The sequence below is a fragment of the Ambystoma mexicanum genome, chromosome 10 (genome assembly GCF_040938575.1).
Source record: "Ambystoma mexicanum isolate Mex_15411 chromosome 10, UKY_AmexF1_1, whole genome shotgun sequence".
NCBI classification, from domain to species: domain Eukaryota; kingdom Metazoa; phylum Chordata; class Amphibia; order Caudata; family Ambystomatidae; genus Ambystoma; species Ambystoma mexicanum.
Window position 1 is genome coordinate 923114054 of NC_090932.1, and position 821534 is coordinate 923935587.

An 821534-nucleotide genomic window follows, 5' to 3' on the forward strand; every position below is an offset into this window, starting at 1 on the left:
GCAGGATGCGGGTTTCAACAGGCAAGCCTTAATGGTAGCAAGCCAAGCTGAATCAGTATTAAATTCCCTTAAGTTTTGGGATGGTTGAATTTGGGTCTAGCTAGAAAGAGTTCAGCAATGCTAAAGTCTGGATTCTGCAAGAAGTCTGGAGTCAGCTGCAAGATGAAGAGTTCTGGACAAGATGAAGAAGTCAGGAACAAGACACTGCGCGGAAATCTGGATGTGTTCTGGAAGCAGTGTGTCCGATGTGTGCTGAAGTTCCTATATTTATCTTATCAAGTGACATCACAATTTTTATGGTGTGGGCAGAACTTCAAAACACACCCCCACGGTGGTGAGTGGCCACAGACCCTTGCCTTTTCAGAACAGAGCGGTCATCTTTACGATGGGATTTAGGAACTCTTTTGCACAAATGTACATTTCTAAAATTATGTCTCCTAATAAAATTGGACATATACATTGCATATTTGATAGGTTATATTTACATTCAACCCTCATCTTTGTGCGAGCTGTCTTTCTAATTCTATAGAATTTTTATCAATTTTAATTAAAACAGTTTGGATTAATAATTTCTAATTCGGTACATCTCTGGGCGCTTATCACTGGATCATGTATTTACAATCTTAGGCTTGCAAGATTAACAGTTCTGCTACAATTGTGGTTTTTCTGGAACTTTGGCGGTTCCTTAAGTGATACAGAGTTCATCAATGTCTTCAAAGCAAAAGCCTGACCTTAGGTTAACATCTACCAATTTTCAGATGTATCCTCCTTTAGGTGGCACAGTTAAAGAATTTCAAACTTAACCACAAATAAAGATTTAAACATCAAAGTTTCTTTGAGCAGAGTTTTTTTTCTCTCCTTTCAACAAACAACAGCTGTCAGATCCCTTTGATCAGGGTGGGGTGTAGAGGGAAGCATCCTGCCCATCCCCAGCAGAGTCCATGCTCAGCCTGTCCTTTGTTCTTGGCTCAGCCAAAAGACAAATGTCTAATTAAGTCTATTGTGCTCCTTGTCAATATGCGGAAACAATTAAGGCTTCCTTTATCAAGGGCATGTCAACTGAAGGGTCAAGCTTTCCCAGGCTAGGCACTGTCCAATCAGACTTAAGCAGTTACTTAACTCCAATACTGGGTTGCTTAAATTCACAATAAAGTCTTTTCTTTAACACATATAAAAATAAGCACAGTTTATAAAAGATTTGGACATTTAAAAGAATTAAGCCCTTCACAAACATGCTTTAAATAGGCAAATTTTGCAATTTCTTCAGGAAAAAGAAACACATTTTAACCGGGTTTGACATCTAGTTTTCTTATTTTTTTTTTTTTTTTTGTAAATTATAGTTTATTACAAACTTTTGTTACAAGACATTCACTTTGATTATGACCTTTACTTCAGCTAATCCCATTTTCACTTTCCCATCTCTATTTGTTTGTATTCCGGTGATCACGCCGGTCTTCACTAGCGTCGACATCACTGTCTTTTCATAGACAATGTATCACTGAATCCATAAAGTTTACGACTGCACATGTCAAGTGGACCGATCTTCCACTTAAGAAGTGGAACCACCACTCATCCATGTTCATGTTCAAGGGCGCAAACTTCGCTAGATGGAGTGTTCGTAGATCTTTAAGAGTTACACATTCTGCTATTAAATGTCTAGAGGATTCTACTGCAGTTCCACAATATCTACAGATATTATCCATAGAGGACTGATCATGTCTCATGAATAACATTTCCTTTACTTTGATGATATTTAATCGCAGACGGAGAAATTTATCTCGATGGTAACGTGATGGAAATTGCACCAAATAGTTTGGCATTACGTTCCGTTGGTTCTTGATAGGTCCAAGTTTTAGTGCAGATGCTAGTTTATCTAGTTTTTCTAAGTTTAACATCCAGGCCCATTCATATATCTTGCGTTTTCTTATGCAGCTAGCTGTCAGGCAGTGAGGCCTGGATTCCTCTGACTGCACTGGATGATTTGTGATTTCAGCCCCCTTTTGATTTCAATGGCTCACTGGGAAAATGACTGAAATTAGCACCAAAACAGCACTTTGAAGGTTGCAATGGATTAGGAAAACTAGATTTTAAAAGCATTTTCGGATTTTAGCCTTTCTGTGGCCTTGCTTCATGTGACAGGTGTCAGGTGACAGCACCCACTGACATTTAGTGATTCCTGTTTTTACACCAACTTTGACTGTGTGTGTGGCAGGGTGATTTAGCCTTTTTGTGATTTATGAACCATGCGCAGTCTTGCAGATTTGGTGCGCACAGGGCTTAGCACATCAATTTTTGGCAGTTTCTTTTCCCCCATTGGCAAAGGGTTGTAGTGTGGCGCATTGGCATGGGTACAAATATTCCACACGTCCCTCCCACCGCCCCTGACTTCAGCGTGACGTCCAGTCGTGGGGGAGTCAGGCACGTGGGATATTTTTTTTTCTTTTCGGTCCATGTGAAGAAATCCAGTTGCTTCTCCCGTCAGCGATTGATGCGACACGCTCTCCTAGCTGGTTCTGGTTGGAAGTGTGGAACGACACTCCTGATCTGTGTTTTTATTTTTAACCCGGTCCTGAGGCAGTCCTCCTTGGTGATTAGGTGGATTTAGTTCCAGTACTAGAAAACAGAATATAGCACGGTTATGGAAATTTCCCCACTACTGTTCCCCGGAGGGTGTAGTGGGGCAGATGCATGCATTTAATAACAACTGACAATATTCCCTGCATATTCAATGATAGTCTTAACACTTTCCTTGCACGTAATCAATGAACATTTAATAATTCTTTTAGATCTACGGATTTTTCCCCTCTGGGTTTCCCGTAGGCTTTTCTATTTGCTGCAAAGCATGCCTGGGATGGCAACTCTTTAGCTGGTTTATGTGGACCCACTTGTCTTCCCCTTCTGTCAAATTTCCCTTGGGGATGCGGATTCTGTAGGCGACTGGGGAGATTCTGTCCACAATTTCAAAAGGACCCCGAAACTTGGGAGGAATTTGCACTCCTTGGCTTGGTTCCTTTGGAAATTGTACAAGTAGACCCTGTCTCCTACTTGATATTCCTTTTTAGTTGTCTTAAGGTCATAGTGGGTCTTCATACTGTCTGCAGATCTTTCTAGATTCCGCTGAGCATATGCAAATGCATGTTTGAAGGTGTTTTCTCAGATTCTCAACATACTCATGAGTTGTGGAAGCATTTATCAAGGTCTGCTCTTGGGTTCTGTAGAGCAGATGCTGGGGTAGCACCATACTTCATCCAGTCATCAGCTCAAACGGAGACATTTTTGTTGCAGAAGAAGGGGTAGATCTGATGGCCATTAGGACAAGGGGTAATCGAATATCCCCAACTTGCCCCAGAATCTGCGCCAACCTTTTTTAAAATGCTCACAATACTTTTATTGTACCTCTCAACTCCACCACTAGAGGACCGGCGGTATGGAATGTGTCATTTCCTTTTTACCCGAAGTATCTCCCACATCTTTCTCATCACTTCACTGGTGAAGTGACTACCTCGGTCTGACTCAATCCTTTGGGGTAGTCAAAAACACGAGACGATGTAATTGATCAGCAGGGCAGCTGCTGTTTCTGCCTTGAAATTTGGGGCCGGGAGACATTCCACCCATTTAGTAAACATGCATGTTACAGTTAACATGTACTTGTTCCCGCTAGAGGAGCAAATCACGGGCCCGATGAAATCGACTTGCAAATCTGAGCAGGGCAGTGGCATCCCCCTTTTTTGGAGGGGAGCATGGTGTGTGAGTGATGTTGGCTGAAATTGTGCACACACAAGACACCCCTTCAAGTATTGGTCGAGGTCCTGCCCTATGTGTGGCCAGTATGCAACCTCTCGCAAGATTTCTAATGTTGTATGAAACCCCTGATGACCGGCTGAAGCCGCATCATGGGCGTGACTTAGCATCAGGCTTCGGAATGAGGTAGGTACCACCCACTGATCACAGCCAGATATGGATCTCCTTACCAACAAGCCGTCTTAGATTCGGAAAATATTTGGACATTTCATCAACAGTCTAAGATCCTCTTCCCCAATGCAATCGGTATCCATCAGGGGAAAGTTCTCAGGGTCCTCAATGTGTTGATAAAACGTACCAATTATTGGATCCCCTTTTTGAGCCGTAATCAAATCAGCATCTGGGTCTCCTAACTCCACTGGGCAGTTAAGAGTTCATTGTGAGCATTTGTCTGGGACCTAGTGATAGCAGTGACCTGGATTTCCCCCCAACAGGGACTCGATCTCAAGTAGATCCCCTTGGATGGCTCTGGTTTTGGTCAGCTGATCAGCTAAGACATTTCCAGTTTTGGCTGGTCCCTCTACTTTAGAATGACCCTTGATTTTTTTCCAATAGATGGTCATCCAACTAGAGATGACCAGATCATCAATATTTTGTATAAGTTTTCCATGTTTTAGTGGTTTATTGTTAGCACATAGCATGCCTCTGGTTTTCCAATTAACCAGGTGCTCCACGAACCCGTTCCGGACATAATCTGAATCAGCGATTATGATCAGTATGTGGAGTTGGTGTTGGACAGCAGTGAGGATGGCTTGATGCACAGCGATCAGCTCTGCCACTTGACTACTACGGGGACCAATTTTGTCAACATGGTAGGAACACCCATCCACATAGACAGTGTGCATTCCCTCACACTTTTCTTCATAGACTTTGTGTGGGCAATTGAGGTACGCCTCCAGGTTGTCCTTGATTTTAAGACTTTCGTTCTCTGGCACAATCATGCAAGTCAGCCAGACCTTGCGCGGGGGGATTCTTCTTGTTTTGGCCATATCTGACCTCCACAGGAAAGCCTTGCATTGACAGAATCCAGGAAGTAATTTGGGAATTACATTTCCGGTGTGGAGTCTCCACTATGATATGTTCCCCCTGGATGAACGGGCGGTAATTCTTCAATGCCCACATCGTTGCCAGGAGTGCCTTCTCACAATCGTTGAATTTTTCCTCCACCAAGGATAAAGTCTTACTGGCATAGGAGATGACTTTATTGAACCTTGTCATGCTTTTGATATAATACTGCATTCAAGCATGTATTTGAGAACCCTGTCTCCACGAGTAACTCCTTGTTTTTGACAGGGTAAGGTAGGCAAGGCGCTTGTGAGAGGCTTCTTTTGAGTGGTCTTACTGCCTCGGCTTGTTCTGCACCCCACTCCCACTTGACCCCCCCTTCAACAGATGGATCAGGGGTCTTGTGATCTCTGCGTAATCCTCAATGAACTTTCTACTATAATTAGTCAGTCCAAGGAGGCTCCTTACCTCTTGCAGAGTTGTGGGGTGTTTAAGTTTCGGGAGTGCTTTTACTTTCTTTTCCTGGGGACAGAGACCCTCGGGAGTTATCTCATGCCCCAAGAGGGTTGACACAGGTCCTGCACCACTGTGCCTTTTGGAAAGATAGTTTTGCTCCTGCAGCCCTCAACTGTGTCAGAACAAAATGGATCTCTGCTGTGTGTTCCTCCACAGTTGAGCTTTTGATTAGGACATCATCTACATAGGTCAGATTACCCCTTTTACCCAAGTCGGGCATGGCCTTATGCAAGAAGATATTAAATTAATTGCCGGAGTTGATGTATCCAAAGGGAGTCCGGGTCCATGTGTACTGCTGTCCCCCGAAGGTAAAGGCCATCTTGTATTGGTCCTCCCTACTGACAAGTACGGTCCAGTACCCATTGGTCAGGTCAATGGAAGTGTATAACTTTGACCCCTGGATCTGGGCTGTAAGTGATTTTAATCCGACACACAACCAAGTCAAAAGTTCTTTATTCTGAACGAAATACCACTCATATCACACCCCTCTCCTGGAACCCCCTGGTCACACTGAACCAGGAATCAGGCTGGTTTGCAAAGTTAAAATATTTATTTATGTATTTACAATTTAATCACACTATGTTTTTATGGGTACACAATAATCACCAATGGGGTGATGTGATAGTGAATAATCTCTTTAATAAACAAGGAGTAATAATGAGCAAAACAATTCAACACAGAAATAATACTTTTGTGTGTGTGCAGATCAGATAGCACTGTGGTTAAAGGTTCCCCCTGCACATCCCTCCACCCCCCAATAGGCAATGTAAAGAGATAGGAGGAGAGAGCAGGTATTCAGGAATGGGAGAATTCAAACAAAATAATCCCACTTTCCCCCAGCAAACACAAGAGAAAACAGAATTGACTGTCAAGCTGCCTGAATGGCTCTTAAAGTTATCTTGAGAATGGATTGGGCAAAAACACTAATATGGTCAAAATTGCTGTAATTGCTATCAATTCTTATGGGAGCCGCTTTGGATGGTTGCACACAAATACAAACAATGACTCAATACCCAGAAACAATTTGAAATCCTAAAATTCAAGTTGGGACCAATCAAAAGCTGTTTTATACATGTCAGATTTTCCCAAAAATGAAATTCGCAGCAAACTTTTCACTGTGTGATAATCGCGATAACGGGGAAACTTTATGGATTTGGGATGCGGTTGTAAATGCAATTTAAAGCTGTGGGTGTTAGCTACAAGCAGAAGTTGAAATTATGTTTCTAGCACAAAAACGGAGGAAGTTATGGACGTTTTAGTGAAGGTCGCTTTTTCGAGATAGGTGCAAGAAGGGGAAACAGGAATGCGCTTTTAAATTGACAAATGGGATTTCTAACACTAGAGGATGACTATGAACAAAATGAATCCCCACAAGAAAACAGCCACTTGATCAGAATGACTGCCTGCCCGGGACTCAACTTCGTCAGATGAGAAAAGATCAGCGCAAAGATAGTTTTAGCAATACTAGTTTAGGAGGGATAGGATAGAGAGTTTAGACAATTCAAAAATACTCCTAACAATACATGTTCTGAATACAGAATAGGATGGGTTTAAGATAGGAATTAACTAGACAAGGTACATATGCTAGTGACACAGTTCTATCTATAGATACTCACTAGATATGTTTTTAAATGGAACCATCAGGATTCTGGTCTGTCAAAATTCTGGTCAGGGAATTGGATCTGGTTCTAAGGTACAGCTTGGCACATCGGATTGGATCTGCAATCAGCAAGGTTCTCTGGTCACAGCACAGCACAGGACTGGACCTGCCCTTCTTGGTTGTGATGATAATTATTTCAGCAGGCAAGCAGTACAGCGCAGCCCGGCTGTATTTTGATGCTCCCCTTAGGTCTGCGGGGTTCTGGTTCTGGAATTTGAGGCCTAGCTGAAAATGGTCCAGATATGCAATGGGTTTCTGCTTTGCCAAGTTCTGGAGTCTGGAGCAAGGAAGATGGAGAGTTCTGCAACAGGGTGCTCCACCAGCGTCGGGATAGTGGATGAATCGGTCTGTCTTTTTGAGTGGTGAGCTGTCTCTATTTATGCTATGATAAAGGGGGGTGTGGGCTGGTTTATCCTAAGCTCGCCCCTTTGACAGCCGATTGGGTCAGAGTCTCCTCTCAGCCTTGATAGGAGGAGAGAAACAGTGTGTCATTTTTATAGTGTGATTTTATGAGGCTGAGGATACACCCCTAGCCCCTTGAACACAAAATCTACTTTTGGCACCATACATATTTACACGTGTGTAACCTCTATAAGAATCACATATACTGATGACATATTTGATATAGCAGCTATCCCTCCAAACCCCGTAGCCATGGGATCTTGCCTCTGATTTTCACAGAATTTTGCCCTTTTCATCAGGAACACAATGTCCAATTTATGAGCAGATTTCTACAAGTGTGCGAGTTTACCATGGCCATAAGTGTATAAAGTATCATACTTCTAGCAGCAATACATTTTGTGTAAAATCACATTTTCTGCCGTTTCTTTCCAGAACATGTCACCCGATTTTGCCGCCTCTTGAAACATGCAGCCAAAAATTACATTAACAATGCTGTTATTTCTATATTTTGCACAATTTTACATAGTAAGTTATCAGTCTTTTTAAAATGTGTCCTTTGTCCTTGTTAAGCAACAAATGGTTGTTTAGCTCCACCCCTTTAGTCTCTCCCTGGGAGCCCAGGAGCCATCCTCTTTCTTTTCTCCTGGCAGAGGCCATTTACAACTGTCTTCGCACTTTCTTAGTAGCAGCTGTTCATTGTTCCCTTTTGCCTCTGTGGCCCAGGTTCTTTTCAAACCCTATAATTACCGCTTAGGTGTGATTTCCTGCTGGAGAGGAACAGGCCTCTGTGAGGAAACCTGTTATTCCAGTTTGGTAGCTTTAGCCAGGCTTAAATTTAAATGTTAATTCTGTTGCATTTTTCCTTAGCTTAAAACAAACTTGTGATTTCAAAACAGCAGCTAGAATTTTTATTCTAGATTTTAAACCATGGGATCAAACAATTACAACATAGGTTACTCTCAGTAACAGGCCTCTTAGATTGCAAACATTTGATTTCAGTTTATATACATGTTTAAAGTTTAATCGGGCAAGCTTCCTGACAGCTGTCATCCCTGCAGCCCTCTGCTGCGCAGAGATTTTGACATCCGCAGACAAACCACTTTTGCTGTGTAAATCCCTTTATGCTTTCCGCTTTTCAGGACCTTGCAAGTTCACAATGATTTCTTAAACTGATTGAATTGTAGCACCCAGCAAACATTTTGGATGTTTGAGGGTGTTTTGTACCGGCATTCAGCAGTTTCAGCCACAAAGAAACAGGGTTCAAAGCAAGATTTTGGGGTTTCAGTTAGCAAAGCACTGCTTTTTCCTTCTGTACTGCATTTTCACATGTTGCGGAGCCCAGCAACATATTTCAGGAGTGAGATCTCAATTCCACCACGGTCAACCTCTGTGGCAGATTGGGCAGATATCTTTTTGGGCGTTGCAAAGCACGATTTCCAGACGTATTGGTGCGTACAAGGGTTTTGCAACTATTTTGATGTTTCTGGCGGTGTCCAGTCAACTCGTCGAAAAAAAACTGGTCGACTGCAATTTGGTCGACGCAATTTGGTCGAAAACCATTTCGTCGAAAAATTTTTTTTATTTATATATTTATTTTTGGGTTTTCGTTTTGTTAAAAAATGGGTTTTTAGAGAAAAAAAGGGGGTTGGGGGGGGACCCCCCCCAAAAAAAAAAAAAAAGGGTTAAAATAGAAAAAAAAAAAATTTCGACGAAATGGTTTTCGACCAATTTGATTCGACCATTTGTCTGGTCGACCAATTTTTTTCGACGAATTCACTGGCAACCGTTTCTGGCACCATCATAACACAGTGCTGCCGCATGGCAGAGTAAAAAGTGGGTTAAAACATCACACAGGGCCAGCAACTTGGTCAATGTAGGGAAGAGGCCATCGGGAAGTGTGGACCCGTTTGTTCAGCTCCCTTAGGTCAGCACACAGTCTCCACTGGCCGTTTGGTTTCAAAATCCCCAGCACCGGATTATTGAATGTGCTGTGGACTGGACGAATTATCCCACGGGACTCAAGGCTTTTTATCATTTCTGTGAGGTACTCCAAGGATGCGAGAGGCAAGCGGTATTGCTTCACAAACACTGGAGTCATACCAGGGTCCATGGGAATAGTGGTTGCATGGATTTCGGTGCGACCACAGTCATATGAGTCTACCGCAAAGAGATCCTAAAATTCTAAGAAAACTTGTTTCAATTTTTGCTTTTGCTCCAGAGTCTCACAGGCATCAGCTAGGTTGACTGACTCTTCAACCATCTGCCTGAAGCCCGGAAAGACTTCTTGTTTGGCTATCTCAGCGGCACCCTCCAGCTGGGTGGAGAAGTCCTTGGTTAAAGTACTAACTTTGACTGATGGCTTCAGGTGGTGAAGGCAGTCCTGGTGGACTTTGAAAGATCACCTCATCCCTCCTGAAGTCCCAGGTCACCTCTTCCTTACCATAAGGGCAGGAAGAGTACACCAGTAATTTCCCCCCATGCCGGGTGAAGATCCTGTCTGGTGTTGTGGCATTGTCGCTATCACTGTCAAAACAGTCATTGGGGATTGGCCCTACCAGTTCATTACCTAAATCTATGGAAAAATGTTGGTCATCAACCGCCATTCCAATAATGGTGACTGTGCCCAGAGTGATACTCCCAAGGTCGCTGTTATCCATCACTATTGGAATGGTGTCGTGTTCTGTATTGACTAGTGGTGTTGGGTTTAACCCCAACCCTTGCTGTTGGAGATGGGCATTGAGGTCAACGTATGCGTCAGGATTTTGCAGTTTCTGTCCTCTTAATTTTTACCTTAAGTGGGAATAGTCGGGTCCGTTCTGGGATGGTGAATTCCTTTCCAATCTGAACTTCAACTGCATGTGGCAGCAGTTGAGCTGACCGAAATGCTTTCTCTGGATCATCAAAGTCCATGGGATTACCCGCTAATCGGGACCAGACTTTGAAGTTGATTAGGTCCAAACTAACGGCAACGCGATTGAGAATGTCACTGCCTAAATAAAATGCAGCAGGGACATCTCACACAACCCAACAATTATGGACTATGCTCTTTTTGCCTAGGGACATTTTGAGCATACACCTACTAGGCAGGAGATGTTTGGAATTGGGTGTTTCCAGGTCCATTTCCCATTTGTCTATCAATTTAAAGGTGGGAATGGCTGGATCTTTTGGGAGTTTTCGGAACATGGCTTTGCTGATGAAGCTCTTACTGTTGTTCACGCACACTCGGACGAGAACAGAGTCCTTCCCCTCATTTAACTGAATAGGGATGAAGAACTGTTCTCTAATCTTCTGAAGGTCAGCCAAGCTTTGAGCTGGTTTCTCATCATTTTGGACTATGGAGGTGAGATTATTCTTATTGTGAATTGGTATAGAATTTCAGAGTATTTCCTTCCAGTGTGGAATGCCACATGAGACTGGAAGGAAGGTTGATTTTCAGAAATATAGAGGACTTCCCATCACCAGTTTGTTGTCCTACTGCAATGACTGTCACGTCATGGATTTTGTTGTTGTGAAAATGGAATTCAATGTGATCCTGTTTTTGTTCAACCATGTAGCATGTGCCATTTAGATTAACATGGTTCACGCTATGTTTTAATTTTATTGGTCGGTTAGCCTGGCTCCAGAGGACCTTGTTTACACAATCTATTAGGGGAGACAATCTACGCAGGATGTCCTTCCCCAGTAAACATGGTGTGCCCTCCGGAGTCACAACTATAACCGGGTGTTTCACCTTGTGTCGCCCAATTTTAATTTCTAAATCCGCAGTCCCTTCGACAGGAATTTCATTCCCATCGAAGTTCTGAGGTTGTCCAGGAAGAGGGGTGAGAGGGATCTGGTATCTCTTCCCCCTTCCTGAATTCAGCTGATCAAAGGCCCTGTGACCGAAGGGTGGCTTGGGATCCAGTGTCCACCAGTGCCAAAAATGTACATTGCCCTTGTATTTGGACCAGGGCATAGAATCTTCCCTCCTTTTCCTCACGGGGGCAAAGATAATGTGCATTTTGGGCCAGTTGGTGGGTTAATTTCTTGACTCTTGATTCTGACACAGGGGTAGTTTGGGCAGGATTCGGTGTGGGAGCTTGGGAATCTGCAAGAAAAATATGGCAGTTGGATATTGGGGGAGGTTTGGGCTCTCCTGGTTCTGATTCTGGGCCCTACCCTCCCCTTTTTGGAGGCAGTCCCCAGAATGTTTGGGCAAGGTGGCGTTCCAAGCAATCATTCTGGGGTTCAATGATGGGCGGTTTTAACACAGTCCCCACATTTACCCAGTCTTGATTAGGATCTCTCGGGACTCATTTTTTTTTTTGGGAGGAGTTCCCCCATCCCTGAAGGAGAATATCCTTTTCCCAGAGTCCTCTGAGGACCCCTCTCCTTCAAATTGGAAGGCTAACCTCCTCCAGAAAATGGGTCTTTTTAGGCCCTTTATTTCTCCTACCCGCCCCCTGTTCCTTAGGTTGGAGACTTTCGGGGGCAGGAGATTTTGGTACCGGTTCCTGGGTTTCTAGGGGTTTTTCACAAGTGGGGAAGGAAGCTTCCTCTAAGGCTTTACACCACCCTTCCTCCCGTGCCTCCTCCCTTGGAACCGGTGGGTTGTCGGGGTTCTCTCCCAGTCATTGCTCTGGAGTACCAGACCCTTGATTTGTGGAGTTCTGAGCCGGCATGCTCATCTGAGGGTTACGCTGAGCCCTAAACATGCGACCCAGATCCTGTGACAAGTTCTGGATCTGGCACTCCAGTTGGGACACCCACTCTGACTGGTACGGGGGTCTCTGGTCCATCCTAGGTGGATCACGGGAAGGGTAACTGTCCCTTCTCCCATAATACCCTTGGTTGGGATAGTTCTGGTAACCCTCCGCCCTTGGCTTCCCCTCTCCCGGATTGGGCTGTCTGGGCTCAGGAAAGTGGGGAAAGAAAGGAGGGTTGTTTTGTGGGTTGAAGTTTGGTGGGTACCGGGGAAAGAAGCTCAACCCGGCATTTAGGGAATTACTGCCCTCCTGGAGAAAGTTAGGAGCGAAGTTTCCTGGGTTGGTAGCTACCGGGTTGGAACCCCCCCTTGGACTGGGGGAGTCCACACATACCCCAGGATGGTTCTGTTGCCTTTGTAACGGGGGCTGATATAATCAGGGGAGTTAGGGGTCCCATTTGTGGGATTACCTCCCAGACTACTTGTTTGGGATTGGCCCGAGGGCCTTCTGGCCCTTTGGTTAGAAGATGGATTCTGAACAGGAATATTTTTAGGCCCCCCCATCTCCAGATCTAATATGGGGCACCCTTCACCTCCGCCACCTTAGCAGCAGCAGGGGTGTTGGCTGGTTTGGGGTTTTTATTTGTACTTTTATTCTCTACCGGTTTCTGCACTTCATAAATACGAGTCGCCTGTTCAATGACCCAGTCTAGTGATCTCTTCTCTTGAAAGTCCCTCACCAGCTGGGTCATGATGTATTTAGGGAGTGCATGAAAGAAGGTATTAATGAACTCCCTACTGTCTGTGCGCACCCTCCTGGTGGTCTGCGCAAAGGCATGTTTTAGTTATTGCACACATTCTTGTGGGGCCTGGTCTTCCCTACACTGCAGACTGTAGGCTGCCTTGCGGGCCTCTTGGGGGTTCCCATGTACAGAAAAATGTTTTAAGATGGCTGCCCTATAGGTGGACCATCTTGAGTGGTTCTGATCCTCCAGCTCCGCAAAGAAGCGAAAGTATTCAGGGGAAAATGTCCACTTGACATATTGGATGCAATTCTGGCTATCTTTCAGATGGAAAGTATCTATCATTTGCTCGTATAACTCAAGGTGCACCCAAACTGAATACTTGGCATTTTTGTGATAGGGAGTTATGACGCTCCTAATGGCCTTGATCTATTTCAGGGGATCTTTTAGTAGAGCCCTCTTAATTTTGTTGGCCTTTTTACTCTTAGTCACCCGTGTCCAGTCATCCTCTGACTCAGAGGCACTGCTACAGGAGGTGGCTATCTGATCCTCTAGGCTCTCGCGGATTCTGCGTGCTAGAGAATGGCTTGCAGAATATGGGGACCTAGTTTCTGGATGCCTGCGATGCTCAGAAGAGTCTTCTGACTCTCCCCTGCTCCCAGGATTGGCTGAGTACCCCCCGCCCCCACTGCCCTAGCTGGGAAGAGGTCTTTAAGATACTCTTTGTGGGCCTAGTTTCATGGAGTTCCCCACCAAATTTGACAGACTGATCCTTCGGTAGCCAGTATTTTTGGGGATCCAGTTCCCTGATTATCCCCTCACTGGAGTCTTCCTGATCAGAGAGGCTAGCCCTCACATTTGGGAATCTGTACAGAGACGCCCGCCCATCCATTTCTGGGAGGTGCTGATCTGCCAGTCCCATGTTGCTAATTCTACTGAAGTCTACCATCCCCGTGGCCCTGGGTTCATATGAGCCAGTGGGCATGAAGGCAGCAGAGTTCATGGTACTAAAGGGGTTAGAGTCCCTGATTACAGGGTTCCCGATGTTATGTTCAAGTGTTTCTCTGTCCCTCCCTACCTCTTCTCTCTCAGCCCCTATTCCCTGGTGACATGCCAAAATCTGACTCTGTTGCTCCTCTATTAAGGCCTTACTGTTCTCAATGATTTGCTCTTGCATGGCTATCTGTTTGAAGAGCCTATCATTCTTTTCACAGAAAGCCTCATTGTATCTCTGTGCTTCCTGCCTGGTTTGGAAATACTGGGCCAATTTCTGCTGCAGGAGACTCACCTCCTGAGTTTTGTCATTATTGGTCTGAGTGTTCTTTTCAATAGCATCCTCCACCCGCCTGGTGTGCTCTAGTAGCTTCTCATATTCGTTTTTTACCTCACTGAGCTCCTGGAGGGCCAGCTTTCTTTCCTCTAGCTTGGATTTAATTGGCTGAGTTCCTGACCAAAGGCGTCCCTCTCCTGACTTAGAGTGCCCCTCTGTTCAGCCAGGTCATCCCTCTGTTTTCTAAATGCACTAGATTTCTGGCGCTCCTCATCAAATTCTGCTTGAGATTCTAGGTCTTTAATAATTCATTTATTGTTTTCCTCTTTTAATTGGTCTATCTGGTCTTGAAGGACGACTATTAAAAGTTAATTGTTGCGCCAGCTTTTGTTGACTCTGTTGTAAAGAGTCAACCCTTTCCTGACACTCGTTTTACAGTGTCTGTACTTGGGTATCTTGCTCTGCCTTCTCTTGCTGTAAGAGAGCCAGATCTTCCTTTAGTTTTAACAAATACTGCCTAGCTTGTGTCTGATTCTTGGCTCTTCTGGAGCCTTTTCTCTGCAGAGTCCAGATTAGTTTGGATTTTCTGTAGTGTTTCCACTTGCTGCTTTGCCCGAACTATGTCTTCTGCATGATTTTCCTGTATTACCCCTATGTGGAGGTACAGGTAGGCCGCTATTTTGGCAATTATACACTGCTCTTTTTATTTTTGGGGCCATGTACAGTTCACTGAGCGCCTGGTATAATGGGCCCTTGTCCTGCCATATATCCAGGTCTATGGCAATGACCTGTTCTTTGATTTCTTGTAGCCAGATCTGCTCATTCTGTTCTGGCCACTCACCCCTGATACAGTTTGTGCAGGAGGTGTTCCCTAGCAATATTAATTTCTACTGGGATCGCCATTTCAGAAATGTCAATTTCCTTCTGACTTATTTCAGGGTTAAGTTACTTTTGCAAACAGGCCCGATTTGAGTATTTATTTTGAGAGGCGCTTGTACAGTGTAGCACAGTATACCTACCCAGCAAAGTGTCTGTACCCTGAAGACTAGTATGCTGTGTTAGGCTGTCACGGGTGGTATTTCGAATTCAGAATCATGGCCCAAGCCCCCAAAATCTGTTAAGGATTTCAATCAGGCACACACCCAGGTCTCGCCTAGCATGTAGTGCGCAATGAAACACTTATTTGTTTGTGTCTATAAGTTCAATATTCTGAATGATATACCACTCATATCACACCCTTCTCAAAATACCCCCCATGCCACAGTTTACCAGGAATCAGGCTAGTTTGTAAAGGTAAAGATTTATTTAATATTCAAATCACGCATACATTTTAATATATAGATAGATATGGGGCAGCAATCACCAAGCGGTGACTATACAATTCAGAAAATAAGTAAAGCAATTGAATTCACTTATATTACTGCAGAATACAAAACATAGGAAAAATAAGTTTATTTTTTAAACAGATAGCGTTTAGGTTAATATTTCCCCCTGCAAAGTACTGAAGGTACAAATGAGCAATCCTACACAGATGACAGTAATCGGCAGGTATTCAGGAATGAAGCATAATGTCTAAAGTTTAAATGTAATCTTCCCTCTCCAAACAAGAGAGAGAACCGTTTTTGGAGATTGACACTTTTAAATGACATGTGAAAATGGCTTAGTAAAACAATGCAAAGTGGGCAAAAATGCATAAATGGAGAAAAATTCTTAGGAAAGCAACACTAAACGGGTCCTAACACACATGAGCTACCAGCTAAACAACAGTACACAGTTTAGATCAGGATGGGATGGAAGAAGCACTTTGAAATGGGAAAACTACACGTGTAAACCTTTGCTAAAATGTAAAATTGTGGCCAAATTGCACTATGCGATTGTGGATGTAGCTATGGGTCTTCGGTATCAGTGAGAGTTGAAATTTCGTTTCTATCTATAAAATTGAAGAAGTTCTGGAGGTTTTAGTGAGAAGTGTGTTTGAAAAATAGGCACAGAGAAAAGCAGAAATTTGGTTTTAAAAATGACAGATAGTCATTAGTATAGTATAATAAAACCTATGAAAAAGAGGATGGGGGCGCGGCTTGGTGGCCATGTAGGAAGACGTGGGTCTGCCGTGTCTCCTGCAAATCCAACAATGATCCGGATAATAATGCGACTAAATGCAGCCACAGAAGACTACAACTCGAATACATGTGCTCATGAAGCTAGCAGGCACAGGCAGACGTTATTGAAACCGGCTCTGAGCTGTGATCCAGTGAGTTATCTGAAGAAAGATTACATAAAGGATCGGGCGATCTCAAAATGGTGTTGACCAGATCAAAGATCAGCCGCTGCGGAAAACAGTGGGTCGTGGACTGTGCCCAGCTGATTACACTGCAATAGCTGGCAGAGCTCACAAAATGGTGCTGCATCCTTGGATGGAGAGAGTTTATGCTGGGATACCGCACCCCATACACGCTGGTGTGTATGCCGTGGGACAAGGGCTACACCATGTATAACTGACAACTGCAACGCAGCCTGTAGGGCAGGAACTGCGCTCGCATCAGATTGCCAGATACTCGGCAAGCTGGCCCTGCGGCTCTGTGCTGCACAACAAGAGGACGCTGACTCCCCTCCGACACCAGCCGCGGCGTAGCTACAATGTAGCAAAGCCACCGCTACATTGTGAAACTGATGCGGAATCTGCCTCGACGGCTTGCCCAAGACGAAGTTTCGTTCCCTAAGGAACGTTGATGTCAGACAGTGGCAGGACAGGAGCATTGAGACACGGTGCAATATCCATGTATACTAAGGTATACTAACGAAGCCAACAGAATAAACAGACCGGCCCACACAAGGAGACAGCATGCGGGTGCTGAGCGCGAATGGAGGTACAACAGAAACCATTAAGATCACAAGCCCCATAAGGCACGGGGACGTGCATAATCAAAGTGACTCTGCGAGCTGTGGGGCCAGGCCACGGCAAACTGTCGCACTGAGGTGCACCCGGCAACGGATTCGTGCAGCACAACCTTCCAGGGTGGAAGACTCCGATACTGCGCCTATGGGTGGGACGCCTTCTTCCAAAATTGGCCTCGCATTGCCTGCAATCTTGTAAGATGGTACCTCAGGAGGATGTGAGATGACGTGGTGGAACAGACGACCATAGTAGAACACAAGCTGGCATAAACTATTGGCAGTGGCAGTGTGAGGCATTGCAGCATTGGTTTGTACACCCCGCTCTACATAAGCCTAAGAAAACACAAAGCACTTCAAAACTCCCCGTGCGGCTCCAATGTCAAGTTAATTGTCTAAGCACAAATCCTCATGAAACATTACTAACTATATAACAGATTTGAAGTATTGCAGGCTAGACCCACGCCACCTGGAACTGAAGCACACAACAACACAGAGATGACGTCTAAGCAGGTGAAGACAAAAGGGAAGCAACCCACACTGGAAGAATTCGCAAAGACAACGCAGCCAACGGAGGGAGCCAGAAGTAAGGAAAAGACCCCACAAATGGTTGAATACCTGAAATGAACGTGGGAAACCAAACTGGAGTCTGCCATGGTCGAACTCAAGGCAGCACTGGAACTCAAAGTTGGCGCAGTCCAGGAGGAAGTGAATCTGCTTAGGCAAGACGTAAGAGCAATAGCAAAATGCACGGGCGAAAAGGAGAAAGAAATGACCCCGAACACAGATGCATGTGCGTCTCACGCATCAGAGATTCACATACTGAAGCAACACATATGCAACCTGGAAAATAGAGCGGAGGAAGCTGAAGGACGCACTCAGAGAAACATACGCATCGTTGGGCTTCCGGAAGGTGAAGAGGGACTTAACCCAACGGATTACGTTGAGACGATGTTGCTGCAAGAAATAGGGGGAGGGGTGCTCACCCAGGGGTTCGCAGTGGAGAGGGCACACAGAGCCCTGACAAGGAAGCCACCGCCAGGAGCCCCTCAAAGACCAGTAATTGCCAAAATCCTGAACTACCGAGACAGGGAGAAAATACTGGAACACTTCTGGAAAGGTGGCACAATACAAAGGGCGTCCGCGGCCATTACAGCATATCCAGAATACACACTTCTGGTGCAGAGAAAGCAATTGAATTATGGAACGGTGAAGAAAAGATTGCGGGAGGTGGGCTACAAATACATGCTGATGTACCTGGCGAAACAAAGTGTTTCACAAGAACATAGCCCTGTTCTTCGACACCCCTGAAGGTGCAACAGAGTGGTTGGATGCCCAGAACTGCCCGATGGGAATGGACAACCAGAAAGAGGATGGAACGGATAAGTGAGACAGTGATCGCTGCATCTGAGGTGCTGTATAAAGTGTGACACTGGGACTTGAATATAAGATGGGGCAATGCTGGCTAGAACAGATAAGCTATGTGTCGAACAAATAGATATAAACTAGCATGGTGGAATAGTGTGAAGGCGGGAGGCGCAATGGACTCACGCTTATACCCCTATAGATAGTTTAGTTAGGTTTCCGGTAGTGTAGCAACCTCCTGCTGTGTTCCTAGCATCAGCACGGCCGAGGGAGGACTAAATACGGGATAGCCTGAGATCCAGGGATGGAGCTGGGCAACAGTTGGGAACGGGAAGGGAGGGGACGGATGTGGGAAGGGCATTGGAGGGTGTGCAGTGATTTTAGTTAGGAAACGAGCCTATGTCCACGTGCCATGGCGCAAGATACAGAAGACAAAGGAGGACAGTGGTGGGTCTGGGTATGGATGAATGATGGGATACCTCAAGATAGCTACCTGGAATGTCAGGGGGCTAAATAGTTACCTGAAGAGAAATAAGATCATGATGTACCTGAGAAGGCAGAAAGTGGACAAAGTACTATTACAGGAAACCCATCTCACCAAAGAAAAACTAGAAGTGATAAAGAAGAAATGGAAGGGAACCACTGTGGGGGCAACATACTCGGTTTATGCCAGAGGGGTAATTACCTGGTTAGCACTGCATGTCCCCTTTCAGCTATTACAAACCACGGTAGAGCCGGATGGGAGACTAGTTACGATACAGGGCCTGATAGAAAACAGAGAAGTATGCATCATTAATGCATATGCCCCAAACCAAGACACTGTGTACTACTTTAAGACCTTATATTGCAAAATAAGCCCATTCCTGGGAGGTGTGGTCATATGGGGAGACGATTTTAATTGCACGTTGGACCCCAAGATAGATAGGTTGGATGGGAAAATAGATAAACCCACCACGGCAGCCAAAATCTTGCAGACCTTGTTGAGCGACCTTAAACTAGAGGACATATGGAGACTACAACACCCATATGATAGACATTACTGGCAGTATTCAGCCCCACATAATTTGTACACACGGTTGGACTATCTGTTTGCCTCCCCGGAGGTAATAGGGGAAGTAGTGCGGACGGAATATAAAGCGAGAGTCCTTTCACACCACTCACTGCTAATCTTAACATGACAGCACCAGCCCCCAAGAGCTAAAATTCCAACGTGGTGGCTGCGAGCCGAAGCACTAAAAGATACAGTGTTTAGAGAGGACCTGAGGGAAGATATAGTAGAATATTTCAAAATTAACACTGGGAGTGTAAACTCGGCTGGTACCTTAAGGGAGGCGTTTAAAGTGATGGTAAGGGGATCAGCAATAGCAACATCCAAAGGGCTGCAAGGAGGCATACTGCAAAGGTTGCAGGAGGCAGAGGTGGAACTTGAGGCTGTTATGCGCAGAGGGGATAACACACTGGAAGGGGCTGACACCATAAATAAACTACGACAGGTATGTGAAGAGCACTGGGAGGGGCTATGTAATTTAAATTACAGAAAATTCGTGGAGAGACGACATGCTGGCAGGGACAAACCGGGAAGGCTGCTAGCATGGCTATATAAAAGCGAGAATGTACACAAGGGCGCGGGGTCCTCTGACGGGCCCATAGGTCAGAGCTCGCCCTCAAATACCTTAAGACAAAGTAGCTGCACCTCGAGGAAGTTGGGGTGCAGGATTCAAATACTTCAACACCATTCAATAAGGATCACTCAATGGATCAGCACAAATACTGTTAAGTTCATAAGGGTTTATTTCATCATAGCTGACACAGCGAAGCCCTATCTGCTGTGGTCAAGTTCCCTGTCTCAAAAGAAACCCCCCCCCACTCAGCATTACCCAGAGCTCATTTTTATAGCCAATTATGAGGAGGCAATCTGCCCCCACCGCTCCTGCTCAGTTTTAGACAACCTCATTGTTAGCATTAGCTCATTGGGCAATTAATTTCAATTGGACTAAAACCTTCAAAATGAAATACGCTCTAGCATGCATTCCTGACTCTTCTTTCAGTGCACTGTTTAATTATAATTTGTACAGCTGGATTCTTTCAAATAAGGGTTTCGACCAGGCCCAATTTAATGTCTGGTTTCTGTCCATTAGTCAAGTTTCTGAAAGCATGGTGTCCTTGAACGTCTCAACTTTAAAATGATCTCATCATTACACACTTTGAGTACTACTCAGTTTCTTCTTATTTTAGCCACATTTTGGTTACATGTATTTCCATTAAAGGCAGTTTAGCCAGAATGATTTTCTGTCTGTGTATAGAATATCTTATTGTCCATTCTGTGCCTCGCCACCATATTACTTCACGGTAATGCCATTTTTGACTTTATAAACACAATGCCTTTGAATACTAGTATGTTGTAACAGCATACAAAACCAGTTTCGCATAATTGCAACACCACATAAGTCCCTTTGAATTTCTCTGGTTAGGTTTAAGTGGGGGGGGGGGGCTCCACTTCATTCAACTGTTGACTCAATATATATATATATATATAGGTCGGGACCCTCATTACACTCCCCGTCTTGAAAGTTCAGTTGTTTGTAAAACAACAACTTTAAACCATGTTCGATGTCCATTCTCCTTAATATTTATCTAACACATCTTAACACGATCTTATAATTTAGCACATTGTCATTCTTAAAACAAACGTGTGCCATCTCCTTCCATGTAAGCCCTACTTCCTGTAATTGTGTGCCTTTAATCTAACTGTATGCCTTGGTTGATTCACAGCCATTGTGAGACTCAAGAGGTTTGGGTCAAGCTTTGAGGTTATCCATTAGCCCATTGTCTCTTCGCATGTCACACCTTGTCCGCAACTCCCACCCCAAAACAGTGCAATCTCTCCTTGAGCATCTTCTCCGGCCCATGAATATCATTTCACTTTGTCCTTCCCTCTTGTCCACACCCTTTCCTTTTCTGTATCTTCCGTTGTAGTTGTCATGAGTTTGGGGTTAGTGGACCGTCTGCGTCCTGTCGCCTTTTCCTTTCCATTGTGCTGTTGTCACAGTCGGTCTCCCAGGTTCCTTTGATGCTTAGACCAGAAGTCCATTGTTTTTTCCTTTTCACAAGAAATTCACCTTTTTTTCCAGAATGTTTCTTTTTCAAAAGGGTTAATTGTTCAATAGGGCCATAAGAGGGGACAGTTCAGCATGGGGATGCAGGGTTGGGGGAGTCTCTTTGCAGACATAATTCAGCGTCGGGCTTTCACTGGGTTCCTCAACGACCTTCCTCTCTCCTCACGCAGTTCAACGTCAATTTCCCAAGGCATACAGGTCCCTCGACCTGTAATATGAAACAGAGTGAGTTTCTTTTTTTAAATGAACAGATCTCTGCTATTTAACACATTCCCTACCAACTCTACCAACCCATTTCCTTAAAACCTCTTCTCGCATTGATACCTTATGCCTTATTCCTTAGAAATTGAGTAATTCCCTCTTATTTGACACCCCTGCCTACTATACAAGCTACAAACATTTTCTTTTAAACATTTCCCTTTTGTGGGTCATTTTTACATCATAACTAAAATAGCCCCCATTCCTAGCTTTGTGTCAGCAGGCTTAAACAATGATTTTTGTTTTCAATAACACTCTTCATGGGACACATTTTCCCCTTCCGGGTGCCACATGCAACCTTAAGGAGACGAAACAAATAAAGAAAGAGGTTGTCATCTTTCCCGGCCTTCTAGGCACGTCTGTAGTAGATGACATACGTCCTTGGGGATCCCCGTTGTCTGTAGAAAGTTAAGATAAAGGCAAAAGTCATTCGGACATTTGCAAGGGGTTAGGTTTTCTTCCCGACTTTAACCCCCTTCCTCCCTTTCTGCTATCAGAAATACTCTCTGGGTCACTCTCCCCTATTCTTTGGTGCACATAAACAACTAATTCCCAACCACCCCGCGGGGATACTTAGTTTCGGCTGAGTTCTTTTCTCAGCTTAGCTGTATTCTTCCAGGTTAGCAGTAAACTCTTCCTGGTTAGCTGCACATACTTCTTCAGCTTAGCAGCAAATTCTTCCTATTTTTTCTTCGTTGGTTGGACCATGGTCTCGGTTTGTGCTTTGTGTTCATCCTAAGGAGATAAAAACAGAGGCGTTTCGCTGCACACCGTCCCCGTCTAACTTGATCTAGCCTACCCCGGTCTTCTAAGACTATGGCACCAATTCTTACTACGTGCCTCCATCTTTATTGTTCCCATTAATGTTTTGCCTATTCTAATGCTTGCATACCTCTATCATAACAATCCTTTTGACATTATGAACATAAAAATAATTACTCACCTTCAATTTTACTTCTGTATTCTCTGGTTGTCTGGAATGGCCATGCTGTTTTTCTATTTCTCTACTCTTTCCCTACCTGATTATACCTATCTTGGGAAAAACGGCTAACTTGTGAAGACCTTGTGTCTCTTGCTACCTTTTCCTGTTACTCACCTAGATCCTCTTACCTTTAGTGTTGATCAATTGCGTGTTCACACCCTTTTGGCGTGAACTAGTACTTACCTTTTTCTCTTTTCTCTCTAATTTAAGGCCATGCAGACAATTTCTTGTGCTTTCACGCAAGAGGTCCAAAGCTTGTCTGTAAAATAAATCAAAAGTGTTACTGGCATTCACAAGTTGTTTTGCTTACCTCACCATATTTACTTTAAAATGGTTTGTGCGAGTTTTCCTTCATTTAATTGACCCAATTTTATCAACTATACTCCTTTTCTTGGTCTTTATGGTCTCCTGATGTTTTTTATTGCCCAATGCTCCTTTTTTCTGTTAGCCAGGAAACCACATAAGTGCTATTTGTTTTCCACTTTTTGCTCTTTTTTCCTCTTTATGCTTTTGAGTGTATCTTTTATACTTTTATTCTTTTTTTTATTCAAGATAACCACTCACTTTCAGTATTTCCTGATTTATTACTTTATTTATTTCTGTGACCAATCCTTTTGCGCTTCCTCGCCTCTTCTCTGGCCCCATCATCTTCCTTTTTTCTTATCTCTATATTCATTTTTCCTTTGAATTTCCTCATCCCTTCCTTCACGTACCTTTGCTGTTTCTGTCTGTCACGTTCATAGGCTGCTCTCTGGTTTGCGATCAAGCTGCTTTTCTTGCTCTTCGCGATAAAGCTGTTCTTGCCTTAGCCTAACTTTCCTTCTTATCCTTCCGTCCCTTAACTCCTCTTTAGCCCTCCCATCCTCACTTTCTTTCCCATCGAGTTTCAATGAGATTTGTCCTCCCATTAATTTGTCCTTTGTAAATGCCATCTCATCAGTTTTGTCTTCACTTTCTTTCCTCTTCTTTCCCTCTCTTTCCTTGTTGAGAGATGCCCTTGTCTGTGCCCGATCCCCTCCTTCATTAACGCATCATGTCTCCCCTTGTCCCTTGGCTAGGGATGTGAGATTCTTGTCCTTAACCTTCCCTTGATTTTTGCTACTACTGTATGAAGGTGACTCATAAGCGGGGTTACTATACCCTGTGGCTGCTTTTAGCTCTCTTTAATGGGCAAAGTCCCTTAGGCTTACTTCCCTTGGTTCCTGTTTCAGGCGGGGCAGGCGTTGCTGCAGGTGTTTCACCCCCCTTCCCCTCAATGCATATTTTTTAGCATCGAGGCTGCTAGAGGCTCTTCCTCCTGTCCTTGTTCTTATATTTTCTTATACATGTTGAGAACAGCATATCGTTTTCTAACTTTTTGCTTGTATATGCGGCATGCAAGCAAGGTGTTATGCGTTGTAAGATGGCTTTAGATGAAGACTTAATTTGTGGCCGCGGCATAAACATCTTGTGGGCGGTACCTTAAACCCACTCCTCTAATTGGAGAAATGTTTTCCGGGCTTAACTCCGTTTCTATTGATATCCTTATGCAAGTCCAAAACTCCCATTGCAATGAGCGAGCATCAACTGCAGGAAGCTCCAATCCAGACCATTCCCGCCAAATTATTTATACCGTCAATTTACTCAAGAACATCAATCTATGTGCGATTCCTCCTCAACTGTAGAATCACATTAAACTGTTACTTGATTTCAACCAACAAGGAGACACAATTCCTTACATTTGACCTGCAACAGGACATGTATAACAGACACTTGACAGACTAGACAAACACCAGCTGGTCATACATATACCTGCCTTCTAATTAATACCCAGTCATGGGATGTGAACAAACCCCCTTAATAACGTCTTTAAACGTTATCGTAGCCTAATTGTCCCCCTACTGTGGGCTCTGACCACACTTTAAAGCGCAGGAACAAGGCGAAGAACAAGTTCCTCTCTTACCTGGTAACGTTCTTTCGATGGGATGGTCCGACGATGTATTCCATATCTATGACAGTAATCACCACAGCTGTGCCGCTTCGGAAAATCTTTCGGCGTCTGCGTCCTGCATTGACATTGATACGCCGCCCTCGAGGACCTCCGACGTCACTGGATGTTATAAGTAGGACGCACGACGCCTGTAGCCTCAGTTGTAGTTTTTTCCCAGAACATGTGGCACCAGTCTTCTGCCAGTCTGACCACACAAAGCCTTGCGGAAACGTAAGCAGCAATCGCATAAGAAATTCTGTAGCGGGGAAGGCAGGGAGGGAGCGATATGGAATACGTCGTCGGACCATCCCATCCAAAGAACTTTACCAGGTAAGAGTAATTTGTTCTTTGAGGGGATTGGGTCCTCTGACGTATTCCATATCTATGACAGACTCCCAAAGCAGTACCAATGCAAGGAGGTTGGAAAAGAATTTAGAATACAGAAATTTAGAATGCCCAATCAAATTGCAGCGCAAAGGACCGCCTTGCCAAAGGCCAGACCCTGCCCACAGATGGAATCGAGGGAGTAGAGACGTACAAAAGTATGGACTGAAGCCCAGGTGGCTGCATCACACGTTACGAATAGGAACACCCCGTAGGGCAGTAGAGGCAGCCATACCCCCTGGTAGAATGGGCCCGCAAGCCGACCGATGGGTCCTTACCCGCCAAGCGGTAACATTCAGAAATTGCCAGAATAATCCAGCGAGACAAAGTCTGCTTAGTCCCAGCTTGTCCCAAACGCTTTCCAGCGTAACCAATGAAGAGTTGATCGTCCACTCTGACCCGGGACATGCGTAAAATATAAAAGCTTAAAGCTCTCCTAGGATCGAGCCTATGGAGCCTCTCCTCTTCCTTACCAGGATGCGGAGGAGGATAAAATGCCGGAAGAATAACCTTCTGGCCTAAATGAAATTCCGACACCACCTTCGGAAGAAAGGAAGGACGAACTCTAAGGACAACCCTGTCCTTATGAAATACAGTGAAGGGTGGCTTAACTGAAAGTGCCTGTAACTCACTCACTCTGCGAGCGGAAGTGACTGCAACCAAAAATACAGTTTTAAGAGCTAACAGTCTCAAAGGGCACGAATGCAAAGGCTCAAACGGAGCACCCATCAGAAACTTGAGGACAAGGTTCAAATCCCAACCGGGCACCTGGAAAGGTGACGGAGGGAACACATTAGTGAGCCCTTTTAGAAACTGAGAAATGAAAGGGATTTTAAAATAAGAACACTCTTCAGACGAGCGCTTAAATATGGACAGCGCCGCCAGGTAACCTTTAACGGTACCCACTTGCAAGCCCCTGTGGGCTAAAGAAAGCAAAAAAGACAGAACCACAGGAATGTCACATGAAAACGGATCCACATTCTTAACCCTGCACCAGTCACAGAACTTTCTCCAACGGCACAAGGGCTTTGTTGCGGGCCTTCTGGCTGAAAGCAACACCTCCATCACGTCTTTAGGGAGGTCCCAATCCTTATACCTCATCCTTCCAGAAACTAAGCGTGAAGGTTGAGGGATCTGACCTCTGGATGGAGGACCTGACCCCCAGCCGTGAGAGCAGATCGTCTCGGTAGGGAAGATGACGTGGAGGGCAGATGGACAAGTCGAGAAGGTCCAGGTACCACGTCCTCCGGGCCCATGCCGGAGCAATGAGGATCATCCGGGAAGCGAAACTTCGTAACCTCCGCAGCACTTGCAGGATGACGGGGACTGGAGGAAACACGTACAGCAGTGGGAATGACCACTCCACCACGAACGTGTCTCCTAAGGCTCCTCTTGGAGGAAATTCCCGCAAGCAGAAACTTTTTCACTTCCGGTTGACACTGGAGGCGAAGAGATCCACTTGAGGGGGTCCCCCAAAGGGCGAAGATCTCCAGGAGAATCTCCTGAGCCAACTCCCACTCGTGAGAGATCGCGCTCTGCCTGCTCAGAGCATCCACTGTCTCGTTTTCATCTCCGGCCAGATGAACTGCCGAGATCGAAACTTCCTGGATTGCCCAGAACTTCCTGGATTGCCCAGAACCAGAGCTGCATCGCCTCCCTGCACAGAGGAAGTGACCCTGCCCCCCCTTTTTTGTTGAGGTAGTGCATGGCCACTGTGCTGTCAGTCAGGATCAGGACATTCTTTCCTTGCACAGTTGGCAGAAAAGTCTTCAGGGCAAGCCTGACGGCCCTCAGCTCCAACAGATTGATCTGGAGTCTGGACTCCGACGGAGACCAACGACCGCTGACTGTCAACTCGTTGGCATGAGCTCCCCATTCCGTGAGGGATGCGTCCATCACGATAGTCACCTCTGGCCAGGGTAGCCAAAATAGAGCCCCCTTCATCAGATTGCCTTCAACGGCCCACCACAGAAGGTCCTGGGTGACCGAGGACGGCACCTGAACAGGGTCCAACGTCCTGCCGGAGGACTGAGACCACTGGAGCTTGAGTGCTCATTGCAAAGTTCTCATCTGCAACCTGGCCTCTGGCACCAGAAGAATGCAGGATGCCATGAGGCTGAGCAATCTCAAGAACTCGAACGCTGGGAGACTCTGGACACTCTGAAACTTGTGCACCATCTGCTGAATGTGATGAGCCCTCACCGGGGGAGGAAAACCCTGCCCCAGGGACGTGTCGAGCACTGCTCCGATGTACTGGAGCCTTTGAGTTGGTGTCAAGTGGGACTTCTTTAAGTTGAGGGAGAAGCCCAGCTTGTGAAGGGAGTGGCAGGTGACGGACAGATGATCCAGGACTTGCTCTGGAGAGCGCGCCCTGATCAACCAATCATCCAGGTAGGGGTAGACGTGAATCTCCCCTTTCCTGAGATGCGCTGCCACCATTACCATGAGCTTGGTGAAGACCCTCGGGGCGGAGATCAATCTGAACGGCAGGACCCGAAACTGAAAGTGCGAGTCGCCAACCGCGAACCTCAGGTACTTCTTGTGCTTTGGATGGATCGGCACATGAAAATAAGCGTCCTTGAGGTCGAAAGACACCAACCAGGCCTGAAGTTGAAGCGCCTGGAGGACTTGAGAAAGAGTAACCATCTTGAACTTGTCCTTCCTGAGGAATTTTTTCAACCTGTGCAAGTCCATGATGGGTCTCAATCCCCCGTCTTTCTTAGAAATCAAAAAATAAGGATAATACCATCCCTTGTTCCTCTCCGCTACAGGCACCAGTTCTATGGCGCCTTTTATCCAGCAGGGCTTGAACCTCCTGCACAAGGAGCAGATCCGGACTCTGAAACGAGAGATTCCCCGGTGGATTGTCGTGAGGTCTCTGCCGAAAGGGAAGACAGTAGCCGTGGGTTATGATCTCCAGAACCCACACATCTGAAGTAATGGCACGCCATTTGACAAGATGCTGCGCCAGCCTTCCCCCAACCGGCGAACCATGGGACATGGCCTCATGACTGAGCTGAATCGGCTGTGGCGTTGCTTGAGGGCAAAGAGGCAACTGCCCGAGCAGCCTTGGCACCTCGAGTACCCTACTTCCACCTCTGGCACTCCTAGGGTGGCCCTTTTGATTGGCAGCACCTCTTGCTTTACCAAAGGATGAGTAATAATGAAAGGAACCTCCCCTCCAATGCTGTCCCCTAGGACGAAAAAGGCGGAGGTTGGCGAACTGCAGCACCCAACGACTTTGCTGCAGCTTTGGAGGTCTGCAACCTCTCAAGGCTCTCGTCAGCCTTGTTGCCAAAAAGAGGTTCACCGTCAAAGGGCATGTTGAGGAGCCGGGCCTGCACATCAGGAGCCAACGCCGACTTCCGCAACCACGCAAACCTGCGTATTACGGTGTTCGCCGCGTTGGAACGTTTGACGCAATCTGCCATGTCCAAACCCGACTGAACGGCCTCACACATGGCATCCTTGCCATCCTGGTCCATAGCAAGAAAACCATCCCGTTCGTCCCCTTCGGGAATATGTTCAGCCGCTAAGGAAACAGTTCCACAGAGTGTGCGTGAAACGTGACAAGGCACATACGGAGTTGGCCGCCTGAAGAGCCAAACCCCCTGAAGAAAACACTTTCTTCGCCCAACCATCAAAACGCTTGTCGTCCCTATCAGGAGGGATGGTAGGATACAACGCCTGCTTTGCTGGGGCCGTAGCCGCCTGCACCACCAAACGCTCCGGAGTGGGGTGCTTGGTCAAGTAGCAGGGGTCGCGACTGGCTGGGCGATATTTTCGCGGCAAAGACTTGCCCACTGCCGGGAGACTCTCCGGAACAGTCCAATCCCCCACCACCCTCCTCTGTAGAGCCATATGGAACGGCAGTACCGGGTCAGTTGGTGGACCTTGGTCGAGGATATCCGTGAGGTCATCCTGATGAAAATCCCCTGGGGGAGCAGACCACTCCAAGTACTCGGTGACCCTAGACATAAGGCGCCGATACGAAGAGTTGGCATGGGTACAGGCTCAGGCCTACAAAACTCCACCTCCGGAGAGGTGTCCAGACCACTGGCGTCGTGCAGGGACTGACGCAGGTCCTCAATCTGGCTATGGCCCGAGAGAATCTCATCGAGCACCATATCAGGAACCATGCCATCATCAGAGCCCTCATCCAACTCTGAAATGTACTCAAGATGGCGGAAAGTGGGCACAGAATGGGGAACAAAGCCATGCTTGACCTTGGCCAGAGCCTTTCCAGGGGGTTCCACTGTGCCCCAGGGTACCCCTGTCAAAACAGCCTCGAAAGGCATCAAGTGCAACGGCATCTACGCGGAACGCAGCACCGACAGCATCGACGGAGTCGACACAGGCCTCGAGGGCGGAGCCTCGAGCGTGTCCCTCAACATCCTGGGCGCCGATGGCGTCGACGACTTCCTCGGAGGCGAAGCCTCGAGAAAGTCCCTCGACGACCTCGGCGCCACAGGGGTCGACGTCTTCCTCAAAGACATCACAGGCTCACACGGTCTCGAGCATGTCGATGACCGGGACCTGGAATGGGCGTGACTAGAACGATTCCCCTTGTCCGAGCGGGACTGCTCCCGCGAATCGTGCCGACCACCCGAGCCCGAAGGCGTACGAGCGATGTCTCTAGTACGATCGCGGCCGACCCCACTCAGACCAGTGCCCTGCGATTCGAGAATCGCTAGCATTTTCTTACCGAAGGAAGCCCATTCCTCCGGCGTTGCATGCTTGGTGGGATAAGCGACCCGCCGACGGGCGGAGTCCTCGGATGAGGACGGGGAAGGCAACCGATGACTGCGCTTCCGGGAGTGCCTCGAAGAGGCAGAGGAGTGGCGGGACCCACTCCGGGACCGAGACCCACTGGACTTCCGACGACGATGCAGAGAGTCGCCCCTCAAATCGCCTGTCGAAAGCCCCGCGGACCTAGACTTCCGGGGCTTGGACACCTTACCGACCGACAGTTTCTTCTTGTGCTCCCGCAAGGCTTTGGATGTAAGCGACTGGCAGTCGACACAATCATCCGTGTCATGGGCCTCCCCGAGGCACCAGAGGCAGACGTTGTGCGAGTCTGTCACCGACATCTTGGACCCGCTGTCCCTGCACTTCTTGAAGCCCGGACGCAGGGTGGAAGAAGAGGTAGACATCACGAAGGACTAAACAAACAGGTTCGAAGAACCGAAAGAACAAACTCCAAAGAGTCGAGGCGCGCCAAGATCTCCGAAGCGAACACGTACGTGGAAAAAACTGATCCAAGGCTACAGGCGTCGTGCGTCCCACTTATAACATCCAGTGACGTCGGCTGTCGGAGGAGGTCCCCGAGGGCGGCGTATCGACGCAGGACGCAGATGCCGAAAGATTTTCTAAAGCAGCACAGCTGTGGTGATTACTGTCAGATATGGAATACGTCGGAGGACCCAATCCCCTTGAATCCTCTTTACTTTTTCTCTCGGGTCTTTCGGGTGTCCCCCCGGAATTCTTACTTGAACCACTACTGTCCTTCATGATTCTTATTTCATTTTGCTTGCTGTTTTATCAACTGCCATATTTCCCTATTGAATGGCTGCCTTCATTTTTCTGGAGGTCATCCGTTTCACCTCGTGTTTGCAAATGTTTATAATTCGCAGCCTGCGCCTGAATTCCTAAAATCCTTCATCTCCCTTTTTTTTTTCGTTATTTCTTCACCAGGTTATACAGCTGGCTACATTCATCACACTGCACACATACTAAAATCTTTTACTTCTCACTCACCCAATCTCATTTGCCTTCCGCCGCTTTCATGCCTTCAAAATTGCTTGTGTTTAACTAGGGTATGCCCTAAATAATAATGCATTTCCTTGGTAACCTCAACACCGTCATCATGCTTTCACGCTTTGTCATTGAAGTCTTTCTTCGTTCATCTAATTCCTACAATACCAGAATCTCAACTGCCCGTCTCAAACTGAAAGTTCTTCCCCATTTAATAAAAATGTTCTCCACTCCGGTTGACAAGGCCTCAAAATTGTAACCTACCACCCCTGGTATGACTCCATGCAGACTGTCCTACCAGTCATGGTGGAGCTCCTAGAAAAAGCCTTTAGGAGCACCCATAAACCCCCTTCACTACATGTGTGCTATCCCCAAAATTCCCCAAAAGCAGGTCACAGATGATCCAGTAACCTCCTTTAATTTCAGGGGGCATTCTAAGTCAAAAGTGACAGAACGCACGAATGGCAACGGACCATTCAGCTACATGGCAGTGCCTGCCCCTGTCTGCACGTTGATATAAAACCCCATGTAAAATCACTTGCCCCTCATCTCATGAAGTTTATCACTACCTCTTTTAATTCTAACACTACTTTTGTAGCTATAAAATAACCCTTCCTCATACCATGCCAGGTTACATGCTACACTTTACCGTTACAGTGCCATTGCAGGGACGTCATTTGGGGGTCGCCAGGGGTTGTGGCAGCACCCCCAGAGGTATCCCGTGTTGCCCCACGGTCCCCTTTGCTACCCTAGAAATTGAAAAAATGTTTAAACCTTTTCCTATAGTGGTATCATCAGAGGTCAAGGGTCATGAGATGTCACTTCCGCTACCTCTATCATTTTGGTGGCGTGACGTCCCTGTGTCATTACTTCCCGTTCACTATCTCATTTGCTAATGCCTCCGGCCCTTTCCTTTCCCTGCCATACTTACACCACCTGCTCATTAATTTCTCCTGTCCTTATCAGTGTTAAATTGTATTACTACACCGCCATCCTTGCAGGCATCTTACAAAATCCTCACAGGCTCTACAAGTGCGCAGTGCCGCAGTATGCAACTCTCAGTATTCTTTGAAAGAATACACATGACTTCGCGCCAGATGAGCTGCTCGTTGGCTATCCATGGAGGAAAGGCTACTCTTTTAAAGTCACAAATGTAATCTTACACAGCGCTGGTACATTTAACTGATGCTCCTGCTAGGGTCAATTCAGCCCAGTGGCGGCTGGTGACTTGGAAGTTGGTGGGGTGTAATAATAAATAATAATACACATCTTGGTGGGAATTTGGGAGCGAGCTATGCCACCTCACACCAACCAGTGTGTCGGTGGCTTCTCTCTCTGCAAGGCATTTTGGAAACATGGCTGCCAAGAGGTGCAATTTACTGTCCATGCACACAGGTATATGACATCACAAATCCTGGCCTAATTATGAGTCTAAACAGCTTGGAATCCACTGAACTGTCGGCAATGGTTTTTTCCCAGCTCACGGACATCTGGACTGGACTAATGTGAATGCATTAACAAATAAAGCATACAAATACAATTTTCTAAAATAAAGCACCTATCAACACCCCCAAAGGCAGTTCACAAAAACTGGGAACACTGGGCCTCTGCCATACAACGCACACACACAAACTTAACTAAAGGTCCACATATCAGAAATACAAAGCAATATCTGAGCCAAGGTGTCTGCAACCAAAGGGTATGAAAGCCACGTGTCCAGACAGCACCGCATTGAGTGACATGTATGAGGCTGGTGGCATTCACAGATATGCACAGACACAGACTCTGCCCTTTAAAAGGATCTCTGCTAGCCCAGAAAGGGGTTGAGAGCGAGGAGACAGCTAAATTAGACTATGACCTCCATTCTCTAGCTCCTTCAGAGCCACACATGCTATAGAAAGCAACACTCATACACTGGCTGCCATATTCCATTTGCCTAAGTTTCTGGCAGTCCTCTATGTATGTGCCACTGGGACTGCTGGTGCAATGACCCAGCCAATATTTTCTGTGATGCAGGGCCAGGTTGCCTACCTGCCCCAGGCTGCTTGCCACCCCACAATATAAAGGAATAGAAATGGAGCTAAGACCCGTTTCATTGGCATCACTGGTTCCCCCATTGGGTGCGCAGGATGGTCATACAGTTTTGAATTCCCCCTTCCCATGCAAGGATTAAAATCCCCATTTAACAATTCAGTTATGCGCGCTCACCCTGCAGCCTTAGTGTTAAAAATCACCACTACTGCTAGTATTCTGTTTCCATACAACACTTAACAATAAATAACACATACACACACTTTGCTGCAGGGCCTACCTAGGTGAGAAGCTTTTCCGACATGTAATACAAGCAGCAAGCATTTCTTAAATCCTGCGCTACTCCCCAGTGCTCTTGCTCATGGACTCCTTGTTACCCACTGCTGTCCCCATTTACCAAAAGGGGCTAATGCCACAGGGCTAAGGTCCCCCCCCGTCTTGTCCCCAAATCATGGAATGCTTTTCTAATGAACTTGGCGCAGAACCATCCCTTCTTATTTCTCGCAAAATTCTCAACCCTGCTTTGGTTACCTACCTCTATCAGTTCTCCCAGTGGTGTCTGTATTTATTCCCCTTTTGCTAAATTAACCACTATGCTGCGTGTTACATAATATACTATATCCAGTGTGAGCTTAACATGCAGCTCATTCATAGTAACTACAATATATATCCATTTGTCCTATAACCACAGGCGATGCTTCATCACACAGCCCCTAGTGTATGCCTTTTACTGTAATCTGCAAGACCCTTAATTTTAATAGCACCACAATGCCTACAAGCTTCTGCATGCTCCATGCTACTAGGAATCGCTCATTCCTTGCCACATGACAGACCCCAGAGACGTTTTTATTTGAGGGCTCATGGGGTGGCTGCCCAGGGCCCCCACAATGCTGCCTGGTCTAAAGCAAGAATCCAGTTTATATCAGGCTAAAATAGCACATGCCAGGAAAATTTGATTGCATGCTGCTGAGGGTTCAAAACCATTGCCTGTCAGTTTTGACAAGTACATTCTGCCTTGATCAATTAAAAACGTGCCCTGCCTTTCATTTTCATTGTGGAATACATAGTTTGGGTAACACGATCTCTGTAGCGTTACTTTCCCCCTGTGGGAATGTTGATGATCGTGTGCACTAGCCAAAGTTGAAATCCATATTCATCCACGGGGGTTCAGAAGTTGTCTCAGTGTGTTAAGCACTTATTGTAGGGATATGTGTTCATGTGAAGGATCAGAAGGACACATCCCAGTGAGGCTGGCTGAACCATTTTTAAATCTGAAGTTCACAAATATACCTGCACAATTACTTGGGTTTGCAGCACAAGCGGCGTGATTAGCAGCACTGTTCCTGCACCAGATAGAGGTTAAAATCAGTTTGCCCAGCTGAGCATTCTTAAAACCAAAGCAATCCCTTAAAAGATATGCATAGAATATCTGTTCAAGCGGCAAACAAATATGAAAATTCGAGACTATGCAGCAAAAGTGTTCATGCTTGTATCCGGGCTATGCCAGCAGACGGCACAGTGATCCATCCTGGTCAAAACATATAGGATCCCTTGTATTACCGTGCTGTTTTCTGCGAGGTGTTACCTATTTGCATTGCTGGAACCCCCCTTGATAATCGAGAACTGACGCCAAAATCATTCCCATGTTGTTTAGCCCCCGTCTAATATTTTGGGTTTTAGAATTGTCAGGTTTGGAAATACGGGTTGCGTACTCTTGCAAGTCAGTTTTATAACATTAGATTGTTTTAGTTCATGTTGAGAGCTGGACGAGAAAGTGCTCAACTGCTTGGAATTGCAATATTGGCACAAATCCCAGCTCCACCCCTTAAACGCTGTGTGATCCTGGGCATCTCACTTAATCTTTTATACATTTTAAATGCTTGTCTTAAGTGCTGCATGGCCGCATAGTCACAGGCTATCAGAAAACGAATGCATTTCTTTGCCAAAACTTATTGGCACTACGCAAAAAATGTCTTTTCGTCCACGCTCATTCATCCTTATCGGAATGAATCACTCTCGTTAGTTCCTCAGACCCTCCAGGTCACCCCAATAATGTATGCCTATTCTTGAAACTCCACAATGGTGTCATGATGCCTGCCTCCAAGGAGCCAAACCAGGCCCGGCACCCTCAGAGACAGACACCATGCATTCAAGGGAAGTCCCAGCAGCCCCAGATGGGGGCCCTTTGGACTCAGTCCTGGCGCCATTGGCGTCAGGCTCATAGGGGACATCAGTCCTGGCGCCATCGGCGCCAGGCTCATACAGAAGTAGGTTGGGAGTAGTGCTTGTTTCGTAAACTTACCTGTGCAGACCATGCTGCAACTTCCAAGACTGGAAGGAACTATTTTTCTAGGGACTACTTGATCTCTAGGGTGTGACCGGTGGAGGAATACATATTTCCGGGGGAAGAATACATACCTGGAACTACTTGAAAGGCTATTTAAGCCACACCCAAGCAGCAGACCACGCTTTGCGTTGTTCTGCACTTAGCAGCTGGACGCTCACCGTGCCTGCTCCTGCCTTTGTCCTCCATCACGCCTGCCAGCATCCTGGAAACACCTAAAGAAGAAAGGGGAAGAGAACAGGTGAAAACAAGAACCTTACCAGATACATCTGCACTCCGGATTCTGCACGCAGACATTCCTGCAAAGAAGGCAAACATTTTAAACTCGCATCGCGTCGTGCGCAGCAAGCTGCATTTCACTCACCGGCACGTGGCATTTTCGAGTCCTGCGACGTCCATCCAGAGCTTCCACCGCCATCAAGCACCTATTGGAAGGAAGGAGAAAGAGAGGTGAGAAGGGAAACACAAATCTAAGTAGAACTTACCTGTGGTTCAATTCCCTCTCCGCCTTCGGGTTTGTGCCATACCTTTGGCATCTCAGCACCCCGGCCCCTAAGGGGAAAACAAACAGACATTGTATTAGTGAGAGCATGCGAGAACATTAGCAATACGCTCACTCAATACTTACCCATTTGCAAGAGAGACACAGCAGCTCTTTTCGGGTCGGAGCCTTACCTCCGGCATTGTCGTACCCCGGCCCCTATGGGGGAAAAGACATTGGACATTAAAGGAGATACTTAAAACTGCAAAGGAATCTCTCATCGGAATTCTTACCAGAATTTGGCTTCACCCAAATCGCCTGCAGCCCGGAATCTTCTCCAGCACCTGCGAAAAAAAAGAACAGATGAATGAATATAAACCCAAACTTGCCATAAACATTTGCGGTACGACGGGAATGGACAAACTAGTTTAAACTCATCAATCCAGTGAAGTAACTGGAATCACAACGCGCCCCTGCATCAGAAGCAGGATGGAGAGCTCGTCATTTTGGTCCCTAAGGTGAGTCTTCGCAGGGAATCCCAAAAGGGTTTCACAGAGGGAGAGAAGGGAAGTGGGAGGTCGGAACATCACCCGCAGACTATTAACCCTTCCTTTTCACACACAGTGGGATATTCCTCCGAGCCAGAAAAGCGAGGTTGGGGAATCCAGTCCAGTCCATCTTCCGGGTCTTACGCATCTCTGCAGAAGAGGTCACAGCAGTCCCAGCCACGCCGGCGCCTCCGTGGGAGCCAGGTGAGCGTTACAAATGGGGCCTAGCTTTTAGTGATCCGGCTTCTAAGAGCTCGGATGACCGCTCACCAGTACTAAAATGAAAGTCTTGCAGTGCTTTCCACAACAGGCCGGACGCATTAATATGCAATGAAGCCCTTTTCCTACAATTGCTGGGGCTGCTCTGCCGTGAAACACATTCATTCTGCACGCAATGCACTCCGTTTTAGAAATAAATTGCAATATCTAACACACATGCACTCAAACATTCTATTGATCAATAAAATAACCTCACAATTACATCGGCTGTTAGCATGCCCACCACAAGTCAAAAATAACAATGTGATGACCCAGCCAGATCTGAGCCCTGCGTTTACCAGCCATCCCACAGAAATATTTAGCTGTTTTCATTAATAAATATCCCCTTAGCGCTTGGTTAATACATGTAACTGCAGTAGTGCATTTCCCTTATCTTTAAATGTGGCCTTTTATTCCATAATTCACAACATTGCTCAGAATGATCCTTTGCATTTTGCAATCTACATTTCATACCTTGTTTCCACGAGACCTACAGCCTGTCTTTTTATAATATTCTGTGTGATTTAGGCAATCTTGCAAAGCGTGCCTGGAGAGCGTCAAGGGCTCCTTATTTGCACATTCCTTTCTTGTTTGATCACCGCGCTCTCGTGGGCTCTTAGTGTGGGGCCTGTTTTATTTCTCTTGTCAACCCCCCTTTACACATTCGTTCTCAACTGTGTTTTTCCAAACTGCTGCTCTGATGTTAAAACAACCAAAAAAATATACCATCTTTAATCACTACTTGCAACCTCACACAGACATTCTAACAAAATACAGACATTCTAACAAAACCAGAGCTCTGTTTTTTGCTTTAAGAATTTTTCAATCATTTCTTATATTTGTACACACTCCAGGCTCGCAGTTCCAGGTTCTTACCCGGACCTCCCCTGCACCTCAGTTAAAACATTGCCACATGTTACATTCCTTTTCACGCAGTGCGCTTAATGCACAAGAACAGTACTTCCATAAATCAAATATAACTCAGCCATTTTAATGCGAAAATGTATCATTCTTAGCACAATCTATCAGTTATCTTTGCCTGCTACAAGGAAATACGACTTTAACTCCATAGCTGCTGGTTTGAAACACAATGTGTTCGCTTAAAGTGTACCAGCATTTTTGCACTTTTGATAGGTTGTCTAACTCTTTTTGGGCTGCAATCACCACGAATTTGTGTGTTTTAAACTATAATATCTGACCACTTATTTTGATGCAATTTTTTGCAATTTCAAAACATTGGCTTGATGCCAATTTTTGATTCAGCTTAAAATATAATTTTTATACTAGTTCCAATGTTTTAACTGCGCACGCAGACAGTTATGACTCGAAGCGAGCCACATGAACAGCCACAACATACAAATGTAGACACATACATAGCGTGACATGTAACAAAGTCAAACACAAACCCCGACCACCTGCATGCATGTCCCTCATTAATATTTTACTCTTGTTATTGATTTTTAAGTGCAGTTAATGTTTTTGGTTTATTCCCAAATCTTGACTGCCATTATTCTTTTTCCCCGTGTCCCTGTCTCTTTCTATCGGCTACGGCAGCTTTCACTCGCCTTCTGTTCTCCCGCCGCTGTCCCTTTGCAATCACTGCCTTCTTCAGGTTTTTCGTCTGGTCCACTGGGTTGTGCCGGGTCCCTTCAGGCCCTGCCTGCAGTCATTGTCTACGGGAAGCTTCACAGTCTACGCAGCACGAAATGGTGAAGGACTTGTGATATTGCCGAAGCCCTAGAATTACTTTGTGTCAACGGCCATTAGGTGTCTTATTTTAATTAATAGTTGATGGTGAAGAACCATCCTCTGCTACCAAATGTGCACGGGGTCCTCTGACGGGCCCATAGGTCAGAGCTCGTCCTCGAATACCTTAAGACAATGTAGCTGCACCTCGAGGAGGTTGGGGTGCAGGATTCAAATACTTCAACACCATTCAATAAGGACCACTCAATGGATCAGCACAAAGACTGTTAAGTTCATAAGGGTTTATTTCATCATAGCTGACACAGCGCAGCCCTATCTGCTGTGGTCAAGTTCCCCGTCTCAAAAGAACCCCCCCTCAGCATTACCCAGAGCTCATTTTTATAGCCAATTATGGAGGAGGCAATCTGCCCCCAACGCTCCTGCTCAGTCTTCGACATCCTCATTGTCAGCATTAGCTCATTGGGCAATTCATTTTAATTGGACTAAAACCTTCAAAATGAAATACGCTCTAGCATGCATTCCTGACTCTTCTTTCGGTGCACTGTTCAATTATAATTTGTACAGCTGGATTCTTTCAGATAGGGTTTCGACCAGGCCCGATTTAATGTCTGGTTTCTGTCCATTAGTGAAGTTTCTGAAAGCATGGTGTCCTTGAAAGTCTCAACTTTAAAATGATCTCATCATTACACACTTTGAGCATTACTCAGTTTCTTCTTATTTTAGCCACATTTTGGTTACATGTATTTCCATTAAAGGCATTTTAGCCAGAACGATTTTCTGTCTGTGTATAGAATATCTTATTGTCCATTCTGTGCCTTGCCACCATATTACATAACGGTAATGTCATTTTCAACTTTATAAACACAATGCCTTTGAATACTAGTATGTTGTAACAGTATAAAAAACCAGTTTCGCATAATTGCAAAACCACATAAGTCCCTTTGAATTTCTCTGGTTAGGTTTAAGTTGGGGGGGCGGCTCCCTCCACTTCATTCAGCTGTTGACAAAAAAAAGAAAAAAAATATATATTATATATTATATATGTTGGGACCCTCATTACACTACCAAGACCGACGATTAGAGTAGTACATGGGGAGAAAGGACGGATACTCGATATCCAAGAGGGAGTGAATGAAGGGTTCCTTGAGTTTTATAAACAATTGTATGGAGATACGGAGGAGAGCGATTGGGATAAGACAGTGGAAACACTAGGGGGATATTGGCCTGCCCAAACTAAGCGCTGAGGAGAGAGAGAACTTAGACGCCCCAGTCAATTTGGAAGAACTAAAAGCAGTGATTGAGGCGCTTCCCACCTGCAAAGCTCCGGGAGCAGACGGACTCCCTAGTGAGTTTTATAAAAAATAAGACGGAAGTGCTGCCCCCGTTGTTGGCTATGCTAAACAAAGCCCTTGAAATTGGAAGGCAGCCAGAATCCCTATAGGAGGCAATAATTGTCCCGATCCCCAAACCAAATAAGCAGAGCATGGACCGTGGATCGTATAGACCACTGTCCATGCTGAACCAGGATAGCAAGATTCTTACAACTGTGTTAGCGGGGAGATTGAGACAGGTTATAAGCAAACTTATTCATCCCGATCAGACTGGATATGTCCCGCATAGAAGCATATCCAATAACCTTAGGAGACTTCACCGGGTCATGAAACAGAGAGGGAGGAGGGAAGAAGTCGCAATTGTTTCTTTAGATGCAGTGAAGGCCTTCGACTCTGTTATATGGCCGTGGCTTATTGCAGCCTTACAGGAATATGGGATAGGGCCCGAATATCTGAAATGGGTTAAACTACTGTACAGCTCACCATTGACCAGAGTTAAGACAGGAGCGGTAATCTCAGAAAGATGGCAACTTGGTAGAGGCACCAGACAGGGATGCCCCTGGTCCCCGATGCTATATATTCTCGCACTAGAACCCCTAGCTATATACCTAAGACAACAGTACGGAGAGGTGGGAATTTTCACTAAAGGAGGGCCACATCTTATATCATTGTATGCAGACGATATGTTGCTGCATTTGAGATACCCGGAGGAAAACCTGCAATACATCCTAGAAGTAATGGAACGATTCGCGTCGCTCTCTGGCATTGCAGTTAACCCTAAAAAGTCATGCATATTCTCCCTAGGGAGATAGAAAGGGATTTCGCGCAAGCACATACCCATTTTACAAATACCCTGGGAGACCAATACCTTAATATACTTGGGAATAGATATCTACCATGCTGTTGAGAATGAACACAAATATAACACAGAAAAGGCAGTAGCAAACATTGAGAACATCATGAGATTCTGGGCTAAACTCCCATTGGCTATGGTAGGAAGGGTGGCGTTGTTGAAAATGGTGGTATTGCTTTTGGAAACATACCATACTTGATACCTAAGCGGTTCTTTGTCAAACTGCAGAGCATACGCAGAGGTTTCATCTGGCACAACACTAGAAAGAGAATAGCCCTGTGGAAACTACAGAACACATACAATAAAGATGGCATAAAACTTCCTAACTTCGAGATCTACCACTGGGGCAGTCAGCTGCAATACGTGGCCAGGTGGCTATTGGAAGACTCAACAGCTGAGTCCAGACTGCTGCGGTGAGACTGTGCTCCATTTTTTCTGAAAGAATGGATATGGCTGCCCAAAGCTGAACTAAAGAGGTGCCTGAGAATGCTGGAACTGGGATGGCAAATGTGGCGGAAGGCTTGTCAGGCTATGGCAAGCCTGACCCTGTGCTCCCCGTAGGTGCCGCTAGTAGCACTGACCAATGGGGATGCACAACTGAGGCAGATGATACGCAGATATTGGGAACCGATGGGTATTGGAACACTGGGAGATATATGGCAAGACGGGAACATACTGGAATTGAATGCACTGGTAGAAGATACGGGCCTACATCTGGGGCAACATATCACATATACTAGACTGGTACATCAGGTTAGGAAAACATGGTACAAGATAGTGCTAGAAGATCAACCAGATCCAGTGATGGATACAATATCACATTGCAGAGGGGGGGCATGAGGTCTCCCGGATCTATGACTTGCTGATGACTAAAGTGGGGAAAGAGGTGTTCCAGCAGAGACGGGATTGGGAAGAGGAAGTGGGAGAAAGTATGAATGATGGGCAGTGGGAGAGGGCTCAAAAGGTACCATAAAAAGGTGTCCAGAAATGCAAGGCTGCAACAAATCCAGCTATATGTGACTCGCAAGCGTACATGGCCCCCCCAAAGGATAGCCCAATTTAAGAACGCAGGAATACAAATATGCCCCAAGTGTGGAGAAGTGAATGCCGGCATGACATGTTCTGGGCGTGCCCAGAAATTGGGGAGTTCTGGAAAGAAGTGGCCTGCTGCCTGGTGGAGAAAGGCATTACGCTAGTGGTGGAATCTGTGTGGGCATGTGTGTTTGGGGGTTCCCTAGACCGCACAAGCTAAAGCATGTGAGTAAACTCAAAGACCTGGCTTATATACTGGCCAAACACAGAATTGCCATGGGCTGGAAAACATGCAACAGACCCAAGATAGAGGTCTGGTGGAATGACCTTAAGAAGTGGGCAGAAACTGAAACGGCAGTTTGAACCGAGTCAGTTAATAGAGGATGAAAGGAAGAGGCAGATACATTGGACAGCCTGGAGGCACTTAGTGGCCACATTGTCGGGGACTACCCAGGAAAGTCCAAGTGGAAATGATACCTCCCGAGACACGGAAGAGGGTACATCCCTAGACGATGTGTCAGACGGCGAAGAGGAATAGGCTTATGTTGTTGGGCGGGGAGGGTAAAGGGGTTTTTGGCGGCTATGGTTTTAACATGACACAAGCTATGTAAAATGTATAACATATACCGGTAAGTGTGGTGTTATGTGAATAATTGATTGTTGTATAAAAGTTAATTTTTTTTTTAAATAAAAAAATAAAATAAAAAAAAGGATGCCACACATGAATCTTCACAGTTACGTGGCCAGTGTAACCATTCACGTGGTGGATACTCTATTTCTTTCTGGGATTTACTTTAGTTACTCAAAATCACTAATGACTTATGGTTTTGTAAAACAAATGAGAAAATCAGCACAAGAAAGGTTCTGACAATACTAGGGTTCTGAATTTTAAGATGGGATGGGTTGAGATCAGACAATGCAAATATACTATGGGTCACAGTTCTTCCTATTAATAGCGACAGTCCCTTGTGATTAAAATTGGACCGTCAGGTTCTGGTCAAAGGATCGGGTCAGGTCTACCAGCAGCAGGGCACTTCTGGAGGGATTGGATCAGCGGCACGGTTCTGGTAAATTTTGGACTGCACCTCAGACTGGATTTGGATGGGCCCTTCTGGTCACTGGACACAGCAGATTAGAAGGATGCGAGTTTCAACAGGCAAGCCTTAGTGGTAGCAAGCCAAGCTGAATCAGTATTAAATCCCCTTAAGTTTTGGGATGGTTGAATTTGGGTTTAGCTAGAAAGAGTTCAGCAATGCTAAAGTTTGGATTCTGCAAGAAGTCTGGAGTCAGGTGCAAGATGAGTTCTGAACAAGATGAAGTCGGGAACAAGACGCTGTGCGGAAATCTGGCTGTGTTCTGGAAGGAGTGTGTCCTATGTGTGCTGAAGTTCCTACATTTATCTTATCAGGTGACCATCACAAATTTTATGGCATGGGCAGAACTTCAACACACCCCCACGGCTGAGAGTGGCCACAGGCACTTGCCTTTTTTTGGTTGGCAGTCAGAACAGAGCTGTCATCTTTACAAAGGGATTTAGGAACTCCCACATTGATTTTGACCAAAACTTAACTTTTGCACAAATGTACATTTCTAAAATTATGTTTCATAATAAAATCGGACATATACATTGCTTATTTGATAGGTTATATTTACATTCAATCCCCATCTCTGTGCGAGCAGTCTCTCATTCTATAGAATTTTATCAATTTTAATCACAACAGTTTGGATTAATAATTTCTAATTCAGTACATCTCTGGGCGCCTATTACTGGATCATGCTTATACACATTTTAGGCTTGCAACATTAATAGTTCTGCTACAATGATGGTTTTTACGTAACTTTGGTTCCTTAAGTGATACAGGGTTAATCAATGTCTTCAAAGCAAAATCCTGAACTTAGGTTAACATCTACCAATTTTCAGATTTATCCTCCTTTAGGTGGCACAGTTAGAGTTTCAAACCTAACTACAAATAAAGATTTAAACAAAGTTTCTTTGAACAGAGTTTTTTTTCTCTCCTTTCAACAAACAGCTGTCAGATCCCTTTAATCAGGGTGGGATGTAGAGGGAAGCATCCTGCCCATCCCCATCAGAGGTCCATGCTCAGCCTGTCCTCTGTTCTTGGCGCAGCCAAAAGACGAATGTCTAATTAAGTCTATTGTGCTCCTTGTTGTCAATATGCAGGAACCATTAAGGCTTCCTGTATCAAGGGGATGTCAACTGAAGGGACAAGCTTTCCCAGGCTAGGCACTGTCCAATCAGAATTAAGCAGTTACTTAACTCCAATACTGGGCTGCTTAAATTCACAATAAAGTATTTTCTTTAACACATAAAAATAAGCACAGTTTATAAAAGATTTGCACATTTAAAATAATTAAGCCCTTCACATACAAGCTTTAAATAGGCGAATTTTGCAATTTCTTCAGGAAAAAGAAACATTTTAACCGGGTTTGACATCTAGTTTTCTTATGCAGCTGTCGGGCAGTGAGGCCTGGATTCCTCGGACTGCACTGGATGATTTGTGATTTCAGCCTCCTTTTCATTTCAATAGCTCACTGGGAAAATGACTGAAATTAGCGCCAAAACAGCAATTCGAAGGCTGCAATGGATTAAGAAAACTGGATTTTAAAAGCATTTTCGGATTTTAGCCCTTCTGTGGCCTTGCTTCATGTGACAGGTGACAGCACCCACTGTGGCAGGGTGATGTAGCCTTTGTGATTTATGAACCATGCACAGTCTTGCAGATTTGGCTCGCACAGGGTTTAGCACATCCATTTTTGGCAGTTTCCCCCCCCCCCCCAATTGGCAAAGGGGTGTAGTGTTGCACATTGGCCTGGGTAAAAATATTCCACAACGTGAGGAATGACGGGGACTAGAGGGAACGCGTACAGGAGTGGAAATTAACAGTCCACTACGAACGTGTTTCCTAGAGCTAGTCTTGGAGGAAATTTCATGGAGCAGAACCGCTTGCACTACCGGTTAACATTGGTCGCGAACAGATCCAGTTGAGGGTTTCCCCAAAGGGTGAAGATGTGTTGAAGGACTTCCTGAGATAGTTCCCTGTTCAGAGCATCCGCTGCCGTGCTTTAATCTCTGGCTAGGTGAAATGCTGACAGGGAGATTCCTTCTTGAATTGCCCAGTACCAGAGCTGCATTGCCTCTCTGCACAGTGGTAGTGACCCAACACCGCCTCTCTCGTTGAAGTATGACATGGCCACTGTGTTGTCTGTCATTATCAGGACATTCTTTCCCATACAGAGGACAGAAAGACATTCAGCGCTAGTCTGATTGCCCTCAGCTCTAAAAAGGTTGATGTGTAGTTTGGACTCCGATGGAGACCAACCAACCGCTGATTGTCAGATCGTTGGCATGGGCTTGCCACCCTGTGAGTGAGGCATCCGTCACTACTGTTATCTCCGGCCATGGCTGCCAAAAAGGTTCTCCTTTCAGAATTCTGTCCTTGCAGGCCCACCACACAAGGTCCTGTGCAACTCTGCTCAGAAGCTCAAGGAGGTCCAACATCCTGCCTGAGAATTGGGACAATCGAGTTCTGAGGCCCATTGAAGGGATCTCATTCTCAGGCGGGCCCCTAGCACCAGAAAAATGCAGGATGCCATGAGGCTGAGCAACCTCAAAAAGTCAAAGGCGATAAGACGTTGGCACTCAAACTTGCTGACCATCTGCATAATGTGTTGAGCCCTTACCTTGGGTGGGGAGGCTTTTCCCAAGGATGCATCCAGGACCACTCCAATGAATTGGAGTCTCCGAGCTGGTATCATGTGGGACTTCTTGTAATTGAGGGAGAAGCCCAGTCTGTGGAGGCAGTGGCAGGTGATGCAGAGATGTTCCTGGGCCTGTTCGGGTGAACGTGCCCTGATCAGCCAATCGTCCAGGTAGGGGTAGACATGAATTCGCCCCCCCCCCTCCCGAGACTTGCTGCCACCACTGCCATCAACTTGGTGAAAACCCTCAGGGCGGAGGTCGGCCCGAATGGGAAAACTCAAAACTGATAATGAGAACCGCCAATGGTGAATCTCAGGTACTTCCTGTGCTTGTGATGGATAAGCACATGAAAGTAAGCAGCTTGAAGGTCCAACATACCATCCAATCCTGGAGCTGGAGGGCCTGAAGGATCTGAGAAAGTGTGACCATCTTGAACCTATCCTTCCTGAGGAACTTGTTCAAGTATCTCAAGTCCAAGATAGGTTTCAGTCCTCCGTCCTTCTAGAGGATTAGGAAATTGGGAGAATACCATCCTCTGTTCCTCTCCATCATAGGTACTGCTTCTATAGCACCTTTCTCTAGCAGGGTCAAAACTTCCTGCAACAGGAATGGATCTGGAACATTTAGCGAATGGCTGCTCGGTGGATGATCCAGAGGTCTGTATAAAAGGGGAGGCAGCGACCCTGCCCTACTGTTTCCAGTGCCCATGCATCCGAAGTAATTCCTCGCCATTCTTTCAGATACTGTGACAGTCTGCCTCCCACCAGGATGTTGTGAGCCAAGGCCAAAAGGTGGTTTTGAGGTGGCTGACACAGCAGCTGATGGTAAAGATGCTGGTGCTTGGGCAGGTTTTGCACCTCTCCCTCGTCCACCACGAGGGAATCTTCTTTGGCCTCTTTGACCAGCTGGTCCTCTCGCTCCTCCAACTGAGTAGTAGCGAAAGGATCTACCCCTCTAAGATCCGCTGGGGTGGATAGGCTGTGGCTGCCTGATGGTGGCACCTAAGGACTTGGCCACCACATTTGATGTCTGCAGGTATTCAAGGCTTTCGTCAGCCTTTTTATCAAATAAATGGGGGCCATCAAAGGGCATGTTAAGGAGTGTGGATTGTAAATCAGATGCAAACTGACTTCCTCAACCACGCAACTCTGCGTATGAAAGTGCTTGCCACCATGGCCTTGCTGATGCGGTCAGCAGTATCCAGACCTGATTGCAGAGACTCACACATGGCCTCCTTGCCATGCCTTATCAGGTTCATGAAGCCCTTTCTTTCCTCACCTTCAGGGATGTGATCAGTCGCCATCACTATGCAGTCCAACAGGGTGAACATGAACTTTGCAAGGGCACATGTAGAATTAGCAGACCTTAAAGCCATGCCACTAGCAGAAAAGATTTTCCTTGGCAATGAGTCAACACATTTGTCAACCCCATCAGGAGGTATGGTTGGGTACGCAGCTTGCTTGGAGGCAAATGTAGCTGCTAGTACTACTGGACTTTCTGGAGTCAGATGTTCTGACAGGTAAGCCAGGGTCGCTACTGGATGGGCTGTATTTTTTTTTATCCGATTTTTGTTTACTGCAGGGCTGGACTCTGGAGCCTCCCAGTTTATTGCAACCCTTTTTTTGGGGTGCCACAGGAAATGGTAGAATAAGGAAATATTGAGAACCTTTGTCTAATATGTCAGTGAGGTTGTCTTGTTCAAATGCAGGAGTTGGTCTACTCCATCCTAGGAATCCTACGACTCTGGACATCAGGCTTCTGTATGATGTATCCGCATGATCACCCAGGTCTGGTTTCCCAGAATCTAGCTCTGGAGAGGGTTCTACTCCACTAGCTGTCTGTAGGGTGTCATGTAGCCCCCCCCCCCGACCCTTGTCTCCTCTGAAATGAAGCATTCACGGATATTAGTATCTTTACACATAACAGGGGTATCCAGCTGAAGACCACCTGGTGGTGTGTCATCGGTTTCATTGCCCTCATAAATTGAGGTTAAGGATCTGAAAGAATCAGTTTAAAAAATGTTTTCCTAACTTTGAGGCAAAGGTGTCAAAGAATATACAGTCAGCAGCGATTGTTTTTTCTTTTTCTAATCGGCATCGATGGTGTTGACAGCTTGACCTTGGTCTTGTGCTTCAAGGGACTTGTTCCTCGACTCGACTGTTTCTGCAAAGATTTCTCATCGAGTACTCGAAGACTCTCGTAGTCTTGGGCTTATGACCCGGGCGCACCGGGTTTCGCCTTGGCCTCATGCTAGTAATATACCGTAGCATGGCCACTTTTCTTATGTTTCAAGGAGGACGGGGCCTGATCCTTGAAGATTTTGCACATTTTCTTTGTAAAGAGTTCCCACTCATCTTTGGAGGAGGATTTAGTCAGGCAGACCGCTCCTTTCATCAGAGGAAGGCAAAGAAGAAGGAGAGTGTGATCTATGCATTCTCTTTGATTTTTTTGGATGGCGAAGAGGAGTGCTCGAGTGGGATCGTTTTTTTGACTTTTTTTAATGAGGAGATAAATCTCGACTCGTGGGATTAGCCAAATTTCGAAGGAGTGGACAGGGATTTGGGGACAATCCTACCCACTGACAGCTTGGCTTTATGATCTTTTAAGGCCTTATCAGTCATCGACTGACAGGATCGACAGTCTTAGGCTCGACGGCCAGGCACCAGATGCATATTTTATGCGGGTCTGGGATGGACATTTTGGCACTGCAAACTAGGCACTTTTTGAAGCCTGTCTTCGGAGCAGTCCGAGTCGAAGACGAGGCCATCTAGAAACTGTTTTCGCAGAAAACTGAAACACGCCATAATTCTGAAAGCAATCGTATTCACGGAAAAACAAAACTGAAGCCAACGGGCACTGTGCCCGGTATATGTACTCGACTATGAAGTCAGTCGAGATGGAAGCCCTCGAGGGACATCGAGTTGACCGTCTCGACGCACAGCCCCATCTGCCGAGAGAAAAAAATGTCCAAAGCAGATGAGGCTGGAAACAAAGATATCACAAGATGAGGAATACATGGAAGGACACAATCCACAAGTTTTATGAAGCCCTTAGTGGGACTTTAGAAAAACTGCCCGAAAACTGCTTTGTCTGAGGTCTAAGAAGGATTCATCAGCATTATAGGTAATCTCTTGCCACTCAAACATCTCTTAATGCCTGAACGAAAACTGCTTAAGTCGCGACAAGTGGACTTGTTCAAATCACTGAAGACGTGGCCAGGACCGGGCATTCCCAGTCAAATTAGACACCATAAATCCAATCTATGCTTTGTCTGGGGCAAAGGCTGTGTCCCGGAACATAAATTGAACCATACAAGCATCTGAGAATTCTTGCAATTGCTTAGGCTAGACTTCCTGTGGGTAGATCCATAGCCTGAACATCCCTGTTTTTTTTATTCGTTTATTGGTGAGTTTGTGAATACAGTACACATTGGTGATTTTCATGTGTGCCAACCAATACATTAAAAACGAATAATACAAAACAAAAAAACCCAATATTTTGTTAGATTAAAATGGGTTTGCTGCCAGTCTCTGGTCAATGTCATGGCGTATCTCGTTTGGGCCAAATAAGCGGTGCACTGTTAGTCTTCCAGCAGGAGGGTGTAGTTCAGTATATACAATCCAAATGAGAAGAAAGATAGCAAGTGGGAGTCCAACAATATCTGTGGAAAGAGTTCATGGTGGCCTGTCATCAGAGGGGTAAAAAACAGAATTGTCAAGTGTTTTCCATGCTTCAAAATTGAGCGCAACCCCAACCCGTGTTTCTCTATTGGCTTACATTCTTGTAACCATGCATCAAACTGTGGGCCTTTGTGTGATTTCCAGTTCATAGTTCTACATCTCTTGGCCAGTACACAAGCTAGATCCATAAACGTACAGGTGTGTTTATGCTTACTAATCTGGGCTATGCTCCTAGTATACATTCAAGCGTGTTCCATTTGAATCTTTTGATCCCCACTCTTTCACAGGTCTGTTTGATTCAGGACCAAAAACACTATCACCCCCGCACTCCTAGAACATATGCATTAGGTAAGCATTATCTTGACCACACCGGTGACAATTCTATGGTGCGTCTTGTTTAAATTTGGCAAATCATGAAGGGGTAATGTACGTGCAGTGAAGCACGTTCACCTGTATGAGCCCAAATCTAGTATTGCGCAATACATTTTTTGACAAAGCCCAGAGCCAGTGCCTACTGCCCGTCAGCGATTTCTAGCCCCAAGTCTGCCTTCAATTTGGTGACACAACTATTCAACTAAAAGACACATATACAACCTGGACACAGACTTCCAGCCATCTTCTAAGTCATACATTAATGTCAAAAGGGCATTCGGTTGTGGCTCAGCAGGCCAATTACGCGGGCCTAGCTATTCTCATATATCTTAGAAACTGCCCGCCTGGGAGTCCTTCCATTTGCATAAGATCAGCCAATTCTCTGAAAGTTCCATTCTCATACATGTCTCCCCAAGTGGCTATGCCAGACCGTTCCCAGCATTGCACAACCTTCAGTTCCTCTAAGTCACTGCATGTGCTCGTCAAGATGGGGGCATTGGGAGAGTAGGGGTGTTGGAGTCGAAGTGACTTAAGTGTTCTTAACCAGACCTGTTTGCCCACACGTAATGCTAATGATTGAGTTTCATGCCTGCTTCCCGGGTTCCATAAGGCTTCTTTTTAGCAACACTGGGCTTATCAGTGTGCTAAGTAGCTCGTGCGCTGATGTGGATTCATCTGACCGCCATTTCGTGATGAAGCTAAGCTGGGCAGCAAGATAATAGTATTCCAGCCGCAGAGGTCGGTCACCTCCCCCATCATAGGATATGGATAAGGTAGTGATGGCCAGTCTGTGCCTTTTTGGTCCCCATAGAAGTTCTCAAAGTATACTTTCCAGATCTTGAAAGAAAGGAGCTTCTATGTAAAAGAGAACGTTAGTAAAGCTGTATAGGAGCCTAGGGAGGACTATCATTTTAGCGATAGCTACCCTGCCCATAAGGCAGAGGGGCAGTCAGGACCAGAACGCCATTGATTTTTTTAAAGCCTTCCACTCGATGTGTGTACGTGCTGTCTTAGTAAAATAGTAAAACTTTGACAATTTCTCCCATACAGTTCAGCACTGAGATCGAATCTCCCCAAGGTCTCTCTCAGAGGATGGCATGCCAGGATGCAATCTCTCTAGTTCCTTCATTCTAACTTCAACGGTCTAGAGTTCCCCTCTCAGCTTCTTTCGGATACCTCCAGCACCGGCAATGATCTTGCCCCCTGGTCACAACCTTTAAGGTTTCCCAAATGATTCCCCAGTAATTTACACTGCCGACATTATCCTCCAGGAAGGAGCTCAGCATAGTGCAAAGTTGTTCTCTAAAGGCAAGATCTGATAACGCGTCAGTGGGCATGCGCCACGCCAGGACGGGGGTACTGGGCGTCCAAGGGACCAATAAGACTATCAGTGGGGAAGTGGTCAGATATGGTGCGGCCCATGTATTCAGCACCCACAAATTCAGGTAGTTGGCTAGAATCAACAAAGACTAACACTATCCTGGTATACAATTTATGTGGGGATGAGTAAAAGGAATATTCCCGGATCCCAGGATGAAGCTCCCTCCAGACATCTAAGTCTAGATCAGTGATTGCAGTGTGGAGTGCAGTCATAGCCGGAAATTCCCAATTCTAGATGGTGTGGACCAGTCATGTACCGTGTCTTGTACACAGTTGAAGTCCCCTCACCCCATATGAAAAAGGCATCCCTATATGGGGTAATTTGTATGCCTAGGGTCTGTATCTGTGCAGGTATCGCATGGTTCCGGAAGTAGGAATTCAGTATGGATAGTTCTTTATTTCCAAGATAACCCTGGAGAATCATATATCTGCCTCCCGCATCATTGTCAAGGTTCAGTAACCGAAATGGTAGCGAGTCAGCAACCATACGAGTACCCCTCTGGCGTACTTTGAGTATGAAGACCAGTGCACCATACCATCCCAGCATTTTGCCACTACTTCCTGCTCTTCAGCCGTCAATTAAGTTTCCTGTAGAAGAGCTATTGAGATTTTCTTACGCTGGAGATAGGATTTAACTCTGTTTCTGCAAATGTATGTGCCGAGACCCCTCACATTCCATGTCAAAATTTTGATCTGCATCATGGCCTGTTAGTGTTGTCATTTTGTGGCCATAGTTTATGGTACTGCAAGATGTGTGTGTGGTGGAGTGTGCATGACCATTTCAATTCTATGTTTAGTGCATGTAGTGGCACTGAGTTTATTGTGCAGTAGGAGATTTCGTTTGACACATATCTCAGTGTGAGTTGCGAGATGAAAGACAGGCATCTTAGTACAATTTGGGTATATTGAACAAAATGTGAACAATAAGCCCCTGAACATGGGGTACAAACAATGCCCAACAGGTCTATCCCGTTGGGCAACCCAGTGTCCGTTGGCGGTTGTGTCATTCGTTGGCACTGGTTCAATAGGTCGACAACAATGTTGTGCCGAGGATCCGTATGGATCTGGGTGGTTCAGTCACGCAGTGGACTTCATCGAAGCGGACGACTAAGTAGCGACAATTTCCAGTGTGTGTAGCAAAAACCGTCTCTGCTCCGCTCTCGAACTGCTGATCCATCTTCTGATTGTTATCTCATTCAGGCATCATTGTAAGCACGTCATAATAGAGTGGATCCGCTCTTAATTTCTTCCAGCAAACATTATGGCAGAGTGGTTCAATGTTGGTTGGCATCCATTTTCGGGAGGGCGCAGGCCCCTCCGTCCTGATACGGAGTGTCGTCTTGGGTATCAATGTTGTTGTGTTTCATCCACATGGATCCCTTTCTGTCATAGTCTCACGTTGAGGGACTGAAATCTGTTCCCCTGCAGCTGTACTGGGGGGGTGGTGGTATAATCCAGATAAATGGATATGTTTGAATTATCTCTTTGCATCGTTCCTCCCCACCCCTTTTCTGGAGAATTGTAGGAGCACCTCCCGCTCTCTGAAGTTCAGGATTTTGGGAATTATTGGGAGAGGATGTGATCCGGGTGGGGGGGTCTCTTGCAGGGATCTGTGGGCCCACTCAACAGGGCCAACTTCTTGTAGAAACAGGTTCTCTATGTAGGTCGGGTCTCTGGCCTCAGTGCCTTCAGGAATTCCTAGGACCCTAACGTTATTTCTGCAGGAGAGGCCCTCCGCATCTTTGCCTCTTTGTTCCAGTATGCAGTTTCTGAATTCCAGGGATTTCATTCGAGTGACAGTTTCTAAAGAGTGTTTCCATGGTCGTCACCCGTTCCGCAACAAATCGTATGTCTTGGCGGAGTAATTGCAATCTAACTTTAGCTCCTCAATTCTGTGTTCCAGGGAGGACCGTAAGGCAGCAATGGCTGCGAGCACTTTGTCCTCTTGTGGATCTGGTTGGGGCACATATGCTTCCGCCTGCACCACCCCCACTGTTGGGTCCGGCATCAATTATTTTCTGAGGCCTGGAAAAGAGTCCATGATGGTGCCTTTGTGCTTGTTTTTAGTTGGAGACATGGCTCACAATACTGACCAAGGGTGGTTGTATAGTCGGTTAGGGTTGATGAGGTGCCCAGTCAAGACTGCCCCAGCCGTTATCAAATCATGTACCTATTGCAAGACCCGCACCTGTGAGGCTCTGCTTGGCTACCAGCATCTAAGAGTGAGCTTCAATTCAGACCTATCTCTGCCAGTACGTCCCGGCGCCAGACCAAGACTTGGGTCGCAGCCTCTAACTAATGTTCTGTTTTGAATAGTGTGTTAGTGGTTCGGTGGGCCGCTTGTAGAAAGCCCAGGGTTGCTCAACTGGTTTGCTACTCTGTACAGGACTTGTCAGGGGCTTTATTATCCAGTGCAGAGTACAATGTATTAAACCTTTTGGCCGGTACTCTGGTAGCAGGGGAGCAGTCCCATGCAACTAACTTATTGTGGTTGTCTCCAACAACGTTGCAGCATCTGCTCGCCCTCATCACTTCATGTGTCTCGCAACGGCGTGATTGGGGTGGGGGTCCAGACTTCCATCTAGTGCCCAAGTATGGGTGGTAGACTGGTGGCATAGTATTCCACTGATACAGCAGCTAATTGCTGCTCACACCCTGTGGCCTTAGCATCTGGGACCAACCCAGAGTCTGCTCACAGGGAGAGCACACGTGTTGTTGGAGGCAGTGTTTGGAGGTTAGGAGTCAATGTGTGCACTCTGGCATTAGGGGGGCTGCCGTTTTGCGGTCTAGCCCAGTAACTGTGGGCAGCAGTTCAGTCCCACTGCTGCGGGTGTCCTTTGTAGTTTTTCGGGCTACAGTAAGCGCAAAGAGGAGCCAGTTTTTAGTGTTGCACTCTTCCTGTGTGTCTCGTGTCACGGTGTCATGCACCGCCAATCTGCAAGTGACTGGGTATCCAGTCCCTAGCTTTCTCAACCAATAGGTCCCTCACAGCCCGCTTACTGTGTCAGCGCTGTGTGTCACCGTGGGACAGGCGCATGCAAGGTCGTGTAGTCTCTGCTGCAGTAAGTCTTTGTGAGGGCAGCATCTTATTCCCCACAAGACAAGCAGTCCCCAGTCTGGGTGCTCTGCTAATAACCAAGTGGCTTTAATCACTGCTGCACTGTACGCCGCCTCTACCCAGCTCTCTGGTTCCCCCGGATCCGTTGGAGTTGGCTGGCCACCATTTTGGTGACTCTGCCCATGTTATGACAAGTTATTTTCCACTGCTTTCTATGTTCATTTTTCTCCCAGAAATATCGAGCTAGCTACGTGACGTTACCGTGGTGCAGGCGAAGTTTGATGGATGCGTGCTGGAATAAGCAAAATAAAAAAACACTGTTCTGCGATCGGAGCTCAAACTAAACGCAGCCTCACTGCATGAGCACCAGGCCACAACCCCTCGAACATCCCCGTTACCAACCATGTGTTTCAAAGTGGCATTTTAAGCCTTCACATTTTTGACTTCTGTAGAAAGACTTTGTACGGCTTTCACTAATTCTTGTAACTGGCACACCTCAGAAGATTTCTGTGGGAGTTGCAATCGCTCACCTTTTATACTCGTTTCTGCATCTTTGGTTGTCATACGTCAGGATGCCTCTGTCAGCTTGGTCCTATCTCAAAGTCGCTTGGAGTAGAGATAAGGTCTATCCTGACCCGCCGCCACTATGTCCCCATGAGGTGACAGGGAACAACAATGAGGCAGACAGGGGGGGAATAACATCCCTATGTGAGGGGCATGGGTGGGGCCTAAAAGGCAGAAAACACCCCAGCTGCCGAGATGAAGTGCCTGCAACAGCTGATGGCCAGTGAGTATTAATAACAGCAAGTAGGTTGCTAGGTATGAAGACTCCAATAGTAGAAGGAAAGCAACAGAGCAGCAAAGGCACAAGAACGAAAGGAACAAGGTTCAAGAAGCTGCAAGAGGTGAAAAGGAAAAAATGAGCGTCTCACCCAAATTCACTTGGCTCCTATATTGGGAGCGAGTGAATGACTTCCTAGACACACCTGTTATCCTGAGGTTATCGGCAGAGGGGCCCAATTTTGCCTATGCTTCGCTTTTCCGGTGCCAGAGAGCCAACAACAGGGATTGAGGGCAGGAGTGAACAACCTTCCCTTCTTGATGGTGAATAAGATTCAGGTGCAGGGGAGAGGAAGATAGATCTGCTATGAGCAGCTGATAGTGGAAGTAACTGAGGCAATGTCTCCTTTGGGTAAGATAGCAGCAGCTGCCCCCATGGGTTGTGCCCCAATGTTTCCCAGCAGGCAGTGCAGGCGGCCTCTTTGGAGACATAGACCGAGGTAGAATGGGTGGTGCCGGAAGTTCCAGAAGCTGCGTTGTGGTACCCAACACCTCCGTCATGAGGGACTTCAAAATTCTGCCTCATAGGTCCTGAATGCATAGGTTCCTGAAATTCGATAAAGAACCAGTCTTCTGATAATGGACCTGGAGTGAAGGGACCCAGCGAGGCTCTATGGGCCCATTTGCTTATAAGCATCGAGATTGGTGATGCCGAGTAGCCTCTAACACTTGGTGACCATTCGACTTGTGGTGAAAAAGGTGGGAGCCCAAAAGAGCCCGGCAGCAATGGAGGCAGAAATCTATCTGCTTCACCCAGCGTGTGCGGACGTGACCGGGTATGCATCATCAGGTGTCTGGCATGAGTCTGACCCAGCAAAACTGCAACAGAAGATCTGCGTTGAGCCATGGCCTGCCGAAGATAAGGTATGGCCTGGGGTCAGCACACAGGCTGCATTGCCTCCTGAGGAGATATGCGGGGCGGGCCCTACCAGAACTGCAGGCCTTTTGCTGGTTCTCAGGCCATTGCCAGGTACTTGGCGAAGATGAGGCATCGGAATAGATTCCGTTTCGAAGCAAAACGCTCTCTGAGAAAAGGACCCTGTAGCAGCCTTCCAGGAGGGTGGCCTTGGAGCCATGTCCGGTAGAGAGCAAGTCACCCTTGGGAACGGTGTCCCTGGTACAAGCCTTTTCAGAAACAGAGGATCCCTCAGGCCTGGTTCCAGACGCTGGCATCACCTGGGCAATGGAGCTGGTAGGAGTCTCCATAGAGACCTTGGTGGGACCCATGGAAACGCAGTGGCTAGCTGCAAGAGGCCCTGGATGGGTCCTCCCGCTTCAGGCAGCACCCAAGAAGGAGTCGGCTGGGCGATGTGCCAAAGAAAATAAAGACTTACTCGCCTCTCTTGGACTTGAAGCAGGACTTCAGGTGCTCCAGTGCCTTCCTCCAGAAGATGTACTCCCACTGTGTCAGTCTACTCCTGAGGGACTTGAAGTGCATCACAGAGCGCACAGGTGTCCGAGCGAGCGGGCCCAAACAAGACTAAGTGTGAGCATTTGCCACCAAGAACAACTTGTGACAGCCAGTGCACACAGAGCCACCTATTTTACCCGACATTAGAAAGGATGGAAGCGGGGTAAGAAGCAAAAATAGTTGAACCTGTCACAGGGAAGCAGCTTAATAAAAATAGAAAAAGCTGCAATAGGTGTCTAACCCTTCAGACGTAGACAAACAGACTTTGGGGAAGAAGTAGCGTGATAGGCAGGGCTGTGGGCGGGGTTGCACTACACACACGCGTTACACCCCGTGCTGCCTACATTTTTAAGGGGAAGCATGCTGGAGAGTTCGATCCTGCCCACGCTCCGCAGGAACTCACAGAAGTATGGAAGAAAGGGTAAGGGATGTAGGAGCATGAAAGTACCAGATTGAGGTCCCATGGAATAGACAACAAATGAGTTGGAGGGAACAATTTCACTAGGACCTTCAGGAAATGATCAACCAAATGAAATTAAAAAGGAAAGAACATTGCTCTGGAGACCTCTTAAAAACAGGAGCTGCCAGGTAAACATTTACCATGCCCGTCTTCAACCCTTGCCTAGCCAATGACAAGAATTCCTGAACCACTGGTGGGGCACGACATAGGGTTGGCACTCCGCACCATTCCCCATCTGGACACAGATGCCCTTTGCAGAGAGCTTGCACGCAGCAAGCAGTGCCTCCAAGATTTCATCAATAAGTTGCCAGCCATCATACCTCATCTACTCACCATCCACTCATGAAGACTAGAGATACTCCAGATTCAGTGAAGCAACCGATCCTCAGACTGGGGCATCAAGTCAGCCCTCAGAGAAAGGCGTTGAGGTGGACAAATGGCCGTCTCAAAAAGATTCAGGTACCATCTTCTCCTCGCCCAGTGCTGATGATCTGAACAATGGGAATCAGCGGGAAACATAATTGAGGTCAAAGGTCCACTCTACTAGGAAAATGTTCCCAGGGAGAAGGGTGGGGGCATTCCCTCAAGCCGAAATGTTTGCACTTATGAGTTGTTCCCCTCATTTCAAACAGGATTCCCAAAGGTTGAAGATCTCTGCAATAACCATGCACCGAATTCAAGGTAATGCATAGCCATTGTATAGTCTGTCGTAATCCAGGTAGTCCCCCTTCTCCCCAAGGGAGGGAAAGAAAGCCATCAGTGGCAATGTAATCGCTTGTAGCATCAATAATTTGATGTGCGAGAAGTCCTGCAATAAAGCCTGCTCACTTTCTGATCTCAAAGATGAGCACCTTAGTCTTTCAGGGAGTCGCAGATCATGACTTGAATGCCCACAATGGGATCCAGAATGACTTCACTGCCAGCATGTTCTCCCAACCCTACCACGACAGCTCTTCAGCAATATTCGTGGCCCGAAGAATGTTAGACATCCCAATGGAGAACTGAGACCATTGACTGCAGAGAAAACATTGGAGAGAATTGATTCTCAAATGGGCATTCGACTCCAGAAAAATGCAGAATGCTATAAGACTCAGAAGGCAGAGCACCGCCAAAGTTTGTAGCATGTGTGCGCTCTGGGAAAAATGTAGCATCTGTTGAATGAAGGTGACTTTCCTTGGGTGGAAAATCATTCCATGACACTGTCCAGAACTGCTCCAATGGACTGGAGCCGCTGAAATGGTGCAATCTGGAAATTTGGAAAAATTAGAAAGAAGCCCAAATCGTGCAGTAGCTGGCAGGTATATTGGAGATGACCAAACACTCCAGCAAGCGGCCTTGAAGGAGCCAGTCACCCAGCTGGGAAAGACATAGATCTTGTTCCTCCCCCCAGACCAACCATCACTGCCATCATCAACTAGGTGAGGAACTGAAAATGTTAACTCCTAATCATGAACCTAAGAAACGTCCTGTGCTTCGGGTAAATTGGCACATGGATGTAGGCATCCTGAAGTTCCAGCAACACCAACCAGTCTTGGCTCCCCCTCAAAATCAGCATCCTGAACTTGTCCAAGCCTCTGAGGTCCAGGATAGGACGTCTCCCTTCACCCTTTCCCTTTCTAGGTAAGAAAAATAATGGAAAACCAACCCATTGCTATCTCGCTTTGGCCAACAGGGGGGCCAGCTCCTCCACGAGTACAGGCGCCAGTTCCAAGCTCAGAAACAAAAGAGGTCTGTATGGAAACTTTGAGGAACGGAAGGAAATACCATGTCTGGATCAGCTGCAGAACCCACGAGGTAGTCTGCCACTATTTTTCTACAAATGCAGACATGACCCCTTGGCACACCCCCTACGGGAGAAGTTGGGGAGACCTCGGAGGTTTTGAGGTGGAAGATACAGAGGGCACTGAGACAGTGGACAACTAAGCGCCCCTACAGGGGCAAGATTATCTTCTCTGCGTCACCTTAGCCTGGAGAAATTACATCTTCCTGGGTACAAATGATGTGATGCAGTGAAATCCCCTTCCTCTGGAGCCATATGGAAAGGAAGGTGTCTCGGCAGGATGCTGGGCTGCCAAGCAAAGGACTTGGCTGTAAATTTCAAGTCCTTAAACCTTTCCAATGACTGGTTGGAAATATTTGCCATTGAAAGCATAGACTACAATTTTGCTTTGACCTCAGGGAAAATACCTATGTCCTCTGCTATGAAGCCCTGCACATGACAGCCTATATTCCCATAAAACACCAATACAATCAGCCACCTCGTGGCTGGCCAGGAATGCCATCATCTTACCGCCATTAACCATTTTGAGGAGCCCATCACAGATATCCTCTTCCAGTGCATGGATCTAGGGTTTCAAAATTACTGTTAGAGTACTTGGCTAAAGCATATGGGGCATTCACTGCCTTCAGAGCAATGCACTCTGATTAAAAACCCCTTTTTGGCTAAAGCGTCCATCTTCTGGGTATATGTGTGAAGACAACGCCAATGGCTTCATATTAACTTTGGCCACCTGCTCCACAAGGAATTCTAGCAAAGGATGTGTTGACAAGTATGTGATCCCCTTCCGCTGACTTCCATATCTATTTAAGGACATTATGGACTGACTGTGTTGAATGGGTTCTGCCACTGGGCCAAGTCTAATTCGGCAATAGCTGTGCTGAAGGGGAGGGCAGTCTCGGACTGCAGACCTCTGTCTAAAATATCTGAGCTGGTATGGCGACAGAGGTTTAGCTGGTGCTCTCAGGCCTACAGCAGACACCACCTTTCTCCACCATGTTCCTAAACTGCACATTTGGATGCAGCTAAGGGGAAACGTGCTACAATTCCAAATCTCAAGAGGTGCTGATGCTACTTGAGTCTTGGAGCCCCTAAACCCAAGTCCATTAACTTCACCTGGTTAAGCAGGAAATCCAGGAGAGGCTCCTGCACATCTCTCAACAAGGGCTCGAGCCCAAATGGAACAGGGTGCTCTCCTCCTCCTCCTCCTCATTGAAGATGGGACTGTATGGACTGAAAATTGAGCACTTGATTCCAGGGTGTAGCCACTAGGTAGCTTGGCGGCCAGGGCTTGTGGAAGCGGCAGCCAAAGACGGGACTGCGCTGATCATAACCAATGTCAGAGGTGCCGAGAGCATGCAACTCATGAGAGCTCCTAACTGGCAGACAGACGTGGTGGGCTGGGGTAATGGTCAAGATTGAGGCTGAAGCCATACCAGTTGCAGCCTTTGAAAAACTACATGAAACTCCTCCCCAACTCGTTAGAAGGTTGCTTGGAAGGAAACCACGCCTTAGCATGTTTATAGGAATCCAAAGCATCCTCACTCTCATCCCCTCCGAGATCTGGGCCATCTCTTCTTGCGGGAAAAGGCACAGGAGCACATATCTTCTTAATCTCCTACCTGACCTCGTACTCTCTACCCTTCTCCAGAATCTCTTCCTCGGTCTTGACATCCGAGGATTAAGGGAGAGAACTGACGGGCAACTTTGAAGGGAGTTGGCGTAGCGTCAACTTAGAAGTCTCAATGTCTTAGAGTTCATGGACTGACTTGAGCAGCATTGCTCCACAAAATGGTCCCAGAACGCAGTTTGAAGCTGCAATCTCAGCAGCTCTTAAAACCAGATGGGTTCAGACCAGGCATGGTGGTGCTAACAGAACATTCTGCCAGGTGTTCCTAAAAATCAGCAGCTCAGTGTGTGAAAAAAAAGGAACCAAGGTAAATGGCTTTAGTCTGTTCTATATATGCAGGGACAAAGTCTTGTTTGGAGTCGATAAAAGGATGGAGGTAGAGCTACACTAGCACCCTGGCACAGTTTTCCAAGAAGAGCCTGCGCTGAGGAATATCTATCCAGATGAATCTGTGCGAGTGTGCAATCCACTGACATAACATTTTTTAAAAAAAGACAATTAGCCGCCTTTGAAATACACAACGTATGGAAGAGAGGGGGCTTGCCTAAATGATGGAAAGCTTTTAGAAACGTAGTCATGTACATGCATTTAAAAGTAAACAGTATTATCTCAAATAAAAGACTTGCAGAAGTGGTCTAAGAAATAATCCAGTATGTTCAATATTAGATTAAATCATTGAAGAAACAAGCAAAGTTATTATTTGGTACAGGGTGGAGATACACATCCAGTACTAAATGAAGAGTACAGGCATATTTCACCCATGTACACACAAGAATTGAAAGCTGCAACGGGTAAGAGACCCGCCTGCCAAGAGGGGTTGCAGACACTGCTCAACCTGGAGCAGAAAGCCTACTAATGTCTTTACCAGGATCAGTCCTATTAAACAGGTGTCATTTTTACCTGTGCTTGGCTATATGAATCAAGTACAATCTTTTCATGCACAATACCAGTTCTGCACAATGCTGCTCAGTTTCTTTCCATGCGTCTCATAGGGCTACACCACCCAGGTGGTCAAGGCGGGAATGAGCAACCCAACCGGGAGAGAGCGCCAGGTAGGAACTACAGGACTGCAGAGTAATCTGCACCTCCAACTGGCACTCCAGTCACTCTAAAAAACTAACTGCAACCTTGATCGTACCTTCATGGGAAACACAGAAAGGTCTGCATATAAAACTGGCAATCCTGATGCTACACGTGACAGACTGCAAATGTAATTTAAGCAAGACTGTGAAAAGGTCTGCGCATGAAAATGACAATCTGGACACACTGGTTAATATGGACAAGAAGACTAAAACTGACATGATTAATGGGCTGCCGTTTCCAAATGCCGGCATTCCCATGCCAAACTTAATGTCTCTCTTCTCCCAGAGACATGGGCGTGTTCTAGTATTAGACTGGTCTTTCTCGATCATGCATTCCAACCCATGCATGACATGCATTTTCAGATTCTGCATTTTTTGGGTGATTTAGGGCACACTCGGAGTGGTTGCTCCCATGCAGCATCCCTATAACTGATACAAAGTGTAAACGCATGGAACTGTCACAACCAGCGCTGTATCTGATGTGTACAGATGCCCACTTCTCTACTCAGGCAAAACATCCCCTTAATCGGCACCTTTCATGCAAACCCTTACTGTTCAAAGAGCTAGGCGTAAACTTCATAGACTTCTCCACCACAGGAAATACCTTGGTCCTCCTATAATTATTAAACCACTCTATGAAACATTTGGACATTCATGCCCCTAAAAACTAGCCATGCCAAGACCAAAGCAGCTGCCCCTTAGCACATCACCAAAAAATGCCTAACAGAGCCCTATGGTAACAGTGGCGCAAAAACCGTAACCCTGGGGGTCTCATCAACATCAAATCTCTCTGCGCCTACCATAGGATTTAGATTACAGAGGTCAAAGCAGCTTACTACTCCATAACCATCACAGCAGCTTCCAACAGGAGCAAGGCCCTCATCAAAGTAGTTAAGTATGGTACGAAACCCTCACCCGACCCAAAGGTGCCTGCAACTCAGGAAAAACGTGACAGAATGAACACATTTTTTATTTGAAAAAAAGACAAAATACAACAGATCATTGAATTAACCCCCCCAAAGCATCAGCCCTCTTGTACCCGGCATGCACACTGCCCCGATGGATTGAATTCTCTAAACTCTTAGCCAAACCTCCCAAAAAAATGCTCCTTCAAACCTACCACCAACTCCAATGACAGTATCCCAGCCTGCATCATTAAACAACTGATGGGCCTAGCGGTCAACCCACAACATCATTAATGCCTGCCCTCATTCCCAGACACCCTCAAGACTTGTCTCAGAAAACCTCCTTTAAATTTCTTTTTTTCCTTTTTAAAACACAACCCTATACCAGGCGACCTGGCCAACTGCTCATTACTAACCTCCCATTATCAGCAGAATCTTGGAAAAAGTAGTCCCTAAACAACTACTCGCCAAAATTGACTAACAGTCAGGGTTCCGCCCAAAGTGTAGCAGCCAAACAGCCACCATCCAGGTAGTGGATGATTCCCTCTAAATCGTGGAGAAGGGCAGCTCATGCCCCCTTAATCTGTTGGCTGCATTGGACACAGTTGACCATTGCATCCTCCTCTTCCTCCTTGCCGACAGGATGAGATTCTCTGGCACGGTCATGAATTGGTTAATCTCCTACATTATCGGGAAAGACACCAGGCTGTCAAGATTAATACATTGCATACTAACCGACTCCCAGTATCCTGCGGAATCCAAGGCTCCATCCTCTAACCAATCCTTTTGAACCTTCCCATGGATCCTCTGGGCTTTCAAATATCCTGATAAAGCTATTCACCAAAACACGGATGATACTCAGTTGTACATGGTAGTAAAAAGCTTAAAGGACATCACTCTCTGTAATTACCTAGCCCTCATCTAGCCCTCTAGGTCAACTGCCTACCTCAGAAACCTCAAAGACCAAATTCATCCTCATTGGTCCTCCCGTTAAACAATGGCTCAATATGCGCCAAGAAGGATTTGATCTGCAACTCTGATGTAGCAAATTCCTTGGGCTTCACTACTGACAGCAGCCTGTCCTCCCAGAAAAACATTGCCATGAAGGCCCAAGCTGCCTAGATCCAAACCTCCACTCATCGCAAAATAAAATACTTCATCCTGCCACAGGACATCCAGACCATAGTGCAGGCCCTTGTGGGGTCTCACATCGATGGGGCAAATACTCTACTGATGGGGCTTCCAAACTGCTCACTTGGTTTCCCTAAAAGCAGACCACTACCCTGCAGCATGTCTTATTATTCATACTCTGAAATTTGAGTATATCACCCTGTCGTACCTCGCCATGCCAGGATTACTGTTCTAGGCTGCATCATTTATAAAGCAGTTATAAGTAGCATACAAGGGTACCTGGCAACTAAGCTCCACCTATCTGGTGGCACACGCTCCCAGCGCAGCAAATCGACCAACCAGAACTAATCACAACTCATTCGCAGAGAGAGGACCTGCAAATCATCCTCTTGCCACGCACTCACCCACTGGAACTCTAACCCAGTATTGGCTCGGAATGACCCTTAACTCCCCAATTTAGCAAACTACTAAAAACATGGCTTTTTCAACAACACCCAACCAATGACTAATCTCAATGGACGCACAGACCACAACTCTCCGTTCTATGCTACCATTAAGACACCAGTCCAAACGCTGGCTACGCAAACCCTCTTGAGCTAGGCCCACATTTTAACAATAAATGGGAGAAGATGTGGATGGAGGTGTAGTGGAGTAGTAGTAGTGTGAAGCAGGGAGTCAGAGTTAGAAAGAGAACATCACTGGGACAGAAGGAAAGAGGGAGAGACAAAGGGGCGTGGAAGAGGCAAAGGAGGAGAATAGAAAGTGTGCAAAGAAAGGACAAAGGGAGAGTGAGACATGGGTGTTTAGAAGGCACCTCTACTTGTACTATATTATTGTTGGACCTAGGTTAGGAGTCACCTAGATTGTTCCCACAGGGTGGAGAGAGAAAGGGTGCTTGCCCTTGGGCCATCACAAACAGCCAGTCCATTGTTTGACAGTAGGGATTAGCAACCTCTAGAGACCACCCTAGGGTATAGTGACTCCTGGACTAGGAAGGGAAAAACCCACGGGAGAAAAAAGAGGGACCGTCCTCAGCGAACACCTTCTCAATTTTATCAATAAAAAAGCTTTAACTGTCTTTGAGAGTTGGTGTGTTTCTTAAGGCCATCTGCGACAAAACGTATTAAAAACAAAGAAAATCAGCATAGGTTATGCTGGAAGGAAAGATATACGAAGTTTAACGAATATGATAATGCCACAGTGGAAACCGCAGGTTTGTACGACATCTATTATCAAGGTAAAAAATGTGACTGTAAGATGAGCATTACACAATGCAAGTACAAATAATTTAGATTCCAGTAACATTTTGAGAGGATGTGGCTCTGTAATTCTACAGATGTAGTTCAGACATCTCCTTGACACGTGGGCCCTAATCGTGAAACACGATTTTAGCCTACACGCAAAACTGATTTAAAGACAATACCATCAAACGTAACCAATTATCATAAAGACAATTGTTTGCCAAGCAAGCAATCCTGCCTGCATCATAATGTAGGTACATCTTTCAAGGTGTAATCAGAAAAATTCTGGCACTTCCTGAAATTAAACGCTTTCAGAAAAGTACAAAATGTTCGGAAGTAGAGAAAATGTTTATGGGTAAACCATATCAACATACTAATGAACAGATGAAAAAACAAAAAGAAGTACTGCATTTCAATTAATACAATAACGCAGCTGATAACTACGAAGTGAATTCTGGAGTATCAAGTCCTGTAAAAATGCATTTCTTTTTTTTACAAACAATGCAAGCAAATGTAAACATTTACCCCAAGAATAAGAGCGAAATTTGCACTGTTAACAGAAAATGTAGGCAGTGAAAATAACCTGCTATAAGAAATAGTCCTATGTAGAGAGGATACTGCTTTGGTGCTCAATTATAATGACAAAGTGAAAATGGATATCAACACAAAGTACAAAAAAGTGTGTGTATTATTTATTGCTTGGAAAAGGATGTTTACGGCTTACATCCATTTCAGTTTCATTACAAAATAATGTTTGTATTAATTTTAAAATGGAACTTGAAATCTGCAAAAAATAAAGTTTTCTACAAAAAAGTTCATTCTGTTCCTGAGTGTGCTAAAACTATAAGAACGTCTCAAAACCAATGCGCTTGGAGAAGGCAGTAGTTATTTCCAGTTTCAAGGGCATTTTCTCTCCACACATTGCTTTCCCCCCTCTTCATATTCTTGTTTCGAAATCCACATCTGTTGAAAAGTACCCTGGAAACAAAACGTACTTCAAGTTAATATTTTTACACAGGTTACAAACAACATGATCATCAGTACTCCAATCATAAAGGCAGCATTTTTCCACGTAGCAGACTTTCCACATCACAGGAGCCCAAGATCATATCTCTAAAACTGTAATTTCAATATAAAAAATTAAATATGTGCTAAACGGTAGAGCTAAAAAAGTTATTTTCCACGATAGATCATATCATTAAGGTTACTCGGTTTTACCGCTTGACTGCTGATCCTGAGTGCTTAGACAAGGTCCTCCACTAACTGCCAAAATAAATTGTGATTTTGGGGTAGGAGAATAATAAAACTATGAAAACCAACAGAGGTCATATTGAAAACAGATTGATAGCTAAATAAATGGGTACTATAAACATCAAAACCGGGTCCCAGGAAACATGGTTGAAATATAATGACATTCTTTATGTTCATGCGATCATCATCTACTCCAATCCACCCGCTCATTCCCAAAAATCTTAAAATAATTGAAAAGCAACTTTAAATAGTTAGTTTAAAGGTACACTGGACATCATCTTTAAAATAAGTCCAGAAAACGAAACAAAGTTGTCTGCATATTTCAGAAAAGAATTTGACAGAAAAGCAGCAATGTTTCCATCGCTACTAGATCTAAAAATGTATACGATCACATGGAGAGAATAGGTCATCAAGGGTCCTTTAAACACCAAGGAAGAGCTAGTTTTGCAGCCATGTGTCTAATGTTACCTTATGCCAAGTGGGAAGGTGCAACAACGCCATGTTCTCCTACTGCTTCTTGAAGAGATGTAATTGGGAACTCTGAGCTTGGATTGAGTAACTGCTATGAAAGGCGAGTTTTTTTTTTAGCCCTAGGCGCTATGTGAAAAGCAATTTCTGGTATTTGCCAGAGTTGGTGTAACATTTCATCCCAATGATAACTGGGAATTGGGATCTCGGATAAAACCGGTACAATTTATGAGAATGGACCAAAGTTTAGATAAAGGCTGAGGGCGCCCTACCTTGGAATCTTTTCCAGACAGTAAATGCTGCTAACCAAATCAAAAGTGGAAGCCAATCACTCTGAGGTAGCAAGCTGCTGCATCCCTATTGGGGACGTTATCCTTTTGCTTGAGCTAAAGGTGATTTATACTATGCCTCTGGCCTATACTAAAAATCAATGCCCATATTTGACGGCATGGTTAGGTTGCTCAAACAATGAAAGGAAATATGAGTGTTATTTAGGCCTGACCTCTCAGTTTGAAGTCCACAACCAAACACTTGGGAAAGAAAAAGGTATTCGATCACCATACCAGTTAAATTATAGGTACTGCTGAAGTAACATAAGATACTATGAATAAGAGTAGGAAGAGTTTGACCCATGGCTCTTTACTGTGTTGTGTCCCAAGCAGGGTGTTTCCAACCCTATTTTTCTGTTTCCCAATGGGTTTGTAATTGCTTGGCGTATTCACAGACCTACCACGGCACACATCTCCAATCTCATTCGAGGCCTCTTGGCACACCAGTGAGACTCTAAAGTTCTCTTGTCCCCTCATGAAATATAAGTAAAGGGGGAAGGGTTTTGGGGTCTCTTACTTGGGACAGTTTAGTGGTGTTGATATGATGACCCCCTGCTAAGCAGCAGTGACTATGCAAGAGTCAACAGGGGATCCTTCCCATTCTTCCCCCGGGTACATTATCCACTGGCTCGAGGAGTTGGCCAGCCTCCTGAGCGTCCCCCCTTCCCCCAGCTCCCACCCTCCCCCAGTGGACCCCTGAGCCAGGTAGGGGACTTCGATACAAGTCTGCTCTGCTTTTGCTACCCATAGTGTGATTTTGGTCTAGGTTTTGAGTGTTGCAGTGGCTAACCATCAAAAGCTATTGTTTCACTGTTAGAGAGATGTATCATTTGTATGCTTCATCCTCTCTCCTAGTGAGACCCCCAGCACTTTTTGCTGGACTTCAATACCTTATTCTTACTATCCTGAATGAGGGAAGCCTTTTCCCCCCTCTCATTCATTCTCATTTGCTCTGACTTTTGGAACTCTGTTCTCTGGGGTTTAACTTTCTTATGGAGTCTGCTTTCCTCTATATCGCTTTAAATGCATCTGTTTCATTTTTCCAGCACCCTGCACCTTAAGTGCAATGTTGCTGGGAACCCTTTGGGTTCTCCTTTGAGATTCTTTCACTATTCTTAACTATTGTTCTTAAAACTGTATACTATGAGTGATTAGCACACACCACCTTATGTGGAGGGCTAAGGGGATACCTAGTATCACCCTATCTGCTCCCACAGACAACCCTATAGTTATGGCTGGTGGCAGTGGGCGAGTTCTACCAACTATTGTGTTATTTTCTTACCGCAGACTGTATTCGCAGTCTCGGTTGTGCACAAAAGGGTCACCTATGTTCCAACATGGTGGCTCCTTTCTTTTTTTGCCATTTCTATCGTGGTTATTCTTTATTAGGCCTTCATCTACCATTCTGGGAGGAGAAGGTATGTGTTTGTGTTTTGCCTTTACCTTGGGTGTCCCTACTTAGGCTCCAGTGTGTCTGGGAAGGCAGAAAGTCGGAGGAGTTATTCACTCCCCTGCCCTTTGTCTGCCAGAGTGCCTGAATGGAAACCGTTTGCTAATTGGACAGTTGCCTGCCCCTTTCTGTAATATTCTGAGAGTTTGCAGGAGTGTGTGGGAAAAATGTATACTGATTGACCTTTTTACAATTGATTGTGAAATGAAGGTCAATTAGGACATACATGAGGGGGAACCCGCCGCAACCCCTGACCCAATCCCATTATATTATTTATTACCCCAAACCCACCCCACACATATACATAAAAGTAAAATCATGGTAAAGGGCAATTGTGCAGAAGGTCAATTCGGACCACTTATTAGGTCAATTAGGACAAAAAGTCAATTGTAAAAGGTCAATTTGGGTAATACCGGAAAGATGAATAAAAGGTGAGGTTCCTGAGGTGAAAGGCAGGTCGACCACTGAAACAGAAGAAACAAAGCGAAAACGACCAGAGATGCCTGCAGACCCTTCCAATCACAGTGAAGCAACCACTGCTGTCCTGACAGAGGAGCTCCGAAGAGGACTCCTTCCCATTGGCTGGTGGGATCAACCAGCTCTGAGGCGAACTACAAAGTGAGCCATCTCCCAAGGTGCTGTGCCTCTCCAGAGCTGCAGCCCGCAAATACTAGGAGACCTCCGACCCATTCGCAGTGCAACGTCTTTTTGAGGCCTAATTGGTCCTGAACTTTACTGAGCTCCAGTTGGACCGCCAGAGGCACAATCCAACTCATCTAAGCCCCCTCACCAGAGTGCAGGACTTCACAAGTGAAGATCGACCAGGCGAATACAGTCTTTTGTTGGTGCTGAGAAAAAGGCACCAAAACCAGACAGACCAAGGATCTATGCCATGGGTGCACAACATACGGCCCGCGGGCCAGTTGCGGTCCGCCATGCCATTTTGACCGGCCCGCGAGGCACAAAGACTTTCCTAATGGAGGGCGGCCCGCGGCCGCCCTCCATTAGGAAAGTCTTTGTTGTCTTCCGGGCCGGTGAAAACACTGGCCCTCATTGGCTCAGCACACACACGCATCACGTCGCTCCTACGAGCCACGTAATGCGTGTGTGCTGCACCAATGGAGGGCCGGCACTACGGCTGGCGTGGTCCATAAGGCTTGATGCTGGAAGGCATTTCAGCCTTGGACCACGCCAGTCGTAGTGCGATTCCAGCGTTCCAGCTTACCTGCCGCTTACCTGCTTGCCTTCCAGCACATCTCCGGTAAGTGGTCTGTTTGTGTTTGTGTGTCGGGTTTGTATTGCTTTATGTTTGTGTGTGTATGTTGGGGGGGGGGGGTCGGATGTGTATGAATGTTTGTGTTTGAATGTATTTTGTGTGTATGTTGAGATGCGGGGGTGAGGGGTGTGTCGGATGTGTATGAATGTTTGTGTTTGAATGTATTTTGGGTGTATGTTGAGATGCTGGGGTGGGGTTCGGGTCTGTATGGGTGCATGTTTGTGTGTGTGCTGATTTGGGAGGGTGGGGGTTCAGGTCTGTATGGGTGCATGTTTGTGTGTGTGCTGAGTTGGGGGGGTGGGGGGTTCGGGTCTGTATGGGTGCATGCTTGAGTGTGTGTGCTGAGTTGGGGGTGGGGGTTTGGAGTTGGGGGGTTCGGGTCTGTATGGGTGCATGTTTGTGTGTGTGCTGATTTGGGGGGTGGGGGGTTCGGGTCTGTATGGGTGCATGTTTGTGTGTGTGCTGAGTTGGGGGTGGGGGGTTTGGGTCTGTATGGGTGCATGTTTGTGTGTGCTGAGTTGGCGGGTGGGGGGTTCGGGTCTGTATGGGTGCATGTTTGTGTGTGCTGAGTTGGGGGGTTTGGGTCTGTATGGGTGCATGTTTGTGTGTGCGCTGAGTTGGGGGTGGGGGGTTCGGGTCTGTATTGGTGCATATTTGTGTGTGTGCTGAGTTGGAGGGTTTGGTTGGGGGTGAGGGGGCCATGGGGCATAGTGTTTGGTTGGGGGTGAGGAGGCCATGGGGCATAGTGTTTGGTTGGGGGTAAGCGGGCCATGGGGCATAGTGTTTGGTTGGGGGTGAGGGGGCCATGGGGCATAGTGTTTGGTTGGGGGTGAGGGGGCCATGGGGCATAGTGTTTGGTTGGGGGTGAGGAGGCCATGGGGCATAGTGTTTGGTTGGGGGTGAGGAGGCCATGGGGCATAGTGTTTGGTTGGGGGTGAGGGGGACATGGGGCATAGTGTTTGGTTGGGGGTGAGGGACATGGGGCATAGTGTTTGGTTGGGGGTCAGGGGGACATGGGGCATAGTGTATCTAGGGTCAATAAAATATATGCAAGTTAATTAAACAGGCGAGATACAATAACTAAATAGAAATAAATTATAACAATGGAAAATGTGTAGTACAAAATGTAAGTTTGAAATGCAAATAAAAAATCGTTACCCCTCAAAAACATTCTTTTTCCATGTGTTTAGTACAAATTGGGGGTTTAAAAAGCCTCCTGCCACGCCCCGCCTACCGCCCCGCCCACATTTACTTTTCAGCCCACTATAGCCCTCATGTAAGGTACTTTCGGCCCTCTGTCAAAATCAGTTGTGCACCCCTGATCTATGCCATGGGTCATCTCTCCCGAGACTGCTGCAGAGACATCCCATTCAGAGTCCTTCCTTTTGTGACCAGACCGAGGAATCAGGAGACCGGGTCCGTCGCTGCTGCACAGAGGAGAATCCAGCTATGAGCATTTCTTCTAAACTAAGGTACTGTGGGGGTGAAAGGTATAAATCAACTTGAACCAAAAAGTCACTCCAGAGTGACTGGAGTGTGTAAAGAGGTGTCCAGGGTGTCCACCCGACCTCTGACCCAAGCCTGCCAGCTTATGTCCCTTTAGGGAGTACTTTTGTGTGTCCCCCACATTGTGTTATAGTGCTAAGTAACTTATCCTAAAGACTGAAAGTATCCCGAGGAACCTTTGCTATTCTACTACTTTGTAAGACTTTGGATCCACTCCTACACTGACTTAGTCGTATAGTTAGGGCTTAGACTTTAATAGATTTAGTCTGAAAAGTGTCTCTAAAACGTTAAGCTCTGCTGCTGTGTAATTAACCAACCTTGTTCCTTCCTAAAATACTTTATCCTATGTGGTTTTGCTAACTAAATACAATTACCATATACCTGAAGTAAACACAAGTGTGCGGTAGTACCGATAATATGGTAGAACTGTCAGTGTCAAACTAACAATTGTAACTGCAAGCAACTACCATTGAAGCAATGGCTGTTGAAAAGTATTAAGAATTCCTGTGTGTGTTGGTTAGTGAATTAAGTATTTATCTACCTTACATGTGTAAATAATAAATGTATGTGTAACATAAGTGTTTCTTTGGACTATTGTATTTACTGGGTTCAGTGTACTTACCTACAGCTCATATCTTCCTCCAATGATAAGCCTGGCTGCTCTGCCATTCTACCAAGATCCTTTGGGTAGTACAGACTTCTACTAAGAGTTGGGGACGTGTATGCCAAGGGATAGTTTTATGAAGTCTTACCTCAAGTGGACTTTAGGAAAACTCCCCTAACATTTACATCCCTTAACAGAGGGCTGTGGAATAATCATGTTCAGTAAGATTTTCATATTTCTAATAAAGCTTCCTGACCTGTGTCAAACCGAGAACTTTTTTCATGGAGAGGATTTTTCCTTGTCCCTAGGTGGTGAGTGGGACTCTTTTTCCCCTTGCACGCAGTCTTTTACTCTTTTTATGGATTACCTCTTTTTGTCTCTCCATAGTGTGTGATTGGAGTTAAAAATTCCTAACACTTTTGGGATGACAGTAATGTACTATGACAGCACACAGCATTTAAATGCAGTGGTGCTAGGTTGCCTTTGTGCTTTCTTTTTTAATTTCCCTTTAATGTACTTGGGTGAACTACTGTTCCCAAGGTGTAAAGTGGGATTTCCACCCCCTTTACATTTTATATAGTGAGCCAGCACACCCAACCTTATGTCAAGTGCTGGGGAGATGCATAGTATTCCCTTTCTTAATCACCTGGTAACATTTCTGTTGCTGTTAGGCAAAATTGTGTGCAGTACCCTTTGGGAGACTACAGCAACTTTGGCCTCCTGGCAATAGGAACCCAACCTTTGGTATAAGTCTGTACTACACAGATTGCTAGTGTGGCTGAGCAGCCAGGCTCATATCAAGAGGGGTCAATGTGAGCAGTAGGGTGGTTACACAGAGATTCACAGTGACAAGCATTCAAATAAACTCTTACACTCAAGGTTTCTTGATTAAACAATTAATTGATTTGTCAGTTTGAATAAGCATTCTTCAGAAGGGGCAATATATAAGTAACACAAATACACTCCAAAATACACACTCTTAGTTTCTCTAAATCAGCAAGTACCCATTTGGGATGGTACACAGACACTTCCTACACCCTCAGGTGACTTAAATAGCTAGGACACTCTGCACATTAATATATCACTGGTACATTTAGAGCAATACTGGGTTTGGTGTCAAAGAATAGAGTTATAGAATAAAGCAAGAGATCACACATATTCTGAAGCACAATAGTACTTTTGAACCCCCAATGCAAAGTAAGTTAACCCCTTTCTGAAAGGAAAGGTAAAGCACAATGTCAGAGGTAAGAAGAGTCTTCCAGGAAGCCAGGGCAGCCAATGTTAAGTTAGCAAGAGTCTAGGTGAGCTGAAGCACTTCTTGTAGGTAAGTAAAAGTCTTGCACAAAGTTTTAGAAGTATTTGTAGAAAAAGTAGAATCAATGTTGGGCCACAAGCTGGGAGGCTTGTGAGGGGTAAAGCTGCAAGTAACTACAAAAGCACCACCAACCCAAGGGGAGAAGTCGTCCTTGCAGGGCTTCTCTAGTCGGGGCGAATTCGGAGCTTCAGCACAGCAGCAGGGCTTCACCAGGCAAATCAACGGTCCAGGAGTTGCAGGAGGCGTCTCTTCCAAGTTCTTCTTCGGATTCCTTTGTCCATTGGGTCGACTGCCTTCCAAGCCAAAAAGTCTCGTCTTTTATGCAGGTTTCACCTATTCATTCCAGCCTAGCTGTCAATCACACAGCAAGGTGGCTGTCCGCCAATCACCTTTGGGTGCATTCCTGTAACCAAGGGGATTAAGCACAGGGAGTTTCGGCACCTCTCTCACTTCCTGCCCCTGCCAGTCACCCAGGAGCAAGAGGTGGGCTTCACTCGTGAATCCCACCTAAGACAAACGGAACAAAGAGACCCAACCTGGTCTGGCGTGCAGAGTAAATCTCAAGAAGGACCTTTCCAGCAAGAAATGGCGAAAAATGAAGACCGGAGCAATTTTGACAAAATGGGCACCCATGGGTGCCTTACTGCAGCTGCAAACGCAGCCGGCGGTAAAAACACACAACGGTAATTAAAATTAAACCACTGCCACCAGCCATTAAGTGTAGAAAGGGTAACATAATATTGTTCCATGAGAAACTAGACAAAGGGGATACTAAGTAACCCCTCCAGCACCCTATTGTAAGATGGTGTGCTGGGTCTAGAAAGTTACAAATGTAAGTAAAGTTAATTTCACATCACTGCTCTTGGAAACAGTAGTTTATCCAAGAGAAGGTATTTAAACCATGGGGAAATCTGAAAGACTTCCCTGTGCCACTGCACCGAAGATGCTGTGTGCCACAATGTAAAACGATGAAGCCTATGGAGTTTGTCAGACTCTAAAACCAAAAGAAACACAGACTTCAAATTATAGAAACATGCATGAGAGAGTGAGAAAAAGGTCTCACTTTCTCCAGGTTAAAAATGAAAAGTCCTAAAGTCCAGCAAACGAGCTGGAGGTCTCTGAGGTAGAGGGGATGCACATTTCAGAGAATTCTCCCCAACAGTGCAGATACTTAATATTGGTGGAACTGAGTGCTTCCAGTCCAAATCTTGGACTCATCATTGCAGCAAAGACCTCTACGAAAGAAATACAATACAACCGCCGACGACAAGAGGACTAACTCTTACAGCTGACCAGCAACCATTCCAGTGACGTCTCGGTGGAGCCCAGCTCCTCTATCTGATCAAGACCGCTGTCATGGCAACTTGCCCAGGATCACAGGAGCAGCACCATCAAGTGGAGGGAGCAGGGGGCATCATGGTTCACACACATCCCTGTGGGACGTTTATACATGGGGGGCCTGGTTGGACGGCGGCCTGGTTGGACGCAGTCCTGGCACCTTTGGCGCCAGGCTCATGGAAGAACTTAAACAAGACATCTTCAATATGGGCAGAAGTGCTTGGAATGGAACTGAACTCTTATTATGGGCAGGAATACTTTCAAGAACTTCTCACTTGTGTGTAACTAGTCCGGGTGTGGTCTCCATCTGCATCTGCACGTGCAACTTCTAGGAGTGGCAAGCAGGACTGAGTTAGGGGGGCGTGGCCTTAAGAGCTCAGCTATAAAAGCCAGCCCAACCCCAAGGCACACACTTCGCGTTATTCTGCACCTCCGTGCAGCGCAACGCTCACCGTCGCCTGGGATTCAACTTACCTGGAGAGATCCTGCTATCTACATCCATACTTACCATTTGGAGTACCCTGCTCTCACCTGTATGCTTCTTCCAGGCACCGCGGCTCACCTACAAACATCTTGAAGCGCATACATCTTCCTGGCAACGCGGCTCACTTGCAAACATCTCAGAACGCAGATAGCATCATCTGGGCACCGCGGCACGACGCACTCCATCCGAACTCGCAGCACCTGCAAAAGAAAGGCAAGAGACAAAGTTAGACCCTTAACAGACATTATGTTAAGCACGCGCTGCCATTTAACCTCGCGCCTTCCCTAAAACCATCACTCACCTGCTGCTGGACATCGCGGTCACATCCATTTTCCGCTCAGCCGCATTCTGCGCCTCCACAGCCGTTGTTGAGCGGCATTTCCATCTATTTGGGAGAAAACAGAGAGGAACGTTATTCAGTGAAAAACAACAATAAGAGCAATAACATCAAGACATTGAGAGAAAGCAGAAAGAGGGGAAAAGACAAGAGACATTGAGAGAGAGCAGAAAGAGGCACTTAGTCGCAGCTGGACTATTACTCAGGAATCAGTGAAGGAACTCTAGTCCATCAACAAGCGCCCCTGCCAGAAGTAGCAGGACGGAGATCTCATCATTCACACCTACCAGGTGAGCCTTATAGGCTGGTATATGCCCACAGAAATTGCACCTTGGGTTAAAGGGCTTGGGAGATACCAGTCACCTATCAGCGCACTCCCGTTTTCCCATATCCACGCAGGAGCAGTGCCACTGATTATTGCCTCCCACAGCTGACCCGCAGGGGACGAAACCAGAAGGGGGTGACCTAACTCCAGGGAGGGCTACAACCGTGCCCCAACGCCGCCACAGAGACCAGGTGGGCGTAACAACCACCTTGGTTGGTGCTCCGACCATTGGACCGGTGGTAACAACCGGTCTCTATCACTGCGTGAGGATCCGTGATGACAGCCTTCAGAAGTGTCCCTGGACCGAGACCAGCTCACTCCTGGGCTACCTCACTGCAGCTGTCGCCGCTCCGAGTGCATCCATGGAACTTGGAGGATCTTCAGCTTGTATGTCTAGATGCCTGCCCCTGCATTTTCAGCCTTTTTTCCATCAATAAAATCGTGCAGGACCTGCTCCTTTGTTAGTCCACTGAAGATCACTAGTCACTGCCTGACTGTGGTGACTCCCACTGCAATCAGTCTTTGCTCCCTGGAGGTGTCCCAAGGTCACCTGCTCCACAGAAGTGTTCCTCTTTCCATTGCATGGGTGTTCAGCTGGAAGGTGCCTGGGACCGAGCTCCAAGCACTGCGAGACTGGTCAAAAGTAAATCCCACACCGGAAAGTGACCTCTGCACCTGTTAGTTGAGTTTTACTAAAGTCTACCTGAGGTAACACTTTGTAAAACTATCCGTTGGTATACAGGCCCCAACTTCTAGTAGAAGTTGCAACTTCCATAAGTGGAAGCGTTTCTTTGTGTGGTGCTGGGCTCAGAATATTACCCCTCTGTGTCACAGCCCCAGATCCTACCATACCTGCTTTCCTTGGCCAAAGCTGGACTGGCTCACACCGCTATCAAAGTGCACCTGGCCGCCATATACAGTTACACCAGGTAGGCCTTCCCTGTGGTCGCATAGACTCATCAAGGAGTACCTCAAAGGCTTCTTCAGGACTTTTCCGCCGGTGAAGACTCCTGTCCCAGAACTCCGGGTGGTCTTGACTTAAGTCATGGGGGCACCCTTTGAGCTGATTCATCAAGCCCCGCTCAAGTTTCTCTCGTGAAAAACTTGTAATGATCACCTCAGCCAGGCGGGTCGGGGAGATCCAGGCCCTGTCTTGCAAGCAGTTGTACTTGTCCTCCCACACTTCAAGGGTGGTACTGCTTACGCACCCCACCTTTATGCTGAAGGTGCCGTCTGAGTTCCACCTCAACTAGCCTTTGGTGTTGCCCGTCTTCTTCCCAAATCCGTCGTCGCCTGCGGAGAGGGCCTTGCATTTGCAGGACTACGCTAGTGCCTTGAAGTTTTACATAGCACGCACTAAGGGGGTTTCTGAAGACGTCAACGGTTTGTCAATTTTGGACCTATGAATCATGGTAAGGCCTTATCCAATGCTTCCAGATGGCTCTCCCGCTGCATCATGCACTGTCATCGCCTGGCAAACAGACCGCTTCCAAGCAGGCCGAGAGCCCATTCCACCAGAGCCATTGCAGCAACGACAGCGTTTCTCTCTGGTAAGCCCCTGCTCAACATCTGCAGGGCTACTACTTTGAGATCCAAACACACCTTCATGAGGTTCTACTGCATCGACAGGGATTCCAGGGAGGAGTCCTGGGTCGGCCAAGCAGCCACTTGAGGTGAGTGTTTCAGGGGGTGAGTGTTTTTATTTCTGTTGAGCCTTGCCACCTCCTGTGGTTGTGTATATTACTGCTGCGTAATCTTTATTCATGAGCATGTGAATCCATGCCAGACCCCATGCTGGAGAAGGCAGAAGTTACTTACTTGTGACTCCTGTTCTCCAGCATGGGTCTGGCATGGATTCACATGCAAAACCTCCTGCCTTCCCCTTTGTGACTCTTCTTAGTTCATACTGCCACTTTACATACTACCAAATCTAAAGATGGCCTCCAGGGGTGTAGCTTAGGTAGAGGACTGTCATTGGACCGGGGCAGTATGACCCAAAGGACAGTGATTGGTTTGGAGGAGAACAAGTTACTTATCCCTGGCAGCGTTCTTTCGACTGGATGTTCCTCCCACGTATTCCTCATCTTTGATATCTACATTTCCAGCTTTAGCTTCTTTGGAAAAAAAAATGTTCTCTTGTCGGAAGAGGGCGCTGTGTGTTTAGACGGCCGGCTCAATGTTCCTCGAGGGCTTCCATCTCGGCTGATATTGTCTAGTGTATATATACTACGTGCAGCACCTGTTGGCTTCAGTTCTGTTTTTTCGCCACCATGTACAGAATTAACGGCCTTGAAAAGTGCCTTTTAAATTATCATACTTTAAAACAGTGCAAGGTCCAAAGCTCTCAAATTCTACAGTGGGGTAGCTTGGGAGGGCAATGTGGAATACATGGGAGGCACATCCAGTCGAAAGAAAGTTACCAGGGGTAAGTAAATTGTTCTTCGAATGGATTGTGTCCTCCCACGTATTCCTCATTTTTGATAGCCTCCCAATGCAGTATTAAGTTGTTTTGGAGGATGGAGTAAGAATTGAGAGTTCTCATTTTTCCAGAATTGGGAATAGTACAGCCTTTCCAAATCTTCCTTCATTGTTAGAAGTGTCTCAACAGTAATGTTTTGTGAACATGTGGAAGGTGAACCATGTAGCTGCCTCGCAGATGTCCTTTATTGGGACTCGCCTCTGAAGGGCAGAGGAAGGTGCCATGCCCCGAGTGAAATGAGCCCTCAAACCCTCCGGAGGATCTTTCCCAGCTAACCTGTAGCATTCCAAAATAGACCGTATAATCCATCTGGATCGAGTCTGTTTAGTGACTAGCATACCAAGCTTGTGACCTGTATAGCCAATGAAAAGTTAAATATGTTGTCTCAACTTTGCCATCCTAGAGATATAAATGCTTAGGGCTCTCCTTGGGTCGAGTCTATGGAATCTTTTCTCTTCCTTGCCAGGATGAGGTGGAGGATAGAAAGCCGGAAGCAAAATGGGTAAAAATTATTGTTTTACTTTGTAAAATGTGGTAAAAGGAGGTTTTACATTATATTGCTTGCAACTCACTCACTGTGCAGGCTGATGGTATTGCCACTAAGAAAATGGTTTTGTAAGTAAGCAATATTAGGGGTATTGGGTAATATCGCTATACATATATGGTTGTGGGGTAAGGCCTTAGGCGATATTATTGGTGGGGATGATTAATGGGGTAAATGGGACTGGGTATATCCCCAAGATCTGCCAAATGTAGAAAAGATAACACTGTAGGCGTATCGCATTGAAAAGGGTCTACATCCTTTTCCCTACACCAGCTGCAGAACTTGTTCCAACGGCAGCCGTATAGGATATTTGTTGCTGGACTTCTGGCCGAAAGCACAATCTCCATTAAGTCATCCGGGAGGTCCCATCCTTGTATCTCAGCCTCTCAGAAACCATGTGTGAAGGCAGTGTCTTGACCTCTGGAAGGATAACCCAACCCTTTTCTCGAGAGAGAAGGTCCTCTTTTATTGGAAGATGTATTGGAGGACAGACGGACATGTCCAGAAGGTCCGGGTACCACGTCCTCCTGGCCCAATCCGAGGCAATTGGGATCATGGATTTCCAGAACCATCTCAACCTCCTGATGACGTGAGGCATGACAGGGACTGGAGGAAACGCGTACAGGAGTGGAAATACCCAGTCCACTCTGAACGCGTCCCCTAGAGCTCCTCTTGGAGGAAATTCCCTAGAGCAAAACAGTTCGCATTCCAGTTGACACTGGTCGCAAACAGATCCACTTGAGGGGTTTCCCAAAGGGTGAAGATCCCTTGAAGGACTTTGAGCTAGTTCCCACTCGTGGGAGACTGCTCTACCTGCTCAGAGTGTCCGCCGCCGTGTTCTCCTCTACAGCTAGATGAATTGCTGATGGGGAAGATTCCTTCTTGAATTACCCAGAACCAGAGCTACAGTGCTTCTCTGCACAGTGCTAGTGACCCTACGCCACCTCTTGTTGAGGTAGTACATGGCCACTGTGTTGTCGGTCATTATCAGGACATTCTTTCCCTGTACAGAGAGCAGAAAGGCCTTCAGCGCTAGTTTACTTGCCCTCAGCTCCAAAGGGTTGAAATGTAGTTTGGACTCCGATAGAGCCCAACAACCGCTGATTGTCAAATCGTGGGTATGGCCTCCTCCACCCTGTGAGTGAGGCATCGGTTGCTACCTTTATCACCAGCCATGGTTGCCAAAAAGGTTCTCCCTTCAGAAGGTTGTCCTTGCATGCCCACCACAGGAGATCCTGTGCGACCGTTCTTGGAACCTGAAGGAGATCCGTCATCCTGCCTGAGACCATTGAGTCCTGAGAGCCCACTGTAGAGATCTCATTTTCAGGCAAGCCTCTGGCACCAGGAAAATGCATGATGCCATGTGGCAGAGAAACCTCAGAAAGTAGAAGGATGGGAGACACTGGGCACTCTGAAATTTGGAGACCATCTGCATGTCTTCAGCCCTCCCCTCTGGTGGCGAGGCTTTTCCCAGGGATGCATCCAGGACTGCTCCAATAAACTGGAGTCTTTGGGATGGTATCATGTTGGACCTCTTGTAATTGAGCGAGAAGCCCAGTCTGTGGAGAGAGTGGCAGGTTATGCTGAGATGTTCCAGGGTTTGTTCGGGTGAACGTGCACTTATCAGTCAATCGTCCAGGTAGGGGTAGACGTGAATCCCCCCTCTCCTGAGACTCGCTGCCACCACCGCCATCAGCTTGGTGAAAAACCTTGGGCAGAGGTTAGCCCAAATGCAGAACTCGAAACTGATAATGAGAACCGCCAACGGCAAACCTCAGCTACTTCCCGTGCTTGTGATGGACTGGCACATGAAAGTAATTATCCTGAAGGTCCAATGACGCCATCCAATCCTGGAGGTGGAGGGCCTGAAGGATCTGAAAGTGTGACCATCTTGAACTTGCCCTTCCTCAGGAACTTGTGCAAATATCTCAAGTGCAAGATAGGTCTCAGTCCTCCGTCCTTTTTGGGTATTGGGAAATGGGGAAGAGTACAATTCTTTGTTCCTCTCTCATTACAGGTACTGGTTCTATAGCGCCTTTCTCTAGCAGGGTTAACATTTCCTGCAACAGGAATGGATCCAGAACATTTAGTGAATGGTTTCCCATTGGATGATTCCAAGGTCTCTGTATAAAGGGGAGGCAGTAACCTTGGACTACTGTTTCCAGTGCCCATTCATCTGAAGTACTAGCCTACCATTCTTTCAAATGCTGTGATAGTCTGCCTCCCAACGGTGAGACAAGACCTCAGAGTGGTTTAGAGGCAGCTGAAGCCGCAGCTGATGGTAAAACAGCTGCTGCTTGGGCGCGTTTAGCACCTCTCCCTCGTCCATCATGAGGGAATCTTCTCTGCCCTCTTTGACTCGCCTGTCCTCTCGCTCTTCCAACTGAGGAATAGTAGCAAAAAGACCCACCCCTCCAAGATGATCTGCTGAGGTGAAAGGGCTGTGGCTACCAAACTGCAGCACTTGAAGATTAGGCGCCACCTTTGAGGTCTGCAGCTTTTCAAAGCGCTCATCAAGTTTATTTCCAAATAGATGGGAGCCGTCAAAGGGCATGCTGAGGAGTCTGGATTGCACATCCGGTGCAAAACCGGACTTCAACCACGCAAATCTGTGTATGACAGTGCTTGCAGCCATGGTCCTGCTGATGCAGTCATCAGTATCCAGACCCGATTGCAGACACTTGCATGCAGCCTCTTTGGTATCACTTAGGTTCAATAAGCCATCCCTTTCCTCACCCTCGGGGATGTGATCAGCTGCCATCGCTACGCAGTCCCACAGGGTGTGTGTAAACTTTGCCACGGCACAAGTGGAATTAGCAGACTTTAAAATCATGCTATCATCTGAAAAATACTCTTTGACCAAGAATCAATCCTTTTGTCATCCCCATTAGGTGGTATGGTTGGATACGCTGTTTGCCTGGACGTAGAACTAGGCTTTCCGGGGTTGGATGACTTGAAAGGTAGCTAGGATTTTTTGTTACATTGTTATTTATTGCAAGACTGGATTGTGGAGCTTCGCAGTTTGTAGCAACACTATTCTGCAGTGCCACATGCAAGGCTACGATAGGGTCCTTCTGTGGCCCCTTGTCCAGTATGTCTGTCAGGTCGTCCTGTTCAAATACAGGAGCTGGTCTACTCCATCCAAGGAAATCTACTACCCCGGACATTAGTGATCTGTAAGATGCATCTGCATGTTCAGCAGGATCTGTTTTTTTAAAATCTAATTCTGGGGAGGTGTCAACTCCACTGGCTGTTTGTAATGAGTCATAAAGGTGTTTGACTAGTTTCTTCTGAAATAAAACATTCAGGTGTAGCAGAATCTTTCTGGACATTAATGGGATCCAATTGAAGACCACCTGGAGGTGTCTCACCGTAGATTCATATCCCTTCTACAAAGAAGTCAGTGATTTGAAAAAATCCTTTTTGGGTAAAGGGTTAAAAACCTTCTCTACTTTTACCGGAAGGTTGAACAGACTGCATCAATGCTTTATTGATGGCATCTATGGTTTACGTATCAAGACATCGAAGGCGTCAATGGTGTTGACTATTTATTTTTACATTTACACTTTGAAGAATTTTGCCCTCAACTTGACAATTTCTTCGACGATGTCTCATCGAGTGCTTGAAGACTCTCGAGTAGTCTTAGGCTTACCCAGGCACAAGGGTGCATGGTTTTACCCTTGGCGTCATGCTTGTCAGTGACCGTAGCATGGCCAATCTTCTTGTGCTTTGAAGGTATTGGAGCCTGATCTTCGAATATCTTATTTAAATTTTTTCCTAAAGAGTTCCCATTCTTTAGAAGATTTGGTCGGGCAGACTACCTTTTCTGACGAGGATGAGGAAGAAGACAGTGATCAGTGTCTTCTCTGATTTTTTTTAGAGGGCGAAGAAGAATGTCTGCTCCTCGAAGGAGATTGTTTTTTCAGTTTTCTTTTGTGAGGAGTGGAGTCTCTCGACTTATGGGATGATGTCAATTTAGAAGGAGAGGATGGGGATTTGAAGACAATCCTACCGACTGCTCATTTAGCCTTGTGCTCTTTTAAGGCCTTACCAGTCATCGACTGACAGGATCGACAGTCGCTGGTTACTTGTTCGATGCCCAGGCACCAGAGGCAAACTTTATGCAGGTCTGTGATGGAAATCTTGGCGCTGCATCGCATACACTTCTTGAAGCCCGTCTTCAGAGTACTCAGAGCTGAAGACGAGGCCATATCGACAGGATTTCGAAGCAGGAGAACACAATCTATTCGAAATACAGTTTTCAAGATAAAGTGAAACTGTTTTTTCTTTTACCAAGGATTCCCAGCCTGACGACGGGAAATATTCATGAGCATGTGAATCCATGTCAGACCCCATTGCTGGAGAAGAACAAGTTACTTAACCCTGGTAACATTCTTTCGACTGGATGTTCCTCCCACGTATTCTTCATCTTTGATAATCGATATTCAGCTTCAGCTGCTTCTGAACTTTTTCTTTGGCAGAGGGCGCTGTGCGTCGATGCAGTCGACTCAATGTCCCTCGAGGGCCTCCGTCTCGAGGATGAGGTCATCAAAGGTATATGACAATGCATTACTTACCGTAAAAGCATTTCTGATGGTTGTATCTGCTTAGATTCACATGATGTGCATAGGTCCGACATCCAGTGGTCACTGCGGAGTATTGTATTTTGTTTTTCGTAGTCGAAAAGGGGACGTCGACAAGGTGTGTCTGTAACACTATCCCTATAGTGACGTGCGTTGTACCCACAATCCCTCACGCGTCGAGGTCCCTCTGTTTGTATTTTTCTGCCCTGAGGGAGCCTTCTAGACGTGAGTGAGTACAGAAAAGAGAGAAATATAGTAGAGGATGTCTATGTTCCTTCCATCCGAGCGGGGAGGAAGGGCGGGCGCATGTGAATCTAAGCAGATACAACCATCAGAAATGCTTTTACGGTAAGTAATGCATTGTCTTCTGATGTTTGTTAATCTGCTTAGAATCACATGCTGTGCATAGACTAGCGAGCAGTACCCGGAGTTGGCGGTGGGTTATGAGAAGGAACAGTAGAGAAAAGATGTCTTAATACTGCCTGTCCCACCTGGGAGTCAGATCTAGAGTGTGCATCTAGACAGTAGTGTTTTGTAAAGGTGTGCACAGAACTCCAGGTAGCCGATTTGCAGATGGACTCAAGGGGAACATTTGCAATGAACGCTATGGAAGCCCCAGTGCCTCGAGTGGAATGTGCTCTTGGCTTGAAGGGTAGTTCTCTCTTAGCAAGTGTGCAACAGAGAGTGATGCATTGTACAATCCATCTAGATATAGTGGACTTAGAGACTGCATCTCCTTCTCTTCGTGCTGCCACCGAGACAACTGATTAGTCTTTCTCAGTGATCTGGTTCTTTCCATGTAGAACATGACAGCTTTGCGTACATCTAGTGTATGCAGACTTTTTTCTCCCAAGCTGGAAGGGTTTTGAAAGAACGTTGGTAGTTCTATAGATTGGTTTACATGAAATTTCGAGATGAATTTTGGTGCAAACCTCGGGTGTGTGCCAAGAACCACCTTATCCTTGTGAACTGATACGAAGGGGTCTAGTACAGAAAGAGCCTGTAGTTCACTGACTCTCCTAATGGAGGTGATAGCTATTAGGAAAGCAGTCTTAAGAGTGAGGTATTTAAGAGTTGCCTTGTGCGTGGGTTCGAAAGGAGTGCCCATGAGTCTAGAAAGTACCACGTTTAAGTCCCATCCGGGAGCTGGGTTAGCTATCGGGGGGTGTATTCTCTTTACCCCTTCCATAAAGGCCTTGATAACTGGTATCTTCCACCACGACACTTTAAGTTGGGAAGTGGTGTATGCAGAAAGTGCCGCTAGGTGGACTTTAATGGAATTAAACACTAGACCTGAATCCAGTAAATGGGTCAAGTACAGAATAATGTTAGTGGCAGAGCAGTCAACCGGGTTGATGTGCTTACTTCTACACCAGATGACAAATCTTTTCCACTTGCTAGAATAGCAGTGGCGAGTATTAGGTTTTCTGGCTTCCCTGAGGATGTCCATACATCTCTGAGGGAGATGTAAATGTCCAAATTCTATGATCTCAGGAGCCAGGCTGCTAAGTTCATGGTCTGAGGGCATGGATGCAGTGTCCTGCCCTTGTCCTGTGACAGCATGTTGTACGGGCAGGGAAGTTTCATTGGGGGAGATAGGGACATCTCCATCAAGTGAGCGAACCATGGCTGCCGGGCCCACATTGGGGCTACTAGTATCATGGTAACCTGCTCTTGGTGCATCTTGTGCACCACTTTGTTGAGGAGGGGAGTGGGGGGAAAGGCGTAAACAAATTTCCCTGACCATTGAATCAACAGACCGTTCCCCTTGGACTGGTTCTGGGGGTACCTGGAGGCGTAACTTAAGCATTGTGAGTTCTCCAGGGTTGCGAACAGGTCTATTTCCGGGCAACCCCATTGCGTGAAGACGTCTAAGACGATGTCTTCGTGTAATTGCCATTCGTACTCTTTGGGTAGGGCGAAATCTCTGCTGAGTTTGTCTGCTAGCAGACTGAGTTCCCCTGGTACATGTTGTGATAGTAGGAACATGTTGTGTTTGAGAGCCCACTTCCATATATTCTGGGACAGCTTGGACAGTCCTGGAGAGTGAGTGCCCCCTTCCTTGTTGAGATAGTGCATGGCTATGGTGCTGTCTGTGAGGACCATCACTGTCTTTCCTTGTAAGTGTTCCTGAAAGGCTTTCAGTGCTTTGAACACTGCTAATAGTTCCAGCAGGTTTATATGCTTGGATGCTAAGCTCGGAGTCCACACTCCGTGAGCAGTCTGATGGGATAGGTGAGCCCCCCATCCTGTAAGGGATGCGTCTGTGGTTAGAGTGGCTTCCACTGCGGGTGTGGCAAAAGTTTTCCCTAATAACAGGTTTTCCTTTGTCCACCACCGTAGCGAGAGAACCAAGGCCTGCGAGACCACCACCAGATCGTCCCATTGTCCGCTGGCCTGACACCACTGGCTGTAGAGCCAATCTTGCATTGGGCGCAGGCGCGCGTGAGGTACCAAATAAATACATGACGCCATCATCCCTAGCAAGCGCATTGCTTTGCGTACCGTCACCTCTCGCCCTGCCACATATTGGGGGATCTGAAACAGCATGTTTTGGACCCTCTCATTGGAGGGGAAGACGAGGCCGTCCTTTGTTCGAATTAGAGCCCCTAGGAATTGTTTGATTTGGCTGGGGTCTAAGCTGGACTTCTTTTCGTTGATGGAGAAGCCCAGTTGGGACAAAAGGTCTACTGTCCTTTGGGTATTGGAGAAGCATGTTTCGTAAGAATCCCCTGTTATGAGCCAGTCGTCGAGGTACGGGTAAACCGGGATGGATAATCTGCGCAGGTGGGCCGCTGCCACTGCCAGTACTTTCGTAAATACCCTTGGTGCAGATGCTATCCCGAAGGGTAGTACTCTGAACTGATAGTGTTTGTTCTCTATCTTGAACCTGAGGTATTTTCTGTGCGCTGGCAACATTAAAATATGAAAGTATGCATTTTTCATGTCTAGTGGTGTCATGTAATCCCCCTGTGATAACAGTGGGATTACTTCCTGCAAAGTCACCATACGAAACTTTTGGAGTTTGACAAAGTTGTTCGCTGGGCGCAGATCTAATACAGGGCGCATGGTTAAGTCCTTTTTGGGTACAAGGAAGTACACTGAATAAATACCTTCTGTTACCTGAGATAGGGGGACAGCCTCTATAGCTTCTTTTTTCAGTAGCTCTTCTACTTCTTGAAGAAGAATAGTGAGGTGTTCCGGTGTCATGTGTCGGTTCCGTGGGGGTCTGTATTTCGGGGAACCGTTGAATTCGATGCAGTATCCGTGGGCGATGGTGGATATTACCCAGCGTTCTGACGTTATTCCCTCCCATGCTGAAAGGAACGATGTTAGCCGGCCCCCGACCGGTGATGCATGGGAGGGGACCCGAATCTTTGGACCATTTGTTGGTATTGGGCGTGGGGCCTTTTGGACTGGAGCCGCGCCCTCTTCCCTTGCCACGACGTTGGCCTCTTTGACTGAACTGGGTGCTTTGGTTTTGGTTGGAGGGCCAGTTGGTAGCAGAGTAAAATTGTTGTTGGCTTTGCTGCTGGCGTTGGCCACGAAAGGAGCGTCTATTGCCATAGCTGCGTCTGTTAGGTGGCCTAGAAATTTGGTCAAGAGTCTTGATGGTATCAAACTCCTCCTTCGCATGTTCTAGGGCCTCATCAACTGCTTTCCCAAACAGATGTGTTTGCTCTATGGGCTTATTTATTAGGGAAGCCTGAGTTTCTGGCTTAAATCCCGAATTGCGCAGCCAGACATGGCGTTTGAGAAGTATTCCCTGAACCAGGGAGCGGCCAGCTGTCTCTGCGGCATCTAAGGAGTTCTTTACGATGCCCTGGTTTACAAGAGTTCCCTCTGATATAGTAGCCAACAGGCGTGAACGCAGGGGTTCTGGTGCGTCCTCTGCTTCGCTGCACAGCTTGCTCCACTGTGCATCTGCGTAGCTAGCTAGTAGGGAATTGTTATTCGCGATCCTGGTTGAGAAGGCGGCGGAGGTCGTGATTCTCTTTCCAAGTGCATAGAGCTTCTTGCCCTCTTTGTCAGGTGGTGCCTCACTAGTAGATAGTGGTACCCCCGCTCTCTTTCTTGTGTTAGTCACTACCAGAGAGTCCGGAATAGAATGTCCCCTGATGTACAAAGGGTCAGAAGACGAAGGGCTGAAGAGCTTTTCTATCCGAGGGTTGACCCATCTGACTAAGGCCGGATTGGAAAGGGAAGGAGTTATTCTTCTCTTTATAGAAGCCAGGAGCGGAATGGACTGGCTGACCGGGGCTTTTTCTTTAATAACTTTTTCTACAAAGTCTATGTCCGGAAGAGTCTCCCCTGTGTCTATTTCAAACTGCGCTGCTGCCTTGCGCAATAGTGCATTAAGTGAAGGCTGGTCATCTATGGGGGAGGTGTTCCCAATAGGTGAGTCCTTGGGAGGAGAAGGATGAAAGACATCAGGGTCTGAGTGCACTGATGGGGATTGCCAAGGCTGCACTGATGGGGAGTGCCAGGGCTGTGAGGTATCTGTATCTTCTTCAAAAGCTCCTGCGCTAGTGTAAGGGTCTTCCTCAAACCTCTCCTCCTCAAGTTCTTCCTCTCCACCTAAACACTCCTCATCTTCCTGGAGGTATTGCTCCTCTTCAGTGAGGTCATATGCATCTGTAGAAGGGGGAAACAGCCTAGGAATCTTGACCCTAGGGTCATCCTGGGTCCATTCTCTTGGTCTTTTGGGTGTGGGTGGGTTTTGGCTACCCAAAAACCTCTCCATCTTTTCCATACAAGAATGGAGTCTTTCCAGGGTCTCATGGGGAACCCCTGAATAGTCTAGAGGGGGGAAATCAGTGTTTTCACCTTCAAAACGCTTCGAACGCTCCCACAACGTCGACGAAAGGTTTCCATCGCCCTCAGAAAAGCCCTCCGGTAGTTCAGAAGTGCCTTTAGATGGATGGGGCAGTTCCTGGCTACTCTTGTGCTTTTTCGGCGTTTCTATTTCCTTGGGTGCGGTATTCGACTTCTGTTTCGTCGTCCGCTTACGTTTGTCCTCGGAAACAATTCTCGCCAGACTCTCGACGACAAGTTCGTCAGTCGAGGGTTCTGGAGTCGGCGTTGCCTGCGTTGCGCGTTGTTTTTCGACGACCGCTCTATGGAGCGTTACGTCGGATGTTTTTGAGGTAGCGCCCGTATTAGATGAAAGCCCAATCGCTGGTCGCGGCTGGGGCTTGAGACCCTTGCGGTCTGAGGTCGACGCCGGAGTGCCCTGCGTCCCCTTCGGCGCTGGTGGATCCTTCGTCCTGGACGAAGAAGAGCCGTGGGTTGTGTGCTTAGGCCTATGGGGTCTGTGTGCGTCCTTGTCGCCAGGTGTTCATCCCCACAAGCAGGGCGTGAGCCGAGCCCGTCGAGGCCGGGGACGGACGTCGAGGAGCGCGAGCGCTCCTTCTGGGGGTTAATGACTTCCGTAACGGACGTCGAGTTATCACCCTCCTCGTCACTTTCTGTAACAGCGGCGGCGGGTGAGGAAACTGACTTCGACATAGCGTAGTCCACCCACCTCTTAACTTTCCGTTCTTTAAGAGTTCTTGGTTTCAAGAGCTTACAGGCCGCGCAGCTGTCCTCTTTATGATCGAGGGGCAAGCAACGATTACAGAGCTTGTGTTTGTCCTTCCAAGTGTATTTGCCCCAACAGCGTGGGCAAAACATAAAAGGTGTCCTCTCCATAGCTGAGGCAATAAAAACTGGTGATAACAACCCCAAGGGAAAGATAGGGGAGAAAGAAAGACATTCTCGACGAGAAGGTAAAAGTTCGAAACCCCCACTCTCCCTACTGTATGTTGGCCGGCGAGGCCTGGCCACGTGTTCGGCAGCGCCGAAGGATCTCCTCCGTCTCTTCTCCTCCGTCGAAAAAAACCTGCTCGGCGGAGAAACAGCTTCACAGCTAACGTCGAGGGGAGGGATCTTTAACAATAAGTATATATTAAGGACCGAGGTCCGTAGTAATTGTTTAGCAATGTCTCTCTAGGAGCTCCGCGTAAGGCGACCATAAACTGGGTGGAAAAAAACAATCTGAGGGACCTCGACGCGTGAGGGATTGTGGGTACAACGCACGTCACTATAGGGATAGTGTTACAGACACGCCTTGTCGACGTCCCCTTTTCGACTACGAAAAACAAAATGCAATACTCCGCAGTGACCACTGGATGTCGGACCTATGCACAGCATGTGATTCTAAGCAGATTAACAAACATCAGAAATATATATATATATATATATATATATATATATATATATATATATATATATATATATATATATATATATATATATATATATATATATATATATATATATATCACACACGCAGTGAGGCAGTAAGGCTTTGGAAACGTGTGTATCGTAGACCACGTAGCTGCCTCACAAATGTTTTTTATTGGGACACCCCTTTGCAGAGCCGTAGCGGTAGCCATGCCCCCGGTGGAATGGGCCCTTAAGCCTTATGGAGGATCCTTGCCCGCCAGCATATAGCATTCTGAAATTGCCAGAATGATCCTTTTGGATAAGTTTTGTTTAGTCACAGCCTGACCCAGTTTGTGACCTGTATACCCTATAAAAAGCTGATCACCAATATGAAGGTTGGATAGTCTAGATATGTAGAAGCTTAGAGCTCCACATGGATCCATTCTGTGCAATCTCTCCTCCTCTTTGCAAGGATGAGGTGGAGGATAGAAAGTGGACAATACAATGTTTTGTCCTACATGGAAATATGAAATGATTTGAGGTCAAAATGAAGGCTTAACCCTCAGGACCACCTTATCCTTGTTAAAAAAATACTGAAGGGTGGCTTGGATGATCGCGCCTGCAATTCAATCTCTACGGGTTGAAGTTAAAGGGAAAGTTCACGCCAAAATGTTATTGGCCCAAAATCAAAAATATATCAAAATTATTTTTAAACAAATTCCTATGTAAAGTTTTGAGCAAATGAGGCTCAAACTCAAAAATGTCAAGCACTAGGAGGCATCAATTTTGGGAAATGAATGAGCCTCCTATGCTTGTGTTAAGCTCTGCCCTCGCAGCAATAATGACGCCAAAGCCAGTGAGCTGTAATAAACAAAAGCATTATTACCAGAGAGCCGAGAATGCAGTCAGGATCCTGTCTGCTGGTAAGTGCTTTAGATTTTTTCATTTAGATGGCCACTGCAATTATAAATACAACTGCGTTATATTTATGAATGCCGTGGTTTTCTTTCTAAGTTTCCCGGGCTCCCCCAGCTCGAGGGAGCTTGGGAAACTCAAAAAGAACACCACGGCAATCATAAATACAATTGTGTAAAACCACGCAATCATAAATACAAACGATCACAGGAAACTAGAAAAGAAAGTCGCAGCAATTATGAAAACACTGCCAGCAGCCAGCGAAGTTTTTATAATTGCGCTGCCTTTCATTTTATGTTTTCTGTGCTCCCCTGGGCTTGGGGAGCACAAATCGCGTAAAATGAAAGTGAAGGCAGCCTCCTCTCAATGTTGAGCTTTGCTCTGGCAGGAGTTAAGCAAATTCTCCCAGTAAGATGCTTTTGCTGCTTGATTATTGCCACCAGAGCAGAGCTTAACATGCACAGAGGAGTCTGCTTCAAATCACCAAAATGGATACCACCATGTAAACACTTTGAGCCTCATTTGCTCAAAGGTTTACATAGAAACTTTCTTTAAAAACATGCTTTATATTTTTGATTATTGCCCATCTTTTGGGAAAATAAAATGTTTGAGCACACTATCCCTTTAATGCTACCAAGAGGATGGCCTTAAATGTAAGCAACCTTAACGGACATGAATGTAGAGGTTCAAAGGGTGCACACATAAGAAATGTTAATACCAGATTAAGGTCCCAAACTGGAACCTGGAAAGTATATGGGGAAAGGGGGGGTTTAGGGGAGGGAGGTGGAATGAGTCCTTTTAGAAATTGTGTCACCAGTGGGATCTTGAAATATGAAGATTCCTATGAATAGCCTTAATTGTTTCAACCTGGAGCCCCAGATTGGCTGGTTAGGTATAGTAGAAAAGATAATACTTCAGTTGTTTTGCATAGTAAAGGGTCTACATTCTTGCCCTTGCACCAGCTGCAGAATTTGTTCCAACGGCAACGTTACAAAGACTTAGTTGCAGGCCTTCTGGCCGAAAGCAAAATCTTCATTACATCATCCGGGAGGTCCCAAAGCTTGTATCTCAGCCTCTCAGAAATCATGGGTGAAGGGTAATTGTCTTGTTATACAGCAAAAGGGTATCCTACCACAGGATCAGTTTCTGACCATACATTATTCATAGTATGCCAATTCTATTCTTAGAGAATCAAAAGTAGCTTTCTAGTGGGTAGACTCAATCTGTGAAATGACTATCAAGCAAATGTTTATTTCTAACGCAGCTTTATTAAGTTTGCTGGTAACTCGTCTATTTTTTGAAACCATTTACATTAGAATTGTGAATCCCTACTACAGCAAGGCTGTAACTTGATACTTGACCTCTGGGATCTCTGGATAGAGAAACCGACCCTCCTCTCGCGAGAGAAAGTCCTCTCTTAGTGGAAGACGTTTTGGAGGGCAGATGGACATGTCCAGAAGGTCCAGGTACCACGTCCTCATGGCCCAATACGGGGCAATTAGGATCATGTGTATCCCAAAATGTATCAACCCCCTGATCACATGAGGAATGATGGGGACAGGAGGAAACGCGTACAGGAGTGGAAATTCCCAGTCCACCACAAACGTGTCTCCTAGAGCTCCTCTTGGGGGGGAATTCCCTGGAGCAGTACAGTTTGCACTTCCAGTTGACATTGGTTGCTAACAGATCCACTTGAGGGGTTTCCCAAAGGGTGAAGATCTCTTGAAGGACTTCCTAAGCCAGTTCCCACTCAAAGGAGACTGTGCTCTGCCTACTGAGAGCATCATCTGTTGGGTTCTCCTGTAGGCTAGGTAAATTGCCGACAGAGCGATTCCTTCTAGAATTGCCCAGTACCAGAGCTGCATTGCCTCTATATACAATGGTAGTGAGCCTACACGTCCTCTCTTGTTGAGGTAGTACATGGCCACTGTGTTGTCCGTCATTATCAGGACCTTCTTGTCCTGTACAGAGGGCAGAAAGGCCTTCAGCACTAGTATGATTGCCCTCAACTCCAAAAAGGTTGATGTGTAGTTTGGACTCTGATGGAGACCAACGACTGCTGATGGTCAGATCGTTTGCGTGGGCTTCCCACACCGTGAGTGAGGCGTCCGTCACTACTGTTATCTCAGGCCATGGTTGTCAAAAAGGTTCTCCTTCAGAATATTGTCCTTGCAGGCCCACCACAGAAGATCATGTGCAACCCTGCTTGGAACCTGAAGTAGGTCCAACAAGTTGCCCGAGAACTGAGACCATTGAGTCCAAACTTAGAGACCATCTGCAGAAGGTCTAAAGCCCTCACCTTGGGTGGCGAGCTCTTTCCCAAGGATGTGTCCAGAACAGCCACAATGAATGGAATCTTTTGAGAAGGTGTCATATGGGACGTCTTGTAATTGAGGGAGAAGCCCAATCTGTGAAGAAAGTGGCAGGTGACGTCAAGATGATCCAGTGCTTGTGCGGGAGAACGTGCCCTGAACAGCCAATCGTCCAGGTAGGGGCAGACGTGAATTCCCCCCTCTCCTGAGACTCACAGCCATTACCGCCATCAGCTTGGTGAAAACCCTTGGGGCAGAGGTCAGCCCGAAAAGCAGAACTCGAAACTGATAGAGAACCACCAACGGCGAACTTGAGGTACTTTCTGTGCTTGAGATATATTGGCACATGAAAGTAAGCAACCTGAAGGTCCAATGACACCATCCAATCCTGGAGGTGGAGGGCCTGAAGGATCTGGGAAAGTGTGACCATCTTGAATTTGTCCTTCCTGAGGAACTTGTTCAAGGATCTCAAGACCCTCAAGTCCAAGATTGGTCTCAGTCCTCTGTCCTCCTTTGGTATTAGGAAATATGGAGAGTACCATCCCTTGTTCCTCTCCGCTACAGGCACTGGCTCCATAGCGCCTTTCCCTAGCAGGGTCAAAGTTGGAACTCTCAAAGAGTGGCTCCCCAGTGAATGGTTCAGAGGCCTTTGAATGAAGAGAAGGCAGTAACCTTGGGCTATGGTTTCCAATGCCCAATCATCCGAAGTAATGTCTGGCCATTCCAGATGCTGAGACAGCCTGCCTCCGACTGGTGTTTCGTGGCTCAAGACCTCACAGCTGTTTTGAGGCAGCTGTTGCAGTGGCTGTTTGTTAGAGAGAATTCTCAAAAATGTGCTCATTCCTCTCCAACTTAGAGACCCACAGCACTTTGGCTGGACTCTAGGACTTCATTTTTAACCTGGAGAGAGCAAGACCTTTTTCCCCACTCTCTCATGTATTGTATTTTTCTGTGATTTGAAAACTGTTTCTTTTGGATGTGGAGTCTGACAAACTCCATGGGCATCTTTTTACATTGTGGCACGCAGCACCTTCAGTGCAGTGGCACAGGGAAGTCTTTCAGAGTTCCCAATAGGTTTAAATACCTTTCTCTTGGACAACTACTGTTGCCAAGAGCAGTGAAGTGAAATTACTTTACTTACATTTGTAACTTTGTCTGTAACTTTGTCTAGTTTCTCATGTAACATTTGTAGGTTACCCTTTCTACAATTAATGGCTGGTGGCAGTGGTTTACTTTTAACTACCATTGTGTGTTTTTACCGTGGGCTGTGTTCGCAGCTGCAGTAAGGCACCATGTGTGCCCACTTTGTCAAAATGGCCCTGGTCTTTTTTCGCCATTTCTTGCTAGAAAGTTCCTTCTTGAGATTTACACTGCGCGCCAGAGCAGGTTTGGTCCCATTGTTCGTTTTGTCTTTGGCGGGATTCATGAGTGAAGCGAGTGAAGAGTGTCTGGCAGAGGCAGGAAGTGAGGGAGGTGTCCAAAAGTCCCTGTGCTTAATCCCCTTGGTTACAGGAATGCACCCAAAGGTGACTGGCCGGCTGTGTGATTGACAGCTGGGCTGGAATGAATGTGAGATACCTGCATAAAAGGCAAGGCTTTTTGGCTTGGAAGGCAGAGTCTACCACTGGAGGAAGGAATTTGAAGAAGAACTTGGAAGAGACACCTGCTGCAACTCCTGGACCGTTGGTTTGCTCGGTGAAGCCCTGTTGCTGTGCTGAAGCTCTGATTCGCCTCGACTAGAGAAGCCCTGCAAGGACGACTTCTCCCCTTGAGTTGGTGGGACCAATCAACTCCAAAGTGAACTCGTTTGGACATCCTCTCGAAGATGGCTGTACTTCCGCTGCTGCTGGAACCGAAGTGCCAGGGAGAGGAACACCAAATTGGGGGCATAATTTTAAGTTGGTCCTACCTCCAGGAAGATCCACTGGACTCCAAGGAAGGAGGACTGCCCAAGCCTGAGCCACATCAACAAAGTGCTGGACCCCAGATGCGAGGAAAGTCCGAAGTGGTAGCCGAGAACCGCAGTGGTGCCATTTGCTGAAACGCAAGGAAGTGCCGCTTAATTGAAGTTTGTCCTTTGCTGCTGGTGACCGTCCCATTGCATTGCAGGAGTCCCCAGACGTCCCCCCTCTGGTCCCCACGACTGAGGCCCAGGAACAACAGGATCTGCAGAGCTGCACAGGAACAGAAGCCAGCTGGAACATTTACAAACTTATACCAAAGGTTGGGCTCCTATTGCCAGGAGGCCACGGTTGTGTAGTGCACCCAAAGGATACTGCACCAAATACTGCCTAACACTGTTGGTAAGGATGGCCCTGCTTGAGCAGGCTTAGCACCTCTGCCTCGTCCACCATGAGGAAATCTTCTTTGGCCTCTTTGACCAGCCATTCCTCTCGCTCTTCCAACTGAGGAGCGAGAGCAAAATGATCTACCTCGCCAAGGCTGTCCACTGGGGCAAAAGGGCTGAGGCTGCCTAATAGCGGCACCTAAGGATTTGACTGCCGCCTCTGAGGTCTGCAAGTTCTCAAGGCTCTCATCAGCCTTGTTGCCAAAAAGTTGAGACTTGTCAAAAGGCATGTTAATGAGTCTGGACTGCACATCCGGTGCAAATCCTGACTTGCTCAACCACGCAAACCTGCGTATTACGGTGCTAGTTGCCATGGCTCTACTGATACCGTCAGCAGAATCCAGACCCAACTGGAGAGACTTGCACATGGCTTCTTTGCCGACTCTTAATAGCCAAGAATCAGTCTCTTTCCTCCCCTTCGGGAATGTGCTCCGCTGCCATGGAAATACAGTCCCATAGAGAGTGTGAGAATTTTGCTAAGGTACATGGGGAGTTGGCAGATTTAAGAGCCATGCTCGCTGCAGAAAATACTTTCCTTGCGCATGCATCTACTCTTGTCATCCCTATCTGGAGGGATGGTAGGATATGCAGCCTGCTTTGAAGTTGCCATAGCTGCCTCCACCACCAGACTTTCTGGAATGGGGTGTTTCAATAGGTAGTGGTCACTACTAGATGGGCGGTACTTTCTAGTCAGGGTTTTTTTTACTGCCGGATTAGTCTCTGGCGTTTCCCAATTTGCTGCCACCCTTTTTTGGAGAGCAATGTGAAAAGGTAAAATGGGATCTACTTGTGGACCCTTATCAAGGATGTCTGTCAGATCATCCTGCTTGAAGGGGAGAGTAGGCCTACTTCACCCACAGTAGTTTACAACCTTAGACATTAACTGTCTTTATGAAGCATCTGCATGCTCACCAGCATCAGGTCGACCAAACTCATGCTCTGGTGAAGTGTCCACCCCATCGGCTGTTTGCAGGTTGTCAGAGATCATTTTATCTTGACTCTTCTGAGATAAAGCTCTCAGGCTCATTAGGTGTACCATATTGAAGAACAAAAGGCGCATCAGTATCCGATGGCTCATTTTCCACATAAATTGAGGCTAGAGATTTGAAATAATCCTTCCTTGGCAAAGGAATGTATGTCTTATCAGGAATATGCATAGGTTTCAGAAATGTAGAACTCGACTCTCAAGGAGTCTGAGATTTTTACTGAAGTCGACTTCAACGGCTTCAATGGTGTCAAAATGTGCCATAGGTCTAGAAGGCACAGCTGATGTCGATGGTGCAGCTGGCGCCAATGGTGCCGGTGTTGAGTGCGCAGCTGGCATCAAAGGCGTTAACGACTTTGATGAGGATCTGACCTTCGTCCCGGGATCTAGGGAACACAGGATTCGGATGCTTCCCACTCAGCTGGTGTGGCAGCCTTTGTGGGACAAGATACCCTCTCAGGGGAAGTGTCTGACGATGTTGAAGAAGGCAAACAAAGACATGTGGTGCCCTCTTTTTCGATTTCCTCGATGAGGAGTGATGGGAGCCACACCTAGATCTTGATCTTTTAACCTGCTTCCTTCGAGGAGAGTCTCCTCTTGGCTCATCCGAAGAACTTTTTTTTGACTGGTTAGTCGATGGGGATATTTGGGGATTTTTACCTACCGCCAACTTCCCCTTTTGCTCCTTCAGAGCCTTTACGGTCATAGTCTGGCATTTGGAGCAGGCTGAGGTCCTGTGTTCCACACCTAGACACCACAGACATACTGAATGTGGGTCGGTTAACACTTCTTGAACCCGGTCGTCGGGGTAGTAGGTGTCCACGAAGAAGAAATTTTAGCGATAATAGAACAAAATATGCGCATGGTAGTTTCTCGAAGTGTAAGTGTACACAGAAGAATTGAACTGAAGCCAAAAAGCACTGCGCGTGCTATATATACCTTAGATTACATCATCCTCGAGGCAGAGGCCCACAAGGGACAATGAGTCTACTGGATCGATACACAGCACCCGCTGGCCGAAAAAAAAAAATCTAAGCAGCTGAAGCTGGACATCGAATATCAAAGATGAGGAATACATGGGAGGACACAATCCATTCGAATAGATGAATAAGTTACTTACCAAAATGGTAACGTTCTTTCAATGGGATGTTCCTCCGACGTATTCCTTATCTTTGATCTAATCCATTCCAGCTTTTTTCCAGTAGACGGTGCTGCGCGTCGACGTCCCTCGAGTCGGTGTCCCTCGACAGCCTCCGTATCGGCGCCAATGGAAAACCTAATTTGTGCCCTGCACATCCCACAAACAATTGGTCTGCTTGTCTGATTCTTCCAAGTCTGCTAATGTAAAAGCTTAAGGCACACCTTGGATCCAGCCTGTATAATCTCTCTTCCTCTTTCCCTGGATGGGGAGGAGGATAGAATGAGGGTAAAGTTATTTTCTGAGTAATGTGGAATTCAGAGACCACCTTTGGGAGAACATTGGGCTTCACTTGTAAAACAACCTTATCTTTATGAAAGATTGTATGAGGAGGTTTGCAAGATGGAGCTTGTAATTCGCTCACTCTTCTGGCAGAGGTTAGAGCCACTAGAAAAACGGTTTTAAGATTGAGAAACCTTAATGAACAGGAATTAAGTGGTTCAAAAGGAGTACCCATCAGAAACTTTAAGACTAGGTTTAGGTCCCACAATGGAACTTGAAAAGGTTTTGGGGGATAAACATTAGTTAATACTTTCAGAAATTGAATTACTAAGGGCAATTTGAAATATGAAGGCTAATCAGCAGTATGCTTAAAAGATTGACAGCACTGCGAGGTAGTCCTTGATCGTACCAACTTGGAGACCTGAATTTGCTAAGTAAAGCAAGAAAGATAACACCATTGGTGTATTACATGAAAAGGGTTCAATATTCTTTTCTCTACACCAGCTGCAAAATGTGTTCCAACGGCAGCAGTATAAAGTCTTTGTTGCTGGCCTTCTGGCTGAAAGCAACACCTCCATGACGTCATCCGGAAGATCCAATCCTTATATCTCAACCTTTCAGAAACCAGGCCTGAAGGTTGAGGGTTCGGCTATGCGGATGGAGAACCTGACCTCCCTTCTGAGAGAGAAGATCCTCTCTTTGCGGAAGACGAATAAGAGGGCAGATGGACATGTCTAGAAGATCTGGGTACCACGTTCTCCTGGCCCAATCTGGGGCAATTAGGATCATAGGTTTTCGGAATCTTCTCAACCTCCTGATCATTTGAGGAATGACGGGGAGTGGAGTAAATGCATACAGAAGTGGATATTCCCAGTCCACTACGAACGAGTCCCCTAGAGCTCCTCTCGGGGGAAATTCCCTTGAGCAATACTGATCGCACTTCCTGTTGATGCTGGTGGCGAACAGTTCCACTGGAGGGGCTCCCCAAAGGGCGAAGATTTCTTGAAGGACTTCCTGAGCTAGTTCCCACTCGTGGGAGACTGCTCTGCCTGCTCAGAGCATCCGCCGTCGAGTTCTTCTCTCCGGCTAGGTGAACTGCTGATAGAGAGATTCCTTCTTGAATTGCCCAAAACCAGAGCTGCATTGCCTCTCTGCACAGTGGCAGTGACCCTACGCCTCAACTTTTGTTGAGGTAGTGCAGGACCTCTGTGTTGCCCGTCATTATCAGGAAATGTTTTCCCTGTACTGAAGGCAGAAAAGCTTTCAGCGCTAGTCTGATCGCTCTCATCTCCAATAGGTTGATGTGTAGTCTGGACTCCGATGGAGACCAATGACCGCTGATGGTCAAGTCGTTGGCATGGGCTCCCCACCCTGTGAGTTAAGCATCCGTGACTACTGCCATCTCTGGCCATGGTTGCCAAAACTGTTCTCCCTTTAAGATGTTCTCCCGACAGGCCCACCAATGAAGGTCTCGAGCTACTCTGTCCGTAATTAGTAGGAGATCTGACATTCTCCCTGAGAATTGTGACCACTGGGTCCTTAGTGCCCACTGGAGGGATCTCATTCTCAGGCGAGCCAGGACTGCTCCAATGAACTGGAGTCTCTGTGATGGTATCATCTGTGACTTCTTTAAGTTGAGGGAGAAGCCCAGCTTGTGAAGGAAGTGGCAAACAATCTAGATGGATCTGAGCTTGTTCAGGGGATACTACTCTGATCAACAAGTCGCCCAGGTAGGGGTAGACGTGAATCTCTTCCCTCTTTGGACTTGCATCCACAACCGCCATAAGCTTGGTAAAGACCCTCGGGTGGAGGTCAGCCCAAATGGCAGAACTCGAAATTGATAATGAGAGTTGCCAATTGCGTACCTCAGGTATTTCGTGTGTTTGAGATGGATTGGCATCTGAAGGTCTAGAGATACCAACCAGTCCTGAAGCTGGAGGGCCTAAAGGATCTGAGAAAGGGTTACCATCTTGAATTTGTCTTTCCTGAGGAGTTTGTTCAATTCTCGCAAGTCCAAGATTGGTCTCAATCCTCCGTCCTTCTTTGGTACTAGAAAGTAGGGGGAATACCAACCCTTGTTCCTCTCTGCTACAGGTACTGGTTCTATGGCACCTTTCTCTAGCAGGTCTGAAATCTCCTGCATAAGGAGTGGTTCTGGAAACTTCACAGAGTTGTTCCCTGGTGGGTGACTCTGAGGGGTTTGTAGTAAAGGCAGGCAGTAACTGTGGAAAAGATGGAGGCAACCAGGTAAGTGAAGTTCAGCTTTATTGCCTTCTTTCAAACAGCATACTATGAGACCCCCAACACATCAACATCCAGGGTCCAACTGACATAAGTTAACCAACAACAGTATCATGCAATAACATTCTAACAGCTATGACAAATATTAATCCAATATAGAACATCACAGTGTCATTGCAAGCACTGACATAAGCTGCAGATGTTGCTACAGCAACAAGTAAACATTAATATACATAACCTATATACAACACACCCCCACCCCTAAAAAAAAACCTCTTTGTTATCAGCTGCATACACATGAGAAAGTACAAGCCTATTTTCTTACTTTTGCAATTCTAGATAAAATCCAGACTTGACCAACCTCCACAAAAACAGCATTATTAAAAATTCGTACAACCCTGACAAGTTCTGAGTATAATGGCTCTCCCTTCCTGGAGATAACCGCCCTCCTTATTCTGACCCAATCTCCAATTCCAACAACTGTTCTCCTTTTTGGATGTCTCTCATTAACTCTCTCCACCCACTTACTTTTACGAGCATCCATCTTCCTTTTTACAACATCCACTACTACATCTGTCGCTCTTGCCCTGCCTAACCAGGCTGGTGTCATATGTATTTGCCTTCCGCCCTCATCAGTTCAAAAGCACTGATTACTGTCTCCTTTCGTGGGGCCATCCTTAGAGCATACAATCTACCTCTCACGGCCACCCTCCTATCACAGTTAGTCACATTGGCTCCACGTATAGCTTCCATAATGCTTCTGTTCACTCTTTCAACCATACCATTGGCTTGGGGATAGTACAAGGGCGTCTTTTTGTGTTTGATACCACATTTTCCAAGATATTCCAAAAACATTTTCCCAACAAATTGCGGGCCATTATCCGTGAGAATGCTACTGGGTAATCCTTCCCTCTCAAAAACATCTTCCAGGAATCCTATTATGCTTTGACACGTAACTTCCCTCAAGATCTTAAACTCCGTCCACCTCGAAAAAGTATCAACCAAAACCAGAAGGAACCTACCTCTACCTGCACCCATATCCAACGGACCCAAAATGTCCATTGATAAATCTTGCCACACTCCCACTGGGGTACTAGTTCTCCCCATTGGTTGGGACATGGCAATGAGATTTTTCCCGGACAACACACACTCGGGACATGCAGCTACAGCTTTCTCAATCTCCCGATCAATCCCTGGCCACCAGTAATCAGCTTTAACGACCTCTTTGGTTTTACACATACCAATATGACCTTGGTGGGCGCGACTTATTAATTTCCCTCACAAACCCCCCGGAACAACCAATCTGTCCCACCGGTACAACAACTCTCCTCTCAATGACAGCTCATTCCTCACCTCCCACATTGACCTTTCCTCCCCTGATGATCTTTTCTCCGGCCATCCACTTTCAACAAAAGATATGATTCGTTTCCACATCTCATTTGACTTAAATACTCGAATCCACTCTTTCTGTATGATACCTTCAACAGTGGCAAACACCATCTCATTTTCAGCAAACATACTTTTATCGCTGCCACTGACATCTTCAAGTTTCACCCTTGAGGCATGATCAGCTTGAACATTCTCTTTGCCAGCAACTACTTCAATAACAAATTTGTGGCATTGTAATCTGGTCACCCAACCTGCTACTCTACTCGAAACTTTATCTAGACCTTTATTTTCAAAGATTGACTTCAGTGGCCTATGATCGGTTCTTAGAATAAATTCTTGGTCCCAAACAAAATTTTTCATTTTTTCTATGCCCCAATGGCACGCCAACGCTTCTTTCTCCAAAACTGAATAGTTTAACTCTGCACCCCTCAGCATGCGTGATGCATGCATCACTAACATCTCTGTGCCATCGACATCTGGCTGCAACATCACTACCCCTAAACCCGTGTCACTTGCATCCACAGACCAGATTGTTTTCTTTCTCGTATCAAACATTGATAGAGGTTTTGCCATGTCAATCTTTTTTTTCATTTCCTGAAATTTCTTCTCACATTCATTTGTCCAAATAAATTCAACACCTTTCCTTAATAGTGCCCTTAAACTGGTTATCTGGTCTGTATAATTCTCGACAAAGCGATGATAAAATTCAATGGTACCCAAAAAAGATCTTAATTCTGCCTTGTTCTTTGGTGAATGCGTTTTCAAAATAGATTCTACAAAGTTCCTTTTTGGTCTGAGACCTTGTTCAGAAATTTCATGACCTAGGTACTCCACTGTCTGAGTCATGAAAACACATTTGTCACCCCTTAAAGTTATTCCTCTTGACTTAAATATATCCAAAACCATCTCAAGTCTAGACCTTAACTCCTTCTCATTCTCATTCTTCCCACAAATCAGGACATCGTCCTGAAAGCACCACACTCCATCCACTTCCTTCACCAATTTGTCCATGACCTTCTGAAAAACAGGAAGCAGACACCAAACCAAAAGGCATGCGCTTAAATTGATATATGCCTTCATAGGTGATAAAAGCAGTCAATTTACGCGACTCAACATCCAAACCTATCTGATGATACGCACTCGCCATGTCAAGCTTAGCAAAATATTTTGCGCTTCCAATCCTACTTAGTAGCTCACCCATATTAGGAAGGGGATGGCGATCTGCCACTACACACCTGTTTAGTTCTCTTAGATCAATGCATACCCTCAAATCACCATTTCCCTTTTTTACCACAACTACAGGAGATATCCACTCCACTGCTTTGGCTGGTTCAATGATTACTTGCTTCTCCAATTTACCAATTCATCCCGCACAGCCTTCCGCATTGACAACGGCAATGGCCTGAGTTTCGATGCAACAGGATTTCTCCCTTCCTTTATTACAATCTTGTGAACCATTCCCTTGAGACAACCAACTTCATCGAAAAACACTTCAGGATACTTTGTCACAAATTCACACTTGGTTGTGTTCCCACCAGGTTCTGGATAATGAATCACATTCAGTACTTGTTCTTCACTATTGGGGTCCAACTTAATTTTCAGTCCCCTCTGTTCCCTCCAACCCAACAATGTTTCACCTCTTTTGGTGACAAATTCTTCCACACGTCATCCTCCCTTTAAATTTTGCATCACAACATCCCAGAATTTCTATCTTGTCTCCATTATATCCCCCTGGTATTTTATCAGATGGAAGCAAACCTTTAATATCACCTCCAACCACATTTTCCTAAACCATTTTTGACATCAATGTAATTTTTGAACATGAGTCAGCGAGCATTTTAACAAGATGGCCATTTACTTCTACCATGCTGCAGGATGTTCACACTCATCAGATCCTACACATTTTACCATGTGCACAGTTACTATTTCGTTCTCTGAACCATCTATTTCTTCAGATGAGGGATCATCATATTCCTCTATGAGAAGAGTTCCTTTACCCCCTGCACCTATTCGATAGTTTTTACAGCAGTTCTCAAAGTGACCCCATTTTTTGCATATATTACAATTAGCTCGCCTCCCAGGACATATGGGAGATGTAGACAAATGTCGTGCACTTCCACAACGAAAGCATAACCTATCCTCCCTTTTTACGTTGTATTGTGAATTATCTTTTTGGCTGCGTTTATTACCTTGTTCAGATCCCCTCCCTTAAATTGGGCACTTTCGCATCGCCTATTTGGTCTACTTTTCTGTTTCTTCTTTTCCTTGGGGTAAGCACCCTTATCACCCACCCTTAACACCTCGGTTCCTGCTACTGATTTACTCTCCTTTACAGACAATTTTGCTACTCATTGCAGTGTATGTTCAATCCTCTTAGCAATGCTAATGACCTCCTCCAAACTAGGATCGTCTTTTAACCAAACCTCCTCACGTATCTTGTCATTCGAACAATGGATCATGAACTGATCCCTTATATGTTGTTCTAACCCATTTCCAAATTTGCAATGTAGGGATAAATGTCTCAAAGCAGTTATATAGTCTTCGACAGATTCTCCTTCATGTTGGCATCTCATGCCAAAGTGATATCTCTTCAGTACTGTGCTGGTTTTAGCTTCAAAATGTTTATCAAGTTTCATCAAAGCAATGTCAAAATCATTGGCTCCTTCTTCAATGTTCAATTCACTAACATCTGGTAATGTGTCATAAATTCTCTGACCTTCATAGCCCAAACAATGCATTAGCATGGCAACCTTGCACTCAACAGACATGCCAGTACCACACGTAGCCTTAACATAATGTAGAAAACCTTTTTTCCAGGGTGCCCACTTTATTCTCGGTGGGCCTGGTGAAGACATGAACACTTGAGGACCTGGAACTCCAGATAAGGCCATTTTCCTTGGTTCTAAGGGTGGACTGAGCAAAAATAATAGCTTTGGCTGAAATATAACGTTTTGCACCAGTATTTAGCAACTCACACAAACCAGAGATTTGAGCCTTCTAAGAAAATGCAGTTTGTGGCTACTTTTGATGAATGGAGTATGCAGCCAAACTACAGCACCCAATTATCAGTGATAATTTGCCAGGGAACCGTCCATCCAATATTACAGTGCACTAAGGAAGTCGAGAGCTCCCAATTCCTCACCTGGGAGTTCACTGGTCACACCTGACGAATTGCCTTCCCACAGGGGGCCCTAGGCAAGATCTGGCAGCATTTCACGGGCAAACCACTTAAATGCTAACATCCGATTTCCAGCGCCACAGCCGCATTCATTTAATCTGGAATTACATGTCCTACAACAGGAAGAGGGAAGAGCCCGTTGTGCTTCGCGTTGAGGAATTATGCTGAATGAGGGGGACTCGCTCCACTCCTCACACTGGCGCCTGGGATCGCCACTGCCTCCGGCAGCTCCCCCACGCTGGCGCTTTACATGATCGGCCCCTCCCACTGACACTGCTCCGGGCACACGGTTCACGGCCGCGACGGAGCGGCTGCAGATTCTAACGTGTCCGCTGGCCTGGTGGCTCCTGATTGGAGCAGTTCCGGAGGCCAATGCTCGACCGCCGGGGCTGATTCCAGCAGCGGGAGCTTCGGGTGCCGGCTCCGCGCACCCTGCACGCAGCAGACCACAAGTAACTGCCGGGGCCGATCCCAGCAGCGGGAGCTTCGGGTGCCGGCTCTGTGCACCCTACACACAGCAGACTGCAATGGTTCCGGGCTGTGCAGTGCGCGGCAATGGAGCCGCCACCAGGCCGCGTTGCACTCTTCGCCTTCTGGATGTCGGCGGCGGGGAAACAAAACCCGCTGGGAACACTCTTCGCCCCCCTGCAGGGCGATGATTGCTTCAACTGCGAAGCGGCGGTTGGGGGTCTCAAACCTCACTGCTGGATCGCCATCGGAGGGGTTCCTTATCTCCATCCCATCCTCGTCGCCATTGTGGAAAAGATGGAGGCAACCAGGTAAGTGAAGTTCAGCTTTATTGCCTTCTTTCAAACAGCATACTATGAAACCCCCCCCCCCCCAACACAACATTCAGGGTCCAACTGACATAAGTTAACCAGCAACAGTATCATGCAATAACATTCTAACAGCCATGACATAAATAGGAATCCAATATAGAACATCACAGTGTCATTGCAAGCACTGACATAAGCTGCAGATGTTGCTACAGCAACAAGTAAACTTTAATATACATAACCTATATACAACAGTAACCTTGGGCAACTGTCTCCAATGCCCAAGCATCAGACGTAATAACCTGCCATTCTGCCAGATGTTGAGTTAACCTGCCCCCTACTGGTGTCTTGTGAGGGGAGACCTCAGAGGGGTTTAGAAGCGGCTGATGCAGATTTTGTACCTTTTCCCTGTCCACCATGGGTGAAACGTCTCTGGCCCCTTTGAGCTGGCTGTCCCCTGCCTTTTCCGAATGCAGAGTAAAAGCGAAAGGACTTACCCCTCCAGTAAGTACCTGTGGGGCGATTTGAGTTTGCCTGATTGCAGCCCCAAGGGATTTCGATGCTGCTTTGGATGTTTGCAATTTCTCCAGAATGCCATCAGCCTTCTTTCCAAATGGAGAAGTGCCGTCAAAGGGCATATTCAGAAGTCTGGCTTGCACATCTGCAGCAAACCCAGACTTCCGCAACCATGCAAATGTGCGGATTGTGGTACTCGCTGCCATGGCCCTGCTGATGCTGTCAGCAGAGTCAATGCCTGTTTGAAGGGACTCACACATTGCATCCTTAACATCCCTGATGTTTAAGAATGCTTCCCGTTCTTCCTCTTCTGGGAGACAGTCAGCCGCAGATGAAGCACACTCCCAAAGTGTGTGGCTGAATCTTGCTAGCGTGCAAGTGGCGTTGATAAATTTCAGTGCCATGCTACATGCTGAAAAGACTTTTTGACATGGCGTCAAATCTTTTATCATCTCTGTCTTGTGGAATAGTGGGGTATGCCGACTTACTGTTTGATGAAGTCGCTGCCTGCACAACTAAACTTTCTGGAGTTGGATGTTTACTTAGATATTCTGGATCTGAAGCGGATACTCTGTATTTAGCAGAGAGTTTCTTATTTACTGTAGGCATAACTTCAGGAGTCTCCCAATTTGCAGAGATTTTCCTTTGCAGAGCAGCATGAAAAGGAACACCAGGATCCTCTTTGGGTCCTTTATCCAATATACCCGTAAGGTCATCTTGCCGAAAAGAAGGTGCAGGTATAGTCCACCCCATAAATTCAATTATTCTGGCCATTAGAGCCCTATAAGGTATCTCTGCATGTTCTCCAGGATCTGGTCTAGCAAACTCTACTTCTGGAGATGTATCTATATAACTTGCCTCATGTAGAGACTCTTGTAAGTCTTTTAACCTATTTTCTTCAGATATTAATTCCTCTGGAATGGGTACTGTAGTCCATTGTAGACCAAAAGGTCTCATTGTCAGAGTCCTCCCCTTCTTCATATATGGAAGACAAGGCTCTAAAATAATCAGACCTAGGATATGGAGTAAAAACCCATTTCTAGAGAAGGAGCCAAAGTTGTTGTTACTGCCTGAGAAAACAAAGTCGTCGACGTGGACGTTGTAGGCATTGACAATCCTGTAAAAGGCATCAAAAACATCGGAAAAGGCCTCAATGAACTCGAAAGGATCGGAATCCTACTCGGCATCGTCGAGATTGTCGATGGCAATCTCAACGTCATGGTCGGGGCTCTCGAAACCTCGGGTGCCTGTGATGTAGAGGCAGTCCTAGACTTATCCTTCATCAGAGTCGACGACGGTGTCAATGAGGCAGATTTATGTGTCGAAGGTCCCTTCGACAATGGCGATGACACAGATTTGTGTGTCGAAGGAATCTTCGACGACGGCGATGACGCAGTCTTATTGCCCTTACTCGAAAATACTCTAGAGCATCATGAACCCTCATTTGCTGGGTTCAACGACTCGCAGCGTTTTGATTTTTCGGGTATTTCACCCAGGGTATCACCTTTAGACGTCTCCGAAGGGGTCGAGGATGCTTTCTCGAAAACGCTAAGCATTTTTTTTACAGAATTCCTACCACTTAGCCGGAGAGCTGCGTTTCATGGGTCAGGTGACCCTTTCCGGGGAACTAGAGGAAGAAGATCTATGGTGCCTCTTCTTAGAATGCCTCGATCTTGAAGAATGATGGGAACCGCCTCGAGATCTTGATCGAGAATGTTTCTTTTGACGAGGAAAACAAATGCCTCGACTCAGCTGAATAAACTTTTGAAGGGGTAGAAGTTTTAAAAGCCTTACCTTTTTCTAGCTTCCCCTTACGCTCCTCCAAGGCTTTCACCGTCATGGACATACAGTCCTCACACTCCGAACAATGGTGCTCCGATCCCAGGCACCACAAACAGATCCTGTGAGGATCCGTTAAAGACATTTTCTTCCCACACTCGCAACATTTTTTTAAATTGGACCGGGAGTTTATGGTTCGGATGAAGATGCCATTGTGTAAATTTAATATTTTCAAAGAATAAGATTTTTATGAAGAAAGGAACCAAGCGTTACGTTTCAGAGGCTCACGAAGCGCGGAAAAATGGAACTGAGCAACGGACACTGCGCAAGTCTATTTGTACTCATGATTATGTCGGCGCCGATATGGAGGCTGTCGAGGGACACAGACTCGAGGGACGTCGACGCGCAGCGCCCTCTACTGGAAAAAATTTCCAAGGCCAGCAAGCTTTAATGGATTATATCAAAGATAAGGAATACGTCGGAGGAACATCCCATAGAAATTTATTTTATATATACAAGGTAAAGTTATATTCAGGTAAGTACTATTTGAACTAATCAACACATTAGAAAACATATGTACTACTTCAGGTGAGTAAACCAATGGTAACAAATTACATAGATCATGAACACTGTTCAAATGATAAGTAAAATCACTTGTTATAGCAACTCAGAAAATGTTCTGTTGTAGTAATAAAAAGGTTATTCAACACCAAAAAATAGCAGTTCAATACTTCAAGATTTGACATACTTTTCAGAGGGTTTAAGGCTTTATCAGTCCATCCTTATCTAGGTACGAGTTCTTCAAAATCAGATTGGAGGTAAAGCAGGTACGGCACAGAAGCAGAAAAGGCAAAGTCCCAGAGGATGATTCTATTACAGGTCAGTAGAATGCTTTTGTGGGTCAAAAAGGTTTCAAAGGCCTTGGAAAAGGCTCCCTATGGGCGCACAAGCGTTAGACCTGGGCGAACGGTATGGGCGAACACCCAAACATGGGAATCAATTACTTGAGGTATGTAATACCACAAGTCCAACAGTATCTGTGGCATTGTGAAGTAGATGCAGCTGGATTCTTTCAAGCTGCAGTAGCAGTGGACCCGGTCTCCTGTTCCTTGGTCATGGTGACGAATGGGGGGACTCTGGAAGGGATGTTGCAGCAGCAGTCAAGAGAAATGACTTGCAGCAAAGGATTCTTCGTGCTCCAAAGTCGGTCTGCAGTTTTGGCAACTTTTTATGGACACCAAGACTTTGAACGTTAAACGCCTTGATTCTTCGGCCCTGCACTCTGGTGAGGAGACGGAGGAGGGGGGATCTCATTTCTGGAGGTCCAACAACAGTCCAAAAAAGTTTTTTTAAAAAAAATTTGTATTATTTTATAAACAATTTAAACATTACAAACCAATAGGACGTTAATGATTAAGCATCAAACATTATGCTGCAGAAAACTCACTTAGGTCCTCCCCCCACCAATCCCCCTAACTCGAGCCATTATACCCATGTCATCAACCTATACATCCTCGGGTGTGTCCACCATAACTATCTCTTCCATGCTAAAATCACTGTGGTTGGCCTGGGAGAGGCCTGCCATTGAGGCCACCAATTGTCTCCAAGCTATTAGAGGGGCCACCTCTCCTCCCAACCCCCCCAGTGACAGCTTCATACCAAGCGGCCCGTTAGGCAGAATCCTGTGCAGTTCCCTTGGGGACCACTGCAAAAAGATTAAGACTGCAAGAGTAAGCAGTAAACCCATTTGGTAGCAGTCTGTACCACCCAGATTTACCTGGTAGCTGTGGCTGAGCAGTCAGACCTCTCTCAAGAAGAGTAGGGCAGTATATAGAGTATACACAATAGGGCCAAAAACACAGTAGAGCAAACAAACACTGACCAGAGCTGTACAAAAAGTATATAATTATTTATTTAAAACCCACTTTAGGCAATATACTAGCACTCTAAATCAAAAGCAAGTCAGGTAAAGTATACACACCTTGCTTGATAACTATTAGACAAGTCAGAGTTAAAACACCACGATTTGTTAAAACAGATGTGAGTGCGTAACCTCATGGCACTCCAATAGTTTAGTTAAAGGGAGAGAAAAAGGCAGAGCATAGAAATAAAACAAGCCCCAACACTTTTAGGAGTTCTCAGCAAGGGAATAAAGGCAGTAGACACTGTAGAGCCAAAGTTCATAGGCCAGGCCCACTTTAAATGGAGCAAAGTGAAATGTGCCCAGGGTCACACAGTTTAAACTGCACTAAAAAGTCTTTGCAGAATGTTCAAAAGAGGTTGGGGCGATTCAAGAAGGTACAGTTAGAAGGTCTGGGGCCAACCCAGTGGGAAAGCCAAGGATTTAAGGGTCACCTTGGGCAAACCGAAGAAAGGGAGGCCAGGCGGGACACAGTACCTTAAAGAGAGAGGAAGCTCCAGCGGTGGCAGTTGTTCCTGGAAGTGGTTGCAGTTTGTTGTTCCGACCAGGGGAAGAAGATCTCGCCGAGGAGGAAACGTGGAGTCGATACACTGCACAGGGATGAAACCAGCCGCGGAGTTAGTCGGTAAAAGATGCATTCCTTTTATTCGCAGTCAAAGTGGTGAAGCTCGGCTATCCGGCCACCGGGGTTCTTGGCACGGGCGATTCAACCAAGAGACGTCTTTGGAAGACAAAAGGGGCAAACTGGTTGGTCCCACCAGCTCAGAGGAAGACGACTCGTCCAGCAGAATATCTTCTCTTGTCGTTGGGAAAGTGGCGAGTTCGTTGCAGCAGGGCTCCACCGGTGGTGTCGTCGTTGCAGATGGCCTAGCTTCTTCCCTCTTAAGATTCTTAGGTCCTGTGGCGACTTCTGAAGTTCCAGTCCCAAAAGCCCTGCTTTTATGCAGAAAACCCCCCATTCAACAGCCTAGCTGTCACTCAAACATGCTAAGTGGTGAGCCGGGCGGCTCACCACTGGGCCAATCAGAATAGAGTGCGACTTGGGTTGCTAAGGCAACGCAGTCCAGGGTGCCAATTCCCCTCCCCACACATCATGTGGAACCCAGACAGAGTGGCACCATTTGGAGGGCTTCTGTGGAGAAGCCCGCCAAAAAGTGGAACAAAGGCTCCGACCTTGGTTGGAGTTACAGAGACAGACACGAACGCCATTTTAGAAAAGAGTTCTGGCGAAAAGACCCAACCGTTGATTTAATATTAAATAAATAAACCGGCGGTATCTTTAACATTGCACCAAAAAGTGGTGGTTTTAAAATCAATGGGAAAATCCCATAGGAAATATTCTGGTGGAATATTTTGCATGGTAACCACTGCCACCAGCCACAAACTCGACAGGGGCGGACTGGACAGTGCCACCTTGGAAATAGACCCAGGGGTAATATAATTCCAGTACTTCCACAATATGATGGTTTGTACTGGTTCTGTTCACAATTTAGGACTAGTAAAGTCAATGGTGACTTTACATGCCCTGGGAGACAGTAGTCAGTCCCAGGGTATGGAGTCTGTCAGGGTATGGAGTCTGACACCCCTGTGTTACTGCACTGAGGGTGCTGTGTAACACACATGAAAAACAGATGATACCCTATGGAGTAAAAGACCCCATAGCCCATAAGTACATACTAAGTCAAAGACATACCTCAAATCATGCTTAAGAGTGGGAGGAAGAGAGTCTCACTCTTAGCAGGAGAAAAAAAACCCCTAAAAATCCAGCAAAGCTGCCGGGGGAATCACTAGGTTTGGGAAATTAGCCCTATAAGCGAATTCTCCCTAACACAGCCGTTTCAGCTTCTGCCCACTTTAGGAGGTCCGCCCACCACATCTCAATTCTGGGCCGATGGGCCGCTTTCCAACACATTGCGATTCTCTGTTTGGCTAAGATGTAGGCCAGGTCCTTCATCTTGCTAATGTGTCTCAGGTTGCCCGGTCTGGTGAAACCCCCGAGCATGCAAGCCCATGCCGATGCCACGTCCAGCGTGACCCCTTTATCTGCTAGATGCGTTTTCAGTTCTGTCCAGAACATACCCACCTCCGGGCAAGCCCAGAACATATGCAGAAACCCAGCCTCTACCTACCTACACCTAGGGCATTTCTGTGTCTCCGGGCCACCAAACCTGGCTATATTGCTGGGGGGGTCCGGTATGCCCTGTGAGTGACATAGTTGGATTTGCTGAAGTCTCCCGTTTCTGGACACCTTCTTATGGTACCTTTGTGCTCTTTTCCATTGTCCATCTGTCATGGGTGCCCCCACCTCCTCCTCCTACCAATCCCGCCTTAGTTGGAGCAACTCCCTCCCTGCCCTGGTGCTCAGTAGCTCGTATATACGGGATATTTTGTGCCCACCCTGCGAGACATCGTGCATCGTCTCTATTGTGGCATCAGGTTGTTCCACAAGCACTGACCCAGGCCAACGTTCTCTCCCAAATTGAATGATTCTAGAATAAGTTATGTGTTGGCCTCCATGTACCCCGGTGTCCTCCACTAAACACTGAAAATCCACTAGCTCCCCCTCTTGCCATATATCACCAAGGGTGGCTAGACCCACAGGTTCCCAGTATCTACGGACCCCTTTCATCAGTTGAGAGTCTTCCCCGCACAATGCCACTAACGGCACCTGCAGGGAAATCGGGGCCGGGTCTCCCCTATTCAGCCATGCCCTACTCCATACCTCCCACCCAAGTACCAACAACCCCGCCATTCTTGATACCTTTGATTTCGGCAGCCACACTGTCTCTGAGGAAGTAGGGAGCTGGATCCCTACCCAACAGCATAGCATCAGCCGATTCCTCTTCGGACAGCCATCTTGCCACGTATTGCAACTAGCCTGCCATGTAATACAACTCTAAGTTCGTCAGATTGAACCCCCCCCCCCCCGTCATACGGGTTTTGTAATTTCCAGAGGGCCACCCTATTTCTAGAATTGTGCCAGATGAAACCCCTGCACAGGCTGTGAAGTTCATAACAAAAAAACGTTTAGGGATCACATAAGGGATGTTTACAAAGAAGTGTAGCAATCTGGGCAGGACTACCATTTTTAGCAAAGCGGCCCTGCCCATCATGGCCAAGGGCAATCTGGACCAAAATCCCATGCTAATTTCAATACCATCAACCACTTTCTCTGTATTGTATTTGCTTTCTGCCACCGTCGAGTGAAACAGTCCACCAAAGTTCTGGGAGGATTCATTCATAGACGATGGACTGCAATATGGTCAGACAGATTATTGGCAGTTTGCAGCCCACGAAGGTCACAGCACGTTGTAGGATGGCTCGTCTTGCAGGTCGTCTTATGGCAGCTTGGTCCCACCAGCCAAAAGGGAAAGAGTCCACTTCGGAGCTCCTTTGTCGATTAGAAAATGGTGTTGGGACAGCAGTGGTCTCTTCGTGGTTGCTGGAAGGGGCTTGCAGGCAACTCTGGTAGTCTTCTTCGGTTCTTCTGTTCCAGTGATTGACTTGTCTTCTGCCTCCGGACCCTCGCCTTTCATCAGGAATTCACACTCGTCCTCTGCCAACTCTCCCTGCAGTTTACAGAAAGGGGTGAGTGGCTGTCCAATGAGGACAGCCAGCCCCCCCCCCCTCTAACTCCCAAATGGGAACTGGCTTCTCTCAGGCAGACCAGAAGACAAAGGATAGCAGAGCTTTGGGATGCTCCCATGCTTCATGTCCTCACAGACACAGTCCTTGGCGGACTACACAAAGGGTACCAGACGAAGACAAAACTCAAACCAGGACCTCCTCCACTCCAAATGGTAGAAGGACCAAGAAAGTATAAGCACAAAAGAAATGGTGATAATATAAAGAAGCTACCATTATGCATCAATGGTGACCCTTCTCTACATAACCGCAGCTGTGGAGCCAGCCTGTGAAAAATTGCACAAAATTCAGTAGAACACGTCCTCTGCCACCAGCGTATGCCAGAGTATGCATGTCATTGTAACATAAATGTTACAGGAGCAGTGGGAAACGGGATCCAAAAGGAATCCCTCAGCACTCCACATATGGTGTTGTGCGCTGATGTCACAAAATGAAAAGCTAAGGATAAGAAGTATCCCTCTAATCTTGGGATGGGAAATTGGGAGGGAAGAGTGGGAAAGGCTCTGGAGACGAAATTACTCAAAATAGCAAGGAATTCACAATTGCAAGAGACATGGTACAAAATTTTGTATGGCTGGCACTATACCCCGCCCGCTTACACAGCATATATCCAGATGTATCCAAGGAATGTTGGTGGGGCTGTGGAGCAGAGGGGACGCAGCACATCTATTGTGGAATGCCTCAAGATTAGGCCTTTCTGGAGGGAGGTGCGGCAGCTCAAGCATTCGGAGAAGAGTCTGGCAGCGGTCCCAAGCTGGCTTTGTTGGGTATAAAAGCACAGTGGGCCTCTTATTTACATTGCTGCTTTGAGCTTAAAAAAATTGCCCCCCTCTTGGACATCTGCCTTAGTTATCCCCTTACACAAAAAAGGAGACACAGCTGATTCTGCCAACTTTAGACCTATTGCTCTGATCGATATCTCGGCAAAAGTGTATGCTGCATTAATCCTAAAAGAACTAAATTCCTTTATATCTGTTTCTCAGACCTTTTCTCGTTATCAAGTTGGTTTCAAAAAAGGGCTAGGGCCACAATTAAATGCAACTATTCTTGCACAATTAAAGAGCGTAAGGCAGGATCAAAAAGGTCCAATATATATGGCATTTGTCGATTTATCATCTGCATTCGACTGCGTCATTAGAGAAATCTTATGGGTGAAGATGAAATTGTTTCAGATTCCGGATCACATAATAGCAATGATTGTTATTCTTCACTCTAACACCAGCTATAGGGTGAGAATCGATTGTTTTGGTCGTTTGACTGAGCCGATACGAACCTTCATTGGGGTCAAACAAGCGTGTAATCTAGCGGCAACCCTCTTTAATTTATACCTTGCTGGCATAGATGAGCTCTGGAGTCAGATGGTTTCCTTTCCAGCGAAATTGGGTGATCTATGCATAAATTGTATGGCATTTGCCGATGATATAATTCTTCTAGATCGCACCCCCTTTGGTTTACAACATAAACTACAACGGTTTTTTAACTTCTGTGAAACCCAGAATTTGTCAGTAAATCCAAGCAAATCAAAGATACTTATCTTTAGTAACAAAAGAAAGGCGGTATCATTTAAATGGTCCATAAACAGTAATGAGATTCCACTGGTTCCAGGACTCATTTATCTGGGATATAATCTGTCAAACGCCGACTCAATATCTAAATGGCAGGCGGCAATCTCAATAAAATCTATGCCATTGGTCAGATGAAGATTATTCACAGTAAGTTATGCGAATTTTCGCTTATTCCACTTATTGAGTTTTATCTACTTAAAGTTGAATCAATCATCTTATATGGGTTAGACCTATGCTTACTTTCAATTGGGCCGATACCAAATGCGCTGCAGGGGTTGATCTGGAAGAAGGTTCTACATTTGCCCCTTTCTATGCCTAATTCGATCATCATTCATGAGCTAGGACTCAATTCTCTAGCATCTAAACTCTTGTGGCGGAGACTTGCTAATTTTGGAAAAATGTTAGATCCTGTTAAAAACTCACTATATGAAGATCTAGAATCCATGGTGATGAAAGGTATTCCTATATCCTTGCAGAAGGCAAATGCCGAATTACTTAATGCCCTGTCTATGATTGCACAGAACCTATATCAGATTTGGTCCGATATCCTCAGATTGTAAAAAAAAAAGAACTTTACATGTGTGATTGGGCTAACACCACTGATAAGATTGGACAATACAGCAATCATAAGGAATATGCGAAATTCCGCCACAAACAGCAACCTCTTATTTTATATCTTACACAAGTACCCAGTAAATGGGTGGAATTTCTTTTATGCGATTTAGATATAACCTTGTATTGACTAAAGATCGCATGAAAAATTTGAAGAAAAACATTGAACAAATAGACATGAATTGCAGATTATGCATGACAGGTGCTCAGGAAACCCTGAAACATCTTGTGTTATATTGTACAGCCTTGGAATCAGAGAGGGTGAAACTTCTTGGCAAATATATATTTTCAGCTACTGGCGTTGCCTATGAATCCTTGTGGGTTCAATGTATGTGGGGATTTAGGGTGCCGGTTGTACTTGCTCTGGTACGTCTGCTTCAAATTATAGAAAAAAGATTAGGCATGCTAAATGCGGACTGAAAAAGAAGAAATGAAAATATGGTTGTAAAGATATCTAGTTATAGCCTCTAGTTTGAAAAGGGAATATAATGTTCCTGTTAATCACTATTGTAATTTTTAATATGAAAGCGTGATAACAATTTATTTGGAAGCCTAAACTTGAATTGTGAAAATTAAATTTTCTATTATATTGGACATGTCTGTCTGATTCTTTTATTGATTTTTATATCACATATGTGTTGTTTTAGTATTGTTTCGTTTGAAAAATATGTTTTGTAAAGCTTGAAGTGTTTTGATTTACTGTATTGTTTAAATTATATGTTATAAAGTTGTTCCATCAAACACAACAATAAAAAAAAGAAAAAAAAAAGAAAGCAGCAGTGGAAGAGTGTAGGGGGGTAGGGAGAAGGCAAGGGCGGTCCGGACATTGGCAGCAATGACCCATATCGCCCAAAAATGGAAGGGGCCAAACATCCAAACGATGCATTAGTGGCTATGTAAAGTATGGGAGCTAGTGGCGCTAGAATGGGCCATGTATGCAATGAACAATACTCTGCAAAAATTTGCAACTGATTGGGGCGAGACTTTGGCTTTCTTGAAGCAGGATTTTCAGGTACAATGGTGCTCCCCCCCCCCCCCCCCCCCAACGGCTCAAGCTATTGGAACTGACCTAAGGGAACCATAACGGCAAAGCCAGCCCAACAAGAGAGACTGCCGAACCTTCATGGGGGGTGGGGGGGGGTGGATGGGGGATTTTGGGGGGGGGGGGGGTTGAATATGCTGTAGAATCAATAAATAGATTTTTTTTTAAAAAGTACCCCCTAACCGTGATTACATTCGTTCCTAAGGAAAATAAATGTATCTAAAACAGAGCCCAAAGGGCTCCCAGCAACACTGTCCCTAGGGAGCCGTGAGCTGCAAAAGTGATACACAGATGCCTTTAAAACATATGGAGGAAAGCATGACCCAGTAAAATAAAGTAAAAACACAATAAACAGGGCTCCTTCTCATAGTCAGAGCAAAAAGAATGAATGAGGGGGAAAAAGACTCCCCTCATTCAGCAGGACAAGAAAAAGGTCCAATGGTCCAGCAAAAAGTGCTGGGGGTCTCCCAGGCAGAGGGGATTTATCGTAACAATGAAAAATCTCCCAAACAGCACTAGCAAACCGCTAGCCTCCCTCGACTGGACCAAGCACAGAAGATTGTGTCTTCATCCGGAACCCAGCACCTCAGCCGTGTCCTCTGGAGAATCGAAGTCAGGAGGGCTGTTAGGAAGAATTCTCAAAGTGGGAATTCCCTTCACCTTAGATACCCCCAGCAACTTTGCTGGATTTTGAGGACTTTCTTTTTTTACCTGGAGTGTGACCCTTTTTTCCCCCACTCATGTATTTTGATGTATGTTTTACTCTTGTTCTCTTTGATTATGGAGTTTTAGATAACTCCATTGGCATCATCTTTTCATTTGTGTCAAGACAGAGTGCTTACCTCTTGCGGCGACAGTGCTCGAGACTTTTGCAACTCGCAGGCCTGATCAGCTTGTGACCCAACATGTGATTCTTCTTTTTGCAAACTGCTTCTGAGATCTTGTGCTGATACTTTACCGTTTGCTTGCCAGAACCGCTTTATCCTATCCAGGACTTTAGCCAGGCCTGTTGAATTGAATTGACTCTTCTGGTGAGCTCCAAGTGTTTGCACTGTCTAAGAGTAATTGTAACCTTTCATGGTCTAATAATCTTTGCCTTTTGCTCCTCTTGAAAAGTATCCTGAAATAGTATTGACGTATATTTGTTTGTTATATAATTGCCTCCTTCTTATGAATGTTTTGTAGCCGACAGATAGATGGATTAATAGGTGTTTATGGGAGAGAACTTGAGTGTAAGAGTTTGAGCGCCTGTGATTGTGGACCTGTGTAGCATCATTGCTGCTCACTTTCCCCCCTTGGGATAGGCCTGGCTGCTCGGCTACGCTGCCGGGGCTAAGTGGTGCAGACTTGTGCCAGGGGTTGGTTTGCTTTTGCTTACACCTGTGGTCATGGTTGTGTGTAGTGGTCCCAGAGGATGCTGCATGGCAACTCTGCCTAACAATGGCGACTTACCCCCTCAGATGAAAAGATTCATTTAACTAACTTTGCAAACCACTATAGAAAAGCAATAATTTATACCAAAAAAGAACTCTCTAACGAAAGAATCGCTAATGCCAACTGCAATACTAAGGAACTATTCGTGATACTACGAGAATCCCCTATTCTGCCCCCAGATAACGTGCCCAAGGACAAACCCTAGTGCACAAGCATACAGAATGCCCTAGGCAACAAGATAACATCGCTCCAAAATAAGATTGCTGACTAGAGGGGATGGAACAGGTAGAGTGGATGGAATGCCTGATCTCAAACGCTTAACTGATAACCGCCATATCACAGCACCATACCTACTCTCTCCTACACACAAACACTCATCTAGAACACAGCAATACGATGACACATAGCTGTTCTCATACTAACACCCGCCGCATACTCCACATCATCCGGATTAAACATCAGCTGAGCACACCGCTAGCTTAAGCGTCTCCTCAGGCCTAACGCAGCCACAAATAAGTCTGGGAGTCATCCCCCCAGAATGAACACATATGCCTGACCTCCCAACCGATACACCTACCGCTAAGAAGCAGCTAACACGCAACTACCACATCGGCTGCACACTTAGCCGGTGCACACACGCACCTTATGACCCTTTCCCTCTCTACTGACTTCCGAAGGCGTTCAACCTACCAGTGCTTTGAGATCATACCAATGATGCATAAGGTGCTATATAAACGCCAAGTAACATAACAAAATAACATGAAATACATGAGCGAGTGGAGGAAAAAGGGTCTTGCTCTCTCCAGGTAAAAATGAAAACGTCCAGCAACAGAGCTGCGGGTCTCTAAGGTAGAGAGGAATTAGCACCTTTCTGAGAATTCTCCCGAACACTCATCCACTCCAGACTAAGGAACAGGAGGATTTAATCCACCCCTGGATGAATCTCCTTACTCCAGTCGGTCAAACTTTCTGGAGAGACCATCAGAATTTTGGTGATTACATCCTGACCTGTGTTCTATGGTGAAATCAAACTCCTAGAGGCTGATTGACCATTTTAACAATTTAGGGTTTTCCCCCCTTCATCTGAATTAACCATCTCAAGGGTTGGTGGTCTGTTTGAATTACAAAAGTAGATTCATACAAGTATGGTCTAAACTTCTTCAAAGCCACACAATGGCAAAACATTCACGTTCAATGGTTGCCCACATTGTCTCAGGGTCCTTCAGTTTCATACTGATGAAGCAGATTGGGTGTTCCCTGCCTTTCTCATCCAGCCGACTCAGAACTGCACCTATACCTGTATTGGAAGCATCAGTTTGTACAATAAAGGATTGATTGTAGTCAGGAGCTCTCAAGAGTGGAGCTTGACAAAGGGCTCTCTTAAGTCCTTCAAATGCCTTTGTGCACTCTTCATTCCACCTGACCTTCCTGGGGAATTTGGGTGAGGAGACCACATTCAAGGGAGAAGCTATGGTCCCATAGTTCTCAATGAAGTTCCTATAGTAACTTGTGAGACCTAGAAAGGCTCTCACTTGGGTTTGAGTAGTAGGGGTGGCCCAGTCTTGTACAGATTGTACTTTGCTACACAATGGTCTTATTTCACCTCCTCCTACCTCATGTCTGAGGTAGACCACTTTACTCTGACCAATTTGACATTTGCTTGCCTTTATGGCCAGATTGGCCTACTCAAGAGCCTGCAAAACATATCCGAAGTGGCCAATATGTTCTTTCCAAGTAGGGCTGAACACTGCAATGTCATCCAAGTATACCATGCAGAAGTCCTCCATCCCATTCAGAAATTATAAGTTACTCACTGTAGTGACTTTAGTCCTTAGTCCCCTTTCCTCCATACTGCATGGGCGATTACTACTGAATGCAGCCCCAGGTTGGAGAGGAGAACCTCCTTAAGCAAATAGGTTCCTGAGAACCACCGGTCCAAAAGCCGCATCAGATCTAGAGCCGGCATCCAAACAGTAATGTTTGCAGAAAGCAGAGGGAGTGGCCCATGTGGCCACTTATGACTTGCCAAGGAACATGGCGCTGGAATGCGTTGGCCGTTGCCTTGGCCCTGACTGCGTGGGTGTGCATGTTCGCCGGAAGAGGCTTGTGCTGGCCCTCGTATGCTTCTTGGATGGCCGAGACCATCCAGCAGGATATGGAGGTCTTGGAGGCCTGATAGCCTGGTCTTGCTCCCACCAAATGTGACAAATCGGGCATGTGGCTTGCGGAAGCCCTTGGTCCTGTCCAGGTAGAATTTCAGGGCACGCCGGACATCCAGGCAGTGAAAACTCTGTGCCTCGTCCTTAGGATCGGCAAAAAACGTAGGAAGGACTATTTCCTTTTTTAAATGGAAAGCAGATGGCACCTTGGGCTGAAATGCTGGGTGTGTCCGCAGGACTACTTTGTCCCTGTGAAAGGTAGTATATGGTTCGGAGGCGACCAGCGCCTGGATTTTGCTGACTCTGCGAGCCGAGGTCGACCAGTTAGGCCGTCTTGATGGTGACCAGCCTGATGTCCACAGACGCCATTGTGACAAACCGTTTGCGCGCCAGGGCGCCCAAGAGTATGTTCAGGTCCCACACGGGGTGTGGCCTCTTGATGGGCAGGCAAAGTCTTGCGAGTCCCGTCAAATGTTTGACAATCGGATTGGAGGAGCAGAGTTCCTGTAAGCCCCGATGGCTGCGAGATAAGTGCGGCAGGTGTCCACCTGCCTGCCTGAGTGGGCGAGGTGCACCGAGAAGGAGAGCACGTCGTCCAAGGTACATGTCAGGGGGTTGATTTCCTTGGAGTCTGCCCAGTGGGAGAACCTGGTCCATTTACTTTTATACTGGGCTCTGGTAGCCTTGCTCCCTGCGCCCTGTACGATCTCCAGATTAGCCTGGGAGAGGCGGAGGTGCCTTAGCGTTACCTGCTCCAGAACCACGCTGTGAGGGATAGTTTCTGTGGTACGGGGTGAATGACCCTGCCCGCCTGCTGCGCCAGCAGATGTGATGGGCCTGTCACTAGGTGAATCGGTGGCATCTCAGAGGATGAGCAGTTGCGAGAACCATGGCCTAGCTGGCCACCATGGAGCCATTAGGATGATGTTGAGCTGGTCAGACTCCTTGAGCTTGCAAAGCACTGTCAATCAGCAGAGTGGGCGGGAAGGCGTATGCTGTCATGCCGTTCCACTGGATCCGAAATGCATCGCCCATGGAGCTGGGGCCCTGTCCCTGCCAGGAGGCGAACTGTTGCCACTTCTTGTTGTGCCAGGTGGCAAAGAGATCCACCTGGGGGTGTCCCAATCTGCTGAAGATCTCCTGAATAACAAGGTTTTTTAGCTGCCACTCATAATTGTCTGCTCCCAGCCTGCTGAGCCCGTCCACCTCCAGGTTGGATTCCCCCGGAAGGTGGACTGCTGTGAGGAAGATGCCGTTTTCCATAGCCCACTCCCACATGCTGATTGCCAGTCTGCACAGTGGAGGGGACCTGGGGCCTCCCTGCTTGTTGCCATAGTAAATGCTGGTCGAGTTGTCGGTCTGGATGAGGACAACCTTGCCCTAGATAAGTGGAAGGAATGCACAGTGCTAGCCAGATGGCGTTCAGCTCCAGCCAATTGATGTGGTACTCCTGCTGCTGTCGGGTCCACGTGCCAGGAGTCCGAGGGGGTGGGTGAGACGGGGTGGCTGCCGGAAGGGCGTGCCCGTCCGTAGGTTGCAGTCCATGGACCACCATGTGAGGTCCGGATGGAGAATGGAGGAACGTTGATCATCTCGGATTAAGAGCCCCACTCCTGGTTCCATGATGCCGCGAAGTGCAGCTGTATTCTCCTCCTGAGTCTTGTGTGGGGGACAGCTAAGAGGACCGCTGCCAAGAGAGCCAGGAGGTGCTGGTACCAGCAGGCAGAGGCCACTTCTCGGCCGAGGAAGTGAGTAGTGGCCTTCTTGATGGCTGTGATCTTGTCCTCAGATGGAAAAACCTTCTCAGAGCATGTGTCCCATATAAGACCCACGAAGGTCAGAGTCTGCGTGGGATGCAGCTGCGACTTCTTGAGATTGAGCGAAAAGCCCAGATTGTGAAGTGTGTTTATAAGAGCATGGGAAGTGTGGTGCCCTGTTTCCGGAGCTGTAGCCACGACGAGCCAGTCGTCGAGGTATAGGTAGATGTGGAGGCCCTGAGCCCTAAGAAGGGCAACCACTGTATTCATGAGTCTGGTGAAGACCCTGGGGGCCGAGTTGAGGCCAAAAGGAAGCACCTTGTATTGGAAATGGAAGCCCATGATCCTGAATTGTAGAAAGGAACGATGGGGCTGCCAAATCGGGACACGTATATACGCGTCCTTCAGATCCAGGGAGCACATCTAGTCTCCCATGCACAATGTCTCCGCTATAAAAGCTGGTGTAACCATCTTGAATTTTTGTAGAGGTAGGGAGAGGTTGAGGGTGGAAAGGTACAGCACAACTGCCAGACCCGCCTGGTTCTTTTTCTGAATGGCGAAAATCCTAGAGTAAAAGCTCAAGCCTCGCTGGGAGGCTGGGACTTCGTCCACTGCCTGGTTCTCGACGAGCGACCGGATCTCCGCCAAAAGAGTTGCTGTCCCAACTTGCGGGAGTGGAGGGGAGGAGAGGTTTGGATGGGTAGGTTGGTTTGTTTGTTATTTGTAATGCGCCGGAATACCCTAGGGTAACATGGCGCAGCAGATACAGAAATTTGTGAAACAGTTGCAGACAATAAAATATATACATGGCATATACACAGTAATAATGAAGGGAAGCAAGGAATATATACATACATACAGTTAACAATTGTGTGTCCGGTATGTCCAAGTGACAAGAGGGAGAGGCAGACCGAGAGTAGGCGGTACCCCATGGATGCTACGGAGAGGATCCAGGGGTCTGTGAAATCCTGATGCCAGAAATGTGAATGAGAGCAAGCCTGCCCCCCACTGGAGACACGTGGACCCGTAGGGGCGTGTCATGCCTTCTTTCCCTCTGAGGCTGCTTCGGAGGAGGGGGGACTGGAAAAAGCCCTTATCCCCCTCCCCCTTTTTGTTGCTTGAGCCGATGTTGAGTCGGTGAGCGGTCCGGCTGTCTAGACCTCCGTTCTTGGAAGCCGCAGAACCCTCCACATGTACGCCTCTTGTCAGAGCGCTGCTGTGACTGAGTGTACGATTTGGGGGTGGTCATTGCCAGGATGGATAAAGACTTGGCCATTTGTGAGCGGTTTTTCTTTTTGTACAGCTCCTTGTACCTCCCCTCGAACGGCAGGTCTAATATGTGTTCCTGGACATCCGGGTTGAATTTAGTTGCAGAGCCAGACTGCTCTTATGTCCGTGGCAATGCAGATGGCCCGGCCACAGGTGTCAATGTGGGCCACGGTGGACTCCATGATGTCCCACGCCACCAGCTTGTCCTCAGCCAGTCCTGCCTTGAAACACGATTGGCTCTGCGTAAGAATTTCTGGGAAATCCGCAATTTCCTGCCATAACCTCTGGTTAGCGGCCGCCAGCACGGCATTGGCCTGACAAAGATGAAAGGACGCGTTGGACTACAGCTTCTTCCCGTATGCCTCCAAGATCTTCTCCTTGCCTAGCACCGCTGCAGAGAAGGAGGATGAGGACGACTGAGGCTTGGAGTATAGTGATGCTGCAGCGATCTCTGAGGAGTGTGGCGGAGGATGGGCCGATAGCCCTCAATCTGCCTGTACTTGGCGTCCAGGCGTCGATTGACTGGCTGGACAGAGTGGGCTTGAGCCAACCCCTTTTGGCCAGGGCGACTACATCAGTCTGCATCGGGATTCCTGTTTTAGCAGAGGGGCGTCGCATGAGGGCTTCTAGGAGGACCGCCTCTGCTAGTTGCTCTACCTCGGGTTGAGGAAGGCCCAGGTACTCAGCCAGCCCTGCAAGACGTTTGTGGAAGGCCTTGGCTGATGTTGGCGTGTCGGGGTCCTCCTCATCGTCCGTGTCTGCCTGGGATTCAGGAGGATCCTGCACCGGTGGAGGAGTGGTGCGAGTCGGAGGCTGAGGTACAGGGACCGGAGTTGAGGCTGTGGCAGAGGCTAGTACGGAACCGCCTGAGCAATCAGTTGGGGGGCCAGAGCAGGTGGCAAAGGCTGCATTGGGTCCGGGGACGCCGGCGGAGGAGCCTGAGGAGCCGGAAGCATTGGAGGGAGTACATCCCTGATGGCATCCCCGAGGATAACCCCCATCGGAGGGGACTTCATGAGCCCGAGGAACCTCCCAAAGAACCTGTCTTCACAGGCTGGAAGTGTGGTAAGGGATATAGGAGTAACGAAGCCTGCTGGAACCGCTGCATACCCTGCCCATATGGACGCAGCAGGAACCTGCTGTGCACAAATGAAGGATAGACTGTAGGCCATGTACCTGGTTGACGCCAGTCCCATCTTCACACTTGTTCGCTGAATTCCCGTTCCTGGTGCGGCGGCGGACGGGTACTGAGGTGTGGCACGGCGGCCATCTTGTCAAACTGACTTCCACGTGCCTGTGTCATGTTGCAAGGCTCGCTGGGCCCAGCCTCGTCCAGGACTCTTTAGTGTGGATCATGAGGCTCAGCCTGCTCCTCGGGCTGAGGCCTGGTAGGCGTAACACCCTTGACCACGAGGCCGGTAGAGCTGCGTTTAGGCACCCCTCAGACATATTGCCAGTACTAGGGCGTGGCCCCTCGGGTGAAGACCGGGTACAAAAACCTTCCGGTCCCTCACCACAGTCACCGGGAGAATCCCTCGGCCCATAGATCGGTAGCTTCGGTGCATGTGCTGTTAATAGAACCTGAGTGGTCCCTCCCACGGGGGCGATTGCTTGGGAAAGAGTCTCCCTTGCGTAGTTCGATGGAGAATAGAGGCCCTACCCTAGGCCTGGATCGATGTTTGACGAAGTCCTTCAGGTCCTCTGGAGGCGATTTCTGGAAGAGCTCCCTCCACCTGGCTAGTCTGTTCTTCAGAGACCTTGAGGACAGGGCGTTGCACGCTGTACAAGCTTGCCAACCATGGTCTGGACCAAGGCAACGTAGGCTGAGGGTGTGGGGATCGGAAGTTGGAAAGAGCCCGTCGCAGGATGGACACCTGCTGAACCCTGGGGAAGTCGACATGCGCCGGGGAGGACCCTGACGCCCGAGTATCAAGTACCTGTATGATTAAAAAAAGACAGAAGTATCCATGCGTGGAATTACATGGCCGAAAACACACACAGGAGCGCTGGTGAATTTGGCCCGTTCGTCGACGCGGAAAAGGGAACGGAAGTGTGGGGCCGGTGGGTGGAGTCAGGGTAGCGCATGCTCCCAGGGCCGCACCCCCGCACACCTCTAAATTTAAAGGGGAAGAAGGTTTTTTCTAGTGAAAAAAGGTTCAGTCTCACGTACCTTGGAAGGGACGCCCATGCAACATGGAGGAAAGGGGAGGGGACGTAAGGGTACATGATTTACCATGCTTTGGAATGTAGCAGGAGCATTCTTTAGTCCAAAAGGCATAACCTTAAACTGGTAGAGTCCTCCTGGGGTGGAGAATGCAGTTTTCTCTTTGGCATGGTCTGTCCAAGGTATTTGCCAATAGCCTGAGGTTAGATCAACTGTACTGAGGCACTTGGCTAAACCAAGTTTATCCACCAGCTGATCCGTCCTAGGTAAAGGATGACCATCAGTCGTGGCGACTGCATCAAGAGCTCTATAGTCCACACGGAATCTCAACTCCTTGGATCCAGCCTTTGGTACTAGTACAACTGGACTAGCCCATGGACTTGTAGAGGGCTCCATTACCCCAAGATCAAGCATCTTCTTGACCTCTTACTTTCTGTGGGTCCTTACATGGTCTGACATCCTGTAACCCCTGCTCTTAACAGGGAGACAGTCGCCCGTGAGTATATCATGCTGGTCCCAAGGGGTCAAGCCTGGTGATAGTGAAAACAGAGGGGCAAACTGATTGAACAGAATTTTGCACTCCTCCTGTTGTTCCAGAGTCAGATCAGAAGAGAGATTAACTCCCATCCTTCATCTAAAGTTGTCCCCCGAGGAGGTCAGGTAGAGGTTCACTCTCCTCCTGAGCAGAGGCTAGTAGCAAAGTCCCCAGTTCTGGTCTAGAGACATAGGCCTTTAGGTGGTTGGTGTAAAAGACCCTGGGGGCCTCCATGGGATTCCCAAGTCCACCAAATAATTGACCTCTCCAAGTTTGCCCAAAACCTTCAAGGGTCCAATCCATTTGTCCTGTATGGCCCTCTGCCTTGTAGGTACCATAATAGAACTAGCTGGTCTTCAGTAAACTCAACCATGTTGGCCTTCTGGTCCTGCCAATGCTTCACCAGAGCCTGACCTGCTTTCAAGTTATCAGAAGCTTCTGTCATCGCATGTGTCATTCTTCTTCGGAGACCTAACGCATAGTCAGTGACTCTCACTGGCTTGAGGGAAGGATCACTCAACAACCTGTACTACTTACTATGTACTATTTCTGCTTAACATGTGTAACTTCCTGTAACCTAAGCTTTGCATATCCTTGTAACTCTTGCGCCCTGATACCTTCAGGTCTGGCGCGCACTACAAATGAATAAACAACCCTTCCTTGATTAGGGCCAATGGACCTCTAACCGGATGACCACAGAGAATCTCGAAGGGGCTGATACCAATCCCTTCCTGAGGGACTTCTCTATAAGCAAAGAGAAGGCATGGCAATAGAATGTCCCACTTTCTTCTAAGGGGTTCCTCTAAAGCACCCATCATGCTCTTTGTCGTTCTGTTAAACCTCTCTACTAACCCGTTGGTCTGGGGATGGTAGGCTATTGAGAACCTTTAAGTCACTCAACAGTTTTTCCACATGGCCTGCTGGTAGTGGGGTATAAAATTAGTTCCCCTGTCTTGAGATTTCCTCCTTAGGAAACCCAACCCTGGTAAAAATACCAAGGGGGGGGCCTGTGCAGTAACAGTCCTCATAGGTATGGCTTTAGGGTATCTGGGAGCATGGTCTATAAATCGGTTGCCCTAAAATGTGGGAGAGTCTAAAAGGACCAAAGATTTGTAACAACCCAACCCTCTCAAAAGGGACTCCCACCAATAGGAGAGGCACCAGGGGTGCCACATTCTTGGCTTCACTCTTGCCAGATGTCTGATAAGTTTGAAAGCTTCTACAGTACTACTTATCTACATCAGACCCCATCTTGGGCCAGTAGAAATACAGAGAAATCCTTTCCTTGGTCTTCTTAAAACTTAAGTGACCAGCCAAAGGAATCTCATTGGCTATCTGTAGAAACTGGGGTCACACCTCCTGAGGCACTACATGTCTTATGTAGTCCCCTGGGGTAGATTCTATAGGCTCACTGTAAAGGAGACGACCATCCTCCCAGTACAGCCTTTGCTTTCCTGGCTCTTGCGCTTGCAGCAGGATTGGAAGCTGCCTGTTGGTGAAGTCCTTCAAGAGTAGGACACTCTTTGACCTCTGCTGAAGTCTGCCCTAGAGGGGCCACCTTCTGTAAGCAAAGTCTGCAGCTCAGGGTGGTCTTTAGGATCCAGATCTCCAACAGGGGGGGGGGGGGGAAGGGCTTCTTCCAGCTCTGAGTCAACAGTAGCTGATTCACCATCCTCTGGTTGAATCTCACTCAGCCTCAGCTGGTGTAGGGGTCACAGGTGTGACCTTGGACTGTCCTCTCTGGGATGTCCTGGTTTTGTGAGGGCTACTTTTCTTCTGTCCTGAGACCTTGGGTTTCCCCTTTGTCTCCTTTTTCCTGAACTCAGAAGGTTGTTCTTCCTGTGGACTGGGGGTTATAGGTTGCTCTGTAACTTCCCATTGAGAGTCATTCAAAGTGAGCTCTCTGGACAGTCTAGTCTGCTCCTGCTTGCTTTTTACTGGGAGGCCTGGGGGTGCTCGATACAACTCCAAGAGCTTTTAAGTCATTCCCCAGCAGGACTCTCCTAGGCACCTCATTTTGTACACCGACAGGTATTCTTACAGTCCTATGGTTGCATTTGATGAGAACTGGTAGTATTGGAAACATCTGGACAGGGCCTCCAGCAAGCTTAGTGGTGCCTTTGGGTGCTTTAGCAACATCCTCAGTTTTGAAAAATGTTCCATCCACCACTGTAATACTGGCACCAGTGTCTCTAATGGCAGAGGTTTCCTCGCCATTCACAAGTACACTGTCCTTTGTAATATTCTTTGGTATTATCTGAAATAGAGTTATACACATCTACATTCTGCTGTTCCCACAGACGCAGGGATGCTAAAGAAACACTAGCAGCAACTCCAATGGGGTCTTCAGCCAGTAGATGAAAGTTTCCACTTGCCATATGTACTTCTCCCTCAGGGATGAAGGCTAAGGAGGCCGAGTGGAGCCCTAAGGTTTAACCTTGCATCTGGAATCCCCATTCACATGGTCAGTTGACCCACAAGCATAACATTTTCAAAAAGTTTTGACAATTGGGGGCTTATGCTGACCTCCCTCAGGTTGACCACCAGAGGGCTCACTAGACTGACCTGGTTTCCGATATGGCTTAGCCTTCTTAGATTTGTGGCCCTCTTTTGGGTGGGAGGTTTTAGAATTCTCTGTCATCTTTCTTGTACTGCTTCCCCTCATCCTTCTTGTGAGTGGCCCCAGAATCCTTGTGAGTGGCCCTGTTGGCAACCCACAAGTCAGCAGCTTTTGCTAACTTTTTGGGATCAATCTCTTTAGAGTCAGCCAAGTGATGTCTCAGCTCAGGAGAGCAGGCATCAAAAATAGATCCAAAAAAAAAAAAATTCTCATTGTTCATAGACGTTCACTCTGTAACCCTTAATCCAACCATCTACATTTTTCAAACATTCACACACCCAGGTAGCCCAACTGGTACCATCTGTCTTTTTGAGGGTCCTAAAACTCTTAAGGTACTGGGAAGGAGTTATCGGAAATCTAGCTAGCACATTCCCATACTGCAATTTTTCAAGTTCCCCCACCTCCATTACAGCATCGGTTGCAAACTGGGGAGCCGAGACAAAAGCTAAGGAATAAACTGATTCCCTGTGAGACCCTGAATCCCATGGTTATATTCAAAAGCACCCAACCAATCCAAAATATCAAGTTTCACATCATACATACTCGCTGCTTCTTTGGGCAGGCGAGGCCTCTTTGGACTGGAAGACCATTTCAAGAGCATGCTGCATTTCTAGCTCCCCGAGTTTGATGTCCTGATGTTTGGTTTCAGCTTGGATTTGCATCTTTTGAACTCTTACTCAAGTCTCATGTTTTCAAGAGACACATTCTGGACTCAATGATGAACCATGTGGGGTTCCAGTGTAAATAAGCCGAGGCAAAAGGGGAGCTTGGGATCTTGAGGGGCTCTCTTCCTGAGACTCCTCTCCCTCCTATGACTCTTCTATGACATTAAAGTTAGACTCTGAATCAACATCCTCATTATTATTTTCCACATTTCCTGGGTTATAGGTGTTACAGGCCTACTACGCACATTTTGACTTTCCAACAATCTTGTGATCAATTCATTTTTCTTTTCTTTAACAGGGAGATTCCTGACCTTACACATTTCTTTGTTGTTCTACTGTTAAAATAATCAGGGCTTCCTGACGGAAGTTATCCATATTTGGCATGTTACAATTGCTGTTTTAGTGGATTTCGCCTTGTGAAGGTTTTAGTTGAACAAAAGCAAAGCAAATACTCAATGTAACAACTCTACAATAGATCCCACTGCTGCCACCATATCAGGTAAAGATTTGGGGTAGTACCCTTTGGGTGCACTACAACCATAGCCTCCTGGTAATAGGAACCCAACCTTTGGTATACGTCTGTACTACACATGTTGTTAGTTGAGCAGCCAGGCTTAACTCAAGAGGGGTCAACGTGAGCTGTAGGGTGGTTACACAAAGATTCACAGGGACAAGTGTTCAAACAAACTCTTATACTCAAGATTTCTTGATTAAACAATTATTAATTTATGGTCATTTGAATAAGCCTTCCTATACACAGCAACACACAAATACCTTCAAAATACACACTCTTAGTTTCTAAATCAGCAAATACCCATTGGGGATGACACACAGACTTCCTACACCCCCAGGTGACTTAAATAGCTAGGACACTGGACATGAATGTATTACTGTTGGTATTCAGAATGTACTGAGATGAGTGTCAAAGAAAATGGTTATTAGAACAAACAAGAGATCAAATATTCTTAAGCAGGCAAATACTTTTGGACCCCCCAATGCAGAGTAAGTTAATCCCATCCTGGAAGGATAGGTGCAACACAATGTCGGAGGCGAGAAGAGTCATTCAGTGAACCAGGTAAGGCCATTGTCAATGGGCACAAGTCTATGGGGCTGAAGCACTTCTGCAGGTAAGTAAAGTCTTTGCACAATGTTTCAGAAGTCTTTGAAGAAAAAGAAGAATCAATGTAGGGCCACAACCTGTTAGACTTGTGAGTAGTAAAAGATGCAAGTACCTCTACAACAAGAGGTAAGTTCTCTTAGATGGTACAGTTAGTACCTTTAGTTAAAAAAAAAAAATACAGCAGATTACTTCTGTTCCAGTGCACCTCTGCATATCCTGGTGTTCCTGGGCCTCAGTTGTGGGGACAAGAGGGCGGACTCCGGTCACTGACAGCAACCGGCAATCTTCAAACAAATGGCACTTCAGTGTTTCAGCTTTGCGCGTCTACCACAAATGGCACCAAAGTGATTTCTGGCTGTTTAGATGGGCTTTCCTTGCATCTGCGGTCCAGCATTCTGTTGAGGTGGCTCAGGCTCGGTCAGTCCTGCCTTCCTGGGAGTCCAGAGTATCTTCCTGGAGCTCTTGACCAACTTAAAAGCAACGCACACAAACTGGTGTTCCTCTCCCAGTCTTTTCGTTCCAGCAGCAACTGCAATGGAAATACACCTAGCTTTGAGAGGATGTCCAGGTGGCTTACTTTGGAGTGTAATGGTCTCACAAACTCAAGGGGAGAAGTCGTCCTTGCAGGGCGTCCCTAGTCTAGGCGAATTCGGAGCTTCAGCACAGCAGCAGGGCTTCACCGTGCAAACCAACGGTCCAGGAGTTGCCCCAGGTGTCTCTTCCAAGTTCTTCTTCGGATTCCTTCGTCCAGCAGTCAACACTCCCTTCCAAGCCAAAAAGCCTTGCCTTTTATGCAGGTTTCTCCCATTCATTCCAGCCTGGCTGCCAGTCAAACAGCAGGGTGGCTGTCCTTGCCGGAGAGTTGCTTTGGAGTGCACAGAGGTGTCCAGGGCAACCTCCTCTTACCTCTGACCAAAGCGGCTGCTTGTACCCCTTTAGCGAGTCCTTTATCAAGGTCTCCAATGTTGGTTCTAGCTGCATGTTGCTTAGAGACTAGAAAATATCCACCAGAGTTTTCTTTAATCTGCTACTTGTCAAGATTGAGACCTCTCCGAACTGCCTTTAGCTAGGATTGCGTTTTGGACTTAAAAGGCCTGGCTGTGCAAAGAAACTGCCTCTAGAACCTTAAGATCTGCTAATGTTACACTAACCAACTGTTTTCCTTCCTGAAAATCATTATCTTATGTGGTTGTGCAAACTAAATACAATTACCGTTTTACTTTGTGTGTGCAGGAGTGCACGTTCTCACTGATAATACGGTAGAACTGTCAAATGCTGTAAATTGTAACCGCAAGCAACTACCAGCTAAGCAGTGGCCTTTGAAAAGTATTCTAAAGTGTTTTGGTTTAATGTGGCAAGTGATTCCTGTGCATATATAATAAATCTATATTTTAATATACAATTATTGAGTAAGTGTTTCCCTGAGTTGTATTACTAGCTAGCTTCAGTATACTTAAATACAGCTCACATCTTCCTCTTATGATAAGCCTGACTGCTCTGCCCCTCTACCGAGGTTCCATGAGTAGTACAGACAGATGCTAAGAATTAGGGATCTACAAACCAGTGGGATAGTTTTGTAAAGTCTACTTCACAGTGAACTTTGGGAAAACTCCCCCAACAACAGGCTCCAGAAATTAAATCAGCTTTGAAGAAGTAATAATCACTCCCTCAATTATAGCAACTTGATGCATCAATAACATATTTCTAAAACATGGTTTCTAAAAGTCTTCACGGATCTTTCAAAGCAGATTACTAACCAGAGAAGCCAGAATTGAACCACCAATCCAGGAACTGAACCGCCGCTCCACTGTAGTGTTGTTTGCTATCAACTTTAAACGCATGCTCTGTATGGGAGAAAAAGACCATTGTAAATCCTAATGAAAACATTGCCCATTTCAGATCATTTCAGGCTTCATACATGTGCAATAAACAAGAAGTCAAGCATATCAAAAGCCGGTCAAGGAAATCCAACATAGAACACTTGCTGGTTTGGTGACATGGTAACTTTGCTGCACACAAGCATGGATCTGGATCGACAGTCCAGGGACAGATGCAAAACGAAGTTCTATCCACAAGTTGAACTCTGAATAGTTTGCAGCACCACATTTAAAACATGTGCTTTATAAGTATTCAGAACACAAGCAACTGCACCACTGAAAGTGTTCAGATTGTGGAGATCGATTTCATCATCTTTTCTTGATGCTAGTCCCCGAAAGCTAAAACATATATCCAAGGCCAAGGTTGGAACAGATATCTCAGTTGAAAGCCTCGACCAAAAAGTGCATGAATGGGATGGTATGTTAGCCACATTGAAAGGAAGGATTTGGAGCGTCAAAGCAAAACCAGCATCGCACAAAGTCTTCACCTTTTCATCACTCACTCTACATCAAAGCATGCTTAGATACTTGGGAGTGGTTTTCCGATGACACCGCTGGTAAGAATTTGGGATTTATTCTGAAAGGGACTATTTGGAAATGCTCCACAGAGCCTTATGCCATGTGATGGTTGCATCAGGGCCTTCAGTAAGCAACTAGGAATCGTGTCAGCGGAATACAACAATGTTCAATCAACTAGGACATTACCCACGAAAGATAAGGACGACCCCCGGTCAACACTGCAGATCAACCCTACATAAGACAACAATTCATTTATAAAAAACTGTATTTATTAAATTTTTATCAATGTTAAAATACATATTCAACTGTCATGAGCTCATTAAATATAAACTTAGTATAATAAGATTAAAGTGCATAGTCAAAGTGCTTGTTTAGAAAAAAAAGAAAAAGCAAAGCTGGAACACCATCAGATTGATCCAAGTTGCTAATTCACGGGTACAATGGCGAAAACCCCAAGTGAGTGAAGGAGATCACTCGGCATCCCATGGTTAGCTTTGGTGTGTTTTTGATTTTTGATTTGTGTGTGATTGGTTTATTTTTGCCTCTACGAAATACTTCACGGGTAACTGTTGGTTCACTCTTTTTGTGCACTGCAAGCAGCCAGACACCATGAAGCACAGCCTACTCCCATATCTGGATGGACAGGTCCACGAGGGAGAGGGGGGGAATGGGGGCGGAGGACTTTGTTCCCCCTTGCTTGTTGATGTAATACATTGACACCACGTTGTTTGTGCGTATGCGGACTATCTTGTTGACAATGAGCGGTCTGAACGCCCTGAGCGCTAGGAAGATTGCCAGGAGCTCCAAGTGATTTATGTGCAGGAGCTTGTCCTGAGGCGACCAGAGGTCCGAGACCTGAAGAAGATCTAACGTCGCACCCCACCCCAGAAGGGAGGAGTCCGTCGTGATAGTCACCATGGGGGCTGGGTCCTGAAAACCCGCGCCCCCCGACAGGTTGCTGAGAGATGACCACCAATCCAGATCCACTCTCATGGAATCCGGAATCATTATCCACTTGGGATCCGGGTCCACAGCCTGACGCCAGGAACTCCGAAGAGCCATCTGGGTCCGTCTCATCTTGAGACGAGCAAGAGGAAGAGCCAGTACACACGAGGCCATGAGGCCCAGAAGCCTCTAGAACCACCAGGCCGACATGCTCTCCGACTGCGCAAACATCTGACACGTGGCTAACAGATCCGCCATTCTGTCCCCAGTCAGATACACTGTGCAGCCGATAGTGTTCCAATGAAAACCCAGGAAAATCAGGTCCTGTGAGACCGTCAGAGGATTTCCGCCAGGTCACCGACAGCCCAAGATGGAACAGGAGCTGAAGGGGAGACTGAAGGTTGCCCGCTGCTGCCAGCGGACCAGGGCCTCGTAAGAGCCAGTCGTCCAAATAAGGATACACATTGATACCCTGTAGACGAAGACAGGCCGCAATCACCAACATCATCTTCGTGAAGACACGCGGCGCCAATCTGAGGCCAAAAGGAAGCACCCGAAACTGGAAGTGCTGCTCTCCCAAAGAGAGCCGAGATATTTCCTGTGTGGATTCCAAATCAGGATATGCATATACGCATCCTGAAGGTCCACAACGCTGAGCCAATCGCCCATCTGTAAGGAGGAGCGTATCTGGCTGGGCGTGATCATCTTAAATTTCTCTTGGGGTAGGAAAAGATAGAACTGGGAAAGGTCTAGGATGGTGCGCAGGCCAGCCTGGTTGGGTTTGGGCACCATAAACAGCCAGGAGTAAAAGCCCTCCCCTCGCTCTCCAAGGGGGAACGGGTTCCACAGCTCTGAGGTCCAGAAGTTTCTGAACTTCGGCCTTGAAGGAGGGTTGAGGGGTTGGGTAGGGGGTAAAGGTAAGCGGAAGACCGCTCGAGCGACTGACCAGACCCATCTGTCTTCTGTGATGGTCTGCCACGCCTCCCAATGAGACGCAATCCGTCCTCCCACCGGGGTCTTGTGCGAGTGCGGAAAACCCTCATTTGGTAGGCTCATCGGTGGCGGTGCCACCTGAACCTGATGAGGAGGCTGAGGAGCGAGAGAAAAACCGTGTGCGCTGTTGTCTACGAAGGTTATTCCCCGCTGGAGTATCCACTCTGCGGGATTTTCAGTCAAGGAAGCCCCTAAAACCAGAGGAGGGTCGACTTTGTGACAACGGTCTCTGGGATTTGAAAGGAGCTTTGACCAGAACAGACAATGATTTAGCCGTCTGAGTGCTATCCTTGGTCTTGGTGAGCGCTACATCAGTAGAAGAATGAAAAAGCTCCTTACCATCAAATGGAAGATCCAACACCTTGTCTTGCACTTCCTTAGAAAATTTAGTGGCATGCAGCCATGCCTGTCGTGAGTTATCAGCCCCCAGCATAAGGCCCCGAGCCGAGGTGTCTATGCGATGAGCCGCAGCCTCCAGGAGATCCTGGGCCAAGACCCTGGCATCGGAAAGGCCACCTTTGAAGTCCTCCAGCTTCTGGACCGGGATGTGCTCCTCAAACTCTGACAGACCTTTCCACATCCGCATGTTAGCTCCCGCTAATATCAACTCAGCGTTGGCCTGCCTGAGCTGCAAGGCCGAGTTGGAAAAACATTTTCTCCCTAGGGAGTCAAGGAGCTTGTCCTCCTTTCCCAAGACCTGAGTGGCCGTCGTGGAAGAGGATGCTACAGTTCTGGATTGCAAAGTGGCCGCAGCCACCACTGTGGAGGAGGGAGGCGGACAAGACAGGGCCACCTCTTCCGAGGGATGTAGTCTGTACCTCGCGTCAATCTTCTTATTGAAAAAAAGTCTGAGTGTGGCTTTTCCCAGACTCTTCGGACCTCGGCCAGAACGTCCTTCTGCAGGAACAGGCCGGCACGCTCCAAGGGAGACAGGGTGAACGCCCCAGAAAGCACACCCTCCTGCGGAGCGGGTGCCTTGGGCACCGGAACATCTAAGAAACTCATCATGTCCAGTACCCGGTCATGAAAGGCTCTGATAGAGCGGGGAAGGTCCTTGTTGTCCTGATCGCCTTGAGGATCATCTGACAGGTCAGGATCCTGCTGAGCCGTGTCAGGCACTGCCTTCTCCACTGGGGACAATGGAGGCACAGGCGGAAGAGCCGGGGGAGGCACCATGGGCAAGGGAGGCGCCGGCGGAACCACCGGAGGAATGGGTGGAGCCGGAGACGCAGGTGGACATATCTCCTTGAAAAGGCCTTTGAAATATTCCCTCATGGGGTCGGAGCGCATAAGCGCTTGAAATTTACCGAAAAAGGCGTCCTCAGGAGATTGTTTAGGAACCTGAGGAGGCCTCTAATGAGGTGGACAAATCCAGGGACGTAACGGGGAAGGGTGCCACACTGGCCCCTCCACCGACGTATCCACATAAATCAAAGGTGCCACACCCGCGGGCAACAAAACATTGTGCGGAAGAGGCATCCGGGCGTTCCAATCATAAACCGGCCTGTAAGGATGCGCACAAGGGACCTTAGGTTCACCAAAGGGACCGAGCCCTACACAAGAGGCCGATGGCATAGTTGTAGGGGTAGCACCTAAAATGGCCGCCGTGGTCGTGGCAGGAAGGGGCGCCATTTTGTCCTCATCTGGAACTGCGGCACATGAGAAGTGAGGCAGGGGTCCCCGTCGATGGACCAGGGGTCTTAATCTTAGCCTTAACATAAGGAACCTCGGCAGAGCCGGTACTATGAGGCCTGGAATGTTTTTGAGACATACAAACCACCAAATTAGCCTTCGAAGGAAGGAACTCGGCACTGCTGGTAAAAGAAGAACTTTGCTTCTTTGCCCCCTCAACAGATCTGGTGTCACCACAAGAGCGGGAACGGTGAGCATCCGCTTTCACCGACTAAGACCTTGTCCGGCCTCTCAGAACGGTTGGTAGCTTTAGCCTCTGAACGAGGGACCTCGGATCCAGGCCCGGTAACAGCCTTCTGCACGGGCCTCTAACATCCGTTCGGTAACAACAAACCCAGCCAAGGCCTTGTGGTGCACCCCAGTCTTGTTTTTGAAGGAAGCCGACAGAGGCCTCAGAGCGAGCGCCGGTAACCCACGATTCAGTAGAACTGGGTCTACAAACAGCCCCCACAGGAGGGGCCCCGGGGCGTATTCCAGTGTTCACAGGCCCCTTACAGAGACCCTCGGAGAAAACTCTGGTAGAATTATTAGGCCCAACGGGCACCTCAGGGCGAACCCCGGTGACAGAGTGATTAACGCCCCTCCCGGACCAAGAGGAACCCGGAAAGGTATCCCCCGGCCGGGGTGCTCTGAAAAGTAAAGAATTTACCGGCGTTTTTTCTGCTCGTCGTTGAACGCCTCAAAATGCGAAGGAGGAGTTTGTTGGAAAACCTCCTCCCACCGCTCCAACTAACGTTGAAGTGCCCGGACCGAAAGGGAGTCACAGTAAAAACAGGAGTCCCAACGGTGTTCCGGATCCAAACACTCTAAACAAAGAGGATGGGAATCCGCCCTCACGAAGCGACGGTGACACAATGAACAATCTGGAAAGTCTAACTTGAAAGACATAGAGTAATAAACGAACGCTAGCGAGAGCCAGAGAGGAAAAAAAGGGTAGAGAATCTTCCGAGGATGCAAGTGCTTCCGGCCCCGATCGAGCGGAGAAAAGGACTGATGGGCGATGCGCGGGGCGGAGCCAAGGTGGGCAGGGTTATGGCCGTGTGCCGGGCCCCGCGCAAGAAAGAGAGGAAGGACACATTCTTGGAAAAATTTGTATGCTTTTTACAAAGTGCTCCGGTTCGGTCCCACTGGACGGAGAGATGTCCCATAAGTATGGAGGAAAGGGGACGGGACGTAGGAGTAATGTATTTTAACATTTTTTTTTTTTAATTACAAATTTTTATTACTTTTTGTGCAATAAACAACAAATTACAAACAAAACCATAAGTCTTTACATACAGTTGGCAGAGCAGGACGGATGGGTGTACTTATAATATATGCAATCGCAACGAAACACGTGATGTGAAGTATATGAGTAGTTAAGGCAGCAGGCAGTTTATGGATGATTATGATGTACGAGCATCCCAAAGAATGATGTTAGCAGATATAGTCTCTGTAGGACTGTGTGCCAATACATTCTGCCAATATTGCAACAAATTTATAATGTCTGTTCCCATCTTCCCCAAATCTTATCTGCTTTGCCCGGGCAGCCTCTAGCTTGGTAGACTCGGCGTTCCATTAAGATGACTGCATCCACATCCGATGTCCACTGATCGTATTTCGGGGTGTTTTCTGAACCCCACAGTTGTGCAATGTTCCTTTTCGCAATTCCCGAGGAGGTTGAAACAAGTAGCTTCTCGAATCGTGACAGTTCAAGAGTGTCTGCAATGCCCAGGAGCAGGAGTTTGGGATCCGTCGGAACTGGTCGGCTAATGACCCTAGAAAGCCTCGCGCTACATTTATGCCAAAAGCGTTGTATGCGTGAACACTGCCAAAGGATGTGGTAGAAGGATCCTTCTTCTTGTTTGCAGCGTAGGCATTTGGGGTCGGTTGATTTGCCCCAATTGTACAGGGTTATTCGGGGATAGTATATCCTATGTAGTATCTTAAATTGCACCAGCCGGATTCGTGCCGAGATTGCACATTCTCTAGGATACATCAGGATTTCAATCCAGTCTTCGGGTAATATGGGGCCAATATCATTCTCCCATTTCGTCTTCAGGGTCAGCAGCTCTTTCGTGCCAAATGAGGAGATGGCATTGTACATGGTAGATGTGACCTTGTTGTTTACCTTATCGATTACTATGTTCCTTTCTATAGGTGAGCATTCTGGCATGTCCACGAGTTGGGCTCTGTGTACGCTAAGTGCATGCTGTAGCTGTCCGTGGTGGTACTGTTCAGTCTCCGACAAGCCATGTGTTGCAACGAGCTCAGGGAACTGTATCAGCTGGTCGTTCACTACTATCTGCTGAATCGTCTGTATGTTAGCTGCAGCCCAGGTTGGCCATTTCGGGAGGTTGGCAAGATTCGGGAGGTGAGCATTGTACCATATGGGTTGGACTGGGGTGATTTTGTTATCCCAACCTAAGTGTTTATGTATTTCTTTCCACACCAAGGCGGTGTGTGCTGCTATCGTGCGTTCAGGTGGGCGGGTCTGTTTACAGTAGAGGCTTTCAAGTGGGGACATACCGTGTCTTGCCGCTAGTTCGGCTCTTATGTGAGGGATGGTCGGGTCTCCATGTAGGATATCATTGACTGTTGCCATCTGAGCTGCCCAATAATAGATCTGGATGTTCGGGAGTCCTATTCCCCCCTCCCAGACTGAGCGTTGGAGAGTTTGGAGGGCAATTCTCGGGCGTTTCCCACCCCATAGGAGTGTACGTGTTGTGCTATTTATACTGTGGAATTCCACAGCTGGGATATGGAGGGGGGCATTCTGGAGAATGTATAGAAAACGGGGCAAGGTCAGCATCTTAAAGAGTGCTGCTCTGCCTAACAGTGTCAGTGGCAGTACTTGCCAGTGGGCTACGTCCTGCTCATATCTTTTGATAAGTGGGTATAGATTTTGTTTTACGTAGCTATTAAGCTCGTTGGTAATTTGGATACCTAGGTATCGGAACTGATTGGTTTCAACTCTGTATGGGGAACCCGACGTTGGGATGCAGTCTATCCCTTTAACTGGGAACAGCACGGATTTGGGCCAGTTTACTTTGAGTCCGCTAAAGGATCCATACTCAATTAGGATTTGCGTGACCACAGGGCATGAAGATGCTGGGTCACCCAGGTACACTAGGAGATCGTCCGCATAGAGGGATACTCTATCTTCGCAGTTCGGGCCCCATCTAAAGCCAGTCCATGTGGTAGTATCCCTCAGGAGGACTGCCAGTGGCTCTATTACCAGCGCAAACACCATTGCCGAGAGTGGGCAACCTTGCCGGGTTCCCTTCCCTAATCGGATGGTACGTGACGGCCACCCATTTACTTTAACCTCGGCTACCGGGTTATTGTATAGTAGTTGTACCCATTTTATGAACGGTTCTCCGAAGTGCATCCTGCGCATTATGGCCCATAGCGCCTCCCAGTGAACAGAGTCAAATGCTTTCTCGAAGTCTATGGCCAACAGAGCCAGTGATTGCTGCAGGGCCGGGGCTCTCTCTAGTGCCAGATGCAGTCTGCGAATATTCATTCTGGTCGACCTCTGGGGCATAAAGCCACATTGGTCCGGGTGGATCAGGGACGTGATGACTAGTTGTAGTCTATTAGCAAGAACCTTGGCCAGTATCTTGGCTTCGCTGTTAATGAGGGATATAGGTCGATAGGATGTGCATTCTTCAGGGGGTTTACCTTTTTTGGGAATTACTATAATGGTGGCTTTGCGGAGATCAGGTGGGAGCTCCCCTTGATTTAGGGAGTGCTCAAACACGTTGAGCAAGTGTACGGGTATGTCCAGGTGGTGTAGTTTTTTCCAGAAGTCTATTGGGAACCCGTTCGGGCCTGGGGTTTTACCGGCCTGGAGTTGCCCAATGGCAGTTGATATCTCAGTGGTAGTAATTTTGCTGTCTAGAGCGGTGATCTGGTCTGTGGTGAGTGTTGGGAGGACAATATCTGTTAGTATGGTACTGTCTATAGTATTGGTGGGGGGTTTGTAGAGGTTCTCATAGAACTCAGCAAAGCGGTCAGCGATGTCTGCATCGACGTGGGCTAGGTTTGCGTTTAGGGTTCTGATGCATTTCACCTTCAATTGTCCCTCGTCTCGTTTTTCCAGCCACGCAAGCAGTTTACCTGCTTTGTCTCCCGTTTCATATACACGTGCCTTCATTGCAGCGTGTGCTTTCTTGGCACAGTCTAAGGATAGGTTATGCAGCTTCTTCTGTGCTATTAGTAAGGCTCTATTCGACTCCGGGGTGTCACTGGCAATGTGTTCCAGTTCCTTGGACATGACTTCAGTTTCAGCTTCCATGATTTTTTCGCGATGCATTCTCTTCTTATGGGACGTCCATGATATGATTACTCCGCGCAGAACTGGCTTGTACGCCTCCCACAGTGTATTGGGGTTATCAGTCGAATTTGTATTAAGGTCAAAATAATCGGAGGTAGCGGTCTCCATCATCTCCTGAAATTCAGGGAATCCTAAGTAGTAGGAATTAAAACGCCATAAGGGGGGCGGTCGTGGTCTAGCTGTTTCCAGTTCTAGTAGCAGTGGAGAATGGTCAGAGATTCCTCGGGGAAGGAAGGATGCATTGCTTATTTGGTGACTACTTTGGTGTGGGAGGAAGAAATAATCTATCCTAGACATCGAGGCGTGGGCCCCCGAGTGGAAGGAGTATTGTCGAGTCTGAGCATGAAGAACTCTCCACGCGTCGCAGAGGCCCATTGCCGACACAAAGGAGGCCAGTTTAGTCGTAGTGGCGGGGTTTCTGGCTCTCAGGTGCGTGCGATCAAGCGTATAGTCCATGACCTCATTAAAGTCGCCTCCTATCACCATTGTGTCTACATTCCTCGTTGCTAGTATGGGGGTAATTTCATTTAGCAGATCGTTGAGGAGGGCTGGTGGGGAGTACACTGCCATGAGTGCCAGTGTTTGGTTCCATAGTGTTGCTTGAATGTATGCATATCGGCCTCCTCTGTCCTGAAGAACGTTCGTGATCACCAGCGGAAGTCTCTTGTGGATTAGTATGAGGACTCCTCTCGCTCCCATAGAGAAGCCTGCGTGTACCGCAGTGCGGTAATTTGATCTTTGGAAGAATTTGCATATGTTTCCGGCTAGATGTGTTTCGGTCAGCATGACTATATCCGGGGAATGTCTATTTAGATGTTGCAGGACTAGCCGCCTTTTGATGCCGGCACCCAGTCCGTTCACATTCCATGCCAGGAGTTTAAGCTTGCTTTGGGTCGAAGTATACTCAGCTGCCATTATCAGTGCTGGATCTGCTTACACAATTGTATTTTCTTGGATGCACATATAGCAATACTAGGATATCTGGTCCGTATATCGTACTCGTCATGCCTCTGTATGATGAACATTGAATAAATGTAACACCCCCAACTCCCCCCTCCCTATACTCCACCCACAACTGAAGCATCTGTCGACCCAGTGTTAACAGTTAAATCGTTCAGAAGTTATCTACATCCGCCTGCCCCCGAGACAATCCGTTTTCGGAGTGCGGCTGTGCTAGATGTTGCGTCTCAGGGGGGAACACAAGGCGGGGTGGTGGAACTCCGCTATACGGTGTTCCGATTTCACTTAGTGTCCGGGGGCGGAGCGGGGGGGCGCTGTTTGGGCGGCCGCCAGCCGGAATTGCCGTCAACGTCGCGTTTGCGGTGTGCAGTACAGCACCATTGCAGTGTGTTTGTAGTGGTCTGGATATCCGAGATATTGGAAATGCCTGCTAGTCTTCCGCATGTTGTAGGATTGCGTTTTGTTGTTGTTGCTGCGGTTCCTGCTCAGGTGGTCGGTCAGGGCGAGGTCTATTCCGTTCTCCTCTTCGCCTTCCGTCAGCGCTCCAGTCGCCCTCTATGTGCCTTTCAGCCCAGCTCCACGCCTCCTCAGGATCTGTGAAGTGGACTGTTGTGTTCTTGTAAAATATTTTAAGCTGGGCGGGGAATATTAGCCCATATTTAACTCCCATTGATTGCAGGCGTTTTTTAAGGGGATCAAATGATTGGCGCGCTTTCTGTACTTCTCTGGTGAAGTCAGGGAAAAACGCAATTCTTGACCCATTGTACGTAATGGTTCCTTTAGATCTCGCCAGTTGCAGAACTGTGTCTCTATCTCTATAGTTTAGGAACCTTGCAATGACTGTACGTGGAGGTGCCCCTGGCACGATCTTGCCGGAGGGAACACGGTGGGCTCGCTCAATAGAGAAGAATTTGGAGAAGGACTGTACGTCATATATATCCGCGAGCCACCCCTCAAGGAATAGTTCCATGCAATCTCCTTCAGCTTTTTCTGGAAGACCCAGTATGCGGACGTTATTCCGTCTTGATCTGCCCTCACTTTCATCTGCTCTTGCTTCCAGGAGCTTTATGCGTGCCGCCATGCCAGACATCCGTTGGTTTACACCGCGAAGGTTGTCCTCAGTTTCGGAGATCCGCATCTCCGCTTCCCCGGTACGTGAGGTCAGCTTCTGGAGATCATGTCTCAACAAGGATACGTCCGCACCTATGCTGTCCATCTTTTTCTCCATGGAAGTTCTAGAACTGGCAATAGCACCCATGATGTCTCTGAGGGAGATATTATCTTCCATGCAGTCCGGATCTTGTTGTGTTGGCCTTTCCGGCGAGCGAGAGAGCGGCGTGGTTGCATATTGCTCAATCCTACTTTGTGTAGAGGTCTTCCTGGGCTTATCTTTCCCCATCGCAGGGATGTTGGTGAGGTGGCGGTAGGGGTTCGTCTGGGAGAAGGGGCCCTTTGGAGGACAGGGAGGCGAGTGTTGTTATTGGGGGAAAGAGAGATTCGAGTATGGCCGCTCCTTATAACACTTGGGAGGAGGAGTATCTGCAGTTTGTATCTAAGTGCGTGTTGGAGGAGGCTCCACAGGTGGTCCAGCTGTGGGACTGAAGTTCTATGCACCGCGGCCGTGTGAGTGTCTCGCAGAGTAACGCTCGTGATGGTGTATGGGCGCGCTTCAGATGCGCAGAGGGAGGGTGGTGCCGGCTGGTTCCAGGGTGAGCTTGGCGGGCGGATGAGAGCGGTTCTGGTCAAGCCCAGGGGCACAAGGATAGTGGGCGTACGTAGCCCGGCAGGCGTAGCGTGGTCCGTTCAGCGTCTTTTTATGTGTATAGCCAGGGGGGGGGCTTAAGGTCCCTCTCCGTATTGTGTCGATCCACCGGGGTTGGGAACTTCGCTTAGGCACCTATGTCACCCAGCGTGGTATACATATATGGCCAGGGAGTGTCCCACAGGATGTCAGGGTCCAAACCCCTGTCTCCCCCTCTCCTTACCGCTGTCCCGGGCCGCCAGCGAGCGACCGGGGAGACGATCTGGAGCCGCTGTCGGAGCACTCGCGGCGACGTGTCCGTATTATGTTCCACTCGTGGTGCGGGCGGTCTTCTTCGTGGATTGGTAGGGCCGCGCGTGTGTTTCGGGCCGGGTGGTGAGGATCGTCGTTCACCTCCCTTCTTCCTCTCCCGGTGTTGCAGATGGGGGGAGCACCTTCGTGTAGTGGGGGTCGCCGGCGGGGGGGGGGGGGGGCAGGGTGAGTCCTCTTCAAGTGAGGTGGCGGCGTGGTTCTCCACAGGCTCCCTCCTGCGCTCTGGGCAGCGTATCACGCCGACAGCCGTCCGGATCCCGAGCGCAGCAGCCGGGTCCCCCCGCAGAGTGCGCGCGCGGGAGCACCGGTCGCCGCGTCTTTCAGTCGGTGAGGCCCTGCAGTCGGTAGTCCCGGGCGGACGCTTCGTTCCTCGCAGCCAGCGGGTGGGCAGCCGCGCGCACTTCGCGGTTTCCTCGAGACGGCTGCAGTTACAGGGATTCACAGCCTGTGTCTCCCTTGTCCTCAGGCGGCCATCTTGGATTGCTGGTCGCAGTCACACGGCTGAGTGTGTGCCGGGGGCTGTATCTCATGAAGCCCGCTCCGATTCGGGTCCGCGATGCTCCGACTCGAAGCGGCAGTAGTTCCGACGTCGGAATCAAGTTTCAAGGCTTTTAATTTCTAGTTTTAGCGACAGGATGACTGTAGGATTGGGCTGGCGGCCGGGAGCAGCGAGGGATCACGTCTGCATCCTACGCCTGCTGGCCACGCCCCCTATGTATTTTAACATTGATAAAAATGTAATAAAGTTCGAGGAGATTGGGTCCTCCGACGTATTCCATATCTATGACAGTAATCACCACAGCTGTGCTGCTTCAGAAAATCTTTCGGTGACTGCGTCGATGACGTCGATACGCCGTCCTCGAGAACCTCCTCCGACGGCCGACGTCACCAGATGTTTTAAGTAGGATGCACGACGCCCGTAGCCTCAGTTCTGTTTTTTCCGCGAACCTGTTTGCTTCGGAGATCTCGGCACGCTTCGACTCTTTGGAGTTTCTGTTCTTTCGGTTCTTCGAACCTGTTAATTTGTGAAGTATTGTCGGGATGTCTTCCTCTTCTTCCACCCCGCGTCCGGGCTTCAAGAAGTGTGGGGACTGCGGGTCCAAGATGTCGGTGACGGACTCGCACAACGCCTGCCTCTGGTGCCTCGGGGAGGCCCACGACACAGATGATTGTGTCAACTGCCAGTCGCTTATGTCAAAGGCCTTGGGGGAACGTAAGAAGAAGCTGTCGGTCGGTAAGGTGTCCAAGCCCCGGAAGGCGAGGTCCACTGGTCTTTCGACGGACGATTCGAGGGGTGACTCTCTGCATTGTAGTTGTAAGTCTAGGGGGTCTCGGTCCCGGAGTGGGTCCCGCCAGTACTCTGCCTCTTCGAGGCACTCCCGGAAGCGCTGTCATCGGTCGCCTTCCCCTTCCTCGTTCTGAGGACTCTACCCGTCGGCGGGTTTCTTATCCTACCAAGCGTTCCTCTTCGGAGGAATGGGCTTCCTTCGGGAAGAAAATGTTGGCGATTCTTGAATCGCAGGGCTCCGGTCCGTCCGCGCCTCCGAGAGGGGTCGGTCATGACCGTACTGGAGACACCGCTCGTACGCCTTCGGGCCAGGGTGGTCGGCACGATTCGCGGGAGAGGACCAGCTCGGACAAGGGGAATCGTTCCAGTCAGGTCCCGGTCCTCGACGCACTCGAGCCTGTGTGCACCTGTGAAGTCTTCGAAGACGACGTCAACGCCAGTGGTGCCGAGGTAGTCGACGGACTCTCTCGAGGCTCCGCCTCCGAGGAAGTCATCGACGCCATTGGCGTTCAGGCTGTCGAAGGACACGCTCAGGGCTCCACCCTTGAGGCCTGTGTCGAAGCCATCGATGTTGATGCCGCGCTCGACGTCGATGCCGTTTCACCCAACGCCCTCAATGCCTTTCGAGGCTGTGGTGTCGGAGGTACCCCGTGGCACGGGGGAACCCCCCTAGAAAGGCTCTGGCCAAGGCAATACATGCCTTTCTCCCGTATTCTTTGCCCACTTTCCAGCCTATGGAGTATATTTCCGAGGTGGAAGAGGGTTCTGAAGATAGATTGGTTCCAGACACGGTACCAGATGAGATTCTTTCTGGTCATAGCCAGATTGAGGACTTGCGTCAGTCACTGCATGACGCCAGTGGTCTGGACACCTCTCCGGAGGTGGAGTTCTGTAGGCCTGAGCCTGGCACCCATGCCGAGTCATCGTACCGGCGCCTTATGTCGAGGGTCACGGACTACTTGGGGTGGTCGGCGCCCCCAGTTGATTTTGTGCAGGATGACCTGACTGATATCCTTGACCAAGGTCCACCGACTGACCCGGTACTGCCATTCCATATGGCTCTGCAAAGAAGGGTGGCAGCGGCTTGGACTGCTCCGGAGAGTCTCCCGGCAGTGGGCAAGTATTTGCCGCGAAAATACCGCACAGCCAGTAGTGACCCCTGCTACTTGACCACGCACCCCACTCCGGAGAGTTTGGTGGTGCAGGCAGCTACGGACCCAGCAAAGCAGGTGTCATATCCTACCATCCCTCCTGATGGGGACGACAAGCGTTTTGATGGCTGGGCGAAGAAAGTTTTCTTCAGGGGGTATGGCTCTTCAGGCGGCCAACTCTGTATGTGCCTTGTCACGTTTTACGCACACTCTGTGGAACTGTATTTCATTAGCGGCTGAACATATTCCCGAAGGGGACGAACGGGATGGTTTTCTTGCTATTATTCAGGATGGCAAGGATGCCATGTGCGAGTCTATTCAGTCGGGTTTGGACATGGCAGACTGTCAGCCGGTCCATGGTGGCGAGCACCGTGATAAGCAGGTTTGCGTGGTTGAGGAAGTCGGGGTTTGCTCCTGATGTGCAAGCTAGGCTCCTCAACATGCCCTTTGACGGTGAACATCTTTTTTGGCAGCAAGGCTGATGAGAGCCTTGAGAGGTTGCAGACCTGCAAAGCTGCAGCGAAGTCGTTGGGCGCTGCAGTCCGCCAACCTCTGCCTTTTTGTCCTAGGGGACAGCAGTGGTGGGGAGGTTCCTTTTGTTATTACTCATCCTTTAGTAAAGCGAGGGAAGCTGCAAGTTAAAGGAGCAACCGTAGGAGTGCCAGAGGTGGAAAACAAGGTACTCGAGGTGCCAAGGCCACGCAAGTAGTTGCCTCTTTGCCCTCAGGCAATGCCGCAGCCGCTTCTGCTCAGTCATGAGGCCATGTCCCATGGTTCACCGGTTGGGGGAAGGCTGGCGCAGCATCTTGTAGAATGGCGTGCCATTACTTCAGATGTGTGGGTTCTGGAGATCATAGCCCACGGCTACTGTCTTCCCTTCGGCAGAGGCCTCACGATAATCCACCAGGGAATCTCTCGTTGCAGAGTCCGGATCCGCTCCTTGTGCAGGAGGTTCAAGCCCTGCTGGAGAAAGGCACCATAGAACTGGTGCCTGTAGCGGAGAGGAACAAGGGATGGTATTCCCCTTATTTTTTGATTTCCAAGAAAGATGGGGGATTGAGACCCATCATGGACTTGCGCGATTTGAACAAACTCCTCAGGAAGGACAAGTTCAAGATGGTTACTCTTTCTCGAGTCCTCCAGGCCCTTCAACTTACGGACTGGTTGGTGTCTCTCGACCTCAAGGACGCTTATTTTCATGTGCCGATCCATCCCAAGCACAAGAAGCACCTGAAGTTCCCGGTTGGCGACTCGCACTTTCAGTTTCGGGTCCTGCTGTTCGGATTGACCTCCGCCCCAAGGGTTTTCACGAAGCTCATGGTGGTGGTGGCAGCGTATCTCAGGCAAGGGGGGGTTCACGTCTACCCCTACCTGGACGATTGGTTGATCAGGGCGCACTCTCCCGAGCAAGTCCTGGATCATCTGTCCGTCACCTGCCACTCCCTCCACAAGCTGGGCTTCTCCCTCAACTTAAAGAAGTCCCACTTGACGCAAACTCAGCGGCTCCAGTACATCGGAGCGTTTTCCTCCCCAGGTGAGGGCTCTTCACATTCAGCAGATGGTGCACAAGTTTCAGCATGCCCAGACTCTCCCAGCGTTCGAGTCTGCTCGGCCTCATGGCATCTTGCATTCTTCTGGTGCCAGAGGCCAGGTTGCGGATGAGATCTTTGCAAGGGGCACTCAAGCTCCAGTGGTCTCAGTCCTCTGGCAGGATGTCGGACCCTGCTCAGGTGCCGTCCTCAGTCGCCCAGGACGTTCTGTGGTGGGCCGTCGAAGGCAATCTGTTGAAGGGGGCTCCATTTTGGCTACCCTGGCCAGAGGTGACGATTGTGACGGACGCATCCCTCACGGGATGGGGAGCTCATGCCAACGAGTTGACAGTCAGCGGTCGTTGGTCTCCGTCGGAGTCCAGACTCCATATTAATCTGTTGGAGCTGAGGGCCGTCGGGCTTGCCCTGAAGGCTTTTCTGCCGAGTGTGCGAGGAAAGAATGTCCTGATCCTGACGGACAACACAGTGGCCACGCACTACCTCAACAAAAAGGGGGGGGGCAGGATCACTTCCTCTGTGCAGGGAGGCTATGCAGCTGTGGTTCTGGGCAATCCAGCAGGAAGTTTCGATCTCGGCAGTTCATCTGGCCGGAGACTAAAACGAGACAGCGGACGCTCTGAGCAAGCAGAGCACGATCTCTCACGAGTGAGAGTTGGCTCAGGAGATTCTCCTGGAGATCTTCGCCCTTTGGGGGACCCCTTAAGTGGATCTCTTCGCCTCCAGTGTCAACCGGAAGTGCGAAAGGTTCTGCTCGCGGGAATTTCCTCCAAATGGAGCCTTAGGGGACGAGTTTGTGGTGGAGTGGTCCTTCACACTGCTGTACGCATTTCCTCCAGTCCCCCTCATTCCGCAAGTGCTGCGGAGGTTACAGAGGTTCGGTTCCCGGAAGATTCTCATTGCTCCGGCATGGACCCGGAGGACGTGGTACCCGGACCTTCTGGACTTGTCCAGCTGCCCTTCATGTCGTCTTCCCTACCGAGACGATCTGCTCTCACGGGAGGGGGTCAGGTTCTCCATCCAGAGGTCAGATCCCTCAACCTTCACACTTGGCTTCGGAAAGGTTGAGGTATAAGGATTGGGACCTCCCTGAAGACGTGATGGAGGTGTTGCTTTCGGCCAGACGGCCGGCAACCAAGTCCCTGTACCGTTGCCATTGGAAGAAGTTCTGCGACTGGTGCAGGGTTCAGAATGTGGATCCTTTTTCATGTGACATTCCTGTCGTTCTGTCTTTTTTGCTTTCTTTGGCCCACAAGGGCCTGCAAGTGGGTACCATTAAAGGTTACCTGGCGGCGCTGTCTATATTTAAGCGCTCGTCTGAGGAGTGTTCTTATTTTACAATCCCTTTGATTTCTCAGTTTCTGAAAGGGCTCACTAATGTGTTCCCTCCGTGTTACGCTCACCTGGATTCCACAGGGGCGTCGAACGAAGCTGGACTGCTGCAGTCTCCACCAGTGTTACTCGTAGCAAAGTGATGATCGACTGCACTTGCCCACTCAGTTTCGTCTGCCTGGCCCGCAAGAATATTTTCCTAAAAGCAGTAAAGTGGATTAGCCACCCGTGGTAGAGCGGTTACACTAACACTATTTTCCCTGAAAACTTCCAATATTCCCCTTCATAAAGTCTCACCTTATTGTTTGGAAGGATGAACTCTCCATCCTGCGTGGAGTGCAGGGGCACGTAGAAGTTCAGTTACTTCACTGATCCGAAGGTATTTGGCAGAGTTCCAGACAACAATGACTCCGAGGTAAGTAGTGTGTAAACCGAATGACAAAGCATTACTTACCGTAAAAGCATTTCTGATGGTTGTATCTGCTTAGATTCACATGCTGTGCCTAGGTCCGACATCCAGTGGTCACTGCGGAGTATTGCATTTTGTTTTTCGTAGTCGAAAAGGGGACGTCGACAAGGCGTGTCTGTAACACTATCCCTATAGTGACGTGCGTTGTAACCACAATCCCTCACGCGTCGAGGTCCCTCTGTTTGTATTTTTCTGCCCTGAGGGAGCCTTCTAGACGTGAGTGAGTACAGAAAAGAGAGAAATATAGTAGAGGATGTCTATGTTCCTTCCATCCGAGCGGGGAGGAAGGGCGGGCGCATGTGAATCTAAGCAGATACAACCATTAGAAATGCTTTTACGGTAAGTAATGCATTGTCTTCTGATGTTTGTTAATCTGCTTAGAATCACATGCTGTGCATAGACTAGCGAGCAGTACCCGGAGTTGGTGGTGGGTTATGAGAAGGAACAGTAGAGAAAAGATGTCTTAATACTGCCTGTCCCACCTGGGAGTCAGATCTGGAGTGCATCTAGACAGTAGTGTTTTGTAAAGGTGTGCACAGAACTCCAGGTAGCCGCTTTGCAGATGGACTCAAGGGGAACATTTGCAATGAATGCTATGGAAGCCCCATTGCCTCGAGTGGAATGTGCTCTTGGCTTGTAGGGTAGTTCTCTCTTAGCAAGAGTGTAACAGAGAGTGATGCATTGTACAATCCATCTAGATATAGTGGACTTAGAGACTGCATCTCCTTCTCTTCCTGCTGCCACCGAGACAAAGAACCGATTAGTCTTTCTCAGTGATCTGGTTCTTTCCATGTAGAACATGACAGCTCTGCGTACATCTAGTGTATGCAGACTTTTTTCTCCCAAGCTGGAAGGGTTTTGAAAGAACGTTGGTAGTTCTATAGATTGGTTTACATGAAATTTTGAGATGAATTTTGGTGCAAACCTTGGGTGTGTGCGAAGAACCACCTTATCCTTGTGAACTGATACGAAGGGGTCTAGTACAGAAAGAGCCTGTAGTTCACTTACTCTCCTAATGGAGGTGATGGCTATTAGGAAAGCAGTCTTAAGAGTGAGGTATTAAGAGTTGCCTTGTGCATGGGTTTGAAATGAGTGCCCATGAGTCTAGAAAGTACCACGTTTAAGTGCCATCCGGGAGCTGGGTTAGCTATCGGGGGGTGTATTCTTTTTACCCCTTCCATAAAGGCCTTGATAACTGGTATCTTCCACCACGACACTAAGTTGGGAAGTGGTGTATGCAGAAAGTGCCGCTAGGTGGACTTTAATGGAATTAAACACTAGTCCTGAATCCAGTAAATGGGTCAAGTACAGAATAATGTTAGTGGCAGAGCAGTCAACCGGGTTGATGTTTTTACTTCTACACCAGATGACAAATCTTTTCCACTTGCTAGAATAGCAGTGGCGAGTATTAGGTTTTCTGGCTTCCCTGAGGATGTCCAGACATCTCTGAGGGAGATGTAAATGTCCAAATTCTATGATCTCAGGAGCCAGGCTGCTAAGTTCATGGTCTGAGGGCATGGATGCAGTGTCCTGCCCTTGTCTTGTGACAGCATGTTGTACGGGCAGGGAAGTTTCATTGGGGGAGATAGGGACATCTCCATCAAGTGAGCGAACCATGGCTGCCGGGCCCACATTGGGGCTACTAGTATCATGGTAACCTGCTCTTGGTGCATCTTGTGCACCACTTTGTTGAGGAGGGGAGTCGGGGGGGAAAGGCGTAAACAAATTTCCCTGACCATTGAATCAACAGATCGTTCCCCTTGGACTGGTTCTGGGGGTACCTGGAGGCGTAACTTTGGCATTGTGAGTTCTCCAGGGTTGTGAACAGGTCTATTTCCGGGAAACTCCATTGCGTGAAGACGTCTAAGACGATGTTTTCGTGTAATTGCCATTCGTACTCTTTGGGTAGGGGGAAGTCTCTGCTGAGTTTGTCTGCTAGCATATTGAGTTCCCCTGGTACATGTTGTGATAGTAGGAACATGTTGTGTTTGAGAGCCCACTTTCATATATTCTGGGACAGCTTGGACAGTCCTGGAGAGTGAGTGCCCCCTTGCTTGTTGAGATAGTGCATGGCTGTGGTGCTGTCTGTGAGGACCATCACTGTCTTTCCTTTTAAGTGTTCCTGAAAGGCTTTCAGTGCTTTGAACACTGCTAAAAGTTCCAGCAGGTTTATATGCTTGGATGCTAAGCTCGGAGTCCACACTCCGTGAGCAGTCTGATGGGATAGGTGAGCCCCCCATCCTGTAAGGGATGCGTCTGTGGTTAGAGTGGCTTCCACTGCGGGTGTGGCAAAAGTTTTCCCTAATAACAGGTTTTCCTTTGTCCACCACCGTAGCGAGAGAACCAAGGCCTGCGAGACTACCACCAGATCGTCCCATTGTCCGCTGGCCTGACACCACTGGCTGTAGAGCCACTCCTGCATTGGGCGCATGCGCAGGCGCGCGTGAGGTACCAAATAAATACATGACGCCATCATCCCTAGCAAGCGCATTGCTTTGCGTACCGTCACCTCTCGACCTGCCACATATTGGGGGGATCTGAAACAGCATGTTTTGGACCCTCTCGTTGGAGGGGAAGACGAGGCTGTCCTTTGTTCGGATTAGAGCCCCTAGGAATTGTTTGATTTGGCTGGGGTCTAAGCTGGACTTCTTTTCGTTGATGGAGAAGCCCAGTTGGGACAAAAGGTCTACGGTCCTTTGGGTATTGGAGAAGCATGTTTCGTAAGAATCCCCTGTTATGAGCCAGTCGTCGAGGTACGGGTAAAACGGGATGGATAATCTGCGCAGGTGGGCCGCTGCCACTGCCAGTACTTTCGTAAATACCCTTGGTGCCGATGCTATCCCGAAGGGTAGTACTCTGAACTGATATTGTTTGCTCTCTATCTTGAACCTGAGGTATTTTCTGTGCGCTTGCAACATTAAAATATGAAAGTATGCATCATTCATGTCTAGTGTTGTCATGTAATCCCCCTGTGGTAACAGTGGGATTACTTCCTGCAAGGTCACCATACGAAACTTTTGGGGTTTGACAAAGTTGTTCGCTGGGCGCAGATCTAATACAGGGCACATGGTTAAGTCATTTTTGGGTACAAGGAAGTACACTGAATAAATACCTTCTGTTACCTGAGATAGGGGGACAGCCTCTATAGCTTCTTTTTTCAGTAGCTCTTCTACTTCTTGAAGAAGAATAGTGAGGTGTTCCGGTGTCATGTGTCGGTTCCGTGGGGGTCTGTATTTCGGGGAACCGTTGAATTCGATGCAGTATCCGTGGGCGATGGTGGATAATACCCAGCGGTCTGACGTTATTCCCTCCCATGCTGAAAGGAACGATGTTAGCCGGCCCCCACCGGTGATGCATGGGAGGGGACCCGAATCTTTGGGTCATTTGTTGGTATTGGGCGTGGGGCCTTTTTGACTGGAGCCGCGCCCTCTTCCTTTGCCACGACGTTGGCCTCTTTGACTGAACTGGGTGTTTTGGTTAGAGGGCCAGTTGGTAGCAGAGTAAAATTGTTGTTGGCTTTGCTGCTGACGTTGGCCACGAAAGGAGCGTCTATTGCCATAGCTGCGTCTGTTAGGTGTCCTAGAAATTTGGTCAAGAGTCTTGATGGTATCAAACTCCTTCTTCGCATGTTCTAGGGCCTCATCAACTGCTTTCCCAAACAGATGTGTTTGCTCTATGGGCTTATTTATTAGGGAAGCCTGGGTTTCTGGCTTAAATCCCGAATTGCGCAGCCAGACATGGCGTTTGAGAAGTATTCCCTGAACCAGGGAGCGGCCAGCTGTCTCTGCGGCATCTAAGGAGTTCTTTACGATGCCCTGGTTTACAAGAGTTCCCTCTGATATAGTAGCTAACAGGCATGAGCGCAGGGGTTCTGGTGCGTCCTCTGCTTCGCTGCGCAGCTTGCTCCACTGTGCATCTGCGTAGCTAGCTAGTAGGGAATTGTTATTCGCGATCCTGGTTGAGAAGGCGGCGGATGTCGTGATTCTCTTCCCAAGTGCATAGAGCTTCTTGCCCTCTTTGTCAGGTGGTGCCTCACTAGTAGATAGTGGTACCCCCGCTCTCTTTCTTGTGTTAGTCACTACCAGAGAGTCCGGGATAGAATGTCCCCTGATGTACAAAGGGTCAGAAGACGAAGGGCTGAAGAGCTTTTCTATCCGAGGGTTGACCCCTCTGACTAAGGCCGGATTGGAAAGGGAAGGAGTTATTCTTCTCTTTATAGAAGCCAGGAGCGGAATGGACTGGCTGACCGGGGCTTTTTCTTTAATAACTTTTTCTACAAAGTCTATGTCCGGAAGGGTCTCCCCTGTGTCTATTTCGAAATGCGCTGCTGCCTTGCGCAATAGTGCATTAAGTGAAGGCTGGTCATCTATGGGGGAGGTGTTCCCAATAGGTGAGTCCTTGGGAGGAGAAGGATGAAAGACATCAGGGTCTGAGTGCACTGATGGGGATTGCCAAGGCTGCGCTGATGGGGAGTGCCAGGGCTGTGAGGTAGCTGTATCTTCTTCAAAAGCTCCTGCGCTAGTGTAAGGGTCTTCCTCAAATCTCTCCTCCTCAAGTTCTTCCTCTCCACCTAAACACTCCTCATCTTCCTGGAGGTATTGCTCCTCTTCAGTGAGGTCATATGCATCTGTAGAAGGGGCAAATAGCCTAGGAATCTTGACCCTAGGGTCATCCTGGGTCCATTCTCTTGGTCTTTTGGGTGTGGGTGGGTTTTGGCTACCCAAAAACCTCTCCATCTTTTCCATACAAGAATGTAGTCTTTCCAGGGTCTCATGGGGAACCCCTGAATAGTCTAGAGGGGGGAAATCAGTGTTTTCGGCTTCAAAACGCTTCGACACAACGTCGACGAAAGGTTTCCGTCGCCCTCAGAAAAGCCCTCCGGTAGTTCAGAAGTGCCTTTAGATGGATGGGGCAGTTCCTGGCTACTCTTGTGCTTTTTCGGCGTTTCTATATCCTTGGGTGCGGTATTCGACGTCTGTTTCGTCGTCCGCTTACGTTTGTCCTCGGAAACAATTCTCGCCAGACTCTCGACGACGAGTTCGTCAGTCGAGGGTTCTGGAGTCGGCGTTGCGCGTTGTTTTTCGACGGCCGCTCTATGGAGCGTTACGTCGGATGTTTTTGGGGTAGCGCCCGTCTTAGATAAAAGCCCAATCGCTGGTCGCGGCTGCGTTTGCGGGTGGGGCTTGAGACCCTTGCGGTCTGAGGTCGACGCCGGAGTGCCCTGCGTCCCCTTCGGCGCTGGTGGATCCTTCGTCCTGGACGAAGAAGAGCCGTGGGTTGTGTGCTTAGGCCTATGGGGTCTGTGTGCGTCCTTGTCGCCGGGGTGTTCATCCCCATAAGCAGGGCGTGAGCCGAGCCCGTCGGGGCCGGGGACGGACGTCGAGGAGCGCGAGCGCTCCTTCTGGGGGTTAATGACTTCCGTAACGGACGTCGAGTTATCACCCTCCTCGTCACTTTCTGTAACAGCGGCGGCGGGTGAGGAAACTGACTTCGACATCGTGTAGTCCGCCCACCTCTTAACTTTCCGTTCTTTAAGAGTTCTTGGTTTCAAGAGCTTACAGGCCGCGCAGCTGTCCTCTTTATGATCGAGGGGCAAGCAACGATTACAGAGCTTGTGTTTGTCCTTCCAAGTGTATTTGCCCCTACAGCGTGGGCAAAACTTAAAAGGTGTCCTCTCCATAGCTGAGGCAATAAAAACTGGTGATAACAACCCCGAGGGAAAGATAGGGGAGAAAGAAAGACATTCTCGACGAGAAGGTAAAAGTTCGAAACCCCCACTCTCCCTACTGTATGTTGGCCGGTGAGGCCTGGCCACGTGTTCGGCAGCGCCGAAGGATCTCCTCCGTCTCTTCTCCTCCGTCGAAAACTTGCTCGGCGGAGAAACAGCTTCACAGCTAACGTCGAGGGGAGGGATCTTTAACAATAAGTATATATTAAGGACCGAGGTCCGTAGTAATGGTTTAGCAATGTCTCTCTAGGAGCTCCTCGTAAGGCGACCATAAGCTGGGCGGAAAAAAACAATCTGAGGGACCTCGACGCGTGAGGGATTGTGGGTACAACGCACGTCACTATAGGGATAGTGTTACAGACACGCCTTGTCGACGTCCCCTTTTCGACTACAAAAAACAAAATGCAATACTCCGCAGTGACCACTGGATGTCGGACCTATGCACAGCATGTGATTCTAAGCAGATTAACAAACATCAGAAGTATAGTTCTTTTAGAGTTCAAATGTCTGTTAATTCACTCTTGCTCCTTTCATACCTTTTCCCTTGCAGCGTGATCCAAGGAGTGAGTTTGCCTCGATGGATGAAGGTAGCGCTTAGGTAAGAGTCTGTTTGTACCAAGCACTGTCTAGCAAGTAATATTGTTCCAAATGTCTTTAACCAATAGTTCTCTATCTTCTTTGCAGGTGCGGCGCCTTGCCGAAAAATGTCTAACGTAGTATGGTGACCAGCGCTGCCTCGAGCGGTAAAATGCAGAGTAAGTATCTTGCGGTAAGTAAAAGAATGTTTTTGGCGGAACCCCGCTCACCTTTTGTTTGTTCTTGTCTTTTCAGATGCTGATGTTTCGGGCGGCGATTCAACGGGTGCTGCGCCGGGTCGCTGAGATGCTCCGAAGACAGGTGAGAATGGCACAGCGCTGCAGCTGGCAATGCAACGCGGTTTATTTTAATGTCTTTTTCCTTTATCCACAGGTGCGGCTGCTCCAGGAAAAGGTGATGACCAAATGGAAATCTCCTTGTTTAAAGCTTCTCTTCTTCTTTCCTTTTCTCTAGGATCGGCTCCGGACACAAGACGGGTGTGGCTGTAGACTGGATGCTGGACTGCAGACACAGTGAGCGTTACGCTGCTAAGATGCAGAATAACACTAAGCGGTTGCTGCTCTTCGGGCGTGGTTTAAATAGCATCAAAAAAGTAGTTCCCAGGTAAGAAGTTCCAGTACCACACCCAAGCAGCAAAATAGTTCCTAAAGGAAAGTAGTCCCTTCATGGCCTCATGATGGCCTGTACATGAGTTCTTTGCAGGATGACCTGCATAGTTTAAAGTTGGCAATATGAGCCTGGCGCCTACAGTGCCAGGACTGAACCCATATAGCCCCTATGGAGGGTTTTGGGAATTCCTTGTCTTCTTGGGTGCCTGTTCCCTGGACAGATGGACCTGTTCCGGATGTCTGGGGGCAGGCATCGTGACACTCTGTCACCTTTCCAGGTGCCCGGTTGGGATCTGAACCTTGTTCTAAAGTTTCTAATGGGTGCTCCCTTTGAGCCTTTGCATTCTTGTCCTTTGAGACTTAAGAATTAAAACTGTGTTTTTAGTTGCGGTCACTTCCGCTCACAGAGTGAGTGAGTTATAGGCACTTTCAGTTAAGCCACCCTTCACATTGTGTTTCATTAGGACAGGGTTGTCCTTAGAGTTCGTCCTTCCTTTCTTCCGAAGGTGGTGTCGGAATTTCATTTAAGCCAGAAGGTTATTCTTCCAGCATTTTATCCTCCTCCACATCCTGGTAGGGAAGAGGAGAGGCTCCATAGGCTGGATCCTAGGAGAGCTTTAAGCTTCTACATTTCACGCATGTCCCGGGTCAGAGTGGACAATCAACTCTTTATTGGTTACACTGGAAGGCGTTTGGGACAAGCTGTTACTAAGCAGACTTTGTCACAATGGATCATCTTGGCAATTTCCAAATGTTACCGCCTGGCTGGTAAGGACCCTCCGGTAGGCTTACGGGCCCATTCTACCAGGGGTATGGCTGCCTCTACTGCCCCCGCAGAAGGGTGTTCCTATTCGTAACTTCTGTGATGCAGCCACCTGGGCTTCGGTCCATACTTTTGTACATCACTACTCCCTCGATTCTATCCTGGAGCAGGATCTGGCCTTTGGCAAGGTGGTCCTTTACTCTGCAATTTGATTGGGCATTCTAAATTTGTATATTCTAAATTCTTTTCCCACCTCCTTACGTTGGTACTGCTTTGGGAGTCTGTCATAGATATGGAATACGTCAGAGGACCCAATCCCCTCGAAGAACAAGTTACTCCCTTACCTGGTAACGTTCTTTCAATGGGATGGTCCGACTATGTATTCCATATCGCTCCCTCCCTGCCTACCCCATTACAGAATTTCTTATGCGATTGCAGCTTACGTTTCCGCAAGGCTTTCTGTGGTCATACTGGCAGAAGATTGGTGCCACATGTTCTGGGAAAAAACTACAACTGAGGCTACGGGCGTCGTGCGTCCTACTTATAACATCTGGTGACGTCAGCTGTCTGAGGAGGTCCTCGAGGACGGCGTATCGATGTCATCAACGCAGGACATGTCATAGATATGGAATACGTCGTTGGACCATCCCATCGAAAGAACGTTAAGGTAAGAGAGTAACTTGTTCTTTTTTATAAATGAATTGTCGTCTTATGTAGGGTTGATCTGCAGTGCTGACCGGGGCGGTCCTTCTTATCTTTCGTGGGTAATGTCCTAGTTGATTGAGCATTGTTGTATTCCGCTGACACAATTCCTAGTTGCTTACTGTTCGTTTCCCCTCTGTCAGTGAGGAAGGGGTAACCCATCCATTGTGTTATTCCATCAGGGCCTTCACTGTGTGAAATTCTACTCCATCAAATATTGCAATATTCTTTTGTGCAAACTGGGATTTTCTACGTTTTGAGAAACTCAACTGCACCAGGATAAGGACTGTTATTCCATTCAACGCCCATAGGTTAATCACCTCCAACAAAGATATTTAAGCCTATGTCACCATCATAGTTTAGGAAATCTAAATACATGCGGCGACCTCCGCACAGGAGGTGGGCCACTACTGATTCTAGGCATTTCCTGAAAATCCAGGACGAGATTTCAGGATAAAAGCCAACACCTTGAACTGGTAGTGACTTGCATATAAAGAAATGTGCAGACTAAGGAGTGGTGAGTGGCACAAAGTTCCTAACCATCAATTTAAATCCTCATTTCTGTATGACCTTGAGTGGATCCAAACGCTGGAGTCAAGATTGAAGTCAAAGATTTATGGTAATAATTTCAAGGACACTAGAGTACAGGGTTCACTTCCTCCAAACATCACTGAGGTTAGCCTTGCTGAACTTTGTGAATGAACCTTTCGAACTGATTGCGAAGTAGACCAAAGAAGGGCCTTAGTTTAAACTGGAAGGGTCAATAAATTGAATACTGACGTTTTAATGGCTAAAACTGCTGAGGCCGCGTAATTAGTTTTAGGAATGTGGTCCTCTAAAAAATACAAATTTGGTCTACATAAATTGTGCACAGAAATCTTGAATAAGGGTGACACGCATCATTCTGAATTGTTTTTAATTTCTCTTTTTTCTTCTGTTGGGTTAATATTTCTTTTAACGTAGTTAAGGTTTAAGTTGAAACCAAATGCTAATTTAAAAAAAAGATACAAATGTCTTAAGAGCTGCAAGGATACCCATGGACCAACATTATCTGCTAGTGTCCATTACTTTAAGCACAATTACATCTGTACCTCTGGATTTCACCTTTGTGCTTGTATGTGAACAACTAATCCATTTTTTACAATCTAGAATGTATTTAATGTTCAACCTTCAGACTGTAGGCTTCCCTTACAAAATTAAATGTATTGTAAACTTTAACATATTGATCTTATAATATTCACTGAAATTCGAATATTAGAAAGTTGTTCTCTTTATAAGGACCACATACGCTCACTTCTGAAATGACCCATTATTAACTCAGTCCTCTCACAATAACGTACATTGATATCAATTCAAATTGTTACAATATTACAAAAAATGTGGCCAATATGTTTCGCAACATGGGCGTTTTATTTAATTATTTCAATATATAACAAGCTTCTTCAGGGCCTTCAAACAGTTTATGATAATATATAAGTACTCAAAAAGCCATCATAAAAAAGCTACGAGGATATCAAGAACCCTAACTGCACTGTTAATTGATGTGTGCAATTGTAACAAGGTTTAAGTTACTTACCTGTAGCTATTGTTCTCCAGCATGGGTCTGGAATGGATGCACATGCTCATGAATATTCCCCGTCAGGCTAGGAATCCTCGGTAAAAGAAAATACAGCTTCACTTTAAAACTGTTTTTCTCCTCTAAACCAATCATTGTCCTCTGGGTCATCCTGCCCCCATCCAATGATAGTCCTCTCCCTAAGCCCCGCCTCTGGCAGCCATATTCAGATTTGGTAAGCACGTAATGTGGCAGTATGACCAAGAAGAGCCGCAGAGGGGCCCCGAGGGAGGGTGTGCATGTGAATCCCTGCCAGACCCATGCTGAAGAATAGTTACAGGTAAGTAACCCAAACCTTCTCCAGCATGGGGTCTGGCATAGATTCACATGCTCATGAATAACGAATACACAGCATTACACAAGCATGGGAGGTTCAGCAGAAGCAGTCAACACTTACCCCTGGAACAGACTCACCTCAAGCAAATAGGTTACGTAGCACTGCTTGGCCGACTCTGGACTCTCCCTGTACTCCCTGTTAACACAGTAGAACTTTGTGAAGGTATGCAGGCTCCTCCATGTTGCAGTCCTGTAGATATCGAGCAGAGACAACCCAGAATGGAACACGTTGTCGCAGCAATCGCTCTGGTGGAGTGGGCTCTCAGACGACCCGGCAGCGTCCGGATCGCCAGCCGATGACAGTGCATGATGCAGCCGGCGAGCCAACTTGAGAAGACAGCCTTGGACAAGAACTTCCCATGGTTCATGGGACCAAAGTTCACAAACAATTGGGAAGTCTTCCGAAAACGCTTTGTGCGTGCCACGTAGAACTTCAGAGCACGAGCAACGTCCAGCAAATGCAGCACCCGCTCTGCCGACGACCAAGGTTTCGATAAGATCACAGGCAAAACTAAAGGCTTGTTGAGGTGGAATTCCGACTGAATCTTCGGCATTAAAAAGGGGTGTGTACATAGTACGACACTCGATTTGTGGAAAGTCAGATACGGTTGCTTGCAGGATCGGGCCTGAATCTCACCTACACACCTGGCAGAGGGGATGGCCACAATGAAATCAGTCTTCCATGAGAGAAACGAGAGAGGCCTGATGCATAGGCTCAAAGGGCCCTCCCCTTCCCATGAGACTCGTCAGAACCACGTTGAGTTCCTACGGCGGGACAAGAGCGTTCACCAGCGGGAAAGATCAGAAAAGTCCTTTGAGAAACTCCTTGATGAGTCTGTGGTACCACAGAGAGGATCTCCCAGGGGATCTGGGGTATCGGGAGATGGCCACCAGATGAACCTTGATGCATGTGTGAGCCAACCCAGCTTTTGCCAACGACAGCAAGTATGGAAGAATCTGTGGAGCTGTGACCCTCAGGAGGAGTCATCTTCTGTGACCGGCACCACATAGCAAAACGCTTCCACTTTTGGCCGTAGCACTTTACGACAACGCCCTGGATATGGCGAGGACCTCTTTGCAGTCTGCTATTAACTCATAACCTCCAAACTAAGGCTATAGGAGCCAAGCCTTCAGGTTCAGCGATCCTGGGTCGTGGTGGTGGATTGTGCCTCCCTCTCTAGTGAGCAGATCCGGAAACACCAGCAACTTGACTGGAGGCGACACTGACGGGCTGAGAAGATCCAGATACCAAATCTGCCTCGGCCACGCCAGGGCGATGAGTATCATAGAAACTGTGCGTGTGTTGATGACACGTAGTAGGAGAAGGAACAGGGGTGGGGGGGAATGCATACAGAAATAGCCCTTCCCACAGGAAGGAGAACGCTCCCCCCCAAGCTCCTAGGCTGGTGGAATCTGCTGGCAAACCTCTGGCATTTGGAACTTGCCACAGTGAGACACAGATCGATCTGGGGTCTGCCCCATTCGAAGAACAGGCGGTCCACCTGATCCTGACAGTTCACACTTGTGGAAGGAGCGCAGTTCCCTGCTGAGGGAGTCTGCAATGGTGTACTGGACTCCCGCCAGCTGGAAATGGACGGGGAACATCCCCTGTCCGATGGCCCAGTGCCACAAGTCCTGTGCTTCCTTGGAGAGCGCTGGGGATCGGATGCCCACCTGCTTTCTAATGTAGAACATGGTGGTGGTGTAGTCCATGAAGTTCCTCACCACCTTGCCTTTCAGAGATGGTAGGAACAACTTGAGGGCCCAGAATACTGCCCGTAGCCGGAGGAGGTTGATGTGCAGACCCTTCTCCTCTGGTAGCCACAAGCCTCTGGCGTGTAGACATCCTGTGTGCACGTTCCAGCAAGGGATCCGTGGTGAGGTCTCCTTTATGGGGGTTCTGAAATCCTGTGCATTGGGCGATGTGGGAGCAGACCCCCCAGCACTATCGCCCACCACAACTCCTCATTGAGAGGGATCTTGTCCATGAAACTTCCAGACACCTGAATCCAATGGCCATCCAAGAATTCCTGTAGGGGTTTGTTAGGGAGAATTCTCATAAATGTGCTTATTCCCTTCACCTTAGAGACCCCCAGCAACTTTGCTGGATTTAGAGGACTTGATTTTTTTTACCTGGAGAGAGAGTGAGCCTCTTTTCCCCACTCTCTCGTGTATTTTGATGTGCGTTTTACTCTTGTGTTCTTTGATTATGGAGGTTTAGATAACTCCATAGGCATCATCTTTTCATTGTTGTGTCACATAGCACCTTTAGTGCAGTGGCCCAGGGATGTCCTTTGGACTTCCAAGGTTTAAATACCTTCAAGGAATTTAAAGTTAAATTGACTTTACTAGTCTCTTTAAATTCCTAGACCCAGCACAAACCATCTTCCTATAGAGTGCTGGAGGGGTTTACTTAGTATCCCCTGTGTCTAAAGACTCGTGTAGCTGTCAAAAGCTACCCTTTCCTATTGAAATGGCTGGTGGCAGTGGTTTTATAACGAACTACCATGCTTTTTCCTCACCGCGAACACTGGTAGCTAAAAATCGGGGGCGTCATGTTTTTCAATATGGCGTCCAAGACCCCTCTAAAAATTCTGGTCTATTTTTTTTGCCGTTTCTTTGTGGAAAGGTCCTTCTGGTGTTTAACTCTGCACGCCAAAACAGGTTTGGTCTCTTTGTTTGTGAGCCTTTGGCAGGCTTCAGGACTGAAGTCCGCCCTTGGCGGCTGAGTGTCACCTGGCTCCTTTTTCAGGGGAGCTCAAACTGTCTCTACAACTTAGAGTTTGTTACTGTAGTGTATTGGTGTTTAATATTGAGTTGATTACTAGTGAATGTTTTCTAAATGACTGTGTAAGTAAAGGTATAAGTATTTTTTTTTACCAATAAACCTTGAGTGCAAATGTCTACTTAAACCACTGCGATTGTGATACTTCTGTGCAACTTCATCTACTGCTCGCATACCCTCTTGAGATAAGCCTGGCTGCTCTGCTCGCTACCAAAAAGTGAGTGGTACAGACTGATACCAAAGGTTGGTTTTTGCTTACACCTGTAGTCCTAATTGCGTGTGGTGTTCCCAGAGGGTACTGCATGCAATTCTGCCTAACAGGGTTGCATTTGCAACCTGCATTAACGGACGAGGTAGATGCAGGACGACATAATGCCCAGCAACGACTTGATGGCCCGCACTGTAGCAGTCTTCACTGACAACAGCCACTGCACCTTCCCTTAAATGGCTGCTAGCCCCTCTTCCGAGGGTGACGCCAGGCAAGCCACCGTAGAGTCTGGTGCTGAGGAACAGCACATTCTGCAGGACTTTGGATAGTTGACGGCGAATCCCAGATCCGTCAATAATCGGACGGACGTCTGTGCGTGCATCAGCCAGCTCATGCGAGGGGGGGCGTATTAGCCGGTCGTCCATACATCTATGCCCTGCAGACGTAGATGGGACAGTACTAGGCATTTTGTGAACTGGTAGTGCTGGCCCTGCACCATAAAATGTAGACATTTTTAATGTTTCTTGCGAATGGGGACATGGAAATTGGGGTACTCCATGTCGAATATCGTCAAGAAACCCTCCCCTTCCAGTTTGCAGAGCACGCGTTGCAACGTGACCATCCTGAATTTTTGGGATTTCAAGTATCTGTTCAGACAGCGTAGGTCCAGGATGGGCCTCCAGCACCATGTCTTCTTTCTGACCAGAAACTATCTGGAATAGACTCTGGAGTCCCGGAGTCATTGGGGAACAAGCTCCATCGCCTTTTTTTAACATGGCCATATCTCTTCCAGGAGCTGAGGGATGTGCTGCTCCTGCCAGGGAACCAACGGAATAAGAGGACACTTGCATTGAAATTCCAAGGTGTGCCTCTGGGCAAGAGCATCCAGCAACCATCCATCAGTGGGTATCTCCCTCCACTTGCTGACGTACTTCGTCAGCCGCCCTCCGACCAGGATGCTCGAGTGGGGCCCAACATCTTGGCCGGTTCAGGCCTGCTTCTGCGTCAGCGTCCTGACCTGCGGGCGACGCTGTCCTCCGCTGCCGTAGGTCTGGGAGCGGCCCATGTAGGCTTCTTGCGTTGAGGAGCGGGGAGGCTGTCTGTAAGATGTGGAGAAACCTTTTGATGACATGCTTGATTTTCCCCTGAAGAAAAAAAAAAAAAAAGATGAGCGATGCTGCTGAAGAGTTCCAAGAGAACGCACAGTCTCTGTATCCGTTTTGATGGCCTGGAGGGACTCGTCGACCGCCTTTGCAAACAAATTCTCACTGTTGAAGGGCATGTCCAGCACCTTCGCTTGGACCTCCTGATGAAAATTAGCGGCCTTCATCCATCCCTGCCAACGAAGGCAGACACCATTCCCCATTAGCCAGAAACCTCAGCGACGTCCACTGCCACCGTGATGGCATGGTCCGACGCCACGCCCGACGTGGTGGAGGAGGTTGTTACTGGGGTGTCAGATGACGCTTCCTCTTTTTAGGCAGATCAGGAGCCTTAGGTTCCCTGGGGGCATCCTCAGCTGGATATGTGCCACCAAGGTGTGCAGAGTTGATAAAATGTCCAAGGAAATGTCCCTTGGCTGAGAGGTTAAGGAAGGAAAACCAGACCTTGCGCCGCTATTATCGTTATCCGTGGAGACATGCATAGGTTGAACAGCGACCTGGGAGGACTGTTTCAGGGCCTGCTTGCCCCCCTCCCCAATCCCTTTATTTCGTACCCGAGGGTTCTGAACCAGGACCTGGGCCAGCATCTTTACTCCTTCTGGAGCGTCTGCAGCCTTTGTCAAGGCCTCTGCGGTGCTGTCACGTCGTGGGGCAAGGGACACTTTCTGCGCTGCAGGAGCCACCCTCGTAGGATCAGCACCCCTAGCAACCGTAGTAGTAGTAGATGTTGACGAAGTCGCTGACCCAGGACTTTGTCTGTGCAGATTGAGCCTGCTTGGGCTGCGTGGCCGCCTACTCCACCTCTACTGCCTCTGGCTTATCAGATTTCTCCTGTAGCTTAGCCGGGGTGGATGACTTCCTCTTTGAAGAACTCTATGGTAGGCGGACTATGGAGGCAGAAGGCGATGCTGATCGCACCCTATCCAACTTGGGACCCGCATAAGCGATGAACCTGGTGGCCTCAGACTTGCAGATCCTGGCCTTATCTTGGACCCCCACGGATGGGGTGACCTCAAAGGACTTAGAAGACAGCTCCTCGGACCGCCGGTTCTGTCCCAGCTCGGAGCACAGGGCAGAGACCTTGTTTGAGTTAAGCCACGCCGCTAGCCTACTATGCCTGTCTTTTATCGTTTTCTTTGAGAAACCGAGGCATATTTTGCACTCTACCTCCTTATGGTCCGGGTGTAGGCAGAGGCATTGTAGGTGCTGGTCTTCCACAAACACACTCCGAAGCTCGTAGTTGGTGCAGGCTCCGAGGAGGGACCTTCACTCCTTCTCAGTCATGGTCAGTGGGCGCGATGTAGGCCCAAGGTGGCCTTCTGGAAACTTTGATGAAGGGTGTCTCATAGAAATCTATGGGAGAAAAGCAGCAAAAAGAAAATATTTCCTAAAACTCACACTCCGCAGTTTAGGGACAGGGGAAGGTCATCTAATCCACTAGATGGGAGTCCTGTTCTAGTCAGTTATACATCCTGGCCAACCCATTAGCATTGCTATGTTGAAGACCTGGCCTACACTCATAGTGAAGTTAAAGCTTTGATGACCTATGGATCACCTGAGCAATTATGGATTCTCCCCCTTCATGTTCAGACATTGTAACGGCTTATGGTCAGTTTGTATGGTGAATTGAGTCCCGAAGAGATAGAGTCTCAATTTCCTTAGAGCCCACACACCGGCAAAACACTTTCCGCTGTGGCCCACCTCAACTCGATGGCTGATTTAACATACAGGGTGTCCCCTGCCTTTGTCATTCCACAAGGAACTGCTCCTATTCCAATGTCTGTATAACAAGGGTCTCCGACAGTCCGGTACCCATAGAATAGAGTCTGGCAAAGGGAATACTTTAAGTCCTGTATTAAGGAGTTTTACTAACGTCCACCTGTGGTAAAACTTCAGAAGAGTCCCTCTTAGATGTACAGGGCTCCAACTCTTCGGTTTGGCCTGAACTACCCAAAAGGTTTGGTAGCTATAGTCGAGCACCTAGGCTTAGTTTAGGCGGGAGAAGGGCTGTAGTTGAATACAAAGACCTCTGAGTACACATAGTCAAACAAACACTATACACTGTAGTTATATAAAAATATGATTATATACACTAAGGCAATGTTAAACTCAAAATGCAATTCGGGTAAGGAAAGTTTCACACATACATACAGTAGAACATTTGCTGTAGCAATACTCAGTTAAATAGAAGACCTTTAGATGAGAAACTGGTAAGAACAATACAAGCCAACATTAACTAAATGGCAACGCTGGTAACTGTGTGTAGGCCTAAACTTTAGAAGTCCAACCCTACATGTGGAATGAGAGTATCAAAAGTCAGATGAGGCACAGGACCAGTGACCCATGGGCAGCAGAACAAAGGAGTGCAGATGCTGTCAAAGTTGCAAATTCACAGATGACACTTTTCGTAGCAAGTAACGAAATTGGATTCAAAGGGTATAGTGGGGGATAGGGAGGCCACCTGAATGACTTCAGCCTAAAGGACGGATGTCCTAAGGTCTGGGAGAACACGGTTGGATCATGCACCCCAATGTGACTCAAGGAGCACAGGAGGAGCGAACAGCAACACCCCAACTACCCAGGAGTGAGATTAATTAAGAACAACGATGTCAACGGCGCATCAGCAAGGTAAAATGACAGCAGCTCCAGTTCTGGTCTCTGGCCTTGGCGGCTGGAGGAGGACCTTTTGGCAGTCACACTCAGTGACAGGGATGTCCAGCATACTATATTAGAAGCACTTGGTGTTAGGACAGTTTTTCTGAAGTCCAACTGAGGCAGTACAAGACTCCACTCTCAGTATAAGGCTGTACCACCTGTGTTCACGGTAGCGTAGACAGAGCAGCCAGGCTGATCTTAGGAGGGAGAGAGGGCTGTACAATCAGAAAACACAAAACTGTAATACAAATGGTTCAAAGAAACACTGAAACACTATGTATTGTAAACATTAAATGGTTTATTTAAATACAAGTGAGCCCAGATAAATCTTGGGGGAAATAAGCACTATCACATTATAGGTAATCATAATTATAAAAACACAACACCATGCTTGAAGGTACACAGACCAAAGCATACAACTTATTTGGAACACCCAACAGTAGTTCTAGGGAAGTCAAACCTTTTCATACACATTCAGTATAGGTCACACCTATTCTTGGGGAGTAAAACCAATGGTTACTTTCAGATTACATTCAGTAATTCAAAGGTAGTAGACCCTACCAGTTGTACTGTGAGGCTCAGCAACACATCACATAATCAGTCAACTGGACAGTATGCATTTTGTGAATAGTGGAACACTTATTCTAGGTACAGTAAAAACATGTAACTACTTTTGTGAAAACAGTGTTATACTAGGTGAGTAAAACCTAAGGATGTAGTATTCAACTACAGGTGCTTTTGAGATCAGTGTAATACAGATTGAGATAGGCAGTAACTCGCATAACTTATTTTTGGATGGCACACCGCTAACGCAAGGTAATTAAAACCCATATACTTTTTCACGGAGCCATCAGCAACTTGGGGCAGGTAGAAACCTAGGACTCTTTTTGTATCTGTCTAAAACAGACCAGGGAAAGCAAAACCAAATGTTAATCTTTATAAACGACTCAAGGTTATTTTAGGTAGGTAAAATCTAATGCACACTTATTCTGGACAGGCTAACAGCAAGTCAGGGGAAGCAAGACCCAGTTGGGGGCAATCATACAATTATCCTAACAGGAATAATAATGTGAAACCTACAGCATTACTTTTGGGAAAAGGCACAACCAAATAACAGGTGAGTAATTTACCCTTCCATCTACTCTGTTAGAATGGCGAAACAGTTTCTAAGGAAAGAAAGATGTTACATATACTTTTCAAAATATTTGAATTAATTAAATCAACAATTTTTTCCAAAGTAAACATTTAACATCACTATGTCCGCTTCGCCCGGTCAAAAAAAGAGGAAGACAGGAAAAGAAAAAAAAGTAGAGGATAGGCTAGAGAATACGTCTGTCAAAAAAATCTCCTACATGTCCAACTTTTAAACAAAGTTTAAGATAATAGCCTTCATCATAGAGACCAAGGCAATGGTCATTTTGGTTCGCTCTCCACATAAGTGTCCTCTAACGATCCTCCAAGTCCAGTGTTGCATAATTGTTCAGTATTGGGGTCAGGTGTAACACTCTGTGACTCATCTCGTACAGGTCATCAACAAATGATTGATTCAGTCTCTTCGTTTGGTGCACAGAACCGACACGTTTTTGAGGTAGATCTTCCTTGAATATAGTTATTTTCGTTGGTATTTAACAAGTTTAATCTCATTCTAAGGAAGATGTCGCTAAACGATTTATCCGAAAATCATTCAGATAACCTCTCCGATGGTTCAGTTTTGTTGGAATTACAGGTAAGTTCTCTGCCAAACTGCTTTTACTTGCTTTCTCAGCTGTTTTGATCCAGTCAAGTTCGAAGAGTTTCTTTTTGATTCTCAAAGGGTTTGTTGCCAGGTCCGTTTCTGAGCACCGAGTTCTTCTAGTGTGTTTTGACGGTTAATGACCCAAGTATTCAGAAACCTATTTGTGGTTTTAGAAATTTCATCAGGGATCAATTTGAATATTGATGCACAGAAAGGACGACGTTTTTTTCGATATAAGTTTAGTGCCTTCCATTCCACGAATGCTTCAAGTGAAGTTAAACCAAGCTCATTTCTGATTCCAACAGTACCAGCTGAATTTGGTAAATTTAGGACCGATCGCCAGAATCTGCCTTCCAGGGTTGACCAGATTTCGGTCGGCATATCAATCAGACCTACGGCTCCATATGTTATGGTCGGGACCACCTTGTTCCAGTAAAAGTTGATTAAACCGATGGAGAATCTTCCAAATCTTTTATCCATCAAGCGACCCTGTGTTATCAAGACTGTGACCTTGTTCTTTAGAAAAGATTGTGCCGGTGCCTCTGTATGACTGTTGAAAATGACTCCAAGGTATCTAATGGAGTCCACTTCCTCGATCTTTTTATCACTCAAAAACCAACTTGGTTTGATCTTTCTCCGTTTTGCCTTTTGAAGGCAAATGATTTTGGTTTTACTTTCATTTATCTCCAAGTTGTTTTCGAGCAGATAACGGTGGAGGCGGTCTAGTTGTCTTTGGAGGCCTACTACGGTTTGATCGATCATGATCAGATCATCTGCGTAGAGAAGTCATGTTAGTTTCGTTTTGATGTATATTCTGGAGTTCATCTCATGGCTCTGAGCTTTTAGGATGTTTAGTAACACAATATTTGCTGCTGTGCCAATGTTCTGTGTAAAGCCGGTTTCAAAGGGGTCAAACCAGCCGTTGATGGTGGTCCAGCTGGTTAATTTGGCAAGTATGATGGATCCAAAATGTTTGCCTATGACGTCCAGTAACGCAATTGGCCGGTAGTTTTGAGGTTAGTCTTTTTCCCCCATTTTGAATATAGGTACAATCGTGACAGTCTTCCACGAGCTGGGGATTTGATGTGTTCTACAGATTTTGTCAAAGACAACATTTATGAAGGTCGCCCATTCCTCCAGATTTTCTTTTAACATTGCGTTACTTAGGCAGACAGGCCGAGGTGCTCTAGATCTTGTGAGCTTTTTGATTTTCAGTTGAATCTCTTCCAAAGTTATACCCAAGTCCCAATATTCAGGACTAAACTACAGCACAGGAGTTAGAGGTGTTCCTCCGTCTAGAAATAAAGTTAGAAAGTGTTGTTCCCACTGTGATTCGCTGACATAATTCTGTTGGGTGTCATGGATGGTTGATTGATCTTTTATTAGCTGCCAGAAGACTCTTGAATTTTTTTTGGACAGAGCTTTAACCATTTAACTGCCATGGGTATTTCCCCCCAGTGCCAAGGCCTTTTTTGGTGATTTCGGTATGTGGCCATTCAATGCCTTGTAACGTTTTTGTTACATGAGATATCTCGGCCAAGTTTAGCTCCTTTGTTTCCCACATGGAATCCTAGGTTGCTGTAGGGGGGTGAGAAAATAAGCAAAAAGGGCGAAAATGTAGGGTTTTTTCAAAAAATGCCAATAAAATGATGTAGAAAGAAGCCTGTGTTTTTTTCCTTGTAAGAGCTAGGAAGGAACGAATGGTTTGCTGTGCTGAATTCCCCAATTTCCTGGCTTTCAAGAACAGGTTGAGTGGAAACGAAAAAAATATATTTTGATGTGGTTATAAACTTTTTCGTGAGAGGTAGGCGATTTTGGCCATTTTTGCCAACTGGACATGCATGGACGGAATGGAAAAAAAAGGGTATGAAAGCCGAATTGGAGGACAGAAAGGCATATATTTCTGAAAAGTAGACGACATTCCAAGTTTAAGAAGGGGTGATTTGCGTAGGTCAGGCAACAACTAGGAAGGGGAAAATGCCATAAATTGGGGGAAAAGCAGGAAAATGACTGAAAAAAAAGGTATGTGTTGGACATGGTTGGCTTGGTACGGCAATGGCTTCTATGAATTTTGAGAAAAGCAACGCACCGCTACATTCCCCCCGACTCTTGCAGTTAGGAAAGCACACATTTTTTGTAGTGTTTTACAAAACAAGCAATACCACAAGCCAAACACAGCCATGGTACACAGGAGTTTTATGCTCACGGCCTGAACAGACGCACTTAGCATGTGTAAATCGGGAAAACCAATGTGGTGAGGAATGGCAAGCATCAATTTCTTGAAAGAGCACAGGCAGACCGTTTCAAGGGTAGGCGACTTGTGCAGTTTACAAAAGTGTATGGTGCCTAAAACAGCGACTAAATGTAGGTCACATCTGGGAAATGAAAGGGTTGTGACACAAAGGGCACCAGCAAATGGGTCAAAACGTTATGAAAACTACACAAACACAACAAATGTCATACCTTCCTAGGTTCCCACAGGTGTCCCGATGAAAACGGTACCTCACGTGTGGGTGCACCTACCTGGGCGCCAAAGGGAAAGCCTAAAACACAGGTAACCCCAAGTCTGTTTCGATACCTGAATTTGACACTTTCTCCAGACAAGCAGAAGAACAAGTTACTTTCTTACCTGGTAACGTTCTTTCGATGGGATGGTCCGACGACGTATTCCATATCTATGACATGTAATCACCACAGCTGTGCTGCTTCGGAAACTTTTTTTCGGCGTCTGTGTCCTGCGTCGATGACGTCGATGCGCCGTCGTCGAGGACCTCCTCCGACGTCATCCGATGTGATAAGTAGGACGCACGACGCCCGTAGCCTCAGTTGTAGTTTTTTCCCCCAGAACGTGTGACATTAGTCAACTGCCAGTCAGACACAAAGCCTTGCGGAACGTAAGCTGCAAATCGCAAAAGAAATTCTGCAGCAGGAAAGGCAGGGCGGGAGCAATATGGAATAAGTCTTCGGACCATCCCATCGAAAGAACGTTACCAGGTAAGAAAGTAACTTGTTCTTCGAGGAGATTGGGTCCTCCGACGTATTCCATATCTATGACAGACTCCCAAAGCAGTACCAGAGCAAGGAGGAGGGAAAGAATTTAAAATCAAAATTTAGAATAGCCTATCAAATAGCAGAGCAAAGGACCGCCTTGCCAAAGGCCAGATCCTGTCCTCGGATGGAATCGAGGGAATAGTGACGTACAAATGTATGTACTGAAACCCAGATGGCTGCATCACAGATGTTGCGAATAGGAGCACCCCTCTGCAGGGCAGTAGATGCAGCCATACCCCTGGTAGAATGGGCCCGCAAGCCAGCCAGTGGGTCCTTACCCGCCAAGCGGTAACACTCCGAGATGGCCAAAATAATCCAGCGAGACAAAGTCCGTTTCGTCACAGCTTGCCCCAAACGCTTTCCAGCGTAACCAATAAAGAGTTGATCGTCCACTCTGACCCGGGACATGCGTGAAACATAAAAGCTTAAAGCTCTCCTAGGATCAAGCCTATGGAGCCTCTCCTCTTCCTTACCAGGATGCGGAGGAGGATAGAATGCCGGAAGAACAACCTTCTGGGCCAAATGAAATTCCGTCACTACCTTCGGAAGAAAAGAAGGACGAACCCTAAGGACAACCCTGTCATTGTGAAACACAGTGAAGGGTGGCTTAACTGAAAGTGCCTGTAACTCACTCACTCTGCGAGCGGAAGTAACCACAACTAAAAACACAGTTTTCAGAGTTAACAGCCTCAAAGGGCAAGAATGTAAAGGCTCAAACGGAGCACCCATAAGAAACGTAAGAACAAGGTTTAAATCCCAGCCGGGCACCAGGAAAGGTGACGGAGGGAACACATTAGTGAGCCCTTTCAGAAACTGTGAAATTAAAGGGATTTTAAAGTAAGAACACTCTTCAGACGAGCGCTTAAAGATGGACAGCGCCGCCAGGTAACCTTTAATGGTACCCACTTGCAAGCCTCTGTGGGCCAAAGAAAGTAAAAAGGACAGAACCATGGGGATGTCACATGCAAAAGGATCCACATTCTGAACTCTGCACCAGTCGCAGAACTTACGCCAACGGTACAGAGACTTTGTTGCTGGCCTTCGGGCCGAAAGCAACACCTCCATCACGTCTTCAGGGAGGTCCCAATCCTTATACCTCAACCTTTCAGAAGCCAAGCGTGAAGGTTGAGGGATCTGACCTCTGGATGGAGAACCTGACCCCCCCCCTCCCGTGAGCGCAGATCGTCTCGGTAGGGAAGACGACGTGGAAGGCAGATGGACAAGTCGAGAAGGTCCGGGTACCACGTCCTCCGAGCCCATGCCGGGGCAATGAGGATCATCCGGGAACCGAACTTCCGTAACCTCCGCAGCACTTGCGGGATGACGGGGACTGGAGGAAACGCGTACAGCAGCGGGAATGACCACTCCACCACAAATGCGTCTCCTAAGGCTCCTTTTGGAGGAAATTCCCGTGAGCAAAACCTTTCGCACTTCCGGTTGACACTGGTGGCGAAGAGATCCACTTGAGGGGTCCCCCAAAGGGCGAAGATCTCCAGGAGAATCTCCTGAGCCAACTCCCACTCGTGAGAGATCGCGCTCTGCCTGCTCAGAGCGTCCGCCGTCACGTTTTCGTCTCGGGCCAGATGAACTGCCGAGATCGAAACTTCCTGCTGGATGGCCCAGAACATCGCCTCCCTGCACAGAGGAAGTGACCCTGCCCCCCCCTTTTTGTTGAGGTAGTGCATGGCCACTGTGTTGTCCGTCAGGATCAGGACACTCTTTCCTCGAACAGTCGGCAGAAAAGCCTTCAGGGCTAGCCTGACGGCCCTCAGCTCCAACAGATTGATATGGAGTCTGGACTCCGACGGAGACCAACGACCGCTGACTGTCAGCCCGTTGGCATGAGCTCCCCATCCCGTGAGGGATGCATCCGTCACGATCGTCACCTCCGGCCAGGGAAGCCAAAATGGAGCCCCCTTCATCAAGTTGCCTACGACGGCCCACCACAGAAGGTCCCGGGCGACCGAGGGCAGCACCTGAACCGGGTCCGACATCCTGCCGGAGGACTGCGACCATTGCGCCTTGAGTGCCCACTGCAAAGATCTCATCCGCAGGCGAGCCTCTGGCACCAGAAGAATGCAGGACGCCATGAGGCCGAGCAACCTCAAGAACTCGAACGCTGGGAGCGTCTGGGCATGCTGAAACTTGTGCACCATCTGATGAATGTGAAGAGCCCTCACCTGGGGAGGAAAACACTGCCCCAGGGAAGTGTCTAGCACTGCTCCGATGTACTGGAGCCGCTGTGTTGGCGTCAAATGGGACTTCTTTAAATTGAAGGAGAAGCCCAGCCTGTGAAGGGAGTGGCAGGTGACGGACAGATGATCCAGGACTTGCTCGGGAGAGCTCCCCCTGATCAACCAATCATCCAGGTAGGGGTAGACTTGAATCCCCCCTTGCCTGAGATGCGCTGCCACCACCACCATGAGCTTGGTGAAAACCCTCGGGGCGGAGGTCAATCCGAACGGCAGGATCCGAAACTGAAAGTGCGTGTCGCCAACCGCGAACCTCAGGTACTTCTTGTGCTTGGGATGGATCAGCACATGGAAGTAAGCATCCTTGAGGTCGAGTGACACCAACCAGTCCTGAAGCTGAAGGGCCTGGAGGACTTGAGAGAGAGCAACCATCTTGAACTTGTCCTGAGGAGTTTGTTCAAACCGTGCAAGTCCATGATGGGTCTCAATCCCCCGTCTTTCTTCGAAATAAAAAAATAAGGGGAAAACCATCCCCTGTTCCTCTCTGCTACAGGCACCAGTTCTATGGCGCCTTTCTCCAGTAGGGCTTGAATTTCCTGCGCAAGGAGCAGATCCGGACTCTGCAAAGAGGTTCCCCGGTGGATTGTCGCGAGGCCTGTGCCGAAAGGGAAGACAGTAGCCGTAGGCCAGGATCTCCAGAACCCACACATCTGAAGTATTGGCTTGCCACTCTACAAGATGCTGCGCCAGCCTTCCCCCAACCGGCGAACCATGGGACATGGCCTCATGACTGAGTGGGAGCGGCTGCGGCGTTACCTGAGGGCAAAGAGGCAACTGCCTGAGCGGCCTTGGCACCACGGGTACCCTGTCGTCCACCTCTGGTACCCCTGCGTTGGCCTCTTTGACTGCCAGCTCCTCTCGCTTTACTGAAGGACGAGTAATAGCGAAAGGAACCACCCCTCCACTGCTGTCCCCTAGGACGAAAAGGCGGAGGTTGGCGAACTGCACCGCCCAACGACTTCGCTGCAGCTTTTGAGGTCTGCAACCTCTCAAGGCTCTCGTCAGCCTTGCTGCCAAAAAGGTGTTCACCGCCAAAGGGCATGTTGAAGAGCCGGGACTGCACATCAGGAGCAAACCCCGACTTCCGCAACCACGCAAACCTGCGTATCACGGTGCTCGCCGCCATGGACCTACTGACGCATTCAGCTAAGTCCAAACCCGACTGAACGGACTCACATGGCATCCTTACCATCCTGGACCATAGCAAGGAAACCATCCCATTCGTCCCCTTCCGGAATATGTTCAGCCGCTAACGCAACACAGTTCCACAGAGGGTGTGTGAAACGAGACAAGGCACAAATGGAGTTGGCCGCCTGAAGCGCCGTACCACCAGAAGAAAACACTTTCTTCGCCCAGCCATCAAAACGTTTGTCGTCCCTATCAGGAGAGATGGTAGGGTACGACGCCTGCTTTGCCGGGGCCGCCTGCACCACCAAACTCTCCGGAATGGGGTGCCTGGTCAAGTAGCAGGGGTCGCTACTGGCTGGACGGTATTTTCGCGACAAGGATCTGCCCACCGCCGGGAGACTCTCCGGAGCAGTCCAAGCCGCCGCCACCCTTCTCTGTAAAGCCATATAGAACGGCAGTACCGGGTCAGTTGGGGGACCAACATCAAGGATGTCCGTTAGATCATCCTGCACAAACTCCCCTGGGGGAGCAGACCATCCCAAGTACTCAGAAACACTAGCCATAAGGTGCCGGTACGAGGAATCGGCATGAGAGCCAGGCTCAGGCCTACAAAACTCCACCTCCGGAGAGGTGTCCAGTCCACTGGCATAATGCAGTGACTGCCTAAAATCGTCAAACTGACTATGGCCCGAGACAATTTCATCTGGAACCCGACTAGGAACCAGGCCATCAGAATCCTCATCCGCCTCTGAAATTTATTCCAGGTGGCGAAAAGAAGGCACCCGAGAGTGCTTGCTCTTAACCAGAGCCTTCCTAGGGTGTTCCCCCCTGCCACGGGGTACCTCCGACATGAAAGGCGTCAATGGCATCGAGCGAATCGGCGCCGGCGTCGAGAGAACAGGCATCGGCGCCGAGAGGATCGGCGTCGGATGCAACGCCGCCAGCATCGGCGGCGTCGACACAGCCCTCGAAGCCGGAGCCCCGAGCGTGTCCTTCGACGACCTGAGCGTCGACGACTTCCTCGGAGCCGCAGCCTCAAGAAAGCCTATCGACACCCTCGACGCCTCAGACGTCGATGTCTTCCTCGAAGACCTCACAGGTGCACACGGTCTCGAACGCGTTGAGGACCGGGACCTGGAACGGGTATGTCGAGAACGAGTCTCCTTGTCCGAACGGGACCTCTCCCGTGACTCGTGCCGACCACTCTTGCGAGCAGTGTCTCTCAACCTCTCACGACCAACCCCACTCGGGGGCGCGGACGGCTTAGTACCCTGCGACTCAAGAATCCCCAGCATTTTCTTCCCAAAGGAAGCCCATTCCTCCGGCGTCGCACGGCTGGTGGGGTAAGCGACGTGCCGGGCAGAGTCCTCCGAAGAGGACCTGGAAGACGACCGGTGTCGGCGCTTCCGAGAATGCCTCGAAGAGGCTGAGGAGTGGCGAGACCGACTCCTAGAAGGAGATCCACGAGACTTCCGACGACGACGCGGAGAGTCACCCCTCGAAACATCCGTCGAAAGCCCCGCAGACTTCGACTTCCGGGGCTTGGACACCCGACCTACCGACAACTTCTTACGTTCGCGTAAGGCTTTGGACGTGAGCGACTGGCAGTCGATACAGTCATCCGTGTCGTGGGCCTCCCCGAGGCACCAGAGGCAGGTGTCGTGAGAGTCTGTCACCGACATCTTGGACCCACACTCCCCGCACTTCTTGAAGCCCGGACGCGGGGTCGAAGACGAAGTAGAAGACATCTTCACACAAAGGATTTTCACAAAAACTAACAGGTTCGAAGAACAGAACTCCAAAGAGTCGAGGCGTTAACCGAGATTCACGAAGCAACACGTTCGCGGAAAAAACAGAACTGAGGCTACGGGCGTCGTGCGTCCTACTTATCACATCGGATGACGTCGGAGGAGGTCCTCGACGACGGCGCATCAACGTCAGACGCAGGACAAAAAAAAGTTTCCGAAGCAGCACAGATGTGGTGATTACATGTCATAGATATGGAATACGTCGGAGGACCCAATCCCCTCGAACATACAGATATGGGCCTCGGGTGTCCAAGCCACCAAGGAAAACAGGGAACCCCATGCATTTCCGAAAAGTGAACACCCGTGGGAATCCGCAGAGGTATGATTTGCGCAAATCGGCCCAGAATTTATTACCTAGACACCCCTGCAAAGTCTGAAATGTGGGGAAAAAATGCATTTTCCGCACAATTCACTCTGCGCACCCATCAAAACACGCCAACACCACATTGCCTACCGTCCCGCATTCCCACAGGTGTCCCGATGAAAACGGTACCTCACTTGTGGAAGCGATTTAACGCTACCGGAGCTATCGAAAGTTTGCGGTCGGGAAAAATCATGGTAGTGCGCTGTAAAACTACTGCCACCAGCCATTCTGAGAGGAAAGGTTAGCATTTGACTGCTACATGAGTATCTAGACACAGAGGATACTAAGTAACCCCTCCAGCACTCTACTGTAACATAGGGTGTGCTGGGTCTAGGAATTTAAAATGACTAGTAAAGTCAATTTCACTTTACTTACTCTGGGAAACAGTAGTTTATCCCAGAGAAGGTATTTAAACCTTGGGAGAGCGTGCACAGGCTTCCCTGTGCCACTGCACGGAGGGTGCTGTGTGACACAAATGAAAGGATGATGCCTATGGAGTTGTTTAGGCTCCATAACTAAAGAAAACACAAGAGAAAAACACATTTCAAAACACGAGTGGGAAAAAGGGTCACACTCTCCAGGTAAAAAATCAAGTCCTCAAAATCCAGCAAAGTTGTTGGGGGTCTCTAAGGTGAAGGGAATTAGCACATTTTTGAGAATTCTCCCTAAAAGGGAGTTTGCAGCAGGGATCACCAGAGCAGGCTCTAGGTAAGGTTTTCCTCGAGGCTTGATGCAGCATCTGTGGATTTGGCGCCTTTTTCAGAAGCACATAAGAAAATATATCGCTGGTCGGATTCTCGTCATTACAAAGGCCCAACACTCTGGTGAGGAGAATTTTCAGACTTGATTTGTGTCTCTGGAGATACACCAGGATGCCCATGAAGTTTCAGTGAGATTCGGAAGACCGTGCACCGCACAATGGCTCCAGGTCACATGGTATTGCAGCCCCGCAAGGTCGAAGCATGGCTTGGGATGGCTCAAAATGCAGGTCTTCTTGAGTTTAGTAGGCCTCACAAGGCTCTAGTCGGGGTTGTCATTTTCAGCGACCCCTGGTCGATTTGGAGGAAGAGCTACAGCAGGCTCCGGGTTACACAGCAGGCTCTCCGGTCGCTGGGATTCATCTCAGCCGCTTTTCCTTCATCTTCCTCTTCGGTTTCAGTTCCAGTGGTTGACTTGTCTTCAGCTTCCAGGTTGTGAGTATTTAACAGGAGCTACAGCACAAACTCTGCATTCTCTCCCTGCATTTTACAACAAGGGGCGGTCTGGTTGTCCAATCAGGACAGCCAGCCCCCCCCACTGGGATTTGTCCCCATTCATGCAAGGAGGAAGACAAAGTGCTGCAGAGTTTGGGAATCCTCCCTCGCTTCCTGTCTTCACAGAAAGACTGGAGCCTGAGCAGAGAGTCTAGGGGACTCGTGCTGAAGATAAAAAGCACACAAAGGAATTTCCCGCCCTGGATGTCAGGGGGAAGGAAGGAAGGACACGAAACACTAAAATGGCGAAAAAAGAAGACAGTGCGCATCTTTTTACAATGAGCACCCTTGGGTGCCTTTACTGTAGCTGTGAACACAGCCCAGGTAAAGGTGCACCAAATTAATAAAAGGTATCACTGCCACCAGCCATTGAAGTTAAGCTTGTCCCTGTAACAGAATTGTTACAGTTTTCGTGTGATAGGGGATACACTGCATCTCCCCAGCACTCCACATAAGGTGGGGTGTGCTGGTTTCACCAAATAAAATATAAAAAGGAATCCAAAGATTCTTTCTACCCTTGGGAACTGTAGTTCTCTCAAGGTTAGCCAGCGAAAGTTAAATGGGGCGGCCCTAGGGCAACCCAGCAACAACAGGCACTTATTGCCAAAAAGTTGTTAAAGAGGATAACTTTAAAAGAACACTATGGAGAGTCTAAAAAATGACACCCATAAAAAGAGTAAAAGATTCTGTGAGTGTGGAAAAAGGTTCCCACTCACAGAGGTATAATGACAAATAACTCACCAGTAAGGCAAAAAGTTCTGGGGTTGACACAGGTCAGGAAGATTTACAATTTCTATGAAAATCTTACCTAACACTTGGCTGCGGAGGCTCGTCAAAGGCTTTCTAGCAGCAACATTGTCACCCAGCAGACTTTTCCTTTTCTAGGTCCACGACTCAGCCGAGAGGGCTTCTACGATCGGGATGGAGTCGTTGTAGGCCAAGACAGATGCCCACCAGTTTGCAGCCAGAGCCGCGCTTGACGAGATGATGCACTGCAGCAGTGACAGAGGTTCCAGGGTATTCAGATAATGTAGGCATGGAAGGTCACAGCTTGTTGTAGCATGGCTCAAACTGTAACTGGTCTCGAGACTGGCTAGGCCTACCAGACCAGGGGAGGAAGTTGCCTGGTTTGGATCGTCCCTGATGCACAAAAGAAAGGGCTGGCGCAGCAGCAGTGACTCAGTCAGCTTTGGTGGTCGCTGGAGGTGGCTGCAGGCATCCTCCTTTCTTCTTCAGAAAGAATCTTCCAGTGGTCGACTGGCTTCAGCATCAAGACCCTCGCCTTTTATGCAGAAACCCAGCCAATCATCATGCATGCTATGTTCAAACTTTGGGTGGTGGCTGTTCGAAGGGGACAGCCAGGTACCCAGTCAAAACTGAATCCAAGCAGACCCATGGAGTACAAAGATATGAGTTTTGGTGACCTCACAGTTTCCTGTCCTCCTAGACACACTGGCGTCTTTGGGCAGGCTTCCCAATGGGAGCCTGGCGAAGACAAAGGAATGAGCAAAACTTCCCCCAGTCAGGTCGGCAGAAGAAGGCTGAAGAAACGCTGTGATTTGGAAAAAGAAGTCCGGCACCATTTTCAAATAAGGGTGGTCCATTTGTCCCTTACCACACCTGCAAAAAGAACCTGTGATATAAGTTTTACAAAATTGTTAGAAAATCATCCACTGCCACCAGCCAATATGACTTGTCTCTAACTAGAAGGTTACAGAAGAAGTGAGAAAAGGGATACAATGTGTCTCAGCACTCTACATAAGGCAGTGTGTGCTGATCTCACAAAAGAAAAGCATAGGTAGGATAACACATATTCCCCTATCCTGGTAACCTTAATTTAGCACAGGAAAATAAAGGAAAACCGAAGAGGGAGGCTCAATGAGCTTCCAGCAACACTGCACAGAAGGTGCTGTGTGATGCAATAGGAAAATAAAGATGTCAAAAAAGATGATGGAAGGCAGACTCCAAGAGAAACCAAAAAGGATTCTCAGAGTCAGAGAAAAGAATGAATGAGGAAAAAGGATTCCCTCACTCAGGCGAGTTAGACCAAAATCCAAGGTCCATAAAAAGCCTGACAGATAAGGGGTGTATCGGCCACTTTTACTCCCTAAAAATTGGCAAACACTCCCCAAAAATAAAAATATGGAGTACAAATACTCCCAACAAAAAATTGGAAACAGGTTCCTTGGGCTCCTGTTTTCATCCACACAGCTCCATGGATATGCTTGGACCAGTGGTGCACATAGTACCACAAGACGAAACTGCTATTATTACTGTTTGATTGGATGAAGTAAACATGTATCTTAACGTGCATGAATAACTAGGTGCAAAGGAATAATTATTACAAAAGCATTTTTACCTGCTTATAAAATACTCACATTGGGAATTGGACTTACATTTTTACTCCTTAAAAAAACATTTTACTCCCAACTTTAAAAAATAGGGAGTAAAATACTCCCACTTCAAAACATTATCGGGAGCACTGGGGGCACTCACTAAATGGGGAGAATTACACACAATACGAAAATTCTACCGAACACCCCGAATGGCCATTGCACACTCCACTGACCAAGTACCCTTTTTGGGTTTCTTTAGAGTTGTGAGTGCAGTCAAAAGGGCAGCTATGATTCGATAATCTGCCATGAAATTCCTGCTATTCCCAGTCAGTAAGGCCTAGAAAAGCGCTTACCTGGGTTTGGGTTGTGGCAGTTGCAGAGTCTTGTACAGCATGTACGTTTCTGGGTAGAGGCTCAATTTGCCCCCACCCATCCTCATGATCAAGGTAGGCATTTGGTTGCCTTAATGGTCAAGTAGTCCCACTGAAGAACCTGCAACACAATCCCTAGGTGTTTCACATATTCTTCCCAAGTAGGGCTGAAAACTGCAATATCGGCCAGACATGCCATGGAGAAATCGCCTAACCCATTCAGGACATGGTTAACTAACCTTTGGAAAGTGGCAGGTGCATTCTTTAAGATAAAGGGCATTGCCCTGAACTGGTAAAGTCCCCCATGTTAGGAAATATTTATCTTTTTGCAATTTTCCCTCCATAGTTTGTTTCTTTTTGCTCTGTTTTTGAACCCGTTATGACGTTTTGAGCGGAAGCAAAACATTCAGCTTCACTTACCTTTTGTTATGGGGAAACCGATCAGTCCTTTTCAGACTATCAGTACTGGGAAACTAGGTCTCCCTTTTGCAACTTTTTATCATTGCATACAGCATCATACAGTGCAGTGAAATTCGGAGACCTTTGTATCACCCAAGCTTTTTACACATGAGATTTGTGTTTACTTTTATATGTGCCTTAAAACAAGCTGGTGGCAGCAGATACATTTTTACAATTTTTGCTTTCTTTTTAGTGTGCACCTTCGCATTTACTGCATATGTCTAGTAAACGTGGCTAGTGTCCTAAAATGGCTGTGCCACTATATTGTTCTGTGGCCATGTTGCTGTTCAGCCTTCTTCCAGTCAGGAAATCTCTTGTCTGGGAAAACTGCAGCTTTCACAGGTTAGTGGCGTGGGCAGATGTATAGGTGTGGGGAATTGTGTGTCGCCCAGGAAGGTGGTGGGACGGTCCCATTCCACATCTGTGGTGCAAGAGTCTAGGTGTGGGGCATGAGTGAAACCAGCAGTTGTCCCTGATTTGACAATGTTTGGGAGTTTTACACAAGTTGCTGTATGTGACAGAACTTGGAAAAGCCCACTTTGGGTGACAGGGTTGTAACCCGTTAGGTTTAGCATCAACTACCCAAATGTTTGGTAGCAATGGCTGAGCAGCCAGGCTTAGTTTGGGGGGGGGGGGGGGGTAAGGGCCGTAGTGAGGCACACAGTACTTAACATAACATTGGTTCAAGGAAACACCGACACATTAGCAGTTATATAAAAAATTGTTATTTATTTTATATACAGTAAGGCTTTAGAAAAGTCATAGGTATTATCAACACAGTAAAATCAGAGAAGAATAAAGTAAAGCAACACAAAAGTTAGTGAAAACTACTAATAAGCGATCTTAAATTAACTCTTGCAACTTTAACCACTCTTCAAAAGTTCAACTCTATACTAAATGAGTCAGAGTCAAGGGGAGACATGAGGTTCCAGTGGTCAAGGGCTGAGGAGGAAAGAGGTAGGTAAGCAGCACACAGAATAAAGTCTATGAGGAGGTCTTCAGGTTTGCAGGTAAGTAAAAGTTAGTTTTAGCAAGTTAGAGCCCAATGGGTTGTTCAGCCCATGGAGACACGGGGTGCCCTGGAGGGGGGTGCAAGCCCTCCAAGAACACCGGAGCAACGCAACAAGACCAAGTTAAGTACCTAGGCTTGGCATCGTACCTTATGAAGAACTTGGTGCAGCAGGTTGGTCATAAAGGGGAGGCGACAGTTGTCCCGGTTTGAGTTTCTTGGCCTTGATGGCTGAAGAAGGAACTTTGGAGGTAATAGACGGATACACTGAAGCAGTGGGACGCCTAGCAGTGGATCTTGGCGGCACTTGTGCGTTGGAGCCTTTCACAGGCTTCAGTTCGGCAACGGTTGTCATCCTGAAGACTTTCCTTCAGTCCTCAGCCCTCGACTCAGCTGAAGGGATTTCAAGGAGTGGAAAAGTGTCACTGTAGGCCCAGATGGATGCTCACAAGCTTTTAGTCAGATCCGTGCTTCACACAAGGTTGCGGTTGCGCTGCAAAATGGTTCCAGGATATTGGGAGTTTGCAGCCCAGGATGGTCACAGCTCTTCGTGGCATAGCGCAAAATGCAGGTGGTCTTCAGACTGGTTTTACCTGCTTATAAAATACTCACATTTTTACAAATAACAACTTACTGGTTGTTCCCACCAGTCTATGGGATGTAGTCCTCTTCAAGAAATCTTCCCTGTTGCTAAGAATTCGGGATTAGGTCTTCAGTGGTCACTTGCCAGCTCTGGCGGTCGCTTGTAAGTTGTTGGGACGTCGTGCTTCAAATTCCTCTTCGGATCCTCAGTGCAGTGGTCGATTATGAGGTTCAGCTAAAAAAAACTGCAAGAAAACGTGGAGGACTTTCAAGATGGCCGCTGACTGGTGAACAACGTGACGCCCGAGCTCCCCGAACCGCTCTGGGCCTGACGGTGCCAGCAGAGACAGCAACAGTAAGCAGCCCCCCCCGGTTGATCTCGCCCCCTTCCTTCGTCCTCTGGCTGAGCGGAGGGCCGGTGGGACTGAAACAAGCCTGTAACGGAGGGCGCCTCGGAGCATCTACGGCAGTGAACATCCTGGTGACAGTGGGGAACCCCCGGCAGCGCCGAGCATTGGAGGCGCTGGGCCGTGCTCAACAGGAACGTCTTCAGCGGGGAGGCTGGCTCTGCAGGTGATCCAGCCGCTGAGCGGGGTAGTGCCTGTGGCGCGCCTGGGAGAGAGCGAGGAGGCGGGGGTGCTGCGGGCCGCCTGGGAACTGTGTCCGCGAGCTGCAGTGAAGGAGCGGTGCCGGTGGCTCAGCCCGGTAAGCGGTCCGTGGCCTGCGTGGTGCAGCCCCCATGGAGACTGACAGCTGGAGGTAGCAGCAGCGGGCGGACAGGAGATAGACCCCCGGACCGGGGGGGTGGGGCAGGGGGAGAGGCAAAAGGCGCTCAGACAGGGGGTCCTGCCTCAGCCCTCCGTGCGATCTCTCACCAGCAAGCAGGCCCACCACCAAGTAAGGAGAGAGGGAAGGGAGCCCCCCTGGAGAACTGCCCGTGGATGCGGGCCGAGCCAGGTCATACCAGCGGGGGAGTTAGCTTCAACCAGAGCTCCCGGGTCGGCTGTGAGGTGGTTGGCCAGTTGTGATTTTTCCCCGGGCGGGCTGGCTGTCACCGGGCGGGTCCCGCTCAGCACGGTCTGTATGTAAACCTTGGAGGAGACGGAGAGACCGCCCGAATCTAGTAGACTCCTGAAAGGCACACATCACGACCAAATTGCCCAGCTGGGGGGCACAGACCAGGCCGGGTCCCTAGAAACGCTCGGGCCCCCTGGGGCCTTACCAAAGCCTACAGAAGAGGGAGCTAGCTAAAGGGCTCGGATACGGAAGCTCCCAAACCTGCGGTAAGTGTGCACCAAGCATATTGGGTTGTCTACCACCCCAGGCCAATAGCCTCTCTACTCCACAAATGCCAGCGGGCTCACTGAAGGGCCCGAGGGCTGATGCCAAAAGCCAGGATAGGCCTCACTGACGGAGGGTGACAGGAGGCCCCAGTGAGGCCCGAGTAACGCTCTACTTTTGCCCCAGAGACCTGCATAGCGGGGGGTGCCGCATCAAAAATTAGTATCCCTCACAATGTCCAGGAACAGAACCAAAGATCCGTCCTCAGCTATGAAGAACAAGACCCAAGATGGGACACTTACCAGAATCTGATCCTGGGAGACCGAGGCGGAAGAGGGTTCGTTCGGAGAAGGAGCGGGGGATACTACACCCAGGACTCTATTCAGGCCCCTCAAAATGATTTGGTTACGCACGGAATGCTTGAATAATTCTTGGTAGAGATGGTAGATAAGATCACTGCAGCAGGCCAAAGACAGAGGGATACCCTGAGGGAGGATTTGGCAGAAGGACTCAGGGAAATATAGCGAGACATTAATAAAGTGGAGGAGAGAGTTGACATTAATGAACGGGCCATACAAGAGATGACAGAAGACACACGGAAGACAAAAAATCTGCTGGAGACCCTAGCCATGACCACTCAGAATCTGGAGCTGCAGACAGAGGAGTTGGAGAATCGCTCCAGAGGAAACATCTGGGTTAAAGCCCTCCTGGTGGCCATTCAGACCCAAGATCTCACGCAAACTCTAACAACCATATTCATGGACCTCCTGGAGGAAGAGTCGGCCGTGGATCTCCAATTTGATAGAATCCACAGAGTGGGGATTCCCCGGGCCGAATCCGGTGCTAGGCCAAGAGATGTCCTAGTGGCGTTTCACAGCTGAGAAGATTCTGGAAAAGGCTAGAAAGGCGGGTAGCATCACCTATAATGGATCAGAGATCTTTCTGAGTGAGGGCATGGCGCAGGTGACTCTGGCTAAAAGGAGATGAATTAGTCCAGTTCTGAAGCAACGGAGGGCACAACAAGTATAGATGGTCTCACCCGTTTGGCTCGACTTTCACCTGGCAGGGCAGGCAGCACAAGATTACGACATGCGAGCAAGGCTTAGATCTACTGGGAATAGAGGAGCAGCAATAGCAAGGCGCCACCGAGGCAACACCCCGCCGCAAAACGCTCAAATCATGGGAATGGACCACAGTAAGCTATAAGCGCCCATCGAAACATGACCATCCACCAGCTCGACACAACGTGCAAAAAACATCTAACTCTGGTGCTCAAATTGTCCAGCTTGAGAGCCCCATCGGGTCCGCCCTTAAGGGCACCGCTACAGGCAAGCATCAGCTTCACAATGAGGCTTTGGTGGGGAAAGGGGGGGGTGGGAGGGGGAGGGAAGAGTATCTTGGAATGGGATGGGGAGGTCCCGCGTTGTTCAGGACTGGGAAAATGCTAGAGTTCAGCTCTCGTAGATATGACACGAGGGGGGCAGTTAGCCAGTTGAGCTCGCCCAGGGGGGAAACGGAGGGGAGGTGGGGGAAATGGGGGTGAGGGAGGGTATAACACCGATCCAGGAGGCCGATATCCTCGAGAGGCACATTAAATCTTACAATGAGCTCCCGACAACAGCAATCACCTGAGACCAGGTTGCGGGACATGGTGGGCGTACTCCCAATATCCCACTAACGCCTAGAATGGGGCAATTAACAATACTGTCCTTAAGCACCATTGGGTTAAACTCCCTGCTCATAAGACAGCAAGTGGAGAGGTTTATATGTAAAGAAAAGCCCCATGTGGTTACGCTACAGGAAACCCATATTCAAATCCAAGACTCCCATAGCATCAGACTGTGGGGGTACACTAGGCTGTTGCAGGCAACTCAGCCTACTAAAAAAGGGTGAGGGTGGTCATTGCTCGATTGATATTTTATTTCTATCGCGCTCGTACACAAGTGTTTCAGAGCGCGACAAGGCAAGGGAGGGGAACAGGGGAGAACAAAACAGCGATCTTACTAGGCCCAGTGACATTTAACACGCAAATGCATGGGAGAGGGGGAGGGGAAAAGGGCATGGAAGGAGGGAGAAGTGGAAAGTGCGAAGCAGAGGAGAAACAGATAAATAACAAATAATAAAGGCAACAAACAGTGGTAATGCAGCCAGCAATTTGCAAGTGCTAGGTTTAAGGCAGCAGGCAGGGTAGGTTCGATAAGTGCAGGAAGAAAAGGGGGGGGGGGCTGTATGGGTACAGATACAGACCTCAGTGCAAGGGGTGCCCCGTAGGCAGTGCGGGAAGGTGGCAGGGTGAGCAGATACCTGGGCCCGAAGGACAGAGGGTGGCCAGGTGCACAGTGCCAAGAGAGAACAGATCAGCAGGGAAGAGGGGGAGTGAAGGCAGAAGAAAAGAGGAAGGTCTTGAGGTGCTTCCGGAACCGGAGATGGTTCTCCTAAAGTTTTAGAGTGGCAGGGAGGCTATTCAAGAGGGAGGCCCCAGCCGAAGACAGATCTACCCCCAGCTTGTTTCTTTGAAAAACGACTGACCCTGAGGGAGTTGGAGGTGAGGAGCAAAGAGCTCGAGAGGGGAGGTATTTGCAGAGTTAAGGTATTTTGGACCCATGCCCCAGAAAGCCTTCTGGACACTGCAGAGGGTTTTGAATGTAATGCTTGCATCCACTGGGACACAATGGAGAGATTTCAGAGCTGGAGAGATACGATCCCAGGGCTTGAGGCCAAGGACAAGTCTCGCAGTCCTGTTCAGGATTAGTTGCAGAGGGTGGAGAGTAGAGGCAGGTAGCTTTAGAAAGAGGCTGTTACAATAGTCCAAGCTAGAGAAAACCAGAGCTTGGGATACCATGAGCTTCTGGGGGAAGGAGAGGAAAGGCAGAGTACCTCTGAGGAGGTGCAGTCGGAAATGTGACTTTTAAGAGACCTCAGAGATGTGGGCGGAGAAGAAAAGGGTGGAGTCAAAGATGACCCCGAGGTTCTTAGCCTCGCAGGTGGGGGTAGGAGGAGGGCCAAGGGAGGCCAGCCAGAGAGTGAGGGGAAAGGATGGTGAAGGTGTGCCGATTAGGAGGATCTCCGTCTTGCTGGCATTCAGACAAAGATCATTGGCAGAACACCAATCTTGAATGGCAGTTAGGCAATCAGAGATGAGAGAGGGAGAGGAGGTAGCAGAGGGCAGCCTGAAAATGAGTTGCGTCGTCAGCGTAGCACTGGAAATTTGAGCAGAAAGTGGCAATACAGTGGGCGAGAGTTGCCAGGTATTGGTTGAAAGCCAGGGCGAAAGGTTAGACCCCTTGGGTACACCACAGGTAGAGAGGAAGATAGATGAAAGGAAGGACCCAAGTTGGACCTGGGAGGGTCGATTGAGAGGCAAGAGGTGAGCCAGGCCAGAGCCTGATCAGTGATAGCCAGGTTTTCACAGAGACGGTTGAGCAGGATGGTATGGTTGACCGTGTCGAAGGCAGAAGAGAGATCAAGGAGGATGAGGACAGATGGAATGTTAGAGTCAAGGTTGGAGAGCAGATCTTCACGGATGTTCAGGGGAGCAGTTTCCGTGCTTCTGGCAGCTCTGAAGCCTGACTGGTGGTCATGGAGACAGCCAACAGAATTGGAATGAAGGTTAAGCTGAGAGAAGGCCAACTTTTCCAGGAGTTTGCCAAGAAAGGGAGCAATGGAAATTGGGCGATAGTTTGCTGGACAAGAAGGATCAGCTGTGGGTTTCTTGAGAAGAGGATGCACAAAGGAGTGCTTCAGAGGGGAGGGGAAGGATCCTGAGGCAAAGGAGTGGTTGCAAAAATCAGCACGGGCCGGAGCGAGGGTGTCAATGTGGTCCTTGATGGTTTTAGAGGAACAGGGATGAACCTGTTTTGGTTTTGCTACAATTGCTATGTGAGATGGAGTGGACCTGGCAGTTAAGGCCTTGCAGCGGGATTCCCAGGGTAGGTATCTGGCAGTGATGCTAAGGGCAGAAGAGAGGTCTACACAGTTGCAACAATCTATGCACCCAACACTGGCCAGGATCCATTCATGATAAAGCTCTCGCCAGATTGGGCAATTTTGCCGCAGGCCGCATCATAGTAACTGGGGATTTTAATATGGCCTGGGAGCCCCACAGGGATAGGAGCAAGATGCTATGCGGCTCACAGGGCGGGCCCTCGGGGGACCTAAAAGCAAAAATGAGAGACCAGGCACTAGTGGATGCGAGGAGGGAAACCCAGGGGGACGCTGCTGGATATACATTCTACTCACAAGCACATAAAATCCACTCACGGATCGACTACGCCTGGGTCTCTAGTTCTCTCCTAGGAAATGTAATAGACATCACACTAGGTCCTATCGCGGTCTCTGACCACGCTGCCATCCTATTGGCAATCACCAGGCCGTGAGGGGCTCTGGGTCTGTGGAAATGGAGGTATCCTACGACACTCTTTAAAGACGCTATCCTGGTTAAGGAAGTTGAGCAGGAGCTAGAAGAATTTGTAACACAATAGCTGGGAGGACACCTTGCCACAGACATGGTGGGACGCCCTCAAAGCCACGATATTGGGTAAAATTATAGCGATCAAAGTGAGACGGGAAAGGGAGATGAGAATGGAGGAGGAGCGGCTGGGTAATAGGCTCAAGGATGCAATGACACAGATGGCTGAGAAACAAACAAGGGCAATTGAAAGAAAGGTCCACACACTTAGAGCCCAGCTGAATCTCATCCACTTTAGAGAATATTACGCTAAGGCGAACAGCTCAGACCGCCTACTGGCCAGGATGCTTCGTAGGGAGGAGAGGGACACAGCGATTTTGAAAATCAGAGGGGGGAGGAGGCCCAGACATATACCTCCAACAGTGAGATAGAGAGGGAGTTCTGCAACTTCTACACAAACCTCTATTCTTCAAGCAACCCGGACCATAGAGCACAGGAGAGGTACCTGGAAAGAGTGAATCTCAGGTCTATAACGGAAGGAGACAGGGAACGGTTGGAAGGGGAAAGAACTATAGATGAGGTTAGAAAGGCGGTGTCTACCCTGGCAACCAACAAAGCCCTAAATTGGGGCCCGGTGGCTTCTAGGCAGATCATAAATTGACCCTCCGGCCTCATCACTAGGGCCGGTACCCTCACAAGAGGGCTCTCTGATGGATGTCGGCCTGGAATGCTCCTAGTGGTGGGACCCAGACCGTGATCCAGCCGGCTCCCCCACTCAGAGCCGCAGAGGACGAGGCGATCTCCCAGTCCCTCCACTGCTCCTCCTACTTTTCGCTGCTTTTGCCGGCGCCTGGGGCTGGGCACGGCTCATCCAGGATACGCCTGGATGCCTGCAGCGATGTCTGGGTCCCTTTCAGGCCACCTACTTCGTTCTTTCCATGGAACCACTCCTTCTCCTTTGCTGCCACTCCAGGGGAGAGCTCTGCTCACCCCCCAGTTGTGAGGGTTCCCGTCTCTTCTAGCTCCGCTCACTGCTAATGCTCTGGTGGGGGTGATGCTTCCGACAGGCCTGCCAGTCTCCTCGAGGCTCCCTCCAATGCACAACGGCTCCTCCCCATATGGCCAGCCCTATGGCTTCAATTTCCGAGATGTCTCGATTCTTTTGCCGGTGGGCAGTGGACCGCTTTGTTCTGTTTCAATTTCAGTACCTGGGTAGGATTTTATTCAGCTGCTTCTGCAATATAGACCCCGGGGGACAGCAGATACCAGTTTCACGCAGCTCTCCTCCTGGCAGCCATCTTGGAATCCAGAGTGACCTTTTTATGTCTCTATAATTTATGGTTGAAGTTATAGTTTCCTACAACTTTTGGGGTTAGGCTGGGTTGCCCCTTTGGGCTTCTCTTTCCTATACTTGGGTGAACTACAGTTCCCAAGTAGTAAAGAGGGATTTTCATCCCTTTTACATTTTGTATAAGTGAGCCAGCACACCCCACATTATGGTGCTGGGGGATACAATCTATCCCCTTTCTTACTTGCCCGGTAACATTGTTGTTACAATTACAAGTTTACTTGAATGACTCGTGGCAGTGGTTTTACCTTTATGGCTTTAATCTTCATTACTCGCAATCTGTTAATTCAGCCTCAATAATGCACAGAAGGGCCACCTTTGCTAAAATAGTGGGCTGCTTTTTCACCATTTGTGTGCTTGCTGTTGGAGGTCTTCCCCTGCCATTCTAGGCGGAATTGACCTTAGTGGCAGTTTTGTCTTCAGAGGGAATCCTTTGGATTCCCCGTCCAGGCTCCAGTGTGAAAAGGCAGGAAGCGAGGGAGGAGTCCAAAACTCGGCAAACCTTCATCTTTCACCTTGCAGGAAAGGAACCAGCTCCCAGTGGTGGGCTGGATGTCCTGATTGGACAGACTGTCCCTTGCTGTAAAATGCAGGGAGAGAATGAAGAAGCTGTGCTGTAGTAGTTGTTAAATACTCCAAACCTGGAAGTTGCTGACAAGTCAACAACTGGAGCCGAAACTGCAGAGGAAGATGAAGAAAAGCCGACTTTAGCCATTTCCAGTGACCAGAGAGCCTGCTGTGTAACTAGAGTCTGCGGTAACCCTTCCTTCCAATCGACCTTTGGTCCCGAACGCGACGACTCCTACCCAAAGGCTGGTGGGATCCAATAGTCTCAAGAGGACCTGCATTTTGATCCATCCTACAACATGCTGCAATACCATGGGACCTCGAGCCATTGTGCCCTGCATGGTCTTCCGAAGTTCGAATCCGTCCGATACTTTGATGTCCTCCTCCTGGCTTCTCCAGAGGAACGATTTGAGACCCTGAAGTCCCCTCACCGGAGTGCAGGACCGAGAGAGTGACGAGAATCCGAATGGCGATATTCGCTCTTCATTTGCCTGCTGAAAAGGGGCACCAAAACCATAGAACCGCATTCAGCCACGAAGGAGCCCTTGCCTGGAGTCTTCTCAGTTGATCTCTGCTGCAAATTTCCTTCCAGTGTCCAGTCTTCACAACAAAGAATTAATTGACCTGGTTTTTGGCTGCAGATCCTGAAGACGACCTGCTGCAAACTCTTCTTCTGTGCGGAGGTACTGTGTTGGCTGGGGTATTACTCACCTTAAGCGATTCCTGTGTAGCTTTGGGGTGTTACATGTGATGCATGTCCTCTAATCACCCAGGCCCACTGCTGGACTCCTCATAGGATGTCCTCTTTGAAGTCCCTGGACCCTAAATAACTTTAAAGTGAACTACTTATTTTGAAGAGACTTCCTCAGGAACTCTGACTTTCTGCAACTTTCTTTCTCACCCTGCCTACAGGTGGCACCTAGACCACTAGCGTCCCTCTTCTGCGTCAGAGAACGTATGTAATAGACTAGGGAAGGACTGGTTAAGAAAAGGATTCTGGCTTGAAAAATATAACAAGTGTTTAAAAGTTACTTATAAAAGAGTTGGTGTGGGAACTGCCCCTCTGAAAAATGAGCAGTTAAAAAAGTTCTTACTTTGAATGTTTGTTGCCTTCTGTAAAGTATATATACAGTTATTTTACTCACCTGTGAATTGGTTCCCCCACTTCCCAAAAGTAATGCTGTTGGCTTCCCCAATCCATTTCTTTCTGAAAGAAAGTGTATACGTTCACCAACTGAGTCTAAGTATACATTGGATTTAGCTACCTGGAATAACTATGCATCATTCTTAAAGTGTAACATTGGGTTTTGCTTTCCCTGCGCCTGCTTTATACAGATTCTAAAACAGTCTTGGGTTTATACATACCTTTAAGTTGCTGGTAGCTCCTTTAACATGTATATAGATTTTACTCCCCTGGATTAGATGCTGCTCATCTAAACTTGTAACCCTGGGTTTTGCCTCCCCTGAAACTGCCTAAAGCATTTTCAGAATAGCCATAGGGTCCATTAATTATATTGAATAGCTGTGTGCAATTCTTTATAAGTATACTGTGGGCTTTACTTAACTTGTTCTGCCTTGTGTCATCCTAAAATAAGTTAGATAGTTATTGCTTATCTCAATCTGTGATCCACTGATCTAAAAAGCAAAAGTAATACTTTATTACACTATTAGGTCTTACTCACCTGGTATAACTGCGGGGTATCCTGAATGTAGTTATATGTTCACACTGTTCCATGAATTTGTGTTCCACTATTCAGAAAAGTATCCTGGTAATAGAGTTGGTTCACTAAGTGATTCATTAACAAATTGTGTCACTGCATGACTGACAGGGTCTACTACCCTTGAATTACTTACTGTATTAAAAAAGTATATGTAACCTGGTTTTAGTCCCCAGGAATAGCTTACTGTCATTCTAAATGTGTTTCAGTATATGTTACCTGGTTTTAATCCCCAAGAATAGCTTGCTGCCATTCTAAATGTGTTTCATGTTTGACTCGCCTTAACTGCTGATTGTAATCTAAATAAGGTTATACCTTGGTTTGTATACCATAAGTATTGAGTTGGTATTTATAACTGCGTTATATGATATGTTATAGTACTTGCTTCCCCAAGAACCGTTTGTTATTTTATCCATTTCCCCTTTCCCTTGGGGTTGTTCCGGGCTTAGCAGTGTTAAACTAGGTTGAGGGCACAACACCTTAGACTGGAGTTCAGCAGCTCTTGGACATCTTGTAAATACGCAGACCTGACAGAATGAAAGGTCAAACACTAAGTCCTACGGAGCTGTCATGAACCCTACTGAGCTCACTATGGATGCCCTGGGGGACATGAATAAGGATTTGAAAGAGGAGTTGAGAGTGGCTCATAGTGAGAAGGTAGATTTCTGATGGAAGAAAGAGGATTCAAGTAAAAAGGTGGCTCAAATTCATGTTTCAAGCTCCAGGTCTTTTGAAGAAGGGTTTAGGGAGATAAAAAAAGCTGTTTTGGAGAGGGAAGATCAAGGAAGAAATGTGGCAGAAAATGAGGGGGCGGTTGGTGGCTTAAGGATATTCCTTATTCCTGAACCTCTGACCCCCATATGAACATTGTGGAGGGGATCCAGATAGGTTTAGAACCTTTTCAACTCAATGTGAATTGCATTTTTGAGTAGGCCAGAAGTGTTGATGTCTGAAGCAGCTAAGGTTACTTTTGTCCCGTCTTACTTGTCTGGTGAGGCGGCCACATGGGCAGGATTAGTCAGCCAGATTATTGCAGCTTTAAGGGATTAAAGGCTTTTTCAAGTAGAGTTTAGTAAAATGTTTACAGCGGTGGATGGGGAACTCTTGTAGCTTAATCAGGGAAGTCTAGATTTGGTCAGCTACATTACACACTTTAAATCTTTAGCTCTAGAGAGTGGATGGCCAGAAGAGAAAAGGGCATCTCTGTTTTGCTGCAGCTTGCAGGAGGAATAGAAGGTTGCCCTGTCTGCCGCTGTAAATTGACCAACTTCTGACGAGGCACTGATGGATCTCGTCATTCGGTTGTATTGTCATTTAGGTGAAATGAGGGTAGAGCCGTTAGGGAGAATGTTAATTTTCTGTGTCAATTCCACTCAACCTAAGAGATCCCTAGCACTTTTGCTGGACTCTGCAATTTTTTTGATCTTTTCTGAGTGAGTGGAACTTTTTCCCACTCGCTCGTTCTTTTTACTCTACAAAAGCATTGAAACTGGGTTTCCATGTCAATGTATTTTTACTTTAATGGGAGTCATGCTTTCATCCATGTATTTGATTGCCGGCATCTGTAATTGATGTTTGCGCACACTATGTGCAGTGTTGCTGGAAAGTCCCTTGGGCTCCCTTTTTTTAAAACATGTTATTCAATTTTCCCATAAGGACTATTGTTCCCAAGGGTACTAGGATACTTTTCATCTTATTTGCCTTTCTTTAGTGGGATAAGCACATACCAACTTATGTGGGGTGCTGAGGGATTACACAGTAAATCCTTTCCCACTGCTCCTATAACTTTCTAGTTACAATAACACGCCAACTTAAATGGCTGGTGGCAGTGGATACATTTTTCTACCATTTAGGTGCAACTCACAGGCTGTTTCCACACCTACAGTGAAGCAGGCATGGGTGACAGTTTTCCCCGAATGCCGCCCAAACTCCCCGACTACAAGGACAGCCACCCTCTGGTGACTGACAAATCCACAGGACTGAATGAATGGGTCACTGCATAAAAGACAAGGCTTTTGGGCTAAGAAGAAGGCTAAGTCGACCACTGGAACTGAAGCTCCGAAGAAGCCTACGTCCAGAGACTCCTGCAGCACCTCCTGCACCTGCTGAAGCAACATTGCTGTCCTGACCCTGTTTTCGTATCGACAGGTAAGCTCTGGCAAGGAGGACTTCCACCTTTGGGCTGGTGGGCACAACCAGCCTCAAGACAACCTTCAATTTCAGCCATGCCCAGACCTTGCTGGGCTGCAGAATTCCAATACCAATGTTATCTCTAACATTGTTGAGTACATCATCTGGCCGCAATGAAATCTTTCTGGAACTTCGGTGACATCCGTGTGGACCTCCAGAAGCAAGAATCCTCTCCACAGATTAATGCTCACCTGGTATCTACGGGGACGTCACTCAGCCTATTCTGACCTCTTACGACCTCGAACCCTTCCCTGGAGTCTACTCGACTGGAGACTGGGCCTTGTTTTCTTGGAAAGCACGCTCTCTGTCCTGCTTTCAGCGCAGGTGCGCGTTGATTGATGCAGGCTCTTTGCTGCCTAGTTACTTCACTGGCAAGAGACCGACAGGTAAGTATAATGAGTCTTTTGAACAGTTCTAGAACTTCATTCCTTTCCTTCCTTAGATGATGGCCGTTGTCCGGGGATGGCGACGTGCTGCTGAGATGAGTAGCGCTGAAGGTGAGTGAGAGCGCGATGCGACCCTTTCGTATTTGTATTGAACCAAGTTCTTTTTCTGTGTCTTTTAGGTGCCGCGACGTTTTCAGCGTGGATGCCGGTTATGAAGAAGAAATGTGGTGAGTAAGCGCGGTATGCGGCGCCTCTAGATGTTTCCATGCTACCCTGGAGTGTCTTTTCCCTCTTGCAGATGGATGAGAAGTTCCGGAGACAGAGTTCCCCCAGAGCGGCTGGGATTCAGGTAAGCGTTTGAAGCTCGTACAGTCTTTAAAAATAAGCGAAGATTTGCTGAATACTTACTAATGCCTTTTTTCTGTTCTTTTCCCTTAGGAAGCGGCATGCTGGGATGGGAATGACACAGCCAAAGATGACCGCAGAACAGAAGGAGCAATGAATGATGGGCAGAAGCGCAGCAAGGTAAGGCTGTTCCTAACAGTGTTCTTGTAGGAGCTGAGCGCAGAAATAGATGCAGGCCTACTGGAGACCGATCCAAACACGGCGAGTGTCACGCTGCAGGTGCAGAACACACAACACACAAAGCATGTTTCTCAGCCTGGGCGTGGCTTAAATAGTCTCTGGGTATCCCAGGTGTCTCTGGGCTGAACCACACCCAAAAGACTAGAATGCACATGCAGTTCTGGGAACTGAAATATGTGGGGGCATCCATCTTGTCCCCATCAATGCACTACAAGTCCAATCCCCAATGTTATCCTATGGGAGTGAGTGAGTCTGGTGCCACAAGCGCCAAGTCTGACTCCAAGTGGGTCTTTGGAGGGATGGAGAAGCCCTTGAGTGCCGTGTAGGTGATTGTGGCCTGGCTCCAGCCTGACATCTTGGAGGGCTGGGGACATGAGGGGAGGGAATCATGACAGTCCCCTCACCAGAGTACAGGACCGAGTAAACAAGAAGAATCCAACCGGCAGTGACTGATAAAAGGCACAAAACCAGCAGATCGGCACGGGTGTAAGAAGAATCAGTTGCTGGCGAGTACCTCCTCTTGACTACTGCTGCAGGGTCCCATACAGAGGCCCTCCTTTCGTCCCCTCGACCAAGGAACAGAAAAGCGGGTCTTCATCCGTGCATCGCGAAGGTGACCAGCTGTTTCATCTTCATCACTCTCCAGATACCGTGGGGCTCTTGGTAAACTTACCTTGAGCCATAAGTGTGGCTCCTTTCTTCTTTGAGTGCTGTTTGGGTGTTCACCCAAATTCAATCGCGCAGGACTTCTAGCTTGAGCACCTACAAGGAGGCCTCTCCGAAGACCCTCTGCCCTTTTTTAATCCAACTAACTTGTTACTTAGCTGTACAGAGAAGATTTTCATCAGAACTGCTGCATACCCATGGACTTTGGCATTGTTCGGCAACCGAAAAACGCCCATTCATATTGACATTGGCATTACTTGTTTTCCTCCAAAACCTGAACTGAAGAACTCTTTTCTAGTTCGGGAAAGGCTGCTTAAGCCTTACAAGTCTCCGATGAGAAATGGCACAGCGTTACTTTTTTGTATTCTTGAACTACCTACAACAAAGTGCTGCTGAGTTATTCCAAGGAGTGCTTTTTGCTTACCTATTGAAGTCATTCATGATTGGTTGCAAGAGTATATTGTGATAAACTCACCTGCTTTACTCCTATTAGCCTGGTGTGTGTTTAATGTTATTAGTTGATTTCTATTGCCTTGTGTATATATACAAATAAATAACCATTTTTGATACAACTTAAAGTGTTTCTTTGGCTCTGTGTATGCTATGTTTTCCTTGTACTGAGTTACAGCTCACATTCCTCCTCCTAAAATAAGCCTAGCTGCTCTGCCATTCCACCAACCTTGGGTAGTTTTAGGCAAAGTTTGTATGCAGTACCCTTTGGGACCACTACACACAACTAGGACTACAGGTGTAAGTCAAACCAACCTTTGGCATAAGTCTGTACCACACAGTTTTTGGTAGCGAGCTGAGCAGCCAGGCTTATCTCAGGAGGGAATGTGAGCTTGTAAGGATGTTACACAGAGGGCCACAATGACAAGTATTCAGATACACACGTATACTCAAGGTTTCTTGGTAAAAAAAACACTTCTTAATTTATTAGTCAGTTAGAAAACATTCACTAAAAGGAGGCAATCAATATCACACAAAAGAACAGGTTACTTAGCAACTGGTAACATTCTTTCGATTGGATGTTCCTCCAACTTATTCCTCATCTTTGATGTATTGCTTTGGAAAAACATTTCGGCAGAGGGCGCCGTGCGTGGATGTCGTCGAGTCTATGGTCCCTCAAAGGCCTCCGTCGAGGGTGACGTCATCGGGTGTATAAGTAGCACACGCGGCACCCGTTGGCCTCAGTTCCGTTTTTCCCCCTTTCATTATCGATTAGACTGTGCCGGTAGACAGGTATTTGCCTTGCGAGAGTTGGAGTGGCAACAGCCCGGGAAAAAATCTACAGAGGCGTAGGTTGGGAGGGCGATGAGGAATACGTTGGAAGAACATCCAATTGAAAGAACGTTACCAGTTGGTAAGTAACTTGGTTCTTCGAGTGGATTGTGTCCTCCAAGGTATTCCTCATCTTTGATAGACTCCCAAAGCAGTAAGGATAATTTTTATGGAGGAGGGATTAGATTTTTTCAATATCTTTAGATGGCTGAGTATAGGACTGCTCTACCAAAATGTAGCTCTTTAGATTGGGAAAAATCTAGGCTGTAGAATTTTGAAAAAGTATGCAGCAATGACCAAGTCGCTGCTTCACAAATGGACCTTATAGGAACACCTCTTTGCAGGGCTGTAGACGAAGCGATGCCCCTGGTGGAATGAGCCCTTAGACCTTCTGGTGGGTCTTTTCCCGCCAGTCTGTAGCATTCTGAAATGCAAAGCACAATCCAACGTGATATTGTCTGTTTTGTTACTAATTGACCCAATCTTTTTCCTGTGTAGCCAATAAACAGTTGGCTGTCCACTCTAAGCCTAGAGATACAAAAGCTTAAAGCTCTTTTTGGATCCAATCTGTAATTTTTCCTCCTCCTTACTAGGATGAGGTGGAGGATAGAATGCGTGTAACACGATTTAAATGAAACTCAGATACCACTTTTGGTAAACATGAGGGTTTAACCTTCAAAACAACTCTGTCCTTATGGAACACAGTATAGGGTGGCCCAGAAGACAGTGCCTGCAATTCGCTCACTCTTCTTGCAGATGTTAAAGCAACTAGGAAAGCAGTTTTCCATGTCAGAAATCTTAATGGACACATGTGCAAAGGCTCAAAAGGAGCACACATTAAGAATTTTAGGACCAAATTGAGATCCCAAATTGGCACTTAAAATGGGTGAGGAGGAAACACATAAGTGAGTCCTTTTAAGAATTGTACTATCAAAGGAATTTTGAAGTAGGAGCATTCTTCCAACGAGCGCTTGAAGATGGAAAGCGCAGCAAGACAACCTTTAATGGTTACAACATTCAGACCTCTATGGGCTAGGGTCAGAAGAAAGGACAGTACTTCCGGAATATAACATAGAAAAGGATCGACATACTTTTCTCTGCACCAGTTGCACAACTTTTTCCAACAGCAATGGTATAGAGACTTTGTTGCTGGCCTTCTTGCCAAAAGCAACACTTCCATAACGTCATCTGGAAGGTTCCAATCCTTGTATCTCAGCCTTTCAGATACCAAGCGTGAAGGTTGAGCGTTTTGACCTCTGGATGGAGAACCTGACCCTCCATTTGAGAGAGAAGGTTCTCTCTCTGACGAAGACATACTGGAGGACAGATGGACATGTCTAGAAGATCCGGGTACCACGTTCTCCTGGCCCAATCCGGGGCAATTAGGATCATGCGGCTCCCGAAGCGTCTAAGTCTCCTGATGACCTGAGGAATGACGGGAATCGGAGGGAACGCATACAAAAGTGTGAAATTCCACTCCACCACGAACGTGTCCCCCAGGGCTCCTCTCAGGGGAAAATTCCCTTGAGTAATACCTTTCGCACTTCCGGTTGGTCGATTCCGGTCGCAAATAGGTCCACCTGAGGGGTTCCCCAAAGGGCAAAGATCTCTTGAATGACTTCCTGAGCCAGTTCCCATTTGTGGGACACCGTGCTCTGCCTGCTCAGAGAATCTGCCATCATATTCTCTTCCCCGGATAGGTGAACTGCCGTTAAAGAGATTCCTTCTTGAATTGCCCAATACCAGAGTTGCATTGCCTCTCAGCACAGAGGTAGTGACCCTAGACCTCCTCTTTTGTTTAGATAATGCATGGCCACTGTGTTGTCTGTCATTATCAGGACATTCTTCCCTCTGACAGATGGCAGGAAAGCCTTCAGCGCTAGTCCGATTGCTCTCAGCTCCAGAAGGTTGATGTGTAGTTTGGACTCTGATGGAGACCAACGACCGCTGAGTGTCAAATCGTTGGCATGAGCCCCCCACCCCTTGAGTGAGGCGTCCGTCACTACTGTGATCTCCGGCCATGGTTGCCAAAAAGCTTCTCCTTTCAGGATATTCTCTGAACAAGTGCACCATAGAAGATCTTGACAAACCTTGTTCGGAATATGGAGAAGATCAGTCATTCGACCTGAGAACTGGGACCATTGAGTCTGTAGGGCCCATTGAAGGGGTCTCATTCTCAGACGTGTCTCTGGTACCAGAAAGATGCAGGATGCCATGAGGCCGAGCAACCTTAAAAAGTCGTAGGCCTGTAGATTTGGGCGTTTTGGAATTTGGAAACCATCTGAGGAATGTCTTGAGCCCTCGAACTGGGAGGCGAGCTCTTTCCCAGGGATGTGTCTAACAGCTCCCATATATTGGAGCCGTTGAGAAGGTGTCATTTGTGACTTCTTGAAATTGAAGAAGCCCAGACTGTGGAGGAAATGGCAGGTGACTTTCAGGTGATCCAGTGCCTGTTCGGCACATCGTGCTCTGATCAACGAATCGTCCAGACAGGGGTAGACATGAATCCCCCTTCTCCTGAGGTGTGCTGCCACTACTACCATCAATTTGGTGAAGACCCTCGGGGCGGAGGTCAATCCGAATGGTAGGACTCGAAACTGATAATGTGAGTCGCCAACCACGAACCTCAGGTATTTTCTGTGTTTGAGATGAATCGGCACATGAAGGAACAAGTTACTTACCTGTAACTGTTGTTCTCCAGCATGGGTCTGGCATGGATTCACATGCTCATGAATATTCCCCGTCGTCAGGCTGGGAATCCTCGGTAAAGAAAAAATCAGTATCAGTTTCGTTTCTGATCTGTCTTTCGTAGTAGTAAACAATCACTGATCACTGCGTCATACTGACCACAGCCAATGACTGCCCTCTCCCTAAGCCCCGCCGCTGGCAGCCATCCTCAGATCTGGTAGCACGTGAAGTGGCAGTATGACCAAGTGAAGAGCCGCAGAGGGGTAGGCGGGAGGGTTCGCATGTGAATCCATGCCAGACCCATGCTGGAGAACAACAGTTACAGGTAAGTAACTTGTTCCTTCTCCAGCATGGGGTATGGCATGGATTCACATGCTCATGAATAAAAGAATACATAGCAGTACACACATGCACAACCACGGGAGGTGGCAACAGGCTCAACATTAAGCAATAAAACAACTCAACATTAAGCATCTCTTACCTCCTCACCAGGCTCACCTTAAGCGAACAGGTTGAGCAGCACTGCCTGGCCGACCCTGGACTCCTCCCTGGAATCCCGGTCGACGCAGTAGAATTTTGTGAAGGTGTGCGTCGACCTCCATGTAACAGCCCTGCAGATATCCAGCAGGGGCACACCAGATAGGAACGCCGTGGTAGCTGCGATCGCTCTGGTGGAATGGGCTCTCGGACGGCCGGGCAGCGGTCGGTTTGCCAACCGATGACAGTACATGATACAGCCGGAGAGCCATCTGGAAATGGAAGCCTTTGAGAGAGCCTTCCCCTGATTGACAGGTCCAAAGTTCACAAAAAGTTGTGACGTCTTCCAAAAACTCTTTGTGCGGTTCACTTAGAAATTCAGCGCTCTAGCCACATCCAGCGAGTGCAAAGTCCTTTCAGCCGGCGACGAAGGCGACGGGAAGAAAACAGGCAACACCAAGGGTTCGTTGAGGTGGAAGTCCGACGGCACCTTGGGCATGAAGGAGGGGTGCGTCCTGAGCACTACCCTCGTGTCGTGAAAAGTCAAGTACGGGGGCTTGCAGGAAAGGGCCTGGATCTCTCCCACCTGTCGTGCGGAGGTGATGGCCACAAGAAACGCCGTTTTCCACGACAAGAACTTCAACGGAGCCGAGTGCAGAGGCTCGAACGGAGGTCCCATGAGCTTGGTCAGCACCACGTTGAGCTCCCACGCCGGGGCCGGGGCCTTCACCGGCGGGAACGATCTGAACAGTCCCTTCATGAATTCTTTCACCAGACGATGAGACCACAAAGACGTCCGTCCCGTGGTTCTGGTGTATCGGGAGATCGCAGCAAGATGAATCTTGATGGAAGCGTGCGCCAGTCCAGCCTTGGCCAGCGTCAGTAGGTACGGCAGTACTTGAGGAGCCGTAATCCGTAGAGGGTTAATCTTCTGTGCGTGGCACCAGACAGAGAACCTCTTCCATTTGTGTCCGTAGCATTTAAGAGTTGAGGACGCCCTGGCCTTTGCAAGAACCTCTCTGCAATCAGCCGGTATGTCGTAACCTCCAAACTCTAGCGCTGCAGGAGCCAGGCCTGCAAGTTCAGCGACTTGGGGTCGTGATGGAGGATGGCGCCTCCTTCCCTGGAGAGAAGATCCGCGTCCACTGGCAGCTTGATTGACGGGGACGCTGACAAGTCCAGAAGGTCCTGGAACCATATCTGCCTCGGCCACGCAGGTGCGACGAGGATCATCCTGCACCGTGACCTCTTGAGCTGGTTGATGAGCAGGATCAGCAACGGCGATGGAGGGAACGTGTATAGAAACAGGCCCTCCCAGGGGAACGAGAAAGCATCGCCCATGCTCCTCGGCTGGGGAAACCTGCTGGCGAACCTCCGGCACTTGGAGTTTGTCGCCGTCGCAAACAGATCGATCTGGGGTGTGCCCCACCGTCGGAAGAGGTGGTCCACTAGATCCGGTCGTAGTTCCCACTCGTGGCACGAGCGCAGCTCTGTGCTGAGCGAGTCGGCGATGGTGTTTTTTATTCCTGCCAGATGAAACGGCACCAGAAATATCCCTTGGGCGACGGCCCAATGCCACAGATCCTGCGCCTCCTTGGACAGGGCTGGGGATCTGGTACCGCCCTGCTTCCTGATGTAGAACATGGTGGTGGTGTTGTCCACGGTGGTGGACGTTGATATGGAGGGACTTCTCTGTCGGAAGCCAAAGGCCTCTCGCATGCAGATTTTCGGTGTGCGCTCCCCACCCTTCCAGGGAGGCATCCGTGTTCACTGTCTTCTGGTGGCCCGGGGTCTGGAAGTCCATGCCCGCCATCAGATGCGCGCGGGTGCCCCACCACCGGATCGCTCGTCGGAAACTCTCGTCGAGTGTGATCCTGTCCTCGAAGCGGCCCGTCTGGATCCAGCGAGCGTCCAGGAACTCCTGTAATGGGCGCATCCGAAGCCTGCACAGGCGGATGAGATAAATGCAAGAAGACATCATTCCGAGGAGGGATTTGACGGACCTCACCCTGGCCGCGTCCGCAACCAGCATCCGCTGCACCATGCCCAAGATGGCCCTCGTCCTTTCCTCCGACGGCGAGGCCAGAAGCGCCACTGTGTCGAGTTTCGCTCCCAGAAACAGTGCGTCTTGCGCGGGCACCAGGTGGGACTTGGCGTAGTTTATGGAGAATCCCAGGTCCGTGAGTAGTTGGACGGTCCTCGCCGTGTGCTCCGCGGCGAGCTCCCTTGTCTTTGCTCGGATGAGCCAGTCGTCCAGGTAGGGGTAGACGTGGATCCCCTCCAGGCGCAGCCACGCCGCCACCGGTGCGAGGCACTTGAACACCCTGGATGCCGACCTCAATCCGAAGGGAAGGGCTCTGAACTGGTAGTGATGCCCTTGGACCACGAATCTGAGAAACTTTCGGTGTCCCTTTAGGATGGGGATATGGAAGTAAGCATCCTCCAAATCCAACGACGACAGGAAATCGCCCTCCACCAGCCGACCCAGGACGTGCTGGAGGGTGACCATCCGGAACTTCTGTGCCTTGATGAATTTGTTCAGTCGTCGTAGGTCCAGGATGGGACGCCATCCTCCCGACTTCCTTCTTCACGAGGAAGTATCTTGAGTAAACTCCGGAGCCCCGAAGCCTCTTTGGGACGAGCTTGATGGCGCCCTTCTTGAGCATCGCCTTTACCTCCAAGAGAAGTTGAGGGACGTGATGTTCCTTCCTGGCCACGGGGGGGACGACGCACGGGCATTTCTTTAGAAACTCGAGCGCGTGACCCTGGGCCAGGGTGTCCAGCACCCAACGGTCAGTGGAGATGGACTCCCACACGCTGACGAAGTTCACCAGCTGGCCTCCCACCGGGGTGCTTCGGTGGGGGCCCGACCCCACGGCCGGTTCAGTCCTGCTTCGACGAGGCTTTGCCGCCTTGTCCTCCCTGGCGACGACGGCGGGGTCTGCCCAACTTGCCTCCTCCCCTGTAGGCTTCCTGTGACGACGAACGGGCCGCTTGACGGTAGGTGGAATATCCGCCGCCGAAACCTTTGGAGGCACCCTGCTTGCCTCCGGTGCTCCGAAAGGGCGGCCGTCGTTGCTGGAGAACACCAAGAGCCCCGGCCATCTCTGTGTCCGTCTCGATGGCTTGCAGGGAATCGTCCACTGTTTTCCCAAACAGGTTGCTCCCGTCGAACGGCATGTCCAAAACTCTGGTCTCCACATCCTGCCGATGTCCGTTGCCTTGAGCCATCCACGCCGTCTAAGGCACACGCCATTGCCCAACTGGCGAAACCCAGTGTCAGCGATGTCCGTCGCTATCGTAATGGCGTGGTCCGACGCCACTTCTCCTTCCTGCAAGATCTCTAGGGCCTCCGCCCTCTTGTCCGGTAGGAAGTCCAGCAGGGGGGCGATGTTGTACCACAACTCCCTGTCGTAGCGGGCTACGATAGCCAAGGCGTTGGCAGCCTTAATCGTCGTCGCTGCCAATGAGATGACTCTGCGTCCCATCGTGTCCAACTTCTTTCCCTCGCCGTCCGGGGGGGAGGTTGACGTAGAGGCCGATGCCCCCCCCCTGCTTTCTTCCTGGCCGCCGTGGAGACGACCGAGTCCGGGGTTGGCTGTGCCCGAAGGCACAAGGGGGCCGCGTCCGGGACCCGGTACTTCTTCTCGTACCGATCCCTTCTCGCAGGTGTTGTGGATGGGTTCTTGAGGAGGGCGAGGCCCTCATCCCAGATATCGTCCAGTAGAGGTCCAGCGAGGACCGTCTTCCTATTGGTCTCGCGCCGTTGATAAAGGAAACCTTCCTTCTTTTCTTCCGGGCAGAGCTGGAAAAGCTTGGATGCCCTGGCGATCATGGCATGAAACGATCCAATCTCGACGAGCGGGGAAGCCCGGGGAGGAGGTGACGACGGAAGATCCTCGTCGTAAACTTCGTCGTCCGTACCCGTATCATCCCCACGGGTCGTGGACGGGGAGGAGGGCTGAGCAGGCCGCGATGGTTGAAAAGGAGGTGGAGGATGAATCCTTCTCTTAGGAGGAGGGCTCCCAGAAGGGCCTGGCTCCGGGCCCCCCGTCGGGAGCGGTTCCTCCGTTGGTGGTAACGGCAATCTCGTCCTTATCTCGGAGCATAAGGACTGTATTGCCAACAAAATGGCCGCCGAGTTGTCTTGCGGCACTGGTTGAGGGGATTCCGACGGGCGGACAGGAACCTCGTCGGCACCCTCTACGTTCTCGAAGTCTCCTTCGTCGGGGTCCCTCCCGACGGGCTGGTCTTCTTCCACGCCAATGCCGTGGCTTAAGACTTCGATCAGCTCCTCTTCAGCGGTTGAGGCCGAATCCACGATGGCCTCCTGCCCCCCCTTTTTCTTCTCCGTCTGAGGTTTCACGGGGGTCCTGTCGATGGGCTTGAAAGAGGACTCCCTCTGCGGTGGCAGGGAGACTCTGGGCCCCGAGGTCGCCTCCACAGGCTGAGCCAGGGCCGCCGCGACTGTCTCGATAGGGGCCTTGGCAGGGTGGATCAAGGCTTTCACCACCTTAGGTGCGCTCACCGCCTTCTCCTTGGGGGGGGGGGGGGGAGGGTCACCGCCTCGCTCCCCCTCCGATGGGGCCTTCGAGCTCGACTGGGGCCTCCAGAAGCTTCGCCGGGTGCTCGGGCTTCCTCTTACCCGAGCCAGAGCGTTGGCTCGTGGTTGATGGCGCCGGGGAGGTTGCGCCCTGCCTGGCAACCGAAGAGCCCGACCGTTCGGCGCTCCCGGTGCCAGCGGACTCACGGTGCTTGGCCTTCTGTTGGGCCCCTGTCGCCAGGGGGGCCCTCAAGGTCTTAGAAGACCGCTGGGACGACTTCTTTCTCGCCTGACGGGCTCTTCCCTTCCGACCAGTTGGCGAGACGCAGATGGCAGTCCTTCATGGTCCGCTCCGACATGTTCCCGCAAAACGCACAGTCCTTCACGTGCGTCTTGTCCTCATGCAGGCAGTAGAGGCAAAGGGAGTGTTCGTCCTCCTTGAAGACATTCTGAAGCTGGCATCCAGGGCAGACCCTTTACAGCTTTCCGGGCGTCGAGCTTCCCTTCTCCTGGGCCATGTCCGAGATGGCTCGACGAAATCTTCACCCTTGAGGGGCGTAGAAGAATCCGACACGGGTCCCCGTTGATCGGATAAAGAAACAGTGGAGCTTGAGTCTCTTTTGACCGAAAAAAGAGAATTTTCCTATGAAAAAGCGCGAAAACGCACTAAAGCTCGGGAGCAATAGCACGAGGATCCCAACACTTGAACGTGCGGTAAAAATCTGAGGATGGCTGCCAGAGGCGGGGCTTAGGGAGAGGGCAGTCATTGGCTGTGGTCAGTATGACGCAGAGATCAGTGATTGGTTACTACTACGAAAGACAGATCAGAAACGAAACTGATATTTCTTTACCGAGGATTCCCAGCCTGACAACGGGGAATATTCATGAGCATGTCAATCCATGCCAGACCCCATGCTGGAGAAATTAAGCATCCTGGAGGTCCAATGACACCAACCAGTCCTGAAGGTGAAGGGCCTGAAGGATCTGAGAAAGGGTAACCATCTTGAACTTGTCCTTCTTGAGGAACTTGTTCAAGCTTCTTAAGTCCAGGATGGGTCTCAGTCCTCCGTCCTTTATGGGGATCAAAAGATACGGGGAGTACCATCCCACGTTCCACTCCGCTGCAGGTACCGGTTCTATAGCACCTTTCTCCAGCAGGGTTAGAACTTCCTGCTGTAGGAGCAGGTCCGAAAACCTCAAAGGGTGTCTCCCTGGTGGATTGCTTTGAGGTTGCGTTAGAAAAGGAAGGCAGTAACCTTGGGCTATTATTTCTAGAGCCCAAACATCTGAAGTAATGGCTTGTCATTCTTGCAGATGCTGTGACAGCCTGCCTCCTACAGGCATTTTGTGATGCAAGTCCTCAAAGTGGTTTTGTGGCGGTTGCTGCAGCCGCAGATGGCAAAGAGCTGTAGCTGGAGCTGGCTTTTGCACGTTTTGCTCGTCCACCGCGAGTGGCCTTTCTTTGGCCCCTTTGACTGGCCATTTCTCTCGTTCTTCCATATGAGGAGTAGTAACGATAGGATTGTCCCCTCGCATGAAAGGGCTGAGGTTGCCTGATAGCAGCTCCCAACAACTTGGCAGCTGCCTTTGAGGTCTGCAACCTCTCAAGGCTCTCGTCAGCCTTGCTGCTAAAAAGGTGAGACCCATCAAAGGACATGTTCAGAAGACGGTTCTGTACGTCTGGTGCAAAACCCGACTTCTGTAACCATGCAAATCTACGCTTTAGTGTGCTAGTGGCCATGGACCTGCTCACACTATTAACAGTGTCCAAACCAGATTCAATGGATTCCTGCATAGCTTCCTTTCCATCTCTAACAATGGCTAGGAATCTTTCAATTTCTTCCCCTTCTGGTATATGCTCCGCCGCCATTGCAATGCACTCCCACAGAGTGTACGAAAACTTTGCCAAGGCACAAGTGGAGTTGGCTGATTTTAATGCCATGCTCCCAGCTGAAAATACCTTCCGTGCCCAGCCATCCACACGCTTATCGTCCCTGTCTGGAGGGATAGACGCGTACGCAAGTTTGTTAGAAGCTGTGGCTGCCTGTATGACCAAACTTTCGGGAGTGGGATGTTTAGACTGATAGCCGGGGTCGATACTGGCAGGGCGGTATTTTGAAGCAAGGGATTTATTCACTGGAGGAATAGAATCCGGCATCTCCCAATTTTTGGCCACCCTATATTGTAAGGCCACATGGAAAGGTAGAATTGGGTCTTCAGTAGGACCATGGTCCAGTATGTCTAAGATCATCTTGGACAAATTGGGCTGTAGGTCTGGCCCAGCCCAAATAATCTAGTACCTTAGTCATTAACTGACGGTATGATGGATTGGCATGTTCACCTGGCTCTGGTCTACCAAATTCATTTTCTGGGGACGTATCAATACCACTTGCATTGTGCAATGATTCAACCAGATCCTTCATCCTGCTTTCCTCTGAAATCAGGCATTCAGGAACATTTGGAGTACCAAATTCAAGCCCAAAAGGTACATTCTCCTCATCAGATTTTTCTTGTTCCTCAAAAATTGAGTTCAATGATTTTAAAAACTCCTTTCTAGGTAGAGGTTTGAAAACCTTCTCTGGAGGAGGTAGAGGAGGAGTGGTAATGGGTCCTGAATGCAACATAGGTGTTTTAGCCTTTTCTTTCTCTCTTCCTAGCTGATCTTGTCGAGCTGGAAGTTTCGGTGTCGAGGGCTTCGGCGTCAAAGGCGTCTATAATGTCGACGTATTACCCGACTTCGACGGCATCAGCTTCGAGGGCATGGAGGCACTCTTCGGAGACTTGCCCTTCGAGGTATTTTCGGTCTCGGAGGGCGTTGGTGACCTCTTTTTCGCTCAGCGTCCTAGAAGGTTCTCTATCCTTCCTCCTTCGATCAGCCGGGCTCGAGGGCACGCGAGTGTTGCAGCGATAACGCTCCTGGCTGGCTTACGAGGAGGGCACGGACCGAGGCTTCGCTTTCTCGAACACCTCCATCATTTTTACTCTAATTGCTTCCCACTCTTCGGATGATGAATGTTTTGTGGGACATTTCATCCTTTTTGGGGATTCGTCCGAAGACGAAGTGGAGGGGGACCGGTGTTGTCGTTTCTTCGATTTTTTCGTCGAAGACCAAAAGCGATGGGAATCGCTTCAGGACCTGGACCGATGCCTTTCGCGTCAAGGAGATTTCTCCTCACGGGACTTTGACTCGACGCTAGAAGCTTTTTCGGTCAGACTTCCGACCTACCTGCAGTTTTCTCCTCCTCTCTCGTAAGGCTTTCCCCGTCATCGCCTGACACTTCATACAGGCATCCAAGTCCTGGCCTGCTCCAAGGCACCATAAGCACTCTCGGTGCGGATCGATGATCGACATTTTTCAGCCGCACGACTTGCATTTCTTGAAATCCGATATCGGGGTCGTGGTCGGCGTCGATGACGAAGACATATTCGTTATTTATTCTTTCTTCACAGAACTCGAGGCGCGCCGAATCTCCGAAGCAACGTACACTGCGGAAAAATGGAACTGAGGCCAACGGGCGCCGCGTGTGCTACTTATAAACACGATGACATCACCCTCAAGGGAGGCCTTCGAGGGACCATCGACGCACGGCGCCCTCTGCCGTAATTTTTTTCCGAAGCAGCTGAAGCTGGATGGAATACATCAAAGATGAGGAATATGTTGGAGGACACAATCCACTCCAAATATACAATACTTTACACTAACCGGTTCTGAAACATTTAAGCTACTTTGAAGTAGGAGCGAAATGGCATTCAGAGCGTTTGAAGTAGGAGCAAAAAGGCATAAATTAATAAAATGAATATTACAGTTACTTTAAAACAGTGGAAATAGTTTTAGTTCACCAGAGGAGTTGATTCAATGCAATAGGTAGGCCAAAGTCAATGGTCTAGAGTATTGCATAGGTAAAAACGGTTCGGGTATTTAAACGGAAAAGTCTTTGCCACGGTTCTCAGAAGAAAGGTTCATATGTCGGGTCACAAGCTGACTAGGCCTGCAAGTTGCCAAAGTTCCACAAACTTTCGCAGTGAGAGTTAAGTTCTCTCGGTCAGGTTTTCACATTACCTTATTTTGAAGAAAAAGATGCAGCTGAAGACTTGTGTTCCTGGCAGTTCCTGCAGAACTCGCTGTTCCTGAGCCTCAGTCGTGGGGACAAGAGGGAGGCTGTTGGGGACTCCTGCATTGCATAGGAACTGGTCGCAAAGCTGGGCAACTGGCAATTCTTCGATTCCGGTAGCTGTCTTCAAGCACACAAACTGGTGTCCTTCTCCTTGGTTAATCCTAAACCAGCTCTGAGAATGGTGTCCAGGTGGCTTACGAGTTGATTGGTCCTACCAACTCAAAGGAAGAAGTCGTCCTTTAAGGGACTTTCTCTGTCTAGATGAACGTGGCGTTTCGGACCTGCAGTAGGGCTCCACCAGGCAAACCAATGGTCCTGTAGTTACAGCAGCCGTCCTCTTCCAGCTCTTCTTTGGTTCTTTCGTTCCAGTGGTCGACTGCCTTCCAAGCCAAGAGTCGCCTTTTATTCAGTTCTCTCCCTTTCATTCCAGCCTAGCTGTTACGTTCACCTGATTCCCACGGGGGAGTCAATCTGGACTGGCCCGCTGTTGCTTCCACCAGAGTAACACGTAGAGCCGAGATGACAGACTGGACAGACCCACTTAGCTTCGTTTGTTGGACTCGTACGAATATCTTTCTGCAATGGAGAAAGGGAATTAACCTCCCGTAATCTGAGCGTTAACCAGCCTTCGCACTCCCCTTGTCTGCCCACAGAACACTCCTGAAGTCCCCTCTTAATCTCACCTGAAGATTTGGAAAGATGAGCTCTCCATCCTGCGTCGAGCGCAGGGGCGCGTAGACGACCAGTTACTTCACTGGCGTGGAGGAATTGGTGAGTTCCAGTATTGACTCTAAGTCCAATTGTTCGTAAGAGTTCAAAAGTCTGATCTTCACTCTGTCAGATTCCTTGCAGGTTGCGGATTTAAACCACCAGAAGAGTTCCAAGTGGCAATTGGTAAGATCCTGGTAAGTCTATTGTGGTTCTCCCCTTTGGGGCCGGGGTACAGCGATGATGCAGAATTAACTGCGCTGACCCGAAATGAGGCGAGTACCCCCCCGTGGTAAATCAGGTAAGTCTTTGGGGTTAGGTTGTATTGTCCTTGTTTTTTCCCCTTAGGGGCCTGGGTGCGGCGGTGGTGCAGAATTGACTGCGCCGACCCGAGATGAGGGGAGTACCCCCTGTGCTAATCAGGTAAGTCTTTGGGGGTGGTTTGTATTGCCCTTGCTCACCTATCTGTTCTTGTCTCCCCCAGGTGTTGAAGAATGGCCTGGAGATGCTGGGTTCGCGATGGAGTAAAGGAATGCAGCCCCGGTTGGTGAGTTCAGCGCAGCGCTGCGAGGTGCGTGGCAATGCAAATGAAAAGGCTTCTTTCTTCCAGATCGACGATGTGCTGGATCAAGGATTCAGGTAAGGGTTTTGTTCTGACCTCTTCTCCTTTTCTTGTTCCAGGTGTTCCAGGGCTGAAGCGGGCGTGGCTGAAGACTGGAGCTGCTGAAGACACGGTGAGCGTTACGCTGCAGCAAACAGAATAACGCGAAGCACATGTGGCTGTCCGGGTGTGGCTTAAATAGCCTTGGAAGAAGTCCCAGGTAAGTATTCTTCCACAGCCCCACCCGAGAGGAAAGGAGTCCCTGAGGTAAAGTAGTCCCTTTAAGCCTCATTTGGCTTGTGGCTTCGTGCAGCATGGTCTGCATCAGGTAGGTATGCAGCATGGTCTGCAACAGGTAAGATTTCTGTAATGAGCCTGGCGCCATAGGCGCCAGGACTGTAGCCAAAGAGCCCCTAACTGGGGTTTTTGGGCATGCTTCAAGTGGCATGATGCCTGCTTCCGGGGTTGCTGGGCCTGGTCTGGCTTTCCGGGGGCAGGCATCGTGACACTAGCTGCCACTCACCCTGCAGGGTGGCTGTCCTTGCCAGTCAGCCAGCCAGCCAATCACGCCAGAGTGCATTTGGGTCTCCTAGGATAAAAAGCACAGGGAGTTTCGGGCACCTCCCTCACTTCCTGCCTACCCCAGACACTCAAGCGCCAGAGGCGGTCTTCAGTCCTGAAGCCCGCCAAAGGCATAGAAACAAAGGGACCGAACCTAGTTTGCTTTGCAGATAGGTGAGCAAGGGCAATACAAACCTTTCCAAAAAGAAATGGTGAAAAAAGAAGACCGGAACCCGTTTAAACAAAGGAGGCTTAGGCGCCATCTTGAAAAACAAGGCTCCCACGATTTTTAGCTACTCTGTAACACTATCCCTATAGTGACGTGCGTTGTACCCACAAACCCTCACGCGTCGAGGTCCCTCTGTTTGTATTTTTCTGCCCTGAGGGAGCCTTTTAGCCGTGAGTGAGTACAGAAAAGAGAGAAATATATATAAAAGGATGTCTATGTTCCTTCCATCCGAGCGGGGAGGAAGGGTGGGCGCATGTGAATCTAAGCAGATACAACCATCAGAAATGCTTTTACGGTAAGTAATGCATTGTCTTCTGATGTTTGTTAATCTGCTTAGAATCACATGCTGTGCATAGACTAGCGAGCAGTACCCGGAGTTGGCGGTGGGTTATGAGAAGGAACAGTAGAGAAAAGATGTCTTAATACTGCCTGCCCAACCTGGGAATCAGATCTAGAGTGTGCATCTAGACAGTAGTGTTTTGTAAAGGTGTGCACAGAACTCCAGGTTGCCGCTTTGCAGATGGACTCAAGGGGAACATTTGCAATGAATGCTATGGAAGCCCCCGTGCCTCGAGTGGAATGTGCTCTTGGCTTGAAGGGTAGTTCTCTCTTAGCAAGAGTGTAACAGAGAGTGATGCATTGAACAATCCATCTAGATATAGTGGATTTTGAGACCGCATCTCCTTCTCTTCCTGCTGCCACCGAGACAAAGAACTGATTAGTCTTTCTCAGTGGTCTGGTTCTTTCCATGTAGAACATGACAGCTCTGCGTACATCTAGTGTATGCAGACTTTTTTCTCCCGAGCTGGAAGGGTTTTGAAAGAACGTTGGTAGTTCTATAGTTTGGTTTACATGAAATTTCGAGATGAATTTAGGTGCAAACCTTGGGTGTGTGCGTAGAACCACCTTATCTTTGTGAACTGTTACGAAGGGGTCTAGTACAGAAAGAGCCTGTAGTTCACTTACTCTCCTAATGGAGGTGATAGCTATTAGGAAAGCAGTCTTAAGGGTGATATCTTTAAGAGTTGCCTTGTGCATGGGTTCGAAGGGAGGGCCCATGAGTCTGGAAAGTACCACATTTAAGTCCCATCCGGGAGCTGGGTTAGCTATCGGAGGGTGTATCCTCTTTACCCCCTCCATGAAGGCTTTGATAACTGGTATCTTCCACCACGACACTTTAAGTTGGGAAGTGGTGTATGCAGAAAGTGCCGCTAGGTGGACTTTAATGGAATTGAACACTAAACCTGAATCCAGTAAATGGGTCAAGTATAGAATAATGTCAGTAGGAGAGCAGTCAACTGGGTTGATGCTAGTACCTCTACACCAGATAACGAATCTTTTCCATTTGCTAGAATAGCAGTGTCGAGTATTAGGTTTTCTGGCTTCCCTGAGGATGTCCATACATCTCTGTGGGAGTTGTAAATGTCCAAATTCTATGATCTCAGGAGCCAGGCTGCTAAGTTCATGGTCTGAGGGCATGGATGCAGTGTTCTGCCCTTGTCTTGTGACAGCATGTTGTACGGGCAGGGAAGTTTCACTGGGGGAGATAGGGACATCTCCATCAAGTGAGCGAACCATGGCTGCCGGGCCCACATTGGGGCCACTAGAATCATTGTAACCTGCTCCTGATGCATCTTGTGCACCACTTTGTTGAGAAGGGGAGTCGGGGGGAAAGGCGTAAACAAATTTCCCTGACCATAGAATCGACAGACCGTTCCCCTTGGACTGGTTCTGGGGGTACCTGGAGGCGTAACTTTGGCATTGTGAGTTTTCCAGAGTTGCGAACAGGTCTATTTCCGGGAATCCCCATTGAGTGAAGACGTCTAAGACGATGTCTTTGTGTAATTGCCATTCGTACTCTCCGGGCAGGGGGAAGTCTCTGCTGAGTTTGTCTGCTAGAAGATTGAGTTCCCCTGGTACATGTTGTGATAGTAGGAACATGTTGTGTCTGAGAGTCCACTTCCATATATTCTGGGACAGTTTGGACAGTCCTGGAGAGTGAGTGCCTCCTTGCTTGTTGAGGTAGTACATGGCTGTGGTGCTGTCTGTGAGGACCATCACTGTCTTTCCTTGTAGCTGTTTCTGAAAGGCTTTCAGTCTTTGAACACCGCTAGTAGTTCCAGCAGGTTTATATGCTTGGATGCTAAGCTCGGAGTCCAAACTCTGTGGGCCGTCTGATGGGATAGGTGAGCCCCCCATCCTGTAAGGGATGCGTCTGTGGTTAGAGTGGCTTCCACTGCGGGTGTGGCAAAAGTTTTCCCTAATAACAGGTTTTCTTTTGTCCACCACCGTAGCGAGAGAACCAAGGCCTGCGAGACCACCACCAGATCGTCCCATTGTCCGCTGGCCTGACACCACTGGCTGTAGAGCCACTCTTGCATTGGGCGCATGCGCAGGCGCGCGTGAGGTACCAAATAAATACATGACGCCATCATCCCTAGCAAGCGCATTGCTTTGCGTACCGTCACCTCTCGGCCTGCACATAATGGGGAATCTGAAACAGCATGTTTTGGACCCTCTCGTTAAGAATCCCCTGTTATGAGCCAGTCGTCGAGGTAAGGGTATACCGGGATGGATAATCTGCGCAGGTGGGCCGCTGCCACTGCCAGTACTTTCGTGAATACCCTTGGTGCAGATGCTATCCCGAAGGGTAGTACTCTGAACTGGTAGTGTTTGTCCTCTATCTTGAACCTGAGGTATTTTCTGTGCGATGTCAACATTAAAATATGAAAGTATGCATCTTTCATGTCCAGTGTTGTCATGTAATCCCCTTGTGATAACAGTGGGATTACCTCCTGTAAGGTCACCATACGAAACTTTTGGGGTTTGACAAATATGTTCGCTGGGCGCAGATCTAATACAGGGCGCATGGTTAAGTCCTTTTTGGGTACAAGGAAGTACACTGAATAAATACCTTCTGTTACCTGTGATAGGGGGACGGGCTCTATAGCTTCTTTCTTCAGTAGTTCTTCCACTTCTTGAAGAAGAATGGAGAGGTGTTGCGGTGTCATGCGTCGGTTCCGTGGGGGTTTGTACTTCAGGGAACCGTTGAACTCGATGCAGTATCCGTGGGCTATGGTGGATAATACCCAACGGTCTGACGTGATTCCCTCCCATGCTGAAAGGAACGATGTTAGCCGGCCCCCGACCGGTGATGCATGGGAGGGGACCCGAATTTTCGGGTCATTTGCTGGTATTGGGCGTGGAACCTCTGGGGCTGGAGCCATGACCTCTTCCTCTGCCACGGCGTTGGCCTCTTTGACTGAACTGGGTGTTACCCTGGTTAGTGGGCCAGTTGGAGCCAGAGTAATATTGTTGTTGTTGGTTCTGCTGCTGTCTTTGGCCACGAAAGGAGCGTTTATTACCATAGCCTCGCCTGTTAGGGGGCCTAGAAATTTGATCAAGAGTCTTGATGGTATCAAACTCTTTTTTAGCATGTTCTAGGGCCTCATCTACTGCTTTCCCAAACAGATGCGTCTGTTCAATGGGTTTATTTATGAGGGAGGCTTGGGTTTCGGGCTTAAAACCTGAATTGCGTAGCCAAACGTGGCGTTTGAGAAGTATTCCCTGCACTAGGGAGCGGCCAGCCGTCTCAGCGGCATCTAGGGAGTTCTTAACGATGCCCTGGTTTACCAGTGTGCCCTCTGATATTATAGCTAGCAGGCGAGAACGCAGAGGTTCAGGTGCTTCCTCTGCTTCGCTGCGCAGCTTGTTCCACTGTGCATCTGCGTAGCTAGCTAAAAGTGAGTTGTTATTAGCAATTCTAGTAGAGAAGGCGGCGGAGGTCGTGATTCTCTTCCCCAGTGCGTAGAGTTTTTTGCCTTCTTTGTCTGGAGGTGCTTCACTAGTGGATAGTGGCACCCCTGCTCTTTTTCTTGTGTTGGTAACCACAAGGGAGTCCGGAATAGAGTGTCCTCTGATGTATAAAGGGTCAGAGGATGAAGGGCTGAAGAGCTTTTCTATTCTAGGGTTGACCCCTCTTACTAAAGCTGGGTTAGTAAGGGAAGGAGAAATTCTTCTTTTAATAGAAGCCAGGAGTGGAATAGATTGGCTAACAGGGGCTTTTTCTTTGATGACTTTTTCTACAAAGTCGATGTCTGGAAGAGTTTCCCCTGTATCAATTTCAAAATGCGCTGCTGCCTTGCGCAATAGTGCATTGAGGGAAGGTTGGTCATCTATGGGAGAGGAGTTCCCATGTGAATCCTTGAGAGGAGAAGGGAGAAAGGCATCAGGGTCTGAATGTACTGATGGGGATTGCCAAGGCTGCACTGACGGTGAATGCCAGGGCTGCGAGGTAGCTGTATCCTCTTCAAAACCTGTAGCAGTGGTGTAAGGATCTTCTTCAAACCCCTCTTCCACAAGTTCTACCTCTTCTTCTCCACCCAAACACTCCTCTTCTTGGAGGTATTGCTCCTCCTCAGTGAGGTCAACCAGTCTAGGAATCTTGACTCTAGGGTCATCCTGTGGCCATTCTCTTTGTCTTTTGTGAGTGGGTGGGTCTTGGTTTCCTAGAAACCTTTCCATTTTCTCCATGCAAGAATGGAGTCTTTCAAGGGTCTCATGGGGTACCCCTGAATAGTCTAGAGGGGGGAAATTAGTGTTTTCGCCTTCGAATCGTTTCGAACGCTCCCACAACGTTGACGAGAGGTTCCCGTCTCCTTCTGAAAAGCCTTCAGGTAGTTCGGAAGCGTCCTTTGGAGAAAGGGGCAGTTCCTGGCTACTTTTATGTTTTTTCAACGCGGTATTCGACGTTTGTTTCGTCGTCCGCGTACGTTTGTCTTCGGCGACAATTCTCGCTAGGCTCTCGACCACGATTTTGTCCGTCGAGGGCTCTGGTGTCGACGTTGTGTGCGTTGCGCGTTGTACCTCGACGGTCGCTCTATGGAGCGTTGCGTCGGATGTTTTTGGGGTAGCGCCCGTGTTAGATGGAAGCCCAATCGCTGGTCGCGGCTGCGTTTGCGGGTGGGGCTTGTGACCTTTACGGTCTGCGGTAGACGCCGGAGTGCCCTGCGTCCCCTTCGGCGCTGATGGATCCTTCGTTCTCGACGAAGAAGAGCCGTGGGTAGTGTGTTTAGCCTTATGGGGTTTGTGTGCGTCCTTGTCGCCGGGGTGTTCATCCCCATAAGCAGGGCGTGAGCCGAGCCCGTCGGGGCCGGGGACGGATGAGGAGCGCTCCTTCTGGGGGTTCATGACTTCCGTAACGGACGTCGAGTTATCGCACTCCTCGTCACTTTCAGTAACAGCGGCAGCGGGTGAGGAAACTGACTTCGACATCGCGTAGTCCGCCCACCTCTTAACCCTACGTTCTTTAAGAGTCCTGGGTTTTAAGAGCTTGCAGGCTGCGCAGCTGTTCTCTATGTGATCGAGGGGTAAGCAACGATTACAGAGCTTGTGCTTATCTTTCCAAGTATATTTGCCCCTGCAGCGTGGGCAAAACTTAAATGGTGTCGTCTCCATAGCTGAGGCAATAATAGCTGGCGATAACAACCCCAAGGGAAAGAAAGGGGAGAAAGAAAGACATTCTCAAAGAGAAGAGACAAAGTTCTAACCCCCACTCTCCCTACTGTAAGTTGGCCGTCGAGGCCAGGCCACGTGTTCGGCAGCGCCGAAGGATCTCCTCCGCTCTTCCTCTCCGTCGAAAATCAGTTCGGCGGAGAAACAGCTTCACAGCTAACGTCGAGGGGGAGGGATCGTTATCAGTATATTAAGTTATGACAAAAGGACCGAGGTCCGTGGCAAGTATAGCAATGTCTCTCTAGGAGCTCCGCGAAAGGCGACCAGAAACTGGGCGGAAAAAAACAATCTGAGGGACCTCGACGCATGAGGGATTGTGGGTACAACGCACGTCACTATAGGGATAGTGTTACAGACACGCCTTGTCGACGTCCCCTTTTCGACTACGAAAAACAAAATGCAATACTCCGCAGTGACCACTGGATGTCGGACCTATGCACAGCATGTGATTCTAAGCAGATTAACAAACATCAGAAGTATCTTTATTTTATGATGCAACTTTGAAGGGGAGTGGTCATGTGGTGATTGATTCAGGAGCTACGGGACACTTTATGGACCGGGGGTGGCGAGATCTTTAGGTATTCCTTTGGTCCAGAAGAACAAGTTACTTACCAAACTGGTAACATTCTTTCGACTGGATATTCCTCCAATGTATTGCTCATCTTTTGATATTTCCTTTCCAGCTTCAGCAAAAATGTTTTTTGACAGAGGGTGCCGTGCGCTGGTCACGCCGAATCAATGTTCCTCGAGGGCTTCCATCCAACGTCATCACCAGTATATGTAGCATGTGCAGAGCCTGTTGGCTTCAGTTCTGCCTCCCCCCGCCACCCTATTTTTTTTTTAGAGGAATTACTAGCAACCTCCTTAGACCATATTGACTCTAAAAGAGCGTAAAGTGTACAAATATGTAAATTACAGTGGGGCAGGATTGGGCGGTGATGAGAAATATGTGGGAGGAACATTCAATCGAAAGAATGTTACCATGGTTAAGTAACTTGTTCTTCGAATGAATTGTGTCCTCCAACGTATTCCTCATCTTTTGATAGACTCCCAAAGCAGTATTAGTCTTGGTAGCGGCAGTCAGAATTTAGAACTGTCCTTAAAGGTTATCATGGACCGAAAGGACAGCCTTTCTAAATCCTACTTCCTGAGTGGAAGCTGCGTCCAGAGAGTAACATTTTGCGAAAGTATGGATGGTGGACAGATGTCTGCCGCACAGATGTCCTTAATTGGCAACCCTCTCTGTAGAGCACAAGATCTTGCCATGCCCAATGTAGAATGGGCCCTCAGACTCCCCGGAGGATCTTTACCAGCTATTCTAGAACATTCCCCAATAGCCAGAATAATCCATCTGGATAGGGTCTGTTTTGTTACAACCAAACCTAATTTATGACCTGTATAACCAATAATTGATAATCTTGGCGAATTTTAAACATTTGTGAAATATAAAAACTGAGGCCCTTCTTGGGTCCAGTGTATGCAACCTCTCCTGCTCCTTTCCAGTATGAGGAGGCGGGTAAAAAGCTGGCTGAAAGATTTTTGAGACAAATGTAAGTCGGAGACCATCTTTGGCAGAAAAGAAGGTTTCACTTTAACCACTTTGTTCTTATACAATACAATATGGAGGTTTACAAGAAAGTGCCTGCAACTCACTCACCCTGCAGACTGATGTTATTGCTACTAGCAAAATGTTTTTTAATGTAACAGTCTTCATGGACATGAACGCAGAGTAGGTGGGAACACATTAGTAAGTCCCTTAATAAATTTTATGATCAAATGGGATTTTAAATAGGACGTTTCCTCCGAATAGCGTTTGCAGATTGAAAGCACCACCTTTATGGTTCCAATCTGTAGCCCCAGATTCACTAAGTTTAACATAAAAGTTAACACCATAGGTGTATCGCATTGAAAAAGGTCCACACCCTTTTCCCTGCCCCAGCTGCTGAATTTGTCACAACGGCAGCGATACAAGGATTTTGTTGCTGGCCTTGTGGCCGAAAAGCTAAATCTCCATTACGTCATCCAGGAGGTCCCAATCCTTAGATCTCAACCTCTCAGAAACCATGCATAAAGGTTGAGTGTCTTGACCTCTGGATGGAGAACACGACACTGCTCTTGCGAGAGAAGGTCCTCTCTTTGTGGAAGACACGCTGGAGGGCAGATGGGCATGTCCAGAAGGTCTGGGTACCACTTCCTCCTGGCCCAATCAGGTGAAATGAGGATCATGGATTTCACAAACTTTCTCAGCCTCCTGATCATGTGAGGAATGACGTGGACTGGAGGAAACGCATACAGGAGTGGAAACTTCCAGTCCACTACGAATGCGCCTCCTAGAGCTCATCTTGGGGAAAATTCCCTAAAGAAGAACAGTTAACACTTCCGGTTGACACTGGCTGCGAAAGATCCACTTCAGGAGTTCCCCCAAATGGTGAAGATCTCTCGAAGAACTTCCTGAGCTAGTTCCCACTCGTGGGAGAAAGTGCTCTGCCTGCTCAGAGCGTCCGCTGCAGTGTTCTCTGCTCTGGCTAGGTGAACTGCCAATAGGGAGATTCCTTCTTTAATTGCCCAGAACCATAGCTGCATTGCCTTTCTGCACAGTGGTAGTGTCCCTAGACATCCTCTCTTGTTGAGCTAGTACATGGCCACTGTGTTGTCTGTCATTATTAGGACATTCTTTCCTCATACAGAGGGCAGAAAGGCCTTCAGCGCTAGTCTGATTGCCCTCAGCTCCAAAAGATTGATATGTAGTTTGGACTTCGATGGAGACCAACAACGCGGATTGTCAGATTGTTGGCATGTGCTCCCGACCCCATGAGTGAGGCGACCGTAACTATGGTTATCTCCAGCCATGGTTGCCAAAAGGGTTCGCCCTTCAGAATGTTGTCCTCGTAGGTCCACCTCAGAAGATCCTGTGCAACTCTGCTCGGAACCTGAAGAAGATCCGACATCATGCCTGAAAATTGGGACCGTTGAATCCTGAGAGCCCATTGGAGAGATCTCATTTTCAGATGAGCCTCTGGCACCATGAAAATGCAGGATGCCATGAGGCCGAGCAAACTCACAAAGTCGATGGGCGTTAGACACTGGGCACTCTGGAATTTTGCGACCATCTGCAGAATGTGTTGAACCCTCACCTTGGGTGGCAAGGCTTTTCCAGAGGATGCATCCAGGACCTCTGAAGAATTAGAGTCTTTGAGATGGCATCATTTAGGACTTATTGTCAATAATAGGTCCACAGTGTCTGTGGAGAGAGTGGCAGGATATGCACAGATGTTCCAGGGTCTGTTTGGGAGAACAAGCCCTGGTCAGCCATTCATCCAAGTAGGGGTAGACGTGAACCCCTCTCCTGAGACACGCTGCCACAACTGCCATGAACTTAGTGAAAACCCTCATCGGGCAGAGGTCAGCCTGAATGGCAGAATTGGAGATTGAAAATGAGAATCGCCAACCGCGAACCTTAGGTACTTTCTGTGCTTGTGATGGCCAAGCACAATAAAGTAAGCATCCAGAAGGTCCAATGACACCATACAGTCTTGGAGCTGGAGCGCCTGAAGGATCTGAGAAATGATAACCATCTTGAACTTGTTCTTCCTGAGGAATTTGTTCAGGTTTTCTTAAGTCCAAGATGGGTCTCAATTCTTCGTCCTTCTTGGGGATTAGAAAATCAGGGGAATGCCAACCCTTGTTCCTCTCCACTACAGGTATCGGTACCGGTTCTATAGCATCTTTTTCTAGCAGGGTCAAAATTTCCTGCACAAGCAGCGGATCTGGAATTGTGAATGAGTTGTTCCCTGGTGGATGATTCTCATGCCTTTCTTGAAAGGGAAGACAGTAACCCTGGGCTACAGTTTGCAATGCCCATGCACTTTAAGTAATGCCCCTCCATTCTTTCAGTTGCTGTGAGTCTGCCTCTAACCGGTGTCTTGTGGGCCAAGGCCTCAGAGGTTTTGAGGCAGCTGAAGCACTGGCTGAGGGCAAAGTCGCTGTTGCTTGGGCGGACTTAGTACCTCTCTCATATCCACCACGAGGGAATCTTCTCTGGCCTCTGACTAGCCTGTCCCCTCACTCTTTCAACGGAGTAGAAACTAAAGGACTTACTCCTCAAAGATGATGTACTACGGTTAGAATGTTTAGGCTGTCTGATTGCTGAGCAGAGAGACTTTGCTGCTGCTTTAGAGGTATGCTGCTTCTCCAGGCTTTCGTCAGCTTTGCTGCCAAGCAGCCGAGAGCTGTCAAAGGGCATGCTGCGAAGGCTGGATTGCACATCCGGTGCAAACACAGACTTTCTGATCCACGCAAATCTGCGTAGCATGGTACTTGTCGCCAAGGACCTGCTAATGCTATCTGCAGTATCCAGACCTAACTGTAGGCATTCACACATCGTCTCTTTTCCATCATTAATGATCGCCAGAAAGTCGTCTCTTTCCTAATGTGGTACGCCACCATTGCTACGCAATCCCACATGAATTTTGGCAAGGCACAAGAGGCATTTGCAGACTTCAATGCCATGCTCCCCTGCTGTAAAGATCTTTCTCGGCCAAGCGTCTACATGCTTGTCGTCCCACTCTGGCAGAATAGTGGGGCATGCTGACTGTTTAGTGGACGTAGCCGCTTGTACTACTAAACTTTCCAGCGTAAGAGGTTTAGTCAAGAAATCAGGATCACTGCTGGACGGTCTATACTTCTTGGAGAAGTTTTTGTTAACTGCAGAAATAGTTTCTGGAGTTTCCCAATTTGTGTTGATCCTTATTTGGAGAGCAATATGAAAAGGCAAGATGGGATCTTTCTGTGGACCTTGGTCCAGTATATCAGTTAAATCATCTTGCTCAAAAGGAGAAGTAGACCTGCTCCATACTGAAAACTCAACATGCTGATGCCTCAAAGGCAATTAATGAGCAAAGTAGTTAAGAAGGGTCCGATTTCCCACTCAGGTGTTGTATCCACACCACTGGCCGTCTGAAATTTTTTCATATAAATCTTTAATTCTAGACCCCGCTGATATTAATTCATCTGGTACATTAGTAGGAGTACCATATTGTAGGCCAAAAGGCAGAGTAGTGTCATCAGAAGGCTCATCGTCTTTATAAATTCCGAAGGAGTCTATGTAATTGATCCTGTTATTGTCGAAGTTTTTGACTTTCTTCAATGAAACCTTTGAAGGGCTGGATTCCGACTTGTCGAAGTCCTCAACGATTTCTCATTGGTCCGAGGCCTTGATGGCTCCCAATGAATCTTTCTTTGTCCTGGACCCGGAGGGTTTCATTTGTCATCTTTATACAGAGCGACAGGGGCATGGCTTTTCTTTCAAGGGGGGTGGGGTCTTCTTCGCAAAAATATTTATCACCTCTCTCCAAAACGCATCCCACTTAGCCGGGGAGTCGGATTTAGACGTGCATGTAATTCTCTCAGGTGATTAATCACTTTTCACATCGAGTCGACGAGGCCAGCTCACAGCTCCCTCTGTCGAGGAATTATTTTTTCCGAAGAAGCTGAAGCTGGAAAGGAGATCTCAAAAGACACAATCCATTTGAAAGCCTTGGTGGGGCAGGTAAGGGCAGTGGATGACAGCACTTACTTCAGGACCCATTACTCATGAAACCACTCTTAACTGTGGTCATGAAGCAAAATCATGCAGAGACGTTGTCATTTAAAGTTAATCGATATGCCACAGTTGAAGATTATTTTGGGAATGCCCTGACTTACCTTTCACAATCCTCAAATTGACTGGAGTAGACTGGTCGTTGGCTTGCAATCTGAATATTGGGGAGAAGTGTCCACAAGGCTTCTGTGGTTAGAAGATTGACTGAGTGAGATGCCCTGTCACATTCTATAGGCGTTGTGGTGGGAGAGTTGCCCAAGGGTTATCAGGATTTTTTGATGTGTTTCATGGAGGGAAGGCAGGAGAATTACCACCTCAGACCCTGTGATTGTAAAATAAGACTTTGAAACCTGGAGCTATGCCCTCATCAAAAAAGGAGTTTAACTAAAAGAATATCTTGCAGAGAATTTGGCCAAGGGATTTATCAATCTTCGTCAGCCACTCCTTTGTTTTTTGCGCCCAAATAGGAGGGAACTCTTAGAACCTGTATTGACTACCAGGCAGTGAATAAGGTCACAATCAAGAATAAGTACCCACTCCCACTTATCTTGGAAATGTTAGAACAAATTCAGGGAGCAGCAATTTTTTCTACTCTGGACCTGCAAGGTGCGTATCATTTAATCAAAGTCTGAGAAGGCGACGAGTGTAAGATGGCTTTCGAGACCAGATTCGGGCAATTTGTGTACCAGGTTATGCCCTTTGGCATCAGCATTGCCTCTGCAGCTTTTCAATATTAAATTAATGAGGTTCTGAGAGAGTTCCTAAATATTTTTGTGGTGGTCTGTACAGACGACATTCTGAACTTCTCTCAGAGTCTGAAACAACATCAGGGTCATGCCAGACTAATTCTTCAGAAGCTCAGGGAAAACCATGTACGCCAAATTGGAGAAGTCAATTCCATACAGAGTTTGTAGAGTTTCTGGAACTTCTGATTTCACCAAAGGGTTTGGAGATGGAACAAAGAAAGGTACAAGCTGTCAAAGATTGTCCGTCTCAGACCAAGCTGAAAGAGACGCAAAGTTTTCGTGGCTTTGCACATTTTTACCATAGATTTATCAAGGGGGGTTTTCCCGCATTATAACTCGGATCACAATGCCCCTTAAAAAGGGAGTTCATTTCACCTGGAGTTCAGTAGCTGAGGAAGCATTTCGGTTGATAAAAGATCGATTTACGCCAGGGCCAGTTCTGCTGCATCCAGATTCTTCCAAACCATTCTCTGTGGAGGGCTACGCAGTTTTGTCCCAGAGTGTTAGGGAGATTTCTCATTTGTGTGCTTCATGCCCTCTCCTAGTGAGACCCCCAGCTATTTTTGCTGGACTTCTGGACCTTTTTCTTTCAATCTTGAATTAGTGGAGCCTTTTTCCACTCATTCGTTTTTGTGGGTTATGTCTTTTGGAACTCTGTTCTTTGTATTCTACCTGCACTATGGAGTCTGTCTGAGCCATAGCTCTTAAAAGGCATCTGTGTTTTACTACTGCAGCACACCGCTCCTTCTGGGAAGTTTTGCTGGGGACCCTTAGGGCCCTCCTTTAAGATTCTTTTTTAATATCCACCCAAGTAACTACAGTTCTCAGGGATAGAGAGATGCTTAGTATCTCTTCCAAAACTTTTAGAGAGATTGGCACACACCACCATGGTGGAGTGCCAAAGGCATACCTAGTATCCCCCTTCTCTCCGCTCCTGTACCTTTTTAGTCACAATCACCTAGTTATAGCTGGTAGCAGTGGATGTGTTCTACCAACTACCCATAGCCTCGGTAGTGCACCATAAGGGCACCCAAGTACCAACTTGGGACCCTCCTTTTTTCGCCATTACTAGTGTGGTTGTTCGTCAGCCCTTCTGCCATTCTGGAAGGTGGAGGCCTGTGTGTGTGTGTGTGTGTGTGTGTGTGTGTTTTGCCTTTGGGGGGAACCCTTGGGCATCCCCGCCTAGAGCGTCTGGGCAGGCAGGAAGTGGGGGAGGAGTTTTCCACCCACCTGTCCTTTCTGTCAGAATTCCTGAATAGGTCCAGCTCCCACATGGGGTCTGGCTGTCCTGATTGGACAGCCAAATGCCCTTTTCTGTAAAGATTGCAGAGGAATGTGTGCTGGAACTGTATATAAGGTGAGGCTTCTTGAGTGAAAAGCAAGTTGACCACTGGAAGCTGAAGTAACCATAGAAGACGAACAACAATGCCTGCAGACCCTTTGCAACACTGAAGCGACCACTGATGTCCTGACCCCGTTTTCTGTGCGACAGAGGAGCTCCAAAGAGGACTCCTTCCCTTTGGCTGGTGGGAACAAGACAAACTTTGAAACAAGCCATTTCCAGAGGTCCCAGGAGTTTCCAGAACTACGGTACCCAAATACCAGGAGACCTGCTGCCTATTTTGATTGCATTGTTGTGTAAAGGGCAACTCGGTCCAAATCTTTGCTGAAACCGTAAGGACACTCCAGAGATCCGATCCAACTTGCCCAGAACCCCTCATCAGAGCGTGGGACTGGAGGAAGCGAAGAAGACTGACCAGACAATCCTTGTCCTTTGTTGGTGCAGCACAAAAGTCACCAAAACTGCAGAGTGAACCCAGAGGTTGCTGAAAGCCATGCTACAGGTCCTCCCTCGAGACTGCTGCTAAGAGATCCCGTCCATTGTCCTGCCTTCAGTCACCAGACCAAGGAATCCGTAGTTCGGGTCCAGAGCTGCAACATCACGGGTCATCCAGCACAAATATTTTCTTCTAACCTAAGGTACTGCAGGGAAAAACGTATTGCTTACCTGATTCCAAATAGTTGCTCGAGAGCGTTGGAGTGCACGCAGAGGTGTCCAGGGCAACCCCCTCTTACCTCAGACCCAAACCACTGCTTGTATCCCTTTCTCAAGTCCGTTTTAAGGTCTCCCTTGTAAGTTGTTAATTTGCTGCTTCAATAACACTAGCGACTGGAAGAAATCCACAGGAACTCTTCATTATTCGCTGCTAGCCAAAACTTCAAGCCCTCTCCGAACCGCCTTTAGCTAGGGCTGCATTTTATGACTTCAAGGACTTACTATACAGAGATACTGTCTCTAGAACCTTGAACAAAGTTCATGTTACACTAACCATTTTCCTCCCTTTAAGTGACTTTACTATATGTGTTTGCAGAGTGAATGCATTACAGCATAAACAGTTGAAAATCACATGAGTGTGCAATAACATATGAAAAAATGGTCTTTTCCATTTTTTTAAACTTTATTTTAACTTGATGACATACATTGTGTACAGAACAGCATGTGAGTAGTACAAACAATCGCAATCAAATAATTGGCAGTTTTTAAAAGGAGATATTAGAGTTCTTCAGTATATTGTTGAGTTGACTCAGTTGTATCGGATGTCCCTTTCTCTGTTCTGAAGTGACTAGGTATCGTCTGAGCGGAGCCCAGATGTCTTTTGGTCGGCACATTGATGTTATGGTTCTTGTGTATGTCTCCTCGCCCTCTTGGACGTCAATCAAGTCCCGAAACCATGCATGTATCGTTGGGGCTGCCTTCGACTTCCAGTGCCTGAGAATGTTGCGCTTGGCTACTGCTGTGGCCACTGCAAACAGCCTTCTAGTCTTGATGTTTACTTTCCTGATATCCCCTAGTAGGTATTTTTGGGGGGTGGCTTGTAGCCGGATGTCTAGGCTGGTGCTAAGGTTTGCGGCAACTTCACCCCAAAACTGCCTTGTTGGGGGGCATTTCCAGTACATGTGGAAGGAGTTGGCCTCTGGGAGACTGCATTTGGGGCATACAGGCTGGTTAGAACGGTCAAACGTGGCTAGCTTCCCTGGGGTTATATGTAGATGGTTTAGGATTTTGCACTGTACGAATCTGAAGTTGGCGTTTAGTGATATCGCCTTCGTGTATTGGCAGTATCTGGACCATTGTGTATCGTCAATTGTTGTTTCTAGGTCCCTCCCACTTGGCCCTGGACGTATTCTGGGAGAGGGTGTGGTCCTGTACTGTGCTGTATAACTTGGGAGATGCTTCCTGTGAACCCGCAATGGTCCAATATGGCTGATAAGAACGGGTGTAGTGGTGGCTATGCAGGAAATGATGGCCATATGTGCCTAAGGGCCACCTTCATCCTATGATATTGGAGCATTACCACGAGTCCCTGACCAAATCGGTTGTGAGCCTCTTCAGGTTTTATGAAGTACCCATGAGGAAATAGGTTGCCTAGTGATAGTTGTTTATCTGGGTCCCATCTTCGTTGGGTTATTGTATCACCATAGGGAGTAATGTGTGGGTGGTGCCATAGCGGGGTGGATGGCCAATAGGGGTGTGTGCAGCCTGTCCTGAGGAAGAGCGCTGCCCAGGATCGTGTTGTGCATGAAACGGGGGAAACGGGGTCCACCCCATTGATGTCACTGTGTTTGCTGGAGAATATCATGGATCGTATGTCTAAGGGGGCTGCGGCATGTTTATCGGCTTGGATATGCGCATACGCCTTGTCGTCTTGGAACCAGTGCGTGGAATAGTGGGCCTGTGCTGCATGCTAATATAGGGTAAAGTACGGGGCAGAGATCCCACCTGTATCAAATTTTTCACTGATCTTGGCCCAGTTCTGTCTATCCGATCCCCCACCCCACACGAAGTTGGCTGTCATTTTTTTGCAGCTTGATGAACAGTGCTTTGCCCGGCCAAATGGGGATATTGCTAAAGAAGTAGAGCAATTTGGGGACTATCATTTTAAGGAGGGCTATGCGTCCATACATGGACATTGGGAGTTTATTCCATAAGGCTAGTTTGATTTCCAATGCCGATATATATGGACTGTAGTTTGCCTAATACAGAGCGTTCCTATCTGTGGCAATGACAATTCCCAGGTAGCGGGCTGTGTTTGGTGCCCAATGGAATTGGGACATGGCAGCGGTTCTTGTGACCCTTGTTGTCAGGGGGATAATTTCTGATTTGGTTTGGTTTATTTTATAACCAGATAATTTGGCAAATAAAGTAACATCTTACATTATCGGGTCTATGTTGGTCTCTGGGTCCTGCAGGAACGGTAAAGTATTGTCTGTATATAGGGAGATGAGCTTGGGGGCGGGGATCAGCGGATATGTATTTCCCCTGGTGTGTGTGTTTATGGCACAGGTATGCAGCCATTCCCTCTATGGTGAGGGCGAAAATTAGGGGAGATAAGGGGCAGCCCTGTCGTGTCCCTCTCTTCAGGGTGAAGGCCGGAGACATGGTCTGGTTAGTGCGCACTGTGGCTTTTGGGTCAGTATATAGCAGCCAAATGTAGCTTCAAAACAATGGGCCAACCCCCAAGCACCTCAGAATGGCCTACATATATCTCCAGGACAACCCCGCTAAAACTGTGCAAAGGCAAACCTAGAGCACACTTGAACTCTTGGTTCACCCCTGAATTTAAACTATTACGTACAGAAAAAAGAAAACGAGACACTTTGGAAAACAACCCCTTCCACAGTGAACAAAATTAACCTAACCAATATCACTGCGACATATAAAAGAGAGATACTCCGCACCCAAAAAGAAACCTTCAACGCCAGAATAAATCGGGCAGGCTCCAGTACTAAGGAATTATTCAACATTTTAAGAGAATTGGAAAATCCTAATCCACCGGAAGATACCTGCACCAAGGACACACCTTGGTGCACTAGCATCCAAAATGCTCTCTCCAACAAAATCACAGGGCTCCAAGTCAAAATTGCTGATAAACGTCACCAACTCACCTCTAACAATCCTACCGGCCTAATCCAGCCCTTTGACACATACCTCAACTCTGGATTCAAATTCAACAATGTATCTGTCCCGAGGTACAAAAAATGATAGCATCGCTAAAACCTAACTGCAAAGGTGACAGTTGCGCAGCCCAAATCATAAAAGATGCAGCCAGAGATTTATCTCCATTTATTACCAAACTAATAAATGCCTCATTCGCTAGCAACTCCGTCCCAAGCAACCTGAAAATCGTGGGTTCTACCCTTACTCAAGAAACAGACATTAGATCCATCCATACCCACTAACTACAGACCAATCACCACTGTCCCTTTCTTATTGAAAATCCTAGATAGAGTTGCATACTTGCAAATCCAAGACTATCTAGAGGACAATCAATTATTAGGAACTTGTCAATCTGGGTTTAGACCCCTACACGGAACAGAAACGGCCCTTGTGGACCTCAAAAGCCGTATCGATGAAAAAAAAGAAAGGTAGAGTTGCCATCCTACTCCTCTTAGACTTATCGGCTACCTTTGATCTGGTGGACCATAAAATCTTAAGCGACCACCTGTCAGTGGCAGCACACTTCTCCAACTCCGCCGTTCCATGGATTCAATCTTTCCTCGAGAACAGAACTATGCGGGTCTTCTCACCCACAGCTGCAGCCGATTCGATCCCCATCACCTGTGGTCAAATTTCCCTCTAAGCTGTGCGCATGTGCGCTTGCCCAGCTTCCTTCTGGGTGCTGCTCAGAAGATTTTTAGCAGTGCACACAGACAATTCTCACCTATTCAAAAAGATTTTATAAAAGGCACAAGCCACAGCAATTACCTGAAATTGTCTTTCTTTTAAATTAAGCAACTACTCTTGACATTCTGCTCATTTGCATTACACTACTATGCACGGGTGATCGTAAACACCTAAAATCCCTAACATTAACATAGGCACACAAGAGGTTCAAAACGAATATGAAAAACTGGCTTCATGAACAGAAGAATCTAACCAAGTTATGCCTCCACACATTAACCAAATAATGTTCACTCCCCACCCATGACTCCTAAACCGGACTACCACACTTTCACCTTATGACTCTAACTTCGGCCCCAGAACACATTAAGATCACACCGGACAACCTGGACTCTTTCTCTCTTGGCTCTGCGAAAGTTTTGCAGACTTGTCCCTACATCCACTTGTTTTATGTTTGTTGTAACATGAATAACGTTCATGTGCCAACATTTCTGTTACTCCTTGCACCTTACCAAAAACGTCACCCAAACTATATAATCGAACTACCAGCTCAAATATCAGATACTGACTGTACGTAAGCAAGCTATTTGGACGTGTAACCTTATCCCATGCTTCCTCTTCTTTTTACATATGTCACGCGAGTACTTTGAAGCAGTTCCCTTGCAAGTTAACGCATTATAAAACTCAAATATTAATTTGCCCTCTAAAGATTTTGAGAAGACAAATGTGATACTCAGCACCTCCTATTTAAGCATTAATAACATTACCCTATAAGTGGAGAGCAACATTGCAATATAATTTCCTTAGCCTACAAGAGATAAGGGGCATGCACTATGCCTCCGATTACTCTTCCATAGTATCAGGACACCAGATATTCAGACAGGAGATTGCTTTCACACAATCTGCGTCATTTCCAAGCGTTCAGAGTTCCTTTGCACATAGGCCTTCACACATTATATGGTAACTCGCTTCTATACAAAAACCATTTCACTGAGCACTTGTGTAATCCTACACAATGATGAGGGTGGGGTATGTTGCAAACAATTTAGTATACACTGCAGAAGAATTGTGTACACGCAGAGTCATGACATACTTAAAATGCACATATGTTGCGGCATTAAATATGCCTTGCCTGCAAAATATTGTGGGTCTGCAAATATCCCAGTGAATGTTTACTACTACAATCCCTTACTTTTTACAGTGCTCCATCAACTAGTATTGGAGACTAGCACAGGAACCGGGGAAGGCTATGGGTGGAAGCGTACAGGTAATCACTCCTTGCGGGTGATGAACAAAGTAGCACATTTAAAAAAACAATGCAGATGTTTCAGCAGTACACTGAAGGAAATGTGTTGCTTGTTTGCTAAAAAATAGGGAATTCTAGTACCCGTCTAGACCACAACACCTTTTTCTTTCTATGCTCAGCTGCTGAGGGCTTTTCAATATAATCATGTGTTCTGTGTGTATCGTCTCTAGCAACTCCCTGCATCTTATTTAACTGATCACAAAGCATTACATAAGAGGGATCCATAGTTACAGATGAAGGCACTCAATCAGTTGTATCTGTGATAAATTGATCGTATTAACTTAAAAGGCATACATATGTGATTTTCTTCAGCCAGGCTCCTGTTTAATTGCATCTAGGCTGTGGTGTGGAAGGATGGGCAAAACTACATTTTATTATGTGCCCTGTCATTTCACTTCATATGTAGGGTTACAAGCAGGGCTCTAATCAGATTCTGCTCCCGAGTTGAAGTCAAATGATTTTTCAGGGAGTGTAAAAGTAATTAGCGTTGCCAATAAGGATACTTTCTGCTTATTAAAAGCGGTTCTTTCCCCTTAAAATTCCTCTTGAGATCGGACATTAATATTATTAGTCTCTTCCTCATATTGTGAGGGGCAGTTATTCTGATGCAATTATCATCCTTAAACAAATGATTAAAAGCATGTTCTCCTGGCCCTTGAATTACTTCATTAAAGTGGCACTTGATGTATTGTGTCTGAATTACTTGACAGCCACATCAGTTATGCCAAGAGATTTTTGTGTTTTGTAATACCCACAAGTGATTTTCCAGTGGCATAAAACATACATTTTTCTCTGCGCTGAAGTATGTTTGCAAGGTACTGTGGCAGATGTTGAAGACTTGGGGCCTCATTACGAGTTTGGAGGTAGCCATGGTGCTATTAGCGCCATGGCTGCCTCCAAAATCGTGTCCCGGTTCCTTGAATGAGGAATTACCGGGTCATTCCAACCTAGGAGGACCCGGTAAATCCTCATTCAAAAAACCCACCACCATTACCATAGTCCCCATAGGGCTCAAGGGGGGGTGGAGCTAATAACGGGCCTGCTATTAACGGGCCCGTTATTAGCTCCCTGGTCCCCTTGTGGGACCCGTAAAGGACGTCTGGTCAGACCAGACGTTCTGAGCGGGTCCCGCAAGGGAACCTCGTAATAGTGCGGAATGGGTTTACCGGCACCATTACCAGTGCTGGTAAACCCATTCCGCCCACCTCGTAATGAGGCCCTTGGACTGGTTGATGGGTTTTCTCTATAATCACGTATGACATTTTATTTTAGCCTATTTGTTTGGAAATTCTTTTGGAAGATTTGTGAAGAATTGCAGTAGGCCGGAAGAGGAAATTAATTTCTAAACTCTCTTCTGCAAAGGTAGCTCACAAAGGGGCTTACCGCATTAGTCAGTTGCACACATGGAAAATAATGTGTGCACAACAGCCATCCTGTTCCGCACATAAAGAAAAATAAGAGGGAACATTGCCTGTGGTGTCCCACAAGGCTCTTGTGTCTCGCCTACTTTGTATAATATCTTTACAAAGCCCCTATTCGACACATTGGGCCGTCTGGGTGTCACCTACACTAACTATGCAGATGACACCGAGATACTCCTAATACTGTCAGGCACCTATGACGCTGAGGTCTGTCGGATCAACGAAGTCTACACCGCCATTCAGGCATGGATGGCCACACATGGCCTATGCCTGAATGATGAGAAGACTGAGTTGGTCCTGGTTGGCTCACCCAATAACCTACAGAAACTGAGTCCCAACTACAATAGCATCCTCATCGATGGAAACAACGTACCCATTGCCAAACATGTACAAACCCTGGGCTTCTGCCTTGATGCCAACCTCAATCTCACTAAACAGGTTAATATGACTGCCTCAGCCACCGCATACACAGGCAAACACAGGCAAACTAATCAGGACTTGCAGACCACTGCTGTCCACCACCAGTTGCATCATACTGGTCAGAGCTCTTATACAGTCCAAACTGGACTACTGCAATGGCCTATACCTAGGTGCTAACAAATCTATAATGAACAAGTTGCAGGTTCTGCAAAATAACACGCTTAGAGCTGTACGCAACATACCTAGAAGAGAGCACATTTCAGCAATCAGAAAGTCCCACAAATGGCTCTCTATACAAGAAAGAATTGACTTAAAAACCATCTGCCTTACCTTCAAAGCTCTGAAACACCAAGCCCCACCTTATCTCTGACAAATTCACTATGAAACTACCGACCTGTATCACAAGTTCTACCAACACATCCTGCCTGGTATTGCCCAGGTGCAACCATAAAAGAGCAGGCGGCACTAGTTTCCCGGTTCTAGCCGCCCAATTATGAAACACTCTACCACAGGACATCAAAACCATTCAAACATTTGATAAATTCAGAAGCCAAGTCATCATATGGTTACTGAACTAACTACTATTTTATACCCAACACCATTCTGTATTCCCCAATCTACTTAGACAGCTCACCCCATCTCGTATCTCTTCATTTGTACTTATATTACTGTACTCATTATCTGTACTCTGCCTTCTATAACTGTATCAGGTAACCATTGTATAATTTGTACCTTGCTTGTAACCACATCCCTGCCTAAAGCGCCCAGAAACCTCTGGGTCAGGCGCGCTATACAAATAAATAAAACAAACACTGAGTCGAATGCTTTTTCTGCGTAGAGCGATATGGCTACCGCATTAGAGTTTGGGTCTAGTTGTGACATTATCGCGAAGAGTCTCCTCAGGTTTAGTGATGTGGATCTGGTTGGTATAAAACCTAATTGGTCGAGGTGTATTAATTTTCTCATATGTGGAAGGAGCCTGTTTGCGATGACTTTTGCGTATACTTTGGTGTCGATGTGGATTAGGGATAGGGGACGGTATGACTTAAGGTCTTGTGGGGGTTTATGTGGCTTTAAAAGGACAGTTATTACAGCCTCTCTCATGGAGTCTGGAAGAAGCTTTGATGTTGTGGCCTCCTCCCATACTTCTAGTAGCTTGGGGCACAGATCAGCTGAGTATGTTTTGTAAAGATCTGCAGGGAGGTCATCCGGTCCTGGGGCTTTTCCCGCCGTTAGATCTTTAATTGCCTGAGCAATTTCCTCCAACGAGAATGGGGTATCTAGCTTCTCTCTGTCTGCGGTTCCAATTGAGGGAGTGGTATTGAGGCCATGTATTGGTCCAGAGCTTGTGGTGATTCTGTGTCCATGTTTTGGTATAGAGCATAGTAGACTTCCATAAAGACCTTGTTGATCTTGTCTGCTTGTGTGAACTGCCCCACCTGTACCCATTATGGACGCGATGGGGTTGGTACTCTGTTCCAATTTTATCAGGTTAGCCAACATCCTTCCGGCTTTGTTGCCCTCACCGTATCTCCTGGCTTTAGTTGGTAGCGCCATGTATTTTATTTTGCAGTCCGCCAGGGACCTAAATCTTTCAAGTTGTTCCTGCAGTGGCCGCAGTGTTTCTTTGCATTGAACATCTGCGTGTGCTTTTTCTAGGGAGCGCAGGGTCTTCTGAGATTGATCTAGGTCACGCCTATTGGATTTGAGTGTGTCCAGCGACTTGGATATGATCTGCCCTTTTAACCAGACTTTAAATGTTTCCCAGTCCGTTGCCGGGGAGGATACCGTGCCAATGTTGCGCTAAAAAAAGTCAATTTCTGCTCTTAAAGGTTCTATGATCGTTTTGTCGCACAGGAGGGCCGGCGGCATTCGCCACATGCAATGCAGCACTTCCATTGCTACCATGTTTAGTTCCATAATCACCAGCAAGTGGTCCGATAATGTGCGTGGGAGGATGGAGCAATTACTCACCTTTTGGATCCCCACAGGGGAGAGAAGCCATAAGTCTATCCGTGAGCTTGAGGAGCGCACAGTGGAATGAAACGTGTATTCTTCTGTTGTCGGGAGCAATTCCCTCCAAACATCTGCCAGTGGTATCTCGGACATGCCGACATGCCCTGTCTAATAGTCAAGGCGGCTTTGGAGTGGGGTCTAGGGGTCCTTGACGATCTGTCCTTCTGTGGGTCAAGGATGGTATTGAAATCACCTCCCCAAATTACCCTGGCGTCCCCGGTGGGTGCTATTTGTGCCATGACCTGTAGGTAGAACTCAGGAGTGTCGATATTTGGGGCATATGTGTGTACTAATATTACTTCCGTAAACATCTGGGGTGTTCGCTTAACGCGACCATTCTGGCCCACTTGTATACGCAAACTAAAAGTTTGCATACTGGCCCTATCTATATGGCTGCCCTAGACTTGACATCTGCGTTTGACACCATCATCCGATCTGTGCTCTGGGAGAAGATGATAGCTCTGGGCTTTCCGACTTATTTAGTGGCCATGATAGCTCTTCTCCATCAAAATACCACCTATATAATTATACTGACCAAGCAGGGGGCCATGACCGATGCAATAAAAACTGAAATTGGTCTCAAACAGGGATGCAATCTGGCAGCCATTCTTTTTAATTTCTATTTAGCAGATTTGGAGTCAGCATGGTCGGATGTTATATACCTGGTTAAGCTGGGCCAGTTGGCTATGAACTGGCTTGCCTTTGCCGATCTCTTGTTCATCGACCGTAACCCTTTTGGCCTTCAGGCCAAATTATCGTCATTTCAGTCCTATGCCTTTAAAAATAACCTTCAAGTGAACCCAGTGAAGTCCATCATCATATTTGCAGATGGTAAGAAAAAACCCTCTAAAGTCAACTCTTAATGAGGCGGTAATACCTAAAGTTCATTCTATAAGGTATCTTGGCTATCAGCTTTCAGCTACTTACTCTATGGCCATGTGGAAAGAGGTCATTAACTTAAAACAAACAACTGACCTCCCAAATGAAAAGTGTATTCTATCGACATAGCAAATTTTCATTGCTGCCGACTATTCAGTTCTACCTGTTAAAGGTGGAACCTATACTTTTGTATAGATTAGACATCTGCACATGCGAGATGGAAGAATTTGTGGATTGTGTTCAGGGAAGACTATGGAAATAGGTTCTTGGACTGCCGTTGTCTATCCCAAATATTCTGATCTGTCATGAAATCGGTATTCTTCCACTGTCGGTTAAATGGCATTGTTGACTGATGAACGGTTATGTCAAAATGCTTGTGCCACCAAAACAGTCCCTATATGAAGATCTTGCTGAACTGATAAAAGATGGTCGGTCGCCTTCCATACTAAGAGTTAAAAACAAAATGGACAAAATTTTAGATGCTACCCCGATTGCAAAAGACGATCTAGTGTTAGACATTCCAGCATACAAAAAAAAATTTCAATCTTATTATTTATTGATGTATTCGGGTTGACCAAATAGGTAAAAGTAAAATGTACTATGAATATGCTAAATTTACGAGAAAACTTGGTGATCGTGCACGGTATGTAGGAATCTTTCCGTGCAACATTGCAAGAAAGGTTTACCTACGTTTTAAATTGAATCAACTCATGACCAATGAAAAGCTACAATATTGGGAGCACAAAGTTGATAAGTCGGGTGGTAGATGTCGCTTCTGCAGTCAGGGTAATGAGTTGGAAACCCTGAAGCATCTAACCATATTCTGTCCATTCTTTGAACAACAAAGGACAGTGATATTTGGCTCATTTTGGTACACTCCTTCCATCACATGGAAAGAGTCATTGTGGGAACGATTTATGTGGGGCCTCTAGGTTAGGTGGAGTTGACATGATAACTTCTTATTCTTGGTGCGGTGTGTAGGCATGTGCTTGAAAATCTGAAACCTTCATCGTAGTAGTCGTGGATTAACCGTTATTCAGGACAGCAGGGATGTGTTCGACATATGCCATAACCTCTTCCGGTGTTTCAAAAAAATGGGCTCTGCCCGTGTGCTGGAGGCGTAATTTAACTGGGAACAACATGGCGTAGATTATCTTCCTTTCTCTCTGCGTTTTTTTCATGTAGTCAAATGAGCGTCTGGATGCTTGTACTCCGCTAGAAAAGTTTGGGTATATATATGTATCCGTTTGGAGTCATAGGATAGCAAGCCCTTTTCTCGTGTTAGGCTTAGGAGGTCGCGGTCCCAGTAGTTTAGCAGGTGGGCTATAATCGTGCGGGGGGGGGTGGAGGGGCAGGTTTGGGAGGAGGGACGATTGGTCTATGTGCCCTTTCCACCATGAATTGTTTAGAGAATTGGGATTCTGGGAACAGTGAGTGAAGGATATCTTCAAGGAACTGTTCCATGGGTATGTTTATAGTGCCCTCCGCCACCCCAACCACTAATATTGTTGCATCGTGATCTGGATTCGAGATACTCGCATTTGTCTCGGAGTGACTTGATATTTTTTTTGGATCTCCTCAAATGCTTTACCTTGCGTGTTGGATGAGTCCTCCAGGGTGCCCACCCTATCTTCCACCTCAGAGACCCTGGTGTTTACTTTTTTAAAGTCAGCTCAAATAGAGGCGATGTTACAACCATTGTCGTCGAGTTTGTCATTGATGGCCGCTAAGCCTTTCTCCATTGCCGCCATGTATGGGTCGATTGCTCTGCTCAGGCTGTGGTGGCATGTGTCCTGGGGGGGGGGGGGGATTGAGCAGAGGCTTGGGCTGACTCCATGCCGGATGCACTTGTGAATGTGTCCATCTGACCCTTCTTTCTACCCCTCGCGCCCCTTGTCATACCCAATCTGTGCGGGCTGGATATTCTGTGGTGTGCTGGGTCGTGCCGCCTTTGCCGTGGTGACCAGTGCCAGCGGGTAGGGTTTGTATGCCTGGCTATGGCACTTAGGGGCCCAGCCGGCTATAAAGCTCTGGGACTGCAAACCGGGGAGCTGCAGTGTTCTATCGCTGTGTGCTGGCCATCCAAGGGTGGCCTTGTCCCAGTTTCAGTTGCATGCTTCCCCCTGTTGCCTGCTAACCTGTGTTATTTGCCCCTTTGCACCGCCGTTCAAATGCAGCTGATTTTGAGCCTTCTTGAGGTGCCCCAGCGTTTGTCTGCACTTAAGCCTGGGATTTTAGGTTAGCGTGGTTCCCCAAGGGGTGTCTCAGGTTTACATGACTGTTGAATGAGGGTGGGACCACAGTTGCCTCCGTTACCACATATAAGGGCTTCCTTGATGGGTTGTTGTGCCCCCAGGCAGCACTTGGTATGTCCTCTGGGTTCCTGCCGCCTCAGAGTGTGGTCCTGTAGCGGAGACTGTTCTGGGTCCTGCAGCGAGGGACCTCTACCGGGCTGGTGGAGCTGCAGATGCCCTAGCAGGGTCCGTGGGGGACATACCGCAGTGGGCCCAGTCACGGATCGGGAGCAGAGTGCTTTGTTAGGGGATTAGAGCATAGGTGCCCTGGGGCGGTTGGCTCTGCTTTTGGGCTAGGTTTCTTTTCCCCGGGCGGGGGCGCACGTACCTTCCATTTGTAAGATCCCTGCCAATCCGTGAGTCCGCCAGCGAATCAGCCTGCATGGCCGGCAGCTCAGCACGGCCAGGATTCCCGGATCCTCCTCGCCTGCAGAGCCTCGTGTCAGTTGCTGGGGAGCGGGCGGGTGCGGGCGCAGCTGGTGCACCCCTTCTTCTCTGTTGCCCGCTGCGACCCAGTTCCGCTGCTTGTATCAGTGTCCTGCAGCTGTCCGATGTCATTCGGTGTCTGTGTCCCATGAGGAGGTGCCCACTCTGGCTCAGAGCGGATCCACTCACATTGGGTATGCAGGGTTTGGGTGGGACATGTGGCGTATGGATTCTGGGTGCCGGGTCGCCGTCAGTCGTCGCCTTCGCCTCGGTTGACAGGGCCGATGCAGTTTCTCTTTGGCCCGGCACAGTGAGTGTTAAAAAAAATAAACCAACAGTGTCCTATCTGTAGATTTATGGGTGCCTTTGGCGGATGAAAGGACAGTTTTGGCGCATAGAGCGCAGACCGTTATTCTGGGCGTACAGTATGAACAGGATTCTCACAGGGGAACAGAGGTGTGGTTTTGCCCCAGATTTGCTCTGGTAGTACCCAATTCAGTCCCGACTCAGCTGGTAGGTTTGTATCTGCCGGTGCAAGCGCCACTCTGCTGGATTTTTGATGCAGGGTATTGTGAGCTATGGAGCTCACAGCTCAGGTGGCCATCTTTGTCGGGCACAACAGCGCCCCCCGTCTTTTCCCTTTCTAACATTGCTACAAATGTAACTGCAAACAAACACAAAAGTGAAAGTGCCCTTTGAACTGTATTATCAAGTATTCCTAAGTTTTCTTGTATAAAAACGTCTAAAGTATTTAAAGTGAATCTGGTGCAAATTTAATAAATATATACTTTTATATAACTTATAAGGGTAAATGCTTCTTTGCTGTGCCTGTCTAACTAGATTCAGTGTGCTTACCTACAGCTCACATCTTCCTCTTTAGATAAGCCAGACTGCTCTGCCACTCTACCAAGGTCCCTAGTCAGTACAGACTGATACTAAGATTGGGGGTTGGGGGAGGGTATCAACAAACCACTGGGATAGCTTACTAAAGTCTTACTACCAGTAGGACTTTAGGAAAACTCCCGTAACACAGAGAAATGTAAAAACATTGCAGCTTCATTCGGTCGACTTTTTCTCAAAGAAATGATCTCTGGCAGAAAGAAATTATACCATTATAGAGCGTCAACTTCTGGTTATTAAGGCGGCTTTCGAGGAATGGCAACATCACTTAAGCAAGACATACGATTACTGTTTTGACGGATCATCGCAATCTCCTCTTCTTAAAATCTGCTAAAAACACACTCTGAGACGGTTCAGGTGCTCCATTTTCTTCACAGATTAGGACTTTGCAATAATGTACAAGCCTGGAAGTCTGAACTGCAAGCCAGATGCTACATCTCGTCAGTTCCTTAAATGGGCAGGAAGCAAAAACCCAGAATTCTCCCAAATGCTTAGTTTTGGCTGGAACTTCACACGTGGAAGGTTTGCGAAAGAAATTCAGGAATGCATGAGTAGGTGGACGATTGGGTATGTTTGGATCCAGCCCGAGAGATCGAGATCAGCTGGCACCACTTCCCATCCCTCCACATCCCTGGCATACAGTAACCTTGGATCTTGATGTCCCGAAGGAGCAAGGTTGTTCTACTGTGTTGGTAGTGGTGGATGTCCTCACTAAGAAGGGGCATTTCATTCCACTTAAAGCGGTAATGGCACAAAGAAGTGTGCACAGTTTTCTTCAGAGGCATGGTGCGTTTGCATGGATTACCTAGTCAGGTTATTTCAGACAGGGGAGCGCAATTTCTTTCTTGGTTTTGGAGGAAGTTTTGTAAAGAGTTGGGAGTGGAAGTAAAACGGACCTCAGATTATTATCCCAAAACTAATGGGCATGTGGAACTGGTTAATCAGGAATTAGAAAAATAGTTAAGGTATTACCTGCAGGCCGGAGACAGTTGGGTGGATTTGATTTGGTTGGCCGGATTTGCATACAACAATTCTGCTAAGGATTCAACTATGTCCCAATTCTTTTCTAGTCAGGGGTTTCATCCACATTTTCTGAGGGAGGAGATTAGGAAAGAGTCTGGGAGTCCAACTGTGGAGGAGAGATTACAGACTATGAGAACGAATCTGGAGAGAGCAGTTGAAAGTTTACAAAAGAGTAAGGTCGATTACAAGCAGTATGCCGATAGGAAGCACAAGATCTGTCCCGAATGCAAGATTGGCAATGGGGCCTGATCATCATCCAAAGATTTGAAAATCAAAGGAAAGAAACCATGTAGTCCCCCTTTTGTTGGGCCTTTGAGGTAGAGAGGGTGATAAATCCTGCTGCAATTAGGCTGAAGTTGCCTCTTAGTCTGAAGGTGCATCCTACGTTTCATGCGAGTTTGTTAAAGACACTTCAAAAAGGAACACAGCTGCTGCCCACTCCTCCCCAAGTTCAGGTTGAGGATTCCTCTGAGGATTTTGAGATGAGAGCTATTCTAGAATCTAGGAAAGTGAGAGGGAAGCTTCAATATTTAATTGACTGGAAGGGTTTTAGTCCTGAGGAGCGTTCTTGGGAGTCTACAGCTGACATACATGCTCCGCAAATGGTGGTTAGATTTCACAGGAGATTTCCATGTAATATAGAGCTGTGGAGAGGGGGTACTGTGAGGGGCATACAGGTTTGACTTTCCCGTGGGCTGAGGTTTCTCTTTGGGCCACTAAACCTTGAAAAACTATTTCTTGTGTCACTTTGGTTTAGGCCTTAGCTCATGTGCTCAGAGTAGAGAAACTATCCCCAGCCAAGATGGAGGAAGTGACTCTGCACACAGATTGGCTTCATTAAGAATAAAGGCAGTTAGTCTGACATTCCAAACTGCCTTTCATTAGTCGTTGTCAAAGAAGTAGGCCATGTTTAAGAAATCTTAAGTTTGGCCCATGAACCACAACAGCAAGATTTGGCCATTTTGAAATTCAGGAAAAAGCAAACAGGAACGCGAGTCCGGAGAGAAGAGCGATTGAGAGGAGGATCTTTTCCAGCCAATTTATAGCACTCTGAGATTGCTAGAATTATCCATCTGGATAGAGTTTGTTTAGACACGCCAAGGCCCAATTTGTGTCCACTATACCCAACAAATAGTTGGTCACATTGTCAAAGATTTGCCAATCTGGAAATGTAGAAAATGAGAGCCCTTTTTGGGTCTAGTCTGTGCAATCTTTCCTCTTCCTTACTAGGGTAAAAAGAAGGTAAGGTGATTTTCTGCGACAGAATAACTTTGTCCCTATAGAAAACGGTGTGGGGAGGCTTACAAGAAAACGCCTGCAACTCACTTAACCTGCGGGCTGATGTTATAGCCACTAACAAAATTGTTTTTAGAGTGAGAAGTCTTAATGGGCAAGAATGTAAAGGTTCGAAAGGGGCACACGAGAAATTTTAAGACTAAATTCAAATCCCAGATGGGCAACTGAAAAGGTGTCGGAGGGTACACATTAGTCAGCCCTTTCAAGAATTGAATGACTAAGGGCATTTTAAAATAGGACACCTCTTCCGAGGAACGCTTAAAGATAGATAGCGCTGCTAGATATCCTTTTATAGTGCCAACTTGGAGCCCCAAATTGGCCAAGTATAAGAAGAAAGAAAGTACTGTAGGAGTATTACATAAAAATGGACCCACATTCTTATCCCTGCACCAGTTACTCAACTCGTTCCAACAACACTGATACAAGGTTTTTGTTGCCGGCCGCCTGGCCGAAAGCAAGATCTCCATTACGTCATCCGGGAGGTCCTAATCCTTATATCTCAGCATCTCAGAAGCCATGCGTGAAGGCAGAGTGTCTTGACCTCTGGATGGAGAACCCGACCTTCCTCTTGCGAGAGCAGATCCTCTCTTTGTGGAAGACGTAGGTATGTCCAGAAGGTCTGGGTACCACGTCCTCCTGGGCCAATCGGAGGCAATTAGAATCCTGGTTTTCCTGCACTTTCTCAACCTCCTGATTACATGAGGAATCACAGGGACTGGAGGAAACGCGTATAGAAGTGGAAAAACCCAGTCCGCCACGAACATGTCCCCTAGAGCTCCTCTTGGGGGAAATTCCCTTGAGCAGTACAGTGGCACCAGTAGCGAACAGATCCACCTGAGGGGTTCCCCAAGGGGCGAAGATCTCCTGAAGGACTTCCTGAGCTACTTCCCACCGGTAGGAGACTGTGCTCTGCCTGCTCAGAGCGTCCACTGCCGTGTTCAGCTCTCCGGCATTGCCCAGAACCAGAGCTGCATTGCCTCTCTGCACAGTGGGAGTGATCCTACAACTCCTCTTTTGTTGAGGTAGTACATGGCCACTGTGTTGTCCATCATTATCAGGATATTCTTTCGCTGTACAGAGGGTAGAAAAGCCTTGATGTGTAGTTTGGACACCGATGGAGACCAACTACCGCTGATCGTCAGATCGTTGGTGTGGGCTCCCCACCTCGTGAGTGAGGCGTCCGTCACTACCATTATCTCCGGCCATGGTTGCCAAAAATGTTCTCCCTTGAGGACATTTTCCTTGCAAGTTCACCATACAGGATCTTGAGCCACTCTGACCGGGACTTGCAGAAGATATAACATCTCCCCCGAAAATTGGGACCATTGAGTCCTTAGGGCCCATTGAAGGAATCTCATCCTCAATCTGGCCTCTGGCACCAGAAAAATGCAGGATGCCATGAGGCCTAGCAACCTTAGAAAATCGAATGCCGGCAGATGTTGGGCATTTTGAATCTTTGTTACCATCTGCAGAAGGTGGCGAGCTCTCTGTTCGGGAGGCGAGGCTTTCCCTGAGGAAGAATCCAGGACTGATCCGATGAATTGGAGTCTCTGGCTTGGAATCATTTGTGACTTCTTGTAATTGAGGGAGAAGCCCAGTCTGTGTAGGAAGTGGCAGGTCATGGCCAAATATTCCTGGGCTCGTTCGGGTGAACTTGCCCTAATTAGCCAATCATCCAGATAAGGGTAGACGTGAATCCCCCTTCTCCTGACACTCGCTGCCACTACCGCCATCAGCTTGGTGAAAACCCTTGGGGCGGAGGTCAGCCCAAATGGTAGAACCCCGAAACTGATAATGAGAACCGCCAAATGCGAAGCTCAGGTACTTTCTGTGCTTGAGATGGATTGGCACATCGAAGTAAGCATCCTGAAGGTCCAATGAAACCAGTCAGTCCTGAAGCTGAAGAGCCTGAAGGATCTGAGAAAGGGTCACCATCTTGAACTTGTCCTTCCTGAGGAATTTGTTCAAATTTCTTAAGTTCAAGATGGGTCTCAATCCTCCGTCCTTTTTGGGGATGAGAAAATAAGGGGAGTACCAACCCTTGTTCCTTTCCGCTACAGGTACATGTTCTATTGCACCTTTCTCAGGGTTGAAATCTCCTGCACAAGGAGCTGGTCTGTAATTATGACAGAGTTGGCTCCCGGTGGATGATTTTGGAGGTCTCTGATGAAAAGGAAGGCAGTAACCGTGGGTCACCATCTCTAGTGCCCAGGCATCTGATGTAATGCCCCACCATTTGTTCAGATACCGAGTGATTATGCCTTCTGCCTCCCACCAGGGTCTTGTGGGTGAAGACCTCAAAGTGGATTTGCAGAGGCTGCAGCAGTGGCTGAGGGGGTAGTAGCCGCTGCTGGGGCTGATCTAGCACCTCTCCCTTTTCCACCATGAAAGGGTTTTCTCCGTTGACCTCTTTGACTGGCCTCCCCCCCTCCCTCTTCCAAAAGAGGAGAAGAAACAAAAGGGGCGACTCCTCCAGGAAGATGAGCCTGCGTCGGAGTGTTGTTGAGGCGGTCTTATAGCGGCGCTGAGTGATTTCGCTGCCACTTTCGAGGTCTGCAGCTTCTCCAAGCTCTCGTCTGCCTTGCTGCCAAACAGCCTCAAGCCGTCAAAGAGCATATTGAGTAATCCAGACTGCACGTCAGGTGCCAAGCCATATTTCCTCAGCCATGCAAATCTGCGTAGGACCGGCTAGATGCCATTGACCTGCTTACACTATCAGCAGTGTCCAGTCCTGACTGAAGGCATTCCTCCATAGCCTCTTTCCCATCTTTTACTATCGCAAGGAAACCATCCCGTTCCTCACCTTCCAGGATGTGTTCAGCCGCTGATGCATACAGTCCCACAGGGTGTATGTAAATCTTGCTAAAGTGCAAGTTACATTAGTCGATTTAAGGGCCATGCTTCCTGAAGAATAAACCTTACGAGGGCGAAGCATCAACATTTTTAGCATCCCTGTCTGGTGGTATTGAGGGTTAAGCTGATTGCCTAATGGAGGTTGCAGCTTGTACCACTAGACTTTCAGGGGAAGGATGTTTAGATAGGTATTCCAGATCTGATAAAGATGGCCTGTATTTTGCTACAAATGTTTTATTTACTCCTTAAACCGAATCAGGAATATTCCAATTTAGTATCATCCTTATTTGTAGTGTCTTATGGAAAGGAAGGACAGGATCTTTTAGATGACCTTCACTCAGGATGTCCGTCATATCATCCTGGTAAAAATTTGGGGGAGCTGCTTTCCAACCCATGAAATCAATGACCCTTCCCATGAGATTTCTTTAACTAGGATCTGCATGATCTGTAGGGTCTGGTCTCTCAAATTCTACTTCAGGGGAAGTGTCTATGCCACTGGCAATTTGGATACAGTCAGATCTGTTATCTTGGTATTCGGGTCCACTAGCTCTTCAGGGACCTCTCTGGCTCCAAACCTAACTCCAGCTGAAGTAACATCTTCTTTAGAGGATTGTTCTTCAAAGATGGATGACATGGATCTGAAAAATTCCTGTCTGGGTTGAGGATGGAAAACTTTTACAGGTAAAGGGGGTGGTATCAACTTTGGTATCGGGATTAAAGAATGCCTCGATAAAGGTGTTCAAGGCGTCAAAGACAACTCTGGCTTCAATGTTTTCAAAGGAGGCTTCAATACTGTCGAAGGCGGCTTCGATACAGTCAAGGGTGTCGACGCCACTTTCGTCGGTGGTTTCGATGCTATAGAGTTTCGACTTCGACGCGATGTCGATTCCGCTACCACTGATTTACGCACCAGAGGTTTTGCCTTAGCACGGGGTGTCGGAGAACCTTCCCCTGATGACACTCTTGACTTTTTCGGTTCTTGCATGTTTAGTCTTTGATCTCCCTCTGTCACTTTTAGAGTGAGTAGGGGCATGATCTCCACGCGGTATTTTCGAGGGGGTCTGGGCCGCTTTCTCGAATATTTTAAGCATCGAAGCCCTAAAGGCCTCCCATTTTTCAGGGGAATCGTGCTTGAATGGATAAGTCACCCTCCTCTTAGGAGGAAGAAGACCTGACCCGTCGCTTTTTTGACTTCTTTGACGAAGACTAGGAGGATTTCCTCGAGCGACTCTTCGATGCACCGTTTTGTGACACAAAGCAGTTGCTCGGACAAATGGAACTGAGGTAACGGGCACGGCTCGAGCCCTTTATACAGCGAATTATGTTGACGGCAGCCCTCGCAGGACTACGACTCCGCAGCCTCGAACACACCGCCCTCTGGTGAATTTCTTTTTTCCGAAGCAGCAAAGCTGGGAGACAAGATATCTAAGATGAGGAATACGTGGGAGGACACAATCCATTCGAAATAGTTTTCCTTTGCCTTTATGGTTTTGACGTGGTTGGCGAGGGAAGTTATGCGAGACTGGTCACACTCGAAGGGATCAGCTATTGACCTAATTAAAAGAGGTAAAGTCAGAGATCCTTAAAACCTTGAAAGGATACATCAGAAGTTGCTGAAGCATTGTCTATGCAGAAGTGCTATTGTTCATTAAAGACTTAAACCTAAAATTCACACTTCAGCTTGTTCGGCAAGATTGTGCGCAGTACCCTTTGGGAGACTACAGCAACCTTGACCTCCTAGCAATAGGAACCCAACCTTTGGTATATGTTTGTACTACACAAGTTGGTAGTGTGGCTGAGCAGCCAGGCTCATCTCAAGAGGGGTCAATGTGAGCAGTAGGTTTTTTACACAGTGACAAGTTTTCAAATAAACACGTAAACTCAAGGTTTATTGATTAAACAGTTATTTTATTCAACAGTCAGTTTGAATAAGCCGCCTTCAGAAGGGGCAAAATGGAATACATTACTCACTGTAATCGTATTTCTGGTGCATGTATCTGCTTAGATTCACATGCTATGCATAGGCCGACAGCTAGTGGAAGCTGCGGAATATTACAGTTTTTCGAAACTCAAAAATGGGCGTCGAAATAGGGCATGCCAGTAATATTATCCCTATTGTGACAGCCCTGTACCCATGATCGCTCACGCCTGTAGGTCCCTCAGATTGTATTTTTTCTGACCTGAGGTAGCATGAGGAGTAGTGCAAGTACAGAGTTCCCAAACAGATACATAAATATATGGAAAGCTCAAGTAAGCATCTATGCACCTTCTCTCAGGGGAGGAAGGGTGGGCGCATGCGAATCTAAGCAGATACAAGCACCAGAAATACGATTACGGTGAGTAATGTATTCCTTCTGGTGCTTTTGTAATCTGCTTAGATCACATGCTATGCATAGATTAGCGAGCAGTGTTATGGGTTGTGAAAAGGAGTAGAAGCAAATCGATGTTTTAGAACTGCTTGTCCCACCTGTGTATACGTTTTGGAATGTGTGTCAATGCATTAGTGCTGAGTGAAGGTGTGAACTGAGCTCCATGTAGTGCTCTGCAAATGTTGTCTAATGGTACGTTTGCAAGAAAGGCTAACGTAGCCCCAGTGCCCCATGTGGAGTGGGCATTAGGTGTAGAAGGCAGTGTTTTGTCTGATAATGAATAGCATATCCATTTGGAGATTGCTCTCTTTGAAACGCGCTCTCCTTGTCTGCCTGTAGCCATGGAGAAAAACTGTTGATCAGACTAAGTGGTTTGGTCTTATCTACGCAGTAGAGAACCGCTCTCCTCATATCTAATGTGTGGAGTTTGACATCAGCTGAGCCAGTTGGCTTTTGAAAGAAGGCCGGAAGCTCAATAGGCTGGTTTACGTGAAACTTGGAAATACATTTAGGTGAAAACCTAGGGTGAGTCCCGTAAAACCAATTCGTCTTTATGGATGACAAAGAAGGGGTCCTGCACTGACAATGCTTGGATCTCGCTGACTCTTCATATGGAAGTGATAGCCACTAAGAAGGAAGTTTTGTAGGTAATGTCTCCAAGAGTAGCCTGTTTCAAAGGCTCGAATGGGGGTCCTATGAGTTTTGCTAGTACTACGTTTAGATCCCAACCAGGCAGGGGGGTTAGAGACTGGAGGATGTATTCTTTTCAAACTCCATAAAAGCTTTGATGACTTGCACTTTCCACCATGAGATCTTACTTTGAGAGGTGGTGTATGCTGATAAAGCTGCCAGGTGGACTTTAAGAGAATTAAAGACCAACCCTGAATCCAACAGGTGGAGCATGCACATTCAGTAAGAATGTGTGATAGCAAACACTCTACGGGCTTGATCTTTTTAGATTTGCACCAAATGACGAATCTTCCACTTGTGGAAATAGCAGTGTCTGGTGTTTGGTTTCCTTGCTTCTTTTAGGATGTCCATACACTGTTGTGGAAGATTAAGGTGTCCAAACTCTTCAGGAGCCATGCTGCCAAGTTCAAAGAGTGAGGTTGTGGGTGTATCGTTGTCCCCCTGTGTTGAGTCAACAGGTTGGCCTGGTACGGGAGCTTGATGGGATCGCACATCGCCAGCTTGCGTAGATGTGGAAACCATGGTTGTCTCGCCCACATAGGAGCAACCAGGATGAGTGTCATCTGTTCCCTGTGTATTTTGTTCACTATCCTGCTGATCAATGGAGTCGGGAGAGAAGCGTAAGCAAATATCCCTGACCATTTCATCCATAGGGATTTCCCTTGGAGTGTGGCTGGGGGAACCTGGACGCGAAGTCTGGCCATTGCTTGTTTTATCTTGTAGCGAACAAGTCTAGAAAGGGTTATCTCCAAAGAGAGAAGATGTGATCTAGGACGTCTTATGTGTAGTTTCCCCTCGTGCTCTTCTGGTAGAGGGTCTCTGCTGAGTCTGCTAGTGTGTTCAGTATGCCTGGAACATGTTGGGAGGACGTGGTCATCCCTCGTCTGAGTGCCCACTTCCATATTTTCTGTGCCAGCTTGGACATATTTGGAGAGTGTGTACCTCCTTGCTTGTTAACATAGACCATTGCTTTGGTGCTGTCTGTTAGGACTTGTACCGACAGGTTCGTCAGCAGTTGTCCGAAGGCTTGTAGGGCCTTGAGGACTGCCAATAACTCCAGAACGTTTGTGTGTGTCTGTGCAATCACTTGTGACCACAGGCTGTGTGGTGAAGGTAGTGGGCACCCCACCCGGAAAGGGACGCGTCTGTTGTGACGACCGCTTGTGCTTCCGGTTCGTGGAAGGGTTTCCCCTTGAGTAGATTTTCCCTTGACCACCAGCGTAAGTTCTGAACCAGTGTTGGTGAAACAACCACTAGATCGTCCCACTGACCACTTGCCTGAGACCAATGTTTCTGTCACAAACCCATTAGGGTGGCGGTAGTTACCGTTGACACGACTTTGCTGCCATTAAGCAGTTCCACCACGTATGCTCTACGTCTCCCTTCAACGGTCTAGTGTTTCCTTTTCCCCACGCATTCCTAGCGCTCCTTGTGTTGCAACCTTCTAGCTTCGTTTTACACAGTGAGATGCTCCAGTTCTCTCTCCGTTTGTTCCATACTTGCCCTTTGCTTCCTTTCCCCCTTTTTCGCCGCTGTTTTTGTTTCAGCGGCAGCCTTGGCTCTCTTTGGTTTTGTCTCTTCTCCCTCTCTCTCTCTCGCCACCTCCGCATGTTTTCTTTTTCCACCCATCCTGCGTTCTCCTTTTCCCCCTGGTCTTTCCCAGGGTTTCTTACCTTTGTTTCGGCTTCGGAGTTTCTCCTTGCTTCTGGCAGTCCTGGACATCATTGCTACTGTTTATTTCTACTGCTACAGCCATTACGCATCGACCAGCATACTAGGATCCTTTGCAGGTTTTTTTTCTGCCTCTGGGCTTTTTCCCCTAGCACCGCCTGCACCCGGGACTGGAGCCGAGGTGTGATCCGGTTCGGGGATTCACCACGGCTTCACCGCGTGTCAGAGCACTAACTTCAAGGATCAAGAAGTACTATCTGGCTCATAGACAAGGGATTGAAAAGATGGATTCGGAGGAATCGGGTGAGGCGAGTGGGGAAGCTGTGAGATCGGTGAGAACACCCACAGTGAACACAGAAGCTTACCTGATCACTGACAGTTTCACCAACCATTCCTGCATTGGTCACATGCGCAGGCGCGCGCACACACGGGGACTAGGTAAATGCATGATGTCATCATACCTAGCAGGTGCATTGCTTTGCGTATGCTTATCCGGAGACCAACTTGATACTGGGGCATTTGCCGAAGCATATTTTGCACTCTTTCCATGGATGGGTAGGCTAAGCCTGTCTTTGTATCTAATACAGCTCCTAGGAACTGTTTTGATGTGTTTGGTATCAGACTTGACTTTTTCTCGTTTATTGAGAAGCCCAATTGGAAGAGAAGGTCTATTGTCCTTTGCGCGTTTACTTTGCAAAGATGGTCATTTTCTCCCGTGATCAGCCAGTTGTCCAGGTAGGGGTACACTGGGATTGACTCTGCGTAGGTGCGCTGCCACCACTGCCAGTACTTTGGTGAACATCCTTGGAGCCGAGGCTATTCCAAAGGGCAGCACCTTGAAATGATAGTGTTGGTCTGCTACTTTGAAATGCAAGAATCTTCTGTGCGCTGGGAACATTGAGATATGAAAATAGGTATCTTTCATGTCCAATGTTGCCATGTAATCCCCTTTTTTAACAGAGGGATTACTTCTTGTAGCGTTGTCATGCAACATTTTTGTGGCTTTACAAATTTGTTTGCAGGGCGCAGCTCTAGTACCGGGCGCATGGTCAGATCTTTTTTGGGTGACAAGGAAGTACGTTGACTAAATACCCTAGTTTACCTCTTTGTGTGGCTCGATCTCGATGTCCTTGAGAAGTAGAGCTTTCACCTCTTCTAGCAGGATAAGATGTTCCTCCTGCGATGGTTTCTTTTGGCGCGGGGGGAGGTTTGACAGTCTTCCTTGAAGCTCTAAACAATAACCCCCTTGTCACCATTGACAACACCCATTTGTCCGATGTTATACCCTCCCATGCGTGGGTGTAAAAGGATATTCGTCCCCCGACTGGGGAAGCATGGGAGGGGACCCGTAGCGGGGCGTCATTGCTTAGAGGGTGTCCCTCCACCTCTGGTGGGGGAGCCTCTCCCTCGTCCGTGGGCCCTGCGCTGGCACCTAGGGTAACCATGGGTGGCTTCTTGATTGGTATTCCAAGAGGAACTTTGATTTTGGTTGTATCCGGTTCCTCTCTGCGCGTTTTGCCCCCAAAAGCGAAGAAAAGGACTACCTGTAACGCTCACCTGACACCCACAGAGGCGCTGGCCTGGTTCGCGCTGCTGTGACCTCTTCTAAGGTGAGGGGGGGGGACGTCTGGGGACTTCTGCACTGCAATGGAACGGTCAGCAGCAGCAAAGGGCAAACTTCAATTCAGCTGCACTTGGCGGTTTCAGGTCTCGTATCTCAGCAAACAGCACCACCGCGGTTCTCGGCCACCCCTTTGGACTTTCCTCACAACTGGGGTCCAACACTCTCTTGAGGTGGCTCAGGCTTGATCAGTCCTGCTTCTGGGAGTCCAGAGGATCTTTCTGGAGCTCAGGTCTGACTTAAAAGCGATGCACTCAGGTGTTCCTCTCCCTGGCACTTTGGTTCCAGCAGCAGCAGTGCAAGTTCGGCCAGCTCCGAGGGGATGCCCAGACGAGTTCACTTTGGCGTTGATTGGTCCCACCAACCCAAGGGGAGAAGTCATCCTTGCAGGGCTCCTCTAGTGGACGCAAAAATTCGGAGCTTCAGCATAGCAGCAGGGCTTCACTGGGCAAACCAACAGTCCAGTAGTTGCAGCAGGTATCTCTTCCAAGTTCTTCTTCGGATTCCTTCCTCAAGTGGTCGACTCTGCCTTCCAAACCAAAAAGCCTTGCCTTTTATGCAGGTTTCTCCCATTCATTCCAGCTTAGCTGTCTGTCAGACAGCAGGGTAAGGGGATTAAGCACAGGGAGTTACGGGCACCTCCCTCACTTCCTGCCCCTGCCTGACACTCTGGAGCCAGAGGAGGGCTTCACTCGGGAATCCTGCCAAAGACAAAACGAACAAAGGGACCGACCAAACCTGGATTGGCACGCAGAGTAATTCTCAAGAAGGACATTTCCAGCAAGAAATCGCAAAAAAAGACGACCTGGGCCATTTTGACAAATTGAGCACCCATAGGTGCTGTACTGCATCTGCGAACGCAGCCCGTGGTAAAAACAATGGTAGTTAAAGGTAAACCACTGCCACTAGCCATTAATTGAAGAATGGGTAACAAAAATGCTACATGAGAAACTAGACAAAGGGGATACCAAGTAACCCCTTCACCCTATTGTAGGATAGTGTGTGCTGGGCCTAGAAAGTTACAAATGTAAGTAAAGTCAATTTCACCTCACTGCTCTTGGAAACAGTAGTTTAGCCAAGAGAAGGTATTTAAACCACGGGGAAATCTGAGATACTTCCCTGTGCCACTGCACTGAAGGAGCTGTGTGCCACACTGTAAAGCGATGATGCCTATGGAGTTTGTCAGACTCCAAAACCAAAAGAAACAGCGTTCAAAAATGTCTCACTCTCTCCAGGTAAAAAATGAAAAGTCCTAAAATCAGCAAAAGAGCTGGGGGTCTCCAAGGTAGAGAGGAATTAGCACATTTCTGAGAAGTCTCCCTAACAGCTCAAAGTTCATATTGCGGAAGCCTTCACTTAGTTTAAAGTGTCTCCCTGAAGACCTTGGATATGAAGATAGTCTAAGAAGTCTTTTCTTGCTAAATCCATATGAACAGTTGCAGAAGGAATTCAGGTACAGTGTGTAATATCTAGGGGAAGAAGAGAGGTGGCTAGATAAATTAAGAATGTATAAGCTAACGTGTTATTCTTTCTTGTCCGCATGCAGATATCCTACAGAGTCAAGGCCAGGAATCTGAACCGTTTGTTATTTTATCCATTTCCCCTTTCCCTTGGGAGTGTTCCATGCTCAGACATATTAAACTAGGTTGAGGGTGCAACACCTTACAAGGGACTGTGGGGTTTAGCAGCTCCTGAGGATATCTTGTGAATACGAAGACATGGAAACCGGGAAAGCTGCTGCGTTTGCGGGCTAATGACCCTTTATTTGAGGGAACTGAGACTGTCTGGTCCCAGCCCACATCCCCTGGTGCCAGAAAGTCTGGTGCCGTGTAGATGTACATGTTGTCTAGGATTGGACAACCACTGGCTGTTTGAATGTGGCAGATCCTTACCATTGGTGGGCTTGGACTTGCTTCCAGCCCCAAATCTGGATACAATGACTACACCCATTCATCAGATTCACATTTGAACCAAGATTCCCACGACAAAGAGCAGTCCGCCGACAGCCAGAGGACTGTTACTGCAGCTGACCAGTATCCACTCCAGTGAGGCCCTGCTCCTCTGCCTGATCTCAGAATACCCTTGTCAGGACTTTGACCCTTGGTCTAGTGGGACCAACTTATCGTGACCCCCGTTAGAGGATCTCTGCCCAGATAGCCTTCGGAAGTGTCCCTGGACATCCCGCGGCACTGACCAACTCCCTTCCTGGGCTAACTAGCAGCAGACCGTGCCATTCTGAGATGAACCTTGGAACGTGGTGGATCCTCAGCTTGTGCCATAAATCGCCTGCTGATAAAATGTCCACTTTCCATCTTCAAGGGAGGCTGCACTGGAGACACTTATGTTTGTCGTGGAAGGATCGATCATCATGAAACCGTCTGCATCGGTCCTGTGAGGTGTTCCGAAGGGGGTCACTTCCTGCAAAGGTCTTCATTTGCCTTCATTTTGACCTCTACTTGGAAGCTGTCCCAACGGAAGTAAACCTCGCACCCATGACCCCTCAGCCTCTCACCCGAACAAAGGACAGCAGATTGCATCCCCAGCAAATTCTGGACGACCCACAGTGTCACCTGGAAGAATCTGAGTCAGGGGTAAGTAAACACAGCTGTTTCTGTCCCACCCAGTCCTCTATAGGGTAACATTGGGTACAAATCCCCTTGTCCCCCAACTGCCTCTGGCCCCACCTTTGGTCGTTGAACCTGGGTTACCCTAGGGATAATTCTGGGTCTAGGATAGAAAAGAGTACTTGCCAGAATTTAGGAAAATACTTCTTTCGCCAATATATTTTGGAAACTTTATGAACTCTTGAATCGCCACCACAGCCCACTGCAGATTTCTTAAAATCCCCCCCTGTAACTGAAAACTGACATTTGGGCACTAGGCCCCATACATCTTATGGCTGGACTTCTTAAGAAATAGAAACTGTGGTTGGGATGATTCCACCTATTTTTCTAGCATTGTATTACTTACCTGATGACTATTAAGTGGTATCTCTAAAAGAGTGTGTGTGCGCGTGTCTGCATGCATTACTTAACGTAAAAGCATTTCTGATGACTATCTCCTTAGATTCACATACTGTGCATATAGTCCGACATCCAGTGGTACCCACAGAGTATTGCATCTTGTCTTTCGAGAATCGAAAGGGGACCTTGACATGGGCGTGCCTGTAACACTATCCCCTAACGTGACGAGTAGTGTACCCAAAATCGCTCCGATTGTATTTTTTCTGCCGTGAGGAAGCCTTATGAATATCGCGAGTACAGAAAAGAGAGAAAGTAGTAAGAGGTCCATGTTCCTTCCATCCGGGCAGGGAGGAAGGGTGGATGCATGTGAATCCAAGCAGATACAATCATCAGAAATGCTTTTACGGTAAGTAATGCATGCCTTCTGATACTTGGTATTTTTTTTTAATAACTATTATTTCAGAGTAAAACATACAAAAACAGTAACAGCAACATATCCATAACATTGTGGATTTGCACCCAGATTGCAAATTATTAAATCTGCCAAGTAATCTAGCTTTACAGTCTAGAAATTCATAAAAGTAAAACCTTAATAAGCTACTACAAATCTCTATTTCACAACCAACATTTTAAACATCAAACCATAACAGACAATACAAAATCAACAGAAACAACAGACTACACCGTACAATGATTACATCAATCCCCCAACTAATGTATGCCGAAAATAATACATGTGGTTAATGAGCTTCTGAAACACTTTTCCTTGATTTCCAAACTAAGTATTTGCTTAGCCGCCATTACCAGAACTTTATTAATCCAGTCTGTTCTCACCCTGGCCTTATCCCCTGTCTCTGTTTGATAACCATATCGCTGAACAGGACGAGCGTGGGAGTGACTCCCCAGTACAATGTCTAATCTATGTAGGACTTCATTCCAAAATGCAGATACCCTTGAGCATGTCCAAAGCATATGTATTAAGGTGCCCCCATCCAGACCACAACCCCAACAGGTATCAGCAGCCAATAGTCCTAACCTGGCCATTCTAGAAGGGGTCCAGTACAATCTACAAAGAATTCTTTGTCTAACATACCTGAGCCCTAGATCCATTTTTGACTGTACCCCTATACGAAGCAGGGACTCCCATTCCTTACTAGGAATATCTATGCCGATATTCTCCACCCAAGCCTGACAACGTTTTTCCCATGCTTCGAATGCAAGCTTTCCATCGGCATTAGTTTCATGTATGTTGACACTGCACAAGGGAGAGAACGAATAATCTCACAAACCGATGGTCTCTCTCTCTCTCTCTCATGGTATCACCTAAAGTTACCTGCCTTTCTGTCAAAAGAGTTTAGGTCCCTATAACGCACACGTTCCCTAGCCCCAATCCCAAAGTATTCTCTTAAACGATCAAAGGAAATCATGTGACCAATCTCCCAGATGTCGCATATTTTAAATATGCCCTTTCTGATCCAACTCTGCCAGCATAAAGTCTTATTCACTATTTGCAGCCCTACATTATGCCATAGAGATGCATCGTAGTGTACCCAGATGTTTTCCCCTCTATTTGTCATAATATTTTGCAACGCCTCTCTGGTTATACACATTGTAGAATTTGGCATCTTAGACATCGAATACATATCACCCAAAGCATAAGGCGAGAATTGTTCATTCTAGATAACCTGCCAGTAAGGGACATAATTATTAACTTCGAAAAGATAGAACGTTGACTTCTTAAGAACAAACCCAGTGCAATAATTCATTAGATTGGGGTACCCAAACCCCCCCTTCTTTCACAGAGCGTACCAGGATGTCAATGGGAGCGATAAAATATTTAGGAGTTTATATGGTCCGTGACCTGAAAAAGATGGCAGAATACAATGTTTCAAAAAGTATTGGTGAAAATTCAAAGGGATGTTTTAAAATGGGGTCGCTTAAAGCTGGGGTTGTGGGCGAAAGTTAATGCCATTAAAATGGTTCTTTTACCGAAAGTGCTCTACATCTTCCAATCTATCCCCCTGTAATTCACAAAGAACGTCATCCGTAGTATTGATAAGGCTTTTCAGGAGTTCCTTTGGGGAGATGGTAGCAGACCTAAGATTCTTCTGATGCTTGTTAATCTGCTTAGAATCACATGCTGTGCCTAGACTAGCGAGCAGTACCCGGAGTTGGAGGTGGGTTGTGAGAAGGAACAGTAGTGAAAAGATGTCTTAGTACTGCTTGTCCCAACTGAGAATCAGACATAGAATGACTGTCTAGGCAATAGTGTTTTGTAAAGGTGTGTACAGAACTCCAGGTTGCCGCCTTACAAATGGACTCTATGGAAGCCCCAGTGCCTCAAGTATAATGTGCTCTAGGCTTGAAGGGCAATTCTCTATTACAATAGTGTAAGAGTGTGATGCATTTGACAATCCACCTAGAGATGGCCGATTTAGAGACAGGATCCCCTTCTCTACCAGCTGCCAGTGAAACGAAAAATTGGTTTGTCTTTCTCAGTGGTTTAGTTCGGTCTAGGTAAAACATGACTGCCCTGTGCACATCCAATGTGTGTAGGTTTCTTTTGGCTACGTTAGTAGGGTTCTGGAAGAAAGTAGGTAGTTCTATTAATTGGTTCACATGGAATGTGGAAATAAATTTAGCCGCAAATTGTGGGTGAGTTGAGTGCGCAGAAGCACCTTATCTCTGAACTGTAACAAAAGGGTCTAAAACTGAAAGGGCCTGTAGTTCACTAACCCTTCTAATAGAAGTGATAGCCACTAGGAAGGCCGTCTTATAGGTAAGATCTTTGGACTTGCCTTATGCATAGGTTCAAATGGAGACCCCTTAAGTCTGGTTAATACCACATTCAGATCCCATCCAAGAGCTGGATTTGAAATGGGGGGGATGAATTCTCTTGACCCCTTCTATCAAAGCCTTAATAACTGGTATCTTCCACTACAACACCTTCTGTTGTGACGTAGTGTAGGTTGACAGAGCAGCTAAGTGAACCTTAAGGGAATTAAAAATCAGCACATAGTCCAGTAGGTGAGTCAGGTACAATACAATGTGAGTAGGAGAGCAGTCAATGGGATCGACACCCTTGGCATTGCACCAGATAATGAAGCGTTTCCATTTACTGGAATAGCAATATCCGGTGTTCGGTTTTCTCGCTTCCCTATGTATGACCATGCATCTCTGAGGAAGTTGGAGGTGCCTGAACTCTATGACCTCAGGAGCCAGGTCACAAAGTTCAATGTTTGCGAGCATGGGTGAAGTGTCTCTGAAGTACCTTTGTCCTGAGACAACATGTTGAACGGGCAAGGAAGTTTCACTGGGGGAGATGGAGACATCTCCATCAGTTGAGCAAACCAGGGTTGGCGGGCCCACATGGGGTTCATGGTGCATCTTGTGCACTATCTTGTTGAGTAGGAGAGTCAGGGGGAGGGATGGGGGGGAAGCATAAACAAATTTCCCTGACCATGTGATCCAGAGTCCGTTCTCCATGGAGTGATTCTGGGGGTACCTGGAGGCATAGTCTTGGCATTGAGCGTTCCCCAGAGTTGCGAACAAGTCCATCTCTGGGAAGCCCCATTGTGCGAAAAGGCTGGAGACGACATCTTTGTGTAATCGCCATTCGTACTCCATGGGTAGTGGGAAATCTCTGCTGAGTACGTCTGCCAGAAGACGGAGTTCTCCTGGAACATGTTGTGGCAACAGGAACAAGTGTCTGAGAGCCCACTTCCAAATGTTCTGGGACAGTTTGGACAGCCCTGGAGAGTGGGTGCCCCCCAGTTTGTTCAGATAGAACATGGCTGTGGCGCTGTCTGTGAGGATCAGGACCGTCTTCCCCTGCAGTTGTGTCTGAAAGGCTTTCAGTGCTTTCAATACTGCTAACAGTTCCAACAGGTTTACGTGTTTGGATGCTACGTCTGACGACCAAACTCTGTGCGCTGTCGAAGCAGGTGGGTGTCATGACCCTTGCCCCTGGCCCACACTGGCAAGTCAGCCTGCCAGTTAGGGCCAGGTCAAAGGCCTTAAAACCTCATCCAAGTCTCTCTTAGAGACAGTCCTGGCACCTTTGGCGCCAGGCTCAACCATCATGAAGACCAACATTAGAATGGGACTATTTGTTTGGGACTATTTAACTTGGGGGAGTTCAGCCAACATGGAGGCACACACATAGCTCAGTTACAAGGAACTGAGCTATGCGGTCTAGTCTTTTGGGTGTGGCATGCCTGGGACTACTTTACCTGGACTACTTTGGGTGTGGCAGGCCTGGGACTATTTTACCTGGACTACTTTACCTGAGGCTATTTAAACCGCACCCAAAAAGCAGAACATGCTTTGCGTTATTCTGGTTGGGCAGCGTAACGCTCACTGTGTCCAGTTCTTTGATGCCAGCTTACCTGAAAACAAGGACCTCCAGAGAGAGAAAGAACACTACCAAACTTACCTGGAACAGTATCCTGTCTTCAATCCATCGCCGACTTCATTTCCACTCACCTGAAGGTACGAACTCCATCATCAGACATTGCATGCATCCTGGAAAACCATAACCTGGAAAGAGGAGAAAGACAGCATTAGTAAGCTTTTACTCACGTTTCCTCCTGAATGAAGAAAGCCACACAATTCTTACCTTGGTAGTCATCTCCTGGTCAGTATCATTGCTGGAACATAACGGCGCTCGGCGAGGAACATCGCAACCTGCAAGGAGAGAAAAGACACAGGTTAGCAATATAAAAGGTGAAACAGCACTGCGCATTACTCACCGGACAGCATCGCACACACCGCGCTTTCGCCCACCGGCCCATGCTTATCTCCAAACTGCATGACAACACCAAAATACCTTTCCATACCTAAAAGGAAAGAAGCAAGACATTATTCGAACTAAGAGGAACATGAGAACTGCATATAAAGACTGTAAAGCAGCAAACCTACAGAGTTGCAGCAGGCCTGGATTCCCACAGGGGGGCTTGCACCAGTGAAGTGACTTGGTTGCTGCTCGCCACCCACATCTATGCGCCCCTGCTACGAGGAGCAGGATGGAGAATCCACCTTTTACAAAATTAAGGTGAGGAGGGCCCAAGGGGGAGGAAGGAGTTGAGGCCAAGGGAGGTGGGAAACAATCTGGTATTGAATCCAGCTCTCCTATATTGCAGACCCATCTTTAACCAGAGGCCTTACCAAGGGACCGGGAGAGGGTTTGAGTGTGCAAATCATCCAACCAGGTCTGGGCGGCGTCCCCGTAGATACCATGTGAGCGTTAACAGTGGGCTCCCCACCCTATGAGAAATGCATCTGTAGTGAGAGTGGCCTCCACTGCGGGGCTGGTGAAGGATTTCCCCTTCAAGAGGTTCTCCCTCGACCACCACCGCAACGAGAGAAGCAACCACTAAATCGTCCCCACTGTCCACTGGCCTGACACCACTGGCTGTTGAGCCACTCCTGCATTAGACGCAAGCGTGCGTGAGGAACCAAATAAATGCATGATGTCATCATTCCTAACAGTCGCATAGCCTTGTGTGCCGTCACCTCTCGACGGCTACATATTGAGGGATCGGAAACATGCTTTGGACCCTCTCGTTGGAGGGGAAGACAAGGCCGTCCCTTGTTCGAATTAGAGCCCCTAGGAACTGCTTGACTTGACTGGGGTCTAAGCTGGACTTCTTCTCGTTGATGTAGAATCCCAGGCTGAATAAGAGGTCTATCGTCTTTTGGGTATTTGACAGGCATGTTTCGTAGGAATCCCCTGTTATGAGCCAGTCGTCGGGGTAAGGATAAACCGGAATGGACAACCTGCGCAGGAGTGCTGCTGCCACTACCTTTGTGAATACCCTTGGCGCCGAGGCTATGACGAAGGGTAGAACCTTGAACTGATAGTGCTTGTCCTGTATCATGAATCGGAGGCATTTTCTGTGCGCCGGCAACGTTAAAATATGAAAGTATGCATCTTTCATGTCCGATGTTGCCATGTAATCCCCCTGTGTGAACAGGGGAAATACTTCCTGCAGAGTGACCATAAGAAACGTTTGAGGCTTTACAAATTTGTTAGCTGGGCGCAAATCTAGTAGAGGGCGCATGTTGAGATCCTTTTTGGGTACAAGGAAGTACACTGAATAAATACCCTTGTTTACCAGTAGAAGAGGTACAACCTCTATGGTGCCCTTTTCCTGCAGAGTCTCTTGTAGCAGGATGAAAAATTGTTTATCAAATATAATTTTGATATATTGGCTATCTGATCACCTATTTAGACATTACCAAAACTATCTGGATGAAGGGTGAGTCAAGCAAAATATTAAATAATACTTGTTTAGACTTAAAAGGTATTGAATAAGAGTATGGTGTGGAAGAAAAAAAACTCAATGGAATCCCTTTAAGTTTTTTCTTTTAGAAAACAATTCCTCTCCTGATGAACCATTGCCAACTTCAATGGGGAAACGCGTGTCGAGAGAGTCATAAAAACATAGAAAGAAATATAAAGACATACAATTCAAACTACCAAGGATCAGCGCATATTATTTGATGTGAAGATAAGGTGTGGAGTAAAACACCATACATTAATTTGTATAAAGGATCTGTGCAAGGTTTTTTTTTGTGGAAACTATAAGGTGTGCAGTTAACAGCAGACAGTAAAACTATTACTTTTGTTGTTTGTCCACTTCTAAACATATAATAAAAATAAAAGAAAAACTACATCATCAATATTGAATTGGATATTCTTATTTTCTTATTGAAGCACAAACTGGAATTTGCTTGATCAGAATTTGTATGACACACCTTTGAACATTTTATAAATAAGGTTGGTGCATAGGAGTTCATTTTTTCCAACATTTTTACCAATTTATAGTGCATCTGTGTAGCAGCCACACAGTCTTGCGAAAACACTCATGCTGACAACACAACGTTCTCATTTCAAATCGTTTAACATTTGTGTTTTTTTTCAAAATATATAAGCCAAGGGAGTGCCTCTTTTTTGGCCGCAACTTTTTATCTTTTCCAGGATGCGCAGGTGGTCTGGCGTCAGGAACGTGGAGGTCTGAATTGTGAGCACCGGAAGAATTCTATGCAGTACCCGTGGGTGACGGTCTCGAGTACCCACTGGTCTGTAGTTATCCCCTCCCAAGCTCGAAGAAATGAGGTTAGCCGGACCCCGACCAGGGAGGCATGGGAGGGGACACAGATCTGTGGGTCATTTTGAACCGGAGGCCGGGGAGAGGACCCATTATTTCCCGAGCCGTATTGGTTCAGAGGGGAGCATTGGCCATGAAAGGAAGGCCTGGACCCGCTCCCCCACCTTGGGGAAGGTCTCTGTGTGATTGGATCCAGGGTTTTGAGGGTGTTATGCTCTTTCTTCCCAGTTTCGAGCGCTTCATCAACTGCCTTTCCAAATCAATTGTTCTCCTCCCCCGGCTTATTTATCAGCAAAGCATGAGTTTCTGGTTTGAAACCAGAGTTTTGTAACCATGCATGCCTCTTCAGGAGCATACCCTGAGCTAAGGACCTGGCCGCTGTCTCAGCTGCATCCAAAGTATTTTTGAGGATACTTTGATTAACCTGTCTGCCCTTGGTTACCGTGGAGAGCAGGCAAACCCGTAGCGGTTCAAGAACCTCTTTAAGGCCCTCCTGTAGCGTGGCCCATTGTGCGTCAGCATAACTAGCTAAAAAAGTTTTGTTAGCAATAAGAGTAGAAAAAGATGCTGCAGCCGTGAAACCTTTTCCCTAGGGCGTATAGCCTCTTGCACTCCTTGTCAGGGGGTGCCTCCCCAGTTGACAGGGGAACCCCCGCCCTCTTCCTAGTCGCAGTCAACACCAGTGAGTCTGGACTAGCATGGCCCTCTGATATAAAGGGGTCCAGAGGGGGTAGGTCGAAACAATTTTTCTACCCTAGAATTTACTGCTCTGGTCAAGGCAGGTGTCCATGAAGGAACCAACCGCTTCTTGATTTAATTCAATAGAGGAATAGCCTGGCTGGCCGGTGGTTTCTCTTAAGATGTCCTCGACAAAATCTGCCTCAGGGACAGCTTCCTGGGTAGCAATCTGGAAATGTTCCGCTGCCTTTCGCAATATGGCACCATTTGGTCATCCAACAGGGAGGCCTGTCGAGTGGGTGTGGTCGGGGGGAATCCAAGCACAAGGCATCAGGTTCCGGTGTTGGATTAAGTGATTGCCAAGGCTGAGGATCGCCCAAGTCTGGGTTGTCCCCCCCCATCCCTCTATGGGGTCATGAACATCCTCAGGGTCAGCAAAAGGATCTTCATCCTGAGTGCATGGGTCCACAGGGACCCCATCCTCAGTGAGGTCATAAGTGTATTCATCTTCTTCCTCAGAGGGATCAAAGACCCTTTGAAACTATGCCACAGGGGGCAAAAGACTCTTCTTGTTGTCTTTTGGGTGTGGACTTCTCTGAGAGTTCTACAAACCTCTCTAACCTATCCATACAACCCTCAAACTTCTCCCTGGTCCAAACAGATGAACCAGAGGTATCTAGGGGTGGAAAGGGCTCCTGTAATGGAACTTTAGGTGCAGAACGTCGAGATTTCCCCTTTAACGTCAAAGAAATCCCTCCTGTGGCATCCGAAAAGTCTTCTTGGGGGACAGACGGTGGATGTGTGTCCTTGTGTTTCCCCCTTTGCCTCTCAGTGGGTTCCGGTAAATCCTTCGGCCTAGCTCTGGATTTTGACAAATCCTTAAGTTTATCCTTAGGCATCAGCGAATCCTTGGAGCATTGCATTTGACTATCCACCGAAATAATCCCATTGATGCTTTCGGTTATATCCTCAGAGGCGGGAAGCTGCTTAGTCCGGGCTTGCGGTTGCTCTGTTTTCAGCAGAACCGGGGCCTTCTCGACCATGGACGCCTTCTTCTGGTGCTTCTCGACAGTTTCCTGGATATTGTGGGCAGCGCCCTTCGATTTAGAGTGCCCGGTCGCAAGGCGCATCTGAGGTTGTGGGGAGGGCTGCCCATCAGCGGTCACGGCCGAAACCTCTGGCGTGCCCATTAGCGCAATGGGCCGCTTCAACTGCTTTGTCGAAGTTAGGCCGGGGGTTGTGTGTTTAGTGTGTAAAGAGTGTGCGTCTGTCGCCGGGGTGTACAGTCCCCATAGCAAGGCCTGAGCCTTGCCTGGCGGGGCCAGGGACAGACGACACGGAACGGGAACGCTCCGCCGAAAGGTCAATGACCTCCGAATCGGAGGCCTGTTCGTCACTAAGCCCCTCGTCACAATCGCAGTTGTGGCAGCAGGAGAACTAGACTCGGCCTGCAACATCCGTAGGCCGCCCACCGGTTAACACAGCGCTCCTTTAGTGCCTTCGGATGTAGGAGCTTGCAAGCCGCACATGCCGTCTCGTTGTGATTAAGGGGCAGGCACCGATTACACTATAGGTGCGTACCTCTCCAAGGAAATCTGGCCTTACAAGAAGGGCAAAACCTAAACAGAGTCCTCTCCATAGTTGAGGAAAAATAAAGTGACGAAATGACAGAGGAAACAGAGGAAAGGGAAAGGCAATCTCAGAAAAGGAAAAGTCCACCCCGACCCCACTCTCCCTACTGTGTAGGTCAGCCAGAAGGCCTGGCCACGTGGTCGGCAGTGCCGACCGGATCACTGTCCGAACGTCTGTGGAACCGGCTTTGGCGTAGATCAGGAACAGCTATCGATAGGAAAGGACGGTAGGGTAATATTGAATAATATAATAATTGACCAAGGGTCGAGGAATAACAATGTCTCTGGACGAGCTGCATATAAGGCGACCAGTATGCTGGGTGGAAAAAAACTATGAGGGACCTCGACGCGTGAGGGATTTTGGGTACACTACACGTCACGTTAGGGATAGTGTTACAGGCACGCCCATGTCAACATCCCCTTTCGATTCTCGAAATTCAAGATGCAATACTGTGCGGTTACCACTGGATGTCAGACTATATGCACAGCATGGGATTCTAAGCAGATTAACAAGCATCAGAAATATATATACTTATTTGGTCCTTGGTTGCAATACTTACCTGTGATTTTCATTGCCTAGTGATTTCTTATATGCCTACTAAATTACTGTATTATTGTACATCAACTGTCCAACCTGAAATATTCAGTGTTGCCCTGTGTGGACTCTGTAGCCCTAAGAGTTTCCTCACACTTTTCCTGAGATGAATAAGCCTCGACTGCTCATGCACGTACCTTAATTGGGTGTTGGCTAACCTCAGATTCCTCCCTGTTCACTATAACTAAGGTGGCCTCCTAAAGGACCCACCCTCCCCAGGGCTGACTTTACAAATCCATCTTAAAACCGAGCAAAGGACATCCCAACTCATTGGCTAAAAGCCGCATTACCCAAAAATCGGTGCATCGGCTGCACATAGAGTTGCATTTTTCTTTCCACTGATATTTTTAAAGCTAGAAAGTGGGATCGCAGTATGATGGACGAGAATATTCAGAGAATGTAAATTCATGAAAGATACAACGCGGGACAAACTTAATTACAATAGCACCTTTTAATGTTTGCCCAAAAAGGCAGAGAAAATCAGTGCTTTTGACTATTCATGAAGCTCCCATGGAGGAAAGAAGTATATTGCAAGCTCATTGATGTTGAGCTAAGATCACAAAAATACAAGGACAAGGATCCCAGGTGTGGCATCAGCAAAAATGTCAAACACTGGATATAGTTTTATGCAAGCCGGAGGTATCCCCTCAGAAGCAAAAGGATGAACATAATGTACTAAAGATTCAACTGTAGCACATGAACTCAATAACAGATTGCACACATAGTTGCACAACTAAGGACACTGAAGATGCCAAAAAGGTAGCACGTTTGTCAATAGAAAAAGTGAACAAAGCAAGATCCACAAATACTGAATTGTAAAATCAAGTTAAGATGTAATTCTTACTGGAGGTGTTTTCTGTGAGAGTTCTCTAGTCAGTCGATCTGTGAAACTTTGTATTAGGGTGTTTCCTCCTGCTACTATCACACTTCCATACAGACCCTGCAAGCATAAAGAAACAAGCATCAAGTTTCAATTGTTAAAACACATCACAGCAATAGTGAAACAGTATGAAAGACATTTTAATGTGTAATATTGATAAGAGACCTACATAAAACTGTCATTGCTCTAAGAGCACTATAGTAATCTCTGCTAAAAATAAACGTGGAATGTTAAAGTTACCCTTCGCATGCCTACAGCGGAGGACAGCATCCTTTATCAAATAAAACAGTCAGCCAATATGTTTTACAAAACATTTTAATAACCGATCTCCACGCGAGGAAAGGTTCAAGCAGTTAATCATTTTATCATTTTGTTCATCTGCGATTTGTTTAAAACAACAAAATATTAATTCCATGGCAAGACTGGAGGCTTCCTATTCGAAAACACTGAGTGGCGGAAATGCTGTGGAAATCTGTTTAACAAGAAGGAAGCCCTATGACCCAATCTATACCTGGGGTAACATCTATACATCCCTATCTATATCAATCCCGCAGCTTCTGGCTAGGAAGTACCTCCCATTCGCCTTAGGATAACGGTAAACAAAATTGGCTGGTAACACCCCATAGGCTTCCTGCTTTCTTATCAGTAGAATCCCCAAGCCGAATTATCAGTAACGGCTCCAAAAGGATTTATCCATCTAACATGCCCTGGGTGTGTCTGCCCAAGGCCCAAATGTCACGAGGTCCTCCTTAGCACCAAAGCAAGTTGCTGTATATTTTGCCGAATAGAAAATGGAGTGGTCTGGTTCCACTGCCTACTCATAACTATACGTTTGCATGAATGTACTGGACCGCTCAATCCAACTACACCAGATACATAAGCATGCATGCATATATGACATGGTCAAGCTGCTTAGTGCCTTGCTATGCTGACTGGTTACCTAAATGAATGCAAATTCAAAAACACTCTTCTCTGTGTCTGAGACATTACTACTAAAATTCCATTGCTACATAGTGTCTTTTCACTAGAAAGCTAATACAGGCCTCTAGCAATTTTAGTATACTGTTGCAGCGCTAAGCACGATAGTTGCTGGTTTAAATATTGCAGTTTGTACTGCCCTCACACATGTATTACATTACTGTCTTTGCTACCTATAATTAAATATAATACAATATATCCTCGCAGGATATAATGTAGGAATCCATGTGCTTATTTCATTCAAATTACTATATTCTACCTGGCCTTTTAAAGATAATGCTAAAAGAGCAGCAGAAGCCTAAGGGGCAACCCCCTGCCAACAAAACTAACCTCTCCACTACAAATAACTACTATATTGAGGTCCAATGCTGCCACCTATAATGACCGAATTCCCAATTCCTCCTCCAACTCACAGGAACTTTCCACCATTCTCAGAGAATTGGAAACTCCCATCTACCCACCATCGACAATCCTAAAAGACACTGCTTGGTGTTACATAATCCAAGACACCGTCACAGGCAAAATGACTCCATAACAAATTAAAATAAAAAAAGGTACAAGTCTCGATTCCACCTGCTTACCCATCACCACCACCCGCTCTAAAGGACTTCCCTCCCTTCACATTCCAGCACATCAGCACCTCCTCCCTTGACACCATCATCGCTGGAATCAAGCCCTCCTACTGCAAGTGGGATATATGCCCACCTGCCCTGCTCAAAGAATGTGCTGGCCCTCTACTCCCTCTCATTGCAACTATCATAAATGCCCTCTTTGTTGCCTGCACTGCCCAACACCCTGAAAGAATCTTGGAGCGCCCCACTGTTGAAAAAATCCACACTCGACCCAGCCCCAACAACTATCGGCCCATCACGACAGGACCATTCCTCCTGAAAATCATGGCCAGAGTGGCCTAAGTCCAAATCCAGTCCTTCCTAGAACGACATCACATCGTGGGTGTCAGTCAATCTGGCTTTCGGGCCAAAGATGGGCTTCAAACAGCCCTCCTAAACCTGAAAAAACTGCTTGAGCATGCAAACGACCAGGGCGCACACTCCCTGCTCCTTGAACTCTCTGCAGCGTTCAACCTCGTTGACCACAAGATCCTCTCTGTCTTGCCCTCACATCCTCGGCTAACTTTTTCACAGAAGCCGACAGCTGGATCACCTCATTCCTAGCTGACAGATCCTCACAACTCTTTGCTGGAGAAGCTGCGGCCACACCAACACCCACAGCCGGCGGGGTACATGTGTCTCACGCACCATCTACAATGTTTACACAAAACCCTATGTATACTTGTAAATATGTATATTTGTAAACTGTTTACCACTGCATCTGTCGCAACTGCTTTAACCTATGTACACGCTAATTATTGTACAGCACTGTAACCAAGCTGGGAATAACCTTGCTGCTCCTGCGCCCTTATACCTTTGGGTCTAGCGCGCAATACAAATGAATAAACTTAAACAAAGCCCCTGTTCGACCACCTCAACGCCCTGGGGATCTCATACACTAACTATGCAGACACCCAAATTCTCATCCCCCTCACTGGTGACCACCCCAAAGACACGATCAAAGTTAACTCCATCTACTAAACTATCCAAACCTGGGTTGCCACACAGTCTTTGACTCAACACTGAGCTTCTCCTCATCTGCCCCCCCCCCCCCACCGTCTGGCAAAACTACCTCGAGACTTCACCTCCTTCACCATTGACAGCCACATCATCACTTTTGCCTCCTCAGTCAAAACTCTGGGTGTCTACCTCGACTCATCTCTGACCATGTCCCCCCAGGTCAACCAAATTACATCAGCATCTGCCTACGTAACCAAGCTCATCAACACCAGCAAACCCTATCTTAGCACCTCAAAACGACTCGAAGTTGCCAGGGCCCTTATCAGTTCAAAACTAGACTATTGTAACTCCATTCTCCACGGGACCTCCGTAAAGCACATACACAAACTCCAAACAATTCAAAACAATGTGCTCAGGGCAGTACTACACATGAGCAAACGGGACAATATCTCTGAGGCCAGGAAAACTGCCCATTGGCTAACAGTCAAGGATAGAATCAACTTCACAATTCTGTCCCTCACTCACTGTTGCCCATCTAATGATGCCCCACGCCACCTAGCAGAGAAAATGACCAAAACCTCATCTGCAAGTTTCACCAGATCCTACTATAACTATTGCCTTACCAACCTAGATTCAAACGGTCTAGAGTAGGTGGAGCCAGCTTCCCGGTCCACGCTCCGTCACTCTGGAACAAGCTACCCACACCTACCTTCGAAACGAACCAGCCTACAACGCATTCAGAAAACATTGACACTCCCCCTCTCCCCCCCTCGCACTCCCTCTTCCCGTATCACTCTGGTTCTTGCCCCTAGATGCCCGCTGGCTTTGTGCGTTGCTACAAATGTATAAATAAAATAGTTCTACTGTTACAGGGTGACATTCTGAAATTAGATGGCGTCTTATCTATTCCTTTTACCCCCGCACAGGGCAAAATGGGCATATCCCCACGACACCCCCCCCCTAGACACCATGAGTTGAAGAATGGAGTGAATAATTTCTTTTTGTGATCTTTTCCTACTACTTCCCCCTAAAACACCTAATTGCTAGGAATCCAAATCTAAATATTTTGGGGTATATAATAGTACTCTCATTAGACACCACTTCACTGGTTCACTCTTTTGAATTCTAATACGTACACATTGATTTCTAACATTCACAAACATCACGCGTCTGCCTGGCATATATGCTCTAGACATGTTTTCATGCAGAGTTTCACATTACCTACACTAGAATGTATAAAGACGGTTATATGTTAGTTTGCCGGCAGGTTTCTTTTTTCCTGATGGATTTATTTCCAACAAAATTCAATAGAAAAACAAATTGATTTAATTTTTTATATATGGGGTGGGGGTTCCTCTTCAAACCCCTCTTCCCTCTATTTTATAACCTACCCCAACTCCCTTCCAAGCCCCCTTCATTCACTTACCCTCCACCCCCTAAGCCCCACTTTATAGGGCGATTATTTTTTCGATGCGATTTCGGCATAAACAATTCCATCTAAAAAAGTCTGCAAAACAGTGGTGTACGATACTACTAAAGTCACTAAATAAATAGGATAAATCTGCTATGACATATTAGCTTTGCCGTGTATTTTGCTTTGATCAAATCTTGGATCATCCAGCTTGAATACTTCTTAAAAAAAAAAAACAATGGTCTGGATCCCACTGGATAAAAGTTTCATTGTCATTGCCAGTGGCACCCTCGTTTTCAATTTCTGAAATGGAGCCTTCTCTCTTTGACTCAAGGAGATTCCATCAATACTACTTGAGATAACATTTTGTATTATGGTAACTTCATCAACATTTTGATAAACTTCATTGGCATTAGTGTCACATGTACCAGGCACACATGCATCAATACAGGCTTGAAAGGACATATCACTTTGAAGTGGTAAAGGTTTTTTTTCCACACTTAAATCTAAATTTGAATGTAAGCCTCCTGCATACATATCTGACTCATTTGATCCCAATTCACTATTGCAACCCTGATCAATAGAGGGTTTTTTGTATGTCCATTTCACCAACTGCTGCATCTGGTATCTCCTTGATACCAACGATTTCATGCTCAACCTAACTATCAAAGATGGGCAAATATTATTACAGTATTTATTGAGTGCAGACCTAGCTTCAGGAAGTAACGGTTAGGAAGCAGAGAATCAAGGCAGTAGGGTTCTAAATAGGAGAGGGTGGGCAATAGTGAGCAATGGATAATATAATGTATATGATATGATCTACAAGTAACTAGGGGAGGCAACCAGGGGGGAATCAGATTGCCCCAATCTCAGGTTAGGTGAAGAGTGGACGTTGTATGGACCTAGGTGTTAGGAAGGAGCTATTCCCTGAAGAGTAGAGTCTTGAGCTCCATCCTAAACGGTATAAGTGAGAGGGTGAGTTAAATGTTGATGGGGAGGAGGTTCCAGAGTCTTTCGATGTAGACACAAAAGGCCAGCCTTTTGTTCCTTCCTGCACTGGCGGAGTGCAAGTCTGCACATGTCCTTACTTCTGGTGGATTTTATAGGCCTCTTATGTTCCACCATGTTTCCCTTCTCCATGCCCAATACCTTTGTTGCACTTTAGGGCAAGCTGGAAGGCCGGTTAACACAATCTCCCTATGGGGGCACATATTGCAGAGAGCAACTTCCAGAAGTTTCCTTTAATTTTTTCCCCATTGTAAAAACCTGGTATACTGGTTTCCAATCCCACAGAGAAGGTCCCAGCCCAATTCGGATAGGCATGGGCAGTGTTGCTGGGAACCCTTTGGGTTCTCCTGTGAGATTCTTGCTTTATCCTTACTAACTACAGTTCCTAAGGATAGGGGGGATACTTTGTGTCCCTTCTAAAACGTTATACTATGAGAGATTAGCACACACCAAGTTATGTGGAATGCTAAGGATGCCTATTATCCCCCTTCTCTCTGCTCCTGTGACTTTTTAGTCACAGACAACCCTCTAATTATGGTTGGCGGCAGTGGACGTGTTCTACCAACTATTGCGCTATTTTACTGCAGACTGTATTCACAATCTTGGTTGTGGTTACCTATGTTTTAACATGGTGGCTCCTTTCTTTTTTCACCATTTCTATCATGGTTATTCTTTGTTAGCTCTTCTGGCATTCTGGGAGGGGGGAGGTCTGTGTGTGTGTATGTTATTCCTTTAGCGGGAACCCTTGGGTGCCCTGCCTAGGCTCCAGTGTGTCTGGGCAGGCAGGAAGTGGGGAGGAGTTTTTCACTCCCCTACCCTTTGTTTGCCTGAGTGCCTGAATGGAACCAGTTCCCACTGGGGGCTCGCTGTCCTGATTGGACAGCCACCCGCCCCTTTCTGCAAATTGCTGAGAGAGATTGCAGAGGAGTGTGTGCTGAAACTGAACAAAAGGCGAGTTCCTGAGGTGAAAGGCAAGTAAAACACTGGAAACTGAAGTAACCGAAGAAGACTGCCAGAGACACCTGCAATACCTTTGCAGCACTCAGAAGAAACCACTGCTGTCGTGAGCCCGTTTTCCACTCGACAGTGGAGCTCCAAAGAGGACGCCTTTCCTTTGGCTGGTAGGACCAAACAACCCTCAGACGAACTGTAGTTGGAGCCATCTTCCGAGTTGCTGTGCCTTTCCAGAGCTGCAGGCCGCAAATACCAGAAGGCCTCCAACCCATTTGCAGTGCACAGTCTTTGCGGGGCTGAATACGTCCATGTTTCTGCTGAGCTCCAGGTGAACCTCCAGAGACATGATCCGACTCATACAAGTCCCCGCACCAGGCTGCAGGACTCCGGAATCGAAGATCAACCAGGCAAATACAGTCCTTTGTTGGTGCTGAGAAAAAGGCACCAAACCTGCAGACTGACCAAGGATACCGAAGAAATCCGTGCCAAGAGTCCTCTCTCGAGACTGCTCCTGAAACATCCCATTCAAAGTCCTTCCATTTGTCACCATACCGAGGAATCAGGAGATCGGGCCCGTTGCTGCTGCATAGAGGAGAATCCAGCTACAAGCATTTCTTCTAACCTAAGGTACTGTGGGATGAAAAGGTATTACTTATCTTGAACCAGGAAGTGGCTCCAGAGTGACTGGAGTGCGTGAAGAGGTGTCCAGAGTGTCCACTCTACCTCTGACCCAAGCTGCCAGCTTGTGTCCCTTTAGTGAGTCCTTTTGCAGGGTCTCCATCGTTGTGTTAATTCTGCAAGTATCTTTTCCTAAAGACAAAGTATCCTGAAGAACTTTTGCTCTTCTGCTGCTTCTTAAGACTTTGAATGCACTCCGAACTGACTTTCGTATAGTTTGTTAGTTTGCCAAGAAAGTGTCTCTAGAACATTAAGCTGTTACTGTATGACTAACCAACATTTTCCCTTTTTCCTTCCTAAAAGACTATCTTATGTGGTTTTGCTAACTAAATACAACTACCGTATGTCTGTCTTAACAAGAGTGCGCTGTAGTACCGATAATACGGTACAACTGTCAGTGTCAAACTTGAACAAGTGCACCGCAAGCAACTACCACTGAAGCATTGACCTTTGAAAAGTGTATTTAAGTATTCCCAAGTGTGTTGGTTAATTGAACCAAGTATTTTCCTACCGTTCTTGTGTAAATATAATACATTATATATTTTAAGTGAGTTTCTTTTGACTACTGTACTTCTAGGTTCAGTGTACTTCGCTACAGCTCACATCTTCCTCCCATGATAAGCCTGACTGCTCTGCCACTCTACCAAGGTTCCATGAGTAGTACAGACTTATACTAAGAGTTGGGGACTTGCATGCCAGAGGATAGTTTTATGAAGTCTCACCTCAAGTAGACTTTAGTAAATCTCCCCTAACAGTTAAGCTTTACAGAACAATGTTTTTAGTGCCTGTACAGTCTCCAGCTTTTACTATTCTACCAACGCACAGAGGAGATCCCAGCCACACGCCAGTAGGATCAGCCACATATTAAAGCCATCTTGCATTTAGATAGAGTGGTGCACTCATAGCACACACATGCCATCTGTCTGCCCAGGCCCTCCTCTTCCCCCTCCCCACCCTCTGCAAGCTGGTTTGGCTCACAGGAGGGACACGTGACCGGAACACAAATACTTACCCACGTCACTTAGGGAAGCTTTGCCCGGGCAGCCTGCTAAGGGCATCGGCAAAGGGTGACTTAGAGCACCTCCCATCCCCGTTAGCCTGTTTGCCATGGCGTCCTAACCCTGCCAGGTACTGCTTTTGCAGTCTTAAGCGACACCAAGGTAGGAGACAGTCATTGAAGTAGTGGTATATTTTCAAATCTCGGCAGGGTTTGTTTTGCAAATTTGAAACTTGCTAGTGTTGTGTTCCACCATATTGCATTTTCTTCCCACAGTACTTCCCAATTGAATTTTACTGCCGTTTTCCACTGCCATACTTGCATTTCCTTCCCTTAGGGTCCAGGTTGTGGGTTTCCCAACCAGATTTAGCTACAGTTTTGCATTGCCACACTTCACTTTCCCATAAGGATGTTTTTTCCCCCCTGATGTGAATAGTGCTTCAGTTTGGCATAACCACATCTGCACTTTTCATACCATTGGATCCAGGGGTTAAATCTCCCACTTGATCCTTCCTAGCATTTTGCATTTCCTCACTTGCACCTCTCTACCATTAAGGTCCAGGGTGCCTGCTTGGTTTTCTTCTCTGGTTATTCCAGGTGGGGGCGTGTTTAGTCTTGCCACTGCAACTCTGTGCCTGTTTCAGCTAGGTCTATCAGCTCCTAAATCAGAGGTGCATAGGGGTGCACCAGAAACACCTCTCCCCTGGTCAGACCTCATCCCTACATCTCACCAACACCCACACAACCAAGCACCAATATAAGGACTCATCCTACCCCCTTTCCAGTAGAGACTCCCCCTACCCTGCCACAACACCCAACCTATCATCCTTCCTCGCTCACCCAGGAAGCATTCAAAGCACCCCCCTCCACTCTTTAGACCTATTGACCCCATTGTGTCCCCCAACACCATATTCGCACCACACCAAACCACGCTTTGCATTTCTAAACACTCTACGTGCAATCCTTGCCGCCACCCCTGTTCAGCCATCCCTTCACCCCTTTCCCACACGCCCCCCAGCTCCACTGAAACACCTAAATAACAGCTGCGGTGCCATATTTACTGAACACTGTTGTGGCAAAATATCTATATGTCTTCATAGGCCTTTGTAAGGCCCATTCTGTGTAATCCATGTACAATCATCTTTACACGCTGCACACACTTGAGTCCTGGAAGATTCTTCGACTGCCCAGCAACCCAACTTCACACTTCAGTGCTGTGTTTCACTCTTTGTCTATTACCTTATTTGGTATACAGTTGCTGTTCTGTTTGTCTATAGAAATGATAGCCATGCTAGCTGACCCTAGGTTACAAAAGGGTATATGAAAACTCAAGGCTTACTGACGCCTGGACTCCAGCCGTCACAAGGAGCTGTTACTGTTAAGCAAGCCTGTCTGGTAGTCCCCACCTGGATTTGGGCCAATGTGTTTTCATATTAGTGACTTCTCTATAACCTGCAACTTCTCTATAATGAGCAGAAATTATTCTGACAACTCTGACTTGTTATGAATACTCTCCAAATCTCAGCGGTCATTTGTGTCTAATAATTGTCAGACTGGCTCAGCGTGTTTTCTTGTCCCACATGAGATACATTTATTCTTTACAGACACCACAGATGGTGCTGTGATTTCTTGGACATTACACTTGCTCCTCAACACCCTCAGCCTCCATCGCAGAGTCACAGTGGCGCCTCAGAAGCTACCAAGTTTCTCACTCAAAGGTAATAGCTGTTAAAAGCCTTGTATACCTTTTTCACAGAAGCTGCCAAACTTGTACCATGAACGTGATGCAGGGCTGTGGGTGCTTCCTGCCTGCAGTGCTGATGTGGACCAAGCTACATAGCTCTATGACAGAAAAGGCTGATGGTTAAACAATCCACTATTTTCTATATAAAATGTTGGTATTGTTAAGAATGCTTAGCTCCACTCTCTCAAAGCATGCCGATACTCCAGCAGTCACTTTTCGGCTTGACCACAATTTCCTTCCTCTAATTTTCTAGGAAAGCACCATTTTTTCCTTAAACATGTAGGATCGCTCCTATATACATTTCTAGAAGCAGTCACGGCAAAATTGTAAACCTATGTCAAAAGCACGTGGAATACTCATGCCACTTTCAAAGGTCATAACCTGTTCTTACACACAGGCCTGAAATAGAGTTTCCCAACTCGCCATTTTTTCCAGTTTTGATATAGATAAGCTTATCATTTTGCACAGCGCTCTTGTTAAATTGAAACCAAGGGTTTTTGCAATGTCAATGGGAAGCATATCTTTCGTGGTATGACGAGGTATAGAACGCCTCAGCGTATCAGATTAGATCTTTTAAAAACATGCATGCAATATTAGGAAAAAATCAACTGGCACAACGTCAACGTGCATCCGATGCCGACCAGCTCGAGACACTAAAACCACCAAATTATACCCTAGGACAGACGTTGCTCTAAGCGCACCACCGGCAGATATTCCTCGGAGTGCACCGCCTAAAGATCCCATAGACTACTTCCCTCCATACCTGCCCGTAACGTAGGGGACCAGAGGACACTCTGGGTCTCCTTGCCAACCCTGCCTTCAACAGCAAATTGCTGGCCCTCCACAGGGGCAATAACCTTTCCTCGCAACAATGTTTTACTCAAAGCAAATGCAAACTGGACAGGCTTTTGTAGGTATTGCGAACAGACTGGCCACCTTATTCAAGAAGGTCAAATAAGACCTGCAAGAACACAATGCCAGAACAGTGATGTGCCTCACTAACAGCACTTCGCCCAAACTGTGAACTCTAGTTTTCCTCCCCATCACCCACTTGTGATCAAAATATCTGCATTTCTTATATAGGATTGCGATATCAGTTGCTTTGCTCCCTCTACTGTGATATCAGCTGCTTTTTCTGTAAAATGTTGGGTTGACACTGGAGCTAGACGCTCCACTTTGCAAATTTCTGAATTCTCACGTTACTATTTCCAATAAGAGTGTTAATGCTGTAGGAATATCTGGTACTACCGAATATCTGGTACTACCATTCCTCACCCTGTTTCCAATTAACTCTGTTTTTCCATTGGTCCCAATTCAGACCAACATGCTTTTCGGTTGAGCCCCTGGCTTCCCTGCAAACTTCCTGGGTATCTACATCATATGCAAAATGAATTGTGCAGTTTATTGCTCTGATGGCATTTATTTGGATGTGCCATACAGGCTCCATGTTGATTTTATGTTTCTTATAGTAACCTCCCTCTGCACCTGTGGTTTCTGACAATCTGCTCATGCCCACTCAGGCTGCACTGGTCACAGCCCTTTTGCAATCTATCCATGCGTTGCTCTGATGTTGGTCATATACTTTCTGCTGAACCTGTACGAATTACACCTAACCCTCAGTGCAGGCTTTCACAAAAGGTTGCGGAAAGTATAAAATCTATCAACTCCCTCATGCAACAGGGCATTCTATATTACACCACCAGCCCTTGTAACACTCCACACTATGCTCAGCCACTATTTGCACGGATATCTGCTTAGCTTTTGACATTTCACATAACTATGGCACCCTGGAAGCAAAGGGGCTATTTCACTGCCCAGCACACACCAATCCTAAATGCACCATATGTTGAAGCACTGCTGAATGCAATTTTGTTGCCTTCTAAGCTAGCCATTGAAAAAAGCAAAGCTTGCACACGTTTTTCTGATGATCTGTTAGGGGAGTTTTCCTAAAGTCCTATTTGGAGGTAAGACTTTATTAAGTTATCTTAGTGGTTTGTAGATCCCCCAACTCTTAGTATCAGTCTGTACTACTCAGAGACCTTGGTAGAGTGGCAGAAACATCAGACTCATCTGAAGAGGAATATGTGAGCTTACACTGAACCTGGCTAGTAATGCACATCAAAGAAACACTTACACATACATTTACATTAAAATATAGATTTGTCATATTTACACAAGTCACTGTTAACTTAGCACAATAAACCAACACACATAGCTATACTTTACAATGCTTTCAAAAGGCCACTTAGTTGGTCGTTGCTGAACGCGCACAATTGATACAGGATTTTGACAGGTCCACCCTACTATCGGTAATAATGCGGACCCACAAAGTAATACAGTAATTGCATTTAGTCAGCATACACAAGTGATTTTTGGGAAGAAAAACAGCTGATTAGTATTATCCTAGTAGAGCTTCAGGTTCTAGAGGCAGGTTCCCTGCACAGCAAGTCTTTTGAAGTCCAAAACGCAACCCTAGCTAAAAGGCAGTTCGGAGAGGCTTAAAGTCTTGAAAAGCAGCAGAAGTCAAAAGTTCCTGTGGATACTTTCTAGTCTCTGGGAAGATAGATACATGAAGACTTAATCAATGTTGAAGACCCTGCAAAAAGGACTTGCTAAAGAGACAAGCCGCGCCTCGAGTCAGAGATAAGAGGGGCTTGCCCTAGACACCTCTATGTGCACCCCAACACTCTGAAGCAACTTTCTGGAATAAGGTAAGCAATACCTTTTTCTCCATTGTACCTTAGGTTTGAAGAAAACACCTCTGTGCTGGATGCTCTGCAATGGTGCAGCTCTGGACCCGCCCTCTGGATTCCTTGGTCTGATGATGAAAGGCAGGATCTCTCAGCAGCAGTCTCGAGGGTGGACCACTGTCACGGCTTTTATCAACTTCTCTGCTCACTGTGCGGTTTTGGCACCTTTTCTGCAGCATCAACAAAGGACGCGATTCGCCCGGTCAATCTTCTTCAGTCCCACACTCTGCTGGGGGGGGGGGGGGGGTCTGGTCGAGTTGGATTGGGTCTCTGGAGCGTCCCTGAGGGCTCAGCAAAGACATGGACTGATTAGGCCTCTCCACGACAATGCACTCTAAATGGGCAGCAGGTCTCCTGGTATTGGGGTTCTGCAACTCTGTAAACTCACAGGACTTCGGGAGATGGCTCAAATTAAAAGTTAGTCTTAGGACTGGTTGTTCCCACCAGTTAAAAGGGAAGGAGTCATCCTCTTCAGATTTCCTCTGGCGCACAGAAAACAGGGTCAGGACAGCAGTGGTCGCTTCACGGTGTTGCAAAGGGTCTGCAGGCGTCTCTGGTCGTCATCTTCTTCGATTACTTCAGCTTCCAGTGGTCGACTTGCTTTTTACTCCAGGAGCCTCAACTTTTATACATTTCCAGCACTTACTCCTCTGCAATCTCCCTCAGCAGTTTACAGAAGAACAAGTTACTTACCCATGGTAACATTCTTTTGACTGGATGTTCCACCCATGTATTCCTCATCTTTGATATTCAATTCTGCTTGCAGCTTGCTTTTTTTTCTCTTAGGGTCAAGCTTCGTGCAGCATCAAGTCTTGGTACTCGATGGCCTCTGTAGTGTCCCTCGTGACGTCGATGCTGGTATATGAAGCACACACGCTGACCGTTACCTCATTTCTTCGTTTTTTGCCTCCTTAAATTTGCATGATGTGTCATAGGAGGAGAGAGTCTCTTGACGTTGCGAGAAAGGAACATTAAGACACTGAAATTCTAGGCAATCGAGAGAGGATGGATTGGAGGGCGTTGAGGAACATCCAGTCGAAAGAACGTTACCTCTGCTAAGTAACTTGTTTTTCAAATGGATCGTGTCCTCCCATATATATATACACCTCATCTTTGATAGACTCCCAAAACAGTTTGACTTAGGTGGTGGGTGCCAAGAATGTACCCATTTGTTTATATTATGAAGAGCTTTGGCAAATTTGTCTCCCTCTCCCGATAAATAATCAGCACAATAAAATGTACTGAAAGTATGAAGCGACGACCACGCTGCCGCTCCGCAAATGTCTTGCACCAGCACACCTCTTTCCAGAGCTGTGGAAGCAGCCAACCCTCTAGTGGAATGCGCCCTCAAACCTTCAGGCGAATCTTTGCCTGGCAAACGATAACATTCTGTTATGCACAGGACAATCCATCTAGAGATTGTTTTTTGACAGCCAAGCCTAATCTTTGACCAGTGTAACCAATGAAGAGCTGATCATCTTACCAAATACCTGCTGCTCTTGTAATGTAGTAGCCTAGCACCCTTTTGTGGTCCAGCTGATGTAGTCTCTCCTCTTCCTTTGATGAATGAGGTGGTGGATAAAAAGATACTAACAATACGTTGTGTGAGGTGAAACTGACAACTTTCGGAAGATGACCTAACTCTTAGAATTACCTTGTCCTTGGAAAAGGATGTGAAAGGTGGTTTGGAAGACAGGGCCTGTAGCTCACCCTACGGGCAGATGTGATAGCTATTAAAAATGTCATTTTCATGGTGAGCATTCTTAAAGGGCACGAATGCAAGGGACCAAATGGAGCTCCGATAAGACACCTTAGTACTAGATTTAAATCCCATGATGGCACGATGAAGGGAACAGGCAGAAAGAGACTTGTTAAGCCTTTAAGAAGTTGTACCACTATCAACATTTTTTAATCCGAAGATCTCAAAGATTGACAGTGCCGCTTAGTAGCCCTTCACAGTGGCCACTTGCAACCCTGAATGAGTTGGATGGAGCAAGAAAGAAAGAACACTGGGAATTGTACATGTCAAAAGGATCAAGTCTCTTTTCCATGCACCAGCTGCGGAACCAATTTCAAAGTGCAGCGGTACAGGGATTTCGTTGCTGGTCTCCTAGGTGAAAGCAACTCTTCCATTACATCTTCCAGAAGGTTCCAATCCTTATATCTCACCCTTTCAGACCTCAGGCGTGAAGATAAAGAGTCCTGATCTCTGGGTGAAGAATGCAACCTCCCTCTTGCGAGAGAAGGTCCTCTATGTGGGGAAGACTAATTGGAGGGCAGATGGCCATTTCCAGAGGGTCCGGGTACCACATTCTCCTGGCCCAATCTGGAGCAATGAGGGATCATGGTTTGCCCAAGGAATGATGGGGAGGCGCGTCCAGAAGTGGAAACTCCCAGTCCACCACGAACGCGTCCCCTAGAGCTCCTCTTTGGGGAAATCTCCTGGAGCAGAACAGCTCGCACTTCCGGTTGACACTGGTCACAAGCAGATCCACTTAAGGGGTTCCCCAAAGAGCAAAAATCTCCAGAAGGACTTGCTGAGCTAATTCCAGTCATGGGAGATTGTCCTCTGCCTGCTCAGAGCGTCTGCTGCTGTGTTCTTTTCTCCAGCAAGATTGACTGCGAGAAGCGCGATTCCTTCTCTCAGTGCCCAGAGCTGCATTGCCTCGATGCACAGGGATAGTGACCCCACGCACCTTCCCTTATTGATGCAGTCCATGGCCATTGTGTTGTCTGTCATTATCAGGACACACTTCCCCGTATGGAGGGCAGGAAGACCATCAGCGCTAGTCTGATTGCCCTCAGGTCAGGTGGATATGGAGTGTGGACTCTGAGACCAGTGTCCGCTCATTGAAAGATCTCTCATGTGCACTCGCCATCCCGTGAGGAAGGTGTCTGTCACAACTGTTGTCTCCAGCCATTGTTGTCAAAAGGGTTCTCAACACATTCTCTTGGCTGGCCCACCACAGATTATCCTGGGCGACCTTTGTCGTGACCTGGAGAAAGTCCGTCATTCTTCCGGAGAATTGAGACCACTGGGATCTCATTCTCAGATGGGCTTCTGGCACCCGAAAAATGCAGGATGCTGTGATGCCATGCAACATTTGGACGTCATAGGCCAGACTACGTTGGACACACTGGAATTTTTGGACCATCTGCAAAAGAAGTTGAGCCCTTAACTCAGGTGGCAAAGCTTTTCCCGAGGCTAAATCCAGGATTGCTCTAATGAATTGAAGCTTCTGTGAAGTGGGACTTGTTCAGGGAGAAGCCCAGCTCGTGGAGGAAGTGACAGGTGTGACTCAGATGAGACTGTTCCGGAGAAATAGCCTTGATCAACCAGTGGTTCAGGTAGAGGTAGATGTGAATCCCTCCCTCAGACTTGCTGGCCCCCTCCACTGCCATAAGCTTGGTGAAAACCCTGAGGGCTGTGGTGAGCCCGAATGGCAGAACCCAAAATTGATACCTCAAGCAGTATATGTGCTTCTGATGTATGGGCAGATGAAAGTAAGCGTCCTGAAGGTCCAATGACACCAACCAATCCTGGTGTCGAAGGACCTGCAGGATCTGAGAAAGACTTAGCATCTTGAATTTGTAGCTCCTGAGGAACTTGTTCAAGAATCTCAAGCCCAAGATGGGTCGCACTCTTCCGTCCTTATTGGGTATTAGTAAGTAGGGAGAATACCAACCCAGGTTTCTATCCGCTGAAAGTACCAGTTCTATTGCACCTTTCTCCAACAGGATGAGTATCTCCTGTTGGAGTAGCAGGTCTGGAACCAAGGCCGATCCGGCTTTTGGGGGGCAATTGGAAGGTCTCTTTTTAGCATGGGAGACAGTAACCATCCGCTACGGTTTGTAGCACGCATGGGTCCGGAGTTAAACTTCGCAAACTCTGGCGACGATATGACAGTCTGCCTCCTACCACAGACTGGTGGGTGTGGGAGTCATTTTGTAGCTGCAGCTGAGGGCAACTCTGCAGGTGTTGCACAGGGAGTTCTACCTCCTCTTCCTCTGTGAGGCGTTCTCCTCTGACCCCTTTGCGAGAATCGTTGTCTTCCTCTATAGAGGGAGGAATACAATTTTTTTTTAAAGGATGTCTTCTCCACCCCTGACCTGAAGGTTGAGGTTGCCCGATTGCCACCCCTGATGATTTTGCTGCAGCTCTAGAAGCCTGCAATTTCTCCAGGCTATTTGAAGCCTTTTCTATGAACATAAATGTTCCGTCAATAGGTATTTCAAATGAACGTGTCTGGACGTCTGCAGAAAACCCTCACTCCCTTAGCCAAGACATGCACCTAAGCACAGTACTGGCAGCCATGGACCCACTTACTGAATGCACTGTATCCAGGCTGGACTGTAGAGACAGCTGCATAGCATCCTTTCCATCTTGTACTAGCCTTAAATAGTCTTCCCTTTCCTCTACCTCTGGAAAGGGCAACACACCATAAATCAATGAAGTCCATAAAAGTCCAATCCAACATTGGCCACAAGACGGTGATGGTAAAACCAGAATGTATCAGGACAGACTCCTGCAGAAGTAGGCTGAAGGGGAGCAGGGTAGAAGAATCAAGCAAAAAAGGCAACACCTGTGTGCGAGAAGGGTGGAGGGCACAAGGGAACATCACAGGGTGACTAGAGGGGGTTGGGATGGCCTGTGGGGCCAGTGGGACAAAACACATGTTAGTGCATGCTGACCTGCTGTCGTAGCATGGGGTCGGGCCCTGGGTCAGAACAGGTCCAAACAGGAATTGACCTTTTCTTCGTCTGCCCTTTGCTTCGGAAGCCCGGGCGAGAGACGCCCCTGATCTAAGAGTTAAGAGCAGCAAGGAAGAGGCAGGGCTAAGAAAGTGGATGGTGCTTAGGCCAGGTGACCGAGATCCACTTGTGATGGAGGACATTTCTGGAGACAAATGTGTAATCCAGGATGGAAGAGGTTAAGCCTCATCCTCAAGTGCGTCTTCCAGGAATGTCTGCTTACTTGGATGTTTAACATGTAACAGTTTCTTCGACTCATTTATCACAACCATGTGGCTGCTCTCTCTTCTACAGAATTGGTCATGGACTGTTAGGTAAAAATTTGGGGTAGCACACCTATGGTGTACTACAACAACCATAGCAACAGGACCCAACCTTTGGTGTAAGTCTGAACTACACAGGTTGGCAGTGTGGTAGAGCAGCCAGGCTGATCTCAAGAGGGGTCACTGTGAGCAGTAGATCAGTTACACATAGATTCACAATGACAATTATTTAAACAAACACTTAAACTCAAGGTTCCTTGGTAAAACTATTAATTTACTGGTCATTTCAAGTAAACCTTCTTAAAAGGGAGCAATATAATAGCAACACACAACTACCTCCAGAAAACACTTAGTTTCTAAATCAGCAAGCATTTGGGATGCCACCCAGACGACTCCTACACCCTCAGGTGACATCAATTGTTTAGGACACTGTGGACATTGATATGTTACTGTTTGGCATTTAGAATAATCAGAGTTGGTTAAAGCAAAGGTTATTAGAATAAACAAGAGATCACAATTCTTAAGTAGGCAAATACTTTTCAACCCTCCCCAATGTCAGAGGAGAGAAGAGTCTTTCAGTGGAAATAGGTTAGGCCAAAGTCAATAGGCAAAAGTCTATGTAGCTGAAGCACTTCTTGCAGGCAAGTAGAAAAGTCTTTGCACAATGTCTTTAGAAGTCTTTAGTGAAATCGAAGAAGCAATGTAGCGCCACAAGCAGTTAGGCTTGTGAATAGTAGAAACAAATCTACAACCAGAAGTTCTTAGACTTTACAGTACCTTTAGTTAGAAAAAAAGCAGCAGATGACTTCTGTTCCGGTGCAGCTCTGCAGATCCTGGTGTTCCTGGGCCTCAGTCGTGGGGACAAGAGGGAGGACTTCCGGGGACTCCTGCTCTGCAATGAGGCGGTTACCGACAGCAACCAGCTATCTTCAAACAAGTAGCAATTCTGCGTTTCATCTCCTTGCTCTACCGCAATCAGCAACACTGCGGTTCTTGGCTGTCAAGGTGGGGTTTCCTTGCATCTGGCGTCCCGCACTCTGTTGAGGTGGCTCAGGCTCGGTTAATCCTGCTTCCGCGGAGTCCGGAGGATCTTCCTGCTGGCCAGCTTAAAAGCAATGCACACAATTTGGTGTTCCTCTCCCTGGTTATTCAGTTTCAGCACCAACTCTTTGGAATTTCGACCAGCTTCGAGACAGATGTCCAGATGGCTTACTTTGGAGTTGATTGGTCCCACCAACTCAAAAGGAAGAAGTCGTCTTTGCAGAGGCTTCTCTGTCTTATTCAGTTCTCTCTCATTTCATTCCAGCCTAGCTGTCACTCAACAAGCAGGGTGACTGTCCTTGCCGGACAGTCAGCCAGCCACTCACCAAAGAGTGCATTTGGGTCTCATAGGAGACAAAGCACAGGGAGTTTTGGGCACCTCCCTCACTTCCTGCCCACCCCAGACACTGGTGCCAGGGGCTGTCTTCACTCCTGAAGCCCGCCAAAGGCGAATGAACCTGGTTTGGCGCACAGAGAAAAACTCTAGCCGGACCTTTCCTAAAAAATGGTGAAAAAAAGAAGACCGGGACCGGTTTTAACAAAAGGGGCTCAGGCACCATCTTGAAAAACATGGCTCCCGCGATTTAACGTTACCAGAGCTACGAATAGTTCGCGGTCGGGAAAAATCATGGTAGTTCGTTGTAAAACCACTGCCACCAGCCATTCTGAGAGGAAAGGGTAGCATTTGACTGCTACATGAGTATCTAGACACAGGTGATACTAAGTAACCCCTCCAGCACTCTATTGTAAGATAGGGTGTGCTGGGTCTAGGAATTTAAAAGACTAGTAAAGTCAATTTCACTTTACTTACTCTGGGAAACAGTAGTCTATCCCAGAGAAAGTATTTAAACCTTGGGAAAGCCTGAAAAGCTTCCCTGTGTCACTGCACTGAGGGTGCCGTGTGACACAAAGGAAAAAGAGGAGTTAGTTAGACTCCATAACCAAAAGAAAAAAACACAGAAAACACATTGAATTGAAAAGTTCAAAGTCCCAAAGTTTAGCAAAAGAGCTGGCGAGCTCTAAGGTGGTAGGAATTGGCACATTTATGAGAATTCTCCCTAACAGCAGGCTTCAGGGAAAAGTGGGGCACTGCAGCAGCGCACCTGCAAAGATCGTCACCATGGCTGGGCGACACAGTAACCACGTGTACTCCAGGTCGGGCTTGCTCTCTTTACTCCAGACCTGGGAATGTCAAGTGTACGAAATTCGGTGCGAGTGCCGTGAACACAGAGTTTACGGGATACCAAGTTTCGAGGGCCTCCACGAAACGGCGGTGGAGACAGAGCAAAGGTCCTGCGCAAGCTGGTCAGCCCACTGGTTGGCCTAGGGACACTTCCAAGAAGAATTACTTTGCAGGGTTTGATGAAGGTGCCGAGAATAGTTTTACAATGGGTCGAAGCGTCTTTGCAGACCTAGTTCAATCAGATGCAGAGGGGTCCAGCGGGACAACAGCGGGCCTAGGGGGGGCAAACCTTCCAGCGGGTCACCAGCTGTTCCTTGCCTCTGCTTCTTGGTTTCCGGATACTTGGATCCTATCCTTCGTTCAGTGAGAACTCCAGAGATCGACATGGTATGGCTGTTTGGAGCCCTCTCTTATCCAAAGTCTCTTTGCGCCAAAACGAAGGGGACACAATGGGAGATATGCTCACATACAAGCACACCATATGTGGACCAATCACGGACCACAGTGGTCCCAGGCATTCTCAGCACACCAGAGTCTCTGGCACCCAGGATGTGTATTGGAACCAGACAGTCCAGCCCACATACAAGGCATGCCAAAGCCCGCGAAAGCTTGCGGTTTCGCGGGAGAGTGCATGCCCAAATAAGGACCGACCCGGGTCGACTCGACCTGGGGAAGGTGAAGGGACAAGATGGCCAAAGGACAGGACAAAGAACCTCGTGGCATGGCCATTTTGGAGCCAGGTCACCTTTCTGTGCCAAACTCAGTCAACGCGGTTTGCATTCCAAGAAAGGGTTTAAAATACTTGAAGATAAGCTGCCACCAGCCCTGTCGAAGGCACATCCACACTTATCCTAAAAAATCCTTCGAGAGTATCTAGGGCCTCTAGAAATGACTAAGAGTCACCAGCCCTGTCGAAGGCACATCCACACTTATCCTAAAAAATCCTTCGAGAGTATCTAGGGCCTCTAGAAATGACTAAGAGACCCAAGTGCACTGTCCTGCAAGGTACATTGTGCACTTGCACTAAATGTTAATGTTACAGAAAAGTTGCAACACTGACAAAGCCTAAGGGAAACAAAGTCTCCCAGTACTGACTGTCTTTTAGGGCATGTCAGTTTCCCCATAACAAAGTGAGCTAAAAGCCCAGAGGAGTGCAGCAGAAGGTTTGGCTCCACTGGTAAAGTCAGAGTATGGTGTTCAAACAAAGCAAAATGTTGGGGTTTCACAACTGGAGGGAACATTACATATGAAATGGAAATCTTTCCTAACACTAAACACTCTCTTTCCCAAAGGGTCAACTTTTCTATCCTCTATCTGCAGGAGCAGAAGGATAAACTGTGGCCTTAGAAGTATCTGTTGCCGCTTGAACAACCAGGCTCTCCCAGAAAAGTAGGGTCCACTGAATCAGTTCTGTATTTTATGGCTAAAACCTTGTTAACAGGTGAAACGGAATCTGGCTTGAGCCGATTTTCCATAACCCTTACTCTTAAGGCAGCATGAAATGGTAACACAGCCTCCTTAATTGGACCACTATCTACGATATTAGTGAGATCATCAGTCTCTATAGCAGCTGCGGGATTAGACCACCCCAAATAGTCAGCCACTTTACAAATCACAGATCTGTATGAAGGATCAGCATAACCAGTCACCTCTGGGTTACCAAAATGAGCCTTTGGTGAGGTTTGCCAGCTGCTGGTGTCTAAGAGTTTCTACCAGATTTTGCATCTTACACTCTTGAGAAATGAGTTTTTCTGGAACATTTGGTGTTCCATACTCGTAACCAAAAGGGGCTTGATTCTCCTCTGCAACTTCCTTGAAGATTGATCCCATTTGCCTGAATAAATCAGGTCGAGGCATGGGTTTGAACGACTTGGTCGGTTCAGCAATTGGTTTTGCAGTCCTCTGTAGCAATGGATGCTCCGATGTTGAATGTGTCAAGGGCTTCGACGGCTTACTCAAAGAGGTCTGTTAGGCAGAATCACCTGTAGCACCCTTTGGGAACACTACAGGCAATTAAGACTACAAGTGTCAGCACAATGTCACCTTTGGTACAAGCCTGTACTACACAGTAAAGTGGTAGCGATGGCTAACGAGCCAGACTTATCTCAAGAGTTTAAGTGAGCAGTAGAACAAGTTACACAAAGGACCAACCAATACAGTGATTCAAATATACACTTACTCAAGGTTTCTTGATAAAAGAATATACATTTATTTACTCAGTCAGGCAGAAAACATTACACTAGCATAAGCAGCTCAATATCACACACTAATAAACCACAACAATACAACCGGTAAGTAAATGAACAAGTTTAGCTCCAATGAAGTGGGAGCAAAATGGCACTTCAGATACTTATTAAAGGAGTAAAAAGACAAGGTTATAAAAATACACAGCCCAAATACATCCATAGGCAGGGCAAAGGGTTTCGGTTATCTACAACCAGCACTTCTTCTCCTAGGCCTGGGCCAAAGTCAATGGTTCAGAGTCTTTGTATAGGATAGCCCAGCTCTGGTAGCAACGGTTAAGTCTTTGCCACAGAGTTTAGAAGAATTTGGCTAGGCGAAAGGTTTGACGACTGTTTAGGGAAGGCCAAGCCTTCAAAGTTGAGGAAAGTTTCACGCACTTTCTCGATGGCCGAAAAGATTTCCGGACCGCATTTGCACAGTACCTTGTTAATGAAGAAAGCTATAGCTGAGGCAGTTGTTCCAGACAGTCGAGCAGATCTCGCTGTTCCCGAGCTTCAGTCGTGGGGACAAGGACGACGTCAGGAGGTTCCTGCACTGCCCAAGGAAGAGGCCAAAAGCTGTAGCAAGATGTCGGTTTAAGGTGCGAGTGCCTTAAAGTCCACGGGCTGGTTTCCTTCCCTCTGGCTATACGGTTGTCATCAGCACTCTGATGAACATTCTACCAGATGGGGACGGTGTCCAGGTGGCTTGTGAGTTGGTTTTTCCCACCAAACTCAAGGAAAGAAGTTAACCTTGAAGGGCTTCTCTGTCGATGGAGTTTTAGGCAATTCGGACCTGCAGCAGGGCTTCACCGGTCGTCCAGGAGTTGCAGCAGTCCTCTTCCTTCAGTTCTTTCATTTCAGTGGTGGACTCTGCTTTCCAAGTCCCAGAGACCTGCTTTCAAACAGTTTTCCCCCCATTCATTCCAGCCTGGCTGTCACTCTCACAGCAGAGTGGCTCTCCTTGCCGGACAGCCAGCTGGCCAATCACGCCAGAGTGCATTCAGGTCTCCTAAGAGAATAAGCACAGGGAGTTTCGGGCACCTCCCTCACATCCTGTCCAGCCCAGACACTCAGGCGCCAAAGGAGGGCTTCAGCACTGAAACCCACCAAAGGCCAACGAACAAAGGGACCAAACCTGGTTTGGGGCGCAGAGACAAACAAGGACTTTTCCTAAAAGAAATGGCAAAAACAAGATGACCAGAGTCTGTTTTTACAGATAGGTCTGGGGCGCCATATTGAAAAATATGGCTGACCCAGTTTTTAGCTACCATTGTTAGCGGTTGGGAAAAATCACGGTAGTTGATCTAAACCACTGCCACCAGCCATTTAAAGTAGGAAAAGTTAACATTTTACTGTTAGAGGAGTCCTTTGACTCAGGGGAAGCTAAGCAACTCCTCCAGCACTCAATACTAAGATAGTGTGTGCTGGGTCAGTACATTTAAAGAGACTAGTAAAGTCAACTTAACTTTACATGCATTGGGAGACAGTAGTCATTCCCAGAGAAGGTATTTAAGCCCTGGGAAGTCTGAAAGACACCCCTGTGCCACTGCACTGAAGGTGCTGTGACACACAGAAAAAGATGATGCCACTGGAGTTGTTTTAAAACTCCATAACCAAAGAACACACATAAGTAAAAAACACAAAAAATACATGTAAGAGTGGGGAAAAAAAGGCTCACTCTTGGCAGTTAAAAAATCAAATCCCAGAAATCCAGCAAAGTTGCTGGGGGTCTCAAAAGGTAAGGGAAATTAGCACATTATGAGAATTCTCCCTAACAAGGTCGATGAATGAGTCAGTTTAACATGTTTCAAGGACTTCAAATGGATGACATGTCTCGAAGGCTCAGGAGATGAAAGGGGCACTCGGAGGAGCTTGCCTATTGAAAACATCCAGCATTTTTAAGCAGAGGTTTTCCCATTCCGCAGGAGTACAGGTTTTCTTTGCGAGCTAAACTTTTTCAGGAGAGGAAGACAAAATGATAATGCGGTTTCCTACTCTTCTTGTGAGAAAAGTACTAGCGTTGTGAAGCGGACCTCGACCGTCTCCGATATTTCAGACGTTTTCTCTCAGGGGAAACATACCTCCATTTGGAGCACAATTTTCTTTTGGATGGGGTACAAGCTGGGGATTTAGAAGAGGGCTTACCTGCATCTAGTTTCCCCTTCCTTTCCCGCAAGGCCCCGACCATCAGAATGACAGTCGGCCACCTTGTGGAGTGACCCCAAACACAACAGACGCAGTGGGGGATCTGTGCTGGACATTGTTGCCCCACGGTCTGTACACCATTTGAAACCAGTCTTAGGTGTCGAGGACATATTTGAAGAACATCGAACTCACTTGAAGAATAAACGCAATCAAAGTTTTGCTGAGGCAAGTAACTCTGAAGCACACAGCAATGCAGAAAAACTGGAACTGAAGTAACGGTCAGCGCGCATGCTTCATATACAAGTGTAAACGTCAAGAGAGGGATTCTACAGAGGCAATCGAGGACCAAGACTCGCCTCTCGACCCTATGAAAAAAAAAATCTGAAGCAAGATGCAAGCAGAATTGAATATCAAAGATGAGGATTACATGGGAGGACACAATCCATTCAAATGGGGCGTTTGAATGTCCAATCAGGACAGCCAGACCCTCCCCCCACCCTCCCCAGTGGGAGCTGGTCCCATTCAGGCACTGTCAGACAAAGGAAAGGGGGGACAACGCCTCCCCTACTTCTGCCTGCAGCCATAACTAGCAGATTGTCTATGTGACTGAAAAGTCACAGGGGCAGAGAGGAGGGGGGCTACTAGGTATCCCCTGTGGCACTCCACTGAAGGTGGTGTGTGCCAATCTCTCAGACTATAACGTTTTTGGAGAGATACGAAATATAAGAACTGTAGTTACTCTAGGATACAGAAAAAGAATCTCAAGGGAGGACTCCAGGGGTCCTCGGCAACACTGCCCATAAGGATCTGTGTGCTGCAATAGTAAAATACAGATGCCTTTAAGAGTTTAGGGAGAAAAATAGGCTGCATAGGATAGGTACAATACAAAGAACAGGGCTCCAAAACACAAGAGCCCATAAGAATAAATGAGTGGAAAAAGGCTGCACTCATTCAGGGTTTCAGAAAAAGGTCAGAAGTCCAGCAAAAAGTGCTGGGGGTCTCACCAGGAGAGGGGATGAAGTATAAACATGACAAATCTCCCTAACAATCTCACAAAAGGTAATTCACTGGCAGATTGCCATGCCAAGAATTTAGCCCTTCAGCTTCTGATTATGTACCTCTCTTTCTCCTCTCTCCAGAGCACCCCTTAGAATCCCTTTCGTCTTGGTGGACCTCCAAAGCAAGGGCTCCCCATGATGTGATACGAAGCTAGGAAGATCAAGGTTGTGTTTTGTGTTCTGACTGCCTATGGCGTGATGAATCTGGCCATTTAGTGGCCCCAACATCTTTGCTATCCTATGTAGCTCATGTCATTTGGTAGACTGGATTTCTACACTCTGGCCTGGTGGACAGATGTGTAGGAGGCCTACCTAGTTAGTAAACAGGGAAAACAGAGCTGTAGCCAAGCCAATCAAGGTAGCATAGAGAGTGGTCAAGGCCAAGTCTCAAGGGTGAGTCTGGTAAAGGGTCCACAATGAGTCCGGTTAAGGATTGATGTTGGTTTGGGGAGTGACCTAAAAGTTCTCAACGGCCTACCACCCCCAGACCAATGGGTTGGTGGAGAGGTTTAACACAACTATGAAGAGCACGATAGGTGCTTTAGAAGAACCCCTTTGAAGAAAGTGGGACCTTCTACTGCCATGCCTTCTCTTTGCTTATAGGGAAGTCCCTCAGAAAGGGGTTGGGTTTAGCACCTTTGAGCTTCTCTAAGGTCATCCGGTTAGAGTTCCATTGGCCCTAATCAAGGAGGGGTTGGAGAGTGCTCCTTCCCACAAGCCATTGAGAGTCAGTGACTATGTGTTGGGTCTCCGAAGGAGAATGACACACGATGACAGAAGCGTCAGATAACTTGAAAGCAAGTCAGGCTCTGGTGAAGCATTGGCATGACCAGAAGGCCAACATGGTTGAGTTTACTCAAGACCAGCAAGTTCTAGTTATGGTAAGGCCTATGTCTCTAGACCAGAACTGGGAGCTTTGCTTCTAGCATCTGCTCAGAAGGAGGAGGAGGAGAGTTAGCCTCTACCTGACCTCCTCACGGGACAACGTATAGATGGAAAGATAGGAGTTAATCTCTCTTCTGATCTGACTCTGGAACAGGAGGAGTGCAAGATTCTGTTAAATAAGATTGCCCCTCTGTTTTCACAGACAACAGGCTTGACCCCTTGGGGCCAGCATGATATTCTCACTGGTGACAGTCTCCATGTCAAAAGCAGGGATAACAGGATATCAGACCATGTAAGAACCCACATAAAGGAAGAGGTCAAGAAGAAGTTTGATCTTGGTGTCATTGAGCCATCTTCCAGTCCATAGGCTAGTCCAGTTGTACTAGTACCATAGGCAGGATCCATGGAACTGAGATTTTGTGTGGACTATAGAACTCAATGCAGTCACCACGACTGATGCCCATCCTTTACCTAGGACAGATGAGCTGGTCGATAAACTTGGGTAAGCCAAGTTTCTCAGTACATTTGACCTAACTTTAGGCTACAGGCAAATAGCTCCGACAGACCATGCCAAGGTGAAAACTGCATTCTCAAACCGTGGAGGCCACTACCAGTTTAAGGTTATGCCTTTTGGACTAAAGAATGCACCTGCTAAATTCCAAAGGATGGTAAATCATGTTCTGAATGGGATGAGGACTTCTGCATGGCATACTTGGATGACATTGTACTGTTCAGCCCTACTTGGAAAGAACATATTGACCAATGAGGATACTTTTGCAGGCTCTTAAGCATGCCAATCTGACCATAAAGGCAAGTAAATGTCAAATTGGCCACAGTAAAGTGGTCTACCTTGGACATGAGGTATGAGGAGTTGCAATCAGGCCATTACCTAGCAAAGTACAAGCTGTACAAGACTGGGTCACCCCTACTACTGAAACCCAAGTGAGAGCCTTTTTAGGTCTCACAGGTTAATATAAGAACTTCATTGAGAACTATGGGACAATAGCTTCTCTCTTAAATGTGATCTCCTCACCCAATTTCCCCAAGAAGGTCAGGTGGAATGAGGAGTGCACTAAGGCAAAGTGTTAGGGAGAATTCTCAGAAATGTGCTAATTCCTCTCTACTTTAGAGACCCCGAGCACTTTTGCTGGACTCTAGGACTTTTTAAATTTTGACCCTCAAGAGTGCGAGACCTTTTTCCCACTCGCTCGTGTATTTTTCTGATTATTAACTCCGTTTCCTTGTGTTTTTGGAGTCTGACAAACTCCATAGGGATCTTTTTGCATTGTGTCACACAGCACCTTTAGTGCAGTGACACAGGGAAGTCTTTCAGATTTTCTAAGGTTTGAATACCTTACTTTTGGATTAACTACAAGAGCTGTAAAGTGAAATTGACTTTACTCACATAGTACATTTCTAGACCCAGCAAACACTATCTTACCATAGAGTGGTGGAGGGATTACTTGGTAACCCCTTTGTCTAGCTTCTCATGTAAGATTTTCTATGTTACCTTTAACACAATTAACGGCTGGTGGCAGTGGTTACTTTTTACTACTGTGTCGTGTCTTTACTGCGGGCTGCGTTCGCAGCTACAGTAAAGCACCCATGGGTGCCATTTTTGTCAAAATGGGCCCCAGTCTTTTTTCGCCATTTCTTGTTGTTTTGGTCCTTCTTGAGATTTACTCTGCGCGCCAAACCAGGTTTGGTCCCTTTGTTAATTTTGTCTTTGGCGGGCTTCACGAGTGAAACCCGCCTCCGGCTCCAGAGAGTCTGGTGGGGGCAGGAAGTGAGGGAGGTGCCCGAAAACTCCCTGTGCTTAGTCTCTTAGGAGACATGAATGCACTCCTTGGTGATTGGCCGGCTGACTGTCCGGCAAGGAAAGCGACCCGGCTGGGTGATTGGCAGCTAGGCTGGAATGAATGGAAGAAACCTTCATAAAAGGCAAGGCTTTTTGGCTGGAAGCCAGTCGACCACTGGACGAAGGAATCCGAAGAAAAGATCTGGAAGACGACGCCTGCTGCAACTCCTGGACCAATTGTTTGTCCAGTGAAGCCCTGCTGCTGTGCCGAAGCTCCAAGTTTGCCTCGACAGAGAAGCCCTGCAAAGACAACTTCTCCCCTTGAGTTGGTGGGACCAATCAACTCACAAGTAGGCCACCTGGACATCTGTCTCTGAGCTGGTTGAATTGCCACAGAGTTATTCTGGAAACCGTATAGCCAGGGAGAGGAACACCAGTTTGTGTGCGTTGCTTTAGGTTGACCTAGAGACTGCAGGAAGATCCTCCTGACTTCCAGGAAGCAGGACTGACCAAGCCTAAGCCCCCTCAACAGAGTGGAGGACCCCAGATGCAAGGAAGGTTCATTGCAATAGCCCGAAACCACGGTGGTGCTGTTTGCGGTAGACGTGAGTAGCTGAAACACCAAAGAGCCACTGATTTGAAGTTTGCCGGTTGCGGTCGGTGACCATCCCATTGTGGTGCAGTAGTCCCCAGGAGTCCTCCCAATTGTCCCCACGACTGAGGGCGAGGAACAAGCAGGACCTGCAGAGCTGCACATGAACCAGGATCACCAGCTGCATCTTTTCTTCAAACCAAAAGGTACTGTAAAGTCTGAGAGAACTTACCTCTCACTGTAGATTTGCTTGTAGCTTCTACTTCACAAGTCTCCCGGCTTGTGGCCCTATATTTGATTCTGCTTTCCTCTTCAAATAACTTTTAAAACATTGTGCAAAGACTTTTACCCACCTTCAAGTAGTGCTCCAGTTACCAAGACGTTTGCCCATTGCCATTGGCTTAGCCTAGTTCCCCGAAGAGTCCTTCTCTCCTCTGTTGTGTTACACCTATCCTTCCAGGAAGGGGTTAAACTATTCGGCATTGGGGTTTAAAAGTAACTGCCTTGTGTGCTAAGTGCAGTTGAGAACTCTTGTTTATTCTGTTGAATATTTCTTTTTTACTTTCTCTCAGACTACTCTAGATGTAACAGTAATATATTAATGCCAACAGCATCCTAGTTATTGAAGTCACCGGAGGGGGTAGGAAGTGTCTGTATGCCATCCCCAATGGGAATTACTGAATCTAAAGAAACCCAAGAGTGTGGATTTTGAAGTGTATTTAATTGTTGCTTTTATATTGCTCCCTTCTGAAGAAGGCTTGTTTAAATGACTGGTAAAATTAATAATTGTTTTATCAAGAAACCTTGAGAATCAGTGTTTATTTGAATACTTGTCACTGAATTTCTGTGTAACTCCACTACTGCTCACATTGACCCCTCTAGAGATAAGTCTGGCTGCTAGGCCACACTACCAACCTGTGTAGTTCAAACTTATACCAAACGTTGGGTCCCTATTGCCAGGAGGCTGAGGTTGTTGTAGAGCACCCTAAGGTTACTACCCCAAATCTTGATCCAACAACTACCTTGTTCATGAGAGGACTGGGTGGAAAAGTGTAAGCAAACATCCCTGACCAGTTCATCCATAGGGCATTCCCCCCTGGAGCCTGGTTGTGGGAACCTGGACGCAAAGTCTGGGCATTGCTCGTTTTCACTTGTAGCAAACAAGTCTAGCGTGGGGTAACCCCACAGAGAGAAGAGATAGTCTACGACCTCTGTCTAGTTGCCATTCATGTTCCTCTGGTAGGGGATCTCTGCTTACTTAGTCTGCTAATGTATTTAGTTCCCCTGGAACGTGGTGAGGATAGGAATATTTTCCGTTTGAGTGCCCATTTCCAAATCTGTTGAGCTAGTTTGGACATATTTGGAGAATGTGTGCCCCCGTTTCTTGATGTAGAACATTTCTGTCGTGCAGTCGGTGAAGACTAGTACAGACTGATTTGTTTGCTGTATTTCGAATGCCGGAAGGGCCTTGAATATTGCCAGCAGTTCTAAGAGGGTGATGTGGTTCTGTGCCGTGGCAGGAGTCCACAGTCCCTGAGCCGTGTGATGAAGGTGATGAGCCCCTCCCCTACCTGCAAGCGAGGTGTCTGTCGCGACTATTGCTTGCACCTCTGGATCGTGGAAGGGTTTGCCCCTTAACAGATTCTCCCTTTTCCACCAGCGAAGGTTCTGTACTAGTGTTGGCGAAACGACCACTAGATCATCCCACTGACCGATTGCCTGAGACCACTGTTTCGTCAAACACTCCAGCATGGGGCGCATGCGCAGGCATGTGTGCGGCACCAGGTAAATCCAAGATGCCATCATGCCTAGCAATCACAGCTTTGCATACGCTTATCTGGCGACCGGCCTGATATTGTGGTATTTGCATTAACATATTTTGGACTCTTTCCTCTGAAGGGAAGACTAAAGCCGCCCTTGTGTTTATTACAGCTACTAGGAACGGTTTGGTTGTGCTTGGCATTAGGCTTCATTTTTTCTCGTTTATTGAGAAGCCCAATTGAAACAGAAAATGTATCATTCTTTGAATGTTTGTCCTGCAAATTTGGGGGGGTTCCCCTGTAATCAGCCAGTCATCCAGGTAAGGGTGCACAGGGATTGACTCCCTCTGCAGGTGCACTGCCACCACCGCCAGTACCTTTGTGAATACCCTCAGAGCAGAGGCTATGCCGAAGGCTAGCACCTTGAATTGGTAGTGCTGGTTTGTCATCTTGAACCGAAAGAATTTTCTGTGCGCTGGTAACATTGAAATATGAAAATAAGCATCTTTCATATCCAATGTTGCCATTTAGTCACCCGCTTTAGCAGAGGCATTACTTCATTTAGCGTAGTCATGCAGAATTTTTGTGGCTTGATATTTGTTTGCAGGGCGTAGGTCTAATACTGGGTGCATTGTTAGATCTTTCTTTGGCACAAGTTAGTGTCACGATGCCTGCCCCCAGACATCAGGAGCAGACCAGTCTGCCCAGAGTACTAGCACCTATGGGGACTTGTAAGGCCCCAAAGGATTGCTTAAGGGCTTCCTGGACTCAGTCCTGGCGCGGATGGAGCCAGGCTCATATTGCCTTTTCAGGCAAGTCAAGTTATCAACTGGTGAAGCCATGTACAGCCCACCTTGAGGCTGTTTGAAGGAACTACTTTATTGGGTGCGATACTGGGACTACTTTACCTGGGAACTACTTCTGGGAGGCTATTTAAACCACGCCCGTAACACTCACCGTGCCTGCAGCTCCAGTCCAGTCTTCAGCCACATCCGTCCTGTTCTTCACGATCCGAACCTGCAAAGGAAGAAGAGGGAACAGAAGAGCCTTACCAGATCCTCCATCGCAATTATCCGGGAGTCTCCGCACCTGTTGGAAAAGGAACCAGTTACCTGCGCTATACAAGAAAGCATCTTAAGAACAATTAGCATAGCACCGCGTGATACTCACTGATGCTCCGTTCGTCCATGCGATCCAGCGAGGCACTAACGTGATCGCCGCCCGTAGCGGCCGCATCTGCCAAAACAAGAAGTCAACAGGTGAGCTGCGTCTCGCTAAAAGACATTCAACCTTGCGTCGCAAGATACTTATCCAAAGCAGTATTCACTTGCGGTTTCGCTAATCACCATCACGATCTTGCTCAGGGGAATTGCCGCACCTGCAGAATAAAGAGGACAACTGATTAATCGCGCAAATGAACAATATCTCATGCAAAGACATTTTTTCTTCGCTTCGTGCAAATACTGAAACTTACCTTGGCATTTACTTTGTTTCTCTTGGAGAAGGGACCTGGCTTCGGCAATTCTGCAAAGGAAAAAACTATAAAGAAATGGTACAGAAGTGGAATATAAGACAACCAGAACTCTAAAGCAATGCATGCTACTTAGGATTGGCTTAAGACTTACCTCTGAGTCACTTTTGTCTGGAACTCTGCCATAAGATTACGGGATCAGTGAAGTTAACTGGATACCCAAGTCTCAACGCACCCCTGCATACAGACGGAGGATGGAGAGCCCATCCTTTTTAACAATAAGGTGAGACACAGCAAAGAGAACACTAGGTGGTCACGGAAGTAGAAGCAGAAGTAAAGCTTCCTCCTATCGGTTAGCTAACTTGCCATTTTTACCACTCTAGGAAAATCTTCCTACGTGCCAGACAGACGAAACTAAGTGGGCAGGTGCAGTCGCTCATCACTTCACTACGAGTCACGCTGGTGGAGACTGTTGCAGACCAGCTTCGTTCGGCACCCCTGTGGAATCCAGGTGAGCGTAACAGTTAGTGGGTTGAATAAATACCCTTGTTTACCTGGTTCGCCGGGACAACTTCTATGGCATCCTTTTGGAGCAGCGCTGCGATTTCCTCGAGAAGGATGCGTTCTTCCTTCGAGTGGGTCTTTTGGCACAGGGGATGGTTCCGGGGGTCGCTGGATTAGTTCCACACAGTAACCGCCATGGTGGATATCACCCATTTGTCCAAGATGATCCCCTCCCATGCTTGGGTGAAGTTTGAAATGCGCCCTCGTACTGGAGAGGCATGGGAGGGCACCTAAAGCTGGTAGTCACTGTTTTGGAGGTGTTCCACCACTTCTAGAAGTGGAGGACTTCCCCTGGCCGCAAGATCGGCGCTGTCCCCGCTGGTAACCTTGCAAGGCTTGGCTTTGATTGTTACCCCAGGATGACCCTTGGTTTCGACTATACCCTGTACCTCTCTGGGAATTTCGTCCTCTGAAGTGACGGAAATTACTATTCCCTCTTTGGCCTGAGGGTTTATCAGTCAGTTGTCCCAAGGACTTAAGAGTGTCGTACTCATCTTTTGCAGACTTCAGTACGTCCTCGACTGCCTTTCCAAAGAGGACGCTGTGCTCAACAGGCAAATTTAGCAGTGTTGCTTGAGTCTCCTCTTTAAATCCTGTTTGGTGAAGCCAAGCATGACGCTTCAGCGTCTAAATTATTTTTTAGGATGCTGCTAGAGACTGCTCTGCCCTCAGCTACTACCTGGGCCAATTCTGTCTTTAGTGGTTATGGGGCTGATAGTAGTGGGGACACCTCGTCCCATATATAACAATTGTAGCTAGCTAAGAGAAGTATTGTTAGCTATCCTAGCCTGAAAGGAAGCAGAAGAGGCGTAAAGGCGTTGGCTTTCCTCGTCAGGTGGAGCATCAGAGGAAGCTAATGGAGTACCAGCTCTCTTTCATGTGGTTGTCATCACCAGAGAGTCTGGTTTAAGCTGTCCCCTGATATAGACTGTGTCCGTGGGTGCTGGGCCAAAGTTTTTCGATGCAAGGGTTAACCACACGAGTTTGGTGTTTCCAGAGAAGGCAGGATCCTTCTCTGCATGGGCGTAGGACATTGGGGGTGGGGGGGGGGCAGATGAGACAAATCCCCCCACAATTTTAAGTGGGGGGCATGTAATGTCATTTATCCCCCCCAGAATATGTGTTTGGTGCGTCGTGCAGGGATCTGTTTTTGAAGTGGGTGGAGGGGCTGCTTACTATGTAAGCTGCCCTCTCCCCCTGTCCCCCAAAGCATGGGGGCAATACCATGGGGGCAGATGGGTGATCATCTGCCCCCAGGGAAGGGGTGCAAACAGAAAAAAAGATACTTTAAAAAAAAGAAATGTAGTTTTGGGTGGGGTGTGGAACCACTAGCCACCAGGGATTTTTGCAAGGGGGGTGGCCCTCTCCCCCCACCCTAAGTGGATGGCGGTCACCTTATGTAGCCCTCCCTGGGGGAAGATTTCTGCCCCTAGGAAGGGGTACATGAGATGCCCTCCATCCATTTGGGGTGAGGGGGGAGATGCCACTGCAAATATTGGCACAGCCACCCCTAACAAGCCTGGGGCAGTACGTTTTGACCCCCCCCCCCCGTGGGCAGATGGCCACACACACATGTGCCCATCTGCCCCTAGGGAAGGGCAAAACAAAAATATATATATTAACTTGTTTTGGGTGGGGGCTGGAGGGGGGGGCCGTAGACCACCATGATTTTTTGTGTTTGAAAGGGGGACAGCTCTCCCCCCCACCCTAAGTGGATGAGGGGGCACCTTATGTAGCCCTCCCTGGCGGCAGATTTCTGCCCCTAGGAACGGGTACATGAGATGCCCCATCCATTTGGGGTGAGGGGAGAGGCCACTGCAAATATTGGCAGAGCCACCCACCAAGCCTGGGGCAGTATGTTTTGCCCCCCCCCTGGGAAAGGGGCAAATAAAAAAAACTACTCATTTTGGGTGGGTGTGGGGGTCACTAAACCACCATGGATGTTTTTAGTGGAAAGGGGGGTGCCCACTGTGTCTTCTTTTTCGGAAATGCATGGGGTTCTCTGTTTTCCTTGGTGGCTTCGACACCCTAGGCCCAAATCTGTAGGTTGTCCACATGAGCAAAATCTGCTTTGCCAAAAGGCTTGGGTTTATCAGTGGGTTAGCCTTTTCCCCTGGCTGTGTGTTTTGGTGGGTGACCATAGTGAAAAGTGCGGAAATTGTGTTTTTCTTCTGTCATTTTCCCAATTTCCCCCCCAAACTATGGAATCTTTCTCTACATAGTTACCTGACCTGTGCAAATCACCCCTTCCTAAACTTGGAATATTGTCTACTTTCCAGAAATGTATGCCTTTCTGGCTTCCCATTTAGCGCTCCTACCCTTTTCTTCTATTCCGTCCACGCATGCCATATTGGACAAAAAAACGCCAAAATCGCCTACATCTCACAAAACGGCTGATTAGCATATCAAAATATGCTATTTTGGTTTCCACTCTGTTCTTGAAAGCCTGGAAAATGGCGAATCCAGCACAGCAAACCATTTGTTCTGAAAAAAACACCAAAAGTTCTCCTTTTTGGTTATTTTCTCTCACCCCCTTACAGCAAACTAGGATTCCTGGGTGGCGTTACGACCGCCTACATGTGGAAAAAAAAGGGGCCAACTTTGGCCGAGATATCTCATGTAACAAAGAAGTTACAAAGGATTGAATCGCGACATACTGAAATCACCAAAAAAGGCCAATGGCAGTTAAGGGGTTAAAACGGTAAAGCCCCGGAGGAGTTATCATTTGTAAGGTAGCTCAGTTACTTAATTCTCCAAATGCAGATTGTGCACAGGAATATGTAACACCTGTGTTCAGCAACTGGCTTAATCTTCCGGTGGGATAATAGGCAGAATGAATGCATTCAGCTTCCGATGCAACACAGCATTTTCCAGGTCAATTGGTTCAGAAAAAGTGGTGGAAAAACACTTACTGTTGCTTTTTCAAATTGGCCAGATTTTCGTGCATTTTCTGGGTGGAGTTCGGGAGCCGAGTGGACACACCAGGACCCCCTGTATTTCCCGCTCCACCAGACAAATGCAGCCTTACTGCCAAGCATGGATTCTCATGTTGGAAATAAGGAAAGGGATTCCTCTGGGATCTCCTTGGAAATGAAACCTGGTAAAAGCGGGCGGAGTCCAGAGGAAGCCATTGTCAATTCCGCCAACAATCGCTAATTGCGCGAGGTATTTACACTCTTCCAAAGTGGAAAAGCAATGTGATTTCACCTGCCTTTTACGCTAAAATCTTCCATTTTGTGGCAGAAAAGTAAAAACGTGCGCCAATGGAAGTGGTCCACTCCATGCAATTTACTTTGCGCCTTGATGCTTGCGGGTTTTGCGTGATGCTACACATTTAATAAATAAATACATTTAACATGACCCCAGATAAATGCCAATTCGTGACCAGAATGAATGAGCATGGCATGTCGCTGGTAAGAGGGTGTCCTGTGCTTCTTGAGTGCATTGGCAAATGCCCTTAATTGCCATCTCGCGTTAATCAGGTGCCGAAACCCATCAGTGTGGATTGCGCAATAATAAGTCGACAGAGGTATTTCAAATGGCCAATTTCGCTCTTTGGGTGACATTGTCAAAGTGGGAGAATGTTCCCCAATATGTGCCACTTTCTCTGCGGAGTGAATTGTGCCAACCCTGAGGAAGAAGTGTGAAAAACCCACAAGGGTACTGTGCCCTGCTCTGTGTGTGTCTTCCCCACAGGGCAACAGATGCCAGTAGGCAATGTCTGCCCACCGTCAAAGGGTACGTACAACCAAAAGTAATAGGCCCCTCCCCCATCATGGCTGTAGGGGCAAGGCTCCAAAACAGGGCAAGAATGCCCTCCAATCATCCATGCCCACAAGCAGGGTACCCCTCGTGCTCCAGGAACCCTGTAGAGCAACCTCTGTGCTTTCCAGGTGATACTAACGTTATTTAAAGCTAGAAGTCTAAAAGGTAATCACTTAATTGCATCTCGAAATTAGCTCCTGGCGTGATCAAAATGTCTTAACCAAGTGTGACATCATCCCCTTCATTTATAAGCAATATGTGTGCTCTCGTGTTTCTTCATCCACTGAATTACTGTTAGACACAAAGGCAAGAGTTGTAGCTCTTGTGTAGGCATTAGGAAGGCAGTTGCCAGCCTCTGGCATAATATGCCCATGTTCTTCCAATATTGGCTAGCTGTTGCCCTCTTGTGGCCAGGTAGAACCATCATGGCAGTGACTGCCAAATGCCTTTCCCCTGCAGACAGAAAAGCGGAAATAAGAGGCCAATTCAAGACACGGAACAAATAGAAGTTAAGACAGACTGCAGCTGCCTTTGCTGTGTTGGGGAGAATATGTTGAGGGTTCAAGCAAGGCGGTATGTATTAAGCAAGCAAGCAGTGAGACAAGAGAGAGGCAAAGAAAGGCCAGAGGGGCTCTTTGAATAATGTAACAGGGCATAGGACCTATGCTCTGCCGTCCTAGTAACATATGAGAGAATCAAATAGATCAGGCTTTGCAGCAAATATTAAACGAGAAAGGAACAGAGTCCAGCTCTGCATTCAGAATAACAAAGGCAAAGAAAGGCTAGGCTCTGAAACCAGCACGAGATGGACTAAGAGGGACAAGACTCATCGTGAGAGGCTGGCCCGGCCCTCGCAGGGGCGCTAGAGGGGCAGCCCACATAGCGGGCTGCCCCTCTGGCCACCCCCCTGGGTCCACATACACCCCACCTACTAGGCATCCCCCGAGTCCGACACATCCGGCAAGCGGATCTGGGCAGTGCTTATAAGGGGGTGGGCTTACGATCGCTCATCCTCCTGGTTTGCTGTCCAGCCAGCACCCCCCACCCTCCGCCGACAGTCAAAGCAGCATCATCACACATCTGGTCCCTCTACTCCCATAACAGGGCTTACTCAGGAGGTACAAACAAGAGTTCCTCTTTATTTGAAACCCCCACTTTTCCATTCCAAGAGAGACACGTCTTCTTGCCCCCCCACACAAAAAGTAGCAACTTGCGGTTGGTAGAAAAGGCTTCAACTCCTTTATTTGGCAGGAGTCCACTTACAGGTGATCTGCCTCTTAACGAGCTGGCGTCCTAGCTGTGGTCCACTGGAAGTAATTGTTATTTCCTCTCTCTTACCATGAGCTCATAGTCAGATGAAAAATCCAGAAAAGCAACATAAAAAGACATGTTCTTTGCTGCTGCATGCTTCAATTTTCTTCTGGTTTCTTTTCTTCTTTTCTATTTTTTTAATACAGTGATGTTTGTAATTTAATACGCACTGCTATTTTAATTCTAATTTTGTGAAAAGTCGAGTTCTTGGACTAAAACACAATACATAAATAAAGCAAAACCCCCAAGATGTCCCTTGTCCTCCCCAGATTTTATGTGTCCTACGCCCATGCTTCTCTGTACGGATTGCAGGATTGGAATAAACTGTGTCACTGCCTTCTTATCCCCCAGGATATGCTCAACAAAGTCTTTATCGTGCTGAGTCTCTTGTGTCTTAATTTGAAAGTGTTCAGCCACCTAAATGAGCATGTCATTCAGAAGGGGCTGGTTGTCAATAGGCGAATCAGCCACAGGAGGGTATTGGGTGATGGGAGAGGCTATATTGTACATATCGGTTTCTTCATCGTCGTCACCATAGTTCTCTTATGTGCCCTCTTGAGCTGTACAAATATCTACAGCATCATCCTCAGTCTGAGTCAGATCAACGTAGGAGGATCAACCTGGATGGAACATCCAGGGTATCTGGACAAGACCTCTTAGGGGGGGGGGTTGAGTAGTAGGGGCATTTAAGGGGCTTGAGAGCCAGAGGCCGCTGTAGTAGGGAGGAGGGTTTTGGATGCTTTGGAAAGCTTCTGGGTTATTCTCCCAAACATTTCCAATAAAGGTCATCCTCCTCATGACCCTTATCCATGTCTTCACATGTCCATTGTGCTGAGCTCGGAATGGACATAGGGCCTAGTGTGGAAGCCTGAGGAATTCCAGTGCCTACTAAGGGGTCCTCGTCATGGCGAATACCTGGGCCTGGAAAGGAATATTCTTCATCAGGAAGCGATTCCTTGTGAGGTTAAGAAACCTTGTGAGGCTGGGAACCCCTTTCCTTAGATGTGGAAGGTGACCTATCCTTATGAGGCATCTTGGAAGAGTGCTTCTTAGACTCCTTCCCCTTCATAAGGCCCTTCGGGATGTGTTTGTTTACTAAGTGGGCTAGTCCCAACTGCACTGAGGTCTTAACCAATTTCAACGAAGAATGTTGAACCTCGGCTGTGGAGTGGCCCGACGCCTCGTCAGCCGACATGTGATGTTTGGGTGTAGATTTAGTCACAACGTTTGTGCTGTCTTTCAACAATCGGGGTCCATCATGTGGTGATCGGGACCTTGAGTGCCCAGAAGACCGAGAACTTGCAGACCTCTCCCTAGACGTTGTGTGGCCTTTAGTCGACAACAGTGTCTAGTCTCGGCCCTTGGGTGTGTGTTTGGTGGAAGTAGGGGTAGTGTGAGCGCCAGTGCCACGGGGGTTGGTCCCATAACAGGGCCGGTGGCCTGTCTGTTGGGGTCTTGCACTTGGGAAACTAATGTTTACCCTTCACGGTCCGAAATGGCGGCATCAATGCCATCATTGAAGGTCCCCTCCATGTCCATGGTGGCTTCGGCCTGCATGGCGCGGTGGGCCCAGCGTTTTGTCTTTCGGTCCTTCAATGTTCTCGGTTTGAAGAGCCTGCAGACTCGGCAGTTCTCAACGTGATCTCGTGGGAGGCAGAGGTTGCACACCAGGTGCTTGTCGACCCATGGGAATTTTTTCTTGCAACTCGAGCAGAACTTAAAAGGGGTTCTATCAAGGATATGTAATGACAGCTAGGCGAATGTAATGTAGGAAAAGGGGCAAATACATTCTCAATGTCCTCCCCCTCTCTCCCTACTGTGTGGGCAGAAGCCAGGTACGGCCCTCCCGGGCCATACGGATTCATCGTAAGGGCCTTCTTCGACGGTCGTCTTCCTTCGCCGTTGTCGAATTAATGTCGAAAATCGTTGATCGAATATAAAGGATAGGAATGGTGACTATCAGTAATTATAATAATCAATGGCGTCAGCCGAAAAGAGAACTCCGCTATTTTCCGTCCGTCTATGATAGTGGAAAAAAACAATATGAGGGACCTCGACACGTGCAGGACCATGGGTACAGTGGATGTCACATAGTATTGTACTTTCTCCCGTTCTGCACACAATAATGGGGCCGATCCCATCAGCTGTGCCCTTCGCCGGGGTTGACCACCTCAAAAGAACAAGTTACTCTCTTACCTGGTAACGTTCTTCGATGGGATGGTCCGACGACGTATTCCAGATCTATGACCGTAATCACCACAGCTGTGCTGCTTCGGAAAATCTTCGGCGTCCTGCGTCGATGTCGATACGCCACCCTCGAGGACCTCCTCTGACGGCCGACGTCACTGGATGTTATAAGTAGGACGAACGACGCCCGTAGCCTCAGTTGTCGTTTTTTCCCCAGAACGTGTGCCACCAGTCTTCTGCCAGTCTGACACACAAAGCCTTGCGGAAACGTAAGCTGCAATCGCATAAGAAATTCTGTAGCGGGGAAGGTAGGGCGGGAACGATATGGAATACGTCGGACCATCCCATCGCAAGAACGTTACCAGGTAAGAGAGTAACTTGTTCTTCGAGGGGCTTGGGTCCTCCGACGTATTCCATATCTATGACAGACTCCCAAAGCAGTACCAATGCAAGGAGGTGGGAAACGAATTTAGAAAACCGAAATTTAGCATGCCCAATCAAATTGCGGAGTAAAGGAACGCCTTGCCAAAGGCCAGATCCTGCCGCCGGATTGAATCGAGGGAGTAGTGACGTACAAAAGTATGAACCGAAGCCCAGGTGGCTGCATCACAGATGTTACAAATAGGAACACCCCTCTGCAGGGCACTAGAGGCAGCCATACCCCTGGTAGAATGGGCCCATAAGCCGACCGTTGGGTCCTTACCCGCCAAGCAGTAACACTCGGATAGCCAAAATAATCCAACGAGACAAAATCTGTTTCGTCACAGCCTGTCCCAAACGCTTTCCAGCGTTACCAATGAAGAGCTGATCGTCCACTCTGACCCGGGACATGCGCGAAATATAAAAGCTTAACGCTCTCCTAGGATCAAGCCTATGGAGCCTCTCCTCTTCCTTACCAGGATGTGGAGGAGGATAAAATGCCGGAAGAACAACCTTCTGGCCTAAATGAAATTCCACCACCACCTTCGGAAGTAAAGAAGGACGAACTCTAAGGACAACCCTGTCCTTATGAAACACAGTGAAGGGTGGCTTAACTGAAAGTGCCTGTAACTCACTCACTCACTCTGCGAGCGGAAGTGACCGCAACCAAAAATACAGTTTTAAGAGTTAACAGTCTCAAAGGGCATGAATGCAAAGGCTCAAACGGAGCAGCCATCAGAAACTTCAGAACAAGGTTCAAATCCCAACCGGGCACCTGGAAAGGTGACGGAGGGAACACATTAGTGAGCCCTTTCAGAAACAGAGAAATTAAAGGAATTTTAAAACAGGAACATTCTTCAGACGAGCGCTTAAATATGGACAGCGCCGCCAGGTAACCTTTAATGGTACCCACTTGAAGGCCTCTGTGGGCCAAAGAAAGCAAAAAAGACAGAACCATGGGAATTTCACATGCAAAAGGATCCACATTCTTAACCCTGCACCAGTCGCAGAACTTTCTCCAATGGCACAGAGACTGTTGCGGGCCTTCTGGCTGAAAGCAACACCCCCCCCATCACGTCTTCAGGGAGGTCCCAATCCTTATACCTCAACCTTTCAGAAACCAAGCGTGAAGGTTGAGGGACCCGACCTCTGGATGGAGAACCTGACCCCCCCTCCCGTGAGAGCAGATCGTCTCGGTAGGGAAGACGACGTGGAGGGCAGATGGACAAGTCGAGAAGGTCCGGGTACCACGTCCTCCGGGCCCACGCCGGAGCAATGAGGATCATCCGGGAACCGGACCTCCGTAACCTCCGCAGTACTTGCGGGATGACGGGGACTGGAGGAAACGTGTACAGCAGTGGGAAGGACCACTCCACCATGAACGTGTCTCCTAAAGCTCTGTTTGGAGGAAATTCCCGTGAGTAGAACCTCTCGCACTTCCGGTTGACACTGGAGGCGAAGAGATCCACTTGTGGGGTCCCCCAAAGGGCAAAGATACCAAAAATACATTAAACTCTATGGAGTAAAAGACCCCATAGCCCATAAAACACATTACAAAGTCAAAGGATATCTCAAATCATGTCTAAGAGTGGGGGCTAAAAAGAGTCTCATACTTAGCAGGAGAAACAAATAAACCCCAAAAATCCAGCAAAGCTGCTGAGGGACTCACTAGGTTTGGGAAATTAGCCTTAAAAGAGAATTCTCCCTAACAGTCTCTAGCGTGTCGAGGACCGGGACCTGGACCGGGCATGCCGAGAACGATTTCCCTTGTCCGAGCGGGACCTTTCCTGCGAATCGTGACGACCACCCCGAGCCCGAAGGCGTGCAAGTGGTGTCTCTCGGCTGATCATGACCGTCCCCCACTCGGAGGCGCGGACCGACCAGTCCCCTGCGATTCGAGAATCGCCAACATTTTCTTCCCGAAGGAAGCCCATTCCACCGGTGTCGCATGCTTGGTGGGGTAAGCGACCCGCCGACGGCGCTTCTGGGAGTGCCTCGAAGAGGCAGAGGAGTGGCGAGACCGACTCCGGGACCGAGACCCACTGGACTTCCGACGACGACGCAGAGTGTTGCCCCTTGAGTCGTCCGTCGAAAGCCCCGTAGACCTCGACTTCCGGGGCTTGGACACCTTACCTACCGATAACTTCTTGCGCTCCCGCAAGGCTTTCGACGTGAGCGACTGGCAGTCGACACAGTCATCCGTGTCAAGGGCCTCCCCGAGGCACCAGAGGCAGGCGTTGTGCGAGTCTGTGACCGACATCTTGGACCCACAGTCCCCGCACTTCTTAAAGCCCGGACGCGGTGTGGAAGACGAGGTAGACATATTCACAAAGAAATCTTTCGCAAACACCAAACAGGTTCGAAGAACTGAGAAAACAGACTCCAAAGAGTCGCGGCACGCCGAGATTCCCGAAGCGAACACGTTTGTGGAAAAAACAGAACTGAGGCTACGGGCGTCATGCGCCCGAGGAGGTCCTCGAGGGCGGTGTATCGACGTCATCGACGCAGACGCCAAAGATTTTCCGAAGCAGCACAGCTGTGGTGATTACGGTCATAGATATGGAATATGTCGGAGGACCCAATCCCCTCGAAATGTTCTTTCAGACAATGCCTCCAACTTGCCACTACCTTGCTACACCCAGTGCTAAATTCTGCGTTGAACCACATCTATCCTCTTTGCATTACCGACCAGCATATCCTTGTTTCAAGCTACCCCACTGTGCTAAACCTCGCTTAGCTATATAACATACATCGAGCCCTTTTAACGTTCACTTCTGCCGAATGCTTTTTACCAAATGGTCAGTCCCCCAGAGTGTCATCCATCTTCCCATTTTTGTACTGCAAATTGTATCTTAACCACTGGATTATCAGTAGGTTTGTGCTAACCGTCAACACACACCAAGCTGTTTGCTCCGACTATCTTGCAAGTCCATGATTATGCCGCCCAGTGTCGCACATTAAACTGCCCTTTGTGTTTCACATTGCTGAATATCCAAATGTATTCTGGATGCCTTTTGCTACATATTAAATAGTCTCCTGCCTTTTGACTTCGCCATCTGAACTATGCTGCCCAGTGCTGCATAATAATGTGTATTTAGCCCTTTTGCACATAGACAATAACTAGTGTACTGCCCATTGTTGACGTGTATTCTGCTCAACAAACACATAATTGTGTCCAGTCTCTTCACCTGCTTACATGCACCACTAATGCTACTCTCGCCCTCATGATTCACGAGTCCGATTTATCGTGCTATGCCAGCGCATCACTACAACACTGAACGAAATAATGTCAGTCTGATTTCATTAACATGGGAGTATTACATCCGTTTAACGAACTTGAATTAAGCTGCAATTTCGTTATCATACACGCTAATATGGAATGCAGTGTGCCAAACTAACCTGGCAGTGTGCTAAATTAACCTTACCCTCAAGTTGATTGTGTTGTGCCAACTTTCATTCTACACATCTACATGGAATGCACTATGCCAGCTTGATTGCATTATTAAGATGTACTGTTTCCTTCAGTGAATGTGTAATGCGCTGTGACTCCATTATCCTATTCACTGATATGGAATGCATGGTGTTTGATTAATTTCAATTCTTATTCTCATCAAAGTGTAATGAACCCCTCAAATAGGGGCCCGCTTGACGTGTGTGCTGTAGCATTGATACATCCCCATTCCCACCGAGTAAACAGCCCTGCTAGGTTTCCTACTCGCCACTATGTTTCCATTCTGCTTTATAAAAGACTGCCTACCCTCTACAGGAAGCTCCTTTATCACCCATGGAAACGGCCTTTCCAGAATTGGCTGCCACCGGCATCATCTTAGCCCTTGTCTCACCCCATTTCTAACCCCCACCCCACCTTTCTCGCCCATCCAGGACTACATTAATACTCTAAGCACTACAAGAAGTATTATGATTTTAGAGCCCATCACACCTAAGACGGTTCTAGAACATGCGTCTAATATTATGGATACCTCTGCCTCCTATCCTATTCAGGGTAATATTAGACTATATAGCCTAAGATCAGGTACCAAACAGTACCTTCAAAATCATAATTCGCCTCTAGCTTTGCAAAAACAGCCTACGCCCAACCCTCTCCCAAGCATAAGACATTTTATAGTCACTGCCAAACAATCCCTTAGCACCGTAGATTAGCACGTACCGACTACCACCACTTAACCTCATCAATGCCTGCTCACTAGGAGCCAGTGCTATTGAGATCATGACCTCATCATTGATCAACAATTGGACCTCCTAGAGGTTACATAAACTTGGCTGCACCAAGCATCTGGACCTTTACTAGCTCTACCCATCTCAGCAGGTTACAACATTATCAGGACTGATAGATCTAATGCACAGGGAGGTGGCATGGCCATAATAGCAAAAACTAATGTGCAAATTAGATCCTGCCCCCTTGAAGAAATAGAAGGCTAAACACTTCTCCTAGTCAAACTCTCATACAACCAGAAAACAACTATTAATATCCTGGTCATTTACAGAACACATAATAGTAACACCCATCCAGATTTAGATATCGCTTTTCTATTAGCTCCCTACATCAAAACTAATACTAAATGTATCATACTTGGTGACATCAACTTAGGCTTCAATGATAAGCAGGAGCATAAAGCAGACCCCTTCTATGCTGCACTCAAAGACGAACTTTACACAACGAGTGAATGCTCCCACCCACATTAAGGGCCGGACACTTGATTGGCTACTCATGCTCAACTCCGAAGTATCTATCGAGTCGATTGCACCCCTTGACTGGACTGATCACCAGAGTGTCAACATAACTCTTATTAGTAATGAGGTATGCTTCCGTAAGACAAAGACAATGGACACTTATGAAACAAGGAACATTCAGAAGCTAACAGCCGATAACCTAACCTATCCCCCCTCCTAAGCGAAGCCTCGTCATCCAACATTGTTATAAGTGACAACCCATGCCACCTTGCAGACATACCACAAGTGCCTCACTACCATTATTGACTCAGTAGCACCCATAATAACCAAAACACGACGTGCTGACAAACGAGTTTATGGTTCAATGATGAATTAGTCTCTCTAAGGCGAACTAAAAGATCTCTTGAACACATCCAGAAAAAATCTCTCACAACAGACTCTGCCAATGCATTCCTAGCTGCCAATAAAATATCAAAAGCAGCAATCATAACCCATAAAGCAAATGCATACAACATTCGTATTAGCAACGCCACTTCGAACTCTAAGGAGCTCTTCTCCATACTCAGAGAATTGGAAAATCCAACCCCAGTCACCACTGCAGCAAAGAATGGCGTACCACTATACAAAACGCGTTAACCTCCAAAATGGAATTACTACAAAAGAAAATGCTCACAAAGAAAAATCTTAGCTGACAAAATCGCTCCCAATACTACTCTCAATAAAACCAATGACAATGCAAACTTATTATTCCATTTTACTCCAGTGACCCAAGATCGAGTGATGGACACTATTTCTAAATTAAAAGCCTCCAACTGTAAAGGGGATAATTTCCCAGCCCATTTAGTTAAACTATGTGCCCCCACTCTTACTCCTATCATCACTAACTTTGTGAATGCCTCATTCAATACGAATACTGTCCCGGCCACCATAAAAGAAGCTTGGGTGACCCCACTTCTGAAAAAACCATCCCTTGACTCAACAGTCCCTACGAACTACAGACCGACCAATAACTACAGTCTCGTTCTTGCTCAAGATCATAGATAACATAACATACACCCAAATTCAAGCCCATCTTGAACAAAACCAGCTCATTAGAGCTAGACAATCTGGATTTAGGCCTAACCATAGTACTGAAACAGGACTCCTTGATTTGAAAATCCAGATGGACACCATTAGGGACGCAGGTAAACTCTGCATACTACTGTTGCTAGATTTATCTGCAGCATTCGTTCTAGTGGATCACAATAAACTATGTGCTACACTAGCAAATGATTTTAGTTTCTCCAAAGATGACACCCTCTGGGTGAAATCTTTTCTAGGTGAACGCACGTCTAGAGTTTCCATCGGTAAAGAGACTGCAGATCCCATACCAGTGCCCATTGGGGTACCCGAAGGGTCAGGTCTCTCGCCTACCCTACACAATGCGTAAACTAAACTTCTCTTCTCAGCATTGGATGCCATGTGTGTCATCTATACCTACTTCGCAGATAACACCTAGATCCTCATACCGATCACAGGGAACTATGACCATGACACATTGACCATTAACAGAATATACGCAATAATACAAAACTGGATGGCTCTGAACAGCCTTTCCCTCAACGATGAGAAAGCCGAGATTCTCATTGTGGGCTCCCAAACTAAAATGAATGCCCTGCACTCGTATTATACATCAAACAACATTGATGGTACTCCGATTCCAGAATCGAAAATAGGTAAAAACCCTAGGAGTTTACTAAGATGCTAAACTAAATATGACGAAACATGTAAGCACTTTATCTTCATCTACCTCCTACACGTCCAAATTAATTGCCCTAAATCGTCAGTACCTCACGCCCATAAACTGCATTACTCTAGCCAGGGCTCTGATGTTATCCAAATTAAATTACTGCAACATACTTCTAATACCAACCTAGGCAAACTACAACTAATGCAAAACAAAGCGTTACGAGCAGCCCTAGGATTAAAAAAGTCTGACCTAATCTCTAACATCAGGAGGGAGATCCATTGGCTACCCATCAAGGCTAGAATGATCTTCAAATCTCTGCATTACCCATAAATGTCTCGCTAAGAAAGCACCCATCTATATCAACAACTCAATAAGCAAAAAAGAATCCAACAGAACGCTCAGATCTAATAAAAACTTGCTCCTTGTGGTCCTGCGCTACAAAAGCTCCAGAGCAGGGGGAAGCAGCTTCCCAGTTATGGCCCCTAAACACTGGAACGCCCTCCCATTAAACATAAAAAATGAAGATTCCTTCCGGTGCTCCAAAAAACGACTAAAAATGTGGTTATCAAATCAATTTTAGCCAGCTGATATAGTTAACAACAAATCAGCCACCCTAGCTCTAGATAGATGCCTACTCAACGCAGACTACTACTAGAACATGTAAATAAGTAATCCTGACCCATGCAATGTATTAACCAATGTATTTTTAATATGTAATCTCTCATATAATTGTCTTATATGTATGTACTTTGAATGCTGTCGAATTAATATTAAAATGTTTGTAACTATGCCGTGATACCTCAGGGTGTGGGCGTTTAACAAATGCAATAAATAAAATAATATTACTGGTACGCCCTGTCGACGTCCCTTTTCGGATTTCGAAAAGAACAACTGTAATACTCTGCAGCTTCCACTAGATGTCGGCCTATGCACAGAACGTGATTTAAGCAGATTCCACAAGCCTCAGAGATAGATATATATAGATATATACAAAGCGCTTTACATTATAACAAGAATACAACAACAGTAGAAGCAATTGCAAAATATGAGTCAAACCAGTAATACAGCAAGTAATACAGCAATTAGAACAATTTGCCAGTGAAGATAAATGAGGGAAGAAGGGGTGGAGAGGGGACGGGAATGGGGAACAGAAAGTGGGATAAGCTGAATGCGAGAGGAGGAGGAGAGGGGACTTAAGAGGAAACGAGGCAGGGGGAGAGAGGTAAGATGAGGAGGATAAAAAAGGGGGGCAGGGGACGGTGGAGGAGGATCAGAGTATCAGGGAGGGGAGTGGAGAAGAAGAGATTTTAAGGAGACACGAAAGGAGGACTAGGTGGGGATGGAACGGATAGAGAGAGGAAGGGAGTTCCAGTGGAGGGGGGGGCAAGGAGCTGAAAGGAGTGAAAACGAGAGGAGGCACATGGGGACATATATATATACACATTGCATAGGCCGACATCTAGTGGTAGCCACAGAGTAGAACAAGTTACTCTTACCTGGTAACATTCTTTCGATGGGATGGTCCGACGACATGTTCCATATCTATGACAGTACCACAGCTGTGCTGCTTTGGAACATTTTCGGCGTCTGCGTCCTGCGTCGATGACGTTGATACGCTGTCCTTGAGGGCCTCCGTCGAGCCGACGTCACTGGATGTTATAAGTAGGACGCACGATGCCCGTAGCCTCAGTTGTAGTTTTTTCCCCAGAACGTGTGGCACCAAACTACTGCCAGTATGACCACAGAAAGCCTTGCGGAAACGTAAGCTGCAATCGCCTAAGAAATTCTGTAGTGGGGCAGGTAGGGAGGGAGTGATATGGAATACGTCGTCAGACCATCCCATCGAAAGAACGTTACCAGGTAAAAGAGTAACTTGTTCTTCGAGGGGATTGGGTCCTCCGACATATTCCATATCTATGACAGACTCCCAAAGCAGTACCAACATATGGAGGAGGGAAAAAGAATTTAGAATATAGACATTTAGAATGCCCAATCAAATTGCAGAGTAAAGGACTGCCTTGCCAAAGGCCAGATCCTGCTTATGGATAGAATCTAGGGAGTAGTGTAGTACAAAAGTATGGAACGAAGCCCATGTGGCTGCTTCACAGATGTTACGAATAGGAACACCCCTCTGCAGGGCAGTAGAGGCAGCCATACCCCTGGTAGAAGGGGCCCGTAAGCCTACCGGAGGGTCCTTACCCGCCAAGCGGTAACATTCAGAAATTGCCAAGATAATCCATCTAGACAAAGTCTACTAAGTAACTAACAGCTTGTCCCAAACGCCTTCCAGTGTAACCAATAAAGAGCTGATCGGCCACTCTGACCCAGGACACGCATGAAATGTAGAAGCTTAAAGCTCTCCTAGGATCCAGCCTATGGAGCCTCTCCTCTTCCTTACCAGGATGCGGAGGAGGATAAAATGCCAGAAGAATAACCTTCCGGCTTAAATGAAATTCCGACACCACTTTCGGAAGAAAGGAAGGACGAACTCCAAGGACAACCCTGTCCTTATGAAACACAGTGAAGGGTGGCTTAACTGAAAGTGCCTGCAACTCACTCATTCTGCAAGCGGAAGTGACCGCAACTAAAAACACAATTTTAAGGGTTAACAGTCTCAAAGGACAAGAATGTAAAGGCTCAAATGGAGCACCCATTAGGAATTTTAGAACAAGGTTCAAATCCCAACCAGGCACCTGGAAAGGTGACAGCGGAAACACATTAGTGAGCCCTTTGAGAAATTAAAGGACTTTTGAAACAAGAACACTCCTCAGACAAGCGCTTAAATATGGACAGCGCCGCCAGGTAACCTTTAATGGTAAACACGTGCAGGCTCTTGAGGGCTAACGAAAGCAAAAAAGACAGAACCACAGGAATGTCACATGAAAAAGGATCCGCATTCTTAACCCTGCACCAGTCGCAGAACTTTCGCACTTCCGGTTGACACTGGAGGGGGAAGAGATCCACTTGAGGGGTCCCCCAAAGGGCAAAAATCTCCAGGAGAATCTCCTGAGCCAGCTCCCGCTTCTGAGAAATCGCGCTTTGCCTGCTCAGAGCGTCTGCCGTCCCGTTTTCGTATCCGGCCAGATGTACAGCCGAGATCGAAACTTCCTGCTGGATGGCCCAGAACCAGAGCTGCATCGCCTCCGTGCACAGAGGAAGTGACCCTGCCCCCCCCCCTTTTTGTTGAGGTAGTGCATGGCCACTGTGTTCTCCGTCAGAATCGGGAAATTCTTCCCTCGCACAGTCGGCAGAAAAGCCTTCAGGGCAAGCCTGACAGCCCTCAGCTCCAACAGATTGATATGGAGTCTGGACTCCGACGGAGACCAACGACCTCTGACTGTCAACTCGTTGGCATGAGCTCCCATCCCGTGAGGGATGCGTCCGTCACTACCATCACCTCCGGCCAGGGCAGCCAAAATGGAGCCCCCCTCATCAGATTGCCTTTGACGGCCCACCACAGAAGGTCCTGGGCAACCGAGGGCGGCACCTGAACGGGGTCCGACATCCTGCCGGAGGACTGTGACCACTGCATCTTGAGAGCCCATTGCAGAGATCTCATCCGCAACCTGGCTTCTGGCACCAGAAGAATGCAGGATGCCATGAGGCCGAGCAACCTCAAGAACTCGAATGCTGGGAGACTCGGGACATGTTGAAACTTGTGCACCATCTGCTGAATGTGATGAGCCCTCACCTGGGGAGGGAAACACTGCCCCAGGGATGTGTCGAGCACTGCTCCGATATACTGGAGCCGCTGGGTAGGTGTCAAGTGGGACTTCAAGTTGAGGGAGAAGCCCAGCTTGTGAAGGGAGTGGCAGGTGCAGACAGATGATCCAGGACTTGCTTGGGAGAGCCCTCCCTGATCAACCAATCGTCCAGGTAGGGGTAGGCGTGAATCCTCCCTTTCCTGAGATACGCTGCCACCACCACCATGAGCTTGGTGAAGATCCTCAGACGGAGGTCAATCCGAACGGCAGGACCCGAAAATGAAAGAGCGAGTCGCCAACCGCGAACCTCAGGTACTTCCTGTGCTTGGGATGGATCGGCACATGAAAGTAAGCGTCCTTGAGGTTGAGACACCAACCAGTCCTGAAGTTGAAGGGCCTGGAGGACTTGAGAAAGATAACAATCTTGAACGTGTCCTTCCCTGAGGAGCTTGTTTAAACCGCGCAAGTCCATGATGTGTCGCAATCCCCCGTCTTTCTTCGAAATCAAAAAATAAGGTGAATACCATCCCTTGTTCCTCTCCGCTACAGGCACCAGTTCTATGGTGCCTTTCTCCAGCAGGGACTATTTCCTGCGTAAGGAGCGGATCCGGACTCTTCAAAGAGATTCCCTGGTGGATTGTCGTGAGGCCTCTGCCGGAAAGGAAGACAGTAGCCATGGGCTATGATCTCCAGAAGCCACACATCTGAAGTAATGGCACGACATTCTACAAACTGCTGCGCCAGCCTTCCCCCAAACGGCGAACGATAGGACACGGCCTCATGACTAAGCTGAAGCGGTTGCGGCAGTGCCCGAGGGCAAAGAGGCAACTGCCCGAGTGGCCTTGGCACCTCGAGTACCCTGTTTTCCACCTCTGGTACTCCGACGGTGGCCCCTTTGACTTCCGATTTACTAAAGGATGAGTAATATCCAAAGGAACCTCCCCTCCATTGCTGTCCCCTAGGACGAAAACGCAGAGGTTGTCGAACTGCAGCGCTCAACAACTTTGCTGCAGCTTTGGAGGTCTGCAACCTCTCAAGGCTCTCGTCAGCCTTGCTGCCAAAAAGATGTTCACCATCAAAGGGCATGTTGAGGAGCCGGGCTTGCACATCAGGAGCAAACCCAGTCTTCCGTAACCACGCAAACCTGCTTATTACGGTGCTCGCCGCCATGGACCGGCTGACACAATCTGCCATGTCCAGACCCGACTGAACGGACTCACATGGAATCCTTGCCATCCTGCACAATAGCAAGAAAACCATCCCGTTCCTCCCCTTAGGGAATATGTTCAGCCGCTAACGAAATACAGTTCCACAGAGCATGCGTGAAACGTGACAAGGCACACACGGAGTTGGCTGCCTGTAAAGCCATACCCCCTGAAGAAAACACTTTCTTCGCCCAGCCATCAAAACGCTTGTCGTCCCCATCAGGAGAGATGGTAGGGTACGATGCCTGCTTTGCTGGGGCCGTAGCCGCCTGCACCACCAAACTCTCCGGAGTGGGGTGCGTGGTCAAGTAGCAGGGGTTGCTATGGCTGGGCGGTATTTTTGCGGCAAAGACTTGCTCACTGCCGGGAGACTCTCCGGGGCACCCCAAGCCGCTGCCACCCTTCTTTGCAAAGCCATATCGAATGGCAGTACCGGGTCAGTTGGTGGACCTTGGTCGAGGATATCCGTCAGGTCATCCTGCAGAAAATCCACTGGTGGTGCAGACCACCCCAAGTATTCCGTTACCCTCGACATAAGGCACTGGTACGAGGACTTGGCATGGGTGCCAGGCTCAGGCCTACAGAACTCCACCTCCAGAGAGGTGTCCAGACCACTGGCGTAGTGCAACGACTTACGCAGGTTTTCGATCTGGCTATGACTAGACAAAATCTCGTCAGGTACCTCATCAGGAACCATACCTTCCTCAGACCCTTCATCCAGCTCAGAAATATAATCCAGAGGCTGGAATGAGGGCACAGAAATAGGGGCAAAGACATTTTTAGCCGTGGCCAGAACCTTTCGAGGGGGATCCACCGTGCCACCGGGTACCTCCGACAAAGCAGCCTTGAAAGGTGTTGATGGAATCAGCATTGAGCGTGGCGCCTACGGCTTTGACAGTCCTCGAGGGCGGAGCCCCGAGCGTGTCCTTCGACATCCTGGGCGCTGATGGATTCCTCGGAGGTGGAGCCTCGAGAGAGTCCCTCGACGACCTTGGCGCCGAAGGCGTCAATGTCTTCATCCAAGACCTCACAGGCTCTGACGGTCTTGAGGGCGTCGAGGACCGGGACCAGGAACGGGCATGTCTAGAGCAACCATCCTTGTCAGACTGGGACCTCAAGGCTCCAGGCGGTCGCAACGACCGCTCGAGCCCGAAGGGGTGCAAGTGGTATCTCGGGACGGAGCCCTGCGACTGAAAAATCGCCATCATCTCCTGCTAAAATGAATCCCATTTGGCAGGAGTGGAATGCTTGTTGGGACAAGCAACCCGCCGACGGGCAGAGTCCTCGCACGAGGACGGGGAAGGCGACCGATGACGGCGCTTCCGTGAGTGCCTCGAAGAGGCAGAGGATTGGCACGATAGACTCCTGGACAGAGACCCCCTCTGGACTTACACCGACAATGCAGAGAGTCGCCCCTCGAATTGTCAGTCGAAAGCCCTGTGGATCTCAACTTCCGGGGCTTGGCCACCTTACCTAGAGAAAGCCGCTTCTTACGCTCCTGCAAGGTCTACGATGTAAGCGACTGGCAGTCTACAGTCAACCTTGTCGTGGTCCTCACCCAGGCACCAGAGGCAGGCGTTGAGAGTCCGTCAACATCTTGGACCTGCCGCGGGGTGGAAGAAGACGAACACCACATGGTAAATCTTCACAACAAACAGGTTCGAAGAACCGAGGCACGCCGAGATCTCCGAAGCGAACACGTTTGCGGAAAAAACAGAACTGAGGCTACGGGCGTCGTGCGTCCTACTTATAACATCCGGTGATGTCAGCTTGACGGAGGTCCTCGAGGACAGCGTATCGACGCCGAACATTTTCCGAAGCAGCACAGCTGTGGTGATTACTGTCAGATATGTAATACGTCGGAAGACCAAATCCCCTCGAATTACATTTTTCATTTTTTTGAAACTCAAAAAGGGACGTCGACAGGGCGTGCCAGTAATACTATCCTTAGTGTGACGTCTGTAAGGACTGATTTTCTTTACTCTGGCCTGGTGGACAGATTTATAGAAGGGCAACCTATATTGTGACAGGGACACCTCTGGGGAGCTGTAGCCACCAGTTCAGGAAGCAGTGACAGGTGGTCTAGGCTAAGTTCTTCAGAGGTGGCAAGATTGAAAAGGATCCACAAGGAGTTCACACAATCAATATCACAGATTACACTTAGACAGGATGTATAAAAATACAATTATTATTTATTGGCCAAATCACACTATAGAAAAAGGACTACTGGCAAGTAGAGTTCTCACACAACACTAGCAAAATAGATAAATAGATATACACATTAAATTATCAGAGGGCATAATACACATCACTAACTCCTGCAAAGGTAAGGTTATTATTATGCACTCAAGGTCCACAGAGAATGATACTCAACTTAACTGTCCAACCCCAAGTTGTCTGGGGCCTTTTGCCAAATAATTCAGGTAAAGTCCCACAGAATCTTTGAAGCAGGAAAAATGCAGGTAGGTTCTCTGGGGTCCAGTGAAGGGTTCTAATTGTCAGAGCACAAGTTAAACTAGCTAAAAGAGGTAGCCCCAACTTTCAGATGTCTTGTGCAAGCAAAGCCAATTTTGTTATAACAAAGTTTATTTTAAGCCCACAGACTTATAATGGGAGTTTAAGGGTAGTTAAGCATCACTGTAACTTACCCCCGTACTCTGATTCATCCCCAGACTTGGCAGGACAAAGAAAGAGGGTCTGAGGTTGCTTTTCCTGCCAAAAGTCGCTGTCTCTGATGCACAGGGGTTGCAGTTCTAGCTGATCTCCGGTTGGTGTCTTTTACTGTTACAAGGACTCTCAAATGAAAATGCAGCAAAACTTGATGCAGGACCCCTCTGAGGACTGGACTCGGGTTGGGTCAGCAATTTCAGACGGCGGTCACTGCAGCACGGCGATGCAAAGGGACTCAAATGCCGCAGTTAGACTTTTACATACTATCGAGGGTCCCCTTGAAGCTAGGAGGCCGAAATCTTGCAGAGGTGAGTTTTTGTAGGGTAGTATTGTAGGGCTAGCTGTGGATCCCCAAGGTCCAGGACAAAACTCGGAACGGTGACGCCAGCAGAACGGTAGCCCAAACTCAGAGCTGGTCAGCCACAGGAAGGTCCCGGGACACTTCCGAAGGCTCTCCTTTGCAGGGCACCGTGCAGATGTCAGGAATGGATGTTCCCTCCACTCCCAGGGTAGCAGCTCCTTCGCAGGACTGCTAAATATCTTCAGCAAGACAGGGCTCCTCCAGGATAGATATATGATATGGCATTTATAACACGTCTATACACAAGTGTTTCAAGGCGCGATGAGGCAAGGGAGGGGGGAAACGGGGGAAGACCGACAACGATCCTACTAGCCCAGGTGTCGAGAAGAGAAACGTTTTGAGGTGCTTGCAGAACCGAAGATGATTCACCTCAAGTTTCAGGGAGGCTGTTTCAGACGGAGGCCCCAGCCGAAAAGAGAGATCTACCACCAGCTTGTTGCTTGGTGAAACGACTGACCCTGAAGGAATTGGAGGCAGATGAGCGAAGAGCTTGAGAAGGAAGATATTTAGGAAGAGATAGTTGAAGGTATTGAGGCCCCAGGCCATAGAAGGCCTTACGGCCTTGTGGACGATGCAGAGGGTTTTGAACTTAATCCTCGCAGCCACTGGGAGCCAGTGCAGAAATTTCAGTCTTGGAGAGATACGATCCCTGGGCTTGAGGCCAAGGACAAGTCTCGCAGTTCTGTTTTGGATAAGTTGCAAAGGGCGGAGAGTAGAAGCGGGCAGATTTAGAAAGAGGCTGTTACAATAGTCCAGCACGGAGAGAACCAGAGCTCTGGAGACAGTGAGCTTCTGGGGGAAGGAGAGGAAAGGAAGAATACTTCTGAGGAGGTGTAACTTGTAGTGTGACTTCTTAGAAACGTCAGAGATATGAGGAGAGAAGGAGAGTGTGGAGTCGAAGAGGACCCTGAGATTTTTAGCCTTGCAGGTGGGAGCAGGAAGGGGCCAAGAGAGGCTGGCAAGAGAGATACAGGAAAGGAGGGAGTAGGTGTGCCGATTTGGAGAATCTCAGTCTTACTGCATTAAGGCAGAGGTTATTGGCAGCGCACCACTCCTGGATAGCAGACAGACAGTTGGAGATGAGGGAAGTAGAGGAGGCCGCCGAGGGTAGCCTGAAAATGGGCTGAGTGTCATCCACGTAGCACTGAAAGTTAGGGCAGGGAGCAGCTATGCGATGGGCCAGGAGTACCAGGTATTGGTTGAAAAGCCAGGGAGAGAGGTTAGACCCCTGGGGGACACCACAAGTAGAGAAAAAGATAGCAGAGGGGAAGCCCCAAGTTGAACCTGGGAGGGTCGGTCGGAGAGGAAAGAGGTCAGCACCGCCAGAGCCTGACCGGTGATACCCAGGTTAAAACAGACGGTTGAGCAGGATGGCATGGTTGACAGTGTCAAATGCAGAAGAGAGATCAAGCAAGATGAGGACACAGGGGGTGTCGGAGTCAAGGTCCGAGAGCAGGTCTTCACACATGTTCAGAAGCGCAGTTTCCATGCTTCTAGCTGCTCTGAAGCCAGACCGATGTTCATGAAGACAGACAAAAGATTCAGTGTGGAGATTTAGCTGGGAGATGGCCAGTTTCTCCAGGAGCTTGCCCAGGAAGGGAGTGGTGGAGATGGGGCGATAGTTAGCCGGGCAGGAGGGGTCAGCAGAGGGTTTCTTAAGAAGGGGGTGCACAAGGGAGTACTTCAGGGCGGATGGGAAGACTCCAGTGGCAAAGGAGAGATTGCAGAAATCAGCAACGGCAGGAGCCAGGGAGTCAATGTGGTCCTTTATGGTTTTGGAGGAACAGGGTTGAACCTGTTTTGACGAGACTTTCATGGATCGGACTTGTCTAGAAACCTCATCAGTGGAAAACAGGGGACAGGCAGAGGAGGAGGCTGCAGAAAGGTCGGAGGAAGAGCAGGGGAGAGGGGGAGGGAAGGGAAAGGAGGAGAGTGATGACAGGATGACCTGTGTTTTTTAAATGAAGTGAGAAGCCAGTGCCGTGCAGAAGGCCTGGGAAGGGACAGGAGAGGTAGAGACTGCAGCAGGATTGGCCAGTTCCTTGCAGATTTTAAAGAGTTCAGCCGTGTGGTTTGATGCCAAAGAGACGCGGGCTTGGATATGAGCTCTCTTCTTGGTTTGGACAGAGCCGGTATTGCCTCTGGAGAAGGCAGCAGGCCAGTTTGTCAGAGGATGTACATGAAGCACGCCATTTCCTCTCGGCCACCCTGCACTTGCGTTTTAGGGTGACGAGGTCAGAGTCATACCAGGAGTTGCACTTGGCTTTGGGCTTCAGGCGGATTCTCATGACAGGGGCAAGGGTATCAAGAGTATCAGATATAGCAGAGTGGAACGTGGAGAGGGCTGTGTCAGGGTGAGAGTCAGCCAAAGGGGGAGGTGGGGGTGAGAAGGGGCGACGAAAGCCTCAGCCGACACGCACTTCATGGGTCGGATGACCGAGAAGGTGGGTGGCAGTGATGGAGATGGCTTGGCCTGGGGGGTAGGGAGGGTGAGGTTGGAGGAGAGGAGACAGTGATCACTCCAGGAGAGAGGAACAGAGAGGGGAAGATCTGAGGAGATCAGAACATCCAGCGTGTGCCCTGCGGAGTGAGTTGGGCCAGAGGGGAGAGGGGTGGGAGAGAGAGGGGGGGGGAGAGAGAGAGAGAGAGAGAGAGAGAGACAGAGACAGAGAGAGAGACTCGCAGAGGTCACGAAAGTGTACAGAGGGAGGACAGGAGGCATCCAGGTGGATGTTGACGTCCCCAAGAAGGAGGAGTTGAGAGGTTGAGGCCAGGAGTGAGGAGGAGAGGTCCGCCCACTCAGAAAGGAAGGAGGAGATCTGACCAGGTGGCCGATAGATAGTAGCCATAGTAAGGGAATGGCTAGGGGAGAGAGAGCCTGCAGACGAGGCATTCAAAAGAGGAGTAACCCTGCGTAGGAATGACAGAGGCAGGAATCCACTCGGGGAAGATCAGGGCTACACCCCCACCAGAGCGGTTGGACCTGGGTGCGGAGAGGATCTTGTAGCCGTCAGGTAGTAGTGTGTCAAAGCTAGTGATAGAGCTGGCCGTGAACCATGTCAGTGAGACCGAGGACATCAAGGTCAAGTTCTTCAAGAAGGCGGCAGATATCAGAGGAGTGATTGACAGCAGAGCAAGAGTTAAGAGTGGCAATATTGAGAAGGTTGCCATCCTTGAAGGACTTCCGGGGAGGGGTGCAGGTCCGAGGTGCACCTTTAGGAGGTGTAGAAGGATGTAACGCTCACCTGATTCCCGTAGAGGCGCCGGTCTTGACTGGGCGTATACCGTATCTTCAAAGGTGATGTGTAACACACGGCTGGCTCTTTGGGCTGGACCTCTGTGCACTGTATGTCTGGCTCGAAGGGTAAGATGTCTGCAGATAGAAAATGTGGGATTAATGAACTGGGTTATTGAATGTCTCTCTCTTCTTCCCGTTCTCTTCTCCTGTAGAACCCCAAAGGTTAACGCTCTCACTTTAGGTAAGTGAACGCCGTGCTCTCCATCTGCCTCGAGGCAGGGTGCTGTAACCAGTTTCTTCACTGGATAAGGGGAGCAGGCCTCTTGACTTCAGAGGACTGCTGTCTGTCGTTTACTGCACGAACGGTAAGTTTCGAGTAATTCTAATGTCTTTAAAGTCTTTAGTAAAGATGTCTCTTGTTTTGCAGGGTTCCGGCGATGGCGGATGGCGGGCTGAAGTGAGTTGAAGATGGAGCCCGTGTGATGAATAGAAGCGCCTGGAAGCACGTAAGTAAGCGCTTGTTGCCTGCTTCACGATGCGCACTGTCTTTTTATCTTGCAGGTACAAGTTCGGGGCGGCTGCAGGGTGCCGGAATACCCACTGGGTTAGATGTGGAAAGGAGTAATGGCACGTGAGTATTAAAGTTCCCCAATGTCTTTAAACGCACCTTGTTTTGTCTTTCAGATGCGGGATGCAGCGGGAAGGCCTCCGGAGCGTGCGAAGAGTTGGTAAGCTTTTGTCTTTCAGATGCCGGAATGCAGTGTGAAGACCTCCGGAGCGCACGAAGAGTAGGTAAGCCTTTGTCTTTCAGATGCCGGAATGCAGCGCGAGGCGTTGGTGACAGCCGATGGACCAGGCAAGTGAAGAGCTGTCACTGAAGACCGTAATGCTAACCTGTTCTTTCTTGTCTTTATAGGTGTTGCTGAAGACTGGATTCAGAATGGTAAGCCTTTTTCCTTAGGCCCAGGATCAGATGCAGAAGACACAATGAGCGTTCTGCTGCTGAGGAAGCAGAATAACGCAAAGCAAGATTCATCCATCGGGTGTGGTTTAAATAGCCTCCTGTAGTGCTTAGGTGTCTCCTTCCACAGCCACGCCTAGGTAAGAAAAGAGTTCCTGCTTTCCAGAAGAGTTCCAGTGTTCTGAATCTAGGGAGTGGCTCCTGCCCCACCCAACAGGAAAAGTAGTTCCAAACAGAAGAGGATCAGAGACTCAACTGGCAGGCAAGTAAGCAGCATGGTCTGCTGCAGGTAAGTCCACCCAAGCATTATGAGCCAGGCGCTTCCAGCGCTGGGACTGGGCATATTTATGAGCCATGAAACATTCATGAATACCACTCAGACACCCAAACCAGTTTGTGGACTGAGACCAGACAATCCCAGCCCACATCCTGCCAGGAAACCCACACAGCCCTCCAAAAGCTCCTGCTTTCCCAGGCACTGGAAGTCCTTGTAAGGATTTTCCAGGCCTCACAGGCCAGGAAGAAGGCTAAAGAACAAGATGGCAAAAGGACAAGCGAAAAATCTTGTGTGACCCGGCCATGTTTGACCAGTATCCACAGTTAGTAGCCACACATGGTAAACGTGGTAAAGCGAAAAGGAAAAGCCCCGAAGAAATTTGGAAAACTGCACTGCTGCCACCAGCTTACCCTTTCAACACACCTAGGAGTAATCAAAAATCTTCTAAGTGTTAGTTAGGGGCAAAACAAAAAAGTACTCCATTGTACTACAGTGTAAGCTACATTGCACAAAGACAAAGTTACCACAAGTGATATAAAAGTAACCAAAAGTAGTAACACTAACACGACTAAGGAAAACAATGTTTCCCAGTACCAACAGCCTGTCGGACATGTCAGGTTCCCTATATCATATGAGCAAAAGCCAGTGTAGTGAAGCTTAAGGCATCACTGCACTGAAAAAAAGCAGGTCATTATCAAAAACAAAAAGAAAAACGTTTGGCAGTTCCATATAGATGGAAGGAAAGTTGCAGTAAAGAGAAATCTTTCCTAACAATGTCTCATGTACCCATGGTCCTTCACGCGTCAAGGTCCCACATATTGTTTTGTTTCCGCCAGGAGGTAGCATGAAGTGTAGCGTGAGTACAGATTTAATAAAGCTGGGAAACATCTATGCTCCTTCTACTTCATAGGGGAGGAAGGATGGGTGCATATGAATCTAAGCAGATACAAGCCTCAGAAGAACAAGTTACTTACCAACTGGAAAGTTCTTTCGACTGGATGCTCCTCCCACGTATTTCTCATCTTTGATATCCAGCTTGCTGCTCCAGAAACTTCCCTGCAGTAAAACTTCCCTCGTAGTTGGTCTGCGCTCCATCAAGGGTAGTAACCATCTCATCCTGCACAATATCTAACTCTTCAAAACGGAACTGAGCAACGGACACTGCACGTCTATTTATACCAGTGATGACGTCGAGACAGAGGCCTTCGAGGGACATCCAATCGACAGAGAGACGCGCAGCGCCCTCTACTGAAGAAAGTTTCTGGAGCAGTAAGCTGGATATGAAGGGGTGGAACGAGACGGTTTCTTGAATATTATCAAGGACGGGAAGGATGTGATGTGAGAATTCCCTCCAGAGAGGTCTCGTCTCTGTTGACAGCATCAGCAGAGCCATGGCGGCTTGTACCACAATCTGTAGGTTTGCGTGGTTGCGGAAATCTGGATTTGCTCCTGATGTGCAATCCAGACTTCTATGCCCTTTGACGGCACCCATCGATTTGGTAAAAAAGCTGATGAGTTTTGAGAAGTTGCAAACTTCCAAAGCAGCAGCTAAATCCCTTGGAGCTGCAATAGGACTAACTCCAAACCGCCCCTCAGGTACGCCCTGGAGGGGCAGGTCCTTTCACTATTACTCCACATTCGGAAAAGGCAGAGGACCACCAGCTCAAAGGGGCCAGAAACGATTCACCCGTGGAGGACTGGGCAAGGGTAGTAAGTCTGCATCTGCAAATGCTGCTTTACCTGTGCATTCTGCTTCAGCTGCCCCAAAGCCCCTCTGAGGTCTTACAACACAAAACATCAGTAGGAGGCAGGTTAACGCAACATCTGATAGAATGGCAGGCTATTACTTCAGATGCTTGGGCACTGCAAACAGTTGCCGAAGGTTACTGCCTGCCTTTCCTACAAACACCTCAGAGTCATCCACCGGAGAACAATCCTTTGATGCTTCCAGACAAGCTCCTTATGCAGGAGATATTGGACCTGCTAGAGAAAGGTGCTATAGCAACTGGTACCTGTAGGGATGAGGAACAAGGGTTGGTACTCTCCATATTTTCTAATTCTGAAAGGACGGAGGAATGAGACCCATCTTAGACTTGTGGGAATTGAACAAATTACACATTAAAGATACGTGGGAGGACACAATCCATTCGAAATATGATTACGGGGAGTAATGTATCCCTTATGATGCTTGTGGCTCTGCATAGATTCGCAAGCAGTGTCTGGAGAAGGTGGTGTGTTGTGAGAAGATACAGCAGCAAATAGATGTTTTAGCACTGCTTGTCCCACCTGTGAATCTGTTTTAGAATATGTGTCAATGCACAGTAAAAGTATGTATTGAACTCTATGTGGCTGCTTTGGAGATGGCTTCCAGCGGGAGGTTTGCAATAAATGCCAAAGTAGCTCCTGTACCCCTGGTAGAGTGAGCTCTTGATGTGAAATGCAGAGTTTAGTTTGATAGGCAGTAGCAGAGCTGTATGCATTTCACTATCCATCTCGGGAGGATAGCTCAGGGGCAACAATCTCGCCTTGAAAGCAAGACGACACAGAGCAACACAGGTTCGATCTCCGGGTCCGCGCTTAGAAACCTCTGGGTATAAAGCGCATTATAAGTAACCCATATCATATCATCTGGAGATGGCATTCTTTGAAACGCGATCACCTTCCCTGCCAGGCGCTATGGAGACAAACAGTTGGTCTGTTTTTCTTATCAGTTTTGTTTACATAGTAAAGAATCACCTTCCTTACCTCTGGTGTATGGTGGTTTTTCTAAGCCGAGTTTGGAGGATTTTCAAAGAATGTGGGCAGTTTAATGGATTGGTTAACATGGAACTTAGGTGAAAACCTACGGTGTGTTCTTAATATCAACTTGTCTTTGTGGATAACAAAGAAAGGGTTTTGCACTGACAAAATTGAGGTGATGGCCACCAGAAAAGCCGTTTTGCATGTTGGGTGTTTAAGGCTGAATTTGTTCAAAGGCTCAAAGGGAGGACCCATTAGCTTTGCTAGTACCACATTGAGATCCCACCCTGGAGGCGGAATGGAAATGGGGGATAGGGGGAGGCAAAGTCGTCTCTTTATTCTTGCCATGAAAGCCTTAACAAGTACTTTACACCAGGACACCTTGTTTTGTGAAGTGGTGTACACGGATAGAGCTGCTAAGTGAACCTTGGAGTTAACTACTAGGGCAGAGTAAGTGGAGCATATAGTGAAGAATGTGTGATGGACTAAACTCAATAGGATTTACATCTTTTGACTGGCACCATATTACAAATTGTTTCCATTTGTTAAATTAACAGTGTCTGGTGTTTGGTTTACGCGCCTCTGAGCGATTCCATACACCTTTGAGGCCGTTTTAAATTACCAAAATCTGACTTCAGGAGCCAAGTTCATAGATTGAGGATGTGTTGAGGATGTGGGTGTAACGTTGTCCCCCTGTGTTGGGGCGAGCACGGAAGCTTGATTGGGCAACCATGCGTGTGGAACCAGGTAAATGCATGAAGCCATCATCCCGAGCAAACGCATTGCTTTGCATACGGTTATTTGGCGACCGGCTAGATCCTGAGGAATTTGCAGCAGTATATTTTGTACACTTTCGTTTGAAGCGAAGACTAGCCCCTCTTCCGTCTTTAAGTTAGCTCCTAGGAACTGTTTGGTTTTGCTTGGAACAAGACTTGAATTTTCTCGTCGATTGCAAATCCCAGTTGGAACAGAAAATTGATTGGCCTTCGGATATTTTGCTTGCAAATTTGAGGGGATTCCCCCGTTATCAGGCAGTCATCTAGATAAGGGCACACTGGTATTCTCTGCGTAGGTGTGCCGCTAGTACCTTGGTGAATACCCTTGGAGCGGAGGCTATACCGAAGGGTAGCACCTTGAATTGGTAGTGTTGATTCGCTATCTTGAAGCGCATACATTTTCTGTGCGCTGGAAACATTGAAATATGAAAGTAAGCATCTTTCATGTCCATGGTTGCCATGTAGTCCCCCTGTATCAGCAGTGGTATTACTTCTTGTAGCGTTGTCATGCAACATTTCTGAGGCTTGAAGTGTTCGCAGGGCGCAGGTCTACTACAAGGCGCATTGTTAGGTCTTTCTTTGGCACAAGGAAGTACATTTAATAGATACCCTTGTTTACCTGGTTTGCTGGGACGATTTCTATGGCGTCCTTTAGCAGCAGTGCTTTGACCTCTTCCAGTAGAATGTGCGGTTCCTCCTGCGTGGTCTTTGTATTGGCGGGTGCTTGGGTGGTGTTTGTACGAGTTCTATGCAATAGTATCCTGTCACGGTAAAGGACCCACTTGTCTGACGTGATGCCCCCTCCCATGTGTGAGTAAACTGAAAAATGTAACCTCCTACTGGGGAGGCATGGGAGGTGACCTGAAGTGGGTTGTCATTGCTTTGGTGTGGTGGAGCCTCCTCTGGAAGATCTTCCTCTACTTCTAGACCTTCTATGCCCACTTTGAACATTTTTTTGGGAGGACTGCTCCTGCGAGGTACCCAAGATGAATTTTGCCTGCCTTGGTTGTAGTTCTCCTCTAAAACGGAATGTATTAAACCCGCCTCTCTGCACCAAGGGTTTGTTTGAGAATTGTCCCAGGGACTTGAGGGTGTCATACTCCTCCTTAGCACTTTTCAGTGCATCCTCGACCGCTTTACCAAATAAGGCGTTCAGCACAGTTGGCATATTTAAGAGAGTGGCTTGGGTTTCCAGCTTGAAACCTAATTGACGCAGCCTTGCATGGCATTTGATGAGGGTACCTTCAGCTACAATCTGGCCTGAATTGTCTGCTGTGTCCAGATAGTTTTTTAGGATGCAGCTTGCCACCGGTTTACCTTCAGCTACGATTTGTAAAAGCCATCTCTTTAGGGGCTCTGGGACCGAGTCTATCTGTTGTGAGATGTCCACTTGTGGCAGTGACTCGCCAGTAGCGTAGTTGGCCATCCTCACTTGGTAAGCAGCTGATGAAGTTACTTTCCTGCTTAGGGTGAACATCTTTGTGCTCTCCTTGTCAGGAGGGGCCTCGGCACAGGCTAAAGGTGTGCCTGCTCTTTTTCCTTGTGGTGGTCACTACAAGAGTCAGGCTTTAGCTGCCCCCTGAAGTACAATGGTTCTGAAGGGGCTGGTCTAAACATCTTCTCAATGTAAGGGTTGACTGCCCTGGTCAGATTGGGGGTAAGTAGAGAAGGCTGAATGCGCCTTTGGACAGACTGGAGCCGTGGAATGAACTGTGCTGCAGATCTCTTATGCTCAAGGATGTCCTCTACCAAGTCTTTATCGACTTGTGCCACCTGGGTATCTATTTTTAAGTGTTGTGCTGCTTTTAAAAGACGCTAATTATACTGCAGCTGGTTATCCGCAGGGGAATCAGCCACCGGTTAGCCAATATGGTCTGGGGATTGAATGCTGTATACATTGCCATAGTATTGGTCTGTAGCCTCCATGTCTCCTTGGTCTGCAAATGAGCCAGGGTTTTGCGAACCTGTAGTGTCATAATAGTATAGGTAATCAGACACGTCTTGATAGTCAGAGGTACTAGGTTGCGTCATGCCCAGGAGGCCCTTTTGGCGTCGGGCCGCTTGTTAGCTGCTTCGTCTTCAGGGGGCCCCTGGAGGTTGGAAAGTTGAATTGGGCATTTATCAAAAAGTTAACAAAACTAGACATTTTCCTCATACTTCTGTCAATTAAGCTCTCTAACTGTAAGGGGGACGCCCGCCCAGCTCACCACATCAGATATTGTGCTCCAGCTACCGCCACCTTCGTTACTGCTTTTATCAACTCCTCCTTCCAATCATCCACTGTACCCAGCTCCCTTAAAAAAAGCCTGGGTCTGACCATTGTTTAAAAAAAAACCTCTCTTGACCCTCTGATACCTGCCAACTACAGACCCATTACTACGGTCCCTTTCCTCAAAGATTTTGGACAAAGCAGTTTACCTGCAAGTTCAAAAATTCATTGAGGACAACCACCTCCTTGGTCTTCGCCAATCCGGCTTTCGTCCTCATCATGGCATTGAAACAGCGCTACTTGATCTAAAAAAACAAATAGATGACCTCAGAGACGCAGGCAAACCTGCGCTCCTTCTGCTCCTAGACCTCTTGGCCGCCTTTGACTTGGTAGAGCACAAAACCCTATGCTTCCATCTCACAACCACTGCAAACTTCTCCCCAAAGGTTTGTGCTTGGATCAACTTGTTCCGTCAGGAGAGAGTAATGAAGGTTCTCGGAATCCTCGAATGCCACACCGAGTCTGATCAAATGTTGAGTCCCTCAGGGCTCATGCATTGCCCCTACCCTATATAACCTCTACACCAGACCTCTGTTCCGTATTCTGGACTCACTGGGCATCTCATAACAACTATGCAGATGACACCCAGGTGCTCACACCTCTTTCGGGGGACTACCGTACTGATACGGACACCCTCAACCTCGTCTACTCCACCATTCAATCCTGGATGGCAGACAACTGGCTCTGTCTGAACAGTGGAAACAAAAAAACTCTTGCTGATTGGGTCCCCCTTCAGTCTGAGCAAACTCGACAAAGAGTATCTTGCCTTCAATATAGACAACACCTCAATCATAATATCACAAACCATTAAGACCTTGGGCATATACCTAGAGCCAAGCCTGACCATGGACAGGCAGGTCAATGCCATAGCTTCCTCTGCAGCACACTATTCCAAATTGATTAATGCTGCCAGGCCTTTCCTGACCCAACAGAACTGCATTACCATAACCAGAGCCATTATTGGCTTCAGACTCGACTATTGCAATACCCTCTTCATCTGAACCTCTCAAAGAAACTTGGCTAAGCTCCAGATTGCCCAGAACAATGCCTTAAGGGCCGCAACAGGCATTTCGCGCAGGGAACACATCTCACTGGTTAGGAGGCAGGCACACTGGCTACCTATCAAGCAAAGTGTTGTCTTCAAAACACTTGCCTTAACACACAAATGTCTTCACGGACTCGCACCCACACATCTCGAACAAAGGATCTCCAAACAAACACCGACCAGACCCTCCAGGGCCGCCTATGCCAACAGCATCTTGGTTCCTCACACATGCAGAGTACGCGCTGGGGGCTCGAGCTTCCGCTCAATGGCTGCCCTCTCTCTGGAACAACCTCCTGAAGGAGATCAGATCAATCGTATCTTATGCTGCCTTCCCCCGACGTGTTGCGATTTTCCTGGGCTGCAGAAAGCCAATGCCAGGGGGCCTTTGACCTCTTTGCGGTGCATCATCTTTCCACAATCTAAGCTTGCTGAAACTTTGGTGGCACCCTCGTGGACCTCCAGAAGCAGGAATCCACCATCCAATCCTCAGTGTCCCCTCACCAGAGTGCAGGACCATGCTAGCGAGAGGAATCCGACCGGTGGTGACCGTTTGCCCTTGGTGTCCTGGAAAAGGTGCTAAAATCCACAGAGCCGTGAGAAGCAAAGAAGAATCCTCATCTGTGAGCCTTTCCTCCCGACTGCTGCTGAGAAATCCCTTACAGTGTCCCTTTGTCAGTCTCCAGACTGAAAATTCTGCAACAGGGTATTGTAGGTGCTCTGCTGCGAAGGCATCTGCCAGCTTCATCTTCTACTCCTGAGGTACTCTGTGGCCCTTTGTAATACTTACTTTGGGTCGTTGTTTCGCTCCTGTGCTGGTGGAGTGTACATTCTAAAGGTTGGGCATTCGCACAGTCCTAAGGCGTTTGAGCCTACAGGGAGTGTGTCGGCTTCCCTGGTCCTTTTCCTGCACCAGGCTCAATTGTTTGCTGCTGAAGATTTCCACAGGAACTCCCTACTTTTCCCAGATTGTGTCTGCTGTTTGACCTTCATTCTGACTCTGCAAGTGACTAAGAACAGGATAAGGAAGGACTGCTCAAGCCAAGGCTCTGTGAAAGGTTTGCTACAGTAACATACCTTGTGTTGGTGTTGTTTCTATCACAAGGATCTGACAAAGTGTTAGAAGGTTATTACTTACCTTAGAGTGCATAAGGTCCTCCTGAAAAGTATACAAAAGTTATTACTTAAAGGGAAAGTGCACTCAAAAATTGTTTTGTCCGAAAAGATGGGCAATAATCAAAAATATATATAAAACATTTTTACAGAAAGTTCCTATGTAAAATTTTGAGCAAATGAGGCTCAAAGTGTTTGCATGGGGCATCCATTTTGTGATTTGAGCCTCCTCTGTGCATGTTAAGCTCTGCGCTGGTGGAAATAATCAAGCAGCAAAAGCCCCCTACTGTGCGCTTTTGCTTACTGCACCCAGAGCAGAGCTTAACATGGAAAGGAGGCCGCCTTAATTTTCATTTTACGTTTTCTGTGCTCCCCAAGCCCAGCGAAGCACAGAAAACGTAAAATGAAACGCAGAGCAATCATAAATACTTTGCTGGCAGAGTTTTCATAATTGCTGTGACTTTCTTTTCTAGTTTCCCCATGCTCGGAAACTAGAAAAGAAAGTTGCAGCAATTATGAAAACTTTGCCAGATGCCAGAGAAGTATTCATAATTGCCAGGATTTGCCTACAAGAAAAGGTACAGCAACTATAAATACAAAGTTGTTGTATTCATGATTGCCGTGGTTAGAAAACCACGGAAATCATAAACACAACAACATTGTATCTTTAAATACCAGTACTTTTTTTTTTGAGTTTCCCATGCTCTGGGAGACTCAAAGCGAAAGCCGCTGCAGTCAAATACAAAACAGCCCGGGAAACTTAGAAAACCACGCAATCATAAATACAATTATAATTGCCGTGGATTTCGTTTTAAGTTTCCCGAGCTCCCCCGAGTCGGGGGAGCCAGGGAAACTTAGAAAGAAAACAGTAATCAAATACCACACGGTGGTATTTATAAATGCTGTGGTTTTCATAATAAATACAACAACGTATTTATAAATGCTGGTATTTTCGCTTTGAGTCTCCCGGGCCCCGGGAGACAAAGTGAAAGCCACTGCAATCATTAATACAACAACGTTGTATTTATAATTACAGTTATTATATCTAAATGAAATCATCTAAAGCACTTACCAGCAGACAGTATTCTGACTGTATTCTCTGCTCTCCGGCAAGAATGAAGCAAAAGCCACCTACTGGTAGCTTTTGTTTATTACAGCTGGCTGGCTTTTGCTTCATTAGTGTCGCAAGGGAAGAGCTTAACACAAGCACAGGAGGTTCATCCATTTCAGAAAATGGATGCCTCCTAGTGCTTGACATTTTTGAGTCTGAGCCTCATTTGCTTAAAACTTTACATAGGAACTTTGTTTAAAAATATTTTTATATATATTTTTGATTATGGGCCATCTTTTGAGCCAATAATATTTTTGAGTGAACTTCCCCTTTAACTTTGAATTGTTTCACTATTCTAGAAAGTAACTGAAAAGTTATTATTGACCTTACAATTATTTCCAATGTCCTGAAAAGTAATTCTAAGCTGTGAAGTGTGCTTACCTGCTTATGTGGGAGCTGTAACTAAAGTTATCTTACTTGCTTTGAATGGCACCAGGCCATTCTGAAAAGTAATTTATGAGTTCTTACTAACCTATGAATTGCTGATACCATTCTAAAAAGTAACCATAAGCTCTGAAATGGGTTTACCTGCTCATGCAGGACTGCAACTTCATTTTATTCCTGAAACAGAATATCTAGAGTTATTCTAAATGTGGTGTTTTTCTTATCCTTAAATTGTATTCATCCCATACGCCTTTTTACACTGGGATATGTTCATGTGAATTGGTTTCCTATTGTGTTTGCTGCTTATTATAGTAACTACCTTATCTGAAGATTTATGTACCTTCCTACAACCCTTGCTGCCTCCAAAGATAAGCCTGGCTGCTCTGCCACCTACCAGTACATTGAGTGGTACAGAAGGCCTATGCTAGGAGTTGAGGCTCTGTATTGCCCAAGGGATAGTCTTATAACATCTTAACACAGATGGACTTTAGAAAAACTGCCCTAACAAGAACATATCAAATTTAAAGTCCTTTTTACGCTCACCATCTATTCTCCCCTTCCTATATATACAAAATTGTTTTTTTTACATTCTTTTAAATGAAAGGAGATTTTGTTTAAAGTATGCATTTAAAGTTTTCTTAGAAACTAATTGATGCAATAAAAATAAAAAAAAAAAAAAAAAAAAAAAAGTCCTTTCAATCACTCACCGCTGCCTTGCGAACAAAGCCCCTGCCTACCTTGTCCCAAGACTCAACAGAAGCGTTGCTATCAGGACTCTACACCCAAATTCAACAGTCACAAAGTTGGTGGGTCCAGGTTCCCAGTATCGGCTGCCAAACTATGGAACACTATGCCCCTCTCCTACATGCAAAACCCTCAAACCCTTCATTCAGGAAGAAACTAAAAACTTAGCTCTTCAATTAACTCAAAACAGACTTGAGTGACCAGAATGACCCTTCTTGACTCTACTGCTTTGAAATGTCTAAGGCTTAAAAATGTCTTATGTCCAACTAGCGCCCAGTTGCCCACAGCCTTTGTTTGCTGCTATAAAAGCATAAATAAAAAAAGTACAAAAATTAAGATGGTGTACAACCTGAGCATTCACTAGTTACATCTATAGAACAAATGGAACCACCCCAAAACTGCCAAGAGGTTTTGTCCCTCCTCAGATTAGTGGAATTATACGCTAAATATGTTCCAATATATTCCATACTCTGCAGGCAGGAAAAAAAAGTTAAGAGCAGGGGTAAAAAAAAAAAGAAAAAAAATGAAAAACTAAAAGAAATTAAAAGCCCATGGAATTCATTTAGGGTTAGTTGTGTGAACAGGAATGTTGGTATGTCAAGGATGCTATTGTGAAGGCCCTGCGATGGGATAAAAAAAATAGGGTTTTGCTTAAATGTGAAATCCAAACAAGAGAAAATGAAGGAAAGGTATGATTGAGCCAAGAGTGCCACGGGGTACACATTTATTCTGGGACAGATTATCAAGATAAAGAAGCCCAAGCCATTGAGAAAAGGAGGGCCAAGGTTTTGGAGTCTCCAACAGGTTGCGAGTGATGCAGGGGGCAATAGGGACACAGGATGGACAGTTCTTGAATAAGTGAAGAGTGGGTCCGGCGTTGCACTGTCCACCCCTGGTAAACCTGTAATCTTGTGATAGTCCAATTTAAATGTCACGAAGAGGGACAGGTGTTATATGGGTAAATGCATTCTTCTTGTCCAGACTTCCTTGGATGGCTCCATTCAGCTGAATGATACTATGCTTGGAACCACTGGATGTCATCTATTTCACCTTCTGACAAAAGGTGGGGGGTTTTAGCGAAGGACAGTTCGAGAGTCATGAAGAGGGAAGTCTGTAATCCTGTTGAACCGTATACCATGTGTGCAGACGCACTGATGTGAATTAAGGGGATACTGGGATACCAGAAATGCACCAATGTTGTTGGAATGCAACTACCACCTTGCCAAGGAAGCCAAGACTAAGGAACAGCTGTCAGCAGCCTACCCCTCACAAACCATGTAGGGCTTAGAAAGCAGCCCCGTGACAGCAGCATTCTGAGCAAACATGGGAACCTATACTGCAAATGAGTCGAGAAAGGTTGCAGTGGCAGGTGGCATCAGTAGAAGTCCCAAAAATAGGTCAGAATCTAAACATTGTAGGGGAAAGGGGAAAAAGCAAAAAGGCAAGGGGCCCCTAAGAAAGGACCAAAAAAAAGTATAAAAAATTAATTAAAATCTTTAACATCTTGCAAAGTAGTCAAAGTTATACTGCACTAAATGTACTTTTCCTCAACAAGTTAAATAAAACATGCGTTGGGTCCTTTCTGGTCCCTTTGCTCGTTTAAAATACTTTTGTTCTAATCCTAATGCACTTCTCTTCAGTAGATCTTTCTCATGTGCGCGTAAGTGTCTAGCTGTACCTTCTACCAGTCCCCTCCCTTCCTAAGAGTGAAGCCAGACTGCTCCATCACATTACCATTGTGAAAGTTTCTTAGTAACATGTTAGAAACCCATTTCAGTTATACATGTTGGTCTTTTTGACCTGAAGACTACGAACATATTAACTCACAGGGGGCATGGTAGGAAGGCACATCCCCAGGCATGATACCCATGCATCTGATATTTGTTACACTGCATAATGAGTGCAGCAGTCCCTTCACCTACCAAAACAGAGTAAGATTTCAAGGCGAGGATTGCACTTGCAGCCTACACAGAGTAACGACTAAACAAACAAAATAGAAGCTCTGCTGTTCCGCTGCATCTCTTATGAAATATGTACTTACAGCCCATAAATTAGGATTATACATTATGAGTTTCATTACGAACGAAGGAGCCAGCAAGGGGGCGCTGTTGCACCGAAGCAAGATGGCTGCCTGAGTGCTGAGCTCCGGACTGGGAGAGCACATATTGTTCGATATATCCTCACAGATACAGCTGACCCATTTCTTATTGCTGTGGCCGCTGTAGGAACCTGCATACTACATCTACGCCGACTCTCGAGCCGGAGGACCCCCTGGGTGCTTGGTTGCATCCGCCCGAAAAATCAGGGCTGCGGATGCCTGGCTCGCCCCGTGCCACGGTTCCAGCGACCGCGGCTCTCTGTTGTCCAACACCCCGGCGTGAACAGCCTTCATGGGGAGGGGCATCTGTACCCAGAAGACGCGCCAAGCAGACGGGATCCGAGCGGGATCACTGCTTTCCCCTCTGCTTTGCCCTACCAGCGCACCCAAGCCTTCTGGACACCTTCGCCCGAGGACCACTGCGGGCTCCCCCGACCTAGGGCTGGATCCTGTTGCGCCTGGTACCCCCGCACTCTGATTTGGACGTTGCGGGTGGACGACGCTGCTGCTCCCGACTCCACACCATTGTGCTGCTCGCCTGCCCTCCTCCTGATTTCCCCCCCCCCCTTGGGGGCGCACTCTGATCAGCTTGCGACAAGGTAGGTGGCTCCGGGGGGGTGAGAGCGGGCTGCTCCTGCGGCGCCGGCTCCGGCGGCCGTGGGCTTGCTCTGGTCCCCCTCCCCCCGCCTGCGGGGAGCTACTGTTGGCGGCCTCCAAATTTTATACCCACATCGCCGGGGGACGCCATAGGCCGGGGCGCCCTGCGAGGGGTGGCTCTCTCGGCCCGGACACTGAGGCTGCCTGGACTCTGGGGAGTCTCCCCCCCCACGGCTGCATCGATTCCTATTGCGGTCCTCCTTGAGTGGCGCCGCGCGAGCCCCTCCATCACATGCTGCCCATCCCTCCAGGAGTTCGGGTCTTTGGGGGGGGGGGGGGGTGCCCTGAACTTTGAGCTGGCCTGTGGCACCTCCTCTGTGCACCTCCATCACCCTGGATGCCGCCATTGGCGAATTACTGTGAACTGCGTTTCCCCTCGAATGGCCCCCCCGCTGCTACCAATCCGGCAGAAGTTGATGTAGTAGTGAATAGGAGCCAGGGGCTTGCCCGTGGCCATACTAAGCCGGGGGTTGATCTTTGCTGAGTCAGCCTTACAAACCTTAATCAACGCAGAACTCTGATCACTCCACGTACTCTGGCCGCGGACATAGCCCAGCCCTGATCACCAGGACCTGCCCTGCACAGGGGGAGCCTGCGCCGTCAGCAGCCGTACTCTCACCAGCTTTAGCTTAAGGGATCCCCCGCCGCTGCTGACGCAGTCGCAGGTCTACTCCACTGGCGACGCCTCCACCTGCACAGATATCACAGAAGGCCAGAACTGAAAGGCTACTGCTGCAACACACACCTATAGGCTTAAAAAGTAGCTTGAGAGCATAACTTAACCAGGAGCAATATATAGACTCAGCAACCCGAAGGTCCACACAACTACCTACCTTGATACCCCTATTCCAACAATCGCTACCAAGGACCTCCAATACCTCTGATCACTCACACTCTCTCTGGTTCCTAGAACCCTTCCCCGGTCCTCGCCATGACCAAAGGAGCCGGTGCCGGGAAAAAGCAAAGTTTGCTGAACATGTTTACTAAAACACTGTCCAGGCCGGCGTCCGATGCCCTTGAGGAGGCGCCCACCACCCCGGCCCCTTCAGCCCCAGATGACTCGCAGAAGATGCTGGCGTATATTCGTGAGGGATTCACTACACACTAAACTTGACGATATGAATGGCACCATCTCCTCTATAAAAGCCCATATCGAAAAGACAGACGGACGGATTGCCGAAATTGAAACAAGGGTCGGGCCGCCGAGGATGAATTGGGCTCCCTCCGCGCTGCCGTTTCCACACTCACCAGTCGGGTATCGGCAGTTGAAAAGAAAAATTACACCCTCGAATCCCGCTCGAGACGGAATAACCTGCGCATTGTCGGAATACCTGAAGACAATATCAAGGAACCCACGGAGGACTATGTGGAACGCATTCTTCTAACACTCCTGGATACACCGAAACTCTCGCTGCACTTCCCAGTTGAAAGGGCCCACCGCTCCCTAACCACAAAACCCAGACCGGGCGCACCTCCAAGTCCCATTATAGCTAGAATCTTAAATTTCCGGGACTGTGGTGCCCTCCTGCGGGCAGGCAGGATTAAGGGAGAGCTGCTTCTTGGGTAGGCTAGGATCCATCTTTACCCGGATTATTCGGTTGCTGTGCAGCAGGAACGCAAAACCTTTATGGCTGTGAAAAAGAGACTCCGAGACCTAAGGGTTAAATACTCCATGCTATTCCCCGCAAAGTTAAGGGTCGAACATTCTAACCAAACATTCTTCTTCACGATTCTGGAAGAGGCTTCAAAATGTATTGATGAACATTTCCCTGGCTGATCCCCCATAACTGCAGTGATCTCTACGTTGATTTGGTGCCACCAAGTGAGCCTATACCATTAATAGCCCCACAAACTGCTGTGCTTTTGGTGGCGACTGCACCTCGCCGCAAGAGTCATTAGGCGTTAGCTTTGTTCCTTCTTGTCCTATTGAACCTCTATTATGTGGCCCCCGTTTGCCACACAGACTCATTGTGTTTAGAAATAACCGATATCCTAATAGCTCCCCAGTTACGAATTGGCAATCCTTGACCGATCCACAGCCCCCCAATTGTAGATGCTGTGGATCTGATTATGTTCAGTTATACTGGGTTGGTGCTCCCCCCTCTTCTTTTGTGAATCTCTGATCCTCCGCACATGCGGCCTACACTAAGCACACTGTTCAATGCTACTGTATTGAAAGTCTCCTCACACTCTCCCTAGTCCGATGCGCCATCACCAGGCCAGCTAACAGGCCCCCAGGCGCTGATGCCGAGAAGTTTGCTGTTATGGCTTTGTTGGGGTATCATTGGGGGAGGGATGTGGGTGGGGGATGGGAAGTTCTGTTGAAAAAGTCTTGACAACCACCAGAGATGTGTCACATACCACAGTAGTACATCACAAGCACACAAATAGGGTGACACATTCCCCTTGGCATTGGGTGCTGTTAACCCATAGACAAAAACTCAAACAACACCCCTACAGGAATGGCGGATAGCAGCTTAACCTTCATGAGCTGGAATGTTAGGGGTCTGGGTAATCATAGGAAGATGCGCCAGATACAACTTTATGCTGAACGCCACAGGGTTAAAATATTATGCTTACAAGAGACCCATGCCCGCTCTGAACAATGCGAAAGATTTGCTAAACAATGGGGATCACAGAGGTATTACACTAATTATTCCACCCAAAGCCGAGGTGCGCTTACTCTAATACACAGGAATCTTAAGTTCTCACATTCCCACTCACAAATAGACCCGCTTGGGAGATATGTATTAATCTTTGGCAAACTGCAGGACCAAGAGGTGGCCTCTTGAATATATATGGCCCGAACATTGATGACCCTGACTTTTACCTACACTGGGCCTCTGTCCTGGAGAGTTACCCCCTGGTCCCGATCATATGGGGTGGAGATTGCAATACGATACTGGACATCAACCTAGACAGATCGGGCTCTAGACCTCGCCAGCTCTCCAGAGCAGCCTACACTATTCTTACAACTCACTCGACTAGCGGTGGTGGATGCCTGGCGGCTTATGTACCCTGACTCCCGCACATACTCCTACTATTCCTCAGTTCACGACTCACATTCTAGGATAGACAGATGGCTCATACCAGACATATTGGTCAGGTGCTTGTCCCATCTGGCGATCCTCCCCAGAACATTTTCATATTATTCACCAGTAGTCATCTCATTGAACTGGGGCCAAGACTACAATAAAACTAGACAGTGGAGAATGAGGCCCCATTCCCTCCTCTGGCACTCAACAAATTTGAAGACCTGTTCAAATAGCTAACCGGTCCACAGTCCTGTAAATGACTACATCCCTGTATATGCTTTAAATAGAACAATATCCTGACTCCTTTTTTGCCCAACAGGATTTGTTCAACTTACTCTCTTTACTGTGTAGATGATTATTACTTCAGTTTGACTATCTTTTCTTACCACTTGCAATTTTGTTTTGATCCAAGAATCTAATTATGTAAATATGTATGTATTCTTTGTTTGCACATATCTAACTTTTTTGTATGTTTTTTGAACTTTTTATCACGTCTTTGGTTGTTACATTGATGTTTTCAATACTTTTTTCTTAATTTAAATATACTAGAACTGCAAAGCTACCAGAGTGCACCTGTATTTTGTTTTCTTCTCTAGTGACCTATATGGCACTGATTCAAATCCTTCTCCATAAGTTTATTACTTTCTCTGTGAATTTATGACAATGAAATGAATATTGGTTTCTATGTGGATTTCCCTCCTTTTTGTTAACAGTACATTACCCCCGGTTCATAGTGATAACATCGAAAACAAAACATTTCGAGGAAAAAAAGGTTGAAAAATAAAAAAAAGTCGAATTTCTTTAATACATTTTTTATTCAAAATGGGGGGTTCTCCCCCAAACCCCTTTTTTTATATACTAGAGCCAAAAAATAAACAAATTAAAAAAAAAAAATAATTCAACTTTTTATTTTTCGAAGTTTTGTTTGACATTGTCTTTCGACATTTTGTTTGATATTTTGACTGACCACCCTTACCCGCCTATCCACATTAGCATCAGGGGTATCCCTATTTTTGTACTCCCATTCCCTCCTCGATCAGGCCTTCGCCTCCGAACTCGAATCTTCCATCGAAGAATTCTTTGAGATGAACACGAACTCTATGACAACACAAGCCATTCTCTGGGAATCTTTTAAAGCATACAGGAGGGGCATCGCCATTTCCAAGGGGAGCGGCATTCTGAAAGAAATCTGTGCTGATATCTCTGCTAGCGAATCGACCCTAGCTAACCTCAAGACTCAATATGCTCATTATCACTCCCCCGCCACTCTAGCATCACTAGGATCGGAGCTAGAAAGGTTGCGCGGACTAGCAGAACGAGAAGTCAAATTCCTGGACAGCCCCCAATCTGTAAGAAAGTATGGTGAGAGAGCAGCCAGGCCGCAAGCTAGCCAGGGTAATACGGCGAGAATTTGGAGCCCCCAACATACCGGCAATAGACAGGCCCGACGGTACACTAGCTACCTCACCACAAGACATTAACTCAGAATTTTTATCATTTTATACCTCCCTGTATTCGAAAGTTGAAGGCCCCCATATATCAGAAATTGACTCCTATTTAGAAAACCTCCCTCTTTCGGTCCTGTCCACTGATGTCAGCATTTCCCTGGAGAGACCTTTTACTCCTGAAGAACTCACGGAAGCCATCGAGTCGTTGGCGTCAGGAAAAGCCCCAGTTCCGCATGGCCTCCCCATGGACTTTGATAAACAATACAAATCCCACCTGGTTCCACATTTATTTGCCCTATGGGAGGAGGCGTGCGAAAAGGGCATACTCCCTCTGAGAGGCAATGATAACAGTCCTCCTCAAACCTGGCAAGCCTCGCACCCAATGCGGCTCATACCGCCCCCTTTCGCTAATTAATTGCGACGTCAAAATACACGCCAAACTACTGGCCAATCGACTAGCCCCATATATGCCCCACATCATTCACCCCGACCAGGCGGGATTTGTCCCAGGGAGATCCACATCCCTGAATTTAAGGCGGCTCTTCAATGTGATCAGCAGGATCAACCCGAATTGACAGGTGGTGGCAGCCACCGTGGATATGCAGAAGGCATTCGACTCAGTGTCATGGGAATATCTGTGGCGAGTTCTAGAGAAATGCAAGTTTGGCCCCAATTTCCATACCTGGGTTAAGCTTCTCTACACCAACCCTTCAGCCAGAGATCGCACTGAGGACAGGTGCTCCACCCCCTTCCAGATAGCCAGAGGGACACGACAGGGATGCCCGTTATCCCCGCTAATACTCGCCATAGCCATGGAACCCTTTGCAGACATGATGCGCCAGTCACACTCTCATAGGGGCCTGCATACAGCGGGCCAATCCGATATTGTCTCCTTTTACGCTAACACCCTCCTGTACATTTGTTCCCCAGAAGCCAATCTCGCCTCGATTCTGAGGGATGTAGCCCGATTTGGACACATATCTGGGTTGAAAGTAAATTGTTCTAAATCTGTCCTATTTCCACTTACAGACTCCACGCAGCCCCCTTCTGATCTTAAGGGATTCACTTGGTCTCAATCCAACATTACTTACCTGGGGGTGGCAGTTTCCAGGCACACAACGAAGTTGCGCGAGGACAACTACTGGAATTACCACACAAACCTGGCCACTAAAACTACTAGCTGGACTAGACTCCCCATTTCCCTAGCAGGTAGGACTGGAATACTTAAAATGGTAGTGTTACCTCAACTCCTCTACCGATTTACCAATCTCCCTTTATGGCCAGGCGATGAATTCTTCAAGTCGCTACGCCATATAACCAACACCTTTCTTTGGCATTGCGGTGCAGTCCGCCTCAAACTAACAACACTGACCACCCCCAAGGAATTGGGCGGATTTGGCGCCCCCGACTTCATTAGATACTGGGTGGTAGCCCAATCTCAACGTGCTTCCCATTGGTTCAACACCATAGACCTCTCCCCCGCCCCCCCATGTCCGGTTGGAGAAACTAACGGTGATTGGTTCCCTTATCCTTAAACCCGTCCCCACTGACCCCGAATCAGCAGACCCTGTGGTTAGCACATCCTTAGCACTCGCCAAGTACTGGACAATGGTCGACATACCTCACCCATTCCATGGGGACCTCCCACTCTGGAATTTCTTCCCTGATGTTCCATACATTCCACAATCCATTGCATCTCGCTGGGCTGATGCAGGCTTCTTGACACTCCGCGATGACCATAAACAGGGAAACTTCCTGGAATGGACAGACCGCCCTCTCTCTCTATCCCTCCCTCAAACGGAAGCCTTCAGCATGGCTACAATACTCCTCTCTCCGGAAGAATCTCAAAGCCAGATACCCTAACTTCCCCACGCTACCACCTGACAAACCCATAATTACAGAGCTCTGTTCCGTCGACTCCTTCAGAGGGAAGGTGTCAAGGCTTTATACTCTATTACAGACTAGAGCTGCTCCCTCCTTCACCAAACTGAGACTCAGGTGGGAAGAGGATCACAGAGTTGAGATTACCGATGAACGATGGTCCTGAATGTGTGCTCGCACCCATGATGTCTCCTATAACTCTAGATTCAAATTAATACAGTTTAAGGTACTGCACAGATATCACCACACGCCAAGTAGACTGCATCATATGTTTCACGAATTTCCTCCCAGTTGCCCCAGATGTGGCGCCGACCAAGCACCCTACATACATATGATCTGGTATTGCCCACATCGGACTCAATTTTGGACCGAAATATGCTCCACATTGTCGGAAATGCTAGATCACATTATTGACCCCTCACCCATGCGCCGTCTATTCCATGACTTTCCCCAGTTGGGAAGTGATTCGAAGAGGCTTGCTGGACTCTGCATGATACTGGATGTACGCTGCATACTAATGTGTTGGCTCCGCCCCAGAGCGCCCACATTGGCTCAGGACAGTCACTTGGGCACATGATACCGAGGAGGCCTGGGGTGTGCTGCAACATCCACGCTTGAGACCAAGGGATATTTGGCGACAGTTCCGTAATTACATGTCTGCCCTGACCTCAACCTCAGATTCTGAATCCTTTCTCCTCCCCCCCTGGTTCCCCAGATGGTCCCCCCTTGTGAACGGTGTCTCCCTTAATCCCGAATCCTGTACATTGCCTAGAACCCAACCCTTCTGTTCTGGTATGGAATCCTGAAACTGTACTGTAAAATATGCATCCTGTAAAGTGTATTTTGATGTCACTCTGTGACCATCTCTGGTTGCCTGTGTGTTAAGTCAAATAAATAAAGGTTTAAATAAAAAGAGAAAAAATAATGAAGGAGCCAGCAGGTAGCCATGCATTTCTCATCAATACTTTACTTATAAAAACTTTAAACTTTTAGTGGTAGGACTATGAATTAGGGCAGTCATTTCCTCCTGTCAAATGTAATCAAACAAATACCATCACATGACGTTATAGCAGCAAAGGAATAGCAGCAAGTTCTATTAATTCAATTTTTTAAGGATTCATGTCCAAGGTTCTGACACTTACTGGCCGGATATCTATGTCACACATCCCAACGCTTGTAGTAACAACATGGCTAACTCCCAGCATTGTGTTTCCTGACAAGCCCTAAAAACATTTAAAAAAAAGTGTAAATGTAAAAAAGAACACAGTAAATTAAACTTCCAAACAACTGTTGAGTTTCAATTTAAATACAAATTGGCTTTTTATAACATGCAATGCAGTCTTGTATATTTACTCCAAAATTTACAAAGAGTATTCCGATCTGGCTATGCTAAGTTCTTAGAGTATTTTAATATACTGGAATTCATATACACATTACTTCAGATTGCAAACTCACTAAAACAAGCTCCAAATGCTGTGCATTTTAATTCTTTATCTAGCTTTTAGTTTGTCCACATTCTTTACATCCAAGCACGGACTGTGGGTCTCATTTCCATTATCGGAGCCATGTACTGTGCTGGCTTGCTCGAAACAAACTTGTAAAATGGTACATCTTATAACTTCTGCAGCAGCATCTCAGACACAGGAAGCTTAATTGTAGAATCACAGGAGTAATGGGGAAGGAAGATGAAATGTCTGGCAAATTCCTTATCAAATACTGAAGCAGCACTACAGATACACAATGGATATCCAAATCTACTTTGTGACATTTTTGGTAAATACGAAATACATTTGAAAACTGGAAAGGCTGGCATGTCTAACTAGTGCTACAAGTACTTTGATGAATCAATTTGACAACAAGGATGACCATCCTTAATTACTGAACTTTTTTTGTACAGTGCTAGGCAAGATTATGAGAGTTATTCTCACCAAGAGGATGTGCAGGTTTACATTTAGTGGAACGAATCAACATGCAGAGAATAAATGCATTTGATAACCAGGATATGAAGCACTAACCAAGACTATAGAAGCAGTTTGTGCAGAATAGCTCATTTTTCATGGCCTCTGTACATCCAACCTCCTCTACTAGCTGCTCTGGCCACGTCCTAGCTCTCATCCGCAACCCTGGCCTAGCTAGGGCTATGGCTTTGTTAGGACAGTTTTTCGGCAGTCCAACTAAGGGCTTAGTAAAACCATTCAGCTGAGGCAGGACAAGACTCCACTCTTAATATAAGGCTGTACCACATCAGTTCAGGGTAGCGTAGACGGAGCAGCCAGGCTCATCTTAGGAGGGAGGGCTGTAGAATCCGTACAAAGAAATTGTAATACAAATGGTCCAAAGTAACACTCAAACACTATGGGCCTCATTACGAGTATGGAGGCAGCCATGCCCTTAATAAGGGCATGGCTGCCTCCATACTGGGTTCCAGCTCCGGGTTCCTTCAACGAGGAATTACCGGGCCATTCCAACCTTGGAGGACCTGGTAATTCCTCATTGAAAAAAACTCATCCCCATTTGAGCCCCCATAGGGCTCAATGGGAATGGGGAGGGAGCTAATAACGGGCCAGTTAGTAACTGGCCCGTTATTAGCTCCCTGGTCCCCTTGCGGGACCCACTAAGGACGCCTGGTCTGGCCAGACGTTCTGTGTGGGTCCCACAAGGGAACCTCGTAATGGGGCATCCCGTAATGAACGGTGCCGGTCCCGTACCGGCACCGTTCATTATGGGACCACCAGGGTCATTAATGAGGCCCCTATGTATTGTAAAAATAAATGGTTTATTTAAATACAATTAGGCCCAGATAAATCTTGGGGGAAATAAGTACAATCGCAGATCATATAAACACATTATAGAAAAACAACACTATACTTGAAGGTACACAGACTAAAGCATATAACCTTATTTGGAACACCTAACAGGAGTTCTAGGTAAGTCAAAACCAATAGTTACTTTTAGATTACTTCAAGTAATAACAGGGTAGTAGACCCCATCAGTTGTACTGTGACTGTCAGCAAGAAATTGCATAGTAGTATCAACTGGAAAATAGATGTTTCTGATCTAGTAAAAACAGATTCTAGGAAGAGTATAAACCTATAACTCTAATTCAGGATAACACGCAGTTATTCTAAGGGAGTTGGACCTGGGGGGGCGGGGAATGCAATATTCAATTACAGTTGCTTTTCAGTTGCCGGACTAAGGGAAGCAATAACTAGCTTATTTTAGGATAACAGTTATGCTCAAGGTAAGTAAAACCAATACACGTTTTTTACAGAAGCTATCAGCAACTTAGAAGGCAGGTATAAACCTCAAGAGTATTTTTGTGTCCCTCTAAAACAGACCAGGGAAGGCAAAACCCAGTGTTACACTTTATGAATGACTCAAAGATCTTCTATGTAGGTAAAACACAGTGCAGACTTATTCTGGACCGGCTAACAACAAGTCAGGGGAAGCAAGACCCAGTTGTGGGCACTCGTACATTTATCCTAATCGGGAATAGTGAAGTGAAACCAACAGCATTACTTTTGAGAAGAGGCACAACCAAATAATAGGTCAATAATATAACCTTACACCTACTCTGTTAGAATGGCGAAACACTTTCTAATGAAATAAAGATGTTACATATACCCAGAGATCTGGAAACAGGGGGACAAACTAGTTGCAGGGCACGACTCTCGTGGGATATTGCAGGCATATGGAGAGTATGCAATCAAGCGGCGAGGCAGTACGTACACCTGTCGCTCGAGTCCTCATAACTCGTCATAGAGATTACACTTTTTTCTGATCTCGTACTCAGTAATGAAACAGGTAGTGGGAGTGGGGATATACACCCATACGCTTTCCGATCCTGCCCCCGTGATACTAGAAATGAGACTGACGGGAAGGGTGAAGGGAAAGCTCCCCTGACGGTTTAAAAGTGAGGGTCTCACCGATAGTCTTTCGGGAGAGCATAACATCAGCCCTAGATACCTTCTTCGAAGAGAATGTGGGATCTGTGCAATCAGCGGGGACATTATGGGAAAGTTTGAAATGTCTGTTACAGGGAGAATGTATTTCTAAAGAAACAGGGATTCTCAGACAGATTAGACGAGAACTAGAGCTTAAGGAAAACAGTATACAAGCGATGCAGGCAGCATCCCCGAACCCTACGGATCGTGAACAAGCTGAGATTCTGACCAGACTACAAGAATTTCACAAATTGGCTGTTTGGGAAGTGAAGTAGATCAGTAGTCAGACTAACGTGCGCCAATATGGGGAAGGGCATAAACGTGGTCAGATATTGGCCAAAGCAACCAAAATGGATGGGCTGGGAGGCAGGATTCAGGCTATTGTAGATGAGCAGGGGAGGGACAAATTTGAGGACACTGAAATAGTACGGCAGTTCTTCAGTTTTTATAGTCATGTATACTTATCCCAGATACACGCTTCTCAGACAGACATTGAGGAGTACCTGGAACAGGTAGCCCTATACTGGTGCTCCGAGGATCAGAGAGAACTAAGCCGTCCTCTAGCACTGTCGGAAGTACTGAACACTATTAAGTCTTTGCCGAATGGGAAGTCGCCGGGGCCCGACGGGTTCACGGCAGAATTCTATAAATACTATGCAGAAAGACTGGGGCCCGCAGCTAGGAATGTACTAACAGTTTAGAGAATGGGTCCCTGCCGGAAACACTGAGGGAGGCGGTGGTCGTGGTGCTGTTAAATCCAGATAAACCCAGTAACGATTGTTCCTCTTAAGGCCCAATCTCGCAAAATAACAGATAAAATCTTAGCAAAGATCCTAGCCTCACGGCTTTCGCCATTGATGCCGTCGATAGTACAGGCGGACCAGGCGGGTTTCATCCAAGGGTGATCTACCTCGTATGGTCTCTGGAGGATGTTCGGGATGATTGCGGCAGTATCACCTGAGGACTCGATAGTGGCGGGCTTACTGGACGCCACTAAGGCGTTCGACTCGGTCGAATGGCCGTTCCTGTTTGCAGTATTACAACGGATGGGATTAGGTGAAAATGATAGATATGGTCAAGCTGCTATATATACAGCCGGTGGCCAGGGTCAGGGGGAACGGTCAGATGACACCGCTAATGGCCTTGGAGAGGGGAACACGACAGGGGTACACACTCTCGCCGCTGCTTTTCGCCTTAGTGATTGAGCCATTTGCCAAACGGATAAGAGAACTACATGTGCACCGTGGGGTAAGGTTACACACCAATAGGATAGGGATTTCACTATACGCGGATGACATGGTGCTGTCTGTCAAAGACCCTAGAGTCAACCTAGATCCAATAATGAGGGATTGTCCAGAGCTTCAGGGTAATATCAGGGCTAAAGGTGAACGCCTCCAAGTCTGTACTCTTCCCACTGACGGAAACAGCCGAACAATACCATGATGGCTGGGGATTCCAGTGACATAACTCGGACTCACTATTTGGAATCTGTGTTGCCAGGGATAAAACCGTGGTCTACCATAACAATTACCTGCGAGTCCTAGATCAAGCTCGAGCGCCAATGATGCAATGGAAAAATCTCCCTCTTAATCTGTATCCCTAGTTAAAATGATACTACTCCCTAGATTGCTCTATGTATTTCTGAACACTCCAATAGGGATATCGGGGGGAAAATACTTTCGTAATGTGAAGTCGGCGATCTTGCAGTTTTTGTGGGTTGGAAAACTTGCTAAAGTATCGTGGGATAAGTTGGTGGCACCTATTCCTGAAGGGGGACTGGCATTGCCAGACTTGGAAACATACTATAATGTGGCACAGGCGGAATATCTTAAGCACTGGTATGAGGTACAGGGAGATAGGAGGCACGTGGACGTGGAAAGAGCAGTGGCAACACCAGGCCTCCTAAAATCAGTTATTCTTATAGCACACCAGGCAAAGTACACTCAACATGAAACTTAGAGGTAAGCTGCAGAGCATGGACGTGCCTTGAGCATAAAAGGAAGGGGGAGGTTCTATACTCACCCAGACTTCCCGTTGTGTATGTACCAGGGACCCCAATTACTGTGAAATCAGGTTTTGTAGCTCTGGTGAAAAGGCTGGGGGTCTCTAACTTCGGAGAACTCTTTTCAGAAGGGAAGTTTAGAACACTGGAGGAGCTAAAAGGGAAAGGGGCAATGTCGGCTTTGGACATATTCATGTAGTACCGCTTAAGGGTGAGCCTGCACCAGGTGTTCGCCACACTCTCGGACCAACCCCAGATCTCCCCCCATTCTGGGCAAACTACTACAAGCTATAATAGGAAGCAAAGTGACGTCTGAATTATACACTATGTACATGCACACCAGAACCGAATCTCGCAAAAGGCAAAGTGGGGAAAAAACCTTGGGAAGGGAAATCCCGGAAGATATGTCGACATTTTTGTGCCGGGATCAAAAAAGGGGCAAGATTTAAACTAATCCACTTCAAATGCATACACTAGTTTTATTATGTCCCGGCTAAACTAAAAGAATACTTCCCAGATGCAATGGGGAGATGCAATAGGTGCAACATCGAACAGGCAGACTTTCTTCATGTATCTTGGAACTGCCCAATCATAAAACGATACTGGGAAGAGGTATTCGACACGGTTAGCGGCGTCACAGGCCAACCGATACGTCCAGAACCAATGATAGGACCGCTGGTTTATACCAAAGAGGTCTCCAAACACCAGGAAACTGATTAGTCTACTGCTCATACTGGCCAAACGGTGGGTGGCAATACGGTGGTGGGGGAAAGGGGGTCGATGAGGGGGAAAGGGAGGCGAGCCCTAAGCATTCACAATGGAAGTCAGATATAATGTATTGCATTGATATGGAAAACGGTTGGGGGTCTTTGAACCAAAGTCGTTGCAATGTTGGTAATATTTGGGATGCTTATACACACTACTTGATACAACAATCTGAAGACGTGGATGAAGTGTCATCTACATCGGAAGCAGTGTGTTAAATGAAGTGATTAATGCATAAAAGGGTAGCAGCGGGATCTTATATGTGGTAGAGGAGCCGCTCTGCTGTCATCATCCGAGAATACATGACTTGTACAACTCATTGCATGAAACATATGTGCATCAAGATACATGGACTAGAGATTGTAGGGGTGTAAGAGGGTTGGGAGGGGGCTATAGAGGATTGCAAGCACACAGTGCTGATCGATTCTTTTCTCTGTTAGATACCAATAAATAAAATAATTTAAAAAAATAAAATATGTTACATATACTTTTCAGAATGGCAGAACATTTCTAAGGCAAGTAATAAGCTTACATATATTTTTAAGGTAAGTAACAACTTTTGCAACTGTTCACTGTCAGAGTTAGTTACCAAACAATTTATTTTGCAAGTAAGTAACTTAGTCTCTTTTCTAGGAAAAAGGCCCAATTCTTAGAAGTCTATCCCTTATTCTTGGAGCATGGTTGTTCTCAGTATCAGAAGGGGAAGGGGAAGGGGGGGGAGGTTCCTAGGGTCTAGTTTCCAAGAGGCAGGTCAGGATAGGTTCTTAAGTAGCAAAAGTGAGTTTTTAAAGAAGACTGTTAGAAAAAGTAAGTACTTTACTCTAGAGTTAGTGGGAGGTCGAGGGGCTTCACAGAAGACACCGTAGGAGGATCCCAGCAGGGGTGTTAAGCAAGATTGTATCCAGTACCCTGTGGGAGTCTGCACCAGCCTTGTCCTCTTGGCAATAGTTAACCCAATCTTTGGTATAAGCATGTACTACACAAGTTGGTAGAGTGACTGAGCAGCAAGGCTTATCTCAAGAGGAGTCAATGTGAGTCGTAGGGTTATTACAGATTCACAGTAACAAGTATTCAAATAAACACTTACGCTTAAGGTTTCTTGATTAAACAATTATTTATTAGTCAGTTGAATAAGCCTTCTTTAGAAGGGAGCATATATATATATATAACACAAAAATATACTTCAAAATACACACTCTCAGTAAATCAGTAGATACGCATAGGGGATGGCACACAGACACTTCCTACACCCTGAGGTGACTTAAATAACTAGTACACTGTGGACATTGATATATCACTTGTACATTTAGAGCAATACTGAGTTTGGTGTCAAAGAAAAGGTTTTAGGGAATAAAACAAAGTTAACAAATATTCTTAAGCAGGTAAGTACCTTTGAACCCTCCAATGCAAAGTAAATTAACCCTTTCCTTGGGTTAAGGTAAAGCACAAAGTCAGAGGTAAGAAGTGTCTTTCAGGGAGCCAAAACAGCGAATGTTAATTTAAGCAAAAGTCTAGGTGAGCGGAGGTACTTCTTGCAGGTAAGTAAAAGTCTTGCACAATGTTTTAGAAGTCTTTGTAAGGAAAAAAATAGAATCACTGTAGGGTCACAAGCTGGGAGGCTTTTCAGGGGTAAAGCTGAAAGCAACTCTGCAAAAGCAACCAAGACAAGTCTCAAGTGAGAACTAGTAAGGCTACCCAACAAGAGGCAAGTCCCCTTCGTTTTACAGTAACTTTGGTTTGAAGAAATTGGTTCCAGCTGGCTTCTGTTCCTGTCTAGGTCTGCAGATCCTGTTGTTCCTGGGCCTCAGTCATGGGGACAAGAGGGAGGACGTCTGAGGACTCCTGCACTACGAATGGAAGGTCGGCGGCAGCAACGGGTTCTCGGATACCTTGATGGACTTTCCTCGCATCTGGGGTCCAGCACTCTGTTGCGGTGGCTCATGCTTGGTCAGTCTTGCTTCCTGGGAGTCCAGATGATCTTCCTCGAGCTCGGATTCGACTTGGAGACACCCACTCGATTCTGGTGTTCCTCTCCCTGGCAATCGGTTCCTGCAGCAGCAATGGAAATGCAACCAGTTCCGAGAGGATTTCCAGATGAGTTTGTCATGGGGTTGATTGGTCCCACCAAACCAAGGGGAGAAGTCCTTTGCAGGGCTTCTCTAGTCGAGGCAAATTCAGAGCTTCAACACTGCAGCAGGGCTTCACCGGGCAAACCAACTGTCCAGGAGGTGTAGCAGGCGTCTCTTCCAAGTTCTTCTTCAGATTCCTTATTCCAGTGGTCGACTCTGCCTTCCAAGCAAAAAGCCTTGCCTTTTATGCCGGTTTGTCCCATTCATTCGCAGCCTAGCTGTCACTCCACACAGCAGGGTGGCTGTCCTCCAAGGACAGCCAGCCAGCCAATCACCTTTGGAAGCATTCCTGTAACCAAGGGGATTAAGCACAGGGAGCTTTGGGCACCTGCCTCACTTCCTGCCCCTGCCAGACATGCTGGAGCCAGAGGCGGGCTTCACCAGTGAAACCCGCCAAAGACAAAACAAACAAAGGGACCAAACCTGGTTTGGCGCGCAGAGTAAATCTCAAGAAAGAACTTTCCAACAAGAAATGGCGAAAAAAGAAGACCTAGCCACTTTGACAAAATGGGCACCCATGGGTTCTTTACTGCAGCTGCAATTGCAGCCCGCAGTAGAAACACACAATGGTAGGAAAAAGTAAACCACTGTCGCCAGCCATTAGTTGTACAAAGGGTAACATAAAAATGTTACACATGAGAAACTAGACAAAGGGGATACTAAGTAACACCTCCAGCACCCTATTGTAAGATAGTGTGTGCTGGGTCTAGAAAGTTACAAAATGTAAGTAAAGTCAATTTCACTTCACAGCTCTTGGAAACTGTTTCACCAAGAGAAGGTATTTAAACCTTTGGGAAATCTAAGCATGTCACTGCACTGAAAGTGCGGTGGGTCACAAGGTAAAGATGATGCCTATGGAGTTTCTCAGACTCCAAAGTCAAAAGAAACAGAGTCCAAATCACAGAAAAATACATGAGAGAGTGGGGAAAAAAGGTCTCGCTCTCTCCAGGTTACAAATCAAAAGTCCTAAAGTCCAGCAAAAAGTGTTTGGGGTCTCAACATAAGAGGGAATTGGCACATTTCTGAGAATTCTCCCTAAAAAGAAGCCTGGGTGTACTGGACGAGAGGCCTCCCAATCACAATAAAAAAAACACTGCAAAGCTATACAGAAATCACAAGAAACCTAAGGTAAGTAAATACCCAAGCCAGCACAGTACCGCAGCACAGAAGATTTTGCAGCAGGACCACCTAAGGATCTGCAGCCAAAAACCTGGTAGTTGAATTCCTTCATTAAGAAGACAGAAGAGTGGACACTGGAAGGACTTTTGCAGCAAGGATCACGGTGAAGGCTCTAGGCAAGATTTTCCTCGCAGCTGGATGCTGTTCTGTGGATTTCGAGCCTTTTTCATGAGCACAGAAGACAGAATATCACTGGTCGGATTCTCGTCGTTTTCAAGGATGTTTTTGAAGGGACTTTGACTGGAATCGTGCCTCTGGAGATCCAGCAGAATGCCCGCAAAGTTTCAACGAGATTCGGAAGACCATGCACTGCACAATGGCCCTAGGTCCCAGGGTATTGGGGTATTGCAGCCCTGCAAGGTTGCAGCATGGCATGGGATGGCTGAATATGCGGGTCTTCTTCAGGGACGTCATTTCATCAAAATGCCAGGGGTTGTTGAAGTGACATCACATGCCCATTGACCTCTGATGACATCACAGGAAGTGATGACATTTGACCGCTCCACCATTAAGTGACAGCACGAGAAGCGATGTAACACGACCGTTTACCCCTTGACAAAACAGGAAGTGGCATCCCATAGCATTGTTTCTAAGTACACTATGAAAAGAACAAGTTACTTACCAGCTGGTAACGTTCTTTCGACTGGATGTTCTTCCAACATATTCCACATCTGCCACCTCCCTCCAGAACTCAGTCACCACCAGGCAGCTCCAATACATGTGGAACGAGCCCGCATACTCTGTTTTGCATTTGGGGCATTGACTCGGGGCATCAGGAGCGAACTTGGCTATTTTGGTAGGGGTGTAGTGCAACCTGTTAAGGATTTTAAACTGGATCACTCTTAGTCCGGCGTTTAGGGAAACCTTCTTGGTGAGAGAGCAGTACCTGTCCCAAGTTTTATCATCCTGAGGGATCTGGAGACCTCTCTCCCATTTGTCTCTGCTCAGATTAGCTGTTGGTGAGTGTCTCTGTACTATGGCATATAAGCTGGACACCTTCAAGCGGTCCCCGGCCGTGATCATCTGAACGCAGGGGTGTGTAGGGGGTTCATCAGTGAAGGTTGCCCAGTGTTTTTGGAAAGCCAATCTCATACAGTAGTACTGCAGTACCCTTAGTGGGCCTCTGGCGAGCGCACCAGTTATCGGCTGAAGGGTTGCGAATTTCCCCTCAATGAACATATCTCCCAGGCGCATCTCGTCCCCCGGGTCCCAGGCTGATCGCAGACAAACATCATGTGTCGGAGGGATACCAGGGTAGTTCCAGAGAGAGACCTCCGGGTTATACAGGGTCGACAATCCCAGTTTCCCAAATATTGCCCTCCAGGCCTTAACAGTACAACTAACCAGGTTGAAATCACACGTGTCCTTATAGTGGGCATCAAAGATTACGGATTGTATATTCGTGGGAGCGGTGGTGAGTTCCTCTACATCAACATGCGGCGGGCCGCCATCCCTGGAATACCAATACTTCGAGAACTGGGCCTGGGACACATAATATAATTCAAAGTCCGGGGCCGCCAGGCCGCCCGACGAGTCTGGTTTAGTTATTTTTCCACACTCAATTCTGGGGGTCTCCCCATGCCAGAGGAAGGCTGTAGCCATTGACTTAAGTTTAGTGAAGAGTCTTCCCGGCCAGATCGGTATGTTTACAAACAGGTATAGCAGTTTAGGTAGGACTACCATGTTAAGAACCGCTACCCTGCCATGTAATGATATCGGAAGGCGGTCCCATAATAGAAGCTTGGTCTTTAGGGCCTGTAATGTGGCGTCGTGGTTATCAGCGTATAACCTATCCTTACCATGTGACAAGTATTCCCAAGTATCTGATGGATTCACTAGACCATTTCAGCCCACCCAATGAGCTAGGGCAGCCGGTTGCCGGTGTGAGAGGGAAGACCTCCGATTTATCCTTATTTATGGAGTAGCCAGAGTATGAAGTGAACTCTTGAATTTCCGCCATCACAGGCTCTAAGTTGTTATTCGGTTCACGGATATACAGTAGTGTGTCGTCCGCGTACAGAGAGATCAGCTGGGTCGCCCCTTTAGGTTAATGCCCCTGTTGGAATGTCGGAGCCTGACCGCTATTGCCATTGGTTCTATTGTTAGGGCAAATAGTATAGGTGAAAACGGGCAGCCCTGCCTAGTGCCCCGTCCCAGAAGAAACATATCTGAAACTGCCTTGTTGGTTAGGACCCGGGCCCCGGGCTTTGTGTAAAGCAACTTCACGTACCTGATGAAGTTCAGGCCTATCCCAAATGCCTCAAGTACTGCTAGTAAGTCGGCCCAGGACACAGAATCGAAGGCCTTTTCAGCATCCAATGAGACGGCCACAGCGTTTCTTCCCGGGTCAATCTGGGCCATTATGCCAAATAGTCTATGCAGGTTAAGCGCAGTAGATCTAGCGGGGACAAACCCATTCTGATCTGGGTGAACGAGTGTCGGAACTGCCGGAAAAAGCCTGTTGGCCAGCACCTTGGCGAATATTTTGGCATCCGTATTAATAAGAGATAGCGGTCTATAGGACGACATATCCTGTGAAGGGCGGCGAGGTTTAGGGAGAACAGATATCAACGCCTCTCTCATGGATGTAGGCAAAAGATATACATTCAAGGGATTCTTCCCAGACCCGCAGCAACAATGTAACAAGCTCAGCGCTGTATTCCTTGTAGAATTCTGCACCCAGGCCGTCCAACACTGGAGCTTTATTAATCGCCTCAGAGATCTCATCTGCAGTGATAGGTTGGTCCAGTGTCAGGTGGGTCTCCTCTTGGAGTTTCGGCATCGACAATGCCACAAGGTATGCCCCTATCTCAGTAGCCGACTTAGTGTCTCTATTTTTGTACAATTGTTCGTAGAACCCAGCAAACTCAGCATTAATTTTGTTCTCGTTAACCAAAACCGCACCGTTGGGTTTCTGTATGCTGGTAATTTGATTAGTGTGCCTGTCCTGTTTGAGTAGATTAGAGAGTGTCCCACCCGCCTTGTTGCCCTCGCCATATCTGCGGGCTCGGATTGATGCGGCAATGTACTGCACTTCCCTGGAGGCTAGTTTGTTAAATTCTTGGAGATGTTGTATGTCAGCTAACAAGGCTTTGTCATGGGTGCGAGCATAAGTGTCCTCCAGAACTTTCAGTTTGCCTTCAGTCAGGGCTAGTTCAGCCCGCACTCCCTTATGAAGACCCACAGATTTGGAAAGTAGCGTACCCCTGACCCAAACCTTGAAGGATTCCCACACAGTGGAGCATTTATCGACTGAGTCGATGTTAATCTCGAGGAACTCAGAAATCTCTGTGTGCAGTGCCTCCACCACCCCGGGGTCCCTAAGCAAGCCCCCGGGCATCCTCCATCTCCTGGAGGGTCTAGGGCAGTTATAAGTGAACTCCAGTGTTATAGGGGCATGGTCAGACATCGTGCGAGCCAGTATTTCACATGCCTGTGTTCCTGCGATCAAGGAGGGGGAGACAAACCAGTAGTCGATTCTGGACTCAGAATCATGAACCGATGAATAGTACGTGTATCCCCTCGTAGTCGGGTGGAGGACACGCCAGGCATCCTCTAGGGAGAACTGCGAAAGGATACTTTGCATAGTGAGGGCAGCCCTGGTTGGCGCTCTAATAATCGTGCTGGATCTATCCAGTCCCGGGTTCATAGCAATATTAAAATCCCCTCCCCAGATTATATTAGGAATATCTATTGGTATACATCCGTATAAAAAGGCAGGGTCATCAATGTTCGGCCCATATGTGTTGACCAGCGATCATGCCCCAGACCAGAACATGCCTACCCTGAAGGTCCAGTTTATGGCCTTTGAGTCGGAGCCCAAGATTCGGGTGTATGAGCGTAGTGACCCCCCCCTGGACTGGGATGAGTAGTTGGTACAGAGCCTGGACTTGACCCAGCCAGGCAACAGTAAATCATTATCAGAACCAACAGTATGGGTTTCCTGCAGCATAATAATCTGAGCCCCATGCCTGACAATGTAGTTTCCCACCTTCTTGGCCTTCAAACGATTATTTAGACCCCTCACATTCCATGAAACAAGTTTAACCCTCAAAGCGTGAGCAGAACCTTGCAAAACGATTGCGAGGATAATAACCCAAGACCCACAGACTTCAAGTCAGGCATAATGGACCATGCTAGTGCTCTCCAGACCACTTGTTTCAACCGTAACATAAACATTTTCCAACAAAACTTTCCAGAAGCAAAGACCCAGGCAGCTGGGTAACCATCCAACCACAAACCATGGGGTTCGAAGAAAACAGTCCCCAACTTTCCCCATTCCACCCCACCCACCACCCTCACCATCTACCCCAACTCGACAGTGACCAATCGCAAACTTGTGGAATACTCCCGGGGTAGCCATGTTGCCTCACATGACCGCCATCCCCTGCCACCAGCGCCATCGCACACAGGAGATGGCTGACTTATCTCCCATCACAAGGGCCAAAAAGCCACTGAATGCCAAATCATGAAAATATGTGATTCCTAGTCCGCCGGCCGGGGTCTATTGTTCGGGGCAGGTCGCTCCTCCCTCGGAGGGCGGGGTATAGAAGATTCGATGTAGGATAGTGCTTCAGATGGGTTCTCAAAAAAGTGCGACCTTCCAGCATGTTGGATTCTCATTTTGGCCGGGAACATCAAGGCGTACTTGATCTGCCATTCTCTAAGGCGTCTCTTTACCGGTTCATATGACCGCCTGCTAGCCTGGACAGAGGCGGAAAATTCAGGATAGATATGTATACGGTTTCCCTCGTAATGCAATGTGCCGGCCTCTCTAGCCAAACGGAGGATTGTGTCCCTGTCTCTGTAGTTCAGCAGACGAGCAATTATGGTTCGTGGTGGTGCCCCCGGCTTGGGCGCCGGGGCAAGGGTACGGTACGCCCTCTCAACAAGGAAGTGTTCAGACAGTGCCTCAGGCCCAAATAAGGATTTAAACAGTTCTTCCATGTGTTTCTCCATCTGGCCCTTGCCGAAGGATTCGGCCACACCTACAACGCGGACATTGTTTCTTCTGGACCTGGATTCGAGGTCCTCACACTTGCTCTGGAGCTTGCTCATCGTGTCTTTAATATAAGATCTATCACGGCTGTGCTGCCCAATAGTATCCTCATTAGCACTTATCCTGCCTTCAGCCTCGGTGACCCGAGCACTCTCCTTATCGATCCTGGGCTTCAGTGAGCCTATGGTAGCTACTATCTCATCCAGTTTAGTATTCACAGCCAAAAATCTGTTCTGAACTAGCGTGGCCAGTTTATCCTCCCTGTCCAACACATCCCTTTCGATCTGTTCTTCCTCATCTGGCTGCGTGCAAGTTGCCACAGTTTGGATAGCCGTATTGGTAAATGTGTCCATGGGGCCCTTCTTCTTGCCCTCAGGGGTCTTGGTGGCTCTGTTTGACTTACCAGACTCCCCCATTGTTGTGTCTTCACTTACGTGTATTGGACCTGGAAACGGATCTCAGTAGCGTCGCGGCCCACCCCACAGAGAGCAGACTCAGTGTCCCAAATGAAAAGAGCGTGGGCCCAGCGGTCCGCTTATGTCGTGTAGCCGGCACCCAGCCGCGCAGACAAGCAGAGGGGCTCGGAGTGGCAGGTGGTGCAGCAGGGGGGGCCCACGTCCGAAGGGGGGATTAAGAGCCCAGGGGGTTACGGACCCAGCGGCGCCGGCGGGGCTCCGCACCCGGCAACAGCTTACTTCGCTGGATTGGCAGCGTCAGGATCAAGCACCAGCGAGAGTCGGATAATACCAGAATCAGGAGAGGTGGTTGAGCAGATAGCGTCGGGTCAAAGCCAGGACCGGGGAAGGGTAGGCCATCCAGCGCCGCGGCGAGTCTCCAGAGCGTCCTCACAGAAGGATACGGAATCCGGCGCGAAGGAGAAAGCCCCGCCCAGCAGCGGCCCGCAGAGCCCTGCAGCCTTGACTGTCGATTAAGTTCACCTGGAACCAGGATTCGGCTCGGAAGCGCCGCTCGCGCCGGCGGAACTCCGCGGGGGCAGAGCTCGTAAATGCAGCGCCGCTGGGGGCTCAAATTTTCACAAATGACGCCCGAGCCCGGCCGCAACCGGTACACCAATCTACAGCGATTCAGCCAGCCCAAGGACGGATTTATCAGCGCAGGATGTGAAGGCGGCGCGGGAGCTTCAGGTCTAAGCGGCCATCTTCTCAGTGCGCAACAGCGCCCCCCCGAACAGAATCAGCATTCTAAGATCAACGTAGAACCATGGGATGTTCGCTAGCTATAACCTCTATTGGGAAAAGTCACTGATGTTTTCGTAGCCCCAATTAACTCTTTTCAGCGTTAGGTAAAAATTAAAAGTCCTTGTTACGCTCCCGACTATTGCTGTTTTCTTCAAAATAAACTTTATAACGTTGGTGATGACAGGGTACGTTTGGCTACGCTGACCACCAACATCATTAAAACAGGTGGAGTTCATGGTGAGCGTCTAGTGAGGTCAGATTGAGGGACAGGTGATCTGAATTAGTGCTGCAAGGGCACTTGAACTTAGGGCCATGCATCAATGGATAAGATTAACACAAGAGAGCAGTACCCCGACCCGTCATTTATGCACATGTTAAAGTGAGAAAAACCCTGCTAAGTTGCATTAGACATTTTAAAAAAAAAAAATTAACGATCGATGTATGCGCTTAAATACATGCCTGATCTATTGGGCCGATAACATTTCTGACCGAACTACCCCTTTAAGAACAGCAGTTCTTATGGGAAAATGAAAGAATATGAAAGGAGAAACCAAAGGTTCCCCACCAACACTGCACATAGGGTGCCGTGTACTGCAAACGTGTAATACAGATGCCTTTAAGCAATATGGAGGAAAGCAAGAATCCACAAGATATGGAAAAACAAAGAACAAAGTTGCCCTGGTTACAGCAAGTAAGAATGAATGAGGGGGGGGAAAAAGGCTACCCTCATTCAGGAGAACAAAAAGTTCCAGAAGTCCAGCAAAAAGTGCTTGGGGGTTTCACTAGGAGAGGGGATTAAACCTTAAACGGATAAATCTCCCCAACACTTACCATTTGTCAAAATTGCCATTGTTCTGCACAAGAGGAAAGGGAAACAAAGGTTTGGATTGTACAGAAAACAGGGTTCTGAGAGGTGGGTGAGCAAGAGGGATCAAACAAGACAAGAGTTTGTGGAAAGGAGAGAATTACAAACACATTTGACCTGTGAGCGATAAAGACAGAACACAAGGCATGAAGGGAATGTGGTCAGTGAACATGGATTTGGGAAAAGGGAGGTTAAGGTCATTTTGATGCAACTGTGTCCCCATCAGAGCAGGTCCTTGTGCCTCATTTTAAAACGCACCAAAGGACCCTTTAAACGACATCCCACACACAGCACAAACACTTTTAGTTGGCCACTTGAGCCATAGCAAAATCAGCCTAAATCTGATTAATATTCATAGAGCACTCCTATCAAATTCAATCTGCACCCGACGTGATGTGAAGAAGCTTCAGGATTATTGGGATATTGCTCAATCTGCTTTCAAGATTAAGGACTGAAGAACCAGTTAAAAAATGGATTGCAGTATTTTGCCTAATGTCAGGGTAGACCTTGGGATTGGGAGAGTAGGGGGTAAGGCGGCTAACATGGATTTGTATGAATCTGAATGCATGCTACAAGTGCTTAATTAAGTTGACAGGTAGGATGGAAACAATCTATTAACCACAGTCCACTTTAGACACAAACTTGTACAAAAGGAAACAGCAACTTAAGCGCGATTTAAAGACTAATTCTGCTCAGTTACCTTTACATTTGAAGGATCAAATAATCCCTCAGGAATCTTTAACCGCTCTGCTCCAAAATCACAGTTATAACCGTTAGGAAATTCGTAGTGGACTGTTGGCATCTGTGCAGCCACTCTGTTAGGGGGGTGGAAGGTTACTTTGTTATAGAGATTGTAAAACAGATACATTGCACTGCAGGTTACCTTTAAAGCAATTCACTGATATGACAATCCAATATTAAGAACTGCAATTGTTATTTTAAAGATGGTTTACATACATTATAATATTTTGCAAAAGTTACTCCTCAAGAGTCGATGAGGCCCTCACTACCATTTCTTGCATGTGGGCGAAAAGTCGACTGGCAACATCCGCATGCATGGCTGTGCCTTGCCAATATCTCGGAGACTGCCTATAATTGAGCAATGCAAACTTGAAAAGAAACGTAGCAACATTAAATACACCAAATTACTTGGAAATCTTGGATTTGTCCCATGAACAAACGTCAATTATATGCAAAATGTTATTAAAATAAGCACAACACTGAAAAGACAATTTACCATGCTTATGGTGATGAAAAACACTTATTTTTTTTGTGAAAAAAATAGAAAGATGTCTCTCAGAACTTATAGTAAATGATTCCAGCAATTGTGTAGCAGGGTACACAATCCATTTTTAACAGGACTGGTATACAGATCTGAGTAACACGCATGTGGGAGCAAAGACTGATGAGACAGGCTTAATGTCTAGGAGAAGAGCAGTCATTATGTGCTATGTTACGAAGTACAACACGTGAGCCAGAGACCACTGCTCAATCGCAGATGCAGCTCCAAAAGGCATACTGTGGATGTTCAGATTTAGCAGCCTATCTTGTGTAAGGTTTCTTGTCAATCCCCCCCACCTCCTGCCAACCCCTCCCCCCGTCCCAAGACCCTCACCGGACAACGGGACCAGAATTAAGAAAAACGAATTTAGCAAATGTTAGAGCTTCATCCTGCCAATGGACCTGCAAGGTTATGTGGATCATATGATGCAGATAGGGAGGATAGTCAGAACATCAGAAAGATTCATGGGTTTGTTGGCGCGCTCACGAGTGCTGTCCTGAAAACCTGTCTGCGCTTCAGACAGCATACGCTTTTTCGGTCGGATTTGGTTCCACAACTGACAGCAAACTGGGGTACAGGGATTGTGGAGGCCAGCAAACAGTACCAAAATGGCTGTCGGCCGTGAACTATTCTCAGTATGCAGAATCGCAGGGTAGCCCTCGTCACAACCAAGCTCACTGAGGAAGTTTGCATTCCGGCAGAGCCTGTGCCAACCAATTTCCCCACTCACAGTCAGTACGGAGCTACAGAGCCATTCACACATGATGCACCAATTCACAACCCGGAAACAATACAAAGGGAGAGTAAATCAGGCAGAAGGAATAGGGATTAAGAATGCAGAGTAAAACATGGAATAGCAGCATGGGGTCGGGGTGCTGGAGCACAGCAAGGGAAATAACAGGGGTTCGAAGGGGGAATAAAAGGGAATAGTTTCTTACCTGTAACTCCATTTCTCCAGCATTGGTATCTTTCATGGATTCACATGCTTAGAATATTCCCCGTCGTCAGGCTGGGAATCCCCGGTACATTATATAGACCCTTTCCCGTAGGAAAACTTTTTCGACGCTTATGCGTCCTATCCACCTCGTTTTGTATCATGCGTGCCCGCGCCGTCAGGGCGTCATGATATAAATACAGGCCCCGCCCCCGCGCTCCCTCAGATTTCGGCCCCCAAAGTAGTGGGGGAACCGGTTTGCATGTTCAGGGGAGGCAGGTGGGCGCATGTGAATCCATGAAAGATACCAATGCTGGAGAAATGGAGTTACAGGTAAGAAACTATTCCCTTCTCCAGCATTGGATCTTTCATGGATTCACATGCTTAGAATAGATTACACAGCAGTACCACCACCCAAGAGGAGGCGTGTATGCAAACCCATATACTTTGTTCGCAAAGCCCGTTCCCTATGATCATGTATACATCAGTAATAGTTAACACAGGAAAACGAACCACATACAGATTTCATAAGATGCAACCCCTCAGCCGGGGCTTACCTTACTGGAATAGGTGTTGAAGCACCGCCTGTCCCATCCGGGTATCTTCGGCATGTTGCTGCGACAGGCAGCAATGGCGGGTAAAGGTGTGTGTAGCCGCCCAGGTAGCCGCCATGCAAATGTCCCCCAGAGGGACTCCGGCCCACAGTGCCGTCGACGATGCCGCTGCTCTAGTTGAGTGAGCTCTTGGCCGTCGTAGAAGAGGCTTCCCTGCCCTAGAATGGCAGTACGAAATGGTAGATGACACCCATCTTGACAGTCCTTGCTTCGAAATGGCTTTTCCTTTAGCACCCAAACCATAGGCCACAAACAGCTGTCTCGTTTCTCTGAACGGTTGCGTACGATGGAGATAAAACTTAAGAGCCCTTTTTACATCCAATGTGTGTAGCATGAGCTCCGCTCCCGAGCATGGCTCCGGAAAAAACGTAGGCAACACAATAGAGGAGTGTTTATGGAACACCGAAGGAGCTTTTGGTATAAACTGCGGGTTAGTGGCTAGGACTACCTTGTTCTTGAAAAATCGTAAGTATGGTGGGTCTACCATTAGAGCTTGAACTTCTGAAATACGTCGTGCTGAAGTGATGGCCACTAGGAAGGCCAATTTCCACGACAGAAACTTTAGAGACGATGATGACATTGGCTCAAAAGGAGGCTTCATAAGAGATGTCAAGACCAGATTGAGGCTCCACTCCGGCGGAAATTTCTTCTCTGGAGGGAAAATCCGAAAGAGGCCTTTAAGGAAGTGTTTAATCAGGCGGTCGCTGAACAAAGGTGCCGAGTGCCGTCGACGAGTAAACCTGGAAATGGCTGCTAGGTGTACTTTTATTGAAGATACCGACAGGCCCTTTTGAGCTAAGAGCAGCAAGTATGGAAGGAGCTGTTCTGGCTTAATCGATTGCGGGGCCAAGCCTGGTTGATCCTCACACCATTGACAGAAACTTTTCCATTTGTACGCGTATGAGGCGTTTGTGGAAGGTGCTCTTGCCGCTTGTAGGATACGCCGACAGTCCTCCGGAATCGTTAGCCGACCAAATTCGGCGAAGTCAGGAGCCAGGCCGTCAACTGGAGGTTGTCCGGGTCGTGATGCCAAACAACACCGTCCTGTCGAGACAGAAGGTCGGGGGTCTTCTTGAATCTCATCGGTTCCGCCGCCGCTAAGTGTAGCAGGTCTGAAAACCACACCGGTCTGGGCCAGTATGGGGCCACCAGAATTACCCGACATGGGTACCTGAGGATCCATTGTAATGTCCTCCGGACCAGGGGAAATGGAGGGAATGCGTACATGAATTTGTTCGTCCATGGGAAGGAGAACGCATCCCCCAGAGAGCCCTTCTGAGGCCATCTGCTTGCGTACTGATGGCATTTTTTTTGTTCTTCGTTGCAAACAGGTCTATGGACGGGTGTCCCCATTTCTTGAATACTTGTTGTAGTTGCTGGTCGTTCAGTACCCACTCGTGAACTTCGTTCATTTCTCTGCTGAGGGCATCTGCTTCCACGTTTCTCACGCCTGGTAGGCGGAACGCTAAGATTTTCATGTTGTGTTGTAGGGCCCAATGCCAGATTTTCTGTGCCTCCGTCGATAGGGATCTGGAACGTGTCCCTCCTTGTTTTCTCAAGTAGAACATCGTAGTGGTGTTGTCCGTCATGACACGCACCACCGAGTCCCTCAGTTGCGGAAGAAAAGATTTTAGAGCCCATCGCACTGCTCTCAGTTCTAGCAGGTTGATATGAAGGGAGGACTCCTGCAAGGACCAACGGCCTTGTACCTGTAACATATCCAGATGAGCTCCCCATCCGCTCAGCGATGCATCCGTCACCACCGTCTTTTGAAACTCTGGTTCCAGTAGAGGCATCCCTTTCGTTAGAGGAGTAGACACTCTCCACCAGCCGAGTGCTTGAATTAGTTGTTCGTCGACGACCAGTCTGTCGGACCAGCGACCTCGGCTCTGCGCCCAACGGTCCGCTAGAAATTCCTGGCAAGGCCTCATAAACAGACGGCAGTTGTTTATTAGCGGAATGCAGGACGACATGGTCCCTAGCAGGGACATGTACTTGCGCACCGAGACCTTGGTACCGTCTCTCCATTCCGACGCCTTGTTTTGAAGTTTCTGAATTCTTTCGCTGGATGGTCTCACCAGGCTTGTGTGTGTATGAAACTCCGCTCCTAGGAAGACCAAGGTCCTCGAAGGCTCTACGGAGGACTTGTTGAAGTTTATTGCGAAGCCCAGTTCCTGCAAGAGGGACATTGTGGCTCGTAGACTGTCTCGTGTTTGTTTCTTGGATGAACCTCTGACCAGCCAGTCGTCTAGATATGGATAGACATGATGACCGTCCTTCCTTAAATGGGCCGCTATAGGGGCCAAGCACTTGGTGAACGTCCTGGGGGAGGACTTGAGCCCGAAAGGGAGGACCTTGAACTGAAAATGCTTTCTCCCGACGACAAATCTTAAATATCTCCTGTGTCGTGGGCGTATTGGAATGTGAAAATAAGCATCTTGAAGGTCTAGTGATGATAGATAATCCATGGGTTGCACCGACCCGATAACCTCTTGGAGCTTTAGCATTTTGAATTTTAGGCTCTTTAGCCACTTGTTGAGTACCCTCAGGTCGAGAATGGGCCTCCATTTGCCGTTTGGCTTTTTTACAACAAAGAACCTGGAATAAACTCCTTGTCCTTCCTGTGCTACAGGAACTCTCTCTACCGCCCCTTTTTGCAACATAAGCGCCGCCTCTTGTCGTAGGACTCGGAGGTGGGGCTGTGTTGAGAATAAAGGAGGAAGACGCGGAGGCTTGTCTTTGAATTGCAGCGCATGACCCATGCGAATCGTTGTCTAGGACCCATCGATCTGTGGTGATGCATTTCCATCGGTCGAAGTGATGAGAGACTCGACCCCCCCAGGACGTTCCGAAGGCCGTCATTGGTTGCTGGTTTGCTTGGTCTTCGTTGACTAAGGGCCTGAGCCTCGCCGTCTGGAGGCTTGATAATCCCTGCTTCTACGTGCCGACTGGGACGCTCGCCTGAACCCTTGTGAAGAGTAAGTGTAACGCTCACCTGATTCTCGCAGAGGCGCCGGTCTTGACTGGGCGACTACTGTATCTTCAAAGGTGATGTGTAGCACCCGGTTGGCTCTTTGGGCTGGACCTCTGTGCACTGTATGCCTGACGTGTAGAGTAAGATGTCTGCAGATAGAAAATATGGGGTTAATGAACTGGGGTTATTGGGGTGTCCCTATCTCTTTCCTCTTCTCCTCTCCTGTAGACCCCCAAAGGTTAACGCTCTCACCTTAGGTAAGTGAATGCCGAGCTCTCCATCTGCCTCGGGGCAGGGTGCTGTAACCAGTTTCTTCACTGGATAGGTAGCGCAGGCCTCTTGACTTCAGAGGACTGCTGTCCATCGTTTACTGCACGAACGGTAAGTTTCGAGTCATTCAAATGTCTTTAAAGTCTTTAGTAATGATGTCTCTTGTTTTGCAGGGTTCCGGCGATGGCGGATGACGGGCTGAAGTGAGTTGAAGATGGAGCCCGTGTGATGAATAGAAGCGCCTGGAAGCACGTAAGTAAGCGCTTGTTGCCTGCTTCACTATGCGCTCTAACTGTCTTTTTATTTTGCAGGTACGAGTTCGGAGCGGCTGCAGGGTGCCGGAATACCCACTGGATTAGATGTGGAAAGGAGTAATGGCACGTGAGTATTAAAGTTCCCCAATGTCTTTAAACGCACCTTGTTTTGTCTTTCAGATGCGGGATGCAGCGCCGAAGGCCTCCGGAGCGTGCAAAGAGTTGGTAAACTTTTGTCTTTCAGATGCCGGAATGCTAACCTGTTCTTTCTTGTCTTTATAGGTGTTGCTGAAGACTGGATTCAGGATGGTAAGCCTTTGCCTTTCAGATGCCGGAATGCTAACCTGTTCTTTCTTGTCTTTATAGGTGTTGCTGAAGACTGGATTCAGGATGGTAAGCCTTTTTCCTTAGGCCCAGGACCGGATGCAGAAGACACGATGAGCGTTCTGCTGCAGAGGTTGCAGAATAACGCAAAGCAAGATTCATCCACCGGGTGTGGTTTAAATAGCCTCCTGTAGTGCTTAGGTATCTCCTTCCACAGCCACGCCTAAGTAAGAAAAGAGTTCCTGGTAAGAAAAGAGTTCCTGCCTTCCAGAAGAGTTCCAGTGTTCTGAATCTAGGGAGTGGCTCCAGCCCCACCCAACAGGAAAAGTAGTTCCAAACAGAAGAGGATCAGAGGCTCAACTGGCAGGCAAGTAAGCAGCATGGTCTGCTGAAGGCAAGTCCACCCAAGCATTATGAGCCCGGCGCTTCCAGCGCTGGGACTGGGCATATTTATGAGCCTGGTGCCACTGGCGCCAGGACTGGGTCCAAAAGGTCCCAATTGAGACTGGTTGGCACTCGGAACCTGGGTTATGGATCTGCTTCCAAGGGAGTTGGGAAAACCCTGACCTTTTGGAAGCAGAGATCATGACAGTAAGAGGGCCTGTTGAATCCACGGTCCCTCGAGGCTCCGAAGCGGGAGTTTCCAGAAGCACCCCTGAAGGGGCGAAAAGAACGAAAATTTCTACCCGTTTGAAGGGCGCCGAGGGACCTAGCAGTATCCGTGTCTTCTTTCATCCCTTTCAGCGCTTCATCAACCTTTTCGCCAAACAGGTGTTCCCCTTCGCATGGCATGTCAAGGACTTTGTACTGTACTTCAGGACGGAAAGTAGTACATTTGAGCCACGCTTGCCGACGAAGTACTACTCCATGGTTGATTTGTTTGAACCCAGATTCTGCTAGGTCAACTGCGATATTGATAGCGTGGTTCGAGGCCTCTTCGCCATCCCGCACCAGTAGCATAGCTGCTTTCCGGTGTTCGTCTGGCAGGTGTTCTAGGATAGGGGCTAATTTGTGCCACATTTCCCTATCATATCGTGACACGATCGCTAAGGAATTGGCTGCTCTTACGGTCGTCGCTCCGACCGAGAGCACCTTCTTTCCAAAGGCGTCCTGTCTCCTAGCCTCACTTTCAGGTGGCGTTGAACATTTTTGCTGGACCCTGGCCTTCCTAGCCGCTGCCGCCGACACCACCGAGTCAGACAGAGGCTGTGATGTTAGACATTTTGGAGTGGACTCCGGAGCTTTAAACTTTTTCTCGATCTGTCCCTTTATGGCGGGCTCCGAGAACGGATGGCGCATCGTTTTGAGACCTTCTTGCCACACGTGGTCCAGGATTGGGATGGCAAAAACCGATTTTCTCCTTTGACCCATATGGTCAAAAAGGAAACAGTCTTTCTTATGCTCCTCCGGAATCAAGCCGAATTCGGAACAAGCTTTTCCCATCATAGCATGGAAGGCTCCCACATCATCCGGGGGAGATGGCTGTGACTGGCTCCTCGTAGACTCCACCTCTACATCCGAATTCCATGTTGGGTCCCTCGAAGGTGACAGGGAGATGTCGGACCCTGAGTCACCCCGTACAGAATCGGACTCCGACAACTCACCCTCCTCCTGTGCTCGAGGACGATCTTTTACTGCCTGGGGAGCCGATGGGTGCTTCGTCGTCGATCGAGCTGTACAAGTTTGCTCGTCGACGGAAGGTACAGACAAAAGTGACGATGATGTCCCGGGCTGAGGGAACTGTGTATCCAGCCTCTGCAGGAGCTTCTGAAGAGTATTCAGCACATCCAGAGACAAAACTGTCTGGGGGGTCAATAACGTGGACGATATCGGTACCACACCCCCGTTTGCACTCGTCGTAGTCGACGTGGAAGGCCGTAAGCCTAAATCCGATGGCTGCAGAACCAGATCACCTTCTCCTTCCGCCGAGCCGGCCGTGTCTGGCTGCAGTAAGACCTCCGGGGGGATCGGGTCATAGACCTCGGGCAGCCAAGCCATGGACTGAGTCTCCGTCGACGAGGGAATCCCCACCGCTGCTGCTTGAACGGTAATAGGCATCGTCAATGACACCGAGGTCGACGAGCCAGTCGTCGTCGTCGTCGAGCCCTTAGACTTCGTCGTCAATTTGGATGCCGACTTCCCGGCTGAGGCTTCCCGACTCATGGAAGACCTGGGACGCTGCCCTGAGGAGGATTTCGACAGCGCTAGCCTCTCCGTCTTAGATGATGAGGAGGAGGAGGAGGACTTTTTATGTGATGAGGAGGATCCATCCTGTTTCCTCTTATGCTTGTCCTCAGAGCGCATTTCAGCTGGCCGTACCTTCTTAGATGGAGGTTCCGACTTACCCCTGGAGGCCGAGGAGCCAACTTCCGAAGCCGGGTAGGCCCCTGCTCCGTCATTAAGCCAGTCGACCAGCCTTCTTTTTCGGTCCTTAAGGGTTTTTTGGGAGAAACCCTGACAAATTTCACATGTATCCGCCAAGTGGTGCGGGTGGAGACAGTAGATACAGTCCATGTGGCCATCCCCTTCATAAACCTTTTTGAGGCCACAGGTTGCACACGGGCGAAATAACGCTTTTCCAGACATAATTCTCCAGAACTTGAACTTCGCCGAAGCGAAACAGACAAAAACAACCTAGTTTTCACTAGTAGTAAAACACGAGGATCCCACTACTTTGAAAGACGGTTGAAATCTGAGGGAGCGCGGGGGCGGGGCCTGTATTTATATCATGACGTCCTGACGGCGCGGGCACGCATGATACAAAACGAGGTGGATAGGACGCATAAGCGTCAAAAAGGTTTTCCTACGGGAAAGGGTCTATATAATGTACCGGGGATTCCCAGCCTGACGACGGGGAATATTCTAAGCATGTGAATCCATGAAAGATCCAATGCTGGAGAAGTAAGTAAACTAACATGGGGAGTGAGGGTACAGAGGAGAGGCAGAGGAAAATATCAATGAGCGGAGGAAGGAGAGAGGATAAGAAGGAGCCAGCAAGCCAATGTTTAACACCTGGCCCAGCAGATATTCTTGCAGTAGTGGAGGATACGCCTGGATAATGACAGATAAGAATCAGAGGCCCTATCCCAAGGACAATTTGAGGTTTACTTGCTGCACCCAGTGAGGAATGGAAGTTGAAAGTACCCTAGGATCCGAACAATGCTGATCCCAGACCCCTATCTGAAGAACCAAGGGTACCAGATTGGGGTAAAAATGGCAGGAGAAACCATGAGGACCAATGTGTGACCCAGATTACTTTGGTAAAATCCAAGAGACTTGGACAAGAAAACAATATTTGGGATACAATGAACCCCAAAGACTGAGTGACTTTAACCAACCAGCGAGGTGGGTCTGTTCTAAACAAGAGTAAGAGACTCAGGACCACAGTCTCAAGAGAGCCAAAGAGCCTGGGAAAGATTTAGAATGTCTGGATTGCACACTGCAGTCCGCGGGGCTCAATGAAGCCCAATTCCTTGGTTGTGTGACCACAATAAAACTAATAATGAACCTTAATTGATCTCTAGTGTTCAGTAAATTCTTCGGCAGAGAGCACTATCAAGGTTTACATATAAAATCTCAGTTCCCAATTGTTAAAAAGGCCTCTCCCTTCCTAGTGCTCACGATGTGGGGTACACCTTCCTAAACTTAGACAAACCATATGCTTTATTTTCAAAGCAGTACAAGTGGTTGGACAATCAAGGGCAAATGAAGGGAGGAATGGTGTGGGGGAAGACACGAATACAGGGTCACAATATTACACTGTGTTAAGATGAATTTCCAAAATCAGCCCTGGGTGGAAAATGTTTGAAGGCCACCCTATTATGGTGAACTAGAAAGACATGGAGGTAAGCTAATCCCAATCAGGTTAATGGTAGCACAGAACTGCAAGGCTTAGTCCCAGGCAGTATGAGAGTGGTCTAGGGCTACAATGAGTTCACACAGTGCAACACAAACAATGTTAGTTAGGGAAGTATAAAAATACAATAGTTTATTAGGCCTTTAAAATAAACAGTAAGGAAATAAAACCTTTAGTAAAATATTGTCACACAAAAACCTTTATAAAACAAATATGTACCTTAACTATTTGGAGAAGTAGAAGAGCATACCATTTAATGACCAATGCAACACTGGTTTAGAAATAGAAAGAACACTTGAAGAAAATAACATAACAGCTTCACTAGCTCTTAAGAAGTCCAACCCCAAGGTGGTTTGGGGCCTTGTGCTAAAAGGTCACCAGTTCCAAAGTAGGTACTTTTCAGGTAGGTTTATAAAGAGATTGGCAGTGCCAGTGTTTGATTAATAAGAGTCAAAAGGTTTAGTAAAGTACAATCACTCAATCCCAGTCCCTACGATAGTTCTAGGAAGGGAGCCTTGACCAGCCCTTTTCCAAAGTCAGGAAAGAGTGATTTAGGGTCAGGAATTTATACCCATTTAACCCCATTGAGAATAGGGTGGCGGGAAAGGGGGGAGGGGTGTAACCGGTCTGAAAACCTAGCCACCAGACTTGGATTCTTCCAGGGACCACTGCTGGTGTCCAGGAATCCATTGGGGACACACTCCTGCGTTCAGTTCTGTTGAGGAAGGAACAGAGGTTGTGGGTGCAGATGTCACTTTCAGAGTCAGGATTTACTTCAGTCATGGTACACAGGGAATCTATTCCAGACAGCTTAGAGTACACCCAAAGGAGGAACAAGAAGACTTCTTTGAGACACCACCTCAGGGAAACGCGGGATTGACAAAAGTGTGGCAACATGAGTAACCGCTGTCAGGCGGCGTACGTCAATCTTCAGAGGATGAACACAGGCGCAGGACCAGCACAACATGAAGGCTGAAAATGCATGAGAAAGATATCTAGAGTATTTCTAAGCCATTGAACAGGAACCCACTATGCGGACCAACCTTAGGGTTCCATCATGCTAGATCTTCAGAGTTCTTCGTCTTCGAACACCAGATCCTGACGACTTGCAAAAATTATAGCCAGCTCCACCGAGATGCGGTTCATAGCCAGCTCTGTCACAATTATTCACTCTCCTTCCCGACGGCTACAAGATCCTCTCCAAACCAAGAGCCAATCGACCCGGAGGTGTAGTAGCTCTGATCTTTGTGGAGTGGGTCCCTGCTTCTGTCAATCCTACACAGGTCTACACCTCCTATGAATGCCTAGTCTGCAGGTTCTCTATCTCTCCTGGCCCCTCTCTGACTGTGGCCACCATCTACAGGCCACCTGGTCAGGTTGTCCTCTCAGAGTGGGCGGACTACTCCTTGGAGACCTCCACATCCACTTGGATGCTTCCAATCCCTCCTCTGGGCTCTTCTGCGACACTCTCTCGCTCCCTCTTCATTCTACCCTTTGGTCCGACAGACTGCCAGAGACACTTTGGATGTTGTCATCTCCTCAGACATCCCCCTCTCTAACACTCTCACCACTCACCTCTTTTGGAACGACCACTTTTTACTTTCCTCTCACCTGAAACTCTGTCCCCCGGGCAAAGCCCACCCCAGCAATGCCACCTACCTTCTTGGTCTTTAGGACCATGAAGCATGTGTCAGTGTATGCCTTTGCCTCTACTTTCTCTGCTCTTACTCCTGTGGCTGACTCACACCCAGACACAGCCCTCTCTAACCTGCATCTTTCTATCTCCAACACTCTGAACATCCTTGCCCCCGTCATGAAAATCCATCTAAAGCCTACCTCGAAGTGCAAGATTTGGTACGACTCAATCTCGTCGCCCTGAAACACAGTGCAGGGTGGCCGAGCGGAAGTGGGGGGGCCTCGAGTGCATCCTCCGACAAACTGGCCTGCCACCTGCTCCAAAGGCAATACAGACTCTGTCCTGTCCAGGAAGAGGGCCCACATCCAAGCCTGCGTCTCTAGTCTCTGCGGCCTCTAGCAACACGGTTGAAATCTTTAAAATATGCAAGGAGCTGGCCAATCCTTCTGCAGTCTCCACCGCTCCTGTTCCCTCCCAGGCCCTATGTACGGCTCTGGCTTCTCACTTCACCACTAAAACTCAGGACATCCTGTCCTCGCTCTCCTCTCCCTCTCCCTCTCCCTCTAGCGGTCTCCCTCCGGCCGCCTCTCCCTCGCCCTCTCCTCCCTTCTCCCATTTCTCTCCGACAGCACCTGACAAGGTTTCTAGACAAGTCTGCTCTATGAAAGTGTCGGCCAAACAGGTGCTCCCCTGCTCCTCCAGAACCATCAAGGACCACATTGACACCCTCGCTCCAGCCTTGCAAATTTCTGCAATCACTCATTCCCCACTGGATTTTTCTACTTCTCTCCAGCACTCCCTTGTGCACCTCCTCTTCAAAAGCCCTTCTGTCTATCCTACCTGTCCGGAAAACTACTGCCCGATCGTCAAACCTTTCCTGGGCAAACTCCTGGAAAAGCTGGCCATCTCCCAGCTTAGTCTCCACACTGAATCGGTTGGTTGTCTCCATGACGACCAGTCTGGCTTCAGAACACCCAGAGGCACGGAAACTGCACTCTAATCAGGACTCCATGATTCCTTCTGTCCTCATCCTCCTTGACCTTTGCTTTTGACACGGTCAACCGATCCATCATGATCAATCGACTCCGTGATAACCTGGGCATCGCGGATCAGGCTCTGGAGTGGCCGACCTTGCTCTGGGACCGACCCTCCCAGGTCCAACTTGGGTCCTTTCTCTCCACCAGCTCTCTCTCCACATGTGGTGTTCCCCAGGGCTCTAACCTCTCACCCTGGCTCTTCAAGGTCTACTTGGCCCACCTGATCTCTACCTTTTCCTATAACTTCAGTGTTAAGCGGATGACACTCCGCTCTCCTTCCGGCTCCCCTCACACTCCTCTCTAGCTCATTCCTAACTGTATCCGCAATTCAGTATTGGTGCGCCTTCAACAACCTCTGCCTTAACGCCAGCAAGACTGAGATCCTTCTCATTGGGACCCCTGCTCCCGCTTTACCTCTCACTCCGGCCGCCCTCCTTGGGCTCTCTTACTTCGCATTCCTGGGAGCCAAAAAACCTTTGTGTTAACTTCGACCCCCCCTCTCCTCCTCTCTGCACATCACAGACCTTGCCAAGAAGGCCCACTACCAGCTGCACCCCCTCACAGGTATTCTTCCTTTTCTCACGTTCCCCCAGAAGCTCACTGTCTCTAGAGCCCTGGTTCTCTCGAGGCTTGACTAGAGCAAAAGCCTCTTTCTCAACCTTCATTCCTCTACTCTCTGTCCTCTGCAACTAATCCAGAACAGGACCGCAAGACTTATCCTTTGCCTCAAGCCCAGGGATCATATCTCGCCAGCCCTGAAATCTCTCCACTGGCTCCAGGTGGCTGCAAGCATCAAGTTCAAGACCCTCTGCGTCATCCACAAGGCTTTCTGGGGCTTGGGCCCGCACTACATCCAACCATCTCTTCCGTAATACCTTCCTTCTCAAGCCCTTCGCTCAGCTAACTCGAACTCTGAGGGTCAGAGGGTTCTCCAGGCAGAGAGTGGGGGATAGATCTCTCTCCTCTTCAGGTGCCTGCCTCTGGAATGGCCTCCCTGCCCCTCTCAAACTTAAGCCGGAACACCTGAGGTTCCAGAAGCAACTCAAGACCTTCCTTTTCGCCTCTGCTTTCTCTCTCCCCTCCCCAGCTGACCACCTGTCTGTGGCGCTGACTGGCTGTTTGGTTACCCTCAGTCTCACTGGGTACCAGGCTCCTGCATAATCAGTCTCCCCTGCACTGCCTCTGGGCCTACCACGCACGTAAGGGATGTAACTAACCTCTACAGACCCTGCCTCCTTGTACTTACCCTGAGCCGCGCTGCACTTACGCAGAGCAATGTTGTCCTGATTGCACTTCCTCCTGCCCTCTCCCCGACACTTCTCCCTTTCCCTTCCCCCTGCACTTGGCGTTGTCGAACTGTCACGATCTGAATGACACAAGGACTAGTAAGATAGTCTGTCCTCCCTCTGTCTTCCCTCCCTTGTCTTGTCGTGTCTACAAACACTGGTGTACAGGCGTGTGATAAATGACATAACATATATCCTAATCTCAGAGGAAGAGAGGTCTGGTGGGCCTATCAAATAATCAGTCACTGCTTATAAAAACAAGACCAAGGTGGAGCAACTGTGTTGCAAGACTGCAACCAATATATGCAGGAATGCTATACACAGTTAGCGGGACAATTACTTTTCCTGCATTGACATAGATCACACTATGTCCATCTTTGATAGGAGAAAGGAAAGGGTATACATTGAATTATAGAAAGGCAGATTGTTGGAGAATGAGGCTATCATACCCAAGCACCAACATGCACAGCTGTGTTTTACAAAGTCTCTAAAATAGATAAATGTGCCACAACCCCGCACCCCCTCCTTCCCGGGAAGACAGATAGTCTCAGGTATAGGCTCAGTATTGGAACCACTGTCACGATTTGCCGATTTATTCCTTAAACATATTGCTCAAATGCCCTCCTTTGTGAGGGATACTACTCACGTTATCAATCTTATCAAAGGCAAAAGCTTTGATAGATAGAAACAATTGTTGATAACATGCGATATAAAATCTTTGTACACATCAATTCCCCCAAGATTAGTCAGTTTGCTGGCTAAAAGACATCTTCAGCAATTTCATCCCAGAATGAGCCCACAATCTATAGATTGCATCTCCTGGTGTGCAGAAATGTGTCTCACTGAAAGCTTTCCGATGGAACACTCTACAAACTAAAAGAGGAACTGCAATGGGTTCTACTGTAGCTCTGAGTATTGCCAATCTTTACGTCGAGGAACTTTCACATCTTCCAAGACAGCAATCCTTATTGACAAAATCTGGACCTACGGAAGAGGTATATAGACAATGGGCCCATCATATGGAATGGTACCTCAGAAACAGGACAGACATTTGTCAGCTTGCTGAATACACTCAACCGTGCATTACATTTTACCAGTGATATTAATGTTGACTCAGTGGACTTTCTTGGATTTAAAAATATATACAGAGGGAGGACTTGTGAGGATCGTGCCATATACAAAACCTATGGCTAAAACTGCACTACTGCATTGCCATAGCTTTCATCCCAGTCCATTGAAAGAATCCATCTTATGGGCAGTTTCTGAGATTGCATCGTAATAGTTCTGATAGGAGTACCTTCCAGACACATGCTAACATACTAACAAATAAATTGTAACAATGTCAGTGTTAAGACATTTTGCTGAAGTCCGACTAAGGGCTTAGTAAAACCATACAACTTAAGACAGTACAAAACTCCACTTTTACTATAAGGCTGTACCACCTGAGTATTTGGTAGCATAGACAGAGCAGACAGGTTTATCTTAGGATGGAGAGAGGGATGTAGGAAAGTACAAAGAACCTGTAGCATACAAATGGTTCAACAGAAACACATACACCCAGAAGCATTATAAAAATATAAAAGGTGCATTATAAATACAAGCAGGCTGAGGTAAATCTTGGGGGAAAAGTGCTTTGTCATAGAATCATAAAAACAGTATAAAAACACAAAGCTTAAAAAGGTAGACAGCTTTATATTCTATTGGGAATAAACCGGAGATTAGTACTTTATTGGAAGGTCCGGAATATGGGGTACATACTTATATGCAATTTATGCCTATTGATGAGAAGCTCCGGGGGGCATGGTCTAGATTCAGAAATATTTGGTCGGATGATGTATATTTGGTCGGATAATGTTCTGGATGAAATTTCTGAGTTAGATTGGAAATACATTCTGAAGGTTAACTTGACTTTGGGTCCTGATATGGGTTTACGTTTAATTCGACAAAACATTATTGGAAAGTTATATTGGACGCCTGTTAGAATGTTTAAATTGGGGCTCCGGCCAGATGATTTGTGTTGGGGTTGTAATAATGACAAGGGTACATTATTGCATTTACTGTGGGACTGCCCGAGAGTGCTGGAGTTTTGGACGGCAGTGATTGATAGAATTGAATTGATTTTTGATGTGGTTTGGCGGAGGTCGGCAGTGAATATACTACTCTCCTGTAAGGATAAGGGTGGTCGGATTGCGAGGCAATCTTATTGCATTGATAGGACCATAATGGTGGCTATCAAGTTAATACTCAGGGTTTGGAAATCGAGGAAGAAACGTAATGTTGATGAATGGCTGACGGAATTACATGTTTTGGCACAGTATGATAAGGTTTCATTTCATAATAAAGATAAGGATGAGGATTATTTGAAATTATGGGGTCCATTTATGGCTCTATATGATTGATGGGAAGGTGGACTTGTTTTGACGGTTATGGTAGTAGTAGTGAAAAGGGTGGGGTTCCTCTTTTTTTTGTTGTTTGTGCTGTCTTGTGTGGTTGTGGTTATTTTGTTGGTTATGTTTCACTGCGGTTGGTTTTCTGTTTGATCTGAATTATTTATGATGCTCTTGTCTTGTAAATTTCGTTCTTTATGCTGATTGTGAAACATTGTTACTTTTACTATTGTTGTTTATATGGAAAATAATAAAGTGTTAAAAAAAAAAAAAGGTAGACAGCTAAAAGAATAGACCTTGTTCAGAATAACATCGTATTTCTAGGCAAGTCATACCTAATCATACACATTTAGAATATAACACGCCTATTCAGTGGGAGTAAAGCCACAAGCTACTTTTAGATTACTTACAGTAATTCAAGGGTAGTAAACCCAGTCAGTTATGCAGTGACTCAGTTAAGGAATCCCATAGTAAACAAACCCTGTTACCAGGATGCTTTTCTGAATAGTGGGACACAATTTCATGGAACAGTATGGACCTATAACCACATTCAAGATAGCACACAGTTATACTAGAGGAGTAATACCTAATGTTCTAATAAACTATCACAGTTGCTTTTAAGATCAGTGGAACACAGACAAGGTAAGCAATAACTATTTACACTAATTTAGGATGGCACGAGGCAGGCCAAGGTTAGTAAAACCCGCAGTACACTTATTAAGAATGCCACACAGCTATTCAGGTAGGTAAAACCCGAGGCAGACGTAGTCTATTCAGCAGGTCAGGGGAATCAAGACCCATTTGGTAAACGTACAGACTTATTTTCTGAAATAAATAGTTAGGTGAAGCCATCAGCATTACTTTTGGGAAGGGGGGAAACCAATTCACAGGTGAGTAAAATAACCTTTTTTAAATACTTTTAAGAAGGGCAAAACACAAACTAAGAACATTTGTAACTGCTCATATTTCAGAGGGACGGTTACCAACCAACTCTGTCACAAGCAAGTAACCTTTAAACACTTGTTACATTTCTTAGGCAAAAGGCCCAAACCTTATAGGTCTTTCCCTATCCTTGGAACATGAGTGTTCACAGTGGCAGGAGGGGGCCACTAGTGCTCTAGTGGCCAACAGACAGGACAGAATATGTACAGATGTAGGACAAGTCAGTTTCTGAGGAAAGCTTTTTAAAAAAAAGTACTTTACTTCAGAATTGCAAAAGGGTTGCAGGGACCGCAAAGAAACCAGTCTTGCCCTTCCATCCTGTGGTGGGGGGACTTCAAGGATTCGAATCTAGTCTCTGGAGGTCCAGCAGGATGCCCCCAAAGTTCTGCAAGATTTGCAAGACACTGCACTTATTTGAAACGAAACAAGGTGATGATGTATCTGAAAAGGATGAGGATTGATATAGCGTTATTACAGGAGACCCACCTCACTAAGGAGAAATTAGAGGTGATCAACAAGAAATCGAAGGGATGCATGGGGGGGTGCCACATATTCAGCATACGCTAGAGGGGTTATCACTTGGGTGGCACCGCACATACCATTTCAGCTGTACCAGGTTGTGGCGGACCCGGACGGCAGTCTGCTCGTCATTAAAGGGATGCTAGAAAACCAGGAAGTGTGTATTGTGAACCTGTTTCCCCCCAACCAGGATACAGCGGCCTATTACAGGACGCTGTATAGCAAAATTGTCCCCCTGCTGGGTGGCGGGATCCTATGGGGTGGAGACTTCAATTGTGTACTCAACCCCAGGGGGGACAGATCGGATGGCAAAATAGATAAACCTACCCCGGTAGCGTGGGTGCTGCAGGCCCTCCTAAGAGACTTTGGTTTAACGGACGTCTGGAGGCTGCTGCACCCTGTAGACAGGCAATACTCGCACTATATGGCACAGCATGATCTTCACACTAGGCTGGACTATGTGTTCACCTCTACAGGGCTGGCAGAAGAGATTGAAGACGCGGAATACAAGGCCAGGGTGCTCTCAGACCATTCTCCCCTCATCCTGGAGTGGCGACACCAGTCCCTAAGGGTGCAGATCCCCACCTGGAGACTCGGGGCCAAGATACTGCAGGACCCGGGATTCCGGGAAGACTTAAGGGAGGCGATCACCAAATATTTTGAGATCAATACTGGCAGCGTTAGCTCTATGGGAACCGTGTGGGAGGCGTTTAAGGTGGTCATGTGGGGGTAGCCATATCGAAATCCAAGGGACTTCAGGGGAGCTTAGAGCAGGAATTGAGGAGCATAGAAGAGATGGAGGAGAGGGCACGTAGTGGGGGCACCTCTAACTAGAACAGAGACAAGATGAAGCAGCTGCAACACGCTAGCCGGGAATGCTGGGACAGGCTGTGTAATATAAGCTACAAGAAATACGTGGAAAGACAGCACGCAGGAGGAGATAAGCCGGGCAGGCTGCTGGCCTGGCTATACAAGAGCGAGAAGCCGCGATCGGTGATCAGGGAAATCGAAGGGGATTGGGGGCCAGACTCTGAACACCCAGGAGGAGGTGAACGTAGAGTTCTTGAAATATTACAAACACCTCTATGAGGACCCAGGTGGCCCGAGTGATCATGCAATCAAGGAGACGCTGGAGGACATGGACCTCCCCACCCTAGATGATGCACAACGCTCCGACCTAGACGCCCCTATCACAACAGAGGAACTCGAGCTGGTAGTCCAGCACTTGCCAACCTGCAAAGCCCCTGGGTCGGACGGGTTACCGAGCGAACTCTATAAAGCTTACAAACAGGAGTTGCTCCCCCCGCTGCTGGCCATGCTGAATGAGTCATACGAGCAGAGCAGATTACCCGAATCCCTGCGGGAGGCGGTGATCATTCCGCTTCTGAAGCCGGGTAAGCCTAGCACGAATTGTGGGTCGTACAGACCCCTTTCAATGCTTAACCAGGACAGTAAAATTTTTACTGCCGTGCTAGCGAACAGGCTAAAGGTCGTTATTGGTAAACTGATACACACAGATCAAACAGGCTATGTCCCGGGCAGGAACATAACTGATAAGCTCAGAAGGTTGCACCACATTATTGACCAAACAAAAGAAGACCCAGGGGAAATAGCCGTGGCCTCGTTAGACGCGGTTAAGGCCTTCGACTCAGTTAGATGGCCTTGGCTGATCGCGTCCTTAGAGGGCTACGGCATGGTTCCGGGATACCGCAGATGGGTGGAAATGTTATATAGTTCTACGATTGCCAGAGTCAAAACAGGAGCCATCATTTCTGACAAATGGCAGCTAAGTAGGGGGACAGGACAGGGTTGCCCGTGGTCACCAATGTTATATATACTGGCACTAGAGCCGCTGGCCATATGTCTGAGACAACAATACGAGGAGATAGGCATCCGTACAGTGGGAGGTGGGGGGGGGGGGGGAGCACCTTGTCGCTTTATATTCTGATGTATTGTTTTATCTGCGCTACCCGGAGGAGAACATGCAGTACATACTGGATGTGATGGAGCAGTTCGCTGCCCTCTATGGCATAGCGGTGAACCCCAAAAAGTCCAGCGTGTTTCCCCTGGGGAGGTATAAGCATGTCCGGCCCGTGAACTTGCCAACGCTGCCAATACCCTGGTGCATTAAGTTGTTCCGATATCTCGGAATAGACATATACCATACAGCGGGAGAAGAACATGTGCACAACACGGTAAAAGCAGTGGCAGGAATCAAAAACAGCATGGGGTTTTGGTCCAGGCTACCCCTGGCTATGGTAGGGAGGGCCGCTTTACTCAAAATGGTAGTCTTGCCTCGACTGTTGCATTTTTTCGTAAACATTCCGCACGTAATCCCGAGGCACTTCTTTGCTAGTCTCCACAGCATGTGCCGGGGCTTTATTTGGAACAACTCCAGGAACAGGGTGGCCCTATGGAAATTGCCAAACTCGTGTGACAGAGGGGGGATAAACCTGCCGAACTTTGAACTGTATTACCTAGCAGGGCAGTTGCAGTATGTAGTAAGGTGGCTGTCTGATGACGAGACGGCGGAATCTAGACTGCTGGGCGGGGAACCGGCCCCCTTTTTCCTGAGAGGAGTGGTGTGGCTGCCCAAACCCAGGGTCCGGGAGATGGCGGGACTTCTAGTATTGGGCTGGGAGCTGTGGCATAGAGCGTGGCAGATGTCGGGACATTTCGGTCCCATACTCTGCGCAGGTACCGCTGGTGGCACTATGCACAGGAGACTCCCAGCTGATGCAGGGGGTCCGCAGGTACTGGGAACCAGTGGGCTTGGCTACCCTGGGAGACATATGGCAGGAGGGGGAGGCAGAGTTCCTGAGCCTGACGGAGGAGGTGGGGGTGCATGAGGGGCAGTACTTAACCTATATTAGAATGTTGAAAAGGGTGCGAGCAAGGTGGTCACCGGCAGTGCTCACAGCGCAACCGGATGCCACTATGGAGATGATATATGATGTCTCAGAGGGCGGACATGAGGTTTCTCGTATATATGAACTGCTGGGGACTAAGGTGGGGAGGGAACGGACTCATTTAAGACAAATGTGGGAAGAAGAGGTGGGGGAGCCCATGTCGGATGGGCTCTGGGAAAGGGCCCAGAGGTATCATAAAAAAGTGTCCTGGAACGCTAGGCTCCAACAAATCCAACTATGTCACGCATAAGCATACCTCACCCACAACAAGATCGCCAGGTTTGGTGGTCAGGTGGCCCAGAAATGCCCTAGGTGCAGGGAAGTGGAAGCCGGGCTGCTACACATGTTCTGGGCTTGCCCGGAAGTGGGAAAGTTTTGGTTGGAAATAAAGGCACGCCTCGCAGGATGTGGCATTGCTATGGAGGTGGAGTCGGCCCGAGCATGCATTTGGGGGGGGTTTACTAGGCCACGTAATTTAAAGCACATAAGCAAAATGAAAGAGCTAGCATACATCCTGGCCAAACGAAGGATAGCAATGGGTTGGAAAGCGGCCCGGAGACCAAGGATAGAGCTGTGGTGGGCTGACCACCTGAAATGGGCCGAGGCAAAAATGACAGTCTGGTTTGAAATGGCATGTAGAGGAGGGGAGGAGGAGGAGGTAGGACCCCTACTCGAATGGAGACAGCTAGTGGCCACCATGAAGGGCCCACCTCGGCCCGATTGCAGTGATGCCGATACAGACAATGAGACGGCAAACCCGCCCGAAGAACCACAGGCTGGTGATAGAGACAAATTGGCTGAAGTTGGGAGGGAGGGAGTGGGACTTAAGAACTTAGCATGTGACTTGACGATGTTGAACTGTATGCGGATGTCCCAAGTTTTGTATGTTTGGTGTTTTATAAAACAATAAAAATGGTTTAAAAAAAAAAAAAACTATAGCATTAACTACGGTAGCACATCTTTGTGCTCATATTCAGAGAGCTCTTACCTGCTTGCGGTCGCTCGCAGAGCCGATCGCGTTCGCTCTGAAAGCGAATCGCGCGCGAACTCCGATGCTAGTTTAAATCACCATGGGAAAGTGGGCGGGCCGTCGCGCAGCAGCGTTTATGCTGCTGCGCGTACGCCTCCGATCCCAACGCCCTGCATGAATGCAGGGGGGTGGGACTGTTACCATGGCGAACAACGCAGAAGCGTGTTATGAATTAGCTGGGCAACTATTCAGATACATGTGTCTATTCAGGGTATGTTTTACTCGAGTAAGAACTCGAATAGCGTACTATGCGATTTACATTCTGTTAACTGCAATACAAACTAAAATACAAACGACAGTGCCAATAAGTAATCAGAAAACTGATTGCGAGGAAAACATTACACAAATAAATGTCCAGATCTAACATGTTGTACGATCTGTGTATATAAACAGATTATTCAAAATAAGTAAAGAATCGATTGCTTATACTAAGCATGTCCCCATTAGTATTATGATATTGTTCACAGAGCATTATGATGCTGGGGTCTCACTACTGATAAAACTCCTTGTAGCACCACAAATGATTATGGCTATGTTAGAGGAAGCATCACAAAGCATAAACTATGCAAGAGTCCCACTGAAGGTGAAACACATCTCAGCACAACATAGTATTTTCGCTGTTCTTAGAGGAAACACATAATTAATCTATTTATTGATTCCCTTGCGAGTCAGTGAACTAAGTCTGTCTATCCAAAATGTTTCACGTTGATCCATTCTTTTTTGTAGATTCCCGTGTTTCTCCCTTCTCTGGACTTTTTCAAGAGTTACAAACTTAATTTGGGCCAAGCTATGTTATTTATTCTGCCAGTGTCTTGCCACCGCCGAGCTTGCAGTCTTGTTCCTGATGCAAGATCTATGCTCATTCCACCTTATCTTTGCTGTGCGTTGTGTTTGGCCGACATAATACAAACCACATGGACATTTGATCCCATATATGATTCCAGCTGTGTCACATGTAGCATAACTTTTAAGCTTAATCTTTTCTCCAGTGTGGGGATGATTTATTGTTTGTCCTTTCATAATGTAACCGCAGTTGCTGCAGTTCAAGCACGGAAATGTGCCTATACGTTCAGTTCTTTTCTTCTTCTGTGGGGGTCTAGTATGAATTAATCTGTCTTTCAGATTGGAGCTTCTTTGGTAAGCAAATGTAGGAGTTTCCTTGAACAATTGTTCTACCCTTTTGTCACATGTTACAGTGTTCCAATTTTTCTTTAGGATTGCTTTGATCCGATTGCTTTGGCTGGAGTACTTTGATACAAAGACTAATGGAGGTGAGGTATCCTGTTTAGTTGCTCTTGGTCTAAGTAATTCTTCTCTGTCTTGTGTAGCTGTACTTGTCTCTGCCAATGTGATTTCTTCTTCTGAATAGCCTTGTGCAAGAAATTTCTTGCCCATTTCTTTTACTGCTGCTTCATATTCACTCTGGGTGCTGACGATCCTTTTTACTCTGAGCATTTGCCTGTAGGGTACATTTTTAAATCAGACTCGGTTGGTGGAAGCTCAACCTTTGTAAAACTATTTCTATCTGTGCTCTTCCAATAAACTGTAGTATCCTGTTTCGGTTACATTAATCTCCACATCTAAAAAATGGATGGACTTGCAAGAATATTCGTATGTGAACTGTATCCGAGGATCTATGCTGTTGATGTAGCCAAAGAATTCTAGAAGATGAGATTCTGAACTTTTCCAAATGCCAAAAATATCATCTATGTATCGTATCCAAATGATGAGGTCTTGGTTCCACAGATTGTTCATAAGGATATGTTCCGTTTCGAATTTGTGCATAAATGAATTTGCATATGATGGGGCCATGGTTGCCCCCATCGCAGTGCCAGCAACTTGTAAATAATATGAGTCCTTAAACTGGAAGTACAAGTTGTTGCTAATAAATTCCAAAAGTCCCATAATTAATTATTTTTGTGCTGCTATTTCTCCTTCCTTCAGAAGCATCCACTCCTCCGCTTCTCTGCCTAGATCGTGAGGAATGGATGTGTATAGGCTTTTAACATCTACCGTGAAGCAGATATTATTGTTGAAGGGAATGGTTCTGAGATGTTGCAAAAAATGTGTGGAGTCCTTGATGTAAGTACTTGTCTTTTGAATCAATGGCTGTAAAAAATAAAATCTATGTATTTGCCAAGTGGTTCAAGGATACTATTGATTCCTGCTAATATAGGTCTTCCCGGAAGCTTTTGCATGTCCTTATGTATCTTCGGGAGAGTGTAAAAATGAGGTATCTTCGGATATGTATTGGTTAGAAATTTCTTTGTGTTCCGATTAATCCATTCGAATTCCTCTGCCCTTTTTATAGGTTTTTCCAGATTGCATCAAATTTCTTCTGTGGGATCCAATTCAAGTATTGCATAGGTGTTAAATGTCGCTGAGCTGTCTCATACATTCTTCTTCTTAATAACTTGTGTTAAGTAGAACCAAACCTCTTCCTTTATCTGCAGCCCTAGTGGTTATAGTGTCATCTCCATATAGGTTTCTTATGAGTTTAATCTCATGTGGTTCCATGTTGGAATTCCTAGGCTGTTTGAATTTGATCTTCTCTAGGTCTTTTGTGACCTGTTTTTGGAAGGTCTACGGAAGGAACCGAAATCGGAGGAATAAAGTTGCTCTTACCTCTGAATTCTTTAAGGTCAGTGTCCTCTACCTCTCTCTGGTTTTCTTCTTCTAGTTCACTGAAGAACACCTTCAATTTCATTTTCCGAACCAGTTTGTATAGTTCGATTTTAGAGTCAAATAAGGTGCTGTTGTATGTCGGGCCAAAACTTAGCCCTTTCTGCAAAGTTGTAATTTCACCTGGGGTCAGAGTTCTGGAAGACAGATTGATCACTATGTTTTCTTCTGCTGTAGTCTCGTATTTGGTCTTCCCTTTTGTTTATCCCCCTTCGTGTTCTCTTCTTCATGCTCCTAAAAAAGGTACTCTTCCTCTGTTGGTTGTTTCTGCTGTGTCTGTGTTTTGTATTGATACTGCACAGTTGATTTAAGATTCACTTAAGTACGGCCCTGAAGATGGTCAAGGACTGAAATGCATTGGCATATGTACTTTTGTGAAAAAAACAACCTAGATCTTTGAGTTGCCTCATGATACAATAACTAATCAATCAAGGGACATGGGTCCTAGAAATGTGAATTAAACATTTCTTTTTGAAAATTAAGTACTGTCTTTTTCATCATTTGTTTTATAATATGATCACTTTTTTTGAAAAGATTGGATCGAACTGTGCAACCCTGTTTAGGGTCAACTGAGAGCACCAGTCTTAAGTGGGGCATACACAACTTACTTTTTCTTCATTTCTGTAAAGTGATTTTCTGTGACAGATGGAAATCCGAAACTATTTTAGGTAGGAAAAAGGGCTTGACCTTTAAAACAACTTTATTCTTGTGGAAAACCGTGTGAGGAGGCTTGCAAGAGAGCACCTGCAAACTCACTCACCCTGCGAGCTGAAGTTAGAAACACTAGTATAACCGTTTAAGTTAGGAGCCTTAGAGGACAAGAATGTAAAGGCTCAAAAGGGGCACACGTAAAAAACTTTTAATACTAAATTTAAATCCCAAATGGGAATTTGGAATGGTGTAGGAGGGAACATATTTGTTAACCCTTTAAGAAATTGGATAACTAAAAGGCATTTTGAAATATGAAACTTCTGGAGGAGCGCTTGAAGATAGATAGCGCCGCCAAATATCCTTTAATAGTTCAAACTTGGAGCCCAGAGTCAGCTAAATGTAATAGAAAGGAAAGCACCATGGGAGTGGTACATTGAAAAGATCCACATTTTTATCCCTGCACCAGTCAATGAATTTCTTCCAATGACACCGGTATAAGGATTTTGTTGCTGGCCTTCTGGCCGAAAGCAAAATCTCCATAACGTCATCCAGGAGGTCCCAATCCTTATAGCTCAACCTCTCAGAAGCCGGGCGGGAAGGTTGAGTGTCTTGACCTCTGGATGGAGAACCCACCTTGCTCTTGCGAGAGAAGATCCTCTCTTTGTGGAAGACGTATTGGAGGGCAGATGGACATGTCCAGAAGGTCTGGGTACCAGGTCCTCCTGGCCCAGTCCGGGGCAATTAGGATCATGGTACTCCTGAACTTTCTCAACCTCCTGATTACATGAGGAATCACAGGGACTGGAGGAAACGCGTAAAGGAATGGATATACCCAGTCCACTACGAACGCGTCCCCTAGAGCTCCTCTAGGGGGAAATTCCCTTGAGCAATACAGATCGCACTTCCGGTTGGCCCCTGTCGTGAACAGATCCACTTGAGGGGTTCCCCAAAGGGCACAGATCTCTTGAAGGACTTCCTGAGCTAGCTCCCCACTCGTGGGAGACTGTGCTCTGCCTGTTCAGAGCGTACGCCGCCCCGTTCAGCTCTCCGGCTACGTGAACCGCCAACAGATTCCTTCTTGCATTGCCCAGAACCAGAGCTGCATTGCCACTCTGCACAGTGGGAGCCGATTGTAGGCAATCATAAAGGTCTGACATTTTTGAATTAGGATCTACCAGTTCCTCAGGGACTTCTCTTGTCCCAAATCAAACACCAGCTGATTTAATTTCCTCATCAGAGGTTTGTTCCTCATAAATAGCAGACAGATTTAAAAAATTCTTGCCTGGGCTGAGGGTGGAAATGTTTTTCTGGTAAAGGTGGAACAGACCTAGCCTTAGCCATAGTTGTCGTCTTGGGAACCGGTATGAAAGATTTCCCAAACAAAGGCCGGTGTCGATTCCGTCGACGCCGGCATCATCACACTCAAAGGAATCCCCAAGGTTATCGAGGAGGACTTCGATGCCGAGGCCAAAAGGTATCAACGCCATTTTTGGCTTTGACAGCGTCGAAGGACGCATTGAGTCAATCGCTGACCTTGCCGATGAGGATGCCATTTTGTCCTCGGGCAACCTCGATTTGTGCACCGAAGGTTTCTGTATAGTTTCACGAGGCGGTGGAGAATCATCGTCCGAAGACACACTTGACTTTTTGTCGGATTTAGCGTGAGATGTTTTGGATTTCCCTCTGTCATCTTCAGAGTGGACAGGGACATGCTCTTCATGCAACTTTGAGGGGGTCGGGCCGCCTTCTCAAAAAGGTTTAGCATTGAAGCCCTAAAGGCCTCCTATTTCTTTGGGGAATCATGTTTTGAAGGACAAGAAATTAACCTTAGGTCGAGCGAGGAAGAAGAGGATGAAGAGCCATGCCGTCGCTTTTTGATTTTTTCAATGACGAGGAAGAGGACTTCCTCGAGCGACTTTTCGACCTCAATCACCACGGCTCCTGACGAGATTTAGTTTGATTCTCTCGAGTCTTTTAGCCTTTTTGCAGACCTGAAATACTCCTCCCCTACTGCTAGCTTACCTTGGCGTTCCTTAAGAGCCTTGTTCGACATCGCCTGACGCAACCCGCGCTCGTCGACTCGGTGATCAGGACTAAGGCACCAAAGACAGTTGCGGTGAGGATCCGTAATGGACATCTTTCTTCCGCATTTCAGACACTTTTTAAAAACCGCTTTGGGTGTTGTCAGAGTTGAGGAAGAAGACATTTCTCGATGAGAAAAACTGACGCGCAGTTTAGATACACGAAGCAGAAGCTCAGAAAAACGGAACTGAACCAATGGGCGCGGCTCAAGCCCTTTATACGACTGATGACGTCGACGCTGGCCTTCGAGAGACCAAGCTACGCGGCCTTGAGCACATCACCCTTTGGCAAAAAAAAATTCCGAAAGCAGCAGCAAGCTGGTGAATATATCTAAGATGAGGAATACGTGGGAGGACACAATCTATTCGAAAGTCAAATTACAGTTACAGTTGGTTGATGAAGGCATATGGCAAGTTACAAGTTTACATTAAGAGCACAAATGTTTCCATAGGCAGAGATACATGAAGGACAGGATAGCAGAATATAAGTTACATCATGTGCATCTGGTATCCAACGGCAGAGATACACGAAGGACAAGAAAACAGATTATAGGTTACCTCAAGTGAGGGGTGCAGAGAGAGTTAAGTGGAATCAGATTCTTCGTTAGTTCTTACTGATTAGCCAGGAAATGGATTTTCTCCTAAAGTTAGTGAAAAGCTGGGTCGTCTTAAGGGCAGGTGGGAGTGAGTTCCACAATTGGGCGCCATGACAGGGAAACTGCTCCCCCAGATTGTTTTTGTTTGTATCTCGGGACAACCAGACAAGATGTGTTAGCTGATCAGGTGACCTGTGTGGACGATCAGATGGTGAATTTATCCCTAAGGTAAGGTGGAGCTGTATGGCTCGAGGATTTAAAAGTAAAATCAAGGTTTTCAGCTCAATCTTTTCCCTTATGGCGAGCCATTTGTATAGTCTTGTTGCAGAGATGTGTTCTCTCCTTGGGCTATTTAATGCGGCATCCAGTTATAATATCGAGAAAAAAAAATTTGAATGCAAAAATGTCTAAAACAAAATGTCAAAAAATAAATTCAAATTTGTTTTTTTAATTTGTATGTTGTTTTTGGGTTTAGCTAGTAAAAATAAAGGGGGGGTTGGGGCAACCCCCCCATTAAAAAAAATGTACAAAAAAAATACTTTTTTTTCCTACATTTTTTGACATTGATGCAGTCGACATTTTCACTATAAACCATTTAACGCAACACAGAGCGTTATTTTGCAGTATTTGAAGTTTGTTGAGCACAAACGTACTAGCCACCAGATAAAGTCCTTTACAATAGTCCAGTTTGGACAATATGGGTGTCTGGCTAGAGTGATGCACCTTTCTGTGGAAAACAATGGTTTACAAGCCCTTATTAGTTTACCCGTATAGGCAGTAGCTGAAGCGGTCATGTTAACTTGTTTGTGTAATTTTGAAGTAGAGTCCAGGTAAAAACCCAGTGTTTTTACCGCTTTGGCCACTGGGATGTTCCCATCTATATTGAATGAGGCGTAATTAGGGTTAAGCTTGTTCAAGTTGGCTGAAGAACCTGCAAGCAGGAGTTCGGTTTTATCATTCAGGCAGAGGCCATGGGTGGCCATCCATGCAGGAATGATTAGATACATTTTGTCACAAGCCGTCCATCAGAGTAATAGACACCTGTTAAAGGGAGGAGGCTCTGGGTGTATCCGCATAGGTGACACCCAGACGGTCCAGATCATCAAATAGCGGCTTTGTGAAGATATTATACAGAGTTGGCGACACACACAAACCCTGAGGCACTCCACATGTGATAGGTATGGGGTCAGCCGCTGCAGACAGTGAGAAGACTTGCATGGTCCTGTTTAGGAAGGATTCGATCCATGTGATAGCATTCTGGGAAAAATGGGCTGCTGTGGCGAGGTGATTACAGATAACTCTGGTCGAACAGGTCAAAAGCGGCAGATAGGTACAAGAGGAGTAGAATTGCAATTTTTCCTTTATCTTCGAGTACGTCAAACAGATTGTTGGATCCCCAAGAGCTGATTGGCCTCCAAGTAGTCTTCGATTTCCAAATATGCAACCCTATCCAAGATCTTAAGCAGAAATGGGACAGTCGTGATTGGCCTGTAGTTAGTAGGAATGGTGGGGTCCAAAGATTGATTTTTGAATAGTGGAAGTACCCAAGATTCCTTTAAGTTACTCGGTACAATACCCAAGGCGAAAGACATTGATTCACTTGGTTATGAAAGGGGCCAGGTCTCTAGCATGGTTTCAGGGAGGCAATTATTTTTTTTCTACCTCTGGTACAGAAACTTCGAGAATTTGAAATCTTGTGATGGTTTGGTGGAAGGCTCGAGACAAGTGAGTCGGAGCTAGGTTATTTAGGTTACGCCGTTTGTCTGTAATTTTCATTTGCAAGGTAGCGATTTTGTTGGCGACAGCATTCTGAATGTTCGTACACCAGAGTTTGTCTTTTGGACATGAGTCAATAGGAAGGTTGGGCGTCTCCATTTCTCTCAAGATGATGAAGAGCTCTTTAGTACTGGCGCTAGCTGGGTTAAATCTGTTATTAAACGTATCGCGTTTGGTACATATAATCTCTTCTTTGTATTTGGCAGAAAAGATGGCAAAGTTAAGTTTTGTTCTCAATGGATGGGGTGCGTTTCCATAAGGATTAGAGTTTTCTTTTTTCAGACCGTAAAGTTTTTAACTCTGGTGTGAACCAGGAGTTCAGATGAGCTCTTGGTTTGCCTTTGCGCATTTTGAGGGGGGCGACCGTGTCTAAGGCTCTGGTCATTGTTGAGTTATAGGCGTCTGCTAGTGAGTTGGGGGTCTGTAGTGTTCTGTAGGGAATTTATGATAGGGAATACAAGTGGCATAATGGCATCTGCAGTGATGTTGTTTGTTTCTGGTCAGGCACCGCAGTGCTGAAGTGTTGGATTTGATTAATGGGTTATTTGTTGCAAACTCAAATGAAAGAAGGTGGTCATCCGTCCAAGGTTGCGGTGAAATATCGGTGATTGTAATGTTGCAGTTCAGATGTGCTACCCAGACTAGGGCCCTCCCTATCTAATGGGAAGGCTGGTTAACTTTTTGGTTGAAGCCATGTTCATTAAAGGTGTCAGCTAGAGAGAACGCTTGGTGGTCATTAGGATTGGTAAATCCTAAATTAAAAATCACCTAGTATTAGAATTTGTGATAATGTTTTAATGTTGTCAGATAGTGTCATCATGTCTTCCACAAATCAGCCGATGGGGCCTGGAGGTCCGTAGATTAAGTGAATTGTGATGGTACTTGTGTGCGATACCGGTAGTTTGGCTGTGAGCAGTTCACAGGAAGAGTGTGAAGGCGCAGTAGCTAATCTCAAGTAGAAGTTGGGTTTGTTGGGGGCGTGGCTACAGGGCCATGTAGGAAGACGCAGTTCCATATGATGCTGCATTGATCCGATATAAAAGTGCATACACAGCAGCCCACAGCAGACGAAAATACAGCGACAGGCATGTGAATGTATGGAGCCCCTTCCAAGAACATCGGGAACCCATGGAATGAACCTGGCCTGCAGTCCTGAACATAATTTGGATCGCGGTGGCCTCGATGTCCGGACCCAAAATGGCGGCCGTGTAAAGAGAACAAAGGAGCCCAGCGTGCAGAAACATTTCCGTGCCTGTGATGCGTAGAAACTGAGCTGGGAGAGAGACAGAGGAGAGAAAACATAGCTGCGGCTTTAACAAGCAGCGTGGGCTCGCTGCTATGTCATCATTGGAAAACAGTGTGCAGCATTAAGTGGGGTAGTGAAAGCGCGCTGATGCGTCTTGCGATTCGTTCACTTGCCTGACCTCACAATCAAACACAAGCACATACGGATGCGGGCTGCGGCAGACAGTATCGTACCCTAGCGGGCTGCTAATAGACCAGCAGACCGGGTGCGTGGCACCTGCAGACCGCGTTTGGAAGCCGTCGGACGAGCCACAGCGGGACTGCTAACATCTAAAGAATGAGGGGAGCGCATCAAATGACATTCAGGAGCAGGAGATGTTGCTGAGGCCGAGCGCAACATAGTAACAGCGCTGCCTGAGCCACAGAGGTAAAGGACGGCGGGCCCTGCATTTTATAACATCTCTGGCTGCTCCAGAAAGGAAGCATTATGGAAAATGAGTGAACGGCGAAAATAAACGAAGATACACAATGGCCACGTTGGGGTAACAACAGCCAGCCCACCCCGGCAGCGGCTGCAAGCTGATCACAAGGGCGACCCACAGAAACAATTATAGAAAGAGCCATAAATGAAACTGTGCCGGCCAGCCTGACAGAATAAGATCCACAACGCCCCAAGCGGATGCCATCTGAAAGCACTGGAACCCAGGAAGCCACACCGTCAAATAACACTGCGAGGCTGACAGAGGGGGTAAGAGCATGCCACTAGCTCTAGCCCAGGGGCGCAATGCTCCACGACGAGACACACAAGGGCACACACCCGAAGGCTGGCACCCATATCTACCAGCGAAATGGGCCTGGACGTGTCAACCACGTCGGATAGCACAGCAAATACGCCTAATAGCGTAGGCAAACAACGTAAACGTGACAATCATGGCCTCACCTTAAGAAAAGCAGCCGAGGACATACTGCTGCTCCGCACACTGGAAGTGGGCGGCAGGCTGGGCGAGCACACGAGAGGGGCAGCTGCAGGAGCAACGTGTAATGTTTCGGAGACAAGGTGCACTGAAGGATAACCGAAGGGGCATTGCAGGCCACAAAAGCGTAAACCCACACTGCATTCTACACGAAAATTCACCATAGCATCAAAACAGGCCCGCAGGCCCTCGGGTCGCAGATAGCGGCAAGACCCAACAAGAGCCGGGATACAAAGACAAAGAAATAGCAATGGCCACGGATGTAGTAGGACAGAACCCATTCGTGGAACAGTGTCAATAGAATACGAACACTTCCATCACAGCGCCCCTGAAGCACCAGAGCCGGGGACGGACTAGTCCTGAACCGCAGAGTACCACACCCCTGAGGGCCTGACGAGAGGCATACGGCAACACCGAAATGGTGAACAAACAGGCCAAGGCAAAGGGCAAAGGGCAAATAACCCACGCTGGAAGAACATGCGAGAACACCGCAGAGGGGAGAAGGGGCTAGGAGCAAGGAGGAGAAGACTCCCACCCCAGATACCGTCACAGCAAGCAAAGATTAGCAGATCCTGGAAGCGATTGCGAAACTGAAATTAGCATGGGAAACCAAATTGGAATCGGCCCTGGTCGAACTGAAAGTAGCACTGGAACTTAAAGTTGGCGCAGTACAGAAAGAGGTGAATCTTCTCAGGCAAGACGTAACACTAGCAGAACGTACTGGCGAACTGGAAAAGGAAATGGCACCTAATACAGCTACATGCGAGTCTCACAAATCGGAGATCCATATTCTGGAACAACGTGTGAGCAATTTGGAAAACAGGGCAAAAGAGGCGGAGGGACACGCCTGGAGAAACAACGTACGCATCGTGGGACTCCCGGAAAGAGCGCAGGGATTGCATCCCACGGATTATATTGAAACGATGCTGCTGCAAGAAATAACAAGAGGGGTGCTAACCCAAGGGTTTGCAGTGGAACGGGCGCATAGGGCCTTGACAAGGAGGCCACCTCCAGGCACCCCTCCCACCCCCCTGGACAAATAATTGCCAAAATCCTGAACTATCGCAACAGAGAAAAAAATACTAGAATACTTCCGGAAAGGAGGCACGATACAAAGGGCATCGGCGAACATCATGGCATATCCGGACTACACACTTTTGGTACAAAGATGTCGCATGAACTACGGAGCAGTGAAAAGAAGATTGCGGGAAGCAGGCTACAAGTACATGCCAATATACCCAGCCAAACTGAAGGTGTACCACAGATATAGAGCACTGTTTTTCGACACTCCAGAGGATGCGTCTGAGTGGCTGGACACGCAGAACTGTCAACCGGAAACTGGTATCCAGAAGGAAGACGGCGCAGATAAGTAAAATGGAGGCTGTGGCACCTTTGGTGCGGCAGACTCAAACACTGGGACTAGAATATAAGACAGGGCAGAGACAATTGGGAGATACGCAACACGGGCTGCATAGATAAGAATGCTCAAGCACGATGATATAGGGCAACACGGTAGGAGCCTCGCGGAACAAGCTCTCTCACCCCCAAAAACTGATTAGTTATGTTACCGTTAGACCAGTAACACCCTGCTGGGCTCCTGATTTCGCCATTCCGAGATAGGGGCATATGCAGGAGAGCCTGAGATCCAGGGATGGAGCTGGGCATCAGTTCGGGATGGGCAGGGAGGAGGAAGGGGCAGAATGTGTGCAGTGAATATAGCTGGGGAAGATGGGGGGGTTAGTTGGGGAGTTATTGTTGATAAGGGAAGGGGAACAAGCCCATACTTATGCCAAACAAGACCGGAGGGAGGTACAAAAAGGAAGGGAGGAGGGACGAAACACAATGACAATGGGAGGTCTCAGAATAATAACGTGGAATGTGAGAGTCCTCAACAGTTACCAGAAAAGGAACAAAGTAATGATGCATTTAAGAAGGCAAAGAGTAGACATAGCACTACTGCAGGAAACCCACCTCACCAAAGAGAAAATAGAGATGGTCAAGAAAAAGCGGAGGGGGACCACCTTGGGAGTGACATATTCAGCTTATGCTAGGGGGGTGATTACCTGGGTGGCACCCCATGTGATTCAGGCCACGGTGGAGCCAGATGGGAGGATGATAACGATACAAGGGTTGCTGGAGAACAGAGAACTGAATATCAAATATGTATGCCCCCAACCATGAAACAGCAGCTTACTTCAGGACACTATACAGCAAAATCAGCCCCCACATAGGAAGCGCGACCATATGGGGAGGAGACCAACTGTACGCTATGTCCTAAAATGGATAGGTCAGATACGAAACTAGACAAACCCACCCCCGCCGCAAGAGCACTACAGGCCCTGCAGAGACACTTTGGCTACAGGATATATGGAGACAGCAACACCCGAATGGCAGGCACTATTTACACTACGCCGCCCCACACAACCTGTATACAAGACTAGATTATCTGTTTGTCACCTCAGATCTCATAGGAGAAATGACGGGCTCAGAATACAAGGCCAGAACATTAACGGATCACTCCCACCTGGTCCTGGATTGGAGACATCAACCCCCCAGAGCAAGAGTTCTGACATGGAGGCTTAGAGCGGAGGCCCTGCAGGCCTTGGCATTCTGAGAGGACCTAAGGGAGGAGATCAGTGTGTATTGTGATTCTAACACAGGGAGTGTGAAGTCAGAGGAAACCCTATGGGAGGCATTTAAGGTGGTAGTGGGAGGGGCGGCCATATCCAAATCCAGAGGGCTAGTAGGAAGCCTAGAGCGAGAGCTACAAGAGACAGAAGAAACTAGAGGAAATGATGCATAGGGGAGGCACCTCACAGGGAGATGCCGAACAAGCAAGCTAATTGCAACAAGCTAGCGTGGAGCTCTGGGAAAGACTAAGCAAATTGAACTATAAAAAATATATCGAAAGGCAACACGCGGGTGGGGATAAACCGGGGAGGCTGCTTGCATGGTTATATAAAAACGAGACACCAAGACCAGTAGTCAGGGAGATAACGGGAGAAGGCGGCCAGATTTGAACACCCAAGAGGGGGTAAACAAGGGGTTCCTTAGGTTCTGCAAACGCCTCTATGAAGACACAGGGGAGGTAGTAGAACGGGAAATTCAAGAGACGCTGGAAGACATAGGATTACCCAAATTAAACGAGGAAGAAATAGGATGACCTGGAGGCCCCAATCACGATAGAGGAACTAGAGACAGTAGTACTGCACCTACCCACCTGTAAAGCCCCGGGATCCGATGGGCTCCCCAGTGAATTCTACAAAAACATATAGACAAGTGCTCCCCCCACTGCTGGCCATGCTAAACGGGGTGTTTGAGAGGGGTAGATTGCTGGAATCCCTAAAGGAGGTGGTGATCATTCCGCTACTCAAACCCGGTAAGCCGAGCACAGACTGCGGGTCATACCGACCGCTATCTATGTTAAATCAAGATAGCAAAATTCTTACAGCGCTGCTGGCAAACCGACTCAAAAGAGTAATTAACTCATACACCCCGACCAAACTGGCTATGTCCCGGGCAGGAATATAACGGACAACCACAGGAGACTCCACCACATCATAGAACAGACGGAGGGTGACCTTAGCGAAATGGCGCCTGCGCTTCCCAGAGGAAAACTTGTGATATATTCTGAAGTGATGGAGTAATATGCGACCCTTTCGGGCATAGCAGTAAACCCCAAAAAGTCATGCATGTTCCCCCTGAGGAGATACAGAGGGGTCCCACAGGGGAACGTACCTATCCTGCAGATATCCTGGCAGACTAGGACAATTAGATACTTGGGGATTAACATATATCACACAATTGCGGACGAAAATAAATACAACACGGAGAGGGCGGTGGAAGGAATCAAGAACAGTATGGGGTTCTGGGTGAAGCTCCCCCTGGCCATGGTGGGTAGGGCGGCATTGCTCAAGATGGTGGTCCTGCCCAGGCTGTTGCACTTCATGAATATCCCATATATGCTCCCCAAACGCTTTTTCACGAAACTCCAGAGTCTATGCAGGGACTTCATATGGCACAACACCAGAACCCGTATGACAAAGGGAGCATAAACCTGCCTAATTTTCGAGATGTACCATTTAGCAGGACAGCTCCAGCATGTGCCCAGATGATTGTCAGAAGTAGAAAAGGCAGAAGCCAGATTGCCAAGTAGGGACTGTGCCCCATTCTTTTTGAGAGAACTGATATGGCTACCCAAACCAAAGATGCACGGACGAGCGAGACTGCTGGAACTAGGTTGGAATACTTGGTGCAATCTCACCCACCCTCCTGGAGGAGGTGATGGCCACCAGGAAAGCAGTTTTCCAAGAGATGAACACGATGAAATGGCTCAAAGGCCCCCCCGCTCCTCCATGAGCCTCGCCAGCACCACGTTGAGTTCGCACGCCGGGGCATGAGCCTTCACCGACGGGAAAGAACGAAAAAGTTGTTAAGGAATTCTTTGACGAGTCAATGAGAGCAAAGTGAAGACCTTCCCGGAGACCTGGTGTAGCGGGAAATAGCTGCCAGATGTACCTTGATTGAGGTGTGCGCCAATCCTGCCTTGGTCAAGGATAGCAAATATGGAAGAATCTGATGGGCCGTGACCCTCAGAGGGGTAATATTCTGCAAACGGCAGCACACAGCAAAACGCTTCCACTTGTGACAGTAGCACTTCAAAGTCGACGCCGCCCTGGCCTTGGCGAGGACCTCCCTGCAATGCGCAAGCAACTCATATCCTCCAAACTCTATGGCTGCAGGAGCCAAGCCCGCAGGTTGGGCGATCCTGGGTCGTGATGCAAGATTCGCCTCCTTCTCTGGTGAGAAGGTCTAGGACCACCGGTAGTTTGATCAGAGGCGACACAGACAGGGTGAGAAGGTCCGGGTACCAAATCTGCCTCAGCCACATCGGGGCGATGGGAATCATCCTGCACTGACACAGAGTGCATTGATGACTCGTAACAGGAGAGGCAACGGAGGAAACGCGTCCAGAAACATCCATTCACACAGAAAAGGAGAACGTGCCCCCCAGGCTCCTCGGCTGTTGGAATCTGCTGGCAAACCTCTGGCACTTGGAATTTGCCGCAGTCGCAAACAGATCGATCTGGGGCCTTCCCCACTTGGCAAAGATGTGGTCCACCTGGTCCTGCCGAAGTTCCCACTAATGAGGAGTACAGGGTCACCTCTAGGGAGGAAGCAGAGGGAGTTCTTTGTAGTTTACAAGCAGGGTCTAGCTCAACTGAAGGGGAAGAGGCCCCTTCATCCTCGGAACATGCAGGAGCTCCCTCAGGGCCCAGCGGCAAAAAAGCAAGTCCAGAGGGGGCAAGAAGTATCAAAGGTTAAACATCCCCAGATGGTATCGAGATGGGCAGACCACGCAATTTAGATTTAGCTCTATATGATTGATAGGTAGAGTAGATGAAAAAAAGTTTTTTTTTTTTTTTTGGGTCCTGTCTTGTGTGGTTGGGTTGTGGTTATCTTGCTGGTTATGCTTCACTAAGGTTGATTGCTTGTTTGAGCTGTATTGTCTATGATGCTCTAGTCCTTTTGTAAATTTCACTTTTTCTGCTGATTGTGAAGCATTGTTACTTTTGCTATTAATGTTTATATGAAAAACAATAAAGTGTTGTTGAGAAAAAAAAAGATTTAGCTCATTTGGAAGCCGGGCTGGGCATTATTGATAGTTGGTGAGGAGCAACCACTTAAGACTTGTCTATCATGTTGTACCGTGCTTCGTTGGGGCTCCAGATAACATGTCTGCGCAGAGATCCAAACGGTGCATTTCTTATCTTTCAAGGGTCCATTGGCTCCACAGCGGTCACGCCATTTTCAGTGTATGCCCCTAATGCTCAGCAGCTACCGTTTTGCAAATATTTCCTGATGAACCTAGAGAGAGAAGGGGGAGGCCCTGTCATTTGCGGTGGCGATTTCAACCAGGTCATGAACCCGAATCTAGACTGGCGGTCTTACCGCGTGGGCGCGTCACCCCAAGGACACTAGAGCCTTTCAGCAGCTAGTCGCAGCACACCACCTTGTAGATGCATGGAGAATCACACAGCTGCAAATAAAGGCCCACACATTTTATTCACCACCCCACCAAACTTTCACCCGCATTGATTATATATTCTTGGAAGGGTGCTTAGAACATTTGATCACAGATGCAACCATTGAAGTGGTGGGCTGGTCGGACCATGACATGGTCGCGGTTGGCATAGACTTGGGTCGAAGCACACTGGGGGACCAAAGATGGGTATGTAGTGACACTCTGTTTAAAGATAAACTCTTCCGCGAGACCCTAGATGTAGAAATACATAGCTTCTTATAGAGGAATAACACGGGTGCAACCTCCATTCATACTGTTTAGGAGGCAGCAAAGGCTATAATAAGGGGCACAGGGCTCCTTGCTGCGGCGGAAGGAGACATGGCCGAGATGAGGGGTGAGATTAGAGCCCTTAGGCAGGAATTAAAAAAGATTTGGGAGAGTAAGGCGTTGTCTAGCCTGAGGTTTATCAAGCAAAAATATTTTGAGAAAGGGGATAAAGCACATACACTCTTAGCGGCCAGGCTCAAAAGAGAGAAAGCAGACAGAGCAGTCTTTAAGGTCAAGACTGACTCGGGTGCGATACTCGCGAACCCGGTTGACATCACAGGAAGGTTCACCCAATTTTACGAGCAGCTTTATACATCTGACACAGCTCCCACCCCTGAAAGTAGTGAGGAATACCTGTCCAAAGTAATGTTCCCCGCTCTGACTAGGACTGGGCCGGGTTAAAATGATCCAATTACCACAGATGAGGTTGAGCATGCCATCTCTGCCCTTAAGGTGGGTTTGGCGCTGGGATCACAAAGATTCACCCCAGCCTATTATAAGAGATTAAGGGCGCTCTGACACTTTTTTTGCCCTGCTCTTAAATAGTATATTGGAGTCTGGTTTGCCCCCCCCCCTTCCTTCACAGAGGCCAGAATTGTTGTGATACCCAAGGAGGGGAAAGCTGGGATGGACTGTAGCTCTTAAAGACCTATTTCGTTGTTAAATGTGGACACAAAGGTCTACGCTACCATCCTGGCTAAAAGGTTGGGCGCTATTCTCCCCCGACTGGTACATAATGACCAAGCTGGCTACGTCACAGTAGGCATGGGTCTGACAATGTCCGCAAAACTCTAGATCTCATGGCTTGCATCCCAGGCATGGGTCTGACAATGTCCGCAAAACTCTAGATCTCATGGCTTGCATCCCAGACACAGAAGGACGACCTACAGTGATATCGGTCGACGACGAAAAGGACTTCGACCGAGTGGAGTGGAGGCTCATGTCGGAGGTCCTATGCAGAGCAGGTCTGGGTCTAAATTGGGTTAGGGGAGCACAGGCTCTATATCGAAATACCCAAGCCAAGGTAGTGGTCAACGGAATCGCCTCAAAACAGTTCACACTAACCAGGGGTATTAGGCAGGGGTGCCCCCTTTCCCCACTTGCATACATTCTAATCATGGAGCCCCTAGCCCAAAGCATTAGATGTGTAACCCGAAAGTCAGAGGGCGTCTCCGATATGGGGTAGAATATAAATTGGCGTTGTTTGCGGATGACGTGCTGGCCTACATCTCCCATCCCGAGCAATCAATTCCTGCTCTCCTACAGGAAGGAGGATTATGGGGTGCAATCGGGGTTCTGCATAAATCAGAACAAAACAATGATTCTCCCTCTTGGGGACCTTGACCCATCAGGTGCGCAGCCTCACAGACGTGGGGCCTCCGAGTCGTGCAAAGCAGCATCAGGTACCTAGGGGTGGTAATCACGAGGGACCCCCAAGAGTTATATCAGTCCAATTACAAGGCTCTGCGGTTAGTGATTCAACAAGACCTGGATAGATGGGGAAAACAAAACCTTTCCTGGGCGGGTAAATATACTGCGATTAAAATGAACATCTTGCCAGGACTCCTTTTCCTGTTCCAATCTCTTCCCATAGTACTCCCAAGACCTTCCTGAGCACAGTTAAAAAAACTCTGCTGGCTTTTCTTTGGGATAACAAACGACCGCGTATTGCGTATAACACTCTGGTTTTAGCCAAGGAAAGGGTGGGGTCTCGCATACCCGGACATCCACACACTATGTAGCCGCTCAGTTATGCGTACTTGTAGATCATATTTGCGAGTCTAAGAGTAAACAGTGGGTCTCTCTGGAGAATTGTCTATTTGCCCCGGTCATTCTTGGGGAATGGCTATGGGCTCCTCGAGATGCCATTCCGCGCAGGGCAAGGGAGCATCCCATCTTACAGGCACTCTGGGCACTATGGGATAAGAAAAACCCGGGAATGGAGGGGGTGACGACGTGGTCATCACCGCTTAGCTGTATTTGGGCCCCATCAATTGGGGATGCTATTCAGTACCCTCTCTGTTTTCAAGCCCAATATGAACAGGGACTGGTCAGGGCAGGGCAAATGTGAAGGGAAGGCAGGTTCCTGTCTAAGAGAGCTCGAAGAGGCGCAACATGGCCTTAGTATCAACCCCTTGCCATATCTGCAAATGAAAGGAGTTCTCACAGACCGTAAGTGGAAGGGTTTGTTGCAGCGCCCCCTTACACCATTTGAAAACATATTGAACATACACTCTGGCTCCAAGGGGGTCGTAGCCTCTATGTATAGGCCGCTTATGGACAGGGGTCACCTCTCCCCTCCAAACACTAAAGCCAAATGGGATCAGGACTTGGGCTGGACAGAGAATCAGGCTGACTGGGATGCGATATACAAGGCAGTCTAGAAGTCCTCGATCTCGATGCAATATAAGATGCACAATTGCAGAATTTTGACCCAATGGCACCTAACTCCGCACCACTTAGCAAAAATGTACGAGGGCATCTCCCCTTACTGCCGGAGAAGGTGTACTCAGGTGTGCACATACTGGCATCAGTGGTGGGGTTGTCCACAGATTCATCTGTTCTGGAAGGAAATATTGGGGTGGATCTATGAGATTGAAGGAATTCGGAGAACGTGGACTCCTCTCTTGGTCCTCTTCGGAATTGAAAAGATTGAGGACAGATATTTGCTTCGCCCACAGATGCCAAGAAACCTGCTCCTAGCTGCCCGTGTTTGTGTTACGATAAGGTGGAAAGTATCCTCCCTTCCGATGAAATCAAACTGGCTGAATAAAGTGAAAGAAATATGACATGGAAAGCCTAACTGCCCTCATGATGGAGTCTCACACACATATAGACCAACAATGGCTCCCGTTTCTGGAGTATCTCTGAGGGTCAAGCAGCCCAGATTTAAGATGGCGCTTCTGTTAGGGGACTGGCGGGGATAAACTTTTCGTCCACGCACCTAAAGCTCTCCTGGAGGTCAGCACAGGCTTGTCACCAGGGACCAGGCCACCTTGGCGGAACCTCATTTATCCTGTAACCTATCTATTGAACTTGGACTTTGTTACAAAGCTAGCCGTTAGACCCCAGCGGGCAGTATGTGCTCTTCAGACTCACTGGACATTAGTCGGCTATAGCAGTTAAGGGGGGGAGGGGGAGAGTTTGGGGAGGGGGGGCAGTGTGGGCTGATTTCTGTTCTGTCCTTTCTTTCATATTACAAAATCATAAATTTGTTTTTCAGATTGTTAAACTTGTTGGCTTTTCAAGCTGTTTTGGCGGATGTTCCTTTTGTTTGTGATCACAATAAAGATATACTTGAAAAGAAAAAAAATATGTATAGAACACCACAGCTTTCCTTCAGCATTGGAATACTCCATGGTTTAAATAAAAAAAAAAAAAGAAAAAAAAAAGAAAAGAGGGGGAAGTGATTGCACAAAGAAAGAACATGTTCAATACTTTGTTGAACAAGACCAACCAGTGGGAAACGTCGCTCAAACAGACAGAAGCAGCACTAGGCCAAAGCTCAGACTATGCAACATGCATATAGCGCAAAAACATGTCCCTATGAGAATTCATTTAATATATGGGAGTTCTATTTTTAAATACACCAACAGGTACAAGTTGTAGAGAGTCTGATGAGAACTGTGGCCTTCTATACGTTTTAGGTGAGAAGCTGTTATTTAATATGAAGGTATTCAAAATTCTATTCCATAAGGATGACAACATGACAAATCCCACAGCATGCAGCGTTGAATTACACAATCAAAAAGTAACTTCCTTATTATGCAAGCTTGTATAATAAGGCCAGAAAACATACATACTGTTCATCATAGGTCGAATCTGAAACCTGAAGTGCTGATGCTTGGAAGTCTTGAATAACGCACTAAAGAGAAGAATATGAAGGCGGCCATTAAAATAAAACATTCAGATGCACAGCCCAGATGCTGCTTTTAGAGCTTCAACTGAAACACAACCAAATTCAACATTTGGCAACAATGATATTTGGCCAGATAGACTCATGATGGAGCAATACTGATGTGGGTAAGACTGAACAAAAATGAACCTTTTCACATATGCCAACAAAAATGTACACCTTTAAAAAAAACTCTACACACGTGTATCACATTAATGTAGTCCGACAATCATGTCGGAAAGACTGACCATTGATGTGAAGTTTCCCAAAAAAATAGGCTCTCGATTTGGATTTGAAACTATGCATCAGGAGCCTGACAAAGCCCTTAATTAAAGTGAACACACACTTAAAAGAAATCTTATTCAACCATCACAATCGAATTTACTGTATCCATTTTAGAGTTCAAACAAGGTTTTACATTTTGACAGACGGTCAACTAGTATTGAAAGTCAGTAGTTGGGATTTTTGTCAAAAGGATAGGTTACCTTGCATTTGTATAGATCCTACTGCCATAAGTTATGGCGTTGGAGCGTTGGAGCGTTTCGCTTGTCAGCGAGACAAAGGAGGAGTCGGATACAACTTTCAGTAGTGATAGGGAAGACCAAAGTTGGCCGGGTGGAAGATAAATAAGATGCTCAGGAAGTCACTGAGAAGGAAAGGGTGGAGAAGCCATGTGTGCAATTGGACAAAATGTATTTTGGGACGCCACTGTATTCTATGGGGTGCAGCGCCGAAAGGAGCGATGGCTGGAGAGAGATGTTCATTGCACCAAGGCATAAGTCGGAATTTACTCACTGCATGGCGAGCATGGGCATGTTGAAGCCATGCCCAAGAAAACAGACAGCAAAGCCCTTCTACATGCTTCCTCAAGCCCCCACTAACATCTGAGAGGGGCTGTATGTCAGAAGTCCGAATTGACCAAGTTTGCAAAATCTCCCTGAAAAGGGAGGAAAAACACCTCCGATTTAATTTTTTGATTTGATTTATATCACGGTTACAAGGATTTTTTTTAAATAAATATACCCTAGGCTTGTACACTCTGCTGTTACCAGTACTTTTATGCTAACACAACTGCCTTTCCACTGTTCCTACTACTCCCATTACCACTACTACCCTCACTAAACTGCTGCTATCACTTTGACTACTGTCGCTATCACTCACCAACCACCCCCTACCAACCACCACCTACCCATCACTACCTTCTAACAGCACTACCTTCTAACAGCACTATTCCACACACTCCTTACTCTGACACACAAACACTCCACAGACCCCCCTCTCCAATATCCTCTGCACTCCTTCAATCTCGCCTGGGGTGTGGCAATGGAGTGACTGGGGCTTCTAAAGGGGTTGTAAGCCCTACCCCCTTCACCCTGCAGCCTGACTACAGTTTCGGCATGGAAGGCCCATCGCCTTATGGGGAATTGCTGCCCCCTTGTTAATAGGCCATCTTGTTGGCCATTTAATATTAAAGCCTGCTGGTGGTTCAAGGCCTTTTTGGAGGGATTTTTTTTATTAATTTAAATGTCCATGGTGGCTTATGATAGGGAGAATTCTCATAAATGTGCCAATTCCCTTCACCTTAGAGACCCTCAGCATCTTTGCTGGATTTTGAGGACTTGATTTTCTTACCTGGAAAGAGTGTGAGCCTTTTTCCCCACTCTCTCATGTATTTTGATGTGTGTTTTACTTGTGTTCTTGGATTATGGAGTTTTAGACAACTCTATAGGCATCATCTGTTCATGTGTGTTAGACAGCACCTTCAGTGCAGTGACACAGGGATGTATTTTAGACTCCCCAAAGGTTTAAATACCTTCTCTGGGATTAACTACTGTTTCCCGGAGAATGTAAGGTTAAATTGACTTTACGAGTCTTTTTAAATTCCTAGACCTAGCACACACCATCTTCCTATAGAGTGCTGGAGGGGTTACTTAGTATCCCCTAAAACACATGAGAGAGTGCGACAAATGACTCACTCAGGCGGAAAGAAATCCCAAGCCCCAAGTACAGCAAATGAGCTGGGGGCCTCTAAGGTTGAAGGGAATTATAACAGAAATGAAAACTTTCCCTAACACTAGGATAAAAAGTTACGAAGTGTACAAAGTCAAAAGGGAAACAACTTCACAGTACATAGTCTGAAGGACTGATCAGTTTCTCAATAACAAAATGAGCAAAATGTCAGGGGAGTTTAGCTGAAGTCTAAGGGGGGGAGGGAGAGTGGGGAGTTGCCTAAACAGAATTATTTCCTAACAAACAATAAGTTAATAATCCTTCCTCAAATGTACGCATTCATCTAGTCTAAATAAATGGTACTTACATTGCACATATAATTATGCCAAGATCGTGTGACTTGGGGCAGCTTTTCTTTCCTCTTCCAATTAGCTGGTGACCCCTCACGAACTGCCTCCTTAAAAAGTATAAAACATGTCAGCTAAAAACCACAAACATTTACTTAAAGGTTACAGTAACATTGCTGTAAACCCATACCTTTGATGCAATCATGTAGGGAGGTATTAACTCTACGTTCATTTCTTGGAAAAGCTCTCTGCACTGCATAGTTATAAAATCACCTGCGAGTGGAGATTTGACGATACCTGCCAAGAGAAACCACATCAGAGGGGAAAAAAATAGCATAGCACAAATTGAGAAATCATAAAATCAACTATATTTAGTAAATTCAGCACATTTAAAAAACAGAAAAATAGCACCACACAGATTATTTTACAGAGCTGCTATCACAATTAACTACTGTCCCCTCTTTCGCAGGTTTTCAAATAATTAGTATATTAGGTCTGGTCCTCTAAAAAATATATTTTTTTTTTGATACCGCATTGAAGTGCAGATTTCTTTCTTGTGTAAAATCTCCATTCTCTGCGAGTCCCCCAGCACCGTTTGCTGGATACCTGGATTTAATGCTAGTTCTCATGAGTGGGAACCGTTTTCCCTCACTCACACACACACTCCTTTTTACTCTGGTATATTGAACCTTTTTGACCAATTTTGGGAATTCTGTTCGGAGTCATGCTTGCCTCCAACTTTCTGGCATTTTAGTAAAGCAGCACACCACAAAATCTGCAGTGGTATGGAAAGCTGCCACACCCCCATTGTTTCTTTTCCTGTTAGACAGTAAACTCCCTGTGACAGAACTTGGGAAAGCCCACCTTACAGGACAGGGTTGTACCCTCTAAGGCTTAGTCTGAACAACCCAAAGGTTTAGTAGCAAAGGCTGAGCAGCCAGGCTTAGCCTAGGAGGGAAAAGAGTTGTAGTTATCCACATAGTACTTGGAGCATACAATCAGTTCAAGGACACTTGATGTTATATAAAAATAGTGATTTATTTTATATACATAGATTTTAGAAGTAAATCAGTTAAGTACTATTCACACAGTAATATCACAGTACAATGAAATGGTAGCACACATTAAATCAATGTAAAGCAACACAACAGTGAGAGAAACTACTCAAACAATTAAGAAACTTTAGATCAACTCTAGCAACTTCAATTAACCCCTCCTTAACCAATCTTTAAAAGTCCAACCGTATCCTAGGCGAGTCTGTTAGGGAAAATTCTCAGAAATGTGCTAATTCCGCTCTATCTTAGAGACCCCCAGCACTTTTGCTGGACCCTAGAACTTTAATTGTTTTACCCTGGAGAGAGCGAGACCTTTTTCCCCGCTCTCTCATGTATTTTTCTGTGGTTTGAACTCTGTTTCTTTTGGTTTTGGAGTCTGACAAACTTCATAGGCATCATCTTTCTACATTGTGGCACACAGCAAGTCTTTCCGTTTCCCAAAGGTTTAATCTTGGATAAACTACTGTACATTTGTAACTTTCTAGACCCAGCACAAACTATCTTACTATAGGGTGCTGGAGGGGTTACTTAGTATCCCTTTTGTCTAGTTTCTCATGTAACATTTTTATGTTACCCTTTCTACAATTAATGGCTGGTGGCAGTGGTTTACTTTTAACTACCGTTGTGTGTTTTCTACCGCGGGCTGCATTCGCAGCTGCAGTGAAGCACCCATGTTGCCCATTTTGTCAAAATGGCCCTGGGCTTCTTTTTTCACCATTTCTTGTTGTAAAGGTACTTCTTGAGATTTCCTCTGCGTGCCAAACCAAGTTTGGTCCCTTTGTTCATTTTGTCTTTGGCAGGATTCACGAGTAAAGCCCGCCTCTGGCTCCAGAGTGTCTGGCAGGGGCATGAAGTGAGGGAGGTGCCTGAAACTCCCGGTGCTTAATCCCCTTGGTTACAGGAATGCACACAAAGCTGACTGGCCGGCTAGCTGTCCAGCAACGACAACCACCCTGCCGGGTGATTGACAGGCTGGAATGAATGGGAGAAACCTGCATAAAAGGCAAGGCTTTTTGGCTCAGAAGGCAGAGTCGATCACTGGACGAAGGAATCCGAAGAACAACTTGGAAGGCATGCCTCCTGCAACTCCTGGACCATTGGTTTGCCCGGTGAAGCCCTGCTGCTGTGCTGAAGCTCTGAATTCGCCTCGACTAGAGAAGCCCTGCAAGGACGACTTCTACCCTTGAGTTGGTGGGACCAATCAACTCCAAAGTAAGCCCGTCTGCTGGACATCCTCTCAAAGCTGGCTTTACTTCCACTGTTTCCTAAAGGGTACTGCACACAATCTTGCCTAACAGATGCGCATGCCAAAACCGGCAAGTTTACCATTCTATCGTTACCCCGGAGCGCTCCGTAACTGCCCGTTTCTTGAATCCACTTGTCCTTTTGAACACCGAACTGATCTAGAACCAGATAATTGTGAAGCATACCAAGCAGGTAGAAGCCAAAGTAGTTGGCATAAAAAGACCAACAACATTCCATCTGAAGGAGGTCTTTGTTCCATAGTGGTTTATCCTAAAAGCCAACCACACAAAGGGACAATATCTTCACAAGTGAACTTGAACCTTCATTGCCAAAACCAAAAGGGGCTCACATGCAAGCAATTGATAAACGGGTTTGCCCATGCCAAAAGAAAATAACAGCCTAATAGTATGTGCAAAGAATATTGCACAGGTGTAGGTAGAGAATGTTTCAAACCCACATTGCTAAAGCAAAATAACTGAAGGAGAGAAAGCGGCATCAGCTTTTGGTTAATACTACAAAGCGGAACAAGATTAGCAGGAGGGCTGTCCTGATACAAGAGGTTCAGGAGGAAGGAAGCATTGCCTCTTTTGCATGGGGATAACACTTTGGTGTAATAAATAGCACCAGTGTAATTCTTGTTCTCCTTGAAGACATTATCAAATCTAAAAGGAGAAGACATGGTTAGAACCTTTGAATTTGACCCTTAACACAGAAGTACTTAGAGGTAGTAGTTTGGCCTGGCAAGGGAATATACCAGGTCCTAGAAGCTTTTAACCAATTGGTTCAGTTCGGAGCTGGCGTATACCTGCACAGGAAGGAGAGTATGCAAGAGCACGTGTATCCATTGTTTCTGTTTTGTTAAGAATACACCAGAGCACAGTGTTTTAGAAGTGGTGGACCTATCATGAGAGTAAACCAAGTGGAAACTCAAAGTACTGTGGTGGAGTAAAGCTGAAGTGTTGCCAAAATACCCTGACAAATACATTTGTTTTGAAGTTAATGAAGTTCTGAAGTGTTCATTGTCGATGACGAGAAGCCGTCTCAAGACCTTGACTACAAGTGGAAAGAGGAAAGCTTTGTTAAACAATTGTGAACCATCACTAGAATACAAGTTGGAACTTGTGTTGTCCAGTTGGATTATCAAGAGAACTAAAGTGGAACTTCTTGGTTATGATGCAGGATGTCCTTATCTTTTTTAAAAAAAAATTGAAAGAAATGCCTGCTTGAATAAGGGGAGGGGGGAGTTTGCCCAGGTTATCGGAAGAAGCAACTATTGTAATGTGACTTATACCGTTATATTTGTTGTTGTTGTTAAATGCCATATATTCCCTTATCGATTGTGTATATAAGTGTGAGGGACAGAAACCTTGGTTAGAGTGTTTTCCTTTAGTTTATGTAAACCAGTAAATCCTCGTCACGGTAGGGATAGTGAGGCGTTTATCCAACCTTTTGAGTTCATAAAAATGTAATCTTTTGAAAGAAACTAAAATTTGCACAATCCCTGGAAGAGCTACTACCCCCGCAACTTGCAAACTTCGAACATACAGGGTCCTGTGATGCTCCTTTTTGCATTGTCTCCAGGAGTGCAGTTTCACCTTCAACTTCAAGGCCATCCTCCTAGATCGGCATACTAACTGAATCCCGAAAGGCCCCTCACCAGAGTCAAGGACCAAGAACCAAAGCAGAGTTGGCCACGACTACCATCACTCAACCGAGCCTGGAAAAGGTGCCAACAAGCCAGAACTGTGAAGACCCTTTGCTGGCCGTCTGTCTGAACGAAAGCAGTTGCCAGATCCCCCGAAGTCCCTTTCTACTGTCGCCAAGACCGAAAAACCTGTGACCGGGCCTGCTGTCGCTGGAACCGTCCTGCTGCAATTGCTTTGTCACTTGAAGGTACTGTCCCACTCCTTGTATAACTTAACTGGAGTCTGCTTGCTTGATCCTGTGACTCTGGGGGCTGTATCTTGCATCCTACCAAGTGCCCATAAAGTTACATTGGGGTGGACAACCAATTGTGCTCTTATGGTAAAACGTGCCTGCCCTAGGACACTGGTTCTTGGGGCAATCCTTGAGCTTTGCTTTATCCAGCATGTGTACTTACCTGCAACAGTAGTGAATCCTGCTGGATACTACTACCTCTTTGAATACTGCACTTTGCCTTCCCGTCTTTTCCCTGCCTAGCAACTGGTCACTGGTGGTCCAGTGACCCATCTGAACTTTGAGTGACTCAGTAGATAGGGTTGGATTCTTAAATAAGCTGGGCTCAAAGTTACCAAACGTCATAAAGAGTTTGCCTATTTGTTTCAAGTTAAGTGATTTCTTACCCTAAAAACTATCCCAAGAGTATTCTAAGTGTTCTAATACTATTGCAAATGTTTTCTAGTACTTGCCTGACCTTTAGATTATAACAGTGTGCCTTAGTATAAATAATAAATATGGATTTTTTTTATATACCTCGTCAGTGTTTTCTTGACACAAGGTGTGCTTATTACAGCCCTCCTTAGACTAAGCCTGGCTGCGTGTCCAATGCTACCATAACCTTTGGGGTAGCTCGGGCCAAACCTAAGAGGTGTAACCCTGTTCACCCAAGGTGGGCTTTGCTAGGTTCTGTCACAGACAGAAACCTTTTGTAAAAAAAAACCCCTAACACCGACCAAGTGCTAATTTTTATTCAATCTGCTGAAATAATATTGCGCTGCACTATGTTAAAATGGAACACACTACTAAATGTACACAAGTTATGTTCCGTTACCACACTGTGCCGAATCACAACCAAAGTAGTTTCAAAGGGCCAAATCGGAGGCATACTGAGCAGAACTTAGTCTAGCATGAGAATGGAGCATGGATGAAGTTAAGAGGAGGGAAAGCGGGAAAAGAGATTGTAGACATATGCAGCGCTAAAGTCTTGTATTAGTACGGATGCATGCTTGTCCATTATATATGGACTATCTTCCACTGAGGTGGCAGAACAGAGAATGTGTTGAGCCAATATACATACTAGAACTATAAGGCAGTTTTTTAGATAGAAGATATTTACAAAAATGTGGGCGAATAGGCTTATGGTTAATATGGGTGATCTGATGGATGAGTCTCAAGTGGGTTTTATCCCGGGCAGATATGGATATGATAATATCAGGACTGTTTTAGATGTCATTGGAATATATCATCATAAAAAAATCGAAAGGGAAAATTGGGTTTTTTTGATGCGGAGAAAGCGTTTGATCGAGTTAATTGGAGGTTTTTGGAATGCACTTTATTAAAAATGGGATTTGGACCAACCTTTATGAAAATGATTAAGTGTATTCATTATGAGGTTAAAGCAAGAGTGACTATAAAAGGTTTAATATCAGAGTCTTTTTCTTTGTCCAAGGGCATGAGGCATGGGTGCCCTTTATCGCCTTTTTTGTTTAATTTAACACTTGAACCTTTGGCGGCTTATATTAGACAATGTAAAGAAATTAAAGGTTTATGTGTTGGAGGTGTGGAAGTTAAGGTGTTGTCTTATGCGGATGATCTGTTGGTCCTACTGTCTAATCCTGAACAATATGGATTGGTTCTGAAACGGATGTTTGAAGAAGTCGGTGAGATTTCGGGTCATAAGATAAACTGGGATAAGACTGAGATATTCCCGTTGTCTAATGAGTGTAGTAAGGATATTTTGAAGGTATGGAAATGCAAATGGTGCCCTGAGTATGTTAAATATCTTGGTATATATATCATTGGTGATTTCAGATAAATTATGCAATATAATATTGATAAACTTGTGGATAAAATTATATATCCAATAAGACGATGGGAAAGACTTCATTTATCATTATGGATAAAGATAAATGCGATGAAGATGATTTTATGACCAAAAGCGTTATATATAATTCAGTCTATTCCGGTATTGATTTCCAAAAAACAGATTTTGCAAATTGAAAAGATTTTTCAATATTTCTTGTGGGGGTTGGGTAAGAAGCAGCGGATCCCTAGATTTATGTTGATGCAAAGTGTGGAGGAAGGTGGTTTTGGATATCCTGACTTAAGTACTGTAAGGCGTTCCTGCTCAAGAAGTGTACTTCTTACTATCCGAATGATGACTTTGAAGGTGCTATATGGCTACGCATGGAGAGAGGGGTTTGCAATCCATATCGTTTAAATAGCCTTTATAACATGGGCAATATGTCGGCTAATAGATTAAAGTTGAAGTCTATAGTGGCAACCAGGCAAACCTCGCAGGGGTGGTTTGGAGAGAATAGCCAGTCATATGGTTTTAGCGAAGATGCTTCTCTTTGGCACAACAAGGTTTTACAATTAAACGATAGATGTTTGATTTGGCAAAATTGGGTTCGGAAGGGAGTTTTGACAATAGGTGATATATTGGATGGTGATGATCTTTTGACATTTGGGGACATACAGAGGAAATATGGGTTGCATGAAAGAGAAAGACGAAAATATGACGACCTGAGCTCCCTGATTCATCTTCGGAAAAGGATCATTGGTAATTCATTGGGAATGAAACCCGCACTGTGTCAATTGCTTACAGGACAGGAATATTCTGCGAGTACATATATGACCTTTATGCAATTGGAAGATAAACATGTTGCAGCGTGGGATAAATTGAGAATGATGTGGTCGGATGATCTAAATATGTATTTTTACGGACAGGGAATGGAAGGGTATTCTTAGGGTAAGTGCCAATGTGGGTACGGATTTGAACTTGCGTCTGATTAGACAGAAGGTGGTGGGTAAGGTTTACTGGACACCAGTTAAAAAGTATAACTGGGGTTACAAACTGATAATCTATGTTGTGGATGTGGAAATGATGTTGGTACCCTTATGCGCCTTCTATGGGATTGCTCTAGAGTTCGGACTTTCTGGACTGATGTGATTGATAGGATTGATTTAATTTTGGATGTAGTTTTACAGAGATCGGGTGGGAACATTATTTTATTTCTACATCGAGGTAGGTGTAGGCGTTCTTTGAAATATAGTGGTTGGATAAACAAGGCTTTATTGGTGGCCATGAGACTGATCCTTCGACTTTGGAAAACTAGGAAGAAGCCTACAGTTGAAGATTGGTTAGTTGATTTGCGCACCTTATCGAATTTTGAAAAGTTCTCATTTAGAGTGAAAAACAAGGAAGAGGTGTACAATCTGTTTTGGGGTCCATTCAATGCCTTGTATGATTGACTGTATAAGCTGTGGATTAGTATGAGAAGTGGGTAGAAATGATGAAGTGGGAAAAGGAAAAGCGATGGGGAAGGGGAAAAGAGGAATTAATTATTTTTTTTCTCACCATTATACTTTTTGGGGGATTTGGTTTGGTGTCTGTGTGTTGTTGATGTTAAGAAGTATGCAGTGTCTGTTAGGACAGTTTTTCTAAAGTCCAACTAAGGGCTTCATAAAATCTTAACTGAGGCAGTACAAAGCTCCACGCTTATTATAAGGCTGTACCACCTGAGAACAATTGATAGCGTAGAAAGAGAAGCCAGGCTTATCTTTGGAAGGAGAGAAGGCTGTAACTTGGTACAAATTGTAGCATACATATTGTCCAAAGAAATACTGAAACACTACGTATAGTAAAAATAAATGATTTAAATACAAGCAAGCCAAGCAAATCTTGTAAAAGTACTATAACATAGAATCAGATAGTGTGCACTGCACACCATTATTTTTGGTCTGTGGACTGAATGTTAATGATGGGATATATTTGATTTGCATCGCACTCATACACAAGTGTGTCAGAGTGCGAGATGAAATGTACTGGTCCTTCAGGTGAAAGGCTAAAGGTTTTAAGGTGCAGGGGAGAACAGAACGGTCCGGGCACATGGATCATGGAAATATGCAAAGCAAAAAGATAAAGTTCCCACAATGGAGTAACTCGCGTCCCCTGCACACTCAATGGCTTGAGACAGCCAAGTACTGAAGAAAAGGGTTGGAAGTTCCCCATTGTGGAACCCACTATAACATATAATATAAACACAATTATAAAAAACCAACTCAATACCTATTGTATGCAAACTACGGTATGACTTTAATTAGAGGAGCATGAAGCAAGTCAAGGTGAGTCAAACCTAAGGTTATACATTCAGGATAGCGATATATACTATTCTTGGGAAATAAGACTGTTAGGCAAGATTGTATGCAGTAGTATTGTGTGGGAGGCTGCACCAGCCTTGTCCTCTTGGCAATAGTTAACCCAACCTTTTCTATAAGCATGTAATACACAAGTTGGTAGAGTGAAAGTTGGAAGAGTGCCTGAGCAGCCAGGTTTATCTCAAGAGGGGTCAATGTGAGTTGTAGGGTTATTACACAGAGATTAACATTGATAAGTATCCAGATAAACTCCTTCAAGGTTTCTAGATTAAACAATTATTTATCAGTCAGTTGAATAAGCCTTCTTTAGAAAAGAGCAAATGTGTAACACAAAATATACTTCAAAATACACACTCAATTTCTTTCAATCCGCAGATACCCATTTGGGATGGCACACAGACAATTTCTAGAATCAGAGGTGACTTAAATAACTAGGACACTGATATATCACTGGTACATTCAGAGCAATACGGAGTTAGATGTCAAAAGGAAATGATGATGGAATAAAACGGTGGTTAACAAATATTCTTAAGCATGCAAGTACTTTCGAACCCCCGATGCAAAGCAGACAAGTTATAGAATGTGTGCCTATTGTTGAGGGATAGTTAAAGCACAAAGTCGGAGGATAGAAGTCTCTTTCAGGGATCCAGGACAGCCAATGTTAATTGAGCAAATGTTTAGGGGAGCTGAAGCACTTCTTAAAGGTACGTAAAAAGTCTTGCACAACGTTTTAGAAGACTTAAGAAAATGAAATCACTATAGGGCCACAAGCTGGGAGGCTTGTGAGAGGCAAAGCTGCAATCAACTCTGCAAAAGCAACCAAGACAAGTCTCAAGTGAGAGCTAGCAAGGCTACACAACAAGAGGTAAGCAACCCCTTAGTTTACAGTACATTTGGTCTGAAGAATTTGGTTCCAGTTGGCTTCTGTTCCAGTTGTAGGTCTGCGGAGCCTGTTGTTCCTGGGCCTCAGTCATTGTGACAAGAGGGAGGACGTCTGGGGACTCCTGCACTACGAATTGAAGGTCGGCGGCAGCAATGGGCAAACTTCAGATCTGAGGCACTTTGCGGTTTCAGTTTCTCGCAAATAGCACCACCGCGGTTCTCAGATACCTTATGGGCTTTCATCGCATCTGGGGTCCAGCGCTCTTGAGGTGGCTCAGGCTTGGTCAGTCCTGCTTCATGGGACTCCGGATGATCTTCCTGGAGCTCGGGTCCGACTTAAATACGACACAATCGATTCTGGTTTTCCTCTCCCTGGCAAGAAGTTCCTGCAGCAGCAATGAAAGTACAGCCAGCTCCGAGAGGATTTCAAGATGAGTTAGTCTTGGGGTCGATTGGTCCCACCAAACCCAAAAGGGAGAAGTCGTCCTTTGCAGGGCTTCTCTAGTCGAGGCAAATTCAGAGCTTTAGCACTGCAGCAGGGCTTCACCGGGCAAACCAATGGTCCAGGAGTTGCAGCAGGCGTCTCTTCCAAGTTCTTCTTCGGATTCCTTCGTCCAGTGGTCGGCGCTGCCTTCCAAGCCAAAGACCTCACCTTTTATGCAGGTTTCTCCCATTCAGTCGCAGTCTAGCTGTCAATCACAGCAGGGTCAGCCAATCACATTTGGGTGCATTCCTGCAACCAAGGGGATTAGGCACAGGGAGTTTAGGGCACCTCCCTCACACCCTGGAATCAGAGGTGGGCTTCACTCGTGAATCCCGCCAAATACAAAACGAACAAAGGGACCAAACCTGGTTTGGCGCGCTGAGTAATTCTTAAGAAGGAGCTTTCCAACAAGAAAGGGCGAAAAAAGAAGACCGGGCCATTTTGACAAAATGGGCACCCATGGGTGCTTTACTGCAGCTGCAATTGCAGCCTGCGTTAGCAACACTTAATGGTAGTAAAACGTAAACCACTGCTACCAGCCATTAATTGTAGAAAGGGTAACAAAGATGTTACATGAGAAACTAGGCAAAGGGGATACACAGTAACCCCTCCAGCACCCTATTGTAAGATAGTGTGGGCTGGGTCTATGAAAGTTACAAATGTAAGTAAAGTTAATTTCACTTCACTGCTCTTGGAAACAGTAGTTTCACCAAGAGAAGACATTTAAACCTTTGGGAGATCTGAGAGGCTTCCCTGTGCCACTGCACTGAAGTTGCTGTGTGGCACAATTTAAAAAGATGATGCCTATGGAGTTAGACTCCAAAGTCACAAGAAACAGAGTTCAAATTAAACAGAAATGCAGGAGAGAGTGGGGAAAAAAGGTCTCACTCTCCCAGGATAAAAATTAAAAGTCCTAAAGTCCAGCAAAAAGAGCTGGGGGTCTCTAGGGTAGAAGGGAATTAGCACATTCCTGAGAGTTCTCCCTAACAAAGACCAGGTTAGTTAATTTTAGCTTACAATAAGTAGGCCAAGGGTTGCCGACTCCATTGGTCAGATCTTACAGTGTTATTCAATTACATAATCACATAATATACCAACCCTGTTATAAGTATACGCTTTGCAATCTATGTAGCTTTCTTTCAAGAATGGTTACAAGTACATACCAATGTTAGTTTTTAGAATACAATTCGGAGGGAGCAACTTAACTTGTATATTAACTAGAGGCCTACAGCTACTCAAGAGTAAGTATACACACATTGAAACTATTTTAGAAATGCCCAGGATCAATTCAGGGAAAGCACAACCAAAAAGGGGAGTACTTTTCCATGTACTCTTCTAACAACACACAGTGAAACTTCAGTCAGGTAAGTAACGGCACTTATTTGAATTATCTCAGCAATGTTACAGTTTCAGAAGAGCTTCAAAGTCAATAGGTAACTTACTATACTTTTCAGAGGAGCTTCAAGCAACCCTAAACAAGTATTAACTCCAAGGCTATTTTAGCTCTGTATAAAGCAGATCAGGGAAAGCAAAACCCAATAGTACACATTAAGAATGATAATCTGTTATTATAGGTAGGTAAAACCTATTGGTAAGCTTTTACACTCATTCGCTTTAGAAATGATAAAAACGTACCTACACGTATTACTTTTTAGAAGGGGGAGAACACCATTCAAAGCAAGTAAAATAAAACACTTTTTAGAGGGGCAGTATGCAACTCAAAGGCAAGTATAAACCTAAGGACACTTTGTAACTGAGATACAGTTTCCGCACGAACTTCATTAGCAATTAGTACCTTTTCACTTTTTATAATTTTCCAGACAAGCCCCATCTTTTAAAGTCCTTCCGTAGTTTATAGTATGAGCTTTCTCCGAGGCAGAAGAGACCCTAGTGTCTAGGAGACAGCTTTAGGCATATCATTCTAGGGTTCAGTTGCAGGAAAGTCAAAGTTCCAGAGGATATCTTCTTCAACAAGTATTCGCTTTAGAGTTAGTTGAACGTTAACAGTCACTTTATAGAATGCTTCCGCAATGCGTTCCAGTATTAGGCCTGGGCAAGTGGTATGGGAAACTCCCAACCACACAAATCACCCACTAAGCCTCACAGGATGCACACAAGACTTAAGGTACTGTGCTGACTTGGGTAATACTTACCTTAAGAGAAAAGAAGAGTTCCTGGGCGGATGCCTTCAGGATGCAGCAGCACCGGACCCTGTGCCTGGATTCTTGGTCTGCAGACTAAAGAAATGGGCACTGGATGGGAACTTGCAGCAGCAGTCATCAGATGAGGCTTACAACAAAGGATTCTTCATAGTTTCTCACTGCACCTTTTTTACAGTAACCTGATGGACGAATATCGCTGGTCGAATTCTCTTCACTCTGCTCGGTCCTGCACTCTGGTAAGGGGACGTCAGGGATTAGAATTGTGTCTCTGGTGGTCCAGCAGGAGTCCAAAGTTTCAGACTTTGGAAGACCATGCACCGCACAGTGGCAGGGTTCCAAATTGAGGGGAGCTGAGAGCTATTTAGCTCCTGCTTCTAGCATAGTAGAGCCTGCTTAGCTTGAAACCAACAGCTACCAGAAACTACTTTTGGCTCCTGGGGCCAACTGGTGTCTTTCAAACATGGAAATGTGACATTAACTTTGAGTATTTGAGAATGTTAATAAAAGAAGAATTGGGGCACATCTAATATACATTTTAACACAATGGTTCATACAAAAAGGACAAAAAAAATTAAAGGAGCATCTCCAGTAGCTCCTGGCAGTGGCAGAGCCAGGGGGAGCAGGGTGTGGTGCCCCCTATGCCCCCACCCGTCGGTGCTCAGTGCACCCCCCGAGCTTCTTGCTGGTGCTCCATTAGCGGCCCTCCTGGCAACAAAAGCTGCCTGCGCTACTGGCTCCTGTTTCTCCTGCGGTAGCTCCTGCATACAGGGCGATGACAGACACCCAGGAGCTGGTTTTAGCTTCTGCTCATCGAATCTCAATTTCGAACCCTGCACTGGCTTGAAGTCCCTGGATATAGGCGGTTTGCCGCCTAGCAAGGTCGCTGCTCGTCGAGGGATGGCTCAAAATGCAGGTTTTCTTGAGACTAGTGGGTCTCACAAGCCTCTGGGTAGATTGGAGTCGTATTCAGGACCTCCAGGTTGTTTGCAAGGAAGGGTTACATCATTCTCCGGTCGCTGGAAATGGTTATAGCCGCTGCTACTTCAGGTTTGGATTTTGTTTGTGGTCGGCTGGTCAGCAGATTCCAGGATCAGAGCATTTATCAGGAACTACAGCACAACTTCTGCAAACTGTCCCTGCAGTTTACAAACCGGGGCTGTCTGGCTGTCCAATCAGTACAGCCACCCCCTCTTCAAGAACTGGCTCCTTTCAGGCAAGGTGAAAGACAAAGCTGCAGAGTTTTGAACTCCCCTCACTTCCTGCCTTCTCAGACACTCTGGAGCCTCGGTGGGTAATACAAAGGAATCCTGCCGAAGACAAAACGTCAACCAAGGTCATATCCGCCTAGAATGGCAGAAGACCTCAGAAACAAGCAAACAAGAAACGGTGAGGCTGATTTGACAGCCTGCGAGTAATAATGACTAAAAGTCATAAAGGTAAAACCACTGCCAAGGTAAGTAAGAAAGGGGATACATTGTGTCCCCTTAGCACTCCACATAAAGTGGGGTGTGCTGGCTCACTGTTATCAACGTAAAAGGGATATGAATCACTTTACTTCTTGGGAACAGTAGTTCACCCAAGAAAAAAGAATTAAAAGGAAGCCAGTGCATTTAAAATGCTTTGTGCTGCCATAGTACACTACATTCAGTCCAAAGTTATAGGAAACTAACTCCAATCACACACCAAGGAGAGATACAAAAAGGTCACCCAGAAAAAGAGTAAAAGACTAAGTGAGGGGACGGTGGTCGAGGGAGACTCCCCTTCTCCTAGGGACAAGGAATAATAATTACCAAGTCCAAGCAAAACTTTCTGAAGTTGACACAGGTCAGGAAGCTATCATAATTAGTGTCCATTTATGGTACCAAGCCAACTCAGAAGGCAGACAAATTCAAGTGTAGGTGATTTGAGCGTTGAATGTTTGTAACAAAAACACAGATTCATGAATGCAGAAATCAAATTGTTAAACACCAAATTGAATGAATCCACTTTGTCAGGATTTTAAAAAATTGTTACAATACATATGTTCATTTGTAATTGTGCTACTGGATGCAATGATGGATTTCTAAAATCTGGCCTGGTGGACCGATTTCAGGAAGCCACCCTAGTTTTAGTGAAGAGGTTAGCCAAACCCAATCAAGGTATGGTGGAGAATGGTCAAAGATTAGTCTCAGGAGTGAGTGAGCGTGGCCGGGAGGCCACATTGAGTCCAAACAGTGAACCACACAATAATTCTGCGTAGACGCACAAGTACAACAATACTCAATTCATTACAGGCTTAAAACACAGTAGAACAAGCCGATAATACGATCGCACAACACTCAGTTATCAAAGATATATAACAGTCAACTTAGGTTTGTAGAATTGCATAAAATTCACTTAAAAACCTGAAAGGAAGGTAAGTAATGATGTAGTAGTAAGGAAAACCAGTTAAGAATACCCCACCCCCCAAACTTTATTAGTCCAAGCCCTATGTTGAATGGGGCTTTGTGCCCAAAAGTCACAAAAGCAGCTTTTCCAGAGAGGGGACAAAGGTAGGAAAGGTTCTCGTGGTGGTGAGAAATGTTCCAGAGGACTCCTCAACAATGTTACAAGTAAAACCATTTTCCAATACTTGATCACAGCTTTTAGAACAAACGTTTAAAAAGCGGTAGAATAGAATAAACTACAGTTTATTCTAAGGTTTATTAAAGGGGAGGCGGGGCAGATGTAAGAATTGCGAGCACTCCCACCCCCCTTCCAACACCCCCTCTGCCCCCAACTCTGATTTTCCCACGTGACTAGGCAGATCGACTGGGAAATCGGTGGAGATAGGTTTTCCCGCCACTGGATTCAGTAGATGAAGCCCAGGAGCTGCAGTTGCAAGGCGGAATACGGTCGAGTCCAGGAGCTGAGTGCAACCCTTTCTGATGAAGAAAGGCAGCAGTCACCAATGCAGGACTTTTCAGCAGAACACTCTACAAGACTGAGGACAGCTGGTTCCGGCAACAGTGACCGAACATGGGCAACAGCAGGCGTCTCTGAAGTTGTAGTCAAAGACGACCTTCCAGGACAGGACCCCTTGATGCTGGGAAGCTGAAATTTGGAAGGTAGGCCACTTGTAGCAGGAGCTGGCAACCACCTGAGATCTGGACGGAAACGCACAACAGTGGCACTTCTGGCGTGGTTGCCCAATTAAGAGCTAATCGGGTCGCAGGGTGGTCAGGACGATTCCGAGAGCTCAGGACTGCAGGAGCTTGAGAAGACGTCAAGACTGGTTTGTGCCAGCAGTCGAAGGGTCGAAACACTGCAGAGGGCCTTCTCAGATCAGGTAGTCCAGCAGGGCTTCACTGGGGCAATTGAATATCTGTGGACAACTCAGACCTACCCTGCTGTCAGATGAACGGCTAAACAGGATACTTGGCCCCAACGCTGATCTTGGAATGGCTGAAGGAGTCCTCTACTTATAACGAATCCAGAGTAATGGCAAAATTCAGCCCTGCAATGGTAAGGATCTGCCCAACCAGCAGTTGTCCAATCAGGCACCACTATGGGTTTCACGCATGCATGCACACCAGGTCTTCTGGCACTATTGTTGTGGAATGGGACCAGACAGTCCCACCCACTTCCTTGGTCCACGCACAAATGGCATGCACTAGCCCAGGAAGACAGCAGCTTTCCCCAGCAAATGCATGCCCAAATTAGGGATTTCCTGACCTGAGAAGCCAGGAAGAAGGCCAATAAATAACATGGCGAGAGCAAGCCAACAATCCTGTGGCACGGCCATTTTAGAGCATTAGCCATGTTTAGTAGCCAGGCGCAGTAAAGGCAAAAATGCACACTAAAAGTACTGCAAAAATGGTAAAAACGAATTGCTGACACCAGCTTGTCTTTAGGCACATATAAAAGTAACCAAAAATCCCCAGTGTAAAAGACGAGGGTGGTACAAAGTATCCCCATGCACTACATGGTAAAATGCTGTGTGCACCGTTACAATAGTTACCAAAACGGGTAAAAAGTAAAAGATAAAAGGGAAACGTGGTTTCCCAGTACTGATCGTCTGAAGGACGGATTAGTTTCCCCATGATAAATGAGCAAAAGGCCAACCAAGTGAGGCTGAAGGCTTCAGGTCTGTTAAATCAGGACAGCTTCAAAAATAAAAGCAAAACATTTGGGGGTCCATATAATGTTTGGAGGTCAATAGAATATGGAGGAAAAGTTGCCTAAAAGAGAAATCTTTCCCAACACTGGATACTTCAACAAATAAAAGACTCAAGATGTAGTATTAGAGATAGGGTAAGTGAAGCCAAAGATGGAAATGTATTCAGTAGAACAAGAAACATGATATTTCAAGCCGTCACAGAAACAGAACCTAAAAATACGAAGCAGAAAATTTTGAATAAAAACAATGCACAGACTAATAAATCACAAAAGTACCACTGATCTAGAAATTTTTTCAGTTTTAGAAAATAAATTTTACCTTGCTGAAGTACATATCCATCGTGCACCGGAATGGCAGTGGTGTGTGTGGATCCACTATCCAAAATTAGCCCCGTGGATCGGCCGTTAGCAAAACTAGTTTAGATAGGTTGAGGAAAACTGAAACTTCAAAGAACAATGATGACAGAAAAACAAACTAAAAATGATGAGGCACAGGCAATTTGTTTTTTTAAAGGATTAAAAGTAACAAAGTCTAGGAGGAAGAAGGGCTGTAGTAAAGTACAAAGACCTTTGAGCTCATTTGGAGTCAAGGAAACACTTGCACACTACAGTTATATAAAAACATGCTCAATTATTACATATACTAGGCAATGTTCAATTCAAATACAAATCAGGTAAGTAGGGAAAGACACACACACACACAGTTACACATTTAGATTGTAAAACCGGTAAGTATCAAGAGTAGCTTGGAGTTTGCAAACCATTTATCAACCACAATTACTAAATAGCATTAGCAATACTGGCAGTTTAGATAACTTTAAGTAGGCCTAAACTTTAGAAGTCTGACCATATCTGGGAAATTAGTCTAAAAAAGTCAGATTGGAACCAACGACCCTGGGCGGTAGACGCTGTCAAAGTTTGGAAGATGCTTTTAAGTGACAGGTAGGTAACAAATACAGATTCAAAGGGTTCAGGGGGTCTCCATAGGCCACCTGAAGGATTTCAGCCTTGGGATCAAGTGTCCTTCGGCCTGGGAGAACAGAGTTAGGGTTATCCATCCCAACATGATACAGTAAGTTCAAGAGGAGCGAACAACATAAAAACTGCCTAGGTTAAGTGGCCAGGAGTTCGACAGTACTGTTTATGATGAAGAGTGATGTCACCAGTGGGTTCCGCAAGTAAGACAACAGCAGCTCTGGTTTGGGTATCTGGGCTTGGTGTCTGGGTAAAAAACTTTTGGCGGCAACAGACGGTCAGACTATCGCACATATGCCAAGCAGATCTTTGCAGCACTTGGATGTGGAAGCTCAACACAGGGTTTGTAGCAGCAACGGTGGTCACCCGGCAGAATGTCTTCCTTATCTTGGTATTTGACTCTTCTGAGGGGACTTCTATGGTCAGGATGGAGTCTCTATAGATCCAGACAGATGTCCACAAGTTTGCAGCCGGAACCGCGCTTGACAAGACTATGCACCGCAGCAGTGCCCGAGTTCCCAGGGTATTCGGGTATTGCAGGCCTGGCAGGTCACAGCACTTTGTGGGATGGCTCAAACCGAAGCTGGTCTCGAGAGTTGGGCTGGTGGCCGACCTAAGGAGGAAGTCGTCCTGTCTGGATCTTCCACGTCGCACAGAAGAAAGGGCTGGAGCTGCGGTGGTCACTCATTCGGCTTGGCAGTCGCTGCAGACGTCCTTTTCATGTTTCTTCCAGTAATCGACTCTTCAGCATCAAAACACTCACCTTTCATGCAGGAAGCCAGCCAGTCAGAAAGCATGCAACAAGCAAACTTTAGGTGGTGGCTGTACCTTTGGGACAGCCAGGCACCCAGTTAGAACTGGATCGAAGCAGACACTAGAGGACAAAGACATGAGGAGTTTGTGTCCTCCCAGCTTTCTGTCGTCCCAGATACACGGGCACCTTTGGAGGGCTTCTAATAGGGAGCCTGTCGAAGACAAAGGAATGGGCAGGACCTCCCCCACCCAGGTTAGCAAAGGAAGGCTCAAGAAAGGACAAGTCATTGTGATTTTGGCAAAATAAGAAGACTGGCTGCATTTCTGGTCAATGGTGATCCATGTGGCCTTTACCACAGCTGCGACAGCAACCTGCATGTGAACATTACGAAAATGTTGGTAGAAAATATCCACTGCCACCAGCCACTCAACTAGACTTGCCACAAACTATACATTTACAGGAGATGTGAAGAAGAGACTATATATCCCCCTCAGCCCTCCACATAAGGTGGGGTGGGCTGATCTCACAAAAGAAAAGCATAGGTAGGATAAAGTATCCCGCTATCCGGGTAACATTTAAGTTAACCCAGGAAAATAAAGTAAAACCAAAGAGGGAAGCTCAAAGAGCTCCCATCAACACTGCACAAAAGGTGCTGTGTGCTGCAATAGTATAATATTGATGCCATTTGAAGAAGATGGAGGAAAGCACACTCCAAGAAAAAACAAAAAGGGTTCTCAGAGCCACAGAAAAAGAATGAGCGAGCGAGGGAAAAGGTTCCCACTCACTAAGGAGACTCAGATTTAAAACAATAGTCCAGCAAAAATTGTTGGGGGACTCCTTAATTGGGAAGAACTACACTCAAGATGGAAAGTCTACTAAACGGGGCACGAAAACATTAGCCCCCCCCCTCCCCAGGTTTTACTAGACCTCACATCTACGAAGTCCCCCTGCCAAAGCAACCATTTTTCCTATGTTAGGAAAGATTTCTCCTCTGAAACCTTGCTCTCCATAGTTTCTATAGATCACCTGTTGTGACTGAGGGGACGTAAAGTCTCCCGCTTCACTTCCTCTGCCTTTTATTTTTATTGTTGCATTTGTGGTTTACAGAAAACCTTAAACATAGTAGAAGCAAAAAAGGAACAAAGATCGTATATTATAAAAGAAATAGTAACATTCAAACTTTCACGTAGAATAAAATAAGAGAAAACTAAAACCCATCACATTAAAGATGCAACAAAATCACACATTACTTATTCCATTCTTTATATCCAACTCTTTTGATATAACATTTTGAAAATTGTTCAAGCACAAATTAAGAAATACGTTTGTGCTCCCACGAGTATACACCAAAACATGTTCCAGAACGCCTCTGTGGATCCACCACCTGGCTCTTTAAAGCATATCAAAATCATAAACTGGTTTTCAAAATGTGGACATGCAGTCACCAAATACTTCAAAGTTTCAGATGTTTCATTCCCACCACATAATCTGCAGATTATTCCCTAGATGTATAATGAACAAGTAACTTACCTGTACCTGTTGTACTCTAGCATGGGTCTGGCATGGATTCACATGCTCCTGAATATTCCCAGTCGTCATACTGGGAATCCTTGGTAAAAGAAAACAGTTTCAGTTTCGTTTCTGAACTGCCTTTCTCCTATAAACCAATCACTGAGCGCTGGGGCATACTGCCCCAGCCAACGACTGCCCTCTACCTAAGCCCCTCCCCAGGCAGCCATCTTCAGATTTTTACATCATGTTCAAGTGTTAGGAGTATTTGCGTTTCGCTCTTCGAGCTTTTCTATTGTTTTTCACTTTTTATATGAAAACACTATTTTTCGGTCAATCGAGCCTGTGTGCTCCATCGATTATCCATCCGATTAACGGGGACCCATTTTTCGGCTCTTTTCATGCTCCTCAAGGGCTGAATTCGTCAAGTGTTCTTCTTGGAAGCTTCCAGAAGTTTGTAAGGCCTACACCGCGTGGATCATGTCAGATGAGAAGGACTGCGCTTCCCTCTTCAAGCTTTGCTCCGGCTTCTGTTTGCAGAATGTGTTCATGGAGGACAAGCATTCCCAGTGCCTGTACTGGCTCCACCCGACGCATAAAGAAGATTGTGAGTTTTGCCATGGCTTCACTAAGCGCATGATGAAGGATCGACACCAGCAGTTGGAGACGTGGCTTCAGGCCAGGGCCTCTTCCCTTGGTTGTTCCCAGAGGCATGCCTCTTCCGGATCCAGCCAACCTGAGCGGGCATCTAAGTCTTTTGAAAGCGCTCCACTCGTGGCAGCCCAACACAAGGCCAAGCACCGCAAGTCTGCTTCCATCAGGGTCGCCGCTGCTGCGGGTCCCGCGCTGGTCAGGGCACGTTCATCGTCTCCTTCTCTCATCGATTACCAGCCACCACTCCAGCTCTTCATCCAAAAGGAAGTCAGCTACCCCATGGAAGTTGCTGTCCATGAAGGAGAAGGCCAAGCAGGACAAGGGAACCAGTCTTCCCGTGAAGGCCCAGGTGCACCAGGCCAAGTCGTCGTCCTCCCATCAAGTTGGTGCTTGCATTACTCTCGAAGGTCACAGGGGCTGACTCGGGCCAGGGTACCCCAGCGACAGCCAGAGTTTCCCTTCCTCCCAGAAGGGAGGCTTCCACCAAGCTGGTTGAGAAGACTCGGAGAAGAGGATGCCGGACCTCAACCCGAGACCAACTGCTCAGGACCTGAAGAAAGTCGGGGGTAGGGGCAGAGAAGAACTCCAGGGAACGGACATTTCTGTTCAGGGTGAGGACGACTAGAAAAATGTCAACACCGTCAATGGGGACGACGACATAGCTGCTGGGCCCAGCAATCCCTCGCCCCGACCCCATAAGTACCTCCCAAGACCTTTCACTGGACAGCCTTTCGACCCTCGACACGCTGGTGTCAGAGATAAAGAGGAGGATGCCCACCTCTATTAACAACTTAAACACATAGCTGCCATAGTAAACTGCACTAATCAAGTTGACTAACTTCTGCAATAACTTTTAAAGGATACGCGGTTAGAACTGCAGTTTTACACAGAAAGAACGCTGGGATATTGTAATGCTCGAACATTAACTCTGTCAATTTCTCTCTCTTTGCTCGAGTATTCCACTGTGAAAAGAAAGGCAAGCAAGCTTTAAAATAACTGGTTTTCAAAATGAAATGTTTAGAAAACAAAAAGCATACTACATTTTGATAATTAAACTGAAGTAGCCATAAAAACAGAGCAATTCATGAATACAATGGTTTTAAGCATACTTTATACAAGTTATTACAACAGCACAAAACACCTTGCGAACACAAGTTCAAGATAATTATTTCATGTAGCACAGAAAATATTTTTCATAACAATTTTATGTCCGGTAAACTATGCGAGGTAACAAAAAACAGGCAACAGCTCATAGTACATGTAACCTCCACATCATGCCAGCAAAATAGAAAGCAAAGCTTGACCAAGGGGGAAAATAGTGAAATAAAACCACTGCACTATAGTTACAGGTACACAATGAGTTCCATAAGAAATCAAACTAATCGCCAATAACTTTTGACTCCTCTGACGAATTTGGTTGTCATTTTGACAAAAATGGTGCTACCACCCCCTCCACAATCCCCCAACTGTGCATTTTGGGAAAGATGCGTTAAAAACTAAAAAAAAGTTAAGCAACCACTGGCTGAACTGAACCAGGTCAAACAGCTTGGGCACGAAGCGTTGACTCACAAACCATTTGCTATTTGGGGTTATTGCGTCCAGTACTTTTAATATTTGACGGAGAATGGGATGGCCACTTCTCCAAGAAAAATAGCTATATCTCCCATGGTGCATTGCAGGATGAGGCTTTTCAGAAATGGATAAGCCACCATTTGTACTTTTTTAATGCGAGCAATATCTAAGAAAAGGCTGAAAAGTGCCATTTGTATGGCAAAAACAGCAAATGCCATTAGGTAAGAGGTTGGGGGGGCAAGAGGACAAAGTTACATTTGGGAGTTGGAGGTGGGCTAGGGACAGAGTTGGCAACATAAATATTTCCCCATACACTCGGTTATTGAAGAAATAACCACAGCTACCCGACTTCACAGATTAAACTGCGTCAAACAAGGGTTGGGGAAAGTGGGGTGGCACTTAGTGCCTTGAAGGGCAAAAAAGCATTTTTGTTGGCTGTTTTTCCCCCCTACAACCGCAGGTATGACGACTACAAATCACCAGAGGTATGTAGTTCTTTGCAATTATAGCCAAGGTTATATAAAAAAAAGAAACCTTTTAGAAATACTTTTACAGCTACAGTTATGTCGGGGTGCAATAAGTCAGTGACGCGATCGTGTTACAGAGTAGGCATGGCCAAGTGAGCTTCATAGTGGCCCTTCTGTTTTTAGTCAGTCATTCAATTTTGAATTTGGTATTAAACACAAAAAGAAAATTGCATTTATTACAGTTTCCAGCAAGGATAAAGGTTTACAAGGATACAAGTTTAAACAGGCAAGTCAGAAGCATTAATAAACTTGACATTTCATAAAGTAAATAATGAAATAGATAAAAATTCTATTCAGCATTTCATGAAAAGTAGGTAAAAAGACAACACATGTATAATAAACACCCAAAAATATGCGACGATAATGATTTTGCAGCCTCGCACAGGACATAGAAAAGAGGGGTACTTCTCAATTTCATGGTCACGGCATATATCAAAAGAAGCGAATCACGGTTTCCCTTTCAATCCCACACAAGGGGCATTCACCTTTGCCCATAGTACTCCGAGGTCTAGTAAAGGAAGCTAGAGGCAAAGTCCCCCTTCCAAATGGTGGTACAATTGCGAGCTATGTTTCAAATCCAGACCTCTTTTTCTAACCAAGGTATGCTGGGCCTAGTTTCAATCTACTTACCTTCCCTACCAGCAATTAATCCGATAATGGCCTTTTAATGTCACCACCCTCCAACTCATGCAGATTGAAAAATGCATTACTGCCGTGCGTGTCCTCAAGGCCTTGGCTCTTGAATGCATGGCCTATGGCCTTCGGCCAAGCATCCAATAGCCTAGGCCTTGGCCACACTTAGGGCAACGTAATGCCACCATGCATGTCTCCATATCAGCAAGTGCAGCAATCCACATAAACACCACTGCCAGCAACACTCCAACCCAACCCAACTTTTACACCGGTGTGGCGCTACGCAGCAACAAATGGCAACAGTTAACTTAATGGCCATGTGGCCAGCTACCATTATGGACCAACGTACCACATGTAGGTGGCAGCACTCCAGCCCAACTCCCCTACACCATAAATCACCCAATCATCAACACAGATCGCACTCATCAGAATGCACAAACGTACCACATCCTCCATCACCTGTACCCATAGCCATTCACAACGTCTTGTGTCAGTAACTGCAATATTGTCAAAACATTCGACCTACCTCAACAAATCTGCACACAGCATAGCCCTTAAACAAACCTCCAGCAACGTAATGGCACCATGCATTTCACCATCTACGACCATCAACATACACACCACTGCCACCAGCAGTCCTACCCAACCTGCGCACCACCATGTAGGTATGCAGTAACAACTTTCACCAGTTAACACAATCTGGAAAGAAAACACACTCTCCTGCACCCCTATACACCATACTATAGGCGTTCCCACTCCCATTCAGAACTAGTGCGTCACTGCCAACCTACCCACATTCAGTTTGCAGCACTAACGCTACTACAGCCAATCTGCACTATGCAAGCACCACCCTGTACCGGATGCACACTCAAACATGAACACTATTCATGCGGTATGTATGTTGTTGCCATCTGCTCCTCAGTGCATGCCCTACAGCCTACGGGTTTCGCCCATGCAGCCAATAGTGTAATCCTTCCACAGACTGACCGCACCGGCATTCACCCATGCATGCCTCCATGTGCCCAACTACGGCATTCCATCCGCTGCGCGCAGCCACCCGCGCCGACCCCCCCAACCTATGTCGTGTGCAATTCACTCCACATTTACACATAACCTGGCACCACTCAACACAAAAACAGTTTGATGCAAACAGGGCACGGCAGAAGATAAGGGGCTGGTAGGACAGCTGCCTCCAATCACCACAGAAACTACTACCCTACATATGTCACACAGACCACTTCGCACTCCCCCAAACTTTCCCTCCCTTATTGCCGCCAAGACAGCGAATACGGTACATTTCCCAGACCCTTCCGCCGCCGCACTGTCCTCAGATACACAATGGTGGCTTTCAAAAAAATGTTTCAGGCACAGCACGCTTTCCTCCAGCCAACCACCACCTGCGTCCAAAGTTCTCCAACATCACGCCATACCGCCATCCAATGACACTTCTATCCGTGGAGCGAACAGGGAAATGGGTCTGCTCAGATATCACTAATTTTTTGGGGCGTACATTTTAGCGTTTTTCAAAAAAATGTACTGGTCCGTTTGCCACCGAACACACTAAAGCATGCTTTTTGGCCCAAGCCCCCACTCCTGATGCAAAGCAAATTTGGTGAAAATCCGTCCAGCCGTTCGACCTGCAGCCGTGTGCAAAGTTGTTTCCCATTCAGACTATGGGAAAAAAAGTTATAATTTGGGAACCACCCCTGCACAAAACCTCGCCCAACTTGGCGAGAAAATTCAGAGCCGCCCATATACTTTTTCTGCAAAATTTGGTGAGGATTCATCCAAGGGAAGCGAAGTTATAAGCCGACGAACAAGAATATATATAATACATTATTCACCGTAATCGTATTTCTGATGCTTGTATCTGCTTAGATTCACATGCTGTGCATAGGCCAACATCTAGTGGAAGCTGCGGAGTATTACAGTTTGTTTTTCGAAATGGGCGTCGACACAGGGCGAGCCAGTAATACTATCCCTAGTGTGACGTCCACTGTACCCAAGATCCCTCACGCGTCTAGGATCCTCAGATTGTATTTTTTCTGACATGAGGTAGCATGAGGAGTAGCGCGAGTACAGATAATCCAAGCAGATAAATAGAAAGATAAGACTACAAGCATCCATGCGCCTTCTCTCAGAGGGGAGGAAAGGCGGGCGGATGTGAATCTAAGCAGATAAAAGCATCAGAAATACGATTACGGTGAGTAATGTATCCCTTCTGAGGCTTGTGTATCAGCTTAGATCACATGCTGTGCATAGATTAGCGAGCAGTGTTGGAAGAAGGAGGTGGGATGTGAGAAGGGTCATGAGCAAATAAATGTCTTAGAACCGTTTGTCCCACTTGTGTATCTGTCTTGGAATGAGTGTCAATGCAGTGGTGCTGAGTAAAAGTGTGAATAGAGCTCCATGTAGCTGCTTTGCAAATGGTGTCAAGGGGTACATTTGCAATGAAAGCCAGAGTGGCCCCAATGCCTCTTGTAGAGTGGGCCCTTGGCGTAAAAGGCAGAGTCTTTTCAGAAAGGGAGTAACATGGCTGGATACAATTGACTATCCACTTGGAGATGGCACCTTTAGAGACGCGATCTTCTCTGCCTGTAGCTACGGAGACAAATAGTTGGTCTGTTTTTCCTAGCGGCCTGGTCTTGTCTACATAGTAGATGACTGCTCTTCGCACATCTAGAGTATGTAGTTTCACCTCAGCAGAACTTTTGGGTTCTTGGAAGAAGGCCGGAAATTCAATGGATAGGTTAACGTGGAATTTAGAAATGAATTTAGGCGAGAACCTAGGGTGTGTTCGTAGAACCAGTTTATCCTTATGAACAGTCAAGAAAGGATCCTGCACTGACAAACTGAATTTCACTGACCCTTCTTATGGATGTAATGGCTACTAAGAAGGCAGTTTTATAGGTCAGGTGTTTGAAACTGGCTTTATGCATGGGTTCAAAGGGTGGGCACATGAGCTTAGCAAGCACCACATTAAGGTCCCATTCGGGTGGTGGGTTTGAAATTGGAGGGTGGAGTCTCTTTACCCCTTCCATGAAGGCTTTAACCACTGGTACCTCCCACCACAAAACCTTGTTGTGGGAGGTGGTGTAGGCTGACAGCGCTGCCAGATGTACCTTGAGTGAGTTAAATACCAACCCTGCATCCAGCAGGTGGAGCATGTATGTGACAATATTGGAAGGAGTGCAATCAACCGGGTTCATTGGCTTATTCTGGCACCAGATAACGAATCGTTTCCATATATCAAAGTAACAATGCCTCGTGTTAGGTTTCCTAGACTCTTTTAAGATGTCCATACATCTCTGTGGTAAGTTGAGATGTCCAAACTCTGACTTCAGGAGCCATGCTGCCAGGTTCATTGAGCTGGGTTGAGGATGCTGGGACAGTAGGTTGTACCAGCACGGGAGTCTGATGGGTTTGCACACCGCTAGTCTGCGCAAGTGTGGGAACCACAGTTGCCTCGCCCACATGGGAGCAACTAGGATGAGCGTCATCGATTCCCTTTTTATGTTGTTGACCACCTTCCTCATGAGCGGGGTTGGCGGAAAAGCAAAGGCAAACATTCCTGACCAGTTCATCCACAGAGTCTGGCTAAGGGAACCTGGATGCAAATCCTGGGCATTGCCCATTTTCGCTTGTGGCAAATAGGTCTGTAGCAGGGAAACCCCACTGTGAGAAGATGTCATCTACGACTTCTCTGAGTAGACACCATTTGTGTTCTTCTGGGAGGGGATCTCTGCTCAAAGCGTCCGCTAGCGAATTGAGATCCCCTGGAACATGTTGAGATGACAGGTAAATGTTCCGTCCGAGTGCCCATATCCAAATTTGCTGGGCAAGCTTGGACAGATTTGGCGAACAAGTCCATCCCTGTTTGTTTAGGTAAAACATCACTGTTGTGCTGTCTGTCAGGATCTGCACTGACAGGTTCAACAGGTGGGGCTCGAACGCTTGAAGCGCTCTGAATACTGCCAGAAGCTCTAGCAGATTGATATGATTCTTGGCCACTGTGTGAGACCAGAGACCCGAGCTGTGTGGTGAAGGAGGTGTGCTCCCCACCCTGACAGGGATGTGTCTGTTGTGACTACAGCCTGTACCTCTGGATCGTAAAAGGGTTTCCCCTTTGACAGGTTCTCTCTTGTCCACCAGTGAAGACTTTGTACTAGTGTTGGCGAAACGACCAGTAGATCATCCCACTGACCACTTGCCTGAGACCACTGTTTCCCCAACAATTCTTGCATGGCTCGCATGCGCAGGCGCGCGTGGGGGACCAGGTAAATACATGACACCATCATGCCTAGCAAACGCATCGCTTTGCGCACCCTTATCTGGCGACCGGGCTGATCGAGGAATTTGCAGTAGTAGATTCTGAATTCTTTCCTCTGATGGAAAGGCCAACCCCTCTTGAGTGTTTAGGACAGCTCCTAGGAACTGTTTGGAGGTGCTTGGCACCAGGCTTGATTTTTTCACGTTGATTGAGAAGCCCAATTGAAAGAGGAGGTTGATTGTTGTTTGGATGTTTTGTCTGCAAATCAGAGGTGATTCCCCTGTTATGAGCCAGTCATCCAGGTAAGGGTACACTGGGATTGCTCCCCTGCGCAGGTGCGCTGCCACTACCACCAGTACCTTTGTGAATACCCTTGGAGCCGAGGCTATTCCAAAGGGCAGCACTTTGAATTGGTAGTGCTTGTTCGCTATCTTGAAAACGCAAGAATTTACTGTGCTCTGGGAACATTGAAATATGAAAATAGGCATCTTTCATATCCAATGTTGCCATGTAATCCCCTTTTTTAGTAGCGGGATTACCTCTTATAGAGTAGTCATGCAGAACTTTTGTGGCTTGACATACTTGTTTGCAGGGTGTAAATCTAATACAGGGCGCATTGTTAGATTTTTTTGCCACAAGGAAGTAAGTTGAATAAATGCCCTTGTTTACCTGGTTGGTTGGGACAACTTCTATGGCGTCCTTTAATAGAAGCGCTGTTATTTCTTCAAGAAGGATCTGCTGATGTTTCTCTGAGTGGACTTTGTCGTGGGGGGTGGTCGTGAGGACGTTGAAGTAGTTCTATGCAGTAGCCCCCTACTACCGTGGACAGCACCCATCTGTCCGAGGCGATGCCCTTCCATGCGTGGGTGAAGTTGGAAATGCGTCCTCCTAATGGAGATGCATGGGAGGGTACCTGGAGCGGAATGTCACTTGCTCTGAGGTGGGGTGCCACCTCGAGCTGGGCCTCTGCCCCGACCACCACAACCTCTCCATTGTCCTCGGGGATAGCCTTGGAAAGCTTGTCCTATTCCCATAGGAACCTTGGCCTTGATTGTAGCTGGATCCTCTGGGAATTTTGGCCCCGAAAACGGCAAAAATGACTGCGACCCCTTTGACCAGGCGGCTTGTTTGTGATCTGACCTAAAGATTTTAGAATGTCATACTCATCCTTTGCGGTCTTAAGTGAGTCTTCCACAGGCTTGCTGAAGAGCACATTAGGTTCCACTGGCATGTTTATTAGAGTGGGTTGTGTCGCTGGCCTAAAGCCTGACTGGCGGAGCCATGCATGCCTCTTTATAATAGTCCCCTCTTCAATTACTCTTCCGGCATTGTCAGCTGCATCGAAATTTGATTTGACGAGACAGGTAGACACAGCCCTTCCATCTGCTGCCACCTGAGCTAGTTGTGATTTAAGTGGCTCCGGGGCGGACTAAAGTAACGCAGAAACTTCCTCCAACATATGGCAGTTATAACTTGCCAAATGTGTAGCGTTGTTGGCTATTCTAGTTTGATAGGCCGCAGAGGAAGCAACCTTTCTGCCCATGGCATACATCTTTTTGCTTTCCTTATCCGGTGGTGCCTAGGAGGAAGCAAGGCGTGTGCCTGCTCTCGTTCTTGTCGTGGTAACAACCAATGAGTCTGGTTTCAACTGGCCTCTTATATACAAGGGGTCTGATGGTGCAGGCCTGAATAGTTTTTCCACACGTGGGTTAATGGCCTGTGTGAGATTGGGTGCTTCTAGGGAAGGCTGTATTCTGCGTCGGACCGATTTTAGTAGTGGGATAAACTGACCTACTGTCTTTTTGTCCCCCAACATTTGTTCAGCGAAGTCTCTATCCTCCTGTACCTCCTGTGTGTCAATCTGGAAGTGTTCCGCCGCTTTAACTAAAACTTCATTGAGGAGGGGTTGATTATCATATGTTTCCACAAAAGATAGATCCTCCTGGTCTTCTATTTCGGGGTCATATAGATATATAACTGTGCTTTGTAAGGGGACATTAGAGCGAGACCTCTTAGAAGGGGGTTGGTAGGGTAAGGCAGAGGATTGAGAGCCTGAAGGGGCTGAGGTGGGAGGAGTGGAGTGGAAGCTTTGAAAGTAATCTGGGTTCTTTTCATAAAAAGTAGCCATGAAGGTCATTCTACGCATAACCCTATCAATATCTTGTGAAGACCATTCCTCTGAACTTTGGATCACAATAGGTTGAGGGGGAAATCCTCATCAGTGGGAGGTATAATTTTTGGTCTAGAGTCCTTAGGTTTCTCTATGGACTTGGATAATATTCCCTTTTGTGATGTCTTCTACCTAGGAGGGCTCTTGTCCCTATGAAGGGTTTTAGAGGACTTTTAATGTTTTTCCCCACCCTGAGGCCCGGAGGAGTGTTTAGACTTTTTGGGGCATGCCGTTTTATCAGACGAACGGTTGAACTTTGGGTGGGAGCCGAGGCTTCGTCCGTGGATGATCGGCCTTCGGAAGGAGTTTTTCGTGCAACCCCTTTGCCGTCTTTCAACGGTTGAACCCTGTCGTGTAGCGATCTTGATCTAGATTTCCCAGAGGACCGGGACTCGGTGGACCATTCACGGGGTGTCGAACGTTGTAGAGTAGTCGACTCATCTGTCGAATTTCGACTGGGGCTTATGTGCTTGGTGGTGTGTGCTTTTGTAGAGCTGCTGCCGCCGGGTGTAGTCCCCACAACATGGCCACCGGCCTGTCCTACGGGGTCGGGGGTCTGCGCTTGAGTAGCTTAAGCTACTCCGATGCCCTCGCCTTCCGAAAAAGTGCGGCGTTGCTGCCATCGCTAAAGGCTCCCTCTACCTCCATGGCTTCGAGTTGCCTGGCGTAGTGGGCACAGCGTTTGGTGGAGCGGTCCTTCAACGTTTTACGCTTGAAGAGCCTGCACGCTCGACAAGTCGTTTCAACGTGGTCTCTCTGGAGACATCGACCCAGGGGAATTTGCGATTACACTTAGGGCAAAATTTAAAATGGTGTATTTTCCATAATTATGGGTTATGGAAATGGCAGCTGGGCGAACAAAATATAGGAGAGAATATGCATTCTAAAATGGCCTCCCCCCTCTCTCTCCCTACTTTCTGGGCCAAGGCCCGGGCGGCCTTCCAAGGCCGTACGGTCCATCGCGATGGTCTCCGACATGCGGTTTTCTTTTTCTTTCCCCGGCTTGGTGTTACGGCGGTCGAAAGGATAGAAAATCGTAATTGTATAAAGTCAATGGCTTATCGCCAAAAGGAACTCCGCTATACGCGTCCATCTAGCATGGCGGAAAAAAAACAATCTAAGGGACCTCAACGCGTGAGGGATCATGGGTACATTGGACGTCACACTAGGGATAGTATTACTGGCACGCCCCGTCGACGTCCCTTTTCGAGTTTCGAAAACTAATACTCTGCAGCTTCCACTAGATGTCGGCCTATGCACAGCATGTGATCTAAGGAGATTCCACAAGCCTCAGAAAAAAAAAAAATATATATATATATATATATATATATATATATATATATATAACACCAATGACATCAAAGATGGCATCACAAATCTCATTCATGACATCACTGATGACATCACAAGTGCATTTAGTTTTCATGGGTAGCCTCCAGAAGGGATTCTTATAGTAATGGTGGCAAAAAACTATCAACGATCATCGAAAGAACTACCATGAGAGACGTAGTTCATTCCACAATGCACAGCTATACACACACCATAGTATTACACACTTCTGTGCACTACATGAAGCAACTCATGTGGAACCGAGGCCATAGCCTGCACCATGCCGCATAGAAGTGTAATGTTCAAAATGTTCCCATTTGACAGTGAAATCATGAATGCTTTCGTTATACAGTTGTGGGTACTGTCAATCATGTAACAAGTAGCAACCATTTTCTTAGTAACTACTTAATTGCACTTCTGTACAGAAAACATAAAAACACCACAATGCATACCAATAGGAGCATATACAGGGAAATTAAAGTAAGCAAAAAAGGAGCACTATTACCAGAAACTGTTCCTAAGTCATTATCTTCATGCACAAATATGCTTGCTGTATTTTATGCTTTTTCCTCCCCTATATGTATATGTATGACATCATATGAGTACCCTAAGGAAAGTAGTGTAAGAACATATGAGAAGGGTGCCGTACACAAAGGTAGAACCTTTAGAAATGTTACTTACGCACTGTTAGTGAAGAAAAGCACCTGGCCTACGTATGGCAGTGAACAAAAAAGAGAGCCACACATATGATGTCATCAGTGATGTCATGAATGAGATTTGTGATGGCATCTTTGATGTCATGGGTGTTAGTCCTTGCAGAGCACACTGGTGGCGCGAGTTATAGTTGCTTACCTTACCATAACTTGCGAATTTCGGGGGGTTTTCGGTTTTACCTGTAATCATAACATCCCTGTAACAATGTTTGTGCACTGAATTGCATGGGTTTTTGCTAGTGCAACTTAACCATAACGTTCCTTTAACAATGTTTTTTGCCAGTGAATTTCATTGGTTTTTAGCAGGATAACCTTGGTTTGTAAAGAAGCTCTCTCCAACACAGTAAAAGAGCTGGCAGCATGGTAACGGCCACAGCAGTCACAGACTATGTGTCTGGTTGCGCACATTGTGTGGCATCCAACCTGCTCAGAAAGGCGCCTGTTCTCTTATATAGTGGTGTCAATCACTAAACAGGAAAAATGTATTACAACAGCAGCATGGCAAAGAATGGCAAGCGAAAATGGAGTAGGTGTACAAATTGCGTACATACAAACCACACAGGAGTATACCATAAGGGAATGCATTAACAGTAATAACGTCTGCCTTCACCAATCGTACCGCACTGCTACTGTACATGGGAACAAAACTAACGGACAGAGTAAAAACCGCAAAAGCTTAGAGCAAAACGGCGGTACAATGTAGTACGGAAGCAAAACTGTGTCCAATGATTGCACATGCGTTTCAGTATGCAATAATACATATGTATAACGTGTTTTTTTAAACGCACCAATGACAGGCACCTTCTAGTTGCAGAAAACTTCCCTCACAACAGAAAGACTTCCTACAGTAACCCCATTGGTACGCACTGTACTGTGAAACATACATTATGGACTATATATTCCTGCATGTACAGCAAAGACATTCTGTTTTCTGTAACAAAACATATTGGAAAGGAAAGCAAGGCAGTAGAAGGCGCAACCCTTGCACAACATCATTCACTCATAGGAAAGGAAACAAAGTGTGCAAATACCAAAATAGACAGGCCGGAAAGCAAAGTAAAAAAAATGACCAACAATTGAGCCCCCTTACAAGTTCCGCACAAACAAATGTTTCGGACAAAATGAAGTGGCTGTGGTACACCTGCACATATACCGCTTCCCCATGTATGAGTCCAGCATCCCCTGAAAAAAGTGTCAGGGGAGACGTGCCAATGGCACAGCAATCTATTCCTTCCCTAACAACGAAGTTTTGCACATCCCATGTCCCCACGGTAAGTATGCAATTGTGCTACCCCTTCCCTTCTAGTAATGGTGTGCACGAATGTCCAAAAGTGCAAATTAATAATAGTGTTCCTAAGTGTTTGGGTGGTATGCTGTTTTTCCTGAAATTGCGTTCAGACTCAGCAGCACACAGTCCTCCTTCCAATGCTTCCAAGTAAACAAAAGGTAAGTGTCCTACATAATAACCACAATTACAATGAACGCATCCGTACGACAACAGCAGGCTGTGCATGGCCGCATGTTCCTCACCACCTACCAATGCGTGTGGGAACAGACGTTTGTACGTACTCCAAGTGCAAGCATGTATATGTGTGCCTCTGTCCTCGTCGCAACCGCACTGTGCAGCATATGCAAAGGAATGTTGATGTGGTGTAGGCGTCCACCCGCATCGTACAGATAGGTATGCAAATAAACATCCCACCTCCAGTACCCTACAAACAGCTAGCATCCTACCACAATGGTCGACAGACGTGTGGCGCACTATTACTCTGTAAAAAATTGGCAACGGTATACATAGTACACCCACGCACATGGACAATGCTGTTCGCCACAAAGAGTCCAGCCGACAGTCGTCCAAAAGCATACATGCCAACACTGTGTACCCAAACATGTGTAGGGATGTCCACTTTTCAACAGTCGTACCTGCCTTACTGATCACAACGCCAAATGATGACACATCAACTTCACCCCATCAAATGACCACATAACATCAGAGTACATTGTAGCATGTGGACTCTCACCTTATGAAATCACAACAAATGGCCTAAGTTGGCATATGGGCTTCAAGAGATCACAATAACCAAGTACCTGGGGTGCTCCATCCCATATTCTGCGACCCATCATGATAAAGAAAAGTACCAAATGAGTGATGTGTACCTACTGTCACCAGTGTCTTCCTCAGGGCAGCACAATTGTCTCTTAAAACATGAATAACAGCAATATAATCAACCAGTCACTTTCGACTTTTGACAAATGCATGAAACCTGGTGAACAATGTAGGACATCACAGCATATGTACTACTTCAGTACGAATGAACCATTTTAATATGTCTTGGTAAATCAAACCACATGTCAGTGAGTAAAGACAAGCAAGTAAACAAAGTCATAATAGTGTAGTCAGTAGGTAAGTGCAGTAACTTTTTAAATAGGCGATTCGCTCGCCTCATCAACTTCCTTTCATCTCCAGCTGAACCCTACTCCCCTCCCCTGGCTACTTTGCCCTTTTCCCCATCTCATGCTCCCTCCACTCCTCCGCAGGGTGTACCTCCGATTTGTACCCCCACCACCCCCGGAAGGTCTTTAAGCCTGGCAATCTTCTTCATCTCGCCACCCTAAACTCCTGCTCTGCTGTCAAACATTCCTCTGACATCTGCCTCCTCCTAGAAGAACTTGACCTTTATGTCCTTGGTCTTACCGAGACATGGTTCACAGCCAGCTCTGTCATAAGCTTTGACACTCTCCTCCCTGACGGCTACAAGATCCTCTCCGCCCCCAGATCCACCCGGCCCGGTGGTGGTGTAGCCTTGATCTTCCCTGAGTGGATTGCTGCCTTCATCATCCCCACTCAGACCTACTCCTCTTTCGAATGCCTTGTCTGTAGGCTTTGTCTCTCTCCTAGTTACTCTCACAGTTGCTACTCTACCGGCCCCCTGGTCAAATCACCTCTTTTCTCTCCGAGTGGGCAGACCTCTCCTCCGCCCTCCTGGCGTCTACCTCAACTCCTTCTCCTTGGTGACCTCAACATCCATCTTGATTCTCCCTGTTCCTCATCTTCGCTTTTTTGCGACCTCTGCGATTCACTCTCCCTCTCTATCCTCCCCTCTGGCCCGACTCACTCTGCTGGATACACACTTGATGTCCTGATCTCCTCTGGCCTCCCTGTATCTACTCCCCTCACCACTCCTCTCTCCTGGAGTGATCACTGCCTCCTCTCCTCTCATCTTTCCATCTCCTCCCCGCAAGCCAAGCCCACCCCAAGATTGCCCCCCACCTTCTCGGACATCCGGCCCATGAAGCGTGCGTCAGTCGAGGCTTTCGCTGCCACCTTCTCACCCCCTCCTTCACCCCGGGCTGATTCACACCCAGACACAGCACTGTCTCTGCTCTACTCCTATCTCTGCCACTCTTGAGGTTCTTGCCCCTGTCATGAGGATCCGTTTGAAGCCCAAAGTCAAGTGCAATTCTTGGTATGACTGACCTAGCTACACTTAAACGCAAGTCTAGGGCGGCCGAGAGGAAATGGCGGGTTTCTTGCTCATCCTCTGACAAACTGGCCTGCCGCCTGCTCCAAAGGCAATACCGACTCTCTGTATGCACTAAGAAGCGAGTCCACATTCAAGCCAGTGTCTCTGCGGCATCTAACAACTCGGCCGAACTCTTTAAAATCTGCAAGGAGCTGGCCAACCCTGCTGCAGTAGCCACCCCTCTTCTCGCCTCTCAGGCTCTTTGTAATGCCCTGGCTACACACCGTCTCGAAAACCCAGGACATCTTGTCCACTCTCCTCCTCTCCCACTCCTCTCCCTGCTTCTCTGCTTGCTGACCCCACCCTCAGCAAACCACCCTCCCTCTTTCTCCTCCTTTCCTCTTTTCTCCCCCGATGAGGTCGCAAGACAAGTCCGATCCATGAAAGCCTCATCAAAACAGGTCCATCCCTGTTCCTCTAAAACCATTAAGGACCACATAGATACCCTTGCTCCGGCCCTTGCCGATTTCTGCAACCTCTCCTTTGCCTCTGGGTCTTTCCCCTCCCCTCTGAAGCACTCCCTTGTGCATCCTCTCCTCAAGAAACCCACAGCTGATCCTTCTTGACCGGCTAACTATCGCCCAATTACCATAACTCCCTTTTTGGGTAAGCTCCTGGAAAATCTTGCCATCTCAGCTTAACTTTCATTCTGACTCCGTTGGCTCTCTCCACGACCACCAATCTGGCTTCAGATCAGCCAGAAGCACGTAAACTGCTCTCCTGAACATCCGTGAAGACCTGCTCTCCAACCTGGACTCTAACATTCCCTCTGTCCTCATCCTACTTGATCTCTCCCCTGCTTTCGACACAGTCAACCATACCACCCTGCTCAATCGTCTCTGTGACAACCTGGGTATCACAGATCAGGCTCTGGCCTGGCTGACCTCTTTTCTCTCTGATCAACCCTCCCAGGTACAACTTGGGTCCTTCCTATCTTCTATCTCCCTCTCTACCTGTGGTGTTCCCTAGGGGTCTAACCTCTCACCCTGGCTTTTCAAACAATACCTGGCAACTCTTGCATACTGCATTTCCATTTTTTGCACAAATTTCCAGTGCTATGCTGATGACACCCAACTCATTTTCAGGCTCCTTTCAGCCACCTCCTCTCCTTCCCTCATCTCTGACTGTCTCATCGCCATTCAAAATTGGCGTGCCACCAACGATCTCTGTTTAAATGCCAACAAGACTGAGATCCTACTCATTGGTACACCCTCTCCAACCTTTCCCCTCACTCTCTGGCCAGCCTCCCTTGGCCCACCTCCTGCCCCTACCTGCAAAGCTAAGAACCTCGGGGTCATCTTTGACTCCACACTTTCCTTCTCCCCACACATCTCTGATGTCTCAAAAAAATCTAACTTCTTATTGCAACTCCTTAGAGGTACTCTTCCTTTCCTCACTTTCCCTCAGAAGCTCACTGTCTCCCAAGCTCTGATTCTCTCCAAGTTGGACTACTGTAACAACCTCTTTCTAAATCTACCTGCCTCTACTCTCCGCCCTTTACAACTAATTCAGAACAGGACTGCGAGACTCGTCCTTGGCCTCAAGCCCTGGGATCGTATCTCCAGCTCTGAAATCCCTTCGTTGGCTCCCAGTGGATGCAGAGATTAAATTTAAAACCCTTTGCATTGTCCACAAGGCTTTCTGGGGCCTGGGTCCAAAATACCTTCAACTATCCCTCCGTAAATACCTCCCCTCTCGAGCCCTTCGCTCCTCTACCTCCAACTCCCTCAGGCTCTTACAGGCTGCACTACCACTGCTAACACTCCATTTAATTATTTATGTACTTACTATTTATTTTGTTTCTCTCCTATGCTCTGCACTTCCCCCTTTTTCCCTTCCCCATGCACTTGTGCGTTCTCAATGTCACTGGGCCTAGTAAGATCGTTGTTTTTGTTTCTCCCCTGTTCCCCTCCCTTTGTCTGGTCGCGCTCTGAAACACCTGTGTAATAGCGCGATATAAATAAAATATATCAATACTAAACTATAGCTTCACATCAAACAGATGTTTTAAAGAGGCCTCAAAAAGGCTACTTTTTTCAGAAAACACAAGTGCACTTGGTGTTACAAACCGTAATGTTACATTGAAATAAGTAAGCAGCAAAATAAATGGGACCAAACTATGAGCAAACATACAATACAAGGTTCCAAAATCAGGGGAGCTGCTACCAAAGAAAGTGCGACTGGTAGCAGAGAACGGCCTGCCTAGGTTCACACCCAACCGTTAGCAGGTGCAACATTGCACTCGCACACCAACTACTGCCAAACAAGCACACGTATGGCAATTTGGAACAATCTGTAATTTAACATTAGAACATGTGTACATGACAATTTAAGTGTAAGGGGTGTTCAATAACAAAATGAGGTCCCTTCTTTTCTGGAAGCAACATTTGCAGAGCCGCAGTCACTACCTCCTCCTTGCCCACTGTTACCTTCTCATCACTGGTGAATGCTGGCTAACAAGGAGCTGGTTTCAGCTCCTGCAATCTTTCTTTCAAGGGCTGTAATACATATTGCGTATTACAGTACATGTACTAATTGGAAAACCTCCACATTGAAGAATGCAGAAATCAGAGGGGACAGTAACAAGGAAACAAAGTACAAGCATCAAACAGTTGCAATTTACCACAGGTCAACAGAGTACATCACTCAGTTTCCCACACACGCAATGTGATGTCACAAGGAACAAGTGCACTTTGCGTCTTTGTGCAAGGTGGATACAGGCCTAAATAACACATCACTGACTTTCCGACACAGTCACAGACACCGCACAAGTTACATACACACTGGTGGGGATCTGTCCATTAGGCACTTCAATACAATATCACGCACTTGCCTACACAATCTGTCACACTCCATACAGTACAAAAACTGCTGGAGGCCTGCAAACGTTCATGAGCACAGTGTCACAAAGACATGAGGCAGGCCTAGGTAGGCAGGGTAAAACACTGTCTTAAAACCATTTCTATAAGTAAATGGGTGTATTTCACTTTTGGCAATGGTGAAATTTGCAAATGTGCTGTGCCACAGTGCGTCTGCCACTACCAGCAACTATTCAACTGTGGCGGAGTACACACAGTAGTGGCGACAATTATGAACGTCCCTTCCTGTCACCCCGCAGCAGCAACAATTCCCATTGTCCCAATGGCATAGGTCGGTTCCAGAAAAAGGGAGTACATGCACGTGCGTTCATCAAAGGACGGCGACATAAAGGTGAAACATTATTTGTTCCCTCTGCAGTGTCTTCTTTGCAGCACATCCACATTGCGTAAGAGTACAAAGTTGGACACACTCCCATCACCAACATGTCACAGTATTCGTTGTTTACAACAGGCCTCTGCGTCCACACTGCAGCCACAAACGTACTTGCACAACCCCTGTGGCTGTACAGTCCCATTTGCATAGTCCCCACTCTCAAAGCCCCCGGAGGTGCCTTTCAACCTGCGTCACGACAACAGTGCCAACATGACCAGCCGAACACACCAACGGTGCGTGTCGGCTCTTATTGTGGGAACAAGAGGCGGACTGACTGTCCGACAGTGGCAAAGCATAGGGTTCAGCAATGTACGTAGTATTTTTTGGAAAGGGCAGGCTTACAAACACATCCCTATGTCCCATTGCACATGCATGCATGCGAACAATGTGCAGCTGCTTTCCGGGTGAGAAATGTGCACAACAATCCATCCAAAATACACACTGTAGAAGTACTGTATTTGCGCCTTTTCTGAGCAGCGCAGTATGGCACAACTTTGCCCTGCAAGTTATGGTGCACCACTCCTGCTCACCTACAGTGCGTCTGCAACTACAACCAGCTATATCACTGTGCTTAAGTATGCATACTAGCGGCAACAATTATAAACGAGCCTTGGTGGCACCCACACCCGCAGCACCGACAGGCCCCATTCTAGCAGGGTCATTGGCAACTTCCAGAAAAAGGGAGCATACACACGTGCGTGTACCCAAGCACGGCGAAGGCCTGGTTGACATTCCTTCTTCCCTTTCCATTCTGCTCTGTACAGCACAAGGTTATTCCGTAGTGGTGAAAAGTTGCCCACGCTTCCACCAATCACTATGAAGAGCTCTCCATTTCACAGTTTTACTTCTGTACAACAGGGCTCTGTGTACACACCACAGCCACAAACGCCGTCCCGCAATCCCTGTGGCTATACAGTCCCATTTCCATGACCGCCATCCTCAAAGTTCCCGGATGTGGCTTTAGAACTGCGTGCAGCGGTGTGGGAAGAACTTCCAACCAGGGTACAGGAAGGTCGATGTAGGAGGTGGCTCTCAAGAATGGATTTATTTTTTATTGGATGTTTCCTGCAAAACACATTTCCCTTCAGATAGTCTTTGCTTTTCTGTTATCTTGTGCGGACATTCTTCTAGTAAATTCTTCACTGCTTCGTGTAGACGGGCAAACACAGCATTGCCAGTGGGCGACAATGAAATGCCATTTTCTTGAAATAACTCCTCATTCCCACAACCAATGAGGTCATTGTTGCAGAAGAACATTCCAGCACCGGACACAAAACTGTTCATGCTTCTGTTAATGAGACACCTTCCTGCGTCGGGCTCTGAACATCCAGGAGCACTCTCCCATACTGTGCGTGGAGTGATAGATGAGAAAAGCACCTTTGCAGTAGGAAAAAGCCACTTCACTAGATTCACCAACCTCCTCAGTCGACAAAACAAACCTTCACAATGCGCTTTACCCATATGCATACCGCCATAGTGGATCACGACAACATCTGCTCTACCAAAAGTGGCCAAGTCTTTCAAAAGTGCGTGCATGTCGGCGAAACGGGGCTCGTACACTGCATTCCACAATGAGTCTACTCCTTCCAATGCAAAATTGCCAGCAAGTTTTCTTTCGCGGGCATACTTATGCAGATCTATAGCGAAGGCATCTCCCAAAGTCCACACAATGCGTTTCGCCATGTCAGCGAACATCACTATGCACTACATAATGGACAACATAATCACCGCCCCTTCCTGTGAAGCACACTCACAGTACCTCATTAAGTAATCCCGACAGTCCCATGGCTATTGGCCAGCATGTTGAGAAGGGCAGAATGTGGCACGTGCGGTGCTCAAAACACTGCAAGGACCACATCCCAGTAAAGCAGGAGCAGTCCATCTTTCCTTTCCACTACCCCATTGGATACAAGTACATAGGCACAAGCAATTCCACCAATGGCATGCAAAAGGAACAAGAAATGGGGGGGGGGGGCAAAGCGGGTCCTTTTTTTGTTTAAAGGGGGCCTGACTCGAGAGGGTATGTCACATAAGAGAGAAGGGAAGTCGGAAGCTACCCCTATTTAAAGACAGAGGTAAGGGTTGCAAAAAAGGACTAGGTTTAACAAATACTAGTCACAAGCCATGGTCACGCAAAGAGCAAGGTGTATATAATATTTTTTTTACAAACATCTAAAAGTTGGCAGGCCGCTTAATCACAATGGGCCTTAAAAAAGACATACATGCGCCCATGAGGGCAAAAATACACAATGATATGTTAAACTATGCATTGTAGTGAGGGTTGGTAACAATACTCTGTGCAAAAATTCTGTACTACTTAAAGATAATAGTACGCCATTATTGTCGACACTTTTTGTAGTTGGCGTTTCTGTTTCGGTAAAAACATGACCCTCAGCAGGTGTTGTGTCTTAATACCAATGACAAAAATATGCATAGTTTCTCTCCAAATACGAATACAGCTCTCGAAAACTTAAGTGTACCATATTTTGACTTTAAGTAGAAAACCGCGTTTGCTTTGTGATATTCAGCTACATCCAATAGGTATAATTGATACCCAGAAAGTCTTTACTTATGTAAAAATGAGATCAGCCCACTTTGTGATAACACATACTGTAACTAAGTTACAAGCAGACTACAATAACTGTGCTATTGTAAATACCAATGACGTCAAAACGGACAAGCCTATACATTGTGTGGTTTCTCATGTATGATGTAACAATGTGCTTTGTATTATACAAGTGTATATTATACTAGATCAATCCCTCAACAAAAAAAATTAGAAACAAAAATATGGCTCATCTTAACAAATATTTGCCATGCCAAAAGGACTTTTACATTTACCACATGGTCTTGCAATTATATTAAAGCAATCTGTTGATTCATATGAGGCCGTATAACGCCCCAGTATGCGAGAAATGTGATCAACAATTCTGGTCGTTATGAAATTGTGTGTTCCAATACTACATTAAGCTGGACAAAGCCCCATCTTGTGGTCAAATCCAACCTTGCCACTACGACTACAAAAAATGCCACAGGTCAATGAAACCAGCTACACAACAAGAGATGTACCCTCCAGTTGTCTTGTAACTTAACGCACCATAACAGACAAATGTGTATTTTTCTTGCATTCTTCCACTATTGTACAGTATTTGTGTTTGCATGACTGACATACAAAGCCACACATGTCTACTAGCACCGCACTCTCTCGCTTTCTCGAGCTCCATGCCTGACGTAACAAGCCCTTTGCCCATTATTCCATCAATAGAACCATGGCCACTCGCGTAGGCACAATAAAGTTCCAACTATTCAAATTTCGCCAAATTAAGTAAACGCGCTACGCATGCGCGCAACACAAACACTAACAGAGTAGCCGACATCGCTACAGCTCTACAACCTCTTTGATATAAGGTAAACTGCAATCTTTTCTCTCGCAGAGTTCTAATGTGACCTCTGCTAACGCTCCTAGGAAATCGCCCCACTTATGTCAACACCAAGTCACAAGCCGACTAAGCATGCACTTAGCATATCTTTTCAGTGCAATTTAGCCAACCCAGTACGTGCGCATTATATTCTTAATGCCTCACCGATGGCAATAGCAAACGCAGCTTTAGAACACACGTGTTCTGCACAGCTTACTCTTCGTGCTACAATCGCCAACTAATCACGCGCATGTTGTTCTCACTTTGCCATCTCGAACACTGAAGCTACTTACCTGCAAAAAGCACTCGCACACTGTTTTCCTTGCTATTAAAACGCATAAATTAGCCACTGGGATCACGCTAGATAATGTCTCATTAATGGCACTATTTCAGCAGTTTCTTTAAGTCTAAGTAACAATGACTTAAACCCATCTATTAACTTCTCAGGGGACCCTGATCATATGTACTGCGTGCATCGCAGAAAAGCCTCACTACTCTTCTTTTCGCCTGGTTGCAGCCATTAACCCTTTACCAAATCGCTCTATTGTAACTAGATACATTCCACAGACATTAAAAGGTAATCAATTACCCCCTTTCTTCTAGACAACAAAGAACTACTCAAACCCTTGCCAGTATCAAGCACGGCAGCCATCCATTTGAGTTTAAAAGACAAATTCAAGGTAGGTCCTTGATTTGCAGCCAACCATTTTTAATCATTAACCCCTTTGTCATTCACCAGTAACACACGCCATGTCATCCATTTCTACAGGTACTGTCTGGTACCCGATCCTCAAACATCCTCGTCCTGATGACCGTTCGGTCCCTTCAGGCAAACTGACAAGACAACACCTGCTGAGGGTCATGTTTTTACCGAACCAGAAACACCAACTACAAAATGTGTCGACAATAATGGCGTACTATTATCTTTAAGTAGTACAGAATTTTTGCACAAAGAGTTTTGTTACTAACCCTCACTACAATGCATAGTTTAAAATATTGTATATTTTTGCCCTCATGTATGTCTTTTTTAAGGCCCAGTGTGATTAAGTGGCCTACAAACTTGTAAATGTGTTCTAAAATAAATATTATATACACCTTGCTCTTTTTGTCTGACCATGGCTCGTGACTAGTATTTGTTAAACCTAGTCCTTTGCTGCAAACCTTACCTGTGTGTAGCATCTGACTCCTCTTCTCTCGCTCTTATGCAAGAGGAACATCCAGGAGCACTGTCCGATTCTCCTCGTGGTTGTATGGTTGTGAAAAGCACCTTCGCAGTGGGAAAAAAAAACACTTCAATTAATTTGGAAAGCTCGTCACTCGACGAAACAAACGTTCGCAACCCACGTAACACATGTGCATGCCGCCGTAGTGGATAACAATATCTGCTGTACCAAAAGTGGCCAAGTTTTGGACACACTGCATACATATCAGCAAAAGGGCGCTCGAGCACAGCGTTGCACAATGCGTCCAGTCCTTCCAAGCAGAAATTGTGAGAAAGGTTTCTTTTCATGGTGCACTTGAGCAGATCTATCACAAAGGCATCACTGAATAGCCACACAATGCATTTCGACCATGTGAGCCATCCTCACTACACACTGTACAATGCACAACATTTTCACCGCCTCTTCCTGCGAACCACTACCACAGTACCTCGTTGGATAATTCTGACAGTCACATACCTATTAGGCAGCATGCTAACAATCACAGATTGTGGCACGTGCGGTGGTCAAAAGACCACAAGGGCTGCACCCTACTAAAGCGAGAGCATTCATCTTCCCACACAATCAAAGCTGGGTTGCCAACTGCGGCACTTACTACTCTGCACAATGCACACTTCTCAACCACATATAAGAAGCAGTACCACCATAACAACATGTACAGTATGCCACTGTTAAACACAGTGGACCCACTGCACAACTGCTCACTGGAACATCTCCACTCACACACATGTACAACTGTACGCGCTTCCACCAATCACCACACCCATACAACCGCACAGAAACCAACAACGTGCCTGTTAAGTTCCTTTCAAGGGCCAATGTGTTCAAATACTTTGTCAAGGAAGGCTATTAAAAAGGGCCTACCCATAGAAAACGCAATTGCAGTGATCTGCCGCCCCATTGTTCAACGGGGGCTATGCTGAGTACCACATGCAAATGTACGCATAGCACCTCACTTGTGCTGTTCAACCAAGTGTTCAATGTACCGTACAACCGTTATGTGCACCTCACCTACTTGAAATGCATGCCGACTGACAACTGCATGGCTACATTATGTTGTGCTCCCTGTGATGAAGGCCCAATACTACATGCAGTGGACACACTGCAGGACTGCTCATTGAACATCTCCACCCACACACATGTACAACTGTACATGCTTCCACCAATCACCACACCCATACAACCACACACAAACCAATAATGCCTCACCTACTTTCAATCACTAGACATAACTCTTTAGGCACTCGTCACATTTTCCTCTCCTGGAGCTGCAGCCATGCATCAAAGGGACTACAGACACACCTCTCATAGCACACCATGGTGCACCCTATGAGTAAATGCTATTGTCTTCTGCAATGCACTGCCCTTTTCAGAATGTGCTTCCCACCACTTCGCATAAACACATCGCCCCCTCAACTGCCATGCTATACCTAAGGCTCCCCACAATCTCCACACAACTTTCTTTACTACTCATGTAGCCGCCCATTGCCATACTGTACGCGAATACCACCCTCCTCTTCAGCTCACATTTCTCACACAAAGCGCTTGTGACTCGCGCCCCCTTTCCATCCCTTTTTGCACCCACCTAATGCCATACACTATGTTCTTCAACCCCTTTCGTCACCGGATTGTCCTCCTACAAAACATTGCGCCATCATAGCAAACTTTTCAGACACATACCATCACCGCACACTGCAGCACAAGCACTATTTCGCCCGCGCAGCCACCAAGAAAATGTGACGCCGGAGCTCAGCCACATACAAGTAGTAATTTCAGTACGCACAATCCCACCTACAAGAGGCACAGCTGCCTGCACTATCTCTTACAACCTTGTCAAACACACCAGAGCCATATCCTTCGATAAACCATGGTAGCGTTTCGCCAAATCTTTCATGCGAAGCACGCTCCCCTCCATCCAACCACCGCCCGCGCCATGACGCGGTGCCGCTGGCCAATAACAATGTGCTTCGCGGAGCGAACAGGGAAATGGGTCCGCAGAGCGGACCCAGATATCACTAATTTTTTGGGATGTGCATTTTAGTACTATACAACAAAAGTACTGGTCCGATTTCCACCAAACACACAAAAGTACACTTTCTGGCCCAAGCCCCCACTCCTGCTGCAAATCTGGTGAAAATCCATCCAGCCGTTCGGCCTGTAGCTGTGAGCAAAATCTTTCCCCAGTCTATGGGAAAAGAAAATGTTTTGGGATCCCCCCCCCTATTACTTTGCCCCCCAGCACGAAACCTCACCCAACTTGGCGAAAATATTCAGAGTTGCCCATATACTTTTTCTGCAAAGTTTGGTGAGGATTCTTCCGGGGGGAGCGAAGTTAAGCCGCCGAAAAAGTGCTCTTTCTACAAGTTTAGCAACTTAACCATATATTCACATGCTATGCATACACAGAGAATTGCATGATTTGTTTCCAAACGGGACATCGTCCCGGGCCGGTTAGTAATACTATCCCTAGTTTGACTCTCCTGTACCCATGGTCCTTCACGCAACAAGGTCCCTCAGATTGTTTTGTTTCTGACATGAGGTGCAGCAGGAGTACAGAGATAGGAAAGCAGAAAGGTGGATAGAGCAAAACATCCATGCACCTTCAACTGCAGGAGGGGAGGAAGGGTGGGCGCATGTGAATCCAAGCAGATACAAGCATCAGAAATACGATTACGGTGAGTAATGCATGCTTTCTGAGACTTGTGGATCTGCTTAAAATCACATGCTACGCATAGATTAGCGAACAGTTCCTGGAAAAGGGGGTGGGTTGTGAGAAGGTACAGCAGCAAATGGAAGTTTTTGCACCGCTTGTCCCACCTGTGAGTCTGCGTCAATGCAGTAATGCTGAGTAAATGTTAGGCAGAAACCTGTGCAGTTCCCTCTGGGACCACTGCAAAAGATTTAAGACTACAGGTGTTTGGCAGTAAACCCACTTGGTAGCAGTCTGTACCACACAGATTCACTTGGTAGCTGTGGCTGAGCAGTCAGACTTCCCTCAAGAAGAGTTAGGCAGTATGCAAAGTATACACAATAGGCTCTCAGATACAATAGCACAAGCAAACACTGACCAGAGCTTTGGAATCAAGGTATATCATTTATTTAAAAACACACTGATAGAAACACTCCAGCACTATTATTGTAAATCACTCTCAACACAGTTACTATTATATATACATCCCTTATCAGACAAGTCTTAGTTAACACCACTTATTTCCAGACAGAGGTGAGCGCTTAACTATAGATGGCACTCCAATAAGTTAACGAAAAAGGGAGGGGGGAAAAAAGGCAGAATGTAGGAAAATACACAACACTAATCTTTAGGAACTTTAAAGCAAGGCAGGAAAGTCAAAAGTTACTTGTGAGCCAAAGTCCATAGGCCGGGCCCACTCTTGGCGAGAGCAGGGCACAAATGCACCCAAGATCACACAATGACAACAGGCTTAAAAAGTGTTGCAGGGAGTTCAGAAAGGTTTTAGTTGGGCTCAGAAAAGTTCAGCCAGGGTGTCCCAGGCTAACCCAGGTTAGAAAGCCGGGGGCTAAATCTACCCCGTACAGTCGGTTGCAAGGGAAGCCAGGCGGCACACAGTATCTTATGTGGAAAGGATCCTACAGCGGGGGCAGTTGTTCCTGGCAGCGGGTGCAAGTCGCAGCTGTTAGGCAGAAACCTGTGCAGTTCCCTCTGGGACCACTGCAAAAGATTTAGGACTACAGGTGTTTGGCAGTAAACCCACTTGGTAGCAGTCTGTACCACACAGATTCACTTGCTAGCTGTGGCTGAGCAGTCAGACTTCCCTCAAGAAGAGTTAGGCAGTATACAGAGTATTCACAATAGGTCAAGAGCACACAATAGAACAAGTAAACACTGACCAGGGCTTGGTGTAAAAGAGATATAATTATTTATTTAAAACCACATCTAGAAAAACACACATGCACTAATAGTAAGCAATTCAAAAACACGGTCACTAAAAGATATACGCTCCCTTAAAAGAATATTAGACAAGTTTTAAGTAAAGCCCCACTTATTTTCAGACAGCGGTGAGCGCTTAACGTAGATGGCACTCTAATAGTTCGTTTTAAAAAGGGAGAGAAAAGCAGAGAACAAATTGAACAGATCCCAACACTTTTACAAGAACATAACAAGAGAGGAAGGCAAAGTAAAACCGTGAATTCAGAGTCAGTAGGCTGGATCCACTTTAAGAGGATCGAAACGAAATGTGTCCAAGGTCCTACGGTTGCATTGCACAAAAAGTCTTGTAATGGTTCAAAAAGGAGTTGGACCAAAGAAAGGGACCAGTTAGAGGGTCAAGGCGGCCAGCCCAGTCCAGAAGGTTAAGGAGTTATTATTACCTTGTTGCAATCTTTAGAAGGGGAGGCCTGGCGGACACGGTACCTTAAAGTGGTGAGAATGCTCCAGCGGGGGCAGTTGTTCCTGGCAGCGGGTGCAAGTTGGTGCTTCGTCCAGGGGAAGAGAGGATCTCGTCGTGGAGGAAGACAGGGGGCCGTTGCACTGCCAGGGAAGAAACCAGCCGCGGAGTTTCTCAGGTACAAGGAGCAGTCCGTTGATTCGCGGTTCAGTGGTGAGTGGCTATCCGGCCACCGGGGTGCTTGGCACGGGCAGTTCGACCACAAACCGGGCTGGGGTGCGAATAAAGAAAGGTAAACTGGTTGTGCCCACCAGTCAGGGGAAGAAGCCTCTCCAGCCAGGAAATCATCTCCGTCGTCGGGAAGTGGCGAGTCGGTTCCGCAGGGCTCCACCGGTGGTGTCGTGGTGGTAGGTCGGCTCAGTTTCTCCCTCGTCGGATTCTCAGGTCCTGTGGCGACTTCTGAAGTTCCAGTCCCAAAAGCCCTGCTTTTATGCAGAAAACCCCCACTCAGCCTAGCTGTCACTCAAACATGCTAATTGGTGTGCCGGCCGGTTCACCACTTGGGCCAATCACACAAGAGTGCGACTTGAGTTACCAAGGTAACTCAGTCCATGGTGCCTAAACCCCCTCCCACACTCCCTGTGGTACCCAGACAGAGTGGCACCACTTGACAGAGTGGCACCACTTTGAGGCTTCTGTGGAGAAGCCCGCCAAAAAGTGGAACAAAGGGCTCGACTTGGGTTGGAGTCACATAAGCGAACACAAACGCCATTTTAGAACCGAGTTCTGACAAAAAACATCAACCGGAGAATTAATATTAAATAAACCGGCCGTATGTTTGAGGCTATAGGAATTAAATAATTAAAGTTGGTAGCCTCGAACAATGGGAAATCCCAGATATATATATTCGCGGCCGAATATAAAAAGTAGTATCCACTGCCACCAGCCAAAACTCGATCAGGGGGGACGGAGACGTGCCCCCTCGACTAAAGGACACCGGGGCAATTGAATTGCACCGGCCAGTACGTCCACAATATCATGGTTTGCACTGGTTCTGTTCAGAATTTGAGTCTAGTAAAGTCAATGGTGACTTTACATGCCCTGGGAGACAGTAGTCAGTCCCAGGGTATGGAGTCTATATTGGGGGGGTTGTTAGGCAGAAACCTGTGCAGTTCCCTTGGGGAACACTGCAAAAGGTTTCTGCCTAACACTGGTGGCAGCGGTGGGATTTGTATTGAGTATACATTTTATTGTGCTTTAGATACCTTAGTGCAACTAACCACAAAGCTTAGCACTGAAAAAGTAAAACCTCTAACATGTCAGTTATAGAAAGCTATAGTCAAGAGTCCCTTGCAGCCAAAACTGCTGATTGTTTAAGAGTGCTCTGTAAACATAAGGATCTCCTGACTAAGGGCAAGAAAATGGAGCTGATTGAAAGATTGTTAGCTAACCAAAGTCTGGGTGATGGTTCAGAGGAACCTACCACTCCAGCAACTGTAGATGACAGTGTTGAAGTTAACATGGAGCAAAATGTTGATGTTTCTGAGGAAGAGTCAGAAGAGGAGGGTGAGGCTGTTGTAACTGTCCCCCCTAGGCCTCTGCCTGCTCTACCTGCTGTGCCTACTGGACCTTTACCAGGTCCCACATTTAGTCCTCAGTACTTTGAACTGGAGAAAATGAAGCTAGAATTGGAGTATAAGAAACTTAATGCTCAAACTGACAAAGAACTAAGGCTAAGGGAAATGGAGCTCAAGTATGACTTAGAAATGAAGAAATTATCTGTTGAGAATGTTTCTCTCTCTGGCTCCTCTAGAAGTTCCAGTCCTAAAAGACCCCGGATGCCTAAAGAATTGGTTGGTATGTATGAGCCTAAGTTGGATGTGTTGGATTGGTTGTCTCTGTTTGAATATAATCATGGGCTCCAGAACATCACAGGAAATGACTTACTCACCTGGTTGTTCTCTAGGCTTCCCCCTGTTGCAACTGATGTGGTAATGGAGATGGGGGAGGAGGATAGGAAGGACTATGAATGTGTGAAACTAGCTTTGATAGCTAGGTTTGGGAAGACCCCTTCCCAGTATCTTAAGAGGTTTAGGAGCCTCAAAAAGCATGATGGTACCCCTTGGGCTACCTGGGTGAATGAATGTTTGAAAAACTTAGAGGGATGGATTAAGGGTTACAAGGTGAACACTTATGAAGGTATGAAGAATTTGTTTATGTTGGAGACTATTTATGATGCCTGCTCTCCTGAGCTCAGACAACACTTGGCTGATTCCAGGGAATTGGATTCCCGGAAGCTAGCTAAGGCTGCTGACTTGTGGGTTGCCAACAGGGCCACTCACAAGGATTCTGGGGTAACTCAGAAGAAGGATGGGGAAAAACAGTCTAAGAAGGACTCCAAAGAGAATTCTAATACTACAAATTCCAAAGAGGGCCCCAAACAAAACTATAAGGGTAAGCCACAAGGGAAACCAAATCAGGCTAGTGTACCTTCTGGTCCCAGACCAGAAGGCGGTCAGAACAAGCCTCCATTCCAGCGAGCCTTTGGCTCATGCTTTGTTTGTAAGGCTACTGACCATGTGAAAGGAGATCCCAGATGTAAGGGTAAACCTTCAGGGGTCCAGCTTGCCTCCTTAGCCTTCGCTCCAGAAGAGGAAGTACATATGGCAAGTGGAAACTTTCTATTACTAGCTGATGAACCCACTGGAGTCTCAGCTAGTGTTTCTTTAGTCTCTCTGGGGTTGTGGGAGCAACAGAATTTAGATGTCTATAACTCTATCCCAGATAATACTAAAGAGTATTATAAGGACAGTGTCCAGGTGAATGGTCAGGAGACTCCTGCCATTAGGGACACTGGAGCCAGCATAACTGTGGTGGATGAATCATTTTTCAAGGCAGAGGATGTTGCTAAGGCACCCAAATGCCTCACCAAGTTAGCTGGTGGGCCTGTGCAGATGTGTCCCCAGTTACCAGTTCTCATCCAATGTAATGATATGGCTGTAAAAATACCTGTCAGTGTACAATGTGAAGTGCCAGGTAGGGTTCTGTTGGGTAATGACCTCAAAGCTCTTGGAGTTGTATCTCATACCCCCAGACCTCCTAGCAAAAGGTTTCAGGAACTCACAAAACCTGCAAGGGAGAAAACCCTGAGAGGGTTATCTCAGGAGATGATGACAGAAATCACTCCTCTACCACTGGAGCAACTTACTGCAGTAACTACCAGATCAGGAGCAAAGGGGCAACCCAAGACTCCTAGGAAAAAGCCAGCAGCAAGCACTCCAGTGCTTCCAACAAGGACTTCCCCGAGGTTGTCCAAAGTTACACCTGTAACTCCCCCTCCAGCTGAGGCTGAGAGAGAGGTACAACCCTGTGTGGTTGAGCTAGACTCTGAGGAAGAGCTAGAAGGAGGCCCCAACCTTATTGGAGATTTGGACCCTGAGGACCATCCTGAGCTGCAGTCTTTACTGGCAGAAGGTGGGCCTAGCCGGGCAGCTTTTCGTAAGGGGCAAAGAGAATGTCCAACTCTGAAGGGTCTCCGCCACCAGGCAGCTTCTCAAGCTGACGGGCAAGAGCCTGGGAAGTATAGGTTGCACTGGGAAGATGGCCTCTTCTACAGTGAACCCACTGAGTCTGAACCTGGAGACTACAAACGCCTTGTAGTCCCACAAGAAAACAGACAACAGTTCTTACAACTAGCCCATGAGATACCTTTGGCTGGCCACTTGAGTTTCAAGAAGACCAAGGAAAGGCTCTCACTCTACTTTTATTGGCCAAAGATGGGGGCTGAAGTAGATAGATATTGTAAGAGCTGCCATACCTGCCAGACTTCTGGTAAGGTTGGTTCCAAGAATGTGGCACCTTTAGTGCCTCTCCCAGTTGTGGGAGTCCCATTTGAGAGGGTAGGGATTGACATTGTTGGTCCCCTTGATCCTCCAACCTCCTCAGGCAACAGGTTTATCCTTGTTGTAGTAGACCATGCTACTAGATACCCTGAGGCCATTCCTATGAGGACTGTTACAGCTCCGGCTGTGGCTAAGGCCCTCCTTGGTATTTTTACCAGGGTTGGGTTTCCTAAGGAGGTAATCTCTGACAGGGGGTCAAACTTTATGTCCCACTACATGAAGGCCATGTGGAAAACCTGTGGAGTTACCTACAAGTTCTCAACCGCCTACCACCCTCAGACAAACGGGTTGGTTGAAAGGTTTAACAGAACCATGAAGAGCATGATAGGTGCTTTGGAAGAACCCCTTAAGAAAAAGTGGGACCTTCTACTGCCATGCCTTCTCTTTGCTTATAGAGAAGTCCCTCAGGAGGGAGTAGGTTATTCTCCCTTTGAGCTTCTCTATGGCCATCCAGTCAGAGGTCCATTGGCCCTGATTAAGGAGGGGTTGGAAGGTGCTCCTCCCCTCAAGCCAGTCAGAGTGACTGACTATGTGATAGGTCTCCGGAGGAGAATGTCACACATGATGGCAGAAGCAAGTGACAACTTGAAAGCTGGTCAAGCCCTGGTCAAACATTGGCACGACCAGAAGGCTAACATGGTTGAGTTTACTCAAGACCAGCTAGTTCTAGTTATGCTCCCAACAAGGCAGAGGGCCTTGCAAGACAAATGGATGGGACCCTTCAAGGTTGTGGGAAAACTTGGAGAGGTCAACTATCTGGTGGATCTGGGCAGACCCAGGGAAGCTCCTAGAGTCTTCCACACCAACCGACTAAAAGCCTACATCTCCAGACCTGATGTAGGAGCCTTGCTCCTAGCTTCAGCTGCAGAGGAGGAAGAGAGTGAATCTCTCCCTGATCTCCTCAGAGGTGTACCTTTAGATGAAAAAGTTGAAGGAGTCAATCTCTCTTCAGACCTGACACCTGAGCAACAAGAGGAGTGCAAATCTATGTTAAATCAGTTCGCCTCCCTGTTCTCACTGTCACCAGGCTTGACCCCTTGGGGCCAGCATGAGATACTCACTGGTGACTGTCTGCCAGTCAAAAGCAGAGGATACAGAATGTCAGAACATATCAGAGCCCACATCAAAGGAGAGGTCAAGAAGATGCTTGATCTCGGGGTAATAGAGCCCTCTACTAGTCCATGGTCTAGCCCAGTTGTGTTAGTACCAAAGGCAGGATCCAAAGACTTGAGATTCTGTGTGGACTATAGAGCTCTAAATGCAGTCACCAAGACTGATGCCCACCCTTTGCCCAGGACAGATGAGTTGGTGGATAAACTTGGTGCAGCCAAGTACCTCAGCACATTTGACCTGACGTCAGGCTATTGGCAAATAGCCCTGACAGACCATGCCAAGGAGAAAACTGCATTTTCAACCCCAGTTGGCTTGTACCAGTTTAAGGTCATGCCTTTTGGACTGAAAAATGCACCTGCCACATTCCAAAGGATGGTGAACCAAGTTCTGGCTGGGATGGAAGATTTCTGCATGGCATACTTGGATGACATTGCAGTCTTCAGCCACTCCTGGGAAGAACATGTGAACCACCTAGGACATGTGTTGCAGGCTCTGAAACAGGCCCATTTGACAATCAAAGCCAGTAAGTGCCAGATTGGTCAAAGTAAAGTGGTCTACCTTGGACATGAGGTAGGAGGTGGAGAAATAAGGCCTTTGCCCAGCAAGATTGAAGCTGTGCAAAATTGGACAACACCAACTACTCAAACCCAAGTGAGAGCTTTTCTAGGCCTCACTGGGTATTACAGGAATTTCATTGAGAACTATGGGACCATAGCTTCTCCACTGAATGTAATCTCCTCTCCCAAATTCCCTAAAAAGGTAAAATGGAATGAGGAGTGCAATCAGGCCTTTGAAAAACTGAAGAGAGCTCTTTGCCAGGCTCCAGTATTGAGAGCTCCTGACTACCACCAACCTTTCATTGTACAAACTGATGCTTCCAATGTAGGTATAGGTGCAGTTCTAAGCCAACTGGATGAGAAGGGTAGGGAGCACCCCATTTGCTTCATCAGTAGGAAACTGAAGGATCCTGAGACAAGGTGGGCAACTATCGAAAGAGAATGCTTTGCTATTGTGTGGGCACTGAAGAAGTTTAGGCCATACTTGTATGGTTCTACTTTTGTTATTCAGACTGACCACCAACCCTTGAGATGGTTAATGCAAATGAAAGGGGAAAATCCAAAACTATTGAGATGGTCAATCTGCCTGCAAGGGTTTGATTTCACCATTGAGCACAGGTCAGGGTGTCACCATCAAAATGCTGATGGACTCTCTAGGATGTATATCATCGACTAGAGGTATGAGGTTCATCCAGGAGTGGATTAAATCCTCCTGTCCCTTAGTCTGGGGGGGGCGAGTGTTAGGGAGAATTCTCTGTTTAGGCTGAATTTCCCTACCTAGTGAGTCCCCCAGCAGCTTTGCTGGATTTCTGGGGTTTAATTTTTTTCTCCTGCCAAGAGTGAGACTCTTTTACCCTCACTCTTGGACATGTTGAAGTGTGTTTTCTTGGTTAAACCTTGTGTTGAATGGGCTATGGGGTCTTTTACTCCATAGGGCCGCATGTATTTTTGTGATGTGGGTCACACAGCACCCTCTGTGCCGTGACCCAGGGGTGTCCTAGGGACTCCCCAACATAGACTCCATACCCTGGGACTGACTACTGTCTCCCAGGGCATGTAAAGTCACCAAAGACTTTGCTAGTCTTGAATCCTGAACAGAACCAGTACAAACCATCATATTGTGGACGTACTGGCTGGGGCAATTCGATTGCCCCAGGGTCTGTTAGTCGAGGGGGCACGTCTCCGTCCCCCCTGATCGAGTTTTGGCTGGTGGCAGTGGAAACTACTTTTTATATTCGACCGCGAATATTTCCCTATGGGATTTCCCATTGTTTTAGGCTAACACATTTAATTATTTATTTACGGTAGCCTTAAACATACCGCCGGTTTATATATTTATTTTTATAACTCCGGTTGGGACTTTTTGCCAAAACTTGATTCTAAAATGGCGTTGGTGTTCGCCTCTGTAACTCTGACCCAAAGTGGAGCCCTTTGTTCCACTTTTGGCGGGCTTCTCCACAGAAGCCCTCCAAAGTGGTGCCACTCTGTCTGGGGTACTTAGGAGGGGTGGAGGGGGATTTAGGCACCCTGGACTGAGTTACCTTGGTAACTCAAGTCGCACTCCGTCCTGATTGGCCCAAGTGGTGAGCCGCCCGGCTCACCACTTAGCATGTTTGAGTGACAGCTAGGCTGGGTGAATGGGGGTTTGCTGCATAAAAGCAGGGCTTTGGGGACTGGGACTTCAGAAGTCGCCACAGGACCAAGAATCCGACGAGGGAAGAGCTGAGCCGACCTGCTTCGACGACACCACCCGGTGGAGCCCTGCTGAACCGTCTCACCACTTTTTCCCGACGACCGAGGAGAACTCTTAACGGAGTGGCTCCTTCCCTTGACTGGTGGGGACAACCAGTTTTCGCCTTCTTTCCGTTCTTTGAGGTATCTCGTGGCCGCCTTGCCTGTGCCAAGCACCCCGGCATCCGGAATACCACACTTTACCCCCATACCGCGAAAGTCGGTACCAACCCTTTAACCGGAGGACTCCGCGGCTGGTTTCTTCCCGGGCAGTGCTACGACCTTTCTCTTCTGCTCTTCAGCGAGATATTCTTCTCCCCTGACCGACATCGAGCCTTGCTGTCGCTGCCTGGAACAACTGCCCCCGCTGGAGGATCCTTTCCGCTTAAGGTACTGTGTTCCGCCTGGCTTCCCTTGCCACCGACTGTACGGGGTAGATTTAGTCCCCGGCTTTCGAACCTGGGAGTGCCTGGGACACTTTGGCTAAACTTTCTGAGCCACTCTAAACTCTTTTTGACTCCTTGCAAGACTTTGAATCTCTAACTAACAGTGTGATCTTGGGCACGTTTTCGCTCCGGCTACTCTAAGAGTGGGCCCTGCCTAGTGACTTTTGCTCACCTGTGACTTTGTGCTTCTTTGAGCCTATTGCAAGTGTTCTGGACCTTAGAGTGGTGTGTTTAACCCATTTCTGCTTTTTCCCTCCCTTTCTTGGAAACTACTAGAGTGTCATCTAACGTTAAGCACTCACCTCTGTTTTAATTAAGTGGTGTTAACCTAGAGTTGTCTAGATAGGAGAAAGGATTGAATCTACTTTCATTATAACTGTGTTTGAAGTGTTTACTATATTTTGCTAGAGTGTTTTTAACTTATGTGTTTTTAAATAAATAACTATATACTTTTGAAACCAAGCTCTGGTCAGTGTTTGCTTGTGCTATTGTGTTTTGGTACAGATTGTGTATACTTTGCATACTGCCTAACTCTTCTTGAGAGAAGTCTGACTGCTCAGCCACAGCTACCAGGTAAATCTGGGTGGTACAGACTGCTACCAAAGGGGTTTACTGCTCTACCTGTAGTCTTAAATCTTTTGCAGTGTTCCCCAAGGGAACTGCACAGGTTTCTGCCTAACAGGGGTCACTATGAAACCCCTGTTACACTGCACTGAGGGTGCTGTGTAACACATCGCAAAAACACATGAAGCACTATGGAGTAAAAGACCCCATAGCCCATTAAACACATCTAGAGTCAAAGAAACACACTTAAATCATGCCCAAGAGTGAGGGAGAAATAGTCTCACTCTTGGCAGGAGAAAAAATAAACCCCAAAAATTCAGCAAAGCTACTGGGGGACTCACTAGGTTAGGAAATTCAGCCTAAACAGAGAATTCTCCCTAACAGTAAATTTATGTATGGAGCTACAAGTTGCTGCTTTGCAAATTGCATCTCAGGGAACATTAGCAATAAATGCTAAAGTAGCTCATGTACATCTGATAGAGTGAGCTCTTGGTGTAAAAGGTTGAGCCTTTTTTGATAGCGAGTAGCAAAGCTGTATACATGTGTCTATCCATCTGAAAATGGCGTTCTTTGATCTCTTTCCCTACCGGGTGCTATGGAAACAAAGAGTTGTCGGTTTTCCTTAGAGGCTTAGTTTTGTTTATGTAGTACAAGACCACCCTCCTTACATCTAGAGTATGGAGGCTTCTTTCAGCAGATTTAGATGCTTTTTGGAAAAAAGTAGGTAGTTCAATGAACTGGGTTACATGGAACTTCGATATGAATTTGAGGGAGAACCTAGGGTGTGTTCGAAAAGCCATCTTGTCCTTGTGGATGATGATGAAAGGGTCTTGTACTGACATTGCCTGTAAGCTCACCGACTCATCTTATGGAGGCGATGGCTACTGGAAAGTTAGTTCAGTGACCCATGAGCTTTGAGCATACAACGTTAAGGTCCCAACCTGGTGGACAGTTTGAAATGTGAGGGTATAGTCTCTTTACTCCTTCAATAATGTCTTGATAACTGGTGCCTTCCACAAAGACCATGTTTTGTGAAACAGTGGTAGCAGACAAGGCCGCTAGGTGTACTTTGAATTACATACTAACCCAGAGTCTAGCAGGTAAAGCATAAAGTGGAGAATGTTAGATGGTGAACATTGAATTGGATTTCGTTTTTGTTATCTGCACCAGATGAAAAACCTTTTCCACTTGTTAAGGTAACAGTGTCTAGTATTGGGTTTCAGTGCTTCTTTGAGGATATCCATACACCTTTGAAGACGGTTTAAGTTCCCAAACTCTATGACTTCAGGAGCCAAGCTGCCAAGTTTATAGACTGAGGGTGTGGCTGGAGTGTGGTCCCTCTCATGGTGGGAAAACATGCTGAAGGGGCACAGAAGCTTATTTGGTCTGCACATTGCTAGTTTGAGTAGGTGTGGAAACCATGGTTGTGGTGCCCAAATTGGAGCGAATAGGATTAGAGTGACTTGTTCTTGGTGCATCTTGTGCACTATCTTGCTGAGGAGTGTTGTCGGTGGAAAAGCATAAGCACATTTCCCTGACCAACTCATCCACAGGGCGTTCCCCTTGGATTCTGGTTGGGGAAACCTAGATGAGAAGTCTGGACATTGTGCGTTTAGGTTTGTTGAAAACAAATCTAGAGGTGGATGACCCCACTGAGAGAAGAGTTTGTTTACGATGTCCTTGTGTACTTGCCGCTCTTGTTCCTCGAGTGTCTGCTAGAGCACAGAATTCCCCTGGAACGTGCTATAGACTAGGAACATGTTCCGCTTTAGTGCCCACTTCCAAATGTTTTGGTATAGCCTGGACAGACTTGGTGTGCCTCCCAGCTTGTTCGGGTAAAACACGACAGTGGTGCTGTACAAGGAATATCACTGTTGGACCTACTAGATGATGTTACAAACCTTGCAGTGCCTTGAGAAATGATAGGAGTTCTAGAAGATGTATGTGGTTTGGGGCTCTATTCTGTGTCCACAATCCTGGGTGCTGAAGGTAATGGGGTCCCCATCCTGAGAGTGAGGAGTCGGTTAGTATTGCTTAAACTGGTGGGTTGCGAAAGGGTTTTCCTTTTAGCAAGTTGTTTTGGACCACCAGCCAAGAGCCTGTACTAGGGTAAGCGAAACAACCACTAGATTGTGCCACTGACCACTCGCCCGAGACCAATGTTTTGCTGTTAGGTAAGATTTTCATAGTAATGGTAAATCTTCCTAACCTGTGTCATACCCAGAACTTTTGCTTTACTCGTGATTATTTTCCTTATACCTCCAACCTTTTCCCAAACGCACAGAATCCTTTACTCTTTTTATGGGCGTCATCTTTTTAGACTCTCCATAGTGGCTTTTCAAAGTTATCCTCTGGCAATGTTTTGGCAATCAGTGCCTGTTTCTAGGCTGCCCTATGGGCTCCCGTTTCAACTTTCAATGCCTAAACCACAGTTCCCAAGGGTAGAAAGGATATTTGCATCCCTTTTACATTTTATTTGGTGAACCAACACACCCCACCTTATGTGGAGTGCTGGGAAGATACAGTTAGTGTGAAGAGGGATACATTGTAACACTTCTGTTACAGGGACAAGCTTACCTTTAATGGCTGGTGGCAGCAATACCTTTTACTAATTTGCCCAACTCCACAGCCCTTTGTCTTCCCTCCTTGCCTGAATGGGGACAAATCCCAGTGGGGAGCTGGCTGGCCTGACTGGACAACTAGACCACCCCTTGTTGTAAAATGCAGGGAGAGAATGCAAAAGTTGTGCTGTAGTTCCTGTTAAATACTCCAAACATGGAAGCTGAAGACAAGTCGACCACTGGAACCAAAACCGAAGATGATGATGAAGGAAAAGCGGCTGAGACGATTTCCAGTGACCAGGGAGCCTGCTGTGTCACCAGAGCCTGCTGTAGCCCTTCCTTCCAATTGACCTGGTGACTCTGAAAACGACCCAGAGGCTGGTGGGACCCACTGGACTCAAGACGACGTGCACTTTGAGCCATCCCACACAATGCTATTTTTGCACATGCATACTATATTCATTGAAGTTTGCACATCCTATAAGATGTAAAAAATCTTTTTTGTTAATCGATTTTGGACGCATTTATGTAATTTCATCAATTGTGTACCATTTGACAACTTGTCAAGCTATTTTTTACATCCATTATATTTATGTTTGTATTTATTTCTTTATTTATTGGTACTGACATTTGACTGATGGGCTCCATTTCAACATTTCCGACTGCGTGGCCTGCCTGTCAGGTTACATCTGCAGAGCTGCTAAGAGGGCGAAGGGACTACTCTATCTTTGTGACCAGTAGCCACTTGACCGTTTGTGTGAACAAGCACCTTTCTGGTGCGAAACGCGTTACCCGGATTTTCTTTCCCGCTGTACCTTGCATCTTATGCTTTTTTAATAATAAAAATTGCTGTGATATATATCTCTATATCCAAAAGGTTTCAGTTACTGACCTGTAACTATTGTTCTACAGCATGGGTCTGGCATGGATTCACATGCTCATGAATATTCCCTGTCGTCAGGCTGGGAATCCTTGTTAAAAAGAAAATAGTTTCACTTTGACTGTAAAACTGTAATTCTCCTCTAAACCAATCACTGTCCTCTGGGTCATACTGCCCCCATGCAATGACCGTCCTCTCCCTAGGCCACACCTCCAACAGCCATCTTCAGATTTGGTAAGCACGCAAAGTGGAAGTATGATCAAGAAGAGCAGCATAGGGGCCGTCGGGAGGGTTACATGCTCATGAATAACTAATACCAAGCAGTACAACATTACACAACGACGGGACGTGGCAAGGCTCAACAAAAGGCAAATTAACGCTTACCTCTGAACAGACTCACCTCAAGCGAACAGGTTGCATATCACTGCTTGGCCGACTGTGGACTCCTCCCTGTAATCCCTGTCGACTCAGTAGAACTTTCTGAAGGTGTGCTTGGACATCCACGTAGCAGCCCTTCAGATGCAGGGGGACACCAGAAAGGAACACGGTTATCTCAGCGATCGTTCTGATGGAGTGGGCTCTCAGACATCCCGGCAGCGGTCTGTTTGGCAACCAATGATAGTGCATGATGCAGCCGGAAAGCTACCTCGAAATGGAAGCCTTTGACAAGGCCTTACCATGGTTCACAGGACCAAATTTCAAACAATTGAGAAATCTTCCGAAAACTCTTTGTGCGGGTCACGTAGAACTTCAAGGCACGAGCAAACCCAGCGAGTGCAAGGCCCTCTGCGCCGGCAACAAAGGTTTTGAGAAGAAAACAGGCAACACCAAAGGCTTGTTGAGGTGGAATTCGGACGAAAACCTTCAGCATGAAAGATTGGTGTGTATGCAGTATCATCTCACCCACACTTTTTGCAGTGTTGATGGCCACAAGGAAGCAGTCTTCCACAAGAGAAACTTGAGTGGGGTCTGATGCATAGGCTCGAACTGCCTCCCCCCTCACCCTCCGCATGAGCCTCTTCAGAGCCATGTTGAGTTCCCACGCCGTGGCAGGCGCCTTCACTGGTGGGTAGGATCGGAAAAGTCCTTTGAGAAACTCCTTCGGGTGTCTGACCACAGCAAGGATCTCCCCAGGGATCTGGTGTAGCACGAGATGGCCGCCAGATTTACCTTGATGGATGCGCCCAGCTTTTGCCAAGGACAGCAAGTAGGGAAGAAGCTGTAGAGCAGTGACCCTCCAGAGATGTAATGTTCTGCAACCGGCATCATGTAGCAAAACACTTCCACTTATGGCTGTAGCACTTCAGAGGCGATGACGCCCTGGCCTTGGCAAGGACGTTCCTGCAGTCCGCTGCCAACTCCTAACCTCCAAACTAAGGCTGCAGAAGCCAAGCCTTCAGGTTCAGCGATCCTGGGTTGTGAGGAAGGATTGCGCCTCTTTGGTGAGAAGATCCGGAAACACCAGCAACTTGATTGGAGGCGCCGCCAATAAGCTGAGACGATCCGGATACCAAATCTGCCTGGGCCACGCCGGGGCGAGGAGTATCATCCTGCATCGACACTGTCAGAGTGTGTTGATGTTATGTAGCAGGAGAGGGAACAGAGGGAACGCATACAGAAACGGCCCCTCCCACGGGAAGGAGTATGCGTCCACCAGGCTCCTCGGCTGGTGGAATCTGCTGGCAAACCTCTGGCATTTGCAGTTCGCCACACTGGCAAACAAATCAATATGGGGTCTGCCCCATTCGATGAACAGGTGGTGCACATTATCCTGAAAGTTGCCACTCCTGGCAGGAGCGCAGTTCCCTGCTGAGGGAGTCTACGATGGTGTTCTTGAATCCCTCCAGGGGAAGGAGGACCATCCCCTGTCCGAGAGCCCAGTGCCACAAGTCCTGAGATTCCTTCGAGAGCGCTGGGGAACAAGTGCCCCCCTGCCTCCTGATGCAGAACATTGTGATGGTGTGGTCCGTAAAGATCCTCAGTGTCTTGCCTTTCAGAGAAGGTAGGAACGACTTGAAGGCCCAGAACACTGCCCGTAGCTCCAGGATGTTGATGTGCAGACCCTTCTTCTCCGGCAGCCACAGGCCTCTGGTGTGCAGACGTCCGGTGTGCACCCCTCCCTCCCCCAACCTTACAGGGAGGTGTCCATGATGACTGTCTCCTGATATGGTGGGGTTTTGAAATCCTCTGCCTTGGACAATGTGGGCACAGAACCCCCCCCCCCACCACTATCGCCCGTCGGAACTCCTTGTTGAAAGGGATTGTGTCCGAGAAACTTATGGACACCTGTATCCAATGGGCATCCAAGAATTCCTGTAGGGTTAGCGTCTGCAACCTGCAGATATGGACGAGGCAGAGAGGTGGATGCAGGACAACATCATGACCAGTAATGACTTGATGGTGACGTCCACTGCAACCGTGATGGCATGGTCTGATGCCACCTCCGCTCCCTTTAAGAGGGAAAGGGCTTCCATCTTATTGTCAGGGAGGAACTCTAGGATCGGTCTTCGCTTGTACCACAATTCCCTGTCAAACCTGGCTAGAATTGCCATGGCGTTAAACACCTTGATTGTGGACGCCGCCGTGTTGATCACTTTCTTCCCCATGTCGGCCATCCTTTATCCCCCTCGCTGTCCGGAGGGACTGAAGACGATGAGGCCGGGTTAGCCGACCGTTTCTTCGGTAATGGTTGAGACCCTCAGGCCCTTTGGTGCAGAGTCTGGCACCCTATGCTACTTCTCTAGCCTAGCCTGCTTGGCTGAAGCTGTGCAAGGGTTCTTCATGAGGGCCAGGCCCCCCTCCCAAATCTCGTCCAGAAATGCCACTGCCATGATGGCCTTTCTTTTGACCTCTGGCCTTTGATACAAGAAGCCCTCCTTCTTGGTTTCCTTGGGCACCAGCTGGAATTCGGAGGCCCTGGCCATCATGTAGTCTAACAATCCCAGCTTGTCTGGTGGGGAAACTATGAGGAGCATCCAAATGTGGCGACTCACTGTCTGCTGAGGCGAAGTCTTTGTCCGTACTGTTGGCCGTATCCATCCCAGTACCAGTCTCTGGTTCCACTGAGGGAGTAGGGGCCCGATGTGGTGAAGGAGGTTGATACATGGGCATCAGATGACGCCTTCTCTTTTTAGGCGGAGGCTGATTAGGAGCCTGAGGTACCCCGGGAGTCGGTGCAAACCTCAGCTGGATCTCCGACAGTAACATGTGGAGAGTGTAACGCTCACCTGATTCCCGTAGAGGCGCCGGTCTTGACTGGGCGTATACCGTATCTTCAAAGGTGATGTGTAACACACGGCTGGCTCTTTGGGCTGGACCTCTGTGCACTGTATGTCTGGCTCGAAGGGTAAGATGTCTGCAGATAGAAAATGTGGGATTAATGAACTGGGTTATTGAATGTCTCTCTCTTCTTCCCTTTCTCTTCTCCTGTAGAACCCCAAAGGTTAACGCTCTCACCTTAGGTAAGTGAACGCCGTTCTCTCCATCTGCCTCGAGGCAGGGTGCTGTAACCAGTTTCTTCACTGGATAAGGGGAGCAGGCCTCTTGACTTCAGAGGACTGCTGTCCGTCGTTTACTGCACGAACGGTAAGTTTCGAGTAATTCTAATGTCTTTAAAGTCTTTAGTAATGATGTCTCTTGTTTTGCAGGGTTCCGGCGATGGCGGATGGCGGGCTGAAGTGAGTTGAAGATGGAGCCCGTGTGATGAATAGAAGCGCCTGGAAGCACGCAAGTAAGCGCTTGTTGCCTGCTTCACGATGCGCTCTAACTGTCTTTTTATTTTGCAGGTACAAGTTCGGGGCGGCTGCAGGGTGCCGGAATACCCACTGGGTTAGATGTGGAAAGGAGTAATGGCACGTGAGTATTAAAGTTCCCCAATGTCTTTAAACGCACCTTGTTTTGTCTTTCAGATGCCGGATGCAGCGCCGAAGGCCTCCGGAGCGTGCGAAGAGTTGGTAAGCTTTTGTCTTTCAGATGCCGGAATGCAGTGTGAAGACCTCCGGAGCGCACGAAGAGTAGGTAAGCCTTTGTCTTTCAGATGCCTGAATGCAGCGCGAGGCGTTGGTGACAGCGGATGGACCAGGTAAGTGAAGAGCTGTCACTGAAGACCGTAATGCTAACCTGTTCTTTCTTGTCTTTATAGGTGTTGCTGAAGACTGGATTCAGAATGGTAAGCCTTTTTCCTTAGGCCCAGGATCAGATGCAGAAGACACGATGAGCGTTCTGCTGCTGAGGATGCAGAATAACGCAAAGCAAGATTCATCCATCGGGTGTGGTTTAAATAGCCTCCTGTAGTGCTTAGATGTCTCCTTCCACAGCCACGCCTAGGTAAGAAAAGAGTTCCTGCTTTCCAGAAGAGTTCCAGTGTTCTGAATCTAGGGAGTGGCTCCTGCCCCACCCAACAGGAAAAGTAGTTCCAAACAGAAGAGGATCAGAGACTCAACTGGCAGGCAAGTAAGCAGCATGGTCTGCTGCAGGTAAGTCCACCCAAGCATTATGAGCCCGGCGCTTCCAGCGCTGGGACTGGGCATATTTATGAGCCTGGTTGCCACTGGCGCCAGGACAGGGTCCAAAAGGTCCCAATTGGGACTGGTTGGCACTCGGAACCTGGGTTATGGATCTGCTTCCAAGGGAGTTGGGAAAACCCTGACCTTTTGGAAGCAGAGATCATGAGAGAGAGTCAATGGAACGTCAAAGGAAATGTCCCTCGGCCGAGAAGGAAGGAAAACTAGGCCCTGCGCCGTCATCCTCGTGGACCTTATGCACAGACTCTCGATAGTCGTCTGTGGACGAGACATCCATAGGTTGGAGCAGCGACATGGGAGGTCTATTTCGGGGCCTCCTCGCCTCCCCCCCCTTTTTCCGCCCTCGGGGGTCTGAGCGGGACCTGGGCCGGTACCTTCACCCCCTCTGGAGTGCATGCAGCTTTTGTCCAAGCCTCTGCGGTAGTGTTGCATCGTGGGGGGAGGGCCATGATGTGCGCTGCGGGAGCCACCCTCGTAGGATCAGCACCCGTAGCTGCCGTAACTAGTAAATGTCTAAGTAACTGACAAGGACTTTGTCTGTGCCGGTTGAGCTTGCTTGGGCTGCGCAGCCTTCTTCTACTCTACTGTCCTTGGCTTATCCGATTTCTCCCGTAGCTTAGCTGGGGTGGATGACTTCCTCTTTGAAGAGGAGCTCGATGGTAGGCTGGCAATGGAGGCAGAAGGTGATGCTGATTGTGCCCTATCCAACTTGGAACCCGCATCAGCAGCAAATCGGGTAGACTCGGAATGCAGATCTTGGCCTTATCTGGACACCCATGGATGGGGCGACCTCAATGGACTCCGAAGACCACTCTTCAGACTGGCCGATCCTGGACAAGGCATGACCCTGCTCAGAGCACGGGGCAGAGGCCTTGTTCGAGTTACGTCACGTTGCCAGCTTACTACGCTCGTCTTTCAACGTTTTCTTAGAAAAACCGAGGCATTATGGTGCGGGTGTAGGCAGTAGAGGCATTGTAGGTGCTTGTCTTCCACCAACACATTCCTCAGCCTGCATTTGGGTGCAGGGTCTGAAGAGGGACCTTCCCCTCCTTTTTCTCCTCCGTCATGGTCGGACGGCACGAAGTAGGCCCAAGATGGCCTTCTAAAAATGTCAATGAATATTTGCCTTTGAGGGGCACAGAGCTTCATAGACAATGGATACCTGTTTACGGCCAATGAGGAAAAAGAGCACACAGGCTCTTTGGAACAAAAAGTATTTCTCGTCGGAAAACACGAAAAAAAACATACAAATAGCTCAGAGAGCAACTCGAGAACTCCCAACACTGAATCGTTCACTAAAAATCTGAAGATGGTTGCCAGAGGCGGGGCTTAAGGAGAGGACTGACATTGGATGGGGCCAAAATGACCCAGAGGACACATACAGTTACAGTGAAGGTGAAACTTTTTTCTATTTACTAAGGATTCCCACCCTAAAGACAGGGAATATTCATGAGCATGTGAATCCACGCCAGACTCCATGCTGGAGAAATTGTAGGAATTGTGTAGTATATGTGGATTGTGTGTTGTAGCTAGATATGTTTACTATTTGTAATAAAAACTGAAGGGGTTGATAAATTATAACATTATTGCAATAAGGTTTCATGGTAAATCGTGGATAGCTGAAACGTTTTGGAAAAACAGACTGCACAAGGTACTCATTGGTCGGCTTACAATAGTCCAAACATATCATGTATGAAATTTAGTTAAAATGAAGGTTGTATCCCAAATCATATTCCACTCATCAGGATTTCCACCAGAGGGGTTATACAAAAACACACACAAACACACACAGCCCCCCCCTCCCAAATCCTAGCTATAAGTTTACATTATATTTCACTCTACATAATAAGATGTTCGATTTACCGGGGCTTCCGACATTAGAACTGGATGCAAGCTTGCTTCAGATTTGACATGAGTCTTGTATGTATGGTCTAAAATTGCTTGATAACTGTCCCAATCTTCAACTAAAAAAAAAAGAACAAGGATATGGTTTATATAAAGAAAAAAGAAACCAACAGCTTTACAACATATGAGCAGTTGAAAACCGGTTTTAAAATATTTTAACAAAACAAGTTTTAAAGCACTGAATTCTGGTAAAGAATTAGGGTGTAAACACTTGACCTGATCAAAACTTTGATTTTGTAATCAATTAAAATACTTTCAAATTCACCATTCACATCAATCTTGCTTATTAATTAGAGTTGGCACATTTTCCACAGAAAATGTATTACTTGCAAGTTTCAAAGTTCATTAGCTTATTCTTCTCAGCAGCGGAGATGCAGCAGAGCCCGGAACCCCCAGGAGTGGAAGCTGCTTCCCAGGACTGAAGACGCAAGAGCTTCCTCGTTCTCCAAACCAGGAGAAGAGAAACGAGGCAAAGCAGCCAAATGCACAGTCCGAAGTGAGGACAGGAACAAAGGTCCACGAATGCCAGCGAGACAGCCTCCATGAAAGAGCATTGCCACTTCAGCAAAGGTGTGCAGCGTTGGGGATTAAAGAAACCTCAAAAGAAACTGTAGCTAAAGCAGGGGCACGCATGATCATATCCCACATTGATAACTAGAAAACTCAAGGAGAGGCTTAGACTTTTTATTTATTTTTATTTTTTATCTCTTTGGTTGGGTCAGAAATCAGCCATCAGCAAGTAAACCCACAGGGATACCAATCCTAATTGAAGTACAAGTTCGATTGTCAGCCTTTCTTTCTTTTCATAGTGGTGGGACAGATTTTAGGATAGTTTAGGTAGTGGACAGTTTATTTGTACGACATCCTGAGAAGAACAAGTTACTTACCAACTGTAATGTTCTTTCGACTGGATGTTCCTCCCACGTATTCCTCATCTTATGATATTCGCACCCTGCCAGCTCCGCTGCTTCAGAAAAAATAATTCTAGGCAGAGGGCGCTGTGCACGAGGTCGTGCCGTTGAGGTCGATCGACAGGCTCTGTACTGTGTTGACGTCACCATCCATATAAATAACTTGGGCCGCACCCGTTGGCTTCAGTTCTGTTTTTTCAAGGAAATATTCGAGAAACACCCAGGCATGCCTCACTACACTAGGTAAGTAACTTGTTCTTCGAATGGATGGTGTCCTCCCACGTATTCCTCATCTTATGATACCCCATAGCAGTGATAATTTTGGAGGTGGGAGTACAGTTATTGTTCTCATGGACGGAATGAAGTTCTGCCTTGGCAAATAAACCCTCATTGGAGGAAGAGGCATCTAACAAGAATGCATAATGAAGGTATGCATTGATGCCCATGTTGCAGCTGAACAAATATCTGCTGCAGGGACTGCCCTCTTCAGAGCCACAGAAGTAGCCATCACCCAAGTGGAATGGGCTTGCAGCCCATCCGGTGGTTCTTTTCCTGCCAAACTGTAGCACTCAATTATAGCTAGAATGATCCAGCGGGATATAGTTTGTTTTGTCACAGCTAATCCTAATTTATGACTTGTATAACCCACAAATAGTTGGTCATCTTGACGTAATTTTGACATTCTAGAAAATATAAAAACTGGGGGCCCTTTTGGGGTCCAGTCTATGCAGTCCCTCCTCTTCTTTGCCCAAATGAGGAGGAGGATATAATGTTGGTAATATGATTTTTTGTGACAAGTGGAAGTCAGAAACTACTTTTGGTAAGAAAGATTGTTTAACCTTAAGAACCACTTTGTCCTTGTAAAAAGCAGTATATAGAGGTATACATGAGAGAGCCTGTAGTTCACTAACCCTGCGGGCTGATGTTAAGGCCACAAAAAGGACAGTCTTCAAGGTTAGAAGCCTCAAGGCACAGGAGTGCAGAGGCTCAAAAGGTATACAAGTTAGAAACTTAAGTACTAGATTTAAATCCCAAGTTGGGACATGAAATGGGACTGGAGGGTATACATTAGAAAGCCCTTTCAGGAATTTAATTGTCAATGGAATTTTGAAGTAAGACACCTCTTCCGAGGAGCGCAGCTAGATATCCTTTAATTGTTCCGATCTGGAGCCCCAGATTGGCTAGATGCAATAGATGCAATAGTAAAGAGCACCATTGGGGTGCCACATGAAAAGGGTACACATCCTTACTTTACACCAGTTACGGATTTTGTTCCAACGACACCGGTACAAGGATTTTGTTGCTGGCCTTCTGGCCGAAAGCGAAATCTCCATTACGTCAACCAGAAGATCCCAATCCTTGTATCTCAACCTCTCAGAAACCATGCGTGAAGGTTGAGTGTCTTGACCTCTGAATGGAGAACCAGACCTTCCTCTTGCGAGAGAAGATCCTCTCTTTGCGGAAGATGTATTGGAGGGCAGATGGACATGTCCAGAGGTCCGGGTACCACGTCCTCCTGGCCCAATCCGGGACAATTATATCATGGTTTTCTTTTCTTGAACTTTCTCAACCTCCTGATTACTTGAGGAATCACGGGCACTGGAGGAAACACATACAGAAGTGGAAACTTCATGTCCACCACAAACCCGTCTCCTAGAGCTCCTCTCAGAGGAAAATCCCTTGAGCAGTACTGTTCGCACTTCCGTTTTAACGTGGTCGCGAACAGATCCACTTGAGCGGTTCACCAAAGGGCAAAGATCACCAGAAGGACTTCCTGAGCTAGCTCCCACTCGTGGGAGGCAGCTCTGCCTGCTCAAAGCGTCTGCCAACGTGTTCTGCTCTCCGGCTAGGTGAACGGCCGATAGAGAGATTCCTTCTCGTATTGCCCAGAACCAGAGCTGCATTGCCTCTCTGCAGTGGTAGTGACCCTACGCCTCCTCTCTTGTTGATGTAGTACATGGCGACCGTGTTGTCCGTCATTATCAGGACATTCTTTCCCTGTACAGAAGGCAGGAAGGCCTTTAGCGCTAGTCTGATTGCCCTCAGCTCCAATAGGTTGATGTGTAGTTTGGACTCCGATGGAGACCAGCGACCGCTGATTGTTAGATCGTTGGTGTGGGCTCCCCACCCCAGGAGTGATGCATCCGTTACTATTGTCATCTCCGGCCATGGTTGCCAAAAAGATTCTCCCTTGAGGATGTTGTCGTTGCAAGCCCACCATAGCAGATCCTGAGCAACTGCGCTCGGGACTTGCAGACATACTCCCCGAGAACTGGGACCACTGAGTTCTGAGGGCCCATTGAAGGAATTTCATTCTCAATCTGTCCTCTGGCACCAGAAAAATGCAGGATGCCATGAGGCCGAGCAATCTCAGACAATCTAAGGCCGGCAGATACTGGGCATTCTGGAACTTTGTTACCATCTACAGAATGTGGAGAGCTCTCACCTTGGGAGGCGAGGCTTTGCCCGAGGAAGTATCCAAAACCGCTCAGATAAACTGGAGCTTTTGGGATGGTATCATGTGAGACTTCTTAAAATCGAGGGAGAAGCCCAGTTTGTGAAGGAAGTGACAGGTGATCGACAGATCTTCCTGAGCTCGTTTGGGAGAACGCACTCTGATCAACCAATCGTCCAGGTAAGGGTAGACGTGAATCCCCCCCTCCCTCTCCTGAGACTCGCTGCCACCACCGTCATCAGCTTGATAAAAACCCTCGGGCGGAGGTCAGCCTGAATGGCAGAACTCGAAACTGAAAGTGAGAACCGCCAACCGCAAACCTCAGGTACTTGGTGCTTGGGATGGATTGGCACATGAAAGTAAGCATCCTGAAGGTCCAATGATACCAACCAGTCTTGGAGTTGGAGAGCCTGAAGGATCTGAGAAAGGGTTACCATCTTGAACTTGTCCTTCCTGAGGAACTTGTTCGAGTAAGTCCAAGATGGGTCTCAATCCTCGGTCCTTCTTTGGAATGAGAAAGTAGGGATGAGTACCAACTCTTGTTCCACTCCGTTACAGGTACCTGTTCTATTTCACCTTTCTCTAGCAGGGGAAAAATTTCCTGCAACAGGAGCGGATCTGGAATTTTGACAGAGCTGGTTCCAGGTGGATGGTCCCGAGGCCTTTTTAGGAAGGGAAGGCAGTAACCTTGAGCTACTGTCTCCAGTGCCCAAGCATCTGAAGTAATGCCCCGCCAATCTTTCAGATGCTGAGAGATTCTGCCTCCCACCAGGGTTTTCTTTGATAAGGCCTCAGAGTGATTTGGAGGCGGCTGCAGGAGAGGCTGAGGGCAAAGATGCCTTTCCCGAGACTGGTTTTGCACTTTTTCCTCATCCACCACGAGCAACATTTCTCTTGCCTCTTTGAATGGCCTGTCCTCTTCCTCTACCAAAAGAGGAGTACTACCGAAAAGAACGGCCTCTCCAAGAAGATGTGCTCGAATAAGGTTTCTGAGGCCGTCGCATGGAGGCGCTAAGATTTAGCTGCCGCTTTTGAGGTCTGTAGTTTTTCTAAGCTTTCATCAGCTTTAGTACCAAACAGCCTCAAGCCATCAAAAGGCATGTTGAGAAGTATGGCCTGCACATCTGGTGCAAACCCCGACTTCCTCAACCACGCAAATATGCATAGCACTGTGCTTGCAGCCATGGATCTGCTAATACTATTAGCAGTATCCTGTCCAGACTGGAGACATTCCCCCATTGCCTCCTTTCCTTCTTTGACAATATTCAGGAAGCCTTCCCTTTCCTCGCCTTCCGTAAAATGTTCAGCCGCCGCCAAAATGCAGTCCCAACGGGGAATGGGTGAACCTGGCCAGGGTACAGATGACATTAGTTGACTTGAGAGCCATGCTACCCGAGGTAAAGACCTTATGGGCCCAAGCATCCACCTTCTTATCCTCTCTATCCGAGGGGATAGATGGATATGCTGTCTCGAGGAAATTGAAGCCTGAATAACCAGACTTTCTGGAGTGGGATGCCTGCTTAAATAATCAGGATCAGAACTAGAAGTTCTATTCTTCTTTGGAAAATTACTGTTGACTGCAGCAATTGCATCAGGAACTTCCCAGTCTTTTTCTACTGTTCTTTGAAGTGCCCTATGCAAGGGGATAACTGGATCCTTCTGGGGGCCCTGATAAAGTATGACAGTCATATCATCCTGATCAAAAGTGGGCGAGGCTCTACCCCAGCCCATGTATTCCACCACTCTATTCATTAAACTCCTGTAACCGCAATCTGCATGTTCTGCGGGGTCAGGTTTTGCAAACTCCAGCTCAGGTGATGTATCAATGCCACTAGCAGCATGAAGTGTATCACACAGGTCTCATTTTCAACTATGGATCAATTAATTCTTCTGGGACCTCTCTAGTACCATATTCATATCCAAAAGGAGAAACCTCTTCTTCAGAGCCACTTTCCTCAAAAATAGAAGACAGACTTAGAGAAGTCTGACTTAGGTAAAGGAGTAAATCTCCTTTCCTGTTCATGAGTTTGGGTCGAAGGTATCGAAGGAGTCTTCGAAGAAACCGATGAGGTCTTCGACAAAGGCGTCAAAAATACTTTAGGCTTCGATGTCGAAGTCGTCGAGGGTTTCAACTACTTGTTTTGTATACGGTGCCGGGGAAACACTGGATTCTCAAGGAACCTAGACAATTTGACGTTGACTCTAGTCTTACGAGTTTCACCCCTACTCCTGGGTTTTACCACAGTAGTTCCTGACTTCCCTGTGTCGTCCAATGGAGCAACCGGGGTCTGGCTCTTTTGAGGCTTCTTTGAGGGGGTTGGGCCCGCATTCTCAAAGACCTCCATCATCTTCCTTCTAAATTCTTCACATTTTCTTGGGGAATCTGACTTAGTCATGCATCGTACCAATTCGGTAGCTGTATCGGAGGATGAAGAGGAGATCTAGGTCTCCTCTTAACCTTTTTTGAAGAGGAAGATGAAGAGTGTCTCGATCTACTGCGAGTTCGAGATCTCTTAGAGTGTTTACGATGATCAGATTCTTTCGAAACACTCGACTTCCTATGTCTTTTCGACGAGGACTTCGAGGAGGCCTTGGAAGCTTCCGCACCAATGCCAGTTTACCTTTCCTCTCATGAAGGGCCTTCTCCGTCATCGACTGACAGGAGCCACAGTCGCTGGTTCGATGGTCTGAACCTAGGCACCAAAGACAAACGCGGTGATCTGTAATCGTCATCTTCGATCCGCAGTCGATATATTTTTTTTAACCCCGTCGTGGGAATAGAAGGGGTGGAAGAAGACAACATTTTCAGAAGAAAATTTCGAAGCGTGCCATTCTCGAGAGCAAAGCAATCTGAAAAACGGAACTGAAACCAACTGGCGCGGCACGAGTTATTTATACTGATGGTGACGTCAACACGGTACGGAGCCCATCGAGGGACATCAACGCCACGACCTAGTGCACAGCGCCCTCTGCCGCGATTTTTTTTTTCCAAAGCAGCAACGCTGGCAGGTTACAAATTATCATTAGATGGGGAATACGTGGGAGGACACAATCCATTCGAAGCACCCGTTCGTTGGTTTTTACAGCAGGGGACACATCATAGTGGTAGGGCCTAAAAGAGGTTTACTTTAATTTCAACTAAAAGTGCGGTTTAAACATTTCCTTTTGTCTGTGTCCGTCTCCGTCTCCTATGTCTGATTCATCACAGGATACAGAGGCTTAAGTCAAGTCCTAAATTCATGCATCAATTGTGGTTGCTGCCCACTGCTTTAATTTCTTGAGAATACATTACTTCAGAAAGAAATCAAGATGTGTAAAATCTCCTTTGTAGAACCAAGTGCACCCAAGGTCTCAAGGAGGCCACATACAGGTAGCTCTAGAAAAGTAACACCTACAATGGCAAAGAGAGCCCCACTTCACAATCTACACAAAGCAGGACATAAATCCTGCATCATCCAATCCTCACCTGAGGCAGGAGATCTCGCAATCCGAGTTAAACATGATGGGCAGGGGTGAAAAGGTATCCATTAGGTACTTTAAATTTCATCTAATAAAATCTGGAATTGAGGGAAACTTAGTAAGCATACACTTTTTTTGGCATTGTTCATCTGTGAGACCCAAATCTAGGTACCACCCTTCACGCACCCACATGGAGGTCAGCAGGGTATATTATTAAACAATGTTCTAATCATGTGGAAATGACTTGCCTGCACCCAGCTAGTACAAAGCAGGTTGCGACTCCAAAGAGAACATGGGCCTTTTGCCCCAAAAGGCAGCTTGCATTCAGTGGAATTAGTCCATGCTGTCCTGCACCAGGTCAAGCAGAAGAAACAAGTCATCCAGTGTGTATATCGCTGTCTGCTGGCAAGACGCGCAGAGTGTTTTCTCAACAGTGGGCGCAATATCGTAAAGATCACCAACTCTACCCATCACCTGGGGAGTCCCGTAAGGATTCATACGCTCCGCTTTGATCTTCAAACTTTATATGGAACTGCCCGGATGCCTCTTGGTTCCACACAACATCCACATCCACCAATAAGCAGATGACGTGCAGCTCTACCTCAAAATATCCTACATCGAGGACACCCTCAGGCTCAAGGCCTGCCTCACGGTGATCCACTACTGGATGTCCAGTGCTTACCTGAAGCTAAACCCCTCCAAGACTGAATTTCGACTTCTGGCCGACAACACTAAACACCCAGGTTCTCCGATATGCACATCAAAGGTTTCACAGCCCAGCTGGCCACCTCAGCTAAGTCCCTTGCGTTCAACAGACTGTTCCTTTAAACAGCACATAGCAAGGAAGACCAACTGCTAAGTACCAACTTCCTCTCCTGTGGAAAATCAAGCCCTTCATCCCAGAAAACAACTTCAGATCTGCTGTCCAGGACTTGGTCCTCTTCCACCAGGATGTAGCAACCCCCTTTTGGAAGGCCCTTTCCAACAACTACCCTGACATGTCTTTTGCAGCAGGACTCAAAGGGCACTGCAAATTCGACCATCGAACTGCACTGGCTTCCGCTGCAAGCATGCTTCATCTTCAGGGCAACAGCCTTGTAGATGATGCAGCAGGATTTGAAGTCCCTAAGCTACCTCACAGAGGAACTCAGCACCTCAGGAGGCTTACGCTCCACCAGACATAAGGACATATGCAGCCTTCCGCTGGTGCAGGAAGTTAAGAACCAGAAGACAGGCGGGCTCTCTGTCCACGCCTAAAGACTCTGCCAGCTCCTCCAGTCAACAGCAGGCTCAGCCCCCCACTTCTATATTTCAGGAAGGAGCTAGATACCCTCCTCTTCAAGGAATGGCTCCCTCATAACACTTGGTACACACACCCTTCCACTACACCACCCTACCTGAGAATGGGCGATCCGCCCTGCCTCCCCCCCACTGTTTCTTCCTTGGTAGCGTGTGGATCCCTTGCTGTCAAATTGGCCATCCTCCCCCGTTAGAACTCCACTCTCTTGTATCGCTCACCATGTCCTTTCCCCCCCTATGATTTGTAAAGTGATCCGTTGCTTCCCAGAGTTAAGGTCCGCACTCAATAAAATAACCTAAATAGTAATGAACAAATGACTTTCCCCCGGTAACCTCTTTCGACTGGATGTTCCTCCTGTGTATTCCTTATCTTTCATATTTCCAATATCCAGCTTTGCTGCTTCGGAAAGAACAATTGCAGCAGGGGGAGCTGTGCATCAACCTGATGTCCCTCGGAGGCCTCCGTCTTGATGTCGACGTCACCAAAGGTATATGTAGCATGTGCGGCAGCTGTTGGCTTCAATTCCGTTTTTGCGAGTGACGGATCTATCTTATACCTGAAGGTCACTCCTCCTAAGAGCGCAGACTGTAACCGCAAGGGAAATTCTACTGCGGGGTAGGTTGGAAGGGGGCGATAAAGAATACGTGGGAGGAACATCCAATCGAAAGAAAATTACCAGGGGTAAGTAACTTGTTGTTTGAATGGATTATCATCTCCCATGTATTCCTGGCCTTTGATACACTTCCAGAGAGTGAGTGTGTGTTGCAACACTGCTTTGCCAAACACAGTGTCCTGACCTGAGGAACAGTCTAAACTATAATGTTTAGTGAAGGTGTGTACAGACTACCATGTGGGGGCTGCACAGATTTCCTTTACTGGTACACACTATAAAGCAGAGGAAGTTGCCATGCCTCTGGCCGAAAGAGCCTGTAGGCCTTCTGGAAGATCTTTTCCCGCCAGTCTGTAGCATTCTGATATTGCCAATATAATCCATCTGGATAGTGTTTGCTTGGTTATAGCCATACACAATTTGTGACCTGAATAGCCAACAAATAACTGGTCATCCTGTCCAACTTTGTCATTCTAGATATATAAAAGCTCAATGCACATTTAGGGTCAAGCCTGTGAAGCCTCTCCTCTTCCTTCCCAGGATGTGGAGAAGGATAAAATGATGGTAAGGTTATCTTTTGTGCGACATGAAACTCAGTTTTGGGTAGAAAAGTGGGTTTTACCTTCAGCACCACTTTATACTTGTAAAAGACAGTATAAGGAGGCTTACAGGATAAAGCCAGAAGCTCACTCACCCTTCGGGCCGATGTAATCACTACTAAAAAGATGTTTTTTAGGGTTAGTAGCCTTAAATGACAGGTGTGTAAGGGCTCGAAAGTAGCTCCCATCGTCGTGCCTTGAAACACCTGTGTATAGGCGCATTATAAATGCCATATCAAAGCATATCATAAAACTTCAACACTAAGTTGAGATCCCAGATTGGAATTTGAAAAGGGATTGGAGGGAAAACATTGCTCAGTCCCTTTAAAAATTGTACTATTAAGTAGGAAACCTCTTCTGAAGTGTGCTTAAAAATAGAAAGCGCCGTCAAATATCCCTTGATGGTACCAATCTGGGGCCCCAGATTAACCAGATGTAATAAAAAGGATAACGCCATTGGTGTATTACATGTAAATGGATCAACATTCTTATCTCTACACCACCTGCAGAATTTATTCCAACGGCAGCGGTGCAAAGATTTAGTTGCTGGCCTTCTGGCCGACAGCAAAATCTCCATTACCTCATCCAGGAGGTCCCAATACTTGAATCTCAGCCCCTCAGAAACCATTTGTGAAGGATGAGCGTTCTGATATCTGGATGAAGAACCCAACCCTCCGCTCTCGAGAGAAGGTCTTCTCTTTGTGGAATACGTATCGGAGGGCAGATGGACAAGTCCAGAAGGTCCGGTTACCACGTCCTCCTAGCTCAATCCGAGGCAATTGGGATCATGGATTTCCTGAACTTTCTCAACATCCTGATCACGTGAGGAATGACGGGGACTGGAGGAAACTCAATCCCAGTCCACCATGAACATGTCTCCAAGAGGTCCTCTTCGGGGAAATTACCTGGAGCAGTACAGCTTGCACTTCCGGTTGGCACCGGTCGTGAACCGATCCACTAGAGGGGTTCCCCAAAGGGTGAACATCTCTTGAAGGACTTCCTGAGCTAGTTCCCATTCGGAGACTGTGCGCTGGCTGCTCAGAGTGTCAGCCGTTGTGTTCTGCTCTCCGGCTAGGTGTACTGCCGATAGGGAGATTCCTTCTTGTAATGCCCAGAACTAGGGCTGCATTGCTTCTCTGCACAGTGGTAGTAACCCTAAACCACCTCTGTTTTTGAGGTATTACATGGCCATTGTGTTGTTCGCAGTGGTCGAAGTGTATGAAAAGAAGTAGTGGAACTATGTACCCTGGTGGCCTGCACCCACTCCCCACAAACCCCATCATCACGTCCCCTCCCACACACAATACACACCACCAAACACATGCACCTGCTGTTTGAGGGAACTTTCAGTGCAGTGCACTAAAAGTGCAAGGTTCAACAACTTCCTAAACATTTATTTTAAAACAAAACCATTCCGGAACGGTTTCTTTTTCAAATAAAAGTACAGGAGCTGTAAAAGGTCATTTAAAAAAGTAGGAGGAGCACCGCTCCCGCTCACTTCGACCACGGGTTGTCCGTCATTATCAGGACATTCATTCCCCCTACAGAGGACAGAAAAGCCTCCAGCACTAGTCCGATTGCCCTCAGCTCCAACAGGTTGATATGCAGTTTGGACTCCGATGGAGACCAGCGACCGCTGATTGACAGGTCATTGGTGTGGGCTCCCCGGTCGTTGGTGTGGGCTCCCCAGCCCGTGAGTGAGGCGTCCATCACTACTGTTATCTTTGGCCATGGTTGCCAAAACAGTTATCCTTTCAGAATGTTCTCCCAACAGGCCCATCACCGCAGGTCCTGGGAGACTATGCTCGGGATTTGGAGATCTGACTTTTCCCTGAGAATTGGGACCACCGAGTCCCGAGAGCCCATTGGAGAGATCTCATTCTCAAGGGAGCTTCTGGCACCAGAAAATGCAGTATGCCATGAGGCCGAGCAATCTCAGAAAATCGTAGGTCAGTAGATGTTGGGCATTTTTGAATTTGGTCACCATCTGCAGAATGTCTTGAGCCTTCACCTCTGGTGGCAAGGCTTTTCCGAGGGATGCATCGAGGACTGCTCCGATGAATTGGAGCCTCTGAGACGATCATGTGGGACTTCCTAAAGTTGAGGGAGAAGCCCAGTCTGCAGAGAGTGACAGGTATAGCTGAGATGTTCCAAGGCCCGTTTGGGGGAAATGGACCTGATCAGCCAATCTTCTAGACAGGGGTAGACGTGAATCCCCTCTCTCCTGAGACTTGCTGCCACAACCGCAATCAGTTTGGTGAATACCCTGGGGGCGGAGGTCAGCCCAAATGACTCGAAACTGATGAGAACCAGCAACGGCAAACCTCAGGTACTGTCTGTGCTTGTGATGGATCGGCACATGAAAGTAACCATCCTGAAAGTCCAATGATACCATCCAATCCTGAAGTTGGAGGGCCTGAAGGATCTGAGAAAGGGTGACCATCTTGAACTGGTCCTTCCTGAGGAACTTGATCATGTTGCTCAAGTCCAAGATGGGTCTCAATCCTCTGTACTTCTTGAGTATTTGAAAGTACGGGGAGTGCCAACCCTTGTTCCTCTCCTCTACAGCTACTGGTTCAATAGCAACTTTCTCTAGCAGGGTTAGGAACTCCTGCATAAGGAGTAGATCTGGAACTTTCAAAGAGCTGTTCCCCAGTCGATAACTGAGGTTTCTGCAGAAAAGGTAGACAGTAATTCAGGGCAACTGTTTCCAATGCGCGTGCATCTGATGTAATAGCCTGCCATTCGGTCAAATGCTGCGACAGTCTGACTCCCACTGCAGTCTTGTGAATCAAGTCCTGAGGGGGGTTTGGAGCAGCTGACGCAATGGCTAAAGGTAAGGCAGCTGCTGCTGCTGCAGTCTTGATACTTCTTTTTTGTCCTCTTTGAGCTGGCTGTCCTTTGCCACTTCCAAATGTGGAGTAGTGACGAAAGGACCTACCCCTCCAAGGCGTACCCATGTGGCGGTTTGAAGGGTGTCCGATTGCAGCACCAAGTGATTTGGATGCTGCCTTAGAAGCTTGCAGCTTCTCCAAACTCTCATCAGCTTTGCTTCTAAATAAATGAGTGCCGTCAAAGGGCATGTTGAGAAGTCTGGATTGTACGTCTGGTGCAAATCCTGACTTTCTCAAACAGGCAAATTTGTGCATAACTGTGCTTGCCGCCATAGCTCTGCTGATACGGTCAGCAGAGTCGAGACCAGTCTGGAGGGATTTGCACATTGCATCTTTCCCATCCTTGACTGTTTAAAAACCTGTCTCGCTCTTCCACTTCGGGGATATGGTCACCCGCCATGGAAATGCACTCCATAGGGTGCGAGTAAACCTTACCAACGTGCACAACGTGAACCAGACTTTCTGGTGAATGATGTTTTGACAAGTAAAATGTATCAGAGCTTGAAACTCTGTATTTTGAAGTCAACTTCTTGTTTACAGCCAGAATAACCTCAGGTGCCTCCCAATTGGCAGCCACACTCCTTTGTAAGGCTTGATGGAATGGCACAATTGGGTCCTCTTGGGGTCCCTTGTCCAAAATGTCAGTTAAGTCGTCTTGTTCAAAGACTGGAGTCCATCACAACCAACCCATATACTCCATGACTTTTGACATTGTCTATATGCAACTTCTGCATGGTCACCGGGGTCTGCCCTGACGAACACAACGTCAGGTGGGGTGTCTAGCCCACTGGCATCATACAAGCATTCCTGTAAATTCTTCTTATATAATCCTCTGAAAGTAATGCCTCAGGCACTGAAGGTGTACCATACTGTAGTCCAAAAGGTCTGGATTCTTCAGAAGATTCCTCTGCATCCTCTAAAAGGAGAGGAACTTGAAATATTCACTTCTGGGCAAAGGAGCATACATTTTCTTAGTTGTAGTTGACGTCATAATGTTAGTGGTCAAAGGAGCCGAAATCGTTGAGGCGGTGTACGTAGTCTGCTTCGAAGGTTGCGTTGATTGCTTTCACACCTGTGGCGTCGAGGAGCTTGATGCTCAAACCGTATGTTGCTTCTCATAGGTTTGACGCTGCTGGCTTCGATGTCACAGCTTTCGACCCGGATGGTGTCCATGTCGAGTCTTTTGGCGTCGATGATTCAGTCCTCAAAGGGACTTTTCCTCGACGCAAGGGATCCTTCGATCACACTCGAGAAGTTTTGCCCACCGGGTCCGAAGAGACAGCTTTTATGCTTCGGTCTTTCGACCGGAGCATGGCTTATGGGTGTAGTCGAGGGGGACAAGGCTGCTTTCTCAAACACCTTTAACTTTTTCAGTCTAAACTCTTGCCACTGGGAGGCCACCAGGGGGTGCGCCAAGAATGCAAGCCGGCAAGCTTCAGCGTAGTTCTCCCGTCCCAGGGGCGAAGAAAAGTGGACTGAGCCCCCACCTATCGACCCCCCCCCCCATATCACTGATGCTGCCAATTGAGGGGAAAGCCCAGCAGCACCCGCAGTTGAAAAGTTGAGCAAAATCAGCCCAGAACTGCAGCATACTCATCCGCTGAAGTAGAGGATGAAAATGAAATTGTTTCTCCCCACTGGAGGAGGAATGCAACTTCCACGCAAGACGCCGGCACCTGAGAGGCTGAAGGAGTCGATCCGCGGCAGTGGGGAGTTGACTTTGTCCCCCCCACCCCAACCCCTTATTACCAAAACCAACACGAGTGCCTCAGTGGGGGTGAGCCCCCTCCTCCCCCCCACATGCCGGCTGGGCGGACGGCTGGTGTGGAGGACCCAGACAGCCTGGGGGGAGAGAGGCCAACATCGGAGCGGCGCTCACTAACAGGAGAACGCCCCGTGCTAGTGAAGTAGCGGGAGAACGCCCCCCCTCCCCCCCCCTGCGGGAGCAGAGGAGAACAGCAAGAGGGGAAGACGGAGCAGGGCTGCTACACAAGCACGGCCCGTGGTGGCGCCGCCCACAAAGTATAAGGGACCAGAGAAGGTTCCCAAATACATGCCAAACACAATCCCATACAAGCGTGGAGTAATCAAGCCCAATACAGCCAAAGGAGAAGGTAATCCAAGCACGTTCCCCTGATAAGGGGAGGAGGAGGAGGCTATTCAAATGGAGGCACTGCCTGGAAGGAGGACGACGCCCAAGGTGTCTGGTGTAGGGGATATGGCAGAGGAGGATGACTCTTATATAACTGGGGACACTGGGAATATGAGATGCTAAAGAGCATTGCAAGTGGGGGTGTCCCCTGACAGTGCAAAGGACAGTGCAAAGGGCTCACCATAACCACTCTTGCACCCCCGGGGGGTTATGGATATTATACGAACTGAGAGAAAATTCTACCAGGAAGCCCCGGAGGGGACACAAGCACCCTATAAGGAGAAGGGGCCCATAGGAGGCTTATACAGTAACAGTCTGATGGGGTCAGGTGTGGGGGAAGAGTCTGGGGCGGCCAAAACCCCCAAACTGGAAGACGTTGGGGTCCGACAGAGGGAAGAGGAATGAGGCCTCGAGGGAGAGCACATTGAAAAGAAGCAGACCCGGGGGGCCCCAGACAAGGAGTGAAGGAGACCTAAAAAAAACATCAAAAAAAAAAATCAGGGGATCCAAGATGGCCGCTGGGGTGAGGACACATAGCAGTGCTCCCCCCTCTTACCTGCCACCGAAAGGCATGCAAATAAGCTAAAATCCCCCTCCCCGGGTGCTCTTTTTAGCATCTTCAGTCAGCTGGAGGAGCCGGTCCTGTGGGGAAGCGGCGGAACGAATTCCCGGCGCCACCTGAAGGGATTTGGTCATCACAAAGCAAGGTCGGCTGGCGAAAGCAAAGCACGACGCAGGCCGTGGAGAACCCGGCGGGAAGGCAGGCAAAAGCGCCCCCATTCCGGGAGTGGTGTCAGGTCCACAACCCGGGAGGTCTGGAGGCCCGAGCAGTATGGCCCCCAATCACAAACGAAGAGGGAGAAGCCAACGGGCGAGCCGACCAGTGCGAGCGGGAAGGAGGAGGGGCAGAAGCAGGGACAGAACGCCCGGGAGAAGAGAAGAGGAGAGCCGCACGACCTAGCAAGCAGTCAGTCAAGGTACCAGTGCCGGAGGGAGAGCTGTGGGAGGCTCGTCCGGAGCAGACAGGAGGAGCTGGCACGGGACTGCACAAAGCAGAGGAGGCAGAGGCAGCGAGATCCGGGGTCAAGAAGAGCCCCAGCGGGACCGCGTGAAGAGAGGAGGGACCAGACAGTGGAGCGATCTGCCTCAGCGACGTGGGAAGTGCCCAAGACCACCAGCAGCAGGGTGAGGAAGCCCAGGACTTCATCCACGGACTTTGTGCAGGATACGGAGAGAAGAGCAGTAACGTGAGGACGTCCTAACATACGGTGAGCAAATATCGGAAGCCTAGCTCCCCCTCCAGGGGGGAGCCTCCACATGGGGCTAAGTGGCCAGCAAAGTGACACCAAAGGGAGCCCTGGGGAGATAGAACCTCAGATCAGAAATAAATACGCCCCCAGAGCACCCAATCCGGAGGGGCGCAGCAAAGGAAACACACTCAGGCCTGCAAAGAGAAAACTGGGGGCCAGAGGGGAAGCACTAACAAGTGGGTCTTTCCAAGCCCACGACTCAAGACCCCTTCCCCCCTCACTCACCTGAGAACCGCCCCAGAACACCGGGCTGGAGGGAGGCGGAAAAGGAGATTAACTCTGGCCCGCCAAGGGCCTTCACTCGCAGGGCACAGGAGGGTCCACAGGAGAAATATCCGGGGGCTGGAGGGAAAGCAAATAAGTGGGTCTTTCCTAGACATAAGGACCACACACTAGACCCCCCCACCCCCACTTACCTTAGCTCTTTGGGAAAGCATTGACCTGCAAGAGGCACGTAGAGAGGGGGCAGGAAGCAAAGACCCAGGGCACCCAAGCCCAATCTTCCTCACCTCGAGGGCCCCCTCCCATCGACTAATCAGAGCAGCGAACACGCACTGCGCTGACATGCCAAGGGAGCATAAGAGGCAAATACGAGGCCACAAAAAGACAAAAGATGTAAAAAAAATAAAGGTAAGCCCCCCCCCCCGTCCCTAGCGAACGGAGACAAGAAGAAAACAGAGGGAGTGCTCCAGAAAATGTGGTGGAGAGAGTATGGTGCAAAGCCATACAAAGAAAAAGGGAGGGGGAACAGGAGTGAGGAGAACCCCCAGGTAGAAGACCAGGAAGACAGGGGTCACGAAAATAATTCATGGAGGCATGCTGGCAAACTTTCAGAGACAGGATGGCGAACGTGATGCAAACCCAACTCGACAAAATGAAGGAGGAATTCGGGGAAACTTGAGGTAAGCAATGACATACATGTTCTGGAAGCGAGAGTTGACACCAACGAAATAGCGTTACAGGAACTGGCGGACGATGCGCACAACATACAAGACCTGGTGGAGCACTGGGCCAGGGCCACACATAACTTAGAAATTCAGACTGAAGATCTGGAAAATAGACTGAGAAGGGCAAACATACGGGTCAAGTCAATCCCTGAGACAGTGGGGGACACAGAGCCCCGACACATGGTGAAACAAATTTTCGCAACCCTAAGTGACATCTCGGATCCAGAGGATATCCTCCGTATAGGGTTCACAGAGAGGGGCCTAAGAGGAGCGACCCAGGAGCGAGGCCAAGAGATGTGCTAGTGGCAATGCACAAATACACACAAGGAGAAGGTCCCATTAGCTGCAAGACGATCGGACAACATTAACTTCAACGGGGCCTCAATCCAGCTTTACCAGGATCTCTTCCAAATCACCCTCACCAAGAGAAGACACATGCGCCCGATTATACAAGAGTTGCAGAAAAAAAATTGACTTTCCCATTCTGCCTCTTGTTCGAAGTAGACAAGAGGCAGAGAAGGGTCACCATTATAGAAGAGGGGGCGGAGATCCTCGGCATAGAAGTGGACCAGACATGGAATGAGCCGCAAGACATGGGAAAGGGAAGTCCAAAAAGGAAGGCTTGGGAATGGTCGATCCGGGAATCAAGGAGTAAGGCAAGGAAAAGGAGGGGTCCATCGGGCCCAAAAACCTAGTCAAGGATCCCACTGCTTGACGCAGAGGCCCCGTGCAGGAGTCCAAATCATTGAGACTCGCCATGGCCTCGAGATCACAGTAGGAGCACCCGGGGAGTGGGAAACAAATGACACAAACGGGTGGGGGTGGGGGGGGAATATAATTGATCACCACTGGAGTGAGGGAAGACCCGCGAGGGGTCCACTGTGGGTGGATAGGCTCACTACCCCCGAGGAGGAAATTTGGGGGGTGGATGGGGGGGGGGGGGGACTACAGGCCAGTAGAGACGACCCGGTGAGGGGGGGCAGGGGAAGTTGGGGAGGAGGGACGGGGGGGGGGGGACTAGGTCAGGGAAGGAGCAGCAACCCACAGCCGACTGGGGCCAAGCAAAAGCACTGGTACTCCAGAGCAATGGTAAGGTCACTAAAATTCATGTCCCTAAATATCAAGGGGCTCTATTTGCCAATTAAGAGGAAAAAGCTAGAGTTATTCTTAGCAAGGGAGAACCCAGATATACTAGCCCTGCAGGAGATATACAGGAAAAGTGAGAATAAAGGAGTACAATCGTATACAACAATCAAACAATCCCGGGAAGGGGGGCGCCCTTATAGCGCTGAAAAATAGCCCAAATATGAAAATAACAGGCACAACCAGAGACGCGACTGCTAGGGAGAATTCTCATAAATGTGCTAATTCCCTTCACCTTAGAGACCCCAAGCAACTTTGCTGGTTTTTGAGGACTTGATTTATTTTACCTGGAAAGAGTGTAAACCTTTTTTTCCCACTCTCATGTATTTTGATGTGCGTTTAACCTTTGTGTTCTTTGATTATGGAGTTTTAGATAACTCCACAGGCATCATATTTTTATGTGTATTACACGGCACCTTCAGTGCAGTGACACAGGGGTGTCTTTTAGACTTTTCAAAGGTTTTAATACCTTCTCTGGGATAAACTACTGTTTCCCAGAGAATGTAAAGTGAAATTGACTTTACTAGTCTTTCCAAATTCCTAGACCCAGCACACACCATCTTACAATGGAGTGCTGGAGGGGTTACATAGTATCCCAGTGTCTAAATACTCATGTAGCAATCAAATGCTACCCTTTCCTTTTGAAAAGGCTGGTGGCAGTGGTTTTACAACAAACTATCATGATTTTTCCCAACCGCGAACAGCGGTAGCTAAAAATCACGGGCGCCATGTTTTTGAAGATGGTGCCTTAAGCCCCTTTGGTTAAACGGGTCCCGGTCTTATTTTTTAGCCATTTCTTTTTGGAAAGGTCCTTCTAGCGTTTGTCTCTGCGTGCCAAACTAGGTTTGGTCCCTTTGTTCGTGTGCCTTTGGCGGGCTTCAGGACTGAAGACCGTCTCTGGCGTCTGAGTGTCTGGGGTGGGCTGGAAGTGAGGGAGGTGCCCGAAACTCCCCTGTGCTTAGTCTCCTAGGAGATCCAAATGCACTCTCTGGTGATTGCCTGGCTGACTGTCCGGCAAGGACAGCCACCCTGCTGGGTGAGTGACAGCTAGGCTAGAATGAAAGGGAGAGAACTGTTTAAAAGGTGAGTCTCTTGGACTGGAAAGCAGAGTCGACCACTAACGAAACAACCGAAGACGAGCTGGAAGAGGACAGCTGCTGCAACTCCTTGATCTTTGGTTTGCCCGGTGAAGCCCTGCTGCAGGTCCGAATTACCAAACTCCATTCGACAGAGAAGCTCCTTCAAGGACGGCTTCTTCCTTTGACTTAGTGGGACCAATCAACCCATAAGACATCTGGATACGATTCTCAAGGCTGGTTAGGATTAACCAGGGAAAGGGACACCAGTTTGTGTTCTTGAATCTACAGCTACTGGAACTGAAACTGAAGTGACTCCCATTTTGTTTGCTTTCTTCAACGATCCTGTGCAGTGCAGGAGTCCCCCGACGTCCTCCCTCTTGTCCCCACGACTGAAGCTCAGGAACAGTGAGATCGGCAGGAACTGCCAGGAACCACGACTTCTGCAACATTTGTTTCCTCATACAAAGGTACTGTGCCAACTCGATTAAGAGAATGCCACTCTTGGGGTGAAAGTTCGTGAAACTTTCCCAACTGTCAGGCAAAATCAGTTTGTGACCCCACACATGATTCTTTTTCGCCTAAACGACTTTTGAGAACTTTTGCAAGGACATTACCATTTGATACCAGAACTGCTCTTTCCAATCCAGAACACTAGTCCATTGACTTTGGCCTGGCCTATTGACTTGAACTGAACTCTTCTGGTGAACTGAAACTATTTGCACTGCCTAGAAAGTATATGTAATCTATTCTACTTTGCTCACTGCTAAGTAACTGAACTGCCATTTGGCTCCTATTCAGGGGAGCTCAAGCTGTCTCAAAAGCTTGGAGTTTTGTATTTGAGTGTATTGGTATATAATATTAGGTTGTCTTCTTCTAGTGAAATGTTTTCTAAATGATTGTATAATAAATTAAGTGTTTTTACCAAGAAACCTTGGAGTACAAGTGTTTACTTGAACCACTGATTGAAAGTCCTCTGCGTAACTACTTGTACTGCTCACATTCACTCTTGAGATAAGCGTGGCTGCTCAGCTCGCTACCAAACACTGTGGTACAGACTTATACCAAAGGTTGGTCTTGCTTACACCTGTAGTCCTAATTGTGTGTGGTGGTCCCAGAGGGTACTGCATGCAATTCTGCCTAACATGCGACGGGCAGATTCCTAGCATTAACCCTCCAGGGTGGGGTGGGGGCAATTACACTTCCAACAATCTACGCACCCAATACAGGACAAGACCACTTCATACAAACAATGCTGCATACATTTTTTTTTGTTGAATTTTTAAACAACATAAGGTTGTTTTGTATATGTTCATGTCGAGCGACGGGCCTCTGCAATTGTGTAATTTAGGATGGTTCAGATTGTACGAATTGTCTCGGTGTACGAATTGTCTCGGTGTCCGGTTTGCTAGGTATAGTGCGGCAAAGTCACTCCAGATTTCTTCAGGGCGCGCTGCTTTTCAGTGGAGGGTCGCAGTGATTTATTTTCTATCGTGTAGATGTTTCGATGGTGATCCAGTCTTTTTTCGCAAGGAAAGATGGGGATTTCCATTTGATGACTAGGCCGGCTCTTGCCGCCAATAGTAGCAGGGATGCTAGTCCTTTTAACCTGATTAGTTCATTGTCATCTTCTTCTAGGCTGAATAACGTCAGCACGGGAGTGGGGTTCCTTTCAATGCTGTCTATTTGTTTAATCCAACCGAGTACCTCATTCCAGTATATGCAGACTTTGGGGCAGTCCCACCACATGTTCCAGTAGTTGGCGTTCATTCCGCATTGTCTCCAACATTGTGGGCGTTTGGTCTGGTACATTTTCGATAGTCTGTGGGGATCATATTGCCATCTGTGAAGTCATTTTATTGCATGCAATTTGTATTGTGCTGCAATTGATATTCGAGAAGGTGTTTTGCAGATTGTGTCCCATGCCTGTTGGTCAAATTCTCTCTTAAAGTCAGTTTCCCATTTTTCTTTCGGGCAAAGGTTCGGGTTCTGGTCTTTGGTGATCAGCATGCTGTACATGCGTGCTATCAGGCCTTTATTCGTGGTGGTTGTGTCGAGAACTTTCTCGAATGCCGTAAGCTCTCTGAGCATTTTGGTTTTCCATTCTCGTTTGGATAAGACGCCCTTTAAGCGTAGGTAAAGGAAGATTGGAATTGGGGCTTCTTCCAGTTCTGTGATGCTATGAACTTGTCCTCCCTCCATAGCTGTCCAAACCTATCGAGTCCCGCGTCGAACCATGTTTGATATATTGGGTGTTCAGGGATTTCTTCTCTGACGCCTGGGGCCCATAAGTGGCTCAGGGGGGAAGGCCATGTGGTAACTCCAGTCATTCCTTTTCCTTCCCTTCCATATGTTCCATATCGTTCCCAGTATTAGGCGGTCGTGCAGTCTTCGAGTGAGTTTTGGTCTGTAGACCCATAGCCATTCTGAGAGCGTCGCGGGGGTCAAATTATCATTGTCCAGCTGTACCCACTGCAGGTCCCTCCAGTCTCTTAGGTGAGGGACGAGGATTCTTAATTGGGCTGCCTGTGTAACGCTCACCTGATTCCCGCAGAGGCGCCGGTCTTGACTGGGTGAATGCCCTATCTTCAAAGGTGATGTGTAACACACGGTTGGCTCTTTGGGCTGGACCTCTGTGCACTGTATGTCTGACTCGAAGAGTAAGATGTCTGCAGATAGAAAATATGGGATTAATGAACTGGGGTTATTGGGTGCCTCTCTCCTCTTCCCTTTCTCTTCTCCTGTAGAACCCCAAAGGTTAATGCCCTCACCTTAGGTAAATGAACGCCGAGCTCTCCATCTGCCTCGGGGCAGGGTGCCGTAACCAGTTTCTTCACTGGATAAGGGTGCAGGCCTCTTGACCTCAGAGGACTGCTGTCCGTCGTTAACTGCACGAACGGTAAGTTCTGGGCACTTCAAATGTCTTAAAAGTCTTTTGTAATGATATCTCTTGTTTTGCAGGGTTCCGGCGATGGCGGATGGCGGGCTGATGAGAGTTGCGGATCGAACCCGCGTGAGGAATAGAAGCGCCTGGAAGCACGTAAGTAAGCGCTTGTAGCCTGCTTCACGATGCGCACTAACTGTCCCTTTTATCTTGCAGGTACAAGTTGGGAGCTTTAGAGAAGCTGAAGGGTGCTGGAATACCCACTGGATTCGGCGTGGGAAGGAGTAATGGCACGTGAGTAATAAAGTTGCCCAATGTCTTTAAACGCTCCTTCTTTTGTCTTTCAGATGCGGGATGCAGCGCCGAAGGCCTCCGGAGCGTGCGAAGAGCTGGTAAGCTTTTGTCTTTCAGATGCCGGAATGCAGTACGAAGACCTCCGGAGCATGCGAAGAGTAGGTAAGCCTTTGTCTTTCAGATGCCGGAATGCCGCGCGAGGCGTTGGTGACAGCCGATGGACCAGGTAAGAGATGCTGCCACTGAAGACCGTAGTGCTAACCTGTTCTTTCTTTGTCTTTACAGGTGCTGCTGAAGACTGGATTCCAGGATGGTAAGCCTTTGTTCCCTTAGGCCCAGGATCAGAAGCAGAAGACACGATGAGCGTTCTGCTGCAGAGAATGCAGAATAACGCAAAGCAAGATTCATCCATCGGTGTGGTTTAAATAGCCTCCTGTAGTGCTTAGGTGTCTCCTTCCACAGCCACGCCTAGGTAAGAAATTAGTTCCTGCTTTCCAGAAGAGTTCCAGTGTTCTGAACCTAGGGAGTGGCTCTTGCCCCACCCAACAGGAAAAGTAGTCCCAAACAGAAGAGGATCAGGGGTTCAACTGGCAGGTAAGTAAGCAGCATGGTCTGCTGCAGGTAGGTCCACCCAAGCATTATGAGCCCGGCGCTTCCAGCGCTGGGACTGGGCATCTTTATGAGCCTGGTGCCACTGGCGCCAGGACAGGGTCCAAAAGGTCCCAATTGGGACTGGCTGGCACTCGGAACCGGGGTTATGGGTCTGCTTCCAAGGGAGTCGGGCAAGTCCTGATCTTTTGGAAGCAGAGATCATGACAGCCTGGTAGTATCGCTCTATGTCGGGGAGGCCAACTACTCCTTGATCCTTGGGTAATATGAGGGTTTCATGGGGTATTCTGGGTTTCTTTCCTGCCCACAGGAATCCAGTAATTGCCCTTTTCATTTGGTTGAAGAAGTCCTCTGGGATCGTTACCGGGAGGACCTGGAATGGATACAGGAAGCGTGGGAGGCTGACCATCTTGATGACGTTCAGGCGTCCCATCCAAAGGATCGTCAGGGGCTGCCATTTTGCGAGGTCTGCGTGGAGTGCAGTAAGGAGTTGGGGGAAGTTGGCTTGGTATATGTCGGCTACATCCCTCGTCAGGTTGACACCCAGGTATCTGAGTGTCGGACCTCTGATGGTGAGGCCTATTTGTTTGAGTTCATGTTCTTGTGTCGTGGTGAGTCCCTGTAGTGGGAAGAGGATGGATTTAGTTCTGTTAATTTTAAAGCCAGATAGTAAGCCGTATTCTTCAATGATGTGGATTGCACGGGGGAAACCGATGTCTTCGGGTTTTGTACATGGAGCAAGATGTCATCTGCATATAGGGCCAATTTGTATTCTCTCCGTGTACTCGCAATCCTGCGACGCCTTCGTCTGTCCTGAGCTTTTGAGCCAAAGGTTCCAGTGATAGAGCGAACATTATTGCTGAAAGAGGGCATCCTTGTCTTGTGCCTCTGCTCAGCGGAAATGAACGTGAGTACTTGGAGTTTACCGTTACCGATGCTCAAGGCATAGTGTATACCGCTTTGATTCCATGTTGGAGTGTCGGACCGACGCCTATCTTTCTTAGTGTTTCCTCCAGGAAGTTCCATTCGACCCTGTCGAAACCTTTTTCTGCGTCAATTGAAAATAATGCAGGGGTGTTTGCCATTTTCTTGGTTTCGTGTAGAAGATGAAGGGTCTTGCGAGTGGAGTCTGCCCCCTGTCTACCGAGGATGAATCCTACCTGGTTGTTGTGGATTACGCCGGGCCTATGCATTTCAAGTCTTGCAGTGAGGACCCTTGTGTACATTTTGGCATCAATATTTAGGAGAGCGATAGGGCGATAGGATGCACACTGCTTGGGATCTTTGCCTTCCTTGGGGATGACCAATTAGTGCTTGAGAGAAGGATTCGGGTGCAGAGGTGGTCTGGAGGATATGGTTAAAGAGCTCAACCATAAATGGGAGGAGGGCATCTATGAATGTTTTGTAGAATCCTGCCGTGTAGCCATCGTTTCCGGGGCCTTTTACTGTTGGGAGCCTTTTAATTGCATCTTTTATTTCTTTATCTGTGATGGGGGCATCCAGGGCGTGTGCCTTTTCTTTGGATAGACTTGGGATTGTTATGTTGTTCATGTATTCTGCGATTGCCCCCTCATCTGACGTGGTATCTGAAGTATACAGGTTCTCGTAGAAATCGGCAAAGGCTTCGGGGATGTTGGCATGGTGATTTCCTTGGGGGTCGTGTTCATCTTCTATGTTTGCTACGCATCTTTCTTGCTGTTGTCCACGAAGCCGGGCTGCGAGCAGTGCGTCTGCTTCGTCTCCTTTCTTGTAATGTTTCTGCTTCAAGTATTGGAGTTTGCGCACAATTTGGTCAGTTTCCAGTTGGCGGAGTTGTTCCCTCTTACTGGTTTTCTTCTCCTATTTTCATCCTTCTCTGTGTCGGCAGATTGGGCGTCACGGTCTAATTGAGCTATCTCATCTCTGAGTCTATTTTCCACCACATACCGCTCCCTCTTCTTTGCAACTCCTTCCTTGATTAGTATGCCTCTCCAAGTCAGTCACTTTCCCTGCTTCCATACCATATTTTTCGAGACTTCGCCTGTGTTGTTTTGTTCGAAGTATTCACCAATGTCCTTCTCAAGTTGTTCCCGGAAAAATCGAATCCTTCCAGAGCGTTTCATTACAGCGCCATTTCGAGCTTCTGTAGGGGAGCGCCATCTGGCAGAGGGTGGCCGTGACCATGTCGTGGTCTGACCAGGTTATGGGGATGTTTTGGATGTCGATACAGCCTTCGTTAAATCCGGTGTGAGATATTTGTAGTCGATTCTGGTATATGTGGCATGAGGTGCGGAGTAGAATGTGAAGCCCGTTTGCTGGGGGTTCATATGGTGCCATGCGTCTCTGAGCTTGTAGCTGTCCATCATATCTATTACTTCTGAGCAGCCAGCTTCAGGTGGGTTATTTGCCTGTGGATTAGGCAGTCTGTCCAGTGTTGGGTCTGCCCACATGTTGAAGTCACCTCCTAGGATCACTTTGCCTTCTGTAGAACATGACTTTGGGGACTATATGCTGTAGAAATCTGGACTGACTGGAGTTGGGGTCATATATGGATGCAAGTGTGATGGTGGTGCCCTGTATCTTGCCTACCAACACGATTGCTCTGCCACTTACGTCTGCACAAGTTTTCATAACTTCAAATTGGAGGCGTTGGCTGATTAGAATGCCTACGCAAGCTTTCCCGAGCGGGCCTGAACCCCAGTATTCGGCGCCAGTTCTTGTGAACCGCACCATTCTTTCTTCCCCTTTAATGAATCTGGTTTCCTGTAGGAAAAGTAGGTTGAGGTCCGCCCTTTCGAATTCTCTAGTCACAAGGGATCTTTTGGTCTGAGAGTTGAGACACTTGACATTTAGTGTTCCAATCTTAATTATGCCAAGCCTGTCGCTTACTGTATCCCCAATATTAGCCATTGGAGTGCTGTCTTCGCTCATTCACTGGGTCCCTTTCTTTGTCAGTGGATGCCAACGAGGTCGAGGTCTTCTTTTGAATGTGCCTGTGCGACTTGAGTTTCATTGTTCTTAAGTCCCTTGCCCCCCCTCCCTTCAGCCATTTGTGAACCGCTATCCCCTCCAGTCCATACGGGTTTTCCCCTCTAACTTTTCTGTAGAGGGTTTTCATCCTCGTTCTGGTGGCGTCCGATTCGGACTGGATGAAGAATGGCGTCGGACCACTGGTGGGAACCGTTAACGCACGGTCCTGAATGCAAATACAAACATTCTAACATTTGAGCCCCCTACCTGCCCCACCCCCACCTCGAACACTTAAAATTTGTTACATTCTTAAAAGGATAATCAGTAATACATGGAGTATTGCGGTCCGTCGCAGTTGCTTCTCCACCCCTCTCACCAGGGGGGGACCCCTTTGGAGGGTCGGGCCCCCTGTCGAGGAGGTATGGTTCAGTCAGATCTGGACAGTCGCTCTCACTGAGTCTCCTAGTTTCCAGCCACTTAGATACGGACCCTTGGAATGTTTCCTTCATTTATCACTATCTGGAGTGTTGTTGCCTCGTCTGTACTTTCTTGATCCCTTTACTCTTTCTTCTCGGTCCCTGGAGTTCCCACCTCGTTCTATTCTGTTAGAGTTCTCCTCGATCCCCCTCCCTTGGGCCCGTTCCAAGGAGTTCCGCTGTACAGTCTCAGATCTCTTCTTCTGTACACAACTGTATTCTTTTGGTTCCGTGTTCGAAGTTGAGGGAGAAGGGGTATCCCCATCTGTATCGAGTACCTTGTTCTTTGAGCCATTTCGTTAGTGGCTTGCAGAGGCGTCTCAAGGCCAAGGTAAGCGAGGATAGGTCTTAAAAGATAGTTTTCTGGGCTCCCCCAAGGGTGAGAGGGCCCGCTGATCTAGCTTTCTCCAGGATCCTGGTTCTATCCTGGTATCGATGGAATCTTGCAAGTACTGATCTTGGGCCACCTAGTGGACCTCCGGCCCTGTGTATTCTCTCTGTCTTGGGTTCATCAATGTCTTTGTCCGCCGTCAGGATTTTGATGATGTCGTGGATTGTTTGACATCTTCTGTTTCTCCTTCGTGCTCCAGAATGCCGTAACACTGTAGGTTGTTTCTCCTTTCTCCGTTTTCTAAATCATCAATTTTTAAGTGAAATTGCTCCTCCCTTTTCTCGATATCCCGTATTCTCAAGTCCATTTGGGTTTCAAGGGTGTCTATGGAGGCTTGGTTGTTCTCGACCCCTTCCAGTCTCTCTTCAATATTGTCCATTCTCTGTGTAATCTGGTCTATTTTGCCACATAGATTGGCTCCCATGTTTATTTCGTTCAGGAGGGCAGGAATGTCGCCCTTGGTGGCAGCTGCACCTGTCTCTGAGGCATCCGTTGACATTGTGTTTTTATGCTCGGAGCCCACGAGGGGTGGATTATATGCGTATCTGGCTAGTTTGCCCTTTGTGTTCATGGGATAATTGTGTCAGAGGAGGCACACGCCCCTAGTTTGGGGGCCCAACCCTCTGGACCACAGTGTGTTCGGATGCCTTCAGAATGGTTCCAGGCCATTGGCCGGTGATGCAGTCTACTATGTGGGTGGTAGGTTGGTGCGGAGTACTTAGATCTCTTTGGGTGGCTTTGCGTGCTGTCCGGTCTACCCGTGGTCAGGGATTTTATGAGAGGACTCCCAGTTCATATATGAGCGTTGTGGTCACTTCTTGTAGGAGTGTAGCTCAGATTTTTATGCTGGGCGGCCCTGTGCGGGCATATTCAGTGAGGGGTCCGAGGGGAGTCTAATGTCTCCTTTTGATCTGTTGTTGAGGATGGGGGGGTGCGGGTGGCGGGGGGGGGGGGGAACGAGTACCTTAGTCTGCGCCCCAGTGTAGTTATGGTTCTATTAGTGGGGTCCCGTGTGCGTGCGCATAGATGGTATGAGGTGTGGTCTCCCCCCTCTTCCATGTGGATCTCTACGGTATGTGTGTGGCATCTTATATTTTGTGGGTATTAACTGGGGGTTGTGGTGGCCCTGGTGGGGTCACTCCGTGTATGCACCGTTCCTGTGGGTCACGGGGCAAACCTGGCACGGTGTGCGGAGGTCTGCGCTGCAAATTCTCAGTCACCCCCTTGAGGGTGGGGCGTGCAGTTCTTGAAAGTTGAGGTGTTCTATATCTGTCCGATGTGACTGCAAATGAGGAGATTGTGGTGTCGGTGATCTGTCTTTGCCTAATGGGTGCCCCAGCCCCTCTTCCACAAGGTGTCAATTACGGCGGCTCGGGTGCCGGAGCGCCGGGCACGGCAACCCTCAGGTGGGTGACACCGTGTAGTGGCTCTCCGCTCCTCCCACCGGGCCCGGGACGCCCATCTGCGGGACACAGCGCCTCCAAGCACCGCAGCAGCTGCTCAGCTCCGCGGGTGTCGGGAGGTGTCGCCTACCTTTGGCAATGGCAGGGCCTCCTCCAAATTCCGGTGGTCCGCGGGCTGGAGGGCACAATTGGGGGGTCCCCGCCGGTCAGCTGTCTACAACTCCTTTACACCTCTGCACCCCCGCTTCTGGATGGGACAAGCGCGGGGGGGAAGGGGTCCGGGGAGGGTGCACTGTGGGCCGCCTCTCCAGGCATACGCTGTCACCGGGGGCTCACTTCCGAGCCGCTGCTACTTTCGCGGCGTGAAACTTCTCACAATGATTCCTTGGCTTTCCCTGGTCCGATTTCGGTCGGGTTTTCTCCTAGGTGGTGGGGGGGGGGGGGGTCTTTAGATGTTCTTTTTTCTGGTGGTCATTAGCGTTCAGCCAACCAATGCTGCATAAATTAAAAGGGTTTGCCAAGGGTAATGTAGTATTCACAGGGGACTTCAACCTAGCGTGGGACCCAGGACCCAGCAAGGGACAGGAGTGCCAGAATCGTGTGCACCCAAACCATTGAAGGAGCTACAGGGGAAAATGGACACCCTGTCATTGGTGGACACATGGAGGGAGAAAGGGGGGGCGCAAAGAAATACACCTTCTACTCCCATGTACACAGGTCGGCACTGAGAATAGACTACGTCTGTCTGGACCTCACGCCCCCTGCTAGACAGAGTAACGGAGGTAGGGGTAGGCGCTATCACCATCTCGGGTCATGCCCCAATCCTGGTGACAGTCGCACAACCAACACAGGCAGTGGGGAGATGGAGGTAAACGGCACACATATACAAAGAAGCCCTAAAAGGGGAACTACGAGAGGAGATAGGTCAATATTTCCAGACAAATGATTCCCCGGAGGTGGACCCACGTATAGTTTGGGATGCCTTTAAGGCCACAATTAGAGGAAAAATAATTGCGATAAAGTCAAGAAGGGACAGGGAGGTCAGGAAGTCGACCTAGAAGCTAGACTGAAGGCAATTTTGAATAATTTGGCAATAAAACCCTCAGGGGAGACCAGACGGGAATATAGGGCAGTCAAGGGCCAACTGGAAATGATTCACTCTATTAGAGTAAGAGAAGGCCCTTATGCACCTTAAGCAGAGATACTACATTAAGGCCAATAGAGCGGATAGACATCTGGCCAGGTTGCTAAGGAAAGGAAAAGGAAAGAACTATACTAAAGAGTAGGACGGCAGGGGGGAGGAAAGGGAGAGGGAATTTGTGAAGTATTATGGGGAGGTGTATCGAACGGATAGTCCAGACGAAAAGGCCCAAAAGGAGTACCTAGAGGAGTGTAAACTTCCAGAGATATCAACCACAGAGAGGGAGGAGCTGGAAAAGGAACTATCTAGAGACGAGGTAAATAGGGCTATCGCAGCACTTCCATCTAATAAAGCCCCAGACCCAGGCGGCTTTACCTCAGAATTCTACAAGTCGCTTAGGGATGTGCTAGCCCCGCAGCTTCGGAGGAAGGGGAGGGATAACCTAGTCAATGGAAGAGGCAAAAGTGGTACTACTGCCCAAGCAAGGGAAGGACCCCACGACATGTGGGGCATACAGGCCTATTACGCTAATTAACAGACGCACACATTTCAAATCTATACTAAGGTCCTGGCAAACAGATTAGACCTGCTTCTCCCAGGCCAGGTAGATGCCAACCAATCTGGGCTCATACGCGGTAGGCAAACTCACGACAATACCAGGAGAATGTATTGTATGGTTTATTTATATAGCGCACCGGGCCCTCGAACAACTGGGCGCTTGCAAACATTTAATTACAGGTACATATTAGGTTACAGGAACATAAGAGGGTGATACAAAATATAATGTAATGCAAGGTACAGGTATACTTTACAGTGTGAATAAGCAGATATAAAATATACATGCAGTAGATATATTTACAAGTCGTATGGATGATGTAAATGGTAATTAGCGTGTAGCCATATTTTAACATTGGCCTTGAAGCAGGGGAGACAGGGTAATGCTCTTAAGGTGTCTGGTAACGAGTTCCAGAGATGTGCTGCTAGAACTGGAAAGCTGAATCCTCCTATTTTTTTGTTTAAAGTTGGGGATTCTAATACTATTAGAATACGCCTTTCTGGTGCCTTGTTGCTGAGGCAGTTGTGAGTCAGATTAAGTGTGTTAAGCTTGATTCGGTCTTTGATGGCTAGCCAATTGGTGGATCGTCTTACGTCAGAGATATGGTGATCTTTAGGGATGCCTAAGGCAGTTCTTAGGGCTTTGTTTGAGGGTTTGGAGTTTGTTAATATTGTGATTACTGGTTCCTAAGTAAAGTGCATTACAGTAATCCAATTTGGATAGGATTAGTGCTCGTGCAATAGTAATGCAACTATCAGTGGTCAGAAATGGTTTGCATGCGTAGATCAGTTTGCACGTGTAGCTTGTTGCCGAAGCTGTAGCATTTACTTGCTTGTTGAGGTTGAGTGCAGAGTCTAGGTAAACACCTAAGGTTTTTACTTCTTTGGCGACTTTGATATCTGAATGCCGTCGATATCGATGGAGTTGTGGTGAAGGAGTTTGCACAGTCTGTTGGGGGACCCTATGATTAGAAGTTCAGTCTTTTCGTCATTGAGACAGGCCATGGGTGGCCATCCAGGTTTGTATGATTTGGTAGATTTTGTTGATCTGCCCTACATCTTTGTCGTAGTCTTCTTGAATAGGGATGAGAACCTGGGTGTCGTCAGCATAATTAGTGTATGAGACACCCAGATTGTCAAGTATATCAAAGAGATGCTTTGTAAAAATATTATACAAAGTAGGGGAGACGCAAGAGCCCTATGGTACGCCTGAGGTGTTGGGAACTGGATCCGCAGACGAGGTGGGCGAGAAGCCTCTTATAGTGTCGTGATGCCTACTCCCGGGAAGCCAGTTCAGGCCCAGCATCCCCGAAAGCAGACATGTCCCCAGGGAGGGACCCAGCAACCCCTTATAGGGGCTCTTTGGACATTGTCCTGGCGCCTTTGGCGCCAGGCTCATAGAAGGCATCAGTCCTGGCACCATAGGCGCCAGGCTCATTATGGGAGTGCTTGGATGGACTTACCTGATGCAGACCATGCTGCCGGATCCAGACCTCCTTGAGGTCTGAAAAGGGACTATTTTACCTATGGGACTATTTTACCACTCGGGCGTGGCTGAGGAAGAATACTTACCTGGAACTACTTTGGGGGCTATTTAAACCACGCCCAGACAGCAGCTCACGCTTCGCGTTGTTCTGCATCTAGCAGCTGGACGCTCACTGTGTCTGCTCCTGCATCCTGGCTCCAGCCACGCCCGCCTGCAACCTGGAACACCTGAAAAGGAAGGAAAGGAGAGAAAGGTGAATAATTGAACTTTACCTACCTCCATCCGGAGTCCAGAACCATCACTCCGACGATCCTGAGAAAAGACATTTTTAGAAGCGCATTGCTTCGCTCGCTGCAGCGCCGCGTTCCACTCACCTTCACGAGGCGCCCTCGGGCTCTTCAGCGACCATTGGCACCATCCGTCACCTTTCAGCGCCTAAAGAGAAAAAGAGACAAAACAAAGGTGAGCTAAGGAACAGATTGAGGAAGGCCTGATTCTTCCACCTTAAGACTTACCTGATTTTTGTTGGGACAATCTGTCCACACCTCGGGTCGGCGCCGCTTCTTTGGCACTGCCGTACCCCGGCCCCTAAGGGGAGCAAGAGACAAAACAAAGGTGAGCAAAGGAACAGATTGGGGAAGGCCTGATTCTTCCAACAAAAATCAGGTAAGTCTTAAGGTGGGACAATCTTTCCTCACCTCGGCGCCGACCCGAGGTGAGGAAAGATTGTCCCAACAAAAATCAGGTAAGTCTTAAGGTGGGACAATCTTTCCTCACCTCGGGTCGGCGCCGCTTCTTTGGCACTTCCGTACCCCGGCCCCTAAGGGGAAAAAGACACACGCATTAGTGGGTGAAAGCAAGATCACTAAGGGAACCATCCATCAAAAAGACTCACCAGAGTTTACCTTCGGTGAATCCATTCCTCTACGCAGATTCTTCATCCTACATCTGAAATAGAGAAAAGGACAACAGACAATTAAGGCTTGAACTTTTGCAACTGAATACTTACGGCCTCATATTGGAAAAGTCAAGCGGAGTTGAATACTCACCAAACCCAAGATCCAGTGAAGTAACTGGAAATCAATGCGCCCCTGCATCAGAAGCAGGATGGAGAGCTCGTCCTTTCGGACTCTAAGGTGAGACTCTACGGGGAATCGCGGAGGGGGTTCGAGGAGTGTGAGAGGGGGACGGGGGAATCCGACACATTATCCAGCAGACAGTTAATCCCCTTTTCCATCTACAGAAGGATTCTTCTACGGGCCAGACAGGCGAGGTTTGGGGGTCCGGTCCAGTCCGTCTTCCGAGTCCTGCGCATCACCTGAGAACAGGTCATAGTAGTCCAGAACAGGTCGGCGCCTGCGTGGGAATCAGGTGAGCGTTACATATAGTTCTATTGTCTAGGAAGGAAATTATCCAAGACGACGTCTCTCTGGAGAAATTGGCGGCAGATTTGAGGTGGTTGCATAAGACTTTATGGTCCACCAGATCGAATGCAGCGGAGAGCTCTAAGAGTAGGAGAATGGAGATTTCTCCATTGTCTTTTTTCTCAACCAGTTGGTTTTTAAGATCGAGGGCCATCTCGGTTCCATGTCTTGGCCGGAAGCCGGATTGTCGGGTACCTAATAAGTTATTGATCACTAGATAGGATTGAATATGGAGATAGGTAGCTCGGTCTAGAATTTTGAGGAGGAATGGAACTGTCGTTATTGGCCTATAGTTGGTCGGGACACTAGGGTCCAGATTTATTTTTTCTTTTTAGGAGGGGTAGTACCCAGGCATATTTAAGATTGGTGGGAACAGAACAAGATTTAAATGAGGAGTTGATGAAGGTGGTGACGAAGGGAGACAAGTCCTTTGCAGCTTCCTTAATAATAGGAGCTGGGCAAGTATCACCAAGACATCGGCAGGGCTTGAGTAATCTAATGATGGTTTCAGCCTCACTAGTTGAGATTGACCTACATTTAAATTTAATGGATGGGTTGGGCTGTTAGCAAGTTTTTTCAAGATGGCTTCTTGGGTTGTGAGGGCAATCTTCTGAAGCATATTTTTTTTGGCTAGTATTTCATCTTGGAGCATGGCGATTTTGTTGCATAGGGCGTTTTGTATGTTGGTGCACCAAATTTTGTTTTTAGTGTACAAGTCGTTAGGGGCAATTGGAGATTCTAATTCTCAGAGTATAGAGAAGACTTCTCTAGTGCTTGAACTAGCCTTTTTGATTCTTTCATTGAAGGTTTCTTTTTTTGTTTGTATGATTTCTTTTTTTATCCGACTGCGAGGGACGTGAGAGTATTTTTGTTCTGTTTCTATTTTTATTGCATCTGGTGAGGGCTGGTGGTGCCAAAGGCTTGGCTGCATTCGTTTGGGGGCTATCTTGGATAGTGAATGAAATCAGGAAGTGGTCTGTCAAGACACACTGTTCAGTGGCAGTGATACAGGAGGTGCAGTTGATATCTGCAACCCAGTCCAGGATGCAACTTTTCGAGTGAGTCAGTTCAGTATTCCTAATAATAAGGCCAGCTAGGTAGCCGCGTTAGGGTCTTTAGGGTCATTGAAGCCCAAATTGAAGTCACCAAGTATGAGGATTTGGGATCCAGGTTTGGTGTTGGTGTTCAGAAGAGTCATTATGTCTTCATGAATGAAGCTAGTGGTCCTGGAGGTCTGTAGATTGCATGCATGGTGATGGTGCATGAAGGGGATAACCCTAGTTTAACAGAGTAACTCTGCTGACGGAAGTGACATGATTTCTGTCTCTTTAATAGCTAGGTCCGACTTCCAGATGGCGGCTAGGCCGTCCCCTTCGGATGTTTCTCTGTCTTTCCTGATGATGGTAAAGTTAGCTTGGATAGCTAGAGAAAGGGCAGGTCCGGCTGCTTTGTGGAGCCATGACTAAGTGACAATTAGAAAGTCTAGTTGGTTGCATGTGATGATGTCTGCGATTTCGAGGGTATGGGCCACAAGAGGAGCATGGGCCACACAGGATCTAGCGTTGATCAGGGCTCCTTTGAATTTATGGTTTTCCTTGGTTAAGGACTTGGTGCGGTCTTTGCACCAAGCATGGCCCATATAATAGAGAACATTAACAAATCTCGCACCAAGGCCCTAGTGGTGGCTTTGGACGCAGAAAAGGCTTTCGACAGGGTGGAGTAGAGATTCCTCTTTTCGACGATGCGCAAAATGGGATTCGGGGAGGTGTTCATGGCCAAAATAGAGGCCAATTACCATAACCCTTTGTTACGCCTAATGATTAATGGGGAAGCATCGGATCCGGTGGTGTTTCTAGAGGCACAAAACAGATGTCCTCTGTCACCGTTACTATACGCTATCTATCTAGAACCCCTTCTGAGTAAAATCAGAACCACTCGAGAAATAGGAGGGATACCATTTGGCGGGAAGACCCATAAGTGGCTGCATTCGCTGATGAAATGCTGCTAACCGTAACAAACCCGCAGGAATCTCTAGACTCACTACATAGACCCATGGCAGACTTTGGGCAGGTAGCAGGGCTGAAAATCAACAAGAGCAAGTCTGAGGTGCTATCCATGCAAATATCTTCAGGATACGTTATCTGGGAATACACATAACAAAAACCATTTGCCAAATATATGAGGCCAACTACCCCCTCTCTGCCCCCTGCTGGAGAGTATTAAGTTGCTGCTTCAAGGGTGGGGACCCTTACCATATCCTGGAGGGGCAGGATTAATACCTTAAAAATGGTTGTCCTGCTGAAATTATTGTATGCATTTATGGCGATCACAGTCAAGGTCCCCAGCCTCCTCCTTCAGAAGATTATGCAAATACACTCGGGACTATATTTGGGAACAGGAGAAACAAAGAATAGCCCACAAATTGATGCAACAAACCAGGGACAGGGGAGGAATGGGGGAACTCAACCCAATATCATACTATCGCGCAGCACATATTAGGGTGCTAAGAAACTGGGCGAACGATGACCGGGGAAAGAAATTGAGGGAGATTGATAGAGCTGTGGTGGGTACTGACCTGGAAAGGGTGTTGTGGCTTCCCCGAGAAGACAGGCCCCGTAACATGTACTGCAGCCACATTGAAGCTTTGGTAGGACACAAATGGGATGAAGCAGTAAAGGGATACAAGATCACCACTTTCCCGTCGCCACTCTCCCAGATCTTCAAAAACCCACAATTCATGCCTGGGTGGAGGGCCAAAATCAGGCTTTGAAGCATGGCACGGAGGGGGAAGAGCGATTTCGGAGTGGGAGAAGAGGAGTGTTTCCGTTACACCCAATTGAGGCACACCCAATTGAGGCACTGGGCCCAGCACCCCAAAAAAGCAACAAGGGAACTGACCCCATACGAGAAATACGTGTCAACAAGGACAGGGCATAGACACCTGGTAGGGGAAATCTAAAGATGGGGAGGAACTGGGGGAAAGAAGGTTCATGGGCAGCTGGGAAAGGGAAGTCAATCAGGAGATCGGTGGCAAAACCTGTGGGCGAGTATTCCCAAACTAACAAACTCACTGCAAATTCAAGAAATTTGGTCAAAACTGAATTATCAATGGCATCTCACTCCATGCAAAATGGCAAAAATCTACCGGTCCTTTTCACCCCCTGCTGGAGGTGATGTGTAGGGGAGAGCTCTTGGGGCCATATATGGTTGCAATGTCCAATAATAGAGCCATTCTGGAAGATGGTCCATGAAGCAACGGAAGACATACAGGGACTGGACAGAAGGACAAACACAGGGATGTTTATTCTGGGCCTGGATGGAAACCTGGAAAAGCTGCCCACGAAAGCCCAAAGGAAGATCTATGTGATTTTAGTGATGGCAGGGGTCCCATTGGTGGCCCGTAAGTAGAAAGCTAAGGTTGCACCCACGGAACATGAATGGGTAGGGAGAATATGGTCCTTAGCAGCCCTGGAGAAGTGACATACTCAATAAGGGATTGGGACTTGGTCATACAATTTCTAAAGGACTATAGGAGAGGGTGAAAGAGTATTTCAAACATAACACTGGCAGTGTAGACTCAACCAGGACTCTGTAGGAGGCCTATAAGGTGGTGGTGGTGAGAGGAACGGCTATAGCCAAGATAAAGAGGATGCAAGAGGTCACAAAGTGGAGAAGAAATTAGAAACGATTATGCGCAAGGGCAATAGATCCCAAGTATCCCAGTTGCAGAATGATTGTAGAGATCACTGGGACCGGCTAGGCAAGCTGAGTTATAAGAAATAAATTGAGAGAAAGCATGTGGAGGGGGACAAGCCGGGCAGATAGTTAGCCTGGTTGTGCAAGAGTAGACCTCTCGGCAGCCGATAAGGGCGATGAGGGGGAGGGAGGGACAGTTGCTAGAGACTCAAGAAGGAGTTAACAAATGTTTCCAGGAGTACTATAGGCAACTACATGAGGACCCCGGGGAAGCGGAAGAGTTTGATTTACAAGAGGCACTGTCTGAGATTATGCTTCCTAAACTTTATCGGGAGAAAAGAGATAGCCTTGAGATTACGATCACGTTAGAAAAATTGGAGTATGTGATAAAGGGAATGACAACAAATAAAGTGCCCTGAGCTGATGGGCTCCCTGGCAAATTTTATAAAGAATACATGATAGAGGTACTCTCCCCCTAGCCCCCACCCAACATTGTTAGAAATGTTAAATGAAGAACTACAGGTGGGGAGGCTGCCAGCGTCACTACGAGAAGCAATAATTATACCACTCCTGAAACCCAACAAACTGGATACTGTCTGTGGATCTTATCGACCCCTCTCACTACTTAAAGATGGGAAGATTCTTACTGCAGTCATGGTGGATAGATTAAAACCAGTTATCGGTAAACTCATACACCCAGATCACAATGGGTATGTTCCACATAAGAATATAACTCATAATTTGTGGCGGCTCCATCACATAATTGATTATACACAGAGGCGACCGAAGGAAGTGGTGATAGTTTCACTTGACGCAGTTAAAGCAATTGATTCCGTTAAGTGGCCCTGGCTACTAGCGGTCCTAGAAGAATATGGGATCGGACCCACATATATTAAATGGGTGCGGATGCTGTACAGTGCACCGTTGCCGAGACAGGCTCCATCATCTCCAAGCAGTGAAAGTTGGGTAAGGGCACGAGACAAGAATGCCCCTGTCTCCAATGCTCTTTATATTGGCGCTAGAGCCCTTGGCGGCATATCTGAGGGTGCAATATGGAGAGGCGGGTATCAACACGGGGGGTGAACAACACCTGATTTCGTTTTATGCTGATATGCTCCTGTACCTGCAGCACCCGGAGGAGAATCTGTAGATTATGCTATCGGCCGTTATCGTTAACCCACAGAAGTCGAGCTTATACCTCTGGGAGAGTACGCTGGAAGGCCTGTACACAGGATGCCGTACTTTCGATAAAATGGGAATTGGATACATTTCGATACCTGGCGATAGATGTGTATTGCACCCCCCTCAGCTAGAACATAGGCATAACACAGAGAAGGCGACAACCAAAATCTAGAAGAGCATGGCATTACAGGCGAGGTTACAGTTATCCATGATGGGACGTGCAGCTTTGCTGAAAATGGTTGTACTGCCAAGAGTAATACACTATTTTGCAAATATTTCCTAAAGTTTTTCGCAAAAGTGCAGGTATATGTAGGGCATAACTCAGGAAAGAGGGTAGCATTGTGGAAATTGCAGAACCCCTATGAACAAGGAAGTATGGCGGCCCTGAAATAATATGGGGTTGGGCCCACGTACTTGAGGTGGGCACAACTGCTGTACAGTGCTCCTGTGGCCAAAGTTAGGGCGGGAGCAACCATCTCAGAGCGATGGCAGCTTAGTCGATGCACCAGTAGGGGCACCAGTAGGGGATGCCCGTGGTCGCAGATGCCGTTTATTTTAGCACTGGAACCCCTGACGATATGCCCGAGGCAGCAATATGGAGAGGTGGGGATCAGCACGAAAGGAGGGCAACACTTGATATCCATGTATGCTGATGACATGCTACGGTATCTGAGATATCCAGAGGAGAACCTACAGTATATTTTGGAAGTAATGGGAAGATATGCGGTGTCGTCTGGCATAACAGTAAATCCCAAGAAATCATGTTTATTCCCCTAGGTAGATATAAAAGGGATACCACGAGGGGAACTGCTGGTACTACAAATACAATGGGAGACCAAGACCTTCAGGTACCTGGGGGGGGAGGGGATGCGGTGTATACCATACGGTCGAGGCGGAATACAAGCATAACACAGAGAAGGCAGTGGCTAATATTGAAAACAGCATGAGGTTCTGGGCCAAGCTCCCTTTGACCATGATGGGGAGGGTGGCATTATTAAAGATGGTGGTGCTGCCTAGGTTGTTGCATCCCTTTGTGAATATACATTTTTTTCCTTTTTTTAAAAACATTTTATTGAGTTAAACACAACCAAACAATACAAACCAAACAAACAGTACATGTTCCCACAGTTTCATTACACTTTAACTTATGGCCACTACTTCCCTTATCCCACCCCCCTCTACGAGTCTATTGCTTTGAACCTTCAGTTTCCGCATCCTGTGGTATGGTCTCCTCTTCTACAGGCTCTGCCGGGTCACCTATTGACCCAAACAGTTCGGCTATCAATGATTTCCAGGCCATCAGGGACTCAGTCTCCTCCTCCCCCCCCTGTGCTACTCGCTTCTTGCCATACGATGGTTTCGGCTTCCGCCCATTTTTGCAAATCTCTCCACCACACCTCCACATTTGGCACGTGGCATGTCTTCCATCCCATGGCAAGTCTCCTTTTCGCAAGCACATAAGCCAGATCCCTCAGCTTACTCACGTGCCTGAGCTTCTGTGGTCTTGGGAACCCACCCCACCCCCCCCAACAGACAGGCCCACACTGTATCCACTACAATCTTGACTCCCTTTTTTTCCAGTTTCCCTTTCACTTCCCTCCAGAAACGTTCTATGATCGGGCATGACCAGAACATATGCACCATGCCCGCGTTCTCCTCATCACACTTGGGGCATGCTTGCTGTCCTGCATTTTCAAACCTCAATATCCTCCAAGGCGTCATATATGCCCTATGCGTTATGTACAGTTGAATCTGTTTCAGCCTCGGGTTTCTAGATACCTTCTTATGATATCCCTGCACCCGTTCCCACATCCCGTCTTCCATCGGGGCTCCAACTTCCGTTTCCCAATCTAGTCTCAACTGCGTGACCTCCTTCCCCACTTTAGACATCAGCATTTCATACAATCTGGAAATCTCATGGCCCCCTTCAGCTATGTCGTATATCATATCTATGGTGGCATCTGATTCTTCCTCCAACACGGTTTCAGGCCATGTTCTCTTAATCCTCTGTACCATTCTATAATAAGTAATGTACTGGCCCTCGTGCAACCCAGTTTCTTCCCGCAGTCCCTCAAAAGTGATACTAGAGCCCTCCTGCCAAATGTCACCCATTGTTGCCACCCCAGCCGGTTCCCAGTGGTTCCCGAGTATCATTCGTAGCTGCACGTCTGCCCCCGTTAATACAACCAGTGGTATCTGCGGAAAGCATGGGGACGGGTTCTCCATCATCTGGCATGCCCTGCGTCACACCTTCCAACCCAGTAGCATCATTTTAGGGCGCCCCACCATTTCCGCACTGGGTACCCACATCATCTCTTTCAAATAAAAAGGTGCACAATTGCGCCCAAACAGCTTAAATTCCGAGGTTTCCTCGTCAGAGCCATTTGGCGACATATTGTAACTGGCTTGCCACGTAGTACGCCTCATAGTTGGGCAGCTTTATCTCTCCTTTGTCATGGAAGTTCTGTAGCTTCCATAACGCCACTCTATTTCGCATGACATGCCACAAAAAGTCCCTACACATGCTATTCAATTTGGTGAAGAACTTCTTAGGAATCAGGTACGGTATGTTCCCGAAGAAGTGTAGGAGCCTTGGCAGAACCACCATCTTTAGCATTGCTCCCCGCCCCATCATCGCCAAAGGTAGCTTTGCCCAAAATTGCATGCACTTCCCAATTGTTTTAATGGCTACTTCTGTGTTGCACCTATGCTTCTCCTCCACAGTGTGGTATATATCTACCCCCAGGTACCGAAATGTGCTAACCGCCCATGGTACTTGCAATACAGGTAGTCGCTCCGCTGGAATCCGCCTGTACCCCCCCCCCCTAATGGGAACATGCTGGACTTCTGGGGGTTCACTGCTATACCGGACAGCACAGCATATCTCTCCAGCACTTCTAGGATGTACTGGAGATTTTCTTCTGGGAATCGCAAGTACAGAAGCATGTCATCTGCATATAGGGAGATCAGATGCCGCTCCCCTTCCACCTAGATGCCTATGGTGTCATATTGCTTCCTCAGATATTTTGCTAGAGGTTCCAGGGCCAGTATGTAGAGCATTGGAGACCACGGACATCCCGGTCTGGTACCCCTGCTGAGCTGCCACCTTTCCGATATCACAGATCCTGTGCCAACTTTATCCAGCGGTTCGCTATATAATATTTTCTCCCCTCTTACATATCCATGCCCTAACCCGTAGTATTTCAGGGCCGCTAGCAGCCATGGCCATTTAACTGAGTCAAAGGCCTTGATTGCATCCAAAGACAATTGCCATTTCATCATCTCTTTCTCTGCCACACTCAATGATTCTCTGGAGTCGCCTATGATTATTGGTAATGTTTCTATGTGGGACATAGCCCGTTTGATCCGGGTGTATTAGTTTGCCAATAACCTTCTTCAGTCTATTTGCTAAGACAGCAGTTAATATCTTGCTGTCTTGATTCAGCATTGACAAGGGTCTATAGGAACTGCAGCTGTGCCCAGGTTTATTGGGTTTGTGGAGCGGTATTATGACATCCTCTCTCAATGACTCCGGTAAGCGTCCCGTCTCAAACGCTTCATTTAACATCTAACAGTGGGGGGGGGGACCTCTTCCATGTATACTTTGTTAAACTCACTTGGGAGTCCATCTGTCCCTGGGGTTTTACTAGTAGGCAGCTGCTTCACCACCTCCCCTAATTCTTCTAAGGTAATCTGGGTATCTAGTTCCTCTCTCTCCTCTTCGCTTATCTTGGGCAACCCCATGTCCTCAAGCGTTTCTTCCATCATAGCGCGACTACTCTCCCCGTTGTCTCCGTATAATACCTTATAATAATCCAGAAACACTTGATCAACTCCCTCCTGGGTGTCCTCTACGCTACCGTCTTCTCTTTCTATAGTCCTGATTGTGACTCTGGGGGTCCCACGCTTATATAACCACGCCAAAAGTCTCCTCGGTTTATCACCTCCCGCATGCTGTCTCTCTACGAATTTTTTATAATTGAGGTTACACACTCTATCCCAATATTCTGCACATTTTTGCTGTAGCCTAAGTGTCAATTCTAGCTTCTCTACTGTATCGTCTTCGCCCCTTAAAGCCTCTTCAAGTTTTTCCTCCGTCGGCTAAAACCCCACCTTGTAGACCCTTGGATTTCGCTATGGCTACCCCCCTCATGACTACTTTAAAGGCCTCCCATAGTGTTCCCGCCAAATCCACGCTCCCAGTATTTGTTTCAAAATAATTTACAATCTCCTCCCTCAAGTCCTCCCTAAAAAAGGGGTCTCGCAACGCTTCCGCTCGTAGGCGCCATGTCGGGATCCTCGCTCTTGGGGGGGGCAGTATTGCCATGCGAGAATCAGGGGCCAGTGGTCCGAAAGGACCCTGGCTTTGTACTCCATTTGTGTTAGGCAGAAACCTGTGCAGTTCCCTTAGGGACCACTGCAAAAGATTAAGGACTACAGGTGGTTGGCAGTAAACCCAATTGGTAGCAGTCTGTACCACCCAGATTTACCTGGTAGCTGTGGCTGAGCAGTCAGATTTCTCTCAAGATGAGTTAGGCAGTATATAGAGTATACACAATAGGTACAGAGATACAGTAGCACAAGCAAACACTGACCAGAGTAAAAGTGTATAATTATTTAAAGACACTTGTAATTTACACTAGCACAAAGAGGTAAATAAATTCAACACACTGTCACTATTATATATATATATATACAACCCGAATTACTTATTAGACAAGTTTTAGTGAGAAACACCACTTATTTTCAGACAGAGGTGAGCGCTTAACTAAGATGGCACTCTAATAAGTTATTAAAAAGGGAGGGGAAAAAGGCAGGGTTATGAAAGCACATAAATTTCAATACTTTTCAAAGAACCACAGTGTGGCAGATTAGGCAAAGTCTACTGGAGAGCACGGAAGTTCAAATGCCAGGCCCACTCTTAGAGAGAGCAAGCGAAATGTGTCCAAGATCACACAGTGGGGTTATGCTCAAAGAGTCTTTGTCGAAAGTTCACAAAAGATTGAGATCAAGTCAGGAAAAGTTAGTTAACAGGTCCCAGGCTAGCCCAGGTTAGAAAATCGCGGATTTACTGTCACCCCGAACGATCTGTCGCAAGGGAAGCCAGGCGGGACACAGTACCCGAGATTAGGAAGAACGCTCCAGCGGGGCAGTTGTTCCTGGCAGCGGGTGCAAGTCGGTGTTTCGTCCAGAGGAAGAGGCGGTCTCGACGTGGAGGAAAGCTGAAGGTCGTTGCACTGCCAGGGAAGAAACCAGCCGCGGAGTTTCCCGGTTACAAGGTACCAGCCTTTTCTTCGCTGTAGTGGTAAACCATGGTATTCCGGTTGCCGGGGTGCTTGGCACGGGCAAGGCGGCCACGAGATGGTCCAGGAAGGCGAAAAGACGGGCAAACTGGTTATCCCCACCAGTCAAAGGAAGAAGACTCTCCGGACTGGAGATCTCCTCTGTCGTCGGGAAAAGTGGTGAGACGGTTCAGCAGGGCTCCACTGGTGGTGTCGTCGTAGCAGGTCGGCTCGGCTTCTCCCTCCTCGGATTCTTTAGGTCCTGTGTCGACTTCTGAAGTTCCAGTCCCCAAAGCCCTGCTTTTATGCAGAAAACCCCCATTCATTCAGCCTAGCTGTCACTCAAACATGCTAAGTGGTGGGCCAATCACACAAGAGTGCGACTTGAGTTGCCGAGGCAACTCAGTCCAGGGCGCCTAAACCCCCTCCCACACCCCCGGTGGTACCCAGACAGAGTGGCACCACTTTTGGAGGCTTCTGTGGAGAAGCCCGCCAAAAAGTGGAACAAAGGGCTCGACTTGGGTTGGAGTCACAGAAGCGAACACAAACGCCATTTTGGAACCAGGTTTCGGCAAAAAATACCAACCAGTGAATTTATATTAATTTAATAAACCGGCGGTATGTTCGAGGCTATGTTAAAAAGTGGTAGCCTCGAACAATGACAAAATCCCATAGGAATATATTCGCAGTCGAATATAAAAAGTAGTATCCACTGCCACCAGCCAAAACTCGGTCGGGGGGGACTGGACAGTGCCCCCTCGAACAACAGACCCCGGGGCAATCGAATTGCCCCGACCAGTACGTCCACAATAGGATGGTTTGTACTGGTTCTGTTCACAATTTGAGACTAGTAAAGCCAATGGTGACTTTACATGCCCTGGGAGACAGTAGTCAGCCTATGTTTGGGGGTCGCTACTACACCCCTGGGTTACGGCACGGAGGGTGATGTGTAACCCACATACCAAAAACACATGAAGCCCTATGGAGTAAAGGACCCCATAGCCCATAAAACGCATACAAAGTCAAAGGAACACCTCAAATCATGTCTAAGAGTGGGAGGAAAAGAATCTCAATCATAGCAGGAGAAAAAAATAAACCCCAAAAATCCAATAAAGCTGCTGGGGGACTCACTAGGTTTGGGAAATTAGCCTTTACAGAGAATTCTCCCTAACAATTTGTGTGATCTCCGCTATCATTTCAGGTGATGTGAAGACATAATCCAGCCTTGTGGATAACTGCTGTGGGGCAGAATAATGTGAATATTGCCTTTCCTGGGGGTGCCTCACTCTCCATTCATCCTCCAAACCAAAGTCACTCAGCAATGTCTAACGCTTTGGCTGCATGGGCCAGTCTATCCATCTTCCCATCCGATCGGTCTACCCTCGGGTTCAATACACAGTTGAAGTCCCCTCCCCAGATCATCGCGCTTCCTACACATGCACTCAAATTAGCACACAATGTTCTAATGTACACCGCTGTGTTCTGGTTCGGGGCATACGTGTTGACAATGCTTATCTCCCTGTTCTCCACCAGTCCCCTCAGTATAACCATCCTCCCGTCTGTCTCAGCCACCACTTGCAATCGCTGAAAAGGGACATGTGACGCCACCCAAATAAGCACTCCTCTCGCATAAGCAGAGTACGATGAACCCACCAGCACACCTTTCCACTTCCCAGCAATTGTGTCCATCCTCTCTCGTGTAAGGTGGGTTTCCTGCAGCAATGCAATACCTATTTTCTGCCTGCGCAGGTACAACATAACTTTATTCCTTTTTAAGTAGCTGTTGAGCCCCCGCACGTTCCATGTAAGTATCTTAAGGTCCCCCATGGTCCGTACAAGTTCTGTTCCTCCCCCCACAGATGCAGTCTGACTTTAAATTCCAATCCAATCTGTATAGGCTCGTTTCCCGTTCTAAATTCCCCTTAACCAGAAACACCCCAAACTTCCCATTCCCCCTGCCACCCGCCTCCCATCCCTTCCCCAACATCACTCCCCTCAACTGTTGCCCAGCTCCATCCCTGGATCTCAGGCTCCCCCGCATCTAGCTCTTTCTGGCTCTCGCCTGTACTCGAAGCTCCGCAGGGTGAGGCCGCCCTAGTGACTAACCTACTACTACTGCAACTATAATTCAGAGGGTAGGGTGCTTTCACCTATATCGGTTAACTACACATTGCTACACAATTTGCGTATATGTACACGCTACTATATTCCAGTCCTTCAAGTCTGTTACAGGCAGCGATATCCTATCAAAATATCAGCCTCCTTCAGCCGCGCCCATTAATCTTCATCTAGGCACCCCTGCGGTGCTCATTCTACGCTTTAACAGTATGCATACCGTATCCCAGTCACATATCGCGTCCCTCTTGGGCCTCTTCCGTGTCTCGTTCCGGGTAGCCCTGCAGATCCAGCCACGTCGTTGCTTCTTCCGGAGTGTCAAAAAGAATACATTTTGCTCTTGTGCACCACCTTCAATTTCGCGGGGTACAGAAGCATATATTTTATCCCAGCCGCGCGTAGCCTTCTTTTGATTGCCACATAGCTGTACCGTTGCCTCTGGACCAACATAGTGTAGTCCGGATACGCCGTGATGGTGCTCGAAGCCCTTTTGATTGTTCCACCTTTTTGGAAGTACTCCAGTATCTTCTCGCGATCTTTGTAGTTCAATATTTTGGCGATTATCGCCCGGGGAGGGGCCCCTGGCCTCGGTTTCCTCATAAGGGCTCCATGTGCGCTCCACTGCAAATCCCTGCGAGACTTATCCAGCCCCAATTCCTTGCAAGAGTAGATTCTCAACGTAGTCTGTCGGGTCCTGTCCCTCCTCTCCCTCCGGTAAGCCCACCACGCGGATATTGTTCCTTCTTGCTCTCCCTTCCGCTTCCTCCACTCGAGACTCCAGGTTAGCTACCTGTTTGAGTACATGGATCTCCTTTGCGTTGTTGGTGTTGGTGTCCGTATTGGTTTTCACCGCACTTTCCAGGCTGCTCGTTCGTTCCGCCAGCCCCCCGACATCTTGCCTCAGCAGGGGGACTTCTATGCCTACTGCGTCTATTTTAGCCTCCAGGGAAGTGCGCAAATCTGACATCGCAACCCCCCCATGAGTCTTTCAGCTCCGTGATGGCCTCTAATATCTGATGTTTTCAGTCACTGTGGTGCACTCCGCTGGTGCCATCGAGCCTTTGGGCGCGATGGCCGCAGGAGATTGTTGCGTTTTGGCGAAAATATCCATTGTGGGTTGCTTATTCTTGTTCTTGCTCACAGCCCCTCGCGCCGTCATTCTGCGGCCTCCGTTATGCTTCTCTGCTTCGATTCAGCGTCGGTGTGCCTCCCCAACCGTTTTTTCACCCTTATCAGCCACTGTAGTACTCTTCAAGCAGCCGCCGTGCACCGTCCGTCGCCTCTTACCGCCGCTTTCTGCTCATTAGTCAGTGGCGAGCGAGCACTTCATATGTCTATCATGCCGCGGCCTATCCATTCCTGCGGCGCTGCGCAGGGTTTGCTCTGCCTCGTATTTCGTGGGCGCGCACCTTTCTCCAATGCCGTGTCCCGGTGCTCCCAGTCTGGTTCCTCCCGGGATTGCTCCGCTCGCACATTTAGCAGTGCGCTGCCTGTGCTTCCGCTGCGTGCGAACCGGGACTGCACGACGCTGTGTGCCAGCCCCTTACCTCGCACCCCCTCTGCCCCAGGGCTTTTGCCTTCCTGGTCAGCACGCAGGCCGACGTGACAATTGCAAGCACACGGCTTACCGCCGCAGGGGTTTCGCCTAGCCTCCGCTCGCCGCCATCATCATCATCATCATTCTGTCCCCACGGATACCATCTCTATTCTGCCGTTCCGGGTGCTTCAGTTCCATTTCCTTTGTTGTTGGCCATCTTGTTAACAATGCACCAAGCAGCAGCCGTCTTCGCCAAACGATTCCTCTAGAATTCCACACACAATTCACTCGATCTTTATACAGTGTGCAGAGCACACGTTCCGATGCATGTGCTGTCAGTCCTGGACCCAATAGCGCGTTTTTGTAGGTAGTTTTCACTGATCATATGCCGGATCCTCCAGAGCTACTCAGGAAGCACGTCCTACTCCATGGCTGCCCAAGCCACGCCCCCAATATACCATACATGATATCGAAGCGATTCTTTGTCAAGCTTGAAAGTATATGTAGAGGGTGCGTATGGCACAATACTAGAAATGGGATAGCTTGGAAGTTGCAAAACACATGACCAAGGGGGCATTAAATTGCCCAACTTCGAGATATACTATCTGGCCAGCCAACTGCAATATGTAGCTAAATGGTTATCGGAAGACTAAAGATCAGGTCCAGTTGGTGAGGGCTGAGTGGGCCCCGTTTTTCTTAAAGGAGTGGATATGGATGCCGAAGCCACAGCAAGATGGGAGGACAAGAATGTTAGACTTAGGATGGCAGATTTGGCAAAGGGCTTGTCGGGTCATGGGGAATCCGACCCCTTGTTCCCCACAAATGAAAGGAGTAGACGCGCAATTGAGGAAAATAATCCAGAAGCATTGGGAACCGATTGGGTTAGCAACGCTAGGGGACATATGGCCAGAGGGGAAGGCAGTGGAGTTTGACACACTGGTTGAAGACACCGGTCTACACAAGGACAATATATTACTTATACTAGGCTGGAGCAGAAGATAAAAGATACATGGTCAGCAATAGTGCTGGAGGGTCCTCCCGACCCAGACATAGAAACATTTTACGATATATCAGATGGTGGCCATGAAGTTTCCCGGATTTATGAACTGTTGATGTCAAGGGTGGGGAAGGAGGTGCCTCAGTTGAGACGGGACTGGGAAGAGGAAGCCGGGGAATCTATGAGCGACGGCGGTGGGGGAGGGTCCAGAGATACCATAAAAAAGTGTCTAGGAACTCTAGGTTGCAGCAAATCCAGTTATACATTACCCTCAGGGCGTATATGACCCCTCAGAGGATTGCAAGGTTCAAGAATGCGGGAATACAAACATGTCCTAAATGTGGGGAGGTGGATGCAGGAATGATACATATGTTCTTGGCGTGCCTGGAAACTCAGATTCTGGGGGGAGGTGGCCCACCTGGTGACCGAGAAAGGGATTAAATTGGAGGTAAAATCTTTGTGGGCATGCATGGTGGGGTGGAGAATACTGGGGGGGGGGGGGTCCTAGGCTACGTAAGCTGGCACATGTAAGTAAACCTAAAGACTTGACCTATATACTGGCCAAGCGCAGAATTGCTATGGGCTGGAAAGCAAGTAATAGACCAAGAGTAGAAGCTTGGTGGCACGAACTTCAGAAATGGGTGGAGGCGGAAACAGTGGTGTGGGGTGAGGCAGCTAACAGAGGGGTAGATGAATAAGCAGAGGCAGCGAGTGCCTGGAGGCATCTAGTGGCTACTTTGTCGGAGTCTGTCCTGGCCTGCCTAGAAGAAGAGGATTCTTCAGAGGGTGAGGGGAAGAAGATACCCCAGGATAGGGTGGTGGATGGCAGTGTAGGGGAGTAAGCTCGGGATGGGGGGAGGGTAACGAGACAGCAGTTGATATTACATGATACTGTACTTAATATTTGAAAGCTATCACCGATATTCAACTAAAAGAAACCAGACACTGTTTTGTTAAAACTAAACATTTTTAAAAAAGGAAGTATCAAATTGCCCAACTTCGAAGCATATTACCTGGCTAGTCAGCTCCAATATGTGGCCAAGTGGCTATCAGAGGAACAGACGCCCAAATCTAGGTTGCTTAGGGCGGAAAGTGCACCGTATTTTCTGAATGAGATAATATGGCTACCCAACCAGCAAATAAACAGGGAGCATCTATTGTTGCGCCTGGGAAATATGATTTGGCGTAAGGCGCGTCTAATGATGAATAATCCTACTCCATGCTCCCCGCAAATACCTCTAGTGGCGCTGGAAGGGGTGGATGGACAGATTAGGCTGAACGTCAAGGGGAGATGGGAGCCTGTAGGTATAGAGACAGTGGGCGATATACTTGAGGAAGGGAAGCTCAAAAAGTTTGAGGCGGACACAGAGTTACCTCGGGGACAATATATCATGTACTCCAGACTCCTGAAGATCATGAAAGACAAACGGCTGAGAGCAGAACTGGCCTCACAATGGGAAGGGGTCATAGGAACATTTTATGACGTGTCGGAAGGAGGACACAAGGTCTCTCATGTATAATAGTTGTTGATGGCTAAGGTGGGCAAACAGGTCATCCACATAAGACTGAGTTGGGAGGCAGAGGTGGGCGAAACCATGTCAGATGGAATGTGGGGCAGAGTGCAAAAATACCACAAAACATTGTAAAGAAATGTGCGGTTTCAACAGATCCAACTATATGTGACCCACAGGGCATACCTAACCCCACATAAAATAGCTAAGCTTAATCGGGTGGAAGGTACAGGTAGTGTGGGATGGTGACATTGAGATGGTGCATATGTTTTGGTTGTGCGTAGAGATAAGTAAATTCTGGGGAGAAGTGGCCCAAACAATGGCAGGAGTAGACATTACTCTGGATGTAGGATCCCCTTGGATATGTTTGTTGGGTGGTTTCACCAAGGCCCAAAAGAGCCTAGCATGTGAGTAAATTAAAAGGACCTAGCATATATACTGGCTAAACGCAGGATTGCAATGAGTTGGAAAGGACGGTGGAAAGATCTAGTGAAATGGGCTAATGCAGAAATGGTTGTGTGGCAAGAAGCAAGAGGAAGGAAAGAATATTCAGAGGGTGGTGGGTTCGAGGCTTGGAGGCAATTGATGGCGGCTTTGTTCGTCTCGGAGAAAGTAGCCCAGGATGTAGGCAAGTCCAGGTGTGAGGTTGATAGTCTTAGTACGACCGTGAAATGAAAGAGATAGAAGAGGTGGAATGCGAAGTGGGAGGGGGGAGTTGGGGTGGGGATAAAAAGCATACAACAAATTGTGTATGTGCGTGATTTAAGTAATGGTTTGTAAATGTGAATGGACTACAGGAAAGCCTAGTGCCCAAGCAACATGAAGCTTCTGGGCCCAACATAGTGGGACTCCAACAAAAGGTAGACGGAAGGGAAGGCAATGAAGAAATAAAAAAAAAAAAAAAAAAGAGGGCATAATCACTGGCATGGACTGGAAGGGGGAGGAATCCAAAAACATTTGGATCAGGTCACCCAGCAGAAACGGCGAGACAAGGAACGAATCAGTGGTGGACACGCTACAGACAAGGATATAGACTGGAAGGAATTTAGGAGATGGGGTGGGGGGAAATGTTTATATGTTTTAGTACAAACTGTTAAAGAAATGCCAGTAAAAACTTAAAGGAAAAAAAATAATAATAAATAAATCAGATGAACGCAGGGAGTCCCGGTGAAGGTCTGGGTCCCAGGTCCATACCTGGCCCGTGTGCCTGCCTAGAGGAGGCGGGGAGTTACACCATATTCACCAAGAAAGATATCTCCTCCCTCCTGGAAGAGATCAGAGGGCGGACACGTGCAGAAAAGTAGATAGAATAAATGTCAGAATAGACAGTATGGACAAAAGGCTACAGGTGGTTGAGAACAACCAAACCTCTCTCGAGACACTGAAAACCCAGATGGACAGGAGGTTGGCGGAGCTGGAGAGAAGGGAAGGTGAGGCAGCCCTCCGGATGGACGATTTCGAAAACCGAGAGAGGAGAAACAATCGGAGATTTTTTTAAATCCCGGAAAGGGAAGGCAGAACGTGATACAAAGAGAACCATCCATGAGGTGGTGAAGGTGTTGTCCAGAGATGAGAACATGGATGAACCTAAACAGGAGAGGGTCCATAGAGCCGGAGCTTGAGGGAGGGGCCGACATTCGGTGCTCGCACGCTTCGATAACTATCCGGATAGAGAAAAAATCCTGGAGAAGGCGAGGGGTTGGACTCTGTGTCCCTGGGAGATGTGAAGATGACGATCTACCAAGACCCATCTGAACTTCCACTGGCGAAAAGGCGTCTGTGCTCCCCTTTGACAAAGTGGCTCTGGGAGAAGGGGGTGAGCCATCTATGGGGGTTCCCTTTCTCAATGTCCTTTGAAACTGAGGGCTACAGCTACAAACTGGTGACTGAGGAAGACATAAGAAGGGTCACAGCAAGTTAATGGAAGGAGATGGACAGAAAGGGGCCGATGAAGACAAGGGCCAGGACAACAGGCTATGGCACATAAAGGGTCAGAATAGACGTAAAGTCCTGGGCTCAAGAAAATTCAGGAAGCTAGTCTCCCCGCCACCCGGTCCACCTTGAGCCGGCAGAGGTCGTCGGGAAATAGTATGCAGGGTTTAGATGTACAGAGTAAGGGAAGGGAGAAGATTAGTAGGTAAATTAATCTTATTTGGAAACAGATACACAGAAGGGGGCTCAAACTCAAGTGCATTGTTGAGCCGGTCCCAGCAGGACGACCACTGGTGATTCAATCCAGTCAGAGGAGATGGATCTGGAAGTAGTTGGATGCCATGGGGGTGGGGGGTGGAGGCAGTGGAGGGGGCTGTTCATGTTCAGGGGATGTACGTCTTCAAAAGATGTAGTGGTGTGGGGACCCAGTGAAGAGGATGCCAAGTATATACTTGTCTCGGAGGGCGGGGAAGTAAAGTTGTATGTTGGGAAAAAAGCAATGTCTGGCCAGGGTGAACTGTGCATCAGCTCCCTAAATTTTCACAGGCTTAATACACCTGCCAAAGGATCCATGGTACTCCGAGTTCAAGAAGGCTAAACTCGTCTGGATGTGCCTCCAGGAAACGTATTGGAAGATGGGGGAACCCAACATACGCTTGCGGGAGGTGTGCGAAGTGATAATGGCCTCCGATGTCAAGAAGAGGCGTGGGGTCACAGGGTGGAGGGGGGACAGGCAGTACCCGGGGGAGCTTGAGATGCAATGATTTCCTGCTAAAGGATAAAGCGGTTGAGCAGGAACTGCTTAGAGGAATAAATGAGTACTTCCTTTTCAACGACACAGGGAGGTAGGAATCTAATCGGTTTGGGAGGGTTTCAAGGCAACTATTCGGGGGACCCTGATGAGAATAAGTTCCAAGAAAAAGAGAAAGGAGGGAGGATAAGCTCTGCAGGAAAATGGAGCGGATACAACTGGGTGGCATCCAAGGACAATCTATTTCGCCTGTCAAGGCGAAAGAGCATTGACAATAAAAAATGCATTTGGGAGCAATCCTGGCGCAAGACACAGAAAACAAACTCCAATTCCTGAAGCAGAAATATCACGTGAAGGGGGACAGGCCAGATAAGATCCTGGCATGGAGACTGAGGGAGGAGGAGGACCATAGGGGCTATAAAGACGGAGGAGACTACGTGCCTATATGATTCTAAGGGTATTGGGGGGATTTGTAAAATAGCACAGTGCCCTCTACTTGTCGGAATGGGAGGGGGAGAAGGTTGAAATATACGAATTCCTGAGCATGCTACCAAAACCCAGGACTCCCCAAAGAGATGGTGGAAGACCTTGAGAAACCCTAACAGTAGAGAAGTCAAGCGGGCCATCACTGGGATGAAATCGGGGACTGCCCTGGGGAAGACTGCTTAACGATTACATTTGATAAACTATTCAAATCTTTGCTAGCCCCGTTCCTACTAAAAGTATTCAACGCATGCCTGGGAGGTGAACCACCCCCATCCCCCCACCCCCCAAATGATGATGGCGGCGGCAATTATTGTTGCAATCTAAATGGAGGGAAAGGACCCCCCCCCCCAGGTGCTCCTCTTATAGGCCCATTTCCCTCCTCAACAGACGTAAAAATGTTGGCTAAAATCCTGGGAACGAGACTGGACGGGGATGCCGCTTTTGGTTCATGGAGTTCAAGTGGGATTTATAAGGGGAAGCCAGGGGTCGAACTATATCAGAAAGACCATCAGCCTGATTCATGGAGCACAACAGGGGGGTCTGGATGCATGCTTAGTGACGTTAGACTCTGAGAAGGCATTCAACAGGGTAGAATGGCCCTTCATGGTGAAGGTCCTGGGAAGTATGGGGTTAGGAACAAACATTCTGAGATAGGTGGCAGAGCTATATAATGGGCCTAGGGCAAAGGTTCAGATAAGCGGGGGGGCTCACTGAGACCTTTGAACTCACAAGAGGCACTAGGCAGGGATGCCGCCTCTCCCCACCGGTATATGCCCTGGCCATGGAGCCCCTGGCAATAGCAATTCGAATGAACAACAAAATTAAGGGCATAGCGGGGTTGAGATTGAGTGTAAAATTTCGTTATTTGCGATATACTAGCCTACCTTACGAATGTCCAGACCTCCATCCTGGCACCAATGACCCAAAATGCGGAGTATGGCCGCCTCTTGGGACTCAAGATCAGTGTTGGAAAATCTGCTATCCTACCGGCACTAGAACTGAGCATCCTCCAAGATGGGACAGAGCAATATCAAGGCATGAGAGTAAGCCAGGTGAGCATTCAATACCTGGGCATTACGGTGACAAGGAAGCTTGAGGAGATGGTGGAGGCCAACTACGACCCCTACCGCGCACAGCTAACGGCAGACTTAAAGAGGTGGCGGCCATTGATACCCGTTACGCTCACCTGGTATCCACGGGGACGCCACCCAGCCCTAGTTGGACGATTTGCACTCTCGAACCCTCTCCCGGTCCCTTGGTAAGGCCTCTGGTTAAAGATGGGTCTGCAATATAAGAGAGCTGGATTCAGTACCAGATTGTCTTCGTTTTCCCACCTGCCTTGGCCTCAACTCCTTCCTCCCCCCCTTGGGCCTTCTACTCACCTTAATATTGTAGAAGGTGGATACTCCGTCCTGCTCCTCATGGCAGGGGCGGCTCATGGCAGGGGCGGGTAGATGTGGTGGGCAAGCAGCAACCAAGTTACTTCACTGGTGCAAGCCCCCGTGTGGTAATCCAGGCCTGCTGCTACTCCGTACGTTTGCTGCTTTACAGTCTTTATATGCAGTTCTCATGTTCCTCTTAGTTCGAATAATGTCTTGCTTCTTTCCTTTTAGGTATGGAAAGGTATTTTGGTGTTGTCATGCAGTTTGAAGAGGAGCATGGGCCAGTAGGCGAAAGCGCGGTGTGCGCGATGCTGTCCAGTGAGTAATGCGCGATGCGCTGCGCTGTTTTGCCTTTTTTATTGCCAACCTGTGTCTTTTCTCTGCTTGATGTTCCTCGTCGAACGCCGTAATGTTCCAGCGATGATACTGGCCAGGAGAGGACTACCCAGGTACGAATTGTGTGGCTTTCTTCGTTCGGGAGAAAACGTGAGTAAACGCTTACTAATGCTGTCTTTCTTTCTCCTCTTTCCAGGTTATGGTATTCCAGGATGCATGCGGTGCCGGATGATGGAGTTCGTACCTTCAGGTGAGTGGAACTGAAGTCGGCGATGGATTGAAGACAGGATACTGTTCCCGGGAAGTTTCGTAGTGTTCTTTCTCTCTCTGCAGGTCCTTGGTTTCAGGTAAGCTGGCATCAAAGAACTGGACACGGTGAGCGTTACGCTGCCCACAGCAGAATAACGCGAAGCGTGTTCTGCTGTTTGGGTGCGGTTTAAATAGTCTCAGGAAAAGTAGTCCAGGTAAAGTAGTCCCAGGCCTGCCACACCCAAGACTAGACCGCATAGCTCAGTTCCTTGTAATTGAGCTATATGTGAGTGTGTGCATCCATGTTGGCTGAACCCCACCACCCCAAGTTAAATAGTCCCAAGTAAATAGTCCCATTCTAATGTTGGTCTTCATGATGGTTATGAGCATGGCACCAAAGGCGCCAGGATGGACTCCAAGAGAGTCTTGGATGAGTTTTTAAGGCCTTTGACCTGGCCCTAACTGGAAGGCTGACTTGCCAGTGAAGGCCAGGGGTAAGGGTCACGATGGCCCGACATGGTACAGGAGGATGCCATAAAAATGAATGTGCTCCCTAGGCTGTTATACCGGTTCTCTTAGATTCCGAGAGAGCTACCAGAAGTTATAGGGGAGATCTGTAGATTTATATGGGGGAACAAGACTCAGAGGGTGAAAATGGCCACCCTCATTCGTCCAAGGGACAGAGGGGGATTTGGGTTTCCGGACATCAGTTTGTATTCTAAAGCAGCACAAATTAGTTTGTATTCTAAAGCAGCACATATTAGGGGTATGCTAGAGCCCATGAGGGAAGATCCGAGGACCTATTGGACCTACCTGGAAGACCTTGCGGCGCATCCTCAATGTCAGGGACTATTTTTGGTCCCCGCCCCGATTGATACTGGACCGTCGGTCCCACCCCACGCTGGGAGTTTTTTGGTCAGTGTGGCGAGAATCCAGAGACACAAAGGGCCATACGTCATGGCCCTCCCCTATGTCCTCTGTGTGGGGGACCCTGTTTGACTTGGCATATATTTCTTGGATATAGGTTTTAATCTTATGGGACTGTAGATCCTCTTCCCCCTCAGACAGCATATACTTATAAAGCTGTGTCTTAGTTTGACCGTTGCAGAGCCTTATCACACCACTTTATGATTGTGCGTGGTCCCAAGCATAAGAAAGGTGACCAAGCAGTGTGGACCGATATGCCGATTTTGGGGTAGGACCGAATCAGATTTGCTTAAGGTTTTTCTCCTGTAATGGCAGAGCTTTGCATAAGGCTTTTCTCTTGTAATGGCAGAGCAAGTTACGTGGCAGCCTGCCCATAGCAATGTCAAGTGAGTAGGATTCATTCACAGCGTTTAGATCAATCACTCCTCATTGTTCCAAAAACAAAAGACAGTAATACAAATGTGGGCATGTTCTAGGGATAAAAGGTTTGTACACAAATATGGTGCATGAATACAAAAACACCACTATGCTTACAAACCTATGGTATCACAAATGCAAAAAATAAATCAAAATGTTGTAAACCACTTTAGAATTACTGGAGCGCACAAAAAAAAAAAAGACATTGAAATCGCTGCCCCAACTAACAATCTTGTAACCAAATCCAAAGTTAGCTATGTGATAGCGATTCTATTTTTTACATTCACTGAAAAATGAATGGGCACAGAAAACAATGGCAATTATTACATGCCAATAATATTTTAAGTAGACTACGAAGTATACTTTAACGACTGAATGAAATAAGTAATCCCACATACCCATTCCGTTTTTTAATGGCGAGATGACCTCCATGTTCTCCCTTGGGACTCGAAGTGTGTTTGTGTCGATGAAGTAGGTTGGACCCCCAGGTTTGCTTTTATCTCCATCTATTTCCATTTGTGTACTCCCATCTTCCCTGTCCAGGACCACACCAATAGCAGTGGGAAAATCAACCTACATTGAAGAGGTATAAAATGTAAAAATAAAAAGGTTTTTTAAAAACATGCAGACACATTATTTATGGGCATGAAACTTCAGTAGCATTTTAAAATGAAAAACAAAGTAAACTACACATAGAATACTATAACATCCCACTAGCACTGCCCTTCAAAAAGAAATTCACTCTTACCTTCGGGCAGTCTTCCCCAGCATAACCAGCTCGCACTGTATATGACCCAACATCAAATACCAGGGCCCCAACCTCATCTGAAAAAACAAAATTTAAAATAACTTGTGGCCATCTGAAATTAGTTGCATACTTATTCCTATTTTTTGGACTCTCTAGAGGAATCTTGAGATGGTACATTGAGTCTAAACCACAAAAATACGACCCCACGACAAGCAGGCTTAATAGAGAGTACAGCAAAGAGCAAACAAAACAGAACAGGCAAAGGATTGAGAAAAAAGTGCATGAAATTTGAAAAAGCACCCATCTCCATGATCACAAGACACCTGTCTGGTAGCAATGTGGGTTCAACACAGAGGCAATTGTCAGAGGCGTGTTTTGCACCAAATGTTGGTCAGAAAAGCTTGCAGTACAGCAATATGGAAATCATTGCTTTTTTTAAATGTAGCTTTGCGAGCATACATGTTCTAACTAGGTATTGTTTTAATTGTACTCTGCTCCAGAAGGTTGCCTTTATTTTCTGAAGCACTGAAATTGTTTGGAATAAACCACTTTAGTTACTTTACTTTCTAAGAAAGTTAATTCAACTATGCTGAAGTGCTCCAAAAGGAAGAAAATTGATGGTTGAATATCATATTTGACAAAAACGTAAATACTGATAAAGGGTTGCTTTGAAAAGTACGAAAGATCATGGAAATGGTTAATTATTGTACTTCACATCAAAGAGTCTGTCTTTAGTATCATTATACTAAAAGATTTCAAATAGGTTATGCAACACAATGAGCACATGAGTACCAATATGTTGTATACATTTCTACATTAGATAGCACTCCAATAGTCCATTCAAAAAATGAAGGCTTGGGGGTAGCGCTGTTGAGCAGCCCAAGATGGCTGCCTAGCTTTCAAGCTGTGTGGCTTCGCCAAGAAATCCGCCTGCATCTGCGGTTTCCCCGTGTCGCTTTTACCCACCATCCCACAGATCGGCTGCTAATATCCTCCGGCTTGTGCGGGCGAAGTTTGGGGCTGAATCGGAGGCCGTCCTGTGGCGCCAGCGGGTGTTGATTCGGCCATCCATGGGGCACCCGCAATTTCATCCCTCCGGATCCCTCAGTGGGAAGGCTGTGACCTGGTTAGCCTGTGGCGGCCCCTGTCCCGTGACCGGGGCTTGCGCTGGGGTGCGCTCTGCCCCCCCCCCCTCTTTCCCCTGGGGATGGACCCATCTGCCGCTGGGCTGGGGCCCGTTTGCCATCGTGGCACCGTGTGCTGCGGGCCCACGCTGGTTAGCTTACATATCAGGTGAGGAGCGGGGGTGCTGCATGCCCGTCAGCCGTAGCTGTTCACATCTGCGGGCCCCCATTGAACTTACCCAGCGCACATGGATACCTCACAATGATGCGTGTGTGAAACATCCACGCACCGCCACAGCATCTGCCTGAGACCAGGCCGTATGGGCCCCTGCCCGCCCAATCCAAGATATCCTGCTATAAAAGACACTTTGCCACTCAAGGCTAGACAGCCCGGTTCATGTGTGTGGTTCCTTCCTTCTGGGGCAGCCATGTATCCCTGTGGCCATTGCATATAATGGGCTGGTAGCCCCCAGTTCCCCCCCCGCAACGGCTGGTAACAGAGGGTGGGCTCAGCTCAACGAGTGCAATAATTGCTATTCCTGCAAGAAAGTGGGGCACCATACTACAGCTCTGCCAACTCAATATCCTGTTTTGATTACTGCTATTTGCCCTCTCCTGGCCCCGGGGCGGCCCTACTCCCCACATCCCGCTGAAGATGTGTCACTTATGTTTGCCGCTGCCATTGCCTGGCTACCTTGCTGACACTGGGGTACTGTCTGGAGACCACCAATTTGCCCCGTGCCTACACCAATCATCCTGCCTCAGTCTCCATCTGTGGGTCATTTACTGCATCCAGACCCTCACTTGCAATGTCTAATCGATCCTGTGGGACTGCTAAAGGAGGAGCTATGGATAAGTTTGCTAAGGCTGTCCCAAGGGCCAAGGCAGGTCACCCCTCCTCCCTGCAGGAGGAACCGGAGTCTGATCTTCGTCCCAGTACACAGGTGCCAGACCTTACTACGCTGATGGAATCAATGGCAAAGAACTTCGCCTCCTTCCCGACCAGGGACAAGGATCACCGACGCTGAAAACAGAATCGCTACAAATGAAGATGAAATACATGCCCTGCAGAACACGGATGCCTCCTTGACACGTGATATGAACAGCGTTAGGGCAAAGTGCGATGACTTGGAGTCTCGCTCCCGCAGGAACAACCTACGCATCATCGGGGTTCCCGAGAACGCCCTGAAAGGGCGTATGGAAGACGCTGTTGAAAACCTACTCGGAGATCTGCTGGGTAATCCTGCCTTATCACCACACTTCACGGTTGAACGAGCTCACCGGGCCCTATTGCCACGCCCCAAACTGGGCGACATTCCTAGACCCATCATTGCTAGAATTCTCAATTACCGCAACAGGGACCTTATACTTCACCTATCCCGTGAGAAAGGAGAACTGCGCCTGGAAGCCCACACCATCAGAATTTTCCATGACTTTTCAGTAGGGGTGCAACAGGAGAAGTGCCAGTTCCTCGGCGTCAAAAATCTGCTCAGGGGACGTAACGTCCCTTATGCAATATTGTTTCCCACACGTCTCAAAATCACCCACGATGGCCAACTGTACTTTTTCACTGTCCCGGTTGCAACGGTGAAGTTTATTGAGTCGCAAATACCTCTCCACAACCCAGGAGGGGGACTCGCTAATGATGACTAGTCATGATCTGCTCCACTTTTTTGGTGTCCACCCCATCTGTTGATTTTGAATAATAATGTGATGATGGTAATGTTATGGTGTCATTCAGCAAATGTGGCTCCCTAGTACAAGCATTTAGGCCACTGGTCGGCTCCTGACCTACAGACATTGACTATCCTCCTTTTCCAGAGCCTGGAGCCAGCCTTAGGTCTCAATCACTCCTCCGGTCTCACTCTGCTTTGATATGCTTACTGGTTACAGGGGCCAGTCTTGGGATCCGTCCTTCGCAGTAACCTGTGCCGGACAGCACTCACTGTCCTCTTTTATGTCTAAAATGTCAACCACACTGCAACAGCGCGCCTCACTGCAGTTGCAACGATTATCTCAAAGGGGACACACCAACGTTGGGTCCTGCCCACTGACCTCTGCTTTCAGGGGAGTGTCTGGTCATTTGGGGGCTGGGGGGGGAGGGGTTAGGATGGGAACACTGCCCGGTTGGGAAAGGTGGTGAGGGAGGGGGGGGCGATCTTGCGCTGGGGGTTCATGTTAAAAATGGCAGGGGCAGACAGACACACCATATAACACCCGGGTATCTCCGGACTAAGAATCTTATCAGCAGACACGTACAACATCGCCAAAGCTGGTATGTGCCCTAGACTCCTAAAATGACAACTACTATAATATCTTGGAATGTCCGCGGCCCGAGTAATCATACCAAAACCCGCAAGATTATGGCCTATGCCCACAGACAGGGCTGTAAGATACTACTCCTACAGGAAACACTCCGAGGGCCCCCTGGCAAAAAACATGGCGGCGTCCTGGGGACCATGCAGGTATTACACCACCTACTCCACTCGGGCCAGAGGTGTCCCGATTCATAAATCTATCAAATTCTTAATGCACAAGAATTGTATCGACCCAGATGGCCGTTATGTCATTTGCACTGTACGATCAGCAACAGAGAATACCTCCTGGTAAACACATATGGTCCTAACATGGATAACCCTGATTTTGTAGATAGAGTGGTCTCCATACTTTTGGGATATGTGGGAATCCATATTTTTTGGAGAGAGAATATGAACTTTATACTCAATACTAACATCGACAGAACAGGGATGGCGCCCAGGTCGCTGTCTGGTGCGGCACGCAGGCTGTTGGCGCACTCCCAAATCCTTGACATTCACGACACCTGGAGACTTCTGCATCCACAGTTACGAGAATATACCCACTATTCCTCCTTACATGATAGCTCCTCTAGAATCGACTTATTTCTGGTGTCAAGTGAAATAGTGGGGAGGATCACGGGAGCAGATACTGACCCGCACACTCTCGGACCATGCTCCGATCACCCTGACAATAGAATTGGGAACCCCCCCGCTCCAACATTCAACACCTGGCGATTCAAATCCACTGCACTGCGTGACATTGTGTTTAAAGCTAGTATCCATGCGGACATCGAGTCCTACTTTGAGCATTATACCCCCCAGACCACTGCCATTGGGGTTCGTTGGGATGCCTTTAAAGCCTACATTGGAGGAATGTCCATTTCCAAGGAAGCCGGGGTATTAAAAACCATTAGGGCTGATCTTAATCGCTCTGAATCCAGACTACGTGACCTAGAGCAACAATGCACAACATCAGCCAACCCCGCTACTCTTGCCCTCATTAGCGAGGAACTCCAGCTATTTAATTCACACACTACCAGAGAAATTCAATACTTCAGCCGACCATTGGCTGCTTGGAAGTATGGGGAGGGCGATGGACCCGGCAGAACATTGGCTACCCTGAAAAGGGGGGGAATGGGGACAGAGCCAGATCACCTGCATCATGGATGAACAGGGCAACACACAATGGTCTGACCAGCAGATCTTCACTAAGTTCTAAACAGACCTCTACACCCAACCCCTTGAGCATAGTGAACAGTCTATGATGGATCTTGGAAGGGTGGGAGGAGTCCCTTCGAGCGTATGCTCTCTCCCCCCCCCCCCCCCCGACCTTGCACAACGCTGTAATAACGGTACTGCTTAAACCCGGCAAGCCCAGCGAGGAATGCGGTTCCTACAGACCCCTCTCATTGATGAATCTCGATACCAAGATCTTCACGAAAATAATAGCGAACCGCTTTCTCCCAGTGATGACATATATGGTTCATGAGGATCAGGCAGGCTTTGTACCCGGTAGATCCACCTCCCATAACATTAGGCGGCTACTTAACGTCATGTCACGGATAGATCAGGGCTCGAATGAGGTTGCGGTCACATTGGACGTCCAAAAGGCGTTTGACATGGTATCCTGGAAATACATGTTGATTGTACTCGAAACGATGGGTGTGGGCCATAATATGATCAATTATATCAAATTGTTATACACATCCCCGGTGGCCAGGGTACGGGTCAATTCCTTAACATCGTCTCTGATCCCCACTCTCTAGAGGTACACGCCAGGGATGCCCATTCTCCCCTATTCTCTTGGCCCTTGCAATAGAGCCCATGACGGACCACGTCAGAACATGTCATGCCCGGCGGGGGATTTGTCTGAAAGACACACCCGAGATCATATCCCTGTATGCTGACAATGTGTTACTGCACGTAAGGGCCCCTCTGCCCATCTAGATCCAATACAACGGGACATCACACAAATCGGTACCCACTCTGGATTCACAATTAACTACAGGAAGTCTGAGATCTTCCCACTCACAAGTTCCACCCAACAACCAGCCATAGAATACCCACTCTGTTGGTCTCCCAATGGGATTAAATATTTGGGGGTGAATGTATCCCTTACCAAGGAAGCTCTCCTCTCCGACAACTACACGGCAGTGTCACAGCTTGCTCAAACCAAAATGACTAGCTGGCGCCCTCTCCAGTTTTTACTTCCTGGTAGGCTCTCACTCATCAAGATGGTGCTACTACCCAAGTTCCTATATATTTTCGCTAACATACCCATCTGGCCAGGGACAACATACTTTGCGAAACTACATAAAATGTGTGCTCAGTTCTTGTGGCATTCGGGTGCGGTACGCAAGAAATGGGCCGACATGACCCTTCCATATGAGAGAGGTGGATTCCCCGCACCCGATCTGATGCTGTACTGGTTGGCGGCACAGGCCCAATACGCTTCCCATTGGTACCCTGGGACCCCTCCCCGCCCGCATGTCAAACTTGAAACACTTGCAGCTGACAACGTTATGTACTGACTCTAATCTTACACCGTCAATACACACCGGACTCCCCCATAGACCCAGTTGGCACCACCGTACATGCATGGGACTGTTTCTTTGGGTTGACAGCGGATCAGCACCCCTACTACAAGTGGCTCCCCGTGTGGCGGTTCCCTGGGTTAAAGCCCACGCATGACGTAGCTCTCTCGCAACACTGGGGGGATCTGGGTTACCAGGCTCTAACAGATTTTTACCCTGGCGTGCAATTTATAAACCCACAGACATGGAAGCCTGGTCACTCCGGGTCGGCCCTAGAACATATTACAGACTTCGGGCCGCTTTTCGTGCTGCATGGCCCGACTTCCCTGATGAGCCCCCTGACTCCCCAGGGATCGCTTATATCGCTAACTCAGGAGGTGCCCATGGCATTATATCCGCACTGTATAAGCTGCTACTAACAAATGCCCCATCGCAACAGTCTGGGGCAAGGATCAAGTGGGCAGTCGAATTGGGCCTCGAAGTCTCCGATCATTTATGGGGGTAATGTGCTTGCACACCAATAGAGTCTCCTTCAATTTCCAATACAGTGCCATGCAATTCAAACTACTAAATAGGCTGTACTATACCCCTTCAAGATCTCCAAATTTTCCAATACTGGCTTGCATGCTTGCCCCCGATGTAAGATGGGAAGTGTAGACCATCTACACATGTTTTGGGCATGCCATAAACTGGGAGAATTTTGGGAAAGAATACTAACAACCTTGTCGGAGATTAGCGAGAGTGTTATTGACCCGGACCCTTTTGGAGTGCTGTTCGGGGTGTGGAAGGAACAAGTTACTTCCCTGTAACTGTTGTTCTCCAGCATGGGACTGGCATGGATTCACATGCTCATGAATATTCCCAGTCGGCAGGCCGGGAATCCTCGGTATAGAAAAAAAATCAGTATCAGTTTCGTTTCTGACCTGTCTTTCTCATTAGGAACCAATCACTGGTCTCTGGGTCATACTGCCCCCAGCCAATGACTGCCCTCTCCCTAAGCCCCTCCCCTGGCAGCCATCCTCAGATTTGGTAGCATGTGAAGTGGCAGTATGACCAAGTGAAGAGCCGCAGAGGGGTAGGCGGGAGGGTTCGCATGTGAATCCGTGCCAGACCCATGCTGGAGAACAACAGTTACAGGTAAGTAACTTGTTCCTTCTCCAGCATGGGGTCTGGCATGGATTCACATGCTCTTGAATATAAGAATACATAGCAGTATACACATGCACAACCACGGGAGGTGGCACAAGGCTCAATATCAAGCAATACAACAACAACATTAAGCAACTCTTACCTCCTCACCAGGCTCACCTTAGGCGAACAGGTTGCCCAGCACTGCCTGGCCGACGCTGGACTCCTCCCTGGAATCCCGGTCGACGCAGTAGAATCTCGTGAAGGTGTGCGTCGACATCCACGTAGCAGCCCTGCAGATGTCGAGCAGGGGCACACCAGACAGGAACGCCGTAGTAGCAGCGATCGCTCTGGTCGAATGGGCTCTCGGACAGCCGGGCAGCGGTCGGTTTGCCAACCGGTGACAGTGCATGATGCAGCTAGAGAGCCATCTGGAAATGGAAGTCTTCGAGAGAGCCTTCCCTTGATTCACAGGTCCAAAGTTCACAAACAGCTGTGATGTCTTCCGGAAACTCTTTGTGCGGTCCACGTAGAACTTCAGCACTCTAGCCACATCTAGCGAGTGCAGAGTCCTCTCAGCCGGCGACGAAGGCGACGGGAAGAAAACTGGCAACACCAAGGGCTCGTTGAGGTGGAAGTCCGACGGCACCTTGGGCATGACGGAGGGGTGCGTCCTCAGCACCACCCTCGTGTCGAGAAAAGTCAAGTATGGAGGCTTGCAAGACAGGCCCTGGATCTCTCCCACTCGTGCAGAGGTGATGGCCACGAGGAATGCTATCTTCCACGACAGAAACTTCAACGGCACTGAATGCATAGTCTCGAATGGGGCCCCCATGAGCCTAGTTAGTACCACGTTGAGCTCCCACGCCGGGGCAGGGGCCTTTACCGGCGGGAATGATCGGAACAGTCCTTTCATAAATTCCTTCACCAGACGATGAGACCACAAGGACGCCCGTCCTGTAGTTCTGGTGTAACATGAGACGACAGCCAGATGTACCTTGATGGAGGTGTGAGATAGGCCAGCCTTGGCCAAAGACAGTAGGTACAGCAATACTTGAGGGGCCGTAATCCGCAGAGGGTTAATCTTCTGTGCTCAGCACCAGACAGAGAACCTCTTCCATTTGTGTCCGTAGCACTTAGTTGAGGATGCCCTGGCCTTTGCAAGAACCTCTCTGCAGTCGGCCGGGATGTCGTATCCTCCAAACTATAGTGCTGCAGGAGCCAGGCCTGCAAGTTCAGCGACTCTGGTTCGTGATGAAGAATGGCGCCTCCTTCTCTGGAGAGAAGATCCGCGTCCGTCGGTCGCTTGACTGGTGTGGACGCTGACAAGTCCAGGAACCAGATCTGCCTCGGCCACGCCGGTGTGACGAGGATCATCCTGCACCGGGACCTCTTGAGCTGGTTGACGAGCCGGAGTAGCAGCGGCAACGGCGGGAATGCATAAAGGAACAGGCCGTCCCAGGGGAACGAGAAAGCATCGCCCATGCTCCTCGGTTGGGGAAACCTGCTGGCGAACCTCCAGCACTTGGAGTTTCGCCGCCGTCGCGAAGAGATCGATCTGGGGTTCGCCCCATCGTCGGAAGAGTCGATCCACTTGATCCTGGCGCAGTTCCCACTCGTGGCACGAGCGCAGCTCCCTGCTGAGTGAGTCGGCGATGGTGTTTTTTATCCCTGCCAGATGAAAGGGTACCAGAAACATCCCTTGTGCTATGGCCCAATGCCACAGATCCTGGGCTTCCTTGGACAGGGCAGGGGCTCTGGTTCCGCCCTGCTTCCGAATGTAAAACATTGTGGTGGTGTTGTCGGTGAAGATCCTCACCACCTTGCCCTTGAGGGACGGAAGGAAGGACCGGAGGGCCCAGAACACTGCGCGGAGCTCCAAGATGTTGATGTGGAGAGTCTTCTCCTCCAAGCACCAAAGGCCTATCGCGTGGAGGCCCCCGGTGTGCGCTCCCCAACCTTCCAGGGAGGCATCCGTCGTCACTGTCACCTGGTGGGCCGGGGCTAGGAAGCCTGTTACCACTGTCGGATGAGCGCGGACACCCCACCATCGTATCGCCTGACGGAACGTTTCGTCAAGCGAGATCCTGTCCTCGAAGCTGCCCGTCGTCTGGATCCAGTGGGCGTCGAGGAATTCTTGCAAGGGCCGCATCCGAAGTCTGCAATGGGGCACCAGATAAATGCAGGACGACATCATTCCGAGGAGGGACTTGATAGACCTCACTCTGGCCACGTCCGTGGCCAGTAGACGTCGCACCTTTCCTAGGATGGTCCTTATCCTTTCCTCCGATGGTGAGGCCCCTCGCGCCACTGTGTCGCGCTGTGCTCCCAGAAACAGGGCGACTTACGACGGGACCAGGTGGGATTTTGGAAAGTTGGAGAACCCCAGGTCCGTGAGCAGCTGGACGGACTTCGCAGTGTGTTCCACGGCGAGCTCCCTTGTCCTTGCCCGTATGAGCCAGTCGTCCAGGTAGGGGTAGACGTGGATCCCCTGCAGGCGCAGCTGCGCCGCCACCGGTGCTAGGCACTTGGTGAACACCCTGGGCGCCGATTTTAATCCGAACGGGAGGGCCTTGAACTGGTAGTGCCACCCTTTGACCACGAACTTGAGGAACTTTCGGTGCCTCTTTAGAATAGGGATGTGGAAGTAAGCATCCTCAAAGTCCGACGACGACAGGAAATCGCCCTCCTCAGCTGTCCCAGCACGTGCTGGAGGGTGACCATCCGAAACTTCTGTGCCTTGATGTATTTGTTTAGTCGTCGCAGGTCCAGGATGGGACGCCATCCTCCTGTCTTCTTCCTCACGAGGAAGTATCTTGAGTAAACTCCGGTGCCCCGAAGCCTCTTCGGGACGAGCTCGATGGCACCTTTCCTGAGCATCGCCCGTACTTCCAACAGCAGTTGAGGCCACGGAAGGAATGCAGGGGCACCTCTTCTGGAACTCGAGGGCATGTCCCAGGGCCAGGGCATCCAGCACCCAACGGTCAGTGGAGATGGACTCCCACACGCTGACGAACTTCGTCAGCCGGCCTCCCACCGGGGTGCTTCGGCGGAGCCCCGACCCGACGGACGGTTCAATCTTGCTTGGAGGCCGCTTTGCCTCCTTGACCACCTTGGCAACGATGGCGGGATCCACCTGACTTGCCGCGTTCCCTGTAGGCCTCCTGCGACGAAGACCTTGCCGCTTGACGGTAAGTAGAGGAGCTGCTGGCGGCACCCTGTCTGCCTCCGGAGCTCCGAAAGGACGGCCGTCGCTGTTGGAGCACCCCCAGTGCACGGGCCGTCTCCGTGTCCGTCTTGATCGCCTGAAGGGATTCATCAACCGCCTTGCCAAAAAGGTTGTTCCCATCGAAGGGCATGTCCAAAACCTTGGTCTGAACGTCCTGGCGGAAATCCGTCGCCCTGAGCCATCCTCGTCATCTCGGGCAAATGCTGTTGCCCAACTGACGGAAACCGGTGTCGGCGATGTCCGTAGCCACCGTAATGGCGTGGTCCGAGGCAATCTCACCTTTCTGCAAGATTTCCAGGGCCTCAGCCCTCTTGGCATCCGGAAGGAAGTCCAACAGAGGGGCGATCTTAAACCACAACTCCCTGTCGTAGCGGGCTACGATGGCCAGGGCGTTGGCCAGGGCGTTGGCCGCCTTGATGGTCGTCGCTGCAGATGAGATGACCCATCGTCCCATCGCATCCAGTTTCCTACCCTCCCCGTCCGGAGGCAAGGTTGAAGTTGAGGCCGATGCCCCCTCCGCTTTCTTCTTGGCCGCCGCCGAGACGACCGAGTCCGGGGTAGGTTGCGCTCTAAGGCATAAGGGGGCAGCGTCAGGGACCCGGTACTTCTCGTACCGGTCCCTCTTCGCAGGAGCCGTGGCAGGGTTCTTGAGGAGGGCGAGCCCCTCATCCCAGATGTCATCAAGAAGCGGTACGGCGAGGACGGTCTTCCTTTTAGCCTCGCACCGCTGGTAAAGGAACCCCTCCTTTTCCTCGGGGCAGAGCTGGAAGAGCTCGGATGCCCTGGAGATCATTGCATGGAAGGATCCAATCTCGTCGGGCGGGGACGCCCGGGCAGGGGGCGACGGAGGACACGTCCCGTCGTCGCCTCTGTCGTCATCCGTACCAGTCGTAGTCGTGTCCATGCCTGTATCATCCCTGTGGGTAGTGGACCGGGCGGGAAGGCAGAGATGGCCGCAGAGGCGGGAGAGGATGCCTAGGATGCGTCGTCCTCCTCTTAGGCGGTGGGCTCCCCGAAGGTCCTGGCTCCGGATCCTCCGTCGGGTCTGGCTCAGGCTCCTCCGTCGGGGGAAGGGACAACCTAGTCCTTATCTCCGAGCATAAGGACTGGATGGCTGACAAAATGGCCGCCGAGGTGTCCTGCGGCACCGGAAACGACGGGCGTGAGGGCTCTTGAGAAGCCTCGTCTGCGTCACCGTCGCCCTCGTCATCGCCCTCTTCGGGATCCCTCCCAATGGGCTGTGTCTCCTCCAAGACTTGGATGAGCTCCTCTTCAGAGGTCGTGTCCGTATCCACGACGGCCACCACCCCTTCCGCCCCCCCCCCTTTTCTAACAAGGACTTTGTGGGGTCTTCTCGATGGGCCTGAAAGACGACTCCCTCCGCGGTGGCAGGGAGACTGGTACCCGAGGGCGCCTCCACTGGTGTAGCCTCCACAGGCTGAGCCAGGGCCACTGCGACATCCTCAATCGAGGTCCTAGCAGGGTGAATCACGGCCAACGTCACCTTCTGTACGCCCGGGGCCTTCACCTTCGGGGGAGGGTTTGAGCCTCGCTCCCCCTCTGCCGGAGACTTCGAGATCGACCAGGGCCTCTCCAGAAGCTTTGCCGGGTTCTCGGACTTCCTCTTACCCGAGCCAGAGCGTTGGCTCGTGGTCGATGGTGCTGGGGAGGGTGCGCCCTGCCTGGCAGCCAAGGAGCCTGACCGTTCTGCGCTCCCGGTGCCTGCGGACTCGCGGTGCTTAGCCTTTTGTTGTGCCCCCGTCGCCGGAGCACCCTAACAGGACTTAGTAGACCGCTCGGACTTCTTCTTCTTCTTCTAGCCTGGCGGGCTCTTACCTTCCAGCCAGTTGGCGAGACGGAGGTGGCGATCCTTCATGGTCCGCTCCGACATGTTTCCACAAAACGCGCAGTCCTTTTCCTTATGCATCTTGTCCTCATGGAGACAGTAGAGGCATAACGAATGCTCGTCCTCCTTGAAAACGTTCTGAAGCTGGCATCCAGGGCAGGTCCTGAATAGCTTCCCGTGCGTTGAGCTCCCTTTCTCCTGGGCCATGTCCGGGGTAGGCCTCGGAACTTCTGGAATCCTCCAAAAGCGTAACTCGACGAAATCTTCACCCTTGAGGGGCGTAGAAAACTCTGAAACAGATCCCCGTTGATCGGAAGCAGAAACGGTGGAGCTTGAGGCTCTTTTAACCGAAAAAATGAGAAAATCTCCTGAAAAAAGTGCGAAAACGCAGCAAAAGCTAGAGAGCTAAGCACGAGGACTCCCAACACTTGAACGTGCGGTAAAAATCTGAGAATGGCTGCCAGGGGAGGGGCTTAGGGAGAGGGCAGTCATTGGCTGGGGGCAGTATGACCCAGAGACCAGTGATTGGTTACTACTGAGAAAGACAGATCAGAAACGAAACTGATACTGATTTTTTCTATACCGAGGATTCCCGGCCTGACGGGGAATATTCATGAGCATGTGAATCCATGCCAGACCCCATGCTGGAGAACTTTAGGAATGCTAAGGGTATGGCTAAATTTCTAAATATAAGCTGCAAGAAGTGTATACTTCAAAACTGGAAAAACCCATCTTCCCTCACATTCCGGAAATGGCTGAACCTGCTCACCTGGTCCCGGAACTGCGAGGAGGAATACCTTGATATGCTCCCCATTCGCTCTCGCCCCAAGAACATTTGGACTGCATTCAACGGTTACCTTAATAACCAGGATGCGAGTGCATCTGAGAGCAACTCGTCTGTGGGCCATCAAGAGGGCTCCCTGGGGTAAAGGCGTATTGTGTGTATACCCGTTTCGTGCTGGCCTGCCTCCTGGCAGCATGTTCACCTTGATTACTGTGTCAGAGTATGTACTTATTACCTGTAATTTTTCATTCTGATGTGCGTTTTTGTATGCCTCTGCCAACAAAAATAAAATATTTTTTTTAAAAAGAAAACAAAATGAAGGCTTGGACAAGAGCATCATTTTGCATGCCTAACAGATTTCAGGAAGAAGTCAAGACATTTATGTGGCTGGTTTATCAACAGGAGAAAATTGACCAGATTGGTTTCTATTCCCATTGCCTGCCTTCAGAGATGGGACCCAAGAAAACTGCCTTTCTTCACAAACGAAAGGGCTTTTTGAACACCATGAATTTGGTTGCACCAATTCATAGTCAGTTTTGTATTCTAGGTCCCCTACCTTTATACCTTCCACACGGGGGTCGTCCCTGAACGTGTGGGCCAATGGTTCAAGGGAGAGCTCAAATGGTAAAGGGTCATCCCTGCCTCGTACCCCTAGCTAACCCAAACCACATGCAAAATCTCCCATTCCCCGCCACACATGCTGTGGGTTCTGAATATATGGCCTTTATACCATTCAACACCTGGCATCCAACCTAAACTTGCACTGGACTGCCTCAAGAAAAGCCCAGTTGACCCTATCAAAGGCCCTCTCTGCATCTATGGAAAGCCATGTGGTGTTGCCACCCCTCCCACGTGCCCAGGCCATGGGGTGCAATATTTTCCTTCTGGATGTCTGTTCCCTGCCACCCCCCTTATAAATCTCACCTGGTCCGAATGCATCCATGTGGGCAAGTAAATATCAAATCTAGAGACCAGGACACGCGTGAATATTTTTGCATCCACATTAAGAAGAGGGATAGGTTTATAAGAACCCAAAAGAAGGGGATCCAGGGGCTCGCCCAGTCAACAAGATGAGATTATAAAACCGCACAAAGTGGGGCAAAATTAGGGCAGAAAACATCTTATAAAACCCTGATGTGTCGCCATCTTCGCACAGGCCTTTCTCAACTATAAGCAACGGATAGACGCACAACCATCCACTATCGGTTCGGCCGCCCCACGCACCGCCTGTATCCATCCTTCTGCATGCTGTCTGCGAAGACAAGCGGCTACAATCCCATCTGCCTGGTTCCCCCTTTTCACAGTACGTCCGCCACAGAAATCGAGTTTCGGAACGATCTTGCCTTCTAACAATTTAAGTTCTTCCCTTTTAACCCTAACCTCTGCCATCAATCCCCACCCACCGCCCGACGTCCGTGTGACAGACTCTCAAATTTCCATTTCCAAAATGCCTCCCTTTGTCCGCAATCTATTTTCAAAGAAAGTGCTTTCCCTTTTCTTACGCAACTCTTCTCTAACAATCCCCGCCATGTCGCTTTGGCTGCATCCCAGACAATAGAGATCTCCCTCCCACGTGTCGTTAATCACAAAGTATTCCTTCATTGGCTCCTCCAACTCTACCCAACTTTGGGTCTTTCCAGAGTGATTGTTCAGCCACAGCAAATTACGATTAGACACACCCCATCATGATCAGACCAACTTACCGTGGTAATCTCACACCTCAAAGCAATCGCTCTCAATTCCCCAGACAAGCAAATATAAATGCCATGGGGTGGACAATAATAAGTGAAACCTTGATCCTGGAGTGGGGAAAGTGCCATACATTGTTTAGATCGTGAGCATCAAAGCAGACAGGTAAGACTCCATCCCCTCCACCCCACCCCAAAGGGAGTCCCACTGTCACCTTGCACGGGTGCCAACGATCCAGCATCGGTTCAGCCCACACATCAAGATCTCCACCCAATATCAGATGCCCTTCACACTCCCTCCTAATCTCTGCAATGGTTCCCTTAAAAAAAAATCCCAATAGTTCTTGATTGTGGGCATATATCGTGGCAACCAACAATATTACTCCCTCATTAATCCCCGACACCATCAGCGCCCTACCATCCCCCTTCCTCCACACAACCACCCCCCATATCCTTATCCTCTTATGCATAAGGATTCTGACCCCTCCCCTATTAGCATCACCAGATGACCAGTGCACCTGCCCAATCAAACTACATCCTCCTTTCCTCCCCCTGTAACAACTTTGTCTCCTGAAGTAATTAAAAGGTCAAATCCACCCTTCCTAAGCACCCAAGCCATCAATGAGTTGTCAATGAATTTAATCCATGCACATTTAAAGGCAGTCTGCCCCTCCCCCCTGCATCACATCCTGCTTTCACATTGTAAACAGCTGGTTCTGCCCACATAGTAGTGCATCATTAGAAAAGAGAAATGCACAGGTCACCCCATCCACTTTCTCCCAAATTCCCTATACCAGGTCCCCAACCCCCGCCCCCAAATTCCCAACCCCAAACTTCGCCCTTTCCCTACACAACTTCAGACGCCCATTGAAGAAAATAACTATGGCTCACCAGTGTCACCTGTCTCCTCCCCCACCTCTCCTCTAAAAACACAAAATACCTGCCAAACCAAACACTTCTCACATGCACAAGCACTTCAAGCCAGTTCACTTAAGGACATTTAATTTCACAGGCGAAGGAGTGTTCAGTCCTCTATAGTTGCGACCCGACCCTTGGCACAAGTTTCCGTTGCATTAGTCCACCCAACACTTGCCGCTAGTCAGCTGTGCCGCCCTCAACACTGCATTCCGCCACTTCTCTTCCGAAAGATGCTGGAGAACCTGCTCTGCCTCTGAGCCCTTCGCCGCACATCAACAATTTCAAATGTCTGCGCAAATGTGAAGCTTCACCTGTAGCGCACCTCCCTTTCCCAGGGACGTCATTTAGGGGTCGCAACTGCGACCTCCGAGGTCTCCCTTGCGACCTGTTCTCTCCTTTGCAACCTCTGGAAAAAAAAGGAAAACGTTTTTGTGTACTGCAAGTTCCTGGGCTGTGGCCAGCACCATGTGGCTCTAACTTCTGGAGGGGGTCGTTTTCTTGTTTAGGCCCCTTCAAAAAAAGAAGAAAAATAAGAACAAGCATGCCACAAGTCTAACACTTTCAGCACTGACCCTAAATAAGAGACTAGGAATACCAAATAATGTGTCTTTCTGGAATTCCATACAATAATTCCTAGACTCATTAAAGGTTTATTTCAGGCACACTTCAGGGGGTGATTTAGTCTGTTCTTAAATGCCTCAAACTCAGCCTTTCATCCTTCTGAGGTCGATAAATGAGTACCAACACAGGTTTGGTGATATTGGGTGTATATTTTTTCTATATAAAGCGCTTAAGTGTAAGTGCTATATAATAACACATCATTATCATTTGGTCATGGACGTCTGCTTGCATTCACAGTAGTTTGGTAATATGGGCCTATAGACACTGATCTTAACGATACATATGGCGATCCATTCTTGTATGAAATGTACATCACATAGTGATATCGTAACCATATTTTTAGTAGTGTACGATGCTATACGATGGCACTTCCTGTTTTGTCAACGGGTGAAAGGTTGTGTTCTATCGCTTCCCGCGATATCACTTTGGGGTGGGGTCAAATGACATCACTTCCTGTGATGTCATCATGGGTCAAGGGTCATGTGATCTCACTTCCGCTACCCCTTGCATTTTGGCGAAATGACGTCCCTGCCCTTTCCATGAGCCAGGTGGTGAGGGGCCTACAAGCCCTCGGTCTGGACAAAGTGAAATTCGAGAGATCTTAGTACATCTGAATGGTCACCCTCAAATTGAAAGACTCGCCGACGTTTTGCCCTTTCAAGGATGGTGCCTCATCAATGTACCTGAGGAACTTCACCGATCTAGGTCCGTTACCCCTGCCCATGCCGCCACGGTGTGCTTGTTCAATTGCATCCTCCTTTACGCCCTCATTAGCAAACAGAAATAACCAGGGCCTCCACCTTCCCCTGAAAGTCATTAGGAGTCTCACCCTTTCGTTCTTTCTGCCCAAAAATCTCTACGTTGTTTCTACCCTCCCTGTTCTCAAGGTCTTCCAACTTAAGCTGCACATCCTCTTCCCTGGTTTCCAAATCGGTTAGCCAACCTTCAAACTTCATCTCAACGACATCAGCATTAAGGTGGTTAGCTTCTATACCTTTGAGCCAGTTCTGTATGACATCAACTCGCCCCCATAGGTCGGACACCGACGCCTGCTCATCTCTGAACCACCTTAATTTCCTGGAGCACATCCCTAAGATCTTCTTTTGTGGACAGTGCTTGTATGTCCACCCGCAGCCAAGAAACCAAAGATCTGACTCCACCTTCCTGTCCCAGGACCACAACTCGCTTCAAGTGCTGCAGGCATGAAACCGTATTGTGTTGTATGTGCCCCCTCATCCCCCAATCCAGGGTTCCCAGGATCACACACACCTCCACTGATCGGGAGCCAAGACTGTAGCCAATTAGACCATGTATAACCCCAATGCGAATGGGGCATCCACCATGCATCGCACCACTTAGATGTCCAAGGTCTTGGGTTACCCAGGGGCCCCCAGCCAAAATCCCTGATCCAAAATGTTTGTCCAGAGGGCACGCAGGCCCAAAAGCACTGCAAGAGCTCACCAGGCTAGGCCCTCAAACCCAGCAAGGGCTAACCCTGACTTTAGCCACAGTCCACGACACTCACTGACAGGCTCGAGTCGCTCTATCCCAACCTCCACAAAGCGCCGCAGTAATAAGGGAGAACCACCAGTGTTCATGTCGCCCGGCCAGTTCAAAAGGCCCTGGGTAGTACTGTAAGGAAGCAAGACACTGCCGTACCTTGCGGGCTGCCGCTCACCGCCGGATACCGCAGCGCACAGCAGCTGGGTCAAACCTTCACATGAACCCAGGCCGCACTGGTCTGCCGCTCTTTCTACTCCAGTCCCTGTAGCAGGGTGCCAGAAAGCCACCAGCAAACCTGTCCCTGCTACCACCCAGAGGCCAACGTTGCCTCCTTCCCAGGAGGCCTGCACTCCTGCATGCAGATCACACAACCAGACCCCCCCCCCCCACCCCCTAGAGTGCATCGGGATGATCACGGGGACCTCATGTGGACAGCAGACCCTTTGTTCACTACCTACGTGCCTACAGTACGCAGTTATTTACCGAAACAGGGCGAGGGGTATCAGAGCGTAGGCTCATGCAGCCATTGCAGCCTGCGCCACCTGGCAGTCTCCACGTTTGCTTTTTTTTTTCAATAGGGAATGTCATCACAGGTATATAGGATACGGTATGAAGGAATGCCCTCTTCATAGCCCACAATCCAAGGGAAATGGGAAAGGGATTTGGGGCGTTCAATAGATGATCAAGAATGGTTACGGATCCATGAACATATTGCAAAGGTGTCTAGGAATGCCAGATTCAACATACATCACGGAAGCGTTACATAACTGTCTTTGATGTAATCATGACTCAGCGGGGTTGTGGGAGTATGCGATTCTGATTTTTTGAACAGAAGTGATAGATAACAACCTTGTCCATGGCTCCTATGTATATTGCTGCCATCTTATTTAAACATAAGCAAGAAAAATATATATAGGAACAGAATAGCTCAATTTGTATTGTAGCTAAAATAAGAATTGCTATATCATGGAAATGTCCCAAGGGACTGGTTGTAGCACAATGGATACTGGATATTAAACAATGTGGATTTGCTGAAACAGAGATAATGTGCAGGAATACCGCACTGGAATTCGGGGGGTGGGGGGTATTGCGATTGACTTGGTTCAACGGTTGAATGCTCCTACTACCTCATCGGATATAAACCACCATGATCGTTGAAGGTACATTTCTGTTCTGAGAAGAAGGGCAGGGAAAGGTATGGGAAGACATTAACATACAACATAGAAGAACTGCTATGGGGGTGGTAAAGTAACCTGGAGGACTAAAGTTACTCCAGTGAGTCTTCTTCCATGCCTTTCTAGACAATGTAATCAGTCCTGCGGGGATGATCAAATCCTCGGTCAGCCTCCCATCAATAGAGACTTTGAAAACCAAGGGCACCCCCCTCAAAGTTGCTAATTTACCAGTTAATAGCTTCAACCTGTAGTTAATCACAAAAGTGACTCCTCATTTGTGCAGATTCTGTCCGTTACCCAGGGAAAGATAAAACAGAATCACAACATGGTCACACCCTCCCATTACTGATAAGCACCTGATATCACCTTGTTAATCACCCTTATTAGAAACATGCATGTTACCTTGACCTGCTGTTGGTTTGTGTTATCAATGTTTTGTCTGTCATTTGATTAGGTGATGTACATGTATATGTATGTTCCAATTACCAATGAAACAGTAATGCATCTTTTTCATGTATGGCACAATTATGAATGGTATTGTACCCCTGAAGAGGACCTCGGTAGGAGGTTGAAACACGTGTTGGCAGGAAATATCACAAAATTATTGTTTAAACAACATTAGAGTTAACTTGAATGTAGCTTTAGAATCCTTTTTTCAACTGTGAAGACTGTTTTGTTGGTTCTAATTAGGTAGGAGGTAGCTCAGTGGAGGACGTACCCATATTTTGCATAGTGTTTAAAAAAATAAAAAATAAAAAGTCCTGCAAATTTAATAGCAAATTTTATTCCTACAATTTTAAGTTGTTACATAATGCATAATTACAGTATTGATACTGTAAAACACCATCATCGCCATGGTTTACAGTAAAGTTTTGGTTAGTGTATCTAAATCTCATAGTGTCAACTATATTTAATTTTTTGGGGGAAAATTAATCATATTGACAAATGAAGTTTTGAAAATGTACACGATCACACGACAACATTTTTTGGATGGCAAAGCTAGTTCTCCAACTAGCTACCTGCAGCAACTGGTGGTCAGCCCATGAGCTGATCCTACACTCCTTGACGTTCTATCTTATCATCCGGTTGCTTTATACAAGCTACTCTGGCCGCGAACTACAATCTTGCCCCTAGTGTGCCCTGTTCTCTGCTTGCTATGCCATCCACTCCTCTTCTCGTACTCTTTCCCCTTACATATTGAATACACAAAGTGAACTAGATGTTAACACAAAGTACTGATCAACAGTTCCATCCAGTTTGTACATCTACAGCCTACTGCACTACCATACACAGTTAGCCTCCAGAGCTTGCTTTGCTATATGAAATACGATTTTTATTTGCACCTGCAGGAGATAGGTAGCCAAACTGTTTAGAGCATTTTTTATCATTTCTATTTGCGTCAATGCATGCAGCTACCCTTTTACAGTCATCCAGGGCTCAGTCTTTTCGCCCACTCGCATAGTCGAGTACATTTTATGATGGGTGATACGATTTTTCAGGGGTGGTTTGAAACTTTGTTTGCAGTAAATATCAAATACGCGTTTCACTATGCATGGCTGGCCTCAGGGTGACAGCAGTGTGCCAAACACAGTGGGCTTGTGGTGACGTGCCCCATTTTATAGAAAGCACATTTAAATTTGTTGTCATGTTGCCATGGCTCAAGTGCATTTCTCTTAGGTCGAGTAGGTAAACTAAGTTGCTCGACCTGCAGGACTAGGGGAATAAAGAAATTACAAGGCCAGACTCCTCACTCATTTTTAACTTCAGTGGTACACAAAACTGCTGTATTGTTGCTCATTTTATGTCTTGGGTACACATTTCTGGTGACAAAAATAGGACTACAACATTTGCTGATCAAATAGGTTAGGCTAATCAAGAACATTTTAATTAGCAAACTCTGCTAATCCATTTTTGAAAACTAATGTATGCCTTGAATTCACACATTTAAGAGCTACCTCCTATATACATAATTGAATACAGTAAGGCCACCTATGTACAGAAACAAAATATATCATACAATTGTCCAAGAAAAAATTTCCAACATGCACGCAAGCATACAATTTTCTCATGTATGAATTCTGATAACCTCCAACGCTATTCTTTGAGCAAGTCAACATAGCTGGGATTGCGAAGGGAGGAATTATAATGCTACTCACCAAGTTTTTCCGACTGATGCCGAGCAATGAAGCTCCAAAAATGCATCAGTGCAGTTTTTATTGACCCATGTCTGCATAGCAGGCAGCACATCCAGAAATCGTCTGTTTCCAGATCATCAACTGAATATACAAACTTAACGAGATATACAATTTGAGAGGCGTCAGCAGGTGTTTAGAGGTTTCAATTTCAGTCTGGTTATCTTTGCCACAGATTCTACAATAGCACGCTGATACTTTATTCATACAAAGCCGTGTAACACCTCTGCAGGGCAAAAGATAAAAACGTAACTGCATGAATAGCCTAAGCAACAAAGGAGATGGAAATTTGATGAGATACCATGGAGGGGTATTTTTAAGGTTAGTGTACTGAATACAATCTTGGGTCAATTTATAGTTAAGAAAGGCAATGTTGTAGCATCTGTCCCACTCAGCCACTTTTTTCATGAGTTTCTTTCGCAAAAGAGCAAAGTCCATATCACAATCAATTTTCCAATCTGTTAACTGGGTGAAGCTGAGTACACTTTCCTCAAACTCCTTAATCTTGGAGTGGATAGAATTATCCAGTTCTTCATTAATTAATCTGAATGTGGGAAGGTCTTTGAACTTCTTTATCTTAATGAATAAGAGACAACACCTTACATTCAGGTGTGGGCTAAGAGCCACGATTCTTATTCCAAGTGGGTACTGCGTATGGGAACACAACTGGGTAATCCCAACAAGCGGTGGATCGCTTCAAGTACATACTGCCACTTAAAATAACACCTTCCTAGCATTCCAAAACATATAATATGGTTCGAGAAGGCACTGTTCATAAACAAGGAGACCCTTCAGGCTATATCCACAGGCTTTTTTCATATTCCATAATCACAATCAGTTTTCAGGTGGCTTTCAGCCTTATGAAAGACTGCAAACACCCACAGATTACTTTTACAAGAAGAAAGAACCTAGATGTACGTAGTCCATGGTCACTTCTAATGGCAGGCAAAATGCAGCACTTTTTTTGTCTCCTGAAGCACGTGACTTGTTTTCATTAAATTCATCTCAGACCATCCTCCGTCGCATACTTCTCTAAGACAAACAGCACTCTTTGCAGAACAATAAGGACATGGTGCATTACTATAATGCCAGCGTAGGCCATTAATTTAGGATGTACAGCACCCCGGTTGGGCATAAAGATGTGAGTGCCATCAAGGGCAATAGGCATTTCAGAGGTAAAAAGATTGGTGAAGCACTGGTACACAGCCTTGTTTGAGCCCTGTATTAGCACCTACTTTGTGTGAAAAATAGTCTGCATCATTCAATCTGAGGGACTTCAGTCTAAAGGATTCAATTGGCTTATGAAATTGATCAAGCCAGCCGGAAACCCCCAATATAGCAACTTTGCCCATAATTTGCATCGGTCAATAATGTCAAGGGCCTTGCTGAAGTCAATTAAAGCCACACACAGCAGCAGCTCATTGATTTAGCCCGATCAGAAAGGGTGTGCAGAATTAGTATGTTCTGAAGAGTGCAACATCCCTTTCCGACTTTGTACGAGGGGGTGGTCCTGTCCTCAAATGTTTGCAAACTGCAATGATTTGTTGCAGTAATTATTCAAAAACCTCCAAAGTTTAGTAGTAATACATCTTGTCACGTATGCGTTACTAAAAAGAGGTAATAATCCAACTACTGGAGAGAAACTACTGTGGCCTTTATTTTAATTAGACCACACATGTAGGTCTTAAAACGGAAAGTAAACAAATAAAATAAAACAAACACTTGGTGTTAAATCAATAACTGGTTATTCAAGTGTTCTGTACACAGAAATTTCAAAAGGGGCATGTACATTTATAACAGGCGGACAATGAACTAGCACACTTTCAGGTGAGTAGAAAGCGGAGTTCTAGAGTGTCCTGTAGAGATACATTCAAAAACAAACATAAGAAGTTTGTGTGGTGTATTTACAACACACGAGCAGTTGTGTGGTATAATTGCTCCTGTACATAGTTTGGCGAAGTATTGCTTCATATTAGTCAAGAACTATGTACTAGACAGTTAATGTCGTGAGAGAATCAAAGCAAGTTGCTTTGTGACCAGAAACCTTAAAAATAGGGTCTGATGTAGACTGGTTTGGAAGGGATAACCGAAATACTGGTCGACGTCAACATAAAGGTAGTGGTGAAAATTGGGGGTCATAGTTCATAGTGGTTTCAACAGGAACACGACGACCTTGGACGTTTTGGCTAAAAGGTGTTGCAGCCTTTTTCTGGTGCCAGGTGTAAGCAAGTCCCCTATGGGTAAAAACAATATGAAGACATTGATAAATGGTCCAGAAATTGGATCGTACCTAAAGTAGATTTGAGAGAGGTAATTCTGTGAAAGGATGTTCTGAGAGGTGGGCCTAGGACCCTATGCACATCCCTTTCTGAAGCTAGTTTAGCAGGAAGTTAGAAAGATCTTCCAGTAACACTGTGGCAAACATTTTGCTGGATGTGTCCAACATTGCTAAGAGTCAATGTTTTTCATACTTTAATGCATTATCGGTTTTAAAAACTGACGCAATTAAGGAGTTTCCAGCTAGAAGGAATAACGTTATGTTCAATTACGGCCCTAAAAATCCACCCAAGGATTTTAGCCCAGAGTATGGGAGCATATTTAATAATTTTGTTATTCCATCTGGACCCGAAGTACCAGCATTTTTCAGTTTCCTAATTATAATTTCTGGGTGCATCTCATCAGTATCATTCATTACATAGGTTGAGGACAGGAATGGATTATCATATGCTTGCGGCTTATTAAACAAGTCCAATATATATTTTTCCCCAGGTCAGCTCATCTATGACCTGTATTAATATTAATGCGCGCATAGCACCATTAATAAGTGTCCAGAACTTTTTCATGTCTTATTTGAAACATTTTGCCAGTGTCTGGTCCTATGAGAATAGTTGGACGATATAATCCAGTTTTTGTACAGGATTCTGCCTCTTTCCACTGCGATATTGGTAGCAACGTTATTACTGGCAGCAGCGGTTTTTAATCTTCTAATATCATGTCTTATTGCCCATTTACGCATAACTATTTGCATATCATTGACCGATTCTATTGGTATGATCGTACGTCACCCCCCCCCCCGGCCCAACCCCCAAAATAACTTATATGGGGTTAAATCCATTGATGGTAGTCTTCTGGGTTAGACCAAGGGGCAGAGTCAGTGCCCATATATGCCTGTTCTAGTACAGTGTCCACGAAAAGAGCACTTTTAACTTGTCCATTTTATTTGATTGCCCTGCAAACGTATCTTCACCAGGCCTTCAATATATCTCCTGGATTTAAGATACATGGGCATTTTCTTTTCTTTTTTTAATTGAAAGTTCCTCTACAAGAGCATACTTGTGGCACTCCATGATAAAATAGTCAAGGACTGCATCTTTATTAGCTGAATGCCATGTGCGGTCACACAAAGTCACTCCGGAAGCACTACCATTAATCAAAGTAAGTTCATGGGATTCATAAAATGTAACCACAGCTTGCCCGTTTTGTTTCCCACACTGCATTTTAGCCATATATTAGGAATTAACAAGGGAAAATCAGTCCCCAAGCAATTGGTGGTCATCGCAATGGACAGAGTCTCATCCAATAAGAGTAGTTATGTTACCCGTCAAAGCTCTTTCCATGTTCAATATGTTCGATGTTTTCAAGAATAGCTGTAGTACGAGGTCCTCCTGTAGGGCTGTATACTTTAAAAATTAACAGTGATATTATTGCCAATCCCAATTTGGGCTGCTAATAGATTAGGGAATGCATTACTTGATTTAATCTGTTCAAGCCTGAATGTATTTTTTACCCCAATATCAGTCCTCCCATCAGACGTCCAACTACCCCCCTCTCAGCAGAATTGAATATCACATTATAGCCGTTCAGTAGTAAGCCCCCCACTATACAACTGTCCTCTATCAAGAATATGTCTGCTTGTCGCATAAAAAAAAATATGATTGCTTATTTCCTATTAAATGGTTATGGCGTCTGGTATTCCAGGTAACAATACGTGCTTTATTATACTCTTTAGGAACGCAGAGTAATTTTAGACTGCGCTGCCTCAGTTATCCATACCCATTTCCCGCCTTATGTACCAAACCAGTTAAAGGCATCAAAGGTTTGACTGTTCTACCCTCCCGTGAACATGTAGGAAACCGTAATAGAGCAATATTGGGAGGAATAGGCTATTTTTGACGACATGTGTCAAATCATATCCAATTTGTTTAAAAAGGCAGCGTGATGCATCATAATGAACAATGCTATATATGGTGATCAATGAATTGTGGAGGTAGAGCCAGAGTTCTCCTGCATGAGTTAAACATAATCAACGCCCATCGAAAGAACACGTAATTCAGGGATATAGAACAAGTTATAATTTTTGACCAGTTTCAGAAACCTTTATTTTGAGAATTAAAAGTTACTCAATCATAATGCTCTTCGCACAAAGGACCACATTCTGAGTAGCTTCAAATTTGTCAATTTTCCCTGCTAATAGAGGATAGGATCCCTCTTCATGCATGAAAGTTGTAAAAGAGAGATTAGCAGCTCAAAGAGATAAACCTTCACTCTCATCCGAAACCAGTGACTCAGTATTTTGTGTTTCTTCACTACTTCTTGCCACAATTGGTGGAATGAGGTGCACCTTGGCAGATTTATTTTCCATTGTTAGCCAGTTCACAAGGTTTTGTTAGTATGACACTTGTTATTGCTACTTATGATCTTATTTTAGTTTTCATTGCCCTTGGCAAATTTATTTCAGGCTCAGTGCCATTTGAGATATTCTAGTCATCAGCAGCAACCACACTGGTGTTACTTTGGCTCTTCATTGCGATGACTTGCATGGCTCCGAAGGGCACCTACTGTTCCTTTTCTGTCTCTTACTTTTTCTTCACTTTCCTTCCTTCACGGCAGCTCTATTGCGTATCAGCCACAATTACACAACTTCTATCCCGCAATCTAGAGGGAGTAGGCAAGTTCAATCCAGAGCTATGTTAGTGATAGCCATCACTTTCCACCTCAACGATGGGAGGACATTCAGCTCCATTCAAGGATATGGTTATATGACCACTTTCATTATAGGATGGTTCAGCGTCCTAAGCACCATCATTAAGAAAGCATTAGTGTCTAACATTTGTGTCATATCATGTAATAGTCCTTCAGTTCTGCCAAGTACCACTATTGGGGCCTTTTGAGACAAACATTTTTAGGAAGATTTGCGCAAGACTTCCATAGCATACAGGCTGTGGTGACTGCAAATAGTTATAGGATTACAGAAATTGTGCATTGATCCCTCAAAGCTGGCGATTGAGGAGTCCTCTGTGGATGTCATAAGCAGATTGGGAGTTAGGCTCAGTCTATGAGGGGGGAAGGGGTAGAGGACTTAGCTGAATGATTCATTTGAAGGAGATTGGAATTAGAAAGGACTTGTTCCAATTCAGCTCTGGGTTTGCTAGAATGAGTAGAGACTTTCTGCAGACTGTAACATGACTTGAGCAAAGAGTGGTTGTCAATGATAGGTTAGGGAGAAATTGGCGACGACAGCACTTCAGAGGTTGTAAGGGTAGGCAGTATTACTACTTCCGTGGGCTCCTTATTTGCAGCCATCTGGCATGTGCTACCCTCCCCCAACACAAGAGAAGCTTGTTTAGGGAGGAAGCTAGAGGTGTTCACCAAAGATCTACCTGTGGGATTATGAGGGTTAACCAGAAAGGCAGCAATTGCTGGCATTCAGGACTCATTGCTTTTGCCCTGGCCGTGGAAGATTTATTCTGCACTGGCAACTTTTCTCTGCTTTTGTTTAACAAAATAGGTTATGGAAAAAGTCACTGAAGGTTTACAAAAAAGATGACGTCTTAGTGTGTGGAGCATCACTGTGCCTTAAAGGAAGTACTGGAAAGACTAAAGAGGGCGGGACTCACAAGCCAACGGGATGAATGCAGAATATGTGTTGAGGAAGTAGACTATCTGGTTCATTAGTGGATGTGGTCAAGCGTGCACCCTCACCAGAAGATTAACAAACAGCTCAGATCGTTTTTGAGATTAGCAGAGTTTGACCAAAACTTTGTGAAGAATTTTGCAGTCAAGTCCGCACCTTTTTCTAAAGACGGATGGGAAATGTACCTGGTCATAACATTACGTTCGGGCAGATCACAGAAAACATCATTAATGCGCCTTCTTTGTAAAATTCTCTGTCAAAGTGGACTGAGGATGCTAGTGGCTTTGGGCTGGGAGCAACATTACCACAACAAACGAAGAGAAGGGGGAATATGTGATTGCCTTTGCATCCAGACCTCTCAGGGGGGCATAGATGAATTACTCCGCAGTTAAAAGGAAAGCACTGACAGTGATTGGGCCATTCTATATTTTAGGGTCTATCTTTGGGGTCATCAGTTTGTAGTAAGGTCTGTACACAGACCACCGTACACATGTTTTTGAGTAAGGGGTGAATAAGTGTGTCACCAAGGATATCCAGGTGGCTATTGGGGTTGCAATCATTCCATTATGAAGTGAGATATTTGCAACTGTAGATTATCCCAGGTACCTATAGACAAAAGAAATTGTGGTGAGGAGTCTTTAGGCGGGAACCTGGTAGTAACAAATGTCACTGAAAGTGCCATAAGCATAGAAGATTGCTGCCTATACCAGTACCACCTCAACCATAAACACAAGTGGCTGTGGACGTAATGGGTCCCATTCAAGGTTTGGGATGGGGGTGTAAATATATATATTTGTGCTGGTAGATAACCATTCCAAGTGTATTGGAGTCATGGAAGCGACTACCACAGAGATGGTAAAATTTGTACGGTCAGATTTTTTTAAGGAGTGGTTTCCTAAAGAAATAGTAATAGATAATGGGGTGCAATTCACGAGAAAACATTTCTGACTAGCCTTGCAATTAAACACCCTCACACTGCTTTGTATCATCCCAGGGTGGATGGGTTAGTTGAGAGCATCAATAGGTTTATCAAGGGAGGGATACAATTAGCCTCAGAGCAAGTATCCCTGGAGAAAGGTACTTGTATACGGTTTAGGGATATTGAACCACGCCACGCTCTTACCAAAGTGTCACCATTTGCATCCCTCAAGGGGCAAGAGCAGAGTCCAAAATTAATGCAAGTGATCAAAGGAGGACAGAAAAGGTATGAGCTAAGATTTGATCAAGAGAAAAAAAAACGAAGCAGAGTGTGCAAAGTAGGGGATTGGCTTGAGGATATTAAACCCCAAAGCGAGTTATAAATGTCAAGGTGAAAGATTCTTAGGGCCAAAGAAAACAATGGCTGTGAGGAATGGTATGTTAGTTGTAGAAGGTGGAGAAGTGTAGTCGATGGGAAGAATTATATCATATGGCGGGACATCCATGGAAGAGTTCAGAGACGAGGATGAAACCGCGCATGATAATGGGGAGAGAATGAGTACCATGGAGAGGGCGAGGAAAACTATGGAAGCGAGGCAAATGAAGGTCAGGAAAATTGTACAGCCAAAATAGAGAAGAAGTTATGTCTGCAATTAGCATTTTGTTAATTGCTCCCTAGAGATATATACACACACCATGTACACTACAGTTTGTTCTTTATTTTATTTTTTTACTCTATGTATTTTAGTTTATTTCTTGTTAGTTACTATTTTTCTTATTAAGAGTCTTCTACATATAGTTCGATATGCTTTAGGGGCAGACGTGTTATGGGTGGTTTCTTATGTAGTGGAATAACAGGGGGCTATGGGGGGGCAGTGTTGATGGTTGTACAGGAGCTGCCTGCAGATGGTAAATAAATAAGATTGACACGGAACCTGGTGCGAGAATCAATAGTGCCACACCCTGAATCTCACTTTTCATGCATGGAACACTGAAAGTTGTGAAGCTGGAACCCAGTTGGAATTACTCTGCTTTGCTGACCATTCTCCCTTCTCCTTTGCATGCAAATTATCCCAGCTCCAGTGTTGCTTCGCTCCAATTTCAACAGCCCTGACTTGCAGATATTTCCCCCCCCCCCCCACCCCTGCCTGCTTCCAGTGCATTTTCCCCTTTTCATTGTGCTGTGTACTGCAACCTCTGCCACATATTTCCCGTCTCATTTCCTGCAGCTCCCAGTCCCACCTTATTGGGGCTTGTCTTTGCAGCTTCCTTCCCGTTAATTGTGCAATTTCCTTTCATTGTCATACTCTGTTTTTCTCCTGCTCCCTTCGGTCTATTTAGTCTCAAGCTGTACCCGGTTCAGTCAGACACTTTCCCTTACTTCCGTTTGATCCTTTTCCCCTTAGTTCTAGTTCCGAGTCCAATGCTGCTGCTTTGTATAGTTTGCGTGTTTCTAGTGCAGTGTTACGGATTGCTTCAGTTACTCAGATTCAATCTGTTAAAGATTGCCAGTTACTTTGTTTCAGCCTTAGCTACAGTTTTCTGCATTGCTGGTTGCTGTGTTCCGCTCTGAATTCTCGTTTTCCCTTTTATGCTCTTAGTGTGTGGTATATGTGCATCTGGTAAATGTGCCTCTGTATACCTTTGTACAGAAACTGGATCCTAGGACAGGTGTCTGCAACCTGGGGCTCTCCAGGTGTTCTGGTCTAGGATTTCCATTTACAACGCCAACTAGGACCGATGGGAGCTGTGTTCCAAAACATCTGGTGTGCCAAAGGTTACAGACAACTGCCCAGGAGGCAAGATCTACCTCTTGCTTGCTCTCATCTTCCTTAAGTCAATAGTGTATTCAGTGAAACTGTGCTGATTGCTGTTCCCACAGCTGGCATCCATTCTACGTTCTGGCTGAACCCTTGTTTGTGGGTTCAGACACAGAAGACCCTCTTGCTGTCCTTCATTCACGAGACTGCAGAGCATCTATTGGCGTAATATGCATAGAGTGATTGTGATTCCCATGATACTTGTGGGCAGTCTCAAGTCCGACCTCTGTGCAACCCTAGCGGGATGCCAGAGTTTGTCCCGCACATGGTTCCCATAAATACTTTCATTGTGGCTCACCTTTTCCTCCTACTCCATTGTTCTTATTCATCTTGTTCTTCCTTTTGATTCACTCTCCTACTGTTTGTGCTCGTCTGTCCCTTTACATCAGCTTAGAAGTTCATAAACCTAGCCAGGGTGCCCCACGTACATATCCAGACACATATACAGAGAGCAAACTGAAAACAAAGCAACTCTTGCTCCCATAAGGAACTGGTGCCTCCACCAATGCCATGCAGACCAGAACATGGATTCCAAGGTGCCCTGCAACGACTGGTAGTCTGAGCACCTTTCAGAGAACGATTGCATAGCCTTGTGAACAGGGCTTGCAGTCCAAGCAGTGATCCACGAGTTAGGGGTTGGAGGGATTAGGAGTTCTCATATCTGTGGCCCACACAGGCAACACAAACATACTTTTAAGAGTGGCAATATTGGAATGGTGTCTGCTGGGATTCCAAGATGGCTGCCGGACCGCGAGGACGAACACCTCGGGTCCCCCGTGCAGACCTGAGGCTAAAAAGGTGCATTTTGCGGCTCTCTGGAGCTAAATTTCAGGCAAAACCAAGCACTCAAAGCGCGATAGTCCGCCGGACAAAAAGAGATGATAGTTCCATCCCGACAGAACTTTCTGACGCACAGAAAGAGGCCAGCAAACTTAGCGCGGTGAACACATCTGAAGGGACCTGGCCAGAAACCCGGCTGCCTACTAGAGACCGCTGAGTGAAGGGGCAGAGAAGGCGTGGTGCAGACCAGAGCCATCATACGCCGCAATACCAAAGTGCGGAATGGGAGTCCCCCGGCATGAAAATAACCTCCAACAGGGGACCTAGGCACCAACAGTGGAACCCGGCTGGCGGACCGAGCTGGATCCAGATAACAGAGGCCGTTGGGGAAACGGTCACGTGCCCTTGAAGCTGTCAGGTGTGAGCATAACATGAGCGATCTCACCTCACAAGGGTAACCGCCAGCCCAGAAGCAGGCGATACAAGGGAAAACATAGCCAAGCCTCATTCCGGACAGGCTACGCAAGTGCCTCAGACCAGGAAGCCTACTGCCCGCCGGAGCATGTATCGGGTAGCAACCCGATTAGCGGTGAAGGCGGGATAAGGCCAGACGCCCCCAGAAGCTCCGGTCAGGCCCACAAAGAGCAGAGCAGTGCAGAACAGGGCACACTGAACCCCAACACATGAGGAAGGCATAGACATACCCTGCCCCGCGCCAAACTGGTAAGCTCGCACATGCGGCCCAGGAAGCCCTGAACAACACAGAAGGGGGAAAAGTAAAACTGAACGTCCCCAAGCGCACATTGTACCCCGTGATTAGCATCGGCAGCAGGGCTCGGTCCACAAGGTATAAGAAGAAAAGGGCACATCAGGGAGAACCATATCCCCGACACCAACCCCCACACCCACCGTGGAGGGAGAGAGGGGACCGAAAACACTTTCCCGGGCCGTGGAGTAAGCATACACCCACAACAAAAGGGGGAACCAGGGCCCAAACTCTAAGGAACAAGTGGTCCATATAGGGAGTAAACCAAAAGAGCTCCCACAGGGGGCAAAAGTAAGCAGGCAAGCACAGAATCCATTCGGACCGCATCAGCACACAGGGGACTACAGAGGAGAGGGGCATGGCCATTACAAGCCCCAGCACATTTAGAACTGCAACTCAGCCCCCAACGGTAACCAGCGCAGCCCCACAGCAGGGGAGGGGCAAGCACAATAGAGTGACACAAAGAGGTGGGGAGAGAGATAATCGAACCGCAGAGACGAGGACAAGCAAGATCCAGAGCCCCCACCCAAGTCACCATGCACCGAGCCCGGGAGAGATAAGGCACTGAAGAAACACCCGAGAAGGGCCTGCACAGTGCAAATTAAGCCCTCAAGCACCACCAGAGAGGGCGGAGGCCCTAGAGAGGCCGGACCCGAAATAAAGCAAACACTCCGACCCCACCCCAGAGGTAGGAACAGTTGGCGCAGGAGCCTAAAGGTTGCCCCGGGGGTGGGGAGGGGCATGCTGGTGCCAAAAAGCAGCAACAAAACGGTGGGGCTAACGTACACGAGGTGGTCACTTTTGACCTCCTAACAGCAGCTGGAATACGAAACAAAGTTTGAACGTGCCCGAGGGTACCATAAGCCCCCGGCAAAATGAAACGCTTGCTCAGCGGAATTTGAACCCTAGCACAATACCTATGCTCTGGCAAACAGAACACAGCGGGATGAGAAAGTGCTGCTGGGAAACAGCCTGATTTACCCATAACAGCCAACGTACTGGGGGGGGGGGGGGAAGGGAGATTCCCCAAAAGAAAACACAGTTGTGTTCCCCCCCGACCCCATTGATTTCGTTCAGAGTAACCCCGATGCCGGGAGCCAAATCGAGAAACGCCCCACTGAGGGCAAAAACACCAGCCAGGAGTCAAGGAGGCCAGCTAGAAAGTGCCAGAGGCAGAAACAGAAAGTGGATACCCCATCTCTCACGGCATCACAAGAACTGTCAGAGGTAGTACATAGCACAACTCCGAGCATGATGGCTTCTGACAAAGAGGAGCTCTTGAACTGTCTGAAGGGAATGGAAGCCAGACTAATGAATACTTTGCAAAATCAAATGGCGCAAATGAAGGAGGAATTGAAATCCTCCTTACAGGAGGTCAGAAAAGAAATGAACAAACTGGGGGAAAACGGTAGATGTAGTAGAAAATCGTCTATCAAGTATGGTGGAAGAAGCAAAACTAAACAGTGCCTTGCTTGACCAAGTGGCCAGAGCAACGAATAACCTAGAACTCCAGGCCGAGGATTTAAAAAACCGATCACGTAGATCTAACATCAGGGTCAAGGGCCTGGCTGAATCAGTGCTAGATAGAGACCGGAGAGACACCATGCAGCAAAGCTTTAGCAGTCTGCTGAACAATACCCAACCGGAAAAGATAGAGTTTGACAGGATACATCGGGTAGGCTTCAAGAGAAATGAACCAGGGGCAAGACCTAGAAATGTGCAGATAGCCAGGAAGTCCTATGGTCTGAAAGAAGACATCCCGAGAGTAGCGCATACTCACCAGGATTTAACGATTAACGGAAGTCGCATACAATTATACCAAGACCTGGCACTAGTCACACTCCACAAAAGCAGACTAATGCAGCCGGTCACGAAAGCCCTGCAGGCAAAACACAACATACAGATGGGTCTTTCCATTCGGCCCATCCTTTTCCTGGGAGGGGAAGCAGAGGAGAATAAGTATATGCGAAGAGGGACTCTCACTGCTACAACTGGAAGGAAAACGGAAGCACAGCATCCCCAATAGCCAGGGCAACCCCTGGGAATGGTCGCTAGAAAAGAAAGAGAATCGGAAGAGAAAAGAAACTGACTGGCGCATATAAAACAACAAGAATGATTAGGATAAGAGGGGCACGCAACTCATCGTAGCCAAGGAAGCAGGCGACTAAGATACTCCAATTCAGGAGAAATAGACCGCAAGAAGCAATAAAAGAGTGTCTGCACGGAGGTAGGAGGTCATCATATTTGAAAATCCGAATCAGGATATGCAACAATCCCAGCACTCAGGCAACCTGAGGGAGAATGTTACCCAACACCCGAGGGGGACACCAGGGAGGGCTCTTAGGAACCCTGGCCACAGGGGAACCCAGGGAAGGGATAAGGGGAGTCGGAGGGTGGGAGGGGGGAGAATAAGGGGAGCAGAGGGGAGAAAGAAGAAAGACACTGTATATGAAAATTGGTCCATAGTTCGGGAGGATGAAGGGAGACCCGAGATGAAGGAAGTGGGAGACCCAAATAGGAAACAAGGAGAGGGGCGAGGGCAACAAGGTAGATCCACACCACAATAGCTGAAGCGGCAATAATAACTCTTAAACGTACAAGGGCTAAACTCTGCCAATAAACGGCGAGCAATTCTGCGCAGACTGGAAAAGATGGAAAACAGCAAGAGAGATTCTGCAGGAGACCCATCTTCTCCCGAAAGACGAAAAGAGAGTGAGAAATAAATTCTTCCCAACAATACTTCGCCTCCAGTGGCACAAAGACAAAGGGAGTACCTATATTGCTCAAAGGAGACTTGGGGTTTCAAACACAGCACCAAATCAGAGATGTAGAAGGGACATACCTGGGGATCAAGGGTACAATTACAGGTCCAACCTACACAATACTGGCAGTTTATGTACCGAATTATATACAGGAAGCATACATTACCAAGCTACTGCTAAAAATAGGGGGATTGTGCGAAGGTCAACTGTGTGATGGACACGATTCTAGATTAAACACTTCTGCCCACAGTAGCAGACCAGAAGAACAGACAAGCCCCGGGAAAACTTCAGGGTTTTGGGAGTGATCCAAACATGGCGATTCTTCCTGGAAGGAAACGGGGAATACACATATTATTCAGCAGTACCTAGAGGCTATTCTAGGATAAACACGGTTCTGGTCTCGGCATCCTTGATCGCACAGGTGACTAAGGAGGAAAATATCTCTCCGACCAGCCGCCGGTGTTAGTCAGCATAGAGGTAGAAAAGGGTGAGGAAAAACAACAGCCACCCTGGAGGCTAAATGAGATGGTCCTCAGGGATATAGCGCTCAGGGCACACATGGAGGGTACCATAAACAACTTCTTCCAAGAAAATGATAACGGGGAGGTAGACTGGAGAACAATCTGGGACGCGGGAAAGGCAGTAGTGCGAGGTGAATTCATCGCTCAGGCTGCCGCACACTACAGAGAGAGGGCCTGATTACATTGCACGCCTTAAGAATAGACAGGGGGAAGTACGCACAACAGAGGAGGAGAAGTTAGAAATAATGGTCCAGTTCCATGAAGAGCTACCATGTAGTGAAAACTTAGATTTGGCAAAGTAGAAATCCTACATGTCCGCAACCCCCCTGCCCCAACTCTCAGAACACGACAGAGAAATACTAGGTGGACAGATAACGGCCCAAGAAGTGAGTGATGAGATTTCGGCATTGCTGAGGAATAAAACCCCGGGCCCAGATGGTTTGGGGAATGGTTATTATAAAACATTCCGCACACATCTGTTAGCTCCCCTCACCCGCCTCTTCAATGTCATAAGAGAGACAGGGTCGGTCTCGGCAGACATGGGGAAATCGATGACAATATTAACCCTAACACCAGGCAAGGATCCCTCAGAATGCACCAGTTACCGCCTAATTACGCTTCTGAACACAGACGCAAAACTTTATGCCAAGATCGTGGCAGACAGGTTGATGAGGGTCCTCCCAGAAATTATCCACAAAGATTAGGCAGGGTTTATTAGAGGAAGACACGCAGGATAATGTTAGACGGGTCATTGACATTATTGACATGGGGACAAGAACTAAAAAGGTACTCAGTTGCCGCCCTACACGCTAGGCGGGCCTTCGACAGCCTATACTGGGAATGCCTAAAGCTAGTCCTAGAGGGTTTTGGGTGTGGCGCAATATGCAGTAAAATGGTAATAGCAAATTTCCAACTCCCATCCACGTACTTCATAATGAATGGCCAAAAGTCAAAACAGGTCAACATACAGAGGGGTACACGACAGGGGTGTCTCCTCTCCCCAGTGATCTTCGCAATGGCAATGGAGCCCTTTTCAGTAAAGGTTAGAAGAGATCCGGAAGTAAAGAGGGTACAATGCATGGGTGGGGTGGGGACAAAAAATAAAATAAATTTAAAAAAAAAAAAAAAAAAAACACTATAGGCGGACAATGTCCCTACATGGAAGACACTACGAACACATTGCCTAAGGCCATCGCAAAACTACAGAAATTTGCCAGCATATCAGGGTTTGCAGTAAACTACCCCAAATCGAGGGCCTGGAGAAAACATACCCCCTAATCTGGGAAAAATATACACTAGAATATATCTAGCAAGGGAGACAGGGAATTTATATAGAGCGAATATCCTGCCTCTCTAGAAGCAACTCAAGGAGGATATGCAAAGAACTATCTTGGTTTGCAAGAATTGCAGCAGTAAAAATGACCCTTCTCCCCGCTTACTTATGTGGTGAGCGCGATGCCCACAGAAGTACCATCCCGACTGATTAAGGAACTTCAGAATGCAATATTCAAATTCAATTGGCAAAAATGCACCCTCCGCTCCTTGCGGGCCTGTGGGTCCTGGACATTGGGAGATATATTCTGGCAGCACACCTAGCACCAATGCTCAAATTGGCGAGACAGGACAACTCAAAAGGATGGTGTGGAATAGAACAAGCACCTACCTCAATCCTGTTAAAAGCACTACAATCCCTAAACAGTGGAGCCCGCGAGATAGGGGGTGAATTGTTGGAGGCTACCAAGACATCACTGCGCAGTTGGGGCAAAGCACTGCACATCAAAAACATTAGGCAAGGATTAGACTGTTCTCCCCTGTGGCACATAACACACGACTTCACACCGGGCCTACAGCAGAAATTCTGGGATGGATGGAAGGGGGCGGATGCTCCGACTACTGGAAACGTACCACAAAAGTGCCCCTCTACCCTTTATGGCGTGTTAAAAGAAATTTGGAAATGGGGGAAAGAAAAATCCCATCCAGCAGTGAAAAAGGCAGGGACAGGGACCCCAACAGGACTGGAACTAACTATGCAGGAAGGAGTGACTGAGTGAGGGATAACCAGACTATATAGACTGTTAAACAAGGCACAACCAGAAGACAAGCTCCCATACAAGGAGAATCGGGAAAAAGATATGGGGAAACAATTACGGAAGAGGAATGGGGCCAAATATGGTCGCGAGCGCACAAATCATCAAGGTGCACGGCGATCAAGGAATCAGCGTATAAACTATGCTACAGGTGGTACATGCCCCCCTACACAAAATCAGTGCCAACTACCCCCCTGGAATGTTTGGTCATATTTATGGTGCATTACAGGCCGGGAAAGTGATCACAGAGCACCTACCGGGCGTGGCAAGTGTGTCTCACACTGTCATCTGTACATTAAAGGGAACTCATTTCATAATAGCAGTGTGTTACTAAAAACGAATTTCAGAATGTCACAAAGGGAAACCACATTCTCAGACCTAGAACAATATTTAGAGGCAAAGTTGTTTGCACATGGTACGTGGTCGTCGAACAGTACCTTAGAATGGCATGACCGCATTCAGGGTGAGGTGCAGAAAGAAAAACTAGACAATATTTTTGCAGAAGGCAGCATAATTCAGGTCTGCCTTACAAGATTATTGAATGCAGCCGATAAAAGTGCAGAGAAAGACTGTTTAATACGGCTATGCGCCAAAATATGGTTTATTTCGAATAGGTCCCTGCGAATGCAGGAAAATGATACCCAGCTAATTAACAGGTTAAAGATTGAATTAGATGGGGCAAGTAAAAATCAGGAAATGTTAAGAGCAGAATTGGATGTATGCCAAAAAGACATGCAATTAAAATGCAGAGATTTTGATGCTCAGTTGTCCAAAAGCAAGAAACAATGAGGACAGTGAGCAAGAATTGGTGCACTTAAAAACCTTAGTGGACCACATTAGACAGGATAAAGATGAGATTGTTTCAGAAATGCAGATTTTACAAAAAGAACATTTTGAAAAAGAAAGTGATCTCCAAGGTGCAGAGCAAGAAATGGTTAAAATGATTCAAGAAAAAGACAAGAGAAACAAAGAATTCAATGAATGCCAAATGCAAATGTGCGACATGCAGGAGGTAATAAATAAAATGAGTGATGAAAATAACTATCTGCAAAATGAAGCACGCAGGCTCCTTAAAAGGTGCAAAGACTTGCATTCCCAGGTCCCAGGAGAGGCGGCAGGGTACTACATTCAATGGAGTGGAGGTGAATTCTAGTTCTGCCCAAAGAGCTAGTGCTCCAGTGACTGGGCCGGTGACTGAACTTGGTTGCAGCGCCCTTCGGGGATTCGATACTCCCATTGGGGGCAGCCACCAATCCCATACACCTGAAACCAGGTTTGAATCACAAAGTAGTGCAATTCCATGCATTGCAACAAGTAGCCCCATAAAAATAATGAAATCCATTAAAGCCCTGATCAAACCATTTAAAAAGGGAGGTGAATGCTGCATTGAGGATCACTTAGAAGCGGTTCATGACATTTTTAAAGCACTCCAGATACCTAAGGAACAGTACAGACAATATTTTCATTTAACTTTAGATGCCCCAACGGCCAGCATCATAAGGGGATTAAATGAACAGCAGAATATGACATGGGTGGAGTTTGAAAAAGAAATTAGGCGTCATTTTTCTCCTTTTCAGTCATTGCAGGAGGCAAAGAAAGTCGCTTACACAATCACTGCTGGGCCCAATACATCCCCTTGCCAATTTTTACAAGACTGAAAAAGAGCATTTTCTCGCTTTGATGTATCTTTTGACCCAAATTCCAATGAGTTTAAAACTGCATACTTCTATGGGCTACAGAAAGACATCATATCCCAATTGGTCCGTGAATTTGACCGTGACAAGTCCCTTGAGTGGATTGTACATCAAAGCACAAACCTATATGAGGTACTCTATTGTCAGGGTAGAGAAAGTGATAAAATGAAAGATACTAGACCTAAATCTAAAGAACCCTCAGCTACAGTAATGGAAATCAGGTCAGCCAAAATGTCCCTCGAGTCTGCTCAAAGCCCAGGTAAAATACCTGAACAAAGGGGTAATCAACAAAGATCGCCCTTTCCTGTACCAATGTTCCAATCACATGATCCTAGTAATCGGGAGAGCTACATCAGCCCTAGGTATTTAGGGGACAGACCCCGGGCAGGATATCGGCCTGATAGGTCAGGTATGAACAATAACCAGAGACAAAATCAAGATCAAAGAATTGATGGTCCCTATCAGACATTGGGGACACAGAGCAGATTTGATCCCAACACCATGATATATGGTAATCAGGATAGACCCCGATATGTGGATCGATTTACTGATAATGGGAATCAACATAGGGGTCAGTACCCACAATCTGAGAGACAGGACATGAGGCAGAACATGAACTACAATCCACGTCAGTACAATGATTCCCCACCAGGGGACTATAATCAAAAGGATGGGTGCACCCCGCTCCCCTCCACAAATGAAGAGTTCAGAAACCATCCCAACAGACATCAATCACCTGAGAGGTATCAGAATAGGTCCAATCAGGGGGAAAACAACCAATATCGACCTAGGCCACAGAAAGAGGATTCTAGAGGGATGGAAAGGTTCCAGTGCCTTGAGGCCCAAGTGAAAATGTTAGCTGAGCAAATAGGAAAGCTCTATACAGCACAAAAACAACCATCTAAAGAGGGGGCTGATGGCCATAGCAATGACCGGGGGGCTTCTGAAAAGTGACTAAGTACTCATGATACCTGCGGTGCCAAAAAGACAGATTGCCCTGATGTAATTTCACATAATGACTCTGAGATGTCTAATGATTTAAAAATGGAAACGCCAGTGAATGAACATGTAACAGAAAGTGCAAACACTTCTAAAAAAGAGGTACGGTTTAACTTAGAGCTAAATCAAACATTGAAGGTTTATGCAAATAAAAAAACACCGGAAATTCCAAAAGAACAAAGACAGATTTAAGAAAAATGACTCATGCATGGGGAATACCAATGAACAGGGAGTAAGTGGGGATGCTATAGCTCCTTCCCTGGGCAAGCAAAACAATGACCAAACACAGGCAGAAAAAGGAAATACTCAAAAGGAGGGTACAGGTCAATCACCTGAAGAATTCTTTGAGCCACATATTTTTGAAGAGGCTGAAAGGGCTGGTACCACACTAAATGATCACAAATGCACATAATTAAACAATGACAAATTGCTGAATGATGTTACACATGTTCAGTTGGAAGGTTGTGGTCCCTGATGTTACCCAGATGGATGGGCGAACAGTGGCCACACTCCAAAAAACCTCTGATCATGGAGAAATGAATAAAGTCTCTCGCGCAGAAATGGGTAAAAAGGAGGGAAAAATGTCTTTCCATTTACCAATGTGCTTAGCCAAAAGTGAAAAAGGCCCGAGAAAGGTGAGCCCTGAAATCAGTACGAATTCACACTTCTTATGTGTATTAGAGGAAGTTGAGGACAGATATTATGCACCCATCACTGTAGAAGAAAAATGCCAAACATTTGCTATGATTGACACTGGCGCACAGGCCACAATTATGTCCAAGGAGCTGGTAAAGAGTATCAATGAGGGGAGACACCCCCACAGAATCAGATCACAGTGAAGGAAAATCAAGGTCCAGTGCATAACTTTAATGGGGAGGAGGTGCCCATCATAGGTGTAACTGAGGTTGACATAAAAATAGGAAAGCACAGAATGAAACAAGAGGTATTGATCACATCTATTTGTGAATTCCATTTCTGATGGGGACAGATTGCCTGAAAAGATGGTCTCCTCTCATAGAGGGGGTGAGTGGAGTGCTGTGGTCCTTAACCAAGAAACCATTGAGACCTAAGAAACCAAAATCCAGAATAGTTGCATACCTAGTGTCACTTATATTAATGTGTCAAGACAAAATGCAGAGCGACAATGAAAGACTACCTGTATAAATATACTTGGACCCAAGGAAAAATTGGCAGACTGCCATAGATGAGCACACATTTCGTTTTTATTTAAAAGAGAAAACAATCAAACAGAATATTGCTCCTAAAACAGATTCAGAAAAACACATTACCACTCTTGCTGAAATACACATGGAAGATGAGCAGCCATGGGTTCATGTTGATATAAATGACTGTTTTAAAACAATAAAAGCCACTTTAGCGCTTGAACAGGAGAGGAGCTTCATTAATGTGAAATTGTTGCAAAAAATAATGGAGAGGGAGGAAATCCCGAAATTTAGGATTAAAAACCAATATATGTTTCTGGGTTGGACAGTCCAGGATTTGAAAACCGAATTGCAGGCAGATGCATGCTTAAAATTAGCATTGGGCAGAAAACAATTTACCATAATATATGAATAGTGAGAGGAGCACAAAATGATTTTTACATGGGCAATGACATCATGCACAGAATGTGTATGGTGTTAGATTTCCTTAATCAAAAAATATGGTCACGCCTAGGTGGGCCGGCACCTGAATTTGAAGACAAAAGAAGGGCTTATCATTGTGCACAACTGGTTCCTTATGCAATCGAATTACAAAATGAGGAAAGATACTATTATTCCTGCATTTACAAAACAGTTTGCAATAACACTGAAATGCAAAAATGGACAGCAGATGAGATTCTGATGCATTTGTATGCCTGAACGAATCCATAAAACAGCAAGGCCTGGATTATGAATACATTCCATTGGTAGATATTGGTGAAGGATCTGTACAAATTATGGTAAATAATAAAGTTTGTCAGGATATTCATTTAGAGGAAAACTCCACATTAGGAATGGCCATACAAAAATCACATTATACGGCAGATTTAAATAACATGGTGATTGGAAATATCCCTGAAAAGTATGTAGATGCCAAGGGTGAGTTGCCAGAACACCTGGACTCTCAGCCCAAAGGAATATTTAAAATTCATTCTGTGTATCCTTATGATTCAAATGAGACAGTGTGCTGCCATCAAGAGGATTGCATAACATTTAATTTAAATGAAAATAAAAAAATCAGCCCATTGAAGTGGAAGCGGATTTGCCAAAATATTTAAAAGTGGCAGCTTTACAAAAAGACACAGCCACACAGTTAGAGGAAAGCACCGAGATTCCCTTACCAGAAGACTTTCCAGAATTTTCCAAAATGGTAGAAGAGCAGATCTCCTTAGCGGATGCGTGTGACAGCGATAAGGATAGAAACAATCTGAGGGAGATATTTATGGAGTTTAAGGATGTATTTGCAAAAGATGCTTATGATTGCGGTTTAACTGATTTACATGTGGCCACACTACCAGAAGGGTGTAGCAGAAGTCCAGTATTTGTACGCCAGTATAGACTACCGCTGGCATGTTTAGACTCATTAGCAGAGATTATAAAGAATTTGGAAGCTCAGGGAATCATCAGGCCCATTCATAGCACATCCAATACACCTATTTTAGGTGTGTTAAAGCCAAATGGTCAATGGCGGCTATGTGCAGACTTGAGGGAGTTAAATAAAAGAGTGCCAGTATCCAGTTGGCCACTGCCATTCATTGATCAGGGCCTAGCTCAGGTATATGGTTCAAAAGTGTTTACCACATTAGATCTCACCTCTGGATATTGGTGCGTGCCATTGGCAGAGGAGATACAGAATTATATTTTCCTTTACATTTGACAGGACTCAATACGCCTGGCTTAGAACTCCGTTCGGGTACATCAATAGTGGGAGTGAATTTGGCATATTTTTGAGAAAGGCCATGCCAGATGCAGTGGAAAGAGGAACCATAGTTTATGTGGATGATGTCCTGATAAAAAATGAAAGCCTGAAAAGCCATTTTGATGAAATAAGACATGTGCTTGGCCAACTGCAGAAAGCAGGCGCCAAAGTGTCTTTACAAAAAGCACAATGGTGCAAGAAAAAAGTGAACTTTCTAGGCCATGAAGTGACTGAACATGGGCTAAATCCACAAAAGAAAAAAAATAGAGGCCATACAAAAACTAAAGGACCCTAAAAATGTGAAAGAGGTAAAAAGTTTATTAGGGATGACAGGCTATAACAGAAAGTTCATTGAAAATTATGCTGAAATTACTCAACCATTGACTAAACTGCTTAAGCTGAATACACCCTGGATATGGGAAAAAGAGCAGTCTGAGGCAGTAGCTAAATTGAAGAATGTCTTGTAAAGGCACCATGTTTAGCATATCCCATAAAGGGTAGGGATTTCTTTGTAGAAATAGGGTTCTCTGAACATTGTATTTCAGCAGTGTTATCACAAAAACATGATGTGAATCACAAAACTATTGCATATGCAAGTAAAGCATTTTCCCAAGTTGAAATGAAAATCAATGAATGTGAAAAGGCCCCATTAACCACTGTGTGGGCGCTACAACATTTCCGCCCTATTGTTCAGGGAGAAAAGGTGATTATTGAAACAAATCATCAACCTTTGCAGTTTTTAGAGAGTAAAAGAATTAGGTCAGGTAATCTAGCGCAGTCCAGAATCACTTCATGGATGCTGGCATTACAAGGTTTTACTGTAGAAGTGAGATATGGACAAAATAAAAAAGAGCCCAATTGCTCAAGGGTTAGCTGACTTACATGACTGTGCAGCTGAACAAGTATCAAACGAAATGGAAGTGGAACCTAGTTTTCAGGAATTTGAACAATCACCACACAAAGCTTTTGATGAAAAAACATGCAAGGATCTGCCAACTGTATATGTGGATGGTTGTGCTTTTAACATTGAAAGGGACAGTAATAAACAATTAGTGTCAGGAATAGGGAATGTCTGGTTGAAATGTGAAGGCGTCCCTAGTGTAGGGATGAGGATTGGAGCTAGAAGCAGTCGAGTGGCGGAATTGGCGGCCATTTATAAAGCAATTGCTACAGCAGTTGATAATAAATTCAGTGAAATTGTCCTGGTAACTGATTCTGACTATGCACGAAATAGCTTTGTGGAGTATTTACCTGGCTGGAAAGCGAGAGGCATGGTTACATACAACAAAAAGCCACTTAAACATGGAAAAATGATACAAGCCATAGACAAATTAGTGTCAGAAAATGATTTGACAATATACTGGAGAAAAATTTGTGGGCATTTAAAAACACCCGGAGAGGATAAGGAGGGAAATGATAAAGCAGACCACCTGGCTAAAATTGGGGCTGTGATGGGAGAATTGCTACTTATAGATGATTTACTGGGTGAAATACAACTTGATGCAGTAACACGTTCTAAAACACCAAAGGAGACAGAGCAACCAGTGGTGCAGTGGGGTCATGATATGCCAGACCAAGATTTGATTGAGGCACAAAAGAATGATCGAATTTTGGGAATCTATTATAACCATTTGATAGATCCTGAACAAAACGCTTTAACAGAAAATGATTGTATGGGAAAAGAAGAGTTGAGGGTGCTATTAAAGAATAAAAAACGAGTTAGACTGCAGGATGGACTCATGATTAGAGAGTCCATAACAGGACAAATACAGTGGGTGGTACCCCTTTCATTCAGAGGGCTAATGCTACAACATGCACATGATGCAATAACTGCAGGCTACAGAGGTTCACAAAAAACATTGGAAATACTAAAAGATTATGCTTACTGGCCACATATGTCCCAAGATGTGGAATTATATACTAGAGGATGTCTAGTATGCGCCCAATTTAAACGTGCTTCACCAATGCATAGAGCCCCATTGATGAAGAGGCCTAACTCTTCCATGGTCAGATTTGCAAATAGACTATGTAGGCCCTCTAAAAAGGTAGAGCAAAGGAAACCATTACATTTTAAGTGTGATATGTTTGATGTCGAAGTGGATTGAATGTATTCCTGCACCAGATTGTAGTGCGCAAACAGCAGCCACATTGCTGGTGAACCATGTGTTCTCAAGGTTTGGGTTGCCACAAAGAATTGAGTCAGACAGAGGAAGTCATTTCACAAGTACTCTAATGAGTAAGGTATGGCAAGTACTGGGTGTGAAAAGGAAACTACATATCGCATATCGGGCAGCCTCTTCAGGTGGAGTTGAATGGAGCAATAGGTCTGTTGTGGACATATTAAAGAAATTTGTGGCAGAAGCAGGTTCCAGCTAGGATTTACGTTTACCGTTGGTTTTGATGGCAATCAGATCAACTCCTGCCAAAGCAACAGGTATTAGTTCACATGAAGTCTTAACAGGTAGGAAAATGGTGGTACCTACTATACAGAACACATGAGCAGACACTTGTGAGTGCATCCACAGTTCATGAGTACATTGATGAATTGAGGAAGCATTTGCAACATGCATTTGCTTTTGTGCAGAGAAATCTAGAAAGAGCTGCTGACAGTGCAAAGTCATACTATGATAAAAGAACATCAGTGAGAGAATACAGTATAGGGGATCAGGTGTATAAGTTTCATTTTGGAAAAAGTAAACAGAAAGATTCTAAATTTCTAGCAGCCTGGCAGGGGCCATTTCGAGTTATAGATAAGGTTTCTCCTGTAGTGTATAAAATTTTGATGAATGAAGGCGAAACAGCGATAGAGCAGTTTGTCCATGTAAATCAGATCAAGCCATGCCATCCCAGACCCGAGATCAGGCAGCTTGAGCATGTAGAAACAGAAAGCCCTGGGCCCTGGGGCTACTGCCCACTGATGCACACAATACAACAGAAAGTCCCTTGAACACAAAAAGATAAAATAAATGGGTACAGTCAGGAGGCAGTGACAGAAGTTAAAAAGTTGATTATTATAATGGCACATAAACACTAATATATGTAAATATATATATAAAATGAAAAAAAAATAAAAAATAAATAATTGGAAGCTTATGGGATTGGTATGCAGAATGAAAATGCATTGAATTTAAAATGTTTCATGTATGCTTATGCTCTTTTTAACCTGTGTTTAATTTCAGAAGGCGAAAGAAATTTTTACAAGGCGTGTTTTATTTTGGCAAAAGGGTGAAGTTAGTATTGTGCTGTATACTTAATCTGTTTCTTTTCTATTTGATTTAGAATATTAACCTATTTGTACCGGAGGTCATGGGAGACGATGATGAAGACCAAAAGATGCTTGCCTCCGGGTGGAGGTGAAGACAAAATAGCCGGAATGCCAAAGAAAAGATGACTTCTATAGAGAAGGATCCAAGAGTACCAAGATGAAAGAGTACCCGAATGAACCAAAAGAGGCAGACAAGTGTCCTGACATATGGAGTTCCACGTATTTATTATTTTAATTAATTGTTTTAATCTGTTATGTTAATTATTTGTTTTAGTTGTTTTATTTTATTATTTTCAATTGACTTCAAGTATAAAATTGAAACACTGGACTGGACACTTCCATTGGGAAGGCAAATGTAGAACATTTTATAAGAATTGATGAATTCAGATGAATTTTAATATTATATTGATTGAACAGTGACTTTCAATTTTCATCTTCACAACAAGAATGTTAATTGTATTGGATTGTTACATTTTGAAAGAAGAAAAGGAGCAAGTTGGATTTTTTCCAATTGTGGCTCGGATTAGCCAAATTCTCAAATAAAGGAGGGTATATGTAGGATTGTTTAGCGTGTTGAGCACAGAGTACAGCACCACTGCACAGGATCAATGTATAGCATGTTTTTTTTTTTTTTATTTTATTATTTTTTTTTTTAAGTGCAGCGCCACTGCATGGGTTTGATGCATTGATATAACGTGGTACAGCAAGACGTGTTATTAGCATTTTTTTTATGCAGAGCCACTGCATGGCTTTAATGCAATTGCTTCAAGCTATGTGTTGCCAGTGCAACATATGGAGATGTAAATGAAGACAGGCTACACAGCTTAAAAACAAACCATTTTCTCATTTAAAAGCACATTTTATTTTTCATATTCAAAATGCACACAATTTTTTCTTTTTACCTGAAATTCCTGTGTTGCAGGAGACACATTTGAGGATTAATGAACTAACCTCATTAACAAACTAACACGCTAACTCATTAATAACATAATGTGTTCTCCAGTGCAAAATGAATGGAAAATGACAGGCTCTGAAAGTCATTTTAAATGCACATTCAGTTTTTTTCTTTGCTCTGCTGCTCTGTCCACAGTAACTGCAGGAAGCAAAGACCTTGAATAAGCAGGAAATCAGTTTGGTTACAGTTGCAACTGTATAAGCCAAGCCATTGTGTGCAGAGGGTGGTTAGGGCATGATAGAATTTTATTGGTTAGGATCCTTTGGTAGGAGGTAACCAGAGTTTTCTTGTATAATCTCGAGGAAGAAGCTAAGGAGAGACATCTTGACACAGCTCGAAGAAGGACTGGGTTGATAGCTGGGGATGCCCGATTCCTAAAGCAGATTCAACTTGGTTGCAGAGACTGGGATTTCCAGTCAACAAGTCGCAGTTTGAGTGACAGCAAATGCTGGTCCTTGCTGGGTGAACCCCTCCAGAAGGCGACCAGCCAAAGAAGTAACATGCTGAATAAGCCTGGTAATTATCTCGCTGAAGTGTGGGGGCTGAGTGTGTGCGAAAATATTCAGTCAGTGTAGGAAAGGAGATTCCTGTGCTTTACCCACGTGTTTAATGTTGCAAATTGAGTTATTGTTCCCCGCCACTCTCTTCTCAGTGTATCACAAATAATGCTGTTACTGTGCTATTTAATTTATTTCTGTAAAAGAGTGAGATCGTGTTTAAATGCAACTTTTATAATACACAAAAATATCTGAAAGCAGACGGGTAGTGTGTTTTATTTTCTCTTTCCTTTGTGCTTTTACTAATACAGTGCTGATGATGTGGGGAGATGTTTAGACAGTGCAATTGTCATTTTTAAAAGGTAGCTAAAATTAAGATTTGGCTGCAGCTGTGTGCACAATGTCATTCAGTATGAACAATTATAACTAACTGTGTGTGTTGTAGTCTGCCGGAGGTCTATGAGTCGGCAGAAAGGGAGGCCCTGGACATAGCTCACCAGACGTAAATAAGTTGGTGATAAATACCGCATGATAGCTCGCTGCCTTAGATAAGACAGCGAGAAATTGCCCATGGTGGCACACTAAAAATGAACATGTGGTGTTCCTGAAATGCAAGCCTGAGGTCTCTCTAGTGATTACATGAAAACTCTAAACAAAAATAAGGGGTTCTGGATATTGGTGCCACAAATAAAACAGGAATTATGCTCACCAAAAATACCACCAACCATGCATGTCTGTGTACTGAAATAATGCACATCCACTGTATTATTATTATACATAACCCAATCTGAATACAATGAGTGATTGTTGCTAAATTATTTTCGGCGATAAGAAAATACTGCCAGGCCCCAAATCTACACAAAATACCCAACACTCCCATACAAGGAGAATCGGGAAAAAAATATGGGGAAACAATTACGCAAGAGGAATGGGGCCAAATATGGTCGGGAGCGCACAAATCATCAAGGTGTACGGCGATCAAGGAATCAGCGTATAAACTATGCTACAGGTGGTACATGCCCCCTACACAAAATCAGTGCCAAGTACCCCCCTGGAATGTTGGAAACAATGTGGGGAGAGGGGTGATCTGTACCACATGTGGTGGACATGTCCTAAAGCAATGATATACTGGAAAGAAATCCTAGGGGATATCGAGGACATAACCAGAAGGGAATTACCATTAACGCCAAAAATAATCCCATTAGGATCTGTATCAGAAGGCACTTACGCTTCATCAGGACACAAGGCTACTCTAATCTAATCATGCACCTTTTGATGGCGGCAAGAATGACATTGACATTGGCACAACGCTGAAGACTAAAGAGGGCCCAACAACGCCATGGGTCATGGCAATGGAAAATGTATGTGCCCTAAAAGCAGGTAAATATCTGAAATTTCAATATACCATACATGATATCCAAGCGATTCTTTGTCAAACTCCAGAGCATATGTAGGAGGCTTCATTTGGCATAATACCAGGAATAGAATATCCCTGTGGAAATTACAGAACAGGTATGATAAAGGGGGCATAAAACTTCCCAACTTTGAGATTTACCACTTGGCCAGTCAACTACGATATGTGGTTAGGTGGCTAACGGAAGACTCAACATCGGAGTCCAGGTTGCTGAGGTCTGAATGCACTCTGTTTTTCTTGAAGGAATGGATATGGCTGCCTAAATCAGAGCTAAAAGGGTGTCCGGGGATGCTGGAACTGGGATGGATGTGGCAGAAGGCTTGCCTGGCTATGGAAAACCCGACGCCGTGTTCTCCGCTAGTGGCATTGACCGGAGGGGATGAGCAACTGAGAAAGACGATTTGTAAGCATTGGGAATCGGTGGGTATCACAACAATGGGAGACATATGGCAAGATGGAAAGATAATGGAATTTAATGCACTGGTAGAGGAGACGGTCTACACTTGGGGCAGTAGATCACATACACCAGATTGGTAGGGCGGGCTAGAGAAACATGGTCTGAAATACCAACCTGATACGGCCATAGTAACAATTCATGATATCGCAGAGGGGGGGCATGAGGTTTCCTGAATTTATGAACTGTTTATGTCCAGGGTGGGGAAGGAAGCGACCCAGCTGAGACGGGACTGGGAAGAGGAAGTAGAGGAACTCATGAATGATGGGCAGTGGGAGAGGGCGCAGAGATAACATAAAAAAAGTGTCCAGGAATGCGAGGCTGCAACAAATCCAGCTATATGTAACGCACAGAGCGTAGATGACCCCCCAGAGGATTGCTCGATTCAGAAGTGCAGAAATACAAACATGTCCCAAATGTGGGGAAGTGAACGCAGGATTGACACATATGCTCTGGGCATGCCCGGAAATTAGAAGATTCTGGGGAGAAGTAGCCCACCAATTGACGGACAAAGGGATCACGCTAGACGTGGAATCTCTGTGGGCATGTATGGTGGGAGGTTTCCCTAGACCACGTAAATTAAAAACACATGAGCAAACTTAAGGACCTGGCCTATATACTCGCCAAACGCAGAAGCCATGGGTTGCAAGGCATGTAATGGACCATGGGTGGAATGATCAAGAAATGGGCTGAAGCGGAAACGGTGGAATGGAACAAAGCGGCCAACAGGGGAGATGAGGAAGAAACATACGCCGATGGCCTGGAGGCACTTAGTGGCCACATTGTCTGGGCTCACCCAGGTATACCCAAGCGAACATGACGCCTCCGGGCATACGGAGGAGGAAGTATCCCTGGAAGATAGAACAGCGATAGGAGAAGCGGAGTAGGCTCGAGTTAGGAGGGAGTTGGAGGGTAACGGTTAAGCGGTGGTTAACTTTATTATTATACAGGACGCTTAAAGAAGTATGACATGCACTGCTAAGTTTGGTTTTTTTTGTTGTTGTTGATTAAGGATTGTAAAATTAATATACATTTTTTAAAAAAAAATATCTGAAGTTTCTGTCAGTTTGGGGCCCCTTCCACGACTTTGTGGAGGACAGAGAAGCCCACTTCCACAAACCACAGAATCTCAAAAACATTCATGTTCGCTGACAGCGCAGCACAAAATAAGGGCCTGGACTCAGAAAGGAAAGAAACATAGTAAGGTATAGAAGACTCTGGAACCAAACAAAATAGGACTCGGGAAGGGCATTAATAGTTAGGGATAAAAGGGTAAAACCTCGGGGGCAGCTGTTCATATGCCGAAAGCAACAAAGTCATAATGGCAGTACATGTTGGATATATCTAGATCAATGAGTCTGTTGTATGTTGTAACTGTTTATGCCTCCAATTGGAAAATAAAATTGGTAAATGAGTGGCAATATTGGCACAGCCAGCTTGACAATGTCTCCGCACAGTGACAAAACATACATTATTTTGTACAGCCAACATGAGCACGTGCTTACAGAGAAATGCACACATACAACAGTACAGCAAGCACAAAAAGATTTCCTTACGGTGGCAAGATAGGCATAATGAAATGTGTGCGTTCTTACTGTGTCAATACTGGTCCATATCTGTATACCAAATATGAATATGACATTGTCATCATACAGTAGCAATACTTGCTTTATTTTTCACTACCAAAATTATCGTGCCTTACAGCAAAAACACTTGAATATTGTGGCCACAGGGATCATGAACATGTGCTTGGTAATGTTGGCATATATTGTAGAAACAGGAATCAAGAAAATTAGTTCGAAAATGTTCCTGCATGCTATTGATTATCTTGCATCTATTGGATTTAGGTTGTCCTACAGAACCACTTATAAACAGGATTTTTTATTTTTTTACACACATTTAACAAAAAATGCACTGTAAAATGCACCATTTAAGTCCATAATTTAAAAACAACTAACATTTTTTTTTTTAAAAAATGTTCGGGCGGTTGGAGGGGGACTCTGATGCCCTTGTCATCCGACAAGGCTCCCAAGCTATGTTTGGTCACTGGAACTCCTTACTGGGAAATAGTTGCACCCCACCCGTTAATAAGTCACTGGTCAACACTGGAGTTATTGCTGGCCGTTTGAACCAAAAAACGTCCTCTTTTAGAGGTCTCAAGTGCTGATGAGCATTCATTTAACAAGAATGTCAGGTGCATGTTTGATTTGATCTAGACGATTAGATTGTTTTGTTTGTGCACTTCTTCAGAATGTGTGTCCGTAAATTGGACCCTAGACCCATTCTTTTTTCCTGTAAACTTGATGTCCTAGCAACAGTTTTTGTAGCAGTCCGAATTTGCATCAGTACCAAGTGGTCACCCTAAGTGAAGCCAAAACTATATCGCTGCTTATTCAGTGCATCTTCTTTTTATTCATAACATTGCGTAAATAGGATGACAGGATGCCACACAAACGGACCATCAATACTGCCAATACCGGATTTGGAATTATTCCGTATTAGGGAGAATTCAAATGTGCCAATTCCTCTCTACCTTAGAGACCCCCAGCCCTTTTGTTGGACTCTAGGACTTTTTCATTTTTACCTGGAGAGAGTGAGGCCCTTTTTTCCACTCTCTCATGTATTTTTTATGTGATTTGAACTCTGTTTCTCTTTTGGTTTTTTGAGTCTGACAAACTCCATAGGCATCCTTTTACATTTTGACACACAGCACCTTGAGTGCAGTGGCACAGGGAAGTCTTTCAGATTTCCCAAAGGTTTAAATGCCTTCTCTTGGATAAACTAATGTTTCCAAGAACAGTAAAGTGAAATTGACTTTTCTTAATTTGTAACTTTCAAGACCCAGCACACATCATCTTACAATAGGGTGCTGAATGGGTTACTTAGTATCCCCTTTGTCAAGCTTCTCATGTAACATTTTTATGTTACCCTTTCTACGGTAATGGCTGGTGGCAGTGGTTTACTTTTTACTACTGTGTTTTTACCGCTGGCTGCGTTCGCAGCTGCAGTAAAGCACTGACTTGATTGCCGCTTAGGGCGCGATTCCCTGCCCGCCCCCCCCCCCGTTCCCTAGTTAGGGCTGTGTGGAGTAGGCACAGAATCACAAGTCTTGAGTTATGATGAGAGGCGCCTCAGGAGTTCGGCCTTGCGCTTTGACAGTTCCCCGTGTTCAGCACCCCTTGTCATGCTTGACAAAAATACAGGACAGAAAATATTTTTTAGTTTGTTTTGACTCAGAGACCACATTATGAAGCATTGCTCAAAAATATGAAGCTGGCACTTTAAGGTAGCAAGTCAATATATTTATTATCACTTCTGTTCTCTACCAGCTTTGATCATCCTTAACCTCTTTAGTGCCAAGGACGAGATATCTCGTCCTTGGAAGTGCATACACAGAAGGACGAGATAGCTTTTTTTTGGCACCTTGTTCTGTGTGATCCCTGCAAAGCAGGGATCACACAAACTTTAATCCAACCCCCGGGCTCTGTGAGGGGGAGGTCCCCCCTCACTGCCAGGGGGCTGGATTACCTTCAATTTCACGTCGGCGTGAAACAAAGTAATTTTCACTGCGGCAGCCATTTCGGGCTGCTGCGGTGAAAACAGAAGGTGAGTGTTCACCTTTCTCCCCCTCGATCTCCGGCTGTATTTCAAGCCGGAGATCGGGGAGGTGTCGTTGGAAAGGGGAGATTCTCCCCTTTCCAAAGACACCTTGTGTGACAGCATTGCTGCCTGTGGATCGGGCGCAGGGCGCTCAATGCGCGGGCAGCACTGCACATTAGACACCAGGGATGTCTTTGAATGCGGGGGGTGGGGGAGGTAGCCCCCCCAGCTCCCAAAGCATGGGGGCACATATGTGTGCAACCCTGGAGGCAGATGGCTGATCATGTGCCCCCAAGGAAGGGGGCAAAAAAAAAAAAAAAAAGAAACAAAAATGGGAATTTTGGGTGGGAGTGGGGGGGGGCCACTAGCCAACAGGGATATATTTTACAGAAAAGGGGGTGGCCCTCTCCCCCTCACACCAAGGGGAAATGGGGGCACCCCTTGTAGCCCTCCTTGGGGGGCAGATATCTGCTCCTAGGAAGGTGCATCTGCCCCCAGGGAGAGCTGAATGAGATGCCCCCCCTGCATTTGGTGTGGGGGGGTAGAGGGTCACCCACCCCCCAGTACATTAGAAAATTACCTGGCGGTTTAGGGTGCCCCTCAACCCGCCCTAAAGTGTAGTGTACCATTTTCCATTTTTTTCTTGGTTTACGAAACTTGCCTTGGCACAGAGGGTCACATTGGTGTGCCAATCTAGCCCCGGGGGGCCCAAACCTTACTGCCCCACCCTCTGGGGGGCCTGTCCCACAATTTTTGGTGGCCCTCTCACCCACTGCCCCAAATAGAGGGAGGGGGGGGTGTACCTCACGCAGCTGTTTGTAGGAGGCCCAGGGAGGGCTGCATGAGGTGCCCCCACCACCCATTTGGGGTGAGGGGGGGGGAGACGGCCCCCAAAAATGGTGGGACAGCCCCCCCCAGTGGGTGGGGCATTAAGGTTTGGGCACCCCAGGGCCAGATTGGCACATCAATGTGCCTCTCTGCACCAACGGGAGTTGGGGTACTAAAGGAAAAAAGTGAAAATAGTGGAACGCTTTTTAGGGGGGCTGTGGGGCACTCCAAAGGGTCAGGGAATTTTCCAATGGGATGGGGCGTTGACCCCCTCCCCTCCACCCGCAAAGGAGTGGGTGCCATGTCATGCAGCCCTCCCTGGAACCAGAAATCTGCTCCTAGGAAGGGGCGCCTGACCCCCAGGGAGGGGTGCAGGACAGCCCCCCCCTTATCTGCTCCCGGGGAGGGCTACATTTTGCTGGTGTGACCGTAGGTAACATGTTTTTTGTTTCGTTTACAGCTTTTTCTACCTGAGCAGCTGCAACGTTATGTGAGTACTTTTTTTTTTATTATTCTATGGTTAGGGCCCACTGTCAGTGGGGTGGGTGAGTGGGAATGGCCCGTCTGGGCAGATCACCTCCAACTGTCCTGGAGTTGCGGCTGGGCTGCATTACAGCTTCTCCCTTCAGGGAGGTATTGGCACACTGCCGAGACTTCTTGGTGGGAAGAAGCTGTAACGCAGGGCGGCCAGGGCTTCAGCAAGGTCAGCGGTAATATCCCTGGCCTTGGGCACCCTTCTCCCATGTGGGTCTTTGCTGGGGGTTCTGGGTAATAAAAACTGGGGCAATTTGCGCAAGGCAGACCACTGGATTCCCACGGTTGTCCTCTTATGGAAAATGCATGGGGTTCCCCGTTTTCCTTGCTGGCTTCGAGACCGTAGGCCCAAATCTGTAGGTTGCCCACATGAACAAAATAGTCAGTGGCAAAAGGCTTGGGGTTACCAGTGGGTTACCCTTTTCCTTTTGCGCCCCCGCTAGGTGCACCCACACATGTGAGGTACCTTTTTCGTCAGGACACCTGTGGGAACGCAAGAAGGTATGACATCTGTTGTTGGCGACGTGTTTCTGTGAGTGGACACAGGGAAATGTAACTGAAATTGGCTGGAAATGAAGACAATTCTCAGACATTTCTCGGCCCCTGTTTCCTGCAGGATCATGTTCTCCACATAATCCGTAGTGTCCTGGCCTTCCTCTCCCTCCGGCACACCAACCACACGAATGTTATTCCGTCTTGCTCTCCCTTCGGTTCTCCAGGTTGGCCACTTGCTGCTTTAGTATGTGGACCTTCTTTGCATTATCAGTGCCTGTGGTCGTGTTAGTCTTGACCGCACTCTCCAAGTTGCTTGTTCTGTCTGCCAGCGCCTTGACATCCTGTCGCAGCAGGTTGACTTCTATCCCCACTGTGTCTATTTTAGCCTCCAAGGAGGTCTGCAGGTCTGCCATTGCTATCCCCCCAATGAGTCTCTTAGTTCCGTTATGGCCGTTAGTATCTGGTGATTGTCAATCCCTAGGGGACTTTCAAGGGGTGCATTTGCGCCAGTGTGTGTCAACGCCGCTGGAGACTGCTGTGTTTTAGCAAACGCATCCATCGTGGGTTGTTTGCTTCTGGCATTAACCACTCTCCTGTCATCTCGTGATCTAGCTCAAGTGTCCGAGGCTACTTTGTTCTTGGTGTGGCAATTCTATTCCTCTGTTCCACCGTATCGGCAGTGGGTCACTCCAGGCCCAGGCTGTTATCTTGGGGTGCCCCGCGTGGGCCGGAGTGCGCTGGGCTATGACTTCGGGTGGGTTATGTCCTCCCACGTTTTCAATAAGCCACATCGCCTCCTGTAGATTGTGTCCCCATGGATAGTGTGGCGGAGGAGCCACTGAGGCTTATGTCTCAGCCAGAGCAGTCCTTTCCTATCCCTTGGCATCTGGACTTCATTCAGTCAGCACAATGGTGCAATTCTGTTTGTAAGGAGGTGCTCAATCAGTACCTTCAATATCTGGTAGCCGCCGCAGTTCGAGTTTTGCCCCAGATCCCCGGTCTCATATGTACATAAGAAGAGGTGCATTAGTGGGCCGCGCCAGTGCTTCTCCTTAAGCGCTGCACCTACGTTGTTTATGCTTTACAAAGTCACCATGCTTCTTCCCTTTGTGTTGCGTGGGTGTGCAGCTCATAGTTGTCGGGATTTCTCCCAATTTAAACCCCGCCACTTTGCAGCTTGCTCGAATCCCATACTGCACAACTGGTCTCAATTTGTAATGCAGTCTGCTTGCCCAGCCTGCTGCAAAGTGCCTCGCTGCCATGTGCGATCGTGCTCTTCTCCTCCGCAGCCAAATCAAAGGCTCACTCTGCCAGTCCCCGGGTTCTGCACAGCGCGACTGCCCCGGTTTGTGTTAAGGGTCTCTGGATACTAGTGTATCCAAAATGTAACACTGCCTTTGTTCGGCAGCCGCGTCCCGGGCGTTATGAGTCAAGCCCGTCCGCCTCATCCTGCGATGTTGTTGCAACAATGTACCTTCAGCAAGGCCCGGCTCCAGCAGAGCATTCGCCGCGTCTGCAACCGCCCACTTCAGGCGCTCTGTTCGAACCATTTCATGGTCTGTGCAACGTCCATCTCCCGCAGTGGATGGTACACTTCAGCTATTCCCCCGCTACACATTCGAGCCGCGCCTCGCGCCTTATTTAACACAATTCCAGCAAAGGGCACCTCTGCCGTGGATTATTGCAGTCCGTTTCAGCAGGGGACGCGATCCTCTCGAGTCAGCTATTTCACTCTTTGTTCTGAAGCGTCCGCCATTTTCTCTGCCACAGCATTCCGTTCCCAGCAGGGTCTTTTGATTTTATCCATATCTGCTGCTCTAATCCTTCGGCATCAATGAAACTTGTTGTGCCCTGCACCTTTACACTACGGTCCTTCAATAGCAAGCAAGTTCATGTTTATTTTCATGCGGTTTTAAGTCGGATGATGTCCGGATCTGCAGGAGCTCCAGTGAACCCACGTCTTCTTACATGGCTCGCTAGCCACGCCCCGAGCACAGCAAACCATTTGTTCCTAGCTCTTACAAAGGAAAAAACCACAGGCTTCTTTGTACATCATTTTATTGGCATTTTTTGAAAAAACCCAAAATGTTTGCCCTTTTTTGCTTATTTTCTTTCACCCCCCTATCTAGGATTCTTACCTAGGATTCCTGGGTGGCGCTACGATCGCCTACATGTGGGGAAAAAAAGGAGCCAAATTTGGCCGAGATACCTCATGTAACAAAAAGTTACAAGACACTGAATGGCCACATACCGAAATCACCAAAAAAGGCCCTGGCACCGGGGGGAAATACCCATGGCACTTATAGGGTTAATATACCGTCATGTATATAAAGAGTGTTACTGCATAAGCTAAAAACATGATTCGCGTTTTAACAGAGGTAAAGTACAATTCATCATTTTAAAATACCATCCTTGAGCAATCATGGGGTTCATGTTCTGTTGTCTAAGCTATGCTATGGTATGATCAGGAGTGGAGTGACAAAGCATGCCTTTAGTCTCACATATGCAAAACAAAAAAGTTCAACCAACACACTAATAGGGAGAATTCTCTGTTAGGGGCTAATTTCCCAAACCTAGTGAGTCCCCCAGCAGCTTTGCTGGATTTTTGGGGTTTATTTTTTTCTCCTGCTAAGAGTGAGACTCTTTTCCCCCCACTCTTAGGCATGATTTGAGTATGTCCTTTGACTGTGAATGTGTTTTATGGGCTATGGGGTCTTTTACTACATAGGGCTTCATGTGTTTTTGGCATGTGTGTTTGTTTTGTTTGTTTTTTTGTTTGTTTGATAATGCGCTCCAAGCCCTTGGGCAGCTGGGCGCAACAATACAAGTAGACGCGAAACTTACAGTGCCTGACAGAGGCTATTACAAAACAGATGTAACTTACAACAAATGATACAAGTGATACAGTACATATAGGATCAAGATGGTTAAGCATAGAAGAATATCGTCTTAACATATGTATAGCATGATCAGCTAGATAAGGATGAATATCATTACATATTGTTGTGCAGCCATTTGAGAGTGTTACATCTAAATCTAGTGTAGGGTAATGGGCGGCTGAGGTCAGGTGGGAGTATGTTCCATGATTGTGCAGCTCTAACAGGGAAGCTAGATCCACCCGCTGTGGTAAGTTTGAATCTCGGGACTTCAAGTAAGAAGGTGTTGGCAGATCTCGTCAGTCGGTTTGAGGGTCTCCAGTTGATTCTTTCAGCTAGGTAGGGGGGTGCTTGATTGTTGAGGCATTTGGATGTGAGTGAAATAGTTTTAAGGAGGATTCTGTCCTTTATCTTTAGCGAGTGGGCCTCAGTCCGGTGTTTGGAGATATGCTCTCTACGTGGGATATTCAAAGCTGCTCTTAGGGCATTATTTTGTAATCTCTGGAGTTTGTCAATGACCGACTTATTTGCTCCCGAGTATAGGGCGTTGCAATAGTCTAGTCTGGACATGACAAGGGCATTGGCCAAGGTGAGGAAGCTGGCACTGGACAGGAATGGTCTGGCAGCACAGATGAGTTTACACGTGTAAGTGGTTGTAGAGGCGAGGGAGTTCACTTGCTTTTTAAGGGTATGAGCCGAGTCGAGGTAAAAACCTAGAGTTTTAACCTCTCGCATAACCTTAATAGTATTAATGAGGCATGGTCCGGGGTGAGTTTAGTTAGGTTAATGTCTGATCCGAGGAGCAGGATTTCAGTTTTATTGTCGTTCAGGCAGAGGCCATGGGTGGCCATCCATGCCTGAATGAGGATGTATATTTTATTCACCATAGCCAGGTCCACTTCATAGTTGCCCGAAAGGGGTATAAGGGGTATGAAGATCTGGGTGTCATCTGCATAATTTGTGTAGGTGACACCCAGTCTGTCCAACTTGTCGAACAATGGCTTGGTGAAAATGTTGTACATAGTGGGTGACACACAGGAGCCCTGTAGGACTCCACATGTAATTTGGATGGGATTGGCACAGGTAGAGGTGGAGAAGACTCATGGTCCGGTTGGCTAGAAAGGATTGGACCCATGCTATAGCTTCCCCTGTGAAATTGGCAGCGAGCTTGAAGTGGTTGCATAAAACTGCATGATCCACCAAATCAAAAGCTGCTGACAAGTGCAGTAGGAGTAGCAGCGCTGTTTTCCCACTATCCCTGAATTCCTCAATTTTAGTTTTAAGATCTAGCAAGGCTGTTTCGGTGCCATGGAGAGGGCGGAAGCCCGATTGGCGCAAGCCTAGTAGATGGTTAGCTTCCAAGTAATCTTGAATTTGGAGATAGGCTACTCTATCGATGATTTTTAGTAGGAAAGGTACAGTGGTGATAGGCCTATAATTAGTTGGGATGGATGGATCAAGGGTTTGTTTCTTAAGAAGGGGGAGGACCCAGGATTCTTTTAGGTTAGCAGGCACTGTGTTGGATTTGAAAGAGGAGTTAATGAGCTTCGAGATAAACGGGGCTAAATCTCTGGCTGCGTCCTTTATTATTTGAGCTGGGCAACTGTCGCCCTTACAGTTAGAAGGCTTCAATGAGAGGATAACCTTTTCAGTGTCGATGATGGAGATAGGTTTGAAGCTAAAAAGGGGTGATAGTATTAGGTTCAGTCACTAGAGGTGCTCGTTGATCAGTAGGAGAGAGGGCGTCCTTTTTATTAGTTATTTTAAGCTGGAGGGTGGAAATTTTATTCGATAGGGCGTTCTGTGTGTTAGTGCACCATATCTTGTCCTTGGGGACCGTGTCAGTTGGTTGGATGGGGGATTCCATTTCCCAGAGGATGGCAAAAAGTTCCTTGGTATTAGATGTGGCATTAGTAATTCCGTCATTGAATAAATATTTTTTTGTATTGATAATTTCTGTCTTGTAATATTTGGTGAATTGGGTTAAGTTAACTTTGTTGTCGTCAGTAGGCGAATTTCGCCAGATAGAAAGCAGAAACGCAAACTAAGGTCCTTATGTTGGGGTATGAACCAAGCATTAAGGTGGGCTTCTTGTTTAGCTTTGCATAGTTTGGGTGGTGCAATAGTATCTAGTGCATGAGACATAGCTTTATTAAAAAGGTGTCTACTAGGATGTCTGGGTCAGTATTGTTCTCCAGGCCACTGATAGTCGGCAGGAGGAGGGGGATGAGTTTTTCTGTAGTAATGTCTTTTTTACTTCTGGTGGGGAGTGGTGGTATCATTTTGCTGCTGAGGAGGTCAAGTGTGGCAGTGAACTGTATTAGATAGCGGTCGGTCCATGGTTGAGGGATGATGTCAGTAATGACTATGTTGCAGTTAAGTTCAGATACCCAGTCTAGGGTTCTACCTTTAACATGTGTGGGGGTGAGGACTTTTTGGGTAAGGCCGTGGTTGTTTAGGATAGCTGTTATAGAGAGGGCATTTTTATTATCTGGCTCATTGAAGCCAATGTTAAAGTCACCCAGCAACAGCGTTTGCGAGTGATTTTGGGTATTGTTAGCTATGAGGTTGGTACGGTCATCTTAGAAGGTTCCCAAGGGACCTAGGGGCCTATAGATCAAGTGAATAGTTAGCGTGCGGTTATTAGAGAGTTGCAATTTTGCTGAGAGTACTTTGCAGGAAGCACAGGGAGGTGAGGTGGTGAGTCTGATAGGCAAAGTAGTTTTAGTGATGATGGCTAGGCCACCGCCTTTAGCATTGGGCCTATCTACTCTGTGGATCTGGTACGGCTAGCATCAGGGAGGGTCCTGCTGCCTCGTGGGGCCAAGTTTCTGTTACGGCAAGGAGGTCGATGCTAATGTTTAGTATGTCAGCAATTTCAGTTGCATGGGCTACCATGGATCTGGCGTTGATAAGGGATCCAGTAAGTGATAATGCATTCTTAGGAATAGGATAGGTTGCGGATTATCTGTGTGCTTGTTTCGACTTGGGTGTTTCATTTTATCAAAGTGAGTGGGGGTCGGAGTTGAGGGTTTTGTGGCTTGAGTTTGCTTATCCAAGTGTGTCTGTATAGTTGGGGATCTAACAGTATTGTTTGCGCTATTTCTTTTGGGTTCCTAAATGCAAGGTAGTCTTGCCCTAAGTCTCAGGTTTCTGTCTGTGGGGGGGCTAGTGCTGTAGGTAGCAAAGGCCATGATTGTAGTTATGAGGGTCAGGTTTCTACATATGGTAGAGTAGTTAAATGGTTCAAGTTACTTCCTTTACTTCGCTAGGATGTCTGGCTAGGGTGTCACAATATAGATTGCGGGTGGCTAGTTATAGCCAGGGGTTCATCTAGTGATATGGATCATGATATTCAAGAATCACAATATGAACTAAAATGCATGACTTAGAGTAGTTAGCAACGTGCAAGGCAGGCGACCCAAGGATCTTAAATAGGTATCAGGATGCAGTGGCAAGCTTCCAAGGGGTCTCGGATAGGTCACAGGGTGCAGTGGTAGGCGACCAAAAGGGTCTCGAATAGGTCACAGAGTACAGGTGTAGCAATATGGCAGTCTAGGCAGTACTGGGTGAATGAGTGGGCACATTCATAGCAGAGGTACAAAAGGCAAAGCAGATACCAGGCTTGCAGCAAATGTGGGCATATCAGGCAAAGAGCAATGCAACATACATGGGGCACCAATCAGTAGTGAGGCACAGCAGGTTAGGTTATGCAAGTACACTACACTTACTTCAATAAGGAGCAGTGCAGAGTACACAAGGCACCATTCAAAAGTGTGGCACGTCAAACAGGCATTGCACCTCGAGCATTATCAGGCAGAAGAGCGGTGTAGCATACATGTGGAGCAGATCAGAATATGTGCGCAGCAGGTTTGGATAATGCAGGATGTAGGCAGACTAACTCAAGAATCGCGCACATTAGTCTGAGGCAGGCGCAATAAGGGAGCATAGCAGGTAAAGCATAGGCAGTATGGCAGGTGTTAAACAGGGGTGCTGCTGGTGAGCACGTTGGTAGCAAACTGGGGGCAAGCACTATAGACGGTAAGGAGAGCACTGTATCTCAGAGTCAATAAAGTACATTAAAGGTGGTGCAGGTAGCGTGAATTATATTCCATTGCAGGTGGTCAAGCACTGCTGGTTGAGTTAGCCGGAGGGGCACTAGAGGCAAGATGAATTGCAGAAATATTTGGGCATAAGGACACAGGGTGTTACACAGCACCCTCAGTGCAGTAACACAGGAGTGTCATAGAGACCCCCCCAAACATAGACTCCATACCCTGGGACTGACTACTGTCTCCCAGGGCATGTAAAGTTACCACTGACTTTACTAGTCTTAAATTGTGAACAGAACCAGTACAAACCATCATATTGTGGAAGTACTGGTAATTTGATTGCCCCTGGGACTGTTTTCCAAGGGGGGCACTGTCCAGTCCCCCCTTGTCGAGTTTCTGGCTGGTGGCAGTGGATACCACCGGAATATTTCCCCATGGGATTTTCCCATTGATTTTAAACGCACCACTTTTTGGTGCAATGTTAAAGATACCGCTGGGTTATTTATTTAATATTTATTCCCCGGTTGGGTTTTTTGCCAGGACTCGGTTTTAAAATGGCGTTTGTGTTCGCCTCTGAAACTCTAACCCAAGTCGAGCCCTTTGTTCCACTTTTTGGCGGGCTTCTCCACAGAAGCCCTCCAAATGGTGCCACTCTGTCTGGGGTCAACAGGATGTGTGGGAGGGGGATTAGGCACCCTGGACTGAGTTGCCTTGGCAACTCAAGTCGCACTCTTGTGCGATTGGCCCATGTTTGAGTGACAGCTAGGCTGATGAATGGGGGTTTTGCTGCATAAAAGCAGGGCTTTGGGGACTGGAACTTCAGAAGTCGCCACAGGACCTAAAGAATCCGAAGAGGGGAGAAGCTGAGCCATCTACAACGACGACACCACCGCTGGAGCCCTGCTGTACGAACTCACCACTTCCCCGACTACAGAGGAGATCTTCCAGTAGAGTCTTCTTCCCTTTGAGCTGGTGGGACCAACCAGTTCGACTTTTTCGCCTTCCTGGACGTCTCGTGGTCCAATCGCCCGTGCCAATCATCCCGGCGGCCGGATAGCCACGCTTCACCACTACAGCGAATAAAAGGGTCGTACCTTTTAATCGGGAACTCCGCAGCTGGTTTCTTCCCTGGCAGTGCAACGACCTCCAGCTTTCTTCCTCGTCGAGATCATCTCTTCCTCTGGTCGAAGCCACGACTTGCACCCGGTGCCAGGAACAACTGCCACCGCGGGAGCTTACTCGCCATTTCAGGTACTGTGTCCCGCATGGTCTCCCTTGCAACAGATTGTCCATGGTGTCCCGTAAATCCTTGACTTTCTAACTGGTTTGACCTCAGACCTCCTAACTTTGCCTTTCTGAACTGATCCAACCCCTTTTTGACTTTTCTGCAAAGACTGAGTGCATTTCCACTGTGTGATCTTGGGCACATTCCGCCTTGCTCTCTCCAAGAGTGGGCCTGGCCTATTAACTTTTTAATCTACAGTAGACCCTGCTTTCTTGACTTGCTGTGGTTTCTTAAAAGTGTTGGTACTGTATTATTTTTCCTACTCTACCTGGAGTGCCATCTATGGTTACGCGCTCACCTCTGTTTTGCTAAAAAAGTGGTGTCTTAACCTAGACTTGTCGAATAATTAACTAGGGAGGTGTATATACTTCTAGTGACTGGGTTTGAACTTGCTTGACATATTAGTGCCAGTGTATTTTCATAAGTGTTTTTAAATAAATAATTATATACTTTTATACCAAAGCTCTGGTCAATGTTTGCTTGTGCGACTGTGTTTTTAGCCCTATTGTGTATACTCTATATACTGCCTAACTCTTCTTGAGAGGGGTCTGACTGCTCAGCCACAGCTACCAGGTAAATCTGGGTGATACAGACTGCTACCAATTGGGTTTACTGCTTACTCCTGTAGTCTTAAACTTTTTGCAGTGGTCCCTAAGGGAACCTCACAGGTTTCTGCCCAACACACACTCAAACTCATGATTTCCAGGCCTTGCTGTTCTGCATGCAAAGTGACCACGGGAACTGCTGCTCTGACCTGCGATCGAAGGCTCTTCCCAACCCCAGGATCTGGTTTGCTCTCTGCCGCCGAGTTCCTCTAAGCCTCAGTCTGTTGTGCTTTTTATATTAACATGCGTGACTTAATCTACATATACTATGTGCGTCATTTCCTTGCCCTGGACAGAACGTCTACAGTCTGAACCTGCTCTTGAGCTTAGCTTTGCATTGGACACATGATTTACCCATGTGAAAACTCAAGTGATGGGCACTGTCTTTGCTTCTTGATTATTTCCATTACAATGCATGGGCTTCCGCTTGACAACAAAGCAAAGCGCAGTGTTAGTTTCTGGCCTATTTCAAATTCAATTATATTGGAGGCATTTTCTGAAGGGGTGTAGGCGTGACAATGGCTTTGGACCCTTTAACCGCACCCGTTTATTTTGGTTCCCTGCTTCCTGTCTCTGGCTGCTTATCAGCGCAGAAGCATCTCTTGACTCTGCTACGAGCTCATCTAAAACAGGAAGCTGCCACTTGTGGTTGGCTTTCTTCTGTTGAAAAAGGGGAAACTGTTTGCCTGTAGCTGACCATAATGGCACGTGTTTGTGAGTCTACAGTGAAGTGTCCGATTTTGTCCTTTGGACGCCAAGCTCACATTGTGTGTGAATGCGTTCTATTTGCCAATGAACATCCATAGCTTATTACTATGATGGTGTGAGCACCACATGTATTTTCAAGGCATTAAGCCGTTGAAGACCAGAGGCTGCTATTCTGTGGTTAGGAAGATGAATCCATCATGTCTTGTTAATCGCCTTTGCTAAAGCCACGGAACAAGCTATGCGCTTGCTCTTTGCTGAACCCACGAGCGTTTTTCATCATTGGCAATAGATTGTCAGTAAATGTCTAACTTTGTCTTCCGACACTAGCCCTTGTGCAACCGTGTACTTTGTATTCTGTGGCACAGCTGTCTTAGTTCTTTCGTAACATTTGTAGATCATGACAGCACCCTTGGGTGCTATTTTTGTCAAAATGGCCCCATTCTTCTTTTTTCGCCATTTCTGTGTGGAAAGATCCTTCTTGAGATTTACTCTGCGTGCAAAACCAGGTTTGGTCCCTTTGTTTGTTTTGTCTTTGGAGGGATTCACAAGTGAAGCCCGCCACTCGCTCCAGAGTGTCTGGACGGGGCAGGAAGTGAGGGAGGTGCCAGAAACTCCCTGTGCTTAATCCTCTTGGTTACAGGAATGCACCCAAAGTGTAACGCTCACCTGATTCCCGTAGAGGCGCCGGTCTTGACTGGGCGTATACCGTATCTTCAAAGGTGATGTGTAACACACGGCTGGCTCTTTGGGCTGGACCTCTGTGCACTGTATGTCTGACTCGAAGGGTAAGATGTCTGCAGATAGAAAATATGGGATTAAGGAACTGGGTAATTGAATGTCTCTCTCTTCTTCCCTTTCTCTTCTCCTGTAGAACCCCAAAGGTTAACGCTCTCACCTTAGGTAAGTGAACGCCGTGCTCTCCATCTGCCTCGGGGCAGGGTGCTGTAACCAGTTTCTTCACTGGATAAGGGGAGCAGGCCTCTTGACTTCAGAGGACTGCTGTCCGTCGTTTACTGCACGAACGGTAAGTTTCGAGTAATCCTAATGTCTTTAGTAATGATGTTTCTTGTTTTGCAGGGTTCCGGCGATGGCGGATGACGGGCTTAAGCGAGTTGAAGATGGAGCCCGTGTGATGAATAGAAGCGCCTGGAAGCACGTAAGTAAGCGCTTGTTGCCTGCTTCACGATGCGCTCTAACTGTCTTTTTATTTTGCAGGTACAAGTTCGGAGCGGCTGCAGGGTGCCGGAATACCCACTGGGTTAGATGTGGAAAGGAGTAATGGCACGTGAGTATTAAAGTTCCCCGATGTCTTTAAACGCACCTTGTTTTGTCTTTCAGATGCGGGATGCAGCGCCGAAGGCCTCCGGAGCGTGCGAAGAGTTGGTAAGCTTTTGTCTTTCAGATGCCGGAATGCAGTGTGAAGACCTCCGGAGCGCACGAAGAGTAGGTAAGCCTTTGTCTTTCAGATGCCGGAATGCAGCGCGAGGCGTTGGTGACAGCCGATGGACCAGGTAAGTGAAGAGCTGTCACTGAAGACCGTAATGCTAACCTGTTCTTTCTTGTCTTTATAGGTGTTGCTGAAGACTGGATTCAGGATGGTAAGCCTTTTTCCTTAGGTCCAGGATCAGATGCAGAAGACACGATGAGCGTTCTGCTGCAGAGGATGCAGAATAATGCAAAGCAAGATTCATCCATCGGGTGTGGTTTAAATAGCCTCCTGTAGTGCTTAGGTGTCTCCTTCCACAGCCACGCCTAGGTAAGAAAAGAGTTCCTGCTTTCCAGAAGAGTTCCAGTGTTCTGAATCTAGGGAGTGGCTCCTGCCCCACCAAACAGGAAAAGTAGTTCCAAACAGAAGAGGATCAGAGGCTCAACTGGCAGGCAAGTAAGCAGCATGGTCTGCTGCAGGTAAGTCCACCCAAGCATTATGAGCCCGGCGCTTCCAGCGCTGGGACTGGGCATATTTATGAGCCTGGTGCCACTGGCGCCAGGACTGGATCCAAAAGGTCCCAATTGGGACTGGTTGGCACTCGGAACCTGGGTTATGGATCTGCTTCCAAGGGAGTTGGGAAAACCCTGACCTTTTGGAAGCAGAGATCATGACACAAAGTTGATTGGCTGGCTGGCTGTCCGGCAAGGACAACCACCCTGCTGTTTGACTTGCAGGTAGGCTGGAATGAATGGGAGAAACCTGCATAAAAAAGGCAAGGCTTTTTGGCTTAGAAGGAGAGTCGACCACTGGACGAAGGAATCCGAAGAAGAAGAACTTGGAAGAGACACTTGTTGCAACTCCTGGACCGTTAGTTTGCCCGGTGAAGCCCTGCTGCTGTGCTGAAGCTCCGAATTTGCCTCGACTAGTGAAGCCCTGCAAGGACGACTTCTCCCCTTGAGTTGGTGGGACCAATCAACTCCAAAGTTAACTAATCTGGACATCCTCTCAGAGCTGGCTGTACTTCCTTGCTGCTGCAGGAACCGAAGCGCCAGGGAGAGGAACACCAGATTCAGAGTGCATCACTTTTAAGCTGGTCAAGAGCTCCAGGAAGATCCTCCTGACTCCCAGGAAGCAGGACTGACCGAGCCTGAGCCACCTCAAACGAGTGCTGGACCCCAGATGCAAGGAAAGCCCATCTCGACAGCCAGAAACTGCAGTGGTGCCATTTGCGGTAGACACTAGGCGCTCAAACACCAAAGTGCCACTTGGTGTCGATGACCATCCCATTGCAGTGCAGGAGTCCCCAGAAGTCCTCCCTCTTATTCCCACGACTGAGGCCCAGGAACAGAAGTCATCTGCCACACTTTCCTTCTAACCAAGGGTACTGTACAGCCTAAAGGAACTTACCCCTTGTCGTGTGGCCTTGCCTGCTCTCAGTTGAGACTTGTCTTGATTGCTCTGTAGAGTTGCTTGCATCTTCTACTACTCACAAGCCTAACAGCTTGTGGTCCTACATTGATTCTTCTTTTTCTACAAATACTTCTAAAACATTGTGCAAGACTTTTACTTACCTGCAAGAAGAGCTTCAGCTCACCTAGACTTTTGCCCAATTGACATTGGCCTAGCCTGGCTCCCTGAATGACTCTTCTTTCTGATTGTGTGCGTTGCCTTTCTTCCAGGAAAGGGTTAACCTACTTTGCATTGGGGGGGTTCAAAAAGTACTTACCTGCTTCAGAATATTTGTGTGATCTCTTGTTTATTCTAATAGCCCTTTTCTTTGACACTCATCTCAGTATTGTTCTAAATGCAACAGTAATATAGTAATGTCCACAGAGTCCTAGCTATTTAAGTCACCTGAGGGCAGTGCTTTAAGTGGGCTGGGTCCTGCCGGGCCTCGGCAGTCTCCAAAAAGTGGGGCTGAGCCGGGGCCACTCGGTCCCACTGCAACATTGGCGGGACACATTATCCCGCCACGGCCACGACGGAAGATGCGCCAGCCATTCAGTCAAGCAAGCTGACTGAGTGCCAGGCTGCCAGCCACAGCGCCGCTGTGACTGGCTGGCACTTCCGTCAGTCACTGTAACTTTGCGCAAGGGGTCACCAAGGAAGTTACTGGGTCTTTGTTTCCCCAGGTCGCTGAGGCATCTTTAATCTTCAGCAAACCTTGGGATTCCTCAACATATTTCAATGCTTATAAAAAAGTACACAATTCAAGCCATCTTTTATAAAGCTTTGCCGACAGACAAAGATGCCTCCATCTTTGTCCGTGATGGATTGAATTGTGTACTTTTCAAGCTATCTTTTATATACATACACATGCCACATATTTCTATTTATAGAAAAGATGGCTTGCATAGTACACAAACCATTGTAAGGCACACACAAATATATAACATTTATATACATTTGTGTGCATACCTTACGGTTTGTGTACTTTTTAGGCCACGCCCCTCCCACAAGGCACGCCCCCAAATGAGGCCCCCCCCTTCATTTCTTACCCCATTTAAAGCTCTGCCTGAGGGTGTAGGAAGTGTCTATGTGCTATCCCCAATGGGTATTTGCTGATTTAGAGAAACTAAGAGCGTATTTATTTTGAAGTGTATTTTTGTGTTGCTATTATATTACTCCCTGGTGCTGAAACTAAATCTTGGTATCCAGAGCATTTTTGGACAGGCATTGAAGGAAGATATTGGAAAACAGTTCTAAACCTTCCTATGTCTACATTAATGTGTGCTATTCGGCATCTCTTCGCTGAATACTAAATACATATGGAAACTGTTATCAACCTATAGAATATATCTGCTGAACGACAAAAACAAATGCTTGATAAGTACCATATACTTATGTTTTGCAGTCAAATAATACCAAAATCCAAATCTGGCGTAAAAATATCGTAGAATATATGGATAAATCAGATATTTCTCAAGAATTGCCTAATAACACAATCAGCCAAATCCAAATCATTATGGTATGATTGGAGAGATACTAAAATCAAATGTGAGCAATTATTATTGTTAAAAGATCATATTTTCGCATCCAAAAAGCTCAAACAACTTGAGCCATATTTGAACAAATTTCCTAGCAAATTCTTGAGAAATCAATATCTTCGATTTCGCCTTGATTTATGGCCTACTAAAAACCTATTGGCCAGGAGACGTATAATAAAGCAAGAAGAAAACATATGTAGATTCTGTGTTGATCCAGTTATGCGAGAATCTATCAAGCATTTGTTGGTAGAATCCCCAGCATTGTTAAATTAAAGGAAAAAGTTTTTTAAAAATATGTTTTCTAGTTACTGTATCTTGACGCCAAATGTACTATTGGAGGTAATTTTTAACTGCCAGCGACAGAGAACCAATATAGCGGGAATTAAATATTTGTCATTTTTAAATTTGACAATGAGTGCAATGATGCAGACAACTAGGAATTCAAAATCAATAGCAAATATGTAATCAGGTTGACATGCCATTTTTGACTGTTTTTACTGATCATTATTTTAAGCTACGCTGAATTTTATTATAAGAATTGTCAAACTGACTTTTTAATTTTTTTTTGGACTTGTGTTGCTTGCTGCGACTTTCATTTAGTGCATAAGATTAACAATTTTAAGTCATGTTGTAATTATTTGCTTTGTATATTATGGTTTATAAATTGAGATTAATTGTAATTTGAAAAGTTGGTTTCGACCAGCTATATAAAATAAAAAGCAAAAACATGTTGCTGAAGGCTTATTCAAACTGACTTAAATAAATGAATAATTGTTTAATCTAGAAACCTTGAGTATACATGTTTATTTGGATACTTGTCACTGTGAATCTCTGTGCAACTACCCTACTGCTCACACTGACCCCTCAGCCACACTACCAACCTGTGTAGTACAGACTTACATCAAAAGGTTGGGTTCCGAGATCCAGGAGGCCAAGGCTGTAGTAGTGCACCCGCTACCCCAAATCTTTACCTAACATTCTGTAACACTGCAATGATTATTATGAATAACGACTGGTTGGGGTGGACAAAGTATTACGGATAGTCGTTAATACTGTGGAAGAAATAACGATGTTCGGCTTGTGTAGAGAGAGCAGACTCGATCATAAGGGCTCTATTATACCGGCAGAGCACTGGTCCATGATCCAAACCACGCATGTAGTGCTGGTTCCCTCTTTCCCCGCTCACCTCCTCCATATACGCCACCACTCATGGCCAGGCTCTGCGCACACTTCCTAATAGCCGAACTGCTGCTCCTCCTCTGGCTCCTCACCACCTACACACAAAGTACAGCCCCAAAATCCCGGCACCGCCAACAATGAGGCAGCAGCAGGCAAAACACAGGCCGCGCACAGCACTGAAAGTGTGAGACTCCGCCCATTAGGAGCTACGTATTCCGTAGGAGACCACTCCCATTGAGCACAGGAAAAGAGAAACTGAAACTCCTCCCTTCGGAGAGCGTCATAAGGAGCAACTGCCAACCAGCGCGAGACGAACACGGATCAAACTGCGCGCTCCCGAGCAGAGCTCTCTGTCAGTATATACTTCTTTTGTGTTTATTATCTGTAAGCTTGCTGTCATGCGTAATAAGAGAAAGAGAAAACTAAGGGACGTGTTAGGACATTTCGGTATAGAAGTATTTATTGTTTTTTAAGTAGACATACGTTTCTTGAGATTACGTTTAAGCAGTGTTTTTTAATGGTTTAAACTCCCGTGTATTTACGGACGTAAATAAAATCTTAATCAGCGTACGATATAGACCGAATACAAATATACAATTGTTAAATCGATTGTACGTAAACAGTAGCGCGTTTTTCTGGTGAATTAACCACATTCGCGTTCATGTTATGGTTATTAGCGTTACATTATTCAATTTAAAGATGGCCGCCAAGATTGCATACTTGCGAAGACTTCTTATTAACTAACTCCAACATTGTCGCCACATTTAAAAGCTACAACCAACATATTCAATATGGACGTTACGTTTAACACTACCCCGCCGTCATCTTCCTCGCCCCACTGCTCATTTATGACGTGCTCTTTGACGTTACAAACGTTTTTGCAGCACTTAAAAAGCTGAGTTACTCAACGAGATATCCTATCAGTCTGGCATGGCTTCAGATAGGGTATGTTGGCTTTGCTAATGCCAAGTGTTGTATAATAATGAAGATTCAGCCTACTTGATTTGACAACTTTATTAGTTGTAATATAAGAACAGCTAAGTAACAACAGAACTCAGTCCATACAATGTTCTAACAATAGAACTCAGTCCATATTATGCTCACGGGCTAAGGGTTGAAGATAGTGCCATAGCTGCCTATATTTGACAATCAAAAACCCTGAGAACGCAACGATGCCCCGCCCATAGCCATACAAGACTCCGCCCAGTTAGACAAGGCTCCGCCCACATGTCAAAAAGGTAAACTATATTGAATGTGTTATGGACGGTGCACATCATCCTATAGGATGGGGAAGCGCCTGTGTGGGTCCGCCCACGCTTCCGATAATTAAGAAGAAGAAGAAGAATGTGTTATGGCCATGTGCAAAAAACTGCATCAAATGTAACTGTGCCCAGGAATTTGCATCTGGGTGGGCCAGGTTTGTGATATGGGGGGAGAGGGGGGGGCAATTTCCATTGGGTGTAGGTGTAGGCAGGGCCATCTTAAGTACTTTTGGGGCCCTGGACACGGAAATCACCTAGGAGGGAGATTTCTTCAGAGAAATCGGGAGAGAACAATTTCCCGATAGGAATGCATTGGGGAAAGTACAATTTTAGGTGGGAGAACGTGAAAAATATCAATATTTTTCCTTGAAAAATCGGTAGTCTCCCGCCTAAATAGGGAGGGTTGGCATGTATGGGAAAGAAAATGCTACACATAAAGTAACATGGGTAGTATAGGCAAATTAGAACCTACCAGGAAGGTGTCTTTATCCAGACAGACAGATTAGAAGTGGGATATGGTTTTCAAATAGTATTGCCATTAGGTATCAAAGGAACAAATGCCTGTGGTGTGTGATATACATATGCTCACTATTAACAAAGTGAAACTATGAATAAGGCTTTTATGAAGATCATACCATGAGAAGGAAATCACTCAGAAGGGCAGACAATTTTGAAAGGTTTAGGGACTGGCAATATTGAGTTGTTAGGAAGTACAAGATTAAATGAGATGCCCAGGATCACACATTGGTGAAGGGGTGAAACTGGAATGTGTGCCAACTCTGCAATTTCTGCATTTGTGCACTTCCTTTTCCAGTTTTTACCATGAACTAAAACAATCTAATTTTATTTTTTTTAAAAACGGACTTGCAAAGCACACAAATCACATTACAAAACATGACCGTTTTATATGTTATAGAAGGGTGTTATGCAAATTGGGAATGATTCTAGCTTCATTCTCTCCATCATCAAGGGAAGTATATAAGAACCAGCATGCCAATCAATGTGATTTAACACATTTAATCTGGGTTTGTCTTTTGTATTTTAAAGCTTTAAATACTTCCAAAACAATGGCTTGTGACATTTACATTTATCTGGTACAGGTACATTAATGATCATAGCAGATGTTGTTCTACAAAACCAAGTACATATGCAGGCAGGTTTATAAACTTCAGACATAGGAAATGCTCAACCAGCCTTGCTGGAATGTGATATTCTAATTTTGCATATGAACACATATCTCTGAAATGGGTGCTTCACACACTGAGCTAACTTCTGAACCACTGTGGCACTCGATTTATCAATATGCATTTCACCATTGCCTATTGCACATGACCAAAATAATTCCCACCGGAAGGAAAGAATGCTACAGAGTTGTGCCATAAGGAACACACAACCCATGCATACCACAGTGAACACAGAAAGCAATACTTGATGAATTGATCAAGGCAGAATGCACTTGCCACAACAGAAAGGCAATGGGTTTAAAGCCTCAGTAGCACCCTATAAAATATCCTGACGGGTGCTATTTAAGACTTGTGCACAATGGAATCTTACTTCTGCAGATCAGCTAGCCTTATGGGGCCCCCTCCAAGGTGGGGCCCTGGGCAAGTGCCCCTTTTGCCCTCCCGTAGAAACGTCTCTGGGTGTAGGAGTACCCTAAACAAATTGCTGACATAAATCCAGATTTCTCAGATCCGTGATAAAATAAAGAATGTCTTCCCAGATCCAGAAGAATATATTTGCTCAGCTCTATAAAATACAGTACAAATCAAAAGAGAATCAAGAAAAATAGTGTTGCAACATCAATCTACCTATATTCCCTTGCCATCTGTTCTCCCCTTTCTATTATATCCACTTCCCCTTCACCTTTCACCTCCCAGTCACCTTCCATCATCTCCCCCTAACCACTAATCCTATTCATCTCCACTCCCAACAACCCCAAAAACCCTCACCATGTCTTTCGTGGCCTGGCTGGGGAGAATCAAGGGTGATGCTTCCTCCTCTGCGAGGGCTGAGGAGCAAGACACCAGTGTTTGTTCCATCTCAGATGGTGTGCTCTCAACAATGCCTCCCTGAACACTGTGGCTACTCCCAGTAGGCCTTGGAGGAGATGCTTGTGGTTCCGCCACCTTGTTGTGAAAGACAACCCCCCTTCCAGTATACTGAAGCAAGGAATAGGACATTTTGTTTCCTTCAAAATTTAATTTTGATGTACAATTTCTTTTTTTGTTGCATTTTTGCAAAACATTTTAATTCACTTGAGTGCACAAGAGTGCTAGCGTGCAGGGAATAGAGCCAGGGTGGAAGACGTTGGGTCAGGGACCAGATGGTGCAGGTTTAGGGTTTTCTGTCTTCCTATTATCTTTCCCGGTGGGGCTTGGCAGGGAGTAGGGGCCCTTGCTCGCCGGCCACTTCCCAATAAGTCATTGTCTACTACATACTGTTTACTTACTGGTTATTATATGCAATTGTATATTAAGGCTTTTTGTTTGATGTGTTTACTTTGATTTGCTACTGAATTTAACAATTTAGTTCAATAAATGTGACCTGATATATTCAAAGAAATGTGGGTGTGTTCTTGGCAGGTCCTAACACATGCATCTCTTAAACCATGAGTGAGACGTTTCTTAAATAGCTTATACTGTGAAGTTAATCACTTCTAGGGGCACCTAATGTTGGCCAGTAATGCACAATGTAATTAAATGATATGCCCAGGATCACACACTTTGGTTAAGTGGTAAAGCCAGAATTTGAGCCTATCCTGAAATATTGATACTTGATCACGCATCTTCCAAGCTCAAGTTCATACAAATATGTGTTGAAGTTTGGTTTTGAATACCTAAAATAATACTCTACAGATTACTTTAAAAAGTCACATGATAAACCAACCTGACAATTTATGCAACATTTCGCAAATATGTTGATGAAAAACAGTAAGGGAGTCATTTTGTTTTGAACCTTAAATTGCACAGAGGGGACCACTTGCGTTTGAAGCTTTTTGCAAAAGGGCTCCTTCATGCAATTTGAAGTGTTTCCACTAAGTACTGGAAAAGTAAAGAATAAAACACTGACAAATATTGCCTTTGATCTTCACTTTTCTAACATGTGTCTGGAAAAGTGTTAATCCCCATCCACAGTGGTTTGTTTTGGAATCTGCCTGCTTTACCAGGTGTAAAAGTCAGCGGATTCCATAGGAATCCATTGGTTTTCCGCCAACATAAAAATACATGCTGGTGAAAAACCAATCGGATTGGGCAGGGGGACCTGTAAGAGCATGCAAACTTGTTAAGTCCGATCTGCTTTCCAACTTCGACTGCCAAATCATACAAAATCCTCCAGCGCATAGAAAGTGTCAATAAATGCTTTTAGCACCACTTTTCCACTCGGCTTGACTCGGAAAATGAACCCCTATGATTGTAGCTTTATTTTACTCATTCTGAACGGAAGCCTGCAAGCTCCAGCATCGAAATGTATGAGAATTTACAAAAAATCTCATACAAGGTCTTGACTACTGCAATGCCCTAATCATAGGGGTTCCATGTCATTTAATCGCGGGATGAGTTTTCGCTGGGTTTTTTACTACGTTTTTTTTTCTCGAAAAAACCCATCGAATTTATTGGGCAAAAAGCAAAAACCCTGCTAAACTGCAACTAGTTCAAAGTAATGTCCTTAGGGCCGCCACTGGCCTATCACACAGGGACCATATCTCTGGTCTCAGAAGACAGATCCACTGGCTTCCAGTCAAGGAAAGAATCATTTTTAAAACTCTTGCCTTGGCGCACAAGTGTTTTCACGACCTGGCCCCTCCTTACCTTGTTCAAAGGATCTCTAAACCCCTTGCCTTCAGGCCAGCCAGATCAGCATATTCAAACATGATAACTGCTCCTAAAATACACAAAATTACGCAAAGCTTGTGCTGGTGGTACCAGCTTCCCCACCATGGCTGCCAACCACTGGAACGCCCTCCCTCCTCACTTTAGACTTATTGAATCTCGCGCTGCCTTTCGTAAGGTCATCAAAACCATGCTTTTCGTGTAAACCTGCATGTTTTGTGTTTGCAACTCGAGTAATCTGTAAGTAATTTGTGCTAATTGATGTATATGTAACCTTGTATCTCTTAAGACTACTTCTGATGGGTGGCTCTTCTGTAACCCTTAAATAAGCCTTCTTACGCTCCGTTTACAGCGCCTCGATGCCCACGGGCTGTAGTGTGCTCTGCAAATGTAAAAAATAATAATAATAATAAAAATTGTTTCACACAGCTTCTTCTGTATCACCTTAATGTCTAATCACCCAACAATCACACCTTATATAATTTTAAGAAAAAGGTGCCACAGCCATGGTCACTGCCAGTTACCTTTTTCCATCTCTAATCACTTCCTGTTGCAAATAATCTGCCTCTGAGACACATTAAAAAGATAAGACCTCACTGGGAGGACCTTTGCATCACTGACTGTGTTTGAGGGAAGAGAGGCAGATCAGGGAGAAGGGGCATGGCCAGTTGTTCCTTGTCCAAATGTGAAATCCACCTCTGCACTCTTTAGGAAATATTTAAATACTGTATTATTGTTTTAAAAGACGTTACTATTTTATATTTTTCCAGTAACATTATAGGAAATGCCCTAGCTCTTGTGTTATTTATCAAGTGTTTATGATTAATTTTCTGAGAGGCAAAGGTTTAGTGGGGGGTGGGAGCAATCCTCCCATCCCCTCCCTGAATCACTGATGGAGTCCCACAGCAAATAATTTCTATTTCCGGCGCTACCTAAACACCCAGCATGCAGGATTTTCATTATACTTTCCAAACAAGACCCACAATACACATGATGTATTTTGTTTGCATATAAACACTGTTAACTTACCCAAACAGTATGAGGTTATCAATTCAGTACTTATCAGTTTGAATCACGAAAAGTCCTGGCAGTTCAGGCAACTCTTCCACACAGAAAAATATGCATTCTACATAGGTCGGAACCCCACCGGTAAGCACACTTGACAAGAAGATCTGAATGTGGTCCATGCTTGCCATCCTAGCCTTGTCTTTTCCTTTAGGGCCTTGTCGGATCAACTCAGTGAGGTGGAGCTTGTTTCCCTAGGCATAGCAAACAAGACACCCACATCCGGGCATACACACCTTTACTTGGGGAGACAACCTGAAATCAAAACGCATTGGCAAAGCCAACAGCTTGGGGTTTTGATTAGGCATGGATAGGTATTTTCCAGTCACTGCCATAACGGTAATACCTGGCCATAATATGGGAACAGCCTAGAAACTTTGTGCACCTGGGCATATGATGTCATTGCCTGGCAAATGTCTGTCTAATACCTATACGCAAGCCAAAACTGTTGGCTTTGCAAATGCTTGTTTTAGACAGGACTCCAGTGCAAGGGACGGAGGCATTGTCATATATAAATAAAATGGAAAATCTGTTTTTTATTTATTTGTTCCTCATACAAGTCCATACTGTTCAGCCGAATCTGCACCATATTTTGCAGTTACCTGTTAGGACTCTCCAGATGTTACTGGCTACATTACATGCGGACACCCCACTCCATTCCCTGGTCTTAAGCCTCTGCACACATGAGATGGTTGGTTGGAAGCGGCGAAACATCAAGGTGGTCATAGAAGGACCAGGCAGAGCTAATTTCAAGTGTCTGGACACGAGGAACAGAAGGTCAAGGTCAACCATGTTTCCTGGACCTAGGATGCACCGTTTCTGAGACATACGCGCCTCAACGTGCAAAACATCAATTTGGTCATAGAATGACTGGACAAAGCTAATTTTAACCATCTCAAGGCCAGGAGCAAGATTTTGTTCTGGCTCAAAACCCACATTTCAAGGCCCTAGGACTCTCCGTTTCTGAAATATCTGCACCACAATGCACTGCAACATACTGCATCACGCCAGGGTGAGGCGACAGGTCGGGAGAGCACAGAGAAGGTCCCATTATGCTTCTCCCCTCCACGTCTGCTCCACGATTGTCAATTGATGACAGTGTTATCATGTCTGTTTACAGAACCCGTGTGAAGTACGGGCACCATTTGCTAGTTGTTTATAAAATCAACTGGCTGAAGACACACATTAAGACATTTCTATCTAAACTAAAAAAGGATGTATGTTTGTCTCTGAATCAATCATAACCACTGGCATTGCTCTGGTCAGCCTGCCTTCCATAACATTGTCTGTTAATCGGTCTTGGCCCTGCCATTAATGTGAGCAGCCCTGCCTAAACTCCTAGACTGATAGACCACAATACCAAAATCTGTCTGTGGTTGCTTGTGTTCCAATTCCAAGAGTACATGGCCTAATAACTGAGACTAATCTGCACATTTTGGTGATAGGACCAAGAGTCATTTACTAATGACTTGTCCCCTTCTGTAATGGCAAAACATACTAAAGAATTATAGCATGAAATGTGCAAAGAAATTATAGTGGTAATGTTTAATTCCGAGCCTTGCATCCATCACTTCTTCACTATACTGCTCTCTCCTCCAGAATTACATTTTTGTTACTACCAAGCTTATTTTTTCACTTATACTCAAGTAGTTAATGCAACAAAATATATTTGTAAGGGTACCAGTCAGTTGATGCACTTTCTGCAGAAATCTGTGTGCAATCAACATCGCCTGCCATTGTTTGACATAGTTAACCATTTTCTTAAGCATGATGTGAAAAAATGCTATTTTCCCACAAAAAATAAACATACTTTAAATTACCGAAACCAACTTTGCGACTTTAGGCTTGAGAAAATAGTTGTATGGAGCCTTCTCGAGTAAGTGCTACCTCACTTAGAGGTGTGAATGAAATAATAATAATAATTTAGCATTTATATAGCTCTACGAACCCTCAGGTATCTGAGCGCTGCTTATTATTACCCACACTGTGTGGTGCTCATTTATCGACCTCGGAAGAATGAAAGGCTGAGTTTGGCCCTGCCGGGATTCGAACCTGCATCAGCAGGCTCTGCACAGATCTCAAAGCAAGCACTCTACTCGCTGTGCTATCGGACCGGCAGGGAGATGAATGGCCCTTCATCTCCCTGGTCATTTGTGCTTTCATGGCTACAGGGCATAGATCATTGTCCAGGACAAGCAAACAAATCCTGGCCAGGCCTCCTTCAGTGTAGCTCATTAGAATGCTAATCTCTCTGCATTGCTGCATGTTTAGAGTGAAATGCTGCCCCCCTCTTCCCCCCCTCAGCGACCCCAATGCCTCCATTCCCTCAGGTCCCACTTGCAATGCCTCCATTCTAGGGGGAGTCAGGGGATGACCTTGGGGGGGGGGGGGGCTGGCCCCCTTGGCCCACCCTACTGGAGCCGGGCCTGCCGTGTGCCCTCAAAAACGCATTTACCAAATATTTACAGGGCCCTTTTGCATTTGGAAGCACATAAATCCAGATAAAGGCATTTTTGCTAACATGTGCAGGCAGGTCTTCTCAGCTGCCGGCAAGGGGACCTCCAAACATCATTTTGAAATGCTCACCCGCACACCATTCCATTCGGAGACGGCCTTCCAGTCTCTTTAGGTTGATCCTGGGAATATACACCTGGTTTCCCCGTTATAACTACAAGACTACGAGTACCAGAATGCAGTTCAGTCATTTCACACCGGCATGCATCTTGTTATGCAGGACGCAAATAAAATGTACAATGTCTCATAAAGGGTAAAAACATTGTTTTCATGTCAACCAACCAGACATGGCACAGACTAGTATGCATTGTTAGTCTAATATTTACTTTAGCATAGATGCAGATTATGGGGCTTTTAAATGCTACGCAGCCCACCCCAGTGAGCTGTGGCTTGATAGAGAAATGGACCATTCCCACACACTTGTCTGCTAATGCCTGCAATAAAACGTGCCAAGTGGGTTACTTAAAAGAAACAAAGAGAATGAGGGGAAAATGCCTGCAGCCTGTATAGTCCTGCTGAGACATCTTGTTAACATTTTAGCAAGCCCTTGATCAGTGCTTCCCTGGCAGGAACAAATAAAAGTAACCCTTAATTAGAAAAACACAGACAATTTAAAAAACACCGGTTTCAGGGATGCAGGTGCTGCAAGTGCCGCTCTAGCCGCTTCAATGTTGGCTGCTCCAGCCCTTCCGAGGCTCATAGAAGCAGCAACTCTGGGCCTGCTGCAAAAACCCAGAGACTGCAAGCTCTTCCCCAGAGACAAGGAGAAGAGCGTGAAAACCCTGAGGCTCTGGGAGGTTAGGCAGGTATGGGTAGTGCAGGGCTTAGGTGTCCTAGGCTGCTTATGGGTTCTGTGGCAGTCTTTAGTCCCTTAGGAGGAGGAGTGCAGGGAGTGCGACCTGCTCCATGGTATTGGCGCCCTTCAGAATGCCGTTTGCCGTGTTGCGCGGCTGTTGCACTGTACGTTGGAAGTCTCCCGAGACTACGGTGGTGCCGCGTCTCGCAAGCTCCCTACACACACCTCCCTTTGGCATCACCACAAAGTTTATTCCATAACAAAGTCATCTTTCCAATGCATGCCTTGATGTAGCCGCCTCACAACTTGAGAACAGCCTTTCCAATGTATGCACTTGCCATTACTTTAACTTACCTTCTTGATACTGCATGCCTTCATGTAGCCGCCTCACAACTTGAGAACAGGCTCTGCAATGTATTCACTTGCCATTTCTGTAACTTACCTACTTGTCACTGCATGCCTTGAGGTAGCCGCTTCACAACTTGAGGTCAGCCTTTCCAATGTATGCACTTGCCATTACTGTAACTTACCTACTTGTCACTGCATGTCTTGATGTAGGCGCCTTGCAACATGCTGTTTGGCATTCCATTTCATGTAACCAGATACTACTACTCTTTTAAGTTATTGTAACCTTTTTCTTAAGTTAAATCGCCTAGATGCCTCAGGGTTATGTGCGCTATTTAAATGCCAAAGTAAATAACTACTTCACCGGTCTTCTGTGCTCTCTTCTCGGATGACTTTCCTTCGTACCACCGGTGTCGAGTGCTTGGCTCGCTTCTTGGGACTCTTCTGGCATCTCTCTGTCTCTCCATGACCTCCTTTGCTGAAGTTTCTATTTCTCGCTCTCTCGTGGCATCCCTGTCGTTGCTTTTGCAAGTGGTGAACTCCTCTTGTTTTCATTCTGTTGTGCGATGCTTCTGAAACATTGCCACACGCTCCATGTTCCACGTGCGTCCATCCTCTGTGCGAACGCGATTTGTCCCTCTGTGTATGACTTTTATGGGTTGGCTGAACTTTGAACCTGTCATTTGGTCTTTACAGGGTAGGTGTATTTTGATCCAGTCACCTTCTTTGACCTTACAACACTGGCGCGTTCTTCTTTGTTCACTCAATTTCTTCATGCATGCTTTTCTGTTTTTCAACCTCCACACGATTTCTTCCATGTCCACTTTATTATCTTCTTTTATTCTGGTCAACCATGGTGGTACCAGTGTGGATGCCGCTCTTCTCCCCCTCAGCATTCGGAACAGCGACACTTGGGTGATGCCGTTGGGGGTTAATCTGTGGGCCGCTGCAGCCTCCTTGATGGTTTTGAGGGGATCCATGCCAGAAGCCGTTGCTAACTGGATAGCCCCTTTGATAAACCTATTCACCCTCTCAACTAGTACATTGGTCTGGCGGTGGTACAGGGCATCCTTTCTCTACTTTATGTTATGTTTGTGCAAGAATGACTCAATTTCCTGTGATACTAGTTGCACCCCTTTATCCGCGACTATCTCTTTGGGGAGGCCTTCCCTCTGAAGAATGGATGTGAGGACTTCTATGACGGTTGCTGTGGTAATGTTGGGGACACATTCTGCTTCTACCCATTTTGACAGGTAGTCTACCATCACTATGCCATACCTATGCTCAGGAGCCATTGCCTCCAATGGTCCAATAAAATCCAGCCCCACCTTTTTGCCATACCGCTTCGGGATTTCCGTGGGAATCATCAGGGCTTGTCTGATCTTCAAGCGTTTGTCAATGTTAAGACATTCGTGACATCTTTTACTGATTACATGATTTTACTGCTGAGATTATGGATGTCATTGAAATGGAGTAATCTTCTGAGAACTCTGAGGCCAATAAAGATGACCCTGGGGAGGAGGCTGGAGAAGTTGCTGAAGAGGCCAGAGATGAAAGTGCATGTGAAATACCCACACCACCACCGCCACTACCTCCTCCAGAGGAGCAAATTCCATTTCCGCAGGAGTTTACAACGTATTGGAAGGTTGTAGAGGCGAACGTTCAAGATTTTTCTGGATGGACTAATTTGCTGCAATATGTTGAACAAGAGGTTAGTAACCAAAACAACTATATTCTTGAATTCATACAGTGCACCCTTTTTTATTTTTTTTGTTTTTTACAACTTTCATTGTCTTCAGACTTTAAGCAATCTTTCTCCCAAAGTCCATCCTGTGGTGTACCGAATTGCTAGATATCTGACAAAACAACTTGCACAGTCCTTCTAGATGCTTAGTCCTGGTGCAATTTTTGAAGATGTATTTTTTGTTTTGTTTTTATTTGATTTTTATTAGGTTTTCAACTAATATTTAATACACAACAAACAACAAAGAAAGCTATTGATCGGAGCATACCATTAATAACAATTTTCCCACAACATACCACCCTCCAACAACCTCTTTTTGAGCATTAGACGCAGACCCTCCCACCTCCCCCGACCACAGGAACGGTAACTCCTACAGCTGTTAAAGTTTACCATTGTCCTCGACGTCTTGGCATGGACGTGGTGTTTTCACATTTGTCAACAGATATTAGTTTTGGTCGCTCAAGTGGAGCACAGTCTGAGATACATTGTGCGCCCGTCTTGTAACAAAGAGTTATGTTTCTGAATCAGGTCAGATAATAACCCAAGACCTATTAATTCTTCCATACACAATACAGCCTCTCAAGTGTTAGACAAATATCTGTTTACAAAATCCCCCCCATAACAGTTCATACTGAGTGGATTTCCCATTGAGGGCTGCAAGGATTGTTTTTTTTTCTTTTTTTGTTTTCTTTTTCTTCCCTCCACTGTACAGATGTTAGTGGCCACACCTATCCATTCCTACTTTGTGGGTGCTTTGGGCGATTTACAGCTCATTACTAGGCAAGTACGAGCAGCCAATATGAGTTTGGCTGCCACTCCTGAGGTCACCTTCATGATCTTCCATCCCAAACAGTATGAGAAGGGGTGCAGCCACCCTTTGGATGCCTTCTAATTCCCATATCCACCCCAACACCTCATCCCAGAATATCCTAATGTGGGTACACCCCACCCCCCCACATATGCCAATACTCCGCTCTCTCGCCACATTGACGCCAGCATAGGGGGCTCATTGATGGGAACATTTTGGACAATCTATGTGGATCGTGTTGCCACCTTTGGCATAACTTGATGGCGTGAAGTTTGTACTTGCTTGATATCAATGTTTGGGCAGCCCCTTTGCATATTTACCCCCATAGTTTCGGATCTATGCCTGTCCCCAGAGCTCTTTCCCACTTGAGCCTCAGGTTCGCTGTTGACCCGTTCCCAGATTTCTTCAAATGGAGTTGCATCTCTTTGAACTTTCTCTCTCCATTTGTCTCTTGCCTGGACACCTTTATTGAAGGAAGGGGAAGACTGACGGGGTGCCTATCCCCAGCGCTTCCTCTAGCTCTAGTATTGTGACAAAGTTACCCCCTCTCCATAGTTGACCAGCTTCAAATCAGGACTGTAATGTCTCATGGTTGGGAATGTCCTCGCTGATCCCTGGAGCCCAAATGTGACTCACTGGAGAAGGCCAAGATGTGATCCCTCGCATATCCCTCCCTTCTCTCCAAATCTTCCATATGGTGCCCAGAAGTGGGTGGTTTCGTATTGTACATAGTATTTTTTATTTCTCGGGACCCAGAGCCATTCCGCGATGGTGGCCGGGGCCATGTTAAGCTTGTCTAGTTCTACCCATTGGAGTCCCTTTTTCCCTCTCAGATGAGGGATAAGAATTCTTAGTTGGACTGCATCATAGAATTTTGTTTTTTTGAAGATGCATTTTTAATCTTTTCCGAACATACACAACCGCAGATTAACTGATCATCCTATACAATATTTGTTTTAACTTCCCTACCCCCCACAACACTTATGTTTAAGTTCTCTGCAAGATACATTACTCATTACATTCTTGGCTGATAACGTGTGATCATTTATCTCCATCCCTTCCTCTTTCCAGGATCTGCCCCACTCATTTGATTAGTTACTGTGTATATGTCTCTTCAAAAGGGACACATGTTGTATGGAGATGGGTAAACTTTGGCGGAGCTTGTCAAGCACATACATGCCTTACTGGATCCTATATTCCTAGATACTTGCAGTTCCTCATGTTATCAAGGAGCTTTTTATTTTTATAAAGCATTGTCTATTGATTTTGAAAACAACCAAACAAAACAAAACAAACTTACATTAACCTGTCAACAATCATGTCCTATTAATGGTCATATTCATAACAATCGTGTACGCAATCGTATCAATAATTACCATAAACTGTGTCACCACACACTTTACTCCATAGTGTGCAGCGGGTCTTCAGGTCTCTTCCTCCTCCCATTTTCCCCATATCTTACTGGCCTTTGTGGGACAGCCCCGTGCTGTGTATATTCTATGCTCTGTAGCTGCAAATATGTCCATATCAGCTGTCCATTGAGCAAGGGTCAGGCATTCTGGGCGCCCCATTTTTGTGCAATGTTCTGACCCACTGCCGTGGAGAATAGTCTTTCCCGTTTGTTAGCAGTGTTCTCATCAGGGATACCTAGTATTGGTGTTTTCGGGTCCATGATATAATACGGGCAAGTACCTTTAGTTAATTTATTACAGCATCTGCTCCAGACGGTTTTGATTCAGGGGCATTACCACAGAACGTGTATGAAGGTGCCTTCCCCTTCTCGGCATCGTAAGCAGTTTGCATTTGGGGCATGTTTCCAACCATACAGTACAGTTCTGGGATAATAAACTCGGTGAAGTATTTTGTGTTGAATAAGGCCGAAGTCTGAAGGAGATTGCGGTCTCCTGAGGGTGCATTTGCACCAGTATCCAGTCTTCCGGTTCTATGATACTACGTCTGCTTCCCATTTAGCTTTCAGGTTGGCCAGTCCTGGGGTGGCGAAGACTGTCATAGCGTTGTATAGGATGGAGGTGAGCCTGGCGGGGATGCATGCAGGGAGTATATTGTGCTCTAAGGGTGTACTTTTGGGCACAGTAGTGTCTGCTGGGATGTGTTTCCTCAGGGCGTTTGGTGGTAGCGTTCAGTGTTCGGGATTTGGAATCTTTGTTGCAAGGCATTAGACAAGGTTATGCGACCTTCTACAAGGATGTTGCTTATTTTTGTAAAAGGAGACGGGTTTTGCCCCAGTTCTTTTGCAATGGTATGATAGGACCCTGGCACAATATACTGAAGTGAAGATTTAACTGTTGATCTGCCTTTATTAGGTGGTCTAGTGCCCATTTTAGCCGAAGCTGAATAGATGCTGTTTGGCGCAGCCATGTGCAGGTCTAAAGTTACAATCTGAATGTGCATAGGCAACCACATGATACACTTAAAAGGGCTTTTGCGTGTCAACTGAGAACCTGTTGTGTATGTTTATAAGATAATTAGTTACTTCCCCTCCTACATCCATCCCTTTCGGCATCAAACAGTTTGGGTGCTGCACAATTTTACTCAGTTTATCGATCTTCTGTTAGGGTCTGTACGACTGTTCTGTCCAGTTAGCCATCATTGTATCTGCCCTTGGTTTGCTTGCCACCAACTCTACAAAAGTCTTTGAAATAGGCACACTTCTTGCTTGGAGAAGCCATAATGGTTGGAAATCATTTTGGAGAGTACAAAGTTAAATGGGAATCCTTATTGATCACTGGTTTTGTTGAGCTGTAAACCATGATATGATATGATATGATATGGCATTTGTAACGCGCCTATACACAAGTGTTTCAAGGCGCGACGAGGCAGGGAGGGGGGGAACAAGGGGAAGACAGACAGCGATCCTACTAGGCCAGGTGTCATTCAGACCGCGCATGTGCAGGGGTAGGGGGAAGGGAAAAGTGCAAGGGGAAGGGGAGGGGGGAAGTGCAATACAAGTAAGTAGAGTAAGTAAATAAATAGGGCCAGCTGGTGGCAAGTGCAAGGTAAGTGCAGACAAGTGCTGGGAAAGGGGGGGCTGTAGGGATACAGAGATAGTCCCTCAGTGCAGGGGTTGCCAGGGAGGCAGTGCAAGAGGAGAGTGGCTGGGCCAAGGACCGAGGTCGGTGAGAGTGGCCCAGTTGCAGATTCGGTGCAGATTCAGTCTAGAATTTAGCAGGGGAGAGGGAGAGAGAAAGCAGAAGCAAAGAGGAAGGTTTTGAGGTGCTTCCGGAACCGGAGATGGTTCTCCTCAAGTTTCAGGGAGGCAGGAAGGCTGTTCCAGAGGGAGGCCCCTGCCACGGCGAGAGATCGACCCCCAACTTGTTGCTTCGAGAAGCGGCTGACCCTGAGGGAGTTGGAGATGGATGAGCAAAGGGCTCGGGAAGGAAGATATTTAGGAAGAGAGAGTTGAGGTATTTAGGCCCCAGGCCCCAGAAGGCCTTGTGGACAATGCAGAGGGTTTTGAACTTAATCCTCGCAGCCACTGGGAGCCAGGGTAGAGATTTCAGTCCTGGAGAGATACGGCTGAGGCCAAGGACAAGTCTCGCAGTTCTGTTCTGGATGAGTTGCAGGAGAGGCAGTCAGATTAAGATAGAGGCTGTTACAGTAGTCCAGCTTCGAGAGAACCAGGGCTCAGGAGACAGTGAGCTTCTGGGGGAAGGAGAGGAAGGGAAGAATACCTCTGAGGAGGTGCAGCTGGTAGTGTGACTTCTTAGAGACGTCAGATATATGAAGAGAGAAGGAGAGTGTGGAGTCGAAGATGACCCCGAGGTTTTTTTCCTTGCAGGTAGGAGCAGGAGGAGGGCCAAGCGAGGCTGGCCAGAGAGCTACAGGGAAGGTGGGAGTGGGTGTGCCGATGAGTAGAATCTCATTAAGGCAGAGGTCATTGGCGGCACACCATTCCTGGATGGCAGACAGACAGTCAGAGATGAGGGAAGGAGAGGAGGAGGCCGAGGGTAGCCTGAAAATGAGCTGGGTGTCGTCCGCATAGCACTGAAAGTAGGGGCAGAGAGCGGCGATGCAGTGGGCAAGGAGTGCCAGATACTGGTTGAACAGCCAGGGAGAGAGATTAGATCCCTGGGGAACACCACAGGTGGAGAAAAAGATGTCAGAGAGGAAGGACCCAAGTTGGACCTGGGAGGGTCGATTGGAAAGGAAAGAGGTCAGCCACGCCAGAGCCTGACCAGTGATACCCAGGTCATCACGGAGACGGTTGAGCAGGATGGCATGGTTGACAGTGTCAAAGGCAGAGGAGAGATCGAGCAGAATGAGAACACAAGGAGTGTTGGAGTCGAGGTTCAAGAGCATGTCCTCACGGATGTTCAGGAGAGCAGTTTCCGTGCTTCTGGCCGCTCTGAAGCCAGATTGATGGTCATGGAGACTACCAACAGTTTCAGCATGGAGGTTTAGCTGGGAGACGGCCAGTTTCTCCAGGAGCTTTCCCAGGAAGGGAGTGATGGAGATTGGGCGATAGTTAGCCGGGCAGGAGGGGTCGGAGGAGGGTTTCTTAAGAAGAGGGTGCACAAGGGAGTGCTTGAGGGGGGATGGGAAGACTCCAGAGGCGAAGGAGTGGTTGCAAAAGTCAGCCAGGGCAGGAGCCAGGGAGTCGATGTGGTCCTTGATAGTTTTGGAGGAACAGGGGTGAACCTGTTTAGACGAGACTTTCATAGATCCGACTTGTCTGGAAACCTCGTCAGCAGAAAAAAGTGGAAAGGCAGAGAAGGAGGGAGGAGGGGTGGCTGCAGAAGGGCCAGAGGAAGAGCCGGGAAGAAAGGAAGGGAGGTGATAGGAGGAGAGTGAGGACAGGATGTCCTGAGTTTTTGAGATGAAGTGAGAGGCCAGTGCAGTGCAGAGGGCCTGGGAGGGGACAGGAGAGGTAGAGACTGCAGCAGGGTTGGCAAGCTCCTTGCAGATTTTAAAGAGTTCAGCCGAGTTGTTGGATGCCGCAGAGATGCGGGCTTGGATAAGGGCTCTCTTTTTGGTGAGAACGGAGAGACAGTATTGCCTTTGGAGCAGGCGGCAGGCCAGTTTATCAGAGGATGAACATGAAGCACGCCATTTCCTCTCAGCCACCCTGCACTTGCGTTTTAGGGTGACGAGATCCGAGTCATACCAGGAGTTACATTTGGCTTTGGGCTTCAGGCGGATTCTCATGACAGGGGCAAGGATATCAAGAGTATCAGATATAGCAGAGTGGAGCATGGAGAGGGCTGTGTCAGGGTGGGAGTCAGCCGAAGGGGGGGGGGGGGGGCGAGAAGGTGGCAGCGAAAGCCTCAACTGACACGCGCTTCATGGGTCGGATGACCGAGAAGGTGGATGGCAATGATGAGGGTGGCTTTGCCTGTGGGGTAGGGAGGGTGAGGTGGGAGGTTAGGAGAAAGTGATCACTCCAGGAGAGAGGAGTGGAGAGAGGGACAGAGAGGGGAAGGTCAGAGAGATCAGAGCATCAAGAGTGTGCCCTGCAGAATGAGTAGGCCCAGACGGGAGAATGGAGAGTGAGAGAGAGTCGCAGAGGTCACGAAAGAGTCCAGTGGGGGGACAGGAGGCATCAAGGTGGATGTTGAAGTCACCAAGAAAGAGGAGTTGAGTGGTTGAAGACAGGAGTGAGGAGGAGAGGTCAGCCCAGTCAGAGAGGAAGGAGGAAATTTGGCCAGGTGGCCGATAGATAGTAGCCACAGTAAGGGAATGGCTAGGAGAGAGAGAGAGTCGGCAGACAAGACATTCAAAAGAGGAGTAGGTCTGCGTAGGAGTGACAGTGGCAGGAATCCACTCAGGGAAGATAAGGGCAACAACCCCACCTGCACGGTTGGGCCTGGGCACGGAGAAGATCTTGTAACCGTCAGGTAGGAGTGTGTCGAAGCTGGTGACAGAGCTGGCTGTGAACCATGTCTCAGTGAGACCGAGGACGTCAAGGTCCAGTTCCTCAAGAAGGCGACAGATATCAGAGGAATGCTTGATGGCCGAGCGAGAGTTAAGAGTGGCAATGTGGAGAAGGTTGCCAGCCTTGAAGGACTTCCGGGGAGGGGTACAGATCAGAGGTACGCCCTGCGGAGGTGTAGAAGAAGGAGGTGAAGAAGGAGCACGAGAGGGGGCAGGGAGGGAGGGTAGAAGCAAGGTAGCCGAGGACAGAGGAGGGGACAGCGGGAGAGCAAAGGAAGTTGATGAGGCGAGGGAAGCGTCTATCAAAGAGGTGAAGGTTGGCCTGAGGACCTTGGACCAAGACGGTCCCATTAGCATAGACATTAATGATGGCCTTAGAGGAGCGGAAGGGGGCCAGGAGGACATCCCAACAGGTGCCACCATTAATGGGAGAAGAGGAGAAAGGAGAGAGCACAGAGACCATATGAAGGGTCCATAGGTCAGGCGAAGGCACAAAAAAGAGGATGTCTTGGAGCAGGCACTGGTATAGGTGTCAGCGATAGGGAGGCCTGGGTTGGAGACCAGGATGTCCTTTTTAAACTTTTTCCTACCAGATTTAGTGAGGAGAGCAGGATAGTCAATGGAGAAGCAGTTAGAGAAAATAGGCGCGATAGAGAGCACCATGGAGTAGGAGGGAGTGGGGGGGGGAGGACAGACGATGCGAGAGCCCGCAGACAGGAATAGAGCGGCAAGCACAGGTTTACCACAATTCAGAACAACAACAGTAATGCGTAATTAGGTACAGTGGAGAGCCCACCTAAGTTTGAGAATCCTGCGAGGGGAGAAAAACCCTAGTTTACCACATTTCAGAACAACAACAGTAATGCGTATTAGGTACAGTGGAGAACCCACCTAAGTTTGAGAATCCTGCGAGAGGAGAAAAACCCTAGTTTACCACATTTCAGAACAACAACAGTAATGCGTATTAGGTACAGTGGAGAGCCCACCTAAGTTTGAGAAACCTGCGAGGGGAGAAAAACCCTAGTTTATCACAACTGTTGGACACAGTGAGGTGAAGACACCAATGCGAATGTAGTGACTCAGTGTATGTGGGGTGGGCCGGGAGAAGGTGGAGATAGCAAGTGAAGCTGGCGCCTGGCGTCCCCTGCGGACACCTGCGGACACCTGCAGACACACAGGGAGCCGCAACTGTAGGAGTCGCCCTTGGCCTAGGGGCCCTTAGCCGCAGGGGGCTGCCGGGCAGAGGTCTGCCCAGGAGGGAATGGTTATAGGAAGAGGAAGGGGAGGGGGGGTGTGGGCGGTATTATCTTAAGGTATTAACTTAATTTGAATCCCATGAAAATAGACTGTGCAGATGGCCAGTGCTCTTTGTTTTGATCTGATGGGGAAGCCAGACAGCCTATAGGAAATACATATGAAGACCCATTTCCTTTTTATTGTACTTCGTCCGGAAGAGAGCTATCCATTGCATCCTCATGTTATCCATGTCTGAGCGAATGAGTGGAGGGAGCGGTATCCCTGAGTATGTGAATGAAAATACTACTGACACTCTCGCATCTGAGGACATTTACATTTCTAGCTTTGTCACATACATAGAACATACATTGTGAAATGTATGCTAAATATTATTTATCATAATGAGTCCTTTTTTATGCGTTGAGCTGATCAAAATGATTATCCATAATGGGCCACAAGCGTTGTATAATGGAACACCGTACAAAGCAGTTGGATTGTACATGTCAAAAGCATGAAGAGGTGCGTGCTCTGTAAATTATGGTCTCATATACATTTTGATATAGACATTTGCAAACTCCAGAGAAATTGCTTAATTTAATCAAAGTACAGCAAGTAAAAAACTGTTCACATGTAGCACTGTAACTCCTTTCATATAGGGATTTCAGCAGTATAATTCAAATACTTGAACATTGGTCATATTTAGATGCTGAGGACACCATGCCAATGGTTCTGCCAAGGACTTTATAGGAGCTCTACTTTTCAACCGTATGTGGTGCTCCTAGTTTCCCCTTAAAGTATTTGTGGCTGCCAAACATGGCACTGCTGACCTGTGGCCAACATTTCAAAGTAGACTGGCAAGCGATTCTTGGTTAGTTCTTTATTTCTGTTTGTAAGTACATTTATATTTATTTTTGGCGTATGGCAAAACTGCTGTTCTACTTCCTTCCAGTGTTCTCTAAACCCACAAGCTCAACTACTTGCCTCCTTAATCAGTTTGAATCAATAAAAGTAGTGGTTTTACTGTGAGACCTGGCTTAGTGGTTGGCTCTAGGTATTCTGCCATTTGCAGCAAGCAACCTATAATCCCTCTGTGGCCTCTTAAAACAAAGATAGTGCAGGGTTCTTAAATGGCTCCTATTGTAGTAGTGACAGAATAAAGTTGCAGGTGTCGACATTGTATCAATATTTACTTTTTTTGTTGACTAGATGAGTATTACGAAGTACAAAATTGTGACTTTTTTGTTATGAAATGGGATTTGTCCAATTGGAAAATTACTATTGCTAGAAAAAATAATCTAATCCACCTCTTCATTTGTTAGAGAAATTCCAAATTTACTATCTGTTTATTTATTTTATTGTGCATTTGTAAGACACTTGTACAACAAGAAATTGTTTAGCGCCCACAGGTCAAGCAGGGAGAGGATAAGGCAACAGGCTGAACTAAAACTGATGAACAGGAAAGAGGCGGTCCTACTAGGCCTTGTGAGCATTCAGAATGTGTAAGTGCCGAGAGAGGCGGGGGTGGAGGGGATAAGTGCTAGTAGATTCCACTGAGGGGAAAGTGCCAGGGAGTCGAGCAGTTGCAAGGTAACAGTTAAGTGCCTGCCAGAGATCACTTGGTAAGGAGTGGTCACCTGCCAGCACAGCAACTGCAGGCCTGTGAGGCAACACAGACCAAAGGGGGCCAAAGGCTAGTCCTGTGATAGGGCGGAGGCTGAGGACAATTAGGCGAGGAGAGGATAAAGAGGAAAGTCTTGAGGAGCTTCTGGAATTTTAGGCAATCCGGCTCTAGGTGGCGAGGAAGGGGGAGGCTGTTCCAGAGGAGGGAGCCAGCCGAGGAAAGGGAATGGCCACCAGCTTGCTGCTTAGAGAAACGCTTGACGTGCAAAGAGTTGGAGCCAGAGGAGCGTAAAGATCTGGAGGGAGAGTATTTAGTAAGAGCAAGTTGTAGATGGCGTGGTCCCTGACAGCCTAATGGATGATGCAGAGGAATTTGAACCTTGCAGTACCGGGAACCAGTGGAGAGATTTTAGGGCTGGAGAGATACAGTCCTGGGGCTTGAGGCCCAGGATGAGTCTTGCAGCCCTAGTCTGGATAAACTGAAGTTGTTGGAGAGAGGACGATGACTGTTGCATTAGTCCAGTCTAGAGAGTATCAGAAGTCTAGAGACATTGAGCTTCTGGGGGAAAAGTTAGGAAAGGAAGGATACCTTTAAGTAGGTAGAGTTGAAAATGGGCCTTCTTGGCAAGGTCCACAATGTGAGGGAGGAAAGAGAGCAGAGTCGAAGTTAACTCAGGTTTCTGGCTTCCGTTGGAGATGGGGGTGGGACCCCATAGCAGGTGGCCAGAGTGAAGGGGGGTAAAGAGGGAGCAGGCGTCCCAGTAGGAAGGATCTCAGTCTTGCTGGCATTGAGGCAGAGATCATTGGATGTACACCAGGACTGGTTCGCAGATGGGCAGTCTGGAATGGTAGAGAAAGTAAGTATAGAGGATCTGAGGGAAGTTTGAAGAAAAGGTCGGTGTCATCTGCATAAAACTGGAAGTGGGGGAGAAAGTGGAAATAAGGTGAGCAAGCAGAGTGGGATAGAAGTGAAAGAGCCAGGGTAAAAGGTTGGAGACATGGGGCATGTCACAGGTGGAGGTAGAGGTGGGAGAGTAGAAAGAGCCCAAGATAACCTGGAAGGGCACGGCCAGTCCAGTGCCCTCTGAGATACCAAGTGTATCATAGAGCCGTTATGAGGATGGAGTGGTTGACCGTGTTGATTGCAGAGGAGAGCTAAAGTAGAATGAGAACAGAGGGATAGTTGGAGTCAAGAGATGCGAGCAGTTCTTCACGAGTGTTCAAATGAGCAGGTTCCCTGCCTCTGGATGCTCGGAATCCAGATTGATGGTCGTGTAGGCAACCAATGAGCTCGGTATGCTGGGTCAGTTGGAGTAAGACCATCTTCTCCAGGAGTTTCCCAATAAAGCAAGTGATGGAGATGGGGAGGTAGTTAGCCGGACATGAGGGGTGGCAGTTGGCTTTTTCAGGAGTCCCACAAGAGAATTCTTAAGAGGAGGGAAAATCCCCAGTAGCAAGAGTGATTGCAGAAGTCGGCAAGTGCAGGGGCAAGGGAGCCAATGTTGTCCTTTATAGTTCTTGAAGAACAGGGGTAGACTTGTTTGGAGGAGACCTTCATAGAGCGGACAACCCTAGTGACCTCGTCCAATGGGACAGAGAAGGAAGAGAGAAAGACTGAGGGATGATGGGAGGCCAGGGGGGGCTCTCAAGTGGTGGGAAGAAAGAGTGATCAGGATGTCCTGGGTTTTTGCAGTGAAGTGGATGGCCAATGCAGTGCTGAGGACCTGAGAGGGAAGAGACGAGGTGGAGACTGCTGAAGGATTGGCTAGTTCCTTACAGATTTTAAAGATTTCAGCAGTGTTGTTGGATGCTCGAGAGATGTAAGCCGCCGACTTGGAGCGAATGGGGAGATGATCTTGCATTTGGAGATGGTGACAGGCCGGTTTGTCAGAAGATGAGCTTGAGGTCTGCCACTTCCGTTCTGCAGCTCTCCATTTGCGCTTCAGTGCTGCTAGATTGGAGTCGTACCAGATGTTACTCTTGGTGGCAGGTTTCAGGCGGATTCTCATGACTGGGGTAAGAATGTCGAATGTGTTGGGATGGTGAGGGGGAGCTTGCTGAGAGCAGTGGGAGGGGGGATGAATGTGGATGCAAAGGTAGCAAGTGACATTAGTTTCATGGGGGGGGCCTGGGCGAAATGTCCCTGAACGAGGTTGGCAGAGCTGGGGGAGTTGCGGTCAGGGGGCCGTGAGAACCCATGTGAGGAGAGGGTGCTCTTACCAGGAGGGCCATGTAGTGAGCGGGGCGGAGATTAAAAGATCAGTGTGGATAAAGGCACAGTGTGTCCAGCTGAGTGGGTAGGACCAGAGGGGAGAATGGAGAGGGGAGGGCGAGGTGCAGGGGTCACAGAAGAGAGTGGATGCCGTGGATGAGGAGTTGAGGTGGATTTTGAAATCACCCAATAGGAGTTTAGAGGAAGATGTCAGGACCAAGGAGAAATTGGCCCATTCTGAGAGGAACAGGGGGATGGAACCAGGTGGCCTATAAATAGTGGCAATGGTCATGTAGGAGGTAGACAAGATGACCAGCTTGCCGACCAGGCTTTCGGTGGAGTATGGCTGAGTGGGTACAAGGGAAGAATGGACCCACTCGGGGAAGATCCGGGCAACCTCACCGCCAACATGGGTTAGGGCGTGGCTTAGAAATTATCTTGAAGCCAGTGGGGAGAATGGAGTCAAAAGCAGTGATTGAGCTGGCATTGAACCACGTCTCGGTAAGAGCAAGGATATCATGGTCCAGGTCTCAGAGGAGGAGGCAGATGTCTGCAGAGTGTTTGATAGCAGAGTGAGCATTACATGTGGGTAGATGAAGCAGGGCTCTGCCTTTAAGGGTTTCGAAGGAGGGGTACAGGGGTGTGGTACACCAGTCTGAAAGAGGAAGAGGGACATAGAAGTAGTAGCAGACAAAGGAAGGAAGAGGAAGAAGAGACACTTGCCCATTAATGGTGGCAATAGATTGTAAGGATATGCAAGAAGAGAGTAGAGATAAGATGAGGAGTCCAGAGATCGGGGGAGGGGACAGAAAAGAGGATATCAGTGACAATCTGTCAAAGCTATGCTGGCTTAGGTGTCTGTAATGGTAGACCAGGGTGAGTGGTCAAGAAGTCTTTTTAAAAATATTTTCCTTCCTGACTTTGTGAGAGAGGGAGGGTAGGTGATGGTAAGGCAGTTGGAATAGATAGGTGAGATGGTAAGTGCCATAGGGGTAGCGGAGAGATGGGATGGAGGATAGAAAAAAAACTGCACAGCACAAGCACAAACTCACCAGACGGCCTAGAGACCAAAAAAGAGCAAACCGATGCAGCAGAAACACTTGGGTACAATAAGCAGTCACTTATGAAAAGTATTGTTGATATTTCTGTGTTGGTTCGTCTAAAACAGTGTTTACCTACCTTGCCTTGTGTATATAAAATAAATCTATATTATCACTTCCAGTGTGTAAGAGTTTCTTTCGGCTAATGTATTGACTGGGTTCATTCTACTTACATACAACTTGCATCCTCCTCATAAGGTGAGCATGGCTGTTCTGCCATTCTACCAATTCTTTGGATAGCACAGACGAACGAGTTGGGGACCTGTATACCAAGGGATAGTTTTATAGTCTTACCTCCAGGTGGACATTAGGAAAACTTCACGAACCTCACCCTAGACATTTTACCAGAATGATTTTTGGTTTCTTTTAAATGTGCATAAAGACAAGCTGGTGGCAGAAGTTATTTATTGCTATACTGTTAGTGTCCCCATTCACGTTTATGGCATTTGGCTACTAATTGTGGCTAGTGTCCTAAAATGGCCATGCCATTTTGCTTGTTTGTTGCCCATTTTGTTATTTGGCTCTCTTCCTGGCTACTCGGGGGGGGTGGCGGGGGGGGGCACTAATTTTATGGTTATGCATTTGCCCGGGAAAGCTGCTGTTTTCGTGGGCTGGTGCATGCAATATGTGTATGGACCCAGGAAGTGGGCTGGGACTGTCTCGTCCCAACCCACAAACTGGTGCCAGTGAGTCTTGTGTGCATTCCTGACTAGGCCCCAGAGTGGTCCCTGATGGTACCACTGCTGGTGTGCATGAATGGTGCAGATCCTTGTTATTTGAGGGCTGAGTTTTATCGCTCGCCTGAATTCACAATGAGAGGAGTCCTGCAGTAATTCTAGCAGAGCCAAGTACCATGTGTAACTGTGCAGATGCCAGGAGACCCATGGAAGAATCCTGAAGAGGCCTGGCAACGGTTCTTGCTGCTGGCCCAGTGAAGCCCTGCTGAACTACTTGACCATGCAAGAGCCTTGCTGGTGCTTTGACCCTTTGAACTGGTGACACCAACCAGTCTGTGCCTTCTCACGTTCCTGGAGCCTTCGGAAGTATCCCTGGGCCACCCGGTGGACGGACTAGCTCTGCTTTGGGCTAGTGTGCCAGAAGCGTTGTGTTGCGTGTTTTTGCCCATAACATCGGTAGTCGCCAGCATCCTGCAAGTCTCCTTTCTGTCGAGTTTCAGCATCCCAGTATCCAGGGATCTTGTTCTGGAGGGCTTCCTTTGTTCGCGACTGGAGCAATGCCTGGTGTAGCCGGTGTGCAATGACTGTCTCTGGAACCGGCTATCCCCCATCTGATAGAGTGGCCTGCGTGAGTGCTTGCTGCATTTCGTCTCAGGAAAGGGTTGCATTTAGCTCCTGGATCCGACGGGAGGCAACCTTGCATCCGCACCTCCTGGGCATCAAGTCCTTTGGGAAAATCAGAGTAAGGACAGTGAGTAGTCACAATAAGAACTTTATTTATTCCATTGTCTTTCTTTTTAAACATTTGTTTATAAAGTTTTTATGAAAGAAAGTAAAAGTACTTTACTGAACTGTAAAAGTCATGAGAAGCCTTCTGGAACCCTGTACATCCCCACAGGAACGTGTCCTAGCATTGTCCGCTCTCCTAAAGGAACTTAGAACTTTTGGGCACAAAACCCCATTCAACTTGGGGTTAGACTGATCAAGTGAGGGCTTCTTTTCCTGCGGACTGGTTATCTAATTGCTTAACTGCTTACGTTCCTTTCATTTGTGTAGGTGAATTGTATGCATTGTCAAAACCGAAGGTGACTGCATATATGCTTTTATATTTAGTGTTGTATGATACTTGCTTCATTTTTCTAGTGCGGTTTTGTGCCTGTAATATAGTATTTTTGTACTTACCCGTAAGTAGAATCAGTGTATTTCACTGTATGGATTCATTGTGGACCTCAGCCCTACAGATAAGGGGTGTTTCGGACACTTTCACTCCCTAAAAAAACACAAAAAAAAATAAGCAAATGCTCCCAAAAGATATTAAAGTATAAATACTTCAAACAAAAAAAATAGGAAACGGACAACAAAGTTCATTGTCCCAGATTAATATTCCTGGCCTAGATGAACAAGAAACTTTACTTGGATGCAAAAATTGCCTAGTTCCAACAGCTCAATCCTTTCAATTAACAACGAGAAGCTTGTACCAAAGCAGGCATTTATTATATCCTAACACAATATAATAACTTATAAATCACTTTTTGGGCAAAAATTCAATAACTGCATTCGAGTCTCCAACTCATGTGTGAAAATATTAAACCGCAATTTATTCATTTGACTGAGATGTATATTAGAACAACTCATCTAATATAAGCTTTACATCGCTGAAGCGAGTTGTGCTCATGTGACCCCTTTTCTTTTGCCCAAATTTGTTGAACTAATTGCCCCCAAGCCCCATACCCCCACCCCAGCGTGCGCACGACCCCATCTTGCCCAATATTACTTGAATTAAGTGCCCCCAGGTCCTACATGCTGTATGCATCTCCCCAGCTCCCCTTCCTGGTCTGCGCTCCTGCCTCCTGTCCGGCCCCTACCCTCTGATTGGCTTACTCACCTGGTCATAATTGGCCGACCCAGGGCAGCCCTCTGCCCGGCAGCCCCTCCGGCTAAGGGACCAGAGGCGGCTCCATAAAGTGTCAGCAGGTGTACACAGGGGAAGCTAGCGACCAGCCGTCAACCAGCAGCAACCAAAAAAAGTAAGTGTGTCTTGGGTGGGGACTAGAGCAATTACTCTACTTCGGAAAACCCTGCCACCCAGCACTGCCTTGCCTCAGAACTGTAAATGTCAGCAATGCCACACTTAGAACTTTGAATATTAGCCTGAATGGTAGCATGTCCACACTTAGGTAGAATTGTGATTGCTGCACCAGAATGGTAGCATGGTGAATGGTAGCATGTACCCCACTTAAACGGAACCGTGTCCGTTGGCCTGCGTCGCATCTAGATAGGATTGTGAATGTTAGCAATGCCGCACTTAGTCCGAACTGTGAATATTAGCCTGCATCACCTCTAGATAAGATTGTGAGTGTTGACAATGCCACACTTGGTTGGAGTTGCGAACATTAGCCTGCCCTTACCCATACTAGATTGTGAATGTTAGCAATGCCGCACTTAGTGGACTTGTGAACATTGGCCTGCGGCAGACCCTGACAGGATTGTGAACGTTAGCCTGAGTCTCTTCTAGATAGAAAGCCAATGTTGTCTTGTCCCACACTTGGGTTGAACTGTCAACTTTGCCCTGAATCACATCTGGATAGAAATGTAAATGACAACATTCCCCACACCTGTATCACTGTGTACCCTGCTTTCCTGTTCCCCATGCTGTTGCTATATATCCATATCCACCCCCCCTGTCGCTGTAGGCCCGGCCCACTGTGTCTGTGTCCATGTGTCGCTCTGTTCCCTGCCATCCATTTTTTGGGGGATGGGGGTTATTGAATGACTTTTTTTCATGTTTTTTTTAAGTGGGCGTGGTCCCCCAACCCTTTTTTTTTTACCTTTTAAAACCCATTTTAACAAAACGAAACCCTTTACCTTTATAAAAAAAAAAGCATTCAATGCTTTTTACCCGATGCTTTTGTTCCTCTGGTGTGGCATTCAATGCTGTTTAGTTGGATGCGATGACCATATACCCTCCCAAGACACATACATTCAACATATTCAAGTACACATGTATAATGCAGGGTTAGTTTAAAGTGCCATTTGTGCAAATACAGTACATTTTCAACAGTTTCATACATGCTACTCCATGGTGACGCAGGGATCATGGTAGTTATTTCAACAGCAGTACTTTTTTTTTTATACTTCATTTGAAATAAAAATAAAAAAAACACCACTTGGTTTGTTGTTGGATCACTAAACAGCCATTATATTTTGTTGCAAAACTCTCAAATATTGTCAAAAACTGCAAAAGAATGTCCCCATACTTCCCTCCGGTTTATTATTTCTAAATATCATGTTCTCTATCAAAAGGATGTATTCTTCATGAATTGCGACTCAGCGCTAGTTTTTTTTCCTACCCCCTCTGCTATATCCGCCCATCCCATCGCGATCTCTTGTTTCACCTCTAGGCCGTGTAATTTGGGTCTCAACGATCCTACTGATGACTATGCACTCTCCCTCGCTAACACCATGGAAGCCTTTGGCTTCACCCGTTGGATCACACACCCTACACATGAGAGGCTGCACACGAGACTGGCAGACACCAACTGTAACAATGGATGCAGGCCTGCCTGGATTAAATGGTGGGGTGGGGGATGCCTGGGTCTCGGTGTGTGGCGATGTGCAAGTGGGTAGCTGATCAGCTTTGGTAACATAGCTCCACCCTACCCTCAGTCATAACTCTGGGGGTAGATGAGTTGGAAAGACAAATACTGCCATGGCTGAGTGGTCATATTTGCAATTATTCCTAATCCTGCTGAAACTATTTTCTGATTGTTGGCCTGTTCAAGGAATGTTATTTGGACACCCATGCTCTAGTTTGATGGCATTTCCTGCTGTCCTTTTTTTTAATGTCATTATTGATTTGATATGGGCAGCAATGTCGATGTTGTTGTTGTTAAAGCTCCTGGGTGCTTTTCAGCAATAAAAGTTCCCTCCCATCACTCGACCAAGTAGCCTAAGCTACTAGGGTATAGCCAAAAAACGAATTATGTACAGTAATTGAACTGCATGTGCCAGCATTCCCCAGAGTTCCCACCCAGCACAGACTTTACAAGCCTCTGCAGCTCACAACCCCTCCCACAAAGGCCTTGGTGGACTTTACATTTTGAGGAGCTATAAAGTGAATCTGTGTGATTCAAAAGGGCTCCAGGTGACGCTGAAACTCATCTGCCTCATTCACATACTGAAAGCTTTGACTTGGCTACTTCTGCCAGCATGTGAGCTGTGTGTGTTGTGTAGATAAAGGGCAATGGCCAACTAAAATTGGGTATCAACTGAGACAACCTGAACCCATTGGAATATTCTAGACGGCTCTGGATTCTTAATGACTGGACTAAAACATCCTCACCTCATTACCCTAGCTGCAGTTTACCATAAAGATTCAATATGTGTAATTTGAATGAGTATGTAGATCGGATGAAGGTATAGAATGGATTGATGAGGGCATAAATACAGAGAAGCGAATGTAGAACTGATGATTGTACAGAACGTATGAGCGTGTAGAGTGGAGGAGCATGTAGAGTGGAGGAGCGTGTAGAGTGGAGATGAATTTATAGGATTACTGCGTATTAGCGAATGACTCTAAGGGGCTGATGAGTGCATATTAATGTTGAATGCGTGGAAAGCACAAGTGCATTGAGCGGATGAGTACGGGGAGCGAATGAGTACGGGGAGCGGATGAGTACGGGGAGCGGATGAGTACGGGGAGCGGATGAGTTGAATGCGTAGAAAACACGAGCACATAGAGCAAATGAGTGCATAGAGCGGGTGAGTGCGGGGAGCGGGTGACTGCGCAATACAGGCGCAGACAGGAGTGTATGTGTGGGGCAATCAAGAGCGCGCTGGGCGGACTAGAATGCATGAGTGCGTCGACCAGACCTGAGTGTGTAGCGCTATCGGGGACGCATGGAATGAATAAAAGTCTGTAGAACGGACTGGAGCGCATAGAACTGCGCGACGTACATAGTATGGTCTGGAATGCAGAAACGTTTGAAAGAGCATGTAACCCATCATATTACACCCCACGCTTAATCTCTTCTTTACACTACCACTCAACTAGAACACAGAGATACTATGACACCATTCGGTATAACTGTTCTCATACCAACACTCCCCATCATTCTAAGTAAACATTGCTGGTTACACCCCCCCCCCCAGCCAGGCGTTCTCCTCAGGCCTAACGCAGCCACAGTCGGTCTGGATAAATCCTGCCAGAACAAACACATACACCAGACCTCAACCACCACACCTACCACTAAGAAGCAGCTACCTCACGTATACCGCACCAGCTGCACACATACCCGGTGCGCACACGCGCCGTTAACTCTCCCTACTCTCTCTCTACTGACCTGAACTTCTGTTCCCAAGGGCGTTCAATCCTACCTGCGCCTTCAGACCATACCAGTGGTATATAAGGCGCTATATAAGTGCAAAATAACATAACATAACATCTCTCTATCATTGAGTGTATTTCCTGGTCCATGGCAGGCCACCAGTACGCCTCTCTCACCCAGCGCTGTGTCATGGTGTTTCCTAAGTGCCCTGAGTGGGCCCTACACATGATGGTATTCTCATTCCCACTGGTGGAATTACTTGGTCACCCTTGATGATTAATCCTTCTGCCTCTGATATTTCTACCGCCACCTTCCAATACGGCGTATGCCTTCCGGTATGGCTCTTTCTTCTGGCGATCCACTCCTGACCCACTTTCTAAGTCCCTATAGGAATTCTGGACCACTGTGGTCTTGGATGGACGTGATGATGCATTCATCTTGCAGAAATGTGATGCCTCTCTCTTTGTTTCCAGGTAATCTTGACATTGTCATGATTCCTGCCCCTCATGTCCCCAGCCCTCCAAGATGTCAGGCTGGAGCCAGGCCACGATCACCTACATGGCCCTCAAGGGCCTCTCCATCCCTCCAAAGACCCACTTGGAGTCAGACTTGGCGCTTGTGGCACCAGACTCACTCACTCCCATAGGATAACATTGGGGATTGGACTTGTAGTGCACTGATGGGGACAAGATGGATGCCCCCCACATATTTCGGTTTCCAGAACTGCATGTGCAGTCTAGTCTTTTGGGTGTGGTTCAGCCCAGGGATACCCAGAGACTATTTAAGCCACACCCAGGCTGAGAAACATGCTTTGTGTTTTCTGCACCTGCAGCGTGACACTCACCGTGTTCGGATCGGTCTGCAGTAGGCCTGCATCTTTCTTCTGCGTTTAGCTCCTGCAAGAACAAGAACACAGTTAGGAACAGCCTTACCTTGCGGCGCTTCTGCCCATCATTCATCGCTTCTTCTGTGCTGCGGGCATCTTCGGCGGTGTCGTTCCCATCCCGGCACGCCGCTTCCTAAGGAAAAGGGAAAAGAACAGAAAAACGGCATTAGTAAGCATTCAGCAAATCTTTGCTTATTTTTAAAGACTGTACAAGCTTCAAACGCTTAACTGAATCCCAGCCGCTCTGGGGAAACTCTAACTCCGGAACTTCTCATCCATCTGCAAGAGGGAAAAGACACTCTAGGTTAGCGTGGAAACATCTAGAGGCGCCGCATACCGCGCTTACTCACTGCATTTCTTCTTCATAATCGGCATCCACGCTGAAAACGTTGCAGCACCTTAAAGACACAGAAAAAGAACTCAGTTCAAAACAAATACGAAAGGGTCGCATCGCGCTCTCACTCACCTTCAGCGCTACTCATCTCAGCAGCACGTCACCATCCCCGGACGCCGGCCATCATCTAAGGAAGGAAAGGAACGAAGTTAGAGAACTGTTCAAAATACTCATTATACTTACCTGTCGGACTCTTGCCAGTGAAGTAACTAGGCAGCAACGAGCCCGCATCAATCAACGCGCCCCTGCGCTGAAAGCAGGACAGAGAGCACACTTTCCAAGAAAACAAGGCCCAGTCTCCAGTCGAGTGGACTCCAGGGAAGGGTTTGAGGTTGTAAGAGGTCAGAACAGGCTGAGTGACGTCCCCGTGGATACCAGGTGAGCGTTACAGACATGCAGTCCGCCTGGGCATTTCTCCAACCGCTTATGTGGGTTATGTCAAATGTGAATTCCTAAAGTTTGTACGCAATGCGTGCCAACCGGGGGGGGGGGGTCAATGACTTCATCCCTCCTGGACTGAGCATGTGAATGAGGGGCTTATGGTCAGTGACCAATTTAAACTTGGTGCCCCATACATAGGTCCTAAAATGCTCTACAGCCCATGCACAGGCTAAGATCTCTTTCTCCACTGGGGAGTAATTCCTCTCAGCCGTGGACAGGGCTTTAGAGAATGCCACTATATGTTCCGTATCCCCTTTCTTCTGGGTGAGTACGCCACCTAAACCACACGCACTGGCATCCGTGGTGATGACTGTATCCCACGCTGGATTGAACGGTTGTAGGCACAGTGCTTTCACAATCCGTCCTTTTATGCTCTCTACAGCATCCTTCTGGGCCTCAGACCAAGTGAACTCTGTGTCTTTTTTAAGTAGGCCCCTCAGCGGTGTAGTGATTTCCCAGAAATTAGGGATAAACTTGGCATAATATTCTCCATGTCCCAGAAACAACTTTACTTCCTCCTTGTTGGCTGGCTCTGGCGCCTTGACAATGGCTTGCACCAGGTTTTGTTTGGGGCTTATACCACGGCAGAAAACTTATACCCAGATATTCTTCCTCTTGTGCCCTCAGGACACACTTTTCATATCTCAGCTTAACTCCGGCATCCTGTAATTTGGTGAGGACTCTTTTCAAAATGACATCATGTGTGTGTTCATCCGCGGCATACACCAGTATATTGTCCTGGAAGTAGAACAGGTTTCCAAGTTTCCAATGTCTTGCAGTAGTAAGTCCATCATGCGATGAAATGTAGAGGATGCAGACAACAGGTAGAAAGGCATCTTAGTAAACTGGTACGTGCCGAACGGGGTGATCAACGCTGTGAGCGGTCTGCATTCTTTGTGGAGATGAATCTGATATACATCCCTCATGTCCAACTTGGAAAACACTCTGGCTTCGTTCATCATGAGGATGAGTTGATTTAGCTGGGGAGGGGATAGTTATCTGAAATGACCTCCAGTTTGTGGCTGTCCTGGTCTATTCAAACCCTCAAATCTTGTGAGTTTAGTTTTTTAATGAGGACGCTGGGGTTCAGCCACTCTGAGGCTTCCACTTCTTCAATTGTGCCCTCCTTCACCATTTGTTGCTTCTTCAATTGTGCCCTCCTTCACCATTTGTTGCTTCTAAGTATATCCCTGGCAGTCACTGGCACCGGCCGTACTTTATGATTAACAGGGACTGCATTTGCCTAAAGCGTAATTCTCTGCACAAAGTTCTTGATTTTCCCCTGCCCTTCTGAATACAGTTTGGGAAAATGTTCTTTCACTACCGGCACTCCTCCTGTATTGACTGTTAGTACCTGATTTTCCGTGCTCGGATCTAGTTTAATCTTGAGTTTGGATTGGTCGTCCCATCCCATGACTGCTGGGCCTTCTTTTGCCAAGTACACACTCGTGGTGGTCCCTCTTCCCTTGAACTCCATGATTCCTTTAATATACCCTAGTAGGTCCATTGACGCACCTCCAAATATGGTGGGTTTGTGGTGCGTGCTGATAACTTCGCTGTATCAGTGCCCATCATTTCTTTGTAGATACCAAACAGAGAATCGCTATGGGCTGGAAAGCAGCCCAAAGACCTAGATTAGAGGTGTGGTGGAATGACCTCCTGAAGTGGGCAGAGGCTGAGACGACGGCCTGGTACGAAGCAGTTAGCAGGGGAGAGGAAGAGGAAATGGGATCCCTGGTAGAATGGAGGCAAATGGTAGCTATGATGTCGGGACTCTCCCAGGCCGAATCCAGTGAAGATGATACGCCTGGAAGCAGTTAAGGAGACAAACCCTAAGTAACAAATTTTAAGGCATTGAAGTAGGAGCTCGAGTTAAGGGGGTGGGAGGGAGGAGGACTGTGAAATGTAACATGCAAATGTAAAGACAAGATGTGTATGTTTGGAAATGTCCTATATGTTGGTTAAGTTTGATGTGTTGTTTAAAATAATAAAAAGAAATAAAAAAACTAAAAAACTATCACGGTTTCTGGTGGTGTCATAACCCGTGTACCGGGTTGTACCGGTTTCAGGAGTGATACGTGGAACACCGGGTGGATTTGCATGTTGGGTGGTAATGCTAATTTGACGGCTACTGGGTTGATGACAGATTTGATGGAGTAAGGTCCCTGATACGAGGACGAAAGGTCCGGGTTCCTTTTATGGGTACGTACTTTGCCGCTAGCCAAACCTTGTCTCCTACTTGATAGTCGGGGGCCTTTCTTCGGTGTTGGTCAGCAAATTTCTTTTGTCTGTGCTTGGCTTGAATTAGATGTTCAGTTGCCTTTTTAAAGGCCTGAGAGATGGTTGCATGAATGGTTTTCACTGCTGGCATTTCCAAGGTGGCTGGAAGGTCTAATTCGGAAGTATGTGGATGTCTGCCGTATAGGTTGTAAAAAGAGGTTTGTCCCGTGCTTGAGTGCAACAAATTGTTGTAAGCATATTCTGCTATCTATAATAAGTCTCTCCAATTCCCTTCCACTTAATGCAGCATGCACCGCAAGTATTGCTTGAGGATTTGATTGGTGCTTTCTGTTTGGCCATCCGTTTGGGGGTGGTTACTGGTGGATAATCGGATGTTGATTTGAGCCAGTGAACAACACTTTTTCCAGAAGTTGGACACGAACTGGCTACCTCGATCAGAGACCAGAACCGATGGGAAGCCATGTAGCCTAATAATATTTTCCAGGAACACTTTTGCTAAACTGGATGCATCAGGGAGGCCTTTGAAAGGGATAAAGTGTGCCATTTTCGAGAATAAGACTACGACTACCAAAACAGTGTTGAATCCTTGACTGGGAGGCAAATCTGTAATGAAGTCGAGAGAAAGTGTGTGCCATGGTGCGGGAGGGATTTCCAATGGTTGAAGAAGACCAGCTGGTTTCTGCTTTTGCGATTTGTTTTGCGCACATACACCGCATGACTGGATATACCGGATGATGTCTTTTCGCCAAGTAAGCCACCAATAGTTTAGTTTTACCTTGGCTGGGTTTTGGCAATTCCAGGATGACCTTCCATCAGGGAATCGTGGTAATCCGAAATTATTTGCTGTTGTAGTTCCTTTTTGGGCACATATAGACGGTCCCTAAAATATGGTAGCTGGTCCTTAATGGTGTATTGTTCTCCTTGAATACGCCATTCAAGCAAGGAGTTAGGACTCATCACAAGTTGGATTTCGTTTCGGATTTCGGTTTGTATCAAAGCTGTCGTGAGGCCTAAGAGTTTGTCCTCAGGAATGATGGCTACCGGATCTAGAGTTGTATACACCTTTTGATCAATGCCCATGCGGGACAAGGCGTCAGCCTTTCCATTCCGAACTCCCGGTCGATATGTGATTACATAATCATACTCGGCGAAGAAAAGGGCCCACCACAGTTGATGCGGGGATTGAGCCTTTGCTGTTTTCAGGTATTGCAGGTTTCGATGATCCGTGATTACTGTGACGGTATGTCTGGCTCCTAGGAGATAATGTTGCCATGCTTTAATAGCCAAGAGTTCCTTGTCAGTGATAGCATAATTGAGTTCTGGAGGTGAAAACTTTCGCGACCAGAAGGCACGGGATGTAACTGGCCGGTTTCAGGGTCCCTTTGTGAGAGGACAGCCCCCATAGCTATGCTGGAAGCATCAGTTTCCACGATGTAAGGGTGGTCCGGACGAAGGTGTCATATGATTGGGGCTGAAGTGAATTTTCTCTTAACTTCTTGAAAGACCCTTTCTGCTTCTTCGGTCCGAATGAACTTCTTTTTTTTTTTAAACAATTTTTATTATTATAACAAACAACACACCAAACATTACAACCTTTGTAGGACGTTCATAATCGATATCAAAACATCATATTATACAATGTTATTCTCTGTCCTCCCCCCTCCCTCCCCACAAACTCGAGCCGTTCCATCCGTACCATCTGCATGATCATTTTCAGGAATCTCAGTGCTTGTCGACTCTTTTGTGTCTTCTGTTTCATGATTGACCTGGTGGGGGTTTGCCATTGTGGTCACCAGTTGCCTCCAGGCTATCAAGGGGCCCACTTCCTCCTCTCCCCCCCTAGTGACCGCTTCAAACTATACCACAGTTTCTGCTTCTGCCCATCTCAAGAGGTCCATCCACCATATCTCCACTCTAGGCTTATGGGCCGCTTTCCAACACATTGCAATTCTACGCTTGGCTAAGATATAGGCCAGGTCCTTCATCTTACTAATATGCTTGGAGTAACGTGGCCTGGGAAAACTCCCGAGCATGCATGCCCAAGCAGACCTAACGTCAAGCACCACTCCCCCTCTGGCCATTCTCGTCTTTATTTCTTCCCAGAACCTCTGCACCTCAGGGCAAGCACAGAACATGTGCAGCAGCCCTGCCGCCTCCTCCCCGCACCTAGGGCATGTCTGTATAGCCGAGCCTCCAAACCTGGCTATTCTTCTGGGGGTCAAATAGGCTCTATGGGTGACATACAGCTGGATCTGCTGGAGTCCCGCGTTCCGGGACACCTTTTTATGGTACCTTTGAGCTCTATCCCACTGTCCCTCTGTCATGGGTTCTCCCACCTCCTCCTCCCAGTAATGCCTCAGTTGGAGCAGCTCCTTCCCTGCCTTCGCCCTAAGGAGCTCATATATCCTAGATATTTCATGCCCACCCTCCGAGACATCATACATCATTTCCAGAGTAGCATCAGGTTCTTCCGCTAGCACTGTCTCTGGCCACCTCTCCTTCACCCGTTTCATGAGCCTGGTATAAGTGATGTATTGGCCTCTATGCAGCCCAGTCTCCTCTTGTAGCCTCTGAAATTCCAATGCCCCCCCTTCCTGCCATATATCTCTGAGGGTGGCTAGGCCCACCGATTCCCAGTATCTGCGGACCCCCTTGAACAGTTGGGAGTCATCCCCGCATAACACCGCCAGCGGGACCTGCTGAGAAAGCGGGTCTGGGTCACCCACAGTTCTCCGTGCTCTGCGCCAAACTTCCCAGCCCACCTTCAGTAGTCTCCCCATCCCTGCCATTTTAGTTTTATGCAGCCACACTATCTCTCTTAGGAAGTATGGAGCTGTACCACCTTGCAAAAGCTTAGCTTCTGCCGAGTCCTCTGCAGACAACCACCTAGCCACATACAACAGCTGTCCTGCTAAGTAATATAGCTCAAAATTCGGCAGGTTTATGCCCCCCCTTATCACATGTGTTCTGTAGTTTCCACAGGGCCACCCTATTCCTGGAGTTGCCCCATATGAAGCCCCTGCACATGCCATGAAGTCTCACAAAAAAGTGTCTGGGGATCAGGTACGGGACATTCACAAAAAAATGCAAGAGTCTGGGCAAAACCACCATTTTGAGCAGAGCTGCCCTTCCCATCAAGGCTAGGGGTAATCGGGACCAGAACACCTTTCTATTATTAATTCCCTCAATCGCTTTCTCAGTATTGTTTTTGTGCTCTGTCTCTATCCTATGGTATATTTTTACGCCCAGGTACCTGAATGTCATCAGCTGCAGGATGGGCAGTCTCTCCAATGGGGAACTCTTATACCTTCCCAAGGGGAACAAACTGGACTTCCCAGGGTTCACTGATATGCCAGAGAGGGTGGCATACCGATCCATCACCTACAGTACATATTGCAGGTTCTCCTCCGGGTAGCGCAAGTAGAGGAGCATGTCATCTGCATATAGTGATATCAGGTGTGTGCCTCCTGTCGTACGTATCCCCACCTCCCCATATTGTTGTTCCAGGCAAATTGCCAACGGCTCTAATGCCAAAATAAATAACATGGGCGACCAGGGGCATCCCTGTCTGGTCCCCCTGCTGAGCTGCCATTTATCTGAGATTGTGGTTCCCATTTTAACTCTCGCCATCGGGGAGCCATATAGCATCTGGACCCATCTGATATATCTTGGCCCCATCCCATATCCCTTCAGGGTCGCCTTCAACCATGGCCACCGCACTGAGTCAAAGGCTTTAACCGCGTCCAACAACACGATGGCCAACTCGCCCGAGTCTCCCTCGGCTTGATCAATGATATGATGCAACCTCTTATGGTTGTCCGTGATGTTTCTACCGGGAACATAGCCTGTTTGGTCCGAGTGTATCAACTTACCAATTACCCTCTTTAGTCTATTGGCCAGCACTGCTGTGAGTATTTTGCTGTCCTGATTCAGCATAGACAGGGGCCTATAAGACCCACACTCCACGTCTGGCTTGCCTGGTTTCAGAAGCGGGATGATCACTGCCTCGCGGAGAGACGCCGGCAGTTCCCCCTGCTCATATGCTTCATTAAACATGGCGAGCAGCGGCTGAAGTAGCTCCTGCATATGTTTTATAAAACTCACTGGGTAACCCATCCGACCCAGGCGCCTTACATGTGGGTAGGTGTTGGATCAGCACCTCCAGTTCGTCCGCGGTGATGGGCGCATCCAAATCTGCGCGTTCTAGGTCATCTAAGGTGAGCAGCCCTATGTCCTCTATTGTTTCCTGTATTTCTTGGCTCATTTCTTCTTCTGCGTCCTCATATAGTTGTCTATGATACTTGAGGAACACCCCGATTACCCCCTCCTGGATATTATAGATTTGACCTTCCGCGTCCCTGACCTCTCTGATCACCGGGCGGGGAGGGGGTCTCATTTTTGTATAACCAGGCCAGTAATCTACCCGGCTTATCCCCCCCTGCATGCAGCCTCTCTGTATATTTCTTGTAATTTAGTCTGCATAATCTGTCCCAGAGTTCACTACAAGCCATCTGTAAGTCCTTTATCTTGGCGCTGTCCTCTCGGGTGGTCCCGAATGAACTTCCTATTGTTCTTTCGCAGTAGTAACGTAATCGGAAGTACAATTTGAGAGAAATCTGGGATGAATCAGCGATAGAAGTTCGCAAAACCCAGCATGCTCTGGATCCCCTTTAGCGAAGTTGGTGATGGCCACTTAAGAATGGCCATCACCAACTACTTTGTGTACATCCATTCTGATGCCTTTCGGAGTGAGGATGAAACCAAGGAATTCCACTTCGGTTATGTGAAAAAAGCATTTTTCGAGCTTCGCATATAGTCGATGTTGGCAGAGCTTGGTGAGAACGGAGCGGAAGTGCTTGACATGGTCTTTTTTCGAGGCTGAGTACACTAAGATGTCATCTATGTAGACCAAGGCGCAAACATCGATTAATTCCCGCAAGACATCGTTCATGAAGTATTGGAATGCCGCGGGAGCGTTGCAAAGTCCAAAAGGCATTACCTGGTATTCATACAAGCCATATTTGGTACGGAAGGCGGTTTTCCATTCATCTCCTTTCTTTACTCGGACCAGGTGGTACGCTCCTCTAAGGTCTAATTTGGTATAAATTTGGGCATCCTTGACTTGGCCTAACATTTCGGGAATGAGTGGTAGGGGATAGCAATTCTTTACAGTGATCTGGTTTAATGCGCGGTAGTCGATGCAGGTCCTCAAGTCCCCTTCCTTCTTTGGTACGAACAATAAGGGACTTGCTGCCGGTGATTTAGACGCACGGATAAATCTGTTTGCCAGGTACTGGTCTAGATAGGATTTCAAATGAAGGTTCTCTGGTTTTGTGCGTGCATAGATTCTGCCACAAGGAATTTGTGCACCAGGTATGAGGTCAATCTGGCAGTCAAAGGGCCTGTGTGGCAGTAGTGTGTTGTGTTAGCTTGTTCTTTCTGGAACACGTCCTGGAAAATCTTGATATTCACTCGATAGAGTGCTAGTCACATCAAGTGTCGATGCCGCCGTTCTGGGATTCGCACTGGTGCAGAAATCAGGTTTCTCCTCTTGGTAATAGCAGGTAGGAGCACAGTCATGGGGAAAGGTCAACTTTCGAGCCTGAAAGCACAGGAGGGCTGGGTTCAAGACTGGTCGACTCAGATAAGGTCTCCTCCCACCTCCCTTGGATTTGACCCTTAGGCCCTCTCCTCACCTTGTTTCAGTATTAGGCGTGCTCTCCGTCCTGCCTTCTTAGCAGGGGTGCGTAATCTCCTCTGGGCGTGGGCGACCGAGTTACTTCACTGATGCGCGCCCATTCAAGTGTCTTTAAGGTAGGTCTTACTGCAGCAGTCTTTATAATAATACTGTTCTTGCCTTCCTTTCTTTTGTGGTTAATGTCTTTTCTTTCTCCCTTGGCATGCGGGAGATTCGGCGTGTCGTGCTGGTTGGATTGAGCACCTGCCGGTAGTGGATGGCGCGAGATGCGCGCTACAATTCGTTAAGTAATGCGCTATGCCCGGCGCTGCTTTGCCTTGTATTTGCTAGCCTGTGTTTCCTCATTCCTTACAGGTCGCAAAGTTCTTTTCCGCTGGGCGTGGTGTTCCGGAACGATGTCGGCCAAGAGGCGACTAGCCAGGTGAGGTTCTCGTGATGTTTGTGGCTTATATCAAGCTGTGAGTATACGTTTTCTAATGTTGTCTTTCTCCCCCTGCTCAGGTTGCTTCGTTCCGGTAAGTATACGGTGCTCAGAAGATGCAGTTCGCTGGATAGACGGCCCGGAAGTAAGCAGAATCAGGAACTTTGGGCGGATGACAGGATGGAGTCTGCAGGTAAGATTCTATTAATGATGTTCTTTTTCTCCTCTGCAGGCTCGTTGCTCCAAGGATTGCTGGTATCAAGGACACTGGACACAGTGAGTGTTACGCTGCAGGCTGCAGAATAACGCGAAGCATGTTCTGTTGCTTGGGTGTGGTTTAAATAGCCTCCCAGCAAAGTAGTCCAGGTAAAGTAGTCCCAGGCCACCACACCCAAAACACTATACCGCATAGCTTAGTTCTTGGTTCAAAGGCGCCAGGACTGACTCCAAGAGATTCTTGGAAGAGGATGTAAGGCCTGTAAGGCCTCTGAGGCCCTAATGGAACCCCGACCCCTGACCTTACCTGGCAGGTTGACTTGCCAGTGAGGGTTTGGGGTAAGGGTTGTGACACTAGTCCCCACAAGGATCTGTCCTCCAGGTGGCGAGGACACAGCCATCGCTATTGGATCCAGTTCCTGGGGGTGGACCAGTGAGCGGGATCACCTGAATGGGGGGTCCTCAGGGAGTAGATGTGGCACACCGACAGGTGAGGCGCGTTATCCCCCTTCTTATACCTCTTCCCCATCCTACCCTGTAGGATACTCAAACACTCTACCCCTCCCCCTTTTCCGACACAAACACTTTTGCACACCACGAAAGACGACGGACAAACACCAAAGCCGTCTATCTGACATATAGAAACTGAAACTGCACTGGTTACCTGGCTACCCTCTGTTCTCGGGCCCAGGTCCCCTGCACACCAGTTGCACACCTGCACTGCCCCCCTGGCAACCCTTGCACTTGAGGACTGTTTCTGTATCTTTACAGCCCCTTACCAGCACTTACGACCTGATGTCTGCATTTACCCTTGCACTTGCCACCAGCTGGCCGCACTCTCTATTTATTGTCTTTATTTATTTTACTGTTTATCCTATGCACTGCACTGCCCCCTCCCTCCTTTCTCTCACACTTTTCCCCTTGCCCCCTCCCCTGCACTTGCACGATCTCAATGTCACCTGGCCTAGTAAGATAGTAGTCTCTGTCTGACCTCTGTTTCCCCTCCCTTGCCTCGTCGCGCCTTCAAACACTTGTGTATAGGCGCGTTATAAATGCCTTATATCATATCATGTCACAACGCCACGGTCAGGCAAAGTCAGGCAATTGACCAGAATCGCACACAACCAACAGCCCTTTCCCTTCCCCACAGGGATAAAAGGTGGAGCAGGAGAGCACAATACTAGCACGGCAGACCGCACAACGAGAAGGCTAACTCAGCACGGCAGTTCAAGAGGAGGAGAAAGACGGCGTAAACCAAGAGGGTGACAAGGAGAGAAGCAACCTTGCCCTTTCCGAGCCAGACCCGTAAAACCCCCACAGAAGGAATTGTAAGACCGAGACCAATAGCCAGCATGTGTTGCAGCAGATGTCAACGGTACACAAGGCCCTCCTATGCTGATAACCAAGCCGAGGGTAGGCGCTTGTCACCGTGGTACCGGCCTTGACTTCAGAGACAAGGAAAAGGCAAGCGGTTCATCACAGCCGGTGAGTCGAGGGGAGAGCTGATAAGAAACCTAACTGTGTTCGAACAAAAGTAGCAAAATGGCTAATTGATGAAAGTACAAAGAACTGTTTGATACGAGAGGGGAAAACCAGCTACAGAGGAGTCAGGCACCACATGGGCGTTCACTTGAGAAACTCTGGGCGATGGCCCTGTTGTTAAAACTACTGTTACCAGAAGGCCTTGGGAGAAAGGCGAGAAAAGGGTCAAAGTGGTGATACAGGGGTCTAGTAAAATCTTCTGTACAGTCGAAAGCCTTTGACTGACAGATGATTGTGAAGCTAAGGGAAGCAAATCCTGCATCGTAAAGTTGGCAAGAGTGAACCCGATGGAGGAATGCCGATAAAGAAGGGGCAAAGCCAAAGGTCCTGATTAACAGTGTGTTGACAAAAGTGAACTCGGCAGAGCGATGTCCACAATGAACTGTTTAGAAAGACATTCAAATTTGTGAATGGCACAGAGAAGATTGTGTTGAAAGCCGTAGTGATCCTGAGAGAGGGAGGTTGACATTCGAGAGAGGTTTGAGCCCGGAAGAGGGGGATTATTTTAGGTAGGAGAAAGTAAAACATAGCAACATTTTTGATAGAAAAATCGGGAGGATTGTCATTGTAACAACATATTAAATGTAGGACCTCGGTCCAGGCCACCATTTTTTTACTTCCTCCATGTTATGGGGGCTGGGGTGCTGGCCCACATTTGTAAAGGGCCCTGCTAGTACTGTCTCGCTCACTGCGCTGGCGCTGTGCAGAAAACACATCCGGGAGGCAGGGTCCGATGGTCGAGACTGGCGCATGGGAGTCTGTGCACCTATGCATTGGGACAGTCACATGGGTGGCTATGTGACCCATCATATGTGACGAGGCACAACATCCCATGCCAGGGGTATAAAACAAAATAACGGCAAACATAACAGCATTATACACAGTCCATTAGCCATATACAACATTTAGATTTTTACATGGAGGTGGACACTGACGTTCGCTTTCTCTGGTACCAGTTTAAGTCCACTAGACAGGCAGGAGAACAGCATCTAGGGCACATCACTGGCCATTAGCCATTGGGAGATGCATTTACAAGGGGTGACATTTTTATTAGTCCTTGCATAAACTGTCCATAGATTGCGTGCAAGCACAAAGTCACACCTGTTACCACAGGCCACATCTGCGTTGCGGGAACAGTCCTCGAATATTGTCAATATCCTGTTGGAGCTACGGGGTGGCTGGGCTCCAAAACATTAAAGGGGATGGGGAAGCCCCAACCAGATGACTTGCTCCTGGCCCGTGGCCACAAGGATCGGCAGGGTCATTGATGGAGCTCTGGGGTGACAAGGCCCCATGACACTTGTGTGGTGGAAAGGCCCAGCTGCATGACCTGCTCCTGGCACGTGGCCGCTAGGATCCGCAGGGTCACTGTTGTCTCTTGGGAGGTGTAAAGGCGACACTGGTGCTTGCGCGTGTTGTTCTTCTCCCCTAGGCAGGAGTCCATTGCACATTGATGCAGTGGCGGTCCTCGCTGTGCTGCTCCTTTCTCCCTTGGGTGCGAGCCACGCATGGCAGCTGTCCTTGCCATGCCGTTACTATCCCCCCAGGCAGGAGTTCAATGTACTGTGATGCAGCAGCAGTCCTTGCTGCACCATCTCCCCCAGGCAGGAGTTCCCCTCCATTGGTTTCATTTCATGCACCAGGGTCTCTGGAGCGTGCGCCTGCCCAAATCGGTACTTCGCTGGAGTGACCGATGGTCGTCGGGAGAGCCCCAACTAACGGATAATCTCTGCACGGCAGGTGCTCATGACGGGTGTGCAGCATGCCGTGGTAGCCGAAAGTCCCTCGTTGCCAGATATTATGGGGCATGGGGGTGCAGGCCCACACTTGAAAAGGGCCCCGCTAGCAGGCCTTCTGCCTTTCTTGCTGCGCTGGTGCTGCACTGCAAACGCACATGGGAGGCAGGGTCTGATGGTTGCGACTGGCGCTCAGGAGGCTGTGCGCCTATTTATTGGGACAGTCACATGTGTGGCCATGTGACCCATCACATGTGATGTGGCACAACCCTTGCCACAGGCTCTGGTTACAACATTTGTAAGGAGCTCATGGTGGCAACAGTAAAGACAGACACAAGTGATCACAGTTCAAGGGTGTTTATTAAACTGTATAAACTAAAACGCCTAATCTAAACCTAAATCTAGGAAAGAAGCAAGCTACGACCATCAAACAATAATAAGGCAGTCCTAGTGATGTCTTGTCAAATAAAAGGGCCTATACTAAGAAAAGCCTATTGCCAATCCTTACACTAAATACAAACAAAGAGTGTGGGATAAAGTTCACAGGAAAGAAAGAAGTGTTCACAAATAATAAGTCAGGATGCAGTAGTCGGGGTCTTCCCTCCCCACCCATGTTTTGAGCATAGGACAAGGTAGGACTCCGGAGCACAGCACACGCTCGAGCTTTCCCAGCACGAGCTAACAGTTCTGCTCTCAACTATCAAAGCCTTCGGTGGTTAAGACTCTTTTCTACAAATCATCTCTCGCCTCTGAGGATCTGATGTGTTCCAAAATAATAAATAAAAATTCCTTTCTGCTTACACGTTGGGTGATGTCTTTTCACCCCTGGAATAAAATAATCTTGAACCCCAATGCAATTCAATGGGAAAACAAAATTCTCAGGCTTTTTGAGACAAAATCTACCCGAGTCCCAGCTGATTCAAAATGTTGGCATGCTCATATCTGTTAACCTTTTCAGTTGCTGTGGCAGGTGAAAAATAGGATTTTCATACATCTCAACTCACACCCTTTTGGCGACTGTTGCTTGCCCTTTAATCATTTTACTCACCCGACAAACTCCCTAAGCGCCTATACATGTAAAAAAACTCTCACCCACCAAAACACAATCAGTGTTTTCACCCGCCCTGGGGACACAAAGGTTGAGCAGTATTAACAGTTGTATAATATTTTGCAGGGGACTTCAGTGTGGCTGGTTGTAACCTTTTATTAAGGTGCTGATGCCAGCATTATATTAACCACTAACTCAGCATAAATCAAGTTCTGGGGCAACTGGCCCTAAGCAGTGCAGGCTGCTGTGATGATTCAGTGTCTGTAGGTGAGTTAACAGTGTCCCTTCAGAGGAGCGCCGGGAGCTCAGTGTGCTCCGTGCCCTCTGCTCCTTCTTCCTTTTGCGCTCTCACTAACCCGCACTTCCGGGTTTTTGCGAGATCTCACAAGACTGGGAGTCTCTGGATTCTCTACACACCTCCCCTTGATAATGCAGGACAACCTATTGCATAACATAGTCATCTTATCTCACTGGTCTTCTCTGCTCCCTTCTTGGTCGATCTTCTTTAGTACCACTGGTGTCCAGTACCTGACATGTTTACTGGTAGGCTTCTGGTGCGCCTCTTTCTATTTCTTCCTCCATGGTCTCTCTCCTTCCGGTTTCTGGTTCAGGTTCTCGCACAGTCTCTCTGTCAGGGCCTCTGTAGGGGTTGGTTCTTCTTGTGGCTTTTCTACTTCACGATGTTTCTCAAACACGGCTACTCACTCCATATTCCAGGTGCAGCCATCCTCTGTGCGGACATGGTTGGTTCCTCTATGAACTACTCTTATGGGTTGACTGAACTTCGAACCTGTCATTTGATCCTTGCTTGGCAGTCGTATTTTAATCCAATCACCTTCTTCGACCTCTCGACTCTGGGTCGTCCTTCTTCTGTTGCTCCATTTATTCATGCGTGCTTTGCTGTTTTCCAGTCATACTACTTCTGTGATATGTAATTCGTCATCTTCTCTTACTCTGGCTAACCATGGCGGTTCCAATGTAGATGCTGCTCTCCTCCCTCTCAACATGCATAATGGGGAGATTTGAGTGATCCCGTTGGGTGTTAACCTGTGGGCCGCAATGCCCTTTTGACAGTTTTGAGGGGATCCATCCCTGAAGCGGTTGCCAGTTGGATGGCTTCTTTAATTAACCTATTGGCTCTCTCCACATGTTCATTGGCTTGGGGAAAGTACAGCACCGCTTTTCTTTGATGAATGTTGTTTTTGTGCAAGAATGATTCCATGTCCCCTGACATTAACTACTCCATTGTCTGTGACTAGCTCATTGGGGAGACCTTCCCTCTGAAAAATGGATGTGAGGACTTCTATCACTGTAGCTGATGTGACATTGGGGACAAACTCTGCCTCTACCCATTTCGACAGGTAGTCCACCAGAACAACAACGTAGCAATGCTCAGGCGTCATCGCCTCCAGCGGTCTGATAAAGTCTAGTCCCACTTTTGACCAGACTGCTTCGGGGATCTCTTCGGGAATCATCGGGGCTTGCCTGGTCTTTAATCGTTTATCGCTGTTGAGACACTCATGGCATCTCTCTATCATCGTGTGAATGTCTTGATCCATGGAGGGCCACCAGTACGCTTCCCTCACTCTTCGCCGTGTCATGGTGGTCCCTAGATGCCCTGAGTGGGCTATGCATAAAATTATTTTTCTCATCCCCTTTGGTGGTATAATTTGATTGTTTTTCATGATAAGCCCATCCATTTCTGAAACTTCCTCAGCCGCCTTCCAGTACAGTCTCATGCCTTCTGGCACCACACTTTCATCGGACCATCCATTCCTGATCCACTCTCTGATCCTCGTAATCATGGGGTCTTTGCCGTCTTCTTCATTCCAGTGCCTCTCACTTAGTTCCAGGAAATCTGGGCCCTTGAGGTCTTGGATGGATGCCACTATGCATTCATCCTGCAGGAAGGTGGCGGCTTTGTCTTTATCTTCGGGTAGCCTTGACATGCAATCCGCCTGTGCATTTTTCCATCCTGCTATATGAGTAATCTCAAATGTATATTCCTGCAGCTTGCCCGCGATGCGTGCCAAACGGGGCGTCAATGCTTTTGTCCCTCCTGGACTGAGCATATGAATGAGGGGCTTGTGGTCGATGACCAGTTTGAATTTGGTGCCCCACACATACGTTCTGAAATGTTCAATCGGCCATGCACATGCCAGCATCTCTTTCTCGACTGTGGAGTAGTTCTTCTCAGCCATGGACAGGGCTTTAGAGGCGAATGCCACCATATGTTCTGTGTCTCCTTTCTTTTGCGTGAGGACAGCTCCTAATCCACACGCGCTGGCATCCGTGGTGATGACCGTGCACCAATCTGGATTGAACGGCTGTAGGCATGGTGCTTCTACTATGCGTTGTTTGACGTTTTCTACTGCTTTTTTCTGGGCTTCCAACCATGAGATTACAGAACCTTTTTTTAGTAGATCTCTCAGTGGCGTCGAAATTTCTGAAAACTTGGGGATGAATTTGGCGTAGTACTCAGCGAGTCCCAGGAACGACCTCACTTCATCCTTGTTAGTTGGTTCTGGAGCTTTTGTTTGGTGCTTATGCCTTGTGACAAGATATTGTACCCTAAGTACTCAACTTTGCGTGCTCTTAATACGCACTTGTCGTACCTTAACTTGACTCCAGCATCCTGCAGCTTGGTGAGAACCTTCTTCAAAATGAGGTCATGTGTATGCACATCTGCAGCGTAGACCAGAATATCCTCCTGGAAGTAGGACACATTTCCTATGCCTCGTAGTAGCAGGTCCATCATACGCTGAAAGGCTGAGGCCGCAGATGACAGGCCAAATGGCATCTTCGTGAACTGGTATGTGCCAAACGGGGTGATGAATGGGATTAGTGGCTTGGAGTCTTTGTGCAAGTGAATTTGATGATAAGCGTCTCTCAGGTCTCACTAGGAGAACACTCCGGCCGCTTTCATCATGAGGATTAGCTCATTAATGCTTGGAAGGGGGTTGCTGTCTGAAATCACCTCCAGGTTGAGACTTCGAAGATCAATGCACACCCTTAAAGCTTGTGAATTTTGTTTCTTGATGAGGACGACAGGGCTAAACCACTCTGAGTCCTCTATTTCTTCAATGGTGCCCTCCTTCACCATTCTGTCGATCTGGTTTCTGACTGAGTCTCTGGCTGTCGCTGGCACCGGTCTCACTTTGTCTTTGACGGGGACTGCATTTGCCTTGAGTAGTATCTTATTAACAACTTTTTAAATTTTTCCCGGGCCTTCCGAGAACAGCTTTGGAAAGTCTTCGATTACAACCGGTGCTCCTCTGGTACTGATAGTCAATACTTGGTCTTCCTTGCTGGGATCCAGCTTGATTTTGAGCTTGGCCTGATCGTCCCACCTGAGGACTGCTGGGCCTTCTTGACTGAAATATATTGTTGTCGTGGTTTCTCTCCCCTTGAACTCCACTTTCCCTTTGATGTACCCTAGTAGGTCAATGGATGCGCCTCCAAACACTGTGGGCTTGTGGCGGGTGCTGTGGACCTCGACCGTTTCAGAACCCATCATCTCTTTATACATGCAGAGGGGCAGTATGGTTAAGTCCGATCCCGAGTCTGCCATGACTCTCGTTTCCATGCTGTTTATTCTGATGTCACAGTGGGGCTTTTCTCTCTTGGCTCGTGGGCTGTTCACCATTATCACAGTGGGCCTCCCATCTTCATCGGAGGAGGAATCTCTCTCTGCGTTGTGCTCTGCATTAACATTTAGCTCCCATTTTCCTATCAAAGCGATCCCCTGCTAGAACCATTGGTACTTCCCTTGAGCAGGGGAGCTAGTCATCTCCTTATAGGCGTCCCTATGTTTGGGTTTATTATGGGATCAAACTGCACTTTAAGGACGAACTACAGGAAGCAGGTCTGTGCCTGACACACTAGACTCGAAACCCCTAACTCCCGTTGTTTGAATCACTGTCGTTTGCTGGTGATACTCCTGCTAACTTCCTGAAAAACATGTTTTGGATAATGTCTAGCCTTGTGCAGGAGAAAAATCCACACAACTCACTTCCATACAGTATTGCCTTATGAGTTTTAAGCTTTAAAACAAAGTGGCGTTTATCTAGTCTCTTTCACACATAAAGGTAATAGAATCATAAAAGACCCTTATAACTTGCTTCCGCCTGCTTTGCTGTCAGTTTCATATGGGTATTCGAGCTCCCATCCGTTGAGAATTGTAAACCTAAATACATGTACGAGTTGACCACCCCTATTTTCTCTTAGTTAATACACCATTTTCCACAAGTCCCTCCATTTCCAAATAGCACAATCTTCGTTTTTGATATATTTAGTTTCAGATTGCAGTCCCTCTGCTGAAGTCCGCCTTCTGTAAGATCGATTAACACAGTATCCTCAGCGTAGAGCAGAACACTTAACTTATTCCTGTTTAGTTGGGGGAGTGTGAGGGATCAGCAATGAGAGACCGACACAAAGTGTTCATGTTTTTAAACAAAGACATCTATTAAATGAAAAGAGGTTGGGTAAATGCCTTTCTAGCCCTATTCTAAAGAGGAAATTTGATACTTAGAAAGCAAAACTGAGGATCTGTCCGTAATTAATAATCCATCCTTGTGTCTAAAACGTCCTATCCTGCCCCTCACACTACAAATAAAACAACAAAGGGTACAAGGAAATGTCTTTGACTTGATGGTGGCAAAAGTGTTCAAATCCATAAATTCAATAATAACTCCAACAAAAATGTTCTCCAAGGTAAAAGATCCTTGGACTCCGGGATGTTTTCCTTTCCCTAGATTTTTCAAACAGGATTTCAAAAGGGTTCCTTTAACTAACAGTTCCTTTAGACCTGCTTTGGTCTCACAAAGTTCTTGTTGAAATTGCAAGTTTTGCAACAGTCTTTCTGTAAGGTTTTCTTTACTTTGCAGATTGCCTGGTATACTCCCCTGCCAGGAATCTTCATTCAATCTCAGTTACCTGATATATTCACCTGCCAGGGTTTCTTTTATAGTTCCTTTCAGATAGCCTGTTATACTCTCCTGGCAGGGATCTTGACCTAACGTCAAATGCCTGGTGTACTCGCCTGTCAAGGACTTCTCTTAATTGATTTACAGTTCTTCGGCTATACCAAAACACCTTATACCGTGAGGTACTTTGTATATTGGATTATGGTAAAATGGGTTCAAACTTCTCCCCCACACTGACATGTCGTGCACCTGTATTGGTTAGTGGGTTTTCTTTGTACTGTGTCTTTTCTGCATACAACCATACTTCTTATTGGGTGTTGCAATAGCACTTTGTCTTTACTGCATTCAAACATTCTGCTTATACTCTTTTCATCGTTAGCAGTCTCATATTTATCAAATATGGGCTGGCGCGCTTGTCAGAACTTCTCAGGGTCCCCAGCTGCTTCTAGTAGACTCACTGGTCTCTTCCTATGTCTCTGACTCTGCTGCACCTTTGTGGAACAGCTACTTTGTTTGTTTTCCACCCTAGAGTCAGCAGAGATCTCTGCAGCATTCTGTGCGGCTCCTCGGTAACACGCTGGCTTCCTCTCTCGCTCTGGATGGATGAACGCTGCTTCCACAAGCGGCCTGACACCCAGGAGCTTCTGTGCAGCTCCTTGCTTCTACATGGCTTTTCCTGCTTGTCTGCAGCGTCCCTCCTTCTGTCCAGGTAACCTCTGTGTGTCTCCCTCTCGTGAGCCTCTGTCTGGAGTTCACTGTCATCTCCCACACTGCTGACTTCCATAGTGCACTTTCCATCTTTAAATGTCTTGTGCATTGCTGGTATGGAAAAACAAGTAGTCTACAGATGGTACTTTGAGTTCCTGTTATTTTAATCAAACTCCTTACTCCTCTTCCTCGTCTCAGTACCTGAGTGATTCTAGCAGTTTGAGTCCATGGATGACATTGTATTCTGGGAGGGGTTAGAAATGTGAGGCGGGATTCCAAGATGGCCACCGTGCACTAGAGAGGTGTGCGTGTAAGCTCCATTCCAGAATCTAATCTGCAGCACAGCTCCACCGGGATTGAAACAGCACCACTCTCCCAGGAAAGCCGTTGCAGAGCCGGCGCAGAGTGTCGCAAGACCTGGCAAGGCAGTGACATCCAGGTCCCCGTTCAGGGCCTTCGAGAAAAGGGCAGCTGGTTGGCCCTCCCCCCAGAACATCACAGAGACCGCTGAAGATTGGCAGATTACCAAGGAGAGAAGCGTAGATCCGGGGTCGGCCCGTTAATTAATCGCTGAAAGGACTAGGGAAGGCCTCCTGTCCCGTGCTGCCCTGTTGTATGACTTTTGGAGACAGCGCAGGTGTTTAAAGACTCTGGTGGTGGCTCTCCTCCCCTCCCTACTCGTGTGCACATCGGACCGATCCCTGAAAGTGGAAGGAGAACTACGCCCGGCTGTCAGACAACTGGGATGGGCTCACAGGCAGCAGCGGTCGGAGTGGAAGAAAGTCTCAATAAGTAGGGCGGCAAACTCGACAGCCAAGTAGGAACAGGAGCACGTCCCATGGTGAGCTGTCTGGCATCGCAGAGAGGTGCACAAATATAGCACTGTCCACATATGCGCACAAACCCCTGGTCTTCTCTGGTGCAGACCCAGTTTCAGACACGGCGGGTGAGTGTGGGACCCAGCGCTATGCTTCTGGAAGGGGCCCTCCATTTTGGTGGGATTGATCAAGGGAGCAGGAGGTGGCATCCTGAGGTGAGGGGTGAGGGACCCCTTGAGAAAACAGCCGGACATAACCAACGGGGTAGCTGCTCCTTCAGGAATACCAAAGAGGACGCAATGGGGGTGCTCCTGCCATTGGAGACATTCTATGCCGGGAATCAAATGAAATCTACCCTCCCCGGACGCCCTAACCTGCAAAAGATAACTTGCTGCAAGACATCTGGGCTAGAAACACCAGTGCTATTCACTCTAGCACCGACACGCCAAATTGTGCAGCAGTAGGGGGGCTGGAGGCTAGCGAAAATATGGCAGGAGCCAAAGAAGATCTTGAGAGATGCTTCCAAGATTTTTAAGCTACATTTACTGCTTCTTTCCAAATACAATTTACTTCCTTCATGACAGTGATCAAACAGATGGTAACAGAGTTAAAAAAAGATCTGACGTCACTGGGAGAGAGGACAGTGTTGGGAAGGACTCCCAGGTATGCCAGAGTATGGCTGGGGGTCTGCCCAACACCCTCCCCAGAACAACCGGAGGACTCAGCCTATGGCAAGTACATATTGCATTTTATTGCAAATAAAACCACCAGGGATCAATACAAAAAAACAGGAATTCTCTGGTACATCTCAGCTCACCATGACGTGCAGCATGGTTTTGTTTGACTCTGGCGTCATCACTTGGCCCCTTCCCCAAAAAACCTATCAGCACGAGGGATTGGTTACTGAGAGTGTTACTGAGAGTGTTACTACCTATAGGGGACCATATAGGTGTTATTCTACTGGTCCCTGCATGTCAGGTAGCTGGTCTGTCCCATCCCCAAGAAACTATCTGTTACATTGTTGCAGAGTAGTGAGCTTACCATTGGTTCATGCCCCTTGCCATCCACCCCTGGGTTTCTAAACTGTGATTGGTTAGAGCTGATCTCACCAGGCCTGGGACCTGATCAACTTCTCAGCTCGCTGTGCACCTCTTCAAGGTGATGTGAACGAATATGTGTCTGTATTGTAACTTGTGTGTACCACCTTTGCCTATGGAAATATGCTCCTCACGTCGCAACACTTGCTGCAGTCTGTGTCTGGCTTGCTGGGATCAGCTCCCCTTTCCCACCACGGATGACTGTCCATTGTCTCGTTTGGCTGTACCACGTGTTCTAGAGACCACAAAATCAAGCTCTTCAGCTTGCAATTATGAGGATTTATTCGTTTTTTCTGCAGCTAGTCCCCTGTCCTCTGGAGAATGGAATGTGTTCTCGTATGTCTGACCTTGGCTATGAGCCTGTCTTGCATGTCTTGCTCTCTGTGCACCCTAAATCAGCTTTGCTCATCTCATACTCAGTGGCTCGAGGCCTGCTGTAATTTTCCTAACCTTTATAATGCGGTTTCTACATTGTCCATGTTATGCTATGTTCTCTGTATGTTAGTCACACTTGGTCCTATCTGGTTCCATATATATCGCTGTAGTCCCATGGGGTTATTCGCGTTAAGCATCTGCAAGTTTGCCCAGGATCTCTTGTGCCTTGCAGTTTTGTGTTACTGCACTTGGCTAATTAATTTTTTTTAAAGCATTGACAGTATGTATATGTATCTGTCCTCTAGCTATAAAACTGGGTAAGCATGTTCTTCATGTATACGAATGTGTGTTTGTGTAATGCGGTGCAGGACTACGAGTGTGCTTCATGTCCAACGCTGCTATATCATAGTGACACTAATGACCATCAGCACCATGTCTTCTTGGTGCTTAGTCGAAGCTGTCCATATAGGTTTCTCTGTCCACAATCTCTGGTTCTTCTCCTACACATGTAAAGACTTGCAGTGTATTCGGTCTGTATGGCTGGCTGAGAGGGTACCTCTCAGTGTACTTGTCAATCATTGATGCACTTAGGATTCGTCCAAAGTAGGATGGGTGGCTGCAAGCATTTCTGGCTCTTCGTCTCGACATGAACCTGGGGGTGAGGAGGGGCATCTTTGGGACCCTCTCTTCAGTCCCCCCTCTGCTTGACCTGGTCGACCACATCCTTATAGATTAAACCCTTATTTCTTGGTTGACATAATTTTGTCATTCCTCTGAGGTGTCCATAATAATTCACATGATCGTCAAAAGTCCACTCCATATAACTGCACACTCCTTCTGGGTTGCACCATACCCATTTCCCTTCGTAGTATTACGCATCAAATGGATTATCTAGCTTGATTGCCTCAAGTGGGAATAGTGGACAGTTTGCTATTTGTTCTCTCAGCTTGTCTCTCTCCTCCACTATCTTGTCCTTTGCTCCTCCTATGTTCACATCCATCAGAAACTTAATTCCAATAGTCTTCTCTGCTATCTTTCGGCACTGAGCGATACAGATCTTCACCACGCATAGTGTCACCCCTTCCAATAATATTGCTCCCAATATTACCTTCAGGCCGTCTGATAGCCATGACGGCATCCATGACCATATGTATGCTATCCGGCTCTGGTCCTTTCTAGTCCCCTTGGCTTCTTCCTCCATCTTTGCATGCATCTGAGATAGCTGGGTTTCCCCTTCTATCAGTGTGCCGTTATCTTCGTCGTTGGCAGGTATGAATTTGTAACAGGAGCTCCCAATTTCTGCACAAACTCCTCCTTCCATTGCTGTTAGTAAATCCAGAACATATCTATTTAGGAGCGCCATCAACCTTACTGCTCGGAGCTCTTCCTTTATTGCGTTGAACCCATTCACTGTAGAATTAATCATCATCATCAGCTCCCACCAGGTAATCTGCAGCCACTTCGCATTCGTGTACATCTTTACAGCTGGAACAACTGATGTGAAGAACATTTGCGTTCTGCTAAACAACCTGTGTTCTGCTGGTACTTCATCCAAAGCTGCTTCTGATTTCACTCTACTTTTTTCCCCCGGCCTGTTTGTTCTTCTTCCACAGACCTTTTCTTCCTTTTGTTAATGTCCATCTTCAGGAAGTCGTCAAGCTACACATCCTTTTGTGGCATGACCAATGAGAGCATATTTATGTGTACCAATGTGCAAACTCCTCCCCAGTTGCGTGGCAGCTTCTCGTATGCCTTGTCCCGCATGCCCAGTATTAATCCATCAGCACTGCAGTGCCTGTCTTCATCGCCACATGCTTTTCTATGCTTCAGCATCCTGTATTTTCCCCAACTTCCATCTCAACATTATTCTGGTAACATAGTGCTGGCGTTTTCTGGGGTATTATAGGCATTGGTCCAGCTTAATTCTCCCCCCAAGTGAGCAACTTTGCACTTGCATCCCATTCCTTCAGGCATTTGTCATTTTCTTCTTGTACCTTATTCACTGATGTTTGTGCTAGGGTGAGCACTTTGTTTCCCACCACTCCATCCTTCCATCCATCCTCTATGTGCACTTGACCATACACAAGCATCTGTGGTCTTTCCCAGCACCCAGGTTCTCCTGGTCTCCCTATATATTATCCCCACCAAAAATATCGCCGTACATATGGTCGTTTGTCTCGCCATAGGTGATATTTTTAGGGGGGATAATTTGTTTGAGCAGGGGTTGCGGGGGTGTCCCCCGCACATTTACAAATAATGCGGGGCTGCAGGGGTGTCCCCCGCAGGGTCCATGGCTCAATATCGCCGCAAAAATATGGTGATATTTTTGTATTGCAATATTATTGCAGGGATATTAACACATGGACCGTTCTCCTTCTATCTCCTTCATCCTTGTCTGTGGGCAGGCCAATGGTTTCAATGTTATAGTCTTTGTTTCTCCTTTCTGTGGCCCATCAGTTATATATTGTATCGGTTTGTCTAACTGCCAATAATTGTTCATCATGTCACAAGTCTTTATAGATATCTTCATATGGGAAAGTCGCTTGGGATATCCATCTCAATATTGCTGTTTTCCCTTGAAATCTTCCTCAAGTTGTTACCATCGATAGGTACATCATGCATTGAGCTCTGGCTGCTGGTATTTCAGTTGCTACAAATGTTCTGGAGGCACTCATGGCATAGGGGATTAATGAGCAGATATAATGGCTCTCCCTGGTAGTTTCCTTACCTACTTTTGTCCTTATACCACATGTTATTAGACACTCGAGCAGTGTTGGTGAGAAAGAGATCTACCCCCTTCATGTCTGTGTCAACACTGTGTCTGTGTCAACACTGTGCTTACCTCTCCTTACTGTGCTTGCAGTGCTCTCTTGTCCACCTGACATGGTCGTTCCACCTGCTGGGGTCGGGTTAATGTTAGTAGAGGATACAGCGGTAGCGCTAGCAACAAGCGGAATTCTCCAAAATATAACTGCAAATACTCCACTTGAAATAAAGAAACACAACACTATAATCACATTTTTTATTATTTCACTCATCTTAACCTGTGCTGCTTGATCCTGGTGCCACTTGAAGATATAGTTATCTGCCTGAAATGCGCAGAAATTAGCGTTATTGGGTTAGTATCCAGTTAATCTTTAAGCCCCATGAACCATATAGTCGTTGATGGGAAATATGAACAACTGCTCCCACAGGTCTCTAATTCCATGTTCCCGCAACGTGGAGAGAACAGAAGGATTTCCTTATCCGAGTACACTTGGGCCAGATATTCTATGAGGGTAAGATAGTATACTCTGTGTGAACTGGCCCGAAATCGGCTGCGTCTTCTCACATTATAGACAAATTAGTTCAAGAAAGTATCAGGGTGATAGTCAGCGGGTAACATAAAAAATCATCAATTATCACAGCCGTCTTTCTCAGCGAATGTATGTGGAGAATAAAATAACAGAACGTGTATCCTCACTCTATGTATGTAGGCGGTTCGTTCCCTAACTCTGCTGCCCTTGAGCGAATAACCATTGGGTGTCCTCCACCCGGCAGTGCAAGTTCAAAATTGATGTTTTGCTCCTCTTGCGGCTGATCTATGGCCCTGTTGAACTTGTTGCCAGGCGAGGCCGCTGCTTGGTAGGGTTTGACGTCCGAGCGATGGGTCCACACAGTCTTTCCTGACAATCTGAAAGCTTTGTCTGCTATTGCCTTGACGATGTGGGGTCCCGTGAATCTTGGAACGTCACACCTTACAAAATTTCTGAGCAGCACTGTATTACCAACTCTAACATGCTTTTTTATCCCAGAGTCTTTCAGTTCGTTGTCACCGTTGCTTTCTCCGCTGCCTTCTGGGCCTCCCCGGTGTCATCGTATCTGGCGAGAGATAAAACAGGCACTAGCAATCAACGAAGTAATGTAGTTATACATTTCCTGGCCTAATACATCTGCACTACTCTCACTGTCTTTCAGTGCTCTAGTGGAAGGAGCTGGTGGGAGTTGCATGCGTCATCCTGTCACCACCTCGTGGGGTGTTAAATGTTGGTCAGATCTGGGCTTATTGCGCAACGCAAAGAGTGCAAGGGGTACGCAGTGAAGCAATTCTTCTTTCTGCTCTGCTTAGTTTTAGCTATTACCTCCTTCAAAAGGCTGTTCAGGCATTCGCACACCCCATTTGCTTGCGGGTCAAAGGCACAAGAGAACTTATGTTGAATGCCCAGCAACGTAGTGATGTGCTTGAACATCTCATTGGTGAAGTGAGGGCCATTGTTAGACTGTAGGACCTCACACACGCCCCATCTTGGGAATACTTCCTGGACCATGACTTTCACTGCTCTGAGAGCCTCAGGATGTGAACAGGGCCCTGCCTCAATCCATCGGGAGAATGGGCACACAACCACTATCATGTATCGGTATCCTTGACACACTTGGATCATGTCAACATAGTTGACATGTAGATGCTGGAATGGGCCTGCTGGCCGAGGTATGGCTCTTCTCACAACTCTCAACGTAAATACTTTGCTACTCGAGCTCTTCACTCCTACTCCAACTCCCTCAGGATAAGTCGCTTCTCAAAGGAACAAGCTTGGGGTAGATCTCTGTCTTTGGCTGAGGCCTCCCTCTGGAACAGCCTCCCTGCCACTCTGAAACTTTAGGAGAACCATCTCCGGTTCCGGAAGTACCTCAAGACCTTCTTCTTTGTTTCTGCCTTCTCTCCTCCTCTCCTCTGCTTATCTCTTCTGCTTCGGCACTGTGCCCCTGGTTACCCTGTGATTTTGGGCCCAGGCCTGCCCACCCTGCCACGCACCTGCACTGCCTCCTGGAAACCCTTGCGCTTGGTCTGTATCTGGAACCCTACAGTTCCCCCCTTTTTTCTGCACTTATCAGACACCCCCTGTCTGTGCCTTAAACCTAGCACTTGCCACTTGATAGCTGCACTACTACTTGTTTTGTTCTTCCCTTTGCTCAGTACTTTCCACGTCTCACTTCCCCCTTCACTTTCCCTCTTCCCTCTCCTCTACACATGCGCGTTCTCAATGTCACTGAGCCTAGTAACATCGTTGTTTTGTTCTCCTATGTTCCCCTCCCTTGCCTCGTCGTGCTCTGAAAAATGTGTGTATGAGCACGATACAAATAAAATATCATATCATGTCCTGCAGTGAACTGCATACATGTCAAACAATTGCTTACAAATTCAACCACGTGTTCCGCCAAATTAGGACAGAACCATGTTTATCCAATAAAGGCAGCAATTACCTGTTTTCCTGTGTGTGCTGGATAGTGTAACTGTGTCAATGCAGTGTTCAATAATACTAGTGGCATTACTACTTTTCCTGTGTTGTTCTGCCGCCATAGGGTGTCTGTTGGAGATACTGTACATCCCCCCTGGACCACAGCTCTTTCTCCTCCCTGGGTGCAGCTCCCTGCAACTCCATTATTTGTGTTTCTGATAATGCATTGTACCTTCGTTTAGTACCATGTTCCTTGAATAGTCTCGGGCGTATGATGCAGTCTCCATTTCTAGTAGCTCTCCAAAATATTTTGCTTCTGAGTCTGCTGCTTCGTTTCTCCTTGAGATAGGATATTCTCCTCGCGTGTGTGCCTGTGCAGGGTACTCTATAACTTCAATAAGTCTACCCAATAAAAGTGCATGCTGTACAGGTGTCCTATCTCCTCTCCTGAAACCTCTTCTCAACCATCGCGCCAGTCCTGAGTGTACCGTGGACTTCACATATGTGGAATCGGAGTACAATGTCACTTCCTTTCCGTTGCTATGCTACAATGCTAGTATTAAAGCCACTAACTCTGCTGCTTGTACTGAATAATTTGATGGCAATTGTGCACTCGCCACTACCTCACTTGTTACATCTTTCCTCAATCTCACAACTGCAGTTCCTGTATGCCTAACCCCATCTGGCTGGTCAGTTGTTGAAGACCCGTCAATGTACAACACGTCTCCATCCTCAAGTGCGTCCTCATGTACTTTGCGGGTGTCACTGAAGTCCTGTATGTTTTCTGCACAGTCGTGTGCATAGTCACCTTCCTTTAGGACATCTGCGAGAAAAACTGCTGTGTTAACAAGTCTGCACATCACAATCTTTAGTGATGTGTTTGATAGTAGCACCTCGTACCCCGATGCTCTCTGTGCTGTCAGTGTGCTCTTTGGCTTATCGCAAAGAGGGCATGCTCCACTTAAAGAGTGGGGGTGCACCCCATGGTAGTCCCTGCTGATTTCTCCACTGCGAATGCAGCAGCAGCCAAGGCTTGTTTACACTGGTAGCATCCTCTCCTTAAGGGCCAAGTTTCCCACTGTAGTAGGCTATGGGTTTGTGCCCTAAACTGTCTTCTGTGTCAGTACTGCCTTCATCACTACTCCATCGGTGTGTGAGAACAAGAAAAATCCCTTTTTGTAGTCTTGGATCCCTAACACTAGAGCTGTGCAGTGTTAGGGATCCCAGATTGCTTCCTTCAGTTCATTGAGTGCATCAGTCATCTCTGTTGTCCAGTTTATTATCTTGTGTCCCTTTTGTGCTTCCTTCAGAGCGCCCAATAAAGGCCCTGTGTATGTGCTGTAGTTAAAAACCTATGCCCTACAGTAATTGCACAACCCCAAAAACTGCGGCATTTCTCTTACTGTCGTGGGTTTGGCTGTCTTGCTTATTGTCTCTGCCCTCACTGGTGTGATCTGTCACACATTTTGGGAAATTGTCTGTCCAATGTATAGTACTTCATTCTAACAGTACTGTAGTTTGGCTTTGTCCATCTTGTATCCTTTGTCAGCTAGCACTGCCAACATGTGCACTGAGTCTTTTCTACACTGGTCTTCTGTCATGCTGCAGATCAGAATGTCGCCTACGTACTGCAGAACCGTGCTTTCCATCTGAACATTGCCTAGGTCCATCTGGAGGGCCCTGTTGAATATGGATGATGACTCGCAGTACCCTTGAGGAAATCTTTTATTTTTTTAAACTTTATTTTAACTTGCACAGTCACATCATTTTATCTTATACTTTACATCGCTACCATTATACCACATCATACATATTGGGTTCACTTTTCTTCAATGATTATAATCCATCTGAGCCTTCTTCTCTTTCACTTTGGTCAGAGAGATATTGCCTGTACCTGGCCCATATATCTCTGGGGCGGTTTTGTGTGGGTAATAGACCAGCGTATACTTCCTCACAGTCATTTGGCCACGTCATATCTCTCTCCCAGTCACTCTTCGTTGGTGGTTCTTTGCTTTTCCAGCGCATCAATATCGCGCGCTTCGCTAGCAATAAACTAAGATCAAGCAATTTGCTCCATGTGGGGTTCATTTTGCCTACCATTCCTAACAGGCACACCTCTGATTTCCATTCAATAGGCCGGTCTGACATCTTGACCAATGCGCTACACACTTCTGCCCAATACTCAGTCAACCGTGTACACGCCCATAACATGCGTCGTATGTCTGCCTCCTCGCTCCCGCACCTTGGGCACCTCCCGTCGGTCACAGGATATATGCTCCTAAGTGTGGCTCGAGTGTAATGGGTTCTGTGTAATATCTCATAGTGTATCACCCGATACCATGAAATGTAAGAGGTATTCCTCATCAATTCACACAGTTGTGTCCATTGGTTATCTGTGAGGGTGTGGTCTATATCATGTTCCCATTTCTTTCTAGCATCTGTGGTTGTTAGTTCCCTGGCAGATGATATTATTTTATACAGCGTGGTGTCAGATGTCTTTGTTGTGTTTGCTGTAAATATGTAGCCCAAGCCCATGTGTGCTTGTGGTTCAGTGGGGAATGTCTCCCATATGTTTGTCATTGCAGAGCGTAACCGGAGGTATTGTAGCCTCTGCAGAGGGTTATCCCCTATAGTGTTTTTGATCTCCTCCCAACTGACAAATTGTTTATCTGGGAACAGGTTCCGAAAATGAGTTACTCCCCTTTCTTTCCAGTGAGTTACGAGTGTTTTATCTTGTGTCAGGGAGAAATAGGGTGCATCCCATAATATCATATTTGGGTTATACAATACAGTGTATCCAGGTCGCCCAGCCATTCTGGCCCAAGCAGTACATGTCGCCAATGCCGGGTTAATCGTGTCATCTTTTCTGGTTTGCATGTGTTTCAATGGTCGTGTGAGATGCGTTAGGACTCCCATCTATCCAGTATATTGCGTAGTGCGCCTCTGCAGCAAGATAATATAATTCAAAGTCGGGGGCAGCAAGCCCCCCGTGTAGGTATGGTTTGGTAAATCTCTGCCAACTTACACAAGGCTGGCCATTCCATATGAATGCCGTGCATACTCCTTGTATTTTGGCAAAGAGTGATCTGCCCGGCCATATTGAGACAGTGTTAAATAGGTAGAATAACTTGGGTAGTATGATCATTTTAATCAAAGCAAGTCTGCCCATCAGTGAGATTGGGAGTGATCTCCAATGCTCTAGTTTAGTGCAGAGTGCCTCTAGTAGCTCCCGTAGTTTAGAGTGCGAACTAGCTGTGACTTATGCGCTATTACCACTCCCAGATACTTTACCTGGTCGGGGTCCCATTTGCGTCCATGTAAGTTCGCGGGTTGTAGGGTTGCCTCTGTGAGAGGGAACATCTCAGTCTTGGTTGGGTTGAGTTTCAGGCCAGAGTAGTCCTCGAAATCCCTCACCGCTTGTAATACCATCCTCAAGTTAGTGTCTGGGTTTCTTAAGTATAACATAATGTCATCTGCATATAAAGTGATGATCTCTATTCTACCAGCCAGTGGGATTCCGACTCCGCAGGGTCTGGGCCTCAGGAGGTCTGCGAGCGGCTCTATGACCAGCGCAAAGAGAAGGGGTGGTAGCGGGCATCCCTGCCGAGGACCCCCCGCCAGTTCGAGGATCTCCGAGAGGGACCCATTAACACATATTCTGGCATTGGGTTGCATATATAATATCCTAACCCAGCTTATAAAGTTTGGTCTGAACCCATAGTTATTCAAGATTCTGAACAGGAATGGCCAGTATACGGTGTCAAAATCCTTCTGCATATCCAGGTCTAATGCCACCCCCTGCATGTGTTTTGGGATCGAGGTGAGGATGTTGAAGCATTGTTGTATATTTGTTGCCGTAGGTCTGCCCAGCACAAAGCCCGCCTGATCCTCATGGACCATGTGCGGCATGAGTGGGTTCAGCCTGGTGGCCAACATTTTTGCAAATGTTATTGTGTCTGTATTTATCAATGATAGCGGTCTGTTGGATCTGCATTGCTCCAGGCGCTTCCCTGATTTGGGCAGCAGGGTTATAATTGCTTCACAGGTTGTTTCTGGAAGCCTGCCAGTTTCCAGTGCCTTGGTCCAGACCTCGTGTAATCGGGGTACGAATATCTCTGCAAATTCTTTATAGAATTCAGCCCCCAGCCTGTCAGAGCCAGGCGCCTCCCCGTTCGGCAATGATTTAACTGCCTGCATTATCTCGGCCTCCGACAGGGGGACCTCCAAGGTGGCCCGAGTGTCATTGGATAAGAGTGTAGTGGGTATTTTTGCCAAGTATCTATCTATTTCCTCTTCCGTAGCTTCGCTTTGGGGTGAATAGAGGCCAGCGTAGAAGTCATAAAAACCTTTCTCTATTTATGTAACCACCACCCCATCTGCCCATGTTATGCATGGGATGTTTGTGTTTCCCTTTTCTCCTCTGACCTTCTTTGCTAAGAGTTTGCCTGGCCGCTCCTGTTCTCCATATATCCTTGCTACTGCTGGCCTGTCAAAATAATGTATTTCTCTATCTGCCGCTGCCCTGAATTCTTCTAGCTGGTTTATGATATCTAGCTTAGTCTGTGCTGTTGGAGCGGTGGCGTATTGTTCCTGCAATTTGGCTATACTCTCCTCCCGCCTCCCCAGTTCTTTCCTGATATCTTTGAGTACTCCGAATTCTGTTGACATGACTATGCCTCTAATATATGCTTTAAATGCTTGCCTTAGAATTGCCTGGCTCTCCACTGAGCCTATATTGTTTTCAAAATACTCGGTAATATGCCGGGTCATACTGGTTTTGTATACATGGTCTGATAGGGCAGCCGGCTTAAACCTCCAAGGGGGTCTTTGCGGGGAGACTGTGGGAATGGACATATATATCAATACTGGTGAGTGGTCAGATGGCATCCTTGTAGAATTGTTGCCTCCGTTACCCAGCCTAACACCCTCTGTGACACTAGCCAGATATCTATCCTAGAGTGCATGTCATGCACAGATGAATAGAATGTGTATGTCCGCTGCGGGTCGTGTAATGAGCGCCACACATCTCGTAAGTCTAGGTCCGCCATATGTGTATGTATCATGTGGGCCACATTGGTGAGCGCCCTGGGGGCGCTGGATGTGCGATCCAGGTTCATTATCAAGAATTGTCTTCAAGTCCCCACCGCTTATTATGTGTACTGTAAGATATTTTGTGCATTTCTGAAAAAATGCAGCATAGTAGTCCGGGTCATCTACATTTGGGCCGTACACATTGATGAGCAAGCCTTCTGTTCCACCTAGCCTCCCATGGACCATTACATAGCGCCCCTCTGGATCGCACTCTGTATCACTCTGCTGGAGTAGGTTGTGTAAAAGCGCTGGTTCCCCCACCCTGTCGCAATCTTGTCAGCCTGGTGTCTCAGTAACTGTGTCTCTTGGAGAAATACCATTCGTGCTCTCAATCATTTGATGTATGCCATTATTTTCCTTGCTTTCACTGGTATCCCAAGCCCTCTCACATTCCAGTTTATTAATTTAATCTCTGCAGGGCTCTTTCCAGTTATACTTCCATTTCGTTCTGGTCGATGCGTGCCTGTGCGATTTTAACTTTATCTCCCCAAACATTTCTTCCCCCGCCCTCCCCCACCCTCATAGTTCTCCAAACTTCAACCTCATCACTCACACCTCTGCCCTTCCTTCCCCCTTTAACAAACTTGTGCACACACATTGGGGGGCCGCTTCTGCAGCAGCTGAGGTCAGAGCCCATATCAGTGCTGCCCTCTTGGTTTCCGGATTGACTTGCGTTTCTAGTACTTATATACTGAGGTGGACAAGAATAGAACTGGTTCTCCCCTAGAGAGCAGTGAGCCTTGTTTGGTCGTATGTTGCCTCTTGTCCATTGTCTTATAGTCACGGCGTTGGATCAGTTGCCATCACCCATCTTGTCCCTGCATTGGCAATGTGCTTGTGCCGTCTCCGGCATCACCAGGTTTCTGTTAAGCAGATGTTGGTATGTTTGCCTCCACGAAGGTTGCGGCTTCTTCTGGGAAGGTGAAGAAGTATGTTTTATTGTTATACTGCAAGTGCAGCTAGCTGGGTATATCATGGCGTATGGTATCATTCTTTTTGGAAGCATTTTCTTGACACCTGTGAACGATCGCTGTTCCTGTTGGACTGCCAGGGTGTAGTCTGAGAACACTCGGATCACGTTGGAGCCCATTCTCAACTCTTGCTTATCCCTTGCGGCACGTAACATCAAGTCCCTGTTCCTGTAATTCATTAGTCTGTCTATGATCAGCGTGGGGTAAGCGCCTGGTTTGGGACAAGGAGCCAGCGATATGTGTGCTCGTTCAATGACAAACATGGGTGACCAGCCTGAGTCCCCAAGTAGTTCTTTAAGCAATTCTTCGACCGCCAGTTCCATAGGCCCCTTTAGCACATCTTCTGGCAACCCCGCTATGCGCACATTATTGAGGTGGGATCTTGCTTCCAAATTTTCGCACTTAAGCTTCACATTCCCCAGATCCTTAGCCATATCAGTTACTGTGTTTCATAGGGTTTCGAGTGCATCCTCTGTCGTGCTGATCCTCGATTCAGCTTCCGTGATGCGGAACGTGGCCTTCTCAAGCTGGTTTCTGATAGACATCCCATTTGAGTTGATTCCATCAAGCCTATCGTTCAGGGCTGCAAATCTTTGTTGCATGGATGCAGAAACCGCTTGCGGGTCCATGGTGGCAGGTGTGGCAGCTTTAGTGGTTGTCATGGGATGCAGGATCTGTTCTGCGCCTGTGTTACTCATGGTGCTTGCCTTCGTTACTGCTGTTGTAAATTTGTCTATGGCACCTTTCCCTTTCTTGGGTGCCGCCCCTTTGGGCATTGTACACCATCTCGCTTTCTGTCACCTTTGTGGGTGATACATCCAATGGTAACAGGAGGGGCCCACGATTACTGCTTTTAATACTTCCCCTGCCTCTCAGCAGTGATGCGATCGTTCCTTGCTTATGTGCCCCCTGGGGCTGATTTTGACTGTTTTCAAATAGCAGTTCCCCTAGTTTGTGTCGTAGGGTAGTGGGATCTGTTTTCCTTCTGTTGTCATTTGCAGTGCATTCTTGAACTGTCCTTTAAATACAACTAAAAAGCCTCCCTTTAATGTACTGGATGCAGAATCCTGGAGGGGCTCTCTGCTGTGTAGTTCCTGCTAACTGTGTTACAGTCCAGCGTTGTCCCTCTTTGCACCTGTGCGCCTGCCCTATCTGGTGTTAGTTTCGTGCCTTTCAGGAGGCGGAGGGTTATGTGTGCGTAAGCGCCATTCAACTGTGTTCACAGTGCCCCAGTACGATGCAGTTAGTGTGAGCCTCTGGGGAGACAGTCACCGGCGCAGGCACCTCCTATCTTTGCCTTACAGGGTCCGTGGGCCTTCGATTTGCTCTGTTACACCTTGTTCAGATGGGTACTGCCAGAGTCCCTGGTGCTCCCGTTGTGTGGAGCGATCTGCCTTTCACATGCCTGGTTCTGTTTTTCCAGGACCACACGTGCGCTTCAAGTGAGATGCCTCAGCGTGGCGTATCACTGCACTGCAGGTTACGTGTGATCAGGGGCTGCTGAGATTGCTCTCAGTGATTGTACTATCCCTCTTTGCTGTCCCGTGCTCTGCATTCATAGCCGACCATATGGGCCAACGTTGCGCTCCCTATGAACAACCGGCTTTGTGGCTGGGTGTCAGGTCCAGACTTAGGCGGGTAGCTGTGGGTTCGATCGTCTATGCATCGGGTTAGCCACCTGATGCGTTGTACTGTACGGTAACTCTACCCTCTCTTGCAGCTTACTGTGTCTCTGCCTCCTGAGCAGAGGATCTGATGTCACCGTTGTTTAGCTCCCTCTTACGAGTGTGTTCGCCGCATGCAGTGTCCTCCTGAATGGTGTCAGGTGGCTTTCTTGAGTCGCTCCCCCAGGTTCAGCAGAGCAGGCTTCCTAACGCGCGTGCACGCGACGGTTCCAACCGGAGCGCCAGCGTTTGCCTCGAGGGTGCCATGGGGGGGAAGAATCTCCCTGTCCTCATTGCGGCGAGCGCGGCCTGGATCCTTTATGCCCTCGGGGGGGTGGCAGGGGGGGGTCGCAGACACTGCAGGGGGAGCTGCGGTCCGGATTCTCCTGGCGCTGGAGTCCGTAATGTAGGCATAGTTCATGTGTCGGCCTGGGCTTATGCAGCATGCCTGCCGAGCTTCACTCCTCGCTCGATATACCTATACTTCGTGATTTTTCGTGCGTAGGGGGCTGTCAACTTCCCACTCCTCCTCCATTCTTCTTACCGAAAACCAGGCTGTATTAGCAAGTTTTCACAGCTCCGAATCCCGGTTTGCCTCAGAGCTCAAGAGCCGAGCATCATCCTGCAGCATGCGCAACAGCGCCCCCACCCTTGCGGAAATCTTGTATGTTTCCACTTCCGGTTCCTATACATAAAGGAAGTAAAGTTTTGTGAGTCTGGGTGTAAATAAATGTCATACATGCCCTCATCTGCCTCTTTTTTGAGTGGATACTGTTTTACTCTGGGTAAAATGGCTCCTGGTTTCAACTTTATCTCCACTCCCCCACTCCTTTCAGAAGCCACACATCATAGGGACCATAGGATGCTGGGCACTGTAAGGAACTCATGGTGGCAACAGTAAAGACAGACACAAGTGGTCACAGCTCAAGGGTGTTTATTAAACTGTATGCAGGTTGGAAAAAACCCTAATCTAAACCTAAATCTAAGATGGGAGCAAGCATCGACTACCAAATGAAAATACGGCAGTGCTAGTGGCGTTGTGTCAAAATAAAAAGAGCATATACTAAGAAACCTATTGCCAAACCTTACAACTAATACAAAAAGGGTGTGGAATGGTTTTCAAGAAAAGAAAGAAGTTTTCACAAATAATATGTCAGGATGCGGTAGCTTAGGTCTCCCTTCCCCACATTTTAAGCACAGGGCAAGGTAGGATCCTGGAGCACAGCACACACTAAAGTCTTCCCAGCACGAGACGACAATTCTGTTCCAGTTTATCAGGAGCCTCGGTGGCCAAGTCTCTTCCACTTTCAAAGTCTCTTGCCTTCGAGAGCCCAATGTGTTTAAATAACAAAACAAAAGTTCCTTCAACAAAACTTAGGGTGAGGATTCTTCACCCTTGGGGCCACCTGTACCAGGCGCTGACCTCTGCTCTTCGTGGTGTTGGGTGATAGTTTTTCACCCTCTGGATCTCTCTCCTCCGCGCTCAGATCTTAAAACAGTTTCTATCGATATAAAAGCCTTCAGCGGTTGAGTCTCCCGGTTCTGAGGGCCTGATAGGTTTCCAAATAACAAACAAAATAAATACAACATTCTGTTGAATGTATTTCTTGGGTGATGGCTTCACCCCGGGTCCCACTCTTCCGGGCGCAGACCCATCTTTGCTTTCAGCCTCCCTCCACCGGGTTCACTATGGCTTTTTTTTCACTCCCAAATTGTAATAGGCTTCATTGCGAGTTTGCCGGTCCAGTAACAATGGTGCTGGTAAGCTACCGGCTAACTACGAGTCTGCAAGTCTGAGTGTCGGAGCTGGCGGGCGGAACGGCACCCGCTCGCAGACCATGTCGGATGCCCGGTAATTTCACGACTTTGGCAGCAAACCGGCACGGTTTGTCAAAGTCGTAATGAGGCCCAATGTCTTTTAAACCATTCCAGTGGACATACCCTCAGCCAGGTTCACGTTTGTCAACACACTGTTGCTTGGGGCTTTAGATTTTGCCCTTTCTTGTCAGCATCCCTCTTCCGGGTTCATTCTTGCCAACTTCACATTCACATTTACGTTCAATGTTTACGGGATTCACTTCCCTTGCTTTCTCATGTGGCTGGATTCACTTCCCTTGCTTTCTTTATAGTTTTTAGGTCAAAGGCTTTTGACTGTACGGGTACTTTGCTTGACCCCCTTTATGACCACCTTGACCTATTTTGACGGCTCTCCTACAGCCTTCTGGTATCTGTAGTTTTTACTCGGATGGTGATAGACCAGGGTTTCTCTGAGCAGCACCAACACGGTGCCAGTCCCCTTCTGCAGCTGGTCTCCCCTTTTCAATCTTACAGTTCTTTGAACTTCTCTCACTTTGCCAATTTCATTCACCAAAGCCTGGTTCTTATCGGTTTTCCCTTCGACTCACCGGCTGTGATGAACCGCTTGGCTTTCCTCTTAACTGAAGTCAAGGCTGGTACCACAGTAGCAGAAGTCTCCCTCGCTCCGGCTTATCAGCGTTGATGCACTGCGTGCAATGCGTGTACCGTTGATATCTGCTGCAACACACTTGGGCTATTGTCCTCAGTTTTACGATTCCCTCTGCTGTGGTTTCGTGGGGCTGTGTCGAAAAGGCAAAGGTTGTGTCTCTCCTTGTAAGCCTCTCAATATTTGCAGCTTTTTTCCTTCTCTTGAACTGCCGGATCTGGATAGCCGTCTTGTCGTGCGGTCTGCCTTACTCGTACTGTGCTCTCTTGCTCCACCTTTTATCCCTGTGGGGAAAAGGAAGGGCCATCAGGTCTGTGCTATTTAAGTCAATTGCCTCATTCAGCCTGACATTTGTATTGGGACATGTCAGGTGAACAGTTTTTCCATTTGTCCATTGTTTGTCTTGATATAAAGAAGTGGTTGGGTTGGAAAAAGAGGGTGGTAGAGTTTCCAGGTATCCTACAGGGTCAAAAGAGGTGTTACATGGAATTATAACCCTTGTATTAGGGTTTGCGGTGATCTTGGAAGAGTAGGCTTTGTAAAATGTGTAGGAGGGTTTGTGGGAGTTGTTAGGCACATTTGAATGAGAGCTTGGGACATTATAATCAGAGGGATGGGATTCGTAGGGTTTGTGGGGAAAACTGGAACACCTGGGAACGTGAAGTAAACAAGGGGGGTTGTGGGAATGGTAGTGTTTTATCTGAGCAGGTTGGGAGTGCAGGAAATAATAATCAGAGGGACGTGGAGAAGAAAGTCCGGCAAAGTTTGAGCAGGACGCAAGAAAACAGGCATTCTGTGATAAATAATCTTCAGGCAGGTTGCAGATCTTAGGGGATTGGTTCTGTACAGAGGGGTCATTGGATCTGGGTAGGAGAGATTCAATGGAAGGAGGCTGGGGCAGATGTACAAAGGCCCCAGGGATTTCATCCTCTTCTTTTCCCTCTTCTTTTCCCTCAGTATAGTACCACGCTTTACCTCGGTATAGTACCGCGTCTTACCTGGGTCATTTCTCTGAGCATAACCCTGGTTTCCCTTATCCCGGTGATCCTCCTCTGTTTGCACTTTGAGAGAGCCGGTTCTTCCTTGGCCACCTGAATAAGGGATTCCTGAGATCTACTTGGGGAAATACCCTCAAGTTTTCCACAGCACCTTGGCCAGATCCTCCTCACAGAAGAGTGGAGGTGCTTCCAGGGCCATTGCCATCCTCTGTGGTACCTCTCTGTAATGTATCTTCAACCAGTAAGTCACACTCATTTCGAACATCATTTGGTGCTCTTTTTTTTAAATAACTTTATTTTAGGTATTTAAAACATAGTACAACTTCACACCCACATTAGGGTGGACTTAAACTTTGTGCCATAACCCAAATCCCTCCCTCCGACCCCCCCCTCCCCTTCTCTCGAGTTCAGTGTCCCCTTTGGTAAGTATTGTACCCATCCAGTCTCTCGGTTTGAGGAAGTAGAGGTGCATGGTCCATGCCTTCACCGAGGTGTACGCTCCGTTTCTGAGGAGACTGCTGAGGGGTCCTCTGGTTCACTCCTCAAGAACAATATCAGAGGGCCCCAGATGTCTGGAGGACATGCATGAGAGGGTAGTAGTTTAATGAATTCTGTTTCTACATCCTGGCAATAGAGAATGTCCTTGCTCCAGGCAGCGATTGTTGGGGGGGGGGCACGGCCCCAGGCCACCACAACTCTCCTACGAGCTAGTGTCAGCAGAACCCCAGCTAGTTTCCTTATTGGAGCGGAAAGTAACCTTGTCATGCCCAATAGAGCTGCTGTTTGATTCGGTTGTATCGCTTCTCCCACAATTGCAGCTGTCGTCTCAAGGACTTGGTTCCAGAAAGGAATTAGTTCGGGGCACTCCCAAGCGAGGTGCACAAAGTCAGCTGAAAGCAACCCGCATCTAATGCATTTAGCCAATGCGTCGGGATGGTGTTTGTTGGCTTTTTCTGGTGTGTAGTAGGTTTGATGAAGGAAGTTGAAGTGGATAAGTTTAAGACGTGAATTGAGGGCAACTTTTTGAGTCTGTTTCAGGATGTAGATCCAGTCATCTTCTGAAATGGATATATGCAGTGACTTTTCCCACCTGGATTTTGCGCATGCGATGCCGGGGGACGTGCTGGAGATAATGGATTTGTAGATCTACGATACTAGCCTACCTTCGCCTTGTGCCTGAATAACGTTATGTAACAGATTCCAGGTTGGTGGTTGACACAGGAAGTCGGGCAGGAGAGTCTGCAGGGTGTAGCGAGTCCTGAAGTAGAGGAATACGTCCAGTGCAGTGTTACCCCCTTTCAATTTTGCTTGATCTGGGGTTAGAAAGCCATCCTCTGTGAAAAGGTCCCCTAGGGTTTTTATGTGCAATTTTTCGACCCATTGGTGAAATACTTTCTCTGAAGTCAGTGGAACTCCAGGTATAAACTTGATGGGCAAAAGAGGAGAGTATCTTGTCTGTACCCAGAGCTTTTGGGCTAGTGTCTTCCAAACCTTGTACGTCGAGAGCATTACATTCATTGTGGTGTTGGGGATGGGAATCTGGCTGAAGATGACAGCAGTCAGTAGGTTAGGCGTTGCCAAGGCTCGTTCCACTTGTACATGAGGTCGGATTACTTGAGTGGCATACCAATGACTGAGGTATTGTGCTTGCGCTGCCTAAAAGTATTTCTCCAGATCTAGAAGGGCCAGCCCCCCACTTGAAACTGGGAGTGTCAGTGTTGCGTGTGCCACTCTGGCTGGCTTGCCTGCCCAAAGTAGTTCAAGGACCAAGCTTTTCAGTTTTTCCAGAAAGGTTTGCGATAGCAGCAAAGGGATATTGGTGAATAGGTATAGCAGTTTTGGCAGGATCGCCATCTTGATCAGGGAGGCCCTTCCCCATAGAGTTGGTGGAAGAGTCTTCCAACATGACACCCTTTCTTGAAGGGATTTGACCACCTCTTCGTAATTATCTCGGAACACCTCCTGCTGATTCAGTGACATTTGTATCCCGAGGTATCGGACCTTGGAAGTTTTCCATGTGAATTGGAAGTCGTCTGTAAACTGCTTGGTGGCTGGGGTCAGTGGGAATACAATGGATTTTGAATGGTTGATTTTCAATCCGGAAGCCGCTTCAAATTTTATGACTTCTCTCATGACAGGGTTCAAATTTTCCTCTGGGTCGCATATGAACAGTGCCACATCATAGGCGTAGAGGGATACGATGAGCTTGTGTGGTCCTATGATGAGTCCCCTTTGCTGACGTTGTTCATGAAGGTTGGAGGCCAATGGTTCCATTAACCAAGGCGAAGATTAATGCCGATAGTGGGCAGCCCTGGCTCGTGCCTCGCTGAAGTTCTATTGGGGCTGATTTGGCTGTGCCTACAATAATATTAGCTTGTGGCTTGGTGTATAAGAGAGAAACAAGTTTGATGAAACGAGCGCCCAGTCCCATCCTGGTTAGTACAGTGAACAGAAACGGCCATTCCACCGAATCGAATGCTTTTTCGGTATCGGGGAGAACTGCAATTGCCTGCTTTGAGGGGTCCAGAACCTCGATGATACCGAACATTCCCCTGATTCCGAAGGTCGTATTGCGGCCTGGCACGAAGCCGGCTTGGTCTGCTAGCACAAGGGCGGGCATTAGCGGCATCAACCTTTTAGTGAGCACCTTAGCAAGTATTTTATTGTTGAGGTTAAGCAGGGAAATAAGACGATAGGATGCGCAGTCTTCCGGTGGTTTGCCAGGTTTGTGTAACAGGATGAAATTGGCTTCACAGGAGGAGTGTGGAAGGTTCCCCTTTTCCAGTGCTTCCTCATATACCGCCGCCAGGAGGGGAGCTAGGGTGCTTGCAAATGCTTTATAAAATTCTCCTGTTAGGCCGTCTGGGCCCGGCGCTTTGGAGCAAGGGAGGGTCTTTATGGCCTCTATAATCTCTTCTTGTGAGATCATCTCATTCAGAGGTTCACGCATGGGTTGATCGACCCAGTATAGCTCTGTGTTTTCCAGATATTCTAGCGGGACGTTTGAGTCTTTATTAAGTTTGGCGCTGTAGAGATCTTGGTAGTAGAGTCTGAATTCCTCTGCTATCCTTTCGTCGGTGTGGATCGCATCGCCCTATTTGGTTCGAGTCCATTCGATTTGAGACTGTTTGTTGTCAGCTCTGATAAGGTTCGCTAGAAGGGCGCTGCGTTTTTGGCCCTCACCATATTGTCGGACTTGACTGCTGTGACTTAGAAATTTGATCTCACGGTCTGCCATGGAATTGAAATTTTGCAGTTCCTTTTTCAGAGCGACTGCTGTTCTTGGGTCAACCGTGTTTGTGTTCTGGAGCTCAAGGTGTTTTAATTTCTCTTTGCTGGTTGCCAGCTCGCGCCTGATGAGTTTGAGGATGCCGTTTTCTTTGGCGTGGCAGGCTCCTCTAATAAAGCATTTTAGAGACTCCCATATTGTGCCAGCGCAGGGGACCGATCCTGTGTTGGCTTTGAGAAACACATTGATCTCCTCCCTTAATTCGGAGGCAAATACTTCATCACGCATCGAGCCCGTCTTAAAACGCCACCGCTGTAGTGGCGGTGTAGGGTCGGAAGGCTTTAGACTGAGGAATAGTGGGGAATTGTCGGAGAGGTTCTTGGATGGATACAACACAGGCCGCTTGCCAAGGGGCCATTCGCTGAGGTGAAGAGGTAGTCGATTCTGGAGCTCGTGTTATGTACCGCAGAGTGGAAAGTAAAATCTCGTAGGTCCCCATTAGAAACTCTCCAGGTGTCTTGCAGATCGAATGCTTTGCAGATTTCCTTTATTTGGAGGCAAGCTTTGGAAAGAGACTGTGGCGTGGCCTTCGATCTGTCCCTTGTTGGATCTAATACCGTGTTCATATCACCTCCCCAGATTATGATTGCCGGGTCATGAGTAGAGAGCTGAGTTAACACCCATCCAAAATTGTCAGGGCCATCTACGTTTGGTGCATAGGAGTTGATGAAATCATTTTCTAGCCTGCTATGATGCCGCTTACTAGGACCGCTCTCCCCTTGGTGTGCTTCATCGTGCGGACCAGTCAGAAGCTGATCCTCCTATGTATGAGGATGGCGACTCCTCTAGAGTAGGAGGAGTATGAGGAGAAGTATCTGTGGCAGCCCCAGCTCTTAGCCCACTGGTGATCTTTCCCTGGGAGTAGGTGGGTCTCTTGAATCATGGCCACGTCCACCTCATGTCGTCTGAGGTATTGGAGGATTTTCCTGGTTTTGGATGGGATATTGCCTCCTCTAATGTTCCAAGTCAAGACATTGAATGGGTCGAGTTAATCTTTATGTTGGACCACTTTTTGTTTTCAATGATCAACATTGATGCGGCTAAGTTTAGCCCAGTGTTGGGGTCAATGCCTGGAGGTGGGGTGCCTGAATGGTGTGGCTGTATTGATAGTAGGCTGAGGGATGGGGGATAGGAGGGCGGCGGGGAACGGGCGGTGCTGAACTTTCTTGGTGTACTCTGAGAGCACAGTCCACGGGCAAACCCCAACAGGCCCGTAACGTTTCTCTCCTTAGGGTGGGCAACCCCCAACTGGCCCACAGAGAGGTCCCTCGTCAACCAACAAGAACAAATGTCAGACCATGTGGTTATCATGCCGACGGGTGTACTCCACCTCGAAAAAACTCAAATTATGAACCAAACAGTTGCTGTGCTAGGGGCGCCTGGGGCCTCCCAGGTATCTCAGCCCCGTCTTATGCTCATTGTGGATGTTCCGGCGTTCTCAGTGATGTGGATAAACTTGAAGCGTGCCACCCGACCTTTCTGTTTATGGTGGATTCCTGTGGTTTCTATCTCTTTGTGGCCTTGGGCAAGCATAGTTCTGTTCGGGGCAGCCCAATTGGTCTAAAAATAAGTTTGCTTAGTTCGGGGTTTGAAAGATGTGTACTTTCCCGTCGTGCTGTACTCTGAGTCACGCAGGGAAGAGCATTGAGTAAGCCATTTGACTGTTTCTGAGTCTCTGCTTGACGCTGGCAAATGTTTTCCGCTGTGACTGCACCGCTGGGGAGAAGTCGGGATAGAAATGTATTTTTTCCCCCTCCATGGAGTAGTTCACCTTTCTCTCTGGCCAGCCGGAGGACGGTGTCCCGATCTCTATAGTTAAGCAGCCTTGCTATGATTGGCCTGGGTGGCGAGCCTGGAGCAGGTCTGGTCGAGGGTACCCTATGTGCCCTCTCTATTATGAAAAGTTGAGATAGTGCATCTCGGCCGAAGATGGCTATGCAAAGGGACTCCACGTAGTCTTCCATTTTCTCCTGCATTTGGTGCTCTCTCACCCCAAATATCCGTAGGTTATTCCTTCTTGAACGGCCTTCTAGGTCCTTGCGCTTGGCAATAGTTGTTTTCATTTGAGATTCGAGTTGTGAGACTTTATTGGCTAGGGTTGTTGAGTTATCATCAAGATTAGATACTCTCTGCTCAACATCGTTCATGCGTTCAGTGTGGGAGTCCATACGATGTTGCAGGAGGTCGACTTTAGAGGAAAACCCATCCATTTTATTGTTCAGGCTGCCAATGCCAACTTTCAAGTCTAGGAGGATTTCTTTGATCTCGAATGGGTTGTCGAATGTTTCTTCCTGGTGTGGGGAGACTGACGAAGAGGCCTGGTCCTCCTGATGGAGGGACGCTTTTGGGGTTGAGCCACTTTCAAAGTTCAGTTTCCTCTGGGATTTGTCATTTTTCCCCATCGTGATTGCGGATTTGGGTGTGCCTGTTGGGACCGGCGGTTGGCCCGTTACGCTTAGGGCACTCTGGGGACCCTTCTCTGGGCAGGTCTGTTCGTTGTTCGTTGTGATCGGTGGACGTGTAGTCTTGTAGGGCGGAGGTCCGCTGCTATTGTGAAGGGTGGACTCATTGTCAAGTACTGTTTTTACTTTACTTGGAATGGGTGACAGAGCACGATCTGTACGAACAAGGCTTTAACGGCTTCTTCTTCCTTCAAGGAGGGGGGGAGCATGCAGCGGAGGGCTATGGGGCAGGTGTTTGGTAAAAAAACTGCTTTGTGAAGACGACCGCTGGTTGTTTTTTGTGCAGGAGGAAGATTAACGGCCTTCAGCTGTTGCAAGTTTGCCTAGAAGGGTGGGATCTAATCCTCTTGTGGTATGGCTGGCTTTGCTTTCTATGGCGTTGTTATCCACCGGGGTGTCGGGAGCAATCGGGCCACACAGGGGCTGTCAATGCGCCTCCAGCGCGGGGCCGTAGCCAAGAGAGTGGCAGCAAAGAGGGACGTGTGTGCCAAGCCCCGTGTGTTTATTTGCGCGGGGGGGGCCCGCGTTCATGCCGGCTTTGTTCAAGGGTCAACGCAACCTCCCTCCCACTCCTTACCTCTGCACACGGCAGTCCTCACGCCCTCAAGGCGGACGTGCTTTCCTCGGGTGTCTCGGTGCTCTTGGGTCCCCCGACGTGCCCCCGCCCTCGAACCTGCTGATGGTGAGCCGGAGTCCGGAGCAGGCTGGATGGTTGCTGGGGGAGAGCGGGGGGCAGGGGCAACCTGCCTCTCGCCCAGTCGCCTCGGTCGCCAGCGGCCCCGTCTTCAGGCGGCTGTGTCGCCGAGGCCTTGTATCGTCCCCCGACCCCAGATGGACAAGTGGGGGCAGGCTCCTCTGCCGATCTGCTGGTGGACGCTTCTTCCCCAACACTCCAGGCGAACTCACTGGGTCACTTCACCCAGAGCTATCAGGCCCCTACAGGGGGCTGCAGCGGCCTCTGGCGGGCCGGCGCTCGGCAGGCCTGTAACACGCAGCTCGGCCTCCATGCCGTGTGGGCCGTTTGTTGTTACCAAAAGGCCGATTTTGCCCCAGTTTTCGTAGGATGGAAGCTGGAGCGAGCAGACAGGCAGGGATCGGGGACAGGGTTTGCAATATCACCGGGAACAGCAAGGATTGTTCAGGATTGATGTGGGGCTGAGCAGGAGCCTAGACCAAGGCGGCCATCTTGGTTGGCCCTCTAGCACCCTCTCATCAATTGGTGCTCTGATTGCTCGTCCTTAAACAAGTCTTCATCTGTCACTGTGGTTAGCCTACACCCTTCCACCACCGCGATCACTGCTTGCCATGATCGTCCTGTGTCATCCATCCCACGTACTGCTATCCGTTCATCTCTCACAATCACTGCCTCAATTTCTATTGCCACTATTGTCCCTACTGCCTCATCCAATTTTATCTCCGGTCTGAACAGATACTTGTTTGCGACGCGCCACATCTTCCCTTCAATCCCTGGGAGAAATTGCAATTTCAGTCCCATACTGGAACAGATCCTCGTCTACTGGCACCCCCCTCTGTACCTTGCATCCACAATATGCTTCAATAATCTCTGTTACATTAAGCATGTGTATTCCTGGTGTGGAACACACTATCCCTTTGTCTGTGAATGAGATTGTCATGTTTAGTCTGCTAATAATGTCCCGTCCCAGTATATTTACAGGTGTGTGTCAAGAATAAAGTAGAGGTAGAGATAAATCGTGTTCCCCTATAGAAAGGGAGATATGGTCTGTGAAAGGAACCACTTCCCAAGCCCCAGAGAATCCTTGAGTATTCATGGCATCGCCTGACAAGCTAAATGTTTCCTCTCGGATGCAGGACCTATTTGTTTTGTCACCTATCGCCACCCTGCAAGGTTCCTCATCAGGGTTGGGTGTGATCTACAGGATGGAACACATAGAGTCCGTCTGTGGGCTGTCCTATTGAGGGTATAAGGACATCCCGTTGCCTGTAAATGGGTTGTTCCCCACCATGGTGACCCCCCTCCCCTTAGTTTCCTGGCAGGGACCGTTGCCATTGAGTTCATGTGTGACACTGTGCCATCGTTTTGCTACATGCTGTCTTGTACCTTTGGCACCTGCTGTGTGCTACCTCAAATCTGTGGTGCTTGTAAATACTGTGGTATAGGTGCTTGCCTCTGTAGTATCTGTGTCATGGGCTGGTGTGCCTCCTGGTGTTATGAGGAACTCAGGGTGGCAACAAGTAAGATAGACAAAAGTGATCATAGTTCAAGAGTGTTTATTGAACAATGAGTGTTTTATGCAGGTCTGAAAAACACCTATTCTAAACCTAAATCTAAAATGGGAGCAAGCATTGATCATCAAATGAAAAATAAGACAGTCGTAGTGTGTTGTGTCAAAATTAAAGGGCCTATACTAAGAAACCTATTGCCAAACCTCACAACTGATACAAAACGGAGTGTGGGATAGTTCTCAAGAAAAGAAAGAAGTGTTCTCAAATAATATGTCAGGATGCAGTAGCCTGGGTCTCCCTTCCTCACGTCTTGGACACAGGGTAGGATGGGAGCTTGGAGCACAGTTGTCATGCGACCCTTTTTTGTCGGTCATTGGCACCGATGGAGGCTCGGTCGCCATGGAATGTCCTGCCACATCTTGAGACGCATTCCGAGAGCGGTCTAGTTTTTTTCCAATATGGCCGCCTCCAGCATATTGGCGTCCAGTTGCTGCCGGCTCGCTGCGTTGCAACTTTCGCTCTTTGCTTCCTTTGGTTGTTGCGCTCAGTGTTCCGCTTGGCTCTGCTGAGCCCCCTCCTGTCCTTAGGGCCCCTCGCCCTCCTATCTTTCTTTCTGTTTCTGCCTCTAGGCCCGCGGGGCTTTCCCCTCGGCGCCTCCTCTCAGTCTGGTTTCCCTGCCTTCTCCTTACCTGCTAGAGGATATTGTCCTCTCCCCTTTGGCTTTTCCCTTAGTACAGGGTCTCTTCTTGGGCGTCCCGCTCTGCCTGCTGCTCCTCTGTTGTCCTCTGCCAGTACTCTTCGCCCCTTGTATCTAATACCATAGCCATCTTCCGAGGATTTATTACTTACCGGACATCGCAGTCTGCTGAAATCATCTCTTGGCGAGTCCTCCAGGGGTTTTTTGCCTTTCAGGCTTTTTCCCCTCCGGATATTACGGATCCGGGGCCACTGGTTCCCGGAAACTCCAGCAACCATTGTGGCGTCGTTCCGTGGTAGACCATATCTCCTAAAAAAGAAATCCGCCGCCAGAGAAAGAAGAAGGAAGCTCTCCAAAGACATTTCCTCAGGTGAGGAGGAGGAGGAGCGGGAGGTGACAGAAGTAGGGAGCGACTTGGATATATCTGATATTTGTGACAACAGTACAGTATCTAAACTAAAAAGCCTCCCTTTAATGTACTGGATGCAGAATCTTGGAGGGGCTCTCTGCTCCAGCACGATACGACAATTCCAATGGCAGTTCTCAGGACCGTCAATGGCCAAGTCTCTTTTCCTTTGAAAGTCTCTTGCCTTCGGGGCCCGACGTGTTCAAATAACCAAAAACAAAAGTTCCTTTAAACAAATGAAAGTTCGTTAGGGTGATAATGATTCACCCCTGGGTCCCACTCTTCTAGGTGCTGACCCTTCTCAATTGTATTCCACAGTTCATGTAGGGTGTCGGTCTCACCCCTGGGACCCCCTCTTCTGGGCGCTGACCCATCTCTCCTCTCTTCAGCGGGATTCACTTCCCTTGGTTTCTCAATGTCTTTTTAAACAGTTCATAATGGACATCCCTCTGTCGGGTTTTACATCAGTTAACACTCTGTTTCTTGGGACTTTAGATTTTTGCCCCTCTTGGGATTTGCTTCCCTGGTTTCCCCTCACTCTGGGATTCACTTCTCTTTCTTTCCTACAGCTTGTAGATCAAAGTCTTTTGATTGTACAGGAATTTTGCTTGACCCTCTTTATGACCACTTTCCCTGGCCCTCCTACGGCCTTCTGGTATTTCAAAGCAAAAAGGGGGGAATCAGCCAGAGTCTTTCACACAAGCACCCACGTGGTGCCGGAACACTCTGCAGCTAGTCTTGAAGGTTTGATTTGTGTCTTATAGTTTTACCACTGGGTGTCCCTCTGTCAGGCTCAGACGTTCTAGGTTCACAAAGGCAACCCTCTTCCGGGACGGACCCTGCTCGCAAAAGTCGCAATTTTAACAAAAAAAGGTTGTGGGACTACTAGTCCCAGAATGCACTTGGCTGATTTTGCTCCCACTTCCTTTGCTCCCCGAAATGGCACTTTCTGTCTTTGGGAGCTGCAGGAGTCAAAAGAGGATATTTGAAGGAGGTCAGGGTCTCTCCCTTTGCCCCTCAGAGACCTGGGTTTGCCTGCCTGGCCCAGGGGAGGAGTTTAACTGTTGGTACCTCCAGGCAACCCCAGCTGCCCCTGGTTGTGACTTCTGGAGGGATGGTTCCCTTCGCCATACTGCAATCCCCTCTCTCGTAGTAGGGACAATGTTTGGGAAGTCTTGGGCTTAGTCTTGGTCTTGGTCTTCTCCTTCTCCTTCTCTGCTCTTATACTCCCAGCTAGAGTTAATAGGAGTCTTTTGTGAATAGTTGTCCCTTCCTGCCTGACTCTGCCTGACCTCATTATTGGGACAACATGGAGACTGCCCATAGGAATCCATTGCCCATTGATTCCTATTGGTAATCCTCATGACTCCCATCTGCCTCTTCCTCCTCCATGTCGATTTCAATGGGGGAATGGAATTAAGGGAGTTGTAGCATTGTGGAGAGGTACAATTTGGATTTTAGAGGTAATTTGGATTTCTCCTGTTGTTTTCTCTGTCTTTTCTGTAAGGGGAAGTGCTGGGGGGGTGGGGTTTGGTGACAACATCCCATAAAGACTGCTGGGATATCGGTTAGGAGTGCATGGGAAAAATGTAAATACCTCCTCTCGCCTAGGCTATTCCCACGAGAATGACCCCGGACTCCTCTACCTGGGTGATCCTCCCGGACTGGTCCACCCCCAGGGTCTGGATCCAAAGGCGATGGCCGTGCCCTGGCCACCAGAATACAGGATTCTTGGGGTCCAAATGGGAGAATACCCCTAGATTTCTCACATTGTGCACCCTGGGTCTGTCCTTGCTGTAGCTATGGTTGGTCCTGCGTGTGATAGTTGTCCTGGTCCCCCTGATATGTCTGCTGGTATTGCGCTCCCCAATTTCGCTGCATCCCTCTGTTCCTGCTCTCGAAATGTGCCCCATCTGTCCACATGACCAGCACTGTGGTGGCTCCCTCCCTTGCCCCTGGAACCTCCCGTGTAATACCCTTGGCCCTGCTGCACTTGCGGCCTATAGCCCCGAAACCCCCCTGGCATGCATCTGTGGTTTGTACCTGCATCCTCTCGATGGCCCCACTCTTCCTCAAAACCCTTGTTGCATGTTCCCCCACCCCATGAATCCTCCCCCCCCATGGGCGACAGTGTGTATACTGCTGCAGCTGTGCTCCCTGTGGGCTAGCGCTCGTCAGCAATGCCCCTTCCATGCCGTACTTCGATAATGATTTCTGTACTAGTTTTGCTTGCTCTAACTTTCTTTCGTCTGCGCTTCTCTTGCAATAGCCTACAATGATGACCGATCGTAAGCTGTATTTCTGGCCAAGATTTTGCTTTCATGCCTACCAACTTCCTTAGCTGCTTTTGAACTGGCTCTGGTAGCCCTTGACATAACATGTGGTAAAATACTGCTACCGTTGTATCCCACGGTTCTCGGATTTCAAGGCGCCAAATCTCTTGGATCGCGTGAATATAGTGTAAGGGGTCTTCGTCTATCTCCATTTTGTGATACATAATTGATCCAATGTGTGAGGTGTCCGGGTATTGTCTCCTTAAGGCTTATACAGCAGCCCTGCAATTTGCAAATGGCAAACCATTGTGCGGCGTGTTCTGGGTGGTTACTCCAGGGAACCCCCCCCCTTTTCCATACATCATCAGCAGCTTCCCTGAGGATCGCTACTAACGGTCCTTTTACGTCCCCCACTGCTAACTTCTAGTCCGCTGTTATCCTTTCCATCTCATATATCCATTTCCCAGCACTCGCTGACAGCGATTGTAACTCGCACCTTATGTTTTCCTTGTCAATTTGCTTCCATGGTATCTATTGTGGTCGCCCTCCTCCTTTTTCTAGCAGGGAAATCTGTGTAAACCCTACCTCCCCATTTGCACTTCTAGTCAGTCTGATCTGTCTGTCTACATTTCTAACGTCGGTGTACAGGTGTATTGGTTCGGTTATGGGTATTCGGATGTTGTTGTTTTTTCCCTCCAGGATCCTCTCCCTGGAACATACTATAGATGTCTCCCCCTTCCTTTGTCCTGGGAGGTCTCGGAGCCTTTCTATACATGGTACTAGGTCTTTGATGTTACATAGCTCATTTACTGACCATGGTGTGCACTCGTCCTTGCCGCCTCCTGTTTCCCCTATACTTGGCCTTTCTCTCCCATGTCACCCGCTTGTCCATACCTGTTCCCATTGATTGAGGCCTACGTGGTCCCACCTCTTGTCCCCACTGTTTCGTCCTTCATTGTCGGACCCTGAGCCCATGTTACTGCAAAGGCCATCTTCAAGGCTCAATCTTCTTGTGGTTGTGTCCGTGTTGGGTTTCATGGTGATGTCGATGTCCTGCAAGTCATACATGCTTCCTCCCCCCAGGCTCCTAGGCCTGCTTCATCTGACACTGTGGCTGTCCTGTCTTGTGTGGTTGTGCTGTCTGCCTCTGCTCGTCCGCCCCCTCCAACTCTCCAATTTCCCCGATTCAATGTCCATCGTGTCTTCATGTCCCTTATTGCTTGCTCATCCTCCTCCTTGCGCGCACGTTTACTTGCCAATCTCTACATCTGCAACTTTCTTTGTTCCCTCTCTATCAACTTGCATTTTTCCTGCTCCGCTGCCTCCCTCCATCTCTCGATCTCCTCTAGCTCTCATATCCTCCTGTTCCGCTGCTCCCACTCCTCTCTCTGTGCTCCCTTTCTATTCTCTCTTCTCTTTCCTTCAGCACCTGCTCCTTCTCTTCCTCTCTTCTCCTTTCACTGTCCTCTCTCTCTAACCTCTCTTCTCTTTCCTTCTCCTTTCTGTCCGTTTCCTCCATTAGCTCAGCCCAATCCGTAGCTTCGCTGCTCCCCCTCAAACCTTCCATTGCCTTAGTTGCCACCTCTGCCTCCCCATCTGTCCTCCCTTCCAGCTTCAGGAAGATCTGTCCCCCTATCCATTCATTCATGGCTATTTCTCCTAGCCCCTCCTTTGTGCCCTTCTGCACCTCACCGCTCGCTCCTCTCTCAGCGGCAGCTGCCCTGTGCCTCTCGTCCCCTCTTCCCTGGTATAAGGTGGTGGTTTATATGTCGGATTTGAATACCCCTCTGCTGCTCTTAATTCTCGTAATGGGTTTGTTTGTTTGTTTATTTATTTGTAATGCGTGCCAGACCCAGGGGTAACCGGGCGCAGCAGAAGAATATGCGAGACTTACAATGTTACAGAAATGATACAGAAATACACAGTATTACAGAATATACAAGTTATACAAAGGTTCATCAAATGCAATTTACAAATTTACATAGATACCAGTAAGTATGGGCTCTAGTTAGAGATAGGGTATGTTAGATGTGAGGTAGCAGGGTTCCATCAGACTAGAGGTAGAGGGTTTGAGTAATTACGGATTATTAGCATTGATGTAGTTGATAAAGTTCCTTCTGAAGTGTGTGAAGGGTTGGTCTAGTCTCAGGTGGTGTGGCAAGGCATTCCGCAATTTAGCGGCTATTACTGGGAAGCTAATACCACCAATTTTGGCCAGTTTAAATCTTGGTGTTACCAGACTGTTCGAATTGACCGATCTTGTTGGTCTGTAGGACGTTTTTCTCTTTATTTTGTCCGCCAGGTAGCTGGGTGCCGCATTATTGAGGGCTTTATGCGTTAGGGAGATCATTTTTAGATGGATTTTGTCGTCAGTAGAGAGCCATTTATGTTGTCGTCTAATAGAGGAGATATGTTCTCTTTTATTTATGCCTAGTGCAGCTCTAAGGGCATTATTTTGTAGAATTTGGAGCCTTTGGGTGATGGCTTTGTTGGCCCCACTGTAAAGGGCGTTGCAGTAGTCGAGACGGGATAGTATAAGGGCTCTTGCTAGGATCATACAGCTGGCATTGGAAAGGAGTGGTTTGCCTGCTCTTATTAGTTTACAGGTATAGGTTGTCGTAGAGGCTAGTGAGTTGACCTGTTTGGAAAATGACAAAGTGGAATCAAGATAAAAACCAAGCGTTTTTACTTCCCTAGAGACCCTTATGACATTGCTGTCTATGCTGAATGAGGCGTAGTCTGAGCCTAATTTGTTGATATTGGCCTGTGTGCCCAGGATGATCAGCTCTGTTTTGTTGTCATTCAGGCATAGACCATGTAATGCCATCCATGCCTGAATGATGAGCTTCACCCTATTCACCAACTCCCCATCCCTGCCATGATCCCCAGAAAGCGGGAGGTGAATCTGCGTATCATCTGTGTATCATCCGCATAGTTAGTGTAGGCGATACCTAGATTGTCCAAATCATTGAAAAGGGGTTTAGTGAATATGTTGTATAGGGTAGGGGAGACACAGGAGCCCTGCGGGACTCCGCATGTGATTAGTGTCAGGTCCGCTGCTGCTGAGGGGGAGAAAAATTGCATGGTTCTCTCGCTAAGGAAGGATTCTATCCATCTGATAGCCTGGGTGGAGAAGTGGCAGAATCCAGATGTCTACAGAGGACCTTGTGGTCCACAAGGTCGAAGGCCGCTGAGAGATCAAGTAGTAGGAGGAGTGCTGTCTTTCCTTGATCTCTCAACTCATCTATTTGGGTCTTTAAGTCAATGAGGGCTGTCTCCGTTCCATGTAATGGCCAGAAGCCTGATTGTCTCACTCCCAGTAACTTGTGAGATTCAAGATGTTTTTGAATTTGTGTGTATGAATTTGTGTGTACGCCACTTTGTCCAATATCTTCAGTAAAAATGGTACCGTAGTAATTGGGCGGTAATTGATGGGGATCAGGGGATCTAAAGTCTGTTTCTTGAGGAGCGGGAGCACCCAAGATTGCTTTAGGTTGGCCGGGATGTTACCAGTAGTGAATGAGGCATTAATCAATTTTGAGAGAAAAGGAGCTAGATCTCTGGCGGCGTCTTTTATTATCTGTGCTGGACTGATGTCCCCTTTGCAATTAGAGGGTTTGAGGGAGAGTATGATTTTCTCTACCTCTATTATGGAAGTTTTGGTGAAAGTGAATTTATTAGTTTGGTCGTTTGAGATATCATTGGGCGGTGTCTGGGGCTGGTTTGAGATGTTTAGCCAGTCTTTTTTTAGTTGGATTTTATTTTGGAGGGTGTCTATTTTGTTGCCTAGTGCGTCTTGGATATCTGCACACCAGGTCTGGTCCTTAGTGCGGATATCAGGAATGGCAATGGGAGATTCAAGTTCTTTCAATATGGAGAAGAGTTCCTTCATATTTGAGTTGGAATTGGCAATGCGATCATTGTAAGAATTTCGTTTTGCCAGGCACACTTCATGTTTGTACTGGCGAGAGATGACATTTAAGTTATCCTTATTCTCATCAGTTAGGCATTGTTTCCATGTTGATTCGCTTTTTCTCTTAGTCAGGTGTAAGGCCTTAAGTTCAGGCGTGAATCATTTGTTCAAATGGGCCTTAGGTTTGCTTGTACGTAGTTGGAGCGGGGCGATTTCGTCCATGGTGTCAAGCATAATTTTATTATATTCGTGTACTAGTACACTGGGGTCTAAGTTGTCCGACAGAGCATTTAGAGTTGGGAGGATAGCTGGAATGATATTATCTGTAGTCATATTCTTTTTATTTCTGGTAAGACAGGCTGGTGCTGTAAGTGGGGCTGTGGTAGCAGGCCTGGTAGTTATGAGATTGAAGGATACCAATGCATGGTCGGTCCAAGGTAATGACGATACAGAGGAAATGTCAGCTGTGCAATTGGAGTCAATAACCCAGTCTAGTATTCTACCTTTAGAATGAGTGGGACTGTTGACTTTTTGGGATAGTCCTAGAGAGTCGAGAGTATTGGCAATGGTCAAGGCGTGTGTATCTGCTTGGTCGTTAAATCCTAGGTTGAAGTCCCCTAGAACGAGCAGTTGTGACTTAGTTTTGGCATTGATGGATACTAGATTGTGCAGATCCTCCTCAAAGGTCCCAAGTGGTCCTGGTGGTCTGTAAATTAGGTGTATAGTGAGTGATTGGTTGTTGTTTATAGGGAGTTTGGCAGTAAGGACTTCACAAGATTGTAGGGTTAGGATAGGGACTAATCTTAGAGATAAGTTTGTTTTGAATATGATGGCAATGCCGCCTCCACGGGAAGTCTCTCGATCTTGCCTAATTATAGTGTAGCCTTCTGGGATAGCCAACATGAGTGATGGTCCTGCTGCATTATGTAGCCAGGTCTCAGTAATAGCAATGATGTCCAAGTTGGCTTCAGTAATTAGGTCAGCTAGATCAAGGGCATGGGTGACTAAGGATCTTACATTAAGGAGAGCGCTCCTTTAAGGGAATAGGCTTCTGCTTCAGATATAGGTTGTGAAAGGTTTGGTTGGTTTCTAGTGCTAACCTTAGGCTTAGGTTTAGAGGTTTGGGAGTTCATTTTGGCTGGTGAAGTGGACGGGAGGTTAGGTTCATTCCTATTATATTGGGATTTCATTTCTTGTTTGATCGATGGGAGAAGTCTTCTAGGCAGCTCGTGTAGTTTAAGTCTGGCGCGCAGTTTATGATTTCTATCATTGGTTGGGCAGGGGAGGGTGGCATGTGCTCCTAGTTCAAGTGCAGCCATGTTCTTTGGAACATCATGGTTCAAATTATAACTTATGTTTGGCATAATCGGTAGATTATGTGCTGACTCATATAGGGGGGTTCCCTTAAAGTAGTCCTGGGAGCTAGTGACTAGTAATTTAGACATGGCTATCATGCAGCAGATATTACGTAGTCTTGTCATTATGCAAGCATTACCTAAGGGGGGTATTGCAGGTTCGTTAGGCGTGCTGCATATAATATCACTAAACTGGTCGATGGCCAGCAGACTGCTAAGATTCAGTAATTGCTTAGATGCTTAGCAAGGTAAATGCAACTTCGTAGAGTAGTCCAACATATGGCAGATTCTTAGGTGGTCTATATATTTAAGCAGATTAGATACGATTTGTAGGGTAAACTGACATTCTAGATGTCCAATCTCAACATGGTAATAGGGTACAACGATTTCTCAGGCTATCTAGATACGAAATAGCTAAAGTAGCAGACAATCAATCTGTAACGCTCACCTGATTCCCACGGAGGCGCTGATCTTGGCAGGAAGGTGTCTGTGACTCGAAAGGTGATGTGCAGAACCCGATGGGCTTCTGGGGTCGAACCTCTTCGCACTGTGTGTCGAACTCGTAGGGTGAGGTTTCTGCAGGTGAAAGAATATGGGGGTTAATGGTCTGGGTTGTTCAATGTCCCTCTTCCTCTCTCTCCCTCTCCGTAGAGCCCCCAGGTCAACATGCTCACCTTAGATAGGTGAATGCTGGGCTCTCCATCTGCGTCTGGTGCAGGGCGCTGTTGCCAGTTCCTTCACTGGTGAAACATAGGCCTCTTGGACTCAGAAGACCGTTACCGTCGTTAACTGCACGAGCGGTGAGTTTCCAGACACCTTTTAGTCTTTATAGTCTTTAGGTGCAAGGCATGTTAACATTGAACAGGACTTCGTATAATGCTTTTCTCCCCTTTTGTCTTGCAGGACTCTTGAGGAGGATGGAGTGAAGCGCCTGGAAATGCGTGAGTAAATGCAAGCGCTCTAACTGTCTTTTCCTTGCAGCGTAGTTCGTGCTGAAGAGCAGGCGTTCTATTGCGAAGAGCGCGATGGGGGTAAGTAAATACTTGTCTAATGTCTCTTCTTTTGCGTTGGTTTGCAGCGCCGGAGTCCGCGGAATGTCCGTAAGTAGATACAATGCTTTTATCTCCGCAGGCGGCGATGCAGTGTGAAGAAATCCAGAATTCACGGAGTGCCGGTAAGTAGTGACAATGCTTTTGTCTTCGCAGGCGGAGGTGCAGCGTGCCGAAAATGACCGCAGCCGATGGATCAGGTGAGTAGCACTGCGAGATAAGGCTGCCTTGCTAACCTGCTGTTTCTTGTCTCTGCAGGTGCTGCTGTCGACTGGATGCAGGAATGGTGAGTATGCTTCTTGCAGATTCAGGATGCAGGAATGGTGAGTATGACTCTTGCAGATTCGGGATCGTAAGAAGAAAGGCTGGAACAGACTCGGTGAGCGTTCTGCTGCAGATGCAGAATAACGCGAAGCACGTTTCGTCTATCGGGTGTGGTTTAAATAGCCTTGGAGTGATGAGGCGTCTTCCTCCACGGCCCCGCCTAGGTAAGAAAAGAGTTCCAGTTCCAGAAGCTTTCCAGTGCTGAATCCAGGGAGTGGAGCTTGCCCCACCCAGGTAAGAAAGTAGTTCCTGTTCACAGAGGACTTCTAAGAGGCTGGTAAGTAAGCAGCATGGTCTGCTGCAGGTAAGTCCACCCAAGCATCTGCACACATATTATGAGCCCGGTGCTTCCAGTGCCGGGACTGATGATTCTGATGAGCCTGGTGCCACCAGCGCCAGGACATGGTCCAAAAGGTCCCCGTGGGGACCGGCTGGTGCCTAGGATTAGGGTTAGGGGCCTGCTTCCAAGGACGTTGGGCTGGTCCTGGCTCCTTGGAAGCAGTAGCCATGACACAATCGTCATTCTAAGGTAGTTTAAATGCAAATTGTGGGCTGACCTGACACTCTAAGTATGCAATCTCAACATAGTGCCAGGTGTGGCTGTTTCTCAGGCTATCTAGATATGAGGTTACTAATGTAGCAGACAATGAAGCATATTTTAAACAGTTTAACTACAGTGTGTAAGCTAATCAGTCACTCTAAGCATGCAATCTCAACATAGTGCCACAGTGTGGTAATTTCATAGGCTGTCTAGATACGAAACTGCTAAGGTAACTGACAATCAGACATATTTTCAGCAATTTTAGATGCAATTTAGACTAAACAACTTCTGGGTGTACCGTCTCAGTGCGGTGGCCAAGAATGTTGAGTCAATCTGACAAGGATTATCTAAATAGAGGGCGCAGAATGGCAGGTTCTAGAGTGGTCTAAGTGTTAATGCTATAGGTAGCTCAAAGTGCAACAGTAGGTGTGCAAGTATACGAAATCAAGCGAATCTGTCCAGGAGAATCAAGGTATCCTCTGTTTGTTAGAGATAGGTTTAAGCATGGATACTTATTTGAACACAAGCGTGTGTAGATAGGCGGCCACTCGTGCAGAGATAGCGGGTAGTAAGCGTGATAATGCAACGAGAATAAAATGTTTTACTGCACACGTGTGGTGTGTAGTCCTACAATACAGTTCGTATAGTATGACAAGAATAGTACCTTTGGTGTGGCCGGTGTATAGGACCAGGATCTCTGGCGGCCGGCGTTTCCACCTGCCGGCGGATGTCGGATTTGAAAAAGAAAGAAAGTGCAGGCTCAGCCTCGTTGTGGCACCGCAATGCGCCCGGCATTAGCAGGTCAGGCACTCCATGCGGACAAGGTCAGGCAGGCCTTGCTCCGCGTGTCCGCGTTCCCCAACTCATCGTCTGTGTCATTGGAGACCACGCTCGGAGGGACGTGTGGGGGAGCGGAGGGTGTGGCCGAGGGCCCCGGCACCTCATGTTGGCTCAGCATCCATTGACACCTAGCTGCATCCACCTCGCCCTCTTGAACATCCTCCAGAGCTCGAGTATAGCCATGCGGCTTGCTAGCTTCTTCCCCTTATAGATACTCTGTATGCGTGTCAGTAGTGATTGCTGCACATCCTTGGAGAAACTTCTGCAGGGTGGCCATGGTTTTTTAGCTTCCCTTCGTGCCTTTAGACCATTCTATGCTATATTTATAGATCATATCTTTATAGGGTGGGAGGGTCTTACACAGGTGCTGTAGGGGCGTGTCACCCCCGCACTTCCCTTGATATATCGCTCTTGCATTTACCTGACCTCAAATTGAGGGTTTCGATAGTCTGCTGTTAAGGAAGGAACACAATGGGGCTCATTACGGGTCCGGCGGTAACCGTGCCAGTGATACCAGCGGGTTGCCACCAGACCCGTAAATATTTACTGGCGCCTGACTTCCCGGTAAGACCAGGGGATTACAACCCTGGTAGATCGGAAAGTTAAGCACCGGTAAATTGTAATTCCCCATTCCCAGTTCCACAGGACTCTATGGGAATGGGGAACACGGAAGCACCAGCACCGTTGTTAACAGTGCCGATGCTTCCATGCCGGTCTTCCTACCATGGCCGCTGTGTCTCCGGCAGGGGCAGACCTATAGTATGCCGGTCCAGAAACAACAGTGCCGGTAAGCTTACCGGCACTGTTGTGTCTGGACCGGCATACTTGTAATGAGCCCCAATGTAATCCCAATACCTTTTATAAATCACTGCAAGCCTTTCCGGCTCCTCAAACTGTCAGGCATGCTCTGCGCATTGCCCGTTCACACTCGCTGCCTCCTCAGGCACACCCATATTCTTGCGCATGCACCTTCTGCGCACCGCCACTTGTTCTCGTCTGCCAATCCCAAGTTTTCCAATGCTAGCCCCTCACCGTCTCGTGCTCTCTGTGTCCTATGTACCAACCCACGGGTGATGTCACCAATGTACTAACCAACCTCATAGCGCTGAGAAGTCCAATACTGTGCACACAACGTTATAATCTGTTACTGCAAAATGCCCACAACCCCAACACAAACCCCACAGCTGTCTTCCTGCCTCCTAGCAGACTATACCAATATTCTCTTGTGTTCGATCTGTACCTGCTGCGTCGCCTAGCAAATAATATGGCTCCTCTAGAGACTTAACCAGTCGACTCACCTTCCGCAATCTAGGTCAGCTCCCTTGCTAAACCTTACGAGAATACCGTCATCTATGACCTGAGCTAAAATGCTCAACCCAGAGGAAACCACCATTTATATACTTCTGTCATCCGTGCCTTCGAGTCAATAGTCTAGGTTGTTCACCAGAACCGTTTAGCTCTAAACTCGATTGTGCCTTAACCACAAATAATGACTTCTACCTATGCTCCTGTCCCGACTGCATTTAATATTAATATTAAACAACACTTTGACAATACTCAACAGTACTCAAGGATACTTCACAGTATTCAGTAGCCTCCCTCGCTTTCCCCATCTTCTCGAAAGACGCAAGGGGCCCTGCAGCCTCTCAGGGTCTGCGGCGGAGGAGTCAGCTTCATGCCGGGCTGGTGCAGTCAATCATCAACTCTGCTACCAACTTGTTGGGAGGGACTCCCAGGTATGCCAGAGTATGGCTGGGGGTCCACTGACTTCAAGGGCCCAACACCCTCCCCAGAACAAATGGTGGACTCAGCCAATGGCAAGTACAAACTTTGGTTTATTGCAAATAAAACCACCAGGGTCAATACAAGACAACAGGAATTCTCTGGTGCATCTCAGCTTTCCATGGCGTGCGGCATGGTTTTGTTTGACTTCGGTGTCATCACTTGGGCCCTTCCCCAAAAAACCTATCAGCTTGAAGGATTGGGTACTGAGAGTATTACTACCTATTTGGGACCCTATAGGTGTTATTCTACTGATCCTTGCATGTCAGGTGGCTGGTCTGTCCCGTCCCCAAGAAATTATTAAATTGTTGCAGAGTAGTGGGCTTATCATTGGTTCATGCCCCTTGCCATCCACCCCTGGGTTTCTAAACTGTGATTGGTTAGAGCTGATTTCCCCATGCCTGGAACGCGATTGAGTTCTCAGCTTGCTGTGCACCTCTTCAAGGTGATGTGAACTATTATGTATCTGTATTATAACTTGTGTGTGCCACCTTTGCCTATGAGAATATGCTCCTCACATCGCAACACTTGTTGCAGTCTGTGGCTGGCTTGCTGGGATCGGCTCCCCTTTCCCACCACAGATAATTGCCCATTGTCTCGTTTGGTTGTACCACGTGTTTAGGGACCACAAAATCAAGCTCTTCAACTTGCAATTATGAGGATTTATTCTGTTTTTCTGCAGTGGGTCCCCTTGTCATATGGAGATTGGAATGTGTCCTTGTATCTCTGACCTTGGCTGTGAGCCTGTCTTGCACGTCTTGCTCTCTGTGCAGCCTGAATCGGCTTTGCTCGTCTTATACTCAGTGGCTCGAGGCCTGCTGTCATTTTCCTAACCTTTATAATGTGGTTTCTACATTGTCCATGTTATGCAAGGTTATCTATATGTTAGTCACACTTGGTCCTATCAGGTTCCATATATATTCCTGAAGTCCCATGGGGTTATTCGCGTTAAGCATTTGCAAGCTTGCTCAGGATCTCTTGTGTCTTGTGGTTCTGCATTACTGCATTTGACGAATGAAAAAATAATAAAAGCATTGAAAATATGTATATGTATCTGTCCTCTTGCTATAGAACTGGGTAAGCATGTTCTTATGTATACGAATGTGTGTTTCTGTAATCGGTGCAGGACAGAGAGTGTGCTTCATGTCTAACGCAGCTACGTCGGGTTGTCACTAATGACGTCAGCACCATGGCTTCTTGGTGCTTAGTCGAGGCTGTTCATATAGGTTTTTCTGTCCACGATCATCCTACACATGTAAAGACTTGCATTGTATTCGTTCTGTATGGCTGGCTGAGAGGATACCTTTCAGTGTACTTGTCAGTCATTGGTGCACTCGGGATTCGTCCAAAGTAGGATGGGTGGCTGCAAGCATTTCTGGCTTTTCGTCTTGACATGAACCTAGGATTGAGGAAGGGCACCTTCAGGACCCTCTTTTCATCTGATGCAAACGAAAAGGGGATTCAGGATCTAGTACAAGACAATAAGTAATCGGACAAACTCATGGAACATTCAACAAGAACCACTCACAATCTTGAAATACAGTGTTAAGACGTGGAAAACAGGTCCCGGCTGGCGAACATACGCATCAGAGATCTCCCTGAATTGATCAGAGTCCTTGACCTAAAGGACGCAATCATTTGCATATTCAGAGACCTCCTGGGAGAAGGATGAGGAGGTTGAGATTCCCCTGGATAGGGTCCATAGAGCGGGCCCGTGGAGATCAGTGCCAGGGGCAGGCCCTAGTGATATACTGGCCATGTGCGCACAGTACCCTCAGAAGGAACAGATCTGCAGGACAGCCAGACAAGCAGAACCAATCTTATATAACGGCTTGGTTATGCAACTCTATCAAGACCTCTCTCAACTTAAGCTCCAAAAACAAAGGGATTTGTGCACTGTGGTGAAAGCACTACAAACATGTAAGATACATTCTGATGATTGTCAATCTGCTTAGAATCACATGCTGTGCATAGTCCGACATCCAGTGGTCACTGCGGAGTATTGCATGTTATTTTTTGAAAGTCGAAAAGGGGACGTCGACTTAGGCGTGTCTGTAATACTATCCCTATAGTGACGTGTAGTGTACCCAAAATCCCTCACGCGTCGAGGTCCTTCAGATTGTTTTTTTCCGCCCAGAATACTGGTCGCCTTATGCGGAGCTCGTAAGAGACATTGCCATTACCATTTATTCGACCCTTGGTTGATTGTCAGTTATCGTTTAATCCAACGCCTCCAGCCCTCTTTCGACAGCTAAGCAACTTCCCCGCCGAGTCAAGATTTTCGACAGCGGTGGTTTCGACGGAGGCGATCCTATCGGCGCTGCCGAACACGTGGCCCCGCCTCGCCGGCCTACACAGTAAGGAGAGTGGGGGTTGTTGTGGACATTTCTGTTTTCTTCTAGAAGGCCTTTCCCTTTCTCCCCCCTTTCCTTCGGGGTTGTTATCGCTTATTACATCCTCAGCTATGGAGAGGGCTACTTTTAGATTTTGCCCTCGTTGTTACAGCAAATTCACATGGAAGGATAAGCATAAGCGGTGATTACCCCTCGACCACAACGAGGCCGCTTGTGCGGCCTGTAAACTCCTTCGTCCAAAAACTTTGAAGGACTGCAGGGTCAAGAGCTGGGCAGCCTAGACCATGTCGAAGGCTGATTCCTCACCCGCGGCGGCCACCGCCGAATGTGACGAGGGGGATAGTGATAACGCTACCTCTGTATCGGAGGTTGTCGACCTCTCTAAGGAGCGCTCCTGCTCCTCAGCGTCTGTCCCCGGTCCTGAAAAGTTCAGCTCACGCCCTACTTATGGGGATGTACACTCCTGGCGCCAGGCTCAAAACCATCATGAAGACCAACATTAGAAAGGGGCTATTTACTTGGGACTATTTAACTTGGGGGGTTCAGCCAACATGGAGGCACACACATAGCTCAGTTACAAGGAATTGAGCTATGCGGTCTAGTCTTTTGGGTGTGGCAGGCCTGGAACTATTTTACCTGGACTACTTTACCTGAGACTATTTAAACCGCACCCAAACAGCAGAACATGCTTTGCGTTATTCTGCTGTGGGCAGCGTAATGCTCACCGTGTCCAATTCTTTGATGCCAGCTTACCTGAAACCAAGGACCTGCAGAGAGCGAAAGAACACTACGAAATTTACCTGGTCTTCAATCCATCGCCGACTTCCGTTCCACTCACCTGAAGGTACAAACTCCATCATCTGGCACCGCATGCATCCTGGAATACCATAACCTGGAAAGAGGAGAAAGAAAGGCAGCATTAGTAAGCGTTTACTCACGTTTCCTCCCGAATGAAGCGGGCCACACAATTCTTACCTGGGTAGTCCTCTCCTGGTTAGTATCATTGCTGGAACATTACGGCGCCCGGCGAGGAACATCACAACCTGCAAGGAGAGAAAAGACACATGTTAGCAATATAAAAGGTGAAACAGCGCTGCGCATCGCGCATTACTCACCGGACAGCATCGCGCACACCGTGCTTTCGCCTACCGGCCCATGCTCATCTTCAAACTGCATGACAACACCAAAATACCTTTCCATACCTAAAAGGAAAGAAGGAAAACATTATTATTCAAACTAAGAGGAACATAAGAACTGCATATAAAGACTGTAAAGCAGCAAACCTACGGAGTCACAGCAGGCCGGGACTCCCACAGGGGGGCGCTTGCACCAGTGAAATAACTTGGTCGCTGTTCGCACCCCACATCTACGTGGAGCAGGATGGAGAATCCACCTTTTACAATATTAAGGTGAGGAGATGGCCCAAGGGGGAGGAAGGAGTTGAGGCCAAGGGAGGTGGGAAAACATACAGACAATCTGGTATTGAATCCAGCTCTCCTATATTGCAGACCCATCTTTAACCAGAGGCCTTACTAATGGACTGGGAGAGGGTTCGAGAGTGCAAATCATCCAACCAGGACTGGATGGCGTCCCCGTGGATACCAGTTGAGCGTAACAAGACTCTTTGGGCCTCATTACACGGTAGGCGGTAACCATGGCGCTATTAGCGCCATGGTTGCCGCCGGTATTTTACTGTGTCCGCCTTGGTGGATGGCGGAATTACCGCCCTACTCCAAGGTGAGCGGGGGCGGTAATTCCCCATTCACCGAGGCTCTTCCCCATTCCCATTGTTGCCCCCATAGGGCATAATGGGAATGGGGAAGGCGCTGCTTACGGTACCGCAAATTGCGGTACCGTAATTAGCTCCAAGGTCCATTTGCGGCATCCAACTTTAACGGCTGGTAAAACCAGCCGTTAAAGTCGGGTCCCGCAAAGCGAACTCGTAGTAAGGCGGTAAGGGTTTACCGGTACCGGTGCCCTTACCGGTAAACCCCTACCACCTACCGTGTAATGAGGCCCTTTGACCCACTTGAGGAGGAAATTGATACATACGACCTCACTGAGGAGGACCCACATTTTTAGGAAGATGACGAATTCCTAAATACTGAGGATCTACAAGACCCTGTAGGGGACTTTGAAGAAGACCCAGACACATGTGAACCACAGCCCTGGCAGTCTCCAGGGGCGTCAACAGATCCTGACGTTTTAGATCTTCCCTCTCCTCAGACCACACCGGTCAAAAACCCGTCACCTGTGGATGACCAGCCCACTTTCAATGCAATGCTACGCAAGGCAGCAGCACATTTTGAAATGGACACAGAGGAAATTACTCCGGAAGTAGACTTTGTGGAGAAAATAATTAAGGAAAAACTACCTACTAGCCAAGCCATACAAGTTCTTGCCTCAGTCAAGAAATGCCTCTTTCCCTCTTTATCCACATCTGCATTGGTTAAAGGGGTCAACCCAAGAATTGAGAAGCTTTTTAGCCCCTCAACGTCGGATCCCTTGTATATTAGGGGTCCCTCCATACCTGATTCCATGGTAGTAATCACCACGGGGAAAAGGGCGGGGGTTCCGCTATCTACTAGCAAAGCACCCCCAGACAAGGAGGGGAAGAAGCTTTATGCCTTGGGGAAAAAGGATTACATCCTCGGCAGCTTTCTCCACGCGGACTGCCAACAACAATACTTTGTTGGCAAGAAGGGGCTATTAAAGAATTCGAAGACCTGGGAGAAGAGAAAGGGTTGCATGGGGGCCAATATGTTACGTATCTTAGGCTGGTGCAGACTATCCGTAAAACCTGGCCAGAGACTGTGCTGGCGGAAGAACCAGACACTCTAATTGGAACGATATATGACATATCGGAGGGAGGGCACGAGATCTCTAGACTATACGAGGTGGTGATGACCCGGGTGGGGAAGGACTTGATGGACTTGAGGTTGGACTGGGAAGCGGAGGTGGGGGCGCAGTTGACCGATGGGATGTGGGAACGGGCCATGGGATACCATAAGAAAGTGTACAGGAATGCTAGATTGCAGCAAATACAGCTATACATTACGCATAGAGCCTATATGACCCCGAAAAGAATATCCAAGTTTGCGAACGCAGGAAGACAAGCATGTCCGAAATGCGGTGAGGAAGTCGCAGACATGACACACATGTTCTGGTCCTGCCCAGTGATTGAAGCTTTTTGGGGGGAAGTGGCACGGAAACTAGCAGACAAAGGGTTCCCGCTACACATAGATACGGCCTGGGCCTGCCTGCTGGGAGGGTTTCCCAGACCACGGAACACTAAACATTTTGGGAAACTGAGGGACCTGGCGTATGTGCTTGCTAAAAGAAGGATAGCCATGAGCTGGAAGCAATGCCACAGGCCACAGATAGAGGTATGGTGGCGGGACTTGCAAAAATGGGCGGAGGCTGAAACGGTGGTATGGCAGGAGGCATGTAGCAATTGCGGGGAGGAAGATGTAGGTAACCTGGCGGCTTGGAGGATGTTAATTACAGGACTGTTTGGCACGGCAAGGAAGCAACACCCAGCCACACGTGGTGGATACAGAACCGAAAGGTTGATAAGCTCTTGAGCGGGGGGAGGGGATTGGGGTGCAGTAACGGGTGTTAATTGATGTTTACGGTTCTATTGTACTTAATGCTGCAAGTTTGGTTGTATTGTTTATTCTCAAAATAAAAAAAATAAATAAATACTTTGTTGGCAAGCTACGCTGATGCCCAATGGGGATTGTTGCGCAAAGGCCTACAAGAAGCTCCTGAGCCCTTGCGAACCCATTTGTTAGCCATTGTGACAGAAGGTACTCAGGTAAACCAAAGCATCATCAAGAACACGCTAGATGCTGCGGAAACGGCTGGCTGGTCACTAGTCCAGGGTGTACTTCTTAAGCGTCATGTTTGGCTCAGAAACTCAGGTTTCAAGCCAGAAACCCAGGCGTCCCTCATCAACAAACCCCTTGAAGACTCAAACTTGTTTGGTAAGATGGTTGACGATGCACTGGAGACAGCCAAGAAGGAATTTGAAACTCTTAAGACTCTGGACCAAATCACAAGACCTCCTAATAAGCAAGGTTACGGCAACAGGCACTTTTTTCGTGGCCAACGACAAAATCAACAACAACAACAACAACAATACTCCTCAGCAGGCAACTGGTCCTCCCCTCGGGGAACCAGTGGACAATATGCTCAGAGAGGACAACGTCGTGCCAAGGGAAGAGGTCGGGGCCCCACTCCAAGAGGCTCCCCGGCTGCCAACACCAAATGACCCGAAGGTTCGGGTCCCCTCCCATGCATCTCCGGTCGGGGGCCGGTTAACATCATTCCTACAAGCATGGGAGGGAATTACCACACGGTTAATGCATCCAATTCAGTCGGTCCCCTACATTCAGACCCCCAAGGGGAAGACGCCTATCACCGGAACACCACTCCATCCTTCTTCAGGAAGTCGAACTGCTGCTGGAAAAAGGAGCAATAGAGGTTGTGTCTCTATAACAGGTAAAGGAGGGTATTTATTCAGTGTACTTCCTTGAACCCAAAAAGGATTTAACCATGTGCCCTGTACTAGATCTGCACCCAGCGAACAAATTTGTAAAACCTCAGAAATTTCGTATGGTGACTTTGCAGGAGGTAATCCCCCTGCTCACACTGGGGGATTACATGGCAACACTGGACATGAAAGATGCATACTTTCATATTTCAATGTTGCCAGCGCACAGGAAATACCTCAGGTTCATGATGGAAGGCAAAAGCTATCAGTTCAAAGTGCTATCCTTCGGCATAGCCTCAGCACCAAGGGTATTCACGAAGGTACTGGCAGTGGCAGCGGCACACCTGCGCAGGTTGTCCATTCCGGTCTACCCTTACCTCGACGACTGGCTCATAACAGGGGAGTCTTACGAAACATACTTCTCAAATACCCAAAAGACTGTAGACCTTTTGTTCCACATGGGCTTCTCCATCAACGAGAAGAAGTCCACTCTAGACCCCAGCCAAGTCAAGCAATTCCTAGGGGCTCTAATTCGAACAAAGGACGGCCTCGTCTTCCCCTCCAACGAGAGTGTCCAAAACATGCTGTTTCAGATCCCTCAATATGTAGCCGGTCGAGAGGTGACGGTACGCAAAGCCATGCGATTGCTAGGAATGATGGCGTCATGTATTTATTTGGAACCTCACGCGTGCCTGCGCATGCGTCCAATGCAAAAGTGGCTCAACAGCCAGAGGTGTCAGGCCAGCGGAGAATGGGACGATCTAGTGGTGGTCTCGCAGGCCTTGGTTCTCTTGCTACGATGGTGGTCGAAGGAAAACCTTGTGTTGGGGAAACCATTCGCCACCCCCGCAGTGGAAGCCACTCTAACCACAGACGCATCCCTCACAGGATGGGGGGCTCACCTATCCCATCAGACTGCACACGGAGTTTGGACTCCGAGTGTGGCGTCCAAGCACATAAACTTGCTGGAACTGCTGGCGGTCTTCAAAGCACTGAAGGCTTTCCAGACACACCTACAAGGGAAAACAGTGCTGATCCTCACCTGAACAAGCAAGGGGGCACTCACTCTCCAGGACTGCCCAAGCTGTCCCAGAACATCTGGAAGTGGGCTCTCAAACACAACATGTTCCTGTTATCTCAACATGTACAAGGGGAACTCAGTCTTCTGGCAGACAAACTCAGCAGAGAATTCCCTCTGCCCGCAGAGTACGAATGGAGATTACATGAAGACATTGTCTCCAACGTTTTCGCAGAATGGGGCTTCCCAGAGATTGACCTGTTTGCAACTCTGGCGAACACCCAATGCCAAGATTACGCCTCCAGGTACCCCCAGATCCGCTCCAAGGGGAACGGTCTCTGGATAACAGGGTCAGGGAAATTTGTCTATGCTTTTTCCCCGACTCCCCTTCTCAACAAGATAGTTCACAAGATGCACCAGGAACCAGTTACCATGATACTGGTGGCCCCATGTGGGCCCAACAACCCTGGTTCGCTCATCTGATGGATATGTCACTGTCTCCTCCAGTGAAACTACCTGGCCCGTACAACATGCTGTCACAGGACAGGGGCCAAACGCTGCACCCATGCCCACAGACCCTGAACTTGGCAGCCTGGCTCCTGAGGTCATAGAATTTGGACATTTGCAGCTCCCTCAGAGATGCATGGACACTCTCAGAGAAGCAAGGAAACCGAACATTCATTACTGCTACTCTAGCAAGTGGAAACGGTTTGTCATCTGGTGTTAGTCAAGGAGCATCAACCCTGTTGACTGTTCTCCCACACAGATTGTTCTATACCTGACTCACTTGTTGGACACAGGTTTAGTCTTTAATTATATTAATGTTCACCTAGCTGCACTCTCCGCCTACATTACGTCTCAACATAAGGTGTCATGGTAGAAGGTTTCAGTTATTAAAGCCTTCATGGAGGGAGTGAAAAGAATTCACCCTCCTATATCTAACCGAGCTCCCAAATGGAACATGAATGTTGTACTAACCAAGCTAATGGGCTCCCCCTTCGAACCCATGCATAAAGCAACCCTTAAGGATCTCACTCTTAAGACTGCTTTCTTGATAGCTATCACCTCCATTAGGAGAGTGAGTGAACTACAAGCACTCTCTATACTAGATCCCTTTGTAACAGTCCACAAAGATAAGGTGGTTCTACGCACACACCCTAGGTTTGCACCGAAGTTCATTTCAAAATTCCATGTCAACCAGTCTATAGAACTACCAACGTTCTTTCAAAACCCATTAAACTTGGGAGAAAAGAGCCTGCATACACTTGATGTGCGCAGAGCGGTCAGGTTTTATTTCGAAAGAACTAGACCACTGAGAAAGACTAATCAGTTCTTTGTATCGGTGGCGGCAGGAAGAGAAGGTGATGCAGTTTCCAAATCCACTATATCTAGATGGATTGTCCAATGCATCACTCTCTGTTACACTCTTGCTAAGAGAGAACTGCCCTTCAAGCTGAGAGCACATTGTACTCGAGGCAGTGGGGCATCCATAGCATTCATTGCAAATGTTCCCCTTGAGTCCATTTGCAAGGCGGCAACCTGGAGTTCAGTACACACCTTTACAAAACACTATTGTCTAGATGCCCTTTCTAGATCTGATTCCCAGGTGGGACAAGCAGTACTAAGACATCTTTTCTCTACTGTTCCTTCGCACAACCCACCTCCAACTCCGGGAACTGCTCGCTAGTCTATGCACAGCATGTGATTCTAAGCAGATTAACAAACATCAGAAGACAATGCATTACTTACCGTAAAAGCATTTCTGATGGTTGTATCTGCTTAGATTCAGATGCGCCCACCCTTCCTCCCCGCTCGGATGGAAGGAACATAGATGTCTTATTACTTTCTCTCTATTCTGTACTCACTCACGTTAGTCATAAGGCTCCCTCATGGCAGAACAAATACAGAGGGACCTCGACGCATGAGGGATTTTGGGTACACTACACGTCACTATAGGGATAGTATGACAGACACGCCTATGTCTATGTCCCCTTTTCGACTTTCAAAAAACAAGATGCAATACTCCGCAGTGACCACTGAATGTCGGACTATGCACAGCATGTGAATGTAAGCACATACAACCATCAGAAATGCTTTTACGGTAAGTAATGCATGTCATATAGGTAGACATTCCCGTTTGGCTGAACATTCACACTTGAGGGCAGACAACATAGATTCACCTCACAAGAAGAAGGGATGGAGCTGCTCCACACATTGAAGTAGAAGAAAGGAACCTTCATCCGAGAATGATGGAAGATTCGTGTCCTCACCATCTGATAAGCCCAAAGGATTGGTGAAGTGTGGAACGAGGAGGAAGACGAAGCAAAGGTCAATACTGGAGCCGCTGGAATCGCTGTCTTAAAGCCCCGAACTATTGAAACAACACGAGTACCCAGAATAACTCAGCAAGGACACCCACTGGGGTACATGCTACTGAGGTTCTTACTTTGCGGGGACAGAGCTTGCCGCCTTGTAATCTATGGAGAGGAGGAGATGGGAGTTTTAGGATACCCTACAGTTCACCCTGGTAAAATTGGTGATCCACTGCTGAGGGCCTGTGCACGAAGACTCACTAGGTACCGTGGTTCACACCAGGGGAGTGGGGAGGTGGAAAGGTTTATTCAAAGTTATGTAAGGGGTTGGTGGGTCGGGGAAGCAGAGGGGGATAGTTGTTGCAACTGGGGTTCGGGAAATTAGGAGGTTTGTACGAGGTTGGCAGAGATTGGGATGCCAGGGTTAAATTAAAATCAAAGGGCAGGGGGATCGGGTGCGTCTCACACAGTGACTCACATTCAAGTGTTTCTCCCTCAATATCCAGGGGTTACAAACCTCCAGTGAAACGAAGGAAGCTAGAAGCGTTCTTAGCCTGTCACGAACCAGATCTGGTGGCCCTCCAAGAGACCCATATCAGACAACAAGACAAACACAGGCTCCGAATCAGGCATTACCCGCAAATCATACAAGCGAATACACAGGGGAAGGTGGCTGGAGTACTCCTAGTGATCAAAGCAGTGGTTCAAGCCAACATTTTTTTTTTTAATAACACATTTTATTAGTTTTAAAGACAAACAAACAAGTACAACCACACTACAAATGAAAGGGCTTTTGGCTGCCTCCCCCCCCAGAACAAGCAACATTTACAGATGAATCTTTATGTTGCATAAGAACACACCCCATTCCTCTGTTAAAAACCCATCAGAGTTGCTGAGGTAAGTCCCAATATGTCTCTTCAATCAACTATTTTGAAATGTATTTCATTGGGCATCATCCCACCTTTGCCATACTTTTTGCGCTTTTGCAGGGCATCCTCTGGCCGTGTACACCCTGCGCTCCATTGCAATACAAATGTCCACATCCGTGACCCATTGGTCATAGCTCGGTGTCACTTCCGACCCCCATAGTTTTGCAATGTTCCTTTTAATTATTGCGGTGGTAGTGAACAGAAACAGCTTTTCGTATCTTGACTGCTCAATTTCTTCCTCTATCCCCAGCAGGAGTAATTTTGGGTCTCTGGGAATCGTTTTGCCCATGACTGTCGATAATTCCCTACAACATGCTTCCCAGAATTGCTGAATGGGGGTACACTCCCACAGGATGTGGACGAAGGTACCTTCCTCAGTCCTACACCGCAGACAGGCTGGATCGTTTATCCTTCCCCATTTGTAGAGGGCTACCCTGGGATAATATATCCTATGCAATATCTTTAGTTGAATCAGTCTAAGTCTCGACGATATGGCCACTTCCCTGGGGAACATTAATGCAGAGACCCATTCCTCTGGTACTATGGTACCCACGTCAGTTTCCCATTTGTTCTGCAGCCCTGACAGTTCTGTTGTGCCGAAGGAGGTTATGGCACTGTACAATGTCGATGTTAGTTTGTCGTTGATCCGTTCCGGGAACAGGTTTTGTTCTAATGGAGAGTATTCCGGCAGGGAGTTCATATCGGGGAGGCTGACCTGTAGTGCGTGATGCAGTCGGGTGTAATGGTATTGTTCTGTCTGCGGGAGACAGAGGCGGAGGGCCAGCTCCGCAAATGAGATAATATTGCCTTCTTTCACGACGTTGCCTATTGTTAGTGTCCAATGCCGTGACCAATTCGGCCATTTGGGAAGTGTGTATACTCCCTGGAGGTTCTTGTTGTTCCAAAGTGGCTGTGCTTGGGGACAGCTTATTTTCCCATCCCACAAATTTATGTGTGTCTGCCCGGATCCGGGTCGTGTGTGATTGCATGGTGGGAGTGGTCATTCGGGTTTTCTTCTTGTATAAGTATTTCATGATGGATTTCTCAGGAGTGTTTGTCTCTAGTGGTCTGTTATGTGGCGCAGTGGTGTCCCCATGCAGTTTATCATTTACGACTGCCATTTGGCTAGCCCAGTAGTACGTCTGCAGTTGGGGAAGCCCGATTCCACCCTCCCATATGGACCTCTGGAGGGTCGCGAGCGTTATGCGCGGGTGTCCATCATTCCATAGCAGCCTCCGGAGTGTTTGATCTATTTTATTGAATTCATTTAGTGGGATATATAACGGGGCATTTTGTAATATATATAGGAAGCGGGGGAGAGCCATCATTTTGTAGAGTGCCGCTCTGCCTAGTAGTGTTAATGGGAGGGTGGACCAGTGCCTGACATCCTCTGCAAATTTTGTTATGACCGGGTGTAGGTTCTTAGGGATGTAGTCGTTTAGATTGTTCGTAATTTGTATGCCCAGGTATCTGAACTTTTCCCTTTCTACTTGGTAGGGGCGATGGGGTGGTATTGCTTCCTCTTCCTGTACTAATGGGAACAGTATGGATTTGGCCCAGTTAACACGTAGGCCGCTGAACGCTCCGTATCTCTCCAGTTCGGTAGTTACCATAGGGCAGGATCTTATTGGATCTTTTAAGTATATTAGCAGGTCGTCTGCGTATAGGGATCACCATCACGAGGGGTTCGATCACTATCGCGAAGATCATGGCCGACAGCGGGCATCCCTGTCTCGTCCCCTTTCCCAATTCAAAGGGATTGGAAATATAACCATTCTCTTTTGTTACTGCTACCAGTGATTTGTACAGTAGTTTAACCCAACTCATGAATTGTGGTCCAAAACCCATTCTCTGCATGATTTCCCAGATAGCTTCCCAATTGACTGAATCAAACGCTTTTTCAAAGTTCACTGGCAGTAATGCTAATGGGCCCTGAATAGTGGTCGCTTTCTCTAGTGCAGCGTGTAGTCTATGTATATTCATACGTGTGGATCTTTGCTGCATGAATCCACATTGATCTGGGTGGATCAGGGAGGTATGATCTGCTGAAGTCGGTAAGCTAGTGATTTCGCTAGGATTTTGGTCTCGGTGTTAATGAGAGAGATGGGCCTGTAAGAGCTACATCTGTCTGGGGGTTTGTCTGCCTTGGGCAATACCACTATGGTAGCTTTCCTGAAGTCCGGAGGGAGACATCCTTCTCTGCGTGAGGCTTCGTACATTTTTAATAGGTGTGGCGTTATTGCGTTTGGGCCTATTTTCTTCCATACTTCTACCGGGAAGCCATTAGGTCCCAGGGTTTTCCCGGATTGGAGGTCAGCTATGGCCGTGGCTAGCTCATCTTCTGTGATATCTTGTTCTAACAGAGATATCTGGTCAGGTTTAAGAGTAGGAAAGGTGATTACTGTTAGGATTGAAGTTTCCATAGGGGAGGTTGGTGTTTTATAGAGCTCAGCGTAATAGTTAGCGAATCCTTCCGCTATGTCCTGATCTGCTGTTATTAATATATCGTCATATGTCTTAATAGCCCTGACGTGTCTGAGACCTTCATCCCTCCTTTCCAGCCATGCCATCATTTTCCTTGCCTTGTCTCCGGTCTCATACACCCTGGCTCGCATTGCTGCATGTGCCTGCTTAGCGCTTTCTAGGGAAACATTCTAAAGGTGTTTTTGTGCCAGCTGTAGTGCGCTGTGTGACTCTGGTTGTTTTAGGGATAGGTGGGTTGCCTCCGCCCTATATACATGTGCTTCAGCCTCCCTGAACGACTCTAACTGCCTCCTCCTGTGAGCAGCAATCCAGGAAATAAGTTCCCCTCTTAGTACCGGTTTATATGCCTCCCTTAGCACTGTCAGTCTTTCTACTGAAGCTGTATTTAATTCAAAGTACGATTCTGTAGCTTTCTGGACATGCTCCACTAATTCAGGGAAACCCAAATAATAATTATTTAGCTGCCAGGTGGGCGGTGGGGTCGGCCTGTTGGTGGTAAGTTCTATCATGAGAGGCGAGTGGTCTGAGATGCCTCTGGGAAATAGCTGTGCCTGGTTTGCTAGGTGTAATTCGATCGCTGCGAGAAAGAAGTAATCTAGCCTTGATAAGGAGGCATGTGCTCCAGAGTGGAATGAATATTCTCTTTCATCAGGGTGTAAGTGTCTCCACACGTCTTTCAGGCCCAGAGCATCAGTAAAAGTAGCTAGTTTGGTACATGTGGAGGGGTTTCTTGTGCAAATATGTGTGCGATCAAGTTCTAGATTCATGACCTCATTAAAGTCTCCCCCTATTACCATCAGGTTTGCGGGGTCTCCGGTGATTATGGGTTTTATGTTGTTAATTAGGGAGGTAAGCAAGGCTGGTGGCGCATAGACGGCCAGCATCGATGTGGGCCGTTCCCAGAGGGTCCCGGTGATATGTACGAATCTGCCTCCTGTGTCTTGTGTGATGGAATTTAAGTTGAAAGGCAGCCGTTTGTGTATTAGGATGAGTACTCCACGGGACCCCATAGAGAAGCCAGAGTGCAGTGCTATGCGGTAATTGGTTCTTTTGAATAGGTTGCAGTTGGTGCCTGCTAGGTGCGTTTCGGTCAGAAATGCTACATCTGGTGCATACCGATTTAGTTGTTGTAGTACTAGGCGCCTCTTAATGCTACTGCCTAACCCGTTCACATTCCATGTCATGATCCTGATGGATTTGGTGTTAGTTCTATTGGGGGGTCCTGTCATTCTAGCTGGGGGATGGGTATGTCAGGGTGTGTTATACGCATCCTCCTATATTGCATTACATTCGTACAGCGGGAGCCAGGCCCTGACCCCGAGCGTGCGTCACTTGTGCCTTGCACAATGAACCATACATACCACAACTTAGAAGAAAAAACCCAACCTACCCCCCCACCCTACACTCCACCCAACTTGAAGTATCTGTCGCTCGAACAACATTTAACTGCTGCCAACTTGACAACCTGCTTACACTATAACATAAACTTTCGATCGTAGCTCAGCTCTGTATTCTTTGAGCTTCGCAGTTTGTGTCAATGCACTGAGGCTAGGGCGCTCAGTACTCTTGCTTGCCGCTGTGCGGTCGCTACCTTGTCGGGAGGGGGGGGTGGATCAAGTTTGGCCGCTAGCCAGTTTGCGCATTGTGATACGTGCTTTCGTTTGAAGCAGGGGTTCCGTTATGTTCCAGCTTACAGCGATTGTTATTTTCAAGTATTGCCATTCCTTATTATTCGTTTCCTTGCGGCGGTATTACGTCTTGTGGTTGCTGCAGTCTGATGTCTGGTGGTCTCTCTGGATGTGGTCTGTTGCGTTTACCCCCAGTTTTCTTTCTGGTGCTCCAATCGCCTTCTATTGAGCCACTCCTCAAGGAAAAGCTCCATGCTTGCTCCTTCTGACTTTTCGGGAAGGCCGAGTATGCGGATATTGTTGCGCCTGGATCTTCCTTCACTCTCATCCACTCTTGCTTCCAGGATTTTAATGCGGTCTAACATCCCGGACATGCCTCAGTTGACTCCTCATAGGGTGTCTTCAGTTTGTGAAATGCGTGCTTCGGCCTCACCAGTGCGTGAGGTTAGCTTTTGCAGGTCATGTCTCAGTAGGGATACGTCAACACCAATACTGTCCATCTTCTTCTCCATTGATGTTCTGGAGCTGACAATGGCGCTCATCACATCTCTGAGGGAGATGTCATCTTCCGCGTTGTCAGGTTCAGTCAGTGCCGGCCGCTCCGGTGAGCGAAACACCGGAGTGGTGGCGTATTGTTCCATCCTGAGTGGTGGCGTATTGTTCCATCCTGCTTTGTGTGGAGGTTTTCCTGGGTTTCTCCTTCCCCATATTGCCTCGGTGTCGTTGTATTGCTGGGCTTTCTTTCGATTCGTGGGGGGAATTGGTAGTATTGGCTCTCCGTTACGTTGCGGGATCCTGAGTTTGTTGTTTCCTGGATCGTGGAGCCTCTTGGGAGGACAGATTGGGGTCTTGTTTTATTGTGACCACCTTTGGATAGGGTGCTTGTTGTTCACGGGTCTTTGCGTGCAGTGTTGTACAAGGTATTATGTTTGTAATTGTGTTGCCACTGCTTATTGCAACCCATCCTTCTTCTTTCCTACTTCTGAGTGTTCACGCTGCTAGTCCTTCCCCACCATGTGGTTTAGTAGCTATGTGCAGTAAAAGCATGAACTGGGGCTCACGCCACTCACGCCGTCCAGGTTTGTCTGACGCTCCTGCGGGCTTCAGCGTGACCCAAGGCTGGATGCACCATAATGATGGGGTGAGTTCAGGTTTCAGTTGCAGCCCGGAACATTATGGTATTGCTTGCATTGTGTGATCTGTCTTGTCTTGGGGCTGCTGACTCGCGTAATTACACAGACTTTGAGTGTGACCTCTTTGACTCCCCTGTTCACAGTTCCCCAGCCAGTTTATTGTGGTGGGTTAATGTTCGTATTATGAATGTTCCCGCTTTTATATTGACGCTCGGTGCCCCAGTTTCAAAGTTTGGAAAGAGAATGGGGGGGTTTCCCCTGCTGTTTCCCTCCGTAGGAGTTGCGCCCTCCAAAGTTGTACCATACAGCTTATCACAGGGGAACACCTATGCAGTGTCACCTTACCCTTATTGAGTTGTGCTTATATGGTTGGTGCTGTGCTGTGTCGCGGGCCTTAGGACTTGCAGAGTTTTTGGGGCCCCACAGGTGGGACAGGGAAGCAGACTGGGGCACACGTTCGCTGCTGCCTCCCGTTTCCCTCCTTACCCTCTCCTTACCGCTGTTCACTGGCCATGTCCTCCTGGAGCTCCGGAGCAGTTGCGTGTCTTGTCGCTGTGTTGGGGGTGGTCTAGCAGGCGCTCTACGCAAGGCGGAGCGCCCGCATCATGGATCTTAACGGCTGGGTTCCGGCTCGCCTCGGCATAACGTTGGTTGGTTTTTCCCTTCTCTTGCAGCGCGGCGGCGGTATAGGAGGATGCTTTCTCATGGGCGCCCAGCGTAAATCAGGGTCCTATGTAAGGATCTGTTGCCGGGCACTGTATTGCAAACAATGGCGCGATTTGAGGCGGCGGCTGCGTTTGGACTGTTCCTCCCTCTGTCTATAGCGGGCATCATGCTTGCCTTACGGCGTGAGCAGCCTCCCTCCTCTGCAGCATGTATCTCCAAATCCCTGGGCCGTTTTCACCCCCACACTCAGCACTTCATTGTGCCCATTTTGCGCTGCAGAAATGCTCAATTACGGCAGGTCTTTCGGTGGATCTGCTCAAAATCAGGCGGAACCTTGGCTCCTCAAATGGCAGGGTGCAATGTTCACATTGGGTCCTTGGGGTGCGTGTGATGTCCGTTTTCCCCAGGGATTCTGGGATTTTTCCGGCTCTCCTTTACTACGTTGGGCCGAGGGGGGAGTCTTCACCCTCCTCCGTGTGCCTGTATGCGTTCACGGCCCCATTTGTCAGGTTTATCCACTTCAGGGGAGGGCAGGGCGCGGACCAGCTTCGCTCGAACGCTCACTACACCACAACTGCGGGGTGGGGGTCTGCGCCCGCCCCGACCTCCCATCACCTTGCCGCCGGATCGGTCGGGGTGGTCGCTTCTCCCCTTAGGCTGCCTTCCACGCCAAGACACCGCGCTCCCTGCCTACTCCTCGGCATCAGCGGCCATCTTGATTGCACTATACAGTCCGCTGCCTCTGACTTCTGATGGCCGTATCTTTGGTTTCACGCACCGTTTTCGATCCGCTCTGCCACGATTCGATGCGGCTATGCTTCACTCTTCGATGAAGCGTTTTGTGCATATTTTTACACTCGTACGGAGCAGGATGGATACAGGATTAGGCTGGCGGCCCGGGAGCGACGAAGGATCATGTCCTCATCGCACGCCTGCTGGCCACGCCGCCTCAAGCCAACATTATTAAAACAAGAGCAGACAGAGGAGGGAGGTATTTGTTCATCACGGTGGAGATTGGGGCAACAACACTTACAGTGGCTACGATCTCTGCGCCTAACACTGCTCAAGAGGATTTCTAAAAAGTGACGCTTACTGAACTAGAGACATTTACTGCAGGGGAACGGCTAGTACTGGGGGACTTTGACCTGGCCTGGTATCCCCGGCAAGACAGAAGCTCTAATACTCAATATGGTCAGCCGCCCCCCCATCACAAACCCTAAAGGTGAAATTTGAACAATTGGCGCTGACAGATGTTTGACCGTCGCTGAAGGGGAAGAAGGGGAAGAACCCGCTGGGAGAGAAACATGCGAGATGGACAACAACTGGGTGAGGGCCCCCGGGTTGGTTCCCGGGGCGTGTGCCCACCCATGAGAGGGCTCTGCGAAGGTAGGGGAGCACGGACCACGGAAAAGGACCCAGGTGAAAGGTGAAATAGCTAGGCAGAGACCAGAATGCCACAGGACCCGGGGACCACAGCACCCAGGTGAGTGGATGGCAAGGCAGGAACCTGACGCCACAGCCCCCAAGGACCCTGACGGGGGGGCTGGCAGAGCCACAGAGGTGAGCGGAGAGCAGACCCCAGGGGGGGGAGAGGGACCTGGGCATTGACGTGGACCCCACTAACGCTGCCGTAGGCTTCCAGTAAAATCGGCGGGGGCAAGACCAGGACACTGCGCCCTGGTCGCCCATGAACTCAAGGGCCAAGTTGGAACAATTTGAGTATCAGAGAATGGGCCTGGAGAGTAATATCACTGAACCAACCATGGCAGCAGCGGGGGATGACATATGTCCACAAAGAAAGACATTGGGCCTCATTATGAGTCCGGCGGCAGCCGTGCCGGTAAAACCGGCATGGCTGCCGCCTGAGTCATTTTTTTACTGCCACCCAGCAATGTGGACCTACCGGGGCATTCCAGCCCCGGCGGACCCGGTAATTCCCCTTTGCCAGGTGCAAGTAATAATGGCTCTCCATTCCCATTGAGCCCTATCGGGGCTCAATGGGAATGGGGAGAACGGTAGCAACGGCACTGTTAATAACGGTGCAGGTGCTACCGTCAAGGTCTGCGAGCGGGTGCTTGTCGCAGAACTCGTAGTATGGCCTTATGGTAGCAACGGTGCCGGTAGCTTACCGGCACCGTTGTTACAATACCACCATACTTGTAATGGGGCCCATTGCCTCACTCCTTGAGGAGATAAGGGGGATGAGAGCTGACATTGGAGGAAAAGTGGACAAAATAATTGTTAGAATTGATAGAATGGATGAGAGAGATTCCAGACAGTTGAGAACAACCAGACCTCCCTAGAGACACTGGAGACCCAGATGGACATGCAGCTTGCCTGACTGGAGAGGAGCGAGGGGGAAGTTGACCAGAAGATGGATGACTTTGATAACCGTGAGAGGAGAAATAACCTGCGATTTTTAGGGATCCCGGAGAAAGAGGGTGAATCGGAAAGGGACCTGCGGAGAACCATCCATGAGGTGGTGAAGGTCCTGTTCATGAGATGATAACATCGATGAACCAAAAATGTACAGAGTACACAGAACAGGGGCGGCAGGGAGAGGGCCGAGGTCAGTCCTTGCACGCTTCCACAACTACCCCGACAGGCAAAAAAACCTGGAAGAAACAAAGAGGCAAGGCTCGGTCACCCTGGGCAACGTGAACATTTCAGTTGACCAGGATCCATCTTCGCTCTTACTGTCAAAGAGACGTCTATGTGCTCCCTTCACAAATGGCTTACTGAGAAAGGAGTGAGATACAGATGGAGATTCCCCTGTTCCATATCCTTTGAAGATGATGGTTATAATTACAAACTGGTAACGGAAGATGGCATACAGAGGGTCATGGGTGAACTGATGGGAGGGGGCGAACCGATGGCAGAGGGAGGAGAGAAAATCCCCGATAATAGACGGTGGCGTGTGAATGGGGAGCGTAGGCATAAAGTCCCAGGCTCAAGGACATTTTTGAAACTGAACACCTCCCCCCCCCCGACGGGGCCCTATTGAGACTTGGGCCAACTGCCAGTTGTTGAGACAGGGGGATGAGGGGCAAGGGGACGAAACCGGTCAGGGTTGGATGCCGTGGGGGGGGCGAGGTAGGATTAGTTGAGTTAAGTATTGTTCAGTGTGCATCGTTGCAAAGTTGGGTTGCTACTTCAGGGGTCCTGGCACCGGGGGCCTGCCATGGTTACTGTCTCGGGGGAGGGGCGAGTCATGTGAAGCCCTGGCAATGGGGATATGTCTGGACAGGGTGAAATTATTATTGGCTCCCTCAACGTACAGGACCTCAACTCACAGAGTAAGCGCTCAATGGTACTCCGGGAATTTAAGAGGGCTCGACTGAACTGGATGTGCTTCCAGGAAACACACTGGCAGAGGGGCGGGGAACCCTGACTATGATCCAGAGTGGTGGGGGAGGTGATTGTGGCCTTAGATGTGAAGAAAAGGCAGTGGGTCGTGATCCTGATCTCCAACCAATTAGGCTTTTTGGTGGAATCGGCTGTGGCTCTGTGATGCTGGAAACGCTGTGGAGGGACAGGGCTGCCATATCCTTGTCTTGTACTCCCTTATGTGTTGTTTTCTGCACAGGACTCCATGTGGGACTCCTGGCAGTGCAGCTCTTCCTCTTTTTGCTTGTGGTGAACAGACCCTTGGGATACCCTTATGGCACCCCTGGGTGGTGGTACAACCCTGTACCCCTAGTGTATGTTTTTGGGGCACCTGTGTGTGGCCCACAGATCAGGGTATGGGCTGGTGGCAGCTCCATGCTGTATTTGACAGGTACTTTGAGTATTCTCCATTTTGGGATACCCAGACCCTGCCACAGGAATCAGTGGATTCCTGATAGGAGACAAGATGTACCCTGTGGCCTCTTGTTTTCTATTACCTGTTACCTTGTTTTCCCAAAGTCCTGTGAAGCCCTGACTTTGTCCCTACCCGACTGTCTGTTGGGTGGAAGTTCCATCTATGGTGTTGTGGGGAGGTCCAGGCCACACTGGATGGAGCCTCCCCAATGACTGCATGTTGTGGGTACACCCTTGGGGTGGGACCTGGATGAATGAAGTGTGTGACTAATATACATTTCATATTATGGGTGTCCGGATTCTACTGTGTGACACAATGAATGAGACAGCCCTGGCCGAAAATGGTATGAATGCAGTGTGGTCTTCTGAAAGGCTGGGTACTTGTCCCAATCCACTGTAAGGAAAAAGGGTCCATTTCTGGTAAAACGGCAGCTAAGAAGAGCTGCTAGCTGGAAAATGACTGAATTTCCCATGAACACCTTGTCAGTTGAAACAGGTGCTTGCAATTATGAGGGCACGTAAGCCTCTCCCGACCTGTGCTGTTTGTTGGTGATTTTGTATGCAGGCACGGGTCGGAGGAGGCAGGCGCTGACTTTTCAGGGGAAGAGCTGGAACTTTGGGCCGGCAGTGACTTTGTGCAGCTTGTCCCTCATGGGGAAGCATTACCGGCACGTCGTCGTTAAGGGGGCCAGGCTCGAACGTTGAAGGATGTTTCCTTCTTCATGGCCTCCGGAGGCACCGAGGCACATGCGGCGGCGAGTCCGCCAACGCTGGAGTACACATTGCCTGGGAAGGTGCTGGCAAGCCCCCACAGGCCTCAGTTAAGTGCCATTACTGTTTATTTGAAATTCATGCTTTCATTATTTATCGGAAGTGGAGGCACCGTTTCTAATCCTTATTTCTGTCACAAACTATGCTGCATTGAGAGTGCAGAAGACTATTAAGGCTTCAACAGGGAGCCGGGGCATGAGAAGTTTTCGTAATTTTGACCTTGCTGGGCAGGCGGTAGTGACCTGTCATTGGCACGCTCCATAAAACGCACGCTAGTTGAACTCAGGCACTAAGAAACTGGGGGATTTCTGCAATTGTTCGTGGCTGCTTGCTTGTAATGTTTTGTGAACCAATCAGTTCTATGCAGCTTACAAGTACCTTCTGCTGGGTTACACAGCAGGAGGGTGATATTGGTTATTCCTTTGCTCACTGAGCTCATGTATGGTGCTGTGTTCAGGCTTATGTTGCATACTTCTATGTTGCTGTTAAACGTTATCCATAGCCATCAATAACATTCCATGTGCTTATGTTTGTTGCTACAGCAGGGGTATCTAGAACTACAGGAGGCAGGTTGAATTCTAAGTATATTCAGGGAGTCCAAGATTCATGGTTTTGCAAGATATATGTTTATGTAAGTTCCTTCCCTCACTCCCAATTCCAATCCTTATGCAAGTTTCCTAACCCTTTATCCAGTGACCCTAACACCCCCTACCTATCCAAAAATCCTCCCTAACCATCTACCCCCCTTCGGCTGCCTTGTGGTACCTGTATTTATCAAGATCAGGACCCTGTGCCAGCCAAGGTGGGAGGGATCTACTTCATTTGGCTTCTGTGGCTAGGAAGGAGTTGTGCGATACTTCAGGGGTGTGACATCCACATTCCTTTTTGTGAGTGTCTGGATGGAAGAGAATGGCCTGAATGCACTGTGAGCCTGATTGGCTGCATGCCTGCTTGCATGAATGCCCTTCTGAATGATTTGCTGCCTGAGCCTGGCTCAGCAGTGTGAATGAGAGACAGAACAGTATATTTGGGGACCTCTCACATACTGGAATTGTTCAGAAGCTGAAGTTGAAACTTGAAGCTGCTTATCCTTGAAGCCCGCTGGAAGAAGAAGAATTGCTGCTGCTTTCCTTCGCCAATCTGTGTCTGTCAAGGACTGATCCAAGAGAGACCTGTTTAGGAGACCTCTCCCGCAGCTAAGAGGGAACATCGTGCAGAAGTTGATCTTCATCAAGGCACCCTGGAAGTCAGTCCCAAACTGCTGTCAACCAGAGACAAGGTCCGCTGAGAAACATTGAAGTAAGCACCAGGACGTCGAGGCCATCGACAACCACCACCGTCGACCACCACCGTCGACCGAGGTTCGGAGGACAGCTGTAACCTCGTCGACTGGAGCCGCAACGCTCCATTGCCTAAGACACTTTGAAATCAAGGATTCCCTTGCCATCACCATTGACCGATTTGTTCCGCCGGAGAAAGTCGAGGTCAATGACAAACCGAGGAGAATACACCGGTGGGTTTCCCTCCACCTGAAGTCCACAAAGACGCCAACGAAGATCCAAAAGCCAGCCGTGGTCGAGTCCCGATCCAATGCCGATGACCCGACGCCCTTGCTGAGCCTATGTTCTTCATCAAGTACTCTTTGCAGCAACAAACTCTCGTCATCGAGGTGCACTGCACGCCTCATCTTCGCAGGACGTCCACGACCTATCATCAGCGAGCACCACAAAGGCTGAAGCTGCTGTCTCGACGACATTGTTCATCTTTTCTTTGAGGAATCTCAATGACGCGTGGCTCCTGACTTAAAGACAGTCCACTCAAGAGGGATCCGTCGACCAACCATCAAAGAACTCTGCTAAACCAGGAGCATTGGGGTAGTAGAACATTTTTAGCAGGAAACAAGACTATTGTTGGTAGGGACAAAGTTTTCTGCCATTAGTTTAACCCAACTTGTCTTCTTTCCTATGACTATTGTTGATTCAATTTACTATTTGATTTGTATGCCATTGAGACTGTCAGCAGTTGGTGCATTTTAAAGTAGTCAAGAGTTAATTGTGGTGCCACCTAGACATTGTACATATTTACCATATCAGTATTGCCAAAGCACAAAGTGTGTTATTGTTATTGTATATATTGTGAACCTTATTTGTTTAAAGAACTGTGTTATGGACTGGGCTTGTTAATACACTTTATTTAAAGGTTGTCCGGGTGGGGGGATCTTCACACAGAACTGTGTCTTTGGTAGGCACAAAGTATTCTGCCATTTGTTTAACCCAACTTGTCTTCTTTCCTATGTCTAATTTTGATTCAATTTACTATTTGATTTGTATGTCATTGAGACTGTCAGCAGTTGGTGCATTTTAAAGTAGTCAAGAGTTAATTGTGGCACCACATAGACATTTTACATATTTACCATATCAGTATTGCTAAAGCACAAAGTGTGCTATTGATTGTGTATATATTCTGAACCTTATTTATATAAAGAACTGTGTTATCACATAACATAGGGCCTCATTACGACCCTAGAGGTAACCATGCAGCTTTTTGCGGCATGGCTACCCCCATTCCGGGTACCGGGTCCGGGTTCCCTGAATGGGAAAATACCGGGTCATTCTAACCTTGGAGGGCCCGGTATTTCCCCATTCAAGTAACCCGGACCCAGTACATCCCCATTCCCATTTCAGCCCCCATAGGGCTTAATCGGAATGGGGATGATGTTAACAACGGGCCCGTTAATGACGGGCCTGTTGTTAGCATCCTGGTCTGCTTGCGGGACCCGCTAAGGACGCCTGGTTTTTCCAGGCGTCCTTAGCGGGTCCCGCGGGCAGACCTCATAATGAGGCGGTAGGGGCTTAACGGGGCCGGCAGCTCTACCGGCCCGTTAACCTCCTACCGCCAGGGTCGTAATGAGGCCCATAGTGTGTGGACATTCCTTTGTTGGGGGCTTGGGGACTACACTGTACTTAAGAACCAGTCTGCATCACCTCTTGAGAGCTTAAGCCTTGTTTGCTCGTCCATAGCTACCCTATAGAGAATCTTGGCTGGGGTGCTCTGTGCTTCTACTCTGCAGATAACCCCCCTTCAGTCTTTACAGGCTGACCCTCACAGGAGGTACGTGTTTGTTAAAGGGCAACTTAACGGCACCAAGCTAACGCTGGGCTCTGTGCATGCCCCAAATGTAGGTCAAGGGGCCTCATTACGACCCAGGCGGTAACCATGGCGCTAGTAGAGCCATGGTTGCCACCAGTATTTTACCAACTCCGCCATGGTGAATGGCGGAATTACCGCCCCATTCCAAGGTTGGCGGGGCAGTAATTCCCCATTCACCATTGACCCTTGCCCATTCCCATTTTTGCCCCCATAGAGCACAATGGGAATGGGGAAGGCGGTAATTGCGGTACCGCAAATTGCGGTACCGTAATGACCTCGAAAGTCCCTTTGCGGGTTCCTTAACGGCTGGTTAAGGGACCTTGTAATTAGGCAGTAAGGGTTTAACGGCGCTGACACCTTTTACGGCGCCGATAACCCCTTACCGCCTGGGTCGTAATGAGGCCCAATGTGATTTTTGGGAAGGGGTTCGGGACAAATTGATTGAGTTTGCAGGAGGTCAGCTAGTGGTTGGGGGAGACTTCAACATGGTGCCAGACCCACTGAGGGACTGTAGGAACATGGGTGGAGAGCCCTGCGAGGGCCAAAGCGGGAGACTCGGACCACTTCCAACGTGCAAATGAGATTCTGGAATTGTGCGACTCCCTTTGGCCCCCCCAGGAAGGTGACAGGCCATACACCTTTTATTCGGCAGTGCGTGATTGGTATTCGTGAATTGACCTAATTCTGGTAGACTCGAACTTGAAGGAGCAGGTTTTGGAGTCTCAGGTGTCCCTGATCCTATGGTCCAGTCATGATATGGTGAGAGTTAGGGTGAGTATGAGGCGGCTGTGGGCCACAGGGGTTGGAGGTGCAATGATTTCCTGTTGAAGGATAAGGAAGTGCAACAGGAACTGCTTCTGGGAATCAAGGAGTATTTCCTCTTCAATGACACAGGAGAGGTGGGGATCCAATCCGTATGGGAGGGCTTTAAGGCGACTATCAGGGGGATGTTAATTAGAATAGGCTCCAAGAAGAAAAGAGAGAGGGGGGAGAAGGAATGCCAGCTCTGAGCGTAAATTGCGCAGATACAGCTGGCAGGAACCCAGTGAAAGTACATATCCCAGCTGAAAGCAAAGGAGCTCATGCGGTATAAAACACAATTGAATGCCCTATTGACTCAGCACATGGAGAAAAAACTCTTGTTCCTAAAACAAAAGTATCATGAGAAAGGGGACAGGGCTGATACAATCCTTGTATGGAGGTTGAGGGAGGAGAGGAGGCGATGAACCATTGGAGCTATAAGAACTGAAGAGAGGGGAGTTCATGAATCCAGAGACATAGAAAAGGAATTTGCACAGTTCTATAGTGATTTCTGCACCTCAGAGTTGAGGGGCGAGGAGGCGGAAATAGATGAATTGTTGAGGGGATTGCTCGTCCCAGGGCTCCCCCTGGATATAGTAGACAACCTGGAGCTTCCCATAACGGTAGACAAGGTCCTGCAGGCCATCAAGGGTATGAAGGCAGGGTCGGTCCCAGGGGAGTATGGTTTCACATTGAGGTTCTACAAACTATTCAGGTCACTGATAGCCTCATGTTTAGTAAAGGTGTTCATTGCTTGCCTGCTGGGGGAAACTCTACCCACAACGATGCTATTGGCTATGATCGTGGCGATCCCGAAGGAGGGGAAGGAACCCACCCAGTGCTCCTCTTATAGACCCATCTCTCTCTTGAACAGGGATGTAAAGATTCTAGCAAAAGTGTTGGGAAAATGACTAGAGGCAGGAATGCCGAAATTGGTACATGGAGATCAAGTAGGTTTTATAAGAAGGAGGCAAGGGCCGGATAATATTCGAAAGACTATAAACCAGATCCACTGTGCTCAAGAGGGGTAGGAGGACACGTGCCTGGTGTCTCTGGATACGGAGAAGGCCTTCAACAGGGTCAAATGACCCTTTATGATGAAGGTTTTAAGGAGGATGGGTCTGGGGACACACATCCTGCGATGGGTAGCAGAACTCTATAATACACCCAGAGCCAGAGTGAGTGTTAATGGGGGTCTCTCAGAGATGTTCACGCTAACAAGAGGTACAAGGCAAGGATGCCCCCTATCCCCAATACTCTATGCCCTAGCGATGGAGCCACTGACAATCGCGATCCGGGCCAACAGGCAAATCAGGGGTATCCGGGGCAGGGAGATACAAACTCTCGCTCTTTGCAGATGACATTCTGGCTTACCTCACCAGTATACAACTCTCCCTCCCAGCGCTAATGGCACAGATAGCGGAATATGGCCGTCTGATTAATGTAGAAAAACTGTGCATAGTGCTGATATAAGAGCACCGCTCCCTCTTCGAGAGGAAACAGTGTTACCAAGGCATGAGGATTGATGAGAAGGGTTTACAGTACTTGGGTATCCAGGTAACTAGAAACTAAGCACAATTGACGCCGGACTTGAATAGGTTGGACCCCCTCATTCTAACGTGGCATGGTAGAATGACCTCCATAAAGATGAATGTGCCCCCCTGACTGCTATATCTGTTCATGGCGATCCTGAGTTGACTCCCGGAGAAGTTTTTCCTAGAAGTAATGGGGGAACTCTGCAAATGTATATGGACAAATAAGACACCCAGAGTGAAAATGGTGAACCTGACCCTCCCAAGCGATAAGGGGGGGATTAGGTTCCCGGATATTCGCCTATACTATAAGGCAGCCCAACTCAGGGTATTGCTAGAGCACACGAGGGACGAATTGGGGACCTACTGGACCTATTTGGAGGATCTGGCAACTCACCCGCTGAAGGTGAGGGACTACGTCTGATCCACAGTCCGGTCCATCCAGAAAAAAAAGCTGAGGTCCCACTCCACCCTTGGGGTTCTTTGTTCAATTTGGCGTGACTCTGCGGCTAACCACAGGTACTCGACATGGCCCTCCCCAATGGCATCGGCATGGGGCCCCCCATTTCTCCTTGGGCGCCAGGGGCTGGCCCACTCGCAGACATGGTCAGATAGGGGTCTTGAAAGGGTGGGCCAATTATTTAGGGAGGGCGTTTTTTTTTTATCTGGAGGCATTACGGGAGGTACTATGGAGTGATTTGATCAGTGTTTTAATACCTCTGCTCAAGGGCATCTTAACAGATACTAAATGGGATGGCCTCCTTACGAGAGGGTTAACAGCAGTGGAAAAAGTGATTCATGCATCCACCACGAAAAAGGGGATCTTGCCCAGATTGTACAGAGCTATGAATGAGGCTAGCCTGGAGGGGAGACACACATTCCAGAGGTACTGGGTAGATTTTCTTTTTTCTTTTTATTTATTTTCGCATCATTCTTGTACGTTATTTCACAATTTCCTTTTAGCACTACTTCTTAAAACTGTGTTTTCAATACCGGACATACATAAATACACTTTACATTAATTATAAAGACATATTTTCAGTACAATACAACATACAAGAAAATAGTCAATACAATTTCATCACCTAAATAAAATAATTGTAAGACAATTATAAATCAAGTAAAAACACCTAGTCAACCTAAACACTTTACAATCAGCAAACGTTTCCCCATACCTTAAAGTGCTTCGGCTAAACCTTTTATAGAAGAGCTACATTTCCTTCCATGACACAGGTTTCAATAAACAAAACAGGAACTAAGGGACCGGGAGCGAGAGATTCTTCAAATAAATACTTAAACACTGGGTAGATTTGGTGGGGGAGGAGATCACAGTGGAGGAATCGACGCAAGTCCACAGAGTGGCCTTCTAGGGCGGTCTGTTCACCTCCACGGTAGGGCATAACTTTAAAATGTTGATGGGCTGGCATAGGGACCCCCTGAGGCTGTACAGGATGTTTGCAGGAGCCTCTCCCATGTGCCCCAGGGGCTGCAGGCAGCGGGGGCCAGTAGCCCATATGTGGAGGCGATGTCCCAAAGTCCAAGTGTTCTGGAAGGAGGTGTTGAGTTGGATGGAAGAATTGACAGGGGTAGGATTGGCCCTACAACCGCTACAGATGCTCTTGGGGGTCCCCCAGAAAGATAGAGGAGAATACATGCTCCATAGAATGTGAGAAGCAATTCTGCAAGCGGGGAGACTAGCTATCGCCTAGTGTTGGAAGAGTGAAAGGCTCCTGTCAAAAGAAATCTGGGAGGAAAAAGTACACAGCATGATGGTAATGGAGAAGCTGACAGCTGTAGTGAATGATGAGATGAATTAATTTCAGGCGGAATGGAGTGCCCTGCTGGAAGAGTGGCACCTGGGGGCTCGAAAAAGTACATGAAGGGCCACAGAGGGGGAGAGGGGACGAGAGGCCCTGGAGGGAGACGACGACTGACAAACACAGATACAAAGAGAACAGTTCCTCCGAGACTGAGGTGTAAGGGCAAGCAGTACCAATGGGCAAGTTGGTATGAGAGGGTTTAAGGGGGGAGAGGAGGGTGTATGGGGTTTTCTCTTTGTAGGGGGGAGAATCGTGAGGTTTCGATAGGCGGTGGGGGGTGCGGGAGTGGGCAAGGAAGGGGGATGGAACAAGATAGTTGATGGTAATGGGGTGTTGCATTTTACTTACACTTTTCTTTGTAATGTCCTGTTTTTCTGAGAAATGCAAATAAAAATAGGTTTTAAAAAAAGAAGGGATGATTATAGAGTTCTTTGACATCAACGCAACAGGGGAGATGGCAGAAAACACACTATGGGATGCATTTAAGGCGACCTTTGTGGGGAACTGATAGCAGAGTGGGCTCTTAGACAAAAACAAAGGGGTGCACTACAATCTGAACTCTAAGATGAGCTGAAGCAGACTATGAAACAAATGGAAACAGACACAGGAATCGCTAATAGAAAGGCATATAGGAACATAACAGCCAGACTGAATGTTCTGCAAACGAAAGAAATGAGAAAAGCCTCCCGTATGTAAAACAGAAATATTATGAGAAAGACAACAAAGCAGATCGCCTACTGGCTAGACAGCTTAGACAAAAAAGGGCATCCCAAATAATCCAGGGAATTAAAGACCACTTGGGGCAGTTAGTCACGACGAACCCCCAGATCCTCCCACAATTCCAGACTTTTTATTCCACCCTCTATCGGTCGGACATACCGGACTCTACATTGTAAAGTGAATAACTGCAATTGGTCTGGCCGGTCCGGTAATTACAGCACAGGAACGAGAGATGCTAGAGCAAAAGATCACAATACCAAAGGTATTGCAGGTCATTCGGAACCTCCCCCTGAACAAATGACCAGGCCTGACGGCTACCCAGCTGTATTCTTTAAAACATTCTGTTCTATAGTGGCCCCTACAGTAACCAGACTTTTTTTGTCAAGATCTTTTTATTGAAACATCAATGCACATTAAAATCTTAACGATATATAACCGTGGCAACATTATTTGGAAGTAGTTCAACAGTTTCGTCGAAATTCGCCAACTTAATAAACCTCAGCAATTGTCGCTGTGACCAATTAATTTACAACGATGTATTGACATTTCCTTTTAACAACTATAATTCCATTAGTGATATCGCAATTACTCTTGGGGATGTAAAATTGCAATTGTATGTTCTGAAACTTCATCATTAAAGGGAGAAGAAGGAGAGAAGAAAGAGATGAACGAGACAGAAAAAAAAAAGAAAAAAAAGGAAAACTTTCACCGGCACCCCCCTATGATCCGGGCAATACCCTTGGTGTCCAGTATCCTTCTCCCATTCTGGGACCAGTTCGATGGGGTCCTTTCTTCCCTCTGAGTGCTTCAGGGCTGAAGAAGACATTTGACCAGTCTAGGTTGGAAGAACATGTGTTCCTTTTCTTCCACATAATCTAGAAATGGGCCCCAAACTTGTCGGAATTTGTCTGTTCGGTTCATTATTGCGGCTGTTAGCTTTTCCATTCCCAGGAGTTCCCAGATCTTGACCCACCAGTGTGCGATGTGGGGGCCCTCAGGTTCTTTCCAGAATTGAGCACGCGTAAGGGGGGCCGCCATCAGTAGTTGAGTGATTAGCTGCGCTCTGGGACCAGATTGAGGATACGATCCATCCTCAGGGGAATCGCCCAACACCATCACTAATGGGTCCATGGGGAGGAGGGATCCACAGATGTCCTTAATTTTGGAGCGAATCTCCAGCCAGAAGGACTGAATGACCGGGCAGTGCCACCACATGTGTCCCAAATCTCCTTTAGCCCCACACCCATGCCAGCAAGTATCAGGGTACTCTACATTCATATCGTGCAATCTCTGCGGCGTGAAATACCATCGGAAACATATTTTAATTGTGTATTCCCTAACCGTAGTGCTTCTAGAAGACTTGTGTACCCTGTCCCAGATTCTTCGCCATGATTCAGGGGCAATCTCCCTTCCCAGCTCCCTCTCCCAAGCTTCCATGTAAGGTCATTTTTCCTCCTCTGGGGCTATTTCTAGGAGTCGGTAGCATGTGGCTACTTTGTGGGGCCGTTGTCCTTCCGCAACAGTTAGTTCTATGCCTATGGGAGGCCTGATAGCAGCTTTTTTAACGGACGGGTTTGTGACCCAGTGCCTAAGTTGTATGTATTTAAACCTTTCGGTTTCGGATAGATTACATTTCTCCTTACATTGAATAAAGGTCAAGGGGATACAGTCTGCGTATAGCTCCTGCAGCCTCAAGGTCTTTGTTCCTGACCAGTTATGGAATGATCTAGGATGAAGTCCTGGAGTGAAGGCAGGGTTCTGTGTGATCGGGGTCAAAGGGCCCAGGCCCGGGGCCAACCCCCTCAGGATGATCTGCCTATCCTAGCACCTAAGCGTGGAGCTCGTGGTTGGGAGAAGTGGGGGTTGAGAGGCCCGTGCTTCGCACGGCAAGAAGGGGAGATGGGAGAGGGGGGCCTCAGCGAATAACTGTTCAATGTCCTGCCATTTGGGGGGGTCCTCCTGAATAGCCCAACCCAGGGTAGGGGCGATTTGAGATACTCGATAGTATTTCAAAATAGAGGGTAGCCCTAAGCCTCCAAGCTGTCTACCTCTGATAACGATCTTGCGCTGAATTTTGGGAGTTTTGCGCTGCCAGATAAATCAGCAAATCTCTTTCTGCAAGTCTTGTAGATCTGGTTCTGGGATATGGACTGGGAGCGCCCGGAAGACATAAAGGAGTCGGGGTAGTAGGGTCATTTTAATGGCTGTCATTCGCCCCAGCCATGATATCTCCTGGGGAGCCCATTTTAGTAGAGACTCCTTAGCTTCCTTTAGTAGCAGGGGAATGTTGGCCCTCACTAGCCCAGAGTAGTTAGGAGTTAAGCACACCGCCAGATATGTAATTTTGGAGGTTACCCACCTAAGGGAATATGTGTCCTGTAAGGCATTTAGTACATCGGAGGTTTCAGATAAATTCAACCCCTTTGATTTGGCCGCATTTATTGAGAAGCCCGAGATCTGCGCAAATCCATCAAGCAGGGTCATGAGCGGAGGGACTGAGGTCTGAGCTTCTCTCAAAAAGCATAGCACGTCGTCTGCATATAACGCGACTTTGTGATTTTGATCTTTTACTTTGAACCCTTGGATTTCGGGATGAAGACGGATATGTTGGGCTAACGGTTCCATTGCAAAAGCAAAATCCAGGGATGATAGGGGACACCCTTGCCTGGTCCCTCTGCCAAGAGGAATCTGTGGAGTCCAATGAGCATTGACTCGAATTTGGGTGGAGGGGATCTGAAAGTTGGCCAGGATCAGCTTGGAGAAGTGCGAGCCAAAACCAAAGCCCTTCAGAACTGAGTGTAAATAGTCCCATGACATGCTGTCAAAGGGCCGATGGGCGTCTAGTGATAACAGAGAGAGCAGGCCTGATATGGAGGGAGCCAGGGCTATTAGATCTATTGCTCTACAAATATTGTCATGGGTCGAACGGCCCTGGATAAAGCCCGTCTGATCTCGATCTATTAACGAAGGTAATACCTTCCCCAGGCGACGCGCTATGACTTTGCTGAATAGTTTGACGTCAGTATTGAGCAAGGCTATGAGCCGTTAGGAAGCACAATCTGTCGGATCTTTCCCAGGTTTTAGAATTAGGGTGGTGTATGATTCAGCCATAGATCGTGTAACCGATCCCGATTCCCAAAGGGTATTGAATAGCTTAGTAAGATGCGGTGTGAGTTCTTTTGCAAAGGTTTTATAGAATTTGTTTGTGAAACCGTCTGGGCCCGGAGCCTTCCCAATGGGGAGAGGTTTGATGACAAATTCCACTTCCTCCCCCGATATTGGAGCTTCTAGCGTTTCTCTTAGGGATTGGGGTAGCTGTGGGAGTTCCACTTTGTCTATAAACTCTCTAGTGAGCTGTGGGTTCCCAACATGCGAAGTCGCATGTTCCTCGAAGAATTCTTCTATGATATGGCATTTGCCCTCCTCCGAGCATGTGCCTTTGCCTGATTTGTCTCTCAGGAAGTCTATTCTGTTTTGCTTAGTCTGCTTTCCTAATTTGGCCGCTAATAATCTGTTCGCTTTATTCCCTTTCGTGTAAAAAATTTTTTTGGTGCGCATCATGCCATAGGCCGCCCTCCCCATATGATGCGCTTCCAATGCTTTTTTAGCCATCCGCTGAGAGGGTTTCTGATTATGTGCCCACTCAAGTCTGAGAACTTCACCCTCTAATTGCTCCTGCAGTAGTTTCCTAGCTCTGCTGCGCTGTGCTGCCTGTTCTATAAGATGGCCCCCGAGTACCGCTTTACCTGCGTCCCAGATAGTCCCCCAGCCCATCTCTCCTGTGTCATTTTCCCTGTAGTATAGCTCCATAGTTTCTCTAATATGAGCATGAATCATTGGATCATCTAGTAGAAAGTCATTTAGCCTTCAGAGGGGTTTCAAGGGGGAGGTGGTTCGGGCTGGAGAAATGGACAACAGGACCGCGGAGTGATCCGCCAGTGCCTCAGGGAGTATTTCAACCTCTAATACATTTGGAATCGCTATAAAGAACATATCTAGTCTTGAAAATCCCCCATGTACAGCTGAACAATATGTGCAATTCTTTTCGTCCTGGTGACAATATCTCCAAACCTCGATCAAAGAATGATCTTTCAGCAAGGAGGTGAGGGCCTTGAAGTTGTTACCATCTTTTACTGTTGGTGGTAGTGTTTTGTCAACGAAGGGGTTGATTACAGCATTAAAATCTCCTCCCAGAATCACCTCCCCCTCAGCGTGGTCAAATAGAGCTTTAGATAACTTCGTGAAAAACTGACTTTGATTGGTGTTTGGGCCATAAATAGAGACCAGGGTGACTTTGCGGGCGTCTAGGATGGCGTTAACCAGCAAAAACCTCCCCTCCTCATCCCGAAACTCTCCGTGGGACTTAAAAGAGATCCCCTTGCGCCCCAGAATGGCCACCCCCCACTTCTTCAGACCGCTCGATGCATAGAATCTAATAGGATAAAGTCTGTCATTCAGGCGGAATTCATCCGCCGGACGTAGGTGAGTCTCTTGGAGAAACAGAAAGGATGCATCTAAGGACTCCAGTCTGTGGAGGAGTGCTTTACGTTTCAAGGGGGAGTTCAGACCCTGTACATTAAGTGAGATGAATTTATAACTAGGGGTTGCCATGGTACGGTCGCTCAGGTTTCTGCACCAATTTGGATCTCCCGGCCAGCGCCGGTCTGATACATTTTCTTAAGAAGGATATACGGTGCAATCGGAATGAGGGATGTGGTGAAACAAACCAAAATCTCTCTCTGCCAACATCAGAGATGTACAACATATAAAAAAACTCAAAAAGGAACTTATAGTAAAGGCACAAAATATCCATTAAGCTGACTATTTCCATCAGAAATTGCAGTGTTTGTAGTCCCCAGGGTAATTTAACCAAGTAAAAACTCTACCGGCCGCCATCCAATCTGGCGCCCAAGTCAGCTACTAACAGAGAATTTCCAATACCCAGAACGCACGTAAACCAAGATTCGGAGGTAACAGGTAAGTACAGTAGTAAACTGGAGTTTAACCTAGAGGGATTGATCCCAGTCTGCAGTCTGGTTTTAGGCCTCAGGTGAATCCTTCAAGTAAATCGTTCCTGTACAGAGAGGAAAACATCCATTGCGAGTTATGCTCCCCATTCCCTCGACAAGTCTTCCTCATCGGGTTATGGCGGTGATCAGGCGGTGTCCTCGTGGGGGACCGTCCCTCGAATAAAGGTGTAAATTGGACCTCTTGCCTTCAACCTGTACAGATCTCTGCCCAGCTTTTCCCTTCCGAGGATGTTGGTGACGAAGCCTCATCAGGGGTTTTAGTTGTTTTCTGCAACTCAGATTCGCCGCTTGGGACCATAGCAGGCTGCGGCCTGCGGCGGGATCTCCCCCTTCTAGGCTTCGGCGCCGGGCGAGAGTTGGACCTGTCGTCGTCCGGGGAGCATGGTTTGTGGTCCACGCCGTCGGGTGTCTCCTCCATCAAGCTTTTCGCTTCTTCCTCCGAGGATATTATGTGGTGTTGATTGTGGAGATCAAACAGCAGCTTACATGGGAACCTCCAACGATAACGGATCTTCTGATCCCTCAGCCAGGCTGTCACTCTGTGCAGGTGCTGTCTACGTGCCAAGGTGTATGGGGCCAGGTCCTGAAATAAGAGTATCTCAGTGCCCTGAAATCGAATTGAGTCTGATCCCTGGCTGCCGCCATGATATCCTCCTTCTGGTGGTAGAAATGCACCCGGGTAAGCACATCTGGAGGTAAGTTTTTCTTCATCTGAGCTGAAGAGTACACATGGTGGGTTCTGTCCAATTTTCACTCTTCGTTTGGTGGCAACTCCAAAAGGGCCCTAAAGAACGTCTCAACATATTCCGCCAGGTCCCGGTCAGGGATCTTCCGGGGGACCCCACGGAGGCATACTTTGTTTCATCTCGACCTATATTCCAGGTCAGCTTGTTTTGCCCAAATGTCTTCTAAATGTTCCTCCAGGACCTTTACTCTTCCCGCCAGGGCTTCGTTGTCATGGGATTGCACACAAGTAACATTCTCTAGGTCATTGACTCTGGATTCCAGCCCCCCGAGGTGGGATATGAGTTCTGCAAGCGACTGGGCCAGAGAGTCCTTGGAGGTCTTGATCTGCTTCTTAATTTCCTGGGTGATGTCTTGCTTAAAGGACTTAAACATACTTTCCAAATCCTCCCTGGACACGGCCATGTTGGTATTCAGTTCCGGGGTTAAAGCCGGGACAGTGGGTGGGTCTCTAGGTTGTGGCATTAGATAGGCTTGTATGCTGTGTATTTTCTTTCTAGTCCCCGTTTTGGGCATCCCCCGGCGGTGCTGTAGATGTTGCTTGCTTGGCTTCACATAGAAACCAAGGTGCCTGAGGAGAGGAGGACGCAGGATCACACAGCCCGTGCTTTGTTGTTCTTGTGAGCTTTGACCTAATGTGTGCTAGCGCAGTTATATATCGGGGGAACCATTCCAAGCCGCTAGGTCCCTCCCAAGAACTCTCCTTCTAATAGTGGCGCTTTCCTGGTCACCAGGCCCAGTCCCCCGAGCGCTTCCCAGGGCACCCACACGACCCCTGGTGTGTTTATTCGTGGCCCTTCTAATCTCTGTACCTGTTCAGGTTACTTTCTGTATCTGTTGTCGGGCAGCCCCAGAGGGCGAGTGGGTTCACCCAAATCCACTGCGGGTTTTAGGAGGCAGGTTGAGCTCCCGGTACTCTGTGGTCTTGATCACAGGGGGGGTGTCGCAAATTTGTCGGGGCCGATGAGACAAGCTGGGCCCTTCACTGCGGAGTACTCTAAATAGTTCTTCCAGATGCAGGCACGGCGGCTGCAGCACTGGCATCAGAGTCGGAAGGCCAGTGAGATCCCCCAAAGGAGTGTCCCCTCTTTGGCCCGCGTGAGCGGGGATGAGCAGTGGCCTTCGACGGCCTGTGTGAGCGGGATAAACAGAGGCCCCTTGGAGATCCGTCCGCCCTGTGCCGCGCAGCCCCGAGCAGTGCTCCCAGGGGGGGGGGCAGGACGAACGCTGCGTTATTGGTGAGGCCGGAGGCCATGGGGACTCACTTGCGGGGCCGTTATTCCTCTTCGTCTGCCCACCAGGGGGGGCCCGCAGCAGCTCGGACAAACTCTCCCATCAGGACCACGAGCGAAATTCCCAGGGGGACGACAGGTCTCACACTGCGATGCTGCAGGGGCCGGAGACCCGGCGAAGAAGCCCCGTCCTCTCCGACATTCCAGCGGAGGCAGTCGGAGGATCAATTGCTGTTCCACTTTGCGGGGGAGACTTCCCCCAAGTGCTGCCGCCCTCCACCCGAGCCGCCCCGAGCAGGGCTCGCAAGGGCAGTCAGGGCCGTTGCCACAGAGTTGGTTGGACCAAGGAGGCAGTGAGCTCTCCAGACGCACTCCCCCTGCCGGGACTTCGTTACAGCCGATGCATTTCGGATTCCCACTCCTCAGGCATAACGCTCCTGCAGGGCTCTTCGGTGTCCGTGTATTCGCTCCTCCGTCGGTGCTTAGTGTCTATCGCTGCAGTATGGGCCATCCACCAGGGCCCCGACTCCGGCACGACTCGAGTGAAGGGTCCCCCCACATGGGTTGCTCGAGATGGCACGCCCCGCCATTTTGGCTTTCCCGGTGCCAGGATCCACGGCTCCAAAAGTGCTCTAATCACGAGTCTTCAGCCTCCCAAACTTGCAAGTGGCCTCAACAACACATCTTTTCAGTTCCGTTTGTAACGCTCACCTGATTCCCGCAGAGGCGCCGGTCTCGACTGGGCGAATACCATATCTTCAAAGGTGATGTGCAACACACGGTTGGCTCTTTGGGCTGGACCTCTGTGCACTGTATGTCTGACTCGAAGCGTAAGATGTCTGCAGATAGAAAATATGGGATTAATGAACTGGGTTATTGGGTGTCTCTCTCTTCTTCCCTTTCTCTTCTCCTGTAGAACCCCAAAGGTTAACGCTCTCACCTTAGGTAAGTGAACGCCGTGCTCTCCATCTGCCTCGGGGCAGGGAGCCGTAACCAGTTTCTTCACTGGATAAGGGTGCAGGCCTCTTGACTTCAGAGGACTGCTGTCCGTCGTTTGCTGCACGAACGGTAAGTTCCGAGTATTTCAAATGTCTTTAAAAGTCTTTTGTAATGATGTCTCTTGTTTTGCAGGGTTCCGGCGATGGCGGATGACGGGCCGAAGTGAGTTGAGGATGGAACCCGTGTGAGGAATAGAAGCGCCTGGAAGCACGTAAGTAAGCGCTTGTTGCCTGCTTCACGATGCGCACTAACTGTCCTTTTATATTGCAGGTACACGTTCGGAGCTGCTGAAGGGTGCCAGAATACCCACTGGGTTCGGCGTGGGAAGGAGTAATGGCACGTGAGTATTAAAGTTACCCAATGTCTTTAAACGCACCTTCTTTTGTCTTTCAGATGCGGGATGCAGCGCCGAAGGCCTCCAGAGCGTGCGAAGAGTTGGTAAGCTTTTGTCTTTCAGATGCCGGAATGCAGTGCGAAGACCTCCGGAGCACGTGAAGAGTAGATAAGCCTTTGTCTTTCAGATGCCGGAATGCAGCGCGAGGCGTTGGTGACAGCCGATGGACCAGGTAAGAGATGCGCTGTCACTGAAGACCGTAGTGCTAACCTGTTCTTTCTTGTCTTTATAGGTGTTGCTGAAGACTGGATTCAGGATGGTAAGCCTTTTTCCCTTAGGGCCAGGATCAGATGCAGAAGACATGATGAGCGTTCTGCTGCAGAGGATGCAGAATAACGCAAAGCAAGATTCATCCATCGGGTGTGGTTTAAATAGCCTCCTGTAGTGCTTAGGTGTCTCCTTCCACAGCCTCCCCTAGAAGAAAAAGAGTTCCTGCTTTCCAGAAGAGTTCCAGTGTTCTGAACCTAGGGAGTGGCTCCTGCCCCACCCAACAGGAAAAGTAGTCCCAAACAGAAGAGGATCAGAGGCTCAACTGGCAGGTAAGTAAGCAGCATGGTCTGCTGCAGGTAAGTCCACCCAAGCATTATGAGCCCGGCGCTTCCAGCGCTGGGACTGGGCATATTTATGAGCCTGGTGCCACTGGCGCCAGGACAGGGTCCAAAAGGTCCCAATTGGGACTGATTGGCACTCGGAACCTGGGTTAAGGGTCTGCTTCCAAGGGAGTTGGGTAAGTCCTGACCTTTTGGAAGCAGAGATCATGACACAGTTTTCGTGTGGGGCAGAAATTCTTCATATGAGCGGGCTAAAATTGGTGGACTTGGGCGCTTCTGACCGGACCTCACAGGAGACATGTCCGCATGGTGTGCCGCCTGGCCACGCCCCCCCAGTAACCAGACTTTTTAACTTGTTCAGGGATAGCGGCCATATATCTCCCACGATGGAAGAGGCACAAATTATCCTCTTCCTAAAACCCAATAAGGACCCGACTAGTTGTGGGTCATACCGCCCGATTGCTCTGATAAATCTTGATGCCAAAATATACACAAAAGTCCTAGCCAACAGGCGGGAGAACATTCTGCCGTCTCTAATTCACCCTGATCAGACAGGGATTATAAAACAGCGTCAAACCCACTACAACATTAGAAGAGCATGTCACCTTTTGGAAAAAATCTCCAAGAAAAAACTCTCGGTTCTGTTTCTTTCGCTAGACGTGGAAAAAGCGTTTGATAGAGTTCAATGGTCCTTTTTGGTACGTACTCTTGTGGCGATGGGTTTTGGTCCTAACTTTATAGACAAGATTCAAGTGAACTACAACGATTCAAAAGTCAGGTTGCTTATTAACGGCCAAATGTTCTCACCGATCAAACTGCACCGTGGCACCAAACAGGGTTGTTTTTGTCCCCTATCGTCTCCCTTGTATGCTTTACATTTAGAACCCCTGCTAACTAAAATCAGTTAAGCAGATTCGATTCAAGGGATTCTGTTTGGGGGAGACACACATAAAATCATGGCTTATGCAGACGATATGCTCCTCACGGTTATAGACCCGGAGAGATAATTGACCGCAGTTTTGAAGGAATTGGAGTCATTTGGCAAGGTAGCGGGCCTAAAATAAATGTTACTAAATCTGAAATATTAAATCTCTCTCTCTCACCCTGTCAGAAGTGGTCCAGGTGATGGTAAAAACGCAATTCGGCTGGGCCCAGGGGCAAATCAAACTGTTAGGAGTACATTTCACAAGTACGCTAAAGGGGCTATATAAGGCCAATTTCCCCCCCTACTGGAAGAGCTTAAGCAACAGCTGTAAAGATGGGGTCCGCTTTCAGTATCTTGGCTAGAGCGGATCCATTCCGTGAAAATGGTGGTGTTACCTAAGGTTCTTTACTTATTCCAAGCACTGCCAATACAAGTGCCTATGTCGTTTTTCCGCAAACTTCACAGGGCAATCTCTAACTTTATTTGGAATAATAAATCCCAGCGGATTGCACTAAGAACGTTAATGGCTCCCACACACAGAGGTAATTTAGGACTCCCAGATTTCATAAAATACTACCAAGCCGTCCATCTACATGCGTAACAAGACTGGTTAACAATAGATGCTGAGAAGAAGTGGGTTTCAATGAAAAAGGCGTTGTGCTTACTCCAGTTAAGGGACCCACTATGTCTTCCCAGGCAAGATCGCCCCCCAAATATGCACGCTAGTCGGATTGCGAGGTTTGTTGAAAACATATGGGATAGCGTTATCTGACAACACCAACCCACAATTTACCTGTCACCCTTTAAACCGCTGTTTAGTAATCCATAATTTACGCCGGGTATGGAAAAGTGCTGGTTCTCAAAATGGAAGCAAGCTGCGTGTACCAAAATATGGGCTAAGTGTCACCTTTCGACCAATGTAAAAGGAAGCTGGGGCTACTGGAGACGGACAGATTCCAATATTTTCAGGTCCGACATTGGATAATGGCCCCCCAAACAGAGCTACTGCCACTTGACCGCTCACACCATTTGAGAAGTTTCTGGTCTTGAAGCTGGGGGAAAAGCTCTAATTTCTAACTTAAACCGACTCTTCAATTATAATCAGCCGGAGCGTTCCATAGGATACATACAGAAATGGCAACAAATAACGTTGGTATCCATAACAGTGGAGGAATGGGAAACACTTTGGAGGGACATACCCAAACTCACCCGCTCACTACAGATGAGAGGAGCCTTGGAGAAAATGACGACACAATGGCATTACACCGCACAGAGGTTATATAAAATGAATGTTGCGGTTTCCGATAGGTGCTGCTGAAAGGGCAGTTGCAGGGGGGACTAGATACATGTATGGCAGGATTGCCCTAAACTGAACAACTTTTAGGGGGCAATTAATAACCATATGACTTGAATTATCGGAACCCGGGCCCAAAGCAACCTTAAAGATTGCTGATTGGGAATTGCAACAACGGAACATAAATGATGACCCAGGCATGTGTGAAAGGCATACTCAATTTTACAGGTGGCAGCCCTGCTTGTGATAGCCCAACATTGGAAAGCAAAGGAACCACCACATACCCATGACTGGTTTGTGAAAATCTGGAATTTTGTTGTGTTAGAATGGGCCACCTATGCCATCCAAGGTGCCCAGCCCAAATTAATGAAAGACTGGGAGGTGGTTCTACAATTCCTACAAGACAACTCTAATGTACCCTTATGCCCACAAATGTTAGGCATCAACTAGACTCTTGTTGACTGAAATCTCCTCAGGTACGGGGAATGGGGGAGAGGAAGGATAGTAGGGGGTTGTTGTTGAGGCGGAGGCGGATAGGGGTAGGGATGGGCTAGGTGGGAATTTGTTTTGGTTTTAAACATTTGAAATTGCAATAAAAAAATAAATGTGAGGCGGACAACTTTGTGGAGGTTTTTCAAAAGATGACATTTTATTAAACTCGATAGGGTTTGGTAAATGCCTCACCACTACCTAAAAAATTAAATAAAGGAAACACTCTAACAAAAGGTTTCTGTCCCTCACATTTATACATACATCAAACCACATTTATACATACATCAAACTCAACATGGAAATACATAGCAATTCAGAAATAACAAAATCAACAGTTGTCTGCAAAACCTGGTAACTATTTTTCCTTGTGATCTGGGTAAATTCTCCTTCCCCAGATTCAATCAGGATTTCAGTCAACAGTTCAATAAGGATAAGGAAATCCAATATTGTTGTAAAGTTCAAATATAGTTCCTCTTCGGCCAGTATGTCTCTCACTTGGATTTAACTAACAGTTCAAAATGTTCAGCAACTCTTTTGCCTCTCCACTGGTAGTAGAGAGTTCCACACAACAACTTCTTTTTCAACAAAATGGTGTGTGACAGCTCGGAGAGTGTACACGATCAACAAAGACCCAGGTAATGGGCAAAGGAGACTCCAGTGCCCGCGGAAAACAGGGGAGGGGAACTACCCAAAGTGCCCATAAAGGGAGAATGGTGGGGCCAGCCCGACAAGAACCCAGTACCCTCTGTACCTAGAGTAAAAGAGCAGCCCGACCCCTTAATGAGAGAGTGGTGGGGACAGCCTGTGGAGAAGCCAGTTACCGCTGTACTCAGTGAAACGGAAGAGCCACGGGATGACTGTATTGAACTTGAGCAGCCGCCTCGCTATCAGATAGCAGTTCCGCGGCTGTTCGGTCCAACATGCGGATAAGCAGACCCCGGCCCTAATGACATAGCGGCGGGCAGCCTGCGGCCAACAGGGGCCCACAGGGCAGACCCGGAACAACAAGAGGGAAGGAGGAGGGATGAACCTCTGTGCTGCTACGAAGCCACGATTCCGCGGCCAGACTACGGGTGTTTACAACCCGGCCGCGGGAAGGCGGAAAGTGAACCGCTACGCGGAGACACGGCTCACGTGTCAACAAACTGTAACAAGCAACGATATCATAACCTGCACAATTTCCCACACGAACCACAGAGACATAACCCGCCCCTCTTACCACAGTACGCTTACCTTGGCATTTGGGATGAATCCAGGGGAACAGAGGCAGGAGGACTGTTGGAAGAATACCTGACGCCATGTTTTCAGAGAAAAGGGGGTGGGCCTGGGACGGTTCTTATAGACTGGGGGAGGAAATAGAACCTGATTGCCAGTTGAAAGCTGCCTATATAAACAACCAGTAAGGTTGAGAAGGTGTGTTCACTCTTGCTCTCATTGCAGAACAGACCAGACGAGGAGACAGGAGCTACAGGGAGCACCTGGGCGTATGAAGACTAGGAGGAAAAGACTTGCCAGAGGTCCATACATCGTGCCCTACAAGGAAGCAGAAGAAAACATTACTCCACAAGGAGAAAGAAAGGGAAGACTTCTTGAAGAAAAGACTTTGTGTTGTTTACAATCCTATCAACCTTATTAAGTCTGAATAAAGACCAGATTTTTATTTCAATTTACAGCCACCTGACTGTCTCATTGTCACAGGGTGTATTTCCACAGTGCATTTATGTCACCAACATTACTTCTGTCAGGATGCTTCTGCAACAGTTCATAATGTACTCTCATCAGCAATGTTAATTTGTAAAAGTAATTCCACGACAGTTAATCATGTGCTTTGATGCTCTTGCCACTTCTTCAACACTTTTAACGATGCCACAGTACTTGAACAATGTTTGCCTTTTCCACTCACCTGCCAGGCCTATGCTACACATCCCTTGCCCTGGTGTACTCTCCTGCCAGGACATCATGAAACTATTAACACTACTGAAAGTACTTCTGTGACACAGTTCTGCTTCGTACAATTTATAAAGTCTTTGACTTTCTACAACCTCAGTTTTGTCTACTTCTTCTGGGAAAACATGAGACACATTGGCGCTGTTTACTCCAAATTTTTAATTGCCACAAGCAACACAGGTTATGCTTCTCTCCTCCTGAACACCTTCTGTCAGAAGGGAAGCCTTCCTGCCATTAGTTGCTCTCCCACTGTGGTTTTAACCAAATTCTGATAATGGGTTTCGAAGGGATTGTGTCCTCCGACGTATTCCTCATCTTAGATATCTCCTTCCAGCTCTGCTGGCCTCGGAAATTTTTTTCTCTAGAGGGCGCTGCGCGTCGACGTCCTCCGAGTCGATGTCCTTCGACAGCTGCCGTATCAACGTTGACGTCATCCTGCCTATAAAGGCCGCGCGCAGCATCCGTTGCTCAGTTCCGTTTTTCCGCGCTTACTCAGTGCCTCGGAATACCGTTGCTCAGTTCTTAGTCAGATTAATCCTATTTACCCCGAGTTATTTGATCCGTACTCGATGGCTTCCTCGTCGGAACCGACAACTCCTCGATCCGGCTTCAAGAAATGTCGAGATTGTGGGAAAAAGATGTCGTTGACCGATCCTCACAGAATTTGTCTGTGGTGTTTGGGAGCTGAACACCATTGTTCGGAGTGCGAGGACTGTATGTCCATGACAGCTAAGGCCCTGAAGGAGCGTAGGGGGAAGCTGGAGAAAGGTAAGACTTTTAAAGCTTCTTCTTCGTCGACGAAGTCGAGACATTCGTCTCCTCATCACCATTCACGCTCCAGGTCTCGGAGTGGGTCTAATCACTCCTCGAGATCAAAGCACTCGAAGAGGAGACGTCGAAGATCCCCTTCTCCGTCTTCCTCTTCCTCTGTTTTCGCCAAAAAGAATCCCTTGCCCCACGAAACATAGTTCCCGGGCTGAATGGGAGGAATTCCGAAAAAATATGATGGACGTCTTCGAGAAAGCGGCCTCGACCCCCTCGAAGACTGCCGAGAGCGATGCTCTGGTCGAAAGACCCGAAGATCAAAAACGCTGCGAGTCGCTGTACCCGGCGAAAGAAACCTCTCGAGCGCGTCTCGAACCCTCGAGGAGGACTATGACCTCCAAACCTTCCTCGAAGGTTCCGTCGACGCCGTCGACGAAGGTTCCGTCGACGTCGAGGTCGATGTCTTTGACGCCGTTGTCGAAGGGACCTTCGACACACGGGTCTGTCGACTCGACGCCGACTTCGACACCGGCGTCGACGCCAAGAAAAGTCACGGTTACCACACATCCAGTGACTATCCCCAGGCCCTCGACTTCGATGGCTTCGATATTGTCGAGTAGAATTCCAATTCTGTCGAGGTCTTCGAGGCCTCCGCCTCTGTTTTCGACGCCACGCTCGAAGCCTTCGACGTCGGCGTCGACGACATCGACGTTTTCGAGGCCAATAATGACAAGTTCGGCACCCTCTGCCTTGGAAATGGGATTTACTCCCTTTATGAGTTCAGAACAATTGAGAACTATATCCTCAATTTTAGAAGAGGGTGATTTGTCTCAACAGGAAGACACATTTGAGTTACAGGGACCTGTAACCCCAGTTAGAGAGGAATTTTCCTCTGAAGAGCGCAGATTAAAGGATCTTCATGATTCTTTACATGAGGCAAGTGGGTTAGACACTTCCCCTGAGGTGGAGTTTGCTAAGCCAGACCTGGGGGAGCATGCTGAAACCCCCTACAGAGCCTTAATGGCCAGGATTACAGAGTTCATGGGGTGGTCTGCACCTTCACAATCTTTCCAACAAGTTGACCTCACGGATATTCTTGACAAAGGCCCACAGGAGGATCCTGTGGTGCCTTTTCATAAAGCTCTTCAGAGAAAGATCATGACAAACTGGGAAACCCCAGATGTAGTACCAGCAGTAAATAAAAAACTGTCTACAAAGTACAGGGTATCTTCTACAGACCCAGAGTTTTTGTCTAAACACCCATCCCCAGAAAGTCTGGTGGTACAGGCAGCATCCTCTACCGATGACAAGACGGCTTATCCTACCGTCCCACAGGACAGGGACGATAAAAAATATGATGCTATGGCAAAGAAAGTCTTTTCAGCATGTAGCATGGCGTTAGAATCTGTTAATGCTACTTGCACCCTTGCTAGGTTCAGCCATACACTTTGGGAGTGTGCTTCTACAGCGGCTGACTGCATCCCAGAGGGAGAAGAAAGGGATGCGTTCCTGAATATTATACAGGACGGTAAAGACGCTATGTGCGAATCCCTCCAGACTGGCATTGATTCGGCTGACAGTATCAGCAGAGCAATGGCGGCAAGTACATCAACCAGGAGATTCGCTTGGTTGAGAAAGTCGGGTTTTGCCCCAGATGTGCAAGCCAGGCTCTTGAACATGCCATTCGATGGCTCTTCTTTGTTCGGGAAAAAGGCGGATGACAGTTTAGAGAAACTGCAAACTTCAAAAGCAGCAGCAAAATCCCTAGGAGCTGCAATCCGTCAGACTCCTTTTCGTCCCACAGGAACCTCTGCGAGGGGCAAGTCCTTTCGCTTCTACTCCGCATTCGGAAGAGGTAGAGGACGACCGGCTCAAAGGGGTCAAAGAAGAACTACCCGAGGTGGACGGGGTAGATATTCAAAAGCCGCAGCAACAGCAGGTGCCTCTTTACCATCGGCATCTGCATCAGCCGCCCCAAAACCACTCTGAGGACTTCCCTCACAGGACACCTGTAGGAGGCAGGTTGACTCAACATCTGACGGTATAGCAGGCTATCACGTCAGATGCTTGGGCATTGGAAACAGTTGCCCAAGGTTACTGCCTGCCTTTCCTACGTATACCTCAGAGTCATCCACCGGGGATCAGCTCTCAGAAAGCTCCAGATCCGCTCCTCTTGCAGGAAATTTGGGACCTGCTAGAGAAAGGTGCCATAGAACCGGTACCTGTAGCGGAGAGGAGCAAGGGCTGGTACTCCCCTTACTTTCTCATTCCAAAGAAAGACGGAGGAATGAGACCCATCTTGGACTTGCGAGAATTGAACAAATTCCTCAGAAAAGACAAATTCAAGATGGTCACTCTTTCTCAGATCCTCCAAGCCCTTCAGTTCCAGGACTGGTTGGTATCTCTGGACCTTCAGGACGCTTATTTCCATGTGCCTATCCATCTCAAACACAGGAAATAGTGGCAACTCTCACTATCAATTTCGAGTGCTGCCATTTGGGCTGACCTCCGCGCCGAGGGTCTTCACCAAGTTAATGTCGGTAGTGGCTGCAAGTCTAAGGAGGGAAGGGATTCACGTCTACCGCTACCTGGACGATTGGTTGATCAGGGCTATTTCTCCGGAACAAGCTCAGATCCAGCTAAATCACGTGTGCCACTTCCTTCACAAACTGGGCTTCTCCCTCAATTTAAAGAAGTCACAAATGATACCATCACAGAGACTCCAGTTCATAGGAGCGATCCTGGATACTTCCCTGGGAAAAGCCTCGCCACCAGAGGTGAGGGCTCAAGATATTCTACAGATGGTTACCAAGTTCCAGCATGCCCAACGTCTCCCAGCCTTCGACTTTTTGAGGTTGCTGGGCCTCATGGCATCCTGCATTTTCCTAGTGCCAGAGGCTCGCCTGAGAATGAGATCCCTCCAGTGGGCACTGAGGACTCAGTGGTCACAATTCTCAGGGAGAATGACGGATCTTCTTCAGGGTGGCTCGAGACCTTCAGTGGTGGGCCTGTCAGGAGATCATTCTCAAAGGAGAACAGTTTTGGCAACCCTGGCCGGAGATAACAGTAGTCACGGATGCCTCACTCACGGGGTGGGGAGCCCACGCCAATGACTTGACCATCAGCGGTCGTTGGTCTCCAGACTACACATCAACCTGTTAGAGCTGAGAGCCATCAGACTTGCGCTGAAGGCGTTCCTGCCAGCTGTACAAGGGAAGAACGTCCTGATAATGACGGACAACACGGTGGCCATGCATTACCTCAACAAAAGAGGAGGCGTAGGATCACTACCCCTGTGCAGAGAGGCGATGCAGCTCTGGTTTTGGGCAATCCAAGAAGGAATCTCTCTATCGGCAGTTCACCTAGCCGGAGAGAAGAACTTGACAGCGGATGCTCTGTGCAGGCAGAACACAGTCTCCCACGAGTGGGAGCTAGCTCAGGAAGTCCTTCAAGAGATCTTCGCCCTTTGGGGAACCCCTCAGGTAGATCTGTTCGCCACCAGCCTAAACAGGAAATGCGACCTGTTCTGCTCAAGGGAATTTCCCCCGAGAGGAGCTCTGGGAGACGCGTTCATAGTGGACTGGGAGTTTCCACTTCTGTACGCGTTCCCACCGGTACCCTGTCATTCGTCAAATGATCCGGAGGTTGAGAAGATTCCGGCGAACCATGATCCTAATTGCCCCGGATTGGGCCAGGAGAACGTGGAACCCGGACCTTCTAGACTTGTCCATCTGCCCTCCAATTCGACTTCCACTCAGAGAGAACCTACTCTCACAGAAGGGAGGTCAGGTTCTCCATCCAGACATCAAAACCCTCAACCTTCACGCTTGGCTTCTGAAAGGCTGAGGTACAAGGATTGGGACCTCCCTGATGATGTTATGGAGGTGTTGCTTTCGGCAAGGAGGCCAGCAACAAAGTCTTTATACCGCTGCCGTTGGAACAGATTTTGCAGCTGGTGTAGAGAACAGAATATCAACCCTTTTTCATGTGGTACACCAATGGTTTTGTCCTTCCTACTATATTTGGCAAATTCAGGCCTTCAAGTTGGCACCATTAAGGGCTATCTCGCAGCGCTATCCATCTTTAAGCGTACTGCGGAAGAACCATCCTATTTCAAATTACCCTTGGTAATACAGTTTCTAAAGGGGTTAACCAATGTTTATCCCCCAAGACCATTCCAAGTTCCCCTATGGGATTTAAACTTAGTACTAACTTTCCTGATGGGTACACCTTTCGAACCTCTCCATTCTTGTTCGTTAAGATTCCTTACCCTTAAAACTGTTTTATTAAAAGCACTTACATCTGCTAGAAGTGTGAGCGAATTACAAGCTCTTTCTTGTAAACCCCCTCATACTATATTTCACAAAGACAAAGTTGTCCTGCAAGTGAAGCCTAATTTCCTCCCAAAGGTGGTTTCTGAATTCCATATCACTCAGAAGATTACCCTACCATCTTTCTATCCTCCTCCTCACCCGGGGAAAGAGGAAGAGAGGTTACACAGGCTAGACCCTAGGAGGGCTTTAAGTTTTTACATTAGTAGACTAGCCAGGATAAGACAGGCAGACCAGCTGTTTGTAGGTTACACAGGTCACAAGCTGGGGTTACCAATAACTAAGCAGACCATTTCCAGATGGATCATTCTAGCCATTCTGGAATGTTATAAACTGGCAGGGAAGGAGCCCCCTCAAAACCTTAGGGCTCACTCGACCAGAGGTATTGCAGCTTCATCGGCCCTCAAAAGAGGCGTACCGGTTAAAGACATATGTGCGGCCGCTACATGGTCGTCTGTCCATACCTTTACACGTTTTTACAATCTGGATTCCTCCTCCAGTCAAGAGACTAGGTTTGGAAGGGCTGTACTGCATTCTATTCATCAACAGAAGACAGCGTGAAGTCAGTACTCCCTCCTCCGATAATAGAATACTGCTATGGGAGCCTATCTAAGATGAGGAATACGTCGGAGGACACAATCCCTTCGAAGAACAAGTTACTTCTTACCTTGTAACGTTCTTTCGACGGGATGTTCCTCCGACGTATTCCTCATCGACCCTCCCATCCATCACCGCAGTACTACTTCCCTTGTTGTTGCAGCTTACGCTCCTTCAGGGTGATTAGTTAGTCCAGAAAGTATTATTGTGGGCTACAAAACGGAACTGAGCAACGGACGCTGCGCGCAGCCTTTATAGGCAGGATGACGTCGACGTCGATACGGCGGCTGTCGAAGGACATCGACTCGGAGGACGTCGACGCGCAGCGCCCTCTAGAGAAAAAATTTTCCGAGGCCAGCAGAGCTGGAAGGAGATATCTAAGATGAGGAATACGTCGGAGGAACATCCCGTCGAAAGAACGTTTCAAGGTAAGAAGTAACTTGTTCTTCTCTCACCCCTGCTCTTTTTTGGCTTAGGAAATGCTTATACAGGTCAGTTCTCCCTATTGCTTCTTTTGCCCTTTTAACATAGGGCCTATATATAACTTGCTACTTAGTTTCCTCTTTTCGATTTTGGCAATGTTGATTCTCTTCAACTAAATGTGTTGCTGCCCTCTTTTGGCTTTGGCAATAATTGTTTGCACTGGTTTTTACACAATTATTTTGACCTCTAAACATACAATGGCTCTGCCACCCTCTCCTCTTTGTATCAGCCTCACCATCAAAATTAATATCTTTCAGCTTTACACCAGTTTGGTACATATAATATTTATACTTCTGTCACTTTGTTTCTTTCTCATTAGTTCGGGATTCAAACTCACTGGATTTGGCGTGCACGTCCGTTCGCTCCGCTGCCGTTGGGTTCTCTGCTTCTCCTGCTTCAGGCAGGCTGGAAAACTGCTTTGCTCGGTTTTCTTCTGTCTGTGCTTATCAGAACTGGAGCATTTCTTGCTCCACAGGCTTACAGGTGCTCACCTGCCGCCCGAGCCTTTCTTGCATTTGGGAAAGCGTTCCAACTTCACGCCTCCCACTGCTTGACCTCTGCAAACAGGATCCTCAGGGGGAAAGCTTTTATACAAAACACTTCCCGCTGCGTGACATCTGCAAACAGTGTCCCTGAAGGAAGAGACCCTTGTAGAACTGGCATCCATATGGCAAACGGTAGCTTCAGCGTCTCTGCTTTCCTTCAGCTGCAATCTTGATGTGGAGTCACGGCAAGTATTCCACCTTCAACTACTATTGCTACTCTCTGCTTATTCATCTTCTTCTTCATCTATGACTGGCACCTGAGGGGACCTTTTATGATTTGCAGTCTCCATCAGGTGTGGGTCATTAACCTTAATGGTCTGCAACCTTGGGTGTATGTGGTTTCACAAATTCGCTGGAGTCATTTAAGTTGTATAGGAAATGGCTTTTATTTCTAGTTCTCAAACCACAATTACTTTCATTGCAGTCATTTCCCTTAGTTGGGTTTTTCCTTCTGACAGTCTTTCAGTCTCCCCGTTAGGACTCTTCTTTTCTTTTGGTCTGGATTCACTTCTTAATATTCCCAGGTGAAATGTTGTTCTTCCAATAGCAACTCCCCTGTCACAGGCTGGCAAAAGAATGAATGAATCCCAGATTACAGGCTGTTCCTTTAACCCCCGCCTCCCCTGATTAGATAATGACCCAGGAAGTTCCCACCTTCTCCTCACGTAGAAAAGAGTAGTTCCTGATCTCCTCCTCCCTTCCCAAGCGCTGCATGTGTGGTTTTGCTGTAAGCACTGTTATGGTAAGGGACTGTCTCTCTGTATTCTCATCTGTATATTTTCGTATGTGATGCAGGGTATTGGGGTTGGCCGTGGTGTTGTTAGTATGATTCATGTTGGTTTGTGTTGTAATCAGATAGGGACGGCCCGTTCTCCTCCCACCTCCATGGTGAATGTCTGAGCCAGGTGCAGTGTCCCTGCTGGAAAACCGTGCAGTGTTTTCCTTGCGTTCGGCTATAAACATAGTAGCCTAATTTTATGTACTCCAAGCAAGCCCTCTGAGGCTCCTAGTCCCCAGCCACCACCTGCTGTGGGCTGCCTCTGGTCCCCGGAGCAGCCCACAGAGATCGTCGGGATCACCCGACGATGTTGACACGCCGGGGTCAGCCGGCGTATCAAGGGTAGGGAGGCGCCCTACGGCACCCGGTGTCACCGGGTGCAAGATCCGCAGTGCAGGGGGGGTCACCCCCAGCCGTCCCGCGGTCGCGGCACCGAGGGCACTCGGGCCGCACCGCACACAAGGCCACGACCACGTGGCAGGCCCACAACCCCCACAGACACACGCAGACACAAGTTGCCACTTCCTGGGGCTCTGCTGCTCTGCCCTCGCAGTGCCAGTAGAGTCCCTTTTATTAAACCAGCACGTGAGCGTCATGACGCAGTCACGACGCTCACGTTGCCAAATAAACTAGACCCCCGCACAACACCACCATAGCACACTCAGCACGCACCTCCCAGGACTCACCACTCTTTACCAACTCCTCTGCTCGCCTTCCAGCCCAATTGTCGGCGGCATCCCCTCTTCTGCAGTTTGCAGGAAATGCTCCGCTGTCAGCTATGAGCCTGCCACCTACACCCGCAGCTGGAGATGCAGTGCCGGCTCGCAAGCAGCGGGAGATGCTGTGGGCGGTGCTGCATTGTCAGCCCTGTCAGCCCCGGTCTTGTTGTTGTCGGACTCCGCTGTGACACATGCTCCTCCCACCAAGTCCTGACGATCAGGTAGGGACACAGAGCGAAAGACATGAAATCTGTCTGAGCCAAACGATGCCCTGGAAGATGAATCGGTCTGAAGGAAAATGGTTGTAAGGCTAGAAACCATTGTAGAATCATGGGATTAGTGTTCTTGTGTCGGGCCAACCATACCAATGGGGCATGATCGGTAAGGAGCGTGCAGTGTCATCCCATTAAGTAATAACACAATGATTCCATGGCCCATTTGACTGCAAGACACTTCTTCTCCGTGGTGGCATTTCTGGTCTCATGGGGAAGTAGCTTTTGACTGATCAACAAAATCGGCCATTCCCCATTACCTTCTCCCGGAAACAGCACAACCCCCAGTCCCAGCCCAGAAGCATCCGTATGTAGAAAAAAGGGCTTTGAGAAGTCTGGGCAATGCAGGACAGCCAGGGACGTTAGACTGGTTTTCATCGTTTGAAATGCCAATCTCGCCTTTGCTTCTCTTTCAGGACTTGATTCATGAGACATTTTCTTCAGTAGATCCATAAGGGGTGCCGCCATACTGGAAAAATGGGGAATGAACCTCTGATAATATTCGACAAATCCCATAAAAAGGCTTTTATCTGTTTAGGAGGAGTAGGAAACGGGATGAGATAGATGGCTTCAACCTTGTCCGTCTGAGGCCGTACCATACCGCTTCCGACCTGGTATCCCAAGTATTTGGTCTGGAAGGCAGCCACAGTGGTCTTTCTTGGGTTAAAATGTAGTACTGCGGATTGCAGTGTGGCCAGGACAAACTCCGGATAGCGAAGATGTGCGTCCCATGAGACGCTGTGAATGACTATATCGTCGAAATATGCAGCCACATATATGATATATATGATATTGCATTTATACAACGCCTATACACAAGTGTTTCAAGTCGCGACGAGGCAAGGGAGGGGGAACAAAGGGAGGGCAGACAACGATCCTACTAGGCCATGTGTCATTCAGATCGTGCAAGTGCATGGGATGGGGGAAGTGCAGTATATGGGAATAGAATAAAAAATAAAAGTACCGGTCAGCAGGTGGCAAGTGCAAAGGTAAGTGCAGACATCGGGTGTCAAGTGCTGGTGGTGGGACTGTAGGGATACAGAAACTGTCCCCAAGTGCAGGTTTTGCCAGGCAGGCAGTGCATGCGTGTGAGACTGGCGGGGGAGGGACCTGGGCCCGAGATCAGAGGGTGTCCATGTAACCAGTGCAGTTCCGGTTGCAGCCAGGAGGTCAGCAGGGGAGAGGAGGTGAAAAAGCAGAAGAAAAGAGGAAGGTTTTGAGGTGCTTCCGGAGCCGGAGATGGTTCTCCTCAAGTTTAAGGGAGGCAGGAAGGCTGTTCCAGAGGGAGGCCCCAGCTGAAGAAAGAGATCGATCACCAACTCCTAGCTTGGAGAAGCGACTGACATGGAGGGATTTGGAGGCGGATGAGCGGTGAACTCGAGAAGGAAGATATTTAGGAAGAGAGAGTTGAAGGTATTGAGGCCCCATGCCCCAGAAGGACTTGTGGACAATGCATAGGGGTTTGAACTTAATACTCGCCGCCACTGGGAGCCGGTCCTGGGGAGATACGATCCCTGGGCTTGAGGCCAAGGAAAAGTCTTGCAGTCCTGTTCTGGATGAGTTGCAAAGGGTGGAGGGTAGAGGCAGGAAGATTTAGGAAGAGGCTGTTGCAGTAGTACAGCCTAGAGAGAACCAGAGCTCTGGAGACAGTGAGATTCTGGGGGAAGGAGAGGAGAGGAAAGGAAAAATACCTCTGAGAAGGTGCAGCTGGTAGTGTGACTTCTTAGAGACGTCAGAGATGTGAGGGGAGAAGGAGAGTGTGGAGTCCAAGATGACCCTGAGGTTTTTAGCCTCGCAGGTGGGAGCAGGAAGAGGGCCAAGAGAGGCCGGCCAGAGAGCTATAGGAAAGGAGGGAGTGGGTGTGCCGATGAGGAGAATCTTAGTCTTACTAGCATTAAGGCAGAGGTCATTGGCGGCACACCACTCCTGGATAGTAGACAGACAGTCAGAGATGAGGGACGGAGAGGAGGTGGCCGAAGGTAGCCTAAAAATGAGCTGAGTGTCATCTGCATAGCACTGCAAGTTGGGGCAGAGAGCAGCAACGCGGTGGGCAAAGAGTGCCAGGTATTGGTTGAACAGCCAGGGAGAGATGTTAGACCCCTGGGGGACACCACAGGTAGCTATGGCCACGTAACAATGTATCCATCAGCCTCTGAAGCGTTGCTGGGGCTCAGTGTAGACCAAAGGGTAATACCGTGAATTGGTAAAGCCTGCTAGGGGTGGCAAAAGCAGTTTTCTCTTGGTCTTCCTTTCATAGCGGTATCTGCCGATACCCTTTGGTCAGGTCAATGGTTGTAAGGAATCAGGCTCGCCCCAATCGTTCCAAAATGTCATCAATACGTGGCATCAGATATGCATCTAAGCGGGATATGCTTTTTAGGCATCTGAAATCCAAGCAACAGAATATAGATCCATCAGGCTTAGGAACCAGTACTATTGGAGAACGCCTATTACTGGTGGAGGGTTCTATTATGGCAAGTTGTAACATGGATTGAACTTCATCCTCTTCCGCTTGGGTTCGTGCCTCTAGGATACGATACAGTCTCTGTCTAATTACTTCGTCATGTATGGTTTGTATCACATGATATACCTTGGTTGCCTTCCCAAGTTTTGATGAATTACATTTCTGATACTGGTACAATAGATGCTGTAAGTCATCCCTTTGCTTCTCCGTGAACAGGGGGTTTATCTGTAACTCCTCGATGCTCTCAGATGTTAAGCCAGAGTGTAATTCACACGGATCTGGAGGAACAGGCATTACTTTTCTCTCATCTGCAACTTCCAGTAAAATAAGAGCCATGACCGAGCTGGGTTCCTCACATTTCTAAAGTAGATTTACATGGTAGGTATGAAAAGCGGGAGTCTGTCGTCTTGGTGTACTTGATATGTAACCAGTGTTAGGACCTTTTCTATCACATAGGGCCCCTTCAAGGAGTCTCGAAGCTTGTTTTCAGATGTTGGAAGCAAAACCATTATTTTGTCGCCTGTCTGGAAGGTATGTAGGTGCGTCTTCAGGTTGAGGTACTTCTGCAGTTTGGTTTGAACATATTCTATCATAGTGATTTCTTGAGCTGGCTGGTCTTTCCAGTCTTCTTTGAAAAGGTTGAGCAGGAAGCCACTAGGGGGTGCATGGCAGATGGATAATAGTCTTGTCAGCTTCCAAACCCGGAGAGAAAAAAAGGGAACTGAGCCCCCCCTTTTACCTTCCCCCCGGAGTGGTTAGGAGGATAGCCCCCTATGGTGGAATACCTGGAGCACCTCCGCCCCAAGTTTGGAGAAAATCAGTGGTGCCACGGCCAAGATAGCCGTTACAGTAGCCAGGTGCAGGGGATGACCAGCAGGTCCAGCGAGGAGAAAGGGAGGCGTGGGCATAGAAGAGCCCTAAACGACCCTCCGAGGAGCGGACCCAGGGGAAGGGGCACTGCAGCACCAAAAAGCCCCTCGTTGGGGGTAACACAACACAATGATGTCCGCCAGCTGAGAAACAGAGGGGTGGCGAGGCCCACGCCAAAGTGGAACATGAGTCCCCCGCAGCCAAGCAGAGGATGCGTTTGATACACCAGAGAGGAGCGGGAGACTACCGCGGCCTGGGAGGCCCTGAGTAGGGTGCTGGACATCCTGCCTGGAGAGGCCCAGCCAGTGAGAGAGTAATCATTAGCCTGGAGGCCCTGCGGGAGGAGGCAGAGCCCACCCCTTCTCCCCCCGACACACAGTGAGAAGGAGGAGTGGCCATGCTGGAGTGCTGAAACCAGAGAGGTGTCACTGATTCAGCGGTGAGCGTGGTAGGATCTGTGTTCCGCCCGTGGCCCCACACCCAGCGTGACGAGGACATTGAGAGCAGGGGGAGAGGTGGTGAACAGGGGAGCAGGGGAGTAGAGTGACCAAGGAGCCCCCAATTCGAGGGAGTGGGTCAGGATCTGGCCTAATCCCGTCCGGAGGATTCAAGGGGCCCATGTGAGGGGAAGACCGGAGAAGTGGTCCATCTGAAGACGGCTAGGCCCAATGACCCACCAGAGCCCCATAAAAACAGCACTCGGACCAGGTGGTGAGGCGTGGGCCCCCTCGACAGTAAGAGGTGCGTGTGCCCGCCTAACCACAGCTCCCAGATCTACGGAGGGACTGCACCGGCGGATGGTAAAGAAACAAGTCCAGGAAGCTGATTAGAGGGGGTAGGGAAACACAAGTAGAAATCCCCGATAGAGTGACACTGAGCCTCGAGAGAGCAAAGGGAGACCACCAACTACAACATAGGGAAGGGAGCCTTGCCCCCAGGGCCCCCAGGGCCCAGGCTTACCTGCCCAACAGATGCAGCAACTGTGTGGTCAGGGCACAAGACCGCTCCCCTGTGGACCCAAACAACTAACATGGAGAAACAGCTCTGGGGTATATACAAAAAGAGAAGTTGGGAACTATGAGAGCTCTGAGGTAAATGAGCTGGAGGACTGCTCTTGAGAAATGTCATTACCAGGCCCAACGCTCCCTTGGATTCATCCAAACAAGCAGGAGAAGTGGAGGAAGACCCGGTATCTACTAAAAAAGATAGTGCGACACTCATGGAGGAAATCAGGGGAATGCTTTCCGCACTAGTCCTCCGATTGGACAAGATGGACGAGAGAATGGATGCCATTGACGAGAGGGTCCAATGCCCGGAGAGTAATCAAACCTTCCTTGACACACTGAAATGCAAATGGACATGAAGTTATCGGAACTAGAAAGAAGAGAATCAGAAGCCAAACTGAAATGGATGATTTCAAGAACAGCTAGAGGAGGAACAACCTCTGCTTCTTTGGGTTCCTGGAAAGAGAAGGAGAGACCGAGGGAGATATCAAAAGGTCGATCATGGAGGTGCTCAGGCTCCTGTTTGGCTCAGATGCAATTGATGAACCCATGATTGACCAGGCTCACCGGGCCGGTGAAGGTGCGGGAGGCCCAAGAACAATTTTGGCAAGGTTCCATTACTTCCTGGAGAAAGTAAAGATCCTGAAGATCCTGAAGAGGGCAAGGAAGGTGGGCCCAGTGGCCTATGGCCCTGCCAAGATAACAATCTAACAAGATTTATCGGCCTTCACGCTAATGGAAGCTGACATTCAAAGGGTGATTGCTGAACTGATGGGTGGCTCCTGCCCACCCACCCCCTGCAGGGCTCCAGCAAAACGCCGGGAGGAGCATGTAGCAGTGGCCAACTGAAAGACAAACCAAGGATCCCCAGGTCACGGAAATTCAAATAAAGTAACACCACCTAGGTGGAAGGGGGCTCGCTGAGAGAAACAATGTATAATGCCTCTGAGATCTGAGCTTGTGAAGGCTAGATGGGGGTGACCTGCACAAGCATCCCCCACTGCGGCTAGACGTAAAGCTAAGAGAATATAGGGGGCACGAGTAGGCTGGGGAGGATGGTCGTGGAATAAGATATATCGTGTTGAAAAAGGACTCAGGGAAAAGAGCTTGTTTTGGGGAAGTTCTGAGTTTGCCGAGATTTGATACTCTGTAAAGTGCCTAATCTGAACAGGGTTGAATGCTGGGGGTTGGGTGAGTTCATCAGTTATATTTTGTATAAGGTTCAGAGTGTGTTAATGCAAAGCAGGAGTTGTCGTTGGGGGTCCCCGGACAGTGGTGGCCCTCAAAGGTTACGTCTCTGGGAAGGGTTACGCAAAGAGCTATTCATGCAGCTAAATAATGCCTTGCTGGGGTGAAATGAGTATCGGCTCCCTCAACGCATGAGGCCTCAACTCACCAAACAAGAGGTTGATGATTTTCTGTGAATTTAAGAGGGTGCAATTAGACTGGATGTGCCTCCAGGAGACACACTGGGTGAGGGGCAAGGAACCCAGGTTACGGTTCTGGGAGGTGGCCGAAACATTTCAGGCATCAGATGTGAAGAAGAAGAGGGGTGTGGCAATCTTGGTCTCATCCCGAGTTAGATTTCTGAAGGATCCGTCCTGATGGATCTGAATGGGAGGTATGTGTTTGTCAAGGGTCAGCTACAGGGATCTTGGATCACCCTGGTGTCATTCTATGCCCCGAACGTGGGCCAATTTGAGTTTTGGTAGAGTAAAAGACACCCTAAACACGTTTGTGGAGGACCATCTGGTGGTGGGGGGAACTTCAACATGGTCCTGGACACGGTGAAAGACTTTAAGCGGATGGAGGGGGGACAGCCCCATTGCGGGTGGGGTGGAGTAGAGACTCAGTGCAGTGTTGGCTGATTTCCCTTACCTAATGAGTCCCTCAGCAGCTTTGCTGGTTTTCTAGGGTTTATTTTTTTCACCTGGTAAGAGTGTGAGCCTTTTTCCCACTCTTACATGTGTTTTGCTGTATGTGTTTTCACTTTTTGTGTGATCTTGGGCACTGGAGCCTCGCCTACTCCATAGCCCCATATTTTTCATGTGTGTTACACAGCACCTTCAGTGCAGTGACACAGGGTTGTCTTTGAGACTTCCCACTGACTCCATTTCTGGGGCTGACTACTGTCCCCCAGAAAAGGTAAAGTTGCCATTAACTTTATTTTAGTCACTTTAAACCACAGACCCAGTGTACCCCATTTTACATGGAGTATTGGAAAGGGTTAATTCTTATCCCCTTTTGTCTGTGTCTCTTGGAGCATTGTTTCGCTCCCTTTACATCAAGACTTGGTTGCTGGCAGTGGTAACTACCCTAACTTTTCTACTGTGGTTATCTTATATAACCATGGTCTTGTTTTAGGCTATTATATTAGCCTCAAACATAAACCCGCTTGACCAAATACATTTTATTTTGGCTCCGGCTGGGTTTATTCACCATTTCTTTTTGTTAAAGTCTTTCTCGTGTTTTACTCTGCGCACCAAACCGGGGATGATTCCTTTGTTCGCCATCTTTTCGCAGGCTTCTGCACAGAAGCTGTCAGGATTAGGGGTTGGCAGGGACGGAAGAGACGCCAGAAACTAAACAAGTAGTTCAAAACTACATTTCCCATGAACACTTGCGGAGATTGGTAGTTCTCCGCCATGCGCGCATGTGGCCAGCTGAGTTGGATTAGGAACGGTTTATTAAGGCCACACGGCGCACGGCAGGTGTGGCTCATTGTGGGTGTGTGCGGAGCTCCATTTCGGAGTAAACTCGTGAATCAACGGAGGCGGCGGCGGGGGGAAACCAGGCGGTTCGCGTTACAGACAAGTCTGCCGCTGTGAAGTAATGTCTCATGCAGCGTCCGGGAAGGCTTCAGAGCCTCCCGGACTTCAGATAAGTGCCTAATGTGTATTTTCCACGCTTGAATGAGCTTTTGTCTCTTATGCAATCGAACAGTTGCTTGACGGAGGGCAGGGGTGCGGAGGGGCAGCAATGTACTCCGCAGGTCTGCTACTGATGCATTGTATACGAACATTGTTAGGGACTATTCCCTGTTATGCAAGGCATTCTTAAGGACATTCAGACACAAGTCCGCCCTCAACAGGCATACAGGGTTTCTCTGCTGATAAGAGGAATTTCCACACTAAAGGGTTACGTCCGGCAGAGGGAAATGATTACAAGAAGCCTGTTCCCACTTGTATATGTTTTTTCATGTCATCGTGATCAGTGTTGCTATCTGCTAGCCTGAGTGGGCCATGTGTTATGTCATTCATAAGGGGGAGCTTGCCCCATTGTATGTGCCATACTGCTTGCTTTATGTAGTGTTTTATGTCAATGTGAAACTTTGGTACATGTATCAAGATGTGCTAAGGTGTTCTCAAGTGATTTAGAATGTATGTCATGTTCAGGAACTAGTCAGGTTTAGGAGAATACTAGGAATTCAGTAGTGTAGGGTTTTTACGTGTTGCTTCCCTCGACCTATCCACACTAGGGTTCCCTTCAACCTCTTTCCGGTTTCCCTATAACTCCCCACCCTGTCCATAACCTCTTCCTCACACTCTTCCCCCCACTGGCTGCCACGTGGTGTCCTGTTCACTCTAAAGGGCACCTGTGCCAACCACGGTGGGAGGGTCGACTTCATTCGGCTTCTGTGGTTCGGGGGAGAGTGTCGACCGCAACTCCTCTTTTGGTTGTGTATCTTGACATAATAAGCCACCCCCAAATTGGGATACTTACAACCACCCAAGCCAAATGGAAGTGACTCCTCCGCCTTTGGCCGATGTGCTAAAGGCACTGCAAGATATTCAGATGGAATTAGCTCATGCTAGACAAGAATCTGATCATCTAAAACAACAAGTACAAAGTTTGGTAGCTCAGAGTACTCCGTTAGAAGGGGCTAGCACTAGCACTATGGGAGCCTCTTCAAGTCAGAATCCTACAGTCATAGTTCAACCCCCTAGCAATGTACCATTGGCCGCGCCAGAACGTTTTTCGGGGGATCCTCGAAAATACATGATGTTCATTACACAATGCAGATTACATTTTTTGTGCAAACCTGCTCCATTTGAGACAATCCAAGCTAGGACAGCATTTGTAATTTCGTACTTGACAGGAGACGCAGCGGCATGGGCGATGCCATTGGTGCAGAAAGATGATCCTCTGTTGTATAACTGGAATGGGTTTTTAGCAGAATTTGGGAGGCTATTTGACCGCCGAGAGGTGTCTTTAGCACAGGATAAGGAATTGCTGGGTCTCAAACAGGGAACGCAGGGTTTGGTAACATATGTAACCCAATTCAACAGGTTAATAATAGAGACTGAATGGCCGGTGGCTAAATAGACAGTGTTATTCTATCAGGGACTGCGGGAGGAACTTAAAGATGCAATTGCTCAAGTGGAACCTCAACCCAGAACATGTACTGCCATGATAGATTTAGCATTAAGGTTGGATCATCGCATGAATGAGCGAAAGGGTGATAAAAAAGACCAGAAGCAGCACCTTTTGTGTGATTGGACAGGAGTAGAGGAAGAAGGACAAGTGAGGTGGAACCAATGCAAATCGGGAGTGTAAGGGGACCCTTGTCAGTGGGAGAGAGAGAACTGCGGAAGGCCAACATGTTATGTTTGTATTGTGGGCAGGGCGGGAATTTTATACGTACGTGCCCCAATACTCCTCAGAAGAGTAGTGAGAAGAGTTCAAAGGAGGCGGGAAAAGAGTTGGGCCGGCTGTAGGGGGAACACAGGTGTCAGGCCCTTTTGGATGTGAGATTCCCCAAATAGATTGCAAATACGGTGGGGGGTACAACTTCCCACTTATATATTTTGGTGATGCTATGTTTTGCCCTAACTAAACATGAGGTCAAGGCTATGGTGGATTTGGGGGCTACAGGTAATGTTGTACACATTTCATTGGCCAAGCAGTTAGGTTTACCATTGGTGGACAAGAAACAAGCAGAAGGAGTCCAGTCAATAGATGGCTCTCCGCTAATATCGGGGCCCATACGGAAGCAGACGGAGACATTGGAAATGATATGTGTAGGGGGTCATCAAGAGGAAATTACTTTTGATTTAATAGCTGCACCCCAGTTCGGGTTGATTCTGGGAATGTCATGGTTGAGATTACACAATCCCTGAATTGATTGGGAATAACAGACAGTGGAGTTTGATAGGTTAAGATGTCAGGAACACATACTATCGGAAGCGGGCCCCGCAGCATTGTTAATTGAGAAGGTCATAGGAACTCAGGTAGTGGGAGCTGTGGGGGGGAGGTTCCTTCACAATACCAGGAGTTTGAGAAAGTGTTCGACAAAGAATAGCGGAACAGTTACCCCCTCATCGGACCTATGACTGTGTTATCGATTTGGAGGAAGGAGCAAAATTACCCTGCAGTAGAATTTGCACCCTCACAGAAAAGGAAAATGAGCATCTACGAGAGTATCTAGACGAGATGTTGGCTAAGGGATTCATTAGACACTCTACTTCTCCTGTGTCTTCACCGTTATTTTTTGTTCCTAAAAAGGAAGGTACTTTACGCCCTTGCATTGATTATCGGGTGTTAAACAAAGTAACCATCAAGAACAGATTTCCTTTGCCTCTAATTTCTGTTTTGTTAGATCAGGTAAAGAATGCAAAAATATATACCAAATTGGATTTAAGGGGAGTTTACCACTTAATACGAGTAAAAGAGGGTGATGAATGGAAGACGGCATTCAGAACTAAGTTTGGATTATTTTAGTATCTTGTGATGCCGTTTGAATTATGTAATGCTCCCGCAGCTTTTCAGTTTTTCATGCAAGAGGTATTGCATGAGTTTATTGATGTTTTCGTCATTGTGTACATTCACAGCATTTTGATTTATTCAGAATCCCCATAGCAACATGTAAATCATGTAAGGGAAGTTTTGAAGAGGTTACAGGAATATCAATTGTGTGTGAAAATTGAGCAATGTGCTTTTCATGTGAGACAAGTGGAGTTTTTGGGGTTTATACTGACTAACACCGGAATAGTAATGGATCCAAAAAAGGTTCAGGCTGTTACAGACTGGCCTTTTCCACAGTGCATAAAAGACATACAATCCTTTTTAGGGTTTGCCAATTTTTACTAGCGCTTTATTAGCAATTTCTCTAATATTGTCACTCCTATTACACAACTATTGAAAAAAGCGGTGCAGTTTAAATGGAATGAGGAGGCAGAGAAAGCTTTTCAGCACTTGAAGACAGCTTTTACCACTGCTCCGGTGGTAAGACACCCCAATACACAGAGAGCATTTCAGGTGGAAACGGATGCTAGTAATGTGGCTGTAGGAGCTATTCTATCTCAGATGGATGAGAAGGGTATATTGCACCCTGTGGCATTTTTTTCTAAGTAGTTGTCAGGATGTGAACAAAATGACTGCATCACTGATAAAGAGTTGGTGGCTATCCGGTTAGCATTTTTGGAGTGGAGATATTATTTACTGAGGGCCAGGCATCAGGTGGTGGTGGTCACAGATCACTAGAATCTACAGTACTTTAAAACAGCCCATTCACTTAGTCCTGGACAGTTACGATGGTCTCAGTACTTCAATGAGTTTGATTTTGTGGTTACCTTCAGACCAGGCAGTAAGAATGGGAAGGCAGATGCTTTATCTAGACAACAGAATTTGGATAATATAGTAGGTGAAACTAAGACCATTATTTCGCCAGAAAGAATTATTGGCACTATTACAAAGCAGGTCATTGAGGAAGTCAAAGAGGCGTTACCTTTCAGGAAGATGCAAGAGTGGAAAAAGAGTCATGTGGCACGAACAGTTCGTGACGGGTTACCCTATCATAAGGATAGGTTGTATTTACCCACTAAGGACTTACAGAATAAAGCATTGTATTGGTGTCACAAGTCTCCATTATCGGGACACGCTGGGTTGAGAAAAATGCAAGATATGTTAGAAAAATACTTCTGGTGGCCGACCTTAAGACAATAGCAAAACAGAAGGGTGATGGCTGGAAGGTTTTGAATTAATCATAACCACGGGCAAAGCTCTGGGCAACCCTCCAGACCATCGTTTTTCAGCCTGCCAAGCCATTACAGAAGGGGAAAAACCATATGCAAATCAGGCTTGGTCCTACCCCAAAAGGGGCAGTCCAGCCCGAACTGCTAGGTCACATCCCTTCTGCACGAGACCACAAGCATCCCCAGACATGTTTCAGCCTTGTTGGGCGTCATCAGTGAGGAGTAGATTGGGTCTCTAGGCCCGGCAGACTCGGGACCCACGTCTGGGCATACCCGTCCCACTCGGGGTGACTTTAGCAAAACAGAAGGGTGATGGCTGGAAGGTTTTGAATTAATCATAACCACGGGCAAAGCTCTGGGCAACCCTCCAGACCATCGTTTTTCAGCCTGCCAAGCCATTACAGAAGGGGAAAAACCATATGCAAATCAGGCTTGGTCCTACCCCAAAAGGGGCAGTCCAGCCCGAACTGCTAGGTCACATCCCTTCTGCACGAGACCACAAGCATCCCCAGACATGTTTCAGCCTTGTTGGGCGTCATCAGTGAGGAGTAGATTGGGTCTCTAGGCCCGGCAGACTCGGGACCCACGTCTGGGCATACCCGTCCGACCTTAAGACAAGACATGGGGCCTCATCACGACTTCGGCGGTAACCCTTAAATCCGGCGGTAGCGCTATTACTGCCGGATTTAAGGGTCCGCCGAATCAGGGCTTCGGCGGATTTCGCTCCAGCTCTGAGCTGGGGGGAAATCTGCCGAAAATTCGCGCTATTACTGCCGGCGGGAAATCCCCATTGAGCCCATTGGGGAATGGGGCATTCCCGAATGGGCTCAGTGGGGAATGGGGACTTACATTACCGCCGAACTCGTGATCCGGCGCTATTAGCGCCGGGGAGTACGGCGGTAGGGCTAATACCGCCCACGCTAATAGCGTTACCATTACCGCCCAAGTCGTGATGAGGCCGATGGAGGAACATGTGAAGAAAAGAGGGTTGTTACAACCGTTACCAACTCCTGCACAACCATGGACTGACATTTCTATGGATTTTATTACAGACTTACCTACTGATAATGAATTTGACACCATTTTGTAGTGGTAGACTTCTTTTCCAAACAAGCTCATTGTGTTCCCTGTATGGGTATACCGGGAGCTGGGAGGTTGGCAGAATTATTTCTGCAGCATGTGGCACGATTGCATGGACTTCCAAAGAGCATTGTTTCAGATAGAGGCTCGCAATTTACCTCCAAATTTTGGCGAGTCTTTTGTCAGAGGCTGGGAATCAAGTGTGCGCTTTCCATGAGCCATCATCCCCAAACAGATGGTCAGACAGAACGAGTGAACCAGACATTGGAGCAATATCTAAGAGGGTACTTGTCATGTCACGCGGGAGACTGGGGTCTGCGACTCCCATTTCCTCCTGGCGAGTCTACCCGCGCGTTCACGTCTGGGGACTCGCCGGGAGGGGAGCGACTGGTTACGGGGCCGGCGGCCTTCGGCGCATGCGCGGAAGACCTCTGTCTCGGTTCCGCGCATGCGCCGTGGACTGGGCTCACCTCCTTGGAGGGGCTTGTCTTCCAAGCCTCGTTGTGGGTTCGCCGACGCCCGGAAACGGAACGGCTTGCGTTCCAGGCCTCTCGGGCGCCGGCGGCCCATAAAAGAGGCCGCGAGTCAAAGCGGGTCGCGTCTCAATGCGGTTCGCTTCGCTCGCCTCGTTGTTCCTGCCTCCAGCACTTACCTGGGTCCTCTCCGGGGCCTGCCTGCCTCCAGTCCTTACCTGGGTCCTGTCCTGGGCCAGCCTGCCTTCAGCTCTTACCTGGGTCCTGCCCTGGGCCAACCTGCCTCCAGCTCTTACCTGGGTCCTGTCCTGGGCCTGCCTGCCTCCAGTCCTTACCTGGGTCCTGCCCTGGGCCAGCCTGCCTCCAGCTCTTACCGGGGTCCTGTCTTGGGCCAGCCTGCCTCCAGCTATTACCTGGGACCTGCCCTGGGTCAGCCTTCCACCAGCCCTTACCTGAGCCCTGTCCTGGGTCATCTACCACCAACTGTGTATCTGGGTCATACCCTATGCTAGCCTGCATTCTCCTGTTCCATCCTGGGCACGTTTAGACAGTTCTTTATTTGGCCAGACAGCAAGCTCCACCTGACCTCCCTCTTTCCTGTCTTGCCTGACTCCGAACTTTATCCTGTGTACCATTGGAACCATCAGCAACAGCCAAGCTCCTTTTGCCTACTGCGAATACCCTTTCTGCCACACTGGTCTATCTACCAACTGTCGCTGCACAGAGGTTCTTGGAAGATTCATGGTCTTGACAACAAGCTCCACCTGGACTATGGTTCCATCCATCTGAACCTAACAATCCTCTCGTCACGCTTATCTGGAGAGTGCCTTTCGTGACATTGGGAGTTGGTCCATCCTCCACCCAGTTCCTCTTTTGGGTGGTGGAGAGGCTGGTTCCTCGTGCCGCTAGTTCATCAGTTCCCGGACTCCAGACTGGCGACCTCTGCGAGACCAACCACCAAGACTGCAGGTACGCGGTCCTCTCGGGCCAACCAGCCTGACAGATTGAGACGCCTGCCTTCTGATTCAGAGATGGATGATTCGCAAGACATGAGGAACGAGTTGCTAGCGCTCAGGGCCGAGATGACCGCCCTGCGTCAGGAGAATCAAACTTTACGTCAAATGATAACGCAAGGAGCACCCAGTACCTCTCAAGTAGAGGGATCATTGGCTCATACAACACCCATCAAATTCGACGGAGACCCTAGACGGGTGGCAGAGTTTTGTAACCACTGCAGGATACATTTTCTCTTCAGGTCTACCTACTTCAACAACGATAGGGCCAAGATTGGGTACATCTTGGGGAACCTAACTGGGAACGCATTAGCTTGGGCAACTCCGTTTGTGGTTACGAACAGTCCTATTTTGAATGACTTTGCTGCCTTTGAAAAGGCCTTCCTTGAGGTGTTCCAGACGCCGAACCTGGCCTCCGTTGCACAGAATCAATTGATGGACTACAAACAGGGAAGCACTGACATCATCACCTACATCAGCCGCTTCCGACTTTTGGCTACCGACTCCCAGTGGCCTGAAATTACACAGAAGACACTGTTTCGTCGAGGCCTGAGAGAGGAGTACAAGGATGAGCTACTCCACATCCCTGAACCAGAGAGCCTTCAACTCTTGATTGATCAAGTACTCCGTATTGACCAAAGGTTAGCCGAACGAAAGGCTGAGAGACGACGGCTTGACAGAAGCGGTCCCAGGACGACCAACTCACCCGCAGGTTCGTTCGGGTCGACCGAATCCGGACCTGAGCCCATGCAAGTAGGAGCCATGAGAGGACCTTTGACGGAAGAAGAGAAGAAACGAAGGAGGTCTTTGCGTTTGTGTCTTTACTGTGGAGCAGCTGGGCATTATTTGGGTACGTGCCCTTTGCGTCCGCAGAAGAAGAAGTCGGGAAACTAAGAGACCTGTCGTATACGGGAAGGGCAACGACAGGTCCTATCCCTTCCTCAGACCCTTCTGTTATTTGTTCTATTCGTCTGCCGATGCAACCAGCGGTGCTACAGACCCTGAAGGTCCAAATTAAGTTACCAGACAAGAACCTGGAAGTATCCGGTCTACTGGACTGTGGGGCTTCTGGCAATTACATTGACGAAACGTTTGTCTCCAGACATAAGATACCACTCATTTCCAGACACACACCTCTGTCTGTGGAGCTTATTGATGGTACTCCCTTGTCTTCTGGACCCGTTAGTCAGTTCACAGTTGGACTGGCTCTTCTGATTGCTGATCATTACGAAGAACTTGCCTTTGATGTTATTAAGTCACCGAACTACAAGGTGGTCTTGAGATTACCTTGGTTGCAACACCACAATCCTTTAATAGACTGGAGAACCCAGACCTTGACCTTTTCATCCGCAAGGTGTGCTCAAGAATGCAAGCTACCGGTTCCCACCATGGCCGTTTCGACTTCTCTAGAAACAGACTGCAGTGGGGTCCATCTATGTTCCACGTCTCTGGTCCCACAGGAATATTCCGAATTCAAACAGGTTTTCTCTGAACCCGGCAACATACCCCTTCCTCCACACCGTTCCTTTGATTGCTCCATTGAACTGCTGCCGAACCACGTCATTCCCCATGGGAAAATATATGCTTTAACACGTGACGAGAAGCAAGTTCTTCAGGAGTATTTGTCAGAGAGTCTAGGAAAGGGGTACATTGTGCCGTCAAAATCACCCGCAGGATTTCCCCTGTTTTTTGTAAAAAAGAAAGAAGGTACATTGAGACCCTGTGTCGACTACCGGCAGTTGAACGACATAACAGCCAAAGACCGGTATCCTTTACCTTTAATTCGCAGTATCCTTGAAACCCTGCACACTGCGCGAATCTTCTCCAAATTGGACCTCCGCGGAGCTTATCAGTTGGTGCGCATCAGGAGTGGGGACGAGTGGAAGACAGCTTTCAAGACATCTTTTGGGCATTTTGAATACAGGGTTATGCCTTTCGGCTTATGTAATGCCCCCGCTGTTTTTCAACGATTCATGGACTACATCTTTGGTGATCTGCTTGGATTATCCGTCTGGGTTTATCTGGACGACATATTGATTTTTTCTAAATCCTTAGACGAGCATGTGGAACACGTTCGTGAGGTCCTTCGTCGGCTGTCCATCAATAACCTGTTCGCCAAAGCAGAGAAATGTAGCTTTCACCAACCCAGCATTGAGTTCTTGGGATTTGTTATCAATCAGGAAGGTATTGGGATGGATCCCAAGAAGGTGCGAGCCATACAAGAATGGAAACATCCACACGATATCAAGGCTCTCCAACGCTTTTTGGGATTCGCAAACTTTTACAGGCGCTTTATTCCACAGTTCTCGCAGATCTCGGCGCCTCTCACCAGGCTAACCAGCAGCAAGATCACTTTCGAATGGGATGCCGTGGCTTCTCAGGCTTTCGACGTCTTGAAGTCGGCTTTTATGGCTGCCCCGATCCTGCGCCATCCCCAGGAAGAGTTGCCCTACATAGTGGAGGCCGATGCTTCCAGCTTCGCGGTAGGAGCAGTCCTTCTTCAGAAAGATCCAACCACGTTAGTGGAACATCCAGTGGCCTATTATTCTCGCAAGTTGAGTCCCAGCGAAAGACACTACGCGGTGATTGAAAAGGAACTGTTGGCCATCAAGACCTCATTCGAGGAATGGAGACATTTTCTCCTCGGAGCTCGCTTTTCTGTGGAGGTGCAGACAGACCATTGCAATCTGCAATATCTTCGCTCTTTGCAATGTCGGACTCCTCGTCAAGCCCGGTGGGCCTTCTTCTTCTCTCTGTTTGAGTTCCATGTTACTTATATCCCGGGAACCTCCAATTTAAAGGCGGATGCTCTTTCCAGGTCCCTGGAAAACGTTGAAGGGACGCCTTGTCCAGATCTGCCACTGATTTCTCCTCGCCATTTTTTGCTGGCCTTGTCCCCTCACCTTAAGTCCATCGCGGAAGCCACTCGGTCGGATCCAGAAAGAACGACCCTTCTTAGTCGGCAATTGGTTTCGGAACGAGATGGACTGTTGTTTTTTCAGAAAAGACTCTACATACCTAGAGGAGCTGTTAGAAGGGGCATTCTACATGGATTCCATGATTCACCCATAGGAGGACATCGCGGGGTCAGAGCCACTCGAGAGTTGATATCCCGACAGTTCTGGTGGCCTGGTTGGGCGACTGAGGTCCAGAAGTACATCGAAAGTTGTCCAATTTGTGCCCAGTGCAAGGTTCCCAGAAGACGACCATTGGGTTTGTTAATGCCCACTGAAATAGCACCCTATCCGTGGCATACTATCGCTACCGATTTCATTGTGGATTTTCCTCCATCAGAAGGGTACACCTGTATAATGGTGGTTGTGGACAGCTTCACCAAACTGGCCCATTTCATCCCATTCCAGAAAATCCCTACAGCTACTCAAATGGCTTCAGCATTTCTGCACGACATTTACCGGTTGCACGGCCTACCGGAGAAGATCATATCGGATCGGGGAACCCAGTTCCTTTCATCATTTTGGAGACAGGTGTGTGGTCATCTGGGAATACATAGAGCTCTAAGCTCAGGCTACCACCCACAGACCAATGGGCTAACCGAAAGGACCAATCAGACTTTGGAGGGGTACCTCTGCTGTTTTGCCAATGCCACACAGTCTAATTGGAAAGATGGCTTAGATCTGGCAGAAGTATCCTACAACAACACCGTTCATGCTTCCATTGGAGTCAGCCCATTCTTCTGTTCCACTGGTCTACATCCTCGATTGATGCCTTTTCAACCAGTTCCATCTAGTACTGTTCCCTCTGCTGATGGCCTGGTCTTACACATCCGGGAACAACAAGAACTGGCACGCAAGATCTTGAGTGAAGCCAAGGATCGGATGAAGAGACAGGCAGACAGGAAGAGGAGTGCAGAACCTAATTTCAGGGAGGGTGACAAGGTGTGGTTGTCCTCAAAGAACTTGCCCCTTCGCAATCTGCCCGTCAAACTGGCCCCTCGATATTTGGGGCCATTTGTTATCACCAAGCGGCTGTCCTCTGTAGCCTTCCGTCTTCGCCTACCCCCTTCTTGGCGTGTACATCCGTTTTTCATGTGTCCCTGTTGAAACCCTATGTGGTCGATAATTACGGCCGCACCTCTCCTCGCCCGGCCTCTGTTCTGGTGCAGGGCGTCCCAGAGTTTGAGGTACACGAGATCTGTGATGCCCGTTACCGCAGAGGGGTGCTCCACTATTTGGTTGATTGGAAGGGGTACCCAGCCTGTGATCGTACATGGGAACCGCGCCAGCACGTGCATGCACCCCGGCTGATACGTGAGTTCTACGTACGATTTCCCTGGAAACCTGGGGCCCCGGGTCTTCCTGGGAGGGGGCATAGTGTCATGTCACGCGGGAGACTGGGGTCTGCCGCTCCCATTTCCTCCTGGCGAGTCTACCCGCGCGTTCGCGTCTGGGGACTCGCCGGGAGGGGAGCGACTGGTTACGGGGCCGTCGGCCTTCGGCGCATGCGCGGAAGACCTCTGTCTCGGTTCCGCGCATGCGCCGTGGACTGGGCTCACCTCCTTGGAGGGGCTTGTCTTCCAAGCCTCGTTGTGGGTTTGCCGACGCCCGGAAACGGAACGGCTTGCGTTCCAGGCCTCTCGGGCGCCGGCGGCCCATAAAAGAGGGCGCGAGTCACAGCGGGTCGCGTCTCAACGCGGTTCGCTTCGCTCGCCTCGTTGTTCCTGCCTCCAGCACTTACCTGGGTCCTGTCCGGGGCCTGCCTGCCTCCAGTCCTTACCTGGGTCCTGTCCTGGGCCAGCCTGCCTTCAGCTCTTACCTGGGTCCTGCCCTGGGCCAACCTGCCTCCAGCTCTTACCTGGGTCCTGTCCTGGGCCTGCCTGCCTCCAGTCCTTACCTGGGTCCTGCCCTGGGCCAGCCTGCCTGCAGCTCTTACCGGGGTCCTGTCTTGGGCCAGCCTGCCTCCAGCTATTACCTGGGACCTGCCCTGGGTCAGCCTTCCACCAGCCCTTACCTGAGCCCTGTCCTGGGTCATCTACCACCAACTGTGTATCTGGGTCATACCCTATGCTAGCCTGCATTCTCCTGTTCCATCCTGGGCACGTTTAGACAGTTCTTTATTTGGCCAGACAGCAAGCTCCACCTGACCTCCCTCTTTCCTGTCTTGCCTGACTCCGAACTTTATCCTGTGTACCATTGGAACCATCAGCAACAGCCAAGCTCCTTTTGCCTACTGCGAATACCCTTTCTGCCACACTGGTCTATCTACCAACTGTCGCTGCACAGAGGTTCTTGGAAGATTCATGGTCTTGACAACAAGCTCCACCTGGACTATGGTTCCATCCATCTGAGCCTAACAATCCTCTCGTCACGCTTATCTGGAGAGTGCCTTTCGTGACATTGGGAGTTGGTCCATCCTCCACCCAGTTCCTCTTTTGGGTGGTGGAGAGGCTGGTTCCTCGTGCCGCTAGTTCATCAGTTCCCGGACTCCAGACTGGCGACCTCTGCGAGACCAACCACCAAGACTGCAGGTACGCGGTCCTCTCGGGCCAACCAGCTTGACAGTACTTGGGAGATAACAGAAGAATCCTTGGCACAGGCCTTATGGTTGGCAGAGTTCACTTATAATAATACGTATTATACATCTTTGGGAATGGCACCCAATGAATGTTTATATGGTCAAGTACAAAATATGATACCAGAACACTTGCCGGAAGTAATACATATGCCAGTATTACAGGAGCGTAAACAGTTGCTTCTGAAGGTCAGACAGAAGGCACAGGAACATTTGGAACGAGCCAAAAAACAATACAAATTTCAGGCAGATATACATAGACAAGAAGGTCCTAAATTTGAAGTGGGGGATAGAGTGTGGTTATCAACACGAATTTTAGCTTTGATTGGATCAAGGAAGTTTTTGCCTCGTTCCATTCGGCCATACGAAATTATTAAATGTGTATCTGCAACTGCTATGAAATTGCATTTGCCTAAATCATTACCCATCCACCCGGTGTTCCATGTGTCTTTACTTAAACCTGCAGCTCCGGGAATGACTACTAAAAGACCTCCGGCGATCATAAAGGATAGGCAGATGGAGTATGAAGTAAACAAGATTTTGGATGTCAAGAGAAGAAATAAACGACTATGGTATCTGATTCAGTGGAAGGGCTATGGGCCTGAGGATTGTTCTAGGGAACCAGTGGAGGCAATACATGCCCCAAGGTTGATTCAACAATTTAATCGGCGTTATGCAGCTAAACCACATCTTGGGAAGGGCCCTGAGAGAGGAGGTATTGTCAGGATTAGGGGTTGGCAGGGACGGAAGAGACACCAGAAACTGAACAAGTAGTTCAAAACTACATTTCCCATGAACACTTGGGGAGATTGGTAGTTCTCCACTGTGCGCGCGGGTGGCCAGCTGAGTTGGATTAGGAACGGTTTATTAAGGCCACACGGCGCACGGCAGGTGTGGCATATTGTGGGTGTGTGCGGAGCTCCATGTCGGAGTGAACTCGTGAATCAACGGAGGCGGCGGCGGCGGCGGGCAGACACCAGGCGGTTTGCGTTACAGACAAGTCTGCCGCTGTGAAGTGCTGTCTCATCCAGCGTCCAGGAAGACTTCCGAGGCTCCCGGACTTCAGTTAAGTGCCTAATGTGTATTTTCCACGCTTGAATGAGCTTTTGTCTCTTATGCACACAAACAGTTGGTTGACGGAGGGCGGGGGTGCGGAGGGGCGGCAATGTACTCTGCAGGTCCGCTACTGAGCATGAATTACTGCTGCATTGTATACGAACATTGTTAGGGACTATTCCCTGTTATGCAAGGCATTCTTAAGGACATTCAGACACAAGTCCTCCCTCAACAGGCATATAGGGTTTCTCTGCTGATAAGAGGAATTACCGCACTAAAGGGTTACGTCCGGCAGAGGGAAATGATTACAAGAAGCCTGTTCCCACTTGTATATGTTTTTTCATGTCATTGTGATCAGTGTTGCTATCTGCTAGCCCGTGTGGGCCATGTGTTATGTCATTCATAAGGGGGAGCTTGCCCCATTTTATGTGCCATACTGCTTGCTTTATGTCGTGTTTTATGTCAATGTGAAACTGTGGTACATGTATCAAGATGTGCTAAGGTGTTCTCATGTGATTTAGAATTTATGTCATGTTCAGGAACTAGGCAGGTTTAGGAGAATACTAGGAATTCAGTAGTGTAGGGTGTTTTCCTGTTGCTTCTCTCAACCTATCCACACTAGGGTTCCCTTCAACCTCTTTCCGGTTTCCCTATAACTCCCCTACCTGTCCACAACCTCTTCCTAATGCTCTTCCAACCACTGGCTGCCACGTAGTGTCCTGTTCACTCTATCAGGCACCTGTGCCAACCACGCTGGGAGGGTCGACTTCATTCGGCTTCTGTGGTTCGGGGGAGAGTGTCGACCGCTCCTCCCCTTTTGGTTGTGTATCTTGACATAAGCCCTCCTTAAGGCGCCTGAAAGTCTGGGTAGGCAGGATGTGAGGGAGGGATCTTTGGACCCCTGCCATGGGTTCCCTTGGTAACCCAAGTCGCACTACTGTTTAATTGGCTGAGGGGACTGTCCTTGCCAGGACAGCCGCCCTGCTGTGTGATTGACAGCCAGGCAGTATGAATGGGGGAAAACTGCATAAAAGCAGGTCTCTGGGACTGGAAAGGCAGAGTCGCCACTGGAACGAAAGAACCAACGAGGAGCTGATGGAAGAGGACCCCTACAAAGACTGAACTGCCTGGTGAAGCCCTGCTGCAGGTACGAATCTTCAGAATCAGACGACAGAGAAGATCCTCCAGGAAATTTCTTCCCTTGAGCTGGTGGGACCAACCAGTTCACCCAAACTGTAAGCCAGGACCCCTCTGGTCGAATTCGCTGTACAGAGCTACATTGGGCCGGATAGCCAGGGAGGTCGGACCCTGCTTGGGTTTTAAGGAGCGCACCTTTTATTCGTTGATTTGCTCTGCTGCTGGTTTCTTCCCTGGGTAGTGAAGGACTCTACAGTCTTCCTACTTCTTGTCAGTCCGACAGTCGCTTCAGGAACCGTGAGCCTGCAGGAACTATCAGGAACGTCCGCCTCAGCTACAGCTTCCTCTCCGTTTTAAGGTACTGTGCAAATCCGGTTGTTTGTTTCGTTCAGCCGCGGTGAAAGTGTTTGAAATCTTTCTCCAATCCGAGGCTTGTCCTTCTCTTCTCTTTGAGCTAACTTTTCTGTCAGCCAACCTCGTCCGGAATCAGTGACACAAACTTAACCACGAACTACCCTGAACCGTGTGATCTTGAGCAAAAGACTTTTGACCAATTGACTTTGGCCCTAAGCCTTTTCTACCTGATTCTATCACTGTAGTTCCTCTTGTTCAATTGCCCTGAGTACTTACCTGTTGGTGTGATTTAATTTCTATTAACTTTGTCTTTCCCTCCCTTTTAAATTGCTGGAGTGCCTTTTTGCTCCCACTTCATTTTGTGAGCTTAACTTGTCTTGAATTTAAGGTGTGTGTATTAAGAGTGTGATTTTTAGACTGCTTATAATAGTGTACTGTTATACAACTGAAGAGTGAAATAAATGTATATTCTTTTACTTGAAAACCTTCAGTCAGTGTTTGCCTGAGTCATAGTAATTCCTGTCCTTTGTGTAACTATCATATACTGCTCACTTACTCTTGTACTGTCACTTGTAGTCTTAATTGTGTGTGGTGTTCCCAAAGGGTACTGCATATAATTCTGCCTAACACTGGTGTACAGCGGTGAGGATAAAAGTATAGTAATTACACTTAGAGTGCTGCTATTACCTTGGATCAACTAACCACAAGGCTCACATCACTAAAAGCAATATTAATCATGTCTGATATGGAAGGCCACAGTCAAGAGACCCTCCTGAGTTACACTGCTGATTATTTAAGAAACATGTGTAAAGAAAGGAAACTCTCTGCCAAAGGCAAAAATATTGAATTAGTTGAAAAGTTGTTAAAGAACCAAAGTCTAGGGATTGGGTCTGAAATGCCTGACTCTCTAGCAAATGTGGAAAGTATTGAGGAAGATATGTCTGTCAATGATGAGTTGGAAGAGGTAGATGTGTCTCTTAATGTAAGCCTCTCTGCCCCCTTGCCTGCTCAGCAACCTCATCCCTTGTCCACTGGGACCCCCACAGGTCCTTCACTCTGGCCTGAATTCATTGCTATAGAAAAAATGATGCTTGAACCGGAATTCAAACGTTTAAATGCTCAAACTGAACAAAAACACCAAGAACTTAAGCTCAGAGAAATGGAGTTGAATCATGAACTAGAAATGAAAAGATTGTCTCTTGAAAATGCTTCTCTCCCAGAGTCTTCTAGGTCTTCCAGTCCTAAGAGGCCCCTTATGCCTAAATACATTGTGGGTATGTATGAGGTTAAAGGCATGGTCTAGTAAAAAATGTTATTTAAAAAATAGATAGGCAACATAAAAAAAAAAATACTAGCATTCTCTTTTTTAAAACTTCCTATGTAAAATTTTGAGCTATTAAGCTCAAAATTTGCAAAAGCAAGCACGTGGGCGCATCCATTTTGTGAAATGGATGCCCTACTGTGCTGGCTTTTGCTTTTGCGGCACTAATGAAGGAAAAGCCAGCCAGCTGTAGTAAACAAAAGCTACCGCTGGGTGGCTTTCCCTTCATTAGTGCTGTACGCGGAGGACGGGGACCGGAGACCAGAGCAGGAAAGCTGCAGCTGAATCTCGGTAAGTGCTATTTATTTTTTTTTAAAAACCGCAGCTTTAAAAACTTTGTATTTATGTTTGCAGTCGCTTTTGAAGCGACCACAAACATAAATACAACATTATTGTGTTGGAAAACGCTGCAGTATTTCTTTCCAAGTTTCTCAGGCTCCTCCGGCTCGGACGAGCCTGAGAAACTCGGAAAGAAAAACCGCAGTGTTTTCCAACACAACCGCGTTGTGTTTCTGCCTGAATCTGCTTTCCCATTTGGGGCTCTCGGGCTCAGAGGGAGCCTGAGAGCCCCAAATGGGAAAGCAGATTTAGGCAGAAACAACGCGCATTGCGGTAAACAACCGCGTTGTTTCTGCCTGAATCTGCTTTCCCAATTGGGGGCTCTTGGGCTCCCCACGGGGAGCCCGAGAGCCCCAAATGGGAAAGCAGATTTAGGCAGAAACAACACAGCATTTAGCATTTCCCATTTGGGGCTCTCGGGCTCCCTACGGGGAGCCCGAGAGCCCCAAATGGGAAATCAGCTGTAGGCAGAAACACTACGCGGCATGTAAACACAACCGCGTTGTGTTTCTGCCTGCTGTGGCTTTCACTTTGGGTCTCCGGTGCTCCGAGCCGGAGGAGCCTGAGAAACTTGGAAAGAAAAACCGCAGCGTTTTCCAACACAATAACGTTGTATTTATGTTTGCGGTTCCTTCAAAAGCGACCGCAAACATAAATACAACTTTTTTAAAGCTGCGGTTTTATTTCTAAGTTTTCCGGGCTCCTCCAGCCCGGAAAACATAGAAAAAAACCGCAGCTAGTGCTTATTTTTTAAAAAAATAAATAGCATTTACCGAGATTCAGCTGCAGCTTTCCTGCTCTGGTATCCGGTCCCCGTCCTCCGCGTACAACACTAATGAAGGGAAAGCCACCCAGCGGTAGCTTTTGTTTACTACAGCTGGCTGGCTTTTCCTTCATTAGTGCTGCAAAAGCCAGCACAGGAGGCATCCATTTCACAAAATGGATGCGCCCATGTGCTTGCTTTTGCGAAGTTTGAGCTTGAATAGCTCAAAATGTTACATAGGAAGTTTTAAAAAAGAGAATGCTAGTATTTATTTTTTGATGTTGCCTATCTATTTTTTTAAATAAAAATGTTTACTAGACCATGCCTTTAAGCCTGATATTTTGGATTGGTTGGCAATGTTTGAATATAATCATGGTATTCAAGGTCTTACAGGGAATCAATTGCTTCCCTGGCTCTTCTCTAGGCTACCCACTGTTGCATCTGATGTTGTAATGGAGTTGCGGGAGGTGGATAGGATGGATTATGAGTGTGTGAAGCTAGATTTAATTGCTAGATTTGGGAAGACCCTGTCCCAGTACCTTAAGAGGTTTAGGACCCTTAAAAAGCATGATGGTACCCCTTGGGCTACCTGGGTATGTGAATGTTTGAAAAATGTAGATGATTGGATTAAGGGTTACAGGGTAAACACTTATGAAGGAATGAGAAATCTTGTTATGTTGGAGTCTATTTTTGATGTCTGCTCTTCTGAGCTCAGACAGCACTTGGCTGATTCTAAGGGGATAGATCCAAAGAAGCTAGCTAAGGCAGCTGACTTGTGGGTTGACAACAGGGCTACTCACAAGGATTCTGGGGCTACTCAGAAAAAGGATGAGGGGAAACAGCCAAAGAAAGATAACAAAGAGAATTCTAATACCTCTAATCCAAAAGAGGGCCACAAACAACAACATACGGGTAAACCACAAGGGAAACGAAATTAGGCTAGTACACCATCTGGACCCAAACCAGGTGGAGATCAGAACAACCCCCCATTCATCAAAACATTTGAGAAATGTTATGTTTGTGGGTCAACTGACCATGTGAAAGGGGATCCCAGATGCAAGGGTAAACCTTCAGGGGTCCACACTGTCTCCTTAGCCTTCTCCCCAGAGGAAGAAGTAGCTGTGGCAAGTGGAAACTTTCACCTACTGGCTGATGAACCCATGAGAGTCTCAGCTAGTGTTTCTTTAGTGTCCCTGGGCTTGTGGGAACAACAGAATTTAGATGTCTATAATTCCATCCCAGATAATACTAAAGAGTATTATAAAGATAGTGTTCTTGTGAATGGTCAGGAAACCCCTGCCATCAGAGACACTGGAGCCAGCATAACTGTGGTGGATGAATCATTTTTGAAGGTAGAGGATGTTGCTAATGCACCCACACGCCTCACCAAGTTAGCTGGAGGCCCTTTGCAAATGCTTCGCCAGTTACCAGCTCTCATCCAGTGTAATGATATGACTGTCAAAATACCTGTTAGTGTGCAGAGTGAAGTGCCTGGGAGAGTCCTGTTGGGTAATGAACTGAAAACTCTTGGAGTTGTGTCAAGCACCCCCAGGCCTCCCAGTAAGAGGAAACAGGAGCTCACTAGGTCTGCAAAGGAGAGAACCTTGAGAGGCTCTCCAGAGGAGTTGATAGAGGAAACTATCACTCCCACTCCACAGGATTTGCTCACTGCTATTTCTAAGAAAACAGAGGCAAAGGGGAAACCCAAGACCTCCAGGAAAAAGTCAGACAGCACCCCTGTGCTACCAACAAGGACATCCCAAAGATTGTCCAAAGTCACACCTGTGACTCCCACACCTGCTGAGGCAGAGTGTGAGGTGCAACCTTGTCTGGCTGAGCCAGTATCTGAAGGATCAGATCTGGAAGAAGACACTGTCTTAGTTGGAGATCTTGACCCTGTTGACCATCCTGAGCTGCAGTCTTTACTGGCAGAAGGTGGACCCAACAGGGCAGACTTCAGCAAAGGACAGAGAGAGTGTCCTACTCTTGAAGGTCTTCGACAACAGGCTGTTACTCACCAACTAGGATGAGGATAAGGAGGTGACCAGGACTGGTATTCACAGGGTTTGATTGAAGAGCTCGGATGGGGCCTCCACCGAGCCTCCTCTCATAGAGGGTATAGATCTTTAAAATGATATGACCCTCTACTGATTAAAACAGTACAAGAGCCCGATCACCCAAAAGAGCGGGGAGAACACACCGCCACTGGAAAATAAAGAAGAAGAGATGAGTTTTATGATTGCAGACCGGGGATGGATTTTTCTACCTAAAGACAATATCACTGTCAAGACTATTCAAGGAACTATGACAATGGGTTGGAATAGGAAAGAAACACTCCTTACCACTAGTTGAGTTGGGATCAATCCAAGGTGAACAAAAACGGCAGTATAAAATAATAAACGGGAATGTTAGTGAGGGTTCTAACCCGAACGGCACGAGGAGCGCACTAGGTCCGGGTTGGTGCACACTCTGCGCAGCGTCCCCCTGTGCACTTGTTGAAGAAAGGTAAACGTAATCCCCAATGTCCAATAGATCAGAAGTGATAGAAATGTCAATGAATCCCAGATGGTAATTTCTCAGATGGTAAGTTCCACAAAGGTAGTTTGAGATCCTGTTAGATGTGCTGTTCGGGGCTAGTAGCAAGGGCCAGTGTAATGACAGAAGGCAGGTGTGGTGTGAATGGAAAACTTATAAGCAACCGCAGTAACAAGGCTTGCAAAAGGGAGAGCAATCCGAAATGCACGGGCACTTTCCTTCTTTTTTACAGGCTAAAAATAGCAGTGATAAATGTTAGGTGAATCACTCAAAGAAGGCTGGAAAGGGTCCTGTTCACGTGCGGGCGGCAGAAGTACAGAATCGTGAGGCAAGGCCGTCCGTGAAAACAAGATATAGGTCCTGGTACACTAACCTGGCAGTAAAGTACAAAGCAGCAGACAAGACGGTCCGTTAAGGCAGGCAAAGGTCAAGAAATCCAGATTTCCAAGAAAGGACGAAGACGAAACTTCAAAGGCGCCAGCAACTTCAATCAGAAGCAGCGAGCCGAATGAAAAGACTGCTTTTACCCGAAAGTGAAAGCAAAACGTCAGAGCATGGTGATTGGAGGCGTAGGATACATGATAGCGCAGTGGAGCATCATGGTACTCGTAGTTTGTTCGATCCCTGCCGCAATCTCCATTGTAAAAGGAACGGGGGAATGAAGCGCCGCACACCATAAGGAAGGAAAACAGGTTTGCGCGTACCTTTTAAAAAACAAGCCTGTCTTCTGGAATGATGTGCACGGCGGGATGTAACAGTATCCACCCCCAAAAACGGCGCCAACCCCCTACGGGCATGGAAATGGCGCAAAAGGGCAGGCTCATGTATATTGCACAAAGGCTCCCAGGACCGGTCCTCGGGACCATAGCCCTTCCAATCAACAAGGTAGAAGGGACGACCCCTGCGCAGGCGATAATCCAGTATGCCAGCCACCTCATATTCCAGGTCACCATCCACGTGCACCGGAGATGGTCGAGCCGGCAGCCTGGTGGAGGCAATACAAGGTTTCAGCAGACTCACATGAAACACGGGATGCACTTTCCACGAAGAAGGCAAAGAAAGACGCACCGCTGCAGGGTTGATCACGGCCGTTACCGGATAGGGACCCACAAATTTCGGAAGGAGCGCACGTTTGCCAGGTATGTTCAGATTGTGCGTGGTGAGCCATACCTTCATGCCTACCGTATAATCGGGTGCAGGGATCCGATGCTTATCGGCATAGAGTTTGGCCCGTCTCTGAGCCTTCAGTAGGTGTCCATGAACAGAGTCATGCACCGTCTGCAGGTTCCGGACGCAACCCAGAGCTGCCGGGTTATCAATTGGAAGAGCCAGATCCAGAGGCAAGGAACAAGGGTGTTGCCCGTATAAAGCAAAGAAGGGAGAAACACCAAAAGATGAGTGTAAGGAATTGTTGTATGCGAATTCAGCCGATGGGAGCATCACCAACCAATCCGACTGGAACTGAAGACAGAGACACCTGAGATACTGTTCCATGGTGGCGTTAACCCTCTCTGTCTGCCCATCTGTTTGTGGATGAAAGGCCGAGCTGAAACGGTCCTCGATCTGAAGTGACGCCGTTAAGGCTCTCCAAAAACGTGACGTAAATTGGGACCCACGGTCTGAAACAATGATAGAGGGAAGGCCAAAGAACCTAAAAACGTTCTTAAGAAAGAGGGACGCCAATGCTGGGGCAGACGGGAGACCGATACAGGGAACAAATAAGGCCAGCTTTGTGAAATAATCGACCACAACCCAGATGGTTTTGAAGCCGTTCACAGGAGGTAAGTCCACTACAAAGTCCATGGATACCATGTACCACGGCTTATGTGGCACAGGGAGCGGTTGTAGGAGACCCATGGGCTTGGACCGAGTAGTTTTGCATTGGGAGCAGACTGAACAGGAGGCAAGGTAGTCAATGACATCTTTAGACATCGAGGGCCACCAAGCCCAACGGCGAATAGCCTCCAAAGTCTTCTGTTGACCGGGATGTGCTGCCGAAATCGAGTCATGTGACCAGGTTAAAGCACGAAGACGTGCTTCTCCGGGAGGTAAGTATAGCCGACCCTGGATGTAAGGCAACCCCTGAACAATGTCAAGATTGAGGTCGAGGCATTCCTTTGCATGAGTGGCAACCCATTCCGTAACTATGGAACGCAAAGACGGATGTGGGGTGCATCCGCAGACCACCCTGCAGGGTAAAACCAAAGGTCGGTCAAGAACAGTACTCTGAGGATCTTGAGGCAGGCGAGACAAGGCGTCAGCACATGTATTGAGACGTGCCGGACGATAGGTGATAGTGAAGTTGAACTGTGAAAAGAAGAGGTGCCAGCGGGCCTGACGAGCAGTGAGACATTTCATAGATTTGAAAGCCAACAGACTGCGATGATCTGAGAAAACCGTAACAGGATGCTGTGCACCCAGTAAATGATGTCTCCATTCTGAAAAAGCCTCCTTGATGGCCAACAATTCCCTTTCCGTAATGGGGTAATTCTTCTCATAGGGAGTGAGTTTCCTAGAGAAAAAAGCTATAGGATGTATTTCACCAGAATCAGGACAACGCTGAGATAAGACGGCCCCAACAGCGGATCCCGAAGCATCCGCTTCCACCAAGTATGGTAACAGTGGATTAGGGTGCTGTAGTACCGGGGCAGAGGAGAAGGCCTCTTTTAGAGCATCAAAGGCCTCTTGTGCCTCAGGAGTCCAACGGAAGGGTTGCTTGGAACTAGTCAATGCTGTCAAAGGAGCTGAGATGGAGGAGAAGGAGTGTATGAAACGTCTATAGAAATTTGAGAAGCCCAAGAACGACTGAATTGTTTTGACTGAGGTGGGAATAGGCCATTCTAAGACTGCCTTAACTTTCGAACGGCTCATTCTGATACCCTGATTAGTGAGATCATAACCAAGGAATTCGACCTCAGTAGTATTGAAGACACATTTCTCGGCTTTAACGAATAAATGGTTCTCTCGCAGTCTCTGCAGAACAAAAAGCACATGTTCCTTATGTGCCTGCCTAGATGAAGAGTATATCAGGATATCATCCAGGTTGACTACTACGAACTGGTCCAAACAGTCACGGAAGATATCGTTCATAAAGGCCTGAAACGTGGCCGGAGCATTGCATAGCCCAAAGGGCATGACAAGATACTCGAATAATCCGTACCGGGTTTTGAACGCCGTCTTCCATTCATCCCCCCTGCGTATACGTACAAGATTGTATGCTCCCCTCAGATCCAGTTTGGTAAATATAACAGAAGTACCTAATTGATCCAGAAGAACAGAGATTAACGGAAGGGGGTACTGGTTTTTTACTGTGACCGAATTTAAGGCCCTATAGTCAATGCAAGGGTGAAGATCACCCTCCTTCTTAGGAACGAAGAAGAGCGGGGAGGCTGAAGGGGACCTGGACGGCCTGATGAACCCGTTGCTCAAGGTTTTCTCAATATAGTCTTTTAATATCTTATCCTCTGGTAACGTAAGGGAGTACACTCTGCCAGCTGGAATTTTGGCCCCAGGTGTTAAATCAATAGGGCAATTGTATGGACGATGTGGTGGTAAGTGGTCGGCTCCACCCTTGTCAAAGACATCACGGTAGGCCTGATATTCCAATGGAATAGTTATATCAGGGGCAGTGGTAACAGCCCCGATAAGGGCTGTGGAGGCGAATAATGCCTGACAGGAAGAATCGGGTGACACATTAGTGCTTTGAAAGCATTGTTCATTGCAGACCGGGGATGGAAACTGAATGACCCCCTTAGCCCAGTCAATGGCGGGGTTATGTTGTTGAAGCCAGGGAACCCCTAAGATGACCCGGAACTGGGGGGCCTTGATCAAGTCGAATGTTATGTTCTCGGTATGCCCTTCTTTGGTTTGCATTCGAACCAGAGAAGTGTTTTGGGTGACCAACCCAGATACCAAGGAGGTACCGTCCACTGCATGAACGGTTTCTGGACGTACCTTAGACACCATAGGCACATTATGAGAACTAGCATAGTCATAGTCCATGTAGTTGCCTGTGGCGCCGGAGTCAATAATGGCTAAAGAAGAAAAAGAGATGTCAGGAGTCGCTGTAAAGACCACAGGCAAGCTAACAGGGGCAGAGGTGACCCCGTGTGAGTCCAAAGAATGTACCCCCGGCGTAGGGACTCTTACTAGCGCCGGGTTCTGGCATTTCCCGCCTTCCTAACAGGTTTCTTTGGACAGTCCTTAAGTAGATGGTCCGCCGGACCGCAATACATACAAAGATTGTTAGATCTGCGGTGTTCCCTTTGGGCTGGAGTAAGGGGTCCCCGTATAGCCCCCACTTGCATGGGTTCAGGGTGGACAAGGAAGAACTGGCGGTTTCCAGCAGTGGAGGGGTCAAACCTGCTGGTTTGCGTTCCCCTTTTCTTTCTGCTCTTCGGGCGTCGATCTGCAAAACCAAATCCAGGAGTTCACCAAAAGCCGTGGGAACTGTAGGTATGGTTGCTAGTACATCTTTTAATTCCTCTGATAGCCCTTTGTAAAAGACTGCCGATTTTTTCTCTTCTGGCCAGTCCGTTTCGGCTGCCAGTTGATTAAACCTAGTAAGATAGGTAAACAGAGAGGATGTCCCTTGGCGTAAGTTCAGGAACTCAAGGTCCGTAGCCTGGGATTTGTAACGAGTGTCAAAAACCCTGTTCATAGCTGTGATGAGGGCATCGCAGTCATATAGCAGGTAGCTGTTTGACTCGAGTAGAGGGTTAGCCAAGGCTGCAGCGGTTCCACCAAGATTGGAAAGGATAAAGGCAGCTTTTTTTGTTGAATTAGGGAAGACAGTAGGGCGACAAAGAAAGTGCAGCTTGCACTGATTAATAAAGGTCCTATAATTTTTTGGGTCTCCAAGAAATCTCTCAGAAGGAGCTAACTGGAGTTGGGAAGCCATCAGTACTGGGGCCGCAGCAAACCCCGATACTGAGGGATTAGAGACCCCTGAAGTCGATGCAGAAGCGTTTGAGACGTCTATCCCCAAAGACTGCGGCTGCGGAAATCTTTGTAGGTTATCAATCCTGTGACTCAGAGCATCATGAGCTACTGAAATCTCAGCCCGGAGTTCTGCCACCAGACGTACCATGGTGGCTAATCGGTCCTCTCCTTCCATTATTAGTAAGGCTTCTGATTCTGTTACTCACCAACTAGGATGAGGATAAGGAGGTGACCAGGACTGGTATTCACAGGGTTTGATTGAACAGCTCGGATGGGGCCTCCAACCGAGCCCCCTCTCTGTGAGGGTATAGATCTTTAAAATGATATGACCCTCTACTGATTAAAACAGTACAAGAGCCCGATCACCCAAAAGAGCGGGGAGAACACACCGCCACGATTTTACCATCTGTAAAAATAAAGAAGAAGAGATGAGTTTTATGATTGCAGACCGGGGATGGATTTTTCTACCTAAAGACAATGGGCCTCATTACACGGTAGGCGGTAAAAATTGCTAATTACCGGCATGGCGTAAATAGCGTGTCCGCCCTCGCAAGAGGCTGCAAATTGCATGCCATTACGAGATCGCGGGCACAAGCCTACCGCCATGCCGGTAATGAGCCTACCGCCATGCCGCAAAAGTCCCCAAAAAGTCCCTTAACGGCATCCTCGAAAGCGCTGTTAGCACTTCCGACCTGCCGCCACATGCAAATAGCGGTTTCCGCAAATGTCGGTGACCGCCATTAGCGGTCACCGCTAATAGCGGTTACCGTAATATTGCGGAACCGGAAATAGCGTCATCGCACCGGAACGGGAAAGAGCACGGCGGCCATCTTTAAAAACACAATCCATTGCCATCCTCCTTATCCAGGACACCTTACCAGGAACCACGTTGGGAAATACACCAAGGACACTGTGAAGATGCCCAAGGCCGTTAAAAAATCGTCTGAGCGGCAACGCAAGGAGAAATTTTGCAAGGAGGAGCTCCTTATGCTAACGCAGACACTAGCAGACAATGCTCATGTCGTCTTCAACAACGAGATGCGTCGGGAGACCATTGTGAAGAAGAAGAAGGCCATCTGGGAAGAGGTAGCCCACAAGGTCAGCGCGGTAAGCACCACAACCCGCACAGTCAAAGACTGCCGAAAGAGGTGGGATGACCTCCGACTCCGTGTGCGGAACATTCTATCCGTGAACCGCAACCTGGCTACGGGCACAGGAGGAGGCAGTGAATCGCCAATCAAGCTCACTGAGTGGGAGGAGACATGTGCATCAACCATCGGGGTGGAATGCATTGAGGGAGTTGGACAAAAGGAGCATGGCGTGGCCGTTTCGTCCGATGGAGGTGAGTGTATGCATCAAACAATGCACAGTGAAGTGTGATGTTCCCCCCAATCATGTGTCCATATGAATGCCGTGGCTCCAGCCACAAACAGACATGCATGCATCACCACATGCCCGTACAACACAGACCCATTCATGCATGACCCACCCAACATCCCCATTACCTGCATCCACACTAAAGAGCCCGGAATGCATAGAACGGCATGACGCACATCCACACCTGCTCCCACATCCAGCAAAAAACCAAGGAGGGATGCCACAGGGGACACCGCCACATCCACAAGGGCAGCCAGGACGAGTGTCCATGACCACAGGGACAAAAGCAGCCGGAACACCAGTTGCACGCATCCACAGCCCATGGCTGCTCCCGTCGTGGCACCCACGGAAGTGTGTCTGCCAGCAGGTGAGGGCAGCATCGAGGGAATGCACTCTGCTGCCACCAGCTCAACGGGTGAAGCAGCAGCCACGGCCCCACCTTCAGATGAGGAGGACACACCTGCCATTGATGCTGATAGCCATAGCCCCAGACCAACAAGCCCCTTACTGGCAAGCCCGAGGTACTCCTCAGGTCCGGGTAGTCATGGAGATTCACCCACCCCTGAAGGGATATGGAGCCCCCAGATATCCTCTCCTGATACAAGTGCAATGGGACCAGGTGCATCAGCCATCCCACCAGCACCCACCATGCGACATGACCTCTCGACCATCTACCAGAGGCAGACCGAGATGAGTGGCCTAGTAGGTCAACATGTGGCAGAGACAGCCCGCCTGAGGGAGGACATTGCTACACTTGCACAGCAGACAAGGGAGGGCATGGAGGCATGCACCAGCCGAATCTGCAGTGAAATGGCCCAACTGCGGCAGGCCATGAACCGCATAGCAGACGCTATTGAGCGTCGGTGCCCACGCACGGCCCAGAAAGAACCATGCCCCTCCTCGTCTGGGAGTTCACGCCAGACTAGTCCCCTGCGCCGGTCTATGCGGAACCTGCGGCGCACGGCTTCACAACCACCAGATGACGATGCAGGCACTGGCAAATAGGGCCGCCAGGATTCGTGTGCCACATGTGGCAATGGACACATTCACGTCATGAGACTCACATGGGAGTGTTGAGGGGGGAGGGGGGTAAGGGTGTGTTGAGGGGGGTAAGGGTGTGATTGGGTGTGTTGAGGGGGGAGGGGGGTAAGGGTGTGATTGGGTGTGTTGAGGGGGGAGGGGGGTAAGGGTGTGATTGGGTGTTTTGAGGGGGGAGGGGGTAAGGGTGTATTTAGGGAGTCTGTGTTATGCACTTTAGTACCACAATATGTTCAATATACACTGTTCAGAGTTTGAAACCCAAGCGTGGTCTCCATTATTGTGTATGTGTCATTCATTGTGGACAGGGTCCTTTGTGGGCCTCGAAACATGCACCAGGGCAACAATTCCCATCTACGTCCGTGCTATTTCACCTTGGTGCATGATGAGATTACAGAATCAGATGCTGATGCACATTGTGTGCCTCCTTGGCACTGCCTGTTTCATGTCCTGCCGGGGCATTCCACCCGCACTCATCCCCAGCCACATCATACTCTTCTGGTGGTTGCATGTCAATTTCAACTGGCATAGGCACATTCCATCATATGCACATTTTGTGATGCTCTACACATGCCATGGTTGTCTTTGCCACTTTGACACGGCCGTACAGGAGTGCCACACCCAGGCCGCTTAGGCAGCGGAGCACTGTCATTGGAAGGATGTACTATATTGTTGTCCTCTTCCTGATGGTACTGTGGGTTACGTACAGGGGTTAGGAGCCACCTCCTCAGTGGATGGCTGTCTTCGCCTGTATGGTGTGAGGAATGGGTGCCTGTTACGGCTCACCTCTGGTGCTGGCTGTTGTTGTAGGTGCTGCACTGCTATCATGTAGTCAAGACTGTCATGTCATGCTGCTGCTATTGGGACCATCTTGGTGTGGGAAGGGGTGTGGGTAGGGGTGTGGTGTGCTCTTGTGTGCTGCCTGTCTCCATTGCATGCACCTGTGCTGATTGTGTCCACCTGTAGTTGATGGGTACACTGCTCAGGTCTCTTAACGGGTGCTTTTCGATGCCGTTATTAGCACCATGCCGGTAAGGGGTTTTTGGGTGTTTTACATGCCGCTAATACCATGTCCGCATGGCTTGTGATGGCCTGGTATTAGCGCCATGGCGCTAATTCCGGCATGTGGGTCGCGCGCCCGCGGCCTTGCCGCTATTAGTGGCACCGTAAGTAACGGGTGCGCAGATAGCGGTGGGTCCGGGTCGTGATTTGCTTAGGGAATTAACAGTACCGGTAAATCATTACCGGTAATGGTATTCCATTACCGCACAACGTGTAATGAGGCCCAATATCACTGTCAAGACTATTCAAGGAACTATGACAATGGGTTGGAATAGGAAAGAAACACTCCTTACCACTAGTTGAGTTGGGATCAATCCAAGGTGAACAAAAACGGCAGTATAAAATAATAAACGGGAATGTTAGTGAGGGTTCTAACCCGAACGGCACGAGGAGCGCACTAGGTCCGGGTTGGTGCACACTCTGCGCAGCGTCCCCCTGTGCACTTGTTGAAGAAAGGAAAACGCAATCCCCAATGTCCAATAGATCAGAAGTGATAGAAATGTCAATGAATCCCAGATGGTAATTTCCCAGATGGTAAGTTCCACAAAGGTAGTTTGAGATCCTGTTAGATGTGCTGTTCGGGGCTAGTAGCAAGGGCCAGTGTAATGACAGAAGGCAGGTGTGGTGTGAATGGAAAACTTATAAGCAACCGCAGTAACAAGGCTTACAAAAGGGAGAGCAATCCGAAATGCCCGGGCACTTTCCTTCTTTTTTACAGGCTAAAAATAGCAGTGATAAATGTTAGGTGAATCACTCAAAGAAGGCTGGAAAGGGTCCTGTTAACGTGCGGGCGGCAGAAGTACAGAATCGTGAGGCAAGGCGGTCCGTGAAAACAAGATATAGGTCCTGGTACACTAACCTGGCAGTAAAGTACAAAGCAGCAGACAAGACGGTCCGTTAGGCAGGCAAAGGTCAAGAAATCCAGATTTCCAAGAAAGGACGAAGACGAAACTTCAAAGGCGCCAGCAACTTCAATCAGAAGCAGCGAGTCGAATGAAAAGACTGCTTTTACCCGAAAATGAAAGCAAAACGTCAGAGCATGGTGATTGGAGGCGCAGGACACATGATAGTGCAGTGGAGCATCATGGTACTCATAGTTTGTTCGATCCCTGCCGCAATCTCCATTGTAAAAGGAACGGGGGAATGAAGCGCCGCACACCATAAGGAAGGAAAACAGGTTTGCGTGTACCTTTTAAAAAAACAAGCCCGTCTTCTGGAATGATGTGCACGGCGGGATGTAACACAGGCTGCTAACTAACTTGATGGGCAAGAAGGTGGGAAGCACAGGTTGAGCTGGGAAGATGGCCTCTTCTACAGTGAACCAACTGAGTCTATCCCTGGGGACTGAAAAAGAGTTGTAGTGCCCCTTGCCAACAGACTCCAGTTCCTACAGTTAGCCCATGACATACCTTTGGCTGGTCACTTGAGTTTCAAGAAGTCCAAGGAAAGGCTCTCTCTCTCTACTTCTACTGCCCTAAAATGGGTTCAGAAGTTAACAAATTCTGTAGGAGCTCTCACACTTGCCAAACCTCTGGCAAGAGTGGAGTCAAGAATGTGGCACCCCTGGTGCCTTTCCCAGTGGTGGGAGTTCCTTTTGAGAGGGTGGGAATTGACATTGTCGGTCCCCTTGACCCTCCCACATCTTCAGGGAACACGTTAATCCTGGTTGTAGTAGACCGTGCTACAAGATACCCAGAAGCCATACCTATGTGAACTGTTACGGGTCAGGATGTGGCTAAGGCTCTACTTGGTATTTTGACCAGATTCGGGTTTCCTAAGGAAGTGATATCCGACAGGGGATAACATTTTATGTCCCACTATATGCAGGCCAGGTGGAAAAACTGTGGTATCACTTACAAGTTCTCTACAGCCTACCATCCACAGGCAAATGGACTGGTAGAGAGGTTTAATCGTACTATGAAGAGCATGATAGGTGCTTTAGAAGAACCCCTTGAGAAAAATTGGGACCTTCTACTTCCATGCCTTCTCTTTGCCTATAGAGAAGTCCCTCAGGAGGGAGTTGGTTACAGTCCCTTTGAACTTCTCTATGGCCATCCAGTCAGAGGTCCATTGGCCCTGATCAAGGAGGGGTTGGAGAGTGCTCCTTCCCCCAAGCCAGTCAGAGTGACTGACTATGTGATAGGTCCCCGGAGGAGAATGTAATACATGATGGCAGAAGCAAGTGATAACTTGAAAGCAGGTCAGGCTCTGGTCAAACATTGGCATGACCAGAAGGCCAGCATGGTTGAGTTTACTCAAGACCAGGTTGTATTAGTTATGGTGCTAACAAGGCAGAGGGCCTTGCAGGACAAATGGATAGGACCCTTCAAGGTTGTGGGCAAACTTGGAGAGGTGATCTATTTGGTGGACTTAGGCAAACCTAAGGAGGCTCCCAGAGTCTTTCACACCAACCGTTTAAAGGCTTATGTCTCGAGACCAGAAGTAGGAGCTTTGCTTCTAGCTTCAGCTCAAGAGGAAGAGGAGAGTGAACCTCTACCTGACCTCCTCAGAGGCCAACCTTTAGATGAACAAATAGGAGTTAATCTCTCTTCTCAACTAACTTCTGAACAACAGGAGGAGTGCAAAGTTATGTTGAATCATTTTGCCTCTCTGTTTTCACTATCACAGGCTTGACCCCTTGGGGCCAACATGATATTCTCACTGGCGACTGTTTACCTGTGAAAAGCAGAGGTTACAGAATGTCAGAACATGTAAGATCCTACATCAAAGGAGAGGTCAACAAGATGCTTGATCTCGGGGTTATAGAGTCATCTACAAGTCCATGGTCTAGTCCAGTTGTTCTAGTACCAAAGGCAGGATCCAAGGAGTTGAGATTCTGGGTGGTCTATAGAGCTCTAAATGCAGTCACTAAGACTGATGCCCAACCTTTGCCAAGGACAGATGAACTGGTGGATAGACTTGGTTCAGCCAGGTACCTCAGTAAATTTGATCTAACCTCAGGCTATTGGCAAATAGCACTGACAGACCATGCCAAGGAGAAAACTGCATTTTCCATCCCAGCTGGCCTCTACCAGTTTAAGGTTATGCCTTTTGGACTAAAGAATGCACCTGCTACATTTCAAAGGATGCTTAATCAAGTTCTGAATGGGATGGAGGACTTCTGCATGGCATACTTGGATGACATTGCAATGTTCAGCCCTAAATGGAAAGAACATATTGACCACCAGGGATATGTTTTGCAGGTTCTTGAGCAGGCCCATCTGACCATAAAGGCAAGCAAATGTCAAATTGGTTAGAGTAAAGTGGTCTACCTTGGTCATGAGGTAGGAGGAGGTGAAATAAGGCCATTGCCCAGCAAAGTACAATCTGTGCAAAACTGGGCCACCCCTACTACTCAAACCCAAGTGAGAGCTTTCCTAGGTCTCACTGGGTACTACAGGAATTTCATAGAGAACTATGGGTCCATAGCTTCTCCCTTGAATGTGATCTCCTCTCCATAATTCCCTAAAAAGGTTAGATGGAATGAGGAGTGCACTCAAGACTTTGAAAACCTGAAGAAAGCCCTTTGTCAAGCTCCAGTCCAAAGAGCTCCTGATTATCACCAACCCTTCATTGTGCAGACAGATGCCTCCAATATAGGTATAGATGCAGTCCTTAGTCAACTGGATGAGAAAGGTAGAGAGCACCCCATTTGCTTCATCAGTAGGAAACTGAAGGAACCAGAAACAAGGTGGGCAACCATAGAGTGTGAATGTTTTGCCATTGTGTGGTCTCTGAAGAGGTTTAGACCAAACATGTATGGATCTACCTTTGTGATTCAGACAGACCACCAACCCTTGAGATGGTTAATGCAAATGAAAGGGGCGAACCCAAAACTTCTAAGATGGTCAATCTGCCTGCAAGGGTTTGATTTCACCATTGAGCACAGAGCAGGATGTCACCACCAAAATGCTGATGGTCTCTCTAGGATGTTTTTAACCGACTAGAGGTAGAGATTCATCCAGGAGTGGATTGGATTAAATCCTCCTGTCCCTTAGTCTGGGGGTAGGGGGGGGTGTTAGGGAGAATTCTCATAAATGGCTGATTTCCCTTACCTAATGAGTCCCTTAGCAGCTTTGCTGGATTTCTAGGCTTTATTTTTTCACCTGGTAAGAGTGTGAGCCTTTTTCCCACTCTTACATGTGTTTTGCTGTGTGTGTTTTCACTTTTTGTGTGATCTTGGGCACTGGAGCCTCACCTACTCCATGGCCCCATATTTTTCATGTGTGCTACACAGCACCTTCAGTGAGGTGACATAGGGTTGTCTTTGAGACTTGCCACTGACTCAATTTTCTGGGGCTGACTACTGTCCCCCAGAAAAGGTAAAGTTGTCATTAACTTTATTTTAGTCACTTTAAAGCACAGCCCCAGTATACCCCATCTTACATGGAGTATTGGAAAGGGTTAATTCTTATCCTTTTTTGTCTGTGTCTCTTGGAGCTTTGTTTCGCTCCCTTTACATCAAGACTTGGCTGGTGGCAATGGTAACTACCCTAACCTTTCTACCGCAGTTATCTTATATAACCAAGGTTTTGTTTTAGGCTATTATATTAGCCTCAAACATAAACCTGCTTGACCAAACACATTTTATTTTGGCTCCGGCTGGGTTTATTCGCCATTTCTTTTTGTTAAAGTCTTTCTCGTGTTTTACTCTGCGTGCCAAACCGGGGATGATTCCTTTGTTTGCCGTCTTTTCGCGAGCTTCTGCGCAGAAGCCCTCCTTAAGGCCCCTCCAAGTCTGGGTAGGCAGGATGTGAGGGAGGGATCTTCGGAGCACTGCCATGGGTTCCCGTGGTAACTGTTAGGCTCACCTGGCTCCCACAAGGGCATCGATCTGAACTGGACAGCTGCGGTCTCCACCAGTGTGACGCGTAGGGACCAGATGACAGACTGGCCCACCTAACTTCGTTTACTTGGCCCGTAGGAATATTCTTCTGCAAATGGAGAAAGGGAATTAACCACCTGTGGAGTTGAGCGTAAATTCCCCCACCCCCGCTGTTCTCCCCACTGATCACCTTTGATGTCCCCTCTTATAGTCTCACCTGATGGTTTGAAAAGAAGAGCTCTCCATCCTGCATTGAGCGCAGGGGCGCGTAGATAACCAGTTGCTTCACTGGCTTGAAGGAATTGGTGAGTTCCAGAACAATATTGACTCCGAGATTCCCAGCAAGATGCCGTAAGTATGTAGTTCGTAAGAGTTCAAATGCCTGACTTTCACTCTTGTCCGATTCCTTGCAGGTTGCAGCTTGACCCTAGTGAAGAGTTCCTTGTGGCAACCGGTAATATTCTGGTATGGATTTGTATTATCCAACACAGTTCGATAAAATAATGTCAATATGTAACCTGTTGCTTTCTCCATTATTCAGGCGCTGAGAGAAAGTATGAAGTCTCGGGGAATAATACCTCTGGCGGTAAAATCAGGTAAGTCTATTGTGTGAGGAGGGTTCCCCTTGTTAGTCCCTTTGTTTCACCTTGCTGTCCTTTTGTTTCCCCTTAGGGGCCGGGGTTCGGCGAAGATGCAGTGGAAGCTGCGCCGACCCGTGAAGAGGAATAGTACCCCCGGTGGTAAAATCAGGTAAGTCTATGGGGGGTAACTAATATTCCTCTGTGTATTCCCTTGGCTCACCTTGCTTTTCTTGTCTTCTCCTTAGGTGCCGGAGTGCGGCGGGAACATGCAGGAGGATGCGGTGGAATATGAAGATGCTGCGAAGGCCGGTGAGTTCAGCGCAGCGCTGCAGCAGGCGAGGCGATGCGCTTAAAATAACTTCTTTCTTCCAGCTCGAAGGCGCGATGGATCGGGAATTCAGGTAAGGATCAAAGGTATTGCTCTTGTTCTAACCTTTTCTCCTTCTTTCTCCCTTTTTCTAGGAGCTCCAAACTCGAGGAGGGCGTGGCAGAAGGCTGGATGCAGACTTGCAGGCACGGTGAGCGTTACGCTGCTGGATGCAGAATAACGCAAAGCGTGTGCTGCTCTTCGGACGTGGTTCAAATAGCCTCCAAAGTAGTCCCAGGTAAGTATTCCTCCCCAGCCCCACCCGAGTAAAAAAATAGTCCCTAGGTAAAGTAGTCCCTTCCGAGCCTCTTTTGGCTTGGAGCTCTTGCAGCATGGTCTGCATCAGGTAAGTTTGCAGCATGGTCTGCATCAGGTAAGTTTTAATCTATGAGCCTGGCGCCTATGGCGCCAGGACTGACTCTCCATATGAGCCTGGCGCCATAGGTGCCAGGACTGCACCCAAATAGCCCCTGGCAGGGGTTGTTGGGCTTGCTTGGGATAACTTGATGCCTGCTTCCGGGGTTGCTGGACTTGGTCTGGGTCCCCAGGCGTAGGCATCATGACATTAATCCAAGTTGCAATCCTGTTTGATTGTCTGAGTGCACAGCCAACCTTCTGTGTGATTGACAGCCAGGCTGTATGAATGGGGGAAAACTGCATAAAAAGCAGGTCTCTGGGACTGGAAGGGCAGAGTCGCCACTGGAACGAAAGAACCAACGAGGAGCTGATGCAAGAGGACCCCTACAACGACTGAACTGCCCGGTGAAGCCCTGCTGCAGGTCCGAATCTTCAGAATCCGACGACAGAGAAGATCCTCCAGGAAACTTCTTCCCTTGAGCTGGTGGGACCAACCAGTTCGCCCAAACTGCAAGCCAAGACCCCTCCTCTGGTCGAATTCGCTGTACAGAGCTACAGTGGGCCGGATAGCCAGGAAGGTCAGACCCTGCTTGGGTTTTCAGGAGCACACCTTTTATTTGTTGCTTTGCTCTTCTGCTGGTTTCTTCCCGGGGTAGTGCAAGACCCTCTAGTCTTCCTACTTCTTGTCAGTCACTTCAGGAACTGTGAGCCTGCAGGAACTACCAGGAACGTCCGTCTCAGCTACAGCTTCCTCTCCGTTTTAAGGTACTGTGTAAATCCGGTTGTTCGTTTCATTCAGCCGCAGTGAAAGTGTTTGAAATCTTTCTCCAATCTGAGGGCTTGTCCTTCTCTTCTCTTTGAACTAACTTTTCTGTCAACCAACCTCGTCTGGAATCCGTGACACAAATTTTACGGCAAACTACCCTGAACCGTGTGATCTTGAGCAAAAGACATTTGACCCATTGACTTTGGCCCTAAGCCTTTTCTACCTGATTCTATCACTGTAGTTCCTCTTGTTCAATTGCCCTGAGTACTTACCTGTTGGTGTGATTTAATTTCTATTAACTCTGTCTTTCCCTCCCTTTTAAATTTCTGGAGTGCCATTTTTCTCCCACTTCATTTTGTGAGCTTAACTTGTCTGAAATTTAAGGGAAGTGGTGTATTAAGAGTGTGATTTTTAGACTGCTTATAATAGTGTAATGTTATACAACTGAAGAGTGAAATAAATGTATATTCATTTACTTGAAAACCTTCAGTCAGTGTTTGCCTGAATCATAGTGTAACTGTCCTTTATGTAACATAGTGACATAGTGCTGTCCTTTGTGTAACTATCTGATACTGCTCACTTACTCTTGAGATAAGTCTGGCTGCTCAGCCATCGCAACCACTTTAACTGTGTAGTACAGGCTTGTACCAAAGGTGAATTTGTACTGTCACGTGTAGTCTTAATTGTGTGTGGTGTTCCCAAAGGGTACTGCATATAATTCTACCTAACATGCAGTTTGGGCAAGTGAACACATTTTTGGGCCTGGTTGACTCCCTCTCCCCTCCTGCGGTGGGGGATAGACTATTCACCTACTATTCGGCATTACATGTTTCATTCTCCCTTATAGACCTGATACTGGTGGACATGACCATGAAAGCACAGGTGTTGGACTCACAGGTCTCCCCAGTCCCATGGTCCGTCCACAATATGGTAAAGATTGCAGTGGGCATGAGACGGATCCCCCGACGGGGGGTGGTGGGGTGGAGATGTAATGACTTGCTGCTTAAAGATAGGGAAGTGCAACAGGAACTGATCACTGGTATCGAGGGCTACTTCCTCTTCAAAGATACCGGAGAGTTGGGGACCCAATCCCTTTGGGAAGGCTTCAAGGCACCGATCTGGGGATTTTTGATCAAGATAGGGGCGCAAAAGAAATGAGAGAGAGGAGAGAAATAAAACACCCTCTTTAGAAAGGTAGAGTAGCTACAACCGGGTGGCACCCAGGGGAAGAGCATATCCCCAGTGGAAGCAAAAGATCTCCAACGATACAAAACCCAACTGAAGGCCATCCTAAATCAGGAAACAGAAAAAAAGTCTGTTCTTGAAACAGAAATATCATGAAAAGGGAGATAGGGCAGACCAGATCCTTGTGTGGAAACCAAGGGAGGAGTGGACGGGAAGAATGATTGGAGAGTTAGTTTCCAGGGAAGGTGAGACCATCATATACCCAAAAGGTATCGAAGAGGAGTTTGTGAAATACTATAGCAACCGCTATACCTCAGAATGGGAGGGAGATGGGACACAAATAGATGACTTCCTTGATGGGCTTTCCCTATCGGGGTTGGCTCCAGAGATAGTGGAGAACCTTGAGCTGCTCAACTCCCCTGAAGAGGTTCTCCAAGCCATTAAGGACATGAGGTCAGGAATAGCCCCGGTGGAGGATGGTTTCTCTATGAAGTTCTACAAACAGTTCAGGTCACGGCTGGCCCCATAATTAGTGAGAGTATTCAATGCCTGCCTACAGGGGGAGACCCTGCCCCCTACTATGCTGTTAGCAACAATTGTAGCGATCCCTAAAAAGGGGAAATATCCGTCCAGATGTGCTTTGTATAGACCTAGCTCACACATGAACAGTGATGTTAAAATTCTGGCAAAAGTCCTGGAGACTAGATTGGAGGGGGAAATGCTGAAGCTGGTACACAGCGACCAGGTGGGCTTCATCGGGGAAAGACGGGGATCTCATAACATCCGGAAGACCCTGAACCTAATACACTGTACACAGCCAGGGGACCTGGATGCATATCTGGTATAGCTAGACTCAGAGAAAGCATTTGACAGGGTCGAAGGGCCCTTCATGATGAGGGTTCTCTCAAAGATGGGGCTGGGTACTAACTTCCTGAGGTGGATAGCAGAACTCTATAATTAGCCCAGGGCCAGAGTGTGTGTGAATGGGGGATTCTCATAGACCTTTAGGTTGACTAGGGGTAAAAGACAGGGGTGTCCCCTCTTGCCACTTATCTACGCCCTAGCAATGGAACCACTAGCAATCACAATTTGAGTAAACAAGCGGATCTGATGCATCACGGGGGTTATCAAGTTTAAGCTCTCACTATTCGCAGATGACATATTGGGGTGTTTTACCAACGTTCAAACCTCGCTCCTTGCGCTTCTGGCACAGATCTCGGAATATGGCTGCCTCTCTGGACTGAAGATCAATGTGGAGAAATCATGCATTATGCCAATACTCAAGCCCAGCCCTCCCAGACTCAAGAAGGAGTTTCCAGGGCATGAGAATCGAGAAGGAGAGCATCCACTACCTGGGCATTAATATGGCCAGGGACTTAAATGAGCTAGTTGCAGCAAATGATGACCACTTCTGAGCACAATTAACAGCCAACCTGAACAAGTGGGACCACCAGATACTGACCTGGTATGGAAGGATGACCTGCATAAAAATGAAAGTGCCCCCCCCCCTTATTATACCTTTTCGCTGCCCTACCAAGGCAGCTCCCAGAGAAGTTCTTCCTAGAACTGACAGAAAAGCTCAGCAGAGTCATATGGCAAAATAAAACCCCAAGGATTAAAATGGGAACACTGGCAGGGGGGATTTGGGTTCCCAGACGTTTGCCTGTACTACAAGGCGGCCTAACTGAGGGTGATGCTCGAACACATCAGGGAAGACCTGAGAACCTACTGGATCTACCTGGAAGACTTGACGACCCATCCTCTGAAGGTGAGAGACTATTTGTGGTATCCCCCTCAGGTCTATCCCAGAACGCCTCAGATCACACCTCTCTATGAGTGTTTTTTGGTCTGTATAGCGCAACATAGTGGATTCCTGCCTTTTTTCCATGTAGCCCTGCCCCTTAGCATCATTATGGGGTCTCTCATTTGACTTCGTGCTCAAGGGGTTAACTCACTCGCAGAAGTGGTCAGACATGGGTCTCGAGCGGGCGGGACTACGGTTTAATATGGCGCTTTCCTAGATTTAGAATCCTTGAGAGAGGTGCTAGGGGAAGAAGTGGTCTCAGTCGTCGAATACCTCTGCATCAAAGGCAGAATGACTGACCAAACCTGGGATGGAAAAGTGACAAGGGAAAGTACGCTGGTCAAAAAAAGGTCCTTGAAACCTCAATCACGCCAAAGGGCATTTTGACCAGACTATACAAAGCCATGAACGAGTCTAGCTTGGAAGGGAGACACACTCTCCAGAGGTACTGGGTGGAGTTGGCTGGGGAGGAAATCACAGAGGAAGAACGGGTGCGAATCTACAAAGTCATCTTCCAGGGCAACGTGTTGACCTCCACAATAGAGCATAACTTTAAAGTCCTGATGGGTTGGCACAGGGATCCCTTGAAGTTGTCCAACATGTTTTCAGGGGCCTCTCCTATGTGGCCTCTCCTATGTGTCCTAGGGGTTGTGGGCAGAGGGGCTCTCTAGCCCATATGTGGTGGTACTGCCCCAGGGCCCAGCTGTTCTGGGCCGAAGTGCCTGATTGGATGGATGCAATCACGGGAGTCAAGCTCAGCCTGGACCCACTGCAGATACTCTTGGGGGTTCCAGAGCAAAACACAGAGGAATATAGACTCCCCAGGATGTGGGAGTCCATGCTGAGAGCGGGGAGGCTGACCTTAGTCCAGGGCTGAAGAGTAAGACTCTCCCGTCGAAAGACATGTGGGAAAGGAAAGTACACAACATGATGGTCATGGAGAGGCTTACAAAAGTAGTACACAATAGGCTGCCCGGATTCCATGCAGACTGGGGTGCTTTGCTTTTGATATGGGGTCTTGAGGAGGGGGCCCTGACGAGCGCGGCAGATATATGAGGGGAGCGAGGATGGAGGGAGGGGGCCTCAGAGGGAGCCGAGATAAAAACAGTAGGCTTGCTTTGTGTCTTCTTTTGTGGAACTTCGAAATTGGCCCCTCGAGACAATGTTAACTGGACATCGACACACTGGGAAGAGTTAAATGAGAAGGGGTTTGGGGTGGGAGGGGGAGGGGAAGTTGTTAACAATGTTTTTCTTCTGAAAAAGGTCAGGGGGGGTTGGGGGAGAAGGCTGGACAATAATTGAGGAAATGGAACTTTCTTTTTTCTTAAAGATGTTAGTTTGACAATGTACATGAAATGTCTTGTTTCCTTGCCAAATCTCAATAAAAACTAAGTAAAAAGAAAAGGTCAAGCAGGGACCGGGGTTGTCTCCCAAATAACAGTTGGAACAGGGTTAACCCTGTGGATGATGACTGAGGAGTATTCTGTAAGGTCATAAGTATCAAGGGAACCACTCTGTCCCAATCTCAACAGGTACCATCCAGAGTTTTCCGTAACATTTGTTTAATGGTCAGGTTCTATCTCTCCCCGGATCATGCATTTGGGGGGGATAAACAGATGTCTTTAGATGTGAAATATGCAAGGCCTTGCAAACCTTCTGTACTAGCCGTGACATGAAGTTGGTTCCTTGATCGGTTACTATTTTCTTGGGTAAACCCACCCGTACCATAAAGGGAATAATAACATTATACTTGTGTTGCAGTTACGGTCCTTAACGGAAATGCCTCCCAATACATGGTAGCATAATCGACAAGCACCAAAAGATACTTATGTACCCTGCTGAATAGTTCTAACTGCCCCCACAATGGCCATGCCTATCCGCTGGAAGGGTTCTTGAATAAGGGCCATTAACTGTAGTGGAGCTTTGGGTACTGTGAGAAACCTGAGGGTATTCTCACTCTTCCCCTTGGATCCTCTACGCAGGTGACCAGGGAAAGGCCATCGCTCTTGAATCCCGACACTGGGGGTGGGGAATGGGAGTGGGGTGCCCTTAGGTGAGACATCGTATCCCCCTTTCCCTAGTAATGATCAACCTAATCCTTCCCCGATTATGGGTTATTGTAAGTTAGCTCCCCTTCTTGCCCCTCTTGGGATACCTGACAGTAGTGAGACAAGGAAGAGGCAACTCAGAGAAATTAACACCACACACTGTCACCACTCTAGTACTGAGATGAGGAAGTAGCAACTGGGAGTAAGGAACACCACACACTTTCACCACTTTGGTACTGGGATGACAAAGATGCCTTCAAGGTATGAAGGTCGGGTATATAACCTTGATCAGGGTCAGGCAGGGCTAATTAAGAGAACACACCTGCAACCTGTAAATGGGTTGTAGGTGTATAAAAGGAATTGAGAAGAACAAGACAGAGAACAACAGGGAAACCTTAATCTGGAGTGGGCCTGGAGAGGGACTTGAGACGCTGAAGGGGACAACCTGCGAGAAGCCGAGAGACCCAGGACTGTGAATGCTGAAAGTGCGAGAGGGTTTGGCGAAGAAGAAACAGGATCTCTGTTGAGCTGGTGCCCGAGGAAGAAGGGCAGCAAGAGAAGAGGCCGTCCCTTTTTATGAATTCAGCTAATGCCCGTTCTCCCGATTGTTGACGAGCAGGATCCGAAGAAGCCAACAGTGGAGCCCGGTTAGTGTGCTGAAAGTCAATCCCCAGTATAACTCTGATCCGCGAGCTATCCTCTGAGGCTATCCCATTGTTGAACTTCTGAAATCCTGAAATACAAAGTAGCGGAGTGGTCGCGTGTTTGAATATGTTTCAATATATACATTGTCGAAAGTCTCAGCGTCTTCAAAGCACCTTTCAATTATTTGTAAGATACCAAGTAATGGAGTAGTTGTGTATTTACTGTATTATAAGAAATATGTTGTCGAAAGTCTCTGAATCCTTAACGAACTTTCAATTGTACCCGGGAATGATGCTACAGTAATTGTGTGCCTCAGTGGAAGGAGGACACATACAGAAAGGGCTGCAGAATAATTAAAGCAATGCTTTTGCTATGAGATAAAGAGTGTTTTGATTATGAATCACTGCACGCGCAGTGGTGGAGTGCTGGGAGCTGTTCATTAATTCTATTGGCTAAAATTAAAGTCCCGCCCCCTGGAACAGGAAGGGGATTTAGCACACAGTGTTGGGGCGCTGTGAGCGAGTCCTGTCATCTCTGTCTGCATGGAGGCGCACCGTGGGTCTGAAGAATCCGAAATAAGTGGCTGGTGTTTGTAACTTAATTGACTCCCTGAGCAAGTGTTATGCACACTGCTTGGCAGAAGGCACAGCGCCCATAACAGATATGTGGTATCATCACTAGCACCTAGAGGCTGTGAGCCATTGCCAACAACACCCAGTGTCTCTGTAGTCCGTAGCTGGCACCCAGGAGGCTGTGAGCCATTGCCAACAACACCCAGTGTCTCTGTAGTCCATAGCTGGCACTCAGGAGGCTCTGTGAGCCATTACCAACACCCAGTGTCTCTGTAGTCCATAGCTGGCACCGAGGAGGCTCTGTGGGGAGACTTTGCTGGTCATAGAAGTCACCTGGGGGACTGCAGATCATAGCTACCACCTGCCACAGGAGAGGCTATTTAGGCATATGCATCAGGTTATAGGCACCTGTGGTGGGGCCTACGCGGCAGCCCCATTAATATTCAGTGTGTGGGGGATCAAGGGGCTTTTCATGGGTGCAGCTTCTAGTGGGGGTGTAACAGTCACATGAACCCTCCGTACGTAGCATTTTCTGTAAAGTCATGAATTGACGTGATTCACGGATGATGGTTTGAGGGCCACTTTTTTTTTAGGCGAGAGGTGGGCCACTTTTTTGAGGTGAGAGGTGGCCACTTTTTTTTGGGTGGCCGGGCCTATTTCTTGTCCCAGTCCGACCCTGCCAGTCTTCCCTGCATCATGAAAGATTTATCTGTTTTCCAGTCCCATATTGGACCTTCTGATAATGGTTCTTCTTGTACCCATGAATCTTTGGGAGAATACAAAGAAGGTATTTTCTCTATTGATTTATCAAGATGTTTGACAGGTTAGGTTTCCATTTTATTTGTGCCACTCAAAAAATCCATTAATCAAAATGGGAACCTCACTACCCAGAATCATTGGGGTGTGAAGGTTAGGTATTACTGGCATTAATAACGAAATTGCTTTTATTGGAAAAATTAAGTTTAATCAAGGGATGTCCCTCTGCCTGTCCGTGAACACATCCTATATTCTTTTGACCTACGGTTTCCCAATTTGTTGGAAGAATATCAGCTTGGACTGAAGAAACTTTGCTTCCTGTATCTAACTGAGCCCAGAATATTATCCTTTGCAGCACCACTGGGATGCCATAACTATTCTTTTCTTCAGTACAAAGCATCATGTCAGGTTTTCCTTCATATCTTATCTGGGTTGAGTTATAAGAGATGGTACTTTCATTAGAAAAATCATGTTTTTCTTTCACCTTTCTCTCACAATGGATGGGAGTTGGGAAGTACACCGATACACATACTCAAAACTCCCACATCTCAAATATTCAAATTCATTAGAAGCCTCATTCTCAGAGAAACTTTGATCTCTAAAGTTTGAGAGTTTAATATTGCCGGGAGTTTCTATCATCGACCCGTAACATATGTTTAAACTTGGAGGTAATTCTTTATAACATTCAGTCTGAGAAATAAATGTTCTATTAATGGGGAAATAATGTTTTCTGTCATTCTTAACATAATAAGATTGGTTAGTAACAATGTCTAATCTGAGATGATGACCCTTCTCTGAATTCCATGAGCTTCTGGTTGATCCTCATTTAAGGGCTCCATGTATGCACATAAATTCCCAGACCCTGGGGTATCCTTTTCAAGATAGGACATCTGATTCTGTACTTCGCCTGTCTCCTTTGTAACACTTCTGCAATGGGCTTCATTTAACAAACATGTAGGAAATGTTTTGTCTGACATATGATGAAGGTTAGGGCTTCTAGACTTTTCCTTGTTCCAGGATTCCCAAGCAACATCCTATATCAACCTTCCTGCTCTTTCTCCTCTATGTATCTCACAGGTATTTATTGACAGATTTAGGAGCATGAATTTCAGTTCTTTACCACTAGATACCAAAGGATACACTTTAAATCTAGGTCCCTGATCAGGCATAATGTAGGCAGATACATATACAGGAAACTCTACTTCTAGTAACAAGGAAATTAAACGTTTGTCCTTCCCAGGAACTATATAGTTCTGTGGAAAGAATAGATGGTACATATTTCCTTCTACCAGTTGTATTACTGGAGTAATGGCTTGTCCTGAAAGTTTAAAAACATTCATGCCTATATTCATCTGGAGAGCCCACAGATTATTAGGATACTCCCTTATTTTCCTGGTTCCTCTAATGGGAATGAGTTCAGAATTCACCTCCTCCACAGTGGTAGAGGAAGTAAAGATAGGGTCTAAGGAAGGAAAATAGGATCTAAGAAGAGGGGGTGTATGCAGTGAGGAACCAGAGGGCATCCTCACTTCTTTTCCCCCTGGATCCTCCTTTCAGGTGGTCAGGAAAAGGCCATCGCTTTTGGAAATTGACCCTAGGGTGGATATGCAAGGGAGTATCACCTGGGTTGAGGGAACTTTGGCAGTGGGGACAGGATGTCCTTAGGTGAGTCATGGTATGCCCCATTCCCTTTTCATAATGAACCCTCCATCCCTAAAGCCTTTGTGGGCTACTGTGAGCCCTTTCCCTTTTTTTCCCACCAAAATGTCCCCTAGAAACACAACCTCAACCTTGGGTCGAGGAAAAGACCAACTAGGAAGACACATCCTCATTTTGTTGAGACAAACTCCTGTCAGCCTTACATTGTTAATACAAAAACACATCAATCAAGTACCAAGACAAGGAGGAGACAACAAAGAGTAATACATGCTTCTTTTATTAATTCAGATATCCCCAAATACCACTCTGGTACTGAGATGAGGAAGAAGGCTATGGAGGTTTTGAGGAACCTGAGGGCATACTCAGTTCTTCCCCAGGATCCTTCTGTTAGGTGGCCAGGGAAAGGTCATCGCTTTTGCATCACGACCCTAGGGCTGGATATGCGAGGGAGGATCACCTGGGTTGAGGGAACTTGGGGAGTTGGGAGAGGATGTCCTTTGGTGAGACATGGTGTCCCCCTTTCCTTTTTTACACCAAACCCTCTATCTCTCAAGCCTTTGCAGACTACTGTCAGCCCTTGCCCTTTTCTTCCCTTCAAACTGTCCCTCAGAAACATCACTTCAACTCTGGGACGAGAAAGAAACCAACTAGGAAGACATCTCATTTGAAGGAGACAAACACATATCAGCCCCCCTTTATTAATAAAGGCACACGTCAGCCTCCTTTTGTTAAATACACACATTTATCAGCCTCAGCTGTGTACTGAGACGAGGTGGAGGAGAATACAAACAAGTCAGAGCTCCCTCGCTGGTAGCAGAACTGTTTGGAATGATACATGATTTGTCAGAATCCACTGAAAGTAGCAAAGTCTGTAATGTACAATGTGAAAGCAGTACTGTCGATACTTGCACTGCAGTTTGGTTTGTATTGGTTTTGTTTGTTTGAATATGTAATAAAAATTGTTTAAAAAAAAAAAAAAGTCAGAGCTCCCGTCCTGATAGTGAGCAGTCTAATCTATACTGGAATCATTATGGTGGTGGGCACTTTAAAACCCGACCTCCATTTGGGAATGGAGTCAGCTATGGAGGAAGTGTGAGCCGAGGAGACTGAGGCACTAGCTGAGGAAGCAACTTCCGAGAAGTGGCGTGGCAAGTGAAGCGCTCAAGATCCGGTGATCCAAGTGAGCCAAGGGTGAGTTGGGCCGCCAGGAACATACAGTTGTCAGAGTCTCTGAGGTCGTAAGAGAGCAGCTGGTGCTACGGACAAAGGATAAAGTGTCAAATGAGAAATTATATTGTGCCTCCTATTGCAACGAATATATGTACATTGGCCTACGCCAAGCTGCTTGTAAGCCACTTGCGAAAGAATCCGTGTTGCAAGGTCCTGACCTTAGAATCAATGTAAGCTGCCATTTTAGGTCAATCCGCCATTTTAGGTTCTCTCTGTAAAGCCACCCAGTGAGTTAAAATGGTGGACAATGTCATTCCGAAATACAACATGGCCGTCTTGACCTCTGTGTGTAATTAATATGTAACTTGCCTGCAGGCCACTTGTTGGGGTCGTGAACTGAGACTTTGTCCTTCGTTGACCTGTGTGTAAAGGATTACTTGCGTCAATGAAACTAATCCGCGAGCATATGTTAAGAACAATGTATCCAAATACTGAACTAAGAACACTTGTTTAACTACATTGTATTAATGTTTGAGAAGACCTGTATGAGAAATCCCAAAATACACAGTTGCCGTGAAGGCTTGTTGACGTATGTATTAAAGGCAAACTAGTTGCATGTGATATGCGAACTCGGGATGAACCCTAGATCAGTAATGTATTAGAGGAATATTAACCCGAAGTAGGGTTGGACATCATGTTCGCAAATGGTATAAAAGAGCGTCGAATTCTAATGTACAGCGTCTCTCACTGAACACACTGAATCACGCTGGAGTTTGTTATGTTGTACTGAGGGCCGATAGCTATCTGTTACTTTTCTTGGAAAACTGTTCAGTATAAAATAAAGTTCTTTGTATGTTCCTTTGTAACCCGTGTTCAGTGTATTTCCTCTTGGGGTACTCAGCCTCGATATTTTGATTTTTGTTTTCACAAAAGAAGAAAAGGTGCTGCCATCGTCCGCAGAAGCAAAGAAGAGCTGCCGGCGAGTGCAAAGAAGCACCCGAAGTGCGAGCGGGGCTTGCAGTGACCGGCAATCCAGCTAGCGAAGCATAAGTGAAGCAGCGTAGCCACTGGAAAGGACCAGTGAGTGAAGGGGAATGTCATTCGAAATCTGGGCACTCCTAGGGACTACGTATAAGTGCTGTATGAACCAAAGAGAATGCCAAATGAAATGACACGTTCAGATTGAAGGAAAGACGAAGTCGCAGGTTGTATAAGAATTAAGCAGCAAAGTTAAATCATGAATATTGAATAAGAACTGAATGAAAACTTTGTTAGCAAAGCTACAAGCTGATGGAAGTTAAATGAGAAAGTGGCCATTCGAAAGCACATATGAAATATGAGCGCAAGGGTGAACGAGCATGACAAAAAGGTGGGGAATAAATAAGACTGCAGCAAAGCGAACTTTGTGAATACAGTGCTGAAAGGACCAAGACTGGCATAGTATCATGACTTAATTGAGGGCTCACCTGTTTAGGTTTTGTAAGCTTCTTCCTTGATGGTTCTAACGGCCTGTGTTTCTTGCAGGTGCAGGTCTCGTGGAGGTAAGGACGACCTTCTTTGGAATTCCGGGGTGGAGATAAGCGGTCCGCAGGCAACTGCAAGCATTGTCCTGGAAGGAGGATCGCGATAGTGGTGAGATGCAACCACAGTCGATGTCCAGTGTAAGTTCCGGAAGTCCGGGGTGGAGGTGAGTGGTCCGAAGGCAACCGCAAAAGCAGTCCTGAATGGAGGACCGCGGAAGTGGAGAGACGCAGCCGAAGTTGAAGTCTGGTATGTTCCAGAGGCCCTGGCTGAAGGTGAGCGATCCGAGGGCAACCGCAAGAGCAGTCCTGAATGGAGGACCGCGGAAGTGGAGAGACGCAGCCGAAGTTGAAGTCCTGTACGTTCCGGAGGCCCTGGGTGAAGGTAAGCAGTCAGTAAGCAATCGCAAGAAGTCTTGGAAGGAGGGCCGTGAAAGACGGAACAGACTTGGCCACGGAGAGCAAAGAAGATACAATCCTAGGAGCGGGCGCAAGGAACAACGCTCGAGCAGGGGATTGTGAGCGCATTGACACGCGCCGATCCGCAGGGGCAGGGCGCTTATCTAGGCGAGCTAGGAACTAGACCGTTGATCAAGGAACGGCGCCCGCCATGTTGAGAAGGAGTGACACGCGTTCTGGCATGCTGTTGAATAGACCAGGATGTCCAAAGGGGGCGGTAGCGAAAATTCATGACAGTATGCCCCCTCCAAGGCCTCGTTCCCCCTGGCTTGCCAGGATGTAACCGATGGAATCGTTTAACCAATCTGGGTGCATTGAGGTTGGAGACTGGTTCCCAGGTACGTTCACTGGGTAGATAACCTTTCCATTCTACTAAGTACTGCAAACGTCCTCTTCTGTACCTGGAATCACAGATTCTGGATACTTTATACTCAATTTGCCCCTGAACGAGTAGAGGAGGAGAACGGGGGGCGTTCTTGGTAGAGCTGTGGTAAGGTTTTAACAAGGAAGTATGGAAGACAGGATGGATTCTATTCCACGTTGGAGGCAAACGCAATTGATAGGCCACTGGGTTGATTTTCTTGGATACAACCTAAGGGCCATAGTAGCGGTCTACCAGCTTGTTGGGTCTTAGGTGTCTGGGCAAATATCAGGAGGATAACCAAACCTTGTCCCCAATATCATAATCTGGAGCAGGGCGTCTCTTAGTATCTGCAAACCTTCTAATATCTTCCCTGGCCTGGGATAAATGGTTTAGAGCCTCTTGATGAACTGATAACAGATGAGCAGTCCAGGAATCAACAGAAGGAACAGGACTAGGAGAAGGAAGCACCGAAGGAAGCACAGATGGATGAAACCCTAGGTTGCAAAAGAAGGGACTGGTCTTTATTGAGGAGTGCTCAGAGTTGTTGTAGGCAAATTCTGCGACTGGTATTAGAACAGACAAGTCATCCTGAACCTTGGTGGAAAAGCAACATAGATACTGTTCAAGCGTCTGGTTTACCTGCTCCGTAATACCATTGGTTTGGGGATGGTATCCGAATGAAAGCGCCCTCTGAATTCCCAACACCTTACAGAGATTTTTCCAAAACCTGGAGATGTACTGAGGTCCACGATCAGAGATGATTTTGGATGGCAGCCCATATAGTCGGAATATCTGTTTTACAAAGAGTTCAGCCATTTCGGGGGCAGAAGGCAATTTTGCTAATGGTGTGAAATGGGCCATGTGAGAAAAGAGATCGATGGTTGCCATTATGGCTGTATATCCCCTGGAAGGGGGAAGATCAACAATGAAGTCTGTTGCTATGGCTTTCCAGGGTCGAGAGGGAGGAGCAGGTTGGAGGAGCAGTCCTGCAGGTCTCTTGTTATCTGTCTTGTTCTGATTGCAGACGGCACATGCCGGGACGTACAACTGAATGTCTTTAAGCATCTTGGGCCACCAAAAGTTTCTTTGAATAGAAAGAAGAGTACCGCTGACTCCACGATGTCCAGAGTAATAGGTGTCATAGCATAGGTGTAATATGCGTTCCTGTGATGACTGGGTAGGTATGACTAACTGGGAACCCCGAAATAAGAACCCATCCTTGTACCTGAGACCCCAGGAATTGGGTCCTCGGAATTCCTTCCAAAGGTCTGAGGTAGTAGTCTCGTTCTTTATAGCTTCCAAAATGTCAGATGCCTGAGCGATAAACACAGTGTTGGGGAACATTTTGGGTAGGTTGGGCCTTTCCTGAGTAGGATAGTCAGGACGTCTGTATAAGGAATCTGTGATGACATTTGAATTCCCTGGAATGTGAGTAATCTGGAATTGGTATTGAGCAAAGAAGAAGGCCCATCGTGCTTGTCGGCTGTTCCTGCACTCCATGGATTGAAGGACTTGTTAATTCCTGTGATCAGTTCGCACTTGCACGGGATGAGCCGCACCCAGGAGGAGATGACGCCAGTCTTTAAAGGCTTGACGAATGGCAAGCAGTTCCTTCTCTAGTACTGAATAGTGAGTTTCACATGGGAGCAAGTACCGGGAAACATAAGCCACAGAATGTTCGAGCCCATCTTGGCCTTGTTGTTTCAATACTGCGCCTATCGCATATTCAGAGGCGTCAGTCTCTACCAGAAAGGGTCTTGTAATGTCAGGCTGTATCAAAATGGGTTCTTCAGTGAACATTTCCTTAAGTTTTACAAAGGCAGCTTCTTGAGAAGAGGTCCATAGAAAGGGTGTATTCTTCTTGAGAAATTTCACGATTGGTTGAACTATGGCTGAAAAGGAAGTTATGAACTTCCTGTAGAAGTTTGCAAGGCCCAGGAAGGATTAGACTTGTTTTACAGAGCAGGGAACTGGCCAGGATGTGATGGCTTCGATTTTAGCAGGGTCCATAGCCACCCCTTGGGCATTCAGAATGAATCCTAAGTATCGTACTGTAGAAACATGGAAGGTACATTTCTCTGGTTTGGCCAATAGGTGATGTTCTCTGAGTCGTTGTAACACGGCGGTGACATGATCTTGATGCTATGTTAGTTCCCCGGAGTACACCAGAATGTCATCCAGATACACAATAACAGAGAGGACAAACATATCCGAGAAAACTCGATGGAACACCGCCGGGGTGTTGGCTAGGCCAAAGGGCATGACCAAATACTCAAAATGTCCAAATGGGGTCTGAAAGGCAGTCTTCCATTCTTCGCCTTCCTTTATTCGAAACAGATGGTAGGCTCCTCTCAAATCCAACTTGGTGAAGATCACAGCACCTCTGAGTGCTTCCAGAATGTCTGATATCAAGGGTAAGGGATATCTGTCCTTTCGGGTACATTGGTTTAAACCCCTGTAGTCTAGACATGGCCGTAGTTCCTTAGTGTTATCTTGGGTACAAAAAACAAGGATGCCCCCGTGGGAGCCTTGAAGGGACGGATGGTGCCGTTAGCAAGGTTGGTGTCCAAATAATCTCTCAAGGCCTTCTTTTCGGGTTCTGACAGGATAAACATCCTGCCAAAGGGAATTATGGCATCTTCTTCAGTATCGATGGCACAATCTTCTGGCCTATGTGGATACAGGGTTTGAACAATGGCAGAGGAAAAGACATCAGAGAACTGCTGGTAGACCTCGGGTACATGATTGATATTGGAGATGGTAAGGGAAGAATTAGTCCTCTTGTCCACCTTGGATAGGTCTGGATTGGTGGTAGAAGTCAAACAGTGCGATAGACAATATTCAGACCCCAAAAACAGAGAACCGGCAGCCCAGTTGATGTACGGATTATGCTTCTTTAACCATGGCATGCCCAGGACCACTGGATAGTGGGCGGCCCTGATTATGTCGATCTGTAAGCTTTCTTGATGGTTGTGGATCGAAAGCATGATTTTCCTGGTTTGTTGAGTGAAAGGTCCCGAAGACAGAAGGGAGCCATCAATCCCCTCGACTGTCTGAATGATTTATTTTTTGTTCTCTGGGAATATCGTGTCTGTATGCCCACCGGTCGTCCATAAATATGCCCATTGCACTACAATCGACCAAGAATGAAGAAGAATGACCTCAAGGACTACCAGGTTGCATCTTGATGAAAGATCCAGGATCGGAGGGAAGGAGTGGTCCTTGTTCTCCTGTGACTGGGATCCATTCAGGATCGGGAGCTGGTGTTTCCCGAACGCCTTGGTGGTGCTAGGGGACAGTTCCTAAGCAGATGTTTATCTGAAGCACAGTACATGCACATCCCATTGTCAAACCTGCGGTTTCTCTCCTGACTTGAAATAGGGCCTCTCATTGCTCCCAGTTGCATGGGTTCCGGCTCAGTAATAGGGCTTTCCTTTGTGATTGGAGCAAACAGCGACGTCTTGGGAGGGGAGCTTTTCGTCCTTTTTCTTTCTGCCTTTCTTTCTTGAATTCTGAAATTAATTTGCAGGGACAAATCCATAAGGGCCTGGAAGGAGCTTGGACGAGCTAATCTGGCTAGTTCATCCTTTACTTCATCATTAAGGCCACGACGAAACAGGGTAAAACATGCCTCGTAAGACCAGTCAGCTTCCTTGGCATGTTGTTTAAATCTGGTGACATAGGACAACATGTCTTGAGAGCCTTGGCGAAACTCCAACAATCTTTCTTGTGCAGAATACACCTGGTCAGGACGATCAAACATCTCCTTGAACCCGTCATAATTGTCTAACAAGGGATCTCCTCCTGAGACCAATGGTGTAGCCCAGGCCAGGGCATTGCTGGTGAGATGTGCAATAACAAACCCCACCTTAGCTCTGGGGGTGGAAAAGTAGTATGGCTTAAACGTGAAGTGCACCAGACAGGAATCCAAAAATGAGCCGAGCACCTTGGGGGAACCATCATACTTATCCACTACTCCACCTGTAGAAGCGCTGTCCTGATAGGCTGAATCTCGGGGTAGCATTCTCTGCCTTAAGATTCTGTACCTCCGTGGAGAGTTCTTGCATTCCTCGTAAAAGATCCTGCATGGAAGGATCCATCTCTGTTGTCTTGTCAGATGATTGGCCTGTCAAACTGTCACGACTTAATTAAGGGCTCACCTGTTTAGGTTTTGTAAGCTTCTTCCTTGATGGCTCTGACGGCCCGCGTTTCTTGCAGGTGCGGGTCTCGTGGAGGTAAGGACGGCCTTCTTCGGTCCCCACTCTGTCAAGTCCGGAAGACTCCGGAATTCGTGGGTGGAGATAAGCGGTCCGAGGGCAACCGCAAGCGTTGTCCTGGAAGGAGGATTGCGGTAGTGGTGAGATGCAACCGCAGTTGATGTCCGGTGTAAGTTCCGGAAGTTCCGGGGTGGAGGTGAGCAGTCCGACGGCAACCGCAAGAGCAGTCCTGAATGGAGGACCGCGGAAGTGGAGAGACACAGCCGAAGTTGAAGTCCGGTACGTTCCGGAGGCCCTGGGTGAAGGTAAGCTGTCAGTAGGCAATCGCAAGAAGTCCTGGAAGGAGGGCTGTGGAAGACGGAACAGACTTGGCTACAGAGAGCAAGGAAGACACATTCCTAGGAGCGAGCGCAAGGAACAACGCTTGAGTACGGGATTGTGAGCGCATTGACACGTGCCGATCCACAGGGGCAGGGCGCTTATCTAGGCGGGCTAGGAACTAGATCAAGGAACGGCGCCTGCCACGTTGGGAGGGAGTGACTCACGTTCTGGCACGCTGTTGAATAGACCAGGATGTCCAAATGGGGCGGTAGCGAGGATTCATGACACATAGTATGTGTGGCACATTGTGGCAAAGCCAAGAGGCTATTCAGGAGAGGCCAGGAGAGTGTAAAATTGCACACAAAGCCAAGAGGCCGATAAGGAGAAGCTAAGTGAATGTGAATCTGTACACAGGGGCAAATACAGAAGAACCTGCGTGGGCTGAAGAGCCTAAGGTTCCTGGTTGCACGACCTGTGATGGGTGGACCGTGTGGTCTGACAGCTGCGCCTAGACCAGGGAACCCTCCATTGTGAAAGCCAAAGACATTGGGCCTCTTTACGGGTGCATTCACCTCACACGCATCATGGCACATACACATCTCATTCACACACATTACCTGACAGTTATGAAGCATGAAGCAGGCCATGGCGCCCTCACGTCAGAGAGCACTCGAGGTCCAATTGGCATCACGAGGCAATCACACAATCAAAAGCTCAAGTTACAGACACACTGGAGTGTTGGCCACTCACACACTCACTTCTCAGACACATGCACATGTACACCATGCATGTCCATGATGCTGCCAAAAGCACCCATGTGTCACACCTCTGGCATGCCCCAGTCCAGACACAGGGATGCAAACATGTGCACGTTGTGACATGCCTGCGCGCATCACGCATTTCAACACAGACACCATTGATGTTGCACATGCTTCAATGGACTCACATGCAGCAGTGCCTGGGACATGCACACAGACATTGTACAGTAGGCATGTCAGACATAAGGGCAAGGTGCACACTCCAACCACACGACAACATGCACATGCATTGGCCTGGCTCAGAACCCATGGCCAGGCGTGACCATCGAGGCCATCACCTGACCTGGGATGCCGAGTTGGGTAGAAGCGTGCCAGGACCCCATTTCATCGGTGGACAACCGGCCCCGGTGCCCCACTTGGTCCATCACCAGCCCGGGCCTTGTAGCAGGGTCCTGGGACTGGAAGTTTCCAGCGATTATGGACCATCGTCTGGTCAGTCGCAAGTCGCAGGGTACCACCCCCTCTGCGTTGATGGCACCCACAATGTCCGCCCAGAGCTTCCTCTGTCCTTCATAGCCGACTTGCGATGGTCCATGGAAGAGGGCATCATAATGCCCCAGGACTTGCTACACAAGTATGCCAACTTCCCCGGATGAGAAGCTGACAGCCCTCTGCCTCTCTGCCGGGGGTTGCCACTTACCTCAGATGGTGTCGTGTCAGACATGGCAACCCCCGAGGCAGGTGTGGGTGGGCAAGGTGGTCCTGGGGCTGGGCTGTGGAGCGGTGTTATGGCAGGCGGGAGTCTTTAGGATCAGCAGAGGTGGTCACAACGACAGGATTACTGGCAATGGCTTCAGAGCAGGCACAAAAATGCAGGGCATGTGGGCAGCAGGCACACAGTGGGCTGGCAGCAGCAGATGGCTCATAGGAGGCTGATCAGGGCAGTTGGAGGCAGATAAATTGGCTGGTAGGCAGGAGCGTGGGTCTTCCATGTTCTTCGCGTGACCAGCCAGAAACAGAGTGACTCCGCAAGTGCGGAAACAGCGCATTAGCTTGAAATCAGAGGAAAACCCTAAGTGCGTAAGTTACGTGACACGGCTTGGACGTTGGGCGTTGCTGTTCAGTATCGGGATAAAGGTCTGTATAGGACAACAGTGCAATGTATGTGCTTTTCGTGGGGAGGGACAGCGTGCACTTCATAGTTTTGTGGGGTCACACGTGAATAGTTCACTACTGTGACAGTGCGTACTTCTTGTTTTGGCGGGGAAGTTGCCTACACGCGTGTAATTTTTTTCTTTCTACGAGGCAGACGGTGAGTTGCACATGCATTTTTCATACTGTGGTTGCCCCTGTGTGTCGCGTACCCCATTTTTGAGGTCATAGTACCCTACATGCTCCTCGCATATGCATTTTTTGTGTTGCTGGGTGCCACAGCGTACTGTGTGGCGTTTTTTCTTCACACGTGGGCTACTGAGGGGTCACATACACATGAATTTTTGTTTTTGGGGTGCCTGTGCATTACACGACCCGTTATTTTTTCACCAGGGGTTACATAGAGCCTTGCTAGAGCACAGTGATACGTTTTACATCACATACCCTGCGCCCTTACTCCAATTGCCCAGGACAATTGTTAGCTGCACCTCCCACTGCGCTAGTCCATCATTGCCATGACTGGGAGGGCAACAAGTGGGAAGGGAGGCAAAGGTGGGTGACCTGGCAGAGGTGGCCAAGGTGGGCGAGGAGGGCAATGTGGGCAAGGTGTCCGAGGTGTCCAGGCCCATGCAGGGAGAGCTATGCCCCCACCCAACAGGGTCAGCGAGATGCAGCTGATGCTCATGTCCACAGCACCGAGGGTCCCGGACCAGCAGTGTCATCTGCTGTCCATAGCTGCCGGGGTGTGGAAGCTGCAGGGGCAGCTGCGGCTACCACCACCCAGGTTCAGGGTCAGCCAGCCCGGACTGTAGTGGTCCCGGCCCAGGCCCTGAGTGACTCAGCACCCACAGTCACAGAGCAGCAGTGTCATCTGCTGTCCAGAGCTGCCAGGGTGTGGAAACTGCAGGGGCAGCTGTGGCTACCACCACCCAGGCGCAGGGTCAGCCAGCCGAGACTGTAGTGGTCCCGTCCCAGGCCCTGAGTGACTGAGGGGCAGATGTCATTGTCCGTAAGGGCAGGAGATGTGCAGTGAAAGCTACAGGCCCCAGCACCCTTGTACGGATACCTGCAAGCCAGCCTACTGTCATCCCATCAGTGGCTGATGCCATGGCCCAGTCCACCAGTACTCCAGCCCCTACTGACCCAAGTGGTCCCAGCCAATCTGAGTCTGCACGACCTTGCAAGAAGCAAAAGCGTGCAGAAGCAAGCTCCAACCCAAGGCACGGCACAGGAGACCCACACGTCGAGGAAGAACAGCTTCTGTAATGAGGAACTCGACATCCTCGTGGACTACATGTTGGAGCATGAAAGTGACATGCTTGTGTGGGCAGGGATCACACATAAGCCTGCTCAGCGTATCACCCACTGGCAGGCCGTCACGGATCATATAAACGCCCTGGGCCATGAGAGGCGCACAGCTCGGGAGGTGGTCAAGGATTGGAATGACCGCCAATGCAGAACCAAGGATAAGCTGGGTGCCACCTATGCCTCTACTCTGGTGACTGGAGGTGGGACACAGCCAGAGGAGGAGGAGTTGCTTGGATGAAGTTTGATGATTGTTTGGCAGTTTCTTCCACATTTCCATGACTGACATGGGTTGAACTAGTCATGGTGGACTGATATGTGCCTGTTCACATACAGACTCCATACGGACAATGTGCTGCAATCAGGGTCAATCCTCATCTCCACTCCTGCTCACTCATTCCATGTCACTCCCTACCCAGCCTCTCTTTACCCTCTTCCTGCTACAACCTGTTTTGGCATATTGCCTGTGATGATCTTCCTATGCACACTCGCATTCACTCGTCACATCTCTTGACGTTTCTGTGAGGTCACCCTGCTAGCTGTCCCTCCCCAGGGTTATCCTACCTTTCAGCTCCTTCCCCCATCATTTCACTGTCTCCAGGGTAGTGGTCATTCCTATGCTGGCCTACTGTGACGGACTATACATATATTCATATGCTTCTGCTCTCTTCCCTCTGCAACTCACCCAAGACTGGGCTGTGTGAATGGTCCTTTTCTTTTGGGGACAGGTATCACCCTAGGGCTGTGATGATGGCACTTGCTCCCAGGCACCACCCGCACTTGAGGGATATTTGCTAGATCCCTACAAACCACTGACTACACTTGACACCAGATTCATGCACTTGCCCTTTACCCTTACAGGGTAAAAAGGACCAGAGCAGGGGGCTCCAGTTTCCCGTACCTCGCTGCCGTACACTGGAACACCCTCCCTAGCTCCCTGCGCTCTGAACCCTCACTGACCGCCTTTCGGAAAACCCTGAAAACGACCCTGTTCATCTAACAATTACATGGCCTAGCCCTCATAATTGTATTGTATGATGTATTATGTGGTATATCTGATTACAGGTCACTGCCTCACTGTAACCCAAGGCACAACCTGCACACATTGTAACTAAGTCTTCCTTGCAAGTAACAGTGCCACAATGCCCCTGGGCTGCCTGCACGCTATATAAATTTAATAAATAAATAAAAATAAATAAATACTGCCATCAGCCCGCAACTTTTCATTTACGGGTAATGTAATTTAATTGCACATTGAGCACGATCCCATGTACTGCAATTGCTCCTCACAGTTCCAAACCCAGGTCTCACGTTCTACATGCCTATTCACTTGCGTCATGTCAATGTAACCTGGACTCATGGAATCAGTGTGTCTGCCTTCACTCTGTTCCACCACCCTAGCATTGTTGCACCGTGTGACACTTGTGTTTTTGCAAATTGGTATTTCCATGTCATGTCATGTCACAAGCATTGTACATGGATCAGGGACAGTGGCATCGACTTACATGTCATGCTGTTTGTCGGTTCAGGCATGGCCATTCTAGTAGCATCTGTGTGTGTGCATCAGTGATGCTGGTGACTCAACTATGCCAGTCTGGTGCTTGTGTGTGAAGCAGGTGATATGCACCAAGCACTACATGTGGTGTTGTGCCCTTTGACACGCATCCATGTCTGCTTTCATGATACCCTTGCCTTCAAATGGCACTGCGTATGTTTGTCACGCTCACCTGATTCCCACGGAGGCGCAGGTCTGGCTTTGAGTGCTGATGCTTCTTCAATGGTGAAGCGCAGGACTCTGCAGATGGACAGTTAGGGCCCCTCTACTCTGGCTTCTCTGGCTCGCAGGAATATTCCCCTGTGCGTGAAAAGGGAGTTACCTACTGACGGAATAATGCTCAAGCCTTCCACTCCCTTCCAACCCTCCACGATACCCTTCCACGATTCCCTGTGAAGTCTGACCTTAGGGTCTGGAAGGATGAGTTCTCCATCCTGCTTCTGATGCAGGGGCGCGTTGAAACCCAGTTACTTCACTGGATTGAGGTTTGATGGAAGTTCAAATAAGCTTGACTATTCAGGTAAGGCGCTGTAAGAGTTCAGTTGCAAGTTCAAAAGTTCAAGCTTAATAATAATGTTTATTGTCTTATTGCAGCAAGCGCTAACGCTTATGTCTTTTTCCCCTTAGGGGCCGGGGTTCGGAATGCCAGAGATATGGCGCCGAGCCGAAGTGAAACGTGCAGTTCCAATAATGACAGGTAAATTCTGGATGAGCGTTCAGGTAATGTCTTTGCATTCGCTCATTCAATGTCTTTGGGCCTCATTACACGGTAGGCGGTGAGCCATGGCGCTATTAGCGCCATGGCTCATGCCGGTAAAATACCGGCACCGCCTTGGCGGAAAGGGGATTTACTGCCCCATTCCAAGGTTGGAGGGGCGGTAAATCCCCTTTCCGCCATTGCCCTTCCCCATTCCCATTTCTGCCCCATAGGGCTCTATGGGAATGGGGAAGGCGCTAATTACGGCACCGCAATTTTGCAGTGCCGTAATTAGCTCCGAGGTCCCTTAGCGGGTTGGATTTTAACGCCTGCAAGAAGCAGGCGTTAAATCCTCCAACCCGCAAAGGGACCTCGTAGTACGGCGGTAAGGGTTAACGGTCACCGTTGCCATTAACGGTGACCGTTAACCCTTACCGCCGTCCGTGTAATGAGGCCCTTTGTCTTTTTTCCCCATAGGGGCCGGGGTCCGGAATGCCAGGAAGCGGCAGGACCTGAAATGAAATGGGAAGTCTTAGAAGGAAACTGAGCTTTTCCTATTCCCTTCCTTCTCTCACCTTGTGTTCTTGTCTTTCTCTCTCCAGGCTCTGGGAAGTGGCTGCGGATCCGGATGATCGCTGCTGAAGATGGAGGTGCCAGGAAAGGTGAGTGAAATGCAGCGCTGCAGCGATCGAAGCGAAATGCTTTTAAAATGATGTCTTCCCTTTCAGGATCGTCGGTGTGATGTCTCCGTGATACAGCTTTAGCAGGTAAGGTCTTCTTTCTCTCCAATTCTCTCTTATCTCCCTTTGCAGGTGCCTCAGGATGCTGGCAGGCGTGGCTGAAGTCCAGATGCAGGAGCTGACACGGTGAGCGTCCAGCTGCGAGGAGAAGAACAACGCGAAGCGTGAGTTGCTGATCGGGCGTGGTTTAAATAGCTTTGGAAGAAGTTCCAGGTATGTATCCTTCCACCGATCAGGTATGTATCCTTCCCCGACCACACCCAGGTGGAAGTAGTCCCACAGGTAAAGTAGTTCCATTGAGGCCTCAAGAGGGCCTGGATGTAGCAGCATGGTCTGCATCAGGTAAGTGCACATTAAAACACTTGAACACATGTCTAGCTTTATGAGCCTGGCGCCTAAGGCGCCAGGACAGGGATCCAACATGAACCTGGCGCCTAAGGCGCCAGGACTGTGTCCAAAGGGCCCCAGCTTGGGCCCGCTGGCACTTCCCTGGGGGAAATGATGCCTGCCTCTGGGGTTGCTGGGTCGGACCTGGCTCCTTGGAGGTAGGCATCATGACAGTACCCCCCCTCAAGGCCCCTCCCAAGGTTGTTCCCTCTGGGGGTTTTGGCTTGTTTGGAAATCTCCGGTGGAACCTTTGTATTAATCGAGGTGCGTGAACATGGTTACTTGGCTCCCACGATCTCTCCTGAGGTCCATATCCCTTCCAGTCAACAAGATAGAAGAGTTTTGACTTTAACACCTTGGAGTCTAAAATGTCTTTAACTTCGAATTCTAATTCCCCTTCAACTTGAACTGGGTCTGGAGGCTTGGACAGTCGGGTCCCTGGTTGTACTGGCTTCAAAAGTGATGCATGAAAAACTGGATGAATACGCATGTTGGACGGTAAATCCAGTTTAAAGGCCACGGGATTGATTATAGCCTTGATGGGAAAGGTCCTATGAATCTGGGATTGAAGGTTCGCAGGCCCTTGAGGGGTAAATGTTTCGTTGCTAGCCAGGCCTGGTCTCCTACTTGATAAGGAGGAGTTTTACTTCGGTGCAAATCAGCGTTTTCTTTATACTTTTTCTTGGCTTGCTGTAAATGAGTTGCAGCTTCTTTGAAGGCACGGGTTATTGTGGAATGCAAATGATTTACTGCGGGCATTTCCAGGGTCAGAGGTGGATCTAGGGCAGAGGTGCGAGGATGGTGACCATACAAGGTATAAAAAGGAGTTTGTCCGGTTCCAGAATGCACTGAATTGTTGTATGCATATTCTGCGATCCAAAGGATGTCTTTCCAATTTAACTCGGATTGGTGTAACATGCACCGAAGATATTGCTCGAGAGTCTGATTGGTTCTCTCGGTTTGTCCGTCGGTCTGGGGGTGGTGGCTGGTGGATAACCGCACATCTATTTGTGCTAGTTGGCAACACTTCTTCCAAAAATGGGAGATAAATTGACTTCCACGATCCGAGACTAATATGGAAGGGAAACCATGTATGCAAACTACATTCTCCAGAAATTCCTTGGCCAAGGTGGAAGCTGAAGGCAAACCTTTTAAGGGGATAAAGTGGGCCATTTTGGAGAATAGATCCACAATTACAAGAATAGTGTTGTAACCAGCACAAGCAGGCAGGTCAGTTATAAAGTCCATTGACAAGGTGTGCCATGGTGCCGGTGGAATATCCAAGGGTTGAAGTAGGCCGGCTGGCCTTTTCTTTTGACCCTTGTTTTGGGCGCAAATTCCGCAAGACAGTACAAAAGACCTTATGTCTTTTCTCCAAGAAGGCCACCAGAAGTGGCGTTTGATTTTTTCCTCCGTTTTAGCGATACCAGGGTGTCCTTCCATTAATGATTCATGATGATGGGCAATAACAAGTTCTTGCAATTCTTTACTTGGCAGAAACAACCGCTCCTGGAAGTAGGGTAAATCATCCTTAACGGTGTAATGAGGACCCTTTTGACTCCATTCCAGTAAGGCTGAAGAGTCTAGAAGTTGTTTTACTTGCGTTTGGATGTCCTCAATAGTTTGCAATGAAGTTAGGCCTAGGATTCTTTGTTCAGGTATGATTGGCACAGGTTCTAAACTCGAATTGGGTTCTTCCATGCCAATCCGGGATAAGGCGTCCGCTATACCATTCTTGCAGCCAGGGCGATAGGTAATTACAAAATCAAATTCCGCAAAGAATAGAGCCCATCGGAGTTGTCGTGAAGATTGAGCTTTGGCCGTCTTTAAATACTGTAAATTTCTGTGGTCCGTAATTACGGTGATGGTGTGTCTTGCCCTGAGAAGGTAGTGACGCCAAGCCTTGAAAGCAGATTTAATAGCCAGTAACTCTTTGTCGGTAATTGCGTAGTTGATTTCAGGAGGAGAAAATTTCCTGGACCAAAAGGCCACAGGGAGTAGTTGGTTAGTTTCTGGGTCTCTTTGCGACAGGACAGCTCCCATGGCCGAACTGGATGCGTCGGTTTACACAATGTAAGGGAGATCTGGGTGCGGGTGCTTCAATACTGGTGCAGAGGTGAATTTGGTTTTCAGGTCCTGAAAGGCTTCTTCGGCCTCAAGAGTCCATTCAAAGCGTTTGTTTTTCTTTAGGAGAGCTGTGATGGGTTGGACTGTTCGGGAAAATTCCGGGATGAATCTTCGATAGAAATTGGCGAAGCCTAGCATGCTCTGAACTCCCTTCACCGAGCTAGGAGATGGCCATTTGAGGATGGCATCCACCTTTCGCGAGTCCATTCGTACTCCTTGTGGTGTCAGGATGAATCCGAGAAACTCAACTTCTGTGGTATGAAAAACGCATTTTTCGAGCTTTGCAAATAGTCTATACATGTTCTAAGGTCGCCCTCTTTTTTCGGCACGAAGAACAGAGCTGAGGAGACAGGAGACTTGGACGGGCGAATAAAACCATTGGCTAGGTACTGATCTAAATACTGACGCAAATGCAGGTTCTCAGGTTCCGTAAGAGCATAAATCCTACTACAAGGTAGTTGAGCATTGGGTACCAGATCGATTTGGCAATCATAAGACCGATGGGGAGGTAACGTGTTAGCCTGTTCCTTCTGAAAAACGTCTTGGAATTCTTGGTATTCTGACGGTAGCTGTACTGAGGTGGAAGTTGCTGAGGCTAGACCCATAACTGGATTTCTTGGATAACAAGTTGGTTCACAATCAGGAAAACTTATCTTCTTTGCTCGCCAGTCAATTCTGGGATTATGTGTTTCTAACCAAGGAATTCCAAGAATTAATTGAAATTGTGGGGCCTTGATCACATCAAACACGATTGCTTCCCAATGTCCATCCTGACCCACCAGTGTCATTTCAACAGTGGAATGCGTTACAGGCCCTGAGGCTATTTCGGTTCCATCTACTGTAGTGATGACATCTTGGGTTACTTTCGGGCGGAGAGGGAGCTTAATCCTGGAAGCCAATTCACAGTCTATGTAATTTCCAATAGCTCCACTGTCGATGTATGCTTTTATAGCATGCAACTGCTGAGGCTGTTTTGGGTCCACGAGCACCATTGGCATGACAAAATGCGAGGTCAAAGAATTTGTTTTCAAGCTCGGCAAGCGGACCCCTACGCTTGTCGGACTAGGTCGTTTCCCGAATCAGGTGTCAATAAATTGTTATCAGTGGCTCCAACCACCTTCTTAGGTGGTTTAACCGGACAATTTCGAAGAAAGTGACCGGAAGTCCCGCAATACAGACAAAGTTGCATTTGCCGCCTTCTCTCTCGTTCCTTCTGCGTTAATGGTCCTTTAACACCGCCGATTTGCATAGGTTCAGATACGTCGGTACTCTTGAAGTTGGCGTGGGTTTTGATCGGTACTCGGGTTTCGTACTTGAACCGATCTGCTTTTCTATTTTGAAGTCTGTGATCAAGTTGAACCACCAAGTTTATGTAGTCTGCGCAGACCTGGGGTGGATCTACTATCTGAGCTAGAACATCCTTAAACTCTCCACGCAGGCCTCAATGAAACAATGTGATCCTTTTGTTTTCTGGCCATCCAGTTTCCACAACCAGTCTATTAAGGGTGGCAACGTAGGACAGGAGATCCTGATTACCTTGTCGTAAGGATAGCAGTTCGTTATCAAGGGCCTGTCCTTGAGAGTGTCGAGCAAACAATCTTTCCATGCTGGCCTGGAAACCCTGAAAATTCTGGAGAATGGGATCATCCTGATTTACCAATGGAATAGACCAATCGGCAGCACTGCCACTGAGGTAAGATATTATAAAGGCTACCTTGGTCTGGTCGTTAGGGAAGGCCCCGGGTCTGCATAGAAAGTGTAAACGACATTGGTTCATAAAGACGGCATATTTCTTGGGATCCCCCGCAAAACGTTCAGGCGGGGCCAAAGGCATGTGTCCAGGTAGATTGATTTGTACCGGGTTATTCAAACCCATTGATGTGGAAGTACCTCCAGAATTAGGTAAAGAAGTGTGCCCTGCCTGTGCCTGCAATAACCTTTTGGCCAGGTCATCAGTTCTTTCCTTGGATAGGATCAGTTCTCTTTTGAGAGCGTTAGTCTCCTGGCGGGCTGAGTGCACTTCTGCCCGTAATTCCACCAAAAGCTGGGCCAGCTGATCTGTCTCGGAAGTCTCCATAGCGCCCGGGTGGGAAATTGTGGGTAGGCTTCACGTTCTGTCACGCTCACCTGATTCCCACGGAGGCGCAGGTCTGGCTTCGAGTGCTGATGCTTCTTCAATGGTGAAGCGCAGGACTCTGCAGATGGACAGGTAGGGCCCCTCTGCTCTGGCTTCTCTGGCTCGCAGGAATATTCCCCTGTGCGTGAAAAGGGAGTATTACCTACTGACGGAATAATGCTCAAGCCTTCCACTCCCTTCCAACCCTCCACGATACCCTTCCACGATTCCCTGTGAAGTCTCACCTTAGGGTCTGGAAGGATGAGTTCTCCATCCTGCTTCTGATGCAGGGGCGCGTTGAAACCCAGTTACTTCACTGGATTGAGGTTTGATGGAAGTTCAAATAAGCTTGACTATTCAGGTAAGGCGCTGTAAGAGTTCAGTTGCAAGTTCAAAAGTTCAAGCTTAATAATAATGTTTATTGTCTTATTGCAGCAAGCGCTAACGCTTATGTCTTTTTCCCCTTAGGGGCCGGGGTTCGGAATGCCGGAGATATGGCGCCGATCCGAAGTGAAACGTGCAGTTCCAATAATGACAGGTAAGTTCTGGATGAGCGTTCGGGTAATGTCTTTGCATTCGCTCATTCAATGTCTTTGTCTTTTTTCCCCATAGGGGCCGGGGTCCGGAATGCCAGGAAGCGGCAGGACCCGAAATGAAATCGGAATGACCCAACAGGTAAGTCTTAGAAGGAAACTGAGCTTTTCCTATTCCCTTCCTTCTCTCACCTTGTGTTCTTGTCTTTCTCTCTCCAGGCTCTGGGAAGTGGCTGCGGATCCAGATGATCGCTGCTGAAGATGGAGGTGCCAGGAAAGGTGAGTGAAATGCAGCGCTGCAGCGATCGAAGCGAAATGCTTTTAAAATGATGTCTTCCCTTTCAGGATCGTCGGTGTGATGTCTCCGTGATACAGCTTTAGCAGGTAAGGGCTTCTTTCTCTCCAATTCTCTCTTATCTCCCTTTGCAGGTGCCCCAGGATGCTGACAGGCGTGGCTGAAGTCCAGATGCAGGAGCTGACACGGTGAGCGTCCAGCTGCAAGGAGCAGAACAACGCGAAGCGTGAGTTGCTGATCGGGCGTGGTTTAAATAGCTTTGTAAGAAGTTCCAGGTATGTATCCTTCCGCCGATCAGGTATGTATCCTTCCCCGACCACACCCAGGTGGAAGTAGTCCCACAGGTAAAGTAGTTCCATTCAGGCCTCAAGAGGGCCTGGATGTAGCAGCATGGTCTGCATCAGGTAAGTGCACATTGAAACACTTGAACACGTCTAGCTTTATGAGCCTGGCGCCTAAGGCGCCAGGACAGGGGTCCAACATGAGCCTGGCGCCTAAGGCGCCAGGACTGTGTCCAAAGGGCCCCAGCTTGGGCCCGCTGGCACTTCCCTGGGGGAAATGATGCCTGCCTCTGGGGTTGCTGGGTCGGACCTGGCTCCTTGGAGGTAGGCATCATGACAACGTTCCACAGTTTGTGACCTCACTGACATGGCAGGTTGATGTGTTGCATGACGACATTGTGATACCTATGTGTGTGGACTATGTTAGTTAAAAGTGTCTTCATGTACTTGTGAATGTGATGAGGCACTAGATGAGGTGGAGGAGGTGCGGGAGAGTGGGCAGCAACCAAGCACCAGTGGAGGACGTGGTGTGGTAGCCCATGAGGATCCACTGGTGCTACAGTCCATCCTGGCCATGACTCACTCTGGCTCTGCCTCTGAGGAAGCCTATGGCTCTGGTGGTGAATCAGACATGGAATCCTTGGAACTGTCAAACTGTCACAGGTGAGTGATTCAACTGTGGGTACTGGCCTATCCCAAACATCTGTAATGGGGTAAGGCCCCTCACAAGGCCAGTCAGTGTTAGAACATCGGTCTGTGGTGGTTATGGGTGTAAGGCAACGCTCCACAGTGTTGGCTCCTGGTCCTGGGACAGCTGTTCAATGGAGGGATGAAGTCCTGCAGCCACAGACAGCGCCAGCACATCAAGGGCCATGTTTCCTTGGTCCAAGCAGGCGCGGGGCACGGCAACGTGGTGGCCGTGTGCCAACAGGCGATAATATGTGGGAGCAGTTCACTGCTGGGGGCTGCATATGAGATGTTGGCTCAGGGCATGGAAAGGGTGGCCAATTACATTCTCCCCCAGAAAGACAGATGGAGCTCCGGCAGCAGGCATTGTGGTCCACATGCCGCTCACACATGCTCCACACGCAGGCCAGCAACAGGTGCCGACGGGCAGAAATGTTGTCTCTGCGCTCAGCCATGGCTGCTGAGGGTCAGGCGCACAGGGCTGTCCTGACAGAAGAGGCTAGGTTACCGGGAGTTGCACTGACTGTACTCAAGGCAGCACACAGTACACGGGAAGAAGAGCACATGTAAGAGTTGACACACACCATCTCTTAGGAACTGTGAGCAACCCATGAGTTGTTGCAAGCAGAACTGCATGCATCCTGTGAGGTGTTGCAAGCAGAGGTGCGTGCATCCCGTGACATGGTGCAAGCGGAACTACGTGCATCCCGTGAGGTGTTGCATGCAGACATTTGTGCCATCATGTTGCAGATGCGCACATCTCAGTCCCGCATGGTCGCTGCCATAGAGGACCAGTTCAGGGCTATACGTGGTCAGCCTCCCTTACCACTGACACCTTCTATTGCTACACCAGAGGGTGGCGACAGCTCTCCCAATTCATGATGGCTGTGCGGACCACGAACCCATGGAGGGTTTTTTTCCCGTATTTTTTTTTCTCAACATCAACACATGTGGGTGTTGAGATGCACCCTGCCCCCCACCCTCCTGGGTGGTCCCCCTCTCGTCTCCGGTCCACCGGGGGCATTTTTGATTATTTTGATTTTTTTTGTCTATTGTGCATTTATGTGACAGTGGGCCTCATTACGAGGTTGGAGGTAAGTAACGGTCCTTACCGGCATGGAGCAATTACTGTGTCCATGTAGTAAAGAGCCCACTAATAGCAGGGAATTACGAGCCATGCCGCTAAAGACCCAAAAATGGCCCTTAGCCGCATCAAGGGAAGCGCTGATAGCACTACCGCCTTCCATGGATCCGGCATTAGCGGTGACCACTATTAGCGCTGGCCGCTAATAGCGGTGACCGTAAATAAACAGAACCGGAAGTAGCGTCATCGCACAGGAACGGGAAAGAGCACGGACACCATCTTTAAAAACACAATCCATTGCTATCCTCAGCACCCAGGACCTGCATCAGCACTACAGCTGCCCCAACTTCACCCAACACCATTTCAGAATGCCTAAGGCCCTGAAAAAAGGAGCTGCGTGCCTGCGCAAGGAGCGCTTTTCTGAAGAAGAGCTGAACATGCTCGCAGACACCCTGGCCGAAAATGGTGAGGTTGTGTTTGCTGCTGATCTGCGTCAACCTGCACATTTGCGTATGAAAGAGATCTGGGAGGAGGTGGCGCCAAGGTGAGTGCGGTTGGCACCACCCCACGCACGGTAAAGGACATGCGGAAGTGCTGGGATGACCTGCGCCTACGCGTCCGGAACATCCTTGCAGCAAATCGTAGCCAGGGCATGGCAACAGGTGGAGGAGGTGCCTCACACATTCAGATGACTCGCTGGGAGGAGACATGTGCAAGCACAATTGGAATGGAGGCAATCGAGGGAGTGGGGGATATGGAGTGTGGAGCGCCGTCATCGGCTGATGGAGGTAACTGTCCTAAGAAACCACTGTAATGCAAAGCATGAAGATGTCCCCCAAAACTGACAGTGAAATGATCCAATGCTGGGGCCACCACACACATGTACGCAACCCTGCCTACAGGCAGTGCACAGCACCATCACATCCACATGCATGCTGTACCTCATACATGTGTCACCCAGATGTATCCCTGCATGACCCACCCATATGGCAAGCCACCTGTATGTCACAACTCCAACGGCAAATACCTGCCATTCCATAGAACTGCAGCAACCCCAATACATGGATGATGCACATAGACCCATCACTGATGCTGTCCCTCTCTTGGTCCCCCACAGGCACACAATCTGATAGTGAGACTCAGGACCCCACGGAGCAGCCCACTACACCAGTGAAGAAGGCATGGGGCACGGAGGGAGCAAACAAGCCCTCAACATCAAGGGGCACAGTGAAACCTGGACTTGCACACAAGCCCAAACCAACACAGGAAGCTACTGCACCGATGCGCAAAAGGGCCACCACCACAGCACCAACACCAGCCACCACCACACAGGAGCCAGTGGCTGAAGGCTCGGTGTCCACTGCCAGCAGTACAGTCAGAGAAGCAGCTGCCATGGCACCCGTGTCGAATGATGATGCACACAGTCCGACACCCGGAACACCTGCCGCAACAAGCCCGCAGCAGTCACCCCACCTCTCCCCACCCAGCACACCCAATGCCAGCAGCCATGAGCTGTCTGCTGTTGAGTCATGGCCAGGGAGCTTCAGCCCCACGGGGAGCATGCATGATGCAGCACCCTTGTCGCATGCTGCTTCGACATCCACCGGTGTCAGGGACAGGCAAGAGGGTATCACAGTCATCCAACAGCGCCAGGAGGAGCTGACAGCACTGGTGACCCAGCACATCAGTGAAGATGCCCAGGCGAGGAAGGAGTTCCGGGAATATGCAACGTCCCTCAAAGGTGCTATTGAATCAAGTTCCACACTCATATGCGATGAATTGGCGGTTGAGAGGCAGGTCCTCACCCGCATGAGGGGGAGGCCTTGGAGGCCCTGTGCCCCGCACAGGTGATACAAACCAGGCACCTCCTTGAATGCCAGCTCCATACAGACCAGCCCCCTGCGTAGGTCCGCGCGGAACTTGCGCAGGTCGGACATGGGGCCACCCGATGCTGGCAGTGGACATGAGATGTAGGTGCTGCCTGCCATTCCGAACTATTGCGGACTAATGGTGCATGGAAGTGCACACCATGTGTGGGGGAGTTGAGGTGGGAGAGGGTGAGTGGGGGAGTTGTTGGGGGAGTTGGAGGGGGAGTTGGAGGGGGGTGGGTGAGTGGGGGAGTTGTGGGGGAGGGGGGAGAGGGTGAGCGGGGGAGTTGTGGGGGAGGGGAAGAGGGAGGGGAGAGAGGGTGTGTGGGGTGGAGGGTTTGGGCACATTCAATATTCTTAATGTTCAATACACCCATTGTGTCAACAGAATTCACATGACTGGACATTGCTTATTGTGTACGTGTGCTTTATTGGTGAACAGTGCACAGTGTCCATGTCCCCCACATAACCAGTGCCCTGAGTCCCACCTCCATGGCACCCTCCGCATCCATGTGTATTAGAAACATTGGTCAATCTAATTCTGGCGCACAGCACATCCCTCCTGTGCATCGCCACCTGCCTGACGTGCAGCCCCATCTCCTCCCTCCTCATCCCCCTCGTCAAGCGGTTGCAGTTCAACGTCAGGGGGCAGAGGCACATTCCGTCTGATGCACATATTGTGCAGCATAACACATGCCATGATGATCTTGGCCACCTTCTCATGCCCGTACAGGAGTGCCCCACCCGACCTGCTGAGGCAGCAAAACCGTGCCTTCAAAAGGCCAAATGTCTGCTCGATCACCACAAGGGTATGGGTATGTGCACGATTGTAGTCCTCTTCATGCCTATTCTGCGGGTTCCGGACAGGGGTAAGGAGCCACCTTTTCAAGGGATAGCCAGCATCACATGCATGGGTGCAACAATGGTTATGTGTAAGTGATTTCATCAAATGGAACCTGTACCTATGACACAAAAGCATGTATTGATTTCCTGTTCTCATCCACATATACCTGCATGAATTGAGCTGCTCAAAGTAACTGCAATGTGTGAAGTCACATGATCGACAGGTGTGCGTAGCATCGTCTAGTGGATGCAGGGGTGTCCTATTCCTTGTGAGTGTTCATGCACTGTGGTTGCCCATGGCAGTTGTTTCCATGATCTAGGTGATGTGTAGTTAATTGTATGCTTTGATCCTGTCACCGTTGAAGCCAGACTCTTGATGATCTGCCATTCCACGCTTGATGTCCCCATGCTGGTATGCTGCACCTCTGTGGTAGTGTACGAGTGAAAATCTGTATTTTGGCCTCATGTGATTCCTTTGTACGCACTGATGGACACATGTCCGTTGTGATGCTGTTCTTCGGTCATTTGCATTGCCCATACTAACTGCATGTTGCTGCATTGTGTTGCAGGGGCTATGGTCTGATTATGTGCAGTGTACATGTGGATGGCTATGGAATGGTTGCAGTACTGCTTCGTTGTCATTGTTGTGCAGCTTACGTCTTGCATTTAGGTGTCAGGTGTCAGGTCCAGTCTGGCCTGCTTTGGAGTATGGGCATAGTCCATTGAAGTATGCATCTCTCCCACCCATCTCAGCCTGGTGAAGTATGCATCTCTCTCCCACCCCCATCTCAGCCAGGTGAAGTATGCATCTCTCCCCAGCATCTCAGCCAGGTGAAGTATGCATCTCTCCCCCCCCATCTCAGCCAGGTGAAGTATGCATCTCTCCCCCCCATCTCAGCCAGATGAAGTATGTATCTCTCCCCCCCAATCATCTCCCCACATCACACTGCCATGTGCTTGCCATGCAACTCACCGAGTAGCCAGGAACATTGTCCTGCATGTCGCTCCATGTAGCGTGGTATCGTGGAGTTCCGCAGAACCATTGAATCATGGGTTGATCCAGGAAATCGGGCACAACAATGTGTGATGATCTTGTTTGAGTCACATACCATTTGCACGTTGATGGAGTGGTATAGCTTACGGTTGCAGTACACTACCTCCATGGCATGTGGGACCACCAATTCCAAATGGGTGCAGTCGATGGCACCGATGCAACTTGGGATGCCTGCCAGTGAATGAAAGCCAACTTTGGTGTTGGAGATCTCCTTGGCAGTCTGTGGTAGGGATATGTGGTTGTCTGTGTGCTTCAGGAGGGCATTGAGCACTTGGTTCAGCATGCGTGAGAATAATAGTTGTGATATGCCATGCATCTGACCTACTGTGTGCTGGTAGGTGCCCGTGGCCAGGACGTGGAGCACAGACACCACCTTCAGTAGAGGGGGATGGCGGTACAGATGTCTCTGAGGCTGGCAATGTCGTTATGTATCATGTCCACAATGGTGGTGATGGTGTCCCGGTCCAGACGGTACAGGGTGTGGATCTGCTAAGGGGTTAGGTTGAATGGACTGGCTCTGATTCGAGGGATTGGGGGCTGCCTGTGTGGTACAACTGCCTGCACTGGTGGGGCATGCTGTGCCTGTCTCACCCTCCTTCTCCTCCTGCGTCTCCTCTGTGCTGTCTGTTGTGGTTGTTGTTGCTGGAGTTGCAATGCAAGCATGTCCTCCAGCCCCAGTATTGCTACTAGTATTGGAATCATTTTGGTGTGGGAATGGGTGTGGGAAAGGGTGTGGTGTGCTCCTTTTGTGCTGGCCCAGTCTACATTGCCTCTACCTGTGCTGATTGTGTGCACCTGTGGCAGTTGAGAACACAGCACATGGCCGTTTACGGGTGGTTCGCGATGCCGGTATTGCCGCCATGCCGGTATCCACTTTTAGCACCTTCATGATGCCGGTATTTGCATGTACGCCTGACTTGTGATGTCCTCCTGTTTACGCCAATGCCGGTCTTGCCGGAATGAAGGGTCGCGTGCCTGCGCCCATGCCGCTATTAGAGGCACCGTTATTTACGGTGCCGCTAATAGCGGGTTGGAGGGTCGTAATAGCCTGAAGCAGTAAGGATGCCGGTAATCCTTTACCGGCATCGTTTTTCCCTTGCCTCCAACCTCGTTATGAGGCCCAGTGTGTTGCTTTATGTGGCATCCGAGGGCATCCACTGTAGGTTCCAGCTGGGCTCATACAGACTTGTCTCGTGTTGGTACACTCCTTGTTTGTGCCTTAGGGTCCAGACCCATATGTGACTCCTGCTTCCCCTTCATGGGCTTGCAAGGAGTGCAGCGTGTGACAGTAACTTACACAGAGGCATTAAGGTTTCATCCGTGGGCAATCTCAAGTCCAACCTGTGTATACACCCCTAGTGGGAATTATAATTGTTTGTCCAGTGCATGGTTGGCATCCATTTTTGTTTTTACGTTGAGATGCATCCTTTGTTCATGTTCCATCATCATGTATTTGCTTGCACGTCTCACTTGTTTTTGGCCTTCCTGCTGTATGCGCTTCCATGCCACCTTTTGTTGACAGGCCAACACTACTAATAGAAGGGTACCATATGTTAGTTAGGGCACATTGAGGCACTTGTGGTATTCTGATTGTTTACTGTCAGACATATTGACCGTTGTGTCCTGGGTTTGTGGTATGCCATACTGGCCAAATGATGTTACTGTGTACATGATTGTTTTGATGTGTGAGAGCGAGTTATTGATGTTCTGGTTCAGTTTACCGTTGAGCGCTTTGTGACAGTACTGTTATACGTTGGGCATTTATGTGTCACTATTGACGTTGCTTGCCATGGCAAGGCGTGCCAACCAGGTGACATGAGGTTTGGGAGGCTTTAGGTGACATACCGTTATTTGGATGTGTATTTTTGCATAGGGTTGGTGGCATACTGCATCTTCCATGTGTGCCTTTTGTGCACACAAGATTGGTTTTGTTTTAGTTGTAAGGGATGCACACGATGTAGCACTTCCAAGGACAGGTTCTAAGGGTGGTAAGGTTGTGACAGATGATTGTCCCTTTGTGATCATCGATAGTCACCTGAAAGGTGTCAGGCCTGTGTGCACTCCACAGGGGTTGGATTTTAGGTGTAAAATGTTGCCACAAGCTGGGTACGGGCAGCCTCATCACGTGCCCTTTCCCCTCACATGCGCAGCGGCCGTGCATGTGGTTGGACATGTGGGGGCACCACCATGTCCACCGGCACACTCCGCTGTGTTGCAACATTGTGAAGGACACATGCTGCCACAATGATCCTGCACACTACTGGTGCTGCATATAGTAGCTCTCCACCATAGTAGTCAAGGGAGCGGACTTTAGCACTCCGAATGTGGGCTCCACTATGCCCCTAGTTGCAATATGGGCTGTGTTGTATCTTACCTGGGGTGGTGTGGTGGGGTTCCGTATTGACATCATCATGTAGGTGCTCAGTGGGTAGGCACTGTCCCCTGTGGAGGTGAGATGGTTTGTCAGTGGTGTGGTCTAGTCTGTGAGGGACATGCATGCATTTGCAGGGCCATTTGTACTCACCAATGAGCCATGTGTTGCCATGCCTCCCAGCTTCCAGGGCCTGGTGTAGGGCTGACATTCTGTATATGAAACTATTGTGGGTGGACCCTGGATAGTTGGCATATACAGAGGTTATGATTCCCTTGGCATCACATACAACTTGCACGTTGATGGAATGCCAGGGCTTGCGATTGCGATAGATGTGCTCAGTGGCCCTTGGTGGACGTAGGGCCACATGTGTGCAATCAAGGGCACCAAGCACTTTAGGGAAGTCTCCAACCCTGTAAAGGTCCTGGACCACGGCCTGCCTTTCTGTGGCTGTTCTGGGCATGTATATGTGCCTGCAGACTGAGGGGCGTTCAGTCATAATTGCCAACACCTGGTGTAGGCAGCGTGACGGTGTGGCCAGTGAAATGCCCCCGACAATGGCAGTTGTCCGCTGAAATTACCCAGTGGCCAAACAATGCAGTACATTTAGCACCTTTTCCAAGGGGCTCAGTGCTTGGGAGCACAGGATGGGTGATGTGAGGTCATCTTCCCACTCCCTGACCAGGTCTAGGATGAATGAGGTGGGAACCTATCCCTGCCATAGACCTGGTCATCAGGCATCCCAAAAAGGCTGGTCCTGTGTAAAAAAATGCGGGCACTGGCTATCCTCCTCTTCCTGCGGTGTCCCGCGATCACTGCTGCGAGAAATGGCCCGTTCATCGTAGCTGTATACGCGCATTTGTGTTTTGCATGTCTATTTATGCATTGTAATTGTGCGTGGTGATGCTTACGCCAGCTTTCGCTTGGCGGACGTGTTTTTGGGTTAGTGTGTCTTTTCCTGCACGCCAGTGAGCCCTGTTTGATTCCATGAATACGTGTTGTAAGCGCGCGTGTGGGCGAGTATTTCACTGTGGTACTTCCCACTTAACGCCCACATTTACGCTTGTTGTTCCCCATTCCACGTGTTCTGCCCCTTTTTAGGTGACTGCGCTAGGTGGTATGCACCTTCGCTGGGCATCTCGTGCAAGGTGTCTGGGGTGTCGCTGTGACGTGTTGAGTCTGCGCCGATTCTGCGCACATCTCAGGTAAGCCACGCGCAATGTGTTCCATGAATCAGTGAATGGGCGGTGCGCGCGTTTTCGCACGCACATCCACCTTATTTACGTGCAATTCCATGAATTGTCGAGTAAGTCTGTTGTCTGTATCTTGCTTCATGATGCTATCACAGAGAGAAACGAGGTCCTGCTCGAGCAGATGAGAACCCGGAGCGGGAGAGACCTCCCAACGCCGTAAACTTCGACCAGGGAGTGAATGGGTAGCACCGGGATGGCTGGCAAATGCGTATTGAACATTGTTGTTTTGGATATCGAATGAACTGAAAGACATTCTAAGTACTATTTGAATGCTGAAGCAAGCTCTTTTGAATACCAAATGAACTGAAAGTCATTACAAGTATTTTGAATGTGGAAACAAGTGTTTTGAATACAGAATGAACTGAAAATCATTTCAACTACTTTTAAAATATGGAAATAAGTACTTTTAAATGCCAAATGAACTGTAAGTTATAATAAGCACTTTTGAATGCCAGACAAAGTAAAGGCAAGTGTTGAGCACTCATGAATGGAGTAAAAGAAAGGTGGTGCATGTGGCAGATACCACGAAATATATTGGATGAAATCCAAGTACTGGCAAAATGAAAGCATACCAAGAAGGGTATAAGATAAGAAGCCAAGTATTGATGAAAAGCTAAAAGAGTGCAAGGAAGCAGGATAAAAAAGGAAACCTGTGTTTGCAGGAGTCAGAAGACTACAGAAAAGTGTAACAAAATGCATGGTGGCCAGCCACGCCATGGTACATTGTCAAAGAAGTGTAACACTGGGGAATCAACTCAACATCACTGTCACAAGGAAGTAGTGTCCAATTGGTGATGGTAAGCTACCAAGAAGGGATATCGGTTGCGTGACCTGTAATGGGTGGACCATGTGATTCGACAACTGCACCTAGACCGAGTGCCCTCTGTGGAGAAGTCATTGAAATTATCTATAAAGAAGCCTATGTTTGGGAACAACCTGTTATGTGATTTTGAAATAAGAAAAGGAACTGCCTATGTGAAATAGTGATATCCAAAGAGCTGGGACGTTTCCCAGGGAACTGTGTTGTTTTTGTTTAAAAGCCAGAAGATGTTAACTCTTTGGGAAGGGAAGCCAGAATACTTGAGAACTGTTTTGAACTTGGGGAAGGGGAAGCTGATTACAAGCCAAGAGCTGGAAGAAGCTCTGCATTTTATTATGAACACTAATCATTTTGATGTTGACATCCCTACCCATTGTTTATAGTTTGTTGTGTGGGCAGGTATAGGTTTTGGACACAGCAGGACATTTGATTTGGACTTCCTGACACAGACTATCCTTAGTTTTCTTTAGGTAGGGAAAACCCACCATAGCATAGGGCAGGTTAGGCCTTACTCCATCCTGCCTTTTAAGTTAAATAAACCTTTTTGAATCAAACTTGAAACTGTTGTCTGTGCCTCACTCATGATGCCTTCACAAATGGTGGTTGTTCCTAGAGATGTAGGAACTCCCGTCCCCTGCACACTATCTAGTATCTGTGGAGCAGATCAGTAATTCAGTGTTATTTATATATAATTTCACATTAACAATTTGATGCATTAAATGCAGTCCATAGTTCAGTTAGTGGGGCAGTAGGAGTAAATACCCAGCTCACAAGATTTCATGTAAAAAGCAATTCATACATTTATTTATACAGTGTGTTTAGGCCCAACGCGTTTCGAGTATAAACTCTTCTTCAGGGGCAGAATCATATTTCACAAACTTCTAGGAAAAAGATAGAAAAAAGTGCATCTTAGTATAGCTGCATATGTAGTGTGCATTACAATTTCATTATGATCATTATTTATTCTATACAAAACAACAACTAATTAAATGTCAGATGTATTCAACAAGTATGGTAAAGCTAGTGGGATATAGTCAGCTATTTCTAACTGCAGGAGGATTAGATAATCCTGATAAGAGGATTATAGACATGGCTTCTAACCAATCTAGTCTGTAAAAAGAGGGGTCCTAGGAAGGCAGAAAGAGCAATTTGACAAAATGGAAGAAAGATTGAACAATGTAATTTACCAACTATGGTGGTCACATAGTTGAAAAGAAATATCCAATGGAACATAAAGTGGAAGCTCTTGAATGATCATTTGTTTCAATGCTAAAGAAATGAAACATGTGTAAACCCTAAGTAGTGAGAGGAGTAACGCTAAGGAGAGAGAAGAGAAGCAAAGTCTCTACTTACAACAAGTTCAGAAAAAGTCCTGACGGACGGATCCATGCAAGATAAAGAGGGATCTTTCAAAAGATAACACTAAGTAGACGGTACTTCAAATGAGTAAAGTCATCTAAAAGGGGAGAAAAGGATAAGCAAAGCTTATTAAGATGAAGAGAACGTACTGGTAAGACTGACGGAATCAGTCATTGCACTTACTTGATACTGTTCAGAGAGTCCGTGCAAGCGATCATGGTGCACCGCGTCCCACCGGAGGAGGATGCGGTACACTCAATGAGCGCCTTCTTAAATACCTGATACTTGAATGACGTATTCAGAAAACATGCGCGTAGGGAACCGTCTCTATGCGCATGCGTAACACCAAGACTAAATGATTGGGCCACGTCATGGATCTGACGACACGGAAAAGTCGGCGTCAGAATTCCATGACAACAAAATAACTGCGCATGCGCGGGATGGAGAATAGACTGAATTTAGAGTAAGGAAAATGTAAAGACGTATTTTAACAATGGGAGAAGATGCGTGTAAATCAGCATAAAAATATGAGTGAAAATAGAGATACATCATGAATCTGACGACACGGAAAGACTGTCGTCTGAATTTATGTATACAAAATCACCGCTCATGTGCGGAATATAACGAGGAAAGTGAGCATGCATACTTAAAAGGATAGTAAAGGAGAGAATAAGTAACCCATACTCATATGGATGTGAAGAAAGTTTGCGTGAGAGGAGATATGGTGGAGTCTAGTCTGTAGAAACTACCAGTCCTCTAGGTGTACATTGGCTTTAGAGTAACAGACGTCTGTTTGCATAATTAACACTTATCTAACATGCAAAAAACAAATGACACCTTGTTCACATATATATTCCACCATATGTGGTAACATTTTTAAACATTTCCAAATCAGATATAGCATATCTCCACAAGGTGACCTTAATGTTAACAATTTTTGTCAAAACAATAATAACCTCCACCATCTTAGGTGTAATTTGTAAAACAAATGCAAGTGCATATTACACAGGCATTTGGTCATAGCAAAGGGAATGCAATCCTAAACAACATCATCCACCAAATGAGGTGTATTTTGTAAAACATACGCAGGTGAGTTTAACACTGAAATTTCACCATAGCAGAGGGTAATGTAATCCTAATGAGTGATAATAGGAACTTGTGGTAAAATCGAATATTCATCACAGGTAGGGTCCTAGATAGTAGTCCTCAATCATACCAAGGGGAGTGAGTGAGTCTAGGCAATGTATTCAAACAAGTTCTCTCTGTGAAAGCAGTCTTTGTAGATCTCCTTCTCTGGGAAGTGGGTATACTACTTCTAGTATCACCATTCTCATTTGAGCCACTGTATGTTGGTGGTCTCTAAAATGTCTATACAATGGGGATTTGATGTTTTTGGTGCGAATATTAGACTTGTGCTCAGTCCATCGTTCCCTGGCCTTTCTGGTAGACTTCCCTATGTAGTTTTTCCCACAGGGACAGCGCAGAGCATACATTACATTTTTGGAATCACAAGATGCAAGTTGTTTAAGATGGATTTTCTTCCCAGTGTTGCCATGTCGAATATGATCTCCTTTTATTACATTAGAGCAATGTTGGCAATTGAGACAAGGGTAAGTACCATTTTTGGGTTTGGACATCCGTGGTTGGTTATTTGGTTTCCGTTTTTCTGCTTTGATCAATTTGTCACAAATGTTTTTTCTTCGCTTGTATGCTAGCATCGGGGGTTCTGAGAAGAGGCGATACAATTGTGGGTCTGTTTTGATTATATCCCAGTTTTTGTGTATAATCCGCTTGATCTGAAAACCCTGACTAGAGTACTTCAGTGAATGAATTAAGGTGGTTCTTTCATTTTTGATCTTTGGCTGTAATAGGTCTTCGCGACTTTGTGCTTCCGTTCTTAGTATGGCTTTGTTGATCAGATCCTCTGGAAAACCCCTATCTTTGAATCTGGACTTCATAGTGGTGTACTCATCCTGTAGTCTGTCTACTTCTGATGTGATTCTTTTGACCCTGAGTAGTTGGCTGTATGGTAGGTTTTCTTTTAAATGTTTTGGGTGGAAACTTTGAAAATGAAGGGTGCTGTTCACATCAGTTGGTTTCCTATAGATTTGAGTTTTAAGTCCTGTGCTGGTTATTTCAATAGTGACATCAAGGAAATTCACGCTTGGTTTGGCAATGTCCACTGTAAACTGAATTCTCTCATTACAATTGTTTATATATTCCCAAAATGTTCGAAGTTCTTGCCCAGTTCCTCTCCAAATTCCAAAAATATCATCGATATATCTATACCAAATTTAATGCATCAAATTGTTAATGTAAAATTATATATAAATAACACTGAATTACTGATCTGATCCACAGATACTAGATAGTGTGCACGGGACGGGAGTTCCTACATCTCTAGGAACAACCACTTTTTGTTCTCTCATTTATCCAACCTAGTTGCCAAGGTTGAGTTTTGCTCCCCTGCACCTCAAACAAACCTTAATCTCTAAAAGGTTACCATAAACCCATCTTGTGAGTTTTTTTCCAAAACATAGGTGTGCCCTGGTGTTTGTGCTTATTTGCCTCCACAAATGGTGTCAGAGGTGGGATGCGGCTCAACCGATAAAAGATGGGTGAACCTTAAAATTTGAAAAGTTAAGTCCTAGAGCATCAGAACTCTCAGTAGCCACAAAGAACTCTATTGGGTATGAAATCTGCAGCGGTAGGGAAGAGATCATTCCCCAGGCGAAAGACGACTAATACCCACTCATTTAATTCTGATTCCACACCCAGATATCTACATCAGACTGGCTCCCAAATCGGGACTAAAATGGAGGTTTGAAATTGATGTACTAGCTGTGGTTATAGATCCAGACTTCAGAGATGACCTCAAAGTGTTATTACAGAATCATGGAAAGGATCCCTTTCAAATCCATCAAGGGCATACCATTGTACAAGGGGTGCTCGAGAGAGCAGTATTCCCTAGGATAAAGGAAGGAGCTGGGAAGGAGGCAACAGATCAAGGTACTTGAGGCTTCGGGGAGGCAGATTATACACCTGATGCCCCTCAAGATCCCGAACCCTGCAGGGTCATAGAAGAAGAAACAGAAACTCTTCCCAATCTAGCCTTTGCGCAAAGCAACAACCCATCGTTGGCTGAAACCTTTTTGCAAATTACACCTGAGCAAGAGGGATGTGAGAGAGAGGAGGATGTTTTTTCTTTTTGAGACATGGGCTAATCTACCGGGGAGACACTACTTCAAAGGGCCTAGTAAAAGCCCAACTAGTTACCTCTAAAAGTCAAAAGCAAGTAGTCCTGGAAATAGCTCATTCCCATCTGACATGGGGTCATCTAGGACAGACAAAACTCAGACCCAAATCCTTGATACATTCTACTGGCCAGGAATTAATGCTGACATTAAAAACTTTGTCCAGTGCTGTGCAATTTGCCAAAAGACCAGTACCCATATGCCACCACCAGTCCCCTTACATTCACTGCCAATCATTGAAATTCCATTCTCAAGAATTGGTATGGACATTGCAGGCCCCTTGGAAACATCAAAATTAGGGAACAAGTAGATCTTGGTAATAGTGGATTATGCCACTCACTATCCATAAGCATTTCCCAATAGCCAATACCACCAACAGATCTTGAAACACCTACTCCCTTTCTTTTCATGAGTAGGGTTCATAATGAAGTACTGTCTGATCAGGGCTCTACATTTATGAGCAAACATATGGGGAAGGGAAACATCTGTTACATATTACTACTTTAAGAACCTCAGTATATCACCCACAAACAGATAGTTTTGTAGAAAGGTTTAAGAAGACCTTGCAAACCATATAGCAGAAGTGAGTGGAACAGGATGGCATAAGCTGGGATCAAATGATACCTTTGGCTTTATTTGCTGTCTGAAGACCCCGATGCTTCTACAGGATTCTCCCAGTTCAATTACTCTATGGACGGGAACCTCTAGATATCCTGGATATGTTGAGAGAAACCTGGAAAGAAAGGGAGGATGCCCCAATCCCACTCTGCCAAACTGCAAACCTGACTTAAAGAACAAATGATAGTAGTCAGGTCTTTGGTACACAGCCATATGGCCAAGGTACAGGAACAATAGAAAGCCTCATATGATAGAAAAGGTACTTTAAGATCCTTTTCAATAGGCCAAATGTTACGCTCACCTGATATCCCCAGGGGCGTCTGGAAGGCTCTGAGATCTGGAACCCTGGATGCGTAGTTGCCCAGTGCTGAATAATGAATCTGCAATTACAGAAGGGAGGATTTGTGATAACTGTCTCTAATGGGTGAATCTCCCACCTCCCTCTGACCGATTCCCTTCCCACTGATTCTTTCTCACCTTAGTTATTTGTAGGGTGAGCTATCAGTCCTGCGTTTCTTGTCCAGGGTGCTTGACGTTTGTTGTTGAGCTGCCCGAGTTGCTTCACTGGTGCAGTGCGCTTTCCTTGGGCCCAGGCCTGTTGTGACCCCGAATCGGCTGATAGGCAGGTAGGT

At 47.6% G+C, this 821534-nt stretch overlaps 1 protein-coding gene and 2 long non-coding RNA genes across 3 annotated transcripts; 2 read left to right on the plus strand and 1 right to left on the minus strand.

Annotated features, from left to right (window-relative positions):
- Positions 1 to 64744: 64744 nt before the first annotated feature.
- On the minus strand, positions 64745 to 592918 carry ACTL6A (actin like 6A). Its single transcript, XM_069618679.1, has 14 exons — positions 592578 to 592918; positions 523207 to 523283; positions 522857 to 523031; positions 467149 to 467249; positions 422880 to 422977; positions 418443 to 418537; positions 402268 to 402374; positions 402098 to 402187; positions 399689 to 399750; positions 357975 to 358089; positions 341335 to 341415; positions 262512 to 262607; positions 130694 to 130780; positions 64745 to 65052 (listed from the first exon to the last, which is right to left on the minus strand). The coding sequence occupies exons 1-14, from the start codon at positions 592600 to 592602 to the stop codon at positions 64972 to 64974; spliced, it is 1290 nt and encodes a 429-aa protein (XP_069474780.1). The 5' UTR covers positions 592603 to 592918; the 3' UTR covers positions 64745 to 64971.
- Positions 443188 to 444523, plus strand: LOC138493253 (uncharacterized). The gene is made up of 3 exons (XR_011276331.1): positions 443188 to 443413; positions 444028 to 444104; positions 444194 to 444523. It is a non-coding gene; the product is annotated as an uncharacterized lncRNA (long non-coding RNA).
- LOC138491869 (uncharacterized) lies at positions 592841 to 726028 on the plus strand. The gene is made up of 2 exons (XR_011276099.1): positions 592841 to 592922; positions 725803 to 726028. It is a non-coding gene; the product is annotated as an uncharacterized lncRNA (long non-coding RNA).
- The last annotated feature ends 95506 nt before the right edge of the window (positions 726029 to 821534 follow it).

Excerpts from the sequence above, each read along its gene's own strand:
- ACTL6A (XM_069618679.1), bottom strand. The coding sequence starts at position 592,602 with ATGAGTGGTGGCGTATATGGAGGAG. Across the intron at positions 402,188-402,267 it reads CCTACATGATTGCATCAAAG|GAGGCAGTTCGTGAGGGGTC; the intron begins GTATGGGTTTAC and ends ATACTTTTTAAG. Across the intron at positions 262,608-341,334 it reads GTGACATAGATATCCGGCCA|GGTCTGTATGGAAGTGTGAT; the intron begins GTAAGTGTCAGA and ends TTATGCTTGCAG.